General features: G+C 40.5%; 46 protein-coding genes, 8 long non-coding RNA genes and 1 other non-coding gene across 97 annotated transcripts; 33 read left to right on the top strand and 22 right to left on the bottom strand.

Annotated features, from left to right (window-relative positions):
• Positions 1-20636: 20636 nt before the first annotated feature.
• Positions 20637-22802, bottom strand: LOC143186429 (uncharacterized). 2 transcript variants are annotated; one of them, XR_013003051.1, is made up of 2 exons: positions 22302-22802; positions 20637-21898 (listed from the first exon to the last, which is right to left on the bottom strand). It is a non-coding gene; the product is annotated as an uncharacterized LOC143186429 (long non-coding RNA). The 2 variants fall into 2 exon arrangements; XR_013003052.1 differs by having other exon boundaries at positions 20637-22433; positions 22504-22802.
• A 6712-nt stretch (positions 22803-29514) lies between these two features.
• On the bottom strand, positions 29515-33247 carry Arf79f (ADP-ribosylation factor 1). Of its 2 annotated transcripts, none has more exons than XM_076385623.1 (5): positions 33162-33247; positions 31813-31984; positions 31553-31662; positions 31214-31339; positions 29515-30995 (listed from the first exon to the last, which is right to left on the bottom strand). In XM_076385623.1, exons 2-5 carry the CDS (start codon positions 31958-31960, stop codon positions 30831-30833), a joined length of 549 nt encoding a protein of 182 aa, XP_076241738.1. In that variant the 5' UTR covers positions 31961-31984; positions 33162-33247; the 3' UTR covers positions 29515-30830. The 2 variants fall into 2 exon arrangements, with proteins under 2 accessions (XP_076241738.1, XP_076241745.1); XM_076385630.1 differs by lacking the exon at positions 33162-33247 and adding an exon at positions 32878-33155.
• LOC143183869 (uncharacterized) lies at positions 31247-31718 on the top strand. The gene is made up of 2 exons (XR_013002677.1): positions 31247-31403; positions 31491-31718. It is a non-coding gene; the product is annotated as an uncharacterized LOC143183869 (long non-coding RNA).
• A 734-nt stretch (positions 33248-33981) lies between the features above and the next one.
• On the bottom strand, positions 33982-42451 carry LOC143188336 (uncharacterized). Its single transcript, XM_076392543.1, has 41 exons — positions 42429-42451; positions 42242-42380; positions 42158-42187; positions 41965-42106; positions 41639-41846; positions 41468-41606; positions 41127-41394; positions 40957-41011; positions 40867-40914; positions 40786-40804; positions 40648-40728; positions 40374-40568; positions 40155-40280; positions 39978-40079; positions 39866-39916; positions 39813-39817; positions 39748-39782; positions 39594-39613; positions 39473-39547; positions 39229-39368; positions 38908-39108; positions 38722-38849; positions 38610-38673; positions 38433-38556; positions 38314-38385; positions 38146-38253; positions 37874-38086; positions 37577-37798; positions 37324-37494; positions 37137-37251; positions 36904-37071; positions 36570-36828; positions 36016-36351; positions 35711-35936; positions 35490-35638; positions 35258-35428; positions 35008-35170; positions 34805-34939; positions 34614-34737; positions 34398-34533; positions 33982-34334 (listed from the first exon to the last, which is right to left on the bottom strand). The coding sequence occupies exons 1-41, from the start codon at positions 42449-42451 to the stop codon at positions 34214-34216; spliced, it is 5307 nt and encodes a 1768-aa protein (XP_076248658.1). The 3' UTR covers positions 33982-34213.
• A 1885-nt stretch (positions 42452-44336) lies between these two features.
• Chro (chromodomain-containing protein chromator) lies at positions 44337-50341 on the bottom strand. 8 transcript variants are annotated; one of them, XM_076392416.1, is made up of 11 exons: positions 50271-50341; positions 48998-49098; positions 48325-48467; positions 48004-48244; positions 47758-47924; positions 47554-47687; positions 47268-47477; positions 47094-47176; positions 45894-46967; positions 44622-45806; positions 44337-44475 (listed from the first exon to the last, which is right to left on the bottom strand). In XM_076392416.1, the coding sequence occupies exons 2-11, from the start codon at positions 49050-49052 to the stop codon at positions 44378-44380; spliced, it is 3390 nt and encodes a 1129-aa protein (XP_076248531.1). In that variant the 5' UTR covers positions 49053-49098; positions 50271-50341; the 3' UTR covers positions 44337-44377. The 8 variants fall into 8 exon arrangements, with proteins under 8 accessions (XP_076248531.1, XP_076248532.1, XP_076248533.1 ...); XM_076392417.1 differs by having other exon boundaries at positions 44622-45788; XM_076392418.1 differs by having other exon boundaries at positions 44622-45785.
• Positions 50203-53624, top strand: Ssl1 (general transcription factor IIH subunit 2 Ssl1). Of its 6 annotated transcripts, none has more exons than XM_076392429.1 (9): positions 50213-50891; positions 51163-51254; positions 51462-51663; positions 51737-51865; positions 51932-52105; positions 52172-52428; positions 52512-52761; positions 52837-52978; positions 53491-53624. In XM_076392429.1, the coding sequence occupies exons 2-8, from the start codon at positions 51196-51198 to the stop codon at positions 52966-52968; spliced, it is 1203 nt and encodes a 400-aa protein (XP_076248544.1). In that variant the 5' UTR covers positions 50213-50891; positions 51163-51195; the 3' UTR covers positions 52969-52978; positions 53491-53624. The 6 variants fall into 6 exon arrangements, with proteins under 6 accessions (XP_076248547.1, XP_076248546.1, XP_076248544.1 ...); XM_076392427.1 differs by having other exon boundaries at positions 50213-51071; XM_076392428.1 differs by having other exon boundaries at positions 50213-51097.
• A 24-nt stretch (positions 53625-53648) lies between these two features.
• On the top strand, positions 53649-65955 carry Slif (cationic amino acid transporter slimfast). 3 transcript variants are annotated; one of them, XM_076392422.1, is made up of 10 exons: positions 53649-53778; positions 62032-62301; positions 63063-63191; positions 63428-63688; positions 63772-64055; positions 64129-64469; positions 64827-64990; positions 65066-65232; positions 65313-65421; positions 65512-65954. In XM_076392422.1, exons 2-10 carry the CDS (start codon positions 62064-62066, stop codon positions 65631-65633), a joined length of 1815 nt encoding a protein of 604 aa, XP_076248537.1. In that variant the 5' UTR covers positions 53649-53778; positions 62032-62063; the 3' UTR covers positions 65634-65954. The 3 variants fall into 3 exon arrangements, with proteins under 3 accessions (XP_076248537.1, XP_076248538.1, XP_076248539.1); XM_076392423.1 differs by lacking the exon at positions 53649-53778 and adding an exon at positions 53988-54119; XM_076392424.1 differs by lacking the exon at positions 53649-53778 and adding an exon at positions 54315-54442 and having other exon boundaries at positions 65512-65955.
• A 950-nt stretch (positions 65956-66905) lies between these two features.
• Positions 66906-74665, bottom strand: Pex23 (tectonin beta-propeller repeat-containing peroxin 23). The gene is made up of 25 exons (XM_076392411.1): positions 74466-74665; positions 74079-74337; positions 73812-73994; positions 73335-73487; positions 73160-73252; positions 72793-72973; positions 72488-72711; positions 72208-72408; positions 71951-72129; positions 71719-71851; positions 71404-71633; positions 71202-71333; positions 70989-71145; positions 70765-70927; positions 70588-70691; positions 70362-70504; positions 69933-70281; positions 69704-69854; positions 69418-69614; positions 69135-69344; positions 68962-69063; positions 68755-68890; positions 68484-68675; positions 67675-67832; positions 66906-67599 (listed from the first exon to the last, which is right to left on the bottom strand). Exons 2-25 carry the CDS (start codon positions 74301-74303, stop codon positions 67549-67551), a joined length of 4047 nt encoding a protein of 1348 aa, XP_076248526.1. The 5' UTR covers positions 74304-74337; positions 74466-74665; the 3' UTR covers positions 66906-67548.
• On the top strand, positions 74390-79249 carry LOC143188255 (tRNA:m(4)X modification enzyme TRM13 homolog). 2 transcript variants are annotated; one of them, XM_076392426.1, is made up of 6 exons: positions 74390-74402; positions 74477-74511; positions 75631-75741; positions 75846-76271; positions 76363-76606; positions 78998-79249. In XM_076392426.1, the coding sequence occupies exons 2-6, from the start codon at positions 74490-74492 to the stop codon at positions 79191-79193; spliced, it is 999 nt and encodes a 332-aa protein (XP_076248541.1). In that variant the 5' UTR covers positions 74390-74402; positions 74477-74489; the 3' UTR covers positions 79194-79249. The 2 variants fall into 2 exon arrangements, with proteins under 2 accessions (XP_076248541.1, XP_076248540.1); XM_076392425.1 differs by lacking the exons at positions 74390-74402; positions 74477-74511 and adding an exon at positions 75190-75475 and having other exon boundaries at positions 75548-75741.
• Positions 79250-79711: 462 nt separating this feature from the next.
• Positions 79712-80770, top strand: Wrm1 (wurmchen 1 transmembrane protein). 2 transcript variants are annotated; one of them, XM_076386835.1, is made up of 3 exons: positions 79712-79863; positions 80281-80493; positions 80571-80770. In XM_076386835.1, the coding sequence occupies exons 2-3, from the start codon at positions 80304-80306 to the stop codon at positions 80768-80770; spliced, it is 390 nt and encodes a 129-aa protein (XP_076242950.1). In that variant the 5' UTR covers positions 79712-79863; positions 80281-80303. The 2 variants fall into 2 exon arrangements, with proteins under 2 accessions (XP_076242950.1, XP_076242941.1); XM_076386826.1 differs by having other exon boundaries at positions 80278-80493.
• A 20-nt stretch (positions 80771-80790) lies between these two features.
• Wrm2 (wurmchen 2 transmembrane micropeptide) lies at positions 80791-81430 on the top strand. Its single transcript, XM_076386848.1, has one exon. The coding sequence runs from the start codon at positions 80970-80972 to the stop codon at positions 81147-81149; it is 180 nt and encodes a 59-aa protein (XP_076242963.1). The 5' UTR covers positions 80791-80969; the 3' UTR covers positions 81150-81430.
• Positions 81431-82110: 680 nt separating this feature from the next.
• LOC143184516 (uncharacterized) lies at positions 82111-129956 on the bottom strand. The gene is made up of 5 exons (XM_076386812.1): positions 129560-129956; positions 92269-92408; positions 89126-89269; positions 87096-87251; positions 82111-85157 (listed from the first exon to the last, which is right to left on the bottom strand). The coding sequence occupies exons 2-5, from the start codon at positions 92405-92407 to the stop codon at positions 85123-85125; spliced, it is 474 nt and encodes a 157-aa protein (XP_076242927.1). The 5' UTR covers position 92408; positions 129560-129956; the 3' UTR covers positions 82111-85122.
• Positions 129957-134944: 4988 nt separating this feature from the next.
• Pan3 (Poly(A) specific ribonuclease subunit PAN3) lies at positions 134945-140059 on the bottom strand. 3 transcript variants are annotated; one of them, XM_076385649.1, is made up of 9 exons: positions 139994-140059; positions 137860-138111; positions 137439-137693; positions 136989-137364; positions 136787-136903; positions 136482-136721; positions 136111-136393; positions 135237-135591; positions 134945-135083 (listed from the first exon to the last, which is right to left on the bottom strand). In XM_076385649.1, the coding sequence occupies exons 2-9, from the start codon at positions 137935-137937 to the stop codon at positions 134967-134969; spliced, it is 1821 nt and encodes a 606-aa protein (XP_076241764.1). In that variant the 5' UTR covers positions 137938-138111; positions 139994-140059; the 3' UTR covers positions 134945-134966. The 3 variants fall into 3 exon arrangements, with proteins under 3 accessions (XP_076241764.1, XP_076241779.1, XP_076241774.1); XM_076385664.1 differs by having other exon boundaries at positions 137439-137615; XM_076385659.1 differs by lacking the exon at positions 139994-140059 and adding an exon at positions 138901-139023.
• A 102-nt stretch (positions 140060-140161) lies between these two features.
• Rpb10 (DNA-directed RNA polymerases I, II, and III subunit Rpb10) lies at positions 140162-141535 on the top strand. Of its 2 annotated transcripts, XM_076385727.1 has the most exons (3): positions 140162-140390; positions 140660-140771; positions 140881-141535. In XM_076385727.1, the coding sequence occupies exons 1-2, from the start codon at positions 140296-140298 to the stop codon at positions 140766-140768; spliced, it is 204 nt and encodes a 67-aa protein (XP_076241842.1). In that variant the 5' UTR covers positions 140162-140295; the 3' UTR covers positions 140769-140771; positions 140881-141535. The 2 variants fall into 2 exon arrangements, with proteins under 2 accessions (XP_076241842.1, XP_076241832.1); XM_076385717.1 differs by having other exon boundaries at positions 140660-141534.
• A 643-nt stretch (positions 141536-142178) lies between these two features.
• Positions 142179-155031, bottom strand: Path (solute carrier family 36 member pathetic). Its single transcript, XM_076385677.1, has 10 exons — positions 154823-155031; positions 144324-144367; positions 144163-144242; positions 143905-144003; positions 143653-143803; positions 143461-143582; positions 143017-143381; positions 142759-142942; positions 142514-142680; positions 142179-142426 (listed from the first exon to the last, which is right to left on the bottom strand). Exons 2-10 carry the CDS (start codon positions 144324-144326, stop codon positions 142185-142187), a joined length of 1413 nt encoding a protein of 470 aa, XP_076241792.1. The 5' UTR covers positions 144327-144367; positions 154823-155031; the 3' UTR covers positions 142179-142184.
• Positions 152251-165898, top strand: LOC143183906 (uncharacterized). The gene is made up of 2 exons (XR_013002682.1): positions 152251-152306; positions 165342-165898. It is a non-coding gene; the product is annotated as an uncharacterized LOC143183906 (long non-coding RNA).
• Positions 155966-158426, bottom strand: LOC143188335 (uncharacterized). Its single transcript, XM_076392542.1, has 10 exons — positions 158351-158426; positions 158189-158315; positions 157848-158123; positions 157782-157785; positions 157641-157736; positions 157437-157554; positions 157167-157335; positions 157067-157100; positions 156855-156984; positions 155966-156782 (listed from the first exon to the last, which is right to left on the bottom strand). The coding sequence occupies exons 1-10, from the start codon at positions 158424-158426 to the stop codon at positions 156511-156513; spliced, it is 1302 nt and encodes a 433-aa protein (XP_076248657.1). The 3' UTR covers positions 155966-156510.
• On the top strand, positions 161104-162516 carry LOC143188334 (uncharacterized). Its single transcript, XM_076392541.1, has 2 exons — positions 161104-161782; positions 161885-162516. Exons 1-2 carry the CDS (start codon positions 161104-161106, stop codon positions 162514-162516), a joined length of 1311 nt encoding a protein of 436 aa, XP_076248656.1.
• Positions 162874-164790, top strand: LOC143183901 (uncharacterized). The gene is made up of 4 exons (XM_076385691.1): positions 162874-162990; positions 163127-163791; positions 164256-164434; positions 164604-164790. Exons 1-4 carry the CDS (start codon positions 162874-162876, stop codon positions 164744-164746), a joined length of 1104 nt encoding a protein of 367 aa, XP_076241806.1. The 3' UTR covers positions 164747-164790.
• Positions 165899-167626: 1728 nt separating the features above from the next.
• On the top strand, positions 167627-171214 carry LOC143188161 (uncharacterized). 4 transcript variants are annotated; one of them, XM_076392247.1, is made up of 5 exons: positions 167627-167934; positions 168755-168865; positions 169020-169250; positions 169406-169663; positions 169800-171214. In XM_076392247.1, the coding sequence occupies exons 1-5, from the start codon at positions 167836-167838 to the stop codon at positions 170937-170939; spliced, it is 1839 nt and encodes a 612-aa protein (XP_076248362.1). In that variant the 5' UTR covers positions 167627-167835; the 3' UTR covers positions 170940-171214. The 4 variants fall into 4 exon arrangements, with proteins under 4 accessions (XP_076248362.1, XP_076248361.1, XP_076248360.1 ...); XM_076392246.1 differs by having other exon boundaries at positions 169406-169666; XM_076392245.1 differs by having other exon boundaries at positions 167627-168066.
• Positions 171215-172426: 1212 nt separating this feature from the next.
• Positions 172427-173384, top strand: LOC143188162 (uncharacterized protein KIAA1143 homolog). Its single transcript, XM_076392248.1, has 3 exons — positions 172427-172556; positions 172850-172982; positions 173051-173384. Exons 1-3 carry the CDS (start codon positions 172446-172448, stop codon positions 173218-173220), a joined length of 414 nt encoding a protein of 137 aa, XP_076248363.1. The 5' UTR covers positions 172427-172445; the 3' UTR covers positions 173221-173384.
• A 537-nt stretch (positions 173385-173921) lies between these two features.
• Positions 173922-184369, top strand: Mep-1 (zinc finger protein MEP-1). 4 transcript variants are annotated; one of them, XM_076389435.1, is made up of 10 exons: positions 173923-174165; positions 175542-175675; positions 177139-177231; positions 177618-179960; positions 180054-180142; positions 180782-180919; positions 181557-181733; positions 181845-181967; positions 182201-182305; positions 182424-184369. In XM_076389435.1, exons 3-10 carry the CDS (start codon positions 177162-177164, stop codon positions 182736-182738), a joined length of 3360 nt encoding a protein of 1119 aa, XP_076245550.1. In that variant the 5' UTR covers positions 173923-174165; positions 175542-175675; positions 177139-177161; the 3' UTR covers positions 182739-184369. The 4 variants fall into 4 exon arrangements, with proteins under 4 accessions (XP_076245562.1, XP_076245550.1, XP_076245558.1 ...); XM_076389447.1 differs by lacking the exon at positions 180782-180919 and having other exon boundaries at positions 173922-174165; XM_076389443.1 differs by lacking the exons at positions 173923-174165; positions 175542-175675 and adding an exon at positions 176637-176762.
• A 637-nt stretch (positions 184370-185006) lies between these two features.
• Positions 185007-188679, top strand: Parp1 (Poly-(ADP-ribose) polymerase). Its single transcript, XM_076392475.1, has 5 exons — positions 185007-185201; positions 185552-185693; positions 185767-186305; positions 186370-186575; positions 186665-188679. Exons 1-5 carry the CDS (start codon positions 185088-185090, stop codon positions 188631-188633), a joined length of 2970 nt encoding a protein of 989 aa, XP_076248590.1. The 5' UTR covers positions 185007-185087; the 3' UTR covers positions 188634-188679.
• A 178-nt stretch (positions 188680-188857) lies between these two features.
• On the bottom strand, positions 188858-190622 carry Eif3i (eukaryotic translation initiation factor 3 subunit I). The gene is made up of 5 exons (XM_076392481.1): positions 190509-190622; positions 189958-190204; positions 189589-189869; positions 189313-189513; positions 188858-189235 (listed from the first exon to the last, which is right to left on the bottom strand). Exons 1-5 carry the CDS (start codon positions 190509-190511, stop codon positions 188987-188989), a joined length of 981 nt encoding a protein of 326 aa, XP_076248596.1. The 5' UTR covers positions 190512-190622; the 3' UTR covers positions 188858-188986.
• Positions 190623-190789: 167 nt separating this feature from the next.
• LOC143188286 (uncharacterized) lies at positions 190790-193470 on the top strand. Of its 2 annotated transcripts, XM_076392480.1 has the most exons (8): positions 190792-191181; positions 191262-191367; positions 191717-191893; positions 191963-192374; positions 192445-192638; positions 192719-193048; positions 193123-193251; positions 193330-193470. In XM_076392480.1, the coding sequence occupies exons 2-8, from the start codon at positions 191284-191286 to the stop codon at positions 193402-193404; spliced, it is 1401 nt and encodes a 466-aa protein (XP_076248595.1). In that variant the 5' UTR covers positions 190792-191181; positions 191262-191283; the 3' UTR covers positions 193405-193470. The 2 variants fall into 2 exon arrangements, with proteins under 2 accessions (XP_076248594.1, XP_076248595.1); XM_076392479.1 differs by having other exon boundaries at positions 190790-191367.
• Positions 193471-194180: 710 nt separating this feature from the next.
• Afg3l2 (AFG3 like matrix AAA peptidase subunit 2) lies at positions 194181-198447 on the top strand. Its single transcript, XM_076392476.1, has 13 exons — positions 194181-194322; positions 194691-194811; positions 194884-195199; positions 195288-195381; positions 195460-195625; positions 195699-195831; positions 195951-196069; positions 196160-196435; positions 196526-196753; positions 196835-197061; positions 197136-197312; positions 197586-197804; positions 197887-198447. The coding sequence occupies exons 1-13, from the start codon at positions 194239-194241 to the stop codon at positions 198148-198150; spliced, it is 2424 nt and encodes an 807-aa protein (XP_076248591.1). The 5' UTR covers positions 194181-194238; the 3' UTR covers positions 198151-198447.
• A 9201-nt stretch (positions 198448-207648) lies between these two features.
• On the bottom strand, positions 207649-215508 carry LOC143188285 (uncharacterized). Its single transcript, XM_076392478.1, has 4 exons — positions 215065-215508; positions 210176-211354; positions 209154-209620; positions 207649-207873 (listed from the first exon to the last, which is right to left on the bottom strand). Exons 1-3 carry the CDS (start codon positions 215228-215230, stop codon positions 209181-209183), a joined length of 1785 nt encoding a protein of 594 aa, XP_076248593.1. The 5' UTR covers positions 215231-215508; the 3' UTR covers positions 207649-207873; positions 209154-209180.
• Positions 215509-220766: 5258 nt separating this feature from the next.
• Positions 220767-270721, bottom strand: LOC143188096 (uncharacterized). 5 transcript variants are annotated; one of them, XR_013003477.1, is made up of 3 exons: positions 270587-270721; positions 235763-235841; positions 220767-221575 (listed from the first exon to the last, which is right to left on the bottom strand). It is a non-coding gene; the product is annotated as an uncharacterized LOC143188096 (long non-coding RNA). The 5 variants fall into 5 exon arrangements; XR_013003479.1 differs by lacking the exon at positions 270587-270721 and adding an exon at positions 235929-235949; XR_013003478.1 differs by lacking the exon at positions 235763-235841 and having other exon boundaries at positions 270587-270708.
• Positions 239984-242085, bottom strand: LOC143188278 (uncharacterized). Its single transcript, XR_013003512.1, has 3 exons — positions 241972-242085; positions 241603-241822; positions 239984-240358 (listed from the first exon to the last, which is right to left on the bottom strand). It is a non-coding gene; the product is annotated as an uncharacterized LOC143188278 (long non-coding RNA).
• Positions 248279-260646, top strand: Scrt (scratch). The gene is made up of 3 exons (XM_076392148.1): positions 248279-248740; positions 256955-257615; positions 259850-260646. The coding sequence occupies exons 1-3, from the start codon at positions 248416-248418 to the stop codon at positions 260514-260516; spliced, it is 1653 nt and encodes a 550-aa protein (XP_076248263.1). The 5' UTR covers positions 248279-248415; the 3' UTR covers positions 260517-260646.
• Positions 270722-280307: 9586 nt separating the features above from the next.
• LOC143188333 (uncharacterized) lies at positions 280308-292155 on the top strand. The gene is made up of 37 exons (XM_076392540.1): positions 280308-280327; positions 280425-280568; positions 280626-280693; positions 283709-283761; positions 284354-284485; positions 284580-284739; positions 284812-284997; positions 285269-285480; positions 285542-285728; positions 285798-285931; positions 286005-286152; positions 286228-286357; positions 286401-286430; positions 286483-286641; positions 286693-286754; positions 286798-286814; positions 286941-286956; positions 287015-287064; positions 287174-287179; positions 287256-287320; positions 287400-287420; positions 287499-287558; positions 287623-287772; positions 287925-287986; positions 288092-288352; positions 288406-288451; positions 288524-288537; positions 288626-288690; positions 288834-288965; positions 289060-289219; positions 289296-289481; positions 289731-289942; positions 290324-290483; positions 290575-290708; positions 291102-291249; positions 291343-291472; positions 291607-292155. Exons 1-37 carry the CDS (start codon positions 280308-280310, stop codon positions 291794-291796), a joined length of 4110 nt encoding a protein of 1369 aa, XP_076248655.1. The 3' UTR covers positions 291797-292155.
• A 1584-nt stretch (positions 292156-293739) lies between these two features.
• LOC143188085 (uncharacterized) lies at positions 293740-296150 on the top strand. The gene is made up of 5 exons (XM_076392145.1): positions 293740-293950; positions 294133-294888; positions 295027-295758; positions 295832-295886; positions 295986-296150. Exons 1-5 carry the CDS (start codon positions 293777-293779, stop codon positions 296009-296011), a joined length of 1743 nt encoding a protein of 580 aa, XP_076248260.1. The 5' UTR covers positions 293740-293776; the 3' UTR covers positions 296012-296150.
• Positions 296151-298677: 2527 nt separating this feature from the next.
• LOC143188090 (uncharacterized) lies at positions 298678-300482 on the top strand. 2 transcript variants are annotated; one of them, XM_076392152.1, is made up of 7 exons: positions 298678-298837; positions 299273-299443; positions 299521-299595; positions 299675-299728; positions 299806-299883; positions 300185-300241; positions 300314-300482. In XM_076392152.1, exons 1-7 carry the CDS (start codon positions 298766-298768, stop codon positions 300347-300349), a joined length of 543 nt encoding a protein of 180 aa, XP_076248267.1. In that variant the 5' UTR covers positions 298678-298765; the 3' UTR covers positions 300350-300482. The 2 variants fall into 2 exon arrangements, with proteins under 2 accessions (XP_076248267.1, XP_076248266.1); XM_076392151.1 differs by having other exon boundaries at positions 298685-298837; positions 299177-299443.
• Positions 300483-300611: 129 nt separating this feature from the next.
• LOC143188095 (uncharacterized) lies at positions 300612-301428 on the top strand. Its single transcript, XR_013003476.1, has 3 exons — positions 300612-300808; positions 300908-301044; positions 301114-301428. It is a non-coding gene; the product is annotated as an uncharacterized LOC143188095 (long non-coding RNA).
• An 88-nt stretch (positions 301429-301516) lies between these two features.
• Positions 301517-305166, bottom strand: LOC143188086 (juvenile hormone esterase-like). 2 transcript variants are annotated; one of them, XM_076392147.1, is made up of 11 exons: positions 304953-305166; positions 304753-304887; positions 304413-304572; positions 304100-304285; positions 303821-304029; positions 303563-303725; positions 303383-303489; positions 303093-303246; positions 302446-302578; positions 302068-302319; positions 301517-301989 (listed from the first exon to the last, which is right to left on the bottom strand). In XM_076392147.1, the coding sequence occupies exons 1-10, from the start codon at positions 305151-305153 to the stop codon at positions 302076-302078; spliced, it is 1692 nt and encodes a 563-aa protein (XP_076248262.1). In that variant the 5' UTR covers positions 305154-305166; the 3' UTR covers positions 301517-301989; positions 302068-302075. The 2 variants fall into 2 exon arrangements, with proteins under 2 accessions (XP_076248262.1, XP_076248261.1); XM_076392146.1 differs by lacking the exon at positions 301517-301989 and having other exon boundaries at positions 302022-302319.
• Positions 304974-305541, top strand: LOC143188099 (uncharacterized). The gene is made up of 2 exons (XR_013003482.1): positions 304974-305086; positions 305217-305541. It is a non-coding gene; the product is annotated as an uncharacterized LOC143188099 (long non-coding RNA).
• A 2436-nt stretch (positions 305542-307977) lies between these two features.
• LOC143188084 (prestin) lies at positions 307978-316444 on the top strand. Of its 5 annotated transcripts, none has more exons than XM_076392141.1 (14): positions 307990-308168; positions 309163-309276; positions 309775-309936; positions 310165-310275; positions 310717-310892; positions 310967-311134; positions 312702-312803; positions 312891-313018; positions 313113-313275; positions 313660-313836; positions 313927-314199; positions 314383-314544; positions 315271-315397; positions 315535-316444. In XM_076392141.1, the coding sequence occupies exons 1-14, from the start codon at positions 308162-308164 to the stop codon at positions 315702-315704; spliced, it is 2040 nt and encodes a 679-aa protein (XP_076248256.1). In that variant the 5' UTR covers positions 307990-308161; the 3' UTR covers positions 315705-316444. The 5 variants fall into 5 exon arrangements, 4 of the variants coding, with proteins under 4 accessions (XP_076248256.1, XP_076248255.1, XP_076248257.1 ...); XM_076392140.1 differs by having other exon boundaries at positions 307991-308168; positions 312885-313018; XM_076392142.1 differs by lacking the exon at positions 307990-308168 and adding an exon at positions 308973-308991 and having other exon boundaries at positions 312885-313018.
• A 636-nt stretch (positions 316445-317080) lies between these two features.
• Positions 317081-318071, top strand: Spase12 (Signal peptidase complex subunit Spase12). Its single transcript, XM_076392156.1, has 3 exons — positions 317081-317204; positions 317377-317436; positions 317514-318071. The coding sequence occupies exons 1-3, from the start codon at positions 317160-317162 to the stop codon at positions 317694-317696; spliced, it is 288 nt and encodes a 95-aa protein (XP_076248271.1). The 5' UTR covers positions 317081-317159; the 3' UTR covers positions 317697-318071.
• Positions 318072-319196: 1125 nt separating this feature from the next.
• On the top strand, positions 319197-320702 carry LOC143188094 (signal peptidase complex subunit 1-like). 2 transcript variants are annotated; one of them, XM_076392157.1, is made up of 2 exons: positions 319197-319580; positions 320301-320702. In XM_076392157.1, the coding sequence occupies exons 1-2, from the start codon at positions 319409-319411 to the stop codon at positions 320414-320416; spliced, it is 288 nt and encodes a 95-aa protein (XP_076248272.1). In that variant the 5' UTR covers positions 319197-319408; the 3' UTR covers positions 320417-320702. The 2 variants fall into 2 exon arrangements, with proteins under 2 accessions (XP_076248272.1, XP_076248273.1); XM_076392158.1 differs by having other exon boundaries at positions 319509-319580; positions 320234-320702.
• A 3366-nt stretch (positions 320703-324068) lies between these two features.
• Positions 324069-325706, top strand: LOC143188091 (uncharacterized). The gene is made up of 4 exons (XM_076392154.1): positions 324069-324192; positions 324871-324929; positions 325162-325443; positions 325571-325706. Exons 1-3 carry the CDS (start codon positions 324172-324174, stop codon positions 325406-325408), a joined length of 327 nt encoding a protein of 108 aa, XP_076248269.1. The 5' UTR covers positions 324069-324171; the 3' UTR covers positions 325409-325443; positions 325571-325706.
• A 370-nt stretch (positions 325707-326076) lies between these two features.
• Positions 326077-327134, bottom strand: LOC143188332 (uncharacterized). The gene is given in 10 exon segments (XM_076392538.1): positions 326077-326200; positions 326282-326358; positions 326392-326425; positions 326481-326509; positions 326568-326685; positions 326736-326757; positions 326803-326851; positions 326894-326994; positions 326997-327027; positions 327102-327134. Coding segments are annotated over 10 exon segments (618 nt in total).
• A 2721-nt stretch (positions 327135-329855) lies between these two features.
• LOC143188331 (uncharacterized) lies at positions 329856-332317 on the bottom strand. Its single transcript, XM_076392537.1, has 12 exons — positions 332300-332317; positions 332212-332252; positions 332029-332154; positions 331975-331984; positions 331849-331910; positions 331566-331747; positions 331293-331532; positions 331050-331261; positions 330881-330995; positions 330774-330837; positions 330074-330691; positions 329856-329985 (listed from the first exon to the last, which is right to left on the bottom strand). Exons 1-12 carry the CDS (start codon positions 332315-332317, stop codon positions 329856-329858), a joined length of 1818 nt encoding a protein of 605 aa, XP_076248652.1.
• A 7596-nt stretch (positions 332318-339913) lies between these two features.
• On the bottom strand, positions 339914-342734 carry LOC143188330 (uncharacterized). Its single transcript, XM_076392536.1, has 7 exons — positions 342723-342734; positions 342455-342504; positions 342054-342374; positions 340322-341012; positions 340223-340276; positions 339995-340131; positions 339914-339950 (listed from the first exon to the last, which is right to left on the bottom strand). Exons 1-7 carry the CDS (start codon positions 342732-342734, stop codon positions 339914-339916), a joined length of 1302 nt encoding a protein of 433 aa, XP_076248651.1.
• An 8447-nt stretch (positions 342735-351181) lies between these two features.
• Positions 351182-353394, bottom strand: LOC143188328 (uncharacterized). Its single transcript, XM_076392535.1, has 12 exons — positions 353319-353394; positions 353156-353276; positions 352939-353012; positions 352786-352832; positions 352623-352690; positions 351757-352446; positions 351681-351702; positions 351604-351626; positions 351460-351562; positions 351402-351409; positions 351328-351353; positions 351182-351282 (listed from the first exon to the last, which is right to left on the bottom strand). The coding sequence occupies exons 1-12, from the start codon at positions 353392-353394 to the stop codon at positions 351182-351184; spliced, it is 1359 nt and encodes a 452-aa protein (XP_076248650.1).
• Positions 353395-353607: 213 nt separating this feature from the next.
• On the bottom strand, positions 353608-354298 carry LOC143188098 (uncharacterized). Its single transcript, XM_076392160.1, has 3 exons — positions 354191-354298; positions 354036-354088; positions 353608-353965 (listed from the first exon to the last, which is right to left on the bottom strand). The coding sequence occupies exons 1-3, from the start codon at positions 354206-354208 to the stop codon at positions 353827-353829; spliced, it is 210 nt and encodes a 69-aa protein (XP_076248275.1). The 5' UTR covers positions 354209-354298; the 3' UTR covers positions 353608-353826.
• Positions 354299-361357: 7059 nt separating this feature from the next.
• Positions 361358-362505, bottom strand: LOC143188092 (uncharacterized). The gene is made up of 2 exons (XM_076392155.1): positions 362403-362505; positions 361358-361946 (listed from the first exon to the last, which is right to left on the bottom strand). The coding sequence occupies exons 1-2, from the start codon at positions 362433-362435 to the stop codon at positions 361683-361685; spliced, it is 297 nt and encodes a 98-aa protein (XP_076248270.1). The 5' UTR covers positions 362436-362505; the 3' UTR covers positions 361358-361682.
• Positions 362506-365448: 2943 nt separating this feature from the next.
• On the bottom strand, positions 365449-368243 carry LOC143188089 (palmitoyltransferase ZDHHC3). The gene is made up of 7 exons (XM_076392150.1): positions 367721-368243; positions 367401-367567; positions 367130-367315; positions 366915-367051; positions 366761-366845; positions 366474-366686; positions 365449-366395 (listed from the first exon to the last, which is right to left on the bottom strand). Exons 2-7 carry the CDS (start codon positions 367479-367481, stop codon positions 366234-366236), a joined length of 864 nt encoding a protein of 287 aa, XP_076248265.1. The 5' UTR covers positions 367482-367567; positions 367721-368243; the 3' UTR covers positions 365449-366233.
• A 28-nt stretch (positions 368244-368271) lies between these two features.
• On the top strand, positions 368272-371899 carry Vps26 (vacuolar protein sorting 26). Its single transcript, XM_076392149.1, has 6 exons — positions 368272-368499; positions 368622-368765; positions 369141-369535; positions 369626-369732; positions 369907-370118; positions 370192-371899. The coding sequence occupies exons 1-6, from the start codon at positions 368497-368499 to the stop codon at positions 370474-370476; spliced, it is 1146 nt and encodes a 381-aa protein (XP_076248264.1). The 5' UTR covers positions 368272-368496; the 3' UTR covers positions 370477-371899.
• Positions 371900-372106: 207 nt separating this feature from the next.
• Positions 372107-382638, top strand: LOC143188327 (uncharacterized). Its single transcript, XM_076392534.1, has 34 exons — positions 372107-373010; positions 373299-373445; positions 373538-373715; positions 373786-374155; positions 374234-374309; positions 374425-374531; positions 374603-374803; positions 374868-374999; positions 375077-375266; positions 375320-375384; positions 375445-375455; positions 375499-375584; positions 375767-375798; positions 376018-376181; positions 376227-376283; positions 376373-376471; positions 376505-376727; positions 376777-377110; positions 377205-377313; positions 377355-377394; positions 377436-377482; positions 377554-377654; positions 377696-377839; positions 377917-378140; positions 378224-378603; positions 378695-378864; positions 379016-379152; positions 379272-379422; positions 379512-379653; positions 379727-379999; positions 380070-380206; positions 380445-380584; positions 380678-380911; positions 381052-382638. The coding sequence occupies exons 1-34, from the start codon at positions 372929-372931 to the stop codon at positions 381112-381114; spliced, it is 5046 nt and encodes a 1681-aa protein (XP_076248649.1). The 5' UTR covers positions 372107-372928; the 3' UTR covers positions 381115-382638.
• Positions 382639-399523: 16885 nt separating this feature from the next.
• LOC143183654 (uncharacterized) lies at positions 399524-699426 on the top strand. Of its 3 annotated transcripts, XM_076385333.1 has the most exons (23): positions 399527-399764; positions 436530-437399; positions 468898-469095; positions 575738-575938; positions 576979-577945; positions 592474-592563; positions 608598-608715; positions 616436-616529; positions 616648-616737; positions 617049-617135; positions 621252-621469; positions 622070-622208; positions 652775-652900; positions 693684-694131; positions 695337-695589; positions 695949-696024; positions 696109-696282; positions 696414-696785; positions 696987-697130; positions 697212-697425; positions 697508-697624; positions 697746-697949; positions 698068-699426. In XM_076385333.1, the coding sequence occupies exons 1-23, from the start codon at positions 399693-399695 to the stop codon at positions 698289-698291; spliced, it is 5496 nt and encodes a 1831-aa protein (XP_076241448.1). In that variant the 5' UTR covers positions 399527-399692; the 3' UTR covers positions 698292-699426. The 3 variants fall into 3 exon arrangements, with proteins under 3 accessions (XP_076241431.1, XP_076241448.1, XP_076241438.1); XM_076385316.1 differs by having other exon boundaries at positions 399524-399764; positions 696987-697425; XM_076385323.1 differs by lacking the exon at positions 399527-399764 and adding an exon at positions 421710-422459 and having other exon boundaries at positions 696987-697425.
• Positions 481236-481376, top strand: LOC143188560 (U4 spliceosomal RNA). Its single transcript, XR_013003543.1, has one exon. It is a non-coding gene; the product is annotated as a U4 spliceosomal RNA (small nuclear RNA).
• A 1406-nt stretch (positions 699427-700832) lies between the features above and the next one.
• Positions 700833-703176, bottom strand: Syx17 (syntaxin 17). The gene is made up of 5 exons (XM_076385340.1): positions 702781-703176; positions 702520-702715; positions 702225-702436; positions 701941-702157; positions 700833-701868 (listed from the first exon to the last, which is right to left on the bottom strand). Exons 1-5 carry the CDS (start codon positions 702910-702912, stop codon positions 701720-701722), a joined length of 906 nt encoding a protein of 301 aa, XP_076241455.1. The 5' UTR covers positions 702913-703176; the 3' UTR covers positions 700833-701719.
• Positions 703177-741824: 38648 nt separating this feature from the next.
• On the top strand, positions 741825-806655 carry LOC143186186 (farnesol dehydrogenase). 2 transcript variants are annotated; one of them, XM_076389698.1, is made up of 6 exons: positions 741825-741964; positions 742269-742611; positions 743240-743366; positions 744334-744487; positions 744578-744721; positions 806425-806655. In XM_076389698.1, exons 2-6 carry the CDS (start codon positions 742308-742310, stop codon positions 806509-806511), a joined length of 816 nt encoding a protein of 271 aa, XP_076245813.1. In that variant the 5' UTR covers positions 741825-741964; positions 742269-742307; the 3' UTR covers positions 806512-806655. The 2 variants fall into 2 exon arrangements, with proteins under 2 accessions (XP_076245813.1, XP_076245821.1); XM_076389706.1 differs by lacking the exon at positions 806425-806655 and adding an exon at positions 744785-744925.
• On the top strand, positions 803561-804089 carry LOC143186198 (uncharacterized). Its single transcript, XR_013003023.1, has 2 exons — positions 803561-803756; positions 803830-804089. It is a non-coding gene; the product is annotated as an uncharacterized LOC143186198 (long non-coding RNA).
• LOC143188326 (uncharacterized) lies at positions 806536-811077 on the top strand. The gene is made up of 3 exons (XM_076392533.1): positions 806536-806713; positions 806779-806986; positions 810357-811077. Exons 1-3 carry the CDS (start codon positions 806536-806538, stop codon positions 810508-810510), a joined length of 540 nt encoding a protein of 179 aa, XP_076248648.1. The 3' UTR covers positions 810511-811077.
• The last annotated feature ends 4465 nt before the right edge of the window (positions 811078-815542 follow it).

The raw sequence follows: 815542 nt of genomic DNA, 5'->3' as shown, positions 1-815542 counted from the left end.
ACAAAACTTTGCTGCACTGTACCGGGAGCCACTGTACGCTCTCACACCACCTTATTCTTCCCTGATCCTGAGCGCGACCACGCACCCGACGGAGACGGTCGCTCGAGCTGTACAGTCGACCACGAGCCTCGCGGTATCGGCGCGCGGGTCGCGAACGCGTACGATAATGATTAGAAACAATCGAGGAGGCCGCGGTGGCCGCAGTATTTACCGCAGATAACGCGCGAGCTGGTATCGTGCACCGTTCGAAACACGTTCGACGAGCGCATCCGACGGCTTAATAGGTGCACGCGCGATCCTTCTTCCTTCTCTCTCTCGAGCCGATCTATCTATTCGTCCCTCTCCTCCCGTTTTTGCAGTCGCCTCGTTTTCCTCCCTTTTTACCGTGGGCACAGTGTTCGTACGCGGACCCTTGGCCCCGCGCGCCTCTCCCCTCGCCGGCACTCGTCGTCACCCGTTCCGTGTACTGCGCGCGCGTTTTATAAGGCGGTACACAACGAGCGACGAGTTTCGAACGACCAGAGGACACGAGCGGCGCGGCTCGCGTGTTTGCCCACCTCTCCTCCTCCCTCTGTCCTTTGTCTTCCACGCACCCGTCTCGGTCGTTTGGCCTAGGACCCGATCTGCTGTCTCGCTTTCTTGCGGTGGAGCACCGGTGCAAGCATCTGACGCGATCAGCGACGCGTGGTTACCGCGACGGCTCGACGAATTACTTTCGAACGACGGTGAAACGATCGACGGGGAGCATAGAATTGTCAGCGTTGCGGGATTTCGATGGCTAGTGTCTCACATCGCGTGTACGCGATTCGTATGGAGGCAACGTTTGACCACCGATCGTTTGAGGATCGTATGATACGATCGTGGACACGGTAACTTGCGAGATATATTGGCGGAGCCAATGGGTGGCGATTTTCTCCGCGATCCGTTCGCGTTTAGTCGTCTCGTCACCGTCTCTCTGTTCGCGATTTACGAATACCCGCGTTCAGTTGGCACTGAGATCCTTTCTCACCGTTCACGCCGCTCCTCACCGGCCTCTATCCACGCGAACCAACGGGCCAGCGTGCGTCTGACACGGTTGGCGCGTGACTGCCGTGACTGACTGGCCGATCGCGAGTGACTGACTGGTGGGAAGCTGTTACTCGATTCGCTCTCTGCGCTCGTGCCGCCACTGAATCTGATGTATTTGATCATCGGCACCGTCTGCTAGCTCGCTCGAAAAAGCTTCTGCTTTGGCGCTTGCGCCACCGACGAATCGCTTTTTCGCTTTCGTACGGACGCGCGCCTCTGACGCGCGCACGCGCTCTTATATATACAGACGCGTATATAGTATAAACATATACTGGCACCAACACAGCAGCGTGTGCCACGAAAGACGGAGAGAGGACACAGCCACACGTCTTTGGCCGCGGAAGCGTCGCTCTGTCTGCCGCTCGCACTCGCTATTACCGGCTCTCGTCTCTTCTCTTGCGATAGTTCTCAAGCCACGTGACGTGTCCACGTTCCAACACGAAAATCGGTGTCGATCGAGCGCGAAATCACCGAGGACCGTTGTCCCTCTCCTTCGATCCACAAGCACGCTTCGAAATTCGGTGACGATCGCTCGAGATAATGGAGCGTTATCTACGTACGGAAAGAGCGTCGATCTTATCGTTCCCTCTTCTTCTCGTTCCCCAAGTCGGTCGCTCGATCACGGCTCACGACTGCTCTCGCGCCCATGCTCCGACTCTGTGCACTCTGGTACCGGGCCTATGTGTCGTCACGAAGCGAACGAACGCGGCGATCGCGTAACGTTCGATGGCTCTGCATGCGCGGCTGGTCGCGGATCGGGGAGCATGCCGTCGAGGAGCGAGAACGGGACACGGTTCGTGGAGGTTCACCGATCGACTCTGCTCGGTTCGAAACGCGCTAGGCCACAAAGGAGGAGAGACACGTTGCGCCGATGTAGCCGACGATGACAACTGTCCGCAGGCCGGTCGAGACCGTCGCTTTTATGGGGATAGCCGACCACGCTGCCACACCGGGACCCGTGCTCCTATCATAGTGTGTGCGTGTGTCCGTGTGCGCGAGCGTACGCGTTTACCCGCGCCCCGATGTACCGCGTTATCGTGCAAGTGCGCGCTCGCTCTCGGTTTCTCTCTCGCGCGCGCGTACACACACGCCTCCCTGCGCTCTTTCGCGGCCGAGAGTTTAGGTACGAGGTGAGGTACCGAGCGTCTGTGGTCTAGCCTGTGCTTTCGGCGCCGAGATCAGCGGAGGAAAGGAAGGTAATGGAGGCGAGGGTTAGACCGAGAGAACACGGGTTGGACGGCGGGCGATACCTCGATCGCGGTGGGTGTCGCGAATGACTGTGCCGAAGACGAGAGGTGTGCGAGAGCGCGCCGCGCGTGTGGGTGCTCCCCCCACTAGCGCTCACCACCACTATCGCGATTCCCACCACCAGCGTGCATAGCCACCGCACCACCACCAGCATCGGCACACCGCTGCCAGCGGCGAGATACACCGGTAGCGAAGACCGTCGGGACGGAACCTCTCCATAGTCGACGTTTCGATTGAAATAAGAATTTTAGTTAGCCCTTGACTGCTGATATGATGTCTGGTAGATTCCACTTGATACATTGTACGATACTTATAGTGGTATTGCTCTCATTTCAATATGAACGATTTTATGATGAAAGTCAGGAATGTGGCATACCTTGTTTCTACATTTCAATTAACAGCATATTCATTTTATAAATGTTTAATGTCGATAGATTTTAAGCAAAGTTTTCGTGTCTTGAAATTGGGTGTACGTAGGTGAGGGTTAACTCAGTGCGTACCGGAAACGAGAAATCTCGGTTTTATACAACTGCATGGTGAGACCGGAACCGCGAAACAGCGTTTGGAACAAATGAAAGAAACAATGATGGCCACATGGCAGTTTTTTGAAAATTAACCGATACGTGATGTGTTAAGTTAATGTTCCCTGGTTTTGGCGAGATAGAGACTTTTTTAGCTGAAATTATTTTTCAAATTTAGTGAAGTTTAATAAGTTCAGAAGATTCTTCTTTAATCCTTTAAATACTAGTTGCGAGTATGTGCATTCAGATGATCGACACAAATTGTATGTTGAGCGGCTATTGACATCGGTAAATACGGTCAATAAATAAAAAATAAAATCTGGCCAATAAATGAAAAATAAATTCTGGTTATTAGATAATCTAGCACAGAGATCGGCACATTTTTTGTATAAAAGATCAGATACCTTACATATTTTTCAGTTTTGCGAGTCAAAAAAGTTAAGACAAAGATTGTTATGTAAATAGATCTACTTACAAAATAAAAAATATTTCCACAAACCCCTTCTTAACGATAATGTACAATAAATGTAGGTTCATAAAGAGAACATACCATTAAAATAGGTAATTTATAAATGCAATCATATATACCTAATACATCTGTACTAAGGAAATTTTTTGAAATAATGTTGCATATCATGTGAAATTCTTTTCTTTTTTAATACCTAACATTTTCAAACTGAAAAAGGGCTAAATTTGGCTCACGGGCCGTAATTTGTCGATCCTTGCTCTAGAAAATGTCCTCACATACCACGTATGTATCAAGAATTTGAATTCTCTTACTCGGAGTAACTATTAATAAAACTCCGATTTCCCAGCTTTTAAGTTTATGTTTGAATTAGAATTTCCCACTATCTAGAATCTTATATGCAGTTGCAGATCGCTAGGGAGCAACGCGAAATGTGGCGTTCGAGGATGCACAACTTGGAACGCGTGTAAAGTCGATAGAAGCAGATACAGCGAGCTCGTAAATTGAATAGGGTGCAAGAGGAGAAGGGACAGAAGAACCCACAACCGTGAACATATAATCTTGGTTGACCGAGTTCGACGAATAAGAATGCCCAACAGAATGCAAGGAGTCGAAACACAATCGAACACGAAGAATTGATTCTGCTAGGAGGAGGATTTCTACTTCCTGCCTTACTTATCCCTTTCCTGGATGTTAAAACTATTTCGTCGTAAATATTTATTGAGTTCTCTAAAAAGTTCATAGCGTTTATCCAAAGAAAATTGAATACTGGTACAGCATATTTAATTGATTTGATATACCTACGAAAATGATTAATTTAAGTCTATAATTATTAAGAAGGAGAAACGTTATGAACTGTATCATCTTTTAAGATCATTAGACGTCAGAAATGAAATTATATCATTAGTACAGTGGTGATTTAAAATACCGTATAAGTAATGTTAGATATATGAACTAAAGTACTCACATTACGCTTGACTCCATCACTACTTTCACCAGCTTTGGGTACCGATCAGTCAAGAAAATGAGAGGAAAAGGAGATCCTCTCACCAAGAGAAATGATAGGGAAATCTTCCAAGTCGATTCTTTCCTTGATCCGTGTCCCTGTAACGATTGCAAATACCTTCGATGAGAGTTTGACCTCACTGACGATTCCTAGTGAGAACTCTCGAATCACATCCTACTACACGTAAAAACCAGGAATATACGTGGGTACCAATTTCCTCGCCAACTGTTATTCTAGGGAAGGTTAAAAGAAAGTGTGAAAGCTTCACAGTAATAAAATCGTGACAATTTAACAAGGGACTGCATACCTGGTCATGGTACATAAACTGCTGGGATTTTCCAAAAAACATCATTGTTTTACTGTTGTGAACTGCGTTTAGGATTTATCTATTGAAAATTCATTGCTATTGATGCTACTTTCTGAAGTTGAATAACTTTTTATCATTCCCCTGAAATGTCTACTTTGATTAGAAAATTAAAAGAGCCATTTTGATTATGCTTCATAATCTGATTACTGGCAATACAGTAGAACCATGATTAACCGAGTTTCAATTATTCGCAGACTTTTATTCAGAGATATCAAATAATTGATATAGCACTAAACGCACCATTAGAATGAAAGAACAATAGGACGTTAATTGAGACTTGAACTATAATAGCCTACTCAAAATAGTAATAGAATTAATCCCCAATAGAGTGTTTCAGATTCGAGTCTAGCGTTAAGTAGGTTAATCAAGGTTTTATTCTAATTGGCGATCTCGTAGCAAGTAAATAGATACCGTGTTTGTCATCAGAGTCGAGTTCGTCAACAATATGTTAAAATTTCCCTTCAGCGCTATTACATATTCTCTGTGGCTACCATTCTGCGTTACAGGGAAAGACGAAGCGAGCAAGGGGGAAATTCCCGGATATGTAAGTAGGGAGATAAGTATCCAGGAGAATGCATCAATGAGCGAGGCGATACCCGTGAATGGAGGCGCGATTGCAGCGGTTTTCATTCGGCTCGTTGATTCGCGACTCGCGTCGAAATGACGTAGGACGTTAAATGCGTTCGACGCGCGTACAGATGCAAATCCGCAGAACGCGCGTCGCATGCGTAACGCGGCTGCTATCCCGCGTAATCTATATTTTCGGATCGAGCCACGCGTTTCATCCCTCTCGAATTCGACTTGACAAAGCGAGCAAAAAATAATACAAAACAAAGGTAAATTAGGAATATTTATTCCTAAAGCACACGTGGAAGGCTGACGGTTTTTCAAAGCCACATTTAAATGACGATGAAACTTTTAAGGACTTATCAAACTTAAACTTGTATACAATAAGTAATTCTTTAAGACTCTTTTTGAAGAAAGAAAATAGTTCGAAGTTAAAATTTGTCAAGCGATTTAAGGAATCCCTTGTTTTAATATTTCTAGGATTAATATTTCAAAGCACGATACCAGAAAGTTTTAAAGTGCAGCACATCAAATCCGATAAGAAAAATATATACCTTCATAGATAGAATTTTCGTTATATGAGTATTAGATCGTCTTTTTTGAAAATGTCATTGGAAATACATCTGATGTACTGCAATTGTATAAGTGCGCATAATTAAATTCTTTTAATAGTTACAATTGTTAACTGTTCATAAGATGTTTCTTCATTCATTCTATTCCATTCTGATAGCTGCAAATAATTTCTGAAAATACTAAAAAATTCTGAAAAAATCACGGAAAAATACATCTACCTAACATCTGAAACAATACAAAAAAAAAAAAACATAAATAAATGTTACTTAATGTTCTCGGTAATATATTCAATGAATTATCTATTGAATATCTAACGTTTATATTAGATAATGGTTTGCTAACATTCTCCATATACTCGTTATGATCAAGCAACTGCTCAAACACTATTAACCGAGACTATAACTCTTGCCATTTTGCTTCACAGCTACAGAAACCATCAAATACCGAACTATGACCCACCCACGCCAAGCGCCACACATCTCCAATGCCCATTTACACCATCACGCGAAAGCCCGTCGAAGACTCAGCCTCACACCAAGAAAGATCCCCCTGCAAGACGGGCCGAGGTAGACGCGAGAAGAAAAAAGAAGGGACAGGGAACTTCGCGCCGTATCCCCTCGGTGTTCCCCGAGCGGGACTGGCAGCGGCCGAGGCTCGTTACGAAATCGTCCCTAAGACGGGGTGACTAATTGCTAAGCGGCTTGTAAAAATTCGCTGGACGTCGCGCCGTTATACTTTTTGCCCGTGCACGGTCGACTAGGAAGAGGAGCCAGGCGTCGCGGCTCGAGGAGGACGAAGACGCGAAGGTGGACGATGAAAAGAAACAGGGGAAGGGGGAACAAGTGGGTGGAGGTGCACGGGGGAGGAGGGAGAGGGTGGTGGGGTGGGTAACGTGTGCGTGTGAGGCCTTAAGGTGAGAAAAGAAAAATGGCGAAAGAACGACCGGGGCTGGATCGTCCGCGTTCGAAGGCGAGAGGGGACGGTTTCGCAGATTCCACGTGAGATACCTGCGGCATTCCTCGTTCTGCACCGGGCATTAAGCCGGATGCACATTCGTCGTGGACGACGCGCGGTGAATTCATTTCCAAGAAAAATATCTTCCGCCTCGAAACGAATTTTACGGTAGATTTTTGGCGGCCGCGGGACCGCCAGAGACGCGCCCCCCCCTATACGCTTCTTTGCTCTCCTCTATTTGGTTTTGTTTCGCGAGACCCGCCGAGGATCCGCCACGGCAATAAAACTTCTAATCCCTGGATGAGCCGCGCGTGATTCTTACCACCAGACGTTTACGCGCCGCTGACGGAGGCTTCGTGAGACAGAGGTGAGAGTGAAATCGAAGCTGATCTGTCTGAACAAGCGTGCACCTTAGCCTCCTACGGCCTAGTAAATCTATGAAATATGGTAATGGAGATCAGCCTGTAATTTTTTATATAAAATTGTACTGTATTCCTTCGCTAAAGGGTCATGACTCGGCCATGAGTTTATGATGAGGGACACATTTCCAAAGATACTTTGGTTTATGTTGGAGTGGGGTTTCAGTAGTTGCTGTGTCGATACCTTACACGTGAACCTTTCTCGTTATATTTTGTCACATGTGGTGGTACTTTCGGTAGGAAATAAGGATGAGAGGTGAGAGCAGGAGGGAAACTTGATTTTAGAGTACATGTTCATGTAACAGTACGTACAAATACCGCGAGTTACTCTCTAAAGTCGAATTTACTCACGTACTTACATGTACATAGGTATTAGGTATGTATAGAGTACATGAGAGTACACACCTACTCCTAACTACAAAGAAAATTGAACAGTACTTATTTTGCATATGGGTATTACCTAATAGCTATCAATATTATTTTGTATTAGTATTATTCATATAAAATTTTGAATCAAAGTAATTAAAGCTCCACGAACATAAATTGGTCTTCTCAAAATCGAGTGCCAGTTAAGATGACCGAATAGTTCCAAGAAAACATCAGTATATCATCGACCTTGTATCGAGCCAACACTGTCTCCGCAATAAATCTATTCTGCATAAATCGACTAATCAACTATACCCGTGCACGTGACCGTCCCACATAAGGGGTTAAATATCTTTTATTATATGGGCTACTGTCCCGAGGGTAAAGGCGAGCCCATACTTCAACGATAAAAGTGTGATCAAAGCCCCGAGGCACAGGTTCCTCCCCAGACCTCCGACGAGATAAAAATCGCCTTAACCGAGATTTCGATCACCGACCGAAGATCACCGCCATAGACGCCAGGGACTGAAAGGACAGCGCGATTCGAGGGGGCACAATGGTCACGGAACGATTTATTTCAATTCCCTATCGCGGTTTATTCTCCAATCGGCCACGGTGGCGCGAGGTGGGATGGGATCATTTGCGCGGGACCACACGCACAATGAAACAAGAAGAAACTCAATTACTTCGGGGAATCATCGGTAGAGCCCTTTGTGGCAGTGAAGCCAGAGGGCTTTACGATCGAATTCTGACGGTGCATCTTACGTTTTCGCAGGTACGCGTCTGACAGGGGAAAAAGGAGGTCGACGCCGCGGGGGGAAGAAAGAGGGCGAAGAAGACGTCGTGGAAAGAAGGAAAGAGGTGAGAGGGAGGACGACGTGGAGGAGCGTAAAAGGATCAGACGACCATTCACCGCGCTATGACAAATCTAATAGATCCTTCGGCGACTCGACCACAAAAAAAAAAACCAGCAGAGAAGGGAGGGCTATTCCTATTCAGCGTCCGATGAGCGGATGTAACGCTTCCCCGTGGACCCTTCGCTTGTCCCTTTCAACAATGATATCCCTTGCTCGCCGAGGAGAAATAAAGTCAAGCCCCCTTCCACCCTCCCCCTTCCATCGGCGTCGCTCGCCTAGAGCGCAGAGACGATCGCACAATGAGCATTGTCGTCCCGCATGGAATGCAGGGAGAGGTCTGTATTGTCGGCGCGCGCCAAATGTGTATCCCTCCATCTTGCCCTCGTACCAACGGCCATCTTGAGCGCCATCCTTTCCTTTTTACTGCTTGATAAATTATGAAACATGATATTCTTATTGGAAATACGACACTACGTAAATTGAATCGTAATTGAGTGTTTGCTTGGCTCTGTGTTATTATGTCTTTGATTAAATTGATAATAAAAGGCTGCCTTTTTTTAGAACTGATACTCTGCTGTCGCGTGGACACTCGATAGATTTGGTACGAGCCTTGACATATTGACTGCTATGCAAGTTTTCTGCTTTATTCGGATCTCCTTTTTTAAATACACATATTCTATTATAAAAGAAAACATTTCGTAATTTGACGTTGTATGTATTGTTTTATATGATTTGTAATGTTCTTAATGTTGTATAAAAGTTAGTAAATATTAAGCTTCCATTGTTATAAGTACCTAACTCATGGGAATATTGTGAATTGAAAGTGACCACTGGTGATTCCCCATGACAGTCTACATATCAATCTGAAGAATTAGATTGATTCAAAAATTCATGTCTGTTTTTTGTCTCAGGCCAGATGATGCACTAGTGCTGTGATTGGATGAAACAAATGTACAAGTTTTTTGAAATTTTCTTAAGATTTCTGAATTGCTACAGAGAAACCTTGAAGGACATACATTATCGTATTATTGTCGTTCGTCTAGCTTTGCCATTTTGCTAATCTTTCTGATCGCTCAAGGTATTTACTGTGCAGTATAGATGCAGAATGAGTTGCGTGACTGGGACCAAGACTCGGTAAAGTGCAAAATAGAGGTGAAAAAGACTTTCTATGACCTCTCCGCTTGCGAAACACTATGCATAAGATGAACAAATGATTTGTAGAAAAAATTAAATTATTCTTGTAATTTCCATCTGTTTTCAGTAAAGGCTCGATGGACGGGTAGCAGATAGCTAGCTGGTGGAGATTTTATTGGTCTGTTGGCGGAGACGCACGTAACGCCGTTTATATTTTGCATGTATTTTATGTATTATGAGGTAACGTGGCGCCTGTATCGAATAAAATATACTTCTGCGAGATTAGTTGCGTTGCGAAAGCAAAACTTCGTCGTCCTCCTTAGTGTCACTTCAATCTTATACTTCACGCTAGTGAATTTAAATATTTTTAACTTCAGTTAGTCTAGATCGAATTGAAAACTACATTCAATAGCGTCTCATATATCTTACAGATTGAAAGATAGTGATAAAACCGTGTTCAAAGTCACTTCGTTTCAAGGAAAAAGTACCAAGAACAGATTTACCTCATCGACTGTAAATATTTGTCTGAATCCGGGCCAACAGGGTTCTGCAACGCTGTCGCGAATCTAAGATCGACTGACCGAGATATGGCAAAATTGATTGCGATATACAGTCCACGTGTTTAGCAATACTTCTTTGCCACATTTCCGTAAATTCTTCGCAACGTCTTCACTGACTACTTTAGAAATAATCTAACTGAATTAGAGCCATTAAATAGCCCCACATGCCATAAGAATTCCTCAAAACGTAAAGAGCGTCACGCCCTCGTTAAATGATCATCGCGAAGTGAGTTCATTACCAGTTAACAAGGGAATTTCAAACCTGATGAAATTTATCAACAAAAAAGCGTAAAATAAACGACTTCGCGTATACATAACGCAAAGACAAATCAGAACGTCACAAATATGTGACACGCGTGCTGGCGAATGCGTTAAATCTCGGAGTGGTTAAAGGTTAAGAACTACCACGCGGAAATCACGATCGTCGAGAGACTGGCTTAATTGCAGGCTTGAAATATGACTATAGCGACGTATAGAGCGAGATCGATATACCCTTGGCCGTAGTCGAGAGGTGACCTTTGGTTTAAATTAACGCCACGCCACCGACATCGTGGTTCCGTCCCGACATTCGCGTTCGAAAACACGCGCGGATGTCGCTCCCGTCCCCAACACGATTATTTCGCTGTCGGACAGTCCGCGAGATGGATTGCTGGTGTTAATCTTCAAACGTCAGCGACGCACGATCACCAAGATATCATTGTGAAGAACCGAGAAGCAATGTAGAAGCGAGCCCCGTAAAGTGTCGAAGACTTCCGCTCTTTGCAACTTTTCAAAATCATTAAGGTGCGGCTCCTCTGTGGCAACGAGTAACGTTTTGTTGCTATTCTATGTTTGTCGAGAAAGTCACCGTTCGTTGTCGTAATTTCTTCGCGTTCCTGTTACTGGTGACAAGAATTTGTTGCTTGTTTCCATTCACAATACAAACAAATTTGTCTTCAGTCTGTACGCCTTCTCGCTTGGTTTGTGTAACAGCTAGAAGAAACGCGATTTATACGTGCATATGTGGACAACTTGTCGTAGACAACTAATGTAGCCGACAAATACTTTGTGATTAACTATACATGTATCTATTATATGATTTCCTTTCAAAAATAAGAATTCCATGTGATAACTGATAATTGTTTTTCAAAAAGAAATCTATGCTACATAATAAAAATAAAATATAAAAAATGCACCATTAGATACTACTTGCATGGTAGTCACAAGACCAGGTCCTCGATGGACACTAATTATGAACCACAACCACTCTGTCGCAATATTTCAAACAGAATTGCACTACAATAGTTACCATCAACCGTATTTCTCCGTATTTCTCATTCAAATGATCTCAAACCGTAAAACACGAAGCATTCACTCAGAATGAATTCGAATTCCCAATTCGTTCCCAATCAAGCGTCCCTCACAATCGTTTCAATGAACCGGCTGGAATCCCCTTAATCGCGAAGGCGTCGCGCACAAAAGAGCAGCGACAGGGTCGGGGCCCAGTGATTAATATCGTCGGCCAATTAAGAAATCCCCCGGGGGCTGGTCGCGCGTGCCGCGATGAAAAGGCGAAGGCGAGAAAGCGGAACGATAAAACAGAATTCACCCCTGGGACTTAATTTCGTGGAGGTGGGCCGTTGAATGGGCCGCGAAACGAGGCCGTAGCTGGTCCCACCCTATCTTCTTCGCACCGTCGAACAGCGAGACGAGCCGAGGGGCTTGGGAAGGGGCAAGACGCGGTGTAGTCGCACAAAGGGAGCGAAATCTTTCGGGTCTGTGACGGGCCAGGACGAACGGTTTCCGCGGCACCATTAATCTCCGAGACAATGGCCGGTTCTACGAAAAACTGAGGGGCGAACGGTGGACCGATGAATAAAGTTACCAGCGCGCTGGTAGTTTCACCTGGCCACCCGACACGTCCAGGATAATCCAGGCGTCGAGCGCGGAAGCACGCTCGATCGCGCAAGGTACCCATGGAGAAGGCTCTCTCTGCCAGCCGGTCGTCCTCTGTAATTTAAATGAGCCCTGAATGCATCGCGGTCGGCCCTCGGGGACGGAAACACCTCGGCGAGAGCGTTACGGGGATTGGACGATTTTATAGCGCGCCACGAGGTGCAAATAATGCCTGCAGGCTGTCCATTCAACACCGTAAACCTCGTATTCCGAATCGGTTTACGACCTTCCGGCGCCTTGCGAGGCGACACCTGCGAACACCTTTCCCTGGATCGCAATGCACCTCTCTCGGCACGGTTCGAAGAGATACCGGAGGACCTCGACAGTTGCCACCTCGGTTATTGCTTTTTGTTGGGAAATAGTAAATAGTTACCAGTCACTGAGAGTGCATAGGCTAGGGAGTAATGGTAGAGGGTATAGCAAACGTATTAAGTCACCTCATTATTAACTAACGTCACTGAAGATTATTGTTATTCCAAGAAAATTAATATTTAGAGTCAGATACATATGTATGTTCTTGAATGACTCGTGTTTATATTCTGAATTTTTGTATACTAAAAGCAGATATCCTGTTCATATAATAATAATAAAATAAAATTATTTTTTCATTATTAACGCATAGAATAGTTTTTTGACCATCTATTTTGAAATAATTTTTACTTTTTCGATACAAAGCGTGACATTATTAACAATATTACTTATGGAATAACATAGTTTATTGGTTACTTTGTTAATAATTGAGTGAATTTTAAAGCCTGTATGCATTTAGTCTATGTTTTTTGCAACTGTTAAGATTGTATTAATTATAAGTAATTGTTACATCTGTATCGTTGCTCTTTATTATTGACCCTGTTAATATTGTCAACGTGACACCAAAAGGGCTAACATTCAAGAAACAAATAAGTATCAATGTGATATGCAGGTTGTAACAAATATAGTGTTCGATATTTTAAGGGTTGGTAAGAGATCCTAATTGGAGTACAAAATATCCTATGATATAGTGTCTGAGCTGCCTTCATTTTGCAATAATAATGTCTTAAAGTTAACATATCTATATACTAAACTATCACTCAGAGGATTCTACAATTTTACAGACGCATTGGCGAGCAGAAATAGAGTAAAAAAGTGTTAATACATTGTATTGTATCTCTTAAGATTTATCTTTTATAAAGCTTTAAAAATTCGTGATCCATTCCCTAAGAAAATCTCGGATCACAGGACATTTTGCACTCCTATTTGAATCTGCTACTACTTCTTAAAATATCATAGGCTATACCTACTTGTTCCATCCTGTATAAACTAAATACAGTTCACAGCCATTTTTTAGCAATACCCAGAACTCATAATTAATTCACAACCTAAACCAAAAACATAACAAAAACTACTACAACCAAGTGAGCATCCTTCATCCGAACAACTTAGAACACCCTATACAACAATGTAACAGGCTCCTCGATGCGCTGTACACTTTGCATATCGTGCAACTGCCGTTCAATAACATTGCAAAGGAAAAAAGACGTCTACAAAGATGTGTAGACACTATCAAGCACACGTCAAGACTGGTATTCCGTTGGTCGCGTCACCCGAATGATTTATCGATGGGAGTCGCCCGTACGGGCGCAGAGGTTCGAGAGGACGGCGATCAAACACGCTCGGTGCGTGTTTTCTGTTGCGTTCGAAGAGACCGCGTCCGTTTTCTCCGCGAATAAGTTTGCTCGGCGTCTTGGACTGGCGCCAGTTGCGCAAAATTCTGAAATCGAAGCCGGTCAGAGGGAAAGGGCCTGACAGAATTAAGCAAACAGGAAGCGAAGGCGGCGCCGATTGTTTACGTAACTGGGATATGATAGACGTATGACAACCCTTGCGCCGCCGATGTTGTGAAGAATGATAATTCGACGATGATCGTTCGCATACTTGAGACACTCCCAACGACGATGACTGGAGGAACCCATCTGGTTCTAGACGGGAATAGCGTCGAGGAATGGTACACAATGCTTTTTTCTTCAGCCCAAGGATACGAGAAACACTTTGGCTGATGACAGTGTGTACATCGCACTTTACATAACGCGAATGAAATAATGGTTATGGGTATCGTGTGCGAACATAGGGTTATGGATGTTGAGATTTTTATTTTATCCCAGTCTGCTTGATAAGACGCCGAAGACGAGAAGGTACTATGTTTTCAGAATTGTCAGTTTCTTCGTAAAAGATGGTGAAGTGTCGACCAATCGAAGCGCGCAGAAGTGACTCTAGAGGCGGAACCCTCTCCCCCCCTTTTCAAAAATGGAAAATGTGAGAAACGTTCTTACTCTAATTAGCTTTAATATCTAAAATTTTAATTTACTGTGTGGAAATTGTCTCACTAACTTTTCGTGTAATCTATATGTATTAACACGGGTGATTCTTCTACATTCTAGACAAAAGAAAATTGCTTATAATAAACCTCTATTCACGAAGATATTTTTGTACACGTTCACGTAAACCCACGCATTCTTAAGATTCGTAACACTTATTCTATAAACAGGAGCCATTTTTGTCTCACCATTTATTAAAAAGTCGTATATTGTCTAAAGAAATGTGAAATGAAATGAAATCAAACCTTTGATTCCTTCCATAAAAATATAAATTTTTCATTTGAATCTCAATTTGGGATATGTAAAGATATACATAAATTTTTTCAGATTTCTTCAAAGATTTCTACCCACTCAAAAACGTGTCAGATAAAAATGAACAAATAACCCCCGTTTACTAAATAAGGTAACTATCTCGGATAATACATAAATGACCCCTGTTTACAGAACAAGGGTGAAAAATTTCCGACGATAAACAAAAATAATAATGGTCTTCGACGAAACCGAACCACCCAATTAGCTCGCGCGACACCTGAACAGAACACGCGTGAATCTGACCCATAAAGAAGTCGAGTGAATGCTCCGCTCGAGCATGTAGGAAGTTTGCCTTACGTCTTTCACAGCGTATACGTCTGGTCGGGAGACGCGCATCGATCATTCACGGAGAAAACAAGGACTATGTTTTTCGAGCGTTTGAAAACATCCGGGCGGGGTTGTACTTTATCGAGGGGTCCTCGGAAACGACGCGAATCGAGCGCATCGGCCGAGTCGCGGAGAAATCCGTGGGACGTGCGGCGTACACGGCGCCGCCCTCGATCCGGTTTAATTAACGTCTCTGGTGAGGCCGCGAATAGATCGACGACGGCCAATAATAATCGTTATCTCGTGCCCGGAACGGCCGATCGTGTGGCCCGTCCGACAGATAATACGCCTCGGCCGATCGAATGCAAACGCCACGGTCCGCTCCTTCGCTCGACTCGTTTGTTGTTTTATCATTCGCGATAGAGTTCGTGACAGCGCGTGAAATGAGATCGACAGGGTTAATGGTCGGTTGGACTATAGCGGGAGACACATGTAATCGGATTCGAATGTTACAAGCTCCTATATTGGTTCAACCGTTATCGGGCAATGATGCAGATGGCGCTTGAAAAATTGGCGGGCTAGATAGGCGTTAATATAGGTGATTGAAAATTGAATATTGTGGGCGGAAATATCTTCTACTACTCTAATCATCTTATGTCCTATAGAACTTGTCCAAGAATTATAATTCATTGTAATTATAATCGAGTAGTGTATAAGTTTAATCTTACCATGTGCAAGTTTTTATTTTGAAATATATCTAATAATTTTTTCCTCTTTAAATTTTGTTGGAAAATAAGGAAAAAATAGTATGAAAATTATTGTTAACTTTTTCATATTTTTGTATTAAAAGTATATTGAGTACTTGGCGCGAGATTCTACAGAGTCTACATAATCAGAAGATTATGATTCAGATGGAGTTGAAACAGCTCGTAGTTTTGATATTTAAACTTACAATAGATTATAATCTTGGATGATGCGTACGTGCATCACTACGCAGGCGCACTGTAGAGTTAACATGTTTACAGTCTTAAGAGCCAATACCCAGCCCAGCTAAGAGCATCGATTTAGATTAGAAAATACGGAATAACTTCAACTTCTTTAGATTTTTAACCTAAATCACTTTCATAATTACTAGTATTGACTCAGTCCTTACTATAAGTAAAACTAACAGTAAATAAGTAGAATCATTCTCACTACTTTTGAATCTTTTTATATGAAAAAATTCGTTACTTAAGTATCCACGCATTACATTACTTCGAAGACCTGATTACCTACGTCTGTACAATGACTATATAAAGACCACGAGTCAGCATTTGAATATCAATTAATTAATAATAACGCACTAGAGGTAACGTTAAGATAAGCTCCTGCGTCTCTGCCGTACCCTTACCAAGCGAGACAAATTCATCGCGATAAGCAGCGGAGAATAAAAAGCAGTCGCCGAGTCGCGACCAACGAGGTTAATTAATTACGGCGCCAAAGAGGAAAAATTTCAATGAACACAGACCTGACGCGCTTTTTTTCTCCTTTCATGGTAAACACCAGCTCCTGTCGTCGTAGCCGCGTTGAATAATGACCAGGGTGCACGCTGGGTACGTAATAGGAGTCGCCGACAACGATACCAACTTCCTGAATCGACCGACAAATTTTCACGCGTATTGCTAGAAGGTTATGTACGCTTCTCGAGTTACACTCTTTCCTAAGCGGAAATGATTTCTCGTTACCAACGAGAAAACCAACGAGGCTCTATTGTCATTGCGAATGGCTCGTTTCGCGTTCCAACTACATACGATGCGAAAGACTCACAAACGCGTTACTCGTCCTCGTTCCTACTACGCGACTCAATTACAAGCTTTCGATACGCGTATCACGCCACTTTTGTTTCACAACGATAACGTCTTGATGAAAATCAAAGGCTAATAACGTCGATTTACGGAGCGACGAGAATAGCCAAGGCCGAACCCGAACGCGAACCATAACCTCGTTCTAGGCACGCTCGAAATTTTGGCGCACACTGAGACGTCATTACATTCGTTCTCCAAGGGGGCGCTAAGTGACCGATAACAATTCTTGCCAAATTTGTGATCTATGACTTTATGATTGGACTTTGGAATTCGAATTTTTTATACGACTCTGGTAAGATTTAACGAAGAAAAGAATCTTAGACTTGTTAAATTTACAGAATGCAAATTCTATTTTATAATCTTAAATTAAGATATAAACTCAAATTGTTTGAAAAGGTAACTTACACTACCGTGCATAAATATTTGGACACTAGCACGTTATTGCAATATGTAAAATACACCAAGTAAAATTCTTTAACGTACTTTTGGCCACAAATCTCATGTCAGACGATTATATTAGGTTTACAAATATCAATAAACATGAGGTTTGGTTTTAGTTAGTGTAAAACATAATATAGGAATTTTATCGTTTTCAATAATGCTAGTTTTCAACTACTTTCGCATGGAAGTGTACGTCGTTATATCCTATCACTACATAATTGCGGACCTAGATACCCAAGATCATAGATAATTTAAAACTCAGTTAATCAAGGCTCTACTGTATTTTCACGCGTGGAATAAAAAATTGCAACAATAAACAAGTATCTCTTTACTTTCTAACTTCATCTTTAAATATATTAAATATGTATATCCTATCATCATTCTCAAATCATCCTCATTCACCTAATAAATACTTTCGTCCAGAATCTCACCAGTCTAAAAAAGAAGGTTCCCTTAAACTTACACGCACCACGGTTCACCGTCCAATCGTCTCCGACTCAAAAAAGTAAGAAACAAGTTTGATTACATGAATACAGAACGCGAACGACCACGTCACATCCGATGTTTATCTCATGAAAAGGGCCAGGGGGTGGGGAGCACGTTGCAGTTGCAGTGCGCACCGACCCATGCAAGTGTTTTGTAAACCTGGTCACGTCGAATCTGTGTCATGTCGCGTAAATACACTACAATAATAATAATGCACTATAAATACACAGCGGTGAAGAAGCAGGAAAGAGAGGGTTAGCTAAATAGAGAGAGGAAGAGCGTGCAGGCGCCGGCGCCGGCGGACGGGCACATTACACGCGCCAAGGAAGCATTATCCGTCCCACGTATTCAACGCGCGCTCCCTCCCTCCTTCACCCTCCTGTATCCCAGCCCTCACCTTTGCTCCCCTGCCCCCTCGTTTTCCGCCACTCGAACACTTTCCTGCGTTCGCAGCGTTCTCTCAGCCAGTCTCCTCTCGCATTTTTCTCACCTTCTACCCGTGTCCAGATCTCAGCTTCGTCTCTCCAGCACTCACCCTTCCTCGTCCGTCGTCCATGTTTCTACCCTCCATGGAAGAGTTTCTCTTTTTCTCTTTTGCTACAGTGTTTCCTGTCGCCGAAGCAACCGGATCACGGGCGCCGTTTCTCGCGAACTGGCTCCCTCGAACCGGCTCGATCTCATCTTTCCGTGCCCCCTCCTCCCCCAGCCCCTCTTTTTTGCCCCGCGAACACCAGCCAGAGACGCTCGTTAGACGTGAAATCGATCTTAATTTCACGCGCGCGAAACCGTGTCTCGCGCCGCCTGTTGCTGTCCCCCGCGTTCGATTTAGAGATTCCAATTGCAGGGGGACAGGCCCCAGGGGACCTCGAGGGTTTTAGAAAGCGGATGCATATTTATGACAACGGGGCAACTTTTCGAACATCGCCTCGTTTGCTCGCGAAATGTATCGCGTTACGCGTAAATCACTCGCGGATGGGAGACAGAATGGCGTTCGTTAAAGCTGACGCGTCGATGAGATGAATACGCGGAGACCTCCACCCGTGGTTTTCGATTTTCTTGATTTCTGTCCATCGGTGGAAAAGGATGACGCATGAACCGCGTTGGCGAACCTGGCACGATGGGCCTGTGGATTGGGTTCGGGTTTGGCTACACAGGTAACGTGGTCAGGTGATATATTGCTCTTGGAAGAGAAACGTGAGAAAGATTGACGACACTAAAGTGTTTTAAGGTATACAGTTCTTAGATAAAGGTGAGAATTTAAGACTTCGTTCAAATTTTGAGCAAAACTAATTTGCATTACTAGAAATACCTATCATTCCACCTTTTCGACCACCCTTCAAAATATTATATGAGTCATCCATTTCCGAAACTGATTTACTCTACGAAACAGAAATGTTTATATTTTTTAAGTATAAAAAGTTAAACATCAGTCAAGTGTTTTACCCTTAAAATATTACAATATTCAAAAAGTGGAGTTAATCACCTGGCCTATTCAACTGCCCAGTTGTACATATTGGAAAAAGATTGAAATTATGCAAATGAATCTATGTGAAAGGTATACAGGTGTACAAACACAATTTCTTCTATCTTTATTTTCGCCTTATCTGAGTATGTAGAATCAACCCTTAAAATTTTTGACATCTGTTGTTGAACACCCTGTATTACTGAGGACAAACAAGCAGCACAATCGTAAGTATTAAGTTACATCTCTCAAGTTATTTTCGAAGTAAACCTACTACATTGTGCGCCCCCTAGGTGAGAATAGACTAGTAGAGCATACAAACAACGTATCAGACAGTATCGAAGTCGCTCGTTTAACACCGCCGTCGACAAGTCTCAGAGATATCGGAATTCAATTTTGGCTGTGTACTTCGCGATGAACTCGGCGGTCTTCCAAGATTCCTTTCGTTCGCGCCCGACAATTACTACCCATCGATCTTTCTAGCCCCCTGCGTCAAAGCTCCTTCGAGGAACTTCGTGTGTGCTTTTCGTCGGTCAGTATACAAGTGGCCCGGCGACGTTCTTAATGTTCACGCCGTGGATAACGTTTCGTCGCATACTCGAGCCACAATAAGTCACTCGAAGCTTGCGCGGGAAATTTACATAAACACGAGTGCATGAGCTAAAATGCGTTCGACGTAAAGCACGTAGAAGAATCGACGCCAGGGCGATATAACGAGCGAACGCGTGGGTCGAATAATGCCTCGATGTACAGTCGAACGCAATACCCCTTACTGCAATACCCCTTTCAATGCTTTGATTTGTTCAGAATCTTTATATCCCTGGTTAGAACAGCGTATACGCCCGCAAAGTGAACGGTCGCTTTTGAATTCGTTAAACAGTAAAGGTTTAGAGTGATTCAAATCGATATGAAGGCTTAAATGTGCCCTAGTGTTACTGTACGCGCACAATAATTTCGTCTGAGTGGTGCATACACAAATGTGTGAATGCATATATGCCACAGGCGTGGACTAATAGATCCAGAACATATTCTTGGACAGCGAAACAAACGTTTCTGTTCTGAACACGTTGGCATGTATTAATGCGCAGGGTGTGTACTTAGACCGATTATGCACATACATTAAGGATGCTTTATTTACATATACGTCTGAGTCATATTTATGTACTGCATCTTGGTGAAAAATCGTTGAAAGTGGTACATGTAAAGAAGTAGCGTAATAATGCAAATTGTGGATAAAAATTAAAAATTAAATGATTACATACGCGCTAAGATGAATTAGAATCTAATTGTAAGTCCAGAAGAGTATAGAGAACTGTAGCTTGAAATACTACATTTGATAATTTTCTACAAAAAAAAACCAAATACTAAAAAGACCAAAGTTCAACCATAGAAATTACGGGTTCGATACAGGAATTATATCTAAGAAATAACTCAGCAGATCATTTGCAAGTAATACTATTATTTTTCAGATGTAATTATTATACTGAACCAGTCGTTTTAATCGATCGGTAGTGATGGTTGAGCGTGACCGCTCCCTTATCAGAATCATGGACTTAGATTCATCTTGCCCTTTTAATTAACTCACAGCAGAAGAACTTAATAATATTCGAAAGGATCCTAGAAGACCTAGATCATATATTTTATAAATCTGACCAGCAGATAGCATTAATAGATCATTTAGAAACTTAGATGGCGCTAATCGGCGTCGTTTCAAATTTGTCCTCATCAACCCCATTTAAATTCTCAGCCATAATTTATACAGGACTATTTAAATACGTTACATCATAGTTGCTTAAATCGAGCAATTTCACCTTACAGTAATACCAGGAAAACCAGAAATCGAATGTCAACCGGTTGATTCGACTCCCACAAATTGCTAGAAACGCACTCGACGACGGATTAGCGTCGCGGAACCAAATCGATTTAATTTTCAGGCTCGTTAAACGACGTCCCCAGACGGTCGTCTGATTTATCGAAACGATAAAATTAGTCCGTTATCAACGACAACTTGTTGTACACAGTTCGGTTTTATTGCTAATTCCGCGCAACCTGTACGGACCAACTAGCAGCAGTTAAAACTCGATTCCTTGGCGCCATTCTCACTAAAAGACTTTTACGGCGTGCAGTCGGTGGTCGGTCGGCGTTCCGTTTCTCGAGAGGGTTTTATATGGAACTTAACAGACCCGTGGCCGCGATCGCCATAAATTTATCAACGTACCCTGGCACTTTTAACACGTGTTTATCGCTAGTTCTTTACGACCGTTGAACGTGCACTCGCTACCAACATTTCGACCATTTCCCCCCTCTCTCCAATTAATATACAGGGTGAGGCGCTTGACACTATTACGTGATTTACGTCAGCGCTATTACCTCCATGGAAAAATTTATACAATGGGGCTGTACCATTTCAAAAAACGCATAATTGAAATCAATCTTTCTTTATCTATACATAAAGCTAGAACCTAGATCCTGACCATAGGAATTTCATTTGGTAATATTTAAAACAATGTATTCGATATATAATTAAATACCTCACCTTGTGTACTCATTTACTAGTTTCGAACGGTATTCGAGTATTATTAATGTCCTCCCTGAATCAGTCCGTGCTAATTCGCTTCGCTAGCGCTCGATTTCCGCCGTTTTATCGCTTTCGCTGCTCGCGATAATTAAGCACGCTTGACATAATTCGGGCTGGAAAAACGTGAAACTGCCAGTTCAACTACGGGCCGCGATAACAGTCCGCGAGCCGAGAATAGAAATCAATAGTAAAATTAACTGTAGATAGCGATAGCTTCGAGTAGGAAATGAGTTTTCCTTCGATTGGGAAACGCATATCGCCAATCGGTTTAGTGGAACTTTGAGAAAGGAAATTTAAAAAAGTTTTTGTGGTTTAAAATGTAAAACACTCTTTGAATCTAGTATCGACTAATTTCAACTTACTTGAAGTAGTTATTTGTTTCTTTTTTTCTAATTTTTTCAATTGTTTAAAGCGCTAAAATATAGAAGTGATTAATTCTATGACACCCTGTATATTCCCTACTCACTTATCACAAATCTGCTCATCGTTTTATAAAAATCGGCTCATGTATCAAACCTTTTGATCTTTAACTTCGACGCGTTCCACGAAGCTCTGATATTCCCATCGACTGCGTTCAATCATCCAGTTATCCCCCCGAGATACGTTGCTTAGAAATTAAATTCATTTCGTCATCGGAGCTTATAAGAACTGACAACCAATAACGTTAAATTCACGCGGATGACGTGAATTATGCGGTTGTAAAATAAATTGCGCACACCTCGCGTCGAGTGGAATCGGTAAATCACGATGGTTGAGGTTCGAGCCGTCTTGCGAATATCATATCGAACTCGTAAACCCACTTCCGCACTTTGCGTCTGCAAAAACACGCCCGTCGAACAGAGTGCAGCGAGTAAATATAAAACGTCGCCGTTAGTCACAGGCACCGTCATCGATCCCGCTGGAATGAATAAAATACGAAAGAATTAAAATCAAAGCTGCACCTTCAGATAATAAATGATAATCGTAAAAGACACAGAGACTAATCCCTTAACGCACGTCCGTAGCATATACGGGTCACGGCTGACTTTGAAATTTGCCGCAGCGCGTGTGACAATCACGTACACAGTCGATCTTTTTGATTACCACTGACGTATGTCTCTCATTAATAATACGAAACGAAAAAAAAGACGAAAGTACCGTGAGTGAAGCATCCCCGATTTTCATCAGGGGAAACGCGAAAATGTCAAACGGCGAATCTATGTTTAAAACGGTACAACCGAGGGCATATATTTCTTGCTGTCCAGCGGCGACGACTTCCATTAATCGGATTTGCATGAGTGGCAATCAGGCGTCAATTAATCGTTGAATTATGCGGCATTCCTGTGCGGCGCGCACCGTGTCTAGGTTTGCCTACATAGAGCCGCCGTTTCTGGCCTCGTGTTACGACTAATTCAGCTTATATCCCTTATGTGGTACATACACCACCCACACAGACACCGAGCGCGACGTTATTAGCGAGGCGTGCGAGCGCAACGCGTCCGAGCACATTTCGCGTTGACAGATGGGAATGTTGGCGCCGTTCGCGTACTATTGTGCGTGTGCACGTATACACGTCTCTATGCACAGCGCCGGACAATGATGAGGCAAGTCGAATCTTGTTCGTGTATTTGACGATTGCGCGCCATTTATAATCTTGATCGAGCCGCTTCGCCGACGTCGAAAGTCTACCATGGCGCCGGTTAAGTAACCATTGTTGCGAGCCGCGGCCAAGAAATAGCCTCTATTCTTTCGCGAATGGGTATTATACTCGGACAAGGAAGCGTTCGCCGCTCGAGGTCACTGAACGGCTCACCCCCACGACGTCGCTTCGACTATACCATCGCTAACTCGCACCCCCTTGCTCAATCCTCCATTCTCCTTAATTGACGAGCTTATAACAGAAACGATCCTTGTTAATTTTTGTCTTTTTCTGGGAAAGTAAAAAAAAGTACCTTAATTTTTGTTCAATTGATTAATGTTCTTTCTAGTAAAATATGTATTAGAGTGCACATACTTATTGCTTTTTTAATGGGATAGGTTCTATTATATTATGGATGTCATATCTGAATACTAGAATATGTTCTTATTTAAAAAGTCGTAAAATTGTGAGAAAGGCTATTTTCGTCACGAGCTCTTCGATTTGGAATGGTTTCAACGATTGTAATTGTTTGTAATAATTAGCAACCAGGAAATAACCTTTATAGTCAAAAGAGTTAAGCGAGACTTACCCTGCCTTTCTCTAAAAATCTTCCATCAGAGAGGAGTAATTTATTCCGACTTGAATTCCTGGTTGTAGTGGCAGCTGGAAAGTGGATGTGTAGTTTCCCCAGCAAGTATTAAGTTGTTTCAGACTTTCTGAAGGAAGTGAGGTCTTCGAGCCTTTCCACTACACAGTGTCCCTAATTTGGAATTCCTACCGCGAATTCGAGAGCACCCCGTGTATTTCTAAGTCTTCTAAGGCGCAGTTTTAAAGCATTCCTCGCGTCACTAGACGAGCCTCGTCCAAACTTCGAGACTCGACAGAGGAACCACCCCTCCGGTATTTCGTCTGGCTGAGGCGCAACAACAATCTGGCCTCGACTTGGAATAATATTTTCCCAATGTCCGAGGGAAATTGATAACCCGCGCCAGGTCGATGGGAAAACACAGACGGCCGTGTAAACTAAAACAGTTTATCGGACAGTATGCGTGTGTACTTGTGTGTGCGTACTTGTGCGTGTGTCTGTCGTCCAAGAATTTTCGAGAGTACATTCGTGGCAATGTCATTCTGCGAGTATAAACTGACTGGGCAGCAGCGACGTTTACAAAGCGTCTGCACTGTGGGAAATAAAAATCATGAGTGTGTTACTTTTTCTCTCGTTGTTAGTTTAGAACGATGCACTGTACTCGTTAAAAAGCTCCACCGGAAGGCAAAGTATAAATATACACGCTTACGTCGATGTGACGACGATTGCACGCGTCGATGGATTTTTATATTCCACAGTAAAAACCGTTTCGGACGCCTTGATACGTCGACGGAGAGCTGAGTTTTAAGACTTCCGGTGAGAAGAGAAAAGTACACATCTGCATTCAGAGATATGTATGCGTGTAGTTTTTCTTGAATACAGTGTTTCCTTGCTATAGGCACATGAAGTGATCGAATAATCACTGTACAATAGCACCTCTAATCAGCTTAACTCGAAAGTTACACCTGAAGGACGTTCCACATGGCTAATTTCATTATTTGCAGTAGATCATTGTTAAGCCTAGACGCACACCTACCGACAATTGGTAGTCAACAATTTTGTCGATCTAAAGGTCAGTTACAGATCTAACAAAATTCTACATATCGATTGTCTTCTTATTAGATAGAGAAAGAAGAATTGTTGAATCTGTAATCGACCTTTAGACCGACAAAATCATCAGTCGCCGATTGTCGATAGATGTGCACCTAGACTAAATTATAGTATAAGTTCAAATTAATGTTCTACAGCACTCTTATTCATTACACCGAATAATATAATATTAACTCTAAATAAAAGAGTCTAAATAATTGGGACGTGGTTAAATGATGCTCTACTGTACTTCAAGAAAAAAGGAGATATTATAAAATAACCCACTTCAGCTTGCTACTTTCCCAAACAAATAGAATTATCGATACGTCCTGCATTACAGTTCTGCAAATCTGGCCATTATTTACATACAGATAACCTATATCAAGTCATGCATACATATGTTCCTCCAGGTTCAAGATGTCCAGCCCAATAACGATCCACGATAATCTCTCAAGTCGATGAAAATCTCAACTAATCGATGAAAATTCTTTCCGTCTTACGCTTTAACAGACTACGCCGATTTCATCATAATCAACAAACAAAAACGTAAATTACGCGAGCTCTGTATTTACCTTTCAGTCTGACACTCATTTCCGCTTACGCAGAAGGCGAAAAAACGTTCGACCAAAAACTTCATATCGAGCAAATACTCGTAAGTGCAATACGTGCCAAATAACCACGGCGTTAAGCAACGATGTCAGAAGCACTGTGTTATCGCGAGCGCAATTACCATTTCACGAAGGATTTTCGCTTACCTTGCGCGTTACACAGACGTCGAAGTTCTCTCTACGCCTCGCTATTTATTATTCGGCGATCGACGATTTACAGGGAGGTTGTGCGAAAAGAAACGCAGAGGAGTCCGAAAGGCCGCGATGACGAGCGTCGAACGCACGGCTCTCGTTATATTGCCAGCGAAAAGAGGCCTGGCGCCGTCTGCGAGGCGTATCTATCACAAACAGCTTCTCTCGTCTGACATTCAATACATGATCGTTACTCTCCGCAGGTTGTTAATAATTCTAAAAATACAGGGGGAGGGGGCACAGGCTTCGCCCCATTTCACAAGCTCGCATCTATGTATCGTTCTGACTGCCATCATAAAAGCGTGATGGATAGAAAGCGCGCGTTGAATAGATACGAAATGACGAAGGCCCCCTCGGGTAGCGACTTCTCTGCGTTACAATTTATCAACGCTAGAGGGATTTCAATTTGTACGTTCTCGAAAGTTATCTTTGTAGTTACACTTTCTTCGAAAGTGTTACTTTAATATTTAATTAGCATAAATACACTTGGACATAGTTACACCACGTGTAGGGGTTTGTGCCCATCTGAAAGTATAACTTTCTCGCGTATGATTAGATTAGTTGATGATGCGATTGGGATTAGAAAGTACAAAGTATTTTTTAACCAACATAGTATTTAACAGAGCTTTCGAGAGCATCTATCATGAAAAAGTCTAGAAGATGTGTATACTGCCCAACTATGGAGAAAAGTAGAATTTATTAAAAATATTTTGGAGCTCCTTCGTACTAAAACAAGACGAAAAATGTTTAAAATTATCCAAAGATGCAAAAATACTCATTTTCCATTTCACATTTTTTGTAGCTATTGCCTTTCTCCATAATTAGACAGTACACCTAAGGCTGAACTTGCTATAGTAGATAAGCCTTACTGATGAATCCAACTATAAGCAGCTTCAGGACTTCTTTTTTCCTTTCTCTCTTTCTCGTATTTAATATAGCAAGCTACAAAAATTGGTCTATCTCTTTCTCTTACTTCTCATCTTAGTTAAATATAGTAAGTTGCCACACTTGCTTGATCGATAGCGCCATCTTTTTTTTGTAATCGTAGCTTCTGAAAGAATATAAAAAGTGTAAAGGTTCATTGCTACATCGATATCATAGGTCTAACTGTTTTTCTAATCGATTGGAAATAAATGTACTCGAATGCGAAGATATTTAGTGGCGAGACTAATGAGAACAGGCATGTTCTTTCGCGAGATTGAATGATGAGGCATTAGGAATTAGAAACATGAGAGAATAGTAGTCAATATGATTAATTATGTTCGGGGATTACTTTTCTGAAGACATCATTAACATGACTGAAACTATAATCCAACTATCTATACACACTACAAAAAATAAGTTATATTGATTGTGATTTTATACCTACATGGATAGATACAAACCTCTTCTGGGTCCTTATGTTTTTGTAGATTTTAAAGAATTACCCATAGGAGTTTAACACTGATCATGAATCACTCGCGTTTTTCGCTTATTTCGAATCTTCGATTCTTCGCTGATTCGTTTAAAACGTGTTTATTATCGGAAGTAGACACCTTGCACAATCTTGATATCGATTTGATGCGTTAAAGATTACATCTAATATCGTAATTCTCAGCAAAGCAAATTCATCGGAAACGCTCATGCAAGTGTCTAATCCTTTAGTTACTCGTGGGCACTTGTGAATGTCTCTTGGTTAATATCTTACATGCACCGAACGCTTGTAGATGATTCAGTAATCATAATTAATAAAGATTAATGATACTTTAAAGTAATTACATAATACGAAAATGTTTCGTGTTGTAATTTGTAGAAATGCTTCATCTATCAAATACCTCTTCGGTTTCTTTTTTTGCAACAATAGAAAGGTTATACAAATGCATCCATATGTATACAACCATCATGTTTTACGTGTACATTGCTCGTTTAAGTTATTTAATTATTGATCCTTTCTAAAGAGTACCTCGCAAATTTTGTTAATTTCTGATAGGAACTTAAATATACGTACACTGCATAATCTAAAATTATTTTTTAATGATAAATGCAGCTCTTAATTAAAAGCTAAAGTCTTTAAGCGTAGACAATCGAATCGATTAAGCAACCGAGTGAACCATTGATTAATTCATCATAAATTTTACGACAATACGTCTGTTCTTCGTGAATTAACACATACCTTTTTTTTTTACGAGCAAGCAAACTTGAACGAAACCGGATTTACTTGTACATATGTAATTTACAGTTGAAGGTAAATGACAATGTACCGTATTGGGTACTTACTCATACAGCGAAGGTTACACGCGAGAAAATGTCACGACACTGAGGTCATATACATAGGAGGCGATGTCATGAATGCTACTTATAAGCATTTAACCCATTTATCGCTGTCGCGTCGATACTGCACACGTGTATACATATGTATGTACAATATGCAAATTCCAATTATCGATTCCTAATAGACTTTTCGATCGAGAACCTAGCAATATGAATATAATGTCTCATGAAAGTAATTAATGATTGAAGCAAGTACACGCTGAAATAAAAAAAAACATGTAAATGAAAAAGAAATACGCAGAACTAATGCTACAGTGCTACATAATTATTTATACACATATAGAATGTCCCATCAGAAATATGTCTATTTTAATTGAGATCAGAGAAAAATATGTGAAACATTCCTTTCATAATTTTGAAGAATAAATAGGATGCCAAGAGGAATTTTCTTTATACCATATTAATTCTTCAGTTATTTAAGTTATCAGATATTTTTTTGCCCCATCATGATTAAAACGAAACCATTTTTTCTGCGGGACACCCTGCGATTCGATAAATTGATAAAACACAAAATATGCAATGTTTTATGTATATGTATATACAGTTATACGCAATGGATTTCCAAATGTAATCATGTAACATTATGATAAAACGCACAAGATTCAGGAAAATCAATTATGATTTTGCAACACGAGGCTTGTCTCCTCGCTTAATAACAAGTCAATAAAACCGCCTGTTGGTAATAAAAGTTTATCGTACATCTTAAATATTACGTTCTTCTTTTTTATTTCTGTTCTGACAGAGCCGAAAAGAAATAATATCCTGTTAAAGTCCATTCATTATCTCTAATTGTTAAACATGTACACACGTTATTAAAAATCGAAAAAAGATTCGTCACACACAATCTACAGCTAAAAATTTCACGCCAATAATTCCTTCCACTATTTTCGGACGAACAGAAATCTAAAAATCGTAATTTATTCATAACTAATCTATAATAAATCGGTAAAAGAAGAAGAAACTTAAATGGCTAAATGAAACATGCGGTATGGGCGGTGCGCAGTCTTCAGTGATTAAAAAAGAAAGAAATAAAAGTAATCGTGCTTGTAAATGAAGTACCATCGTCTGAATAATAAGGGATGCGTGCAAGCTGAGCGCGAAGCCACAAGGATAGAGGTGCATTTGCCTCTTTGCATATTTGCTTCTATGGGTATTAGATTAGTTTTGTTTTTGCATTGGCGCACAGAACTTCCTTTATCCTGGCCATTCCCTGCACAATATGCATGCACCCCAAAGGAGGACTTTCTCTTCCTATATATACGTTCTATTTATAACCAGCCAGAACAAAAACAAACTATCTTAACGGCAAATAACACATAGACTACATAAAGCACAATTACAGTATATTTCACAAATTGTTTAAACATTCATATATAATTATACGAATCTTCGCATATGACGGAAAGGCGATTTGATCAATTACTTTTAGGGAAGATTACTTTGTAAAAACAATTGTATTTTGAAGGACAGGAAAACATTAGGAGATTGAAGGAGATTTGCGAAAATGGCTTCATCTGGCAGACTGCCATGCCAGTTTGGATTTGCTGGCTTAGAAATTGCGAGGCCTATCTCTCATTGCTGCGAGAGGTTCTTTCTAGTTCTTCTTTCCTTTTTTTTACTTCGCGTGTCTTTAACATCTTTCCATTTTCTTTCAAATGATTTTAATCTGCATTTCCCGCCACGATCGATGCATAATTTCGGAATGTTGACAATAATCTAATTTTTACCTTATCAAGGTGCAATAAATAAATGATATCTCTTTTACACTGAGATAATAGATGGTTGGCTGACTGTTAGTTTATATCGCGAGCAGATGAAGGAGGGTGCAATTGCTCCATCTGCCGATAGCTAAGCAGTGAGGCAACCATTTTTTATGTATGTATTGTTCCGCTTTACTTTTTTCCCAACGTATACCACTGAAAACTTAAAAAAATAGAAACAAACTTTCGTAACTAGAAACAGTAAGTCATTGCACCGTCAGTTACCACTCACTGCGTTTTTTTATGTCAACTGATGGGCCGAAGTGACACATTTTGTAATGTAGTGGATAGAGCAACATTCTCTCATCTATTGATCACATTTTTATCATCGTATTTATATAATAATGTAATGTACAATATGCAGCTACATTATGATAATCAGTATGTCCAACGCATTCAAACTGACAACACCTTGGGTACTTCACGTATTTTTTTTTGTTGTTCTTAAATTTTTTTCAAAGATATTCAAATTATTAATTAATCAATGTGTATTGTATGTTTCAGAGTTAGGTACTTTAATACAATTACTTCCAAGTTTTCCACTTTTTCTCGTGGTATCTCTGTGTAAAAAGTGTAACTATAATGCTAATATAATAATAATAATTATAATAATAAGTTGCACAAGGCAATAGTCCTGTGTGGCCGTTCGAATGTGTGCTTCCGGCCATTTCCCCACTCCCCTCCCCCCGAAAACTTCCTGGCACAATGACAACTTTCGATAATCTCTTCACCCTCCACTCAAGATCCCAAAGAGATCTCGCGATTTGCACTTAGTGTTACCTCTTTTATATATTATTACTCATTCATAGGGGGGACAGGTGTGCAGCTGATTTTTTTATGATGTTAATATAGCAACTGAATGTTGACAAAATAATGTTCCAATTAGCGATTGGCATTTTTGAGTTGATTGGAGAGCCAATCGAGGCCCTCGTAAAGTCCATCTCCACTTGTGGCACACGTTGCTTGAATGTACCAGTTACGATTACGCAGAGAGTGCAGGCCCAATTTATCAGTAATCTCCGCCGCATTCATTGCATTTGGGAGATCCTAAAATATTTACATTAGTTAGGTATGTGCTTCTAAATTCATAAACTATTTGGTCACTAATTGATTTCATTCTCTTTTGGCAATTATCCATTTTAGATATATAGTACATATTGTTTACACAATAAGCATTATACACTTTAAATTTGTTCTATGTACAACTGTATTGTAAGGTACGTGCAGTTCTAAATATATTAATTCTATACAAACTATACACTTACTTGTTTATTAGCAAATATAAGAAGTACTGCGTCTCTAAGTTCATCTTCTGCTAACATTCTCATTAGTTCTTCGCGTGCTTCACCAATACGTTCCCTATCATTACTGTCAACGACAAATATCAGTCCCTGTAAGTTTGATTTATGAACATAAGGTCATCAGAGATCACACATATCTTCAGGAAATAATAAGGTGACCATAAATCATATTTTTTAAACAAATAATTATAAATATAACTACATGGAAAGCAAGCGTTTAAGAGCTGCTTAAATTTTTTAGACGGAGCAGAAAAAAAATCTAATTAATGCAGAAAACAGTCACTGAAACAAAGCATTGCATACTTGTGTATTCTGAAAGTAATGTCGCCAGAGAGGTCTGATTTTGTCTTGGCCACCCACATCCCATACAGTGAAACTTATATTCTTGTACTCAACTGTTTCTACATTGAAACCTAAAATTTACAATGTAATTTCAGTAAAATGTACCAATAAATTCGTACTGCCCTCACCTATTGCTATCAATATACAATTTAAGTTTAAAGAACAATATAATAACTAGAATATATATACACTTATATAAGTAAACAAAATTTCATAATTACCTATAGTGGGAATTGTAGTTACAATTTCCCCTAATTTTAATTTGTACAGAATTGTGGTTTTACCAGCTGCATCAAGACCCACCATCAAAATCCTCATTTCTTTTTTGCCAAAGAGGCCTTTGAATAATGTTGCAAACATATTCCCCATGGTTGATGCTGATTATGTAAATACCTACAACAACAAAGAACAGATTGTTAAAATATACTCCAAATCTAAAGTTCAAAAGTATGAAAGGAAACTGTGCGATTCAGATTATATAAATGTTTCAATTATACGTAACACAAAATAATGTCATTAGTTCTTTGCTTCTGACAACTCTTAATTAACTTTAAATATAGCATTGAAGAATTTTTAAACTATCAAAAAAAACTGATCACTGATTCATTTACAGATATAGTTGTGAATATTTATTAGTGATGAAATCATTACAAAATTGTTGTAAGGGCAAGAGCATCATTTGCAAGAACACAAAGAGACACAAAACTCGTTGTCACGAAATTATAACACGTCGCATCGTATTCGATATTTAAAATTAGTCCAGAGTGAAATAACTATGCCCAACATATGCAAGAGACTACACAATGCACGACCAATCTGAGATACAACAATATATCGGGGCTTTTAATTTTGACGGGCCAAAACGACGAACCGTAATTATCAAGCGGCTAGAAAGAGACACGAAGCAAGGAAAAAGTAACCGAGCACGAGTCAAATTTGTAACATACGCGCAGAGAAACCGAATAAAACCGTAGAATTCGCGGGCGTAAAAAAGCGAAATTACGCAGAAGAGTCAACGTACAGAGAAACATGCGTGGAGTACTGATACGCTGACACAAAGCCTAAAAAGCTAACCTGCACATTTAACAAGGTGCGCGCGGCCGAAAAAATGGGAGGAAAGAACGATCCACGAACGACACGTATCTTCGATTTTTAGTTCGACTAACGAGGAAAGAATAGAACGAAAGGAAAAAAAAAGACGTGTAGAGGCACGCACGAGATGCTCACACGCTGCCCGCTATTGATTCTCATTTTAATACATCTCTATGATTATCGGACTAGCATACCGTCAGGGATCACTCTAGAGCGTTTCGCCGGTGATCTATGCACTTTTAAAACGTGATCGGCTACCTAAAACGCCAATACCGAGGTATTGCGACAAAGGCGGAGGATATTGTGCGGTTTGCGAAGCCACTGCGTACACCCGGTTGGTCTGTCACCTTCGACCTACTCCCCAGCGAATCGTCAAAGGTTCCCCGCTCAAACTTCCATTATTTAGAAGCGTCGTCTGAATTATCGAGACCTTCCCCGTAATGTCACGTCACCTGTGCAGGCCACTTGCGTTACTTACGTTTCAGTAAAAAAGATTATTTTCACGGGAAACGATAAAACATAAAACCAACACTCTCGAAAAGGTACCGTATGTCAAAATGGCGGACGTGGAAAGGATTCATGCCTTATGCCACGTATAGGGCCCTCAGAATTCGCCGATTGGTTAGACGGGTCACGTGACGCCGGAGAAAATCTCGAATAGCTCGCGTTTACTTCGCCAGATGGCGGTACTAAAAGGCGAGCACTCGGTAAGTCATCAAAAATTCCGTGGTCATGCGTGTGTGGGTGAATGAACGCCGCACACACGTGGAAAGGCCCACACTGATGAAGGTGAAGATATAAGCGTATTTTCCTCTTAATTAAAATTGTAGATCATTTTCTAGAAGAACTGATTGCCTCATCAGCCGTGAAAAGAGAAATGCCGATAGGAAAATTGTTGGATTATTTTTTAATTTGCGTGGTATTAAGTTTCTTATGAATTACTTATACTTGTATGCACATGTGTGTGTATGTGACATGTGATATGTCATTGATATGTTGCAATGAAGTCGTTAACACGAGCATGACCGTCATCAAGAGAACGGAAAGTCGATGATGAAAAAAGTAGAATTTATAACGCCAGTCAGTGTTCTTCAGTTAGGAACTTTTTTGTTGTGTTCTGTGTATGAATAGGATTTATTACTTAGGTTGTATCTTTTTAACGTTGTAATTTAATAATCAGGTTAGTGAATTTGTTTTTCATTTCAATTGCATTTGTTTTGATTAAGATAAGTCTCTAGATAATTTATCAAAATTTTAATGATACTTGTGTTTACTAAAGCTGTAGTGTGGTAAATTGCACTTGAAATTATTCTAAAAATGTATTTGTTTATATTGACATATCAAATATAAATGAATGTGAGTGATATATTCTGGACAAATATTTGTTTTAAGTAGCTATTTATGTAAGCTTTAAGACAGTAGGATAATTTATCTTTATTTGTGTGTATGTACTGTTTAAATGCAATGTATTATGATAAAGATAGAGGAACACATATTAATTTGGTCCTCTATAGTATATGCTTTGTTTGTTTATATTCCTGGAGTATGGTATTTCTCATCTAATGTACCTTCTCCATAAAGCTCGCATTCCTCTACACTGTATGGAATATCAGTTATTACTTCTAATGTTTCAGTTGATTGTCCTACTTTCCTATATGTGAAATAATAAAACATTAGTATTTATACTCATTTTTAAACTGTTCAGTATAATTACCTTGGTTGGAAAGAAACTGTAATTACGAAGTTACAGTATTCCTTGTCATAATGACTTAATAATTTTCCTTTTATTTGATCAGTTGTAAAATCCTCATTTCTTTCTTTTTGCTTTACAGTAAAACTGTGATTGCATACTGTTTAAGGTGCAAGGGTATATTATTATGAAAAGTATTTCACCTAATTTTTTTAATGAATTGCAACATATGGATTATACCTGATAAATTTTCAATGTTTAATAATAACTTCTTAGTATCTCCTATATAAACATGACCAAAATCTAATGTATATCTTGATAATCTCATTGATGGTAACCAAATCTCTAAAATTAACTCCAATTCCTAAAATTAAACAATGCATTTGATACATGTATTTACTAATATAGATAGATAAGAGAGAGATTAGAACCTGGTTTTCTGAATCAGAATGTATAATGACTAGTGGCCCTTTCAATGTAATTGTTGATTCATGCAGATCTTCAATTTCACTTGCATATAGTATAGTTTCAATCATATTATCATCTATAATGCATAGCATTTCTACCTACAAAAACAAGATTATTGAAACTTTTTGTATGCTTTCTTTTTCATAATGAAAAAGAAATACATTACCTCTGCATATCCATACTCATTTATACATATGATTCCTGTAGTGTGGCATGGATTTGATTCTGCATAAATTGAAACAGATTTAATGTGAAATGGATCAACTGTTTCCAAAGCCACATTTACTACAGTGTTCTCATTATTGTAGAAGAAGAAGGTCTTTCTCAACCTACAATTAAAAATATTAAAATTAATTCAATAATGTATAAAACATGTAATTAAGTAAAATTCTTGAATGTATTCTGCTTGTACATACTCCAATTGTTTCTTTTTACTCTCTATCACATCATTGATACAGCATTTAAATGTTCTCTCAGATTTAGGGATATCAAACATCAACTGTGGTTTAATCAGCTTTGCAGTAACATCAATTTCTATAGGAGGAAAGTATTGTCCATCCTGTCTAGAATACTGGTTATCTTTGTACCTGCAAGTTTATTAGATATTTCATAGCTATATTATATTAATTACCTTTTCTTTATCTTAACTTATCACTTGGAGCAATTCGTAAAAATCCTAAAATTTTGCAATAGAATTCTTGTTCACACTTTTCTCCTGAAATGCATTTTTCAGGCAGTGCATTAATTCTCACTATAGTAGTTTGTTTTGGCAGAATGAATGTTTCTCTGGGTATCACCTTAGACAATATTGAGATTGTTCTTTAGGTTTCTCTGCAGCTTATTCTAACTTAAAATATGTTTGCTCTTACTGTACAAGCCAGTGTATCAGCCAAACCATAATAAGGAAGTATTGCTATGTTACATTCACAGCTTTCCTCTTCTTCAGTTTCAGTAGAATTTGTACTTGCATTATAATATGTAGAGGTATTATAAACTTTTAAAGATTTTGGTGAACTTTTGCTTGTCTTTTCTGAGAGTTCTGGAGTTTGTAAATCTTTATCAGATACTGTACCAATATTCATATAAGAGAATGATCTAAATCAATTCATAAATTATAATTTTAAATTTGATAAATATGATAATTTTAAATTTAGTCAATATTTTTTTTATTTACCCAGAAGTGGATGATGTGTAATCAGTGATATTTGATTCTAACGCATCTATAAAAGCTTGGTCTGCGGAATCGTTTGGCATTTTCGATTTTACTTGAGATTTGGCATGTTTCTCCAAATGCACTTCACTATCGCTCTTTTGTCTCTTACCTTTCAACTTTGACGCCAGTTTATCAGTAAATGGAGTATAAACATCGAATATAACGTTAAAGGGTATGGATTCAATTCTCGATTTAATTATGAATGTATGCCAGTCAATAGCTATAGGTATCACACTCGTATTTTTCACGGATATTTTTCTAGTCTGCAATCGAGTACCAGATGGTTGTACCCCATATCTATACGAAGTGCAAACAAATAGTTATTAGACATTTCTTCATAAGTTAAAAAATAGTTTGACTAATTGAATTCTATGGAACACAATAAAATAAAGTTAAAAAAAACAGATGTCAAAGATAACAAGAGGTGGTTTTTAAGGATGAAATGTTTTCCCTCTTTATCTGAAGTATGTAAAATAGAGCATTCAAAATTTAAATAAACTGAATGTCTTACGCACTTTATAGTTGGGACTTTCCCTGATTTTCCTCCGATACACAGATATATCGGTGATTCGACCACCTGAATACATATTCCTAACGTGTATCTGGGCAAACCAGTAATATTTATCTCCAATTCGTCGACGTAAATTCCCCACGTGTCGGCGAAAACGTAAATGTCTACGGGTATGGCCTCGAAAGGTCCAAGGTTCGAATATAATGGGTCAACGTAAATTACAACACCTGAATCAGGTTGTTTCATTCGATAAACGATTTCTTCTAAAAGAGCAAGGAAGACAATTTGTGTGTTCAGAGAAACATTCAGTTTTCAAAAGTTCGTGTTCAAGTAAGTACCAATAAAACTCTTCTTGCAACCGAAGATACGTTTGTACATGAACCTGACACGGTCTTTCTTTGATTTCCACTCACAAGAACACTCGATTGGATAGAAGTTCTTTATGCGAAACGAGAAGGTAGTCGGAATGGCAGTCTCGTTTCTTATTACAAAAGTCTTCTTCTTCACTGGAATTCAGAGCTAATAAGTATTTAAAATTATTCATCTCTCTTCACACTTCATCAAAGTATACCTTTTTCCAATGGTAAATTTAAAAATTCAATTACAGACTGTGTGGATGGTGGTAAAATTGTCTCATAGAATGGTATAATGCGTCCCTGAGTGTCTTCATTTATCAAGTTGCTCGTCTACAATCGTAATCACTACTTGTTTGAATTTTATTTTTGTACAATTCGTAATTAGTAAGATCATTTAGTTACTTGAATGACTTCTGAAGTACAAGTGCTTGGCAAAGGTTTCTCTTCCGAGTAGTCCATGTACACTTCAGACTCAGAAGGACCTGCAGAAGTATCTCTGAGAACACTCCCTTCGTCTAGATCCGTGTTCATTAGTTCTTGCTCTTCTCGCTTTCTGTACTTTTCTAATAATTGCTAATTCGGATAAGAACAATCTTGGACGATCTTCAAACGACTCAATTGAAAATTAAAGAAAAAAGTTGCAATTTAAAAGTACCGTTCTTGCTTTTGGGTTTTGCGCCATATCGAGGTCAATCTGCAGACTATCTACACGCCACTCCACTCGAGTGAAGCTATTCTTCAACTCCAGAGGTTCTTCATCGTTCAGTGGGAAATAAAATGCGACGTAGAGTGGCTCTATAGTACATTCAATTCCCAACATAATGATCTTTTGCTTGTCTCCAACGAAGCACGGCATGTGCAAGGATTGCACTATTCCCTGAAAATCCGATAATGATTTGCTTAAAACTTTTAAAAAATGAAAATTCTCCAAACGATTGATCAAATATTCAACCTCTTTCATTGGCGTTAAAGTGATTTTCATTTTTTCCGCATTTTTAGCCGGTACCTCTCCTTTTTCTGGACACACGCAGAGCTTTATTTTCTCTGTGTCAAAACCACTTGTTTCTCCCCACGAAAATGTTAAGGAATTACGGGATATATTTTTCACACTTAAAATATAGGTTTCCTCGATGCCTATGTATAGAGTCCTGTATAACAGTATGATCTTAAAGTAAAGATAACATGATAATAACAATTTGAAATTATGAGTTGCTGCAAAATTACGTGCCTCGTAGGTCTGATAATGCCTATGCTTATTATGTGCTCACGTAGAAGTGGTTCAAATTGCTTAAGATTCACGACGTCGTAATGAAGGAACAGTTCATCCTCTACCTAAAACAATTATGTCCATTTTGAGACACGAGATGGTATCTTGAAACTATAAGAACCTACTCCTTGTAAGATGCTTGTGTTTAGTTTCAACTCATGAGCATATTGCAAAACATTACTGTAACTCAAATAGTACTTTAAATACATCAAAATGTGGATCTAGATAAAGATAATTATCTTACCAATTTACGCTCACATTTAGATTCTTCACTATCCTCCGTGTCAAATGTTGTCCGCGATTCCACACGCCCATCCTCTATCGAGTAGTCATCAGATGGCGATTCCAAAAGACTTTCATCAGATGTCCTGTTAAAAGAGATAATTAAGAATTGCTCATTTACAAAGTGCAATCAACTTACTTCCTGCCTTCGTCCTCTGACGTGGAGACCTCCAACCAGACTTCCACGTCAGCAATCCAAATATCTACGGACTGATGGCATTGTTAGAGTAATGGGATGGAAAAGATTGTACGTCTATCAATTAAGAGGTCAATGAAATGATTTACAGCCGGAGTTATGCGTCGTCTGTGAATGCAGTTTGATGTCTCTAGTTTCAGTTTGCTTGAAATAGCCATCAGTGGTATATCTTCCACGTATAATCTGAAATGTTACGGTTTAGGACTTTCTTCATTCATAAAGTCTGTTGCTCGATTCTTACTGCAGAACAGCGAAACAAGTATTTTCGAATGAATCTCCACGTTCAGCAGTTATGGAGAATCGATGCTCAGAGATTGGAAGAAGTACTCCATGATCTGGGTAGATTTGCAAGAACTCCAAAGGCAAATGATCATATATGTTCTCTTCAGTCTGATCGAATTGAATCATCCGCTTTTCCCATCGAAAATGTATGCGTATTTCGCTACATAGAACAGTTAAAGCTGAGCATTGGTGTTTGAAATATTGTATTGAAATTATAGATTCATTTCGATACGCCAACACAGTATATTTATTGTTATTCATAGTGGAAATATATTGTTACCTAATGTTAAGCACGGAGATCGTGCGTTGCCCAATTTCATTCGATCTACTTGTGCTCAATTTTACGTAATAACGTGCGCGTTTATCGATGTCCCCATCGAGAGGCATTACTTTTTCTAGTTGCTGGAATTTTAAAAGTAACTAATGTGCTTAGAAATCGTCACTTTGAAATTTAGGGAATACAGGATTAACGTATATCTATTACTATCTTTTATTATACAAAGTGAGTTGTTTCACCCTGCTACATGATTTTTTTGCGAACTATTTGTTATAAAAGAATGGTTTAAGCAAAAGTTGTTAGAATTTTTTGTTTGTTGAATCTGCTAATAAGAATGGTAGTGCTTGGATCTTGGATTTTTCATGAGCGAAAGTTTCATCTTCTTTCACTGAAGAATATCTCAATAATTATTATGTAGTTTTTGGCCCCATTATAGCTTAATAGCTTATACTAAATATTTTTTCAAATCGTATGGTCAGAGAATTTTGAAATATTGTTGTATAGATATAGAACATAATTTACAAGTAAATTCAGGCGGCAGAGATAAATGACTCTTCCTATATGTATAATTAATATCTACTATCTACTTCATCTATAATTGAATTACTAATTCATATCCATCGAGTGATATCTAATTTGCATGAGAGAAAAGTGAGTTATGGAATCTCTCGAATAAACGATCATGCAATCTCTCGATGGTAGACATAATACAATACGTTAACGCTACCATTTTAGAACAGTGACGTAGATACTTTACTAATCTGGATGAAGTTCGGCTCATACATGATGCCATCTCCGATCATTTCCATTCCCAACACAATACAGTTGTCACAAAGTATGTACAGTTTGTCTACCTGATAAGAACAGAGTGATAAAGGTCAGAATCAAACATTCTTCGCGCGAAGCTGTGAGTCAGTTTTTTCATTTACGTGGATTCCATAATGACGTGGCAGAAAGTATACGTGTAGAATCATCTCTTCTTGTGGCTTCAATATAAAATATGCAGGGTATATTACGAACGACGAGAGTTTCAGCACGTCTGCGATCGTGATATCCTGATAAAATATAAGAAGAAGAAATAAGCTCTTCAGCAGGAAGGAACACCGTCGTAATGAACACGGCGATAGAAAAAAAATAAAAGACGTTACGTCGATGTGCATAGAGATCCAGTCGATTTCACTCATTATGAAAAACCTGCCCTGTCCTCCAACGTTTTTAAATTTCATAGATTCGAGGACACGTTCCCCCACAAAGACTTTTTTGCAGTCGAAAGTCGGGCTGATGAATTGATGGCGACCAGAGACCCAGCTATTCCCACTGTCGCTGCTACTTTCTTCGGAGGTCTAAAAAATTAAAACTCTGTTACGTGTGTATTAGAAACGCCGCTTGCTATCGTTATCGAAAAATAAAATTTGGAAGTACCTCTGTGCTGCCGTTCGACGACGGTATTTCCTGATGCCAAGGCTCGACTGAGGACTTCCGGTCTTCCTTCAGGCTCGACGGCTGTTGAGAGACTGCAGTTCCTGTCAAACGAATGTTAATTTCTTTTTATTCGATCACCTGAAGCTTGTACAATTTTCTAAAGTTTGATTCAAGTATTTAATTTTAATAGAAACTTTTCTTCATTTTGTTATTGTTTACATGAAAAGGTTCCTTTTGGAATTAACACATTGGAGACCGATGACCCGCCTGTTGGGTCAGGAAATAACTCTCTTCTCTAGCCGAGGGCACAACATTTGAGCCATTTTTATAATGGGATTTTCATTAAAAATGATAGATCTTTGAACTTAAATAAAATAAGTTGTAGGTAAAATAGAAATATTATTGATGTGATTCAATAATTTGATCGAAATAAAAAATTCTATATTATACTGCGTTATCTTAATTGGATTTCTATATACCCAGTAGTATTGGAGGGTCTTTGTATCCGTGCAATCTGATTATCAATGGCTTTCCGTTTTCTACATTTAAAACCAAGATCTCTTCAGGTTCGTCTATACTGTCACACCGGAAGAAAATAACCAGTTGCACTTGTATGCCCGGTGGAACGATGTTCCTGTCAGCATCTGTCGTGAATTCTATCATGACAGTAAAATTCGAGTTATACGGTCTCGCCCCCATGTGGAATTTCACTGGCATAGTGCTCACATTTTGCAAGTTTACTATTTTCTATTCCATAAGAATAATACATTTATTGCAGGGTCGTAGCATAGTTGAAAAAAGAAGTTAATTGAATCGGAACCTTGTACAGTTTTTTCAGCTGAAAGTTACGAAATTGCACGTAATTGCAGTCTGCGACTAATATCTGTTTTTGAATGTCTGATCTTATTATGCTCCTTTTCGCTGTGGCGTGTGGACGCGGTTGTGATTTGTATTCTCCTCTAATTTTATAGTAATAGCAATAATTTATTACAATCGCAAATAAAATAGTAGGAACCAATAAGTGAGACATGTTCTTAATGAATACCTGTCGACGCAAATTTTTGGCAAAGAAGTTATATGCTTCAGCCATTGCTTCGGACCTGCTGGCTTCGGGGTTGTTCGAAGCTGTAGCAATCTTTTGTACTCGTCCCATATCTTCAGCTTTGATGGTTTTAACAACGAATCGCTACGTGATAAATCTGAGAAGAAACATGTGCCGTTATGTTTTATATTATAATATAATTATTGTAAGTTAATTTAGTATTATAAGGTAAAATTTATGAACAGTTTTATTAAATTCCATCTAAGTAATTTTACCTAATTTTGATTCATATTCTTTACAATCATCTTTGTCTATATCGTTTATGAACGTCGAATCTTCCGCTTTAAGTTCGTGCGTGTAATCTTTTAGTAATCTTACGTCGGCTGGACACGTATTGTGAAACTTATCTTTGTAACCCTATGCAAATTATTCGTTATCGCAATGTCTATTTTAAGATTTTTGTTTTACTACACTCTCGATGACAATACCGAAGTTTTTCTAAATTCCAGAATATAAAAAATTACAGGATTCAATTAATTCATTTTTACTAACACAATGTAGGAAGGTAGATGTTTGTTGAAAAATGAGATTTTGTTGACCAGTTTGTATCACGCTATACGATATTTTCCAGTTATGATGTTTCGTTCGATTTCCTCTTTGGATAACCTTCGTATTCATTTCTCCTCCACTTCTGGTACACAGAGAATGCACGTAGTTCATTTTAACTCTTTATTTATGCAGTAAATAGTTTCTGATAAGCATGCCTTTCAGTTCAATTGACAAACGAATGCTTAATTATTTAATCGTTCACGTTAAACAAATTCGTAGAAGCATTCAGTACAATGTGAAGATATTAAAAATGTACGAATGAAATAGCATAGTAAAAGAAACACGCATAGGTAATTTTAAGATTATGATTTATTTGGAAACAATTCTTTTTATATAAAGGTTTAGAGATTGAAGTTCTATGTACAAAAGGGTTACGTTACTAAAATACTAGGATTTTATATTTCATAGCCTTACATAGTGCAAAATAGTTTTTGTTTAGACTCAGATATATAGAGAATCGTTCGCGTTTTCACGCGTTCCTTTATCCCATTTCTTTCCATCGTGTATCGCGAGTCTCAGACTGCTTACGTTTCGCCGCTTGAATCTAGTTTAACTCTACAGACGTCGTTAAAAACGCTGATTCGATTCGACGTCACGACACAATCACATAAGGTACACTTATTTATAATTGTATTTATCATGATTCATGAATACAAAGAATTCATTCGTTTTCTTCCCTCTTTGCTTTAGTTTATGTATACATATATTTTTTATGTCAATATCGCCAACACGCATAGACACCATGTAGCATGGATTCACGTATACACTTCGAATAACGCTTTGTACAGTCTAACGATACAAACAATCGAGAAAAATGATCTGTTCTCTTTTTATAAGCATGTCAAATCATTATTCCAAATCACTACAATGATAATTCATCATTTACATGTCCGTCTAAAAGAGAGTTTAAAATACACTTTGTTTGATAGAAGCATATAGCGCAGAAGCGAATTTTTTCCATCTTTTATAAGGTACAAGCATCACAGAATCGAAGAAATCGCTTAGCAACCTGAAAAGGAATGGGCTTAATAATAAGACGCGCATTATCTTCCATTAAACAACACTGTATTTTTTTCACTTTTTTTGCTTGGTAAGTCTCGTAGGTTCAGAAATCATGTGTTCTTCATAAGAGTGCACTTATTTAAGCTATAGGATAAGCATACACAGTCCACGAAACGTAAAGAAAAGAATATCGTGATCGAGTAAGAAATTCACGGTACGAATATATGAAATTAATACATGAACATGATCTGTTACAATGTATTTATATATATTTATAATATAATTTAAATTAGAACGAAAGAATGTGATTACCTTCCGCGTCGTACAGTGAAAATCTTAGCACAACGTCAAACTAGGTTCAAGCTCTGCGTAAAAATCTGTCCCAGTAAAAGTAATTAATTTTGTTATTACATTATTATATTTACATTACGAAGCGCTAATTTACTCAAAATAATTAGCATTAATAATTTGCTTAATCGCGCCTGTAAAACTTGGACTTTGTATGCAGAGGGAATAATGGTTTTTATTCAAAGCCTATGATTGTTTGCAAAATATAAAACCCCAGATTATACTTCACTATCCTACAAATACAATGCTTAGTTCAAACGTTGTATAATGATGTTGCTGCTATTAAAGATGTGATATTTCTCCATGTTAAATCCCTTCCTCCCTCATCATTTCTATGCGCCCGCATGTCTGTCGTGAATTATAAATTAAACATTAAAAATTAAAATTTCAGCGGATTTGTTTTACACCGAGACATGAATTTCTAAAAGATAGTCGTTTATCGTAAATCTAAATTCTAGATTTCTGCATTTTGTGATTTTCCATTTTTCCTTCCTTTTTTTTACAATACCCCAGCTATATTTCATCCTTTTCACATCGCGTTTGTTTAGCTGGAAACTATCGATAATTCTTCCCTTTTCTTTTTTTGCTTTATCCATTGCAATTGTACGAAGTGAACGGTTCTTACATATATACACAACCCACGGTCACCCTTAAGCGTACAACTTCCATTATAAATGTATAGTTCGATGCATGATCGTTTATCTGTTAACGCATACTTTAAGCGTTTCTTCACTTGCCAAGTCCGAGCGCAGCATACTGTTCCTCTGTCACCTCAGTCATCATCAGATTTCCGTCTGGTAAAAGTAAAACAACTCTCCTTGTCCCACCTAAACAATAGTACAATAAAAGACCGATATAAATACCTCTAAAATGATTTGTTTTAAAAAATGATTCAATTACAAAATACTATGCATTAAGTTTCTATCTATAGCTTCGCAACTCTATGTAACTTGATTGAACTTGTAAAAGTTACCTGGAGTTGGTTCTTCCGCTTGCACAACTTGAGCTACGACTTGTCCATGACCTTCACCGTCTTCCTGTCCCTCAGTCACGTCAGTAGCGTTCGTATTGTCCATGATAGACATAACCATTGGGTTTTCGGTAGGCTCCGTGCCTCCCTCCTTCACGTAGAACTGGGAGGTTAGGTTCACTTGATCCGGTATTAATTGAGCCACGGCTTCCGCCACTGCATGGTCTAAAGTTAACACGGATCCTTCGTCTCCTTGCTGTTCCGTAGTAACATATACACACTGTTGCTCGCCGTCAGCATCTCGTGTCACTAACAACGTCTGACCATCCTCAGCCTGACCAGTGACTTGGTAAACGACGCCATCTTCTCCCGTTATTGTTACTAAATTCGACGCGTCCTCTGCTACCTTCCTCTCTTCCGGTATCTTCTCCTCGGCCTTGGCTACGTCGGCCGATGCAATTGCTATCGTGTTAGTAGAAGTGACTGTTGCTGTTGAAAGGCCTACTGCAATTGACGATTCACTAGTCGATGATGGTTCTGTCAAAGGTGCTGCCGTGGTCGTAACTGGAGTAGTCACGGCAGGAACTGTGTCGTCCAAGCAAGGAAGGTCTGGAGCTGGGACTGAGACATTCGACAAGTTGATTTGTGCTGGTTCACTTGTCTGAACGATGGTTCCCGTTGTTCCGCCAGGACTCATCTCGACTCTCATTATTCCGCCACCCTCTGTGAGAGAATCGAGAGAAGGTAGAACCAATTCTGTGGTGGCTGTCGACGGGGTAACGTCTATGCTCTCTGACGTGGTCGTAGTAGTTTTAACAGCAGATAATGGTGTCGTGGATTCTGGTTCTGGTTCTGGCTCGCCTGGCTGTTCAACGGGTTCACCATCAGGGCCAATGATACGTCCCGTAAGCGGACACAGAGTGAAGGGTCGTGGTGGACTATCGGGCTCGGTCGTGGCTATAGCGTCGCCTTCTGGAGGTGGAAGTTCTGGTTCACCCTCGCTGCTACTTTCTTCGGAGCCTACCTCGTGGAATTCCATGTGAAGACCATCGCCCTCCGCCAGTTTACTTTCTTTCGGTTTATTTCCTGCAGCACTAGCCGCCGCCGCCGCCGCTGGTGTCTCGGCCAATTTCCCTCTACCTCGTCCGGCGGTAACACCACGAGCACCTGCTAGGAGGCCACGGCCACCTGGTTTAATGATACCCGCTGCTTCTTGAGCTTTCCTTTTTGCCATTAATAACTTTTGCTGGGGAGATAATAATGACTGTGGCTTACCAACTGGTGTCTTCGGCGATTGTTTAGCCTGCTGGACTGGACTAGTACCAGATTTAACCACCTGCTTCGGCTGAGGGCTAAGCACCGTGAATTTCGGTCTAATCTGTGTAACATTTCCAGGACTCACCGAATTACTTTGTGTCGTCACTGTCGGGGTACGTTTTTGTAGCACCTGACGCGTTTGCTGCGACTGTACCTGTCTCGGGGCCGGCGCCCTAACAGGTGTGCGAATTGTCGATCCGATTCCGAGCACGCTAGTCGGTGTCGTCGCGCGCAGCGGAGGTCTCGGTAACAAAGGACGACCATCCGCACTGCGTTGGCCTGTAACAGGTCCAGGACGTATTCCTGTACTTATTCTGGACTGCAAAGTTATAGGAGCCTGCACCGCGGTCACGACATGTATCTGCGGTAACTGTGCCGGATCTGGTTTCGGCTGGATCTTTATAGGCTCTGTTTTCTGTGTACCTCCTGCTTTACTCATTACTGGCTTAGAAACTACCTTCATCTGAGTTACTACTTGACTTCCATCCATTTTAGAAACCACTTTTACTGGTGTTACAGAATTCGACTGAGATGCAGATATTACTTGCTTCCTTACTACGTTAGTATTATCACGATTTTGAACCATCAAAACACCTTGTGTTGTCGGCGAACCTTTTACAGCCAACTTCCCACTAGGGGACGAGTCCAACTTGATAATGCCGTCTTTCCTTGACATTACATACACACCGGACGTTAAATTCGGCATTTGCTTCGGATCAACTTTAACCACTCCTTTGGCATTTGCAACTAATACCGGTGGTTGAGTAGATTTTGCTCCTTCAGGAGACTGAAGTCCCAATGAAGTCGCAAGATCTGTTGACGAACTGCTCGCTCTGTTAGACCCGTTCGATTGAGCATTAGCACGATTGAAAGCACGTTGAATTACATCGCTTCGACCCAATAATCTCTCCTCCTCAGACTCTCCTGTCCAATCTTCGTCACTACCAGTGTCACCTTTTGCTCGTTTCGCTGCACTACTACCTCCATCCTCGGAATCACTCTCAGAATAATCCATTCTTCTTTTTCCTAGTACTAAGAAAGATTTACGAGTTTTAATCGTTTTCAATAATTCTAATAATTACGTAATATTTATAAAGCACTTAAAATTTTTTAAGCAAGAGACTAATAATATTTGTCGCATTAGAAAGATACACATACGATCATTGTCTTCATCTTTCATCGAACCACACCACTGTTTTACTTGATCCATTGCTTTTGATTTACTTGAGCGCATTGGCCGCCTAAATATAAAATTTCTTGTTTAACATAACCATTGTAAAATATAAATAAAATTAAGTAGAAATATTAATGAACAAAATTTAGTGAACTTACCCTACTTGAGCTGCAGTACTTGGTCCAGGTTTCGCTTCTGTTTTTATGATCGTTTTTTGAGCCGGGTGAGCTCCACGCCCTGCTGCCTTTGCGTTAGCTTGCTGTTGAGCTGCTTTCAACTCTTTTTGTTTAGCAAGATTTCTTTCAAATTCTTCCAACAAATGTTTACATGTTGCTACATGCTCGGCAGGCTCCCATGTATTATGCTCGCTGCAATTATATATCTTGTAACTCTCTTCAGGTAATTTATGGATTCATTTTTTATAAATATATAAATTAAACTTACTGTCCATATCCTTCCCATTTTAACAAATACTCTGAACATCTCTTTTTCGGGTTAAAACGTTTTGCCAAAATTTTTTCTACTGTATATTCTTCATCACTTGATTCTTTGTCATCATCTGCTTTACTAGATTTGCCCTATAATAATAAATAAATTATTAGCTTCTACAAATTCAAATGGACTCAGCTGTTGTATAACAAAACTAACCTTCGGTTTTATAGATGGTTTCAACTTTGGTTTTTCTTTCTTTTCTGCCTCAGCATCAAAAGATTCATTACTTTTTTGATTTTTTGCATCTGTAGTTTTAGCATCTTTCTTATCTGCTTCTTCTGGTTGTCCATTTCTAATAACTTTACGGACAACTACAGGTTTTCCTACAAAATCAAAGAAGACTAGATCTTAATGTATATTTCACTTAGACAATAATAACAATATGTTTTATGCAAAATTCACCTTCTGCATTGGTACTTGTTTGATTTTGCCTTGGAGCATCCTGCATTTTTGCATTGCTAATTTTTGTAAATGTTTGTATTGTTTTCCCAGCTGCAATCCAAGAATCTCTTATGTGCGTATCCATTTTGCACCACTTTTGATAGAGTTTCCATGAATTTGTTGAATCCCTATCAGAACCTTCTTGCTGAATTTGTGAATCTTTCCATAGAAGGAAAGCCCACACTTGTGCTTTTTGTTCATTCTATAAAAAATTAAAAAGATATGTTACAACCAATTTCTTGGTACTGCTATTGTTTAACAAATTCCACAATATCTACTAACATTACTATTTTCACGAAAATGTGATACTTGAGTACAAGCGCCCTCTTTTGTACGATGGTCTTGAAATTCTTCAATAAAATGGAAAACTGAATGGCACTGTCCACATACAAGAACGTCTAGCCTTCCCATTTCTTCTTGTGCAGCTGATAACATATACATAAATGTGTGAAATTTTTTCAGAAAACAATTTCTTGTACTTATAATTATCAAGAAGTCGGTATGTCAGGTTCTTTGTATCTATATACCAACAAACCACCGACTACTTAATCTAATAATTACTATGAAAGTATTTGAAGCAATATATTTATGCTAAATTTCTAACTCAATTTATCCTTAAGCTGTCACTCCATTTATTGTATTTGTATGAGTACAATAATAATTACATAAGAGCAACTAAAATTGCTCTTAGTATCCACAGATTATTTTATAGCAAGTAAATATACTTTTCTTGGTAATATGAAGCTACAAATAATATTTGCTTCATAAATGAAGTCTACTAATTTCAAGATTCCATCACTAGCTTTAATAAAGTCATGTTTATATTGGTCATGAAAACATGTGTTTATGAACCACCTTATACATATCAATTTTTAAATATCCCTTATTATAAGAAACAAGCAGCACTACTAATCATTTATAAAGCACTTTGATAATAAGAAATTATAAATGTTACCTTTAATAGCAGTAGGATTACTACTGATGGCCGAAGGGCCATCGCCTCCCTCCATTTTGTTCGATATAAGAATCAAATCTCTATCCGCAATGTTTCTTTCTCTAAAAATGAAAAACAACTGTTATTTCTTAGCATAACAAACTTTGCATACATTACATAATGGAATCGGTAAACACTAATAACAATACAATTCAACTATCCAATGATTATACAAATATTTTATACCACAAAGTTAAAATTCACTCTTTTATTACACATTTTAGCACTTGTGAAATGTTTCCACAAGTAACTCAAAATTTCAATAGAACTATTCATAATTTACGTCAATTAATCAACAAACGATAAAAGTAAGTCGAAGTAACCGAAATAATTCGTAATAACACAATCCAGCACGTAAAAATCACCCTGTATACGATAAAATCGTGTAACGCGTTTAATTAACGTTAATTAAGCAACACATCAATGAACTTCATCGAACAGAGTTTTTCGGTAATACGTGACTAAAAATAATAAAAAACCATCTTCGTTAATAGAAAATTTCAATCAATCGTCGTCGTTCCGCGACATAACAAAAGTAAAGAAGGAAAAAAAATGCGTTGTTCGGAAGTTCGAAGTTTCGCGGGCCTCGGAAAAATTTATACGCAACATGCCGGTGGAAATCGAACTGCGAACATTTTTTAATAAGACACCACTGCCTTTGTTACGGTGATTCGACGGTCCGCCACACGCGCACACACGCACCGTTTGCATCGGTAATTTCACGAATTGTCTATAAATCTGCGCGTTAACAGCAGAGAACACTCATCCCGCGGTGTATTTTATTTAAACGAAAGAAATTCCCGCATAAAACGATAAAACGTCGGGGGCCACACAGCATGGAGTCATTGTAAACGCGGCCAGTGGCGTAAGTTACCAACGACTGAAACTCACAGACAATAAATTCGATCTGAGAAACAGTAGCCGGCTCACCGGGTGAAAGATCGTTACCGACAACGACGATCTATTTAGAACGAGGAGACCACAGCCGTTCTGAATCTACAGAAACATTTAGAAACGATGCCATTGCCGCCGCCACCGCCGTCGTTGCCGTCGCCACCGTAAACCTCGTCCTCTGTCTATCACGAGCAAGCCGATGCTCGTCAAGATGGCTCTCGTCACGAAAACTCTCCTCGACTATTCACTTCCTGTATGCCCCATGAATATTTTTCGAACACACTTGTCCATTACCGATTCCGAGCAGATCGAAACTTCAAAACCAATGATATCGACTTACGCCCGTTAAACCAGTAGAAAAAGTCAGACCCTCGTTTGATCTGGAAAATTGCTGTTGCCGCACGAGATGGGATGAAAACAGTGATCGCGTCTGGCGATGGTGGCGCCATGGCGCCTGCCCGCCACGGCAACAGTTTACCTTTTGGCGGGAAAACGTTGCCCGTTAATTCATCTTTATTTCTTCTCGTTAGCAGTAGATTCTCTATAGAATTGTTTCTCGCATGAAGAGTTTTGTGCTTAACGGGGCTCGTTGATAGAAAAGAGTGAAGGTACTTTGAAAAATGGGATATAATTACGAATGTCTCTTTATACGGTTTAAATCTGCCGCTTCTATTTAGCGGATTTACTCGTGTTCCGGCATTGAAGCGAGTATAGAAAAGGCGAGTTTATGTTAATTAATGTCTCTTGGACGATTTCGTAAATAGTCATAGGTTATTGCGCATAGAATTTATGAATCTGCATATAAGCAATTCGTTCTTTTCGGTGGTAGTTAATTCTTGTTTTATTGAAACGACCGATGCTGTTGAAGCTTAAATATGTTCTTTGTAATTTATGAGAAGAAATTTAGGATAATAGATTCTACTATTGACCGGATACACGCGTGAAAGTTACACCGCTTGGTGTATGCATATTTTAATGTGATATAATTACAGTTTTTTCAATCTATCTCTTTTGATCGAGAATTTATCCCATAGCCACTGTAACAGCTTTAAAAAAGTTTAATGTTAATGCTATTTGATTGTATTGTTAGCGTCTTATTTTGGATGATAACAGTAACGTAAACAACATTAACCTAATTGACGTAATTGTCTTTGTATTGTTCATAATGTTTGTTTCGAATGTAAAAACAAGAAAATGTAAAATAAACTTTTTTACAAATAAACAATTTGCAGATTTCAGTATAATTTCGAGTTAAAAATTAGAGGATGGCTGACGAAGAAGAAGAGAAGGAATATCGGTGGGAGACAGGTTATGAAAAAACATGGTACTAAATCATTTATGTTTGTTTTAATTGTTGTTTTATGTATAACTATAATATTTTATTAATGATATATTAGTAATTGGTTAATTTTAATTGTCAACGTTTGTAAATTATTTATATGATAATAAGGTGTCAAATAAAATGTTGAAGCATAAAATTTGTAATTATTACAATTACAATTCCAGTTATATTCACATAATTCTTGTACAGGGAAGCAATTAAAGAAGATGATCATGGTTTATTGGAAGCATCAGTCGCAGATATTATTCACAATGCTAAAAGGAAACGTCAATTGGAAAAGAAAGTTGGTGCCAGATTAGGGATGATGAGGCACCTTTATATAATTCTTGATGCTTCAGAATCAATGTCTAATCAAGACTTAAAGCCAACTCGTTTTTTATGTTCCTTGAAGGTACTTATTTAATAATAATCATTTTGATCTAATATCATTATTGTACAATTTTTAAACATATTTATGTCATAAGCTTTTAGAAGATTTTATTGAAGAATTTTTCTATCAAAATCCCATAAGTCAGTTGGGAGTAATTGTTACAAGGAATAAGAGGGCAGAAAAAATAAGTGAATTAGCTGGAAATTCTAAGAAACATGTTAAGGTACATTTTTACAATTTATTATTAATTTTCTAATTTCCTCTTTTAATATAAACAGTTTTCTTTCAGGAAATACAAGCTATGCAACAAATTCAGCCAGCTGGTGAACCTTCATTACAGAATTCTCTAGAGTTAGCTTTAAAATCCTTACGTCTTCTGCCATCACATGCTAGTAAAGAAATACTCATAGTGATAGGAGCTCTTACAACATGTGATCCAGGAGACATAAATGAAACTATACAAGTATGTTTTACTATGCTCTGTATAACATTCATACTGTAAAAAATTAATTACTGCCTGTGATTTTAGAGCATGAAAGCAGACTGTATAAGGTGTAGTGTAATAGGATTGGCTGCTGAATTATACATTTGTAAGAGAATGGCAACAGCAAGTGGTGGTGAGCATGGTGTTGCACTGGATGATAAACATTTTAAAGAACAATTGAATATGCACATAGATCCACCACCAGCTGCAACTAGGCTTGATGCTGCTCTTGTAAAAATGGGGTTTCCTCACCATGCACTGCAGTCATCTACAACTGATACGTCTATGGCAGTATGCATGTGGTAAATGAATTTTACTTTATCAATTCATGAAAGAAAAAAAGGTACCTTCTTTAGATAGTAAAAACAGGAAATGTTCGTTACAGTCATGCGGAAAACTCAGACGAATCGATAAAACTCACAAGTACAGGGTATCTTTGTCCTCAGTGTCTCAGCAAACATTGTGAACTTCCTGTAGAATGTAGAGCATGTGGGCTTACCTTGGTCTCTGCTCCTCATTTAGCTCGATCGTATCATTATCTATTCCCAGTTGAATCTTTTAAAGAAGTAGCATTTAGTGGAACGCCATTAACTTGTTATGGTTGTCAGAAAGTCTTCACACAAAAAGATAAAAAAGTATGCTTTGTTAAATAGAATTTAATGTAAGATAAATTTTAATAACGCGTAATTTTAAGCTGTATTTATTTTTAGGTTTATATTTGTGGCAAATGTAATCAAACATTTTGTTTGGACTGTGAGATATTCATACATGAATCTTTACATACGTGTCCAGGCTGTGCAACAAATCCAGATACATATCAAAAATCGACGGATAGGCCTTAATTTATTGAATGTATGTAGAATAAATTTAATAATCCTAGTTTTTTTACGAACTTCTATAGACGAACAATTTTTATACAATAGTGTTAGCCTACAATCTATACCAAATATTTCCTCATGGAGAGGATAAAAATGAATGAAAAAAAAACAATAATAATAATGAATGTTTGAAACTTCTGAATTATGAAACTTCTAGTACAAGCAAACAATTTATTAATATCAATGGAATGTAAATACATTTTTATTACGGCTCATAAATCAAAAGATGAACAATATATCGTATTTAAATATTTAGTTCGTTGTTCATTATTTTGTACAAACAATAATTAATTATTAAATATGCTTACGAAAATTCTAGAAAACGTTTCCTACTTGTTAAAATGAACAGACTTGATCAGGCTATAAATACATCTCGTATTTCACGGTGATCGTGGCGAACAAGAAGTTCACATAGGCGAAAGGAAAACAAAAGAGTAGGAGTTGTTTGTGTACATCTGAATGATACAGAAACTTCTTTCCCCCCAGACGGTAGCCAGAGGTTTTTCGAGCGTTTAACGCTCGACCGCTATAAAATCGTGGTGGGAGGTGATTGAAGTTTATTAGCTAGCGGACAGGTGGAAGCGAGCATCGGTATATTAGAGCACATTATTAGTTCGCGATCGTCCTCGGTTGCGACCGGTTCCCCACGGTGTTCGACCTACTTCCGATTCAATTACGTATGTCCATCCTGCCTAGACGATTCAGTGTCTTCGTATGCGAAACATTCTCCACGCGTCCGTTGATTTCCCTTCTAATACGCACCTTCAAAATCAGGTAAGATCGCTTTATATACATTACGCATGTATCACCATGAAAATTGAACAAAATTGAACCGACAACACTTTGTCTTCTCGTTCAGCCTCGGTCAAAGCTTTACTTACAATTAGATGTGTACATTTAGAGAAGGACTGGTTTGGCGGTTTATGCAAACATACAGTTTTAGTCGATTCGTAAAGCCATATCGTTTCTATCCATATCTTTCACTTCTATTCGTGCTAAGTGGAAGGTGACAGTAGTATCCACATGTGCCATTCGAGTGGTTTCGGACGCACGGGGATTGCGAGGATTAAAAGTTTAAATTTACGTGGTACAATAAACTTTAAGAAAAAGTAAAGGTAAGATAAAAGTGAAGGTAAATAGAGATTAATAAAGTAATAGCTTTAGAGGTATTAGGTTTTTTAATAGTTCGTTTCTTTAAAACACGCTACGAACAAAATTGCCGATCTCTTGTTACCGTTTCTGCGTTCGTACGGAAAATGTATCTAAGTATTATATATACATGAGTAAGATGAATAAATTTGCATTAGAATGAGCGTAAGGAGTTATTTTATTCTAATGAAGAGAACGAAGAAGGATAACAGACATTCGCAACAAGTGGTGGAAATATTGAGACCTGTATGGATGCTTAATGTGACTCATGTTACATATTACTAAAAATGTAAGCACTAACGTACATGTAATTACGGACATTTATAATCTTTTCATATATTAACCTTTACTTTGAAAATGTTAATCGCTTTCAAGTTTAGAACCGAATACCTCAAAAAGTATTCATCTGTATATCTTTATGTGCTGGAAATTTTTTGTTTTCTTTAAGTCCTACTAATACATTCAGATTGTGTTCATTATTAGGTAATATTTTGTACGTTCATTAACAATACAAAATTCATCAGACGATCGTCAGGGAAAGCAAAAGTATGAGTTTGTTCTGGAAATAATTTTTTCCTCTAGGAAGTTAATTATTATACCCGTTGTTCGCGAAAAACAAATTGACGATGTTCGTTTTTTCTCAGCTTTTTTTCATAAGGATATTTGTAACGATGCCGAACGAAGACAAATGATTTTTTTTGTTAGCGATAAAGAATACGCATACCTTTACAGTTACCGTTATCAGTAGTTGATATTTTTATCGTGAAATAATTACAGGTATGTAATGAAGAAATCTTTTATTGAGAACATGAATTGCACGTCGATCACTCGCAAACGTGTAAATTTCAATATTGACAAGAATGGCGAGCTGCTAAATATTTGATTAATATTGTTTTGACGACATGTAAAACATTAACATTGTAAATGAACAGAGAAACAGCATTTGTTGGTATCTGTTTCGTATGAATGAAATTTACTTAGAATTGATATATGTTCATTTAGTATTGCTTTACATTTAACTCAATTCAGATCTTTTGCAAAAAGTTACTTCGACTTCCTATCGTCTCCACGTTTTGTAAGACACGTGCGGTGCAAATCACATGTGTCAAGATTTTCCTTTTCATTACGATTAGTGCTGTACGGATACCAAAAGAATTCCTTTCTCTTTCTTTACTGCTTTTAGGTCGCGTGGCAGTAGACTGGTTGCCGTGTAAGTACGTACATAACATATGATATGTCGAAGCAGAAAAAACTATCTGAAAAAGAAAGCCTTACGACATTTCTCATGACTTGACGATGCTTTTAAGTTAAGACATCTCATTTTTCTCTCAAACCAGGAAAATTGTTCTGAGGTATTAATAATGACACCTAATGCTGCGAACCCTGAATTACCAGCGTTTCTATATAGATACTTTGAAATTTCAAGTTTATAGTTTATACATTTAATTTTTTCCTCAGTTTCACACCTTCTTATTATTGTGCTTCATGTATTGTTTCTTGCACGTAATTATGTGTAATTACTGAATGTGGTAACATTTCAGTCTTTATATTTAATATAGGATTGTTGAAAGGATCATTTATTAATATTTATTCTTGAACAGAGTATTATGTTAATTATTCAGCATGGATGCAATAAAATTTCTACAGGAATACGTAGCGTGACGCGGGTTATCATTGCAAGCATGTTAATCGCTGCAGTTGTCTAAATAGTATCCTTTCAAGCGTATGCTTTAGGTGAAGTATGTATCCAACAAGTGCTGTTGTTGTTTTCACGATAAACATCGACGTGTAAAATGCAGAAGTGATCTGTAATTGTAATTTTCATATTGCGTTAAAGCTACGCATGATATTCTCACCTACTTTTTTTATTTTCTGGATACGAACGATTTCAAGCTTAGAATTGATTAATATTGTGTTAGTATTGACTTACATTTAATTCAAATGAAATCTTTTGCAAAAAGTTACTTTGACTTCCTATCTAATTTTTATAAGAGCATCCAAGCAACGAAGGGGGTAAAGCATAGTGTTCTCTTGTCCATCTTAATTTATGTATACATTTTACTTATTATAATCGAATAGTAAACGACAATCAAATTTGCTTTTTTTTATTAGAACGTTACCGATTCAATGACAATTGCTGCAATTTATCGTCTTTATTATATTGCAATATATACAAGAAGCCTATCAATGGATAATATGGGTAGATATTCCTTTTACAGGAAAAAATTATTAAGGAATTCTTTAACGATTGTATCTGTGGTTACCAAGCAAAAAGACCATGAGTCACAGGTGCACATGTTCGAGATATTAGCATTTTATGCGCATTTTGTAAAAAAAAAAAGTGTTTCTATTTCGTATTTTTCTATTAAAAATACAAATTCTATTTCCTAAGTGTCAAATAAATCATACATAAATTATTAAAACTATACTTATTATCTCCACGTTTTGTAAGACACGTGCGGCGCAAATCACATGTGTCAAGATTTTCTTTTTCATTACGATTGTGCTGTACAGGTACCAAAAGAATTCCTTTCTCTTTCTTTACTGCTTTTAGGTCGCGTGGCAATAAACTGGTTGCCTTGTAAGTACGTACATAACATTTGATATATTAAAGGAGAAAAAACTGTCTGAAAGAGGAAGTCTTACGACATTTTCTCATGACTTGACGATGCTTTTGGGTTAAGACCTCTTATTTTTCTCTCAAACCAGGAAAATTGTTCTGTGGTGTCCGTTGGACCGTTAATAATGATACCTATGCTGCGAACCGTGAATTGCCAGTGTTTCTACATAGATACTTTGAAATTTCAAGTTTATAGTTTATACGTTTGATTTTTTGCTCGGTTTCACACCTTATTATTGTGCTTCATGTATTGTACCTTACGTGTAATTATGTGTAATTACTGGATGTGGTAACATTTCAGTCTCTATTTTTAATATAGAATTGTTGAAAGAATCATTTATTAATATTTATTGTTGAACAGAGTATTATGTTAATTATTCAGCATGGATGCAACAAAATTTCTACAGGAATACGTAGCGTGACGCGGGTTATCATTGCAAGCGGTTAATCGCCGCAGTTGTCTAAATAGTATCCTTTCAAGCGAATGCTTTAGATGGAGTATACATCCAACAAGTGCTGTTATTGTTTTCACGATAAACATCGACGTGTAAAGTTGCAAAAGTGATTTGTAATTGCAGTTTTCACCTTGCGCTAGAGCTACACGTGATGTTTTCATCAATCTTTTTTATTTTCTGCATGCGAACGATTTCAAGTCTTCAGGTATTTAATATTATTCTATTTTCAATTTCTTAAATACTGAATATTTTTCATTTTTAGCTTTATAAATTTTACAAATTTTCAGTCTTTTTATTAAATTTAAGTTTTAAATTCCAATTCCTTGTACAAAATCTTCTATTGAACATCTCTTCATATTAAAAGTTAGGCTCATTTCCCTTTTCAGCTTATTCGAATGACCTTGTAATACGAATTATTTTTTTTTTGGTTCTTGTTAATTTTCTTCAGAACGTCGAAAGGTAACAGTTTCACACTGCATCCTTTGAACGAAGCAACCGTGATACATAGAGGAAAAGTAACGAGTCAAAGTTTATCAAATGTAGAAAATATCGTCAAATATGATAGATGAAATTGGTAATTATCCTTCATAGGAATTGTAAATAAAAATATAACGTTGAGTATCGACAGGGAAACGGGGGCACAATGGGGACAGACTATACTACGGTATGCCTCGCCTTAATTGGCCTGTGACCTTGTCACGTCGAGGACCAGCTAATGTCTGCGGCACTGCGATTCTGTTTGGCTCCCCTTGCGTCAATGTCACGCTGAAATTCCTAAAATATGGGTTGCTGTTCTCACGAAATTCGATAGGCAGTGCGTAGAGTGTACTCGACTAATTAATTAGGGTCATGTCACATACAACCACAGCAGATTTTTCTGTAACGTCTCAAAAACTGTCAAATAACTTTTAGAGTGTCTTAAAAATGGAAAGACATTATGAGACCTCGTAACAATTAGTACGATTCGAGATATAATTATCAGCAGGATGTTTCTTTTGAATATTGTACACGTATATCGAAGAACATCCCATGTAAATGTTATTGAATCAAGAGATAGTGATTACTGATTAAAGTATCTCAGAAATTATTTGCTGCCGTTCGAAATAACCGATCACACGCATCGAGCAAGATAATGAACATTTAGATAAATATTCAATAGGAATTAATACTTGATAATAGCTTTCCCTTGTTTTTGTAGAATCGTAAACGATTAGAATTTGATTTTTAGTTAAGTAGGAAATGACAATTTCGATGTTATTTCCTGTCCAATATTCATGACAACAATAAATCAAATCCTCTTCAGAGATTCTGTTTATTTTTGCATCTTGATGCAGAATCAGATTACACGATTATCGTACCGATAATACGTGTTCCATGTAATTACATAGATAAAATTATGTAGATACTTGTTATTTACTGATTCGTCCTGCGTTCCCATCTATGGCACGTTCCCCCTTCATGGGGGAATCACAGTGTCGAGGAATCACGCGTGACGAGAGGAAACCTTTCTATGCGTTGTTCGTATAGAACCGCGAGTACATAACGTTCCTCTTTCAAATTACTGATCACGATTGCCGCTGAAAGGGATCAAGGCGAAAATACGAGCGATGGGGGAGCCGTGGAAGTTCTCTTGCGAACAGACAAGAAAAATTTCTACTCTACTCGACAGCGTGAATTCTTCTCAACTTATTATTGAATCATTTGACCATACTTTAATTTTACAAATTATTTTTAAAATTAATATCCTACTTGTCATTATAATTAATCATGATTAATGATATCTTCAAACATGGTCGCATTTATCATAAGGTACATTAGGCGCGAATTGAGGCCATATTATTAATGAAGCAATATTTTAAAATCTTAATCTTTACAAAGAATATAAAAAACAGCTTAGCATAGAAAAATTCTTTGAAATGTACTTCGTTTCCCCGCCTCTTAGTATGACAGATATGTTTATTCTAACTATTTAGTCATTACTTTTTTTTTTAATTGAAATTGAATTGATTTATACTTTTTTTTTAATGCAAAGAACTTTCAATAAATATTTGCACAAGAATTTCAAGATCAAGGAAAGGCAAGACATTAAAAGTAGTCAGCAGAAAAATTTCCAAGATGAACTTGTCTTACAAGGTTTCACTTCTCATAGAAAGTTTTGCGGAAGAGATTCCCATGTTCAGAAAATTGAAACGATGAGTCGACAGGATGGCACGTTCCGTGTTATGATAATGGACCAATCTGCATCTCAACGTCTTTACCCGTTTAATGCTGTCGTTTCGTCTAATATTAGCGTTGTGATTGGCATGATTCGTTCCATTCACAGAAAACAGTCTCGTTGAATGCAATTTCGTTGTATGGTGACTCGAAAAAATACCGTATTACTCGTTGGCACGTGGTTATGCAACGATTAATCCGACAGCGTGGTATAAATCAATCATAAGGCGATCCTTTCGCGCGTTCACGGTTTCGATACTGCCTTGCGATAAAACATTAAGAAGCACTGTACGTTCACTACTCATATTGACGCAAATTGGTTAATCATGCGATTATTGCGGCACTTCTAGGAAACAGTAGCTAGAGAACACATAATGTACGATTTAGGAAAAACCGACACTTCTAAATTTGGTGAATGACCACTTTGTTCTAATAACCGATTCAAAATTCCATATGTACATTATATCGACTATCTCCTTATTTAAGGTACATAAATGCCCTAATACTTAGACATTTAGGATATCACATAGTAGACAACCTAACAATGCACGTTTTGACACTTGAATTGCATTCCAGTAACTGAATATAGTATTTTTTATTAGGTGTGTTAGAATTTAAGCTTAAAATTAAATAAAATTAACGTTAGTGTCCAGATACTGAGAGATATAGTCAGCCACTGGGTCATTTACCTCATTAGATAGAAAAAGGATTGTTCAGTCTGCAATCAGTAGACTGCGGATTTTTATACAATTTCATATTTTTAGTTTAAAAAATGGAACCTAAATAAAAGGTTGTTTCGTGTATCAAATACTATCATTAGGACTTTAGTCCTCATACTTTTTATATTTTTGAATATTGTATGCATTCTGTAATTTTTTACACGTTTAAAATTTGTATAAATGCATAAAAAACCGCAATCTAGTAATCAGCTTGTAGAATCGACAAAATTAAAACTAAGAATGCCTACTTGAGGATGACGATTTATTACATTCCACTTTAGTACGTGTCAGAAGTCCAATTATTATCGACTTATTTAATATCTACAGATGTGTCTCAGATCAATTTAAATTACCACGGATTAACGATAGTACACATAATCATGAAAATTAATCGAATATCCTGACAACCGGAACGTAAGCGTCTCTTTTCATCTAAATTACATTATTGTTTTGCGTATCATATTTTGGATAAAGAATTGATTGACACATATAGCTGAATATCTCGAAGTATTGAGAAGCTATTTCTGCATAATCGGAGAATTGTTTTTATTGAACATGTAATCCTGACGTTAAAGTACTGTTATCATCGTATACAGTGTTTATCGATGTGTATAACTTCGTACTGCATTGTCATCCACTTGTATTTGATAAATGATCCCTTAATCAAACTTCTTTTACTTTTCTTTGTTTAAGCGTTTATCATGATAAACCTCACTTATAACTTTTAATAAGCAAATAGAAGATTCGAGAGTAGTAAAAAATATTTGTCTTCCAGGAAAATATGTATCTACAGATATTCAGCGAAAGCTATTGAATCAAATTAATCACATACATACCTACGTCCGTTATACAGTTATTCACACGACTCGTGTAGATATTCAGATTCGAGAATGTGTTCGAGAAATCTCGCACTTGATTAAGAGATATGGAATACATGGATGCCGCGCGTACGATCAATCTCAGCCACCTTAATACCGATTTATCGATTTGAGTTATCTACCACTCGTATCTGAGTAGGAGACATCTTATTTTATTTGTTTGCATAATCAAATTTCAAAGATTCTCCGCTCTTTTGAGGCTTTGTACAATTCTTTATGCTTTTTACGAGAATTTAATTACACTAAGGAATAACTTTCTAGGCATTCTGAAGGCTATGCTCTCCTACTCCGACTGCTACTTGCAATTAGTAGCACACGTTGTTTTTTGTCGTCACTTGCAAAGCGTTTCGCAGCAAAGTGTATTTCCTTAAACAATATTACTATGGATTCTATGACATTGCTATTCGAACAAGTAGAAATATTTATACAAATATGAGCTGCCCTGAAAGACAGTGTCGAAACCGAACTCATAAGTCTTTATAAATCTTGAATCTTGAATTTGAATGGGTCTTTAGACTTGAAAATTTTGGTAGTTTTAAAAGTTCTAAGGGATTTAATAGGTCTTGAGGGTTGGGTCAATATCTCAAAAGCATTTCCAATATATATTTTTGACTAAGCAGTACTATTAACATAAAGTATCAAAGAAAGTTCGAAAAATTTGAGTCGTCTTTCAAAACTTCGAATCATGTCTGAAGTGATTCGAATTTTCAGTCTTGAAAAATTTCGAATCGCTTCGAAGTTGAGATTCGAACTCCCATCGCTAATTCTACCTTGAGAGTCCTTGAAAATTGCTTACGGAGGAATATCGTAGCCAACGAAATAGAAAGGAGAAACGCAGACTTCGATATACATACAGAATCGTTCCCTAGTATGAACTTCCTTGCTTCCTTCAGTGATTTTACATTCGAATGGTCCTTAACATAGTTATTTACGCGGTGAGGAATAAGTTCAAGGATGCATTAGATGGTCGAACCACGACCTTCATTTTTCAGGCGAGGGTCAAGCATTTGGGCAACTGAGAAGAATGCTCGTGATGGCGAACCAACTGTGGAGGGCGCTGTCCCGTAGACGCGTGGACGACAACCAAGAAAGTAAAGGAGAACTGGCTCGAGTTCTTGGTCTATTCGACCTTACAGCGCTCGGAGTGGGCTCAACCCTTGGCCTCGGTGTCTATGTCCTTGCTGGCAGCATCGCCAAAGAAACAGCTGGTCCAGCTGTTTGTATCTCCTTCCTCATCGCCGCCATCGCTTCCGCGTTCGCTGGTAAAGCGTGATCGCCGTTTCTTCACATAATAACGATTTGTTCCCATTAACCCTTTCAGAATCAAACAGACAAGCAATTCTTGCTCATGCGCGGTTTCAAATTTAAAGAAATTTAACAATAGAGAAGGCAGAAAATAAGTAACATTGTAACATAAAAAGGAGACTTGCGAGATTCCTACCTTACCGATTTAGATTTCAGTGAGATCCTAATAGCGGCAAAAATTTTAATTAAAATTTGGCGGGAAAGAAATGGAATAGAACATTTTTTCTCATATCCTGTCAATTAAATGATGTTTAGTAATTTAATAATAGCAGTTATGTTGAACAATTTTCAAATCTTGTTATAGTATCGATTTAGTTCAAGTACATGACACAAGTTTCTGTAAGATGAAAATCATTTTTTACCTTGTCTGTAGTTTCCTGACTTATCGACGGATCTATAGATCCTTCTGTGTCCTTCTATTATATCGGTTATGATTTGAAATTTTAAAAAATTCTTAAGTTTGCATATTTTTATATTCGAAAATTGTTTAATTTGTAAATGAAAAATAGATTCACAAACTACGTTCCGTTTACAGCATAACAATACTTTCTCTGCAACAGTAAACGAGTAAATTGATCTGTCAGACTTACGATGATAGGTTCGCTGAATCACTGCCAGTCAAAGAGTTAAACCGTGATAATTGTTTAAACGGGTAATCCCTCAATTACCTTTGAAGGACACTTGATGCGTGCATTGAGGATGTTCGTTTGGATTTCAGGAATGTGCTATGCGGAATTTGCTTCCAGAGTTCCAAAGGCAGGATCGGCATACGTTTATAGTTATGTAACAGTGGGGGAATTCGTTGCCTTTATCATAGGATGGAATTTAATATTGGAATACATAATAGGTACGCACAGAAAAACTTTTTTCTTATCAGAAATTGATTTTCAAATGGTCATCACATTTTCTACTTCAGAATCATTCCAAAGTCAACGGATATGTATAGTACAAAAATATAATAGTAACAATATATGGTCCCATACAAAATATCTACGACCTTGAAGAAAATAAATGACCTTGAGAACAATTTTTTTCTAAGTATTCGTTGAAAATGTTTTATTCTTTTCTTTGATTTCCAATTAGGTACTGCGAGTGTCGCCCGAGGACTCAGTAATTACCTGGACGCATTAATAGGAAATGCAATAAGCAAATGGTTATACTCTGTCATGCCCATTCATGTTTCTTTTCTGTCCGAATATCCGGACTTCTTTGCATTCGCTGTTGTGATGCTGCTCGTGGTCTTGCTGAGTATAGGGGTGAAAGAGTCTTCAATGTTGAATAACATATTCACAGTCGTGAATTTAATTACCATTTTGATCATCATAGTGGCAGGATCCATTAAAGGTAAAAACTACTGAAGGCATTTAAGATAGCACACAATCCAGTCTAATGTTTTGATAGAAATTGTATTTTCCTTGTATCCCTAGCGAATCCTGCGAATTGGAGGATAAATATAAAAGATATACCGGATACAGTGAAGCATGCAGGAGCTGGAGGATTCATGCCCTTTGGAATAAATGGCGTGATGGTCGGTGCAGCAAAGTGTTTTTATGGGTTTGTTGGATTTGATGCTGTGGCAACCACTGGTGAAGAAGCTAAAAATCCTCAACGTAATATACCAATTGCCATTGTCGTGTCCTTAGTGATAATTTTAATGGCCTATTTCAGTATTTCCACCGTATTAACTATGATGTGGCCTTATTATGATCAGGTACACTTCATTTCTTTAATATTGCTTTTTCAAGCAGCTTCCTGTTCATCATTTATCATTTCTCTGCATTCAGGACGTGGATGCTCCATTTCCCTATGTATTCGATCAAATCGGATGGACCACTATCAAATGGATCGTTAATATTGGTGCGGCATTCGCTTTATGCACGAGTTTACTTGGTGCAATGTTTCCTTTACCGCGGATACTTTACGCTATGGGCAGCGATGGAATCATTTTCAAACGTTTCGCAGTGGTACATCGTAAAACGATGACACCTATTATAGGAACAGCGATTTCTGGTTTATTTACGGGTGCTATGACACTTATATTTAATCTCCAACAATTAATAGATATGATGTCCATTGGAACACTGTTAGCTTATACGATTGTGGCCATATCCGTGCTGGTATTGAGGTAAATGCATTCAACATTAAATTTCTGTGGTTGTCAGACAAAATGACCTCAGTCATATATTTTTATTTTCGAGATACTGGCGTTTAAAATTTTTAACTTCAATATTGTCTTATGGACTTAAGTCTTTTTGAACTGTTATTTTTAAATGAAAATATTCTTTTAATACCCTTTATTTTTTTTACAAACGTAAATTTTATTATTAATCGAGACCAATTGAGACGATGACTCGAATTTTTTACAAATATGTCCTAGGTCGTTTTGCCTTACAAAATACCCACAGACACATAATGTAAAAACTGAACGTGTTAATATAATATTAAGCAGAATTAATAATATTCACTACATTTTTATGATTAGATACCAGGGAAAAGACTGTATATCTAATACTCAATCTATAACAGCAATGGATAGTTTCGAACTAACGCCAGTTAGTGTGTTGAAACATATATTTAATTTGCATAACCAAAAAGATATAACTGAGATTACTGATAAAATTGCAAAATATGGTATCATAATATTGTGTAAGTTTGTTTTTTATTATTAAAAATTTTGATTGTATTAACATGAATTTTATATGTCTGTCATTGTTATTGCAGGTATTATTCTATTAGCTATTGCGATTTTTATTCAACACGTAGGTGCAAAAGCCTTTGGTAATAGCGTATTAGAATCTGTGATATTAGTCGTACTTGTGATAGTATTATTACTGAATTTAGCAGCTATTGCGAGACAACCTACCCAAGATGTTGAATTATCATTTAAGGTATGAGTACACATCATGCAAATTGACTTTTAAAGTAAAATATAATGTGTGATATGTTGGTCAACCATTTATATTTACAGGTACCTTTAGTGCCACTTCTTCCATGTTGTAGTATTTTCATAAACCTGTATTTAATGTTGCAATTAGATGCTTTTACGTGGATTAGATTTGCCATTTGGATGCTTATTGGTAAATACAGATATATATGCTATACAAACATACACATACTCCTACATATAAGTTACAGTTTACTCTTATCGTCATCTTTATTCCGTCTAGGTTTCGCTATATACTTCTTTTACGGAATATCTCACAGTGAACAAGGGAAAAGGGATAAATTGGAAACAGAAATGATGAGATGGAAATATGCGGATCAAGTCAGAATCGTAACCCGATTCTAATGAACTTGTAATATGTGATAAATTTGGTATTAATTGTAATAGAAATCATCTCAAACAAAATCTTAAGTATTACAAGAAATGACTATGATATTTAAATACGAATGCTACACAATTCACGGTAACTTATTGTTTGCTACTTCTTTAATAGGAATGAGATGTTAATACATAAAGAAAAGATATTATCTTCTTGACTCTACAGAATATTTTTACACATTATCAAACAGGGCATTAAATTTACGCACATTGAATGTGCATCAAAACATATTACACTTTAAATACTAATGATATGCTCGCGAATATTGTAAAAAATTTGACCTATTGTATTATATTTAAGATTATGAAATTTGTTCCTTTTTTGTATTTATATATTGATAACAAGTTTACACAATGTACATATGTCTTAAAAAATTATACTATGTTTATTGATTGTTTAAGTGCTGTTTGTACTAATAAAGTATATTGTTTTATATAAACTAATAGTAGATTAATTTGAAAAATATAAATTTTTCTATTCTTAATTAATATTATTTTAAAAACAAAATTATATTTGTTATTTTAAAAAAATTATTTATTGGTCATATAATTAAGTACTAGAAAGCTATTATAATACATATTCATACAGACAATTACATGATATAAGTATATTGTCAACAAAATAATGTTTAACAGTTATAATTTATGACACAGTAAGCAACAGTAACAATATTTTAAATTATTTATGACGTTATGCATTAGTAATAACATTTTGAACATATTTTCAAATACAATAAAGTTTTATATAGGCTTGGAACGTTATGGTATATCTTTTTTCCAAAATAATATCCTAAAAACAATGAATGTAAATGTGACAGCACCACATTAAAAGTACTGCATGGAATTAGTTCGTATAGACAAATTTAATTAGTATAATTTAAAAAAAATATTAGATATTCATTTCGTTAAAATAAAAACGTATTGTTTGGTGAATAATTTTTTGGGATATTTATAAACATTCATTTTATTTTTTATGCTTTTGACTATTACTACAATATTATTTTTCCAAGTAATCTGTTTAATTAGTTCTTAATAAATATTTTACACAAACTCGAATTACGAATGAAAAGTATTAAATTAAAAAGTTACAAATTATTATTTTATTTCGTCATGATTTCAGTTTCCTAAATTCATACTAGCAGTCTCATTTTTCGTCATAAAGATCTGTAATCATTCTTTTTTTTATGTCATAATAATGAAAATAATTTATACCTAGACAAGGCATCTGTTAGAATCAAGTTGTGATTTCATCAATGCGTTTATTAAAAAAATAAAATTAATATTTCGTGCTATTTTCTACTTCTACAGTATTATAAATTATGCAATATTTATGTAAATGCACAAGTTTGGAATGTATTACTGATTATATCACTGCAGCGTTGTATGGCGAAACTATACAGGAAAATCTTATCATTAAGTTTCTGTTATAATAATCTTGTTGTTTTATTTCTTTGCAAATGCTTACTGTTATAGGCATAACAACAAGCACAGGAATATAGATTAAAAATTCAGTTATTGTTCATGTTTGTACGTTTTAGCTAAAATAATCTTTTTTATCCATTGTCAAATACGTCATGTGTTAAGCTAATACTTGAAAGAACAATTTGACTCTTTCATTATTATTATTCAACGGAAATATCCACCTTAAGTGGATAAAACTGTTGACAAAGCAAAGAGTTTATTACATAGCTAAGCCATCAACTTTTATATAAAACATCTATCTTATATAACGCACATGCATTGATTTCAACGAATTCATTAAAAATTGCTTTGTAAAAACAAAAAGCTAAAATATCACACTGCTAGATAGGATAATATAATACTTTGTCTTGTATCTTATTACAACGAATCGATTTGCTTCATTGCTTTAACAATGAATCAATTATTTCGTTTTATTTACAAGTCCTCCCACACTTATATACTGCCAATTTGCCTGTTAAGAGTAATGATAACTTTAGGATGCAATCCAACGTTTTATTAATTCTTTTAGTATGATCAATCAACTCACCCCTATTCCTGTGGTCCAACCAGTTCCAGCTGGATTTGTATCGGTAATGCCAATTCTGCGGCAAAGAATACCGGCTCCCGAAACTGCCCATACTTGACCGTGTTCTCTTGCCACAGCGACGTGTCGAAAACCTTGCTTTGCGTTTATAACAGACATATCTAAAAGGAACAAAAAATAATTACACATTTTGTTCAAAGTAAAGTTCACTACAATGACATAGTAGTATTACATGTACAACGTGGTCAAAATATAAAGCATGCAGAGAAGAATAAATCATAAAGAATTTCACTAATTTTTAAGGAACTCATAACAAACATCGATGTTTAGAAAAACCATTAATAATAAAATACTATTTACAGCTTAAATCGCATTTATAAACTCCTATAGAATATACCTATGCAAGAGGGGTCAGAAAGAGTATCTAAATTAACGTGTGTGCTGTCTATATCAGCGTTTCCCAACGCAGGGCGTGGTTTGAAGGGCAATCTGCGGAGTTTTCCAAGAAATACAGCCTTTGGATATTGTATCTTATATTTTTCTGCAATATTTCCAAAACGAAATTAAGATGGATATTTCTGTGAAGTTATTTAACACCATTTAGTGATAATATAAGTATCTGCTAATTTCAGTCACCATGTAACTACACACAGACACTAGTACAGAGTTGAGATGAACTGCTAATATGGTTAGCAACATATTTGAGGAAAAATAAAGCGGTATACTAGATTGGAGGATACTGCTAAGGTTACTGTTGGATTCTACGAGGTTGGGAAACGCTGGTTCGTATGATATACAAGTTTTAAAAATACCTATGTGAATGGGGTCGTTTGGCATCGCAGGCAATGTTTGCCAATACGTTCCTTCTGGAAAAACATTCATTTGGACTTCGCGCCGCACTGACAGTCTACCTGTTGTATCTAATGCCCATACGACGTCTTTTCCTACAGAGATTTGTTTTAAATGTGCACCTGCTGGGGGTTCAACGTTTTGCCACTGGGATCCTATCAAAGAAAGTGAATGACATTGAAATAGTAACTTAAATGAATGTTTGGTTTAATATAATGGTTATATTATCTTTACCTGTAGGTTTTGCAGGAGTAATACCTAATCTCCAATAAGAGGAACCATTCTTTCCAACAGCCCAAACTTGACCACTTGGGCCACAAGAAATTCCTACTAAAGCTTGGTCACTTGGTATATGTTCCCACGAAACTCCCTAAATAATATTATATATTATACTACTAGATGTACAGTTTACAATAAACATTGTAAAATATCTATTTATACCATTGGACAGGATTCTGAAACACCTCTCCTGAATAATGCTTCACCATTAGAAGCTACTGCCCATATATACACTGGAGCATCTGTTCCAGGCATCCCAGTTGCCTAATGAAAACCATAACATTATTATTTAGTTATAATTGGATATCTGATATTCCATTTCGAATCTTTCTTACATATAAAGACACATCAATCAATTTTGTGTTTCCTAATTCTTGCCAAGGCCCACTAGTCGTTAATTCACATCTTCGAAACCATCTTCTTCTTCTTACGTAATCAGTAAACTGTTTTTTACCATGATATTGAGATGGAAAATCGGTAGCATACTGCCAACCATCTCTATCAACTCCCCCAGGCGTATGAAAATCTACTATCCAATCTGATACCTATTTTAATAAGTGTAATTATTATAATGGAAAGTCAATTTACTTTTTATTTGTTCAGTATAATGGTCCTTACCCAATGCCAATGCATCGATAATAATTTCGTATATTCACGAGTACGTTTGTGACGTCCACTTGCATCACTCCACATATAACGATCTGTTGGAAGACCATGGGAAGTATATCCAGTTACAGGATTCCAACGTTGGTTCTCATAAACGTAATAGTTGTGAGTATCTACCATAGTATTTATCCCCGTATTGCTATCCAATCCTGTAAACATCAATACACAATATTAATTATCTTAATTTGTGTTTTTCTTAAATGTTTAAATAAATCAATTTTTATTAACTTTAAGATACCTTTTAAAAATAAACCACCCCAACCACCGGTATATACCCACGCAGTGCTGTCATATCCTATGCCCCATGTCACGCCAACGGAGCAAGTTTCAACTTTTTTCAAATGTCCGCCCATTTGTCTCCAAAACATTGTAATTGGATCGATGATTACCTATGTAGAATAATAACATCATAATTCTATCATATTTGTTATCATCCACGTAATCATACTAATATTATTATTACATACAGACGTGGATTTATAAACAACACTGCACAATGTCATTAGTCCCTTGATTCGTAAATGTGTAATACTTTGCGGTAATATTCTATGGCTATAGAGAGTGAATTCCGTGCCATTAATAAATATTCTGTATCCACGTGCTTCGCAAACAATTTCTAACGTAAAATCGGAGCCAGCTTTTAAAGGGCTACCTCCATTTCTCTCTTCGTCGCCCCATTGTCCGTTTTGATATGTGTTTCGTACAATTATATTCTCTTTAAGTCTTGGATTGAAGTGTAACGCTACATCGTGGCTGTCCACTATAGCCTTTTGTCTCATAGATATAGTCGTATAACAGACAAAATTGAATGACAACCTGATGGTTACAAAAAGATTGAATAAAAACTAATTATATGTATGAATAACGTAATTACTATAACCTGATGTTACTCTTACCTATCAGCATCATCATGAATACAAACTGTGATTTTCATAGAACTACCATACCCAAAACCATTTTGTAATATACATTCAAACGGCAATTCTTTCCCAGCAACATCTAACTCTTGTACGTAAGTATTATTATCGCATTGACTTTCCTATAAACAATGGAAGTATAAATAGAAACTATTATGCAATTTGACTATTTAATATTACGAAATTGGATTGTATGTTAACTTACTTCTAGAGTAGCAGGATCATATACGTATACATCTCCTAATGCAGTAGTAGTCCAAATTGAATTTGGCCCTGGCCTTCCATAAACGTTATTCATTTGGCAAGAAACTGAAGATATAAATGGGCGTTTACAATTAGAGTATCAATATAGCATGAAGCAAATATAAGCATGTATTCATACCCGAAGTTAAATGTGCTAACCAATCTTCCATTTCAGTGTCACTAGAAAATTGCAATCTAAGAACTTTAGACCGATCTAACCGAGGAGTATGAATTGCTATTCTTGGACTACCTGGTTCACTGCAGCATACAACGCACATGATTTCAGATACGGGGAATTGAATCTGGAAAAATGATACTTATTAGAACTTAATAAACATTTGATAGATATTTTGATCGACTTACAATTGTTGTTGCGCCATCTGAATTTAGAACAGTTACAGTTCCGGAATCTAAGGATCCACTGTCGCTACTTATCCATTCTAATTCAAGAACACAATCTTCATAAGAAGTACTTCCTTTAATTTTGCATTTCACGTCGCCATTTTTTACCCAGGATGACCTGCAATGAACCATTATGTATAAAGTTGCACTTGTACAAAAGTTTTAAGACCTCACTTTTCAACAACTTTTTCATATCTCTCTGCATCGAATTGTACTTTTTGTAGTCTTTTCTTCAATTCTTCTAAAATATGTATCCTCCATGGTTCTGCTATATCTCCATGACTTGTACCATTAGTGTCAGCAATCCTACAAATTTAAAGTATGTATATACATGTTTAATCACATTACTTAATCACAACTTTAATCATTTTAATACCATTTTGGAGGATTAGATGGGTCAACGAAACATGCACCAGCTTCTACTTTATACCACGATGCATCACACTCAGCCCAATACATTGCACCTGAACTATCATCTTCTTCTCCATATACACCAGAATCGCTAGTTAAGTCGGGGTCGAATATACTTCCATCCGTTTCTGGGTGCGCTTCAACACCTACCATAGAGCCGACTGAATGAACGGGACTCCACGCAGCTGGGTTGATCTGTATTATTTCAATTTTATAGTTTAATTTCAGGAAAACAAGTGTAAACAGACAAAAGATATGCATAATTAACTCGTATACTAACCTTCACAGTACTTCCCATCCCTTTTCCAGAGACTACTATGGACTCTCCAGTTTTGGTCAACGATTCGTTCGATATAGTTATATTTGCAACACTAGCTTGAGTCAGATCACCCATATCTAACGAATTTGTAGATCTGTAATTATGCATATGTAAAATGTTTTTATTAAGAGAAACAAAAATAAACTGTTACACGATTCATAGAAACATTTATGAAGCATGTTTATATATTTACCTCTTTTTGTCCTCTTTTATATATATGTCTTGGAAAGACGTTTGCTGTGGATTCTTAGTAGATGTACCATCATTTGCTCGTTGCCATAATTTTAACGACGTTGGTGTTGGTGCTGATCGTGACTGTTCTTCCCATTCTCTAATTAATGTTGTACCGTCACTAGTACTATGTGGTCGATTCTATAAATGATTATCTTCTTATATTATTAAGCAGAAACTAACAGATCATAATACTAATCATAATTATAGCATAAATACCAATGATCCCCAACTTTGATGTCTCTGTTGCTGAGGTGTACCGCACATACTATGTCTATTGGTTGATGATAAACTAGCATTACTGCTCGCTCTACTAAGTTGAAGAGGTGCGTTTATTAACCTCCACTTTTTACCTGTTAATTCCGACCGTGTAATACCAGTACGATAATATAAACACCGATCATTACCAATAGCCCAAACCTGGGTAATTATTAAATAAATAAAAATAAGTTTTCTCTTCAAAATAAATATTTTTTATCTTTGTAACAAATTAAATTACCTGATCATTTGGAGCTACTGATACTAACGACATTTTACTTAACATTTCCACCCATCCAGTACCAGTAGCCATTTGTTCACAAACTCCACTCATTTCACCTTTAATTCCTTTCCTAAACCATACTCCACCATCCTGTGTTACAGCCCACACAGCATCCGTACCTACGCTAATTTGTACTAGTTTTAAATCTTTTTGCGGAGGCTCAATTTCTGACCAATCTTCCCCTATAAAAGATAAATAAACTCATTACTCTAAGAAACATTAAACACAGACAACGTTTTCGTAATTTTACGACAGTTACACACCCATTGGATTTTCCCTAGTAACACCTGTACGTACTAATGCTTTACCAATCATTAACACTGCCCACACAAGACCAGTCATTCCAACACTAATTTGAGACACCTCGTAGCCATTTGATAATTTTATAGCACTCCATCTTTGCCCTTCTGGACAAGTTGTACTAGTTCCAACACGAAACATTACCTGTATATCATGGTGACTGTTAATTATGAAAGTCACATTTTATTAAAGTAATGTTATATAAATCAATGAAACTAGAACTATAGTTATTGCAGTAACCAGAATTGTAAGTTATAATGTTTTTACAACTTATACAATATTTTAAGGCTTGTTAAAATGCTTCAAAAGAATTTTTTTAAAATGTTATACCCTCCCATGAGCGGTTACTGCCCAGACTACTAGGTTTCCAGGATTACCTCCAGGTATTTGATTTCCACCCACAGATATGTCAATAAATGGTTCCTAAAATCATATTACTCTGATTATGCAATATAATAGTGTAAAAGTAGTTAGAAAGTTTTTTGAGCATTACAAAAATACTTACCTCAGTTGGATCTTTGTGAAGAGGTGCAATAGCACACCATGAATTCATAGCACTGTATCTTCTATACCGAACCCATTTGCGTCTTCTGACACAAGATTTCCATTGCTTTTTTGTAGTATATGTAGCTGGAAAATCAACTGCATATGTCCATCCCTACCAAAATATCAGATTCTCTGTGATCATAAGGCTTTGTTTTGATGTTGATAACTGACAACAAATCTACATATAAAAGAAAATTATAAGAAACATAACAAGAGAAAAGAATAAAAAACTTTATCAACAGTGCAACACAATTTATTTGCATTGTTAATATAAAAATTAAAATTCATTATGTTTCCTTTAATATTACTTCTCTAAAGACAAACAGAACTTTTATTTCTAAAAATTATAGAAATATAAAGTTATAATTAGAATGAACCAAGTTACAAAAAAATATTTGACAAGATATATGATTCAAGATTATTGGATTATATTTACATCATGATCTAAGGGTTGACCATCTAACGTAGTTTCTATTTGCCAGTCACCCTCCCATTGCCAAGCCATTGAAGGTAATTTTACTTTATCCCTACTACGATCAACTGTACCATCTTGACTGGAAAAGTTGTACCTATCTGTTGGTAATAATCTTCCACTGAATCCTTCCAAAGGTAGCCATCGCTATAAATATTACCCATCAGTATCATATGTAAACATCATTAGTTACAATTTAATTCTGTATCAAGTAACAAGCAATCAACGTACTTCATTTTCATATATTTCCTCTTTGATTCTTATTGGTACATCTAGCCCATGTACATGTACATAAACTTGACGATCACCTCCTATTGCCCACATAAAGTGTGGAACTGCAGACAACTGCTTGAATTCAAGTCCCAGGTACATAAATTCCCGCCACATGTTCCCAGATGTAGATAATCCAAACACACGTCCCTCATTGTTTATGGCATATAAATATGAACTTGGCATTTTAATAGTGTGCCACCAAACTATTTGGGTTCACCTATAATACAATGCCTTTATTATTATATAGTTACCAGTACCAAAAGTTTCCATTAAGCAAACAAGGTACACAATAGGTATACGAATTTAATCACATATTTGATATTGCAACAGACAATTAAATAGTACCTTTCTTCCAGAGGATGACAGCCTATGTATTTCTTCTATACTACAGGTATTATTAAATGACAAACATTGTTTTAAATACCACAAAATCAGATGGTATTTCACTTGTAAAAATATTATTGCTGTTCACTGTTGAATTCTTGTTACATTGTATTTTATTAATAACACGGTGTAAAAATAATTAAACCAAAATTTAAATGTGATTAAGTAGTGTTATTTTAATACGAAAATCGAAATATACAAATCACTAGCGGTGAAAACATCTTTGGAATGACGCACAGCCGTGACATGTACTCCTATTTTACCGACTACAGTATTTTCCACGGGTGGAACCCCTAACGCCTTTATCTCCCCTTTCGGAGAATCGTGCTATCACATATTCACAATGTATTAGGTGTTCATAAAATATAGTATAAACCTTCTCTGAGAATAATACTCAGTTTTGTATTCAATTTGTAACGAATATTAAAATGTCTTGATAACTAAGTCAAATTTAATAATAATAAGTTAATTCTCCTGGTATCATCTTTTTTCTCACTTAGTTCTATCGATTTTCAAATTGTAAGACAGAATCGTGAACTTTCGTACACTCTATATATTGTACATATACAGCATTTAATAAAAAATAAAGGTGGATCTTCTCAACATATGTAGACTAATATCTTATATTTAATTTTTAGATAATTTTTTTATCTAGATAATTTCAAGCTAGACATAACATAAGTTTACTTGCTAGAAAACAGCTGATAGGTTAAATGTACATGAGACTTAAGTTGTTCTTAAATCAATAGTGCATATATTGAATATTTTAGTGAAAGCACTATCTGTAAAGTTGCGAATATGTTGGAGGAAACTCATTGTATGTATTTTGTAAAAAGAAAAAAACGCTACTGTCGTATGACAGTCAAAAAAGGAAACAAATATTGTGGTGAACATGATCAAAATAGTTTGGAAACTAATGATGTTGAAGGAGCTAAGAAGAGAAGGGTGAAATGTCCTCTTGATCCTTCACAGTCGGTGAAGTTTTGTTAGAATTAACATATTGTGTTTACTTTATATACATAAAATTTGTATATCCCTTTCAGTACTTGTTATGAATCAAAATTGTCCAAACACTTGAGAGTATGCAATGCAAAGCGATTAATTGACTCACAGCCTTCATTTATAGTTAAGGGAATCAATGTGAATGAAACACATGAAGCACCGCAGCATGTACCACTTTCTGAACTTAATCAACTTCTTATAAATACAGTCATAGATAAAGTGAAAGTTGCTTATGGTTGGTAACTTGTATGTAACATTACTTTTCTATCAGCAATTTGTGCTAAAAAGCATACAATTATATAGAACTATATTTTAAACCACATTTAATTTCATTTTTAGAGAAATTACCACAATTTCCATATGTGGTATTAGAACATGAAATACTTAGAGATAAATTAAAGGATGAATCCTGTGGGAAAATTGTCAAAAAACATCTCTTACAAAGTTCTTCACTGTTATCACACCTAGAGCAGGCAGATCTTGTGCAAGATAATACATGTTTCATTGAATTTGGAGCAGGAAAGGGCAAATTAACTTATTGGTTGGGACAAATGATTAAAGATAAAAAAAATAGTTGTATCATGCTAGTAGATCGTTTAAGTCATAGGCACAAAAGTGATAACAAATTGAAAACAGAACAGTCTCCTCTTGTAATAAAAAGGATACGTGCTGATATTGCTGACTTGAAGCTGAATGACATTACAGAGATTCAAAAGTTCAATCATAAAGTTGGCATTGCTAAACATTTATGTGGATCAGCAACAGGTACAGTATTCAAGTATTTACTCCATACATTTTAAGTACTATGAAAACTATACCATATCATTAGATTTACCATAAAAAATATTGTTCACAGATTTAACTGTAAGTTGTTTAGTTAGAGCAATGCAAGACGAACCTAAATGTAATGTCACTGGTTTAGTGATCGCATTTTGCTGTCATCACAGATGTGAATATGCAAAGTATGTTGGAAAACAATACTTGGAACAATCTGGTTTTACGCCGAATGAATTTACAATTTTGTGCAGCATCGCCAGCTGGGCGACTTGCGGATCTAACTTAAGTAGAACAACGGATTCAAAGAATTCCGAAGATAGAAGGTAATGTCTTTAACTTTTATCGTTTCTAATATTCGGTTTTCGGTATTTCAAATACGCACTCAGTTTAAACGATTCCTTCCTTTGGTACTACGTCATATGCGCGAAAAGCTTTAGTGAGGATACCTGAGAAGATAAATACCTTCTGAGGATCTCTAGATATCTTCTAAGAAGATAGATACCTTCTATGTATTTATTTTTTCAGGTATCTCTACCTACACTTCATGTGTGTAGTAAAAATGCATCTTTGATAAGAAAACCAGATATCAGATATCTACATCTTTAGATCTATTTTTCGAACAAAGAATAACGAATCAGATCGTAAGATTTCCCTTACATTTTCTTTCAGTCAAATTTTCCGAAGTAAAACACAATTTGAATCAGAAATATATTTATTTCAAAAGAAATATCTTTGAAATTTTTATATTTTTTATACCATACATGTACTGGTAGAAAATACAAGAATTTTTCGTAGTTTACATATTCAAATAGTTCTGAAAAATTTCTCGTTGCACAATCTTCTTCAAATGTCTTGAACTTTTAACATTTTTATATAATCTGCTTGGGTATTAATGGGTTTAAAAAAATAAGACCATCTCTTGTCAAATATTTATTTCGCGAGTTCTTCAAATGTCGCGGGGAGTAGTCTCTGCAGTCTTCTAAAGACCAAGAATAGTCGAGAGAAGTTCCAACGTCAGTTTTTGGTGGCCTTGAAAAAGGCCATTTATTTAGTAAGGAATACATACAACAGTATCACTGACATCCATTTTACTTAGCCTTTTGACCGAATTGGTCCTGGATGTTCTTTCTAAGAACTTCAAACCTTTCTGGCTCGCTCCTCAATTGCTCCCACACACTCATTACGTGATTCTTAAGCGTATCCCGCGTTATCGTAGTACCAGTCGATTGCCAGGCCTCAACAACTCGCGCCCAAACGCTTTTGGTCATATCGAGGCCCGACAATTTCGCTGGCCACTGCGAGACACGTATCATCGGGTGCTCTAGGAACCAATCTTGCACCGCAGTGGAGGTGCACAGCGCCTTGTCACCCTGGATCAACTTGATCACAGGCATCTCCTTCTCTGGATATACCGATCGAACGCTTGGCAACAAAGTGTTCTCCAAAATGTCGATGTATCCAGAGGAGTCAATGTCTGGCGATACTTCGATCATCTCACCAGGACCATGCATGCTTATCCAACCCCACACTGCGTACGTAATGTGTTCTCCATCGTTTGCTCGCGTGTCTGCATTAGACTTGCGTATCGACAGGGTACCATCGTTCACGGAAGCCAAGAATATCGCTTTGCCCATGAAGATGATGGAATCCCACTCGGCCTGTGACTTGGGTAGCGGTTCCAGCCTAAACGGGGCGCGTTTTGTGCGTCGTTTTCGCACAGTCCGACCTTTGCGTTCTGGCTTACCACTCTTACGAGCTAGCAAGCCGGCTTCTCGCAAACGATTACGAACCGTGCTCTCCGATACTGACAGATCTAAGTTAGCAGCGACCGTTGACACAGACTGAGAGGGATCCCGAGCCATCTCATTTATTATGGCGCGATCCTCTTCCGCGGTGGTCTTACTTACTCTACCATTATAGCGGCGCCAGTCCCACAAACCCTCCTCGCCCATGTCGTGATACCTTTGTATGTATTTCCTTACTGTCCGCTCTGAGCATTTTACAGCACTTGCAATGTCTTTGCTAGTATAACCAACTTTGTAATAGGCAATTATTTGCCCTTTCACCAGCGCACGAGCTTCGCGAGTGGACTGCATCGTGCTGGACGTAGTGCAGTTGGGCCAAGTTGGGCGCACGAATGTTGCATGAATAACATAAAACTACTTTCTGCTGTTTCTGCGCAGCGCAGCACTGATGTTGCATAACGGGAGGGATATTTTCCCCACCAGCGCTTTTCGTGCATTTGTAGTAGTAGGAACGAATCAGATTTCAGTCGAATGCATATATGGGTGGTTGGATCAAAAATATTGTTCGTTGCTATTACGATATGTTGGTAGATGGACCAATCATGGGCAGTTAGAAGTGTGCAAGATACATTCTAAGTTTGAGTCGAATGACACTATTGGTCAAATTAGTTGTGCATTTGTGATAGTAGCGAACGATACTGTTACTACGGTGTCACATGGCCGCAAAATGAGATCACGTAATGCTACTGTCTAAAACTTTAAAAACCATTTTTTTGTTAAAAAGTATGTCCTTGTTAATAGATTGAAAATAAGCAGATATAAAAAAAGTTTTTCAGTTATCTCAAAATTTGTTTGGAAAAGATTAAAAAAGGCAGAACAGCACAAGTTACGTTCTTTTATTTTCGAATAATTGACGTTTAAAGTTTTAAACCTTGCAGTTTTACTTTAATATTATGTTTTATTTTTCAGCACGTGTGTCAAAAATTTAAGTTCGAGCCAAAGGGAAAATATCGGTCGTAAAGTGAAAACGTTGTTGAACTGGGGTCGTTTAGAATTTTTGAAATCCGTTGGATTTCAAGGCAACCTGGTGTACTACACTACTACCGATATATCTTTAGAAAATATGTGTATAATAGCTACAAAAGATCAACTCAATAGTTCCTGATTGTCGTGAACTATAAGAGATTGTAATTTATAATAAATACAATGCATTTGCTGCAATTTTCGACCTTGTCTCTGCTTCCTTATTATGAATTTTTGGAAACATTGATAATAGAAAGTGCAATCAATACTAACCAATATTTCTTTATATTAGTCTTCAACAAACATTATATTAAAGTTTCGTTAGCAAATCTTAAATAACACTACATTACAATGAAATTTCTCTTTATCGAAAAGTAAACCCTCAGTTTACCCTAGCCGTATGTGACCGTTTATTTTTATTATATCACCTTAAAAATATTTTACGGCTATTAGTATTCTATTATTATAATATTCTTTATCTACTTACATTTTGAACAATTAAAAATTTATTTTCTGAAAGTTGCAGAAGGGTTAGTTTGATGGACCACTATTTTGAAACTGTTTTATTATTTTTAGTTTTATTTTATCGTTACATGTAAATGTGTCTGAAGTACTCATTTCTCCCACCGTATAGAACGCCCCGCCCAAATACAACTGGTGTAACAGATTCCAAAGCATTAAGCGACGCGTGTATTTCGGATGACTGCGTTGTTAGCTTTCATGCTGTTACTACATAATTATCCGAAATTATAAGTAAAAATTTTATCAACTTCCGAAACAAGGGCAAAAAGAAGAAAAGAAGTTACCTCAGGGTAAGTGATGTACTAATACGTTTTCATCATTTCACTTCAAGTTGTTAAGTTTTGTTCCTCACGAACACATTCGACGAACTTTAGCATCTAAAATACACATCTCGTTAAAGTTATTGACGAGTATGTATTGTAATCAATTCGACTTCGATAAGAAACGTTAAATTGATTTAATTAACCCTAATTTTGTTGTGTTGACCTCACGCCACGCCTTTGCTTCTCTGAGTACAAATGACGCGATTTTCCTTTCGTTTGAGGAAATTATTTCATGAATTATAAAATGATACGATAGTGTTCTTATTTTCCTTGGGATTAAGCAAATTTTAACAATCTTATTCTCTTCAGTCGATTCCTAAATCCATTTAAGTTCAGTTAAAGTTTATGTACTGAAGGGAAAACTATCTTTGTCTTTTTCAGAAGAATCTCAGTCTAAACTTTATAAAATGTCCATTCTAGACGAGCGAGACGATTACCTGAAGAATCCCTTCTCTGTGAAACACGAGTACGGTGACTTCACACCATTTTATGTCACGGTCACCATTTGTTCTTTCCTGTTTGCATTCCTCTGCATATTGAACATTGGATTCTGTTGGTGCTCTAGGCATCGTAGCTATTGGCAGAGTCCCCATACAGGTGAGTTTCTAGCAAATTTTATCTTAGAATGTTCTTGTTTCTTTGATTTTGAATCCATTTTATTCTTATTTGATTAGGAAATAGATGGATTCAGCCCTTATGGACAGTGTTACCATATAAAACACCTCCATTGGATTTAAGTGAATTGGAGTCAGCAAGTGCCTTTCAGTCGCCAGACAGACAAGAAGTCGTACAATATCATAATCCTAAACCATATAAGACTACACCACAAATGCAAGAATATATGGAGATGCAAAAACGTGAGAGTGAAATTTAATGAAAGGTTAGATCTGGTATACAAGTAAGTGTCCATACAAATTTGAAAAAGTATTAACATTAAGCTACTTTCTATCTGTTCAATCTGTCATACGAACTGATACATTGTATAGCCAAAGTTAAGAGATAGGAAGTGTACCGAGTACACAGGGTAGAACTGTAAAATTTTAAAGATAGTTTAAGTGAAAGATTACGCCAAGATGGGACTACACATATTTTGGCCAGCTACAACATGCTTAACCCTTTTTGTTGTTTGCATTATAATAGTCTTATTAAGATATGGATCGCGTATTTGTAAACTGCGGCACACGCCGCTACCATCCGACCAGGAATGGGAAGGGAAAACATATTCGCGAAAGCTTTCTGTCTCTATGGCGTAACCATAAGTAGATATCACCATGAGTTTTCAGAGATCTGTTCACACGTATATAATTATTCAAATCAAAACTTATGCAGTTTGTAGGAGTACATTTACTTTTTAACATTTTACACTTTAAAATTTTTTTTATAAATACTGCTTAGATAATTGCTTAAATGAGTAATGGCAGTAGGAATATCATTTCTCTAATATAAAGTAGTATGACTGCATATATTGAAAATTAATGTTCTATATCTTTTTATAGCACTCTTATATATTGTATAATATAATGATAACTAATTCCGTCCATTTTTATATATACATATATATATATATTTACATACACATATAATTTTTAATAAAATTTATAAATAATTGTGTCGTATAATTGGCAACATTATCGTTCATATTGCCTTATAAACATTTAATGAAATGTTACTTGTTTAGCAATGTGCCAATAAGTTTTATCAATTGTAAGAGACAGTTTAAAAAATTTTTTAAATTTAACTAGTTATATTTTACAACACACAAAGGGATGACAGAGTATGTATGAAAATATGTATGATCAATGATAAAAAGTCAATTAACACGTAACTGTCAAGGATATATCCGTCCCAGTTTTTGATATTCAATATTGTTCGCGTAAAGACAACTTTATTGTCAACTACAAATTTTTGTAATTTTTATATTTGTTTTATTTGCAAATAAACAATGCTCGTCTGTAAACGTGTGGATTAATTTTACGTACCTCATACAATTTCGAAATCCACTGCCGCAAGTTTGCGGTGCTTATATTTGCGGGATAATATAATTCCAAAAGTATGTTAAAAAAATTGGGTGCCTCAACTATTACAATTACATTAATTTTTTCTTATAAAATGTGGAAATATATTATCTAGTCTATATTCTACACATGTAAACATAAAAAAAGCCATGGGTTTATGGATATTCTCCAAATAACAACGCTTAAACTAATAGTAATATATGTTTTATATATAATATTTAGTTTTTATTGACAACATTGGATTTTTATTACATGTGTAACGGTTACACAATTATTTAATAAGTAAGTAGATACATTATACAATTTCTGTATTCAGTTACAACACGTCAGCTTGTAAATAAATCACTGACGATTTCCCGTGAACTACAAGATATTTGATTTTAGGAAATTTGTATTTGATTCGATTCCCTAGGCAACTAAAACCTTCAACATACATTTTTATCAAAACATCGTATTCCATAAATCTTCCCTCTTAATCGATATACCCGCACCTTTTTGATCCGATGCAAAGACTCGTCGCATTTGAAGCCAACGGAATGCTGAAAGAAAATCCTTTCTCATAATTGCACGACTTTACTAACGAGTTTAAACTATCAACACGGGCAATGATTAAAACACTTCAATGGTATTATCAAACGACTGGTATATACCACCCCTGTAAAGGCTTTTGATTATGTTGCGAGTACAGGTCAATATTATCAAGCTTTTGGGGGAAACAATTTAATGCTTAAATCTCTCCACCATGAAGAAACCTTGCTTGCGTTAAGAAGACAATTAACCTCTAATCAATAACGTATCCTGTTATTATTCTGCTATGTTACAATGCAGTTTAAAACATGATGAACTTCCATCGAGTTCCACACAGAGAGGTCAAGCATATTATTAATCACGCTTAGTAAACGTTTAATGATAGTATTTAGAAAGAGACCATAGAACGTAGACAATGCTAATCTTATCCTATATCGATAGATTCGTTTTTCCTTCCTTTATGCGTAATGATGATATGGTGTACATATGTAATCTAGTCTAAGATTATCGACACCGACCAACACCAGTCAGGATTCCGTTCGTGTTATTCGCGCGTTCATCGTCGAACACTTACACGTGGATTTATCCACGTGGTCCACCCGGCGTCACAATCTCCATTAACTGACTTTATGTATTGAAATTTTTCTTTGTATACACCTAGACTTAAAAACAAATACAATCTTGTATCCAGGAGGTAAGGTTTGATTTCCTATAGTTTCAATGGAACGCCTCGTAGGGGCGAGTTCTAATCGAATCGTTAGCCTCACGCCTCTACGAAACCGCTTGAGACTTTGCGTTATGTTAATTTGATTTTCATGCTCATTCGGCTTTTTTCCCATTACATTTACGTTTTCCATTCAGAGATAATACGAGACACATATAACAACTGTATACATCGACGTTTCTTTGTACGCGAGGGATTACGTCTTGTCGACGAGGGATCGTTAGTAGTACATATTGGAGAAATACGTAGTAATTATCAAATGGTGCTTATTAGGTAAAGCAACGGTTCCCAAACTCGGAGAAAAAGTCTTCTAAACGTTTTTACTTTGCACGATTTGTGCCAGGATATTCGATAAATATCGATATTATTTAAAAGAGGAGAATTTGATGTCTAAATAAGTAGAAAATCTATAAAATTCTATAGTAAAATACAAATTACAAGTTTAAAAAGTGAGAAATAGAAACAATCTTATAACGAATATAGTGAATATAGTGCAAACACAAACTTATAAATTAGGATTATATGTTCTATTTCCTGTTTCGGTAATAGAAAATTTATTTCCCCTCTCCTGTAATTCTTTTCTTCAATTAATTTTTTTATAGAAACTCGACTTGTCAATTGTATAATTCATTACAATACACCTTGTGTAAATATTTCCCGATACTTAATTTCCCTGACATTTTTTCTTTGATAATTGAACACTCTACAAATATCGTTCAAGTTACGAATGAATATTTCAGGAGAGTTTGAGAACCGTTGAACACATGTAAGACAAAGTTAACATTGAACACTGTATATGATCTACGCGAAAATCGAAAGGATATATATCTATCCACAGATATTGTACCTGGTTTTAAGTGTAAACACTGATAATAAAAAACAAAACAATGAACGTAGTCAGCCTGAAAGAATTGTATGATAGGAATATGCGTGAAGAAAAAAAGTTAACAGAGTGTTAATGAACTGAAACATCCGTCATCGACGCCGTCTTGTATTTTTAACCATAGGAAGACAAAGCTAACCTTATAAACATTGAGACGTACAATCGTCTTACCCTTTGCTTACCCTCTGCTTTCACCTTTTCACGTCTCAGAAGGATAAATTATGTTTAATTAGGGATTTCTACGCACGCTATGATTGATAATCGTATAACGTCGAAAATTCAAAATGGGCTTTGAATGATATACACTTTAAGGGAGTATCTTTCGTACAGAATCTCAAACAGCAGTCGTTTCGTGTCAATTTTTGAAACCGGAGATTTCTTAAAACGTTCTATTATCGAAATAGTAGCACAGTATAAATCTGATCGATCGTATAATTTTAGGAGTGTATGTATACGTGAAATTGTACATACAACCAAAGAAATGCTATTCGTTTGACTCAGTTTATAGAAGAATATAATTTCTTCGATTAGCTTACGATGTCAATAATAGCGGGAAGTGACGATAAAAGATGACCAATCTTCGATTTTATTGCGCCACTATTTCGAAAACCTGATCTTGCAATATTCACGCGTAAATTCATGTACACTAATTTAGTGGCAGTCGAACCATACTAAAAAACAACAATTCAACCGCACACTTTACTACGTATTCACGTTTGGCCACACATAATGGAAGTAATTCTGAAAACAGCGAACATGCACGATCGATAAAACAGTACCGACCATCGAACATGTACCGACAGCAACGGTCGAGAAACATTAGAATTTAATTTGACGATCGTTGCATATCAAAGAATATTTGAAAATTTTCTTTTCTCTTCAAATTATGAATCATTGCCAGTAATGTAGCTTGGAATGTTTCCTTTTATCGCTCGGTCTTTTGATACGATCGCGTTGAACAACATTTATATGAGAATTTTACGTTGAAAAGACAAGATTGCGTATTTTTTCGTTGCCTGTTGCTGAAACAGATCGTCGTGCTATATCTCGAGTAATCAATTGACGGTGTCCCTCATTTATTGTTTACCCGACTTCTTGTTCGATCGGTCACCTGAAACAAATAGAGTTTGAAATTATTAATGTCTGTCTTAATTAAATACGACATAATTAAATACGTTTTAATTAAATACATACATCATACAAATATAATAATATTCATTTATTGTACTTTTTTTGAATTTATTTTTAAGGGCACCAGTTCCTATAATACGCTCCTGGACTTAGAGTCTACGGATGAGTTCGAATATTGTTGTCAGTTCTGTGAAAATGACGTCACGCTCATGCAGTTTATATGGACTTTTTTTATTTTTACAATACAACTGCCAGCAATATCAGAATGCACCCTATATAAGTCATTTCATGATCGCCGTGATTTAGTGGATCTTCGGATTCTCAAGCGAAAGATGTGTACCCACACCACATTTTTTACATTTAAAAAGTTCATGATATCAGTATTGTTACAGGATCCGCAAATCCACTAAACTTCAATACAGTATATTCTGAATATGAGCGGCTCATCTGCCAAATTGATTAACTCCACAAAATAAAAATATTTATATTTATTTTAAATATAAAAAATTATACACCGAGAAAGTGTTTTTACTGCTAAAATTGGTAAAAAATTCAAAAAGTGGAGTTTTATTTGGTCTGTGATCGACTCATACAGGCACTTGCGCCTCCACACGACAAACTGAACGATTTAGTTAGTGAGCATCGCCGTTAGATGGCTATAGTATTCTTGTAATCAGTGTCTACCAAGTGAATAGATCTTCAGAACTTTAAGAACTCCTAACAATTAATCTTCTCTCGTTTAATATAACTATACAATAAAATGTAGACGCTGTATAATAATCTGAGTCTTTAGACTGCACCTGAATGCATTATTAAATAACCTTTTTATAGCGTTCCAGTGTTTACATGTTAAGCGATAGATCTACTTTTATACCTTCCTCTATGCTATCGATTTTACTTGTTAGGGAAAAATAGAACATACCTAGTATGCATCTTTATTGTTTTATACCTTTATTTACCTGAATATTTTATAGCTTGGTAAAAGTAATTAAACATGAGAAAGAAAAACGCGTATTCCTTGGACTCAGGTTCATTTATGCATTCAGAGATATACCGCGAAACACTTATTGCTTCCTTTGTCCATGACCTCAAGGAGAAGGCTCCAATAACCTATCTTTAACGCTGTCAATGCCATCGTCAAGCGTACTCGACCGAGCGAGGTGCGATGATAGTGTCAATCTCGAGTACAACTAGACTACAACAGACCACTGAGCCTCAGACAATAGGGTTGTTGCGTCTTTGAATAGAATCTCGAGGAACTTCGCTTTTACGTCAGTCTGACACCGACAAACTGTTCTTCTTCAGCGATTACTTTTAAAACGCGTCTTTTTAAGAAAGATATTAATGATGATACATATCTGTAACTCTGATGCTTCACAGACTCACTTTTCTTGTAGAGCCATTTTAAGACATGCTACAGCTAACTTCATAAGTAAAAAAAAAATAAAGTGAGGTCGCGATGTAACAAGGGACAAAGGTAAGGCTGGAGTGTTGACTCTTAGACGCCCTGAGGTCAACAGTTTAGGGACACGTTTTTGCAAGTTTTTGAAGGGTTGTCGCGTTATAAGGGCCCAGTACACTAAACTTGATAAGGTTTTTGGGCTTATGTAATCCTGTAACTAGAAACAAAGAATCCATGTGTTGGTACTGCTTCTTTGCACTTTGCTATAGGTTTATGACTCACTGACAATGGTAGGGTGTCTTTTATACGATCCTAGTGGTCCAAGATACAATGAATACAGCAACGTGCTTATAACAAGGGAATACAGAATTTTAAATATTTCTTGCACTTTTTTCAGGCATTTCGATATTTCTTCCATCCTCAATAGACCTATGTTTCTAAAGAAGATAATCTTACTGTTATTTATAGCTATAAGTAATGATTGGAAAATTTGTTAAAGAAGATTGACAGCAGTACCTTTGGCGTTTTTTTTGGTGTTGGCCTCTGGTTTACACCTCTTTGTGAGTCGGCGCGTCTTCTCGCAGGAGGGATCGCTGTTTGCCTTCAAATTGTCCACTCTGGCCATCTGCTGATTCACGCATCCGCTCCACGTGCCCTTCTCATACCGGCAGGCTGTGTTCCCCGCCACGGACAGACAATCAGATCGCCATAAAGTCCACTATGTTCACCCACGGCACTTATGTTAACCGCGACAACGGTGCATCGCGTGTTACGAAACGCGATCATATCGGTTCTGACCACTTTTAGGCTGCGTTCCTAACAGAGAAGTCGTCGCGAAGGACGTTCAGGTTACTCTAGATCGCAATTCTTGTTCATAATTTTGACTTACAAACTCATATGCTCTGTCAGCATGCTATAATGTTTAAGTTAATAGTGTCCTGCATCATTCGATACAGATGTAGGAACGCAGCTTAAGGGGGGCGGGAGGCCTATTTCTTATCTACGTTAAGGTCGTTAATTGTATACACCTTTTTTTAAAAACCCATGAGAAAGATAACGATAAATCATTACTAGATTTTATTTTTGAGTTTTTTTAATCATCTTGCGTATATTGATATATGTATAGAAATTAAAAAATACTGTTTCGACCCGAAGATATAATTTTTCAAAGAGTACAATCTTCTTCCTTTCATTTTTCAGTAAAAGACATTATGTTATGAGTAACGGAGAAAATAAAATATAGCAAAATCCATACATCAATTCGTGTTACTCAAGAGTTACTCTAGTTTAGACAAATCTAAACTAGGCAAGATAGGTTTTTCTATAATCTTTTGAGGAACCCTCTTGACTTGTTAAAATACAGCCGAAGATTTTGAAATAATCCCAATTTTATTTACTCCTTTTCCAGCGACTGCTTCTGATTCGATTCCACAGAATTTTCCCGAAAATATATAAGATTTACAATTCAGCAAGTTCTTTTACAGATCCACGTTACTTTCAGTCATCTGCAGATAATCAGAATCTCAAATACTGCGTTTTATATTTGATTCCGACGAAAAGGTGTCCATTAAATGAAAAAGGCGGACATTTGTTCGATGGCGCGGCTTCAACGAGTTTCCAATGAACATTATTCCCGCTTTTGTCAGATTATTTTAATCAGGCCTGCAGTTGGATCATTGAAACGCGATGCACCGTTTTGTCCAAAATTGTCGATAAGTGGAACGCGACGTGTCCTTCGTTTGCCTCTCGTTTAATTAATTAAGACTTGTTCCTGGGAGGTTGCCGCTAATTAGTTAGATCCATTAAGCCTCGTTCTATCTAAGGAACGCAGTGGTCTCTTCGATTGTACCATCCCGATGGATGAGATTGTATTAATTAGCGAAAGAGACGTCGCGTTGTTCGCGATCGAACGAACATGTGTGCTCTTCCGATTTTTTTTAAAGAGCACGCCATGGTTAAATCGAGTCATTGACTCTGCTGAGATCTTAACAAGCTTCTCGAACGACTCGGTGCATGCAAATACCGATCTTCGGGTTGTTCGATGAAATAAATAAATGAAGGAGGTTGTACGGTAATGGTTGAAAAAAGATGTCGACATTGTTTTTTAGTATGTTAAGCAACTTTAATTCATTTCAGAGAATCTCATAATGGGAGAAATAATTCTCTTCGGCATAATTTGAGCTTTGAACTTTTTGTTCACCAGTACCGTGCATTTTCCTTAATTTATCTAAATTACAACGACAGAAGCGATAGCTAGAGATATTCTAGAAACAAAACTTGTTTTTAGTAAGTAAACTGTCCGAGCACTCGGAAAAAGCAGATCAAAGGGAGCAGCAGGCTCTTTCTTGCAATTAATCGTGATGAAAATTTAATTTGAGCGCGTAGACAAATCATTCAAGAAAGCCAAATTAATTATTCAAATATCTGAGTACGATACTCGGGTTTCCCCAGCTATTCAAGTAGCTCGAGTGCTCAGTCAGCCTCAGAAAGTGAAGAAGGTTGAAAAGGGATGTACGGTAGAAAAGATGAATCAATGTTCACCATACGTTTTTTGCACTTCTTCTGAATGGTCTTCGTCTGCTCGCAGGACTTGTCGCCCTTCTTAAGGCTCAGAGTGCGGGACCGTGTGTTGGTTTTCGAGTCACATTCCGACCATTGACCCTTCACGTATCTGCACGACGCGCCGGATGCTACGTCAACACAGATGCGAAACGTCAATAGGGATAATTGGAGGCACGACTGATCGAGTGGACTGAGAAATTTCCGAACGGAGTGAAGGGCAGTTAATTAACATCGACTCGCTTCTTCCTAGATCGAACCAGCAATCTAATAATAACAGAGTGCAGGATTCTTTTCTTTTTCAATTTCACGTCATATCAGTGATTCGGTTCCAATTTTGTTGTTTTAAATTGGCTCAAGATTCAGTCTAAGATTCATTTTCAGTTCGTCAATAGATACCAGTGCTAATATAGTGTAGATTCAGTTAGAAAATTCATTCAACCAAAAATACTCGTGATACGTTCCAACCCAACACTATTACTACTAAATTTATCTCGTATTTTTTAAAATTCCTCGACTCGCCACTAAAAACTCAAATATTATTTATTTGAGAGTTTTTACCATCCTTTTAATAAAAATTACTTGTAATGCGTTTAAACCTATCGCTACTACTATCAAATTTATCACACATTTTCCCAAGTCACCTATCTAAACCAAAATCTGTTACTACCTCCTCAATCAAAATTACTCGAGACGTGCTTTAACCTATCACTACCACAATTAAACTTATCCCACATTCCTCACCATTCTTCACTTCTCATTGGAAACTTCAATAACATTAATTAAAACTCTCTTATTCTTTTCTGGACCAAAATTACTCCCGACATATTCCAACCCGTCTCTACTTCCTCTCAATCCCGCGTGTACAACTCATCAGCGGAGAAAATAAGCGGGCGAGTTTTCCCTCGTCAGGACGATTGGCGGAAGGTCTCCAGAGCGAAATAGACTGGTCACAAAGTTGCGGGCGAGCAAGAATCGAGTCCAAAGTTGGAACTCCAACTTTGGGATTGGTGACCCTCTTTCGTCGACTTGCACCACGGCCGAAACCAGAGCGCCAGGGAAATCATCCCCTTCCTCGGCCCACTGCCGGAACCACGGATTCTCAACGAGGGATAAATTTCTAAGAGCAAATGATCTTAGTAGTCGACAATGAAAGGGGCGCGCGGGCGCGGGTGCTCTGCTGGATGATATTTCAATTGTATTCAAGGCATCCTGGCCGCGGGAGAGGAAGTCCGAAAGATGAGAAAGAGCTGCGGAGAGACAAAAGGGCTTTTCATCTATACGCCGGGGCTACGGCCTCGCGAAATGACACTTCAACCCCCTTCTCTTCGCCGCCCTCTTCATCCTTCTCCCTTATTCTTCTTTTCCTCTGTCCTGTTCCTCGATCGGTGTTATAAACGTCGCGTTATCGATGGAAGAAGGGAACGAAGCACCTATATAACCTCCGTGACGGTTAATAATCGGCGACTTTGTCGACGCGATTCGCGCGGAACGATACCAGATCCAGGTGGAACTTTGTCGTAGTTCTCTCGCGCGGAAGGGCGCGATAGCGGTTTCACGAAACGAAGTGCTTTTCTGAAGTTTGCGCTGGTATTGATTCATTATTGGAACACGCGGAAGCAGAAGATTCAGTGGGTTGGATCGGAAACCATTGTTGGATTTTTCTAAGAGAAGTCAATTATTATTTCCTTGTTTTTTGGATATTTATTCAGTGTTTTTTTCATGTTTGCCGTTTCGGTTGTTTTATTATCGTAATATGTAGATAGAAAAAGTAGCTTGTCTGATGAGTGAAAGATAGAGAGCTTGTGAACTTCGACCTTTTAGTTATAGGCTAAATATACCTTCTCCTAAAAAAATCTAACGAAATTCTCCGATCAGTTTGACACTATCACAGCTGATACGCTTCAGGAAGCTTGACGATCTGAAATGGTCTTGACTGAAGCTTGACTATCTAAAAGGGTCTTGACTGAATCTTGGTTGAGCTTTGAATTTTTGCTAAAGGTTTATAAATACTGTAACTTCATTGAAATGTATTTTAAATAAATAAATGTTATCAGTTTTTAATCACCGTGGGTGTTATTACAGAAAATAAAATTTCATGAGTTGTAAAGAGCAGCGGGTCGAGAACTATTTCCTAGGATCAAACTTTCTTGAGGGGCTGAATAATAAACAGGGAAACAAACATCTGGCGAGAACATATCTGACCTGGAATTTCTTCGAATCGAAAGTTTGTGCTTAACGTTTCGTTCAGAAGTCAGAGATGTGCTCGATTCTCGAGATTTCCTTTAAAATTCATTAAAGGAAATTTCAACGTTACCAAATCATTATCGAAACTTTCGAGTAGATTTCGCAGGGAAATCCGCTTCACGGGGAAAGGTCAGGACGGCAGAGTCGCGGATTTCAATTAAACTTTTCGTTAAGATAGATACTGATAATATTCTGAGAAACTTCGTAGATCAAATTTTTTACTAGCTGCTGCAATTATTTTAAAGTAACAATTTTCATTCACTCTATAAAACTGCCCTTACTCATAATAACGTAATACTATTTATAATTGTGTAAATAGGTCAATGTTTGAACTCTCAAGGGATTACGGTTAGAGTTCAAGCCTATTGATTTTTTTTGCGGAAAAAATGTAAAAAATGAGATTAGTATATTTTTTACAAGTTTTAACACTGCACATGTAAATTGTGTCCTTCATTGTTCAGCACCATGATGTCATTATAGAATAACTTACATATGAGCCGTTCATAAACCAAAGCGATTAACTTTAACTTTATGAGTATTTTAAAGTTTTAGTGCCAAAGCATTTGATTGATGCTTATATCTTTTGATAAATATTTAAAATCAATATAAATATTTTTGTTTTGTGGAGTTAATCGATTTAGCAAATGAGTAACTCATACAGCGTTTTGTGTAACCATATGAATTAAAAATATGTAAAATCAACGAACAAAAACTGAACTGAGATACTGGTATTTAGTACTGTAATATTTTCCAATTATCTGAAATTGAATATCTTATTTACTTCTATCTGTGTACAGATATAACCACTGTGTACAGATTCCAGGGTTTGCAGAAGATCGAGTCAATGTTAGCTTCTTAATTGATCTGAACATCGTGTAATTACCTCGTTCTTTGGTGCCACGAACGGATCTCACGAGAACTTCTTTGTCGTCCTCTTCCCAAAGATCGGACTCGGCCTGGGTGGCGGCGAGGATCGTCAACAGAGCGACACCCATCAGCGCCAAACTCCACCAGAGCTTCATTCTACAACAAAAAAGTAAGTGAGGTGAAAACGGAACGTCTCGTTAATCTTTTTCCCTTTAATTAGCGCCGTTTTAACGACTGCACCTGGTGGGTACATTGAAAGAGACGGTCGGATAGATAAGCTGGAGCACGAACGAAAAGTTAAAATGGCGTCTCGCGCCCCGGAAGTGGAAGATCGACGGAACCGAGGCGGAATCGAAGCGGAACCGCGTCGATTCCCTCCCGGTTCTCTCGTTTTCGCTTCGAAACTACCATTTTGCGACGATTACTGAAGCGTTTGCAATAATTTCCATCGAAATTTTCCTTTCTTCCTCTCTCTCGCTTTCCCTCCCTTCTTTTTTTCCCCTCTTTTTTTCGCCAACGAGCCTCGTTGAGGATTTTCACGACGATACTATGATTTAATCCTCTTCTCTGTATTTCCCTTCCCTCTACCTCTCTCCTTTTTTCAGTTTCCTAGCGAATGAGAAAAACGTCGACAGAGAGCTTCGTGCAGAGTATTTATTTTTCTAACGGGGGGAAAATCCGAACGAACGCCGGTAAAACTGTACAAAAATTGGTTTTTATCGTGGCGGGGGTGGGAGAGAGGATGATGGTTCTCGGGAATTTGTGTACGAACGATGGGCGTTTGGATCGCTATTTTTCTCCGCGGATGGCAGCGTTTAGGACTTTATGGCGGGACAGTTCGTTCGCGCTGTTTGGAGCCTGCCAGTATGCACTTTCAAGGAAAACTGGTATTTTCGCAGGTATTTGGTTCCTATGGTTAACGTTCGCTGATAGAGGTTTTATACTGCGCGTTTTATTCGAGCTACTCATTTGCCAAATCGATTAACTCCACAGAACATTTTATATTTACTTTAAATGTAAAAAATTAGGTATTAATCAAGTGATTTGGCATTAAAATTTAAAAAGAAGTCAAAAAGTGAAGTTAATTACTTTGGCCTATGAACGCTTTATTTAACAAGACTAATTGACATATACTACCGTACAAATGTATTTGAACACTCCCACATTATTGCAATATATAAAATACACCAAGTAAAATTCCCAAATCTCATCTCATACAATTATATAAGGTTTACAAATACTGATGAGAGTTACATTTGATAGCAGTTAGTATACATATTAAAGTGTAGGTATTTCATGAATTTCCAATAACACGGAAATGTCCAAATGCTTATGCACAGTAGTGTATTTATAAAACTGATACCTATTGATCTATTCAGTAACTTTGAGATCATGCATCAAGATTTTGAAATCCAAGTTTCTTCGACTCCTACAAGCTTGGACTTGCAGAGGTGAAGCTTCTCTGACTTCAGGTTATAGATTAAAAATAAGTCAAAGTGAGTTTATACTTCGAGTTGCGGTCTTCGTTGCGCAGCAGAAAAGGATTAATAAAATTGTTCTCTCATAGAGATTCAAGCTTCAAGTTCCGATTGTATCGACTTGGCAAATCCCAGCTGCTCCTCTGCGAACGATCAAAGATAATATCAGCTCCCTTCGTTCACAGTCGGGGCACCGACGAAGAGTGCGCGTTACCAGCGTAATTGCAGATGGAGAACGGTAATTGTTAAAACCGGACGCTCTAACACTCTACGGTGATTATCGGTTGTTCGTGGAAATAACGTGGAGAGCAGAGCAAACGAACGCAGTTAAACAAACGCTCAAGCATTCTCCACCCTTAATATCGCGAACAAATGAGAATTTATCGTGGCTCCTGACGAATATTAAATATCTTGGCAGTGGCGCGAGTGCAACGTGGACGCGTAACGCCAGTTGAATCGTCATGTTAATTAATAGGGAAGTGCGGGGGCGAGAAAATTATACCGAAAGCGATTCGACCCCTGACCCCGTCAACCCCCCAGACCCCGTGGGAGGAAACGTTCGTTCGCCTCTTACATTCGCGCGGCAATTACTGAAATCCTTCCCATTTGCATCGTCGATTTCGACAATCAATGCCAATGGAACAATGATGCGTTTTATCCCATTAGCCGATACCACTTTGTGCCATAATCGATCGATCTTGCGCGGTCAATAGACCGCAACCTTGTTGGCCCATTCAGAAAAGATTACTTTAATATTGTGGCTGTTATAGATGCAATATTCTGCAAGCTTGTTTATCTCTTCTCTCTTCTTCACACAAGTGTGCCTTTGTAAAGGTATCAGGTAAGGTTACCACACAACCAGCGTTTGGTAATGGAAAAACAATTTTACCATTTCTGAACTTCCCTCGGGGAGATGAAGGGCGCTCTTCAAATTAAAAGTTTTTGGCTATTGTAAATAACTCTTGGGCAACTGCACATCTATCTGTGAGGAAACTCGATATTTGTTGAACGCTAAATGCTCCATTGAATGATTTTTTTTTTTTTTTGTTATTTTTTAGCCGATTGTTTATCGTAGCACACGAACTTCGTGAACGCGGTATTTTGTTGGAAGATATTTATCGCGACATTTATTCGACGAGTTTCATCTCCAGCGTGAGCGTACGCTCAATTTTATCAGTAGTGGTATTAATGAAAAAACCCGGTCAAATTCGATTAAAAAAGAGAAACGGTCATTTTATCCGCGTGAACCGGATGTAATCCGCCATTACTGTCCCATCGAATCGTCCGTGGACGTATTTATGCAAGAAATTGTAGCTTCGCGACACGTTGAGTATTAAATTCGGTTCGGCTGAAAACGAATATTCCTGTCGGTTGTCATAGCGATGCCAGTGGCTCGACGCGCTAATCCTTATTAAATTATACACGGTGGGTCGTTTCAGGGGGTGGATCGTGACGAGGTGTGCCCAGGGGGAGAATGTCTCGTCGCTGGGTCGCCGATGAACAATGAGATATGAATCCTCGTGTAATACGCTATGATCAAAAGTACTCCCAAATTGTGTCGCCACATGCAACGATAAAAAAAATTTCCATGGAAACTACCTGCCACTTGTTACCCTTTCAATGTGACGCTGGGGACAGATATATTTCACTTCGAAGGATTTCGTGGATGGGAGTCAAGGACGCGTAGTGACCTTGGCGTGGGACACTTGCATGCAAAGTGCATGCGACCTTTCAGAGCTTCTTATGATATGGGGAGTACAAAACTATTTGAAATGTTATACATTTTTTTAAATAGAAAGCTATACGTAGGTAAATGAACATAGGTCATACTTTAACAAAAATTGAGATATTTATATAGAAACATGCTTCAAGACACCCGCAAACGACCTGACAAAAATTATTAAAAAATAATGAAAATTAGTGACATTGTCGTTAAAAGTCCTTGTTTGCTCAATTTAACCCTGTCTTCAATCTGTATATTTTAAGACACTCATGTTACCCCTTTGAAATTCTTCATGGAAACTAAAAGAAACGATGAAATCTTTATAAACGAAAACTATTAAATGATATTCTAGTGTTATTGAGAAGTAACGTAAAATTTTTATAGATTTTTTAAAAGCTTAGAACATGGGCATAAACGATGGAGATTGTTAACAGTGTTATTATTGCTGACAAAGGGTAAATATTATCTATGATATTTTAAGTCAACAATATCTTATGCTACACAGTTCAACATGACAAATAAGCAAGAAGGTGCCCATACACAAACTATATGAAAATGCGATATATAGCGCAAATTCAATAAATTGTTAGTCAGAATTTAATAAAAACCTTGAAAGTCGATTTTCTCAATATAAACCTAATGTGATCTATATCTTTGTTGCCTCGAATGCTTCATTTCTTTTATTTTTCTGTTGGTAGACCTGACCTGCTAGTCACTTGTGCCCGTATATGCTATGGGCATGGGCGTCGAGGGCTTTAGACTCTTGCTGTTGGTGTTAGAACAAATATCGGCCTTCCAGAGTGTTGTTTCAGAAAATAGCAATTCAAAGGTAACATTTAATTACGGAGGGGTTTCATTCACGAATGATACCAATGGGAAATTGAACAGTATATGTTTTCTTCTGGTTAATTAAAGTACAGAGACCTATTCTCTTCGTATACCCTCAAAATTGTGCGGTCGAGTTCAGTTTGCACGCATATTCCATGAAGAGCTGTTAGTTCAAAGGCTTCTCTTTAATTATCCTTTGCAGGGCTGCAAGCTTCGATCTCATGTACTATCAGGGAACATTATGCAACGAGCTGAGCACCTTTCGACTTATTGAAAACGTTTCGAACATCCAATATGGTGAAACTACTGAAATTATGTATCCAAGAGGACTTTACAACATTATTGTCCGAGCTTTACTCGAGGAAAGCGATTTTACAACATATAGCCTACGAAACACTAATTTAATTCAGTTTTATCCTTGAGTGACTAACGAAAACAAAGTATGATAAAGAACTCAGAAGGTTCCCTATTATGGCAGGTGTACCAACATACATAAAGTAACCAACAAACGCAAAGTAATCTTTTTAAATATAATACCCTGTAGATACGCAAAATTGCGATAAGAAAAGGATATGGATGGGAAAGACGAAATGTTCAGAAGATTTCGTGTCGTTGTCAGTTCTCTAGAAACGGGGATATCAGTTTCGTCGCGAAAATGCAGAAAAGATTGCGAGGCTGAGACGAAATGAGGTCGATCGAGGGGGAGAGAAAAAGCAATGATTTTTTAAATGTCCAAAGGGATTTTCCTGGTCCCATCGACGTACTATAATCCTCTTTTCGACGAAAGGGGATATATATTAATTAATCGGAAGAAGCAACTGTCTCCATGAACGCGGTGCAACGAAGATCCGGCTTCCAACTTTTTAAATTTGTAATTAAACTGCTTTCCCTATCTTTCTCTCTTAACGTTGCTTCCTGCACCTGAACGCTTAAATTATAAAAAAGTCCTGATACCAAGTTCTCTGTTCCTGAGATTCTCGTTAATATTTATAGCAGGCCATAATTATGTAAGCGTGGTGGAAATTTTTATTACCTCGTTAAAATTAATGTCTAGAAAGTGACCGGTTCTTGTCTTGTATTCCAATACGCAAATGATTTATGAAACCTTGTGGGCGTGATAGCTGTAGTGGACGTGTTAACTGTTGAAGCAGGCACGATCGTATTTTAGGTGAATGGCAAATGACAGAAAATTACTTTCGAAAAATAAAAGAAGAACAGAAAGAATTGTTCTTAAAAAAAATAAGTAATACATCTCTTTTCTGAAAACTGATCCTAGATTTAATTATCAGTGTCCACGAGTAGAAACTGTTATGTGATTCTATTCCTGTTTATGGGGAACAGAGATATAATATGCGATACGTCTTGCTCGTTTACTTGAAATTGTAACAACTTTTCCTTGAGAAACGATTTGGTTCTAGTAAACGGTTTTTCTTAAGTCACCTTCTTATTAACTAGAATAACGAAAGAAACATTAATTTCCATGAATCTAAATATGCAGTTTCTTCTATAAAAAGTGATGAAAACTCTTTTACCAATTCATTCTATTTAGAACTCATTGTCAGTTACAAGGTACATCAATTTTTTAATATGTTCGATCTTTCATCAACTAATTCGCAATTTCTCAAAGGAATAGTAAGCAATTCTTTAAACGATATCGCTTTCTATAACACAACGTCCATTGGTATGACACGACGTGGAACATGTAACCTATCCTGTATATTCTGCTTGCGATATACAGCTCTGCACATACATGACGCAAAACAAATGATGCAGTCCAAGAGATTGGACTCGAAAAGCGATTACTTCGACGTTCGAAGAAAAATTACCCATCGAAGTTTTATGCGTTGCGCAACACACTGCAGGCAGGTACATTCCATCTGCATTTTCAGGATCAAAGTAGATTAAAAGTGGAACAAATCTCACAGCATAATTACTTGTTCAAGTTCGAAGACATCTCTAGGTATACATATATTGTGATAGAAGTCCACAGTGGAACCTAGAACCCCCAAAGTTGGTCAGAAATCATATCAGCCACCTTTTAAAATTGTTAAATAGAGTAGAGACCAGAAACTCTCGTATTCGCACCAATAGGGAGACAAAAGTGGTCAGAAAAATCACTTTCTTTTGTATTAAACTTCGTTCAAGAATCCCATATCCTTTTGGTTGCTAAATCACATGAACATTTAATTTTCAATATTACATTTGTGTTTCTGAATACCTGAGATTGTAAATTTCCCAGCACCGCGTATTCTTGCTAATTTTTTAAGTATGTTTAATTCAGGAATTAATACTTAATACCTGTAATCACGATAATCGTGATAATTTCCTAATTGGGAAAATACAGGAAAGTACAAACTGGATCAAAAATCAATCTCTGATTTCAATTAATTCTACTCAATGAAAATCTCGACGTGATTTTAAAATTACGAACGATCTGCCTGCACCTCGCACATGAATATTAATTACAATATTGCAATCAATATTCAATTGCAAGAAATTTAAAGAGACAGAATCAACTGGTGATTCTAGACGAAGTGGTAACCATCTTGGCGGCCATTTAATGAACATTATTCTCCATGAATAAAAGAAAACTATTGTAAAAAAAGAAAAATTATTTGAATTAATAAGTAACTTCCTAATTAAATGTTGTGTTCTCATGCATTTTAAAGAAATCTACAGTCGAAAGAAATCACAAAGTAACTTTTGGCCCAGCCTGTATGTAAACATCGCTACGAAACGCTGTTCGGATAACAGACATCCCAAAAGCAGAACGTTCGGATATTAGGATTTTCGGGTAAGGGAGTCTACTGCATCAGAATTGGCTGAGATGTGGCAGCAGGCTCAAAAGCGGCTGGACGAATTGTCCGAGAATGAATTCTAACGAGCCCAGGCGACGATAGAATGGCGCAAATCGGCCTGAAACCGGCGACGAAAAGTTTAATAACCGCGCGTTAATGAACGGCAGCTGCAGTTCCGCGAATTCCGCGCCGCGGCCCCGCCATTTCGCACCGGCTGGTATTCTTACGGAGTGAAAAGTACGGCCAACTGTGAGGAAAAAGGCCGACGGGGACGGCGGGGGCGGGAGGAAGGAGAGAAGAAAAAGGGGGAAAAAATCGAGAACGCGGCACGACCGAAAAACCGAAAGAAACGAATGGCGCTGGAGTGGGAGCGAGATGGCTGGGCTAGGAAATCAGAGTGAGCCTGAAAGGGCAGAGGAACAGAGGAGGAGGAAAAACTCGAATTGAAGGCACAGTGGAAAGAGTAACTGTGTAACGAAGAGGAAATGTAATGGGGAGAAAAGTGGAACGAGAGTAGAACTCGAGTAGCTAGCGATCCTAACGTTTACCCATTAAGATTTTTCTGAAGATTGCAGTCGGGTTAAAAGGATGAAAACAGATTGGATAATTATCGGTTAATTGAATGCTGGAAAGTGAATCGATGAATGAATCCTATTCGCTTTGGGACATTTCACATTATGATGTTTATATTTCGACGTTTGTGAGATATGTTTCCATATTACAGTGGAATCTCGATAATTATGGTGTTATTATGTTAATACTCCGTGACAAGGGTGGAGAGAGTAGGAAATAATAATAGGAGTAGAGTGGTAAATTTCGTTAATTACTTTGATATTTGTACATATATCTTTAACATCGTTTTCCACAACTATTAAGGTTCTACTACAAATTAAAGTCTGCTCGGACATTTACTCTACCATATGGCATCATAGAAAAATGGTTATTACTTGAGTTAAATTTTTCATCATCTCAACTACTTTGTACTTCCTTTCAGCACAACTTGCAATAAAAACCCGCGTTTCTTTGCTCGATGAAAATGGATCACGGATGAACCACGTGACACGGAGCGTGGAATGGTTGGGTGAGAATTGGATGAGTAGAAGAAGAGACATACTGGACAACGCAGAAAGAAGTTGTGCAACTGCACGCGCGGCCCGAGAGATTAAACGGAGGAAGAAAAAGAAGAAAATAGAGGTGTTGGGTTACAAGGGGGTAAGAAAAATCGTGCGAGCGGTTGAAACAAGTGACAGATGAAGCAAAGAAAGGAATGAGAGACAATAGTGGACGGTGGAAAGGGGATGGCAGTGAGTGGTTAAAATAAAAGGAGAAAATGAATGAGTGGCCTGTATTAAATTCGAAACAGACGAACGATAACGAGGCGGAAGTAACGAGAATCTAAACGGGGTGATTCAGAATAACGGATCGATTGATATTTAAAAGGAATGTCACAAAGATGATAGAGGAACAATTTTTTCTCTTTGATGTTTCTAATATTAGTTTACTCTACTTAAAAAGTATGTAAGCTGATCAAAGGCCAAAGTAATTACTCCACTTTTTGAATTTTTAAAAATTTTAATGCCAAAGCACTTCATTGTTGCTGAACTATTTATATTTAAGCAAATGAGCGGCTCGTGTATGTCTCAAACGTCTAACAACTATACACAAGCAAAATTATATTTTTAATATTATATTCTTGAATTTCATATATGAGTCTTTATCTGTATATTCTTGAATTTTAACAGTGATTAATAACATTACATAATTATTATACACGTTTTTTCATAGCTCTCTGCAATCTCATATTCAATTAACTCATAATTCTGAATCATCTTATATATATAAAATGTCACAATGTAGATTGTAGAAAGGATTCTATGCCCGTCACGTTTTTTCCACAATGTACATCTCCATCAATTTTTAATTAACGCATAACGTTTGATCATATTACAAACGTTATTCCTTTCAGCCTGCTTTTGTATGCAGTCGAACGCCCACATTAGTATCGAATATTAAATAAATTGTAATATGCAGAGAAATAACTTCGGAACAAGCTGGTCGTCCGGAAAATTTAATATATTACAGGAAACATACGGTGCTGTAATTAGCGTTACCAGTACGTCACGACAATTATTCATTATATCAATTTAAAAAATTAACATGTTCTCTGTCACAGAATTTCTCTAATTTAAAAATTTTTTTTTAAACTCGCTGCTGCAAAAATATTAAAAATTCCCGGATTTAACATTGATTGACTCCACAAAACTGAAACATTTATCTTTATTTTAAATATAAAAAGTTTAGCAACAATCAAGTGCTTTCACACCAACATTTTTAAAAATTCAAAAAGCAGTCAACCGCTTTTGTTTGTGAACCACTCATATGCATCTACATCTACCTATCACATTTCACTCCTATCCCAAAAAGCTATTAAGAGTTCCACAATACTCAACTAGAACTAGTTTTGCCACGCGTTCATTTTCAACTTCAGGTCAGAGTCTCTATCTTAAAATCCTAGAGTTCTCAGTTTCACATTCAATTCTAATCCTACAATTAACTCCTATAATCTTCCTAACACTCTCAGAATCTCAGCACCAGAGTTTCAATCTGCAACAGTCTCAGTCATATTCTCCACAGCCTCTTTCACCTCAGATGCATCCCAGTGTCTCAGTCCTCGGAGACACGCGAAACCTTTCAAGATCCCATCGAGGCTTTCAACGCTTCCTAGACCCGAAACGAAACAAGTGAATCGATTGAAAACGCATCAGATATTCAGGACTCTTAAAATGGTCTAGATTCGAGGTAGACTCGACACAGTACAAGGGAGAACCAATCGCAGTTGGATTAATGGAAGCGAGCATGTATTCAAACAGCCTCCTGTGGCTAATGTGCACAGCGAGGAGCGACGAAATTGCGACGTCGGCCCTGACCGACCACGGAAGCTGCAGATTGATTCGGTCGGCAAAGGGTGCACACCGACCACGATACGTATAAATCATTGTTTCAAGGTCCCTTCCTTGCATCACATCGGCCACGGTGCACCCGTCAGAGGCGCGCATAATAATACGCAATGCTTCAGGCTCATCTTCAAAGGGTCTCTTGAAATTGATCCTCCCTGTAGCAGCAGCAGCAGCAGCAGCAGCAGCAACGGTGGCTCGCTGCATCGAGGTTTGGAAGGGGTGGAGGGTAGGCGGCCTCTTGAATAACGTACGAAGACGAGGACCAAGCTGACGAAGCTCGCTGCATCGATTTCGTCTTTTGCTCATCTCATTATTCAAACATTTTGCATCGCTCATTGTAAAATGACGCGCTTTGTTACATTTTTATAAAAGAGAAGCTCGCGCGTGAAACGTCTTGGGAATAATGGATCGCGCGTCTTATCTTTTGGACTTGGAGTTTCGCAGACCGAATGATATGAAAAAATAATGCGCTGATGCCTTGAATGTATTATGAGAATTTAATATTGAGCGCTTTTGAGGATTTCCGTGGAATTCGTGATTGTCTATGTGGATCAAAGTGGCAGTTATTTTTTTGTGGAATTTCTTTCGTAGCCGTGTGCATCGTGTTTGTATGGCTATCAGGATAAATTAATATTGATACGGTTGCGCGGAGTTTTACATTCTCGTTTTCATTACAAGTCATTGAAAAACAATATGTAAATAATTAGTTCGTTAATGAGAAATTAACATGCTTTTGTGTGTGGAGCTAGTCGACCGAGAACCGAATAAACTCCGATCAATTCGAATGTTCAATCTTGATTTCGTACTCTATAAATATTTAAAATTCTACCTACGTGCAATTCAATTGATTGCCCCGTGTACAACGTACTCGCTGCAACAGAATTTAATCATTTTCCAGCTTCTTTAATTCTGAAAAACAACATACGATACGGGATTTCCAAGCAGTTGAGAGAAAATTTACGAAATCAATCCTCTAATACAATATTTATAGATTTTATATTCTAACATAAATCTTCGGATATAGTCTACACAGAATATTTATGGGAAAAGATTCTGTTGCTGTTTCAACTATAATAGTTTATTCTATATAAGTAATATATAAACGTAATGTGGTTTAATATTCTCCCTACTTTTTGAAAGAATTTTATAAAGGATAACTGTTTTAATTTTTGACCTAAAGTAAACTAAATTTTGTAAAAAATGTTTTCATTTAAATGTGACTTTTTAAGAAAACACTAATGAGTCGAAAACACTTCTTAAGTACTTTTTTCAGAAATTTATTTTGGTATATGAAAAAATGAAGCTCGAGGCTATAGTATCCCATTCCCTCTGATCCCAGACTAATTTTTCAGAGACACCCTGTATGCATGTATTTCCTCCCGATGCCCACATATAAGATAACAATTTCGTCTGTCAATAACTTGCTTCCTTTCATCTGTTACAAGATCACGGCACCAATACATTTTTCTTGTAGTATCGACATCGCGAAGATCGATGCGACTGCTGTGCCGCTGGACACGAGTAAGAGTGTCTTCGGTGGACTTCGAGAAGACATCTCAAATTATGACTAATATATACTTCCTACTTCGCTCACCTATCAATGAAAATATACTAAAACTAAAAGGAGTAAAAATTCGACCGACAATTTACAATAATAAAAGTCTATCCAATATAAAGGAAAAAGTAGCCACCAAAGGGAGCTGCAGTTTCGAATCTGGCCTTCAGCCAGTAAATCAAGGTTCCACTGTGCATTTAAAAGTTTGCAACACAAGCAGACATACAGTGCAGCAGCCTTATCACTGCCTAGATTTAGCTCACGATTAAAATCCATGGAAATAGATGCAAGTATGGTACAAGCAGGAATTTTAACTGAACTAAGAATATTTCAGAGAACATGCTTCGTCTAAATGGAATCTTATGGGTCACCAAATTTCACCGACAAAAGTTCGCCTCGGCTCTAGAAGCCTGTTTCACGGAAGTTGTGTCGCAGCGAAAGATTCCATCGAGATTCCTTCAAGAGCTATTGTTCAGTAGAAATCCGCGTTGCTCGACGTCGTTCTTTCTACGACGCTGTTCTTGCACCAGAGGACTATTTCTTGTCTGCTCGCGTTTCGTCCGCGTTCTGGGTCAGCAGACCTATTCTAACAATGGAGCGATTCGATCTGACGGTGATACAGTCGGCCCATTCGTTTCTGGCCACGCAACTACGATGCATGGCTAGTAGAAAGGCTTGATATTGGTCCTCCGATAGCTTGGGATAGTGATTCATTTATGTATGCAGGATGCGCCGAGGTCAACCGATGTAACTCTATTGTGCACTGTGTTCTTAAGTAGAGGTAAAAGAAAGATACTGTGTGAGCTTAGCAATCTTCACATAACTCCAGTGTTGAATATTCTTATAGTAAGTAGATACATATTTGGTATTTTTAAACGTACTACAATTTGCACAAGAAGTTTTGTGACATCCTATGTCGCGAGTCAAGAATCAAACAAGTTGACTATACCTACAGCTCAATAAGTGCTATGTACACTCATAAAACGTACATCTTGTAAATTTTCTAATTTTGCTTTCCTACCTAAAGTAAATATCCTAATAGCTGACCACGCCCTAGTACCTAAACACTAATACTAATTTTAGTTAATTTTGAACTTAAATTGGAATGTAAATGAAATTGAAATGTACCTAAATAATATATTCTGCAACTGGAGCGTAATTCAAATCTCTAGACAGGTATAAAAGTAGCTGAAAAGATTGTCCAGGTATATTTTATGAGTAAGAACAAAGGAAAATATCACGTGAACTCATTCTTGATTATATTAAATATTTTTATAGTGTATATGTGATATTTTTAAATGTGTTAGACTGCAATTACAGTGAATGCGTGTTCTGACAACTGACAACTATGTCTGAACTTGTCTCACTCGTGTGATAAATAGTTCGGACTAAGGCTGCGGTTACACTGGATGCGTTTTCTGACGAACTGTGTTCTAAAACGAATATGTCTGAACTATTTATCGTACAAGCGAGACAAGTTCAGACATATTCGTCAGAAAATGCATCCACTGTAACCGCAGCCTTAGGTTTAAAATACCCCATAGTCGTGAGTCCAAAATCAAACAAGCTAACTGTACATCTTGATAAGTCCTCACATCCTACTTCGTATCTTCAATCAGAATTAATTAATTCCTCACATTTGGTTTTTCGTACTTATACTATAACCTAAAACTTTTCTCTTGAACTCGAACTACTCGTCACGCTGCTGTTGACTATTTCTTCATTAGCAGCTCCACAATCTCGAGTTGCTGTAATGGGAACGGTAGCAGGGGGCAAGCAGGAACGTCTGGCGTGTAGCAATGTTACCAGTTGGCGAACGGTTCAACGAAGTCAACAATCTCGCGTAACGCAAACCGCAACGGAATCATATTCTTTCGTCGCTTTCTGCGTCCATTGTCGCGACGCTTAGAAAACAGCAGCTGGTATCGTGTTACTTGCTGACTACTCAACGGTCTCAAATATGGCAGATTGAGTTACTTGCTCGGGAGGGTATGCTAATTAATCAAGCGAACCAGAAACTAACATTGGAGTCTGCTTGAAGTTTTCTAAAACATTATTTATACCAGCCCCCTGCCGAGCTGCTCCAATGAGACAATGTTCGAGTTCGATCTATGATCGTTACTTGGAGCACCTCGGGAGTCTAGCGTGCAGCAACGAAATCCGCGGGTGAGCGGAATTTTACGAGGCATGAAGCTTCTTCTCAGCGAGGCGCGTTTCAGTGGTTGAAATAAACCTGGCGCCTCCCCTGGGGCAAGGAACATAAATTTTTGCGCGAGCTGCTGCTCTGAAAACGATTATTACCGCGACAATCGAATAGGGTCTCGAGGGGGCGAGCTTTATAGACTCAGCCTCGCCCGCCAGGTATTAAGGACACTACCATCAGAAAACTCGATTATAGGGGATACTTCTTTTTAAATCACGACGTAGGGTTTTTCATATTCTGCATTCTGAAGCTTTTTGAGCTTACAATATTGAAATAGAAGCTCAAGGAAAAGTGTTAACCTAGGTAAGTGTTACAATAGTACTTAAACCGAAGAATTTACTTTAACGCTTGCATTCTTAAGCTGACTGTGGTTTGACATCAGTTTCCTTCACAAGTACTATCTAGGTCGAAAAATAACAGGGAGTTATTAGATAGAAAATTGAAAAAACATGTAGTACAAACGGTCAAAATAATACAAACATTTTAGAAAGAAAATTTTTTAAAAATTGGTACTGCAGAGTATCAAAAGAAATATGTAGTGAGATTGTAAATTTTCAGATATTCTTTATTTTACGCATATTAAAATAATCGAAAATCCTGAAATTCTTCGGTCTTAATTCAGTCAATAAATATACTTATCTAGACTAGTCTCCCCACTGGATTATCTCTTTGAGGTAGAAACCTGGCGATAACAATCGTGTCAAGCATAAAAAGCTGGCTCGATACACGTGCGTGGCTGGAGGAACTAATCTCGTCAGGAACCAGTATGCCGAGGCTTGAACGCGAATAACCCTCGACACGTGTTCTGGCGATTCGTGTGGTCGCCTGTTGTCCACGTGTTCCGGGTCCTTAGAACCGGAATCTCTCCCAGTGGGTATGAGAATCAGTGTTTACCTTCGGGCTAAACAAGTTTTATTGTTGTAAAGTCGTGGGCGTTCCTTCTCCCGTGGAGGTCGAGAAGTTTAACGAGGGGAATCACGACCTCGTAGGGCAATTTTTTGGGAAAACGTGGAGAATAAATATAAACAACTGTCAGACCATCCACTGTCATGATTTCGATTTTTTGTGGTTCAAGGAGTGCTGGTATATATCAACAATGTTTATGATACGTATACACTTTTAGGGTTGGCTTTGGTTGAAATAAATACTGTACGTACAAAACTTCTAGGGAGAGAAACAGAATGGCTCGCGAGACGGTTGAACCCATCGTTACTTTCTCCAAACAATGTCCAACAGCGTCAAAAGTATATAGAAAAATATAATAATACAGGGTGTTTCAGAAATATATGTCAATATTTCAGAACCTGAATCTACACACTAAAATAACTAAAATATGTTATACGAACGCATGTCCTACATACCTTACTTTTTGAGTCATGGATGATTAAAGAAAATGTTCGAAAGTCTTTGTCTCCCATCAGATTTTTACCATTGGGGTCATTTAAAATTTATTGAGTAACCAATGCAAATGAATAATGTGTAATGAGGATACAAAATAGATTTGAAACTATTCGAAGAATACCTGATATTTTTAAGCCAAAACTTGACCCTAATTGTAAGGCATGCAGTGGGCATTTCAAATATTTTCTTTAATCATCCATAACTCAAGTAGTAAGGTATATAAGACATATGTTCACATGATATTTCTTGATTCTTTCAGTGTATAGAATCAGGTTCTGAAGCATCGACATGCATTTCTGAAACGCCCTGTACATTATTCCAGTTTACTCAAAAAAATCTGACTTAGGTCAGGAAATAATCTCCCAGTAGTTGTCTCCGTTACTAATTAAAAATCAGCAACCCTTATGATTTCAATCTAGAACATCTGAACATCCTCACAAGACCCACCTCATCCTCGACGTAGAAATATGAAAAAAAAAGCAAACGTGAGACACAAAGAGCGCTGAAAGAGGAAGGAAAAGAGAATGAACTGTCAGGAACGAATCATCGTGGCGTACTTCCACGAGACCATGAAGGAAGTGGCAAACATGAAGGCGCCCGAGTCGATAAACCTTCGCACACACGGAGATGTCCCTTTTGACGAAGAGAACCGTCGTCGATGTTTCTTTATACGGTACATATACACCACGACGGGATAGAGTAGAAGAGAGCAGTTGTAATATCCATTTCTATGTACCATCGGCCCAGCGCACATACCCCGTATCGCATATCATCGACAAGCGCAAACGGCGCCATATTGGAAAAGACTGAGGACGTCTGAACCTCGAGGATCCTCCGTGACGCAGTTGCACACACCCTTAACGCGTCGCCCCGCGGTGGAAGGCTGCGAGTTCTACCCTTGGTTTTCACGATGTATCGTCGGTGTATGGGAACGCGTCGATGTAACCCCTATTTCTATGAAAATCGGGTTGACACCCTTATTTTCCAAGTGGCGCGCACGGTATTGCGCGCTCTGTCAAGAGACAGGCGGTCCGATAGAAAGTAGCTCAGAGAATTTGCCGAATCTCCGGCTTCCGAGATTTTTGCCCATCGAGGAATATATACGAAGGGATTTCGACTGCATTGTTCGTGGCATATTCCTCGAAAAATCAATCTCGCAGAGGGATACAGACACGGAGAATGCATGCTGGATGATCGCAAGGGAGAACGTAACTGCCGGGCTCTGAGATGTTTTCAAGTACTTTGCATTCTCCGTCATATTGAATCGCTTTGAATATTATTTATTTAATGGAGACGATTCTTGAGATACGATAATCTGCTCAACAAATCTGTGATACTGAAATACTTAAATCTTACAAGAAAAAAGAGATGCTAAAATGTTCCCAATTCTATAACTCGTAGAAGTCAGAGTAATTCTAAGAATGATAATATTTTCATCAAATTCTTGTAGAATTTCTGTAGTTTTTGCTGGGAACCAAATGTTTTGTACAGAGTTAAAATTTTTTAATAAATTTGCGATACTAGTATCGCTTTCCTGAATGTAGGAGTAAAACATTAGATACGTTTTTAGTGGACTGAGGACGTGATACATAAAATCTGCAAAAATACTTTTTATTTTATTCGCTGTTATAGGACACAAATAAAAAGCGTTTTTCTCGAAATTCGGATTTACTAAGTTCGCTCTTACTACCCTCAACACCTCATATGTATTACACTAAAGAAAAACACAAATTCTGACGTGAAACAAAGAAACAGAAATGAGAAGTTTCAAAAAATTAAACCTAACATTACCCTTCTAAGTCAATACATTTTTACCTGAAAAAGCACTGTACAAACTTAAACGATAATTATATAATTTACATAACACTGTATACAGAAAGTCAGTGTTTTCTCATGCAAATAATTCACAGATATTATACAATTATTATCGAAAGATTATTTAGAAAAATTTTCCAAAACAAAACCTTAATTCGATGCACATAATATACATTTGATACTGACATAAAGAAAATGTACAGTCATATAACATGAAACCTATCACTGAAGGGTTAAACATTTGAACCCTGAAAACTATCAATAACAAAAACTTTCAAGACCATTAAACTATCATAGTAACCATATCTTCAAGAAAAGAGGTTCGTAGAAGAGACACGTATCGCAAGGCAATTCGCAGAGAATTCTCGGAGGAAAGGTCTGTGATAGAGAGTGCGGGCGCGGTTCCGAGCGCAGAAAAAAGGAGTTCGAGACACTCGAGTGTCTCAGCGTGCAGCGAGCCGAGAAAGACGTTAATTTCATTGCAGCGTGTCACACGGAAAATTCTCTTTAATTACGACCGTCCACTCGAGCTTTTTGCACGCGTAAACGTAAGACGAAGCTGCGTCCAAGGGATTCCCGACCTTATTACGGCCGACGGAGCGTCTCTCCTTCGATTAAGCCGCTAACGAAACGGAATAAAGGAACGGTCTGAGAGGGGAGGTGTAACGACTAGAACGACGCAAAAATTCCATCCTTCGACGAAATGTGCGGTGATTCGAGCGAGGGGCCACAGGAAAGGGGGATGGAAGAAGCGCGGAGGGCGGAAATGGAATTTCTGCAACGAATAGTGGCGCGCGAAAAATGGAGCGTCTCGTTTCGCGTCATCGCTGGGGGATGAGCAAGAGGGGCGGAGGAACAGGGACAAGCGACCGCGGTGTAAATGCACTGGCAGCACAATGCAACAGCAACAGCCAACAACAAGAGGGAATCCTGGCAGTGCTTGTCGGCTCTGGCGGTTAACCAAGGAAATTCTGTTTAATTAGAGAAACCCACTCGAGGCTTTCTCGCCGGGAAAGCTATTTTTAAAAGATCCCTCCACCCGCCGTCACGGTCCGCGCGCTTCGTGTCCTTTCTTCTACGCTCGACGCTGAAGCCCGACAACCGTGTGGCGCCTACGCTTTTGTTTACAGCGGCGTGTCGCCCGATGAAAACGCGATGTCCAGGGGTAGAAAACGCGATAAACGGAACGAGGAAGAGGTTGAGGAGACCGTGATACAGTGGGACTGCGAATTATTTGCATAACAACTTTTCTTATGGCGCGTGGGCGTGAATATTCTGTGTGCTGTAAATTCATGATGAATGGGATTAGATTTATATGTAACAGAACACTTATAATCAGTCTACGTTAGACAATTATACGACGAAGTTATTTAGAATTGTTGATCATTTGAAAGAAGGATGGTAGCGAATCTACTTTCCTCGATATTAGAAATATTCACAAAATTTTCAAAGCGTGACTTTTGAGAAGATACACGTTTGCTAGAGAAATAATTTGATTTTTTATTCCGAGTCATTTTATACACACCACACAGGCCAGCATCCCATGGGTGCAGCTTCAGAAAAGATAATCTTCTATAAAAAAAACAAATGAAAATTCAAGCATAATATTTCTGCTTCAAAAGAGATCTGCAATTTCATCACACAAGTGACTTTATATAAAATTTTCAATCACTTGTCGAATTAAAACGCTGTTTTTCTATTAAAGCACCCAGCGTCGAATCATTTTTCAGCTACCAAATCGATCACCGTGAACAAAAATGTCTGGATTACTCGCAACAAGCTACAGTAGAGGAAAAATTGGTGAACACTAGTGATTATCACGCGACACGGTGCTTAAAGGTGTCAATAACCCGACGAGTAGCAGGGGAAAAAATTGCTGGTGTGTTTTCACGATAAAAAATCCACGCGGAGTGAGTGGCCTATGGAAAACTGTTAATATCGGGGCGAGTGAAAGGGGTGGCGTCGCGCCAGACGGAATTGAAAATATTGTCGGAAGGCTGGTGCACCACGGAAGTCGGAAGACAATGCAGCAGCCTCCACCTTTGTCGCCTGTCGCCTCATCGATAGCCATTGTCGCTGCTCTCCATGTCAAATGTACTTACACCTATCGTGAGATTCGAAATTGAAAAGGAAACTCTGGATCCCGTGCTGAAACGCAATCGGAGTATTATAGACCGAAAGTGGTGAATTACTTTATTGGCGTTTAAGAACTGAGGCATCCACTTGTCACGAACTACCTTTGTTATTACAGCCCCTCAACTTGTAGATGTAAGTACAGTTGAGTGAATTGATTCTGCCCACGCAACACAAGTGCAAGGCTTCGCGAAAACGTTGTTGTGTAGTGGTGCACGCACCACGAAAGGATTTTACGAGATTTCCTACTACCACTCGGAAGAAAAAGGGTACCGATTTGCCAATTTGCACAAATGTTTATTCTAGAAAGGCTACGTGTGTCCCACACCCCTACTCATCAGTAACTAACTGCTCCTGAATTTTGGCGTTCCTTTTCTAATCTCTGCTATCTGGAATGATTAATGTGAATTAGTGGCTTAAGGTTGGACCTTGAGGTGGTCAAAACCTTTGCGTTGTTTTTTAATTAGTGGTTGATTCCTTCCAGTGAATCAGTTGCATGTATCTACATAACAATTTTTAAGAGTAACCCTAGGTCCTATTTGTCTACACATGATAGATGAGAAACAATACATAGTTGCGCGGTCAGGGCCGAATCAAGTGATTGTACGAAGTTCCCTCGATTAATAAAACTGACTAAGAACTCACGAGTATCCCTAACCAAGGAAGAATAGAAAATTCATTCATAATAGTCTCTCTTCTAATGAACTATTGAAGAAGAACTCCCTTTGAGAAGATCATTTGTATCACTGAATGTCTAACGAATCTCAACAACACACAATCAACAAAAAGACTGACCCGAGAGGGATCAAAATAATCCCCTTTTCAATCCCATCGTTTCATAGCGGCGAAGGGTGGCAATTATCGCAGCGCTGCGCTGCGCTAAATTACAATCAAAAGCGTCGATTGTTGTGCGCGATACAAGACGCGGCGTACACACGCGCGCAGCTCTAATTTAAGACGATAAACAGTGTCTATATTTAGATATCGTCCAGCAACGAGGAGATAACGCGCTGGGAGCGTTCCCTTTGTCGAACTTCCTGCAAACCGTTTACCGAGCGACGAACGGAGGAAGAGCAACCGGGAGATTTCGACGTAAACACGTATACGTGTTCGCAATGACGTTGACTCCCTGTGCCATTGAAAACAGGGAAAATGGTAACCGACGGGAGCACCGGCCAGGAAATGTGCTGCGTCCCACTTGGCAACGCTCCTGATTTGGAAATGTTGCATACTTGGAGCGCGATAAAGGAAACCGAGAGAACGGGAACCAGAGAGGGTCGCAAGGGGGCAGGCGAACAGGATCCCGCCCCTGGAGTCCAATTAAATTAACGAGGGGTCGGGGAACGCGTGGAATTGAAAAACACCGTTTAACCGATAGGAAATTACGTGCTCGCGATCGAACCGTGGTCGAGGTCGCCCCTATAGCCTGCCATCGGCCCGTTTTGCGTTATCTCGACCGAAAATTTGTTTCGGAAGCCACCAGTATTTAATGGCACCAGTGGAACACTATATCTGATAAGTGAACGATGTAATTGAAATTTCTGGAGTAATTGATTGAAAAATCGATTAGGTGATACCTGATGATGGGGACACTGAGCTGGGAAAACGAGAAATAATTTAATATCTTTGATTACTGATCACGGAGAGCGACATTTGGAGATCGCTTGACGATGGGATCACTAGATTCAAAATAGGGCTTTTATCTGCTGCAACAATGACTTACTGAACTCTTTTAGTGCCAAGGTATCGATCAATTTGTGGTAGCACATACTGTTAGATTTTTCATAAATCGACACAGGGTATTTTGAATCTACAGTTTTAGCTGTGAGTTTATTTTCCAACTACCTGAGAAGGTATACCCTTGATGTACGTTGGCGAAGCTCCGACCTGACAAAGCATCATAAAAACGGTCAGTTTTGCGTCCCGAGTCACTGCTGTCGCTTATCGTTAGCTTGCTGGGTTTTTCCCAAAAACGGTAAGAGTGAATTTCTTCCCTGCGTACAGGGAGTATTGTATTTGCGTTCTGTGTGGGCAGTTCAGTACAAACACTCGAAACAAAAGGTTACTGAATTGACAGGACTCTTGTACACTATTTTCTATTTTTTCTTAATAAATATTTATCTTTTTGGAAGCCAAACCTGCTAAACATCCAACACATACAAACCGATCCATCTGTATGTACCTACTTTATAAATTTTTTAACTTTTATATCGTTAGCTTTCTCCTGCTTTTATATTCTTATATACATACCAAAGGGTGTATACCCCATAAATAAATAAAATAAATTAAATAACTCTTTATACTCGACTGTCGTTTCTAAAGCGACATGATGAAAGCGAAATTGTAAATGCCCAAGTGCAAAGGGTTAAATGTGGGGAAAAAATACGTACAGCTCTGAAAGGATTTGTCCATGTACATACCTATATAAAGAATTTCCTTCGTCAATAAAATATTTGTGACAAAAACAGAATTTTTTCTTAACGCAGGCAAACTAAGTACCTAAATATTGGCTTAGCATTTTCACTCTACTTACAGTTACAGGGTTGGCACTAAAAGGTTTAACTCAAAATTGATAATTTTCAGGAGAATAAGGAAAATATCGTTAAGAGCTACTTTTCCCGTAATAATGACTTAAAAGCGGGAAACAACCGATATTTAGAGTTCTTCTGGAGCGTAAGGAATGTTCTCCTCTGACGATCCATTTAAGTTAAAGCGGTGAATAATTAAAATGTTATCACGTGAAACGGAGATCCATTGTGTACCGAGCGGGAGCACGGTCGCTTGCGGATGAATCGCAGTGTAGAGGGTTAAGAATCACTCCGCGCGTATCATTGTACGTCCATCATCCTGAATCCCTCACCGCAGAGTCACAGATCTCCATCGCATTGGTGTTTCGGTTGCATTCTCTCTAGGCCGCATCTCCCGTTGTATCTCGTCTCCTCTCTCGCGTCGAGTTGGAAAGTGACGAGGAGGACGGCAGGAGTACTAACGTATACACGTAGCGGCGCGGAATCGCGCGACAATAGGATCGACGAGGAACTTGGACAAAGGGAAACGTGCGTTTATTGTCTCATTGTCCCCGTCTCCACTCCGTTGCTCCCGATAATTTTGTCAATCCCGTCTGGCAGACGACATTTCGGCCGACCGAACTTCGCTGGAGCTTCCCATCGGCGAAGAATCGATTCACTGTGCTAAGTGACCCCAAGAGTTCGACGTCGGTGTATTTGACGCTGTCGGGAGCAAATAAAACTCGAGGGAGCCGATGACTCCGATACTAGCTGGATTCCGAATACCGATCGGGTCTATTCCGTGCACGAAACCATTTAACTCTTGCCACTATCTGTTCGTTGTTTTAGGGACATCCTATACACAAGTGAATTCGACCGAACACCCGCAAAATGCAAGGCAGAAGTCGACCGGTACAGATTCGATAGGAAACAGTGCAACCAGGCGGGATAACGTAGCGAGATACAAAACGGAGCGAAGGCGAAGAATGCTAAAAGGAGTCGCGACGAAAGAAATTGGATCCTGGGCGCAGATTCTGTCCGATGCAGGCGAAAATATCGGAACGCCCGATGAACCGGGATAATCGAAGCAGCCAAGGCCAGCGAAAAACTGCAGAAGAAAGGAACATGCTCGCGACAAAGCGAGGAACAAAAGGGTTGTATCTCGAGAAAAAAGAAAGGGGTATAAAGGTTCTGGGGAAAGAGGTACGAGACGTATCGAGGAGAGTGTGGGGAACAACTCGAGCAGGATGCAACAGAGTGCTGCGGGCGGCAAGGCAGATAATGCGTCGTCAGATATACTGGGTGTCCCGAAAGGTAATCGAGAAAGTACCTTACATAAGAAATATACTGTACCAGTTCCAATTTTCGAATAGCTGGCTGTTTATTAATATTATTGTGTAAAATAAATCCTTTTTTCGTTAAAAATTAGAGTTCCCAGATAGCACACGATGTCTTAAAGACGTCTATTTTATGTCCATTTGATGTATGAACGTCTTACGACATAATTTGAACGTCTTAAAAACATCCGACAGTATACGTTTTAAGGTCTCCTAACATTCACGACCATAAAACGTCTTAAAGACACACTACATGGAAATCTTAAAGACGTCTGTTCTCTGACTGAACGTCTTATAGACGCAATTTGGTTGTCTTTAAAATGTCTTACGAATGTTTTTTAAGATGTCTCTGTGCTACATGAGTTATAGTTTCCTGAATGCAATCGTTCGTTCAATGACGAATTCCTTAATGCAGAGTCTATCGTTTGAAACGGATCTTCGAACTTTCAAGCAGGTGTCCCCATTTTTACAGGCTCACACCCCGTTCGCACGGCTAAACATTTCACCCCTGCAGCGCGAGGGCGTCGCTCGTGCGTTCATTTTCAAAAATTATTAGGATGTAATCATCCACGAGTGCTCTTTGAAGACCCCGAGGGCCGTGTTTCTTTGAACCGGCTCGTTTCGAGCCACGTCCATATATATTTTTAGTTATCCACCTCTCACCCCCTCCCTTCTCACTCGTTTCTTGTGTATTACCCGAATGGTACACGGCGGGTCTGCGAACAGCCTTTTTCACCCGTGGTCCGAATAAATGGCAAAGTGGAGGCCATGCGTACCCACTCAAAGCCGTACTTTTAAATCTACCACTCTCATCCGCCGCCATTATATGTAAAATCCGATTTTTCCCCGTGCTATCTGTCTCTATTTCCTTTTTTTGTCCCTCTTTATCCCGTTGCATTCGCGAGAAATAAAAAGGGGCACGTGGTAGTGAGGGGCAGGGAGAGGAGGGGTTGGTATCGGGCATCGTTACGCGGAAAACCAGTGGAAAATATCGACGGGCCTATCTCCAATTAAAGCTTCCCCTGTCGATCGTCTACGTGGCTATGCAAATGAACCGTAGGAGACAGGTGGGTAGAGGGAGGGTAGGAGGAGACAACAGGACAACCGTCGCGACTGGAATCTGTCCGTGACCGACGTCTAACGTTTGTAAAGTAATGAGCTCGAATATCATCGTCCACGGGTTTTCCACCCTTATCTTTTCCCCGCTCTTGGCCTCTATGAATAATGCATAACCGGGGATGAATAATAAAGCTCCACGAATCGCCCTACCATGCTCTTTTCAAGTGCGCGTGTCTACTGTTTTTACGCATCCTGCAACCTCGATTACCTGAGACAGGACGTGCTAGGATACACTGCAATAGAAGGTTGCTATGATAGAATACCCATGCGTCTATGGAGTGAAAAAAAGAGAATGAAGGATACTTTGTACCTTTTAGACACTCTGTATATAATACTCTCGATTAACGCTAGATCCTGGGTTCTCGACCTGTGGGTCACGACCCCCAAGGGGATTGCAAAGTGTTTTCTTGGAAGTCCCACGGTTATTTTAGTTGGAATTATTTTTATAGGAAGTTTCGTTACGAATATTTTCTACACTTAATTTCAATTTGATTACATTCAAATATTTTATGAATGTTTCTAACACTGATTTCTAATAAAGAAAAGGGTATGAGTTTATTTTTACCGCACTGAATACTTAAAAAGTGTCAAATGCTTATTCGAGATTGTCTTTTCTTGCAAATGTGGAGGAGAAGATTGGGAAACTCAGCGCTAGAACTGTCCACTGATGATGCTTGTCCTTATTGGAGCTACCACAAGCAGTGGCCTCTAAATGAACACATAGTTCGAGAAGATATTCTTATTAAAAACTATAATATCCTTAGAAAGTAAATAGTAGATGTATGATAAATAATTGTTCCAGTCATTTTAAGAATACATGGCGATTTAGAATTTTTGTAGCACCATAAAGTTGAAGTTTAAGTTTCCTTTCAATTATTTTAAATGTATTCGTCACAGTTTTTCAACCGAAAGCATCAACAAGAGTCGCATTTCCGACCGTTTTTCTGCACTGATAGACGGGGAAACAAAAATCACGTCGCTCGACGGAGGTTAAAGATAAATTGTATCAGAGAACACTATCGTCACTCCCCCTTTTCTCCTTCGAGACACTGATACACCGTTTTTGCGTCCGGTTCTTCTCTTGTTTGGTCTTCGTACCGATATACGAATGTCAAAGTTAATCGTTAATCACTCAAAATTTATTATTTATGAATAAGTACATGTGTATAACAAAATTCGAATATACTACATATAAAAAAAAGTAACGATTACATTCTTTTACTAAATTATAAAATGAAACTTATTTTTACCTCCATTCAAATTAATAGAAAATTAAACAAATTATAAATTAAATACGATTTATTCTTCTTTTCTACAGTAAGCGTTGGTCAGAGCACCTGTTATCCAGTAATTGAAAGTTTCTTTTCTCTCTACTCAATAATCCTTTCCAAAGGCGGAACTTTATCCCCACTTTACTGTCTTTTAAAAAGCATGGAAGGAGATATAAAGCTACTTACTGAAACGATTTCGTACGACCAAATGGCTTGTTCATCGCCTATTCACCCAAAATAACATTACGTACATGAACTTCGAACCCGACTTCGCGACTGGACGAACTAACACAATTGGTTTCATGAACTTCAAACACCCAATTGATCGACATCCACGAGTACATATTGAACTTCGACCCTAGCGACAGATATTACTATACACCCAGTTTGTTGACCAGCTGAAAGAATCTGGTTGAACATTCAACCCTATTAGGATCCCTATCTAGTTTCTCTCCTGGGGTCATCCTCGACTCGCGCTATCTCAGATTTTATCGATGTTTGAATACGGACTTGCAGTATCTACAGAACAACCAGAGGCAGTGCAGCACACCTTCGACGACTACAAACACTCGTCTGTCTACGAGGATTCAGTCGAAAAACAGGAAATGAATTCTCTAAAGAGAGTTTTCCACCGAGCACGACACCGCAACCATCCGATCCCACGAATTTCCCAACTATTTGTAATCCGTCCAGTCTGGTAATAACCGAGGACAGGCGAAAGAAATGATTCACGGAACGTCGTGACAGAAGCCCTTTCCAGCGGCGAACAAAAGCGAGGAAAGAAGAGAGGGACGAGAACGAGAACGACGCAAAGGATACGCGGTGCGCGGGACACACATTCGAAAGAGGAAGAGCAAAGAGACCAAAGGAAAGAAAGGCTCGCGAGACGCACGGACAGGGATAAATGATTCACCGGGCACCGGAAGCATTCGCCGTTTCCGCACCCCTGTGTCCCTCGAGCACTTTTTCAAACGCGTCCAGACAAATTTGTATTTCGCTTGAGAAAACCAGCCTGTGTGTCTCTATCTGTCTCTCCCTGATGAGAAACGGGGAAAACAGAAAAAAGGCACGGGAAGGAGCAGGAGGAAAACGAGACAGCGAAAAAGAGAAGGCTGGCTAAAGACGCACGTGTCAAAGGATTGGCGAAGATCAGAAGACAGCGTGAGAGGCTCCCAGGGCCAGAGGGGGAAGAATTATTAAGCCATCAGTAGTAATTACGCGAGAGTCGTGATATTGCGTCGCGATGTCGGCCGTCGAATCGTTTGTGATGCTGTGCACTGACCCGAATTTCGGTGTTTGCTTCCATGGAACCGTGTGCAATGGAGGTGGAAATGGTCCGGGGGGCGATGACAACGAGTGCTCGAATCTTTGGCCTCTAAAGGGTAGTGTTAAGGGTCGACTGTGAGTATAGTCCACTGAGGAATCGAAACATCTCGTGTTAGAGGAAGTCAACGGTACTAGGGAATAGAGTAGGTTTCGATTAAAATTGAACGTACCAATGTAAGTAATTAAATAGTTCGATTACTTATAAGAGTTATAAGTAAATTTTACTGTTCGAGGATACATTATTTATACAGACTGTAATATAAGTATACGTTGACATATTTTAAAAGTTGTGTAGGTGAGCTCAAATAGAACACAAAATTTCCTGTGATAGTATATAGTGTCTGACCTGCTTCCATTTTGCAATAATAATACATGGTAATATAATATATGGTATTATTCTAAATATGATTATGATAGTAGTTCAGGTGCCATGATTTTTTTTCTGTACTTATGTGAGCAGAAATCTAAATTGACTTTTTTCTAAGCTACAATTTTTTACTTTCAGGAACTACTGTTTTTTAAAAGAAAAAGTCTTGAAAATTTGAAGTTTGGACAATTTATACCTAGGTAAAGAAGCTGCCAACAAGAAATGACAAGTAAATTCGGAACAATAGATACGATAGCAGCTGTCTTGTAAACAATAACGTAATAAAAGGAATAAACTTTTACAAGTCAAAGTTTATAACAAAACTGTTTTTCTTTGACTGTTGTATATTAAATAGTTTTTCCGAAAAGTGTTTCTAAAAACATGAAAAAATAATGTTAATAATATAGCATTGATAATACAAATTTCTGAGTAACTATGACGCCTCTCTTGATTATAGTAACTATTTTCACGGGTCATAGTTTCACCTAAGACTGTCATAAGATTCACCACACGATCTAGTTATAATTTATACAAGTTCGGGTAAATATTCCTCTGTGCAGCTGTTTCAATATGCTACACAATGTGTAAAGACAATGACAGTTCTCGTGGACCACGAAACACTTAAGTCGGGAGAAGGACGACGAGCAGCTCGTCTATGCAAATTGGCATTAATATGCAATTGGAGCAATAGATCCCAATTAATTATCTTCGGGTAATTGGGATGCCGCAGTGCACGGAAAGCGTCTTAACGATCTTACTGTACACGGTTCCTTCTAGTTCCAGAACGGATACTAAATTTGATAGCAAGAGTAGAAATTAATAATTTAATGCAGAAACTAAAGTCCTGTTAAACGTTTCAGAGAAAAAGACCGCAAACTATAGTTAGACTCATGTGTTACAATAATTTACTTTGACGTTTCTCATGCAGAATAGTGCTACACTTAATTGCACATAGTATAAGACCTGTCAGGAGCACGTAAGCGAACATAGACATTAATTTTGTATGCAGTCCCTTGACCTGCTCGAGGAAGGATAGAAAAACCCCTAAAATGAAGATGACAAGAATTTATTGTTTTACAACAAAGATTAACCCTCAGAGGGTTGACTCCTCGTAGGACGAGTCGGGTCATTATTGACTCGGGTCTCGAGTAACCCACGTTCTTTCTACGAGGATTAAACGCACTGAGAGACACTAGCAGCCAAGGTAACATTGTTAGCTATGAATTTGTATACTTTAAATGCAGCCATGTTTAACTTTCGAATATTTTAATACCTAACGTTACAACCTGCTGCACCGTACCATTCGAATCACGCAATAGGAACCATTAGTAATACATCTGGCATTGTTTCAGCCAATAGAATACAAGGAATGCAATTAAACATAGCACTACCGTATATTCAAAAGCAATAAAGATGATTTCTCCTGTTAGCAACGATAGAAATAATTAACTCACGCACAAACCATAAAAGTAGCGAAAAAATCTGCAGGAAGACATTTCCCATTAGCCGTGCTCATTGAAAGTACCCAGTTACCCGTGACATTACGGTTCGTTTTAGTGGCAGCGCGCACGCTAATGAATTCAATCTTGGACGTGCACCGAACGTGCTCTATCGTCAGTAAGCGTTAGATGATCGCTAGGGCCAGCCTACTCGAAAAATCTGGTGGTCCTATTTTTTCAGCAAACCTTCGCCCAGCTGACCAGAGGTTGGTCCAGCTCTGCCCACACGGAGGCCACGGTTCGACAACACAAATTCACTTGCGTCGGCGGAAACGCATCGCAGCGTCGACGGCCGAGTGTTTGCGAAGAGTAAATCATTGAACGGTCGCCGGAAACGTTCTCCTCGGCGGCGTCACGCGGACGTAGACGTCGCGCAAAGCAGAAAATGCGGTTCCAGTTGCGGATATATCGTATGCAAATGGGGAGCCCTGTGCAGTTTACACCGTAACCCCACAACCGCCGCCCCTTTTCCTTTATAATAGACGCCTTAGCTTTCTGTCCCATTCTCGAGACCGGGGGTGAAATGTATTCGTTCTGTCTCGGGGTTTTAACCCTTTCAACGGGCATTACGTTTGGAACGATATAGAAGGTGTACCAAGATTCGCAGAAGGGCTTTAAGATGGATTTCTATGGAGAAACTAATTGTATGTTGAAATGCATAGAATAGAATATTTCAGAATTTTATTGTATACTACTCGTTCAACCCTTAAATGATGGCGAATTTTTAACTGAAAAAATATTTCAAAATCTGTGTTTTTAGAAAATGGTTCTGACGTGTTTTATAATTATTGAGAAATTATTTACAAAAATTCTGTTAAATAGAACCTTTTTGGAACCTGGGACAGAGTCCTTAAAAGCTGCAGAATCCATAGTTAATCAATTTATTGGAACTTATACTGAAATATGTTTCAGTTTTAAAATGATTATGTTTTTAATTGTGTAATATTCTTTTGTTTAAGAACAAGCATAGACTACTGAAGCAATAACATTATACACCTTCCTTTGTATGCGATAAAAACGTTGCTAATACTACTACCCATTCAGTGACAGCCTAATCGTACACGACCAACAATTTTGTCAGTTTAAAAGCCCATTATAGACGTAAAAGACTTTTATATATCGATGGTTTTCTTATCCATTAGATTCAGATAGAAACAGAATTGTTCAGTCTGCCATGGATCTTTAATTAGCCCGACAAAATTGTCGGTTCTGTGCGCTTAGGCATATGCTATCCTCTCAATCATGTTTTTCGTTTGTTCAATCAGGAAAGCCCTTTGATGCAAACAGCCAATCGATTAAACCTAGGACATAGCCTATACAAGTTTCCTAATGCTCAAAATTAGCCAAATTACTGATGTATTCGCGGCAATAAGGGCACCGACGTCTTTGAGCAAAGCGTACGAACACAGTGAATGTGCACACTACTATTATAAGTATATGTATGCATGTACAGTCTCTCTCTCTCTCGTATGCATAAGAGCAGATAACGCCAATAGATGACCCTGTTTCTCCTATCTGGTGATCTGACCAAAAGAACCCGCATTCCTCCGTGCTTCAACCTCTTCTCTGGTAGAACACCACAAACAACCAGATTCAAAGTGTTAACGTTTGACGAGCGCATCGTGGTAAAGCGTGATGAAGACAGAAAGAGGTTTAAAGAGGGTCCAGTGGCCAGGTTCTGGGATCGCCGGAAGACATTGGAAGACTCGTAAACGAGCGGCCTCCTCTTTCGAGATGCCCTTACCCCTTCCCCTTCCATCACGGTCTCCTTTTCGTGGCAAGGAAAATGGATCGTCCCCGTAACGATCCCAGCCGTAAGGCGGTTCTTATCGCGGCTTAACGCGACTTCCCCCTTTCTGTTTCCATCCGTGGAACTACTTCCGCTGGGAGACGTACTCCTTTGGCATATATCCACGTGTCGATTCTATCTCTCTCGGTTGCTACTCGACGCTTGGGGCTTTATCGGCGCAGCATCTGAATTTCAAGTCTCCGCGCTCAGATGCCCCGTTAGATAATCGAAGTTAAAGATCGACCATCTTTTCAAACTTCAGCAACTTCGATTCGCGCAGGGACTTGGTGATCTTGTTACTTAAAGGAACGTGTGATCCGAGGGACTGTAAGACTTCGACTTATGAGGATTTAGTAAACTTTCGGTAAAGCATGTATGTTTTTTCTCAAGGAAGAAAGAAACATATCACACATGCGCTTCAAAAGTGACTTTACCAAACTATAAATCAGTCTGGTAAATGCACTTCTCTTTATTATAAAAAAATTGACTAGTTAAACATCAAAATTATAGTTTATTTTAAGAACTCTTCAAATATAAATTACAAATTATTTAAATAATAACAAGAAAATTATTTAATGCAAGTAACATATAACTATTTTTTAGAGTAATTATTCAAGTAAGATAACTAGATAACTTTCATTAAGTAAAACTACTCTGTATGTTAATAATTTTCTCCTAAACTCAAACAGTTTCTTGTTTCCCCTCAAAAACATACTTTTTTGAGTTGCGTCACTTTTGTAATACATGTGCGATATGTCCCAGTATTAGGAAAGTGGTTTAAGTAAAAAGTTTAAGAAAGACAAATTTATTACTTATTTATAATATAAATCGATGTAACGTCAATGTTAAGTGATAAATTCACTATTTTGAAATCTTTTATTTAGACCAGTTTCATAAGTATCGATACATATGAATTCTTGTTCAAATTATTATTAATGTGGAACGAAGCACCTAACCCAGTAGATGTAATGTATTTTAAATGATGGAAAAGTCAACAGTATAAACGTTTGTGAAAATACGATATTGAAATTCAAAAATAGTGACCATCGATAGAAATCTGTCGAACAAAACTTCCCGCCAAGCGGTAGAGAAGCTAATGCATAATTTATAATACAGAAACGAAAGGTTAATTCCTGTTTAGCTACGTACGACGTCTTCGTACGGGACTTCCGGCGTCGATTGGATAAAAAGTAGTTGGTTTTTCGAATACCTAAATCGGTCACGATTTACGTTTCCGTCTTGTATAAATCGACCTTGCTATAAATATTCTCTACTGTAATGAAACGCGAACGCGTTTAAATCTTTCTAACGATAGCATAAACAAGAGTTTAAGTAACGAACACAACCATTGAATCATAGAAAATAGAATGTTTTAAACTTTGAAAACATTCCATTTTCGTCAATCACAAAAATTGTCGAAAGAAATGTTGAATCAAAAATTGAATGTAGACTTTTTTGAACTGAAATTCAATATCAAAAAATTGTTCGCTGATGTGTTACCAATTAAGAAGTCCATTTTTATGACATTTCACTTCAGAACAATTTAATATCCACATTTTCCAACCCGATTTCAAACAGAGAATCGTTCTTGCTTTTTCATCCCTGAAAGAGGTCAAACTCGAAGCTTCAAATTTCAAATACATATTTCTACTTTCCGCGGCCATTATGTCAGCAATCTATCCCTCCCCCAGTTATCGGGCTTTTCCCGTCATTCTGTTCCTTTTACCCGCTGGCGAATGGACCAGCTCGAATTACGAAAGCATCATAGAGATGGGTTTTTTCCTGATGGAAAGCGGGTTTCATCGCAGCGCGTGTCACACACGAGAGGACAATGGGTTCGATCGCGGTCCCATGACCGATACACGTCTTGTCGAAGATTTATAGCTCGGTCGATCCCGTCGATACGGCAAACTGCTCAGAACGCGGGAGACGCTGGCAAATTAGCGGCAACTATGTCCGCCAGATGCGCTGTAAATTGGGGCTGATTAAAGAGGGAAACGCTGCGCGACGCCAGGACGATGATACGCTCGTATTCGTCTACGTTCTTAATTGTCATTAAGACTACCCTCTTCGCGTGAACTCTTGTACGCCATTTGGCGCGATAAAGTGCACGCTGCGCCACTTAAAATTAAAATGGCGAACCCTGCTGTATTACCTTATAAATTACTCGCAATGAGGGTCCTAAAGTGACCTAATTGTTCGTCTGTTAGTAGTATAGATCAATAACAATGTTCACGTGAAATTGTGTTATGAAAACTAGGACTTACAGTGTACATGACCTGTTTGAATCAGAGTGACCTGCCAAAGATACTGGTAAACTTAGTCGCTTTCCTTCTGGAACGCCCTGTGCAGTTTAGGAGTATGACTGCCTGACTGGGAAAAAGTCATAATTTTTATGATTTTTTATTATATAATTTTTTTATTTTTAGTTAGAATGCTATATACCTACGAAAATTATTTAAATATGTAATATTTAAAGGTATATGATAGAGAAGTCAGTAATTTCTACTATTTTACACTAGCTGTCAATGCTTTTTGTACTGGTAAAGAACGATATTTTTAATTAATTATTTTACATGGCATGAACTTTGTAAAGGAAGATGCATATTTAATATTTACGTCTTGCAATAGAAAGACTAAAATATTTGACCACAAATTCGAATAAACCTACTCCATAATCGCTAATTTTTTGAATGCATATATTGTGATTTTTAAAATACAACTTTCTGAGTTAATTTCTTATAAAAATTCAGAGCTACTTTTTGCAATTTTTTTGCATCTAAATTTTCAATTTCGAAGACTGTCTAACTGAGAAAGTATATTTTAATTTGAAAATATAACAATCATTGAAAATATGTAATCGTATTTATGTTTAGGACTTTTTAACATTAGTTTCTTTAGAAATTCGAAATCCTTATAATAAGAATTGAATTAAATATCTAAAATATTAAAAACTCCAAAATTCCAGAGTGTTTTATTTACAACTGTAGGATCGATTTTATCTTAAATAATAAATCAAAATATGAAATTTGTATTAAATAATAAAATTTCTGAATCATTGGTTTTTCACTTAAATAATTCAGTTTTTGTTTTAAATAATTTCGAATTTGCAGTCGAAATAATATTGAAAAGGCATAACTGTCAACAATATTACTTATTTTTAATGATTTGTATATTTTCAAATTAAAATATACATAGCTTTTCACGCCCGAACAGCCATTTTAATACATTGCCTGAGCGCTGTGCTGGGTCTCGTACTGCGACCTACGCACGAGATTTAAAAATACCTCATTAATCAGAAATTTATTTACAAACGTCTGTCTCCTCCTATCCACAATTCAGATTATTTATACAATTTTAGTTTTCGACCGAATAACTTCCTCGTATTGACAGAGTTTGTATACATATCTGTAATTCTATCTACAGAAATGTAGTCCCTATCAAAATGAGCCTGAAGATTGGCAGAGAGCTAAGAATAAACGGGGGGACATTACGATAAGCAGGAAATCACGAAATAAGTGTCACTCGTGCCTCGAGGCTCATAATACGTCAGTTATCCGATTCTTCGTTGAACGCCCGCGGAAGAAATTCGAGAGATGGGTTTCGTGGGCGATGCGCACCAGTCGCTCTCTATTTCTCTCTTTCTCAAGATCTCGTGAAAGATACGTGAGTCAATTGCTCGCATGCGCCAGGGTCTCGTCTCGTCTCCTACTCATCCCACTCTTTTTTTCTCTCCAGCAAGTAACATGATTCCACCATGGGAATGGCAAATATGGCACGCAATTTCCCCTCAAATTGGTCTCGCGTAACTTAATTCGCCCGCGATGGTCGAAGCGCGACGACCCTCTCTGTTCTCTCTCTTTTTTCCATCGACGATAATTTTTCTCGCGGTATCGGTCGCACGGACACATCCCCCTTTTTTCGCTTTTTGCAACCGTTGACCGTATTTCACGTTTGCGTTACGCCATTGGCCACCGAAAAAATACTCTTGACGCGATTATCGCCAAGCGAGAAAGAAAAAGGACGATACTTGTAACAATCGTATAATTCGAATATAAACATAGATAAGGAAAAATGCGTTTCGTAAATGCGATGTGATTTTATGCAAGAAGTGACGCTTTTGTACTTTTCTTTGATCTGTGTGAAAAAGGAAAATGTCCGAGAGATAGAGTCATTAAGCGTACTAATTTACTAAAAAAAAGCGTACTAAAATACATAAGGCATCGAGTGCAAAAGAGGATTAAACCACTGTTTCCGAAATTGAGTTAGTATCATTAATTTATTACAAAGAAACTATATTTTAGATCGCCTATTTTTCAGATTTATTTTATTAATGAGATTTATTTTATTAATCTAACTCGAAATTTCGCTAAAATCAGTATGGATTAAAAAGAGTACCAAAAGACTTGATTTTTATGTTTAACGTATTATATTTAAAATAAATATAAATATTTTTGTTTTATGGGAATAATCGATTTAACAAATAGATAACTCATATTTTGCTTTCCAGTAGAAATACATAGTGCATCACAAATGATTAATTATTGACCTAGAAAAAATACGTAGAACAAATCATAGGTTATGTCACAAATGTATTATAGCGTAGTATATGTTTTAGTTGATCTATGGGAACTTGTCAAAACCTACGGTTTCCTTTTTAATTTCAATTAATTCAGTATTTGCTGGTTAATTAAACACAACGCGAAACTTCATTTTATAACATTAAGTACTTAACCAACAATCATTTAAACAGACAATTCTCCTGTATCCCGAACAACGTATTTCCACGTTATAATCCTCTTTTCACAAATCGCCCAAACAACCATGAAACTGAACTATCAAGCAATCGTCGAAGGATCCTTTTGTATTCCACGCAGCTTCCATCAAACGCGAGTATTGTTCGGTGCTAATACAATACGCGTTTATGTTGGTGAATTACTAGTTCGTGAATACGATTCAGTCACACGGATTCATTGTTGGTGCCCTGTGCCGAATTCGGTTAAAAATATCACTAAATCCAGAAGAAAAAGTTCCCTAGTGCCAGTTCTATCCTCTCGACTCAATATTCTGCATCAGAGCAACGAAATCCTACGAGGGTCGCATTTTGTGCTTCCCTCCTCTCGAACAAAAATTCTAACAACGAACCTCGCGTGTCGCGACAATCGCTAATCGCTTTTATTCTCGTTTCTATCTGTTACCGAGAAACCAAATTCACTGTGGGACGTGGGACACGAAGGGAACACGAAAATGATCGATAGTAGCGTATCGACGCGTTCACTGGTCGTGCGTTCGGGTTTATTGCAACATCACGATCGCCTACGCGCTCCTTTAATGAATTAACACGACCAGGGGGGGATGAAAAATCGTTAACTATCGCTCCCACCGTAGTAGCTACACTGTTCGGGATAGATGTGTATATTAACACTTCTCGCGCCTAAGCAGACCTCGTTGCGTAAACAAGCGAAAGGGGTTATGGCTACCCGTGTTTAAATTTGTTCACTGATTTTGTTTAAATTTACCTAACATAATACAATATCTAGCATTACATAAATCGTTTACAAACTTTGGAGACGAGCTATCTAGCGAAAATTAGTGTGATTCCCGTCTGAACTTTAATCATAGAGTAAATAAAATAGGGAGATTGTTTTGCCTCTTGGAATACAAAGGGGCATTGAAGAAGTAAATTCATCAAGAGAAGAAACGCGTACCATAGAATGAAGTGTTCGTAATGCCCTATTTGCAAAAACGATGATCTTTCTTCTCAATGCTTTCTTGTATTCTAGTATTAAATATTTAATGAAGTCTTCGTGCAGGAAAATTGAAGGTAAAAGTACAGTTTTCACTTGTTATAGATTGGCAATTAGATGCAAGTAACGAGGAAATCTCTCTCGTAAGTCAATTTATGTATTCATAATTTCGTAACTACTTCTTCTCAACAAGGTTGATAAAAAGTAGAAAACTAAGTTTAAAAAATGAAGAATAGCCACGAGTTTATAACAAGGAAATACTGTATTAGAACGATTCACTTAGCGTCAAAAAGATTAAAAAACTGAAGTCGAATATGCTCGAGAAAAACATCACGACTTTCCTCTGTTTACCAGCGCCAACGGTTGCTTTCAATTCTGAGAATAGGTTCGATCCCTCTCATGAAAACAAAAGCTACTTCCTACCGTCGGGTAAATACGTATGCACGCAGGTCAAAGTCTTCTTCCGGCAGTCCGTTTGTAATTTGAGAAACAGGATGTCCCTTTATCCTTCGCGAGCAAATAATGTTGCGCGTAGAAAAAGAGGAACTACAGAACACATAAATTGCGAACATTTCGAAGGTTTTGGAGAAGTACGTTCATCCTAGCTGCAATACAAATATTTTTCACGATTCGGTAAACAACAGAAGAATTTTCCATTTCGAACAATATAAAAAAATTGGAGAGATCGAATTTACGAGAAAAAATCACGGGTAACCGATATTACTATTTTCATGGCGAAAATAACAAGTCGGAGAAAAAACGAAAAACATTTCGATAAAAGATAAAAAATGGTTGATTACTGCGCGAAATTTTTCAATGGTTTTCGATGCTTCGGTTACACGAAGGAAGTCGCAGTACGCTTGAAAACTGCGACCAGGCTTCGATCCCCATGCACCATCGAGAATCGATACACATAAGACGCGTGGTCCATCGAAAGCGTCTATCGAGTCGGAGGCAAACGGTCAGCTTATTTGGCGATAGGAGGTGAAAGAGAGAAACCGATAGAGTCCATCGATCGTCCACGGCAAAACACGCGCGCGCTCAAAAAAGGATCCCATAGACTGCCCTCGCTCGTCGAGGCGAAACACGATCGCGTCTCAAGATCCACGGAACTTCGAATACTTCCCCTTAATCCCGTGCCCGAGCGAGACACGATCTCGAGTTTCGAGCTGCGAAAAGGAGGCAAACGAGTGAATCGTCGAGAAAGAGCAAACGGGAGCCAGTGAATTACGGGGCGGGACTTGGCCGTGGAAAATCAATGGGAATACACGGAGAGCGCGTAGAACGAGGCTGAACAAGGCTCAACGGTGCTCCAGGAGCGTTCGTCGCGTCTTCGTCGTTGACTCGCGACGTCCTCCGCACGGTACACGCGCGCGTCCACCATTTTCACGGCGTGGATCTAGGATCGCGTAGAGGAAAGAGAAAAAAAATCGTAGAGAAGTAGCGTGACGTACCTAGCGCCGTGTTGAGGATGCAAGCCTCCGTGACTTTATCTTCCAGGGGCGACTACGATGCGCTTTCAGCGGTCCTGCTGACGTTGTGTTCGCCGTGCCTCGTGTGTGTGTGTGTGTGTGTGTTGACACACGGTCGACGGGCGCAGGTGGTGGTAGCGGCGACGTCGGTTTAGTGGTGGTGGGTACAGTGGTGAGTACGCTCTCGCTGGTAGCGGTGGTCGGAGATACGAAAAATGTGTTCCGCGTAACGCGACTGCGCCACTGGACCGAGTGACTGGCTCGAGCGAGTCTGCCGACTACCCAACAACGACGTATCACAGAACCCGTGTGCGTCCTCGCCGCGGTGCTACCGTGTACTACGTGTTGCTGCTGTCGGAGCCACCGCCGCTTCTACTCTTCTACCCGCTCCCCGCCAACCTCTTTCCCCTCGTGCTCCCTCTAACTCCCCCTCACGGTTTTCGTCTCTTTCCCTCTTTCTCCGGTGCTCTGCGTGTGGTGCCACTCTCTACCATCCCTCAGAGAGTCCACGCAGCCTCGCGCGGGGTTGCCGCTGCTACCAGCGTCGCCCCATCGCTCTCTCCGCTCTGCGCCCAAGGATATTTTCAAACGCGTATATACACGTTACAGCCGCTATTTTGCATCGCTCGCTCGCGCGCTCTACGGCCTCTCAGCGCGATGAATATTATCTCGCGGAGAGATAATGTTGCTAATCGTTTGTAACCGGCGGGATTAAACGGAAAGGGACGGTTGGGTGGGAGAGGAATGGGAAGGATTAAATAAGAGTAATCCTCAGAGTAAATATGGATCAATGTCTCTCGGTGAGACATACGAAATTGCGGGGTTGGGACGTTATTTTAATGATCGTTTTGGGGATTAAGGGTAGTAGGAATCTTCTGAGGTGAGTGTAGATGTTTTAAGATTGATGCTGGGTATAATAGGAGCTATGTGAATGTACGGGTGAAATGTGGGTTGTCTCGTTTGGCGAAGTTTTAAGGAGGGATTAGAAAATATGGAAACTCGGAGAAGATCCAAGACATTTAAGTAATTGTTATGTTACTAGAATCTTACATGAAGATCGATAGTTGAGGAATATTTAATGGGGAATTGATTCGAATTGTGAATGATTTAGAATTTAGTTGGTAGGTAACATCGTAGGAAAGTTGAGTAGGAAACAAAAGGGGATTTAGATCAAGGAACATAAATTATGCTGCTGTTCCATGGCTCCCTTTTTACCGACGCGTTCCACATTATCCGCTGCTTTTTGCCGCTAAGACTTGTACGATTACGAGCAACTTCAACTTCAAGATATTACTCGCAACTAAAGTTTAAAGGATATCAAGCTGGGACTTACATTCACATTAGTTACATTTTTTTAGATGTCAGATTTTCTGATAAAAATGGAAGATTTTTAAGCGCGTGTATTGGTGCAAACGCGTCAATACCGTTTGATAAATCTAACACCTCCTACGTAGACTACACTACACTATCATAGCTACATAAATTCGCCACGATTCCTATATACAAGGCGTCCTACAAATACCCAATTGTCCAGCAGCTAACAGTCTCTTTTAGTTTTACTTTACAATTTACGATTTCTTTCATAAGAACCCATTCTAGCGATTAGAAACAAGACTTACATATAGTGTACAGAACCTTTAAAGACAATATATGTAATATGATGAATATTTTGTTAAAAAAGATTTTAATGTATTAACTTAGAATTATAGAAACTAAGCTAAGCAAAAGAATCGTTGCAATTTTCCTCGCTTCGTATTCATTCTCCTAAGTTTTTGATGGAGCACCGCGTATACAAACCGACAACTTGTCTTCCTCCTATCTACCGAACGATTAATCTCCGTAACGCAGCGATTAAACAAGCGATTGCCAGTATGCAAGAATATCGATTCGAACGAATCGGACACAAAACACGGTGAACGATGTCCAGAGCGTGCGTACGCTCGTACTCAGAACCGAGTGACCGTTACGACAGGGGGAAAAAGTGCGCTAACAAACTTCCACATTAACGACCGATCCGTGGCTTTTTTCCTTCGTGACCATGCTCGCGAGACGAGCGAATTCTGGTGATATTTTTTATCGCGAGGAGCGCGCAACTTCCCGAAAGTGGCGTGGTGGGGGAGAAGTAAACTAGATTAACGAGATGGACATACTCGTATGCCATATATTACTCGAGCGCTGGTGCCCCCGGTTTTTCTTGGAATTCACGAAGGCTAGACTGTCTTCCTTCGCGGTAACTCAGCTAACTCAGCTTGCGCACCATTCGTTGGTACCTTAATCGCCAGCCAGAAGTGGTTTCTCGCTCAGGGGGCATACCAACCAGTTCCTTTTTCGACGCCACACGCCGACGATGCTTTCGCGCTTGCGACCTTCCGTGCGATCCTGTTTCACGATCGTGGGACGATCACAGAAGAAAAATCGCTTGCGCAAGAGCCCTGCCGCGTTCGAAGTTTCTTAACGACCGGCTGAACTGGATTTAAAGCAAACAGGATCCCACGATCCTGTTATTCGGTTCTTACGATTCTGCAGCAGCCGTATATCAATCGCGTCTACGAGATATACTCTGTAGAACTACGAAGAAAAATTTTTAAGAATAAGCTGTTTGTAATGTGAATAGTAATGGTAGTTTTTAGGCGTTCTTCAGGATCAAATCGTTGCGTTGGAAAAAAATTGAGATAATTTTGAGTTTCAGGTAACACAGTGATGCCCTCTTAGTGATAGGCTGAGGACCTTATCGTAATCGCTATTGAGAGAGATAGAAATCCAGGAATTGACAAGTGAGGTTTAGATGTTAGGTTTGAGGGAGATACTTTAAAATAATATTTAAATTATCGTTCTAAGAACGAATGTAAGAATTGCGTATGTCTGGTAACTGAGAAAATATGAAGAAGGCGCACCTGTATTTAGATAATAATTCTTTACTTGTTGCTTGTAGTCAGTAAATTGAAAAATATAAAAAGAATATAGAAGATAAAAGAAACTAGTTCGTCGCAAAATTATTACGTATATAGTTCTGAATGCATAGCAGGCATGTCTGATCAAGAACTGGTTCACTGAATAGGTTAATGACTTTAGTAAAAGATTAAGGGAATCTACAATTGTGTAATTCTGTAAAATTAAAAAAGTTAGAATCATTCATGATAATTATTCTTTCAGTATCAGAATCAGAAATTACTCATCGCGGATAAGTCACGTCCATAAGATTAAAGAATATTTAAATTCAGTTAATTATTGTTCAGCTTAATAAAAATTAACCAACTGTGATACTAGACATATATTTAGAAATCTACGCCGCAATTAATCACCTTCAAAAACGATAAAAATATCATTGGTCACGTGACGTCTCTGGGTTAGCGGGTTGACATCGAATAAAATGAAGACTTACACGCGATTGTGGTACGTGTACCGTTTGATTCGAGTACACGGCGAGTGATTGTCAGAAGTGACACGGTGCGGGGGAGTAAATCACGTCGGCATTAAGACAATTAGGTGGAGAACGACGGGTCGAGTCGCGTCGGACATGTCTTGGACAGAAACAATGCCTGATATGCATTTTTATTTCGACACAGTCAACTGTATAATTATTATTTGTAATTGCACAGTGCAATTCTCACAAAATTAAACCTGTACTTCAAAGCCAGACTAATCCAAGTTCACTTTTTTCAAAATGAAGTTTCTTACAGGATCTTATTGCTTTCTCTTCGTTTTATTAAAATAATGAGAACTTAGTTAAGTTACGTTATAAGTGAAGGAAATTTAATATTATAAACTACTTCAAATACTATGTTAAGCAGTGGGTAATTCGCATTTGTTTTTCGGCTCTCCTGAAAAATAACAAAAAAGGACTTAGGTTAATCTGGCTCTGAGGTACAGAAATATATTTGATGATTTGAGGCGAACTTGAAAACAAACGAATAATCCCGCAAATTGAGAGATTCATTTTCTCCATATCACTAATTATTCATTTTCCTACCAAATTGAACAATTTCTCTTTATTAATAGAAAATGGAAATAGGTTGCAAAATTGCTTCTCAAATTAGCTTCAGCTCTAAATTAATGAAAACCATTTCCAGTAACGAACTGTAGTATTTGAAGTGGCACTTATCACATATAACTTAAACATTTATTCGAACTACAGGACGTACGTAGGATAAATGCATGGGCGTCAAATCGGAAGCTGCAGGGAGTCTTAAAAATGAGAAATAACGTGACAGATACCGTAATATTTCTATGTCAAAAAATCGTTCACGAGAAAATTGTTATTTAAATATTGTTGCAATATATACGATGCGTTGAAAGTATGTAATATAGTTTTGTAATCGCATTGGCGTAGAAAATGCTAGCGGCGGTCATGCACACGACACGATCGAGAACGTGTACGTGTGTACGAGCGTGCAAAAGTCTGCCTGTACTTTGTGGTCGTGCAATTGCGCGAAGGAAATGAGATCAAGTTTGAGTGATTGCGGACAGTAGTCGAGGAGAGGAGAAGAGAGGCAGAGAATGGAGATAGGACAGTTCAAGAACCGAATCTACAGATCGGTAGCGGGATAAACTGGAACGGACGAAGCACCGTATTTCAATAAACACTAAACGCGTCGAACATTTTCAAGTAACATCCACCGACTTTTTACTAACAATAAGTGCATCAGTTTTTTTAGGAGAACTTATTCTCTTCCGTTTTTTTAAAATATGGAACATAAGGAAATTTACACAAAAATTAATTATTGTGTATACATAAGAGGAGACACTTGAAATTACCACATAAATTGGAGCCAAAGGAATTTATTTAAACCTAAGTGTTCTATAATAAATTTCAAATGTTTCATCTTATGTATAGAAAATTGTTGGCAATGCTTGAAATGATTACAACGTTAATTAAGATTGCTTTCAAAAATAAACATTTATTTCAAAATTAATGCTTACCAGCTGTATCTCCTAAAAACTAAGATCTATCCTATCCACCGATTGTGTTTAGGTATTTTTGTTTCTTAAGGTTTCATTGCATCATTAAGTTGTGTACAGTTTTTTTGTTTGTTTTGTTTCCTGTAATAGTACCATGTAATAGCTTCCGTGGCGAGCTTGAACGCTTTTCTGATTTTATATCATCACAAGATCTCCTTGCACACACACATATATTACATTCAAATGGCAGTACCACAATGCATCTTTGCACGTATCTAATGATTCGATACTTTTTGACAATCATGCTTAAAAATTGGATCACGTACTATTCTTTATTAACGAACTTAACTCTCTTCGACCTGAATATCTCACTCTCCTATTTCTCGATAAAGATTAAAATGATAGTACCGCTAAGTGGTGGTATCACATTTATGGTTCGGAGTATGTACTGTTTGGTCAGTCGACGAAAAAAAAAGGACATCACACATAACTAAACAGCGTCTTTTGCAGATTGTACCAATTCTCCAAACGAGGTTTCCAAACATTGTCGCAATTCTGCATAACTTACTACTAACACACTTTGTTCATCTCGTGACATCAAACATATCTATAAGATTATAAAGAAATTTTTCAAAAATATATATCATAAAAAACAAGCTTAAACGATTAGTTATAATGATTGAAGATTATTGAGCAATGTAATATGTATTCGATAAAGACATAAGCAGGTAAAAAAAAATATGAATATAAATAGGTATACCTTATCCTGAGAACCTGAATCCAACTTATTTAAACAAGATACAACATGTGCCATATCCAACCATGGTCTTCCATCAGCCGCTACTTGATGGAAAACGTAATCTCTAAATAATTTGAGCATGTATCGGTCACCCGTTTCTGCCCACGTGGGTTCCATGTTAAGCTCAGGTCTTTCATTAATAGTGGCCAACTTTACGAGTAACTTAAATAATCTTCCATTTTCCAACTCCTTGGCAAGTTCGTTCTCCAATACATCTGATCGAAGTAGGGCTGCATCTAATTGTGTATAAAATCGTGCTCCAATCATTGGCATGAGATCTGTTACGCTCCTTCGCGTTTGATTAGAAAGTAAATACCTATAAAATTAGATTTATAAATGAAGACATCGCACATATATTTCAAAGATGACACAACTCAAAAAAGATGTTTTTCAGGGAAAGCGAAAACCTATTATATATTTATGAGTCTAGAAGAAAATGATTTACTAACTAAATAATATTAACAAAAATGTAACTTTATCTGCTGAAAATGAACTTACTTGAATAATTCGTCTGAAAAATAGTTATGTGTTATTTGTCATAAATGATTTTCTTGAAGAGTTTTTTGAATAAACACTACAATGTTAAAGTTTAATTAGTAAAACTTGTACAATGAATAGACGTATATTTACCAAATTAATTTATAGTTATAACTTAAAAATAGCATTTGAGTTGTCACTATTGAAATACATGTGCGATGTGCATTATTATGAACAAGAAAGTATTAAACTGTACTCTACTTCTTTTTACTAATATCGTTTTGCTTTCGTCGTGAAAATCGTCTTTTTTAAAGTCAAACGAATGGGTATGATTAAATCGCAAAGATGAAATACGAACAGAATCAAATTTCGAAGATCCGTGGAATAGGAACGTGCGACGAGCTCAAGGGATGCTTGCATGTTGTCGCGATGGACGGCAAGGAGACTGCGACACGCCAGAGCTAATACCAACTTTCCAAGAGCAATTAAATCTTCTTGCTGATAATGCGGTATAAGCGAGAGTGGATTGGCCGCGTTCCCATCGAAAGTAACAACGTCTGGTATTGCAGCACAGCTTAGACGAAGTCTTGTTCGCGACATGAGTAGCACTTTCGTGGGATCCAAACACCTGTATGCCAAACCTATGAAACACATGAGGCATTATTATCTTTCTATAAGTTTTCACCAATATCAAATATTCTAACGATTGTATTATTACACTATACGTACCAGCAGCATGTATAACACGAAGTGCGGCAGTGAGTTGAATTATGTAGCTCCATATGACACTTTCCGGCAACATACTACTATGTTGCTGTCTCAGGATAGTATTTTTAGTATGACTGTATGGTCGAGGAGCATTAGGATCCGATGAAAACGGATCTGAATAACCATTCAATTCAGTTGCTGAAAAATGCTTGTTCAATAACGTTTCTGATCCAGGATGGTAGTCGTAAACAAATACCATGGCTGAAATAGTTAAATTGTTTTATAAAAATACATCTTTTCTATGTTTTTAGTACATTAATACAGACAATGATCACCAAAAGCCTTGGTGGTAAACACTTCTCTTAGCTGCACCAAATTGGTATGTGATAATCGCTTCCACATATCCACCAGCACCATGCATTTCGTATTAGCAAGTCTGAAATCTAAGAACATATGAAATCTTCACTTCGATATCAGTATTAAATATTTCACGTGTAATCCCTTTTATAATAATGTAGAGAAAATCACCGTGAATACGACGCAGGCAGTAACGTGTACCGCTTTTAATGCTAGTAGCTTTGTACGTAGAAGTTTGATATCCAAGCATCGTTGAAGCAGGTTTATGGATTGGTTCTAATGGACACAGCTCATGATAATTATCTACCTCATTCGGTAAATCCGGAAATTGTACAACATCGGGTTGTGCTAGTGTTAGAGCATTTTTTTGAAGAATGTCCATTCTCAAACTTTCACTGACAAAGAAGCTGGGTGTTGCTTGAGGTGGTGGAGTTGAAGGAGCAGAAGAATTATTAGATGTTGGAGGTTTTACTGGTTTTACTGGTTGAAGATGCGCTGGTGTGCCTGGATAGATGTAGCCCACCTGACCTGCCCCCACATTTCCAATCTATGCAACAAATATACTTGATTGATTAATCCAAGACTTATAAAAAAGTTTTGTTTGGATTTAAATTTACTTACGGTTTCAGTCCCTTCTTCAGAGCCAACAGAATCATTTGCAGCATTTCCAAGGTAAAAATAAGTAGTACCACCCACATTCTCTTGTGAATGGTAAGAATTATTAAAAAGATTCGGGGAACTGCTATTGCTACTAAGACCCCTTCCAGGTACGAATTCTGGACTGGCAGTTACTTTTTTCTGTGAATCCAGAGATAGGTTTGACAAATGTTTTGTGACGGCTGTGGTACTTAAAGTTACCCCTGGGCTTTGACGATTCTATTAAAAAATACATGATAAAAAAATTATATCTACGCATGTATTTGCTCTCAATTACCATCTCATTTCATTTATATAATACATCTAATTATTATATAACATGAAACGGAAACTTTTACTAAGATTTGACTCTCCTCAAATAAATTGCAGATGACTAGTACACTACCATGTAGGTAGCAAGCTTGGACTCCAATGGAACGCCGTTTGTTTGAGGGGTGTATGTAACAAACATCGATGGGTCCATCTCTCCTTCAACCACTGCATTTACTGCTCTCACACTTAACCCACACTTCTACTCTCTCTAGTTTCCTCTCCTGCTGTGAATCTCTTGGCACCTGATTCTCTCAATTGTAATTAACAAATCTGTTTCGCTACAATTGTTCGCCTTTATCCTTATATAGATACGTGACTCCAAATCCTGCAACATATCTTATGCATACATGAGTAAAAATGAAGAATCAACCATTTAGACTAAATTATTAGTTACTTTGAAAATTATTAAATATATTATGTTTTATAAAATTATTCACTAAATTATGTATCTTATATCAGTAAAAATAATTATAAGAGTGTATTAAAGTACATATTTTTACATTGAAACATAAAAACCACACATTTAAAAAATATAGTATTAACAAAGTTAGATTGTGTGATGAAAATTGAAGAAAAAATTAATTTTAATACTATAAAATTAGATATCTTGAAGATATGTATTTAAAATAATTAAATAATGCATATAGTTTTAAAAGATATCTGTATATATTATGCAAGATAGTTTTTTCTTTCATTTTTTGCACTGCATAGTAGAACAAAAAATGATCATCATTAATTATTACCTTACAAAAATCACACAATAACAATCACTCTACAAAAGTCAAAGTCCACAATTTATTTATTCATTCCATAAAATCTACTTTCAATTATATCTAGCGTCCATTGAGCTCCACAAAATTGCAACAAAATGTACCGCTTCGAACCCAACACGAAATTGCTTGCCGCGTACAGGCTCTACGAGCACCGAATATACCAAGAATCGTCTACTTTCAATGAATTTTCGAAGCCGACGAGCGTAGCTCCACTTCCAAAAAAAATGACGAAAGAAAGCAAAGAAAAAAGAAAGGAGAAGCGAAGGAACAAGTAGAAACGCACGCTATAGCAATGGCAGCTGATTTTGACAAGACGTAGCGAAAGACGCACAGGATATAACCTTGGCTCCACGTTACTGGGGACGAAGATGCGTTGCGTCCACTGTGACCACGGATTCCCGTGAGATCCAAACGACCCAGCAACAAGCAGAGATAAAGGACGAGGGAGCACCGAATCGATCAAAATACGCGAACGTGCTCGATGAAACGCGTACGAGATGTACGCCGCGGCAACATAACCATTTACGCTGTCACTGATGGTGCCGCGCGTCGGTGGTACGGCGCCAAAATTCCGATCCCACCGATACGTGTTTCCGATTATAAGCACGGCGTGACGCGCGCAGCTGAGATACGTGATTAGAGGTGACGACTCGATATTAGCCCGACCGTGTTACAACATGCTCCCAATGGGAACGGACAAAGGAGAAAGCAGAAACCGTTTCGCGATCCTGTGTGTTTATGGTGCTCTCCCTTTGCCTCGGCCTCGTATTTTTCTCTTTCTCCCTCTCTCCCTTCCACCCTTCTATTCATGTCCTTCGATCGGAGCAGCTGTCCCGCCGCCACGGCTTGTCGTCAGCCGCGCGAGACGCGAACTCGTATATTTACCTTACGCGACGCGCTGAGAGCAGCCGCCTTTCAAACATTCGCTGACCGTACTTCTTGCGGGACGAAGGATCGCCGAATGACCAGAGGATCGCGAACGCTCACCTTGATGATTTCGAGCCCGTGCAATACATTATCGACGATCGATAGTTGGCTGAGAAAATACGCGGGTTTGGCGCACCAAGTGTATGGGTCGCTATTGCGTCGCGTTTAGAACTGTTCCTCGTGCTCAAAGTCGGTTCATCGTACTCGAATATTTCGAATATATTTACGCAATAACGTGGTAGATATGATTGTTTAGAAAATAGATTTGGGGGATGGTAATTCTTTAGGAACAGCCTCTATTCGTTCGTTGGAAATTAATTTGATTATTTTTTGAAAATACTACCTTGTTAAGATATATTCACAAGTGCGCGTGATGCGCATAAGTTGGATTAGATTTTGACTAGTTTTGATTATTTTAAGATTAGGCGTTTATAGCATGCGTGCGACTTTTTTATTAAATAAGTTTAGATATATTTAATTGACAATGAATCTGAATATAATATTTACGGCAAAATTCCGGAGCTTTTCCTATGCAACGCAATTTTTTGGTTGATCACTCGTGACTGCGTTCGTTTCCTGTGTTTGTATGTTGGTAGCAGTAGCAGTGGCAATGTCAGACTACTTCAGACTATTGTGATTTTCAGACAAGTTTAGTTCGCATGTGACAAATTTGAATAGATTGAGCTTTCGAGAACTGATGAAATCGAGCGGCTCCGTTTATTTATTCCTGATTACGGAAATTAAAACGTACAGTGACAAAGTTTCATTGCAAATTTAAGGGACTGCGTAACTGACCAAAATTTGTAACAATGATTATTCCTGTACGGTGTTTTACTTGTGGAAAAGTGATCGGTAATAAATGGGAAGCTTACCTCGGCTTGCTCCAAGCGGAATATACAGAAGGGTAATTATTTATATTACTCTGTATAATTGCATAAAAATGTGAAAACAAATGCAATACCATTCTGTAAATTGCGTAGATCGTTATTCGAGTATTATTTTAGTTTAAAATGAACATAACCTCAATCTTTTGAATTCTAAAATTCAGTTAATCTTCTCGAGAATGAAGTGCGAAATAAAAAATGTTATTTTATACATTATTTTTTACTTGTTCTACTGATATTGAGACATGATGTGTGTTACTTAATTAACGAATTCTAATGTATATTACAGAGATGCTCTAGATGCATTAGGACTAAAGCGATACTGTTGCCGCAGAATGCTGCTTGGACATGTGGATTTAATTGAAAAGCTTCTCAACTATGCACCACTAGAAAAATAAATAGTATGTTAAAATTCTATATTTCATTATTTTTGTATATTTGTATGTATTTTAATATTGTAATATACATAATGCTACTGTTATATTACTACTAATGTTATATTCCTTGTAGATAAGTCAGGATAAAATAAAAGACACAAAGTATAATGTAAAAGTAACTATATTTTAGAATTACCTTTGTTGCATTTTGTCATCATATTTTGTCACGGATATGTGAATGTTTTAGCAAATGTATAAAAACTGAAGAGTTTACAAAAAAGTTTGTTAGTAGAAATTGCTTTAACAATCTGTATGTTTTCCTTTTTTTAAAGTATGTATTTATCTTAAATGCAACATAGAAAAGTGAAATATTTTATGCATTTTATAATCTATTACATGTATAAGACATGTAACAGGAACTTAATGTATAAATGAAATTCATATACCTAAACTGTTTTTCTTACAAAACTTGTGAATATTGCAATGATATTTTATTGCATTCAACGTTAACTTGTATTTGGATTTGTAGAAGGTAGAAGGTTATACTTTGAGATTTGACTGGTAATTTATACAGTAAATACATTAAGATAACAAAAACACAACATAAATATAATAACTGCATTTTGAGATATGTTAATTTCTATCGATTATCGAAGCTGAACGTTTAAAAATGAGCGTGTATTCTGGAATTTCTCGGATTCAATATTTGTCATAGTAATTTGAGAAATGACGTAACTATAAAAACGTACATGAATTATAAAATTATTTTATTAAATAAAATTAACCATTTTAAATAATAAAAAAATTATTTTTGTAGTTTTTTGTCGATTAAAAATTTATAAGTTACCATTTCAATGTAGAATATTCGTTTTCATAATTTAAATACTGTCCGTATATCTTAAGCTAAGGATTGTCTGAAGTTAAATAAATTTTCCTACAAATTTAGGTTTAGGAACAAAGCAAGACATTATTTAACTTTCAAGACTTAACTATTTAGCATCTTAAAAACGAATAAATCTTTTCATATAACCTTCGTTGATTTTGCTATTACTTATTATAAACCTTTTGTGCGTCAATTTAATTTGAACTACACTATTCCGAATGTTTTCCCATTTTGCATTGTTTTTGCCTAAAATCCATGTTTTTCGATGTTCATGCCTGTGATGTTTATCTTACTAGAGCATTTGTTGTGGTCGCACAAAAATTATCTAAAGTTTTAATACAAAAACTTCGTTTCACCGTACAAATCTTGTAAAATATAAATTATGGTAACTGATATTTTTGATTCTCTTTCTTCATCCTAAGTATTGTCTCAGTAAAGTACCAAAAATATCAGAAACTTATTGCGTTAAAATCCATCAAAAGGTGTCCAAACACCTTCTGTTTGGAGCAGTGGAATATGTACAAATCTATGTATACTATGAGGACAACTGCATTTTAACCGTATAATTGCGCGATTTGTAACAAAGCACCACGCGATCCGAAGACTAGAGCTAGTAAACCGATCACGCATATGACAATGTTCTTTAATGCCACCCAATTTCCTCGGCCGAATCCAACGTCCCAATACGTTACAGTTTCAATGAATACAGGAATCAAGAGTCCTAGTATGGAGAAGCAAAATGCACCGATCAGTCCAATGAAAGGAGCAATAGTCGGTACAATCACAGCCAATAGAACTGCAAGAATAAATAATTTGGTTAACTTTGTTACCATGAACAAAATTACTATTTCATTTCATACAATACAAATGAAAAAAGACATACCTGCTCCTGTAACCATGACTGTCCTCAAAATGTAATTAGCTAACATTGGTTTCTTTTGGAATCGATCTTTTATACCGTTCCACGCAATATCAAGGCACACATAGAATTGCAGACCAAACGTACAATAAACCGCCAGGGCTATTAGAATTTTCACAACTTGGGCCGGTCTATAACGACATAATTGATATAAATTTTATTTTTTACTCCTTAAGACTTACATTTGTTCAAATTGTTGCGATCCTTACATTTCCTCAGTTGGTAAATTCAACGTGATACTTTCTGAAGTCGCATCCTGATATTTCAAGTAACCCAGAAAGCCAAGTAAAATATATATAAGGGTAACCCCAGACATTCCCCTGTTGAGAACGCCACAGATTCCAACAAGATGTTGCGGCGTTTTCATATTATTCTCCAGAGGCATAATAACACCTAAAAAAAAAAAAGGATATTCCTTCAAGCATTCTTTATTTATAAGGGTTCAAAAATAATGCAACAAACAGTACCTATTGCCTCCATGGCAAAAATAGTAATGCTGAAGAATTGGGGGAAGTCTTCAATAGATCCAAATAAAGGTACGTTTGTAATAGGAGGAATATCCCAAACTAAATAATAAAGAGTTATTCCTAATCCTGTTCCCATGAATATATTAGCCACCATAGAAACAGGCGCGAGGTATTTCAAATTTGGTATCCAGCTTAGGAGTATCATTGGGATTAGCAGACACGCTGTCATTAATCTGATGCTAAATTCAGCGGATCCTGGATCTTTGTAATGGTGAATGATTTGGTTAAAGTTTGCGGCGACGATAACTGTGTACACACTGCAGGTGCCAAAGTATGTCGCGAATAAACTAATTTGTATGAGATACCTATAACGAGACAATAACAATTAACTATGACAGTTAAAAAATAGTACTATGGTAATTACAAAAGATAGAGAAGCCTTACCTAACTGGCTTTGAAAACCTTCTTCCCCACTCTGGTCCCGTGGAAAACGCTACTTCGGCTACGTCTGCGAAACTCATTTCCGTACGCTGCGTTTTATGGTAAAGAACGTGCGAACATTTTATCTATAAAATCACGAACTCATTATTTATCCTTCACTTAATTGTCATAGTTTATACCATGACAGTTACTTACTAAGATATATGCACAATGTGTGCAAACAAAGGCTACGAGAACCGTGGCAAATACACCAAGAAGAAGACCAGCATTCTTGAAAGCAATTGGCATGGATAATATACCCGTCCCGAGCGAGGCTTTCAGTAAATGCGTTAATGTGTCACAATCCCTAAATGAAATAAAGAGATGTAATTAATAATCTGTTTCCTAATTTCTTCAGACAAGAACAAAAATGCTTATATATTGAATATTTATCATAGCTAGACTTACGTCGTGGGATTTTCAATTCTTCGTTCACTAAAAGGATCGAACTTCTTGCCCTCTCCTTGTGGTGCTTCCACATCTCGTGGAGCAACTTGTACTTTGTATCTGTAATGAACATAAACGTTACCATGTTGCTACCAGTTAGAACTACTGCCATTGACGTGATTATCAGGGACATTATTTACAGAAGCAATACACGAGAGCTTGGTTACAATGTAATTCTCACGGATCAAATGTTAAGAACAGATATGTTTATTATCTTACTTAGACAGTACACCATCTTTCGCGTTAGATCCATCTTGAGGCAAGAAGGTGTCTAATTCTGTCGGTGCTTTGTTGTTATCCTACGAAAAAAATATAACGAGAAGGTAATTTACATACATATAGTTTATAGATACACATATGTATTTTCTCTTGAACCTTACCATTTTTGTATGTCTTCTGTTCTCTTGTACTCAAGACGTGTTATCTGTAAGGTCGAAAAATAACTTAAGAATAATCCAATAATTTAATGATAATTTTTATCGCAATTTATCACTGATTAAATCACAATTCATCATTTATTTGTGTCTACATTAAGGGACACTAATGGGTAAATATCACGTTCATAAACAAATATTAAAAATCTGATGGGATTATCGGTTAAAATTAAACCAGGAAGATTATTCTGCTTGATTCAGATAATGAATTAAAAATATTGAAATCTGATAAGAAATAATAGAAAATTGAATCTATGCTAAATTTCCCGCCTACTTTTACTTACTAGCAGCGCCATCTTTACAAAATTAATTATTATAACACACCATCAACTGTATCCAATGAAAAAACAAACATGTGACAAATTATGTGTCTAAAGTAAAACAATCAATTAGTCAGCAGAGAATGTATCCTAAGCATTCGAGCATCGTTGTAATCAGAAGCGTAACACTGTACTACTACACTATGCGTACTACACATTACACATCTCATTACCTTTCTATTACGGTGATGCTTGTTGATAACACGCACGTATCATTTGAATTTTATTACGATTCTCCTTTAGCATCATTACGTAAAAAGATATCGAGAGACATCATCTAGGTCGAGATTTTGACCTTGCTATCTAATTCTACATACATTAATAACACGCATACACGGAAATGCGAAACTGTAAACGACATGTATTTAGCATCGGAAATTAACGTAATCACGGTTCAGCTGACAGCTGCACTTAGTCTGGTTATACGAAAAATTAGCGCAAATGGTCAATAATCGACACTTTTACTTGTAACCCTTTTCTAATGATCCTAATCCTTTTAAGAGCAAATTTTTTAGCCTATCAGAGTTTTTCATTGTTTATAATTGATAAACTTAAGTAAGCTTTATATAAAATTAGATGACCATATCTATGAATTTAATATTATTCGAGAACCAATATTGTATATACACTACTCCACTAGAAACATTAATTAACTTAAGTTTCAGCTATTTTTAATTTAAAATATCGTTATCGTATTCAAATTTCCCTCGCGTCAAAATATTAGCAATGAGACTAATGGTGTTATTCTAAAATCTAAAGGTAAAATATTAGTTTTCTATTTTTGAAGTTAGCAAAGCTAATTCCTCTATATTAGCTTGAATTCTAGTTTGAAGTTTCAATGTACTTCGAAAATAATTTCATTAGAGGCACTTAATATACTTCATATTGTATGAAAAAATATTGTATTTTCAACATTCTAAAACTGCAAAACATGATAATAGCTATGACGTAGCTGGAGCTTCCAAAAATAAAACCGCTACACTGCTAAGAATGTTTTACCAAAGAGATACAGTTATGTTTAATATTATTGTCCATAATTCAAGACTTTGATCCTAACGCTTTCAAGAGTCATGACTCCCGACCTCTGAGCTTCTCTACTATGAGTACAAACACTACAGCATATTTCCCATAAGAAAAAAGATAGTAGACTAAACTCGATAAATAATTTTCCATCGCCCCGATTGGCTCCGCTTTTTACGAACTTGGTGACGCAAATGGCTCCTTAAAGTCGTCAGAGGTCACTTTGAAAGGGCAAAGAACTTCGTATTTACAGTGCATGAACGTAAAATTAATGATTGTTTGATATTCTTGGAAAAATCACATTCGATAATTCGTTCTCGATTAGCTGTCAATCTAACAGATGAAAGACTTCTTGTTACCCTATACACGTATTACTGTCACGTGTACTTATGTCTGTTAGTCGAACAAAGAATGCTATTGTTAACCTCGACTGGTTCGTCTGTTTTTATGGAAATACATGAAGTCATTATGTTACGCCATATTTCAACAGATTTTGTCTCCTAATATTCCTCAAATATTCAAGCAAAATGTAATATTTCTGGAAAAAATTGAAACTTCTTAAATATCATACAATTCTTGAAAAGTACCAATGCTTCAATCAGTACACACACAGTCAGATTCTCAGCTAATATCTTACTGCTCCTTGATTTCCAGTAGTTATAATTAACTCTCGATAATTGATAGCCGCGAATTAAAAAAAATTTATATTTATATCGACTTTACATAATTTCCTTTATTCTAAGATATCTCGTTATATAATTACAAATTCTATACTTCTGAGTTTCTTAGAGATTCTATGAATTTATGCAACATGCGATCTCAAGAAAATTTTCCATTGACTTTCCTCTCGCAAAGGAAGATACAAAAAGCGGGAGTACACTGAGATAAAGCAAAAAGCAGCGAGTGTTTCCATCGGAGTGATTTTCATCGATCACTCATGAGGCAGACCCGGACATTGTCCTCAAAAAGATATAGAACCGTTGGCAGTCATACACGGAACGACGAACTAACTAATGGTCGCGCGTGCGTCCCAACCTAAAAATAGTATGTACACAAAACTACCGTGTTACGAGCAGCATTATCTTCGCTCAATGACTTTCCGCAATTACAGAAACAATCGATATTTAGAACAGTGGCACGTGTTGACGATTATCAGTCACATTCAAGTTGTCGCCAATCGTAACAGCCGATCTACATACATGTTATTGCCTGTGCAGAGACAGGATACAGCCGATTGGAAATCTCGTCGCGGCTGTCGTTCGTATGTCGACGCGTAGAAACCTGTAAGGCAACTTCCAGACACGTTTCGATGAATTATAGACAAATCGTACATTTATCTCTCGAATCATTCACGCATGTCATTGGTAGTGACTTCTGCTACCTGCTACACATGCTTTGATTAGACGATTATAAGAACTTGATTTTAAACAAATATCAGCAGGTTTTGCTATTTCAAAGTACAAATTCGGACAGAATCAGAATTACTTGTTTATCAATCTAGGGACACTGGTGATCCTCTCTCTATTAAATGACTGGTTTATTTAAGACTTAAGATGGCAGTATTAGTTCGTAGCTGCTGATACATGTTTTGAATATTAATACAGGCACAAAGTATAGAAACATATTTAGATATAAGCTAAATAGACTGTCTAGAGTGGTAGCGTTTAGGGAACGGCAATTTTAGAAAAAAATCTTTGACTTTAAAGTGAATAAATTATTTACGTAGAAACAAAAGTTAAGGGAGACTAAATGAATTGGTTAAAAACTTTATTATAATTTAAATATGTACTTGAAAACTTAAATCAGCCCCTAATAAAGTCTGCTCAATTTCGATTTGACTATACGTATTGTTGTTAAATAATTATAATATTAATGTACCGCTAATTATAGTATAGAAACGACCATACGACTTTGTCTTAGAAAATTTTTTAGTATTACGTAAAGCGAGCAATTCATCATGGAGCCAAAAATAAGAAATGTATTTTTGTAAGGTTTCACGTCAGTAGTGAAGGGTGAAGAACATTTCCATTTAGCATTTTCTGTACTATGATCTCATTCTTGCAGTCCAGCTAGCCTGGGATAATTTGTGTTTTGTACGGTCCATGTTAGCCTAACGTTTTCTCGTAACCGGTACTGTTTATAAAAACGTTATCGAAATCTGTCTATTATATCGTTAAATTATAATCGGTGTACGATATATTTCACCTGAACTTCCAAAAAAGGTCGAACGCAATCAACTGCATGCTTATGCTTAAAACCCGCTGCTGCTGACCCTGACGCATTAGCATTGGAGGTCAGGCAGACTTGTTTAGTACTGTAAAGTTAGAAGTAGCTATTTTACATAATCTGTGGCGTCGTGGCTCGTGATTCAGGTTCAATGTTTATTTGACAGCTCGCGTGCGATTATGAATGTAACAATATACATTTTGCACATGATGCAACTCAGCTTCCCGCCGTGCGTTGGCATTAAGGAATTTAAGTAAAACTGTATTAAAGTGTTAATTTAGAAAAGCTACGTACAGTTTTGGAGCACTTAAAGAATTATTTGCTACATCCTTTAAGGCGATAATAGGCCATAAGGTCTTTTTTAAACGAGATTTAGCCTCAGGAAAGAATTATGACTTATAAAACAAGATAATCGGCATGATACAGCAAAACAGTTGCACAGATGTCTAGAGATCTCGTTAAAAGGTATCTCACTTAAATGGCGCCAAACGACGAATGACAAGACGGTATGGCAGCACTTTTGTCGTACAGTAATTATACTCAAATGAATTATTACGTTATCAGTTGAGATGTTTTCTGTCAAAAAATGAGGAATCGTTTCGAAAGTAACATAAAATGTTTCGTACAACGTTTTTCAGTTTTTATAATGTTAGAAGTAATTTTGTAATTTGAAATCACGAATATAACACTGTTCAACACGGGTCTGATTTTGTAAGCGTGAATAAACATTTCTTATAGATTTCGACGTGCTGATTACGAATCTGCAAACCGTTTTTTTCCAGAACGTACAGTTTTTGAAAAAATCAATTTTGAAAAAAATGACAAATTTTCAACTTTGGGATTTTTCTGTGCTTTTGCCGTAGTTGTTATTTAGTTGCTCTTTGCACGAAATGATTCTGTGGACTCTCCCGAATAAAATAATATAAATAGTTATTAGATTATAAACATCGAAATAGGTTTAAATAACAATTAAAGTAAAAAGGACACCTAAAACGCACCCATTTTTGCTGATATTTTTCACTTTATTTCAAAAAGTAAGGGTCTAGGAGAAAATTTGACTATACCACGCGATAGAGCAAACCTTTCTACTAAGGAAAGCATCAAGCGAATGTTCAAAATTATTTTTGTTTTCAATATAGAAATAAAATAGTTTGGCGAAACGCGCGGCGGCGACAGTGGTACTCAATGACGGCGGCGCGCGCCGCTGGACGCCTCGCCTATCGCCTGCCGTTCCGCGGACCCTATACGCATTGACGTCATTGAGTACCACTGCCGCCGCCGCGCGTTTCGCCAAACTATTTTATTTCTATATTGAAAACAAAAATAATTTTGAACATTCGCTTGATGCTTTCCTTAGTAGAAAGGTTTGCTCTATCGCGTGGTATAGTCAAATTTTCTCCTAGACCCTTACTTTTTGAAAGAAAGTGAAAAATATCAGCAAAAATGGGTGCGTTTTGGGTGTCCTTTTCATTTTAATTGTTATTTAAACCTATTTCGATGTTTATAATCTAATAACTCTTTATATTATTTTATTCGGGAGAGTTCACAGAATCATTTCCTGCAAAGAGCAACTAAATAACTACTACGGCATAAGCACAGAAAAATCCCAAAGTTGAAAATTTGTCATTTTTTTCAAAATTGTTTTTTTCAAAAACTGTACGTTCTGGATAAAAACGGTTTGCAGATTCGTAATCAGCATGTTGAAATCTATAAGAAATGTTTATTCACGTTTACAAAATCGAAAAAAAGTCAAAATTTGTTGAACAGTGTAATTAACCCCTTGGATTTTTATAACGACTCTAACTCGTTCTATTTGCATGGTATTGCGAACTGAGCAAAAATCCAAGGGGTTAAGTAATGCCTGCGAAGCAGTTCGAATCACATGTAAACGATTAAATTCCTTAACGATTCAATTCCATTCGAAGGTGTGTCTTTAATGGGTTTGAAATATACTGTAAATTCGCCAATGCTAAGAGTATTATTAAAATGACCGAGCTTGATCATTATTCCGTTGAAAGACGTCGCAACAGAGTATAAAACAAGATCGAGGAGGGTAATTTGCTGCCATTCATGCGTCAAACCAGCAGTTATCGTTGCGATATAGCGGTGGTATCGGCAAATGGAAATTGCACACCTGTCTCTCGTATGAACGAAGTTGAAAAAAAAATAAAAACCTTATATAATCAAACTTTGGTGTTCGATAACACGTCACGAGCTGTTCTTGACTTGTTCAATATTCTACGATACCATGACTGACAGAAAACCAGATAAAAGGAACTATTGTAATAAGCCGACTGCCAATTCCGGCAAACTACGTGGCAATTAATTAATCTTTAATCTATCTTAGTTGAAGCGACAATTACTGGGGGCGAATGTGTTCTACGAAAATTGGGTCGTTCAACTTTTGTAGTTAACCTTTCGTTAATTGCGGTCAATTTTGTACTTAATTCCATATCAGGGGCCCACAGCTTTACGTAGGGTTTAATTTCGAAAGAGAGGAATTTGTGTGAAGTAGTAATTTTCCTTATAGAGATACACTATGTTAGAAAGAAAAAGGAAATCATTTTCAGTTGGTAAAGACAAATATTCAAGTATTTCTTGTGTTCGCAACTAATTCGTATTTGAACATTTTAGCACATTGAAAATTAAAAATAACGAATAGGCAGTACGTTCACCAAGAGAATTGAATGTAATTAATTTTTCCATTTGAGTATTAAAAAATATAGAAATATCTGTTTACTTGAAAGGTCACAAGTTATTATTTATAAATATCATTTACAAATACGAAGATAAAAATATTATCCAATGCTTCACATTTGCGAGTCATAAAAAGCGCGTGCACGTGATAAATGGCCGATGATAATTCATGATACGATGGAATTCGCGCCGTAAACGGAATTTCGTATTGATACGATTTTTTTTGACCTACACTAATATGTACAGAAGTGTCAAAATGTCTTGTAATGGACATCGAGTATCTGCTTCTTGAAACGAATTCACCTTCTCAGTATTAAATTACGTGCCATTATTCATAGTTCATTGGGTTTCACCGAATTGGATTAACTATCTTGCAATCTAATCGACTAAATTCACTGTATAATCGCCATTCGGAAATTACCATGGCCTATTTGAATGAAATAAAAATTTCTAATCGCTTTTATAATCGCTTTTTATTGCTATAATTCGAACGTTTAACATATGCTCCAAGCGGAAAGGCATGCGCCAATTTTTTAATCGTATTCACTGAATTTCTGTTTTAGATTAGCTAATGCTTATATCCACGGGTGTAAAATTATTGGTTTATTGTAAAAAGTTCAATCTTTTTCCTCAATATATTTCATTTGCTCCGTGTCAATTTCATAACCTCATTCAATAACCTGCAAATACAACCTGTAAGATGTTAGTAAACATTGAATTGGCAGCTATTACCTTCGGGTAAGAGCTGACTAATAGAGAATGACTGGCATCTTCTAGTAAGAATAGTCACCAGTGCAAATAAACCGACCACTCCTAATGAGCGACGGATTTATTTTACAAGGAGTGGGGGGATTAAGGAACCAACGATATTTCGACTCAACATGTGAACATCAGTTGTTGAAATTCTTCGTAACGATTGCCTTCAACCATGTGATTTCAATCAAACAGTTCCAAACATAATATTTAAATATTTATACTTTGCGTTATGTTCCAAATGTGTATTTTCGTTCGTTTCTAAACTTCTAGGAACAGTTGTACGACAACCTCGTGACTCTGCAAAAGACTGTTTTAGTAATCGAATTACGTGTTATCGGCTGAACGATATGGCGGTTGCACTGAAAAACTTTCCGATTACGTGCAATCCACGCTACAGGAAGAAAAAATGGTACATGGAGTAATGACAAACAATGTTTATCTAAAGCAGAGACAGAAGTGGAAATATAAATGCGATAAAATTTGCACTTTGCGGATAAATATTATTCCTTCGGAAATGGAGAAAACACAGATATAATAAAATTAAAAAAATGGTACATATGGATAAGTATGTGATTATTCATAATTTGAATCATGAAATAGTTAGTGTTGTTGGTGTATTATTATTAGATTTTTATTTTCTTGTTTACCCTACTTTCGGATGCTATACGGAAAGTACGTATAAGGTCAATACAAAAGAAGATTTATGGCAATCAGTTTTTTTTACTCGTTTGGTCTGTGCCTCCGATTTTTCGAGAAATGTCACGTGTTGAAGCCCTTAATAGACAACCTTCATGATGCAACATTATAATCACCTGTATCAGAGTTCGATTGTGGCCACTAAACGCGATCGTAAAGTGGGTCACCACGGAACTGGGTTTTCTAGTATATTGCTACATGTGCAGATGTCAAGGTTAGTGTGATAATTTCCAAGGAAAAAAGAAAAAAACTAGAATAGATACTCCTGAACAAATTAATCTTCGTTAGCTATTAATTTTATTTATCTCGTTATAAAAACGTCGGTGCCTGTTTGATAATTAGCCTAATAACCCTGAATGGCGCTACGGTTAACCTTTTTTCATTGTGTGCAAAATAAATATACGCAAGTGTTTGTATGTATTTAGTAACATATAAAGATAATTAAATCACGTTTTTCTTACATTTCAAGACATATATTTGAAAGATAAGCTTACAAATTTTTAAAAAGTGAATAAATGAATTTCCGTCCACGTCGCTATGTTATCTACAAACCCAGTATTATCTACTTCCGTATCTTTAACCATAGAGATAGGTGTGCCCTTTTAGTGACACATGCTTATAGACCATAAATTTTTTATTCATTGTCTTATCGATACAGTATAGGAAGTTTATAATGAATAATATGTTCATACACCATACATATTAATCAAACGCGATGTTCGTGAAAGTACTTCTATCTCATAAATCATTTAGTTACGCGAATATGTAATACGAATAGCCAACTGGGTTACAGTTATGTACGATAAGCTTGTGACGATTGCAAGGTCAATGAAATTATTCATACCATTTAGTTTCGCCTTCGAACGGTGCGCCGACCGGTTTTACTTCGAGTCCAAGGAATTCGACACATTACGATTGATACGTGCTACCATTATTGACCGATCATCGTAACAAATTTACGTTTCACACGCTTAAATAGAAATGATAAAACTTCCAAACTTTCCATAGCTTTATTTACTGTTTTCTGTGATTTTCCCACGTTTCTTCATATCGAAATTTTCGAAAATATTAGTCATGCTTCGTTTAGGAAGACTCATTACAATATTCGTAGGCGAGTAAGGATTGTGAAGAATGAGTCAGTACCAAGTTCCAAGAAGTGGTTCCTTCGACTACCCAAATAATTTGGCAACGTAGCAAAGAATTATTTCTTCTATGCACCAAATCTTTTCTTAAGAACGATATTAAACTTTCAATGTAAAACTTCTGACCCAGGCTCGAATCGTTACGTCAACATGATGCAATTTATTGCATCGATGTCTCCCCGATCTTGCGTTCCCGCGTTTTCCACTATGCGTCCATGACTTTCGTGCAGACTCTCAAGTGCAATATGAAATTCCAATCTTTGTCACGTGTTTCCTTCAAAGATAAGTAATGTGAGGGGAAACTTTACGATCTTACGAGAGTCAATAACATAAGATCGGAGTTTACTGTGAGGAAAAACCCATATTTCCGTGTATCACCATGCAACATAGGTTCCATCCTCGTGGTTCATCCGAAATATCGGCGCGAGGTTACATCATGCGAAGCTATCGCGCGCGCCACGGAATCGCCATCACGAGCCATACAAGTCGCGTCTACACAAACTTAGCTCCACGTGCTCACCTAGCGGCGGCATGACTGCACTGACGAAACACATCACGAGACTTACAGGTCCTGAATTTTTTCAATTCATTTTTCGGACATTTTTTACCTCTACATTCGTTTCACTCACTTATACAAACATTGTTAATATTTGACAAAAAATTCTGACCAATTTCTGTTGTCGATAAATATAATTATTACGACTTTAGATATTTGTTCAATATATGTACTATGTGCATTTCAACATGTTAAACTGAATAAATGAATACGTTTAAGAATTCAAAATGTTGAAGAAATGTTCAAGATGAATCATGATCTCCAAAAAAAGACATCGAGATTCATTGTGAAGAGAACAATATGGTATCATGAAATGAATGGGACAGTTTGTACAATAGGATTTAAAACATAAAAAATGTAAAAGAGTATTTATGTGGAATCACAATGCCGTTTTTTTCCTCGGAATGTTACTTTTACTTTTTCCGTCAACGCCAGAAGATCACGAAGAACGTTCGAACGCAGCTGGTCGATTGCGCGCGCGAGAGATTCTTAAAATACAAGTTGGCTGGCGTTTGAACATTCAACGAAAAGGCAGCGAGAACCAATAAGACTTGCAAATGATGATCATCGAAATGTGCGTCACGATTCGAGCTAGAATACACCGTTCGTTTTCAGCGGGATGGTTTATCAAACGTGACCATCACAATCTATACAATATGGTAAACGTTAACCATTTCACTACTATGATAACAAGATTCCAAAACTTCTACAAAAACCATTAAACGACGCATGGCTCCGCATATCCATAAACCAGTTCACGAATCAATCAATAACAGTAATCAAACGAAAGCATCGATCTTCATAAACGAATAAAAATTCTCTTGAAAAAATTGACTACTACAAATTCGAAATCAAAATCAACCAAAATCAGCCGATGATCCACGCTACAAGTCACGAGTTAAAGTAAAGCACGGGGGAATTAGTCCTCACCTACTTCGCGATCGAAATCGAGCGCACGGTACTTTAAATAGTGTTGGAGGGAGCAGACGTCTAATATTGGATTTCGAATGGCAAATCGAATTTCGAACATACCTTCGTGGTTTGCCGTGCACAGGAGATGCCGACCGTTTGTCGTCGGGGGAAGAGAAAAACGTGGGTGCGAACAGGCGGGTTCTGTCGTCTGACGTTACTTCATTTCTGGCAAACGCCGGTACGTATTCGGTGTCACAACTGCTCGACGAATTTGTCGCAACGTGCGAGAACACGATGGCCCTTGTGCTACGCGTACCCGTACCGGCGTTACCGCCTCCAACCACCGATCGAACAAGACTGTCGTACAGACGCTCGATGAGCAACTTTTCGTCCCCGGAAGACCGCCCGAGAGTGTTTCGCCGCGCCACCGCCAGAGGACCGACGCCCTATACGATCCATGCCTGCATAATTAATTTCTGATCGTTTTGTTTCTCATTATGGAGGACTAATTGGGGTTTCGATATAAGCGAAGGGATTATTTGAGATACATATTTATTTATAAGGTTCGTTTTGCTTATCGATTTCCTTCAATATGTTTGTGTGGCATTTGAATTGGTAGTGGCCGTGAAAGCGAGGTTTCCGCGCGAAGCCAAATCGACCACGTGGGCAGGATCGAATGATGAAATCCTAGGAGGGGTATTGCAGCTTTAGGACGACGCTGTTCACCAGCTTTGAATGACTAGCAGTCAAGTACTGGGATGATCACTAATTTTTAATCGAGTAAAATAAATAATAATCGATATCGATCATGGCAATATTGAACCTGCTGAGTGTATCTGCTGTAATATCTTCGAGTCGATAATCATCGATGGGTTTTTCTTCTTTGCTATTATTAGAATTGGAGAAGTAGAATTTCTGTTGTGCAATGTAATTGTTGATTGATGTACTGAGTTACGTGATATTGCGCGAAAGTTTTGAAGAAACGAAGGTTTGAGAAATAATATATATATTCGTTACTCGGGAAGTTATTGAACAAATGGAACATTTTTGAATACGATTTTCGACTCGAGCAGTATTGATATGCATGCATTCAACCGTGCCACGGATTCATTGAGAATCGAGCATGCAATCGATGAAATGCAAATGTGACACGCGCGGAGCATTAAATATGATCGGTTAAAGGCGTTCGATAGTCTCGTGAATTGAAAGTTCAAAGACAAACGTTTCTTATAGCTTTGTATCAATTTATTCTTCACGAAGATGCGATGCAAAAGTAAACTTCAAATAGAGACCTCGAGACTTTCGAGAGTTGCAATTTCTGCTGACATGTTGCTTACGTTGTGGCTGGAATTTGCAGCCATCATGCAAAAAAGAAATTGTAACCGCATAGCATAAAGGATGCACAAGGCGTAATTTAATAGTAAAACTGCGACGAATTGTTTCTGCAAAATGCAGAATATGTTCTTATGCACATATGTGCACGTTTATGCAACATTAATCCTCGAGTTTGTAGACAAACAGTAAGCATATAGTATCCAGATACATAGTAGTTCCAGTTATAATAGTGTACCAGTTACTCTTATCGACGAAAAATTATGGCACATTTATGCGACACGTTCCAAAACTATCTTGTCACTGATTTACTATCGGCTGCGATAACGTATAGCCCCATTGTATAGCAATTTTAACCCATTTGCATGGAGATAGAGAAAAATTAACTATGCATTAAAAAGCAATAATTGTAAATATATCAAGTATAAGTTTCTTTATGTAATTAAAAAATATAAAATTTTTTACGAAATGCAATATCACAAATGGGAGATTCGCCTTCCAGGTATTGACCTCTTTCCCGAACGTCTAATAGGTATCAATAACTTTGTTGGCTTGTTCTTTGAGTACCAAATATGTAAATCGTGCAAAAAGGGTTTTGTTATTTTCCGCAGTTCTTCCTGCAGTTCTAGGTCCCTTCCGGAAAATCCTATCTCCTCATGGCACGGCTGCCATCGTCTGTCGTTATCAAACACCGTTTTATCAGCGTCTTGTTGACTCTGTTTTGAGTCATATGGCGCTTCCATACATGCTACAAATTAAATCTCATTAATAAAACTGGAAAGCTAAATTCAAAAACTGTAGACTAAATTCGTGTCCTTACGACGCTTTAGTAAAGGAGTACACTTTGTCAGTGGTGGACCATCTTCTGGCAGAGCTTCGTCGCTCTTCAGAATCACTTTGAAGGTGTCTGCTTTTTCCAAGGTATCCTTCATGCTGGTATCCTCTGGATTCTAATAAAAATACACCGTATTGTTATCACAGAAAATTTGGAGTAGGAGTTAATTAAAAGCTAGGAGTGTCAAATTGACCTACTAGAAAAAAATTGACGTTAAAGTAAAGATTTAAACTTTAATAAGCGCAGGTGTTAGCGCACGAAAAGCGTTCTACAAGCCCCGTATATCGCAATATTTACACTTCGCATCTGCTACGCATATTTTCTAGCACGTAATCACAGATCCTTGATATGTGTCTAATGTAAAATACATGTGACGTGTTGTGTGCATAGTAACATGAGAGAGCATCAATGAGGAGGGCAAACAGCAAGCCGCAGCTGCAATTTTTTTTCTTCAGGTAAGATAAATCTGGAATATTACTAGCGAGTGTTAATTACACCAAGAAAAAGAGAATATATCGTTCACTTTCGCAATAGCAAATTCTTCTGCCTTAATCCATATTGTTTTACAACTCTCGTTATGTAATTTAGAAAATATCAATGTTTCATGAAGTTTATACATATACGCAAGAAGACCTCGATTATTGGAAATACCGCGAAATTCAAACCTGATACATACTTTTAATAGCTACTCAGTGTTATTATCTTTGCCACATTATCGATCAGTACTTAACTCTCAATTGATATTCTATAGTTTTAGTGTTATTATTTTACTATATCCAATACGAGTAATACTGAATACCAGAAATTGTGAATAATCGAGGTTCTATTAATCCAGGCTTTACTATACGTGCAAAGTGGTTTCCGTTTCTGTCGCATCCCGGATATTTAATTCCACGAATATGATGTTCTCACGGCGCTAGCATGGTGACGGACGAATCGTTTAGTGCAATATGTGGCTATTGTTTAAGTGATAGTTACAAACGCGATTTGAAGTGATGATGGAAGGTGTAGTGACTAATAGTCATTGTCAGAATGGGCTTAGGTACCGTTAATCGATGTATTACTCCCGGCATATATTTTTTTGGATGATCTATAGCAAGTCTTTCACTTATTTTCCGCTCGTCGTGCTGTGATTCCTTTAGTTTCTTAAACGCGTAGTCGTTTATATTTCCCATCGGAAGTTTTTTCGGTTCTCCATCGTGCTCTTGCCACCAAAATGGCGCTCTTAAAAGATGGCATGGTTCTTCGTCTGTTCTAAATTGAAAATATTCTGTTCTTTTTTTAACTACTCATAAGAGAAATGAAGAAAATTTAGTTACTTAGTTTTCTCTTCTTTTCTTGAACGTTCTCTCGTGGTGACATTGTGTTTCAGAATTCCTCTGTGTCTTTGATCTTGAATATACCACAGTTCATATTGTGGTGAACGCGGGAAGATTGAGTATAAGGCTATAAATGAATAAATTTTTAAACAAATTAATGACATTCAGGGGATGATAGAATAAGTATTTTATTATTAGCGAAATTCATCTGAAAGAAGTTCATCAATGCTCTCAACATGGATCGGCAATTAACAATCAGCGTAATTTTGTCTGGCGTTCGAAATGGGTTACAAATCACTCGTGATTAATTAGCAAATTAGTGTCGTGAGCAAATCGTTTCATCATACATTCTCGGATGTCCCATTATTCTTGTACAGACAACATTCGATTGGTCGAAATTGCTGAAGCGGTTTGGACCCTTTTATTAATTTAAATAGAAGACAATTAATATCTTCATGTGACTCAAACGTCGGAGAATGTTTCTGCATAAGACGGGTGACCTTTGAATACATTTGTGTTGCTGCCTGAAAATCGCTAATGGCTCAGTTAATGTATATTCTTCAATGCATTACCATAATTATAAGTTATCTATAGTCCATGAAAGCTAAATTAGGAATTAGCACAAGAATATGCAAATGCATCCATTTCAAAATTTGTAAAGTGATTCCCTTTCATTCCAATCCCTCTTTTTTCTCTACAGTCTCTTCAGTGCACTCTCCTTAATCTCTAATTAGGTCTAATCTAACATCCTCCATCCAGATCAGGAATCAGGGGGCGATAATAAACCCCCCTCATGAGGGTGAAAAGAGATAGAGACCCAAGGAAATCCCTTATTATTGGAATAAGTACTCTTGGGGTACTGTCTATTTCGGGGACCTACCAGAGCTAAGTAGAAATTTGAAGAACTGACGCTCTCGAATTTTTATTCATAACTTTCCAAGGAAGTACGATAGCGTCGTCGATTCAATCAATTGGTTAATTGACCTCGTTAAATCAAGTTACCGAGAAATACTTTGCGGGAGATCCGTATATCAACCAAAGTGGTATCGTTGGACTAAAAATATAGCGTGGTCGCAAAATTAATCAAACGGTAAAATGAATATGTTTAGAGTATTAGACAAGTTAAATAACAGAAATATTACAAGACGAGGGCTGCAGCTTCTTGCAGGACCACGATTTGTTGCTATTATCTGTTAGTGACCATGCATTTTTAAAGAGAGTTCGAAAAAGGATGAATGAACGATGTTTGGCCTTTGAGGGATTTACGATAGGGACACAGGGCGTGTGGCCATAGAAGAGGGTGAATAAGACTACATGATTAATTTTTTATTTCGAATGAATTTCGTTTGGTATCACTCCAAACAGGTAGCACGCATGATGAAAGCTAATGCACATTTTAATTTGTTACTTTTCAATAATGTGAAATTTAGCCGATTTTTTCATTTGTACATAAAATATAAGAACTCAAGCTGTTATAACTTAATCTTTCAGCGATGAACGCGCGCTTGTTGATTATAAAGACAGGAACGCAGTCGTAAATTCAGTACGTACATTTCTGCGCCATCGAATGATCGCGTTTCCGCTTGGGCATCGAGCGATACGTTTCAAAAACCAATCCATGGTCTCTGCCACAAGGATCCACGTATTCTTCTTTCTCCCTCGCCAATAATACGTTCAAACGACGCGGATGTATCTCCTCTATCGGCGGTGGTGGGTGGCCTATAACAATTACGTGAGCTTTCGTTCAATTCGATCGACTATAACTCGATTGTTACGCCGCTGTGAGCACTGTTGACCGAGGAGGATCAATTACGGTGGCACGGGATATGCGTTTGTAGCGCGTAACTCTACCGACAGCCTTATATTCAATTATCGCGTGCCTCAAAATGAATTCGAGACCTGCGAGTTGAGTCTTTATGAAACTTAATGAGACTTTAATCCCTACAAAGTACTGGAGCAGCTTGCGCTGTTTCTGATTACTGTATGAAATGGAATACGTTGTCAACTATCAATTATTTAAAAGGAAAAATCTGAGATTTTCAAATATAAACAGGAAGTTTGAGAAGCAGTAATAAAAATGACCCTTTTACTTCCAAGAATATTTCAACAAGATTATCGCTCGTATTTGATCAAGATAGAGGTTACTTGAAACGATAAGCTTACTCAAAGTCCTTTTGATCGGTCTGAGATATTTGCCGATATATTTATGGCAAGGGGCAGGGTTCCCATGGTAGAAAATGCCATCCGCCAAGAAAGTCGGTGAAACATCAGCTAAGTAATAGTCAATTGGTGCTGGCTCTGGGTACTAAATTACAACACCGTGAAATTGGTAGTTCAATAGAAGATAAGAGTCTCCCGATAGTTTAGAAATTACTTCTCATACCAGAAACATTCTCAACAGCCAAGAAGAGTCTCCGTTTCGATAAGACTGCAAAATCTGCGCAATCACATGGCTGGGTGACCAGTTAAAATTCTATGGAAACTGCAGCTCGACTGTTATCATAAACAAGTAAAGCTACTCATCGGTGACGAAACAGCGATAAACCAAGGAGCAAGCTGTGTCATTGGCGCCAATCACCGCTGAAATTCGAAATTTTCTTCAGGCAGCTTCCTCATGCGTCTGCGTTTCAGCAGCCAGCATGACGTCGCGTAACTGCAGCGTTATTTGACAAGATTACCAATTACCAAGCAAAAATGAAATCAGTTTACAAAGATTACGCGCCACTCTGCCTCATACCGTGACAGGTCGATAATTATCGCTTGGCCGCGAGAAAACCTTTCGCAAACTTCACGATCCTCTGCCCCCATCTAACCCCATTTTGGTGATACCACGAAAATTCTCAGTGGCGATTATTATCAACCAAGATTCTCGATGATTATCTGACACTTCCACCGAGTCTCCCGCGCGAGCACTCATGGAGCGCGGGCATCGTCCGAAGAAGCGATCTTCGAAAGGGGAGAAGAACAAGAAGAGCGCAGAGGTGGTGCCAGTACTGGGCAGTCGCGAGGACCCGCCACCGGAGGCTCAGGAGCAGTACCTCTTCCTGATGGAATTTTTCATCCATCATGTAACTGGCGACCGTCTCGCGAAACTCAATCAAATGTTCTTCGTCCCCACGACCATCTCTTTCGAGTTCTTGCGCTTCAAGGATGAAGAAGGCATCGAGATTACCCCTGTGGATCCGTTGTTTCAGCCCCAGGCGGGGGTGGCGGACGACATAGAGTATTTTTACTCAGGACGATCGGTTCTGTTTGCTCTAGAACAACGTACAGTCGTGAACAAGCTCACAGAATTCATAGTGAGCCTCTGCGTGCGGAAGAAGATGCCCGAGGGTGTAAAACCGGATGTCCATATAGGCATGGGCGAGCTGGACTTATCCAAGCACTTCGCTGCCCTTAGAAAAGAGATGCTGCAATGTTGGCACAAATTGGCACCCCCGCCCAAAATGTTCGAAGGTGAAGTGCCTCTGATTTACAAGGACGAGTTCGTCGGTACCGTGTGCTTATTCGTCAGAATCTCTGCTTTTGGACAGACCATTGTGACGGAATTCGAAACACCTCCAGAGAGGACCGTCTCTTCGTTTATATTCAAAGGTCCGTGATGTAGCCTATGCTGGTTAGATGATCAGTTAAATAAAGTCGTCTTCGTCAAACCACCGTCGTTGTTATCTTTATTCGCATGGCTCTACGTCGCAGGTGACGACGAGAATCAGAAGTCATCGGTCTACGCTTGTCGAATCGTCGACTCGAAGATCGGTGACGTCTGCAGGGACTCGAAGGACGAGTTGCTGAGCGGTGGCCCGCCCTGCCGCGTCTGCGTCAAAGAGGAACATCCTTGCACTCCTTGTGGAAGTCCGTCTGGAGCTACCTTGAAGCCGAACATCACCTGCGTGGCTGCGGAACCAGGAGAACGTCCACCGTCGGCGACCAGAGCGCGATCGAAACCTGAACTTTGCTCCGATGTGCACAAACAAGCTGGACTGATTCAGTCCAGTCGAGGTCCTGCCCAGCCGTGTGGAAAAGCGGTGGTTCTGAAGGTGTCAGGGATTCTAGACACGGGTACTGATAGGAAACCCACTGTCACGGTGGCTCCAGAGTCTGAAGCATGCGGTCCAGAGTACGATGACCCCGAGCACGACGTGTTCGTGCTAAGAATTGGCAAGAAGGGTATCGTTGGGGCCGGCGAGAAGTCTGATATTCAGCTGGAGATGAAGACACCGAAGGGAGTGGAAAAAGGACCGCCCATCAGGTACGAGACGAGGGAAATGCAGACTGACGACACCAAGAAAAAAAAGAGAGGAAAGAAGAAAAAGAAGAAAGAGAAATGATTGCATGGATTACTTCTTTAAATTGATGATTAGGGATATTTTATGTTATATGTAATTTTTTGTATGTGATTAAATTAATTTTTTTTAAGGATGTTGTTTGAGTTTTGTTAATCGTTACATATTTTACACCCTGAAGATTTTACTTCGTCAAATTTTCGAAATAAACACCTATTCGAAATGACAGGATCCAACGCCCTCTAGTTCGGCTCTAAATTTTGAAATGTCTTGTACCGTTATTTAACGAGTACATCAAAATTGATAGTTTCATAAATAAACCCCCGATATTCCTCCCGAAAGAAGCTAAACAAATCATGAAGAGTATCTCGAACAGCTTTTAAACTTACGATCGAAATCAAAATGGACGACGAGCAACAATTATTCCTGATCGAATTTCTAGTTGAAACAGTAAAAATCCCCGTCATAAGGGCGATGCAAGATGATCTGTTACCCGCCTGTACCTGTGTCTCATTTCAAGTAAATTTCCTTCATCTTTTAATTTCATAACATGCATTAAAAAACATTACTTAAACCCTATAACCTCTGTATCATTGGCTCTCAAACTTTTCCTTTAAAGTTTCCATTGCTTAATCTACCGTAACGTGATTCACAGATTCTCAGTTTGCCCCCCATCGACATTTGCCAAGAAGCCCTAACGGATGGTTGCGGTTGCAACGACGGCGACACGCAGGTCTTCAAGAAGGGCAAATCCTGTTTGTTCGCGTTGCCATCGATCGTTCTCCAGAGACCCCTTACCACCTTCCCCATCAAATTATCGGTATATAAAAAATTACCACCAGGAGTCCTACCCGATGTGATGCTAGTGGGCAGCTACCAAATCGAGGCCAAAGCCCTGATGAACGCCGTGCTCAGCCAGCAGGTTTTCAAGATCGCGAATCCTTGTCAAACGATCAAGGACACTTTCAAGATCACGACAGTGACTGGCCAATGCGTAGGCTCAGTCACTGTCTATATAAGAGCCTCCTGTTTTGGCAAGAAGATCATCACGCAATTCCAAATACCACATAACAGGAAGCCATACCTATTTAAAGGCGCCGACGATAGCCCCGTGTTCCAATGTAAAAAGATACCCTCTGAATGTTACACACCTGCACCCCTTAAATGTACCTGTCCGAGGAGTGTGAATGACGGTAGCGGTGAAGGTACTGGAAGAACCTGTTGCAAGACACCGCTAGTTCAAGCTGGTCCTCCACCACCAGACTGTAAAACCGATTTTGGCCCGCGACCCTGCTGCCCATCTCGTCAAACCTCCCCTGGGTAATTCGATTTTGTCTCCTATAATACTTTAAACGGGGTCAACTTTGCAGTAAAGGGAAACCTTTCTTCGAAATGGATTTACTCGACAGGAATGGAAGAAAGAAGACTTAACGAATATAGAAATTTACAGGATTATAGTAAGAAGCATGGCTTCATCTAAGGTAGTTTAAGGACGAATAATTTTAACAATAATCATAATTCTGTTTAATATAGGGGTTAAGAAAAATTCCAATTGGTAAGTGACATTAATATGGGAGGGATAATAGGTTTAGCGAAAAATTTGTATGTAAAATTATTGAAGGTTCTTCGGAATGAATAGTAACAAACGATGCTTAAGTCCTTTGGTCGTGAAGATATTCTAAGGGTTCCTCGCCAACTAAGAAACTTACAAATAATTTAAAATCGTAATAGAAAAAATAGTACATCTTCCCATGACAATAATTCAATTTTTTATGTATTTTTAGAAGACAGACTCCAAATTGTCCACCCTGTTCACCCGCATCGCGTCGAAAGCAGCCTTGTCCACCTCCTTCCTCCAGTTGTCCACCATGTTGTGCACCTCAAGGTGCATCACGTAGACCTCTAAAACAGCAAAGTGCTGCTGGTGGAAAGTGCACTCCCTGTTGCTCGCCTCCTCCACCTTGTCCGCCTCCACCTTGTCCGCCTCCACCATGTCCTCCTCCATCGATGCACCAAACCCAAGGTTAAAAATACACGATTAAAAAGAATAATGTATCAGTATGAATGCTTCTACTTTTTTCTCGTGTAATTACTTGGAGTGACAAAATTACATCATAATCAAATTCAAACAGGTGGATGTCCTCCATGTTGCGGCGCTTCCTCTCCCATAGCATCGACGGGATACAAAGCCTTCAGCGATCTTCTGAGCAAAGAACCTGCCGTGAGAAAGTGCGGTTGCGCTATAAAGGAATATAATTGTACTTGCAAGAAATGAGAGACAATGATTCTATTCTGAAAATAGAATGGAATCTTTTCTAATTTGAAGAATATGACAGAGGAGTCATTCTCGACAGAGTTATCATAGTAGTTACGTTCAGAAGGAAAATAATAATAGGTAATTGGAACGTCTATCGCTGAAATTGTAATTGGGTTCGAGGAGATTAAAATTCTCCTCTGAAAGGCGGATAATCGAGAGAAAATGAGGAAAGTTCGTTGCGTTCTATGATAGATAAACGCGCCGGGTCATATGCAAGGTGATACGAAAGAAAAGATCGAAGAGTGATGAACTCCCATATACAGTTTCTTTACAGAACAATAAATTGATATTTAAAATCTTGATTAATTAATTTTCATTGCTGTGAAATTATCGCTTAAAGGCTGCTTACTTTTGTTTTCAAACTCTTTCCCTTCCCACTTCATCAGTTTAACCACCATTTTACATCTGAATCAAAATCAAAATTTTCCGTCACCATGGCCAGTGCAATAGAATCACACAAATTAAACCAAACTCCTCTGAACACCCTCCCGGTAATTTATTTTAAAAAATACACACTGGATAATACCATTCTAATTTTATGTTCCTCTTCCAGATAACTTATCCATTTGACATTTTGGTTAACATCGTAACTGAAAACGTCCTGTTTGCACTGCAATGGGAAGCAATATTACTTCGTGCAGTTTTTTATCTACAAAATAAAGTGAACGATACGTTAACCTCTGTCGAAGAGGATACTCTAACACGACTAAAACATCCGGGAGTGATAGTGAAGGAACCATGGGAAAGGATAGATGTGGGAAATGTAGAGAACGTTCTAATGAAACAACAGGCTGGAAAACGGGGTAAACGGAAGGGGAAGTCCTCGAAACAATCGGAGAAGAAGCGGAAGAAGCAAGCAGAAAGAGCGGCGCAACGCGAGGCAGAAGAGCGAGAACGTCTTCGTCAATGGGAGGAATGCTGGGAAAAGAAGATTCAAGCTGAAGAAGAACGTGATTTTGCCGAATGCTGCGCAGGCCAAGAACTATGCGTCAGACCGAGGACCCAATCGAACATCTGGATCAATGTGACTAGGGACAGATCGATTCAAGAAATTCAAATGACTTTCAAGTGAGTCATTGCCATAATTAACCCCCGATTATGAACATTCAAATTTAAGATACAAAGACTTTGATTAAAACTTATTCATATTAAATATTTATAAAATTAATATGATGTTAATTAGAATGTAGAAACGAGGTATGACAATTCTCAATTTCCCAATTCCCAATTGGGTATTCCCAATTTCTAGTATAAAGTCTTTCTTATTTAAATGAGAGCAGTAATAAAAATATATCAGGTGGAGTCTACCAGACTCCATGTTAAGAGCTAAAAGTTAAATGAATCCTTTTAATTTGTAATAGTACCTCATGTGTTGTCTTACGTGTATTGATAATAATTTGTGTATAAGTTGCATTTTTGATCTCTCATAATAATAACAATAAAAATGAAATATATAAATAATTTGCCTTGTTCCCATAGACATGTACCTGTTCCAAGACCAAAACCTCCGCCTCTACCTCCATTACAACCACAAAAGATCCCAAGAACAGTCTTAAGTGCCTCTAAGAAACAGACAGTAGAGCTTGCTCATAAGAAAGTCGGGACAAAAAGCCAGAAGTGAATGCATTGTAAGCAATAGGCTGCTTGTTACACGGCGCTTTGTATTATCATGCATCGTGATCGCATTTCTCGCCTGTCTTCGATTTATAGCTTTTTATCTGCCATGACGTTTGTGCTCCTCTCTTTATCGAATCGTTTGTAAAAATAAATCAGGCCACAGCGACAGTAAGGATGATACCGTGACGCGTTATTTTCGTCGTTGAAAGTACATTCACCGAACTACCGAAATGGAAATAGTCCAGAAACGGGGGAAGAAACAGACGACGCGGAGTAATCGTTGTAAAGGTTTCCTCTGCTCGAATACGATTCCTTTCTGTGAAATTTTTAGTCAAAAATGTTACAATGTAATCAATCTATCGAACATAATTCATGGAAATGTGTATCTTCGAAACCGAACTACAATAAATATTTACGAATTCAATAGAAACTTGACTGCCTAATTTTTGAGAAGTATATTTTGCAAAAGTAAGTATGAAGCTATAATAGTATATACATATATCGTTATGAAACATATTCTGTACAGTGTTCCAAAACATGTGAACGTAACTGCATAAAGAAATGAGGAACGTGCGTACGTATAATGAGACAAATTTTGATGAATAATATATCTATTTTAAACATTCTCACTACAAACTAATTTAACTTTTGCACTCGACTGGTGCCTCTAAGAGGACATTATGAAAGCAAAACGTAAGTCTCCGAGTGATAAGAGGTAATACGAATAATACACCTCATAAAAATTAGTACTACGTTCTTGAATTCATAGCTGCACAAAAATATTATAGGTAAATTCATCATCATTGTTACAGTGCACACCCTCTATCTACATTCCCGCTAAAATTTTAAAAATCCCCCAACCAGCATTTCACTCTAAACCAGCCACTCATTCGTCGGCGCATTTTCACGAAGGAAACGTGTCAGTGCAACAGCAAGGACGTTGCACGCGATGCGTTATTCCTGTCCCACGGGGGCACTCAAGCGAGGGAGGGACAAGAGGTGGGTGATAAAAGGCTGCGGAAGGGGGTGAAAGCGCAAGAGGAGGTATCCTTGGATGAGACTGCGCGTGCTCCCTCCTCCAGCACTGGCGTTACCCTCGTTGCCACGAACACGACGGGGTTGTAAGCCGATATTGTCGAGCAGGCGCATTGCCCGGCAGCAGTGTCGTAGGAGGATGACAATAAAAGAGTATATATGATCGCGGCTAAACGCACGTTAACCTCGGGGCTGGCTGGTCGACTGACGGACTGGCTGGCTGACGCGTCGCGTTTCCTCACGCGCTCTCTCCCTCCGTCTGATCGAGATGTGAACCACGACAAGAGGGACAGAGAGAACGCGGAGCGTCCGAAGTGAGAGTTGTGCACGCGTACGTATCCTCGTCTCGACGTCTTTCCGCGGGGGATCTTGTCCCCTGGCCGCGGGAGGGAATCATGAACAACTCGCCGCAGAATACAGAGGTAGCCGGGCAACAGCACCGTGCCGGCGTCGAGAACAGCGACGAGGAGGAATGGAGTGGTGTCGTGGAATGTGTAATGTTATTACATCGACTCGTGTATCGAAAGAATGATTTTTATTTGCTGAAACAGCCTTCCTCGAGCAGCTTCTTGTTGCCCATTTCGAGTTGTTTTTCGTGGTCAAGGAAATTCTGTGGATTGCACAACGTGTGTTGAATCTTATTACCTAACAACAACTTCCGCCCCCGGTTCTTGCCCCTGTAATTGTTCTGCATGCACGCCCCTTTGCATCGCGAGGAACCCCCAGTCGCTCCTGTTATCTGTTGATTCTGTTTTGCACCCTCACCGCGCCGAGCCAAGCACCTCGGAAACGTGTCGTCAGCCCTACGTCGACGTCGCGATGTTGGCTTTGCGATGTAAAGAAACGAATGGATTAGATTTGGGAGATTATTTTAATTATGTGGAGAGAATTGATGGTCGTACGTGGATATGTGCTCTTTTGGGATATTAGAGATGTTTCTGTGGGAGGAAGCTTATCTTTTTATTGGACTTCGTTCTATTGATCAGACTGATGCGTTATCTATTACACGTACTGGCATATGTAGAAACTCTAGAAAAATGTTCTATAGACAGATTTGATAGATGTTTGCCTTTAGATAGTAATTCATATGTTTCTCTATTTATAACTCTAATCGTAAAAAGCAAGTATTTCGGTGCGATCTTTCTCCATCTTCAAGATAAGTAGAATAAACTCCAAAAGTTTGATGCAATCATTGATAGATCAGAAACGATACGTTGATCCCCTAGAATTTATCGACTCTAGCTATATTCAAATTTTCTTTACCATAATACACGATAAAATTAGACCTCGCTATAGTAACGTATTCCTTCGTAGGCTGTTCTGGAAAGGTCAAAATCAGATCGGGTGTCAAGAACGGATGAAGACAGACGCCGTCGCACTATCATCGTCGAGAAAAAGAATGGCACGTACGGTTTCACATTGCAGGTAACGCATGCACGTGTATTGAAGTGTATTCTGTTTTATTACCATTTCGCTGACTCAGCATGATCTCTCTCATTGTCAGCTAAACTGAGCAATTTATCTTTCAATATGCGACTAATCGATTATTTTTAATGATGTTTTAATCGACATCATACAGAGCTATGGTATACACTACAAAAGAGAGCAGGAAATCGAGATGGTCACGTATGTGGACTACGTCGAATACGATGGACCAGCGTTCAAGGCTGGTATGCGGGAGGGTGACGTGATACTTTCTATAAACGGCCACGAAATGGACAGGGCCGACCATAAGACGTTGGTCAATTTCATAAAGAACTGTGATACCAGGATGCGAATGGTCGTGTCCTTTGAAGACTGCGTTAGAAAGGTAAGGAAAGTATCGTAGGTGGAAGAAATGCAATTAAACATTTTAACGGTACCTAGCAAGGAAAGTGGACTCCAGATTTTGGATTCTTTGCGATACTTATTCCCTCTGTTCACCATATGTTTAAGGGTGAGGTTTAATACTACAATGTCTTTCAGGTGGAATTGCATATGCGTTACATAGAATTACAACGTGCTCTACAATCACGACTCGGAGAGCTCGAGAGACTCTGCGAAAGGGAACGGTCTATTCTCATGGGTCGATGGAAGACTCATTCACTTCCAGCCCGCAAAAGAACGCCGAATAGTGTGATCACAAATAACCCCAATCAACCATCGCCATCTTCTAGTTTTAATTCTTCTACGATTCAATGTTGTCGACCAGCCACATCTACCGAACATTTGTTGCTTTACAATGTGGTATTACAAAATTATCCTAAATCTCCTCGTATCATATCTGTTTTAAATTTATTACATGATTAACTTTAATATGACTATACAGTACCAATCATTACCCCATTACAAGCCATTTAACACAATGACATTCTTCCAGTTCCCTGATGGTCGGCCATGTCTGATACCCCGGAACGCCGCCTGTTTGGTAGCAATTGGTCCTCCACGTTCCCGCAGCGACCACCACCATTTCCTCTCAAAGATGTCTAGCGAGTCAGGGATGACTACATCATCACGACATAGTTATCACCAAGCGAACGGAATGACGAGCACTCCCGCGAAATCGAAGCCGCACAAATCATGCCAGCAACAGCAGTCGAGTTCCGGCGGAGATCCTCCACCTTTGCATGCTCCTCCACAGAGCAGCCTTTGTGTAGCCTGCATCTCCAGCGCCAACAGGCGCAGGGAACAGTCCGACAACGGAAGTTTAGACGCATACGATTTGGCGAGCCCTTGCTGCGATCCAAACTGCGTGCCCAGTCGTAGGCGCAGAGAGAAGCAAAGGCGGGCAAGAAACGAGCAGAGTCAGCATCAGCAACAGGCCCAACAGCAACAGGTCCAGCATCACCACGTGCAACGAGAACAGTCCCAGCAGGCACAACAGCAACACGGGACCCATAATTGCTCCCGCACGTCGGGTCACAGTCTTCATTCCATCACTAGCAGCGACATGTCCACTACTGGGGACAGTGTCGCCTCCTGCACCACCAGCCTGAGCACTGACACCCTGTACTGGGACCCCAGCGTGCACCAACGACCACCGCCGTGCCTTCAATACGCAAAGCCAAAGTCCTGGGACAATCTGACCACCAAGGCGTTCGGTGGCTACGGTTTTGGTTATGGCTACCTCGACACGGCCACCATAAAGACGCATAGTGCTGAGAGACCAAACAAGGGATCCCATGGAAGGGCGAAGACCCCAACTGGAACTGTTCAGAGGAGAACTAGTAGCAGTACTACCTATTCTGGCAGTTCCACTAGGCATTTTCAGCCGACGAAATCCACGGAAAGTCTGTTGATACCACCACCCTATCAGGGGGAGATAGACGCTAGCTTGAGTTGCGAATGTTTGGATGGCCCTGCCCCTCGTTGCGTGCAAGTCATGCAGGTGGAGAAGCACAATAGACAAGAGGAGGGAGGATACATTATTAGCACGCATACTCAGGTTCGACATCGTAGGTCTAGCCATTCTGATGGGAAGTTAAGGGCTCTGAATAATTCAGAAGTGACGCGACTGTAAGCGTTCCGTTTGGTGGGATTACTTATGACGTGAAGATGCATAAGAATATTTATTATCGTCTTATTAGAAGAAATTGGGTGGCTAGTCTGAGTGTGAATACTTGAACGACAAATAATAGAAACTACAAACAAAAAAGTACAATCGATAAGATTAAGGTCTCTATATCGACGGTTTGTGGGTTCGACGATTTATCGATGGGCAATTGAAGGCTTTAGTTTTAATGCTGCATTGAGGAGTATACCCTGATACTATCATATAGTTGTCATACCAAAAGCGTATAGAAAAAATGATAACCGTCTTATAAAGACGAATTGGGCTAGGTTTTCTGTGCACAATCAACTACAGAATGTAAATGTATTATCAGCATGCACACTTAAATCAGATATCAGAGGTCTAACTGTTTCAAAGGGCTCTAAAGAAACCGGAAGTGACAAAAATACGTATGTACCATCTCTTTTATTGAAATATGTGCTCTATTACGTGCAACTATATTATTGACAATGCATAGAGAAAATTATCAACTTCTTAGGGGAATGAATTGGGCGCTAGGTTGAAGTTAACTTATTTAAGTAAGTTATTTACAAAGGAAGAAGCACAATCGATAAGAGAATGATGGCGGTAGGCGCGCACATTGAACCATTCCAAAGGGCTCTAAATAATTCCGATGCGGCAGGACAAGAAATTATACCATAAATAAAATACTCGTATGATTATATCAATATCAAAAACGTATAGGGAAAAATTAGTATTGTACTCGCCGAACGATTTAAAAAACGGACCACGTTTTTTGACACTTTTTCAGGAACACACGATTAGTTACACGCTTTGTTAACTGAATTATCATTTGGCTAATACATCATTTTTCTAACCATTTTTTTTTTTTTTGGATAATCGATAAGGTAGACATACCAGATGTTCGCGGCACTTTTCAAATCTTTTTTAAATTTTTACGGCTAGTTGATTATGTAATTAGTTAAGGGCAGTTGTGAACTGCGTTGAACATTCATAGAGATACCATTATCATAAAAAACGAATAAATTATTAAAATGTATCATTTTGAAATTGAAAGGACTACAATAACCCTGTAACAATAACAGTAAAATATAAACAAAACTTTTTACGAGAGTTTAAACTTAAAATCTTTTCCATTAATTCCGAGATTTTCATTTCCAATGTATTTGATATATTTTATACTAATTATAAAATTAAAATATGGCGAATCATTTTTTATTTTACATTTTGCATTTGTTAAAATTGTTAAAATAAACAATTGTACGTTATATAATAATTTCACTTTGAAAAATGTCCTATCACCTCCTACTTGTTTAGTCAGAGACCCTTAGCCAATCAGAAACGAGATATTAGTGAGTTTCACTAAACTGATCTTCTCATCTATCTACTACATAAACCTACGCTTGCGCGCGGCGTTGTTTTGCAACGCTCTTGAGATAGGTTATGTTTTGATGTGTTGTATTTAAAAGTATTATTAGAAAAATAGAAAGAAAGATGTCGAGAAAAAAACACAATGTGTCGTATATTAAACCCGACGAACCGAAATTCTTGCGTGAAATGAAAGAAAAAATTGGGTACAAGGAAGGGCCTACAATTGATACAAAGGTACACTTTATTGTTTCATATAAATAGTTATGTAGTTATAATCTCTTAATCACTAATTTAGCAGTAACAACATGATTATATTTTAAAAATGATTTATATTAGATACCAATATTTATAATTTATATTATTAAAATAACAAAAGTCAAATTGTGACATTATAAACAATTTTAATTTTCATAATTTTTCTTAGTTATTACTTGTGTTTCATAATGGAATTAAGTGTATTATATTAATCATTTACTTGCAATGTTGTAATTAGTATAAATAGCCATTTCAATGACTTATTATAATAGAGAGAAGTATTGCCACAAGACTCAGATGATGACAGAGATGAACCTATTGAAGAAAAGCCTATTGTTGTTGTATTAAACTCTGGTGACCTAACAGCAGAAGAGGCAGAAGCATTTCAAAAGAAAAAAGAAGAAGGTATAACTATTATTTGAACATTTATAACTGATAAGCTTATTGAGAGATCATATGTATATGAATTGTAGAGGAAGCTAATGCCCCAGCAGATTTATCTAAGCGAATTATATTTAAAAGGAACAAAACAAAGGAAACAGAATCAGAGACCACTGATAAGCCAGTGAAAAAGAAAACAAAAAAGGCAAAACAAGAAAAAGTTACATTATCTTTTGATGATAATGAGGATGATTGCCTTTAACACAATTTACATATGTTAAATATTTGTATTGTTGAAATGTGTACTTCAGATAAAGCATATTGTACATTACAGATTCCATTTTATATGTAAAGAGTAAATTCATGTAAATTATATAAGTACTTTAATTTAAGATAATTATTGCAGCACTGTTTAAATATTTGTAATAAGGTAATATCATTGTATATAGAAGTGTGTATATTTAATTGTTTTGTATACATATTAAATGTAAATATTAATCATATATCTGTACATATATATATATATATTTTTTTTTTGGACTTAGACGAGATCACAGAAAAAAATCAAAATACATTAATTTTTATAAACACAAAAATTTTTGAATAAAATTTTTTTATCAAAAAAGGAGGAAATCAAATTAAATACTGAATCTGACATTCAAATCGGGACATACTAGAAAAACGCCGGAAGTAGAGGAAAGCTTCCTCCTTCCTGTAGCAAATACATAAAAATCAGCTATTGTATATACTATAAGTTTCATAAAAAAATATTATAAAAATATTAAAACGAGTTCAAATTATTTTTATTTAAATCGTCCACTACGGATGACCGTCATACGGTTTTACTGATAAAAGACGGAGCTTCTTGCTCAACCCCATTAATATACATTGTTGCAATTGCAGATTGCCCTTATTCTTGAGAGGGCCTCCTATTGGATGTGCACGTGTACCCGGTCACGTGATAATGTATAACAAACGCTACTGGTCGTTTTGTCCCTTTAACATTACACGTACGTCATAAAATTTGCGGTCACGTGATTATTGTCGCCATCTTGGCAGTTTTCGACGACGGAGGTAAGAAGGATCCGTGACGTCGAACCCAAATAAACAGAAAGTATATGTGAAGAATTTCGATATAAAAACGGTGTGTGCCGAGTGCCGAACGGAGTCCGTGTGTGTGGCTAAACATTTCTCGGTGCCCCGAACGGTCAGTGAATTTAAATAGCGCGGCATTTGCGATGCATGTGTGTTTCGATTATCGGTCCTCTTTTGGGGGGATAATCGCGATCGGCCAGCGACCACCACGGCAGCTGTTCGACAGCTAAGCCAGCCCCTACGAAGAAATGGCGGGAGCTTTCTAAATTCTGTTCGATTCTCAAACGCGAATGACCCTACTCCTTCGCCATAAATGAAAGAATGATATACCACGGAACGTCAAGGAACCGTGCGATTGATTTGTTGGATTTTATGATTTGTACAGTTGTACCGAATAACACAATATAACCAGGGCCGTGACATCCTATAAATTCCCCCCACACATCCCTTCACGCTTAGATTCCTTTCCGAACAGATCGTCCTCGTTTCGCTTTGACTAAATTTTCTTTACGTACGCGTAATCTACTAATGTTCACATCTGCTTCACCATTTTTACACAGTACGATTAAGTAATTGTCGTCATCGTAATACAGTTCATTTATGATGTATCGATCGCAGAAAAATAAAGGTAAACGCTCCACGACAGTTGTCTCTATGAAATTACAGAAAATTCTTGAATGGGATTTTTCACAATTGTTCGAGAGTTACATGATGTTTCAGTCCAAATCGATTTGTTATTCTTTCCTTTTTCACATGCTAGATGTAACCATTTAACAATGATTTTATACGCCAGTAATTTGTTTTGCTTGGTATTTATCGTAAAGACTTTCGACAGCGTTATTTCTCGCGTCATAATTTCGCCTACTCAAGCGCATCGTCAGCAAAATAAGGACTAGAACACCGAGAGATGTTCCATACGGGAATTGAAAGTCGTCATAAATTATACAAAAGCAAAAACGCCCTAAATATATCTAATATTCATAAGTTCAATCTTTTGCATCCTTTTTTTAATTACTGTATCTTCAATCCTCAGAGTATTTGCGTATTTCTTATATAAAGCTTTACGCGTATAATTCTTTTTTGCTAAAAGAAATGAGAAGTCTGAACGAACGCCTATCAAAAGTCCTTAATCAATATCGTTGTTTGACCATTGTATCGAGTAACGGAGATTCTAACCCGTCGAATTGAACGCTGATAAAAGTATCAGTCAGCCTCATTGCTTTCGGGAACAGCTTTTTCTCGCAGAATTCACGCGGAAAGGACGAGAATAATGGTACGAGAAGTGTAACGCTGATTAAATGAACGGAGAGAAATCGTGAGAAAAGAAGCCCCTCTTCCCCTTCTTTTTCTATTTCTGCTTAACCCCCGGTCGAAAAGTGCCCCCGCGACTATGTTGCGACGGCCCTGGGCATAACTTTTTAACGTTTCCAACCGTCGCGGCTGCCCTCTGGTGCCTAATTTTCAGCAATGAATGTTCACTATTTACAGGTTTTGTGAATAAATCGTGTATCGTGCGTATAAGGACGAATCCGTAGTTCTGCCATCGCCGCTACTCTGAGGATCGCAGATTGTGAAAATGTCGCGGTCTCAAAGAATCGTTTAGGACAGCGAGAACGGTTCAGGTGCGTATTATATAGTGGCTGGTGACAGGATACGGATGGAGTTCGTGCGCGTTCCATTTGTGCTCGCAGAGAACCGCCGGGATCCGTGAATAGTCGAGTTAAGTGGCACAAGACGTGCCTCGGACCGAGCGTGCTGAATGGCCCTCCTATTCCGGACCGTCGACACCTTCGAACACCACTTTTTTTTTCTCTCTCTCTCAAGTCCCCTGATTTCTGATTAACGCGATCGACACCCGTCGTCTTAGACGACGATGCTGGGCATTGGGATATTAGCATCGGTGTAGGTTAAAAAGCTTATGCTCTCTCAGCATCGCACTCGAGAACACTGTGTCCTTCGAATGGATCCATAGACAAGCCTTTTATCTTCACTGCTTCGTCGTTCGCATAGTAGATCGTAGATCAATTCTAGAGCGGCCCCCGGAAGCGAAATGAATCCGAGAAAATTACGGGCCTTGCGTCTCGGGCGAAAACTTTGATCGGGTGGATGGAAATCTGTACAGATAATCTAACGAAATGGGCCACATTTTATCTAGTTCCCTTTTCGTCACGTACGATAATCCGACACTGTGGTGGAATCTCTGACGGTGTGTGTCTTACATCGCTCGCGCGGGGACTTAGAACCGTCAAATATTTGTTGGGGAAAGCCGTGTAAGTGCAATATCGTCGTGGGAGATCAGTCTGTCACGATCGGATTCGGTAGGTCATAGGGTTGTTCGGTAGGTGGTTGGCGTGTTTGTCTCGTCCGGCATGTAGTATAGAGTTAGGAAGGTTGTGCGCGCGCGCGCGCGCGCCCATGGATGGTAGCGATAGGTTCTGTATGCGTATATAGAGTGCTCTGTGCGTGTTTGTATATGCATATGTATATATATGTATATATATTTCTATGTACACCTACGTATGTATATACATACTGTGTATGAATGTGTATAGAAAGAGAGACGAAAGTTCGATGTGTTGTAAGTTGTAGGTATAGGTGTAGGTTGGTAGGTTGGTGCGAAGGTTGAGGGAGGAGAGGTACGCGGAGGGCTGACTGACTGGCTGGCTGGCTGGCTCGCTGGCGCTCGGACGCGGTGGCTGGCGAGTGCAGGTGACTGACTGAGAGACGCTAACCATTCAAGCTACTTCACAGGACTTTTCTCGCCCGATCGTTTCTATCGTGGCATCGACGGTCGACTCTCAGGCTCTTCAATCGTTCCCCGTGTCGTGCGTGGCGAAGATTTTTCGCGGAGAGACGAACGCGTTTCGGCCGCGCGCCGACTGGAAGGCGACCTACCACGGCGAACTTTGTTGGTTATGGGAACAAGGAAATAGGAGTTCGGAGATTCGCAGCGCCATTTTGAAAAATTCGGCCCCGCTAAAAATTCTCTCCCCCTCCCCGCCCTCGCGTTCATGTCGCCGCGGATGTAATGAAACGCGTTGTCTACCACGAGCCGCTTATTCTTGTGTTCTTGTTAATTGTTTAGATCAACTGTACAGTGGTGGCCCCATGGAAGGCACGTTGGAAGAACCCCCTGTTAAGGACTCATCTCAGGCCAGTCCTGATAAGGTTCTTAAAGGTATGCTCTCTCCCTGCTTGGTAACTTGGTGAATCTTCTGAATCATCCACTATTCACTTTGTGTTTACCTTACTACTTCAGTTGCCAGTAGGTTTTTGATTGTTTTGATGTATTCTTTCATTGTGCTCTGCTGCAGTTGATTTTGTTAAAGAACTTGTGTATTGTTAAGGAAGATGTACTTTGCTTAGATAATGTATAAATCTTTTGGAAACTTAGTTTAATGATGTTTTGTAGTATGTTATTTTGACTTATGGTAATATGTTTAATGTTTTATTATCGCTGTTGGAGTTTCATCTATTATCTTAACTTTAAATTGTCCTTTAAACTCATATTTAACATTGCTCAATAGTGTCACTTGGGTAAAAAGATTCCTTATGTTGTTACAGATGTGATTCCAAATGGTGTTAATGGGAATTACGAGAAAGAAGAATTTGCTAATGCAAATAGTAATGCATCTAAACTGTCATCAAATGAAGCTAGCAGTGCAACAGAAGGGGAGAGGGAAGAGAATGAGGAAGAGGATGAGGAGGATGAACGCAGAATGGAAGTTGAAGTCGATGAAGGGGATATAGAATTTGAGGACAGTGAAGAGGATAGAATAGAAGATAATAGGATTAAAGGGGGTGACATGTTTGAGTCTAAAAATGACTCAAAAGCATCTAAATCACCTGAGGGTGTTAGTGAGACGAACAATTCTAGTGAAGTGTCTAAAATTGAAGATAGGTGTAAAAATACATCCTGTGAGGCTATGGAAATTGACGAACAGAGTAACAATTCTGATGTTGAATGTCTCGACGAATCTGTAACTGAAATACCCTCTGACAATGATGATGTGTTCACATTGAAAAATTCTGCCCATAAGGATAATGATAAAGATTTATCCAGCAGTAGTGATATACAACAGCTTAATGACAGTAGCGAAATTACTGATAGTTTGGATACATCTGATGTGAAGATTTGTGAGGAAAATGGTAGCTGCGATAGTCCTGATATTGAAGAGATAACTGATAATGCAAAGAATGGTCTTAATACTTCACCAGAACGTACCAATAAAGATCCGAAACAAAGAAAACCACGAAAACAATTAGACCTTAGTAGTATTACACCAAGAAGAAGTTCTCGTAATATAAAGAGGACAAGTTATATAGAAAAGGAAATAGAAGAAGAAGTAGATGACGATGGCTCAGACATAGAAGAAATTAAGCCAGAGGACCCTTTAGCTGGTATTGATAGTAAGGATAAAGAGAATTCTAAACTGAAATCACCAGTTAAAAACAGTAAAACTACTATTGTAGTTAATGACACTAAACGTTTGGTAGAAATTGCAGCTGGTAGTAAATCTGTGAAAGGGGGAAAGAAAGAACCCACTTTAGTCATTATAGATACAAATTCTATTCTTTCTGGGCGTGGTGGCGTTCCTGTGAGTAACAGTAAGCCACAACACACTGTCTCTAGTACTAGCTCTTTTTCAGTGGTTCCAATGGGTATGACAACACAGACAATGTATCCTAATATGAGAACAACTATCACACCAGTACCCATGACGTCAAAAACTGCACAGTTAAGTCCTAAGGCCAGCAGTATGACTACTACAGTCACACCTGCTGTACCTCCTATTTTACCTTCTTTAACAGACGATATGTTTGTCGTAGAGGCTCCATCTTTTATAGTACCATATGTGTATGAAAAACCACCTCTTAAACCATTAAAGGAATTTGTTACAAAATTAGAAAAATGCTTGGAGGATAAAGAAAAGGAAGAAAAAAGCAAAAGGACAGATGAAAATAAAGGGGATGAAAGTAATGAAGACTCAGACACAAGTCAGAAAATGAAAGACAAAGGCGAAGAAAGTGAAACAGAAGGAAGTTCTAAGGTCAAGAAAGATGGGGAAGATAAAGGAGGTGACAATTCAGTAGACTTAACTGAATCTGGGTTCAGTAATGTAACTGATAAAAATGATGTAAGGCAAGATGATAGAAATAAAGTTCTAACTTATTTTGATTTACCATTGGGAAAATTTTTTATGCAAATTGGAATGAATCTTGTTCAAGAATTTGTACAAACTGATCTTTTACGGACTCAAAAGCGCAAACAGGGCAAAGGTAGCACATCGGCCGAGACTCAATTAGCTATAAATTCGCTCATCAAGAATTTAGAATTTAGTAAAGAAAATAATGAACCATTCCATTTAGAACTGAAAAAATGTGAGTTCTGTAATTTCAAAACAGAATCAACCCTAGTTATGCAACATCATTTAGAAACGCCGCATATGCGTAATTACGTTTATAAATGTAATTTTTGTCCAATGGAAGTGCGTAGCCCTCACGATATATTATTTCATATGGAAGCAGAACATAATACTCGTGGTAGGTTGGAACGTGGTCCAGCTTTCCATCAGTGCCCTAATTGCCCATTCGAGGACAACCAAAAGGGAAAATTAACACGGCATATACTTGCTTGTACTAAGAAATTTAGACCAGAGAAGAATTTAGAACCAGCCGCTGACTGGGAACCACCGGCAAAGATTCCAAGACTAAATCGAGCAAGACCCGTTGGACCGACTAATCCCAGTGCACTTGCCATGGCAATGAGTGGTAAAGGACCACAACCACTTTTACCAAAATTACTTCCTGCTCCCAGCACAGGACGTGGAAGAGGACGACCACCCATGCAACCAAGATACTCGGATATGAAAACGTTGCGACCAGGTGGCACGACAATGCGGCAAGGTAAATTATTAAATTAGTTACAACATATAAAATGCGATTACATTCGTTTTCTAAGTATATAATTATATTATTATAATTTATTTTATGTTTCAGATAACGTTGCAGGAATGATGTATCGTCCAACATCTTCTGGTTTACTGGTCCCTACTTCGTATCAATTTGGTAGTAACCAAATATTCCAGGTAAAAGTTATTTTCATTATATAATCTTCTATTATATAACAGTTAATGAAAAAAGCAAAATTCTTCATGCAGAAAATTCACATGTGTGAATATGTACATATTAAAGCATTATAATAATTCTTGTCTAAATTTAATAATATTATCTTAAAAGGGCAATGATAATCATATAAAGTCATGCCCCTGAAATGTTATTTTTAGTTGTAATATGTAGCACATATATAGTATGCATAGTGTACATATCATCATTGGCATTAATGTACAATTTGTAAGAAATGTGTAAAGATAGAACTATTATTCTCAACCTTAGAAGCATTTAGATGAATTAAATGTTTTATATTTTAAATACAACAATGATTTAGTTACTAATTAGTATCTAGAAAAGTTACAATCATGTATAGATTATATCTGAATTTTTTTTTTAAACCAAAGCTAAATATTATTCCTTGGTTTTATTTAAATTTAAGTATTCTATATTTTCCTTTTCTATTATCTGTAGTACGTGTTAATTCTATTCTGTATATTCGAATTGACTAGACCTTTTTCTAGTCAGTAGCAGTGTAAATTAAAGAAACACAGGTTCACAAACTCAAGTAAATGAAACATTTAAGAATTAGTAAAAAAATATATGGGTGGTGGCAGGTGGTGGGTGGCTCTGGGACTGTCATGTCGGCTGTCTCGGGAGTGAGTAGCAGTAGCGGCGGCAGTTCCGGTCAACCCACACCCATTGCACTTGTACCCAACGTAATCGACTCTCTCTCTAGGTTGTCCTCATCACAGGTAAATAAATGTTGGAAATAACCAGGAAGGTTAAATTGATTTTGTAAAATTTGTAATCGCATGGATGATGTGTTCTGCAGGTGCAAAAAAGGCTTTTATAACCAGTCTCTCTTAAAATTTCCATTAATTAAAGCTATATATAATCGCTTATAGGGTTTAACAATACTCTCAGAATTATAACTATATATTGTTGTGCAGCATAACTAGTTCTGCAATTATTGGTTTCAGCAATGTATTTTGTACCATGTAATATGTTGCATTGCGAAAACTTGTTTAATTTTATATTGTTAAAATCATCTAGTATTTACATATTTTGAAGAAACTAAACATCAGCATTAACTAATACAGTTAAGTTTCATTAATACTTTAATACAACTGCTACTAATGAATGTTGATACAGTGTTCAATTAAAAAGGGATTGTATCAATATCTTTGTTTTGTTTTTACATATTGTATGTAATAATGTTTTATAGAAAGATTCATGGAGGTAAAAGAATTAGAGATTTCAGTTTGTATCGTATAATTTTTTGGGTGAACGCTATTTACTGTAATACAGAACAAATACTTTCTATAAGAGCATAGTATTCATTTTGTAAATGATTGTGTGTAAAACAATGGTGTATTTTATATTTTTCAGAACACGACAGCCAGTCCAAAAAATCCTACAGCAAAATTATTAAGTCAACCAAGTATATCTATAACTCCACTACCACGTACAACATCTCAAAGTTCTATCCCTGGTTCTGGAACTTCATCAAAGTCTGGAGGAAAAACTACATTTGTCATATGTGAGATCTGTGATGGTTACATTAAGGTAAGTTCCATATCTGTATCGAAAATATTTCTTAATAATTCAGAAGAATTATATCAGAACCCTTACATCTACGAACTTTATCTGTTGTATAAAGTTACACATCTTTTTCAGGATCTAGAACAACTACGTAATCACATGCAATGGATCCACAAAGTGAAGATACATCCAAAGATGATTTATAATAGACCTCCATTGAACTGCCAAAAATGTCAGTTTCGGTTTTTCACAGATCAGGTATATAACTGCAAAATTATTTACATAATGTCTGAATATTATATATACATATATAACGATATTTCCATGTATTCTTTTTCTATGTTATTTGGTAGCACTTGCTGGATGTAAGATCGTAGTATATACAACTTTGAATAAAATATTTTCTATAATATTGTTTAATATATGCGTTTCCTTCCGGGAATAGTTATATATGAGGATGATATTTTAATGGTATTACATGTATGTTATAGGGTCTTGAAAGACATTTACTTGGGTCTCATGGATTAGTTACGTCTAGTATGCAGGAAGCAGCGAATAAAGGCAAAGATGCAGGTCGTTGCCCCGCTTGTGGCAGAGTAAGTTTCCTTTCATTGCACTACCTATATTATTCGGAAGTTCTAGGCATTTGAGATTGAAATGTGTGAAATTGAACAATACGACAAATACTTGAGAGTTGTTGAACTTAATTTTTAGGTATATCAATGGAAGTTACTAAATCACGTTGCGCGAGATCACGGAATGACGTTAAAGCCAGCGCATCTATCTTATAAGTGTACAGTTTGCACTGCCACGTTTGGAATGTATAAGCAGTTCGAAAACCATGTTTATTCGGCACATAGTGTCGTAGCTAAAAGAGTAATGGATAAGAAGAACACACCTTCATCTCCATCGTCCAGATCCAATGACTCCCTTCTGAAGCCACTGAAGATCAATGACGAGATCACAATTATTCCACAACCGGCAAAACCTACAACCAGGTCGGGTACATCTCAAGGCAGAGGAAAATAGCAATGATCAGCAGAGTGATACGTGTGTCTTGTCTTACTGAATTTCACGTAACTTTGTGGTACTCCATACCCAGTCATTGTAGTATACAATGACTGACGTGCCGTGTACATGTGTATGCATATTATGCTTAAGACGCAATTACCAACACATAAACCTACAACTCTTGGCAGAAACGAAAAGAAAAAAAAACAGAACTAGTTGATTGCGTATAATAATATTCCATCAATGATTATACCGATATATTTATTTAAGAATTTTTATTGTTGTTATCGGACATACATAAAATAGACTGTAAAAATATTAAAGGGTGGCCTTCAGTCTAATTCCTTGGTTAATCCTAGAGCTGCATACTCCTCTGACCTACACAACACACATATACAAACACACACACACCTACAAAAAATCTATAAATACTAAGTGTATTTACATTTTAATGCGACACATACCATGTCATATTGCGAATCACTCTTGAATAGTAAATTCACTATAATATATAAATTCTTTTTCTAAGACAAATATATTTGAATTAATTCTATTTTGTTAATAACACTAATACGGTTATGTAGGGCAATGAACGACGAACTGTCCTTAATCTACATATATTCGATATGTCTACGCATAATATTGCGAAGCAATTTCTGAATGATATACGAAAACGAATTGTACTAATTAACCAGAGTGCCCTAGAATGTCCTGCATTATTTCTTTTTGGTGATCGATAAGTATCAAATGGTTTTCGTCCTGAATTTTTACTATCATGTACACTTTTTTTCTTTTTTTTTTTTCTAGTTTCGCCATCGTATTTTGTAAGCGACGAACGTGGAACTTACAATTTCGCTAGTTCATTTTGTAACATTTCATAAAGTTGCGTGTACGAGATATAAGTTATATTGTCAAAGATCTTTGAAGTTGTAAATTGTATCTATTATCTATAAGTTGACATCTTCGGTCGTAAAGTATTGTAACAAAACATTCAGTTTTATTTCTTGTGCTTTTATAAGAACAAAAGAATGTACATTAACATAGAATATATAATATAAACGACTATATCAATAAAATAGGATGGCACATATATGTGTATACATTTTTTCTGTTAAAAATGACAAAACTCATCATGAAACATTGAACTTGTTAGCACACATCGCGGCGTATAAATATATACACGTTTTATATATGTATATATATAATATCTAGCAAAATATTATATATATAAATATGTAAAGTTAACTCTAGCATAGCGATAGCGTGGTATAAGAAGACAGGCATTAATTATCTTCTTGTATGCACTCTGGATTGATAATAGGCTTATATTGATATGTAGATAGTCGAAAGAAGTGACCGGTTTAATTTAATAATTTCGATCATTTTTCTCGATAAGTTTTGTACGTTATCGTAGGAGATAATTTTAGAGTTGAGAAACGAAACTGCATTCTATAATGAATATAATATAGTGCGTTTTTGCACTGTACGGCTGTATTATTTAATTTTACCACTTGCCCAGCCACTTTTATGGCTAAGCCATGTTGGTAAAGAGAGAAACATTCATAAACGTAATTACAGAAATATATAGTTTACTGTAATAATTTGTACAATATTATATGATTATTAAAATAAAGTGTACCAACATTGTACTAAAACTTGTCATTTAATCGTAAAACCTTTAGTTCTTCCACAAAACAGGATAAGTCTATTTGAGACAAGTCGTAACTGCTACAATTATTTGAAAACTAAATTTCATTATGACTGTCCTAGACTAAGTAATATTTTATAAAATAAAATTCCCAGTTTAATAACGAAATAAAACTATCTAAATTAAATAAATATGAAGAAATTGAGAAACATAACTGTCTCACTTTGTCTCAAAACGAGACAAAGAAACCTTCAGAGACAACTTATTAATTTTGCCAATTTTTTCAATAAACGTACAAATTTTATATTTAAAAAATTAACAACTTATTTGCAAATATTTATTATTTTGTTTTAATAACCGCCGTATTATTTGAATCTCTTTGTAAGAAAAGTTCTAATTCGTTAAACAAAAATTAATCTACTTCCGGATTGAACGGCTTCCGCTGATTGGTCCATTTTGCTACTCTCGACTTTAAAAGGAATTTTAAATACACAAGCGTATTTTTTAAACAATACTTGGCATTTATTCTCGCAGTTACATTATATATAGTTTATTATGAAGAATTAAATATGAAAAAATAAAGATCCTACATCCAAATGTGATAAACTTTGGCGGGTAACCCACATTGCATCCTGTTGTTGTGCTCATTGAATGCGCCGCTTCCGTCCCGGTGTTTCACTTTGAAGAATTAGCATCTTCGAAGAAGTTGTAAGGAAACGATGAATCCTGATTTGCCTTATGCCGTCGAATATGCGAAAAGTTCGCGTGCTTCTTGTCAAAATTGCAAGAATTCCATCCAAAAAGATAGCTTAAGGCTTGCCGTTATTGTACAGGTATGTATTACATTTAGTACGCAGAAATATCAGCGTCTCATAAGATTATACGTTGTTATCGATACTGGTAACAGGTTTCGCTTGATGGACATTTGACCTTTTAATCTTGTTTGATTTAGTCATAATTAACTCTATTTAAAGTAGAGAACGTTGTACTGATGCCGATCCAGCTACGCAGATTAATTTATTCCCATTAATTGTTATTTTCCTTAGTTTTAATAACTTTTTTTAATTACTCTTAGTACTCTTATTAGTTTGTAATTGAGTTATTAGCCATCTTCATGTTTAGTTAGCATATTAACTGCATCATTTAGAATATTTTTACTACCACGTATTATTTTTAATTTTAGAGTCCTGTTCATGATGGCAAGATACCAAAATGGTATCATCCAAAGTGCTTCTTCGTTAAACAAAGACCAAAAAGTACAGCAGATTTTGGAAATTTTGATAATATTCGATGGGAGGATCAGAAGGAAATTCAGAAGCAAATTGGTTTGTTTTATTCTGAGTAACATTTGATATTGTAAAATAGAACAGTATATCTAAATTATTTTCTTCTTAACAGAGGAATGCAAGAATATTGCAGTGCCTACTGGAAAAGGCAGAAAACGTGGCAGTGCTGCCAAAAGCTCAGGAGTTTCAGGTGATTTTGTAATTCAATATGCAAAGTCTAGCAGGTCAACGTGTAAAGGATGTGAAGAAAAGATAGTACAGGGAGAAGTGAGAGTATCAAAAAAAGACTTTGAAAGCGAAGAGGGCAGAAGATATGGTGGCATAGATAGATGGCATCATCTGGAATGCTTTGCAAAAGTGAGGAATGATTTGCAATTTTATGAAGCTGGTGATGCACTCCCTGGTATAAAACAATTGTCCAAAGAGGACCAGAAGAAAGTTAAAAGTCTTTTGCCAAAGATCAAGTCTGATGATATTCCAGCAGTTAAGAAACTTAAAGCAGAGCCAGAAGATCCAGAGGAAGAAAAACAATTGAAAGGACAGAATGATGAATTATTTAAAGTTAAAGAGATACTACATTCAATAAAAAAGGATTGTCTCAGAGAACTGTTAGAAACGAACGAACAACAAGTTCCAGAAGGAGTATCAGCAGTAAGTAGTCCAGATATTTTGGAAGAAACACTCATGTGTGATTGTCTATAATTTCCTGTTTCAGATAGTGGAGCATTTGTCCGATGCAATTTATTTTGGAGCTTTAAAACCATGTCCAAAATGTAAGGGGCAGCTTGTATATTCTTCAGGACTTGGATACAAATGCACTGGAGACTTATCAGAATGGACAAAATGCGAATATGTAACTCAAGATCCAAAGAGAAAAAAGTTTACTATACCATCACACTTAAAATCTGCATATCCAGAACTGTAAGTGTTCTAATTAATTTTTATTTTTAAGAATTAACATACATATTATACCATAAGTAAGAATTAATTATCGTTTAAATATTTGACAGTAAATCTCTAAAATATAACGTCAAAAGAAGGATCATAAAAGTGACTGCACCATCAACATCATCTTATCTGATAAAAAAAGAAGATACTGTTGATTCTGGCCCTAAAGTTGAAGCAAAACCAAAACCGTTAAAACATATGCAGTTTGCTATTATAGGACACTTAAAGAAAAATAAAGATACTTTGAAGAAAGAGATTCTCCTTTTGGGAGGAGAAGTGACCATAAAGATTCACGACCACTTAACTGCTGTTATATCAACTCAACAAGAGATTGATAAAATGAGCAAGAAAATAGAAGAAGCGAAAAATCTCAATATTCAAGTTATTACCGAAGATTTTATTGATGAAGCTAAAGAATATGAAACGTCTGCTATCCAGCTCATTAAAAGGAAAACCATTTCGAGTTGGGGTGGTAACTTGGCCGATAGAATTAATATTGTAGCGCAAAAGTCTGCTGCTAAGAGTAAGAGTAAAAGCGCTTTTGAGAAGAAATCAGGTTCCGGCAAAATGAAACTACAGTTGAAAGGGGGTGGAACTGTCGATCCAGATAGCGGTTTACAAGATATTGCTCACGTATATGAAAGTGGTAAAAACAAGTATACCGTTACATTGGTACTTACAGATATACAAACTCAAAAGAATAGCTATTATAAACTACAGATTTTAAAACACGATAAAGAAGAAAAGTATTGGTTGTTCAGAAGTTGGGGACGAATAGGAACAACTATTGGTGGTACAAAAATAGAGAAGTTATCTAAGGAAGAATGTATCGAACAATTTGAAACTCTTTATGAGGAAAAAACTGGAAATCCGTGGAGTCAAAGAGAACATTTTATTAAAGTGCCGCATAAAATGTATCCAGTTGATGTTGATCAAGGAGACGAAGTATCAACGCAGTTATTAGAGTCTGATATTAAAAGTAATCTAGAAAAGCCGGTACAAGATTTAATGAAACTTATTTTTGATGAAATAAGTATGAAGAAAGTAATGGCGGAATTTGAGATTGATACAGACAAAATGCCACTTGGGAAGTTGTCTAAGAAACAAATTCAGAAAGCGTATACAGTATTAACAGATTTACAGGAATTGTTAAAAAACGAACATGTCGAACGAATTAATTTGGTTGATGCGTCTAATAAATTTTATAATTTAATACCTCACAATTTCGGTGTGTCTGGGCCGAAAATTTTAGAAACGATTGAAGAAATTCATCTGAAATGTGAGATGTTAGATGCGTTACTCGAGATGGAGATTGCTTACTCTCTCTTGCATACTAAGATGGATTCAACAAAGAATCCACTTGATGCTCATTATGAGCAATTACATACTGAGATCAAGGTATTAGATAAAACAAGCGAGGAATTCAAAATTATTGAGCAATATGTTAAGAATACTCATGCAGAGACTCACAAGCAATATGAACTTGAAATTGAGGACGTGTTTGTTACTAAAAGACAAGGAGAAGATTCTAGATATAGACCATTCAGGAAGTTACCGAACAGAAAATTATTGTGGCATGGTTCTAGAACAACGAATTTCGCAGGTATTCTTTCTCAGGGTCTAAGAATAGCGCCACCAGAAGCTCCTGTTACAGGTTACATGTTTGGTAAAGGTATTTACTTCGCGGACATGGTCTCAAAGTCTGCAAATTATTGTTGCACGAACAGTGAAGATAATACTGGATTGCTATTGCTTTGCGAAGTGGCGTTAGGTAACATGTACGAAAGATATGAAGCAGATTATATTGAAAAATTACCAAATGGTAAACATTCGACATTCGGTCGAGGACAAACGCAACCTGATCCTGAATGTGTGTACAAATTAAAAGACGGCATTGAAGTTCCATATGGCCCACCTGTTCCTGCTAAACTTCCTAAAAAATCACAGCTATTGTATAATGAATACATCGTGTACGATGTTGCTCAGGTGAAGGCACGATACTTGTTGAAGATGAAATTCAAGTACAAGTAATATTTTTTTACGTAATTTAACTTGTAAAAAAAGTATTGAAGTATTTGATTACCAAACTTATGATATTCCATTAAGCTTCTCATTATATTATAAATATTTATAATATTTTTACAATACTACCTCTTATTGTATGAAACTCGTAGAGATATGAATAATTTTTTTGTCAGAGTGAAATGTTTTGTATCACCATTCCATTTATATGAGTTTAAGAAATAAAGTTATATAAGGTATTTAATCTTGGTTTTTATTGATGTATGTACAAGTTTTAAGATCTTTAAACAAAGTCGATGAAAAAAATAATTTATATCGTTTACTGTACGGATATATATTTATTTTTGTTTTATTTCACAAAATTAGTATTCAAAGTGGAAATCGAAATAAGACTGATCGAATGTGTTGATACGAACGTAACCGTCTTCTCCACCCGTTGAAAAACTGCGGCCGTTAGGATGAAAAGCAAGAGAGTTAATAGGTCCGAAATGTCCTTTCAAGCGTGCGAATTCTTCTTCGAATACTAAATGGAAAAATCGAGAGTCAAACTTTCCTTGACGAGTGGACGTCGTTGTGACATCCATAGCATCCTGACCACCTCCAAGAACCACCTACAAACGACAATGATATAGTACAACTTATATACTACATTAATTCTGTGATACTCTAACTTGTACGTAAAACCTACATGGTCGAAGATAGGAGATATTGTGGCAGAGTTTACAGGCCTTTCTGTTTTATATGTCTTTAATAACATCAGTGAATCACTGTCAAACAATTTTGCAGTATTATCTTTTGATGCTGTTACAAACATTGTACCATCTTTATTGAATTGCATGTCATTTATTTGAGATTTGTGACCTTTTACGCTAGACAACTTTTTCCTTGTCTATAAAAGAATCATATTTCATTAATTTGATACGCATTGTTAACTACGAATGCATAAGAAAAGTATATTACTCACTCTCACATCCCAAAGAGTGATTTCACCATCTTCATGACCAGTAATAATTGTTTCATCTAATGCACCCCATAAAATAGCAGAAATTCTAGGACCATTGACTGCAATTCTAGAAATTGCATCTTCCTGTGATAATACTGAATCAACGTTTCTGATATCTATAATGAACATCTCACACTGATGTCCCAGAGCTTTATCAGTAGCATAAACAGCAAGATTTGCTGAATAACTGAAACTACATGTCCTTACAGAACTATTTGTATGAAGTTGTCCTATTTCTTTGCCTAGATAACAATTGAGATGTATCAGTAAAAAATTACGGTTCTGGGTATATTTCTTACGAATGGTATATGTTAGACATGAAACACAAACCAGTTTGACAATCCCAAACCCTCAATGAGTTATCACCACTGCCAGACAAAAATCTTGTTGTGTCCCAATTAACATCAATACACCATACTGAACCATTATGACCATTAAATGTCCCAAGACGTTCTCCATTCAAAGAGTACCAAACATTTGGTTTTTTGTCTTTACTTGAAGAAAATAGCAAATCACCTTCTCTGTTGTACTTAATTTTTGTTATGGCACGTTCGTGCCCATGTAACATCAAAGGTTTCTACAACAAAATTGAAATACTATTAAAATACGATTGTACAACGTCAGTTTTCATTTTAGTCACTTTGACCATTTTATTAAAAATTATTTAAGTTCCTCAAAGATGTGTTAACGTATCAAAAATAAATTACGAAAGTATTAAAAAATATATATTATTAAACCTTAATAAACTACAATAATTTTAACAAAGCAGCAATGTCAACGAGGTTATGCTGTCACATGTTTAAACATTTCGTATAAAACTTATGCCAGAGCACTGATTATGAAGAAAATGTTTAACTATTACTTTCTATAGAACAACTAACCATTTTATTTTAAAATATACAATTGATTAAAACGATGAAAGAATCACAAACGTTCGCTTCACTCGTCAACCGTAATTACAAAAACTCTTGAACACCGAAAGGACATGAATCACCCGGTAGATAGAAAGGAGAAACTACTCGAATCCTAAAAATTCGAGTCGGCGTTATATCTACGAATCAATATTCATCTCTAACAAACTACAAAATTTGGCGTGACAATTACAATTAAATAGTATTTAAAAAAGCACCTCTTTATGTTTTAAATGTTCATAATTTAGTGTTAACAATCACGTTTCGTATCTCAAACATTTCATTGGTAGACATATTCAGATTGCAAATTGAAAAGTTCTTCTTGAATGCATGCTTGCTGCCAATGATAATGCATCTTTGAATGGAAATGATCTGCGATATGTTTCACAATTACGACTTCAAGTTTCTAAAGATAAGCAAATATCTGTGTGCTAACGGAGTATTTGCATACGAAAAGTCTGAAACTGAGGGGCAAGAGAAAGAAATCGTAAACCATCGGTGCAGTGCATCGTTTTGGAAAGAGTGAACGAACGAAAGTATCGCAATTTCATTGCAAAGAGTTCAGTCCCATTCCGAATTCCGGTTGTATACGCGTGTCGTCAGAAATTGGAAAGGGAAACGAAATTGAAACGGCATGTCCGAGGTTGTTGGCCAGCATGAAATTAATCAGAGCTATTCTTTCAAATGGAACGATTATCAGAATCATTTGTCCGATGTAGTTAGACAGCTGTTGGAAGAGGATTGCATGGTGGATGTCACATTGGCAGCTGCAGGAGAACGCATCCATGCACATCGCATAGTCTTATGCGCTTGCAGCACTTTGTTTCGAGTAAACAACTTTCGTCCTTTTAAACATGTTCTTAAAAATGTCCCGTGTTCCATTAAACCGTCATAAATTCTTCTAGTCATTCAGAATTTTTTTTATGATAGTACACGTTAAATTTCATAAATTGTGTTCTATAAATATATGATTTTGTACTGCTATAAGAATTACATTTAAAGTGGTTTAGTAATTCCCAAATTTTTATATTTTTAAAGATATAGAAAGAATTGTAGAATTTGAAGAGTAATTTTTCATATAAGCGTAAATATTGTTTTGTGCAAGTTATAGATATATCAATCACACTCCATATTATTAAAAATGATCCATAGAATATTGATATCATCTTTATTTATAGGATGTATTAAGTCAAGTCAATGAAGATCATCCAACAATAATATTAAGTGACATATCTGCGCAAGATATAAAGTCTATCATAGAATTTACTTATCATGGAGAAGTACGAGTTCCAGTGGAGAATATTAATAGTTTATTGGATGCAGCACGTTCCTTAAAAATATGTGGTCTTATTGAGGTAGCCCTTTTAGTTTTAAATAACTGTATGATTACATTTTATAATTTCTAATATTGTTTGTACTCATAGATTGATGGTTTAGATGAAAGTGATTCAATCACAAGTGCAAAAGATTTTAATGACAATAATGAAGAACCAATGACTGTTATCAGTGAGACAGAAGAAAATGTTATGAATCCATTGCAAAATAGTTATGAGGATTTAGAAGATCCACAAGAACAAGAAATAGCTGAAAATTCAAGTTTAAGTAAAAAAAGAAAACGTAGACGCGATATGACGAAAAGAGATTATAGCGACGATATGCTAGCATCTGCTATAAATGATTTAAAATCGGGGCAAACTTTGATAGAAGCTTCGACTAAATATAACATACCACGTTCAACGTTGTATATGCGTGCTAAAGCATTAGGTATACATTTAAATGCTTCGAGAAACGAATATCCAGCAGAATGTATGAAGGCAGCTATAAATGCCGTAATCGGTTGGTTTTTGCTTTAAATTTATACAAATATTAAGTTTTTTGCTTTATTTAATTTCTTTTACTTCTATAGACGGATCAAGCTTGCAACACGCGTCAGAAATGTTTAGTATACCTAAAACTGTATTATGGAGAAGAATTCAAAAAGAAGGATATCAAATATTGCGCTCCGAAATGAGGAGATCTTACGGCTCTGATAAACGAGAAGCGGCAGTTAAAGCTCTGGAAAGGGGAGAAAATTTAACTAAAGTTGCGCTTGAGTTCAAAGTAATATTATATTACTACCTTTGGCCAGCAAGGTTCATTGAATTCTGATAATTCTTGATAACTCCCGATAACTCTTTCAGATTCCAAAAACTACCTTATTTAGAGATAAAGCTCGATTGGTAGGCGAGGGAAAGCTGCCGCTATCGTTTTGGAAGAAGCGTAAAACAGAAAACGAAGAGTTAAAAAAATCTCGTTTGGAAGAAGCTGTTGCTGCTTGTAAAGGCGGAAAAATGTCACAAGCAGCTGCATCAATGACTTATCATATTCCTAAAACGACAATATGGAGACGTCTTCAACAAGATGGTAAAAAATCCGAACGTCCGTTGAGTTCAAGGAAACAACGAGTAACGGATTCTAAACATAGTACGGAAGCGAAAACACAAGAAGGATCTGATTTTACATTCTGTGAGGTATCTAACCATTACAATAATATCATTGCTTTTATAAAGTTTCAGTCAAAATAATCAATGAAATTGAATGATAGGTTTCCTCGGAAATTCCTATAACTTATATAGATGAAAGTAGTATAGCTGAAGATTCTGTGATAATATTAACAGCAGATGACATGGATGGACTTAATTTAGAAGAAGGACGCCAGATCATTGTTAACTCAGTATGTATTTTCATTTGTTTATATTCAAAATTTCATTTACGTTAATGAAAGTGTTCAATGTGTCCAATTCTTTTCTAGGATTCGGTACAGGAATATGTCCCCTGTACTATCAGCATTGAAGAAAATTCGAGTTATTCTCAAACAGAAAGTTAGCACAACGGAATTGATTGTACATCTAATAGTTATTAACATTCTTTTTGTACCATAATATACATGTATATTAATTTGGAACTGCAGTAAGAATCAATTAACAGATATAAGTATTTATCTATTTTTATTTAATTATTAATGTTATTACAGAAGTGCCCGGTAATAACTATATTTAAAATTATCAAGTTTTCAAATTATCAATATTAAATATTCAAATTGTTTAATTAAACCCGTTGAAGTAGCGCGTCAATTTAGCCATCGTCTTTTAAATCGTTGCCGTAAACGTGGTAAAAAATGTTTGAAGTATTTTTAACTATTTCGATTTCAAAAAATGTACTTATAACCGGATATCTCTGTATGGATTTAGTGTCTTGCGTTTCAAGTACGCTTATGAAGTCTATGATTAAGTCTGATTATTTTTATTTTGTACAATTGATTCATGAATTACTTAATTTATAGCAATTCAATTCATTTCATATGTCACAATAATAAACAAGTATTGCAATAAGGATGCATTTTCTTAGAAATTTAAAAATACCACTACCTCTGCGTTTGTTTCTATTTTAACATTTTCAAACATATTTATAGTGTAGTACTCAGTAGTTTGAGAGTCGTTTATTAGTCAATTCCATTGGCGCGTCCGAAGTTAGCCAATAAAAGGGAGCTTTGAAAACTACTTCGTAGATTTCGCGTGCGTTGGAAATAAAGGATAGGGTTGAAGACTGGGAATGTGATCAGAATGGTGGCTTGTGGCCGGTGGTGCGTTATGCGACAGTATTGGGCATAGAATTTACGAAATTTCATCATATCATATGATAATTGAAAGACATAATAGATATGGCTAACCAACTGTTCTTTTCGGCCACTAAATTCGAAAGATACATTATAAAATCCGCGTATAAAAATGTTGACACACTCCAGGTATTATTTGTAATTTAACGTAACCTAAGTTTTATTATTTTAATACAATAAATATCCTTGGTATCAATCATGACTCGTGGTTTTAATTTAATTACTTAATCACTTATCAACATTAAAATGTTCTATGAAATTCATCACGCACGTGTAGTTTTATTCGATTTAGTACCTGTAAGGTAATTTACTCCAACCACTGGTACATAGAATGTTTTTTTGTGATGCATGCGGTGTTATGAAGGAGAATAATTTTGAATATTCATCAAATATGTGCATATTCAATTGTATCTTAATCTAAATCATTTTGTTACTAATTATTCTTATATATGCGAATCACTGATGTTGTCATGTTATATATTATATAAATTTTTCAGTTACGAAGGTACTTGTCATTACTTAAAAATGAAAATAATACAAGCATGTTTGAACAGTTACAACAAAAGTGGAGGTTACTGTGTAGTAAACCACCAAAAGGATTTGAGAAGTTCTTTAGAGGTCATAATTTTGTTAATTAATGTATCATATGTAGTACTAATGGGCTATGATAAGATATATATTGTTATGCAGGAAGTGGAAAAGGTTCGAATAAAACCAGTGATAAAGTAGCTGGAAAAGTAAAGGAAGGTTCAACCAAGGAGACTAAATCGCAGCCTGCTAGTTCATCTTCTCGTAATGTATCCTCAGAAAGTAGTAATAAATCGCTTTTCCCATGGAATTTTGATTTGAAATTCAATGGATCAGGAGGAAAAAAACCATTTGAAGATGCAAAAAATGAAAAATTTATGATTATGTTAGGCCTTCTATGTTCAGTAGCATTTGTTACATATTTACAAACGTTAGGAATTAATGCAGTAGAGATCACATGGAGAGATTTTGTACAACAGTAAGTTTTGTTTGTTTAGATTAAGAACGTATTTGATATGTATGTTTTGTAAAACTTAAACAATTAATGTAAGTCAATTTTTCTCTAGATGTTTAAGTAAAGGCATTGTAGACAAATTAGAGGTTGTCAATAAGCAATGGGTTCGTGTCAAACTATTACCTGGGCATTTTGTGAATGGAGCTGTAGGTTTATTTAAATTTAGTTTAAAAGTCATATTATTTGTATGAAATGTATAATAATTCATTTAATATATTTTATAGGACACTTTGTGGTTCAATATTGGAAGTATTGAAACATTTGAGAGGAATTTAGAAAATGCACAGAACGAATTAAACATAGAGGCTCAAAATTATGCATTAGTAGTTTATAAAGAAGAAATAGAATTGCCACATATAATAAAATTGATTCCACAGGTCCTACTGTGGGGTAAATTATGCTTTCTAAAACCATACAGACGTTATACTTACAGAGTATTAATAATTTTAATTTCTTAATACAGGAGTTCTTTGGCTTGTGATACGAAGATCAATGGGTTCACTTAATGCATCTGGGAAGAGGGGTGGTTTCTTTGGTTCAGTAATGGAGTCAACAGCAAAAGTGATTAATTCCAAAGATATTGATGTTCGTTTTAAGTAAGCCAAAATAATAACAGTGATTAAAAAATGTTACAAATGATAGATAATTTTTGTTTATACTGGGATTAACTTTTTTGGTATATGTATCAAATATTCTTTATCTGTTAAAAATGCAGGGATGTCGCAGGATGTGAGGAAGCAAAAATCGAAATTATGGAATTTGTAAATTTTTTAAAGCATTCACAACAGTATCTAAATCTTGGGGCCAAAATTCCCAAAGGCGCGATACTGACGGGTAATCACGAATGCTTTACTATTTTTTTTCTAATTGTATTGCGTACGTAGTTCTGCAGATTAGAATTAAATTTGATTAATGATTTCGAAGGTCCACCTGGTACTGGTAAAACGTTGTTAGCTAAAGCTACAGCAGGAGAAGCGAATGTTCCTTTTATTACCGTATCAGGTTCAGAATTTTTAGAAATGTTCGTTGGGGTTGGACCATCGAGAGTTCGAGATATGTTCGCAATGGCACGGAAGCATGCTCCGTGTATATTATTTATTGATGAAATTGATGCTGTTGGAAGGAAGAGAGGAGGTCGTAATATTGGTAGTCATTCTGAACAGGAGAACACTCTTAATCAACTTTTAGTTGAAATGGATGGTAAGATTACAATATCTGTTAAAAATACGTGAACATTTTAATATTAATAAGTTGCATTCAATCCTGTACAGCTTACTTATATTTTTTTAGGATTCAATACAACGACTAATGTTGTTGTATTAGCAGCAACTAACAGAATAGACGTTTTAGACAGTGCGTTGTTACGACCTGGAAGATTCGATAGGCAAATTTACGTCCCTGCTCCAGACATTAAAGGACGAGCTTCCATTTTTAAAGTGCATTTAAAGCCTTTGAAAACTACATTAGAGAAGGATCAACTAGCTAGAAAAATGGCTTCCTTAACACCTGGATTTACAGGTATGGAAGTTAAATTAACCAATGACATTGAATTGAGAAAATAACTAACCTTGTCAGAGTATCATATATAGATGTTTCTAGGGGCTGATATTGCTAATGTATGCAATGAAGCGGCTTTAATAGCGGCGAGAAATCTGAATGATAATATTGAACTAAAACATTTTGAACAGGCCATTGAAAGGGTGGTCGCGGGTATGGAGAAGAAGACAAATGTTTTGCAGCCTGAGGAGAAAAAGACAGTCGCGTATCACGAGGCTGGCCATGCGGTAGCAGGCTGGTTCTTAGAACACGCTGATCCTCTTTTAAAGGTAATTCTTATAGTCATTGACTTCCAATATTAATTCAATATAAATTTAAAGCGTTACTATCTTGTATTCAATAGGTCTCCATAATCCCTCGTGGAAAAGGTTTAGGTTACGCCCAGTATTTACCACGTGAACAATATTTGTACACGAAAGAGCAGTTATTTGACAGAATGTGCATGACGCTCGGTGGCCGAGTGTCGGAGGAAATATTCTTCAATCGTATAACAACAGGAGCAAAAGACGATTTGCAAAAGGTAATAATAATACTTCATTTTGTAGCTTCCTGCTCATCGTACAGGGTGATCCTCTCTAGAGGACTCAAAGACAGTGCCGCTACGAAAATATCACAGCGGGACTCTATTGTGACGTCAGAGACCAACGAGGTTCTTCTGTGTTTCTTAACTGAAAATCGATAGATCGTATAAATAAACACGGTGTTCTTCCTGCGACGTTTTTGTGACAGCCCTGTTTTCAAATGAGAGCATCACTCTGTACTAGTATCAAATTTGTTCTTTTCTTTTAAACAGATCACTGAAAGCGCCTACGCCCAAGTAATTCAGTTTGGTATGAACGAGAAAGTTGGTAATATTAGTTTTCAAATGCCACAACCAGGAGAGTTAGTTGTCGATAAACCGTATTCCGAACATACGGCGCAAATAATTGATAGTGAAGTACGTGAATTAATCGAAAAAGCACATTCACGAACACGTGATTTGCTCACGGAACACAAGAATGATGTACAGAAGGTACGACGAAATATTTTTCTAAATATTTTACAGAAATCTTCCGATCATACAAAAGTTTGTATTTATTGTTTTTCTTCTTTAGGTAGCCGAACGATTACTGAAACAAGAAGTTTTAAGTAGAGATGATATGATAGAGTTACTTGGACCCAGACCGTTCCGTGAAAAGTCAACTTACGAAGAATTCGTGGAAGGTACGGGATCGTTCGAAGAAGACACCACATTACCAGAAGGTTTGAAGGAATGGAATAAAGATAAGGAGCCTGAAAACAAGAAAAAAGAAGATGTAACTCCTTCATTGGAGGAAACTCCAGCCGCCGCTAAAAATCATTCGCAACAGCGATTATAATTATACAGTTTAGATCATAGTCTGCTAAGTACTTTGTATTATAGTTTGGAAACATGCAATTGTAATAAGTAAAACAATACACGAATGTCTATTCGATTACATTTTTTGTAATGACCATGTTCTTGTATTTCACAATCTGTATAAGTTGCCGTCTTTAAATGCAACTAATGATTAAACAACGCTGTATGAAAAAATGTTCTTTTTTTTTTTTGCACTATGTACTATTGTCATTTTGTAATGAGTAATGTCTATTTACTAATAGACTGTTTGATAATAAAGGAACTGAGTAATTTTTAAGATTTTTTCGTACTATGGCATTTATGAATGTAATATTTGTTACTGTAAAGTGTAGAATGATGATACAAGAGTTATACAGCTTCTAGTAAGTATACTTACAGACATATTCATTTCATAAAAATCAAATATATCACAACAATATGCTAGGTAGAAAGAACAATGACGACGGCATATGTTTTTTTGCAACGTATAATTAATAAAGTTTACAAATGTAGTGCAATTGAACTGTCTTATCTTTAAGTATTGTAAATACATTGATAATTTGTTAATTGTTAATTGTTGGGTTTTGCTCTGGCGGTAGTTCTGGTGCTCTCCAATGTAAATGTATCGTGTGTATATATCGTGTTGTGTGGCTCTGTGTGAATTAAATTTTTTCCTATTTCATTGTAACTCTTAACAAATGAAATACGAAAAAAATACGGTTCGATTTACGTTTTCGTATAAACAAAATTTATACTTATTTTTTATGAGGAACTTAAACAAATTTTAATGTGACGAAGGTCTTTTTGTAAGTGAAGCATGTAGAATATTTATATTGTAAAATAATTTAATATTGAATAAGACAATATTGACAATAATTTTTGGTGAAGTTAGTTTCTTAGGAAGGTTTCAAGAATTTTGTTAAAAACACAAATAAATATAGACCTTCGTCTGTTTCCTTTCACTCTCTCTTTCTGTCTTTTATCATTTCTCATTAATTCTGTACATCCAAAAACGATCTCCAGAAGATAATCGAGCTCGATTTGACATGAGTTAGAACAAAATTAGAGCAATAGATGTGCATGCATTTCAATGTATCCACTATCAGTCTTGGGATTTTCTTTAAGGTTTCATTACATGATTTGAAACGCTCTTGGGAATAAATCTAAACATTCAATCTTAAAAAAAAAATATGTTACGATCGAGAAGTTCGCTGATTTCTTCTTTGCTAGGATAAAAAATTCTTCGTTGCAGTATTTAAAAATTCGCGCTCGTAAGAATAGTCAGCAAACTAAAGTTCATATTTTCTGTTCTGAAGTTTGCATTCTTTCTTTGAATTATTCCTCCAGAAAAAAGACAGCAAATAACTTCTCGATCGGTCGATCAGTTAAATAAAAGCTGGTTCCATGCATAGATTTGTACACATTTATGTGGTCGCTACTTCACAGAAATCAGAATCGAAGATTTGAATCATCATTGCTTTACACTTCAAATATTTGTATTGCGTTTTGCGGATCAGTTTTTTCAATCCTGTTCATCGAATCTTTTACATATCGCGTGTGTAAATCGTACGGTGCAAACAATAGAGTCGGAGAATCGCATAAACAATCAGCATTACGAATTGTAACTGTCGACGATATTTAGAAACAATAAATGTCGTTATTTATCGAAATTATTGGTTCTTAATGACAATTTGGCACCAACGAGTCTTACGCATCGACACAAAAGCTGTTTCGATTTTAATCCATCAAGTGTTTCGTTATGTTATGACTGAATTATGCAAATACACATGATGTTCACGCCGAATAGAAACGATTATGATATTAAAAATTAAACAACTGAATGTTTGATCTACTTTGATTAATCTAATCAAGAAAAGCATCATGTATGCATGACCGCATGAAGTTAGCATCAAATTAATTTTCGCTTGAATTCGTCACAGACTTTTTGCCGATACGCTTAGAAAGAGGACAGAGAATGATTCGTCCGAGATCGAACGGGAGTAATTTGACAAAATTTTCTCGCGATCAGGTCGTCTTGTACAGCGATTGAAAAACTTTATCGTCGATCGTCAGCCTTACACGTTTCACTGAACCCTTTCCCCGACATTCGTCGCTTAAATCATTGATCCCAAGACACCGTTTAATTAAATTCATTTTTTTTTCGTTTTCGTTCTCTGAAGTGGCGCGTTCATCCCAGCGTTTCTACAAAACTATACGATTTATCGAGTAAATATTTATACGTTCCGAAACTTTACCGTTAAACTTAGCACGCTAACTCACTAATCAAATGTATCATACAATCACTAAATTATTGCTTTGTCGTACCTTGTATATCACACTAATCTAAACCCTATCTGTTTTTCTTGTTACCTTACATATTTTCCATTTCTTTCGTTTCGTGTTTTATCTCCCTTTTCTCTCCCTTCACATCGTTCTTGCAAAAGCCAGGTTTACATCGATGATCATGCCTGCTTTTCTGACGAATACTGTTGCTCGAACAATATGCATTCGGTCTCGATTTTGCGCTCGATCGTTTGTGCTCGTCGAGTCTCGGTGTCCGCGCGAAATACTGCGACTCAACGGCGTGTAAGTTAAGTGTAGGTTCCATACTTATCGACTCTGCACGGAACTTCAGTGAAATCTAAATTATCGTACGGGAGGCGAGCTCGGATCGCGCTCTAATTAATTTCGTAATTGGATTCATTACAATAGGGAGGGGCCGAAGGTAACCTATTTCTTATCCATCGCCTACAAATTATCCGCTTAATTATGCCACGGATAATCCATTTTTCACGCTTCCTTCCTTTTTACCGCAAATAATTTTGCGCTGATATACGATATTTAAACAGCCCTGTAAAACTGAGGACATTCGGTTCGATGGATAGTGATTAAGAATTATGAATCCTTGCTCGAGCGAGCGTAACTTTGTTCGTGACGCCACTTTACATAAAAAGATACGAAGAACAATGTTTTTCGTTTTATGTAGAACCTCGATTAACCGCTTTATAAGAACACAGAACTTAACGATAGAAACACATGATTATTAAATATTTACAAAATTAATTTGACGTTTATAATGATGTAGAAACGAGACCTAATGTAAATTACAAAATTTTGATTAAAAAATTTTTTATATGTATGTAAGGAGAGTCATTTTTAGTAGGGATCAGAATAAGAGATGTACATGTTAAGTTTGTGAGACTGTGTCAGTGGTTAGGGGTTAATTGGAGATTAATTTATTCGCAGTCTTTTTTATTCAGTGTTACTGCCATTTGGTGTACTGACAATAAGAGACAATAGAATGTCAATCGAGACTTGAATTATGATTTATGCCAATAAATTATGAAAGCGGTCTAAGTAAAAAATTAAACAAAACCGAATTTATCATTTATTTTGTAATTTAAATAGATGAAATACCAAATAAGTGATAAATTTAATTTTTTTAGATTGTTTACTTAAATCATTTTCATAATTACCGGCTTATATTTAATAAATACTAGTTAATATTTATAACAGTAGTGTATTCAAAATAATAAAATTTGTCATTAGAAGAATTCTTTACGTTTGAGTCCTCTGTTAAGCGTGTTAATCGAAGTCCTACTGTACTTAGAAGTGCGTTTGATCAAATTTTTTGAACAAAGTTTACCATTTCGTGAAATGCCTTCTCTGTCGTCCGTGTAAGTGCATCATGGATAATTTTGATATTAATTAGAGGCGATCATTCTCGAGGAAGTTTCTGCGCGGGGTGTTCGACTAGCGTAGACGTACATATACATATTATATCTCGAGTGTGATTAGAGTTAAATTAATTACATTTATACGGATAATCTTTGTCACGTGGTTCGTTGTTCTTTTTACCGTGTTTGCAAATACAATATGGCTGCCCGAAAGTCAGTTTACTGTAAACCATTCTCTCAGTCGTCCTCGTACAGGTTCTACTTGGAAAATCATGTGATTAATATACTGTATATAATTCCTCTTCAATTATTAACAATAAACGTTTCTTTGTACACACTGGTTCCTTTCCGATAATCAAACCGGGAAACTGACTTTTGGGACACCCTGTACAAGTTAACCTTCAGTTTACTTTCCCTCTTCCATCCTTTCCTTCACCCTCCGTTATTGACGATGCGTTATCACCCACGGAAGCAATGTCAATTACAATTATATATTTATCGCTGTGTTAAGGGCGCCACCTCGCAGTGGAAGTTGTAACGTTTAAGTACTTTGGTCCTCTTTAGAGTCTTCTTTCTCTAACGCTTAATTATGAGACGAATAAGCAAGAGACTCATCTTTCTTTGGTTCTTCTTCTGTGGCTTACTAGCATTGTGTATTAATTACATTCACGGTCAAGGAGGCGTGGCTTATATTGACAATTAAGTTTGTAAACGTATTTCGGAGGGAGGATCTGCCTCCTATGAATGTGCAAGGTAAGATATGTAACACGTTCACAGTCTTATGACCCACATTTGGGTCAGGACACTATTATTAGAATCATTCGATCGTGCAGCAAAAGTAGATACGGAAACTCATAACCGAATCTTTCTTAAAAATTTTCATACCTAGTCTTCATATGTTTCTAAAAATTCTCACATTCTTTTTATTTTCTTTCATTTGGATCGTGAACGTGTTAATCAAATTTTACGTTACGCAAGCTGAAATATCGACCTCCGTATTTAGTTTTAATTCTGACCGTAATAACGTTGTAATCTCATTCCGTCCTACGTTGATGATGAAAGAGGGCTCAGAAGTCGTGCGACGAAAAAATTACATCGCACGATAAGTCTACTTTATACTTTGTCTGTGATTCTATCTAATCGAAAAATTCTGTTGAGCGAGGGGTTCGTGACGCTGGTAACGAGCACGACGTGAATCCGAGCTAATTGGTCGTAATTTCAAAATGCACGTGTCTGCGCGTTAAAGAAAATGTCACGAAAGGAGGACGCTACAATTACACCGATAACGTAATGCCATCGCTATTATGAGTATTATAGTTAGTACGGAGTTTCTGGTCAGATTAGTCGTCGACAAATTCGTTTCGAATAGACTTGATAATTCTATGTACTGGGTGTTCGATAACAGGTGTTAGAAATTTTAAGTATTCTATATGATAGAATAAAACAAAAATGAAGAATGACGAAATTGCGTATGAGGCTTTATTTCTGAGTCATTAATTGTGAAAATAACGCTTAGAACTATGTTTGACTTGAGATTTATTCTACTTCATTTATTTATTTATTCTTCTTCAGATAGTGAAGTCAGTAGAATAAGTCTCAAGTCAGACGCGCTTCGCGCGTATTTTAGGCATTATCTCAACAACTAATAACTTGGTGACGATGCCTCAATCCCAATTATGTTATTCTTGATTTTCTTCTTATTTTGGTCTATATAATTATTTCTGAAAGTTTCTAACATCTGTTGTTGAATATCCACTATAGGCTGTAACAAAAGTATAGACCACAAAAACTGGATATTTCTTCCGAGTCTGTGCACACTGTCTCGGAAACTGGAAAAATGGAGATGATTTTCATGATCACAAGCGTTCGTCATTGTTAATAGATTAAAATACGAAATATTGTCAAACAATTGATAGTAGAATTTATGTTAAAATATTATTAACAACTGTAACTTTTAAACGATTATGAATGTAATTGAATTAGAATCCAATCGTCGATCATCGTGTGATCATTTTCACATGATCATTCATTTAACTAAAATTAATCAGTATCAAGAGAATAAAGAATATCAAGTTTGTGTGGTCTGCTCATAACGATCATAGTTTTATAATTTTCACGATCAACTCGGACGGTCGTATTGTATGCACGAGTTATTAAAAATGGAACAGAAACAGCCAATAGAAGCTCTCCACTTTGAGTTTTGTATAAATATTCCTCCAGACCGAGAAACTAACAAGGCATGATCGTCCTGGGGCCTGGCTTGAATCGTTTGCGAGTCCTAAAAAATAATGTCGACTGCCTGTTTATCGTTACATATTAGTTACCACTTCTCTGTTGCTGTTGCTTTTTTTTCGAGTACGCTATGACGGATCTAACATTAATGTTTGTATCAGTTCTGCGGCTTGCGATACTTCTCCTTTTTCCACCGACTCCTCTCGTCGAGTCGACTCCATGCTACTGTGCTCCATCTTCCGCGAATTCGCCGTTTTTCTGTTCCTGTTTTCGCGGAACAGGAAGCACCAAGGAAGTCGTGCCGGCAAGCCCCGAAGCTGCGATATATAATTCCGAGAATATCCCGAAGCGTTCTTCGGCGACAACAACGAAACTCGCGGAGATCGTGGAACTCGATTTTGCGAACGCGAAGCAAACGACGCTAGTCGTATCGTTCCGGTTTCTTTAGAAATGAAAACGAAGTTAGGAATCACGAATAAATAGTTTTCTGTATGTCGATTTATACTTTCAATTCGAAGCCAATATGGGTGAAATTTACAATATTTAAGATTATTTCTTTCTTAGATTTCAATTTTTCTCAGGTAGAATTTTGAGTACTTTGAATTTATTTCGATATTGTTATAAGTATTATATTCCGATTGAGGTTCGTTGCAAAACGAAGAACGATTCGTCCGATAACGCTATAGTTTCTTTCATTTTGTCTCAATTATTGACTACCGTTACTTGGTTAAATCTATTTAATCATAGATTCGATTGACTGTCGAGTATTTGTAATATAGTATAAAGACAGAGTAGCTGCGGATATTGTTAAAACTGAGACCGAAATTGCAAAGGATCGTTCACTCGTCCTCCTCGAGGAGGTTAGTTTCGATCTGACGCCATAGGCGTAGGCTCTGCGCGCGCTCCACCATCATTGGACTCAAAAATCTATCGCTAAGCCTCTCATACTTTCTTATCCCGTCGAAACGAACGCGTGTAATGATCTTGGGCACACGCCTCTCCCATTCACGATTGGTTTCAGTCAGAATCAGACTCGCTTAACCGACTACGAATCGAAAGAACGAAGAACGACTGTGGCTAGGAACTCTACTTACAATCACGAAAATCGTCTTATTGCTCGCTCGATCGTTTCGCCCGGTGAACATAAAAAAATAAAGGAGATCTATATACAAATTAACAATTACCACTCTAATATAGCACTAGGATCGAACATCAGGCAAGCCCTTTTCTGACTTCCCACGCGAATTTTCGCGTGCAGTGAACAAGTGCTGTGTAATCGTACAGTAGTTGGAAAAAACAATGGCGCGATCGAGCGTATCTGCCTCCTTTTTGAATTTTTGGTGGATTCTGTTCCGCTTATAGGTTGTCCGAACCGTTAAACAACTATATGCAAATGTCGAAACGATTTTGGATACCTAAGTCAGGGATCGATAGAACGGACAGAGTACTTAATATCGACAAGTAGACGTGCTCGATTATAGTGACGCTTTTTATCCAAAAAGCTCTTTCTAATCCAATTTCCGTAACAGAATTCTTCATCTTTCAAGAACCAGCAAAGTTTCGTGTTTCACGAGCGTAACTATAACCGTGCAGGTCTATATTTTGCGAAACTGAAACTACAGAAGCTTGTCGCGCAACACAGACTGTTGCTTCATGGTTCGATCACATCGACCGATATTTTTACTTTGTATTTTTTCTCCTTTTTTTCTTTTTAAATTAAGTACGCAATTCGTTCGTTCCTATCGTATAATCGCTCAAAATGTCTCGTACCAAAATATCTCTACCGTATTATATGTATATACTATAAAAAACGTGTCACCGCACTAAAGCAAGAGAGCGACGGAACTAAACAACATCTCGAGTCGCCGTCCCGAGGCGACGCGGAAAAGATAAAACGATGCAATTGAAGCGTAGGCTCGCTGACTAGAGCGTGAAGTCTCTTCGCTTCCGTTCTCATGGGTTCCTCTTTGGCTTCGTTCGCGGGAATTCTCATTTTCCCTCACTACACGCCGGGCATTCCTTTCATCGCTTCCGTTCGACGACCGCGGTTCCTCCGCGCTTCTGCTTCGTCCCGACCGTTACAATTTCTAAATTAATATCACACGCAATTTCGACTATTTCGAGCCGAGCTGAACATAGGATCGATAAGCTGGAAGCAGCTCAGACAGCCTGTCAAACGGACACAACGTCTAACGACTAGAACGAAGGGAACGAAAACGGTTCGAGTTCCCTCTTCGTCTTAAAAAAATATACATCTGCCTTAACGACTAGCAACGAATAAAAAAATAACTTAACCTAGGGCACTTTAAGAACTAAACGCTTCAGACTAGCCATTGCAGTGGTTTGAAAAATAATCCCCCTTCGAGGGAGGGAGGCGAGCTCCTCGCACGGTTAAAGCGTCGCATCGTCGATAAGTTTTACGCGCACGATCGGTCGCAAGAACGCCTGTCCCGCGTGTTTTAACAACGAGGAAATTACAGGAGGATGTTCTATAATTCAGGAGAGCAGAACGACCGACCCTTTCGCCGTCGAATGGTCATTCCAGCGAGTTCAACAGGTGGTCCAGTTTACGTGAAATGTTGATGAAAACCTTCGACGCTTGTCCACGACACCCTTGGAACTTCGGAAAAAAGGGGTCGCCACGGTGGCAGCGAGTAAATTACCTCCTGTTCGGCAACTTTTCCGCTCGAGGCGACGCCTCCTTCGCGAGTCCCGTCCATGCGTGAGAAACCTCCACCGAAAGCGTGCTTTACGAGAACGCTCGCCATTTCGATCCTCAAACGAGACACGGAGAACAGGCTACAGTCTAAAGATGGGTCAACACTGACAAAGTCTCAAGGTTCTTAAAATTGTACGACTGAAAATTCCTCTCGAGTGTATCGTTCGAGACGCTCCGTATAATTGTTCACGTGGTTTCGTCGAAATTAATTGTATTCGCGGATGAATGGTCCCTCGATAGTATTGTGTCGACTTAACTGCCATCGCCAGTGGGTCTCGCGTTTTTCGAGTAGGATCGATCGCAGGTATCGGGAGCGGACGAGCCCGCGTTTGTTTCCCTTAAAGCTTCGCTAGGTATCGATTGCTCGACGACATCGAGCGCGGAGGGATGAAAAGAATGCCGTTTGAATCGCCTCGCTTCGCGGGCCGATCGATGCCGAAAGAAACACGCGTCTACCTGCCGCGAGACGATACCCCTGTGCGCGATGGGGATTGATCGTTCGACTCCGCCGATTTCAGCGTCCACCCTCGATATCTGGCCGTCGAACGTCCGCCGATATCACGCGATACCAAGGGGAAATTTCCACGGTTCGGTTCGAGATTTAGTCTCGACGCGAATTCAGTTCTTCGAGAGCAGCTTTAACGAGGACGCTATCGCGATTGAAATGGCCGCCAGAATGAATTCGAGGGATGAATTCTCTTACCCAGGTTGCGTTTGCCAACGGAGATTCGACGTCGTCGACGTACCGAGTTCACCTGTGGCGCCAACAATTCCGTCGAGATTTTCCCTTATTCTCCTCTCGCGAAACCGAAGGATTTCAAGTTCGAAGGTTGTCGCGGATCCCTCGAGGAGAAAAAGGAACGAAAGCGAACTCGCTGTCACCGCTGGAGCTATCGAATTCTGAGCAGGCTGATCGGGACGAACCTGAATGGACCCATTGTCGTCGATGCTAGGGGATCAACAATCTGGAAATGTTCGTTTCCCACTTTCTGGCTGGTCGGCAAGAGACATTGTTCACTTGCGCTCGTGCTCGACGTGGTTTCGCGTCTTTCAGAAACGTGGCGGTGTAGCTTTGGTTCGTTTTGAGTATTGTTACCTGGAAAAAGAAGTTAGAATTTTGGTTATTATTATTATTATTAGTGGGGCAGCGTCTAGTATACACAAATAAAAAGAATTATAATAAAGTCTTGCTAGAGGTTGAAACATATAATTGTTTGTAATTATAATTACGTATTCCTAAGTTGGGATCCTATTTAATTATTATTAAATGCCTAACTATGCCTAACTAAATTGAAGTGACTAACTAAAACGGAAAAAAATTATTTCGGATGGACTTCGTATAAGTGAGTGAATAATTAAAATCTTCCCAAATGTTAGAAGTGTTTGTTCCGAAGCGACAATTGGAAATCCTCCAAAAATCGTAAAATCGATATCGATTGATTGTTGACCTGAGGGAGGAGGATCTTCCTCATCACTTTGTAACGACAGTGAATGAAGCACTTCGTTCACCTTGCACAGTGGTAAGGAAAACTCCTTGGTCATTCTTGTGATAGTGGTGGGAAGTTTCCCCCTCAGGTCGAAGACCGCGGAAAGTCCAAGGAGGAATAAACGATTATTCTATGCGAATTTCTAAGTGACAACGATTCTTAACACATTTCTTGCCACGTGTACCATTTTTGGTACACGTCAGAAATTCCGCAAGTTACTGTCCACGCGGCATCGGGTGAGACATCTGTGTTTTCACATAACGGTGAGCTGCACAAGTGACAGTGTTTAAATGGTGCGTCAGTTTCAATTCGGCAGGGAATGTGTTAAAGGAAATATTCTCACATCTGGCAATAATAAAATAAACTGACTGCTTCGTCGAATGAAACAATAAACAACGCAGAATGTTTGAACGAGGAGAGAAAATTATAGAAAATGTTAAGTATAACATAAAATCAACCACAAATTTTGTTTACATTATTCTAGAATATTAACATAGAGCCATGGAAGAAATCTCTATTATTCAAATGATCTCTATGGCCATTTTTTTATTAAATTTATAGACTATTCGGTAGGAATCAGAATGAGTATGAGCGTTTCGCGAGTAGTTTTGTTTGATCTACAATACTGCTGAGTACGAACAAAATCATTAAAAATTCAATAGTAACAATATTTTCCTGGCTGTAAATATTCAATATTTACAGTATTTCAAAATAAATATAAAATTTTATTTCAGTAGTAATGGGTTTGAGTGCACAGTAAGTATTCTTGCTTGAACAACTAAGTACTTTTCGAATTCAGTTTCCAACTAGTGACTACTACTTCAATCCTGTACAAATATAACCAAATAAAGAGAAATTTATATATTCAACTAAATTTTCATGAATTTACCTGACGATAAGCAACGTTCCCAACTGTTTAAAGCGGAGTATCGACATCATTGCTATTCTCGTCGTTCTCCCTTTGACAGGCTGACTCCAGGTGCTTGTTCAGGTATGACTTCAGGGCGAACGACTTGTGACACTTATGGCACTCGTAGTTCTTGTCGGCTGAGTGTGTCTGCATATGGGCGCGCAGATTCGACCGATCGGCGAACGCTTTGCCGCAGTGGGCGCAACCGTAAGGTTTCTCGCCTGTGTGACTTCTCAGGTGACCTTGGAGCAGCCAAGGCCGCGAGAACATCTTGCCACAGACGCCGCAACTGTGCGTCAGCTTGTGGGTGAGAACGTGCATCGCCAAAGCAGGCATGCTCACGTAGGCCTTGCCACAGTGGATGCACTTTTTCGCGGATTGAGAGTCGATGCTGCGGTGTGTTTGTTTGTGTCGCGAGAGGTTCGAGGACGTCGCATATTGCTTGCCTAGAAGTAGAGAGTCTTTATGAAGACTAGCAGATGTGGCAGAAGCTTGTCAACCTCGCAATTTAAACTGTAGTGCGTCATCAAATTATTACGATCAGACGAACAGGTTATACATGATTTTATGTTTTTAGTGATATTATGACTTTACTACTAGCCGAATATTTATAGCATACAGGCAGACAGTTTGATTACATTTTGATAAGTCAGCAGTATTGTTCTATTTTATCAGTGATAGCAAATCATGTATCTATAACAGGTTATCACTTCGCGCTGCCACTACTATTCATTAGGAATAGCGTGACTTGATGTTGGTGATTTATGAGTTTACGTATCTCTTTGTGTTATTCCTGACTTTTTTGATTATTCTTGATTATATATTCGAATACTATTAAGTAGTAATGAGAGTTTACGAAAATGTAGAGATATTTAATTAATTCCATTTTCATTCAATTTTTAATTACGTACTAATTTCCAAGCGAATATAATATTTCGATCACACACTAAGACTTACTAAGACAATTTATTCAGCGTTTCTAAAATTTTCAAACCACCTACCACACTCGCAACAGACGTAGCGTCCAATCTTCGAGGTCTCAGTCGTTTCAACAGGCTCCGTCTCCTGCGTCTTCTGGCTCGAGGCGACCTTCTTGTTTTTGGACCTTCCATCAGCCACCAACAGAGTGTCGTACGTATAGCTAGCAGGCTTGGTCTCCGCCTGCTCGGTGACGGTCTGCACCTCCTTGTCCCTCTGGCTCGGCTGCGAGTTTGGATTGTTGTTTTCGATGTCGCTGCTGCACTCAGACGTGGGTGGCGTCAGCGGTGGCGCAGCTTCAATAGCCTGATGCTGTAGCTGTTGCTGGGGCGGTGGTTGCAACGGTTGCTGAGCGACTAATGGCGTGCACGGAATGGACGGCGTGCTGTAGGTCAACAGGATCTCCTGGACAGGCGACAGGGGGATGAACACGCTTCCTGTTTGCTGGACTATCGTCGCGCTGGGCTCGTAGATGATGCTGGCGGTGGAGGGTTGCTGTTGTTGATGGTGTGTATAGATGGTAGAGCTGGCCAGGTCGATGGTGTTCACCTGGTAGATTGGCTGTTCGGGTTGGTACACCGTCATCTCCTGAATATCAGTCGCCGGGGTCTCTATGACGCTCTGGGGACCAATCGCGACGCTGGGTGGTGGAAGAGGCGGCAAAGACCTCGAGAGCTCGAGCAGATCGTGTGCTGCTTCCGTTTCCGCTGCGGATCGGTCTTTGAACATCGAGGACACGTGACTGGTGATCACGTTGCAACTGGACCCTATCCTGGACTCGGTTGTCGAGTGATTCGTGGTGTCTTCGAGATGATAAGGCGTCGTGGTGCTGGAAGGAGGTGACGGTTCACCCGGTGGCGATTGGTGGAGAACAGTCACTGTCGTGTCTTGCTCCACCGCTACTCTAGACGGTGACCTGGGCGTCGTGAAGGATGACGTGACAGTTGTTGCACTTCCGACAGGTGAGTTGGTAGACTCTGTCGGCGGTGAGATGCTCGTTATTGAACCGATGCTTGTGATCACCGACGTCGTCTCCATCCGAGCTGTTGCTGGAAGCTCCGTTGGAACTATCGCCGAGTTGCTCACCGAGAATGAGGTCGTGCCGACGTTGCTGGAGTCATTTGTTCTGTCTTTGGGCACTTCCTGAGAGGGAGATTTTGTTCCCGTTGCTGTTGTGTCTTGGGACTGCGTGCTCAGATATTCTTTAATGTAGAAAAAATGTATGTAGTTATATGAAATGTTCTTTCTATTGGGAGACAGAGTATAATAACAAATTACAGTTAATTTTGGTCTGTATTCGCCAAACGATCTCCAGCTCTAAGAGTCTCTGTATGAGAGAAGGAGGAGAAGCATCGAAGCGATCTTGATTTCCTCTCATGCGTAGCAATTAAACTTTCCAAGTATCTGAAGAGTGAATCTTCAGAAGGCGGACTCACCCCGTCCGCGAAATCTAATATACCCCTTGGGAAAATTGGAATTTCGTTTCCTGATAGAAAAACTTTCTTCCACAAGAGGAGCAAAGCAACCAGAAAACAGGCGGAATTATGAAAGACAAAGAAAAGGATCGTCTGTCTCTTTTCTCGGCGCACGAGGACAATAAAGGGACAACCGATCAGAACTGCCTAACTCGATCCCCTTAATTTGACTTTTTAATCGAGATTTAACGAGCAACGATGAGAAGGAGGCGGGGACAGTCAAGTTGGCGTGCCAGCACAGAGTGTCGAAGCTTGTTGGAAAAGTGGCGCGGAGGTGGCCCGTTTGGGGGGAGGATTATGACAACAAGTATGTTGGAAACGAGGTCAAAGGGGACGAGTGGATGGCTAAGGAAGGTCTACGAGCGGGAGCGGATATAAAATTTCACGATAACTCGGTTATGAAACTGCGCGTTTCGTTCAGACGGTGGTTTCCGTGCGAGAAATGCCAACTATCGTCTTCTCGAATCGCTCCAACTGAGCTTGTTGTTTATCCTCTCAACCGTATTCTACGATGACTTCCCCCGATTAGCGCAATATGGATGTTGATTGTACTACTGTTCTCTACGGCTCTTTTGATTCGGTTTTTCAGATAGTGAATGATGTTTTAGCATACAGGATGTCTCGAGACTTTTTGAATTCTCTTTTAACGATATTTACATTGACATAATTTGAGAATTTTAAATGAAAAGTTTAACTTTGTTTGAAATTAGAATCACAGTGTAATATCTGATAGAAATGTGTTAATCGATTTCTATGGGTTTATGAAGTTTTTGATAACCTGAATTCAGCTTTTATGAGCAATAATTTCAGAAATAGAACACATGTTAAATAATATGATTGAATACAATGCTTCCTCAGTTGAGGCTTCTGAGTTTGTAGCACAGAACAAGTTTTTGAGATCGAGAATTCCTGTTTATGGCAATCTACTATACTTTGTTCCTATCAAAGTTGTAAATAATAGTACTAGCAAAAAAACACTGTCTCGCTCTAAATAATTTCAAGCTACATAGAATATAGCAGTACCTTTGTTCTAAGGAAATAATGGATAAGGTAGAACAATTGATGCGTCCAAATGCGAATGAGGAGAAAGCTACGAGTGGAAAAGTGGAATAGGATCGTTTATGGTCAGGCGAGCCTTCAGACCAACACTCTGGAGCTTCATCTGCTTATAATTTTTCATGCATACAATATTTTCAAAATTCTTTCGACTAAAATATCTACTGTAAGAAGTAATAAGAACTTCATAGAAAATATATAAGAAAAAAATTGAATGTAATTCTATATCTCAAAGCCAAACTGATCCAAGTCATCTTTAGTATTATTCAGGAGAGCAGAAAAAGAAATCTGATATCTGTTAACATTACATTTGTTAACACTGTACTTGCAGTAGTTAAAATCATTAGGTCTTTTTTACTTATCACGTAGCGTAAATAGAATGACGTATGAAACACAATATTAGAAGAAATTAACTTGGATTAATTTCATTCTTTGGTATGGGATTTTTAAATTCAAATTTTAATGGTTAGGCAGCTTGAAATGGATCTCGCTTGGGGGTGAATGTTGAGCAATTTCACGGGGAACTCTGGTCGTGTTTCGTGTTCGATTGTCCCGGTTTCGCGGCGTCGTGACAAGCGTGTGCAGGCATCGTAACGAGCTTTAAGTACGCTCGTTGCGGCTCCATTAGCGTCTCCGGGCAAGTTTCGCCTGACACTTTCTCATTCACTCGATTATGAATACACCAAGCATAAGCCGAGGAACTGGGCTGCTGTTGAAACGGTGCCACCTACAATGACTATTCAGACAATTAATGCAGTTTTCCTGCGAACAGCAACACGTTATTGCGAACTGTATCGTGAATTAAAGCCGCGAAATTGCTAATAGTTCGACACTAACCCTTCGAATGCGAAAATTTGCGACGTATTTTAGGACAATATTTCACAAATACTTACAAACATCGATGAAAGGTTTATCTATAATAATTTTCGAAACGCGCGTACACGTTCATAACGCTCAAAAGAGAATCACCTGGGGTATATCATGAATCATATTAATTTACTGTCAATTGCAAATGCATCACCACGATATGCAAGCATCGAAATTATATTACGAGTATCGGATAGGCGACTGTTGACAAATGAAAGTAGTTGTTCAGACCTGTTGATGGTCTACTACACTACTGGATCTGCTTATATTCTAAAAATAACATATTTGGTGGAAAGCCTACGCCATTATAAAAGTATCGGTATTCCGTTACTTTCGTTTGATCGATTCCCCTAGTCACGAGGCACTCTAAAATATTTCGAGTCCCGTCAATGCATTTGGCACTTGATAGATTAGTTTCAAAGCCGGGGTAGCTTTCGTACACAGATATTTTTCTTCCCTGCGACGAAACACGCGCTCGTGTGCCGCGGCAACACGAGACGAACGATATATGGCTAGAGAGTGAATCAATACCGCGGGCCTTCGAAACAAATAGCGATACTCACATTAATTGGACGTAATAGCCACAGCTAAAATATTGATTATTATATTCCTTTCCAGTACTCTAGATGACGAATGAGCTGGCTATTTCGATGACTCGATTTCATTACGAATTTTCGGGCTATTTTAAAGGCTGTTGATTGACAGATATTCTGTTCTATGTTTAGGAAAAACTTTTTGCTATAAAAGTTTTTAATTTTGTTCACTGATACCTTTTTTAAATTTGAGTATAGGAATTTCGTATGGTCCTCGTATCTTCGCGCCAGAAGTTTTAAAAGACTGATATGAAGTTCGAAGCTCTAACTGCGCACAAAGTTGCGCAACGTTATGATATTGTAGAAGTGCAAGAAGAAACTTTCTCTGATTTCTTATAAGCGTAAACTTGTTTTAAAATGCATGAAACTGAAGTTACAGATTTCTTTGTGCCAAGAACCTATCAAAAAAGCTACATCTAGCCAAAAGGTCTCTCGTGTTATCACCAGTAATATATCTTCAACTATATAGTGAAACTTCGATTATTCAGATTCTTTTATCGTGGATTACAAATATTCTGTGTAATAATAATAATCAGAAGACAGTAAGCCGTCGATGAAGACTTAAAAAATGATGTAACAATACCAGAGAATATAAAACTGGTTACTAAAAGAATGCTTCAGGTTTGAATCTCAGACTATTTCAGGTAATCGAGGCCCTACCTTACCACCTACCTAAAAAATCTACTCCTAATTTAAATTTCGTCCAATCCTATCGATCGATGACGTATTTGTGGGAGCAGAGAATATTAAAGTCTCATCACGAAAAATTCCATGATATCACATGTGAACCAAGCGAAGGACGAGGGTAGCGACTGATCGTCTTAGGGGCAGCGAGGAATCTCATTTGGTGATTCGATAATCGACGGAGGGGCCAGGAGTCAGGCAGATAATCGGGCAGGGAGAAGCTAATAGTGTTGGTACCTTGAGCAACAGGGGGTGCGACGCTCCCTTCTATGGGTGAGACTGGTATCTGCATGGCGGTTGGCGATGGCGTGCTCCTGCCGCGACCCCAGCTCTCGAATCCTCTGGCAACGCTGCTTATGTACTTGTTGCACAGGGCTTTCTTCACCATGTAGCACCGCGGCATCTTGCGTCTGTCTCTGCTCGATTGTCTTCGTGTGAAAGCTCAAGCACGAGAATCCAAAGCTCTCCGTCGACGGGGAACGCGTTCGAGAATCACCGAATGGCGCATCAGTCTCTTGGAGCCTCGAAGCTACGGCGTAGTTCAAAGCTCTCGGCTCTTCGTGAATAATTTATTGTCCCTGGTTTCTGGATTCAACGATCGACGAACGACAAAGAAGAACTTCGACTTCTATCGCCCCTTGGAGGCTCTTGCAGCGCGCGTTTTCTGCGACACCCGCTAGATCCAGCGACAACTCGATCGTCGATTATCTCGGTCCCTCCACCGATTCTGCGCGAATTTCTCGGTCAAGAAATCTCTTGGTAATCTCCGCGGAGGCCACTGGGATCTCGACCCGTGATTCGATCCCTTGATCAGCCTTTCACCAGTTGTTCCTCAGCGTCTGCTGCATCCTCGAAGTCCTCCCACGACCAAGTCCCCTTTTCTCCTGATGGCTGACAACTTAACCAAGTTTGCTGTTCTTAGTCCCTCGGGAGATTCTCAATAGTTCTTTCGAGTTTTCTTCAGGACAGTTGCTAGAGAGGTGTCCTGCAGTGTCCTCCAGCAATAAATTCCCTTTGAATTGGGTCTTCTATCTGGCTCTGGAACCGACGATCTGTGTATCGGAGGTTACCGAAGACGGGGCGAATTAATTCTAGATGTCGTTGCACGATCGCTTAAAAGAGCTCCGGTATATCTACTATATATATCCTCGTCGTATGTACACGTGTATATATAGATATATTTATACGTATGTCTCGTGTGCGTATGTGCCTGTGTGTATCTATGTATACGTTTATATTAAAATATCTTTCGGCGAAGGGAGTCAGTCCAACGCTCAAGACGCGAGAGTTTCCGATCCAGCCCAAAAATCGGTGGCTCTTGCAGGGTTCAAGCTAGCGAAGGTTACAGCTGTTCTAAAGTTCCAAAGTGAGCTCGTACAGGGTTTTGCGGTGCGGCTTGCTTCTTTTGTTGCTTCTTTACCTTGTTTGTAGTATTGCTTTCGTTGTATGCACGGGTGGAAGATTACCTCATCGCGACGCCACTCATCACATCGCTGCTACGCTTCTACGGCATGGATCCCTTAATCTTTTCGTCTCGGTACATCTACACGGGTTCCTTAATCATCTACTGTGCTGCCCTGTTTTCCGTTTCCTATCACCTCTATCGCCTACGATATCCTATTAGTACCCTTAGCCTAATTTCGTATTCCTTCAAGCGTCCAATTCCTCTTGCTTCATTTTCCTCTCATCGAAAGCTCCATCTGGGTTCCTCTGCTTCTTCGGGGATCCACACAATGTTTGTGCGCCGTCTACACGCTCATCGTCCTCTGACACTGTTCCCTTTGAGTATTGTGCACGATGCGAGTCCTCGTGGAAGGTCAAGTCTCGTTTCTCTCATTAGTTTCGAGCGTCTACTCTCCTGGCTGCTCCGAGCGGCATTTTATTCCGTCAGCGACGCCTTCGTCCGGTATCGTGGTCGTCGGGCGTGTCCGTTTTCGCGACGACACCCTCATTTCGGCGATTTCGCTTAGGGAATCCAGCAAACAAGAACCAGTGAGTTCTTCCTTTGGGCTAGTTTGCACTGAGAATTGTCTTTTGTCAAGATTTCAGGTGGAGGAGCGTGGAAGTTTTAGAGAAAACTGGTCACTTGTTGAAGAGTAAAGGAGAAGAGATTTCTTCTTCCTTTTGGGTTTACTTTTAGCTGAGCTTCTTTGCGGCAGCTGTTCTTTTGAAGTACCAGCGAGCCAACAGTTTGGAAATTGCAGAAATCTTGATGATAGAATGATTAGTGCTGAGACGTATGATGAAGATTCCTTCTTCTTTTCTATGAACATCAGATGACACAGACTCAGTTCAGAAGTGACAGCGGAGAGATAGAATTCTCATTTTCTATAAATTCTCTATAAATGCATGTCATTACACATTTCTTCTCAGTTCTTTCACTTCTTCTCACGTCGAAAGAACTAAGAAACAGCAGAGCTTCGATTCACAAAAAGACTCAATCTAAAGTACTCAAAAACATCGCTTCACAAAACGTTTCTTCAGTCTTCGACAAAGTCCCAAGCGTGGTTCGTGTCGAACCCACGTAAACCAGAGACTGCACAGGGTGAGAGTGTATATCGCGTGAACGAGGCAAAGATCGAAGGTTCGCCGCTTAAAACAAGCTTCTTGGTCCTTGGTGGCTCCTTTTTCAAAAGCAGGCGTCCATCATCGAGGTGGGCGGGTGTACCTTTTGCAGGGACGAGCAACAAGTTGGACAACAGGTCCGCGATGTTTGTGTATCCGTACGTGCGCGCTGTCGCCTTACGCGTGTAGCTGATGACTCCCTCTGCTAAGTCTCCCCCCCCCTGCGCCTTTCGCCTCGAGTCCTCTCGCGTTTGCAAGCTCGTGGCCGAGAAGAATCACATCGAATCCAAGCTACAACTCTGCCCTCGCGCGGCTGCTCAACCTGCGAGCTTCCTTCACGTTCCTTCCTCGTCTCTCCTCTCGAACAGGTTCCTATCTTCTCTTCCTCTCTCCACGGCGATTTTCAGCCTCGCTTCGCCATTTAGACCCGCGCAGCTCATCAGAGCGACCCGACGAAACTCGCGAGGCCGCTTCTCCGTTGTGGGGGACCAGCAGCAGCAAGCGAGGCTGACGCGGCACCACCGACGCGCACGAAGCGTAACCACGACGACGAGCACGACGCCACGATCGCAACAGCTCGCGACGGAGCGGACGAACTCGCTCGGCGTGTGCGGGTGCAGGAGCGAGCGGAGGCAGCGGCAGGCTCGTCCGCGCAGCACGGCCGGAAGGACGAGGCGTCTGCGAGGACGATGATCGAAGACGAAGATGTACCACCTGTGGGCGCAGAAGCAACAATTGTCCGCCGTGTATCGCGGTGGAGGGTAGCCCGACTACATGGCTCGTACCGGGTGTGGCTGGGGTGCAACTGCCAATGCAGCGTCGCCGAGCAGCGTCGCCCAGCGTCCTGGGGCGCCTGCGTCCTCTCCTCCTCGCTTGCAGCTCTCTCTCCTTTCCCTCCCCGGGACCCGTCCCGACTTGCCCCGCGTTGCCCTCCCCCTCTTCGAGGGAACCCTCTTCCACCCTCGACGTCGTTCTCTCTCTCTCTCTCTCTCTCTTTTTCCCTCATCCACCCTCCGCCACTCTGCCGCCCCTACGTTTCTCCGTTTCGCTTTTGCTCCGTTCCACCAGCAGACGCGCAGTTAGCTCGCCTCCCTCTCACCCTCGCGGTGGGCTCGGGCGAGCGAGCGAGAGGGTGGCGGTGAATCGGCAGGGGAAACCCCTCGCGACGTCGATGTGGCTCTTGCCCATCGATTTTGTACGAGTTCGGGGCCGGAGCAACACCTGTTACCGCGTCGGATGAAAAGGGGGAGAGCACGCGGGGGTGACAGAAAGAAACGGGGTTGTTGGAAAGGGGAGCAAGGGGAAGAGGGGGGCTGGCGAGAGCTATGAACGCTAGGAGAGCCGGGGGTGGATGGAGGATGGTTCGCGGGGGTGGTTGAGAGGCTTCTGGCGGAAGGGAGAGGGATGCAGGGGTGGTGGAAGCTCGAGGGAGAGAGACGAGGGTATCGTGGATGGGGAGGAGGGAGAGAGAGGGTGGCTGAGGGTAGAGAGACGATGACTGAGGCAGGATGAACGAAGTGGAGGTGAGAACGCGCGAGAGAAAGAGAAGGTGAAAGTGGACGAGGGCGAGCAGAGAGGAAAGGAGAAAGGAGACGTCGGCGGCGGGCAAATAGCGACGTCGAGGAAACGCCGACGCCAATCGATAGCGGCGACCCCGGCGTCGTGCCGCGTTCGCTGGCAGGGCTCTGCGATAGCGCATCGCTCACGCTGCCTCTGCTCTCATCCTCTGCACTCTTTCCCTCGCGGATCTTCCTTCTCATTTCCTCTCTCATCTCTTCTGCTTCTCTCGCGAGTCTCATTCTTTCCATCTCAGCCACTTCCCTTTCGCTTCTGTCGCAGGCCCTCCTCTTCTTCACCTCAGCCACACTTCCTCCCCCTCTTGTCGCAAATACTCTTCTCTTTTCCGTCCCAGCGGCTTCCTCTCTTGTGCCACTGTCACGATCTTCCTCCTCTTTCGCGTTAGCTCCTCTCTTCTGCCACCGTTACAAACTTTCCTTTCTGCCGTTTCAGCCACTTCCATTCTCCTGCTCCTGTTGCAAACCTGCCGTTCACTTCAGCAACCACCTCCGCTGCTTCTTCCTCTTTCCACCTCGACTACTTTCACTCTTCTGCTTTCATTATAAACCTTCATCCCCCCTCTCGCTGCTGCCTTCTGCTTTAGGGGATGTTTTTTCTTTTTTATCTCAGGCGATTTTCCCTATCTACCTCGCAGACCGAGCCTTCTCTTCTGGGGCTTCTTTTTCTTGCTCTCGAACTCACCCCTTCGTGAAGTATTTCTCCGCCGTTCATCTTGCAGGTGTGTCCTTTCTTTCTCTTGCAGAGAGGGGTGTTCTTGTTACACCTTGAATCGCGATCCCTCTTTTCCCCTTCGTGCCGATGGTCTATACGCGTATAATCCCGACGCTTATTCCCTGACGTCGTCTAACCACTCGTATCGTCTGCGTCCCTCGATTTCCTTTTTCCTTTGCTCTCTGCCCTGATCCTTTTAGCTCCCATCCCATCTCGTCTCTTCTTAAAGGATGCCCCGTTAGGGATCCAGTCTTTTTGGCCGTTGATTTAATGTCTAAAACCGCTCGAAATCCTCTGATGGTCTCGCCAAATATTTGCTTCCGAATTTCGCAACTGATTGTGGCCCGATAAAATTGCAACGTTTGTAACGCAGTGGCTGTGCACTAAGAAGCGTTCTGCATCTGAAATAGCGGCGTTGAGAAGCTCGTAGCAGGCGCTAAAGGGAGAGATATTTCTTCGTTGACTGGTATTGCGCCTTTAAATGCAGAATTAGTATGTTTGCAGGAACGTTTCCCGTTGGGGAAACGAGAAGCAAAGAGCTCTGTCGTAGTAATGGCGAAGGAGATTTAAAGTCTGGGCTTTAAAAGGTTAACGCGATTGGAACATTCGCGGTCTGATATACTTTTCCAGGCCAACCTTTCACCCTCTACGAGGTACGAATCGATCTATTCCTTTTCCGCGATGCTTCTACATGAATCTTTTCGCTAACTACCACTAACAGTGGTACGCATGACCAAAGTACTCTGATTGGACATTAACAGTTAGAATTTTGAGCGATGAATCGATTTGCGTTTAAGCTTCGAGGATTATGGGCAGTCTAATTAACAAATTTTGTTCGAGTCGATTAAACATATATTACACAGGTTTTCATTTGCGTGGTGACCACGATTACTCAATCGATGGCTATGTTTTAGTTACAAAGTACCATTCTGTTTAGGAATTCGGGGGTGAAGAAACTATTCGGTGGAACCTAGGAAAAAATATTTTGCTAAACAGAATCAGAAATTTGAAAAAATTAAAATTCTCTGAATCTCTTCTACTGAAAATTATATTGTTAAAGGCAAATAGAGATAGAAAACACAGTATTGTCTCAGTAGAATAACCATGTTGTGCTTACGTTCTCTTGAAACAATTCTTTTATTTCACGGATTCCTCATCTCTGAGAAAATAGCTTCAAGTTTCCATCTATCATCTGATAACTAAACTCCAAACTAATTTCAAGTTGTAGTCTACATCAAAACAGTAAGATAATCTCAAAGAAACACGTGTACCATTGAACTTATATCAAAACAATATCATACTTCATACGTCAAGTTACTTGTAATCATAGTTCGCTTTTAAAACATAATTTTTGCTAAAAGAATTGACTCCTCTGGATCTTCACTTCAACTCAAGTACCGCTAACTACTTAACCAATTTCCCAATTTCTAAATACGATTGCTCTTTGCAACGTAAACACGGCAAGCAGCGAATCAATCATAGTCACCACAAATGTTTTTTATTGAATCCCTACAGATCTTACAGTAAATGAGGTAATAAAGAGCTTGTTTTGATCAGGTCACACCCACGCGGTATTAGGATACGTGGCACTAAAGTCGAGTTTTCTCTCTGCGGCTCGCCGAGGCTGATCGTGGGCCGGCCTCTTACGTTCGATCGCGTTAGATGGCCGGGTAATTGCGGGATACATTCTATTTTGCAATCTCCTCTCATGGTAACTCCCACTTGCCGTCCGTTCGCTCGTTCTCGCCCGGTTCTCCGGTAATTGCGCATATTCACCGGTTGCTCAGCAACCTCTGACGCTCGGCGTCGGGTCCGCCGCTATCCCGGGACAGGAATGACACCAGCTGCGCTCAGGCCGCAAGGGTACGTGGCCACTGTCCTCGGAGCCAGAGTTCTGAGGTTGAGAACAGAATTCAGACACAGTGTATATTGACACGGGAAATGGTATAGTAAATTACCTGCATGGAATTGTTAAGAATTAATCCTGGAACTGCTGAGGGAGTTAACATGCCTGGTACGCGTGTATAGTTGTTACTTACACCACCGTGCATATGTATTTAGACACTTCCATGTTATTGGAAATTGGGGAAATACCTATACTTTTGTGTTTATATTAATTGCTATCAAATGTTACTCTCATCGGTATCTATAAACCTTATATAATTGTTAGAGATGAGGTTTGTAGCTGAAAGTGTGGCATAGAATTTTATTTTGTGTATTTTATATATTGCAATAATGTGGATGTGTAGAAATATTTATGCACGGTACTGTATGTATAATGTGGGCGTGTTGGGAGTGTTAGGAAGAGAATTTATAAAATGTAAATAATATTATTAACCCTTTGCACTTGGTTGGTCCTTTTAAGGGGATGAAATATATGGGAAATTAGGATCTCCGAGTGCAAAGGGTTAAAATAGAAAGTATTATTTTATGGATTTATATACTTTATTCTGTGTTCAATCCTTTACGATATTGACTACTATTTTAGTTAAACTGCTTTATGGAGAGCGTCACGAAAAGCTCGCTACCTTAAGTTAATTTTGACGTGGAGCTTCTATCAACAACATAATATGCTGTTTTCTCGCTATAAGCCTGTATTTTCATCCACCGATATTTTTTAGCAATTCAGAGCAAATAATGATTGTTTATGTACGCTTCTAATGAGGTAATCGCGAGTTTATAACGAGGAGACGCCGTGCTCGAAGCAGACATTGTTCATTTCGTTTCTCCATCGGCCCCAACACCGGAAACGTGGACTCAGGGGTCGACGATACTAAAATTGCCGATCGATTAAGGCCTCCCGACTGATTCGCTGGCTTACGAGCTGATCGCTGGTAGAAGTGAAACCGTGGGTCTTCATAAATCAAAGGATTACCGCGGGATTACCAGGGGAATGAAATACGCGTGGTCGGCCAGAGTTCGCGAGCATCCGCGATTTCTGAGTTCCAGATTGTTTGTTGGATCGAGGGGACTTGTTCCGCCCCATCTCGTCGACGACACGTCCAACTGACAGTGATCTCGTGAAACTGCTTACGTAAGTAGAGAAACGACCAATAATTTCCCAGCGTCTTAGAAGCACGACGCAATATGTAGTCGAGTCACCGTGGAGATCGACTTCTTGGAAATCGACGCACGTTCGCGAGCGCCTTTACGCGACCACCGAGTTTCTTCTACGTGATTTAATCTGCATACTAAAAACGTCGGCCTGATGGGGGAGACGATGCGTACGAATAACCCGTATTAGATCCCGAGCGAGGCGATAGCGAGTTACAGTCGCGAGGAAAATGATATTGCAAATGTTAAAGCAGGTGTCGTTACGTATATATGTATAACTCAATGAAGAAGTGAAGAGGTCGAAAAAGGCGAGGAAGCGAATGTCTGCTTTATTGTTGACTAATATCACTGACATGTATGACTTAACAGTCTGCATGTGTTTATGTGAAGTCCTATTTTTATAAATACAATTAGAAAAATGGATTCTAACTAGTGTTCCATCTTACAAATATTATAAAGTGTATTTTAGTTTTGATATTTTAGGTGCACAATAATCCAGTCTACTCATTAAAATTTGATAACTGGGACGACAATTTTTTAATTAATTTTTAGTTTTGTATTTATTTTTACTTGCAATGAAGGAATTAGTTTCGGAAGTTCCAATTAGCTGTACATGTGCCTTCCCCTTTTACTATATATTAAGTATTAAATATACGATATTTTAAAAGTGTTTAAAAAAAAAAGTATAAAAATCCCTTTGCACCTTCTATTGAACATGAAGTTCAGATAAATAATTTTCTACTCATAAACCATTGACCACACCTTACACCGAAATAACAGGAATGAAATGTGAAGTTAATATCCTGCATCTCGCAAGTAGAATGAGTCAGAACACGGTCAGACCCTATCGATACAAGTATTCATGAGAGTTTCATAATAACTCGCTATCTCTTCAGCAGAATGAGTCAGAGCATGGTCAGACACTATCGATACAAGCACGCATGAGATTTCCATAATAACTCGGTACCTCTCAAGTAGAATGAACCAGAGCATGACCAGACACTATCGATACAAACATTCGTGAGATTTCCATGACTCGCTGCCTCTCAAGTAGAATGAGTCAGACCATAGTCAGACGCTATTGATACAAGCATCCATAAGATTTTCGTAATAACTTGGTACCTCTCAAGTAGAATGAGCCAGAGCATGACCAGACACTATGGATACAAACATTCGTGAGATTTCCATGACTCGCTGCCTCTCAAGTAGAATGAGTTAGACTATTGTCAGACACGATTGATACAAGCATCCATGAAATTTTCATAATAACTCAGAGAAGGGCCATTGCCTAAGCACTCACAATAGATTTTCCTACTTCCTTCCCAGCACAGTACCTCCAATTTGTCAAAGTAAGCCGACGTCCAAGCGGAAGGTCTTCATCGATGGCCGTACATGTGCGCGTGTCATCCTCGTTAAGTAGCCTGACATTTCTATCTCCTCTGCAGAGGATGGCCGATGTTGCTGACACTGGTGTTGCCGCAGCAACACGTCCAACAGATAGGAGAGAGAAAGAGAGAGAGAGAGAGAGAGAGAAGGCGAGTCGCTCTCGTTCGAGGCTGTAAAATGCCTACGTTACCGTGTCGCTCGATGAGCGTCAATGCACGAGGGGATGATTCATCCCTGTGCCGTGGTGCAGGCCTGCTGAATCAGGAATGACTGAGCATACATTAAATACATCGGGCAAAGAAAAGTGCCTGTGCGAAGATACATGTGTCCCCGTGAACGAGCGCCGCGGATCCGAGTGATTAATTCGTTGGCTCGTTTCGTAATTAACCATACGAGGTGCTTTCGTTGTTCGTGCAACCGAGCTGCGAAACGTTCGCTGCTGGCTTGTGATTTTGAATTAGCCATGGCATGGAAGCCTTGAAAACAGGTATTAGGAGAGAGCGATGATTTTTCGATGCATTTTGAGATGGCTGCTCACGCAATTTTTGAGTTGATTAATTATTCTTGCGCGGCTGGATCGATGAGTCTCTGCTACACTACCAACATTCGCTTATATTACGGACGAATGTGTTTTTGGCATTGCATTCGAATCTCCATTAGCGTTTAGCATACCAAAGTAGGGTCGTCCAGGGACATCAATATTATTTCACCAGCAGGACTGAATTCAAGTTTCCAAATTTTGAAATTCTAAAATTTCCAGTTCTTCAAATTTTCAATTATTCAATCTTTAATAATTCACAAATTTTCAGTCTTTTTATATATTTGTTTCAAGTTTTTTAATTTCAATTTTTCTAAATTTGTATTAAAATTCGTATTAAAATATGTAGAACATCGTCTGAAACATAAACTGTGATTTACTATTAGCTTGATGAAAATAAAGAAATTATTTAGTTATCAAAAGGGTGCTCTAAGTTTGAATTTCGTGGTATTTCGCATAATCGAGGCCTGCTGTACTGCATTTTCATGTTTATAGAGGCTATTAGGCAGAATCAATGGTGACCAAGTTCTTAAAGGAAATTCAGCTATACATACATAGAGTGTTCAACAACAGGTGTCAGAAAACAAGGGATGAGTATACGTGCTAAAAAAGGGCGAAAATAAAAAATAACGGAACAACGATAAAAATTTCTTTTCATAGTTATTAATTGTTGCAAAAACATAAATAACGTAAAGCTCTCATGAATGTGTCTGACTTGAGACTTAATCTACTTTCACTTAGCCAGACCAGGCTCAGAGATATCAATAGAATCAGTCAGTTAGATATATCTTTAATAATTTATTAATTACTTAGAATGCAATTTCGTCAAATTTTATTTTCACATGTTAACATGTAGAATTACTCTTTAAAATTTCTGATGCTTGTCATCGAATACTCTATATACGAAATCCATTTTTTAGAACTTATCTTTAGACAGTATAATTCTAGTCCAATTATATTTCTTTTCCTTCTACCTGTATTTTTCAAATCTTTCCTTTCTTTCTTTTTGTCAGTGTTCGCGTTTCATCCATTCGTGGGTTAGTTTCTCAAAGTTTCTCAATCCTTTAATTTAGTCGTCGATCATTCCAAAGTTTCCTTTCAAATCCGTCTCTCCCGTCATTACACGTAGATCTACAGCAATTAATGGAGAGCGAGAGGGAGAGTTGTTCCGGTTTGCGGAGAGCTTACGTTACCATGGTGTTCGAGTAGCGACGTGTGTAGGGGGATAATTTATTCAGGAACTACGGCTTGAATATCGCCTCAAAGACACTGAGAACATTACTCTGTTACCTCCATGGTTCTGTCACGTTTTACGACGCTCTGTACGTTCTCGTACGTTTACGTAGAGACAAATCGCGCGGTAAAATGAAGAGCAACGCCAGTTTGCCAGTTGTTTTTACTACGTAAACTGGAAATCTTGCACCGTCGTGTTTGCGTTCTTTCTTTAACGCGTCGTAGATGGCACTGGAGCCAAAGGTTAAGTACTTTTTTATGTTGTAAACACTACTCGTGTAATGCATATTATGAATTGTCGAGCAATAAATTATATAATTAGTAAACATTCTCTGATATTAAGAAATACGTAGTGCCACGTTCTCGTTGATTCTCAAGCGACTGTTATCTGACAAACTATTGCTTCCTGCAGTGTATTAGATCAACTATCAGGAACGCTGATCGTGAACTGATACGGTGATATACTGATACTGTGTACACGTTTATCACGGTCACGTGAGTTAAGTTCACCCTGATTACTCCTGATTATCGCTTGAAGGAGATAACACGGTTGATACATCGAATCACTGTATATTCTCCCTCTAATTATTAATTCCTATGCAATTACAATATTAAATATAACAATTTTTCCCTCAAAACAGTAACAACCTGTTCTCTCCTTTTAATAAAGATATTCTTGAAGATCTAAAACAAGAACAGCAAAAGTGGTGACCCAGGATCACATTAGAATTTTAAACCGCTACTTTAAACGCCTTTTTATACCTCCACAGTTTTCGAGATACCATCTTAATAGCTTTTAAACTTCAGGTGGAAATTGTAGCCCCTGAATTACTGCGATTACGAGAAAAAAATTATGAATCATTTCAAATTACGAACTTTAAATCCTTTTTAACGGGTAGTTCCATTTGATCCTCGTTTTTCTGTCGCAAAAGAATTTCAAGGGACGAAGACATTTCTGTTCACCCTTCTGCTCGAAATGTCACTACGAACTTATCATCGTCCCTCGCGTTTCTTGGCAACATCCAGCTCGAGTTATCGCCGCTGCATCCGTAATCCAGCAAGTGTCTTCCGAAGGAAAATCCTGGAAGCACGGATCGGGGGCAGCACGAAGTACGCCGAGGGTATATCCAGGAGATCTAATCGAGGGTGAAGGGTTCTCGTGGCTGGTGCTCGTGCTGCACCCTGCCGCAGTTGCACAGTGAATCATCCTCGCGATACAATCGAGCTCTTCCTCGCGCATCCACCTGCGCGGTTTGCGGCCGTCGATGAGCGTCCAATCCATTTGTATCCCCTTGTATCAAGATGCAATCCGACGACTGGCGAAATCACTGTGCAATTTGTTGGAGTGTCGGTCGTTGATGCGATTATCACAAGAACTGTTTCACATCGCGCAGGATTCTTCTATAAAAATGCTTTAGAGATCCTCTGTTTTCAGTCTTTCTGGTTTCTCTTCCTTGGTTTCAGTTTAGAAAGGATATGATTTTGATATCTCCTGGATTTCCTTCGCTTAAAGCGTAGTCACTGTTAATTTAAATCACCCGTTTAACGGGGCTGGAACAATGCGAGCATTTAAGCTGAGATAATTTTCGATCGTTTAACCTCGAGAAAATTGGATTAGAGAACGGAGCGATAATACGAAAGAATGGCGTCTATGAATTTCCTCTCTTAATGAACGTAATACTATTTTATTTCTACAGGGAAACGTAGACTGTTTCTGTGGAGCACTACGACGTTTTGATTCGAAACAAGGTTTAATGTGAGACGTGAAATTTTATTCGAGCTAGATGAATGTGGGATATTTCTCGAGAAGTTATTGCTGTGACTATACTAATGATAGTGGTGGTTGCAGAGAAATGAGGTATGATAGGGTGCAAGTATCGAGGTAGTCAATCAGTTGTCTTTGAAAATCTTTCTTCTATGTACTATTAATATTTAATTTGTTTTAATTTTGGTTTTTAAGTAATTACTGATCAACAGATGATGTTTGTTTGCAGTTAATAGACTCTCAGTTAGTTGTTTGTGCTTGGATATTTATAAAACAGGGACAACCTTGTCTATTGCAGTTTGTTAATCTATTAATTGGATTATTCTCTGACTAGAATCTTCTCGAGTTTGACCTTTCAAAGTAGAAGCCTACAAGCAGTGTGAACGTAGGTCTCCCAGTTATCGGCCGAAGCCCGCACATGCCACGGAGCCAAGAGCCTTCAATATTATTCCACTCTCATATAACCGTCGCGTCGTTGTTTGGCAAAGAAGCAACAATCATGTTTTTATTTGCGAAATATTCATGTTTGAAATTGTGAGGCTCAGTTTTGCATCATAGTCTTCCTTTTCATTATACTCTTGTTCTTAAGAGAAAAGTTCTTTTAATCAAATTCTTTGTAGACTTCAATTGAGGTATAAATTTAAATTTTAAGCTTATTTCTACACAAGGTAAGATCTTCAATCTACGCAATTATTTATACTCAAGTTCTTATCCTCCTCTGAGTACTATAACATTTACGTGAACCAATTTATACTAAAATTACTGTCCATAAAATTACCAATATGGTTCAATTACTTTTGTCGGAGTGTATATGTAATTTCGCCAGAAACGTTTTTTGTATAATAGTTACTTGGGAGTTATGCTAATTTTATAAAGGAAGATTGGCAACTCAGAAATTTCAAAAATTCTGGAACTCGAAAATGAAGTAAGACCTTACATAGGTATTTCTCATTTGTAAGATATTGTTCTCTGGTAAAAAGGTCTTGATCTGTAATCAACGTGGAAACTTGAAATTATGTAGATTAATTCATGCAATTGCGTGAGTTGTGCAAACCAGTCTAATAAAATAAAATTTCAAGAAATATACATGTATATGTACATGTAGAAAAAATATGCATTAAATAAATAAATATGTAAGAAATAAATCAATATTTGAAATTTAAGAGAGGGTGATCGTGATAGTTCTGAATAATGACTTGAGAATAGGCGTTCTTGCAAAATGTTTCATATATACGTGTAATAAATATTATTAAATAAATTTTTAAGTATGGAATATATGTTCGATCTTGAAATATAATAGAAAATACTTACTTTATGATGCAAAATACAAATAGAATGAAAAATCTAACAAAAACATAGTCATATGCGTATAACGGTAATTAATTGTTTTTAACAAATACGCCAACAAAAGAATTTTTTTCTTTTATATTGTGTTAGATCGTTCAAAATGAAAACTTTTTGGTACATAATAATCATTCCTATCACTTACCATTATGTAAAAAACAAAAGAATTTGTTTACAAGTGGGTTGTAGAGCATAAAAGAAACTGAATATTTTATCCCGTTAAAGCTTTGTCCTATCTTTTACCATTACAAAGGTATACTGAAAAGATTAAAAAATTCTAACACTTTGGGGTTATCTCATAACCCTTATATAAATTTAATAAATTTATATAATTTAATAAAATTTCACCCCCTTAAAGTGAAAATTAGTATCAACGAAAAATAGTTTCACGTTGCTGGGGATTTACACTACTCGTGTACCGAGTTCTAGAATTTTTGAAATTTTTGAGTTGCCAAGCTTCCCTTGTTAGAAAATGATCTTACCCTTTCCTAAGCTGGACCCTTCTTCCAGGGTAAACCGTCCCCCATAAAGTAACATAAATACTTCCGAGCTTCTATCGAAAGGGTTGCCCCTGCAGCTTCGTGTAGGTGAGCCCGTAGCGTGGTAGCGTATTTATAAAGAATGGATCGGAAAATTGTACGAGGCGATATAACATGGAGCAACGAAATGGAAAGGTGTACCGCGGGGAAAAAGTACAGAGGCGCGGAAGAAATATACGCGACGCGGGACAATTTATTCCAGTCGCGTAGAGGCTCGCGAAACTTTAACTCTGCCGGATTCGACACCACGCAAACTCGAAAAACTTTCTCATTGTGTAACGGTTGGTAAATATACGTGGTGCTCTACGAGGTTAAATTTTGCTATTATGCTATATCCTAGGTAAATAAAAAAGAATTCTTATTATAGTATTATAGTTTACAATCTTGAGAGGGGTAGTCTGAGAGTACCTTCATACCTCAAATTTATCTTCTTATAAGGCTCCCCTTTGTTTATATTACCTTCAACTACATATGTATAGCATTTACATGTCTAAGAATTTTTCTAAATAATTTTTTCATAATTGTGGAATGTGTATGTATACAGGATGTTTGGCAACAGGTGTCAGCAATTTAAAGAGGTAATTCTGCATATCAAAAATAGGACGAAGATTAAGAATAATAAAATTGCGTTTAAGACTCTGTTTCAATGTCATTCATTATTAAGAAAATGCTTAAAACACGCGTGAAATGTGTCTGACATGGGACTTGTTCTACTGCTAGCGTGCATTAGTCAGGCCAAATGCAGCGAAATCAGTAGAATAAATTCCTTATCAGGACAGACAGAGCGAAATCAGTAGAATAAATTTCGTGTCAGGTCAGACAGAGCGAAATCAGTAGAATAAGCCAGATACATATCATGGGAATTCTAAACGTATTGTTAACAATAACTCTAAACTCTAAAACTTGATTTTTGTCTTATTTGATCGTGCAGAATTGGTCTTTAAAATTTCTGAAACTTGTAGTCGAATACTTTGCGTACAACTTAACTTAGACAACACTAATTTTTTAATAATGCAATCTTCATTTTTCTCTGCATAGTATTTTCGCAAACGTAAATGCTTTATCCTTGAAGAGCTAAAATACTACTCTGAAACGCACAATCCCCTTGCCAACCACAAAAATTCCAATTCTCCGGAAGTGTCCCCCTCAAGCCCCATTAAAAAAACCGACAATCTTCTGGAAGGTCGCGTCGAAGGTACGGTCGATTAAAAAGAAAAATCGATGTCGCCTCTCCAGACCGTACTCGATTTAATAAAATCCCTCGGCGGGATGCATTCGATTAAAGCGATAAAAAAGGAAAGAAAAGAAGGGAAACGAGGTGGACAAAAAGGGAGGCGGAGAAAGTTCTCTCCGCGGGGGTGACACGCTAAGCTTACTTAGGACCACTCGACCGCCCTTAGCTACGTCCCTGCTTCAATTGCGCGACTCGCTCTCCTTCGCATCTCCACGAGTGGCGCGGGGAGAGATCTCGAGGGGTGGCTAGCGGTGGCACGGGAATCAGTTTCGAAAGAGGCCGACGGGGGTGAGTTTGTGCGGGGAATGGAAAGCAGTGGAATGCGGCACACTCGCTTATCTGGAGCACCAGCAACGGGCTTTTCCAGCTTCGTAGCTGCTGCTCCTGCGACCCACGGGCGGCCAGGGGCGGAGCAGGGGACGAGGGGGTCGGACATATTCGACGAATGTCGCGCACGGTGAAAATATCGTCGCGACATCGGAATTTACTGCTTCAGCCTGGAATTTCATGTACTCCTCCCTCCTCTGTTTCTTTATTTTTCAACCCCTTTCTGTGCTCCTCGCAGACAATCGATTCCCGTTTGACGAATTATGGCCGTTTAATCTCGAGTAAGGTCCTCTGTCTCGCTGCGCCTTTTCAAGCCTGGCAACCTTGCGTGTTTAGGATACAGAGAATTATATCGATTTATCTTGAAGAAGACCGATGTATTCTTGGGAAGTTACTACCATCGAGAAGGGTGAGCTTAGAGGCGTGAAGAGGACGTGTTTAGATACGAATAAGAGCGACACGGAGGAAGGAATTCGATTGCTCTAAAATCCTAGATAATTAAAAATATTCAAGCTTTCAAATTTTCGTGCATAAATTCATTTAATCTAATATTTAAATATTGAAATTGTACGTTGTACCACGCGGTTTTCATAAAACATTTTTTCCAGAGCAATTAAAAGTTATTACATTTCGCCCTTGACGTTACCAGCGAATAGCAGTCTCTAAACCAAATTTTATTACTTCCATCATAATTGTTAGAATATATTCCACGTACGTACAACATACTTCCAAATAACATTGAATCAATTAACCGTGTTATTGAAGAGGTACCTGTATCTCTACACTCTCCAGCATCCCCCATTAAAAACCGTATCTAAAATGAAGATGCAAATATTATTTCCATTATCGCTGTTGCATATAGCGAAACTTTTGAAAGGTTGTTTAAACGCAATTACCGCTCGGTAAGCAGCGCGACTTGCAGCTTTCTTTTTCTCACTTCGTAGGAGCAGCCCTCGACGCGTATTTTCCATGCAATATCATGCTGCGGGCAGTTTGCCCGCTTCTCTGAAGAGCGTTCTCCTCTCCAGAAACAAGAAACGAGTACCGTGTTTCCCGGTTTCATCGGGAATTTAATTTAATGACCGTTCGCCAAACAGAGCAAGTTAATTAGGGAGAATCTAACGAGGATCGTTTCGCGCGTGTTCTTCTATCCGCGAGATGAAATTCACCCTCGCGAAATGTTTATTAGAGGAAAACAGTGTAATAAACGTTCCCCTGTGTTTCAGAGAGAGAGAGAGGTGGGAGTGTATTTTCGAGTCGTTGAGTTTTTTCATTAATATGGACTCTCTCCACGAACGAAATACATATTTTTCATGACACGTGCGATTCTATTAAATGAAATGCAGCGCTGAAGAGATGGATTCTGTGAATACATACTTTTCATGATATATACAATTCCATTGAATGTAATGTAATGTAATCTAGCGATGGGAAAATGGATTCTTTAAAACATATCGATACACGTATTTGATCGCGCGCTGTTCCGTTTTAATTATTCCTTTTCATCTTTTAATTTACGACACGTCAGCAAACACGACGATCTCTCGCGCAAACATTGGAGCTATGCAGGGGAGCTATGCACGATGCCAAAGTCGAGGTATCGCGAAGAATGCAAATTTTTCTCGGCTTTTTGCGGGGAGAAGCTTTAACGAGGTCGGCCCTGATGAGCGTGGTCGTTTGCCTTAATCCTGCAGTTGAATCTGATTACCGTTACACGAGAGCGCGACGTTGAAAAATTAAAAGAACAACGAAGGCCAGGATCCTCTGTACCCACGCGCAATTAAATGAAAAGGAAGACGGGGCCCGCAGAATTAGCCCGAAAATAGAGGATTAAGGGGGCAGTATTGCATAACAAAGGTGGCGTATTGTCTCGAAACTGGAACTCGAGGTTGAATACGTTTCGCGGCAGCAATTCGAGTAAACCGAAACATAAATATACCGTTTGAGCGCAGCTAATGTGTCCACGCTTAAACGGATCTACCCGTTAGATTTATCGCTTAAACCGATTTAAACGGATTGTGCACGCTCCCACGGAAGGACAATGCAAGAATAACGCGTTGGACGTTAATAAATCTACCGAGACACGGTCGTCGATTTAATCCCTCGCGCGACCTTATAATACCTTATTCTATGCGACTTCAGTGGCTATCTAATATCCTTCTCCAAAGTCGCTGCGTATCCCTTCAATTCTTATTATACTGATAGATTTATTGTCTTCGATTAATACCGAGTATTTCTATGACTTGAGTTTTACTATTGTTTTTCTTCCTTTACCACTGTATAGGAGAGTCAAAACTCCTGGTAGACGCAAAGTAGAACAAGAATACCATCACATCATCCAGCCCTCTTTTACACTTATTACATTTATTCTAATTTTAATTAAAGAGACATATCCTTGACGAAGTTAAATTTGCTAAAAATTTGATAGAATTTCAAGAGTCAGTACCTAAGCTTAAATTAGAGTATCCACTATAAATGGAATGTGATTACGAAGGAACGAAGCTCAGACGTTCATGCGATTCGTAGAAGGGGATGGTTCAACGTCGAGACAGGGCGAATGTTTTTTTAAATCCTCTGGAAGAAACGGCGCGAAGAATTTAATTAAGGCGCGCGCTCGGAAATTTTTCGAGATTCTCTTGGTTCGTATTCAGCCACTAGTTGCCGTTCCGTTCCTCTGTGCTCGCGGTGCCTGCGAAACGCGGCCACTGGTGAAATCAACTACCTGTGGATGCGACTTAAGTGACTCCGCGGCCGCGCGCAGCCGCCAATTATGCGCGATGAAGTTTCAATAACGCGAATTTCATTCCCCTCGTGTTCGCCATTACACGATTAATCGAACTGTCTTTTTTTGGTAGTTTTCCCTTCTCCTTTATCGGACAGGAATGAGACTGCTTCAGGATCGATCGGATGTTGCGTAATTAAACCACGAAATTTCGTGACAGTTTCCTTCGTGTTTTTTAATGTGGGTAATATTGGTGAATACATGAAGGTAAAATGATTGTATTTGGTATTTCTTGGAGAGATAATAAGAAATAAGATGGTATTTACGTTGCGTTTTAGAGTTGTTCATAAAAGGAGTAATGTTTTTGTCGAAAGTAGTAGCAGTTTGGTATCTCATATTAAGAAGGTGTGTTATTTTTTTCTTCTTTCTCTTATGTACTTTTTTATAGTTTTTTCACGAGGATTGAAGTAGACACTCGGAACTCGAAGAGGGAAGGGTTTAGTATCTCCTAGCTTTTTAACTTTTAACTTTAACCAAGGTGAGATCATACAGGGATTTTAATATTATTTCACAAAACAAGACAGTATTCTCCTGTTACCATTATCCTCTTTTTTCACGTTTCTACTTCCTAGTTTTTACTATCTTCTTCCTTACTTTCTTCTTAATCCCTTCCCTGTGAATTTCTTTTCTATCCATCCTTTCTTAGTTTCTAGTCCCTAATCCTTAGAGCCTTTCTGCATCCTAATTTCTTCCTGTTTGTTCTATTCATCCCTTTTCCTAGCTGTCTAATCAATATTTTATCTTCCTTGATTGTATTTTATATGTTTAAAAAATATTTCCTATTATCGGGCAGTTTAATTGAAATTCTCATGGAAAGAGAAGCTTGTTAGAAGGTTAAGCAATATTTTGCAAAGATAACGCGGCAAAAATGAATAGCGTGTCGTTGGCGATCTATACTGAGCGCACGACTACACGACGGGCCTAATTTTATCCCAACAGCGTACAATCTCTCCACGATGTCCTGCGGTGCAGCTGGAATCGGGACCTAAATCGGATCGGACCGTGTCTCGTAAATTATTCGATACACGCGTACGTCTCGGTCGATCTCACCCCTCTGCGACACGGCTCCAACCGAATGGAATAAAGCTCTGCACAGTTGGCTCCTTTACGATAGAATCTCATACAAAACTATTTTTGAATCTGTCTATCTCGCTATAACTGTAAGCACATTTCTCAAATCTACGCGTATAAAGGAAGACATTAGATGTATTCACTGTATCCATCTATGCGCACGAAGGAGTTCATTATCTATGTATAATATTATTTGGTACGTTTACAGTTTATGAAAGGAATACCAATTTACCTTTACATTCAGGAAATTGAAAGAAGCTCCACACAATTATTAGAAATATCAAATGGAAGAAAATGAATGGAACATATACTATCAATAAGACCTAGCCTTACCTAAGACCTTAAATCAGAAACTTAGTAGAGATTTAATTAAAAAATTGTGAGGAATCATTGTTTATATTGTTCTGGCCTACACGCAGCTCATAGGATTGTGAAAATATTATATGTGTACCTGAGATTCAATCTGAACTTTTTAGTTCTTTTTTAAAAGTACAGAGAAACAAATGAAATCACTCATTTCCTAATTTAGTACATATTTGAAGTATCTTATACCACTAAATCTCCATTATTCATAATCTAGCATAAATAAATTTCTATTATTCTAATAAAACGAAGAAAGCAGTAAGATGCTGTATGAAACTTAATATTTATACGAACTTGGAATAATCTGGCTCTCGGGTACACAAACGATCATTGCCCTCTTTTTCTAATTTTCTAATTTAATTCCTAATCTGTTTTTTCTCCCGTTAAAAAACTAAACTAATATATTTACCTACGAAATGAATATCTATAACATTATTCAACTCACCCGAGACTCTGTAGTAACACGTGCCTCGCAACTTCCGTGTCTTCCATCTTCATCGTTGTAGTCTGGTCGCGAGCGAAGCCTGAAAGGAAATTGGAAACGTTCAAAGGGGGGAACGATCATTTTTCTTCCAAGCAGCGTGGCCCAAGATCGCGGGTAAATAGCCTACGTGACCAAGAGTGGACCCCTTCCTTCGAGATATAATTCACGGCTCCTCGCAGCGACCCTGATACACGCGCCGCGATAAGCCTGAGCTGCGGATAATTAATAACGATTTTGCATAATCGTTATCCTTCCCATGGCGCGAATACGACAGCAATAATAATAATAAGTATCATAACGCGGCACGTTGTCGACCGTCCCACCGTCGTATTAACGTTTAATGTCCCTTCTCATTTGCCACGTTGTTATCGTGGACGAAGAACCTCCGGCTTGTAATAGCACAGTTTTATGGAGCACCGCATGCAACATTAATATACTCTTATAGTAGTTAACTGTTGGTATTGCAATGACTGCCAAGATCCCTGTGTCACGTCTGTGGAATATTTTCCGTTCATATTTCGCAGCTATGAAAGCGAGTTATGAGATGCATTTATACTTGAGAACAATTGAGTTTTTAGTTCTGTTTTCTCGAACGTAGAATCTGAGAATCGATATCATTTGCATTGATAGGGTAAAGGATCCAGTTTCTGATATTAAATTAATTTTCTTTAATTTAGAAAGAAATATGTAAAAACTGTATGATTTTTATTTATACGCGTAAAGAAAGTTTTAAATTTTATTTAAAAATATGTAATGATTAAATTGCTTCATATTTCTCTCAAAATTGTTGAAAAATTTATTTAGTATACGGAAACTGGGACAGGCAGGGAAACTGAGTCCTTTACCCTACATTATTTAAATATGTAGTATCTTATGAATAATATCCAAAGTTGAAACTTTGAAGTGCTTCCTCCATTTGCTGTTACCATTCGAATTCTGAAGCTCGTCTGATGCTAATTGGAAGTAGCATGTACTGCGTATAATGTGGTAAATGTAGCGAGTGTATTATTCACAGTTTGAGTGGAGTGTGGGATTCTAAATTTTGAATGCTTGTAGTGGATTCAAATGATTTTAATTGTACGCTTGAATTAAACACTAATACTAGAAAATGACGTACGATTCTGGCTTATGACGTCAATAAACGTCATTTTTTCTTAGCTAACAAATAATTGTTGTTTTTCTGAATTATATACATTCCCAAGAGCTTGTAATTTTGGTCTGCCATTAAAAATGGACGCACGTTTAACTTTAAGTATAATTCTAGTTTCCATACAGAGGCTGTAACATGTGAGAATTCTTATCAAAGAATAATTTTAGGAAATGGTGGAGATAGTGAACATTTGTATTAAGGAAGTACCTACTGTATTATATTAAAAGCTTTCCAGTTTCGTTTTGCAAGTGAAAGTGTCGACACTTGCCCCCTATCATCTTAGTTCTGACGAATTTTGGGAAAAGGGAACAGAATCGATCGGCGTTGCCGTTTCACATGGTACAAAGCTTCCATTTCAATCGCAAATCCCGACGTCTCTCTGCGACGAAAAAGGATCAAAGAGGAACGGAAAGGGAATGGAAAGCACGTGCTCTCTCTAGTAATTGACTCTCTCCCCGTCGGTGGCCCGATTTCTCGCGCTTCCCTCTTCTCTTCTCCGAAATTGTTTTCGCGAGAAACGGAACTCGCCAACGACGATCTCGAACCTCTCTCTTTTGTAATGCACTTTTGTTGAAAAACTGTTCCACGATCCTTTTACCTTTTCTCGTTTCCTACGTGGCAACGGCGTGAGCAAAATTTAGAAAGAGGTTGAACCTTCAATAACTTGCAAAAATAAATTTCGAAATATTGGAATAGAAATATTGGGAATATCAAAACTAAGGAGATTGGATTGGATGGCATACTTCGATTCCGATTTCTAAAAATATTGTTTCGATTGGAAGCTAGATAGGTCGATGGCGTATTCGGCGTGTTTTACTCGGAATCTTGTCAAATATTTAAAACGTATCAAAGGGGATGATTCTAAAGTCAATTGTATAGGCTGCGGGTAATTATTTGCAGAAAGGATCGTCCGAGAAGCAATTTCTTAAACAAAGAAATAAAACGTAGGAAATGGTGGGAGCATCGTTGCACGGTTCGTGTGACTTCAATCACGAGCCCTTTGACGGCGCACAATTTACTTGCATCGAGGAGAAAGATCAAAGGGCTTCTGTCGTACGTCGAAAGTACTCCTCGGTTATTTCCTTCCTTTCACCCTTCTTCCTTCTCCCCTTGAATTTTCTTTTTCTAGCTCATCCTCTGTCCACGTATAAAATCTTCAATGAGAATTCGTAAATGGAACATCTAACTTATGCATTTTATTATTCCATTACCTTTTGTCTTTACTGTTCTTACAAACTCTACTAACTTTTTATTTAAAAAAGTCGTTTGACAGAAAAATGTTGATGTGAAATGATTGAAAATTTGAAAAACGTTTAAAGAAAGAATGAGAACATTTAATAAACAGCTGTCCATATAGCGAAACCTCCCCTCGTTAAATTTCGGGACAAATTTTTCTGCTCCCCCCTGCTGTCTCCTTTATATTTTTATCTCTCCCCGTTCGAAGAATGAGCGTCGATAATCGGTCTCCCACTCGTTTTCCCTTTATTCCCTTCCGTTGTCCTTTCGTCTAGCCCCGAGTCCCCTGATTGCTTTTGTTTCAAATTCAATTACGCGCCGTCGACAAAGGAACGAAACGGCGAGTTCCGTGAACGATCGATTAGAAGGGTTATACAATTTTCAGAATGAAATTGACGGGTATTCTTCGTGGATCGTCTCTCGAAGATCACTTCATTTTCTGTCGAATCAAAACTACACTTTATCGATGTTCCATGTTAAATAAAGAATAAGGCAAATTAGAAAAAAAAAAGTGTTCAAGTACTTCCACGCTTTTTAATCAATTTTTCAAGAAGATAATATCCCCAGTAATTAAATTCAAAGAAGTTAATTTTCGTTATAAGGCTACTTTCGAGAAACTTTTCGACATCCCGTGAAATTGATTCACGACTACAGGCATCCGAAGGATAATTTCGACAGTCGATCATCCATCACCTTTACAGTCTTGACTTTCTGAACGCTGACTTACTGAAAATTGTAATCAGGCAACCTCTCTGCCTTTCGACCCCACGCCCACCCTCTCTTTCCACGTCTTCGTGTTCAAAGTTCAAAGTTTCAGGGAACGATCGATCAGAAGGGGCATAAATTAATGGCTTCCTCCTTCCTCCGTCGTTGCGAAAATCAAGGACGACGGGGACAGGGGAAAGGGGAGAGTTCCGGATACGTCGACCTTTGTGAGCGAGTCTGAAACCCCCTGGCGACCCATCAACGACAAGAAAGAAACAGAAAGGGAAAGGAAGGGGAGGGGGATGAGTCATTACGGATGACCTGATGCGCCTGGATCTGCCATTAACTTTTCTTTCAGCTGAGATATTAATGTACGACCTTCTGTGGCAGCTGCGTGATAAATAGAATCAAACGTGAAACTGTTTGCGCGAGAGAGTAGTGTCCTATTTTATTTAGCAGCGAATGAATTATAAACTAAGCTGCCGATAAAGTATGGATAACTCGTATTTTCATTTAATAACGATTTACGATCCCTTCCTATAGTTTTCCTAATTAGGCGGAGATTCACGTTCGCGATCTACTTCTCTTTAACGATAATTTACGCTTTCCCCTATTAAGGGAGCGTATCGTTTTTTTCTCCACCTTAAGAAGCAAGTCAAGTAGCTGAAAGGAGTAAAAGGAAAATAGCAGAAACTGTTCTTGATTTTTAGAGAGTTAAATGGTTGTTTAAGAAAAAAGAACATTAAAACTATTTCTTTTTCTTCTACGTTCAAAGTAAGCACTTCCTTAATGTAATGTAATATAAATTACCATTAATTCCTATACCTTTAGTATATTAAATATCAGAACTCAGACTAATTTCAGCCTCCTTCCCCGAGACACAGGATATTTTCTCAGCGAAATGCCACCCTCTGCTCAAACTTTGAAACACTAACAATTAAGAAACAAAGCCTCAAGTACAATTTCATTATCGCTGCCCTTCAAATTTTCTCCCACCTGTTGTCGCATATCTCGCATACGAAACATTTCCTTATAGGACACGAGAGTTCAAAGAGAATGAAATAATATTCACAGTTAGAAATACATAAAATCTGTACATACTACATTCACGTTATAATGCGTTACATATAGAGGATTAAATACGTAAGGACCATCAATTAGCTGTCTAATACCAAGAAGCTCCTCAAAGGAAACCCTCCAGCGTGAAATCGGCTTTATCGCTCAGCAAGCGGTTCAGGGGTGGTTCCGTATCATCGCCACGAACTCGAAGATTTATGCACAGCGTCGCAGATTATCGCGGACTCGGAATTATCTTTCGAAAGTGGGGTAGCTCCGTCACGGAACAGTCGCATCTCTTCCACTTCCCTCCCTCCGTCCCACCTCCACCCCCGTTGGCACGAGTGTTTTCACCCTTCCGTAAGTGCGTGCCAACTGTTATAAAGGGGTTGCCAGGCTGGTTTGCTGTTCTAAAACAATACCAACGCGCCGCTGACGTTTCGAGCAAAGCACGTTATCGCGATGCAGGACAGATTTACGATTTTCGAGGCAGACGGGAATCGAGGGAGATCAGATTCGACGATACGCGATCAATGTTCGATTTACCAACGAGCTGCTGTCTTTTAATGCATTCTCGCTACGCTTTACCGTGGATTATGTTTAACGATTCTGTTAGCGGTTTTTTTTCTTTCTTTATCACCAGCTTATACAGGGCGTAAAAAGAGTAACGATTTCCGCGTTTGCATGGAGATTTGCATTTCGAAGGGCTGATGAGGTTTTGTAGGCCTTTGAGTATCTAGTGAGACTATTATAAATATGTACATTAGATTTTTCGAATTTCCACACTTTAAAATAGTCGAACTTTATTATAGTCGAATTTTGTTACAGTCAAACTTTGTTATAGTCAAACTTTGTTATAATCAAACTTTGTTATAGTCAAACTTCGTTATAGTTAAACTTTATTATAGTCGAACCTTAAAATGTTCAAAAGTTCAAATTTTCAAATTCAAACATTTTTTTTAATTAAAGAAAATATAACTCTATGAATAAATTTTCTCTAATACAATTACGTGTGCAATTACGAAACTCGTTACCATTTACACACCCTGTGTATTGCCACACAGTGCAATCCTAGGCGCTTTAAAAATTCATTCCACTTAACCCGACCGTTGATCGACTCGCATGGCTGCCCAGAATAATGCATATTCGCAAAAAGTCTTCTGTCAAAGGGCTAATCGTGATCAACAACCGTGCGCTTCTTGTTCAAGAGATAATCGCCGTATTCTTCCTCGATTCCTTCCTCACTCAGCGAATAAACTCGTCAAGCTTCTGGTAGCTTTCTGTTCTAATGCAGTTCGAAACGCCTGTGAGTTCTATTTCATTTACGCGATTAACTGGCGTTTTACATCGAAATCCCCGTACCAGACGCTATCTCGTGGCGCATTAATCTTACCCGGCGTATCTAATCAATCGCTAATTAAACGGTGTGAGCCAAGTCTTATTACACGTTCCGCTGTCCAGTCGTAATTTATCCAACTACCGAGTATGCATTTTCGCCCTTACGTTCCCGTTCTGTTACTCCTACACGTGCCTTTCGACGACCTAATCTCGTTTATTGACCCACCAGGTGGTCGGTCTTTTTTTCACTCTCCTCCTGATTCCCACCTGTCCCCCGGTACTTCGATTCAATCAACCTTGATCCGACCTCACTGACCTTAAATAACCTTTAGTTGACTCGAACGAGTTTGACGCCAGCTTCAGCGACCTTGGCTTGACCCCGAATGACCTTTCAACAGCTTACGTTGACCTTTCAGAACTCTGATTTGCCCTTGATTTGACTGTGACACGGAGTGGACTTTCATATCTTTGATATGATCTTAATTTAGGCTTGAAGAACTTCGATTTGAGCAAAATTGGAGATTGACTGGAAATCACTAAATCAATTTTATGGGGGCGTGATTTTAAAATTATGTGGTTTGACGAAGTGTAACGTGTATTTTTAGTGATATCTTATGCGTGTTTAACTCTCAAATATAATACGTCATATTTCAAATATAATACTCGAAATATAATGCGTTCTCACCTGACATAATGTCACAATTTATATGTATAACCGTCTCATTGAATGTCACGACATTTGTCATCGTCGAAGCTAAAAGTTGTGTTATCATAATAATCTAATCAGCAACCGTGTCACAGCATCGAAGTTCAACTTCCATTGACATTTTCAAAACAATGTCACTGGAGATTATGACACGACTTTTGTTATCTTTATAAAGAGACAATATTAAAACAGCTTGAAATCACAAACTCACAACGCTTCGTGTACTCACCTGCCTTTCTCCCTCACCTGCCTTCGCTCTAAGCGGTTGAAAAATGCTTAAAAAGTCACAGACACTTTCACAAGAAATATTCTTCATATTCCACTCAATACGCCCGAATATTTCTGCTTTATCTCGAAAGGAAACGTGAAGAGGCAGCGTGGAGTCAACAAGTGAAGAAAATGCTGAGAAATTTCCCCTCTGTCTGTGCGCCCCTGGCATATTCTTACAGAGGAAATTTCATTACCATCAAACGCCTCGAATAGCAGGGGACACTTCTGTTTCTGCTGAGCACACCGCGCCGTCCAATTCGTAATCTGCCGCCGCGATCACGAAGACAATCGCCTCGTTCCACCCCATTTCCACCACCGAGCACCGATTCCATCGAGTATTGCGTAACGTCAATCGCGTCCACGGGATCGATCGAAACTCCGCGGCGTCCCAACCAAAACTGCTTTCGTAATCTAAATCCTTCCTCTTAGCAACAGGGTTTTCAAGCCCCACCGCCAACAAAGCTTCACCTCTTTTGTTTTCTTTTTCCTTTTACTAAACCAGTGGTCACGTTTGTAAGGTTGTTCCTTGATAAAGCAGCAGGTATCGAAGACGACCTTTTAACAATACAAAGCACCCTCCTAGCTTGGCAGAACTTGAGAAATTTATGATCGTACTTGGAGTGGAAGGATAGAGGAGAATCACTGGAAATGTGCTGCTTTGTGACTTGAGCTGATAAATTGTAGATTGGAGTTTCTTTGTACTGTAAAGAAAATTCGAACTATCTTTTTTTGGTTATAAAACAAATTTTAAACATTTTAGTAATTCTCTTTTTAGGCGTATTGTATGTAGTTTCTTATCTTGCAATTAGTATCTAGTTTCAATTATTAGGGCCTCTTTTGTGAGAGTTCAATTTTTTATAAACTGAAAGCTAGAGAATCTACTACACCCCAGTTATGTAAACACATTTTTCTTATAAATTAGTAATCATTTTTTTGTTATGCAATCGTAGAACTCTTTGTCTACGTCAATAGAGACAAAAATTAACAGAATTGTCCATAATACAGCATAGTTTGAGCTTTGGGGATTGGAGGGAATTGGAGGAGCGTAGTCAGTTGCACGAAGGGTCGGTCGATACGTGAATTCTCGAGGAGGCGAAGTGAATTTTCTAGTTACGTAGGCAGAGCTCGAACGTATCTGGAACTATATCCGATCCCTCTTACGGGAATCTCTTGGCACTCTGCCTTCTTGGCTGCCGATGCCGGCCAGTGAGTGGCAAAACGTCGAAATAGACTCTGCACCCTGTGAGATTAGTCGATGACGTGTTCGCGCAAGGGTTGCTCGAAGACTCTATCCTTATACTTTGCAGGCTTAAGCCTAAAGCTTTACAACTATACTCAGACTAAAATATGGATTATTTCAGACTTATGGTTAGCTGTGAACATTGATTGAACAGCTAAACATCACACGACTTTGGAATACTTTCGAAAATAATTTTAACATACTTTCAAGTCTACTTATCGTAAAACGACGTTCACTCTGCCCGAGATTCGAGAATAATCGATTTTGTCCGAAGTTTCAGAGCAAGCTCCTAATACATAAATATTTTCAGGGGAGGAAACTGAGTCAAGCGAAACGTAAAACGATGAACTGTTGCGAAACAGCGTGGCCCATTTAAGGTGATGTCCTTGGGATGTATTCCAAGTTTAAAAGATTAGCATCGGATGTAGCGACACAGGAAATAGAGTTTCTGATACTCATAGATTAACAATCTCTATGTCTTATACTGCAACATTTGGAACGCGTCGCGTTGGAATTTTCCCTTAACCAGTTTATAAAGCAAGTCTTGTTATGTTAATAATAAATACACATGCAGCTCGTTAAATAAAAAGACCTTTCCCTGCGCATTTATCATAGCTCATTAAACATTCATCTTTGTCCCTTCTAACTTATTCTCGTCCTTTGCTCAATCTTCTGAAGACATGAACGGTCGACAATAAAACTAATAATATCATGGATACCAGTAATTACTGTCATTATTAAGCAATGAATAATATATCATGATAGAATTATAATTATGACCCAATACTCCTGTCACTCAATTTGTTTACTAATGTACTCTATTTTTAAGAATCATCGACGTACAGCCGAACTTTCCCTTTTGCTTAAGATATTTCATAATCGATATGATCATCCATTTCTTTTCTATAATATCTCTCTACGTTCCATTTAGAATATTTAGAAAAAGAGCACCTTTTAACTGCTTGAGTATTAAAAATAACTCCATCATTAGCCTTTCTAATTTATGTCTAGATTAGGTAAACTTCTTCCATACTCAGTCCGTAATATTTTGCAGAGTCAGTTTGCACAAAATAAATTGCACAAAATCATCAGTGAATAAGCATGTTACTTATAGTAATATGAGACGTTCAACACGTTTTTCGCACTTGTTGTACACTACTTTAATTTTGTAATTTACTGTAATGTCCTTTATATTCTTTAATTCTTATATCTTCATATTCTTTACTCCTTAATCCACAGTACTTATTCTAATTCAAATTTCAATATTTAGCATGAAGTAATATTTGGGAATAATTTACAGAAACTGATGAACTGAAAAGCGACAACTTTTTTACAATGTACTGTTAATCATTTTCCATCATACAGCTTCAGTAACCCCACTAGATTATGTTACAATAGTACTATTACGGCATTTGAGAATTAAGTTAAATCCATGGAAGGCGTTTAGACTGAGTCAGTGTTGATTCCTAGTTACTCTAATAATGACATTTAACAAATTCCTGGAAATAGCCAACTTCTATATTAAAATCTCGCCCAACGTTATGTTTAAGTAGTATACAATATCGCAGGTTCACGAGAAAAGCGTACAGCTTCAAACGTAACACTACCTTTGTGTCTCCTCGCGTAACAGTTGGGTTTCGATGGTCCCATTAGCAAAGCTCGCCGCGAGAGACACGGCGAAAGACACGGGTTGGCGTGGGTCAGTAGACAGGACAGGAAGGCCAGACCGTGATATTCGATAGGAGGGATCGCGTGCGCGGGGTGGTCGGTGGCACCCTAACGTGGCACGTGGGGCGCTACCAGGTGTTCCCTTAGCCTTAGTCGGGTCGATGACGATCGTTGGCGCATGTGCGACCTCCCCGCCGCGACCCCACACTCCCCCCAAACGGTCTCCTAACCCTCGGTGGACCTTCGCGTCCCTCCGCCTAGTCGACATTCTCGTTTCTGGCTCCTCCACCCTCGACTTTCCCCCTTTTCCGCAGAAGGGGGGAGAGATAGAGCTATCCCCGTGCCCCCTTCGTTTTCACCCCAACGCGTGCCACCTAACCCTCCCCCCCTTTCCCCCCTCCCTCCTGCAGCAACACCGCGTCACCAACAAGTTCGCGTGGTGTGTCGACGACACAGCGTCACCGCTATGCAGCCAATCTTCCATAGGAATTACCATCCCCCCCCACTCACCCCTCCCGTTCCTTCCCCCGCGGGAGTTTACACACTGGTCGCGGGGCCAGGAACGAGGATGGTGCCCGTGGCACCCCAGCCAGCTGTTCCCTCTTCCGTTCTCGATGTCTACATTCGACACGGCCACTGAGCGACCCACGAGACGCCCTTCGCTGACGGAACGTTGCCTCGCTGGGGTTCACTAGCCTCTATCGCAACCTGGGATACGTTTGCTCGAATTTATGGACAGATTGCTCGGTGATGGCGGCAAGGTACGAGGATATTGGAGCTTCACCTGGCGATAGCGGAATCGCGATGGACGTGTGGCGTTTGGACAGAGGGATTGGGCGATTATAGTATGAAGTGTGGTATCTTTGGTAGATAGATGTTGTGGGTTTTGAGGTTTTCTGAGTTACTGACGCTGTTATTGAGGAAGAAGTTTTAAATGTTCGTTTGAAATTGTTTGAAATGAGATTGTTTAATCATGGGTGATTGGGGTACGGTGGATTGCATATTTGTTGGATTGTTGCTCTGATCGTTGTTCTTGAGGTCTTTTAAATTGGATGCAGTTATGAACACTTTGACGACCGCTAGTTTCGAAAATTACTTAAAATTACGCCAATGTGGTGTCAAGCGGTCGTCATAGTGTTAAAAAGAAAATTATCACTGTTCGATTGAAATTACGGGTTCTATAGAATAATTGCAAAGAGAGAATCTTTTTTTTTATTTGAGTGTAAGTTTTTAAGTATTGCGATGAGAGATTGCGATAGATATCGGTAGATTGTTGTCGAACCGCCGACCTTTCAGTCGAAACTCGTAACAGTCTAGATAAACCAACCCCAATGCACGACGCCCTAAGCATACAATTCCCGTGGACTGCCATAAATCCGCGTTTGCACAAAGTGTGTGAGAGCACACGGGACTGCTCGTGGGGGAGAGAATCGCTCTCCTGGCGCACACCCTCATCGTCGCGGCGCAGGGGTGTCGCCAAGCAGGGCTTCCGTTCGCATTTTCCCTCAGACTGCCTTAATTATCAATCCCCCCGAAAAGTAGCATAATCTATAACCACAAAAGCGAAGGTGGAGAATATAATTAACGTTGAATAAAAATTGCTCATTCCACATTGTCAATTCCCATAAAATCTACTCATCATATTTCACCCTATAATTCAACAGTAGAAACTTCTATCCTGTGCTGCTTTCACAAGTTACCTACATTCCTCCTTTCAAAACACATTAACAAATCTCTCTGGAAGTACTCCTCGAAGCCCACTCAAACATCCCATAAAAGCTTCGCTCAGACCACAACTCGTCAAAAGCGCTTATCGTCGCTCATTACAACCTTCAAAAGCCCCGAACCGCCTATCCGCTTTAATCTACTGAGCCCCTCGCCGGCGCCACCGTGGAACTACAAAGACCGCGATTCTATACTGCCTCCCAACTTTCAGCTTGTTTTTACAACCCTGGCTGCGATCCTTCCACCCACGGCGCAAATATCGCCGAAAATAAACGATCGTTTGCAACGGGGAAAAGTGTCGGGCTACGCCAATGGCGATGCACGCGCGTGCGCACGCAGGGAGCGTGGAGCCCGCGCGCGCACACAATCAAAAGGCCTGCAGAAATCGAGAACTAGCATCGGCAGCCTCGAGGGGTTGCGCAGCCGACCCTCGCCACGGCGTAAACCGTCAGCAGTGGCGACGATGATGGCAACAGCAGCGCCATCCCGCGATGCTGACTCGGGGGGAGCCGCAACGGAGGGACGACGGGGGTTGTTGGTATGGCGGCGGTGCGACCAAGACAGAGGATCGGTCGATGTCGAGGAACGAGGACGGGAAGCAGGGCGAGGTGGGGGATAAGTGGCGGAGAGGCAGCGCCACCGACTAAACAGTCGCACCCCGTCGTCGTGATCGTATTCGAGGGCACCCCCTGTCACTGGCGAGAGCCGCGACAGGGAGCGACCGAGAGAGTATCGGACGGACGGACGGACGGACGGACAGAAGGACGGAGGAACGGTCAGTCAGTCAGTCCACTCGTTCGGACAGCCTCTGCCAGTCAGTCAGTTGGAAGGTACCGAAGACCCGAAGAGAGCAACAGAGGACGCAAAAAGGAGGCCGAGGGAGGCAGACGCAACTGGGTAGTAGCCAAGTAGTAGTATAGTAGTTTCCCTCTAGTGGGTAGTCGAGGACCGAGTCGAGATAGCTAGTGGCGAGGGGTGAGGCCGGGAAAGTCAAGGAGGGTTCCGCTGGTGGACGAGCTGGCATGGTGGCGGTGCATCCTACGAAGGAGCTGCCCTCGCTGTGCCGATGACGAGGCTGCAGATCACGCCCCGACGTGAGCAAGGCAGGACGAAGAGGAAGGCACCGTGCACGGGTAGCTGGGTCGTCTGCGAGGTCAACAGGCCGCAGATTCGAACGGGGCTGGGCGACGGACGGCGGCGACGGAGACGGCGGCGTCGCGACACCCACGACGACGTCGTCGACGGCTGGAACGAGGAGCGCGTGAAGAACGCCGGCAATAACGGTGGCGGGCTAGGCGTCGCGGTAGTCGACGTCCTCGGGATCGTCGATCGGTACGGTGGTGCTTTTGGTGCGATTGGTGAGGGTGTTGCTAGTGGTGCGACCAGGTTAGAGGCTTTTCGTGACAGGGATACTGCGTCGTCGGGATCGTCGGGTGATCGGCTGTCGGTGATCGTAGGATCGCAGGGCCAGGAGGGACGAGGCGATCGGGACAGCCAGGGAGCGACAGAACCGCGTCAGCATGCCGCGGTGCCTGATGGCCAAGAAATGGAAGGCCTATCCCTGGCCGGATCGCGTCGACGATCCGCAGGAGGAGCAGAGCGAGCACGCGAGCCTCCTGCAGGAGCACACGCCTGGGGTACACGGGATCCAGCAGACCTCGGTCTCTATAGAGAAGAGGCAGCACAGGCATGAGCCGGAAGACGAGGAGATCGACGTGGTTGGGGACACTGACAGCAGACAGGTCGATCATCAGCAGACCTGTTGGGGTCCGCACAGTCCTACCGCTGGCGCCACTGCACCTAGTCCGCCACCCCTCAACGCCTCTGGTGCTCTTTACTATCATGGTGAGTAGACGAGCTATGTATCGACTACTGCGAGATGCGTCACCTTGATCCTCAGAACACTCCATGCGACCATTGTCGAGCTTTCGTATCAGTTACCCCCTAGGGGATAAGCCTTATAAGGGGAAAGTCTGAAGTGTCCGCTTCCAATTTTAACTTTGCGACATAGAATCTGGAAGGTGGTCGTAGACAGTGTATATATACCTTCGAGTATAGGAGCGTGGGTGTTGCGAACGATATATATATGTAGACAGTTAGGGAAAGACAAGTTATAAATTTCCTTCAAATTTGTGTCTTCTTTAGAGTACCATAGAAAACAGAGTGCAACAATATTTCTCGTTAATTAGATTCGATCCCTCGACCTTAGGATTCCCTACTACCTTGCTGTCACAGTTACGTCACGCTTCTCACCTTTCGTAACGACAGAAAGAACACCCAAAAGAGCAGTCCACTTATCCTCTGGTGTCTTCGGAAGCATCGGGTGTCCCTACTCAATGTTTCAGACATAGCAACAGGGTCTCCTGACCAACCACCTCTCAGATCAGCCTCCGAGGGGGACGTTATAGACTCTCCCTTTCTCGGCTTCGGTTAATATAAAATTCCACGTGCAGGTTCGACGAAAATCCCCTCAGACGTGCAGTTACTTAATGGTGCAGGGTGGCCAGAATCCCTCGTATTTGCATCCCGTGCCACGCCCTGCTTTGTCCACGTTCGAACAAGTTTAATCCCGCGCGATCAAGAAAAAAAGAAGGAACGGATTCCCGGTGGAGTTTCATCCCTCGAGGGATCCGACCTTCGGGGAGTCTGGCCATGCGTCGAGCCACGGGGGTGACACACCCGCCGATTGGCCGATCGGCCGTGTGCTATAGAGAAATTGCGGCAGTCGGCCGCGACGATAACACTGCTAAACTCCCACGAGACCCACGACGACCGGGATATCGCTCTGATAACCTATCCCCCTGCCACGTTAATGATTTCCCTCGTACGTGGTCCTGTGATGGATTCTGGCCATGCGTCACATGTACATACGCACACGTACATGCGAACATACACAGGCTCAGCGACACACCCGACACGGGCGATCGTTGATTTTACTGCGGATCTTCGGGGAGGAATGATCCCTCCTCGCTCTTGTCCCATTTGGGTCACGTCCCTTTGACGAACAAAGCGTTCATGAGCTTCTTTTTTTTTTTCGTTTCGACACGTCCCTTGTTCGTTGGCTCGTTCCCTGGCGAATGGGGCCGCAGGAATCTTCGAATCGGGGACGTCGAATTGGTGTCTTGGGCGGTTGTGTTTAGCATCGAGGCTGTTGCATGTGTGGGGACTGCTTGATATAGAGGATTTGTTGAATATTCATGTGATTAATGGAGAAGATGAGTATGTAGAGAGGAAAGGCGTAGAAGAGGCGATCGTGGATTGATCGTGTTATTGAGTTTGCGAAATTCTGTAGGTCGAGGAAGTGGAAAATAGAGCTGAATGCGTTTCGCTCGAGTCTAATTTCCATAATACAATTCTGGAATACCGCAGTTATACAATGTTCCAGTGTTGTCACGAAAAGCGTCAATCAGTTTTCACGTGATTGTATAACTAATAAAAGAAAGGTACACTTTGTACCAAGTTGCATCATCGAATTTCTTTGCTTATTCACCTGAAATGTCACTGTTTGGAAACGATCCTTGGATTCATAAGACGTTAAGTATAACAAGTGTTCTGAACTCTAACTCACGGCCCAAGATTGCCGTTAAAAAAGTGTACCAGAGTACGTGTTGAATACGCTCCACAAGTAGTTTTATGCGAACACAAAGACTGATCGAAGGAGCGAAATAATCTTTTTCTACGTTTCGTCAACAGACTCGACCCAATTCCCTGTTGAGGAAGCAATTGTCGAAATAAAAATACCCTCGGTTCGGTCGTGAAAAGGAGCCCGTACAATGAAGCATTACGTGACCGCCAGGAGAATGCAATTCGTTATTCATGACGGAATTACAGCAAAAGGAAGCCATTTAATCGATGCCGCGTTGTTACATATTTTCGACCTGAATTCTGCGACATTTACCCGTGCAGAGTTCCTTTGAAAACTCAACGAAAGAGAGAAAGAATTTATATAAAACTGAAATTGTAAAGGAAAAACTTTGCAGAGAAAACCGTTCCAGCGGGTCATCGCTAATAGTAATTCTATTATACAAATTATACACGATTATATTCCTGAAGCAAAGTTTTGAACGAAAGGGCAAGTGTTTATGCAAATTTGCAGTCAGAAAAGGTCCAACGATCGCCTTTTGATATTCAGGAACCCCAACAATCTCTTTCGCGCCCACGCTGTCGCAGAGACGCACGTGTTACGTAACCCTTCGCGCCATGTTAAAGACCTGGCTATCACGAGTGTCCAATCGATAACGAAATTCAATTAACAGCTACTTTCGCGCGGTCCTCGCGACGATTTAGCGTCCCTGGCGCGATCGATTAAAACGTCGCCGTTATGCAACTCGAGACTTGCGCTAAAGTGCACGAATATAAGGGATGGGGCGTAATTCCTGGCGTTACCAAAAAAGCTAACGATTATTCATATTGAAATTAAATAAAAACTGAAATATTATATTGTTATATGAATTTTCAATCTCTGTAAAATTGATTTGGCAAGCTGCTTCTATTTCAAATGCCGTGCTATCAGCGGTACGAGTTTTAGAGACGTAAGTAGAAACGGAGTGTCACTGACAGACAGTGTCGATTCGAGCTTAATCGTAAGTACAACCCACGAATTTTTGAAGTTGACCACGAACACGGAATCTCGCGGGAAAATAATTCATCTCGAGTGCTTGGTTTATTTCTGAACGAGGAAACACATGGAAAATAAGTATCGAGTTCCGTGGAACTCTATTAGAGCAGGAGAGACATGACCTCTATCTGCGTTCGCATAAAACTACTTGTGGAATGCATTCAACACGTATTCTAAAGGCGGATAATTTTTTCGCATCAACCTCACGCCATGCTTCATGTTGTTGACACAAATCGCTTTCCTTCTGACGAAAGCTCAAATAACTTGACAAATTAGTAACAATCTTATACTGGATTATCAAAGAGTTTCCTTAATTATGCAAGTAAATACAGTTTCATTTCTGAGCTGCAAAATCGTGGGCTAGAAGCTCCAAGTTATTCGAATCCGAGTTTGAATAAACAACTCGAAATCTTTTATGAAGAATCGCGATAACCGAGGAAGACAATTTACCTCGCCGTTTCTATGTCATTTCTTGCACAGCTTTCAATCATTCTATGGTACACGTTTCCGTGTGCATTGTAGGCATTCCAGATCGAGTGGTGATCCAATTGGCGAGTCAACAAAGGTCAGAATATTTCATGGCATACGGGCCGCTTCTATTTCAACGGAATCGATTATCCCAAAGAACGAAGTCTCACTGGAGAACAATGTATTCCATGTTTTCGCTCTATTTTTACCGAAAGAAACCCCTTTTCCTGTCGCGTCGGCAGTTACGCCCCACCCCGTATGTATCCCCGACGAGCGATTTGCCCAGTACACAGTTCGACGAGCATTCTATTCGTCGTGCTCGTTCGAAACGATCGTCAACGAACAACAACGGCAAAGGACCTCGCGTCGCCCTTTCGAAAGGCTAGAATCAACAGACTCGTGGGAGCGTGCAGAGCGTTCATTCGACATTATTGATTCTCACCATCTCCCCTTTCCCTCCCTCGCTTCACCCGCCCTCCTCCCCCTTCTGTCCCTCTTTCTCTTTCTCTCTCTCTCTTCCACTGCTCGTTGATGAAATGCACTTCCAGACACGGCCACTCTCCTTTCCCTCTGTGCCCCGTGTGTGCACGCTCGCGCGCGCCTGTGTACGTGTGTTGACTTCCTTTTATTTCAGCCAATAATAGATGCGCGCCGGTTGATCGATCGCCGAGCACAGTTTTCTGATTTATTGCTGTCACGCGTCCCCCGCCCACCACCTCTCAGCAACGATCCAAGGAAATAGGCCCCCTGCGATTCGTCGGGGCTCCTCGCTTTTTTTTTTTCTATTTCTCGCAGTTCGAGAATCGACATCCAATCTGATTTACGCGCAAGGGGAGCCTAACCCGACGTCCATTCTCGATTCAAAGAGTCCTATATCAGGTCTGGCCTTATCGACGATGGACACTTGGAGCTGACGTGCGATGTTTTTCCTGTACTTTTTGGGGCTGACGGGTTCGGGACGGTCGATAGGTGATTGATGATCTAATCGATTGATTACCCTTTGGGCTCTGACCACTGCTCCACTGTTAGCTTTCGTCTTCCGTTTGGGTTCTGACGTGGAAACGTTATTCCAGGATTTGAATTTCGACACCGACTTTCTTGTCGCGAGGAAATTTACTTAACGAGCTTCTTAATCGCTTCTAAATACTCGGGGGAGAGATGGGTGATTCAGTTAACAGGTTAAGAGACTTGGATTATTGCGTGTTCTTGTTTAGTGCGCTCAGTGTAACGCGGCGATCGTAGAATTAATACGGCCAATATCTGCATGAATATGTAACGATATTGTAAATCGTGTAATACCGTTGGTTGTTTGCTCGCGGTCTGTTCCCGATTGCGTTATGAATTATTTATAAACAGTTTGGTCAGGTTTAAATGTCGGGACTTTACGCTGCAAGATGCGTTTCAAGCCCACGAAATGGATTATAACAGTAACGTAACTGCTCAATGAAAGATATAACTGCTTCCATTAGGTAGGGAAATTATATAATTCAAGGTCCTTTGAAGGTCGCTTTCCTAAAGGTCGTTGAACTAATTTTGATCACAAGAAACGAAAATATGAAATTCTATTAAAACATAATATAGTAATGCTTTTGAAATTATTCGAGTAGAAAAGTATTTAATCTTGAATATTATCATTTTAAAGTTCCTGTACGATATCTAGGAGAATTTCTTGGTCACTATTCTTACTTTGAATTAGAAACTTAATACTAAGAAGATTCCTCCTCAATTGCAACACATGCATCCTCTAAACGAATTTCTTCCAAGCAATTGTTTTTCACTGTTACTGGTAATGGGAAGAAGTTTAATATGTACTTAGAAATCCGAGTCAAATCCAATATGTACCTATGTTTTACTCCCTAGGGTTTCATTACTACTTACAAAATACAATAACCCATTAATTGTACTTAGAAAGTATTCTATCTTCAGAAGGTGGTTTCACACTTCAAACCTCAGAATGAAAAATCACGATATTAAAATCTCGAAAATTCAAACCATAACCTACAAGTTTTCCAATATTCTTAGAACGAATTGAACTTCTTACAAGTAGTAACAGTAACCGAATCATAAGAGTCAGACAAGCACTAATATTTTGCTGAATTTCTACAGCAAACCTAACAGTAAAGAATATATCTGTGGCTGCAAGGCAAAACGACATACGTCACATTGTTAAAAACTTCAAGTTGAGGCCTTAATTAAGATTTAGAATATAAAATTTATATCTGCAGAAAGAAGAAAAAGCATTAAAAGAATTTTTTCTCTTAAAAATAAGGGTTCAAAGTGACGTAAGTCCATAAGACAGTATTGCAGTCGAAAATTTTAAATGTCAACATCTCGAAAACGAAAACATACAACTTAGGTCATTTTGCTGTACCTAAGTTGCTCGAACAGATCCTTAGCCCAAGAACAGGGAGCACACTGATTAAAAAGAATCTTCGAAAACGCTGCCTCGACACAGGCAATCCAGCATAGGAAAAACATCTCGTGTAAGGGCTGCCTCTCCAAGCCCGCCCCCGACATTTTCCATCAAGCTGCGCCTTTTTTTGTCGGGAGGCAAAAAGCGACACGAAAGAGCGTGTTATTTTACCGCGGAAACGGTATTCGGCCACCGAAAAGAGAGCAGAGAGTCGAGAAGGGAAAAGGGAAGCGGTAGTCGGGGCTATCCTGGCGTTCGGTTCGCGAACAATGCGAACGTTGCGTTCCATTGTCGCAACGGCCGTTATCGATCGCATCCGGTGGAAGGCAACAAGGCATCGAGGGCTAACTGTCGCGTGTCCTGTCGCGTGGGCAGCGGCAATAAAAAGAAGGGTGGCTGGTTAAACAATTTGAGAGCGGTTCGTGTCACGCGAACGCCAAGGAGCAGAGGAGCACAGGAAACGAGTAAAAATCCCGCGCAAAACCTAGCCGCCTATCGCGAGCTGAGGATTTGACGTGTTAACGATGATTGTTAACGAGCCTTTCGAAGGATAGTAGGACGGCCGATGCGATCTTGGATTCAAGAAGGGACGACTAGTAATTGTGTTTCGTCACGTAACAGGTTTTCGCTTTGATCCTGTTATACTTCGTAACAGGTAGCAGCTTTCGGATTTCGTGAAAATCGCTGCACAGAGTTGTCGGTCTTATCCGCGGATCAATTTTGCTAATGGGCTTGAATGGATTAATCACTGATAAGGAGTAGACGCGAGTAGAACGAGCGCCGATAAATAATTCAGTCGACGTGGTTCGTGTTTGTCGCTCGTGGTGGAAACAAGTTTATGCTATCGATCATCCTTTTGGAATACCAAAGTCACCTTCATTTAGGTCTAAAGAGAATGTTGTCTCTTGCCAAGTTCAGTAACAGAAAAGCTTAATGCGAGGGCGAATAAATCGGGAATGAAACGCTTTTTATTGCACGAATCAGATTAATGGTATCCTCTGGGGGTTTTATGGAACTAGAAATAATATATTCGATTTCAAAAAACTTCCTATACGACTTAATTCAGGAAGGACAAAAAGGGAGTCACGTGTTTCCAAGGAACAGCAGAATATATTTTCCCAAGGATATGTGCAACAGTTACCCCACGCGATATTGCACAGACCCTGCCTACCCCCTGTCTTCCTTCTCCCCCAGCGTTTTCTCGTTGCCAGTCACCTCCACATGGTGTAACCAGCTGGCATCAGGAAATGAAACCGACGCACCGGTTCCGTGTGATTCACCAATTGAAATATTCATGCGACAGCCCCGAGTGAACAGACCGGCAGGGGTGGATAGAAGAAATGTTGCGTTACGTAATTAAAGCCCTCTAATTTTCCCCTAGATCCCGTTCCGCTCGAGAAAATTTTCGGGAATAATTAAAGGCCGTCAATTTGCGGCTCAGCTGGCCATTTTCATTTAACTTGCTATTATTCGGCTATTATCTTGAAAGACAGGAAGAAACTAAAGTTGAACATCGATTCTTGCATCAAAGTAGGTAGTGGTGAGCTTGATTATTTAATGATTAGAATAATTGATATAGAAATTAGAAGTAGAAGAAAAACACCTGCGTTGGTATTTAGTATCTCGACATTTGTAGACGATTTTAGCTATCATTCTTGCAAATATCGAGACTCAATTCATTACTTCCAATGAGTATCGATGACATGACGTCGTTTCGATTTCGTATCGATATCGCTGTTCGATTCGGTAAGCTTATACGGGGTGTTCGATTACAGGGCGGAGAAAATTAAAGAGGTGATTCTAGATATCATAATAAGAATCGCCATTATTTCTACAGATTTTTGAAAACGGAGTCTCATATTGAGCTTTGAGCTTCTTATTTAAAGTTAACGAAATTCTTAAAGAATTGTTTTCCATACTCAAGTATATTTGAATGAGTGAGTTGAGGAACAGTACAATTCTAAAATTGACCATTTTCAAATGATCTTAAAACTATATTCCAACTATACTAAGTCACACTTAATATACACATTTTGACATTCTATTGGCCCCAGATTAGTGGACAACACTGCCATAGAGGTTGTTTTTCTGTACGTCCTTAGTAGAATATTAGTTGGATTGGGAAGCTTATTAAATTTCTGTATTCCATTATTATTTAGGGCAGAAGTTGTATAAAATAATGAGTTTAGATAATTTCCTAACTTTTGTAGTTTTTGAACGAGTATTTTCTTATACAGGGTGAATAAAATTTTTTTAACCGAAGAGACTTACATTTTTGTCATTGTAAATTATTTCAAATGAAAATGCGAATGCAGACATTCTTTTATAATATGAAATTAAATTTTTCTTCTAAATATTGTAATTTTAATATCTTATGTAAACAGAAAATATTCGAGTCGTTTATATTTTCCTATTTCAAAGACGACTACTTATCCTCGAAGCCTCAGTAACCCTCATCGCAGTGAACCTTGTCTCTCATATGCATCGAACCGAACCTCAAATACTCAACAGTATCACAACGAAAACTACAATTCTAAGTAATGATACGTTCTCTGTGCAGGCTACACGCACGAATCGTGGATCAATCACGAGGAGCCGCCAAAGTACGCGACTCTGCGCTCGGCGGCGGAGCTGGCGCGGCCAGTGGCCCCGTCGCCGCCGCCTCCATCCGCGCCTCAGGATCTGCCCGTGGTGGTGACCGGGTCCAACTTGCACCAACCACACCCAGCCCCGACCACGACCCCGTCGTCTTCGTCGCTGAGCCTGCCGCCCAGGAAGAGCCTCTCGATGTGCTTCACCAGCACGGGGACGGCGCTCTCGCTGCCGCCGAAGAAGAAGGACATCTATCGGCCCTACAGCCTCCAGACCACGTCGGAGATCCGCACGTCGGCCGAGGAGGATTTGTCCGCCGCGCAGGCGATCCTCGACCTGAGCGCGTCCCCAGCTGCGCCCACGCACTCGGTCTTCATTCACACTTTGTCGCCGCCGCCTCCGCCGCCGCCACCTCCAGCGCCCACTGCGCCAGGCGTCGCGGCGGCGGGCCAGTTGCAGCCGACGCAGCTGCAATCGGCGCCTGCTGCACAGCCCATACCGGTGTCGGTGCTGGTGCCCGTGCCCAGCTCGCAAACGGGCCAGCTGCGACAACAGGAACAGACGCCGCAGCCACAGTCCCCGGCCACCGCCGAGGCGAACGGGAGTCATTGTCCCAATGGCAGGGATGGGTGAGTATTTGGGAATTGATGGGGTGCTGGGTCAGGGATTGGAGCACCTGTGGAAGCGGGCCTGGATATGTTTGTTGAGGTGTTGAATGTGTTCTGGACATAGGTTTCGGGTGGGTTTACCCTACATGTTATATAATAAAGTTGGATAACTTTTTGGAAATAGAAAACTCTCTGTTTTGTAGTTTCTAAAAAGTTATGTAACTTTGTTATATAACATGTAATGTAGACTCAGCTTTAGATGTCGCTGAGAAATTTCTTGGGAAGAGTTTGTGATGGTACTTATGCGTTGGTAGACCAGCGTGGTTTTAGGGGAAGATGAGAATGATAAGGTATTAACGTTCTATGTATGTAGTAATATATCTGGGGCTCTAAAATAAAACGACATATGCCACATTTTCGAAAAAATTGAGTTAAGGCCTTAATTGAGATCTAGAATATAGAATTAATTTTTTCAAGAAAAAGAAAAGGCATTATAAGAATTTTTTCTCTTAAAAATGAGAGTTCAAGAAGACAAGTTCATAGGACGGTATTGAAATTGAAAAATTTAAACGCCAATATCTTGAAAACAAAAATGTATGAATTAGGTCATTTTGCTTTATAACCACAGATGTAACATAGTAGGTTAATAATTCAGTTCGCGATCTTTACATTTATCTAAACAAAATTTTATATTAAAACTGATACCTACGGATCAACACCTACTGTGGTACTATAGAGAACAGAACACTATTCCCCCTACTAAATTGGACTAGACTACAAAACACTATACTGTTCTGCACTACAATACATTATTCTCTGTATTTCAATAAACAACATTATCATATAGTATCCGACCTCACACTACACTACTCAATGGTACCTCAACGTATTCTTTGCTACATATTCAAATATCAGCTGTTCTCACTTGTAGCTCTCTTCATAGGGTCTTATACTTGTTGATACAGGACAGATTCAATGGGCTCATACACTGCAACTGTGTGATCTGTTTAATCTATCACATGCACTGAAAAGAGCATAGAATGTACTCTTTGTGACAAATGGGTTTTCATTTAATTTGTCCATCTGACTCCTTATTCATACAAATACAAAGCCAGAGGAATAATGTCATTCATCGAGTAATGTTATCTTAAATCATGTGCCTACATATATGAATGATTAATAATATTGTATTATGTGGTAATAATTTCTAGTATTTCTCTTATCTCATGCTATCCTTTAGAGTAAAATTTATCATCTCTCAGCAGTATTCTAGTTCTGTTTATCGCATGAGATCGGTTAAATTGATGATATATCTTCTTTCAAAGTGCCCAGGGAAGTGGAATTGATATTACATCAGGTTTCAATCCCTGAAATGATCTGTTGATTGACCGTGGATACGATTACTGGGTCGGTGAACCTTATTTGCACACTGATTGCAATGGGAAGGTGCTTGCCTGATGGATGACTATGCAATTTAATGTTGCAAGCTCGCATATATACGTGATCATACATATACTGCAAACGGTCAGGGAATATTGATTGAACGTTAATGAACTACACTACCTGTTCCACCAATTATAGTTCTGCCTGCGTCACGTATCCGTGGTTACTAATTCTAAGCTTTTCCTACTGTTCTATTATTCAAAACTATTATTCTACTTTACTGTTAACCTCGCAATGAAAATATAGCAGTATCACGATTCTCCCGCATTTAGTCTTACACTCTAGTTCTCAATTTATTCGGTAGTTCCTGGAAACTCATTTTCCTTGAGAGCTACTATTGAGATAAGCCCTGAACTGGTTGCTGTAAAGACGACACTGTTGTAGTTGTATCACTAGAAAGTATCTCAAAAGCCGACCCAGAAATTGCCTTCATCTCCGCTAATTAGGAATCTACGAGAAACCGAGAATTTCGGATACTAGGTATCATGTATTCGAAGCGACTCAGGAAAAGATCGGATTGGGTCAACTCGGGATTCCAAAAGTATCTCGTGACTTAAGAACGTTTCGATTCTCCAGAATTTCGATATCATGAATCAGGTTTCGAAACAAGATTTATTGACTCCAACAGAAGCTACTTTCGACTGTTCAAAACTTTCAAAAACGCCAATATTCTCGAGTTGTGAACTACTTTTGGAAACCCAATTCGATTCTACACAAAATTTCCAATTCAATCCGACGAGACGTTTTCAAATTCTCACGACCCTTTGTCGCTGCCTGAACTCGACTTATGATAATTCCTCCCCTACCAACAGCCCCAACAGCAGCAGCAAGACGGTCGCCTACACGTACGAGGCGTTCTTCGTGTCCGATGGTCGGTCGAAGCGCCGCAGCACCAACACAAACGGCGCCGCGGTGCCCGACAAGGAGGCTGCCCAACCCGACAGGCCCAAGTTCACGTGCACAGAGTGCGGCAAGCAGTACGCGACATCCTCGAACCTCTCGCGACACAAGCAGACGCACCGCAGCCTCGACTCTCAGTCAGCGAAGAAGTGCATCCACTGCGGCAAGGCGTACGTGAGCATGCCCGCCCTGGCGATGCACGTGCTGACCCACAAGCTGGCCCACAGCTGCGGCGTCTGCGGCAAGATGTTCTCGCGGCCCTGGCTGCTCCAAGGCCACCTGAGAAGTCACACAGGCGAGAAGCCCTACGGTTGCGCCCACTGCGGCAAAGCGTTCGCCGATCGGTCGAATCTCCGCGCCCACATGCAGACGCACTCGGCCGACAAGAATTACGAGTGCTCGCGGTGCCACAAGACCTTCGCGCTCAAGTCCTACCTGAACAAGCACTTGGAGTCCGCCTGCCTTCGCGACGACGAGGTGCCGCAGCAGCAGCCGCAGCCTCAGCCGCAGCAGCAGCCGAACAGCAACGGCAGCAGCGTCGCGACGCAGCATCAGCCGAGCGGCAACCGTGGTTTGTAGCAGCGCTACGAGGAGAGGAAAACGGACGGTCGATTGGACGCGTTCGCGGACGTGGCTAGGGAGAGCTAGCGGTCGTTCCCGCCAGAATGACGAGGATAAACGAGGTTTGCCCATAGGTTTTAAGTAGAAAAGTGCCAGTAGAGAATGGGGAGGGTAGAAGGGGAGAGATTAAGGAAGAAAGGTAGGATGACGAGGTGGTTGTCGGTTTCTTAAAATAATGTCTAACATTAATAAAAACGTCCAGTAATGTTAAGTCTTACAAAACGAGAGAAACAAGAAACAAAGAACACGTCGAACGGTGACGTCCACACTGCAGTCTAGTCACTCTAGTCGATTAATAACTTATTACATTATGATATTATATTATTATATTATATATATATATATATATATTATATTATTATTATATACATATAGTATATTTACTAGCGCGTACGGTTCTAGTTGCGAGCTCGTTACGGAGACACTATTTATTAATACTTAGCTGCCTAAAAGATGGGAAACTAAAAACTCTCCAAGGATAGAACGATCGCGAGGGGGATTCACCGTTGATGATGGATTCGAGATACAATAACGTCGCTAGAGTTTCAAGTCATACACGGGCCGACCACCGATTTCTGCAACAATTTTTTATTCCTCCGCCTCTGACGCGCTATTAGGCGTCAGTGGATTGAGGGAATCGAATCCTGTTCGCGAAGATCGGTCGTCCAGCTCGTTGGAACGCACAGACGAGACTGATGACTTCTTGTTTCTTCCTGAACGTCTTTAACGACCGTCGTGACAGAAAGGCAACGACCCTTTTACATGTTCCTTTTCCATGACCCTTCGATGGGTCGGATCACATTCGGCTAGGGATCGATGCGATCGACGGACGATCGACGTTCTTGGTGGAGTCGTTAATTCAGGTCTGTGCGTTCTAATTCAATTCAATAAAGCTGTAACTGACACTTGTAACGCTTATCTTCCAGAAATATTTGTTCGTTGCAATTTTTTAGTTCTTGGTTCAGTTATTCAGTGGTGAGCAAGTGAATCTAGCTTTCAATTGCTCAACATTGTTGTTTGTATTTAGTCCATTCAATATTGTGCAATATACCAATGTTTTGAGTACAGAACGTTAAATAATTGTTTTGTTTTTCAGTTGTTTTAGCGTGTTCTGCTTTTGTTTAATTTTCTCCCTTTTTAACAATTGAAACGTTACGTGGGTCAGTTATGTGCGGGTTCGAATGCAAAACAGAACACTCACTACGCGTACACGGACACACACGCGACATACATATACCTACACGCAGAGTGAAACAGACACGAACACGTAGGAGAAACAAGGACACGCAATACACGCGCGTACACGTATATTTAGAACAAATTCGAATAATAGATTGCGTAAATAACATTGTTATACACACATATTTTATAGAAGCAATATAACGAGTAAGGGATATAAGAAAACAAATAAAGAAAACCCAGGTTAATATGAAATGACGACGCGTACGGTCAAAAGCAATGTTTCGACACAACGAATTATATAATTATACATATAGAGAGGCGAACATCGAAGTTTAACGTGATAGATGAACGATGATTTGCTTCGGCATTTGAAACTTTCCTCGATCGTCAACACCACGCCCTTCTGACTCTGCCCTTTGTGGATATCAGCAAGATTGGCGTTGGAATTCTCTCAAATCCAGTGACTTGTGATTTCACTGTCTCTCTCTTTTATAGAGAGAAATAAAATTAAAAAGAGGACTTCTATTTTTGTGATAATTCATTGGTCTACCCAAGAGACGGATTAATTTTTCTATATAGTCATTTACAATTACTTTTGGGTGATCTTTGGACGATGGTAGAACTCAGAATGTTTAGCGTATTTTTTAGGGGAAAAAAGACAAATATTTAAGAAATATTTGCATTTGATTTTCGAGTTCGTTGAAATATATTACTCCTTAGATGTAATACAATCCAGTGATAAAATGGAGAGCAATAAGAAAGTGTTTCAAGCTATTCCTCTAAAATCCGAGAGCAATAACACGAGAGAGAGACTGAAATCCGTCCGAAAAATCCAATTTCTCGAGACCAACGAGCACACCGCCCCATTTACTCGACAAAAAAGCGGAGATAAAAAAGGAGGAAGGAAATGCGCAAAGTAGATTGCACGAGGGCGAAGAGGAAGAGCGTGGAAGAGCGCCAAATAGTTGGCGCGACGATCTAACCAGTCCTTTTGTAATAATTATTGCCGACAAATAATTACCGCGTTGCATGTGTACAGAGTAGAGCCGACCTCACCGCGAACATAACGAGAACAAGTAATTAAAGGAATACAAAGAAAAAAAAAAAAGCGAAAAAAAACGTGAAAAAAAGAGAACGAAGCACGGAAACAGAACGAACACAAGCACGATATCATCGTGTGGCGCCGGTCACACGATCCACGGATCCTTTGTCGAGGGATCCTCCACATGGATCCCCCGAAGGATCAAGTTTCTAGCGGTAGAGCGATCCCCGAAGGCCTTTTTCCCTTCGAGCCCCTTAACCTCGGTGACTTGGCTTCGTCTCACCGAATTCCACTTGCGCGCCCCTGCGACGTGTCGTGCGCGTGAACGTAGAGCAATAAAACCTTAAGCAATATTAATTAATTAAATTGTATTAAATTAACGAGTTAACGAGTAAAATTAGTCCAGTCGGTTCGGGTAGAGAGCCAGAGAGATTTCTTGCAAAAACGAAGTGCACCGTTTGACGCGTGTTTGTTGATTTAGTTGATCGAACGGCCAAACGCAATAATTAGGAGGCGCGAATGATATGAAAGGGAAAAGCGATCGAAGCACACCGATCATTCTCGTCCGCGGAGAACATCGAGCGACTCGCTTCCTTCCGGTTCGTTCACTTCGTTTCGAAAAAAATATATTTATAAAACCGAAAAAAAAAAGAACACCTCGACCACCGAAAGCTTATGTCTCAGTTTTCTTAGATACTCATTGTTTTCAATTACCGTCTGTATAGTATTTATTTTTTGCGAATTGTTGTCAGTATTATTATTATTATTAATAACGTTTGCAGCATTATCGTATTTATTATTGTCATCGGTATTTATTATATTTATTATTATTATTAATATTGTGTATTTTTATTTATCCTTACATTCATTCACCTCATTACTGTGTTACGTTGGTATTATTATCCCTATCTTTATTATTATTATTATTAAGAGAGAACGTTATTGCATTATTATAATTATTATTGCCGTTTTAGGTTTGGTGGAACTTCCATTATGTGAACTTGTGTTACGAGGAAAATCATATTATTAGGAATAACGATTCTCTATTATTGTACAATTTTAAATTTTGTATAAGGACAGTCTTGCATGCACAGGCTTAATCTACTGTGCAATTTCAGCTGCTGTGATCAGGACGTTTCCATAAAAGAAAACAGAGAAATGTGTGAAAATTTAACACGTATTCGTGGACAGAATATTAATTAACACATAGACAGTAATATTAAACTAGTATTGCTTCCTTTAGAAAAATTTATGCCCAGTGCAACTGTCATTTACGATTACTGAGAATCGCAATATGAACTTTTTTTTCATTTTTTAAAGATAGAGATTGAGTATACTTTTTCTAGATAAATGTGAAAAAATGGAGCACGAGCTGATAGTCATTGCCTCGTTGAAAAATCCCTGTCAAAGAATAAAGAAGAAAATGTTTACAGCTCACATAAAGGAAGTTCCACTGTGCGTTATCACAGAGGTTGTTATTATGCTGGTACAACGACTCGGTACAACGATCGGAATAATATTCTCGAGAAGACTCAATTTCCGTTTCTTTCTTCCGTGATCGCTGGTGAAAACAACACGAAAATGCTGTGTTTCACACGTGCAACCAATATCGCACGTGATAAGGCTGCTTCGTCAAGCTGTAGTCTCGCGTGTACAGTCGTTAGGTAATATATTCGTATAGTGATAGCGTGCACGTATTTCTATCACACATCCCTAAACTTCACGAAAGTACATGGTGATTCATAAGTATCACCTGTTCAAAGGGGTCGAATCCACGTGCAGAAATAAATGAAAAATATTTCCAGGAACACTTTCTAGGTGCTTATTTCAATATGTAGATTCACATCCTGAAACACTGACACTTATAAATCATTCTGCATACTTCATTCTCGTCTTTCTCTATTCGTCGTTCGAGAGGGTGGCTTTAATATCCTTGGGGACACCCCTGTCTGGAAATTTCACTCTAAAATCATGCTTCGGTTAAAACAACAACCAATTTCCATAATTTCAGAAGCTATAATTTCCAATTTCTGTCGTTTGATTATACTTTTTAAAATTTGATTATTATACAATAATTTATTATTATTATATAATGTAATTATTATATAATATTATTCATGGTACATCATTATTACTTGGTGGCTTGCTTATAATAATTAAATTATATAATAGTAAATTATTATATAATAATTAAATTTAAAATGCATAAACGTGACTATAATTCACAACAATTCGAAGATTAAATTTGGAACACGTTAATTCCTTAGCTTTTCACGTCTGAAATAGGTTTTCCTACACGGGGTCTCGAGTTCGCGCTCTAACCGATCAGGCACACTATGGAGCCGTTGATCTCCAATTAAATCTGTCGACGATGGGAAAAAGCGGCGGGGGTGGATGCAAATATTCGCAGAGGGGGTATCAGAGTTCGTTACTGGGAATTGCGCTGGTTCGTTAGGAAGTCCCGTAGACAATTAAAGTATTTTAATTGGCCATTCCCCACGTTCGTCCCAACTTCGCATTACCAGCAACCGAAACGAACCCCACTTCTCCAAATAATTAAAAGTTTCTGCATCTCCCTCCCCTCTCTCCCCTTCGAGGGCTGAGCTTTCAGCATTCATTTTCGAGTATTTTTACCAGCTGGCGGAAGAGGGGAAGGAGAACTGTTCGTCAACTGTTCATTCCGCGTCGAAGATGGAATAATTAATCTTTCTTTGACGTAAACGGTAACTTAATTAGGGACGTTTATTTCTCGTGTCGGCCTGCTTAAGGGAAGGTTATTATACTCTCGCTAAACAATTACATCGGGGTTATCGGTACGGGTATAAAGTACCTCGAGCAGTTATTATCTTACTAGTATTTGCATAATACTTCTCGGTTATCGTCATAGCAAGATACTGAGTTGCGTTTTCGAAGCAGTTTCAGCTTTAACGTTATTAATTCGTGCATATTTACATAATTCAAAAATGGTAAAGATTGGGGTATTTTTTGTTGGAGAAATATTTGTATTGAGTAACAATATGGAAAATAAGTAGATGACAATTTTATTGTTTCTGGTAAGTCAAGCAGTCTTGCTGAATACTAATCCTGAATACTTTACTTAATTTAATTTAATTTAATTTGTTCTATAATTGACGGGATAAATCCTTTTAAATTACAGTATTAGATAACATATACACTCCCTTATTACCTACTCGAATAATTGTAAATCAATATTCTTGTGATTTGATGTAATAACCAGTATACGAACTCTGAAACTTTAATTTTCAAGGCAGAATTGCCTTATATCCTTTTAATGCAGGAATACGAACTGAAAGTGTCATCAAAGATTGAATGGAAATAAATTACCAAGTAATTTAAGAACCTAAATATTTACATGTTTGGAAACCAGAACACTTGAAAATATGAAAACTAGAACGTTAGTATATTTGAAATCTTGAAAATTTGGAAACGTAGAAATGTGGAAATTTGGAAACTTAGAAATTTGGAAATCTGGAAATTTGAAAAATTGAAATCCAAAAAATTTGAACCCTTTATACGACACAGTCTTTAGCAATCCTAATACCCAAGTACCTTTAGCTCTTTCAACAGTATTTCTAAAATCGATCCCTTCGAACGTTCCCAGCTCATATGCTCCCCTTCTACTATAATAATCCGATTCATTTCAAATGTTTGCAATACTTCCAAAGTGTGAACGAAATTTCCAGGAACACCTTAACGATGTATCACTTTACTCCCGTATGTACCTTTTTCCTGCAGCCATTTCTACTTAAGGACGAGTTCAAAATGTTTTTGCTCAGTCAACGATAATGCATCCTGTACATATACGCACCTGTGCATATACGCGTGAATAATCAATGTATAAAGACTTCCTACAAGTATATATACGTAAGGACACACATGTACGCAGCACACCAAACAAACGTACTCTCTCGTTAGGCCTATTATCTCTGTAACGTGTAACTAATCTAATCTTCCTCTAATTAAGCGACTGTCCGTCGCGCTCGCTTACTCTATCGATAACTTTTTCGCTTAACGTTGCCAACGTTCTCTGGGTGAAACAGCAATCGAATCCTCGCGCCCTGTTTATTGGCAATCTCGCAGATTAGTCTGCGAAGAATCACCGATAACGAAGTATCCTTTGGATCTTCTATATTTCGATTGTGATTGACCACAGGTAGCTCTCGAACAATGCTGATCGATGATGGAACACTTTTGAACCTCGATATAAGGTTTTTAGAGGACAAATATTGCTCGTTGGTCTACAGAATAACAAAATCTGATATTTTCGGAAGACCTTGAACAATCGTCGCATCATCGATCGTTGGTTCGCGTTCCTCAAGGTGTTGCTGGGCGCAACTGTTGCTGCTTCAAGCCTTCGTGTCTCCTCGACTGCCCGTGCTATTCCTTCAGCTCCTATCTCGAGTGCCTATGCACTTTCGCGAATTTCTATCTGCGCGCGGAATCTCCGCTGCGCCTATTTTCAATCTCTTCAAAACATCGATCTTTGTTCGTCTGACGCTTCAAATAGCAATCGAGAAACTCATTTATACTGTTTAATTAATGAAAATTACTAATTGGAATGAGACAATGGATTTATATGGCCTATTAATTTAAATATAAGTTAATAAAAATTAATAATAGATAAGTATAGTAAAACAATAATTGCTTGCAATAATGGAAGCCTTAATAATTTTAGTTACTTTTATATAACCAACGCGGTGGAACTAATTGAGTTCCAATAAATGGAACTCTAATTAATTTCACGACCTTAATTAAACAAAAAATTTTAATTTAAATCCAATTTAAATTTTAATTAAAGATATACGTCGAGTTCCCTCGATTCACTACACGAAGCGTCGTTTGAATTTCAATACACGAACGAGAAACGATACTCTTATTTCAGAGAAAGGATTCTCGACAAACTTCGACCTAAGACTACGAACATTTCTCTCTGTCGCCATGACCCTCAACTTCGCCTGAATCTTCGCTTCTTTAAACACTGAATCACGACTATCTCTCTCGATCTTTAATCTTATATATCTATCGAGTCTGAACAAAGCTGGAAATGAATTCGGAAGGAAAGTAAAACGAATTCTGTCGTCAGATTGACACAACGAACACCCGTAGGGACATTGGCTGTTTCATTGTTCACTTTATCTCGCCCAAACGCCACCGTTCGAAGTGAAGATACAAAAATGGAAGGGGGATGGGATGTGAGGGTCGCGATTGGAACGCAATTTCGCTGCGTTTGAAAAACGAGAACTCTTGTTCCAATACCGTCGTTCGTGACACAGTGTTGCATTAGGGTTGCCCGTCTCATCCCCCGACCGATTTTTCAACTGAAAATTGTCAGACAAAAAGGGGCAGCTGCTCCCCTGGCGCGTCGCGTTTTGAAGTCCTTCCAACGAGAGCCTTGATAATTTTTTAATCGTTCGTTAGTTGCCTTAGCGTAAGCGAAGAGAGGGGAGGAAAGAGGAGGTATAAGGGAAAGGTTCTCTGGTCCAATTTACTTGGTGGCTTGCTTTAAATTCGCCGAGACATACGTACAGGGTGACTCTTGTGACTCGATCGGATCAAGTATTTTTAATACTAATTTCATCCCTAAGATTTGCTTCCCTTTCATAGGTTAGTTATAAGTACTCACAAATTAGTACACTAATTTTAAGTGAACAGTGGATAAATTGAAATCTGAAATGGTGACAATAATTTTGAATTTTATTCTCTCCTGTGAGGTGCATATTTGATGAAAGTAAATATTTTAGAAGCCCTGGAAAACTGAAAATTAGTAGCTTGAGAGAAAAATATACTGTGTGCAATTTACAGTGAGTAACAAAAGTTTTCGAACGACATGGTGAATAAAATAATGGCACGAGTCACCCTGTATAAATGTCTCAAACTCGTACCTCCAAGTTCCGCGGTTTCAAAGAAGAGAAAGAAAATGTTCAGAATCATCGCGTGCGCAACGACCACCGCGGCAGACCACTTTCACGCGACGCCACGCTTCAAGACGATAGAACACCCGTTAGACACGAGCCTCGCGTCGCGACTCGAAACGAATCCCGGAAAGATAATTCCCATTCCCAGTTTCAAGTGTACCAACGCGGCTTATCCGTGAAACGGAGAGCGAATTCGTCGACATCGACCTAATATTCTGATCAAGGGGGAACGTGGAAAAGGCGCGTCCTTCGTTAGCGATTTTATATTAGCGATAGCGTTTACCTTAGAAGCACTGAATGATATATCTATATATATACATACATTATATATATACAATATATTATTATATATAATATATTTTATATATTTCGACGAAGCGTAAGGATAACTTGTAAGAGGACTCGTGTAGCTTTGCCAATTCGTGACTTCCATGTAATAACGTACGCGATCATAAACGAATACCTTCTCGAAGTGTATTTACCCCCTACCCTCTTTTGACTTTCTTTCGAAAATGGGAGCGCAGCCTTGTTTCGAGAAGGCCGTGTACCTTAGACTCCGTCGATGATAATAAGATGCGCTTACAGAGGGGAAAAAAGGGACGAGGAAAAAGGATAACCACGTGACGCCACATTATTAAAGAGAACGATGTGTTCAGGACCTAGTTCTAGCGTTAAGTATGTACGCATTGAAGTAGCGCCACCGTAAGCGTATTTTTCAACGATCGATTCTACCGTTATCCAGCGTACCTTAATTGCTCTGATTCTCGTTCAAACACTCGGATATCGCAAAGCGATTATCACTGAAAGTGCACGCATCGTGATTCGCAGTAACAGTGACCCAATTCGAAACTGCTCGACTTTGTAAAATATAAGGTTGATGGAACAATTACCTACATACATTCATCGTTATTCTCATTTCGACGGATTTCAATGCGCTTTGGAGCGAATGTAATTACTTAGCGACTCTGGTACCACTCGCTTCCGGTACACAGTAATGGATTTTTAGAAGAATGTTTTACTAACACCACTTGTTTTACTCACGGTTTGTAGAAACTGCATTTGTACATTTTAACCTACTTATTCAATTATCAACGCTTTACACTTTCTTTGTACTACTTTTACCACTATCGAGTAATCAGCTCAGTGGGAAAAGGGCACGCCACACTTCTATGCAAATTTGCAGTCTTTGTATTTTCATGCAGGTTCATGCAATTTAGCGTTAATTTAAATCAATTCTAGCATTGTGGTGTACACCTTTTCAACAGAACTGTTTCGATAGAAGCAGTTCGAATTTGTTCACACAGAACTCAATGGTTTATTCAAGATAAGATTTGATATAACATGAATGTTGGAGCTAAGATTTGGTAGTAGTTGCCACTCATCACCTAATTCAATTAAGTAATTGAAATCCTTTTATTATAATAATTCTCAATATTCTGAGATTATTTTTATTAGAACGTGTTTCCTTGTAAACATATAGTATTATGGTATATGCCTGTTTTCCACTGGGTTTCTCAATTTCAACATTTTAACAGCCAATATTGTATTATGTAGATCTTACTGCCTATTACCAGCCACTTTTAAATAGTTGTTCTATTTATTAATATATATTATTACAACTGTACCACTGATATAGCGAAATTATGCATACATGATAGTATTTACATTCTCACATCGTCATTTCTGGTGCCATAAATTTATTACTGTAGCCAAATATTAATTTCGATATTGCAAAATTCTTTTGCCTTTTTCCACCATTCTAACCCACTGCACCAAGTGCCCCTTTTAAAACTATGAGCGCCCCTTTTTAAACTATATCGCCCGCCAATTTTCAAATTTGTCCAATAAAGCGTAATGAATCGACTTACCGAAAAGATCCAAGATGCTTGCATTTTCCGTGAAGATCGCGGGCCCAGGTGACACGCAGTTTCACGTCGGTGTGTAAAGCTGATAACGAGAGACGCAGTCACGGCGAACCGCCAAAAACCGCTCGATTCAGTTCCTCGTTCATTGCGTCACCTGTAACAAAGTTGAAACCTAAAGAAATTCGAGCGTAAGATGCAATTAAGCACAGAGAAAAACACGCGTAAACGGATGGCCAAATGTCGAAGCCGTGTCAACAAAGTTTCCTTTTCCCTTAGACGTTAAACAAAAGCGAGGAAGGTCAGAAAGAACGAAAGTGACCACGCGAAAGTGGATACGGGGAGCCCGTGCAGTTGAAGCGAAGCGCGATGGAGAACAGAGAAAGGGAAACAAAGAGCGAAAGAGAGAACAAAGCAGAAGATTCTATATATTTTACCAAAGAATGTAACCGTAGGACATGTTCGTTATATCTTGAGGAATACAACGAACGGGGACAGTCGCGTAAACCCGATCGCTCACGCACATTCTTGATATATGAATATATATATATACATATAAATATATTATATAAAACGTATACACCAGTAACGTATATATATATACATACATACACATATTACGCATAGTGAACTAACGAATCTCGACTATTTATCGACTATTACGAACTACTACCACTTTAACGGCGTTTTAACGATCCCTTCGTTCGGTCGTCACTCGTTTCTCCTTTTGGTTCCACTTTCTGATTGTAAATAAAGAGCCGCGTAGAGACGACGTAAACGAGTTGTAAAGAGTTATCGTAGGGCTAGTAGCGGTATTAAAGGTGAAAACTTTAACGCGTATAGGTACACGTAAGGAATCTCACTAGGCGAGATTACACTATAAGAGTAAGTAATGTTATACTGGCGAGAACTGGGTCCCCAGTCGGGCCAATATTCGATAAATATCGGTGTCTGAAGGTCTAGTTACTTTTGTCTCTTCGTCTATTTCGGTTCGTTCGTGATCGCGCGACGATCGTTGCTTTTCTCGGATCGTGAAAGCCTGTCTTGGCGGTGACATTGCCCGAATTCGTCGGTCGCGAGAGAGCAAATCTTTCTTTCCTTCGTTTCGCGCTAAGGAATGCGATGACATAAAAGATCATCGCTCGTGTACATCGAAATGTCTCCCAGACTTCTGGACCGTTGCGATCGTAATCGTAGCGAATCGTTAAGCAGGAATTTGTTGCTGGACACTGGCAGTGAGATCGCAGAGACTGATACGAATAGTAATTGACGCCGACCGCAATTACCATCGACGGTAATGAATACAGAATGTGCCCGTGTGAACTGCGATTTACGCCAACGATCGTTTCAATCGTAACTGGTATCGGTCCTCGCTATTGCAAACCACGACATGCATTAATCAGTCAATAATAACGGTCAACAGTATTCTTGAGCAATAATCGTGAATACTAATTTCAACTTAAATGGTCGTGGAGCGATAGTTGCTGTGACTGAAGATTGTTCTGGCAATTAATTTCTGTCAAATAAGATATGAGTAGTGTTTGGATATTACACACTTGGGGGTTAAATAAGATACAAAGATGAAGGTTGAAGGTTGCGATTACTCTCGTGTCGGTAGCAATTCTATTCAGAAGCTCGAACAGATACATACAACGAAACACCAAATGAAACAGCCTTAAAGAGAGAAGGGAACCTGATAGACGATCGAGTTAACACTTTACAAGGGATACTCGAAACATTTCGATTCTGATTCAAACTTTTTTATTTCATTCGAAAGTACGCATCAACGAACCGTGTTCTGAGATAATAAATACGAACGAAGACTTTCAGCGAGACTAGATTTGAAAACGTTGAGTTGCTCTTATGAACTGCAAGGTGGACATCAGTTTCGAGGAACACTAGGTCGCGTGCAAATCTTTCACTTACGTGAATGTGTCGAAAGAGGGAGAAAGCTTGCACGCAACTTCGCGGTAATTGTGCTCAAAACGCGAGATAATGAATGGCTACTTGTGTGTAAACGCATTTATGTCGTCAATGTTTAATGTGGAGAAAATTTTAAAAAGACAAAAACAAGTATTAAATGTTCAATTATACTTGGCGTGAATACTCAGTTAAAATAGGGAAACGTGTCAATATTATTAAACTGTGAAACGCAAACACCATGTTTTTTAGAAACGAAAAAAAGCAATGAAACGACTGGACCATTCGGTTAATTGTCAAAGCGACAGCGATCGACTTTCTTCCTGGCGCTTTGACGCGAGCTCAAAGAACGAAATGAAAAGAAGTGATATCTTAATTTCGCTGATGAACGATTCGGCTAATTATATGTCACTTCGTACTCCAGTCAAACCAAAAGCAATACTTGATGTAGAATAATTTTATGCGTGTCATGTCCATGACTATGTACAAATATTCGAACACTGTTAAGCGTTGGGGCCACGATGGTTAACTGTGTTCGACGATTCGACAATTTGTTGCGAGTGAAGTTTGTAACGCGACTCGACCGGTGCTCGAAACTCGTGCAAGGCAGCAGCATTTAAAACGACATAATTTAACTCGACTACCGCTTTAGCAATAAATATTCTGCTGCTACAAGAACGACTCGTGCACGTGGTAAAAGAAGAAAATTTCCCGAGGGTTAAAGAAACTTCAATGTTGATTTTCTTCCAGTTCAGAAAAACGAAGTGCTATGGTCGTTGACAGAATGAACCGCGAGCGTTCGAGCATCCCGTTGGGTCATCGAATTATTTACATAAGCAATAATATTAACTCGCGTAACAATCGTTCGAACGACCATTCCGGGTTCCCGGTGTAATTCTATGTGTGGCGCTCGATAGAGCAAACCGACAATTAAAAATGCGCGCGATCGATCGATCCGGCCTGCTCAAGAACTAGAAACGAGTCAATAACGAGTCAATAACTTCATAAGAGTCTCGTTAGTTTAATTAACGATCGTAGCGAGCTAATTATTTATATAGCAGTGATATCGAGTACAAACGATGAAGGGAATGGAAACGCGAGGAACGCGTGGTCGACGAATGGAACTGCGCTCACGAAATGTCACTTTTTTCGCTCTCGGTGTCGATCGCGCGCATCTTTTGTCGATACAGCGAGTCGAGCCAAAGTGATCGTCAAAAACGACGGGAACGTCGAACGCTAGACGAATCGAGGTCTTTTAAATCGAATAAGCTTCGTAGTTACGAACGCGTGTATAATTCGATGGTGTTCGATCTCTTCTAAGTGATGATCACTTTTTTCACTTCTCGTGTCACGAGAATTTCCTCTCTATGACTCTCACTGTTCGCTGTACTTTCCACTTCGTCTACGACCTATATGCGTACGTCGAACACCAGTCGCAAGCTTGCAAAGAGTTCGCAATTAATAATGAAACTTAAACTCAGTGCATGTGCACGTGCGAGAACACTGATAATAAAATTGTAATGACATTAATGTTTCGTAGACGTGGGGGTCTAACGTTACTTGCAATGTGTGTCTATCGAAAATGATAAAAATCCTTCTGATTTTCAATTACCTGACACTTTCTTTTTTTTTTTTTAAATACATATGCTTTCGAATACTTAAAATTTATGATAATGTACTGTAATTAATTATTTTTTAACCATATATGTAGTTCTTAAAAAACAGTATAACACTTCATTTGAATGCAAGTAATTAATGAAGCACGACTCACCACGTCTCCCAAACAGGTGCGCAAATATGTATGACAGAAGTCCTCTCGCTCGAAATTCTCCTGTCTGTCCCTGTCCCTTTCCGATTTCAATTTCAACTATGTATTTCTTCACGTACAAGTTTCTTCTAACCTCTAGTAGCCACTACAACACCACTAAAAACGTCTATGTTCGACCTGTTCACGACCACGTTCCTTCAGACACTGAAGATGATAGCAAAACAAGGTTGACTCTACCAAACAAAAGACGGCTACCTGACTGTTAGAGGACACGGGACGATCCTTCTATCTCCGCTATACCCACCATTTCACTGTCTCGATGCCCTTTCGTAGATCAAGACGATTCGACGATTCCCTTGCGGGATGATACGCGTGAGTTTTGCGTTTCTAGCTTTAAGAAACGATTGTTCGATACGAGATCAGTTGTTCGGGGCTACGAACCATCCTTGTAGGTAAATTCGTAGCGCAGTTTGTTGTTCTGGATTAGCTTAAGACCGAGAGAAAGAGAGAGCGCGAGATAACTGAAACGAGAGATTGAGAGAGAGGGAGAGAAAGAGAGAGTGAGAGAAGGAGAACGGTGAAAAAAGTGCCTATACATCCAGTAAAATTATTCGTTAGCCTGTATAAAAATGCGTTCCAACGAGTACGGACAGTGTCAATTACAGGTCAGAAGGAAGCGACAAAAACGAAATGCAAATGAATACCAAAAGGGTGATGCGGAGGGACACGACGAGAAAAACAAAAGCAATATCGAGCGATGATCCGAGATCACAAAAATAAGAAAAAAGAGAACGCTTGCGAGTACCAATTATTAACAACGACTACGACGACGACGATAATGATTACGAACTATGATTATTATTATTATTATTATCATTGTTATTATTGATTGCGAACCTAAACTAATGAGCTAATCGGCGCGGGGCGTCGCGCGAGTTTCTCGAGGATAGCCAGGCGGCGTGCTAAATTATTTTTGCGATCAATTTAGGGGTAGATCATTTGGGAGTGTGAAAATTATACGTATTGTACTCGAGAAATAAAAAGGGGGACATTTGTAAAGCTCGTCCTGAAGGGAGATAAACGTTACTGTTTCTGATTCTAGAGGACAACGTTATTTAGTCGTGGAAACTTGTTACTTTTTGAAAGATGTTAGGATAATCGTGCTTCCGAAGCGTCGGGCTGAAAATCCTCGTGAATCCGTGTGACGCGAGTCGCGGCTGGTTAGGGACGGATGTGATATAAGGGTGAACCTTAACCTTACCTATAAACGCATATAGATATTGATATTGTATGCATTGTGATAGTACCCTCGAGGAAAACACCAACAACACCAACGTTCCCCACTTCCCCAGTCCCCTGTTCCCAAGATGAAGGAAAACCAACGTAACGATAGAAGTACCGCGTAAAGGACCCTGCCTCCTCCAAAGTGCGACTGATATTTACAGGATATTGTTCCAATTGGATGCTCCCACGGAAGCCGGGGTATTCAAAAGCAATAACTTCGTAGGCGGTCGCGGATCCTCGACGAGGCGCACGCGCGACCGATTAATATAAATAATAAACGGCGCAGAAATAAGGAAAAAACACGATTAATAGGCCAATGAATTTTTAATCTTAAAATAATTTTAAAAACTGTAACGATGACTTAGAGACGCAGGATCACACGTACATACACCGCACACACAGAACCTGGACGACACGAGACACGTACACCTCACACAGCGTAGCGAATAAGGGTTTGTTACTCGTTACATACAATAATCTATCGAATAGAGAGCAATTAGCGAAGAGAGAAAAGAGAGAGGGAGAGAAAGCGTGAGTGAGAAGCGGTAGAAGTAGTAGATATAGAGAAACGTTTCAACACCCGCATACACATGATACACGTACACATTCAGTGAGCCTAACGAACAGTTTAGTAAGACTTATTATTATTACTATTATTAAAGATAGAGAGAAGAAAAAGCGAGATGAGGAGTATAGCGATGGCTTTTATAAGACGATGTAATACGATGTAACGCGACAAACGTGCACCACTGGTTACATTGATATACATAAATCTATTATATACATAAATATATATATATTATATACATAAAAAAATATATATATTATAATATTCGAACTGTAGTTCGAGGAAAAGAATAACGAAGTGGGCGTAGAAACGATGCGCTGCGTTTCGTCGTGAAGATTCGAGTGAATAAGGGGAGAGATTAAAAAGAGCGAGCGAGAGAGAGAGAGAAAGAGAGAGAAAGAGAAAGAGAGAGAGAGAGAGAACCAGAGTGCGTGAAAGAGAGTGAAAGAGAAAAGGAGAGTAGCTTAAGGAGAGTGAGAAATAGAAATCGCGCAGGTATCCATATTTTATAGCTTTTCTTTAAAGGTACAGTACTTGCGGAACGCGAAGTTAACTATATTTATAGAAATACGTTGACACGGTATTACCGACGATATTATATCGAGTCACGGTAGGCTGGTATTATATTGGTATTATTATTACTATTGTTTCCCATTACCGCGTTCCAGAACGCAGATTTTACCGTACGATGCAAGCAGCGAGTCATTGAATGACACGGCGATTACCGTGAATCGACCCAGCGGTTCTTCAGTTATTTTCACCATAGCGTTATTATAATTGTGATCGTTGTAGCCTCTATTTCTTTACCACAGTTCACGATTGTCATCGAATCGACGAAACGAATACCAGTTACATTGTATCTATTAACGGAGAAGATAAAAAAAAAAAAAAATCTTATACCTTGCATGACTACGTAGGGCTATACTGCCGCCGAAGCAATACAAAGAGCAATATAGAGTTAAAAGAATAATTAACGAGATTAAAGATACTAAAGGTAAACGATATTAATAACTCGAGATGAGAATGCCGTAGGTACACTAACACCGCGTTGATACTTACACAAGACTTCCCCCGAAACGAACATACATTTACACACACCTACACAAACGCATACACCCACCAGCAGACACACGTACGCACAAGTACAATCACACTGTACACATGTACACGAGACACGCGACACTTGGACACTATGTATGATCATTAGTTTATTCTGATCGTAGTGCTAATTGTACTTAGCATTTGCGTAGATAACACTAATTGCCTAGGTCGACCAGCTCGCCCAGAGTTCCCGTTGTCGTGTGCGACACCCCCACCTTGCCCCCTTCACCCACATCTTACCTCGATTATCTCTGCACCCGATGCGGAAGTGATCGTCCGTCTCCGTCGTGTCGTTTCCTAATGAAGGGGTCTTCGACGGCAACGCCTGGAACTCTGGTCGACCGAATTTCGCCTAATAAAAAAGGTAGTGATATATAGAATTATTGTAGAGTCGCTAATGTATTTCACTCGGTGCCTGTGACAGCTAAGATCGCTATATGTTCAAGAAAGAAACGATTGACAATACACTGTTGGGTAGAAGAGCAACGCCATTCGAACCTGTTCACCTTCTTTCGCGGACTCGGACACACGTCCCCCGCCCTTCTTTCTTTCTTACCAACTTCCCGAACCTTTTGACTTCTCGGTCTGTCCCCGAGGACCTTTCATCCGTGGCTTATTTCCTTTCTTCTGGAGATGTTTGAGGAAGCGTCTTCTTCCTCTGCAACAGGTTGACTGACACGACATTGAACTTTAAATATTAGTTGTTCTATTGTTGTTTCTGAAGATAAGTTTAGTCATTTGAGGTGTTCGAAGGTCGAGCACTGATCTGTCTTGGTTCGAATGTTTCAAATATTTCTATTTTGTCATAGGTAAATATTAATACAAATTCCTATTTTCGTACATGTGACTAGAAAAGTGGAAGTTATGTAAACACTTGTTTCATTCTTGAAATATTGTAAAACGTATTTAATTGACGTGGATTCTGCACTTTTTTGTGTAATGAAATTTTCGATAAATATATTATATAAATATCCACAATCCACAGTCTAACTTTGAGTTGAGAAGTAATTAAGATACTAACCTCGCAGTTTAATTCGTTAAGAAGAGATTAAATGAAAGAACCAGTTTGTCAGTGAGCCTGTTGGTTACATTCGAAATCGATCTCTGAACGAAGGTGGATCACCGTTCGAAACGGGTTTCCTCTAGCAAAGCGAACGGGAGGATCGTTGTTTGTTTTCGATTTCTTCCTTCGAAACGGCAATTACCCGTACTTTCTCGCGTCGGAGACACGCTCGGTTCCGACCACGGCACGGCTGTTCACGGGTACCACCTGGAACACGTAGTATTAGCATGGTGTGAAAAACGATAATGATGCTAGATGAATTAGCTTTAAGCTTCTTTCTCGCTAAGAGGGAACCTATTATTATTATAACGATATTTACATACATTTGTATTATTTGTAAACTAGCGCTAATACAAAACTCCAATTGTGCATCGACACGCGAAACGAAAACAAAAAAAATATGAAGAAGAAGATGAAGTAAGAGAGATTCTCATCCTAAAACACTTTTCTCCCGGTAAAAACACGAAAAACCCAGTCGAAGGATGAGTAAATTGAACAGCTCCCTCACCTTGTTCCTGTTCCGCTCGATCGAACGGACGACTTTTGTAAAACCCGGAACTTCCGTTTCTCCATTTCAGTCTGTAATCTGCTCTATAACGTCTTATCGTCTATGTAATTTCACCTGTATATCGGGCCTTTCCTCCAAACGAAGCGAAAAAAAAAATAATATGAAGAAGATGAAGATGAAGAAAAAAAAAATAAATGAAAAGAACGTGGATTAAGAGAACACGACTTTACCTGTCTCGACATGCTTCTCATAGTGTTGGATGGTAACGTTACATGACAAAAGGGAAGAGAAAACGTTAATTGAGCATTGTTATCTATGTAATACAACATAGGATGTTTTGTATTATATTTTCATAATAAATAGACACGTAGAAAAAGACGTATTAACCATATCAGTGTTATTTTTATCTATCTACCGTTCACATTCACGATCTATCAATTTCCCTATCTTTATAAAATATTTCTTGTACTATTTTATTTTTTTAAAAACAGTAGCATTTTTTTCCAGTTTCTACTTTAAGTAGAAGTTTCCAGTTTATCTTGATTCAAGATTTTATTTCCAATTACTTTTTTTCGAATGAATTTGCATTTCAAGATTTTGCTTGAACATTTACACGTAATATTCATCATGAAAAATCGATTTTCAAACAACTGGTTTGAAATACTTCTGTCTGTCTATTATGATGCAAATGTAGGTATTTAAAAACGAGATATAGTGCTTCACGCAACTGGGCCAGGCTATAGCTCTTAAACAGTAAGAGACAGAACAAATTTTTATTAGACAAACTTAAACAGTATTGGATGATACGTGTTTAGGGATATGCGTTTACTCCGAAAGTGAAAGCGTTTCAAAGATTTCAAGGTCGTTTCTATTTTTTTTCTACGAAACTATACATTTTTTGTTCGCCATTGGATGCCTCTCTTTATCCTCAACAAAAAAGTATTAGAGCAATTACATCGAAAATTATTTCGTTCAGACAATATTTTAAATTTATTGTTCTTACTTCACGTTCGACAATTGTCGTTTTCGTCATGCTCATAAACGTCATTTATTGACATACTAATATGACATACACATACGCCGAAACACGAATCATCCGATACTATTTAAGTTTGTCTAATGACATTTTTTTCTATCTCTTATAGTTTAAGAGCTATAGCCTGGCCTAATTACGTGAAACACCCTGTATAATACGTGACCTTTTTTATTGCTATTTTAGTAATTATTATGATCACAGGAAATAACTACACTTAGCAAGAGAAATTAAACTGGTTCTAATCAAGGATAATATTTTTATTTTGGCTTCTAACTTCTTAATACTCATAAATCTATTACTTTTTATGGATATGTACGTATAGTCACTTACGTAAGCTACTCATAATACTTCGTCTAATAGATGTCAATGAGTAACGCTGACTATCACATCCTATCATGTTTTTTTCTGGCATGAATAGCAGTAGGAAAAGAACGTAACTACAAGGAATGGCGGGGGAAATGCAATTCTATGGTTAAAAAATGATACACGTGGAGCTGACGTGACAGGAGAATATTGAAAAATATAAATTGCTTATTGCAACTGGGTTGCGATCGATTTTGCCTTTTGAACTGATAATGGATAGTTATTTCTCGTAGAATAGGCGCAGAAAATAAGTTACCAATAATAGCAGAAAACTGGAAAGAATCTTTAAAAAGACGTTTAGTGGAGCGGCATTTGTTAACACCTTTTTGTTGCTTTTCCGAGTTCCTTTGTTTCATTAAGCTGAAACGCCGAGTATAGTTACTTCCTGAAACGCGACGCATGTAAGAGCAAAGGAGGGTTGGGAACATCTTCAGCATCGAGGAACGTGATATCCAATGGTACTCGTCGCTACCGCACGAGAGCCATGAAGAGAATCTATACAGCCGGTCACGTATTCGCTCTTCCATTATAAAAGTAACGACTTCGATACCCTTTTCCGCTGGCTAACAATAGATGTTCGCACGTGTTGAATTTAGGGAGGCTGCTGAGAGACAGACGTTGATGAAATCCAAATAAAACGCAGCGAACCAGCGAGTGAAAAATTAGAAAAAAATATAAATTTTTAAAATACTATGTTTTTAAAAAACGTACATGTGTATTTGATATGATAAAGAATAATTATCAACTAATGAAAGATAAGCATCAGGTGAGATAATGTGAGCGTACTGTAGAAGTAGTGTGGGTCAATGGAAAGTGCTCCAACGTAAGTGAAATAGGTCAATGAAAGACCAACCGAAAGAAGAATTAAACCGAAAAATTACACGGTATGGTAAATGTAAATCAGTTTTAAAATATTCATACAACCGATCTATCCTATTTGCTTTACAAAACAGTTTTAGTAAAAAATAATGCAAAATCTGAAGTATAGCTAATTAGTTTTCTTTAATTTGCCGTCATTTTATCTTCTACAAGAACTATTATGTGGCACTGATTCATCACAATTTTGCTTCTTGACTGATTTTTATGCTGGATTAATCGGTGACATCAATAGTAATGCAAGAAGTATGAGGAAGTTTTATTAAAAACTTGTTTCTCTGAACTACTCTGTAGTAATGTTCGTTTCAAATATCAGAAGATAAGGAGACTTCAAATGAATTTAGATATTCAAACGAAATAGTATTTCTATTAAATACATAATTTTGGAGTTATTGCTTATTCATAAGAAGTGTTTTTTAAATCATTAACATGTACTGTAGTTCTGATAAGAGTTGCAGCAGTTATGCAAATACGATGGACATATAAAACTGTACGGATTAGTCCATAAGGCACTTGAAAACCTGCTGTATTTTGTAACCATCACCTCAAAATACACAAACATTTGATGGCGTTTTATAATTACAAGTGGTAATTTATAACACTTGATTCCCTGCAGGTAACATTGAAGGAAGTGCATGAAAGGCTGATCAATCTCGTGCACTGATGTTATCTATTCCAGATAATTACTAGTCGACCGCTGCGATTTACAGTACGATAGGAAGTGTAATTAGGATCATATATAGGATTCTAACCTACACAGTGATTAATTCGAATACTCAACTAATTGTATCTGTATATCTTAACACCTTCATCCTTCCAGAAGATTCACATTTTGTTTTCATTGTTGGTAGTTCATTCAAATTACATTTGATGTTAACGAAGCTATTTATAATATTGAATACCATATCTTTTTCTTAGTGAACTTCATGTTTATATATATATAATTTGTAAAATATACATAATTAATGTGTATAAATAGTAAGTATACATGCATATATGAACATTACTTACAGTAAAACGCCCCTATAAAATTGGCAGGTCTGTAGAATAGCCAAAAATATTCGACACATACATATGTTTCTTTACTGGCTATCATTCATGTTAAAGGGGTGAAAAGTACCCCCAAAATTGGTGATAGAAAATCTGTTTGGTTTAATATCTCGAAAACAATTATGTGTAGAAAAATGTACATGGGACAATTGCATACTTTTTAATGACGAGTTCAACTATATAGACAGTTCTTTAAAATATTATTTGTTTAAAGAATATATTAAAAACCGAGTACTGGCTTTAGGTGCTAATTAAATATCAATAAAAAAATGTTAATTAAAATTGTATTTATAATTCTACCCCTATGTTCTTCGTTTCTGTCGTTACTCGAAAATACAAGATAAAAACTCGAGTTAAAAAAGTGGACAGAAATTGCATGCAAAGAACATGAAATGTTTTAAAATCCAGATTTTAATATTTTTTAATCCTATTGTATCAATTTTCTGCCAGAGCGTGATGGAAGATCTCTTTTATTTTAAAGGTCGTTTAAATTGAAGAACATTTCACACGTCATCATCTGCGGTAAAGTACGATAGAGTTTGAATTTCGCGCAATACACATAACACGTGATTGGATACAGAAACATTAAGTTGAAGAGAACGCGCGAAGGAGAAGCGAATAAGCGTGTAAACGTAAAGAATCATTAATGATTTGTACGCGCATGTGAGTGATAGCATGAAGTGCAGTGATTTCCGATAAAGTAAGAATCACTGCAGAGCGTTTTTGTAAAATCTCAGGTAAGAAGATATCCTAACGCGTCTCGTTCATAAATCTGAAAGCGATCCTTTATAACAGTCTGCATTCGTAAAAAAAATATTCGTGTAAATTTCTCTTAGATTTTGTCGTCTGGTTTGATACTGTTATTTATTAAGTTGAACTTGTCACAGTAATAGTACTGCATTATCTTAGAGCATTGATTATTTTTCGTTACTTAAAAACGGTCCGTTTCTGTTATATTAAAAAGTGTCTACCTATTTGAGACGAAAGAAATTTGTCGAATTTGGATCTCGATTATGCGCATGTGTTAACCCATATTTGCTTACTCTTAAAATTATTTCAGTCTGTAATCATTGCAACTTTCGTCTCTGCTAAAACAACCATAGTTCTATCCATAATTTATTTTTGAAATATATAAAATTATTATTCGTCTGCCCAGTACGTCAGCTACTATCACATTGTGGATATTAATGAAGTTAGAAAATATTAATGATTTTATTATTTTATTTATTATTATCTATTTACGTTACAATATAGTGCAGTAATTTTTTCTGTATTATCAGTTGTAAATTGTCGCCTCTTGACTAGGCTTTTTAGTTCAATATCAAGTACATCATTTAAAATTTTATCTTAGCAAGATAATCTTCTGTCATTTTATATATTTTACCAACGTTTAATCGACATGTACCTAAATACGAATGTTATAGCACAGAGCTTACAAGAAAAGTTATGATGATGTATATGTCCATTTTGGTCGCTGTAACTTTCTTATCCACCATACAGTGCCAAAGGTTTACCGATGTTGTGAAAACCCATAAAGGTTATATCCAGGGTAGAATTTTCGAGACGATATGGCATTCTCAGCCCTACTCAGCATTTCAAGGAATACCATATGCGAAACCACCTCTTGGAGACCTCAGGTTCAAGGTAAGCATTATGTTTTGACTAGTTATTTTTTCAAATTTGAACGAGTAAGTATTCAAATATGAAACATTCCTTAAATTCTATTTCAATTCGTGATAGGATATTTCAATACCAAATTTCAATACAATTCTATTTCAATTAATTCAGTTTGTCTTCTTAAAAAGTTGGCTATGATCTAACTTTTTTTAGTATGAGCGATGACAGGTGAATCTAGTTGAAACATTCAAAAGTTCAATACTTGTAGACGTAACGTGTTCTAAATATATTCCTACGAATGTAGAAATGATTGCAATACTGCAATCTCCTTAAAATAGTTTACAGATGAATTCTGAATTAGACAAAATGACAACAATTGATGTCTATTGGTAATCAGTCAAATATAATACTTCTATCAAAGACGAAATTTGAAGTTTCTTAAATAGCAGCTATTTCAACAAAAAATTTGCTATAGTTCACTAATAAAATTTTATCACTCGTTTTAAATGGATAATTTCAACCTTGGGCTGAAAAGCATAGATTATCACTGTTACACGTTTAATGTTATAATTACTTACTCAAATTTTCTGTAACCTTTTTTATTATTTATCAAATATAGAATCCTGTAGAACATGACCCATGGGACGGAGTGAAAAAGACCATAGATGATCATCCAGGCTGCGCAGCCCTTCTTCTATATTACCCTATGGGAGAGGAAGACTGTCTGTATTTGAATGTGTACACTTCTGTAGTGAGTACTATAATTCATGTTATGCTACATTATACTATCGCCAGCGGGTCTAATTTGAATTTTAATTAAAACGTGTCACGAAAATTCTTAATAGATAGATTTCAAGAACATCACAAAGCTCAGGCCAGTGATGTTTTGGATATTCGGTGGAGGATTTCAAGCAGGATTTTCAGATCGCTGGGCTTACGGTCCCGACTTCTTTCTCGAAGACGACGTAGTATTTGTTAGTTTAAACTATCGTCTTGGAGCATTTGGTAATTGAACGTTCTCTATTTACAAGATTTATTAAAGTTCACATACGAAAGGTTCTTTTTGCGTCTACTAAGGATTTCTGGCGCTGGGATTACCTGACGCTCAGGGTAACCAAGGCTTGAAAGATATGCAACTAGCTTTGGAATGGGTGCAAAAGAACATTGCCTACTTCGGTGGAGACCCTAATCAGGTTACATTATTTGGCGAAAGCGCTGGTGCCACAGCCGTCGGATATCACATGCTGTCTCCGAAATCTGAAGGCAAGGATTACTTATTGCATCTATTATCACTTATTCTGAAGTTGATCAGTTATAACTTCTTCAAAGGAAAAGTGACTCTTTTTCTTTGAGGATCTCTCATGCACTAGTGTTCGAATGTAGATCTGGTTGAATTCCTTAGTATCTGAACGGATAAAGTAAATTCACGATCAGTAAAAGTCGCCCCTCAACCTGATCTTGTAAAACTCGTTACCTTCACTTCGCTGTAGTAAAACTACGAACTTGTCTACTTAAATCCTGTTTTGCTCTTCAGGTCTGTTCCATAAAGCCATTTTCCAAAGCGGCACATTTTTGGCACCATGGGCGTATCAGTCGCCAGCAGAAGCTCGTCGCCTAGCTTTCGAACTTGGAGCACGTATGCAAATCCAAGCTTCCAACGAAGAAGAACTGTTACATGCGCTGAAAAATGCTGATGTTAGGGATATTATAACTGCTACTTCTACTATGATCACCTTTTTTTTTCCGGTATGATTTCTATATACGATTTAGGGGTTCCATGATACAGTTATTAATCTTTTGTGAACAGTTCGGGATAGTCATGCCATTTATAGGGACGATAGAAACGCACCAGATGAATACTACATTTTTAAATGAGAGTCCCATTAAAAAATTACAAAGCGGGAACTACAAACGTGTTCCAGTATTAATGGGATATAATAAGGATGAGGGGGTCGTGTATGCTTCAGGTACATCCAAGATTTCCCTATTGCACTGTAAACGATAGTAAATGTTTAATGCGTTTTTGTTCTGCCATTTGACTATTTCTGTTTGAATATATTCAGTGATGAGCATTGTATGGAAGGTGCTAACTAATCAGATATACATGATAACCGATCCGGGATTAAGGAATCTTGGAGATTTATTCATAAACAAGATTAATCCGATTGTAAATGCTACTATCTGGGAAAAAATAAAGGTAATCAGTGTACCAGTAATGACATATTAATGCATCTTTAGAAGTACTCAATGATCTCTTATATGTCTCTCAGGCATTATCACTTCAAGACTTCAATTGGCCAATTGATATTACGCAAAGGTACTTTGCTCACCACAATGGTGACATACCTGTTTACTATTATCATATGTCACACGATACTAAATACAATCTCCATAGACTAGTAGAGCCAGATATGAATGGTAATTGAATTTCACCTGTTACGATTGTCTTAATTCAAATTCGTTTGAGGAATACATTGCAGACTGTTGTTCTAGGTACATCTCACGGTGACGATCTTAGTCTTATGTTCCATTTCGCAGTAATATCTCCTACCAATCCTGACTTGCTGTACAACCGATTTCGTAAGAAGGTTGTGAATATGTGGACGAATTTTGCGAAATATGGGTGAGCAAAATCTGATTAGGTTTTGGTAGACTTTGAAGCATAGTAGCTGCCGCGCAAGCGAACTACGACTGCTGTGCAGTTACTCAGCGCAAAGTTTGAAATGAAAACTCTGTACGATTTTTTAGGGATCCTACTCCTGACGAGAAGACGATTGGGATACGCTGGTTACCTTCAGGAAAAAAAGGACTCCAACTAGATATTGGTTATAATACATTTAGGATGGGTAACCGTGTAATAACAAAGCAAGCAGAATTATTCGAAAAAATGTATCATAAACAATTACTGTCTACTCATGGCTGAGAGAAATAGTGATGAAAATGTTCTTGTCATCTAAGGTCTCGAAGAAAATATGACAAATACTACTTTAAAGCAATGAATAGAAACTCTTCAAAATTCTGCAAATAGATAATACTGATAGGCATACATTTTATTCCTTTTAGTAGTTTATGTGACAAATGTAAAACTGTAAACCATAGAAAATTAGAAGTTCTGACATACAAATGATGAGAAATTTAAAACTTTCACGGCTCGATATCATACATCCTGCCGAAAAAATTATCCCAACATTTTGTTAATATTACAGTTGGCTTTATCGGAAGGTCGAATGACACACTGATACAAATCTGTGCCTACCAAGTGATATTCCACTATTTATAGGTGCCTGCTCATGTTATGAATTATTGAACATCAATCAGAGGTTTTTATTAGCCAGCTGAGCAATTAGAAAGAATTATGGAAACATTGATATAGAAATGATTGTTTTTATAAGCCATTACAATTTTTGTAATTAATACTAATATACAATAATATGTATAGTGTCTAGTATGCGCTGACATAAATATGAAAATATTCATCGAATTGTATTAATTTGAACTAAATGTAAATTTGTATGAAATAGGCTATACAACAGTTGAGCATAAAGATTAGAAAAATACAGTTTTCAGAGATAAAATGTGGAAACAAGTAGGAAAACAATATAATTGTATAGGTAAAGTGTATGCTTATCGCTTCCACTTGCCGTTTACCGCTTTTTAAATTTAAGAAATGGCCATATATATAGACAGTAAGCGACAGATCGCTAAGCGGTAGTGCGGTAAATGATAAGCGTACATTTTACGTGTACAATTGTGCAATTGTAAAGTATTGCGTTCATACTTCTGATCTGCAACAACCTTATTTTTATAATCTTTATGATTGTTATGTATTTAAAAATTTGATTTATTTTGTGCTGCTCTACTACTCTGTATGTGGCTACGGTTTGTCAGGAAATCATACATTTGTGAGAACTTCGAATTCTCGTGGTTTGTGTTAACATCATTGTTTTTGAACTGCACTATAGTAATACAACTGCGCCGTTCCAACGTATTAGTCAATTTTTGTTATCGTACGAGGGTCTGCTTTAACTTTGCTAGTAAGTGTCTATTGATTCGAGACGAAAGAAACACATGCGAATTGAAATCTGCATCACCTATATTTGCTTATGCTTTAAAATTAATTAAATATACATACAACTAACTATAATATTATTCTGTATTAATCATTGTCACTTTCCTTAATTCTAAAATAGGCACAATTCCACTTATAATTTATTTTCGAAACATTTGAAATTACTATTCGTGAGTCCACTACGTCGATAATTATGAAAGCCTTTTGACTGAATATAAAGTACAATAGCTAACATTTGAAATACTATTGTTGCAAAAACAAATTGTATAATTTTCTACACTTGACGAGTGATGTTGATGTACATACCCATTCTGATTGTTACAACATTTCTGTCGACGGCACAGTGTCAAAGGTTTACCAGTGTTGTGGAAACCCACAAAGGGTACGTTCAGGGTAGAATCTTCGAAACGATATGGCATTCTCAGAGCTTCTCAGCATTTCAAGGAATACCATATGCAAAACCACCTGTTGGAGACCTTAGGTTCAAGGTAAGCATGAAGTTTCAAACCGAATTAGATCATGGAAATGACTCAAGTGAAACTATATCTAGTACCGATTGAGTAGGTATTAGAATTTGGAGTATTCCTTCGTTTATGTTTCAGGTCATGATAGGATCCTACTGCACTTTCGTCATACATATAGAGATAGGTCTATACTACACATTATATAACAAAGTTATATAACTTTTTTACATAACATGTAGTGTAAACTTACCTCTAGTCAAAATGACCTAAGTCACATGTTTTTATTTTCGATAAAATAGTATTTATAATACTATTTATAATAGTAATACTATCTATAATTTATAATACTATTTTATAGACTACTGTTTTCTTGAACCTTTATTTTTAAGTGAAAAAATTCTTTCAATGCCTTTTCCTCTTTTTGCAAATATAAATTCTAGATTTTAGATTTTAATTAAGGCCTCAACTTAAATTTGTTGAAAATACGATATAGGTCGTTTTACTTTACATCCACAGAATTATTCGCCCAAAGATCCTTTCACCTCTTTTTTATTTATCAAATATAGGACCCTATTGAATCTGATCCATGGCATGGAGTGAAGAAAACCATAGAGGATGGTCCAAGCTGCGCAACTTTTTTCCTATATTACCCCTCCGGAGAGGAGGATTGTCTGAACCTGAATGTGTATACTCCTGAAGTAAGTACCATTCATGTTATAGGTTGTATACTATACTATTCTTAGTAGATTTTAGTGGAATTTGATTAAACAGCGATTTAAAAATTGTTAACAGACACATTTCGAAAACATCAAAAAACTCAGACCAGTGATGTTTTGGATATTCGGTGGAGGATTTCAAGGAGGCTTTGCAGCTCGCTGGTTTTACTCTCCCGACTTTTTTATGGAAGAGGACGTGCTATTGGTTACTGTCAACTATCGCCTTGGGGCACTTGGTAACTGAAGAATCGTCTTCAATCTAAGAAGTCTATCAGAGTTTATATACGAAGGGTTCGTCATGTTTCTGTCAAGGATTCCTGGCGCTGGGGCTACCTGATGCTCAAGGTAACCAAGGCTTGAAGGATATGCGTTTAGCTTTAGAGTGGGTGCAAAAGAATATTGCCTACTTCGGTGGAGATCCTAATAAGGTCACAATATTCGGTGAGAGTTCTGGTGCCGCATCCGTATCATTTCATCTCTTGTCTCCGAGAACTGAAGGCAAGGACTCGTTGTATCTATTATTATTTATTCTGAACTTGACTAGTTTTAGCTTCTTCAAAGGGAAACCGACTCTTTCCATTCAAGGGTTGTACTCTTTAGGATCTGCTCAGATGAAGTAATTCATGATCAGTAGAAGTCGTCTCCCAACTTGATCGTTCAAAACTTGTTAACTCCAGATTGGTGGTACTTCTCTGTAATAGCACTACGAACCTTTCTACATAAAACATGTCTCTCCTGGCTCTTTAGGTCTGTTTCAACAAGTCATTTTGCAAAGTGGCACAGCCTTGTCTACATGGTCGTATCAGACGTCAGCAGAAGCTCGTCGCCTAGCATTCAATCTCGGAGAGCGTATGAAAATCGAAGCTTCCAACGTACAAGAATTGTTACGCGCACTGAAGAATGCTGATCTAAGGGACATTACAACTGCTTCTTCCACTATGCTCAACGCAGTTCTACCGGTATGATTTCTATCCACGATTTAGGGCCGATTTCTTTACTTCCAGTTAAAGTTTACTGAAGGTCCAGGTACAATGAATATTGATGTGCGACTCTTTAGACTAGTTACACCACAAAAATATCAATATTGAGCTTGCTTCAAAGCACAAATGATGAATATTAGCTGATAAATGATCATTCAAAAATCCATTAATTCTGTTTCTGAGCATCAACTTAATATTGTCATTTTAAGTGATGCAACGCCACTAGCCCAACAGAGGATCACCCATCGATGAGACTCAATGTACCTGAACCTCCAGTTAACTTTAACTGGCAGGTAACTAGAGGTAAAAACGTTGGTCGTTAGAGATTCTATAATACAGTTATCAATTTCTTGTGAGCAGATGCCGCTGTTTGCGCCATTTGTAGTGACGACGGAAACATTACGTACGAATACTAGTTTCATCAGCGAGTGTCCCATAACAACATTAAAAACCAGCAAGTTCAAACGGATGCCTGTATTAATGGGGTTCACTAAGGATGAGGCTCTCGTATTTGCTTTAGGTATGTCTGTAATTTTTACAATGTGTGTGATACCTTTGTTTTACATTTTCAAAATATGCTACTTGTTTATTTCTCTCATTGGATTTTTTAGCGTTGGATATTGCGCGGCAGTTGGCAGCTAAACAGACATACAGACTAACTGACCCACTCCTTAGGAAATTTGGAGATGTAGTAGAAAGCCAGCTTGATCGAATTGCAAATGCTACTATATGGGAAATAATAAAGGTAAATAATGAACCATGATATCGTACATGTATTACAAAAGTGAAACAACTTAAAAAGATTGTTTTTCAGGGGAAGTAAAAAACTATTTACGAGTTTAGGAGAGAATTATATATTGAATATATTATATTAACATAAAGAGTAGCTTTAGTTAATATAAGTTATCTTACTTGAATAATTAGCCTAAAAAATAGTTATATGTTACTTGCATTGAATGATTTTCTTGTTATTATTTAAATAATTTGTAATTTACATTTGAAGAATTCTTTGAACATATTCTTTAATTTGGACCTTTAAACAAGTACACATTTTTTGAGTTGTGTCACTTTTGAAGTATACGTGCGATATGTAGGTGCACTGACAAAGGCAGTCATTAACCCCTTATACAACTTACAGAAAGCATCGTTTGATTACTTCAGCGGCCCAATCGATATTACTCAGAGGTACCTAGTTCAGCACAATGATGACATACCTGTTTATTATTATTATTTGAGATACGATACTAAATACAATTTGCATAGAATATTTAATCCAAATATAAATGGTAACTGGATTCTTTTGCGATAAAGTGCATATTTTAAACACTTCTTGACAAGCCTTGTTTAATTAACGAACACACTGATAATGATTGTTTTAGGTACATCTCATGGCGATGATATTAATCTTCTGTTCCATTTGCCAATAAACTCTCCTACTAATCCAGAGGTACCGTACAATCAGTTCCGCAAGAAAATTGTCAGAATGTGGGCTAATTTTGCAAAATATGGGTAAATAGAGATTTATTAGGTTGTAATAGGCAAAGTGCATCGTGGCTGTCGTGCACACAAATTATAATTGATGCGCAGTTCTTCGCTGCGAAGTTTGAAACGAAAGCTGTCTACTCTTGTTTATTAATTTTTAGGGACCCAACTCCTAACGAAGAAACCATTGGAATACGATGGTTACCTTCAGGGAAGGAAGGTTTGCAACTGGAGATTGATTACAATACATTTATAATGCGTGATCGTGTAATTAGAGAAAAGGACGAACAAGATGCTTCTGTTATGAATAATTTGATAAGTAATTTGGTAGATACTATCCCGAAAAAGTAAAGAAAGGGAAACTTTTCAAATTTTTGTAAATATATGCCACAATACCTGAAATTTGAAAATCTGAATCCTTTTCGTCTGTTACATTTCAACTGAAATTCAGAATTTACTTCTGATGTATGATTATGTACATTATTAAGTGTTTTTTCTTTTTGTCACATCTTCAATTAGTATGAATACGTACAAATTGATAAAATGTTCCTGTATTGAAAGTACAATACTGCCTTGGAAATTGGCCTCGATTCGGGACGGTGTCTAGTCAATTTTGAAGGCAGATAGATCTAGGAAATTTTGAATATATTTTTTCTCCATTGAGTGCGAATGAGGTAGATGAACCTTGTCATTTATTGTAATAAACATCTTTGACTGTGAGATGATGGGCTTTGAATAAATTTTTTCATATATCTTATTGTTAATACGTAATGCTACAGGCTGATTCCATGAAGTCAGTTCTAAAAACTGGTGGGAATCGAAGGATAATTTCCAAGGCAAAATTCTGGACAATTTCCAAGGCATCACTGTATTTTGTAATATATGTATATCTTGATATTGTGATGTTCTTAATGGGTATACTGTAATCACTGTAATAGTATTTTAATAAACGAAGATTCCTGCATTAAAAAAGATTTAATATTATGCATTGTTTATGCGACTGGTTATCTGTAAGAATACCATATAGTATATACCTATATACCAGATAGTTATAACTACAATCATTTAATGTTGCTCTAACCCGTATTCCTCAAGGCACCTTTGGGGAGTACCCATACATTCTTTCATTGAGCATATCTATCCATTTCCACGTAAACACCACAACCAAGCGTCTAAGAAAGGGCAAATTAGCCCCTATCCTATACCAGAAGCATTGAGACGAATACTAGAATTATTAGAAGTTCACTTGACCATCATAGTTATAAGGATTTTTTTTTGACTGAATTAATGAGGGATAGGTTACACCCAATCTATCTTAACGAGGTCCACCCTGATTATACAACTATAGCTAGGAATGCAAATACGAATTATTTCCTGAGTGTATCCACGTCTGTATTTACCATAATACGCATTAGGTGCAAGTTGAGCCTTATTCTCTATGCGGCTATTCTTTGAATCCTTATTCCTTATAAACAATATGAAAAATATCCTAGTGTAGAAAAAATCTGTAAAATATATTTTGTTGCCCCAGCCTCTTGATACGATAGACGTGTTTATTTTAATTGGGCACTTTAGTTATTATTTTCTTTTTTAACTTAAACTTGAATTGATTTATTTTTATATTTTCTTAAATACTAATACTGTGTTATTTTTATTTTATTAAAATAAATTATTATGCACATGTCGACGTTTATTTTCAATAAATTTAAAAGAAAACATATTTGAATTTAATTAACTAAAACAGACGTGTGTTTTTGAGACCCTATAATAATATTGTGCCTAGAGCCTCTAAAACTATAATTGCGGTTCTGAATGTATCAATCAGTTATGAAAATTAAAAGCATAATTATTTTGGCGTTTATATCGTCACAATTTATACATCACAATATTCAAGCTACAACACGAAAACTCTTTTCAGAAACTACGAAGTACAACCTTCCTTTGAACTTCATACAGAAAAATTTATCCAAAGTTTTCACATCATATACGTCACGTTTATTAATCATTTTCCCCTCTATTAATATTTTTCTGAATTTACTAAAATCGTGAAAGGAAAAATAAATAGTACAATTTTCAATAAACAAAACATCGAGTGCCATCTGCGTCATCAGTAAAATGATTAATTTACTGACCACCTGTGTTTCAATTTCCAATTGTCAGTTAATCTTTCCTTCAACCATTTTTCATGCAAAACAATATTCGTTGATTTTACTAATTGTTTCAACATCAAGGTTAATTATTGAAAAATGTTTCGTTTGACGTAAAACGTAGTACAATAGACAGTGTTTGGAACATTACTCTTATAGGTGACAAAATTATTACTGTAATAACATGGCGCATTGTATTTCGAGCTATATAAACCGATTCACGAACTGCTCTCAGTGTGTCTTCTGCGGAGTCCGTCTTCCAGTACTAACATTCATAGCAAAAATGAAGTTCGCAATTCTTTTTGCTGTCGTTGCCTGCCTGGTCCAATTTGGGAGCTGTCAAGTTGTTTACGGCTTGGTGAGTTTTATAATTAAGAGCTTAAAAAGTACTTTTGGACCTTATTAAAAACTACTTTTCTACACTCGATCAAGTAACTTTTTCTAATACCACAAAAACTAGATACCACAGATAACCATTACGATACTTTCTCTCTATTTACTCCGAGAATACAAGTTATCCCTTGATCGTCCTTTTGGCAGAGTGCCGCTCCCTCTAATATTGGTGGCAAGAGTTTGCTTGCTAAGGACTTGATCAACAAAGACTTGCCTGCCAAGAGCTTCATTGACGATGATCTGATCCGCAAAGGCTTGCTCCACAAGGACCTGCTATCTAAGAATGTGCGCATCATAGACTTGATCGCCAAGGATGTGCCCGCCAAGGTCCTTCTCGGCAAAAAAGTGCCCGCCAAGCACTTTTTCGATAAAGATATGATCTCTAAAGGATATATCGTCCCGGAAGTTCTCGGTAACTTACAGCTTAAGGACGTGATCGCCAAGAAGTTGCCTGCTGAAAAATTGATCAACAAGAACCTGATCATCAAAGGAGCATATGGCAAGCGTTTGATCGTACAAAGGCCAGTCTACCCTGTTCCGGTCCATGTCCAGACCGTGTATCTCGTTGACGTGGTAGGCAAGAACAAGCATGCCAAGGACGTGCTCAGCAAGGGTTTGATTGGCAAAGAGTTGCGCGCTAAGGATTTGCTCATCAAGGGTCTGCTCTCCAAGGGTTTGATCGCTAAGGCAGAGGTTGACAATCTCATAGCCTCTAAGGGATTGGTTTTGGCAGGAAAACTTGCAAAAGATTTGGCCGCCCAGGGTTTGCTCTTAGAAAAACTAGCCAACAAAGGATTGCACTTAGCCAGCAAAACTTTACACTCAGGACTTTCATCTGGCCACGATCTCCTCAAAAAAGGTCTCGCCGCCAAGGGACTGCTAGATAAACTTTTGATCTCTAAGGTATTAATCACCGAGGTGTTCATTGCCAAGGATATTTCTGTCAATAATGTCTTAGACGTTACCAAGTTCGCTAAACTGTGCGTTACTAAAACTATTATAGGAATTTTTAAAGTAATGAATTCTTAACATTTGTTCTAGTTGAAGGCTGTACATGATGTCTCAAAGGAATCCGTGGAAAGTCCTGTCTACACTGTACCTTACCAAAGTAGTTGCGAAAACAGTGTGCCAAGTTATATCCCCTCTGTACCAGAATACATCCCACCTGTACAAGAATACGTCCCACCTGTACAAGAATACGTCCCACCTGTACAAGAATACGTCCCTCCTGTACAAGAATACGTTCCTCCTGTACAAGAATACGTTCCACCTGTAAATGAATATGTCCCACCTGCACAAGAATACAATACACCTGCACCAACTTATGCTACACCAGCACCAACGTACGCTACACCAGCACCAACGTACGCTACACCAGCACCAACGTACCCTACACCAGCGCCAACGTACCCTACACCAGCGCCAACTTACCCTACACCAGCGCCAACTTACCCTACACCCGCCCAAACTTACCCTACACCCGCCCAAACTTACCCTACACCCGCCCCAAGTTACGACACACCTGCACCATCTTATGACACACCTGCACCAACCTACGCTACACGACCACCAACTTATGCTACAAGACCACCAACTTACGCTACACCCGCTCCAACTTACCCTACACCCGCCCAAACTTACCCCACACCCGCCCAAACTTACCCTACACCCGCCCAAACTTACCCTACACCCGCCCAAACTTACCCTACACCCGCCCAAACTTACCCTACACCCGCCCAAACTTACCCCACACCCGCACCAACTTATCAACCAGTAAGTATCATTGTGCTTTAACGTTAATTGCAATTGTTAAAGAAATTATAATACCAATGAGATTACTTTGCAGAGGTACCGTCGTGACGTGCTTAAAGCTGGACCCCCCAAGAAGCTGTGGAAGAAATGTATGATATATGCGGAATAAATATAAAACACGATCTAACTTAAAATTGGATGTAAGTCTTTAAAAATGGATCGACTAATGTTATCTGTTGCATTTCCAGTGCCCCCACAAGACAGAAGAGGTTAAACAACAACTGCTCTAATTGTCGATGGATGCACGGAAAAATGACTACTGCGTCGAAGAAAATGATTGCGAAAAGATATAAATACACTTTAGACTTTATGTTGCTTTGTAGTTGATTGAAATACAGTAATACCTCGCAGAAGTTTGTTGTACTTTTTGTTCAATTTCAAGCCTTCGTGTCCCTTCCTTGAATTTAAATAAAAAATAGTTTATGAGATTAGATACCTAACAATAAGTCCGAAAACAATCAAGGAAGTAGAGTAAGTTAATTGTGTCAATTAAGTTTAGTATCTTAAATTAATGAAATAAATTATATAAGATTAGTGAAATGTGTGCTTTCATTAAGTTTAATTAAGTTATTTAACAAAATAGCCATTGGTTATTTAAAAAAAGGCGGATAAAAATTAAAATACAGGAATAACTTCAATACCTCCGATTAATACAAAACAATATCTAGGAAGTAAAGCGAGGGGTAGACATGAAAATTGGTAAACTTTCTGGACCTAAATCAATCTAAGAACAAACTGAAACTTTAACATCATTCTTCAAGAGAATGGACTCTGCCACACTTTTAATCCTCTCGAGGAGTAGAACGTGCTACAATGAAAAAAGAATTTGACCTAGAAGAATTTTCTAGGTCAAGAACAATTTTGCGGTACATTTTTTTTAACAGATCTCCACCGATTCAGGGGTGTGGAATACTTCTATGGTAGTCATTATATGTATATGTATAATTTTTAGGCACTCTGTACTTTATGTTTGCAAGTATAAGCAAAATTATGTAAATATAAATAGAAAATTTATAAAAAATAAATTAAAATACATTGTATATTATGTTAATAGCGTATCCAACAAATGTCAGAAATTAATAGTTGCTGTAGAAAAAACGACTAAAACATCTGTGAAATGTTTGTCTAGGATCTTATTCTACTAACTTCGCTGTCTAACTGTCTGACCTGCTGAATACTCGCCGACAGTAGAATGAGTCTCATCCCGAGTCAGACATATTTCACGCGCATCTATTTCAGGCGTTTTCTTAACAAGGAATAACTCTGGAACACTGTACACAACTTTATCATTTTTCATTTGCATCCTATTTTGTCATATAGAGTCATATCTTTGATACATGTTGAACAACATGTCAAATTTTTTATACATGTTGGACAATTCGTATACCATACTCGTTAATCTAATGCTTTGGGTATCTTTGTTAATGTCTTTCAAAACTACCATGACTGACAATAAATTAAGAAAATCACAATCGAGCTACAAAATATGTCCAAAATATGAAGATATTGCTCCATCGCTCAACTTAGAAAAGAAGAAAGAATCATAGAATCTTTCAAAAGCTCGTGGCTCACTCCAACAGAACACAAAGTGTCCTACCAAATACATATCTATTTTGTCTCAATTTTGAGATAATATTAATTTAAAGTTAACATACCTATTTGCTTAACTAATAATCAGATGACTGTAATTTTACAGATACATTGGAATGCAACGATAGAGTAAAATATTTTGACTAATACATTTTGTTGTATATCTTACGGTATGACTTTTATAGAGCTTTAAGAATCCAAAATGATCGCAGGTAATGGATTAACTTTTAGAAGGTCGTTGTAAAGGTTTCCCTCTACAAATTCAGTGTAAAAAGGATTGTAGAAGAAGGTTAAAGTTGTAAGTCGATTAAATTTGTAAAATTTAGAAAAATTTCCCACCTCGTCTTTTTAATATAAAAAAATATAGGAGAAAATTCAAACCTCGAGTATGAAAGTAGCGACTTCATTTTTTAAAATGAGTCTAAGTGAACTGTTGTACGCATTCTTTTAACAAAGTTACAGTAATTCAAAGATCGACAATCTTTCGATCAAAATTTAATGCTCCTTTAATTTTGTGACGAATGTAATTATATTCTACTCAAAAACTTGTCTCTAAAGTTTTAAATTTATAGTTATAGTGTGCAAGCTTTTAGTTTTTCTATATGTTCACATAAAACAATTATACATATAATTATAGTATTTTTTACTATTTTTTATAGGTATTAAATTGTAATAACTTCTGAGAGCTACTCGCCTAAAAGACTGCAACCTACTATAGAGCAAAGTATAGAAAGATTGAACAAGGAATAAGAAGAGTTTCAGAAGACAGAGGAACATGATATTTTGAGAAATGAATTCCTACAAAATCTTCATTTAGAACTATTCATGCCAGTAAATGTCTCCTTCGCCTATATTTAATTAAAAAAATATTATGAAACAGTATAAATAACTACAGTTCTCTAACAATTTTCTTATCTAAAAACTAAAAATAAAAAATTTCTCAAAACGTAAAAATGAAACTCCACATTGACTTTTGATAAATAAAATACTGTGTCACAAAACCAATAAGAATGTGTGATATGAAGCAATTGATTTACCGACCACCTGTGTTTCAATTTCCTACTATAATTCATACCTTCTATCAGACACTTTTCCTAGAAAGCTACCTATCATAATAATCATCAATTGAATCGTTCGTAAGTGAAGGTTAATCGCGACGTCAATCTATTAAATCAATAAATTTCTTTTAAGTCAAAATTAATTGCGACATATATCGTTCCACGTGGAACACAATATAATGGTCAATGTTTGGAATATTATTCTTCCAAGTGACAGTATTTACGTTGCATTTTGGACTATATAAGCCAGCGTGGGACTGCCCTCAACATGTCTTGTTTTGAGGATTCTCCAAGCAACGAGCACACTGAAAGCTTGAACCATGAAGTACTTCGTCCTTCTGAGTGTTGCTGTCCTCGTTATGACGGGAGTACAGTGTAACCTCCTGGCTAAGGTATGTCATATAACGCTTGTCTTCTCAAATGCAACAAACGCTATTAATCAAAGTGTCCACCAATGGTTTTTAAAAATTCTTGAGAATGCATGAATTTTCTACATAGAGTTGCCGCACGAATTCCCTCATTAGATATAGTGGGAGGAATTAGGAGATGGGGAAAGAACTATCAGGTGTCCTATTGTGTTGTCAAGGTCTCCCTTGGGTCTAAGGCCAATACCAATATAATAATAGGACACCTGTTTTTACTTCCCCACTTTTCAATTTCCCCCAATATACCCAAGGAGGAAATTTTTGTGGCAACCCTGGTTCTACATGTCTTTTGCTTTTATATAACAGACAGGCAGCAATGCTGTCGGAGAATTGATTGGTCTGGTAATAGCGAAAGCAATTGCCTTAGCTTTGGCTTCGCTTAAACTTGATACAAAATTAAAGCTACCCATTGGAGATGCTGCGGGTATTGTCGGCGGTATTCCTGGGCTCGATGTTGTCGGAAGTCTTCCTGGACTTGACCTTCTTGGTGCTGTCCCTGGTCTCGATGTTGTTCCTGGTTTGGGTGGACTCGTTAAGCCTGGTGCTTCCGATGAATCTCCCTTAGACCTCCCAGTAATGCTTATTCCGACTCAATATTAAGACACTGTTTCAAGCGAACAATTACTGTACAGTACATTTCGCGTTTGCAGGGGCTCCGTCGTCGTGATGTCGCCAACCCACCCATTACCAACCAAGCACAAAACAACCCACCCCCAAACAATCCGGTAAAGAAACTCTTCTCATCTTAGCAGCAACGCCGATTTTACCAATAACAATTTTTGCATGTCCCTCATTTTTTTATAGCCAAACAAACGTGATGTCGCCGATCCAGACCTCGACGACGATGAAGACATCTTGGTAAATAAATATATTCCATAATAAGAGTAGCAGTACATTTACATACGAATATTATGTGTTACTTATTTCATTTGCAGGAAATTGATGAACGTGATGTAAACGACCCAAACGAGAACAACAACAACGGCAACGGCAACAAGTCTCGGGAAGACAAGGTGTGAATATATTTTGTTCGATAGATTTAACTCCTTGAAGATGGCACTTTCTCTGCACGGCGGTGGTATTCATTATTTGTGAAACGTTGTTAAAAAACTTTCTGCGTAACATCGTGTAGAAAAAATATGTAGAAAATGTATTGTTGTGCATGTCAGTATCAAACTAATAAAACATTGAAGCAATAATAGCCGAGGATTATTATTTGAAAAACAAAACATGATTCGTAAGAAGTGCCGAGGTCGAGGGGTTAAAGGAACGTGTACTACAATAATTGTTCTATATCACTGGTCGCGTTTGTAGGAACCTGGACGTGATCGTAGATCCTTATCCCTAATAGACAACCTGGCTCGGAAATTGGTACGATATAGTGTGTCTTAACATCGAAAGATTAATTAAGATGGGATATTTTATGTAAATCTGTATTTGCAGCTCATGTTCCCGAAGCAGGCCCTGTTAATTGGTTAATGTAAAGGTCGAAGTAATTACGATGAATGATCTTCAGAAATTATAGGGATTGTAGAAACGCTTCTAGCTTTAAGCTCTATACCACACACAATGACTTTTAGCTGACTAAAATAAATGTGTTCTAAATAGAAAATTTGCTGCTTTTTTCATACTTTTATACGTACGAATTTTCGATTATGGCTCAAGGAAAGAGGTAAATAATATAAATGGGGTAAACCAGAAGTGCTGAATAATATACATTATTTAAGTATACTCAAAGATATTAAAGAAAGTAAATTAATTGTATGAAAAAATGTACTGAACGAGCATTGTGAAGAAAAATTGTGATCTAGTACACGTGACCATATTGAATAAGACAAAAAGTAAAACAGGTTCATTGCGTGAGTTTAGTTAAATAACTAAAGCAAGTTGAATATGACACGCGAATTCAGTTAGTTGAGTGATTTACCTTATCAACAGGTTAGTTAAATAATTTATACAAGTCATGTCAGCTGAGTAGAATAAGAAATGTAACAGGATATGTTAAGTAAGTTTTTCACTCATTTCTACTGTTTGCAGAGATGAGACTAATAGCTTTATCACTTATTTTAATTTTCGTAATAACAACAGTAGAATGTAAAAAATTATATCTAGAAAGTCTGGAAGACCTAACGGAGAAACCTTATTTCCGATTAAATGTTATCAAAAAATTAAAGGTATGTTTTCTCACACAATCTAATTTTTTTCTATTCATTAATTTTATTGTAGCCTTATAATATTTACAGGAACACTATTTAGAGAATGGTTATGCGCTCTATGATTTATGTAAATACTATTTGTACACTAATTTATGTAATATATACAAAATCATACATATTGTGTACATAGTGAGACTACAAAGGCGGGTGGAAATGTTTCTCGTGTAAAACTTGTTATTGCCACTATTGTTATGTATACATGTATAATATATGTATGTATATGTACACCTATAGTCAATTGAATCATATATGTATGTATATCACTAGTGACCAAAATCTGTTATAATCAAAGCCATATTTCACCTATCAGAAATACTCAAAAGTCACATCCTATGTTGAAACAGTATTTTATACATTTAACCAAAATTAAAGGATCACTAATTTTGGACAGAGAAATTTTCACTCTTTGAGCTGTTGTAACTTTATGAAAAAATCGTACGGCAGTGCATCTAGGCTCATTTTAAAGTAAAATTTTTTTACTTTTTACTTTACTTTACCCTCAGTCGAATTTTCTTAAAGACGCTTTTGTATTCGGGTGCGAGGGGTGAAAATAGAGGTGGATTTTTCTCAGAAAATTTCCCTAGAAGGATTTCTAAAACCAAGGAGCCACAATAGGTATTTAAAAAGGTCACATGTGGTTCGCGAACCACGGTTTGACTATCAATATATGTGTATCTACTACACCTGCTTTTTCTTTAAAGTTGCAAAGCAACTCTTCAATTTACTCATTCACTTAAATCTCTCAGCTTTAGTTGCGAGAAGTAAAGTATACAGAATCTTCCAAAATAATGAGTTAAATGAAAGCATGCATATTCCTCATGTCAAAGAAAATAAAGAAACAACTTACCCTTCAAAGACTCGTGGTTCTGTTTCGCCGAGACAGGAAGTTAAAGATGGAGGGTCCTATTTGAGACAGTAGAGTAATATAATCAAGGTCAATATTATCAAACGTGTTTTATTGTACGCAGCTGAAACCATTACCTTGATGATTAAAAAATGGATCGAGAAGGGAAGAGGGTGTCATAGCTGATTGGCTGGAAAATGCTATTGCAACCGCTTATGCGGGGCAATATGCGATACATAATTCGTTCTGTGTGCAATATTGATTCTTTAATCACTTCATTGCGATGCATCATTGCAGGCGCTTCGTCGATGTTGAGTAACCATCCCTCTCTCCCAGATGGCTCCCATACTACCCCATTTATAGGATTTGCATTGACCGGCGTAGGGTCGCTGTAAATATAAGCAAAGAAAAGAATGGTTAAAAATCTGAAAGTTTTTTGAAACCTTATAAACTACTAAACCAGTAGGGCCATCCCTACTGCTACTGTCTATAAGAGAATAACAGCTGTAAGGTACCCGTATTTTACGAAGTTTGCCCACAAAGACACCATCTTCAACTTGAATTTGTTGTAAGGATTTTCAGGATCCTTGGGTGTGTTCAGTGTGCTGACATAAAATAGCATGTCGACGTCGTCATTGTGGCCAGTTCCTGAAACAAAAGTATTCATTTGTATTAGCAGAAGGTCTATGATTGTTGCTATACAGGGTACCCCAAAACTGGTGGTACAAGCGGAGAGGGAGTGATTCTATATGAAAAAATAAGTTGAAAATATAGAATAAATTTTTTGCTATCGTGCTTCGTTCCTGAGCAAATCGAGTTTGAATTATGGTTGAATACAAGCGTATGTAAGTACAGTTTTTGGTACTTGAAGGGTATACGAGGTAAGGGGAATTGGAATACTCTCGGTCTGACCAGTGGCTGTCTGTTGTAAGCTAGAAGCATTCCTCTTTCCCCGTTTACCCCTCGAACGCCTATAACTGTATTTTGATACAGTAGTACGTGGTTAAAATTCAAAGTTAGTTCTATTGAAGACGAAGTACAATACATTGTCCTATTTTTTCGTGTAGAATCACCCCTTCCTTTTCCACTTATACCACCAGTTCTGGGAAACTTGTATTATGTGAAGTTCATGTCTCAGAAGGAATAAGAAGGTAGATCGTACCACTCTTTATCGGAACTCCTTCGTCAACAACGTGAGTAAGATATTGTGACGTGTACGACAGCATATAATAATAAATGGGATGGTCTTTGTTGTACAACGCTAACAGTCTTTGTTGAAAGTCTATGGGACCCTTAAAGCTGAAGTCTGAAAATGTCTGTCAGCCAAGAATTATATCAATATTTTCTTACTTCTATATTTCAAATTATATTCAATGCATTTTTCAATGCACTTTTTCAATGCATTTAATATTAAACTGTCTATAGAGTAAATAGCATAGCTAAAATTATTACCCCTGCTATGCCTTTCAGAATCGTGGACATCGCGTTATACATGGGTGAGAAAAATGGATTTAAATTGCTCCAAATCGGGTTTGTTGTGTTGACTGCGGCAAAAATGGCTGCAATATTTCAAAATAAAAGCACAGACTATCGTAAAAGAAGTACATTAAGCACAGTAATCTGTTCACTTACGTCCCGTGAAGCTAACAAACTCATTACTAGTGTACCCCAAAATCATATCGTGCTTCTTGAAATTCCCAGTCGCGAACAAACTAATGGGACACTCTGTCAAAAATAGATCTTCAGGGGCGGCTAACGCGGCATTCTCCTTGGTGGGTTTAAATTTCAAACCTACCTGCGGTTACACATCATAACAAAAGTAGTATAGCACTCTGTTCTTGTATTATCTCACAAACCACTACCACTGAGAAACAAAAATAAATTTCATACGTATGCCGGCATAGCATCCATCTCATTTGCCCCCATTACAAGATCTTTAGCGAGAGCATTGTAAAAGAACCTCACGAGTTCATCGGGATCCGTGGAGAATGCATCAAGGTAATCTGCGAGTTCCCGAGCACTTTCAAGCGCATCGCTCGGAGCGTGGTATAGCCACGCCAATGGTGAGCCACTTTGAGCGATAGATCGATGGTATAAATCTATCGACAAAGGCAACTAATGAGCCAGAGAATAGGCAAAGCAATGTTAAAAGTTTTCTGAACGCAATACTTCTCGATTTTTCAGATAATGAGTGAAGCAGCACAGAGGAGGATCCAGCACTTTGCCCAGCAAGTGTCACTTGCTCTGGATCACCTCCAAATGCGGCGATATTGTCCTGTACCCACTTCAGCGCTAAAACTTGGTCCTTCAAACCCGCGTTGCCTAATATTTCTGGATGATCCATATACAGAAATCCTAAAATATTTAAGTTTACGTTGTTGTTATGCCAAAGTAATTTATTGGCACTATATTTATATTACTCAAGGAATCTCATGTGATAGAAGAATTCACGAGAGGATTTTCGACGATAAACTATAGCTACCAATAGCTCCGAGACGATAATTCACAGAGACCACTACGATATCTTGCTCCATGAAGAAATCTGGTCCGTATTGTGTCGAATTGGAAGAGCCAATGACAAAGGCGCCACCATGAATCCATACGAGGACAGGTTTTAGCGCCATATAGGGTGCAAAGTTCGTCTGAAGTGAACAGGAGGAAACCACATTTATAAGTATTAGAAGTTACTGTATACGGCTGGTAAGTCGGCAGTTGGAATAGCGCTTAACATATTGTTGACAATTTTACGCAGAAGCATTTCAAAAATTGAAATAGCTAATACAAGTGCAAACACGAGTACTTCAGATTGTACTGCTGGTTACCTCAGGAGTGTATACGTTTAGATACAAACAATCCTCATCCCCAATGTAGCCATAGTTAATGTCTACTTGAGGACAGGTATTGGGATCTTTAGTGACGCTCAGCACGCCCCTCCACGGTTGTGCCGGAATAGGAGGCTGCAATGATTACTTAAAAATAACTCAGAGGAGTGCTAAATTCGTGCTACATACAGTTCCCATACCTTGAATCTCAGATTTCCAAGCGGTGGCATCGCGTAAGGTATACCTTTGAACGAAGAATAGGGAACAGAGTGCCATACTGTTTCTAATATTTCCCCTCTTATGGTCCCCGATTTAGTGAAGATCACAGGAGTTGGTACGATTCCTATACAGAGAGTAGACGACGCTAACAGCGTGAATAATAGAGCTACTGAATTGCTCATATTAGAGAGTGAATTTTCCGCGAACTTAAAAACTCACTTACATGAATATGCTTCTTTTTATAGGAATCGATTCGCATGTAGAAAGTTGCGCAATTTTTACAACTATCCATCAAAGTTTGCATACCAACTGTATCTACAGAAATGTCAGTATGAGAATGCCTTGCAACGGAAAAGTGAGTATAAGAAAGAAATTTAGACGTTATGGCTACTGATTTCTGTGAATATTCTTTTCCTTATCCTTGAGATAAAATTAAGTCTCACTCGTTCGTTTCGAACGAAATGAGCTAAAAATTAAGGTCACTTTCGGTTGCAGTGCACACTAGTCAAATGGAACGGGCATTGTTTTGCTTTGAGTAATTAGAACGCAACGATACTGACGTAATGGATTTTCAAGCCATTATCGAGAATAAAGGGTGGAACAGTAATTAGTAAATTAGACCGAGTTAGTCTACGAATTTAAAATTGTTAAGTAGATAAAGGTATAAGAAGATTAAAAGAGAATAAAAAATCTTCAAAGCATCATCAGAATTTCTCCTAAAAGAGGAGCATTTTTCTTACTCAAATAACGATCATGGACCACCTCTTTTGAAACTGTTTACTAAAGAGAAATATTATAATTGTTTGTGAAAGGAATTAACTCCTGATGTACATATCTCTGTGAATCTTACCCCAATTCCTGATACAAAAATCTGAAACTAATATACTAAATAAATTTTAATAACTGCAGATGTGATTATTACAGTTTCCACGCTCTATGCAAGTGATCCATTACTCTTGACCTGATATCTGTGCCACACGCGGCCTAGAGATTTCAAAAGATCTACTTTACGATGGTGAAATTCCGCGAATGTTATCTCGGTCGGAAAACAAGCACAAACAAAGCCAGAGAAATAAAAATGCCATACGAGTCGAGAGTTTCGCTCGTTACACGCCAACGATACACTACGTTGGCCAAAGTGTATTACAACTACACACTTCATTGCCATAAATATTTGTAAGCTACGATCCGTTTGCGTAACGGTTTGCGAGATATTTGCCGTGTAAACAGGAAACTGCGATCGCGGCATTTCTAATTAGCCCATCGGTAGTGCACAGCTGGTAATAGTTTGCCCCGACTTGGAGCCACTAGCAATGTTCCACTTTGCGAATTGCCCTATTAAATGTTCATAACTAACTTAGGAGAAATTGCGGTGCGTTTGCAATTATCTGAAGCCAAAGCAGCTGGACTCGAATTCGAAAGTTAGGTAATCTCTTCGAATTTCACAAATAAAATTTGTAGAGATTGTCACGTTAGAAAGTAAGCAATAATTACTAATTGGAACAGACCTGTTAAGTTTGAATATCTTATAATAAAGTATGAAAGGGAACGTTTTATATTTAACATCTAATTCTTCGCGTATTTAAAGAATAGGTATTGATACCTAATTACTTGATTATTGTTTAAAAACGGTTACATTACAATATGACAATATATCGTGCAACTGCCAAATGACACGCTACGAGGTAGCTATTAGAACAGAAGGAAAAGATAAGAACACCGACGCCCATAAATTATCAGGCTCCATACCAGCGATACGCCTGTTAACACAACAGTTTTTACGAAATTCTGCGATGGTCCGGGACGTGATATGTTAATATGGGGGGATACACGAATTCGTCGATGCCAACAAAAGCGTCAGAGACGTGCTGCTGGTTTGATCTCCTCTGATCAACAGTTAGATGTGCTTGATACTTCATCGTGCTCTCAACTACTCGTAAAATAGGTGAATCTCTGAAACGACACACTGACATCCGTTTGCTAAATTGTTACAATTGTATCCTTTTCGTCTGGGGAATGGGATCACAAGTGTTGTTCATGTGCAAACAAAGACACTAATCACCTTAATATCTTTTACGATTGTTGTCAATACGCGTGACCGTCTTCTAAAGAACATCAATTAATTGACAGATCTTTTGGTGTTTGCCTTGCGTTTAAGCTTATTCCCTGATAACTCGGGGTAATTTGGGTCCTCAATACAACTGGTGAGTTTAAAATTTTATGTTGTATACTGAAGCGAATTTATGATAAGAGGGAAAATAGTACTTATCATTTGAACGTATTTTATATTTAATTTCGAGAAAAAAATAATAAAAAATATCATCAATATCCACACAGGTGAAGTAGTAATTACTAAGATCCAAGAAATAATTATTAGTAAAAAATGTTTCCTTAAACATATTCTTAGAAAGGAACATAAATGTATGTTGTAGCTGGGAAATCAGGGAAATATTAGATATTCAATATTCTCATTGTATAACGGTCAAGAGTATCACGTGAGCGCAAAATTGCAAACTTTACAGGAGCATTGATTAAGCTTAAGAATTAACCAATACAATTTTCATCAAAAGTAGATATTATGAATGAAAAGTAAAGTTTAAATCTCCAAAAAGAAAGGGAAAAACATATTCTCCCTTCTGTTTTAAATATTGTCCCTTCTCATCTGTTTTGAACAACGATAATATTCAAAGGACATTCGCTTATCAATATTCTCAACTCAACGCAGAATGTAGTTGTACCGCAACCATGCGACCCAGTTATCCTTTCGCTGGCCAAGCATCGGTTTCATTATCTAAGAGACCAATTAGTCACGCGACAATATACTTCCTCGACACCATTACATCAGTCCAATTAACAATCGCTCCAAGTATCACTCGTAATCGGCCGCGATCCCATTGAGTCGTCGAGACGGCCGCCTCCGCAAGCGCGATTCGTTTGTTCGTCGGGCCAGCATCTCGATTAAACGTGACACGTGACTGAATTCCAATGCAAAATGTGGCGGCCCAACGAGTGCGTTCACTCGTGCGTTATCCCCGAAACGTTAGTTAGCGATAGACGTTGCACGCGTTATCAGTCACCGCGCAAATTCGATATTTTCATTACTTTTTTGCTGTAACGCGTTGGGTCGCGGCGTCCAGTGTTCCTCGTTGCGAATCTTTGTGCTGTGAGGAAGCCACATACCGTCGCCACGATGACAGGTCTCTTCTTCGCTTTTGTTCATGGATTTTGAACCATTTGTTTTCTTATTCATTTTTGCCCCTGGTTTTGTGAGAGAAGTTTGTGATTTGCAAAGTGAACAGAAAGTTTATATTTAAGAAGCATTGGGGTCGTTTCATTTCTCTGGCTCATAGTATTGTCAATTACCACTATGCAATTGACGTATATACTTCAATTTTCATGTACTGTCATGTAATTATCTTCTCCTGTACAGTCAGAGTACAGAGTACTAGGCAATTCGGATCCAGAAATTTAAACAAATAAAATGATTTTGAATGTTTCGAAATTTGAATTTTTAAAACTTGCAACTGTTTGGAAGTTTGAAAGAAATTACATAATATTTCAATTTTCATACATCTCTGCATAATAGTTTTCTCTTGTGCAATAAGAGTAACTTGAATTTCCGCGTATCACAGCACGGTCATTCACCCTCAAGCAGTCAGAGTACTTTAACTTTCGTAATGAATCATGATGGACAAACTATGCTTTCTGAGCGAATTGCGTACAACAGTCATTGCGATGAAAAGCCAGAAAAGTGGAAAGTTCCTCCTCGCGCTCGACCACGTGTTCGACCACATTTCTGTGGCCACTATTGTGTTGGTTATGTGTTTATGCAGTTTTACGTAAGCATTGTTTCCGTGCACGATAAAACTGTTATCCCAGACCTCCTGGACTGAACAATATTCATGTTAGTTTGTTGAATGTTAATTTCAAGTGTAACACGTACTATTTCATTCGTGTTCCTCAATGTTTGTTTTATTTGGTCTTCGTGCGTGATTACGTGAAACTTGCGACAATTAACGTGTGTGTTTTTTTCATTATTGATATCCTTGACACTCAATAATTATGAAGAGTTGTCCAAATTCTTGCAATGTCTAAACTGCCCCAACATATGCAATTTAACATGTTGTAAACGTCTTGAATAATGTGCATATTTTTAGTATATATGGTTCACATGTTACTAATTATTCGCAGACTATCTGAGCGACGAGATGTCGGCAATCGCGCCGGAATTAAGAGTGAAGCGACCAGTCTATCAACAGGACGAACTTAATCACTTGTGCAAATATGTAAAGCCTAAAGAAGCGTGTAAGTACCTTCCGAGATCAAATCTGATCTCAGACTGGCACGTCGTAACGTATTTTCAATCAACCTTCACGGAATATTAGATCATTAACGGCGCCAAGATAGAACAATGCTTATCTACTCGAAGCAATCAGGGTATATGGATATCACTTTCCTGAAAAAAATTATATCTGGTTGTCACATGTTTAAGAGTGGCAAATGAAAGATTTCATACATCAGTTATTACAGCAATAGTCTTAAGTCACGTTTATAAAGTTTATCTAATGATGAATTGAAGAAAGAATTGACTTGCAAGACCTCTCTCCGATTGACTTGAGAGATGAAAGTCTTGCTTCATTTCACACTTCTAAATATTAGCAAATATTTGTTCCATTTGATGTCATCAATAAATAACAAATTTTAATGCTATATTCCTTGTGTCTGAAACCATCTTAAACATCCAATTTAACTTTCTTCTCAAAGTTCTATATAGAAAGAGTTAATTTCAATTGAATTGTACAGTTTTAAAGGACATATCAACGAGATGCAAGAAAATCAAGCCTCTGAGAGCTATAAAAAATTCGATACCGCTGATCGGCTGGTTATCCACGTACGATTGGAAGAATGACATATTAGGCGACATCATTGCTGGAATTACTGTGGCAGTGATGCATATACCTCAAGGTACGAACGTTTGCCAGCTGATTGTGCCAACTGCTATGCATAAAAAATACACTCGTCGAGTGAGAAAAACTCGTTCTACCATCTACGACACTTGTCACGAGTGTTTCGCAAATAGACTTTCGAAAAAAGAAAATCTGACTTAGCAACACTGTCTTGGAGAATCTAAAAATACTCTAGTTCAAAGACCATTATTATCTACTCTTACTAATGATCACGTGTGCATTATAGGAATGGCGTACGCTATTTTGGGGAACGTGCCACCGATTGTTGGCATCTACATGGCTTTCTTCCCCGTCCTTGTTTATGTCTTTCTCGGAACGTCAAGACATAATTCAATGGGTAAGTTACTCACATGGTTCAACGATTGAAAGACTGGCGTTATGCAAGGCGAAAACTTCAATGCACAGTGACAGGGGACACGTGCAGAGAAGTTCTTGTTCAACTATATTGTATTCTCTGCATTTCCTTCTAACTTTCATTTCATGCGCAAGTACTTTCTAACAGCGCTAGATTTATAGCGAACTTAGTACTTAATTTCTTTCCAAGTTTTATGGAATATTTTAATACGCGTAATAAATGACTATATCAGTGCCAAGAAAGACTGCACGTTCGTTTCGACGTTTGCAGAGAGCTGGCAAGATTTCTTTGACATTACGCATAATCATCCATCCATCAACGTTTAGTTCCATATTATTCCAATTAAGAACAAGTGGTATACGTTGAACCGTCACCGAAAGATATCCTTGACTCAATTTAAACCATTCCTTTCGTCGTGCTAAGGTACATTCGCGCTGATTTGCATGATGACCGGAAAAGTGGTCACGACTTACAGCTCCCATGAACACTTGATCAGCAATGGGACCAACATAGAAAACGAGGCAGTGTCCTCCACGGGCGATCGATATTCGCCTGTGGAGGTCGCAACCGCGGTCACGTTCACTGTCGCCGTAATTCAGGTAATTATCCTTTCTATTCCTTGCCATTGGAATAGGACGACGGCTTATCTACTACGTGCCATTTTCCTGCCCAGCTGGGAATGTACGTGCTGCGACTTGGAGTGATCGCATCACTCCTGGCAGATAGTCTTGTCAGCGGATTTACCACTGGCGCGGCGATCCACGTTTTCACGTCCCAGGTAAAAGATCTATTAGGACTGAAGAACATTCCACGACGAAAGGGCGCATTCAAATTGATCCTTGTAAGTATCGAAACGCATGTTAATACAGAATCTAAAGTCTGAAGTTTCAAAGTTTCGAAGCTGAAAGTTTGAATAGTTGAATCTCTAAAAGTCTGACTATTTGACTATCTGACTTTCCGAATATTCGAAAGTGTACGTCTGAAAACTCTGAAAATCTGAACGTATGACACTTTTAAAATTTAAAATTTAAAAGTCTAAAAATTCTGTACTGTGAAATTTGATGGTATAAACATGAATATACGACACACTATGACCCTAAATGGCTTCTTCTTCAAATATAATTTATTACTGGAATTAAGGCATCAAAGATCAATGAATCGCATTACATCGTTTAACCCAATTGTATGTACCCACTAAAGAATCTCTCATTCATATCTTACACATAGTCACAACTACTTATACGAATAAATATTAGATAATACTTTATTGATAACTCTGAATTAAAGCCCTGTTACGACTGCACGTCTTGACAATACTTTTCAAACAACTACATACATTCTTACGATAACATCGTTTACGATTGTCATTGTGATGTAATGGAGCATCTTTTGTTTTTTATTGTGATTATAACTAAAGCGCGGAGAATCCACAATATATGCGATTGTTAAAACAGCAATTAAGAATAATTATAGCGTGTACAATAATAATAAGGTACACCTTTTTACAAATTAATTCTAAGTGCTTCTCTAACGTTTCTACGAGAAACATCATCAATTTTTTAAAGGAAATACTGTGAAATTAAACGTCTAGTTTCTTCTTATAAAAAAATAGGGTTACTACAAGAAGTATCATTAAAAATCGACTAAGAATTCTTAATAATACCAATTCTACCAAAGTCTACATACTAACTGCACATTACAATCCTTGAAATTTACTTTCATGCAAATTCGCCCTTCCTTCAGCACTTAACGAGCCATATCCATGGACCTTAATTTCACATATTTGCTTACATGTCTACTCACGCGTACCACCCAATCCGAATAAATGAAATAGCATTATGTCGTTACACGTTCCGCAGAAAAACGTAATCCTTGAACTCATAACAGTTCGATTTCAATCGAACCACGTTAAAAATTGCACAAGGAAAACCATTATTTCACAACAGATCTAACTATAATCAAAAGTTGCGACGAAAGACCAGTGCTCCAATTTTGGTCTTCCCTGAACAAACGTCGTTTCACTTGAAAATTTACGAGTCAGCCAACCGCATTTCCGGTTTATTTTACACCAACAGACCGAGAATAGCGCGCAAGTCAATAAGTAAAAGCGGCTAATGCCAATGGCTCGTCGGTTTTACTTTCTTTAATGCCAAATAAGTAAACCATAGCCGTCAGTATATAACGCCAGTGATCATTTTGCTCGTTGTCGTTTCCGACATGTAATACGCTCGCCTTCAGGGAATTCAATTACCGTTTCGAGGAGTAGACAGGCGAGCGTAACGAAATTACGAAGGAGCTGCCACGAGTGCTTTAAATACCGAATGAAATTCCACGGGGAACTTTCCATCAGTGATTGTTTACAACTTAGAGAAAATACAGTTATTGATCCTTGATATCGTTTGTTTCAGACTTACGTGGATATCTTCAAAAACATCGAAAACGTTAATGTGATCGCTATTGTGCTCTCCTGCATCACCATTGTCATCCTCGTTGTCAACAATGCCTTAAAGGTTGTCCTAAAATGATGAATTAAACGTCAGATTAAAGAAGTAAATTAATCTCTAGTAATGATAATGAAATGTTTGTTCTAGCCGAAGGTTGCTAAATTAAGTCCCTTCCCTATCCCTATAGAGATGCTGGCGGTGGTGATAGGTACGGTTTTATCAATCTATGCGAATTTAGATGAAGCTTATGGTGTTGTTACTGTGGGTCATATACCAGTCGGGTAATAAAAATTCGTTAAAAAATAACATTGATAATTATTACATGGTTCCAGTTCAGTATTTGGAAATTAAATAAGCAATCTTTTTTCTCCTCAGATTGCCACCTCCATCCATACCACCGTTGTCTCTGGTACCTAAAATTTTAATAGACAGCTTCGTCATTACTATGGTCTCGTACACCATATCAATGTCTATGGCGCTGATCTTCGCGCAGAAACTTAACTACGAAGTGGACTCGAATCAAGAGCTAATGGCACAGGTATGTACAAGAACCTAGACTGTTCCACGCCATTAGATAATTCAATTTTCTTATAGCGATCGTTTCTATAAAACATTATTGTTCTGATCCTCGACCTGATTATGCTTTCAAGGCACTTTTAAATTGAACTTGAGGCCCAATCACGTAGTCTGTATCCAATGATAATTAACTCATTGCATTTAGAGCTCTAATACGAATTCTATGATTCGAGTCACGAATGGCCTAGATTCTAGATCGTCGATGTTGCCTCTTTGATTTAGCAAGGCTGACACCTTGGCCGATTTAACGCGGAAAGACGCTGATCAACAGCACGATCAATATGTAAACGGGATAAACTCTAGGTTTACTTTGCATTTAAAACAATTCTAATTCGATGCGTTTCAGGGTGTTGGTAATCTCGTTGGATCCTTCTTCTCTTGCATGCCATTCACAGCTTCGTTGTCCAGATCCTTGATTCAACAGACTGTTGGTGGACACACTCAATTGGCCAGCGTGATATCGTGTGGATTATTGATCAGCGTGTTATTATGGATTGGTCCGTTCTTTGAACCTCTACCAAGGGTAAACGATTATATCTGATTTTTGATAAATGTAAAGTATAGTATGATAATGTTATAAATAAACATGATAAGAATCGTCTGCCTTGATAAGTGTGTTTTAGCCAGCATAATCGTGGTAGCGTTGAAAGGAATGCTGATGAAGGTGACGGAGTTCAAGAAATTCTGGAAGCTGGACAAAGCAGACGGAGTCATCTGGGCAGTGACATTCACCAGCGTGGTTCTGTTGGACGTCGAATACGGCCTGTTGATCGGAATCGTACTATGCATAGGCAAACTGATCCTCGTCTCCGTGCGCCCTTACACCTGCACACTCGCTCTAGTACCTGGTACTGAGCTTTATCTGGATACCAAGAGATATAAAGGCGTATGCAGTAATAGCAGTCTCTTTTATCTTGCTTTCTTCCTCCTCTGCATTTCTCTTTCTCTTTCATTTCTCTTGACTGAGAGTGTACTTGTTCTTCTTTTGTACCGTAAATTTCATGAAAAGAATCTGCTTGAACTACATTTGCTATGTAAGATTCTTTAACGTGGAAGTCGTGTTTTCCAGACTGTAGAGCTGCCGGGCATAAAAATTTTTCACTACTCTGGCAGCTTGAACTTTGCTTGTCGACAACACTTTCGTGATGAGGTGTACAGAGCCACTGGGTTGGTGCCACGTACGGAGACGAGTGGGAGTTTTAGGCACGACGAGTTAAGAGAAATTAAAAAGGTGAGACTGAGTTATTAAATATCCAAAAGACTAAGAAATTTGAATGCCACAATGTTTCGAAATTTAAAAGAATGAAAGTGATCATAATTGAATACAATAGAACTCCATTTATCAGACACGATTGGGGAACAAGGCTGTTTAGATAATTGGATCTGTCAGATAATAGGAGTTCACGGATTATCCCCTACTTCGCTGTTTATTCGTTCATATGATTGGAGTTTCATATAACTGGATTTTGCTGAATAACATGTTCAGTAAACCAAGTACTGTGATGACATTGCGTTAGTTAAACGGAGTTCTACTGTATTTAAAGATTTAAAAACTTGAAAATTTTGAATGAATATCCAATTCGAATAACCGAATACCAAGAATACTTGAATACCAAAATACTCAAATACTTGAATAATTATAAACACATGGTGGAATACTCGGATACTCAAATACTTGAATACTCTAACACTCGGATACTAGGATACTTAGATATTCGTATACTCAAATATTTGGATATTTGAATGCTCAAATGTTTAGTTATACGAGTGTTTGACTGTATCAATACTGGCTGTCTCATACTTAATAATAAATTGCGCCGCACATCCGAGATGGAATAATCAATCTTTCCTCATCACATGACGAGCTGAAAGGTTTCCTTTCACAGCGAGAAAGAGAAGACGCAACGTTGCGTTATCGATCACGTGAACGTTAATTTCCTGCTCGTTACGATTGCAGCTGCGAATCCTGATACTGGACTTCAGCGCGGTGAGTCACATAGATCTGGCGGGCGCAACGACTCTCGGAAACTTGATCAACGAATACTGCGAAATCGATATATCCGTGTATGTCACGAGCTGTTCCGGTAAGTGGAATCGATCGAACCATGTGGTTCGCGGCAGACACGATCAGCTGAAAGCGGAAGCGATCGACGATCGTTGCCCGCGATAACATAGGCTCGACGAGCATTCAAATACGCACGTCTGATTCGACGCATTGTAGGCCCTGTGTACGAGATGATGAGAAAGTGCAACCTGTCGGAATACAAAGGGGGCCTGTTCGCTGTCTTCCCTACCGTTGCAGACGCGGTGCATTTTGCAAAATGCAACATCGAGCTGTCATCCACGCCCGCGTGGAACTCATTCGAGGATAGTTCTAGCGCCAGGCTCTGACGTGGAATACTAATTGCTCTGGCTGGCAACATTCATTCATGAAAATCTTCCTCGATCGCAATGACACTCTTCACGCGCGATTTCATCTTTGATTGTCACCCTTTGATCTTTTGATACTCGAAAATTTCAATTCTGACAACGACATCGTCGTATGTGTGTTTTATCGCGCCCCTCATTAGTTTCCATCCGTGCAGAAAACTGTGACACTGTTGTTATTCAAATATATTTATAAAACTTGAACTTACATCAATACGTTGCTGTATATACTGTTGCCATATTGGAAATAATGCATTTATATTGTAAATAAATGTTACTGTAAATATCGCTACTTATAAATGAGTCGTTTACAGGGCAAAGTGATTAACTCCACTTTTTGACTTTTTTTAAATTTTAGGACTAAAGCACTTGGTTGATACCTAGCGTTTTACATTTAAAATAAATTTCTTTTACTTTAATTTTGTGAAGTTAATCGATTTATCAAATGAGTGGCTCAAATAAGACACATTAAGCCTACGTCTTAAGCGTTTGTCTGTACTTAAAATACGAAGGAAATTTTGATTGGAAACTGTACAAAATGCACATCAACTTTTGTCATTGATAGTTACGGCACTGTAAACTATAGAACGTATGTATTATTTAATTTATGTAATAAGTAGTTACGTATTGTGTTAGTTAATGTAAATTATTTATGTAACAAGCATTTATATACTTTGTAAAATACGAAAAAATAAATTGTAATATTTATATACTTGTGACTTGTAACTTTATACTTCCTGCTCCTTTTCTCGTCTATGATAAAGAAACTTACTAGCAAGTATTAGAAAGTATAATACATATAACGTGTTAATATCGTGATAATATATCTAGGTAACAGTATTCAATGAGGAAAGCTAATTTCGTAATCAATTCAATAAGTTCCGTGAACAAACATACACGTTTCTGAATATCAGTTTATTGATATCAATTAGACTCGATACACACGAGTGATATTTTGATGCACGATCTCATTGCGATCATTTTTTTTGTCTTTGTTGTTTGTAATTGGGAAAAATAAGGAAAAATATATGACCGCAACAAAGTCGTGCGTCAAAATATCACTTGTATGCATTGGTCCTCAGAGTTCGATATACCGATCACTTGAATGTATTCTAAAAAATGAAGTATACTTTTCTAATGAACTACATCCATCTCGAAGAAACTTCAAAGATGCAAAAATACTATAGTTTGTGAAGATTTCGAATATATCTAATAATCTTTAATATTCAGTATTTTAAATCTTAACTAGACGAATTATCTTCGTCAAAATTCGCGCCATGAAGCAACTGAAACGTCATCTACTGGTTGGCGTCTGCGCAAGCAACGTCAACACTGTGACATTCTGCGATCTTATCATTTCCAAACAGAAATTCGGTGCATCCTTTTACTATCGTTGCCACGTTCTATTGTTTGTTTACAATGAGTTCGTGGATACAGCACATTAAATCTATTCCTACTCATGTGGTAAGTGTACCCTATTCTCATTGAAATAATGTAAATTTCTCTCAATGTATGAACAAAGTTGTAGTGTTAGGTTATGTTTCCCAGTACAACAGGTGTTCTCATGTATTTGTATAAATACTCTTTTCTAAACTCAATAAAAACAGTTTGGTGACAGGCATAATTTTGTTTTCAGGACTATGAAGGCCAAGCTCGGGCAGAAGTGTTGTCAAGGATTATTATAACGCTATTTGGGGTAAAATATGTTTGAAATATTTGTATGCTGTGTGGTTTGCATAAAATAATCTACATAGGTTTAATTTATGGTTATAGGTAGTTGGATTAATATGGGGCTACATTATCCAACAATTTTCCCAATCAATGTATATTCTTGGGGCTGGATTTGTGTTAGCAGCTCTAATCAGTATACCACCGTGGCCAATGTACAGACGCAATCCATTGGACTGGCAAAAACCACAGACTGAAGTGAATGTTAAACCAAAGAAGAAGAAATAAGTTGATATTACTTGAGACTGTATTTAAATGTTTTGTTATAAAATGCTATAAATGGTACTTGTTCGTACAAACAGAGAATGAAGGTTTCGAATATCATTCTACACTTCAAATTTTCTTTTTATGACATAATTCAAGAACCTGTGAGAGCAACTGCAGAAAAATAAAGAATTTTTCCTTATAAATGTATTTAAAATGACCCAAATAAATGAGATATTAAAAATTATAAAATTTGACATTTTGAATTAATAGTTACACTTAATATGTCATTAAATCGTAGACAGTGAATCATCATGTATATGATCATATTCAGAGTGTAAGGCTTATGGAATATAAAACTTATGTACTACTAATTAAAAAGACTGTCTTCCTTTTCCCATCAATAAACTAAAATTAGATAATATAATTTATAAAATTACTGATTAATATCCCTTCCCTAGACGTCTATTACTCTTTCATGGACTAAGTGCTGAATGATTCGCAACTCCAGCCAATCGGCTACTCAATCTTATTTCAAATTCCGCGCGTGCCAGCGAGTGTCAATTTCGTTTTTGAATGCTACCTATCATAACACATGAATGACTTACCACAGTTGCGTGTCACTGCGCCGTTAGAAATGCGTTTTCTAAACGATGACGACATATACATGACTTCGTCAACACCTTAAAAAACAGACCGTATCTAATTAATAGTTTCTGTCTAACTGATCGGTGACACGATCTAAGGCACGAACCGCGATGTAAATTTCGATTGCAACCGCTTCCTATAGTCGAGAATTTTAAAGATGGCGCTAGGGAGGGGTTGAAACGTGAAGGAATCTCGTGGCGCGAACTTGTGTTTCCAAAATAACGTTTAAAGCAACTTTATAATCTACATTCTCAACAACAAAAATCACATTTATATATTATACCCTTCAAAGACAATTTCGTTTCAAGAATGGAAATCGACAAATTGAAACAAATAAAAATACTGAACATTGGAAAGATTATTGAAGCATTTAAATGTTTGAATACTTAAAAAATTAAATATCTAATATATCAAAGTTTTAAAATTTGAATATTTGATAATCCAGAGTATAATAACTGTATTATTCTATTTGATATGTGATATGAAAAATTTACGTTTGAATTCAATTCACGATGTACCCTCACATGTTAGATTCCCCTGAATTTTAAAAGAGAAATTCACACTCGAAGGCATTAGAAAGCCCAATACACGTAACGGGTGTATGCGGTGTACATATATGTAAAATGATAAGCCAGAAAAATTACACAACTCGTCCAACTAATCGTAAAAGCGTAGAACAACGTAGTACGCTTCAATTCCCTGCTACCGATTACGCTAATATTTTGGTCACGTGACGAAACTTATTTTTCCGCTGATATTATACAATCTTATTTTCTAGAAAATTTGATTTCTGGAGACTACTTGCACAAGACTTAACAAAAATCGAAAAGCATATCACAGTTTATATCATAAAAATAAATGTACACTCACAGAAAAGAATATTCATGCTAATAAAAAGTTGATCTTCAAAGCCGTCTAATGATCACAATCTTCATTCGTAGCATTAACGCGTCACTAGTTTATTTCACTCATCACACGAATAACTGTTATCAGAATGCATGAATTAATAATAATATTTATACATTTCTTACTAGTTACTATGTTTTAACTAAATACGTCGCAATTAAAGGCTTGGAAAAATACGATCTATGAATTTTAATATCCGCGCTGACAATGTAACTGTATCGTTTGCGGTCCACGACCATACTGAAGTTCCTGTATTTCAATGTCAATACGTACAGCCGGTACGTCGCGCGTCGGTCTTATTTATTTACGATGAGCTCGTGGATACAATACATCAAGTCAATCCCGACGCATATGGTGAGTTTACAAACGAACTTTTAATGAATTTTAATGTATAAACTATTCAAGTATTAAATGACTTCCGAAAGATGTTTTCATTTGTGCACGGTTAGGTTATGTGCCGTTAGATGTCAAAACGCAATAAGACACCTGCTAGTAATTGACACATAAACAATTTCAGGACTACGATGGCCAGGCGCGGGCTGAAAAATTATACAGGATTATCATAACACTATTTGGTGTAAAATATTTAATTTAAAGTATTTTCGTCATATTGCACGTATATTTGAAAAATGACACAACTTAAAGAAGAACGTTTTTTAGGGAAAGCAAAACAGTATTTATAAGTTTAGGAGAAAATTATTTAATAAACACATAACATTGACATGAAGAGTACTTTTACTTAATGACAGTTATCTTACTTGAATTAATTAAATAATTTTTTTGTCACTATAGAAATAATTTGTAATTTACATTTCAAGAATTCTTTGAATAAATTCTATAATTTTGATATTTAACAACTTTTTATAATGAATAAAGGTGAATTTACTAAACTGATTTATAGCATGTAATTAAAAAAATCATTTCTTGAGTTGTATCACTTTTCAAGTACATGTGTAATATTTAATTTATAAAGTATCATTTTTATGCTTTTCGTTGCACCTTTGTAGGTAGTTGGTCTAATATGGGGATATGTAATTCAACAATTTTCCCAAACTATTTATATTCTGGGTGCAGGGTTCGTAATGGCTGCTATAATCACTGTACCACCTTGGCCTATGTACCGCCGTAAACCATTGGACTGGCAGACACCACGGACTACAAGCACAACCAAGTTGAAGAAGAAAAAATAGTTTATCTCTGTTTGTGTTTCTCCTTAAACTGGTACAACAGTACGATAAGAAGCGATACATTGTATGATTAGAACTCTGTACTTATGATTGGGAGTGTCTACAAGCAGCTCAGAGCTAATCAATGTTTGGTATTTGACCAATCACTGTTACCTGTAATACCATTACCTCATGCAATAACAGTTTTGTAATTAAACCACTATGTACTATATTGTCTACACCTAGAATTCATAGAGTTTATTTATATTTACATGTATATTGAAATAAAATTAAGTAAAAGTTTCTGTTATACACAAGAGAGTATTGTTTAATGTTGGAAAGTAATGGCTATTGCGAAATACTGCACGTGTGGAGATCGATGTAGACGATCTCGTTGACCCGTCCGTATAAAATATCGAGCCGTTTCCCTTCCGCTTCGGAACTCCACTTCTAGTTATATAATAACACTTACAAGAGGAAAGAGTCGGTCTTTAATTCCTGATTCGGTAAATTGCCGTCTATTCAAACAATTAATCATCGTTTATGATTATGTCGCATACCGTGCACCACCCATTTGGATCGACTCCAACGATTGACTTTCATCGGCCACGTTCCTCATTTTCTCCCGTTGCACGCTAACCGAAGCATATTTCCCTCAAAATCGACCTACCAAGTGACTTTCACGGGACAGAAAGAAGAGGTAGAAATGTTTTGAGATACGGTGGGGATGATTGCAGCCGATCCTTACGTAAACTGGAAGCGATTATAGACACATCGAGAACACCAAATGCCGCAACAATTGGCCACTGCTTTGTTTTCTTTGCATTTTTCGGTTTGTGTTCTCCTTTCGTCACGAATTGACACCGCGCCGTAGTTTTGTCAGTGGACGCGAGAAGGAATGTCAAACGTGAATCTTGCACAACAAAGAGGGTTTCGTTACAGGTCTGATGCAAATGAATGTCCTTTTTCTGGAATCGTTCACTGGTCCAAAACAAGAAATTTCAATATTCAGTATGAGAAATCCTTAAGCAATAACTGTTAAGAAACTATTCCTATCGGAAAGGACAAGTGTTAAAGAATTGAGGAATCAAAGACAACTGTGTAGTTCTACTGAGCAAGATATCCTATTTAACATGCAAAGCAGTAAAGGAAGTGAACTATATTCAAGGTTGAACTGTAATCCGTTCATTTTACTAGATCCCTCTATTAAGAGCTCACATTACCAAACGACCGCTTTCACGAAGCACATTGAGAATGGTCCCCTTCTCCTTGAAAGAGGTGGACCCAAATCCGAAGAGCCGTTGTGTAATGGCGATGAGTCTGGGCCTCCACAAAATCACCGCGAATTGCGTACCTTTCTCGACTCACCTTGTTACTGTGTACAAGATACGCTCTGGTATATAGAGGAGGGTTACGAAACGCTTTCTCCCTGTATGATGGATATTTTAAGTATGCAGCCTGTACCGCTTCCTGCAACACTGACTGACCCAACAGTGCATGGACGAAAAAAATGGATGCAACCGATTTTATGCCACCGTGTAGCATGGTCTAGAATGTCTAGATCATTACCTTGGTCTTAACACTGACTCTTTTCTCACAAGCAACCAGCGATCATGTGGAAAGCGGGGGAATCGGTTCGCCACGTCTTGCACCGGAAGTGCATGAAATTCGAACTCCACGGATCATTAGCTGTCACATCTTAATAGTGGAACTCCGATACACTTGCTCGGATATCTCCAAGGAAATTGTTAATATGCAGTCTTGAATTATATCCAGCGTGTCTTAAGAATTTTAGATATTTTAGAAATTTAGAGAATTTTATTTTTTCTGGAACCTCTATTGAAGACACAGGAAATTGCAACACAGCTGTTTAATTTCCATCTTTGCATTTTATACTCAATTAACACAGCAAAATGTATATAAGAAACGCAAATTTGCAATTCTTTGTTTCGTGCTCGACAGGCTGCATGGATTACCATTTACGGGAGTAAAAGCGTTTCGAGGAAAACATCTTGGAACACCTCTTAATAATGAGCTACTGCAAGGTATTATATTGCTAACAATAGTAACCTGTAAAAAGTAAGAAAACGATTATGAACGAAACTATTGACCGGAAGATGAAAGTTTCGCAATATTATCAAGGAAGAAGGGGTACGAAATAAAACCTCTAATCTTTCTGCAATTTGATGTCCTTTGTTTGTCGACAAGAAGAAAATATTGGGATACATAGTTTGTTATTAAAGACTTCATATAATGGGTGTTTCCTGTTCCACTTCGCGCTGGGTTTCAGTCGACCAACAGTGAGCTGGTTTACAATTCCAGTGCAATTAATAGGTAATAAATGAGAGCGTTTATCGTATGTGCTAGCGTTGATTATATCATCGACTGGAGCAATGTCAACGTTTCCGTAGTGTCTATAAAACGTCACGAAGAATTGGCCTTTTCACTGCGTTTCGACATTTTGCAGGCAACACGTAATCAAATTTCTCTATTTCGTAAAAAAAGCATATGAATATGTCAATGAATATTAGTGGTGTAATAAAATTAGTCTGATGAGTTGGGGCTAACTTGAAATAGTTTATTGAAGAAATAACTAATTGCTTTACTTTAGTTTCAATATTGTTGTAGCTGCTTTTGGTGAGAGAGGAAACTAATTTAGCATTAAAATTTGGATAAACTAAGTAATAAAGAAACTGTTTCTGCGGACCTTTTGAGTGAAATCGATCACGTAATATAGAATATTCCATCTGACTAAAAATGTTGCGTGAAATCGTAGTGACTTATCATTCGAAGTCTGAATGAGGCATAATTTTTCGATTTCGAGGCGCAAAATATTGAAAATCAGGAAGGCGACTTTCACTCATTACTGTGAATGTCGAACACTCTGTATCTTAATTAATATTCTTCTTAAGTGCTAGACTGCATACACACCGTTAAGGATAGGAATATTTTTCTGAATGACGGAGCTTACTTGTTACAAATATCTTGAATGCATTCCGTAGTAAATACCCTCAGAACACTACTGAAAGGTCAAGTGTTAGTCGCTCGTGACTTCCATGGCGAGAGGTCAATAATTCACCAATCAATCCATTAACCCTTATATCAAGCTAGGATTACTTAAAGTTTAAATTTCCAAGAATAGGAATTCAATAAATTGAAACCAATATATAAAAAGCTTTAGAAAATTTTTTAATGAAAAATTTGAAGAGTTCCAAATGTGTGGATTTGAAAATTCAAAAACTTGATTACAGTTGTGTCGAGGTCCCTAAGTGACTCTACCTTGATGTAAGAGTGTTAATCTAAGGGTTAATTGTTCTTGAATATACACATGCACCTTCGCTAATATTTCAGTGCGTGACATCGACCCTAAAGGGAATGTCTTACCGTTTGCTTAATACTTTTTTCATTTATCGGAGTCGGACACGTGCCATACGCACCGTACACGGACTGTTACGCAGCCGAGGGAACGCGCGGAACGAGCGTAACCAGAGGTGGCCGCTTCCTAGCTTTTACGTAACCGTTAAGTCGAGCGACTTTGCTCTCCCACCCTGTGTCTTTTCACCGGGTGGTTTTGACCACCTCGGTTCGTCCTTTATAAGCACACATCCCCGGCCGTCCAAAGCCAGAAACGTATCGACACCCGTGAAACGGCGCTCGTGTGATCGACGTTGCTCGATTCCTCCACTTCCATTTTTTTCTTCGTCTTCTCTACCGCTCGATCATCGAGTAGGAGTTTCGTTACCGAAAGAAGAACTCAAGAACCTCAACAGCCGACCAAGATGCGCTCCCAGACCATTGCTGTGAGTAAATCGTTGCACGGTGGTTGCGCGGGAAACTGTGAACGGGACATGATCCCCAACGTACAGAAAATAAGTGGAATTATGTGCGGTCGTCGATGATTGAGATTTTGGTGCACTTGTCGGTCGGTTTTGCACGCGTTGTGTACCGAATTTAGGTAGAAGTCTTCGTTGTTGTATTTCTTGCTGGCAGATTGACATAGTATCCTTTTGTCGAAATGATTTTTTGTAACAGAGGAAATTAATTTTGAAAGTGGTGGAATTTTATGATCACGAAATTACGAATTTATACATTTTTGTATATATTTTGAAACGCGAGAAGTTCCTAAAATTGTGCAGAAAAGCTTAAATAAACTTATAGAGATAAAGATAGATAAAACATATTCAAATTTTGCTGTATATATTTTTCAAGTACCTTTTGTAAAACAATTATAACTGTATATATACTGAAGCTCGTTGTGATTCTATCTGTAAGGTCATTTCAATCGAAGTATGATTAAAATTAGAGCAAGCTACTTTCACTCTATCGAGGCGCGATTGCGCGAAGCACGTAAGACGAGCAGTGAAACTTCAAAAAGAAAAGAAAAAATACACCGTCGTGCATATAAACGACTAGGCGTCGTGTCGCGTTGCGCTTTCCGCCTTATGGACGGAAATCACAAATTCACATTCGTGTTGCAGCTAATCGTGTGCGGAATACTGGCCGTGGCCTTGTCTTCGCCTGTGCCAGGTTACCACAGGTAAGCTGAAAATGTGTCTCGTTATCTTTCATAATTTTCTCATCATTACTTACGCCGTATAAAAACAGCAATAATATTTTTACAAATTCGTGACACGAACATTATCGACATTAAATGAATTACAAAGTTAAAGCAAATATTTTAGAAACTTGATAATACTGTATGTTCAGATGTCATATGAGTGAAGAGCGTATGAACTCGTTGTTATGAAGAATCGATTGTTCTTTTTCAGTTCACACCACCACGTTCGCATCCACGTGCCTTATCATGTGCACACGGTCCATCATCATCATGTGAAGAAGGTGCCTGTGCACCACGTTGAAAAAGTGCACGTCCCTGTTCCGATTCCGATCCATCATGTACAGAAGGTACATGTCCCAGTGCCGGTTCACCACGTCGAAAAAGTTCACGTGCCTGTGCCGGTTGTTGAGAAGGTGCATGTACCTGTACCTGTCCACGAGGAGAAGCCATGGTGGTAATGGGAGCGCTGCACATTTCGGCTTGTTATGTTTAGGTGAGTAAAAAATAAAAATTGAATTTAAATGAAGTAAATAGTATACAGTTCATTTTTGAATTGAGAAGAATAAATTAAACCTAATTTGTGTTAGTAGTAAATAATATCTTTTGTCATCTTACTGTAGGTTATAAAATGGAGGCGTTCGAGTTGCTAGAATTTCATGAATCATCGACCAAATCTCTTCCAAGAAATATATACACTAGAAGAAAAGGGAAGCAGATAGTACAAAACGACTCGAACCGCCTGCATTAGTCACTTAAGTATGTAAAATAGAAGTTAACGTCACTCTGTGCACATGTGTGTACTTAGATCAAAGACACTTGTACATACTGTATTATGTTACATTATTTTTTTATACAATACACGTGTTTGAACAAATATGTGCATTCTATAACATTCCTATACTCCTTATTTTCCTAACTATTGAATAGATTCCTTTAAAAGCAAATAAATCATGTCAATTTTTAAAATTTTTTATTTTACGTAACATTATAATATCTCAACAACCAACAGTAACAATTAAATATAAAAGCAACGAAACAATGATAACACATGTACATTATATACATGAAAGCTTGTTAAAAAAGGATTTCACAAACTCCATGAAGTCAGAAAGGTCGCTCCAGCATTTTACCACTCTTCTATGTGCTCGTGTCCGTCATCTTCTTCCTCCTTGTGCTTTATGTGAATCTTTTTTACGTGCGTGTGATGATGTTTATGAATGAGTTCTGGTACATGAATGACGAAGTGTGTGCTGAAAGAACGTCGTTGAGAATCAAATATATGATTTCGAGAATAACTGACAGGTAGTGCCAAAATTTCATCGAATATTTACTGTTCATGACCACCACCCCCAGGAACAGGCAAGGAGGACACAAGAGCGACCGAGAGAATCAGCATGAGAAGGAAAACCTAAAACAGAAAAAAGGAAGATAAAATCTATACAGAGAAACTTCGAGAACCTAGATCAGTGTAAAGACTAAAGTAAATCGTTTATGCAGCAATGTAAATTCAGGTGAAAGTGTTAATGATACGATAAATCAAATTGAAACAATAAGCCTTTCTTCAGTAAAATTATCATGTCATCAAAACGTACACTTATTGTTTGCCATCCATCAAACTTTTATGTTATTATTAGATATAATTTCAGGGAACCGTTCCCATTTAATGTCCACTTTAGAGTCGTCAGAAAAGAGAAATAAGTACGTTCCAAAGATCGAATTATCAAAGAAATCGTCACTATTCGTGAAATATGAAATAATTTTTGCAATTGACACTTTCATTCTAACACGCAGATTTTAAGAAAAAGGGCTGAAAGCACAAAACGGTAATGAAGAAGAAAATATCGACACCCACGCGTGTTCCCAACTTCTCCATGACTTCGCTCGTCTGCCTCACGTGTAATCTTGTGTTTTCAAAGGCTGCTGCACTTCTGGAACTAGAAGACAGAACCCCAGCATGCCTTATAAACGGAAGCATAATCAGTGAACGGTATAGAAACGAGCTAAGTATTTCCTACGTGCACCCCACCCAACCCTGTTCACTCTCACTTGGGATTGCATGAAATTTCACGTGCACCTTCTATCATTGTCGTAGACACCTTCGTGTCATGGATGTTTCACGTTCCATTATGGACCCAGGACACTTTCTCAAACAGTATCTTGGAGTATAAAGACTGTAATCGACATTTTAAGAAAACTAAACCATTTTGAAGTATAAGCTCTGTATTGTGTTTAACTATGTTTGATAAAAGAATTAATGTTTAGAATTTGATAATTTTATGTTCGTTATTATCCCTATCTAAATCATTATTTTAAGTATATAATTAATAAAGTACTTTTAATAAAATACTTTTATTACTGTCATCACGAACGGCATTTACTCACCTGAAGGCTTTCATTTTGTTAGAAGATTAAGTATAATTATAGTACCACGAATAGTAGCCTTGTCTATGTTCAACTGCAGAAATGTTGACATTGGATGATTGACTAGAAAGTTAAAGTGTTAAGCTTGATTGTTTGTTATGTTCGATTGATGCCATTTTCGCGCGAAAAGAGGTGAAAACGTCCCTTCGAGAATCATCTATTGGTCTGCAGGTTGTGTCCACTTTCTCCACCTTCTGTTACTATAACAAGAGTAATAACACATTGTCGTAGCTTACTGTCTATTAACATACTGTGCTCTCATAAAAACCATAATATGAAAAGAATAAAATATAAATAAAAGGGAAACAAACATTTTTAAAAACTGATGTCTACAATTTCAAGGGTGAAATTATCAATAATTGCTGAAGACATTCGAAATTTCACGTTCTCATTTGTTTTACGCCTATGGATCGAGGAAAGTAAATGGAGAATTACATCTTTTTTTCAAACAAGTAGTCCTCCCTCTACTGCACCGGCTACTAGTTACAATTCTTATCAATATTTCCACGACTAATGAAAGTATTTTAATTGGCAAAACAACATTGAAGGTTTTAACTGGGAAAAACAGGAAATCGACTTAAAATGAAATAATACTGTTCACTACGTCATACATTTCGGCAGTAACCGATACAGACAATTTAAGGAAATATCATTATCTATAACAAAATATTTATCGTTTAATGTGTCTGATTAACGCCACTACTTACTTCCTGTAACAACTAATTACTATTAATTACTACAAACTAGGGATCAAATACTTCCTTTAAGGTATTCCTTGTTACATCCTTATGTAGAAAGTTCAATTTCCAGACTAATCAACAGGTATGCAATTATTTTAATTGCTTTATCACTAAGCTTCCGGCAGAACGCTATTCATTGTGAAAAGAATAACACTAATCGTTATCAATTCTTTTTACTTTAACTGTTCTGTTATATAAAGCGATGATATTTCAAAATTGTTTTACATTATTATTCCTTTAATCTCATCAATTTACACTATCAATTATCTGCTTTTTATTCTTGAATTTTGATGCAGAGCAGATACTGTTTCACTGATGGCTATGGAATGGATTAAGTATGCACAAAATAGATTAGCCACTAATTAGTAATACCAATTTAGTCGATAAAAGATGTATCTTATAATTTTTTTTACTTTTTGTTTAGAAACTTAAATCATTACATGCTAATTTCCGACTAATTATAGAACGTGAAAATTCTGAACCGTCATGGATCAAGAAGAGCAAAGCCGTGTTAACTGCGATATAGCCGATGGAAGCAAACGAGTGAAATTGTTTTCCTCTATATACTATAACATCTGCTGTCTTTCACTTTCTGCTTACTTTCCATTACGAACTAATCCCCGCGCTCCTGAGCAATTATATCGCTCGAGAAAGATCATTCCATTGTAGTGGATATACGTTTTCTACGATATGTGAATCATCCTTCAATTTTCCACGATCAAGTGCTTCCTACGGTGATTATCTCGATTAGTAGGTTTGTCGCTCTTGATCATGTTGCTCATGGTGAAGACAATCTGAATTGTCTAAACTAATTATGTGATAGATCATAGGACGATAATCCGTGAACGTGGGAACAAAGGATTTATTATACAATATATGACAGTGTTGTTATTTTCACCAAATTAAATTCTACTTTCCCATTTTTTTAAAGTGAATAATTTAAATGCATACTTTTTTATCATTGTGATTTCTACAAGATTACTTTCTCTTTCTGTTTTTTTTTGCGAAGTGAATGCTACAGTATGAGCATTTTCTACAATGTTTTCTCTTTGAAGGTCACGAAGTAAAGTTATAATTTAAAAAACATAAAAAATATTTATTATCAGTAATGTAAAAAAGCAGTATTTACAGAGCAAATAGTATATACAAAATTCAACAATGGTAACAAGTAAATTACCACGTGGATGAGTCGCCAGTGCAAAATGCACGTACGAAATCATTACAACTTCGCAAGAGATTGTACGATTATTACTACTTATAATTAACCACTTTAACAATATTACGATCTATGTCACACTTTCTTGAATTCAACTAAAAAGTATTCCTCTTCATTTTTCAGAAAAAGTCTTTCGTCAACGTGTTATTGTTGAAAATTCTTTTACAAGCTCAAAAGTATTCTCAGAAACTATGACAATGATCCTAATACTTTAACTTAATATTCAAAGACATCCTTTCCTTTTTCTAACAATTTCCTAATACTGTTTCACAAAAAAGAAAATAAAGGAGAAAATCGCGGAGACAAACGTGACCAAGATGAAAGAGCGAGATTCGCAGGAAGAGGAATCGATCCCCGTGGATCGTCGCTTCGCTACTTTAACTGGCATGTTGCACGTTAGATCGCGATCGAAAGTCACGAGACACTGATGATCGCGAGATCTGAACGTGACTTGTTGATCGCCGATAGGCTCGACGTCGGAAGTCGGTCAAACTGAACGGAAAAACAGCAGTCGCCGCTTGATCGATTTTATTTCTTTTTATGGTAGCCTGAGAAGCCGCCACCATGACCACCGCCGCCGCCGCCGCCACCACCGCCGTGTCCACTCGAATAAGAATCGTAACCACCGCCGGAGCTGTATCCGCCGCCGCCATGGCTACTGAAATGTAAATTTCACATCAGTATCTGGGTGAGGTATCTATTTCGATAGGTATTAAATGTTTCAGAAAAGTGATATGTGTGCTTACCTGCCACCAAAACTACTAGATCCAAAGGAGTGATGATCGCCTCCTCCTCCATATCCACCACCACCACTTCCTCCGAAACCTCCACCACCATGACCGCCTCCGTATCCACCACCGCCACCGAAACCTCCACCACCGTGGCCACCTCCATATCCACCACCTCCTCCACCGCCGAAACCTCCACCACCATGATGATCGTCGAAGCCTCCACCGCCTCCTATGTCGTCATGTCCTCCAAAACCACCGCCACCGCCGTATCCACCACCGTGGCCTCCACCAAATCCACCACCGCCGCTTACACCGAAACCTCCACCGCCATGATGATCGTCAAAGCCTCCGCCGCCACCAAATCCACCACCATGGCCTCCACCTCCTCCGTATCCACCACCGCCTCCGAATCCACCGCCATGGCCTCCTCCGCCTCCGAAGCCTCCACCGCCATGACCTCCTCCGCCTCCACCACCATGATGGTCGTCGAATCCTCCGCCACCGCCTCCACCGTAACCTCCTGGACTTGATATTATGATATCTCCGTGGCCACCTGAAATGATTCCATTGTTAGCATTTTTGTAAGAGAAAGTTAGTATTATAACTTTATTTGATTCTTTTCTTGATACCTTTCTGTCACAAGTCAGGGAATTCTGTGATTAAAAAAGAATCTTTGTAGAACTGAGAGTGAACTACATTACAGTGTCAAGATCACTTATGGTGCTCAAGAAATAACATGTTATTTACGCCACAACTTGTAGCAAGGTTACGGTCAATGTCTACTCTTGTAAGTGTAATTTGTATGATCTAGTATCGTGATACAGTGAAAATGAAAAGTGAACTTGAATGGTTTATGTATTCGCGAAATTAGCAAAATAATCGTCGTCGAATCGAGTCGGAAGTGAAAACCTATGAAACGTGTTCCACGACTCAAGCACTGTTAAAGAGTACAAAGAAAAATAGTTGATGTATTCTCTACAAATCAGCAAGCCATTGCTGTTAACCGAACGAGAATATGAGAAGAGATTTCACCATTATTTGCTACAACGTTGGGAAATAATTCTCGATTTTCACGAATACTAAGCGAGGTTTTTCTTTCGCTCTTGGAATAAAGAAAAGAAGATTCTAATGTTGCATAAGGCATGTGGAACATCCTTTCGCTTTTTCTCACATTAAAATGCAACATTATCATGAAAAGAATCTCTAGTTTTCACAAGAAAATATGTACTCTTACCTCCAAAGCCTCCTCCACCTCCATGGTCGCCTCCTATGTCATGTCCTCCTCCAAAATCGCCTCCCCCTCCAAACCCTCCTCCATGACCACCACCGAATCCTCCACCATGTCCTCCCCCATGTCCTCCTCCAAATCCTCCGCCATGTCCTCCTCCAAATCCTCCGCCATGACCTCCTCCAAATCCTCCTCCATGACCACCTCCAAAACCTCCCCCATGTCCTCCTCCAAATCCACCACCTCCTATATCAGGGCCACTAACTACAATATGATCACCACCTCCTCCTCCGTGGCCTCCTCCAAATCCTCCTCCATGTCCTCCACCTCCTGGGCCACTGAATTCAATGTGACCACCACCTCCTCCTCCGTGATCATCTCCTCCATGGTCTTTTATAACTTTTATAACTTTCTTCTCGTCATGCTGGATTATTTCCGGTACGTGGATCCTGATGTGTACACTAGAAAGTTAATGGATCGTTTTTGTGCTGAAGCAATTATCGTTTTCGCTGGAACAGGATTCCGATGATACTTGCAAGTATCACTCGATCATAATACTCACTGTTCATGGCCAAAGGTGGCAAGTGCAGTGGCTAATATCGTCGCGAAGATGAGACACCGCACCTATGGAAATACAGATGATTCTAGCAAAATGTTGACTTTAACGATGATTTCTATAGTCCCTTACTTCTATTATCCTATACTCGAGTCAGCGAGAGGAGTCAGCAGATGTAAACAATGCTCGAGCTTAACATCGATCACGTGCATGCCACGCAAAAATTTTGTGTTCTTTACTGACTCGTCTCGTTGACTCGAGTGTAACTCCTTTATCAGCATAAACACTATTAATACTCCAATTATTCTATTACTACATTAAAAGCCACAAAAAAGTAATCCCATCACTTTACAAGTAACTCCCTCATACCCCATCACCCTACGACGACAAATCCCAACTATTTCATCCCCCTAAATTTTCAAGAATCCAATTATCCAATCTTCTGGAAGCTTCTTACAGCAAGTTTCGCCTCCATGGTCCTCTCCGCGATCCTGTCCTCTTCCTCTTCCTGCTCAGCACGCGACGATGGTCAGGAACACACTGTCATATATATCCAGCAAGGATCCTGGCTATATATAGTGGACCCGAAGGAAGTACCGGAAGCGCGGCAGGTGGGGAGCACCGAAGATCGGTATCCAACCAGCGGAGGAGACTCGAATTGAACGGTGCTCCGTGCTAGAGACCGCTGCGTGTATTATGCCTTCAACGTGTACATATCGTCAGAGTGCCATTCTCCTGGTGTGTTCTGGGGACCGTTGTGTGCGTGGCTGCACAGGAACGGCCGTGACCTAGAGCCGAGCACCAGAGAAATTCACGCTTCGGGCGGTCTTTAGCCTTCGTGCCCTCTGGGGTAACAGGAAATCGACGACAGGCTACTCTTCCCAGGCCATGAACGTGGAACTGGTCCAGTGCGTCTTGAGGGCATTCCACTTTGGAGACTTGGGTGATAGTATATTTGGGTATCTCAGGAGGGAAAGGTATCACGCGGAAGCTGCTTTTTTTTGAGCATTTTAAAGTGAAATGATATGTTAAGATTTCAACTGTGACACGTTTCGAGATGCGACTTCCGGATGGAGAGGATTGAAAATAGTTTTAAAGATCGAATTTTGAAAGTTGTTTTATTGTTTATATTATACTCTTGACGATACAATTTCCAGAATTAAGGTAGAAGGATTCTAAAGGATTCTAAATTATTTAGAAGGATTCTAAAAAAATGCAAGGAATGAAATTATCTTCTGGTCGAATAGAAGATTGCATTTTGATGCTAGAGATGGGTTCTTATGGATTACAGTAAATGCAAATCGTCTGATTTACCCTTTGCTTTCGTTTTTTATTGACCACATGGATTTTAAGACCGGAAATCCTTTCGCGATTTCTCATCCGTATATTTACTAATAAAATATTCAGTTTACTTGAACCTCCCAGTGAGCACAATTTTTCAACATTTTATTATCTTTAATGTCAATCTCTCTCTGTACCCGTAAATCTTGGTTTCACTTCTCCGTTATCATTAGCAATAAAAAATGAGAAATTTTTGTGTAGCAGAAACTTGAAGATGTAAAGATACATGCTTGAGATTCTTCCTTTTCAGACGAAACGAGGCAGTGATTTCAACGCGTGGCAAGAGATATCATCCACGTTCGCCGTGCAAAAGCCCGCATTTTCCATTTCACTTTTCATTCTGTACCGTGTGAGAACGTCACTGTGTTGGCAATGCTCGCTCCATTCGATGCATCAATTTACTTTCCTCCTAGGTTGCATAAATCGGTGGACAGAGTATGAGAGCAGGCGCTTTCCCTGATTTCCAGAATAAAATGATGTGGAGAATATCGCTCTAGCAATGCGCATACTATTCATCGCGATCGAGTTTGATATTTGGTTCCATACGAGGCAACTTGCTCGAGAGAAAAAAGTATTAATGCAAGACAACGTGCGTGATATTTCTATACAGAGTGTTCATAGATTCAACCATTAGATTGCGCTACGGATCTTTATACAATTATGGAAAACTCCATGGGCAAAAGAATTGTAGAATTTGCATAATGCAAGATTGTAAAAAATATTGAAAATTAAATACACTTTATAATGTTTGGAAGGTGAAACACATCTTTAATTAGGTACCATTTTTTTAATTGTGTTTATGAAAATAAGAAATCTAGACTTCCGCAGTTTATTCATGATAGGCATTAATTTTGGACGAGCATTGCGAAATTTAAAAATTCGTTTCTTCCGGTATGTTAAACGAAAGGTACCATTAATTTTGCGATCCCACTTTTTGCGTAGTGTAAAATTTCGATACACGTTTGTATTATGAATTTTTTCTGACCACCCTGTACAGTAGAGTGCATTTTCTCTTGCCTCATTTGTTACCGATGGATGCACTTGATCAGTAGTAAATTTGTCTGTTCCTGTTACTAATGGACCTCATAGAACACGCTTGCGAGAGCAATATCAAATTCTCTCCTTTCCAGTTTTCCCTTTTGTGAAATTCACTTGTTGCTTGAACAACATTAACTGGCTCCTTTGTAGCCACAGACAGGACTTATATCGATATATAACTAAATTTTTTTACATTTAAGAATCAAACATAGCGTTTTTTTATAGAAAATACAACTTCGCATAACGTAATCTTATTGCCAATAAAATTACTGTTTAATCAACCAGCCTTTCTTGCTCCGCGTAACTTTTTATTTCAGGAAAGAAATATTACGTGTAGAACTAACAATACAGTTACAATTACAGCACAATTTGTGCCTTTCTTGGCGTAAGAAAATGCAGGAAGCGATCGTTGCATAAGTTCACGTTGCTGTCGAAAAGTAAAAGTACAATTATCTCGGGTAATCGGCCTCAACCAGATCCATGCTTAGACGTCCCCGAGGTAAATAGTTCAAATGCCCCAGCAACCAGTTTGTTCCGATTAAAAATCGTTCCAACAACGACTATACTTTTAAGTCTTTTTGTGATACAACCGTGATGCAACTAAGTAAGGCTTCAATGGCTTTTTATTCGAGACACAATCTACTTGTGTTATTTTATACGATTATTAAAACTGTCCAAACCTGCCAAGTTCAATGACCCACAACTAATAGACAGTGGTAGGACAAGATAATTTAATGTCAAATTTACTAGCATACAAAATTCTTTCCTATTATTTTAGGGAGTAAGAAATTTATAAAGTGCAGAAGTAAAAAAAATGGGAAATAACCACTGTAAGAAGTATCTACTTAATGTATAATGTAATTAAATTCAAATGATTATGATGTATTTTATTTTCCTAGAAAATATCGGTCTTTAAAAACAGCATTACCTGTCCTATGACTCAATACATCTTACTTAACTTCTCCTTAAGGCAAGAAAATTAGATTTCCTGTTGATAGACTTCCAGAAGGAAACGCGAGTTTTGTGTCAGTTAGACCGTCTCTGCTCAATGACTTCGAAACGTGTGTAGAATATAAACTTACCTATTCTATAGTTAAGGAAAAACACGTTCGACTAGTTTGGCTAGCATCAGTGAACGGTGTCACTCAGAGATGAACTGAGAACCTTGAGAAATGCTCAGAGATCAACCTTTGGAGGATCTCGTCATTAAGATTTGTCCAAGAATCTGTTAGTTGAAAAAATCATGAGGAAGCCGTCAGGGAAAATGGTAACGCATGAGATCAAATGGCACCTCGGTTTTAATCGGGAAACAGCCCGGTTGTGTTTGCTCTCACTGAAAAGAAAGCGATCCAATGGTAAGATTATATCGATTCTGTATCGGAACCGCACCTGTGCAAGTACGAGAACCTCCTCCAGCTTGAATTTCACTGTAAATGATCGTGTGAAGTCGCTTGATATAACGAGAGTTAAGATTCCAATGTCTCTATTAAATTGGATCCTTTTCTGGGACTGAAACCAGTATGATAATTGATGACTGGTTCGTGCGCTAGTGTGCAATATATCGACAATTTTTTCTTAACTAATTGACAGTAAAATGAAGATTCTTGAAGTATTTTGATAGGGAGATGTAAATTAATGATATACTTTTACCTGATTGACGTCCGTTATTATTACAATAAGACTACAAGAATAAATTAACAGCAAAGTAGATAAATAATAGTTATGGTGCATTTGTTAGGTAATACGGAAGAAATCTCAATAGAATTCTATGCTTGTTTACTTAACTGAATTCTTTTGCATTCAAAGCATGAAATAACTTCATCTTTACACGACATCAAATAATCTTGCTGTACATTGCGTGACTTTATGGCACTTCAAATAACATGGAATTCTTGGGAACAACCTTGGACTACTTTACTTCATACAGTATGTAGATATGTAGAGCACTACATACTTATTATCAATAGATTATAATACGATTACAAAGACTGATGATGAAAGTTTCAGAATCAGCAGGTAAATGTAGTAATGTCTTCATTATCGCCTGCTAGGCATGCTCCATTTGTAGAGTACATGTGGCAGTTAGCGTAAATAAATAAAAGTATTTCGACTTCATAGCAATTTGTAGACCATAATTCCTTCATGATGCTAAAAGCAAACATCTGTATTTAAAAGTAGAAAGTCTACAAAGTCAGTCACACGTCGTCAGGCTACTCAGAATGCTGATAATTTTGCTGGCACGATACGATTACGCGTACGAGAGCTTCCTTCTTGAGCAATTAGCCACGCTCGCTAATACATGTTCATCCTTTTAATGCGGGAGTATAAGCGACACTGGTAGCAAGGCTGTTGAAAACGGGAAACGAAATAGAAAGTGGCGATACGAAAAAGTGATGGTAGAAAAGAGAACGAGGGGGAGTGAAGATCGACGAGGATGTACGAAGGAGAGTGGAGAGATCGAAGTTTCGTGAGAGACTGCACGAAGTGACTTGCATGCCCTTTCACTTCCATTTTCGTATCCCAAGGTACTTTAAGTCTTACCTCTGGCTACCCTCTGCCTTTCGTTTGCGATCTTTCACTCTTTAGCTGGCTCTTCTTGGAATAATGAAAATTTTATGATAATGTAAGGGGCTTGTCAATTTATAGTATAGAAATTTTTTATTATTTTTGGAAAACTAGCCATCACGTGTGTTTAGAAATAGTCATATTTAACCCTTACGTTAAAATAAGAATTTAAGGAGATGAGACTTTTAGAAGGTGTTAGTATCTACTGTCAATGGGTGACAAATTAATTACCCATGATTTTTTTTGAAATTTTCAATTTTTAAGGTGATATTCTGGTTTAATATGCAATTCTTTTTTAACTTTTTTAGGAATTTTTGACACTTTTTTATGTCAGTTTCAATAAAAATATTTATTAACATTTGAAATATATAAGTTGTTTTTTTAAAGCGAAAATAGGAAGAATTACGTGAGTTACATTTATTATAATAAATATATTTTTTAAACAAGTGTGCTGCTGATATGTGTGATTACGTTCGTTCCATTAATTAAACGGCATCTTGTTGAATATGTATGTGATTATTGTGTGAACCTCTGAAAATTAGATATTTCAATAAATAAAAGAATTGCAGCGCTTTTTAATTTAAATACTGACTCTTTCATTTTATTTTTAATTAATAACGCATGAAAAAAATATGAAAGAAACAATATTTTTTAAAATTCGAGATTCATGCGATACGGATATGTCTGCTGAAGATTTTGTCTAAATTTGAAGTCAGTCGGCGAAGTAAAATTGTAATACTGTGGACATATAGTTTAAAGAAAAATGAAATAAAAGAAACCGATCTTTTTTAAGTTCTCGATTAGAGTAGCCCCTCAATCGATGCAATTTCGAACCAAGATTTTTACAGCACGAAACGTTAATTAATTGAATGTTAGTTTAATCGCAAGAGGCAGGAGCGCGACGATTAACTGAATACACTTTCGATGCTTCGCGTGGCGGAATTAACAAGTTGCATCTGAGCTGCCTCTTGACCTTTGAATAGAAACTCGAGATCTTCGGTATATAAATCCTTCAGAAAAAAACTCTGCTTTCCCATGAAAAGCAAAGCAATCGTAGCAACGATACGATTGGACTGCAAATAACACATATTAAAGTTCTCTCCTGTGATGCACTGGTGGCAAAAATTGCAGTGGGCTGATCGCAATCAGCTAGCTAGCATTATTGCTAGCATTGGTGAGAGTTTTTTCCTCATGGTTAATTTTTGCGAGGAGTACTGGGTATTCTTACTGTAATTTACCAAATTACAGTAAACTCAAATTTTATTCATTCCATTACGTGGTAATGGATTGTCAAGTCCCATGAACATCTTGATAAGAGTCCTCGCTTACTCATATCAGATTTAGCATAAATAGGAATTTGAAAGAACGAGAGAATCTTGAACACTAATTGCATTTTAATTGTAGTCATTTTAAGAGAGAATTGCTATGACTGGTCCTTCTTTCTTTTCTATTGAGCCATATTTACTTTTTTTGCCAGTCTAGATCATTGTATAGAATTTGTCTAGTTCAGTAAATAATCGTGACATCTTTATAGAATAACCTGTTCTATCCAGCTTTTTATTCCGCGAACACCTTTCCTTTCAGGAATCAACTCACAGCGTGAGAAAGCTTACGATGTAACAAAAGTAACAATTCTTTGCTGTTATCAAGATCTAGTTCTCTACTTGGAATACCTTAATGGTCTTTACTGAATTTCACTCGATATTCTTATCGACTCCAGCTAAGAATCGACTAACTTCAGTGAACCTGATTTCAAATTCTGAATAAAAGGAATATTTCACGAATTTCTACAAACAAAATTTTGATTTTTACGAAATCAAGAATTTCACGAATTTCTACAAAATCAAAGTTTGATTTCTCAGAAATCAAGAATTTCACGAATTTCTATAATCCCTGAGATTTTCGATAGACCAAGGAAACTAATTTAGAGAATCTCTTAAGTGTAAGTAGAACTGCTTTCCATACTTCATAAGTTATTCCGCAAAATTCCACAGGAAATTCTCAGGAACATTATGAGATGCTAGTATCATTGTTCGTTGACCTTCCAGTTTCAAACGCGCAGCTGTTAATAAGCTGTCTTCTCAGACTGCCGACAGACGAGGCGAGGGCGGTGAGCGTGAAAAGATGGAGAAGATCGCGTCTCCCCGCGACAGAGCAACTTTCACGACTTTCAAACGTTCAGCCGGTCATCGGACCTTCAGAGTGAAAGTAAACGGGGAAGATGTGATCCTGCGACCATGGCATTCGATGCTGGCTTTGTTCTTGCTTCAGCAATCGCTTCATTTGTGATACTCGGTGGACCGTGCAGCGGCGATCCAAGCATCGCGTTTCCTGCATGTACGACTACTACGAGTATTTGCTTATCTTTATTACTTTAGCGTTAACATATCACTGAATCATGGGTGGATAAATGCTGCAATATTTCTACTGGAATTTCACGTTTTTTTAAATAGCGAATAGATGAGGTTCGGATCGGGTTCTTAGTTTATGTAATTTGCAGGTTTCAGATAAAATAGGGGAGTTTTATGGGGAGAAGGTTTATACTTGCTTGTTTAATTTATCTAAATTAATTTTTGATGATTTTCTGAATTTGGTTTTTTCACTTTTTTTTTGTTTTACTGTGACATTTTTTTACATGGACGAAGATAAAATGAGTGAAATAGATGTTGAATTATATTATTAACGATTTCATGATTCTGTAAAGCTATGATACCTTATCGAACACAGATATAATACTAATGTAAGTGTACTAGATGCGATAGTAATGTAAATGTACTAGGTGTAGTGAATGTAAATCTTTGATACGTTGTTACTTATTTTTCACTATGTACAATCTAAAAGATGTTAAAAAAATTAGCTAATTATTTCAAGTAAGAAACTGACCTAAATCTAACTTTGATATCAGAAGATCGTGCAACACATAATCGACAATTTCAAGATGACTTTCTACAAAGAAAAGTGTCTTTCTATCCTTTTGCTATAATTGATAGATAAAAAATAGCTTTCACCGATGTGTAATGCACACGTTAGGCCTCTTATGCTAAATACACTGCACTATCGAGCGTACCCTGCCACATTCAATTTGCTTACGCTCTTGTATTCTAAGTAAACAATTCTGACTTCATTGTCATAGAACTTTGGCAATTATAGCAATCGCAAGATATCTTAACAACCCCCCTTTCCAGGTAATAGAAGAGCATTACTAAACCTGAAAGAGCGAAACTTCTTCCAAGTCAACCAAATTTTAATTACCCACTGTGCATTATTTGTTATCCCAAAAACAAAGTTTCCACGAAAAACGATGACTACCAAAGCTTGTACCCCGTACACAGCAGCGAAACAAACCTGGAACCAACGATTAATTAACCAATCTTTGTCCCTATTTCTCAAGCCAGATAACTTTCTACAAAATCCACATTTTGTACATTCCTCTAACCTGTAACGCTAAATTGCGCATGGATCCCTCCTTTCCATGCATGTCAGAAAGCAACTAATCTATCATCTAAATTACAGACTATCCATGGACAGTTTGTACGAGGGGCGTGATGGCCGCATTCACCTGCAGAGGGAACGTCTGAACAGGACTGGTCTGGATTGGCATGGTTCTGAAGTCGTGCGGCGGTTCCATCGTGTCTTCTTTCACTGCGTAGCCTTGTTTCGGCTGCGCGAAGCTCAGCGGCCAGCTAATCGAACCGGTGAAACTGCTAGTCTGACCAGCTGGGAAGCTACTGATCACCTGCTGGTTCTGGAAACTGCTAGCCACTGCACTTCCTCCATTCGCGCCAAACTGAGGCCAGGATCTGGTCATTTCGCTGAGCTTCTGCTGATAGTCGTCGAGGGACACGGTGTCTCTCAGGACTATGCCCTCTTTGCTGCCCCCAATGGTGGCTGCTGGAATGCCAGATGGTAGAACTACGTTGCCTTGGATCGGAGGGGGTACTTTATAGAGTTCTGTTGCTTTCTGCTGCAGTAGAAACAGAGGAACCTTCCCTTGGTTAAGGATTGAGCTCAAGTCGACATTCGCTGCCAGGTCCTTCTCTATTGATCTGGATGTGTAAAGCTTTTTTATATCGTTTCTTCTTTCGTTGTAATTGAGAGCGCTCTCTGGATTGGGGAAGTATGTCTCTGAGTGGGAGGTCTCGTATCCTGAGGAAGGATACTCGGAGTTTGTTGACGTCGATGTATAGTCTGACTCTGAGCTCTTGTGCTCCTGCGTTTCTGGGTACCTGTAGTGGATTTATTAATTAATATTTTTAGTGAAGATTGAGTTTGTGTTTTTGAAACTTTTTTAAGGTGTTAGTATTTCCTTGGTATAAGATAAGTAGCTAATTCATTATAGTTTGAAATTATTTGTAGCAAAAATTGTTTCATAACGTTAAAGTGGATAGCCATGAATCTAAACTGATTCCCGAAACGTGTCCATTGCTATGGACTTATCAATGAGTCATGAGACTATCTCGAGGAAATACTGTATGTATAATGAAATATGCTGATTGAACTGTGACTACCGCGAATTTCCATATTCTATTACGCACAGTAGAATGCGCCATCGGTGGTCCGACTAACTCATTTTAAGCTACTTTTTAAGTTTTTACGAATTATAAATATACATACTCTACCGTGCATAAGTATTTGGATACTTTTACTTTATTGTAAATGTATGAAATACACTTCTTTATTTATACTATTTCATATCAAATATTCTCAATCGCTATTTGTAAATGTTATACAATACTTGTCTGAAATAAGGTCTAAAACCAGACGTATACCAGAAAATTTTACTTGAAGTATATTTTATGCGTTTCTAATACTTTGAAAGTGTCCAAATACTTCTGCACGGTAATGCACAAATGCTTTGATTTAAATTAGTGATTATTTTAAATTAGTGATTATTTGCGAATTATTTCGTATCTCTAAACGAGTAACTACACGATCGTGCATAAGTATTTGGACACTTCCACATTATTGGAATGTGTAAAGTACAACAAGTAAAATTTCATGACATAATTTATACAAATACTAATGAGAATAACATTTGATAGCAGTTAGTATAAATAAAAAAATGTAGGTATTTCATACACTTCCAATAACATGAGTGCTCGAATACTTATGCACGATAGTGTATATTGTAAAAGTATCTGAAACCTGCTGAAACTATAATAGTAGTATTACAAATTGCAATGTAATTCAAATCTATATAGAAAAGTATGTCAAATAAAAATGTCTCTATTGCATGTTATGTACTGAGCTTTAGAATTGGTAATTACCTCTCATGATCAACAGACAAGGTGCTTTTAATATTATCATAGGGAATGTATCCTTTGCCAAAGGACACGGCGTGGCTGATGTCCTTTCCGTGAGGTATATGCACATGATTCACGCTTTCGTAGCCTTTATCAAAGTCATCTCCTCCATGAGGGAATGGTGCACTCGAATACAAGGGCTTCTTGCTGTAATAAGGAGCGTGGTATTTACGATGATGGAAATCGTTGGCATGGGGCGATTTCCTGAAACGTAGGACACCTGGACGCCAAGAAGGTGAATGGCTGCGCTTTATTGGTTGTGGGATCACCACTACTACCTTGTTACTGCAGAAAAATCGAAACAATTATTACAATAATAAATAATACGATAAAAGTTGTTAACGAAACTATGAAAGTATACTTACGCGAAGGTGAGTAGTGGCTCGCTGATCGCCAGCATCAGAATACAAAATACCTGCAGATATTAATGGTAAATTAGACGAAAGTATTAAAAATATGTAAATTTCTATATTTACTCAGGAATAAAAATCTATATATATTGATGGCCTAATGCATAAACGTTATATGTCTACTTTTGGTCAAGTCTGAGATTTTATAATATAAAAAATATTTATAATACATACAACGTTTGTACATTAAGTCATTGATATCTAAATAGCAAGCGTTATGCACAGTAGGAAGCATCAATGAATGATCTCACCCCTTTCTGTTAAGTCAGACTATTTGTTTAAACAAAATGAATTCTACTCATAATCCTTGTTAAACGTCACTATACAAAAGTATTTACTCCCCAGAAATCTACAATTTAGCCCTGGAGAACCATCTTCTCTTTCATACAATAAAAGCCCAAAGCCCAAATAATTCTATTAACAAATGAACCAAAGCTCACCGAATACTGCATGTCGCCAAATCCTCGCTTCAATTTCAGCAGTCCCTAAGCCTCGAATAGCAGGAAGTGGTTAATCCTCTTTAGACGGCACACAGTGGGCGCCGTGGAACCTGTCTCGCCTCCTCAGCCTCTGACGGAGCAGAGTTACTTCTGGGTGCTCCGTATGCTCCAACCGGTGCAGATAAATTGCGGGAGGTCTGTCCAGGTCTCTACTCTTTTATACAAGTTAAAAAGAGCATAATCGAGGCTGGCCAGGCCCAACCGCCTCCCACCGACGTCCTAGAGTCCTGGAAAGAGATCGCGCCTGCTGAAATCTCCGGGACGATGGAAATGGTTGGGTGTGGGTATCGGATGGACGTTGGCGTGCAGATACGAAACGGAGAGCAGCACATCTAGTCGCCGTATATTTTTGTTTCGGGGGAAATCGACGCTTTCTTCGGTCGTTCTGCACTCACCGTCGCGTCGTTAACGCGCGTGCATCGTCTAACGCCGGGCGTGCCCCGTCGTTGCTTTCCAAAACGCGACCAACAAGAACGAGATCGACGTTCTACATTTCAACGATCTATGGGCGCTCAGCTATGCTAGGCTTGCTGGGCCTAATCGCTCGACTGACTTCGAGACAGTTTTTGGAGGTAGAACGAAGCACTTGGTAATAGGCACTGACCTAGTCATCGATACTTTTTATGAATCCGACTTAAAATTCAGGTTCTAGTTTGAAATTTATAAGAATTGACTATAGTGACGATATTACTATACAATATGTACTACTTACGTATTATGACATGGATTTCTTGAAAGCAAATAGTTTTCTAGATTTCGCTCATGGTGTCATTTATTGGGTACTTTACCCTAATGAGGAAAGATCAATGTAATATTTTTGTCGACGTCTAAGGATTGTCGTATACATTTTTTCTGAGGGTTGAAGTTTCTTTTTGGGTGATACAAAAGAAGATGGTATTTCGTGTAAATTTATTTTTAGGGACGAAATTGTAATTTAAAATTGTAATTTAAATTGTCTTTTGTAGAGAATGTTTAGTCTGTTTGTGTTTTGATTTCGATACAAAATAAGTGGTTGACAGATGCGAAACATTTACCATGACTTCTTCTTTTAAAATGAAAGAAGATTCCACCCCGATTGGGGACTTTCTCATTCTTAGTATGCATATGCAAGTACTTTTACTATTACTATTACCATTTGAAGTATGAAAACTAGTCTTTCCGTCGTTTGTGGTAACAGAAATTATATAATTTCATAATAGTCATTGTCAAATAAATTATCCCTCAAGTTACACGCATTATATCACACTTTCTCAACCTGTGAAGTCACTCATTTTCGATTCTGTGGCTTTAATATACGGATATAAAACAGGAAAGACAGCGTGACGAAAATGACTGACGGTAGAGCATCTCTAGGTACTTAGTTTTAAGTGACGTGAATAATTCTTCCTTGTGTAATAACACCCTGTTACCTGCAGTACCTACAACACTGCCTTTAGAAGAAAGTTGATTAGCCAGCTCCATCCATATCGACTTAAATGAGTTGACGGTGACACTTATTAAAGACAGCAACTTCGAAATAATAATAATAACAGTAATGAGTCTTAAGTTTGTGTTTGACCTTACAGTATTTGCAATTCATCTAAAATGACTCCGTTTCCTACATTTCAAATGTTCTACTATAAATTTCTTATTCCTTACTGGTAGCTTTAGAAAGTAAAAACGAAAAGAATCCTTAGTTTTCTTAGGAAGATGACTCAGCAAAACATTGTCTCATTTTTCACCCAACAAATACGATCTGATTTTAAATGAATACTTCATTTTTTATAGGGATGTACTTAGTTTCGCATTCGCTGCTGTCACGGTCCACATATACCTACGCATTCATGCACGGGGAGGTGTCGTTAGTTTAAAAAGCGTAGCTTAACGTCAATTAGCTCATTCACGCGATGAACTTTCTTACCAGATCTCGTGTGCCTCCTGATGAAAAAAGAATGCGCGTTCGAAAGTCATTCACTCCTTAAATGCATGATTTTCGAAGTGTATTTGGACGGAAAAAAAGCGATCGTCGACGGGTGAAAGCGAGCACGTTGAAAGTGCGGCTCGCCCCGTGGTGCCTTCGCTTTTTTCACCACGGACGCGGATTTGTATAAACGTGGGAATCGACATGAACGTGGAAATGATTCGATCTTATAAAATCATACGATGGGAAATTCTTTGTGAAGTGTGTGTTTATAATAACACTCATCATAACTTCGAATTTCCTTTTCAACATCGTACTTTGATATTCGTATTTTTTTGTAAATTTTCTGCAAACATTTTCCTCATTATTCTGTGTATATTTAATGATTATACGCGCGAAGTTTACTTCACAGAATATAAAAATTGGAATGATTCCACAAGAAAATTCATAGAGATCGATAGTAAGTTGTTAAACGTCATCTTCAATGGTAGCATGTGATGTATTATTCAGAAAGTACATGCAGTGAGACAACGTCGTTACGTGATTGGCATTGATCTTCACGCGCGCTAATTCCGACGAAGTGAAAGACTACATTGAAATCAGAGTATAATAGTTACTACAAATACTTGAGGTAGGTTGAAGAGCAAGGTCTTCAGAGTAGTTCTATTACTTCGCTACTTTCTACTTGGATTTTTTTATAAATATCTAATCTAATCTAATTTTTGTAAATATCTATCATTAATAATATCTTAAAAATGAAAAACGAACGATAAACGTTCTTCCTGAAGACGGAAAAACGAGTATCCGGTTTTCACGTGGTATATAATGTCCTTCCTTCATGAGAAGTTCCTTAAAATAAAACTAAACGAAATTTGTTACACTAAGGAGGAAACCAAATGACAGGGGGAAAAAGTCAAAATATCAGACGAGAATGTTGGTTTTTCTTTATTTCAACTCGCTTTACTTAGCGATTCACAAATCAAAATTCGTAAGATATTTGTAGCAAATCAATTACTAAAATTTGTGACTTGGTTAGTGCTTTTCATTAGTATATTAGTTTTTGTATAAGTTACACTGACTCTTCACACAAAATTATTAACAAATATACTCCTTAACTGGTTTCTATCACTAAAAGTGAGACACTCTTTAAGTTGCACTTAAAATCACTTGAATTGTACTTAAGTAACTGAAAATACTTCAGTACATATAGTACTTTATGGAAGCAGTCAAATAATAAAAATAATACCTATATGAAAAAATAAACATTTATTCAGGCTTACTCACGTTTGTCCAAAAATCGAAATTGTTCCCTAGGATCAATATCCATCGATTTACGATCCATAGTTATCCTATAAATATCCTATAGATCTATCCTATCCTATTGAAACGAAATTCCTCTGGTAGAGAGTTCACTGTCACGGCTCCTCGGTCCGCAAGGAAAAGGATAAAATCCTGCTGGTCGTTTTGTGTTTTCGCTCGGGCTCCCGTTGGAATGCGCGTTACAGTTTGGTCAGGCTTTACGTTTTACGTACCTAGGGAGGAGATCGGTTTCCCTTTCTCCTATCGTCTGGCAAAGTTCACGCACGCGATCTCTAGAACACGCAGACGGATCGATTTACGGCACGTAGACACTACGATTTCTATGGATCCTCTTCTGGATCATCCAAGACGATCGACCAGCGGTTCGGTTTCGTGAAAGGGAATATATCGGAGAGGCGTTGGTGAAATGCCACCGCCAAGAAGAAACTACATTTCTTTCCATACTGATTCTTTGCACCACAGAGGCTGTTAAAATCAAACTGTGTCAATTATTCTGAGCGACAATTGAATGAAAGACGAATTACCTGGAAAGAGAGAATTTTTCAAAAATATCTGTGAAAGATTAGAATAACAGCTAACACCTATCACGCGAGGCCAGGAGCTTAATTTCTCTTGAAAGCTTACGATGATATCTTTTGTTAATAGAGGCATGGAATTCTTCTAAAGAAGAAGCAATGCAGTATTCCAATACCGAGGCTCTTTAACGCCTATATAGAAATTACCAGCACCACCTTTCTCCTTACAAATTCCTTAAAAATTCTTCTCCATGTGTTGCAAATTCCAGTAATAACTGAGATTGCGTTCATTTGACTAGCTGTATTTCTATAACCCTTGAATCTCCATATGTACGTTAGAAAGTTGAAGCAAAATTGAACTTACACGCTGAAATGCCGGTAACAGGCGGTCTCGTGCGAAATCGGTTCTAACGAGTAACGTTGGAGCTTATATGCGACAGGAGGCTCGCAGGATATCGAGGAAGGGAGTAGGCAGAAAAATTAAGTCACTTTCATTAGAACTCGAGTAGGCGTTTAAATGCTTCTGAAAACTTTCTGGAGCATGTCCTTTTTGTGTTCCATCAAGCGCGAAACATCACTGCAAACTCTCCTAAAAACTCTCCTCGCGTTATGTAAATAAGCTCGATTTTAATTACAGGATCATCGCGATAATCATGTACGCTTATTACGCATTTTCAGTGATTAGCACGAGAATTTCAGGGAGTTTGATCACTGTTCGAGCATATGTATTATTTCCACTTTCAACAGAGCGGCGCGGCGGTGAAGATTATTGACACGCCAGGCTATGATTTTAATTGAGATCCACATGAGATTCGTCTCATCTACGGGCGATAAGATTCCCGCGAGGCGGTTTATCCTTGCGCATCGAATGAAACATGCCCGGTAATGAGTAGAAATTATTGCAAGCGGTAATTACATTATGATATCAGACAGTTCGTTTACCTGGCAAGTTGCATTCCCCAGACTCGATCGAGTGTACCCTCCGTAAATCAATATGCAAAGCAAAAGTACTAATCGATGTATCTAATTAACGAAAATTACTCTTTGTTCTTGAAGATTACCAATAATATTCAGTGAAATTTATAGGTATTAAAATATATGGGCATAGAATAGTGAAAACTGTACCTATGTCGAATCAAGTTCCTTTTGCTTTTCATTGCACTCATTTACGCAGCGTAAAACATCATTTAATCCTGAGAACCCAGTACACGGGGTTCAAAGTGAACTAAAAACTATCTAAAGGGCTCAATCCACAGTTCCTCATAACAAACATCACTCTAAATAATAGAACCCAATAAAACTCAATAGAACCATCTAAAAAGATTCTCCAGAAGAATCTTTCAAAGAACGTTTCAAACTAAACTCAAAAGCTCCCTCTCCAAAAGCACCCTTCATCACAAAGTAGTAACTCCAAAGTCGCACCAATCACGGAAAAACGTGTATACAAGATATTCGTCAACAAGTGTCAGAAATCTTAAGGCGTGATTGTATAGGTCAAAATAGGACGAAAATAAAAAATGACAAAATTACTTTCGGGCTTCATTTCAGAGTTATTAAATTGTTAGGACTTAATTTTATTCCCGACGTCCACTAGTCAGGTCAAACACAGTGAAGTCAGTAGAATTATTCTCGAATCACACACAGTTCACGCGTATTTTAGACATTTTTTCAACAATTAATAACTCAAAAATGAATCCTAAAACGCTATTTTATCCATCTTCATATTCGTCGTATTTTAACATCTAGGATCAGCCGATAAAATTTCTGACACCTGTTATCGAACACCTTGTACGATCCACGTAACTTCTTCCACCGTTCCTGTTCCGTTTACATGTTCGTGATTGAACCCAGAGGCAAAAAGCGACAAGGTGCCCAGAAGCATAGATCTGCTCGTCGTTCCCAGTGGACGATGGATGCGAGTGAAACGATCCGACCGCGAGAGCACCCACCTCGTATTACGAGGCTGATCTTGATCTTGGCCATTCACCTAGCTTTCATTAAAAAGACCACAGCCAGGAGAATTACGGTGCGCGTCGCGGCCAAGAGGGAAAAAGAGGAAAGGAACAAAACAACCGATCGAGGTGAAGGGTAGAGCAGGAGCAATGGAGGGGGACGTAGCCACCACCTGGTCCTCCACTTTTTGCCACGTCTTCTCTATTAGCCGTCTCCTTTCACGTGCACCAGCACCCCGATGCAAAAGATTCCCTTTCATTCTTATCCGACTCCAATCACGTACGTGTATAAAAGCGGCAGGCGTGTGCACAACGGACAGCAGATCAAAACCGCGGCTTAAACCGCCAACTGTATCGCGAGGAGGAACCGGTAGTTCGGTCCTCCCGTTTCCACACGATCCAGTCTACTGCTGGCGTTTTCCGCGATCTAGGGAGCCCTCGGACACGCTGCACGATGATCAAGCTCGCGGTAAGTCCGCTGGATTCCACGGGGTTCGGGGTTGCTTTCCCGTGGATATTTCTCTGCTAAGACCTTATGTGCGATTTGTGAATTTTCGGGCGACTATGAGTGAATCTTTGCATCCCTTGTGAAGAAAAGGGACAGTGATTAATTGGAGGTAGTTTTCTTTAAGATATTGAAGGAATTTTTTAGAATTCTGTGAAGAAAGAAGTTACAAAATTGGTTCTAGATAATTTAAACGTTTTGGGGACCATTTTAAGGTTTAGAAATTCTAAGCTCAATTTTATAGAGGCCTCTTGAGAATTTTGAGTAAATTTGTGAGTTTTTTGTAATCAAAGCGTCATAAATGTCTGCAAATTTAGTTCGATTGAAGTTCACCATTTTTATGAAATTTCTGCGATTTTATTTAAAAAAGGAGGTGGAACTGGTTCCCAATGTAATTGCTTTGGGATTCTGAATAAATTCGTGTATTCGTCCATGAGAAAAATGATTAAAAATACTTTTCTATTCAATTTTATTTTTTATTTAGACCAGTTATTTAAATAAAATACTTTTTTCAGCCCGCCCTTTTTCTGGTTGCCTTGTTGCTCAACGTGGTCTTTGCAGGACATAGCGGTGGTGGACAGTAAGTTTTCCTTTTCCTTTAAACAGTAGAATATTTGGTTCTTATGGCTGATCGCTTATATTTTAGCGGAAACGGCGAACTGATTTGTGAGCTCAACAAACCGTGTCTTATCTTGCGGAACGCGACAGAAGTGTAACTTTCTCCGCGGACCTCTTATAGATAATTTATTGCAACGATTTTCGTCGGCCTTCATCGAAAGTGACGATAAACGACTCTATTGATGGTCGTGTATTTCGTGATCATTTATTTTTCGCCGTTTAACCGTCTCGAGAACAGTCTTTCAACTCGTTACACGCATAACTATCTGTTTTGATCGTGCATGAAAGTTAAAAGTCTACTACCGTTTCTATTCGGTAGCCGTTTGTTTAGATTTTATTTTAATTCATATCCCAGCAAACGTGCGTTCCTTTTTTAAATGTTCAAGTGCCATTCGAAATAACTAGAAACTCTTAAAATTGAAAAAAAAAACGATATTACCCTGATTCGATACGTGTCAACTAGTTTGAGTCGATCAGTTAACGTTATTAGTAATTAAATGAATCGTAAATTGTATATCTAATAGTACGTATCTCACAAGACTAAAGCAATTTCTCACAAACGCCCTTGCACACAGGAAAAATGTAACTTAAGATTACTCCAAATGAATCCCTCAATCTTTTCCAGCGACCATGTTGTGATCCACGTGCCCTACAAGATCAAGACCATCCACCACACTCATACGATCACCAAACACATTCACCACAAGGATGGTGGCGGAGATAAATATGAAGTCCTAGGCTACACCGTCGGTCACCCTATCGATCTCGGTGGACATGGAGGTGGCTTAGGAGGTGGTGATTTCGGAGGTGGTGGCCACGATTTCGGTGGTGGTGGCGGTGATTTCGGAGGCGGCCACATCGAGTACAGCAGCGGTGGTGGTGGCGGCGGCGGTGGCCACATCGAGTATGGAGGTGGTGGCCTCGGAGGTGGTAGCTTCGGAGGTGGCGACATTGGAGGACATGAACTCAGCGGAGGTGGGGGCTTCGGAGGTGGCGGTGGATTCGGAGGTGGTCACGAAGACTGGGGTGGTCATTAAGTGACTTAATCTCGTCGATGTTAGGAGGAATATATGGGTAGTCCCCTTTGCGAAGATAAATTAATAGGTTAATTGAAGCGTAATGATGTTTCACACTCCCTGTTGACAGTTTCTTTCAGTCTTGCGAGGCTATTATTAATTTTTGAAGCATTTATACTAAGTATTTTAAATATAGATTGAACATAGTAATAGATATAGAGAGAGTTTAATTTTTTATTCTTAGATCGGAGTAGAAAATTAAACACTGGGAATAAATTCGACGATTTAACTAATTTTGCTCGAGAAAGGAGGATGAAGATTTACGAATTGCATCCTTTATAGAAAATATTTCATTTTCACAAGTTGAAACTTGCATTTAACGACAGTGAAGTGTGAAACATATCATCGAGTTTCAAAGGGCCAATCAGCACCCCCATCCCCTGCACGACATTCTTAGCTTCATTTTAGAGAAATTATTTTAGGCAGATAAATGTTCCCTCACTCTGACTGGTGTGCTCTCGGGGAGTGCTGCAAACATACCTAGACACATCGACACTTAATCATCCCATCTCTTACCTCTCGTCCTAGTCTATCGTTATCTGTTGACGCATCACTGATATGTAAATACTGTTACTCGATTATTTGTTAATTTGTTTTTATTTACTATTGTTAAATCACTGTATTGTTGTTTGTACTTGTTTACGTATCGCAACAAAAATAGTTTAATGTGTATGTTTCTCCTTATCGTAAGGAAAAGTTGAATAAATTGCGTGTGTACCTGAAACTCGCTCTTTCAACTTCCTTTCGATTTATAACTCTTTATAGAAACGTGGATCAACTTTACAAACACTTAACACATTCTTCTACTCCTATTAAACTATTTATATACACAAAATTGTACACCTAACGACAAATTTTCCATAAAATCTACACTCCGTGGACCCTCCGAATTCTGCGACGTCCCTCCCTCTTGTCCCTAGTATTCTCATACTCAACATCGTCCACCAGGTATCTCCCAGCATCAGTTTTCCCATCGAAATTATCCTTAAGTCCATCGTTCTCCATATCATCCTGTTCTTCATGTTGGTCCTCGTGAAATTTACTCGACTGATCCGCGTGAACGTGTCCTGATTCCGAATGCAGACCCTTCCTGTACCCCTCCTCGTACTTGTAAGAGAAAGCCTCAGCATTTGGTGGAATATCTTTCACATCCTCGTGTACAGCGTAGTATCTGTTCTTACCACCCTCACGATCCTCAGGATCCTGCTCCAAATTGTTATCCTCATACTGCTGAGGAAAGTAGGAATCCTTGTGATAGTCTTGCAAGGGAAAGTACTTCTGAGAATTCTCTGGTATCTTCTGTTCTCCAAGGTGCTTCAGATCTAAGTTCTCACGATTACCATGATCGCCTTCACCATCAGAGTGCTCGTATTTGTTATGCTCATCCTTGTAGCCGTGATGGTGACCATAGCTGCTCCACGAACTCCAGTTAGCCTGATGGTATTGCTTGTGATGAGTTTTCTTCGGTTTTTTTTGGGGTGGCTTGTGCAAATGCAAGTAGACAGTCTTCGTGTGTACGTGGTGGTCGACAATGTCTGGCACGTAGATCCTGATGTGCATACTGCAAAAAAAAGAAGAGCTGTTCAGCTATGGGAAATGAAAACGAGAGTGCATCGCGTGGCAGTCGGTGATCGAGGATCGTTCTCGTTGGAGAAAGCGTGAAGTGCTCGCCAGGTTTATTAGATGCTGCACGTTCTACGAATAAGATCTTTGACTACCGTTTAATGGAACACTTACTGTCCTCCGTTACTTCCGTGGTTCGCGATTTCACTTAGTAGGACGAGGAAAAGGTAGTTAAAGATCCTCTAAAAAGAAATAGAATGTTTGAGTTAGTACCTTGGAAAATATTAAACACCGATTATCTTTTTTCCGAGTTAATGTAATTATTAAAAAAGTTTACTGAAAGTATTTGAGTTATTTGAAGAGTATTAAAGTATGCACAAGACACTGTTCAATCAATTTAATATTCGATTTTGCAAAATTGTTCTATCAACAAATATTTCACTTTATACAGATCCATGAAGATTACACAAAAGCTTTGATCCAATTCAACTGTGACTATTGACTACTGTTACCATGGTTTGAAACGGAAATATCAGTAGGAGGTAAGATGGCAAATGGCAAACTCTACCAAGAGCAGTTCAACATCGTCTGACATCGAGAAAGATGCTTCTCCTTTATATTCGACCTCTATTGTCGTTTATCTGTCTTTGTTATAACGATCGTCATCAAACCACGAAAGTGCCGAATCAAATCCCACCGTGTTTTACGACTGATCAAGCACTTTCACCGTTCCAGTGAGACGTGCTTCCTCCGCCAATCCGCGAATAGACGATATGCTGTGAGAAAACGCGAGGAGATTGAAGTTCATTGTCGCGCGGAAATTGAAACCTATCGTTCAGAAAACAGTTGTCGACAGTTATGCTCGTATACTAGCATAATTTCCTGTTTCAGCCACTTCTTTCATTGATTTAATATTTTTATAAGTTGATGAATGCAAAAAATACATAAATGGGAAAGTTTAAGTGAAACTGGAACTACCAACCATAATACGAACTTCGTATTAGGAAGTAGGTATTTAATTTCATTAAACAGTATTTGCTTGCATCTTTTTTATTTTTTATCAACAGGCATTCAAAGAAAATTATTTTATCTATTTTGATAATCCTATTTTAAAGAATGAGAATGTAGTAATTAATTAAAGCAATCTCTGTCTTGTTGCTACAGATTACAATTTTGATCTACTGTCTACGCAGATATAAGATAATTAACTAGTATAGTACTTAATATTAGAAATCGCATACACTATGTTTGATTAATTCTACTAGCTAAAAATATATATATCTACTTCTAATGAAGTTATCTACGATGAAACATATTTCTAAATTTGTACAACGTATTGACTATTTTCTAGGTAGTGGTTTATATAATCTACTAATTTCTAACGATCGTCATTGTCGTCTTCATCCGAGTCTTTTTTCTCATGGTTGACGTCAGGATAGTGTGGAACGATTTTGTAAACAGTGTGGGTGTGTTTCACTTTCTTCACTCGATAGGGTATATGGATGGTCACTTTTTTTCTGTGATCAAAAGAAGAATCCTGTTAATAACTATATACCATCAGCAAGTACTATAAAGATAAATACTTACGATTCTATAGGTTGTTGTAGCAGCACGAGAAACACTAGTAACGTGATAGCGTACTACAATGAAAAGAACAAGAAGAAAATATTGGTTTTTGTAAGTATTGCATTAATGAATAAAATTGTAATTAAGTTTGATAACATTTAAGCGAAGTCACGTACCAAAAACGTCACTTTCATGTTGAAAAATAGAATATCGAAAGTGTGACGTGACGTCGAATCGCGTCAGAAACGAGGGTGTTGACTTCTGAGGTGTTCACACTCGAGAAATGGATTGTTTCTGCGCGTGTCGCAACAAACCTTACGTTTATATACGTGCAGCTGAAATTACCGAGGCGAATCGCCTTATAAAGTGTTCCAAGAAACTTCTCCCACAAAAGATCTCGCTATTCTGATCACATCTGACGAGTGCATTTTCACTTTTTTACATTTTCACCATATTTCAATGCGATTTATGCTTAGAACCATGCAGCCGTGGCAGAAGCATTTTTAGTCTCCATTACTTGCATTTCTATCTAATTTAATTTACATAAGATTTTAGAATCCGAAATAATTGGATTATTACGTGCACGTGATTACTGAGTTATATTTATTGTAAAAACATCTTCAGTTTTGCGCTACTCTTTTCCAAAATCGGTGCAAATGTTTCGTTAGCTATTAAAAATTGAAAATAGCTAATTGAACAGCAAACTTCATATCATTTCCTTTGAGGAATCTCACATAAATTACTTCTTGTAAGTATTTCGATCTCCACGTGTCATTTTAATAAAATCAAAGGCAATCTTAAAATTAATACAAACATCTAAAGATTACACTTAACTGCTCCGTGTGAAAGCAACGAACCACCCAACTTAAAGCACCGCCGAAGAACTATAAAAATGCAAATAACGATGGTAAACGAGACAGATTTCATTTTAGATCAGATCGCAAAAACATTGCTGACAGCCGGAGCGTTTCTAAATCGCTCGGAAGCGGTCGAAGAACTGACTGCATTCAGGAAATAGCAGGAACTGCTGCACCTGCACTTCCTTTGGGTGAAATGCAGTGAATCGTGAATCTAGTTGAAGTCGATACTTGATAGATGAGTACACGGATAAGGAAAAGTATGTTTAATTAAAAGAACAGGAATTCAATTCGTAATATAATTACCTGACAATCTTCTCTTTTTATAATAATCAACGATGTCACAACATAACGAATTAGACATTCATAAAGCCCTTTGATGGAAACGAACCTGAAGACATGTACCTTCCATCGGGAACTGGTAAATACATAAATGGTAGCACAGTTGACATTGACACGAGCAAGGAAAGTGGTTTCAAGAAGCAAGATCTGCCAACCGGCTCTTGCAATAGTTAATTCATCGTCCAACTATATCGGAATTAGGTAGTGATCACTTTCTATTATTATTCATCAACAGGTCACAAATGGCAGATCGATGATCTATCGTCACTGAAATGCAGTTTTACCGATTCCACTACGCGTTTCACGTTGGACTGTTTAATTGGATCGTGATCGCGGTTAATTAACACTGAAAATTGTCCGTGAAATGGAAAGCAAAAGAGGAAAAACTGGTTGTTTGTTTACGCGTAGGAATGAATCATTAATTGCACAAGGGAAGAGGGGCCTGAAAGAAAATCGAGGAAAGTAGAAGTAAGAGATTACGCACTAAATGAGCTGCTCATCTTGTGAATAATTTAGTTGCCTCTTATGTCGAAGTGGGTTCTAGAAAATGAATGTTTTTCTGATGCTCAACGCTACTGCATTTGATATTGACTTTTGCTCTTCTCGGTTTTTCCAAATAGAGCTTAAGGCGAGATCAGATTTTACTTGGAAAAGTAGTCACAGAAAAGGATAGTGAAGACTGTGCAGGATTCTTGGAGTTCTATTTGAGATTATTATCTTGAGTCTACACTGCCAACCAACGTTAAAAATTGTCAATTTTCATCAATAATCATATCGATGAAAAATAAAAACATAAATACAATTATTGTTCACAGCTATTTAAATTTATTTAACGAGAGATTTCAAACTTTTGATCTGTAAATATACTTTGTACATAATTCCTTTTAATTGAAATCGTGTATAACATAGTAATTGTTTTCGCTGCAATCGTAATAGTACATAATTGCTTTCAACTGAAATTAAGAGATACCACGGCTTTCACTGACTCAAGATAATTAAAGATCCCTTTAATAGAATCATTAATAATCCTAAATCAGATTATGCTATTAAATGTTTATTTGCTCCTTGATATTTGACTCCTCTCTAAGAAGCTCTCATTTTCCCTTGGCAACTTGTATTTCTATAGAGTATTGCAAAAACGTAAAACAATACTTACAATAACAGAATATAATCTAGTTCCCTACAACTAAACATAAACGACACAACAAAAAAAGACGAACGAAGCACCGAGGTAGCTTCGTTGTCAGTCAAAGTCTAACAATAATTAACAAAATGGAAAGCATGACAGAACTAATGATGACAAACTCAGATACGAACTCAAACGTTCCTCGGCCACGTCAAATTTCTCCTTAACGAATCGATCTGTTTCTGCATCTGTAGCAATTGAAGCGTCGACTTCATAGTAGTCTGTGTTTGCATCGGCATCGCTGTAGAATTATTTACACTCGTCTCGACCCGCCGCTCACTTTTCCTCTCATTCTCCTGGCTTGAACACTTGGAACATTCGCCATTCGATCTCCTATGCGTTCCCGAAAATTCGTCGTCGTTTCGGTGATTTCTTTTGACTTTTGTCGATGAGTCAGTAACTCCCCTCGACTCTGAGGACCTCTTAATCGGTTCCCAATATGGACTGACAGACCTCACCACTTTAGGAAACACGGGACCCTGCCCCACAGCTTTCAACCCTCCGCTATTCGCTGTCTCCCCAGGAGTCTCCACGCTGCCATCCAAATTGAGATACCTCATCTTCTTACTCGTAAACTCAAGGCTGTATCGCGGCTGGTCTTCAGGAGACTGAAAAGCACCATTTTGAATTGAATATCCACTCGACAGTGGCTCTCTCTGAGGAAGAATTGATCCATCGTGCGCGGAAGACTCAAAACTCGAAATATTAGCGAAACTCAAAGGTTCCTGTGCACCAAAACTCAATGGATTGTCCTTGCTAAAATCATTCAGCGACGAGTGGAACTGATAGGTCTGATCGAAGGGATTCTGACTAATATTCTTCTGTTCCATCAATTTAGAGAACTCGCTCCAGTCGACATGCTCATTCTGCGTTGTTAGTGGACTACTCACTGTACGATATCGACTGGCACTGTGAACGCTGTCGAGTTTACCATTCTTAAGGTTCAATCTATACGTCTTTGAAAATGGATTCTTGAGTAACCCTTCGTTAAAGGAGCTCGGATTGGATACATGCGCCAAATGATTGCTACTAGATAGCAAACTATCTGATGAAGTCAAACTCGGTTTGAGGCCGGCGTGCGAAGCAGAGGACAAGCTACTTGAAACTGCGTTAGACAGGCCGATGGATTCATGACCGATGTGGGAAGCAGAGGACAAACTACTTGAAACTGCGTTAGACAGAGCGATAGATTCATGACCGATCGAGGGAATCTTCGCATGGCTGATCAGATCACTGGGTGGAAGAGCACTGTGATCCAACGTAGCATCGATCTCTGAGGCAGGCAGGTGAGTAACCAGTCGTATCAACAGATGGTCTGATTCGACTGGCTCCAGAAGCCTGATGTAAACCTTGTCACCAACTCCAGGGAAGTTAAACGGACCCACGAGGGGGCCCACTGACTTCGCTGGATTGACCAGTCGTCGTAGAACACCAATCAGCGACTCCACGATGTTCTTGTTCTTTGTCACTCTATAGATGGGTTCGATATGAATAGCTCCCTCTTCAAAGGCTTCTGCTGGCTGGATGGGCTCGAGCTGACCACTATCGATGTGATTGTCAGCAATCTCTAACGATCGTCCTATACTATGTGTGGTTTTGCTGGAATGTACCGAAGCTTTAGGGGTTGTTCGCATCGTGCTGGATCTGATCGGTCGGTGAAGCTGTCTTCGACGTCGATCGACCATCGAACGATTTGGCCCACGTGGTCCTGACAACATAGAGTGATTTGGTCGAGACTTTAGAGGCTTCCTTGGGTTAAGATAGATGTTCCAGAGAGCCTTCTCACTGAAGGTAGTCACTTCCGGTCGGAGAGTAGTGAATGTTATTTCGCTAATATCGGTGACATCTTCGCCCTTAGGCTGCGACAAGTGGTCGTCGGTTTTCGTGGATCTAGATCAGAAGGAGAGGTGAAGTTTCCTTTCCTTGTTGCATTTAACGGTGTTTAAGTTAATATATTTAAGTAATTGTAAATTACCTTTCTGTCTCTACGGTCTCTGCACGGTGGAATGCCGTTATTAATGCAGCATAAGCCTGTAATGATAGAAACAGGATGAGAATTGTACGTACGTAGTTGTTCCTCAAATTTAAGATGTAAGAAGAGCGGTAATTATTAGGCCGTTTCTGTGCGCATTTAAATGGTAATGTAAGGTTCGGGGGAAGTGTGCGTCAGAGAATTGAATCTAATGGACTGAATGCAGGAACTAAGACGAAAAAGATGAAAAGCATAAGCTGGTAATTGGAGTTCAACCACTACAAATCTACATTATATTTACGTTAGCAGCGAATTAATACTGTTTAGCAGCGCGTGTCCGAGTTCTATGTTGAATCTTGTTCTAGGTAAAACGATATATTCTTTACAACAATCAGTGCATAAAACAATGTCAACACACTAGTCTGTTTAGGTCAATCGTCTAAATTTTTAAACGCCAATATTTGAAATAGAAACTGACGAACTACAAACATTCTTCTTCCACTATTCTTAAAACTTCTATCAGAAATTCCTAATTCTGACAGATTATCTTCTAATACAATTATGTTTCACCATTTTTATAACAATTAAACGTCACGAATTTCCACGTCGACACAATCGCCATTAAACGACGATCGAACTTAAACCAACTTAACACGAAAAGGTATTCCGAACATTCATGATTTATATTTTCCAAAATGGTTGATAACTAAAAATATAAGGAAAAACTTGCAAAAAATTGAAATAAATAGTGAATCCACAACAATATATTTGCACTGTTCACCACGCAACCCTTCGAGACCGACTGGATCGCTCACCGTGACCACATGCGCAATTCTCATGTTGCTGATCGCACTTGGTCCCACTAGATCACTCTACCGATCCTACTATGATGAGCGTCCGTAGATCTGCAACGTCTTTTAAAGCTTCCCCGGAGCGACTGAAACGCTCCACTGTTAAACTGGACTTGACAACATTGTTTGCGTACATATGCACCACCGGCGCTGTCGGTTTTCTCTAAGGAAAAAAAACTCGTCGGACCTGGCCTGTTAGTAAATAATTAGTAGTAATCGGTCAACATCACATCGTATTATTTCCTTTGAAATTAACTTGTACGCCTGGCAAAAAGGGAACCACTGGTAGTATTTAGCCGAAGACTTGGGGATATGTCACACATCTGGAAACACAGATTGCTCTGTTTTAGTCGTGTAATTTTCTGTTGGCATTTTAATGATACAGAAACATGCGTATAAGTACTGTCTGGCTTATCTTTTTATTGTAAAATGCTATCTTGGAGAAGTGATCTTTATGTTTAAATAGCCACTAAACTGTGGACGATTGAGCAGTTATAGAAGCTTGTGTCTAAACTAGAATTAATTAGAACTTTCTTCACTGATCATTTAGACTTATTAGTGGTTACAATATTTGTACCTGTGAGCCAGACTAATCCAAATCCATTTTTTTCCAAATTGAGTTTTTAACAGGATCTTACTTCTTTTTCTTCATTTTATTAGACAAACTACAAACATTTGACTGAAGTAGTAATAGTGATAGTATATTAAAATAGAAACTTCAATAAGTATCTCAGAATTCTTTCAGATTTTTTGAAAGCTTAGAAGAGTAAAAGAAAATAGTCGCAGGCAAAATGGATCCAGTGTACCCATGAAAAGTACGAAAATCAAGTGTAGCTATGTATTGTCGATTACCGAATTATTCGTAATTTGTATGCCTAACGGGCAAAATAAAATATAAATTACACGCAAGTTTCAAGTCGCGTGAAAGAAAAATAAAAAATGCACTGTTGCACAAAAATCTTCCCAACTCCCTCCACGACAAGAAAGATTCCTGGATATGCACCTGGTTTATCTAGGGCTGTAAATGCGTAACTTATCATTTTTATTTCTTTCTAACACTAAAGGTCGCATGATTTCGCATTGCTAGTAATTATCGGCTGGCATCCCATAAATATGACTTGCGATAACATCTAGGTGAAATACAGGCTGTGAGTGAGGGTGCTCGCGTGAAATATGGCGGTCGTTAGAGTTAAGTACTTTTCTAGTTCCTTTAGTTAGAAATGTAGATGCCCCTTGTCTAAATAAAATATTATTCTTTTGTAAAACTTTTCTTTCTGCGTAAAAGTATCTTCCTTCTCTCTTCCTCTGTAGTATAGGCTCTCTGACATTCTACGTATCTGATAAATATACTTCGTACGATTTCCTTTGCTAAAGACTATCTCAATGAAAGTGAATTTCCCCTTCTGCTTTAATTGGGCAGAATCTGCCCGTGTACTTATCGAGAAACAAACATGGCAGGGACTTCTACTTCGAGGCACAGATATCACTGATCCTTATGTAGAATCGGTGAAGGTAAAACGCCAAACTTCCAAGTAGCGCGTGCGCGTCTCTGGTCAGACCAGTTTATACATCAGCTAATTGACATGGAAGGAAAGTAGCAGAGGACTCGTCTCAACAAACGAGCTCGTCTCTGTAACCATAACTGGAAATTAAGAGAAAAAAAGGGACTGCTAAGAAGACTCATTACAAATACACTGAGCAAGACCTTATTGAAAACAATAAAAAAAAGCCGATGAAAACTAGATTCAAACGTGTTGAAAAAGATCTTATAGTGTGCAATCGACTTCTATACAGGATGTGGAGACATGGAGTTTTACATACAGACTTCCCTGAAGAATTTCATATAAATTAATATCTCTTAGATTCAGTTATTTTAACCCTCACAATATACGGTTTCTTATTTTTTTCGTTAAATATTCATTTAAATATTAATAAATATGAGTTTTATATCTAAACACAGTGTCTACTGAAACTGTATTTATTAATAAAATACAGACAAAATGGTAGATCCCTGTAACCCTAGCCGTGCAATAGCAGAAGTATTTTTCGTCCGTGCACAAAATTAATACATAAATAAATCATATAATAAGAATTTATTTTCGTACAGACGCCATATCTTAAGAGATGTACTTTTACAACGTCAAACATTTTCCGTACAGTTAATTCGTTAAATTAAAGCAGCGCTGAATTTAATATACATACAACGAAGCATACATTAACATTTTAAACAATCGTAATTATTTCGTACAATGTTACAGAACATTCCTTTGAGAAAACATTGCTTAATAGAGTATTGCTAAAAAGAGAAACGAAGAGGTAATCGTGAAAATAGCACCTCGCTAATGCATAATACATGCGGTTAGACGCTAACAGCACTTAAAAGCATTACTAATTTCAACGTATCCGCCGTCAAGATTATAACGTTTAATCGCATTCCGCGGGCCCTAAGATAAACGTAGTTTAATCGTAATTGAAACGGCGCTTTCCATCGAAGCGAAAACCGTAGGCGGCGCTGTTCGGCGCGCCAACCAAAGCGGGATTCTTGTACTGGTGAAATGATCCGTGAAGATGCGGTGGTCTTACTGCGTTCTGTTCTTCCTCCTGCGAACCTTTCAAGTAAAACGCCTCGAACTGACCCTCAGGCAGCAGTATATCTTTCAGGGATTTGTCATTTGGATCATAGGCTAGCACGTGCATCATTAGACTGGATAGGAGCAAAAGATGCTGCAATTATAAACATTACTTACTTAGGGTTTATGTCGCTGAAAATGTCTGGACTTGTCAGTAGAATTTAGCTTCTTCGGTGAAATAATTGTTTTAAATTTTGAATTCATTACTAATGAATTTTCGAACAGATTTTTAATTTTTAAATATTTAATTATTAAATAATTAGTATTATTTTAGTTTTTAAGTAATCTATATGTACCCATTTTATGTGTTAAATTTTCGAAGAGAAAAAGTTCTCTAAATATTCTAATAAGAACAACAGAACAGTTGCTTGACAATTAGAAATGTACTGTTTGTTCTTAACTAATTTTAAGATCTATAGTTATTTAAGGTTTATATTACAATTATTTTATAAACAATTCATTCTCTGAGGATCCGTAGTTTTCTTATTGAGAAAAACAACAAAAAACCAACGCGTAAAAAAATGACTAATAAAGATAATGTAGAACGTACCACTGACATGGTAGAGATGTTTTTTAAAGCCATACTTCAAGTTCTGCTTGGTAGTAGATCTTTGGTTCAATTGCTGAAATAAAGAGGAAAATGCACATGTTTACATAAAATGCAAAATTTGCAAGATAGAAAGAATACTATTCTACAAAGTGTAGAAAAGTAGCAATAAAGAAAATCAATCAGTAAAATATAATAAAATCGGTAATACTTTAAAGCGAAATGCGTCTTGCTAATGCAATGACAAAGTGGTGATCCCGTGAAGGATTTATAGTAATTATAAGAATTTCACGAATAACGCTATTATTTCGTGCTCAAACAACGTTTAATCTCCCTTCAGATCACTATATCTGGTACGGCTTATTAAACATGTCTAACATACCGAATCACTTAGATAAAGATAGGTCTACGTATGTTAATTCCTTACTATAAATCTCTCGTAAACAAGTTAATTGTGAGAACATTTCTAACGAATACTCAATATCTCACTAATTTATTTCTTATAACAAACAGTAAGTTTTATTTATTTCTTAATAAGAGCCAATTTGTTTTGTTCCTTCTTTTGATTCATAGTAAGATTAATATAAGAATATACAATAGCTTTTCTCTCGTTAATTTTTTATTAATGCTTCTATTACGACTGAGTGTTTCATTCTTTTCATTTTTTATTTATCTCTTTCTGGATGATTCTGCACTTTATTGAATTTGTTATGATTGTATAGTACCATATTGTATAATCACTGTAGTTCAATGCATATTCGATTCGCCTAATAATAAAGCGGAAATAGACATCTTAATTTTCCCACATTTAAAAAATGTTCCATCTAACTCAAGAATTCGAAAAGTTCATTGAAATTTACATATCTGTTTTTCATAAATTATATCCACGCCACCTATTGTTCTCAACACGTGACTAATCTAGTTCACAAGAATCGCCGCTAGATGGAAGGGTTTGAACACTCACAAACTAAGCAAATGTTTAAAACGGGTTTTTACCAATAAATAAACAATTTCTATTGCTCGATATCACTGTAAAGCGAATTACAGAGTCATTACAACAGACGCTTTTCCAGACACCTTTTTATTTCTATATATCGATCATGTAACTCAATGTTTGGTATTTGTAGCCCAAAAGTTAATTTGTAAAAAATGTAGCACAATGCGAATCCTAGTTAATCAGACTAATTAGCTAATCCTCGGTTCTTCCAAACTCTTAATTATGCTGTTATATCAAAATTTGAATATATAAGTCGAGGCAAGATTCGATGGAACAGATGACTAATTAATTAACTTTCACTTTCATTTGTCTTCTATTCACTAATAATCATATAAAGCAGGTATAACGCTTTACTACTCGCATTATTATCACTTGTTATATCTACTTGCATGTTTCCACCGTAGAATCGATAATAAAATACGATGAACAATAAAAGAAACATAAACTTGACTTTGAACTGTACGAAGGTGTTGCTTGTATCGTTAAAAATCGCGGACAAGTTTCCATGCTTCAAACTCACCGAGCAACCGTAGCAAAAGTGAAAGCCACTCGAACGATCGTACACGACAGCGTTGCTCGAGAATGTTTCCTCTATCTGTACGCGTTTAACGACCTTGCCACTGTAAGTGCCCCCACATTGAGGATCAAAAACGGTCTAACGCCCCTGTCTTTGGTTCAGATTTTAAGTTCTAAGTATGCGTTATACAGAGTATCTGTCACTAGGTGTCAAAAATGTCAAAGGATGATTTTACTTGTCAAAATAAAATTGGAATCAAAAATAACGAAATTACATTTGAGGCCTTCGTTTCCGAGTTATTAATTGTTAAAGACAGTTAGAATGCGCGGGAAATGTGTCTGACTTGGAGGATCATTCTACTACTGACGTGTATTAGCCAGCCAGATCTAGCGATGTCAGTAAAGTTCCCATGCAAGACACTATGTATTTTACGGGTTACGAGCAAATGTGACACATTATAACTGTATTTGTTTATTTTTTTTTTATTACATTTTTTGTGTATTCAGATGAAAATGTATACCTAAACGAAAGTTTCATTCATTTTTTTACCTTCATTTTCTGCACGAAACTATTTAAATTAAAGAGTTAGATAATCTGGCATAAAAACGAATTCGTGTGTATAATTATATGTATAATTATTACAATCTAATGATCTAGAATTATTATGAATGTTCTGCAGCTCATTATATGGCCATAAAATAGCAGTGTTTATTGTTCATCATTTACTGTTACAAGAAAACATTAACTAAAAATACATTTAATTTTAATCAAAAAAGTAAACAGTTAGGACTGTTAAGTATGTTATTAAAAATGTAATGCATTAATTATTACATTTAACATTTTTTGACACGCCTTATTTCTTGCAGATCTTAGGAACTTATAGACATTATAGTACCACTTTACAACACACTACAGTGATGAAAATTGTGTATTTATTGTAAAAAAAAGTATTTAAATAATTTAGTCAAAATATAGATATTTAAAGTAGCACTACTAGCGTCATCTGACGTAGGAAAAACAAATAAATGCTTTCACAAACAGTATAGGTAACGTCATCTAACGTCGAACTCATTTTGACAGCCCCCTTCCCTCTGGCGCTTGAGCACATTCCATAATTCTAAGATGTGGATCACAACTTTACAAAAACCGTTTTTACAATAACTATGAATTCTATTCAGTCAAAATTGTTTATAATGAAATAAAAAGTGCTTTAAATACACCAATTAAATAAATAAACAGTTAGTATGCTTTACAATAATTGTATCGGTTGTATGATAATTCTATGAGCTCAAATTGCAAATAAATAAATAATTTTTTCCAAGTCCTAGATAATTTAAGAAAACGTTAGTTCATGATTTTCACCACTGAATGGCTAACAATTTAAGGCCCATATTTCGACCGTTAACTAATTGTTTAAATGCAGTTTCGTAATGAATAAACAATTTTTATTATTCAGTATCATTGAGAAATAAATAGCTACACGAAGATTGAAACTACCTACAAAATAGTCATATAAAAATATTAAAAGTACAAGAAACTGTAAAACAATTTATTTATACAAAAATCAGGTATCTTCATATAAATATGATCTGGAAGAATACAAAAATGGAATTAAATTATGATATGCCTTTTCAAGAAATTAGATGCCTTGTTAAAACTTGTTGCAAATCACTGAACAGCCGATATTATTGTCTAATCGAAAGCTACGAGTTAATCGAACAATTACGTTCTTATTCAAATACAATTTCTTTCTGATTAGAATAAACGAAATAGATAGATTAATAAATACAATGTTCACGTATCACAATGTGCAATATAATTTAGCTAAAACGTACAAAACGTTGAGTCTAAAATTTTGCAAAAGTTTTCCTTTGTACTCAGCAATACAAAACTCAATGCCATGTTCCATATACGTACTTCTTGTCATGTATAATACAATTGCATATATTTATAGCTTAACTTTTATGAGGCAGATTATTCTAGTACAACAAATACATTCAAATATCACATGTAAAACATTTAAAAAATTCAGTGCGTCATCATTGCAATACAACGATACCAATATTTAAATGTAAGAAGTTTTACAAGTATACTCCTTCAGTATACTCGCAAATTTACGAACCTTTATATTTTTTGTAATTAAAATATATATCAATTGCTACTCGCTTCTTTTAAGTACTTTCCAAAAGTGGTCACAATAAAACGAAACGTCAGTTAATGGTACAAAATTACAAACGTTCTATTGTACATGACCTCGTGATACGTCACAATCAATTCATATATTTACATATATTAAATATCCCTGGGATATACCATAATATTACACAGAATATAAATAAGAATCTAGCTTTGTTTTTCTCTTTGGGGGTGAAGTAAAAGGTGAAAACCAAGCTAATGAAAACCTCCCAAATACAGCTTGAATAGATTTCCATTTACTATTACGAACCCATCTAGCTTCTTCCTTTTTGAGTTGTTCAATACCCTATATGAGAAGTACAAAAAATAAATAGAAGAGTTGACAGGAATATAATTCAATTGCGATGCAGTTTAAATTATGTACCGTTTCGTCATTCCAAATTGCTTGCAATTGTGTCCCCAACATTACAGCAGTGAAAATAGCAAATAAAAGCGCTTCAAAGGCCAAGAATAGTAAAAGCACCACTGTTACGGGTGGACTAAATGTAGAACATTCTTTCCACTCTTGTCTCACACATGTAGTAAATTGTTGTATACATAAGAATAAAGAATGCAATGACATTCCTGCTATATAGAACTGAAACATTTAAAAACGAATTTATTACTTGAAATCTATTTGTCATATACTGCGTATTATATATCAACACTTACAGTAAATAGTACAAAATACTTTTGATTATTTTCCCCAACACAGTTATTAACCCATGGACAATGGTGGTCCATTTTTCTAATGCATCTGCAAATAAAAAATTCTATTTGTGCTATATTTATGCCTCTTCTATTCCATTATTTTAAAAAACTGTACCTTTGGCAAACAGAACAATGGTGAGCTCTATCTGGCTTAATAGAGCAGCACTTTGGACATTTAAAAATGACTTGTCCATGTCTAAATCCCATTTGTTTTATTGTTTCTTTAGTAGCATTACCTTTTGGAACTGCACCCTATACGTAAAAGTCATTTCTTAAACAAATCAATAACATCTACATTTAAAGCACATCAAAATCATTCTGTTTACTTACTGGATCTGTAAACATTGTTCTCAAATGAGATGCAAAAGCTAAGAAAGATAGCAACTGGAATATTGCTGTATTTAAGCTAGAATACAAAGTAGTTATTGTAGGAATAAGAATAACTGCCATTACTACAAATTCAGCATAAATTATCAACAACCATGTTAAAATTGCACATATAATTCCACATATGTCCTGCAACGAATGTTTCATAATATATTATAACAAATTCAAGAGTATAAGACCTATAGAACCTTCTAAATAAAATATTCAAACATACCTTAATACACCATAGTCTGCCCCCGTAACATCTATTATGAACATCCTTTTCTCTTTGAAAAGACATGTAATCATAATCCATGATTTATACTTATCCCCTAATTCCTTAAATGTTAATCGTACAAACATGTGCTAATAATGTTTACAAATATAACCATGGTTATCCATCTAAAATAAAGATCAATAGAAAGCTTAATTAATCATACATTATATCATACTATCTTATCAATACACAATTGTTATCAATTTACGTATCGAAATGAAATTAACAAATTTCTGTCTCAGTGGCATAAAAGGTAACCTATTTGAGCAAGTACTTACAGCATTACTCATAGGCCGATAATGACTATACAGTGCGTATCGGCGTCAACATCAATCTCCTCCATCGTATCACTCCTAATATCTACACAACGATTTACCGAATAATCGAACCGATTTCTTTCTTGTCACCTTTCGCATAATTAACTCGGTGCTTACGTCTATTAATAAACAATAGCGTAGGTCGTTTATAACTTCTTTCGGGTAACCGCGAACCGCCTGTTTATAACGGTTCAAATATAGCGTAAGGTAAACGAATCGGAAACGGTACTCGAGACACGTTATCACGTGTAGCTGACGACAGTTCGGTTTCTAAACGGCAACGCTTAAGTAACTGAACGCCATTGAACAGTATTACGAACGCACCTGGCATTTAATCGAGCAGATGTTTTCAATGAAGGTACTCGCGGCGGCAATCGTATCGCAGACGTTGTCCAATTAAGACAAGGGATAAGAATCAAATGGGGAAGAATGAACGTAAATAATACTAGATAGCACCGGTTCGCGAACGTCGTCCGGTCGTGTTCCTCGCACGCGACCGCAAGTTTGACAGTACGCGGCAGAAGGGTGGGGGCCACAGTGCGCGGCCATATTGGCTACTTGTGACTTTTGGGAGGAAGCAGGCAAAAAATAACCCAACTTTTCTCGTTTCTACGCGAAAAAAAATGTTGCCCCCGAGAATTTTTCATTGATTCTGCACTGTCGTTGTTATCGGCGCGAATACGATTACTGCGAAACCGTGTGATCATCCGTACAAGGTCACTCCTTTTTTACGAAAAATGGTACGTGAACATTTCATTAATAGATCATCCGCCTCCAAATATCGGAAACGTGCCCGTCAGAAAATTTCACGGTTTCCCGTGGTGTTTTTCTTTTATTTATCCAGCTATTTTTCCTATCGTAGAGTTTCTTTGGGTTCGGCCAGTCGGCTGACATAGAGATCACTCTGGATGGTGCAGAGAACAGGAAGACTGCAGATATCAAATCTGAAGATGGCAAAAAAGAGCGCCACTTGTTATATTATGACGGAGAAACGGTCTCTGGAAAAGTAAGAATGTTTTTTAAATTAAATACTGTGTATGTACTGTAATACAGTTCAGCGGGGAATGTGACTTGTAACCTGTGATGACTAATCCGACATCTCATGTGTGTCGAAGTAAAGTGCAAGCTCAAATCATTTAAGTGTTCTACTATATATTGGTTTCTTCTTTTTGTTCCTATGTTTTCTTTATGATTATCTCACTATAATCTTCAGTTGTACACACATGTTTTGCAAAGAGCTAAAAGTACATAAACCAAACATGGCTATAGGAATAATGCATCTTTCGCATAAATAATACTGTATTATTTAAGTTATTGAATCAGGGTCGTAAACTTATTTAATCGAGTAAAGCTATTTTAATCGTTGTATTACTGTTTACAGATTAATATTAGTCTCAGAAAGGCTGGTAAATTGGAGCATCAGGGTGTAAAAGTAGAATTTATTGGACAAATTGAATTATATTATGACAGAGCAAACCGTCAAGAATTCACAAGCCTACTTAAAGAATTGGCCAGGCCAGGAGAATTAACACATAATTCATTCTATACCTTTGAGTTTGCAAATGTAGAAAAACCATTTGAAAGTTACACAGGATCTAATGTGAGACTAAGATATTTTCTCAAAGTGACAATTGTTCGAAGACTTAGTGATATTGTTAAAGAACTTGAATTAGTTGTGCACACTCTTAGTTCCTATCCAGACATGAACAATCCTATTAAAATGGAAGTTGGAATTGAAGACTGTCTGCATATTGAATTTGAGTATAACAAAAGCAAGTAAGTTGGGATTTATTGTGGAATGTTATTTTGTATACTGAAAATCAACTTTGATGCATCTACTTTATATGTATTTTTGTAATTTATTAGGTATCACTTAAAGGATGTCATTGTTGGGAAAATATATTTTCTTCTGGTTAGAATAAAAATTAAACACATGGAAATTGCCATAATAAAAAGAGAAACAACTGGTTCTGGTACAGTATTATTTACAAATATTAATTTAATTCTTTCAGAAGTAATTACATTGGTTGCTTTAATTTTCAGATTTGTATAAAATTCATTATTTATATTGGAAAAAGTTTTTGTTTTTTGGATACTCATTTTTCGGTAATTTATACCAAAGTAATAATTAGAATATATATTTGCAGGACCACATACGTTCACAGAAAATGAAACTATAGCAAAATATGAAATAATGGATGGAGCACCTGTTCGAGGTGAATCTATCCCAATAAGAGTATTTCTAGCAGGGTATGATTTGGCGCCCACAATGCGAGAAATTAATAAGAAATTCAGTGTTAGATACTACCTCAATTTAGTCCTTATGGACGAGGAAGACCGTAGATATTTTAAACAACAAGTAAGTATAAAAATATGCATCTTGCTGATATTTAAATATTTTTATTTAATCTGTAATAAATAAATTTTTTCAGGAAATAACACTGTGGAGAAAAGGTGAAAAAAGTAGAAAATCTCAAACTGCTTCGCCACATATGCCATCGCATTTAGTATCGGCAGAAACGGGATTTCCGCAAGGAGCTGCTCAAAATGGCCCATCCTCCACTCCACAAGCAGTACCGCCAGGCCAGCTGCCATCCAGTAATATCTCCAATGTGGAAGATACACCAGTTCCAATAGAAGGCATGACACGCGAAGAAGGAGATGGTGGATCAGTTATTGAAGACATTGGAAATCTTACTAGTACAGAAAATCAGTAACAACATTAAAATGTCAAATGAAACTGGTAGTTTCAATCAGGATTCTCTTGTATGTACTGCGAAGAGAGCGAACGAGCGAGCGAAAGCGAGAGAGATTAAACCTTAAGAGCAGCGAGAAATCGAAATACCTGCGAGTAAAGTTGTAAATATTTTGGATACCTATAAATAACGCAGGTGAATAAATTGAATAAGTAGCCAATTGTCGATCAAAATTTCAAATTGTTGAGATCTGTAGGTAATACGCTATAATGTCTAATGGGACAGACCTAAATGAAAATAATGTTACTAATAATCGGATATTAATTGGTGGTAAATTCTTGAACGGCATCTGAATGTTACAGTGTTCTGAATATTTTATACAAACTTATTCTATGTTATGCAAATGATGCCTTCAACCACTAGATTATTCGTGAAACTCGAGGTCTCTTGTATGACAGCTTAATGTCACATAAGAGTTTTATAAATCTGAGATAAATATACATATACTCACAATGGCTACCCTATTTTAATCGATTCACCTAGTCTGCAACTAATATAATAAAGGCACTTAAAAATATGCTTCTACGTGTAACATATCGTTATAAGAATAAGGGAAAGCGTAACTTTTTTCAAATTTGTATTACTATTTGCAACAAGAAATGATAATACTAAAAATTTGTTAATACATGCACAACACACGAATATAATACCAATAGTTCTGTCCCAGCTTTAGCATAATAATATGTACAAATTACTGAATTGTATATGCCAATTAATTTTTTAATAGAATTTATATGCAGAGTCTAAAAATTTATAATACAAATCACCCTAAGAAATATATGCCTTAGTATCTGCTCAATTTTAGCATGCCTTTATTAATATAAGAGTGGACTATGATAGATTAAAAAATGGGATAGCCCCAACTGTATTTATAAATATATACATACATATTACAATATGTGTGTGGATATATATATACATACATATATGCATATATATGATTTTTAATAACGATAGTTACAGACTGGGTTATATATAGACACACACACACATATACATACACACAACAACAAATATTAACATCTATCATAATAATACTGAATGCAGTGATGAACTAATCAAATATTTTCTTCAATCAAGGCAGTATCATGATTACTACCACGATTGAAGTAATATTGATGCGAGAGGAAATGTCCATCGTTTTGATACGAATCTATGTTAACACGGGTTGATCATAAAAATCTTGTTAAAAAAAAAAGGATGAATAACACTCAATCACGTGTATTCCAAGAATTTTGTTTCGCGTAAATTAAAACTTTCATATTTCGCGCCTTTGTTATTTGTTGACAAGAAAGATATATGTGTAAAAGAGAGAAAAGCAAAACTATTTGTGAATTATTTGACATGTCAAATATTGTATATACATATACATATTGTCATACGATATGAAACTAGTTGTATATTTTAATGCCCGCATAAGTATATTATATTATCGTATACAGTGTGCCTTTGCGTGCACGTATATTGGAAAAGATTATTTCGTTTATGCATACACCCTTCCTGCTATACATTATTGATACAATAATATCAAATTTTTATTCTTATTACATATCAGTTGTTTTTTATCTAGAAAATAGTTACTATAATTTAAACAGCATAATGATTTCGTAATACTAAGAAACAATCTCGCGTTTAAAATGCAATTAATATTTTCAGTTATTTACCGTAGATAAAGTCAATTATTAATGACATGTATAATTATATAACGGTTATTAACCACTCCAAATTTCCCTAGTTCAATTCCCTAAGCTTGTTTCTGAACTGAAATACATCCATCCCATTCATTTGCCTCTTTGTTTCTAATCGGATTATTTACAAATTACACAACAGATTTAAATACAATGAAAATAATATGTTATTCTTCCTCATTCCCTGTAAGATTTGTCACAAGTTTCAATTGAAGACTATACTAAATTCTATCTAAATCCTCAGATCTCGTATAAATAGTTAAAACAAAAAATCGATAGGGGAAACAGTAAGTTCTTCAAGTGTTATAACTTCAATTATTTTTGTTAAATTTTATCTACTTCCATCAATTCGTATGAAAATCAGGCTTAAACAAACATTGGACATATTGGAAGTAAATCTGTGCGCTATTCATTCTGGAATTACTTACAAAAGATTTCATGCATATTTTGCATTGCAAATTGCGTGAAGCACTTATAAGCAGGTTTAAAGAATGTCATTAAGTCAATACGGAAATGTCCACGTATGAAGAAACACGTTGAATAGCTCCCTGAAAATGGAATGTATAAACTTAATAATTTGGATCTAAATCAGAATAACGTGCGCATTACTCAGCGCGCAGATCTGGTGTTCGAATAAACAATTATCGTATGGCTATCGTGTTATATCGTTTTATATAGTTCACTGCCGGTCAAAAGCTTTATTTCCAACAGCAAGTTACCCGAAGATGGAAGAACGAACAGAATTGATTTCGGACCTCCGTGACAGATTTTTTCGGAAATTGGACGACGAAGGCCCACCAGATTCCAGTATGTATATTTTGTTTTCAGTTTATCAAGTTAATTATCTTTTCTTTAATTGTATACGCGAAACAACTAAGTAGCAAGAGATTAAAATTGGAGCCTTGTCATGTGACAAGGTCAATGCTTTTTTATCATATATATTTAATACAGGAAGAACAGGTAATTTTAGTGTATATTAGAGTAATATTCCGTATTTTGTTTACTTTTTCCATATTAGTTAAACAAATTATACAAGGACGTTAGATTGTATAAGCTTTGTGGTTCTATTCATTGATCTCCTGAATATTATTTTAGGAGAATTTCATCCGGCAGATATTGCCAGAGTAAAGGAGAATAATAATTGGTTAAGACGGTTCTTAGAGCATCATGAGTATAATGTGCAAGATGCACTTAATATGTTATGGGAAACTTGTAGCTGGAGAAAAAAATTTGGTGCAAATGGTAAATTATATATGAATTAAGATATATTTGAGACTTTATCTAGTAACTTATGGATTATTTAATGTGATTGCACCAATGATATTTAATTGCAGAGATTACAGAAGATACTGTGAAAAGGCATTATTTAGAGGCTGGATTGTGTTTTATTTATGGCAGAGATAAAGATGGTAAAACCATGTTTGTTATTAAATGTAAATTGTACACAAAGGGAGGCAAAGACTTTGATGAACTACAAAAGCTTGTTGTATATTGGTTTGAGAGATTGGAAAGGTATTCATAAACAAAATTTACGTAATATGCAAGCTCATTAAAAAAAAATTAATTTTTTGTATTGTTTTAGATATACAAATGGGAATCAAATCTCATTATTCTTTGATATGGCAGACACTGGTCTTTTAAACTTAGATATGGAGTTTATTAGATATCTGATTAATCTTTGTAAAAATTATTATCCAAACTTTCTAAACCTTATTATCATTTTTGAAATGCCATGGATAGTAAATACTACTTTCAAAATTATAAAGTCATGGTTGCCACCTAAAGCGATTCCAAAAATCAAGTTTGTGCATAAAACTAACATACAAGAATTTGTAGATCCCAATGATATACTTACATGTTGGGGTGGTACCATTGATTATGATTTCAAATTTGTACCAGAAACACAAAATAATATAGATGCTACAATGAATGGTAGACTTGATAACAAGAAGGTAAATAAGGGCTTATAATAGCGAAAAGATTAACCCTGAAAGAATTAATTATAATTGTTCAATGTCACAAAATTTTAGGTACACTTTGCAGAAAATTCTCCATTGACAGAACAATCACCAACTAGTTTCAGCGATCAGGTAAATGAAGAAGCATGTAAGTAATAAAATGATTTAAATTCACAGTGTTTTGTAATTATTGTTTACAAAGAATAATTAATATAAAACTCGTGTTCCTTTTGTCTACCAACGTCTTCTACCATTTTTTGTAGTACTATCTGTTGAACCAAAAGCAATTACATTTAACAAAACTGGGAATGAAATTTCTGGAACAATTACACTTAAAAACACAACCACTGACAAGCCTCTATCTTATAAGGTATTATCCAAATTTTCTTTTTATATTGAAAATTTATTTATATTAGAAATCTGTAATTATGCCTATTTTAGATAAAAACAACATCTCCTGAAAAGTACAGAGTACGACCTAGTAAAGGAGTTTTGCAACCCCTCGAACAATGTTCAATCTCAGTTGTTTTACAAACTGGGTATAACGTACGTGGTTTTCTACACAATGATGGATTTTTAGTTATGTGCCTTCCTCTGAAAAACGGGAATATGCCGGCTCAAGAAGTAGCTGCTCTTTGGAAGGTAATGGTAATACATCAAAATTTTATGAAAATTTTTACAGTATATCAATATATATAATTTTTAGTCCGAGCAACCAACGGAACAACATAAACTACGATGTTGCGATGGTCTATTTGAAACCAACGAGGCGCAAAAACCTATATTATCAACCAAAATGCCAGAAAATGAGAAAAAAATGGCTAAAATATTCTTTAGAGTAAGTTAGAGTGATAAAATAATATCATGATTAATAATGTTACCTATTGCATGAATAAATGAAGTGATATTTTACAGGTAATACAGTTGACAGAAAGTAATGCGAAACTACAAAGTGATGTCACTTGTTTGAAATATTCATTATTCTTCTCTATACTAGTGACAATTTTAGTGGCTGTAATGGTTGTTTATACTCTAAGGATTGACATTAAAGACTCTTTGGAGCAAGAGGCCTGTCACATTTCCCGTGGTATAGAAGGTTGCAAGTAGATATTTTCTATTTATACATTTAGACACATATAATAGGGATTTTAATCACAGCATATTTGTTTATGAACTATCTCCGCTATGTTGACATTTTTATTTTTCTATCCTTAGCTTTGGTGGTTCCTTAATTTTTCAATAGTTCGGTTACAAAATAATGTAAAATAGATTTTATTTGAAAGAAAGAATTATTGTTAATCAAACGATCGTTATGTATAATATATTTAATATGTCAGAAAGGAGAATGTATTATTATTACAAAAGTGTATAACTAAATGGCATTATTTTTATAACATTTTATACATGTTTGTACATGCTATTTGTATTTAGCATAATTATCTTTCTTATAGTTTATAAATCATTTTATCATAAAAATTATTTACATTAAATTGTTCTCTTCCTTTGTGTAATTATGCCTAATCATATCTCTATTCTTATATGTATAACACCTACTATTTAACATGAATACTCATGTTTGTAACTGAAATTTTTTATAATTAAAAGTGTTCCATTTTCTATATAAATATATATGCATAGTAAAATATTAATATCACTTGTACAAAATGTATACATACAAAAATAAAATAAAATCTTTTATTATTATTCTGTTTCTAAATTGCATCAAACGTAATATTTACGTTTTGTATTTAATTAAAATTGTTCTAATTGTATTTCTTCCTTACTACAACCAATTACTGAACCTATAAAAAATCAATAACAATACCACCTCCAAAATATTAATGCAATCATTACAGTATGATATTACAGATGAACCTCCCTTTCCTACCAAATCTTCCATTTTTTCCCCTTCCCTAACTGTAACTTTCCCGCTCTTTTTATATGGCGTCCTTTTTTTACCCTCATCGATTAGTCCGAAGCTTACAATACTTCTGTCGTCAATGCAAAAAAGTCTTCACCTGTAACGTTATAATACCGACATAATCGAATCGCTACACGCGTTAAGAAACAATTTGTCTCGCGAAAACGTAATATATACGAAAAAGAAAGAATCGGTCGATAGGTAAAATCACGGACGGCTGGACAACCGGAAGTACCTAAAACGACGGTCGTCCGGTGTAAACACGACGAATAACGCATACCGTTGCGCAGCTACCAACGCGCAGCATTTGAACACTTGCAGTTCGATCAGCCATATTGGCCTCTGGCTCTTACACAACGCCCTCACACGAAAGATCGCGAGTTTATGAGGTAAGCGAATATTTCGTTATTTCGTGCGGCGAGCGAACTTGGCACAACGTGGAAACACGATTCGACGCGAACGGAGGTGGTTTTCAGTGATACTCGAGGGTATCCGTGGCCCCTAGTCCTGGACGGAGCGCAAAAGATTGGTGAGTTATCCGCAGCACGTAGCAGAACGGACAGTATTCCCTTCTATCGCGTCCTCCATATTGATGACAGCGCCGACGGTGATAATTTTCTGAAATTTTTGTCGTTAATGCCCCCTGTGTCCTGAAATCGTAAGCACCCGTGTTGTCTTAAAAGCTTTCCGACAGAATGCGCAACTTTGGGGCCTCTGGTGTTCGCGACAAGAGCCCGCGATAACGGAATCCTGTTGGCCCGCTGCGTATTTCCACGCGCTCCTTTTCACCCATCACGCCGCGATCACATTTTGCCCATGGCGTCACCGTCTTGTTCGCATTGCCCGCTTCGCGTGTTGCATGGCGTTCCGCGGCGGCGTGTGTCGCTTCTGTCAATCCGTTTCGCTCCGTTACGCGCTAACACCGCTCTGGATATGTCAAATTTCGGTGATTGCCAGCGACGCGTGGCCAGTCGCCGATTTTCATCTTCCTCTCACGTCTGAATGCGCTCATCCACTTTTTCTTACCTGCGAATTCTTCACCCAGATATATTGATTTTCTCCTGATTCCCACGCGACTATGATGTCTCGTGCGTTACCACTTGTATCTCGCTGGTAATCCAGTGGCATACGCAATGTTTCCACTCGTCACACGTGTTTTCACGTTCCCGATTGCAAAATCAATCACATTTACGCGTTCTTTCGGTATACTTGTTATATTTACTCTTACACAGTACTTAGAGCTTACGTTCTGTTTCTTTGATTACTTTGTAGCTTTTGGAAGCACTTTATTTACTTGAGAATACTTGTCTATGTACATCTTTGAGATGATGGTATTGTAGATTTAAACAGTAGTTCGATAAGTTACAAGTACTTGAGTTATCTATTATGACTATTTACATGTTGTGTATTGTTGTATCGTTGACAAGATGATGTCTGTGTTGACAGTTTAAAATGTATAATCTTCTTAAAGATCACCTCTTAATTCTACTATTCATCATTTCAATGTATATATGATACAGTATTTCATGTATTTAATATATTGTTTGAACTATAAAGTAGAACTTGCTACTGGTAATGTTTCAGACTAATGACAGAAGGTACAGTTGTATGAATTAATGATTTGATCATGACGAGTAACGTAGCAGCAATTAAGTTAGAAGAGGGGCAAGAATCTGTAACAGAAATACAAACGTATTTAGAGACATTTAATAAAGAGATAGAAGGAGGACAAGGAGAGCAATTGCAACATGTACAGTGTTAGTATTTTGCAATAAATTAATAATGTACTCTATATTCATAGGGATATGAAGTTTATTAACATATTACATTTTAGTGCAACAAGTGGAAGGTTTGTCGGGAGGAGAAGAGGGTGGAACTTACTTTGTTGACCAATCTGGTCAATATTATTACCAAGCAAATAGCGATGAAACACCTGTAATGACACAAGTGCAGATTCAGGAGGTAGAAGAAGCTGATGTACAAAATGATGGAGAAGCTCATCAAGATGGACAGTATCATGAAATTGAAGAATTGGAACATGTGGAAGCTGATGAAGATGTAAGTGAAAAGGATTAAGATTCTTTCAAATACTGTTCTATTATTGTGTGATGTATCATACTATTGCATTATTATTACAAAAGTACATGAACTTGCAGGGGCAAGTAGCTAATAATGGAAATAATCAGGTTGTAATTAATTCTGGAGATGCATATCAGACTGTCACAATTGTACCATCTGACACCAACCCTGGCGAAGTCAGTTATGTGTTAATAGTTCAACAACCTGATTCTGAAGATAAAGAAAGCAGACCTGCAGAAAGAGAAGGAACAGAAGGTGAAGAAGGAGAGGGTGAACAAGACCTCACTGTTTATGATTTTGAGGATAATGAAGATAACGAAGCTCCAGTGGAATCAGAAGTGGAAGATGATAAAACCAAAATTATTAAGTTCCTACCTAAAAAATCGCAGACAGTTACTCAAGCTCATATGTGTAATTACTGTAATTACACAAGTCCAAAACGGTAAATACTTATTCCTAAATTTTGCTTTGACTGATTATATGATTAGAATGGAAAACAACTCTATAACAAACATTGAATTTATATCACATAGGTATTTATTATCGCGACATATGAAGTCGCATTCGGAAGAGAGGCCACACAAATGCAGTGTCTGTGAAAGAGGGTTTAAAACGCTGGCCTCTCTTCAAAATCATGTTAATACACATACTGGGACCAAACCACATCATTGTAAATTTTGTGACAGTGCATTCACGACTTCTGGTAAGTAAATTTTTCTTGCATATATTTTTCCTTAATTGTTTTATATCTTTTTGCCTCAATCATTTGTTGTTACATAAAATAAATTTACTTTTTATTTGAAACTATGCTACAGTACAGAGGCATAGTAATCATTGTTAGTATTTATTTACAGGTGAACTTGTTAGACATGTTCGATATAGGCACACACATGAAAAACCACATAAATGTCATGAATGTGACTATGCATCTGTTGAACTATCTAAATTGAAACGTCACATTAGATGCCATACAGGGGAGCGTCCATATCAGGTACATTATGCTATTAGTTATTCTGCTCAGCACTTATTCTATCTGGATGCACACACTCATTATGTGTAGGTACAAATCTTCCATATGTTATATACAATGCTTTGTTGCTTGTGTTGCAGTGTCCGCATTGTACATATGCAAGTCCTGATACATTTAAGCTAAAAAGACATTTGCGAATACATACAGGAGAAAAACCTTATGAGTGTGACTTTTGTCAGGCAAGGTTTACTCAGTCGAACAGTTTAAAAGCTCATAAACTTATACATAATGGTATGTTAAGATTTCATACATTTATTTTTAAGTTCTTTTAGGTTTTAAATTAAATTTTTTTTCTGTTATTTATACAATGTTTGTTACAGTTGGTGATAAACCAGTATTTCAATGTGAATTATGTCCAACAACGTGTGGAAGAAAAACAGACCTTAGAATACACGTACAAAAATTACATACCTCTGATAAACCTCTAAAATGTAAACGCTGTGGAAAAACATTCCCAGACAGGTAAGTATTTTATATTAACTATTAAGATAGCTTTTGTTGTTCTTGCAAAACATGAAGCTACTTAAATTTACAGATATAGCTACAAATTGCATAGTAAAACACACGAAGGAGAAAAATGTTACAAATGTGATTTATGTCCGTATGCATCGATATCTGCGCGTCACCTTGAAAGCCACATGTTAATTCATACAGACCAGAAACCGTATCAATGTGATCATTGCTTTCAGTCATTCAGACAAAAGCAGCTCCTTAAACGGCATTGTAACCTCTATCATAACCCTTCTTATGTTCCTCCCCCGCCACAGGAAAAGACGCATCAGTGTCCTGAATGTGAACGGCCGTTCAGGTACCTACCATTTAATCATCGCGTATTAGTGGTTCGTGAATGATAATTTTATAGTAAATTTGTTGTTTAGGCACAAAGGCAACCTTATTCGGCATATGGCTGTTCACGATCCAGAGTCGTCTCTTCAAGAAAAGCAACAAGCACTAAAGATGGGTAGACAGAAAAAGATCCAAATCATAGATGGGCAGAGAGTCGAAGTTATGACAGGTTAGACTACACCGCTTAAAAGCGGACAAAGTTACTTAATCTAATTGTATGTGTACGACTCATGATAAGTTAAATTCAGTGTTCTTAAATTAATTTCTAAATTTTAAGAACGAAGTAGATAAAAAACACATACACGACGAATAAGTGACAACACGAATCTTTATTCACAGGGACACTTACGATATGATCTGCTTATCAGATCATTGACTAATATCCGTGTGTTGTGTTATGATAACAGGTGATTTAGCTTCTAAACTTAAAGGTTACGAAGAAGAAGAAGAAGATGAAGAGGATATGATGGCGGTCGAAGGAAGTGACGGTCAACAATATGTGGTGTTAGAAGTTATTCAATTAGCTGATAATCAGGGAACTGATCAGGTAAGTTATTTATATAGAATATTAGACATAAATATATAATAAATACTATTTATATGCATCCAAATCTAAAATTAATAATTCTATTCTCTTCAGCAAATGGCAGTCGTAGCGAGTGAGGATGGTGATTTAGTAATGCAAGATCCTTTGAGCCAAGAAAGTGGTATCGTAACCGGCACGGGAGAAGATGGGGACGAGATAGAAGAGGAAGAGACAGAAATTGAGGAATTAAAAATGGAAACAGGAACACCCAATAAATCTGCATCCCAAAATACGCAAAGCGATCCTAAACTACAGAAAGAAATGGAAACCTGTTTCGGGTTTGACGAGGTAAATTACTATTATTTTAGATATTTTTATATTACACCCGAAAGCTTCAACAATGAGAATTGTATAATATTATTTTTTATCATTTTACAACTTCTACCATTTAAAAACATTCGTTATATAAATCGAATGTGAAATTTCAGGAAGAGGAAGAAGAAGAAGAAGAAGCAAATGGCAATATAAATATATTGCAGACAATTTCGTAATAAGAGGAATGAAGCCGAGAAAACCAGCATATACAATAGTCAAATGATTTGTTTCTCTCACAGTGTTGATATACGTACTGTGAATGCAGTGTACTAGTATTTAATGACTTCGTAAATAGCTCCAATGGAGCTACCTTTCGGGGCTAAAGTGGTCCATACACATACACACACATACACACATATGGTACAAGAACTTTCTTTGCCACTAGTGCATTAGATATATAAATATATATATATATATATAATTTATGAAAGAACAGTAGTTTTGTGGTTTAGTGAAATATCGAGCGAATGTACAATTATTATGATAATGTAAAATATTATTTTACTTTATTATCAGCGAAAATTATCTCTTTTGGATATTGACGTAAACCGGTAAGACATGTTAACGATGAAAATAAATATATTAATAATATAGGTTGGCATATTTTTAAACACGTTATTTAAAGAAAACTAATATAAGAAATACAGCGCATAGTAAAATGTTTGAACTGATTGATGTCAGTTGATTGTTGGAATGTGGATAAGAAAACTAAAATTATAATATAAAGTGAGGCTGCAGTGTAAATAATTGCTTACCATTACACCTCATTTTGTGAACAACTATCGCGTTCTATAAATAATTAGAAAGTAAAAGGAAAGCGCTGAAGTTGATTGCGTCGATAAAATTTTACGTTTCATTAACGTGAATTACAATCTGCGTATACATAGACATGTATATATGAATTGGTAATAATGTAAACAGAAAAAATTAGAAATTTTTCGTTGATCTAGAAGATGTTACATTCGTGACTGTATATACATATTTCGTAATACTTATAAAAAAATGTCATTTTACAAATAAGTACCTATAAATACTATTAATGATTACGATTATTTGGAGGTGAATCTTCTGATTGACATATAAAAAGTATGAATGCTAGAAAAGAACCTAATGTTGAGTATAATGTTACGAGTGTTGTTTTTTAATGCTTCATTTCTTTCCATCCCACTTTTTGGAGCATTCTTACTCATTGAGACATTCAATTTCTGAAATACTCAGTTAAAGAACTTTTTTTTCAAATAAATTATGATTATTAAGAAAGAAGGAACAAATTTGGAAGCGTAATAATGTTTGCAGAAACAGAAATGAAACATTTTGGCAGTTGCTACAGCACTTTGCGCTGATTCATTCTGTAACACTTTGCTCTACTATATGTATAATTTTCGATTGCATGGATTCAACGAATGATTTTATTTCCATCGATACGAATTATGTAGATAATTCAATTATGTAATCGAATTGTGATTGTAAACGTAATCTTACACACAGTTTTTCGTACATCGTTGCACGTAAGTTACTGTATGTACCTTGGTAAAATGAATACTGTAAAAAAAAGAGAAAGCATGTAAAATTTTTTACACTTGAATTGTACAATTGTAATTGAGTGACTGATAATCAAAACGAAGCAGTTTCATACACCATCCCAAAGAAAAAAACGATGTAGCATTTTCTCTACAATAAACATGTTATGTCATCAGTAACAGATTGCAGATGATATTTTTAGTGTTGACATTATCGAAAATTGTTTATAACAAGTGTATTTATTTCCCCAAATTGGATAATTCTACTAATTTTAGCTACATTATTCTCAAATACATTTTGAATTCCTTAATTCCCGATGAAGTTAGTTTTTTATATTCTTAAGATTTATATAAATACTGGATTGTTCAGCTTTAAGTGGCATCTAATCCCTATTGTAAATCTCGCAAACAATCTGTGGTGTCGGATGTGTTTACTATTGCCTTTAACGTGATTAGAAAAAAACCGCACCCTATTGCACCCTTAGAGGTCGTTACCCTTACACAGTGTTGCATCATTTCATTTATCAAACGAGGGATGCATTAAAAGGATATACGATAACGATTCGTAAAAGATAGATGCAATAAGAACGTGAGTATTAACAAACAAAAAAAAGTCCAGAGTCATTATTAAATGATCGACTTAATGCACGGCTTACAATTCAAGACAATACATTAATCCATTCGTTTTAACCCAGCCGACAGTTCACGCCTTCCATTTGTATTCCCCATGCGGCCGTAGGACGTAATAATAATCTCTCTTTCAAAGGAATGTCGAATGAAAGCGGATGTGTGTAACAATACGCGTGTATAATTTCGTGCGTGCAAACGATTCGACCAACGTCGGTGAACTTTGACAACCACGCGTGTAAAGTTACCTAACAAACTCAAAAGCGTTTATGGAATTTTTTGCTGACCATGCTCTTGCTTGAAGAAGCTTATTTTCTTATAAACGAGGGTCACCTATGCTCAGTGGACTGTGCACTCCATAAATTATGCATTGCATGCACGATGTACCATGTAATTAAATGCACTGAATACTGTTTTATTCTCGTTACATACTATGTTAGTTAATACAAATTCATTTTAACAAACTGTAATCGTATCGCAGTATTAAGTCAATTTTTTACAATATCAATAATTTTTGAACAGGAGAATACACTTAAAGAATCCTAAGCAGTTCGTGCCAAAAATATATTGAATGAAGAAATTTTGAAAATGATGCCAACATTTAAACAATTTGCATAAACAGAGCTCGATTATGTGTTTCCTTAAATATCTCTTGACAAAGGTGCTTAATTATGGAAACAATTAGCATTTATTTTTAATGCGGAGTGAAATAACATGTTCCATCGTGAAAGATTCGCGAGGGACCATAACGTTCCGAACGATTTACGATGACTCGTTTTCCGCCAAAAGATAATCTCGGTCCGACAGCATTTAAGTACTACTGTCGCCAAACGAAACGGACACGGGGACAAATGGACGCGGTACAGGATACAGGCCCACGCGAATGCACTCTCTTCGCCTCCCACGGTCCTTCTTTTACGTGACACCGTATCGGTGGTTTCTACGTAGGAGAAGAGGTACGAACCACCTGAAAATCCATGTTACTGATCCCTGCAGTTTCGGCGCTGTGGGAATCCGCGGGATGAACCTGTTTCAACTATATAACTTAATCTCACGATATTATTTTCGTACTATTTGTACCTATTACTGAGAGAACAGTTTTCTGCCTATGCGAAAGTTCTTTTATTGAGAAGTCATAGCTATTGTTCATGCTTGCAACACCTTTAATGAGTGCAAGAACGCTTCTTCGTAATAATACTGGAAGCGACGAATAAAGATCACACATAATTGTTTAGAAGTGTTATGTGAAGACAAAAGTGTAAAATATTGGATGTGAGAAATTGTCAGGGCACTGACATGTACCACGATTAATCCGTGGTTTATAATTATAGATTCATAAAAACTATTTTTCGGAGGAGACGACTGAATCCATCGAAAGTAATTTACTGCACATTTTAATAGTTTGTCTGAAAGTAAAACTAGGATTAGTTGTACAATATATCAAAGTATGAAGGGACATATGCAACTGTCAGTAAAAATACTGGAATACAAGATTGAGTATCGTAGGAATAAGTAATGGACTAGTCTATATGGAAATTTGAGTTTTTGTAGAATGTTGAGTGCGAGAAAAAAATACAGTATCACTTGTATCGTGCTTGATCCCATCACTGGCGCACAGGATAAAGCAACGTGTCGGTGAACCCGTGTCGCGTATAATGCGGCTCTGCCTTTATGCGTTTGCCCGCGTGCCGCAATAAAACGCGCGTGCATATATTATGCAGTTTCCTTTTCACGAGGACCACCTAGACGGCCCATGACCATGGACAATGATGACCTAACCGTGTTCGATGCTGTAGGAATCTGTGTGTCCCTAGTGCGCGTATTATACGCGAATCAAACGTTAAAGTTCAATGAAGAAACGAGACGTAGCAAACGGTTATACGATGTATGAATAAAATATGCCGCGAAGCTATATTCTAAATCTCGAATTAATCTTGAATTTGTGAATAAATGTCTGTACGATCTCCCTTTCATAAAAGCAAGCATATTTGATCCGAAAAAATTAGTAAATATTGTTGAACTATTAAATTCTTAAGATAAACTGTCTAATTCATATGAATGAATAAATAGGAGGTGTAAAAAGTTACTGAAAGAACCAAAAAATGGAACTACTCAAATAATAAGATGGGAAGCGTTCGTCAACCTCGAACAGCCATTTTCTGTCTCTAACTATAATCAAATCTATCATGCTGAAATAATAATTAATGCCTATTTGTTGAAGCACGAAGCGAACCAGGAAATATTTTCTTATCATTTTATGATTATAGTTTGTATCTGTTTGGGGAGTAATAAAGACTGAATGATCGTCTTAGTCACTACTTTATTAATTAAAGCATCGATCGTTCAAGCATCGCGTGATAATGGTCAATGACAGTCCGACTGAAATCAGAAGCGTAATGCAATCATGTAAGTACGCTCGTGTATATTCGAAGATATTGAATAGCTAAATGAAAAACGCTGGGCTACATAAATATTAACTGGGTACACGATTTCCAACATTTCTTTACGAGCGTCGATTCGCGTGTCGGCAAAGCCTCGCGTGCAATTCCACGCATGCCTCGATGTAGAACATATTTAACGCGATCATTATACTCTTTATGATCGAAAGCGCTTGTATCAACCCATAAACCATCCAACACTGTTGAAATCGCTAAATTACATGACTTTGTTACACTGTTCTTAATTTACTTTCGCGGACCCAAAGGTCAATAGGCAGAATTTTTTAGAGCAAAAACAGACGGTCTGCTAATCATAATTCACTTTCACAGGCGCCAGGTCCGTCGTGAAATTTCATTTTACGCGCGTTCAGACGCAATAAAAAGTATTGTTTTGCGCCGTTGGTTATCCGTCAACGAGTTCGTAACATAGAGGACGTCGCCGATTTCGCTGATCAACGACGGGAGACGTTTCGACAGTAGTGACAGAGACTGATGACGACGATCAAGATATTTGACTCGCGGTTAGTCCAGGGGTTAAGTTAAATTTATGAAGGAGTCGCAAGCGCGTGGCAGTCGACAAGGCGGATGAAATCGCATTCGTGCGGTTACGAAGAGACGACGCTTAATGTCTGCTAACTCGATGCACTTAATTATCAAACTGGTTACCATTATTTGAGTCGATTACTGGTTTTACGTTCATAGATTTCAGGAAGATTCCTTTCACCGATAAGACGCTTATGACACACGTTTTTATCGTCTCATCAAGGAGTTATATTTAGCCAAAAGAAGACTTGAAGCCCCTAATGAGCAAAAACCATTTCACCGAATTCCATCGTTTACATCTGTCGTCTCTTCCCTTGCTCCACATCTCCCGGAATTATATCAGAGCTGACCACTTTAATTGCAGGATGTTGTTAGCTCATCGCGACGATTGGTCGCGTGAATGACTTCCTCCGCGAAGCGTGACCATAGTCAGACGCAACACCTATAATGAATACGCATACGTAATCAAGTGTGATTAACTGTAAACCCGATTCTCGCGAAAATTTATCACGGTGATTACCTTGCTTTGTCTCTTGATGGCGTTTCGGTTGCAAAATGCACGCCCGTTCGCGGACGCGTACGATCAAAGTACAGAGTGTTCCAAAAATAACGATGCAATCGAAAACGTAGCGCAAATTAATCTGGATAATAAAACCAATGAAATGAAACGTGTAATAATCACCTCTAACATATCTATTAAAAAAGGAGTTACGATCATTCTGTGCTCACTTCTTCACACAGAATCATCAACTTATAATTTGTGCTATTTGTTATAGGACACCCTGTATTAGAAACACGTGCACCTTTCATCGAGAAGTAGTAAGAAAAATCGCGGAGCAGATCTCGAACGGTAGCTATTATCGATGACAGACGACTTGATTCGCGTGAACGGTGGTGGATTTCCGAGCGACGCGGAGGTTCACTTACGACGAAGACGTGGACGGATGAAGAGTGTAGCGAATGCTCAACTTTCGTTGCACAATGCTCGGCGACAGAGTTCGCAGACTTTCATAAGGTTTGTGTCCATAGGTTTTCCCTATGAAACGAAGAGGTGGTCAAGTCGGTGGGAAATCGCGCAATGATACACGATAATAACTGCATATATGCGCGACAGTGATCGATATTTAGTTGAGGACAAAGCCGATCACAGCGATCCAAGGCTCTGTCATCGGCGTGGCTGTCATTACGTAATTAGTATTACGCAAGGCCGGCACGCAGGATCGTGTCAGCTGTTGGAAGCACATGTTCCCTGGCGAGGGTATATTATGCTCGGAAACAATGGTCTTTCATTACGCTATCGAATTCATTCAGCTACTAAAAAGAGAAACCCGTGCGCGCGAGAAGTGTGTGAGATGCTCCGTGTCTTGCAATTGACGTTAAAATTTGATCAAATATTAATTATTTGTTTAGGGGTTGAAGCAATTATCTGTATTATATCACAAAATTGTATTATGAAGTTTTTCAAAACTATAGAGATTTGAATCACTTTGAACATGATTCGGAGTTTAAAACATTTGGAATTCTTGAAAGTCTTGAAAGATAATTTGAACTTTCAAACAGTCTTCAGTACTTTATGTTGATAGTACTGCTTATTGGATATGCTTCTAAGGTATTTAATTATTATTCAGCCCCAAGACCTATTGAATATCTTGCAACTTTTAAAACTATCAAGAGTTTCAAAATATCAAAACTTTCAAGACTTTCAACGCTCAAGACCTATAGAAAATTCAAGATTCATGACTTATCAAGACTTTCAGGAGTCTTAAGTTTCAAACCATGTTGAAAGCAATTCAAATTTTTCATCATATATATAGATTCGAAGCAATTCCAATTTTTCGTCATATGTACAGATTTGAAGTGTTTCAGTTGCCATCACTAGCTATTTCACCACTAAGCAGCAACGAGGAACTTTTTATTGCTGTTAATGTATTTTGAAAAAGTCGTCGCTTGTTGCTAAATGTTTCTCTAGCTTTCTTCGTGTTTCTGTTACCAGCAGCCAAATGTTGCCGTGTAACCAAAGCAAAACCCAACTTTGGAACACGCAGCAACAAGTGGCGGTCAAATTGCCAGGGTTCCTCACTATTGTTTCAGTGGAGCTAGCTTAAAAATGTTGTCCTCACAGAACAAAATGATTATACAGATCTTGCAGAAGCTTCTTAAGTAAGTTTAGGTATGGTAGACTTTTGTAAGATTTGCAAAATTAACAAAGGTTGCTTGACTACAGCGAGAACAGCTTTGTTAAATCTATAAAATCGATTCTTACTGATTCTATTAAACTTAGATTTGATATAATACTTTTGTGAATTCTACAAGAGATTTCAATAACTACAGCTTAACATTTTTTTCTGTGCTTGCAAATATCCGACTAATCGATAAAAGCTTGAGAATCATCTCTCATCTCTTCTTTTTGGTATCAGAAGCGTGCATGAAGATTTCTAGCATTAGGCTTATTGTTCGAAGAAGTATCCGCGTGTTTTATTACGCTCCTCGTGTCGATGAGCGTGGCAGTCACGTCTATTGTCTAAGTTCGATTATGGAGAGGCTCACATCCGCCCTGGGTTAATTTAGTCTTTGTATTCCTTGCCTTCGATATGCCGCCAGCCTATAATTACACTCCGAGAATATTACCTCTTATTCCACGAAGAACTTAAAATCCTTGTATTCTAAAGTACTCAATTTTGCTTTTGATGGCCTTTCTGTATCTACAAGCAACCTTCAACGGATATTTCAAAAAGCCTCGTAACCAAGGAAACTGTTTACCAAACTATATACATTCAAGGCGTAGGTTGATGCCTAAAATTTTAACATTTGAAGAGCTCGTCGTCGCTAGTTTCACAGATTCAGTGTTGCGACGCGACAGTCGTAATCGATGCAAACGAGAGTGAAACGCGCGTAGCCAACAGCAGAGAGGATTTTGCGTTCCAGGTTCGAGTGAGTTCACCTTGAAAGAAGTCAGCGTCGCCGTGGCTTTTTCAATTGGTACCTCCGAGGAAACATAGACGGGGTCGTTCGTTCGGAAACTATCGCGCGGATAGAACGAGGCACAAAAGGAGTCGAGGATTCGCGGCGCAGGATGCAAATTGGTAGCGCGACGGAATAAAGCTTGATGTCTCTGTCCTTGCTGATCGCAGCGAGAACTCAGCCACGCCCTCGTCGCAAATTGGCGTTCGAGTTTTCTGCCCTGAACCACGGTAGGAGTGCGCGGGCCCGATAAAGACGTAACGTAACGACCGATTATGGTGTTGCTCGTGGGTGCGATTATGTTCCACGCACCACGGACATCAATTCATTTCGTTTCGCGTTCCAGGACGCACTCCTGGCGTCGCTTCTTATAAGGATCGAACCGTCGAAAAGGAAACGGGCGGCGAAGCAAGATCCAGCCTATCCCAAATTTCGCCTCGTAATCGGGCATTAATAATTCAAGACGCTTCGTTCAGGAGGGGCAGTTTTTGCGTGGATTAAGAATGCGAGAGTCGTGAAAAATAGTTTTGGAAACTCTTGTGCGAAATGGTTAGGGTTAATGTGATGGATGAGACTTACTGTATGTTGAATAACAATATTTAGGGGATAGTACAAAAGAGCCAAGCTATAATTAGAATTAATCGAAACTACTTTCATAGATAAGAGAATTGGTCACATAAAAGAGAAAAATAAAGTAAAATCGGGAATCCATTCCATCAATGTAAGTAGGTACTGCCCAGACCTCTGTTGCAAAATCAATAACGAAGAGACCTCTGACACTTAACAAATTAGAAAATTCGAAATATTAAATACCTGCGATTTCGGGTATTCTAGAGAAGGTCCAACCTAATTTATCCTACACTTTACGTTTATACATGATTATCGTATCAGCTTGTCGATGCCTTAAGAAAGCTACTTAACATCAAAGAGGATGATGTACACCGAGCAATTACCCATGCCATTTGCAGTGGCAATGATCGTTATCCTTGTCAACACAAGCGTAACGGTAGATGCCTGATTGTCAGACACATGTCCTCGCGCTTAAAGAATGCTTAGCCTATATTCTCCGAAGAAGGATAGCAACGCGCAGGATAATCCATCTCCGTGTCCCGTAAAGATGAGATACGCGGAAAAATTCCGTTCAGGATTCTCGGACCGCAGCTAATACGAAACAGCAGCCTGTATTTCCTCAGCGTTGGAGATCAAAGCTGCTTTTCCCGATCGTCAATCAGAGACCCATCGCGGTTGTCACCGTTCGCATCTCGTCGTTCGTTCAGTTTTTCGTTTTTCCGTGTTACGGGGACCGTTTCGAAGTTGCTGGGTACCGTGTGTATTAAAACGATTGAAGAAAACGGTATACTCGCTGACGGCAAAAACCCGCAGAAAATCCTGAGGCACGATCGCTCGAATCAGAGTAGTCGACCACCACCAGCTCTCCTCTTTTTACGATGACTCATCGCTCGTGTGTCTTTTCTGCTCGTTCCTCTTTAGCTTCTTTCTCGCGTTCCTCCACCTCCTCCCCTCCGACCCTCGCTCCTCCACCGTCGCTTCTTCCCGTCTTTCTTCCCTGGTCGCTTCTCTTCCTTTTTCTTCGTCTCGGTATCGTTCGACTTCGTACGCTGAACGCGCGTCTACTTCAACGCTGGTAGGTATTCACCGAAAAGAAAGCGAAGAGAAAGAAAATGGCCGCGCGAGAGGAGGACAAAGGCACGGAGAGGAGTCTTTGAACGCGTAGCATAGGGTATGCAACTCTTCGGCCATATCGTCGTTGAGCAACAAAAAAGGACGCGCCATAAATGTGCTTCGACGTGGAGCCAGCTGTGAAAAAACGACCGAAACGCAAACTGACCGTAGGTTTAGTGCGTCCTCCGCGAAATATTGACGATTCCCTGTCCGAAAAAGAAACTGGGACCCCTCGACTCGGTTTTGGGCGTTATGGCGCGGTCGCAAGAAACGATTAATGAACGGAGCTCGAATTACTTCTGTGTAAAACCAGAGAGTTGCGGATGCGTCAGGTGACCTACTGTTATAATGGAAAAAAGCGAGGTCATTGTCCCTACTTCATGTCGAGAAACTACATAGTATTTCACTTTATTCAATTATCCGTGGTTTATTTCCTGCAACAACCTTTAAGTACACCATTTCATGGTCAATGACCTCATCACTTCAGCTGGAGGTTAAATCTTTTTTACTCCGAAGAATAAAAAACTTTTTGTCCCTCGCGAAAGTGTTTCCTTAGGAGGGTTAATAGAAAGGCCGATGAAGAAATTTCATTATCCTAAGTACACCTTCCTCAGGGAACGCGCGTAAACGCAATTAAGCGTCCATGAAAATTTCTGGCGACGCTTAGTTTCATTATCGCGAACGGTCCCACGCGCGCTCATGGGAGTGGAAGCTTCCCGATGAGCTCAGAGCGCGCTAATTGTTAAAAGGATCGCAACCCCGCGAGATTGCTTCGTTATTTTCAGTGTAACATTAAACTGACCATGTAAGTACCTGTCGTGGCACGCGGTGGCCAGGTATAAAGTGTAACGCGCAAAACCTGCCCTGCGCATAGAGTGGTGCACGACGGGATTGTAAATGCGCGGGGCTCTGAGGGCCGCCATAATTCAGTCCCCGGGGCGGGAATCGTAAATCCGCGGAATGTCAAATTTTTACGCGCCCGCGCACCAGCGAACCGTTAAGTATCACCATTCTCATTACCTTTACGCTGCCGGTACCCCCTCATAACTTACGGCGAAACGAGACACGAGTATTGGGAAGAAGAAGCCTGTTTCCTAATTCCAACGCGAGAGTGAAAGTTGTAACGGTGGTTCGACGATACCGATGTTTAATAATTAAGTAGGAGTTCAATCGACGTGGGAGATACATGGTCGTCTGCGCTTTGGCACGCTGATTCAATTGTACTTCGACTTCTGAACGATCGAATCTAGATGTGAAGAGAGATTTTGTAGAGACTCAACGAAGTTAACTCACTGAGGCTCAAACTCGCGTAAACGCAATATAACAGTGACATGAAGGAGTAGAATGCAATGATCTAAATTTCCTAAAAAAGAAACGGCAAATGAAATGTTGCGTTTACGCAACTGTGGGCTTTAATGGGTTAAAAAAAGTGTTAATCTTAACGAGAGGATTTTTCCAGATGCGCTGATTCGCTCTATTAAATTTACAAATTGCGAAACGCGAGCCCATGGCTAAGATCTAAACTGTCTAATGACCGTGTCCGACGGCTTGAGAAACGCTCTCAATCGGTGGACGGAATCGGGCGGGATAATAAGTGGCTTCTAAAGGGCCACGGCGCCATTCGCGAAAGTGCCTCTAGAAGAGATCGATACGTAGGTGAATTTCGCCGGATCGAATAATAATCGTTGTCGTTACACTGGCTGGTTCTTCGATTAACCCGGATAACCCCGTGGGGTCCCCAAGGATCGTGATAATACGATCTCCCGCATTATCTATCGTCGATTCGTGGCGAGCACTCCCTCTTGCTCAACGGCCAGGCGAGTGATTCACGATTCGTGTTGCACGTTACGATTTCAGTGCGAGACACACGTATACACACACGTGGGAGAACGCGGGCAGGTATGTCTTGCGACACGTTAATCTACTCTCTAATTACCTTCCTTCCACACGTCTGGGATGCATGTCCAACAGCTCAGTCTCATCCAAACGACACAGAGACCTTAATCACCCTTCGCTAGGCAGTGGCATTGCTCTCTGCGCTCCATCACCGTCGAACACCTTCTACGCCCGTTTTTCCAGGTGACACCGTATCGAGATGCTGACGTCCGCTTGACTGCTTCGTTTCCTGCAATTAGAAACGACGATTTGTATCTACGGTCACGCGCCAACGCGTCTACGTCTATTCAACCGAGCTTGGGTCGCGCAGGTAAATGTTTACGTTTCTCACGTACCGAGATCTTGGATTCTGTAATTCCGTACGTCGAACGTTTCACGTTCCAAGACACGCGTTTTATCTAGAGACGCGGTAGCGTCTCGACGCCAAGTACATGAAGAAAGAAATATTTTATCTACTGCGTACTGGGTTGCACGTGCTGACGAAGCTTCTGTAGAAGCTTTTCTGCAGATGCTTCCTCCAGTTGCATGCTGATGCGAAATTGTGATGTTATTTGCGAAACAGCAATTCCTGAGAGATTAAGGGGGGAAACTTAAATAAAACGTTAAAATTGAAGTGATATTTGACAATTTTTTTATAACATTAAATTTTTATGAAACTTGTCACTTTCTACATATATTTGAGAATGTATATTAGAGAATATATATATGTATGTATATTCTCTAATATTTCAAGATATAAATACATTTGTTTTGTTACAATTTATTGGCTTTCTGTGAAGTAATAAATAGTATTTTTCATGAACCTTCCCGTCGACGTTGTTGATCGACGTTACAGTCTAGCATCTTTGTAGTGTGATATAGGACAAAATGTTAAACGGAGTTTTTTTTGTCATACTACGCAATGTTGAACCTAAATCTTGTTTAAAAAAATTCAACATTAATAATAATATGCAGCTTTGATAGCAAAGGAATGATCTTTGCATAAAATTTTTATTTTATTTGTGGACTAAACATAGTTTAAATAATTAATATTATGAATCAAGTAGGTTCATACGATGAGGAACTTACAGTTACGTATATGTATGCTCTGGATCAGCTGAATCGATTAATTACTTTTTGAGTTATGCTGCACGCTAAATTTTAAAATACAGTTTTGAGAAAAACGGATTTAAGGTTCTTGTTTTAAAAAAGGCAATAGTGTAAGTGAGAGCCTTCTTTCAGAAACAACTTAAAATTTCGGTCTGAAATATTTACACCACATTTTTAAGATGTAAAAGCATTGTTTTATGTATTAAAAAAGAAATCGATTTTTTGACCAGTTACTTAATTTTCCCCCCTCAACGTTCAACCTGAACAAAAATACAGTATTCCCTTATTATAAATTCTTTGCTATATTCAGTATAATTGAATTATTTAAATCAAATAGATTTTGTTTATTATACACTGTTTTCAATAAGTTACCAATGCAAGAGTTATCTATCTTCAAAAAATGCTCCTAGCTACAAAGTCATCAGTGAGCTGCGAGTCTATAACGAAGAAATACAGTGCATCACCGAGCATTAGAAAAATTGTTCGCCACGATCGTTGACGTGCCTATATGATTCATGCCGCCCAGTGCTTCTGAATTTCAATTAGACGCTAAGTGGTGGCAGTGGGTATCGAGCAGACAATAGGAAGAATTTAAAGTACGATCGCTTATAAACCGGCTCGGAAGCCTCAGTTCCGTCTTGGTAAACGTTCGAGAATTAATCTGTTAAAATGCAGACTGCCGGAGCATGCGACTTGCAATGTCAATGCTTTCTTCACTATTTATTCTTGGATCTCCTGCGCGTAGCACTTTCGTGCCTCGAATCGATAAAGGAGGCTAACGTTTATTATTTCGCAAGGCAACCCCTCCCGTGTGAACGCTCTCGACCCTCGCGAATCGCAATTGCTTGCCAGGCATGTCTAGTTGCTCTATGAGATAGCTTAACTCTGACTCACTCCCCCGCGGACCGATTAAAGTTTTTAACGCTTTCTACCCGCGGTCACCGTGCGTTACGCTTTGTAATGATCGTAACGACTGCTCGTGCATCGACTATGTAGCGTTAACAACCGTCATCTAGCAAAGAATAATGGAAAGTCCTAGTTCTTGATGTGGTGTGATTGTAGCAAAATCAACTGTTAATAGAGATCAATCTTTCGCATCTTAGAACGCTATAAACTCAACCATTAATTCTGTTACTTTTGATTGTATAAGAAGGTTAAAAATTGCACATCCTTATTTCAACTTTCTTGTTCACGTTCCACATAACTTCGAGCTCAAGCATGTCAAACATCTCGCGATCATTTTTTTAATATAGTTTCTTCCAGGAGAAAATTTTAAAGCTTGAGGTAATGTCGACTCTGACACACCTGCAGAAAGTTACAAAAATATCTACAAGCGAGTCTCCTTGTAAAGGGCACTTCTCGCCCTCTACCAGTTACGAGCGTTCGATCCTTCTTGACTTTTCGAGGCGCTGTAGGGTCATTGGCGACGGCCACGATTCTTGGGACAGGTATGAATGAACGTCAGAGGACGAGGGCCCTTTTCGAGGGTGCTCACGTGCTTGTCACGTGAGGTGGACACGCCCATTGTCTCGCAGAGAATGCACGGTTGCACGTGTGTGCGTTTGCCGATGAGCACGCTGTATACATGCGTGTGCATGGCTGACTGGCGGCGGCATAACGCAGGTTACGAGGACGGTGGCTGAATGCTAAAGAGGGGAAGAAGTAAAAGATGATAGGATGTGACGCGAGGCGGAGGAAGGGCGGAAGTCCCGCGACACCGACACTAATCGCGAAGGAAAACCGTTTTGCCGGTCTTCGTTTCTACGTCTAAAGTGCCTCCTCCTTTTCTCTGACGATTCTACAGCGTCAGCCGTTGTCAATGAGACGCCACGCCGCGTTTTAAGGTGGAAACGGTGACACGCGAGACTATTAAAGATTCAACGTCTAACAGCGTGTCGAGGCTCGCAACGTCCACCACAAATCGACTATTACTTTCCTCTTTTGTTATTGCCTCATTGTTTCGTTATCATTAACATGTTTACTATCATGATAGATTGAAAAGAGGATCCACAAAATATCATATTTTGTTTTTGTGAAAGGACACTCGGGACTTATACTTTCATAAGCATAAAAAGCAGAGTTCATTTATTCTTATGATTATAAGATATGTAGAAGATTATTAATCACATATGCAATATACACTAACGTGCATAAGCATTTGAACACTTTGATGTTATTGGAAATTCAGAAAATACCTATATTTTTTTATTTATGCTAATTGCTATCAAATATTACTCTCGTTAATATTTGTGAACCTTATATAATTGACTGATATCAAGTTTGTAGGCAAAATGATATCATAGAATTTTAATCTGTATCATAATTAAAGTATATCGTAAATTTATATTTTATACACCAAGTAAATTGGTTATATATTGTAATAGTGTGAAAGTGTCCAAATACTTGTGCACCGTAGTGTACAAATAATGTAAAATCGTGTAGAACAGAATCAATGTATCATATACGTATGTGATGGTTAAGCTGGAATTTAGAGTAAACATATAAACGGTAAAAGGAATTTGAAGTTACCTCGGTTTACGATGTACCATAACTTTTATGATATTACTCTAATTTTTCTGTGGTCAAAAGAATACGAACCCACGGTCCAACGATTCGAAAATTTATCATTAATATTCTTTTTTCTTGTGGAATAAACGTCTCATTAACACTCAGTATGCCGGCATATGCACATCGTTTACGTAGCCAATGTACAGTGGCATTAACGTTAAGTGGAAAAAAAAAGGAATCGATAGTGTAAAAAGAACCGACACGGCAATTGCGCCACACTTAATAACATGCGATTTTTATACGCCCTAATTGTGGTAGGGAATAGGTCTCGTTAACAGAGGGACATGGAAACGTTTTATCGACTGGTAAATTAATTGGTACGGACGTTACATGTTCGAGGTGCCCCACTTTAGTCCACTAACAATTTTTTATTATCACGTTTTCGTTACATGCCACTGGCAGTACATACTAATATACCTATTAACATACTCTGTACCACTAGGTTAACTACAAGATATAGACAAGTGGTATGGTATGAACGTAATAAGTTTAAAAAGGAAACTAAGACTAAACTAAAACTTTTCTTTGTCTCCCTGAATACAGTAGTGCTCCGTTAAATTGACGCGATTTGGTACCCACAGTGTCCAATTATTGAATCCATGGGGTCTATTTTCAAGGATCTACTCTAAAGAAAGGTCTGAATTCAAGCTAGCTATACTGCTGAATTGTGAGAAACTCATTTTTACCAGCAAGTTCCTACCAACTTAATAAAAATCTTCTTTATGACATGAAATAGAAATTATAAACATTTTATTTGTCATAATCGCCTTAAACATAATGTTTCAAACGCCAGGAGTTATAAGGGTTGAATGCAAGTGACATGAACAATCCTAGGATGGGACGATCCCAAAAAGCGGTATGGATCGTTTCTGTCAGTCTAGCAAGTCCACTGCCGCGTCAATCTAACAGGGCACTACTGTACCTTGCATGTGCAAAACCAACGTCGTGAATTAACGAACACTGAGTATATAAAGGGTAACAGAGCCGCATAATGCAGCAGCGAAATGGAAGTCGAGCAGGCAGCTATTCGAGCGAAAACAAGCAAATGTAAACAAGTGAGGGCACGTGTTGCAGGGGCATTGAGCCTTCCGCTTGTTTAGCTCTGTTTGTTTTGGCTGCGCCGTGAGACACGCTGCCTCGCTTTAACTCCTTCCTACTTCATTACGAACGCGGCGTTATATTGCTCTTTAAACGGTACTTTTTTCGCCGTTCCTCTTTTTTCTTCGTGTTTGTCGGCGTCAACGGTTTACGATGGCACGGTGGGTGACCGCGATCTGGTCGTGAGAAAAATTAACCTTTACCTTCGCGCGGTGCGAGTTGCAAAACGATGCAAATTGAGTATACAAGTTTAAGTAAAGCTTATATTCTATTTCTTGAACAAGTTATGTTTACGTAAACGTATACTTGGACTAGAAGTATAGCGCGATCGTTAAATTAATCCAGTGGTAAAATGAATATGTTCACGGCACTAGGCAAGCAAGCATAGGAATATTACAAAATGAGGGTTTTAATTACTTGCAAACTATGATTCGATGTTATTATTTGTTTATATTAGGCGGCACTTCCTTTCGATGAAATTTATCGTGCTATAATTCCCTCAAATTGTACATATCTATCTAAGAGTCTTCTATAATACTTACTCGAAAGAGTATGTACACATTTTTAGATTACAAGTCAACTTAATATTGTTACAACAATATTACACGCACATAACCTCAAATTTAAAAAAAATATGATTTACAGCTTACACAGTTCTACTTTATAACCACAAAACGAACAGAAGCAAATTTACAAATTTGAATCAGCGGATCCATCAACAGCAAAGAAATCTATACACTCGTACACATATCGTTCACATCACTCACCACGAATTTCGGAGAACGTCGAGATATCAGGGTTTATCGCGCCACAGGTCACAGGACCTCAGACCTCAGAACACACCCTTAATTCTTGAACGCGTGGGGTCGGCTCGGCACGCCTAAAGTCGCGCTGAAACGCGATCCAGGTATACATCGTTCCGCAGTTCCGGCGTTCCGGACGTTCCGTTTCATCGTTCCACGGTTCGAGCGCGAGAGTAGGCAGTTGCGTGTGTCGTGTCAGTTATATCTCGGCAGTGCCGTCAGGCGCACGGCTGTTTCGACGCGCGCTGTTCGTTCAAAATCCTCGTGCATCCTACCGCACAGACACAGCTCCAAAGTACTCTAAAAACGTTCAGTGCTTGCGTCAGTGTCACCACGATCGTGTCACAGTGCACTCCCGTGCCATTGGCCGATCGTCGTCGCGAGTCACCAGTTTCCGTCATTATCGTGCTCGATTCAGCGAGAAAAAGTCTCGTTGTTCGGTCGATTGAATCATGACAGTAGCCGCTTCCTCGGATTCTGGTCTGGCAGGATTTCTCGCGGCATTTCCAGTGGAATCGTTTCCGCGAGTGGACGCTGCGCGCTCGTCCTCTTCGCAAAAAGCACGCGTCCCAAGGTTAAGTCTCCCGAGCGACACGTGATCGGCACGTATGCTGTGGTTTTTGCTCCGAACTGCGATTTCGTTTGTGTGTGCACGAACTGGTGATCTCGATCGATCGAACGAGAGGACGCGAGGGGCACCGATGTTTATCGATTAAACCACGCGCGTCGGTAGTATCGGTGGCGTGCATGGCGGGGCGCAATTACCGGCAGGACATTATAATGAATTATGCAAGAGATCGAATCACGCCTATTCGAGGATCATCGGCATCAGACACTTTATCTTCCCCTGTTAATGCACGGTTTGTATTCATTCATTCCGCGTGCCGTCATGATCTTAAGTGCCTCGAGTGTCGGAAGCTGTCACGAAATTACCGGTTTCGGTGTCGCGGATTAGATATAGGAAAGTATAATAGTTCGTGAAACGCGTGGTCAGTAGTGTCCACTTAGACCGTGGAGTTACGAAATCTTCGATACGGAGAAAAGTTCGTGTTACTTTCGCAGAAGTGAACTCGGTGATTCAATCTCACATCTATCGCGAGGAGACACGAAGCTGCTTTAATTTGAATGCGAACCGAGTTGCCTTACTTCCGCTTCGTAAACCAAGCAAACCACGTGTTGCTATTTTTTCTCTCAATCATTATATCCTTTGATCGACGACGACGATTATCTCTCGAATAATCCTGTGTATATTTATAGAATAGAAGAAGAGAAGATTGACAGTTGATGATCAGTTAAATTTGCGCGGGAAACGGCCATAGATTGCATAGTTCATAGAAATTTTTTGCTCGTGAAGTGTGCTCGAGATCGAGATGCGGTACTGTTTCGATAATCGAATGGTCTCCGTGACGCGGATGGGGGCACGCGAGTCCGAGAGTTGACAGTTCACGCGCGCTGTGTTGTGCGGTAGAAGTTACGAAAGGAAGAAGGAAGCTGGGACCATAGAAGGACGAAAAGCTGGATAATCGCCATGGCTTACGTGCTCTGGCGGGTGTTCATGAAGAAATACTCGAAGGTGCGGCTCGGCATTAGGAATCTTCCGGTGAGTGTTGCGCATACCCCTTCGTAATTTGGCGCCGTGTGCGTGTACCTTAGTTTACGCGCGGGCGGGCGTGCACGCGGTCGTTCGCGATGCAAATGTGCGGCTCGAATAGGGCAAAACCACCGTCCGAGGCGGTCTTTCATCGGTGTAGTCTTCATAGAGGTATTAAATTCGCCGCGCGTCGTAACTCCGAAGGTCGGAATTTTACGGCCGAACTTCGCCGCGCTTCGCGTCAAATGACCGTTGTAATTACGGCAATGGACGTTACGCAACCGGACGACCGGAAAACTGTGCTCGTAATAAGAATCGCGAGTGTTGGGAGCGTTTCTTTCCTACATTTCTACCTCTGGAGCGCTCGACATTCCGTGATGGTTTACGACGAGGATTACTCTTTGGGTGGCATAGGATAAGAGTAGGGGGAGTCCCCCTGCTGCCAGACGGCACCTAAAACCGGACATTAGTTATATCTTTAAAAAACGAAACGCGATCATGCTGTCAAACTGCAAAAGCGATAGAGGGGAATCTTTTTATTTTTGCGGTTTGGCCGCTTTATGGCATTTCACTTTTTAAAGATACAGATAATGTCTGGTATTAGGTGCCGTCTGGCACTAGGGGAAGTCCTATTAATTATCGTGTGGGGGCCAAATACTGTGTATCCCTTTTTTTGTCACGTGTAACGAAATGTATAGCATTATTGAATTGAAGATAGTTCTTTTTATGAACTTGAAGCTTTAAGTTACGTATTTGAATTGAAAATATAACGCGTTTACACTTCTAAAACATTGAAAACATGGTGTTTGTACAATTATTGGAATACAGTATTTGTTCTGTGCATTTTTATGCGTGGCAGTAATTGGTGCATGAACTTCTTTTTGTATTTTAATTTATGTTTAAAGTGTTTTTAATATTTTAGTTACGAAAACATTCCTATAAAAAGAAAAAATATTGAATTTAATGTAAATACGTTGAGAAGTACGAAAAAGTAAAGTGATACCGTTTAATTTAAACAAAACTGGGACAAGTAACTTTAACGGGTATAATAATTGGTATATTTATTCTACACGGGACTGCATTTGACGATCAGTATAAGAAGTATAGACGTCGTGTTGAAATTTATGAAAAATGATGATTTAGAGGAGGTGGATAAATTTAGTGTGATTTCGTGTATTCTAAGTGGAAAATCATCAAATTGAACTCAATTCAATATGATTTTGATGTGTTTGTGTAGCGTTAAAAGTAATATATATTTCTGGAAATCAAGGTGGATATATCTCTCCAGGCTTCGCCTTTGAAATCTTTCATCAACAGTTGCGCGCGCAATGCGTGCCTTATTTTTGTGCATTAGAATTTAAAGAAATCAGTATTTTGAAGGTTTTAGTACCTATAACATTATTTATCACTTTCATAAACGGTTTAATAACGAGTGAAGCCTAATTTGATAATGAACGAACTAGTTTATATAAGTAAAAGACAGAAATTAAATCGAATAAGTGTGGAAATCTTTTTACAATTATAACGTCTTTTATTTTCTCAATGCAAGTAGTTTGAAATCCTCCAAATTTTGAAATATATAAATATTCAAAACGTTGAATTTTCAAATACTCAAGTACTTATCCAAATTAAAAATTGTTTAATAATTTATAAATTTTCAAATATTCGAGTTTTCAACATTTTGAATGCTCAAAAGCTCAAAACTTCACATTTTTAAATACTCAAAAAACAAATTAAAAAATTGTTTATAGTTTCTCTATTCATTTCAAGGTATGGATTCTAATTGGTAGGACAGAATTAATTACCTCTCCGCGAATAGTTCAGGGTGCAGACCGGAAAATGTAACTATAATCCTGCATTTCCGTAAAACTGTACCCGCGAAGGTCGTCGCGTTTCAACGCGTGCGTTCCTTAATCGGTACAGCTATTAGACTGCGACGGAAGCAAAAGCGAGCACGATAATTGGATAATTGCCGTCTTGGCTCGCGCACCGCTTCTTTTTGTACCGTTTCATACCGCCATCGTTGTCGATTTGTATCGATGTACGTTACGATCGATCAGACGCAGGCTATGGTTCATTGATTTTCCATCGAAGACAGGATTCTTTCACGGTGTCGCGGTGTTCATCAATGAAACGTATCTATAAAGTCGATTCCGTGACTTCCTGCGAGTCCCTTTCTTTTCCTCGCGCCAGCCTCGCTGTGAACGTCAGCCGATAAGCCGTCGACGAATAGCCTCGTCTCTAATTTGTCGATAGATCCTGTTATTAAATTTTCCCGGTGAACGAGTCGGTCGTTCGCGGTGAACACGACGTCGATGGGGTTCCGCGAGGCGTGTTTAATCAATCAAGGAAAAGAGGTTCTCCGATGGCCGGCGTGTGTATCCAGAGACACGCCCTGCTAATAAATTTCGTACACTGGAATGGGGGGAGAAATATATCGGGGAGGAAGGGTGCGATGCAATTTACGACGTGTCGGATTGGATTACTTTGATCCACCCGCTGGACGATCTACTTCGCGGCTATGTAAACGATTATTTTATTCTGGAGTAGTGGAAATGGAGGCGCGTTAAGTATTAGACTGTATTTTGTGTGAGGGGGAATCAACTCTTTTGTTAGCCCCTCCAGCAGTAAGATATCGCTACGAAAGACTTGTTGGTTGAGAAATAGGTAGGATATATTTAGAAGATGTAATATTTCTTTGTTAAGCTTTTTACCATAACTTCACCGTTTTGAATTATTTCAATGGGGTATAATTATTTTATAGGTGTTCCTCTATTATAAGCTCGCTGTTACAGTTAGGCACTATAATTTGAAGCAGATAAGCTACCATTACGTGATTTGCTTTAGAAACGTGTCCTCCGTTACAAGCGTTCCTTAAAGACTTGAGAATCTATGGGATGTTCGACAACAAGTATGTGAAATTTCAGGGGGTAATCTCAAAATAGAATGAAAATCAAGAATGACAAGATTGCATTTAAAGTTCGTTTCAGAAGTAGTGATTGTTGAAGAACCGCCTAAAATTCGTGAGAATTGTCTCTGATTTAGGATTTATTTTATTCACTTAGATGTGTCTGACCTCGCCAGTGCACGTCGACAGTAGAATAAGTCCTGAGTCAGACACATTTCATACATATTTTAGGCGTTTTCTCAACGATTACACCCTTCATTTTCGTTTTATTTTAGCGTGAAGAATTGCTCCATAAAATTTCTGACACATATCGTCGAACGTATTAAGAAAATGTAATTATTATTCGCTTTCTTGAAGAAGTTCCTTGCAAAGCATTAACCCTAATGCTCACCAGAGGACTTTTAGTGAGACATGACTTTTAGTACATGGCATCGTCTATGACTTCCCAAACGAGTGTTCAAATGCATCGAAAGTATAATAGGACATAGTTCCTCGAGGTCGTCCTATGATTTGTTTCCTAGAAATCCGCTGTGAGACAGAGCCGTGCATCGGGTCGTATAATTATCAAGGTGGAAAAAAAAGGAAAGGGGGGCTGGCGCTATAGGAAGGTACGAGGTCGCTGGCCCGCGGGGCTGACCATCTTAATAAATTAAGCGCACCGCTAGGGGAGCGAGAGGGCAGAAGGCAGCGTAGAGAGCGAAGGAGGCGAGGGTAGGCGAGCCAGGGGGAGAGCGGCGAGCGCAGTCGGAAAGAAAGGAGCGATAGGCGGTCAGAAACAGGCTGACTAGCGCGGGGGTGGAGGGGATGCAATTCAGTTTGCGGTCGCCGAGTTAGGTTACGTTAGGTTAGTCCAGCGGTTGGTCCCCGTGACCGTGAACCGCGGCTGACCTGCGACACAAACACGCTCTCTCTCCCTGTCTCGTCGTCTCTCTCTCGCCTCCCACCTTCCATAAATCTACCTGCACTACATCGCGTCTCGTTCCATGGCTGAGGCCGCTCCGCTCTCTTTCTCTCTCTTCCTCCGTACCTCCCTCACGGCTGGCATTGTGCGCTCTTCGGGATCTTCGAGTGATAAATACGAGTTGGGCCACCCTCTCTCCTCCTGTGCATATCTCGCTATCTGTCCTCCTCTGCTACGAGCACCTCTTCTCCGAGGCTTGCTCTCTGCTCGCTCGCCGCGAACCGTTTCCCGGTTTTATCGTACTTACGACCGACTCCAGCACCGTCGGAGACATCGTCCGCGTGGGCGAGCCGCTGATCTATTTCGATTTTCTTCGTTGTACATTTCTACGTTTCAACGGAACAACCACCACAAGGACCCCGTATCTGTTATCGTTTTTAACAATTGCCGCCCCTTCGCTGTCTCTATGCTGGGAATATCCTACCTCCGTTCGCGCTGGACGTACTGGAGAACGCGAGCGAAGCAGCCGCGAGTACAGACACCGAGAACAGAGTACGCTCGCTTTTGGTAAGGATTGCTCATCACTTAGGCAGTACTATGAGTTGGTGCTCTTGGTTGAAATTGATGTCGGAATAGCGAAGAGTAATCTGCAGATATACAACAGTAGAAGGGGGTTCATGAGTTTTTCAAGAAGTACTTAAGAATTCATATACTTATCTATTTATTATCCTTTTATTAATAATGAGATATACATTATTTATACTCTAGCAATTAAAGTTACTATATGAGCTGTACATTCTTTAAGGATTTAACAGTTTGAATAAGTGAATGTTAGAATATTTGAAAATTTGGAATATGATCGTTAAACGTATGGAACTTGTAGGGTATAAAATTTAGGGAACTAGTTGTAGTTTGTAGGTCGATATCACCGAGCCACATAGCTCTCCGGATCTTGAAGAAGCTTAGCACAATGGCGGTAGCGCTTCCGTGGGTTCGAAGACTCCGTTTTATCCATTGTTGTCGACAAACGAGGGGATAGTGATAAATGTTGCAATTCAAATGCGTTCTTATCGCGCCTCTCGCCGATTAGCTGAACATTCTCCCCTTGCGACCTCGTATCGCGATGTTTTGCAGCTCTGCTTTCTCGTTCTCTCAGCAACTTCTTAAGACGTGCTCGTTTAATTGTTTCTTCTCGGCGCTAATTTAATTGACTCTTGCGGTATCAGCTACGCCCACGTGGTGGAACTTCTTCGTTTATCGGAAATAATTTGTTCCATTATCGAGCGCACTTGAATCGAAAGTGGAAACACTCGAGAAGAATGTTCCCTTTGAACGAATGTAGGCGGACAGATTGATCGATGGCTCTTTAATCGCTATTGTTAACGTTCATGGCCGTTGCAAATCGGATCAGCCATGTGAGATGAGTCTCACAGTTGAACGAACGAGCCCCGCATTCTGCCCGCGGATGCATTTGCATACTCATTTCGGGCCATTTGTCCGCTTAATTCGCTCTTACGAAAACTTTGAAGTGTTCTCTCAACGCTCCTCTAGAACTATTCATTTTTGGAGAAAAATTTCCAGTTTTCGATTGTTATATACATTTTTACAGGATGGGCCACGTCAATTATGTTCATTATTAGTGGAGGGATTAACATTTTTTTTGTCAAAGATGATACGATTTTCAAGCTGATGGCATTCGATTCTTTCTATACTTTTCTTACCTAATAATAAGTTTCCTAGATCTTCTATAACTTCTTTATGTATAATTCCATAATATGTTGTTTATCAGTTAACAAACATTTTTTTATCTAATAGACCGATGTGAACTTTGTACAAACTGGGTGACTTGGGATATCACAATCTCAATCTTTGAAGTAAATACATAAATGAATAGGTACACCTTGAAAATCTTTTGTACCTGTATCGTCTATGATAGAAAATGTTTCATTGACGTACTAATGACTAGAAATAATTGAGATAGTAACATTAGAAACATGGAAAAGTATGGTAACGTAAATGTCCCTGTAAGTGAACAATCTAAAAATGTATGTTCCCCTACTTAAATTGCGTCCCAGTAACTGAATGTACTGTTTTATGGTACTCCTTTTGGTTTTTTATTTGCTACATTAGAATTTAAGCTTCAAATAAATAAAATTAGAGTTAGTGTTCAGGTACTGGGACACAATCGGCTACTGGAACATTTAAGTACTGTGCAGAGCTCGTAAGGTTGCATCCAAGACATATTTTAATATAATAATAATTTTCTGTACGTAGGGGATACACTGATTCAGTTAATAATTATGATTAGTTTGGCCAATAATACGCTACTTCAGAAAGTGCGTGTAAAACCAGGCGGTTCTATCTACTGTGGAAAAAATGGACCTACATTTTTTCCAAATGCAACCTTACCAGCTCTGTACACTACCTTATGTACACGTGCCAGATTCGACAGAAGTCTTAACTCAGAATTTTCTCTTCCTGAGCCAAGGTTTAATTATTACGACACGTAAGGTACATATTTGTCTCCGTTTCTGTTCCAACGCGCGATTCGGTGCTTCTAAGCATTCCTCCGAGATAGTTTGATTTACGACCAAACACGTTTCCGTCTAGTCACCCCCACCGTCTTAGTCATTGTTTCCCTACGCGCGGGGAGAGGGTGAGGAAAACTCGCGAAAGACATTTACATCACTCTACCTTGTCGGCGGCGATGAAGTCGGCTTCGCCATCACAATAAGGCGAAGAAGTTTAATCTGGGAACGAAGAAGACGGTAAATGGAGCAGGGAGCGGAGGCTAAAAGGCGCGGACTCGTTTCATTTTTCTCGTGGCCTACATGGACGCGATTATGATTAACCGAGGAGAAAAAAGTCGATGCATTCTAAGCGTGTTTCTTCCCTGCGCGCGACTAAATGCCGGCAACAAGAACGGCAGGATGCTTTGATTCGAGCAGGGATGCTCCAGCTACAATGCACCGCCGCCGCGTGCAATTTCACTTACTTTCGCCGCTAATTAATCAGGCTCGCTTCTCCTAGGCGGCCGACTTCCCCCGTTCGTGCGGCCCAGAGAAAGGTACTATGCAAATTCCATCGAAAAAACGAAGCTTCTGTCATTCCCCTCTTCCGTCGTGAGCCGTTCCTCCACGTGCTTCGTTACCTCTGTTTGGAGATAGCAGTCAGACTATTATAGTACGTGACGATAATGGTTGGGAGTAATTTTATCTTCACTGTGCTCGACAGTCTTTTCCCAACGTCAATTCAGATCTCGTTTAATCTTAAGATAATGTTAAATTTGTGTATTAAAGAAATTACTTCAATCATTTTGTAATACTTCAGTCTTCTACGTATTGCCTTTGATTTTTTATATTGATCTTCTATATGTGTGTTTACCTAATTCTTTTTATTTGATTGATCAGTTATTGACTAACTTATTTTATATTTCTTAAAGTAGTATTATATTATGGTTTGAGTTGCAATCATATTTCCACTATACTTTTATAGTTAATACAGTTATTAATAGACAAACTAGTTATTATAAACTATGGGCACTCATAACTTGGTGAATGAAGGTTCTACTGTACTAACAAGGAGTTTGAAAATCTAAATACAAATTGTAGCAAGTTTCCTCTTATTAATGCATTTTCGAACAATATCCCATTGAACAACCGTTCGAATCCTCGAAACTCCATTACATCTGCAATCGAAGTTCCCCGCAATGACTATGCAGACACGAACAATACAACATAGCTTTACGAATTCGAGCCATTAGCGTAATTGAAGTCCTCCAGAATTGCGATAGGTGCAAGGCATCGACCGTTTGGAAGATCCAATTCACTTTGTTGAGCCAGCCCAACTGTTTCGGCGTTGAGAACTGGTTTCGTTTGCCGGATAGCGGTTTAGAGTGTCCTCCCGCGTGTCTCTAGCCTTTGTTCGCCGACGACCAGAGAAACCTCGTCCGCGTGGAGGCACTTCCGGCGTGCCGCTGCAAAAACTTTAATCGCAATTAAGAGAATTTCACGGCAGGAATGGGCATTGTCTTGAATCAGTCCGTATTCGTGGCGGAGAGACACGAGGGTACCTGTGGCTCGGCTTCTTCAGCGGAGGTGAACGCTCGTACGAAGGATAGAAAAGAGGAGACAGGCATCGCGTCTTCTCGAACGAGACGAGCCACGGACCCTGTGCGTGCTACGTAGCCACGTCCGAAGATAATTGATGATAGCTGCTTGCCAGTCGATGCACAAAAGCCTCCCCTTTCCTCCCGTGACCGCGTTACTAATGAAAAATGTCAATCGACATCGCGAAGAATTAAGTTCGGTTTTTGCTTGAGTACGATACGGTAGATCTTGTTCTACATAGGTGGAAGAAAATTGACAGATATTTCTAGAATCATACGTCAAAATAAATAGAGAATCGAGAATAATGAAATTGCGGTCAAGTTCGATAATTATAATGATTTAAAAATTAGTAGGTGATATCCGCTAGAAACTCGGCAAATCGAATGGCACCATTGTCAGTGTGAAACTCATGGCAGGGGTCAGCCCATTAAGAGCAGTGATTACCATAACCACTGCCTGGGTCAGGAGTCTTAAACTCCCACCATAGCCGTGCGAGATGAGTGCCTCGTTACGTTAGTGGCTATAATATGCTTGTAATTAACATACTAAAGTTCAAACACAATTTCGATATTCTTGATTACCGTCTTATTTTGGTATCTAGAATTGCACTTTGAATTTTCTTCCATTTGTAGCCGAACACTCTTTATAATCAGCTGGTTGGTTACGAGATTGCTATCTTAATAGTTTGATGATTGTATTTCAATTTTTTTTAAATATTTGACCTTTTCGAAGTTGTGTCATGCCGCTGAGCTCGTCATGCTGTTACGAGACTATAAACTCAAATAACGATCGCAGCTTGTTCTGTAAATGTACAAAATAAATAATCCGATTTTCAAAGTGGCTAATCATCAAGCATAAAACTCTGAGGCGAATGGATTAGGAGTTTTATGAGCGAAGAATCTTGAATAAGTTTCATTAAGCTACGTTTATATTAGACGACTTTTGGTCAGACAACTGAGTTGATTGACCTGAAGTTGCTCAAAGTTGTCCGTGTAAACCCAATTTTAACCAAGTTAATACGACAACCCCCTCGATCAAAAGTTGCCTAATGTGAATGTAGTTTTATGGAAGGTAAATTTTATTATTTGTTTATTTGAGTAGGTGGAAAGAAGATTAGAATGTTTTATAATAATTAATCAGATTAATTAAATGAGAATGGAATTTTCTGTATTACATTAACAAATGCTTTATCATTATCCTTCCACAACTCGACCACACTCGGAACGCTCGATGAATGTTCCTAGCCCTGCGAGGCGTCAGCGCAATTACTCGGTCCTTCCGCTGCACGCGTATCGAGCAGCCTATCTGCATACAAGTCCCGCCGGCATCCAGCACGCACCTTGATTAATATTAATTCCTCCACAATGGATTTTGTCGCGATGAGAGCGTGAGACTGTTTCAGCTTGTTTGCTTTACACCATGGATATCCGTGAAATTCGTTCGACGATTTCCCTCGTGTTGGATCTCTCGATCGAGGGATACGAACGGGACCTCTTTCGCGTAATACCGTTACGTATATCGTTTCGTCAAACGTAGAGTTGAGAACGCCAATATTACTCGTTTGTCTTCAGGTTAATCCTGGTACATGGATCATAATAACACAAATTGTTATCTGCTCTTTCTCGTGGATTAATAAGAAAAAATATTGAAGCCTCCATACTTTCACATAAAAATAAAACTCCTCCCTATAAAAATAGAACTCCTACCTTATTATCTTCATTTTACTTTTAATGCGTTTACTGCTAGAGTATATCCATCTAAAGATAATAGGCACCGATAATTAATGTTTGCCTCGTCTATTCAATTACCATCCTTTTTGTCACGAAATTAACGATCGTGGATGATGGCATGGAACTGACCTCGCCCAAGCCGTATACGAATACGTCAGTGAAAGCGACGCCTCGAATCTAGAATGTAATAATTATTCAAAAGTGGTGATGTTCTCGTTTCGACCGCTCTGCCGGAAGAGGCGCGCGGACAATATCAGTCATCGACGGATGATCGATGAAACGCCAAGATTTTTCCGCGAAGACAACCCTTCATCAGCGACTGAATGGAACCGCGGGATTTTCATAAAAGCAGCGCCCTTCTCTCACCAGCCAAGTAGAAACGGTATTTCCAGTACGGCGACGTCTCGTAACTTTGGCTAACTACTTCCCGAGCGAAAGCAATAAATAATACGCGTTACCCGCGCTTCCTCGTCGCGTTACGACGTCTATCGTTTCCATGACTGAAGCATCGGCGTCTCTGTAAAAAAATACGGTATAAAATTCTACTGGTTGGCCTGGATACAGTTTCCGTCTGAAATTCCGATGAATTACGTAAGAAACTTAAAGAATAATAACACGGCCCACGCTTGGAAGCCTCCAGCGTTGGCAAACCAGATCATGAAGGCTTCAGACGCTTTCCTTTCGCGGATCTAGAGGTTCTCAAACGTGGATCCTTCAAAAATTAATGGGTGAAATGATGTGTAACTTGTACTCTTTATCCTTATCCTCCGATACGTATTCGAAGAGTATAGGCGAAAGAAGATCGTTAGCAGGTTCGAAGGAAGGTACTGGCTTGATGGTAATGAAGTATGCTTCATAAGCATTTCAAAGAGGTACTTAATTGTTGGTTGATCAGCTGAGAGAGGGCAGCGGCGAGGACTATGGTAAACAGACACCGTATCGTTCGAGCATAGAAATAGCGAAGGACGAAGAGGCGCACAGGAGATTCGTATCTTTATTTATAATGTTATTAGAGTCGGCGTTCACACGAGTAACTGTACAGGGAGTGCTTGGCAGGGGCGATAAATTGAAACACTCGGTTCCTTAGTTGGCTTCTGTGTACATACATCGTGCGACGTCTCGTAGTAAAGTATCGGACTCTACCTAGGGCTATCTACGCGTTCGATTGCGATCTTCGTCTCCTCGTGGGACTGCTACCACGCGACCGATTTTCTTTCCAGAGTGGCCTAGTCAGTCTCTAAAGGAACCACCCTTTCTAAGAAAATTGAGTTCTGTACGTACACGTGTTTTTAGGCATTAGGATTAATTTGTGAAGAGTGTTCCTTCAGTGTGACGCTCCCTTTTTGATTTAGCAGATAGACTCACTTTTGAGGGATATGGGGTCAATATTTTATATTTTTTTAGACATCACTTTAAATGTATTATATGTGCCATACTTCTGTTTAGGTGTAATTTTTCAATCATTGTAGGATTTGTGTATACCATGCCAAGTGGAAAATATAACTTTTCTACTGGAATAGTTTTTATTTCTGTGTGGACAGTGCTTATACAGATGACAGTGTTTCGTCTTTGAAGGGTTAAAGTTGCTCCCTTTTTAAAAGGTTAAAGAATTTAAACATTTGAGTATTTTCAGGGTTAAAAATCAGAATATCTGAAAATCTGAATGTTTTAATATTCGAATACTAGAATATTTGAGTATTTTCAGGGTTAAAAATCAGAATATCTGAAAATCTGAATGTTTTAATATTCGAATACTAGAATATTTGAATGTTTCAATATTTGAGGATTTGAATATTTGAGGATTTGAATATTTAGAAATTTGAATATTTAAATATTCGAAAACTTCTAGCTGTAAAAGTGCAGCATGTATAGGGAAACCTGAAAAAACAGTAAATACGAACCCATTAACCAAGAAGAAAGTAGATACTGGGGGAAAGGATTAAACAGTGCCTGCGCGTGCCACGTTCCGCGGTCCCCGTTAATTGTCGTCGTTCAAAAGATTCATTAATTCTTCCGAGGATTTAGAGCAAGGTTCTCGCGCTCAGTCGTCCGCTGGCAGTAAATCAATCGGACGGTTAACGTGATAGCATATCGGAACACAATGTACAATGGAGTTTCTCGCCTATTGTTACGAATTATCGCCGGTGATCGTTCGTTTCTTTAATAAGCGGCCAACCCGCTTTTGTTTAACGCATATCGCCACTCGTTTTTACGCGGATACGGAAACGCGACTAAAATGGGACCCGAGGGAGTTCTTCCTGTTCGCGACCGACGATATCGGCTAGACAACGATACAATGAGTGTTGGCCCTTAAACGCACTCGAAACTTTAGATTTATCGCGCCAGGAAGAGTTTACCTGTATAATTATTTATCTCGACCGATAGGAAGGGTTGGCGGATATACAGAGTATAGAGTGTGCTGAAAATGAGGTCATAGGTTTTACAGGACTGTGGACTGTGTTAGGATAAAAAATACAAGTTAAAAATATTAGATTCTAAAGTTTGAATATTTATTAGTGAGATGTAATAAATTATCTAAGTATAACTAAATTCGCGCGTTTATAATATAATTTTTAAATAACAGAAATGTTACGAATGAAACATAAATTGTAAAAAAAGTGTGTAGGTTTTATTTCTTGGCCTCTTGAACAGTTTCTACACGAGATAAAGAAGTAGAACCGTTCAGTATGCAATCAGACAGAGGCCAATGATTCCCGCTGTGAGTGCATCTAACGTTGCACTTCGAATTGGGTTATAAATCTGTCGCAACTCATTAAATTTCATCTACCTTTTTACGAGTCTCGAATTTGTTGCACCGGAGAATTTAACAATTCATTGAATTTTAAAGAGATTAGTTGACAACATATTTAATCTCCCATCGTGTGTATATATACACGAATCATTTCTCACGGATTGACAGACGAAAAACGAGGTCCTGTCATCGACTCGTCAATTAATGTTCGTTAATAACAGGCTCACTGAGGCGACCGTGCAATTACTCGACGATTAAACCGTGAGGAGGACAAAGCAGCCGAGCTGCGTCGGTGTACGCGGAACTCGGGTCCAGGTATCAATTTCTTATGTAAATATCGCTGGAGATAAGGACGAGGAGGTGTAATTGAGCGCTCAAAACACAAATGAAACTTTCGCTGGCGGATACCTGCCGCCTGGCTCGGTCGCGAATCATTCGATAACGATCGCTGTTATGCAATTTCGGGGAGTGCATTCGCGTCGGTCGCGATTAAATCAACTCTGTGTCCTCGGTTGAGGGGCGTTTAATTCATTCACTGCCAAGCTGTGTTCCATAGAATTCTCTTTAAAAGTATTCCACTGTGATTGTATTCGAAAAACAGGGTGTTTGACAACAGGTGTGAGAAATTTTATGGGATGACTTTATGTGTCAAGGTAGGCCAAAAATTAAGGAAGCTAAACACGAAAGTCTAAGAGGTTGTTCAAATTTTGAGGATCACTAATTTAGATTATAAGAAATCTTTGTGCGAAATATGAAACGAATTTGCTGTATAATTATCGAGAAATTATTAGTAAAGTTGACGCATTTTAATATCGTGATATATGGCAAAATCAGAAAAAACTGCTGCTCAGCTACTTTTTATGTCTGAAACAGGAAAACTATATTGAAGAGCATTACCAAAATTAGAATGAGGTTATATTGAAATGTTATGGAGCAAATATATTAATTTCAAGAAGACTTTCCATATAGTTTTTTCGTAATTATTAATGGAAAAAGAAATTTGTGTAAAAGTTGTGTTTGTCAGTCAATTGCAATGGAGCTAGTCAATTGTAGCTAAACACTAATCAGTTGAATGTTCTATTTTCGTATTGCAACCGTTTTATTAAAATTTAACTTTTTCCAATAAATCTAAATAGTATTAAAAATTATTACTGTAATTTACGTAGTATTATACCAATTTTGTATTTATCTTTTAGTAATGATTTCCCATTTGACCAACATAGTTGGCTAAGGAATACCTTAAGAATAACAGAATTGTATTTGTAGCTTCGTTTCAGAGTTATTACCTAATTGTTGTAAAGGCGTTTAAAATTCGCGTGAAATGTGTCTGACGCGGGACTTATTTACTTCCTGCGTGCTAGATCAGAAACAGTAAAAGTCAGTAGAATAAATTCCAAGTCAGACACGTCAGAAATGCAATTACGTCTATCTTCATTTTCATCTTATTCTAGCATGTAGAATCATACATTAAAATTTCTGACACTTGACATTGAACTTCCTGTATAGAGTAGGAGAACAGCAATAAGGGTCAGAGAAAGGGATACCCATTTTTACTAGGATTTAACGAAGGGAGATCTATAAGAGTAATGGCCACTTTTTAATGAATCTTTATTTAATTTATGGCATTTTTCGAGAAAATGTGACCAATAGTTTGCGAAATACACGTATGTAGTATCAAAATGATGATTCTATATTTTTGTGATAGGTACACCAAAGCAGCTTCTTGAAATATTAGAAAATTTGAATACTTCAAATTTTGGGTACTTGAATATTTGAATATGTAAGAAAGAGACAACATGAATATTTTAGACTTTGAATGTAAGCAATTTTAAATATTTGAAAATTTATGAATTTGAAACATTGACAATTTTATATCTATTATTTCATAGATTAGATTCATAAATTAACATTAGTAGCCATTTCCACTCACTATGAATTCAACAGAAAGTTGTTAGCCTGCGAGGAGGAAATCCTGCACAATTATCTCCTCTGTAAATTAGATTTTCACCTAATTTAAAGAATAAACATTTGATACTTTGTTACAACGTGAAACACGTAACAAAAAATTCCGATTATTACATAATGATTCAGAACAGCCCATCTTTAATCCATTCAATGACAGACACTGCATTCTTTCTGTGGAACGCAGTGGCGAAAATGCAGGGGGCGAATGGTGATCGTTTACAAGATATGCGCACGTCTCTAATTAGATTGGCAATTACCCCGGTATTAATTCGAAAGCTCTTTAGATCGGGCCGATATGATACCTGGCCGGTTAGCCGTACTGTTGCGCGCGCGCGAGTGGATGCCACCAGATGATCCTCGTTAGACGATGATCCGTTTAGTGGAACGGATCCTGGCTCCGTTCAGATGAATTATGCGGTTCCGTCGTATTGTTAGCTCGAGGGAATCGCTTTGATCGCTACTTGGATTCCGCTGGAACGATCCTAACTGTGAGACCACTTTAATTTTCATTCTCCTCTATGAAACGGGCCATAGTCGTTCTACCATTTGAGTGGCGTCGACATAATCGGAGGTTTTGATTTATCTCTTGTCATCGAAACCAGAGGAACAAAGATTTACTAGTTTCTGAAGTGAATTGTTGCGACTGGTCTGTCTCAAGCATTACAGATGGTCGTCAGATAGTGGGCTTGTTTAGCGGAATGAATTTGACTTTATTGAGATGAATTATCTTCTGATGTACTGCTCTTACGTTTGCTTTGCAAACAGTTCTTTAATTGAGATTCCGATTCTATTGCGGTGTTGAGTAGCGAACAAGGTAATTTTGATTCATTCTTGGAAATAATCAGCAATTTTTCCCATATCGGAGGCCTGGCAAACTGTAAGGCGTGAAGCTTATCTAGTACCATGATCTGCTCTTCAGGATCGTTAGAGGAGACTACGATTTCTTTTTCGAGTAGCTTCATTCTGTAAATACGGTTCAAGCATTTCGTATGGGTGAAACAAAGGAAGCATCCGCTGAGAGAAATTTCCTGGCACTTAAAGTGATGAGGCTGAATTTTCTCGTATAATTGATCTATTTTTAACATTTCTTGTTCACGGTGTCTAGAGAACTAGTGGAAAGTATAATTTTCATGATCCTTGAGAAGGAAGATGTTTTCACGATGATTAAATTTGAAATGGAGATGCCGTAAGTACATTCGAGCGTCTCTTTATCATTTACATGAAAGTGATCAAATTTTCCCCTATAATTTATCTCTGTCGTGTTCCATTCACGTGCCTCTTAAAAACTCTTAATTCAACCGGAAAGAATACGAGGCGTGCGCGAGAGAGTACGCATTACGCTGACGCAAATCAATTGCGAAAGAAGCCTCCTCGCTTCATTAAGACTCTCGACGCAATCGAACGTGCGACCACAATAGCACGTGCAGAAGAACGTTCGAAGCTCTTACCTGGAAGAGCCTGCAGTAGCATCCGATGCTAATGGGGCTTTAATACAGGGTGTTTACAATCTCCTGTCACTTTAGCCTAATGGTGCTACTACAAAAGACGTTATAGAAATCAGAATTTATTTTTAATACTATTGATAAAGTATTTATTGCAATCAAATTCGTTTTTAATAATATGACAGACAACTTGAAATTGAAGAAAATAAAGAAAGTATTGGAATGTGAAATACTTCAGTAAAATTTTGGAACAGACGGATCAGGGCAGACTTTAGAAAACTTTCAAAGTCCCATTTGTTTTAAGTTACATTTAGTTCTAAATTTATTTCATAATTATAATCTTATGTTTATTCATGGACCGTAAATGATGGTCAGTGGATAGGGAAGCCTCCCGAGAAGAACAGAATAATGAGAAATGATAGAACGATCAAATGGAAGAGACTGATCGATGAAAATTTTTTGATATTCTCATTTGATGTTTTACTTAAACCTAAAGTAAGAAAAAAAAATCAAAACTGAAAATTAATTAAAATTTTTTGATTCAATTTCAAGTATAGGTATGTTGAAATACTAATGAAAATGAAAGGATTGACATGGATATAGGGGATGGGGTAAGGTACATATAAAGTAGGGTAAAAGTAGGGTTAAGTAAATTGAGAATTAAAGTTCAAAGCCAGGGAATCTCCCCAGAGACTATCATCCTGTGGAGACACTGGATCCAATGAAAATTTCATCGCCCTTAGAGGTATACATATTTTCTTGACCAAAAGTAGGGGATCGACAAACAAGGTCTTCGGTGGATTGAAATTACGGAATTAATTAAACGAAAAGTAATGCTCGAAAAAAGGCTATTTCTTATAAAATAATCATTATAGTAACAATTACCTACAATTTTGCATATTCTCTCATGCAAGTAATTAGCTATTATAATCAACAAATGTTCACACATTGAGAAAGAGCTAAATTCTCCTTGAATAGAGAAATTACTCCAATTGCATTAATGTTCTCTTGCCACCAAGCAACCAAATCAAGGTCCTCGAAACGGCATGACCCGTATGACCCGCCTCGTGGCTCTGGCTGCATCATCGACACCTGGTGCGTCAACGTTTTCCACCATGAAAGGATCGAGCGAGACGTGGCGGGGCACGAGGAGGTCTCCTCGTATATTCAGAGCAGCGAAGAAGCGGGATTCGCACTTAGAGCGTCTGACAATTTGATTGCTATCCGGCAGCGGTATTCCAACATCGTCGAACCAGGCCAGTGCCTGTACACCGGGCGATTTATCTTGATTTACACGTGATCGTGATGCCGGTTACCCCGTAATTGAATCATAGCGCTTCGCACCGGCCGTACACATTCTTTACGTCGGCCACTCGACTCGTGGCGGTTCCCCGTCGCGATGAATCGCTCACGTGCCCCCACTCCCCCTCCCTGGCCACTCGTAATTTGCGGTTTTGGAGACAAGACGTACTGCTGAACTCGATCCCCGAGACTCGTTATCCACCGTTTCGAGCTGCTTTCCGCGCCACTCTCTCTATTCTTGCGCAAAACCTTATTCCCGCGAAAACGATCCTCCTGCGAATTTGGAAGCCGATGACTCATCAGTAAACGAAGTCGTTTCGAGTTTTGATCGTTGTGAGTGATCTTGTTTTATGTTAACTTGAAGGATCGGTGACTTCGTAGAAACAGCAGGGGTTCAAGTTCTTCACGCCTCTGACAATGAGTGTTTAGATGCCTAGTCAGGCGCTCTGAAAGGGATCAGATACGGTACTGCTTCTTTGGAACGCAAGAGTAATACTGTCCAAACGAGGTCTCGGGAGCCTTGTGGAGGCTAAGAAAGTAAACGTGGCCAAATAAGATACAGGTTTGAACCAAGTAGCAGAGAACACATTTGGCTGCTTGCACTCACAAGGGTATTGTACAGTACGCTTCTTTGGTGGATCTCACCTAAGCCAATATATCTCCAAGAGGCACTATAATCGATGCGTTCAGATGATGAGGAACGCGCGTCTAATGCGCAGGAGGATGGAACAGATAAATCGCGATATTGTTCCTTGGCCAGCGAGAGAAGCGGACAACGCGGGCCGATTTGCATGCGAATTCGCAACGACTTTCTCGTTAGCGAGACCGAGCCAGCATTCCCCTGCTCCTGGTTGCTCTATCACGATCGAGCCTGCATTGTTGATGAAATGCGGAAGAGGCCGCCTGGTGCGGGCTTCCTCTGACAGATGGCGCCAGTTGGCCTGCCGAGCGAAATTCCAGCGCGATTTTACGCGCGTGTAACGCGTTTCACCTCACGCGAGTAACGGTGAACGGATTTCGTTGCGTCGCCAAATATCGCCTTTTACGGCATTGAAGGGACTTCGGGGAACTTTGCTGGTCATGAGGCGTGACGAAGGTAGAAAATACTGGATTATTCCTTTTTTCAGCCTGTAACGCTCCGACTGGAGTATTTAAAAAGATTTCTCTTGATACGTAGCCAAGGATATTAACGATCATTCAAAGTCTGTTAAACTTCAGTTTTTTTTGTGAATGTCCAGAGACTGTTGGCTAACAAAGCGGAGCAAAATTTATCGGGTGCCGTGTATGCGCGGTTATCTCGCGAATCCACGACCGCCGCTCATTTCTCGTACTTTCATCTCACGCGAATCGCTTCGCGTGATCGTTCACCCGCCAAGTGAAAATGCAACACATCATGGGGCGAAACTTTGTCCATTTTCACTTCTGCGTTTTTGTCGTACTCGATTATGATTTTCGATGATGAACTCATTATCGTAATATAGCGTTTCGTTGGTATAGACGTATTGTTGTTCATTAACGTATTTATGGCGTGAAATACGTTTCTGACAACCAGTTTATGTTAAACCTGGGCACACACGAACAATATTTTTATGCACGATTTCATTGCGATTATATGTTCTTTTTTCTTTGTTTTCCCAATTACAAACAGTGAAAACAGATATGTGATTGCAAAGAAATGGTGCATTAAAATGTCGCTCATGTGCATCTGACTTAAAGATTGTTTATAGAGTGAGCAATTCTTCTTTTTCTATGTCATGGATAAGAAGACAGACGATATAATCTGGTAAATTTGTAACCGATGTTTAGAAACGACAAAATTGTCGTCTTCCAATTGTTGATCGTGTGTGCCTAGGCTAATAGTGGCTCACGTTGCTTCTGTTAAAGTTGTAACTGATAGAGAACGTAAATAAAACTCTTTTCCTAAATAATGTTAAGATATAGTGAATGTACTAACGAGCTTATGCTGAAAGAATATTGTACAATGTATATCTATGCTTTTACGACGATATATAATGAAGCTTATCGGCTGTTTCTTGCACTAAAAATTCGTTCTAGAGTTTAATGTCCTCGTAAATCAGAGAATAATTTTGCCGAGTGTTGTTTCCGCAAGAATTCAGGATGAGGAAGTCGTCACAGGGTGCACGGTCGAGTGGATAGGAGATTGAAGTCTGATTTGCACTGAAAGGATTATGAATTAATCTCCATTGTTGAAATGCTACGTTGAGGAAGTTATTAGAATAGCTTTCGTGAACGAAATACGAATACGGTTACCGCACGCCATGCTGTCTGGAGATTGAATTCGATAGTGCAATTGCTGGAAGAATTAACTGTTATCGTTTTGGTGGAGCGACCTGAATGGAGACAGTCACGACATAATGTTATTACCTATTACAAATTAAATGCTGGTTGACATAAAAAACGGATGCAACGAGCAAATTGAAAGCAAATGGGACCGAACATTAGCGTGCTACTGTCTCGGAGTATAATTACAGTAGTCAAGATTATATTTCTTATTGATACAGGTATCTCAAGTCTTATGGTCTTGTATTCTACCAAATAGTTTAAAAGTTTTAGAGCTATGAGACTTTAATAACAGATTAAATACAGTTTCATACAGGCAGCCCACTAAAATATAAAAATTTTCAATAAATATTCTAAATAAGACTTAAAGGAAGTTTCACCCCCTGAATCTCACTCTATAGCTTCGAATAAAAATTTAACAGAAACAGTGGAAAATGCTGTGGGAAACGTTCCCTGCCTTGATGAGGGGCTCGTCACTGGTGATACGGCGATTCGATTGTCCGTGAAAGAGTCATTCAATTAACCGCATGGCAGGGATGACGAGTCGCGAAACGGCGAGGAGCGAACAAGGGATCTAACGAAACGACGACGTGTTGCCTTCCTCCACGGCTCATCGACGATATTAAAGACTGTGATTTTATAGTCACGCGAGTGTCACGAGCAGAAGAGTCGTAACCTTTGTGTTCGTTCGATGACAATCGTCGCTTGAAGTCTGACGAAACGTAGTTTCCACGTCGATATGCAACGCGGATACACCATGAAAGCGTACAATGCGCCATTAGACCGTAAAATCTTCTCGACGTTGATAAACAATTTTGTAGCCTCTGCTCAATTGTTCATGCCGTGAGAAAACATCGTAATTATAGCGATTCTTTGATTGGACTTCTTCATACCATTCATTTGGAGCAATATTGTTTGGGTATTGACTCAGAATTATGGTTATCATACTGGTACTATGCATTGGGTGATGACCATCGCTAGGCTTCTAATTTGAGATGATTGACACTTTAGGAATGTTAAGTAGGGAGCTATTACTAAGAATATATGAGTTTTTAGAAGGTATTTGACAACAGGTGTCAAAAATTTGAAGAGGTGATTGAAGAGGTGTGTCAAAATAGAATGAAAATTACATTTGAGGCTTTATTTGAGAATTAATTGTCGCAAAAGCGTCTAAAATACGCGTGAAATCTGTCTGATCGTGGGCTTACTCTACTGCCGGCGTGCATTAGTCAGGTCAGACAGAGCGAAGTCAGTAGAATAAGCCCTGAGTCGGACACATTTCACACGAATTGTAGGTGTTTTCTCAACCATTAGTAACTCGGAAACTCAGCCTGAAACAGAATTTTATTATTCTTCATTTAAATCTTATTTTAACATGTAGAATCATCCCTTAAATTGTCTGACATCTGTTATCGAACACTATGTATATCCTGTGTTAGACAGTGTTAAGAAGTTTAGAAAAACCTATGCTCAAACACATCTTTTGCTCACGTCATACTTGTCTTTTTATCGAATCACTTTATACTTCAGCAATATTTTTTCCACGTTCTCTGAAATTATACACTCAATCCTGTTATAACACGATACTCTGAAAACACGATAGGTATTTTTATAACACGGTTTCCATATAACACGACTTCATAAATTTAGACACCTCTCGTATAACACGGTTTCCATATAACACGCTTAATAAACTTTCCATATAATACGGAACGAATCAACCATGTTATAGTAAGGTTGACGCTATTCCTCCAGTTCCTCGTTCTACAGCAGTTCACTACACCCTTCGTTCACCACAAAAATACTGACTCAATACAAAGAAAAAATATACAATAACGACTCAAATAAAATCCTGATCAACGAACAAGAGACAAAATACTTTACACATGACGTGAAAACGGATTCGTCAGAAAGGAATCAACGCAACGAGTTCCAAAGTCTGCTCGGACATCCTAGCCAGGCCGCGTAGCTTTCATTCACAGTGGGGCAGCAATGGCGAGTCGATGTCGGCAGTTCGATTATCCCCGCGTTGGTAGCGAGCGTTATCACGCATGCCCGTGTGGCGCGACGGTCACAGAGCCCTGGCAGCAAGTTGGCACCGTACAGACGGCAGATATTTTGACAGTACGCCGCCCTGCATTCTCGGCTATCAGACAGCCACGTCGCGACCTCTCATCCGTCCTGTCCTTCAAACCTAACCGTCCTTCAAGAATCGCGACTGTCCATTAGGAGACAAGAGCAGCAGCGCCCCTTTCGTAACCGGGTCAGTCGATAGACCCAGAGCTCGAGTAGTGTACGAAGTGTTAGTGCGCGAATCGAGTGGCTTTTGCAACATTGGAGGGTGAGCGGAGGCGGTCGGGCCACTAGGTGGATCACGAGGATTTACGTCCTGCCGACGAGCTCGCTGCGCGTCACGAAATTCGCCTTCGGGAAGGTGTCACGCGAGTTGTCGGTGCAGGACGCGCCAGAGTGCTCGTCGACTCGTTCGCGATAAGCAGTGAAGTGTAGGAGTGCGTGGTGTGACCCAGCCACTGCACCTGGCAGCAGTTCGGCGTGTTCTCGTCCGCCAGGTACGATTCGCGTGCAGCACAGGCTCGTGCGAGTTTTTGCGGGAAATCGATGAAGCGTGAAAGGGACGAAGAATAGGGCAGATGAAAGATATTATATGGAGCAAGAAGTCACCCTCGCGCGAAAATGATCCTTTTAACGTAGAATCTTCCCTGCATCGTCCGTCCGTTGAACGAAGGCAGCGGGAACGAAGGAGGACAAGAAGCGAAGAGGCAAAAAGGATGAAGAGGAGGTGGATGGGGTAGAGGAGAGAAAAAGGGAAAAATCACCCGGAAGGCCTTGGCGAGCGAATATCTTCGCGAGCGACTTCTCGAAGGATCCCCGCTGCTCGCGTGCATCCCGAGTGGGCGGATGCTGCTGTCCATACCAAGGACACGTATCCTCGGGCGCGAGACCGGAGAACAATGAGGATTTCAGCGTGGAGGCTCGCGAGGATGCCGTGTCGGGAATGCAAGCTCCATAGCGTCTCGTGTCGGTCGTGTTCTTCGTCGTGCTCGTGGTCGTCGTCGTCGTCGCCGTCGTCGTTCACGTTGAAACGCGTCAACGAAACCTAGCCCGGCCATCGCGAGCGGAGACGAGCCGTGCACCGTGGGAATAAATCGACCGGCCCGGTGACACGGGAGAACGAAAGGAGCCGCGCACAGGACGAGCAGGACGATAAAAGAGAGGCTAACGAGCCCTAGCAGAATGAGTCACTTCGATTGGAAGCTGCTGCGCCGGAAGAAGGTACACACCGTGTCCTTTCAACGAACACACTTTCCGTGCTCCTATTCCGTGCTCCTGACCCCTCGCATGCACCGTCACCGTTACTCGACTTATTGACCCGGGGAAAATTAGCGCGGGGGTGGACCTAACGTAGCGTCCTGTGCATAGAACGCCACGACTCGCATAGGAGGCACAGGTAAATGGACGCTGCTGCTAATAAAAGCGTCCCCAATCGGTGCCATCCATTTGTCAGTGCTCGAGACTGGCTCACGCAACGCTCTTCGTTCTTTTTTTCTCTTCGAGTGATGGACGTGCACGCGGCACATGGGACGACTTCGATGCAATTTCCGTGGATGGCTTTTTGGTCGGCTGTCACCTACAGCGATCGTGTCGTGACTCGCTTTTTGGTAGTTTGGATGGAGGGGTGGAGGGTTCTGTTTGTCTCGTTAGGATTGTACTAGGGAGCACTATGGTAATTGCCTTTTAGCAAGTGCTCCAGAATTTCGTTTTTCTGTTAGCGTGTTTGCGTTTACCTTCAAACTGGGACAATGACGCTGAAGGGTTACATCGTTACGAGGGTTTGAAAAAGTGAACTTTTTGCGATCGCCCTTGAGTACGCCAGGAGGGATCGCGTTGAGAGATGACCCAGTTCTTGGAGTAATCGGTTACTAGAAAGTTCGTTCTAATAATTCTGCGATATAATTGCAAATCTTGTGAGGATTGTTTGCTCACGGCCTTCCGTAGTTCGTGTTGCTTCACTCGCTTTCGAATTTTGCTAGATTATTTGTATGTATGTAATCCTTCCTCGTGTACCTATCTTGTTCGCCTGCCGGTGTTGACTTTCATGCAGCAGTTACAGGTTGTAAAATCATGCTGAGACAGCCAGGGATAATGGGAATTTCGAGTTGCATAGAAGCAACGATCATGCAACAGAGAACACAGGGACGATGGCGTGCGCGTCCTCTCTTTGTGCTTTCTCCGTCGACGATCGGTCGATACTCGACGTTCGAGCGCGCCAGAAAAACCTCGCGATCGCGAGCGGGTCTTGGTTAATTAATAATCGAATCGCTGGGAGACATGGCGCTGCTCGTTTCAGCCTTTCGACATAAATCTAATATGCCTTGTCTCTCACCGTGTTCTACCCTCCCCTTTCTTCTCTTCCCTGCTGCTTTCGCAAGTTCGTGGTAGACTGCCGTCGCGTAAAATATGTAACAAACTCATTTCCAATTAACGGCCGATTAAAAGTTGGCTAACTGACGGGGTTGCGTGATCTGCATGATTCGTGAACTAGGCTGGGCTTCCATGTTGTGCATAGAAACTAGGACGCGGATTTCTTTAGTGTAGCTGGACGAATTAGTGAGATAGAGTTTTGCATGGTAGATGTTAAAGTTGTGGTTATAAATTGATAGTGTTTCTTGAGTACTATTTTGTGGTACTGTAATTAATATTTCTGCACCTGTCAGCCAACGTGGCTCAAGTTCTTTGTGGTTATTTTTCAGGAGAAATTTCTGTACTTGTAACGTAACTTAACTAAATTCCTATTACCTTAATAAAATAAAGAGAAAGCAATAAGATCCTGAAAAAATTTAATTTAAAAAAAAATGGATGTGGGTTAGTCTATTATGAGTATATTATAAATGAATTGTAGTATTCCTTGTTATAGATTTGTGGCGATTGTTAAATTTACGGCAAAGAACACAATTTAGAGAACAATTTGTATCCTTCTAGTTCATTTCGGTCTCATCAAAGATGTAACTGAATTTACCATGAAAATCTATAAATCTAAAATCTATAAATCTAAAATCTATAAAATTGTAAATACCACGTCGAAATATATCATCCTAATTCTCACCCCACAGTTCTCTTCGAAAGAAATAAATTTCAGATTTTATTGCACCCCCGAGCAGTTTCCTCTGTTTGACTGAAAACAATGGTGAACCACTTAACAAGCATTCTCCATTTCCCTCTGTGAACCACGATCTTTGTTGAAATTGCCTAACAACGATATCTCTATCTATGGCCAGAGATATATCTCGTCGAACACGTACTCCCAGATTTCGAGTTTATTAGAGTATCCATTGAGTTCGAACACAATAGCGTCGTGTAGGCTGTTAACGTTACCCAACACGGAGGTTCATCCATCTTTTGAGTCGAAACGAGCCTGCGAAACGAAATTACGAGGCTGGCCGCGTAATTATACCAATCATTCTGCTCTCTCAAATTTGCCTGGGCCGTGCTTGCTGCGGAACGCTTGCGATTCATCTCGATGAAACACGATTATTGTGCGGTTGCTCATTGTGAGCGGCTGGCGCACGTGCGCGATCGGCGGCGCTCAAAGACACCTCGCGTAACCGTATTCGAGTTGGGAGCTGCGTCAGGAGCTTGTTGGAAGCGCAAAGGGTTTATCGCTTCGAAAAACGGATGGGAAAAGTTATAGGTGGAGAGATAGAGCGTCGCGTTGCCGCGGCCTGCCTCTAATTATCGCTCCCGCTCTATAACGTACGGCGTATTATGAAACGGCTCTATAAATATCGTGGAAACAGCCCTATTAGCGGCATAATGCGAACTTTCCTGCATAAATTATCGCCGAACGCGGAACGGAGAAAGCCACTTACGGCTTAATTCATTTACCGTTTCTAATTATCCTCGTCGAAAAACGGGCCGATACGCGCGAAAGCTTCGCCCACTGGTCGAAGCTTGTCTTCGTGAGGACGACGATTCTGTTACACGAGCGTGTAATTAGCTGGGATGGTAATGATGAAGAGAAGATGGTAATGATGAGAGGCGTGTGAAAGAGGATTAAATGGGATGGATTTTAGTTTGATTTAAGCCTTTCCTTAAAGCTTTGAGTGAAACTACTATATTGTGAGTAGGACACTTATATTCTTCTGCGATTTATCGGAACAAAGCACCACAACCCACTGGGACAAAAGAGAACACTGCTTGAAATTTATTTTGATCTCAACCACTCGAAACTTAATATCTCCTTCAACTATATTCATCTTTCCCGTGACTCCTCAAAGATTATAGTTCGCGATAAAAAGAGGTCACGATCAAGTCAAATTCCATTCGCGTCGAAGTGGGCAGAAAACCGCGCTTGTTTTTACCAGAGCAGTGTATCAATCGCAGCAACGGAATTACATTTCGTCCCATTGTTGTCTGTATCATTGTGTTTTCGATAAAATAGTTGCGCAGAATCGACGCGCGGTTATTACATAAACCGTTGTTCTGTGGTGTACGTGCGATGGTATCGACACGCGGTTTCATGTAATAGAAAGAGTTTTAAAACGTTTCGATATTCAAACCGCGACGAGTCGCGAGATCGTGCTGGGAAACTTGAGCAATGGTCAAATGGAACTAACAGTCTGCCCTCGCGTAGATGTTGAGAAATGTGGAATCGTCGACGTTGGGTTTCCTCTCTATAAAATACCAATTCGAGCTTGATCTTACACCAACTGATCGTTGTAAGTGATATCTTTGACTCGTTTTCTTAAGATTCAGTGACGAGATTCTTTCAAGGAATCTAATCCTCTTGCGTTTGATTTAAATTCATGAAGCTATGGAAACAGAACTCCTTTTCATTGAGTTGAAATTTAATATGGAACATGTTTGAATATCTGAAAATGGAACTTCATCCTTTAAATTTCATTGCTTCTCATATCCAATATCACAAGAAATCAACCGATTGTGAGTAACTCATATAAGAAACAATCCTTATCAAAGTTTCTTTTCCTTTTTCTAGAAAAGTAAAAATATAGAGTTCCAGCATTTTCAAGCCCTGTTCAATAGATTAAAATTTTTCTAACAAAATACTCTTCATATTTCATATGTATTTTTTGTTGGAATTCACTATTTTATGAGTCCTCCTTCAAACCACTAGAATGTGTTCTTATACAAAAAATATCGTAAAATTTGATAACAATTGTTTTTGTTACATGTCCCTCAGTTTTCTTCTTCTGAAATCAGTAACCAGTTCAAAAGTTTTCTTTCCAATATTTCTTTTCGGTCCTTGGAAATTCTTTGAATACTCAATTGAACTTGCATCAGCAAGTGGTGGAAAGGACAATTCACAAGCGAGGAAGGTAACATTTTCCGGCCGTTGCTTCCGTGCTATTCTCGACTCGGTTCACGGCTGGTTCAGCGTGAAGCGTCACGTATTTCTCTGTAAACGGAGGGAATTGATCGCGATTCCGTGTATGCCATGCATCAGCAGCAGTCGAATGGTCGCCTCGTCGCGTGCGAAACAGCGAACAGAATTTTGCAGTCAGCAGCAGGGTATGGCGTTCGCAGCGCACGGGGTTAAAGTAGGCCAACAGCACCAGCAGCCCAGAAGAGAGGAGGGTCGATGCAGTTTCGAATCAATAATCGTGTCTGCAGTTGGCTATTTAAGTTTCGTCGGGACCACTTGCTCCAGGAATAATAGCGAGTCCTGCAGCGGATCTTTGTTAACAATGCTCAGGATGGATCGGAAGTTTACTTTGTTGGTTGACATCGGTTTCTTATAAATGAGAAAACTTAATAAATGTGAGGAGATACAACGTAAGGATCGATTTTATTTTAGAATGAGAATGTGAATTTATTATTTAGGGTTTTGCTTTAAGAAAAGATGATCTCGAGATTTTATAGATTATGAAAGATAAAAGAGTTAAAAAGAATTTATATAATTAGAAATTGAGGATTTACTTTCAACGTGTGAAGGTGTCAGAAACTGAATTGATAAATTCCAGTAAATAAAATGGAAAAAAGTGGTGATACAAAGCTCCCCAATTTGGATTCTGAGAGTCATGCCAAACAAGGGACTGATATTCACTTTTAGAAACGTTATTCGTAGGTACTGAACGCGTGACGGAGTTATTTTAACGAGGATTGAGTATGTGAAAGTTTAACGATTTTCAGGAAAAACGGTACACACGGGCCATTGTTCGCGCAAAGTCAGTGTAAACCCTCTTGATAAATTCAGTGGTTTCACAAGCCTCTGTAAATACCCGCCACGAAAGAGGCAATCCGCTCTAGTGGTAGAGTCAATACATTTTTTACGAGATACGCCCACACCTTTATGCAGACAAATAGCAGTAGCTCGATTATAAGCTTATAAGTCGTATTTCTTTTCACTGCCGTGCGCGTGTTTAATTTCTTTCGTTCTACCGACATAATCGTTCACATTAATTCCCTCTTCATTTCGAAAATTAATGAAGAAAAAAGGTTTCACGCTCTTCGACGCATAAAATTATTCTTCTTTCGTATTCGACAGTTCCTGTTGAAATATTATGTAGTATTATTATGAGTGTTATTTTTCAGACGAGAATTAGTAGATATGAATATTATATTTATTTCGCAAACACAAGTTATATCATAAACGCAGGATTAGATTTAATCCCGTGATTCCAAAAGAATAAAAGCAATTATTATTACCTGTATTGTTATCAAGATTAATATCAGTAATTTTATAGTGGCTTATACACTGGATTACTTTTAATCTTATGGTTTTCAAAAATGACAGAATGCATCATTCAAAAATTAATAGATGATTTTTTACTGCATATTTGTTCAAAGTGCAAGTGTATTCAAGCGTAAGTGCACCTAAGTGCAGGTGTACCAAAGAACATGTAAAATAATTAAGAAACAGGACATCTAATTTAATGATAAGAAATTAAAATGGATGTATGTACCTATAATCGAGTTGCATTATTTTTGTATTTCGCCTATGTATTTCAAAAGTGACGATTCAAAAAGCTGCGGTTTTTTGGAAAAGCCAAAACTACCGAGAAAGGAAGTTTGTTGCTTGTTGAACTTGTTGCAACAAGTGATTGTGTGAACACTATTCAAATAATTTGTACTTATTAAGGATTCTTTGAATAGACTCTACAATCTTAAAGTTTTATAGAGGTTCGGTTATTAAACTGATAAAAAGGTCATAATTTAAAAATATTCACTGTTATTATTATTATTATTAGAAAATAATCAAACAGCCCACTTTGTACATGAAGATATAGACACAAACAAATGTAATGTTACATAAAAGTCAACCTATACACTTGTAGTGTCTGTATATCCAATTTATTAGATACATAACAATTTCTGGTGATTATCAAGAACTAGACGCAACTAACTTTTAAACGAATATAACAATAATTTGAAAATATCTATGCTATCAGCTTGCTTATTAAAAAAATCGCCTTTTCTGAGTTGTATCACTTTTGAAATCCACATATAATATTTGAAAGCTCTCTCAAAGCCCTTGCAAAGCACAGGATATTCAAAAAGCGATTCGATACCGTACAGTATTAAGACGAAGTGCCATCGAGCTGTAGGAAGTTGTTCAGGTCGGTCGCGCCCCCGACTTCTCCGCGGAAGATAGACCGAGCCAGTGGATGCTCCCGACAAGTGATATATCTCGTGATTTTATACCTGCCGCGTCGTCGATAAAGTATCTTATTATAAAGCACAGTGGAGCCAGGTTGCCGACTCTCCCTCGGCCTCGTCCGCCGCGCCGATACGTCTAGAGGCGCACGAGGATCGAGGGCACTGCCTTCTCTCCCTGTCTATCGCATATCCGGGTGGGGCTAAAATCGATTCTGCTCCCCCTGGCCGCCCAACCCCGCAGCTGTAACTCGCGCAGAGTCGCGGTCGCTTCGGGGACTCCAACCCCGGGAGCAAAAAGCTTTTTCTCCCTTAAAGCGCCGCCGCTTTGTGGATCCCACCCCCAACCTCGCCCTCCATCCCCTATTTCTCTTTTCTGTTAGTATCCCCTTCGACCCTCTGGCCTCACCTTGCCCTTGGACTGCACATTTCGACGAGCTAACCTAACTGCCCTTCGCCATTTCTCTATTCCTCTCTCTTTCTGTAATCCTCGAATTCTCTCTGCCTCTCCGTCTTTTATCGAGCCACTGACAAACGCGAGTTCCACCCTGTCAGAATCTCTGTTCACGTGCAGGATGTTTGGGGTCCTGGCCTCCTCGCGTTAATTAGGCACAGGGTTGTTTTGTCTACCTTCCAGCCTCGTTTTTTGTCTTTCACTTCGGTTTCTTTTTAAGTGAGTTTCGCGTTTCGCTCTTTCGACAGTTGTAAGCGGAACGAAGGGGATAATCACGAACTGTTCGAGAGTGCCTTTGTCTTTAGGCGACATCGTGTTTCTGGAATGTCTCTACTTAAGGGGCGGGGTAAAAGTAGTAGGAGGCTCGTAGAATTGAAGCACCTTCCATCGTGGAATTCCGTAGGGCGAATAAATCAGGCGCGTAGCCACGATTTATCCCAGCCCTGTGTATTATGGTGATCACGTACACTCGTTACTACCGTAACGTGCACGACGACCGGTACGTGGTTCGTGAATGAAATTCCGCTTCATCCGCGGCGAGTTATAATGGAAACTTCATTCGACGCCGGCTGGACGCGGGCCAAACCGTTCACCTTTTTTCGTTGGTTGCGATGCGCGAAAACCATGAACAATGGATTAACTCCATCGCACTTGGCAGATTCAATCTTCTTGAGGAGAATTCAAAGCGGTTTACTGCGTGATTGAAATCTAATATAGTTTGCGATATAATAGAGCGTGTAAAGTTCTATAGAGCACAGAGTATAAAGAGTAATTTAGAAAGAATTAATATGAAAAACATGATTAATTTTTTATTGTATAGTTCGTCAATTGTTCCCATTTTTTCCAATTTCTTTCCAATCATTTTTTCCCTCGAGTCATTCTCCGAAGGAATAGAGCTTACGCTGTCTCAGACAAGGAGATTACGATCACCACCGGAACTTGTTCGCACCATTTAAAGAATGATCTTTTAAGGACAACGTTCTCTACGCAATTATGCCTGACTTGCCCTGAACCGCCGTTGATCTGGGGCCTGGAGTAACTCGAGCGTGAAACTTCGTGAAATTCGAGCTTGAATTTCACCGAAGACCATTGACGTCTCTGCAGCCGATCGTCATGAAATAAGGTTATTGAGATATAATCGCGGTCAGGCACAGGCGAGTATAGAGAATCGCTGGTAGACACGGATGATCGCGGGTAACAGGCACGCGAAGGTCCACGTTTCACGTCGGAACATCAGAGAAATTTTCGTCGAAAAAAGAAGCAGGCCGCGCGGGTGGCCCGCCAACCAAAGCGTCGACGAACCGTCTGACTTTCGTTCGACGTTTTGCAAGAACTTTCGTTCTTGCGTTGAGCCCATTCGAGTCTGCGTCTCTGAAACCCCTCTGACGACGTACAGGGTGGAAATTATAAAGCGTTATTAACGAATATCTTCAAAAATATTGATTATACACCAAAATATTTGAGATGAAAGTTATTCAGCGTCGAGGGGTATACTATGTGTTGGGACTTTTATTTTTCCTGGTGAACATGCAAGCTCAATACACTTATTTCAATCACCTTTTCGGCATTTTCCTGCAAGTTTGACCTGTAATGACCTTCTGTAGATAGTTTTCAAATTCGTCTTAAGATAAGCTACAATACTAGCAAAAAATAAAAGTATGGTTCCATTTGAAGAAATGGTCGTGACCTTCACCTTTGTGCATCCTCCGGGAAAAATTAAAGTCCCAACACATGACATTCCCCTCCGTGTTGAATAACTTTCATCTGAAACATTTTTGTGTATAATCAATATTTTTGGAAATACTCGTCTGTAACGCTTTATAATTTCCACCTTGTATATTCAGTGGCCGATTCTCGTTCATCAGAAACTGTTAAAAAATACTTGCGTGTAAATCAGTTTGTCTCAGAATATCGTAGTTCGTGTTTCGTAAGATATGACGGTGTTAGAATATCAGCTTCATGTGTCGAAATCGGTTTGTGGCTCACGATTATCGTTTCGTGATATCGTTTTCACAGTATCGTTTCTGGGTATTTCCATTTAGGCAAACGTGTTATGTATTAATCTGCTGGCAGTCATATAACTCTTGGAGAAAACTGTGAAAGAAATATTAACGTAATCTCATCGAATTTAATATCCTTAAAGATGGATAGAAGGTTTGTGTAGTTGTAACTAGTAGAAGATTAACATAACAACTTTCTAAGTAATGCATTTTATATGATGCAAAAAATTAATCTTCCTTCCGTTTCTATAATTGATTTTCCGTAAGGCACATTTCTGAACACATTTTTCATAAGCAACTTAAGTCGTTTATATCTAATTATACGTCCAGTCGTTTACTGTAGAAAACTTCGAAAAAATGTTAACAAATTCTGCATTATTTTTAAGTAAGTCCTTATTACATTATACAATCGTTCATTAAGACTGGTTACGATTTTTGATGAAGTGATGTTCTGGCGAATATTTCTGAACTATTTATTATTCATACAAGATAAATTCAGACATATTCGCCAGATCATCAGTTCGTCAGAAAACTCATCCACTGTAACCGCAGCCTAAGTCAGAACGCACATTTTCATCGATTCAGTCTACCTAGAAACTGAATTATTCTATAACCTGAGAAATATTTTACGCTATTATTAACGTATTAAAGGAGATAGAAATACACCACTGTTCCTAATCTATCTGCAGTAAAAGTATAAAATAATAGATATTATTACCTACCTACCTGTACCTACGATATGGAACGCGTTCTGGTTTGGATCAGGTTGAGTACTGGAGGAGTTCCTTCGAACCTCGTGATTTACGAACAAGTCGTTCGCGACGTTCTCCTCCGTTTCCTAATGCGATCCATTCCACTTCAACAGCCTCCGAGCGACAGATACAGCACCGACACATAAATTACCGGTGGACCAATTAACATTGTCGTCGAACGAGTGGACGCCTCGCGAACCGGCCCGCGGCGTAGGGGGTGGGCGGCAAGATTAATTGAGACCTTTCCCCCGTGATCGGTGCTATCTGAAAAGCGTTCTCGGTCCACGGGGAATCGGTGCCACGTGTAAACCGCGTAATCGTCGCCAGCTCGTTTTCCCCTCACTTTTTGTTGCTCTCGAAAGTGACTGGGAGTTAAGTGTGCACGTTTCACCCCCTGGGATAGGATCGACTTCAATATCGTTGCCATAATTTCGCGCGGAGCTAGGCGGCGCAGATCGCGGAAAAAGGTTTACGATCGAAAGGAGGATCGCAAACCTGCAAACGTGCGATAATCTGGAAGAGAAATTCAGTAGGAAGCGAGGCAGCTGGTCGCAACAGGCTTGGCTCGTTCCCCCGACGATTTTACACCTTCTCTCGGCCACTATGAGACTGTAACTCAAAGTGCGTTCGAGTTTGGAACCGTAATCGGGCTTGTTATCTAAATCCAATGGGCGATAAAGTTCACCGTTATGGGAGAGCCGCGTTAATCCGTGAAAAGTTTCGCCGTGAACCGCGACTTAGAGGGTATCGTTAAGCAAGCGCGCCACTCATATAATGGCTCTCCAATTATTGCGGTAGCAGAACATGGAAAGATTTTTTTACATTTACTATCGACTGGTCACACGTCCACTCGAACTTATAGAAGGTGTCCAGGTTATCCATAAGCTTTCCCAACGCGTTTAGCAAGTGGTTCTTGGGAAGAAAGTGTCTTTCAGTCTTTTTCACTAAGCTGTTAGAACGTGCTTTTAAAGGTGGGTGCCTTTAGGAACATATTTCGTACACTATTTCATAGATCGATTGTTCGATAAATACAGCGTCGCTTCAGAGGCGACTCGAGAGTCTTAGGGAAAACTAGCGTCGTCACGTCGGCGATCGCTTCAAAGCACAAAGAGTTTATTAAGGCTTGTACTAAACAGTCTGGTACCTTCTATCCTACTTGTTCACTGTGTCGACCAAGCCACGAAAGGGTTAACCATACTCGGCTTCCCAAGACTTCAAAGTCCTCCATGGCTCTCTCGAACATTTCTCTTGCATCCGAGCTCACCTATTCTATTTACCGTGCGTCTGTAACTTCAGGAAATGCTGGTAGCCTAAACGTCACCGGCGACACGTTGGAAAGATGATCTTGGTGTACGCGACACCGCCAGCTTCTCAGCGGCGTTCGTGATTACACGATATTTCATTGTCTCGTCGGGCATTGTTGCGCAATTATGCGCGGCTATACACCCTCTTAGCGAGAGTGCTTGCGTAATCCCGTGTAGCTGGAGTTTACCGGTGTACCCATTTATAAACCCCCGTTGCGACCGAGCATTGACGATCGGTAACTTCTCGTTACCTCGACTGCTGCTGGACTACAACTACTTCTTTAACGGGTTTCTGTGCAGAGTGTCGCGACGTATACAGACGCATCTTAGCTACTGTTTAGACATTGGTACAGAATCGTGAGGATCTGGAAGAGGTGGCTTCACAGGAAACCAAATTTTTTAGGATCTGTTGTTAAATTGTAAATTACTCCTAGATTTTCGAGCTGAAAAATCGTTGAGTCGTAGAATAGTACAAATCCAAAAATCACATTATGAAATATTTCATTTCAACGTGGAGTTCTGCATATTTTACATATCTGGACTTCACAGTCAGTTTTTTCTTAAGAGCCAATTGTTTTCTGTGTGATTCAGTGCACTTTGGCTTTAAGGTCCAGTCATAATTTTGAGGTCATTTGAAAGTGGCTAATTTTAGACTTATACTGTTATTTAACTAATCGATTCTCCTGCGCATTGCGACAAAATCTCGTAACTTGTCGATTTCACGTGTCAAACAATGCATGATTGTTCTCCAGAAATAAGATATGCTGAGTATTGTAATTACGCAAAGGTCGTCGGTACTCTGCGCCGTCTTCATTTGACATCTCAATGAAAGTGTTCTGGTTAGAAGATATAATGGAGGTTTTGAGAAAGGGGAAAGTGATTTAGACTGCGCGCCTCTAGTGACGAGAGCAGCGCACATGCGCGTGTGGGAAGCTGCGTACTTGAACAGAAGGCGCCAACGCGTTTCTCGTTCATCAACAATAAAGGTAGACTAATCTAATAACTCGTCAGGACTTTTATTAGTACGGTTAGTGAGCGATTTCTCGGTCAGAAAGGGTACAGCTTAACGTTCTATTCATTTCTTTCTCACAGAACCCATCGTAGACGTTTAATACTCTTAAGTTATTTTTCGGCGTGACGCGCAACGCGGGAGGAGAAGCGAGGACGACGCTCGAGCGAACTTTCCCTCTTGATGTGTCCGGGGAAGAGGGAACAGGACTAGACACGCGCTTTGAATGAGCTGCTCGCCTCGAAAGATTAGTTTCGACTCGCTCCCACGCCTCATCTCGCTATCGCATCATCGCGGAGATTCAATCTCTCGACGCTTCCAGACTCTTCGAACGATAAAGCCAGCCTGGTCGCAGTGTCGAACCCCGTTCGCCGCGAAAACATGCAAACTCTGTTAGCCAGGCTTATTAAGGAAGAGATATTCGTTCGTCGTTTCCGCGTTTACATTGAATACTCGCCGACGGAGAATTGATGTCCCCGCGGACGAGCCTGCTTATCGACTTAGACGCAGAATCCGCGTAAATTAGGGGAAATATGAACAGAACCACGAGATAGGAGCTGATGCATTTGCGTCGAGACGGTGAACGATGATGACGTTGAATGCTATACCTGCTTCGCAACTTTTTTTTTGCTTCTCGACAAGCTGATAAACTATCCATTTCAGGGCTAAGCATTCCACTTCTTCCTTGGTCTATTCTCAGCTGAATCGATTTATTCACTCTTTCTCTCACAGAAAATTTCGGTTTTGGAATGACTAAAATTTAGGAGCAGAATGTGCACGATAAATAATAATCTGAGATAAAAGAAATAATAAATAAATAATAATAATAAAGGTAGTCTTTCCTTGATCAAGGTTTGGTGACGACCCATGGTCTCGAGTGAATAGGATGTCGCGGATGCAGTGTCCTTAAGTCAACGCCATGTGACTCACGTTCGCAGGATCGCAGGGCATCGTTGTATATTTCAATAAAGCAGGGAAACCAGGAAGTCGGCGTGTATTATGAAATCGGAGATATTACGCGGGGAAGTTGTATTCACGGGGATCTTATGGGCACGGCTGGGGAAGGTGCTGCTGAAGCGTAGCGTAAAATATCATCGTTATGCACCGCTTGAGGTTAATATTAGCCGCGGCGCCGTCCACGATATTTACTATAAGCCTATTGTTTTATGCGGCGCTGAACCCCGTCGGACAGCCGCTGATACAGTTGTACGCCGCACCTCCGCGCTACCTACTGCAAGAACTCTCTTATTGCGAAATGGAACTGAATGACCGTTCGCTCGCCGTTCAACTCCGATCGAAGGAGTTCTTTCATCGTGGACCCCTTGCCGATTTTCCCATCGTAGATCGGGGCGAATTAATCAGGCTGCTACTACTTATTTAGTAGTGTGTACAGTTGGTCAAAAAGTATCTACCTTGCGCTTTAGAACAGATTTGTTTGTAGTAATACAGCCTATGGTGGGTTTTGTATGCTTCTTTTAGAACTATGACAGCTTGAATTGGCAAGTAGTATTTCTAAGTCCATTGTACAGAGTTGGTATTTAAGAAATCGTTATCCAGGGTGTTCAACAATAAGAGTCAGAAATTTGAGAAGGAATTTCTATGTGCTAAAAATTGTGATTCAGGCCTTCTTTTGAAGTTATTGATTCTTAAGAAAACGTCTAAAATACGTGTCAATTTACAAAAAAATATTTACAATTTACGTAAAATGTGTCTGACCTGATTAGTGTATGTAGGCAGTAGAATAAGTCCCAGGTCAGACACATTTTACGTAAATTGTAAATATTTTCACAATAATTAGTAAATCTGAAATAAAATCTCAAACGCAATTTCGTCATTCGTGATTTTCGTTCTATTTTAACATGCAGAATCACTCCTTAAAATTTCTGATATCTGTTGTATCAACATCCTGTATACCAGATTCTAAATCCCGAGTTTCCAATCGGTGTGCTTCGATCTCAAGAGTGTCGCAAAGCATTTTGTAGGAACCGATAATTGGTTTTACTTACAATTATTTTTATAGAAAATTACATTACGAAGATTATCGGCATTTAATTTTAGTGAATATTCAAAGGCAAATATATTGTAACGAATACTTAAAGAATGTTAAAAGACTTTCTCAAAAATATCTTTTCTAAATACAATATTTCTATTCTTTTGTAACTGTTATTAGATTAATTTTAACTAATTCCATAAATTTATTTGCTTCTTGCAGGTGATTCCGGCGGAGCGACGAATGCCAGAAAAAGAAGAGACCTGGACCCTGGCGCCGGACCAAGACCACTGTACCTTCTTCGACGAAGTTCCTGAATCTAAACCCAAGGGATCACAAGACATCGAAAACACAAGGATCATCACAGATGCAGGACCAACTGATACTAATGAAGCAATCGATACAGGTACACTACCTAGGAGCCAAGAAACCAGAAAGAGCAAAACGAAAAAAGTGAAGAGTTACCTCCGAAAATGCAAGGGTGCTTTATCTAAAGGCGACGAGAGCGTTCTCGAGAAGAAACGCCAAGAACACTGTACATCCTGGTATCTAGACGAATCTCAGGCTCCTCAGGGGGACACCTATGTCCCATCAGAGAAACAAACCGAATTTTCGGAAGAAAGGGTAACGAGGATCGAAGATGTCGCGCCTCTAGCATTAGAAGAAATCGAAGACAATGCTACCTATACCTCGACGATTCCCTCGCGGGACGACTGTCGCGAGAACACAGCTGATGACGTCCTCACGAGGTTACTCGACGAAGATCGAGGGAGTGACCTAAGAAGAAGTCGGACGTCCCTGTACGAGGATGCCAGGGATACCATCAACGATAACTGTACAGTCGACGAGAGTTGTGCATCCAGCAAAGTTGAACGCGAGAAGACTGACGCGATTTCCCTAGAGACGCTCACCACCGAAGACACGAACTTGAACAAGTGCGACTCCAACGACACACTCATAGCGGAAGTGGCGGAAACTGTGATCTGTGCGTCGGATAGCCTCTCGCCGGTTGACGTCGAAGAGGGAAAGGAGGAAGCAGCGCGAGAAGACGAGGAGGAGGGAGAAACTCTGCGGGGTCTGTCGGTGCTCGGGGTGAGTAGGCTTTCTGTTTACTTGTTGCATTCGGGGCCAGTTTACGGGCGCTGGGCAAATGCAGGAATTACTCATAACGCAAGGAGATTTTCCCTGATACTGGCCTGATAACATCGATCTCCGCGCTGGCGTCTGAAGCGGTAGCATTGGATTTAACGGTACCACGCTGGCGAAGGCATATAAAAGGAACGTGCTGTGACCATTTGAATACAAACCACAAACGGTTACCGCGCGCTGCGGCAGTAAAGCAAATTGCAACACACACAGAGGTGCTGGCGAGCGCGAGCTGGTACCGCGACGGTGGCTCGGGCCCAGTGGCTCCCTGCTCGGTAATTTATGCCGTCGGACTTAATGCACTTGTACCGATGATTAAAACGTAATTTTCACGGATAGGAAGAAACGTGCGGCACCGTTTCTTCGTTCCTCCCCACCACTTGGCCCATCGTGTTTATAATTTACGACGCCCAGTTTCCCGTCCCGTGTGATTTACACGCGCTGTTGTGTCAGGCCCGCAGTTTAACGTCGAGCACACTGAGCGTTTGCGTTATTAGCACTGGGTCATTATTCTTCGGGGCATCTGGTATGTAAGAAGTATTTAAAATTCTTAATACTGAAATATTTGAAGTTTTAAATAGTTGAGCATCGAAGTATTCGAATATTCAAACTTTCAAAAGAGCTCATTTGCATATTCAATTTGATGAGTTCTATAAATTAGTAAAGTAAATGTCCCAGTAGCATGTCTCGATACCTGAACACTAACATTGATTTTGTCTAATTTTTAACTTTAATTCTAACGTAATTAAAAATAAAAAATAGTATCACAAAATAGTATATTCAACTGGGATTCATAATTCAAATATTAGGACATGTATTTTTACGCTGTTCATTTATTAGAACACTTGATATTTGAAGCTTTCGGGTATTGAGATATTTACCTTAAAGATACGGTGAAAATTGAGTGTTACATTTTCTGAAGCTTTTCTAGCTTTCATTTCGACTTTTATAGCAGAAGTAAAAAAATAAGAAATTTGACAACTAACTCTCACCTATCACTATTCACTAATTTATAAGATACTTTCCCAGTATATACAGGGTGAGTTTTGCAACTGTATCGCTTGAAGTTTCTTTAAACTATTTGTTGCATGTAAAACGTCGTATGTTTTTCTATCTATAGTAAGGGCTGGTATGTCAAATCTTTGAAAAGAGGATAAAATTTGATTTGCTCTAGCATCCGAGCGCAATTTATGCAGTTATTGGTGATACAGTAAACAAAAACGATATCAGCTATCTTTCTTCGTCTCACAAGTGGCGTTAAGCTAAATTTAGTGAGCCGAGGGTTGTATTTATGGCAGTCAAAAGGAATAGTACAACCTGATTTATAACAGACAAGTCTTAGAAATTTGTGTTGGATCGTTTTGAGTTTATTACAGTGGCTTTTATAACACGATGGCCAGATGATGGATCCGCGCTATAAGTATGTACGAAGTACGGAGAAATATAGTAATAATAGAGAATTAACTGAGAGATCGATAGAGGAAAGATAGATAAATCCAAGTGTCTTAAATGTTGAATTAACCTTTTTCTGATAATGTATATTTAAAAAAAAGGTGTAAAAATAATACCAAAATTAGAGATTCTGTTGACTACTGACAAGACAGTATTGTTTGGAATGTGAACATTCTTCTGATTAAATCGGATCACAAGACGCTTGGATATATTAAATTTAAGATTATTTTTATGATACCATTTTTCCAAGCTCGAGGGATCAGTCTGTAGCAGAATAGTGTCATGCAACAAATAATTTACAAGAAAATTTAGGTGATGCAGTTGCAAGACTCACCATGTGTACATAGTGAGAATGTTAAAATTTAGAACTTATCATATTCTGCATACGTAACATCAGAGCATAGTTTACAACGAGAACAGTTAGTAGACCTGAAATCCAAGCACACTTCCAACGAAACAAAAGTCAAACTACAGCCCATGCAAGAGACAGTTGACAACCAGCATCGTATACGCAAGGCCCCCGCAAATGAACGACTGCTTTCTCAGGCCTTTCGCGTCCGAAGGGTTAAAAATCGTCCACGTCGGTGTGGGAAACAAACAGGCGACATGTACGCTCTCTCGAATTTTCCATTTCGGGCCATACCAGTCCCCCGTACTTGAAAGTGAAGTCCAAGAAACTCGGGCGGAGTTAGCGCGCGACACGGGAAAAGGTTGGTGGTTATCGGTGGATTTATAAGGGCCACGTGGCACGGGACACGCGAGGTCGTCCGTGTTTCTTCGATCGTTGTCTCCCGACTGAGATTCGCGTGGGCGTAACGTGGCTGAGATTGCCGTGAATTTGTCTCGTTTATCGATCATGCCTTATCGATGACAGTCCGCGGGGGGAACACGGCCCGTGGGACTCGGGCTGGGCATGGTTTGTACGCAAGGTACCATGGGCAAAGTGACAAACGACATCGGTTACGTTCGGCGTTATGCGACGTCTATGCCGAAAGCCACGGTACACTGTTCAACTTGGGACTGATGTTATTTCACGCTGCAGTGTTCGGCTGAAAAGTATTCCGCGCTACTACTACAAATGTCACTGGTTGAGAGTCGATTCGAGAGTACATAGATTAGAGTAGCTGAAGGATTCCATGAGATGGCTTTCAGCTTTGACGATAGAAGGTTTCTTCACACGCTGTTAGACATGGCGTGAGTGATGTCAGCGGATTCTTGGATAGTGGGAATGAAAGAAGGATTGGGAAATTAAAGTTGTTAGTCGTTAGAAGCGATTTTCGATGTTCCTAGTGCAAGGGTTCGCTTTCCTTTGTTTACTGCACGTACCTCGTAAAGGATGCGTTACAATACGCTTTCTTTGATGTCCAGATAAGGTATTCCAAGCATATTCTAGCGCCACACGGTTCGACTTTTGAAACGTACAGTTCCATAGTCTTTTAATAGCTCTTTGACCTCGACAAGTTTTTACTACTTACAATACTAGTTTCACAATGTATTAAGAATTCCATTTTGGTTTTAGAATAATGGAGATTGATGAATGGTACAAGAAAATGAAAGTAGTAGGGCCCAAGTAGTCCCACGCAGGAAGAAAGACCCTCTCACCCAGATATCTACATAATGTCTCTTCGCGAGTAGAATCGTTCTGTACTGGGCACGACTACCCCGGTCGGCCCAGTTCAGCCTAGGTTCACCGAGGTACTTGTTAGAAAACCCATGCAGTCTGAGGTGTGTATGGGAATCGCAGGTCGTGCTCATTAATTGTATCGGACAGTGATCTATCTGGACCACGGTTGTACTCGCCCAGGAGAGCCCCCACGTGCAATGCATAGATGTGCATCGACGGTGAAACCACTTTGGCGGATTCTCACTACCATAGAAACGTATCTTCAACTTCTGTGCCCTATTCCCTCAATAACTGCAATGTTTTAATTACTGATTTTTCTAGCATAAGCGTAGGAAGAATTGGTGTAAGATAATCAGTGTTATTTTTTATTCCGGTTGGTGACACAAGTCAGTTTTATGCTCATGAATCGGTAATATAATTTAACATGATAAACTAGATACAAGATGATGCAGTGTTTTGCTACAATACTCCTTTTTTTAAATAAGAAATATAAGTCACATCTATTTTCGCTTAGTATGGTAATCTTACTCCAATTTTTCCTGCGTCTAGGTTAGTAGTTATTCTAAATTCACAAAAAAACTACCTGAACACAATACTCCAAAAACATTACATTCTAAGTTTAACGTCTTAAACTTCAGTCATAAGTCTCCTACACTAGTACTAAAAAATAAGCCACTCTTGTCTTCAGAAAAATATAACAAACACATAAAGCAGCATAGCTATAAATAGACATAATGAACCCCGGAAGTGAGGAGGCGCGGCAAAGTTCATTCCACTTGTCCCAGTGGCAGCGTGAAGCATGTTCGCCGCGGACACGCGAGGGCCAGAGTCCCAGAGGCAGCGCTAGACATGTGCATTCGTAGCGACGTCAGAGCGTTCAGTGGGTCGATCGTGGCACGGCACGTACGCGCACAGGGTGGCGTAAATCTGGCGGGTCGACAGTGTCGATCGCCGCTGAAACGATACCCGATCATCAGTCGTGAAAGTGTAGCCAGGGAAAATGATCGGGCAATCCCTGTGTAGCTACGCACCCCTCTCTCTGTCCTCTTTGCCACGGACTCGCGCGCGAGCGCACGCATACCTACGGGGCCCCGTTAGCTCCGCATCGGATTATAGATTAAGCCGCGCCTCTCTGCGCGGAAAACGATAAGCGGAATAAGGCGCGGGATTTATTGTAATTGGCGGTAATGATGGTTTTACGCCGCCGCTGCCACCACCATCGCCATTAAACGACCGAGCTGTACCCCCGCCCCTGCGTTCTTGCGAGAGACCGCGAGCGCACGCACGAGCCAGTGCTCACACGTGCTCGTTACTTCTGCTGTTGGGGGACTAGCAGCAGAGAAGCTGGTTCGAGGAGAGCCACTGAACCAGAGATGGGTAGCCTGAACACTGTTAGCTCATCAGGTTTCTGGCTTTAGAGTCAGATCGTTTCAGCGACCAGGTGACTTTAGTACTGTTATATAATTCGTTATGTGTTTATAATGTCACTTTCAACACTTTGCTTTTCGAGGGGATTTGGAATTTATTTATATGCGCACTTCCTGAAAATGGTCAGTAGCCAATTTTTCCTTAATAAGCAAGGTACTCGACAATAGGTGTCAGAAGTTTTAGCGAGTGTTTCTGCATGCCAAGATAAATTGATAATGGAGAATTGTGAAACCGAAATGTAAAGTTTGTTTTCGAGATATTAATTGCTGGAAAGCTACATTTAGGCAACTTTTAGTTCGACAACCGAGTTGATTAGCCTAAAGTCGATCAAAATTGTTTCAACTTGGTTGAAATTGGGTTTAGACAGAGGACGTTAATTAATTCAGTTGCTCGACCAAAAGTTACCTAATGTTAACGTAGTTTCAAACGATGTGATCGGCAGACTAAAAGTTGCCTATGTAAATGCAGTTAAAGAACATCTAAAGTGCATGTGAAATGTGTCTGAGTAGATATATTCTACTGCCTTCTTCTACTAACAACCTTGTGTCTGTCCTGACATTCCTTACTAATGCACGCCACAAGTAGAATAAGTCCTTAAGTCAGACACGTTTCAAGCGCACTTTAGATGTGTATTTAACAATATTTAACCTTCAACCTTTAACAATCAGTAACTCGAAAATAAAACTTTAAAATCAGTATCGTTATTCTTGATTTTCGTTCGATTTTGACTTGTAGAATCATTCTTAAAAATATCTAACTTCTGTTGTCGAACGTCTTGTACAATATACACTCTCTGACTGGGCCTGAATGTCCACAAGTTTAAAACACGGATTCACTGTGTCTGGTGAGTTTATTAACAGACCTAGACAAAACTTATGTAACTGGAGATTATTTAAAGTGAAAGAATTTTATTTGCTATACTGTTTCGCGCATCTTTAATAAGACCAATGTAAGATATCATGAGTGTAGTTCATTTTCGAAATGTTTTTTTCGTTATAAACTTTCTAGCGGGTACCTCAGTGTGTATCATGATTTTATGTTGAGCGAAGAAACTCTTCTATGTTATCATTTAGGAATGAGGTACTTCGTTCTGTGCCTTTCGTTATAGAATTTTTGAGTCAAATTAACACTGTCATCCACTTTATTCTGATACTCACAGTGTCTTTTAGAGCTAGTTGTCGGTCACTCAATGGTGACTGTGCAAATTCGTCCAAGTCAACCATGAGTACCAACTCTCGTGGAACTCCATTCAAGCGACTAGGACTCGTACGATTCGATAAAATCGACCTCAGGCTCGTGTGACTTGATAAAGGCAACCTCGAACTTGTGGGTCGCGATAGATACAACTTTAGATTCATAAGAGCCGACGCAAATGGCTTTGGGCTCGTGGGAACCGAACATAAACAAGATCTTACTTTTGAAACCTTTGAGATTTAGGTCATACTACTTGGCATAGTCACTGTTTGACCCTCGAGGGGAAATAAAGAGAACTTTGGAGGGTATGAGGCATGTTAAGGGTCTAGCCAAGAGTCGAAAGTGTTATATTTCATGAGTGGTATTAGAAATAACATGTCTGGGAATCCTCAAGTATTAAATTCCTCAGATGATAAAGTACTGAAAAATCAAAGTACTGAGGCATCAAAGTTACCACATTTCAAAATCCTAGGTGCGTTCATCCCATAGGTAGGAATCTAAACCCTCATATATCTGTATCCTCAAATATCAAATTATTCAGATATTTAACTGACTTACTATAGATCTATACCAGAGATCCTAGGAATCCAATCCCACCAAAGTTCGTACAAGTTTCGAGCTCCCATACCTCAGCCATCTCCTTCCTAGTCCTTATATTAGTATTTGCATCTACTTAAAGACAGAGGATATTGAATAAGCCGGTTACGTAGGGTCTCTCGAGCGTCGAATAAAGGGATCGTTTCTTCATTGAACCGTGGCGAGTCTGGTCGATGGTGAGTCGCCGATTGAATCGCGCAAGTCTCCGATCCATTGGAGAGAGACAACCAGGCCAGGATTATTCCGCGTGACTTCCGATCGGAATATAGTTTAGCGGGCCATTCTTTTCTTCTCGGAGACTTTCGCCGCCGCGGCGCAGAAAGCTCGCCGAGCAATTTCTTCCCGATGATCGCGGCCCGAGGCACCGCGATAATAAGGTGTCAACGTTCACGGACCTCGGTCCCGTGTCAGACCATTTCCGGGTTATGCTCGTGCGAACCCAAACAACCGAAGCGGCATTCGTTTCGAGGGGTAATCGCAGCCTCGACGCCGATGTCTCTTCGACAAAGACTCTGGCTGCCCGATCGGTCGAGAACGAGGCTGTAAACTTCACTTTCGCTCATTGTCAGCTAATACTTAACATTTGACATATTTTACGAGCCTTTTTGTTGTTGACAGGTCTAACTCTGTAATTGAAAGAGGAAGTATTTTTATAATAATAGAGTAGGTATACTTATGTTCACATTCACGTTAAATCTATGTTATTTCTATTTTATTTATATTACTTTTATTACTACTATCGCGTGTAAAATATTGGGTTTTGTAAGCGGAATTTCAACAAATTTCAAACACATCAATGTTCATTGAATTCTTTATTGCTCGCTTGTTCGCTTCAAACTAGAATATTGCTCAGTTGTCTGGTTCCCTCATCAACGATAACTCTGCAATATGTTAGAAGACATACAGTATTGCTTTTTTCGCCTATTCGTTTATCAATAAAATAGTATTATATTAATATGAGATTACGATTTCTTGCATATAACCAGCTTAATTAAATACAAAATAAAATAGACTAAAATATGCACAATCCTCTGATCTGATATGGGTACAGTCTTCACTCATTAACAACTGACGTTTATCTGATCAAACGGGTGAAATTTCGAAAGAAATAATACAAACAGAGATGAGTTTATAGAGAATAAATGTTACTACACATAAACTACCATTTTATTTCCGTTTCGTGATAAAACTTTCATAATCAGACTATACGTGTTTATCACATTACCTACTCTAATTATTGACAGGTTCCTCCAGTTAATACATCAGGGATTAATATCACAGTGGTATTTTTGCGGCGCGCGCCTCTCGGAGCAGCGGCTCTGCTGGAGGATCTCTCGAAAACGGCTCGTCATTAATATTCCCCGGAGTTCGGAGCAGCAACACCCGATACCCACCACTTGGAACGTATAAGATTACAATCCTTTCGCTACGGTACCTGACTACCGTTAAATATATGTTTTACAGCGTGTTCAGAACGCGTCGCGGTTCTCTCGCGCTCGCATCGAGGTATCGCCGTATCGAACTGCCGTGTCGATCGAACAACGAGCGCGATACATGTCTCTTGCGTCCTGTTCGACGACGCTTCGCAGCCCGATCCAGGCGAGATCGGCTTTCAAGGTCGCCGAGTTTCCTCGAGATTCAATGGCAGCCCACGCGGGACACCAGTCGTGGCTAATAAGCAATTAAATTTCGCGGTTTACCGAGCACGCGCGCTCGCGACACGCCGGCTGCGGTTTGCCGACCCTATCGATCAATTATTGCTTATCTAATGTATTCGTTCCCGCTGACTAAATATTTTCTTACAAAGTGCTGGAAGCGTGGCTGCCCGAGGAAGCTTGTTCTTACTTTTGGTCTTTTTGCGCGTCTGGTTCTACTGCGGGAAGCAGATAGATCGGTATATTAAAAAATATCTTACATCAGCAATTCGTACAGTTACGTATAACTGGAAATGCGTAGGACACTAGTAGATTTTCATTTCTTGTTAATCTGTTGGTACTGTTGGTAGGGTTAGCGACGTGTTCGCGGTAATGGCGCAAGGTATTCGACTTTATCTGCAGAATGCATTTCTGTGCAACGTACTGCTATTAATCATTCGTATGCGTGGGACGAGATAACGTATCGGCTAATAGATGACATTCCGTCCAATAGGGCCTGCATTCCAGCCAGGTTTAATCGCATCTGCAGAATGTATAACCAAGTGTACAATTTCAATGCTCGCCTCGGGTGGATACAGTTTTCAGTTTAGCCGATTCTAGCGAGCTCTATCTACGCTACTTCTAACGAGACGAGTGATGTTTTAGAGGCTGACTTTACTCGCTGATCTTGAGTTATCTCAGATGTAAGGAGAATAGTCTTTACTTTTAATTAATTCTGAGGTCTGTAGTCTCTCGATGCCCATTAATGTAAATATCTTTAAGATCCTCGGTAGCCATCCACCGCACCTATGATTGGTTTCTTCTTGCCAATTAACGCGCAGCCATGACCCAACACGTTTTTCTCCACGAGCACTTTTTATTCGCTTTTTATCCGCGGAAATTACTCGATTGACATTCAAGGAAGCCGACCGGCAGCTGTATCTTGGGAATTGCAATTGCCATTAAGAGAACGAGAGAAGAGAGGACATCTTAACCTCGATGTAGGAAGGGTGAAATCAGCTTGATACGTGCTGTGCACGTTATCGACTAATAAATAAATTTTTTACGATTTTTTCAAGCCTACAAACGGTTAGCAACCTTTTTCGATAATCATTAGTGCTCACGAGGGTTTCGAAAGGTCGTCAGGGATCTCGGGTCCAAGCGAGATCAGTTGATAAGAATTGTCGAAATTGCAATAACCCCGAGAGAAAGTATCCGCGGAAGTGGATGCTTTCACGAAATTTGAGAAGTCATTAATGGGACATTTTTCTCTTCAATTAATCCCAAAATTATATCTCAGACGCTCTTTGGAGTCAAGGACAGCGAAGAAATCCGTGCACAGTTAAAATAAATAAATCTTCTATAAAAGCTTAATTCTTCATTAAATAGACACCTATTTTGCGCAAAAGGTGATGCTGTTTATCGAGTAGAATCGCAGAAAAATAATTCAGTTTTGAAAGAATCAACTATTCTAATACCCCAAGAAGCATCTACAAGCTAGTCCAAGGTTGCTCCATCACACTTCCCACGGATTAGGTCGAATTCCTTCCCCTCTAACAGATTTTTCCTCAACCCAAATCTTAGTCGCCTTATCTCGATCGATATCAAGGGTTCAGCCAGGCACGAAGCAAGAATTGGTCCCCTCGACTCCGTTTCGCCAGACGTGAACTGTCCAGACGTGTTCCTCGCGTCAAGAGAAAGTGATTGGCCAGAGAGGCTCTAAGCTAAGACGCCCAGCTCTTTGCCGAGAGACGTTCTTTCGTGATGCTCGTGATACGGCGATATCTTCTTGCCTGCACCCGATGCACATAAGCCGTGCCGCGCGTGTCACTGGCGAACGGGTCACGTTTCCGGTAATTAATGACTCACGTCATCGGCGAGGTCGAGGCACCGGTTACATCTGTCGATCGTTTGTTGCATCCGGACGTGGACGCTAGCTGGACGATCGTGCCCGTTTTATTTAGACTCTATGCTCACCATTGCCTATGCAACAGTAATGTATATAGGTATTCGTGGCTGCAAGGCAAAGCAACGTAAGTCATATATTTCAAGAATTTGAATTTACGTCTTATGAATTTATATTTTAGTACAGGCAGATTAGATTGAAAGAACTTTCTTATAAAATCGGGAGTACAATAAGATACTGTGTACGGTTGGTATGATGGCACTTGAGAAGGCATTTAAATTCACCTTTGTCGCCATTGCACTCACCGATTAAAAGATTTGTTCGATTTTACCAAATACTGGAAGTTCAAGTGACCCAACTGTGTTCGAGTAGGCAAACTTATTTCGCTATGATCAATTGAAGCAACATTTCTTCCGTCTGTCAATTTATTAGCCGTGTATAATAGATTCATATTCTGTGTATAAGATAGTATTAAGATTGAAAATTTCGAACGTCAGTATCTTTGAAATAGATACGTATGATCTACTCGTTGTATAATCATAGATATATTAAGTATTGAATAATCGATGTATTTTTAAAGATCCTTTATGTCTAAAGATTGCGTGTGACTACTTTGAGCTTCTCTCTTAATGTATCTACAGTGTACGTAATTTAAGTGCAGATCCACGACGGTGAATTCAAGGTTACAACACGTTAGATAAATCGATTTCCCCAGTAAAAACTCATCAGTGTGAATAAAAGGATAAAAGTTGACCGTGACGAAAGGTCTGATGAATCTTTACGCAAGACAGCCGAGATGTCCACACTAAAGACGCTGACAAGAATATTCAAAAGTATAATTTCTCATTCCATGCATTTGGCACGCACGCGAACCTTGGATCTTCAGAAGGCAGCTCAACAATCACGACGCTTTTGGACCGCGTTCGTCACGGTTTCACAACGCTCGAGTTATGAAAGTGTACATTTCACGGTGAATAACTCACCCCCGTGATAAAACGACACGATGGCGATTAATTTGCCTCATTTGTTGGAACATTATGCCGACTGTTCATTGAATCAGTGGATCAGCATCAAGCAAACACGGTCGACAGTTTTTCCCACCCACCGCCACCGTTTCAATAGAACAACATCGTTAATCACGTGGCCATCTCGCGGAGAGGCAGCTCGCGACACGAGCGTTTCGCAATCGAATCGACGAGGGCTTAAATCGTATACAAATTCGTCCCGGCGCTCTCGACGGGCCTCGGAAGTCGAGGAGGAACAAAGGGAAGGCTCGAGCGACGTTTCTTCTGCCACGAGTGGCTATGGTCGTACACCGTTTGAAGGATTAAAGGATACGGTCGATTAATGGCCGAGCACGCCGCTCGTTCGTTGCCTTACCCAGCAGGCGCAGTAGGTTTCGTGTGTTTCGCAGTGAAGAACGACTTGCACGGGATTTAGGACAAGCGTTGCGTGATTCTATTTCCATGGCACGACCGTACGGCTCTAGGTAACCCATATTCCTTCCCCGAACGTAGATGAATCATGACGATCGATCACGAACGCGCGCTCAACCCTCGCTGTACGCAATCCTTGCTCGCCGACGTAATTGCCCGATCGAAATGTTGCGACTTGCTGGGTCTGTTGCCGATTTTTAGATGTTCGACTGGCTGTTGCGCTTGTTTCAGGACTTCAACGCCTTTCTAAGCGTTCTGGGAAATCTATATCTCTACTGGCCCATGGGAAAGTGGCTCTGTACTGGTGGATCGTGTTAGATGGTGAATTGGGCAACGATCAACTGTCAGCTAGTGCGGATTAGTATAACGAGGTCACTGAGTCTTCATTAAAGAGAATGATTTAATATAGAACAAGTATGGAGCATTGCAGATTACTAGTTTCTGTAGGCGGGTTTTTATAGACCAGATTGACTATCTTAACTTTTCTCTTTTCTAACAGTCTCTGAATAGAATTTCTATTAAATTAACACCCGTAGAAGTCATTATACTATCGTAGGTTTATTTCATGGCCACGTGGAACGAACCTACAAGGACCTGACATTATTAGTCAAAATTTGAGTTTTGTCGCTTCCAGTTACACGATTTCAGCCCAACCAAATTTCCTCCCCCTCGCAGTACCCATCTCCTCTACCAAAGCGTCTCTCCCAGCGTACGGTTTCTCGAAACGCTTCGCTGGGAGCCGCCACGTGATCGACTGCCGCTCCAGGTATCAACGGCGCAGCACCGCCAGGCCCGTGCACGTCTGAAGATCACAGGCTGGCCTGTGCACGGGTATTAGGTAATAGACGGTCATTATAGTCGTGACGTGAGCATAGTGTCCCATCAGAGGGGTCGTGGCTCGTGTCCGCGCAGCGAGCATCGGCTGCATCGGCCCCGCGGTTCTTTTCCTTTTTCCAAGACGATCACACCCAGTCAGAGCCCTGTGACCCATATCCCACGGTCGCGGCGCGCAACACCGCCGAGGCTCCTCTTCCGGCACGAGGATGACATTTTCCACGTCGTTGTCTCCGTGCTCGTCCGCAGGCCTGCACGCCCCTCTTGTCCCGACGAGCCCACGATGATCGTGCTACGTGCACCGCCACTATCTTTCCACCGCGTTCTGACAAATTTATGGTGCCGGTCCCGTCGTTATGATTGAAGTCCCCGAGACGTGATGTTGCCACAGGAAAGTGGGACAGTGTATTTATCTGCATGGCAAAGGGTTACCGCGCTTTCGGAGCTCCTAGAAAATGCTGGTTCAACTGGAAGTTTCGAGGGGTATAGTTAGGCTAGAAGACCGAATAGAATGTCGAGGATTTGATGAAACCTTGACTGAGTCGTGCTGATCTGAGTTTGCGATATTGCAGGAGATTAAGGTTCAGAGATTGAAGGTTTCGATTCGGTGAAAAGGTTAAAAATTAGCGGTGCTACCCTAAAAGAAGTTGAAGTAGTTCTTCAAGATCTTGCAGACTGTCCTAAGCACTTCTTAGTGTTCTTGGTTTTTTTGTATATTGTTTTACAGTTTCAAGTTGACTGGCAGCAGAGGACAATGTACAAGGAGTTCGATGACGAGTCAGAAAATTTAAGCGGTGGTTTTACGTGTTAGAATAAGATAAAAATGAAGATAGTCAAAATTGCATTTGGGGGTTTGTTTCCCAGTTATTAATTGTTAAAAGGACGTGTAAAATATACGCGAATTATATTTGACTCGGAAGATATTCTACTGATTTCACTCTGTCTGACTTGATTATTGTCACGTCGTAAGTAGAATAAGTTGAAATACTAGTCAGACACATTTCACGCGTATTCTAGATGTTGCTTTACTATCTAATAACTCGAAAACGAAGTCTCAAGCATAATTTCGTCTATCTTTATTTGCATTTTATTTTACCGTGTAGTCATCCTTTAACATTTCTGACACCTGTTGTCGAATACCGTGTATAGTGAATGCATATAAAATCTGAAAGGTACGACTATGTATATGTAAATGGTACTTCTAAATAAATACTGAGTACCTATTTCTTTATGCCGTATAGTTATAAGCAGCAGAATCTTTAGGCCATCATGAAACCAAACCATTGGTTAAAGGATAAATGACAAGAATATCTCCCACCTTTGCATAGATAACACTTTACCATAATCAAATTCAAATCTCATATTCTTCTAGTGTCACACTCCATCCTTAATAAAAGGGGTGAAAATCTTAGTTTTCAATCCTCAATCTTTATATTCCTTCAATTTCTTGCGTTCAAAATTTACCCTAGGTGCCTCCCAATAGGAATGAAAGTCGCGACCACATGCGTCGATCGGAAGCGCGAAGTTAAATGAACGCACTAATAAAGACCGGTCCTACGGCGATTGAAAAAGCTGATTGAATCTGGCGAAAGCAGTTTCGTCAACGACAATTTTTTGGCGCACGTGTAATAAGATACGAGGGCCTTTTTGCTCGGCGACATACACGCTCCTCTTCTCTCTTTTTCTCATCTCGGTGGTCGGCGTGACCGGTAGAAAGCACCTGGCGACTGGTTGATCGCACTTCACCGGTTTCTTTGGCAAAGAAAGCCGAGAGCGGTGTCTGGAAAGTCTGCGGAGGAGCAGGACGAAAGGGAAGATGAAGAGGACGTGGATGAAGAAACAAGAAGACGAAGAGGAGGAGGAGGAGGATCACCGGCGCGTTAGTAACGCTTGTAGTCCGTCAGGCACCACGACACTGGATGTCTTTCTTCATTAAAGACCGTTCAGACGTCCCGGTGTGTTGGGACGTCCACCTCGACGGCTCAATCGGGCCCTGCAACCACGGGAGGATACCCCCCCGGTGCGAACAGGCCCCTTTCCAGGTGTTAAACATCCCGATAGTTGCTCTTTCAGGTCATGATCGTATCTGGCACGGCAATTAAAGGTCACCACCGTCTCGCAACTTCTGAGAAGAAATTGCGTTCCCGCTTGACCCTTTGTCTCTATTTTCGCTTCTCGGTACTTCTAGGTTGCGCGTTTCTTGCGATCCGATTCAGAATGGACTCGGTTTCTTCAGGTCATGACTTCACTGGGGCAAGATTAGACTTGTCAGAGGCGAAGCGTTGAATCAAGGATCATTTCATTCTCAAGCACCGACGCGCAAATAGAGAGAAGGACTAATAGGCAAACGGAGAGTCTAGATTGTAAGTAGGCAGACGACAGGGGTCGTTAAACGTGCCGTAAGAAGAGGGATAATAGTCAAGAGGGAGCCTACGCGTTCTTCGGCCCTTTTTTGCCGTGAAACCTCGACATTTGCTCTTGGCATAACTGCACAGTGTGCTTCTAGAGCACGCGAGCTGATTACTGTCTGTCTTTCAAGCGACTCGGCCAACTGCTGTCGTAAATCAAATTGCGTGCAGAAGGGGACCATTCAATGACTCCCAAGAGTCTTTACTACAATACGCATCAAACTCGGTATGAGATGACGAGGTTCCCAACGAGAATATTTCCTGGGAGAAAAATTCAAACGTAGAGAGAAGTCTTAAGGATCAATATTTGTCGTCCTGTCTACTGCTGACTTGGACCTGCTCAAGTGCGTCGGCTGCCGTTTCTCGGATAATTGAACTCTGGCCCAACCTCTCTTATTGTACCTGTTCATCTGAGAATTGTTTAAAATCGCTATACTTACAAATATTCTACTACTCTATTATTTCATAGTTCTGTATGAAAGCTGCCTTCCACGACAACTCTCAACATCCTCTAAATTGTTAATTTGACTCCTTAAAGCAACTCGCTCTAGTTATACTCTCAGGGGAACACCTAGGTACCCTAACTTCCTATATACACAAGACCGAAATCTCCTAAAGCTCCACTTTCATCCACGAAAGTTCGTGCGCAATTCCTAGATGTGCTTGTCCTCGAAATTCGGTGCCAGCGTTTCCACGTCGACTGGTTCATCATCGAAGCTAGAAAAATGAAAATGAAAGTTCCATAGCGGCGCTAGTTAAGGTCCGCTCGATGTTTGTCCACGGAAGCGTGTGTTTGCGTTCCTGTTCGATGGAAGTGTGCCGTGTTCCGTCGACAGGTACCGACTCTGATCGGTGCCCTCGACGTTAATGCTCCCTATAACCTGGAAGCAGATAACCTCGCGGCATGTACGACCGGTCGTCGGCTTAGCGTTCCGCTTCGCGCGGCCCGCGCTGTCGTCAGCTTCGATGCCTTCGATGACGTTCCCATCGTACGTCAGCCTTGACGACCGGCCTGGCGTCGTTCTCTCGGGCAAAAAGAGGTCAACGATGTCGCGGAGGATTAGCTCGCGTGGATACCTCCGCTCGGTGCGACCGATAGAAAGTGTATTTTGGAGGCTGTTGTGGAAAGTCGGATGTTTACGCGGAAGTGTCCCGAAGTTGCGGGAGCCTGTTTGCTCTTTCCCATGTTCCTTTTAGGGAAATTTTCTAGGCAGTCTCAATCGTAAATTGTGCAGTGAACTTAAAATAAGTGGCTAAAAAGTGGACTTAGGATTTGTTGCTAGTCTCCTTATTTCTTGGAATTCCTGTTACCTTATCTTGCACTCTCACTTTATATAACACATTAATTGGTAATTGATCCTCGAAAGACACAATATCTCCTATTTTGCATAAATTCATCACGCGTGCCTTATCACAAACACACAAATACTATACACTCATGGCTACTTTACGATCCTAACCTTCCCACCGCGTTCACCCATCTCACAATGATCCAATAAATCCCCAAGTAAAAAATTCCAATTTCTGCCCCCCATATTCTTTGACCTCGGTAAGTTCACTATCGCAACAAGCCTCTCTCAGCCGGAAGTAGACCGCTAACGGAACCTTTAATAAACGCGAAACGCGGCCGGAATCTGCTCCACGATGGGATAGGTCGCGGTGGCGGCGAGCAACGGGGAGCAACATGGTCGGTCGCTGATTCGAGTGATAAAGACTGCAGAAGCTTGATCAGGGGCGCATTGTGCGTGTCGCCGCGGTAGACAGCACAGTAAGCGCGTTCTGTCACTCGGCCGCGTTTAGGAGCGAGGAACGCGCGGTGCCTTTTGCAACGATATCCTAGGGAATAGCGAGCAGCCACCGGGCGTGGGTGGAAACGCGCTCCTTCCCTTTGCGTACATGACCGTCCCGTAACAGGCTAACTTGATGCAAATCAGATGAACACGATGGAGAGGACTTGTACCTTGCTATCGTCCGGTTTCTCGCGGCGCGCTGCTGACTCCTCCAACGGTACAGCAGCTCCGGATTTTCTCGTTTGCGCGACCCGCTGCCACTGGGGCGAAACACGCTCTTAGGATCGTATACGATGTTTCTTTGATAGAGACTTACTGATGAATTTATAGCGTGGGGCACGTTCCTAAGGTCAGCTCATGCTCATAGTCGCTTGCTTTATTTCTATTGAGGATGTGAGCGACAGTGAACGCAAGTAAAATTCTTTGTCTCGAGATAGGATGTATTTAAGATACAGTGAATATGATTGTGACCTTATATCGAAGGAATATTGTAAATACTTTGGATCGAGACTTTTCGGGATTCTAAACGACTTTGTATTACCTACTTTTTTTTCTGTTGGAACGTACTAGTGGTTCATACTTCTCAGTCGCTGGTTTTCAAAATTTGTCTAAATCTTGCTCTAGGTATAATATTCTGGATTCAGAGTTAAGATCTTCAGTAATGAATTCTAAGTCCATAAAAAACCTCTATATTCTCTAATTTTTACCCTCTAAGAAAACAATCCACTACATTCAATTTGCATTTCAAATTAGATACTTATAGCACATCACAATTGGAGGATCGTAGATTACCTGCAATTCTCGCAAGGTTCAAAGTTCGCAACAGAACAATTACTTTCCCATCAGAGTTTGTTTAAAAAAACATCCTCTGAAACGCAGAGAATACGAATGGGTCTGAGCTGTCGCGATCTTGATATTGTTGGCACTTTTCGCGCACATTTTCTCCCCCTTTGGCGCGGGAACAGTTACTCGGTGTGGGCGGCGTGCGAACTTCGCGCCGCCGTGGACGCGCGCCGCTTATCGTTCTCCCGTTTCGTTGATATTAAGCGGGGAATTGTGTTATCGGGATGCTGACGCGCGAGATAATTCCGCCTTTCTACTCGGGGAAGAGTACCCGCACGGATCCGTTGCTCGATACACTCTTGCTAGGTCCGCACGCGTGAAAGCGAGCTTAAAAGTAACGAAATCAATCGAGCACGCTTTCCTAATGGCTGCTGTAAATTTCGTGTTTAATTACGCATTAATTGCCTCGCCAGTTAAAGGGGCTGTAATTCACTTTCTCGTGCGAGGGAAAATAGTGGCTTTTTTGGGTAATTTCTGCGAAAGTATCGGTAAAGCTAAGTGGTGGGTAAATTAATGCTAGTTGATGGAATGTTTATTAAATTGCTTTCTGAAGTTTTGAAATAAAAAGAGAGACTAAAAATATACTGTAGTTAATCAGCGTGCAGTAGCAAACTAAAGAGCGATTAAAATTAATATTTATATACGTCTATTAGTATTAATAGTTCGTATTAACTGTAGGTACATTTTTTACCTCACATTGATAATACTCATGTTATTCTGTGGAAAGTTTCCTCAGTCTGTAAAACAGTAATTTTTGTATTTAAGTTGTCTTGGTTTCGCTCACTTAAACTTTCTTCTGCCCACTACTGTAACACCATAATTGGGTTGAATTTATTGCACACATAGAGTTGCATATTCATTACGAGCATTTTTTCCCTCGAACGCTATAGCTCTCCCATATTTTCTCATAATTAATCAGTTCTATCCACGTCTCAATTGCAATCTCTTGTTTTGAAGTAGAGCTAAATTGCCTCGTATATTCCTGTAAAATTAGCCAAAGGAGTCGCGCCGTATTGGAGGCAAGAAACAGTCCCATTCGACTCGGAGCTATTTCAATTATCCTCGCCGCGTTATCGCGATGAATTCCAGCGAACGATACGGTTCGCGCGGCTAGCTGAAATATGGAACGTGAAAATAATTAGTCGCGGCGATTAGTGAGCTTTGAGTGCGATAGCGAACATCGTTGCAGTCCAGACTTAAAGACCCACTGATGTTTTCATTCTCGCTTTCGACGCCGACTCGGACGACGTCGCGCCACAATTTATCACGGTTCCGCTTGTCCCGCTGTCCGAGCTCCTCCGACTCCCAGGATGTTGATTAATAATCCCGTCTGTTCTCGGTTGTACGCATGCACCGATATACGCACTTCTTTGGCCAAAGATGTACGCTGCCTGGGTGGTGGCCTCGCTTAATTATTCCACTGTGATAGATGTTCCAATCTTGCTGGACTGTCTTCGACTATCTGCAAGGAGAGAGCACTTTTGGAGTTTGTTCTTGCTAGAGTGGACTATGTATCTTTGTTTGGGGGTGGTTGTGGAGTGCATTAGTGAACCCGGATTTAACAGAGTCTTAGTTTTACGGGTTGAGGCTTTTGCTTGTAGGTTTATATTCATTTCAGTAGGCAGGTATTATCTGTTGCCATTAATTTAGTTGAGGATTAATATTGCAAGCCCCAAGCTATATTTGTTAGAAATTCTATCATAGAGAGAGAGGTCTAACTATATACTGTCCAATTATGGAGAAATGCAGTATCTACTAAAAATATTTTACTCCTATTTTGTACTAAAACAAGGCATAAAATGTTCAAAACTGTTAAAAAAATGCAAAAAACTCAGTTTCATATTTTTCTGCATTTACCGCTTTTTTCATAGTTGGGTAGTATAAAAACCTACTACAGTGAATCTCATTCTAAGTAACATTGATTTTAATCAATTTTGCCTTACTATACTGTAGAATACTTATCTATATTCACAAAGTACCTGACTCTATTTTATTACTAAGATAGTTCACCCAGTACTCGATCAATACCCAGTAGTTGATCACTTCAATAAATAATAAGATAGCTTTACTTGAGTTTTCTCAAATTGATCATAAAATAAGTTTAGATATCTCACGATAGCATTCAATACATAGATAAATAAATGCGTTAAAATCATTATTTATTCAAATAATCGACTACTGGGTTCTGAACGAGTATCGAGTCAACTACCTTAGACATAGCTACTAAATTCTTCTTTATTAGAAAATATTATCAATTTAAATGATGTAAATTGACTATTAAAGAAAGATCACTTTTCTTCAGTTTAAACCTATTTTGTCATTAAAAGAATCGGCGTCTCTACTAAGTGATTGACTACTGGGTCAATTACCTTAACAAAATTTTACAACTTCCATGTCAAACGACTCATTAAGAAGACACTCAACCCACAAACTCTAACTCGTACCTGAACGTAAGCAAAATCGCGCAACTATTACATTCATTCTCGTTTCATTTCAACAAAAAATCGCAATCCCAAGATTCTTTACTACAATTACTCCGCAATTAATATCCACCATAGCCATCTTCCGACGCAGTTTCCTCCTCTCTCAAGCATCCTCAGTCACGTTTCGCAATCCCACCAGACGGTGGAATCACAGCCATTGTCGTAACTGTCCACAGATATTATAGCCGCAGTTTAATTCGCCGTTGAGTTGATAGAGTTCTGCTGGTTAATCCAGCCCAGTGGAGGAGCCGAGAATACTCGAAAGCAATTCGTTTCGAAGCAATATCTTCCTCCATTGAGAATCGACGCAACAGTAGCAGTAATTTCATCCAGCAGCATTCCATAGGCATCTCCAGGCACGAAGAACGAAAACACGAGCAGGGGAGGCAGTGTTTGTCCCATAGGTGCGCGTTTGCTCGCTTTAATACCGCACGGTTGCTGGGACAATCCTTGTCGCGGTGTCGAACGTTTATAAAGGGCAGCGACCTGCTTCTTCGTCGTTTGCGAACGGCGTAAAGTCGCCAAGCAAATATTTGCGGTATCGTCGTAGTCGCGAGTACACGGGCTCGTCGGCGCAGGGTTAATAAAAGCGGCCACGGGAGACGCGGAGCGAGCGGGGAAAGAAAGGAGCGAGGGAGACGGAGGCAGAGTCGTCGAGCGAAGCCACTCGAGAGGTGGTTGCTCCTGTGGTCGATCGGTACGGGCATCGAGAGATCCAAGGTTCCACCTACGAGTCGCCGGAAGGGACGTTTCCGCGCTCGAAAGCAAGAGGGATTTCATTTGCGCGCGATCCCCGTTTCAACGGCCGAGGGATCTCCAGGCGGCGTCTATCCTTTCTTTTATGCAGCACGCTCGATCCCTCGTGATCGCTGTGGCGAGCCCAGGTGAAAGTCTATCTCCTCGTCTTTGCTTTCTTCTTCCTCTTCTTCTTCTGCTACTCCCTCGCCCGTCCTCCCAGCCGCTTCCTCTCCTCTGTTCCTCCTTTCAGCTCGGGCCAACAGGCTCCGCGAGCGCTGTGTGCATCTTGCCCCGCGGAAAATCGCGTTTCGCCGAGGAAATCCGACTCCTGCGAACGGTGTACTCGTTCATCACGGGGGGGACTTTGTTACCGCACGATGGAGCGTTGCACAACGCGCGCGGATCGCAGTGTTTCGCTCGCGGTGATTTACGGGGTGCGCGGACAAGCTTCCTAGAGAACTTGGAGACTAGGCGTGGATTCTCGAAATGTGGAGGCAAGTGTTTGTGGTCTAGGGTTGTGCTGAGATAGAGATAGACTTGTTTTTAAAGATCTGAAAAATTCGATAATTTGAGAAAGTCAAGTTTTGAATATTTGAATGACTGAAACTTGGACAATTTTTGTCAAATATTTGCTAAATTTCATCTTTATGGTCTTAGCTTCAATATCAGTCGTATGTAGAATCTTTGGGTACAAACCTACAATCTTAGCAATACCCTGTCTCAGTCTCAGTTCCAAACTCAGATTACAAGTCTTGAAGAGTTTATCTTTTCCACTTTTCTCGTGATCGATTCCTAACAATCGTCTTCCCATTAAATGCCGTTGGATCAGGTTCCACGAACATGAGATACTTGACGACTACGCAAAATCCGCCTCGATAAATCTTAGAAATTTCCTGACTCGCTAAACATCTATGCTCAGTCATAATTTTACCCCTGCTGGTCAGCTTTCTTAATAGCAGCGTCTATCTAACGGACGACTGCCGCCGGATTTATCTTCGCCCGCAGAAATCGTAGACTGATTTCCTTACGAGCGATATTAAATGCATAATTGGTAATGTCGTCGGTACCGTGAAACGTGTCGCTCGAATTACAGTTATTACGAATCCCTTTTTTCTCCACTCCGCGTCTTGTTTTCCATGCATGGTTGTCAGCCTGCTCGAGCACCGTGCAAGGCGATTTTTCGATTCAGAGGAGAGAGCTGAACGATATCAGACGGTAAATAAGCGTTTCGTATGATCTGTCGCGTTTCCATTATTATCTGTACGACTTTCTCCTATTTGTTTCGATGTTCGATTAATGTCATTAGCCACAGCCGCCAAATGAACAGTTTACGTAGAAACGTAATTTATTATCGTTTTATTTCCTCGTGCTTGAGAATTTGAACGCATTTCCGATAATAACTCATTAAACTAAGAGCCCCTGTGTACCTTTCTTTGCACGTACATGTACCACTCAAAACTTAGAGTAAATATTTGTTGTACTTTCACTTTACAGGAGGATTCACAAAGCTTTCCATCCCTTTTCTCAATCTGTCCTACACATTGAGAAGATTCAGGTTCTACTTTAACTTATTTGCCGAATCTAAATTGGTCTTGCTGTCCTATACATTGAGAGGATTCCCGTTTTAACTTATTCGCTAAATTGAAATTGGTCTCAAAAGAAAGACGAGAGTGTAGCTTGAGCCCATTTAAATCGGTCGTTTCGAGCGCTTAGCTCGGACGATTTAAAGGCTTGGGAGAGCTGACAAAATGGGATCTGGTCGGAGGCCCGCACGATCGTACCTTCCCTTTCGTGGTCCGGTCGTTTACGCGGCGGTTAAACGGCGGCGTTTGTAATAGCGCGGCCTCGTCGCTCCTAGCGCCAGTCAGAGTCACAAAGGGTATGGGAGCGACACACCCACCGGATGCATTTTATACGCTCTGCACTCGTAGGTAACCCGCGGCGGTGACGTCACCGTCCTATATACAGGGTGCCGCAGCCGTGACCCGTCGCTGCGACCCGCGCAGACACCGATTTCTTTGCTCGCTCGCTCGCTCGCGCGAAAGTCCGCCAGCGTTCTAGCCGCGGATTCTTGATACCACCACCGATAACACACCACCGAGCATTCCAACCCGAGCATGACGCCATTTGTCGGCGCTTTCCTTCGAACGCTCGAGTCCCTTTTCCTCCTCGTTCGACGGGAAATGTAATTAGAGCTAAACGATTTGCTCTCTGGAGTATCCCATCAGTGTCCTATCGACCCTCTCTCTTCCCCCGCCATCGAGGTTCGAGGTGTTCGGCTCAATGATACCGAGATCGTTCGGTTATTACCGCCGCGGTGTTCGTGTTCGTCGGCTAACGCAATCTCTAGTCACGTGTCGGAGTGGTTGGTAATAGGCTCGCTTCGGGGGCAGCGATTTTTGCGAGGCCTGTGATCTGCGAGTTCGTGAAACCCTTGTTACAATGTTGTTCCGAGCACCTCTGTGAAGGGGAACGAATTAATTGCTGGCGAGCAATTAAATTCGGATGGAACGAAGATTGATACGATCGTAGTCGAGGGTGTAATGATCAGTGTGTAACCTTACATGATTCATTAACCCTTCGCAATATGAACTTACGCTATAATCATAGTTCTTTATAAATAGAAATTTCAAACACTGAATAACACAGTGTTTCCTCATTGAACATATGCATACTGCGTATACTTAATTGACACTTTCTAATGAATATGTCAAACAAGTCAAACAAATGAATAGTGATAGAACGACGAATGAATAAATGAATGAGCCTTAAAAATGGTACCCACACACATTATGGTAAATTCGAAATTGAAAGAATTCTACGAATGAACACCATAATAACTAAATCCAATAAATTCCTATCCAATTGCCACACTGCTAATCTCAGACACGATCTGCCTTTTTGAAAGACACTCCATCTACACGATAGCTCAACCTATATAATACTTAAGCTCCTCAAGCTCTTGCGTCGCGTCGAATTATTAATTACCCGTCCCGATTCGAGGATCTAAATCAATAGACATTAGGAAGCGCGATCTCTGACCTCGTCAAACTTTCTCGAGTCGGCTCGTCGCAGCAGTCATTTGTCTTCTGACAGATATCAACGACCCCATCCTGCGCGACGTTGCGGTAGAATTTTTCGTGATGGCGCGCGCGCGCACACTCGTCTTCCGCGTGTGGCAGCGTGGAACCTGGCGGAATTAACGGCGCCCATTGGTGGCCGTTTCTAACATGAAATATCGGCTGGTTGTCGCCGATATCTGCCGTTGTAATCTGAGTGGAAACAAATCCTTGGAATGCACCGCGGCCGGATTGAGTCGTCGTTGCACGATTACGATTGCGCCGCGCCGCGCCGCTCGTCCTGGGATCGAGCCGCGTCGCCCTCTGCGTTCTCCAAAGCCGAGCATTGTTCCATCGACGGAGGACCGTTGCCGTGGAACCGAGATAAGGAATCAATTTTAGATACAAATATCACGGTGACATATAAACTTGTTGCGGGATCTGTTAGCCTCTCTGCTCGGGGTCGGCGTACTCTTTAACGGGGTAATTGGAATGCATTTGGTTCTGGAGAATCTCTAGGGTCTCGTGAATATGTAGATGGTGTACAAATATTGGGTCATTTACATTTAGGATAGGTGAAGTAATAAGGGGAAGTTATGACATAGAACCTAGGGAATGTTTTGATTTTGATTGAGTTGAGGAGAATAGAATATTGAGAAGAGTATTTAGGTGTTTTCCGAAGAAAGGGTTACATATTCATGCTTCGATAAATTAGTAATTGGGGAATACTTTGTACTGTGAGAGCTTGTACAATAATTTACAAATTTGTTCACGAAAGATTATTTACACGTCTGTTTAAATCCTAAAGATACGTCACATTTTGTATTACAACTGAGAAATGTGGACTAAAGTTGAATGTAATAACTGTGACTAATGATCTGATTACATGTGAACGAATATACATTGTATATCTATGTGAGTCACTATGTCTTAAGTAGATACTACCCGTGAGAGTCAGACCAGCACCGCGCTCAAAGAGATTCCTGCTACTTATAAAGAATTCCCTTACTGAAACGATCTCAATGGCTTCAGACTGGATCTCTTCTCTTCTATCAACAATACAAAATTAATTACAAATTTCCACCAGAACTCTGCAATTATACTTAACACGTACACGAGATGAAACTGACGCAAAATCTCAAAACTGCCAGCCATGCAGCTCGACGTTAACCGAGCACAGATGTCTTACGTGATAGGGCGTGAACAGCAATTTACGGAGTTTTAGGCGTGTACCAAGAACGGTACACGTGTCACGGAACGTGTTAAGAATTGCTCTCGGTGTACCCAAAGAATTAATATCTCTCTGAAAGACCCAAGCTCGCCAGCAAATATCCATCTCACCTAAAGGCTATAATCACCGTTAAACAGTGCCCAAGCACGCTCTTTCGATGAAAAAAATGACAACGCGAGGAGTTTCACGTGCGTCGTTAGACAATTTCCAAGGTTTATCGGCGGTCGGGGCGAGAGGCAGTTGATCGTGTAAGCGCGGGTTTCCACGTGCGGGTAGATTGATTAATGCGCGTTTCCATGCTGTCTCCTCTTTCTGGGTCCGCGGTCCGCGCTCCGTCTCGCTCGAGAAACTCTCTCCTTTGACTCACGGACTCGGTGGTCCGTTGCATTATCGTAAGCCTAAACAACGCAGCATTGATGGATATCGCGAGCGCTTCTGGTGTATTGTGCAACTGTTCCAGCGTCGTTCGGTCCGCTGGCTCGCTTCCGATGGCTTTCCTCGAGCCCGCGCGCCGATTTAATTAACGACGTCGATCCGTACGCGGCCATTTTTCGATAATTACCGGGGACGCTGCGTCACCGTGAACACAAACCGTTCTCTGGCAACAAACGGTTAACGAGACGAGCGCCGAGGAAATATTGGCGAAAGTAGTCTATATCGGCCGCCGCAACAGAAGTTGCCCGTACTTCACAATCGGCCGAGTCCACGGTACCTTCCCGCCGCCTTTAACGAAGTTCCGCAGGACAGCCGATCTAAGATAACATCCCTCGATTCGTGTCGCTGTATCACAATGGTGCCTTCTTATCTGCGACGCTGACCCGTTGCCTCGCCTTTCCTGTTTCTCGCTATCGGTTGACTTGGCGGAAAAGTTTAGCAGACTTAACGCGGAGGCTAACTGGATGTGGCGCTTTGCTGGGTCGATATATGGCGAATATCCAGGTGTAATTAATATAGTTTTTGTATAACTGAAGATTCTTTGGACTGAAGACTGTTCTAAGATATCTTGAACTGTCTTTAAATTCTGATTTAAATTATTTGAAGTAAGTTGGCTTTTTGGTAGTTACTGCACAACGACACGATAAAAAATAAAACAGATTGGATAATTTCAACACTATATACTTAAAAGTGTGAAAATTTTCATATCTCTAGAATTTTTAAGATAAAGCGCACTGAGCAATTTTAATTATTAATATCTCGCAAGACACTGTGCCTACGCTACCAAAAGAAAATGATGTATTCGATTTGTCGAGTTCCATGAATCAGTAAAAACTAATTAAGGTAGTTCTCAGGTAAACGCAATCGTTCAGACTTCGTTCAAATTTTGAGGACCATTAATTTGGATTACAAAAACTTCTATTCAAAATATGAAATCCATTTACTGTAGTTATTGAGAAATTATTAATAAAAGTTGACACATTTTAATACTGTCACATATAGTAGAATTGAAAAAATGCTTTCAGCTATCTTCTATGCCTGAAACAGAAAAACTATGTTAGAGAACATTACCAAAATTGAAATGAGGTTATATTGAAATGTTATGAAGCGAATATATTAATTTCAATAAAACTGTCCGCATAGTTATTTCGTAATCGTTAATGAAAAAATAGATTTATGTAAAAATTTATCTATCAATTGCAATGAAGCTAGTCGATTGTAACTAAACACTCAATTCTACCTCCTATTTTCATATTTTAACTATTATATTAAAATTTACCTTTTCTTCATAAACCTAAATAGTGTTAAAAGTCATCATTACAATTTACATAGTATCATATCAATTTTGTATTCATTGTTTAGTAACGAACTCTCAGTTAACCAACATAGTTACCTAAGAAATACCTTAAAAAGTGTGCGTTACATTTGGGAAGCTTTTCACAGAATTGGCGGGCGTGAATTTGCCACAAGCCCGAAGTGAATAGAGGCCACGTAAGAAGGTGTCAGCCACGCCAGGCAGAATGATAACCCGTCAGTTATATAAATGTATTAAATTATATTCTATTGCACAGACACGCATCTCGGAGAATGGATCGGACGTCTGGCTGATTGGCTGGGCAGATCGTGTAACAAATGTTTTCACGATCTGTATTATTCTTCGACGGAGAAAAATGCTAACCCGCTCTGCCCCGCATCTCGTCTGTTCCTACTCCCTCTTTATTTCTTGCCGTCGCGTTTCATTGTTTCCATTATGATCACCATAGATTCCCATGGTCTCGACTTTTCGAGCTGCAATCGCGTTACGCCGAGACAAATTTCCCCGAGATTACATTAGACTGTTGCGAAACCTGGCTGAGTACCGATCGAACATTTCTGAGTGAGATATCGTCCAGAGGACCATTTTACATCGATAAAACATAGTGCTTCGGCCTTTAGGGTCCAGTAACACTCCTCTGGACGAGATAAACGTAGAAGTATTGCAGATTATGTTTGATTGGATTTCTCTTTCAGTTATGCTGATGGACATAGTCTTTTTTAGATTTCCATTTGTAGGTACGTATGTATGTTGATACTATTTCCAAAAGCTATAGAATTATTTTGAAGTCTAGTATAGTGGCATTTAAGAATAGTTCTTGTGACTCTAACAAACCTGAAAATTCTTCCAACTTCTCTTTTGATATCATAGATATTACTCTACTACGAAGTGTCTCTATGAATCACCTAAATACTTCGCTTTCAATCTATGGTGTGTTACCTAACCTGCGAGAAGTATTGTAGCGGTAGAATCAGGTAAAAAAAAAAACAGAAAAAATTGGTACGTGTATTATCTATTTTGCAATATTACCTACACTTTGCTTTTTTCGTTTTTACATCTTCAATTGACCGCTTTATCATTTTCCTGCACGATGAATCCGTTTATAGGTAATGTGTTACATTCCACCCAGTCATAATTAACAATTCAGATTTTAAAAACTCAAAGCAGGGCAGAGAAAGGTCGACTTCCAGTCGAAGCTGTCCAGTCACTGAATTTCCGCGTAATTTTCATTTCACTCATGGCTGAACGTATCCTGGCTCGCACCCCCGGGGGGCGGCTGAACGCAGCGAGCTGAAATTCGGCCAGCCGAAATGCAAATTGGTGGGCGTGAAGGAAACCTTGGTCGAGAATAACGGGACGCGATTAAACAAAGCGACCGGTTAAACAAAGAGGCTAATCAAGGCCCACCCTATGGCGCGCGGGCACTCTTGCTCAATTTCAATTCCGCGGGCGGAACGCTTTGCTGTCAGCGCATGCAAAAGGCGCGGGGTTGCTGCGATTCTGACGTCCCAATTCTCCTCGCGTTCTTTCTATGCCGGCTCTCGGCTTTGTAGTGCCGACAGTTTCGACTGACTTTCTTCCCCACCTCTCTGTCTGACTTCAGCGCGGTTTAATGAATGCAGTCGCTGTGGGGATGTGAACGAACTCGATTGGAGGGTCTTTAGTCATTCGAGTGTCGATTCGAAGTTTGCTGTGACCGAGGGTGAGCGAATAAATTTCAGATTTGTTATATCAGTTTTTTTTGTATAGAAGAAAAATATTTGTTTGAAAGTTGAATTGTGAGAATCCTAATTTTCTTTTTAATTGAGAATAAAATCTTTTGAGTACCTTGGGATTTTTAAAGTTACTTCTGTTACTCACACTTTACTAGTAAAGTTTTGTATTTGATATTTCTCTATTGTCTTCGCGATAAAATTCACAAAATACAGTTCATGATGAGTATTGAAAGGAGAAAATTATATTCTTCTTCGTTCAGGGGTTGAAATAGAACCCTGAGATCTTTTCCCACAGTCCTCCCAGCCGATATCAAGTAACATCGAGTACGGAGGTAATCCTGTAAATACAAAGTTCAGCGACGAGACAAGATAAAAGGGAAAGAAAGGTTGCCGATAACGACGGAAACCTGCATGCAAATGGCTGGTACAAAGTGGAACATTGAAACATCTAGAAATACGTTAGCGTGTCGCGCTGGTACAGCTTGTTTCGCGGCTCCGAGAAAGACGTTAAACTGTCCCGCGTCTCGTTTCCGCGGAATAAATCACTCCACGTCAGCGGACCGAACCATAAACACGTGACGGTAAATCAGGCTGCGCCTGTTCATGCGAGCAAACGCATTAATAAACAAACGCGAGTCCATAAGGTGGACGATTAAAACCGTCCAGCACGTGAGCGGTTAATTTATGCGCGAGCCTGGCCTACGCGGCAGTTTTCATCCCCCTCGAATCCCTGCAGGGATGTCGGCCTATCCCCTAACGAGGCTTTTATGCACCGACTTACCCTTTTCCCATAAATTTCGACGGGGCCAAATATTGGCAGTGACGAGCAGTAGAATAGCCCTATTATTCCCATCGGCGTATCCCCCAGGGATGCGTTCGAGCGGTAGATATTATTGATGCTCACTGAGCTGGCCGACGCGAGACAATAGCTGATTTATACTACTTGTTTACGAGCTGGTAACAGTCGCTTGATCTGTGTAATCGGGACATTACAAATTGAAAGTGCGGTCGTTTCAGGCGCTGTGGCGTATGATATGCTTACCCATCGTCTTTCTGTTTTTAATTAACTCACGACTCTCTTCACGAAGGATTATTAAGTATATCTATTCACATGTTCAAATTCTAAAAATAAGCTTATTTCTTTCCATTAAAATTGAGAAAGCTGAATACAAATTGAGCGTGGGAACCAATACTGAAGAAGATAAAACAGATATAAGTCATGTCTGAAACTAATTAACATTTCCTTTACATGCTCACCAGAGATTAAACCTGGCAATAATTAAATCTTAGAAATCTAAAATTCTATTTGCTGTAAATCAAAAGATATCAAGTAATAAATCTCAGCTTTCAAACAACCAACGTCTTTATATTCTAAAAACATAATATGTATATAAACGAATTGGTGAGCCACAGTACCTCTCTTCTATCATCTGCACGCAACAGTTTATCTCACGTCGTATTGCTAAACAGAAAAATGTACCCCTATCTCTGCCAAAGAACCACTTTCTCAACAAAAGCGGATACATAAGTCTCCATGTCGTATCTGTTGCAAAATTTCGGCATCATTCGCTCGGGGGAACGGTCTCACAGCGAAGACTGAAGTGCCTGCTGAGGATCCACAGCGCGGCTGCAGGATGAGGGCGGAAACACGTGGGCGATCGAGCACACGCGTATAATGGTTACATCGCGGCGTTCCCCTGCGTCCTGGCCTCACTAAACTCCGATGTTTATGCGGTCCAGTGCAACGATGCGACCCGATATAATGCACCCACATCGCCCTCGGGGACGACGCGCGCCACTTGTCCGCTTTGGTATTCGTTCGCCGGCGGGCAAAACGATCCGACCAGATAGCCTCGCTGACGCTACGACGCCGTTCCGCGAACAACGAGCTGATTCTGCTCGGAACTATCTAGTTTACAGTCTCGGCCAACCGCCGAAGTTTGCATTCCGTTGCAGCGTCGATAGCCAGCGATGAAAAAGACCCAGCTCCTCCTCGATCCGCCTGGACAGACATCAGGGACACTTTGAAGACACGGTGATAAGAAAGAGGATCCACGATGGTCGCTGACTCGCCTGGTGATGAGACTAAAATGGGGAAATTCTTTGCTGAAGTCGAAGAACGTGTTGTAGATTTTTGAAGAGAAGAATTGTTGAGACTGGGGAGAGATAAAAGATGATAGTGTTTGGAGGGTAAATAAAAGGTAGAATAGAGGGTGAGTCACGAGAAACAGGACCCTTCAATATTTCCGTTATTTATCGTTGTATCAAAAAAGGTGTTGAGATAAAGTTTTATTATGTGAAGAGATGTATTCAGTGATGAAGACGAAAGTTTATAAATAGTGAAACTTTGTACTGAGAGCTTTTTTTATACAACAACAAGTAACAGATATAGTTAGGGGTCTTGTTTCACGTGACTCACCCCCTACTGTATAGTGTTGTAGAAATATGGCTGATATTTGAATAAAAGTTTTTGTTGGACGGAAGAACACGAACAAACGGTATTTGATGAGCTATGCCTCTGGAATGAACATTCTTCCCTAAAATCGTGCTCCCGGACTTCATTGGCAGTCTGCCTGGTTGTTGCCATAAAATTCAATTTATTCCCCCTTGTTTGTTCTCACCGTTGGGGGAGATCGGCGTCGATAACAGATTCTCCCGGCGCAAGCCATGATTCCATAACAATATGGAAGAAGTTGGGACCGTTACTTGGCTTGTCCCCATGCTTCGGCCGCTTCCCGTTTCCGGAACCATGGCACTGCGACGTCGGGAGCTTCTGGGAATGCGGAAACCCCAAAGTGTTACGTAATACAGGAATGCCAAGAGGTATCCTGTTAAATCTTCCCTGTATAAATATTCCTCTCGATGTTTCCCATTAATATTTAATCATGTTCTCGACGGAGTGCTTGAATACTTTGATTGCTCAGACGGTCTTTTAGCATTGCTCGAAGTCACGCGAGATTCCCAAGTGCTTCTTCGAGTGATGTGAAGATCTTTCGTACCGTTATGATACAGTTCGAGTTTCGTTGCATTTAGGTCGAGCCGCAGTATTTATACTTATATTTCGCAACAGTCTTTTACTGCCTCTTGTATTTCACTGATAAATTGTTCAAAATGCAAGAGATAGTACAAAGAAAGAGTAGATGTAGTAGGTACGGTGGCCATTTTTCATCGTCGGTGCGATGATAATCGTCAACCATCTTTCAGCGTTAATTTGTTTGCCCGACCCGCAAGAGTAGACAAGAACACCTGTATCGCGTGGTTACAGTGCTACAGCGCCAATATTTTCAGGGCAAACACTGATGAAGGGGCTGGTCTGTTACAGGGTCGCGGAGACGTCGCCTCGTTGGTCCGGAACTTGCTCGGTCCGATTTACGGCGATGGCGTTATCAATCTGCTGATAAGACAGGCCCGGGACATCCTGGTCTGCGCTTATCACGGCAACTTGGAGAACTTCCTCAGGACTTATCTCTCACCGGCTGCATCTCTGCTCGCGGAAGTGAAGTCCGTCGCCTCCGAAACGGTGAGCTTCTTTTTTTGTTACCAACCTGGACCACCACTCGCGAATCATAAAACTACAGTCTGTCGTAGCACTGCGTATTTTGGCTCGTGAACGTAGTACTACACTCCAGAGTCGTGTAAGTTAGACTTGGACTTTGTCCTGCGTTCGTAACGCAGTAAAGAATATTTCATTCTGACGAGGGATATTGTTTAGCGCAAATTTTTTAACTCTTTTGTTGTGGATGACGTATATGCATATAAAGCATTGAATGGAAAAGTAGATTAAGCCACATTTCTTCCGAAATTGAGTTAGTAGCAGTAATTGACTATAAAAGAACCCTGTATTCTAGATCACCTATTTCTCCAAGTAATAATCTTAGTCGATTGTTGCTCTCAATGTCTCATACATGGTCCAAAACATAGACATAGAGTCAAAATTAGAAATTCATTTACAGACATATGTATATAGAATCTCTTTCAATATATTTCAATTTCTACGTGTATTTGCTATGGGTTTCACTTTGGATTTCTATTGCCACAATTACCACGGATGAGAACGCAGACAGTAATAAATTTTCATTTACAACATATCACAGTAAGAGGGTTGAAATACTTGGAGTTCATCGCTTTAGATACAACGAATCTCTCTATCGGTTGAATTTGTCAAGATTTCTTCCGTCCGCTAAAGGAAAGATATCTTCGAACGTGAGCGATTCATCCGTGAAACCTGGTCGCGTAGATTGTCCGCGAGGTAGAAAAGGTGAAAGAGATGAGGGAATGTGGTCGTTGGAGGAACGAACGGACGCGGATTGTTCCGCGAAGCGATTAAAGTAATCAGTCGCGTGCTCGCGTCCAAGTATGGCCGGGATACCTTGGATCCAGTTCGCGGGCAGTTGCGAAATCTGAGTTATTGCCGGTTCGTCCCGATGACACGAGCTTCTATTTATATAATGCCTGACCGATTTAATCGCCGATGAAAGCGCGGACGGACGATCGAGCCGAGGAAGCCTTTTTGCGATAGATACGTTCGCGCGCGTCAATATTGCGAACAGGTTTCTCGTCTTCCTTTTTATTATGCTGTTTCAAGTCTTTGGCAAAAGTTCCTCTCCCGAGGGACGCGGAGCAGGCTCCGTCTTCTTGAAAAAATTCATTGGAAATGTGTTCATAAAGTGCTGAATCATCACCTTCAATATTAATTATAAACTTTTTGCACTTTGTGTAAGCTCTCTAGACTTTTCTTACTAAATGCGATCTTTCTATATTCCATAACAAAATTTCTATCAATTTATCTGGAAGCTGTAGCTATTATTTACTGTACAGAGAACTGGAAACAAAAAGGATTAGGGATTAATAGTAGAACAGTAGAGTCTCGTGTAATCGATTTGGAATTTCAACTAAGATCCTAATGAACTCTTATTGTTAATACAATGAATAATCGAGAAGCTGAATAGCAAAAATCATGAGTAGTTGTGACTTAGTTAATCGAGATCCATAATTGATCTAACACATCATCTGAACCTGTTATGCTAATCTCATTCGAGCCCCTCTATTGAGTGATCCAGCAACTTAATGTCGAAGATTAGCCTATTCCACCCCGTCTATGAACTGACCCTTCTCTAGAGCGGATTTTAATTAAGGTTTACTAGTGCGTCCGATTCGAGATGCCATTAGGTTAGCTCAACGCTTTTGCAAACGCCCTCTCGAGACACCTCGTGCGGTTGGCGTGGTCCTCGACTTAAATAAATTAACCCTCGAGGAGGCACGTGCTGCGACGCACAGGCAACCCTCGTTCGGGCCTGGGAGATTGGAGACGGGCTGGTTTGCCGCAACAGCAGGGGTTATTAGTGACAATCGCGGTGGGAAGGGTTCCTTTTCTTCCCAGGAACGTTGTGCGTCTCTCTGTGCCATTTCTATGCTTGGGAATCCTTGGCGCCTTAATTGAATCTCTCAGTGTTAGCGTAGAGTCGTTGTTTGTCGTCTTATATTGCGAGGGGCGTAAACCTCGCGAGCATCGGGCTGATTGAAGCTCTTTGAAGATTTGTAGAACGATATTAGACGAGTGAATGTCTTTAGCCTCGAAGATGAAATTACTCTGTGGGACTAAATAGATAAATGTTAGGAGAAACTGAATATCAGATAATAAGTAGGTATCGTATTAATTAACTCTATCGATGTAAGTTGTATTCGCTGTAGCTTAAAACTATTTAGATCCAAAGTTGATTTCGGACGAGTTGCCTTTTGCTATAAATTCGTCAGTGATCTGTGAATTTATATTGAAGAGACACTATAGTTTTTATAATTTCCTGGATATCTGCAGACTTTTATCCTAAACTTCACTCCCATCTCTACAACTCGTACAGAATTCTCGTAAATATTTAGGCTTCCATTACGTTCCAATGGTGATTCGGTGTCGCGAAAGAAGTGAGCTCGACGAATTCGTTAGCAAGCGATAGAGGCAGCTTCCCCAGCGGCGCCAGCCCGATCACCAGCTAAATTTCTGTACACAATAGAATTTACGGGTGAGAGCTAGAGAGTCGATAAATTGCTAGGAGACCAATAAAGAAAACGATGCGCGGCCTCGCCGACGACAATTTGGCAGATATAGGGCAGCGATGTCCGCGGCGGAAAGCGGAGCGACGCGAGGCTGCTCGCTGGCACGCTCGTTAGCGCAGAATTTCTGAAAGTAGGTAGACAGAACCGGCGCGTTCTACCTAATATAGCCGAGGACTGGGCTTTGTCAGTCGACGGGCGACAGTATCACGAGATGAGATATCCGGTACTGTCGATCTGGAAATTTGTCCCGTCACAAGCCTCACCGTTCCGAGCTCATCAGGGTCGATTCGGGATTTCCTTCTTCGGGTATGTCACTTTGTTCGTGTCGCCAGACACTTTTAACAGAATACCCTTAGTTCGAGGGAAGGAAGGTTATCGGGACTTGACCTTAAAAGGAGATTTTCTTCAACAAAGTTTCCAGGATACCGTTCATTAGATACTGATACGAAATGTTTCAGAATTAGGGGATTGAGCATCTCATACACTGACTTAATTGAAGATATAGATACTTACTATTCGCGTTTCTGTTTTTATAAAGTTCTGAGTTACAGTGATGCGGAAACTATGTCGTTATATTATTCTTTCACTTCACTAGTAGTACAAGTAAATACATATCTGTGCTTGACTTATTATTACGAAAAAAATGGTTCCTGCACTACATGACATTATTACATTTCTTTATTAATCATAGTGTTTGAGTTATGTCATTATTGCAGTAAAAAAGGGAAATATTTGCAGATAAAAGTTATCTGTTTCTCTTGATTTCTTACCACTCCCATACTCCATCAACGTAGAATTTTCAATCACCTCGTACTGTCCTTGGTTCATAAAAAGCGTCGATCCATACGGCACGGTTTGCAAAAAAAACCCATGCGATCATTTATAAGCACCAAAGAAGGCGGTGTAAATCAGAACAATTTGCTAGCCTTGTTCGATCAATATCTCCCTAAACGATACGCGCAACGAAACGGGGAATTATCCACCGTTAAATACGGCTGTTCGATCGTGGATGATTGTCGAATGGTGTTCGAAGTGAATTATCTGCCGGGCGAGTAATTTGATAGAGCACGCTACACCCAGGTTGAATCCAATTAAAGTGGCTGCCAGTGACTCGATGTGATTCGTGATTTTCCAGTCGCCCGTTACGAGCTTTTACGATGTTTGCACCGGTGCAGCATTTGCTTTACGACGGACTCGTAATCGTCGTATCAACGTAACCGATAACAAGGTTATGCACGCGTGTACAGCTCGTGCCCGTAATAGTCATAATTTCTTGTCGTGTAATGACCGGCTCACCTGGACTCGCCACCACCTAGGTTTAAGGCTCGTGAATCTGGTTCTAGTTGCGTGGGGTCTCTTCTGGTTAGAGTTATTTCCCTTTTAAGGTCTTAGGTGGCAAATCTCAGACTCAAAATATTGCATACTTTAATTATTAGTAGGAATCTTGGACTCTACATACTTTCTTAATTTAACGACTGGTATACCAAGATAGGATCACTCAAAAGTTCAAATACAAAAACAAACACAGAAAAAGTTTTAAATAAATTAACTCCCCATCTGCAATCTTATTTTTACTGATTTCAATATTCAGAAGTTTAGAGTTATAGTTTATTTAAAAACTGGAGAATTTGCGAATTTGAATTGAATTATTTTAGGGAATATTTAGAATCATGAGCGATCCCACGAAATTTATCTAGACATTTTAAATTCACTTCACCCTCGCATCCACAAATTGTCAGATACAAACATGCGCGTCGGTCGCTACTACTAACAAATCCACGACCAGAGTCGAGAGGAATCGTCCAGAGAGGTTTGATCGAAAGGCTGCCAGGTGACCAGGACCTCGACAGAGGCTGTCCCACGTAGTCAAAGGGTGTGTATAGGTGGCCGATCGTTGGAAAACGGGACTGCGTAGCAAGGTTGTTACGTCGCCAAAGAATAGTAGTAGGTGTAGCCAGATAGTACGGGACGAAGGAGAGCCACGACCATCGAAGACATCGTAACGGTGCCTCGTCCGAACTGATTGACAATGATTGAAGGCTGCGGGTTTCGACTCGGGACTGGGAGTCCAGGTTCCAAGCTTCGTGTAAACCACACCGATATATATTTCTACCGTCGTTATCCGGCGATCTTCTTCTTTAATCTGGCAGGAGCGCAGGGTCCACGCCGGGAGCAGAAACGGGAAACGGTCGGCCCACGCGTTCCTATCGCCTGCTCCCTCGATCATCTCGATCGGGACGTTGCCTCTCATCGTGTTCCTATAATTTCCAACTGATTAAATTAACCCGATCCTCCCGATATCTCGCGATACGTACGGTTTCGACCGACTTTCCTACTGCTACGAAAACGGTATATCGCGTGGGCGTCTGTTATTTGAAATATTGGGAATCCTATTACAGATAGATAAACTGGATCAAGCTGAGAAAACTGGATTCAACTTGAAAAGTACATGCTGGATCGAATAAGAGCAGCTTGAGACGAGGAAAATGTAGGTGCATCGAGGCTCGAAAAGAAAGGCGAATAGATGATTTGAAGACGCGGCTAAGTGTCGGGTTTAGATCGTGGTATCCTGTACGCGCTTCGGTGTAACGCGGTTGCATTATCATACAAGGTCGACGGTGAAGAGAAGCGTGCCAGAATCTCGCCGAGAGAAATCCTTTCGGCGCGAAGCATTTGTCTTAATGGACGGGCGCGCGAGGTTGTTCGATTTGACTGGCTCGTTCAATAGGGTCAGCGCAAATCGTTCTCGCTCCACACGCACGATCCACACGGAGGATTGTCCGAGATGCTCCGCTCGGCCGCCTATCTCGATGGAAGATTTTCGCGTGTGTGCCGGGGGAACGACACGCTCGGAGCCACGGTCGATCCTCCGCTGCATGATATATCGATATCGAGGAGACGGCAACCGCGTGGCGGCTACCAGCTACTTAACCCGCGACCAATCGGTTACGTACCCGGTTGCTTGCGTTACCTACCTACCTACTTGTTGAATGGCCTGCTAGCTACCAAACGAGGATCGACCTCCATGCCAGGGACAATGAGACGAGGCGTCCTCGCTTTCGAAGCAGCTACCGGTCTGTCGTTCGTTACCGCTCGCCTAGAAGAATTGCTGTTCCTTTTCGGCGATTCGAGACGCTGTCGCCGGCGGTCTGTGAAGTATGGATCGAGGGTGAGAGAGTTGCTTGTGCCGCGAGACTGCCACTGGCAATAGGTATTGTGGAAGATGCGCTCAGGAATTTCTATGTCTTTTTACGATTGGATGGAGGTATATTGAGTAGGATATAAGTAGGTGAAAGGTAAATACTTAATTGTGAAGATTGTGAAGAATTCAAGCTGACTTGTTGGATGAGAGTAACGAATGTGTACAGTTGGAAAACGGAGGAAATATTAGTGAAGGTGATCAGTTATGTGTGTTGAGTATCGACTGTTTATCGAGCTTGATTGTCTATAGTATATTTCCAGTTACAATGTTTTAAGTTTTGATGTTTGGCATGAAAAATGTCAAGTTTACAGACATTAGTAAATTGACAGGTTGTGAATTTTCTTTATACACACTTCTTTTTTTATAGTACAATATCTGTTACTCTATGATACGAATTAAGAGTTAACATCCCCTATCACAAAATCCTGTTTCTGCAGCTCTTACTTTTACCGTCATTTTTCTTCTCTTTATCATTCTATTATTCCACTTCCACTATTAATTTCCCAGGAGAAGTTTACTTATGCTCAAGTACCTCGTACACACCAAGCAGAAAAGTGGATACTCTTTCTCCTTGACAAACGAGCATTTTTCAAGTTTTCCCTTCCGAGTACGAAGCACTATCTCGTTTAGCATCGCTTACGCGTATCACAGCGGCTCATTGTTCGCAGAAGATTCAATCTTGGCTCGCGAGGAGCCAGCCTTTCTCTCTTCCTTCATCCACGCGAGGGGGCACCTAAGATAAATGAAGCAAGTGTTATTTTCCGAACGCGTCACATTTACATAATGAATAGGAAAGTAAGGAAACTGTGTGCGTCGCGAAGGTGGAAATTTTCGTATCATTTACGTAAGCGAGCCAGCGAGTCAAGCCCCTCGGACTCGCGGCCACTGAGCCCGCCTCGCAAAAACTGCGACCAATTTCTAATAGCAGGTTAGGGACACGAGGGAACCGGTAACGCGCAGCGGAGACAGTCCCGCCAACGTAAAACGCTTAACTACGCGCGCGTTCCATCGATGGCAGATCACGATAAGATACACCGTCGCGAGGCTTGTCATCGTACTGCGAGCCTGTCGACCAACATTGCGGCAGAAATAGACGTGAACCAGCCCAGTCTTCTTCCCCTTTGGGACAGACGCTTCGCTGGCTCGAGCTTCGCGGGCTACCAGCAGTAAGAGATGGTAGATTGAAGAAAGTTAAGCGTTTCATAAAATGGTTACATGAATTATTGTTCACCTCCCTGATCACGTTGACCCACCTTCAAATATCGATATTCAAAGATTCTTGTTCACAAGAATTGAAGAAGTTGGTCCATTAATTGCTGCGAATGGGCTCAGCCGTGAAGGGTGCTGGGTTCGGTAAGAAAGTGGCGCGAAGAAACCCATGGAATCGGACTGCTTGCATTTCACGAAGATTGGACGGAAGATTGCGCCTGTTTCTTGCGGCACGAAGGCCGCGGTTGCCGATGGAACGGTTCCGTGATGCTCGCCCAGGTAGTTAATAAATTAGTCCACCATAACGTCGCGGAGATCGCAAAAACTGGCGCTACTTCATAAGCTTGTTCGCTGTTGCCCGTAGCGGTAGCTGCGCTCGCGATCTCCCTGGTCGCGGGGGAGAGCTGCATACTGCCTTAAACAACCGGCGAGTTGGCTATCTGTACCAACGGTCCTCTGAAAGGAGATACAATTTAATTGGAGCTCAGTTTCCTCAGCCTTTCACCTCACAGACCATCCTTCTGCTTTGCTCATTCCGCGAGTCCAGGTTTCCCGTCGCGTTTGGGTACCTCCGATCGTTCTCAGGACGAATAAATTGCGTCGTTTCCGTTTTTGCGAGTAATTAGAACATAGCTTTGGAACAATCAAGGATATTCCCCTCGCGAAAGAGTGAAGTTTTCATTCGCTTGAGCTATGGACGTGGGCCAATTTGCGCGAGCGTTTCCTGTGAGAAAGGAGCTTTTCCATCGCGTCGGTACCAAGCCGCACAGGGCGGCGTCGCGAAATGGAGAAAGTGGTCTTCGTAAATTCTCGAATCAAACGGTAGCCAGTGGCCAACTCGAGAAAGCAATCATAGGCTGGTCCAGATTCTTTCGCTAGTAACGAGTCCGTTTTCCGTTGTCCAATCTGTTTCAGCCGATGAAAAGCCGCCGCTTTCACAACGGGGAGGCGTCCTCTCACACGCCAACAGCCCTCCGGGCTCTGTCTCCTTGCCAATTGTCGTTAACATGTTCCTGTATCTCATTTCTATTTTCAACTTTTTTAAACATTATCGTAAATTCACAGGTCTAGAGAGTAACAGAGCTGACCGCCAATAATAAGCTTCAATCGGTAGAGAATGTGACAAGCTATGAAAGTAGTGTTGGAATTTGTAATTGACTAAATTTTATTACGCAGCCTCAGAAGTCTCGAACAGAAAAACCTTTGCTTGCTAAATGTCTCTACCACGTGAAGTTCTAGGATTGACTGCCTAGTTTTCTCATACAGTCTTGGGCCCTCGCATCTTCTTTGTCCCGTGACAAAGTTTCAATGATTTCACTCTGTTAACAAAAGAGTTTTGAGCCATTTAAATATTTTCCTTAGGGAAGCCTTCACAATAATTTTCCTGGTGAGAGTCACCTGAATACAGGGTGTTTCCACACATGTGGGACATTTTTGGAGGGTGGACTCTAGATGCGAAAACAATGAAAAAAATTCATGTGCATATATGTCCGGAAATGTGTAATTTTTTAGTTATGCACTATTTTATCTATATTCCTATTTTATTTATACTCCTTTAAAACCTATCACTGTATTATTCATTTAAACGGTTGAAGTACCTCTGGGCCTAGTAGGTCCTTAAAGGGGATAACACACAGTGCAGGCAAGTAATGGGCCAGCGTTTTACACAATATAAAATAGCATGTAACTAAAGAACTTTGTTTATTGGCTTTGTGTCTAGAACCTATCCTCCAATTTTTTTACTTTTTATGGGATTTGAGCCAACTTTTCTCGCAGCACAAAATAACGTATAACTAAAAAACTACGCATTTCCAGACGTATGTTCATATGAACTCTTTTCATCGTCTATATATGTAGAATCTATCCTCCAAGAATGTCCCACATGTTTGGAAACACCCTCTACATTCTTCTACTACAGCTCACGGAATAATCTCACAGGGTTGGATGCTCGCAGTCATCGGAATTGGGAAGTTCGAAGCTCGCTCGCAAAGTCGTGGGAGTAAAAAGCTTCTACCGGGTCCCACGCGCCCCTTAAAGCTTGTCGCGATTCTGCCGTGTCTCAAAACGCACATTCCTGTTTCTTAAACGCGTAGTCTTATTAAGCGCGCTAGAGAGGCCTGCTAGCTTTGTCTGTGCACTCGAGGCGCGCTCATGTTACACGCGCTAGTTGGAATTTACGGTATTGCCGGTAAGCGCTAATACCGCGAAACCATCGTGGAATCTCTCATCGTTAGCCTTTCGAGCCTCCGTATCCCGACAATAATTGCTATTATGCGCCAGCTATGATATTAAAGTCGCCATTCGTTAGGTCTCGGTCTCCCGATTTTTTCCTCCGCCGATGAAATTCACGAAGCATACTTTATGGATACCATAACGCTAAGACCAGCGCCTTGATTGCGCGGCGAAGCCCTAAAACCATGTTTATTAGGCCCGCGTCAGAAATGAATTTATAAGGTGCCCGATAGCTCCCGATCGGCCAGGTCGCGGTTCGGTTTACGAAGGAATGTGCTTTACGTGGCCATCATCGTTGTACTTCCACGCGGATAACGTAATTGAATCCCCCGGACAATAAGAGCGTCTTCCTCCGCTCGCTATTTATTGCCACGGACGGTCGTTAATCCGCGCGCAGAGGGAAGCCGATAGGCGAGATCGCCAGGTGCTGAGGAGCATCCGCGGTGCTCGATGGTAAATGGATCGGGCCCAGTCGCGGCGCTTGATCGCTAGGAAATTAAATAATTACCGACGGTAATCGATCTGTCGAGCCGCGGGAACCGCGATATTGATGACAGGGACGTACAAAAAGAGAGCACCGAGCAGCGCTGCGTTCGCGGTGAAAGCGCGCGGCGGTTCTCGCTGCTGATTGATTGTCAAGGAGATTGAGTATCGCGGATGTATCGTGCATATATACGTACGTCGTCTTTTAATGACGCCAGCTGAAGATTATTCTTAATTGTGCCGCGTTGCGCGAAAATACAGTGAGTCAAAAAACTGCCTACACGGTCTGTCTGTGTAATAACAGTAAGTAGAAAAATGGTGTCATAGTACAGACTGTTCCGTTTAATAAGATTACATATGACCACGATGACTCTGTTGAAAACACACCATGTTGTACAATAGAAAAATAATAGAAGGTGATAATTTGCAAATGAGAAAAGTATTTGTATGAATAATTTCTGTACAGCAATTATGCAAATGAAAATAAGGTATTACCAGGGTTTGAAGTGGTTTCGAAAATAACTGTTTTAATCTGTTATATAAATATATTGACTGAAACAGTTACTGCAAGTCATAATATGTTTACCTTTCATCATAATACATCATTTTGAAATGTAGGCACTGAACAAAATTGTCTCGTGTAAAGGCACTAAAAAGAAGTTACGAAGAAACCAAAATACTCTTTATAAATGGAGGTACCTCTTTTGTGATCTTCTCTCGATACAAAACCAAATGCTACAATTACGTGACTCACCCTGTATGTAAATGCATTAGAGGATGTGGGAAATCAAAGAAATGTTGACATTTTCTTACATACAGGTACTATATGAAAACTATGTGAATTGGTGCTATATGAATGTACAAATATTTTCTTTATTCATAAATTATTATTATTATTGTATTATTGTCTTATTACACAACATTGAGTTCTTTAGATAGGAACATCACTTTTTTAACTGAACAATTTATTAAAAAATTTCGTCCCTATTAATATACTATTTCTCTATGTAATCTTATTATATGCAAACTGGATGTACAAATACTTTTTTAATTCGCTGTATCTTGCCCATGGTTCGTGTTCGGTTTCGTTCCTGCAGCGTTGCGCAGCGTGTCATGTTTGTCCTATTTCCCTGACGGAGCAATACTTATCTCGCCAATCCCATGAAGCTGACACGCTGGATCTATGATTCGATCGATCGACAGGTACGTAACGCCGTGAACCAGTCGCGATCGAATTCTTTCAGAGAAGGGAGACATTTTTAGTCAGGATCAAGATTCATGGGACGATTAGAGGGAAGTCTATTAGACTCGCGGGAAAACTTGCAATCCCGCGAGAGTTTTCCGCGATGTTATCGCAAACGAGAGCGAACGACCCAGTTGTGGGCGTATGAAAACGTGAGGTAGCTGGAGAAAGTGTATCGCGCATGCGTCTCTACGAATGATCTTCGGGTTAGAAATTTTGCACGTGACGAGATAACATCGTGGCTGGGATAATTACATTTTTGTTTTTCAAGTTTATTGAGAAGCGTTGTCATTACTTAATAGTTGACTGTCAACGCTTGGTTCTGTGTAGCGGAAATCGTGCGAGGTGTTTCGAATGTACAATGGGACACTAGTAGGAACGAAACAGGTTATGAGCATGGTACTCCTGGTTGCAACAGGTACTGTATTTTTTACTAAATTTGCATAAATTTGAAAAAAGGCGTCACTGTTTCTTTTCTGTCGGTTTAAGAGAAACCTGTAGCGCGTTTGAACACGTGCGTGCCATTCCGTGTTTATAGGCTGGTTCGAACGTGCCTTCTTGATGAAAGGGTAACGCGTGCGCCATTATAGATATGAAAACCAACAATAAATCTCCCTAGAATGCGCGGTAGAATAATTGCAGGAGGGTAACGGAACGCATTCATTTACTTTCCACCTCGCTCGCGTTACGGGTGTCTATAAATTCATTTTTATTCCTATGCACAGTGAATAAGTACCGTCTTGAAAGGATACGATTTAAAGTTCCTTGGTTCTTTGATGCCTTGGGATTTCTTAGACTTTTGTCGTCACAGGATTTGAAGAAAGTTCAGTCACTTTCTGGCGTGACATGTACCATAATTATAGTAGTTTCCGTAAGCACTATATTTGCGATTGAATAAAGTTTCATGCTTGGGAGTTCACATTTATTTAAGAAAAAAGAAATCAGTTTATCAAAGGTCGTTGCGCTCTCTCACTTATCGTGTCATAAAAATATCAGCCATGCAGTTCATACAGTACTTTATAAATAAATTTCTGATAATATTTATAGAATCGGTTGCTTAGTTGCTCTACGGAGGGTAAAGTAACTTTAGAAAGGGGGATGAAGTGAAGACCGTGAGTGGGGCGATGAAATATGCAATCTCTCTCGAGGAACACTAGATGGCGACTCAGGTCATAAGGTTTCTCGCATGTAGAAAACTCCACGAAATGTTATATCTATTGCGGTGATAGGTCATCTCTTCAGCTTTGCGCAGTGGCGATATCGTAACCAATGAGGTTCTACCGAGGTGCGATTATTGCTAGTTGAAAACTTTTACCAATACCCCGCCATGACGATGTGAAAAACCATCGGCAACGGCAATTTTTGATAACCCCTACGGGGGTTGCTAATTATTACGTAAACATAAGTCTTAAAGTTTAAGATAAATTTACCGCTCTTGAGTTTTATGATTTTCTAATTTGAATGTTAAAATATTAGTACATAAAAATGTATAGATTCTATGGTAGTACCTTAGATCAAGTTAGATTTTTGGCAATGTTAATAAAGTTGGTAGTATAATACTGTTTTTATTCTATGACTATTGATTCATTTTATGATAATTTCTTCTCGTTTAGAAGCTTTCTATAAACGATTAAATTTCTTCAACTCATTACTTGAATTACGATCACGTTCAACGCGTTACAGCGAGTAACACATGATACATCTTTGATTCATAAGATGTACACGTACAAAAGAAAGGTAAACACAGTATGTATAACAAAAGCAGATCGCAGACATCGATAGCTGCACATGTTACTACATAAACATCTAGCAATTCTTAACACTTTTTTGCTATCAACTGAATGAAACTTTAAACTCTATACAATTATAATAGGTATTTCTTTTACACTTTTTTCATTGTTATATACTTTCAACAGACACAATCTTCATCTGTATTTCTGTTGATTATGTCCAGTTCTAGGTTTTGGCTGAATCAGATAATTGCAAATATACAACACGATACTTCTCTTTCCAATATACTCACCTATATGTGTAATTATATAGGAGTATAATTACATTAACACAATAAAAATAAACTCTCTTTTAATTATAAACAGAACATTATAAGAGCAAGTTTTCAGTTCTTTACTTATGAGGGTTCATCACTCATAAGGGATTATAGACCCAAACGATAGTCAACCTTCTATCTGTTATTACTATTCTCAACAATTTCACGTCAATGTAACACTTAAATATCGATTGTATCGTTGGGATCCGGGTGAGAAACGTGGTAGACCGATTTGTACAATTACAAATATATACATACTTTGTCGTTTCGAATATACAACTCCGAATACATCGAATAGTGCAAAAACACGATGATGAACAGACCGCCAACGCAAGAGAAGTCGAAAGAATAATGCTACCCTCCTAATGTCTCTTGTCCTATATGTATATTAGGTTTCTTTAGGTGAGTAGGAGATGTCTGTGACCCTTGGTACTTAATGACTAATTAGTCCTAGACGAAACGTTACTTTCTCTAGTATTTTGAACTTAGATAGAAAATGCGAAAAACAAGGCTGACTAACATCGGTTCTGATACGCTTATCCGCGTTGAGTCATTAGATTAATTATCCAATACTATTTCCTCATAAATCAAGTTCGAAGTTCTCTCATAAATTGCAACCTTTCCCAATAGTACCTTAATGTTTCTCCTGGTGCATAGGAAATTCCCGATCATTCATAAATAACCACAATGGCTAAACACAAAAGCAGCGAACGAGCGTGGCCACCTGTAGGTGACTACGTCGCACGCAATTGTTCCCCAGCTGCATTTAATTTTATTGGCCCGTCGTTTAATCCGACTCATTGACTCCCGATCTCTCCACGCGTTTCCCGCGGTAAATTTCTTATCGATTTCTCTCCATTCAGGGGGGCTCGATTCTCGCATTGTGCGGCTCGGCCATTAGCTCGCGTTTACACACAGCCACCTAAACAGATCGCCTAAAGAGCGCACGCGTGCGCGTGTTGCGCGGAGAGTCGGGTCGAGGTCGTGATTCGTGGTCTATTGACCGTGCGATTTCCGTCGAGTCCGGCTGCGTTAACGGCGCGCTTTTGCAGATTCAGACCCGCTCGAAACTCCATTCAGAGCGAACTAAGCGATTAACCCATTTACCTATTGATCGACGAGGTCTTCCGGCAACCTTGTTTCGACGTCGATCGATGCGTATCCGCCGGTTGTTACGCGCAATTACCATCGAGGATGTTATCTCTCTCTGGCAACCGTGCCGCGATGTAGAGAAACATCCTAGAGCTTATGTAATTTTATTTCGAATCGACGAGAGACGAGAGTTCTACGCTCGCGGAGAGCAGCTTAGCTTACTTCGAATACGAATATTCGATTTGTAAATGTACAGAAGTCACTTAGCGTTATCGCGAGATTTTTGCACTGTTTGTTGTAGCGTTAAGTAGCTCGAACGGGAAGCTGCACGATAGCAGGATACTCGCTGCGTGAAAAACAATATATCTCTCTTAATATTCGGTCGTCGAACCTCGAGGGGGAACAGGGATGAATATTAATGAAAACGATATCAATGAACCCGACGATAACTTTACGACGATGCATCCAAGGCGGTGTTCCGTGCATCGAACCGAGCCGTATTTCCATAACGATGTAATACTTTCCGTTAAACGTGATGCAAGCGAATTGGATGCGTCCAGACAATACCGTGGCTCATTACTCTCACGCAATACGTCCTGGCGGCTGGCATGCGAGAAATAATTACGCGTTCGAGGCATCGGTCAAAGATTTGTCGGAAGTTCCCGAGCGGCGTGCACACGATTCGTGAACTTCGTTACCCGTGGGAACAGATATTGCATCATTATTTTATTGTCGGCTGTGCCATATTTCGTCGGCGGGCGTAAATTATTCGAACTCTGCTTTCCGACGATTAAACGCGATAACGAGCACCCGCGGCCACGGGGAAAGCCCGAGTTAGAGTTTTCTTCAGAATTTCATTACGGAAATCGTAGCGAGCTTGTTACACGGAGTAAGTCGGATCCTCGATTGCGCGGAGACCCGTTGATTCACTGCCTCTCGATTATCTCGACACGCGAACAGAAATCCCTGTAGTCGAGATAGCAGAACTGTTCTTCCCGAATAATCGAACAGGCATTCTATTGCCGAGTTATCGGGCCGAGTTTGTCTTCGCCTTGTCTAGATAATCGGCCTTCTATTATAGGCGAAAAATACGTTTCCTGCTTTTGCGCGTCGTGGGCGATTTCTAATTTTGCTTTCGGAACAGCGCTGTTATATTTCAACTTTTACTTCTTTCTACTGACAACGACTCTATAGTTTGACCATTACGTATTAAAGTTACTATAAAGAATATTCGTTTAAATGACTACTAATTCACTTAGTAAGTAGTGATTCTTGGTTAGAATTTAGTAGGGCAGGAAGATCGCTGTGAAATTAAAAACAGCTAGAATGAGAGACCCAATTAGGTACTGTCATTTTAAGGATTGACTCTGACATTATTGCATAGCTTTTGTTATCGACCATAGATATATGTTTCTTTTATTTATTTGCTATTATTCAATCTATTTATTTGAAGTAGAAAACTCGATGATTCGCAAAACCTAATTGGGTCTTTTACACTATGTTCAAAACTAATATGTGCCTATTTATACTTGTAAGGTTTAGTAGACTTTTATACGTTTCTCTATTCTTTAGCACAGCACATAGTTCATTTGGAAGATGAAAGGTGTTTCTATTACGAAGCAGGTTCCTATAGCTTAATAGGTGACCCACAGCGAAAATGCAGTTACAGTGATTACACTTCTTTTATTCTTCTTTAGTCTGATCAATTCTTTAAGTCAAATTCAATTCTTAGTCTGATCACTAGTTCCCTCCTATTGAAAGATAATACTAGACTTTTGTCTGATGGATTTTTCCTAATTGAATGAATAGGAGAACGGCGTAAATTTCGCCTATTTAGAGAAAAACCTTGACTCGCGAAAATTTCGCTCAAGTTCATCGACCTCCCACCGATAGGTCATTTCTCCCATTCATCCTTCTAAACAGCAACGACGAATTAGCACGCAAGCTTACTCACAGTTCAAACAGAGCGTCCATCGCCACGGAACTCGGGAAAGTCGTTAGTCTGAAAGACACCAGCGAAGACCTGTATCCGTTCCGTACTTTTAATTGCATAATTTGCGGCGTAACGTCGCGTCGGGCTGGTTCCATTACCGCGGAGGCTTATCTCCCGCTTCCACGTGGCGAAGCCTGCAGACCGCGGGAGTAATTAAAAGTCCGCCGTCGTCGATCAAACCCCTTCGCGTCCCTTCGCTCCTCCTGTCGCCCTGAAGGGGAGACGGAAAGGCGGCACGATTCGAAAAGTTCAAAGTTTGCACGGTTCCCAAAGCTCGGTGGAAACTTTTCAAACTCGCGATACAACTTGGAACGTGCGGGGGCGTTGCCCGCCAGTTTCCTATGAAATTTCGAGTATCACGTCGACCTCGCTTCACGCATTCGATGCCTCGCTCGCGATTAACCGAGCGATTTTTATCTGGCGCCCGCCACGGCTGTATTACTCTGACTTGGAAATTTTGACGGGGAAGCTTCCGGTTGCGCGTGAACAATCCTGGGAAACAGCGCGATGATCCTTTGGCACGACCGCGATGCAGATAACGGGGTTGCTTTTTTAATTAAATCGAGCCTTGCTCGAGATATTCTTTTTATGAGGGAATTGGTAGATTAACGTTGCATGCTAATGAGAATAATTAATTTCTTTATTACCTTTGGTTCTGAAAAAATTGTAAATAGTTGTGGGACACAGCGCGCGAAATAGTGTAAGTTACAGGTTCTCTCAAGGATGTACGTTTAGTGTTTTAAATATTATTTATTTTCAAAATTCATGGAAATTTATACGAATTAACTTCTCATTCACGAAGCATGGATATTACAATTAAACTTCTTGTCAAATTAGACATTTGAGTCTCTTAAGGACCGGCGACAGTCCTCAGTATTAATGCTTTTAGGAGGAACTTGTGTCTTTTTGAAAGAATTTTCTCAATTTTAACTTCCTCAGGAAGCCATATGACACATTGATATAAATTGTGCCAAATTGACAAGAGACAAATTCCTCACCAAAACCACACCCATTCCACTTAAAATTCAAAAATCACCCAAGAAGTAATCTTCCGACGCTACCATCGTAAGCAAAGAATCAGATGCAACGCAACAGGAGCACAGTAGCAACAGTAGTCTCGATTCGTATCCTTTTACTTCCCTCATCGGCGATCCGTTCCCAGGCGCTCCGTGCTCACGTATACTTCTTGTTGTTTCGATCTCTCGAGCTCATCCCAGCGTGCGCGAACGGACGAAACAATCCTGTTCCGCTCGGCGTCGTATCTCCTCGATTCGCGCGGAATTCACGCTTAATCGCGGCCTGACCCAGAAGGTGACTCAATTATCGGCCCACCGGGCCACTGGCTCTCTCTTTCTCACGTTTCGTATCATCGACGGGGTTCCCGTTCGCAGTTCATAAATCGGACTCACAGTCAAAATGAAATTTTCCAACGGTGGAAGTTCCATGGGAAAGCGGAGCGAGGCAGCAGACGCGAGGAGAGAGGCGATTGAGCGCGTCGGAAGGCGCGGCTTTCGGCGCGTACTCATTAATTGGATCGCCAGGAGGGACTCGGGCTGTGTGCCACGGGAACTCGGCAATCTCGCGTCTCTTAAGACCGTTTCCGATGGAACACGAGCGGATCCACGGTGAGCGTGTTTAAAGAGGCCCGCGCTGGCTATTTGTCTTCGTTTTGCACCGTTCATGCACTGATAGCAACACCATTAATCATATACACCGCGAGCACAGGCTCGAGCGGGTTCGACGAAGCGGGCGCGAGCGTTTGGCCCCGCGGATTCGAAGCGCGTTGCACGCCGCCGCCGAGACACTGACGCCCGATGGATTAATTGCGGATCGCGTCGTCACGCCGATTAGAATATCGCGCCGAGCCGTGCTGTTCCTTCCCCCGAGCGATCTAGAACGTGTTCCCTCAATTATAAATTAAATTCGCCGCGCTGTGGCATGGCCTCGCTTGGCCTGCGCTCACCCCTTCGAAAGTTCAGCCGTGGTTTCACTTCCACTGCTGGATGGCGAAAGATATAGTATCGGAATTTTTGGCTGCTTTAAGTAGGTGTCTTGGTTTATGTCTGTGCAATTATATTTTTTAGTTTCCTGTGGAATGGGGAAAGGTCCTTGGATATAAATTGAGAATTGTGTGTGGTAACTATTACGACGTGTAGTAGTATGATTATTTGTGAATTGATTCGGTAAGAATTATTAGAGTCACATGTTTGTAGGTGTTCTGTGGGTGCTTTACCTTTTGTACTGAAATTTATCAAGAGTTGAACGTAGCAACTGAAAATGAAACAAGTAAGAGATAAATATACAGTACTTCGCAGATTTAGTTAATGTTTTTAGTGTATCTAGGACTTTAAGGCTGTCGCACTTTTAAGCTCGCTGCAGACAAGCGTTTTTTTGTCGCCGCGACGATTTTCCAGAGTATGTTGGAGCAACAAGAACAATTACTAATTTTCAATTATGGAAAATAAGGAAGAACATACGAACGTGGTAACTTAGCGACATGTTTGCGTATTTTTTTTACCACTACAACTTGTTGCAAATGTATCACCAAGTCGCCACATTCGTATGTCTTTCCTTGTTTTTTACAACTGAAAATTGGGGATTGTCCTTGTTGCTGCAACGTACGGTGGCGAATTTCCCATCTGCAGCGGGCCTTAATGGCATTGCATCGACGCTCCACCACATCATCTCGACAGCAGTCAAATTCTCGACGAAAGTATTTCGCTAATTAGATGACGATTATGTATTGATCATTTACTGCTCATACGTGGGGAACAAGGCGTTGTGCTGTTTAATTGCTTGTACTGTGTCACATAGACTAACATTATGAAAATGCTTATTTTTGAATGATACGTAGTACCGATATGTTGCTAATGCTGTGTCAATGATTATGTTGTGTCTATTGTTAAATGTGCGGCAAACAGTATCAACGCATAGACAACTTAATATTGCTAGTTTGATGCTATGCTGTTGAGAGGACGACGACCTTAACACTCGAACAACGGATAGTTTTAGCTTTAGTAACGTGCAGCACCTAACATCCCCTAGGCGAAGGTTAATTATCTGGAATACGTACCGCAAGATTCAGCTTTAAAGCATTCTTCTAATAGCTAGTCCTATTATCTTTGACAAATTATTGTTCGACCATTATTTAAATATTAATCGATGTTCTACTGTGCTCTCATTGTTATCACTCCCAATATGTGTAAACTTGATTAACAAAAATTGTGAACAATCAAGGTTCAATTAATCGAGGTTCTACTATATAGAAGAGCTCTACGTGCAGAACATTTTGCCCCCGTTTTAAAAGTCTTCACATCACTCATTTTAGAAGACGATCAAAGTGCATTTATCCAAAGTAGGTAAGCACCATGCCATTTCTGATCGTGCTCTTCAAGCCCGGAGTACATCCTTGAGGCTGTTCTCACCAAAGTGGAATCACCCTTTGCGAAGTCTCGAATCGCGGCTGATGCCTTATTATCAGAGCTAATGCCTGTTTAGAGGCGCTAAAGTGGGCAACGAGTGATTTTCGCGATTATTCGCTTTTCAGCTTACGTAAAACGATTGCACAATGGAAAAGGGCATCTCTCGCAGCCGTATTACATCGCCACCATCGTTTAACTGTTTATTCTTGCACTTTCCAGAGACACGGATGAACGCGTAGTTCTCCGAACGAGCGTCATTACAGTTAGCGCTCTCGCGTCTCGTTACTCCCCTGTAATTCCACATGGAAACCGCCCCGAGGTATCCCACCTACGTGGTGAGAGCAATATCCCTTCGAGAAGTCGTACACATTTACGATCGCTAACCGTGAGTTTGTTTAACCCTGTTACCGTTTCGAGACCGTTACGAGAACATTTCCTTCGGTTCGCTTAAAATCGTTAAAACCCCACGGCCCGCTCGTTAAAAGTCTCGCTGCTATCGACTGCTTCTGGTTTAGCGGCTGGACAATAGGAAACCTTGCGGGTTTATTGTTATTAGTACACTGGTCAGCCTGTTCGATTCTGGTCACGTAATTAGAAATGTGTGCGAGTGAAAACGTCAAGATTACTTCCTGATACATGCCTTTCGGTTGTAATAAATTCGTCGTTCCATGAGGGAATCAAATCAGCTGATTGTATAATACGTATTACTCATTTATTGTAATAATATCATAACTACAAAATCAGTTTCCGGAAAACAAGATAATGTCGTCATTCAGTATAAAAATCGTTCTTCCTGTACCAATAATTATAAGGCTCGAACCACACTATCGATTAAATCACGGTCTGCTCTCGGTTTGATCAAATATTATTTTATTGTTTCTCGTTGTTTTTAAATGTACCTTCTTACACTACGAGTAAAGCCTTGTTCAGATTAATTAAGTTACTTGAGTTCAAGCGGCCTGAATGTAAGTGATTTGAGGCAACTTGAACAATGTGAACGTGTTACTTTAATTGACTTGAAACATTCTTTCAAGTTTCTATTTCGTCGAGGCACGTTCAGATCAGTCAAGTTACTGGAATTCGAGTGCCTTGTACGTAAGTGATTTGGGCCAGTTTGATTAACATGTTATTTTACTTGACTTGATATATACTTCAAGCTTCATTCCTTTCAAGCTTCAAGTGAAGTTGACGTCTATTCACATTTTCTTTGCCTTGATATACGCATTAATTGATGCGTATTTACTATGCTAGGCAAATTTCAAGCAAATCGACAAACATTTGAACGTCAAGGTAGCTGTCAAAAGTGTATATTTAATTTAAAAAATTCATAACCAAATAACCAGCACGCATCACTTCTTCCGACGCTATTTTTATTAGTTTTATATGATAACTTGAATTCAAGTAACTTGACTTGTGTGAACATAAACTGGACGTCAAGATATGTGAATACAATTAGCTTAAATTCAAGCAACTTCAGGAGGCTTAACGCTCCAATCGTTGGTTTATCCATATATTAGAAGAGTGTACCCCAAGAATCGAGCGTAACGATAGTGTGGTACGACTCTAAAAGTCGTCTCAGTTCGAATACATTTTAAAAAAATCAATCTCCAAGAGTAGTGGCCCTAAACCAGCAACATTATAAGTTATGCCATTGTTGCAAGAAGCAAGCGACATGTGCTTTAATTGAGGCAAAATAAAAGACTCTCTCTACTGAAACATTAGCACTTTTCTATGATACGCCAGGAAAAACCCGACTAAAAAGCCAGGAAACAAATCGTCTACTTAAAAAATCACCGCTTCATCGAAATCGATACGCGTTGCTAAAACAGCAAGGGAAGGATGTAGCGCGGGTGCGGGTCGTTGTACCTTCCGGTGTGGAGTGAGGCGCAGGAGCGAAGGTAGTGCGGGCGAGCCCAGTGTTTCCCTTTCTCCTCCCGTTTCTCTCTTCGTGTTGGATAATGGATGAGAGGGCTGATATTTACATATTTTTCCATGTTCGTGCCGTGTGTTGGGCTACGGGTAGGTCAGGCGAGGTACAACCTAGCACAAAGTAGCACCGCGACCGTGGCTGCGGTTGCGGCCACGGCTCGTCCCTGAAAGGAGCGTTGCGTCGAAAAACTCTGGCCAGCCTCTGAGAACTTCAAAGAGCACCGTGTGCACGCGGAATGGTCATTCGGTGGCTGCGTAATTGCTCGGGGCCCGCGATTTTCTATCCATCGTTCGAGCAGCGAATTTACAGCCACCACACCGCGTCAATAGCCCTCGCGAATTATTTCTGCAACGACCTCCGATGGCGTGCTCTTCTCTTGACTCCTTCGGTCCTGAGGATTATGACTTCGATGAATCGAGATCTCGATCGTGGAAGTCTATTTTATCGTCCTTCGATTCTCGATCAATAAGCTGTACATCTCTCGGTTCTGTATTGTCTGTATTATAGCACGAGTTATTTGGAGGCATTGGTGTTTTATGATTTTGCGACGTACTTTGTTGGCTGATGACGATGTTACGAAATTGTGGGAGTAGTTGATGGTATGGTTGGATTTATTTCTGTGTCGTACTCCTGAACTTGATTCATTTAGAAGCTAGAAACTCGTTCTACTTTCGCTAATAAACTTGATTTTACTGATTGTAAAATCTTAGATTGGTTAAGTGCGGAAGTGGTTAATAAGGACCTGCAAAATTGAAATAACTGGCTTAACAATGAATCTTAAAATTGAAGTAGTTACTTTCCTGATAGCTAGTTGCATTATTCTTAGTAGGTTGCTACTACATCATAGTTTAAGCCTTAATTGATAATGTTCTGTACTTGAATTATAATTGAACGTTCTTTGGTTCCTTCTGGACTCAGTCGCGTTATTTTCTTTTAACAACTATCTTACTTTCGAAAAAAATGTAAAACTGTTATTGTGAATCTCTACCTTATCGTGAATCTCTAATTTCTTTATATTATATCCCCTAGAAGCTCATTGCTTTCATTCTGGTCATAAACCTCGTTTCACAGATTTTCAAAAGGAATTGTAACAGAAATAATCGAGATTCTACAGTACAAAATTTAGCTATCTAATCTACTAATGAGACGGACATTGCAAACACCACACCAATCGAGTGTACTGATGTGGTTTCCCAGTACCACATTATATGATTCAATCTTACTGGTACAGACCACTGACATATTTAGAAGGCAACGTGCCATTGTTTCCCTCTCACGTTAAAGGGAGACAATCCATCGAATAATGGAGCTTCTCCCAGGCTTCGTTATCTGTGCACAGTTGGTTCAGGGAATTTCAAAAGCCTGTTGGTATTAGTTATGTAGCAAGAGACTATGGGTTGCTATTTAGAGCGTCTGAAATTCCGGCTGCGCAGGGTGAATAGAGGTTACCACCCCCGTCGGTGGAGTAGACGGTGATTTTTCATCCTGACGCCTCCGATCCTCTGCGAGACTCCCACGCCTATGATATTATTCAAACTCCCTTTCTATTCAACTTCAACTTCGGTGTTTTATTAATACCGCAGCTCGTTGGTTAAAGCCATGATATTGGTCTTAAATTTTAAACCATAGTTTGCAGTACATAACTTTATTTTAATTTGTAGACATACTATTTAATTTAAAACCTAATTCTGCGGCTGAATGTACACGCCGTAAAAAAAATGAAAAGACAAATGCAATGGATCACATGAAGAGCATAGAGAAAGAACTTGATAAGTCCATTTTTGTCGATTTTTATCGACAAAATTATGTTATCTGGTAGCTAAAAGGGAATGATTTTACATGTCAGAGTAGAAAAGCTCAAAATCTTGACAAGCTCCAAGGTATAACCAATGCTTATAACATACATACCAGGAAATAACTTGAGAAGCCCATGTGAAACAGGAGAGTAATTTGATAAGTCAGGGTGAAAGTCAAAGTTATTAAATAGTTTCTAATAATTTTATTCAAGAATATTTGCTGCACAATTTTTATTTATTTTATATAATCCCGTTTCAAACTTAGGAATTACTTTCTCGCGAACTTTAGGAAATGTAGCTTATCAAATTCTTCTCTTGTGGCCATCACACGTATATTCCAAAACGTGTGCCCTTGGACGTTGCATTCAGCCGCAGCATAAGCTCTAATGCGAAAATTCCTCAAGACTGTTCCCAGTTACAAAAGAAACAAAAGAAGATTTTGATAACCACTTAAATTTTCTAACTGCCAAACGAACGCTAGTTCCACACTTAGTATTAATACCCAGGAATACAAGCCTCATATCGCTATTATTCCCATCTCGCTTCCTTCGATCCGATCATTGCCCTCGCGCGCTCAGCCAGGAAAAGGTTAAACTTTCCAAAGCAAAGCTTTTCCAGGCGGTGCGTGCCGGGGGTGAGCGCGTCGCCTAGTGGGGGAGAGTCCAGGGAGAAGCGTTGTGCGTCGAACGAGCGGTCGGAAAAGTGGTTGTCTGGTGGGGATGGCTTGGATGGTCGGCGAGGTGGGGAGGGCAGCAGGCAGGGTTCTGAGCGCGTCGGCGGCGCTTAAGCGGTCGACGCGGGGGCATTGCCGTCGTGGCCGCAGTTACGATCCGATCGAGCGTCTCGCTGCGCGTCGGCGACTCCTCTTGCAGGACACTGGTTACTAACCGACCACCGGGACACGTGTTCGCGCCTCACGTTATTTGTGCTGCCCTCAGCGATCAACGTTACCACGTTCGATCAGAAGACGTAATTCTCGGTCCGAAAACGCGCCGTGGAGTAGACCAATTTGCGAGGATGCGCGCGTTTGATCACCCAGGATATCCATCGTCGGTGTCTTGAGTGACAACGCGATGCAGGGTTTATTCTAAATCGATGCAACGCGTATTCAATTGGAACGTACACGAAGAAAGTGAAGTGACAGGGTTCGTGTCGAGTGTGTCATATTTTTTCGTACGCGTCGAACGCGCGGTCCATTCAGCAGACCCACGGTGAATGAAGCTACCAGAGGCGAGCAAGGATTCACCGTAGGTCAGTTTCTCGAAGGAGGTCGTGCGGCGTGGTCCGTCTGCCGTGGTCCTCTTTGTCGGGCGACAACGTACAGTGGCTCGGACGATGTCCCCTGGCTCCGAAGCGACGTTCGATTCGAGTAGGCTCGGGACCTGCAGCGGGAACGGGGATCACACGAGATGACGAGATCGCGGGAAAGCTTACGGGATCTGGTACATCGCAGTCACGATCGATAGTGATGTCTCTTTATGAGAACGGTGCCGTGACTCGATCGGATCTGCTCGAAAAAGAGTGAGTGCTCGCGTGGATCCCGTACTATTGTGGAACCTTTGCCTTGAACGCTCGCTGGAATTCGCGCGTTCGAAACTTTTGGATTGTGACACCGAGTGTGTTGCTCGAACGTGGTGAAGCGGGAAGAACATTGAGTGGCCTGTGTGTGGAAGATACTTCTGGAGTTCTCTACGCTCTTTGGGATTAATCGTCGCTGGCCTAAGGTGAGACATTTTCTAGCAATCTTTTTTCAAGTGCTCCGATTGCGTAGAGTTTGCGAAGGCTGTATTTTGGGGATATGATGATCGTGATTGAGTAGGCTAATCCGATGAGTGATTGTATTTTTGTTTTATTCTTTGAAGTGTTTGTTGAAATGCTGAATAAGATCGATATTCCGTAATCAAGGTAATTCGATTTTATTATTTTTATTATTTATTATAATAACGATTTAGCCTGGTAAGACTGAATGAATCTTACCTATACACCTATGCACTTCAAAGATTGGACAGTGAAAAAGTAAAATCGTGAGAACATAACAAAGCCATTGTCATAAAGGACATCGTTCTTTCTATCGAGGTTTGATAGAACCCACGAGGATCCAGCAAACCTCATAGAATTTCATATTCGAGGTCATTCGATTTTTGCTACGCGAAACGTGAGAACGTTTGCGGAGCATTGCCACGAACAAGGACACGGCCCTTTCCCGTTATCCAATGTTCGTAGCTTCTGCGTCAACAATAGAAAACGGGTCGACATTTGGCGTAATGTAAACAGAAACGTTTCAGTCAAACAGTACCCAGTTATCTCGAGCTTGTACCATTCCATAAACAGAAGAAGGGAATACACTCTGTCTCTTCCACCTTCAACACTTTGATCGCGACGCTTTGTACACACGGATAAATATTCTTATCTAAACACAGTGTAGCGATCGGAGTACTAAAGAGGGTATGCTCCAAACGTCTCACCCACTATCTCCTCAGATTTATTCCACTTGAGGCACAGTTCGCTCATTATCATGGACTCGCGTGTAAATAAAACGTCGCTGGTTGTCGCTGATACCGCAGAACGACCGTGAAACGTTCTTCGAGCTCTTCTCCCGGAACGGTATTAAATATCATCAGGAAACGACGCAGCGCTACCATAAATCCCTGTGCACGCTACAACAGCCTGCCGTCCCGTAAATCGGTCCTGCGACACGTTTATTTCCAGGCGCCATTAATTAAAAGCCACACGCTCGCTGTGCTTCCTTCGTGCCACCAGTCGTCCCCATTGTGGATCGGAAAAGCTCTCGGGGGCGAAATAATTACGCAACGGTGACGAGCGGGGGTAGGGCACGCCACTCGTCCGAATCTCATTTCCATTCACGGCGTCGCGCGGTGCCCCGATCGAGACCAAACGAGTTTGGCAGGTCGACTCGCCGTAATGCCCCGTTTATCTCGAACCACTGCTCGCTGCGAGACTTTGACCGGCGCGAAAAACTGTGTCGCAGAGCATGAATGGTCCCCGTGCGCCTTTCCTTCTCCTTCTTTTCGTTGTTTCTTTCTTGCGCTCGAGGAAAACTTCATTCTGGTTCTCGGCGTCTCCATAAGCGTCGATGACACGACAAGTGTTTTCGCATTCATTCTTTTTTCGATAGCATGGATTTTAACTTTTGTATTTGGACTTCTCGTTCTGTGAGTCGCGACTCTCAAGGGTGTTTTAAAGTGCTTTTTCGGTTAGTTTTGGTTGTAATTATTTTTGTAGAAAATTTCAATATAGCGGCAATATGTGGTTATTCTTTTTTTGAGCTGGGGGTTGATGGAAGTTTTGAAGTAGTTCAACCTGTTACGTAATACTTTTACTGGTTATTTTCGATTGACGGTAGATGAGTTCCATAAGATGATAATCTTTAATTAGTATAATGCGGGTTATGAATCTCTCATAGACTACTATTAATCATTTATCGTAATAGATCCCAGTGATCCTATCGCAGTATGTTAAATATTTATAATACTAACATCATATCCCTCGAGGGTTAATTCCTTAAGCTTGATTTGGCTTCAGATTAAACTTCATCTAAATAAAATTCTACTCCAAATTATCAAGCATTTAACCCTCCGTCAGCAACCTTATTTTTACTTAAACTATTTAAAAACTAAGTCCATGCATTTTTTTGTATGTTTTAGTGTTAAAAAAAAATTCAAAAAGAATTCTTATATATTCTTTCAAGTTTCTGGAACATCATGCAATAGTTTTTACTGTTATATATTATTTCATTTTTTTAAACAAAACAGGAGAACATTCAAAAACAAGAATAGTCTGGATTATAAACTACCCAGGTTGCAGGCGAAGGATTAAATAACCTCCAGTCTACCATTAGCATCACAATAGTGTACGCCGCTGTGCTTCATTCAATACAGGGTGATCAGTATCTGGAAACCATCCGAGTATCGGTAGCATTTATTCTAAATGCTGTTAGCATTGTAAGTCCTCCCACCACCAACATCCATTGGATGGTTTCCAGTCAAACTGATCATCCTGTATCGAATATTGAAATCTATTGGCAAGTGACTGACAAAATTTCGCCAGGTCCGGAAGTAGACCACGGCTCTCGCGAAACGATTCGCCATTGGCGACCAATAAACCTCCGGGCCGTGAGAAAAACGCTCTCGATCGGCCGTTTAATCGCGTCCCGATCGCGGGGACTCGACGTTCGATCTCACGCTCCGGCGATCGTGGATTTGAGGCCCCTTTTAGCTCTCCGCGCTCTCCTCGTTATCGTATCGTTGCTGGGCGTGTATATCGTCCGCGTACAAGGTTCACGAAATGGGCTAACGTTGTTCCAGGCCGCGATAGCCGCGTGTTTCGAAAGTTCGAAAGCCTCTCTCGCCGCACGAGAATTTCGGACGGGCTCGCGTTTTCACGCTGTTCCGCGCTATCGTTCCGTCGAACGAACGGGACCTGCATCTATCGACAGGATTTTTCTCCCCCTCGCAGACGCGACAGATAGATCTGTCTGGTGAAAACGCGACGGCACAAAGTCGCCGCGGATCACTTTCTCGCCGGTACGTCGGCGCTCATTTCGTGCGATCGTGTCGTCCGGCATCGTCGACGCGATTTATTGCCGCATCCTGCGGTTCCCTTCTATCTGCCGGCTCGAGCGCGACAGTAAGAGGATTACTGAAGCGCGGGTGGCGAGAGTATTCATCACTAGAGCGTTCATTTTGCGCCGTGTCGAGTCAGCCTTTCTATATTGTATTGTTAGTATGAAGGACTGTTGTAAGCTTGATCCTAATATTTACAGGGATACTTCCAAACCTGAAGTACAATTGCGCGTAGAATATGAAATTTGAAGAAACAATATTTGGTGAATAAGCATTGTTTCGGGTATACGAATGGGTATGTAGGGTACGAGAACCTATTACTGTGCTTTACACAGATTTTATATGGAAAACACAGTAATAGGTTCAGGCACAGTGATAAAGTCTCTTACCCTAATAGCCATGTGATGCGTAGAGATACCTTCCACGGGAAAATTAAAAAGGATTCTGCCTGTACTAGAATAGACACTCTTCAGGTTAAAACTTGTCTACTCTTAAAGTCCTACAGTTCCCAATTGTCAGTATTTTTTATTGAGTTCAATATTTCTATATTCTATGTAAGCAGGTATTATTCGTGTCTCATGAGAAGTCTCCTTGAAAACGTTAGGGGCAATGCTTTGCAAGGGACTTCTCAAGGGACACGAATAGTATGTACTTATAAATTTTGAAATACACTATCTCTGCATGGGATTCAAGATCAATAAATTCATACAAGAAACATATGCGATGGCTACTAAACTCACCTAATGTATTAGATAATAAATATCCTGGGCAGAAGCAGTCGTTACAAACACGGACACTCAAAGGCCGCGTTTTATGTATTCGCGTTACGCACGCAGTAAGAGTAATTCTAGACGGGGCCTTGCCTTGATGAGTGTAAAAGGCAAACGGTAGCCGAGAAAAAGGGACGAATATTTCTCGTAGACATCCTTTCCATGTTTTATCGAGATATTGGCTGAAAGAAGTGAAGCGTAACGAGTACTCGGTTTATCGAGGACTCCTCGACTCCCTCCCGATACATTCATTCATTTACTCGTTTTCTTTCCCTTAAACGTGTCTCGTTCGACGTTGTCCTTTTCTCCGCAGTATCTGATGCACGCCGACTTAAAAGGGAGAAACTCACCCTGTCCGCTTAGCGGAGCGATCCGCTTTCTTGAAAACGTACTTCATTAGTGACTTATTAAGTGTGAGTCAGTACTTCGTAATTATTCTACTCGCATCTTATTTTATTTCAGAGTTACGTCTTCTCTGACAAATGAACATGCAATCGTGTTACTCTTCGACGATCTCATTAGCGTGTTTCTGGTCGTTCCTGAGAACCATGACTTATCTGTATTCTCTTCTGTTCTCGTATAGTTTCTTGGAAGGTTTTAATTAAATCATGAGGCTTAAATAAAATCCATGGCGTTGTTCGAAATAAAACATTTTTAAGCACCGACAAAAATACAGAACCACGACACACTTCTAAAGTAACATCCAACACCTTATCTTTTATCTAACGAAGTTTACCCTATACAGTATCAAAAGCTCACTACATTCATACAGAAAAGCTCATCAATTATTTAATTAAATTCTCATAGGCTTAGGTCCATAATAAAGCGTTCGAGTGGAGAACATATAAGTTCCACTTAGATCGATCACGAAGGCATGCGCAGTGATGCAAACATCTTTGATGGTACGCGTCTGGATCAGCAGCCAGCTCGGTATTCCAGACACGCGCGTGCACCTGGCAGCAATTATGATATACGAAGTAGCTACCTTTCTGCAAGCGTGTCGGCCAGCCAAGAGAATGCGGCCCCTTCACGATCTATCTTTTCGAAATCGCCAGTTTCGCGAGCACATCGCCCACGTATCAGCTCGATTATGCGCTGTTAACCGCCTCCTGTCCCTCTCCGCGGCTCACCCCATCGCCCCTGTCTTTCTGGCCGTCCCCTCGTCCTCCTCCCTGGACGCTCGTAGTCACCTGGTGCTACCTGCCGAGTCGTGGGCAGCTTGGAATGCGTGTATGCAGCCGGCCGCGCGCGGTTCGTCGAGTATTATCGTCCTAATACCGAGCAGCGAGAGCCGTCTTTATTAGCGAGGTGCTCGCACGAGAGCGCGAGGAAGGCCGTGGCGCAGCGGTCGGCGTTGGTAGGCTGCAGGTACGCCCACGCCGTTAGATAATTCATATCATTGATATTACGAGGGCCTGCGGCTTATGCACCGACAACTCGCTACGTCATTCACCATAAAGATCGGCTCGAAGAGATTTGAACCTCGATTTGCGCTCTTACCGCCCCTGATCGACTGGAAAGCATTTGCGCTCGGCTCGCTGGTGCTATTTAGAGTTTCTCGAGGGAACAGCCTTGCCAAGGGATACTACTGACACCTTAGTTCTGGAGGCTCAGGGTATGCATGGTAGAAATGAAGCTCGTGTACGCTTTCGATAATTTACTTTTGAGTGTGTAATAATCTTGCTGTAGAATCTTCATTAATTGTTGTTAATTATTTTGAATTTTAATTCGGGTAAAGGTTTCTCTAATTCCATTAGCTTCTGTTGAAAACAAAAATTCTATCTTGTAGAGTTTATGTCATAGGCTTAAATTTCTGAACATATGTATATCGTTCTGACTTATAGTCAGAGATATAACATCCCTTTAAACATGGACTATGGTTTAATAGCAGTCTATCTGAAGTAATAAAATTAGTCATAAGGAGAATGCTCCAGGTCTGAGCCTCGTTTCATGCCTGTTAATCGAGATCTTACTATATTTTCTCCCGAAATTAGAGTTAATATTGAACCTTCCAATACCTTGAGCTCTTTACAGACAAGTATCCATATTTAAATAACAGAAAATAGATTCCCTCTAAATAATAGGTGTAGGTACTCGAGAACAGTCCACTGCTGGCAAACACTCGATGTCTGGAATTCATCTCTCTGTTCCTCACTCAAACATATCTTCCTTTCTTCTACAATCAGATGTAAAAAGATGCTACTCAAACAGTCAGACCGTGTCGCATTTCTTTCTTTCGGCTCACTCTAAGCATTACTAGTGGCTCTCAGGTTCACTGGATTAGATTACTCCAGCTACCAGAACGGATCTCTCCATCAAAGTGATAGAGAGACGCAATTGTACGGTGGATATTACATTGTACACGGTAGAATGTCACCATGATGCAGCGCTTTCGATGTCACCATGCACGTCGGACCTTCCCGCGCGACACGTTGCAAATGGTACTGCATCTCGTGTAATTAACCTCGAACGAAACGTCCACGGGAATTCAGAGGATGACAATTTTTGTTTTCTAATAGCCAGAGCAGGGCGGCGCGCGTTACACATTCTCCACTTATCTTGCTCCATTTATCGCTATAGTTACAGGGCTGTGTCGACACGGTGCTATTACTTAACGTAGCCTCTTTCTTTCATTCTTCTCAGCGGCGCACAAAGGTATCGTGCAATTGTGACAGAAATTGGCAGCCTTTCTCTCGAAGACTTTCGGTTTAAATGTCGCTCTCGGAGATCCAGAGATCCCGATCGCAATTTCAAGACTCGTTAGATCGCCAGAAGATCACCACAGTGTTGCTCGATCGACGCCAAATTTTCTACCGCTGTAGTTCCCGGTTGTTCGAGAAAAATTGGCAAAACACGGAAGACCTGACGTGATCGCATCAGATATGCAGCTGGAAGGCTCCTCGTCTTCCGAGGGACTACTGAAACTACTGAAATTATACTTTCTCGTGGTGTACGAAACATCGTGTTTGAGCGTATCGACGAATCGTTGCAGAGTCGACCCGAGTTTTTCCCGCTTCCCAAGCGGAGCGAACTCGCGGACGATCGCCCGGGACGATTGTCCCGTGATTTATTGCCCGCTGCATCACTGCACGCGGATAGTACCAGTTCGCGAGTATTCCGCCACGTATCTGTCTACAGAAGCGTAGCTGCATTTACTGGAGGCCTGAGTAGGGGCTGAATTTGTGAGCTTTCTCTCGTTTATAGCCCACGCCAATCAAATTTCAACTTTTCTCGCTCGAATTAGCATCGTGCCACCTTTCAAAGAAAAACATCTACCTATCCCACTTTTGAAATCAACTCTGTTTCAGAATTAGTCACACTTCTCTACATTTTTGTTCGTGCAGGGTATTCGTTCACAGGCGTTAAACATTGTAGCAAGTGATTCTATATGCCAATATAAGAGAAAAATCAAGAATGTTATTATCAGCTGTTCAGAACTGAAATGTGTCTGACTCGAGAACGGACTCATTCTACTGAGATCGCTGCATCTGACCTGGCAGTTCTAGCATGCCAACAGTAGAATAAGTCCGAAGTCAGACAATTCTCGCTCATTTCAGGTGTATTTCTCACAATTAATAATTCAGAAAAGAAACCTTAAACTCAATTTCATCATTTTTAACTTTTATTTTATTTTGGCATGTGGAATTACTCCATAAAATTTCCAACATTTATTATCGAACATCCTGTGTATACTGTGTCACTACTGTGATACAGAATTATAGTGATTACTTATTCCAAGAAAAAGGATTACACGAAGTGACAATTCCAAGATCAGATTACGATCTCATAAAATTCCGCAAGACGCACGGATTCGTGAGGAAGTCGGTCTCAAGAGACGGGAATCGTGGATCTTGTTATTTCCTCGCTTCCTTTCACCGAGCCGCGAATTTTTCGCAACAGTTCGTGACGCTGTGTTCGTTGATATGTTTTTGCTTTCGTTGCGTTGCAGCCTTTGTACGTCGACGAGGGGACCACCGTGCTCGCGTGTTCGATACACCGTCGAGCACGTTCCACGCCATTGTTTGCCTTTCGTAATGGCGACTATTTCCGGTTTCGGTAATCTCCCATTACTGGTATAACACGCTTGTCCGGTAATTGGTCGCGAGAATCGGAGTAACGTAAACAGATTGCGTGCTGCTATCATCAAGAATACTCGAGTCGGTTAAACTGTTGGGGAATTAGCCTTTCTCCACTCGAGTATTTCGTCGCATTCTTCCTTCGCGGACATCTTTATCTTGTGGTGGTTTTAGAAAATTCTTCTTCACGTTTCGTGGAAAAATGTGTTAATATAGGAAACGTACTTTGGGTTTGGATATGTCCAAATGGAGGTAATAATTTTCATTTTTTTTTAAATTGGGATTCTTAAATTTTGACAGTTTCTTTTAATTTTCTTTCATTTTATTTAAGTTTTTAGAAATCTGAAGTTTTTGGAAACTTCATGCTGCCCTGAATTTTCTCATTTCTTTTAATATTTGGGATTCTTTAAGGTCTTTAGAGTTCTTAAATTTTTGAAGATTTAGTGTTCTAGTTAGTTCTAGTTCTCTTAGTTTTCAAAATCACCAGCATACATATTCTGAAATTTCTCAGTTACAATTTAGAGTTGCTCGAATTCTAGAAAGCTTGGAATTCTTGACAATTTCCCGCGCTAAATGTCCCATTTCCTTACACCACCAATTCGACCCAGTAAAAAAGACAGCAAAACCTATATATGCCTCGGTAAAGCGTAATCATTCATCGTATTTTGTAGACCTTGATCCAAATGGCGACTGCCGTCGTCAGAGTGAAAAATCGCGAAAAAGAAAACTCCCGTTTTCAGAATTACAGTGATCGTTACGCTCTCCGACTTCCTCGTTTTTTCGCTAGGGAAAAGAAATCGAAGCACATGCACGCGGCCGTTAACGTTCAGTCAGCGAGTACCTCGGGGCGTCTAATGCAGATCCAATGGTGATTTACGTGCTGCACACCGCCGCTGCATCCTTGCCGATACAACCTACGCATAACTGCGGACACGATGTATCGTAATAACGCGATGCGAAAGGGAAGCACACCGACTGATTGCCACCGTGTGTCGCGGGTATGTGTTATTGTACCACGATGATAGAAAACAGTCTTCTCTAGCGCTCCTCCTTCGCGTTTCTTCCAATCGTGATTCCGCGATTCTTATTTTTATAACGATTTCAACGAGCAGCACGAGCAAATCAAGTGCACTTTGATGGGTCCTCAATCAGAAAGCACTTTACTGTGAGTTTCTAGTATTCGAATGTAACGGTTAGTAATATATAGGTAGTATTTGTGGCAATAGGGTAGAGGAAAATAAATCACATATTCAATTTTGAATTTATATCTTATTGTTGATTGAAGGTTGCAAGTTAAATTTGTAGCTTTCATGAAGGACTGACACGAAGGTGAAAGATTCGATCGGTAGTATTTTGGAAATATTGATAAAGTATGTCGTATGTTTGTGAAAAAATTGCCACAAGTCGAAAATATAGATAACATTCTTAAAAAGAAGGAAAGAAAAATTTCTATGTATAAAATGATTTAAATACTACGATATCAAGAGTTAATTAAAATGATTAGTGTTTAACCCTTGGACAGCAGACTATTTTACATCCATGTGCAGAGTGAGTGGACTCGGGGTTACTTTTAACTCAGAGTTCGCCGCCCGAGAGGCGAAAGTGAACAATATCAAAATTAAAAATGGCAGTAGATTCATACATTAGAAGATGCTCCTCATAATTAAATAAAATTTGACAATTTTTTCGCTAGTATGTGATGTGATTTGTACTAGTTTGTCTTTCAATTAGTGGCACGTACATATCCTTTCCAGAAAGCAGAGATTTGCATTTCTATATAAGCTAGCTACGTCTACAGAGTGTGCGACAACAGGTACCAGAAATTTTCAATAGTGATTTTACTAGCAAAAATAGAACGAAACTCGAGAATGACGAAATTGCGTTAATCTTGATTTCCGAATTATTGATTATTGAAGGTACATCTAAAATGTGTCTTGCTTGGAGGCTTATTCTACTTGGAACATCCATTAACCAAGTCAAGCGTAGCGATGCCAGTAGAATTCGACAGTAGAATAAGTCAACTCAGACAAATTTCCCATCCACTGCAGGCCTTCTTTCAGCAACTAATATCTCAAAGAAAAAGCCTCAAACACAATTTCACTATTCTCCATTTTCATCTCATTTTGACAAGTGCAATAATCTCTTAAAACTTCTAACATCTGATGTCGAACACCCTGCATGTATAACAAAGTTTGCCTTTGGTTTGACAAACCTTGACTGATCAATGCTTTCTATTCAGCCACAGTAGTACAAATAATACCATTCTCGTTTCGCCTAATGGAACCATTCAAATTACACCGACGTAAATTTCGTCGACTGCGACAGCAGGCTGGTCCGCGATTATTCGTCCGTGGCTTCCAGACGGGACCGAATTGAAAAGGGGCGAAGGGGGTGTGTCGTCTATGCAATATATCAGCGACGTTACGCGTTTGAGCCGCGTCTACCCACAGAATCCATTCCATCCTCGCGTTCCATGACGTAGCGTTGCGTCACCGATGTTTTTCCTCCCCGATTCGGGTTTACGAACTGGCTCGTGGAGTTTTTCCTCGCGTCGCGATTCCGCGAGCCGATCGGGGCGGCTGCAAAAACGCTTCGTCACGGCGGGCGCAATTATCTGGAAAAGGAAACGAACTCGACTCGGTTTCCCCCGATTCGTTATCGTAATCGTGGCGTCAATAAATAACGGCGCGTTCGACGTGGTTGCTGTTCAAGGAATTGACAAATTAACGGTGTTGCGTGGTGCAGTCGAGTGACGTGAATGGAATCGTTTGCCGTCGAGCAGCTACGCTAATTAATAACGATATCGCAGGCAAGTAGAGTAAGAGGGTCACTGTTGACACGACAGCCTATGCACTTTGCTCACTTTAAGCGTGATACAGTTTACCTTTATCATGATCGAGTGGCTTTATATGAACGTGGAAATGCTTGATAGGGATATGTGCTTAAATTGAATGAAACTGTAAGTGTACACTTGTGGAAGTGTAGATAGAGAAGAACGTCAGTTTTGTTCGGTATAAAATGTCTGAATTATGCACATCTCGGATGAAGGCAGGCAGAATGCAATCATTGGTTGCAAAGACACATTTCCAATCTACTGTCGCAACAAGGTAGACATTTGACCCTCGTTATTGTGCGTTTGCACGACAGGTTGCGTAGCAATTGCAAACTATTTCCTCCTCGTTCTCGTTTCTGTCTAACTTCGTTATTTCCTGCTTGTTCTTTCGCGGAACCAGCTCCAAGTATCGAAGATCGCAATCTAGTCGATCGCTGTTGCTACGTGATTGTGTCTTGCGATACTTGCACGCGTTTTACGCGTCTTTGCATCGCATGATCTCGCTCGTTGCGAGAAAATGAGCTTGGAACGGTGGAAATGAATTTTTTTATTATAACGAGTGGAGTGAAACCTTGAAATTGTAGCTTGACGAGGGAATAGAATCTTGGTGGGGAAAAGTTGGGGCTATAACGAACCTACACTCGTGTTTTTCATACTCTATCGAGGACTTCGACATGTTCGTGTAAACGTACAAGCAAAATCATCGTTGCTTTCTCTTCGATCTCCCGAGCACCCTTATCCTCTCGAATTGTCTGTTATCTGATCGCGTGTCGATCTCGTTTCAAGTTTCTCCATCGAGCAATCGTCGATTAATCGCCGTCACAACGGAATTTTTCCCCCTGTCAATGGATCGCGTTCTCATTGCTTTTGCAATAAGCATCTGGAGTTTTGCGACGCGTCTTTCCGTTTATCTGGCTTTTCGAGCCGCCTAGTCGACGCTGGATAAAGATCCCCTTTGTTTCGACCCTCGTTATTAATTGTATTCCGTCGAGACGAGACTCAGCTGCCTCTTGAACGGCGCCTGGTCGCGTCCGATTCAGACGTGGATAGATACGTATACGCTCTATTTGATAAACAGTATTGCGTAAGCGGACTTTTTTGGTTTTTGCAACTTCTCTGGCGCGACTAATAGAAAGTTGTAATAGAACTGGCTGTCGAAACTTTTAAAAGGGTACGTTTACGCAAAAATGCCGGTAAAATTGTTCTAGTGACACAGAGATACGTGCTGACACTTTCTCTAAGCATTTCACATACTTTTCGACAGTATTCTAGAATCTCTAGTATTCCGTTAATGTTAAAATTTTTCAAAGTTAGGTGGATGTTAATTACACTGGTACCTGATTATGGTAATTGCATCGATAAATTAAAGAAGATTAACGTCTCTGAGATTAAAACGAAGTTTTGGATCATTAAAATAATTTGATACATTGAATATTTAAATATCTGAAAAGTTGAATATTGGAGTATTAGGATACCTGAATATTCGAATATTTGAAAATTAAAAAATTTTTACTAAACATATCTGAAAATATGAAAATGTACTTAAATATTCAAAATTTTAAGAATACGAATATTTGCATACCTGAAAATTTTCGATATTATAATATATGAATATCTGAGAAACTAAATGGAGTATTGGGATACCTGACTACTCGAATATTTGAAAATTAAATAATTTCAATTGCACATCTGAAATTATGAAAAGGTATCTAAATATTTAGAATTTTAATATGAAAATTTTCAAAATTTGAATAATTGAATGTTTGAAAATTTTCAATTTCAAAATTCACATATTTAAAATTGTTGAAATTTGCAAATTGCATAACTCCATAAGCTATTACTTAACGATGTAGAATCCAATAAAGCCGTCGCTAGAATTATCGATACTACTCCTAGCACTGCAACCATTACAACCAACATTACCCTACTTTCAATCTCATTACTACACTCTTCAGCGAATCACAAATTCCAGACTAGAAATCCATTGTGGAGTTCCCATTGAAATGGACATGTCCCGTTCATGTGTCAACCGAGAGCACTTTCTTCCCCAGTGTCGCGGAACATATTCGAAACGCTCTCTCGAGCGAAGAAATGTCGCGAAGCGATAATCGTTAGTCACGCCGCCGCCTCGTCCCGCTCGCGAAATACGTAACAAAACTTTCGCGCGAACAAAGCTTGCGCTCGAACAGACACACGTGCACACTTACGCACGCACACGCCGATTGTGGGTCAACGGTCGTAGGTTTTCTCGACGCAGAGTGGTCGGGGACCCGGACTCACTCGGCCGGTCGTCGAAGATTTCGCAAGCGGATCAGGCGTTTGCTTGGCACCGTCGTTCTTAGGTATGCGATAGCGTGGCCACGGCATTTGCATGTCACGTTGTAACGCTGTAAAGCGCAGGTAAATGGGAAGGCTCCCCGAGGCGGACCGAGGATTAGTCCGCGATCGATGTTAGATCGCGCGGTGATCGATGGAAATCGTGAACCACGGGCTCGATGTAATCGACACCGGGGAAATTATTGAGTCATACCGCGGTGAAACGCTTTTACGGATTTAGTATTTACGACGGACACTTGTTGCCAGCCTGTTTAATACTGCCAGCCGACGTGGCTTGTCACTCGATAACGTTAGTAAATCTCCCTAAGCTTTTTTTCCACCGTTGACAATTAGATGAAGTTGTTCTTGTCTTCTTAATTTAATTGAAAACCGAAAGGTGAAACGATGAACCTTTACTCTGGTTCCTGAGTAGAGTCAAAGCTTGGCATTAGAAGTTAGACATCTATTGAGAGCTATATTGCAAAGCTTTCGTGGCTAATTGATTTCAGCTTGTGTGGCAGGAAAATGGGGAGAGAGAGAGAGTTAGCTAGGCGGTGAACCGGTTGCCACATGTTTCGCCTGTTCTCGGTAAATGTTCGAGGTAATTGATTCGCGTCCCTTGGTGACATTTTCAGCGGTTTTCCATTCCATAGCGCGACTAATCGGCGATATCTGGGAGCACGCGCGTCTGGCGCGCACGTTTCGCGAGCATTTGCATTCTACTCGTAATAAATGCGAATTTCATAACTCGTCTCGTTACCGTTACGCGTGTACCGTGTTCCATCGAGAGCCGTGTAGTGGTGCGATTAAAAGCTTGATTCGGGCGGCCGCGTAACCTTGACGACGAATCGCGATGAAAAATTAATTAACCGAGGGTCCACATGACAAATTGCACGGCGGGGTTAGCGAGTCGGTTGCAGTCAACGAGTGGTGACAAAGTTCACCGATCCAGGGGTCGACCGATTAATTCCAGACACGAATATCGCGTTAACGAGACACTCTCGCACGCTCGGCACCGGTTAACATTTGCTCGAGTCGCTGACGCCGAGGCTGCGAGTTTACACGCGCGTAAAGTGCACCGAGTGCATCGGGTGCGTTACCCGACGACGGCAGCCCACCTGTGTCTACACGATTGCCGACAACCTTCCGTGCCTGGAAAAAAGAATGCCTCTCATGGAGCCAGGATAACACGTGCTTCTCGTGCGTTTTACGACTGCTGAAATGGAACAAGTTGCCCGACGCGATGATGGAGCGACTGCGTGTTTTGCTATCCCTTGTTCGATGCGTCGATGTCTGGGCATGAGCAATTTACTCGTTCTATTGCACTTTTTCTTTCTCCTTACATTTACTGCCATATTTTGTCCTGCTGCGTGGGAGGTTTCTGAAGAATGAATCAAGGACTGCTGTTGCAGATGTAGACCGATCTATTCGTTTTACGCGCTTTTGCCATTCATTGCAATGACGAAATTACTACCTAGTTGCTTTTATTTCACACATTTTTGGGAACTATTTTGAATTCGAATATTTCTGTATTTGTTTAATGACAGTCTTAAAGAAATGGGAGTTTTAAAAATCTTTGAGTTTCTTAAGTTTTAAATATTCACATATTTGAATTTTCAAATTTTCAAGGTTCAAATATTTAAATATTCAGTGTCGAATCATTTGAAATTTTCATGTATTTCAATAGGCATAGTTTTTCAAACTTTCAAATTATTCGATTTTTAAAACTGGAAGAATTCAAGTTCCCAGTTAACTTATTCATTTCGAAACATAATAAATTGGTGATGCACTCATAAGAACAATGCAAGGTAGTTTTTATCTATGTGTACAGTATTTCCCACTAATTTATCCTCCAGGCTCCTTGTAATTTGTACTAAATCGCATTCAAGCTTTCATCAGTACACACCATGTATTACCCACATCATTTCCACAAAGAGTCAATCAGTTTCTCTTATTGTACCGTTTCTAAGACATAGCCATCCGAAGTAAAGCGCAGCCTCTGTTCAGTTAAGGCACAGCGGACAATAAGTTCCGGTCGATTAAGCCTCTCGAGTTTCCAGAAGAGGCATTATTACCGCGTAACGTTGCCGATCAATTTCGCGAACGATCCATTAATTAAGTTGAACGCGGTGCTCGATTTTAATTCTCTCGGAACGATCTCTGATTGTCGAGGTTTAATGACACTCATTGAGAGGGGTTTGCCGCTTGTTGTCAGTTATTGCTTGTTGAACGAATGTGTAGAGCAAATAGTAATGATTAGACTCGGAGAACGTGCGATTCGAGAGAGAGAGAGAGACCAAGCGGTTGGTGTTGAAGCTCGTTCGCGAGAAAAAGATTCGCTTTAGGTTTCTGAGGATCGTTGAACTGGCAATTTACACGGATTTATGTTCGAATGGTCGTTAAACAGTACGCATGTTTGGTGAACTGCGGTTGTTATCGATTTATCGCCCACCAGGCGGAATTCTGTGTGCGCAGAACGCGCGATGACCGTTTTTCAGGACAGAGATGAATGGATAGTCAAGTGCTCTTACACCCACTTCGACCTGCTTCAAATTACCATTATTAGTTCCTCTCGTAATGCACGCCACTCGTGGAAAAAGAAATGAATGGCAATTAGTTTAATTATTAAGCGATTCTTTTCTACTCTCACTTAGATTTCATCGTCGCTACTATTCAGTCTTCAGTCCGTTCAATTTCACGGCGCATTTTTAATCTTTATGTATCTCAATCTTTATCTAATGGAACCGTGCTACTATTTACGAGCATATTAATGCTCGCGTCTGTCCATAGTACCCATGCAGAAAGGCGAACAGGTGTTTCGGGTCAATAGACTTCCTAACAAGAAGGAAAAAGCCCATTTGGCGGTTCGATCCCTAAGGGTATCGCTTACTAGGCACTCCAGTACGCTCCTACTACCTCATTATACTCCTTCCCACGTAACAATTTGCCAGATGGGACTCAAACGAACCCAGTATCCGCCCAGAGGATCGAACCACTTTCACGTTTCCTGGAAACCGAATCGCCCGCGAATCTCTCGACCGCGCAACAGTTGGAAACCTCACTCGTTCGTTTAAAAGTTAAAGGAGCACCCTGGTCGAACAACGTCGCCAGTTTCCCAGCAGGGTGGATTGCGCAACTCTCCCCCTGGGGGGCGATTTTTACCCATTGAATTCGAGACACACGGGGCGCGGCGGTTACCCGATAACCTTTAATCTGTCCGTCGAATGAATCAGAGTCGCATTATCGCCTGCCCCTCGAGTCCGAAGTATCCATTACACGATCGATACGACGCGGGGGCACGCTTATTCAACCGGTAGATTGTCCATCCACGTATAATGGAGCTCGTGAATGGAAAGGATCGAGGAGCGTGTGCGCGCAGGTTCACCGTGTAAGCGCCTTTTTTTCCCCCGTTTCCCAGCGGAGGCCGATTATTTGTTGGCTGGACGCGCGGTCATCAGAAAGCGAGGCTAAGCAGCCGGATAATTGAGCGCGCATGTTGCCCGTGTTACCATTCCCTGGCCCCTCTGGTCCCGCGATCCGCGACGTTGCGTGCCGGCGTATGCGGGCGAATAAGCGGAATAAGAGATAAAGGCAATATAGCGTGGAATGGAATTGGAGGACGGAGCGGAGAGACACAATGCTTGTTATGCATTGTTCGGACCGGTCTCGGTGCGTGTAACAGACTCGCCGCGTCGGGAGGCGAGAGCTGCGAGCGGCCGTGATAGCTTATTAGTTTCATATGAACAATGAATGTCACTATTTATGCCGATATCGGTAGCGGGGCTCACATGAATGGCCTCCGAGTACGACGCTCGATGCTCGTTGAATGAAGTAGATAGAGGATGCTGGATTCTGGGAAATTGGAAAGGGACTGTACTGGGGAATTGAGATCGATTATTCGCTGTCTCTTTTATTTAGGACTCATCCTATTTGGTGGAGTAACAATATGAAAACAATAGGGCATTGGTTCAGATTTTACTCTCTGTTACGGCGTTGTGGCAATACTTGGGAAATGTGAATGAGCCATTCAGCTTGGAGAACGCGAGTTTCCAATACGGGTATTCTGGAACAGGTGAATCTACAGGCGAAAGGAAGATGATTTTACATGTTAATGTTAGTTGAGTAACATTTTATTGATGTTGAATCACTAAAAGGATTTAACTGATAATTGTAGCTGGCGTCCGTGTTCAAGACATATTAGTTATTCCTATTTTCACTTCATGCATAAAGTTCGAAAGCGTCAAGGGACAGTCTTATTGAGTAAGGGCTGATTGTGATCTTCACTCCACCAAAAATCTAACATATAAAAACTTTTTAAGATTGACCAAGGAGCAGATCTTTATTCGTAGACTGTTTGCTTGTATTTTCAATGTAGTCTTAAGAATTGGTGTTGTACATAAAAACATTACTGATATTTTTTAATAACACGAAAATCTAAAACACTGAAAAAGATGATCCTACGCAAAAGATTGTCCTTCCATGCTATTCTTTCTTCGAAACCATTCGAATTATATCATAAACGATTTTCGTGTTATTAAAAAAACGGGAAATATTTAGGTCACCTGCTTCAGCTTAGACACCCTATATTGTAAAGTAGGATCGAAATTCAAGATAAAAATAAGTAAAAAATATGCAACAACATTTTTTTAATATTCTGTTTCGTTTTTAAAAGAATTGATTCTGAATTTTGACCAAGAATGAGTTTTAGGCATTTGATGGATAAACGTGGAGAGGGAATGATCTCTGGTTTACAGTAGAGAAAGTCAATGATCAGACCGTGAGTTCCTGTCAGACGCTTTAATTCGTGTATAGTTCATATCCCCAAAATACTCGATCAATTTACCTAATTAACACTCAAGCTCCCTAAAAGCAAAGTATGATATCAAAAACTTTTATTCCATATTTTCGACTTATTTTTTCACGTAGAATAACCATTTTTCTGCTTGTACAATTAATTCTGGAATACTGTATAATTTCCATTTTATTTTGCACAGTAATTCTATACATCACTCAGGAGATAAGTATAACTTAATAGTAGTGTACTGAAAATAATGAAATGAATCAAGAAGATGGTGTTTCAGGTTTATAATTTATATACAGTAGCATTTCCTCTTGATAAACATTAAATTATTCACCCTCTTCATTTGAAATTCTGAAGTAATTAGTTCATAATGAGTCCATAAAGATCCTTTTTTTCAAAGTTCAGTCACTGCAAAATTCTACAAATCCTTAAATTATAGATTACTTTAAATATGGCTAGATCGGTACACATATCTGTACATGAACTTCGAGGTGTCGAATGGAATAAATAATGGACCAAACAATTATTTTCAGTAATTTAAAACTACACTCGCCCTATCCAATCACACTATGCAAGTTAAAGAAGAAAAATAATTAATATCAAGATATTTTTATTTTCCAAAGTTTTCGTTTTGCAAGTACATTCACCTACTCTTGCCCCCATATAAACAGTCATCGCACTCGTTTGAACACTGTGCATAGCAGGATAAGATCGCAAGCACGAACACAGGGGGCAGTTTTCGGGCACGAACCGCGCGGCAAAGTGGTTGTTTTTCGAAAGAGCGTAGGATTGAAGCTGACCCGAGCGACTGGATCGAGTTACGCGAGCTGCGTTCGCGACACGAAGCATTGACCTCGGGAGATAGACGATAGGAAGTCTCGGAAACACTCGGAAACGCCAAGTTCGGTCGATGAACCGCGTTAATGAGCTATCCTGGCCGTGGTACGCTTGCGTGGGTGCGCTTAACGGATCTCACCGTGATGCAAATTCGCGAGCGAATCGCCCGTACCGTGGCGCACTTCGTTATTCGTGGGTAAATTATGATTGTCGGGTGCGTGGCGCGATGATTTATCGGTCGCCAGACGCGCTTCTGGGCTAACGCGATTTCAATGGCGATATTCCCATGATTGAATGTCTTCATTGTGCGAAACGTTTGGGGAAGTTCAAACGATGGATAACGACTAATGCGCCAACAATTATTTATGCAAGTTCGTTTAACGCTAGGATTAAGCTATTATGCGCTCGTGACGTGCTCAAACCCACCACTACCTGGGACCAGTAGAATAGGTATTCAATTCGGTATGTAGAGCTTGGTGAAGTTAGTCTAACAAAATCAGTGAAATTACATACGTTGTGTACAAGTATCTACTGCTACTTCTATCATCACACAAAATAATAAATCTGGATATTTGGATGTAACGAATCTCAGAGCCAGGATGTATTAAGGGCACTTGTTTTCTGTGTGACTTAATACACTTTGGTTTTGGGATCCAGAAATAAAAAGACTCATCATTCCAGAGAAATTAGTAAGATATCCCTAAACTCAGAAATATTTTCTATTAAAATTACCAAGAATGGATTAGAGAATTGGAAGACTCCAAAATCCCACAGCTTCGATTTAAAGACAGCTTAAAGGACACCTCCACTAAATGCAAGCGTAGTCGCACGTGCGACATACCTACCATGCGTGCAGACTGCACACATCGCTACATTTGCACGTGAACGCGCATAGCCGGGGTATCAGAGTGCAGCCGACGATGCATTGTTCTAGAAGCGCGCGGATGCATCGCGTGCAATAGCCCAGTTTGCAATGCGAAACCGTCTACGCGGCACGACTTGGGACTCGGGACCCGACTCGCGGCACGCAGGAACACATGAGGCACATAGGTCACTACATAATCCCGCTAGGTACTCGAGAGTACATAAAGTAGGCCCTACGCGCGATTCCGTGCTCCTTGCGCGGCCTCGTAAAGACGAATGCAGAGTCTGTATCGTATTCCGACTCGTACCCAATTCCTGATCAGTTTAGTATTCAAATACATATGTGATATTTATTTCGATAAAATTTTCTTCGAAAAAATTAGGAAATAATTGTTACCTATTTTGATATCTATAAGTGAAATTTAAGGGCTGACAGTGAGACATTTAAGTGATCAGCTATTGTTCTTTTTATGTGCTTTATTTTAAGAACTAAGTTATGATGTAATTGCTTTTTTTGGCAGGTTTTTCAAGAACAATTTAAAGATGACACATAGATTTATATAAATAACATACATTTTTTTAGATTTGGTTAAGTATTTCGTGAACACGCTAGGAAAGCCATGCTTCTTACTCTTGAGTGATCAGGAACTGGGTCCTTGACAGTATGTGAGTTTAGGGCTTATAAGCTTGAAAATGAGAATTTGATGTCTATTTTTGAGATGATATTGTGGACACGTGATTTTTTGGGCAATATTGCACTTTCTCGTTAGATCATTGTGTAACAAATATAGTTTTCGATATTTTAAGCACTAGTAGAAGATTAACAAAAATGAAGAATTAAAAAATTGCGTGCAGGGCCCCGTTTCTAAGTTATTAATCCTTAAAAATACACTAACAATATTCAAGAAATGTGTCCAACTTACAGACTTACTCTACTGGCATATTACACTTAAAACGTAGCAATGCCAGTAGAATAAGTCAAAGCGAACAACAATTAATAATTCACAAACGAGACCTCAAACAGTTAATATTTCCATGTAATATTATCCCTTTATATTTTCGACACCTGTTGTCGAACATCCTGCGCACGCATAAAGAGAATACAAGTACCTACATGTAGAAATTCCGGAGCAACACGACTGGGGATTCCAAAACCGTAACCGCCATAGGTTCCCATAAAAAGCACATTCCGTTCTACCCACAGTATGCAGAAACCGTCCCGTCGATTCAATATCGTACAGGAGGATTGCAACGAATGCACGGGCCGGAAAAGGCGCAGTCCCCGTGACGCGAGGAGAATGCAACGCGAGGCGCGCGCAAGGGCTCCTTATCGCGGGACCGCGCCGCGGACGAATTCATTAGCCGTAATTATTATGTAATCGGCGTCGGTCAGTGTTGGCTGAGAGACGGCCGGTGGCAACGGGAACGTCGGTCCCGAATCGATTTTCAATAAATCAAGGGGCCCATCGGCGGCAGCGAGCCTCTTAGTATGCGCATATTAAGCGCGCGGTACAGCACACACGCCGCGTGTTTATCCTCCTCGAGCCCCGACGCACACGCCCGTTATCGGAAATTTATGCCCACTCTCCCTCTCTCTCTTTCCCTCTCCGGTACGACTGTTGAGCGTCCTGTCTCGCGTCGGTCTGTCTGGCCGCCGCACGCGTTTCCCAATTAGATCTGACGTCGGTTGAAACGATTTCGAGGCGGCAGTCGATACACGCGACGAAGGCACGCGAGCCGACACGCGGAGCGTCGATCACCGCGAACACGTGTACCGGAGACACTTGCTGTCAAATCGTGCGTGGATCGATACGCTCGGGATCTTGGAGCGGTGAGCGCTAAGGCGGAGTCGAGATAGTTGCGTCTGTGGTTATAAGGCAAAATGAACCTTAATGCCTAGCAGTGTATAGACATGTGTTTTATTGTACCTTCGTTTTTTAAAAAGAAAGACATATTTTTTTATCTAATCTGTTTATGTTAGAGATTTCTTTCTTACAGGTTAAGAAAATAAAACACACACGTATAACACACTGTTTATTATGTGATTATTCCTTCTTAATCTATACACGCAGTGTATCCGTGGATCAGTATAATTAGTAATCGTTATGTTTAAAAAAATATTGTATGAGAAGAAGAATGCTGGAAGCTTTGCGATCCGCACTGGTTGTCTAATTCTCTCGGACTGACTACGGTTGTCGCTTTCGGTCCCTGCCAAGACCCACGCCCCTTTTACTGCTTTAAGAAAAACAGTCCCTTTACCCCAAGACCTTGAAGTGGCAATCGTTGCATTCCAACAGTTTATATCAAAATACCGTAATGTATATTTCATCTGGTAGTCTTCTATTGAGACAAGAACTGACACTTTTTGCATGCGTGACTAATGTCTCGTTCTACCTTACTTAAGAGAGATGTATTGCTATAATGTTGACAACTGTGTTTCATAATTGAAGTATGCTTGCATCATTTTAATGGACTGTAAGAAGCTTTGCGGTTGGTTGGAATCGTTTAATGCTAGAACGCTTTTCGATTAACGATTTGTAAAACTCCTTAGATTGCACCCGTGGCAACGTTTTATTGAATTCAATTACTCGGAATAAGACACGAAACGGGGCAAGAAAATTGCTGGAAAGCTCGGTAATGATTTGTACAACCAATCAGGAATTACCGTTTAACTACTTGGTAACTTCAGCGGAGAATCGAGCCTTTTCCATCGATATACGGTTATCCAGACGCATTAGAAGCTGGATACAACCTGAAACGCGGCACCATAAATAATTAATATAGTAGCAGAGCTGCTAGAGCACGGAGTTGCGCAGATATGGGAAACTTGTCGAAGTTTACGATCGCAGAAGCGGTTGGGAAGGTTGAAATAAAACGTGGTCGTTGGGCTAATCGTGAGCGCTCTTTGTACCGTTTGTCATCGGGGCGGATAGCTTCTTATCTGGCTTTCGTTTGGTCGTGGAGCGGGCTTGAAGGTATCGTGTCACTGACCAGGCCAACGTGATTATTATAGATCCGCTATAATAATATAGATATGCACACGCGTGGGCCCGTTTATTTGCGGAACGCACGCGCTCCCGAAACGTCACGTGTCTCGCCACGAATGCACGCACGCGTGGGTCGATTCTTGCGAGAAGGGAAGCGGGAAATCCTGATTTCACTGAAGCGCTCTTTACATCGTATTGCGTGCTTCTGTTAACCATGGAGTAAAATGTAGGAATTAAAGCGAATTTAGATTCTCCACTTTAAGTAATCATCGCGGATGATTCATTCTGTGAAAAGTGTAAAGCTTGTTTTCATCTCCATTTTATCCAAAGTGAGCATGAACAGTGAAGGAAGTAGAGCCTCCCTCTGCTTTTGAGGAAACAAATCCATCCATAATGAAGCTGCAGTGATTAACGTAAACCTAATACTTCGAATATTTTGAAATATTCTTCTGTAAGGGATGACGTTATTAACTAAATTCTAACACTCGTTATCATATTGAAAACTAATGAAGTAAATTGAACCACTGAACTGGTATAAATACTCCAGCTTTCATCTTTCATTTTCAGTGTGGATGAACCATCTGCCTGATCACTCAAAGTAAAAACTCTAAATTCGCCTTTAGGTATTGTTTATTTTCAGTTGAATAATTAAGGAAAATACAATTTTTCTACCATGATTGATTGAGAAAGGAATCCATGACATATCTATCATATTTCGTTATTCACGTTTTAGTACAAGAAATCTCTAGACTTTCTCTTTTGTATACTTAAAGAACAGACTTCGTTTATTCCTATGATTATAAAATGGATACCTATGTATATCATGTTTAGTGACACACATACGTGATGGTGGTGGAGAAGGTGTTAATTACATTCAAGTGTGAATCCTAACATGTATTTATTGCATTTAAAAGTACCAGTTAGCTTCAAGTGCCGCAAACTCTGCTGAAAATTGTCAAGTAGATTATCACTGTACATTGACATTCACCTATTAAAATATGTTAGGTAATAAAATATTGTCGTTCATATAGAACTAATAAAAACTCAGTTTTCTTCTCGACTCATGAATTGCAGAAAATTCTCCAGGGATACGACAGCGAGATACCTGTCGTTGCTCTGACATAGTACCAGCAGGAATCCAAAGGAAAAGTCGTTCCATCCTCGTGCGCAGCTTCTATTATCTATTGTCTTTTCTTGCGGATTATGTCTTGAGAGAAGTCGCGCACGTGTAACTCGGTATGCGACAGTGGGAGAGGCAGACGGAGCCTTTCGTAGCATTGGCGCCGATACGAAACCGGTAGAGGCAGGTAGTCCATCTACGTGGATCCGTATCGCAGTATCGATGAACGTGTCGAACTGTGTTCTGCGATTTTATGATCTTTCGTTTCACCCAGGCGAACATTGCTTTCAGAGTCAATAACTCTCGATTGCATTATGCACCGTACAATATTCTATGCTAGTCCATAGATGACTCATGCATGACCCATTTTGAGTACCAAGTAACTGACACGCTTCCAGTTTCTCTACTTTGAATTGTTGTATATCTAATACCAAGTTCGCAGTATGTACATAGTAATTCTCCTCTGCGAAGCGTGTCAGCTCGCGGGACAGATGTTCCTTATCTGAAATTCCTCGAATCGCAAATTGAGTCGAGCAACTGCCTGGGACACCGTCGAACCTCGATACGGAGTGCAGTAATTATTCCACGATTGGTGGAACGACAGTTCCGACACGATTCCACGGTGGTAGGCGACGTCGTTAAATACGTTGAACCGTGGCAGAAGAGTGGCGTCGATACGAGGTCAATAGCATTGGAACGATAACGAAGCGCGAGGTCCCGAGCCTCGATTCTCGTCGCTCTTCTCTTAAGAGAGATGGAGACCGACACCGAGAAGAGCACTTCACCTATTTTAAAACGTGCTCGATGCGCAACAGACGCGTTTTATCTCTGAGCAAACGTCGTTTGATACTTTCGCGCGGGGATCGCTGTTTCGTTGAAGCTCTTCAAAATGAAAAGCCGTCTCGAGAGGTCTGCTATTCTGCATTAAATTATACGAGACACGAATAATTTCGAAGAGGTCTGATGCAATCGCTTCCCGTTTCTGGGTGATCTCTAACTTTTGGAGAACAGTGGTCCTAATCGATCCTAGACAGCGTTCCTGGCAATTCGCGAAATTGCCAGTTCCTTTGTTCCTGGCCCCACGGAACCATAAAGGACGAAGAGGGGGGAGTAAGAAGAACAGGCAGCACGCGGCATCCTGTGTTCCGCAGGAGCAGCAGAGAATTATGTCCTTATTGTATGTTAATAGGATCCCCTCGCACGAGCCCCTCTTAAAAATAGCCGCTGAACCCTCGCCGTCCGCTGCTTCCCCCCGTTTCATCGGTATTTTCTAGTTTCTGGAACTTGTATTTTAGATAACGCCGGTCACGAGCCGAAGCTTCTTTTGTAAAGCTTCTGCGAAACTCTTATTATGCGTCATTGTGAGCAGCCTCCGGAGAGAGCTGCTCGAATAAATAAGGATGCGCGACCGTTGTTCGGATGGGAGAGATGATATCGTCCCATCAAAATTGTTTCATCTTCGTTTAGAAACGCGCGACAATGGTCTCGGAGGCATTTCGCGAGATCTTTCTCGTTTCTGCCGCGAAATCTCGATGGGATTCTATTTTCGGTTGCTCTCCAGATAAACTGTCCCTCTTCAACTGATCCCCTGTTTTCACTGTAAACGTTCCCTCTTTGACTTTTACTATATGCGTTTCACGCTGACAGCCCAAAGGATGCTTTTGCGATGCATCCTCTGCAAACGAAAGGAGTGTCGTTCCAATTCGTCAAAGCATTCGATGTTATTCTTCGCGCAGATGCAAAGTAGCTTCAGCTCGCGAAAGGGAAGCTGACGTTCTTCATATAGCCATTGACGCGGCCTTTCATGTAACAGAGACACTGTTCCAGGTTTCACTTGCTCAGACGTAATGTGAAATTAGCATGACCCTAGGATCAGCATTGCTCTCGCATAAAAAGTAGCGCACAGTGTGGAATATAACATTAAGTGAAACGTCGAAACTCGTTCTCTGCTGTACGGCAGTCCCATTTCTAGTCTTAGAAATGGAATGTTTCTTTCGAATTTCGTTATTACGAGCTCCAACGATTTGTGCTAATGTATCCTGCTCTTAATTATACTTCACTTTTACTATGTTTAAATATAATTATTGCAAAGGATTCTGTGTTTCCGGTGATTTGCGCAGTTACTTCCTGGTGCATGAGTAAATCATTCAACGGTTCTTGACTGTACCAGTCAATTTACTTATGCTTTCTTGAAAAATTGAGAAATTTTTTAAAATGCAAATATGGACATTTTCAAATACCTTACTCTTCGAACCTGCAAATTATTAGATTTTCAAATCTACCGAATTTTTTAACAAGAAATTTTTAAACTGTCAAAGTATCTAATATTGAAATGTTTAAATAGGTTCTAAATTTCAGGTACTGAAATTTTAAAATCTTTGAAGCAAGGTAAATGTCCTTATAGCCGATCATGTTCTAGTACCTCAATGCTAACGCTAATTTTATTTAATTTTAAGCTTAAATTCTAACGTAACTGAAAACAAAAAATAGCGTCAGAAGATAATACATTTAATTAGTGAGACATCGTTGCTTACTTATTGGAGTATTTGGCATCTTGCAAATTCGGGTATTGAGACATTTACCTTAGACATCTATTATTTCAATTAAATATCAAATATTCAAATCTTTAAAATTTGAAATCTCGTAAGAAGCAGAGAGATATGCATAAACTTTAGCTATTACTCTCGATGAACCTTACACACATGCATCCATCAAAATCCTCGAAAAACAGCACCCAAATTTGTCCCTCAAATCCCTAAGCTATCAAAAGCACCATCACAACGTTATGGCGACCCCTCCCATTACACGACGCGTCGTTCTGCTCCCGTTCCCATCCTCGGCGAGTGTCGGCACCGAAATCCCGATAAAAAAATACGAGGTTGTCAGGGGTAGGCGTGTCGAGCAGGCTGGCCCCGATTTCGGGCTCCTCGGGCGGCGTTTACGAGCCGCTCGTAAACGCAACTTGCCAAGCTCTCGCCAGCCCTCGCGGCGCATCTCGTTAACGCTGCGGCGAGTCATGAGGACACCGACTCGTTTATTACGCGCCAAACAATATTCGAGTGGTCGCCACCGTGGCGAGTTAACGGCACGTCCTGCCTCGACACCGAAGGAATGCGCGCGAAAACGCGGCAGGACCGGACGACTTCTCGCCGAATTATTTATCACCTTGCAACGCCTCCGAATCTGGACGCTCGAATGGCGCCGACCCTCGTGGTTGCGTAACTCGCGCGCTTTTACGCGAATTTGTCCAACCGCTCGGCCAACTATACGATCGCTCTCCGCGCGTAAATCGTTGCGTAACGAGACGAGTTTTTAAGGGGGCCTCTGCTCGATTATCCGCTTGATCCTTTGAGATTCAGCAGGATAAGCTGAACGACGGGACACGAAGGGTTTCGGAGCGACCAGAGCCTCGTTTTATGGTCGAGTCTCTGAAGACGAGCTGTAATGCGATTTTATAATGCCAACTCGCGATAATGGCGTTCTGGTCGTAATTTTGATCAATTTATCGCTAGCGATTTACGAAAGTTGGATTCGAATGGCATGGGTGCTTAAAGAAGCTACGACAAATTGCGATGGCAATGATTTCAGGGCGCTGTCCTCGAGACTGTAACCACACCTAAGCTAACTTTAGTTTCCGTCAATTTCTCGCTTTCCCTATCGTTATTTTCGACTTGGCTCTGCGCCATGGAGTATGCATTTCGCCAGGCGGCTCGTTCGCGTGACTGAATCGCGGAGTCTAGAAATAACGAACCCATTATGTGCATTATTTGTAACTAAGTTCTCCTTTGTGTTTCAGGTACGTACTTTGGAATACGATTGTCTGCGTTTGAGTACGGTTGGCTGAGCAACACGTGAGTGAACGAATTTTAGTTTGAGTTAATCAGCGGATGAAACGTTCGGGAGACTTTTTGGTAGTCTTTTTTTCTTTTCTTTTAACTTGGAGCAGTTTCGAAACGCTAGAATTTCTTTCGCGCAATCGGAATTTTTGAAGAGACAGTGACAAACCGGTGGTACCACTTGAGCCTTAATTTGCTCAGGCTCACTTATATAGTCGTTTTAACAGCCCTTAAGACAACGTCGGTAACTCGTTTGAACGACTGTTACGACCGTTAAATTGAACAATTGCCGTCGATGGGATCTCTTTTAAACACCTTCGATCTCACGCGACTTCTTCCCACGCGTAATACGCCTCAAACAAACATCAAGCTCGAAGTTATTCCGTTACCTAAGTTCTCATAACGTTTTATAGAAACATTAATGGTTATTACTTGTGAAGAAATATTAACGGATTTGTCTCGCGTTTCGTGTAATATTGACTAGGCTATAACAGGATAATTAAATTTCTATGAATGCTGCGGGCTCTGGTATCAATAACTGTAAACGCACTTGGACCTATCGCGCATTACAAATGATATTCTATAATTTATGATGGGGGCAAGAGAGATTAAACGCTCCCGCGTGTAATCGAGTGAAATGTTCTTAATATCTATATTTTCTAGCTGTAGGTACATAGTCAGATAATGGAACGTTCGATATCAAGAAGTCTTCTATTTGCAGAAACATAATTCTATTTACTTTCCCTGGTGACGAGATAGTCAATAAAAATTCTCAAGACCTTGTCCTTGTTCCGAAACTGAACAACTTTCCACCTTTCACAGGTGCAAGAAACTGTCTTCTAGTGCAATCATCGCAAGCATAGCATCCAGGTTAAATCTGTTGTAATGCAAAACGACCTAAGCCACATGTTTTGGTTTTCGAGATATCGGCGTTTAAAGTTTTCAACTTCAATACTGTCTTATGGATTTGCCTTCTTGAACCCTTATTTTTAGGCGAAAAATTCTTTGAATCCCTTTTCTTCTTTCTGAAAATATAAATTCTATACTCTAGACGTTCACTGAGTTTTTAATTTGAATTTTTTGTAAATGTGGCATAGGTTGTTCTTCCTTATAACCACAGAATTCACTGCACGAATTCACGTAGCAATGTAATTCGAACGAAAATTCTTTCCTCATGTTTTATTCGCGGAACGAATTGGGCGGTCCGCTTTGAAATTAATTGCTAATGACGATTGACATCGCGAGGCTGGCAATAGCACGCGTTCTTATCTCTTTTTCTCCGTTTCTCTATGTGAAGTCGTAATGAATAGAAGAGAGCGAGCCCACGATGCCAACAACGGGAGGAAGAGTAGAAGCACGATGAGAGACGCTGTCCTCCTCGGTGTTCCGCGGCAAATGAATTCAGTCATGAATATGTATCGGTCGGCTCTCATAACTGAATTCATACCGTACCGGATCGGGATGTATGGGCTCTGCTGATGACGAACGGAAATCGTTGACGAATTTTTCCTCTTGCAACGTCTGACGGCTATTTTCGTTTCTACATAGAAGGAGGTTTCACTGTTTCTAGTTAATATGCTGGAAAAATACCTACTTCTATGAGTAAGTTAGAAACAGACAGGGATATTAAAACACACGGTTGTCCAATCATGGATATAATTGAATGAAGTACTTATACAAGTTTCTAATTTTGAAGCTTTTAAACTTTCAAGTTTTCAGACTTAAGAATTTTCAAATATTAAAATATTGAAACTTTTTTAAGTATTTAGGCCTTTAAATTTTGAAACATCAAAATTTTAATTATTTATTTGTACAGACGCCCTATATTAGAGCCCTATATTACATGATATATGCAATGAATTAATTTTAGTAAATTTACATTTTCGAATTTACAGTTATGCATATTAAAACTTTTTAATTTTGAAATCATCAAATTTCATTTACAAAATCTTGTTCTTTCTGAAATTTCTGAAACAGAATTACTTAGCTTTTTGTAAGTAGGTACGTTTACGTACATATCTATAAAGCGGAGCTATACTTAGGCACTTCTGTATCACTCCTTAATAGATTAGTACAATAGCTTTTAGGTACACCAGTCAGTACATAGCTGTCTCTTCGATCTTTTCCTGATCTCAGTATAGTGAATATATATTCTTATCTATGTCGACAAGTTTTGTAAAAATTATTATATTTATGAGTACTAGAGATCTTTATTTCACGTGCATTTAAATACATCTGTACATGTGTATTTTATGTACACGTTGATATTTGAGTACTTGTAATTTACTGCTTAACTTTTCAACAGCTGGAAATATCATTACTCTTTATTTTACACAGGGTGAGTTACGTATCTGTATCGCTTGAATTTTCTTTTAATTTATTTCCTGCATGAAAAAATGTTTCAAACGAAAGTTCTTTGGTATCGAAGGATACCAAACAGTTATATCAAAAAATGGGCATGCTCTCGATACCAAACAGCTATCGTTCCAAATATTTCTTAACGTAATAAACTATTCACAAAAAAATTCAGGTGATACTGTTACATATCGATAATATCGACCAGCCTAATTCGCTCAATTTTTAGAACATTAAAATTACAGATCCATTAATAAATTAATTACACGTAATTTATTAGTAGATTTAAATACACGTAAAACAGTATACGGGTGTACGGGTACTTAAAATTACATGCACCCAAGTACGCGTACCTAGAATACACGTATCTTTTTAATACATATTCAAAAGCATGATCCCTGAGTTCGTTTAGAGCTCACACTGTCGCCATCCAATTCAAGCATCATCCACCCAAGCTACTAATTCTCACAATTCCCTGCAGTTAACGGAGAGAGTGTGCAGGAGCCTGTCCAGGTGGTTTCGCGATCGGCTCGTCCTCCCGATCCTCGCCAGCAGCAGTCTCTCCGGTTCCGAGCTGGCGGGCTTGGAGGGACGGGGTCGCCTAGGGTCGGCGATGTCGTGTCTCTGTTTTGCAACGCGTAATTACCAACAACGGGCAGCAGGCACGCCGGGCGAGCGCGCACGGCTGCCAGTCGAGCGCGGCATTAGACGTATTTTTATGCGAACGCGTAACGAACGGCGTTTTGCATATTCCACGGCGAGCGGCGTGGCGCGGCGCGGCGGGCCCCGCCGAGCCATTCCCGAGCGTGTTGCGCGCCCTTCTAAGTGCCGCCGGTGTTCCGTCACGCGCGACGACCTGGAAAGTGATAGTCCACCGCCTCGGAGAGATGCCGATTGTCCTTTACGATCGCGAGAATTTATGCCTCTCCGCTTTGGAAATGATCGGGCAACAGGGGGATGCGGAGCGGCGTGCCCGCTGACTTCGACCTTATTTGGCGTACCGAGCGAGCCACGGTTGCTCAATAACCGAGTCGCTCGTTCATTCGTTCATTCAATTAACGTGGAGCTGAAAGAATCGGTCCGTTGAACTGGTATTCGAACCCGGATCTGCCGATTGAACTGTCCGGGGCGTGGACAACTTCCTCCTCGAGGCTGACGCTGCCCGAGAAGGATTGATGTGCTCGAGGAGCGACGAGGTTACGCGCGCATGGACGTCGCTGTTTACGCGAGCGTACGGATGATTAATGTGACCGAGAGTCGCATTAGTTCGTAATGGGCTTTTGAGGGAAGGATGGAAGCGGGATTTTTTTAATGGACGTCGCACTGTTTCGAGTGGCGACGCGAATTGCCGAATTCGATGGCGTTGGAGCAGGTTTACGTAACGTGGTTTTGAATGCTCGTTCCTTCTTGAACCGTCTTGGCAAAACGTGTGGCTCGGTTCGAAGACAGCGGGCTAGATACTGTCTGCTTAACGACTTTGAAGACGAAGTGTGAGCTAGGAGATATTCTAGTCTGGCTAGTAATTATGATCGTATTCGATTATAGGATGCCTGGTCGTGCAGGTAGCAATATGATTCATACGTTTACGCTGCGCTTTTTGTGATGCTCGTTGATAGCCTGGTGTCTTCTAATGACGTGTCTTAATTGAGATTGATGTGACTTATGAGACTTGTGATTGAGGTCGGCTTTTGCGGCGTTTTGGGAGATTTACTTTGTGAAATTGATTCCAAGATGTTTCGAGGAGATAGCTATTCGAGCAACCTGTGCTCTGCATTTTTTGTATACTTTTCAAAATTCACGCGTTCAGTATTTAACAGAAGATCTAGATTCTATTCTAAGTTTGGTGAACATTTGTGAGGAACTAAGAAACGTTCGAACTAGAATATCGTACTACTTTTCTAAAGCTTAGTTAGTTTTTGATATAAAAATTTGTTCAATTGAATAGAAGAAAAGAATACAAAGTTGGCAAGTAAAAAGTGAAGTCCGAGGAACCGACGCGATGTTGAACGATACCGCTTTGCAAAGTTACGTCGCGTCGTCGATGCAACCGGATGCATTCTCACGGGTATCCCTCCTGTGTCAGATAAATGTCGTGCCATCGGGACGTAGATAGATGATAATACTCGTCGGATCTCCGCTCGCTGTGTATACTCCTGGAAAGACAACAGGATTGAAACAGGATTCTCTGGCGTTACGATAACGTGTTTATTATAGCCTCGATATCAAGCGCGCATCGTTTTTCCTGCTTAGACAGATTCACTCTGGTCAGTCTCGCGATTCCACGAACTATTCTAGAATCGAATTACATAAAAAGTTGTTATGAAAAGCTCTGGGGTTTTGACACTAAGACTTCTCTAGGATTTCCAACGATGGAGAAAATGGACTTGAAACTATGGCACATAATCTACATCTACTATGTAGACACGCTTGATTCTGTATGTTTAAGCACAGAAATTCAATAGAATCAGGCTAAGGTCACGATACCGCAAGACAGCTTGACTTTTACGCTTTTGGAAATAGGTGTACAATTGAATCAGATAGTAACAAGATCACGCTTTTGGAAATGGGAGTTTAGTTGAATCAGATAACGGGATCACGATGGTACTTTCTGCTTGATTTCTCAGTTTCGGGTATGGTAGATTGCATCAGACAGTAGCAAGATTGCAATACTAGAAACTTCTTCTTCAATTCTACTCTTTTGGTAGAAGCAAATCAATTCAATCAGATACTCGTAGGGTCACAATCCTGAATACACTTTCACACCTCTTCGCATCACCGAAGCACCATTTACCACTGTATACCTCAGTACTCTACCACATCCCATTAAAACTAACAACTCTCAAAGGCCAACGCCACCAAGTTCGCGATCGCGGCGTTATCCTATTACTCACCGTCGAATTGCCGCGAATGGCAGCTAATTCGCGTTTTTCCTCGATCCGTGGCATGTTGCAAGTATAATACCTGGTCGAAATAAGTTCTCGAGCGATCGAGGAACGTGGGTGTGCCTGGCGCGGAGCGAGTCGTGAAACGCTCGGACTTGTCCGCTACGTGATTCCAGTTAAGTCGAGTCTGATCTTAAGTACGTGTTCACGCCGTGGCTTTTCGCTTTCATCACGAACGCTGGGATATCGATTGGTCAGCGCTGGGACACCGCAGTGTCACCTCGGAGTCTCGATAATGACTCACGGGATCAGAATTGGTCACGTCCCTTGGAGGAATATCGATTTTCGAAATGATTTGACGAACGTCAGTCACCTCGACGCGATTTCTCTGCCATGGGTCACCCGTGATTCCAGGCTCTATGAAACTTGTTGACTCGATTACTACTCCTCCATTTGATCGCTAGAACAAAAGGGAGAAATCCTCTGGCGACCGAATCGAAGGCTTCGTGTGCTTCAGCAACGATAAAAACTCGCTCAACTTCTCCGATCCATCGTGCACCCAATAATTATGATGATTGGCAGTAGCTGGAGTGACGGAGAGCGTGTCGAGGCATTTAAATATCAACGGGTTGAGATTTAAACCGTTTCATGCGTGGGAATCTCGTTTCTCTGGCTATTTAAGACGATCGACGATTTCTCGATATTTATAGCTTGTGATGGAATTTTGAGAATGTTAAAGTGGGACTGGTAGAGTGGATGGTGTTGTTTGTTTTGTTAAATTGTTCGCCTTTTGGCTTGGAAGGTTGTAAAGATGCATCGAATGCGGGTGAATCATAGATAGGTGGTGTGAACGCGGCTTAAGGTAGATTCTTCGAGTCTTGCTGGGGTCTTAGACCGTGACCGGTCGACACGAGGCCCGTCACACGATCGCACGGTTCCCGATCTGCCGATCCTCGTGGTCGATTCTACCTCCTTTCCTCGCCGTCTAAACTGTCCTTGGATTTCGCGCATACTGGGTGTCCCTACAACATCGTACCTTCTCGAATCGCCTCGATACTTGTATGAGCTTCTTCCTCAGTTAATTGCATCAATATTAAATGCTTTAACTGTGACCTTCGACTGTAGTACAATTTCAATATATGTACCATTTAATCCACATTAATTTTCCTATTGCCAATGAAGTATTCTTCAATACTATCAGATTCTCCTTCAATTGTCATTAGATTCCTAGAGCCCAATGAACTGCTGTTTCTAGCACACGCAATACCTACACATCTTAACAAAGTAGAATTAGAGCACTTAATAAATTCCATTCTTAAGACCCAATATCCTCATGCCCTCGAACACTAACTGTTTCGGCTATTAAAATATTGTAAATTGTAAAGTATCAGCGCCTTGAAACGCTGAAGAACGAAATTTGCAATTCGTATCAGCCGTGGCACATCTGCGCCATAATTGGCTGTTTCATCATCGAGGCAGGCCCCATAGATTCGGAGCACACGTTGTGTATGGCGAGGCAGGAGGCCGTGGAACTATTATGGGATCGTGACGGCGATAGAGCCAGAGCCAGGTTGCATCGTACTCTCGTCGACTACCCGTTGTCGTTCGCGTCGATAGTCGTCTTCGTCGTGTCACCATTCCATGGCTGTGCTGCACTAGTTTCCCTGACCGAATTCGAGGCACCCGGTGCTCGCGCGAGCCGCTCGTGAGAACCGCCGCGGAAACGGAGACAACCGTCGGATACGATCAGCCTCGCGAACATTTTCGTAGATCGTTAGGTGGTGGGTTTGGCCTGTGTCTGCCAGCCTCTAATTAACCGCAGACAATGCTCTATTTCGACCGGATCGCGGAGGAAGTTTCTTCTGGGTCGATCGAGGCTAATGAATCGCCCGTGTTTCGGGGAACGTTCGAACATCCATTTTGGTTCTATGCTAAATGGTCGAGGAACTTTCTAGGAAATCGAGGGAAGTTGATATTTTTTAACCCTTACCTGGGTCGAGGTCTGATAGATCTGAGAAGAGAAATTCTTGTTTACGCTTTTAGTTATTATTTTTGAATGAAAATTTGAGGTACATGTTATATCTTGTCAAGTACGTAATGTCATATTGGGTGCATAAATATTTAGTTACAGTATATTTGATTTGGAGTCTTTGTACTCGAAAATTGAGTGTTAGTAGTTAAGGATTAACTACCGATTTTTTGTTACTATGATGAAATATACAAGGTGTAATAAATAAATAGGAAATCCAAATTGGAGCAGAAGTAATCTTGTGACATTATGTCGGATTTTTTTGTTCTATTTCTGCCCTTCAATATATCTGAAAAATTATATACTCCTCTGATAGTTAGTTTAGTATATAAGTATAACTTTAAGGCATTATTATTGCAAAATAAAAACAGATCGGACACCATATTATAGAACACTTTATGCACCGATTTGGATCTCCTACCACCCCTTGCTATATCGAAGGCTATATTTGTTACACCCTGTAGAAAACGGTAAATAAATTTTTTTACAGATTTCTAGTAAAATTACGATTTTCGTCAACGACGTTTTGAATAAATTAATATTTTTCACGTTAAGCAAGATTCTGCATCCATCGGGTTGCTGGGGTTCAGCCTTTCCGCGTAAAATATTTCAGGGAGATTCGAATCTGTGGCCAGCCGAGGGTGGGAATCGTCGGAGACGCTACTTTTCCAGTTGCATTGCTATCCAGTGCGCTCCTTTTCCCTTTTGTTTCCTTACGGCGTGTCCTCCCCTCATAAGGCATTCATATATTCGAACGATCTCGACGTTCCACGGGTTCCTGGAAGGCTAGCATTAGAAACCGGACGGGGAACCGGAGACTGGCTCTCCTTCCTTTCCGATTTGCTCTCCCGGGGCCTGTGTTTATCTCACCTGAGATCCCACGGTGGTGGCTTTCGTCCTTTGACCCCCTTCTCTCCGACTGCGAATCGTCGTCCACGATGGAACCGAATCGCACGATCGAAGCTAGAACGCCCCGTGTACCAGCGGGCAGATTTATCGCGTTTTGATCGTCGCCGTCCCATTGATATACCGTCCACGCCGTTTTTTGTCCCTCCCCCGTTTCTTTTTCGACCACCGGGACACGTCCGGTGAAACCGAGAGCGCTCGCGAAGAAATCGAAAGCGAGTGGAACGCGTTGTCGTGCCACGGACCGAGGGAATTCGATGTGCGGTGTCGCATTGTTTAGGAATCCGATGTAAACAATCCTAGGAGGAGAGAAAACGAACTGTGAACCCTTACGCTTCGCAAGTGTTAATTCTATTCTTAGCAGGTAAGTGGGTACGTAGCTAGAAGTAGGTATTACAGGTTGCGTGTGGGGAAATAAATATTTTTTATTATTGTGATTGTTAGAGGAAGAGTTTCAAAATATGTGAACATGAAGTCGGAAGTGAATTATTAGAGGCATTAAAGTAGGGGTAAGAGTTTACAAAGTATTTAGTTTATAGGATTAGAATCCCGAGTTATAGACTATGTAGGAATGAATCAGTTAGCATTCCAAAACCTTTTATTATTCAGGCATCATTGCTTCTATGTCTTTAATTGATCGTAATATATAATAGACCTGTAACTACTGAATTTGAAATTTTCTGTGAAATCCTAAAGTCTTTATGGAACTCAATATAAAGTATGAAATTTAAAAGTAACTAACCATGAAGTATCACATAAACAATCTATACCTCATAAGTGGTTATCACGCATGACTGGAGTCACAAATCTCAAAATCTGCTTCCAACTTCAGCTACAAATAACTCTCACTCCTATTACACGACTTTCATGAATAAATAACTTGCAATTAATTCTCAGACGTAGACTCTAAAGATCGACGTGACGCTACATTTTGAGCTTCGCGATATATCAATCCAATGACGTTCGAATAAGTTTGTTTTTATCGAAACGAGCGATTCGGTTTGCGTAATTACTTTCCACGAACAATCCTGGTACTTTTAAATAAATCAGGGTACGCGTTACACGTGAGCGTACAAAAGACCGAACGCCATATATTATAGCGTGTGTACAGCTTCCCTGACAACCAGGATACACTACTGTGTCTTTGTCGAGCGCGAAAGAGCGCGTCCCGGTGTATAATTCATCGTGTCGCGTTTATCGTTTCCGCGACATTTTATTGAATAATGAACGAGCAGTACCAGCGTTTGTTTCGCGCGAGATTCGCATCTCGCGGCGTCCTCGGAATTGTTGCTCTATCATCTTATCTTCAAGGCTAGAGATTTCGTTCCTAAGAGACCTACTCTCCGTGGAATTCGAGTAAGCGACTTTCAGAAGATTTTTGTTAACTTTCCAATGGAAGAGATTTGCATATCCTAAGTATCCTCGTGCATTTCTACTATCGTTTGATTGCAGACAACACTTCTCAGCTCGAGCACCTTTAATATTAACCTTCCACAGCCAATTCTCTCCAAAGTCACCCCTCGACTTTCCACTACAACTGATTTATGCATACTCTAAGTCCTTCGCTTGGAGCACCGTGAAAATCGCATCTCAATGCGCAAGCACGGCGCACGCAATTCAAATAAAGTGTCAATAAACATGCGATCCGACTCAGTCGAGATGGAAGAAACGTGGCACGTCTAGACCCGGGAGGAATAAGTTAGAGAAAGCTTAATTATCAGGGGGATCGCGAGGTCCGTCGATGGCGCGAAATTGAAACTTGGGTACCTGGCGTTTAATGGGACAATAAGAGCGATGGGGGAAAGATTCGAGGGAAGCGCGTTGTCACGGAAAGCGCCAAGTTCCGCCTGGTGCGAGCTCGCCGCTGTCTACTTGCCGAGAGAGTAGAATCGAGGCGCGATCCAGCGTGTTTAATGTCACCGCGGCACCTGGCCTCGCGCTCGATCGGCCAATAAAGATGCGATAGGAGAATCTTGGAGAAAGCGGCCTGCGCCTGTCTCGAGGACTAGCGTGCCTCTGCAGGGGGCCCGACGAATATCGACGAGAAAATGGAGGAAGAGACCGACCAACGGTTCTCCCTGGCAATTGTAATAGTGGGTAGTGCTGGATTTTGAGGTCTGTAAGAGAGGGATTTATAAAAATTCTTAAGATCGAAGAAAATGTGGTTGCAGAAGATTATTCGAAGCTTAGCCATTCTCAGTTATTTTGATGATAACTAACATATCGAGCATGTATTACAAAAGTAACACAATTAAAAAAGTACGTTCTTAAAAAAAACTATTTATGAGTTTAGGATAAAATTTTGCTATAATGAGGAGAGGTGAATTTACTAAACTGATTTATAGTTGTAATTAAAAAATCACGTTTTTTGAGTTGTGACACTTTTGAAGTATATGTGCGATATGTGAAATTGAGTATTCTCTGAGTTTCAGAACATGAATTGAGTAATTTAATTTTTTCTAGAATTTCTGACCTTATTGGTCCTTAACTTAGTGGTCAATTTTCTAATCAAAAAAGAATTTATTTGCATAATTAATAAATTATGTATGGCTTTTACGTAATGTTTAATATAGAAATCTACTATTTTTAGAGCCATTTTCTTAACTTCTGATGAAAATTCTTAATCTAGAATTGAGTAACAGAGAAACAAAACTAATTACCCTTTGAATAATTCATTATGTCATATCAGCTTGTTTGTTTACTTTAAGCTTAATTTTAAAATACAGTATGTATCCTATCGTCATTTAGGTCTGTTTTTTCTTTTATATCATATAGGGCGTTCGACAATAGGTGGAAGAAGTCTTAAGTTGTGATTCTGTATGCCAAAATAGGAGGAAAATTAAGGATGTCAAAATTGCATTTAAGGCTTCATTTCCAAGTTATTAATTTTTGAGTAAGTGCATACAGCTGAAATGTGTCTGAGTTGGAAACCTATTCTACTAATTTCGCTGCGTCTATTTGACTGATGTACGCCCGCAGTAGAATGAGTCCGAAGTCAGACATACTTCTCGCGTATTTTAAGTGCATTTTACTCAACTAATATCTAAGTCAGAAAGAAAGTCTTAGAGGCAATTTTTTCATTCGCAATTTTCATCTTATTTTGGCATGCAGAATCACTCTTTAAAATTGTTGACACCTATTAAGCTACATGTACATTAGGCAACTTTTGGTCGGGCAATCGAGAGAATCAACTTAAATGCGCTTAAAATTGTCCTTACAACTTGGTTACAATTGGGTATACTTGGTCAGCATTCATCAACTTTAGATTGATCAACTCAGTTGCTCGACCAAAAGTTACTTAATGTAAACAGCTTCACCGAGCACCCTGTACAGTTGGTCAGCCTGACATCTGACAATGAGTGACTCACATGAGAGAACTACTAGTGAATACGAACGCACCACATCTATTACTCCACCATATAGTTATCATAAAAATTTTAATCCAAAAAACAACTCTTTACAGAAGTACCATTGCTCCAGAAAATCACCAGCTGTCGTCAATTCCTCGTTTTCTCTCACCCCCAAACAAGGTTACAGTTACCAGCGTGTGACTCAGAAACCTGTCCACATAAATCCAACCACGTAACAAATCCGAAATGCTACCGTGTTACCTTTGTTCTCGCCCGTGCGTTGTATAGAATTTCCCTATCTGCCTATCGTCTGGTTTCTCCGACTCTAAGACGAAAAAGCGGCCCGCATAATCTGACCGCGCGAATGCGGTAGTCCTTCACGAGCGATTCCGTGAGTCAGCGAGAGTCTGTTTTCGAGCGATCCGCGACAAGACCGCCGGATTCCACCTCGGCTATCGTAAAGATCGCGAAACCCAGCGTTTCCGCGAAGCAGTTTCCAGGTGTCCGTGCGCGGAACACCGGCGCGGATCCGCGCGCGTGAGCACGCGCGCTCGTATTTCGCGGGTCGGGCGGCCAGAAAAGTGTCGCCGCCCACGTGAGATATCCCGTAATTCAGCGGACACACGTGTGAAAGCGCGCCACGGACCTATTCCGCAACGATCCATCGTGCAGGCGGCGCCGAGGCGCACGAGGTCGTAGAAAATCGTTCGACGACGGACGGAGATAATTCTGGCAGCAGAGGCGTGTTCTTCCTTCTTCGGCTTCGATTTCTCGCTCGGCAATTGTCGATCGGTGATCTGCTATGAGAACGCGCAGTTAAACGCAAGTCGCGTCGGTCTTGCCGTTCGCTCTTTCTACTCGCGCAGATGGCTGACTTGTGCGGACGATTTTCACTTGTGAGAGAGGCGCTCCTTTTCGTGGTTTAGATAGAGGTAGATGGTAAGAGGGAGTTTGGCAAGGATAATCGAATCGTCCTTTGCCTCGTTAAGAGGTCCTTATCTACAGTCCGATTTTTTAGAGTTGAGTCCTGGTGGCTGGGTTCCCTAACCTGCGATGTTGTCGCTTCTCTGACTCGTGAATGGCGCTTCTCTCACGCGACGCGCGCCTTAGTGATTGAGTCTTAAGCAATTATCTACGAATACTTAGTCATGGGTTCTTACAAGTCTTTGCTTAATCTCTGTCCTTGTCTGACGTCTGTCGTCTTTCTTTCTCAGTGAGGCCATCTAGCGCTATTTTAATGGTGGTTGACAAGGGTATCGAATCTTATTGGCAATTTATGGAGGCCCGTGGCGCACGGAAAAAATGACGGACAACTTGGTTTCATTTAACTCAAACTCAAAACAGGTTAAACAGTGTCTTAAACTACTTCGTAACTTCTTGCAGGCCCGTATAATATTAAATCAGTATCGGAATTCCTTAGATTGAAAAACGAGTACGAAAAAAGTAATCAATTTAGCATGACGTTTCTTGCCGATGAAGGAATCTGTTTTATCTAGTCACTGAGAATGACGCACTTGCTTCTAAGGACAGAAAGAGAGATCCGATTGTCTACGCAATCTGACAACGCTGCTTGAAATACTCATCTAGCGTTGGGTCCCTGCATGGCACGCCCAGGGCTCAACTCTGGAAAATCGCACTGTAGGTCCAGACATCGCCTTGTCCTAACAATAGGAAGAATGTGAGGACGCGGAACGATGACCGATCGTTTCGACAAATCGACGCGCTTGCCGCTCGGAATCCGGATTCGCTGACACGATCAATTTGTAAACAAGCGACGCCGGCAGTCCTTGTTTCACGATAAAAAGACTGGCTCGGACGAGTCGTCGAAAGGGGACAAAAACGAGTCGCGTTTCCACGGTTCATTACTCCAGCCACCAAGCCTCCGACTCCGAACGATCGATCGATACATACATATTGCATGATTCGTCTCGATCGGTAGGAAATGCCAACTGGTGGTTGGAGTTTCGTCGATTTTCCATCAAATAAAAGGTCTCCCTGAGGAGCTTAGACACGTTCAAAGGTTTCCTAAAAATTCAGGAACTCGACGACTCGGTTTAATTCACTCTTCTCCCTCGGGTAACGCGATCTCTATGAGTAATCTTGAAAGGAGAGAAGCTGCTGCTCGAATTCACCATTTATTTTACCTTTGATATGGAGAATCGGCTTAATTTCGGGGGATGCTGTTCTTTTAGTATTTTCTCCCTTGTTTGATCTTTGGGTCTTTACTGAGACTAAGTGTAGTCTCGTCTTCGGTCTTCACTGAGAGTGTGGCACTTTGCAATCTCACGAGTGTGCAGTTATCTGTCTTTAAAGAGGTGAATGACGTGCAAATGTTACGCACACTGCAATATCATAGACGAATCATTTGCACATTAGGAGTGATGAGTGTCTCTAGTGAAATTGCCACTTGGATCCCACGATTAATACCAGTAATCGTTTCCACCGATTCAAGAAGCCTAGATCGATCGTTTATTAGAAATTCGCAAGGATCAGCTTCCGTAATCTTCCGTTCTCATCTTCCCGCGGAAAATCCACGCACGCCGTCAAACAGCGGAACCATAACGTTAACGATGGATGCTGATTAAGGGGACAGGTAAAAATGTTCAGCGCCGTATAGTTTGTGGCAAGTAAAAGTCCCCTGTCGGCGAAATACTACAGAGAAAGTCCCGCAACGGAAAAGAAAAATACCGCGTTGCGTGATAATGTTTTCACTCTCGGTCGCCTCCTCTCACTGTTATTAAACTCGCCCGATCCATCTTTGCCACCCCCTGCGGAGCAGCTGGCCTTCTCGTCTCGTCCTCTTGCACACTTTGCTCTATTACTGTTACGATTTCCATGAGACGGACTACTCTAAAAAATGGGGCCTAAATGTGAAGTGTTGAATATGCCGAAGATTGATAGACGTGCATGACGAATATGCAAATTGGAACTTTTGTATTCGAAAAAAATGGCAGGCTGAAAGTCATAATAGGTATAGGATATAACAGTTTATAAATCAGTATACTGCTGTTTGTTATAGAATGATGTTTTCAGTTATTATTTTAAGCTAGTATATTCATTAAGGACAAGTAAATATAATTTCATCTGGATTGTACAAAAATAGTATACAGGGTACAGAGAAATCATAAATGCAAAAATTTTGAATTTCACATTAATAATAACTCGATGTACAGGTGTTAAGTATCCGGCTACTCTAATACAGTAGTAGACTTTCATTTATTTATTACTCATTCATGTGACAACATATGTCCATAAATGACGTTTCCTAATCTTATTTAAGTATTTGTTAAAAACACATTTCAAATTATTTTCCACTTTATCGATTTATATTTTTATATGGCACATTAAATAGTTAATGTGGCTGGATATTTTTGTGACCACCTGCATACCTCCGTCTATTTCTATATTGATTTATAACTTGGTTTTACTGAAACTAAACGTCCTTTGCTGAAGTTCTGAAACGTTCAGTTATAATACTATGATTTTCAGCCCTTCGAATGTAAAATGTAGTTTTTGAGTGGAGATCCAGGTATCCATTTTTTAACCACTTCTTCATGGTTCAAGCGTGGGAGGTACTCATTCGTGTTTTCGACAGTGTTGATGAGGGTCTCCCCGATCCGAGTTTAATTGCTGTCAGAGAACCAGTGATCCAATCTTCGACCCAGTGTCCCGCAGCGAATCTTCCAACTCGTAGAAACCCTCTTCTTTCCCTTTTTTAAATCTCCCCTCGAAGTCCTCAATTCGAGGAGCCACCATCATTCTATGCACGTCGAAGGCCACGCGACCTGCTACCTCGAGGACACGTCGATGCGTCTAGTATCTCCCTTGTCCCTTCTTCATCCCTCCTCTCGTCATCTTCCTTCGTTTCCTCTCGTCACAGGAGGGACACTGCTCAGTCTTCTTCATTGTCCTCGCCTGTCCCTCTTCCTTTTCCTTTGTTTTTCCTCCCCGAGATGGGCATGCGAGTTCCTGGAAAACACGTTCACTCCGGATGCCGACATCTGACAATCGGAAATAATAGTCTGCGCCTCTTTGATGCAGTTTTGGTACGAAGAGCTGGGGGAATGCACCTGGTGAAGGGTACGCTCTCCGTGGCTGGAAATTCGATTGGGAGCTCTCTGGGTACCTCGTGGAACAAGGTTTAGAAAAATAAGGTGAGAGAGGGAAGTGAAGGAAGTTGTGGCAAATGAGGTGAAAAATTCGGATGATGGAATGGAATTCGATTTAAGGGAAATTGCTGCCTTAATTTTAGGTCCACGAATAGCAACACACATAGACCTCCGAGGAGAAAAGATAGAATCAATCACGATACAATTTTTTATTGGGTTTATTGGATCGATACAATTTCGCTGACAACTAGATTTATGAAAATATTTACGTGTTGTGTGTGGTAACATGTCTTTATTCAATGCATAGTGAACAAGGTATTATACAGGATGAGTGGAAAATTATAGTGCAACTGGTCAGGGAATAATTCTACGTAAAAAAGTAAGGAAAAAATTTAGTATTCAATTTTTTCATCTGAGGCTTTACTCTTCGAGAAAATCGAATTTTATTTTTTCCTTATTTTATTAGGCAGAATTACCCCCTGACCAGTTGTACTACGATTTTCCATCTACCCTGTATGTTTCATATTAAACCTCAGTTGTGTGTTAGTATTACAACTTACTATGATTACTGTTTGTTAGAATCAGGTACAACGATTCCATTATGAAAAGTCATTCAAGACAGTGTACAATAACATCTGTATTTCAGATTCATTTCTAAAAGCTATCCATGGATATTTATTACACCGTCTTGATTCCATCCTCAAAACAAAAACCAGCAGTAACTTTTTCAAGCGGTAGTCAGACGTTAACAATGCGCTTGCTCATTCCGCGTCGCACCTGTACCGCTATGCCGCGCGCTCTTCCGCGAGCCTCGTTACGTAATCGCACTATGCAGGAAAATTTATATCCTCGCGGGAATACCAATTAGCCAGAGCGGGTATTTGTCTTCGCGCCGATTTATTTGCCTCGCTCGCGCCAACTGTTCGCCCTCGTTCATCCCTTGACTCCCGTTAAACTGGCGGCGCAGAAGTGTCGTCGACACTGTTCTCATCGCGGCAAAAATAGCAGGGACGGGATCGCTGACGCGACGGAATTGCACAATACTCTTGGACGATCCCGCGACGATGACCGCGGTCCCTTCACTCTCGCCTCGTTACGCCGCGAGATTTCTGCTCGCAGACCGCGTACCCTCGCCTCGAGTCGTCGTTCTCTCGGCTCACCTTCTGCTCCCGGTTCCTGTTCCACGAGCTGAAGAACTGGAATCCCCGTAGCCGCGTTCTTGTCTGGCTGCGAGTTGACCGATGATTATCGCGCTAACTGCAGGAGACCCTGTCGCCTTTAATCCTCTCCGTTGCGGAGGATGCGTTTTGAAAGGACACGACCACTGCGGAGACCATCGCGATGCACTTGACGTCAGAGGTGACCGATTCACCGACTCTCGGGCGACGGAGAAGATCCCCTTGTGAGTTAGCTGAAAAATACATTTTAAAAGATTTGGATGTTCTTTTACCTGTTGGATTTTTGTACCAAGTTTTTTGGGAGTTTGTGCCCTGAATTTTCTAAATTTCGGTTCGTAGGATTTTTAATTCAAAACTTTAGGAAGTAGGTATTCCAAGAATTTAGAAATTTAAATACTCAGGTAATTTTAATGTTTATTTAGTATTCAAAATTTGAAAAATGTATACAAAGTCTCACAGTTGTAGCATCCAAATTTTCTTTTAATATATATGTTGCATAAGAAAATATTTCAAGCGAAAGTTGTTTGGTATTAAGAGAAACATACTAAAAAGAAAGATACTCTCGACACTAAATAACTTTCGTTTGAAACATTGTTTCATGTAACAAATAGTTTAAAGAAAATTCAAGAGATACAATTGCGAGACTCACCCTGTATACATAGGTACTTAGCTACTCAAAGATTCCAATATTGAAATTTTTAAATATTCAAAATATTGATCTGCCGTTTCTATAAGACTAAAGAAGCATTAAAGTGTTGGTACAAATAAGGACTTTGAGCATATAATACAACGTAACGCAATTCTGCATCTCCTGCACAGTGAATTGCACAAGCCGCCGCGAGCGTGGACGCTTGGGCGCGCAATTGTTCGCGGAAACACTCTCCTAGGCACGTAAAAGGAGAATTAATAGACGCTTGTTCCCTGGTATCAGATTCACTCCATTAACAGTTGCCGATGAACGGAAAGGTCGTTACGAGTAAATGCCAGGTAGTTCCTCAATGAATTCACGAGCCCCGCAGGATAGTTCTGTTGCTGTATCCTCTTCGCCAACTGGATCCATTAGTCATCGAGCTGTTCCAGGCTATCGCGGGGACCGTTGATGTGATTTCCATTCGACTGGGTGGTCCGCCACAGTTGTATACCTCGGGCAAATCCGATTAGAACCTGGAGTTCTTCCCTCTGCCTTGGTCCTTGACACTCGTTCGTTCTCCCCGACTGCCACTTTCTTGAATAAAAATGAAAACTGACAATAATACCGACAGATTCACCACTTTATTTCGGAACGTTTCATTTTCATAAATTATAATCTCGAGGACAGTGATTGCTCGTAATTCCTAGTAGTGAAAGTCGAGAAATTGTCGGACATAAACGTGTAACCTCAAACCTCGATCACTTGCCTCTGAAATCACCTATGATTGCAGTAACTTGACAAGATCGTTGTTTTAAATCAACACTCCTCGGAAATCCAAGCTTCCACTTTCAGTTCTTTCGTCCTAGTATATCGAACGATAGGCCCGTGACTAATAGGCGAGTGTAATCGATGAGCCCAGTGAAAGGGGAAGAAAAGGGACAAAAACCGCCTCGGCTGAAAGCATCGAGGCGGTCGCGGAAGGCCGCTGCAACAGCGTGAATCGATTTCGTGGGTTCGATTCGGTTGGTACGTTGTAATCCTCCAGAGAGATAATGATGCATCGGGTTCGTTTAATTTACTACCGTGATTAACGATGGAAAGCGAGGTAGTAACCGAACGTATATATTTCCTTGGGCAGACCATGGATGGCGCGAGCGCTAGCGCGCGCTTCTTACCCCCTCTTGACCTTTCCACTGGTCACGTATCGCGGCGGCCAGGAGGAGAATCGCTGGCTTCCGGGAGGAAGACGTTTTTCGTGATGAATTGTACGCCGTTTTGTCGAGTTTACGGCCGGATTGAGATTTATTGTTATTGGGGGAAGGGGTCCGCGCATAATCGAAAGGAGAATGCCACACGGGAGTGAAAGATATTAAACTCGATAGGAAGGAGCGTCGTTTGTACGCGTCTCGTAAAAACGTTAACTGTCGGCGGTGCGTTGAAGACGAGGCAATAGGTAGAAGACGGCTACGTGTAAGCTATAAAGCAAGTCATACTTTAGCACCTTGGCTAATTGCTTATATGAGATTAAAAAAGTTCAAATTTATACTGCATACCAAGGACATCTCAGGGTCACCAAAATTCACCTACATGTATAACGTATCTCTAATTTATGTTTTCTGAAGTCTACATGTATACCTTAGAGACGCCCATTCGATTATCTTATCTCCGTGGTTGCTCAAAGACATATGTTTTTGTGTTCGAGATATTAGTCTTTAATGTTTGCAACTTTAATAGTGTTTTATGGACTTGTGTCTTCTTGAACCCTTATTTCCAAATGAAAAAAAATCGTTTAACGCCCTTCCTTCTTTATGAAAATATAAATTCTATGTTCTAGGATCTTAATTAAGGTCATAATTTTGAATTTTTAAAAAATGTGACATGGGTTGTTTTGCCTTAGACCCACAGGTCTATTAATTCGATACTATTAGAAAAAGCTGAAGATCCATACTGAGTCTCAAGACCATTTTAGAGAAACCAAAGCTTATCTATAAATAAAACGACCCTCCTTCTCCCCCTTTTGATGCACAAATTATTCAACACTCGGACCTCCATCGAAAGGGTCCCATCATCATCGCCCTGGCGTCCATCAGCTTCTAATTCAATCGTTCCTGGGAGTGGCAGGCCGCTTCGTAGTGACTTAAGATTGATGATCAAGAATTCCTCGGGTTCCAAGAATTAGCAACCCCTGAAAGCCTCTGATTAAATGCTCGTTACAAAACGAAGAATTGCGCGAGCGTAGAATCTTCGACAAAGCTTGTAGATGGAGCTACACGAAACGACTCTAAAAAGAGGGCACCGTTCATGGAACAACGCCCGCGGAATGAAACGCAATCTCTGTTTCGTTTCCCTTGCTCACATAGCAGCCGTTCGCAATTTCGTGCAATCGCGACGAGATACGCGATCGTCGATCCGCGACCTGTAATCGGATTAAGCGTGCAGGTGTGTCGTTTGGCCGGTCATACGACACGCGTGACACCTTGGCTCGTGGGACGCCGACCTGAAAGCTTCTCGCTGCCTCTCCTACCTTTTCCTCTGAGAGCCGATCGCGTTCTCGCTGGAAAAGGAGGCTTAACCCTTTTAATAGGAGAGAAGAAAGAAACCGGCTCGTTGACCCGTATGAGAACCGAGTACGGCTTCTCGGTTGCCTCGTCAGCTTTTCGATTCGAAAAAGGTACGTCAGGTAAAGGGGCGCGACAAATCTCGTTTTGGTTCCTGTATCGAGTATCGAGCATAGTTCAGATCAAGATTTGTGAGAAGCTTGAGGTTGTGATGATTAATTATAGAATAATTAAAGGAAAATGGAATTTAAAGTTGTAGATAAATGTACAGAATAATGTTGAGTATAGAATACATACAGTACTCATTCGATATAATGCTCGTAGTTCATTAACGAGCTTACGTTTATAGTAGGTACACATTTGTGAGGTTAATTTGTGTACTGCTATTTTGTTGGTCTCTCATGAAAGATATGAATCAGTGTGAGAAGAAGCAAAACCATTTATTTTAGAAATATTGTACGTTTTCTTATATAAAGTCGAGGTGTAACTACAAGTTCTAGACGTAATTGCCATCAAGTTGCTATCAGGCGCTAATCATTTTAGAGTTCTTGAAAAATTAAAGTCGTCAACAATGTGAACAAAGTCTCATTGCAGCTATTCTTAGAATTACTTAGTGATAACTTGAAGATTTAAAGTATTTAAATATTCAAATTTTTACAAAAGTTCAACATTTCAAATATACAATATTCAAAAATTCAAAAATTTCTAAGTTTAAATATTTAAATATATATAAAAGTGAACTTAAACCCAGGAAGTGTAGTGTAATGGTAATTGCCATCAAATCAGTTTGACGATCTCGACAAGCTTAAACACTACTGCGAACAGTAATGATTCTTCTGTTTCGCGCGAAACTGAGGACGGCGTGCATCGAGTGTCTCCTTCGCAATTAAGTCGTAATCGGGTCTAATTAGGCGAAAGCGCGAGAGACACGCGCGGGTTCCGATCGCAGAGACGATCCCATTGCCCAGCACGCCCACACGTTTTCTCTATTTCCCCTCTCCGTCTGGCTTTCACGCGACTGGGCCACCATTAGCCACGGCGTGTCTCCGCGCGAGCGAGGAACTCGTGTGTCGACGAGCGTTCGCGCGTAGGCGCGCGCGCATTATTCACGTGCGTGCGTGCCAACGAATTCGTATCACCGACCGAAGCGAATCGCGCGCGAGCGAATTGTCGCTCTCGGTGGCATTAGAGCGGCATTAGATCATCTCTGGTCGAGAGCCAAGCCCTAGAGCGTGCTCATCCTGCGGGCAAATCGTTAGAGTTTCGCTGCACTCGCGACTTGTACCGATAATTATAATCCCCTGTGTACCGTTATGGACGCGCCTCGCGTTTCAGATCGTTAGTGCTCGCGATTTACGCGCGACGAGATCGATGCCTTTTCCTTATCAGCTGGTCCCATGTCGTGCAAGACAGGGCGATGCTTTTTATACCGAAGCAATTTTTCACGAAGTGGATCTTGATCTTCTCGTTCAAATTAGACCGATAAGATTTCAGAGCGATGCCGCGCGAAGGTCTTGTAAGTTGTATCACCTGTTATAGGACACCCCGTACATGGACAGGAATATAAAATGTTACAACAAATTTCTTTGCCTTGGCTCGTAAACGAGCGTGATCGCGACAAGGTCTGTCTTTTGCATACATTTTGTCGCCTCGCTGTGCTGCCGAGATGAACGGACAGCTTAAGGTTGCCAGGACAACGAGGGTATTCTTTCGAGCACATAAAGTTCCTCACATTTTCTGGCGAGACTTGCAGGAGTCCTTTGGAAGGTGCAGAGACGGTATAAAGATGAAATAAGTTATACTTTTCAGAGTCAACTTATCTTTTTGCGAAGAGTCACTCGATGTCAAATTATTTCCTACAGTTCGTGTTAATATTTCAAAAGTATTATCGGTTATATAGACCGTATAGATACTGTATACGGTTGGTAAGTTAGCAGGCGAAGAAAGCGCTTATCTAATTGATCGTGGCGAAATATCTAAGGTTGCAGTTACAGTGGATGCGTTTTCTGATGAACTGATGGACTGTGTTTGAATTTATCCTGCTTGTACAATAAATAGTTTGGACATATTCATCAGAACATTTAGTTTGTCAGAAGACACATCCACTGTAACCGCAGCTTAACTCAGCCTAATCAGCCGCAACCATAGAGTCGGCTCACATAACTTTCATTACTTGGCTGAAACGATCATAATATTTACTAATCGATGCTAGTAGCGGCGATAAAATTAAGATTACTGCCAATTCACCAGCCATATACAGTACTTTTCTTTTTATGATAAAGAATACCTATAAATATAAATTTTTAGATACAATTGCAAATATACACATATTCACTTTACATTCATAAGATTCTACATAGATTTCATCATGATAAAAGTATTAAACTGACCCCTATCTTTAACTTAACCCTGTTCTCACATCTAATTGACAAATATCCCACAGTAGGAATCTCAAGTCCACCCTCATTTTCATCAACCCTCCATCAGCAAGCTTTCACATTTTGTATATTGTCTCTCCCAGGAGTCCTATTTGATCCCCATACAACTTAGACTCGTGCTTGAACCCTCGACGAGCCTCGACGGTTTCCAAGGGAAGCCCAGGATCGCAGTGGAAGAGGCCTGGGCTGCTTAGCATAACGGAGCAGCGACGCGACGCAGCGGCGAGTGGCTGGCACACCCACCTTGATCCTGGGTGGCAGGTCGTCGGTAATAACCCCATAGGTAGACCACCACGAAAACGCAATCTGCGCTTAATGGTGGCAGCCGCCGTGAGATATCGCGGTACCAGTTCTCCTTGCATTCGCCCAGCGCCGGGACGCGACGATCCCAGCCCGCGACGTGTCTACACGCACCACGAGTCCTCGATTGCGCGTAGACACAGGGACTGGGGACAGGAGGAGAGACATCGTGGACTGCGCGTGTTTATGCGGTGAATTTCGTATTCCGTAGTCCTGGCGCTTGGGACAAGAAAAACTACTCGAGTCGCGCATACCCACGCGACGAACTCGTAGTGTTCAACAAGCTGTCCTCTCGTTCCTGTTCATTGCTTTGACCTTGCGGAGATTGCACGTACCTTGCTCGAAGCTTGTCCACGGTTTCGTGTAGCGGAGGTTACAAGGGAGAATTCATGAAGGCGGGGCAGGCTGTTGCGTGCGACCTTCGTCCCCTTGCAATAGTGGACACTTTTGGTCTTTGGAGGACCTTGGTAGTCAGCGTTAGATACTTTCATCTTGTTCTTATGGTATGTTCTGTGTTTTAGAATTCAAAGAGGAAAGATAATCGCATCGTTTGTTATTGGAAGAGGGATATTTTTAGTTGGAGGTTTGAGGCTTTTGAATTGAAATCTAGGCAAAGGAAGAGATAGGAATACATATGAGATATGGTAGAAGCAAAATATCAAGGTTTTGAGCTATACATAATACTGACATTCTTAACAATGATTGAAAATTAAGCACTAGGAGGATTATAATACTCTCTCTTAACAACTGGTATCTGGTGTGATATATTGTTGTCCTTTTGATTTATGGACGTTTTTTGTGTGGGCCGCAACAGAAAGTTATTGCACATGCATATGTACATGTATATTGAAGTGAAGTATATTTTAACTTATTTTATGAGATTGAACAAAAATAAGGAATCAGTAATAGAAGTATATTGTAGTAGATACACAAAAAGACTTCAATAATTCAAACATTAAAAAGTTTGAAAATTTGAAATGGTTGGTTTTAAAGAAACAATGTTGTGGTTTCTGTGTGACTGTACCCTGGTATGGAAAGGGTTAATTAATATCAGGTCTTAAATTATCATTTCCTAACGTGTAAAAACCCGTGAATTGCACCTCCATTCGCGACGTCTCGTCGTAAAGTACAGAGAGCTCCAGTGAACGATAACACGTAAAAAGCCGATGTCACGCGCGAAACGACCCAGGGAATTTGTACACGTCGTCCGTATGAGGATGGCAGCAAGGTATCGCGGGTGAGCAACAGTGCGCCGCGGATCGTACATATGCGACGCACGTGTTCCCATCGTTTACTCATGTTCCCCACGTAAAGAGCAGAAAGAAAGGGACACGTTTGCTCACGTCTCGTCGCGACGACGAGCACGGCTTGCGCTTGGAGAAAAATACGCGCACGTTCCCTCGAGCCAGGGGGGAGAAAAATGCGCGCGTAAACGCGCCCGTCGCCGAGACGAATCGCGCCAGCACGCAATCTTATTAGGGACGTGACGTCGTCGGAGCAGGAAGTCACCGCCGATATTCTTTCGTCGATAAGGATAACGAGGCAGGTCAGTGAGCGGCTGGGCCACGAAGCCTGCTTAATAAATCACGTTTTCCCATGGCCCGTCGATTATCGACGCGATCGCCGATACACTGTCTCTCGATACCAGATATAACAGGATTGCTCGCAAGGGACGGCTGCCCAGTGGGATTTCGTGCCAGTAATAGCTGTTCGTGTTGGAGGGATGATATTCAAGAAGTTTTCACCCTGAGTCTTAGACAGGGCTTCTTTATAATCTTAAGTGAGCGTGTTTCTTCAGTGTTGTAAGAGATTTCTGAGGTGCAGAGTTTTGGAACCGAAAATATGTGTAAGGCTTCATGCTTTGGGGGTTCAGAATTTTTGTTTCAGCTTTCTTATGGTGAGTTTAAACTGAGCGAGCGAATGCTTGTTTTTTCTCCACTTCAGCAAAATTTAAATGGCACGAGCATTACTTCGTTCAGTGTTGGATTTTATTCATTTACAATGATTGAATTTTACTGGAGGTCGAAGAAAAACTACCTTTCACTCGCTCGGTTCAAACGCACTATGGAAGTATATTGAATATTTCTGGTATTATTGAGTTCAGGAGATATAGGGTTTTAATGTAGGTTTTGGGGTTAATACTTTGCTAATATCGTCAGGCCAAGACATTTGTAACTCAAGTTTCTCCGTTTAGCGTAAAGAAAACCCAGAGATATAATTAGTAATAAATAAACTAAAAAACTGTAAATTTTCTTATACGTCACTACGAATTGTTTTTCATAAAAGTAACGCATTATTTATATCCAAATATCTTAGCGCTGTATCGCCATAGCAGTTGCGAGTTGAAGTAAACGATAGAGAGTTCCTCTCTATCGTCAAGCTAATTAGAAATCACTAGTCTGTATTTATTTCAAGTCCAGTGTTAATAGAACATTCTTTTGAATCTTTCAATCTCACCACACGCGATTAAAATCGACAAGCAATATCTTCACACAGCGATCGTTTTCGTTGAAACGGTGTGCCCGAGAGCGCTCGAGATCATTACCAATCGGTGTACACTCGTTGCTCGACAACAAAGTCTAAGCAGGCCACGCCTCTCGGGGCCGTAATTAAGACGCGATAGGAGAGTGCTCACGGTCGAGCGGTATCGGTGAAACAGTCGATATATAATCTATAATCGCGTAACTGATATTATACCGCGAGCGGCACGCTCTCTCCACGCCGTGCCGCGAGACACTTCGTTCCGCTACCGGTTGCTCCTATTAATTGGAATTATTCATTCCCGATCGAGTTACCTCTGCTGGCTGTTCATGCGTGATGAAGCCCCGCCGAGGATTCGTCTATTCTCGCGACTAGTCTCAGCAGCGATATTAGTCGGCTGTTCTGAGATGACGTATATAAATTGTCCGCCGAGAGCAATCCAAACAGATGCTCTCTGTCAGCTTTCGATACAGAATATTCGATTCAATCACAGTCGAGTTTTTGCGATCGAAGTTGACGAAAGCACGGAAATAAATAGTGTAAATCGATGGGGAGGGGGATCTCATTGGCTCACCAGAGGGGTCGATCATTAATATTGAACCGTATGCACTTGTACCGCTAAGTACAGTTACCTTAATTATATTACACAACCAGACTGCCGCGTGCAAGCGTGATGCAATCGTCCCAGAAAACGGTACCGCGGAAGTGCTATAAAATCTTTCTTGCCCGTTCGCCTGTGTCAGACGTCTACAAATTGGCCAAACCGACTGTCTTCTGGTGCACCCGAAAGAAAAAGAAACGCCTCTCTTCAATTACGCGCGCATTACTGCCAGGCTCTTAATTACGGGACACGAACGCGTCCGTTGTTGTTATTAAACGCGTGGCAAGCTGGTATCCTGCCAAACGAGTTTTCGAGGCGAAAACATAACTTTGCAAACCTTCTACTGAGGTAGCAACAATTAATTACTTTGCATCGCGCGACCGACCGTTTCGTTTCGCGTTAAAAGACGTTACTCGCGCGTTTTACGCGCTTTTGCATCCGGAAATCGAGTGGACGATCGTAGCCAATCGGTTCGGGTTAATTTACGCGAAGGAAAGTGGACGATAGGAGGTCGATAATAATTAAGTAGTCAGATGGTTAAGCGGCTCGTTAATTATCGCGTTTTTCTCTATCCTGTTCGTATTTCTATGTGCCGCCAGCTGCTTTCCCGCCTGCTCGAGTTATTTTGCTGTTCGCGAGAAAGCACCGATTATGCACGCTCCCGCTGCGATTTACGCTCATTTGGCGGTGATAGTGAAACTTAAAGCCACTGCTGCTGAGACTTAGTTAGAGTTCTTCAAGTTTTTGGTCGCTTACCTTCGTTTCCGCGTTCAGTCTTGATTTATCTGTGGAAAAAGTGGACGTTTTCATAGAGAGAAGTATTTTCCTTTCGCGTCGACGTGTTTGTAAGATTCGATTGGAAGATGCTTGTTTCGAGTTGCAGTATATTCTCGTGGTTCCTCAGAGAGCAATTGATTTCCATTTGTGGCGTAATATCGAGAAGCACCGTTCGAGAATCGCCGGGTAAAAAAAAAAACGCAAAATTGTCTGATGACCTGTACAGTTACGTCGTCGAGGAGGCTTTCGTTCGAGGTTCAAAGTTCGCGCCACGAGACAAACTGGACGTGGAAGGCACGTACGCGTGCAGTTGCGGAATGAGTGTCTTCAGGTTGACCAGGAAGGAAACTCCATTGGGAGAGTTATTCTTCACATCGTTCACCGAAAAGTTGAATATTCTAGAACTCAGATTATCATCTTTCTCTTTTTTCGTGTCTCTTGTTCATCTCTAATTAGTTTCTATTCAACCCCGAACACTTTAAGTAATTTTTTTATAAAAGAACACGAAGAATATTTCAAAAAACTTCATTCAAAAATATTGAAACACCCTATATAAATGAATCCATTTAAATATTCCTTCGTTCATGGCAAATTAATCTTTCTTTAATCCACGCGTGAATTTGTCAATGTAAGATTCCCGGCTACTATCGCTTCCAATTAAAGGCGACGTTTCATTCGAGGGCGCTCTACCCTAACCGCATTAATGAATCTCTGAAGGGGCGGCACCACGTGGGTGACACCCTCACGCGTCAGCGACATGGGTTTTTTCAGAAACTCGTGTTTCTAAGCGAGCCTGTGAGCAGGATACGCCGTCATTGGAAACAGCCCAAGGCGCTTGACAATTTAAGCTGCTTACCGCCATACAGGGGATCTAATGCGAAGAGTAACTGCCCCTGGATTAACACGTTAACTACTGCGTAAGGCTCTTACCGCCCGCCGCTTTCTAAGTTGCCGCTTCCTGTCGGGGAATCTTTATCGACGTCTACATTTTTTAATTAAATATTAAGATAAAGTGCACGTGTAGTACTTAATTACGCGCAACTTGTTCGATCTGTGCTCGATTAAGATACCAGCTACACTATTCCTTTTCCATATGATAAATATTTTTGGCACTTTTGTAAGACAAGGTTTCATTTATATTCGCTGGATTTTATTCGTTACATGCTTTTTCCTATCTCCGTGACTTGCGAGGCGTGACCCTCGGCACCAGTCAATTAAGAAACGTGACATTCATTGTTAGTGTTATCGCTAATTGGTTCCGAGTGACGTCCATACAATGAGAATTTACTGTAGTACCTTCAAAAAGTATTTGAAAGAAGAAAGCTTTAGTTGCGTGCATAGTATTCATAGCTCCAATGAAACGAAAGTGAACTGTCATGAATATAAGTTGATCATCGAAACGTGTTCCTAACTGAAAATTTCATGAGTCGTGAGCCTATGTCAAAAAAGCATTATATGATAATTCCATGACCTCTGTGCAATTGTACGATTGTGCGACTGTGCTTTCGTCGAGAATATTAAATTGGAATTACTAGAGTAGTGTTGCGTTTTTGGCGTTGCTGCAGCGATATTTCAACGAACTGTTCACAGGACTGTACGTAGTCGTGCTCTCAGGCTCGCAACAAATGACTAGCGCCACTCCTCTGACGAGAACGCTACAACCTCCGCTAATTACTCCCGGTAAAATGAACGAGACCTCGGTGGTTTTATCTTCGCCAGAATATCGCGACCGTGCGAGATTCGTTAGGATATGAAGATCTCTTGCGAACCTCTTTGGATCCCTTTCTCGCAACTTCGCTGTGAAACGCAGATTCTTCTGTATTGCATCGAAACAGACAATGGAGGTAATCGTATATTACTTCTTCGATTTTTTTTCTCGAGAATGAAAAATGATTTGAAAGAGATTTGAAACATGAGAAGGAACAAGGAAGGAACTAAAGAGGTCCTAGCACAATCTTAGAAGACAGAAAAGAAGGATCTAGTACAATGGATTAGAATCGGGGTTATATCGCCATACATAAGTAATTACAATGTTCAAAAATTTTCTCATTTTACTGAAAAATACAAAGGAAAATGCAGATACTCTCAAAAATAACGTAGCAGATTCAGCAATGCTAAAAATATCTCTCCATCGTTGGTGGCTAATGGTTGCTGGCACAGCGACCTTGAGCCTGTATTATGAACCAAGACACCAGGTTCTCGGCTGCAGAATGGCCTCGATATCAACGCGACAATTAATCAGTGATCTCCGGCTGGGAGGATAGGAAAGAAAGAGGCGACGAGATAAAGGGTGGCGTGGGGGGTATGGAGCGAGATCAGCGGACCGACTGGATGCTTCTCAGATTTATCATCGCCTCGGGCGCGGACTCCCGGGCGAGCGCGTACATTCAATTGCCGTTGCCAGCTTATTCGTCTCTCGTTAATCCCGACCGATCGTTTGTTACCTCTTAACTCGCGATCCACGGGCAATTATTCTCGACATTACGCCCTCCGTGGCTGGCGATAGCCCTGGCCGTCTCCTGCACTCGCGATTAAGTCGGCGAACGGTCTCGAGGCGGTCGCAGGTGGTGACGAGCAGCGGCCAGGCCGCTCGAAACAGGAAATCATTAACATACCTAATAATGGATAACTTCATACGCCCCGAAGAACGACTGGGAGATGGAATCACGCGGTCGGTGATAACGCAAATGAGCCACGGTCTTCGCGGATGCCCCCTGGCTCGGACCTGTTCAGATTTGCTAACTGACAGACAACGATCGTTTACGTGGAATGATCCGGAAATTATGCCTTCAAACGAGTCTACCTGCGAAACTTTGAAGGATGTCCCTCGTGGTCGTTTATTTGTAGATTCGCTTCGAGGCGATGGCTTCCTGGCTTCCTGAGAGATGGAAAGTCTGAAGATAAATGTACATTTGAATCTTAGCGATTCTGATCGCACAACTTCGAACGCATCTGCGATCGAATCAATCAAACGCGATTGGAAGCGGTTGCGATTGATTTCTACGCGCTTCTTCTTGCGTGTGATCGATCGAATGGAGGATGTATTTGCAGAATGCGCCGTGGATCTCGAGTAGCAAGCGTCCCGAGGGAAGAGAGAGCAGAATAAGGCTCGCATGAGGGAAGAGGTCCCGGCTGCGACCGGTTCGAGATTAATCGTCGAGATAATCGCTCGCGATGCTCGCCGCCGGAAAGAAACTAATGAACAAACGCATAAGCAGCCGCCGCTTGATTTATTGGAAGCCTGGACACCTCGTAGATCGCGGGACGCTCGAGTCTCGTAGACGGATTCGAACTTCTGTTGCATCAGGGACGATTGACGCCCCCTTGATCAACTATTCTGCGTGAATCAATAGATACACCTCGGGATGGATGTTTGTTCTCTGCAAATAGATGGGAGAAGAACACACGGATATGTCGAGCCGTGTGTTGACTTTAGATAGTTCTGTGTGGTTAGCAATCAGTCTTGTAATTGTGATACATAGATGTTATGCAATTTCCTTCTTCTTTTCATTGCGATTTTTAAATGATTGTCTTTTGAATCTTCTCGAAACGCTGGATTTAAAGAATAAGGGGGCGTTGATTATTAATGTCTGGCAAAGGTTGTCTCATTCTACTTTAGAGATCTGGAAACGATAGATCGACGCTGAACTTATTTAAAATTCACTCTGGTTGTAGAAAGTTTCTGAATACAGTTCGCAAATAATCTTAGCAATTATTTATTAATTCAAGGGTATGAATATCGATATTGAGGAATAATAATTATTGACAATTTGCACTAAGTAATAAGCAAAATTGTTGCGAATAATACGTCATGATATACATTTGGAAGGACATAAATAGAGTCATTCCCAGATTGTCTATTTCTCAGATTTTTCTCTAGCATCGCCAGGGACAGATCTCTTCGAATCCATAAGGTTCCTTTTGTGGGCACCCTAAGATCACTTATTAAGGGGACAGGAGTTACACCTAGCTACCTGTTCTCTTTATAGCTGCCATTTCTCAGAGGATTTCTGTTCTTAGCTTTCTCTGTTCTCTTCGTCTAATCCTCCCTTTCCGCCTGTCTCTTCCTTCCTTGCTTCTCTCTTCCCAAATTCTCTCTTCTTTCTTCTCAACCCTCTCTCTTTTGTTTTTTGTACTCTTCTCCTAGTGCAGAGGAAGAAAATAGAAGCGAAAAAGGATAAGGTCTAAAAATGAGAAAAGAAATAGGGGAAGTGAGAGGAATATGAGAATCAAGAATTAGAGAAAGAAATAATTGCGGAAGAAATGGAAAATTGTGGGACTTAAAGGAACAATAAAAAGGTAGATCACAATTAGAGTAAAGGAAAGAATATACTTATCTACATTAATACTCATGCCAAATTCCCTTTCGTTAATCTTTCGAAGTTCGCCATAAAAAATTCCCAAGAAATTGAATAGATAGTCTCTTACAAGATAGTAAATCCTAAACAGCGAATACATGCAATGAAGCGTGGGCCGTAGGTACACGAACGATAAGCCAATCACACGTCTATGGCTTCTTTGAATGACAGAAAACGGAATATAACCAGACGAACATCTTTCCCGCACATGCAGCAATCTGTTCGCGTCAATCAAGTCTTCCACGAAGTCCGGAAAATCCTCTGCTTCAAGAAACCATCTTCTACTTCTTCAAACACCATCAAACTGACAAGACAAACACTCAAGAAACTCCAGCAAATCAATTCGCCGAACCTATTTCTCTCAGATATTGATCAACGTCAGTGAATCGAGAGTTCACAGGGGTGCGTCGTTGCAATTACTCGGACTGAGCGCAGGCCCAATTAAAACCGAACTCGGGAAAATTAATATCGCGATGATCCGTCTGGCGACCGGTTCGGCCGCGACTTTGTAGCGGTTGCACGGTCGATCGGCCATAAATCCGTCGATAATTATCGATAATCCGCGACAAGCGTGTACGAGTGGCAACCGGCTAAGGTTTTTTTCCCAGCGCTGCGGCACGCGCATTTATTAAAAGCTGAACGCGCGATTTATTAGCGAAGCGTGTGCACCTCGCGTACCCGCGGCCGGTGAAACAATTAAGAAATTGTTTCGGCCGTTAACCTGTGGGGTCGGGACGTGATTCATTGCCAGCGACGCCTTCCGACTCGTCTAATGCGATTCTAATAGCACCGTGCCAGCGCGATGTACACACGAGAATCCGTTCGTCGGCTCACGCTGCGCTGGATCCTCCTCTTCAACCGTCCTGCTTCGAACCCTTACACGCTGATTACGCGAGAGTTCTCACAGTCCTCGGGACCCGTTGACAACAACGATCCTTCCTCTCGATGGGATTACGCGTCGTCGTCTATTGTGCCTGCGATTGGAAGCCTTCCGCGATTTCTTGCAGCGAAGAGGCACTCGTTGAGAGATGATTTATGGATTCGAGAAGAGCTGAAAGGTAGCGACAAGATATGTGTAGTCTATTGTACAGGCAAATGAAATGGGTGTGGTATTCAGCTGAAGAATTGGGCGTCGGTCACCTGTGCCAAGGGTTAAAGGTGCTCGGCGTAAAACGTCCTCGCGTTCTTCAATTAGAAGCGCAGTGCACCCTCGCTCAGAGTCATGAATATGTATGCGTTCTGCCAGAGGAAGCACGCGAGGAACGTCGCGAATAATAAATCCTCGCCGCACGAAAAGGTACATGAGATAATCATCTGCGTTTCGACGCCCCGTGAGCCCCTCCACGGTGTTGATTTCGGTCTCCTCGGGAACTTTAAACCGAGTATAAATCGCCCTCGGGGTAAGGGTCCTTTTGGTGCGATTCGTTGACGCGGAGATTCCGCGTTCACCTTTTAGGGCATGGGTTCAGAACACTCGACTCTGCTTTTACTTATTTCTCTGAAACTTTAAAGAACACTTTATGAACACTTTAATTCACTATAAAAGGAACATCTATACTCCACAAATGAGCTCACAAAGCAATTTCTTACTATGCTTTCAATTTCCAAGTATCGATACTAAATTATTGTACTCTTAACCATCCTCTCAAGAATAGTAATCAAGTAGTTCAGCGATTCAACGTTTCACACATTTATGAGTCCGCTAAGTTTCACCAGACTCTCAATTATCAAATTGTGATGCCTCCCACGCGGCAGATCGATAAATCTCTGATAACGTTGAGGCGGAAGCAAGTGGATTATTGGAGCAGAACAGAAAAGCCATCTTGTCTCTTTTTTCGAGGTATCGAAACAGCCTTGATCTCTCGATTGAGCCATCGAAGCCCCGTGTAAAAATTGTTTCCTTCCTGTTGCGATATTCGAAACGGTGTGTCGCTTTAAAGCAGGGAAGACGCGTGAAAGGTTGCGAGTGTTATTCACGCGTTCGTGGCCATCGAGAAATGCACTTGACCTGCTCTCCATACTTGGTGCACAGTGTATACTTAGCTCGAACGTCGTAGCTATTATGAGTGTACCGCGCATGATGTACGACGCTCCTGAAGGGAAGCCTTTCGCCGATGTTGATTACCAGATTTTATCGGAGTGGAAAGTTGACAACCAGACGCGGTGTTTGCAGGCCTCTCATATCGGTATGCCTTTCAGAAGATATCCTGATGGGAGGATCTTGAAGTTACTGCAGTTTCTAATTGATGCAATATTTTTACTCAGTACATTGCCTGTAAAAAATTTGACAGTCTTAACTTTGGATTGGCACGTAGAAATACTTTGGCTGGATGGAATATAAACGTACTATGGATGCATAACGATTATGTTTGTTGGGAGTATCAAGTGTAAGGTCGCTTTATTCTGGTCATGCAACTGCAAGTGCATTAATATATAATAGTTGTACAGGTACAGAGTGTTCGATGAAAGGTGTCAGAAATTTTAAGGGTGATTTTACATGTCAAAACAAGACGAAATTGCGTGTGAGGCTTCGATTCAGAGTTAAAATAAAATATGCGTGAAATATGTCTGACTTGAGACTTATTCTACTCATTTCCCTGTGTCTAATCTCACCGCATATCGATAGTACGTCCCAAGTCAGACACATTTCACGCGAATTTTAGAAGTTTCCTTAACAATTTCGAACTCTAAATCAAAGCTTTAAATGTAATTTTGTCATTCTTGATTTTCATCCTATTTTAACATCTAAAATTACCTTTTAAAATTTCTGATACCTGCTGTTGAACAGCCTATACAAGAAAAGAAAGGTACAAGATTCCTTTGTTTTTTGCTTATTATTAGATCAAACAAGCTTTGATTGCACAGTCACTCATCGTCAGTTTCTGACAAGACCAGAGAGTAGGAACGTCTCTTGCTCTAATTTTGCTATAAAAGAAAGTAGAAACGTCTCTTGCTTGCTCGCATCAGTGAATCGATATCCTCTAAATATATCAAGGAAATACTCTAAATCCAATCTTAACTAAGCAAATTTCAAATTAATATAAAATTTGGAGTAAACTGAAATATGAAAAATCAGTAGACAACTGCCTCAGAATATTCATCTCCCATTGTGAGACAGCCTGTACCATATCGCTCAAGTTTTATCATCGTGTCGTCCGAGTTTCACGGGTTTCGGATTGGCTAGGCGGAAATCGAGGTGGCTAGGTATAATCAAACCTAGCTTGGTGATTATTATTCATGCGACACGCGCGTGACTTCGCGCGCGCGTAATGTATGCATAATGCAGCCGCGGGGATGCGAGGTGAAATATTGGCCGGAAGAGAAATTTCGCACGCGACCGTAATTGCGTTCTTGCGGGGGACAGTGACGATAACGACAAACGTGACGTCGCGGCTGCTGGATCGATTTATCGACCAATCGGCGAAATCTCTTTCGCTTTCCCGCGCGAGTCGTCGCGTGGCTGGAGTCACGACGAACCTTGCGCGCTCCTTCTTCGCTCTGCTCTCGAGCAATCGAAGATTACGATCGTATCGATCGTTGACTGCCGCGCCACCGTCCTTTTTCCACCTTCGACGCTTGAGTTTCACCTTGCTTCGATGTCTTTATTCGACGGTGATTAAACAGGCAATATTGTGACGATGCTAGTGCATCGGGCGCCACTTGTTGCCTTTGCGTCCTTCGGCTGACGTCGATCATTTTCAGATGGGCCATTTGTATTAGACGCGTGTTATGCTCTTAAGTGATTGTTCTAAGTGTAAGTGGATCGTAATCGTGACAATGGGAATACGATTTTAACGATTAATGTTACGATGACAGGAAATAGGGATGAAGGGGGAGTTTATCATTATGCTAGAGTACATTAAGGATGATCAGTCGTCTAAAGTGCAGTATTCAAGTATGCATATCGTTTTACACTATGCATCTGGTCCACTATATTTGTTTTTGGATTGTTTCTATGGTATGTATGCTGGACGCTGCGTTTAAGCATACTGCACAGGAAATCTCAGCTTATCTTTATCATACCAAAGTAGGGTTACTCAGACTTGAAATATAGATTTCCAAGAACTGGGTTTAGAAACAGATTTATAAAAAACTTTGGGAATTTATAAATCAAAGAATAGAATATTCGAAAGTCCGATTAAACATTTGAAAACTCGAATTGCATCGTCTTGGAAAACTAGTATTAGGCTCCTGAGTGACCCTATCTTTACATAACTATGAATCAAGATAACCAATCGAAATATTGTAGTAATTTTCATTACTGAATTCATTACATGACCCTCAATTACCCGAATCATATGTGGTTCGATAAAATTTACATTGTTGACCGACGTAAATCATCAAGTTTTCCTGCTCTCCAAAGTCTTTTCTCTTAAGGGAGCAGGGTGTTGTTCCAAGAAGCACCACAGTATGTATCGTCCTGAAGGAAGAAGGGACGAAGGGAGAGCAGAAGTAGGGGGCCGGGAACAAATTATATAAAAGGACCACACACGGTGCACAAGAGGGGGCAGGAGGCCCCGGAGGCCACGAGCATGTGGTACAGGCGAAATATATACGACTTGTCCGTGACTATGCCGGGGGATTTACCTTACGTCGAGGTTTGAATCGCTCGTTTAGGATGAAAAGGATCGGTGGCTCGACAGCTCCGTCCACGTGGGTGGTGCGACGAGGACGAGAGCCCGGAAGGATCTCACGGGGGCTTAAGGATTCGTGGCGGTTTAATGTGCGTCGTCTTCGTGCCGCTGGCAAATCGCCCGACGAGGCTCGTTTCGAACGCTAGAGACTGCAGACCCCGCGATTGAGATCTCACGTTCCACTGGAATCGCGATGACCTCTCTACGCTCAATTCTGCGTTCACCATTCCTAGAAATTCCCGTACAGAACGGCCGCTAATGCGCTAGGCAAATGAAGGGAACCAGAGGAAGTTCAGGGAGATCCAGGCTGGAATAGAGAACTTGAGAAACTCAAATAACCTAAAGAGCTCGGGGGATCTTGCGATACCCATTGAAACAGCGAAGCAAGACCTCCGAGAAGATCCATCGAACTTCTCCGCAGAACGGAGGAGTGTCGAGCAAACAGACCAGCCTTCCCACGTCGTTTCTACGAATGCTTTCGTAGTACTTTCTACCGTTGATCGCGCAGGTGAGAAACCCGCGATTCACCTTGCATCATTAGCTCGGTAATACCTATCATACGGGAGAATAATAATTGGCGACGAACGGTCGCGGGTTAATGGGCTGTGCTGTACCCCGACACGCGGCTTTCTCTGGTCGCCAGAGCAAACTCTTCGCGACGGTGTTTCATCACGCTCTTCGCCACCTCGGGCCACCTGACAAAAACCGTGTCCCGACTGCGCTCGCGAAACCGACTCCCGGTCTGGCGCGTAATAGCCCCTAATTGTAGGTGTTCCCCTGTGGGAACTCGCCTCCGCGCGGGAATACTTTTAAGCGTCATTACGCGATCCTTAAAACCGGCAGAGACGGCCGGGCGCATTTAGAAACGCCGTAACGTCGGCGATGCTCGCGGGGGCACTGCGCGGGAACCGGCGAAAGTGGACGCGAGCCTGTAGGGCCTGCTCTTCGAGAAAATAGCGGCGTCACCGTCGGTAATCGATACTCGTCGCGATTGAACCGTAAATCATGCGGCGGCCTCGAAACGAGGCTTTCGAGACGATTTTTCCACCAGTCCGCTCGCAACGCTGCCCATAAATCTTGTGGTTAGCGTTGGAAGTCCCGAGAGCCGGAACGCGAGCGGACCGCCTCGGAAGAATCAATTATGCCACGAATTGCCTCTCGATGTCTCGTCGTTTTGTCGAGGGACGGCGCAGGAGGCATGCACCGAGCCCTGTTGCCTGCAGGCGAGTATTCTCAGCTGCGATCACAACTTTCCCTGTGTTTTAGTCGTTCGTTATCTAAGTGCTGTATCATCTTCACTTTACGATATTTAGTAAAAAGTTGTACTGTGTTTCTTCGTTTTGAACTCGCGACTTACTGACGAGTTTATAGTCAGGAACATGGTTTTGAGGTCAGCTTATACGTATATTGGTAGCTCATTATTGTGTTTCTAGAGATGTGAGTGATAATGTGTGACAAGCTGTATTCGTTTACTGTATAGAATTTCAAGATACGGTGCACGTGAAAATTTTAGTGTAGCTCGCTGAACCGAAACTTACTTAGCTACTGTACTATGCAATATCCTGGAATATATAAGTTATTAAGTGTGTGCTTTGCTAATTGTAAGTATTTAGTGTAGGGCTATACTTCTTTCTTCACATTTACTTTCTTTTACTACATGTTTGATATACATATATTCTTTTTACACTCTTCGCATTTAAAATGTTTTTTTTTTGGATGTAATGTACATAAATGTATTTTACAAAAGTTTGTAGGATTAAACATATACATGTTTACTTTATTATCTTTAGAACTTCAAATACTTGATTCTCAAAAATAAAGTGAATTTGTTCTCAGATGCACTCAGGATCCTGAAAACTTTGAATTTCTATTAGACTATTCTCGAAATCTCGCGATTTCTTGGGGAAAAAATATATTGTATAAACACACTATGTTAATTATACACTCACCTAAAGAATATCTTCCATTTGAACACGGATACATTAATATTAACATGTGCCAGTAATTATAAAAGTGATTCAAATAAAGAATCTTAAAAAATTGAATTTACCGCGTATTTAATATTGCAACGATTTATATTACAAAATAAGTGAGAAATTCAACTTTTTTAAATTCTTGACTTAGACTACTTCCATAATTACCAACATACGTATCCTACAATAGCTTCTACATATTTCTTCCAAACCTACTATGTACTGAATTTTTAAAAGAATCAAAATGAAGTGAACTCATTAGAGGGTAATATTCGTGTGACACTTATATCTATCAGAACTCGAGAATCCCACTAGTACATAAAGTGTTAAAATGCAAAGTATTTTTATTACAGTCGACTGAACAGCTACCACATATCAGTCCTAGCTAAATCATTGTGATGAGGTTTGAAAAGTGGAGGAAAGGAAGCCTTCTTAGGCTCGTATTTCGCAAATTTTAGTGCATCGGTAGACGGCGGAAATCGAGCGATTCGATCTCTCGCTCGACAGGGGAACGTGAGAGGCTGCGTTCGGTCTCATGGACCGCGGAACGGTCGCGTGGGAACTCCTTGCTCTCCCGCCCTTCTTTCCCCGTGGAAAATTGAATGGTACGACGTGGATGAATACAGGCGATCGTTAGGCGACCAATCGCTCGTCGGTAACGCGCTCTTTATGAATCGGTCGGTGAAATGGCTTCGATAAGTGCCCCGATAACGATCAGCTGCGGGATCATCGCTTGCACGCGCCTCTATACGCTCATAGACGATCTTAGGATCGTACATCGACTAGTTTCGGATCATCATCTCATAGTTCGGACCAGAGTTACGACTAGAAAGCGGTTCGTTTGTCGTTGGAGACCGTGGATTGCTTAAAGTAAGAGGACGTGTGTGAAACGATGGATCCATGACCTATTAACCGGGGAAAATGACTCGATCGTTACGTGAAAATGCTTTTGCTTTGAGACCTCTGCCCTTCTTTCCCATCGTTACTAAAGACTCTAAGAAGGTCTAAGAAAATCGAAATCTTTACTTCTGGAGCACTCATATTTTTTTTAGGAATTGCAGCATCTTCTGCTATTTTTAAGAATTACTCTGAAATCCGGAGGTTACTATTATTCTTCTTGTACTTGGAAATTTGGAAACGTTTTTACACCTTAATTTCTAAAGTCATTTGTTTTCTTTTCTAAAGGTAGATTTTCACGTGATTTTTACTAAAGTCTTGACTCTTATTGACATGACACTGTGCAACAATATAATAGCATTAAGTTTTACTGTCACATCTGGTTTTCATACTATAGCAAATCCATAGTGTGAGCCGAGAATTTTCCCTTGGTTTAGACCCATTTTGCTATAACATAAATTAAATTTGCTATAATATGTAACGTGATTTCACGTGAAGTGACATGTTCGTACCTTAAAAGTCATATACCAAAGTCACTATACCACATGAAAACGTACCTTTAAAATTGCACCAACTCTTCGAAAATACCCTTGAAATTTATAAGTCACAAGATGAAATCTCCGGAAATTTTCCAAGTCTCGTGAAACCTTAACCAACTCCCACAACAAATCCCCGAGAGACCACTTTACAGGAAACAAACTGGAAGCATTTTCCACTTCCGCCATAATAGTTTCAGTAGACAAATCGCTACTCCATTCATACTCGTATCGATTATCTTGTTTGTACAGTAACAGCTAGATTTCTCTCGCGTGGAGACTCCATTGCAATTTGCACTTTAATGGAAAGGGGTTAATCGCGCGTGGCCGACCTCTGAGCCAATGGTTTTCGCGCGAAAATCGTTTCTCCGCGCTTTCATTGTCACGGCGCATTAGAAAACCGTACATGCAATCGATGACTGGATGTCATGGGACGCGAATCGGCCACGAACGCCGCGATTTCTTCCGTAGGCCTATAATTTACAGCGAGATGGCAGATCTCGCGCGACGCCAGGATGGTTCACTCACTGAAGGATCTTCTTCGTTCTCGGATCACTCGATTCAATTTCCGGTCCATGCTTTCGTTCCAACGCGCCCCCTTCTCGACTTTCGTTCGCTTTCTCGAGGCCATCGTCGAATAACCGAGATCATTTTCCACCGATAGCGCAACGAGCCCCGCGGACGTAATTGCTACCTTCAATTTATATGTCTGTCGAAGGTCGTGCTGGTAATTGGTTTATTTGCACTGTGCTGCTGCTTGTTCGTTCCTCCCTGTAAACCGGTCGACGGAATGGGAGTAGACCTCCTCGTTGTCCTTTTCGTAAGCTCAATAATGAACGTTTCGTTTGTTTTGCTCAGCAATGCATTAGCAATGAGCTATGTAGATGATGACTAATTTGGAGAACCTGATGCACTCAAGTAATCAAGAAGTAGGGACTATTATAGCGTATCAGAATGAAGGGTGGTTGGATTTTATAGTTACAGGTAGGAGTAATTAGTTGGTAGTTTGATTAATTAGATAATCATTTAGAAAAGTTGCAAATGAGACTGTAGATGATTGTACGGCACTGAAAGGAAATTTGAGAGGAGATCGTGAGTAGGATAGGATCATTTGTTTAAGAAATTCGTATTTAATTACCTACGTGGTTCACTGAACATAATGCAAATAACATTATGACAAGAGAAGCACGAAGTATTCAATTAGGTTAGCATTAGGAGACAAGTTAAGATAGAAAAGTAAAATAAGAACAGTTTCAGAGAGAGTAGTGTGATGCATGGCGAACTTAACCCTTCGTCTGCAATCGTCTACAAGCTTGGTCCTGTACATGCAGCTTTTTCATGTTTTTGTATTTTGAAAATTCAACAAATTCTTAAATACTCTTCCAGAGTATTTCTAGAATATAATTCCATAATTTTTACCAAAACATATTGCCTTCACTTTGTTAAACAAGGTAGGAGAAAATTTAAAAACCAAAATGGCCTGGGTCGTAAACGTTCCAGGTTACAGATAGATGTTTAAAGAATAAGAAAATTTAACGCATGTTTGTAGTTAAGTCGGAATCAACTGAATCAGGTGTATTAGAAGAATTAGGCCAGTATTCTAGAACTTATTCATTCTTGAGCGTCATTATGATTTGAGTTCTTTTGGGATTTTTGAAGAGGAGCATCAAAACTCGAAAACACGTGGCCCCAGCGTCGGTATGCAAACCGGTCGTAATTCATGCGGCGAGTCGGCGCTTATGAGTACCCCCCGCGGCTTTTATGCGCGCGGCGTTTGAACAATGAAAACGGCTCCACTGAAATATTGTAATGGTGGACCGTGATGCATCGGCGCGGCACCCTCTGTTCTCACGCGTACCAGGATCCTCGATTTTCCCGCGTCCGAACCGGAAGTATCGGTTCACTTCATGACTCGCAGCACACGGCAGAGTATCAGCCATCGATAATCAACCCCTTCGCTCTTGCATTTGATTCGCGTATCTGGTTTCAGCTGGTGAAACAAGTTTGCCACAAAGTACTTGCTATTACCCAGATTTCTAGAATAAAACCACGAACGGTTGTTGATGGATGGAGACGTCGATCGAGAAGAAAAAAACGAAGTTCCTTGATTACTAACAGAAAAAAAAAAAGGTATAAGCACATAAATCAGATGAAAGTTAACGAAAACGTCCCTACTTTCTCTCGAATTTTCTCTGTAGCAATCAGAGGACTCGCAAAGGTTGTAATAATACTTCCTTCGTTGCGAGATTGCCCAGTGGACCACATTCGTCGTATCTTCTGTCGCGATGTTCCCCGATAAAATTGCGCAAGGTAATTTCGCGCGTTCGACATATTTGTGTGTTGTGCGCACGTCGTCGCGGTGAACTTCTTTCCTCGCTCGGGATCGGAGCTGTTTCGATTATGCAAAAACAATTATCTTTGCGCACGTATAAGGAGCGCAATTATTAAGCCGGTTAAACGGCAGCGTTTCGAAAGCGCCATAAAACCGCCCATTGCGCCAGCCGCCTCTCCGTTTCTCGTTTCATCCCCATTCTTTTCGCGACCGGTTTCTCTGCCACTGTGAAAAATAGTATTAACAGAATGGCATTGGTGGCGTGTCTCTTAACCTCGCTCGTGAAGAAAATAAAAGGCAGATAACAATAAAAATTGCTTGAAACGTTCGATTTCCGAGAGGGAAATTAAATTACACTACTCTGTAGAAATGAAAAATATCACGGGTATTGGAGCAAACCGGAAGTTTACATGGTGTACGGCATAGAGTTTCTAGTGCACTATGACACAGGTTTACGAGCGGCACTCTTAAGGCAAATCGATTATCGCTGGGTAACACTAGCATAAATCGGTCGTTAATCCTGATATTCCGATATTATGGCGCATTGTTCGCCCATTATTATGCCTCTGTATCAGCCTCGGCTGATCGTTATCGCGAGAACCCAGCGGTTCGTTAAATTAACAATGAATTATCCAGGATAACGTATTCACGTTCTCGTGATCGTATAGCGAAGATCTAGGGGGTAATTCGGGTAATTGAAGTCGTAGGAACGTAGTTTATTGTCTAATTAAGAGATTATGAATTTTTATAGAAAATTAATTGCGTGGAATCATTAATCAGCGTCTGCGCTAAGAATGTTGCCGCGTGAATCACAAAAACTCGCCATGGGGGAAACAGGTTCCATAAGAACTATGAGACAATTGCGTCACCGAGATTCGCGAGAGCACTGGTCACGCTGGAATCGATAGGTTCCCGATGCCGAGGCATTCAGTACACGCCACTTATTACGCTCTCAGGTGTTCCCAGTCGAACAGATGAATAATGAAGCTCCTTTCATCGCGCTGATGACTGGTTGAGAGATCGCCACCCTGTTTCTGCCTGCGGTCCACCAGGATATGACACACCTAATGACAAATCGCACGCAACCGTGCTGATGTATCGCTCTAACTTCGAATCCCTCGCTGGCTATCGTCCAAGCAAAGTATAGATCGTGGCTAGAACGATTTTCTGTCGGTTGTCAGCTGCGTCCTAGCGGTTTTCCTGGCTGAAACTCGTCGAAGAACTAGCTTGCCAACGTTAAACCTGATTCAATAGCTATGTTCTGCGAGGAGGATCCCGATACGACCCTGTAACTGAATAATTTAAAATTTTATCTAAACGAAAGCAGCTGCTGCAACCGTTAAAAATGAACTTGCTGCATCGAAGGGCTCATGCAAATTTGTGTTAAAGCTAAGATTAAAGCTGATACGTCCTCGTCGATTTGAAATAACTTCCCTGCAAGAGGAAAGCGAAATAACAGCGATAGAAATCAATACAAGGAATGAGGAGCAGATGATTGGTTGGTGGACGTCGGTGGAAACTTCACCGAATAGAAAAGCCAGTATTTTCTACATGCAACAGAGTTTCGAACTTTCATGATGACTACACGTAGCTGACGATGAGATGCATGCCTGCACCTGGGGAATTCAGCCTCGAGGTGCCTGCAAGAGGAAAAGGGTAAATAGTTCGCTGATGTATCTACTTGAAGACGATTGCAACGTGATTCCACTGGAGGCGTTCTCGTCACTGAGTATTCTTGAGAATATCTGTTGCGGAAGTGTTGTAAAGACCAAGTAATGAACAATTTAGTATTTGTCCTAAAGGAACGAGGCCTGCAGGGGAAAAAGTGGTCATGCAGATCTTGCAAGTTTCCTAAGTAGATTTAAGCAGGCTAGATCTTTGTAGTATCCGTTATGAACCTTGTAAAATTAACAAAGGTAATTTTATAATAAGAGCCGCTTTGTTAAACCTACAAAATTGACTCTTACTGATTCTCAGCCTCGTTAGAGTACTTTTATAAAGAGACTCCAATAACTTCAGTTTAACATTTTTTCCCATATGATACATTTATGGCGCATTGTTTGCAAAATATTCCAAGACTCCGCAATGAGAACCATTCATGACTCCTCTAATATCCAGCAAGACAGGATGAGAGAGTGCTGCAAAGTCTTCAAAAAATGTTGCGTTATTTAATATAATCAAGGAAGAAAGAGGCGGGTTCGTCCATAAAGTCGAGGCGCGTGTTATTAGCTGCTTAAATGAAGACACGCTAATTTACAGCCGCGCCTGGAACCTGTCGGCGGGCGCGTTCTCCGGCGAAACGCATTCATCAGGCCACGACGAAATTTTTCCATCGGGAAGATATTACGCCAGCGGAGCTCGTTACTTTACATATCGTCTATTTTCCACGCGGGAACTGTTCGATGCAAATATTACGGGATTATGGAGTTATTACGGCCGTCAGATGCGTACCGTTCGCGACGATAAAGCGATACGGTTTCGTAGATTTCACCGTGCCACTGGTTATCGAGCTGGTTCAGCCCGAGTGGCAATTAGCAATTCTGTACCGTGTCCCGTTGTGACACTTTAATTGTCACAAGTCGACGTGTGTATCTGGCAAGTTCCTCGAAACGTCGCGATTAATTGCTACCGGTAGACCTGCGATCGACTCGCGATACAATTATCATAATTACATACGCGCGTGCACCTGAAAGATATCGATGGTCCCGCGAAGGCTTCGAGCGAGCGATCGAGCAGACCAGCCGCAGATAAGGGGCGACGTGTGCAGAGGAATACCACTGGATCTTGATTGCTCTACGATTCTATTACGTTTGTAGGGAATTTATGTTCGATCGGGATGATGTGAAAGGTTGTGAAATCGGCGCTATTAACGGTGATGATTCTAGAGAATCGAAGAGGCCATTGAGGATCTAGAACAGAGGAGCGTAGAATTTCTGTGGAGACTGTGTATATGTGTTTGCAGTAGTTAATGAATCTGGATGAATGAACGAAGAGTGTCGAGGTCGGTCGAGACAGAAGCTGCAGTCACCGCGTCGTGAACTTAGCCTTTCAGAGGATGTAGACGATTCGATAGTCAAGAGACAGGATGTGTCTGTCTAGGGGGAGACTCGTCTCCTCATTCTCTAACAAAGAATGTCGATAACGAAATGATTGGCAGTCTTCTAATTAAACGACGTAATTTACTTGGGTGCTCTATATTTAACCGTCGCAGTCTTGCGTGCCGCCACCATGAACGTGAACCTAGGGGACTCCTTCCGGTTAGCAGTTACGAGCAACCACGAACCACATTTTGTACCATTCAGTCTTCAAAAACGACGCCATGGACCGAACTCACCGTCTTATAAATATAGAGCTTATAAATTTCTCAAAAAATGATTAAAAAATACAAGGCCACGAAGAAGGTGGCCGTCGCTAGAGCTGTAACAGGCTTCCTCCAGATCTGACCTCGTCGACCTCGGCTCACAGGCTAGATAACAATCGTGATAATTATACCGTGAGAACGATAATTGCCCAGCGGCATGGTGCCCCGCGGATAGGCGAGCTAATGGCGAACGTTCGCCGTCATATTTTCATGAAATGTCACATCAGATAATGGGGAGTTGCGAGAGGCGGAAAAGAATCGGCGTCCCCTTGCTGGCGAGCGTTAGAGTCTTGGTGAAATTGCGAGCCGATCGGCAATTCTGTTGCTCGATTCTCGATCGCTGTCTGACACGGCCGTGCCGCGGACAGATAGGATCTGCCTGGCGACGACAATGTTGAAAGTTGCTGTGCATTTTCTTTCTGCGAGCCGCTGGAACTCGTGTCCAGCCGTTATCTGTCACGTTTCGGCCCGCCGTTTGCTCTATCTGATCGGTCGACAACGCGCTGCTGCCGTCGCGTTAAACTTTATCTATGCGAGTGATAGATGTTCCTGGATGTCCTAATGTTCGCGACCTGCTCTGAGAGAAAATTCTCGCGATTGTGGATCACGTTCAGAGGCTTCTTTGTAACAGATAGGAACGAATTTATCCTAGTTTCTAAAACTGGGCCTACAACTACTGTCACCGGGACCTAGAATCTCTAGGACTTTTGTTTTTAGAGGATGCATCTTTCTCTTCTTTAAGATGTTGAAGGATTATATGAATCGGTGATTTGAACTGTACAAGTTCAAAATTAGTCATTTTCAAATAATCTCAAAATTATATATGGACCTCATAGCCAAAGTGTATTAAGCCATATGGAAAACAAATGTATTTAATAGATAATTGCTCTGGGAGTCACATATATAAAATGCACAGAACTACACGTTGAGATTAAATACTTCAAAATGTGGTCTTTGGATCGATTCTGTTCTTCAACTCTCACGGATCCATACGTGTTTCTTTTATGGAACTCTTTTATGGAACTCTATTATCCATGTATCGGGTTTACATGATGATTTTATGGCTTTTGGCAATAATTCTTCTCATTGAAAGAAGTCCAACACACCGAAGAACCGCAGTAATGACTTCATTAAGCAACACAGAAGGCCAGCGACTTCTAAAACTCACTTAGAGGTATAGGTAACGCTCCGTAAGCGCGAACTGAGAGTCGATAAGGAAGAGAGGTTCATTTAACGCGGCGATGCAATTCATTATCGCGATATCTGCGATCATGTGCGTACCAGCTAGCTACCTCTTTCTCTGTGTAGATAGAGGGGGAGCATTCGTCTCATGAATTACGATCGATTCATCGGGGCCGCCGGTGGTATCGAGTTAATAAGTTCGAGTCCCGTTCGAGGCGATCGCGGATGCCGATTAACACGTCGTCTTATCGCGATCCTTGCGTCGTACGACCGGCTGTCGGATCGTGTCGCGTTCCCCTCGTTTCACCGACTCGACTCGTGTCCGTTTCAGCTCTCGCGACCATCTTTCACGCCTGATTTTCGCTTTGACAAGCTTTAATCCGCGATTTCGCGAGCATTAAAGCCGACAACATCGCCTGACGCATGTTCGTTTTGACCCTGAGAAGGTCCCATTCTGGAACGCTTATTCTGTGGAGGTGACGACGTGATGAATCGACGTTTGAAGACTTATCAAGGAATTTGAGTGCACGTTTTTACTGTGGTACATTTTTCGTTAAGTCTTTTTCCTACTTTTCTAGTCTTGGGACGGACACAGGGGGACTTCCTAGACTCACTTTCTCGGTATGAATGTGTCATGCCTCTCGATCATCGTACAGAATTCTTACACAACGTTTATGACGTTAATGTAATATTTCAAGATTTCCAGTTATGAAACATGTTATATTGTACATTTACGGTTAAACGCTTCTCGAAGTTACGTCTCAATCTCAGGGCAATATTAATCGGTATCTGGAGAACCATTTTCAATGACTCTTCCACAAGGGGGTTGCGTAAGGTTTAATAATCGAGCGCGCGAGTGTTGGTCGCTGGACCGAAGAGAGAACTCACATTGACACTAATTGCGAATAATCGTCGACCATTATTTAAAACTTCACTTACCAGTGTTACGTAACGTCGATGGCGGTCGTGATGCAGGTGTACGACGTCCACGCGACAACTGGGGATTTCACTCTCTAGTGAAGGCCTTCGAGAGACCCCTTTTCAGCTACGTTCGCGTTAGTATCTAACTCAAATCTGTTCTATCTGTGACGTTTACGTTATTTTATTTCGCAATACTTAATTAACTCAACTATTGACAGAAACTGATAGACTCCATATGATATATTTCTACTATTGCTGTCATTAAATTTACATATGAAAGACTCTGTAATAAAAATTGTGAACATATGTCATACCTCGTTTCTACATTCTATTTAACATCATATTAATTTTATGAATATTTAATGTCAACAGGTTTTAATAAAATCCTCCATATCTTAAAATTGCGTGGCCGTAGTTGAGGATTATTTAAGGAAAGGATCGGTATTTAATTGGAAATTTAGTCATTAATAGATCCACGCGTATAAGGTATCATAAATTTTAAAGATTGTCTTCGACAGAGATGTTGATCCTCCGATGCTCACAAAACTTTTTTGCGAGATGCACATATTTTAGGTGGTGTCCTGAAGATCCAGCACCGACGAAAACACAAGTAATCGTGTTTCGTTACACAATGAACGCTTAGTATCTTAAATCCACTTTCCCACGTTCGTGTGCACACTTTGTCAATGGAAGAGGGACAAAAACAGAAGACGATGCGCTTAATGAACGCTTCGCGTGTGCAAGCGTTTCACTCGTCGTGTCGCGCGTATTATCGGACTAATTAAACGAGAATGATAAAGGAGAAAGTGGCGAACAAGTGTTTTTAGCAACTGGCATATTAATTCTCGTAATTCTTACGTGAATGGTGAAACTTCAAAAAAACTGGAGCCGGGGGAGGCAGGAAAGTTGGAAAGAAAGGATATATAATTTAATACCTTCGATATTGCGGTTAACTTTGAAGTCGGGGAACGCTCGTTAACTTCTGGCAACAGGATATTCTTGACTCTGATGACAGTAGGTATTTCTGTATGATAAATTATGAAAGACATTGCTAATGATTTAAAAGTGGCTCTCTAAAGATCGCAAATTCTACTTTAACCTTTCTCGGTATATTCTTCCTCTTATACATAACGTAACATTCATAAAAAGACTTATGGTCCCATTTTTCAACAGTTTTATTTACATAACCATGAATAATACAGAATGACCTATCCATAGATTACTTTTTTAGAAAATCCGAAATCACAGTACCTAATGATACATTAAAAATTCCTTTCCTAAAGATTAATGACACAATAAAAAATGCTTTGTAAGTTCCATTAATTGAGCCACTTATTTTTCGAATTGATTAACTCCAAAAAACAAAAATATTTATATTCATTTTAAATATAAAAAGTTAGGCAACAATTAAGTGCTTTGACGTTAACCTGTTAACTAGATACGACGAAATATTTCGTTGTGAAAGTAGTCGAACAAAAGTTAATTCCCCGATTAACAGGTTAAAATTCTAAAAAACTGAAGGAGTCGAGTTAATCACTTTGGCCTGTAAAGTTTAGCGGAAACACGGAACTGTTCCAAAGTAGAAAGACTTCGTCCTTTAACAAATCCCCTAGGAAGTTCCCACGACGAGCGAGCAGCTACATAGGGTACTGGCCGTTTGATCTGGAGGCTATCGCGAAACGGTCGTGGGCAAAGACAAATACGCCTGGGTTCCCGCGCCAAATAGGGCTTCGGCCGCGCGCCGCAAATGGAGACCCATTGTGGCGTGATTCGAAGAGCCGCAAAGGGCCGCGCGTGTCGCCGGGAACGAGCAGCTCTACGCCAACGCCAGGGCGGCTCGCGCTAAAAGACGGCCTAAGACCTAATCTGCATTTTAAACGAGCCATGTGCTCTAGCTGTCTGCGATGTGCACGCGAGAAGAGAATCGGCTCGCGCGCGCTTCTCCTCGCGTTATGCTGCGACCGCAAAACAGCCACGACTGAACCGCTTTTGTGTCAGATCTTCTATTGCTTTCTTCTCTTCCCCGACGCCACCTTCAAATCGCGTTTCATGTGCATTCTTGGGACGGTCTTTGTTGGCGAGATTGTCAAGCTGAATGGTTTTGCACGACGAGGTGATTCTGTAGTGACAAGGGGACTATTGTACCAGCGTTAGTAGGAATGGATTAGATGTGGTATAGTAGAATTGATGGAAGGAGCGAGTATGGAAATTTTTAGCGGCTTTGTATTCTATTATTTCTTTAGGCTGTTTTAAGACCAATGCACATGAGCGATACTTTGGCGCATGACTTCGTTATGATCATGTTTTTCTTCGTTTTCTCAATTATGAACAAAATGAAGACAGACATATGATTGTAACGAGATTGTACGTCAAAATATCGTTCTTGCGCATCGGGTCTTATTGGTAGTCTCATTTTGTTTTTCACTAGTTTCTTTCTTCGTTAACTCTGACTTCGTTGTTTCCACTTTTTAAAATAGATTTCGGGGAATTATCGCATTGAGAATAATGAAAAATGCTACTAATAACGTCAATGGGGGAAAAAGGTTTTCTCCCAATGTTTGAATTGTCTAGTTGATCGATTATGAAGATATTTGATTAATGTTTAAGCAATCTTAAATAATGTATTACCAAAAACCACTCTTCATTATGAGTGTATCATTAAACCTCCCAATGAAGCTGCTTGTATTTTCGAGGAATTCTTCCAACAAAGACATAGCTTACAACCAAAACCCTCGGCAGTAAGAACTGCATACGTAATATCGGGGTATGAAAGCCTCAAACCTCTGATTTCGATAACCAAAGATGACCATTTCTCATTCAGCATCTGTAGCGTGTCATGGATCCACTCCCATCAAGATTTTTTTTCAAAGATCATACAGTTCTTTACTCGCAAGCGAAGAACCGTATAGAAGTAACAATGTCATGCCGATTAATTTGATCTCGCAGAACGTACACGACCGGAAACAAGATCGTGTGTTTTTCGTCAGCAACGAGATCGAAACAGATATCACTGTACTTCCATCGAGTTCGTGCTGAATGCAGTACGATGTTGACCGTCCCCCTGGCTCGTCATGTTGTGCTTCACAGTACACGCGTAAGTAGTAGAAACAAGGATTAACGAGGCTTCATGAATCGGGTACACGCGTCACTTTGACGGCATCCGTTACGAGAGGATTCTTATTAAGAATTCTTCTGTTCGATTGAATCGATACTGCCTGATCGCAACAGGAGTGTCTTATCATTCTGTTTTGCGCGCTTACGAGAGTCGATCTGGACGAGACTGTTGCTGGAAGACATTACTTATCATTAAAGAACTGTAAATAGGTGTGTATGGAAAGAGGAAATTTCAGTAGATTAAAATTTTTATTTATTCCAATAGATGACTCTTAAAAATTCGCTTTTTTAAAATTCTATTTTTAATCCTAAAATTAAGGACCAAAAGATCCTCTTTCCCTTTACCCCTTTCTTAAACCTTTAACTGCCACGCCTCTTAAAACTTACGTTTTAATAACCTATTAAAAGCGGTCTTGCAAGCCGCTAATATTTATTGCATCATTAGTAACATAAAAGTAGCAAATAAAACATCAAAATCAATTGTTCTTGCCTTGCCCATCATTAATGAAGGAAGGGAAATCGATATAAATAAGTAATTAGTAGCGGTTTCACGGACCAGTAATAACAGCTAAGGGTCAAACATCCGCAATCCGCGAAAATTCGAGCGATTGAAACAGTCGGCAGCCAGTGAAGCGGAAAGGCAGCAGGCTCTACCAGGTCCGCGAGAAAACAATGAACGTCGAACGATTTCGTCACAGGCGGACGCGCGTATCGAGTCGTAAAATTCGCTCCACCTGAGCGGAATGTTGCACGGCTGGCGCGTTATGTTATTCTATCGTTGCGATTTAACGCGAAGCGCGTTGAACGAAGGGAACGCTTTCTCGGACACTTTATAGTCCCGTCCCTGGCAACACTTCCCCGGAACTGCTCGCGAGCGGAGCGGCGGACCGCTAACGATCCAGAGCGGGCCGCGAGAGCCGCGCGGGCCTGGTGAACGTTTGATTTACACGCTTCCTATCTCGAAGTATCCGCCGCGAGTTTCTTCGTGGCCGGGCAAAACACGAGGCGTAAGCGCGACGTAAATTGAAGGGCGCTGCATCGGTAAATCACTGGCGCAGTGAAAGCTGGTTAGTTTCGGCGGTAGATACATCTTTCGCGGAGCGTTTACCGCTAATGAGACACGCGGTGACAGACCACGGGGCCTCGTTTCTTATCGCGTCCATCATAAATGTCCGGCCTCTTGTCAACGCACCGATTCCGCTCGCTGTTGCCCCTGTCCATGGTGATTTCTGAACGCCGTCTGTTCGGGCTGCGGCCTTCGCTGGCTGATGAAATTGTCCGATACTATTCCTCTCGGACCCCTCCCTTCTTCTATTCTGTCGACTGCATGCGAGTGGTCAGCTTTATCTCGAGCTCGATATTGTGGTAGATTTGATGGAGGAGATGGAGAATGTTTCGATAGGTTTAAGTGGTTTCAAGCGTCAGAGGTAAGGTGGAGTGTTTTTAGTGTTAGGTATGCAGGGTGTTTGAGAACGAATATTTATAAGAAATTTTAGGGGTTAATTCTGAATGTTAAAATAGAATGAAGTTAAAGATTGACGAAATTATGTCTGGTGCTTCATTTCCGAGTTATTGATTGATGAGGAGTCGCGTAAAGTGTCTGACGTCGGGACTTATTCTACTTGCATCGCTGCGTCCGACCTGGTTCTCCGGCAGGCGAATAAGTCTCGAGTCAGACACGTTGCAGAAATATTTTAGGTGAATCTGTAACAATTAATAACTCAGAGTTATTGAGTTATTGAGTTTCCTTTTACTCTTGCATGTAAATTATCTTTTCTTACAAACTGTATTTTGACTAATATCAGTAGATCCAATTATAAGTTAAAATTAATCTATTTCCTACGACATCATTATTAAAAACAAGACACAAGGTAGACCTTTTATTTAATCAAAATTATTCAAAGTTCCATGTATACTAAACAAATAGTAACATGTATATCTATGATGCCTCTTAGAATTATTTCTATCTTCTATCTTTCTTCTTGTAGCATCTCTTACACAACACGCAACTTTGAAATGCTTTCCACGGCGATTACGCTTTGGGCCATCTGGGTGGTCAAATTTTGCCAATACGCGACTTGATTGCCCTCAGAGAAGAATGGTAACAATGTCCTCCCAACAGGGTCGCATTGTCCATTCATTCGTTCGTCTGTGTCTCACTTATTCTCGTCTCCTTCGCACTTGCATCACGGAGTCCCGGAATCTGGGCCAGTTCCTGCTGGTCAACGTTCCAGCGCTACTGTGTTCGATGAACGCGCAAAGAAACCGCAACACGAGTGCCACGCGACGCACATGCACACACGTACTCCGGTTAATTAAGCCGCATTCCCGCTCGGATTGCGCAAACTGCTCCCTCCCTGATATGATCTTTCGACGAGGTGGACATTCGGTGATCGCCACGCGTGAGAAACACTTTTTCGCGATCGCTATCGTGATCGAGGAATTCGACTAGCGATGCCCGCGTGTCGATTCGTAAATGAAAATTACTCGACAGTTCTTTTCTGCGCCTCCTGGCTTTATTATCGTTGTGATTTATTGCTCGGGCAATAAACCTCTACGATCGGAATAGATAGTGGACAGAACAGACGTTGATGTGACGTTGATATGTAACAAGTTATGGCGTATTAATTCGGCGTAATGGTTCCTTAAGTGACGAGAGATGATTTGCGAGACAAGATACTGGGGCTTTGTTGCTCGGAGATTTATGCATGAGAATTTTTGTCTGCGGTGACAAGTGACATGCACTTGAGTGCACGTGCGCTTTGGTACACTTGCGATTGAGTGCACACGTATTCACGCACACAAGTACTTAAGTTAACATTGCGTAGAGTGTCGTCTACGAATCGCCTGGATTCATTCGAGATCCTCTCGAGGGAAATGCCACCAAATTCCTGCAGAGGTAGGGGTCGTAAAAATTCGCGCGCTTTCGTTGAATCTTCGTCTCCGTTTCATTTCCAGCGGTTGGTATGCAACAGAGGTGTGAGCATTCTACCGCTCGCTTTTATTCGCGCGTTGCAACGTCTAATTGCTTACACGTTGGGCCGCGCATCGATGCACGTGGGCGAAACACGAAGCGCTGGGAGTAGCTGCGCGCCTCGCCACGCAGCCACCGTGTCCTTTCAGACATTCTGCCGAAGATACTAGGACTCTAATAGTTCGACCGCAAATTCTATTCGTTCTTAACATTTTTGTTCAACTTGAGAGGTCACAGGATTCTTACAAATGTAAAGCGGAAGAACCTGCGTGAATCCTGAAGAGGAATTACTGATAAACAGGGAAGTCAGTTCCATGAATACTTCCCTTTGAGTGGAGGAAACACGTGGTTTCTTACTCAAGATTTACTTACCTTTATATAAATTTTTTTTCTTATAGATATATTCGTGTTCTGCATTTTCTGATTCGATACTTATTCTACTGTCGACATTGCACTAGCAAGCTTAGGAACGGCAAGGTTAATAGGATAAGTCTAGAATCACACACGTTTCATTTATTTTTTAGGCGTTTATTGAACAGTTAATAACTCGAGAACAAAACCTGAAACAAGTTCGTTTTATTTTAACATGTAGAATCATCTCTTAAAATATCTGACACTAGTCGTCGATTACCCTGCATAGTCTCCTCAGTAGTACACTTCATGAAAGACCATACTTTAGTATGGAGTAAACCTTCACTCGAAGCGATCGAACCATTTAAACGATACTTACTTGTTAGTGTCCCAAATTGCACAGCATGGTGCATAAACTGTAACACAAATTACAATCCTTTATGCAAAGCAGTATCGTCGAGGTGTCCCAAGGGTGTACTCACTCAATTCACAGCAGGCGTTGATGCATGTACATCAAGTCCAGACGTGCCAGAATTCCCTTCTTGTGAACTATCTAACGCAATTTGAAACTGATTAAATTCTGGCCGCGTTCTGGCTGCTCGGGAGAAACCGTGGGACGAGACAGGATGAGCGCACGTCTCCACAATTTTGGGCGTATCCGCGTCATGTTGATTACCCTCTAATCACCGCTGATTAACGTTCCCTCGGTAGCGGGGCTTGGCTGCAATTACTCTCCCTTTCGCGTGTAACTTATTTAGAGGAATTTCATTAGGCGATAAGCTTCCGGCTTGGTTTTAATTAATCGTCTCGATTGTCCAAGCTCCCCTTTCGAACGCCCTTTGAAGAGTCCAGGAGATTAAATTGGTACGAGTCTAGGGGAGGTGGAACGTACTTGTGTGTTTACTAGTTTTATCGTTACATATCGGCAATTTGTTGCAATAGTGACATCAAAATTCATGATTTTCCAGAAAACGAGATATTCGACGAGTCTCATCATTTAGTACACTAATCACTTTTTCTATATTGTATTGCTGCTTAAAAGATGGTAGAATTTAAGATTGTGTCAGTGATATAGCAAATGAACTACCTGTTTACATACACGTGTATCTCTTAAATACGTCTTGTGACTCATAGTTTTTTTCTGTTTCTCTGTATAAACGATAGACGCTTGATGCAGATACATCGATCTAACGTAAGTGCTTTCGTTTCAGGGAAACGAATCGGTGGTACCCGAAGGCTGGCCTCTGACGTTAGGCAGACGTGGCCTCGTCCTGCATCTAGGAGAGCTCGAAGCCTCCGCACTACGTCTCGGGGAATGTTACCTCTGCATACGCAGCGCAGCTGCAGTTGCAACCACCTCGGGGAGCGGCGAAGCGGCCGCTGGTGAAACCGTCGAGCGGAATACCGTCGAGGTGAGTCACGTTCCTTTGTCGCTTTTTTCATTCCGATTCGCGGCCTCTAGCCGTTGTTTCCGGAGGACGACACCTTCGCGCAGTGACTAATGTTCTTAGAAATCAACTTGGAATTAACTACCTTTAGCCGATCGTCTCAGTAAATGTATAATTCCTACCTTGCATTCTTAACTGAAACTTCCCTTAAAAAATGAGTGTGTTGTATTCAGCATCTCCCACGTGGTGGGTGAGATTTGACTCACTGATTTGAGAGAGGTTTCACGTGGAGGTCTTTGAGTATTGAATTGGATACGCCAACGCGGTCTTTTTTGCAACCGAATGTATATTTATGCTCAAGAGATTAGGAATTCGTCACTATCTCATGAGCAGAATTATACAGACAGGGTCATAAGTAGTCCAGCAGAGTACCTCTCTTGCCTGTGTGTCAGCTCACTGAACTCTCTATCTCTGCACTGTATACAGCATACATATCCACCTGAGAGAAAACTGTTGCGAGTTTCCCTCGAGTGTACTCTCAAATAATGTAACCATCCTGGACAGTAACTTTCAGTTAGGGAGCAGTCATGTTCAACCATCATCACCGACCATCACCCACCGCCTAAATTTCAAACATAGAAATTACAGGTTCAATACAGTAATTATATCTAAGAAATAACTCATAGTAGATAATTAGCAAGTAACATTATTATTTCTCTGATACAATTATTATATTACACCTGTCATATCTACGTTTGAAATTTGATCGGTGGTGATGGTTGAGCGTGACAGCTCCCTTACTCTCAACGTAGGGTTTAATAGTAAATACACTATGCGAGAATACTCTTGAGAGCAACTCGCGTTAGTTTCCTCTTAGGTGGACTCATATTTTTACAATCAGTAGCATACGTTTCTATGCGAAAAAATTGGAATAATTCCATAAGCTGTTGCCTTGAACCGTCTCGTAACATATGTTTGTCACGCTATGTAGAGTATATTTGAAAAAATTCCTATATTAGAAAAACAAATCCGCGTGAAACATAATTCACCGTTGCATTTCTCAGATCGCAGTAGTTTGGAGAACAACGTCCATGAGGGCCCCAGGGTTCCTCGGTTGGGACCGCGAGGAGGAGTTCATGGATTGGCGGGAGGTGTCTCGAAAGGGGCAGGAGGGCTCGGGCGCAGCGAGCACCAGCCTGACAGGGCCCCAATCCTCGAGCGCCTCGAAGTCCGCGCGGCCTCGTCGCCGTTCTCGCGAGGAGACGCGCTCGAGAACGCGCGAGACTGGCTGGGCGTTCGAGCACCGCCGAGAGGAGACCAGATCGATCGACAGGCTGGAGTGCAAGAGCACGAATGTTTCTCGCGAGGTGGATGCCGAAGACAGCGAGGCTGGCCACGCAGTGATGAAGTCCAGATCGGCCTCGAGTGTGGACACGTGGAAAGCTGAGCTCGACGGGGGTGGAACGCCAACACGGGCCAGCTCGAACAACCCTTCTAGTCTTTCCAGTGACGATAGTCGCGCCAGAGTGAAGAGGTGCGCCAAGGTCGTCTCGTCGACGACGATGGAGAAGTGGAAGGAGACGGCTAGATGCGAGACCAGGAGCAGAGCTCTGGTGCCTGAGGACCTGAAGACGCCTCTCCGATTGGACGAGGTTGTCCTCGAGCAGACAGATGAGAACACTGTCGGCGACGCGGAGGACAGGCTGCAAAACAATCGCAGCGTGGACGAGGTCAACGATGACGAACTACCTGCCTTCATCGGGAATCTCTTAGTCTCGGTGGAGAGAAAAATCGAAAGGGTCTCGTTGGACGATCTTACGTTCCCGTGTCCAGCGTGCAGAAACATAGACACGGATGACCCTCTTCTGGGCTGCAGGTGCGCAGGGGATGATTGCAGCTGCGGGGCTGGCGAAGACACTTGCGACTGCTCGTCCTCGATGAAGAGAACGGAACAGTGCGCCAGGAGCTTCGAGGTGGCGGGGATCAAGCACATCGATAGTGACGACGAGGAGGAAGTGCGAATGGGATTCGGTGAGTAACCTTCGACCTTCTTAACGAACCTTACTACTGCCCAACGTGGAGCATGAACCCGTGGAGTAACAGTAATACTATCATTCCGTAAGTTCAACAACCGGGGCATTTGCTGTGACAATAACTTCGCGTCTCCCTGGAACCAGTTTCGTAACAGACTTGTCACCTTCCGTTGCGCGCATTGAAGTCTCCGCGTATTTTCTCCGAGTTTATCGTCCCTAGGTCCCGTTCGCAGCGCGTGAAACTTCCGATTCACGAGGAATTGCCAGCGCCTACGGGTGAAACCGTCGTGGACAACTTTATTTCCGAGCATTGCTATGATTTACCGATGAGCTGGATGAACTTGAAATTCTGTCGGAAGCGGCGCGTGGGCGTTGCGCGGTTGTAAAGCGGCTACTTCGTGTCACTGTCGTCTATTGAGAAGTCTTGGCGCTGGCTCCGCTCGCTAGACACGAAAAAACTGTGACGTCGAGGAGACCGATGTAACGTACCACGAAGGGTATTGTGCTCGACTGTTTGAGCGCTCTCACAACTCGTGTCGCGGGACTTTATTCACTCTCGAGTGCGACGCGTCGTTGCGAAATAAAGGATGAACCAGCGTTTCGCTTTGAAATCGCTCGGCGAGGATAAATATGGTGCTCGGGTCGTGTAATAGCGATACCTTGCACGCTTTGAGCAGGACATTTGCATTTTTGAGAGGTGCCTTGTGGGATCTTCAGACGCGTGAGATTGTTTTCGTAGGTCGATGGGTTTCATGTCGGGAGGAAACTAATCTTTCTTCAAGAATTATTGTAGGTGTAGGAGATTGATGTGATTACTTAGAAGACAGACGTAAGTAGAATGTGTACAGTCACTGACAGACACTCAATCGTTCTATGTTAATTCGTTTCTCAAGGTTCGGAATTTCCTAAGGTCGTCAAAGAGATATTAATATTTTGTGTCCTAAATTCTTATTTTTTCATTTTTATTATTATCCTTACTCTTAATGTTATTTTACTTTATCATATATTATTAAGTACAGTAGATTTTAGATAAACTGGCTTAACACGAGTATCAAAGCTACAGTTGTTTCTTAACGGTTAATTTTATTATCTTCCCTAAGCATTGTTTTAATATAAATATAAAAGCTCTATAAGATACTTTCGAAACATAAGAAATTACCTAGAATGTTTTACTCAGTCATTCCAGTAAATTAAAGACGAATATTCCAAAGTCCCTCATAAGTTCTTTAAAAGTATAAAGCCCTGAGTAAGTACATTTCAATAATAGTGACAGACCGTGGAAAAACTCTACCCTCAATCTTCTCGCGAAACTCTTAAAAGCTCTTTCATCTTTCGACGCGTAAAGCGAAATAAAACACAGTGAAACGCTTTGAAGACGCGTCCGTCCAGTTGATGCGCGTCAACTCACGAAGTTCCGTGACTCGACCGATCTCTTTTCGCGTCCTCCCACGCTCGTCTTCCGGTGCTCTTTGCTGGTCGCCGCCGACAGGTTTGTGAGGCCGAGATCCCGCGTCCAAAACGCTCGCCACCCACTAGCGCGACGTGCCATTAGCGGTGTGTTCGCGGTAACATAACAGTGACTTATGGTATTTGTCTCCACTGGTACCACAGTTACGTAATACGGTCTCTCGGTACGCGCTGTTCCAGCGTCTCCGCGTAGGTGAACGGGAACCGTTCCTTCAGCGTCTCTGCCTTTAATTTCCTCCAGTCGGGATGCTGAAAGGAATTCCTATCATTGTTTAAATTCGTCAAGAACCGCGGGCTCGGTAGATGAAAGTCCTCTTAGACATTGTTCTGCCTCAGTCTGCTCGTTCGATAATCCACTGAACGAAAAATCGTGAAACTAGAGATCATTGCCTCCACGAGAGCGCTGACCATGGGATCCACGACTGTTTGCTCAGAGGTTCCTTGACTTTTCTGTCTGCGATGGAGCTATTTGCATTCGAGAAACGCGAGAGGCTCTCCCATCAAGCGGAGTAACGAACTCGTCAATGAACGTCCACGTGATAATGGAACGCGACAATACGCCACCGGATGTTCCCACCCACGGCCATTTATATCGACGGTGCTTCGAGTTTCTCGCTAATAACGCGTTAATTCTTCGCGTTGTTTCGCTTCGCTAAACGTTCAAGCTGGCAATTCGAACGAGACGTAGCTGCGGGAGCTGTTTAAAATTCTCATCGAAGCCCTGAGATACGTTCAGCGTTTCTCGAGAACTGATTTTCCAGGGGCGTCCGTCGCGCGTTGGCCCTGGACCCGCATTCTCGAGCCCTATTCCATAATTCTTGCCCGTCTCCTCTTTAACGGTTCCCACTTGGTGACATTTACTGAGTGGAACCTCCAGCAGACGTCACTTACACGGCTTTAACAAGGATGGTCGACATAATGTACTCGACTCGTAGAAACCGGTCGATCAACCAAGTTGCCAGTCACGAGTGTCATCCCCCGCAACCTATATCTCCAGAGGAGCCAGAGGATTGACCCAAATAGTCGAACAAAAATACCCCGAATAATGGCTGAGAATGGAAACATCGAGGGAACGAAAGGTGTTCTTCAGGTTTGTGACACTAATGCGCCGGGGAACCGGTCCGCGAACCGTCCAGAACGTCAGTCGGCACTGTCAGCGTCGAACAACCTGCATCGCGACTCGTCCGCCGGCGTTTAACGCCACGAGATCGGACGTGACTTTGCGCCGGCTGTCGCGTTTCATTAGCGCGCGCCTTATCGTGCGGTACGGCTTCCCATTCCTCCGCGATCGCTCGCCCCGTGGCCCACTCATTCTCCACCGTTCGACCTCGCTCGAGGACATAAGTAGACGAACTACCTGTACTATCATATGAATGTTGAGAAATGAAATGTCTATTCTACTTTAAGAATGGATGAAAAGAACTTTGAACTTGGAGGATCTCTTCTTGTTTTATTTGGTATAAAAGTAGAGTTTTGTTAAGTTGGACTCTGATATACAGGCGTATGTCTACGCTGAAAATGCAGTTATTAGACACCTGGTTCCAATGAGTAGAATTTTTGTACAGAATATTCGACAACAGGTGTCATTTATTAACACATTCGAAGCCGATGACCCACTTATTAGCCAAGGATACAACATGTGAGTCATTTTTGTGTTGAAAATACTATTACTGGTCGCTTAAGACAGTCTTGGAAAAATATATTAATTTCGAATATGTTAAAGTAATTTTAGATGTTAGAATAGGACGAAAATGAAAAATGATAAAATTGCATTTCAGGATTCATTTCCGAGTTATTGATTGTTAAGAAAGCGCCTAAACACGCGTGAACTGTGTCTGACTTAAGAATAATTGTAGTGAATTCGCTGTATCTGATTTGGCTAGTGTATGTTGACAGTAGAGTAAGTTCAAAGTCAGACACACTTCAAATGAACTTTAGGTGTTTTCTCAGTGATTAATAAACTCTTAAATGAAACATGAAACAAATTTTCGTCATTCTTGAGTTTTGATTTATTTTAATGCGTAGAATCGCTTCTTAAAACTTCTGATACCTACACCCTATATACATATTTTAAGACTTCTGTGTAAATTAAGGAGGTATCGACATAGTTATCTTTATAATTGAGAATCTTTATAGAGAATAGTTCAGATATATTATGTACATTTTAAGTTTACACATTGAATGTAATTTATCTCCCTCTTATAGAAGGTTAATTCAACACTCCACATTATCAAGCAACAGATGACTTTAGCGCAACTAGCAATTAGAAACAAGACCAAAGTGTACAAAATCTACTACTATAGTGTCAGCAACAGTCGTCAACTTATGTAAAGATAGCCTGTCACTTTTCAAATCACATTTCAAGAAAATCGACTCGTCATCGCATCTCAAAACGCAAGAAAGGGCAACTGAATGGTCGTCGACCCCTCTGGACGCGACGCACACACCTCGTCGCTTGATTCAGAGCAAAGAGCACCGACGCAATATTTATTCGCGCGTTCTATCGCGCTCCACTCTGCACCGTCCACTTTTTCGTTACCTTTTTGACGAGACAGCCGGGAAACTGGATTCGAGGTCAGGAAATGCTCGGTGCGTCTTTTCGCGCGGTCTCTGCCGCGGCAAAAACCAATCGCGACATGTCGGTTCATTTTTAAACGGGCCCGCGTCGAGCAGGTATGCGCGTGAGTCCGCCTAACGACGCCATCAAGATGAATCTTTACTGCGTCGACGAGGAGACGTGATTGTTGCTTCTTTCTTGCGACTGAAAGCGAACGAGCACACTTTGTAAGCCTTTACTTGAGGATTTGTCGTCTGAATAGTAGCGATGGTACTAGGTCTCCGCTGAAGCATTCAACTTCCTCTAGCTTGCTACAGAGTGTTCCCACGTTGCTCCTCGTAACAGTGATTTGCAGCTGTCAATCGGCAGGTAATCTCATTTGTCTTAGTCGCAAGTGGCTGGGTTCCAAATAAAATAATACACTGGTGTATTCAAGTCAAGAAAAGATGGACATACAGGGTGGTGATTCTCTCGCTTGGGGATTCAAAGACAGTACCGCCAAAAAAACCTCGCATCAGGAACACTGCATACATGTATAGCTACGATCTCTATTTTCAGTTAAGAAACGAGTTAAGAGTCCTCCTTTGTAGTTTTAGCTGCGTCACTGTTTTTGAGTCTCCAAGCGAGAGGATCACTCTGTACTATAACCAAGTGAGCCATCACTTCTTCTAAGTGGCTCCTTTCCAGTTCTCCGTATTATTATTGTAAAATGAAAGTTGTGGAGACAACAGTGATCTCCAGAGACAAGACACTTGATTATCTTGGAAGACAGAATCGAATTACCCATAATGTATCCATAGAAATGATAGCCAGACCAAGGACGTCGCAGAATGTTGATCCAGTCGCTCGATCATTCGCGTGTTGCGTAACAGAATCTCTGAGACGATCTATCGTCGTTCGAGTAAAGCTGCCAGGATCGAGGCTTGTATCGCTATGTCATCGTCGCTACGTTCTGCTGGCCTCCCGCGACGTCGGTGACCAGTGCATCGCCTAGGGGTACGAGGAAACGAGAAAACGTAGCTCCCTCCCTATCTGTCTTATTAAGCAAAACGAGCCGCGTGACGTTTAGCGAGCCATGAAGCTCGGCCGAGTGCTCCTGGATGGCTACCATGTGTACCTACCTGGACGTTTTGATCGAATTAAAGCGTTTCGGTGTGGGAGGCCGTGTACAGCGCGGCTTGATTGAACGTTCGCCTCTACGGACCAGCTACGCTTCGTAGTTCATTGATCGTCTCTATGGCGGTCCTCAATCATATCTACTTAAGCGGGGAATCAGCCTGCTACCACAACAGAGGCTGTTCACCTCTGCGCCCGGTCTCCGCGCGGCGCATAATGGCCGATGTTAAACGCCACGATAAAATAGTGTCTGCGTTTCATGCTCCGCCGATCGATCGCTGGCTTTCGGCCGTGTCCAGGCTACGTGGACACGAATTCGTTTAATTCCTACCTTGTACTAGAATCGTAACACTGTTTCGATCCCTTCCTTCGTAGTAGAAAGTTGAATTTGTCTGGATGACCAGCGTCCTGCTGACTGGAAGTCACTGAACGGTCCGATTGATAAGTGTCTGGAAGTTACTTCCGAAACATCATCGTTACGCTCACTTTCTATTTTAAAATGATACTTTCTATGGTATGTTAATTTTCCCTTTTCAAAGGGAGATAGAGGCTTTCAGTCGGGGATATTAGTAGTCTCGACTTCCGGGTTTGAGTCCTTTGAAATATCATGACACTGCATTTTCTAATGCGTTCTAATATCGATTCTTTTTTCGCAATAAAGGGAGGTTAATCCCGAGCTATTCCATAGAGACTTAAGTCTCCTGTGAGTGAACGATACCATGCGTCGTCTGTAATCGACTGCAGCCTATTGATTTTTCATTTCTCAGTCAATTCAATTATCCAGCAGGACAATTGGATTAATTCAGACCCTTAATTCCCTTGCTACGACAATTGAGTTAGATGGCTTGATTCTACACGCTATTTGCTCCTGGCTGAGCCAACGTGGGGCGGTATTAAATATCAGGCATTAAGGGCGAACCGCGTATTCACGAGCACTTCCCTGTATTTCGTAAAGAAAGAGGGGTTTGACAGTCGATCAGAGCGCGGAATAAATGTACAATCGTCGATGGCGAAGTTCGTCGGGCGCATTTGCGTTACCTATTGCGATCTGTCTGTGGATAAAGCTGTCGTCGATGCGGTCTTCAACCAAGCGAATAAATACCCTCGAATTACACGGCCCATTACGCTATGAGTTTATTTACCAACAAACAGACATCGAGAATCCCGTGGGACGTGGGAGGAAGAACCAGGCGGAAAGCCATTAGTCGCTTCCTCTCGACAGGACAGCAACCCCTTTCGCTCCATCCAATCACGTCTGTTTCGAGGACCCGCTTTCAAAACATTGCCAATCATGGATAAATCCTGTTTCGCCGATCTCCATAATGATTGACTGGTTTAGACAGATTCGATCAAAATTTATAGTTAAGGTAGTTCTTAGCCAACTAGAATGGTCAAGTGGAAGCTTGTCACTAAACGATGAATATAAAATTGGTATACTACTATGTAAATTATTGTACTTATTTTTGAAACTATTTAGATTTATTGAAAAAAGTTAAATTTTAATATAATGATTGCACTTGCAATAAGAAACTAGTATATTCAAATCTCGTTTTTTATTAAAAATTAGAAAAAAATGATACGGACAGTTTTACTAAATTGATACATTCGTTTCATAACATTTTAATATAACTTCATTCTAATTTTGTTAACACTTCTGTTACCAAATTTGTGATTGTACTGAGTTATTAAGTGTTCTAGACAAGTGTCTGAAAAAGTTTTTTTTCGATTTTTCTACATATTACGGTATTAAAATGCGTCAAATTTGGTTAATAATTTCTCGACAACTGTACGGTAATTGATTTCACATTTTGTACAAGAGTTTCTTGTAGTCCAAATTAGTTTTCCTCAAAATTTGAACGAAATTTTTAATTTTTACATTTAACTAAGAACTATCTTAATGGAATTTATTAATCATCGAGGTTTCATATATTACTCAAAATTTTGTATTTTAATTCCCAACTCTAAACATTCTCATAAAATAGTTGTTACGAGTCGAAAAATTCAGTCAGAAGTATACTTGCAAATAATAACCTCTCTATAGAAATACATACAATTAAATAGAAATTAAAGGCGCAAGTCAACTGAGGCCACACTATGCGATTAAATAGCATAAATATTATATTTAGTATATTTAAATAGTAGGTATATACACATTTTACACTAACTGAAAAATTATTTAGAAAAATTCTCTTGAACAGAATTCTCACACGATTTTCTTAATAATCTTTTAATTATTATAAAATTTGTACATATCTACTATTTAGCTTACAAAATACTGTGGCATGCTACAAGTCGCCTAGTATTACCTCAGTGGAATTGCGCCTTAAAAATTTATACTTGCAAGTTTTCCTGTATGCAATGCAACAGTAAACTTACAAGCTTAAAGTTTCCTGAAACGTTGAATCGTAATTTGCTTAAAATCTTAAACTACTCGAGCAATGACATTCACGTCATGGACGTTTCTTCAGCTTTACAAAGTTGGTCACAAGCGATTTCAGCTCGCAAATAGAATTCCCACGCGAAGGGATTCGGCAATTACCATGGCCTTTCGCAAGTGACTCGCTCTTTGGTATTCAGCGGAGCGTCTCGCGACAACGCGACAGCGACCGTGGAACAAGGCTCCCAAGAACGTGGAACCCAACAGCTGGGTGGAAGATCATTTCCAGTTTCCATTTGCGACTTTAACTGCTTCCGCTACCAGCCAGTTGCGCCAGATTTCAGTAACTTCGAATGGAAAACACGGCGGATAATGGCAGCTGGAATTGTCGAGGGATAAATCGGTCAGGTTCGAGGAAACGCGCGTTAATGTAATTGCTGTCTAACGTTGTCGTGCTGGAAACTGTAATAAACAAATCGGTTAGGCTAATTCTCAGGCAGTCTCCATGATTGCGCACGGTGATTGTTCCGCTATGCAGGGTACAATATTATACAGGTATAATAAGTTATTGTCATATGGGTCACTTTGCATTTTTAACCTTTACTTCTTGCGCTTCTGAAAGAGAAACGTCCAATGGCAAACATTTCTATAACTGCTAGTGTAAATAGCTTATAAATAGAGTGTTTGGTAATTCCCGCAATTCTGAGTAGTAAAAACGACCGCGTACCTTAGAGGCGCTACATCGATACAGGTGAAACATAGAACGTAAGGAAAGGAAGAAGATAAATCGCAAATGGAAACGTTTAAATTGCAAACGGCGCGTCGTAAAGCAAGGAGATCCAATCAACCTTCGGTTACAAGTCAATCTGAGTCATCGTTTTATGCTAATAAATGCGGTTCTCCAGACTCAACTCAGATCAATCGAAATTGATAGCAATGGGCGGTTCCGCGCTCAGCACGATCAATTTCCGACTTTCGAGCCGCCGCCGCCGATTTTTCGCATCCACGGGCGTTAATGTCTTGGCGAAGATGGAAAACTTTGGTTTCACGGAATAGCGTCGACCCACATACTCGATTTTTCTCGTTTCTACAGAACTGCGCCGTAAAGTAGAAACTCTATATGCAAATTGGATGTGGTGGGGGTGAAACTGTGCACCATTTTACTCTTAACGCCCTATTCGAAACGTGTCTTTTCCCCATTTCACGGCTGGCAAGGCGAATATCAATTTGAAGGAATCGTTCGAATAGCTGTAATTTTTCCTGATGTCGTGAATGCTTGACGGTGTGAAACGCTCGTGAATATTTTAAAGCTTTAAACTACTTTGAACGGAATGGAACGTATAGTGTCGAGATTTAACATAAGAATTGCAGCAGTTAACAAAATTGGCTCTTTCAGCGAATAGGTTTCTTGAATTTGTTGTAAATTGATAGCGCTCTTTAATATTATAGAAATTGTGAATAATTGATTCTTCTGCGGTCTTACAGAATGCATCATTTTTAATCGAAACGTAGATAGACAATTTTACAACCTTCGCTTATTTCGCTGTTACGCACGCTGGCGATGGTTGTTTGCGGTGACTTTCTATGGGAAACTTTAGTACCCATTTCCAGTACCCACGTTTTGCGTTCAATCGATGTAAATTACTCTGCGGCGCCTTCTGATGCATTGCGTCTAGGCTGTAAAGCCATGCAGGTTTGAAAATTTCCTTTGCAAATAATCGTCATGGTCGAATACATTGTGCAGATGTACCTATGTCATAAAAGTAATAGTTCTACCTATGGTTAAACGTCCTCTGTGGTTTTGCACGACTCAATTCATTCAAAACAGACTCTTACGCAAACTTGCAGGGTAGATCCCATCTAAAGATAAGAGAACAAATTAAAGTACAGATCACGTTATAGGTAGTCTGTCAAACTATAATTTATAATTCATAATTTTCTTTATTCACGCGTGATAAACTCTTGGTATATTTCTAGAAGAGATATAATTAGTCGTATGAGATAACATAGACCTGTAAAACATTTAAAAGGCTGAACTATGGAGAAAAACAGTGTCTACCAAAAAACCAGTTCGTGGCAAATCGACCTAAACTTTGACGGCCTCAGCCATTAATATTTTAAGGAACAATAAGTACTTTATAACGCAGTTACTGCTTTTTTGTTTATATTTAGCACGTTTTCTCTAAAGGCAGTAAGTAATTTCATTAATTTATTTTTAACAATATCTATTTTACTGATATGTTACACTAGAACATTACGCAAAATGTTCAAAATTATCTAAAAATGCTCAAAACTCAATCTCACATTTTTCTGTAGTTACTCTCTTTCTCCATACCTGAGCAGTGCTCCAGATCATATATCATAAGCCGAACGCATTTCCTTCCCCGTAACTCTACTGGGAATATTATCATTGCTCATCCAGCATTCTTTTCGTCACCAACGATTTCACTGGCCCCCGTTTATTTCAATATGATACATCCAGTGTCTTCCAGCAGCAGGCTCCTTGGCAACAAACGTCAGCCTCAATCTTCCAATCGTTACCTTTTAATTGAGCCCATTGTCGAGCGAAAGGTACAGAACCGCATCGTGCGTCGCGTCTACGTACTGTCTCGGCGTGATTAATACGTAGCGACTGGAAACGGCTGCAACGGAACGTGGCCGACCGAATTGACGGGTGAGAAACGACACCCCTGGTGGAAAACCGGTTCCAGGTTTGATGCATTAACGTGCATTAACCCAAATTCGAAGGCAGCTACCGCCGCGCGGAACGTGGCAGTGGGACGAAGTCGTTTTCGTTCCTTCGGCCAATCTTAGCCCTGATTGACCCGGTCGAGAAGCGGACCGGTAGCTCAAGAAACGGACAGCCGTAAAATGAAGCGATTAGGGCCACCTGACCGCATTCCCTCCGCAAAAGTCGATAAATCCTTGTCTTTATGGCTCCCTTCGCTCGTTGGACCCAGATTTTCCCCCTCAATGAAAATCTGTACGTACAAAGGATTATGGGAGAAGATATCACTGGGAAAGAAAGCTAGGGAAAGCCAGGGCTTAAGAAGTTTGGTTGCCATTGGATTAAGATTTGTTTCCGAGGTATTTAGTCTTTGACGTCTGTGAACTTTTCTGGAATTTCTTTCATTTTTACTGGTATGTATTATTAAAAAGAAAAGTGTTCAGCTTTTTATAGCAGAGTTCTTCATTGCTCATTCTAGTCTTTATTAATATTATCATTGCTTCGAGTGTTTAGTAGTCTCTCCGAAATTGTGAAGTTTCTAGTTCCCTTGAGTACTGCTACCCGGAATTGATAACAGCTGCTGCAGAGAATCAGGCTTCGGTCTCGTTTCTATGAGCACAGCTGCTGCATCCGCGACACCGCGTGCAGCAGCCTCCGATTGCGTATCAGCGACCTCGATCGTCCCCCCGGTGCATTCCCCTTTCCCTCTCTTCTCCCCCTCCTCCCCTTCCATTCAGATCATTATGTCAATGATCCCGGGGAGATCCGAGAGGAGGAAGCTCTATTGCTGCGGCGATAGAAGCTTGTCCGTATGCATCGAGCGTAAACTTCCTGATTCCCTTCATCGCGATCGCTAATTCGTCGTCTCGTGAATTTTATCCCCTGAGCATACAATAACTCTACGAGATGAAGACTGTGTCTTGCACATAATACTATGTTTACATTAGGCAACTTTTGATTGGACAACCGAGTTGATCAACCTAAAGTCGATCAAAATTGTCGTTCCAACTTGGTTGAAATTGGGTTTACACGGACAACTTTGAGCAACTTCAGGTTAAACAACTTGGTTGTCCAATCAAAAGTTGCCTACTGTAAACGTGGCATAAAAGCGTTTTGCTATTCGAAGACAGATCACATTCATATTTCTAATAAGGACCATAATTTCGCCATGCTGACGTTTAGAAGGGTTTTACAGTATCTTTAAGTACCTATTTGGTGAAATTATCAAATATTTCATAAAGTTTAGTGTTTTATTTGATGCTTAGGACACTAATGTTATTTTACGATTTTAATTATTAGTTTTTGAATTTTTCGTGGATAGTGAATTTATAAGCACTGGCGAAATTGTGATCACCTATTTTATTATTTATATCTTTTCTTTGATAGCTTTAGTAGGACTTGAAATTTATTGACAAGTTTGAAGAGATCTCAATTTTCGGAATTACTATGTCTTTTATGCACGTTGGTAATGCTTACTATAACATAAGTGCTACTTTTTCTGTAGCACGATGATCAATATAGATATGGGAAACTGTTTCATCGTCTAGGGTACCCTCAAACAAGATTATCCAAAGAAATACAGGGATACCCTCGTTCCTGATGGGCAGACAATAGAGTCGTGGGTCCCCTTTCGTAAAATATCGTCCCAATAGGCAGGATCGCGTGTTTCGCAACCGTTTCTCCGCGAGAAGTCTCCCTCGTAATCGTGCGGTATCTCGACGAGCGAGTTTAGCATCGAAAGCAAGCGCATCAGCTGTTTCCTTCGCGTGACGTCGACCAATCAGTACAGTTCATGTGATTAACCAGAAAACTGAACGCGATCGTTGACCCAGGAGTGGGTGCACTCTAATCCCAGCTCTTCTTCAAATTAGAAATCCGCGATAAGTCGCGATAAATCTCGCCGATTAGGCCCCATCCGATCGTGGCTCGCGCGAACGATTCGCTCAATATATAATTACCCCGATCGATCGTTTTAATTGCAACCATTATCGTACAACTGTCCCTCCTTATAGCTGTTAACGCGATCACTGCAATTACCGTCACGAAAGCGTTTTTAAATTTCACGCTCGGTAAAGAAGTAATATAGTTGTTTACGCGAACGAGGGATCAGCTGAATTGGGATATCTGGGCAACCGCTAATCAGCTACACGTCTCGTTGACGTGTAAAAATGGTGGTATCGTGAGATTTCGATGAAAGGATCTAATCTCAACGTAGAAGAGTTCCTGATTCTCTTAGAAAAGTGTGCTCTGATTTTTCATCCTCCTTTGACCGCTCTTCTCCATTTACCATCTCGCCTTCCCTTCCACTAGGAGCCTTCTCGCTTCGCCGTCTATTCCACGCTTTTCGCTTCATTTTCTCTGCAAGATGGAGATAAACGACACAAAAGAGGCGCGATAAGGGGGAGGAACAGGCAGCACCTGCACCACTTCGTCTGCCCGTTGAAATGATCGACGAGTTCCACGAAAGTGACGACGATAAATCACTGATAAGTCTTACTATTTCCTCCGCCTCGTATCGTCGCTGTTGGCCTCTTTGTATAGCAGATTCTAGCGGTTCGTTCGTCGCAATGATGCATCGACCCTATTGTCTCGCGAAACGGCCAGCCTCGTTATCATGCTATTAACGCCTCCTTGCAACGAGTTTGCCCGCTGAAATTTGCATGCAAATCCCTCTAATGTGTTTTAACTCGACGTATCTCGCGGATCGTGCGAACTACAGGATCAAACGAATCACAGGCAGCGAAGGATTTCAGGAAGGTCGTGGTGTTAATTAGGGGCGATCTTATTCTCGAAAATTGAATGATAATACGTTCAGGAAGTTCGCAACTGTAAACGTTTTACTGTACAAAAGTTCTCTCGGTTTTCCTCGAAACAGCAGTAAATTAAGCACTTCGCTTAATATCCATTTTATCGCGTTACTATCTTGCGATCTAGCCTCGCCAAACAACGCTACTTTCTTCTAAATTTTTACGGCGCTCAGTTGCCCATAAAATACAGTACAATAAACCATAAACCGCTGGCGTACCGTCTTAATTGCCTGCAATTAATTTGTCCACGTCGTGCGGTAGAAAGTGCATCCTCGCCTGTAATATGATGATGCACCGCGATTATTAGAAGACGAAAAGATGCATGCGTATGCCGCCGTTCACCTTCGGTACTCGCCAACGGAAGGTGACCGGGGTTAAGAGGTGAAATTAGAGGGGGCTCTCGACTGAGGGTCAGATTAGCAAGCCGCCTGATGGCTTGCTCGTTTCTACCTCAACACCCACGTTCGTAACGCGCGATAGGAGTTGCTTCTTATAATGCAGCCTATTTTACACGAGGAACTTGAGAATCCAGCAAATTCTATTAGCTCGTAAAACATCTTGGCTTTTACAAATTTCCAGAAAATTAAATTAAAATTAGGTATCCAATAAACGTTTCTTATGTTCTCATTTGATTTTAATGTACTACTGATACCTATAAATGTAGGTACATTATACATGGTTAGAAAGTGCAGTTTCTACATGAATTATAAATATTACTCTTTTTAATTTAATTTGATTTATTCAAATATACAGGATAGTCCATTAGTGTACAATAGTATCGAAAACGACAGTGAAATAAAGTATAGAAATAACTTATACTATGAAAAATATAATAGGTAGTGAAAATAAAACTAATAAAAATTAAAAAAGAATTTTTCTTTGAAAATTACAAGGATTCAGATTTGTATTGTAATTCGAATTTAATCGCGTGGTAAAATCGCTGAGCAAGAGAGGAGGGAGTAATTAGCCCTAGCACCTGGTAGGGTTGAGGACACGAGTCAGTTTGTAAACAGCGGTCGCAGACGGAGGACAGGCGGTCCTTATATCGCGTGTAGTGTGTAAACGACGATAAACACTTTCGATCAAAACTTGAGTAGCTATCATAATGCATTATTTGAACGTACCAAAGTCATTCTCCACGTTCTCTTGCCTACAACAGATTAATCCTTAAAAATTGAAGACGGAGGAGTTCGCAGTAGAAGTCGATAACGTGAAAAGTCATAGGTGATTGTTCCGTCGGGCAAATCGGGGTTGGGAAAGTCATTCGATATCTTCTGTCGCGCGAATCGCGGTCATATTTGTGCAACTGTCACGAAAGGACTTTTTACACGAACTCCCGCGTCGCGTTATATCAGATTACCAAAATCTGCTGGTGTACGATTCCGTCGTCGATTGAGACACAAACGCGCGTACGGAGATCGGATTCGTAAAGGATGCGGGAGTAACGAGATATCCCTGTTGTCTCCTGTTTCAGGAACGAAAAAGAGAGTGGACGACGTGGTAGCGCCCAGGACCATTCACGACGTGCCGGAACACGTTCTCACGTGCGGGCTCACGCTTCCTGGTAAGTCTCAACACTCTTCATATTCTACATCGATCTTCTCGAGATATCTTGCATGACGTCGTATGCTCTCGATCCAATGATTAGTAGATATACTTAACCCTTGCGTGCACAACTGGATTTCCATGCCTTTCGAAGCCTGTTTAAAATTTTGAGCATGAATTTTCCTGCCAAACATGAATTAACGTGAAAATGTGCAAAGAATGAGGATCCGGTTTTGTTATATTTTCAGAAGAACACAAAAAATGAATACAAGGAAATTTACAAATTAGTTCTCGAGTACCAAAGTCATGCCACAAGGGTTAACCCTCAACTAGTATGGTGAAGGCTTCAAGAATAATAGTAATTCAGATTATAAATATACCTATTAATTCAATATTTGCTATGGGAAATATTTATGGACAGTTTGGAGATATTATTAAACTTAAAATTTGTGAATTTTCTACGTATAATACTACTATTAATATTTTTTATAATAGAATCATAGTGATCCAACCATACTTACGTATTATGTTATGATATTTACTCTTCATAGTAGTTAGGGGTTCAACTTTGAGTTAGCTGAATTTACATTCCTTAGGGAAATTACAACTATATATATTCATTTCGGTATTTAATTCATGACTTGATAGTTTTAATAGAGGTTATCGGTTAACAGTCTCTCATATAGGCACTGTGTATAATTTCCGTGTACCTATATATGATACACCAATTTCAGCGTTGTGTACCTTTGTATTCACATTAGTACATACTTACTATGACTGTCAATGAGGGTGACGAAGAGAGTGGAAAAGAGAAAAGGAAACCGTTTCGTCCTAGACCTGTTAGAGGACTCATTAGTAAAGCTACATAACAAAATCCTGCCTAAGGCTGCGGTTGCAGAGGATGCGTTTTTTAACAAACTGATGTTCTGACGAATATATCCAAACTATTCATCGTACAAGTGAGATAAGTTCAGACATACTCATCAGAACATCGGTTCTAAAAACGCATCCACTGTAACCGCAGCCTTACACGCGAGGATGGTTAAATCATGTCAGAAGTTGTATTTGTAGGAAAAGATTACTAAGGAACTACTTTGGGGAAAGTGGTAGCGGTAGGAGAAAGTCCCTCTAGTGGCGAAGTATTTATGGTGGTTGTGCCGCCACACTACCAATAATCATATTCTCTGAAAATTCTATCTCAACTTTATTTTTAAATACAAAACATTTTAACAAGTTTATACCTAAACGACGAATGATAATCCAGTTCAAATCTCCTGCCACTGGCACTCACGAAACTATTAAATAACCATTATCCACCCCATTTAAAAGTGCCCCCGTGCCCTGAACACTCCCACCCGCGACCTCGCTAGCAAACGATGCGGTCGTATTAGCCGAGAAGTCCACGACGCTCCAAAGGCGGAATTGCACGCCGGTTCCCTCTAATTCCAGTCGCTTATTAAAGTTTCCATTAAGCTGGTCGAGCCGCTTGCGACACGCGCGACTTACTGTTCCAACTGTCTCCGCGGAAGATAACGCGCGCTGACCGCGGAGGAGTATGCGGAAGCCTGGGACACACCCACCACGTGGTCCTCTTAAGCTCGGTTCACACGCCCCCGCATCCTGAACCAGCTGCATCTATTTACGTGCTTGAGGACGCTTCTCCGCGTTCTAGCGCGTTACCGCGCTATGCTACGCTCGAGAACGTTGCATTCTCTCGCGCTCGCTCCCCCATTCTCGTTTTTCCCCGCCCGCGAGTCCTGTTTGTCCTTTCTTCTTCGAGGCTCTCCTCAGCTGGCCGGATCCGCGGATGGCTAACTGTATTCCTGCGTTGCTGCTTTGTCGACGATTAACCGACCGCGGAGGAAAGGTGTTCGGGCGAGGATGTAGGAGAGGATGGGTTTACGAGAGAACTGGATCGATGGAGTATGAAAGCACGCGTGAGAACATTTTTCGAGGATGTTATTTTGTGCGGGGTGGAGACGTTAAAGTCTATTATGTGTTATTTTTTGAGGAGTAGAAATTGCTAGGGATTGATTTTGAAGAAGCATATTATATTACTAGTTACTGTTAGCTTTGATTTATTTAAGGGGTGGTACGAGTGTAGATTGTTCTTTAAGGTTCAAGCTTATATAAATTGGAGCTTAGGTCACTATCCTTGAGTGACAGAATTGCTATTAAGTATAGCATACTGAAACATACTTATCTCCAACGTTTGTTTTTTCTCTTTGCAACTTCTTCCGGAAGCATGTGGCTATATTTTCCCTAATCGTGCTTATTTAATCAACCCCAAGGGTCGTCAATGCACACAGATTTCGCACGATTCTCATTTGTCATCTCGCAATTGTATTGTCTGAGACTTCCTAGTCTCATAAAAAAAGATCACCTTCTAATTACATGCAATTCTCTTCTTCATTATCGCGTTACATTCTCCCCAGGAAACGGCGTTGCGTTCCGCTATTATGATTGCCGTAAAGGTCGGTTTCCAGTAATTAAGTACTTAGTTCCTTCACTGCCAACATATACAGGGCGTTAAAACGCAAGGATCCTCGAAGTGAAAACGTTCCCTTGGTAACCCTTCATGAGTACACTGAGTTCATTTTGTCTGCAATGGATTTTAATTCTTTTTACAAATTTCCGAATTTTTATTTTTCTTAATTACTCCTATAAACATTTAACTCAAATAGCGATAGTAAATTAAAATACAAGCATTCCACAATTTTTTCCCATTTTTTCGTAAGCTTAGAACAGAAAAAAAATAAAATAAATCGTCTCAATGTGCTGACGAAAGGTGCGAAACCCAAGTGTGTCTACGGAGGGTTAAATTATTTCAGGGCCACTAGCACACGTGCGCCCGTGAATCTTTCCCTCGTCATTCCTATCGACAATCCTCTCGAGCCGTCCTAGATGGAGAGAGAAAGACGAAGAGGGAGCCTCCCGAGGCTAACTGTAATCCCGTAGTTGGCAAAGCAGCCGCTTTGTCGCCGATTAGCTAGTGGAAACAGTGACCGTGCTTGGCCAAAAGGGGCGGGACGAACAGGAAGAGGAAGCTCGTCGTCGACGCTCGCGACGAGGGGTTCGACAGTCGAATCGATCGAGCGGAGGTCCGCGTATTCGAAAGTTAGCCGCCTGTCTAAGCGTATTCCGGGAACTTTTCTTCGCTCGAAGGCGTCCGACGCGATCGTCGGACGCCGATCGAGGATACACGCCTTCGCTCGGTCTAATTTCCCGCGGACGTAAAACACAGGCTTTCGTGGCGCGATTAAATCGAATCGACGCTAAACGGTTTCGCGGGTTATTAATTTGTTGCTGTTTCCTACTCAATTAGGGTCGCTAGGTACAAATTATGTCGGTGGGTAACCGTTTATCGAGTGAAATCTATCGATCTGTATTTATGTCGACGACTTGTCTCCTGTACAGCTTGGGAGGTCTTCTGTGGAAACTGAGACGGAAGATTATAATGACGCGATTAGAAACAGGGTTCTTTGTATTCTGTTGGACTTGGATTGTGATTGGTGTTTTGAATGTACTTTAAAACTGGGAATTAAAATCCTTTGATTTGGTAGATTAAGATATTGGAATGTTTTGAGTTAACTCTGAGAGCGTTCTTTAAGCTCATAACTCAACAATATAAAATTTGAGTTATTTATTTTCTGTAAAAAACTTTGGAAAAATTACCTATATACAGGGTGAGATATGTAACTATATTGCCTGGATTTTCCTACAAACTATTTGTTCTATGAAAAAGATAATTTCAACAAAAGTTGTTTGTTATCGAGAGTATGCTCTTTGTTGGTATGCTGGTCTCGATACCAAACAATTTTCATTCAAAATATTTTCTTATAAAACAAATGATTTACAAGAAAATGCAGATGATACAGCTGCGTGACTTATCCTGTATTTTCATGTATATTTTAAGTATGATATTCTCATTAAAGTGCACGTTTGGGAAACTCCTGAAGGTTCTACGTAACGGCTCAGAGTTCAATATTCTTAGCGTTAATAAAGACAGAGAAATTGAAATCTTTTAAATCGATAATTAATTGTACGTGTACAAGACACTCCTCAGTAACCTTTGCATAATTTTAAATTCTATCATATTTCTCCCGCTATCTGATACACACATATTCGTGAAAGGTCCTCTTCCACAAAAAGAGGTATTCACCAGCGTGAACCTCTCTATCGGCTCCATACAAGGATCGAGCCGTCTGTTTTAACTCATGCACGGACACACGGGCACGTAATTCAGCCGAAGAAGCTTGCGCGTGAAAGCGAGATCCGCTCTTTACGGTTGCTCGTTCGACAATAAAGATGTTTGCGGAGCCGTTGACCCGACGACTTCGATAATCTTGCCCGACCAGCTGATATCCACCGCGCGATATTCTATCATCGCGTCGTTACTTGGGAAAAGTTCATGGATAATTATGAGCTGGCCACGAGCCAGCGACCTTACGCGCTGTCAATGAAAGAGTGGAAAGGCTGTGAGCGCTAATTACACTGTCGCGGGGTCTGCCGTTCCGTGTTCATCTTTTCAAGTAACTCTGTTACTAACTTCCTTCGAAAGCCAATTCTCTTTATGCCACCGGTTATTCCGAAGATCAACCTGTCATTAGAGTTAACCCTCGATTAGAACCGTGTTTCAATATACGTAATTAACGCATTGCAAACGGGGTATTTAAATAATTTAAAATCTTCTGCACTGTGTACTTTAAAAATTCGTATAACATTTTCTAATTATTTTTACAAGGCAACAATTTTAAGGAACAGTTACCAAGGCTCCTAAAAGAAGTGTATAGTGTGTGGAAACAAAACGTGTGTTAAAAACTCAAAGTTGTGTCTCCTGACATCCACGATTATATCATTTCGACGCAAGTTTTCGTCACTCGTCCGTAATGTGTTAAAATGGTGTCTTTGAAAATAGTTAAAGTTGAATTAATTTACTTGGACCTCAGTACACAAAATAGTACAATTTATTTTCTATCATATGCAGAATACTTTTACGTAAGTGAATTCATTTTCCTCGATAAACAAGTTAAAGCTTTTTTTACAATCTGTTCTGAATCGATTTTCGCGGTAGACAATTCGAGGTCTGATTAATGATTTTGTGGAACCATGGTGGTAACATTTCATCATTGCAATGGTGACCAGGATGAATTTCTCTGAAAAACGACCCTGGTACTTCCCTGTCAAACCCTCGTGCATCTCACGTGGGTGGACCTGGCAACATAGTCTCTCAATGTACTAAGGGAATCTTCTCTGTGATAATTTATCGTGATAGGTACAGATATACATCCCTCCTGCGACGCATCCTATACACGATTTATGATAATGACTACATTGGCGCGGCATTAGATTAATTATCTATGCAAGGATTGCGGTACTTTATGTATTGTGTTATAGATCGTTATAATTGGAGACTTCTCCAATCAATGTATCTCTTGTCAGTTCATTCTTAATTTTAAGGAGTTTGTGAAGTGCAATTAAAACTAAAGATATATTACCAATCGATTATCTATTCTAAATATTATTTCTCGACACTATTGAAAGATTCTAAACGACCAATCAAAATGTTTTTATCCTCATCCATTCTTTCCAACCAATTTTTCGCAATGTCTTCGTGAAATTCGAAGTATTTACAGCACGAATCGAGAGCATCGTACCACCGTCACACTTACCAAAGAAGGAAACCAACCAGGCACATGTCCGCGACGAAGTAATAGGGGCGCGATTAAAACCGGTTAATAGACGGCGAGAAGGAACATTGTAATTTTCGTTACTCGATAATGACGTATTCGGGCGTCGTTTTAGGCCTGACTACGTGAGCAATTACACGGCAGAGGTGGATGTATCGGTGCACGCAGGCAGAATTCAGGGTACGACCCAGATCCCAAGGAGCTGTCCGGCTAAGGTTTCGCCGAGGCCAATCGATAATTCCCTCCACGGCTGATCGATGCGCCTCGCCCGTTTTCGCGCGCGCCTTCGGATTTTCCACGGCACTAATTGCGAGGGATCGACTTCAGCTGTTCGCGCTCTATGGGAACCGCGCGCCGTCGCGAGAAAGTGGCAAATTCGTTGCTACATGAACGATGCCACTGCAACTCAGATTAGAAATTTGATTGAGTTCGATGTCAGTGGAGTGGCTCAGTCTATTTATCTCGACCGATTATCATCTATGATCGTCTCCTCTTGTTATCGTACCATCAAACGAGAATTGAACGAGTGCCTCGTTATCTTTACTTTCGTTGAACATTATGGTTTAATTGATTTTAATTCGTCGATACATTGCGTTATTGAAATTGCGTGATGTTCCACTCACAGTGGAACAGGATTTCCTTATCTTTTATCGTCGATGTTCCAATTTCACTTTCCACATTTTTCAAATTTTTGATTTTTCAAATTTTCAAAATTTTTTAATGGTAATAATAATAATAATAAAAAGTTTTAAGTATTCAAGTACTCGACTTTACAGTTTTTCAAATCTTCCTACATTCAAATTTGCAAGCTTTTCTAGTCTTCAACGTTTTTTATTTTTATCTGTTAATTTTCGAATTTTAATTTGAAGTTAAACAGTTACCTACCTTTTTTACATCTACTTTCATAATCAGCCCCAAAAAACTGTTCCAACCAAGCCCTTTTTATCTTTGTCTTCTGTAACCCTCCACGTATATCTATAACTAAAGTCACTGTATTCGTGGAAACGGTAACGTGTAAGCATAAATCATCTGAGGAAGTCAGAACAGGGAGACAGGACATGACGTAAAACGCCTGACAGGCATTAAGGAATGCGTGTGGTAAACACGTCACGGTTTGTTTCGATGACCAGGGAGGAATGCTTGCCCGATCGTTTCTTCTGCGTTACGGTTAGTCCCCAGCGCGAGAGGAAGCTGATCAATGCGCATCTGATTGCCGACGTGTCATTCCTACCAATTTATTAACTTACCATGAATTTTCTGTGACGGTAATTGCGCCACACGGGCCCGTCGCGATCGGTAATAACCCTCGCGATACTAAAACGTCTATGCGCGCCGCGCGAACTAAGTTCCAACAAGGGAAAGCAGTAAACGAACCCACTGAAACTCACCATATCGCGTCGGAACGCACGTAGCAATTATATCCTGACGATTTTTCCACGCGACGCGGCTCGTAAACGTCCACCGTGGAAAATAATCTTCGTCCAAGGAGTCGAAGAAAAATCGGAAAGCTGCGAGTGGCAAAGGGAGTGCCGCGGAAGTTCGAGCGATTCGTTTCAGTTTTTACGCGTAATTAATCCGAGTAATCACCTCGGCACCCGGAAAATTTATTAGCCTGCTCATAAAATCAGCTTGATTCAAATCGCATCACACCAAGGAGAAAGACACCGTGATTGTCAGACAGCTAGCGCGTTCGCTCATACGGGCATTGAACGAGCCAGTAGTAAAGGTCAACGATAAACGCTCCGAAGGATCAAATGGCACAAAAGTCCGTGATCATTCTACAAAATCTATTCATCTTTGTAAATCTGATACATAAACGATCTAAATCTTCCACAAGATAAATCGAATTAATTCTTAAAAAAAAAAAGGAGAAGCGATAATTAAACAAGCATTGGAGAGTTCTTCAGCCACGTGCAAAAACAGTGTCTCAGCGTCTTCGTGCAACAGTGGTTTATCAATTTCCTCCATTCATTAGTGTTCACCATCGGGATACGCGATGGGTCGCGGGCAGGGTTGTAACAGTCACGCGGTAAACTTTGAACAGGTTCGATACGCGCAAAGTGCCTCGCAAAAACTTAATGAACGTCGCGCGGCTCTCTTGCCGTTGAGTTCGATCGAAATGGAGCGTATAGTCGCAAATGAGATCGATATCGCGCGCGACAGATCCAGTTCGTGGCTCCTCCGAAGGATAATCGACTTCCATGCGTGGTTGTCGTGCTCGATCGAGCCTTCTCGATGACTTATTCGCGGCGTTAATTGCGCCGAGATAAGCGGGGCACCGCAATCGAGAAATCAACGACGCCGTGGCGCGTTGGATTGTTTCGAGCGAGCTCGCGCGCTCGTAAACATCGGGCCGAGCTTTACACACCTGTACGTCGTTCTTCAACGTCGTGCTCGATGTATCGCGATGAGGAGATACGCGACGGATACGGGCCGCGGCCGCCGAGTGAAAGGCGGGCGGCTTTTTTGGGAAATCGGTGCGATAAGATGTATTTGCTGTGATTCGAACGATACTGTGACAGTTTGGGGTGATTTATATCGCATTTCGGGGTTTGTTTATTGCTGCGTTATTTGATACAATGCGGGGATTGGAGGAGAGGGATGGTTTTAGAATGAGAAGGTAATTCTATTCTGGTTTTATATTGTAGGAACTTTTTCTGAGTTTTCTGCTTTCTATTCTTTTCGCCCTTTATTTTTAATACCTTTTCTGTACAATTTGTATTGGTATGTTGTTCATTAGCTTCTATTCTTAATCATTTGTTTGTTACGTAATGTGTGAAGGGAACATATTTTATACTTAGGTATGAAGCGGGGATCAATCATTTAAAAATAGTAAAAAAACGAAAACTTTCGAACGTTCTCTGCTCGGGTGTAAATCAGAGATAGATCGAGGCATTTTCTTGAGCGTCGCGCCCGAGGAACAGAATGGCGACTGACTTTCGATCAGTGATCGATACAACTGGAAGGGATACTTTCGATCGCTCCTGCAAGCATAACGTACGCCCACCTACCCGCCGAAGACCTGTTATCGGCTATCCTTATCATTGATTTGCGCTCCTGGAACGAGTGGTTCCGCGAAACACTAGCATGATCTCATTTCCTTGGAAAACTGACGCGATCTCTTGTAAAAGTCGCTTTCGATCAACTCTCGCATGAAATTGAAAACGACTAACTCGACTTCATCAAAGTAAGTTAAACTTTTCACTGCGTGATACATGACTTGTACACGAATTTGAATAAATTCTCATTCAGTTGTAAAAAGAGTTCTGTACTCTTTTATCAACACAAAACATTCTTCTCCTTTTAAACATAGCAAGGAGTCAGTCTTGACTTGTGAACCTATCACGGATAAAATATCAAGTGTATCCAAAATAATGTACACTTCACAACACTCAGAGTGTAAAACAAATTCCTATTTTCATAGTTTCCACTTCGTTAGTTGTATTCACATAATCGTAAATTTACTCGAAACATCCTCACTCCAATTTCCACTGCACTCTCATGTTCTCGCTCGAACATGTGTTCCCTTCACCGATTCAGTTTCGTTGATGACTATGTAACACCAATAATTGCTACTTCACCCTGCGCGGAGGGACCTGCAAATGTGGAACGCGATGTTTCCCATACGTTCATCCGTCCCTCGCTGTTCGTTGCGCGAGCACGTTTCCCGATTAAAATTCGCTCACCAATTAGTAGCTCGATCCCGTTTCGCGTCGGACAGCCTCGGTCCGCCCTCGACCGTCCGTTTCTACTCGTAAATAACGAGGATCGCGCGGGCGTGGGAGCCGCCACGGGGGCTCCGCTGATCCGGCGAAGAAATCAGGAACGTCGGAGCGCGAAAATCGCGGCGGTGGAAACGGAGAAAGGCGGTGCCTCGCTTGCATCCTCGTCGACGGAGGCGCGATCCACGCAGCGGACGCGTTCGGTATACCTAAGCCGCTGCGTGATTATGGTTATCACTCGGACGATTGGATCGAGCGCATTAGCCACGCACGAACCCGCCATATTCCTCCTCGCGTGTACATGCGCTCGCGCGACCGTGTTAGAATGGAATACTTTCGGACGAGATCGAGATGAGGATTTCTGAGAAAGTTTTCTGCTACAAGCGGTACACGCGCCTCTCTCGGGCCCGTGCGAACTCTTCCCTCCAGCTGTCTTCCTTCTCCTCTCGTTGCTTGTTGCTTCTGCCGTGGATGGATTTTTCAATTAAATTACACGTTCGCAATGTGGCACGGATCGGGGAACGGTGTGAGCGCGATTAATGTGGAAAGGCTTAGCTGTGGAGTGGAACCTAGAGATTAGAGAATGCTGTAAGATGCTTTGCTTCGGTTCTTTATGGGAGATAAATAATAGGATCAGGGAAGTTTATAGTATTGTGGAATTTTCTAAGTTTTTGGAAGGTTAGTACCTATTTTCTTTTGTCAACGATTCAGTAGGTTTAAAAATTCGTTCAATGCTGGAAATTCGAGGTGTGATAAAATAAGTCACTGAGAATGAGTAAATACGTTGTAAGCAGCTACTAGATACACCGTTGGATACTTTGTCGCGCAATTCGCAACTAATGCCCGAACAGCTTTGATATATTTACCAGCGTGAAGTACGGAAACGCGTTACGTGGCGCCGCGCATGATCGACGAGCTGTACGCAGAAGTCGATAGTCTGTCGAAAGGTGAGAGATTGAAGGTTAATAGAGGTCTGTCTTTTTTTCGCATTACCGCGAGTATTCGTGCTTAAGTAGTGAACACGCGCTAGTCTTTGTAGGAGGACTTTCCGCGAATAAGATGTTCTCGCGAACATTAATCACACACTAACGCGCGTTTCATGCGGTTCTATGATCGAATCGCTGGTAGTTAGAGTAATTCTAGTGGGAATTAGGGGAAGATAGATGGAAGAAAAATATAATGAGGTGTTGAATAAAGAATACGGTACTAACGATTAGATAAGCGTTTCATTATTGAGCTGAGACGAGTTAATAAGGCGAGGTAATTGATCTCAACTCTTTAAAGTACATTCTCACTAAAAAGTTTTCTGCTTCACATTACGTTATGAAGGATTATGTTTTCCTTCTCTCATTTGCGTTTTCTTCAATAGAAGTAATCAGGTCTATAGCTCTTCAGATGTTCATATTCACTCTAATTTTAATTTTCATATACCTACTTCTCATTTATCAAATTATTTCTCTTCACGTTCCCCCCACGAGCAAAAGTCGAGTGAAGAAAACCTGTTCGTCGAAATTACAATTGCAGATCTTTTCACTCGATTTGCCCAGGTAAGAGAGAAGTTACATCGTGGTTCGTCACAGGTAACGTACGGGGAATCGATTATTCCAAGAAGGTTCGCGGCGGTGCAACTGAGCGACTAATTAAGCGATTATGGCGTCCCGAGCGAGCTAACGAGTGTTAATCCAGAGCCAAGTCGTGCCCGATAGAGCTCTCTAGGGTCAACCTGCCGCACGTTCACGACGATAATTTTACTTATCAGTGTGTTTATACGAAGACCACGTTCCGTGGCAATGTAAATGATTGTCCTCTCTCGCGACTTCTTACGTTGGCTTTCCTATTAATTTGGTATCCAATTAAAATCAATTTCTTTAACGCGTTGAAATAGAGAATGATAGTTGCTCTTAAGAGGCCCATTGAAATTATCGTAATTGAACGTAAGTCTTTGAAAAGGTCATACAGTAACCGAGAAATATTAAGTTCAATGTAATTTTAAATCAACAGGACACTAAAGTTTTTAATACTTTCTAATTCGTCATTAAAGAATATTCCACGGAAAAGATGAATTAAGAAGAGATATGAAACCTTACAGATTTTACCCACAACTGCCGTATAGCTATTCTTACCTAACCCTCTCCGATTTCCCGCTCGATTATTCAAATTACCGTTATACGAAACGATGCAAGGAATTCGCGTCGTCTGGTAGCATCATCATCAGATGGAAAAGCAACTTGCGTTTAAATAGCGAAACATTCTTGTCCAATACATGGGGTGTTCCATTAATAAACGTCAATGATCCTTAAACTTTAATATAAGTAAAAAAGAAAAGAATTTAACAAGTTTCGTAGTGCAATGATTGAAACATCACGCTTCCATAATTCAAAGCTCCATTGAAAACGCTGAAAGTGTTCATGGTCGACCTGGCGAAACTCTTTGTATATCCACAGCAATGGCGCGACTAATTAAGCGATTAGTGGCTCTCTCAGGGGAGCGTCGAGTCGAGTTGCGTCTCTAGCCGCGACGAAGGACTCTTCAGCATCTCGAGTCGATCTCGCGGCGAGCCAGCGTTAAAGTCACTCGCAGTAACTCACTCGAGTGCCGAGGAACTGTGGGTTCCTTTTCTCCGCGCTTTTACGTTTTCATTTTATAATGCAAAATCGATCGAAGGCTCGACGCGAGGTACACGGAAACCGAGAGGGTGGAGGTGACGGTGCGAGGCGGAGTATCTCGAGCGTGTAATTAGGAATCAGGGGGATCACGGATGCATAAATCGAAAAAGCAACGGCTAATGGCACGCATATTGACGCATCCATCGACGATGACTATCGTTCATCTTTCTCACGAGTCCCGCGGCACGCAGCCCGCCTCGCGGCTACTCGCGATCCTCCCAGCCCTCCGCCTCCTCGGCCTGCTCCTTTTTTCCCTCGCCCCTGCCTTCACTCCCGCGAGGAAGGGACGAACGAGACTTTCTTACCTCCGACGGGAAGAGAGCCGGTGGGTCGTGAGCCGTAAGTACGCTTGATTTACGCTAAAAGCTAAGTCGAGACCGCGTTCAATCTTTATCGAGGGGGTAATGCGATGATGATGGACGACCGACGATTTGTAGAGGCGGAATGCACGCCGTGCAGATATATGCGCTCGTTCGTGGGACGGTTATTATTGTAACTCGATCCTGGGACGCGGCGCGCCAGGTAGAAAGCGCAGGAATTTTGTGGAGCCCTCGGGAACCGGTGTCTCGGCGGGGGAACAAGATGGAGGTCGTTTTAGAGAACGTAGAATGTGAGTGGTACACTTGTAGGGAAGAAGTAGAGAATATGGAACAGTAAGGATTGAATGAGGGGATAGGGAGCAGAGAGCAGTCTTGGGGTTGCGAGAGACTTCAGGAGAAGAGCTCTTCAAGTGTAACTTACGGTTTTTAACGATTTTTGGCCAATTTGCAGAACTCGTCAAGCCTTAGTATATTAATATCTATTTTTTCTGTGAACGTTGATAATAGTTCAAGAGATACTAATAATTAAGATTGGTCCACGAACTTTATCTCCTTGAAATATTCGAATATTACAAACATTAAGCATTTGAATATTTAAAAATTTGAATGCCTAACTATATGAAAATCTAAAAATCTGTCTATTTAAAGGTTAAAAAATTTGAATATTTGAAATTAGAAAATTTTAATAGTACCCTGCAGTCCCAATCGTGTCCCATCACAAGGGATTAGAGATAATTCTTTTCAGGAGACTTTTCAATGGACATGTATAGTATCTATCTCTCTATAAAATGTTTAACATAGAAGGTCCTACATCACTTTCTTTTGTACTCTTCTTATCCCTTGAAACCACCCACCGAAAGTAATCAGATTTTCCACCTTACCAAAGCGTTCCATTAAGATCTTAAAACTCCTGTCGGCCCCATCAATATTCAACAGCTCCCCCTCAGCATCGAGTGCCATCGGCTTACATCTCCTCCGAGATCTCGGCTCTCCTGTTTTCTTCTCTCCGTTGCCCCGGAAGGAGAAGAGCTGTGCTCGATATCGACAGCGGCGCCGACAAAAAGCGACGAAGCCGTGATCTCCAGCTGTGAATGTGTGAAAACGTCCATCGGACATCGTGCTCCTCGTGACAGCGAGATACGCTGGTCCCCGAGCTGCAGGCAGTCCTAGCTTAACGTCTTCATCTCGCGGTGAAACCGCCGCTGGAAAGGCCGGTAATCGATCGGTTATGGTAATCCGAGGCGGCTGGTTCGATCGTTAAAAAAAGGTCGCGCGCGCGGCCGACCGACGATGCCGTTGCATTTCCTTGCTTCGAGAAATCACGGTAGGTCGAGGAGTGTTCGATGTTTACCGGTCGATTAGCCTGCCTGTTCTCTCGGTCGCTTCGCCGATTTCGTATGCACGCTTCGGGGAGCGAACGGTCACATGTTTCCTGGACCTTGCGCAGCTACTTACCTCTAGAAATTAGGAAACTAAAGCATTCTGAAGGCTTTTCGATCGTTCCGGCACTGCAATCTTGACGATCTTCGGACGGTGATTAGGGATGCTTCGTTTGAGGAAGTTTCTTAGGAAAGTTGGGATTTGACGTCGTCAAACTTGATTTACTACCTCGTAAACAGATTCCTGACCTTCTTCCTGTACTGTCATCTTCATTACACGTACTCCTCAGGCGGACTGATGTTAATTTAGTTCACCTAGAAGCTTCTGAACTCTCTTTCCTGGTATCCGAACAACTTTTACGACTTTCTAAATTTACTCAAATACAAAGTGTGTAGGAGTAAAAAGTAGTTAGATAGATTAGTAATGCTCAGAAAAAAGTCGAAGATACTCAATTGGGGTAAATGAAACCCCCTCGCCAAGGGCAAAAGCATTAACGCTGGCACCTGAAGAATTTGCGAGCGTATTCGAACTTCAACGTCTACCCACTGGCATTGAGCATTATTATCGCGTTACCACGTAATCGTCCATATAAGTTACACCACTATGAATTATCATTAACGCCCTGGGCGCGCGCCCCGAGGTATATTTCAAGGTGTTGCGCACATGCTGGCGTTGGCACGTGTCACGAGACCGCGATCACGCTCGTCGGTGCTCGGTTATTCGTTCTTGGAAGACGAAGAGCGTAGTCATCGAATTCTTCAATGTGCCAGAGCTGACAGCGACTGCACAACATGCTACCGTAGCATCGTCTAATTAAATACGAACGATAGTCTCCCAAACTGCCATCCTGTCGCTACTCACATACCTTCGATCTATCCTACTCTCTATCCCCCCATCGGACTTTATTCTACGTCGCTCCAGTCACGATTAAGACAATAAGATTTTACGATGTCCTCTATTTCACGTTATCCGCGTTATCTAGTCGTGTTCGAAACGTTATTACATTTTCATCGAGTACACATTGGTTTCGTAAGCAAAGATTTAGCTGGAAGATGACCTACTCTGCGGCGATAGGCGCGCGCAACAGGCTAAAAGGCGATCATTTAATAACTCACGCCGGCTAAAAGATTACGATCGGGCCGTGGTACACGGGCGAATCGGATCACGGCCTGTAATCAAATGCTGTTACCGACTTTTATTACGCCGTTAATGCGACCACGCGGTACGATCGTTCGTGCGCGCGTTTCCTTCTGCGTTCGAATGTATGCACGCTACGTCGCCGGCGGGTGTAATCTTCGATCGAACAAATGAATTCGGTCGCCTTTTTTAGCGGGGGAGGAAGAGCAGTAAATCCTCTAGACGAGCAGCCACTGACGGGAACTGGTTCAACCCCCTTGCCTCGCAATGACGAGCAATACTCGTGCCGCAAATTACGAGTCGAAGCTGAATAACACTGTTGTTCATGGCGCGGGATACGATTTAAAACCTGAGAAACGTGAGCGTGGTTAGCTGCTTGGATCACTTTGACACATTAGTGGTATCGAAAGTTCTCTTGTAAGTGGTGAGCGTCGTTTCGTGATACTGTTTAAGTTCAGCTCCTTCAATGATAGCGTATTTCTAGCTGCAGAAACAGAAGTATTGTGCAAACGAGAATGAAATTTCTATCAGTGCAAAGCTTGTGTCTTCTAGATTAAGTAGTCCACATTTTGCAAATATTAAGAAGTTATTTGACAAGATTCTCTTAAGGAGAACCATGGCAGAGTGCTCGTTACATGCATCATAATACAAAAAGGGGGAGTCCATACAACATATGAAATCTATTCTCAAAAAATGAACCTTATTTTGCTCTAAAATATGAAATGGGTTATCAATTATATTCTTGTACTGTTTATTTATTTATTTGTTTGTTGAAGGGCAAAGCTCTTTGATGTACAAATAGAAAAGGTGATGTACAACACATGTAGATCGATTAAAACTAAGTACGATTTAAACAATAAGTAATCATTCGTTTGAAACATATGGCAGAACTAAAAAAATCAATGCGATTTTTTTTGTTAACATTAACAATAGTACAGTTGATCGAACTATGACTACCATACCATGTGGTATGATGTTCTTGACGCAGTAGAGTACGATGCCTTGTTGCTGTTAAAGAAGTGCAAATATTAAAGCACTTCAGAATTTTTGGATACGGTTTCTATATTATCATTATTTCCCCTTGATCTTATGTCGAAAAATGTCACGCCAGTACCAATTCGTTAACTTTCTGTTACAGGACACACGGACGCAAACGGCAGACCAGTTCTCGAGTTCGAGGATGATCCCACCAGAAGGGGGGCTCTCTGCGTCAAGGAAGTATCATCGTTTCTTCTCTACCTCGCCCGTTTGGCCAGGTATTTATCAACTCTCCTTTCCGTGATAGACAGCATGCTGTTCACTCCATTACCCAGTTTAAATATGAAAAACCTAAAAATTAAAGTGTATCGTGAGATGAATTGTAGGTACAAAGGAAATGTCGCATCTTTACGATCATTATGCCTCAAATGAACGATTTATCGCGTCCTGTCCGCGCTTTTCCTTTCGATCGCGCGCAATAATAATAGGGATCAGCGCAAAATTGGCAATTTGTTAACCTATGCAGGAAAGGATGGAACGCTTTCCAACAAACGAACCCGATCGGCACCGGTTTCCCTAATAATTATAATTTCCCGCTGCCATGACATCTCCGACACGCCCACTATAATCACAGACGAGGTGCGAAATATCGGCTTGTATATCTTCCCGGCCGACATCCTTGCCGCAACTACGAATTTCCTAGCTCACGTCCGGCCCACCTTGGCGGTTATCAATTATCCGGGGCCACGACGTTTTTCTAATTAATCTTTTCGCTGATCTCGCCGCGAAAGCTAATCGCCGACTGCCGTGAAAACGGTATCGCCAGTAATTACGGTGTTAGCTGTGCGGTAATTGAATTGCGAAGGAAATCTCAATTATAAATTAATTTACGCTGAAAGGTGGTGCAACGAATGAGTAAGAGAACAGGTGGCTACGTGGCCTCTTCTCTGCGTGAAGGGTGTTTTCGCGGCGATCGGTGGCACGAATTTTCGATCGTATCGATGGTAGGTACGTTCGAAACGGTGTTCGCAGACTGTGCTCGAACGGGGCTGAATAAAGGCGAGACGAGAAAGGCGGTAAATCACGGGCTACTTAACGCGTTGGAATAGAATTTTGAATAACGATCGTCCGTTATCGCGTGGCATCGAGGAAAGTGAACACGAGGAAACCAAATGTATTTTGCATTACATAATAATGCCTATTGTTCGGAGAAAGTGCATATTTCATTGATAAGAATCGCGCATAACGCCAATTTATTTTATTGCTGTGCTTGCCGGTTCCGTTTATTCGCGCCGCGTCCCCCGATCGATGGGACCGCGATCCTGCAGCCAATTCTTCTTGGTACAGTTCCAGCAATCGATGGTGCCTTTTCCTATTCAAAAAACACGTGCTTTCAATGTATCTAGGCTGGTCGACATATCCTAGAAAATATCCTTGTGGTTGCTATGTTCCATTCCAAAATTAGGATTTCGATGGACAAATGGCAGGAATATTCGATGGGGTCAACAGAAAAATTACTATGGAGAATAACATGGGTTTGTAGATAACAGTGATCTTCTTTACAACTCCACTTTTCTCAATTTTGTTCCTTGATGTAGTCAGTCTTTAGTATACGTACTTTTATTATCACACTGATAAGAGGAATTGAAGACTCCTGTTGTCGGAGCCGATCTTGTAAAAGTAATCCTGTGAATTTGGTGGTAAGGAGGAACTCAAGAGGTCTTCGACTCGGTCGTTTTAACATTTGTATGCTCTTCAGCTCATAAAACATATCACGTATGATAGCGACGGCAGCCTATTGCGGTATCGTTCATCTCGCGGCTTTATGATGCCTCGTGCAACCGTCCTTCCCGACCAAAGCGAGAGGAAGCTCACGGTAGAGAAAGAGTGGAAGGCGAGGAAACCGCGCGGCATATTCTGCTCGAGGCTCCTTTCGAGAAACGTCGTGTTCTATCTTTCGGCATCTTCGAAGCGCGATTTCCGCGTGTATTCCCTCGTCGAGGAGAAGGAAAACTAGCCGGAAAGTTGCGATTCATCTGAGACTCTCACTCAATAGATTCACGGGTCAATTTTTCCTTAAGGACTCTTGTGGCTATACAGACAGCTAATTTGATTGTGAACTAACCTGTTTACATAGGTGCATATGTAGAGGGAGTGCTAAACGACACGTAAAACCGGACATTATGTATCTCTTTGAAAAATAAAATGTGACACAGTGGCCAAACTGCAAAAATAATAAAGGAGAATCTCTCCTCATTTCATTTTTTAAAGATATAGCTAATGTTCGGTATTAGGTGCAGTTCTACGCTAGGGGAACTCCTAAGCAGGTACAGAGAAGAAATTTTAAAATATTCAAATATTTAAATCTTCAAATTTTCCAGTTTTTAAGTTTGCAAGTTTTCAAATATTCCAAATTTTTAATCTTGAGATTCTCCAATCTTCAAATTTTCAAATATTGAAATGTTTAAACTTTCAAATCTTCAAATTCTCAAATATTTAAATATTAAAATTTTCACATTTCCTGCCAGAAAAATGCAAATTGAAGAATACTTCCGTAGCGACAGAAACAAGTGGAATAGATAAGTAGAAAAGTTCCGTGTGCGATCAGACGAGCATCAACGTTCACGAAACATATATTTAAGTAACAATAATGACAAGGATATTAAACCTTTTTAATTAAAAGAAGGAGGTAAAGATGACGTACAACGGACGGGACCAAAGAACGCGAAAAATGCAGGAATACCGAGAATTCCTCGTGAAATTCTTCGCGGAGAGACATAATGTTTATCACACCGTACATATCAAATATAATTACACCTCGTAGTAGAGAAGCACGCAGGATGTGAGTGAAGTTTCTCGAAGAGACTTTCCCATGATAATTAGAAACGAATTCTCCTGGAGGTCGTTTCTAAACGATGCACATGGGAGAGCTAGCGAAAAATCAAGTATTAAATTTTCCAATAATCTTTTCCCACGCTATTCCGGGATCATAGTCATTACTTTTCCTTGAAAAACAGACCGACTTCCGAAGATTGGGAATAAATTCTGTCATTGTCAGTCCTTGGCAAACGAATTGCAATAGATTTTATCGTCGAACGTATTAAAAGTCAGTCGCCTCGAACGAATTATGTATCTTTAATTACGAATGGTTGCGAAAGGTTGTAAGTCATTCCGCTTGGTTCCAACGATCATTATGTATCGATGATTGCAACACGTCGATATTTTCCGGCAGCAAGGGGAAGAAAGCCGAGCACTGCTCGTACACACTGGCTGTCTGACTAGAATCCACCGACGAAAGCTAACAGTGTCATAATGATCCTCTGAGCGGAACACGATCGCCATAAATCAGCGTACCGGTTACGCGGGATTCATTAGCATTTTTTTTTTCTTTCCTTTCGTCGACGGCCGCTCGCTCGCAGTGGGAAAGCAGCCAAAGCGACGTTGACATAGCGGCGAGTCGGTCTATCGGTGGCAGATTATCCGCAGTCGGAGGCGGATTATTTATTCGCCGCGACCGCGCAGCAACAAAACGCGGAATCTCGCGCGAACCTGACAGCTAAATTTCCACAGACATTCCAACATTCGTTATCTCGCGTTTCCTGGAGTTTTTCTTGTGTTGCTGCCACTCGCTTTATCACGACTCGAAACGCACAAATCACCGAGTTTTTTCTGCTGGTGCAGATAGAGACGTGGTGATCGGTGTGGGCGAAATACTTTGTTGAAAGTAAAAGTATCTCCAGTTAGCTTAGACTGAAAGTTAGAACATAAATTGATAAATATGTTTATGACCTAAGGCCTTAGCTCATCAATTAGCAAGTTGTCGAAAGCTTTTGCCCTTTTTATCCTCGTAGAACTAGAGTATCTGTATAGTTTCGCAAATTTTAATAGAACGATAATATTCAACTTATGTCTCTCGAAAAGATCGAAATCACCGTATCGAATCGACGTTAGATAACGTTGCAAGGATAACGAACATCAACGTATCGTAGCGTCAATAACTAGTAACGATTTTATTTTACGTATCAACTGCATACGAGCCCAAAGGCAGTCGATTCAGCTAATTACTAGTTGTCGAGATTTATTAGCACAAGGTCGAGCATTTTCACTTTGGAGCCCTGCTTCCTAGATCCGGCAAAACCTGTCGCGCGTGGGGCTGAAAAATCGCGCCGTGCTCGCGTGGTGCACGCCTCGATTTCGCGGGGGATTGAAGGTGAAATGGCGAAAGTTCTGGAACACTATATACACGCATACACAATAGCGTTTGAATACTAGAACCAGCCAAAAACATCGTCCAATATACCTATATTTTATTAACCAACATTTTATAAATAACATTCAATTTAAGATTTACTATATTTTCGAAGTACTGTTTCTCAATTATCTTATTTAATGAAAACTGTTTAACGAACTTCCATATTCAGTAAAAGAAGTTCCCAGTAATAAAATACTTACAAATTGCAATTCATTCGACTCAAGCGAAAGGAATGTCGATTACAGGGAGTAAAATTTTACTCAGAACATGAGGAAGCCCTTAACTCGTAGTATTATTTAGCTACTACCATATTTAGCCATATTAGCTCATAACAATTAGTCGAGCAAAATGAGTCTAATGCAAGCGTCAGCGATGGAGGCAGCTGGTATCGCGTATCGCTCGAGAGGGAATCACGAAGTGTAGATCGTAGGATGATAGGATCGCGGGGGATCTCTGGTTGATCCAGTTGTGCACCTGACCGCGTTTCTGCATGAGTTATGGACGCACATCAATCCTTTTACCCTGCCCCTACCATCGCGATCGTGGCCCTCTCCCGTCTCTCCCAGCCACCCCCTCGTGTTCGACGGTAACGGTAACCGGGTTTGGCGAAACGTCCCTCGTCGCTATCTCGCTTTTCCCTCCGGGACAAAGATCTGGAACTGCAGTTTGTTGACCCACTTCCGAGATCGTATCTGTCTCTGGACCCTCTCTTTTCCTTCTGAATCGTTTTCCCCTCGTGTTTCTCCTGTTTCTCACTCTCAGTAAGCACTTCTTCCCCCTCGAACTTCGCATTGATCATCAGCGGAAGTCTCTCGTTGGTTTTTGGTCTATCGTCGAAGGGGCCTGTAGACTACTCGAGATTTAGTAGCTCAGGGAGAGAACTTTTTCTGGTTCTCGTCGTGACACTCTGTGAATAATAGTTTGTTAGATAATGAGTACAGTGATTATTGCTGATACTGATTGTATTTCGTATGGATATGGGCATGTGTACGAGTTTCACAATAGCTCGAGACATTTGCAATTCATACACCGCTAATGTAGTAAAGGTGCTTTGTGAGATGAATTGATGCAATCTTATTGTTTCTTTAATTTGCCTAGAGATACTTAGAGATGCATGGCACAATCACTTGTCACGAAAAAGTAATGATCATGACTTACATTGATTTCCTATTCAAACTAATTTTGTTTGAAACGATGTTTTCTAAAATTATCTTTATTTATGCCTGAACGGCTCTTTAGTTTTACCAGCATATCACTTTCTCAACTTTTTCGAATTTCTAAAATGTTTACATGAATATAGATAGCTATAGCATTGTGTACTTTGACGAGTATATGATCAAGTTGCAAAATTCATGTGCGTTACAATAATAATTTACAAGAATAGATTTACATTGCAATCGAAAGTAGTATGACGTTGGAATAAAGCATATGTATCTCAGACGTCGCTGTGACGGCTCCATAATTGCGGTATCGCCATTGAACGCATGCAAATAAGCATCGTCTTCGCAGAAGAGAGAAATTCACTGGCGATGGCAGGTAGACAATGGTCTATTACTGTGAAGAAGAATATTAACACGAATAGTAGAGAAAACAGTCTCCACTCAAAATATGTAATAAAAATACGTGCATCGAATATTCATTGTTTTGAGAACAGTCTTCATGTCAAACCTTAAAACAAGTTCATCACTCTTCTCAACTGCTAAACTAACTTCAAGGTATTATTTCCAATTTCTTGGTTAAAGAACACATGTTATTTTCGTACTGTCATTCTCAAGCCACATACACGAATACTTTATCAAGTTTTCTTTATTCGTACGAGCGCTTCACGATATTACCGTGTACGATGCACAGATAAAGCACAGTGGCTGCTGCATAAAGCCCCGCTTCTTCTTATTGGGACATCTGCAATTTCAATGGTAAGATTTGTATGCTGATCAGGTGCAGCGAGTATATTAAGAGCGCAACGCAACGTTTTGCTTGACAGTCGTCGTGTCAGCGGCGCATGAATACCTCTTATCGGACTTTTAAATGAGGAATTCGAACGACAAGTTGCATAAATGGCGTCCTTATCATACCATGGTTACGCGTATGAAGCGATCACCACGTAAGGTAATAAGTGTGCTATTTACCATTTTGAAATTGAGGGCCTCTGATCTTTGTAAAGATTGTAAATGGTCATGCAAAAATGTAAGACGAATACCTACATTGTTCAAGAAATGGAAATCTACAAATTGAAAAAAATAAAAAAATTCTAAAATTTGAAGATTAAACATTTGAAAACTTGGAAGTTTGAATATTTAAAATGACAAAATTTGAAAATTCGAACATTGAATTTTTTAAAATGACTCAATCACTGTAACCTGACATGCAAATTGTACCTAATTATTACTGAACATCTCTACATTACGAATTAAATTAACTACAAAGTAGAATAAACTCTTCGAAGATCAGTTTGCCTCAAAGTTCTCGGTTCAATATGCGAATGCAAATCCCCTAGGATGACAGAGCGCCTCGCTATTCAGGATACTCTGTCTATTCGCGGAACGTTTAGCAACAAGAGGACAAGAGAACCGTCAGAAGGAGGACGTCGTATCCTCAGCTAGACGTTCAGTCGTAGGGAGAACGGTCGGTCGTGACGAGGTCTTTGCTCGACAACCTTTGCCCACCCAGGTCGCGGCTGTGGTTTTAGGTATACACACGATGAGCCGTCGCGATACCGAACGCCGCGATGCTTCCACCAGCCTCTAGCTTTACAATGCTGCTAATGCATGAGTTTCTTCTTCGAGAGTGGGCAGTGGCGTAGAGAACGTCCGACAGTTACGATCGAATTGTAAATCGCGTTTGTGTCAGGGTTATGGCCGATGTTCATTCGAGGGACGCGCGAAAAGTCTCAGGGTTAATTGACGATGACTCTTTCTTCGTTCTTGGACCGCGCTTCGAAGAAGTCACGGTGGTCTTGCACTGCAGGGTTAGTTGAAATTTCAAGCTGTTATTTTCCGTGAAGAATACAAGAAATAAAGAACCAACTCGATTGCAACTGTTCAAGAATATTTGAAAGCTTTACGACTCCGACAACAAAACAGAATACAATGTGTCTACAAAATTTTCTTTCTGGCTTCTTAAGTCTATATTCTATTATGTGTGTGTTAACAATTATTTAGACGGTTCTCGAGCAGAGCATAGTCTCATTACGCTTCATTCGAGAGGGATTAGAGGTAGCAAACGACAACAAAGAGTAGTATTGCGAGCAGTGGGTACGCCACTGAGCAGAACTAGAAGCATGATTGCTGTATCTATGCAGGGGGTTCAGAGGAAGGGAGAGAAGGGTGCTACTGGAGCCGCGTGAGAAACGCTGTGCACTTATGCGAACCACCCACGTGTCATAACTAAACATGGATCGCGATATAGTTTCCCTACATTCAGTACCACTTTACGATTTACCTGTCTAAAATAAAATCTTCCAAAGTCCTCTCACAATTCAATTATCTTCTGTAAAATTCGAGGGGCAACGACTTAACACCAATAGTGCGTCGACGCAACGAACGACTCGTTTCACTCCGAGCACGAATGCAAGGAGAAATCACTTCACGTGGGAGATCTTGTCAAACAGCGGACTACTGTATCACGGTGACTCACGCGTGTGCACGGAATCTCTCGATAATTTATCCCATGCATGCGCAATGAACGTTTCACCGGTTGCCAAAAATAATCCGCCGAGTTTACAAACGTTCTTCGTCTGATTCCAGCTCCGACAGCGCGAAGAACGGATTCACTCTGCTAGTTCGAGGGGACTCGCCCGAGTGTTTGGAGTTCTTGGACAAAGTCCTGGCCCTCTTGCAGGTAAGATCAGCCTGCTTATATGGTTCCTTCGCATCGCGCCCTCGGCGTTCTGTGAAAGCAATCGAGACGTGCAGAAGCATCGATTGTGCGCAAAATATAAAGGCGACGGTTTTTGCAGGGTCGAATCAAGGTCTACCAAACGCTGCTGCTGCAAAGCTCTGTTGTTGAAGGCTCTACCGACTCACAGTTACCTTTGAGCTACGTCAAGGTAAGGGGTGAACGATTAAATCCTTAAAAGACGTTGAGTACCCCTCATTTCGTACTGAAAGTAACAGCTCCTTTGCTCCTTCGTAACTTTACCTGCTTTAAATTTCACATTGGCAACATTGTTCTCCAAGAGTGTATTTGTGAGTCGTTTCTGCGTCTCGATTACGTCTGAAGACGGGATAAAAAGAAAAGGTTCCTTTTCATATGGAAAAACATCTACTGACCTCGAATACGATCTTTGAAAACATAGGAGACCAGTCGAGCCTTTCAGTCTGTTCAGTCGGTGTTAAGAGTTTTTAATTCTGCTTTCAGACGATCATCGTGAACGACGAGGCTCTGAGTAAATACATTCCCAGGCGGGAACACCACGACCAGGCGCAATGGATTGCATTCTATAAGGTAATTGCAGCTTAGTGCGTTTGCGTTGCTCTCGAGTGTTTTCTGCATCTGTTCAATTTTATTATTCGTACTCTGTGATCTGGATAAGTTTCATAAGCATCGTCGTAAATATACCAGTACATAATTGTAAAAGTGCTCTAAAAACATCTGAAGAAGTTCAATTGATTACTAACTTCGTCTCGTATTGATAAATATTATAAAATAAGCGGTAATTTCAACTTCCTTAGAATCTTGACTCACGCAAGGCTCAAGACTGCCACAAATTTCACTTGATATTCAGTTCCAAAAATCATTACTCAACCACTCTTCGACGCAACCATACCCGCAGAGTTCTTCAAACCGATACTTATCCGCTTCGAAGTTCTTAACGACCAAGAGATTCAATGGTATTAAGTGTCGCAATGATGAACACTCTGTCCGATTGAATCGAACGTCGCGACAAATTGCTTCCGAAAATGATCGCGCCTCCGATCGCAGTCAGTGGCGAGGGGCACGCAGGAATCTTGCTTGTTGGTTGACTGAATGTCACGACGGTGATTCGGCAGGTTCGATGAAAAATGAATGCTGGGACGGGGCCGGTCGAGCGAAATAATTGTGTCGGGCCGCCACTCTCGAGCGGACCCTCGCGCCGCAATTATTGTCGGGGAATTTATCCCGCGACGGTGGCACTGACCGATGTTACCAATTTATCCGGTGGTTCTCAAACCATGCCCACCTCGTAATGGCGTTTTAATGGTCCTCGAAGAAAAAAGGAAGGTCCGGTCGCAGCTGGTATCGCGATCGCGATTCGTTACGCACCTCGTAATTTTTTTTTCGCAATTCTTTCCAATCAGCGTTTGTGTACAGTTAACGTACATAGTGAGCTTTAATGAGGTATTTTTGATAACGAGGTTGACGTAGCAGAGTAAAATTGTAGTTTATTTGAATGTTTGTTTAACAGGAAGGAAAGTATGAGCGTGTGTGTAATTCAAATGTGAACTCTGCTGCGCGGGACGTAGCGCGTGTGTCAAATGCTGCGCAGTAGTACCCTGCGCAACTTAGGGAAGCCATTAGTGTCGGGAAGAAGTTCAAGAGAATTAGGAGTTTTGTTGCTCAAGGGAGAATTATAAAGGGAAAAGTGTGGTGTTATATAAATTAACTGTGCAAATGATGGTTTTAAGGAACATTGCTTGAAGTTCTAAATTATGAGCTGGAGTTAGTTCATTATAAAGTATTTCGACGATAAATTTAGGCGTTGTATTGATAACCTCATGCTAAAAGGTAACTATTCATTGTTCACCATTAATTTAAGACTATTTTTGTTCGATTGGGATTAGATCCTGCTATTAAATAACTATTTAATTTTAAAAGTATTATAGCAAAATATTACATACTAATTTCGTTTTAAATGCTATCAATTATATTATTTTGGTTAACTTTTCCTTTCCCAAATTATTTGGTAACTACAAAGAAATATTTATACTTTGAGCACTTTGCATGTCAGCTAGATGCTCCATGAAAATCGTGTAACATTTTGAAAACATTCAAGTCCTTATTCTATTTGTTGTTATTTCTTAGCAATGGTAAATCAAGAACTTAACTAAGATTTTCATTTTATCAGTTATGTAACCGCAGGACTACATGAGGAAAGAAAATGTTATGGATCTATTTAGTGTTAAGATACTGTAGACTTTTTTTCAAGTTCTCGTCATTCTGTATTCATTCCACTCGAATTTCGAAAATGTAGACAATATAGCGAATCTAATTTGACTTACTTTTTGTCATACCAACAATTATCTTTGCAATGATAATATTTCGTAAAAATTGTCAGTTCGTCTTCCACCACTGTCATAGTCGATGTCATTAATTCAATTAAAAATTGATTGGAAAAAGTTTTTCTTTCTCAACCTCCAACAAAAACAAATATCAAATTTACGTACTGAAACAAGAATATAATGTTTAATACCTCAAAGCTCTTGTACTATAAAAAGTACTTCTTTATTACGTTACATCATGTAACTCTATTGTCCATTCTCCACACCTTGATAAAAAATACTGAAAAAACGAATCGCGATTGCATAACTGGCATAAAATAGCACAATGACGAATGCAATCGGTCGATCGAGCCAGCTAACGCGCGATAAGGCGAAAAGGTGATCAGTGGCAAGGTGACCGACGACGGTCGCTGACGACCTTGCCGATAGTCGATCCGAAAGCGTTACAAGGAGAAAATTTTCCGTTGTCGGGAAATGTTTATAAATAACGGTCGATCGCGATGCTCGCCGAGATAGGCATTAACACAGCGCGACGTGGTTGCTCGCGGCGCGATTGAGATTCTTCGGCAGAAAGTAAGGACTCCTCTTCCTTGCTCCTCTTCTTGGCTAGCTCTTTCCCGAAGCATCCCGGGAACGAGGATTTACTATGCGTGTTCGAATAACACGCACTTATCTCGGCGCGCGCTGTACGGTACAGGCTTTGAAAATTTCAAACTTTCTCGCGAAGCAAATTGTTTGTCGGACCACTCGTTACGGAGACGGTAGAAAGGGAACGGAGATAATAAATGATTTCGTAGGTAGGTTCTTCATTACTTCTTCGACAGGTTTAATTGATTTTTCTGTTGATGTTGACGATACGCGTCAAGAGATCCGTTAGACGTATCTAGAAGCACTTGTTGCTACTGGATTCCTCGATCTCTCTCCAGAGGGATCGGCTACATATTTGTCAAGGAATTATGGCCGTTACTCATCGTTTAGAGTTTGAGCTATCGCGACTGTCGAACCACTTTACGACAGCGATAGCGGGGAAGTCAGCGAATAAGCAGCCTCCGGCGATGACTGATCGAGAGATCAGTCAATCTGCCGGATGATTTCGCGGAATTAAGATGTCAGTAGATGGAGCGCTGCGAATGGTTGCGTGCACGCTTTGGATTTCCTTATCTGTGATTAGAACGGTCCAGTAGTTGTACGGATCACAGGGAGATTCGTCTTTTATTTTTTATTGTAACGTTTAACAGCTCTATTATTGAGGTCCACCTCGTGGGGGATAGACTTCTATAAGGATTTCATATTTGAAATATAGTTATTTATGTTCAGTAGAAATGATAATAATTGTACTTTCAAGGTGCTCATCATTCTTGTCTAATGTTCGAGATGCATTAGGTGTGCAAAAAGTTCCCATCAGATAGTCATGGTAAAAGTACATCTCTTGCGAGTGATCCCATGCGATTGGTATTTTCGATCGATTAAGAATGCACCATAATAAGCAAATGAAACAGACTGGTAGCTAGGTGTGTCTGTCCTGCATTCTGCTTACGTGTGTCAACGTTGTTCACTGCAGCTCAAAAGTCAGGGCCGCTTATCTTTCTTAAGTTCATTGTGCCGGTTATATCATGCATTCTATATTTAGTTTTAATTGCAATGCGTATATTTGTCCGATTTCCCCAACTGAAAATACTTCTATTCTTGCTCTACTCGGTGTACATTCCAAAATATATTTACATATCTGTAAAATAACGTAGTACTTTAACTGCCAAGAATTCCATAAGGATATGGACAATAATTTGGTTCACAAATTTTTGGCTGTGTTTTCAAATCACTCTTCTTATAAGAAGTAACAACCTTTGTAATTATATAGTCATTCAGTACATACAGTATACATGGCGACAAGTATCAGAAATTTTAAAGGATAATTCTACATAATATTGTACATAATAAGATAAAAATGAAAATATATAAAATTGCGTTTCAGGTTTCATTTCAGAATTATTAATTGTTACAAATACACCTAAAATATGTGTGAAATATATCTGGATCAGGTCTTCCTCTAATGACTTCGCTGTGCCTCATCTGACTAATGTATGTCGGCAGTAGAATAAGTTTTGAGTCAGACACATTTCACGCGAATTTTATACGTTTTTGCAGCAACTAAAAATTCTAAAATGAAAACCCAAACACAGTTTCGTCATTGATTTTCATTCTATTTTGACATGTAGGATCACCTTTTAAAATTCTGACTCCTGTTGCCAAATACCCCGTATATATCTCTACGACTAGCAATCAAAACGCTAAGACTACTTAATCAAGTCAATCATAAACGATGCATGTCTCTATACCAACATCATCTTCCCTTTTTTCGCAGGAATACGATGGCCTGATGTCGGAGTGGCAATCAGCTGGTCGCAGGCTGGCTTTGGAGATGTCGGAGCTGAAAGAATGCAGCAGCGTTTCCGGCACATTGACGCCTCTCGGTCGGCTCCTTACGGACCCCACATTGAGAAGAACGTCGAGGGATGCCGAAGTAGCGATGGCCGCGCTGGAGGAACGCGCGGCGCCTCTTTTGCACCTCGAGCACGTTAGGTTAGCGAGCCTCTCTTCCCATCCCACCGTACCATAAGTCCTGGGAGCTAGAAAGTCCGCGACGCGCGTTGGCCGCGGGCGAATTTCGCGGAGACACCCGTTCGATACATTATTAGAAGTTATTGTCATCCATTCTCGTTTCCTCGGAGTTCGCACGCGCGTCCGCTACTTTATATTCTCCGTTCCGCATTAATTATCGTGACACTAGCGTTGAAACGATCTCTCCGATCGATCGGTCGATAAAATAGCCGCTTCGTCTATTAATTTCTCTGCGACGCTCGCCGAAGAAGGCCCGGTCAAGAAGGCTCGGCGCGCGGTGACTCGTTAACTTTTCGAAACGCAATGGAACTAAGTCGCTCGGACGTCCACGAGTGAAAACGAATACGCGGCGGTACGTGGTTCGGCGGATCGGCTGGCTACAGCTAAGGACATTTTAATGCGAAGATAACGTCCGCGACGGTGTTAGTCAGCGCCCACTCGCGCGGCTTCAACTCCTCGGCGACCGTCTCGCGAGTTAGGGCTCGATGTTTCGTCGGCGATAAGCCGCGACAAGAATTCCTAACGGTGCGCCGCGATCACGGTTCCTTTTTATCTTTCCAGATTGTCGGTGAAACGGGCAAGGAGATTGGTGGAGGAGGTCGGGAACGCCGCCACCAGGCTGGAATCCTCGTTCGAGTCCCGGCGGGCAACCATTCGCAATCTCGCGGTTCTACGAAGTATCGAGGACCAGGCACACGAGGTGAGTTTCCACCAAACACCGTTGCTTTGTTGATTTTTCATTACTAAAATAGGGAACCCTTGCTTTGCATCTAAACGGAAGTGCTTCTCCATTAATCTGTCTCAGATTACTCGGTTGTTGTATTCGCCATTCGATTCAAAGTAATCAGGTCGCAGCCTCATGTCAGCGAGATTTGGGCGTTCAAAATTTCGATCTTTTTAAAGGGAACACCTTTTAGCGAGATAAGCGCGAGCTCTTTTAATGTTCTGCATCGCAATCGTGTTCGTTGAATGGCTCTGTTTAGGTACCGTTTTAGTTGAATGCTCTTCGAGGAATCTGTTCCTGCGAGAATCTGTCAGGTTTAAATAGGGTACGAAGCTGTTCGAACGTTTTAAGCTATCGTGAAATTCTCGAGATACATTGGAGAACATTAAGCGAGCGAAGGTTTTAAGTTTTTTGTTTAGAGTAGCTGTGGAAGCGATTGAGTCAGACTATTTAAAAAACTGTTTTTCGATAAGAGAAATAGAATGGGTCACTAATAACTTATGTCCTAGCTACTACGGTCACGTTGCTTATAACAGGTATGAGAAACTATAATCTAAGTGATATAGTGAAGGTTTCGAATTTAAAACACAAATATTTATTATTTATTTTAAAAACGTTTATTATAACTCTTTAACAAAAAAGTTAAACTCATTAATTTAATAAAGCTGTTTAATATTCGCGCCATCTTCACACAAAAGCGGGCGGCCACTTAAAGTGAATAGACAAAGGGCTCCTTATTCGATCGGTCGAACTTTCACTTTGAAAATCGCACGGTTGGCCGATTTCCGATGATCGAAGCGGTCTCTTTCGTGATGTTTAGTCTCGTCAGGGGAGCCAGATCGATCGAGACGCGTATCGTTGTTCCCTCGATCACGGATTCAGGCTTTTCCACGGCAAAGGAGTAGCACGGTCTCCGGTAACCTCATTTCTGGCATCTTCGACGACCTCGTAGCCGATGTTCGGCCTCGTTTGCTTAAGGAGTCGCCGTAGCATGTCCCCAGATTCCTTCATTGTGGACGGAGCCGACCGTGGCAGGATGTTTAAAGCGAATATACGCGCTAATGCTCTTTGTCCGTATTAGGTGGATATGGAAATCGCGGACGCGATTAGCCGTTGCTGCGTTCTTCGACCGCCACGCGTGCTATCGTGGTCGTTACCATAATGGCCTTCGCGGGGGAGATTCTACACATGGCCGAGCATAATCGATAATAGGGCGTTCTGGTGCCGATGAACGCTGGCGTATTGTGGGAACCGCTTGGCCCTGTCGAAGGATCGCGAAAGGAATATCGGGTTTCGCATTTCCATGCAAAGGGAGTCCTCTCTTTGATGGGCTCAATAGCCAGGGGATGGGAACGAAGACCCAGGGAGATGCTTCAACTTGGTCATGAATGTCGCGTAAATTTGCGATAAATTGGCCGGAGTAAGAAGATCGAGAGGCCTGGAAGCTAGAGAAAACTTATGACGGTACTTAATCTTGCATGGGGAATTTTGGTATCTACAGTGTACAGTAATTTCCTGCTACTCAGATTTACTCTCACACTCTTACCATAATAAGGCAAAAACTAGCAGTCAGCACTTACTACATAGATTGTCTGCAGATATTGCTGCAGTTTTATCTATGATATAGTCGGTTTGGTTTAAAAATTTCTAATCACTAACTGTACACCTATACCACTAATCAGAGGTCCGTAAATCTTGTTATCAGTAACGCTGGCAGTAGCAATTTCCATAATCAATTGTCATAGTATTCTTGACATTGGCAAGTGAATTACAACAGAGGCGCTGTCGTTAAATCAGTATTCTCGTCTCTATGCCAATTACAACGTTGACAAACTCCCTCGCGGCGGTTAATGACCGTGCAGAACCGCGGTGGTTATTTGCAACGGCTCATTGTATTATGCTAATTAGACGTGTAATCACTTTGTCGTACATACCACGTGCACGTAGACCGACATGAGGCTCGACACGATCCCCACGTACGCGCGACACACGTGACAACTCCGTTTCAGCCGGAAACACGTGGACGTGTCGTGATGTAACCGTGTCTGTTGTTCGCTTTGCTACACGTCCTACGATCCTGCAAATTCAGGAGCTAGGCCTCAACGGAATCACGCGCCGCCAAGCTGACAATATCCAGGCAAGTCATTCTGTCTGAGGTTCCCATCACTTTCTTAGGACTTTCTTCGAGGCGGTCAGTTGGCTTAGTGTCCTCAAGGAGGTCAACGACACTGGTGACCGAAATTTTGTTCGTCGTAGCTTGTTAAACAGAGTCAACATCTGATGAATGATTTTTAATTAGCTTAGGTTTTTACGCTGTTTAGTTCCAAAGAAACCGCTCAGTTCATTCAATTTCACTTTATATATTCTACTTCCTTTCTATATTAATTATCTTTTCGTTCATTTTATATCGACTTCAGTAACAAGGTATGTAATTCAACTAGTAAAGTAATTAGAGAACATTGTGGCTTCAAGTTTGCAAAATGTTTACCGTGAAAGGTAGTTTAGAAAAATGACGTAGCCCGCGTCGATAATTAGATACGAAATGTGCTTCATCGGTTGCCACTGTGACGCGTTTCTGATCAAAACCACGCAGACAAGACCTGTCGTTAACTTTCACCCGGCCAACACTTGCGACTTCTTGTCACGATTTTAATTTTGATCGTCCGATATCGACGGTGCACGAATTTTTGGTCATATAAGGACATGGACGAGATGGAAGAACGAATTTATTCTCGGTACTTGTGAATGGTTGTTCCACTCGCTCTTCGCAACACCTCAGGTGCAACAGCCTCAGGTGCATTATCCTGTCGGCGATTGACAGTCAGTCCGGTAAATAAATAATATTATTCCACGCATCAGCGTTCGTCGATAGATCGGCGAGTCGGAGATCTCATTGATACAGCGGCACAATTACAGGCGAGATTGTTCTTCGGGGCCAATGTATCGTGAATAAACGATACAGGGAGTCCCACTCGAGTACGTGATCGTCGACAGCGCAGTTGTCTTCACGGTGAAACATCTCTCCATATAAGACGACGTTCGATCTTGATCGAGTTGATCGCACATCATACATCCCCGAGAGCGGCTCGCCCTTTTCTTTCTCGCCGCAACGAACAGTGGCGAGCGTTGTTTGCCAGGCGCGAGGAAGGACGTGGATTCCTCGCGTGAAGTGGGTCGATCTGACAATTGTTTAATTGTTCAAACGGGGTGTGTCCCGCATTCACGCATCCCAATAAAGTAGAAGGTACTTCACCTAAATTAAGAAGATACTTCAGAGTTCCTACCTCCACTAAATAGCTCTGCTATCGATACTATCATTGCAACATCTCAACTTATCTAAGAACACCAAACCTAGACCATAATTATCAGCGCAACCCGAAAACACCCACGCTTAAAAATACAGGACACTGACAGCAGCCTGCAGCGAGGACCTGGAAACGGTTCGAAGCGGATCAGCTCACTGCATTCCGTTATTACGCGTTCCACTTTGATCGTTTCGCAACAACCACCTTCGTCCTCCAGCCCTGGACGTTGCACGTCGGTCTTCGACCGCCGCCGTATTTGGTTCACGGAAATAGCGCGCATGTACCAAGCCGGCGGGCAGAGGAGCCGTGAGGAGGAGGAAAAAAGAGGAGAAGACGAAGAAGGATCAGAGGCGGACCGATCAGGCTCGAATTAATTGCTGTAACACCGGTTCCTCCCTCTCGACGAGAGCGAGCACCGCGTACGGAATCACGACCGTGCGGAGGAAAGTGTGCTGAATCCAAAGGACCGATTCTCCGTTGTTGTTTCACCCATCACGGACTCCGCTGGGCACAAAAACAACTGGCCTCTCAAGGACACTGATGCTGTACCTCCCAACCACGCAGCTTGGTAACTCAGCTGAATCGAATTGTTTAATTTCTTATTCGTTCGAGCGAATCTCTGGGACACAGCTGGTGTTTTCTTTTAAAGAGAGACGAAGAATGGCTTCTCGGTCGAACGAGCAAAGAAGCACAGTGAAATTCTTCCGTTCCCTCGTTTGGATCACTGTATCTCGGACTTTTCCACCCAATTACGCGCGGTTGGATCGAAACCACGTCACGTTTTACATTTACCTGCACTTTCCACTAACTATTGGCTAGGAAACCGATATTAATGGTCTCCTAGACTGACGATTACACCGCGTCGGGCCAAGTTTGCTCGAGATTCAACGAATGGAGCTCGAATCGCTCGAAATGCGGCACACGCTTTCGAGGGGTTCAGACGGAACCACCTTCTGCTCTCCACGCACGTTCTTCCAATTTCAGAGGAATAAATCTTGGAGAAGGCCTCGGGTTTCTGAAACGGCGTGAAGAATGCACTTTCACGGTACAATCGGAGATTGAGCAAATAATGCTGATAATGCACGAGTGATGGAGAAATTGTTGAAGCGATTTTCTGTCAGTTATTCTAGTTTATCTTTTTCTGTTTTGCGCAATAGCAATACAACATTTCCTCGTTATATCTTCGTTATTACATTAGCTATAACTTGGAGCTATTTAGAGTGGGAGAGTTTTATTTGCGAGCACTATCACTCACAATTTTTGATAAGACTAAGTTGAGGAACCACGAGCAAGAGCTAACCTCGAAAACGTGTTCCACACTATAAACTTGAGAAAACACTGTATAACAATTATTTAGTGTTGTTCACGTTCATTGGATTTGAATCGATTGAAAAATTGGGGTCAGATTCTCAAGGCTGAACCGTGAACTTGCATGCGTGTGATTGATGGGCAGACATTCCTGAGATTTCTTCATGCCACATGAAATTTTTGCAGTTTATGAGAAATGAGCGCTTTCAATTATATAATGGAGAATGCGCAACTTTCGTCGTGTAGAAATAGCTTGATTAATGATCGGTTTGTGGCGGGGGCAAAAATCATTTACGATGTAACGCGATAAATAACGCGAACCAGTGAGCGAGGCTTTGTCCATGGTTGCATTTGAAGGTAATAAGCCTTCGGGAGTTATTGAGCACGTGCTGCGCCGCGTGGAAGCTGCGCGTGATGGTAGGGAATGCGTTGATTTTGCGAGCAACATATTGCGGGCATCGTTAACGCGAATGGACTATTTCACGCTTGGACATCTGTGTCCAAGATGATGAACGCTAGGAAGGCGGAGGACACTTCATGCTCATTTATTGTCATTTACAGTATAATATTTTAAAAACATTCAGATTACATTCTGCACATTCTTTGGATTCTCACATCTGAAGGAATCACCCCATGTGTTATTATTCTATTCTCCAAACGAATGAAGTCAATTTATGAACACCCTGCGCATCAAAATAATAAGAAGACACCAAAAACATAAACCATTCTTCTCGCTCGATTGCTCAAGATTGATGGATGTAGGACACGATACCGATCAAAGAACGAAGCCAAAGATCAAGAGTTAACTTCAAAGGGTTCCTCGCGAAGAACCTTGTGTCCGATTCATTTGCGGGAGATTTATACGCCGCAAGCCCCACGGATACGATCGATTGAAATTAATCGAAGGTGCCTAAGCAACTGACGAATGATTGATACAAGATTGGACGTGGAGCGAGGTACCTTGTCCCGGTAATGTTTCTTGATCAACGACGCAGTAATGAGTGTCATTGAACGGTTGAGTAATCTCCCATAATGCGTACCCTCGATTTGTATCGGAAGCTTTGTATCGAGATGGGTGCAAATCTTTGAAATTTTACAGTGTATATTGTTGTTTCCAATTAGTAGAATTCTTGACGTCTTTGAGATAAATATTTCCACTGACTTTGTATCACTGATCAGCAAGTGATGATTAACTTTCTGAGATAGATGATTAGACTGTGGATTTCTATGCATTTATGGAAATTCGGGATGTGTAAAAAATTACAGGACAAACATAGTACTCAAAAACATTGAAAATATGAAAAATAGAGTACAAATTAATCCTTAACTAATCTATTGATATAGAGTCTGGTAGACTCTATGTGATATATTTTGAAATGAATGTAGAAAGATTTTGCAATGAATGTAAGCAATACATGTAATACCTCGTTTCTATATTCCAATTAATATCATGTTAATTTTATAAATATTTAATATTAATAGGTTCCAACCAAACTCTTCTTATCTTAAAATTGAGTGTCCATAGTTAAGGGTTAAAGTATTTGAAAAATAAAGCAAATTTTTATTTAGGTTCCATTTCTTTAACTACAGATTTATAAAAGTATGAAATTGCATACAAATCCGCAACCTACATGAACTCTACCTTCCATAATAGAACACAGTGTGAAAAAAGGAACTTGCAACAATACCCTAATTTACGTACCATCTTATCACCGTTCTGAAGCTTACGCCACAAAAATGTCTAAAAAGACCGTGCATCGTCTTGTAGGATTCGAAAGCGAGCAGTGCATCGGGGTTAATTTATAAATTTCTAATCGGTCTCCTCAGGGCCCTCTACAATGGCCGAGCAGATAAACGAGAGTCACGAACGATTCCTGATCCTCCTCGGGATGTCATTTATCGGGTCCCGTCGTCGAAGAAAGCGTGTTTAGAAACAGAGGGAGAAAATTTAAGGTTCGCGCCACGGCTCGGCTCGGCCGGTGACTCACGAACGCCTCGGTCTCGATCTCGCGCGAGGACAAAAGTCCCGGCAAGGCGGCTTTCTTTCCATCAGATAAAGAGATGCGCCGGGCACAGAGCCGACGAAGGCGAACACTTTTCCCTCGCGGCGGAGAGCTCGGGCCCAGGGGCTTCGTCGCATTCATCCGTTGTTCCTTCGTACATTTATAGCACACGCGTGCATATCAGCGCGCAAAGACAGCCTAGGTGTATGCCTTTTATAAGCCAGCTTCCTCCTCCCCCATGCCGCCCCTTATCGTCTAGGCATTGTGCGGCCCCAGCCGCGCTCCCTCATTGTTGGAACGCTGCGTATCGCTGTTTTCGCAATGTTGCTGCGCTCCCGCCGCAGCGGCGACTACTCCTTGTTGCATAACTAATATATCAGACGACTATCGCTGCTTTTCCCTCGAAGATTTTCCCCCTACGATAGGGTCTCTCCTTTGACTATTCTGGTACCCGAGGTACCTCGGGAAATGAGAAAATTTCAAGATTCTGAATCTCGGTGCAGGTATACTTATGTGTTTACACTTGCCTCAGTGAATTCTGATTTCCCAGGTGTGCATCTCGGCTGGCGCGGAGATTTTGAATTATGCAGGGTTCAGGTGACGCGGTTGTTTCTAACGTAAAATTAGAGTCGCATGAAGTACAGTAAAGATAGCTTCCAGCGACGCTGTGTCGTAAATCAAAGACACAATTTGTTAAGAGCTTGCATAACAAGATCTCAGTGACTCTGGTATGCATCCTCCCGAAGTTCCGCAGCGGTAGACGCCGCAACATTGTGATTTATTAGCAAACAATGACGGCAAGACCACGCAGCTTGCGTAGAATGTGTATAGAATGCATCTAGGCAATTGCGCTCGCGCTGATACCATTGTCGTAGAGAAGCGCATGCAAATAAGCGGGCCGGAGCCTCCTCATTGTGTCATAACGCCTTATAGGTAGAATCCCAGCCAGCATTTCCTGCCGCCGCGGCGACGAGAGCCGGTTGCTCTTCTCTCCCCTCGCCCTCCGACGCTTTATCGTTTCCACGAAGGACCCTACAAAGGACAGGATGTCCACGGGTCATTGAGTCTCCTTTCCAAGGATTCTATTCGCCGCTACGGTCCACCTATACTTTTCCACGATCCTCTTTCCACCTCGGTCCGCTCATTCCCGAAGTGTCCCCGCGGTGTTTCGTGGAAATACGAGGAAGCAAGAGGCAGTTTCACCGTTCGCGTCGACCAATTATCCCTCGCGCGCTGTTTTTTCGGCTTTTAATTAAACGCTTCGGGAAGAGTTCGAAAGCGTGTCCCCGACTACCGTAGATGACTATCGAGATCTCGTGGCTGAGATAGGTCTCCGATGTACGGGGATACTCCGCGGAAATTAGATGGCAATTAATTCGATCAATGACCGCAATTAATTTCCACCGTTCTCGCGGTTTAATTGAGCCGTACGATCGAGACACCCTCTGCAGTGCCTCGTAAGTCGTGTTTCAAATTGGAAGGGGGTTAACTTTTAATCCCTCGCGGAGGATATCGTTCCGCAGATTTCGGTGCGCGTAATCAGCACGTCCAGCGGTTCCATCTGCAAAAAGAAGGAAAAGTTAGCGCGATGTTAGCGCGCGCCGCGTCAAGATGCCGTCTTGATTAAAAAAGTTAGGTGGCGGCGCAGGGCCGCGATCCCAACCAGCCCCCGTGCCAAACGGTTCCTACGTGCTCGCGCGGTACCGCTCGAACGCGCCGTGGAAACGGTGGAATTGCGTGACTGTCGGCTATCGGGTAACAGAACCGGCGTGCGCCATTAGCCTCGACAGAACTTACCGGTATTATACTCCGTCTTCGGCGGGAGAGGTCGTGGAACCAACTTCCGGACCGGTCTGCCGCCTCGCGAGGCGACGATACCCTTGCTGGCTGGGGTATCGAGTGTCCATCGAGGCGATTCGAAGGGAAACGGAAGGCAAAGAAGGATAATGAGATTAACGTGGGTGGTAACCACGTCGCCAAGAGGAGTTCTGCTCCCGTTCATCGAATGGGAAAGAGAATGGCACCTCGGGGAAATCGAAAGAGATTGGGAGAATCGCTCCGCAGAATGTGTTGTGAAAGACTATTGGAGAATACGTGGGAGCGAAATTGTTACTGAGTGGAATGGATTCGGGGTGGAATGGTTACTGGCTTTTTGGGGAAGTTGAAGTCTAATGGGCACACATAACATCAGGTGAAGCACTTAGATAAATGGAAGTTGTGCGTTAAGTTCAACAAGTAAGTTTCCACCTATTAGGATGGTACCTATTTCGATTATCTTGATACAAGCTTACAATTTGCAATCAGGAGTTCGGGGAATCTAAGAAACTCGTGTCTAAAATCCATTCACGCACTGTATAGGATGACTTTAGTAACTGGAATGGCTATAATTCTGTTCTAATTAAAATTGGAAGAAAATCATAGAAAAAAATTGTGAGAAATATAACGGCGCAATTACAATAAAGTTATAGTACGTCTCAGTCATTAAAATCATCCTGTAAAACAATTTGAATTTTTCTTCTTAAAGATAAGGACTATTTAAAGTGAAAAAAACAGCGCCCCAAAAATATGTGATCGTGCACCTACCACTGAGCTTGCACCTGCACAAATCTACATTCTACTTTTTAAGCTCTTTAAGGTGTCTGACATGTATCGCACATGTCAACAATCACGTGTTGTGTAAAAGTGACACAATTAAAAAAAGTATGTTTTTGAGGGGAAGCAAAAAACTATTTGAGTTTAGGAGGAACTTATTTATTAAATACATAATATTGATATAAAGAGTAGTTTTACTTAATGAAAGTTATCTTTCTTGTATATATTGAAGTTATTTAAATTGTTATTATTTAAATTGTTATTATTTAAATAACTTGTAATTTACATTTGAAGAATTCTTTTAATAAATTCTATAATTTTGATCATTAACTGGTATATTCTTTATAATAAATAGACATGCATTTACCAAACTGATTTATAACTGTAATTAAAAAATCACGTTCTATAAGTTGAATTCCCACAGAAACTCTCTACAATAAAAACAAAAAAATTGTCGTATGGCAAATGAATGAGACATAATCAAACAAAAAATGAATCACTTTTTTCATTTAAAAAAATTCGTCTCTGAAAAAGTTAAGCTTCAATTCTGGAAGCCAATTACACCCAAGTCTCAGTCTTCGTCTTAAACACCGTCTGAGATCGATTCAAAGTCAAGTTCTCATGGAAAGTGGGCGAGGCATCGCCGACCTGATACTTCATCCTTCGGGACACGCTAGGGAACGATCTCGTTTGACCGGCGCTCGAGCGTTTTGCTCGGCGCAATATCAGCCAGAGATTATATGTGTATACAGCGTGGCAAAGATTCTGTTAAGATACGAGGGGTTCAGGCCGTGCATCATACAAATATTTACACGGCGTGTACACGTGCGATATAAGGCTGCTTCGGCTCGAGGTTACGCTCAGACCATTGGTAGCAAGTATGATCCATGGATCGCGCGCGCCCGTGCCCGCTCTAGGATTTCGTTCTCTTTTACTCGCGGGGAGATCTATCTTGCCAGCGTCTTCACAGCATTCACTCTTTTCTATGCTTCGCGTGTTCTTTCGCGCGGCGGTTCGTTATTCATCTGGCATGAGATTTTTTATTGCTTTTTTCGCGCGGAGATGTACGTGCGAAAGCAGAGGTTCCTCTTGAAAGCCGAGCGTCTCGTCGTAATTTAAGACTGCAGTGTAGTTGCGTGGTGAAACCTTTTCACGGTCTTTATTTTCATTACTGAACGACCTTCCGTTGGTAAATCTTATCCAACAGGTGTTTGTTGATTATGTTGCTTGTCGTTGTATTTATTTCCTGTTACAGAATTTCAATTTGTAATATTAATCTAATACTTATCGATGGAATTATTAAGTAAATATGACACCTTTGGAGTAGTAAAGGCGAAGTTAATATTTTGTCAACAAATTTTTTATTTTATCACCTTGATTTATAAAAACTAACGCATATTCCAATGGGAATGTTTTATAAATTCGATTAACCCTCTTAGGCCCATTTGTTTCTACACTACTAATATTCTTCAAGTAGACGGTGAGTGGAATTTTTGGTACAGTTATATAATTTTTATAATATAAAAATGAAAAAAAGAAAACTGACATATGAGGTTACAAGAATTGTTTGTTAAATTCGTGTTTATCACTCCAAACACCTCCGACATTCCTTTGAGTAGCCAGTTAAACCTGCTGCAACCACAGCCTCGATAATATCAATTTACGCAATATGTAGACTATCAGTTTCAAAAAAGTTTTTATTCCATTTAACCGCTGAAAAATCAAAGTAAATTTTGCGATAATGACAACGCAAAAACAGAGGCCTTCGAAAAGTGAAACTGCATTGGAGAAGCGGTGGTCATCAGAATCGGGTAGAATCTGAATGAGAAAGCGACAGAGAACAATACGACCGCAGACCGCATCAAAGGCCGCGCGCATCGATCGGCGAATCAATGTTTATTCAGACCATGGATCAGAGTTGGCCGCAGTGAAGGTCTCGGCGGCTCTTGACAGCGGGAAACGTGCAGTTCTCGATTTATTATTCGAAACGCGCGCGTCTAAATAGCGCCCGACCCGTTTCAGGGAAAGCGACAGAATTACGATCGAGATTCCGCGTGGCCAATGGAGTAGCGCTAATCAAGCCTCCCCTCTCCTTGTCTGCTCGCACACAATCGCGGGTACGCGTGCAAAGTTATCGTCTTTACGCCTAATTACAAGGTTAATTGCCGACGGTGTACATATTTCGTTGATCGCGGGTCGAGCGCGCTATTATCGTAATTAATCGAACTATTACGTTATCTTTCTCCCCCTTTCTACGACTCTCTTCGCTACCTTCCGGTCCCCCTATCTCCGCCCCCCCTCTCATCCACTTTCCAACACCGGGAATCTCTCAATCTCTCCTAACGGTTGTACGATTCTTCGTCCTTTCTCTGTCCGACGATAATCTATACCCATAACTTCTGCGGCGGTAGTTCACTCTCTGTCTCTCGTTCAGCCTCGTTGCTCTCTCGTTCTCTCTCTCCTTTTCTCCGCGCGCGGCTGTGCGTTGGCCGACGATAAACGAACTTTAAATCAGTCACAGCGCATTAGTGGCACTAAAGGCGGATTACGCGCGCGTTTACGGCCACCAGCGGATTTTCCGAGGTTGCAGCGCGAGATCGAATAACGTGGGAAGCTGTGGACGATAATTAAATGTCCCGTCTCTCCCCTCCGTTTTATGCCATTCAATTACCGATAATTGGCAAATTATACAGCCCTTTCGCGGTTACGCGCGATTCGACAGACGGCGGTTTTCGAGGGGACCCCGCGACCGATCGGTCGCCCTTAATCGATTGTGGTCACTGACGTAATGACGAGGGGGAGAGGGTAGAGGAGTGAATAACTGTTTTCCTTCCAAGTTGAATCTAAGATCGCGTTCGATCGGCGAAAGAGTGTTTGCGACGTGCTTGGTCAAAGGTTCCCGTGAATGCTTTGTAGTTTGCTAAAGATAGCGAGATACCGTGAAATAGGTACTTTGGCAAGTAAGGAACACGGTTTTTTCAATCTATCCTTATCTGATTTTCTTTGAGAAAGTTGAGGACAAGTAAAGTACATTGTTCTGAGAGTAAACTGTTGGAGGTCCAGAAATAGTATGAAAATTTGTTTGAAAAAGATTCTCAGATTGTACGATTAATGATAGCGTTAAAAATTGATGCGTCATCTTGAATGATGAACTTGTAAATAGACGTCGAACGTTCTTCAATGATTCAGTTCGGATGTTATTAAAAATTTCGGTACGGTCGAACCAGCCGCGAAGAATTTGAATACCAGGGCATCGTAGAAGGCGACAGGCTGGCTGTTTCATCGTTTTCTCTCGCCATCTTGGAACAGGTTGCTGCGTACACGACACCTGTTCTCAGACCTTAAAATTCTTTCGCGAGGACCAGGCCTCCTGCTTATCGAGTTCGCTCATCTCCAATCAAGTCCGGCCCGCGATGTCCACTGAATAATCTCGCCGATATTTTCGACGGTTAAATCGGCACTCCAGCGTCGTTATTCCTTGCATACTTTTGCGACATGCTCTCATTGGGATTCTTGAAATTTTTTCATCGAGTGGAACGAATTGCGACTGGAATTAAAAATCGTAAAACAGATTTCAGTTAAGCGTATTCTATAATAAGTTTTTGAATACTAAAGAAGCTTTGGTTTTACTGATGAGTACATACATAACAAGACAGAAAATTGAAATTGCATTAGATTTATTCCTGGGTTAAGTAATTTACAGGCGTCTTATGACGTGAAACCATTACTCATAATTACACTTTAAGATATAATGTGTCCCTTCTTCGAAGATTACATACTTGTTGAAAAATGTTAATCGATGACTGAATGGATGACAGAGTTTCCTCTCATCCTCGTTTTTCCATGCGTGGGAATGATAAATGTATTACTTGCTATTTCATGCCAAGTGCATCGTGTTCTACAGTAGACTTATCGCAACTAAGTGAATCCCGATGGGTTCAGTACGCGTGGCTTATCGAACTGATATACATAACTGGTCCGTTCCACTAGTTGCACGCTATGTTAGTAAGATAGAGGAGTATTTGGTGAATACTGCTTCAGAATAATCCAATCTTCTATCAAAATAAATAGATAGCTTTGGCATGAATAGGAATTCACTATTTATAACTTTAAGATTAACTTCAAAATTTGTTGAGGCGCAAAAATATTAAAAACATCCTAATTTGTTTAAAATTCACTTTTCGACTAACACCCACTTTAATTACCGCATAATAAGTTCCAACAGTTGGTTTTCTTAAAATGGAAACAACATTCACAAAAAGTCAACTTTCTCTTTCTTGGTCATGATTATGTGTACTGCTGATTACGCAAAGGTGATTCGATTGTAATGTCTTCATGAGAGCTGTAATGAGCAAATTGTGACCATCTTCTCTGCGGTTTTTCTGATAACTCCGTGAAAGTAACTCTGTGTGATCCTGCGACAGCTCGCGTCAAGGTACATGTACATACGCTGTTTCCTCGTCTTCGTGGTCACGGATACATATTAGCGGTTTCTGACCCGGAAATCGACTGAAATCCATACGTGCTCCATTAACTTTCAACGAAATTGATCCAGGTACCCTTAATTCACCACGAAAGATAGATTTCGGTGAAATCGCCTGCACAAATTATTCTTATTCGTATTTTGTTTTCCGCATGCAACAAGATCAGGATACTGTTCGATCGATTGATCTTTAAAGCAACACTCCCACGTGCAGAATGTGTACCTTCTTTCCTCCAGCAAGTTTTGAATTATCTGTCATACCTAAAGTGTATGGCCGCTATATAGAATATATAGAATCGTACAAAAGCAAAGTAGTTTTACAAATAAGAAACTGATGTTCTGCGAAAGAAACTTTAGAGTTAGGATTCTAGAGATAGCAATGTAAAGTTCGCTTCCCATCTCTCAGAGTTAACCACAGGAGGTCTCGCAATCAGTGTTGCAAATCACGAACCATGGTAGAAGTTTTGCTACGATTGTCTGGCCCGAGTCGATCTCGAGGCGTCACCGTGTCCACGTAACAATCAATCGACGCGGTTCGTTCTACGATCGATCCTTTGTCGTCTCTTTGTCCAGCTACGCGACGATAAGCCGCGTCGAATCACGAGACGTCGTGGCTGCAGCCGATTTTGCAATGGTTTAAGCCTCGCATAAATTATCCACACATCTCTGTCCCTCTGTCCCGTGGGTTATTACGAAACTGTCTCCGTTTCTCTTTCACCTCGCTCTCTTCTATGGGTGTCGCAGCATGACTTTTATTACGGCGCAGTAACCTCTGACGCGGCCGTAAGTATACTTTGTCGCTCGAGTTTCACGCGTTTGCAACACCCTCGCTTTCGCGATCGAACCGGACTACCGATCGGCAGTAACAGTCGACCAGTGCTGGAACTTCGAACGCTGGAATTTCGCTTCTCTCCGTTGGGATACGTTCCCTCCTAAAGGAGAGCCATTTCTCGATGATAGGAAACCTAATGAGCTTATTTTGTAACTTGTTGCACAAACAGGACACTAATTCAGGATTTTATTGGATTCTGTGAATAGTTCAGTGATGGGAACTTGTGAACAAGGAAATCATTACTCGTGGCGTTGATTACGATGTGAATAATGTTCATCGAAATTTCGTAAAACGTGTGTAATTTCGAGATTGATAAATCGTGACGTTGATATACTATCTAGCAAGCCAATCAGTCAAATTCTTAATACTACTACTATGCAAGTTCTGTTAGCACTTAGATCTCCACTCGATATGACTCCAATGGATCTATCTATCCATTCATCTACTTCAACCGATCTCTCCTCAACCAGGCCTTCGACTTCGCTCGCCCTCATATCGGCGATAATTGGCTAAAAATTAACATCGATCGAGAACGATTTCGCGATCGCAGTGGGAGCAGCCTCGGAGCCCTGGTCCCGGTATCGGTGAGTGAGTCACCGTACATGCTCTACGTCTCAGCTCAGAGAAGAGCAGAACGACTGCTCGTCGGTTCTTGGAACGCTCTGGTATGCTAATTGCACTCCCCGCGCTTACTCGGGTACGTGCCAGCATTGTTGTATGCGTACACGGTGCGTGTACACGCACGTTCATCCACCTGGTGGCTACACGATGCTGCGTCCGATCTAAGTCGGCTTTCCACCTTCTTCTTTTCTCCCTCCCTCTCGTCCCTTTGCTTCCCTGTCGCAGTGGACGGAGGTCGATAAACATGTGGAAGCGCGGAACTAGTTATAAGGGCGCGGTTACGACATCAGGAATTGACCTAGCTGACATAATCGATCGAAATCGTATTTCGGGACCACTCGAAGGACTGGTGATTGTTCAAAAGTTATTAAATCGATCTGGAGCAGTCTAAAATTCTCCCACTTTCCCTTTATTGAGAGGCACATGAATGTTCTATTGTGTAGCGTTGTATCTTTGTGAGATACACGAACTTAGAGGAAAAAAAGATACAGAGTAGCATTTACAATATTTTGAACTTGGTTAAATAGGCAAGACTGATTGAATCAGTATGTTTTATACATACACGTACCAGTATTATACAAATTTAGTTTTAATAAGCTGGTAGTGCTAATTTTGCATGGATTATCCTAAAAAAAAAAAAGTTGATCGAAACAAGGAAATGGTCCCTTTATATCTTTCTATACTTTAAGTACATGAATGTGAAAATGAAGAGTGAACTTGTGCAGACTTAAGCGTCCATGAAATTTCTGTAATGCTACTTCATAAACACCCTATGTACTGTGTACTACTCTATTTAAAGGATCAATTTAAACGAGGATTGAGCAGCATGACAGACGCCCGATGGGGGCAATTACTAACAGCACATGATACAGGTATCGAGACAAATTTTTCACGCCAGCGGGCACGAACGCGTCCCGTTGTTATTACAGCCGGGGAATCCTGACGCGAATTCCTCAGATGCTAATCGCAACCGATCTCTCGCAGCTCCGACTGCGGGTATATACCCCCGTGAGTCGTTTAACCTTATCTATCGGGCATCTGTGTGTTCGGTTATAGACGAAACTGTGTGTACACATAGCCGGAGCTGGTCGATCGCCGTGGAATATCTCTGATCCGCGGTCGCAGATAATCTGCAGTTATGTGTCTCCGCGACATACTTATTCAATTAAATCGACGCGCCGCGGCTCAGTGTACCCAGCCTGTTTTATCTATTCGTAGAGGTCTGCCTCAAGCGTTAACCTACATCGCATGCCAATTAATTACATTCTAATAAACACCGTGGATAAATAGAGACACGAAATATTTATGTGTTGCGTGACCGCCGAGTCGTTTATCGAAAGCAGTGCCAGCTCTGCTTTACAGGTTGATACTGAGCTTCTTCCTCATGAATTCCCATGTCGTGACTCTTCGGAGCGATTCAATTTGGCAGAGAAACGAACGGGGCCATTTATTCTGGAATCTTTTTGGGGCGATCGTTAAATGTAATTATGGAACTGGTACATGAGTTTTCAAATTTAGAAATATTTAAATATTCAAATCTTGGGATACATAAATATTCTAAATTTTAAATATTTAAGTTTTCATATATTTATATCATAGAATAGATATACAAACTTTTAAATATATGTAGCAGAACTTTATATATCCGATAATCACGTAGTTTCAATAATAAAGGTTTACTGGGATCTTCATCACATTTTCTTATTAGTTCGAATAATAGAGGTGCGTAGAATGTCGATGCTCGGAAAGCTAAGGTCGCAGAGACCGATGAATTTGTATATCAATGTAAATATTCTAGTAACTGACTATGTCCTAGTACCTGAACATTAATACTAATTTTATTTAATTTTATGCTTAAATTCTAATATGCCTAATAAGAAGCAAAAAGTAGTGTCATGAAATAGTATACTCATGTAGTGGAATGCAATTCAAGGGTCGAAATATGCACTTTCAAGTTGTCCACTTACTGGGACATGTGACATTTTAAGCGTTCAAGTATTGGAACATTTACCCTCGAGGTTAATCAAAACTCGTGCGGATAAAAAAGGTTCTATTATACTGAAATACTCAAATCTTGTAACATACAAATTTTCAAATCTTTAAATATTTAAATTTTGAAAGCTTTTACAAACTCTCACTGTTAAGATTATAAGTACTCTCTTAAGGATTTCAGTTTTATAGCTCATTCTGTCTGCGAGAGATATTAAGTAGATCTCCAAGAAGTTTCTTTCGAATAATTTGCATTTAACCAAGCCCGTTTATCACTGAACGCTTCTCCCTCACATCAAACATCCTGGTGCGAAGCCATTGTCAAAGGAACCGAGCTTCTTTTTCCCGTTGGCGAGAGTTTCAGACACTGTCGCTTTACTCGACAAACATACCGATTTGCAGTACGGACCGTTGAACAATTAGTATTTTACAGGAATCGTTGAGTCATCCGGTGGGCTCGGATATTAGCCATGCTCGTGAATTATGCGGCACACGGGCTCCCTTTCGTCTTCTCTCTCGGACTTCGCCGGCGATCCACAGGCAGATGGACGAAGATCCTTATTACAGGAAATAGCTCCGGACCCGGTCGTGTCATTAAGTATGCAAGTCTCGGCCACAGGCACGTCTCCACCTCCGGGAATATCCGTGCAACTCGAAAACTTCTAATCTACCACCCAGGATACACCTCCTTACTCGTTTATTTCTTCACATTCTCGGCTCTATCCTGGAAATAATTACACGTTATCGATCGTTATTGACCGCCACACCGATCGTCGCGAGTTTTTCAATTCATTCCCCTTTTCCGTACGATTATTTCTATATCTCATTATGGCTCGTCTTCTCCTTTTAATCTGTATCTGTATTATATTTGCATAACGCATAATTATTATTGTAATAATCTCATTACACGGTTGGTCGTGGTTTATGGAATTAGGATACGGTTTTTTACCCTTACTCCAGTTTTTAATATTAATGTGTTAATTAGTTTCTAAGGAATTCGCTTTTAACGTTAATGGGTTAATCGAATTTTAAGGCTTTCGCTTTTAATATTAATAGGTTAATCGACTTCGACGTTACGAGAATATAAGACGGTAGTTGATGCCTCTCTGTATGTGCTTAGACTCGATAATATGCATAAGCTTTGGTAACCAAACCGTATCAGGCACGGTATTTTGTTTATCTATTTGCACCTAAGTAGACTTCAGCCTTTCAACTGAGCGACGCTCAAGTCTTCCTCAAACCGTCATAAACAGTGGAACGAAATAACTTAGTGAAGAGATAAAACGGAAATACATTCAGTGTATTCAGTCCATCAAATTTAGTCACAGTTTTTGCGTCGTGTCAGAGAGTACTAGGTGCTACAAAGAATGCCTGTGGCTCTTAAATTTTCGATTAGCTAATCGAAATAAACTATAAATTCTCCAAATCGTCACAGCTTCAAAATCAGAGCAACCCCATTTTTGCTGGTCTAAATTTCAAAGGACTTGGCGATGGTTTTACCAGAGTATGGTAATCGAAACGAAATCGATGTTTCGGAAGTGGAAGGTGTGTGGGCAATGTGGCGCGAGTATCATGACCAGGTGGGAGGGGCGCGTGGCTCCGTGCCTCGTAGGTACGTCTTAACGCGCGATCGGGCCAGGCATCAGTGACTCTTTCTCTGCCACAGCATCCGACCGCTCGCCGATCCTCAACTGCGTTCTCTCGCGCGTGTGCCCGGGAACAATTACGAAATCGTGGCAATCGTGCGACATGCGTGAAACTCGCGTCGGTCGTCGATGCATTCACTCACGCGAGCTCGATTTGCGCCTCGAGGAATAAACAGTGTTCGTTACGTTTAATCGTCGATCGAGAGCGGGTCTGTGACATGGACGTGGGCGTCGCTTCGATGAGTGCACGCGAGAAACAGGGCAGCGTGCCAACAGAGATTCCTGATCGATCGGTGGATGGGATTAGTGACTCGTGGTGGTTGATGATGACCGCTGATTTGCTAATTTGTAGTGATTGTTGACTCGAATAGTGGTAGTAATTAGTTGTGCTTTGTACTGGATGATGTTGAGTTTGACTTGTTAAAGGTAAGAGTGCAAGGTTTCTTTTTTGAAGTAATACGAAAACTATAATGTTTCAAGTTCGTAAATTTTTTGATACATATTATGAATTAAGAGTCGCTTCAAAATAACGTAATAAAGCAGAAGTTAGAGCCCAGAAATTGTAGTAGTACAGAGAATGAAAGCAAAGCTACTCTTACAACCTCCACAAAGCATTCGAAATTAGCTTCCTCCATCATTACCTACTCCAAAGCGAAGTTCATACCTCCATCAATCGAAACCCAGAAGAGGAATATAGAAACACTCTCCACACCTTCTCCACGCTCTCCCCGAGACGAGTCCCTATGGAACCCAGGTCGAGCGCGTCAACCGGTTGCACCCCGTGACTCAACAACTTCTCCAAGCCTTCCCCGCGTCAACGACGGAAGTAAAACGTAAAAAAGCATGAGTGGCGGCTCAGGGGGAGCATGGTAGGGGAAAGGGGTGGTTCACAAATCGCCGTGAGATAGCGATCGCGGTATTCGAAGCGGCAAGTAGCAGGTACTCAAAATCGGCCCCGGGACCGGTTCGTAAACACTCGTACGCGACGTCCCACGGTGACTTCTCGAGGGCTTCCATGTCGTGTGGTGCTCGGGGCCGCGGTGTGTGGTCTCCTTAAAGAGCCTCGTCCAGGGTACTGGATCCAGCGTGACGGGGGACGAGGGAAGGGCACGAAGGTGGTGGCGTGACCCCGCGGAGAGGCTCCAGTCCAGAGGAGGCTCGACTCCTAAGGTGATTTACGCTCCGCCGATGGCGCCTTTTGTCTAGCCAACTGGCCGTAAGACGTGTTTGATTTTCGCAATATATTATGCGCCCGACGAATCATATCCCGCGCGGTCGCGGCAATAATTCAACGGCGACGAAGTGGCGCGGGCCACGTCGCGTTTGACGCCAGCGAATGAGAGGACCTTCTGGAAACCTTCCCTCGACGTTCCAGCGTTCTGTGTTCCCGTTTGGAGCCTGTTCCCACGGTCACGTTGAGATCCTTGAGGATTCGACTGTTTGCTTGCTTTTTAGTCGTCAATGGAATTGCGGAGTTCCAGGGATCTGATCTATTGGATGTTCGGGATCGAGTCTGCCTGCTTTCTCGGGTCAATCCTCTCCCACTTTGTTTCTATAGAAGATTACTGTAAAGTAGCGTTATCATGATGCATCATATTCAACTCGTACCTAGTAGGAAATGCAAAGTAGGTTTCAACTCTAATGCAAATTAATTACTAGATTGCATTGTTCCTCCAAGCTGATTACATCCACCTGTTTGTTATTTTTTCCGAGTTTTCCTCGTTCTATCATTAGAACGCGATCATTGCTCCTTAAGGACTTCTCACGCGTCGCGACGTGCTTGGCGCTCCTCTACTTTCATTTTTCTTTTCCTCGTGGGAACACGGGACCGCTGATTTACGCAGAAAAGCTGTAATTAACGGAATGCATCGCTGGCTAGCTGGCCGGCACGATCATCGAGCAGTCATTGGCATTGGATCGAACAATGCCCCTCTGTGTCACTAGCAAACAAGAAACGCAGTTAGTGTGTAACCACTGCGTTTGCCGCGTAAACGCTTCGTCCATTCTCCTGTAATTACTTTCCACGCACGCGTGCATCGGCCAATTCGCTGCTGGTTCTCTCATGAAGTTTATCTTATCGATGGTGGGGAATTAGGAGAGACGATGATGATAACTTCTTGCTTCACAACGTGTTTTCTGAAATTACTTCTTTAATGGGAGCTGTCTAGCATGACTTATAAAGGAGAGTTGGAAAGAATTTTGCAAAGAAAAGAAACTAAATCTGTATATAATTCATTTTGTCACGCAGAATCGTTCTCTCTTTTTATCCTCAACTGAGTGTGGATGTTTTCGCGAAGGTAATCGAAAGTTCGTATCTATGTCCAGTTTTATCAGCTGACAAATGATCATCGATTAACTTTCATTCAGGGGATGAGTGGAGGGCCATTACGTAACGAATGGAAAGCAGAACGATTCGGTATGGTTTCTTCTCTCGTTGGAGGGCGACGATACGTTCGAAAGTCCCGAGACGAAGCAAAAAGTTATCCCGTACAAGTCGTGCGTCCTTTAATTGGTCACGTTCGATCTGGCTGTTATCAGCGGGAACGCAGGATCGGCGAAACCGAGTTTCCTCGACAAAGTGTTCCCGTGGGAACGATCGTTAATTGTCTGTAAAATGCACTCTCACCTTACGCTTTGCTAAAAGCAGAACCGTGTTCGAGAGTTACGTATCCGCGGGAGGACAACGATGATCTGAAAGAAGTAGCCGTGTCCCCTCGTCTCTGATGTCGCGCAGCCTCCTACGGCTCCAATAGTTCTCTAAGAGTACCATTAATCTTTCATTAGCGATGCACTCTCCCTTGACGCGAAAAATGTAACGAAGAGGAGGGAAACTGTGTTTAGAAGTTCGATTGTTTTTCGAAATGAAAGTGTTATGTGGGAAAACTTGTTATTAGGTCCTCTGCGGCTACAAAGCGTATAATGTGCTTTACAGATAACTTTTCTGCCCTTTTTAATATTATTTTTAACGCAACTGCACTTGAAAATATTTCGAAATGTTCGCCTTTGCTGGAGAACAAGTTACAACAGTGGCTGAGGAACTCAGAGTAGACGGTCAATAAAGAGTTTTCAAGTCGTAAATCAGAAATTCTATTTGTTAGAGAAACACAGCTTGCAATATACCTGGAATTAGAACTAGCTTGTCTGGATCAGAAGGCAGTGCTTTTAAAAATAATAGAAGGAAGAACCCTTTTCGTGCCAAGATACTGTTCTATCAATAATCGGTTGTAGTACTAAAATTGCACGGACTGATCCATCAGTCCCTAATTTAAAACACTTCTGTCTTCTAACTTTTCTGTCTACTGTCAAATATGTTAAAAAACAATTTTCTTTTAGTTGGTGCATTCTGAAAAAATTTGTCGACACGTAGAAAAAATTTCGTTTACCAATAACAACGTTTATGTTGAATACAGAATATTTTCCTGACGCATATAAAGTAAGTAAATATTGTCTTGGAAATTTTCCTTATACTGTGGCTAAGGGATTGGCATTAAAAGGGTCAAGAGAGTACTTTGAGCAACAAAACAGAAAAGAAATAAAAACGAGCACACAGTATGTACCCCGAAAGCAAAACTCCACTAGTGATTTTTGCAACCCCGAAAGAGTAGTGTCTATCGATATCAAATCCCATCCATCCAGTTCGCGAAATAGGAACGTATTAGGGAAACAAATGACTGGTAATCGAACGGCGCTAGGGAATGCAGAGAACCGTTTAGACGTGTAAACATTTTATGAGGCTTGTACACCCGTAAGCCGACCGGATGAATCGCGCTGCTCGGCGTTCCTCCCGACTGTCGGAGGAATCCCTTTTGCCTCGCGTTCGAGAGCAAACAAACCGTGTATCTTTATTACAGTAATAACTATAATCTCGAGTCTCGAACGAAGAGAGAACCCCTTTCCTTCTATATACGACACAGACACAGAAGGAGCGCGGTAGTGTGTTCTCTCTTCCTCGAAACTGCGTAATCAGTTGCCGTCTACTTCACTGAAAGCAGCTCTCCTCACTTTGAATCACCTTATCCAACGTACACGGTAGGTTGGTAGGTAGGTAGGTAGGTCGGGCAACACGAAGGTACACAGTGGGCCTCGGTGTGTGTTCACCGTCATTAGAGGAGGGAACACGATTAGAGTTGAAATAAACTCGACCCTGATACAAACGACTCGCTGATCAAATTGATTCCGCCGCAATTCTAGGGGGTCCTTCTTCATCCTTGTCTATCCTCCGCTCTTTTTTCCTGCGAGTAAATTACTTGACGCATCTGGTGAAAAGTGAGATCCTCTGGTTCAGTAGAATTGCCGTTTGTCGCTGGTCGAGGGGTGTAATTTTGATCGCTGTCGTGGATCTTCATCATCTTGCCCCTTTTTGCAGATATTTTAAATTATACATGGTTATAAATTTTATAGCCAGTTTTTTGATGCTTCCTTATATCTTCTTTACGAGATGAATCAAAGAATATAGGCGCGCTACTTTTCCTAATTTGTATTCAAACGTGACCCTTCATCGGCGTTAATGAATATCAGACGGTCTCACGGCTCTTCGATGAGAGTCCATTTCACGATGCCTTAACGCTTCAGGCACGAACTCTTCGATAACGAGTCGCAGTGTCCTCGGGAAAGCAGAAAAGTCATATCGCGAAGGTAAAATCGACGCAGCGTCTCGTTAATTTTACGAGAGGATTTACAATCGTCGGTGCTCCTACCGTGCGTGTTCCCGCGATCGTTTCATGAGGTGGGCTCGCGAGCATAAAACGCGCAGCCAGGTTACAGTATTTTATACCGGGGAGGATTTCATTGTGCTGTCCCTGGCTGGGAGGAGGCGATATCCAGGGGATTACGTTTTGCTCGCGGTCCTTCTCGTTAAGACATTCGCGCCTGTTAATGGCCAGCTCGCCGGTGCAACGAGTTTTACGCACGGGGGTACGGCCATACATGGCGCGGAAGCGGCCGCTTGCCTCGTAAAATATGACGCGTATCTTCTTATTAGGAGTAAATTGTATCCTCATTATACGCCGCGCATCTCCGCTTGCGGGTTCTGCCGCCGCCGCCTGTCGTGTTCTCGTTTTGTCCGATCCCGGCCGGCTATTCGGACCACCACCTGCAATCGAATTGCGTGAAATACTTTAATAAACTGCCTCGGTTGTTCTTTAGAGATTTTCACGCAGATAGGACCACGTGTGCTTGATTTTTAATTCACCGCCGCTTCGATTCAGGCTTCATCCATATGTGGATGCTAAAGAAGCTTGATAGGAAAAAGAAAAAGTCGATGGAGGTAGTTCTATTTAGAATCACTGCAGGGGATCTATCTCTTCTCCACATGGAGTATAGTAGTATGTTCCTCTATTGTGTTTTATGGTCCTCCAAATTTCGTAGTGGCATAATTTAAAGAATGTTTGAATAGTTTTTCCAAGTGCTGAATATCATATCTACTGTTCAATAAAGTGAAACAAGGACGTGCCAAGAAACTGATTACGTTATTCAATTTTCGTTCGACTAGATTCTAGGAAATGACTTGGCGCATTTCAGCCGACTGATTGTTATTAAAATAGCACGTTGGAGACTGATACCCTGGGTCGTTCGATTCTTATCAGTCGACCCAATTTGTTATTAAGCAAGGGATATCGCGGCGTGCTCGCGTAACGTCGACATTCAAATCACGGTCTGCATACCTCAGCGACTGATAAAAATCGGACGCAGTACATTGATCACGGATAATTTATGAGCGGCAGTGTCGTTCGTCGAGGCATACTAGACCGCTTACATAATTTATGAAATCGTCACGCGGTGCCATTCTATTCAAACGCGTTGCGCCACCGAAAAGAATCTCGCGCCCGGTTGGCTTGTCCGTCAAAATTATTTCTCGTTGGCACGTGTTTACAGCGGGAGATAAATCACGTTCGATCTTATGTCTGCCTTCGGGTGTTTCAAATTTGATCGTTCCTTAAAATTCGTTAGAACAGAATTATTGCCTATTATATGCAAAACAGCTGCAGGGTGCGGACGTGGAAGCAGGAAAGTGTCAGCGTTCTACTTCCCACCTTCGTTCTGTAACATTGTGGTACAAGAAAATTTAATATACAATTCTTCGTTGCTTTAACGATCCCGAACATAAGCTCGTCGAAAGGAATCACGAAGAAAAGGCGGTCATATATTATCGCGCAGGTTATTAACCGTAAAAACGACTTGCAGAGGCGATTTTTCGACGGCCAAAATTGTTTCTTTCCTACGGGCGATCGCTGCTCCATTCACAGCGGCCGAGACGAATGTCGCTCGCCTCCTCGCCCCTCTTTTGGTCGGCCCATGGGCCAACGAGACTGAGAATGAGCGAAAGAGTGGCCCTGGGCGATGCGATTACTCATTGAGACGTTGATTGCGGCTATGGCATACTTATCGATTCGTACCGTCCAGCTTTTTTGGAGCAACAAGACGTGACCGTACGAATTTCGGATACATTCTTCTCTTCTTCGCGCCGAGGAACACTATTTCGCAGCCTGTTAGAACCTGAGTAATTGCACTGCGCAGGATGACCACTTGTTGCGGAAGATTGATGGCTGCCAGTGGACTCGTCAGTGCTCGGTCGTTTCTCTTTTTACGATCGCTATATCGATTCGGATATGGATCTGTTTTATGTGCACTTTCCTCGATTATATATTGCGTTATGCAATATCTTGCGCTGTAATGGGAATTCTTTAAAGGAAGGTGTTATGGTTGATCTGAAATTTGAGTTCATGCGTTTTATGAGTGATGTTATTATAATATAATTTATATTCTGATGGAATATGACAAAAAGTAGAATGCATTGGTAGGAAACTAATAAGGTTTCCTGAGTCGCTGTATCGCGCCAAGCAACGATTCCATCGACGAGGAATCTATAAATACTTGTTCCTCTTCCCACGACAGAGAAGCGTTTTACAATATCCGGCATCAATCCCTCGCGTACTTCGCCGACGTAACTTCATGCAAGTCAAACCGACGTTAATCTCGCAGCTCCGCTGACACACCGCTGACCGATAAACCCAACGATGCGTCTATCGGTGCGAGAATCGCGCAAACTTCCAGCGATAGGGATTCCTATGTGGGTGCAATCGATACGATGCATTCAACCATGTCCCTGGTTATAAATACCAGCATACTCATACCAACCGAGAAAATAGTACCCACTCGAAAAATCGAATTATTGAGATTTGAGCCAAAATGGCGGTATATATCTGAAATTTTGATATCAATTGTCAGTTCTTGATGTACACGGTCTACTAAAATTTCCCAATTGTCTGAAATGAGGGTCGCGTGAAAGGGAGATGAATCGAGCCCGAGACACCCTTCAAAAATTTGGGTCTCTACAGGTCTCGGAGCTAAACGATCATGTTCCTGGTTCGACATCCTTTCCATCTCGTCCGAGCCGCGAATGTGGGACGATAAAACGAGACTCGTCCCGAAAGCCAAACGAGGCGGCGTCGTAAAACGTGTGATTCGGGGAAGGAGCATCGTTACGGAGGAACAAGGTCTTCATCGAGTCTCTAAAAAAAGGGGCCATCGATGGCATTTATCGGGAACAAGAGTGTTCCCCATGATAAGAATCCTAAATACGACCATAAAATTCGGTATCCTACCCTTGATGTTTGTCGCCGCTCCAAGTCGTAAAGAAAGATTTTTTTGTTTCTGTGTGAACTGTTTTGTGACTATGATGCGTTCACACATATGCAAAAGATTGTTAGATACAAAACAGGTTGTGACTTTCCTTTTCCTTATTTCTCAGTCCTAAACTCACTGCAATGTTTTTCACGTGCTAAAAAACATCGCATATCTGTATAGACTAGATTGTGGAGTATGTATTATATAACAAATTTAAGTATCCAGGACTTATTTTTAGCTGTAATTTATATAACTATTACTGTCGCCTTAACTGTGCCACGATCAAGCAAAAATAGATGGTTTAGAAAGACAGTTTTCCTCGAACATAGATATCAATTTATCGAATTAACGTTTCGACGCCCACTCGACAGGATTTATCCGTTTCTCGATCAAGCAAGTAGAAATACCTTTCAACGTTGCACTTCACTAAGTTGTTATATAAACATGATAAGCGTGTTTACATCAACATAGGGCAACTTACAGGCTGTTAGATCTGAAGGAAATACAAATGGGAGCAAACCAATAGCACTTTTTAAGAATGTATTGACATCCACGCTAATCATTGCTAATTCATTCTTCATTCTTATTTAATTAATGTTATGCATAGGAATATATATATATATGCAAAGGTACTGGATGGATTTGTATGTTTTTAAAAACTAAAATATTTAAAATTTTGAGCATTTGAATATTTGAACCTTGGAATATTTAAATAAGATTTAAATAATTAAACTAATCAATTAATGGTTTAATTTAATAATTAAATAAAATTTTAATATTTGAATATTTGAAAATTTGAAAATTTTAAAATTCGAATATTGAATATGGCGAATTCAAATTTAAACCTTAAAATTCTATTGCAAGAGTGAATTTCAAATCTGAACTACGACCTCCTCAAGAATTCCTAATCCTCAACTACAAATCTTTTCAACACCCACGCGAGTCGAGGAATTGACTCGTCACATCGACAAAAACTCCTAACCCTACGATTTCACGGTGGTAAAGGTCAGGAACTCGGTGCTGGGCCGCGTTTGCGCGGACCGTCCACATTAATCGACTTAACCACAGTATCGGGCATTCCCCAAGGGAAGATAAGATCGCGCGTAGTGCACGCGCGTGAGAAGATGCACCGCAGGCGGAAGCGGCTCGCGCCGCGGGCGAACCTAAATACCTATCGACCGTTAAGCGCGCGCACTCGCTTGCGCGTGTTTACACGGTTTAACATGGACGCGCAAAGGCGAGATAAAACGCGCGGGGTCCGCTGGTCGCGAGGTCGCGACACTCTCCCGGTGCTCGACACCGCGCCACTCCGCTTCGTTCGCACCTGTGCTTCTCGCGGGACGCGTGCACACACTAGCCACGAATGGTATTCGATTGCTGTGCACTTTAACTGCGGCCCAGTGACCCGTAAAACCCCTGCGACGCTTGTGTGATCGGAGAGGGCCTCGCGTGTCCCTTAACGGCTCGTCAAATTATATATTTGAGATTTCTTAGACATTATGTTACTAGTACTGATATAAAATGCTGAAGATTCTTAAACGAGTTGGAGAATAGACCTTGCTACGTGGTAGAATGGTAGAACATTGCTGTTTTCCTTGAAGCACATGTTAGCGTTAGCAGTTGTAGGAACATTATCTGTACTAAGGTTTATTGAAGACTACTTGCCATTGTTCAAAGTGGAGTGGGCTATGATAAGAAAAAGGAAAGGCCGTGAAAGAAAGGAAAAGAGGCTTCATTATCGAGCAGCAGTTCGAAGTATAAAGACGTGCTGACTTGTATAATTTCTCAAAATCATAATTAGAATTTAAAAAGTTATTGTATATAGAATTTTTGAAGAAAATTGTAAACGTAGAATTGTGTCAAGGTTCTGTTCTATTTAGGTTTCAGTTTAGTTTTCGTTTTTTTTTTTTTTTTTTTTGCTAAAAATTATCTAGTAATCCTGGCTATCACATACTTTTGAAGGGTGTTCAACAGGTAATAAATTTTATGGGTGATTTTATGCATTAAAATAAGGCGAAGATGAAGAATTAGGAAATTGTGTTTGAGGCTTCGTGTCTGAGTTATCGATCACTAAAAGTATACTTACAATGTGTCTGACTCTTGCTGCTTATTCTACTGCTGGTGTGCATCTATAGCTAGATCTGACGCTGCGATGTTAGTAGAATAAGTCGATAAGTCAGACACATTATTACATATTCATTTTCATTTTGTTCTGCTATGTAGTATCGCTTCTTAAAGTTTCTGACCTGTTGTCAAATACCTTGTAAGGTAAGATAAATGTCCCAATACCCAGGCGCTTACTATATATGTCCCAGTAAATAAATAACCTAAAAATGTATATCCCGATACTTGAATTTCATTCCAGTAATTAAATACTCTATCTTATGATCCATTTTTGTCCTGCAGGTATTGTTTTTTATTAGCTACATAAAAATTTAATGGTCAACTACTGAAACATTTACCTTACACAAGTTTCTTTTCTAAAGTATTCCAGTCATACCTTTCTAACCGTTAAAAAGAATCTGTAAACCAATTCTAAAGGTACTGAAGTTCTTCCATCATTTTATTCAAGCCCCAAATAAGATCAAATTCTATCAAATCAATCCTGATCGCCGTCTTCCCACGGCCATCCTTCCATGCCTCTGGTCTTCAGTAGTGGTCCGGCAAACACGGCCCACTGACCCGAAAAGCGGCAGCTTTGCTTGTAATCAACATTTCGCGGCCCCTTCTCTCGATTCAAGTTCCCCATTGATCGGAGCGTCGAGGACGGGCACGAGGACGACGCTTCGAGTGACTTCCCCTCTTGTCCCTCGACGACCATTCTCCCCGCCCGTCTGCTCCCGTTAATTATTCTCGCGTACTTTTCGCTCGGCGGCACGTCGGAGCGCAACGACGAATCATTAATCACGCGTGACACGCCCGTACCAGCGATCTAATTATCGACTAAAGGAGCAGGCCTCGCGGTCCCCTTCGCCGAGGGTGCCTTCGGGGGTAATACGCTCTCGACAGGTGAAGTAATCTCGAGAGAGCTGATTTTCCACGGTGGAAAGTCGCGCAGCGGACGACGATATCCTGTCGACTATTGCTGGCGAAGGGAACACGTTGCCGCGGAATGTATTCTCTTTTTTTTTTTGATGCCGCGCTGAATGTAATGAGGTATGCTGAACATGTAGAGGAGCTGGGGACAAAGTGCACGTGGGAATTTGAATGCAGCTCTCGTGCCGATGAAGTGGGAGCTTTCGAGCTTTGAGCGGGGAATGGAAGTTATTCGCATGGAGTTGGTTTTCGGGGAATCGCGAAATTATGGGGGCGCAAAAGTTTGAAACTGTGGCGGCGGGCAGGGCAGAAAGCTCATTGATTTCTGAAGTGCTACCACTGGCTTACTGTGAGAATATCGTTGCGAAATCGTCATATATCAAAATGAATGTAGTGCAGTGAAATATGAGCAATGGAAGTAGTCCTTTCTCCCGATCGTCTATTAATAAATTACTCGAACACGGTACGAAAGTGGTATTTGTTCGCAGAACGAATAGGTTGTAGAATGAGATGGAGTGTCCTTTATACCAGGGTTTTACTTGCAATTTACGATGATGTTCATAAATAATCGCAGCGCAGCTGTCTGTTGCACTGTTCTTAATTATTTAACGAATCCAGGCGGACACTAATTACTTGTTCTCGACAACGGTGTATTTTGCAACTGGGCATTCGACGTCTGCAAGTATTACAGTTACGAAATTTCAGTTATTATGTGAGTCATATATTATGCTTTAAAATAAAACGTTACTCTAATCTGAAAGCTAAATTTACGGTAGAAGTTAGAATAACGCCATTACCTCGCACTTACACTTCCCTTTCAGAAGCAAATGGAAAGATTCTTGATCATACATAGAAATTAAGCATAAATAAACAGTTTTTAGTTAAAAAATGTTCGACTCATGTCAAAATTATGTCAAATTCATTTTGACCCTTATGTTAATACCCAAAATTGTCGCCATTTAGAGAGTATGGGGAACAGTGTACTCGAGTATTAACATAAGAGTTAATATATTTCAAGACCAAGTCAAGATCATTTACACGTTAGATCAAAATTACATATGTAAAATTTGTATCATTGGTGCATATTATTTCTGATTGCAGGTATTGTCCTGGTTGTGCAAGAAGGGCGAAGATATATTGTCGAAGCACGCGCAACACATTGCAACGAACCTGACGACGGCGCGGCTTCACGAGAGAGAATTCGAGAAGTTCTATTTCACGTCGATGGTGAGTACACTTCACGTTTCGCATTACTGTTGCTAGGGATAATGGGATCGAAAGCTGAAGAGATGAATCGGCCCATATATGCCTGAGATTTCACTTTTTTCACGTCCCATTGAGCCTTTCGTCACGCTTTGATACAGTAGAAGCCCCGACGAGAGACGGCCGAAATGACCGAAAGTTAATAGAAGGTTTCTTTATGAAGAGCAACCAAACGAGCAACCAACTGTCGCCAATTTCGCAAACTTCCTGCGGTATTGCTCCAAGCGATGGCTAGAGAAAATATATTCTTGTAATACTACTTCTGCTAGAAAAAAATATAACCATATTAGAATCTCACCTTTGAAAGTTTGGCGCACAAAAAAGCGGTCGTTTGGCACGTGATTGAGTTCCATTAGCGGCAATGTATTATTATTTAGTTAGATGTAAGAATGACTTTCGAATTTCTTTTAAGGAGAATCATCCAGTCTCTATTCCTAGCAAAAGTAATATAGAACTACATTTATGAAAAGTTTTACAGTGATCTATCGATGAGTTCTATTTTACCGACGGATCTATAGATCACATAGATCCGTCGGTAAGTTTTATTTCAATATAGTTTTCTATCGACCACAAAAATAAACATTTCCACGAAAGAAGCTTACATTAGATTTATTATTTGAATAAAAAACGATGCGAAAGTCAAAAGTAAGGAAAACTGTATAATGGGAAAAATTTGCTATAGATCATCTAAATCCCGAGAGATCGGTAAGTCGATTTTCTAGTCTCGTGGTGCCGCCTGGCGACGTCGGCTCCAACTATCATTCTACAATACCGACTGAATTTACCGCGGAATTGAAATAGTTCTGAAAGTTTAGATTTCTCATAAGGACAATTACTTTTCCCTAGCGACTTGAAGGACTATTTCAGCAGTTAGAATCTCATTTGGATTCCTGTAATGCACAGATTCGATCATTGCAATCAATTCAAATGTCTTAAGTTCGCCAGTAACTTTTGCAATTAGAGACGTGGGGAAGAGAATCGATTAACGTCCTATCTCAATGGAATCCTAAGTGGATACCGATGTCTGGTCTTATCAATCGATCGTGCGACCCTGTGTCCAACGACGACGTTGTCTACTCGCTGATAACCGCTCGAACCTGAGCTTGACTTTCCGCGTTTCCCATTTTCTTGATAAGGAATCGTAAAACTACGAAGTAACCTTGGATCGCAATTAAGAAGAGATCCACGGTACTAATTCATCAAGGTTGCTTGTTTTACCTTATCTGGCATACGCTTATCAGCCACTGGTCTACGTTACGAGACAGAGGAATGCTGTTCCTTGGAGTCAGTCTAGAAGCTGGTAGATTTTGGGAAACTAATGGATCATGTTACAAATCTTCTTATCTGGACGAGATAAGGACTACTTCAGATTTCATTTTATATTATGACTTTTAGGTATAATGCTCGTATCAACTCGTGTTATGATTCTGTTTGTTCGACTCTATCTGTCGCGATTATGGGTTGTCGGGGTTCAATAAAACAGTTGCTGTTCAATTAGGGGGTTCGAAAAGAGGTAATCCGCGACGAGAAATAAAAATCCGAATCCTGATAGCGGAGCAGGATGTTAATTAATCATGCAACACCCACCTCAATTATCCGTGTTTTTTGCGGTCGACACGCGTTCGGATCGTTATCCAAATTATCGTGGTCGTTTTTTCTCTCGGCCCAATGACCCCCATTGGGTCCTTTCCACACGCGCATACATGACCATGCTGTCATAATTGTCAACCGATGATCGAGAAAACTGATTATTTGGGTCGCTCGAACGGAACTGGAACGTCGATTTATTATTAAGCGACCAGTAGTTTGTAGCGGACCTGCAGCTTGATATTTGGAGCATCGGGTTAATTGCAAGAGGTCCAGATGAAGGAGCGTATCAATCGGAATGATCGTAAATTAATTCGGCGATAAAGGTACCGATGGTATCGATTGATCAAGTGAATGAAAATAACGTTTTCATTTTTATTCGATGTGATTCTGACTATCCATTTCCTTCATCAGTCAAACGCATTTATTTAACCCTTTTAGTACCAATCAACTAACCATAAGTAGAGTGAAAATTAAGCCAAGCTAATATTTATTTCCATGTATCAACAAAAATTCTGTATTCAGTACAAATGTTATTGGTGAACGAAATTTTTTTACACGTCGATAAATTATGCAGATGTGCTTACACCGACTCAAAGAAAATTGTATTTTCTTGCACACATTTAATAGTAGAAAAAGTTAGCCCTACATCCTACTACCGATAAATCGGTATCATGGCAGTAAAAGAATTCAAACCTAATAGCTTTTCAATATTAGAGGTCTCGCGTCAAGTCATGTCTGATTAGTTAGAAAAAATTGAACGTAATATTTCAGACAAAGCACGCATTGTCTTATAAGTTTATAAGGTAGTTACAGAGTTGGTGCACAGTACAGTTTAAATCATAGACTTTTCCACTTATAACCAAAGTATTCATTAAACGTTCACATGCTGTATTATTTATGTGTCATGCACATCCACCAGTCCCATATTTCCTAATTATTTACTACTTCCGCGAAGGTACGCATTAAACTCAGTCCTACCATTACCTTCGTCCCATTGTCAGACTTCAACTTTTCGAAAGTAACTCCCCTCAAAAGCGGTCCCCGCAATTTCGACCGCAAAATTCTTGCAGCTTTGCGTCATAATGGGCCCACCAAGAACTCGACTGGCTAGTTCTTTCAGTGCAGCAAAGGCAATTGGTATGGGTAGCATTAACCAGCCCCAGTTCATCGTACCTCTCAATCACCCACAGTCCACTTTTTGCCCCCAAACCGTTCCAACCGCAGAATTCCTTCGGTATTTACGGGCCAGCTCTCGCTTTCCGCACGCACGTGAATTTCTCCGGGATTCTTCGGGTGAAAGAGAACAAGTAGCGTTAATTGCCAAGCGAGTCGACACTTAGTTTGCAACGTGTATCTCTTGCTGGGTAAACCGTCGGCCCTGCTTTTCACTCGCCGACAGCAACTTCCGTCGGGAAGATCACAAGTTCCCCAAAGTACGAAACATTGTCGTGCACCGGAAGACGCCTCTGATGTCGAAGAAACAGCGAAGGTGGTTGAGGCGGCAAGGTGGTTCCGTGAACAACGTTCTGGTAACCCAATTACGCGACGGAGGCGACGTGTCCGTGGCGAGAATAAAAATGAGCTGTTTATGGGCGATTTAATGGGACGCGCGTGAAATCACGGCCGATCGCGATTCCCAGAATAAAATTCTGAGTAGTTGTAGTTACTTTTTGGGTAGATTACCTAGGTCTTGAAAGGGTAATGAATTAAATGAAAGAAGATATTGGGCGAAGAGGGAGGATAGGTTATGTAGAATCTATTATAGGGAAGAAGAAATACGGAAGCGAAATTGGGAATTTTGTCAGAAGGAGTGTACATATACAAGAAGGATAAATAAAGTACTAGGAGAAGAAGAAGGAAGAGAAAAATTTCTCTAGTGATTAGAGAGAAAAATACGGTAGAGAAGAGCGAGATAAGAATAAAAAGAGGAAGAGAAAGTTAGAAGTATTTATATTGTAAATACTGTGCTTAGGAGATTAAGTAATTCTAGTCGTAAATGGACTTCTTGTTATCCTCTGATAAAAAGGAAAACAATAATGTAAGTTCCTTCCCGCGTCTGTGTCTACCAATTCTACTTACCCATTTTTAGCTTAATTAGCATGTCTCGCGCTTAAAGCTCGTGTTGTAGTCATATGCATTTTATGTATTGAGAAAGGTTGCTTCCTCTGTGTATCCCAAGAAAGAACATTCGCGAATCAAGTGACAGATGTTGCATCTGTTTCGAGAGGATATATCTCAATCTACCCCCAAGTCGATGGGGTTTTAGGTGGGCGTCGCGCGTGGAACAGGACTCGATTAGGCGATTAAGCCTTTTCACGCGACGACCGCTACCCCGTGGTATCCAGGAGGGTAGGGCTAATAAAATTGGGGGCTGACGAGATGCAGTCAGGCGTTCAATTTCCCGAGTGCAGCCTCGCTTTTAGATAAGGCGGCCAATTCAATTGCACGATGATCACCCATCACGACGGAGCGGAATATTTCGTAATTTGAATACGGAGAGGGCTCCATTGATCTTCGAAGACGAATGGGCTCGCGGGGGCATTAAACATGATATATTACAGTGGAAATGGAACCCTTCAACAACTGATGACTAGACTGTGGATTTTTATGCAATTCCACATTCTCATAAGCACAGTTAAAGAAATGAAATCTAAATAGAAATTTGCTTCATCTTTCAAATAGGTACTATAATTTGCACTCTATTTTTCATATTTCCTATTTTTTTAAATTTGATATTTAATTCTGGAACTTTTTATAGATTTCAAATTTCCATAAATGCATAAACCTTCAAAGTCTACTGACCGCTTTAGTAGAATAATTAGCACACATTATAGTCGTTATCTATTTTTAAGCATTTTTTGTATTGTATTAAAAGATTCACTCTTCTAGTAAATATCTCGAAAATATTAACAAGGGTTCAATATTAACCCATTCATCCACGAATATCGAAAGCTTCGAGTACAGGCCACAGGCACTGTAGGATGCCCGAAAATGGGAAATCAAAGTCCAATTAACATTTTAATCGTTCAATCAACGCACACAGAGTGTGCCAGGCTGGCGCGCATTTCCATGTTTATTAACTGATTAACAGAGCTGCTCGAGCTCGCACATCTTAATTAAACCAGTGCCTGGCAGGCTTATAGCGAATTTCGCGATATTTCGTGTCTCGAGCGGCAAATAAACTCCGAAGCTAACGAGCATAACCGCCTTGTGCCGATTCGACATGTTGCAATCGGGTTTTCGAAACGACTCCCCGATCGCGATTCGCGACACGCGTCCACCGGATATAGCGCGTCGCAACACCATTCTGTAAGCGGTCTTCGCGTGATATTGAGTCGCGATAAGGATCGGGATACCTTGGAAAAGTATTTTCCATATAGTTTTAAACAAGTCTTTGCTTCACGAACACCCATTATTGGGAATTATTGAATAACTTTCCCAAGTAAGAGAATGCTGAGCTATCAAGATGGAAATGAGGCTTGGGATGCCTTGCATTAGCTATTATACAACGAAAACTCTTGGACTACTATTTTCAACTGTGTCATAGCCTCCTAATAGGGATGACAATAGTTCTAAATCTAATTTACTTTTCGGTCGATAAAGATCAACTTTAAGCTCCTCTTCCTACGTCTGACTCAAGCATAACGATCTTGGATCCATCGTAATTGTTCACTTCCAGAAGATCAACGTTAAGTCAAGAGTCGCGTTGATATCATTGTTTTCGAAAGATCGTGAGAGGCAGTTCCCCAAGATAACGTTCTCGTGACATTATTGCAAAAACGTTCTCTTGGGAATTGGCCTTCATGGGCGTCGCATCGTATGACAATCGCGGGCTGGTCCCACGAGGAGGAGGGATGGCGACGATGGAGCGTCGCGACGCGTTTCCTTCGACGCTCCCCCGTGTTAATATCGCGTTATGCAATGGAGCTTTCGTGGCATAGGCCAGCGTCTCAAAGAAGAAACCGTAAAACGCCACGCCTTCGTTCGCATAAATGTAACGGGTCACGGTGAGCTTAGTACGTAAGAAACTGAAGACCTTGGAATACCTTGCACGTGGAATTCGCTCCGTGTCTCTTGAGCTTGATCCTCTCAGAGTCCTCGTATTTGGGTTGAGCGCGTTTCATTCTCTTTCTCTCACGCCGCTGCACACTATCTCGTAAGTGGCCTAATCAAGTTTTTCTGCGGCCGTTCCGATGACTAGCTTTACGAACGGCTCAAATAAATTAATGGACGGACAGCAGTAGTTGCGATTACGTTAATGTCGGTTGTCTTTTTCTTATCAACGATCCTTCTATTTGCTCTATAATCTCTGCCGACTGGCTTAATACACTACCATAATGGCGTTATATAATTGGAGCAAGTTAATATGTTAGCATTACGTGAGTGTGAGTCGCGACGTTCATTTTCTGCTGGGTGCAAGAGGATGTTTGTTACTATCGTTACATTCCTGTCTACTCGAGGTCGAAATAATACTTTTTCCCTCTCGTTCATGATACGAATCGTTTGAACTGCACGCTGATTTACCCCGATCGTTTCCCTTTCCCTGACGGTCATTTACCCAATAATCTCGCATGCAAATCGGCGAAACACGGGCGGCTGACATTAGCTCGAACGGTGCAACGTGAACGAGCGAACGACGGTATCGAAAGGCAAAATTATTCGAGATTTCTAGTGTCGATATGCGACATTCCTAAATCGTAGGCAGGCGAAAGGATTTCCTGTCGGTGCTGGGAATATTTATTGACATTTACCTCTGCTGGAATATTCATTCATTTCAATCAAATAATCGAATAGTCCCGATTCTACTTCCAGCTCGACTTTACGAGTAACATGAGTGAGAAAACAATTGATTTAAGTGACAACGGTTCCTTTGTGGGTGGCTTGCTGGCCGTGTTACGGTACACGCTGAACCTATCCACGGCTTGGTTGAAAATCTTCAACGCCCAGTCGTGCCAGGGTCGAGTTATGTACGTGCTCTTCATGAAAAATGAATGGGTGACCCGACTTATGTTGTCGCTCGCTTCTTGTACCTGTGTCGCGTAGAAATGAGTGGAAAACGTAACTGTACCTTAATATCTTTCGACGAGATGTCATCGCTGAAAGCATGTCTCGCGTGCATTGTTCATTAAAAGCATTGGAACGTCTAGAAGTAACGACTTGGACTCATTTACTAGTGGAAGTTTTTGTACAGTATTTACTACGAATTTTACTCGAAGTATGCATATTTAAAGGTTATTTACGTGATGCTCTTTTATTTGAGATATGAATAGTCTTCTTCCTGTTTCACAAAGCGAACGTAATTTTGTTCTAGAGATCAGAAAAATTTCTAAAGAAATAAGGAAGTGAGATACTTTCATCCTGGGTTCATTCGCATGCAAATACGTGCTACTTCTTTGAATAGTAATAACACTATAATGATTTCAATATTTATAGAAGGTCCATTGTCTCTTGTGATTCATTGCTTCTGTATTTGGTTAGGAGTTATGTGACCTGAATTTTTGAATGTTGTGAATTTACCGACTTGTAAATGCAGAACCGTTTACATGCATCTTATCGCCGAAAAATGTCTAACATTAATAAACGCTCATTTCCTGTATGTATGAATGCTTATTTGAAAATTTGAATATTTAAACATTTGAAAATTTGCGTATTTCAATATTTAAAATTTGTAATTTTCGATATTTCTTATTTTATTTATATTATGCATTGCATGGGCGAGATAGTATGAAGATTTGAATAAGTGCATTTTTGTAGCAATTTCTTAATTCTTGAAGCGGAAATTCAGGATGTATAGCGCGATATAATGAAAACGATCGATTCGGTTCAACGCGGAGTCAAATAATTGGCCTTAATTTATCGGCACACTTTTGTGCGCTATCTCTAGCCGTTCACTAAACCACTTTATTATTCATGCAACTCCGCGTCTCGTGCACCTTCCAGTAATTAACACACACTGTCAGCATTTTTGATAACTAGACCGCTTAACCAGAAATTCCTAGTATTATACAATACTGCTCATAATTATCTCTACATGATCCAGTGGCATAAATTTGTTTTAACTCGGATAAAATTCTCGGGAATTTGTTAAGAATTTGAATAGAAATTTGTTGAAACAGAGCTAAATTTATTCGAAGTTTATTCAAAGGTATCTACTCTTGACTTTATTATTCTAAACAGTTATTACCTAAGACCATACATTGCCAAGAAATACGGCCGTCATGAATATTCGAATAAGAATTTTTTAAAAACGATAGGTTTCTATTTTTTTCCGTGTTATCGATGGAACTACTTCTTCGAGTCGCAAACAGTAAATATCAGAAAAACTCTAGAAATCGCATATTTTCTACTTAGAACGCAAATCGCGTTTATTTCTCCATAAAATTCATATTACGAGCGTCAAACTCGACTTTCCTTTCAACTATTTTTTCTGAAATCGTCTTTCCATTCAACTAAAATAAGCGTGGTTGCTCGTAAAACACCCAAAATTCGCAGTAAACATGAATCGTCATTCGAACAAATCGAGTAACAACATCTCTTCTGACATGCCTTCGCTTTTATTTACGACTCTGACGCAAACTTGCGGGAAAGAGCTCCGAATTCGGCGCACAATGCTCGAGTTCGTTCGACATTCACTCACGAACGAGAAAATCGGCGTAGAACGCAGTCGTGTACTCACCCGATATTCGTGCCACTGGGTTAGCCGCGCTTTCGAGTTCAACTAAATCGGCCGCTGTTCGCTGAAATTAACAGCTTTCCTAAAACGACCAGAAAGAGGAAAAGGAACGAATGAACTCTTGCGATTCGCTCTTTGCAAGCAGCTACCGTCTAGCTCCTATATATTTCCTTTCGCTGAACCCTCGACTCGTCTCTTCCTGTTTGCAGCGCTCCCTCGAATCTTGTTAGTCGCTTTGCTTTATCGTTAATTAATGATTTTCCTGGATTATTTCTTGAGCGCGTAATAATACTTACTTACGGGCGATTTAAGTTGCATTCGATCGGGGATTTGTAAAAGCAAAAGAAGCTAGGAGTAAATACTCATACTTGTATAACTTTACAGTGAGATATGAAGGTGAACTATTTTTCTGTTCACAGCTTCAGTCGAGTATTATCAGTTAAAAAATTGGAGACTCACTTTTTTAGAAATCGGATACTAGATCTACCCTCATACTTATTACTGTGGCTTTAGATGTATAATTAACATTTCATAATGAAACACATTTTTTCACTTATCGCAGATAAATTGGGTCATTTATATTCAAGTCTAATTTTTTCATTATTTTAACACTTAACTATTACTATCGGTCTGTGAGACTACTACTAATTATTTATATCTATTTCCTTTCCTGTATTACTTACGGGCCAGTCAAAAGCAATTGATTTTCATTTTCTATTTGCCACTTTTATGTTTAGAATGACACAATAACCATTCCGCGGTCTTCGAGACTCCTAATAGTGGTTACATCAGTTTTTAATAAGTACAGTAGTTAAGGTTTAAGCTTTGATATTAATTTCAATATTAATTTCACCCAGTTTTCTCGGAAAAGTGTTGAAAGGTGTCCATGACGTTGCAGAAAGGCGTCTGCATATATATATCTCCAATCGTCCTCGCTGAAATGGACACTCCTTACTCGGCTAACGAGAGGTGCTCGCATATGAACCCGTCCGCGACGCTAAGCCCAGATTACAAGCGACTTTCATCGCAACTATGCCATTGTGCGTCTGCACGGACATTACATATTCGTTACGCGAACATCGCGTTTATTCTTCGTAGCTAACGAACCACCCGGTTCAGTGGACTTCCCCGAGCGTCCTTGAACGCGCCGAGGAAGCTCCAAATTGCGACACTTAGCCTGACGACTACTCGCGAATAGGTATGAAATGTTTTCGAAGAACTTATATAGAGAAAAGAAAGGCGTTCGATTCTTATTGAGCAAAGAGGAGTAGAATGCCAACGGATGTTGTAGGCGTATGGTTTCTTCTTCTCGAGGTCTTAGCCAATGCGATTCACGTTGTCAATACGACCTTGTCGTTGAAAGTTAAGCTTTGCAACGCGTTTACAGTCCTGAGTTCCGTGAATCCAGTCCATGTTTGAGATGCAACTGCGCAAGGACGATTTCCTCAGCTCGATCCTCCTTTCTCCTATTAGGAAGGAGGTACCTTTTTACATAAAGTCTTAAGCTACAAGACATGTGCTTCTTTCAAGAATAAGTTGCGATATTATCGAAATTTCTTTGCGAATTTTCTTAACAATCTCGCTGCAATACACTTTCCTTTATCGTGTCGAAGAGTAACGCTGCTCCCAAGGAACGGCGAAGCGTTCCAGGACAGTGAGATCAGGCTCTCAGGTGCTAAGTTTGCCGATAATCCTTCGTCCTTGGAATACCAAGCGGTATCTTGTTCACATGGAACCGTGTCACTCCCATGATCGACGCAAGGTCAGGACGCGTGGCTGATCCTCCGCCCTGTTGCGCGTTTCTTTTCCATTTTTTTTTTCAACAGTCATACTGGATGCATAAATTAGACGTTCCATGGGCAACGAGCGCGCATATCCACGCGTTACCCACGCCAGGAAACACCTAACGGTGATACTCGGTTTCTAAGTTGCATCTCGACGGTGACGTCGCTTAATCATAAGCGGACCAGCGTCGCGCTTTTTCCGTCGATCCTGGGATTACGGTTGCGCGCTTGAGAAAAGCGATCGTGGTAGTCGTGCGAGTAATTTATGGCAACGGTAAAGAGATGCTCGCTGATCTTTAATAGTAAGCCCCGAGATGCAGGTGATGAATGCACCGCGACCACGATTAGGTGCCACGTACCTGTTTCACGCTGCGCAAGCAACATTTTAGCTAGCAATTACCCGCGATCGTTTATTAGACACAGGAAACTTTATGAAAATTTAATACGAAAATTATTCAAGAAGGTGAATGCGTTAACGTGAGACGACAGGATAGTGGGTACATACATCGTAAATCGAAATTGGTTTAATTTTAGAGCGACTTAGGTAAACGAGCTCCGATCGAGTTTCTTACACGTTGTAGATATTTACTGGAAGATCTAGTAAATCAAAATCTCTAAGTTCAATGTTAAATAAAATGATCCTCAGGCTTGATATCGTCGGTCCCCGTATAAGAAGATCAAAGATTAAAGGAAGGTAAACCTTCTCACTCACAAAGCAACGAAAAGATCAACAGCCGTTTGAGATTGCGCTGTTCCTGGAGGGTATGTGTGTAGTGTGCCACGATTTCTCACAGTCTCGTTATCGCCCAAGCAGACCGATTTATTTGCACTGGCGATAATTAACGCCGTTGCACGCGTTCATTGGCAATGGGGAGGATGGCAGAGCATCACGTGTCGGTACTGCGTCGTGTAATTAATGCAATCCCGCGCGCACGTGCGTAAACGAATACGCGATCGGGACACGTGCGAATAGAAAGAGATCTCGTCGCGAGCATCGCGCTGGGCGCTCGTTTCGAAAATCCCTGCGGAGCCCTTTCTATACGGCCTCCATTGGCTGGTGTAAATAAAAACGTCCCTGCGTTATGAAATGGACCTTGGATCAACTTGGTTTATTCCACGAGCTTCCTGCGAAAAGAGGGAGCGCCTTGTGTAGGAACTTTCCTTTAGTATTGAGATATTAGAGAATTTGAATATTTGAATATACGAATATAAGTTATAGAATGTAACTTGATAAGTTCATTGTGCTGCAATTGCTTCTGCTCCAACTAGAATCCAATGTTCCCAGAACAATCAACATAGTAGCACCATGGAAGCGGAAACAACTTTATTTGCTACGTGTTCTCAAGTTTTTGTAATACATTGTGGTTGGTACACGTAGCAAGAAATGAATGAAGATTTCAGATGATCTATCTGGGATCGAGGACGGCACCGAGCCGATACGAAACCAGTCTCGGGTCTCGTCTGGTTCGTCACGTGTGGCAAGCCGCACGCAAAAACCCGTGAAAACCACGAAGAGGACAGAAAACGGCTCGATAACGACGGCCAATACCAGCAGATATACCCAAAGTGAAATTTTACACCGGATGCAATTCGAGAAATGGCACAATAGAAAACGCTGTCTGCAGGCTTGTATCGGTGTTCCTTGCGCAAAAGTGAGCTATTAGCGAACCATGCGGGACACTTTCCTGGCTCTACGTTTTTCCCTTCTTTTCTCTTTTGAAGTTCGATCGATCACGGAGCCATATGGCGTCAAATGTTCGTGCGCTGGGGCTTCGATCAAATGCAATTATCCGACGAAATTGTTGGATGCAGGCTCTTCGTTGAAACTATTTCGTTCCTGGTCGAATGTGTAATTGTTTCGTCATTTCGGTAGAGTGTGACAGGAGAATTTGTTTCAGTGTTTCCGATCTTTCAACACTTCCTCAAAACGACTAAATTTGAAGCAGGAAACGCGATGCAATTTCCTGATATCTCTTTTTCCCTTGCTCCCTTTGGACGCACTGTATAAGTGACGTTAACCTCTGCGAGAAATAACACCGTCGGGAATAACTGACAGAGGAAGCTCGAATTCGACACTCAAAACTATTTTCAAGCAAAATGCATTTATGCACTTCGAAATTAGTATTTAAACCGACGGCAAACGTACGACATTACGTTCGTGAAAAAGTTAATGCGGTTGCGTGATAACGTAATCGACATGAGTTTGCATTCTCGTAAATATGAAATGCATATCCTGTGCCTCGAGTTTCTTACACAACTTGGAATTCAGTTCATGAAACGCGAACTTTAGTGCTCTTCTTTTCGTTTGCTCCATTTTAATATACTGTCAAACACGATTAAAGCCTTCGAAGTCAGGGAATTAGAATCAGGAAAGGAAACCAATCGACATCATTCTGTATGTGCAATTTCATTCCTGTGTTAAATTCAGGCTTTAAGAAGGTCTTGTCAAAAATACTTCTAAATTATTTGCCTTAATTTCGATGAGACTTATTAGTAGAAAAAAATAGATGCTAAAATCATGACGAAATGAGGTAATCGAAAATCTTCTTTGCTCTTCCATTCCTTTCTATTCCCACTTTTACTATCTCTCCATGTATCACCATTAACTTCAATATATCAATCCTCCAAAACTTAAACTTGAATCTCTCAAAAACAGAGCTTTTTGACTCGCAGAAACTCTGCCCAACCGTAACAAGCTTACACTTTCTAAATTAAGTATTCTTCAAAAAAATTCTCTTAAACAAAAACTATAGTACATGCTATATACCTATACTTGACGGTGACATACGTACAAAAAAAATAGAGGTCCATAGGACATGCAAAGTCTCTCTTGGAGTGCAGAAGAATAAAAGATCCCAAGTCAACAATTCAAGTAAAGGAACTCAACGTTCAGATCGCTCCAAAGCCAAAACCTAAATAAATCCTCAGAAACTGTCACCCACTCCCTCCATCTTCCTATCCACCCCCACCGTTCTATCAAACCCATCGATATCGACTTGTCGCGGTGCGTGGCGAGCCGCGGAGGCGAGGGCGACCGGTTCGAGCGGGTTTCCGAAAGGAAAAGGCATTCCAAGCCGCAAAGTGGCGGATCGCGCGGCGATTGGAGGACGCGTACGCGGGCCCGTTCGCGCGTACGTGTTCGGGACAGGGGCCTGGCGTCGGCTGCACGGCTCTGCGCGACTCTGCGCGGCGTTACCACTCGGCCAGAGAGAGAAAGGAAGCGGGAGCAACGGGTCCCCGCGGCGGCCTAGAGAGAGACCCGAGCGAGGCGGCAGCGGTGAGAGTTTAGAGGCGAGCGTCGAGCGGAGCGCGCGGTGCTCGAATGGAACGGAATCGCGTGTGTGCCACCCTGACGGCCACCGTGTGCCGGCCTGGTGCGTGAGTGTGCGTGTTGCATACGTGCTGTACCGTGCGCGGGGGATTAGGAGAGCCCCAGCAGTAGGCCATCGGCGCTCGACGCCTCTGCGTCTCTTTTTCCGGCTCGCGCGGCTCCGACCTACCGTAAAACGATGATCCACTGACGGCGATCGATCGCTGGGACCGATCCACGTTATTCCAGTGTTTTCCCTTTCGTCTTACCGCGGATTGTCACGGACTGTCCAACTGTGAGTTTGACTCTGCCTCGTCGTTAATAGGTGGTGATTATCTCTGTGTCGTGGAAAAAAGGTATTCGAGTGCAGGAGTACGCACGTGTTCGGATGGTTATCTAGTCTGCAATTCCTATCTGCTCAGCACCTTGAAGAGTAATCATCGGTTGTCATAGGTTTTCGGTGAACAGATGCTTCATGTAAGCGCAATCGATTGAGAAAGTATAGAAGCGCGAGAAACGACGCCGCGGAAAGATCGTAGTCGTGCCTTCGATCGTGAGGTTCACTCTGGCCGAGGATCGATCGCGTGACGCGAGAAACGACTTTCGCGCCCTCGCCGAGGCTCTCATTAAATCGGCGCGGATCTGTGAGCCTGCGATTACGCGGAACGTCCAGCCGGCCTTTGTGAAACCTGGAGGAACTTTCCTGCGCCAGCGCGGGACTGTTTTGGAGCGTGGCGAAACAACGCGCGGACGGAATTCGCGATTACGCGCCGAAACAGGATCCTTGACCGGCGAGACTCGAAAATAACGAGACCTTCGTTTGGCTGAAATTCACAAGAGGTTTGGAAAGGTACAAACAGCTGTAATTTGATTTCTGGGAAACTTGGAATCGACCGATTGAAACTGAAGAACAAGATACATTCTTTGAAACATATTTTTAAAGACGAATCACGAACATTTACGTGTAGTTTTATTTTGGCGTGAGATGATTACACCGTATAAGGGGTAATATCAGCTTGCGATGTTTCTGAGGATGATCCTGCAGAATGATTGTTCGAGGGAATAACTAGGAATCATGAAGTTGGGAAATTGTGGCTTTGTCGATGACTACAGTAAAAACGCGAGGAGAAGAAGAAAGACTTGGTTGATACGTTGCAAAAAGAATTCCCAATAAATTTAGAGGTTGCATTTCATAATCAAAACCTCTAATTAATATGAATTAAACCAGTGCAGACGATAAAACAATTCATAAACAAGATCAAGGTAAAAGGAGGAACTCCAACAGAATTCAGCCCGGAAGTCTTTTGTCACACGGAAACAACCTATTGGCCGTATCTCGAGCAAGACTTCATTATGAAATCATAAAAAAAAAACTGTGAAATGTTTCATAATTTCCTCAGCATGTATTTACGAGCGGATCGAAAAATCCCGAGAGGAACCGGCGCGGCCTCCGGTTCGTGAGATAGGCTCGTAACGCGACGATGACGCGCGACGCGTAGTTATTTCGGATGTACATCATCGAGGAAGATAGTGGGGACGACGGCGGATGCCGTCTGATCTCCGTCCGTCAGTGCGTCGACGCTGACGGAGCGCGCGAGTCACCGAGCCTGGAAAAACGGCGTGTCGGCCAAGACAACGTCGACGCCGCTAGCCTGCTAGACGTCAAGTGTTTCCCACGTGTGCTCAAGACCTCGCATATCCTCAAGAAGTCCTCTATCGAGGACAAGGCTCGAGAATCCACGAAGGATCAGTTCCTCAAATCAAATCGTAACATCGAAACACAATCGGACCATTTAATCTTCAATGCTGGTACACTTGAAGAAAATGAAGAAATTTCCAGCAGAAGGATCATCGAGGGAGGTGCGATCCAAGTCAATAACGACAAGCTGGAGATCTCCGTAAAGCTGCTCGAGGTGATCGACTGCAAGAGCACCTGCGACGACCAGGGGTTCAAAACAACAGTGAACTTTCAATACAAGGACACCCTGACACGCTGCAGCAATGCCTCAAAGCTAGAGAAGGCGCGAGGTCTGAGGCGGAGCGTCTCCGCGCCTGGGTCCTCACCGCCTCCAGAGGAGCAGGACACCTCGACGACCAAAGACAGCCAAAGCGGCCCGAAGGACCGGAAGGAAACCAAAGACTCCGTGTTCGCGAAGAACCCGTCGAAAAGCGTGGCGTCCCGCAAGAGCGATGGCGGTCAGTTAACGAGGTATCGGACGAGGACGAGCAGGTCGCAGGAGTTCGCGACGAAGACGGAACAGTTGATCGCGAGGCGCAGCCTATCGCAGCAGGACCCTGCACGCAGGGCCAGGGCTTCCTCGTTCGTGATCGAGAGGAAGAAGCACCGGCAGTCGGCGATCGCTGCGTCCAGGTCCAGCGAGGACCTGTCGAGGTGTCCGTCGAGCAACGAGACGGAGGCCGATGGAATGCGGAACTGCAGCGGCGTGGCGGGCGTCGACGAGGACGAGGGATGCGTCCTGCTCGGGGTCCGCTCCCTCGAGGAGGGCCCCCAGCCGTCTCTGATCCCGCGACAGGACGACAGGTGCACCAGGAGGGACAGGGAGCGCGCGAGGATCCTGCGACGGAGGAGGATCAACGGCAGATCGGCCTCGGTGCCCAGGGTGAACGTGAGTTCAGTTTAACGTTGATCGGTGCTTCCTGTGGAGCTTGGCTCCTCGTTTGCGACCAGGGTCGAGGAACCTTCGCTTTTTGTTCTATGGGAACTGGCGGGCAAAGTGGGAAACATTTTTCGTTGGTTGTTGTTTTGTTTCGCCAGTGTGAAGTGAAGTTGAAGGATGGCTGTACGATGGGTAGGAGTGTTCATGATGAATTCATTAAATATTCTTCGTAAATTCATTAAGCAGTCTTTGGTTAAGCGGCTTGGGAACTTGTTTTTCGTCGCTGGGAACTTGATAGCCAGGCTCCTTTCTTCGTGTTTATGATTGATTGGCACTGGGAGGATGGAGATTGATTCCGGGACGAGTAGGAAAAGTGTTTCCAACTTGTCCCATCGTTTTATTACGTGGTTTCTAATGGCGCGGTCACTCGATACTTTGCTCTCTGGAAACATGAGAGTGAAGGAGGAATTTCGTTGGATTCCGTTTCAGAAAGGTGTAGAATGGATTTACCATTTGCTTCTTGCTGTAGGTGCCCGTGTCATCTTCAATATTATTACTCTGACCTTTAGTTCTTCAATATTCCATTAAAATTCAATAGCTCGAACTTCACGTAATAATTACCTGTGATCAACGCTGCTAAGAGCTTCTCCGTCGTAACAAAAAAGATAAAAAGAATTGCTCGATTCAATGACCGAAGTACCTCCGTGAAAACTGGCGTCGCGTCACGGGCGAGGAATCCTCTTATTGTTACGGTGTAACATAACAGGTTGCAGACGCATTAAGAGGATCTCTATAGAGAAAGAGGGGAGAAGACAGAGTGGAACGGACGATCAGCATGCAGATAGGACATTAAAGCACGCCTATCGGTTTACGCGCGGAGTTATTGCTCTTCCTACCATTCGGAGTGCATCGTGCGCATTCTATTGCGCGAGTAAATCACGTCGTGGCATCAACCTGCTAAAATGCATCGCTTTGTGCAACACCCCTTCCCTCTCGCGATCTCCCCTTATCCCAAGATCCCTCACCTCGGCTGTCACGGATGCGATCGCGGTGTACTTTAAGGTTCACCCACACGGCCTCTCAAGCGTCGGTGAAACGGCAACGTGGTATTTAAATGCGGGCCGATCGCCTCTTGCGAAAGCCTCTCTTCGGGTATTTGCGTTGGCGAGTGTCTCGACCCGGCCAGGAATTTACCTGGTGCGCCAATCGCGCGAAACCGTCTCTCTCCGCATCGTCTCGTCCTCGTGTACGCTTCGACTCCTACTCGAAACGCGTGGTCGAGTTGACGTACGTGGGTGAAAATAAATCGACTCGCCCGCGAGCATCGACATGCCCCCGAAATTCGTTGTTTATCTACTGAAACGAGCGGAACTTTTCAGATAAACTCGCGTTTTGGAGCGAATGAGATTGAAATAGCATCGTTTAGTCTTTTCTCGAATTTGTTATACATTGAAGTTATGAGATTAACGTAGGTAGAGTATATTATAAAACTCTGTTTATATGAACGAAATTTTATACTCGCAAATTTATTCCCAAATTCCTAAAGTTTGGAACATTAGTATGTATTACTGAGTAGAGAATGTGGGACTTAGAATGTGAGCTTCCATTAACCGAGCGAAATATGTATCATAGCATTGGTGGCAGGGGATTTAAGTGGCCTCCTACTATTATACTATGTAAGAACTGACCTGGTTATATGAACTTGCTTGTCTCTCAACAAGTTCATATAAATGGAGCTCTATTCTACATACAAGATGATCCTGTTATTATTAGCACTTTGATTGCTTTTACTGCAGGCGTAATCGCTTTTCTTCTTTTTTAAATGAGTGTATTTTCTATTCTATCAGCTACTTATCGCAACTATTTCGTCCCTTTTTAACCATTGCAAGTCTGCGCATTATTTGCATGCAACGATGCACCGTATTGAAGCCAACTGGTAAAACCGACTGACGAAGTTTCCATAATTTACACAGCTGGAAAGTTCGAGCGATACGAACTTCAGTTTTCTTCCAGCGAGCTTCTCTGTTTCGTGATCGGATTGTTTTGCCCCCGTTTCCTCGTGTCCAGAAGTTGAAATTACCATTCCAAGCGATCCATCGGTAACCTACAAAGTTAGAAAGTTAAATTCGTGAGTTGATGAAGGCTTTGAGGCGAAAAGACGGAATTCTGGTTGGGCGTATAGCGTAGCACGCGTTTGTTTTAGATACCGTGTCTGGCACCGTGTGCTGCAACGATCGCAGACGGACATTCTTCGACAGCTGGCGTCGCCTATTGAAAAACAATAAGCGAGTACGCATTCCGTATCGTGAACACACTGTCGACGAAGTTGCACGTGCGCCCAAAGTGCACGGGGATGATTAACGATTTGTTAACACCGCGTTAGTATACATGTATTCGCTGGTAATGCTGAGCAAACACTTTAAGAACCTTTGTAGATAATCCTCTACTTCAGCGCAGAATACATTACGAGGTTCTTTGATCTTCTTTTTTCGTCGTTTTTCATGCGTCTCCATAGCTGCAGGGACTGACATGATACACTATGTAATTGTATAGGATTCACAAGGTTAATTAAATTAATTCATCAGCGACTTGCTGTGTACCTACATCATGCATTATACGCAGCATGTACCATATCACGATTCTTTTACAGTACTTTTACAGCAATTGTAAAATGTGTTTGAACCACTTCATTTAGGAAATCCAAGCTTCGTAATAAATTATTATTAACAATGTAATTGTCATTTTCGTTTACACAGTGCTTCTTATAAAAAATTACGCCATCGCTGGAGGGTTGATGTTTAGTTGATATTCATTATGACAGAGTAGAAAATGGAAACAATTGGCATAATTGTATATTCTGACAAATAGGAGGACTTTAATACACTTATTTGCAAATTCTGAAATGGAGGCAATTTAAATATATATCGATGGTGGATCATTTTGAAACTTTCCTCAGGATATCCTAAATCGCTCTTCGTTGCCAGTTTTGAGCTCCTTTTCATCACGCAAGCCTCTAAGAAATTTTTCTCACAAAAGATCGATGTCTAACAGCCTCAGAGGGTGGAGTAGACAGGAATTTAAAGGGCACGTCAGTCGTCACGCATCATCCTCCTTTCAGATTACGAAACTTTCTCCTTCGTCGTAGTTTACGCTTCCGATAGATCCCACTGCCGCGAAGTCGTCAAAATTCATGCAAAACTCCTTCGAAATCGGCGTGCTCGGATCGCAAGAATGTTAATGGTCCCCTGAGTGGTTCAGTATGGCGGGTAAATCATACCGCAGACCTAGGACCGGTCTAACGTTCCGATCCAGTTTGAGACCACTTTCGTTTTTTCCTGCTCGCCCGTGGCGGTCGAACGGAAACGATACTGTGTTCTTGCGCGAGTGACAATGCAAGGCGTGGTGTCTCCTTTTTGCGATGACATGACTGCCTTCGAAACAGCAAATCAACCAAATCGGATGCATATTCTTGAATTTTTTGCAGCTAGATAATCTTCCTTTCTGAGTCCTTTATCTTCGACTGTCTTGTTACAATTGTACGTGACATGTATGTTGGATCGGTACACGTGAAAATGCAAATAACACAGTAATTCTATTTTTAAGAGAAATATTTTTAGAACCCTCTAAAGTGCATACGTGTTTGAACGAGACACTCCCTGTTCCAGGGATTGAGGATCAGTCAGGATTTGTTTCGTTTGATCGTTTCTCACGACCGATTGAATCGGCGGGAATCTGACACAATTAACTATCACGACACTGTTCGCTTTAGTGTACGTGGACGGCTTCTCGTTGCACTTGTACGACGTCTGACCTGAATATGTACCGTTCGCGCAGCAGTTTTCGCGTTATACACAAATCGTCTTCAATTTGGGCTTAAGAGGATTCCCAAGCGCCGAGACTTCCATCAATAGCCTCTTTAGAATCTCGCTCCTTTATCTCAGCCATTTGCGTTCACTCTACTGGACGGAACAGGATATTAACCCTCGTCCGGTAGATAGTCACTTTGACCCCTGCGGAAGCTTATATGCATACGCTCTAAAACTGAATCTTAAACCAGAGTTTAGATTCGAGTTTAGATATAAATTCTTAATATTTTCGAATTAAATGCTCAACTAAAAAAATTAATTTTTCTGTCTCTAGTACAATGTAGTATTTGTTTCCATTTCATTAAGAAGTCGAGAAAAACCGAGAAAATCATTTCAGAGAACAATTACGATAGGCTTGATGATAAGCTTATAAAACTTCTTGCAGCAGTGGATAGTATAACTTTCGAACCAGCTTCAGTCTATTCAATATCTTTCTAGCAATATAGAAATTCCAAAGGTCTGTCGATTCATTGACTAGGTCGAGGCATCCAATAGCCTGCCGTCTAAAATGAGGAAACTTGTTTGCCCGTGGAAATGTCACCGCAAACACTTTTATTAATGCGTCAGACCAGAGTGGTTGCACGATAAGCGAGAGAGTGCTTTCAGTGGCGTCTGTGGTGTATTTACAATTGGCCCGATCTGTTAGCAGACCGTGCAGGGCGTATCGAGGTACTCCGATAACGAGTACCGGCTCCAAAGGATCTCAAACCTCGTCGAAAGGAGAGGGCAATTGAATCGGCGGCAACTAGACCTGACACTCGAATGAAAAGGGGTGTGACGTAATCGAGGCACCTTTGTCGACTAGCATTTTCCAAGGCGTGGTATTAATTAATGAGTCTCAGCGTTTCAAAGATAGGCCGAAACATTCATTCAATACAAGTACCAATGAACTGGAAGAAACAAAAAGATATTGTATGACTATAGTAGCTAGATATTAAATTACTCCTAAAAATGTCGCTATAAAGAAGCCAGGAAGATGCACCGTCTTGTTTAATTATTACTCAATATGTAATCACATCGATTGCTCGGTAATCAGATCCCGATTTCTCCGATCAAAAGTTCCGCTCACGACGGAAGTTAGCTTTCCCCTCGTAACACGTAACGCCCGAAACGCACACCTCTGTCATTCGTATTCCGCTAAAGTATCCGCGTTGTGACAGTAGCCCGCTTCCTTATCGAGAAAAACAGATAAGTAACGCGGGTGGTGACGATACGAAAAAAAGGACGGTCCCGATACGGAGAGCGGGTCTCGAGTGTCCAGTCGTAAGCTACGTCGTTCCTCGAACACTGAACAAGATAGAAATCGAGCTTCGAGGACGCTGACGTTCGAAAACTCGTGGCTTCTATCGAATCATCGGATCCGCTGTGCATACGCGTACGAATTTCTAGGAAGCTATCGATACTAATGACGGAACGTGCTTGACGAAAGAAAATAACATGAATTCGACGAACCGTAACTGATGCTTTACTGGAACTGATTTGTTTGGAGCAGCACATAAAATTCAGGATCTTTCTTTTGAGAAAAGACGAGGATACTTTGATATTAATGATAAAGAGAGATTTTCAGATGACAGGAAATGCAACTCGAAAAACTTGTAATATTAAGTATTTTCTAGATTTTCAATTGTACCTACTAATAGCATCTACCACTTGTACAAATTTTCATCAACTCAGTACTGCATTTTGGGATCTCTCCTAGCAAGCAATAATTTCAAACAAACTTCCAAACAGTTCCTACATTGCATAATTTATTGCCCCAACGCAGGCAGAATATCAATTACGTGGAAAGCAAGTACATATGTTCCTAACAAACTAACGTGCCTAATGTACATTCCTACCGTGCAATCTTCGAAAAAGTTATTCAAAACATTTCGTTCCACAGCTCGTGGAATGCATAAAATCGAGCGAATAGACACGCCGCTATTTTCCCGTGAAGACACATTTGGTTACGTAAACGCGGTTGTTGAGCTGCACGTTTTCCCTGGAAAAGCGTGTGGCAGTGTTTCCATGCAAAAAACGTCGGTTGGAGATCGTGCGAACGTTCGCCAGGCCGCAGGGCTGTTCATATGCGCGTGAAATCCGGATTATTGTCACGCTGCGCCGCGTCGATTAATACGATTTAGGTAAACCCCAGGGCGAGAAATTAACGTGGAGTGGTAGTGATTGGACGAAGCGGAACGCGACCGATATTCTGCGATCCGCGCGATCCTGCCCGCCTCTGCGTTGCGTAATCGAAATTACCGCAGCGTGCAGGTTGTAAGAAGCTCTGTTTACTCGTTAATATGACGGGGAATGATCTAGAAAGTGGATCGATGGTTTTTCGAATTGCTTCTTGCTGGATCTTCCACGGCGCGGAACAGTGGACTCTGCGTGCCATTGTTTTATAAGATCTCGATACCAGCGAGTGAATTAATTGGGGAAATTTGGGGTCAGTATTGTGACTAGAAATCTTGGAAAGATTGAAAACTGAGATGAATTTGTGAAGAATTACATATTGATTTTAAATTGCTAATGAAGGAAATGAAAACAAACAAAGATTAGTGACAGCTAGTTTCTAATGTGTACTTTGTAGAAGATTGGATTGGAGATTATATTAACGGAGGATAGACTACCAGTCGAGTAGATATTAATCGCGAGTAGTTGAAATTTATTCATGAAGAATATTTCTAATCTTAAGCTCCATCTAGATGTGGAAACCAGTCGAAAGTGATTCAATGATGTTTGCGATTCTAAGTGGATTTTCACTTTAATCGCTTTTAATGATAAATCTCATGAGTCATTAAGAATCTCATCTCTTCTAGACATGAGATGCAAACTAAGATCGCGACGATTTCTAGGCAGCTTCGAAATATCTACTAGAGACAATGCGAAACGATTTTGTCGAGCGTTGCTGGAAAGTGGGTTGCTATTTAAATAGTTTTTCTCAACGAATATTTTCCCCGGAATTCAATAAATGATGAATTGCTGGCACAGTTCCGGGTAGAAATTCGTGCCGCGCTGTTTACAGTTACAAGCTATTTCCATTCATTACAACGTCGGATTAATTGCTCCAATTTGCATAAGACTGTTGCACCTGTTTATTTCTGCCCGCGGAAAGTGCACAGCACTCGCGTCTAATATTATATAATTCCAAGTTGCACGCGTCGAAAGAAAAAATCTTATCGCACCTAAACATCGACCGATGGAAATTAATCCCCCGTTACAATTACCAGCTCTCGGCAATTGCTGCATTACGCTACCTTGTAACGCGAGTGTGTAGACATCGCCAGCGAATCTCTCGGAGTTTCTTGATTCAGTAGAAAGCGGCGTTCAGTAGAAAATGAATTGGGCTCGACTAATACCATCAGTGGTCGTTCATTTTTACCGAGAGCAATCGAATACAGACTTTCGCAACTTCCATTGCTATTGTTCAATGATATGTTATTTCGTAACATATAATTTCTCTGTTTTTAATGAATAAAAAACAATTGTGTGTACGCACTTAAAATAATCGTGCTGTGTATCTTATCGTTCTCTGTAAAACATTGCTCGCGTTACTTGTATCTTGAACGGGTTTTTGAGCTTTCAGAAAAAAAAAACACTCGACTCTGCCCCGATAAGACATGAACCTTGACTTGCCTCTATTACAGATATGCGTTGACCATTATATCACAGCGATCCCTCTTACTACTCCTCGAGTTTTTGCATCTAAAATTTCACTACTGTATCTCAGAATAGTGATCGTCAGAATTTTTAATACAATATTTCTTTGGCTTGCTATTATAGTACAGGAGTCTTTTTCGAGCAAATTAATTAATTTATTATTGTTCATAATGTATTCGAATATGGTTTGCTAAAAAATTATGAGTGATGGTGCACGCAAATAAAGTTTTTCCACTCGAAGTAATTTCAAATTATGTAGAACGTAACAACGAGGCTATACAGCGGAAATATTGTATCTGCATATGAATTGTATAATTTCACTTGCTCTTAATGAGGTGCCACTGTAGTCCCAAGTCCCTCCTGCGCATCTTCGTGGATGGCTATTTCTAAATCAAGTCGCCCTTTCATCCCGTGGTATTTATGCGTTCGAGATGTCTGCAAAAGGTACGTGGAGCATTTTCGAGGATAAACGCGCGTCGGGACGCATCCGCGAATAGGGACCGCGAGAAGTGCGTTGCCTTTTGCTCATATATATTTTTAGCGTCGCGGTTGGTCAACATTTTCTCTTTCCAGCGTCGCTCTTCTCCTTTTTCCTCCTTCCCGCGTGTTTTCTTTCTTTACGTTTAGTCTCTTTGCGCTCCGAAGGGCGCAGCTGCCGCGAAATCGCGCGCATTTTAATTGCACGGATCGCATCGAACTATTCCAAGGTAAAACACGAGGGTGCAGCGAGCTTTCGATCGAATCGCTTCATTACTACTCGCTTCGAAGGTTACTTTTACTTTCGTTTTACGTATTATCGTGCCAAGACACGAGCATCGGTAACTTATTATCGTTAGAACTTTGGGCTCTGATGAATTACCGAAAAAAGTTTGCAGGGATACATTTTTTTCTCGAGAAGAGCGATGGTTAGTTTTCTTCGAGGCTCGTATTTAAGTTATTGGATTACTCCCTGATATAAATCCCAACGAAAAGCATTCAATCTATCCCCGAGAGTTCTTGCCAGTTACCACGATATTCGCCAGCGGTGGTCTAGGATTAGCGGAGCGCCTCGATCTGGCGCCACCAGGGAAATGTACGAGATATATGAAATACGTAGGAAAATATTTTCCTCGGGCAGTTTATTTCTAGTGCTGCCACGTGGGCTTTGCAAAAACACCGAGCAGATTTGTTTCTGGAATCCCTCCTGTCTACCGACGAAACCTCATTTGCTTGCGTATTTCAAAGTGGATCAAGGGTAGAGAGAAGCATGAATACAGATTGAAGTCAAAGATTCCTCAAAAACGTTCAAAAGCTTCAAATTTCTATCCTCTACTTAAACCAGTAAATATCCTATTAGTAGCTCAGCCATCATATAGTGTTCCTTAGATTTCCATGGCAATCCCTAAACTCAATCAGTTCTATCTTGTATCTTCTTCAAATTGAATCGTCTGTACGAGACAGTAACACACCTTGTCACCAACAACATCAATGCAAGATATATTTCAGTGCAAGGAGTATCCCCGATCGTAAAAAGGCCAATTTCAGCGACTAACAAAAAGTTATCAGGTCAATTCATCGATCTTCCACGGATAATCAGCGTACACGTGAACGAAACGAATTAAGATCACGTTACGAGCCGTGCGCGGCCACACCGAGCGGCCGATTTCATTTGCAATCTCGTTAGCATTAAGTCGAATACACTCGTAACCATTAGGCGTCGCCTAACGAGGCCGTAGCTATGGGCAGCATGGATAGCCGTGAGGAAAACAAGTGCGAGCCGCGACTTATTAAAATTCATGTTCAATTTGCCCAGAGGATTGCGCAACGGGCTGTCGTGCACGTATCCAGCTACGGGTTTACGATTATCCTTCCGCGCGTATCTCTCTGATCGAACTGGCCTTTCGCTTTCCATCGTGCTGCTAACACTCCTATTGAACTTCAGCAGCCTCCTCGCAGACGACTGCTTGTAGCTTGTCATTTTTAGAATTGCCTGAATGATTCAGGTTTTATGATTTTCTAGTATTTGATCCATGGCACTAGGACCTCTCATAGCAATTAGAAATCAGAGGCATAACTTCTAATGTATGGCGCATAGATTTACACACCTGTGTCTAGGATATCAATTGGTCGTAAATATTTATGGTGTTGTTTTTGTTTTCTCTTAATTCGTTTAATTTTAGTTTCCGCGTTACTCTTACCCAGTTTTCTTAATTTCAATACAAAAAGTAAAATGTCATCAGAATTATTGTAAATGCGAATTTAATACCTCTTCGCGAATAAACTCGAGATTCACTATACATCCTCAGACAAAACAGGAAGAAATAACGAAGACGTCGAAAGATGTACTATCTCCTAATTGAATACCATAATGTATTTCCCTGAACAGTTACTGAGTCTTATCTGAACCCGAGTAATTATCATCAGTATCGGTAAATAACGAGTAAGTAACCAGGTTACTAATAAGCAAACTGTAAAGTTCCATCCCGCCATTAATCTAACGTTAAAATGAACGTTTGAAAATTGATCCATGAGTGATTACGGTCGTCCATCACTCTCCGTCTTCATCAGTCACCGCGACATGATTTTGCTCAATATTTCGTCGTAAGAGGATTGCACGGCCAGAGGGTGAATCGTTCCTCAGGATAACGTGCTCGGTGCACACGTCCCCGCCTATTCGAGCAACACTGGTAATTGTTCGCGGATACTCGGGACATCTTGAACGCTTTTTGTGTCCTGGTACCGTCAAGAAGACCCTGTGGCTGTTTCATGGCCTACCACCGCGACGAATTCCTCTTAATTCGTTGTATATATTTTTAGCGGTGACGGTGGCGGAACGCGCGTAGCCACGCCTGTGACACTCGGCCAGGGGGTTCGCACTGCTGGAACTGGTTGATGTTGATGGGAGGTAATCGGCCCCTGTGTTTCATGTATTAGGAATTCGGGGATGGCCCAAATTGTGATTAATTTCTTTTTTAGTTATCAAAGATATTCATGGGGGTATTCTAAAGATAGACAGGCTATTGGATGGAGGTTACTCTATCTTATGCTCCACGTTTTCGCGTTTGCTTTTCAAAGGACTTCGTGAATTCCTAGTCACCCCACGAATACCTCGCGCTAACGGATGCCCCTGGCGCATAAATCATCCCACTACGAGCTCCACGCGCATATCTTTCGGACAGAGACCCGACTCTTGAGTCATCGAACCGTATAAAGATCCAGGTCCTCGCGAGACAAGAACCTTTCGCGTTCCACCTCTGGTCCTGGCCAAATTCTGCCAGCGTGATTCACCTAAACACCGTAAAGAATGCCAACGGTCACCTCTCAGAGAAAAAGGAAGAATAATTACTCGCGTCGGGCATGAAGAGTTGAAAGAAAGATTCTTCCCTCTTGGCAACCGTCCACCAAGCCACGCTACTGATCTCATTTTCGCGTACTCCATGGGCGTACCCATGCTCCCCTAAAAAGGAACCAAAGCCCTAGATCCTCGATTCGAAGGTTAGAGCGCGCTTGATGGTTCAGGAGCATGAAAGAATCGCTCAACGTCGATATGGACAACGCTACGACATTCCTGTCCTCGACGAAGGCGCGACACGTGGGCGATCCTGTTATCTGACGATTATCGTGGCAGTCCCGATAATAAATGCACATGGTCGATCGACCCACGATCGCGTGCTGTCGCGCGGGCTACGTCGACCAGGATCTCTGACGTTGCGTTTTTGATATGTGGGACAACGGTCAAGCGATCGTATCGTGTCTTCGCGCGGGAGGCGCGAACACGAGAACCGCAAACTTGAGCCTCGAGGATGGACTCGAGATCACCTGAGAAGGGAACGTGATTTGGGTGAACGAGGTGCTCGGAAATCTGTCGGGAGTTGAAATTCAGTGGACGTGATGCTTGATAGTTGCAGCTACAGTGACTCACGAAATTGTTCGCTAAGGGTGTGGATACATTACAATCACGTCACGTGAAATCACGTTATATATTATAACAAATTTGTTTCATATTATACTAGTATAGGTGTAAAACAAGGGAAGAACCTCGGCTTATACTATGGATTTGGTGTAATATGTGGCATTTCACGTGACATAACAATGTGTTCGCACCTTAAGAATCATTAATCATAATCCGTCCCTTTGACAGATTTTACTCTCATATACATGAAAGTGCAAAAGGAAGCGCATAACCTGCGCATCACTTGCTAATTTATGAAAAATGTGAAAACGTATCTAAAATATTTATGTGTTCATCCTTAAAGAGATTACACGTTTGGCTATTTATGGTTTTATTATACTAAATTTTGACCAGTATGTGAATTTGATGTCAAAGGACAAATTGAGTTCGAAATATCGGGGACAGATGAAGGTTAAAGTCTACTGTTTCATTTGGGAGAATATTTTAGCTCTTCTATCAAAATCGAGGAACCTAGACAACAGTTAAATACAGATAACACTATAATTGTGACTAATGTTGTGAATACATGTGAATAAATCCGTGAGTCACTGTATATACGTATAACACATACATATGTGTCTCGAAGAGTAGCAAGAGCAGTTACTCTAAGAAACTACTTACAATGTTGCCATTAACTTAATCTCTTAAAACTTGTTCAGGATAAAGTAGACGTCGGCTAGTGGAGACAGTCGTACGTGTTCACGTTTTAAGAAAAACAGTATTTTATACCACAATAGCGACTGAGAGATAACTGTTGAGAGTGCACGTATAGAGTTTATACAGTCGCAGGTAAATCTACTGCCGTGACGAATTCTGCGCTCCGATTTCCAGCCGTGCCTCCTGTCTCCTTAAGATATCACTCTGCTGGAACTTTCGATCGCGGACCTCGCCCTGCGAGGCCCAATGAATCTCAGTCAACGTTGTTCCTCGTCACGCGAACTTTATTTTCGCACGAGATATGCTCCCCCACCCCTCGCGTGATTAATTCGCGTACAACCCCTGGCGCAGAGGTACAAGCCGCAAATCTCGGGGAATGTATGCGGCCGTTGCGGTGTACACGCGTTAACAGCGCGTGCACGTTGCACACGGATGCATTCCAGTGACAAAGTGCTCTGGGGCCAGGCGTTCGTTCTATCGCGGCGTGTTCCCACCGCGAGTACTATTATTTTTAGACACGGCAAGGTCTATGGCGAACGAGAGACGCTTTTAAGGGGGTAAACGTTCCCGAAGTCACCGGTCCCGAGATGTCGGTATTCCAGGGACGAACTCGAAGGCCTTCTGGAGGCCACGTGACTCGATTTCGAATACCGTTAAAGCCAAGAAGCGGTTGAGGGCTTGGCCCGCCGAGGGCTGGGTCAGGATTAGTAGTCTAGCGCTGCCCTGTCGGCTGGCATACTTTGTGAATCAATTTTTAACCGCGATACTTCGAGTATTAACATACGTACTTAGGTTCCGTGTTGAACCGCGTGGAAGCTTCTTGTGTGATTCTAGTCATGCGTCGAACGTTAGGCTAGAGTTTGGAAAGGGGATTTCCAGGGAGCCGCGATAGCTGCGCTCTGAAAGTACTTTCAGAGTACATTGAATTTCAGTTACAAGTTCATGCCAGCCAGATGAAATTTGCATACGGGAAAATAACGTTAATCCTCGCTGCACGGTTATCGTTGTTTACACACGACCCTGAAATGGTACGCGAGCAAACACGCAAACGGTTGGGAGGACGAATGAATTTGAGGCTGAATATACAGCGAGCGGTGATTTGAATGAGAATGGTCTGCCACGACTGGTATATTCAGCTGACGTGATCTCGGTGTACATGGATATTTCGTGGTCGTTAGCGGAGTCGAATTATCAGCGGATAAGCGAGCCGTGACAGGTTTCGATACGATCTGATCTACTGGTAGATCGTTTTTCCTGGGGGAATAATCGTAGTTGACGGGATAGATGAATTTGATCGATCGTTAATCATAGCTTTGCAACGCAGAGTATTGCTGTTGGAAATACCATCTTGAAGTAACACAGTTGCGTTGAAAGATGAAGTAATGCAATAACAGCATTGGAGCAGGAGATAATTTAAAAATATTTCAAAAGAAAACAGAAAGGATTGTGTTGGCACAGATAGCGTTAGCTTTAATGTGAACTGTGTGCTTTATCGACCGTGATGCGCACAGTTTTCACTGAACGGCGATGTAAAATACCGAACACGAAATGGAATAAATAATAAGTTGAGGAAAATCATGTTTCTTGGAGTATTAGATTCACTCGTGCAAACAATGTTTAGAATTAGAAAAACCAGGTAACTGATGAATACGAAAGCAGATGACATAGATAGAAGAATACAAAAGCGGCGTGGTAGTTTTCACACACACCCTTTTAGATTTACATAGAAAAATTTACAAATCATCGTGTATCAAGTTAAGAATGTTTCTCAGGTCACTCAGAAGACTTTTTGTTATCATAAATTAAGAAAAAAAAGGAAGCATAACACCATGCATTGTGAAATTACAAATTGCATACCGTTTTCTTTTCACACAGATCAGCATATAATGCTAGCGAAGACCTGCTGCAAGATGTAGTTCCTTTGAACTTAGAAGATAATTTGCTTACTGCTTTATCAAGAATATCTCGAAGGTGCTTATTAACGGTGTCGAAACACCGTTCCGTTTTATGTTTCTGTCAAAATGCGCAACAAAGTTTGATGAAACGAGAATCTACCTAATGCAACTCGAGCGATGTTAATGACCGATGTGATAATTAACGATAATTAAGCGCGCGATGCCGAACTACTATTCTCGCGATCCAGTGGCAACTGTATCCAGCCATATAGTTTACAGTTACAACATGATACATGCAGTTAGATATAATACTGGCAGGTTAATAAGTGCGCATTCAAGGATTTCATTCTTATTCATCAAATCCTATTAAACTTGATTCGTGGATCCGTCTTGTTCCTTCAGCATTCACATCTCGATGTCCAATGTGAACTGCTTTCTTCGCACGCTTACGTAAACAGTGCAATATTTAATTACCTTGTATCTGGATATTGGGCAACGTATCCATTTGGAATCTTTGGTATTCGAGAGCTATTAGCTATTTTCATCGTGTAAAGAATCTGTTAGTAACTTCCACCTATTTTGGACGTAAAATATAAAGGCATATACAGTTTCCTAAATAAGTACTAAAAAATTTAAGCATTAAATGCAAGGTGTTCGACAACAAGTGTTACAAGTTTCAAATGGTGATTCAACATGTCGAAATAAGACAAAAATCAGAATTTTTAATTGTTAGGCTAATGTCTAAAATTCACATGAAATACATCGGACTTGGGATGCTTAATCTACTGCTATTATGTATCTACTAGTCAGATCAGATACAGCGAAATTAGTGGAATGAGTCCCGAGTCAGACACGCTTCTTCTGTTTCTAGCCATTTTTACAATTAGTAACCCTGAAACGAAGCCTCAAACACAATTTCATCTTTTATTTTGACATGCAGTCACTCCTTAAAATTTTTAGCACCTGTAATTGAACACGCTATATAATAAAACCAAAAACTCATCCTATATCTCCTATAAAACCTTCCTATCAATATAAGCAGGAAGATAAATTTTACAATCAGTGACTGACGTTCAAAAAAGTCGTAAATGTCTTCTCATGGCAGGTACCGAGGAGAATGGTAGATAGGGCTGCAAGAGTCACGCTCGATCAGAACTGGAACAGCCACGTGAAATGTCTGTTCAGCGAACGCTGCTCCTCCGATATTCTTCTAGCTCAGAGGGAGCGCGCGTTGAGAAAGGCGAGTTCGAGAACAGAAGGCGCGCATTGAGGTCCCATTTCCAGTTGGGCTGCAATTAATACGGCAACGACCGTGTGCGTCCTGGAAAATGTTCCGCCACTCGCGAGATTATGATTTATTTATACGGGAACGCGACTGGCGACTGCGAATTACCGGGTCTCAGAATCGAAACACTACTGGCGCTAGCTCTGGCCTGCCTTTCGTCTTGCACAACTGCCTGCGCATATTTGCGCCTTTTTCAGAGGGTATACCGTGGAATTCTTGTCATCAGTAATTTCAAACACGCGATTGCAACGTCGATTGAAAAATTACCACGAGGCACTGGGGCCAGATTGGGAGATGGAAAGCTAATTTTTTTTCGTTAGATTGACCAGTACGCGTTGGCGTTGCGAAATGGTTTGGGTAAGGGTGTTCAGAGTTGTGTTACTAGGTGTTCGAATGTTATCTAGTATTGGGAAACGTGGACGTATTTAACTCTTAAGTATTGCCACGGAGTCTGGTAGACTCCACGTGATATACTTTTATCATTGCTCTGCTTTAAATACCAGATATTTTAATGAAGCTTGGGAATATATAGTATACCTCGTTTCCACATTCCAATTAACACTATATTAATTCTAAAGATATTTGATATCAATAAGTTTTAATCAAAGCCTTTCATTCTTAAAATTGAGTATCTGTAATTGAGAGTTAAGTCGATCTTACCTTGGTGTACTGGTAAATTTATTCCACTAATTATACTTTGAGCTATTAGAATATTATTTACAATATTCATTTCTTGCAGATCGAGCTACAGTTTATGAGCTATAACGCTGATAATACTGATCTTTGAGTACACGTTCCAAGAACGCAGCACGTTTTCGAGAAGCATTTTAATACCTAAAGGAGTTAAAACAAGCCTTACAGTCCCTAACATTATTGAAACTTAGAGAAACAATTTCAAATTCAGTCACTTAAATCCACAAGGACTGTTGTATCCAGTAATTAGTATAACTACTAGTCTTTCAAAGGATGCTGGTACTCGAAGGCGTCTTAAAGGTGAATTCGAGCATGAGTTTAGGGTCTGTCCAGCAACGAAACGCTGTCGATTCGGCGAATCCAATCTCCTCGCATGATCCGCCTTCTTTGATTCGGCGGGGCCAGGTGGGTCGACAATCGTCGGCCATTAATGTCAATGAAACTCGAGTGGCGACACTCGAATCTGATTTTCGTGGCTGGTCCTTTCATGAGGGCATTGCCGTCGAGCTTCCTGTGCCTTTGATACCTCCATGGCTGGCCGTGTGCCTCGTGAAAATTAAACGAAAGGGGAGAAGGTCGATTAAGGCGACAAAGGGCTTTAATTCGCCCATATGTTCTGATAGACGAGTCGCACGCTTCAAAGTGCGCCTCTGTCTACGGTGTAATTTCGTCCAATTTTATTATGTCCTTCTAAGTTCTGCATTCATTTCATTTTTGATAATCGTATGTTAAGATTTTCTAGACAACTGCTGTTGATCAGCCTTGAGTAGAACTCTCATTTCCTCTTGCAGTTTCAGTTAACGATACAATAAAATTTTACGAGTTGTGAAATTAATAATTTTACTACAGAAATTTCATAAGAATTGTATTATTGGTAATATTACGGTGCTAGAGTTTTATCTCGTACCACCAATTACCTTTAATCGTAACAAGAAATTCGCCGCGGGCGATCAGGGAGAGCAAATGCAATCCAGAGGTGTTGCATGTTGATAACAAACACACACGACCTACGGTAACTTCACGTATCGATATCGTTTTTTTGCGTGTGTGATCAACCAAGCAGCTGCAAACTTTCACACCAAAGAAAGAACGCATTTTCCGAGCGGTTCGATAGCCAAGCACCACAGTGGCAGACAGTGGGAACGACAGATGCGGGGTTCCTTTATGCGCTTTGTGGTCGCGTTAGCTTCGTCATGAATGACAAACATTTCACAGGGTCGTTAAATCACATGCGCGGTTGTCTCGCCGTCACTTGAACGAATGGCCATGCATTTTGCAAACGAATTATTCAAAAGAAAGTCGGTCCAGAGTACGAGAAACAATTATCTTTATCCGTATTGAAGAGACAAAACAATGCCTCGTTCCTGTGAAGATAGATTACGTGACTGACTGAGGCTAATCGAAAATCTTTCGATCGAAAGTGTTTTCGCTTTTCCACGGCATGGGATCGCCGCGATCGAGTTATCGTGACTTACGAAACCTCTATGTGTTTCACAGACCTAGACTAGATCGTAGATCTAACTCGAGTTTAAATCTATCCAGTTTGAACTTATCGACTAGGAGTCGTTCCTTCTTTGTCAGAGCTACAATATTTCTTGATTTATTTGATTTTTTTTCACGTTGATACGACTTACTTTACATGTTCATTTCAATCACTCTACTACTTCTAATTTAAAAATCCTAGATAACTTCACTAATTGTGAATTAATGGAAAATTAATAGTACCCCGTGTCTCATTTCTTATGCTCTTTTTTCTGTTCTTCGTAAAAAACCGCAAAACCTGGATACTGAAACGTTGCGGTTCTCCCACACGCAAGCTCTTCGGACTAATGGTAGACCACGTAACGAGACTAAAGGTGCAAGGGCACGTCGAGTGCATGCAGGAGGGCAATAGTCGGCCATGGAATGCGTAACCACGAAGGTGTATCCTCATTCTGTAGCCCCGTAGCGCTCGAAACTGTCGTAAATCGTTCGGCTTGCGTGGACTTCTCTGTAATGTTCTTCGAGTGTAACCACGGCTCGCGGTTTGTACCGAGAGCCGGGATGGATGTTCGATCTGCAAAAATCTTTTATCGATAGCTTCTCGCGTGCTGGCCATGAGAAGCTGCCAGCGCTTGCCATCGCAACCACTCAACCAGGAATCGCCTCACGGTGATTGCGAATAAATGCAATCGAGGACTTCGTTTTCTGTATTTCCAGTCAGCGGGCTTTCTGGTAAGTCTGAGATAGTGGCAGTAACCATTTACAAATTATTCAAGTGCAAATTACTCATATTACGCTTTACAAAGCTATCAGACTACCGATAAATTATCCAGTTAGAGGCTGTCACGAACTGTAAAAGTAGATCGCGCAAGTAAACCGCAACGTTCTCTTTTGGTCGAGATAAATGTGGATCGTTAATAGACAGATATGATCCGGATCCTCTTAACGATCTATGTTCGCACAGTAGCCGAAGCCGCCACGCATTCAAATAAATCGCTTAATAAAACGGACCGTTGGAGTGCAATCAATCGACGCGTGAATCAAGCTCGCTGGCATCTGCTCCGATTTGCCTTGATCCTTTCACGCGCTTTATCATTGCTCCGATCGCGTGACTCCGCACCAATGGAAATGATCTTCATGGTGGTGAACCATCTGAATGACAGAGATAAAGATTTCGTTCTGAAATCTCTGATCAATTTGTGAATTGATTTGTATAGAAATGACACTTAAAATTTTCAAGAATGGCTTTCTTCAGGTTGCTGGAATTCAAGCATGACATTGAGAAGATAAGAAATGGCCAAAGTTTTAATTTTCGAATACAGGTAGTAGGTTTCTAAGATACTACTAGAGTATTAAAGTAATGCGACTGGTTTTATCTAAATTTTACTTAAGCTTATTCAAATTTTTATTTCACGTCAGTAGCGAGACTAAAGCTTGCCCATCTCTCTTAGAAAATCCATAAATTTCAACCAAAATCATTCAACCATCGTTGACCCCGACCTTCAAGAATTTCTCGTCACTTTCACACAGAATCTAACGTTTCCAGGGAATCTTAACGAAGTCTTCATATCTTCTCAATGCTCTTTCTCCGCAAACTTCAATAGCCTAAGGGTAAAAGAAACGAGTAGACGACGCAAGAAACCTTCACTTTCTGCGATTTCCACTGCAGTGAACCTAATTTGGCCAGTAATAATGCTGCAATTTTCCACACATATTCTAGTCGTACAAATTGCAAGAAAAGACCACAATTTTGCTGCAGCCTTCACTGAAGTTTAATAGCTCTGGTTTAATGATCACTCTGACTTTCAACTAGTCTGATCGGTATGACATTTTCTTCAGTCTGAAGAAACCTTCGAGCTGAAACAGGATTCGAAAACTTATTAGTGTCCATTACGAACACATTATTTACGCAAGTGCGAAATTTTTAAAGTTCAAATATCACAATAGACTCAATACCAGTTTCATCAGTCTGAGAACAAAGCTGCGCTAGCACAAAGTGTCCTGTTACCAGTCTCATCTTCCATGTCCGTAAATCTCTTTCGCAGACTGCTGAAACGATAGCGTTCCGTGCACGTGCACAGTGGCACTGCGCGGAATTTTCTGCCGTTTCAGTAACGTGCAATAGAACAGCGATAGGAGAAAGTTATCGTGGCAGGTGATTTGTTACCTGGAAGGCTGCGTCGTTGGGCTCTGTCTGTTTGCAGATACGGAGGAACTTGGCCGTTCGTTCGGGTCGAGACGGAGAAGACAATGCCGAGGGGCGATCGCTTTCATTTCACTTTCGTTGCGGGAAGAAGTCGCTTGAAAAATGGAGCGATTTTTGTTGAAGATTTTCAGAATCTATGGTTCCGATTCAACTTGAAAGTATGGCGTTCTGTCATCAATATTGAAATTCCTTTCTGTCTCATTAAAATAACTATGTGAATTAACTACTGCAGTTTGTTAGTTGACTATGCTCGCTGGTTATACGACTGAGGAATTCTAAACTATCTCTGTTTCTTTCTCAGGCCTTTAGTGTCTATACAATTTCGTGATATTGCACAGAAATAAGTTTCATTAGAACTACATTAATTACAATCTTCAGTCGTTGAACGTATCACTTTCCATTGCTCTGAACGAGAGTTTACATACAGAGAAGTTTATATTTTACTTTCTCGTTAGATGTGCAAAAAGTGAGCCTCATTATTGCAGAGAACGCTTCCTTATTAATATTACAATTTTTTCAAATCTTCAGACTTTTAAATCAGCCGAGTCTTGACTGGTAAAGCTATCTCCTTGCGAGCATCCTTGTACTTAAAATACATCACATTCTGTACTAGGCTGTTCACTAACCCTAAGACGCCAGTGAACATGTTGATAAACCAGCAACATCCTGTAGCTTCCCTTAACTATCAGCTGCCCCCAACGTTACTAAATTAGCATTCCAAAGGTTGCAATCAGCTGCAACGGAAAACTTGCATAGTCGACACTTACAGGACCGGTATGCGCAACTTTCTTGCATGAAATTCCACGCTGGGCAACGACCTCCAATCGTCTAGTCCTCAGAAAGTGGTCCTTGTCGGTGTCTTTGCTGTTATGACACCGGGAAGCGTTTTTCGTGATGCCACAGTCCGGTTCGACAGGGAAAACTGTCCGAAACTGGACTTGGAGCACGTATGAAATGCGACTCGACTATTTACAACTCGTGTCACGTCCGGTTTGCCAGTCGTGAATCTGGAAAGTAGCCACCGGTAGAACGACTGTCTACACTCATAGGAAAGTCGATAGACGCGAAAGCTTGTCGATGATGAACGATCCGAGGCAAGGGTCGATGAAGGAAGCTTCGACGACGCCTCGATCGCCGATCGAAAGAGGATTGAGTGGGTGCTGGGCCTGTTTGATGCTGGTAAAGATAATGCTGATTTGATGTAGTAAAGTCTCAGGTCGCTGGGAATTTCAAACTATCTTTAGAGGACTTTCATTGCTTTCGCGAGTGAAGGTTTTGTAATCTAGATTTAAGAAGTTCGAAAGTTTATTCTTAACGCAGCATTAGTAACGTAAGGTGTGATAACTCTCAGGGAACTAAATTTTGCTGAGATTATACAACTTTAAACGTTACTGTGTAATGTTGATAAAAGATTCAAGATTTATCAAATTAAATTTCAATTTTTAACAAAATGCAGGGTGTCTCAGAACTGGCGATACAAACGAAAAGTACGTGATTCTAAATAAAAAATGAACCGAAAGTATAAAATAAAGTTTTTGAATGTTGTGCTTCGTTTTGAAAAACACTGACTTTGAATTTTAAGTGAAAATGGCAGTGCCGAAGTACAGTTTTAGGGATTTGAGAAGTAAACGAGGAAAGGAAAATGCTTTTAGCTTACCATAGAAACAGTCAATGGTCAGATTGAGTGTTTTCCTTACTCTTACACAATGTACCCTTCAAGTATCCAAATTGTATTTCCGTACACTTATATGCAATTTCAATTCAAAATCTATTTTGATATGTATAATTTTATTTTATATTTTGGACTTACTGCTTCATGTAAAATCACTAGCGTTCCACTTGTACCACTAGTTTAAGGACGCTCTATATACCAATTAGAGGTGAAACATATTCAAATCCCAGTTGAATAATCCACTTTTTAGCGATCTCTTCCTTCCTCATACTCCACAGTTTCTTCATAAGAGAAATACCCCAGATGTCAAGATTATCTCACCACGGTAATTTAAAATATTCCTGGCAGTATTGCTTAAGCGATCAAAGTATTTCTCGCTCTAACATCAATTTGATCCACCGAGCAGTTTCAGTGGCGCAAACCGTGCATCGGTGCGCGATTGGAAAGTGCAATCTTCTTATACCCATAACATGACGTTCCTCACGTGTCAGTGATCGCAGACGTCGCGAGCTCCAAGCAGCATTAATCGACGATTTAGTGTGTTAATTGCCAATACGTGCCGATTAATAGCCAGGCGCTGATCGTTTCGAGCCGTAGACTCCTGAGTACAGAGGCTGGTCACGTTTTTCGCTAATCTGCTTTCACGCTTCGCCAATTATGCACCAAGAAACGCCTTTCTACATTCCTCGGCATAATAACGAGGTGTACCAGTCTGCTAGCCGAGATTTTCCTGTTGCGTCTATCTATCGGTCGCGTTACGCAATTACGACTCGGATATGCCTTGTCGCGTTGCGATTCAGAGATGACGATCATCGATGAACCGTAATTACGAGTTGGACAGCGCGTATCGAAACGTTCCAGTCGTTCTAAGTATGTGATTGCGCTTAGATCATAGGCTTCTTCGCGTTGATTGCATAACCGAGGGTATTTGTTTAATCGAGGATAGCGATTGTCGAAGAGAAACACCATCGAGGTTACGTTCTCTTGAATCTACTCGTAGAAGAAATAGCAACAGAACTCAATCGCTTGCTTCGTCTGAATAAAAAAATTCATGAATATTTTGTCGCTTAAATGATACAGGAGTCAATATGCACCAATTTCAGAATGTCTTATGTTACCAACATATTAAATAATCAACGATCCTTTCCGTGCTACTTGCCACAAATTCCACAGTAACCAATCCCTATTCAACTATCGCGTACCAGATTTGACCGCGAGACTACCGTGTTTCCAGTAAATTAATTAAACGTGGTCGCGAACCAACGAGCCACCGTAACGCGCTCATGAATATGGAAACGGGGTAAAATGAGCTACGCGCATGGGCATACTTTCGCGTCAGCCATTCCTCACAATGATTTCTCTAACCAGGCCGCAATATGAGTTTCAATCGCGACGTGTCGATTCGCGTTTGGAAGGAAATGCGGGCCGATTCGCTCGTCAAGACTTTCAGGATGCGGGTGAATTTCTACTTCCATCGAAAATGACGTTCACCCTCGAGCGATGTCTGTCGAGAGGATCGGTAGTTCCTCGCCAGGGAACCGAATCCAGATGATTTTGCTGATTGAACGTGACGCTGAGCGGGAAAGCGAGTATCCCCTGGCAATATCTCACGCAGGATGCCAGCCGTTCATAATCGGCCGAGCAAACGCGACTCGAATCAATTCGTTTCGACGGAAGGTTCAATATCCTAATTGAAACTTCGTCGAACCTTCTGGCTGCTCCTACTTCCCACGTGAATTATGTAATTGTAATTGGTAACCAGCTAGCGGCGGTAAATTTTGCGATATCGACTGAGAAGGCTTTTAAAACGTAATCTCATTGGCATTCAGTTGAGATGAAGTGAGAAGAAATTCTGTGGTACATCCATATCAGCGTAATTGAAGTAACTTTAAACTTTGTTGAGGACCTGCGTTAACTACTCAGCAAAGCTACTTCAACGAGCTCTGGGATACGTCGTTAACGGAGCAAACCATGTGTAATCCTGCACGTGTCGCGTTCGTGATTCGTGTGCTTCATTCCGACAGCAGAGAAAAGCGCTTCCGATAGTTTAAGACCCTGAGGGATTTAGTCACGTGTCCGAGCCGAGCACAAACACTGAAAGTGGGCGAAGCCTTCTTCCCCTATTCAGGGGTCTTGGCACAATCGATTGGGTCTAACGTGAAACGCGAGACGAACATAGAAACTTTAATCAATCTTGGTGACGTACATAAATCGAACAGTTCGTTTGCTTGTTTCTCTTTATTTTTCACGAACTACCAGAATGAAATTCGGGACAACAAGAGCATCGATTTATGAGCGATTTCATGCTCAGTAACATATCTATAGGGATCGAAGAAGAACTATCGATTATGGGCGTGAATTTGTATTATGAACCGAACAGTTGCGTCATCTATCACTGTTTATGAGCGAACCATACGCTATATGTATCTGGTGCACCCTGGGTCGTGATGCAGTTTCGTCATGGCCACTCGATCGGGATCGTCCCTGTTCTAGGATGCTACTGATCCATGTCCAACGGGATTTCACGCTTCCTCGATCGCTGGTACATATTGCTCTTGTGGAAAGGGATATGCATTCATCCGTGAGAGGTTCGAGATTATCTCGCTATTGTCGATTGAATGAAAAGTATTGCTGGTTTGAGAAACACTTGAAATTCGTTTATATTTCCACTTCGATTACATAATGCAAAATTTGTACGGTATACCTTCCTCTCATAAAATCTTCTCATAAAATATAATATTCAGTAAAGTGTGCCTATTGTTCCTAATTAAGGGAATCAATTTCTAATTGAAGTCTGTGAGAAAGTTTCTTTCGATAAGAAGGTATTTTAACATGAACAATAACACGAATACAATCGTCTCTAATTATTTGAATTATCTGTTTAACAGAGAAGAAGTTTTTGTTTCTATAATTCATGATGTACATTCATAAATTCAGAATACCCTCCTAATGTTCCCACTGTTCCAAAGTTTCCAATAACCAACGAACAACCCATATATGAAGTAGGTTTCGTGTAAACAGACCCTAGCTTGCCTCCATACACAAATAGACAATGTCCTATAGCAGAGGCGCATAGTCCCCGTGTCTCATCTCCACGTTCCTTTCCCCCATATGTCGATTTATGGTCCTTCCATTAGGGACGGTTCCGTGGCGCGCCGCGGGTGTTCCACTTCGGCTCGTGAACGACAGGGTAGTATCGTTTCCACCGAGGAGGAACGGGCCTTCATTGTTCCCCTTTGTCATGACCTGACCAATGGAATATTTCCTATGTGTTTACACACGATGTCGCATTCATGGTACAATCCGAGCAAACATCGTTTAGGGGGGTACAGCTGCACTCTCGCAGCAGTAACGTAGACAACGCAGGGTGCGCTAATGAACACGAAGAAATCGTAAAATCCTCGAACACGCGTGAACACGAAGGTATCGATTTCCTGTTGCAGAGACATCTTGATAAGGGCAGCGACCTTGCCGAGGCGGCGAGCGCGAGCGGACTTCGCGAACTCGCGAGATCCTTGAAGCAGCACCTTCGAGGATTCGGTTCCCGCCTGGAAGACAGGCGCGAGTACCTCGAGGATACGTCGAGATGCTGCCTGCTTCAGGACAGGGCGTACGAGTGGGCCCACGAGGCTCGGCTCGCCGGCGAGAGAAGGGCCCAGCAGTTCCTGATGGCCAGACCACCCTTGCCGCCCGAGCATTTCACGGAAATGATGGCGCTCGCCGAGAAGCTCGGTAACGAGATCCTCCTCGAACAATGCCGCATCGCTAGGAACAAGTGCGCGGAAGCCCTCGAGATGGCGAGGACCACTTCCGCGCCTGGCAGCCCTGCCAGGAGGCGATCCTTTGCTGCCTCAGAGTCTGCTACGTCCTGGGAGGACAACCTGGCGAAAAGTAAGTCCAGCTGCTTTCTGTTTCTCGAATTTAGCGCATTGAGTGGACGTGCAATAATAGACAGAAGTGAAGTACAGTGAGGCATACTTAAAGTTCAATTGAATTATTACATCTAAATTCCAATGACTAAGGCTACATACTCATTATCTCGAGATTAGTGTAATTCAAATCTATTGAAATCTATTCGAACTCCAGCATTTTCCTGGAAGGATCTGTTCTCAGTCTGTTGTAATTCCAATGCAGATCTTTGACCCTATTGAAATTTAGGTGTGCTCTACTGTGTATACATAAGTATTTCTTTTAGTAACTCCTTCAAGAGTAAATTTAATAAAATTGTAAGAGTGATTGAATCTTTTTTTCAAATACAAGTACAGTGTCGTCTTAATACAAATTCGATGATACATTCATGTCTTCTGTCTCCTTGGAGTTATATATTAGTCTATAACTGCAACATATGCAAGAAATTCGTCTTTAGTGCTCATGTACTAGTAACTTGAGTTTATCTTTTCATAAGTTAGGATCAGGTAAAATAAAAGAATAGTTTCAAGAAAACATGGGTGTGCCGTCGAGCTTATATCGAAACAACAATTTATTTACTGGGATGTTTCTAAATCATATAACATTATTAGATTCTTGTCGTCAATATTTAAATTTAGAAAAAAGGATTACATAAATGCAATACATACAGTGGTGGATACAAGTAAATGTAACGAAAAGATGAAATAACCTGACAAAAAAGGACTATGACATAGATATCTACATTGTGGGGTTGAGAAAATACACCACAATAGATAACTATGTATGCATTTCCAATTTAAGACAATTATCTAGACAATATGGAGTATACCCTCTTATAACGCGGTTTCCATATTATGCAGAACAAAAATTGGGACGGACGGTGGTCTTAAAACACGATGTCTTTATAATACATACACTTTTACGATTGAAGTTAATGGGGTATTCCCCTCTTTTCCATACACGACACGAATTATTCTGATTTACGCTAATTCTGAGTTTCTTATAACGCGGTATGAATTAATCGCGTTATAGGAGGGTTAATTGTATTAAATTTGTATAAATTTGTTATATTTATACACCAATTTTAATTTTGAACTTCCTTTTTCTCCCCACTGTATGTATTATTGTTCCTAGAACAGCGAAATAACTTGACTTTGAATCTCTAACACGTGTACCAATTGTCTCAGGAACTTCGTGGGACGACAGCGACAGTAGCGCGTCGTACACTTGTCCCATGGAGAGCATAGGATCCGCAGGAAGTGGCGGTCGACCCGTGCTAGACAATATCGCGGAACTTCGAGAGAGCGCGGAACAGCTGTTGGACTGTTCGCCACCTCGTACGCCACCCCGAAGCCCAGCTCCACGGCGACTGGTGAAGCCTCCAGTGAACTCGCACCTCCACAGAGCAGCCAGCATCGCCCCCGGCATGAAAGCGAAAAAGTACGTAAGAGACCGCTCGAAAGATCTCCCTTCGGCTCGTCCTCCTTTCTTTCGCCCCAGTCGAGCAACGTAGTTAACGATGGTCGCGCGTAATTACCCACGCCAGCCTGATTAATATTCTCATTAAAAGTTTCCACTAGGAACGCGAAAAGTTCCCCGAGCGTTTTACTTTGGAACGTGGGAGACGACGGATTTCACGTTGCATTTTTCGTACAACTCTTCTTCCGTGTTCCGAGTTCAACTCGCGCGAACAATGCATCGGCGTGTTTTTATCTATAATAATTCCATTACGCGGTTATGCGGCCGATTGTTACGCGCGCGCGTGAGCAACGTTGTTAACGAGGAATTTCACCTTGCAGAACAATACTGCTCATAATGAGGGAAATGATACAGACCGAGCGAGACTACGTCAAGTCACTCGAATACATAATAGAGGTAACTGTCCTTTGATGAAAATTGTGCACAGTCGGTCGGTCGGTCTTGACGTGTGATTAACGACGTGTTGTTTTATCGCTAAAGAACTACATACCAGAGCTGGTGAGGGAAGATATTCCTCAGGCCCTCAGGGGCCAGCGCAACGTGATCTTCGGTAACGTCGAGAAGATCTACGAGTTTCACAGTCAACACTTCCTGCGGGAACTGGAGCAGTGCGAGCAATCACCGATGAACGTGGGACAGTGTTTTCTTAGACACGTGAGTCTTGATCGAGTTTCCTCTGATAAAGTCTCTTCTCTCCGCATTCTTTCGCTGAACATTCTTCAAATCCTCTCTTTACTCTCCTCAACTCTTCGTCTACGTTGTATTGCACACACGTTTGTTCACAGGAGAAGAAATTTTACCTCTACGCCCTGTACAACAAGAACAAGCCGAATTCGGACTCCCTGATGGCCGAATATGGTACTACGTTCTTCAAGCAGAAGCAGCTCGAGCTCGGCGACAAGATGGACCTCGCTAGCTACCTGTTAAAGCCGGTCCAGCGGATGGGCAAATACGCGCTGCTCCTGCAGCAGCTGGTCAAAGCTGGCACCGACCTTTCGGAGCAAATGTCCGGGAAGGACGACAAGGACGAGAAGGAGGACGGTATGAAGCCGATGGTCGAGGGCGAGGCGGACTTGAGGGCGGCCGAGCAGATGGTGCGGTTCCAGCTGCGCCATGGGAACGACCTGTTGGCGATGGACTCCCTTCGAGATTGCGATGTACGTCTGCATTTATCTTTGAATCGAGAAACCTAACATATTAAGCCATAGAGATCACGAGATCGATAACGTACTAACTAACAAATAATGATGTGGTAGAAGAAACAGTCGCGTCATCAATGGCGATGGAGAGTGTATGTAATGCGTTTTTTGCAGTAGCTTTGTCTGCCAGCATATCTTAACAACGGTGTTACGTTATAGGTGAACGTGAAGGAGCAGGGCAGGCTGCTGCGACAGAACGAGTTCTTGGTCTGGCAGGGCAAAGGGAAGAAGTGCTTGCGACAGGTCTTCCTGTTCGAGGATCTTATTCTCTTCAGCAAAGCGAGGAGGTTCCCCGATAGGAAGGTGAGACAACCGTTCAATGGCGAGCTCTTCGCGTTTTCTTTCCTAGGGGTTCGTTGTGGGCGACACGTTCACTTGTTTCAGAACCTCGACATCTACATCTACAAGCACAGCATCAAGACGACGGACATCGGGCTGACCGCCGTGATCGCAGACTCGCCCACGAAGTTCGAAATTTGGTTCCGCAAGAGGAAACCAGGCGACACATACACGTTGCAGTGCGCGAGCGAGGACATCAAGAAAGCCTGGACGGAGGAACTGAGCAACCTTTTATGGAAACAGGCGCTGCGAAACAGAGGTACTGTCTGGCTTAGCGTTTTCATATGTACCAACCTTCGAAGAGGTCTTTGCTTAACGAGAACGCCTTTTACCGAGGATAGAAGTGCGCCTGGCGGAGATGTCGAGCATGGGCATCGGAAACAAACCTTGTTTGGACATTAGGCCTAGCGCGGATCAGATCAATGACCGTTCTATCAGTGTAGCTCAACTCTCTAAAAGTAAGTACGATGCAGTGTCTTTTAAATTGCTCTTTCCTGATAATCGTTGAAAGCTTAAAAACACAAGGTGTTAGATTAGGAATCGTAAGAAGCATTAATGTAACTTTCTTCGTTTAAACAGCACCTAGATTTAGGAACTCGATAGCAGTATCGATGTCAGAGGACTCGGGTCGCTGCAGCAGGAGGCCACACAGCGTAATCTCCGTCAGTTCATCGTCGAGTAGCGGTGGAAGCAGCGGTCCTCCTACAACGCTGAACCTTGGTCTGGACACAAGTCCTCGACCCCATCATCGTAGTACTACTCTGAACAGCCAGTGCAGCGTTGGTACGTAGTTCCTCTGATATAGAGATAACGACGATGTAAACTGCTAAAAAAGTTGAAGCTGATTTTAAAGACGATGTACTTCTGCCCCTCCTGTTCATCCTGTCCAATTAAATTGCAGAAAGCGGCATAATAGCCGATATTTCTATCGTCTCGGACGATGGCGGTGACGGCACCGAAAGAAGTCATTGGAATTCCACGTTAGAGAGTCCCACGTCTCACCTGCCAACAACGTCGACACCTCTGCAGTCACCGACTAGCGCTACAGCAGCAACAGTTACCTCGGCTTCTTCGTCCGACACCAATCTCACACCTTACGACCAAGACATGTCGATTAATTTATAAAAAGGCCACCTGTGACAAGGAGGGCACTGATATAGAGCAGAGTATATTTTGTTGATTCACTTGCAAGTTGTCTAAATAGCGAATGGCAGCGCGACTACACCTGAATGGCACACGATGTTTCGTGGAAAGTGGCGCGGTATCCTCGCCACGCATACCGGATAGAGAGCATTAGAGCGTGTATTTTCTTGGGCAATCGTAGTGCCATGAACGATGATGCTAGAAGATGAAAGTATAAGTCCGATAGAATCGCTGTAATACGCTTACCCGCGTGAGTTCCACAACTGAACGCAATTACTCAGCCGAGTTGCAGAGAGGTGTGCGTTAGCCAGTCGTTCCAGGGACGTACTCGACTTTCAAGTGAATTTATCTTTTGATACGCTTCGAGTTTCACACTGATCTACGCGATCGCATAGTTGTCACGTCTGAATTTTATAAAACCATTGATTTTCCAGAAGTAACGGCGACACGTGTATTTTCTTATACTATTTCCTCGAATCCACCAACGTGCTCAAGAGAATCATAGGTAGAGACGTGTTCCGACGGGATATATATATTATATACATGTATATGTGTGTATGGCTGCATGTTCTACAATGCGCTGCAGTATCGCAAACGGCATGCACCTGTTGCCATTTCTCTCATTAACATTGGCATTCCTGATACCAGCGACTGAGACTATCTGTTAAATTCCCAAGTGACTCGTCTGACGATACTTTTATACTTTATTTATATATATGTAGCTAATAAACATTGATATTCCATCTCCATGTTGTGTTCGCGCTTATTACGATATTAAGGACGCGAAGTGACTTTGCGATTCGAGAACACGGTTCTTTTTATTTTAATGAAAAACCTGAAGATCAATTCACGTGTTGTCCTCTCTTCAGGTATTCCATTATCAAGAATTTATCGGTACTACCATCGTTTGACTTACCGTCTGACACGCGTTTTCGATCGCCAATCAACCACCACGCGTCCCTTCAGGAATGTCAAAACGATGCGCACACGTACATACCACTTTGTAACATAATGTAAGATTAAAGGTTTATACGATGTAGCCCGCAAGTAATATAACCAATAGTCTAAATAATTATTTCCAGATTATATATTAAATATATGTACATGTAATATTATATTCTTTTTATGTCAGTCATTTGTAAAACCTCTGATCACCTGTAGATGTAAACCTAACTCTGGCCTGTACACGAAAGCCAAATTCTACCCTCTCATCGATCTTTGTTCTATCTTTTTAGTTTTCTCGAACGGCAATAAGTTACGTTGTTTCTGTCGAACGATTGCGTGGACGTTTTGGAAAAGCTTAGGATAAAACGTAATGGTAAGCTTGACTTAAGACGGTCCACGCACAGATTTCACGTTTCATTTCTTTTCCTCGCCCCTCCGGGAAGTATAGCGTTACGACCGTGCAGGTATGATTACAGTTTGTTGATTGATATTTCTTGCACAACTTAGAAACGGCATTCAACGCGTTATTATGCAAATTCGTGTAGATCTGTGCGTAGTATAGGAGAGCTTTGCGCCACACTTCAGCTAGAGAACGTGCAATTTCAATCAAGAAATCACAGTCACCTGCATCGGTCTCGAAGGAACAGTGTAACGCTGGTACACGTAGCAATCAGCAATTATCCTATCACATAATTCTGTATTGTTACGCCACCTCCAAGCGAGTCAGTCGATTAGCCATTGTTATGCCAAGGTCTGCCAAGGTATTTCGATGATACCTCATGGACAGTGACCAAAACCATTTATTTCGTATTCTGGGGTACGAAGAGAAAAAAAAGAATGTTAAGGTATTTAGACATGTAGTTGTAGCCCGTAGATAATTACGAAGAACTTTCTGGTACAGTCTGATGCACCCCTTTATCTTTTCTTTTTTTCTGAATTGTGATTTTTTAGTCTTACATTGCACGGTCCTGATCATTTCGAGAATCGAAATCAATCGAGACGGAATCGATATAAATGGGAACAGCGCATGCCATAAAAAGGAATCGGTGCATCCGGCTGAGCATCCCGCCCTTCGAAAGTGAGACTAAGCGCGAACGAAAGAAAAAAATCATTCTCTATTTTCCATGGATTTGAGTTTGGTGTTGCTTTTGAATTAGGGATGTCGAATTTAACGAGGATAATAAAGGTAAAAAAAATCTTTAACACCGGTACCTTAAGATACACCGATAGTCAGTCTTTAATGTTACACGCCCGTAGATATTTATTAATATTTTTTTAAGTAGACCATTTTAGTCTTAGATTTAAGTATTTCGCATCATTATAACGAAATCGTGTATATATACATATATTTACATTGATAACATGATTATTTCAGTATTGTACTGTGTCTAACACCGATGTATTTTATTACTTGCTAAATATACTGTATTGGGTGCCTTTTGTAGCGAAGTTAACCCTCTGATTTCTATCATATTGTCCCAGGTTTCTATCCTTCAAATACTGCTGTAAAATACGTGTAAATAAGGCTTATTTATTTAGTTTATATAATTCGTCATTCAGTTTACTTATGCGATTGAAAATGTTGCATGAAAACTTTATTGAAATAATTAAAAATTTATTTGAACACATGTATATATGCTGTGAAGTACGTAATGTGTATCGAGATATCGATCAAAGTGGCGCGCTAAATTATCGAGATTTCCAGAATCAACCGTTTCCGGTAGACGTTTAGGCACAAAGTGTAGCTTTTGTAAATTCGTACATTAATATAGTTTTAGCATTCGTTTGTAGCGTAAAAACGTTTCGGTTGTGAGTATCGTTTACAAATAACTGTAGGCTCTTGATGTTTGTATACAATTAAGACCTTCACGAAACGCTTGAAAGCGTTGGGTGTATAAAAGCGTGTGCTAGTCGTCGTTGACCTTTCCGTGAGCAAGCATCGTACAAACTTCTGTGTAGTTTACGAGTAAGTACAATTTATCGGTAGGAATATACAACTAACACTAAATTGCATTCATAATATATCGTATTACACCTAATAACCTACTCGTACTCAGTCCATCACAGTTTTTAATATCAATATTTGCAAACAGTACATTCAACGTCGTACATCAATATCCTTAACACAATATGTAAATTAATAATCTTTAACGAGGACCTTCTTCACTTTAAAAATGACATCTGATTCCAGCAAATTATATTGAAATTCCTTATATATACATATTTAGTGCTTTTTTTTTTATACAAATGTAGTGTCATTTCCTATGAAAAATCACAACCCACTGTCATGTAGACACTTAATCTTAGTGTCAGTAATAATTAATCGTTATTTTTAATTTAATTTATATAATTAAGAAAAGTATTTCTTAATGCTGAGAATATCTATTCATAATATCAGTTGATTAGGATTACACTATAATGCAAGCTCTTTTTTTCTTAACACTAGAATCGTCTTCCTGCATGTGTCATAACTCTTTCTTAGTTTCTTTCAAGTTTTCAGGCAAGGATGTTGATTTCTGTATGGATTTTGTTTTAGACATCTTTATTCCCTCTGTACTTCTTGCCTTCTGCATTTCTATTTCTTTCTTCTTTAATAAAGATGCTCCAGTAAATCCTGCATGCATCATAGATATTGTAACAACAAAAAATGTGAAATTTAATACTGTAAAATAATAGTAATACTTACCTAAGATACCACAACTTATTGCAGCTAGTCCTCCAACTTTTAATCCTGCTATTAGGCCAATAGGTCCACCAACACAAGTCCCAATCATAGCTCCTGCTAAAGGATACATGGCAACCTTGTACCTTGCAGCTTTTTGAAGGAATTTTTCACCTTCCTCAACATTTACACTTACTTCTTCAATATTATCTTCTACCGAGTTCACTAACTCCTTCTGATCCTAATTATACAAAATATTATTATCTTGATACACAAGAGTGTTCAATTTAAACAATTATTTAACTTACAGCTACGATTTTATTAAAGTCTGTATACAACTGATGCAATTGGTTTATGTCTCCTTGCAGGTCATTCCAGGCATGCAGACATGTTTGTTGGCGTTGCAACTCCTGCTGTTCTTCCTTCAACTGGACATGGCTATGGTCAAGTGGGTGGTCTGGGGCTTGATCTTCATTTTTGGGTGACTCCGGCCTTGATAAAGGGAAATTCAGCTGCAGCTCTGTGGACACGTGAGTGCAACTTATTATTATTTCTTACTTGTTTTGTGTAGTATAAAAGAGTGTATATCTACTACTATCTTACCTAAGTATTCCTTAATTGCATCCGTGATACTTGTCCGAGCATTGGCTGTTAGCTTATCAAATTGATTTATATCAGAATCAAGAACTTGAGCTCTTAAAGTATCCATCTGATACAGTAGTTCCTTAAGTTGTTTTACTATTCTCGATACATTTACGTGTTCTTTGTACATCTTCTCCCATTCTTGTTGAGCTTGGTACTATGCAAACAAAGGAACTGCAAGTTAAAATCTGTTACTTAACCAAACATTTAAATAGTACTCACTTTCTGGATATTGTTCTTGTGTCGCTTTAACAAATCAACATGATGCGGAATAGCAACGTTAAAATTGTTTATTTGAATCTCCAAACGCCTAATAGGCTGCTTTATCGTTATATTCTCTGGTGAGGACGACATGTCTTCTATTGTTTGCTACGAAAGTATTGTGAACTTCCTTGCTCACGTCAGCTTTGCGATAATTCTTGAATTTACATTTCCCGGAAATGCATCCATCAGTATTTTATGATAAACATCTTCTTTTTTATTAGTTTAAAGAACTGCTTTTTCTATCAAAATATCAATAATTCGTATCAGATATTAGGATGACCCATGTCACAATCAATTTATTTTTGTATTGCCTCTGGAGCTCGTAAAAGTAGCCAATCAGCTGATTAATGGTAAACTACGCATGAACTACACGGAGTATGTATCTATATGTTTGCATGTATATATAGTCATTTAATAATGTTATCGCCATCTGTGCTTATCATAGAGAGTCAGCTGATTCACAAGAACTCCTAGTATTTCCTAAAGATGGCAGCATTTGTACCATTTTTGTAACAAAAACGTCCCCTTTCCAATTTATAATTCTATTACTCAAAGTCATTAGGAATTATGCATTTGAAATTCTCAGGAATATTTCTAGAAATTTAAAAATCATTTCAAGCTCGCTTTACGATCATTTACAATTAACGCAAGGTCACTTGAATTTGAAATTTTCAAATAATTCTATTATTTTGAAGAATGAACAAAATTATTTCAGTAATTCGAAGACAAGTAGTTGTTCAGATAGCCAATCGAAAAAAGATCACGAGCATGGTTTTGAAAAGGTCGTACGATTCTGATGAATTTCAGAAGATCCGAGCGAATGTACAATTCGGTATAAAGTCAATGAAGCTTTTGGTAATGAAAAACCGATTGCGACCAAATAGGCTCTCGGCTGTCGGTGACGTGTAATCGAGTCTTCTCTTCCGTCCGTTCACCGTCCCCCCACCTTTCCAACCGCCCTCGTTTCGACTCTCTTTCCCGTACCCTTCTTTTTCCATTCGTCGTTCTGCTAGCTTCCATTAACCGCCATACGTCATATAGTATGTATACCATAGGGATCCGTGTCATCCCGTTTCCTGCTGACCTTTTATTTCCAGCAACATTCAAATTACCTTGGTCTGTACACTCGATATTCTATCCCTCATCCTTTCTCGTTGGACAAATGAAGGCTTTCGTCTTTGAGGCCGTCACAACAGTTTCTATGTTGTCTCGTTTGCACGTGGATGTTGGAGCAGATTCGTCGAGATCGATCATGCTAGTGTGGGCGACAGTATTGAATTATATTTCTAGTTCTCAAGTTTTAATTTGATACGATACGAATATAGGACGAGTTTATTTAAAATAGCGAGAAGAGGTGAACGAATCTGGGTTCTTAATTTGAACGAATCTCCATTTATACAGTAATACGTGTCCTCGCAGCTCGCAGCCGGAAAAACCATCCCCAGTTTTTGGCCGCCCGCTGAGGCAGTATCTCACTGCCAGTCAGACTGGCGACGTTCTTTTAATTTCAACGGTTACGTTGTTTATTTCACTCGTGCTTTGCCTCCTTCGGCCCGTTAATTAGGAACTCGGATCTCAAGTCTCTAACGCGGAGTTTAGGTATAAATTCGGGAGTGGTATTATCTCGTAACAAAGGCACGTGCTTGGCATTCGAACTCTCGCCACCAGCTAGGAACAGTCGCAACTACTCTTCGTTCCCTTGTTCGCGGCTATTCAGAATGCTTTACTTTGAACCGTGCTTAATCGCATGTGAAAAACATAATCTCTATAAATAAACCTGGACTCGAATTTTTTAACACTGTTTCTAGTTCAGAATTTTCAAGATTGTTAAGGGAGGAAAGAAAGATTAGTAAACGCGAGTCTACTTGAAATTAAAGTTGTTGTAGATAGTTGGTGAACATAGTATCTAGCCAGCGTGTTGAGTACTAAACAGTAAATACAAATTAGTAATGGTTACAGTCACCTTCATCCTCTCTATTTCCGTATCTATTATTTCCGAATGCAAACTTTGGCATTCATGTTTAATCTTCTGGTCATCGCAGAAATAAATCCGAGTGGAATAGAATGAATTATTCAGGCGTCGATATTACACACGTTGATTCATTCCGATGCACGTTCGTATCCTTCGCTCGCGTCGGATTCGTAGCTAGTTAGGGGCCTGTACCAGCCTGATTGCAGACGAGCACGCTGCATTTTAATGGGCAGTGCTTTCTTATCCCTCTGTACACAAAGCTCACTCTCGTTGCACGCCCCCATTTTTCCTCTTTTGCTTCATCTCTCTTTCTCCCCTTTGTTCTATCGGGCTAATTGTCTTATTGGAAAAGATCGAAGCATTACTATTCCCTTTTACCGCTAGTATGTTGATCATAGCCTTATCTTTCGGTGCTGAAAGGGGATTATAAAAAATGTACTTTCGCAAGGTTTTATTGGCGGATCGTTATTAACATTTAACACATGTTTACTCGTTCGTGTCATTAAAATAAATTTATTTATGTCATTTTACATGTACATCGCATTTATAATTTAATTATCAGACATATCAGAATAAATATGAACTTATATTATGAATTTTATATTCTTCTTGTTGTCTCTTTCTCTTTATCAGTATCACAAATTAACACTTGCAGAATCACTGATAAAATTTTTATACCCTGATCTTTCTGTGCTAATAATTATTAATTTACTGATGTATTTACTTTTTAATTTCTAAATAATTAACTGAGATATGCGAGATAAAGAAGAGTTGAATAACAACACTTTACTTTCTGGATCTAAAACGACTCGCCGACGTCTTATCTCTTACATAAATCTAACAACACACTTTGCCACTCAGAAAACATCGAAGATAAGCTACGCTAAGCTGTATGCTGAAATTGTTATGTGCTGTTGGCAAATCGGTATTTTAAACCACATTTCAAGTGTTCTCAGTTTGACATTCTTCTGTGACACTGTTTTCTGACTGTCATCCATCAATCCATGGAGGATAAGATAAGGGACTAAAGCTATGAGAATTAATTCACAACGGAGTATCGGAGTGCAGGAACACAGGATGTCCTGTCATTAGCGCGTTATGATGTAACCATACTCGCGATGCGCTCGGTTATTCATGAACTTGTTACCGGACGGTCCGAAACGGTTAAACTTTCTGAACATGCCCCACGGGGTGGCGGGCCCCGCTATTATTATATACGCGCTATATACTATATTATATTCTTCGCATATTCTATCATCACGGCGCGTTTACGTCCGCGTATGAAATTTGCATGCGCGCCCCGCTAGTTTCATCACCTGTTCACGCTTTTATCAAACTTCCTGGCTTTTCGTGCTCCACCGACTGCGAATCAACTTTGCGCTATGTAACACCGCCACGCAACTGCGGACTCGCTCGAAATCGCAATCTATTTGCGTACTTTTTATTGTCGCGAGTATAGCGTATTTAAGTGGGTTATATTACGTAGAAGACCGAAACATAGCATATCTTTGAAATTTTATAGGAGGAAGACTATTCGAGAGACCGATCTGGAGCTTCACACATTCGTTTATACATGTCATAAAATATTGTACAATTTTTTTCATATAAAAATATTGAATAATAAGGAAGTTACAGGTCGCCGTGTAAGTGTTAAAAAAGCAAGTGCCTTTACGTTTAGTAGGATTGCGGGGTATCCAGTGATCTGAAACGAAAAATCTGAATATGTAATTAATCTATATGGTCAGAGCTATAGCGTGAACTATATTTTTAAAAAATATTTAAGTCTGCCAGAATGGCAGCACTTTGAATAAAAAGTATCGATTTTCTTCTGAAATTTTCAACATTGACGCATGAAAACAGTATGTTAATCTAAAAATCTCTCAAAAATCCTAGTTTATACTCGAGCTTTGACCGTGTAGATTAATTTTATATCCGGGGTTTTTGTTTTAAATCAATGGCTACACCAAAAATCTGCCAAACATTGTCTTTTTAACCTCGTTATTATTTAATATTTTTGTGCGAAGCTTCAGATCAATCCAATATTTTTCCTTTTATAAAATTTCAAAAATTACGCAATTTTCGTTTATCTACATAGTCTGTACAGTATAATCCCCTTAAAGTAACAGCGTCAACGATATAATCTGAGTTTGTTGTCTTACATTGCGATTGATTTCCTATTTCGAATTTTCAGTACAAATTTATGAGTGCTTTTCTTCTATAATAATCGCTAATTCAGTCAGCATTCTTTCATACGATCGTTTTATAACTATCCGCTGTCCTTTTTATGAGAGATGAGTAAATGTGGGCGTTCTTATTCCTCTCATCAACAGAAATGAATGTCGGAGACACGACTTTGTCGATGGCAGATCCTTTTTCTCTCACGCCAGTCCGAGTCTGCCTCGCGATTTTCAAGAGGGAATCGGTTTCATCGGATGCAGATTTAATGCCGCTGCACGACGGAAAACTGATAGGTACCTATTGAATATCGGGCTTATATCGGTGGACGGCGATACTTTATACGGCGTTATTGAAATATCGTCGCGAGAAGAATTATTGCTGCTCGCCTCCACCCTTTTTCACCCCTTTTTAGCTCTCTCCCTTTCTTTCGCTCGCTAATACCGAGCGTTCCGCGAATTCTTGGCAGGAATGAATGCGTGTAAACTTGCAAAAAGACAGTAGTAAATTGTACGTATCGTTATATTTTAATTTCTGCTTTAAAAGGAGGGATTCATTACTCTACCCATACGCCTCATCGTCTATTTTAATTATGGCAATAATTAGCAAGCGTGCGTATTACGATACAAGTCGTGGATTCATTACTCCATCCACGCGCTTTATCGTCTATTTTAATTATGGCAATAATTGGCAAGCGTGCGTATTACGATACAAGTCGCGGAAGTCTTTAAAGAGACTATATTATTATGTTGTAAATAATTGCAATTGCGTTTATATTAGCTACAATAGGATTCATCGAATTAGTTGACGAAACGTTAAAATTTCGCAATATTCCCTGTTGTCTGCGATATTCCTATACAATTTAATTAATTTTATTGATAACCGTCATCGATGGCGTGTCTTTTTCTCTCGAAGACAACTGGAGAGAGAATTTTTCACGCTCCGATACGGATACACTAGTGAAACGAGGGAGGATACTTCGCACACGCGCGCGAATTAATTCGTGCGAACGGTTCCGAGTGTCCGAAACGGATTAACCAACCGAAAGATCGTTCGGGCATAACGGGCAAATTGGTTTGCTGATTTTCATCGGATATCCGATTTAACTGGCCCGTAGCAGAGGCGGTGAGAGAGTTGAGGCTTTCTGCGAAATAATGAATCCCATTAAAATCCATCCTTCAACGATAAACAACGTGTCAGAACATCATGCGAGCGTCCGCTTGGAATAGAAACATTCGCATTTACGATTATTTATCTTTTTAATTAATCTTCCGAGTTCCACAGAAATTTAAGTCGTTTACTGAGGAATAATTTGAAGCTAAATTCAACTATAAATAAGTTTATTTATGTTTTCTCCTGTAGTAATATTCTCGTATTTAAACAGAAGGGCAGAGAGATATTTTTTATTTAATTATTTTGACACGTATGATAATTCGCGAGGAATATGACGAACGCTCGTCCGTCAGCCAGGAAATTCAGCGTAATTTCACGGGATGTTATCGGAGCTGTGCATTTGCCAGAGGGAGAAATAGATTCGGTGCGCTATGAAAGAACAAATTCGCCGCATTTAAGGGATAATGTATCGCCACTTGCCGCGCCATTTCCGTCGGCCGAGTAAATAACACCGCTCCTTTTTATCGCACGCGCGATGAAATTAAATTCTTTTGTCATTCTTTACGTCAGATATATACAGTTCGACGCCCAGGAGCCAACGGCCTCACTTTATCTCTCCTTGATTAATGAACAACCCGGCTGCACGCCTCTAAGAATTACACGTGTATACGCGCCCATCTCGCGTCCCCCGTTCTTCCCGTGATCTTCCCACGGATTCTTTTCAACCCCTTCCCTAATTAACCCCGCCGCTGGTCTTTTCAGGGCTAAACTTCAAAAACATCACCGTAATTATTGCGATAAGGCGTCGGGAGCGTTCACAAAGGCGTGAAAAGCGGCCGTAATTCGTGGCGATTATTTAGGTAGTTTTGAGAGACGTGGCGCAATATTTAGTAAAATGCATTTAGTAAAAACGTGTATCCGCTAGAGATCGGGACGATGAAACTGCAGAATCCAGCGGGAGGCGCGACACGATTAATTATCACCAGAGCAACATTTATCGGTCAGTCCCAAGTAGATTTCTGGTTAGTTCTGAAACCACTGTGTCCTTTCAAACGTCCCCATCCATAGAGCATTCTATGTCCCGGACGTGCAAACATTTGTCGAATCGCTCCACATCGTTAACGACGAGCCACTGCCGCCGTGGGTTTGCGAATCTTCAGGGAGGTGATCACGCGTTAGCCGATAATCAAACGGTCATCGATGAGTCGCGTATTAATTAATACCCTGCACGGTCGGCATAACAATAGCCTAATCGGGACGTTACGCCGTCCGTCGGACAATCGCGCGACAGTGGAAGCGGTGAAAATTGGTCAGCCGTACGCGCTTCTGCCTAACCACTATGCGCCAGTAGATGCGGATTTCATAGTTAGACGCGTCAGTAGGGACACGCCGCGCTGGGCAGACCGCGAATCTAGTGTTCAGTATATCCTGTGAGGTGAAGGAAGAGTTATGGCGATATGGGCAACGAAAAGAAAACTAGTAGCTATTTCTACACATTTAGGAATTAGTTACTTTTTAGATATATGATTACTCTATGGTGATTATTGTGATTATTAACCCAAATTATTTAACCCCAAATATATTTTCTTTTCCAAATTATTTAACGACTGTAAAGAAATACATATTTATACTTGCATAGCGAACAGGTCCTTCACGAAAATATTCTGACGCTTTTAAACCATTCAGGTCTTCATTTCATTCGTTGTTATTACTTAGCAGTAGCAAATAAAGAACTTAAATAAAATTCTGACTCTGATATTTAATCGTATGGTTACGTGGGGAAAGAAAGAGTTAAAAAATAACTTTAATGAGTTCAATTGGTCACAAGTTTGTGTATATGTAAAGATCAGGTAGCAATTTTTTTTAAATTTCTGTGGGGATACTACAGCTAAGGTTGTAACTAAGGATTGATTAGTGAGTCATCAGTTAAAGGTTGATACATCCATGATTTTAAAACAAAGTATCATAAATCGCACTTTAAAAAAATTTGAATTTATACTTTAAAGTTTAAAAGATGGAACTTTTACTTTTAGTAAAAGAAAATCGAATTAATGGCACTTTTCTATTATAAATGGGAGTATAAAGAAACGTAACTGGTATAGAAATATTTTTTCAAATAGTCGTCAAGAAAATGTAACACTAAGTACACGATGAGGTCAGAAAGAAGTCAGTAATTGTAGAGAAGAAATAACTAAATGTTAAGTGCCTGACTTCTGCCCAACGAAGAGCAGTTGAACAATTAGCAAGCAAGTGACTCAAAAAGTAGCTGCAGAGCGTACATAAAGATAGACGGGAAGGTGGAAGGGGCGATTGAATGAATAGGGAAAGCAATTAAATCAGCAATTACAGAGGGAAGCGAAGGATATTCGAGATTCACCTGATCGGAAGAACGCGATCCTAACTTTGATCGTCCATGCAATTCGAGACTCTCGAATAACTGCGATATTAACGGCCATTGATTCCGCGCGATACTCTCTTCCGCTTTTAATGTCGGCGAAATTAATTAAATACCAGCGAAGGACAGGAGGATACGCAAGGTGGCTGGCTCACTGAGGAGCCTCTTGCTCCTACAGACTCGCATCTACGACTCCTATCCGTCCCTTGCGTTTCACGGCTGGCCGATTTCGCGCCCAACGTAGCCGTGTCTCTCCCTCACACTACATTTTCTCTGTCTCTGTCGCTCTCCGCGAATCCATCTCCCTTTTCATTGCCCTCCCATTCGACGGACGGTTCGCTCGTCGGCTTATCAATGAGAAGACGATTGTATTGAGTAAATAGCGGAATAGAGTTTCGAATGGAGTATACCGAGGAGGGGTCGCTTTTGGAATCGTAGTTTCCTAGTTTCTCGCAGATTCGATTACCTTGCCGCTTCTGTCGGGACGACGCGACAGTTGCTCAGCAATAGTAGTTAGGAACGAGAGACTAGCTGGCGATTCTGTAATAACATTATGTTTCATTAACTCTTCAATAAACGTGGAAACTGACCCTAGTCGTGTAGATTCTGTGTAAGTTTGAAGATTCTTCAAAGTTCATGAGTATGTATATCAAACCTTATCTCAATACCTTTGTAAAATTAATATTACTCGTTCAAACATTTTGTACGTGTGTACATATAAAGATTATAATAAAAGAATCTTGTTTTTTAAATTAAAGAAAATGTGTTTAACGTATAAGTTTCCTAGAAATCTACACATCTATATCTTTGAAATTAGTAAGACGGACAATATTAAAAGATCCATGTTTACCGAGTAAGGGTTAATATTATAAAATTGTGTTGAATTATAGAGAGGTGTTAGGCTACGATTTTTGACGACTGTGTTCGAATTATTATTGTACGAGTGACACCAGTTCAAACACAGTCATCAGATCATCAGTTCGTTAGAATACGTGTCCACTGTAACTGCAGCCTCTATAAGATTTAAAAGATTTCACATATCTGTAGAAAGACGCCTATATTTTGTAGGTGATTTTCCAAGAAAGTGAAAAAAATTGATTCATTCACATGCTCTAGAGTTTTCAGTTCCACAAATGCACACCCATTCGCCCCGCAATAGTCGTAACTTCAACTACAATTATAACTTACCCAGCCACTTAAGAAATTTGCAGCCATCTCTGTAGGAGCAAGTCACAGTTCTTCCTCGTTCAGTGTTGAACTTGCCATGGCCGCAACTGGGGCATCGTTTGATCAACCCCTAATATCCGTTATACCAGCCGCTCCCGAAACCCATGGTTCCGCGGTCCCCGAACTAGTTTCGCCCGGTCTCGATTCTCCGCTTAATTTTCGGAACTCGAAAGTCATAACGTAGAGAATCCTGGCGTCATATTTACACGGTGAATACGGCGTCCTGCGAGCGTAACTTCGACATTCGCAGGAGCTCGGGGGAACGCACAGTGGAAGCACCGAAGCGAGACCGAGGGCACAATTTCCAATGGGAATACTAATGGTGTAGCAGTGCCAATAGAAGTACCTTGCTCTGTACGTGGCCAGCGCTAAGTATTAATTATGTTTCTAACGTAAGGTATGCAGCTGTGGGCACGCAAAGGAGCACGTTTAAATCTACCTTCCTTCGTTCTCGCTCTGTGTCTGTACCGTTTCGTTGCACATATCGATCAAGATACACGAAAATTTGGTGTATCGGTGGTTTGTCGATACCTAGTAATGCGGCTGAGAATCTGAATCCCTTTACGCTGGCCTAAGGCGATTAAGGCTATCGAGCCAGAATGGCTAGTACGAAGACCTTCGATCAGAGTTATGCTGTAATCGGGCAATTTGCTGTGAAATTTTGACAATGCTTTGTGTAACGTTATGTGTGAGTAAAATCATGGTTACTGGCTTAATGAGAAGATTACAATCTGTAATTTATACACAGTTTACAACAAAATGGTTTTCATTTTAACCGAGCTGCTAAATTTTAAAGTGGCTTCGTTTTTCGATCACGTACACTGCTCTTAATTTAGAATCCTCCATCGCGTATTCATCGAGGGGGTGGCACCCTCAAGGCTCCACGATCGTCGAGCGTTCCTCTCGCCTGGAAATCGGCCGTCGACAGCAGACATCGTTCCTTATTCCGATAAAAGAGAAACTTGGCGCCGTTTGGCGCGAATACCTTCGCCTTTTAATCGGTTGGGGAAGGAAAGAAAGGGAAAGAGAACGTCGAAGTTTCGCCGTCGCGCAGCGGGAACGGGACTTTTCCATATATGTTAAGTGCCAGGTGGCGTCGTCGCCCGTTTTGTCTACAGAGAAACACGACAAGTCGGGGAAATCCGAAAAGGGGGGGAACAGGCGGGATGGCAAGTTTCTTTCTCGGTGTAGCAACCCGGTTGGGAGGAGGAACGCGCTCCTTGTCGAAAGGGGAGGTGCAAAGCAGAAAGAGGGTGCAAGAGGTAGCAGCAGCCCTGACCGGCCTCGTGAAATTATTTTCTTCGCGAACCCAGGAACTTTTATCCAATATCCAAGGCAGCATCTGGTATCAAACGGCCTCGCGACCAAGTGTCTCTATGGGGTTTCGGAAAATGTTCCGTAACAGGGTGGCGACGATAAGGGGCCTAGGAGGGTGGAGATGTTGCCAGTAAACTGCATCTTTCATTGTCGTTTAATTGGATTCCATTGTCGTCAAGTTGTGCGACACGCTTCGGGGGAGGGAAATTTCGTGGTACTCGGGGGTAGACACAATAGTTTCTTCATTTGGAACTGCGCTGCAGTCAGTTTCACTCGCGAACTCGTCGTGACTCGTTGACAGGAGTAATGCTGGGTATGCCATTCGATTAAAAGAGTTAAATGCATTTTGGTTAGCTCCGATACGCTCGAACGCTCAATTCATTTGACTGTCGTTCGGGATATTCCGTATCTCTAGAGAATTTATAGCCATTGTTTTAACCTGTATAGTACTATTAACGCATATTCCAGCGGTGGATTATTTAACTCATCTCCTCTTATTTCGCTGGATTTTTCCTGTTATTTGAACTTCGTTTTCATAAAACTGATGACTTTAGGTATTAGTAAGATACAAATTCGTAACAAGTGTTTATACTGTAACTAAAAATTACATTTTTTTATGATGGACGAAAATAATTTTCTCCGATTTTCTGGTGCCAACGAAGTCCCATTTCCTGGCGAAAATTTCTTGATGACACACCAAACGTATTTGTACTTCACTCGTGAACCGCGAGACTTTCATCCTCGAATACGATGAAGAGCAAAGAAAACGAGAGGAAAGCTTATTACGAAACGCACGACAATTTCTTCGCGTAGACTTTGTCCTTTATCCGTTAGAAGAGCCTGCGGTAAACTCCTGAGGTGACGAAAGGAAAACGCAATGATGCTTTATTTACACTGAATACATGGCACATGCATGGTTCATGTGTAGATACAGTGTGATCCAGAATTTATAGTAGACATTTTGCATGGATGTAATATGTCACCTAGATGTAAAATTAATAGACATAGAATTATTCCATGCATACAATTTCAAATTTCATTGCAAATTTATCCCAGTTAATTTAACTCTTTGCGGCTGGAGTTATTTCCGCTATTTTGTTCCAGTTACTCCGAGTTCATTTGTTTTTTTAGATTTGATCGAGTTAGACTCGATATAGAATTGCAAGGAGTTAAAATTCTCAGCTAATTTAACTTTGATTCAAACGTACCTCAAGTTTAATAAAATATTTCTTCAAAATCTCAGAACTTACACTTTTCCTTCATTTTCTATTCACTTTGTCAATTTTTCTAAAGCATAGTATAGTTTTGTAAAGTCATTCACTATAACTTCCCGACCACTCTGTACGTAAACCAAAGCCACATTGCAGCTTTATTAGCCCATATATCAGGTCACATTGTCCCTCCGTTACCCATCGTTATAATTATCCCGGAGTGACGAGGGTTTTCTGCTCCCTTTCTGAAAAAGCTCCAAAGTCGAACTTTTATTAGCCACCTCCACTGGATCGTAGATAGGACCTCACGTACAGACACTGGTATCTTTCGCGAAGAGCGATCACGCGGGTATAGAGCTATAGAGGACACAGTGGACAACTGAGAATTCAATCAGGCGAATCGATGCAACTATCGCAGCTATTACCATCAGGGATCAACTCCGTATATTTACCACCTGTCAAATTTCACCACCATGGCCGCAACGTGCTCGTAATTATATCCTGGAAACCGATTGGAAAGTGGTTTTCGCTGGCGCGGTGCATGCGCGGTTGCACCCTTCCGCTGCGCACACAGTGCACCACGTGTGCGCCCGTGTTTGCCTTGGCCCTGGCGAAATTGCGTCCGATGGCTATCCGTTTCACAGGCTTCTCGTCTCGGGGATCCCGTTCCCCGTCTCTGAGCCTATCACTTTGCGGCCGCTCGCCGCTGAAACGGGATACATGCCTGGACCTTCCATCCTTTCATAATAGGCCCTATTCATTCTCTACAGCACAATATCCCGATGCACAGGGGTCAGTCGTCCGGTGACCCCTTTACACGTTACATCAAGTGATGGCGAGGTACGCTTTGAATATGCTCGAATGGGAGGATGATACATTAGGCGGAGATAGAACTTCAACATACTACTTGATTGTAATACAGAACGTGTACGAGTCTTGCGATCACAGTGGGTGTCAAAGTTCGGGAAGTCAAACTATCGAAGTTTCAAAGTTTCAAACTCTTAGGTCTTCAAATTTGTAAACTATCAAATGCTCAAATCTATAAGTGTTCAACTATTCAATATTCATTATATGTTTCATATTAAATATTCCAATGTTTAAGTCTTCAAATATTCAAATACTTCACTTTTTAAATATTCAAATATTCAAAATTTCAAGATTTTAAAGAGTGATTCTCTATCTTATGCTCAAAATTCTCTTATCACATATTCCATTACCATCATTCCAACATCGCCCAATCACTCTGGCCAGACTCAGACTTTAATTTTCTTCTTTACATACTGTTCTTCTTTACTTACTGTTCTCGCATCGACGATATCCATCGTTCGTCGATAAAAACCAGGACCAAGTAAGATCGCCAGGAAACCAAAGAGACCGTTATAAATCCTGTCGCTTCGTGGGAGGCTGCGAACGAGGAACCATGGGGACGTGGACCCGTTAGAGGGTGGAGAAAAGAGGGGTGCTGGATTGAGGCGAGATAAACGCGATGGAGAGGCCACACCGTAAAATCGTTCGAGAAATAAAAGGATCGTTCCTCGGCTCGTGGCCGAGATCGTTTCGCAATGGGGGATTACTTACGGCCGCGTCACGGAAAATGGCCGAAGCCATCGCTCAGGCATATTTCCAGGCTGGCCTGGAATCGTTGGTTCGCTCCAGAATGGAATAACGCGTGGTATGCTCGGCTCGTTTCCCTTAAACAAAGAAACGGCGAGGTAGCAGGGTCGATCGGGCCCATCTAAGTGCGATAACAATGTGCTCGGACGCGCGATTAATTGAATCCTATCCGTGGAGGGGAAGGAACGTTGAATTTTTAATATTCCCCCGCGGATGATTCGAACGAGAGGATGAATTCGTCGTTTATCGCTTTTTTCCGTGCGCGTGGACATGATGCGTTTAATTATCGTCGCGCGTAGTCGGGTTAATTAACGCTCTTCACGGAGTGGAAATTCTGTCTAACGAGGAGCACGTTTCAATGAGGAATATGATCGTTCAGAGACTTGTTTCTGTAATTTGCTGATGAAAACTTCATTTGGATGTTTGGAAATGTTTCGGCGGAAGCAGGGTGTCGAGTTTATTACTGCTTCGCCCACGAAACTTTAAAGAAACTGAAATTGCTTGTAGCGAATCACTTTGCTGATATTTCTTCGAAAGTATGAGCTCTCATTTTCGCTTATCAACGACCTTCTAAGTATTTTACTGCTTTATTTAAAGTTTTGACGGAGTGCTGACGAATACGAAGTTACAAACCTCGTCTCATTGCATTGATAACGATCTTCTTGCCGGAGGAAATTATTATCAGCGTGGCTTTTCCGTGTTGCTATCAAGCGCCACTTTGTTTCTATAATAAACTTGGAGTACTGTTTCGTAGAGTACCGTTCTACATATTCCATTTCTGATTCTCCTGTACACACATCTTCCTCGTCAGAGCATCAAATTAGCAAGAACGCATCTTCTATTACTAGCTGGATACGACGTTCACCTCTTCGGTGTCAAAGTATCTAATTTAATGTAACACCAGCCTCCTTGGAGGATCTAGGAAACTTTGCCCTAGTGCTGCGTTAATTATTGCCCGTGGCGATAGAAAGCGAAGTTCGGATTATCACGGTTATAGATTGCACGCTGTGCATTACCCGCGACATTCTGTCGCTCGATGACGCAGCGTCACTGATCTGAAAGCATTTCGGTGTTCCCCGATTCGATGGGATCGGAATTTAAGCGACGTGAAGTATGCTTGTAGCTGAAGGGACCCGGTCGCTAGCATTATTAACCCTTATCGACGCTAAAACCACCGAGGTTTTACGTAATATTTTTTTACCGAAACTAATTAAATCGGCGCCCGAATTTTCTTCGTCCGCAAATATTTAATTTGCTGCCGAGAGCGCGTTGTAAATATTCATTCAAATCGGTTTTAATTGAAAAATCGTTGGTGGTTTAATTGGTCACACGGACCGCGAGCCGGCGCAATTAATCGAGATTAGTGTTGCGCCGCGGGTATTCGCGAACGAATTAGATTTTCCCGGTGTAATTTAAATGGCGATTGATCGTCACGGAATTACAGACCAGCAGCAACCGTAATCGGTGTTCTCGCGTGCAGTCGCGGTGTAAAGCTTAATAGAACGTATTAACTATTACGATTGCTCTAGCGTTACTTCGCCCTTGCGACTAGAATCTCTGCAACGCGGTGACCAAACGGTTATAAATATTGGTTTGCGCGTTTCATGAATATGCATCGTTCTCTTGAGTGTAATATTGCGTCCGGACTCTGGCTACAGCGCCGTCATCAAATTGCTGGGTTTGGCCAGACCGTTTCGTCTTTTACATAATTCCAAATGCAGTGAACCAGTTTTAACGTTGCGTTAAATGAGCTCATTACAGAATAACATGTTGTATAATAATGTTCTCAAGAATGGTACATAGAAACAACAACGTGTTATTGCAAAACGACGCAAGAACGCTTAAAAGAGTAACTGAATCATGTAGGTTGTTTCTAATCGTATAGATCCAGAGTTCAAAGTTCCCATAACCACTGAAATAATGCCAAGAATTTCTCAGACCTAGACCGAAACAGCTAATTACTAAAACCCATTCCCCTTCTCCGTTAATTAACTTCCAAGACCCGGAATCATCGTTAAGCCAGAAATCCAAGTCAGTCGTCTCAAAGGCAGCGTTATAGCAAGGACGTTCTCCGCACAAACTGGGGTATCGAGAAGTCCTAACACCCTCTAATAACGAAACGTCGCCGCATAACGCTTACGCACACCCGCCGCGCCGCGTCCCTTTCGGCTCTATCCAGGCCATATCGGATGGCTCGCGGGCAACGACAACAGGATTACAAGGAGACAGAGGCTGGTCTGGCAAGAGAGAAGGCGATATTGGACGCATAGATCCGCCTCAAATTGATTGGAATTGTTCCCCGTCTGATATCTCGTTCCTGCTAGTTCGTGGCAGCTCCAGATAGACGTAGGCAGTGCACCTTGCACCAGACGAGAGGGACAGCCCTCGGCTCACGTCGGGTTAGGTTGGTCTAACCTGAGCTACATCCGACAGACCGCCTCTCCGTGTTTGCTGAGAGACAGAGGGGCCGCGGGGGCGGCGGCGACGCGAGAGCGGAGGAACTGGGCGAGGAGGGCGAGCCACGATGAAGAGGTTCTTCCCCTGGAATTAATTTCGAAGCTTCCAGCGAGCACGCCACTTACCGCCGCTTATCGTATCGCTCGATGCGAGGACGCATTAGGTTTACTACCCGCTAGCCGCGGAAAGTATCGAGCGGTAACCGCCGAAAGCGCTGATACGAGGCCAGGAATTAACTCGGAGGCTCCATCCTCGAATCTTCAGCAGAATGTCGGTTTCCTGCCCTTCCTTGACCCCGTTCTCCAGGAAGGATCGTCCTGTTTCTACCCGCCTTAGGAATTCCAACCACGCACGTTGGATTTAACGCGCGCGTCGTTATGAAGAAGATAGACGACCGACGTAGGACAGCCAGATAGCGAATAAGGGACTTACTCGTCGATGTAGGTTCGTGTATCGTGATGGAGATAACGAGAAACATGAATTATGAGAGGTGACTTTCTGAGCTTTTGATGATTCTTTTAAGATGAAATTTTTCCTGGCTCTGAAGTTTCAAGTCGTGGCTATTAATAGTAGTAGGTATTATATGGATAATCGTTGACGAGAATCGAGATGCTAACAGGGCAATCGGATTTGTCGTTGGTCTGCGCTGAAATTGACCGGGCCTCGTTCGAGTAGTTAATCGTTTTCGCGACCGCAGAACGACGAGATCGGGGATGTGAGATTGGGAAAGTAAAATGAAAAGTCGCGGTTTTTGTTGATCTTCCTGCAACTGGGTCAGGGGGATGCGGGTTGGTTGAAGTGGACAGCTTGAATTTAAGTGAAAAATAAAGGGTCATTCTGTGGATTAAACCACCAGTGTTTGTCCTCGCGACATATGGTAATGGTAACCCGAACAATTTTGTGACTGTAAAATGTACCTTTAATAACATCCTTAAGTTTTCAAATATTTCAATTTTCGAAATATATTATTCCCATTTAACGACGTCACATCTTTCGTACCAGTAGCGAGTCAACAACCGTTCATCTTACTCGATCGATCGTGATTGCCATTAAAGTTGCATTTCTCGCGAGCACTCGCGAGATGCTCATAAATCACACAGCTCAGCTTTCGCCTAGTTGGTACCATTAAGCTGGCCGCCGACTTGGCCGACAATAAAACATTTACGCTCTCCTCTCGTAGCACAGTGGAACAATATGGATGGATACAAGGGAGTAGACTCGAATTGGATCAACCATTCGCCTTACAGTAAGCTGTTTCTATCGATTCCAAGTTTTCACGCTCGAGGATAACGGGAACGACGTTAACACACGCTTAGAGAAGTTTCCGCGTTGCTAGAGGGGTGGTCCTTAATTCAGGAGAGCACGTATGCCACCTAAACTTCCGGTCCCTTGTAGGAGCCTTGAAAGTGAAGGTTGAGAAGGTGGGAAAAAGGTAAATAAGACTGCAATTCGTTGGAAACGAAATTGCAACAGCCACAATAACAAGTCAAGGAGAAAGATGACTCTCTTGGACCTCTTCGATTTTCGAGAGTCCTTTAGTGTGGGACAGAAGTGAATTTACAAATATACGAGACGTCGACAGAAAGACACCAAGAAGAAAGGATTACAGGTCAAGAGGGAAAGGGTGAACGAGGATACCGAAGGTGTGAAAACGTTCGCCAGAGTTTCTCAAATATTGGTTCTTTACTTGAAATCGTATTGCTGGTCGCTTCATCTTGTCTACAATACAATTCTCCGAAATTGTTTTCAGTGTACTAAAATACTTTTCTTAACCATTCGTTCGTAGGTAATCATTTTTTTACTAACACTGTCAGCAATATCTTTTATGTCCATCAAAAATTCTGTGTTACTTCTTAATATTTCTAAAATATCTTCTTAAAATACCCAGATTACTGACAAAGGTTCAGAAATGCTTGCATCAAAAAATGTAGATTGAGATATTCTCTACACCCTGCGTTAGTCTTCAAAGTAAGTGGCAGACCCCAAGCGCACTCAAACTTCCAACACGGAGTAACATACATTTCATAGAACAGTAAATCCAAGTATTACATCATATCTTGAAGAGCAAATTCTCTTAAACATTGTGTAGATTTTACTATCCCTTCCAAGATAGATTTTACTATCCCTTCCAAGATAGTAAAATCTTCTTGCCCACCTCATAAAACCAGCGAACTTTCTTGGGATTGTAACCAAACGATGTTGAGCGCAGCGAAGGAATTTGAGAGTCCCTGCTCGATATATAAGGTGAGAAAGAACTTAAATAATCAATCGAGTACGGAGGGTTGTTGGCCGTAGGTGAAAGCCCATAAGGCTGACCCTCCGCGTAGAGAGTGTTTGCGGATCCTCCGCCAGCATCTTTCCTCTCCTTCGTCCTGTTATCTTACTCCGCTTCTCTCGACCTCTCACCTCCGTTTCGCCCCCGCAGAAGCACAAAGAAGCTCCCGAAGTTTTACGAAGGAGCAGCTCGACTCCCTTGGTTTACGAGAGTGACCTTACCGCGTAGCTTTTATTAAGTTTCCTCGAGCACGTTACGCGATAATCCTGCGTTACTAGATTTTACGCGCGTCTCTTCGTCCATTGCTGGAACTGGGAGACGAAAAATTACATCGGGTGTTGGGTAGTCCAGGTTCTTTGATCTTCTGGTTCGATATTATCGAAATTAATCTATGCGCGTTTCGTGTACAACTTCAATTAGTACTGTTTATTAGAACGTTAATTGGAAAACTGGAAACGCAGCTGATTTGAAATCCTATAATTAAAAGTGTATTGATTTCCCTGTAGTGTGCTGTTTGTGCACAATTTCGTCGACTCGTCGAGTCTTTTGCTTTCCATTTTCTGGGAACTAGGAAACCCATCCGTTTACAAAGAACGCTTCAATCCAGATAACACATGATGTTTTAAAGATGTCTATTTTATGTCCATTTTATGCGTGAATATCTTACAATGTAATTTAGACGTCTTAAAATCATCCAACAATGTACTTCTTGAAGGCTTGCGAAATTTACGTCCATAAGACGTCTTAAAAGCACACTTCACGGATGTACATTTTTTGGTTGCCCACTTACTAGGACATATGACATGTTAAGCGTCTAGATATTGGAATATTTATCTTATTTCATATTGACATCATAATCTACCGTTAAAAAATTAATTTTCTGTCAACAGTTGTAGTTTTAACCTTCAAGTAGTGATCATCATTTTAATATCACTAGAGGTAATTTGACGTCAAATTGACTCCGTATCGCTAGTGGTGATGTGCATCAATTTGACGTATCCTTAGATGGAGGTATATTCTACTTATATTAAGACACTATTACAATAATTCATTTTATTTCGATGCACTTAACAATAATGCAACAATACATTTTAATACAAGATTAATAATTGTCAGAATAGAAATGAATTAGAAAGAAAATGTAAACATTTACAGTATTTATGCGGGATCAATTTGACGTCAAGTCACCGTTAATTGATATGGAATCAATCTGACGTTATGTCACCATGATGTAGCGGTACAAAGTCAATTTGACGTACATCAACACTAGTGTTAGGAATCAATTTAATGTACGTCACCACTCTAAGATAATCTTCCACGGCAGGTTAATTCGATTACTCTAATTCCAGTACTCGTATAGCTTCACGAATCACAGCGCTCTTCAAACATAAGCCGAAATTGCACCTGACGTTCCGTTTCGCCACGCGACCGTTCGTTTCCGTTCACAATTAAAGATACCAGGAGGCGTTGAAGGCAAGTCACGCGAGTCCTGAACGATCAGCGATTTCAATTCGTCGTGGCGTGCATTCTGGGCGCTCGTTAGCCCGAGGCGAGCAAAGGCTCGGTTAATTGCACACGGCGCGTCGGTTAATTCGAGGAACGTGCTCCCTGAGTCGTCGTTGAAGCGACGCTCGCGCTCCCCGCGTTCCCTTTATTTCTGCGACTTAATCTCGACGATAAAGCGCACAAAGGAGTGTCGAAGGGGTGGTAGACGCTGCAGGAGGGAAGGAGCCTAGGGCCAAAAAGTTTGGCGAGAAGAAACACGTTGAGGGCGTGGCATGAAGAACAACGTCACGTATACGGTATATTAAGGGCATGTTCTTCCTTCCTCGTTTCGCGAGTGTATTAATCTCGTGGCACGGAGAACGGGGAACACTTGTAGCTGTCACCCTGGAAACGCGCGAAGCATTTGATGATTCTGTGCTGTAAAGGCATTATTATTATGGGATATGGCTTTGAGGAAAAATTACGTCCTGTGGAAAGGTTACTTTGTTCCATAAAATTAATTAGATTCAAGGCACTTCAGATGTACCAATCTAACACTCTCTAGGAGTTTCTAACTTGAACTAACGTGAGTATAGGGAATGCCATCATCACAGATTCAATTACACTTCTTGTCCCTTTATACTTCATTTTCTTCATCATTGAAACCATTTTCCAATCCTAGTCACCCCAGAAATTTCACAGGCATAGGAGTCCTTACACCGTCTGCAAAAACTGTAACCCAAAGTCAATCACCTGTCGTTGCGCACGGTCCTTTCATCGCTCAAGCTTTCCCATTTCAATTAATTGCCTTTCCGTCGAAATCCAGGAACGCCAGGAAAAATCACGAGTCAGAAATAAATTTCGCGCCTCGGTCGCGACCAGAGGCGCTGTAATTTCCACAGATGAATACCAACAGAGGGATGGTAGAAAGGAAAGGAAGCCGTGGAAGCTTGGAGCCGTCGATGTTCTTGGCCAATAATTCGCGATCTTTAAGGGTCGTTTCGTTCATTGCCTCGATTGAACGAGCCGCGTGGAACGAGGCAGACGGGTGACAGTGGAAATTGAATCGTTCAATTACCGTCGAATGTGGCCAGCCGGAAAGAGTCGTTCGCTACGACGTCATAACCCCTTAACGACGGCGAATTCCGGCTGGGATTTCGGTGAACAAGGCGAATTCGTGTCCAGCGTATTTGTACACCGCGTAGTCGTGTTTGCTTTTCGCTCGCGCAAATACTACCATCTCTATTTCAGAGTAACTCGTTACCCATTGGGCGAGAAAGCGTTCCGGCCAGACAATGGGAACGCAGGACACGTTTTTTCGTGTTTGCAGACTAGCTAGCCTTGTTACCTAAATGCAACATAGCAATGCATTTTTCCTGCTACTATTGCATTTCGTAACAACTGTTTTATATTCACGAAGTACCATATACCATTACCTGGACATCATATCGACCACTTTGTTCCCCGAAAAATAACACCCCCGACGGTTACCACAAGCGAAATTTACGAGACAGCAAATCCTTCGGGGTTCTACTTAAGAAATAGAGGAGACTAGTCGAAAGAAACTGGTCAGCGCGACAAGACGGGGCGAAATAATAAATACAGCCGCGAGAAACGAGCCGTGAAACTGTCTGAACAATTTTCGAGCGATAAGCATAACGTTCCTGCGAGGGAGCGCTAGTGGGCGGTTAACCCTCGAGTCGCCTTTAAATTTCGGCTGGTCTTATCATCGCTGCCGCACGCACCGCGTCCAAGGACCGTTTGTCACCGTAAGCAGGCGAGAGTTACGCGAGAGGACGCAGCGTTATGCCGCGACCTGGCCCGTGTTCCGCTTGTAAATAAGACTTTGCGTAAAGGCGGGCATCGCGACACGCGCAAGCCGGTCTGATCCCTCGTGCAAACATAAGGCAGCGCGCAGTTTTTCGCCCTGGGAGAATGTACTCGGCACGCGTGCCCCGCCGGATTTCCGCTCGCCTCGGCGAACTTTACGGCGAGAGGGGAAGCGTGGCCAGCCAGCGGGGATTAATTTTCGGCTGCGCGGCTTGTCCACCTAGAAGCCGTTAATCTTGTCAGCGAGACGCGATGATGAAGGTCCCAGTGAAAATTTTGCTCTGATGTTGTGCTAAACCTTTTTCGCAGAGAATCGAGCAGGCTTTAACCCTTTCACTGTGGAAACTGTATATGTGGGATGTTACTGGCGTTTCACGTGAAAATATAACTAATTGGTTATTAGGTGCTATGTGTGTTAAGATGTGATATTTTATATTTGAATAGTGAAGGAATCCTAAGCGGGCACTTATCAATAATAATCGGTGATTAACAGAATTGTCGGTTTAATGACTGATTATGGACTTAAGAATACTTTTTCTACCGAATGGATAAGAAGACAATCGATACATAAAATTTGTAGGTGGCCTTTAGATCGACGAAACTGTTGGTCTCTGATTGTAGGTAGGTGTGGGTTTAGGCTAAAAGAGAAACACAAAGATTTATTACACTTTCTACGTTAAGTTAGGCGCACACGACCGACAGTTTCGTCGGCCTAACTAAGCAGGAATACACATTAAAACAAGTTAGGTACTTATATATGATAAATTTATTATAATGAAAGAAATTGTTGAAAATGTTGCCCATTCTGTTGACTATACCATTCTATTCTTCAAACTAACTTTCTATTTTCGTAGACATAATTAAAGTCGATTACAGACCACTCTGTATATCGATTGTCTTCTTATCCATTAAATAGAAGAAGGATTGTTCAGTCTGTAATCGGTCTTTAGTCAAAACAATAGAAGTGTCATTCGTATGTGCCTATGCTTAATCTATTCTTTACCCTGGGGTTTTTATAACAGACGATTTGCAAGCTTCTTTACTTACGTTATAACACGAATATCCAAAGAATTCCAGTGATACAGTAGCGAAGACTGAAAGATTGAATTTTCCATAAACTACTTACTTGCAAATGTGATCTTCTCCAGAGCTTATCTCCATTCTGATTTTCTCCAATAAAGACGCCGATAATGCTGTCGTAGCTGACCATTTATCATTGTACCACATATTCTCTTTCAAACCTCAAACGCTCTTACCGTCGACGATAATCGAGCAGAACCGAACGCGTCCTCTTCGCTCGCGTTTTCCGTGGCAGCCTCGCAATAAATCTCGACAGGACAGTGGCCGGTGAATAAATAAAGTGATACGCCGGAACGACGACGGTAATATTTTCAGTGGGGGCTCGGGATACGCGGGATCCGTATTCAATTTATCGGCGTGCTGTTCTTGAAATAATTCCCTTGAGCGTATGAAAATATTAGCGCTTTGTGTTAGCCAGAGTGGACGGGGTCGGCGGTGCGCTGGCAGTGACTTCCGGCCTGGACGGTAAAATAAATAATCGATCGATGATCGCGCGGGAATTATATGAGAGGTAATCGTTAATGGTCGTGCAATAGCACGTTGCCTCCGCAATCACGTACGAGTTTCATTGTTTACCGGAGCACAATCGTCCCGCGGCATTAATTAATGCGTCGACGGCATATACACGCGATTAGCATTATTAATGCACGATGGACGAGCGCGCCTCCACCAATAAACTATTGTCTAGGTCGTAATGCAGGATTCCCGGTTTTGCGCAATATAAACTTTATTGTCGCGCATTATGTCTACTGAGCCATACACGGAGCCCCCGATCTGCCCCACCACGTCGGCCCGATCGACCTCTGTTGCCGCTGAAAATTCGCCAATTTATGCGTGTAACATTTTCCCGATCGGTCGCGAGCACTCGCTTGGTTTCTTTCCAATGCGCAAGCTTCATTACTCGCGGATCCGCTTTTGTTCGTCGGCGTCGTTATTAAAACGCTATTTCCCACTGCATCATAAAGTTCCCTCGGTTGAGGTCGCCGATGCAGCATCGCGCGCTCCACGGGCCCTTTCGATACGTAAATAAGTGGGACGTTATTGGGGCCGAAGCGCGATAAATCGGCCAGCCCGTTACGTCGGCCCGCGATCGCTGCGTTTGCCCGATTTACGGTTCGATTTCGCGTTAATTCGCGTGATTTGCAGCGTCAATATTTAATCGCGCCCTTCGATTTACGGGGAGGAGTGGATGAACTGAACATTCGGCTTCTAGGGATATAAATTTTTCCAGAGAAATTTGAAAATTCGAGTGCTCGCGACGCCGCTATCAAACGTTTGCTCTCTGTCTGAAACCATTTTCGTGCACCACTGACTCTTCGCCTATTCTTGGGATAGCGACTTTCCACCGCCCAATTTCGATCCTCTCTCGCGATTAGGCTTTTTATACGTCGCGACAGTCACCAATTAATATCAATCTTTCCCTAATCAACGAACTCTGTCGCAGCGTCCGATCGTTACCCCGAAATGAAGAAACTCAGCAGCAATAATCCAGGTTCGCGCGCTTCGCAGCATCCCAAGCACCAGCGCTGCCTTCTGACAGGGGTGCGCCACCATTTTTTCTCCGTCGAAGCGGTCCCAATAATCTCATTAATTTCCATTACGGATATTGCAACGGCTCGATGCTCCCTGCCACTCTGGCACCCTCCCTTTTGGACACTACCCTTCACCCCTTATCGAATTAATTGTGAAAAAGGTATTCCTGTCCTCTGTGCTGCTAGCGTTTCTCATTCATCTCCTTTGGCCCTCCCTCCTCCGCCACCCCCGTTCTTTTACTTCCCTCTACCGATCCTTTATGAGTCTATCTCCGTCCCTCGGCCTCTTTGTGCGTCTGCCGCCATTTTTCTGGCTGCGTATCCGGCTGGCGTGCGAGCGAGCACGCGAATATAACATGGTTGCTATGTTTTTTAATTTAATTAACGCACCTCCGCTTCGTGTCGTTCCGCGGGGCCGTTGTTTCTCGCGGCGCCATACGTACGCGAACGATTATCGCGTCTCGTAAAAGAATTAGCGGCGTTGTGGACGTTTTTTTCACGTTACACGTTCGCGCACGCTTCCAATTTGCGAGCTGTTGCTTTTGGGAACGTTCGTGGAATCGAAGGTGCCATTAAAAAATGTAGGTTTCGAAAAGAGTGGGAAGAGCTCGTGTTGGTTTATAATTTCATATTTTAGTCTGTTTCTTATGAAAGAGATAAGAAATTTTTTTAAAATTGAGTAAGGATAGTAAAGTCCTTTCCTATTGTAATGATTTTGATCAATTAAATTGTGTAGCGTTGCTGTGAAGATAGAGTGTTCGCATATTTTATTTTTTATTGCATCACGTCACTACTACTTCTTTTATAGCTTGCACCACCCATACATTTCGTACTTTGTGCCTTTTTTTGGATATCAATTTTACACAATTCTGTCTAATAACATTTAGAATTGTGTACGTTTGTCCATTTTACACGTCGTGTCCTTTTCTCCAAATTTATAACACAGAGAACCTGATGAAAAATTCACGATACCAACGATGGTCGACAGTCTCGATAAGTCTTCGACGGATCGACGATAAATCGTTGACAAATCCGCGATTCATAGGTATCGCATCTGCTGAAAGGCCTGCCGATCGCGACGGAGTATCGCGTTTGTTTCCAGCTCGATGATGGATCGCTGTTGCGTCGGACAAATACGGTCCGCCGTGCTGCGGATGCTGGACGCCTAACTTTATCACCTGACGCATTTTCTACGCTTTTAGAATTTCGGTAAAATATTTTTCTCGGGGTCATTGAGGACGATAAGGTTGCAACTCTTTTAGACGACGTAGTTAAAAAAATTTGGATTCACCATTCGACCCTTTTCTGCTTTGTGCAATATTTTTTAACGGCACGCAGTTGCATGTTTTCAAGTCGTACTCGTTCAGGAAAGGGAAATTTTGTTGTTCTTTCAGCGTGAAAAAATCTACCGCACACTCGGTGGAGTTAAAAAGCGAACGAGCGAGGTAGGATATTGCCTGCGGAAATTTTAAAAGCAATTTTGACATCTTTTAATCGACCCTTTTTATCTTCGATCATGGCACAGGAAAGTGCACTCGTCGATGTAATATTCGAGTGGCGTGAGCTTTGAAATTTTCGTGGCATTTCGAATTTTCATCGATCAAACCCTTCATTCTCGTCAACCACGTGAAAGGTAGACGTGATATACGCGACTGATTAATTTCTCCGGTTTAATTAAACACGATGCTGTTTTCAAATTTATTCGAAATACGATATACCCAATTTTATCTGCAATGCGCAGAGTGATCTCGAAAGGGTAAAAACTTGAACAATAATTATTGGAACGATGCGTGCTCTGAAATCCAATTTCATAACAATAAGAACAATGATACGTTTTCAGCGAAATCGTTATCTTTCCACGCATATCAAGGAGCTAATAATACCATGCTCAAAAAAACAGAAATTTATGCAGGCTTTGTAATGACACTGCAACAAAATTTACCGCATAACTGCAAATTGCAACAATATCTCTCCAAGTATTTGCGGTCGCTACTATCCCCAGACAGAAGATAAAATTTCGTGATTCACTCTGGCCCACTTTATTACTCATTTACATGCGCGCAGGCGGCAAGGTGGTGTGAGCGCATGTATTCACGTGGTTCTGTGCAAAAGGGTCCCAGTATGGGAGGGTTGGCTATCGGAGGGAGTAACGACAGTCATTTTTAACCCTTTATGCAGGGTGGGACGAGATTAAAGGGCAGATTTGCCGCACGATTTGCTGGTGGAGTCTCTATCGGAGGAGGACGACATCGTCGACGACGCGTAGGACCGTTTCTAGTTGACTGCCAGAACAAATTTCGAGCCCTTTCCTTTCGATGATCGAATCAGAGAGCACCGAGGTGGGATTCGATATTCGTTGCGATCATGTTCGACAGTTAGGATTAATAGAAAGAAGAGTAATATTTTATGACAGTGATAAAATTATACAAAGCAATTGAATCAGAGAATTGAAGAGCAGTAGAAGTCAAAATTTAGTCATTTTCAGAAATAATCTCAAGACTACATTTGCATCCCAGAACCAAAGTGTATTGTTGAATATCCGAGTAATGAAAACTCAACTTTATAATAAATACTTTATCTTTGTAATTAAGTTAACGCAGTTCTAACAATTGGCTCAATGGAAAGTATGTACCGTGTGTACTACAAATAGAGGTTATAACATGTCTCAAAATTTACGACTGAAGTGAGAATCTTATACTTTACAAATTTGTATGGGTTTTATGTCTCAGATTTTAGTGGTATCAAGATGACCAAAGCTTTTAGTTACAGAGACACTAACTTGGACATAGGGTAAAAAAGCCTAGTGCTGTGTCTGAACCTATTACTGTACTTTAGATAGACTTGATACATACAAAAAACACAGTAATAGGGTCTCTTACCCTAGTCGAACTTCGTACGGAAAGAGAAAGTGGGTATGAGTAATTTGCTGTGGATGTAACAAGAGATAATTCTCTATTTACTTTTCTCACTCAGTGATTCGGATCAAAATCAATAAGCACTTGGTCATCCAATAGCATTAAGTCAGTATTAAGTCAGAAAAGAAAGGTGCACCTAATACACTCTGAACCGAGTCTAGATATGTAAATTACATCGATCTACACGGTGAGATTAAATATCTCAAAATGTAGTTTTTGGATTTCTATTATACTTCAATTCACTAATTTAATCAATATGTAACGTTCATTCACAAAAGATGGGAAGGAGAATAAATTTCAAGAAACACAAGCTCAGCCAGAGTTTGGTTCATCGACCTCTCCTCTCAACATCGTCCGCTCGTCTTAAGCCAGTTCTCAGCGCGCCGAAAGCAGGGAAAGGCTTTCGAGTAGCGAGACCAGGAAAAAAAGAGAAGAAACGTAGTCCGCGATGCTGATTCATTTGCGGCGACGGCGGCAAAGCGAAGAAACGATTGTGATGCAAACTTCATAAGCGTCCTGGCGGATTGGAGGGAAGGTAACGAGGCGAAGGACATCGTTGGTGGAGAGGCTCTGAAGCGAGCCGTGCTCTCTCGCGTCGACTTCCAAGGGTGGAATACGTAAATCTATACCTGGGAAGTGAAGCCGGTGAAATGGGAAAGCCAAACGAAGAAAGCGACGGCGGAGGAGCGCGGGGCAGGGGAAGCGAGCAGACAAGAGGCTGGGATTCTTAACGGAGAGACCTTGACTCAAGGAAACGAGCACTCCGCAATTCGATTGGCTCTGAGCGGCATCGTGCATATTAAGTCGGCGTTATTTGAATGCCAAAAGTACCCGGGGACCTGTGATTCCGTCTATGGCTGGCTGCGAGCTCGGGAAGAAAACGAGAGAGGAAATACGCTCGGAGAGGAGACATGGGGGCTCGATTTCGAGGCGGAGAAAGAGAGGCTGGGAGGAGGAAATTTCTTCGTGCCGATACGGCCGGTATAATTGAAAATATATTCGCGTCGCCCACGGTCGTCCTTTTCCCTGCCGTTTCGTCGCTCGACCGTGTGACGCGGCGAAAAAGGTGATTTAAAATCGAGGGGGGGCTAAATGCAAAGAGGCGCCAACGAACGTGACAAATTACTAACACCGTCAGTCTATTGTCGAGCTCAATTTTAATTGAATGTTAATTGTTTCTGGTATTGATTTTCGTGGGCGACCAGCAGACTTAGATTTCTTCAGGTATCTAAGGGAGAAAATGAGTTTCCTAGTGTTCAGAATTAAAGAGTCGATGGTAAATCAATTTCCCTATGACACGGTTTATTGGAAGGCCTTGGATGGCCCGCTATCCGACGAAGTATAACATTACATACTACTTTGGATAAAAAACGTAGACGGATTGTGGTTACAGCGACCGCGGTCCCCGTTTTAATACGTCATACTGCGGCGAAGCGAGCCATCGTGGAATATAGAAATCTCATCTATCAGAGACCAGCCATATACCGCAGGATACTATATCTCCCTCCTCCAGGATTAATTAAGGCACTCTCCGCTAGTACCACAGGTACCACAGGCACTCCTGGTAGGCGAATCAATCGATCAGGTTTACCACCTTACCGCGTTACCTCGCAAGCAATTGACATTCTGGCTGCGTTTTCTATTTTCGGCCGTTGCTAATTAACCCCGAGTACCAACGGGTATGTCGGTCAGCCTCAGGCTTTGGGAAAGCATCGATGCGCGATCGAAGATGACAGAAGGCAGAGCTCGTGAAATATCAGAGCTTAATGAGTCACTCAGACACGCAGTGGTAGTCCATCGCTATGTTTCCATTCGCAAAACATAAATCACTTAGTTCTCATTTCACTGGCTGAACCGGCGGGCGTTAAGCTAGAAAGCGCATCGTGTTCAAATAATTCGATAAAAGTTCGCGTCGACGCCTCGCGATTGGCGACCGAAACGAGGAACGTTAACGTTAATTATAAATCCTGGCGGAATAACGGTAACGGAGGAAGGAGAGAGACGGAGAGAAAAAAAGACGAAAGTCCGTGGGAATAGTTCCAAATGGGAGCCATTAATTTTACTCATCCGCCTCGCGGCAACTCGCCGCGTAATAACGAACGCGAAACGATATGAGAAAAGTTGAGATACCTATTCGCCCCTGCTGCCCCTCCACCCCCGACTTGCATCAACCTCATCCCTCGAGTGGTTAATGTAATATCGCGTTTACCGAACAAGTTTTTTCTCTTTATCACTACCACCGTAGCGAATTTACGATTTTCTAAGTGCCTTCCTGATGTCTAGCCTCTCTTCGGCCCTTCGCCTGGAAAAATTCCGAAGCATTTGCTTATCGCTGCTCGCTCGCCGTCGACGTTTTAACCTCCCGTCAAAGCGACCGCCGCGGTCGCAAGCCGCGCTCTCGGGAAACTCTTGTCCGCGCTTTGGTCCCTGAAATAAATCGCGGAACGCAGTACGTTTGGCCACGGAATGATTTCCAAAAATTGGCGTAAGTAACGGCGCGAAGGGGTCCTCGAGTTCCGCGGGGTCAGGGGACGTCGGGCGTAAGTGGTGGTTTTCGACTGTAGACCGTTGTGCGCCACTTACACGGTCAGTCGATTTGCGTAATGAAGCAGCGAGAGTGGGGCTGCTCGCCGAGGGCCAATTACGTTCGAAGAGGGTCGGCCCACAGTACTTAGCTTTACCTAAAACCACGTCGGCGGACCGTCGGCTGGCTCGCGGGACGAGAGTCGTCCTCGTCCCCGTCCTGAACCATGTTGTAATTGCGTCACTTGACGCGAGAATCGAACGAGACCTGTGGACAGATGTACCCTGCTCGAGAGGCATCGTTATAGCCGAATCGGTCGGACAAAGAAATGGGACAGAGGTTCCTCGATTCGACGAGAGCAACTATTTCGGTCCTTCAGACGGGACCGTCGCGTCTCGGTCGACCGTGTACCCTGTATTGTCCGCGGAAATTCTTTATTTGTGACTGGATAAACGTTGATGGAAAATATTGGCTCTCGAAAAGCTGGATTTCTCTTCGAGGGAGAGTTAGATGTACTAGGCGGGTTGGAAATACTAAAACCTGCCAGAAATCTATTAAGAAGAAATTGAAATGAAATTCTGTATGAGAAAGTATTTATTACACAAACTCTTTCTATGCACCCTTTATTGAGGGGTGGATAAACATCGACAAATACCCAACCTTGCGTTTTTACTCTTCAAGGGTGGATAGACAAGCTTTCGCTCCCGCGTTCGCGTGGATTCCATAATGACATCACGGCCATTTATATTCAAACGCGAGTCACAATGACCGCGCAAAAAGGTGGAATGCTTCTTTCTCCCTTTTTTTTTTTCGTGACTTCCATTCCGTGGTCGTCACATCGCCGACCATTTCACGGTAAAAGTGGCAAGCACCGCAGCGTTCTCGTGGGGAGAGACGCGAGGCAACCCCTTCCGATGGAGGGTCGTTATCCCCGTGATTACAAATTTGTGGACCTGCAGAGGTAGCTCGTTTATATTCAAACAGAAACGATACGACGAGCGTGGGTGTATGCGGAAGCATTTGCGCGTTGAGCAAGACCGCGAGACCGAGAGACACAGGTAGCTGGCTAGGGAGGTGGGGAGGAGGGATGCTTTCGAATGTGAGTATTGTACGTTTTATCAATGGATTCCGGGATATATTGTCTCCCCCACATGAGTGATGTTGCATTGTGCGCCGTGCCAGCAGGGAAGTTGCTGATTGAAAATGCACGCGCAGTCCCTTCCCCATGGAGACCTTGTTGGATAAAAGTGAGGGAGCGATCTGTCGGGGATAAGGACGCGTGGAAATGTATTAGAGGAACTCGACAAATTGTATTTCGTGGAAATGCTCGCCGTCATGAATTTTGCATCCCCCGGGTTCGCGGAATTTTGATGAGGGAAAGAGTCGTAGATCAACGCTAGTTACTGTCGCGATGGCTGTGTATGGATATAAAATTCCGTTCCATTGATTTTTTATCGACGACTCAATTTCTTCAACTGCGACGTCTCGATACTGTTAAATATACACTAAATTTGTAACACAATTTGTGTTTTGGTCGACTAATTTCTACACGGACTCCACAGATACCTATTATCGTGTAATCCCGATGGTTTGTGAACAAAGTGATCGATAACAGTTTCACGATATCGTCTCTGTCCTCTGTTTGAATTAATTCTTCGCGGAACCGCGATCTCTAGCGCAGACAAACGTGTCTAATGAAACAGCGAGATTCGTAGTGTACGCATTCCCATCGAACGCCGCCCTGCGTCGCCAAGGGAATTTCGAATTCAGCTCAGTGGTGCCGTACCCTTTGGTATTCACGGCACGGCGCTCCGCTCGCGGAGACGGCGCAACGAAGACTTGAAGGGAAGCTGGAACGGCCAGAAAGACGCAGCCAAAGCTCCCCGACAAACACGACATTTGCGAAGCAAATACTCCTTCGTCGCGTAAAGTTTGTCCCCTACGCCAGCGTGGAACGATTGGCGCGCGAAATTTGAACCTTGCCGAAGCTACTAGCGTCGCGAGGACCCATCCGCAATGAACCGTGTGAAGAATCTCGCGATTTCTTTTAGGTCAAAGGCAGGAAAGTATTTCCTGAAGAATGTGATAAAATTCTCTTTTGACTGGGAAGTGTATAAAATTTGCAACAGTTTATTCTAAGAAAGAGGAAATCAACTTAGGAGGCCCTTTGTCAGCTGTTTCGATCAAGAAAGCTCTTCACGTGTGCATTTTCTTGGCTGGTGGCTTGGGTAGTCAGAGAAGCACTGGCGGGTAAAAGTAGCGATGGATTTGAGCAAGCGAGGACTTTTGTTTGAATATTAGTACTTAATGCTGCTAAACATTATTCTATTTTGAAACTAGAAAGATCTTATCCACTTGGAAAAAACGAGAAATTTTACAATATAAGAAATAATTATTGTATAATTTCTATATTTATATCTGTCTGCGAATTTGCCTCCTGAATATTTTCGCTACCTGTCCAATCCCTTCTTTCGATATTTCAAAGTGACATCGGAAGAAATATTGCGACTGGCTGATTACAATTTATCGTGCGGCACGGCGGAGCCCTTAAGCGCGACGGAGAGAAAAAAATTGATATCCCAGCCGGCTTATCAACTACGTGACACGACACGTCGCATCGGGATCTCGTTAAAAACGCAGGAAACCGGCGTGCGGTTGTTGCTCTCGAAACGATTTGACGGCTGTCTCATGCATAATAAGGACTCCTTCAGCCTCGGCGCGAGGCTTTATTTTCTGCGGGCGTGAGCGTTCTGCAAAGTAATATGATATTTTCTGTCTATTGAGAGACTCCCAGGTCCCTCGAGGACGATGGAGGGAATGGAGGTTTCTTCCAGGAGAGAACTGGACGGGGATGGAAGGGGAAAATAATATTACGACAGTAATCTAACAAGCTGGATAGAAAATACGTTCTTTGAAAGCTGATTATCGAGACGCCCGCGGATTTCTTTGTTCCTGATTAAACTGATCTTGCGTTCGTCGAAATGGAAGAGGAAACTGCGAATTATGTAGAAAAGGTGGAGAGATCTGCGAGGAATATGGAGAAAATCTCGTGATTCCCTGAATTTCTATAATCAGCCACGAGAATGAAAAGTTCAGCAGGTTTCGCTCGGTTCGACCGCTATTACATATTCCGTGGGTCGAATGCAGGTTCGACTTCGAAAAAGGACGTTTAACTTTGTCGCTGTCACTGTTCTCGTTAAGGGTCTCTCGAAGGGTATCATTATTGCGTGGCAATATAGGGAGGAAATACGGCGCCTAGGAAACGCGCGAGAATGTCGGGGGAGCGTTTGGAAAAGGGGTTGACGAGTGTTCCCTCGACGGAGACGAACGTCGTCCGCGACGGTGTCTGCCAGACGGAACTACTTTCCATTCTTTCCTTGTTGTTCCATTCCACGGAAGATCAGCGGCGAGCTTATTGCCTCATGAATATGCATGGAAGAGATCGCTCTCAGGCCTGTACGAAGTCGAGATGCTCGGCCGTTGAACGTGTCCGGGTTGAAGGAGGCCGAAACTAAGGGGCGAGAACGGATGGGAATGACCGCGAACGAGACACTGAGAAATTAACGAGTCACCGGCCGACGGAAATTACACGCGGGAATAAACAGAGCGCTCCGGAACAGGTGCAGCCGTGAGAATGGACATCTTCCGAGATGCAAATGGAGGACATTTTCGAAAGAGGGTCTGTCGGAGGAAGGATATAGATATCTGGTCGATTTTATGTGCAGAGCAGAGTATTGTAATCAAATAAGCTTGAAAATACGACAAAATTGCGTGGTTTAATATTTTGAAAGTTTAAGAGAAAATGTAATTTGATGGCGCTGTAGACCGATCTTCTAATGATTCTAGAGCTTCTTCAAGTAATAGTCTTACGTGCTTTTTCAGTGAAGGCAAATTTATCTTCTGAAATTACTAGAAAAGTAGAAGTTTGAAAGCGTAATTATTTGAGAATTCGTATATTTAAATAATTACAAAATTTCTACCCGTATTGAAATATTCAAATATTAAAAAATCTGAATACTTATATTTTTAGATTTTTTATATTATTTGAAGTATTTAAAATTGTAAATATTTGAAAATTTGAAAAAACTTTTATTTTTAGGATTTAATATGACAGTTCGAAATGGATTCACATAACAGTTTTACTTTATTGTAATTTTTAGTTTTTCTTTTAACATAAGTAGGCGCACATTACAGGATTACATTTTCGCGAAACCTTTTCTATTTAAAATTTAAAACGAATTTTCAGATGCTACATCGAAGCATGTCGATGTTTCCCCCGCCATCCAGTGCCATCCTGATTTTCCTCGTCCCTTTTTCCCGAACCTAAGGCAGCCTCAGCGCGATATCATAGAATGTAGCTAATTCATGACGCTCCTGAAGATGCCATCGAGACTGTTGCCGCCGGCAATCGTTATACGTCTAGAAGAAATTTCATGAAGTACCAGACTGATAAAATCTTAAGTCCGCCTAAGAAAATGTTTCTATGAAAAAAAAGTCTCCCATGTTCTGAAGTATTTCTGCAAAATTACAAGTCTTAATGCGGACATTGTGCAAAGTTTTTGAAAGAATTAGTCGAACAATCAAGTGTAACTGTTAACTGAAGTTTATGAGAAATTCTTAGGAGATTGACATCAAATAAATAGAATTCAAGAGACTTATAGTTTGTTCTTGACGTTAGCAGCGATACTAGTAAGTAAACCCAGCATGCTGTGAATAAAAGCACGTCGATAATGTCTTTTATCGTCTATCGCTCTAGAACGCGAAGTTGAACGTCACTGCTTGAGCTGTCTTCCTCTCGTTTTTCCAATAGTTCCTTTTAACTTTCCAGCAAGCTTTCCTGTAACTTTCTCTAACATTGCTCGAGGTTGTCTCGAGGACAAAAACGCGAATCTTCTAAAGAATCTGTCACGAAACTCCTCATTTTTGTTAAATGGAATTCAGGTAATTTTCTGGATCAATATCTATTGAAATTTCCTTCTAATGAGAAATTCATTTCACAGTACTATTTATCGTATGTATTCCTAGACTTATTCTCTGTGGACAGTATGAGTACCTTGAATAATGGGCAGGAAGAATAAAAGTAAATGCGCTCACGAGTTGTAACTTTAAGGGCGATCTGCGAGAGAACTTTTGACGAAGCATAAGTTTCCCACACCTGCCAGGATGGTGTAGATACTTTCTCACTAAGCCATGATATTATTTATACGCGAAAAGGCTGCCAATATTCAAGTTCTTCAGCTCATGACTGAACTTCAAAATAATTCATTACAATTTCTTCTCGAGGCAGCGTTGTATAAGCAAGTTTCAGCTGCTCTTTAACTTAATTCTCTTTCCTACAGTAATAGAATTTCTATATCACTTCCATTTCATAATTATTCTACAGTAATCTAAATTTAATTTTTCTGTTGTCTTTCGAAAGTCGAGTTTCTCAAGCAAGCAAATATTTTATTAAATTCAATTCTCACTCTCCCGATTGTTTTAAAACAATATGTACACCTCTTTTACTATTTTCGTTAGCAAAATATTTTCCAGTCAGCGAGGCAATAAAGTTGCGCGCTTCATTCGTTCAACAAAATTCACTTAATAACATCACATGTAATTTATTCGCTCTGAAACTGTTATTCTCGTCCGATTTACCCTCAGATCGACAGCTGAGATAAAAAAGGGAATCGACGAGACGCGGGCAACTCATTACAGCGCTGCCGCGATAAAGGGCGGAAAATTGTATTATTACGAGAGAATGCATGTGATAATAGTTCCGCTGAGAAATTACCGGGATGAACGTCCGTTGTGTTTTAGGGAACGGAAGGGGGGTGGCAGAGCTTCCTTCGCTTTCCTCGTTAGCCGTTTCTTCTTGCCGCGTGCACGAGAATGACGAGCTTCCTGCGGGAACAAAGCGTTTCAGATATTGTTTCCTATTTTTCTTCCCTCGTGCAGTTTGTCGGATAAATGAGATTCAACGAGGCCAGCAAGCGTACGCGAGCTTCCTCCCTTCACCCCCTTCCAACCCCCATTTCGCGCTCGACTCAAATTCGAGGCTGGCATATGTGAAACGTCGCGATAATACCTAGGCGCTTTCAATCATCAGCAATTTAATTTTCGATTTCGCGCAGAGGACGAGCAGCGAGGGCGCGAGTGGCACAAGGTTTCGCACGAAAAATCCGCGAAGCAAATATTTTGCAGTATCGTATCCCCCATGCCAACACGTTTTTTGTCCATGGCTTTTCAGTTTTCACTGGGACGATAGCTTTAAATTATTCCGTCTCTCGTAATTAATCCACCGTGGATGGAAGCGTTCTCTTTTTGCAGGAGCACGCTGAAAAATATCAGCCGTGCGACGCGTCGGTAATTCCGCGCTCTGATACGCGCCGAAAGAAAAATGCAGGAGCTGCTGGTTTGTTGTGTAACAAAACGGCGTCGGTAATCGCGGTTACGTTGAGAAATGATCGAGTGGCGAAAGCATCTGGTGCCCAGGCGAAACAGGCGAGCACTCAGCTCGCTTCTGGTTTTCTTGTTGATTTCGCTTCATCGTCTGCCGCCGAGAACAAGAATAATGTTCTCCTGCGGTGGTCGCTCTGCTCCCGCGCGCTATTTGAATTTCTTAGGTACACAAACCGTCTGAACGCTGAAACTTTCAGGAAAACAGATTGGGCTATTATTCCAGCGGTAAACGGAATTTCAATACTAAATACATGCAAATAAATGTACACGTGCGATAAATAAGGTCCGCCTCGTTGAAATTTACTTAACCCCACCCATTGCACTACAGAATGAATATCTAACGAAGGATAAGAACGCTTGTTGAACATGTCCCGCGGGGAGAGAGCTACAAACTGTTTATGAGGAAACATAGAATAATGATCAAGGTTTATGAAAACTATTGTAATATACAAAAACAGATGAAGTGAAATATCATAGATCTGTTATGAATTCACTCAGTTAGGCTTCAACCAACGTACTTCGGGTACAATAAAGAAAGAAGAAAAATACGATCTTCCACAAAAATAAGAACTCAAGCTTAATATTGCACTTTGCCTGTATCTTGTCGCAAACTCATATCAATGCTTCGATTTTCATTCACTTCATACACACACACACTTATGTTTGTCAGTAACCCACGTGCAGGCACACTGTTGCTACCTTATATACCAGCGAAATATCTAACTCTACTCAACAAGATCGAAGTTCTTGAAGATGAATCTCAGAGTCACTCGGTGGATCTTCCATACCGGTTCCTGGTTCAACTATTCGGTGGGACAAAGCTAGTCGTTTCACAGAGCAATTTTGCAGCGCGGGAACACGAGTGCCGCATTCAAAAGAACGCCACCATCTTTGTGTCGTCCCTAACGACACATATCCCGAGTGACAAAGCGAACCGCCCGCCTTTCACATCAGGCGTGTCCGCTCCGTGCAGGGGTGACTGCGTCATGGAGTAGGACAAAGATCCTTCGGATTACGTTTATCCGTTTACCCAGTGATTCCATCCTCTGGTTTTGCCGCGGCCTTTACTTGTTTGAAGCGAAGCTCGACGTGACCTGCCGCAATCCCCAATCCGTATCCCAGTCACATAGGTTTCTGCGTACCAGCTCCAGACCAATCTCTCCTCGGAGACGCTGGTCGGAATATCAGGACGTTTCGAAATCCCAGAGATTCCGCTGGATGACTCTCAGATATGTATTACGTCGTTCAAAGAACTCCCTGTTCGACGTGCACGTGCACCCGTCCATCACTTCATCTCGACCCTGCTGTAATAAACTCGTCTTCTCGAAGACAGGTCTTCAGGGTCAGGGAAGATAGTGTACCTTGTCTTGGGACGTGATATAGAGCCCTGCTTTTGGCTATTTAAGGGGAGAGAATTTTTATCTGAAGAAGCACATCAATAGAAAGCTTATGTTTTCTAAGTCAAATGGTTCATGTGCATTTCACAATTATTGGAAAATTATTTGAAAAATTCAACTGAGCAGAACCATAGTACTGTATATTATATATCTCTGCCGGTGATATATGAAGAAATGAAGGTCTATAATCCTGCCATACGTTCCGTTACATACGGCAAAAAATGGTCATACAAATCTTACAAACGTCTCCTAAGTAGGTTTAAGCAGGGTAGTCTATTGAAGGATTTGTTAGAGACCTTTACAAAATTAACAATGATAGCTTGGCTTTAGTAAGAGCAGCATTGTTAAATCCACAAAGTCAACTCTTACTGATTGTATTGATTAAACTGAGGTTTATTACAGTACTTTTATAAATTCCACAAGAGGTTTCAATAACTTCAGCGTAATATTTTTTCCATGTGTGAGGTATCACTGTAGCTGCTCGGTATAAGTATAAAAAGAATACTAGCTAAATTTGTGAGCTCTTAAGAAAATATGGCCCATAGAATATCTAATTGGGAGAGAAATTTGGACAGTTCGAAGAAAGTTTTATTAAAAACAGCTATAGTCAAATATCCTTAAAAATCCTGCGTGTCGCGATAGCTGATTGATCGTATCGTTTGCAAGAGTGTATCAAAATGAAAGATGATCAGGGTGGAGGGTTGTTTTATTATTTCACATATTAACATGTAAATGTTCTGACGAATCAAAGATTATAATGTTTTTAAATTTGTTGTCTATCACCCAATACTTTTGTAACAAAATGTATGACAAGAATAGATGCAACGTATGGAGGTCATCACCGAGGAGTTTGAAATCCTCATCTTTAATTAAGTGTCCATACAATGGATAGGAGGCACCGAGCATTCAAGTACATACTAACGTACAAATTGATACCCAAGATACCATCATATGACAAGACTACTGCTCGTGTTACCTCCACTCTGAAACACTTTAACGGATCTAGGATCCTAAAAGAATCGCTACTGTTTCTACTCTTCGCTGCTTCTACGACGCTGTAGTTCTCCCATCCGTTACAAGTAACGATTCAGCCATCGAACATCGTCGGGCCCTGTCGCGCAAGTGGATTCATCCTTCTCTGCACAGGCGATGCTGCCTCGGAGGATCCGTTACTGCAATCTCGAATCTTGGGACTCGAAACAGAAGAGCCGCTTCCTTTCACGGATAAACGATACTCGGCTCTCCAGACGCAATAACAACGTCGTGTATCGATCTCTGGGGCGCACTAGCAGCTGGTGCCTGGGTCCGTTGGTCCCGAGACCTGGGAGCATTATTCTCGTTCACGCGGCACAACGAGGAAATCAACACGAAAACCAGTGGAAGCTTTATCCGTTTTCTGGTGCTGAGCACCAGATGCTCCTGCAGCACGGCCATCTCTCAACCTTACCGTGATTATACGAGTCCCCTTCCGTTACTTACTGCCCATGGCTCCTCCTGTATTTTTCATAGACGCTGCAAGTCGGCCGATCTGGCGCGCGCGCGCGCGTGTGCCTTCGACGGATTTGATGCTGGAGCGCTGGAGCGTCCAGAGCATCTTTACGACTGGCGGGATGGAGGATCTCGTTAAAGAGCCTTTAGATTCCTGTTATCTTTTTGAGTAGACGTTGAGCGATTTATTGCTAGAGACAGGGCACACTTTGAAGCAAGGAGTTGGATATTTCATTTTTATGAGACTGTTTAATGTTTGTTTTGTTTTATAATATGAAATTTTTATTGATAACCTAATTGCAAAAGGTACATGTAGTTGATAAGAAATGGCTTTTAGAAAATGTGATTGTTCATTTTAATTAATGCAAATAATTCTTTTATCGTTGTGACCTTGTGTTTGCCTCTTTCAGTTGATAATATTAGTTGAACTTTGGACGCTGCGCACCGCCTCGACTTCAACGGCAGAATCAAGTGACGCAACAAGCGATTATATAACTCAGCTTGCGATATATACATTCTCGTCAATTGAGTTGATGCAGAACTTGCTATCAGAGTTAATGTAACGTGTTCCACGCGAGTTAGAGCACCATCTGCCTTAGTGAAACAGAAAACTAGGGAAGAAATACCGTCGACAAAATCTCGGTCATAATTGCGCGCGTGTATTGAATCGCTGATAGAGGCAGCCACTGTCCTGGTAAGTCCTAAATTAATGGCGGCAGCTCCCAATACGATTACACGCGGAGCTTAGCAAGCTTTCGGTAATAAATAATGCTATTTAGCATGAGGGAAGGGAGGGAGGCAAATTTTCTGACAGCGAGAGTCCAGTGTTTGCCAGGTCTCGCATGCTTTCGAAAGTCGTACAATCTTCGTATTAGCGTCCCGTGTGCTAAGCCACGAAAATAGATACGTTTCGAAGCTTAAAGCGATTCGAACGCGCGCGAGTCCAGCAGTTTTTGCACGGCAACAAAATAATCCGCCAACGTCGCGCGTTTCCCCAGAATCTAAACGGAGCTCGGCGAACGTAAAAACAGAGAGTTATGGAACGGTGGGTCGGTAAAACCGCGGTCGTTACTGGCGCAGCATCCGGCATCGGGGAAGCAATTACAGTTGCCCTCTTGAAAAAAGGAGTGAACGTGCTGGCAGTAGACGTACGAGCCGAGAAATTATCGCTCGCCTCCCGTAAGTGGGTGGAACTCGGCCAGGGCAAATTTTACATCAGGCACTGCGACGTGAGCAACGAACAGGATGTGGAGTCCACGTTTGCGTACGCTCGGGACGAACTGAATGGCGTTGATATCATGGTAAACAACGCTGGAGTCATCGACTTCACTCGTGTCATTGGTAAGACTAGAGGCTTTATGTTATTCAAACTGATAGTTTATCCAAATAATGTTTGTTTCAATAAGACCTGTCTGATCATACGAGAAGCATGTCGCACTTGCTACGCTAGCAATCGAGTTAGATGTGCCCACTTCTTGAAAGCGGAAGTCTCATAGTGTGGTAATTGTAGAGATCGGCGATCAGTTACGCTATGTCGGTATCCCCTCGTGCTTTTTCTCGCATGCAGCGAAGTCTGGCTCGCGAAAATCGAGATCGTACAGAACTTGTAAGATATCTTTGACCAAGTGTTTCTCACCGCGACGAGATTTATGAAAGACTGCTTCCAGTCATTTCACACACTAATTTCCTTAAGACAATTTCCTGTAGTTCCAAAAATAAAATAGTCGTTTCGAGGATGTAACGAATGGAGAAGCCACGGTTAATAAAAATGTTATTTAAGCATCCCGTTTTCTAGACGTGTTTGCGTTAGAAGCGGTACCTTATAACGCGGATTACGCTAGGAGGAAAGGGATGCTGTCACTTTTATGTACCGAGCGCATAGCCGACGCGCGAGCCAGTATTACCCTCGGCCACATCGTTGCTCAGGTCGTTGGCGTATTTTAAAGAATTCCATAAATTACGGTTACAGAAAGCGACAGGAAGGCGTTTGAAAGGCTGTTAAATATTAATGTCCTCGGAACCGCCGTGTGCATCAACCAGGCGGTACGCTCGATGCGCCAGCGAAACGTCGAAGGGCATATTTTCAATATCAACAGGTATTGCGCGCGACGCGCGGTTCTCCGTTCGTCGTTTCAGTTTGTTCGTTTCAAGTGAACTTTTTTTATGCTCCACTTTAATGAACTCTTAGTTCTACTTCCAACTAGGACAACTACTTGTCAAACTTCTCGCGTGGTCCAATATTCAACGCAAATTCAACGTACTTAACAAGTTAACACTTTTTGATACAGTCAATTTGAAACAAGAAATATACAGGGTGTTCCAGGAGTAACAGTATAAGCGGAACTGAGGCGATTCTACATGAAAAAATAAGTCGAAAATGTGATCTGATTAGGATCAGAAAATATGTACAAATAGTGATGTCAGTTGTTTTGACCATAAGTTCCTATTATAGTTGTTCTTTGTGATTCAGAACTCTGTAATCTAAATGGTTTTGCACGAAACATCTTATCGCCTTTGTCCTGTGTGATTCAGGACTAAGGTTAGTTATCCAACAGAAGAAAGGGGAATGCTTCTAAAACTGTACTTCCGTACACTTTATCTGATCATAATTCCAACTAAATTTTCTCAAAAGCGAAGCACCATGTCAAACAATTTTATTCTATATTTTCCACTTATTTTATCGTGTAGGATTGCTAGTTTTCCACCTGTACCACCAGTTGAGGAGCACTCCGTATAAAATAGAAAAAAAATTTCCCAGATGGGTTACAGTACTGCCTCGATACATGTTTCCAATTCTCCAACTATACCATTCAGTTCAAATTTTCAAATCGCGCCGAATTACTTGACCTAAAAGAATAGTTCCACACCAATGTTATCTATCATATCCTCGAGCTTGTATCGAGAGAGCACTGTATTAATGCTACAACTGCCACAATGCTACGTTACTTTAGCAGGCAAGCGATCGCGTTAAGGTTGAAATATATGTACATCCACTTTGAAAATCATTTGAAATGGAACACCCCCTGCTGAATCCTTGAAATAGTATTCTATTTCGTGTAACAGCGTGCTGGGACACGAAGTTCCGAGTACATTCTTCTCGGATATTGATGGCTGTAACGGCTGGAACCTGTACCCGGCCAGCAAACACGGGACTGTTGCATTAACGCACACGGTACGCCGGGAATTAGCGGCCATTAAAGCACCGATTCGAATCACTGTAAGTCCACGCAACGCGTCGTGCATAACCGCTGTGAAATTCCCTGTGATAACCAATACCTAAATCCTGCGTTACTCCTCTCATTTTCAGAGTATCTCTCCTGGTATTGTTGAAACGAACATAACGAAACATTCACCAGAAATAACAGAAGTATTGACGAAAATACCAAGACTCAAGCCAGAGGACATCGCAGACGCGGTGATATACGCGCTGGGCACACGACCGGAAGTACAAGTAAGAACAATTTTTTTATTTAAACGTCATTGCGATATGATGGTGTATCCGTTCAAATTTTAGATTACGGAGCTCACTATCCAACACACCTGGGAAATGTGACATTCTCATGGCATTTATTTCTAGTTCCGCGCCGTCTGTGTTTTTTGACAATGTACATATGTCGAAAATTTAAATAGATGCAAAAAAGAAATGTATTATTAATTATAAGGATAATCGGAAAATTTATTTTGGACTGTAGTATTAAATCATATTAACAGCTTGGAGAATATGAACCGATTCTCATGAGCAATTTTCTACTAGTTTAGTTACGAGTTATCGATTGTAGACTGTAAATTGGCCATGCCCGACCGCGATGTAATTACAGAGGTAACGCTCCTTAGGATTCGATTCGATTGATGCTATTATTGGACCGCGTGACTAAACTCGGTATTAATTATAGATACGCGTGCAACAGTTAGCAACTATAAGTCCTGCCCGCCCTCAGCGGTGCCTCTAATTAACCTCAATCGCTGATAGCGGGAGAACGTATCTCTGTAGTAACCAGATCGCTATTAAATATTCCACGCATTTCTTGCCTCGATTAATACGCACTGCAATATACAGTATTCGATAATACACGAGGAATATTATCGGTTTGCTATTTAGCTAGAAGACTAAAATTTAATGAACCTCGATATTTGTTCCAAATTGAAATTGGTAATGTTTCGAACTTCGCGGATTGTGACAAGTACACTAATCAATCAACGTTTAATAGGCCTTACTGTGCAAACGTGTAGCTTTCCAGAGTATGGGACTACAAGTGGGCAAGTGAAAGTATGCGGGAAAGCAAAAGTATGATTGACAAAGATGACATAGCTCGGTGTCTCGAGGGCGCAGCTGCCTTCATAGATCCAGCATTTAGGAATTTATATTAAAATATGTAAATTTATCGGCACAGGCATATTTGAAAACAGATAAATTATGCTGGTCATGCATCGCGTTCCCGCGATAAAATATATCGATGCAGGGACAGGGGGGAGGACGCCAGTGGAACCAGAGTTCCTCGCATAACGTCACGTTCTGTCGCCCAGTAGAAATACGATTTATGACGATCATTGTGTAACGATCGTAAATTATCTTGTTATTTACGCACGCTCCACACGAGTTCAGCGCTGATTTTGTCCTGTTTCGCTTTTTTCCTCTTTCTGTTTGCCCGTCTGCAATGTCCTCCATTTTTGGACACGGGCTTCGGTCTCGCAAATTAGCTTATTCCTCTTGCTCGACTGTGTAGATCATTGTGCATTATTTTGAATGGGTTAATGGTGCATTGTGGTCAAAGAACTGAGGCTGCAATTATGAAAGAGGGTTAATTTTACCATTTCTGTTTTGTGTTTCAACTTCCATATCCTTCTTTACTTCTGAAACCCAAACTCCAGAAATTTGAAGATGCACCCTTTTATATGCAGATCCGACACAGCCATGTCGGTTTCAAATTCAAGAACAAACATGAATATTTAATTTCTCCCAAGGCAGAGATAGTTGTCTGAAGCAGTCCGTCGACAGACAGTCAGGAAAGGGGAAAAAACGACGACTGAGTTACGAGAGAGTTACTTTTCGTGCAATAAACCGGAAGTTCATGGCGCTCTTAGTTCACAAACACCGAATAACGCGATGCTTTTACGAAAGTAACTTCGTGATGTGCGCGAGATTCGTGTCATCCGATTTACGGAGAGTTTTACATGAACCGAGGAGTTCTGCATTTTTTATAAATATTAAAAGCCCTGGGCGCTCAGTGTTTCCTATTTTTTTCCGGTAATCCTATCCTGAAAGTGTCTGGAATACTTTTGCGAGAAGTCAGATGAATGTTTTAAAGTTGCCAAGAGTCTACCTCTTGACCATTCGTAATGCTGATACCTTGAACGCTCCTATTTTCTGTTTATGATATTCTACGCACGTAGTCGAAGCCAGTATTTATCTTTACAGTCGGCACTTCGTGTTCGAGCACTTATGTTAATTTAATTTTTCCGCGTAATTCTTAAAGGCCTTCAGATACCTTTAAAATCAGGCAACTTCTAGATAATCTTTAAAAAAATGGCGTATAATATCTCTGAAGATATCTTTCTTTAGATCAGTTTCAACAAAAAATCGACCATCCCTATAAATCAGAATAAAAATGTTGTTGATAGAGATTAATTGAAATAATATTGTACTACCTACATAATTTCTCAAAAATCTGTGCACAATTATTTGTGTTAGATCACCAAAAATACGACATTAATGACAGCTCGAACGAGGGAGCTGGTAAATTGAAATAAATAGCGCATTCGTTTGAATTCATCAGAGTATTTTGTAGTTCCCCGTTATGAAACCAGACACGCCATCACAGATTCCACAAATTCCTCCATTTGCAAAAGCCGCTAGCTGTCCGGGGACAAACATCCCGATTTAAGTTCCTTAAACGCGTTCGTAACTGTTTCTGACAGCCAACCGCCTTGCTCTTTCCCTATGCTAATTGTTGTTTGACCGCGTTTCATCCGCCCTCGCATTTAAATAAGTCTCGAAGTGGATTCCAAGCAAGCTCGCCTGAACTCTCGCGCAATTGCCAAACGCGAATTTGGCTTTCGCTGAAATACTTGGTGCTACTCATGTTAGGATGTTTACAGAGAACTATATGCATCTTGGCTGCTGAATAATTTAGAAAATAATTCGCGTGGAAGAGTTTTTGAGAAAACTACATGTGCGTTGGATCCTTTCCTTTAAAATTTAATTTTCGCAAAATTTGCTACCAAATAGCAGCACTGAAATTGTACTCTGCAAGGTTCATTGATTATCCGATTAAGGTCAACGCTGTAGTTGCATAAGAGATCCGGTGGATTTTGTTTAAGGATTGCATTAACCACCTACTACAACGATCAAGGTTTCATATATTCTGCGATAAAGGTTTATTTACATTTACACCGTTAAATTGGCTGCCATTATTCGCTATTTAAGAGCCATGGTGGTGTTCCCTGGTCGCGTTCATCCCCAATTTCTGCCGCATCCTCCTTTGAAAATGGCGCCCGCGCAAAGTGCAGCGCCGTAACAAATTGGATTAGCGTTACGTTGCTGCCAGGGAGCCCTTCTGTACCTCTTCCACCGCCGTTCCATCGTCTCCGTGAACTACATCGACAGTGCAGCCCGTTGCATTCGTGGTTTTGCTGCGGCTCACCGATCTCGTTGCAGCTGCACTTCTAAAGATTTGGTGTTATTGAGAAGAGATTTATGGTTACACGTAGAGTTTTCTACTTCTCTGAACTTTCTATCCACATTGTGATAAATATTTACTTTACTTAGTACTCGAATATACAGTGACAGCCGTTTTAATTCATTTTTGTCCACTTTAATATCCGCCAGTGTTCTCACTAATTTTTGAAAACAGTGTCTCAGAGTGAGCTTCGTGCATCATATTTAAGTAAAGTAAATGAAATCCTCAAATAGTTGTTTTGATATCCAAGTATCTGGTTCTTACAATCTGGCGAGTCCAATTTAATTTCTCACTCACATTCGTTTTTCATCCTTCTCTCAGTCGAATTTTCTACTCACCTGTTCAGATAAATGTTCAGCTGTATTGTCCCGGACTGCGAATGTTAAACTGACATCGATATAAATAAAAAAGCTACACAATCTGCACAATGCTCATATTTGAGGAATAGACACGGTCTACTGCGATGGTTAACTGATCGATGTGCTAAGCTCAGAAGTAACCACAATCGTTTCGACCAGCTTTGATGAAGTCCAAGGAATTACTCAGTTCCGAAACTGATAGGGAAGACTTGGAACGGAAGGAAACCGAGGATGGAGTCTGTAGGATAGAACGGAGGCGAGTGTAAAGGTCAGGAAAGGGGTTCAGAGGAGGTCGACCGAAGCCGCAACGATAGGTTCGTTAGTGGAACACCGTTGGTACAAACATGCACGCTTTAACTAGCGTCGTACGTGCGGCAATACGGTGTCAGATTTGAAGTGGCTCACAGTGCTAGTTCGTACGTGGACGTGACGCGAACGAACGAAACGTGCACTGCACTTTTCCTCAAGGAGACCTGGTCGATTTAAGCTCGACGTTGCTTTCAGCGACCTACTGAGTTACATGAAATGAAGTTGTTGCCTTGTGGACTGCAATTTCGCGGAGCGGGATTGCTTGTTTCAAAGCCACAGTATTTAGAATTCCGAGGACAACTCTATGCTAAATGAAACATTTTATTGAGAATCTTCTTTATTTTCGTGAAAAATAATATAAGATAAGAGTCGTAAACAGTAGTGTAAGTAGTATGGTTTATTAATTTTAGCCTTTTTGACTTTGAAATGGGCTTGGTTCACAAAACGCAAGTCGAATCGTCTTCATTCTTCAATTCATCTTCTCTGTACTAGAGCTCCTATTTTTTCATTTTATTTGTACATCCTTGTTTCCTTTTCAAATTTTTTTTCTTTCTATCGGCTTCCCTCAGCTAATTCAGCAGCTTACTCTAGCTTACTCTTACTCTTACTCCTACACTTGCATTAACTCTTACTTCAACGTGATCTCTGCTCTACCTGTCTCTTCCTATGCCTCTGCCCAATGTTTAAGCGTACCCCTTTTTATTTGCATTAGGTTGCATCTATTTTTTGTCCTCTACGGCTGAACAGTATCCATTATTTGCGTTTATTTTCTCGTATCTTGTCTCGTTTTAATTTTTAACGATCTCGTTTAGATACCCATTTTTGTCACATATTTCAACCTCATATCACACCTGATATATCAGGTCATTTCATAAGTAATATCGTTTGTTATCCCAGATTTTGACCCAAGAAAGTATAAATTTGTTTAAGAAGGGGTTAAAGAATTACCTAAAAGATGGAAAATTCCTATAAGAAGTAATACTATGAATACCAGTAAGTAAATATGACTGTAAAGATTAATTCTTTTACAAAGAAAATAATCATTAATGACATTATTTATACGATGACTTTACAGTAACAGCAAATATAAATTTTTATTCATCCACTACTCTTTTAGTACCCCTTTAAAATGCATCTTAATAGAAAGACGCGTTGCATACCAAACTCGTGATCTTTAATTTCCATCCGGCAGGGATGCCGGTCGGAGACACAAAACAGTTACCTGTTCCACTGGTTTCGGTGGAAGACAAACTCGGAAATTGCTTACCAGATAACGCCGCTCTCGCGACGGGAAATTTCGTGTCTCTGGCGAAATGAATGGAATACGTCGCGAATAAGTTGCCCGCGGCTCGGTACCTGTTCTGAACTCAAGAATACCGCGCTCTTTCTTCCCCTCCTTTCTAATCCCGTCTTCACGACGCCCCGAAGGCGAAAGCTGCCCGCCTTTATGCGACACGCGATGCATACGGCTTAATGCAACGCGCGCCTGCACTTTCAGCTGCCCAGACCGTGTATTCCGCTCGGCGACTGGCTCAGATGGTACAGTTTAAAGAGACCATGCTATCTCGCCGGTCCTGGAACCGTGCCCGTCGAACCCTCTGACGTTCTCCCTTTCCTGATGCCTCTTGCCCTTTTCCTGACGCTTAATCCACAGTCGCGAAACTGCGAAGCGGCGAACTTGCGAAACAGTTTCCTGGGCCGAGCGGTTGTTTGAATTTAATCGCGCTGGGAGCCTCTAAGCGAGGCGCATGAATTCGAGGGCACTTTCGACGCCGCTCGACGGGGGAAGGATCGCTGTTTCACGCTTTGCTACTACAAAGGGAGAAGAACGTTGGAAAGGAACTGCGGCTCTTGAATGAATCCTCTTTGCTACGAAAGATCGAGAAAATATCGACCAGTTAGACTGCGTGACGTTGCATCTGAAAGCAATTTTCAGGATGCAACAAATATGCACTAAATATGACGACAAATAACACTGCGTTGACCACGGATACATGTAATTATTTGAAGATAATTGAAAATGTTGAAAATGTTAATTGAAATCAAAGAAGTCCTTCGTATAGAAATGTTATTGAAGGAAATCATGTTCACAACACAGTGTTAATAAAACATTATTAAAAAATTATGAAATTATGAATTATGAAAAACATTTCATTTCTGTCATCAGACGTCGCGTCGTCGTGACATTTATGTCGAATCCCGATAGTACAACAGCGCACATAGTGGAAAAAATACTTCACCTTTAGAAGCGATCCAGCTCCACGCGATTGGCTGTCGATTTTAACATCAGTTTCATCTGAATTTTTTCGAGCAAAGTTGAGTGAACAAGGGTATATAAAACAATGAAAAAATATTCCTGGATTAATATAGAAATAGCGAACGGACCGTAAAACTTCGGATAAAGCTAATTTGATCCCCGATTCGAATGTTTTTCCCTCAGCGGCATATCATGGAACGGTAAATACGCACATGTTTCCCCGGATACTGTATTATTGCTGTTCTCCCCCCCTATTGTTTACGCGCCTCTCATGGAATCGCGGGGACACGGGTTTTTCGGGGGGTGTGCGCGCGTGTGGAAATGAAAAATGATTGCGAACAGGCGATCACCCGTTTACGAAGTCCGCGGGGGATTCGATGTGTTTTATGCGTACTGCTGATCTCCCGGGCCGCGATACGATTAAACGCGCTTAACCGCGAAAAATGTTCTATAAATACCATCGATAAATTCGAGGTACGAGCCGGGGCGTCGCGTCGGTGTGTACGGCGGCGTCGAAAATTTCTTCGATATTCTTGGCGAGTTATCTCGCCCCGCACGTTCGTTGGGGGGTGCGACCGTGGCTCAGAGGGGCGAGGCGAATCTAACGCTCCGCGGTGAAAGATAAGCGTTATTTATCTTGCATTTGCAAGGAAAAACTTCCACGGACGGTTATCCTTCTTTTTGACGAACGGACGGGAAGGAGTAGACGTGGAAATCCCTTCTCAGGTGCGAGCCGTGACTGTTATTAAAAAGAAACGTTTATCTACCATTTATCAGCTGTCGCGGTAGCATTTGCCTTCCCTCGAACCAATTCTTGATCCTGCTCCAAGAAATTCATCTTAATGACCCCGTTTTCGTGCTGGCTTCCGACGAATCTTGATTCGGGAAGCGTAATAAGGACTATCGATTCGTTCTCCTTTCCTTCACTTCTTTCCTTTTCTCATCACTTTTAGAATATTGTGTTACCACGTTCGGTACTTCGTTCTCTTTCACACACTTCAAGATTTTTCTGTTGTGCTTTATTTATTGCAGCTCACTGTCCTTACAGAAGCACAGTTTCTGGAAGTTCGACGGAGAACTAATAATTTTCCAATAGAAAAGGTATAAAACAAGTATCTTACCGAAGACAAGGAACAAAGTTCCAAGTGATGTCCCCAGCGTGATCGACGCGACAATTGCAACCCCTAATACACCGTCACGCGTCAAAGTGTTCGCCGCGTTAAAGGTTTAGTGGAATTCTTAGACGACAGCTATTCGCGAGGATTACTCTTCCATGATTCATGAGAGTCGAACGTGAGAAATGCTCGTCGTTCTTATCTCACGTGCCCCGCGCGGAGCTTCGCTTTTTCTTTTCAACTTCCCCGACTCTCTGCCACCCTGCACCCGCCTTCTCGCGTTACCCTCAATTTACAACGGGATCGCGATTCTCGCCGCCCAGCACGGTTCTGGCATTAGTCCATGCTCTGAGCCAGCCCACCAATATAGAGGCGGCACGATTCAAGGGTTATTATTTATTTTCGTCGCGTTTAGAGACAGCTTCAAGCGTCTGCACTCTCTCCGTGGTTTCAGGACCTTTCTGTAATCGCATTATCGGACGAGGTCTTGCGAACTGGTACTCGTCGATCCTTGAAATACGTCCTTTTAAAGTAGGACGAAAATCAAGAATAACGAAATCGCGTTAAAAACTTCGTTCGAGAGTTATAAATTCTTAAGGAAATGTCTAAAATATGCGTGACGCAACTCCAGACAACCGCATTGTAGCAAAGATAAAATAATCTATTTAATGTCACATGTAGGTAAAGTAATGAATGCTTACAGTTATAAGTGGAAATTGTAAGTGGTTTTACTTTCAAAGCTTAAGTGCTGATAATATTGACATTATAATTATTTTCTTATAATTTATGTTAGTTCAAAAAAATAGTAAAAACAACACTGAAATATCTAGAGCTAAAAAGATACGTTTACATCATACATCGATACACAACATGTTTACACCATTATGAATAATTATTTACAAAATTATTCATTGCTATTCATAATCAAAGTAGGTGCATTCAGTGGCGTTCGGTGGCGTTTTATACAATATCCATTATTTTGAATTATCTTCTTCCCACATATGACGTTACATTTTCTCTGTTATCTTTATCTTTAAACTCTCTATCTGAATCGACTCGTTGATTCCTAAACACGGGCCGCATCTATAAGTACGTACGTATGGTCTGATGCCGACGCACACTAGCCAGATCAGACACTACGAAGTCAGTAGAATAAGCTCCAAGCCAGGCATGGCAGCGCCAGTAGAACAAGTCCCAAATTAGATCCAGGGGACTCAGTAGAATAGATCCCAAGTCAGACACATTTCACATGAATTTCAGGAATTTCTTCAACAGTTAATAACTCTGACAAGCAGCTCCAAACACATTTTCGTCTTATTTTAGCATATAGAATCGTCCCTTAAAATCTACTATATATTATTTTATTATTACATTATGTATCAAGTATATTGTTTGCTCCATTGTCCCCAAAAAATCAGGTTCGAATTAAAATCCGCGCCTATACAATCGATTACTGATTCAGAGATCACAGGCACAGTCGTGGTTGCGCGTTGGTACGCGTGTCGTTGCCTTCGCGGCTGGTATTTACAAGCAACATAAATAGATGGAAATTGCTAACCGTTGTAATACTGGGAAAAGCTACGCTGCACACTCCCCTCTGGTTCGCTGCCGCGGCGACGCTTTAATTATACTTCGTCGAGCACCGCGCAGAGGCAGCGCTTGCTCTCGTGTGCCAGCACTGCCGTCGATGCGTATCGAGTGTTGAATCGACGGGAAATACTAGATACATTGCCCGCGGGAAAGTATTACTTGAAAATACATGTAACCAGCTAACATCGGGACACGAGCGCGCCGCCCCCGCGAAATTGAAAAGATATTACGTGCCGCGCACGCGTTTTACAGCGAGCTTCAAATTGAAACGTCGTGTTTTAGTATCGCCGCTCTGCAGCAATAATAAATATTCCGTATGAGCGGCGCGAACGCTTGTGCCCATGCTACACGACTTTTTTTTTTTTAAATCCATGAATGTTTAATCGGCTTACCGATTGCCAAGCCTCTCTGTGAATTGTGCATGGTTAGGGATGTTGGAGTAATTTTACGTTTCAATATTTTGTAGGTGTGATGTTACGAATATTCGACGAGTATTGTATTTTGGGTATTATTTAGTTCGATTAGAGTGGCAGGGTGTTGAATGTGATATACACGGTACATGGAGTATGCAAGGAAGCTTGTGTGTCACCCGACACGAAAAATACTCTACGTACAATGTACAGCATAATCGTAACAGAAATACAAGTCGTAGCTTTATGTCGATTGAAAACGCGTTTTTAACGATTCCATGATTGCGGTAACTACGACTGATACCGTAGGAAACGCCCTGTTAAAGAGTGGCCCAGATGCAACCGTGCAACGGCAGATTCCAGCGTGAATCGTCGTCATAAAACCCTAACCCTAATCGTTCGACTTTCATTGCTTGGCTGCGATTACTAGTAAAAATATCGTTTCGTTGGTCGTCGGATCGAACGACTCGCATTCCCGCAAATATGACCTCGTTATTGCAGCGAATGCTTGAACGGAGTTACTTGGTAGTTGGCGGTTCAGGATCGGCCTCTTGAATAACAACGAAATAAAGTAGTTAACGACATCATTCGACAGGCTCCATCGGGTGAACTTAACACAGTCACTCCCGTCTGTCGGAATCATTATTACGAGAAATGTCTGTCGTGTAACGACACCAGTCGTGACTTAAATGACATTGTGCAGTCATATCAGCCCTAGGTGCAGCATGCATACGCCAGTGGCCGCGTTATTGTCGTCATTACGGCCATTATCGTAGGTTCACCCTCCATCACTTCCTTCGTTCTCGCGTGTTCGCTTGCCGTCGCGGAGACGACGAAAAACGTATTATATCGGGCGCTTGTATTGGTTGATCGTGAGTTCTAACTACATTGGGAGACTTCCACGAACTGACAGAAGGAACTTGCTTTTCTTGTTAAGTAAACGGATCATGTGAATTTAAGCAATAATAATGCATCTCCAAGCAAGAGAGACTTACAAGGGGTAGGAAGAAATTGTAAAGAGACATGTTACATGTCTGCGATTTACGGTTCAGAAGAGAATTTTACGTGGGTGTTATTGGCGATAATACTACTCGTAAGCTAAGAAGTAAAATAAGATTGCATATGACGAAATCGATTCTTTTTATTTTCGAAATTCTATTCGCTTCTTTTTGTTGTTTAATGGTAAAGAGCAGGTCCAAAAATTCAATCCCACTGGGTTCAGGTTACTGTGTGTGTATTTATTAATGCTTGTTGTTTCACCGTGCCTATTAAAACTGGATGCGTCGTAACCCCTCTCAAAGGGTGCATTAAGAAGTGGTCGACGACGTGCACAAAGGAAATGTTTCTCCAAGAAACCACTGCAGGTCCCTCGATTCACGTGTTCCAACGGCGTCCGATGTTAATCACTTCAGGAGCATGTTTCCCTTTCACGCGACACCTTGAAACATACCATACACGTGGAGGGAAGAGTAGCCGTCTTTATTTCGTCAATCTTCTTTGCTATTTACTGCGACTTTGTCATTTGTCGCATGCAAATCAAGCCTCGAAGGAGCGACGCGACCGTCGGGAAAGAAAAGGTTCGAGCGTTCCCGAGGGTCGAATGGGCCAGACGTCCTGAAAAGAGACGCTCCTCCTTTCTCGATCTCCGTCGCGCAGTCTTTTGTGAGCTACATAATTGTGTTCGGGGGGACACCGACCCCAACGATTCAGGGAAAATTGCAGTGTAACGACTGTGATCACGTACAGAGCTCGAGAAATGATTTTTAATGAGAAAAGTCGACAGGGAAAGCTCTTTTCAACGTAGCTTGTCTCAGGGAGATCTTCTCTAAGTTTCTCTTACCTCGAATCCATATTGCAGGCGAAGAAGTTTCGTGAATATTGTCCTCAGACAATTTTAGCAAACGAAAAATTAATAAGTTTCGTATTACTACAAAGGGATAATATGTTAGTTTCTGTGACAAGTATCAGCCTTTTGGAGTGGCTGCCAATAGAATATTATTGTGGAAGAGATTTTGAATCGCATATTTTGATGATAAAATTTAAATAGTAGACAATTCAATTATTTAGAATAAGAAATGTGATAGATTTCTAGTAACTAAAATGTGGAATACTGAAAAATATGGAATTTATTCATTCTCAAGCTCATTTTAAGTAGATATAACTATCACTAAAGACAGTAATCACAACAGGATTTGATTCTACTTCACGTTTTCCTATGCTCCTCTTCTCTTGAAGTTAGGATTAGACGTCTTCACAAGCACATCAGTGTGAAACTTCACAAATTCCCCTTAGCAAGTTGAAATGCAGAGATACATTCAACCACGGTACATTGTCTATTGTACTATTACCCTTGGTACGTTCGATGCCTCACCTGTGCACACTGACATCGAACTTCGATTTCGTCCAGGTTTAGAAAAAAGCAAGCGACGAAAGCAAATACGGAAGGAAGTCGAAGAAAGACGAGGTACTTGGCCGTGACGACTGAAAGTTGGAGAGACGGGTGGCCTGGAACGAAACTAATCGAAGAGCAGGACGAAGGAAGCCTCTCATCTCGGGGCCAGGACCGCCTCTATTGACTTAGCGAAGTTTGGATTGCCGCGCGGATAAGACGCGGGGCAGAGTCAGCAGGCGAACCGCGATAGCTTCTGCGAGCTCGTGTATATCGAAACTTCCGGTACCCTGCTCGGGCGCTGTAGCAAGGGTGGTGGCGAGTCGCGACGACTGACGACCCTCAGACTAACCCCGACGTTAATACCCTGCCTGCGAATGGGCGGAAATTTGTCTGGGACACGTCGACGTGCAAAGCCGACTTGCCTTCGTTTGCCAGTCGCCTGTGAGCTTTCGGCGCAACTTTTCTGTCTCGAGACTCCTGACACGACCTGCCTTCGCCTTTTGTTTCACTCTAGCTTCATATATTAGTCTTTCAGGCATAACCCTTAACCACTAATGAGAATTCATTTATTATAAATTGAATTCATTATAGATGCTACACACGTATACTCCTTGCTGTTTTGTATTGAATACCTGACGGTAAATTAATTGATATGGCTAATAATAGGGATTTATTAAGAGTGTGAGTATCTGTGTTTTTTACTCTTACTGTATATTTTCAAAATATCCTCTAATGAATTTTGTTTCTGACGTTGTAAAACATTTACGTTCAGGAGAATGAAAAATTCATCGACGTGTCGCGTTGGTCGAGCCAAGTTAATCCAATCGAAAGATAACTCATTGAGCTTCGCGAATGGGTTCTACCGTTGCTCGCGGCGAAACGGGGTCTCCTTCGAGATTCAATTAACCAATAAAGAACCTAGTTACGATTAAAACGCGACAATAAAAATTCCACCGTTCACTGGTTTAATCAGAGTAGTGGGGAGTGGATCGTAATTGCCGGGCAGCAGCAAATATTAACGAAGGTAAATGAATCGAAAGGAAACGGAGAGGTCTTCGACCCCGTGGAGAGAAGGGAATCGGCTGAGTCTCCGATCAATCGAATTATTCTCGTTGGAAAAAAGCGTAATTATGTAAGAGTCGGCGAGTGGTCCGCGGCTGAATCATCAGGGACAAAGGGGCCATCTTCCCACCGGTTTTCTTTTCTCTTCTGCCGATGATTAAAGGCGTGCGTCTGACAGCGAGGTGCGCGAGAAATAAAGGAATGCCGTATTTCATTTGCTGGGGAGGTCTGTCGGAGGTCTTAAGCTGCGTTTTCACATTCAAGATGCACTAATATTTCTTATTAGTGTTTTATAAAATGACGAAAAAAGAGCAGGAAACATTCAAAGTAGAAGATTGCTGACTCTAACCAGTACGAAAAATTGTATATAATTTTGAAAATACTTTTGAATTTACTTTTCGTTCCATGTTTATTACAACATTTTTCCTTCATTACGCAAATACTGTTTATCCTCGAAGTTCGATACACTTTTTTCCATCACTTTGTATACAATTTATTCAATATTTTCTGTTCGATTGTGAAATTCAATATCAGAAGTCCCTCCGTGGATATTCAATTTATAAATCGTTCGTAAATTATAAAGTTGATTTGAAATTTCGACCTCACAGAATGCCCATCAGTTTAATACCGAACAAATAACTCCTCGCCAGTAATCGTGCCAGGCGCAACGATTTCACAACCTGTTTTTCCTGTTTTTCATGCGTCAAGTTTATACGACACGAGCCGGGCGTTTTCGCATCTATCGAATTGTCTGTCGGCCGGTTTGCGTTGAAGGAAAATTAAACGAGTCGCTCGTTAGTACGTCAAATGGTTTTTTGCGCCAAGCGGGTTAGTCGGCTCCGTAGCCAGTGGCCGCGCTTAATCATGCATAATTAAGCGGCGTTCCGCGTTCTTTCACGCAACAGGCGGCTCGTGCGTGTGCGACAACGGTCAATCTCATTACAATGCCAAAAATGGCTCGTATTTGGCAATCAGGCCGCTCGGAGCGAATCAGTGGCTCGATTGAAAAGCCCTCGACGTTTCCACCGTTAATTCGTCCAATTCGAGCCGGGGCACTGTCGCGATGTCTATCGTTACGTTACATCGATAAAAAATTGCGCTCAACAGCCGACCGCCCTCTGGATTGACATCATTCGGCGCGATTCCGTTAGCAGAGGATCACGCGTCGACGAATTTCGATCCAGTTCGAGTGCACTTCGCTTCGTTTCGTCAACGGGACCGTTTTGCTTTCAACCCCTCGCTTTGTCGCCAGAGGAAAAAAAAAAAACAAACGGGGTGAAATTGCCTTCCGTTTGTGACGCCTGCGTGGAGGAGCGTTGACGCGAGGTGTTCTTCGGTGGATAAAGTGATCCTCTCGACGATAGATGAATGGCGAGGGTTGAATGGAAAGTAAAGCCACTGTCATAACTTCAAGGGTGAGAAGTGTGTTTCGCTTCATTCATATAACTTTAATACCCACTGTAAGCGAATTCGCGAATTTCACATTCTGTGACATGTTTAACCTTGCTACAGAGTTAAATTGAAACCGCGGAGTTAATAAAAATGTAGTTTTTGCTATATTTTTACTCAGTGGTAAAGAAACAAGGAGAGATCTGAAAGCTTTGGACTTCGCCAAAGATCACCACCTCATCTTCTTCATACATTTCCTATATTCGTGAAGCAGCCAATAAGAAAAGTTTCAAAGTTCCGCGTTGGGGGAACAAAAGCTATGCATAGATTTACATTGCGGCTGCTCCTGTTCGATTCACATCACGCCATGGAGCTTTATGGCCGTTCCAGTATTCCCGTGGGCTCGACCGCGCCGATTTGTCGATAATGCGTGCCAGGGAATCGTCTGTTCTTCAGGGAGGATCGAATTATTACGGGACTCCTCAACTACTCTAGATAGGACCAATTTTCAAGAGCAATTTGGCCGATACTGCCTTTGATTCAGTAAACTTAGCCTTGCAAGAATATTTATAAGTATCTATAGCCTTCGATATTTTAAGGGGTGGTAAGAGATCCAAATCGAAGTGTAAAATGTACTATACCATACTGTCCAGTTTGCCTTAATTTTGCAATAGTAATGCCTTAAAATAACATACCAATAGGCTAAACTAATAACCAGAGAATTCTGCAATTTTACAGATGCATTAAAAGGCAGAGATAGAGTAAAACGTTTTTATACACTTTGTTGTATCTGTTACAATTTACTTTTATACAGCTTTAAACATTTGAGATGTTTGTCGAAAATAGATCGTAAATTTAAGAAAAGAAAAAGATCTTGCCAAGGTGAAACAATTTCTAACGTTTTAACACGAATATCAGATCGCGAGATTACAAGATCACTGCACAGAAAATGACCTTAATGTATGCAATCTCGTGGTTTTGAACAAAAGAAACCTAGTAAAATCCCATCTGATGCGAGGGTTCAACGCTTCACGCCCGAGAAAATTTCGGGGATGCAAGCGAGACTCTAACTAACAGGCTATATCGCCAAGTGTCTTAGGAAACGTATTTAGCGATCCAACAATTAAACGAGAAGTGTATAAGTGTAAACGACAACCTGCTAGAGTATCCTAATTCTATGTTTTCCTATGGCACGTGTACCTTGGCAGTACCGAACGAAATTTATGGCTATCTCTATCTCTCGCTGTGCCGTGCCGAGGATGAAAAGCAAAAGAAAATATTATACCAGTCCCGAAGTGCGTCTCTTTTAGGGGATAGTGATGTGTACCTATTATCATATAGGTAGAATTAAGAAATGATGACTTCGTATAATATCTTGATTAAAAATCAAAAGAAACGTTTACAAAATTGTTAGAAGCATGTTTAGTGCATTACACGTTTTCACATCGAATGGACCACTATTTCTCTCTCCCTAAAATCAATTCGTTGCTCTTAAGAATCCGAGGAAATAATTCTCCAGAAGCTTGCGCGAGTGTAAGGAGACCGTTACACGGTTAAAACGTTTCCCTTGTAAGTGGAGGCGTAGAAGTTCTTCTCTCTCTTGAAGCATGAAAAAATAATTCCCGCAAGAGTTGTGCGACTGCAACGAGAGCCTTATACCGTTGAAATGTTTTCCTCCATAATGAAGACGCAGAGGAAACTCCAAAGTCAGCCCTCCCTTCTTCTTCATTGTAATGAAACTTCTTCAACGTAGATGAGCGTAAATGATGGAACTTCTCCGCGAATTGCTTTCTCAGATTCTTCGGAGTAGCCGAAAGAAACGTAGACAATTGACATCTAAATAGAACTGTAGAGATTTGAGTTCAGTTTAATTTTTGGATCCTTGTGGAGCCACTGCAATTTAATTATCAGGACTACATATCTCTTTAATTTGCTTATTTATGTACAATTATGTCAGTATTAAATCAAATGGATTACGGTGATGTATTCTAAATGATAAAGAACCCATTCATCAGCTGAAGTGATTAACTTCACGCTTCGAAGTTTCTTAAATTTCAATGCCAGAACACTTTATTTTAACTTTATTTAACTTAACTCTTTGTATTTACAGTACAGTATACAAACAGCTTTACTTTGTGGAGTTAATAAATTTAGCAAATGGGCGGTTTAAGTGTAGTAATGAACAAAAGTCTACAAGACAAATCAGAATCCGAATGACGACCATAGCGTTGACCTGTTCCACTTAACTTAGAAAGTAGAAGTCGTTGACGCTTCAGATTTTCTTACGTTAATCACTTAAACCATCCGAGCAAAGTAAAATTATTACAACCTCCAAGCACTCCTCGTCGAAACAACCCGCTTCCACAAAACGCCTGCAAAACAAAGTCCTGGAGTGAAAACAACGATTCACCGTGGACGTAAAGTTGTCCCTGAAAACACAAGCTCGATGATCGCTATTTTCCTGAATAAAATTCGTCGGGTGCTCGCAGCAGCCACGGCGAGTGACCCTAAACGTTCCTCTTTATTCCGTCAGACAATACGCGGGAAAGGGGAGTGTTTGGAATTCGAAGTTTGTACCAAACGTTGACTCCACGGGCACGGAACACGTATTATACAATGGACTCCGTATTTTTCACGCCGACTGACGATTCTGCAAAGGTTCGCGATGTCACGGTTCCGCGATATTCGTTCGTAAACCGTACAATCCAATCGGGCCCCTCTGGCATTTTGGTCTATCTATCGGTCTCCCGGTGTCTCTATTTTTTGTCCATTTTTATGCAACAACGAATGCATTTTTCAACTCTTCGAGAGGATCGTGGCACGCGTCCATCATTTCTCTTGGCGCAATCTTTACCTTCTCGGTGCAATATAGTCTAACAGAGGCGATTGCTGCTTATTTATTTTCTAAGTATTGTTTCTCGTCAATTCTTACAGTCTTCAACACTTTGCACCCTTCCAGATCGAAACATTTACCCTATATTGTACCATACACGGCAAATTTCAAGCAAATCGATAAACGTGTGAACGTCAAGAAAGTTGTTAATAATGCATTTTTATTATTTTTGCCTGGTAGCTTGAATTCAAGATACTTTTAAATTCGAACCACTTCCATTGAACTTGCTTAACTTGTGTGAACACAAGCTTGACTTCGGTCTACTTGAATATAAATGGCTTGAATTCAAGTAACTTGATTAATCTGAACAAGGTTTTAAGGCCGAAATAAATTTGGATAAAATCGGTGGAAATAGGCGACGCGACGGTAACAACATTCTTTCTTCTTCTATACCATTAAATAAAAACTAAAGAAATATTGTTGCTGTCATCCCTTTCCACCGATTGTATCCCAGTCTATACGCACTTTTAGATTCGTCAACCAACTTCCATTTGCAAGATAATTTCCATAATTTTGCTCGTAATAAATTACCTACGAACCCGAATCTACGATGGTCAGGAGTGAGCCTCGTTCTAAAGTAAAAAGGGAAGATCGTCCGGTATTTGTTAGCTGCTGAAACGAAGCGCCATCTAGAAAGCCTTTCCTCTGGGTATTTTTCTTCGGCGTTGGAGCCGTTTGCAAAACACGCCTTTCTACGGGAGAGGATACAAGGAGGGGAGGTGAACCGTCAAGAAAGCGAAGAGAAGACGGGAAGCCTCGGGACGAACGAAAGAGAGAGAGCCAGAAAATAATTTATTCGAGAGCGAGAGTTTGCCTTCGACTTGGTCGCGAGGCGTTGTCGTAGCCGATCTTAAATGAAAATGATTTCCCCTGGGAGGGAAAACCGGGGGAAGGGGTTCCTTCGCGTAACGTCGCCGCGACGAAGGGAGAGGCATCTTGGGCCAACTCCCACGGCCCTGAAAAGGCAGCATCCGCTTTGCTCTGCTCGCTCCGAGGCCCTCGAAAGTACGAGCGGAATATAAATTCGTAGGAATTAATGTTATTCTCCTTGCGGTCCGCAGGCCCTTCCGCGGCGAAGGGATTACCGAGGTTCGAGCTCTTTTCGATTCGTTCGCCTCGATCGACCGACCGCTCGTGTTTACGTCTGCGCATAAATTTTCCCCGCGGTGCTGGTGAACCGACGATTCGGGTACGATTCGAGGCAACGTCGGGGATGGAAATTTAAATGTCGATGCGCCGTGCTGAGAGTCGAATCGGCGAGCGCCGGATGCAAATAGCTTCAGAGGTGAGGGACGTGGAGGAATGGTGATCGCTCGCAGATGGATCTCGTGATAAAATCTGTCGAGCTCCTAATACCGAGCGCCCATGAATCTTTTGCTAACACATATACAGTAAAAATTCTAACTTAATAGGTCCTTAGTATTCTATTTTTGACGCAAGCTCTGTGGACTCAATTTCGAAAGGAAAAACACAGGGCTCCGTGATTTTAATTCCGATTTAGAGTACGCGACAAGTGCCGCTCCGACTACGCCGCTATCAGAGCGCGTTTCTAGGGGTGGACGAGGTCGACAGTGCTCGCGGGCCGAGGGTGCAAACTTTTCCCGGCCACCTCGACGAGTTTCGCAGCGGCACTCGAGATAGAGAAGGTCCTCCAGCGGCGCGGCAGCCCGAAAATTCAGGCTGATTCGTCTCTGCCAGGCACGACGAAGGACCTGGCGGAGGGGGAGGGCGAGCGACGAGGAGGCAGTCAGCCGGCAGAAGGACGAACAGCCAGAACTCTGAGGGGGAGGGTGGGACGTGGGTGTGTCGCCTCTCGGGGCCTATTTGTAAATCAGTTCCCGGTTGCTGAATCCTGATAAACGTCCTCGTTACGCGAAAACGTGCCGGCGACGCGATTATTTAACATCGCGACGCCTGCTAGCAACCGAGCAAGCAACCAACCAACCCTCCACCCCGCCTCGACGAAACATTTGTCTCCCGGTGGCCCTTCGCGCCTCGTCCGTAAACCTTGTGCCCAGGATGCACCCGTCATGTCGTTTGCACTGTGTATGTCGTCGTATCTAAATTGCAAATATTCGTGCCGCGAGATCACGATCGAGACACGGGGGCTGAGTGAGCATCTATACTAGCTGGACTGAACGAGGCGATTTCCTAGTGTATGTTCAACTTCAATGAGATCGGAGAGGTGGAAGATGGATGCATACTGTGTTGCACTTGCGGTAGCCCTTTATTAATATTTCAATCGGGCAGTTATAGAATATGTAGGAGGCAGGACGAATTAATCATAGAAATATTGCATGAGATATTCGAATTGGAATTGAAATTTTGAGTGGTCCAAACAGCGTGTTGTGAGATCTTAACACGTTCGCGAGCGGTAATGTAGTTCTACGTTGTTGCGAATTCTTTAGCTGAATACTGGTGCCATCAAAAAAAGTATTCAGCTGAAGAATTAGGACTTTGTTACCAGTTATGAATATGTTAAGAGTAGAGAAAATTTGAAATAAATTGTTACTATAAATAGAACCTTAAGGTTTAAAAATCGCTTACAATATAAAGGAAGCGACAGGCTTCGTCCCGGCATAGTTGGTTCGATCAAGTTTATATCGCGATTAAATGAAGTTTATAAAATGCCCGGTACTGAACGTTGCATTCTCTTCGTGAATGCTTTTTTAGTGTCTTAGTTTTTAATAAGGCTATGTGTTTAAATTATTTCACAGTAATTTTTCATGTTGAGTAAAATTATTAAACGAACTTTAATTTGCAAAGTATCAGTATACTTTTATATTATGAATTGTGCGGTGTTGGGTGCAGAACGAATTTTCATGTAACAGCAACATCCCTTTACTTCCAGCGTCGCGGTTTGCTGACAGTGAGGTTCATGAATGATATCCGGTATTTTGTTGTATTTCATTTTGTATGTTTACCATTTTTATATTGTGTTTTACAATATTTTATTAAATTTTATACAATTTTATAAAATAATTTTTCAATATATACGAAGTGAGAGAAATGTTTATTTAATATTCGCTTTAATAAAGTGCTTTTCCAATATTTGCACTTTTTTCGAAATGTTTATGTTTCTTAATATATTTTATTGGTTCTATCTGTCCGCGCAATAGTTAAACCGAGTCCATTATTATTAATATAACATTCGAAACTCTCAAATTTTTAAAAATGTAATAACTCAGGATACTCAGGATACCCGAAAAATTTGTGATTAGCTTTCCAAATAGCACCGAAACTCTGCAACAATCTCGTTCTTACGGCCTGCAGCACAGAGAAGCCCCTGGTATCGTCGAATGTAAATCAGTTGCAGCTAAACTTTCTGTTTCTCAGTAAACGTAAAACAACCGGGCGAGATTCCACGGGCAATGTTTGCGTAATCCGTTTCGATCGTCGCGCGCTTCTTTAATGGAGAAACTTCGCTGCCTCCCCCGCGTCAGTGTCGGAAGATAACGCGTTCATAATTGAAATCTCGGCCGGCTGCGGGTTTTTCCGCGGCTCCTTTTAATTTTTTAAGAGTTCATACTGGTTTTACATTCTTTTAAGCGTCGCGTTCCCAGACGCTCTCGTGCTGAAATTACGCGACAACTGCGCTCGGATATGTACCCGCTAAGTCGTTAAGCGAACTTTTTCCACTTGCTGGGTTACGAGTGCTCGTAAGGAATACCGAGAAAAATCCCCTGGCGAGGGGGGGTCGAAGGGGGGTGCAGAGGAGGAACGAGTTGGCCTACCGATTCTATCCACGCGTGTCTCGCGAGCGACGATAACCTCTAGAATTTAGGCTGTACTCATATTTACCCGTCAAGCGGAGCTGCCGCTAAAAGTGCACCATTTCGGGTAGAGAGATCGATCGCGGGGGAGAGGGAGGGAAGGCCAACATCGTCGTCATCGCGGGCCTCGTAATGGAGAGCTGTTGACGCGACGTTGACGACGACATTGAAGGATCGAGGAGAAATTTTCCTCCGTCCAAGCTCGAACGACATTCCTGTCGATCAAGCAATTAGGCGCAACTTCTCCCCTAGCTTTTTCTTTCTCTTTCGAGAGAAGCTTTCATCGGTGAAAGTGCTTTTCGATCGGTCCAAAGAACTTTTATCGTTGCCTCGGTTCAGACAGTTAATGAAATTCGTAGACGCTGCCAATGATTGGGGATGATCTGAGACGAGGACTGAATAATAGAAAATTAACATTTCTATCTTAGGGATGCGTGTAAATATTTGATACATGGGACTGCGATGTATACTTTAGGTCAAAAGTTCAGGAACACGTACTCATATCTACCATTAATATTATATCTAATTAAAATTATACTGTAGGATTTAATGAAGAGAGTTGTATTTTCATCATAAACAGTGGGTATATTTTGTGAACAGTATTACTAACGCAAAATTATCGACGCGTATACCATATTGATCCGCACTTCTTCACATTCCATTTTTGAATAACGTTCAACGCGCTGTCCAGACGACTACCAATTATAAACAAAACACTTACCATTTAATAGACGTAAATATAATTCAGTGAAAATCATCTGCACAATTCTCCTACAATAATAAAATTAATTAGCACAGTATTGTTTACTCGAAGTTAGTACTTTCAATATTATTCATAATGTCCTTTATTCCAACATAATGGAAAAACTTCATATACTTGTTTACTATCGCCTAACTTGTGTACTTAACAAAGTAACTTATATTTTCATTAATTCAAAAAATCATTCCAAAGTTTTCATCCCTAGTGCGTCAACGACTAGGGCATGTGAAAAATATGCAATTAAAACTTAGCCAATTTTCTCGCAATTAAAATTCTATCGCGTAAAATTTTTCATTTAAATCCAGCAGTATCGATACCTTTAGCAACTAACGAATCTATGAGTTACAGTTCCTTCAATCTGCAAAGAGAAAAGGTACGCAGCAGGCTTGGTCCTTCGAGGATATATTAATCAAAGAACAGCTTAGGAATTTCGTTTTGCCGGAAGACGTGCCGCAAATTTCTCGCGCGCGCCTTACACCGACATTAATCAGTGGAATCTGACTGTAACACGTCGAATCGCCGTAAGACGGAAGAAAAAGCGACGGGAGGAACTTCTGTCGTTTATCATCCGATAGTAGCCCCTGATCCGGATCGGAATTTTTCTTGGAAACCCTTTCGGGACATGGACTCTCGACCGGAATCAAGTGACCTTTTCCGTCACAATGTCAGAGTCACTAATATCCCTCTCCTCACTGGAAAAAGTACGTCACGCCCATCCTCGATCCTTCAATGTCCTTGTCATCCTCCTGTCAACTGCATGTTCGTTGCAGGAGCAATATTCCGGCACGACTGGATCATTATTGACACCGTGCTTCGAACAAAACGCTCTGAAGATAGGTAATGAAAAATCCTTGGAAAAAAGCAAATGGTTTTGAAATAATGGAACTATGAAACATATGGAAATCGATAGCCAAATATAGGAGAAGTAGAAATTCGCTTCGTCTCTAAAAATATTCGCAAGGAGCTTCAATTTCAATAACATAAAAGGTATGCTACTGCGAACTTCGATTGAACAGAAAATCCTTGGAATTCTATACGAATAGATGAATTCGAAGAAGATTTATTATACAACAAAGCTGCTTCTGCATGATGCAAGCGGTGAATGGTATCCTTTCTTCGTATTCTAATTCTGGTACAGTTAAAGTTGTACCAATTCCCATAAGCGAGATTCCCAGCCCAACTAGCGTTGTTTGCGAACGAGTCGCGCTCGCTTATGCGGAAAACGCGTGGGATTCGTGAGTGGACGTAAAAAGGACACGTAAGCTAGGAAACCGGTAGAAATCGGGGGAAGGACGAAGAGAAACGTGATAGAGGGTGAGGAAGGAAGGGGTGAAAATCTTGGGAGAAGAAATCGAAATTGCAGGTTTTCGTCGAAACGCCGGACCGGTGGGACGTGACCGAATTGCTGGAATAAGGGACGGCGCGTGTTCCAGCGCCAAGATAAATAGGATATTCTGGGATAAATGCTTACCTACGTGCTTTCAAATGGTATCGAGTGTTCCCCCCAGTCTGGCAGGTGGTCCCGAGTTCTTCTGCGCCCACCACCCCCGGAATTTACCTACAAAGGGCGAGGACACACCTTCTCCGCGTTACCGTGCTCCTGCACACATTACTCAGCCGACATACCGCGGGTTAAATGAACCGAATAATTGCAGCTACCAGGGCCTGGCCCAGACGGAGCCCGTGAATCTCTTTTGCCTTTCGTCGTCGCCCTTTGTGCCCTTCAGGGAGCGATTACGTCGGGGCTGAATGCTGGGAAACGCTACGACCTTGATGAAAGGCGTTGAATGCCTATATCCAAGAATTTGCGATTCGAATTTTAATTCCTTTGGTGTGAAATTTTTGTCGAATGGGAGGGATTGGAAAAGGAATGCGATCAGTACGTTTTTTCCTCTCCATGTCTGGCGTAAAAATGTTGCGTCCACGGTGTAATTAAATCGAACGCAATACTGCTCCACTGCGTTCCTGAAATCCTTCATATAGTTGATTAATCGCTACAAGGGTTCTCATGTAGCATACATCGCGCAAAAGTAACGTGTAACGAATAAATCCGGCATCCGATCAGCATGGAAAATTCAACGCGATCAGAGTGCGCAAACAATACGAATAACGCGTTTTTCTGTCGTCGATAACAGAACCATTGCGAAACCGGGGAATATCGCCCGCGGCGAACTCGAATCCGTGTCGTTCATTCTTGATGCAGCCAATTATCACGCTCAAATAGTCGCGCGACCACATTATTGCTACCTTTCCGCCTCGAATGGAAATTTATCTCGAAAAGCGGAACGTGAAAATTTGCAAACCCGGGTATATCGAATGGTTTGTGATATGGAGCGTTTCAGAGACGAACATTGTGACGACTCTCCCGTGAAATGCATTATTAAATGTCGCTTAGTATCTTTTTCTATGGTAATATCCACTCGACGTGTTCTCTTCATTTGTACATGAAGTAATATTCTTTGCTATAGGCTGGATCTTAAAATCGTTAACCCTTTAAACTCATACCTCTTTATTTAATAAGCGCTGAGATCCTATGCTCCTCAGCAATTTTCTACATTATATAAAATACAATTGAGTATAGATTAAGTACCATATGCAGGCTATTTGGATATATATTAAAGAGATTTTTGTATTTAGAATTGCTTTTTAACACGATTTAATTTTCAGAACCTTCAGCAGGCTCAGAACCGGCCTTAATGACGATAAAAAAAACAGTGACCTTGAAACCAGAAAAAAAGTTTGTTGCAAGCGTGTGGTAGCATTGCTTTAATACTTGCACTCCTTTTATTTCGACAGAACTGACGATTCGAAGCGTGCTTGCTCGTTTAATGCACTTCGTATGCACGCGACGTACTCGATCCCAGAATTTAATCGTCAAAGCTAGCATAAAAACGATTAATATTCCCAGCTCGTAGAGCACACACGAATCGTCGGCGTAGGTATGGAAACTGGCGAGTCTCGATCGCGAAATTTAACAGCGGTGCGGATAGCTAAATAGCCCTGCACAAATTGCGAAACGTAACACGTTGCGAGGGGCGTGCGCGGCGGTTTCTCATACCGCGAAACTCGGTTCGAGGAAATTCCACTTAATAACTACTTCTAAACCAGATGGAGAACCGACAGTATTACTAATTGTTGCCTCGTGTTCGCCAAAAGTTGTGCTTCACGGGCTCCTGCGATAATACTGCGCAAGGATATATCTCGAGAATGTAATTTCGCGCTTAAGTTTACTTTGGCTCATCCGCCTTTGCCATCCAGACGCTTTAATTACTATAAGTAGCATTCGATCCCCATTTAACTTGCTCATTTCCCGAGAAACTTTGAACACTCCCATACTTCTCATCGACATTAATAAAATTTCTTCATAGTTCTAATTTTCAGTAGACATCGCCAGATATTATTGACTTTCACTTTGGCTGACTGTACCATTGACTTCTTCCACTTCGAGCTTATATCAGAAGATCGATCGTCTTTCATTAAAATTCAAATTTCTCAGGGGATCAATCCTCATTCCCTCGTACACATATTTAGTCTGCTCACTGTGCATATACATATACGCGGACAAGAACCATAATCTTCTAACGTGGCCTGTTGTCCAACGGCGTTAATGGTTTTATAATATCGAAACACTACAAGCGTCGACAGTGAAGGCCAACGTCGTATACGTTCGAGGCAGGTTGATGCAAAATCGCGCGAGGAGATTGGTAAGTCGAGAAGACGGAGGCGAGAACTGTCGCTCCTTTAATCCAGAGCACGACGCCAAGCATCGTGACGCTGAATGGTGGTTCCTTATTCCTCCATCCACTGTCGTTATCGGTTTTCGATCTAAGAGACAAGACGCGAGCAGCACAACGAGCGATAACGCCACGGCTAATACCGTAAGCGATAGTTTAACCACGCTTCGCTCGGCAGTGTCGTCCCGCATTTACTATCCCATTTCCCTTCAGCTCTGCGTCTCGAGATCGCCATCAAGCTGTCACAGTACGTCGTCACGTGATGACCCGTCTGAGCTTCCGCTGGTAGAAACCAAAAATACAAACCGTCTTTTCGTAGTCGAATTAAAAACGTTACTACAGAAAGGCAAAGACCGCCAATCGAAAATGTAGAAGAGAGTTCGGTCGACGATCAGTGATACTGTCGATCGATCATCGGTCACGGCAGGAGGGATAACGCGGGTAGTCATTAATTAAAAGCGGAATTCGCGCGAATGAACCGGCAATGAACACTTGACCGGTCGGCTGGCCTCGTGGAACATCATCCCGATCGGTTTGAAGTGGCCCATCCACCCCTGTTCCGGCTACGCGAACAGGGTCGTTCGAGGGTGAGACTAGGAAGGCCGTGTCGAGAAGGGGGTGGCTGACCGTGTGTTCAGGCCTAGCCCCTCTCGGTTCAGAGCGGTCCGAAAACCGGCCAGACAGCCCTGCAATTTCGATGCTGGCTCGCGGCCTTGTAATTTGATCAATTAACGCCGTACTGGCCCTAACTACCGTACAGGATGCTCACTGTACCCAGGACGGGGTGGCTAGCCTGCCTAGCGGTCAGGGGTCGCCAGGAAATACGAGTACCTACTACATATTGACGACGTTTTACCACGCCGCGATAATCTTCGATCTTGATAGCATGGGTCTAGTAGTCTCAATGATGGGAGCGTGGATTCTGGATATGTGTTTGGTATTAAGTTGTGTAACGCTTGGTTAGGTTGAATTTGTTTGAAATCACGCTGATATTACGTGGCTTATTGTTGGTAAACGTTATGGAAAGTAACTTCATTATGAGGAAATGTAAACAGTGGGCGAGTACAGTTACAGCGGTCATAATGACAAATTCGATTTAGTTTTACGCAAGGTATGTCTGGACATATGCCACTGTCACTGCAACATTCTGTACAATATAATAATAATAGACACGTAACGCGCGGAAATTTAACGTCAAAGGGACACACGACTACACAATTAGTGGCGTTAATTAACTGTCCACGTTCAGGGGCGTGCCAAAAATGTTTCCCCCGAATTCCATCGGATTTCAGTAGAAATTTTCGAAAAATTCAGTGGCAGAGAGGGAAATAAAGGATTAGCGAGTCGTGTTGCAAAAAGTATGAGAATTGAACAAATTAATTTCCCATCTTTCGCTGGTAAATTCTTTCATGAATTATGCAATACATTATTCACTAGCTGATTCGTGTTTGAATTTGGGTATCGATCACGAGTCACGTCGGCGATCCGTCAAGTCATGCTTGGAGGGACACGTTAAACACAAATCTCCGAGTTAATAATCGATCCACCATCAGGCCGACGTTAGCTCGCCAGAATCCAAAGGGTAATTCACGAGATTCGTAATGTTCGGCTTTTCAAGCATTGTACACAGGTCGCGCATTACGCCGTCGTTAGCAGGACGCGCATGACGTCATTAGAACGAAGTGCTGCTTAACGGGTGGTTAACACGTAATTACTGTACTGAAGGGCGCGTGCGCGGTACTACGGTTTACTTACGACATTGTCGCGCACGCGAGCTTACCTGCGAGCGAGTGTTGATGTTCAATTTCGGGTGGACATGCATCTAAGATATGCCTGAAATCGAATTTCACGGTTCGTTCTTCAGAATTTTCTCTCTCGACCTCCTGACTCCTAAAATGTATAACTCAAGTGCCTCATTTAAATACATTAAATCGTGCATTAAATCTGCATTAAACGGAGTTTGGTTCGAAGAATTTGAATTCACCTTTTACTTGTTTGGTACTCTGTAAAAATATCACGGTTGTAAAATCAGAGGAAAAAGGGAGAGCAGAACAAAAGCCATTTATCGTGGACAAATTAAGTAAACGTGGTCGGGACAGTCTGTTTCCCCATTCCAAACTCCAAGGATCCAGGCGAGCACTATCTAAATTAAAAATAGATGAGAGCTCGCGACTTGCCACTGACTTCCTTTCTTACCGTGAGTGTCTTAATTGCCAACCACTCGCCTATCGGGCGAAGACAGAAAATTCGTGAGATTCTAGAGGGAAGTACGTTGCCTTTCCAACTTCCTGTCGGTGGGTAAACCTTTGAAAAAGGCAGATTCTGTAAGAAGACCCTTGCACGGTTGAAAAAGGCGGTTGGTACCGTGAAGGGGGGAGCGAGGATGGCGCTATCGCAGGGTAGAGGGACACGAGGGTAACGGGAGGTGTTAATTAACTACTCGTCTCGTTGCCGTCAGAGACATTCGAGCTAGGGGTCGACTTAAGTTCACCCCTCTGCAGCCGTTCTCCCCTGGATCGTTGGAGCAGCCGGCAGATAACGCGTTCATGATGCACCGCTGAAGAGTACAACGGTGTTTTTAAGGATAAACGCTTGGGTCTACCGAGATGACCCCACTGAGCTCCCAGCATCGGGTAATCTCGCTCACGAGGGGGCAGTTTTTTTCGTAAATTTTCGGTCGTCGAAGGAAATTGAAGTGTAGCGTCATGGTAGCTTTATAAACTCCCCGATAGAGAGTTTTCATTCATTTTTTCTCGATAGTATGAGATTATTAGAAAATCGGAAATTTATGAATAGTTGATAGTTTAAGAGTAAGTGCTTATTACGAAAATCTAAATATTTAAAAATTTGATATTTAACAATTTGAAAACTTGACTATTTAAATATCTGAATATCTGATTACTTGAAAATTACAAAATTTCGAGACACATTTACCCCAGTATACATATATTACATCTTCGTCAATTATGTTATTGACAAGCTGTATTCGTCATGTTAAGTGGGGCACTCGGGATGTTCAAAGAATGAAATAATAGGGAAGAAGGGATCGATCCACAAGATATATTGAAACTTCAGAAGGGATCAGCGAGGGTAGAATTTTAGGACAACGGGTCCTTTCGAGCCGATAAAATATACGCAATTTTTCCTATTCAACTCACGGATAATTGGTGCGAGTCTGAGAGTGTCTGATACCGATTCCCGAGTTCTCGCGAGCAGAGTGGAACGGACGCGCAATAAATTTCAGGTTTACCTATTCTGCTTGCGACAGGAATTATTCAGCGAGCCCGTAGGTGTACGATCGATTTAACTGGGGGATGAAATACGAGAGATGCACCGATTCGTCGCGCCGATTCGGTAATTTCCTGTACCATTACCCCTCGATTCCCTTGCGATTGTTTCGCCGGACTTCTCACCCTCTTCGTCTCAGAAGCCTGAATTACGGATTCAAAAAACCGCGGACGTGCAATGCATCATAATCAAAGATGTAAGAACTTGTTAGCTTTCAAGCAGCGATCTCAATTCTTCAACTTTAGTTTTTAAAATTCAGAGAACAGCTCAGTTGAAAATTATTTTCTACCATATCAGAAGTATTGTAATTTATTCACATCATAAAGAAAATTGAATTCTTCAAAACCTTGTATAGGAGCTTCGCGTGTACCGGATCAATATTGCCTAAAAAGAAACGAATTCAAATTCGAATGTAGAAAATGAGACCGCCAGAGTTACCAAAAACTTCGTCGAAGAACTGTGGCATACAGAAGCGTGCGGTTCATATATCCAAACGACGGAAGAAGCCATAGTAGGAAGCTAATGTTTCTTGCTGGCCATAGTCGAGCACGAATTTTCGTGGTACCACGCTCGAAAGAACGAGACCATTCATGAAGTATGCACCGGCGTACGTTTCCCGCATATTCATCGAACTCTCCGCGAATTCGCCTGGTTTTCCGTGCTAGTTGCATAACAAGGGCTCTTGCAAAACATCGTGTAACGTTCGCGGATATAACCGAGAGGAATTCATCGAGAAACGAGCCGGCGTGCAGGGCTGGCACGTAATCGGCGGTATTTGCGCCAGGACTTACGGTTCTCCTTTTGCTAACGAACCGTTCCGCGACGGAGTGGCCTGGCAATCCTCTCTAGGGATCTTAGATCCTCGCTGGAAGCCCGCCGTTTCAGCGCCCGTGGAAATCCTTTTGTTTCACTTGCTGATTAGCGATCCGTTCGGTGTCTCGCCACGGACGCGTCATCCACGTGATCCCGCAAATGGATTCGACAAATAACCTTCCGAACATTTTCTCTAGTCGCGTCTCAAGAATTTTTAGTCACCTGAAACTTCTACTTTAAGTAGTAACAAGCACTCGTTTCTCATTATCGAGACGGTCGCAATAGTTCTCTACGTTCTTTCCGATTCCAATGTCCTCATTTTCAGTTCAACCTCTTCTCACCTCACCCAGAGACTCTATCGTCGATCATTCTCGAACTCACAGATTTTTCCCTGAATCCCAGCTCTCGACCAGGAGCTCAGGCTAATGCGGGATAAGGGTAGGTGATAACCGAAGGTACACAGAAAGGGGTGTCGTTAACGGTCCAATACAAAGCCGCCAGCAAAGTGGATGTTACCTACACCCTTCCCTCTCGAGCTACCCGGGAAGAGAGTGTAGTGGCGCCCTTCGGTCCTTTCGTGAACCAGGGAGAAGGAGTGAGAGCTGCGAGGGGTTAGGGGGCCAGGGAGACACGGGTCCGCCACCCACAATTCCGCTTGCGGGCACTGTAATTTGCTGTATGCATGCATCCAGAGATGGATAGACACGGCCGGGCAGCCGAGCAGGTCCGGGAGATCTATGGATTTATGCAAATGCAGGCAGTTAGAGTCCCGAGCAGCCTCCGCCGTTGAATAATGCGTTGATAAGATAGGAGCTCGGTGCTCATATGCCGCTACCTACCCTACCATCCGCCATTGATTTGTCACCCTTCCTTTCGTCTTCCCCACCCCCTGTTTCAAACCTCCCCGGGCCACGAGAAGAAACTCCTGGGGTGTCCTAATGATCCTCGGCAGTTCGTTCCTTCCTATCACTGTCGAAACGATCCTTCCACCTTTTTGATAGAGTGCAAATTCGGCTCGGTGAAAAGAACGCTTTAGAGAACGATACTCGGTTAACGGTCGTCCCCGTCTACCCTTTCACTCTCCATAAACATAAAAAAATAATTCAGCCCGTTTCGAATTCTATTCGAACCGTGGGTATGGCGCGAACCCTTCATACCACTTAATCTACCATAAATATCGTTATTGACACGCTGGCCGGCAGCTTGGCCGTTCCCAAAAGCAGGAAAAAGCCCTTCTGCGGTTAATCGCGCGTCAAAGCCTTCCATTCCCCCGCTTTTCCGCTCCGCGCCGCGACAAAAGGTTCCTCTGCATCCAGCGAAGGATTAGAGCGGCACCGAACACTGCATTTCCATTACAAATCGGATTTCGCCCCGTGTGGGAGGGGCGGCCAGACTCAGATAGGGTCGAAAAACAATAACAACGATAAACAGTCGAACATCGCGCCATCCGCTTTTCCCTGCTCCCTCCGCTGAACAGCGGACCGATCGGTATCGCGTCACGAATCGCAAACATTGTCGTTGGATTACGTTCCCGAGCCTCGCGAATCGCGTTACGCGTTTCTGCCTCGGTGACTGGAGTTACGACGCTGTGACCTTGGATTGGAGCCTTGATACCGCTGCAACGATAAAAGTCTCGTCATGGGTAGATTCCGTGAAATCGATTTTTGTAGCAAGTAGAAACGAGATCTTGGAAAAAGGTATACAGTAAAAACCTCGAAGAAAATATTGAATAGGACAAGTGCACATAATATCGTCTACCAAGTTTTAAATATATATTAAGGAAAAAGTAAGCAATATTTTTATATCGAATTAGTTTCAATCGAAAGAGAATATACATTAGGTTAGAACAGTTAAAATGTACAGATTTTTAATTAAAATTAAGAAAATAGAAGGTAGCCATAGATTGACCTCTTAAGTAAGTGCCCTAATATCTTCTACCTGAGAAACTTTTACTAATTTATACATTTACACGTTTTTGTCAAATAATTTTTGTTATTATTGTATTTAAAAACTGTTTTAATTTTTTAAAAATGCAGAAGTATGTATAATTTAAATTTGTCACAAGGAAACAAATATACACACTCCTATACGCTGTCGATATTTATTATAATATGTCTATTAGGTTAAATGTTGTTAGGGCAATGCAGTCGATAAATTCTGTCTCTATATATATGTTTAACTACAATTTAAGTTCATTGCTAATTCCCGACAATGCCTCTGTTTCAAAATATTACTGGTGGGCGAAATTGCATGCTAAGTGGTATTAGGTGCACTTACCCTATACCAGTAGCAGTGTCCGAAAATACTACTTCTCGAGAGGATCAGAATCAAAACAGCAAGAATCGTAAGACCAAGAATCTCAAGGTTTGCTCAGACATTTGTTAACCTAGTCGAATGTAGCAGCTTCAAGGCGCACAGTTATACGCAAAATGTTTACAGCCGAGAAACTCACTGTGACAGTGCGCGATGGAGGCAACGCTAGCGGCGATGCGACAGAAGACGTGACGTGCGCTAACATTGACCGTGTCCTCGCCCCAAACGGCCACGTTTCCTCTGAAAGTGACGTTATCTAGATACACGCGCGACCGTGTTTGTATTCTGTCATTCGTGCCACTACTTGCCAGGTAACGAGTGCGCCAGTACAAATACGGAAGACCGAACGGATTGATCAATCATTAATCCTTTTCCTTCGAACGAAACTGTTTGAGCTGCAACTGGAGTCTCGAACTCTTATGAAGTTAGATTTGTTGTATATGTGCCCTACATTCTTGGTCCTCTGGTATTTCATGAAAGACCTGAAATTGTTGTAAGGTAGACGAGCAAGTACAATTACCAGGCGGAAAGATTTCGTTGGGTGGCTGCAGTCGACTGCTGGTAAGCCATGAACCGCTAATGGAAAACGACAGTAGATCCTTTTTGGTGGTAAAAAAGCAACCAAAAACACGTACCATGGAAATTTCGGACTAGGAATAACGGGTTTATACTGGTAGTGGTTTTGGGGCGCAAGGCATGTTCTTTTAGAAGAATGTTAGTAGGACATTTTGCTGGCAAAGCAGCTGGTTTCATTCTGTCCCAAATAATACAGACCACAGGAACCTGAACTCTGTAAGCTCGGATAATTTAGATGCAATAATAGTTTTTAATTTCGGCATTCCCAGGGGAGAGTTTTATTTGATTTTTTTTATTTCATCAAATTTGTGATTAAGGATGTTATCAGGCAAAAATTTCAGTACCATTTCTTATCCTAACGCTCACGAGAACTGTCCGACAGGTTTCGATCGCGATTACAATCGCGTCAGCAACGAATTGCAAATCGAACGCGGCAATTGCTTCATTAAATTACGTCCTGGCAACGGGGCGGACGATCCATAAATAAAAACGATACCGATCGGTCGACAGAGCTCGCAATCAATTGCCGCGAAAGGGAATGGACAGTATCGGACGCATAAACCAGCCTTGTAACGGTTCAATCGTAATTCCGCTCGACCAGAGTACCATTTTGTTATGCGAATCGCAGCTCCGGTTCAATTGCGAAATCCGCGCCTCCAAAACACCTCGAACACGCGGCCAATTCTGTCATTCCTGTGGTAGCTCTGTCATACCAATACACGTCTACTCAAATACAATTAACATAATTGTCAGAGCTATATTTACATGTACCCATTTGCTCGTGAATTTCACTTTGGCCTGATCTTAAAGCTAACAATTATTTTCTTAACCGTTCAACGTAATTAGAGGAGAAACTTCCTGCTCTTGGAAATCCTCGAGATTTTTCTTTTCTGCTAAAATTTCCTTGTATCCGTTATCTCTAAAATCCACCAACAAAGGGTATACAGTGTGGTAGAGAAAGTAGTGTGGCGCCGTCTAGTGTTTCAGTGGGGCTCCTCGTCGGATGGGTGAAAGGGGTTAGGCTAAGTGGCAAATAAAGGGTAGTGACGAGGTTCGAGTGGTGTCTCGTTTTTCTTGGCGCCCTCTCGCTCGTCAAGGTGAAGAGGCCTCTCTATACGATTTCGGAAATAGAGGGTCGCCGCAGAAAGGATATTTCGCACGGTGAGAACGTTTCTACGAGAATCGGTCGAGGGTGGACGACAGGGGGATGATTCTCGCGGAAGGAATAAAAAGAAACCTCGAACTCTTGCGGTGCACCGGAAATTTGGACTCCCATTCGATTTCCGCAGCGTTCACGGAGCAACCCGGCTCGTTATCCCCGCATTTTATCTAACCCCCATCGAGCCTCGTTTGATTTATTGCCGAAAATTCGGGAGTGCCGTGGTTCCTTCAACAATTTCGCTGGTGGCATTCGTTTTGCAATACATAAGTAAACTAGACCGAAATGGTAGAGTTTCAGATGTATAAAAGAAAATTTCAATCAAAATTTGTATATTTATACGTGTATACGTACTACTAAATCCACGTCTGACGCAGATTCCATTGACCTATTCTACTATATAATCTACCGCTGGTCTATTCTACTTTCCACATGAACGAAAACTCGAAATACGAGATCTCTCTCGTGACATTATCATACTTCCAAGATTCCTCATCTCTTAAAGCTCTCAAAATAAGAGATTCATACTTGAAAACTTATAAATAAATATACTGAAGTTCCATCGCTCAAGATTAGTACCAGAAAATAACTGTCCTCTGCCAAACGGAGCAAACTTTCTTCATCATTCTTTTTCATGTACGACATCGATAACGTTCGAGGGTTTCTTATACATTCGTTGCTCTCGCGATGTCACGACTCACGGTCGGAGCTTTTACGAGCATAGTCCAGAGAGGGAAACAACAGAAGAGAACGTTAAGACGACACCGTGGTCGCATCAACAGAAACGGCTTATTCTTTCGCTGGCACAGCCGTAAAGGACGCTCGGCAGGACGAAGTTAGCAGGATATAACGGTGCGCATGGACGGACACGTAGCGTCGACGTTTATTCCGCTTTACGCTTACATCGTGCATCCGGGAAATGGCTTATGAACTCGCCACGTTTTACTTCTCCTCCCAGCCTGGAACGAGTGAAAATAACCATAGCTGCGTTCTCTCTGTTCAGACCGACAAGTACCTAAAACTGGCTTAACGATCAGAATTATAAAAATCGTGGAATACTATTTAAGCTACACAGAAACAAGCGTTACGGTATGTAAATAAGTGGTTAAAGCTCTGAATAATTTAGTTTATTACCGCGCGGCTGTTTTAAATGAAGGAAGTGTGGCGTCATGAGGTCTGATAGTTTCTCAGATACTATTGCGCCATACTGTAAGTTCCTATAGAGAGTTTTAGGAATGGTTTCTGTAGAGAGTTCAGCTGCGAGGCAAATGTGCACAAGATTCGTACTTCGGGCAGCGTTTACGCGCGGCGTTCCGCGTTTACAGCATCCCTTCAAAACTGACTTATGATGTCGCCCCATGTTTCTCCAGTAAAACTTGGAAAGACGGCGCTGACGATGAGGCGATAAATTCGAAATGACGAAAAGAATGAAGCAGAAAATGCTTCTTGGCGCTTATATATAAAAAAAGTCACTAAGACTACAGTTAAGCAATCTTAAAGGTAACGCAGAACCAATTTTGATCCGAAGCAGACCAAACGATTTCTTCAGTCCATAGATGAAAGTACTCTTTCTACCTCAAGGAAATTCATAGATGAAACGTTTCCCTGTTTCCGTGTGTAATTTCTTTCTTACTTTGAAACGAAGCATCGATGACGACGCAATTACTTGGTCAAAGAGAGACGGTCCTCGGTGAAATGCAGGAGTTTGGCCTAATAAACAAGTGGCGAGTGGAAACATTTCTCCTGGTGGGCTAAGTAAAGAAAATGGCAAAGTCAAAGTTGCAGGAAAGAGTTTATTACGTAAATGAAGGCAATGAGAGGAACGGAGAGGGGAGAGGTTAGAGCGAGGAAGTGGATGGCGTGCCAGAAGGAGCTGATTCGAGAGGAACGCCGCCTCGCGGCAAGGAAACACGAACCAACTTGTAATTAAAGAGTCGCTACTCGATGAGAACTTCTTTATTTTACCTTCTTAAATGTTTACCGAGAATATTTTAATTCTTCCCCGGCATAATTGAACGTTTCGCGTTCGCCCTTGGCTCGGAAGCTAAAAGAACCGAATCGAAAGTAGCGAGCAGGCGTAACTTGGCGAAAGCTCATTTAGCTGACGTCTAATGGCCGCGTCGAGCCGCGCGACTACGAGAACGTAATTCATAAACAGCAGCTTGTTGCGAGTCCATTAGGAACTTTCATCATAAACGTTTCGGCTTACAAATACTTTCATACTCTCCTCGTCTTCGGGGAAGAAAAACAAAGAATAAAAGAAGAACATAATACTCTGAGCACACAACTACATTACCCTCTATCGTTTTCAAAGGGAGTGGAACGAGCTTTCAAAGTACGATCACTTGTTAGCAGGACAGTTGGTGTTTAAGCTGGTCAATCATCGCCTCTTACGCTTTAAAGACTACCATGCGGGCATCACCTCGAATTCACCGCCACGTTGAACGGTTCTTCTGGTGCTCCGCGGGCCCGGATGTTCCTTGGAGCACCCTCGATTTCCCAGGTTCCTGTCAAAAGAGTGAGCGGGACAGGGCAAGTCGAAACAGAGAAGATGAAGAAGCGAAGAGGGGGCAGGTTCCGCCGTCTATCCGGAAATGCAGGTCGGATAATTCGGCGCGATTGGCCCTCGTAAAGCCAGCAGACTCGGAGCTCCGATCCAATTAACGGCAGTGGTTTGCTGCCTGGCGTACAGTTGATTGAACTGGCCGAGGACATCCAAGCCCCTCCCGTCGGCTGCACTCTCTTTACGATATATACTTTTAGTGTACTGGCAGCGAACGCCAAGCAGTCGGTACGTACTTATTCGGCAGACGTCGTAAAAGAGTCGAAAAGCGGCGAAGGACCCAGCTAGATGAGGTCCTCTCGCAGCTTCCCTCTCGTTTCCGCTCGATCGGCGACTTCCTTCTCGCGCTCTCCCGCTTCTGCCTCCTTCCAAACTCGCCCCCTCTCTGTCCCTTACTCCACTTTCCTCTTTCGCTGGGGTTAAACCCCATCCAGCTGGTACGAGAACGTTAATTCTGTCTCGACGATAGGATGGCTTCGATTCGACGACGTCGCTGATTGCGTCTTTTCCACCGACAACCTCTGTACTTCTCTCGCGAGTTCTTCCTTTTTTTTTTCTTTGTAATTCTTAGACTCATTTCTCTCTTCGATCTCGCCGAATTCGAGGGGCACTTTTAACGGTCTGTCCATTTTGCTTCCTTTTGGGGAGAAATGGTGTTTAGGTTTAATTGAATTCTTAATAATTGGGGTAGTTCGCTGATGTGGTAAGTGTTTGTGAAGAACAGTGTAGGTAATTGGGAGACGAGTGTACTTTTGGTAGCTCAGAAGGTGCGAGTGGAACGATACAGAGTTAGAGGCGTGCTTGGCTCGCTACGTGTAGTAGTAGGTAAGAGGTATAACTAATTTGGCTAATAAGGGAAATTTGTGTTTGCTGTCTCTATGTGTGTTTTGGCGAAGTCAAACTGATCGACTGGCGTCTTTTAACCTCCCGACAGTACTTGAAGTATCGTGGATTTGTAAGAGCAGTTCGTGGTCCCTTTTGTGTAGGCATGAGATGACTGATGTTGATAACTAATGTAGTGTTTGACGTAGTAAAATTCACATTGTCTTCAAGTATATTTCTATCTCTTTCTTATAGCATTCTTCGTCAAGAGTTTTGAGTTTTCCATGTCGTTGTTACTGAGATTTGGCACACGAACTATTTGGGTGGCCCTTGTTGACGTGTCCCGATTCAGTACGATGTCTTGGGACAAATATGAGTTGATGCTCGCAAGGGTTTCATCCTCGTTTCTACCCACGCGGCAAAAAAATTCTGCCACCGTTCGTGGAAGTTCTGGAAGAGGGTTCGGAAGTTTCGCGGCGCCAGCACCGTTCGTTTCGTCGAAAAACTTTCTCTCGATTCCCTTCGTTCCATCTGCACCGCCGACCTTTTACGCTTCTGCGCCGATTTAATATCGACGATGAAAGATAATTCGATAACTTTGTACACATTACACGGGTCGGAAGTCTAGAACCGGCTGTTTCACGTTTATAATTCAGTGCCTGAAAAAATATGAAAAATCATGGCTTTCAATCACTTTTCTTTAAATGTGAACGAAACAAATATTAAAGGGTATCTTAAAAAGGTTATATAATTAAGAAAGTATTGCCAGAAAGCACTGAGCAGATGAAAAATGCGATTTAAAGCAACGCCAAGTAGAAGAGGTACGCGTATGGTCGGACAGGAGAATTAGTTCACATTGTGGACGTATCTGACCTTGCTTCTCGAGATAGCCTCACGAACTGGTTTAATCGAAGTCTACCCTACAACCACATTGTGTTCAAAGTCCTTCTCATCTGTGAAGCAGACACGCTTGAAGTTGAAATCGAAGTATCATAGATGTGATGGACGTGACAACGATATTGAAAATACCCGGTTGAATTGGAAATCCATATCTAGCTATATGGAGAGAGACACAGAGAGGATGTTGTGTTGATATTCCGATGTCACGAATGTCCTAGTGAACGCTGTTTGATCTTGCGAGACCGTGATGGACCGATTCGTGGAAGAGGAATGAGTTCTGCTATTGGAAATGGATTATATTTCTTCCCATCCTCGCCTTATGTCTGATAACTGACTTTTTCATAATGCATAAACCTAAAATGTTAAAGTTTCTTGTATTGTCGAACAATATAATTCTAACAGTAGCTAAATGTATTTTTATTTTTTTATTTCATCTTTTTTTTTTTTTCAAATTAAAACATGTAAGTCCTAAAAAGGGCTTATTTAGCTGCACGTAATAAAATGACATATAAAAAAAGAAGTGAAGGGCCGGGAGTTGCCCATATGTGGTGTAGATGATGTTTTACACACAGTAAATTTTACTCAACGACCTTGTCGTAAAATCATTACTACCTCTGTCATTGGACTCCCTGACACTTGTAGGTAAAGCTTAAAGTAAGGTAGGTGACCCCAATTTTGCCAGTCCTCTCAAATTCACCACTCATGAGAAATTCATTAACTCATAATTAAAATTGCAAGTTAACGCAAGTGTAAGATTTGTAGAGAACATGAACTTCGTGTTACAACGTGTTAACCAAAAATTACAGTAGGCTAGTGAATAATAAACGTTTTCGTAAAACGTGACATAATTGCGTAATGGATTCAAGATGACTTATATGAAGCTCTCTGTTTAATAAGAATTGTTTTGTCTTGTATGCAAATTGGGTAGGACAGACAATCCTTTCAGTTTGACTAGTAAATCGTAAAGAAGAATTCTCCTAGGCTAAGTTAGTAACCCTTTCCTCTTCGACATGTCGAAATTGCGTATTCCAGAAATGGTACCTGTTTGCCATCTGTAGGCTTTTGCTATTTCATTCTAAACTATGGTTAAAAATCCTTTCCATGGATAATAATTTATTGTAGCTGTCAAATAAGACCCCAAGCTTAATGAAACATTCAATAACTTCATTACATATGTATTTAAAAATATCATAGACCGTTTCAAATATTAGCATGGTAAGACTAAAATCACTTACCTTACATGCATATAGATGTCTTTATATTGATACTATAAATTAATACTTGGCACCCTAAGAAGTCATATAAAAACAATTGTATAAATCTCTCATTTAAAATGAATTAAGTTCGCAAAAAACCTTTCTCAGTTACCTGACGGACACCCTATAGATTGTTGGCGAGCATTCACGTACGCACTGCTATCCGCCCTTCTATCGTCCAAGGGACGAACATTTTCTACCCCCTTCGGATTACGCTCTTCCGCGGCAATTTGCATGGAAACGTTCGCGGCGATTCGCGGAGAAGTTAAACGCGACATGGCCCTTGAACGGAGATTTCGCCGCTTCCTGCCACAAAACGAGAGCGAGCGGGTTGTCCGACGCGTCTACGCTCGTGGGCGACGAGGAGGGGAAGGGAGACGAGTTCTACTGAAATTTCACAATTCGGGAGGAGGATGTGTCGGGAATGAAATTTCACGATTCAACTGGCACTCGTCGGTCCGTCTCGAAGGAGGAATAGAACGGCAGTGGAATGGTCCGACTCTTTCGTTAGTATCGTTCGGAGAATCGGAGGGAGGCGAATGGCGAGCTTTGCAGCTTCCAACCCTCCGCAGCATAAACGTTATTCCATGGATGGAAATCTCGCACGATTGCCACTGGGATTTTCTTTACAGTGCTCTGAATATTGTTACCGAACGAGACCGTCGCTATCCGTGCAGGATGTGGCGCTCAGGATTACCCTTATAATTTACGTTGATGTTATTATTTCCGTGGCAGAAGAGGTTCGATGAAAGTTATACGATTTTCGGGGAAGATACAGCTTGAGCTGGAAGAAATGCTTGTTAAAGTTTGGAACTAGGAAATTTCTAACTGAATTTCATTTAGACTCAATTCAGACTTACACTTTTTTTTTTTTATATGAAATAAGTAAATAATGTTTGCGTTCAAATTTAACATTTTCGAAATCGGTTTCTTCTCGTTTGAGAGTTTGTTAATTAAACGGTTTATATAGTGCGTAATAGCTTGAACTCTGTTTTCTAAACGCACGACCAACGTGGATTGGTCGTTGAAAGGAACTTCGTTGATGGGAAGGGGATGGCAGACAGTGCGCCAGAAGTCATTAAGTTAAACATAGTATGTTCTAGTTCGTGACTACGCCTTTGCGACCGGTATCAGGCGCAAATTCTCTTCCTTTTCAAGCTTCCGTTCCTCGTCAGCCTCTGTCTCATTGTTAACTATTCCTATTCGTTTGCTCTTAAAACGACAGCCTTTCAGCGCGTAATGAAGATCCCTTTTTCCCCGCTCACGCTCTTCGACGGCGCATCGCTTCATCGTGTTCGCGCTCGAAATGTTTCTTATTTCATCTGCGCCCTTTATCGGCCCTCCATCACCCTCCGCCCTCGCAAAACGGACCTCCCATCCGCGTACTTTTCATTTTCGTCCTTTCAAGATCTCGTCTTCTTTCTTCCTCTCTTTCCTTCGACTTCCATTCTCTTCCTTTTTCTTCGATTTTTCTTATTGAACTTAAGGAGTGCTTTCGAACACTATTGCGACTCCATGTAATTAGATCGCCTAGCAGTTGGCAAAGCGCCTTAGCGTTTATGGTAATGCGCTTATCTCTCGAGAATTTGTCGTTCATGATCTAATGCACGTCCCAGGAATTCTATCCCTGCATTTTCACTAAATAGATCTTCACCTGCGATTGTGACCATGTATTACAATATTTCAGTGTCTTCTCAAAGTAGTTTCAGTATACGGCACAACTCGAATGATTACACAGACACGAGCACGAGGATTCAGGAGATAGTAGTCTAAAATACTGAAGTATTTTCGCAAGCTCGAGCCATCGTGAAGTCCGTCACAAAGTGATTGTCGAGTGAGAGTTAAATCAGCTCAGGAACTTTGTCGGCAGTGTTATAGAGCCTGTTACAGCGATACCCCGGCGATTCTTAAGAACGTAAATTCCCAGGGAACGTTCGGCGTCGGCACTTTCATAACGCGTCGTCCCCGCGAGCGAACGATTAATTTCACGGCAGATAGTTGTTCGCAACTTCGCAAATATCATGTTACGACTGTGCACAGGGAACTTCCTTCAACCGTTTGTCACGCTCGGTTGTACAATGTCGCCTGAACAACATCCCTACCTGCTGCTCGTTCGTTTACTCCCTTGTACTTGTATATCATCTAGGACCCTTTTCGTTTGATTCCAGTGACGGCGACGTTTGAAACGTTTTCTTAAGGAATTTTCATTTTCAAATCTACGAGAATGGAGATTTTGACTTTGATGTTCGGAGTAGTGAAAGCAAGACAATATCTTCCTTGGACTATTCTGCATATCTATTTTGTATTATCTAATATGTACACGTTACACGACTGGGTAGGTGGTGACGCAACGAGCCAATAGAACGTCGAAATTACATTTGAGGCTTCGTTTCTGAGTTATTAACTGCTGAAGGAACTCCTAAAATATGTGTAATATTTGTCTGACTCGAAAGCTCATTCTACTGCTGTCATACTGTTGATTTGCCTAAGTGCACCGTCAATACAATAAGTGTCAGCGTTAGATGTGTTTTGGGCGTTACATCAACAATTAATGAATGAGGAACAAAGCTTCAAATGCAATTTTGTCTTTCCTGATTTTCGTCTTCATTTAACTTGTGAAATCACAACCTGGTTATATCATTTCCCCTGAGATACTCTGTACAAGGTAGGTGACCCCAATTTTGCCAGTCCTCTCGAATTCGCCACCCATGAGAAATTCATTAACTCATAATTAAAATTGTAAGTTAGCACTAATGTAATATTTGTAGAGAGAATGAACTTCGTTTTGCAGCATTTCGACCAAAAATTACAATATGCTTATGAATACTAAACATTTTTATAAAACGTGATATGCTCGCGTAAAGGCTTCAAGATGATTCCTATGAAGCTCTACGTTTAATAAGACTTGTCATCTATTGTATGCAAATTTGATACTAGGACAGACAATCTTTTCAGTTTGACTACTAAACTCGAAAAAAATTTCGCTAGTTGCAGCCTTGTACTATTTTATTGTAAACTATAATTAAAAATCCCTTTTATGAATAAGTTATTGTAGATATCAAATAAGGCCCTAAGCTTAATGAAACATTCAATAATTTCACTGCCAAGTATTTCAAAATATTATACAAGGTAATTGTTTTAAACGTTAACATGGCGAAATTGGGGTTACCTACTTTAGTGCCCCCTATAGACTCTTCCAATATGTCAAATAATTTACCATTTAAAGAGTCATTGTTGAATTATGTGCCTGAATAGTTTCCTTGGCAGTTGGCTAGTTGCTCACACGCCTACGCTCCTCATGAACGAACAGAATACGTGGAATACCGTTTCGCGTGCTACGTGACTACTTTCGCGCCGTGAAGCCGACAACGTTCGAGCACGTAATTAGAGAAAGTCTGTGCTTCGAGTGTCGCGCGCGAACGATTGCATAACTAATTTATTCGAGCGTTTGGAAATCGAGCATCGAAAGGGATCCCGGGGAGTTTCGTCGCAATAGACCACTTTTATATGCCTCGAATGCAGGTTGATGAAGTAGTACAATTGTTAGGTTGCATATTCAATATTTGAATTTCTCACGTGTGCTTCCACAGTTTTTACCGAAAATACTGTGAGAACTGTATTTAAACCCTTAGAAAGGTGAAGCCATTCAAGAATTTAAAATCTGTTTCCCCAACACTATCAAATTTAAGTTTTCAAAGTTTAAATAAAGCCTTTGAAAAATCTTTTGAAAAACCTTTTAGTTCAACATTTTCGAAGTCTTTTTATGTATTCACGTCAGTTTTCTGAGTTTCAAATGGTGGTGGTTTCTATGTAAATTATGAGTAAGTTTACTTTGGTACGGCAAGGATTAATTAAGAAATTGCACAATTATTCATTCAGTCAGTTTAATAGTTTATAATAACTATGGTCTTGGAACATTTATGCAGTCTGGTATTGCGTTATGAAATGCACAATTACGTTGACGAAAAATTACATAGTCTGCTGCAGCGCAATCTTGTCTCTGCAAACCAGAAATTACGGTGAATTCAGTTACTGCTGGACTGCAGAATTTCGGATTGGGACGAAGACAGATTGTGTAATGGTGAATTACTAAGGGGAGTAGTTGACATTCAGTTTGTGGACAATTTGATTCTTTTTCTTTATGATGAGTCAGGCAAAGAAATTTCATTTTGGCCTTTACTTAAGTTAGGAGAAGCTATATCAAAGACGTAAGTACAATCAGAACTAAATTTGTTCCACATCTTATCTTACTTTTCTGAGCAAATCTTTTGAGAATTTTGCAGATTTATAAACAATATTGAATATTGTTTGGCGAGAATCTAAATCTCCATTATTGAGACTGTTGAGAACACGTTAATAATATTTCCCCTTGTTATATCTAAAAGGAAAGTCGTACAAACATTTCAGCAATTTTTAACAGACTATATTTATTCTACAAAGTCCTCTGGAAATCCTGATTCTTCTACCACTGAAACGTGCTATTTCTGTTTTGCCCGACCCTATTCTGTAGTCCGTTTCCTTCTTTTTACACACCTCTTATTATGCATGTAAAGTGGAGTACAGCGGTGGTGTTATGCAAATGGAACGTAACGCAGGGGTAGTGGGATTAGAATCCCGTCGATTTGAAATAGTTCGCTAAGGGACACCTAATTGAAACGAATGGAAATTGGCCGGAGTATCGCGACTAAAAAGGACTATTTCCCCGTTCACTTCCCCTCTCTCCGAAAATCAAAATTCCATCTAAAATAATCACGTATAATTAGATCAAACGGTAACTTTCAATCAGAACACTTACCATCGATGCATATTCCTGTTTACCTCGCCCAGTCAAACCCCGCCGTACCTTCAAACGTTTCCAAATTCGCCCCCTGACCCTTTATTTCGCCCATTCAAAAGCGTTAACCACGGAATTATTCAGAAACCTTCGCTCTGACTGAAAATTTCCGTAACACTGTCGGAGCAGTTTCTGACGTCCGTTCCAAAATTTCAACCACCACAGTTGCCCCGAGTTTCCCTCACAGCTAGGCAAATTCCCCGAAATTCCGTGCCCAGGCTCAATTCGCGAACGGCCCACGGGAAAATTCGCGAAATGTAACAGAACAATAAACAACAGAGACGCCATGGAAAACGCTAGCCCCAACGTAGTGTCCTGTGCAACTTAAACGAGCGCCTCGGTGCTCGCAGTTCTTCCAGCTTTTCTCGCTCATGGAAAGTCGCGACAAAAACAGCCTTGTAGGAAGAACGTCTCCGCGGAAACGCGTTTCTTCGATGGAGGCCACGTCGCTTCTCTTCGAGCCCGGAGCCCGTCACGACGTGGGAACCATCGCGATTTCCTCGGCCCCGATTTTAAGCAGTCCTCCCGTGTTATCGTTATCGTCCTCTGACCTGAACAGGTCCCGACGTTCATCCACCCGCCCACCAGCCCGTCGCCCACCATATTACGGCCCCTTCGCCGCTTTTTCCCGCGTGTCGGAGGTAGGGTCGAGAATAAACAGTGCCAGGTATCGATCGAGAAGTGCTCCTTCGGCTCGGTGTTGTCGCAACGTTGTATCGTTGGGCGAGGGACGGGGAGGGGGCGGGAAGGAGAAAGATAACGAGAGGAAAGTGGAAACGCAAGGGGCAGGACGGTAAGACGAGCACGTTCTCAGGAGAAGCAGCCCTTTTCCTGCCGGCACGATCGCGTCGGGCTAACTTCCCTTCGCTCGGTCCAATCCCTTTTAGCTTTCGCGTCGAACGAACAAGCGGCGCCGTTACGCCGGTATATAACTTTCGAGGTTTACGTCGGTTCATGTTGGATTAAGTTCAGCCCCGTCGACCTATCGACGTGGCTACTCTCGCCTGGTACTTTTCTGACCGTGGATACAATTTTCGTGAACGTTCCTGGGCGCCAGACGACGCTGGACGATTGTAATTGGTGTGGGAAAGTGGTAGATTTTGTGGACGAATCTTGGCAATACATGGGGTGCAATATTTCTATTTAGATCGTGTGAGTGAAGAATATGGAGGGTGGTTTCAGGATTCTTGGAATCTTTCTTCAAGGTAAAAGAAGGCACTTTTTAGAAATGTTTTCAAAGACTATTTTTTCACGTTTTTTGAGTTATATATTTATGTCGATTCATGTTGGATTAAGTTCACCCCCGTCGACCTATCGACGTGGCTACTCTCGCCTGGTACTTTTCTGACCGTGGATACAATTTTCGTGAACGTTCCTGGGCGCCAGACGACGCTGGACGATTGTAATTGGTGTGGGAAATTGGTAGATTTTGTGGACGAATCTTGGAAATACATGGGGTGCAATATTTGTATTTAGATTGTGTGAGTGAAGAATATGGGGGGTGGTTTCAGGATTCTTGGAATCTTTCTTCAAGGTAAAGGAAGGCACTTTTTAGAAATGTTTTCAAAGACTATTTTTTCACGTTTTTTGAGTTATATATTTACGTTGGTTCATGTTGGATTAAGTTCACCCCTGTGGACCTATCGACGTGGCTACTCTCGCCTGGTACTTTTCTGACCGTGGATACAATTTTCGTGAACGTTCCTGGGCGCCACACGATGCCTGGATTGTAATTGGTGTGAGAAGTTGGTAGATTTTGTGGACAAATTTTGGCAATACATGGAGTGCAATATTTCTTTTTAGATTATGTGAATGAAGAATGTGGAGGGTGATTTCAGGATTCTTGGAATCTTTTTTCGAGGTGAAGCTAAGCATTTGTTAGAAATTTCATCGAAGACAATTTTTCACAAGTTTCAAGTTATGAGTTAATGAAATGGAATATAATAAAAATGTTTTAATAAATATATTTTTGATTGCTTTCTATTTCTCGATCATATAGCTTTGAAAATTCAGTTTGTGAACTTCAGTAGAAAAGTAACTCTTCGTACACTAGTTTCTTGAAAAGGGAGAATTTCAGGAATTCCTATGAGAATCCAGTAAAGCTTCAGCCAAGGAATGGCTGTACCATTCGAATTCTAATGATGCGTTTAAACCCAGAGTACGAATGCTCATTCTTCTACTGCCTGTTGCAACAATCAATTATTATGAATGGATACAGTGGACAACTGAATGAAAGAATGCTCGTGTCACTTGAATGTTGCTGATCTAGGAAAAGAACGCGCATTCATTTGCTTGGTTTAAACGCGCCATAATAGTCCTTACTAATATTTCAACACTTTCTTCTTCACAAGACAAATGCTGCTTCTGCTCTTCATGTCACACGAGCAAACGGTCTATCGTTACATAATTTATTTCATAATCGTTGCACCAGCAGCGAATTCGAAATAGTGAAGCGCGGGAAAAAGGTTGACAGGGAATACCAGTCGTTCGGTGCTATCAGCACAGTTGGCGAACGAGGTCGAACGGAATAGTTGGCAAACACGAGGAGTTCGATGAAGCAACGGGGTAGAAAAAGGCAAAGAGTAACAATGAATTTCAAGAAGGAGGAGGTCACTTTTATAGCGGAGAAACCGACCACGTATCGGAACTATTTCGACCCCAGAACAGCTTTATTTGACTGAGCCTGACACCGGGCTTAATCAGCTCGGAATCGAGTCAATGTTTGCTCCACTTTACTGCTACTCTGTTCGACGCGATTAGATCTCGTCCCGTTTTATAAGTCGTAAAAGGAATCCTCGATTCGACCACAGCTTCGGCTGGCTGATCCTTTCTTTCGCGTGTCCTGAAAACTAAAAGTTGCAATCCCGCTCTCTAATAAACGTAGAATATTTCTCGCTAAACGACCTCTAACATCGTTACTGAAAACAAAGCGATATCACTTTCGAAAGTATTGCATCGAACAATCGAGTATTGAATCTCGCTATCGAGAAGCTTCCATTCCACGAATAAATCTTCTTTCTTTCTCGTCCGTCGTTCTTAACGCCTGTGATAGCGTCAAATCCATCGTTCTTACAATGGCTGCAAGTAAAACTATCATTAATCTGGCCTCCCCTTCTCCCTCGCATTTGTCCTCCGTTCACGTTCCTCAGGGGCCATGGAGGGACATTAATTATCGGAAAAAGGTCGCGCAAGAAGCCGAGCCCCTAGACCATATCGCAGCATGCATCCGGAAACTGCGAACTGGCTGCGTAAAAAGGTGCGAGAACGATTTTTCCAGGACAAACAGTCAGCGGAGAAAGCAATAGCCTCACCCTCGCGCCACTCCGTTCCAGTTTCATTATCAGCGAAAAAAGACATTCGGCAAAATTATCACGTTACGTTCCACCACAGTCCATTCTCCATTCTGAATCATTTCCAAAACGGATCTCATAAACTCTTCGGTCCATGTGGCAGGGTCAAAGGGTACAGCCGTCTATTGGCACCGCGTTTACTCGCGAGGCGTGCTTTCAGCGGCGGCGCCGATGGTGCTCACGCTCGAACGTCGTTCAACTCTTAAATTATTACTCAGTTACCGGGCTTTTATTGCGCCAATAATAAAAGCTGGCGATATCGCGACACCCACACCTCCTGGACCCGTCGCTGCCAGCAGACCGTGCGTGTATGTGACGTTTCGTAGCTGCGAAATACGGTCGTCACTTCCACTACGGCCCCAACGTGTGTTGCCTGGCATCGGGCGTCTTTAGTACTCGCGCGATTCCGCGGATTTCACAGGCACCAATGCGATCTCGAACGAAGGGGGTGGTTAACGCGACCTCTCAACCCCTATGGCGGCGTATATAGCTGTTACGAGCTCCTTTATACGACGCATTGATGGATATACAGCTGCTACGACGACGATTCGCATTGCTTCCTAACTGAATTCTTTCGCAATTTATTGGCGACAAAGTGAGTCGACTTTTACGCTCGTTCACAGCTCCTGGAATTAGGAGATCATTTTTCGCCCTCGAGATGTAGTTTATTCTGAAATAAACCGTATCGATCGCACGTGTTTGCAAAATACTCCAGTATTGTTGCACGAAACTATGAGTACAAATTGATTAACTTCGTTGTACTATCTCGAGAATATCATTATTGAAGGAGTGACGGGTGTTTCCTGCAGTCATTGATGATTGTAATACATGCTGTGCGTTTCTATTGATTTTTGCGGGTGTTTACGTTTCTTCATAACGCGAGTAACGGTTACAATACATTAAGATGTGTTGGCCACTGTTGATCCAATTTCGTTCTATTATTCCTTTCATTGTGTCCATTAATTATTCCGTTTCACATTCGATTTGCAAGTTGTGAAGTAAACAATAAAATATACGCGGGTCGGGCTGGATCTCGATGTATGAATTAATTACTTACAGGTTTTTCCGCCTAGAAGAAAAGTTACTCGTGTACGGCTTGTTTAATTGACTGAACTTCCATGATATATCGCGAATGATACGAGATTGTATCTGGGTAACGGATATCTGACCCGATGCACGCGGTACGTTAATCAATTACAATCGAAACTCCCGCGGCGCGATATAAATTTCGATTCTGGATTTCGTCGTTCAACGTGAGCAAAACTCGTAAACGCTGCCCCCCCAGGATTTCCTGTAATACCGTATTAACATATTTACAGTTTATATTGTCAGTTCGCTTGGTAAAACTGTTCTGTACCATTGCATTCTTAATTTCCTAAATTTTCGATCACATTTTGTTTTTTAATTAAGGAGCATGCAAAGAATACTGCTGTAGACACTGATTAATACTGATGGATTTCCTTGACAGCTTTTTATTCATCCAATTTCTGGTCGAACACTGCGCTTATCGTTATATTATATGATAATGCACGTAACAGTGACGGAAACGATGTTATCGGCCCGCTATGGTTTCACAAATCGGCGACAAATTCGAATGATTCCAGGAAGTACACTAAATCGGGCGACTCGATCGAGTGCAGCTCATCCCGACTAAAATAATGCGAATGACTTCGTTTCCTGTAGTCCATACTTTATTCGATTTGCAAATCTTTACCATTTCGAAATGTGGCTTGATCTAATGGCCTGGAGGAGCTGAATAACTGTAGTATTATTGAGAATAGTGTCTTTGATAGATAGTTAAGTGTGTCATACATCATGATAAGATGCAAGTTTACCACGGAAATGGTTGTTAAATGTAGCGGTACAAATTTCAGATTGATAGCAATATGTATTATGCAATGATACTGTTCTTATCGAGTGATTAAGGACTGTTGGAGATTTTCAAAGAATGTCAACAAAAGAATCGAGGACAGTGATTTAAAATATCGAAAATTTTATTACAAGTAGAATATTGAAGATTATCAGATCGAAAGAACACAAACAGACTTGTACTCGTATATAGGCTGATTTACACAAAGTACTGTAAGTTATTTTCTTGGAAACTGTGATCCCTTGCCACAGAATCTCTCTTTTCTTATTTAGAACTAAATGCGTTTTGCTATTTAGTGAGTAAGGGTATTGACCTCCATTCCCATGAAGCTCTCCATAATCTCTACGAATCTCGACTCAATATATAGCTCAAACTATCTTCAAAATTCTCATGTCCCCGCAATTGCATGGTTCTATTTGCATTTCTAATCAGCTGAAATAGGGGGTGTTCTCCCATCCCTGCAATGCATTATATCGTTCCCCAATTCATCCTCCTAGAACATTTTATTTTCACTCAACAAACATGATTTCATATAACACAAAATCGATCTCACCTAACGTCTACATGGACGCTACCATCCGACGAATAAGCGTTACTGAAACATCGATTGGTAGCGAATCGCAGGAAGGGATAGCTCTTGGTGCTTCGCGAAAGAGCGTCGCAACTTTATAGATCAGCCGGAGCCAAAGGGGTGCCAGTGATTCTCGATCGTGGCTTGGGGTAAGGGGGTTACTAACGCGGTTGCATCTCGTTGCCAAAAAGTTAGCGCCACGCTGCGCGGCGGGGATCAGGCGTCCAGGGGAAGAGGATGCAGCTACGCGGAACGCAGAGGGTGCAGGTAGGAAGAAGCGAGAGCCAAGAGAGATATAGGGGAGCTGGAGGCGGGGAAAAATGGGTCGGCGCCGGACTTTAATCAATGGTTTCGGCGCCGACCAGGCGACGGGACGCGTTTCTGTAAAAAAATGCGCGAGTGGCTTGTATGACGATGGAAATTCGAATTGTCGTTCGGTGGTACGGTGGCAGCAGTTCTGCTCGGCAGCCAGCGTGCCCCTCGATGTGCGTACCGCGACAACTATTGCTCGGTTTTGCTTCGTTTTTCCTCTTACGTGTTTTTGTTAAGCTGCTCGTTTTTTCGTTCCATTCTGAATCAGTGGAAAGAGGGAGTATGGTCGATGCACAACATGAACGACACACCAACGTGCATGACCCCCGACGCCAAAATGTGACGGTCGCTGACTCGCCGCTGGCGCGGCGGAAAAAGGAAGATTAGTGTGACGTCGTGTCAACGATGTCACAGCGGTCGAATCGAACTTCGCTTCAGCGGGCGAGAAAAAACACGACTGTTCGGGGAGCTTTTGTTTACGAGCCTATAAAAATTCGATGGCGAGCGTGGACATAGGGAATCAAGTCGACTCGCCGCGCAAAAAATACTCTCGGATTACCAATTTAAAAGTTTGACGAGAACGCAACAGGAGAGAACTGACGCTTTCTCAGAGGAAGGACTTCCATATGTATATTGAAAGTTAACAATCGAGCGCAACGCGAAAAACATACGTGATTCGTATGAATCGATAGCTCGAAGCGTGGCCTAGAGTAAACATCTTCCGTCCCGCTATGATGCTTCAGCAAGGCTCGTTCGTATTCCACGCACCGCCTCTCAACAGTAATTTATGCATTAAACATTACACTGCGTGCAGTCGCAGATGCGAGGTAGATAAAACGATCCGCGCTTCCATGATCTCTTGACATAACGCGCGATAAGGATCTGAGGAGCTAAAGGTTATTGGTGTAACAAGGAGATAGGATCTTCTTGGCAACAAGATTTATTGTACCGCAGAATTATTGTAAATGGTAATTTGCAACAATGACTGGAGAGGTATTAGTGGGATTTTCGAGGTCAATATGAGATGGTAGTTTCACCGTGTAATTTATCGTCGGGGTCGTATCTTATAATTACGCATGGTCAAAGTTTATCTCATGCGGTACGAATCTTTTAAATATATTTTAAAAATAATTACGTCACATCAGTTACACTTTTACGACAGATAAAGGTAAAGGGGCGTGTAATAACATTCGATACGATGAGTTGAGATCTACTGTGGGTGCGCACAACGCCATTGATATCATCATACTTAAGACAGTGCTGGTTAAAATTTCTCTAAGAAAACTTTCACACTTTCATTTATTTATTTATTTACAGGTGTTAATCCTTTGATACACAATAAATTACAATTATTTATCCGAGATATACAATTTTAATATTAGTACAAGATTTTGCTTGAAGCTTAAATAGGGTTGAAAAAAATTTAACGATTGACAGAAGTTGTTCACTTTTATAAATATACGATTTAAAGGGTTAAATTTGCCATAGCGAGTTTTATGGTAATTCTGAGGTAGAAGATTCTTTGTAATATCAAAACATACAAAATGAAATGAATGATGAACTCAGAATTTTAACACAAGCAGATCTGATTAGTTATTCCAAAGATGTTATACTTTTAACCATCATCGCAAAACACGTTTACCTCGACAGTTCATTCCCGAATTACTTCACGGAATACTTTGTATAACTTACGTGCGCGCATCTACGTGTACCTTGAGTCCGTCGTCCAACCGGAAAGTGTACTCAGCTAAGCTGTCGAAAGGCAAGGTAAATTCACACCGTGTAATTTCCGGAGGCTCAAAGTGCATTTTGGAGATTCGCGACCAAGATGACAGCGCATCACGCCTGGCGAATGCATGTGCACCGGTGCAATGCAGGTGCACTGCCGTAGTCAGGTGCAGTGACGTCATGCATATGCACTCCTGGTTGCTGTTGTAGGACTGACATGCTTCGTCCACAGCTATGTGACGTTCTATGATTTCACTGAAGTCTAGGTTGTCATCTAGGTACAGAACGTGGAGACTAAGCAAACAGGAACTTTAAATTCTATTGAGGAAGTAATCCATTCTATTTCCGTCTCCACTTTACATAGAGGTCGGGCTAATATATACGCTTCTGCTTGCTGTTGCGCATTGGAAAATGCATCCAAGATTTCGACGAAATTTTCCAGCCAAGGACGCAAAGAATTGCATGCACATGTCACTTGTGTGATGCATGAAAAAGCACATAGCTACTAATTTATTATCTAATTAAAAATACATGTCAGATATGATATCAACAGATGCTATGATCGTCAGGTATCAGATTTAAAAACACACGTGAAGGTGCCACTGCGTCAATCGCATCACAGTGTAAATTTGTAATATACGAATCAAAAGTGAGTTGATGGGATAAGTTTCGAAGGTCACTTGCCTGCGCGAGGCAGAATCAACACTTCTCAATTTTGAGTAGTCGTGATGCTGACGTAATCGTACCTGACTGGTCACGGTCACGTGACAACGATACAGCTTATATGGCATGGGTAAATAAAATTGAGCAGTGCGTGCTATGGCGTCGGAATGGCCACTAATTTCTGTAACTATGCTGTCTTAATTAGCTAGTTATGCGGCAAAGGCAAGGTGACTCGGAGGAATTTATCTTTCCACGACGCAAACAACAATCCAGTAAATTTATGCGAAGAATTTCCATTAATCCTTCGCTAAACAGGTTCCAGAGGCTTCTTAAACTATTCTGCACGCAGATGCATAAAAATTGCATTTCTGGAAGTTCATACAGTTAATTTACTTTAGAAACAATTAAATACAATTGAATCTCTATTATTATAACAATCTCCATAATATAGTAAAATGAGATATCCTTGCAGTAAACGAGGAAAGTCTGACCAAAACTTTCCCTGCGTCATTCTACTTGCTGCGTCATCGGAAGTGATTCATGCGATGAAAAACAAGTTCCTAGATCTTGTTTCGCCTTCAAGGTTCTAAGTAGGATTAGGGAGCGGAGATGATAGCGAAGAGTAGATATGTAACCCCATACTCGAAATCGACCGAGTTTCCTGTGTTATTGTATTATATTATCTCACTTCACATAAATTTGTGGTAGACAAACATCAACGCTGTCCGTGGTCCCTAGAGAAGGAGATACTTCTTTCCTCATCGGGAAAGTATTTGCGACATCCATTCTTCCTCCTTTCCCTTAGTACCTACTTCGAGCTGATCAACCACAGGATCCGCGTAACCATTACGTATTACCGCGGTACACCATTTTCAGGTGCAATATTTTTCACGTGAAACGTGCGTACTCGTGGCGTCGGCGTTTCCTGACGTTATCCAGAAACAAATGGACTTTTAAATTGCACTCGCGATCCCCACCTGTAGTCGGTACACATGATTCCCCCCTGCAATGGCCGCCGATAACGGATGCAGCGCGGTGCACTCGCGACAAATTCGTGCCATTATATTTCCGTATTTACTTCGGCGCGGACTGCATGGCCAGTGCTTTGTCCTACGCGTAATTACGTCCCCCGGCGCTTAATTCACGACGATTAAATTGCGCATCGTCCCCCTCTGTCTCACGCTCGTTAATTTCAACTGTGTAAGTGCACGACTTGGTCGCAACAAGATTTTTTTCTGTCTCGGCGTCGGTCTTCGTGTCAACGTTTCGTCACGCTTGGAAAACGATGAATAACTCGGCTACCGTTTATCACTCTTCTTTCGCTGCGTTCTAAATGCGTCTGAAAATAGAACTAATCTAAATGGGGTTAATAGATCGACAGGCGTAGAGAAACATATCGATAAATATTTAGCGAGTAATTGCTAAATCAAGAAGTTCTTCATATGCCTTTTTTTATATGTTTTGCTGTAAGTTAATTGCTTATTCCTGGTACTGAATTAGCATCGTTTAACGAGTATTCTATTTACGCTTAACGTTTGTAACAACGTGACTACTTGAGATTTATTCTGGAATATCCGAGCTCAAAAAATTTTAAAGTTAGAAAACGTGACTGCGGATGATTTTGCATCTATCAAGGTTTGAGAAAAAATTCTCCGCATTTTATCCTATGTCCACAGCTATTTCCGTCATTCATTATTCAAAATGCAAAGTGGTACTGTGGTGTAGAATCAAGTTTAGGGCTCTGAGAAGCCGATTATAAGGTTTTGACGATGCTGTGTCTGCAGAGGGAAAGGGAAACTCGGAGAGCGACGCTATTCTCTTAGATTAATTTCAGTGGTAACTGGTAATTTAATTAAGTAATAGCTTTACTAGCATCACGCGTCGCTATTCAGCGCGGAAGTCACATTATCGTCTTTGCAAATTAATAACAGATTATCTGGCGACCGCGTTTCACAGTATTAAGATACCGTCTACGGAGTTATCTCCTTGCATGCTTTATAACACCGAGTGAAAGTTGTCTGTTGCACGTAATAATATTGCAAATCGTATTGTAACCTCGGGAGACGCTCTTTGAAGTTGTAGCTGCCTCGTGAAAGTGCAAAACATTCCAAGCGAGCGATAACAATAAAATCTGTCTAATATCAAAACACATTCAGTCATGACAATTATCTCACATAAATATAGCATGACCGTAGAATTAGCCAAACGTTAAGATAAACATATTTGTGTCACTTAGTGAGCAAAGTGACTAGAAATACATATCGGAAGTCAAAGATCAACGTTTGCTATATTTCTTCAACAACAATACTTGAAATTCCATTTTCTCGCAACGAAGAATCGCGGTGATGCAACGACGTTCGTTAAAACTCGAGATTCTTGAAGGGAGCTCTATGATCGCCCCTCGAATCACATCTTTCGGTCCAAATCACTCGTGACACGTAATTCCGTCAGTCGGTGCCGGACAAAACATCCAATTAAAATTATGCAACGTCCATTGTACTTGGTATCGCGTACCTATCACCGGCAGGGAGCGGCGGAGTTCGAAAACTTGACGGTGAAACTCCCTTCCTTCCCTGGCGTTCGATGAAAGCGCGGAAGAAGTTTCGTCGTCGCCTACCCACCGAAGCCACACCGTGACAAATTCGTTTCCCCCAGTTCGCGTTTCCGTATTTACTTCTGTTGCCGCTTTGTCCCCGCGTAATTACGTTCCGCAGCGGCTTAACGCCCGACAATCACTCGTTCGGTCATCGTTAATTTCCCTTGAAATAAAAGACGACAACGACGTCGACGAGAACGATGCCACCCGTTCGCCGAGACGCAGCATTGAGGAGAAGCGTCGCGATACCAACCTTACGATTTTCCACGACTACAACGACAATTTCTCCTGCTTCCATCTTCTCATACTTAAAGAGGAATCTCGGGAGCAACGGCTGTCTACTTCCCTTTCTTTAGTCCCATCTTCGCGTTTACCACCAGGGAACTCACCCACGATGAATTACACGATTTTAGGAGCAACGTGTTGCCCTGCTGTTAAACTGAATCTAATTTGAGGTGGTCGCTGGAAATGAATCTGGTTCGTAGTTTTTTTAATGGATACTATGAGATCTAGCGTTGCAAGATTGAGGAATTCCGGTTTGGTGGTTGAGGAACTGAAGAACTCTGTGGGATTATCGGGTCACTGAATTTTGTGTTTCACTATGTGATCCTTTTTACATTTTATTTCTGTAGAACGTACGAGGTTTTACAGTTTGTAGAACGAACCTGCTTATCATAGGAATTACTTGAACCGCTGTTTGCTAGGAATTCATTAGGTATTCTAGTTTGTTCCATTCAAAGAAACGTGCCGGGAGACGTAATGGTTTTTTCACCAATTACGAGAGTCAGCAAATAAGGAGCCCTCAGCAGATTTCAACTTCGCATTTTGTAACGCGTTACATAAATTCTTACGTAAGTCCTTACGCTGAACACGTTACGGTGCCGATATCGAATTCCTTGGTGTTCTGTTAGTTGGTCGACGGATCAGGAAAGAATTGACCGAGACGGCTCAGATTAAAAGTGAGAGTCAGAGACTCTGATTAACATGGAAATAAAACAGTGAGAAACTAACTGTTCTAATGACCAGATTTAGTATCTATTCGAAAGCAGTGCCGTGCATAAGAATCCAAAACATTAGAATTCCAGCTCTTGCTACTCGAACTATCAGCAAGTAAACGAGTAGTTTCGACAGTGTTGTCTTTGGTAGAAGATCGAAGTCGATCCTCTCTTCGGCACGATGAAACCCGCGCAGCTGATTCTGGACAGCGGCGCGTAACACGCAAGGAGCGAAAAGAGATACACGCAGGAAGCGGTTTTACGCGGAAGCGTTGCAACCATCGTAGATGCAAGCAGTAACCTACCTTTATGACCGACGATCTTGCGAGTGCATTCCCCTTCTCTTTCCTATCCGTGCTGCGTAATGGGACGGTGCACAGGCTATCACCCAGGCCGCAGTAAAAGTGAGAAATCACCACGGAAACCGTGGCACCAGACGAACGGTTCACTGCGCAATCATTGTTTTAATAATACTACGCACAGGTTTCATTCCGCGCCGCACCTCGTAACAGTGCCGTTGCCCTTCTGGAAAATATTGAAACGATTCCTTCGGATGACGCCGTTTCCGCTTCCATCCGGGCATCTGTTTCCCCTGTTCGCGGATATTCCTTCGAATGGCCGTTTCAAGACGCGATCGTTCGGTTTGAGATCTTGTTCCTTGACTGCGAGATGAGATCCAAGTCCGATAGTGTCTTTCAACCTGGGTTTTATCATTCGTCCGAAGAGCTTTTTTTTCAGTGATATATTTGGAGGGAAACTTGACGAAAGTTTTCAAATTTGTCAGTGAAGGTGAATTGGTGATGGATATTTTTCGTCGTTTGTCTGAGAATTGGAGCATATGAGTATAGGTCATATAATGATAAGGGGAAAATATTTCTTTATTTTAAACGTGCGTTTTCATCATTATTGAAGGTACAAAGGAGGTATTGTGTAGCGATCGAATTGGTTTGCAAATATTCGCTACAGTTTCGTGACTCCTTTATTACAACCATGCAGATTTTTATTACTTCCGGCTTATTGTGTGTTACAAGACCCACTGACCGAGGTAAATGATTGGTATTCTTGGTCATTCGCTTACAAAATTTTGAATAAAAGCCTGGAAGCTGATACAATTATTTATGTATTATAAATTTAAAGAGGCAATTAAGCATGACATTTGTCAGCAATATTCATGAAGAACGACGAGTAACGAATAATATTTTCACCGAGTGGTTGTATACGTATGCAGAATTACTGTTTGCAATTAGCATTGCGGTTAAATTTAATAGCTGCTTACAAATATCAACCAAAACAGACGAGAATGTCAAGAATAAAGTCGTTTAAAAGCTTTCGTCGTTTTTAGAGTCATACGTGATAATCTTAATCTTCAATTTTTTTACCACTCTGAAATTAGATTCATTATTAGAATAATCTCTGTCTTCACTTAGGAAGCCACTTCTAGCTTCCTTGTTTCCTCTTCTAAGTCGTTTACCGCTAGACCATCGTGGAATCAAACGAAAATTGTTCAACTTTGACTTTTCGCGCAGCCGTTCACCAGCCAACAGATGCGTTGGACTTTCGCGAATCCCGTTCGAAAATGGCTATACAGCCCCTGGCCATTAAATGTGGACTATTAGTAATTAATTTACTGATATCTATCTTGAAAAGATGTAACGGTTAATGATTATTAAATACTTCAAAGATGACTTTCAGGTGTTATGAACATGTTGACATTTTTATGGCGTTTCAGTCTCACTCTAATTCTAAAGTGAATTCAAGCAAGTAGAAATAAATAAGTAGAAATAAGTAGAAATATTACAAGTTACATAAAATGTATCTAAAATCAGTTGTATTTCTGGTTTTACTGAACTTTAGTAGTGTTTATCTATTCGATTGCGTGTATTAAGACTTCTATCTTAAAAAGACTAAAGCAAACAAAATTCAAATTTAGGTAATGGAAGAATATTCCAAATGAAAAAGTTTTATATTGATACTGACAATTCATCTACAGTAGTGGCCAATAAGATTACAACACTCACTAAAAATATTATTTATTGAAGATGAAAGTAATTGTAAACGTGATAGATATATAAAATATATCTAAATTGTTATACAAATCAAAATTTCAAATATATAAAGATAATTAGATTAATAACAGATAACACAGATGATTACCCCCTATGTGACAATTAAATCAAAGGCATTGATTTTTGAAGGCGATGCAATTTTATAGCCTCTATTTTTATCATCACATTATGAAAAATGAGTAAGAAGAATCGGCTATCTTAGAAAAGAGATAATTTTATTAATCTGAAAATCTTTAGCGGTTCTAACTCGCTGATCAGTGGCCGTAAATCGCAAATCGCGACGATTTCGTGGGCGTGTTGTTCTGTTTACGCGTGTTTCACCGGCAACCACGTGGGCGCCTTTTCGGGCGTCGAGCGACTTCGATAAACGGGGATTTCGAAAGCGACGATGGAAAGCCGAATGCTGAACACGTAATCGCGTGGACGCGGACGTATGCGGAACACGATACGCGCGATCGAGTCCGCGGCGAAAATGTAGCCGCGTGTCGTGCTCGCCCCGCCACCAGCTCTGCGGGCTGCACTGAAAATTAAAACGTACGCCTGCAGGAGACGTATCCACTGTTCTTCAAGCGCCGCCGCGGAGAATGGCAATGAGCTACAAGTCGTACAGTAAACACGGTTAATTCGTCGCGTTTCACTCGGTGCATCGTGTCGAGCTGCTGGAGGATATTCTGACATTGTGCTGCGCGAGTGGATGAGTGTATTTTGCAAGTGTTGATTCGGTGGAATTCACGTTGCTCGTCTTACTGTGCGGGAAAGCGGATATTCCGCTTCGTTTTAATTTAAAGTTATCGGAGAGTTATTGCCGATACTTTTCGTTGAAGTGGATTACTTGGTCAAAGTGGCATTTCATGCGTGTAAGTGTCTGATGTAGTTATTTATTAATTCTATTGTGTAAACTATTACCGAGCGTCACTTCGGTTATATGAACGTTTACGGTAGCTCTAATTCAAACAGCAAATTAATGCTTTTGCGATGAAATTAAACAACAATTAACTGGTCAGACATCGGTTAGTTACTGCTGTCGCAACTAAATTTCGGAACGCATAAATTTCGAAACATCAACGGGCAAATGGATGAGCAAATGAATTGTACGTGGGTAAATGATGATAAACTGAGAAGATAATTTTGAAATGAATCTGACGATGGGAATACACTCGTTAGCGGTGTTTACATTTGCTTTGGGTAAATGTTGCGTACGAGAGGCCTCGCGTCAGTCGAAAGAGATCCTTCTGAGCGGAACATACGAGAACCTGTTAAGTCAAAGACTGACCTCGACCCATATAATCGTAGCATCGATGCACCAAAGGTGATGCATCAATTGTGCTGACGTATCGGCAACAATTAGGTAATTCGGAAGTCTTTGGCGCAGATAAGACAGCCTGCAATGTCATAAGAAAAATAACAAACCTTGGGGAACTGTGTAATCACATTGAAATATTTTCCATTCGGCAAGAACAGTATCGTCAGTCCAAACCACTGACGCCATCTTCGAAGGCCGATTCCTCTTAATTATTTCTCTTTCACAAATCACACGAACATCTCGAACTTTAACCACGCACATTTTGCTGTTTGCCTAACAATCGTGCCCATGTACTCCAACATCCAATCGCAATCATTTTATGGAAATTTCCAGCATAGCGTGAGTAATCTACGATCGTGACAAACATACAGTTCCTGAAACCGAACAGTCGGGACCAAATATCAAAGCTTCCACGCATCTCAGTCGTTTAAAATCCTTCTCTCTCAAGTTCACCTGTAGTATGTCAGATTCGATCTGTCAGAGCAGAAGGCAATGCGCCGGTGACCTTGGACGTCCGTTGTCCTCGACATTCTCGCAGGATCGGAGGTGGTAGCGCTCGTCCCGCGATTGGTCGAGGCAAGAAGTCCCACCGATCGTCGATTCACTCGCCTCTGTCAACGCGCAGTGTTGTTATCGTCTCTCGAACAGTGCGCTTAGTGCTCGTCCGTACCTCTGCTCCTCTGCGTGACTTAGGTCGCGAGCGAAGAAGCAACCTGGTCTGGTCTCGCCACGACGAAATGATGCAAGGTGTACCTCGAAAGGTGGTTGCACAAGCGGCGAGGTGACTCGCGCGCGGCTACTTCGTCAGTGTTCCACGATCGGGAGACCCACGAACGTCACCCGCGCGATCGAGGATCGGCGACGTCGAGTCGAGTGTTCTTTCGTCTGGGAGCCACTAGGACAGCCCCGGGTTCCGGGAACTTCTAGCGTCGTGATCTCGCTACCTGTTGATCTCGCGTCGTGTTATATCGATGCTCGACCGTTGCAAAACACGTCACTGCAGGGACTAGTTGTTCCGACTGTTATGAAGTTCCGGAGATAGTTAACTGCTTCCTCTGACACGTGTGAACGTCTTTGCGAATGGCGACTCTGGAGAGCACAGTAAATCTGGTAGAATTCGGTGAGTGTCTAGACTCTTGGAAGTTGTTCTCGATTTGGGAGTATCTGCATGGCAGTTTTGTAGATTAATAAATATGAGTTAGCATAATACCAACGTTTGGATGATACGAAGTTAAACATTCATGAATTAATCCTCCAATTCAGGAGAAATGGAAGTGTGGAATGAACATTGTAATGTGATGTGGATGTTCTCTGGAGATGGAAGTCGTAAACGTTATCTTATGGTCCACTGACGAATAAGTAGGTATCCGGTTCTTTCTGACTTTCTCAACTGTCCTTGACATTGGAGCGTATAGGATCATCTCGTAGACAAATTACATAAGCCGAAAGAGAGGAAGATATGGAATGCAAGATCTTTTTGTAGCGTGTCTCGTTGTGCCTCGAATCTGTCCTCGCGTGACCATGAACCTCTCTCCGCCTGAATTAAACTCGTATTTTGATTCTTGCAAAATACGTCGTATTTTAAAAGCTATCCTTTTAATGGCTAGAGGTTGTTCACAGCGTCATTTCTTTTTGCTGCCTCGGTCTACGTCGATACCTTGACACGAATGGTGTATGACAATGAGTCTATATTTGTTCTAGGTACTTTTTTAGTCGTTCTGTGCGAACAAAGAGGGGTTCTGAGCGAATCGAGGATTTCCCGAGCACTGCCATTTTCGTAAGTCAGACCAGTTGCGAATAACAACGAGCTTGTTTGCTCCATTAGGATGCAAGTGTTGTGCTGCTATAATGCATTGTTGTACTTATAATAACGGTTGATCGTTTCTTTAATTGCACTGTATTTGCAATTGAAATCTTTAATTGAATATGAAGATTGAACTTGAAAGAAGTATCAATACGCAGTCGAGATACAAATACCTACAGCTTAGATTGAAAGAATTGATATAGAATGCAATAGATTTGTTGCTTCGTAACCAGTTCCCCAAATTATTTTATTTAAATGCTTGTATTTTGAAAACTACAGCCACTTAATCATATTCTAAAGGCAAAGATTCACATATATTATTAAAATATGTTTACCAAGAAGGCATAACGCATCGAATATCCCATATCATTCGATCTAACTTCCCACTCAAAAGAAACGATCGTCAAACAATTACGCAAGTGACCAGTAGATCCGAACGAGTTTAGTGAACGTTGAATCCCAATTTCGAGGCCGTTCAGTTTCCGTTCTGTCAACTGTCAGCCACGTGGCTGGCAATGAGCCTTGTCAGGAAGAAGGATGCGGACTTTTTTTAGCCACTGCCAGTCGGTTCTGCTTTAATGAAAAACCGAGCGCTCCGCTGTAATCTCGTATGGAAAGAACCGTTCTACAACGAATCGCTCTTCACTTACAGATCGCCCGTGAGTTAAAGGAAGGGGACCAAAGCAGCCGTCGCCACGAGGAAATGAATCCTCGAGCGTTCTCCAGCAGAGACGCATAAGCAGTCGATCGGGATACATAAAACATGCTGCCCACTTCGAAACTGCTACAGGAGGAGCCTTCGGGCTCGCAAGCCGAGGCCAGTCCAACCAGGAATCCATCGGGTGGCTTGGTCACGGTGCCATCGATCGTGGTGGACGACGTGGACGGAAACGACGACGATCCACCACCTTACACCGCGATCGCGCCACCGAATCACGTCGGCTGGCCGTTCAACTTTTCGAGGATTCCGTATTCCGCGTGCACCACGACCCCCTGCAGAGCTGAGGTGCCGTTGGCGCAGTTCCAAACGACCCTCACGTCAGGCTCGAGTTTCCATCCCGAGGGAACCAACGGTCAGCACACGTCAATTTCGATGCCTTTAATGCCCTGCCGCCTATTCAAGTTCGGATCCCACAGATCTGTGTTCGCCCACACAGGACCCACATTCCCCGACAACATCTCCGTGAGCAAGGACAACGGCGGAAGGACACGCAGTGAGTATATTTGTCGTGAAGTCCTTGCGCTTAGATTAGTTTTAATTTACTGTCCACAAATGAACTCAATGCCACGTTCGGATTAGTCGAGTAAATTGAATTCAAGCTACTTGCAGTTATGTAGCTTGATATTAAGTTTCTGGTTACACAAGCTAAGTGTATGAATACTTGGATTCAAGAATTCAAAAGTAACTTCAATTCAAGCTGTCGTAAATGAGTAATAAAAAGTGTGTGCTGGTTATTTAGATACGTATGTTTCTAGCAAACTATGCATTTTTGACAGTCTCCTTGATGTTCACATGTTTATCAAGTTATATGAAACTTGCACTGCATAGTATAGTAAACAGTACACATTAATTAATGTATATTTTTGGACAAAAAAAAATTGAAGGAACCTCAGTTATACTTGAAACTTTAAGGGATATTTAAAGTCAAGTAAAATAACATGTTCACATTGGTTAAATCGTCTCCAATTACTTGCATTCAAGACACTTAAATTTAAGTAACTTGACTAATCTGAATGAGACATTTCGAAGAGAACGAACTTCGTCAGAAAGTGTGGATGTAAGATTGTAGGGTTGTATGAGACAATTAGTCAATCAATTGTAGACCGTCGACTACGCTAGTAAAGACATCAAACGCTGAGTCTACATCAGTGAACAGTTCGCAAACTTTTTATCAATTTGAAAACGCTCGCGAACAGTATGTAAATTAAATTTCCTAGAAATAGTCTGTTTGCGTAGCTGTCTGTATACTGTTCTTGTTTGCGAATAGTGTTCTCGAATTGTTCGCTGGTGTGGATTCAGATGAAGGTTAAGCCTTTCTGTTTTCTAAAATACTTCCCGAGACGCCTGAAGAACAATTTTAGAAATTTAATCAATGATAAAACAAATTTCTTTTTCCACAAATCTACTTTCTGGTGGTTTTGTAAAACGTTCATCGCATGAGTAGAGCAAACAAATCGCCAAGTAATGGATGGATTGGTTGTGTTTGTAACTGTCAAAGGCTTGCACAAATTGTCTAGGATGTACGAGTTAAAGGTTTAAGGGAGAATGTTTCATATAGTGCAGTCGTTCTATGGATCGAGAATGACACATTCGTGTTTTTGTCTTGAATTGACTGCTCCATGTAATGTATGCTTGATGACTATATGTGCGGTGTTAAGTTTTTTGTACGTGCATTGTTTTTGTAGTGAATGACGTCAATTTCAATAATCATGTTGATAAATTGTTTTTGAAACTTTTTTGCATGTGCATGTGAATGACTCGAGGTCTTTACATTACACGTGCTGGTGGAAATTCAGGTTCCAGAAGTTATTATTCCAGCTTATAATACTTGAATATGTGGCATTGAAAACAACAACAGACTAGTCCTACTATTCGGAAAAATCAGAAAAACAGGCGATTTAAAATGTTGGGTTGTTTTTGTAATCAATTAATTTTGAACAATATTTAGCTTACACATGTTAGTCGACTTTTGCACTCAATGCCTCATATAAAAGAATTACTTAACGTGATTTTAGTGTTTTTTACACGTATTTGCGTTAAGCATGCTTGTAGAATATTAAAAATTATTATCATTTCGAATAATTTCTCAATATACATAGGTCATAATTATTTAACACTAGATTGCCTAAGCAAGTTATTTTGACTGCTTTTGAATTTCAATTAAGAAAATAATGATTTAAATAATGACACAGCTTCTTATAATTTTGTGACTTTTTCTACAACATATAAATGGGTTAATTAATCATTGTTGTTGCCCCCCCCGTCCTTCACTTCCGGAATATATATGTGTTATACCTATATTGCCGAAAAGCAGTCATTTTGACTGCTTGGAAAAGACCAGTTCGGCTCTGGATTGGAATAACATGATAACATACAAGTTCATGATAAATTGTCGATTTCGACATATTCTTGATAAGTTGCAGTTGTTCAATAACTAAAGTTATTGTTATTGTTATTGTTATTCGTACTTGTTATTCGAATCTTTATGCCAGGCCTGGCCACGCGCTTTGTTCCCTTTGAACGCGCTGTAACGTCATTCAGATGGGAAGGAGGATCTCTGAGTTTTTTTTCGAACTGAAATACATTTTTTTTATTGTTAATACTTATTAATAACTTGTTATATGACTGTAAGTGATATAAAATATATTAAAAATTACTGTTAAACAAATTTCTTTGCGCATTAGTTATTTTTTCACAATGCAGTCATTTTGACTGCTTTCAGGCAATATAGGTATATACTAAGCTCCCGTCTTTCTAATGTTAATGAAAGTGTACGTCATTTAACAATTTTTTGTACGTGTTTCCTGCAACAGATCACGTTTCTTATGACATACATAGTTTTCCAGAATTTCATGTACACGTGTGCGAATAGCACGAGGACGTGATGTGTTTCGTAGTAAAGACAAACATTTCAGAAATTATCATCGCACGAAGAAGTGCTGAATTAGAGTTTTTAGGTGTAATCGTTGGATGATTGGCTTCATTTTTCCTCTTCGGTTTCATTTCTGGCACTTTGTTTTCGTAAACAACACCACTGCAGCGAATAATTTCACAAAATTACGTAATTACATTCTGGATAATCGGCATGTGTATAATTATTTTTAATTGCGACGAAGAGCGTATTCAGCAACTCGTTTATCTTGTGATCCGTGATTCCGCGGAGCTAGCAATGGTCCGTTTCTCGAAATCGTTTCACAGCGATGAAGAAAACAAATTGGCGCGAGTGCAAAACACAGAGGAAAAATGAAGCTCGGTGTTTTTCATTAAATTTTCCATCGTTTGGAGCACGCGTATCGCGTGTAACGAGATCATCGACGCTCAGCTTTCATTGCGCGTAATTCGGCACGCTGAAAATTCATTACCGTAAATTTTTCATTGTAATCAGTGAATGTAACACTACCGAACACGACCGTTTCGCTTTGCAATTAAGTTATACTTTTTTTACGAGCTTTTCTTCGCTCCTCGTTATTATCCGACCACCTCTTTCAATTTAAAATTAAATACGTTTTTTAACATTGACGGCAAACAAGCATTTACTCCTTCCGTGATGGAACAGCGACGAATTCAAAGCCACGTGCTACTCTTTGAGACCCTCTCTGTTTCGTTGGAAAAATTAAACAGCACCCGTCAAAAAAGATTCTGCAGTTTCGTGTGCGCTAGTTTAATGTATTTGTGGAATAATTTCTCATTATATTTTGATACTTCTATCCCAATTAACGCTTAATGAACAGAAATAAGGAATTATGAATGGTTTTAAAGCTTAACGCCTTACTCTTCACATATAAATCTCACACGTGGAACATTTTCGCTTAATTGACCGACCAGAAATGATAAAAATAAAAATATTGAAATGCTTTTTACAGGATACGGTGCTATTCTTGTGGGAGCAGCTGTCATTATCTTCCTCATGGTTTTATCGATACTGGTTCGATTTGTCATGGAGAAAAGCCTCTGGCGAGGTCAATCGTAGACATCCTTGAAAGAGGAAGGCCAGATTTTATAAAGAACATTCTCTGAACGCTTCCTTTCGTTCTTGATTGAGACTGAATTTAGAGTAAGCGTTATAGGGGACCAGTGTACTTCTAAGAAAGAGAAAGTTGTATTGTTGGCATCGAATGTTTGAGAATAAGGACACAACGTATCTATAGAATATGTGAATTTTCAAAACGTCGTGCTAACTATAACTGGGTGGATATCCGTGCATTTAGATAATAAGTGTGATATCAAGTATCTGTAGTACCTATTCTATGAAATGACGTGAACGCGTGAATCGTTTTAAGATTCAGTGTTAAGTTTGCCTTTGACATTAGGAGGCGTGTACATATGCTTTTTTTACTATCGTCCTTGACATTTTGTAATTTAGATATAAATTTTGTTAATTTTACATTTTTTCGAAGAGTAGGGGAATAGTGAAGCTCTCTGAATTATGCAAGGAAATTTCTAAGAGCAGTTTTTTTATCGTTCCCTTAAACATTTTGTAGTTTATACGTGAGGTGTTTTTTGTATAGTAAACCAGATTACTAGAATTACGACACGGCAGTTACTGTCATAAGATGTTAGGAAATAAAAACTTCACTTTTTGTACTTAATGCTTGATAATATGAACCTTAAATATTTCTATTGGCTCAATATCATGTTCGTGAAAAAAGTCGGCAAGTTGGAGTTAGATGAGCAAACATTGGTATATTGACACTCTTAGTCATAGAATTTTAATACCTCCAAGATACTGCGTTGTTTCTGCATACATGTACTTACATTAGGATTCAAGAATTTCTAAATTAATTTGCAAACAGTACCTATAACAAGTGTTATATGTACTGCACAAACTTTCCATTGAAGAATCGGGAAGATTCGTTCCTAACCATGCCCCATTGTTGTATTGACACGTAAGTACATATAATTTTATGTGAATACGAAACGATCATATTTTAATCAGTTGACCTAGTCTTTCAAATCAAACTATTAAAGAATAATTTATAGGAGATGACATACCTGCAAAATAATGATTGTAGTGACAATTTGAGCTACATATGCTATTTAATTATTATCAGAGATTGCAATTTATATTATCTTATGCGCCTTAATATTCTTGGAAAGCAAGGTTCACCGAAGTTTGCGGTTATGACGATTTACCAGTGTTTCAGGAGATGTTCTCCATTCGTTTTACAGAATTACAACTTGAATCATGATTAACAGTTTTATATAGTCATTGTGAAGCCTAACCATGATAAAGTCAGTTTGGTGCTGGCATTCAAACAGTCGGCGTCCCTCAGGCTGGCATCCAAGCGATGCGCCACCGGGGAAATTAGCCAGCAAAATAATTCATGGACGAAGCTTTTATTTGACGTCCACATGGAGCTCGATATTGCGCGAGCGTCTCGTTCGCGCAAACAAACGCGCCGCGAAATTGTTGATTCACGCTAAGTACCCTCTGGAGTCTTTATCGTTTCGCAAGTACCAAAAGCTGCGGCGAAGAGAAGCTGAAATGGAAAATATTATCCTTATGACCGCGTTGATGATGAACGTTTCTGTTGGACTTCCTTTATTTCTCCTTTTCTCTCCATTCTGTTTCGTTGGAAGATCTCTTCTGAGTATGGGCCAATTTCAAGTTGAATTTATGGTAAATCTGAAACAGTAGACACTTCTGCATTTTAATATGAAAAATTCCATAATTCGTGAAGGAGATCTCTCATATTGAAAGAACATTCGCTTCCCCGAAATATGCCTTTAACCATAATAGCTAATTTTCCTGTTTTTTGAATTCCTAAAGTTACCGTACCTTAAGATACAACCACTTCGAATTGAAGTTTAAATTGCGTAAACTCGGGAGAAACAAGAGTCTGGTTGAAAAGTAAATGCAAGAGCGAAATGGGGTAGTCGCCTTAAGAAAACGAGACAGACGGGGTTGAAGCGAAGGGTAATAGGTGCACGCGAGAGGGTTAGGGACTTGTCAGCGGTTCCCGGTAGTTAATTACCTTACATGAAAGGAAGTTTCGGTCCTTTTGGCACGCCACTTGGTCCCTACGTGATGTTGAGTCCTTCTCCGTCTCGTCCAATGACCTTAAGTACCACTCACCCCATCCTTTTTGTCACCTGTAACGATAAAGCCCTCCTTAGCTGATATAACAGGTTCTGTCAACGATCAAAATTTGGAACGAAAACGCTGAATTAATTTTATATTCAAAGTATATTTCTCAAGAGCCATTATTACTTTAACGTTATTTTTAAATCTTCTCCGCAGAATATGCGAATGAAACTGCCAGTTAGTATTCCACAGACAAAGTACAGCTCGTATCGGTTTTTCCCTTCCGGGCTTCACCGAGTTTCCGGCAGTTGTAAAAAAATCAAGGAACAGGCGTCATACCTCGTGGAAATAACAGGAAAACCAACGACTCGTTTCACTGGTGATTTATCGGCGAAGTTGTTCGACGCGAAACATGAATTCTCGATTCCGTAACGATGATTCGCCGGGATGTAAAGTGACCGCGTAATAAAATCGTGCGGAAGTTGGGAGAAGGGAAACCGGGCCAAAGGGCAGCTAGATCGAGCTACTGCGTCGTTACGAAGCGCTCAAATCGATACAGTCGACGATGTTCCCATTTTTATTCGAAAATTTCTGTTGATTGGCATCGATTAAAAGAGTTATTCGTCGGTCGGTTTCGAAACGCCCACAAAGAGGCCGCTGGCGTATGAAAAGAGGCGGATAATGTAATTACGCGCGTGCACCAAACTGTGCATTTTCTCTTCGACCAAACCCTCTAACTCCTAACCTAACCAAACGACTCTATCTTTTCCAGCTTTTCTTTTCCTCGGTGAAATTATCTCTGTGAAATTCTGAAATGAAGCAAAACTGTTGCAGCGAAAGAAGAAAAAACAAGAGCGCGCGAGGAAATGGAACAGCGTAAAGGAGCTCGAATGCTTATCTAAGCATTACCATGATTACGCGCGCAACAGACCCTCTCCGTGAACTATTACTACACCTGCTCTGACGTTCTCTTGGTATTACTATCAAGGTTGTTCTCTCATTTTCGCCGTCGCGTTTAAATGCTCTAATCTCACGTCTAAATTGCGCACAGTCGAGGAAAATACATCGTCAATTTTTATCGTCGAAGATTTCACACTAAATTGGAATCCCCAGTTTCACGATGCTGAGCTTTTGCTTCCTCGTACGTTCTTCTCGTTCTCGTCTCTTATTAACAGTAATCACGCCCAGGCGTATAGGGGTGGATGCGCGCAGAACATCCCTCTTTCACTTTTCCCGAGTGAAATTGGGATACACGGCTATTGTAGCGTCGCATATGGACATGGAACACATTCTGCCCTCTCTTCGTCCGTGTTGCTACCCTTTTCCCCGTGGCCGAACCAGGGGAGAGGGTAGCAGAGATTGCACTGACACATCATTCATATACAGCTAAATCTCATATCGGTTTCTGATCCCGCGGCTATGACGGCCTTTGAAGGGTCTCTGGTTGCCACCCTAGCCCGTCCAACCCCCGCGTTTGCGGGCCTCTGTTTATTGTTACGTCGCATTTATGCATGAACCGCCACGATACCATTGTCACGGACACATGACGAGCCGTGGAGGGACGGACAGAGATGGAGAGGTCTGTCCTCTCTGGACGGAAGTTGGTAACGGTGAGAATGGAGGCTGCTGAGTTATTGGGCCAAAACGGAAATCGATGAGACACTGTGCTCCCTTTTTCGATAAGAACCTCCTCTTCAAGACTGAAGAGAATTTTATCTTGCTTGCGAACAGGGCAAAGGTGTTCGAAACGAAATGTCGAGACAATGAAGAATTGAGCTTTGAAAGTAGGTTGTGGAAATTGCGATGAGTTTAGAAGGAGTAATTCAACATTTTCGACCATTCTTCTTGGAGGATTATCCTGTGTGGAGGATGGATTCAAGGTTTTCATAAAAAGGTTCAACAGGAATGCGAGGTCGGAAGCCGAAATCGACGAGGGACAGAACAAGAGGAGGTTAAACGGGCAGGAAGCACTTCGACGAGGTCGTTTCCGGCCGAGTCTGATGTGTCCTGAGTTGGATCCCGACGTTATCGCAACAATTGAATAGCTCGAGTCCTCCATGCTTTCCCGCTCTTGCTGCGAGGCCACGATAAGCTTCAGAAACAACGTCTAATAGTTCCCCTTGCGATTACTGCTACCTGTATTTTGGCATCAGCTTCGAACATCCTATGCTCCTCATTGTCTTTCACAGAACTCTATTACTATTTGGAACTTCATTATATTCTTATTCTTTTAAATTTGATTATCCTTCTTTACTATAAGTTCTACATCTACTGCGAGTACGGTTGAAACGTATCTGATTACAAACGAATCCAGAAGAGAACCTTCAAAGTTCGTTTCATTGAAAATAACCTCTGCAGAAAGTTGCCAATAGATGTTGCCGCCCCTATACGCTTATCTCGTGCAAAACACAAACAGCGTAACGCGGCTGGAAGTTCGGCAATTGAATTTGTAAATCGCGCATCCCGAAACACGGCTGTTCACGATAACAGCCGAGATAAGTGCAGAATCCGACGATGCAGGAAACGTTATCGCCATGTCGCGTCGGTTTCATCTCCACCCGTTCCGAAAATGTCACGAGGAATGTAAAGTCCCATCGTTCCGATCTTAATCAGTTATTCCACGAAGCAGACTGTAATCGTAACCCACGCAATTCCCTTCCTAAGGGTTCGTTCTTCCGTATTGTTCTATGGGAGAAGGGGGCTTAATGCAATCGGAGGTGGCATGAGTTCCCTCGCAAACTTTTGTTCTTCCTTCTTGGCCCCTGTAACCGCGAGAAAATCGAAAGGGATCGGTGTGACGTGAAATTCTACGCGCGCATTGTCTGATGAGAACAATGGAAGAAAACTTTCGTCATATTTATTTATGTATTCGTGAATACCTTTGCCAAGGATTTCGCAACCCTTTCGGAAATTTTATTTGCAAAAGCAAGAAACTATCATTCAAGCTGCGATTACGGTATCATTGCAGAATTATCGCTGGATAAGATAGTCGAAGAATCTTGAGAGTATATCAGTGTCTACGTC

This window comes from Calliopsis andreniformis, chromosome 2 (assembly GCF_051401765.1).
Source record: "Calliopsis andreniformis isolate RMS-2024a chromosome 2, iyCalAndr_principal, whole genome shotgun sequence".
Lineage (NCBI taxonomy): Eukaryota > Metazoa > Arthropoda > Insecta > Hymenoptera > Andrenidae > Calliopsis > Calliopsis andreniformis.
Note: the sequence above shows the minus strand (reverse complement) of the source record. Positions and strands in the feature narration are given on the sequence as shown.

What these genes read in the sequence shown, in the direction of transcription:
- Arf79f (XM_076385623.1), bottom strand. Translation starts at nt 31,960, where the DNA reads ATGGGGAATATGTTTGCAACATTATTCAAAGGCCTCTTTGGCAAAAAA. An exon ending in AACTACAATTCCCACTATAG is followed by an intron (nt 31,663 to 31,812) that starts GTAATTATGAAA and finishes TGTAAATTTTAG; the next exon opens with GTTTCAATGTAGAAACAGTT. An exon ending in ATTACTTTCAGAATACACAA is followed by an intron (nt 31,340 to 31,552) that starts GTATGCAATGCT and finishes TCAAACTTACAG; the next exon opens with GGACTGATATTTGTCGTTGA.
- LOC143188336 (XM_076392543.1), bottom strand. Translation starts at nt 42,451, where the DNA reads ATGCTTATCAGAAACTATTTACT. An exon ending in TCTGCCGCCTGAATTTACTT is followed by an intron (nt 39,614 to 39,747) that starts GTAAATTATGTT and finishes GATATTCTTCAG; the next exon opens with TGAAAGAAGATGAAACTTTC. An exon ending in GGGAAAGTCCCAACTATAAA is followed by an intron (nt 36,352 to 36,569) that starts GTGCGTAAGACA and finishes CACTTCGTATAG; the next exon opens with ATATGGGGTACAACCATCTG.
- Chro (XM_076392412.1), bottom strand. Translation starts at nt 49,052, where the DNA reads ATGGAGGGAGGCGATGGCCCTTCGGCCATCAGTAGTAATCCTACTGCT. An exon ending in AACAAGTACCAATGCAGAAG is followed by an intron (nt 47,925 to 48,003) that starts GTGAATTTTGCA and finishes TTGATTTTGTAG; the next exon opens with GAAAACCTGTAGTTGTCCGT. An exon ending in GAAAGATGAAGACAATGATC is followed by an intron (nt 46,968 to 47,093) that starts GTATGTGTATCT and finishes AATCTTTCTTAG; the next exon opens with TACTAGGAAAAAGAAGAATG.
- Ssl1 (XM_076392429.1), top strand. Translation starts at nt 51,196, where the DNA reads ATGGCTGACGAAGAAGAAGAGAAGGAATATCGGTGGGAGACAGGTTAT. An exon ending in ACAGGTTATGAAAAAACATG is followed by an intron (nt 51,255 to 51,461) that starts GTACTAAATCAT and finishes ATTCTTGTACAG; the next exon opens with GGAAGCAATTAAAGAAGATG. An exon ending in ACATAAATGAAACTATACAA is followed by an intron (nt 52,106 to 52,171) that starts GTATGTTTTACT and finishes CTGTGATTTTAG; the next exon opens with AGCATGAAAGCAGACTGTAT.
- Slif (XM_076392424.1), top strand. Translation starts at nt 62,064, where the DNA reads ATGCTCGTGATGGCGAACCAACTGTGGAGGGCGCTGTCCCGTAGACGC. An exon ending in CATCGCTTCCGCGTTCGCTG is followed by an intron (nt 62,302 to 63,062) that starts GTAAAGCGTGAT and finishes TTTGGATTTCAG; the next exon opens with GAATGTGCTATGCGGAATTT. An exon ending in TGCCATTTGGATGCTTATTG is followed by an intron (nt 65,422 to 65,511) that starts GTAAATACAGAT and finishes TATTCCGTCTAG; the next exon opens with GTTTCGCTATATACTTCTTT.
- Pex23 (XM_076392411.1), bottom strand. Translation starts at nt 74,303, where the DNA reads ATGCCAAGTTCATATTTATATGCCATAAACAATGAGGGACGTGTGTTT. An exon ending in ATTCATGATGATGCTGATAG is followed by an intron (nt 70,282 to 70,361) that starts GTAAGAGTAACA and finishes TGTAACCATCAG; the next exon opens with GTTGTCATTCAATTTTGTCT. An exon ending in GTTGGACCACAGGAATAGGG is followed by an intron (nt 67,600 to 67,674) that starts GTGAGTTGATTG and finishes TACTCTTAACAG; the next exon opens with GCAAATTGGCAGTATATAAG.
- LOC143188255 (XM_076392425.1), top strand. Translation starts at nt 75,303, where the DNA reads ATGTTGGAGGAAACTCATTGTATGTATTTTGTAAAAAGAAAAAAACGC. An exon ending in TTTATGTGGATCAGCAACAG is followed by an intron (nt 76,272 to 76,362) that starts GTACAGTATTCA and finishes TATTGTTCACAG; the next exon opens with ATTTAACTGTAAGTTGTTTA. An exon ending in AAGAATTCCGAAGATAGAAG is followed by an intron (nt 76,607 to 78,997) that starts GTAATGTCTTTA and finishes TTTATTTTTCAG; the next exon opens with CACGTGTGTCAAAAATTTAA.
- Wrm1 (XM_076386835.1), top strand. Translation starts at nt 80,304, where the DNA reads ATGTCCATTCTAGACGAGCGAGACGATTACCTGAAGAATCCCTTCTCT. An exon ending in TTGGCAGAGTCCCCATACAG is followed by an intron (nt 80,494 to 80,570) that starts GTGAGTTTCTAG and finishes TTATTTGATTAG; the next exon opens with GAAATAGATGGATTCAGCCC.
- Wrm2 (XM_076386848.1), top strand. Translation starts at nt 80,970, where the DNA reads ATGGGACTACACATATTTTGGCCAGCTACAACATGCTTAACCCTTTTT.
- LOC143184516 (XM_076386812.1), bottom strand. Translation starts at nt 92,407, where the DNA reads ATGAAGCTCTGGTGGAGTTTGGCGCTGATGGGTGTCGCTCTGTTGACG. An exon ending in TCAGAAGAAGTGCAAAAAAC is followed by an intron (nt 87,252 to 89,125) that starts GTATGGTGAACA and finishes CGGGGAACACAG; the next exon opens with CCTGCCGGTATGAGAAGGGC. An exon ending in CACCAAAAAAAACGCCAAAG is followed by an intron (nt 85,158 to 87,095) that starts GTACTGCTGTCA and finishes TATTTGTTTCAG; the next exon opens with GTGACCGATCGAACAAGAAG.
- Pan3 (XM_076385649.1), bottom strand. Translation starts at nt 137,937, where the DNA reads ATGGACCCATCGATGTTTGTTACATACACCCCTCAAACAAACGGCGTT. An exon ending in CAAGGCTTTTGGTGATCATT is followed by an intron (nt 136,722 to 136,786) that starts GTCTGTATTAAT and finishes TAACTATTTCAG; the next exon opens with CCATGGTATTTGTTTACGAC. An exon ending in ATTCAGGTTCTCAGGATAAG is followed by an intron (nt 135,084 to 135,236) that starts GTATACCTATTT and finishes ATAATCTTATAG; the next exon opens with ATATGTTTGATGTCACGAGA.
- Rpb10 (XM_076385727.1), top strand. Translation starts at nt 140,296, where the DNA reads ATGATTATTCCTGTACGGTGTTTTACTTGTGGAAAAGTGATCGGTAAT. An exon ending in CAAGCGGAATATACAGAAGG is followed by an intron (nt 140,391 to 140,659) that starts GTAATTATTTAT and finishes TGTATATTACAG; the next exon opens with AGATGCTCTAGATGCATTAG.
- Path (XM_076385677.1), bottom strand. An exon ending in AGAATTGAAAATCCCACGAC is followed by an intron (nt 143,804 to 143,904) that starts GTAAGTCTAGCT and finishes TATTTCATTTAG; the next exon opens with GGATTGTGACACATTAACGC. An exon ending in AGTCATGGTTACAGGAGCAG is followed by an intron (nt 142,427 to 142,513) that starts GTATGTCTTTTT and finishes TTATTCTTGCAG; the next exon opens with TTCTATTGGCTGTGATTGTA.
- LOC143188335 (XM_076392542.1), bottom strand. Translation starts at nt 158,426, where the DNA reads ATGTTGAGAGCATTGATGAACTTCTTTCAGATGAATTTCGCTAATAAT. An exon ending in TATTCTATCATCCCCTGAAT is followed by an intron (nt 158,316 to 158,350) that starts GTCATTAATTTG and finishes ATTCATTTATAG; the next exon opens with CCTTATACTCAATCTTCCCG. An exon ending in TATTACTCGTATTGGATATA is followed by an intron (nt 157,555 to 157,640) that starts GTAAAATAATAA and finishes AACACTGAGTAG; the next exon opens with CTATTAAAAGTATGTATCAG.
- LOC143188334 (XM_076392541.1), top strand. Translation starts at nt 161,104, where the DNA reads ATGGAGCGCGGGCATCGTCCGAAGAAGCGATCTTCGAAAGGGGAGAAG. An exon ending in CTCTTCGTTTATATTCAAAG is followed by an intron (nt 161,783 to 161,884) that starts GTCCGTGATGTA and finishes TCTACGTCGCAG; the next exon opens with GTGACGACGAGAATCAGAAG.
- LOC143183901 (XM_076385691.1), top strand. Translation starts at nt 162,874, where the DNA reads ATGGACGACGAGCAACAATTATTCCTGATCGAATTTCTAGTTGAAACA. An exon ending in GTACCTGTGTCTCATTTCAA is followed by an intron (nt 162,991 to 163,126) that starts GTAAATTTCCTT and finishes CGTGATTCACAG; the next exon opens with ATTCTCAGTTTGCCCCCCAT. An exon ending in TTGCTCGCCTCCTCCACCTT is followed by an intron (nt 164,435 to 164,603) that starts GTCCGCCTCCAC and finishes AAATTCAAACAG; the next exon opens with GTGGATGTCCTCCATGTTGC.
- LOC143188161 (XM_076392244.1), top strand. Translation starts at nt 167,836, where the DNA reads ATGAACAACTCGCCGCAGAATACAGAGGTAGCCGGGCAACAGCACCGT. An exon ending in CGTACGGTTTCACATTGCAG is followed by an intron (nt 168,866 to 169,019) that starts GTAACGCATGCA and finishes GACATCATACAG; the next exon opens with AGCTATGGTATACACTACAA. An exon ending in TTGAAGACTGCGTTAGAAAG is followed by an intron (nt 169,251 to 169,405) that starts GTAAGGAAAGTA and finishes AATGTCTTTCAG; the next exon opens with GTGGAATTGCATATGCGTTA.
- LOC143188162 (XM_076392248.1), top strand. Translation starts at nt 172,446, where the DNA reads ATGTCGAGAAAAAAACACAATGTGTCGTATATTAAACCCGACGAACCG. An exon ending in GGCCTACAATTGATACAAAG is followed by an intron (nt 172,557 to 172,849) that starts GTACACTTTATT and finishes TTATTATAATAG; the next exon opens with AGAGAAGTATTGCCACAAGA. An exon ending in TCAAAAGAAAAAAGAAGAAG is followed by an intron (nt 172,983 to 173,050) that starts GTATAACTATTA and finishes TATGAATTGTAG; the next exon opens with AGGAAGCTAATGCCCCAGCA.
- Mep-1 (XM_076389435.1), top strand. Translation starts at nt 177,162, where the DNA reads ATGGAAGGCACGTTGGAAGAACCCCCTGTTAAGGACTCATCTCAGGCC. An exon ending in TGGCACGACAATGCGGCAAG is followed by an intron (nt 179,961 to 180,053) that starts GTAAATTATTAA and finishes TTTATGTTTCAG; the next exon opens with ATAACGTTGCAGGAATGATG. An exon ending in GTAGTAACCAAATATTCCAG is followed by an intron (nt 180,143 to 180,781) that starts GTAAAAGTTATT and finishes GGGTGGTGGCAG; the next exon opens with GTGGTGGGTGGCTCTGGGAC.
- Parp1 (XM_076392475.1), top strand. Translation starts at nt 185,088, where the DNA reads ATGAATCCTGATTTGCCTTATGCCGTCGAATATGCGAAAAGTTCGCGT. An exon ending in GGCTTGCCGTTATTGTACAG is followed by an intron (nt 185,202 to 185,551) that starts GTATGTATTACA and finishes TTTTAATTTTAG; the next exon opens with AGTCCTGTTCATGATGGCAA. An exon ending in TTCCAGAAGGAGTATCAGCA is followed by an intron (nt 186,306 to 186,369) that starts GTAAGTAGTCCA and finishes TTCCTGTTTCAG; the next exon opens with ATAGTGGAGCATTTGTCCGA.
- Eif3i (XM_076392481.1), bottom strand. An exon ending in GGTTTGGGATTGTCAAACTG is followed by an intron (nt 189,870 to 189,957) that starts GTTTGTGTTTCA and finishes ATTGTTATCTAG; the next exon opens with GCAAAGAAATAGGACAACTT. An exon ending in TCACTCTTTGGGATGTGAGA is followed by an intron (nt 189,514 to 189,588) that starts GTGAGTAATATA and finishes ATTCTTTTATAG; the next exon opens with ACAAGGAAAAAGTTGTCTAG.
- LOC143188286 (XM_076392479.1), top strand. Translation starts at nt 191,173, where the DNA reads ATGTCCGAGGTTGTTGGCCAGCATGAAATTAATCAGAGCTATTCTTTC. An exon ending in AAATATGTGGTCTTATTGAG is followed by an intron (nt 191,894 to 191,962) that starts GTAGCCCTTTTA and finishes TTGTACTCATAG; the next exon opens with ATTGATGGTTTAGATGAAAG. An exon ending in CTGATTTTACATTCTGTGAG is followed by an intron (nt 193,049 to 193,122) that starts GTATCTAACCAT and finishes ATTGAATGATAG; the next exon opens with GTTTCCTCGGAAATTCCTAT.
- Afg3l2 (XM_076392476.1), top strand. Translation starts at nt 194,239, where the DNA reads ATGGCTAACCAACTGTTCTTTTCGGCCACTAAATTCGAAAGATACATT. An exon ending in TCCACAGGTCCTACTGTGGG is followed by an intron (nt 195,626 to 195,698) that starts GTAAATTATGCT and finishes TTCTTAATACAG; the next exon opens with GAGTTCTTTGGCTTGTGATA. An exon ending in ACGCTGATCCTCTTTTAAAG is followed by an intron (nt 197,062 to 197,135) that starts GTAATTCTTATA and finishes TGTATTCAATAG; the next exon opens with GTCTCCATAATCCCTCGTGG.
- LOC143188285 (XM_076392478.1), bottom strand. Translation starts at nt 215,230, where the DNA reads ATGCCGCGGTGCTACATGGTGAAGAAAGCCCTGTGCAACAAGTACATA. An exon ending in CGCACCCCCTGTTGCTCAAG is followed by an intron (nt 211,355 to 215,064) that starts GTACCAACACTA and finishes TCTACATTAAAG; the next exon opens with AATATCTGAGCACGCAGTCC. An exon ending in CTACGTCTGTTGCGAGTGTG is followed by an intron (nt 209,621 to 210,175) that starts GTAGGTGGTTTG and finishes CTCTACTTCTAG; the next exon opens with GCAAGCAATATGCGACGTCC.
- Scrt (XM_076392148.1), top strand. Translation starts at nt 248,416, where the DNA reads ATGCCGCGGTGCCTGATGGCCAAGAAATGGAAGGCCTATCCCTGGCCG. An exon ending in TGGTGCTCTTTACTATCATG is followed by an intron (nt 248,741 to 256,954) that starts GTGAGTAGACGA and finishes TTCTCTGTGCAG; the next exon opens with GCTACACGCACGAATCGTGG. An exon ending in TGTCCCAATGGCAGGGATGG is followed by an intron (nt 257,616 to 259,849) that starts GTGAGTATTTGG and finishes CCCTACCAACAG; the next exon opens with CCCCAACAGCAGCAGCAAGA.
- LOC143188333 (XM_076392540.1), top strand. Translation starts at nt 280,308, where the DNA reads ATGATACACGTGGAGCTGAC. An exon ending in AAGCTGAAACGCCGAGTATA is followed by an intron (nt 280,569 to 280,625) that starts GTTACTTCCTGA and finishes GAACATCTTCAG; the next exon opens with CATCGAGGAACGTGATATCC. An exon ending in CTTGTCTCCGAGAACTGAAG is followed by an intron (nt 289,482 to 289,730) that starts GCAAGGACTCGT and finishes CTGGCTCTTTAG; the next exon opens with GTCTGTTTCAACAAGTCATT.
- LOC143188085 (XM_076392145.1), top strand. Translation starts at nt 293,777, where the DNA reads ATGGCGCATTGTATTTCGAGCTATATAAACCGATTCACGAACTGCTCT. An exon ending in GTCAAGTTGTTTACGGCTTG is followed by an intron (nt 293,951 to 294,132) that starts GTGAGTTTTATA and finishes TCCTTTTGGCAG; the next exon opens with AGTGCCGCTCCCTCTAATAT. An exon ending in ATAAACTTTTGATCTCTAAG is followed by an intron (nt 294,889 to 295,026) that starts GTATTAATCACC and finishes CATTTGTTCTAG; the next exon opens with TTGAAGGCTGTACATGATGT.
- LOC143188090 (XM_076392151.1), top strand. Translation starts at nt 298,766, where the DNA reads ATGAAGTACTTCGTCCTTCTGAGTGTTGCTGTCCTCGTTATGACGGGA. An exon ending in ACAAGTCTCGGGAAGACAAG is followed by an intron (nt 299,884 to 300,184) that starts GTGTGAATATAT and finishes TCGCGTTTGTAG; the next exon opens with GAACCTGGACGTGATCGTAG. An exon ending in ACAACCTGGCTCGGAAATTG is followed by an intron (nt 300,242 to 300,313) that starts GTACGATATAGT and finishes CTGTATTTGCAG; the next exon opens with CTCATGTTCCCGAAGCAGGC.
- LOC143188086 (XM_076392147.1), bottom strand. Translation starts at nt 305,153, where the DNA reads ATGAGCAATTCAGTAGCTCTATTATTCACGCTGTTAGCGTCGTCTACT. An exon ending in TTGGAAATCTGAGATTCAAG is followed by an intron (nt 304,888 to 304,952) that starts GTATGGGAACTG and finishes TAATCATTGCAG; the next exon opens with CCTCCTATTCCGGCACAACC. An exon ending in TTCTGAAAGGCATAGCAGGG is followed by an intron (nt 303,247 to 303,382) that starts GTAATAATTTTA and finishes CTTGGCTGACAG; the next exon opens with ACATTTTCAGACTTCAGCTT.
- LOC143188084 (XM_076392140.1), top strand. An exon ending in TCACTGTCGCCGTAATTCAG is followed by an intron (nt 310,893 to 310,966) that starts GTAATTATCCTT and finishes TTTCCTGCCCAG; the next exon opens with CTGGGAATGTACGTGCTGCG. An exon ending in ATCAAGAGCTAATGGCACAG is followed by an intron (nt 313,276 to 313,659) that starts GTATGTACAAGA and finishes GATGCGTTTCAG; the next exon opens with GGTGTTGGTAATCTCGTTGG.
- Spase12 (XM_076392156.1), top strand. Translation starts at nt 317,160, where the DNA reads ATGAGTTCGTGGATACAGCACATTAAATCTATTCCTACTCATGTG. An exon ending in AATCTATTCCTACTCATGTG is followed by an intron (nt 317,205 to 317,376) that starts GTAAGTGTACCC and finishes TTTTGTTTTCAG; the next exon opens with GACTATGAAGGCCAAGCTCG. An exon ending in TTATTATAACGCTATTTGGG is followed by an intron (nt 317,437 to 317,513) that starts GTAAAATATGTT and finishes TTATGGTTATAG; the next exon opens with GTAGTTGGATTAATATGGGG.
- LOC143188094 (XM_076392157.1), top strand. Translation starts at nt 319,409, where the DNA reads ATGAATTTTAATATCCGCGCTGACAATGTAACTGTATCGTTTGCGGTC. An exon ending in AGTCAATCCCGACGCATATG is followed by an intron (nt 319,581 to 320,300) that starts GTGAGTTTACAA and finishes TTCTGGGTGCAG; the next exon opens with GGTTCGTAATGGCTGCTATA.
- LOC143188091 (XM_076392154.1), top strand. Translation starts at nt 324,172, where the DNA reads ATGCGCTCCCAGACCATTGCT. An exon ending in TGCGCTCCCAGACCATTGCT is followed by an intron (nt 324,193 to 324,870) that starts GTGAGTAAATCG and finishes TTCGTGTTGCAG; the next exon opens with CTAATCGTGTGCGGAATACT. An exon ending in CCTGTGCCAGGTTACCACAG is followed by an intron (nt 324,930 to 325,161) that starts GTAAGCTGAAAA and finishes GTTCTTTTTCAG; the next exon opens with TTCACACCACCACGTTCGCA.
- LOC143188331 (XM_076392537.1), bottom strand. An exon ending in GCCACCTTTGGCCATGAACA is followed by an intron (nt 331,748 to 331,848) that starts GTGAGTATTATG and finishes TTAACTTTCTAG; the next exon opens with TGTACACATCAGGATCCACG. An exon ending in TTATTTCTTGAGCACCATAA is followed by an intron (nt 330,692 to 330,773) that starts GTGATCTTGACA and finishes GACTTGTGACAG; the next exon opens with AAAGGTATCAAGAAAAGAAT.
- LOC143188330 (XM_076392536.1), bottom strand. An exon ending in ATGCGGCCATCACGCCCCTC is followed by an intron (nt 340,277 to 340,321) that starts GTACAAACTGTC and finishes ATGATAGATTAG; the next exon opens with TTGCTTTCTGACATGCATGG. An exon ending in AAGAAGTTTCGCTCTTTCAG is followed by an intron (nt 339,951 to 339,994) that starts GTTTAGTAATGC and finishes GGGGTTGTTAAG; the next exon opens with ATATCTTGCGATTGCTATAA.
- LOC143188328 (XM_076392535.1), bottom strand. Translation starts at nt 353,394, where the DNA reads ATGTATTTTTTGCATTCATCAACTTATAAAAATATTAAATCAATGAAA. An exon ending in TGAAACAGGAAATTATGCTA is followed by an intron (nt 353,277 to 353,318) that starts GTATACGAGCAT and finishes TCTGAACGATAG; the next exon opens with GTTTCAATTTCCGCGCGACA. An exon ending in AACAGTAGTCAATAGTCACA is followed by an intron (nt 352,833 to 352,938) that starts GTTGAATTGGAT and finishes TTGATTGAACAG; the next exon opens with TGTCTTGTGCATACTTTAAT.
- LOC143188098 (XM_076392160.1), bottom strand. An exon ending in CTACAACAACCTATAGAATC is followed by an intron (nt 353,966 to 354,035) that starts GTAAGTATTTAT and finishes TTTTGATCACAG; the next exon opens with AAAAAAAGTGACCATCCATA.
- LOC143188092 (XM_076392155.1), bottom strand. Translation starts at nt 362,435, where the DNA reads ATGGCTTTAAAAAACATCTCTACCATGTCAGTG. An exon ending in ACATCTCTACCATGTCAGTG is followed by an intron (nt 361,947 to 362,402) that starts GTACGTTCTACA and finishes TTATAATTGCAG; the next exon opens with CATCTTTTGCTCCTATCCAG.
- LOC143188089 (XM_076392150.1), bottom strand. Translation starts at nt 367,481, where the DNA reads ATGGATTATGATTACATGTCTTTTCAAAGAGAAAAGGATGTTCATAAT. An exon ending in GCAGACTATGGTGTATTAAG is followed by an intron (nt 367,316 to 367,400) that starts GTATGTTTGAAT and finishes CATTCGTTGCAG; the next exon opens with GACATATGTGGAATTATATG. An exon ending in CATTGTTCTGTTTGCCAAAG is followed by an intron (nt 366,846 to 366,914) that starts GTACAGTTTTTT and finishes TTTTATTTGCAG; the next exon opens with ATGCATTAGAAAAATGGACC.
- Vps26 (XM_076392149.1), top strand. An exon ending in GAGAAACGGTCTCTGGAAAA is followed by an intron (nt 368,766 to 369,140) that starts GTAAGAATGTTT and finishes TACTGTTTACAG; the next exon opens with ATTAATATTAGTCTCAGAAA. An exon ending in TTTGAGTATAACAAAAGCAA is followed by an intron (nt 369,536 to 369,625) that starts GTAAGTTGGGAT and finishes GTAATTTATTAG; the next exon opens with GTATCACTTAAAGGATGTCA.
- LOC143188327 (XM_076392534.1), top strand. Translation starts at nt 372,929, where the DNA reads ATGGAAGAACGAACAGAATTGATTTCGGACCTCCGTGACAGATTTTTT. An exon ending in ACAAGCCTCTATCTTATAAG is followed by an intron (nt 374,532 to 374,602) that starts GTATTATCCAAA and finishes TGCCTATTTTAG; the next exon opens with ATAAAAACAACATCTCCTGA. An exon ending in AAAGATCGCGAGTTTATGAG is followed by an intron (nt 376,472 to 376,504) that starts GTAAGCGAATAT and finishes TCGTGCGGCGAG; the next exon opens with CGAACTTGGCACAACGTGGA.
- LOC143183654 (XM_076385316.1), top strand. Translation starts at nt 399,693, where the DNA reads ATGGCTTACGTGCTCTGGCGGGTGTTCATGAAGAAATACTCGAAGGTG. An exon ending in TACCTTTGAGCTACGTCAAG is followed by an intron (nt 616,738 to 617,048) that starts GTAAGGGGTGAA and finishes TTCTGCTTTCAG; the next exon opens with ACGATCATCGTGAACGACGA. An exon ending in GACAGTGTTTTCTTAGACAC is followed by an intron (nt 696,283 to 696,413) that starts GTGAGTCTTGAT and finishes GTTTGTTCACAG; the next exon opens with GAGAAGAAATTTTACCTCTA.
- Syx17 (XM_076385340.1), bottom strand. Translation starts at nt 702,912, where the DNA reads ATGTCGTCCTCACCAGAGAATATAACGATAAAGCAGCCTATTAGGCGT. An exon ending in ACAAGAACAATATCCAGAAA is followed by an intron (nt 702,716 to 702,780) that starts GTGAGTACTATT and finishes TTGTTTGCATAG; the next exon opens with TACCAAGCTCAACAAGAATG. An exon ending in ACTTTAATAAAATCGTAGCT is followed by an intron (nt 702,158 to 702,224) that starts GTAAGTTAAATA and finishes TTGTATAATTAG; the next exon opens with GATCAGAAGGAGTTAGTGAA.
- LOC143186186 (XM_076389698.1), top strand. Translation starts at nt 742,308, where the DNA reads ATGGAACGGTGGGTCGGTAAAACCGCGGTCGTTACTGGCGCAGCATCC. An exon ending in CGACTTCACTCGTGTCATTG is followed by an intron (nt 742,612 to 743,239) that starts GTAAGACTAGAG and finishes TTACGGTTACAG; the next exon opens with AAAGCGACAGGAAGGCGTTT. An exon ending in CATATTTTCAATATCAACAG is followed by an intron (nt 743,367 to 744,333) that starts GTATTGCGCGCG and finishes TTCGTGTAACAG; the next exon opens with CGTGCTGGGACACGAAGTTC.
- LOC143188326 (XM_076392533.1), top strand. Translation starts at nt 806,536, where the DNA reads ATGCTGCCCACTTCGAAACTGCTACAGGAGGAGCCTTCGGGCTCGCAA. An exon ending in CGCGCCACCGAATCACGTCG is followed by an intron (nt 806,714 to 806,778) that starts GCTGGCCGTTCA and finishes TGCAGAGCTGAG; the next exon opens with GTGCCGTTGGCGCAGTTCCA. An exon ending in CAACGGCGGAAGGACACGCA is followed by an intron (nt 806,987 to 810,356) that starts GTGAGTATATTT and finishes TGCTTTTTACAG; the next exon opens with GATACGGTGCTATTCTTGTG.